This window comes from Podarcis liolepis, assembly GCF_965112155.1.
Source record: "Podarcis liolepis genome assembly, chromosome: 13".
Taxonomy (NCBI): Eukaryota; Metazoa; Chordata; class Lepidosauria; order Squamata; family Lacertidae; genus Podarcis; species Podarcis liolepis.
Window position 1 is genome coordinate 47889164 of NC_139573.1, and position 1143984 is coordinate 49033147.

Here is a 1143984-nt window from a genome sequence, read left to right on the forward strand (position 1 = left end):
TGCTCACATATAGACAGCTAAATGTATTGGGCTGGTCCTGATGGAGCGATATCTGCATCTGATAACACGACATGGAATGGGTCTCAGTCTCTTCACCTCTCATTTTAGACTCAAGCATGAGCAAATTCATTTTTTAAATTCATTTTCAGAGTGGGACATACACGGATCTGATGGGAGAAAGATGATCTGAAGAGCTGCCCTAAATATTTTATTCCCCCCCCTCTCCAAATATATATTTTGAAAAGGGCCCTTTTAGTTTTGAAGTTGTTTGCAAGGCATGGTGGCCAAATGGTTAGGCCTAAATATGTTATCAAGAAACTTATGCATATACAGTTCCAAAGGAATAAAAATGCTGACAGGTTTATCCCAAAAGTATAAACATGTTCCTTCGCATAGGAGGAAAAACCTCTTGCACAAAGCCAATTTAGACAAAGGGGAAATCCAACTGGCTGTTTATTGCGTATTCATTCTGATTTGTACACAAAGATCCAGTGGTTATTACAAGCCCGTGGTTATTTTGCCACACTTTCTTTCCAGTGCAATTTGCTATTCCTTCTCTTCTTATCAGACTTTTTTTCAGTACAGAAAGTGAAAGACAATCGCACAGGACTTCAAGTGATGTCATATAACCTCTGCGCAAATTGTAAGTGAACAAATCAAGATTTCACCATTGCAGAGGGCTGGACTAGATGACATGGAGTCCCTTTCAACTCTATAATTCTATGAGGAATGCTCAATAAAAACAACCCATGTGGAAGTGCCATAAGCTGTATTAGGGAGGAATCTGCTTACATTTTAAACGTTAAAAAAACAACAACACAATTTAAACTTAAACTTCGGTTCTGTGCACCAGAAATGTACTGGAAGAAGAAGAGTGGTACATTCCAGCTTTCTGTAGTCCTCAGTTTGAATTGTAGGAGGCTCAGAGTATATAAATAAAACTTTAGGCCTTAGAACCCAACTACATTTCTACATTCCCAGAAACGGAGGGAGCTTTTAAAGGCAGCTTGTGATAATAACGGTCTCGGATAATAACGCAAAGCCAGAAATCCTGCTATTTATGCCCTCAAACCCCAGACATACCTAAAGTAGCTCTTTGCAATCCGTATGGTTTGCAGTTTTTGACACAGCACCCCTTTACTTGGCCTTATTTGTACTTCAACAATGGATGACGTTTTTCTTCTCGCTGTGGGGAAAAAACCAACCACCACCAACAGCATCCCCTGGCATCAAAACCACCTCAGTGTAACCAATTCCACACATGGGAGAGAATTGTGACATCAAGGGAGCGGAGATTCAGTCCTATATCTCTTGGGGTGCTAACCGTGCAGCAAAACTACACTATGCGGCGGGCGGCACAAGCATCGCGTTCACGACCGCAGCGCTAGATGAGGGGAAGAGAGGCGGAAACGTCGGGGAGCAGTTCATCCGAGGAGCTCTGGGTTTCGGATTCCTCCCTCAGATCGTCGACTGCTCCTGCAGGAAAGCATCGCCGCTGGGCCCAGAGCGCTCCGGTTCCGAGGCGAGGGCTGCCTCGCGCAACACAGCCATGTGCTCCTCTGCTGCAGACAGCGATTGGTCAATCCAGTCCATGCGGCTGGGAGAGTGGCAGGCGTTGCGGGTGATCAAGACCAGGTGGCTGACGGAAAGGAGCAGCGCAGTTGTCCTTCAAAAGGATGGAGACTGGTCAGAATAAGGAGGTAGCTGGACCCATCCAGCCAAATGCCCCCATTCCCCTGCCCCCGGCACAGAAAAGGAATTACTATTTGTTGTTTGTTCACGGGATTAAAAATAATTCAATACAGCGTGTTATGCGTTAAAAGAAAATTAAAAGAAAAGAAATTTAAAAGAAAATTATATGAAAATGATGTATCGCTGGTATTTAACTCTGAGTAGATTAGCAAAAATGTACAGTGGTACCTCGGGTTACAGACGCTTCAGCTTACAGACGCTTCAGGTTACAGACTCCGCTAACCCAGAAATAGTACCTCGGGTTAAGAACTTTGCTTCAGGATGAGAACAGAAATCGTGCGGTGGCAGCGCAGCGGCAGCGGGATGCCCCATTAGCTAAAGTGGTGCTTCAGGTTAAGAACAGTTTCAGGTTAAGAACGGATCTCCAGAACGAATTAAGTTCTTAACCCAAGGTACCATTGTACAGGACAAGTTCAAATGTTTGTTGGAAATGTAAGGCAAAGGAAGGCACCTTTTATCATATGTGGTCGAACTGTAAAGTAATAAAGGAATTCTAGGAAGTGATATACAATGAATTGAAAAAAATGTTTAAAATAACTTTTGTTAAAAAACCAGAAGCCTTTTTGTTAGGAATCGTAGATGCAGAGATACCGAAGGAACTGAAAAGATTGTTTATGTATGCTACAACACCTGCAAGGATGCTTCTTGCCCAGAGTTAGAAAGATGGTAAGATACCTACCAGGGTAGACTGGCAGATGAAATTATTGGACTACGCAGAGATGGCAAGATTAACCAGGAAAATCAGAAACCAGGAGGATCAAAACTTCAGTAAAGAATGGGACAAAGTTACATTATATTTGAATGACCACTGTAAACACTTGAACTCTTTGGCAGGTTTTAAATAACTCTTGCAATGTTGCACAGATTTGGGACGCAATGGAGGACTGTCAATTAGATGGTCTTATAATATGCAATTTAAAAAGTTACTTAAAGAACCCACAGAGGGGAGGAGGGAAGTCTTGAGATTGGGAAGAATCTTGTGTAATTTCTATTATTTGTGATTATGAGTGTGAATGAAGTTGTAAAATCAATTTTTTTAAAAAAATATTTTAAAAAAATACAGTATAAATTCCAAAGCGATATACGACATAAAACCAAACCAATCAATTCATAAAACGCTATAACACTATCATAATGATAAACACTATAACGGAAAACACTTATAATGATAAAACAAAACAAAAATACAATAAAGCCCATGGGATGAACTTTTGGTATGAATGTGGCTCAAGAAGGCAATTAGAGAATAAAAAGGTAAAGGGACCCCTGACCGTTAGGTCCAGTCTTGGACGACTCTGGGGTTGCGGCGCTCATCTCACTTTACTGGCTGAGGGAGCGGGCATTTGTCTACAGACAGTTTTTCAGGGTCATGTGGGCAGCATGACTAAGCCGCTTCTGGCGAACCAGAGCAGCGCATGGAAACGCCGTTTACCTTCCCGCCGGAGCGGTACCTATTTATCTACTAGCACTTTGATGTGCTTTCGAACTGCTAGGTTGGCAGGAGCAGGGACTGAGAGACGGGAGCTCACCCTGTTGCGGGGATTCGAACCGCTGACCTTCAGGTTGGCAAGCCCTAGGCTCTGTGGTTTAGACCTTTTAGAGAATAGGCTTTACCAAAGGTGTCATGGACTCTGAAGAAGCACAAACCCAGGACACAAGGGAGAAATGAGCTAAGAGGAAGGCACATTTGGCAAATCCTCACCATGATCAACTCCCACCCAAAAACCTATGTCTAGGGCTCCAATATGTCCCGGACATTTTCTGAACATCTCTGGGTTTCGTCCTTCAAAAATGGCACCTAGGCAGAATTTCTGAAAAGCACTCAAAATGTCTGGCATCATTGCAGCCCGTATGGGAAGTGTTGGGGTTTTATTTTTGCACTTTCCCTTTAAAAATAGCTAAAAAACACAAAAAAGCAAAAAAAAACCCTGAAACACCTCAATAACTTCTGTGTCCAGATTTTCACTTACGATAACCCGACCTATGTCCCCACTGTGGAAGGATGTGTGGATCCAGAATTGGCCTCTACAGTCACTTTCGGATTCACTGTTAAGACCATTTTCATGGAAGGCAATCTTACTTGGCCACGATCAATTGCCAAAGAGGATGTATGACCATGTTGCACAATTCCTGTTATCCTCCACTGACAGCTCACCTATCCGACATTGCCTACTCACCTGGCATCCAGGAGTTTGGGATCCAGTGGTGGGTACATGGATCGGACCACATCATCGACCCTGGGAGAAAAAAGAAACCCAATAGCCTATCGGGAAGAGATGGCTCTTTCAAGGCCCTTTGTAACACAAGTGGTGTGTATTGGATTAATAAGAGCTACAGGCACATTAAGAAAGAAAGGAGTGTGAGAATAAACAATATGCCCTAGCCCAATACAACTCAGGTTGATGGGGAAGGAGTGGGCTGGAATAAAGGAGAATCTGCAGACTGATGTTACTGCTACTATTATTAATTTTTGTGGTAATGTTCAGGGATGCAGGAGAGGATATATTCTTTGATTACAGCCTTTCCAACTTGTGTTAACAAGTTCACAATTTAGCAGAGTAACATTCCCCTTTTTAAACTCACAGCGGATGCGTTTGCTCAGGCTCGCTAAAGCCTCTATAATAACTGTTCTGGTATTTCCCCCTTATTCCCTCATAAAAGATAAGACACGACACAGTCTTCTATAAAACTATAAAAAGAGTTTGCTCACATTCTGTTCACAATCGGATCCCAGAAGGCAGACTTAGCTTAGAAAAGTAACATACACCTGGAAACTATCTCATAAAGAGACAGTCCCTTTGTCATCTCTTGGCTGGAGGCCAAGAGAGCATCTTTGGCTAAGCAGATGTTGCTTCTTCGATGCATGTAGTCACAGAGAGAGAGAGAGAGAGAGAGAGAGAGAGAGAGAGAGAGAGAGATGGCTGCCCTGCCCTGTGCTTTTGTCGTTACCTGCACAGGTGAGGCCACACCCACCTCTAGTCACATGCAGAGAAAGTCTGTCCCAGCCCAGAAGGAAACAGGAAGTTTACTTGCTGGCTGGACAAACATTCCTCCCCATGTGTAAACATGTTCACTCTAGGAATGTTGTACTTGACTGCTCTTGTGTTTCACATCCCACAATTTTATTATTCATATGCCACCCCTCTGAGTGGGTTGTCCCAGCCGTTCTTGGGGGCTTCAAGCAAAATATAAAAACACCATCAAACATCGAACATTAAAGTACTTCTGCAGTACGTGTTCACTGAAATGGCCATAGTTTGTTCACACACTTTTCATGCTAACAACAACACAACAATTTATTTATTTATACCCCGCCCACCTGGCTGGGTTTCCCCAGCCACTCTGGGCGGCTCCCAACAATGTCAAACTGTGGGTCTCTTATGTTTCTCCCCCCATGCTTTTTGCACTGCAGGAAATTGGATTTTTATTTATTTATTTTTTTGCAACCCTGGATGGAAAGTCATTAGTTAGACCAGAGGTGGAGAACCTGTCATTGCACTCCTATTCCCATCTGTCCCAGCCAGCATGGCCAATGGTCAGGGAGGAGCAGAGTTTAGTCCAGGGGTGATTGAGAGTCCTGAATGGGGCAATTGTGCCCCTGAAGGACCAGGTGTGCAGCCTGGGAGTCATTTTGGACTGACAACTGTCCATGGAGGTGCAGGTCAATTCTGTCTCCAGGGCAGCTGTTTACCAGCTCCATCTGGTACGCAGGCTGAGACCCTACCTGCCCACAGACTGTCTTGCCAGAGTGGTGCATGCTCTAGTTATCTCCTGCTTGGACTACTGCAATGTGCTCTACGTGGGGCTATCTTTGAAGGTGACCCAGAAACTACAATTAATCCAGAATGCGGCACCTATAATGGTGACTGGGAGTGGCCACCGGGACCATATAACACCGGTCCTTAAAGACCTACATTGGCTCCCAGTACATTTCTGAGCATAATTCAAAGTGTTGGTACTGACCTTTAAAACCCTAAACGGCCTCGGCCCAGTAGACCTGAAGGAGCGTCTCCACCCCCATCGTTCAGCCCAGACACTGAGGTCCAGCTCCAAGGGCCTTCTAGTGGTTCCCTCCCTGCGAGAAGTGAGGTTGCAGGCAACCAGGCAGAGGGCCTTCTTTGTAGTGGCACCCACCCTGTGGAACGCCATCCCATTAGATGTCAAGGAAATAAACAACTATCTGATTTTTAGAAGACATCTGAAGGCAGCCCTGTTTAGGGGCATTTTTTATGTTTGACATTTTATCATGTTTTTAATATTCTGTTGGGAGCCACTCAGAGTGGCTGGGGAAACCCAGCCAGATAGGGGTACAAATGCTGAAAATCACATCTGCACAGATGCCGAAAATCGCATCTGCGCAGACGCGATCCAGCCCATGGAGCAATCTCCGTGGGAGTGAACCAGCCCAGGCGAGGTAAACCTTGCTGACCCCTGCTCTGCACCCTTGTTGTTGTCATGTGACAACACCTGGAGGGATGCAAAGCTTCCCTCGGCCTGCTCTAATGCTCCCTGCCAGTTTGGCATCGCCCCCTGGCAACTCTCACCTGGGGCTGATCCGCTTGGCAACCACAATGATGTCACTGAGGCTTGCCGGAGGCTTCATTTGGGCCCCCGAACCCATCGTCATGGCAACAAGCTTCTCGGTGAGGGTGTGGCAGATCTGTCCAAAGAGGGATGGTGTGAGTCAGGGCCGCCGAGCATAGCATCCTCACATTCCAGTCCCCACCCCACCCCACCCCCCAAAAAGGGATTTACCTTCAGGATAGCAATGCAATGAGAGACCAGGCCCCTGAAAGGAGGAAGAAAGAGGGGGGAAACACAGCAGTGAGTTAGAGAAGCAATGAGGCATTTTAGCAGATACCACTGAAAGAGTCATCCAAGCTTCTGTAGTCAACACAGAAAACGGAAAAATCACAGGACTGATTGCACACATGATTATTGGTTAGGGAGCTGCATTGCAAAATTGGGAAGACTGCAAATTTTGAAAAATCTCATTGGTTCCCTGCTTCTAATGGCAAGGGGTGTTTCTCAAAGTTCACCATTCATCTTCCTCTCATCAAAGTCAGCTATTCCACCCCCCACATGAAAAATTATAGAGCATTTTCCATGGGAAAAGTCTGGCTAGCCAGCTGCTCTGAGTTTCGCACCCTGGTGCTAAACACTCAGATAGACTATAATCTCTGGTGTTGTATTAATTAATTACAGCGGCAAACGAATGCCAGTGTACTGGAAGAAGCAAAGATCGCCAGTGTCGAAGCAATGATTCTTCAACATCAGCTTCGCTGGACTGGTCATGTTGTGCGGATGCCTGATGATCGTCTCCCAAAGCAACTACTCTATTCCAAACTTAAAAATGGAAAGCGTAATGCTGGTGGTCTACAAAAGAGGTCTAAAGACTCTCTCAAGGCAAATCTTTAAAAATGTAGTGTAAACACTGACCACTGGGAAACACTGGCCTGCGAGCACTCCAGTTGGAGAACAGCCTTTATCAAAGGTGTCACGAACTTTGAAGACGCTCAAACTCAGGATGAAAGGGAGAAGCATGCTAAGAGGAAGGCATGTTTGGCAAACCCTCACCGTGATCAACTCCCGCCCGGAAACCTATCTCCCCACTGTGGAAGGACGTGTGGATCCAGAATTGGCCTCCACAGTCACTTACAGACTCACTGTTAAGACCGTGTTCATGCAAGACAATCTTGTTTGGCTACAAGTGATCACCAAAGAAGAAGATGTCTGAAGTGGTTCCTAATACCTGTCACAATTCTGGGTGAATAAAAAAAATATCCCCTGTTCCCCATTTTATGCTGCCTGGGGAGACTTCGCTGCAAAACTTACGAAGCATCTTCAATCCAATCTGCGTTCTCCAGGATAGCCTCAATATGTGGGTTTGTTAGAACCACGTCATCCAATTCTAGTTCTGAAGGTTCAGACTGGGTTTCCATGGTGCCACTGAAGTCAACGATGGGCCTGTCAGGAAAGTTCAAATGTGATCTGGGATTGAGATCAGAATTTTTTTCCTCTTTCTTTCTTTAAATAATACTTACTAAATTTTCTGTTTTACAATTTCAAATACTCATTTCACATCCTTAAGATATCAATGACTTCCCTTCTTCTCTTTCCATGGTTCATTTTACATATCTTAAATCTTAAATATTTCAGAAAAACAATACCAATCGGTTTTCCATTATTGCATCCGTCAAAACTTATTTACACTGCTGAATTTTATCTTAATGCTGCCCGCGTTTTCAGGTGTACACAATTATTTTCCATATATTCAATATTTTTTCCCCATCCCGACACTCAGTTTTGAGAGCACAGAGTTCTTCTGCATCACCCGGTGAATTAAAGACGGACGAGGAGGGGAACGTTATGTCGCATCCTCACAGTTTCTTTTTCAAAAATTTGCACGCTCACCTGGTATCATAATGGTTCGAGAAGTCCTTGGGCCGGCAATAACGTTGCCTGCACACCACAACCAGAGCCACGAAAGAAGCTAGGAAGATGGTCGCTAGCACCCCAATGGCCACAATCACAACCGTCTCCATTGCTGGCCCCTTGTACCCTCAGGGAAGAGGACACTTAGGACATAGGACACTTTAGGACACTTCAAAAGCGCTTCCACCTAGAATGAAAGGGAGCAAAAATAAGGGGATGAGCTGGACTGTCTCAAGCGGTATCTACCCATCTTCCACCGAGTCCTTGTGATGTGAGATATTTTTTACAAAACAAGAATCTGTGCTCAGGTTCTCTTGATATGTTAAAGGTAAAGGTAAAGGTAAAGGTAAAGGGACCCCTGACCATTAGGTCCAGTCGTGACCGACGCTGGGGTTGCGGCGCTCATCTCACTTTACTGGCCGAGGGAGCCAGCGTACAGCTTCCGGGTCATGTGGCCAGCATGACTAAGCCGCTTCTGGCAAACCAGAGCAGCGCACGGAAACGCCGTTTACCTTCCCGCCAGAGCGGTACCTATTTATCTACTTGCACTTTGACGTGCTTTCAAACTGCTAGATTGGCAGGAGCAGGGACCAAGCAACAGGAGCTCACCCCGTCGTGGGGATTTGAACCGCTGACCTTCTGATCGGCAAGTCCTAGGCTCTGCGGTTTAACGCACAGCGCCACCTGCGTCCCTCTTGATATGTTAAGGCATGACTAATCCATATTCAGTGTTCCTGCGTTTGTGCACCTGCTTAATGCTTGTTAAGTGCCTTGCAAGACCAGGTGAAAATTCCACCGTGTTCAGCATCCTTTTCATGAATCCCTGCAGAACAGGCACTTGGTGGTTCACCAGAAATTGGCCAATTGATGGATTGCAGAAATTGGCGGATTGAAGTCTACTTTCCTCCACTGCACTGTTGCCTAACACCAATTGTTGTTCACTCCAGGTGTTTGGGGTGTGTGTGTGTGTACGCATGGGCAACAGACATGTTTTTGCTCCACTTTAAATAGAATGGTGTACATGTTATCACATGCAATGGAACGCCAAAGAAAATACCATTTAATCCCTCCAGAAAAGAAGATATTGGAGCACCACGAATCATTTTCACATGCCTGTGTACATAAAATAGTAGATCTAGCTGAAAGGCAGCACATAGAGATCTGCAATGATCCCCAGGGACCCCCGATTCTTATTTTTGTAACAATGGTTAAGGGTGCCGACCTCACAAATCTCTCATTCCCAGCACCCTGAACAAACTACAGTTCCCAGGATTCTTTGGGGAAAGCCATGTTTAAAAAAAGGTAAAGGTAAAGGACCCCTGGACAATTAAGTCCAGTCAAACGCGATTACAGTGGTACCTCGGGTTAAGAACTTAATTCGTTCTGGAGGCCCGTTCTTAACCTGAAACTGTTCTTAACCTGAAGCACCACTTTAGCTAATGGGGCTTCCTGCTGCCGCCATGCCGCCAGAGCACGATTTCTGTTCTCATCCTGAAGCAAAGTTCTTAACCCGAGGTACTATTTCTGGATTAGCGGAGTCTGTAACCTGAAGCGTAGGTAACCTGAAGCGTATGTAAGCGTACCACTGTATGGGGTTGCGGCGCTCATCTTGCTTTCAGGCCGAGGGAGATGGCGTTTGTCCACAGACAGCTTTCCGGGTCATGTGGCCAGAGCACATGGAAACACCGTTTACCTTCCCGCCGCAGCGGTACCTATTTATCTACTTGCGCTGGCGTGCTTTCGAAATGCTAGGCTGGCAGGAGCTGGGGCAGAGCAACGGGAGCTCACGCCGTTACAGGGATTCAAAGCGCCGACCTTCTGATCGGCAAGCCCAAGAGGCTCAGTGGTTTAGACCACAGCGCCACCCGTGTCCCGATGGGGAAAGCCATGACAGTTAAAGCAACATGAGAACGCTTTCGATGTATGCTGAGGATGGGACCTAAACTGCTGTCCTAGTTGGCTTCTGTACATGGAACAAGCTGGAGCGACCCATGATCTTGTCCTTCATCTCAGGCAGCAAAATGTCTTGGGCCGGCTGTGTGTCTGCTCATTTTTTTAAAAATTACCCCCTTTACAGTGGTACCTCAGGTTAAGTACTTAATTCGATCTGGAGGTCTGTTCTTAACCTGAAACTGTTCTTAACCTGAAGCACCACTTTAGCTAATGGGGCCTCCTGCTGCCGCCTTGCCTTTCTGTTCTCATCCTGAAGCAAAGTTCTTAACCTGAAGCACTATTTCTGGGTTAGTGGAGTCTGTAACGTGAAGCGTACGTAACCTGAAGCGTATGTAACCCGAGGTACCACTGCATTTTTATTTCAATGGCAATTAGGCAGGCACGTTGATGGATTCGGTAACTGTCGGCTGGATTACACAAATCTGCCGAAATTCACCCAACTATTAAAAGGTGCAAGGCCCATCCCCCCACTTTTTCACCTGGCCACCTGTGGGCCGATGCCTTGTGCGAACCCAAATGACAACCCCAAACAATGACGCTAAAGGGCTGATTTGGAAGGGGCGGTTGTGGCCAACGGCCCCTCCCTTGGCTAATATACAAAATGATGCACCTTCTGGAGCATGCAACTTGAGCCAACCCACCTGGGAAATTCAACGTGTCAACAGCAGGATGGGGCGGAGGGAAGAAGGGTCTCACCTGGCCTCCGCAGGATCACAGCTGCCGCCGGCGGGAGGAACTTCCGTGCGAGGAAAGCAATGGAGCAAACAGCAGCGGCGCTGCTGACCTTTGCCCCCCCCCCCCCGTCTTCCCGGCCCAAAGCAAACAGTGCAAGGAACGGAGAGAGTTTCCTTGGAAGCGTTGCTGGCCTCACTAGGCCTGCCCAGTCCTCATCTTGATGGGTGTGTTTTGAGTGCTCACACAAGCTGTGGGAAAATCTAGCCCCATTGTCGGGGAAAGTGAGGTGGCTGCCTCCAACATCAAGTGCCAGGAGGTGGGAGAAGCTGCAATCCCAGAAACCTCCAAGTGCCCCAATTTTCCAGGGACAGTTACGGATTGACAGAAGCTTTCAGATTTGATCCTGGAATGTCCCGCTTTTCCTTGGGACGTCCCTATTTTCATAGGAGAAATGTTGGAGGCTATGCAATTCCCATCCAGTGGTACCTTGGGTTACAGACGCTTCAGGTTACAGACGCTTCAGGTTACAGACTCCGCTAGCCCAGAAACATTACCTCAGGTTAAGAACTTTGCTTCAGGATGAGAACAGAAATCGTGCTCCGGCGGCGCGGCAGCAGCAGGAGGCCCCATTAGCTAAAGTGGTGCTTCAGGTTAAGAACAGTTTCAGGTTAAGAATGGACCTCCGGAACCAATTAAGTACTTAACCCGAGGTAGCACTGTATATTTAAAGCACACACACCCCGCGCACAAAGAATCCTGGAAACTGCCGTTTACCCCTTGCAGAGCTACAATTCCCAGCACCCTCAACGTACTACAGTTCCCAGGATTCTTGGAGGGAAACCACGTGGTTTAAATGAATGGTATGCGCTCGGTCTGTGCCAAAGAAAGATTCAACCGCCGCCAGTCTGATCGGCTTCTGTACACAGAAGCAAGGAGAGACCCAGTCTTTTATTTACCAGCAGTAACAAAACTTCTTGGCTGGCTTTGGGGCTTTGAGGATTATGGGCACAGTTTGCAGGTACAGTAAGGCCCGCAACTTACGATCTGGGGATCACACTTAAAGCCAAAACCGCCTATAGTTATTGGGTTCAATGGTGGGTGGAATTGCCAAAGTCTTTTTCCTGGATGCCCAACCCCTTTTTATTTATTTATTGGCCAAGTTCATAAAGCTGAATGTGCACAAGTGACGCGTGTGTTAAGTTATGGGCCTACTTTACAGAGCAAGAGGCCAGGATGTAACCTAATGTGTAGGGTATTTTGTTTGACCTTCTGTCTCTAGTCTAGAGCTTAACAGATTCCTAAAACACGCACTAAGAAAAGTCAGATATTTCAGCCTATAGATAAATGGCACAAATCAGAATAAAATACACTTAAACTTCCATCTTTTGCTTCATTTATTCTGATTATAACAGGAAGGTGATTCGTTTGACCACTGGAAATTCTAAGCACCTCCACGACATCTGTCTCTGTGGCTATAATGAAGAGCTAGAAATTTACTTTATTTCCCAACATGTAAAAACGGGAGGATTTAAGCCTCTGCAGCTTGCGACGGATAAAACTTTTTCTTTTTTTTCTCTTCCCTCTTTCTCTTTGCTTTCAAAATGGCCCTTTTGCTTATCTTTGTTTGTGGGTGCAGTTCCACCCACAAGAAATCCAGGGTAGTTCAGATAATAATAATCATGCTAATAATTTTATTATTTATGCCCCAGCCACTCTGGGCGGCTTCCAACACACATAAAAAACACTCAACATTTAATAACTTCCCTATACAGGGCTGCCTTCAGATGTTGTCGAAAGGTTGTCTAGCTACTTATCTCCCTGAATTCACAATAATTTTATTATGGTGAACTCTTTTTAACTACCACCTTTCCCAAAGAGTTTAAGGGGGGTGGGGAGAGATGAAAGGAAGGAAGGAACCGAAGTAGCAGAGAGATCCACAGCTGCTGTTGCTGCTGTTACCTTTTCCTCCTCCTCACTCAGGAATTTTGCCTTAGCAAGAAAAAAAAAAGAGTTATTCGCAGCAAACAGGGCCCCTTCAGAACTGCCTGTGGAATGTCTGCTTTTCTTTCTTGCTGCTGTTCTTTTAAAGAGGATTAATCACTAAACTCTGGCTGTTTCTCTCCCCCCCCCCCCGTAAAAACAGCCACCACTTTTGAAGCAAGACCTCAACAACCACAAAACGCAACAGGGAAAAATAATATTTGCACCCTATAGAACATGGGAGAACTGCCCCCACTCACCCAGTGAACCAAGCACGCCTTAAACCAGCAAGAGAGCGTGCAGAAACATTTCTTCTCTTTTCATTTACCTGCGGGAAGACTGGGGTAAAGTGTCCCCCTTGCCAAACGTCCACCAAGCGAAGATGGGCCTCTGGTCCCGGCCGCGCCAACCCTCTCTTCGACTCCTGGGGAACTAGGTCCTACTGCTTGCATTCCTTAGCAGGATAATACTGAACAGATGCCAAATGGACAGAGGAGAGATTAGAAAGTGGGCTGGCCAAGCCAAGGGGATGGAGGTGGGATTTGGTGGTGGGGGCAAGCTCCGCAGGGATGCTGAGCTCACCCTTCCCTGTGGGAGAAAGTGCCCGAATGTAGTTGTCATGGACAAAACCACATCACTTTCTTTCTCTTTTTGAAACACAATAGGGATACATTCAAATTTGCAATTCGGCATAACAGGGGCAGTACAGTGGTCCCTCGGGTTACAGACGCTTCAGGTTACAGACTCCGCTAACACAGAAATAGTACCTCGGGTTAAGAACCTTGCTTCAGGATGAGAACAGAAATCGCACGGCAGCAGCGGGAGACCCCATTAGCTAAAGTGGTACCTCAGGTTAAGAACAGTTTCAGGTTAAGAACGGAACTCCATAACAAATTAAGTTCTTAACCCGAGGTACCACTGTACTTTAATGTATTTTATTTATGATTTTCAATTTTATACATTTCAATAATTTTATATTCATTTTAACATATCACAACTTGACTTGATGCCAGAGTGGTGCATGCTCTGGTTATCTCCCTCTTGGACTGCTGCAACACGCTCTACGTGGGGCTACCTTTGAAGGTGACCCGGAAACTGCAACTAATCCAGAATGCGGCAGCTAGACTGGTGACTGGGAGCAGCTGCCAAGACCATATAACACCGGTCCTGAAAGACCTACATTGGCTCCCAGTACGTTTCCGAGCACAATTCAAAGTGTTGTGATGACCTTGAAAGCCCTAAATGGCCTTGGTCCTGTATACCTGAAGGAGCGTCTCCACCCCCATCGCTCAGCCCGGACACTGAGGTCCATCTCCGAGGGCCTTCTGGTGATTCCCTCATTGGAAGAAGTGAGGTTGCAGGGAACCAGGCAGAGGGCCTTCTCGGTAGTGATGGCCGCCCTGTGGAATGCCCTCCCATCAGATGTTAAGGAAATAAACAACTACTGTATCTGATTTTCAGAAGACATCTGAAGGCAGCCCTGTTTAGGGAAATGATTAATGGTTGATGTTTTATCATGTTTTTAATATTGTCATGGACAAAACCACATCACTTTCTCCCTTTTTTTGAAACACAATAGGGATACATTTAAATTTGCAATTCGGTATAACAGGGACAGTACAGTGGTACCTCGGGTTACAGACGCTTCAGGTTACAGACACTTCAGGTTACAGACTCCGCTAATCCAGAAATAGTACTTCGGGTTAAGAACTTTGCTTCAGGATGAGAACAGAAATCGTGCTCTGGTGGCACAGCGGCAGCAGGAGGCCCCATTAGCTAAAGTGGTGCTTCAGGTTAAGAACGGACCTCCATAACAAATTAAATTCTTAATCCGAGGTAACACTGTACATTCTTCTTCTTTCTTTGGCGATCACTCGTAGCCGAGTAAGATTGTCTTCCATAAACACGGTTTTAACAACGAGTCCATAAGTGACTGTGGAGGCCAATTCTGGATCCACACGTCCTTCCACAGTGGGGACATTGGTTTCCGGGCGGGAGTTGATCACGGTATGGATTTGCCAAGCGTGCCTTCCTCTTAGCACGTTTCTCCCTTGCATCCTGAATTCGAGTGTTTTCAAAGCCCATGACACCTTTGGTAAAGGCTGTTCTCCAATTGGAGCGTTCGCAGGCCAGTGTTTCCCAGTTGTCAGTGTTTACACTACATTTTATTAGATTTGCCTTGAGACAGCAGCAATTAAAATACAGTGGTGCCCCTCAAGTCGAAAAGAATCCATTCTGTGATTCTCTTCGTCTAGCGGTTTCTTCGTCTTGCGAAGCAAGCCCATTGACGGATTAGCGGATTAGCGCTATTAGCGGCTTTTAGCGGCTTATCTGCTGATCGGATCAGCTGATAAGCGGCTTAGCGGCTTAGAAAAAGGGGGGGAGGGGAAAAAACCCGCAGGAACTCGCAAGGCATTGTCGTCTTGCGAAGCAAGCCCATAGGAAATTCGTTTTGCGAAGCACCTCCAAAACGGAAAACTCTTTCGTCTAGCGAGTTTTCCGTCTTTCGAGGCATTCGTCTTGCGGGGCACCACTGTATATAAATTAGATCTTAACTCACTATAATATATTGTAACCTGAAGTTGTCATTTAAAACCTTAATCATGATATCACAGCTTGTTCCCATATTTTATGGCGATCACACAGAATTTGGCCACCTTTAACGTGATCTCTGGATCTTTGTCTTCTACCAGATATTTTATACATTGGAGTTCGGGCGCATTTGAATATTTTTGCATAGCAGGGGTGATAAATGCCAAGCGTACGTCCCCGTAGAAACAACATCGTAAGAAGGCATGAGAGACAGTTTCTACCTCCATCAAGCCGCAGGGACAGACTCTTTTTGTGTATGGTTTACCCTCGAATCTGCCCTGCAATAAGGCAGATGGCAGCACGTTGAAACTAGCGAGGGTGAACAACCGTCTGTACTTGGGTATTTGTAATTTTGACAGATATGTTGCTGGGGTAAAACCTCTCCCATTGTCTTTTATCGCTGGGTGTTTATTCATCTCGCTCACATGGCAATGTAGTTCCACATCCCAATTTCTGACTTCCCTGATTCTGGATGAGCTAGAACTGGTCTGTGACCGAAATAATAAATTCATTCATTCACATCACTTTGGCCTGCAAGCAGAGCCATCTTTTCCATAGGGCTTATGCTCTCCCACAGCAGCATGGGGGAGAGTTGCCCCCCTCCATGGCTGGCAGTGCACAGCTTCGCCCTCCCCCCAACTATCCATGGTAATTTGGGGGCAGTGGGCAGAGTCAAGAGAACTGAATCCTTAACTGGACTGTAGCCTCAGCCACAAGGAAGATCCTTGAAATATACTCGGAGTCAAGTGTGGATTTCATGCTCTTTATTCAGCTCAGAGTAGTGAGGAATGGAAGTTCCCCCGAAATGTCTCCATTGTATACATTATTTACACAATGGGCCCCACGTGACTGGCTAATTCTGGGATTCTCCTGTAGGCCAATCAGGTTGCAGATTCGCTTCCACCTGGAGTTGGATTGGGTGGCTCCTGTGGACCAATCAGACTGCTGCATTCTGAATCCTATTGTTCTAGGACCAATCAGATTGCTGCCTTTTGGATCCTATTCAACTCAGTACATAACAATCCTATAATGCAAAAAGCAAATCCAAAGGCAAATGCGTCTATACAGAATGCTTCATTTCTCAAAATGATGTCGTAACTTCCATCCTAAACACTCGACATAACACCTGTGCTTTCCTTCCTAGAAAAAAAGGTGCCGGTACTGGGAGGGGAGGGGACAACTACATCACATGATCCCAAATATACACACACACTTTGTTCATTGAAAGGTTATTGTTTATTTTAAAATCAATTGTCACAAATTGTCTTCCAGCAAGAAACAAAAACAAAAAATCCTTCAGGTCCAACCACCGTTGTCTAAGATGGTTCCTAAAATGACCATCAATTTAAAAATCAAAACCTGTTGAATGTAGAAGGCAAGTGGTGGGGATTGAATCATTTTGTGCTTCCTCAAAACCCATGCCACAACGGAGATGTGCTAATTGTCCAATTCCTGAACAAAAGGCTTCGAGTATCTCATTTTTGTTGTGCCTGCAAACAATGCTTTGACTTTCCTGTCAAATCTTTTTCTGGAACAGGAAATGCTTTGGGATCAAGAAGTATATTTAACTTGTTTGGCCAATGTTTATCAGAGGCATGTTACATTCTAATTTGTTATGATTCCCTCTCCCAAGGATTTATAACCACACAACTCCTCTGGTAGCCCAGAGCTCTGTGGACACAAAACAGTAAATAACATGACATGGCTATAAAAAGGAGGAGAGGAATTCATCCCTCCCCTCCAATGATAAATTATTATTATTATTATTGGAAATACGTAGCTGCTTCTGCATGGGAGGTGCATAGGGAAAGGGCACTTTCTTAATAGCATTACTCATTTATCACTTTCTGTGGACTGTAAAAGGTTGCTGGGCTGAAGGTTTTGTGTCTTGAAGGTCAGACACCAAGCAGACAGTGCAGGGAAAGCGGACAAGCTTAGACCATGTGAGATTGGGATGGAAGACACAGAGAAGACCCTGTCCTTGGCCAGGGGAAAAAGCAGGATGAACATTCCTCCTTCATTGTTCATTAAAATCATAAATACAATTCCCCCCACCCCCACCCCCCGAGGTAGGTTAGTAAAGTCACTTTTCTACATCCGCTTATGGCTTTGTGCAAGGGACTTAGAAGCACCCATTGCACATTCAATGCCTCCAGCCAAAGCCACATGGTCCTGGAACCTGCGCAGGCAGAGATCTAGCCTATGCTGGAGAGACCACATGGTAAATTCCAGTATACCAGCCTTCCCCAAGCTGGTGCCCTCCAGATGTTTTGGACTATAATTCCCTCCAGTCCTAGCTGCTGATGGGAGTTTCAGTTCAAAACCTCTCCTGGTATGCCCCACGGAGGACCTTAAGGTCCATATATAGCAACACCCTAGTGGTCCTGAGCCCTAAGGAAGTTAGATTAGCCTCAACCAGAGCCAGGGCCTTCTCAACACTGGCTCCGGCCTGGTGGAATGCTCTGTCTCATGAGACCAGGGCCCTGCGAGATCTGATTTCTTTCTGCAGGGCCTGTAAGACAGAGTTGTTCCACCTGGCCTTTGGCTTAGAATCAGTTTGATTCCCTCCCCCACCTTCTTTTTCCTTTCTCCTCCTGCGAAGAGGTTGCATCCTAATGTTTTAATGTTGTATTTTCATCTTTTTTTAAATTGTATTTTAATCAACTTGTTTTTATTATTGGTTGTTAGCCGCCCTGAGCCCGGTCCTTGCTGGGGAGGGCGGGGTATAAATAAAAATTTATTATTATTATTGAAACATCTGGAGCGCACCATATTGGCAAAATCCGATGTAACCAAAGTCATGGTTAGGTGCCATTTTGGAACAGTGTTCCTCTAAGCCAGACATGGGGAAACCTGTGGCCATGCCCATCAGCCCCAGGCAAATGGTTGGGGAAGATGGCAGTTGTAGGGCGGTCCTACTAGCCCTACTCAACGTAGACCCTCTTAAGTTAATGGACATGAGCTTTCATTGCTTTCAATGAGTGTGCTCTGTCTTTTGTTGAATGCAATACAAGCAGCAACTGGAGGGCCACAGATTCTCCATCCCCTGCCCCCTATGAATTCCCAAATGCTGGATTTAGCAAAAAAACAAGATACTCCCCCTGCCCCCCAGCCACTCCCAATCCTTCAGTAGATTGTAGACTGGTTCTGGCTGTGCCAGCCACTGATGTATCACAGTTTTAACAGCATCTCTTCTTCCCATGCGAAGTACTTCCTGGTAGAATGGCAGGCCATGAAATCCAGTATTTTCCCAAGACAAGGCAACCTTAAACACTCATGGCTCAGAGAACCTGGGCCCTTGGCGGGGCTTCTATCTGCACTCAGACGTTTGAGTTATTCATGTACCAGCAGCAGTGGCCAAACCAGGAGGGCAGGATGGAAAAGGCAGCAAGCCTTCCAGCACATGGCGCTTTTCACTGGAAATGGGGAAGAATTAGACCACACTGTTACCAGTGTGAGACTCGGCCACTTATTTGTGCTGTTGAGCAGTGTGACAGATGAGTGGCGCAACATTGGAGCAGGAAGTTCACAAATCTAAGCCACGGAACTTTTCCCAAATGGCAGAAACTAGCCTTCTCAATCACCGTTGGTGCTAAAAGCACAAGCTCTTCACTGTCAATATTGGCACTAGACATGCAAACTTAATCCTCTTGACCGAACCAGAAAGTTTGCCAATGAAAACTCTCATACAGATATTGCTTCTCGTGCAACGTCGGAAGTTGTGTGTGCCCTGCATGTGCCTTGTTCTATGACACAAACAAACACAAGCACACACACCTGCAATCATGTGGACATATGGAAATAAGCTTCAATCAGTGGTAGATGCTCCCAGGGATCAATTTTTTTGCAGAGGTAGAACATGTATAGGAAGCACACTGCAGGTGGACAAAGTTGCATACCACAAACAGGGCAATCTCAATAAACTGGTCTTGGCTGTCAAGTGCAATCAACTCTTCCATCTTGGGGAGGAAAACTGAACACAAACTTGCAAATCTCAGGAGGAGCGTTACCCTCACGCTTGGCTAAAATCACACACATGCACCGGAATGAGCAGAAGATGCACTGCTGTTAACCCTACAATGCTGAACCCGCCACTATTCCCATAAACGCTTGTGACCTGCATCACAAGATGGCATCTTGCAATTTTCCGTGTTGCGCATGGGCAGAGACAGGTGGTGTGTGCCACATGGTCTAGCGTTTGGGTGATTGATGCCCTTGGAATGGATTTCTGGCTCTATTCAAACCCACTATCCGGCCGTGCTTTTTTAAACAAAAGTTTGCTCAAAAGAGCTGAAGATTCACAGGACAATTGTAGCAAGACAATCCCTGTAATTCCTTAACAAGAAGCCAGGATGCTTGAAAACACTATGGTGTGCACTTGGCCACAGAAGTCTCCCTCCCATTCTCCCCCCAAATTTTGTCCACACTACATCCTTCAGCGAAAGATATTCCGGGTGGGAGTTGAAAATCACTAACCCAAACAATGAGCTCCTTTCACGTCCAGCGGGGTTTCACATCCCTGACCCGCAACGTTCAAGAGAGGCAACCATGGACATTCTGAATCCTACATTGACAGTTTTATTGCTAGTCGTTTCTCTCCCTCCCTCCCATATCTTCACTGTCTCTAGTCTTGGTACTGCCCAGCAACACCGTCGTCCCCACAGCGATGGGACCTGCCCCTTTGCGTCGCAGCTGCTCCTTCATTCAACCAGGCTCCTTGCTCTGCTGGGAAGGTCTAGCTCTCGGGGAAGATGTAGCTGTATTGGCTAAGGATTTGCTCCACAATCTGGTTCTGGAAAACCATGTACATAGTCATGTTCCCTTCTTCGGCCTCTGGCTTCAGCAACGTTGGCCCAAAGACAATCGCGACGCTCTGCATGGACATGCGGTTCTCCTCCCGGAACTCTATAACCCTGCGGGGAAGAGAGGAAGGATTCCGTGAAAGGGGAAGAGAGACCCTGCAGCTACAGATGTATCTCATCTGGGCATCCTCGCTTGGTGGTGGCATCTTACTGTAGTTCACCTTCATCTGTGCTGTAAAACAGTATCATGGCTCTTTAAAAAGTCATGGATTCACCCAAAGAATCCTGGGAACTGTATTTTGTTACGGGTTCTGAGAGTCACTAGAAGACCCCTGGTCCCTCCAGGGGTGATTTAGCAAATAATCACTCTTTCTTGGGAATTTTGGGATTTGTAGCTCTATGAGGAGAATTGGAGGTTCTCCTCTCAGCACCCCGAACAAACAACAGTTCCCAGGATTATTTGGGGGTTTAAAGTGGTATAGGTAAAGGTAAAGGAACACCTGACCATTAGGTCCAGTTGTGGCTGACTCTGGGGTTGCGGCACTCATCTCGCTTTATTGGCTGAGGGAGCCGGCGTACAGCTTCTGGGTCATCTGGCCAGCATGACTAAGCCGCTTCTGGCGAACCAGAGCAGCGCACAGAAACGCCGTTTACCTTCCCGCCGGAGCGGTACCTATTTATCTACTTGCACTTTGACGTGCTTTTGAACTGCTAGGTTAGCAGGAGCAGGGACCGAGCAACGGGAGCTTACCCCATCGCGGGGATTCGAACCGCCGACCTTCTGATCGGCAAGTCCTAGGCTCTGTGGTTTAACCCACAGCGCCACCCGCGTCCCTGGTATAAGGTATAAGGGAGCTTTAAATGTCTAGTGCAGATGTGGTCCAAGTGTCTTCTAACACGGGTTAAAAGACACTTGCTACCTTGTGCAAATCCCTCTTCCACCCACCATATGATATCGTCAAATACTAATGCTTTCCAACAGTGAAAAAACCGAAAGAATCACCCACAGAACTTTGACCAGCAATTCAAAGCAGTGCAGCTAGAAGAAAATTCCTCTATAAACCACCCAGGGGAAACGTTTTAAAGGTGGAGTAAAAAATATAATAAATAAGTTTGGGTTGTCTGGGGGTGTGGACAGGGTAAGAGCCTTGTTTACAGACAGAAGCCTATGGACAGGAGAGTCAGCATGCTGGCGACAGGTGTGGAGAGGAGATGCGAAAGGCTGGGAGACAGCAAGACAAAGGTTGAATGGGAGGATTGTGGAATGGGAGGATAACCCCACAGGGACTCGAGGGGCTGGGCTTCAGAATTCGCACTCAACACCCTTATGCCAGCCCGGAGCACCAGGAGATGCGGCTGCTCACCTGCAGAGATGCTGGAAAAGTACCCTCATGGTATTCTGGTTAGCAGGAGGTAGAGAATTCACCAGCTCCCGTAAGCGGTAGCTGCGCTTCGAGGGCTCTGTAATTTCTGCAATGCCAAACAGAGGAAGAGATCTCACTCAGTGCATCCTTGCCCCCTAATAGAGATACAAATAAACGCAGAAGCCTGCACTGCTGCTATAGTCCTCCCTCCAACTTCCCTGCTACCCAATACTTGGGGCCGCTGCAAAGGGGCATCGTAAAGGTACCAGATTTTTTGCTCTATAAGACTCACTTTTTCCCTCCTAAAAAGTAAGGGGAAATGTGTGTGCATCTTATGGGGCGAATGCAGGCTGCGCAGCTATCCCAGAAGCCAGACCAGCAAGAGGGATTGCTGCTTTCACTGCGCAGCGATCCCTCTTGCTGTTCTGGCTTCTGAGATTCAGAATATTTTTTTTCTTGTTTTCCTCCTCCAAAAACTAGGTGCGTCTTGTGGTCTGGTGCATCTTATAGAGCGAAAAATACGGTAACTGCAACCTTTTGGAGACATTGGAAGTGTGCGTCTCAGGGCTCAATCTTGATATTGCATCTTGCTGCTGGAAGTGGGCAAAAACCAGCAGTGCGTCTACTAGTTCCTCTCCTTTCACTGCAGTGTCTAGTATGGGAAATGCCTGACATAACATACCATCGTGTCAAGCATTTCTTCGCCGCGCTGCAGCAGTCAAAATATGGAGCAGGGCAAGTCTGTGCGTACGATACCATGTCAGACATCTCCCTCACTAGATGTTAGGAAGAGAGGTGAGGAACGACGACAAGGCACACATGGCTGCTGTTCTTCAGCAGCCGGAATTTATCACAACACCTACCTGTGTGTCAGATGGTGTGTCAGTCCCGCTTGGACTACTGCAATGCGCTCTGCGTGGGGCTACCTTTGAAGGTGACCCAGAAAGTACAACTAATCCAGAATGCAGCAGCTAGACTGGTGACTGGGACCACATAACACCGTCTTGAAAGACCTACATTGGCTCCCAGTACGTTTCCAAGCACAATTCAAAGTCTTGGTGCTGACCTTTAAAGGCCTCAGCCCAGTATACCTGAAGGAGCGTCTCCATCCCCATCGCTCAGCACCGACACTGAGGTCCAGCTCCGAGTGTCTTCTGACAGTTCCCTCATTGCAAGAAGTGAGGTTACAGGGAACCAGGCAGAGGGCCTCCTCGGTAGTGGCGCCCATCCTGTAGAATGCCTTCCCATGAGATGTCAAGGAAATAAACAACTACTGTGTCTGACTTTTAGAGGACATCTGAAGGCAGCCCTGTTTAGGGAAGTTTTTAATGTTTGATGTTTTATTGAGTTTTTAATATTCTGTTGGGAGTCTCCCAGAGTGGTTTGGGAGGCCCATCCAGATAGGGGTGTAAATAATTTATTATTATTATTATTATTATTATTATTATTATTATTATTATTATTTCAGGAGGATGCTATGTTTTGGCGGCAGAGGAGGCTAGCTGACGGTGATTGGATCCCAAACAGGGTTTTCTGCGGTCCAAGCTACATGATGCATTACTATGCTCTTAATGCAGGTTTTTTTATTTAAACAAATCACAAATTTCTGGAGTTTGTGTGTGTGGAATCTAGAGACTCTATCATGAAGGGTAGGCCTTAACCCTTTATTGCCTGTTGTGATCCCAAATCCAGGCCAGCCCTCCCAATTAAAAATTGCAATGAAAAAAGTACTCTCATAAAAACTTGTTTCCCTTATGCAAATTGCAGTCACGGCCTCCCCAAACTGGACTGGGACCATAGCGGGGGGGGGGGGGGGAGAAGGATTAAGGTGCCTACTCTGCACACTAGAGTCCTGATCTGGATCTGGCCCTCCTGCACTGACAAATTTGTGCAAAAGCAAACCTGTGCTTAAGGCACAGATTCGTAGCCAAGGTATCGTCCTGTTTAGCTCTGAATGAGACTCCCACTGCGTCTCGAAGGCCTCAAGAGAAGCAGGCCTCTAAGAAGAAGAAGCAGGGCGTAATCTGAGTTCTTTTCCTGCTCTTGTCTTTTCAAAAGCACTGACTAAGCAGAAGACCGCTCTCACAGATGCACCTTTAAGTAATACTGCAGGGACCAAAAGATGCCCTGATGCTTGAACTCAGCTACCCCCTCCCCCAAAGCAACGTCTCTTACTGATGGCTGCAATGAATCTGTCAAAATGGCTGAAGGGGAAGAGCGGCTCCGGCAACTCCCGGAAGAAAAGCTTGAGGGCCCCCGTGATGACGTGGACATCGTCCCAACGGCCGTCGTCGAGATCCAAGCGCTCATCTGCAAAAGCGACGGCAGGGAAACGGGTTAAGCAAGTATCCTAGGGCTGCTGAATAAGGAGCCAATATTACTCTTGTCCAGAATGTTTGGGCCTGACCGCAGCACAGCAAGGGCCACTCCTGCACCAATCTAAAATACGAGGATGAATGAGGATCCCCTTTGGTCACAACACAGAGCGGCTGTGGAAGGAGTCCAGCTTCAGTCCCACCACTTGGGCAACTCTGATTGGCTGTGAACATGGGAGAGCAGCAGGTCTAGAAACAACTCTATGATTTTATCATAGAATTGCAGAGCTTTTGACAACTAAGATGTATATATTTTAGGACCCACCTTATTTCGGGTATTGTAAATTGTTTTAAGCTGTTTTAAACTCTGGGGCCTTAAGATAAAAGGAGGACAACAACAACAACAATTACTCATTCATTTTTTTCTGTCACAGTACGAGTGTGTGGGGGGATCTTATGAATTTTGTGCTTTTATGCTGTGAACCGCCCTCAGATCTTTGCATGTAGAGTGGTATACAAATGTAATAAATAAGGTAAAAGGTAAAGGTAAAGGACTATGGGGTTGCGGTGCTCATCTCGCTTTCGGGCCGAGGGAGCTGGCGTTTGTCCACAGACAGCTTTCTGGGTTATGTGGCTAGCATGACTAAACTGCTTCTGGTGCAACGGGACACCGTGATGGAAACCAGAGTGCACAGAAACGCCGTTTGCCTTCCCACCACAGTGGTACCTATTTATCTACTTGCACTGGTGTGCTTTCAAACTGCTAGGTTGGCAGGAGCTGGAAGAGAGCAATGGGAGCTTAACTCATTGCAGGGATTCGAACCACCGACCTTCTAATTGGCAAGCCCAAGTGGCTCAGTGGTTTAGAATAACAATACTAATAATCCACATAAATATTCAACCAATACCCTTTCTGGAGCGTTCTCTCTCTCTCTCTACGCACACACAATGCTAGAGATTGAACTTAGCACCTTCTGCACACAAGGGGAACATTGTACTGCTAAGCTTTGTCCCCTGCCAAGCTGAATCTAAGGAGTCCCTTACCATGGTCCACCTTGTAGCGCAGTTTCTGTATCGTCGCCAGATTCCCACTTATCCGGTAGAGTCCATCGATATCCAAACCTGCGGGAGGAGAAATTATGGCTCTTATACTAAATGCCCACGAGAGCAAAAGTATTGCCACGAACAATAAGTCTGAGCCTGAGAAGGTATCATGCAAATTACGGGTATTTGCATGCATCTCTGTTCCTTTGCACAATATTTTTTGCTTCAGTGGGAAGTGTCAAGGAGTTAAGCACCTCTGGAAATCCTGCTGCTCAGCTCCTTTCCAAGATGTCACCGGGCCCACATGTTTCGACACCTATCTTGCCTGCCACAAGGATTAGGTTAGTGGTGGCTTGTGTCCTTTTTGGACTGGTGGGGAGAATAGAAGGGAGCACAAACAGTAGGTGGAGCTGCAGGCAATGATATGCAGAGTGAACTCTGTTCAAGTCCTGTCAGCCATCTAAATCTCTGCTAAGTTCCTCAAAGGCAGGGGTCCCCAAACTAAGGCCCGTGGGATGGATAAGGCCCGAGGGACTCATTTATATGGCTCACGGCGACTCCCGCTGCCTGCTGCCCACTCTTACCAGCGCTGCGCTGCGCGGCTGCCCACTTCCGCGTTGGAGGAGCACCAGAAATAGCTTGTGTGCATGTGTAAGTATTATTTGCACATGCACAAGCGTTAGTTGTGGTGCACATCCGGTTGGAGGCCCGTGCACATGCGCACAAGCTATTTCCAGTGCTCCTCCGACCCGGAAGTACGCCGGAAATAGCGTGTGCGCACACGTATGGACACACGCTCCTCTGCCCTCCAGCCTGCCGCGCGATCGGCGCTGGAGACACGGTAAGTTTGCTGACCCCTGCCCAAGAGCAACACCGAGACTAAGGTGGAGGAAGCCAATAAGTAATGTTACCATCAGTCCAGGGGGGTAAGCAAGAAGGGCAGGCAGGTGGGGGGTGGCTGAGGGCAGATTGGTGGCGCTGTGCCCCATGGGCCTCAACAGAGCAGCCTTCACTGGATTAGTAGGAAGAAGAAGAAGAAGAAGAAGAAGAAGAAGAAGAAGAAGAAGAGGAAGAGGAAGAGGAAGAAGAAGGAACTCTCAAGACTTCCCACGACTCAGCAAAACCAGTTAATATGAATGGCACAAAACAGAAGAAGTTTTGCAAGTTTTGCTGCAGTTGTACAATGCGTGCAAGCCACAAAACTGGGGATAGTGGGCACATAATTTCAATTTATTTGGGGGCATAGAACTGTGTACCTCTCTTCTCCACAGTGCAGATGCACTGCCTCACAAACTGAGGCACAGTACTCTTCTCACGGTCGCACAAAACTTGCAGAGGGCATCCAAACACCTGATCTGGATTAAAGAAGCAAACAACCCCACGAGAAATCAGGTTAGAAACACGATCCAAAATATCCTTTCTATTTATATCTCATTGCCATCCTTGAAACTTGTGGAAAAAACAAGACAGCTATAAACAAATGAAAGCCTTCTTAACTTACACGCAGGCTAGGGACACGCTATACATTAATGGCGCGTGGTTTTCCCCAAAGAATGCTGGAAACTGTAGCTCTGTGAAGGGCAAACTACAGTTCCCAGGACTCTCTGAGGGAAGCAGTGTGTTTCAAATGTGTTCTAAACGTATGCCGTGTACACTACCTCAACTGAACAGCTGCAGTACAAAGGCTGAAACGTCTGTAAATTGGCCTTGGCTGATCAGCGAAGTTGCAAAGCCAATTATTTTTTTTAATGGACTCTTAGATCTTCCAGGAATATACCTTTGATGTAGCCTCGTTCCCGCAGGGACTGAAGGGTTGGCCGCCTCTGCAGAAACCTCAGGAGTTTGTTGCGAACTTTGCTGGAATCGCTGTCCGAGTTGAGAGAGGTGGATGAATGCCAGGAGGCTGCAGGGGGGAGAATTTGGCATTTTAGTACAGGAGGAGATTTATTTTCTGCTGAAGGCTGAGCCTGCCCACATGCTTCAGAGAAGAGGGACAATAGGAAATGCAAGCTTCTCTTCCAATACAGTTTCAAGGGCCTGTTCACACATGCAGAGCCGTAGCTAGGTGGATCTTGCGCCCCCTGGCAGAACCATCGAGATTGCGCCCCCTAAAGGTAAAGGGACCCCTGACCATTAGGTCCAGTCATGACCGACTCTGGGGTTGTGGCGCTCATCTCGCTTTATTGGCCGAGGGAGATGACGTACAGCTTCCCGGTCATGTGGCCAGCATGACTAAGCCGCTTCTGGCAAACCAGAGCAGCGCACAGAAACGCCGTTTACCATCCCGACAGAGCGGTACCTATTTATCTACTTGCACTTTGATGTGCTTTCAAACTGCTACGTGGGCAGGAGCAGGGACCGAGTGACGGGAGCTCACCCCGTCGCGGGGATTCGAACCGCCGACCTTCTGATCGGCTCTGTGGTTTAACCCACAGCGCCACCCGCATCCCTAGTCACCAACAAATCAGCTCTTCTTTTTGCCTCTCCTCCAACTCCCCCTCCAACCATTCAATTCACCCTCTATTTAAAACCTTTACTTGTGAGGCAATAATCAATATTTTTATTTATGGACATATTTTTAAGCTGGTTTTGCATGTGCCCCTCGCCTATGCCCCTGGAGGGGGCCCACGTCACCACCCCCTAGCAGCGGCCCTGCACACATGACCCTCAAAGTGCTGTTTGCCTTGTCCAGAATCTTTGAGGCCGGTGTGTGATTTCTGTTATCTAGAATGACTATCCAGACTGTGCTCAGGTGAGGAGCAAGCAAAGGGAAAGGGTGGCGACAGAGACCCCAGGCTGAAAGGTCACTCCCAACAGGAACAAGACAAACCTCCAAGTACAGTGGTACCTCGGATTAAGAACTTAATTTGTTCTGGAGGTCCGTTCTAAACCTTAAACTGTTCTTAACCTGAGGTGCCACTTTAGCTAATGGGGCCTCCCGCTGCCGCCGCACGATTTCTGTTCTCATCCTGAAGCAAAGTTCTTAACCCGAGGTACTATTTCTGGGTTAGTGGAGTCTGTAACCTGAAGCATCTGTAACCCGAGGTACCACTGTAACAGACGTGCAAAAACAAGCTCCTGCACCACTGGGGGTGTATATGGATGGATTTTTACTTGTCGGAAAGATAAAAAGGAGGGGAGGGGGAAATAATGTATAATGCCTTGAGCTGCTTTTTTGGGGGGGGATGTGATAGCAATGTAAATTAATAATAATAATAATAATAATAATAATAATAATAATAATAATAATACTGCAATAGACAAATATAAACTGTTTGAACTATTTGTGAAGGAAAATTTCGTTCAAAAAATCCATTTCTCTGTTTGAAACAAAAAATTTGCACTGAGTATTAACACTGACCTGGGCTTTTCTTCTCACCCTCTTTGTCTCGGTTGCTTCCTAGCTGATCCTTCGATCTCAAATCCGATGAATTCTCCTCGTTGTCTTCTGGAGGGAAATCTGTAGGCTGAAAGAAATACAAGGGTCACCTTTGTCTGTACCTCTGAAGAGAACACGACATTTTACGGTGTGTTTGCAGCTGCTTGAATTCCCCATTTCATTTGCATTGTCCACACCGCTCTCAACGCTTGTCCCCTGCAAAATATGGGGGTTGCCTGATATGGGGATCATCCAGTAAACCGGGGGGAAATTGGGCTCCAAAGCACTCCAATCAGGGTCACAGACATTTGTTTCAGCGTTTTGGGGCAGGTGGATCCATAGCCACTTTCTGCAACTCTCCGTTCCACAGCTACTACAGTGGTACCTTGGGTTAAGTACTTAATTTGTTCCGGAGGTCCGTTCTTAACCTGAAACTGTTCTTAACCTGAGGTACCACTTTAGCTAATGAGACCTCCTGCTGCCGCTGCACCGCAGGAGCATGATTTCTGTTTTTATCCTGAAGCAAAGTTCTTAACCTGAAGCAATATTTCTGGGTTAGCGGAGTCTGTAACCTGAAGCATATGTAACCTGAAGCGTATGTAACCCGAGGCCCACTGTACTTCCTGAATGCCTTCATTTCTTCTCCAGCCATGCTCCTGACTATTTCATCCACATTCCTAAACTATTCAGTTCCTCCTTTGATCCCTCACATTTGCACAAAACCAGAAAACCGTAGAGGCAGCCAGTTCCACCCAACCTTGGGGGTCCCCCATCAACACATGTTGCAAGGCCCGCCACCGCTACTGCAAGGCCCGACAAGGCCTGTCGCCACAAGATTTGGCCCCTCAATATATACTGTATATATTTTTGCGGGGCTCAGTCTTGTCCAAACAGACTTTTTTGGGGGGTGGGGGGACTAAAGACACTGCCGTCCTATAGAGTCTATGCAAGCAAACCATGTTAAATACAGTGGTACCTTGGGTTAAGAACTTAATTCATTCCAGAGGTCTGTTCTTAACCTGAAACTGTTCTTAACCCGAGGTACCCCTTTAGCTAATGGGGCCTCACGCCATCACCACGTGATTTCTGTTCTCATCCTGAAGCAAAGTTCTTAACCTGAGGTACTATTTCTGGGTTAAAAGGTAAAGGTAAAGATACCCCTGCCCGTATGGGCCAATCGTGTCCGACTCTGGGGTTGCGTGCTCATCTCGCTCTAAAGGACGTGAGCCGGCGCCGTCTGAAGACACTTCCAGGTCACGTGGCCAGTGTGACAAAGCTGCAGCTGGCGAGCCAGCACCAGCGCAGCACACGGAAACGCCGTTCACCTTCCCGCTATAAAGCGGTCCCTATTTATCTACTTGCACTTAAGAGCACTTTCGAACTGCTAGGTGGGCAGGAGCTGGGACCGAACGACAGGAGCTCACCCCGCTGCGGGGATTCGAACCGCCGACCATATGATCGGCAAGTCCTAGGCGCTGAGGTTTTACCCACAGCGCCACCCGCATCCCCTATTTCTGGGTTAGCGGAGTCTGTAACCTGAAGCGGACCTTCGGAACGAATTAAGTACTTAACCCGAGGTACCACTGTACTTAATTCGTTCCGGAGGTCCGTTCTTAACCTGAAACTGTTCTAAACCTGAAGCACCACTTTAGCTAATGGGGCCTCCTGCTGCCGCTGCTCCTGCCACACGATTTCTGTTCTCATCCTGAAGCAAAGTTCTTAACCTGAAGCACTATTTCTGGGTTAGCGGAGTCTGTAACCTGAAGCGTATGTAATCTGAAGCGTATGTAACCCGTGGTACCACTGTATAATAGAACACCTACTGGCATGAATGGAAAAGACCAAAGTTGCTCCTCATATACAAATTTAAATAGGTGCAAGTGTGGACCACTCTGATCTAATTCAAATGGGGGTGGAAGGTGGACAAACAGCTTGACAATGCTCAAATGTGGACAACTCCTAAGTGTAACTGGGTGTGTACAGGTCTTCTCAAGGATGCCATTTTCCTCCCATTCCTCTGGCTAGCAGAATAAAATATCTCCCATGAATTGGCTGCCAATTGATGGAAGCTTCCTGACTGAATTCTTGTGAAAACGACACAATAAAGAAATGGTAAAGGTCTTCAAATAACTCAGGATATGCAAACTAGGGGTGCTCAGGGATTTCATTACGTCCACATTCCTAAGTGAACCAATCTAATTGCCCTTACTGGATAAACACGTAGTTAGCAACATCGTTATTATATTGACACACGTTTTATGTTTAAAATGTGTACCCAACATGCAAATTTTTGTAGGTTGCTTTTAAAAAATAAAATTGCAGGATGATGCAGAAACAGGAAGGAAATGACTTATGAATAAACAAACCAGAAGTGGACTGAGCTGTCCTTCCCCAACGCACAAACTAGTTAAAAAAAATTACACAGTATTTTTAATAACACATAGAAGCCGATCAAGACAGAAAATCAAATGGCAAAAGAGAAAACAGAATACGTAATAAACTAATTATTTAATGCCCCTTAATTAGCAACATGGAGTGGAAATTTTCTACAATGGAAATTTTTCAGTGTGCGTCCTCTCTCTTTAAATGTAGTTTTATTGAAGACTATTCAATGAAATTTTCCAGTGTTGCATTTGTTTCCGTTTTCCAAATATGTGTTTCACAAAATTAATTAGCAATACAACACATGGATACAATACTAATGAAAGTGGGCAATTTCAAAGTTGCAAATCAAGCCTTAAAAAAATAAAATGCAAGAGAATTGTGTGCCACTGAGGTGTCAAAAATAAGAATAATTTCCAAGTAAAACTTTGAAGTTGCTTGAATGGAACACTCAAACACCACATTAATGCCGCAACCTTTAACACACTTGAACTTAAGTGAGAATCTGAGTGAGCATGCTTAGGTTTGCAATGTGATTATTTGAACTTCATTAGGAAAGAAGATTCAAAATACTGGGCCATTGGAATAACTTCTGAGATTTTCATACAGCATGAAATTCTAACATGGCCATTAAAAAACTAAACTAAACAGAAAAGTCAAATAAACATACTAAATCAGATCCAAATGGCATTGGGGGGTCAGGAATCCATGTAATTTCCTGATTTAATTGTTTCCAGGGGAAAAACTGCAACACAGCCTTTTATATTACACACAATCAGATACCTGAGGCAGTGCACCTCTGTGTCACATTCAGACCAACCTTGTTTACACTTGATGCACAGAACTGGGGGCGAGGGGGGGCGGTTTACAACATTTGTTTTCCCCCTTGATGAACATAAGGCCTACTTCTCCCCCCAGGCTCTATGCTTCCCTCTTCCTGGAAGTCCTTGCTAACCCCTTAAGTTATGTCTGCCATAAAAACACCTGACAGGAACCCAACTGAGGTTTCTTACATTCGGGGTTGGCCCAAGACATTTTGTCACCTGAGGCAGACCGCAAAATGGCACCCCACTCCTTGACAGGAGAGAAGGGGTGAAGGAAGGAAAAAGAGGGGTGGGAAGAAAGATTGACATCGGGATCTGCTGTCCCTGTGGATTCTTCTGCCTGAGGCAGTTGCCTCACCTTGCCACATGGGTGGGCTGGCCCTACCTGTGATAAAAACATGGGACAAGCCCCACTCTCACCAGTTTACTGATGCTGTCAGCAATTGCCTTCTGCCATGTGCTGATGATGCACTCTGAATCATGCCGGATCAGGTACTCGGATCCCTCCCGTGTCTTCAGCTGGAACAGAGGAACCATGCGATAGTGATATCCAGACAGAAGATGCTCACCACAACCCCAAGAACTCAGCAAAATGCGCCCCAGATTCAGTACAATTCTCACGGGTTTCTCATTGACGACGTTCCTGTACAGTATTTCAAAATTTCTGAAAGGTGAACTGTGCCAGATCTCAGAACCAAACCGCAAAGCCTGCCCTCTAGCCCAGCAACTCTGCCATATAATGCACAAATCGGAGAAGGGTGGGGTTAAGGGACTACTGAAACCCTTTTGACATCACAGGGGGGGACCACCACTTGAAACCAGGTTGCCATGTACAAATATGGGCTCCCGACACTAATCTTTGCCTTTTGTAACCGACGCAGCGCAAGACACATTGCACGGCAACCATAACTTTCATTTTAAAGAAGTGGCCCGTATTTAGGAAATGACAAGATTCACTTTTGATAAGTCTAGTCTTCATAGAGGAAGATGCTTGGAAGATGGAACTGTTGTGGTTTTGTGGTCAAAACTCATTTGTACCATCAGCATTAAGACTGCCTTAAAAGTCTGTCTGTTTTTAAAAATGTGTGTTCCCTTTTTTCCAGTGAAGCTAAGTTTGTTGAATTGATATTTGCAGGAATAGCCACATTCAGGCAGGTGTAACAGACAGATTGCCTGGTGGGCAGCACAGGTCTGTGTTGCTTCCTCCTCCATGCATTTTGCCATCATCTGTTGCTATGGAAACAGAAGCAGAGACGGGGACCACCATCCTTTACCTCCAAGACGTTCTTTTTGCTCGACTTGTCTTTTGCAGCCCAAGAAAGTGTTGCTCCACTAAGATCCACAGTGTGCTCAGGGCTGCTCAACACGGAGGGATGTTTCTGAGGGTGAAGGTAGGAAACAGAAGCAGCAGGGAAGTCCACATTTTATGACTGCTTGCAACTACAGAGAAAACAAAAATCCCACCCACTTACCCATCAAATTATACCCTGCAGAGAAATTATGGAGCTTTCCAGACACCCTTTTTATTGTGCATTTATGATGGTTTGTGCTCATGATGCTATTGGGGCAGTCACACAGCTGAATTTCCAACCAGTGCATATTGTGTAACTTCCTTCTGAAACCCTGCAACTTTTTATATACCACAAAGATTCGGCAGGAGGAGATGCCCTGCTTTTGTTGTGCTATAGTCCCTCTGGACAACAATAACATGCAAGCTTTGACTTGGCTAAGTACCACAGAACAAACTAGATCATCCTGGAGGGGTTCTAAAAGATCACTGGCTCTCAGTACGTTTCCAAGCACAATGCAAAGTGTTTGTGTTGACCTTTAAAACTCTAAACGTCTTCGGCCCTGTATACCTGAAGGAGTGTCTCTACCCCCATTGTTAAGCTGGACTCTGGGCTTCAGCTCCAAGAACCTTCCGGCGGTTCCTTCACTGCGAGATGTGAAGCTACAGGGAACTAGGCAGAGGGTCTTCTCGGTAGTGGCACCCACACCCACGCTAGGCGTTCACACTGGGTCACAGATCAACAGCGGAGCACCTGCTTTTGTCTTGTGTGTAGTTATCTAAATCTTTTCATGTTGTAAGTTGCCTTTTAGTATTATTTTAATGTATTTTATTTATGATTTTCAATTTTATACATTTCAATAATTTTATATTCATTTTAACATATCATAACTTGCCAGAGTGGTGCATGCTCTGGTTATCTCCCGCTTGGACTACTGCAATGCGCTCTACGAGGGGCTACCTTTGAAGGTGACCCGGAAACTGCAATTAATCCAGAATGCGGCAGCTAGACTGGTGACTGGGAGTGGCCGCCGAGACATTATAACACCGGTCCTGAAAGACCTACATTGGCTCCCAGTACGTTTCCGAGCACAATTCAAAGTGTTGGTGCTGACCTTTAAAGCCCTCAATGGCCTCGGCCCACTAGACCTGAAGGAGCGTCTCCACCCTCATCGTTCAGCCCGGACACTGAGGTCCAGCTCTGAAGGCCTTCTGGTGGTTCCCTCCCTGCAAGAAGTGAGGTTGCAGGGAACCAGGCAGAGGGCCTTCTCGGTAGTGGCACCCACACCCTGTGGAACGCCCTCCCATCAGATGTCAAGGAAATAAACAAATATCTAACTTTTAGAAGACATCGGAAGATGTATAGGGGAGTTTTTAATGCTGGATGTTTTATTATGGTTTGGTATAAGCTGGAAGCTGCCCAGAGTGGCTCGGGCAACCCAGTCAGATGGGAGGGGTACAAATAATAAGACAACAGGCAGCTGGGAGAAGGCTGAGGTTTGGTGGAGCAGCCTCCACTGTCTGCCTTTCAACTGGAGCAGCAAGCCAGGGCTGAGGACTCACCACACTGCTAGACGTGGAGTGTTTTGAGTCCTTGAAAAAAGTCAAGACACCACCTTCTAGGACTGTCCATGAAGAACTCCAATTCTTCCTAAGAGGGGAGAAAGGGAAGGAAGAGAAGGAAACCTCATTCACAGAGCAGTGCTAACTGAGCAGCATGAAACGGAGGAGAGGAACTCTGTCTGCCTCAAGGGAAAAGGTTCTCCTACCCTCCGTTCTCCTGATTCCCTTCCACCCGCCCCTCGCTCCGCATTTCTGTCACCAACTTTGGCATTAGGGAGAGTTCACACATGCAATTATTACAACATCCAGGTCTCATGCCATGCACCTCTCCGCAAGTTCAGGGCCTCTGATGAAGAGTCAGCAAGGCAGAAGGTGGGACTTCTCAACTGAGGGAACCGGGCCATGGCATTTGGTCGAAGGAAGAGATGGAGACAGAACCAGGAAGCCAAGCTGAGGTCAGTTCCAAGGAAGAAGTCCAAGCAGGCAGAAAGGAGGAGACAGAAGGGCTGGGGAGGAGGAAGAGAGACAGAGGACCAGCAAAGTCCAAGGAGAGATGTAGGAAGAAGACAAGATGGTGAACCAGAGCTGCTGAACACACAGGAAATGCTTTGCTGCACAAAGTCCTTTCCACCCTAGGGCCTTTTGGAACTGCCCTTCTGCAATCAGCTGGAAATAATAATAATTTATTACGGCCGTAGGCCCATACAGGTAAAAACAAGACATAAATAACAGCCTGTGCACGTGGGGAAAAACAGCCGCTAACACACTACTATAACAATAAAATACTATAAGATGGAATGGCATACTACGCCTTAATTAGCTTGTGGTGCTCCTTGGCAACGCTTTTGGGTAAGGACAGCGACCAGGAACCTAGCCACTTTCAGGGTCGTATGGGTATCCTTATCCTGCAAGATTTGGGCAAGGTGGAATTTTGGTGGGGTACCCTCTAGTTTCTGTATGATTGATCCCAACAAATTTGCCCGTGGCACCTTGAATAAGGGGCAAGTGAACATAATGTGCTGAAGCGACTCCAGCGTCTCCTTATCACATTCGCACATGGCGGAGGCTTGGCCCTTTGAGAATCTATGTCTCAGGACATAGCTTCGGCAGCACATATACTAAAATTGGAACGATACAGCTGGAAACGGAATTAAAGCACTGCTGTTTTGTGCAGCGCTGTTTATCCCACAACAATCCTGCAATGAAATCCCAGCTCTGTTTACACAAAAGAAGCCACTCCCTGGAGTGAAAGAAACTAGGCTGCCTCTGATTCAAGATGGGGCCTACAAGCTTCCGTTGCTTAAAAAAACATTTGCATTAAAAACTTTTTTTCAAAACCAAACACACCTTCTCGATTAAGGACACATCTTTAACGCCCGCTTTAAGAAAGGAGGTTTTCAAACAGCTTGGATCCAGGATACCTGGGGGTTTGATTGACCCCATACCAACTTGCCCCAAACCCCAAGATCAGAAGGATATGCACACAAACAAATCATTCTTACCTCTGGCGTTTCCCTTTATCAGCAGTCTTTGTCCGAAAGAGCATCCCAGCCTTTTCAAGCGTTTTTAACTGAGCGGAGGGGAGGAAAAGGCTGTAGTTTAAATCTGTCCTAGCTGTTGGGGAGATCCCGTAACATTATTCACCCCCTTTCCCATTCCTAATCCCATTCCTAATGCTGAGGAAAATCTGTGTACACACCATACCTTTGAAACACACCCCGCAAGAATATAAAACAGCCGCCTGGGGAATGCCCTTAGGCCACATCTAATATTTAAAGGACTATATATTAAATTTAAATGTACCAGTATGTTTGCAGATGTGGTCTTATATGCGATGCCCAGTCTCCCAGTTACCAATCAAGAGAAAACAGAAGAAAAATGGAAGAAGTGGGAATTGTGGCCACAAGAGTTATCAGCTGACTCTTTATGGAGCGGAAGGAAATTGGGTCCTCAGCTCACCACCCTAGAGCATCTTATTCATTTCTCTCCCCTACCCTAATCTTTTCACAGATGAACCTTGTAGTTCAAAATGCAGGAAGGATCAGGAAACCGGTATATATCCCTTCCTCAATGGGATATGAATTCCCACTTCAGATCTTCCTCCACCAGTCCAAGACAATTGAGGGTGTTCCTTACCTGTCCCTCCTTTGGCCCAGAGAATGGTACCCAGTTTCCAAAAGGGCTGCTGTCCAGGCTGGACCCACTGCTGGTACTGTGGTGATGGTGGCCGGATGCAGCGACCTGGAAGATATCCTTTTATTAGCAGGAGCAACACAGAACAGGAGCATGTTACAAGCTGCTGATCAGCCCACAGCGCCCTTGAAGCCCTGCCGAAATATTCCTGTGTTTGTGTTGATATTAAAGGTAAAGGTAAAGGGACCCCTGATCGTTAGGTCCAGTCGTGGCCGACTCTGGGGATGCGGTGCTCATCTCGCTTTATTGGCCGAGGGAGCCGGCGTACAGCTTCCGGGTCATGTGGCCAGCATGAATAAGCATCTTCTGGCGAACCAGAGCAGCGCACGGAAACGCTGTTTACCTTCCCACCACAGCGGTACCTATTTATCTACTTGCACTTTGACGTGCTTTCGAGCTGCTAGGTTGGCAGGAGCAGGGACCGAGCAACGGGAGCTCACCCCATTGTGGGGATTCGAACCGGCGACCTTCTGATCGGCAAGCCCTAGGCTCTGTGGTTTAACCCACAGCACCATCCGTGTCCCTGTGTTGATATTACCACAGAAGAAAAGCCTTGCCATCAGCTAGTCCATACCATTTAATAAGGGCTACCAGAAACATAAAACAGAAAAAAAACTGAATTTTGACTTGTGCTTTTTTATTAAAAAAAAAATTCTTCAAAGCTTAATCCCCAAATCAGAAGAAGAATCTTCACCTTGAATTTCTGCCCCCAAAGCAGCTTTTAAAAAAGGTGCAGGATCTGCTACAACAGCAGCAAGAATACTCATTGCAAAGTATCGGAAGACACTAGATCTACCCACTCTGGAAGAATGGCAGATGAAGGTGATGGACTACATGGAATTGGCAGAAATGACTGGCAGAATTCGTGACCAGGGAGAAGAGGCGGTGGAGGAAGACTGGAAGAAATTTAAAGACTACTTGCAGAAGCACTGTAAAATTAAGGAATGTTAAAATGATGTTTGATGGAAAATAAGTGGTTTTGGTAAAAAGATTTCTAAGAAAATGTAAATAGGGATTGACATCTGGAAAATTGATATTTATAATAGGTTAATATCTTGAGTGAGGATTAATGTTAGAGGGTAAGGATTTGCTGAATTTAATATCTGAACTGGAATACAAAATGGGAGGTGTGAGGAGGTCAAGAAACTAGTGAATGAAATATAAGATATGAAAATACTAATCTATTTTCTGTTTTGCTTTTTTTTGCTTTTTTCCTTTCCTTCTTTTGTTAACTGCTTTCTATTGTGTATTTTTTATGTGTTTTGTTTTTGTATTTTTTCATTTTTGTAGTTTTTCTTACTTTTAAATTTTGAAACTTTTTATTATTTGTGAAACTTTAATAAATATTATATTTAAAAAAGGCCAGGATCTTGCCAGCTTTAAAAAAGGCGGCATTTGTTATTTTCACAGGGTTGCTGGTTTCATTGACCAATTACGATAATGTTTTGTATAACATTATCACTTGCTATAACATTCAGTGATGATCATCTGACATTTCCTTAATGGGCATCAAAGGCCTCAAGCGGGTTTTTTCAATGACCCATGACAACTAGTGGCTATAACAACAGGCCAGCCAAGAGGACACACTTTCTAGTTAAAATGGGGATCAAACTCCAGCCTTCTTCAGTTTGTAGCAGAGGGGGCAGAAGCACAGAAGTAGTCTTTGGGGGAATAAGATTACGCTTATTTCCATTTGGGAATGCCTATCTCCTCTTCTGTGCTTAGTGACTCTGCACACGCTCTTTCCCCTCAAAGAATTCTGGGTACTGTAGTTCCCCCTCCTGGAGTGACAACTCCCAGCCACCCTGAACGAACGACAGCATGGCAAACCGTGGCAAAATTAGCATGGTTACCCCAGTGCACAGACCCACAGGCATTCTGAGCCCTCCTTACCGGGTTGGAGGCATACTGGTCACCATCGAACACCAGTCCTTCCTGGTTGCCATAGGACGGCCAGCCTTGGTATGCAGAGGGAACGCAGAGTCCGTCCAGCGGCTGGTAGGAGCCAACCGGAGAATAATCTTCTTCAGGATAGGGCTCAAGTTCATCGGGAGAAAGGTTGGGGTAGTCAGTTTCTGGAGTTGGCGGCTGAAGGAGGTTTCAGACAAGAGGTCAGCACACAGCATATTATCAAACAATAATTGAGGGGTTCTTAAATCTCCTTAGAGAATCTTCCCCCAGAAGATAAAGGTAATGGGACTCCTGACCATTAGGTCCAGTCGTGGCCAACCACAGAGCCTAGGACTTGCCGATCAGAAGGTCGGCGGTTCGAATCCCCGCAACGGGGTGAGCTCCCGTTGCTTGGTCCCTGCTCCTGCCAACCTAGCAGTTTGAAAGCACGTCAAAGTGCAAGTAGATAAATAGGTACCGCTCCGGCGGGAAGGTAAACGGTGTTTCCGTGCGCTGCTCTGGTTTGTCAGAAGCGGCTTAGTCATGCTGGCCGCATGACCCGGAAGATGTACGCCGGCTCCCTCGGCCAATAAAGCTAGATGAGCGCCGCAACCCCAGAATCGGCCACGACTGGAACTAATGGTGAAGGGTCCCTTTACCTTTAGATAGAGGAATGGGCTGACTTTTCCCACATTGTGATTTTTGCCGGCGCCTGCTCTTGTGAATTGCTGCCCCCTGCATGAGGCAGGGGAGAGATTAACTGCCTGAGTTAACAGGGGCTGCAGGAATCAAGCGAAGCATTGGCTGGCTTCACGGTTTCCCCCACATTGCGATTTTCGCGTAACACACAACACACAATTAGCAATATGCTGCCAGCTCAAAAATTATGAAACCAGTATTGTGATGTGGACTTGAAACCGGTTTTAGATGAGATGTCAAAGCGATAAACAACTACAGTGGTGCCCCGCAAGACGAATGCCTCGCAAGACGAAAAACTCGCTAGACGAAAGGGTTTTTTGTTTTTTGAGCTGCTTCGCAAGACGATTTCCCCTATGGGCTTGCTTCGCAAGACGGAAACGCCTTGCAAGTTTGTTTCCTTTTTCTTAACACCGTTAATACAATTGCAACTTGACTTCGAGGAGCAACTCATAGAACGCGGTGTGGTAGCCTTTTTTGAGGTTTTTGGCGATTTTTGAAGCTTTTCCAAAACTTTCCCGACACTGTGCTTCGCAAGACGAAAAATTCGTTAGACGAAAAAACTCACGGAACGAATTAATTTTGTCTTGCGAGGCACCACTGTACCTGACATTCAGAAGACATCTTAAGGCAGCCCTGTTCAGGGAAGTTTTTAACGTGTGATATTTTAGTGTATTTTTGGTTTCTATGGAAGCCGCCCAGAGTGGCTGGGTAAGCCCAGCCAGATGGGCGGGGTATAATAATAATAATAATAATAATAATAATAATAATAATAATAATTATTATTATTATTATTATTATTATTATTATTATATTGAAATATTGCCCAGCCTTGCCACCACCTGCCCTATACAAAGCAGATCCTATGTACTCACAGATCAAAGTACACGATCTGGACCAAAATACAAGACAAACCAGGACCTACTTCTTGGAATAGGAAGGACCCAACTGGCAGCTTAAAGGCAAGGTGGATAAAAATCAATGATTTTTAAAAAATAAATTTAAAATAACAGATTTTTAAATTTAAATCAGATTTTTTTTATTTAAATTGGATTTTTAAATTAAAATGCCTTTGGAGGAAAAATCTTTCTAAAGATAGTTTTCTATTTAAGTTACACTATAGTCCAAAGGCTATTCATCAGGAAAAAAAGATTTGTTTTAAGTTTTTCACGTGTGCTAAAACTCAGTCTAAGTTTTTTTTTTTAAAATTGTTTAACCACATCAGTTAACAAACATGGATACATCTGCTGTAATGTTGTTTTAATTCAATAAATTGTTTAAATTGTTATTAAGGAAATGATTATTTTTCTCCTTCCAATAAAGTATAGTAGAAAAGTTGTCCAAATATAAACAGTTAACTTATTAAACCTCTCAATAATTTCATAATTATCTATGTATTTCTAATAGTATAACCAAATGAGTAATTTTGATATAATTTTAAAAACTACTCTGAAAATTTACTATTCCAAAAACGAAACCTTCATCTGGTTGTAAATATTAAGATTATACCAGCAAGAATGAGTCTTTCTGTAGAAAAATGATTTAAATCAAGTCTTACTGACTAGTGATTTAAATCTTGATTTAAATCGATTTGATTTAAATCAAATCCACCCTGCTTACAGGCTCAATCCACACACAGCCTCAACATCAAGGATAAATTCGGACCCTGGTGACCCTCTTCGCCACATGGCCCTAGAGGAAAAATTCTTACTTACTCCTAACATGGAAATCAGGCCATATGTGTTCAACACTCATCAACCAGTCTTTCCACAGGCAGTTTCCCGGGCCATAACTTTCTATCCACCAATGTCTCATCCAGGGCCGGATTTAGGTTTAATGAGGCCCTAAGCTACTGAAGGTAATGGGGCCCTTTATATGTCCAGCTGTCCTTTGTCAACAACAAATTGTTGCCGTTTTTTCTGTTGAATTTAAGCTATAGGGTAATTTATGGACCTAATAGGTATCTAAAGCCATTTGCACATAACAAAATATGTATTTTATCAGAGTAATTGTTGAACTGAAATATACTTAAGAAGTATATTTTTTGGGGGGGAGGGGCTCCAAAAGAGTGGGACCCTAAGCTATAGCTTGTTTAGCTTATACCAGGGGTCAGCAAACTTTTTCAGCAGGGGGCTGGTCCACTGTCCCTCAGACCTTGTGGGGGGGCCGGACTGTATTTTGGAGGGGGGGAAAGAACGAATTCCTATGCCCCACAAATAACCCAGAGATGCATTTTCAATAAAAGGACACATTCTACTCATGTAAAAACACGCTGATTCCCAGACCGTCCACGGGCCGGACTGAGAAGGCGATTGGGCCGGATCCGGCCCCCAGGGCTTAGTTTGCCTACCCATGGCTTATACTGTACATAAATCTGGCACTGGTCTCATCCCTGGACGTAGATTATCCTCAGTCCTCACTACATGAACTAGACTTCAGTGGGCTATCTACTGCATCAGAACATAGCTGTCAACTTACAGATTTGAAAATAAGGGACCAGCAGCCTCGAAAATAAGGGATCAGCAGCCAAAATAAGGGATCAACAATTACTTTGATAAAATACATATTTTGTTGCGTGCAAATGGCTTTAGATACCTATTAGGTCCATAAATTACCATATAGCATATATTCAACACAAAAAAGGCAACAATTTGTTGTTGACAAAGAACAGCTGGACATAGAAAGGGCCCCATTACCTTCAGTAGCTTATTTAAGGGACATCATCAATAAGGGACAGCAGCGGGACATGGCGCTGGGATAAGGGACTGTCCCGCCAAATAAGGGACGCTTGACAGCTATGCATCAGAATTTGCCCCCCACCCCAAGACCCAGTAGACCCCTCCCCGACATTTACCCTCTGATCCACAGGGATGTAGGGCACAAACGCAGGCTGCATCTCCGGATAATTGAGGGTTTCGTCCATTCGGGGTGCGTCCCACGACGTCTCGCCCGTCGATGTGTTGTAGAAGAACACCTGCCCGCTGGCCTCGTCTACATATTGGTCCCACTCAGCAGGTGTGGCAGGGCTGAGGGCCAGCAAGGGAGAGCAAGAAGGAGGGGGACTCCCGCCACCGGCAGGACCGTCAAAGGGAGGCTCCCAGGTCGTTTGGCCGGTGGCCGAGTTGTAATAGAACAAACGGCCACTTTCTGCGTCCGTGTGGGTCTCCCAGCTGGCCGGGGGGCTTCCGAGGTGAGGCTGGGGTATGGATTCAGTTTTGCTTGCAGCGGAGGGACTCCGTTCCAACCGGAGCTCCTGGAGATTCACATACACAGGATCTTCAGCCACCTCCTTGCTTGGCTGAGGCTGTAAAGAAGAAATAAAAGAAGTCGTCAGCCAACTGCATCATCACACAATTACGTGACACACAGAGGCAGGACTCCCAAAGCCTCCAATCCACAGAAACATGCTGGATTTCTAACGTTTGGTCAGCTGGATGTGGTCAGCTGGTCATGCTTCATCTTTTGTAACGCCCAAACTTCCCTTGTCATTAGCTCCTATAAGTTGTATTTCCTATATTCTTCTATTACCCTTGCTGGTACCTTTCCTGGGAAAATCAGAGGCTCACTATGTGGAAGACTAGACAATCGCTAGAACATTAGCAGTGGTGAAGTTTTTATCGGTGGTTGCAAGAACCAATGATCCCTATCTTTAAGGTAAAGGTAAAGGGACCCCTGACCATTAGGCCCAGTCGTGACCGACTCTGGGGCTGCAGCGCTCATCTTGCTTTATTGTCCGAGAGAGCCGGCGTTTGTCCGCAGACATGTGGCCAGCATGACTAAGCTGCTTCTGGCAAACCAGAGCAGTGCACGGAAATGCTGTTTACCTTCCCGCCGGAGCGGTACCTATTTATCTACTTGCGCTTTCACATGCTGGCAGGAGCAGGGACTGAGCAATGGGAGCTCACCCTGTCGCGGGGATTTGAACCACTGACCTTCTGATCTGCAAGCCCTAGGCTCTGTGGTTTAGCCCACAGCGCCACCCACGTCCCATCCCTATCTTTAAGTCTGAACAAAATGCTTGTTTAACCTGGAGGTAGGCTGTCTGAGTTGTGCATTGCTTTGTAACGATTTGTTGGGTCTCTGGACCGTAATAAAGATTGATTGATTGATTGATTGATTGATTGATTGATATTCCTCGCATTTTCTCCTATTAGGTAATGCTAACTCAGGGTGCTTCCAGACGACCTGAGCAGTCACTCAGATCTGCTTGCAGGGAGGCCAGACAACGGTGCATCAAAGCAAGTTCCACCCCACATTTTCAGGAGCTTTCCCCCATCACTTTCCTTACAGCAAAAGGCTCGACCTTTTGGGAAAGCGACCTTCTAATCAAATGCACAACCTGAATTTGCCAGGATGTGACTGAATCCCACCCCAGTAGAATGACAGTCTGACAGAAGTGCCCTCAGTTTTTAATGTCCCGAGAGCGATTCACAATGAGGTTTGGTTTCCATTGGTTCTCCAGCTGGTCTGCTTGGCTGCCTGGCCCTTGGGCAGTTGTGTCCAGCAATGAATGGCCCAGTTCCAAAAGTGGGTTTTGTTATGTACTGAAGTTCTCACCCTGGGCCAGCAGGGGGATACTGTAGATAGTTATGCAAATGAAGGACTGAAAGTGACGTTCAGTGATTGGATGGATACTGTAGATAGTTATGCAAATGAAGGATCGAAAGTGACGTTCAGTGATTGGATAGTTTTAGAAAGTTGTGACAGTAACGTGGTACTGGAGCTCTATATAAGCAGGCTGACTGAGCCCTTCAGTTCAGTTCTGTCCTGGCCTGCGAATAAATAAGAGCTGTTTGAAGAATCGCTGTGTCGTCTGATATGTTCACCCACAACTTAACAGGTTTGGTAGTCCTTTCTCCCTATCAAACCCGATTCTGTCTATTGGAGGATGTACCTGAGAAATCCAAAGGGGGTTCACGGGGAGGGCAGCCCCTTCGTTTCCTGAAACTTACCTGAATGCAGCACCTACAAGAAAATCAAGCAACACAGGCCGACTATTTTGAAATGGAGCAAGAGACTTCTGAAACAAAGGACTCTTGGAAACGGTACATGTACCAAAAAACCCCCCTGTGCAAGCATATAACTGTATGCCAGACAGTGCACTATTACACCGAGAAAATTTCTTTACAAGTTGAAAGGAAGGATCCATTAAAAAGAAAGAAAGATAAATATAGATCTAGGCAATGCAGCAAATGGCTTTTGCCCAGGGAATTTGCTTTTTTTGTGCCAGTTCTGAAGTATTTCCTCTTCTTTAAAGTAAAGGTAAAGGTACCCCTGCCCGTATGGGCCAGTCTTGCCAGACTCTGGGGTTGTGTGGCCATCTCACTCAAGAGGCCGGGGGCCAGCGCTGTCCAGAGACACTTCCGGGTCACGTGGCCAGCGTGACATCACTGCTCTGGCAAGCCAGAGCCGCACATGGAAACACTGTTTACCTTCCCGCTAGAAAGCAGTCCCTATTTATCTACTTGCACCCGGGGGTGCTTTCGAACTGCTAGGTTGGCAGGCGCTGGGACCGAGCAACGGGAGCGCACCCCGCCGCGGGGATTCGAACCGCCGACCTTTCAATCGGCAAGCCCTAGGTGCTGAGGCTTTTACCCACAGCGCCACCCGCGTCCCCTTCCTCTTCTTTAGGCTGCCTCAATTCTGATTTCTTTTAAAATAGGTTTAGTTTCATTTTTAATTTGTGGTTTTCGCAATGCTTACTCTGCATCTTGGTTACATTCCATTTTTTACACTTCATGGTTTAAAACTTTTATTTGTGAACTACACAGAGAAAGCTTTTATTAATGGCAACATATAAATGTTGTAAATAAATATAACCAACCATTTAAATTATATTGTTTCGTGTTTCCTAGTGGACAGAAGTTGCCAGAATCAGTTTACTCTGTGGTGAGACAGCAAAGGAAGTTTGCAGAATTTTCTATAGTACTCCAAGCAGACCTACATCCCAAGTAACAAACAGTTATCCTGCGCCCCTGAAATATCAAGGTGGTTTCCCCCCCTTGCCATCCAGCTCCCAAAACAGCTCCTTTTATCTTTGTCGAGTTCAGTACTTTTACCCACTTTCCACATCTCTCGGCTCATAGCTAGAGTTACTACCTTTCTTGCACTGGCCTCAGCCTGAAAATAAGTGATACTCTTGGCACAATCTTAGCTCCATGTCAGGAGAGCTTCATCTGCTAAATTTCTCTCGGGTTACAGATGCTTCAGGTTACAGACGCTTCAGGTTACAGACTCCGCTAACCCAGAAATATTACCTTGGGTTAAGAACTTTGCTTTAGTATGAGAACAGAAATCGTGTGGCGGCAGCGGGAGGACCCATTAGCTAAAGTAGTACCTCAGGTTAAGAACAGTTTCAGGTTAAGAATGGACCTCCAGAACGAATTAAGTTCTTAACCCGAGGTACCACTGTATTTAAGGGAGGGAAGATGATAGGTCAAACATTGTGGGCAGGGCTGGCTCTAGGTTTGCTGGATTTGTATAACCCACTTCATCAGAAAATCGCAGGGCAGTTCACAGCATAAAAGTAAAAGGTAAAGGTAAAGGTACCCCTGCCCGTACGGGCCAGTCGTGTCCGACTAAGGTTGTGCGCCCATCTCGCTTAAGAGGCCGGGGGCCAGCGCTGTCCGCAGACACTTCCGGGTCACGTGGCCAGCATGACATCACTGCTCTGGCGAGCCAGCGCAGCACACGGAAACGCCGTTTATCTTCCCGCTAGTAAGCGGTCCCTATTTATCTACTTGCACTCTGATGTGCTTTCGAACTGCTAGGTTGGCAGGCGCTGGGACCGAGCAATGGGAGCGCACCCTGCCGCGGGGATTCGAACCGCCGACCATGCAATTGGCAAGTCCTAGGCGCTGAGGTTTTACCCACAGCGCCACTCGTGTCCCACACTTCACCAGAAAATCGCAGGGCAGTTCACAGCATAAAAGTACAAAACAAAAATGTAAAATACACAATAAAACAAAAGCAAAACAACCCAATAACCCACAGACACATTTAAAAGGCCACAAACTGTTTATCAGCCAAACAGATGGTTGAAATGTTTTTGCCTGGGGCCTAAAGATATGCAATGAAGGCGCCAGGCAAGCCTCCCTGGGGACAGCATTCCACAAACAGGGAGCCACTGCAGAAAAGGCCCTGTTCTCAGGTTGCCGGACTGCTCACAGGGGGAGGCACACAAAGGAGAGGCTTAGATGATGATCACAGGGTTGTGATGGCAGCTTTCTAATCAACCCTGGGTAGCTGGGCTTAGCCATCATTTGCATTTTCCCTTAATGCCCCAGAGCAACACTGCGACAGGGGTAACGAGGGAGATTAATAGGGTGCCTAGATCCAGCCAGGAAAGGATAAAGGAATTGGAACGCAGGCCCAGGGCAGATGTCATTGCAGGGGGTTGATGACCCCCAGGGTCCCTTCCCAGTCTACAATTCTATGATTCATCAGTGACGAGCCCTGCCAGAACCCTGGGAGCTGCCCAAGGGCACCTCTGACTCGGGAGTCCCATTTGATTGAAGGCCTCACCCCAGAGTCTGTTCGCTGGTGTCAAGCCCAAGTCCCTGAACATGTGCAACAGAGGCAAAGAGTGCCTCTGAGCAAGTGCTGAGTGCACTAAGTGAATCAGAGCCTAGCTGTGGGACCGGCTTTTCTGTGCCAGGACTCAGCCTTGATCATTATACAAGATGCATTGCCAAGTTTCGATCAGTCATCACTGCAAAACTATACAGCCAGCTGCTTCTCAGCTGGGAGAAAGTTGTTTGTCAGCATGATCAAGCAGTGACACCTCCTCCCTGCCCGCTCTGAATAGTGAGTTCATTCTGCAGCTTCCTATTGGCACCTCTGCTCACGCATTCTCACTCAGCTTCCTCTGTGCACGAGTTGCTACTAGACCTCGGTTAAAGGTAAAGGTAAAGGGACCCCTGACCATTAGGTCCAGTCGTGGCTGACTCTAGGGTTGCAGCGCTCATCTCGTTTTATTGGCCGAGGGAGCCGGCGTACAGCTTCCGGGTCATGTAGCCAGCATGACTAAGCCGCTTCTGGCGAACCAGAGAAGCGCACGGAAACGCCGTTTACCTTCCCGCCGGAGCGGTCCCTATTTATCTACTTGCACTTTGACGTGCTTTCGAACTGCTAGGTTGGCAGGAGCAGGGACCAAGCAACAGGAGCTCACCTCATCGCAGGGATTCGAACCGCCGACCTTCTGATCGGCAAGTCCTAGGCTCAGTGGTTTAACCCACAGTGCCACCTGTGTTACCCATGTGCAAATAGGGAGTGCTGATCCCCACACTCACGGGTGGAAGCAGTTGACCCAAGCTCTTTAGGAACTACACACCGACATCTTCAGAATCGTGGAATTTGAAGGGACACCACGGCGCCCTACAACGCAGGAATCTTTCGCCCAACATGGGGCTTGAACCCGCAACTCTGAGATTTAATACTCTACCGACTGAGCTACCCAGGCAGAAACAGACCATTCCCTCTCAACAGCATGGCTTCCCAAATAAGCAGCTTGCCTTCAAGGTCGGGCAGAGAAACTGAAGCTAGACTTGACATCTTCTGAATTTAAGGAGTGCGTCTGGCTGTTAACCAGAAGGTTGGTGGTTCGAGCCCACTCGGAGGTGGCTGTGCGCAGGATTCCTGCACTTCAGGGGGTTGGACTAAATGACCCCCAGCCTCCCCTCATGCTCTACAATTCTATGATTCTAGGAAGAAAAGCTAGGAATTTAGCCAGAATTAAGTCATTTGCACCTTTGCTGGCTGCCTGTGACAGCCACAGCCACTGTTGGGAATCAGACATAGAATAAAGACACCTGCATTTATGGTACTGCCCTAATCTATTTGTGAATCTATTTTTTCTCGTTCATAGGAAAAGCTGTGGCATTTGCCTTGGAGCTTCTCGCCACTCAGAAGTGGGAAACACTTGACAGGAAATGTGTAGGGTTGTTTTTGCTATCCAGGCCTATAGTTAGCAACTGCGGAATAGAGTGGCTGTGTACACATTATTGCTCACTCCAGTTCTGGTGTTTGAAGCAGAGTACACATGACGCGGGTGGCGCTGTGGGTTAAACTACAGAGCCTAGGACTTGCCAATAAGAAAGTCGGCGGTTCAAATCCCCACAAGGGGGTGAGCTCCCGTTGCTCGGTCCCTGCTCCTGCCATCCTAGCAGTTCGAAAGCATGCCAAAGTGCAAGTAGATCAATAGGTACCGCTCTGGCGGGAAGGTAAACAGCTTCCATGCGCTGTTCTGGTTCGCCAGAAGCGGCTCAGTCATGCTGGCCACATGACCCAGAAGCTGTACCCCGGCTCCCTGGGCCAATAAAGCGAGATAAGTGCCACAACCCCAGAGTCGGCCACGACTGGACCTAATGGTCAGGGGTCCCTTTACCTTTACACATGATATTAACTACAATCTACAGGTATCTTGCCGCTTCTAGAGAAATATTCCTGTTGGATGTGCTTTCCTGAAAAACGGCAACCACCCAGTTTGAAAACGCAAGCAGCAGTTAAGCTGAGGTGTGTCCATTTCAGGCAGCTGTCGCACAAGTGCAGACGACAGCTTCAGTGGTGAACTGGAGTTTGGCGCAGGGAAACTAAGCAGGTAAAGAAAGGTAATAATAATAATAATAATAATAATAATAATAATAATAATAATAATAAATTCTATTTATACCCCGCCCTCCCCAGCTGAAGCTGGGCTCAGGGCAGCTAACAACAATCAAAATAATCCAACATTCTAAAAACCTTTCATTATAAAAAATAATTAAAATCAAATTGATGGCAACCATTAAGCAAAATTCTGTGCAGATTGCCAAAGGAGGGAGTCAGGCTGCGCCCTGACCAAAGGCCTGGCGGAACAGCTCTGTCTTACAGGCCCTGCGGAAAGATGTCAGGTCCCGCAGGGCCCTAGTCTCTTGTGACAGAGCGTTCCACCAGATTGGAGCCGCGGCCGAGAAAGCCCTGGCTCTGCTTGAGGCCAGCCTAACCTCTCTGTGGCCTGGGATCTTCAGGATGTTTTTATTTGCAGACCGTAAGTTCTTCTGTGGGACATACCAGGAGAGGCGGTCTCGTAGGTACGAGGGTCCTAGGCCGTATAGGGCTTTAAAGGTTAAAACCAGCACCTTAAACCTGATCCTGTACTCCACCGGGAGCCAGTGCAGTTGGTATAGTACCGGATGAATGTGATCTCGCAGCGAAGACCCCATAAGGAGTCTCGCCGCGGCATTCTGCACCCGCTGGAGTTTCTGGGTCAGTCTCAAGGGCAGCCCCACGTAGAGCGAGTTACAATAATCCAGTCTGGAGGTGACCGCCGCGTGGATCACAGTGGCTAGGCCAGGGCGAGAGAGGTAAAGGACCCCTGGACAGTTAAGTCCAGTCAAAGGCGACTATGGAGTTGCAGCGCTCATCAAGCTTTCAGGCCGACGGAGCCGGCGTTTGTCCACAGGCAGCTTTCCGGGTCATGTGTCCAGCATGACTAAACTGCTTCTGGTGCAACAGAACACCATGATGGAAACCAGAGCGCACAGAAACACCATTTGCCTTCCCGCCGCAGTGGTACCTATTTATCTACTTGCACTGGCATGCTTTCGAACTGCTTGGTTGGCAGGAGCTGGCACAGGGCAACAGGAGCTCAACCCGTCCTTCAAATTTCACACTTGTCCAAATTTTGCACTTCTCCAGCCTAGTAATGGGCACAAAACTTTCATGTACCAGGTAAAGGGTCTGTAAAAATGCATATATTCATGAAAAGGATATGTGACAGTGTTAAATGTCATCTCCAGGCTTGACTACTGTAATTCGCTCTACGCGGGGCTGCCCTTGAAGCTGTCCCAGAAACTCCAGCGGGTACAGAATGCTGCAGCGAGGCTCCTCACGGGGTCTCTGCCATGGGAGCATATTCATCCAGTGCTTTTCAAGCTGCACTGGCTCCCGGTGGAGTACAGGGTCAGATTTAAGGTGCTGCTTTTGACCTTTAAAGCCCTTCACGGCCTAGGACCATCGTACCTACGGGACCGCCTCGCCTGGTATGCCCCACGGAGAGCCTCAAGGTCCATAAATAACAACACCCTAGTGGTCCCAGGCCCTAAGGAAGTTAGATTGGCTTCAACCAGAGCCAGGGCCTTTTCAGCACTGGCCCCAACTTGGTGGAACGCTCTGTCTCATGAGACCAGGGCCCTGCAGGATCTGATTTCTTTCCGCAGGGCCTGTAAGACAGAGTTGTTCCGCCTGGCCTTTGGATTGGAGCCAATTTGATTCCCTCCCCCCCTTTTTTCTTTTTTCTTTTCCTTCTCCTGCAATGAGGCTTCATTTTCATATGTTAATGTTCCATTATTTTAATGTTGTATTTTATTTTTGTTTTTAAGTTTTAATCACTCATCTTGTTTTTATTATTGCTTGTAAGCCGCTCTGAGCCCGGCCTTGGCTGGGGAGGGCGGGGTATAAATAAAAAATTATTATTATTATTATTATTATTAAATGCTGCAGAAAAATAAATAAAAAGCAGACACTGCCCCACAAATTTAGAAGTAAAAGTAAGACACGTCCAGGAGGACATGTGATAAGGTAAATCTTTACTGGGAAAACATATACTGTACAATGACCTAAAGAAGATCTTTAGATATACGTTTTTGAAAAAGCCAGAGGATATTGTTAAGAATGATCATAAATTGTTCTTATATGCAACAACAGCGGCAAGGTTATTATTAGCCCAGGTTTGGACACAACAACAATTGCCAACAGTAGAAGAATGGCGACAGAAGTATTGGAATATGCAGAAATAGCTAAATTAACGGGGGAAATTTGACAACAGGGCGATGAAACATTTCAGAAAGAATGGGAAAAATTTATGTCGTGCATAGGAAAAATAAGGTGAGATAGTGAAACCAGTAGAACTCAAATAAACCTCATAATGTGAAATACAAAGAAAATTATCGGATAAATAAAAATAAGAAGAAGTAAAATGTATAATGTGGGTAATGTAAATAATAGTAGTTGTAAATGAATATAGACAGAAAACAAGAATTGTATATATAGAAGGACTTGTTTATAGACGTATCATGGACAAATATGGAAGAAGAACAACAATACAGTATACAAAATGGATGAAGACAATGCGAAAAATTTAGAGGTGGTATAAAAAAGCCAGAAGAAGGAAGGAGGGAAGTCAGCTCTGAGGAGCAAGTATAAATGTAAAATGTAATACAGTATCTGTATGTAGGGGACGCGGGTGGCGCTGTGGGTTAAAACACAGAGCCTAGGACTTGCCGATCAGAAGGTCGGCAGTTTGAATCCCCGCGATGGGGTGAGCTCCCGTTGCTCGGTCCCTGCTCCTGCCCACCTAGCAGTTCGAAAGCATGTCAAAGTGCAAGTAGATAAATAGGCACCGCTCCAGCGGGAAGGTAAACGGTGTTTCCATGCGTTGCTCTGGTTCGCCATGCTTAGTCATGCTGGCGACATGACCTGGAAGCTGTACGCCGGCTCCCTCGACCAATAAAGAGGGATGAGCGCCACAACCCCAGAGTCGGTCACCACTGGACCTAATGGTCAGGGGTCCCTTTACCTTTATCTGTATGTAGAGTATGTAACTGAAAAACCAATAAAGATTATTCTATTAAAAAAAGACACATCCAGGAGGAAGAGAAAGACATGTGAATGGATGGGGGGGGGCGTGTATGTGAAATCAGGGGTGATAAGGGAAATGGCAGCTTCCAAACAGAAAGTCAAATCCAGGACACTAGAGAAGTATGGGTTAAGGGTATACCGTATTTTTCGCTCTATAAGACGCACCAGACCACAAGACGCACCTAGTTTTTGGAGGAGGAAAACAAGAAAAAAAATATTCTGAATCCCAGAAGCCAATACAGCAAGAGGGATCGCTGCGCAGTGAAAGCCGCAGTCCCTCTTGATGTTCTGGCTTCTGGGATAGCTGTGCAGCCTGCATTCGCTCCACAAGATGCACACACATTTCCCCTTACTTTTTAGGAGGGAAAAAAGGGAGTCTTATAGAGCAAAAAATACGGTAACTACAATGGTGTGACTCTGTAGAAGGAAGCTTCCTATGTTCCCGAAACAGGCAACATGAAAGGCAGAGCTGAGAGGTCATCCAAGCATGGGCAAAGTTCAACAGTTCAGAGGGGCAGTCTCCTTGAGCCGAGTTGGGCACGCTCAGAGCCAGTGGGTGTTGGCTCACAAAGATGTTAAGAGCTTACAACAGAAACAGGCACGCAAACAAGAGTCTTTGAGCTGACTCTGAATGGCGGAAGTGGCTGCTTTATTCTTGGGCAGGCGGCGGCTGAGGGCTGAGGACATAAATAGATCCCAGGTTGCAAAACTCAACCCAGCCAAGAGGAACTACCGAGGCAGAGAGGATGCTGGGGGGAGAATATCAGTCCAAGTGGAGGAGCAGGGTGGACTGTATGGCTTTTGAGGTCTCCCACAACTCACCCTACACAACACAAAGGCAGCACACAGACTCAGCTGTCTTTGGGTCAAATCTCTTTCAGTCGTGAACTAGGCAGCTATCCTTAATAATAATAATAATAATTTTTTATTTATACCCCGCCCTCCCTGGCCACAGCCAGGCTCAGGGCGGCTAACACCAATAAAACCACAATAAAACATAATGGGGGGGACGACAACAAACAAACAAACCAGTTTATTAAAATATGGGTTAAAATACAATTTAAAATGCAGCCTCATTTTAATAGCCCATAAATCAAAACCATAAGGGGAGGGAAACATAAGGGTCAGACTGAATCCAAACCAAAGGCCAGGCAGAACGGGTCTGTCTTGCAGGCCCTGCAGAAATATGTCAAGTCCCACAGGGCCCTAGTCTCTTGAGACAGAGCATTCCACCAAGTTGGGGCCAGTACTGAAAAGGCCATGGCCCTAGCTGAAACCAATCTAACCACCTTGCGGCTTGGGACCTCCAAAGTGTTGTTATTTGTGGACCTTAAGATCCTCCGTAGGGCATGCCAGGAGAGGCGGTCCCGTAGGTATGAGGGTCCTAGGCCGCATAGGGCTTTAAACGTCAAAACCAGCACCTTAAACCTGACCCTGTACTCCACCGGGAGCCAGTGCAGCTGGAAAAGCACTGGATGAACGTGATCCCGCGGCAAGCACCCCGTAAGGAGCCTCGCCGTAACATTCTGCACCTGCTAGAGTTTCTGGGTCAGCTTCAAGGGCAGCCCCACGTAGAACGAGTTACAATAATCAAGCCTGGAGGTGACCATCGCATGGATCACTGTGGTCAGATCAAGACTGGTCTCAAGGCGCTTCCAGACAACCTGTTTATTGAGCACTCACCCCAATCTGTTTGCAGGGAGATTAGACAACCTGGGCTATTGAAGAAACATTCACTCCGATTTGTTTACGGAGCAGCCGGTGCAAGTATTAACCCACACTTCTCATGACATTTCCTCACCACCTTTCCTATTGCAAAAATAATCCAATATTTGGGGGGAATTGAGTTTGTTGCACAAGGCCTTGAATTGCACAACCTGAATTTGCTGGCATGCAATGGAAAATAGTAACAGAATAAGAAATAACCCTCCACTCTCAACAAATCTGGACCTGAAATATGGGCACGGGGTACAATGTTCCTTCTTTGCAAAACTTCAGAGCCAGATTTGGAGGAGAAACAGTGACCTGATGATAGCGAGGGAATCATTGCTCTGCATATTCTACCACCGAATGCAATTCTGCAGCTGTGCCCTGGAAAGCCCTGGCTGAGTTTATGGAAGGAAGTGGAGGCGCCAGATTTCACCCCCAACAGCAGACATGGGTGGAGGCAGAGAAAACCTATTTTGTGCTCTCTTCAAATCACTCAGCTTAAAACACCATCAGGGCCACTTTTAACTGGGGCCACCATCAGGGCCACTGTGGCAACTGGATCTTTGCAGGCCTGAACATGGAGAGCAAAACAGGATTGCTGCAATGAGGCCACTGTCTCCCTTAGGCCAGCACCCTGTCTCCAAGAAAGGTCAGCCAGTCCCAGAGGCAGAACATGAAAGCAGGACTCTATGCTCAGAATCTAACATTCAAAAGTAAACTGCCTCTGGATATAGAAACCCCACTTTGTGGTCATGGCCAGTCTACGTTACTGGTCTGTATTAAGGATCACAAAGAAACTGTACGAAGCTCTTGGAACAGAGGGAAAGCGTCACTTCAAATATTTTTAGTGGCCGGCTAACAGTCATGGTGCTGGAGGAGACTCTTGAGAGTCCCATGGACTGCAAGAAGATCAAACCTCTCCATTCTGAAGGAAATCAGCCCTGAGTGCTCACTGGAAGGACAGATCCTGAAGCTGAGGCTCCAACACTTTGGCTACCTCATGAGAAGAGAAGACTCCCTGGAAAAGACCCTGATGTTGGGAAAGATGGAGGGCACAAGAAGAAGGGGACGACAGAGGACAAGATGGTTGGACAGTGTTCTCGAAGCTACCAGCATGAGTTTGACCAAACTACGGGAGGCAGTGGAAGACAGGAGTGCCTGGTGTGCTCCGGTCCATGGGGTCACGAAGAGTCAGACACAACTAAACGACTAAACACCAACAAATCAGTCATGCAAACTGCTCGAAGACTTCAGTACAATCCAAACAGTTGCAATCTCATGCATGCTTATTCCAGGGCAAGTCCCAGGAAATTGTGGCTGTGACTCCAGCAAGACGGACCTGCTCTTTAGGCCACAGATGGGTCATTGCAGCCCTCCAAACTGCTCTTTGGAGTATAGAACCAGCAAATATTTAAAAAAGCTCCCCCCCTCCTCGTATTATGGCACTCAATTCCAAGAGATAGCACACAAGCCCCATCTCTGGTCTCTTTTAAACAGATTGTAAAAGGCTGATTTATTTACTGTGTCCTTTGGGGCTTGGATTAGAAGATCTGGTAGTCTTCAGTCTCGTTGCAGGGTACAGTATTATTAGGGCACCACAGAAATATTCAGATAATGGTCTTTGTGGGAGGAGATAAAAAAAAAATCCCAGAAAAATCTATTCGGAGAGAAAATTAGCTCAGCTCTACATTTATCACAATAGCCCCCCACTTTCTTGTCCCTGACTAAATTTAGAGCTTTGGCGTTTTTACTTCCCCTTCCTGTCTCAGTCTTGCCAATGTGGGGAGGAGGAGAAGGAGGGAGAGCAAACCCCAAACAGCTCTAAATTGCCTGAGCAAAGTTCAGGTCCTGAAAAGGCTTTTCCTTGTCCAAAGATGCAAAGCTCCACAAGTCTGCAAGCTCAGTAGGGCTTATGACTAGATCTGGGACTGCAGCCTACAGTTTTCCAGACAGGGCACCAACTTTCAGTTCGCGGTGCTTTTGCGGGGAGAGAGGGGGAAGCAGATTGTGAAACGCTTTTTCGTGCAACACTTAAAAAGCAGAGTTCTAGGCCTGGGCCAAGAGTGGATGCACCAGGATTTCCCACCTCTAAACATTTCCAGAAGCCAACTTTCCCATCAACGTACAGCGTTGTTGTTGTTGTTGTTGTTGTTGTTGTTATTATTATTAGTTTTTAATGTTTGATGTCTTACTGTGTTTCAATTTGTTGTTAGCCACCTAGAGTGGCTGGGGTAATCCAGTCAGATGGGCGGCATATAAACAATAAAAATATTATTGTTATTATTATAGCATGCCACTGTTTAGAAAAGCAGCGGTAAATGCAGCCCCTCTAAGCCCCCTGGACTCTTCCCACTATAACAGCTGCATGGAGCATTGAATGTAGTCAGAGAATGAGCTCATTGCTCTCTGGCAAGGCACATCTGCTGATATCTGTTATGTTATGTTATGTTATGTTATGTTATGTTGTGATGTGATGTGATGTGATGTGATGTGATGTTATGTTATGTTATGTTATGTTATGTTATGTTATGTTATGTTATGTTATGTTATGATGTTTTATGTTATGTTGGGAGCTGTAGTCTTTGAGACTCTATAGTACAGGTAGCGGCGGATGTTTCAATGTTTTAGTTGACTAGTTACTACATTCATTAGATTTTATTTATTATTTATCTCATTTCTTTACCGCTGTATATTCTTAAGAAAAAAACCCCAAAGCGGTTTATAACACGTTAAAACGTCAAGTAAAAACAACCCAGGATAAAACATTACTGATGGAAGGCAAATATAAAACATACGTTCAAAGCAACACAGTTAAACGCTGACTAGAATTATTCCTACATATTTTTTGTTATATATGCATATATAATATGTCTGGCTTGTCTACCTTGTGCACCTTCTTGTGCAAAAATGTTCACTTTTGAAAGGCAAGATATAAAATCTAGAATAAATAAATAGATTTACCAGTCACAGAGGTGTTGCGATGGGGAACTCTGCGTAGGCCCATCTTCTGACAATCATGGGATAGAGCCCCAGAGCTTTGGGGTGAGGGCATGGGGTGGATTTTACATGGTGGAAATTATTATGAATTTCCTGCTATCATCCACCACATCTTCTAAACATGGTGTGATGTATTTTAATCAGCAATTGGAATACCCTTCCCCCTTGTTGACTACTTTCTAAAAGGCGTGTATGAACTTCCCTAGGAATCTCATATTCCTAGCCCCAGATATGCAAGTGACCCACTGCAACTATTCAACAGAGAGAGAGAACACTCTGCACATGCCCAGAGGCCCGAACACAGGCACCCCCAAACTCGGCCCTCCAGATGTTTTGGGACTACAACTCCCATCATCCCTAGCTAACAGGATCAGTGGTCAGGGTTGATGGGAGTTAGTTAGCAACTATCTACCTTTCCCAAATCACCATACCTTGGGAAGGTCAGGCGGACGACGTGATTTGCGCCGGGAAAACGCTCTGGGGACCCAGTCGCCCATTGCCAACGCCAGCCAAGAAAGTATGTCACAGAACCCAGACGCAGCGCCTTAATGGGGAGAAAATGGCTGAGGGAGGGCGGGCGGGAAAGGGACAATTCACTTTCTCAACCACCGGCCAATCACGAGGGAAGGAGCAACACAACGCAGTGCACAAAACAAGAACCCTCGCCGATTGCCTTTTGCAGGTTTCCTGTTGAGGTTTGTGGGATAGATCAGTTGCTGTGACAACAGGGGCGTTAAGTCCTACCTAATGCGCTCTACTGACAGTTTCATAGTCACTCATCAAGACTTCCTCCTCTATGCTCCTAGGGCCATGCGCAGATCACGGAGGGAAATGCCAAGGATTCAGACCCTCTGCAAATCCTACGTTTTTTGATCTGGCAGCCCTACATTCCAACAGTTACTCAGTGTGAAATGCACTCTGCGCATGCACAGAGGATGCTCTTTTCCCACTTCAAAAACAAGAGAGGGCAATGGTATTCCAAGGAGGCGCAGGTTTAGCAAAGCGAACAAATGGACAACATAGTTTGTAAGCTGCAGGTCTGTATTAATGTATTAGTAGCGTCAGGCCCATATGCAGAAGGGCTCAGCAGCCTCGAAGGACTTCTCTAGTTGGCCTGCTTCTTCATCACTCCTCCAAATTTCCTCGCTCAAAGCTTCTGCAGAGGTTAGGCTGTGTACACACTATACCATGGGTAGGCAAACTATGGCCCGTACTTAACCTGAAACTGTTCTTAACCTGAAGCACCACTTTAGCTAATGGGGCCTCCTGCTGCCGCCGCGCCGCCGGAGCACGATTTCTGTTCTCATCCTGAAGCAAAGTTCTTAACCTGAAGCACTATTTCTGGGTTAGCGGAGTCTGTAACCTGAAGTGTATGTAACCTGAAGCGTATGTAACCTGAGGTACCACTGTACTCATTCATTCCTCCCACAAATTTATCAGTTCCTTTTCCTATCACTTTTCTAACCACAAGAAGTCCGTTTTTATTTTTTAAGTGGATTTATTGCATCTTTTGGGGCCACGTTCCTCCTTGGCCAACCCTCTGAGCCACATGTCAGCAGTGAAAGCTCACAGTCCCATGAGCTCCAGCTGATCCATATATATAAGCTGAGAGGGGAGGGCTTTAGCGCGCCTCCCCCTATTCATCAAATGATCAAACCTCTCCACCGACCCCACATCATTTTCCTGCTTCTTGCTTCCCAAATAAGTGAGGTCTTGGGGGTGGGGTAAATCACACCCTGGGCTGAGTTGTCAGCCATACTTGTTTTTAAGAGATGCATATTAAGGAGACATATTTGACAAGCACCATTTTTATTATCGTAGCAGCAGTGGGATCGAAAAAGACACACCTGAGCTCAGTATTAGTGTGGTGCTAATAACACCAAGGTTGCAGGTTCAACCCCTGGATGGGACACCTGCATATTCCTGCATCGCAAAGGGTTAGACCAGGGCCGGATTTAGGCTTGATGAGGCCCTAAGCTACTGAAGGTAATGGGGCCCTTTATATGTCCAGCTGCCCTTTGTCAACAACAAATTGTTGCTGTTTTTTGTGTTGAATGTATGCTACAGTATATGGTGATTTATGGCCCTAATAGGAATCTAAAGCCATTTACACATGCAGAATGTAAAAAGGTAAAGGGACCCCTGACCATTAGGTCCAGTCGTGGCCGACTATGGGGTTGTGGCGCTCATCTCGCTTTATTGGCCAAGGGAGCCGGCATACAGCTTCCGGGTCATGTGGCCAGCATGACTAAGCCACTTCTGGCGAACTATAGCAGCGCACGGAAACGCCATTTACCTTCCCACTGGAGCAGTACCTATTTATCTACTTGCATTTTGACGTGCTTTTGAACTGCTAGGTTGGCAGGAGCAGGGACCAAGCAACGGGAGCTCACCCCGTCACGGGGATTCGAACCGCCGACCTTCTGATCGGCAAGTCCTAGGCTCTGTGGTTTAACCCATAGCGCCACCTGTGTCCCATATGCAGAATGTAGGCACCCTATATATAGAAACCAGTGATATTTTAGGGAGCAGGCTAGCAGGGAGGCCCATTACTTACATCATAGGAGCCTACACAACACAAAACACTGTTGCTGTATGTAGGTAGTAATTTATTTGCTTTTTATCTTATATTTTGGAAATGTACGTCCAGTTTTTTTCCCCTTTTAATTTTTTTGGGGGCCCCCAAGAGAGTTGGGCCCTCAGCTATAGTTCGTTTAGCTTATATGTTAATCCGGCACTGGGTTGGACGAGATGATCTTCAGGGTCGCTTCCAACTCTACAGATCTATGATTCTATGAAATCTTAGTCCCGCGACCATAATAATGGTGGGGCTAGCGACCCCAGAACCAGACTCTGTTTTTGTATGCCAATGACCTTTCATAATGACATCTGCCCAAGCCCATGACAAAAACGGCAGCTAAAATATATTCCAACACAGGAGACAGGAAGGAGACATCATCTTTGAGACAAAAGGCGCTATAGCAACTCAGGGTACTTTATTAAAAGAGAGGGAGAAACTTTACTGGGTAGTTTGAACACACCCTCCTCACAGTTACTCTGACCTTGACGTGTTTGCAGGCGGCCCGTGAAGTATTAGATCACTGGGTGTGTTTTGCAAAGCAGTTATGCGCAAGAAATTAAATCAGAGGCCAACAAGAACTCTGCGGCACCCGCTGCAATAAACCTGAATTTTAACATTCCCAAGAAGCAGCGTGCTGAGGGCTGGACAGGAGGTGCTGGTTAGCGAAACCAAGTGGTAAACTCAAGAATCCACATAAAAAAACAACTCCTCACGTGCTGGTACTTCAAGACAATCAAACTGTCCATCTCTCCCACCCTCGCCTAAATACCTCTATGCTTAAAGCATCTATAGGCGCTGCGATCCATCAACAACCCTCTTCAATCTTAACAGGATGCCTTCGTGGGAGACATCGCAAAGTGGGTTCTTGCCCAAGAAAACTCAAAGTAAAACAGGTGATTCACAGTGCAACCATTTGCATGTTTACTTAGAAGAACGGATCGTGGTACTGAGGGGAGACTAACAGGCCTAGCAAGTTGAGTGTGCATGAGATTGTCACTGTCACATCTCTCTACTTAAGCCTGATTTCTGTATTATCAGTGTGTGGTGTTTCTGTTTGTTTATTCAAATTTTCCCATGTAACCACAAAAAACACAGCTTCCCATCCGGCTGACAGATTGAGTTACAGTGGTACCTCGGGTTAAGTACTTAATTCATTCCGGAGGTCCGTTCTTAACCTGAAACTGTTCTTAACCTGAAGCACCATTTTAGCTAATGGGGCCTCCTGCTGCCGCCGCACCGCCGGAGCACGATTTCTGTTCTCCTCCTGAAGCAAAGTTCTTAACCTGAAGCACTATTTCTGGGTTAGCGGAGTCTGTAACCTGAAGTGTATGTAACCTGAAGCGTATGTAACCCGAGGTACCACTGTACAGAAATATAGTATGAGATGATACCGAGGACTAAACAAATCAAACCTGTAATGTTCGTTTATAAGGTAGCTGCAAACTGCACCAATAAGATTCCTCACCTTTGCTCTACCCTCAAATTAAGAGCGTTTAGATGGATCGCAAACAGCACAAGAGAAGCTCAAGAGGCTACTTGGGACAAAAACGAGTGTCTTATTTGATGCCACCAGACTTAACACACTACAGCTGCTCTCCTGGAAACCTTCATCCGGAAGTTCCCAATGAGATCTGCCAGGAAACACCACTCACTGCCTTACAAAACTGTTAAATGCCTCTGAATACCACTTGTAAAAATGCAAAATCTCCACTACAAACCGAAGAGAAAAGGACCTGTTTTACATGAAATACTGCGTTGTGAACCTGCCCAAGCCCCCATCTTCATTAAGAGAGGAGTCTTATGGCTACACCTTTGATGAGAGACACCTGCTCAAAAACTCTGATGAGCAATCTGAAATGGGCACAGGGAGATTTATACAAATTTCTACTTACCCCTTGAGCAAAGAAATCGCTACCTTAGGCCTTCAGCCACACTGGTCACTTTGCCTAGCTGGATTTTTCAGCAAACAGCCCCACCCCGCCCTGCTAGGACAGGTAAGGCAAACGGGTCATTTGCATAAGAGAAAAGGGGAGAGGCCTCCCTGGTTTTAACCCTCTCGTTGCCTCAATCGGCCCCTGGACTCCTCCTCTGCCACTGAATCACCTGTAGAGAACCCGTGGCTGGAAGGCAGAACTACCACGAGGCAGGATGTGGCTTCCAAGCAGGGACAGGTTGTGGTTTTGTTGCTGCTGTAATAACCCTCCCCTGGAGGCCAGCATCCACCAGGGCGACGCTGTTTTTAATTCAGCCTTTTGAGAGGAGTAGCAACTCTGAGAAAATGCAAGGTGCACTATTTCACTACTGAGTGCACATCAGTCAGCTGCACCTCTGGGACTGGGGGGAAGGGAATATTCCCCAATCAAAGGTTGTCACTTGCATTTTTAAAATATTGCAATTTTTATAAAATTTAAAAAAGACTAAAAGATTGACAGTGTCGTCTTTCCCCCCAGCATTGCACATATTCAATCCAGTGGCGTAGCGTGGGGGGTGCAGGGGGGCCGGCCGCAACATCTGGGGGGGCGCTCACACTCGCAGCTCTCTGCCCCTACCTGGCTCACTCACTCTCTCTCACTGCAGTGCTGGCTGTGCGAATCCAATCCGAGCCGCTGGGTCGCCGCCCACTGTGGAGGGGGTGGGTGCCAGGCGTGCGGTGCGGAGAGAGAGCGAGGGACTATCTGGGGGAGGGACAGTGCAGCGGCCGCCCAGCGCAGTGCTGAGCACGGGAGAGAACCACACCAGACCAGACCAGGCAGCAGCAAGAAGAAGCTGGCAGCGGCGGCAGGTTAGGGGTTAGGGGGCGCAAATTACTTGCCTTGCCCCGGGTGCTGACAACCCACGCTACGCCACTGATTCAGTCATAAGTCAATCATTTCTGCATCAATCTGCTTTGGAATTAGTTTAGAATGAAAAGCAGAATAGAAATGGATTTTAATGGAGATTTTTGTTAAGAATCCTGAAAACATGCATTCTAAAATTACATTTATCCCCAAATACATATGGTTTATTTATACAACCTGAGCCTAAGGCTGCACATAGCAGTCATACCCCAAGAGGTTATGCCTCCCCCATAAGTGCAGTATTGCATTCAAACACACCCCAGCCATTTCTCTGCCTCTCCCTCCAGCCCCACTGCTCGATAACTCAGTTGCATAACTCTTAAAACTCTGAACTAAGCTCCTGTCCATATTGTTTCCCTTCCCTTCTCTAAGCTCTTGGCTTTCATCTCTCCAGTTAAAGGGCTCCCACTTCTCTAAGGTGAGTTTCTTTTGATCGCTAAAGGCCAATTACCCAGGCTAGTCCTGACTTTAATTGGCCCCAACACTTGGCTTCATTAAAGGATTAGCAAGGTCCGGCACAGCTCAAACACGGACTTGGGTCTATCCTAAATACAAATGAGCCTGGCTATTTCCTGCCTTTAATACTCCGAGCCTAAATTAAATCCTACCACCAGCATAATCTGGAATCTAGGGTGTCTTGCACCCCCAGATTCATAACAATACGATTAATTTCAAACATGTGCACGCACACAAACACACACAGCCCAATATGCCAACTTCAGATTTAATAAATTCAGGTCCCCTGGGCAAAACTGCTGGGACAGGTCAGCAAGGTTGCCAACTTCTGTTCCTGGCTTTTGCTCCTCGCCTTGAAAAGCAGCTTGATCTACTGTCATCAAGAAGCTGTGAAATGCTTCACTTCCTGTGCATCAAGCAGTTGTTAAAGGCACAGGATTTCCTCCCCCACCTACCAGACTTGTACAGTGGTACCTCGGGTTAAGTACTTAATTCATTCTGGAGGTCCGTTCTTAACCTGAAACTGTTCTTAACCTGAAGCACCACTTTAGCTAATGGGGCCTCCTGCTGCCGCTGCGCCGCCGGAGCACGATTTCTGTTCTCATCCTGAAGCAAAGTTCTTAACCTGAGGTAATATTTCTGGGTTAGCGAAGTCTGTAACCTGAAGCGTCTGTAACCTGAAGCATATGTAACCTGAGGTACCACTGTAGCCTTATCATAGCTGTCACAGATTTGAAAATAAGGGACCAGCAGCCTTGAAAATAAGGGATCAGCAGCCAAAATAAGGGATTTTGCTTAGCTTATGCACGTTGGGGCTGCCGTCGTCCTGTCGCGAGGAGTTCCATCGGACCTTCCCGGCCCGAGAGAGAGGGAGGGAGGAAGAGAGACTCTCACCCGCGAGCCCAGCATGAGGTGGTTGCGGCGCTGCGGCAGCCGCTGAAGCGCCGCCCTTCTGCGTCCCTCCCCATCCCCTCCTCTTCCTCCTCCCTCAGGCTGCCTCCTCAGCCGCCTCCGGCTTCCCCTGGCAGCGCGGCGGAAGTCTCGCAAGAGAGGGGCTGCCTGCCCAACCGCCGCCACCCGTCTCCTCATGACGCGCCCCTGAGGGGGAAAAGGGAGAGACGGAGACGCCGCAGCTCGTGCGCACGCTCTCTCTCACCCCGAGCCGCTGCTTCTTTCCCGAGCCGGGCGAGCATGAAACCCGGGAAATTTAAGGGACATCATCAATCCGGGACAGCAGCGGGACACGGCGCTGGGATAAGGGAGTTTCCTGCCAAATAAGGGACAGTTGACAGCTATGCCTCTCGGAGGGACAAGCACCCGTGTGGAGTGTCGTTTGGCATCTACAAAAGGGCTGTCAGTTTGTTCAGTTCTGGACACCACCCCAAGGTGTGGTCTCTGGCATGCACCATTCCCCACTTCACCCTGTTATTTATAGCAAGGCAAAGCAGGGCAGATTACATAAACCAAGATGCCAGGGAAGAGTTACATAAACCAAGGGGCCACTGCAGACCGATGGCTAAAATAGTAAAGGCAGTGTGATAACGTAACTCAACCCTGGAAGCTTGCACCCAAATATCTGGAGGGGTTTCTGGCAGGTCTCCTGTGCCTCTGAAAAGCTGGGTGATAGGCACACATTTAAATTGAACATTTCCCTATGCAGGGGAAGCTTCTCCTGTTGGATTTCTGCCTGGCACACAGCTGCGAAAGGCACAGGAGCCTCACTAGAGAAAACGGTGATACCTCAAGGTGAGGGGGTTTGTTGGGTGATTTTATAAAAAGAGAAGCATGGAGCCTTAAAACTGCTGGGAAATAACACCCCTTGCCCTGGAAATTATTACATTTCTAGGGATGGATGAAACTTCTCAATTTCAGTTTCTCATTTTTCCACTCTTCAGTTCTCCACATTTTCATGTCAGTTTGTGGTATGTGTGTAATATTTTCAAGTCCTCACGAACATTTGCCAGCATTTTAGTGCAAATGTATCCCAATATTCATATTTTCGAAGCAATTTCCCCTAACATAATGCATTTTTATGCCTTTTTTACAAATATGCGCACTTCCCCCCAGTATTCACATTTTTGTACACTTCATTTGGTTGGAGAACTGAGTCAAAAAAGTGGATAAATGCTAACTTTGAAGGATAGCTGTGTTTTGGTCCACGTATTGTGAACGAAGCAGATTCACTTTAATGTCTGAACCAAAAATTTTCCCTCTTCTAGGCAGGGAGCTTAAACGGCACAGGTCAGATCTGCCTATTCAGTGGGATATGATACGCATATGGCCACGTTTCTCTCCCTGCCCCAGTATAAATACTCCAAGACGAACTCTTAACGAGCTCGGGTTGCAATTAATCAAATTATGCACTGCCAAGTGGCTTCATGGCCTCTCCGGCTGCAGAGTTAGGAACCAGCTGGGTGAGCTGTCATTCCGACTGCGCATGAGTCATTAGTTAAATTAGAGCTACCTTGTTCTGTCTCTGCAGGCAAACATTTGCTGAAGGACTGAGTCATCCGCAAGTCACCCAGGACCCTCCAAAAATTAAGACCTCCATTCAGCCAGGATCACTCTTCAAAGGAAGCACAGGCATCACATGCTCACAGGTGCTGCCTTTCCTGAGATCTGGTCTGTACCTGTCCCAGAATCAGGTGGGAAAATGGGCTCTACCACTCGACAGAGTAGGTGGGGGAAATTACATATTTAAATACTTTTTTAAAAACCCTTTTAATTCTCTTTTTTTTGGGGGGGGGGAAACTCCAAAAGAAAACTAGCACAGCAGATAAATATTAGAAGTTTTCTACTTAATTTGCTATTTTTCTTCTTCTGTTTGCTGGAATTATTGGGGGGGGCATGCAAAAATGGTATCTCCCACCTGTGGTCTTCTTAAGATGTTCCTTCGGCCCGTTTCCTTCGGCCCCATCAATTGATCAAGCTTTAGTGAGGTGCTGCCACCTGCTGGTTCCTCTGAGTTTGCAGGAGGAAAGGGTCCATTTCAAGCATTTTTAACATGTTTAGTTTCCTATTTTGCTACAGTTGTTACAACCTCACTTACTGGAGAACCTATTTGCGCGGGTGGCGCTGTGGGTTAACCCACAGAGCCTAGGACTTGCCGATCAGAAGGTCGGTGGTTCAAATCCCCGCGACGGGGTGAGCTCCCGTTGCTCGGTCCCTGCTCCTACCAACCTAGCAGTTTGAAAGCACGTCAAAGTGCAAGTAGATAAATAGGTACCGCTCCGGCGGGAAGGTAAACAGTGTTTCCGTGCGCTGCTCTGGTTCGCCAGAAGCGGCTTAGTCATGCTGGCCACATGACCCGGAAGCTGTATGCCGGCTCCCTCGGCCAATAAAGTGAGATGAGTGCCGCAACCCCAGAGTCGGCCACGACTGGACCTAATGGTCAGAGGTCCCTTTACCTTTACATAGGATTGTAGAACTACAGAGATGGAAGGGCTCCAAGGGTCATCTAGTCCAACCCCAGGAATCACAGTTAAAGAGTCCCTGACAAGGCGGCCATCCAGCCTCCGTTTAAAAACCTCCAATGAAGAAGAGTCCTATAGACAGCAATTCAAAAAGGCTCAGCATAGAAATTTAATGATGGGGAGATGCACCTCCCCTGCTTTGCTTTCCAGATGTTGATGGGGCTCCTCGTGGGATCAATGCATATTTGTCTTAAATGCACCAAAGCAGCAACAAAGTCTAGAAGGGGAAGAGTAATTTGATCGGTTTGATCAGAGCTGAAAGACTGAGGATACTCGGTAGGGATAAATTTGGTTCAGTTCACACTTAAAGGCAAACTAATTCATTTATCTATCTGTTGAATTTATATAAAATGGTACCTCGGGTTAAGTACTTAATTTGTTCCGGAGGTCCGTTCTTAACCTGAAACTGTTCTTAACCTGAAGCACCACTTTAGCTAATGGGGCCTCCTGCTACTGCTGCACCGCATGCATGCACAACCACCAAAACCCGGAAGTTACCCGTTCTGGTACTTCTGGGTTTCGGCAGGTCCGTAACCCGAAAAAAACGCAACCTGAAGTGTCTGTAACCCAAGGTATGACTGTATTATCATTTCTCGCACACATGAACTTCAGCCGGCTTGCTCACTTCTCCCTTATGCAAGGGGGAAGCTGAAGCAGGCCTGACTTCCCGACCCCCTGTTTGCTTGTATCGCCATGGAAAAATGGGAATCGAAAACACTTCACCCCACAGCCATGAGAACAAACAGCCTTGTTAGTTCACCAGGTGCTGGATATACATGATTGTATCTACCCAAGATTTGCTGGAAGAAGGGGAACTCTTTGGCAGCTCTGCCTGGTAGGTTTCCGCAGGCTTTGAAAGAAGCGCGCTCACTTCTTATCACTGGAATGACGTCCCAACATGCCAGAGGCTTTTTCTGGCAACACACTCTGCCTTTTCCATGCAGAGAGATTCAGCAAAGAGACCTTTTCCACACCGCAGAGACAGGGAAAGCTGCATTTGTTCCAGTTGTGCTTTTAGGTTGCACAGGAACCTATCTCTGGGAAGAAGTTGGTAGCTGTGCACGGGCAGATAAATCACATGGCGTTGCTTTTCTGCAGCAAAATCCTTTTGGCCTAGTGGGCCAGATCTTCATCTCCCCACCCTGCACCTCTGCTGGCCTACTTTCAAGGGTGGGTGGGGCCTGCCAACTGTCAATCACCTGACATAATAATAGCATCTGATGACTGACAGGTAGGGTGTCCTGCCCACCTGTCAAAGATGGCCTGTAATGGGGGGGGGGGAGAGATAGTGACCAAGCAGAATTCAGCTCCCTGAACATCAGCTGATGAGTTTGGCCCTGCTTTCTGCAGGGATTAGGTGGGTGATCAGATGATCCAGCTGCAACTCTACCTGCTCCACACCTGACATATGATGCAAGTGGTGTAGCGTGGGGGGTGCAGGGGGGGCCGGCCGCACCGGGCGCAACATCTGGGGGTTAGGGTTAGGGGGCGCAAATCCACGGGTTAGGGGGTGCAAATTACTTGCCTTGCCCCGGGTGCTGACAACCCACGCTACGCCACTGCATATGATGCAAGTGGATGTGGTTTGTTGAAAACAGTCTCACAGGCCAAATGCAGCCCGCAGAATGCCCCCACCCCTGCTGTGCCCCACCTCCATCAATTCCTGCACACAGAAAAGTCAAATATCCAGAGAGAAGGAAGAACCCTTCTCTCTAACATGCTACTTCCCAGTGTTCAAGCAGTTTGTTTCATTCCACACACAAGAGCTCCAATCTGCATATTGTCTGAAAGGGCTAGGCTACAATATTTTTCTACATCTGGAACATTACGTCACTGGAGGATCCTGGATAACGTGCATAGGAGAAAGAATGCCGATGGCAAGGTTAACTAGAGTCAGGGTTCAGCCCCAGAGCCTCTTTTGCTACTATACGGTAAAGGTAAAGGGACCCCTGACCATTAGGTCCAGTCGTGGCCGACTCTTGGGTTGCGGCGCTCATCTCGCCTTACTGGCCGAGGGAGCAGGCGTACAGCTTCCGGGTCATGTGGCCAGCATGACTAAGCCGCTTCTGGCGAACCAGAGCAGCGCACGGAAACGCCGTTTACCTTCCCACCGGAGAGGTACCTATTTATCTACTTGCACTTTGACGTACTTTCAAACTGCTGGGTTGGCAGGAGCAGGGACCGGGCAACGGGAGCTCACCCCGTTGCGGGGATTCGAACCACCAACCTTCTGATCGTCAAGCCCTAGGCTCTGGGACCCAAGTCAGCTCCTTCCCACCTGAAGGCAGAATGACAGAATGCGTGGCTTATGAGCAATGGAATGCTAGCGCCGCCTAAGGTATGAAGAACAACAACTGACAAAAGATAGACATAATACAGTACAAGGACAGGAAGAAATATCATGGACAGTAATGGCCACACACAAGAAGAACAAAGAGAGAGTTTGAAGGCTTCGCCTGTAGGCCTGTAAATTATTTGATGTGTTAATGCAAATGGAAGTCATTAAAACTGCAGCTGCGGTATAAGGGTTTGTTATTCTGACTGGTGTGTAATTGGAATTTATAAGTTTTTGGAATGCAGAGTTAAAGTAAATGATCAAATTATCAATTCTAGCATGCGAGGGGGGCAACAAAATAATATAACTTGGCACCTGAACAACTGGCATTATTAATTGTATTATAATTTGGTATTGACAACAAGGCTTTTATTGGGTTATTGTAATTGAAAACTGCCGCATTATTCACGCCATAACATGCACCAGACCATAAGACGCACCTAGTTTTTAGAGCGGGAAAGCAAGAAAAAAAAAATCTGTGCAGAGCATGTAAGCGGCTCTCGCTTTTCTTGCTTTAAACCCTTCCGTCCCTCCTCCCGCTTTTTCCTCGGGGAAAAGCCAGCAAGAGCCACACACACGCTCCACACGGCTCTTTAAAGGGAGCGCTGAGCAGAGCCTCCTGCCTGCATTCGCTCCACAAGACGCACACACATTCCCCCTTACTTTTTAGGAGGGGAAAAGTGCGTCTTATGGAGCAAAAAAAACGGTAATGAAAATGTGTGGCTTACCTAGAAAAGGCTGCCTCTCAACTGGGAGAGTCAGAGATACAGGGAGTGCGTGGAGTTAGCCCAACAACAAATGAGGACCTCCACATGATTAAAGCGGTGGATATTTTTTAAGCAAATCCCATACCTGTCTGGCACAGGGCTCTGGCGTACCCTGCTCCAACCTTTCCTCCGCTGCTTTGTGGAAGGTTTCGGAGTTGCTCTTTGGGAGCGGGCGAGCCGGACTCCACGAGGCAGCTTTGTACAAGTTCCCAACGCCCGCCTGGCCGGGGGGCGTCGCGAATTTTGCCAAGTCGTCCAGGGACACCGTAGACCTTATGTGTTCAGAGGAATGACTGTAGCCCACGGGACCTGTTGCGTGGCGAGGCTTCAGGGAACTGTGAGATGCACTGAGGGCAGAAATAGTGGCTCTGTTTGCTCCGGAAATGGGGGACGGAGCGTTCCCACCAACGTCAAAGGGGACCGTCGTCCCGACCCCTGAGGAGATCGAGCACCGCGGGGAAGAAAAGCCAGCTTTCTCCACATCTACCTCACACGCTGGAACGGCATTGACAAACCGATATTCATACTCCGCCAGCGGTTCCTGGCTGACCCGGATAGAGGCCTCTAAGTTGACATTTTCCAACATGGTTGTGGAGGGTAGCTCCCCAGAGGATGGCATGGTGTGGGTCACAGAGCCCAGTTCCTTGACGTATTTTGCTGGGATGTAGAAAGGCCGGGCTTCTTTGTTCTTCCTCACGTGCCACCAGTGGTCATTGGTTCGCCTCAGAAGCATGTATCTCTCGTTGGGCTGTATTGAAATGAGCTGCCCGTCCTTAGCGGTGTACTCAAAGGGGTATTCCACCAAGACGTATCTGTCCTCCTTGCCACCCAGGGAATCCATTATTGTGCCCTAAAGTGGCTTCCTTGGAGCACCGTCTTCTTTCTGAAAAGGAAGAAGGAAAAGTTGGTGGCATGGGTTGAGATAGGTAGGCCTGGAAAGACTAATGTTTGATGCAACTTGTCTGAGAAAATGAATGAGCAAACGCCTAGATTTTATTTCATCGGAACTGAGTGAAGATGGCGTCTACCACCAGAGAAGGACTTCGGCATAAACACCAGCGTGTGAGGACATTCTGCAAACGACAGACTTACCAGCTGCAAAAAAAAGGAGAGTCAGACAAATTTCACACAGAAGCACATTATTGTTTATTTCAACTTGCCTGTGGAAACAACTCAGAGGCTACGAAAGAAGGAAGGATAACAACAGGAAGATTTAAAGAAGGAACTATTGGAAACTCAAGGCAGGAGAAACATAAGATGATTAGAGCCCCACTGAACTTGAAGCATGGGAAGCCCCAACAAAAATTTATAATTTGGCAGAATATTTGGATTATGATATGTATTTGTATAATTTGGAATACTTAATGTGATTTGATTGGATTGTTAAAATGGAAAATTTAATTATTATTTTTTAAGAGATAGGTATGCCTGTGTGGACTTAGCCATTGGGGGGGGGGGGAGGCAAAAGAAAGAGTTCTGTAACAAGCAGAATCCTACAACTCACGTAAGAGGCAAATGTAGAATAAATCCACTTAGTTTTTGTCAGGACAGGCCCTACCATTAGGCAGAGTGAAGTGGCCGCCCCAGGCACTAGGTTCTGGTTGCTGTAAAGGCCACCAAATTGTTAGTTTTCAAAGATATGAGTACAGTGGTACCTCGGGTTAAGTACTTAATTCGTTCCGGAGGTCCGTTCTTAACCTGAAACTCTTCTTAACCTGAGGTACCACTTTAGCTAATGGGGCCTTCCTGCTGCTGCTGCCGCGCCGCCGGAGCACGATTTCTGTTCTCATCCTGAAGCAAAGTTCTTAACCTGAAGCATTATTTCTGGGTTAGCGGAGTCTGTAACCTGAAGCGTATGTAACCTGAGGTACCACTGTATTGTATTTTTACTGCCTGGGCTGGGGAGAGGTGCTTGTGGGTTTTTCTGCCTCAGGTGGCAAAACGTGAGGGGAGGGCAAAAGGTACAGGGCCAGCCTTTGTTTTGCCCAATCATTTTGCTTATGCTAGCCAGAGAGAGGGGTCTATGCAGAGCACCTTTTCTAAATTCATTCCTAACCAGTTTTAAAAAGAAATAGTGGAGATGGGTACAACACAGAAGCTGACACCCAAAAACTAACACAACAGAACATTTCCCAACTCCGTTCTTGTTAAGTTGTGGGTGAACATATCAGACGACACAGCGATTCTTCAGACAGCTCTTGTTTATTCACAGGCCAGAACAGAACTGAACTGAAGGGTTCAGTCAGCCTGCTTATATAGAGCTCAACTACAAAGCAACAGTAACAACTTTCTGTAACTATCCAATCACTGAACGTACTTTCAATCCCTTATTTGCATATGTGGACCTGAGTGAAAACTATCTACAGTATCCCCCTGCTGGCTCAGGAAGAGAACTTCAGTACATAAGAGTTCTAGCTGTACCCAAATGTTGTTTTGAACTGCCATGTCTCAACCCTCAGTGTCACCCCCGATCACTCTCTCAAACCAGTTTCCCCTATCAATTTCAATCCACCCCTGCTTTATTCAAACCTCGGCTGTTTAAAACTGCCGCTTTTTCTCCTTTCAGTGTCTCTCTCTTCTTGCCATACTCAAATTTCCCCCCTATTCCATTCCCCCAGTTGCTTCATGTGAGATAAAGAATGTGGAGTCCTCAGATATTCCAGTCTGCTTTACTCAGACCTCTACCATTGTTTAAAACTGCCGTTTCTCTGTTTCTTCCATCCCTGCTTTACACATACTTCTGCCGTTGTTGCAAACCACCTCTTTGTGACACTAAGAATCCTCTAGTGGGATGACGACAGCATTACATTTTTATTTATATAGGAAGAAATGTAAACAAAAACACATTCTGATAGAACTGCTTGCTAGAAAATGCACACTGAGGCAACATTGCATATAAAAATACATCTACCAAGTTAAATGCATGCAAAAATGTGCATACATTTTCATCCAGACTTAACCCCCTCCTCCCCACCCCACCCTCATCGCTGGCTAGCTACTGTGGAGGACCAAGCTTAGGATTGGGAAATATAGAGAAACTAGAATTGACATGTCATCTCGCAAAGTATTGGAAGACACAAGATCTACCCACCCTGGAAGAATGGCAGATGAAGGTGATGGAGTACATGGAATTGGCAGAAATGACTGGCAGAATCCAAGATCAGGGAGAAGAGGCGGTGGAAGAAGAATGGAAAAAATTTAAAGACTACTTGCAGAAATACTGTAAAATTAATGAATGTTAAAGGGATGTTGGATTGAAAACAAGCGGGATTGGTAAAAAGATTAACAAGAATATGTAAATATGGATTGATAATGGTGGAAAATATATATTTATAATAGGTTAAGATGCAGAGCAAGGACAAATGATAGAGGGTAAGGACTTGCTGAATTAAATATCTGAACTGGAATACAAAAAGGGAGGTGTGAGGAGGTCAGGAAACTAGTAAATGAGGTATAAGATATGAAAATATTGATTTTTCCCCCTTCTTGTTAACTGCTTTCTATTTTGCATTTTTCATGTATTTTGTTTTTGTATTTTTGTAGTTCTTTTTTCTTTTATTAGGGTTATTCTTTGTTCTTATTTTTTATGTTTAAACTTTGAAACTTTTTATTGTTTGTAAAATTTCAATAAATATTACTTTAAAAAAAAATAGAATTGGCATGTCATCTATCCCCTACCTGAGAGCAGCTTTAGGAAAACCTCTTTCCTACTGGAGCCTCCAAAATGAGCAGCTGGATCATGAATCTGGCTGGTTTTGATAGAAGAAACCCTGCTCCCTTGCTTTTCCTCCCATACTGACTTCTCTGCGTCTGGGGTGGTGGACTTCCTCCAGACAGCAGAAGGGCTTCCTCTTCGGCAGTTTCTCTGCTTTTGAGTCCTGATGGGGGGGGGGGGGAATCACCAGACTAGATTACAGACTTGCAAATGGCGTTCCCGGATGAAGGCTTCAGGCCGAGGGCTTCCCAACACTACTCTGAAAAAGTAAAAAATAAAATAAAATCATTTCAACAGCGTGCATTGAGAAATGCAATCAGATAGCCCCCAATATTAAAACTTCTCCAGTGGTCTTCCAGGATAACAGTATGGCATTGGTTAATAAGTATTGATGCTTTTTGTGCTGGAGGAGACTCTTGAGAGTCCCATGGACTGCAAGAAGATCAAACCTCTCCATTCTGAAGGAAATCAGCCCTGAGTGCTCACTGGATGGACAGATCCTGAAGCTGAGGCTCCAATACTTTGGCCACCTCATGAGAAGAGAAGACTCCCCGGAAAAGACCCTGATGTTGGGAAAGATGGAGGGTACAAGGAGAAGGGGACGACAGAGGACGAGATGGTTGGATAGTGTTCTCGAAGCTACCAGCATGAGTTTGACCAAACTGCGGGAGGCAGTGGAAGACAGGCGTGCCTGACGTGCTCTGGTCCATGGGGTCACGAAGAGTTGGACACAACTAAACGACTAAACAACAACAACAATAAGTAGCCTGGGCAAGTAGCAAGGGCTACTTTTGAAAACAGGTCTGAAGGCTTCTCCGTCTCCTTCTGAAAGCTAGCCATTTCTGCTCCCTCCATCTTCCCTCTAGGTTAGCAACAGAGAGGGCCGGATTGCCCCAAAGGCCCTCCGCTGATATAGATGAAGCTGGCAAAGTCAAACGCTTGCGAACACTAAGCTAGGAGTAAGTCACCCCACTGAGTGCTGTGACCTATTCCTGAGTGAGCATGCACCAGATTGTTGTGCAAACCACCCATTTGGGGAATTTAATAAAGCAGTCAATATGCCAGCCTAGTTTCTGTTGTGCAGTGTGCTATTCCTATCCCCTGGTCCACAGTGCAAGCTGCAGCCAACAGTATTCTTTGCCCAGGCTTATGGCTATTAAATAATCTATGGCCTGTGAAAATGTGGGGAGAGGACAGTTATTATGATAAATTTTTTTTTACTATTAGGTTGTCTGTCAGTATGCTTTCGACGATGTTTGTATTATGTTTCTATCACTGATGTTTTGCAATGTGTTTCCGATGTTGCATACCGCCCTGGCATCTTTTGATAAAAGGTGATATATAAATTGTATTATTTATATTTATATTTATATTTATATTTATATTTATATTAATATTAATATTAATATTAATATTAATATTAATATTAATATTAATATTAATATTAATATTAATATTAATATTAATATTAATATTAATATTAATATTAATATTAATGATAATAAAGGTAAAGGGACCCCTGACCATTAGGTCCAGTCGTGGCCGACTCTGGGGTTGCAGCGCTCATCTCGCTTTAAAGGCCGAGGGAGCCGGTGTACAGCTTCCAGGTCATGTGGCCAGCATGACTAAGCCACTTCTGGCGAACCAGAGCAGCGCACGGAAACGCCATTTACCTTCCCGCTGGAGTGGTACCTATTTATCTACTTGCACCTTGAAGTGCTTTTGAACTGCTAGTTTGGCAGGAGCAGGGACCGAGCAACGGGAGCTCACCCCATTGTGGGGATTCGAACCGCCGACCTTCTGATCGGCAAGTCCTAGGCTCTGTGGTTTAACCCACAGCGCCACCCACGTCCCATTAATGATCATACGCCTGTGCTACCCTTACAAAGGATTCCTTAATGATGGTTAAGCAAGATGTCTTCAAAACAAGAAGATGGTGTGGAAACCGGAAGGGTTTTAGTTTGCATATTAATAGCACGTTGCTTTCTAGAGCTAACATTGCAGTGCGCTAACCAGTGCGCACTGCTCTGATGCTAGCCCAAATGCCACACCGCACTGTCATAACAAAGGCAGCACAGTGCGTGGGTGTGCCTGTCTCGGAGCTCTTCCGTTTGTCAGTCTGTGCACAACCAGCTCTCTCTGTTTTCCTCCTCTGTTCTCTTTTCCTTTTAGCTGGGAGGAGTCTTGCAAATGGGGCCAGACATTACAGCTGCGGCTGGTGCAGCTGTTAACTGCATGAATTGTAGTCTGTGACAAAACAATCTGCACAGAGCCTGGTGGCACGGAAGGGACCAGATCTTACTTGGGCCTTGCACTCCCCGTTATGTAATGGTTACCTTTTCCCAGTACAGTGGTACCTCAGGTTACATACGCTTCAGGTTACATACTCCGCTAAACCAGAAATAGTACCTCAGGTTAAGAACTTTGCTTCAGGATGAGAACAGAAACCGTGCTCTGGTGACGCGGCGGCAGCAGGAAGCCCCATTAGCTAAAATGGTGCTTCAGGTTAAGAACAGTTTCAGGTTAAGAACGGACCTCCGGAACGAATTAAGTACTTAACCTGAGGTACCACTGTATGAAGTTGTGTTATGATACAGGGGAAGAGCTGCCAAAATGCTCTCTCACACATAGCGAAGGCACGTGTGAGATGGGCCACATGAGTGTGGGGCGCAGCCCCGCCGAAAACATGCACACTGACAGCATCACTTGCTGGCCATACATTTGCCGGCCGTAGGAGGGGACCAGAAGGCTCTGCAGTGTTCGAACGTCCCAGGTTCCCCATCCAGTGTGGTGTAGTGGTTAAGAGCGGTATCTCGTAATCTGGGGAACCGGGTTCGCGTCTCCGCTCCTCCACATGCAGCTGCTGGGTGACCTTGGGCCAGTCACACTTCTCTGAAGTCTCTCAGCCCCACTCACCTCACAGAGTGTTTGTTGTGGGGGAGGAAGGGAAAGGAGAATGTTAGCCGCTTTGAGACTCCTTCAGGTAGTGATAAAGCAGGATATCAAATCCAAACTCCTCCTCCTCCTCCTCCTCCTCCTCCTCCTCCTCTTCTTCTTCTTCTTCTTCTTCTTCATCATCCTTCACACAGCAGAGCTGTTCATGTATACAGTGGTACCTCTGGTTGCGAACGGGATCCGTTCCACAGGCCCGTTCGCAACATGAAAAGAGTGCAATCCGCAGCGGAGCGTCTGCGCACACTCAGATTGCGATTCGCCACTTCTGCGCATGCGCATGACGTCATTTTGCGCTTCTGCGCATGCGCAAGCAGCGATACCCGGAAGTAACCGTTTCTGGTACTTCTGGGTCACCGCAGGACGTAACCTGAAAGACCGTAACATGAAGCAAACGTAACATGAGGTATGACTGTATACAGTGGTACCTCGGGTTAAGTACTTAATTCGTTCCGGAGGTCCGTTCTTAACCTGAAACTGTTCTTAACCTGAAGCACCACTTTAGCTAATGGGGCCTCCTGCTGCTGCCGCGCCGCCGGAGCACAATTTCTGTTCTCATCCTAAAGCAAAGTTCTTAACCTGAAGCACTATTTCTGGGTTAGCGGAGTCTGTAACCTGAAGCATATGTAACCTGAAGCGTATGTAACCTGAGGTACCACTGTATTTTTATACATGTAGCATACCCTTCAACTGTCTCGTTTCATGTGGGACATCCCAGAAGCAAATCCTGGTTTCTGTTTGGATCCTGGAATTTTTTTGGTACAACTCTCCTTTTTCAGACTGATGCTCTGGCGTGAATCGGCTGGGTTGCACCAGAGCACTAGAACAAAAACCGCTCATTTTTCAGACGTGACACACTGGACGTGACACCGTCATGCGTGACACCTGGGCATCGCACGGCATCTGGCGGGGGGACTCAGCCCCCTAAAATACATGGGGGGCACTTAAGTCCCCTCAGCCCCCAGGAATTGGCGCCCATGTTGGATGCTATGAAGTAGACCCCTTCATGTGCCTGCCAAACTGGTCCACGGCCTGCAAGCGCGCTGGCAACTGGAGCTACTCCTGGCTCAATCTCTCATGTGTGTTCGATGCAATTGACCATGTATCCTCCTAGTATGTCCGCAGGAGATGGGTTTCAGTGGAAATGTTCCACTCTTACCTCCAGAAACTGTTTAAGAAGGTAGCACAGGGTGTACGTTTCCGAGCACAATTCCAAGTGTTGCTGCTGAGCTTTAAAGCCCTAATCAGCCTCGGCCCAGTATACCTGAAGGAGCGTCTCCACCCCCATCGTTCAGCCCAGACACGGAGGTCCAGCTCTGAGGGCCTTCTGGCGGTTCCCTCACTGCGAGAAGTGAAGTTACAGGGAACCAGGCAGAGGGACTTCTCAGTGGTGGCACCATCCCTGTGGAACGCCCTCCTACCAGATGTCAATGAAATTAAACAACTATCTGACTTTTAGAAGACTTCTGAAGGCAGCCCTGTTCAGGGAAGTTTTTCATGTTTGAAGTTTTATTGTGTTTTTAATGTTCTGTTGAAAGCTGCCCAGAGTGGCTGGGAAAACCCAGCCAGATGGGTGGGGTAGAAATAATAAATTATTATTATTAGTCAGACCCATGCCTCTTGAACCACAGGGGGCTGCAGGGCATTACATTGTCTCCAATGCTATTTAATTATATTTTCTGGGAATATGCTGATGATGCACCAACTCGATTTCTCTGTAATGTCTGAATCAATAATGGCCAAGGAGGTCTGGGCGGGGTTCCGGTTGAACTAGTGAGCTGGATGAATGCTAATAAATTGAATCTGAATCCTGGCAAAATGGAGGCTCGGTAGGCGAGTTGTTCCCAGATCTGGGAAGCTGGTAAACTTCCTGCCCTGAATAGGATCATGTTCTCCCTGAAGGAGCAGGTTTGTAATCTGCAGGTGCTCCCAGACGCTTTGAAAGTAGTTTAACTTTTGCCCATCATTGCACAGAAGAGAGTTAGAGATGGAGGAAGTGGCCTTCTCTGACAAGCTATCTCACTTTCAGCAAGCAGAGAAGTGAAATTGACTAAACTGCAGATGAGGAATAGGTGGCTTTCAAAAACTGATTTATTTTTTTAAAGGAACAGATTAAAAAAAAAAGTGGGTGCATTGCTGCCGGGAACATAAATTAGCAATATCAAAAGCAACATGATGACCAGAAACAATTACAAAGTGAAAAACTTTATGGACTAATTCAAAACATCAAAACTAACAAACTGAAGTCTCTGAAAGTCTCTGAAAGTCCTTAAATGAATCACGGTTGCAGAGAGCAAGCTTTGTATAATCAGCAAATGACTGATTCTGATGTCGAACATAATCGCATGAGCACTGTTCCAGAGTATTTTTCATTCTCATGTACAGTGGTACCTCGGGTTAAGTACTTAATTCATTCCGGAGGTCCGTTCTTAACCTGAAACTCTTCTTAACCTGAGGTACCACTTTAGCTAATGGGGCCTTCCTGCTGCTGCCGCGCCGCCGGAGCACGATTTCTGTTCTCATCCTGAAGCAAAGTTCTTAACCTGAAGCACTATTTCTGGGTTAGCGGAGTCTGTAACCTGAAGCGTATGTAACCTGAAGCGTATGTAACCTGAGGTACCACTGTATATTATATCTATTCGACAAAAGATTGGTTAATGAAAAAAATTACATATCTTTCTACTCATGAGTGTTGAACTAATTGGCTGGTGAGGAATTCAATGAAACAGTAGCTGTTATCCGGAAACACCGTTCAGCAGAGTTCAGAGTTCGACATCAGAATCGGACATTTGCTGATTATACAAAGCTTCACAGCTTGCTCTCCGCCTGGTAAAGTCTGGCATTGTAATTGTTTCTGGCCATCGTTTTGCTTTTGATATTGTTGGGAACATAAATTAATCTTTCTTTTCAATTTGGCTATAGCATATGTTCTCTTGAATGCTACACACTTAAAGGTAAAGGTAAAGGTTCAGTCGTGACCGACTCTGGGGTTGTGGCGCTCATCTCGCTTTATTGGCCGAGGGAGCCGGCGTACAGCTTCTGGGTCATGTGGTCAGCATGACTAAGCCGCTTCTGGTGAACCAGAGAGGCACATGGAAACGCCGTTTACCTTCCCGCCAGAGCGGTACCTATTTATCTACTTGCACTTTTACGTGTTTTCAAACTGCTAGGTTGGCAGGAGCTGGGACCGAGCAACAGGAGCTCACCCCGTTGCGGGGATTCGAACCGCCGACCTTCTGATCTGCAAGTCCTAGGCTCTGTGGTTTAACCCACAGCGCCACCCGCGTCCCTTACCTACACTTACCTACACACTTACTTACACTTACCTACATTTTAAAATTATCTCGCCCAAGTTTCAGAAGAAACTCAAAGTAAAATTGCATCGAGAATAAATGAAGCCACCACATAAAAGTAACCTTTCCCTCACTTCCCAATGGAAATTGCAAAGCTGCCGCCGGAATTTGAAGCTTAAAATACCAAAATACCCATACTCATTCCCCAAACACCAATGCTCATTCCTGTTCAAACATTGATTTCTGAAATGCATAGAGCAGGGATGAGTTTCATTGCTTATCCCTAGATACGGTACCGTCACTGTTGCCATAGACCCTGGCCTTTGGCACTCGGGCCATTCCAGTCCATGGCAATCTTGGCTGTGAGTTGTGGAATATCTGTTCCCTGCCATGGAGGCCTTTGCCCATCTGGCCTGAGAGGGCAGGGCCCTGACTGACTCCAACTACAAAAGCCAACGCAGCTGAACAAACTCTTGGACTGGGCCGTTGTTGTGGGATTTATTTATTTTTTGCTGTTCTTGATATTAATCTTTTGTATCTTCCATACATCACTACTGGGAAAACCATAGCTTTAATTATACGGACCTTTGTTGGCAAGGTAAAAAGCAGAGACATCACCTTGCCAACAAAGGTCCGTCTAGTTAAAGCTATGGTTTTCCCAGCAGTGATGTATGGAACTGAGAGCTGGACCATCAAGAAGGCTGATCGCCGAAGAATTGATGCTTTTGAATTATGGTGCTGGAGGAGACTCTTGAGAGTCCCATGGACTGCAAGAAGATCAAACCTCTCCATTCTGAAGGAAATCAGCCCCGAGTGCTCACTGGAAGGACAGATCCTGAAGCTGAGGCTCCAATACTTTGGCCACCTCATGAGAAGGGAAGACTCCCTGGAAAAGACCCTGATGTTGGGAAAGATGGAGGGCACAAGGAGAAGGGGACGACAGAGGACGAGATGGCTGGACAGTGTTCTCGAAGCTACCAGCATGAGTTTGACCAAACTGCGGGAGGCAGTGGAAGACAGGAGTGCCTGGTGTGCTCTGGTCCAGGGGGTCACGAAGAGTCAGACACAACTAAACGACTAAACAACAACAACGTCTTTATTTTAGTTCTTGCTGTGCTTTATGTGGAAAATGTTTAATTTGGCTGTGTACTTTTTTGTTGGTTTATTCATTGCTTATGACAGGCATCCCCAAACTCGGCCCTCCAGCTGTTTTGGGACTACAACTCCCATCATCCCTAGCTAACAGGACCAGTGGTCAGGGATGATGGGAACTGTAGTCCCAAAACAGCTGGAGGGCCGAGTTTGGGGGATGCCTGGCTTATGACCTGTTACGTTTGTAATTACATAATATTTTCATGTGGTTGAGCATGTTTTTAATTATGGAAAGACAGCATACAAATAAAATTATGTATGTATATACGTTTGCCGCACATATGTTTGTATACGGCATTTTCCAAGCACAAAAATATTACAGTTTGAGTGCTAGAAAATGCTTCCTCCCTAAAAAGGAAACTAGAGGAAGCACATTGTTTGTTTGTCCCACATGTTTGTCCATGTGTTTTGAACATAGAATCATAGAGTTGTAATAATAATAATAATAATAATAATAATAATAATAATAATAATACATTTTATTATACCCCGCCCTCCCCGGCCAGAACCAGGCTCTGGGCGGCTAACACCAATAAAATCACAGTAAAAGCATAATAGGGGGGAAAGGGGGGGGCAATTTAAAATACAGCCTCATTTTAAAGTAGCTGATAAATCAAGACCACAAGGGGAGGGAAACATAAGGGTCAGACCGAGTCCAAACCAAAGGCCAGGTGGAACAGCTCTGTCTTGCTGGCCCTGTGGAAAGATGTCAAGTCCCGCAGGGCCCTGGTCTCTTGAGACAGAGCGTTCCACCAAGTCGGGGCCAGTACTGAAAAGGCCCTGGCCCTAGCTGAGACCAATCTAACCACCTTGCGACCTGGAAGAGTTGGAAGGGACACCAGCAGTCATCTAGGCCAACCCCCTGCAATGTAGGAAACTTTTGCCCAATGTGGGGCTCGAACCCACAATGCTGAGATTGAGAGTTTCAAGCTCTACCAGCTGAGCTATCCCTGCTGTCACCTTTCAGCTCAGTAAGGAAGAGAAAGGTCTCGTCATATGTTCAGAGGCAGTCGCCTATATGATTTCTTTACAGGTTTCCCGGACTGAGTTTTTGGCTTAGAAAACACATTCTGAGGCTTAGTGCTGCTGGAAACTCAGGTAAGGGATGAAGTCTATTCAAAAGCTGAAAAAAACTCAGAGCATGGCCACTTTGTCTAACTACCCCTGTACAAAAAGGCAGGTCTGTACAAAAAAAACAACACATCAGCGGAACAGTTCATGCAAGCCAAACCACAATGTGCCACAAGCGCACCGTAGCTACAGGCGTCTGAAAAGCAATTGTATGCACATCTCGAGCAAGTGAGCCAAGCCACATGGACAGATGACCGTCCAATCTTTGCTAAAAAAAACCTCCAAGGAAGGAGAGTATCTATGTCTATATGTCACCTATAAGTTGGTCTATATGTCACCTTTCCACACTGAGCTGCGCCCAGAGCAGTTTACAACAAACATCCACTAGTCATCAAATACAAAACATCAGGAGGCTGTTGGTTGTGCTCACCCTATTATGGTGAAATACATACAATTCATTGCCACTAAATGTTGTTGTGGCCACTAGCATAGATGTATTTTTAAGAACAAATAGACAAACTGAACAAGGAGAGAGAGAGAAATCAGTATTTAGTAGTGGCTGGGGAAGAAACTTCCATGTTTCAGAGGAATGAGACTCTTGTTTACAGATTCAGGGAATAAAGCCCAGACAAAGAGCTTTGTTTTCCTGCCATGCTTGCGTCTGCAGGGCTGCTGTTGCAGTGCTTAGAGATGGCTGGATGGATGAGCTTTAGCATGTGCTCAATCCTATGCGCCCATTACGTTTTTGGTATGCATTTCCCCATTGAAAATATCACCGAAACCATATCGCAAAAATCAGGAATGTGTGCGATAGCTGTGCTCCGATCTGCATAGAAGTCTGTGCACTTCAAAATGCAGACCAAAAATTGTTCCTAGCAGGTACTGAGTTAGACGGACCTTGATCTGATTAAAAAAAGCTTCCTTAATTTCCCTCAGTGCTTCTGAAGAGCAGGTAGCAGGACATTGTTTAGCGTTCTGGAGAATTCAAAAAAGCTTGCATGCTCTTTTGAGATGTTTCTTTATAAAAGTATTTCCCCCAATAGGGATGTTGGGATTTTTCTGATGGGCCGATATGGCAATGATTATTTTCTGTTTCCCGTCATGTTTGCACTGTGCGTCAGGGCAGCATCGCTCCACTTGCACAGACGAGGAAAACTGAAGTTTCTCCCAGGGCCATTAAACAATCCCAGCATGGCTATCTGGGATCTGGACCACAGTTTGACCTCTGCCCCCAATGGACAGCTGCCAGCCTGCCTGCCTCTCAAAGATCAATGGGCCAGAATTTGTGGACCAAAAGAGATGCAGGATTGTGCCCAGCTTCTCCATCCTCTCTCTAGCTCGCCGATTGAATGGGTTGGAAAATATTTGGAGGGGACTTTTATGTCAGGAAGAAGAAGAAGAAGAAGAAGAGTTTGGATTTGATATCCCGCCTTTCACTCCCCTTCAGGAGTCTCAAAGCGGCTAACATTCTCCTTTCCCTTCCTCCCCCACAACAAACACTCTGTGAGGTGAGTGGGGCTGAGAGACTTCAAAGAAGTGTGACTAGCCCAAGGTCACCCAGCAGCTGCATGTGGAGGAGCGGAGACACGAACCCGGTTCCCCAGATTACGTGACTACCGCTCTTAACCACTACACCACACTGGCTGTTCCCTTCTGCGCAAGGAGTGCTGGCGAGAATCCATCTCTCTAACAAGCAACTCTTGCCCAGACAAACACACAAGCCCTGCCGAAGCTGATCATTCAAGAAATTCAGCTCACACTCTGAATTTTCAACAGCTGGAACAACATTGGGGAAACAGAGGTCATTTTGACCTGTTTTCCATGGTGTCCCATCGCGGATTCAGCCAGCCTCCCGGGACTTGACCCCTTCACCCCACCCCGTTCCCCTGTTTTACCTGCTGGCTCACATTTTCTTAGTTTCCTTTCCTGTCCCGGCCTCTTCTTCGCCTGCCTTTCGATCTTACGCCTCGAAGGATGTCCCAGATCTTCCTCGTCGATTGTATCAGGAGCAGCATGGACCTGCCCAGGCCTGTGTGCCTGGTCTGAACCTGCCTCTTGTCCTCCCCTACCTAAACTATGTCGAGAACGGAGGAAAGGAGGGGGAGCAGAGACTGTCACAAAACAGATCTTTCCGTCGGCTTCCTCAGGAGAAGGAGACTTGCGAGTGAAGGAAAGAAACAGCAGCTGGTCAAGACTTTGGTCCAGCGGCTCTCCCCAAACATCTTCACCATCGCCAGCAGCCCAAGTCTGGCATTCAGACGTCACCTAAAGGATCGAAATCAGCTTCTCCTTGCGGGCAGCAGCCAAGACGTCCGACGGCGAGAGGAGCGTTCCGCAAGTGCCGCTTCGACGCAACACGAAAAACCAAAACGAAGAGGCACCTCTGGGGAAAACAGCCGGCCACACCCCTTCCAGTTTCTTTCATCCAGGTCAATTCCAGCTGAGGACAGGTGCTCGCTTCTCCATCCGTCAAAAAGAGCTCCTTGCAGTCACGCAAGACCTAGTTCCGTGACCTCGTCTCCTCCGACTCCTCCCCAGCGATGCCCGTTTTTGGCCAAGCCCTGCCGAACTTGTGCAGAGTCTTGCGAGAGTGAGGCAGGCAGAACGACAGGGCTGTTCCCACCAGCCTGCGCTGGATGGAGGAAGGAAGCTTCCTCAGTCAGAGGAAGTCTCCCCAAGGCCGGGGAGGTTGGGGGGAGGGCGCTGCTCAGTGGGGAATGACTCACACACCACCGCCAAGTGCATCTCTCTCCCGGTGCGTGTCCAAGATTTCCACCAGCCTCCTGTGCCACCCTGATTGAGTCACGGGCTTGTCGGAGGGCATGGATAGCATTCCGGCTGGGTTGGGCTCCTCCAGTCCCAAAAGGATGTCCGTGTGCACGTTTATTTATCTCGTAAGCAGCGGAGGAAGGCAACGGGGAGCCACACGTGTCTGTCGCCAGAAAGAGCAACCTACCTGTGCCTTTCAGAACCGAGGGCATGATGTGCTGGGCTGACCTTTGCCATGCCAAGGGCAGAATAAAGCCACTCCCTTGGGGAGGCAGACCGCAAAAAAGGGAGCTGCTTTCTGTTTTCTGAGCTGCAGAAGGTCTGCCACAAGCTCAGTAGGTGGTTTTCGGCAAGCTGCTCTTATCGTCTCAGCACCCACTCACCCAGGAGCCTAGACACGCAGAGAGGGGTATTTATAACCGCACCGGTTCCCAACGTTTGGTTTCCTCCAGACTCAAAAGTGAGTCAAAGAAGCAAAAGGCGGGAGCCATTTTTGCAGGGGAGGAGGAAGCCATTTATAAATTTGTCATGCAGGGAAGCGTGAGGGGCAGGGGTGCCATCTAAGGAACCTGAGGGGCCAAGTGCGCCCCCCATTTTTTTCAATAAGCCCCATTTTTCTGCGCCCTGTGGCAGAAAAACCTTTCCGTGGCTGTGACAGGGCCTACCAGCAGGTAGCAGAAGGTTGCCTCATCCTGCGTGGTGTCGGGAGATGTGTGTGACATCACTTGCCGCGTGTATGACATCACATGTGCGCGCCGGACCCCTTTAATCTTGGGGGAGACCAGGCACCTGTGGTCAAGGCCTTAGGTGACAAAGGGTCAGGTGGGGGAATGTTTTCGATACAAGGGCCATGTTTCCCTCTGGTCAACCCTAGGCCAGAGGTGGGCGGGGCCACAGGCAAAAGTTAAAGGGGGCGGAGCAATGAACATTAAAAAAAAATCTTTGCACATTAGGCCAGATTCTAAACATGCACATGCCTCTCTGGCCTCCATGAGGAATGCAAGAGGCTCCATTCGAGATCAAGGACACATTGCAGCCAGACAAAAACATTGGGCTGCAAGCAGGGGCAGTGAGGGGTGTGGCCGGGAGAAAAGGGGTGTGGCCTGGAGAGAGGGTGTGGCTTGGGGAGAGTTCAAAGAGCCTTTAGTGCCACACCCCTGAGTTGATTGGACAGGAAAAGGTTGGGCCCCCTTTCCCAAACTTCCAAAATACCTCCCCTGCCCCTGAGAAATTCCACAGGTCTTTTTACTAAAGCGGATATACTCAGTGCTATTTTCATAGAAAAAGAGATGCTGGAACTCACCGTGAACGCCTCCTTTGTTTTCTTATAATGGCAATGGCGCCCACCTGAGAGGTGCTCAGTTCCAGCGAGTTCCAGCTGGGGAAAAAGCCCTGGATATACTAATATTGTCCTACATTAAAGGTAAAGGTAAAGGGACCCCTGACCCTTAGGTTCAGGCGTGGCTGACTCTGGGGTTGCGGCGCTCATCTCGCTTTATTGGCCGAGGGAGCCGGCGTACAGCTTCTGGGTCATGTGGCCAGCATGACTAAGCCGCTTCTGGCGAACCAGAGCAGCGCACGGAAACACCATTTACCTTCCCGCCGGAGCGGTACCCATTGATCTACTTGCACTTTGACGTGCTTTCGAACTGCTAGGTTGGCAGGAGCAGGAACAGGGGCTCATTCCGTCGCAGGGATTCGAACCACCAACCTTCTGATCAGCAAGTCCTAGGCTCAGTGGTTTAACCCACGGCGCCACCCGCATATGAGACTGTTATGAAAAATTTGGCCCATTTAAAGATGCCCTTTAGAGATGCATCGTTATTATCTGAGTGACAGGAGGCTGCTGTTTTAATTTAATTTTAATATTTTGGCTCAGGTGCAGAAATGTTTCCAGGCAGACAGGCAGATATTACATTAGGCAAGGGTGCCACACAGTTAAGTGAAGGCCTCTGGGGATGTGCCACAAATCCTTGGGGAGATTTCACATACATCATAACCCAAGTCTCCTGCAGTATTTGGAAAATGGTCACAATATTGTTGTTTCAGCAGGTCTAAAGCTGGGCTTTTGTTGTTGTTTAATTTGTTTGGGCGCTAAGGGATTGACTGAATTGTCTTTATCACGGCCTCGTTTTCTCTCGTTCCAATGAATATTTCATGCAGCCTTGCCCTGCTTCTCTCTAGTTTGGTGTTCTTTCCACCCCGCCCTTCCTTGTTAAAAATAAAACAAAATTGCAGCAGCACGAAAGGATACAAATAGTCAGCAGGAGCAACCCAAAGCAGCAATTAAAACACCTCCACCACATAAGAAGAATCATTATGCCTGTTATTACACCTCCACTGTAGAAACAATATGCATCTGAATACGAGGTGCTGGGAACCGCAGGTGGGAAAAGTGCTGCTGCGCATCTCTCTCTGTTGGGGAGAAAATAAGCAGGCCTGTGCGGGGGCCACGACTGAGAAGGCCCTCCTGCCAGTTGCCACCTGCCTCACTTTGGTGGTTCTTGGCAGGCTTCCAAAGAAATAACACCTGGGTGGCAACCATATGTTAAAGGTAAAGGTAAAGGGACCCCTGACAATTAGGTCCAGTCGTGCCCGATTCTGGCGTTACGGCGTTCATCTTGCTTTACTGGCCGAGGGAGCCAGCGTACAGCTTCCGGTCATTCTGGAGACCCAGAGCAGCGCACGGAAACGCCGTTTACCTTCCTGCCGGAGTGGTACCTATTTATCTACTTGTGCTTTGATGTGCTTTCGAACTGCTAGGTTGGCAGGAGCAGGGACCGAGCAATGGGAGCTCACCCCGTTGCGGGGATTTGAACCGCCGACCTTCTGATCAGCAAGTCCTAGGCTCTGTGGTTTAACCCACAGCGCTACCCGTGTCCCTAGTCATATGTTAGGAGCAGGCAATTCTTCAGCTACCCAGGTCCCAAGCTATGTGGTGGAACTGGGAGCCAGTGCAATTGTTTTGGCACTGGGGAGCTGCCCAGCACCAGTCGGCATCCAAACAGATTCATTTTGAACAAAGGGCTCTGGAGAAATAAATAAATAATAATAAATTTATTTATACCCCACCCATTTGGCTGGGTTTCCCCAGCCACCCTGGGCGGCTCCCAGCAGAATATTAAAAACACAATAAAACATGAAACATTTAAAACTTCCCTAAACAGGGCTGCCTTCAGATGTCTTCTCAATGTCAGATACAGTGGTACCGTGGTTTAAGAACAGCTTAGTTTACGAACAACTCGGATTAAGAACGCTGCAAACCTGGAAGTAGGTGTTTTGGTTTGTGAACTTTGCCTTGGAATAAGAACATGTTTCGCTTCCTGTTCTGTATGTTCCATTTGTAAATTGAGTCCCTCACTGCTATGGGAAAGCACGCCTTGGTTTAAAAACGCTTTGGTTTAAGAACGGACTTCCGGAACGGATTAAGTTCGTAAACCAAGGTACCCCTGTAGTTGTTTATTTCCTTGACATCTGATGGGAGGGCGTTCCACAGGGCGGGCACCACCACCGAGAAGGCCTTCTGCCTGGCTCCCTTTAATCTCACTTCTCGCAGCGAGGGAACCGCCAGAAGGCCCTCAGAGCTGGACCTCAGTGTCTGGGCTGAACAATGGGGGTGGAGACGCTCCTTCAGGTCTACTGGGCCGAGGTCATTTAAGACTTTCAAGGTCAGCACCAACACTTTGAATTGTGCTCAGAAATGTACTGGGAGCCAATGTAGGTCTTTCAGGACCGGTGTTATGTGGTCTCAGCGGCTGCTCCCAGTCACCTGTCTAGCTGCCGCATTCTGGATTAGTTGTAGTTGTAGCAATGGCTGAAGCCATACAACCTGGCCTTGCAGTAGCTCGGTGGCTGACTGGAGGCCTGGGCTCGTGGGCGGCCGCAGCTGGCTCTGGGCCTAGTACATCAGGTTACGCCACACCTCCCTCTTGGTGGCCCTGATTCCCAGATTGCAAACCTCCTCCTTTTGGTGGAGTGCAACCACATCCGGAACAAGTTGAAACAGCTTCCCAAAGCACATAAACACCCACCAGTCTTAATCCGAGCTGAGCTTCAGTTTATTGACTTGATGTGGCACATGACGGGTGCCAGGCACCCAACCTAGCATGCACACTGCCTCACCTGAAATCGGATGTAAGGGAGTAGTAGAGCTGGGCATCATTAACCCATTGATGACCTCTCCTGCAACTCATCTCTTGATGTCCTCAGGTAGATCAATTCTGGGGAAACTTTCCCCCCTTTTAGCGTTGTTTTCCTTTAGGGGTAAACATTTTTTCTCTCACTTCCTTTTTTCTCTCCCTGATCCCCTCTTCTCCTTCACCTGCAGGTTGCCTGGGATGGGGCAGGGAAAACAGATCACTCTTGCCCAGAGCTTTCCAAACTGTGCATCTTGACACGTTAGCGTATGGTTACCAGATGTCCCCATTTCCCGGGGACAGTCCCCGGATTTACATATCTGTACCTGGACAAAATGGGACGCGGGTGGCACTGTGGGTTAAACCACAGGTCCATTTACCTTTACCTGGACAAAATCCGTCCCTGGAATGTTCCCGGATTTCTTTTAATGTCCCCGGATTTATATTTTAAGGGATTTATATTTTATATTAGTAGGGAATGAATGTTGTGTGATTGGTTTAACGGCACAAGACACATTATATGGGGACTTCCGGCGAGGCAAAATGGCGGGTGCCACGGCAGCGAGCAGCTCCTGAAGCCAGCCAGAGCCAACTGCGCTACCAGGCTGGCTCCGGGCTGCTGAGACTGCCACTGCCGAGGGAGAACCGGGGACGCCCGGCGCGTCAACCACTGACACTCCCCCCCACGACCCAAATCAAGCTGGGAGCAAGAGAGCACCTGGCCAACTGTGCTCTGGGGCTAGGAAAACCCCGGAGCCAACACAGGAAGAAGGAGGAGAGGAGGAGAAGGAGGAGAGAGAGGAAGAAAAAAAAGGGGAGCTCTTACCTTGCCGCGCCACTGCCGCTCAGGAGGAGAGGTAGGAGAGCACTGGGAAGGCTAGCGCTCCAAGAGAGCAGGCCAGGGCCTAGAGGAAGGCCGCGCAACAGAGGAGACTACAGAAAAGATATTACTTTTTTTTAACTTAAAAAAAATAACTTTTCTCTCTCTTTTTTTAAGAAAGAGTCCCCGGGTTCTTTGAAAAAAATCTGGTAACCTTACATTAGAGTGTCGGCTGCAGTGTGTAGGTGTGTCGCACAAAACGCTCCCCGCACTCCTCCCGGGGCTGGAAAAAGGTTAGTTTAACCTCCGGTTCGCTAGTAAAACTGAACTAGGTAAAGGGTAAAGGGACCCCTGACCATTAGGTCCAGTCGTGGCCGACTCTGGGGTTGCAGCGCTCATTTTGCTTTATTGGCCGAGGGAGCCGGTGTACAGCTTCCGGGTCATGTGGCCAGCATGACTAAGCCGCTTCTGGAGAACCAGAGCAGCGCACGGAAACGCCGTTTACCTTCCCGCCGGAGAGGTACCTATTTATCTACTTGCACTTTGACGTGCTTTCAAACTGCTAGGTTGGCAGGAGCTGGGACCGAGCAACGGGAGCTCACCCTGTCACGGGGATTCGAACCACCGACCTTCTGATCGGTAAGTCCTAGCCTCTGTGGTTTAACCCACAGTGCCACCAGCGTCCAAAACTGAACTACTGTGTCGCAAAATGGTGCATGTCTAAAAAGTGTGTCACCAACATGGAAAGTTTGGAAAGCTCTGCTCTTGTCAGAGGTCTGAGCTGATCGCTTGCTTGTAGATCACTTTTGAAATCATGCTGCAGCTTAGCCCTGCCCCACTTGAAACAGAGGTTGGAAACCATGGGGGCAAGGAAACCCAGGTAGGTATGGCCCCACAGAAGCACAGGACTCCCCAAACTCCAGTTCAGAGAGCTAATTCACAATGCCATGACTCAATAGCAGATAAAACCACTCAAGCTTTCAAGAGAATTATAGCAGGATTGTATTCCCCTCATCCTCCCAACCAGGATGGCCAAAGCAGTTCCTGTGCCAAAACCAGGCCAAATTGGATACAGGAAAGGAATAGTAGCTATCAGACAATAATTGCTACCATCTTCTGGGCTCCAAGGCTTTTTGAGGACACGTCCGGGAATCACTCCCCAAAATTGGCATCTGGGCGGATTTTTGCCAAATCGGCAAAGTGTCTGGGAAAACCCGGACATATGACAAGTGGAGCAATTTTTAACAGTGCCTTAAAAATCCCCCCAAAGCCTCAAAATGTAAATGATGTTCCCAAAAGAAGCTCAACAACTTTGACCAAGAACAAAACAAAACCTCTGTCCGGATTTTCACATTTGGGAACCTTAATTATGGGAGCGGGTGGGGTGTGATCTTGTGGCTTCCTCCTAACGCTGAGATTTGACATGCCATTTTTCAATGTGACATCTAAAAACCACCCTCCCAAGCTGCTCACATTTCCTCATGTACATACACAGAGGCATCACTTCCTCTCCATACTCGCTTTAACTAAAACCACACTATTTCCCTAGCTGACCCATGCTATATTAATATCTTTGCTTCCATCTCACATACTTACATCATTCCTGCCATTTGTACTGCATCTTTCCTCCACAGAGCTCAAGGCGGTATGCCTCATTTTATCCTCTCAAAAACTCAGTAAGGCTGTGATAGTGATTCACCCAGTAACCAATGAGTTTTAAAAGTATATATTAAAAATTATATTATATTATATATATATATATATATATATATATATATATATATATATATATATATATACATACACACACACACACACACACACACACACACACAGTGGTGCCTCGCAAGACAAAAAGAATCCGTTCTGTGATTCTCTTCGTCTAGCGGTTTTTTTGTCTTGCGAAGCAAGCCCATTTACGGATTAGCGGATTAGCGCTATTAGAGGCTTTTAGAGGCTTTTAGCGGCTTATCTGCTGATCGGATCAGCTGATAAGCGGCTTAGCGGCTTAGAAAAAGGGGGGGGGAAGGGAAAAAAAACCAGCAGGAACTCGCAAGACATTGTCGTCTTGCAAAGCAAGCCCATAGGAAATTCGTTTTGCGAAGCACCTCCAAAACGGAAAACTCTTTCGTCTAGCGAGTTTTCCATCTTGCGAGGCATTCGTCTTGCGGGGCACCACTCTCTCTCTCTCTCTCTCTCTCTCTCTCTCTCTATATATATATATATATAATACATTTTTCAATAATATCACCTGTTCATGCACCTTTCCTTTTTCTGTCAGAGTTACTGTCTTGTGTGAAGCATCTTCCTGAATAGAAAACCCATGTTGGTTGCTTGGTTTGTGTCAACAATGGAAAAGGACTTTTGGTTTCTTGTTGTTGGCATGTGTCTGCTTCCAGAGACAAAGGAGTGTGTCTCTTGGGTGTGTGTGAAGCTAAACTGCTGGAGAATCACAGCGCCTGCTGTGGCTGCAGAGACCCATAACTCATACCCGCTGCCTCTTGTGTTGTTTTTGCTGCGTTAGCAGCACTGAAGTGATTTCCCCGGGGCTCGAGCCTGCCTGGGCAGTGTGCCTGGAGGTCCTGGGCTGCTCAGACGACAAGACCTCCCTTCCCAGCCTCGCTGACGTGGTCCAGATGAAAGCAGAGCCACACGTTTGGCACCAGCTTGGCTGCAGGTGTTGCCGGAAGGAGGCGTACAAGACGCCATCCAACCATCTGAGTGTTAGTTTCTGTTTGCCACTGAGCAGCTGCTTTTGGAGTCACAAGACTCTGTTTACATTCCAGGGATTCCAGGCTATTGGAAGTCTCACGGGAGAAGGGGGACGGGATGTGACGTTAGTGGTGTCCTCTTTACAATGTAGCCCAAACCTCTCGTCGCTTCCCTGTGCTGGGACCTCTGCTGAAGAATGTGGCTTGGAGCCTCATCAAAGGCTCAGGTCATTAAACATGTCGGGAGGCGATTCTGAAGGTTCGGCTAGGAGGAAGATGAGGCTTTATCAGCTTGGCCGAGCGCAGATTCTGACACTTAGGGCCTCCACTCTAGATCTGTGTAGGGTCTACTACTCCCTTAGCCTTTTCTTCTCCCGAAGATGTCCCACAAGACTTCCAAAGCCTTTCTCACAAATGACTATAGCTGCAAGGCAGTAGAGATTTAGGATCAGAGTTTTCCTTCTCCTAGAGGGGTTACCTTACCTGGTCGACAAGCCCCATCTGTCACTCATTTCCCTCGACATCATGTGCAGTCACTGTCTTCTTGACCTCTGGACCCACGATTGGTCTCGTTTCCTCAATCCGCTGGAGCCTGTCTTCGCAGGCAGGGGATAGACAAGTCCCTAACCCATCAATGGTTTAAGACTGCCCTCACCTGAGTTAGCCACCCACTCAAAGCTGTTTCCCTGATGTGGTCACTGTCGCATGCTCATAGCTTCTAGGTGCCACTGGTGAGAGCTCTCAAGTGCAGGGTAGGAACCAAAGGTGAACAAACAATGTCTCCCCTAACACCCAAACTTTGAAGGCAAAGAAAGTTGCAAATAAACGAGAGGTCCCTGAGTTAGTTCCTTATTAAATTACTTTTTATTATCTGCATAGAAGATTAAAATGGAAAATAAAAATTCATCTCTGGCACCCATTGGCCTAGCATTAAAAAAGAAGGAGCAGAGAAGTGGTTTATTATTTGTAAGAAGGTCACTTTGCTTAGAGGGTGCTGGAATGTGTTTTCCCAGAGGATTCAGCAGCTGTTTGGCACGTGGCAATTCAGGGGTAGCCTGTAAAGTGCGGAAGGCACAAGAACTCTGCTACAAAGTGCATTAATTTAAAAACAAAACAGAAACTCCCCCACCCTTTCTTATCGCTGTTAGAATCAAAATGTCCGCTAACGTTTCGTCTCCCTAGGAGTCCAAGTCCGACAAGTCTTACGCGTATCAAATGCTTGCTGGGCCCGAAGCAGCCAGGTATTTTGTCTGCAGAGGCCGGAGAGTGACGGAAGGGAAAGGATTGTGGCTCCAAGTGGCGGCAGCAGATCGGCACAAGGAAGCCACTGCCTCCTTCCCACCTTTCTCTGTCGGAAATGTGATCCACAGCTGATGTCTCCAGAGCCCAGGTGTTCCCTGGTGGGTTAGACCTTCAGGGGAAAGGAGTTGTGTGACTAGCCAGGGCCTTCCTTCGCTCCAAAGCCTGCCTCTGTCCTTTCCCAGCTGTCCTCTGGCCTGCCCCCTTAAGGGCTGTGGTCTGCCCCTCTTCAGGGAGAGGTCATTTGCAAAGGGACGCCTGCAGCTTCTGATGGTATTCCTCCCGGCGGACGCAGCGAGGACAGAAACTGGCATTTGCCTGGCAGCTGCTGTGGAAGACAGTCTTGCACACCTTGCACCTGTTGGGAAAAGAGGAGGTTAATCGCTGAAGCAATTCATGCAACCTGGAAGGGAGGGGAAAGAAGTACAGACAGCCCATTAAAGCGGGGGCGGGGTAGAGAACTCCCTCTGTCAAGAGCCGCATTCCCTCAAGTGGAATCTGTTGGGGGCCACATCCCACAGATGTGGGCAGGGCTGAAGTCAGTGGTGGGACCAGTCATTCTCCCACCCTCACCTTCTGACACCCAATTTTTCTTCTCTTCTCTCTTTCTTCCTCCACATCTAGCAAGCTGCCAAGGGAGGCACAGGTCAACAGAGCTCTGAACCAATCGCTTGCAGGTTTTTGTTTTTTTACAAAATTATGCTTAGTTAAACATGTTAAATTAACTTAATTGGAAAGCTTGCAATTACCAGATAGGCTTAGGATTTAAATATGCAATGTGATGAATTAATATGTTTAAAGTTGAATGGTTAAGAAAGATGTCAAGTGATTAAGTTAAACTTTTAAGAGTTTAGGTTTTGGAAAACCGTTAAAATGATATACGCTGAAATTCAACCAGGGGGATACGAGGAAGTCACTTAATAATGTTATGAAGATCGGTTTATTTACCGTGGATACGTATGTATGTTTGTCTGTCTGTCTGTTTTTTTTAAAAAAATATGGAAAATTAATTTGAAAATTTGAAAAAAACAAAACAAAAACAAAATTATGCTTAGGACTGCCGGCTACCACCCTCTCCATCCCCTGTCTCACCACCCCTTTTCAAGTCACCATGCTGGGCTTGTTTAAAAACCTCTCTGTGAATTGTGCGATCTGTTCAGTTCAGAACAAACTTCCACGCTTGCATTTGGCTTTTGGAAGAACCATCCCCCCCTGTTTGCAGCCAGCACGCAGCACAGCCCTCGGACTTATTTTTCTCTTTTCCTCTGCTCAAAAGCAGACTGGTAACTTTGTGCCCCTGCGGCTGAACGGCTACGCAAGAGGAAGTGACCCCAGGCTGCCACCTGTGCAGGACAGCGATTCAGGAAGCGCCTGCTCCTCCTCGGAGCTATTGTCAGGAGAGCTCCAGGCATATCCTGCCTCCCCGGGGAAATAGCCTGATTCGGGCGACAGGAAACTGCATCAGCTCAGCAAGCAGGCACTCTTCCTGCCTCAGCACAAAGCCAGCGAGCAGAGGGCGGTAATCTTCAGTGAACCAGGCCTGCCGACGGCTCTCTTGTCTGCGCTGCTCCGATCCCGCAGCTTTGTGAGATTGAGCTGGGGTGAGGGTAAAAGGAAGTAGGGTATTCAAATGCTACTTTAAAGGAGGAACCGGGGCCTGAATTCCTGTTCAGCGCTCTGACCGTGCCCGCAGAAGAGAGATGAGGAAGACGTTCTCTTCCAGAAGTTGTTGGTTCACTGGTGGTGAAGGCTGAAGAGAACTGCAGGCCCAACATCATCCTAATGGCCTGTTGTTGTTTAGTCGTGTCCGACTCTTCGTGACCCCCTGGATCAGAGCACGCCAGGCACTCCTGTCTTCCACTGCCTCCCGCAGTTTGGTCAAACTCATGCTGGTAGCTTCCAGAACACTGTCCAACCATCTCGTCCTCTGTCGTCCCCTTCTCCTTGTGCCCTCAATCTTTCCCAACATCAGGGTCTTTTCCAGGGAGTCTTCTCTTCTCATGAGGTGGCCAAAGTATTGGAGCCTCAGCTTCAGGATCTGTCCTTCCAGTGAGCACTCAGGGCTGATTTCCTTCAGAATGGAGAGGTTTGATCTTCTTGCAGTCCATGGGACTCTCAAGAGTCTCCTCCAGCACCATAATTCAAAAGCATCAATTCTTCGGCGATCAGCCTTCTTGATGGTCCAGCGCTCACTTCCATACATCACTACTGGGAAAACCATAGCTTTAACTATACGGACCTTTGTTGGCAAGGTGATGTCTCTGCTTTTTAAGATGCTGTCTAGGTTTTTCATTGCTTTTCTCCCAAGAAGCAGACGTCTTATCCTGATGGCTAGAGGTTGCTAAAAAATGGTGGGCCTCCTCGCCACTGAAGCATTATCCCCCCCCCCCACTGATTTTCAAAATCGCTGCCCTCTTACAGTGGACGCTCGGGTTGCGAATGTGATCTGTGCGGGATGTACGTTTGCAACCCGCAGCGGTGCATCTGCACATGCGCGGGTTGCAATTCGGTGCTACTGCGCATGTGCGACCGCCAAAAGCCAGAAGTAACCTGTTCCAGTACTTCCGGGTTTCGGCGGTCCGTAACCCAAAAAACGCAACCTGAAGCGTCTGTAACCCGAGGTGTGACTGTAATAGGATTAGAAGGGATGTCATGGAAGAGCAGTGTGCCTGAAGACAATACACCTAAAGCATCCCCAATAAATGCCTTGCCAAGCCTTATTCCTCAGCTGCACCTTGAGCTCCAGGCAATTGCAGGATGATTTAATTTTATTTATTTACTGAATTTATATACCGCCCTATACCCAGGGGTCTCAGAATAAAATCAAGATATAAAACCACAAAATACATAATAAAAATAGAAACAACAACCCAATAGCCCCCCCAAACACATGTTAATCATGTGTTTATATCTTTTTGGTGTGTTTTTAATTTTGCATTAGGTATGCTTTTATAATTGTAAGTCACTTTGAGGCATTTTTGTTGTAAGAAATTAATAAATGTAAATTAACAACAACAACAACAACAACAACAATAAAAGATAAAGGTAAAGGGACCCCTGACCATTAGGTCCAGTCGTGGCCGACTCTGGGGTTGCGGCGCTCATCTCGCTTTATTGGCCGAGGGAGCTGGCGTACAGCTTCCGGGTCATGTGGCCAGCATGACTAAGCCACTTCTGGCAAACCAGAGCAGTGCACGGAAACGCCGTTTACCTTCCCGCCAGAGCGGTACCTATTTATCTACTTGCACTTTATGCTTTCGAACTGCTAGGTTGGCAGGAGCAGGGACCGAGCAACGGGAGCTCACCCCGTTGCGGGTATTTGAACCGCTGACCTTCTGATCAGCAAGTCCTAGGCTCTGTGGTTTAACCCACAGCGCCACCCGCGTCCTAATAATAAATAATAATAATAATAATAATAATACAAATTTATAAAGAAATGCTTATTTGTCACCTCTCCCCCTCCATTGCAAACTAGGCAGTGTGGTGCAACAGTTAGAGTGTTGGACTATGGCCTGGGAGACCAGGGTTCGAATCCCCATTCAGCCATGAAGGTCCCTGGGTGACCTTGGGCCAGCCACCGTCTCTCAGCCTGACCAACCTCACAGGGTTGTTGTGAGGGTGAAGTGGGAAGGAGGAGAACCATCTACACCAGTGTTCCCCAACCTTGGGCATCCAGCTGTTTTTGGACTACAATTCCCATCATCCTTGACCACTGGTCTTGCTAGCGAGGGATGATGAGAGTTGTAGTCCAAAAACAGCTGGAGGCCCAAGGTTGGGGAACACTGATCTACACCACCTCGAGCTCCTTGGAAGATAAAGGTGGCATAGACACGTGACAAATACATGAATAAAAATGAACACAAATGAGAAAAACGAATCGCTTCTTTGAAAACTTGACTCCAAAGCCAAGTTGGGGAAGAGAGGAAGAACGCTCACCTGGTCGTCGTGTCAAATTCAAAGGGGAAGATGATGTCGTTCCTGTTGCAGATCTCGCAGATGAATCCCCTCTGGGTGCACAGGTCGCAATTGTAGACGTGATGGGAGGCAAACTGAATTAGAGACTGGAGGAATGTCTCAAACACGCCGTCCGCTATCTAGGAACAGAGGAGGGCTATTAATAATAATTTTTAAAAATTATTTATATCCCGCCCTCCACAGCCAAAGCCGGGCTCAGAGCAGCTAACAGCAATAAAAGTAATACAGCATTCTAAAATTAATATTCTAAAATACTGTATTTTTTGCTCTATAAGACTTACTTTTTCCCTCCTAAAAAGTAAGGGGAAATGTGTGTGCGTCTTATGGAGCGAATGCAGGCTGCGCAGCTATCCCAGAAGCCAGAACAGCAAGAGGGATTGCTGCTTTCAATGCGCAGCGATCCCTCTTGCTGTTCTGGCTTCTGAGATTCAGAATATTTTTTTTCTTGTTTTCCTCCTCCAAAAACATGGTGCGTCTTGTGGTCTGGTGCGTCTTATAGAGCGAAAAATACGGTGATTCGAAATCAAATGGCAACCACTGGGCCAGAGTTCTACGAGGATCACCAAAGGAGAGGGGCAGACTGTGCCTTGGCCAAAGGCCTGGTGGAACAGCTCTGTCTTGCAGGCCCTGCGGAAAGATGTCAAGTCCCACAGGGCCCTAGTCTCTTGTGACAGAGCGTTCCACCAGATCGGGGCCACAGCCGAAAAAGCCCTGGCTCTGGTTGAGGCCAGCCTAACCTCTCTGTGGCCTGGGACCTCCAAAATGTTTTTATTTGAAGACCGTAAGGTCCTCCGTGGGACATATCAGGAGAGGCGGTCCCATAGGTATTAGCAGGTGGGGAATGGTGGTCGTAAAAGGGAAACATTTATTTATGAGGCAGCTGTGAATACAGTGAGGCCAGGTGACCGACTCACACCTGAAGTTCTGACACAGATAACAAAGCATCTGCAACATGCAGGACAAAAGGGAAATTTGGCACTTATTGGGGAGAGCACCAATGAGGTTCCATGCGAGCCCTTAAGACCCCAAAGCTGTTTTCGAAGCTCTCTCAAGGCAAAGGAATAAAAGCTTGCTTCTGAGCATGCTCAGACCAGTTTCTCTGTTTTGGTTCAGCATGCTGCATTCTAACGTGTGTAGGTTAAGCCTTGGGCTGGGTCGTGGGGGAATCGTGGATAAAGTGGGGTACGTTTTCCCGAAGCAAACCCTCGTTTCAGAAGCTTCCTCTTTCCAGATCTCCTACCTGCCTCAGGTCAGCCACGCTGTATTTATGGGGACATTCCAGGAGGTAGTGCCGGTGATCGAGCCTTCAGAAAGGATACAAAAGAGGAGGAACAGTTTATTAAGAGCTTTTCTCATCTGCTGCCAAGAGCTGTATAGAAGCCATATAATCCCTATGCTCCTAATTGGCTTGCAAGGACAGGGCGATAGGGAAGGCCACACTCTTTCTTGCATATCTACGGTCAACCTTCTTCGGCTGTTTCCCCCAATCTCATTTCTCTGCATCTCCTGCTACTACATTTGCCACAGATATAAAAAATGCTGTGAAAATGCTTTTTTAAAAAATGTCTGGAATTTGCCATTAGCTCATCAGTGCCATCTAGTGTCAGATTTGTATAATGCACTTAAAACGTTGTAAAAAAGAAAAGGAAAGGTAAAGGACCCCTGGACGGTTAAGTCCAGTCAAAGGAGACTCTGGGGTTGCGGTGCTCATCTTACTTTTGAGGCCGAGAAAGCCTGCATTTGTTCACAATAGCTTTCCGGGTCATGTGGCCAGCATGACTAAACCGCTTCTGGTGCAATAGAACACCATGACGGAAGCCAGAGCGCATGGAAATGCTGTTTACCTTCCTGCCACAGCGGTACCTATTTATCTACTTGCACTGGTGTGCTTTCGAACTGCTAGGTTGGCTAGAGCTAGGACCCTGTCACAGGGATTAGAACCGCCAACCTTCTGATCAGCAAACCCAAGAGGCTCAGTGGTTTAGACCACAGCGCCACCTGTGTCCCCTAGCTGAGTCCACAGTTTCTAGGCTTCATGGGTTGAAGGACAGATTTTGTATAAGGTACAGCAATCCCCAAATTATATGCCAAGATGCACTAGGTAAAGGGACATCTGACCATTAGGTCCAGTCGTGACCGACTCTGGGGTTGCTGCGCTCATCTCGCTTTATTGGCCAAGGGAGCAGGCGTACAGCTTCCGGGTCATGTGGCCAGCATGACTAAGCCGCTTCTGGCAAACCAGAGCAGCGCACGGAAATGCCGTTTACCTTCCCGCCGGAGCAGTACCTATTTATCTACTTGCACTTTGACGTGCTTTTGAACTGCTAGGTTGGCAGGAGCAGGGACTGAGCAACGGGAGCTTACCCTGTCGCGGGGATTCGAACCGCCAACCTTCTGATCGTAAAGTCCTAGGCTCTGTGGTTTAACCCGCAGCGCCACCCGCGTCCCTGTGGGTGCACTAATGTGCTGTGAAAAGGGCTGAGACATTCCTTGGAAAACTAAACCACTATGTAGGATGAATCCCACCATTCTGTGCCTGTTGGAGTAGGGCACCTCCACTGACCCTCCTACATGGAACCTCTTCTCTCCTTGCCAGTGCAGAGGCAGTGAAATCTCTTTTAGGGATTGCCTTGATGCAGCCTGTGCCTTAGCAGACAGACTTGGGGGAATCCCCATAGCATCACCATTGCCCAGAAAGGAGAGGTCCACGACTGGGGAAGGTGAGGCATCAGAAGGCACTGGCAAGGAAGAGGTCTGCCCTTGGTTTTGGAGCCAGTCAATAATATATATTTGTTCAGCGGAAAGCTGAAGCATGCCTCTAATGCTAATCTGGACGCAAAAACTGTGCAGGTATCAAACGTTTGGGGAAGAACAGTATTGACTGTACAGAATATAGCCTTTTTTTCTCAGTGAGGATTTTCTTTTTAAAAAATAACAAAATAGAAATGATACACAGCTCTGCTTATTTCCTCAACAGCAGTATGTTTAGGTTGTTCAACAGACATTTAAGCACATTCCAATTACCATATTTTTCACTCCAGACCACAAGACGCACCTAGTTTTTGGAAGAGGAAAACAAGAAAAAAATTTTCTGAATCTCAGAAGCCAGGACAACAAGAGGGATCGCTGCGCAGTGAAAGCAGCAATCCCTCTTGCTGTTCTGGCTTCTGGGATAGCTGCGCAGCCTGCATTCGCTCCATAAGACGCACACACATTTCCCCTTACTTTTTAGGAGGGAAAAAATGAGTCTTATAGAGCAAAAAATACGGTAGTTTGTTTTCAAAAGCATTGTTTAATTTGATGACGGAACAGTGCCCTGGATAAGTAACTTGCAAGCAGCAAATATTTGCAAGCAGCCTCAAGTCCACTCCTAAGAATCTTGTTCAACTGAGGACCAGCTCAGCAAAAGAGCCTCTGCCCAAAATCTCATTCTTTCTTTGAAATCGTCACCTGGAGGGTTTATGGAGGGAGGGTTCCTTTTTTGAAATGTACGTAAAAAATGAAGCCAAGATATTCAAGGATCTGCATGACATTTTCCATGCATGTTAGCTGCCTGCCCTTATCCAGTTAGGAACATGGACAAGAGAGAATGGGTCAAAGGCCAAAATCTGTTTATGTATGGTACGGCCAATGCAAGAACCCTCCTGGCTCAAAGATGGAAAACACAAGACATACCAACCATCCAGGAGTGGCAGGTGAAGCTGACAGAATATGCAGAACTTGCCAAATTGTCAGGGAGGATCCGGGACCAGGAAGATCAAAGATACCAAAATAATTGGAGTAAATTTATTGAATATTTAAAGGAGAATTGTAAAGAGGTCAAGACACTAGCAGGATTGACATAATACCTTCAATGTATAATAGTACTATTGTGAGAATGATGTGCGTGATAGAAAGGGGTTAAATATACCAGTTGCAGGGAGGGAGGGGAGTCGCGACTCGGCAGAGTCAAAGGGAATGTATGGCATTAATATGGTTTGTTGGAAAAGAATGTGTAAGGAAAACAATAAAATTTTACTTGGGGAAAGAAAAGAGGGTATGGGTCAAAGGCTTGGGGCCTGGAAGAAAGGGGGGGAGAAGGTGGACCCCCTGTATAGTGAAGCCTCACCTCTTGCTGATCTCTTTCAGGGCTCCACTGCGGCAAAGGACCAGGTAGTCACCAAGGAGTTTCAGCTGCTCCCGGCTCTTGTAGATGTGGCTCATGTGGTCCACATGGTCATAGAGAGTCTCGTTCACTAGCTTCAAGTTGATCAAGGGCTGGCTATGAATTTGGGACAGGAACTTCAGAGCCTGGCGGCAGACCTAAGAGATGAAAACACCTGTAAGTGTTCTACGTTGGCATCTAGAGAAGCCAGCCAGAGGGGCTGGTTACAATTTCAGGCTAGCACCCTGGATATTTCCCCATTATCAGTTCCGTTTATCTTCCTCTCAGCCTTGACAAACCCAGATTTTTTGCAAGTAAAGGTAAAGGTAAAGGGACCCCTGACCATTAGGTCCAGTCGTGGCCAACGCTCGGGTTGCTTTATTGGCCGAGGGAGCTGGGATACAGCTTCCGGGTCATGTGGCCAGCATGACTAAGCCACTTCTGGCGAACCAGAGCAGCACACGGAAACACCGTTTACCTTTCCGCCCGAGTGGTATCTATTTATCTACTTGCACTTTGACGTGCTTTTGAACTGGTAGGTTGGCAGGAGCAGGGACCGAGCAACAGGAGCTCACCCCGTTGCGGGGATTCAAACCGCCGACCTTCTGATTGGCAAGTCCTAGGCTCTGTGGCTTAACCCACAGTGCCACCCGCCTCCCTCAGAATCAGGACAAATAAGAAACTGTTATAAGAATTTTAAGGTCTCAAATACAGAATATTCATAAATGCACACATATCTAAATGTATGGACCATGTGTCTGAAATAGTACGGAAGAGCAATCCTGAAGCCATTTTGACTCTCCCAATGATTTCAAATATTCTTCTGCAGTAAGGGAGGCAAATGGGGAAAGCTTTCCCATTGTCTTTTTGCTTGCAAATCCTGTCTTAAGGGAGTCTTTGTGTATGAATAGGGTGAGCCTGTGACCTGGGATTCAGGAACTAAAGTATTAACTATCACAAAAGAATAGCCAGGCTGCCCAGGTAATGCAATCAGCGACCATTATCAGGGTTCCTGGCAGACAAGATTTCTGCTGTAGACCACCTCCTTCTGTGATGTATGTGTGATATTTTAGGGGGGTGGTTGTGGGCTACAGGGTGGGCAATTTCAAAAGTCTATATAAGGGCTTGCACACCATTTTTCAGGGTTCTCCTCCCTCTTGCATGTGGTGAGTGGGGACCCTGTTGCAACAGCTCCTTGAATAAAAATCAGGCTTAGTAGCTACTTTGCTTCTCAATATACTCTGGTTGGCCTCTGTTATTTTCTTCTACTGATAGGGAACCCACTTAAGGACTCTATATGGGCTCCGGAATACCCCATAAAGGAAAGGAAGCAGTTTTTATTATAACAAAATGAACAATGCACGAGCCACATCAGGAGTCAATCAGAGCACTGTACGCCCCCCCACCCGCCTCACCGGGGCTGTTGCCACCCCAGGCCTGTGCCCCCTATCCTCAAGTCGCCCAGACTTACCGGACGCCTGGTGAGATCCCAGTTGTGAATCAGCCGTGAAGGAATCACGGACTCTTCATCCCAGTGGCAGCTGTCACAATAGTAGAGGCCTGTGAATGCGCAAAGCTTCGGCTTCACGAAGGAAAAGCCAATCTGCCTGGAGCAGCCTGGAAAGAAAAGCAGAAATGGTAATGGCTGCCGGCCACAACAGCGACATTATATCTCCCCTGACAGAGTGTCAGGCACTGGACTGAAAGGGGCGAGTTGGAGGGGGAATGGTGGAGGTCGCCCCCCACCCCTTCTCCTGAAGCTTCCAGAGGAGAGGAAGGCAGTACAGCGGACGCTTGGGTTGCAAATGTGATCCGTGCAGGGTGCACGTTCGCAACCCACAGTGGCGCATCTGCGCACGCGCGGGTTGCGATTCAGTGCCTCTGTGCATGCGCAAAGTGCAGTTTAGCACCTCTGCGCATGCGCAACTGCCGAAACCCGGAAGTATTCCGTTCCGGTACTTCCGGGTTTCGGCGGTCCGTAACCCACAAAAAACGCAACCTGAAGTGTCTGTAACCCGAGGTATGACTGTATTGAATTACAACAGTGGTTTGAGGAAGGTCACAGCTCCGAGACAGGCCAACAGAAGAGTTGGGAGGTGTTGGGAGAAGGGAGGGGGGAGACAGAGCCAGGGGAGAGAGAGCCAGAGCAGCCAGCTGATGTGTTATCACTGGATATTATTTCTGAGCCCCCTTCTCCCAGAACTCGACGTTCATTGAGGGTGCAAGAGCAAAGCACTCAGAGACAATTAGCCCTTGGCGGCCACCGTAAGGGAAAGTGCTGTTGGTAGGAAGGGAGTCGGGAGGAGCTCAGTTGGAGCAACACCGTTAAGGGAGGCAGATTGCATTCCTTGTCTCTTGGTGTGATGACTGAATAAACTCATTAGTAAGAACTCTGCTCCTAGCGGCCACCGGGGAGGGAGAGAATTCCCTGGAGCCTGAAACAGAGGCAGGATGTCTCAGGATACCAGCTGCTCGGAATCGCTAGAATCAGAGAGTGCCGTTGCACTCGGGTTCTGCTGGGCACCTGGTTGGCCACTGTGGCAACAGATTGCTGGATAAAATGAGCCTTCGGCCTGATCTAGCAGGGCTCTTCTTATGCTAAGGGTTCCTAAGGATGCTACCCCTTCATGGATCACTGCCTTGCCGTGGCGAAGGGGCTTGAATAACTCAGAGAAGCTATGAGCTCTGCCGTGCAGGGCCACCCAAGATGGACAGGTCATAGTGGAGAGTTTTGACCAAACGTGATCCACCTGGAGCAGGAACTGGCAAGCCACTCCAGTATCCCTGCCAAGAAAACTCCATGGACAAAGCCTGGTGTGCTCTGGTCCATGGGGTCACGAAGAGTCGGACACGACTAAACGACTAAACAACAACAAGGATGCTACAAACTGGCCCTTGGGAATTTTGAGTCTTCTGTACAGTGGTACCTCGGGTTACATACGCTTCAGGTTACATACGCTTCAGGTTACAGACTCCGCTAACCCAGAAATAGTACCTCGGGTTAAGAACTTTGCTTCAGGATAAGAACAGAAATCGCGCGGCGGCAGCATGAGGCCCCATTAGCTAAAGTGGTGCTTCAGGTTAAGAACAGTTTCAGGTTAAGAACGGACCTCCGGAACGAATTAAGTACCGTATTTTTCGCTCTATAAGATGCACCAGACCACAAGACGCACCTAGTTTTTGGAGGAGGAAAACAAGAAAAAAAATATTCTGAATCTCAGAAGCCAGAACAGCAAGAGGGATCACTGTGCAGTAAAAGCAGCAATCCCTCTTGCTGTTCTGGCTTCTGGGATAGCTGCGCAGCCTGCATTCACTCCATAAGACGCACACACATTTCCCCTTACTTTTTAGGAGGGAAAAAGTGAGTCTTATAGAGCAAAAAATACGGTACCTAACCCGAGGTACCACTGTATCTGTTTCCCCACCCCGAACTCTGTGTTGCAGTCACCTTGCCGCTCCCCAACCTACCCGCACAGATGAAGCTCTGGCAGTCCAGGCCTTTCTCTGTGGGGATGGCAACCAGGTACTTGAGCAGGAAGCCATTCCCCTTGGTGGTGCTTTTCAAAACGGCCTGCGAGTTCCCGTCCAGGCTGCCCCCCAGGCTCAAGGCCTCCTCTGCCGTCTCCAGGTACGACATCAGCATCCGGCGGACCAAATCCCTCCAGTCGGCTGCCTCCTCCGCATTCTCGGCTCTCAGCTTCAGCACCGCTTTCGACGTGATGACCTTGAAGAAGGCCGGGCCCCCCAGGCTCACGTCGGGCAGGATGTCCTGTATGGTCTCGATCCCGTAGCTGTTGCTCAGCGTTTTCTCCCCGTTCCGTGCCCTGAAGCACTTCAGGGCTTCTAAGGACAAGGAGAACACAAAAGGGGACCACGTCTTTTCAGTTTCCAGGTACAAAACAGACTCCTTGACCGCATCCAGCTCGGGGTCCAAACCGCACGTCCAGTCCAGCCCGTTGCTGCCTGTCCCGTTGTATTGCAACAGGGCCGAAAGCTCGCCGGGCGGACCACTGGCAGAGTTCGCATCCGGGTCCTCCGCTGCTTCTGTGCCCTCCAGGGTCTCCCAGCCTTCGTCCGGCTGTGGCCTACATTTCTGAAGTGCCTCATGCAGCCGGTCCAGCCAATCCTCCGCCTCATCCTGAGAGGCGGCTCGGAGGCAGAGCCGTTTGCCCGAGAAGGACAGGTCAAAGCGGCCGTCGCTGTGAGCTGCCCCCAGGCAATCGCACCGCAGCAGGGAACAGGTCTCCACGCACACCCGCTCCTCGCTGTCCACAAAGAGGCGCAGCTCCAGCGGTGAAAGCTCGCAGAAGAACTCCTTCCAGATGCCCATGCCTCCTCGCCGCTCCAGGGTCCCCAGCTTCAGCAGACCACGGAAAGGGTTTGAAAGGCCTGGAGGTGGAGGATAAAAAAGAAGAAGGGTACAGTGGTGCCCCGCAAGACGAATACCTCGCAAGACGGGAAACCCGCTAGACGAAAGGGTTTTCCGTTTTGGAGGTGCTTCGCAAAACGAATCTCCTATGGGCTTGCTTCGCAAGACGACAATGCCTTGCGAGTTCCTGCTGGTTTTTTCCCCTCCCCCCCTTTTTCTAAGCCGCTAAGCCGCTTATCAGCTGATCCGATCAGCAGATAAGCCGCTAAAAGCCGCTAAAAGCGCTAATCCGTCAATGGGCTTGCTTCGCAAGACGGAAAAACCGCTAGACGAAGAGAATCACAGAACGGATTCTTTTCGTCTTGCGAGGCACCACTATATTACAGACCCAGCCAAAGTGATTCAGAAGTCATAAATAACGCTGCTGCTGACCACCGTTTTGTCTTGTCTTTCGTCATAAGAATTCTAAGGTGACATAAACGCAATCAGCGCTCATAAGCGCACAAGGTAAACACACATACGTTAAGTACATAAACCACATGTCTGAAATAGTACAGGGGAGCAATCCCGTGGCCATCTTGACTCTCTTAATGACTCCAAATATTTTCCTCTGCAATAGAAGGAAGTACCTAGACAGCATCTTAAAAAGCAGAGACATCCCCTTGCCAACAAAGGTCCGTATAGTGAAAGCAATGGTTTTCCCAGTAGTGATGTATGGAAGTGAGAGCTGGACCATAAAGAAGGCTGATCGCCGAAGAATCGACGCTTTTGAATTATGGTGCTGGAGGAGACTCTTGAGAGTCCCATGGACTGCAAGAAGATCAAACCTCTCCATTCTGAAGGAAATCAGCCCTGAGTGCTCACTGGAAGGACAGATCCTGAAGCTGAGGCTCCAATACTTTGGCCACCTCACGAGAAGACTCCCTGGAAAAGACCCTGATGTTGGGAAAGATGGAGGGCACAAGGAGAAGGGGACGACAGAGGACGAGATGGTTGGACAGTGTTCTCGAAGCATGAGTGTGAACAAACTGCGGGAGGCAGTGGAAGACAGGAGTGCCTGGTGTGCTCTGGGTCCAGGGGGTCACGAAGAGTCGGACACGACTAAACGACTAAACAACAACAAATCAGTCCTGCACTGCAGGGGGTTGGAATAGATGACCCTTGGGGTCCCTTCCAGCTTGACGATTCTATGATCTTGGAAATGGTTCTTTTCAGTTGCAAAATCCTTCAAACCCTGTAAACAGACTTATCACATGAATAAGGGAAGTCTGGGACAATGGATTTAAGAACTAAGGTATTTACCATTTTGAAAGAATGGCCCAGACTGGCCAGGATAAGGCAATCAGTGACCATTATCTGATATCTTGACAGACAAGCCACACTCTCAAATTTCTGTTGTAATGTAGACTGCCTCTTAGTGGTATGATGCTTGTAGCTGGTCTTTGGCTAAGGGGGTCTGGCAAATTCTAAAGTGTTTAAAAGTTGTTACGCACTTTTATTCTAGGCCTTCCCCTCCTTACAAGGGCGGGAACTCTGCTGCAACTGGAAAAAATATAAAGATTTGCCTTGCTTCGACTGGTTCCTGCCTCCACACGTTCTTCTCTGATTTAGGGGGACACTAAGTCCCTTGATGGGGAGTTGGGCTGCTAAAGCCAACCCCATATTTATCTTCTATCACTTTCTCCTCCCCGCCCCATCATTCACCCCATGGGAGAAAGACCGTTACCCATTTGCCTCCGGTGAACGACGCTAAAGCCCTTCGATTCCACCTCGGGGGACAGTTTGGGCTTCCTGGCCTTGGCTGACGTCAAGTGAAGCTTGTCTTGATCCAGAGCGCCACTTGGTATCGATGGCTGGCTATTGGCAGGGCGCTCTGGCGAGGGACTGAGTGAACGGGAAAGGCCTTTCGCCGTCTCCTCAGGAGGAGGAGAGGGAAGGTAAATGTCATCCTCGGTGATCCAGTTTGTTTCCTGTCAGGGAACAAAAAGAGCTGAATTCAGCTGGACTATTCAACAGGGAAATTAACAAGTAGCAAATAACGTTTTTACCGCGCTAAGGGCTTTATAGAAGTGGCGCAGTTCCTGCCCAAGCCCTGCAGTAGGGCTGGAAGGCCTGTGCCCCTTGGCGTAATTTCAAGTAGCAGAGTGTGGGGAGTCCAAGGGAAAACCAGGATGAAAAACCAAAAGAAATGGAGAGATTGAAGGAGGGGAAATAAGTCTCCTATGAGCAATTAGTTCAGTCCCCCGACGAGACTGGTTCAGCTTCCTCCCAGCATCCTGCTTGGACATGGAGGAAAGGGGAGGGAAGGGGTTTCCAAAAGAGAAAGAAAAGTGGGGTGTTTTCTCCCACTTTTGGCTTTGACCCCAACCATCACCTGCACGAGCCTCCCTCAATGGATTTAGAACAGGGTCAGTATTTGGAGTAGGTAGGTTTATCAGTGGCTAAGACTAAATGGAGCCCCCTTGATACACCCCGATGACCATATGGTGGGAGACATTGTATAGAGGTGGTTGTTATCCTGAGGGTGGCCTGTTTTAAATTAAGGTGGTCGAAACCGTCAATTTTAAACCATCAAGAAAAGACACCAATGATAAAACTTGATGTAAATAAAGCTCACATACTTTTTGAGCAAGCATGCATTCTAAATGATTGCTCTAGTGATACGTATATATTAGTTTGTAACTACCGTATTTTTCGCTCTATAACACGCACCCGACCATAACACGCATGTAGTTTTTAGAGGAGGAAAATCCGTAGGCATGCCACCCGTAGGCATTCCCTCCATAACACGCACAGACATTTCCCCCTACTTTTTAGGAGGAAAAAAGTGAGTGTTATGGTGCAAAAAATTCGGTAAATAGACACTTAAAGGTAAAGGGACCCCTGACCCCTAGGTCCAGCCGCGGACGACTCTGGGGTTGCGCGCTCATCTCGCTCTATAGGCCGAGGGAGCCGGCGTTTGTCCACAGACAGCTTCCGGGTCATGTGGCCAGCATGACTAAGCTGCTTCTGGCAAACCAGAGCAGCGCACAGAAACGCCGTTTACCTTCCCGCTGGAGCGATACCTATTTATCTACTTGCACATGATATGCTTTCGAACTGCTAGGTGGGCAGGAGCTGGGACCGAAAAGAATAGGACACTTAGGTAACCTCAAATCAAAATGTCTGGTCATGCTGCTCACACAGCTTTTGGTATTGCCGAACCAAATATGTCTCCTTATGAAGGATATGAAGCAAAATAATTTACTTGAAGGTTTAGGCTTCTGTCCTATCCACCCTTATTCAGAAACAAGCACCACTGAACAAAGTGGAGTAAGATTTGGCTGTGGCATTAGTGTGTCCGAAAGCAAAATTACTGAGCGCAAAATTGTTTAATTGGTTTAAAGGTTACTAGTTTCTTCCAAACCGAACACAGTGCAGCGCTCAGGGAGTTGGGCTTAAGGGTCTATGTGGGCTGAGTTGTTGATCCCAGTGAAATACAGGATGGCATGATCGAAGCAAAGATTCTTCAACATCAACTTGGTTGGACTGGTCATGTTGTGCAGATGTCCGATTATCATCTTCCAAAGCAACTACTCTATTCCTAACTTAAAAGTGGAAAGCGTAATGCTGGTGGTCAACAAAAGACTCTCTCATGGCAAACCTAAAAAAATGTAGTATAAACACTGACAACTGGGAAACACTGGCCCACGAGCGCTCCAATTGGAGAACAGCCCTTTACCAAAGGCTTTGAAGACACTCAAACTCAGGACGAAAGGGAGGAACGAGCTGAGAGGAAGGCACACTTGGCAAACCCTCAATGTGATCAACTCCCACCCAGAAACCTATGTCCTCACTGCGGAATGACATGTATATCCAGAATTGGCCTCCACAGTCGCTTACAGACTCACTGTTAAGACCATGTTCAGGAACAACCTTGATTATCATTATGGTTAATAATTTGTGTATCGCTAGAAAAATGACAAGCACCATTATCCCCTAGAGATCTGCAATACATTCAGGAATTTGAAATATTTGTTCAGCCCCGTGCGGGATTTCTGCCTTGTTTGCCCTGGCAGTAGCTTTGCTGGTTATGGGAACGCCTATCCGAAGTCTTAAGTGCAGCCAACTTTCAACCGCTGAACCTTAAGGTTTTAAAGGGCTCTCCTCTGTAGAACGCAGAGCAGGTATTTGGGCAGGTTGACTCAAGCAGCATGACATCACTTCCTGCTGCGTGTGTAACATATAGATTGGCTGACCGCCAGGTATGAGAGAGAGGCTTCCTTTGAAGGCACCCGGTACAAAAGAGGAAATGGAATTGGGGAGAGGAAGTTCCCAATTAACTGCAAGGAAAAGCATTTCCTGACCTGCAGAGTAACTGCTTCATCAACACCACTCACTCACTCACTGAGAGGAGCAGGAGAGACTCTGCTAATTCGTGTAGCTATAATTGATATTAGTCACAAGAGACTGGTTGACGTCAAACGAACAGTCACATTTGAGCAGGTTAAGCCTACCCACACCCCCTCAGGTTCCCAGAGGATCGTGAATGAACAGTGAGATCGTTCAATAAGTAGTGAAAATAAAAACTCAAGATTGACTAGTCAGTCTAATTTGGGCAGGGGGGCCTTTTTTAAAAGCACAGTATGATCTCCTAACTCAGGACACAGGTGGCGCTATGGGTTAAACCACAGAGCCTAGGACTTGCCGATCAGAAGGTCAGCGGTTCGAATCCCCGCGACGGGGTGAGCTCCCGTTGCTCCGTCCCTGCTCCTGCCAACCTAGCAGTTCGAAAGCACCTCAAAGTGCAAGTAGATAAATAGGTACCACTCCGGCGGGAAGGTAAACGGCGTCTCTGTGCACTGCTCTGGTTCACCAGAAGCAGCTTAGTCATGCTGGCCACATGACCCGGAAGCTGTACGCCGGCTCCCTCGGCCAATAAAGTGAGATGAGCGCCGCAACCCCAGAGTCGGTCACGACTGGACCTAATGGTCAGGGGTCCCTTTACCCTTTACCTATGATCTCCTAAAATTCCAAGCTTGGCCAAGAAGTCAAAAACCCTCTTGTGTACCAAACACATTCACACAACTTCAGAGACATGCTGTCACTGGGCTTTTGAGCAAAACATTTGGGCTTTCGCCCTTGCCACCAGAACTATACCGAAATCCCATTCTGAATTTTCACAAGAGCGAAATAGTAAAGATTTTAACAGGACCTCATAGGATTTGGGGAGGCAAGGTATGACTTACAGGTGAGATTGGTGAGAGAAGTCGTCCTGTCCTTGGGTGGCTTTCCTCACGGACAACAACTTGACTGATCCTATATTTAGCCCCTCCTCTCTTGAGGCTACGATGAGTTTGGGATGGATCCGCTACTCCTTTAGCGGCGTCTGCTGTGTCCAGCGCAGGCGATTGCTGGACCCTGGAACCGGGAGCTGCTTCCTTGGTTTGAGGTGGGTCACCTGGACTTGGAAGCTGTGAGTCTGCTGCGTCAGGAGGTTTGATGCTGGCAGGGTGTTTAGCTGTTACAGGACAAGGAAGGCATGCGGTGCAGAGATCAGTGGCAGGACAGGGGCACTGCAGTGAGGAAGAAGCCGACAAGGTGTCAACTTGCTTGGCTTCTGTCGATTCCGGCTTTCCCTGTGCTCTGCTGAATTCTGCTAGCACCCTTGAAAGAAAAACAAAAGTTTAAAACAAAACTCAAAAGAGTGTGGGGGGGCATGTTATCTGTTTGATCGCATCTCCCACTATACCGTGTGCTATGCCAGGGTTTCCCAAACTTGGGTCTCTCTCCAGCTGCTTTTGGACTACAATTCCCATCATCCCTGACCATTGGTCCTGTTAGCTAGGGATGATGGGAGTTGTAGTCCAAAAACAACTAGAGATCCAAAGTTTAGGAAACTCTGTGCTCTGCCAACAGAGGCAAGGCATTCAGTAACCCCCTTTGGACATCAAATAAGTCTCCAGGCTCCTTATCTGCTAAGACACTAATTCTAGCCTGAAATAAGGAATTTTAGCCCATGTATACAAATGTGTTAGTTCTAAGATTAATGCAAAGGAATTTGCTTTTTTGTGGTTTAGCACTCCCTTTTGAGAATGGAGTGGATCGTTATACAGAAAGTAAGACGGAGGGGAGTATGTTGTGACTCAGACACGAGTTCAAATTCTTCCTTAGCCACAAATTTTGTTGGGCAAGCCAGCCAGCCACCGCTTCCTCATCTCATACAAAAGGTTGTTGTGGACCTGGAAGCTGGCTTAAAAGGTAGTTTCAGGCACAATACCTATTGCAGTATTTGCTTAACACCAATAAATGTCAAAATGGAAAGCTAGCGTGGCTCTTCCTTCAATACTGGGAATTATCTGCTGAGCTCAAAAAGCTCAAGAGGGTAGAGGAGGTCGTGTTGGGAAAGCTACAGCTAAAAAATATGAGCACCCATACATTGCATATGTGTCAGTTATGGGTGATTTCCTCTGGGATCCACAGCTTCCTTCGGGATCTTAGCTTCACACCACATATATATGAGTCATTTAATAGAGTGTCTTTAATGTCTTTCTTTGGCTCACCAAGGTGAATGGTGATTGTGTGGTACCATAATGTTCTGTCTCTCTGGGGTTTTTTTTTTTTATTAGCAGTGCAATCCTAGGCGTGCTTATTTATTTGAAAAAACACAGTGGGGTTTATTCCCAGGTGTGTTTTTAGGATTGCAGCTTAGATCAGGGTACTGGGCTTAAAAGATAATGACTTTAACTTCTGTGATCTGCTCGGCAACACCTTTTCTGTAATAAACCTTACTATGCTACTCAGAAGCAACTATCCTCAATTAGCGCTTTTGCTGTTTTCAATCTGAGAGTATTATTTGAGGCTGAGAAAGCGCCTCTCTATCGGCTGTGGAAGTGCGTGATCAAGTTCTCAGATCAGTCACATTTGTGATGTGGACTGGGCTACACATAATACTGCAAACCGCCCTGCGATCCTTGGATGAAGGGCAGCCTATAAATTTAATAAAGCAAAAAGAAAGAAACTCTGACCACTCAACCTGGAAGAAATATCATGTAACAGATTCAAAACCAGACATCGCATGTCAGCTGTGGGCAAGCCCCTTAGCCATTGGCTGCGCTGCTGTGATGTCATGGACCATTCCAAGCAGAGAGTTGAACACTGGAAGTGGAAAATATGTTTATTGGGGGAGTTGGGGACACCTCATATATACTCAAAGGGGACACCTCACATATACTCAAGAAATGCCTGACAAAGAGGTCTAACGATATCAGAGCAACTTTCTGTTAAATAGGGGAAGAAGGCTGGTTTCCATACATTAATTCAGCCTGCCAAATATAAGGCTTCCATGCATGATTTTAATAACAGGTTGCTATCCACCTGGAACTTCCCAGGTACACCAAGATCAAACATTAGGAAAAAATAAAATAAACTCATTGCCAAAGTAAGATATGATAAGGTCTAGGAGAAATCTGGTTTTCAATACCGTTATACAGTGGTATCTCGGGTTACATACGCTTCAGGTTACAGACTCCGCTAACCCAGAAATAGTACTTTGGGTTAAGAACTTTGCTTCAGGATGAGAACAGAAATTGTGCTCCGGTGGCGCGGCAACAGGAGGCCCCATTAGCTAAAGTGGTGCTTCAGGTTAAGAACAGTTTCAGGTTAAGAACAGACCTCCAGAACAAATTAAGTTCTTAACCTGAGGTACCACTGTATAAAGGTAAAAAAAAAGGTAAAGGACCCCTGGACGGTTAAGTCCAGTCAAGGGAGACTCTGGGGTTGTAGCGCTCATCTCGCTTTCAGGCCAAGGGAGCCGGCGTTTGTCCACAGGCAGCTTTCCGGGTCATGTGACCAGCATGGCTAAACCGCTTCTGGCGCAACAGAACACTGTAACGGAAATCAGAGCTCACGGAAACGCTGTTGACCTTCTTGCCACAGCGGTACCTATTTATCTACTTGCACCGGTGTGCTTTCGAACTGCTAGGTTGGCAGAAGCTAGGACACAGCAACGGGAACTCACTCCGTCGCAGGGATTCAAACCGCCGCCCTTCTGATCAGCAAGCCCAAGAGGCTCAGTGGTTTAGACCACAGCGCCACCCACATCCCCATCGTGATATATCACCAGCTGAATACTGTGATATGCTGATATATCACGATGTCTGGAATGTATCTCGGTGGCTTCTCCCTGCCCACCTTAGAAACAGCTGAGATACACGCCCAGTTCTAATGAGCAAGCCCCCATACCATTCTGACTCATGCAAGCTGGAGGGGCATGGGGGCTTCCTTAAATTGCTCAGCTGTAGGGTGGGAAGCCTCCTGCCCGCCCCCTAACTAAGCAAGCCCCAATACATCTCTGGCTTGCGTGAGGGGGGGGGCAGGCAGGTAGGCAGACAGAGCCCAAGAATGTGCTTGCCCAAACCTTCTCAGGCTCCATCCGCCTGCCTGTCTGAGCCTTTGCTGCCTGCAGGCAATTTGAGCTGGGAATACATCGCGGCTCCCTGCCCACCGTGATGCAATGGCTAGCTCAGACTGTCTGAAACTGGTATCAGGATCTGAACACCAATTTACGAGCTCTGTCAGGGAACTGCCATCAGAGCAGGGGCTGGAAACAGAGGGGCAGTTGTGTTACAGGGAGCCTCCGAAAATCTTGTGAAGCAGTTCCTCTTCCGGTGAGGAGCAAAGCCCCACCTCCAGTGGGCAAGAGGTGAAAGGACCAGAGGATGCTGGTCAGGCCGGCCAGGAGGGAAGTCAAAAGCGCAAAGAGGGAAGGAAAAGGCTGGGCGTAGCGAGACTTTTATGTTGGGGGAGGAAACAAGCACTCCTGGATTCTGCTAGCGATTGAGGCAGACATGAACTTTGGGGTTCTGCACTGTAAATAGTTTTGCACCTAAATAAAACCTGTAAAGACAGGTCAGAGTCCGGCCTGATTACTCGTGAGCGACCACCTTTGCCATCTGACAAGCTCTAGTATTCCCCTAGTATTTTTGTGTGCCACAACAGCAGCTAGGATTTTACTTGCCAGAAAATGGAAAACACAAGAATTACCAACGGTAGAAGAATGGCAGATGAAGATGATGGAATTTATGGAGCTGGCTGATCTCTCCGGGAGAATCCGCGACCAGAAAGAAGAGGAATACCAAGAAGATTGGAAGAAATTTAAAGACTATTTGAACAAATATTCTAATATTAAAGATATGTAATCACTTGAAAGAACCAATCAGGCCTAGGATTAAATTAGATTTAAATATATAAATAAGAAAATGTATTATAAGAAAGGTAAAGAAATTGGAATACGACTGTAATATTGTTTTATGAAATAATGATATTGGAAACTGCTACATTCAAATTAAGAGGAAATTCAGATGGAGGAGATTAGAGGAAGTCAACCAAAATGTTTATGAAAATGCATTTTAATGAATTAATTAAGTTTCCTTTTTTTCCTGTTTAGGTATCTTGTTTGTTACTTTTGCCCCCTTCTTTTTCACTTTTCTATTATGTTGTTGTATATTTTCTTTTTTGTTATGTCTGTTGATGAAATTTAATAAATATTATTGTTAAAATAAAATAAAATAAAATAAGGTCTTCCCCTTTCCTCTGCATACTCACTCTTGGAGGGACTGGTCCAAGTCTTTTGCTGTTGCCATGCCAATTTCAGCATCATCCGAGATGGGCTCCTCACCCCTGTCCGCGTTCTGCGTGGCAGCAGATGTCCCCGGGGTAAGGCCGTCGGAGCCGAGGCTGGAAGACAGCTGGGAGGAACCTGTTGTGCTGATGCTCAGGTTGGATGCGGTGAGTTTCTCTGCCCGTTGGCTTTTAGCGGCGGGCAAGAGGGCTGGGGAAGCCTCAGTGTCATCCGAGCCAGAAGACAGCGAGAGGGAGCCCAGCGATTCTTTCCTCCGGGGCTCCAAACTCACAAGCAGCTCTGAGGCTGGGCAAAGTCCCGAGAGGGATAAAGGGGTGACCGTCCATTCGTTCAAAACTGCCGACTTGTAGGAGAGGTCAAAGGCCAGGGAGGACAAGCCCTGCAGGTAAGTGAGAAGGAACTCAACCTCCTCGGTGTCCAGTAGCAGGGCTGGCGAATGGTAATACTCAGAGAGGTGGGCTTTCTCGTGGAGCAAGAGCTTCAGGTAGCATTCCATCAAGCCGTCATTCAGCGCCAGCCTTAGCCAAGCACGGCAGCGGCCCACGTCTGTGTTGATGAAGTCCAGGTGCTCCAGCTCAGAAATGATGTTTCTGGAGAAAAGTAAAGAGAGGAGCAGGGAAGGGGGAGAGAGCACAAGGCCCATTAATGCTGCAACTCTAATAATAATAATAATAATAATAATAATAATAATAATAATAATTTATTTATATCCTGCCCTTCCCAGTTCAAAAACCGGGCTCAGGGCAGCTAACAACAAATTTAAAACACTTTAAAACAATTATAAAAGCAGCATAAAATACAGTATAAAATATGAATAACAATAAAATAAAAAAATCAATTAGATAATCCCCAGGGCTTAATTGTTCCTACTTGATCCCACATAACACCAGTCCTGATAGATCTGCATTGGCTCCCAGTACGTTTCCGAGCACAATTCAAAGTGTTGGTGCTGACCTTTAAAGCCTTAAACGGCCTCGGTCCTGTATACCTGAAGGAGCGTCTCCACCCCCATCGTTCAGCCCAGATACTGAGATCCAGTGTCGAGGGCCTTCTGGCGGTTCCCTCATTGCGAGAAATGAGGTTACAGGGAACCAGACAGAGGGCCTTCTCGGTAGTGGCACCCACCCTGTGGAACACCCTCCCTTCAGATGTGAAGGAAATAAGCAGCTATCCTATCTTTAAAAGACATCTGAAGGCAAGTTTTTAATATTTAATGCTGTACTGTTTTTAACATTTGATTGGGAGCCCCCCAGAGTGGCTGGGAAAACTCAGACAGATGGGCGGGGTATCAATAATAAATTATTATTATTATTATTATTATTATTATTATTATTAGGCTAGCAAGGAGGCCAGGGGAGAATTAGCTGTGGGGTCTCAGAGAAGGTGATCTTCATAAAAGGGGAGGGGAAGGGGGGGGGAGCTCTGAAGGACCTTGGAAAGTGGGGAAGGGTTTGTTAAAAAACAAGACTTTTTTATCCCCCATTCCTCCTCTGACCTGTCTTCATTGTCCCTCCCCAACCCAAAGCCTTCCTCTTCTGAGGCTCCTTCCTTTGAGGTTGTCTGACAGGGATCCCCAGCCACTCCTCATTGTCCAGCCAGCCCCTGACTTTTTTTGCCTATAAAGGTATAGGTAAAGGCACCCCTGACCATTAGGTCCAGTCGTGACCGACTCTGGGGTTGCGGCGCTCATCTCGCTTTATTGGCCGAGGGAGCCGGCATACAGCTTCCAGGTCATGTGGCCAGCATGACTAAGCCGCTTCTGGCGAACCAGAGCAGTGCACGGAAACACCGTTTACCTTCCCTTATCTACTTGCACTTGGACTTGCTTTCGAATTGCTAGGTTGGCAGGAGTTTTTGCCTATATCCGCCTAAATTCCTAGCAGGACTTTAGCAAGAAGAGATGAGAAGTCCCTCCATCAGCCACATCCCCTTGAACTTTGGTTAGCCACCGTAAGCAGAAATCTCACATTTGCATCTCGCAAATGCCCCCACTCCACACCCAGCAATGTTCAAGCATGTAATATCAGCAAATTTTGCTGATGGCTGCAATCTCCACCCTCACAGCGGCTGTCTTCCCCACCTCACCTGTGTGTGATAGTTTTCAGCAGGGCCCAAAAGGCTGGTTGGGGAAGGGGCAGGCGCCCGGCAAATTTCTTCCCTTTCGCTCCCGATTCTGCCTTGATATGCTTGGCCTTCAAGCCGTGCACAAACACTGCTTCGAGGGCGCAGCAGAGGGTGTTGGCATCTCCATCGTCACTGGTCACGAGGGCGTCGGAAGTCACGTAATGTTTCTGCAGCGCTTTGATGGAGTTCACCAGGTGTGTCTTGATCAACTAGGGTAACATCAAACAGAGGCTGTATTAGGTTAGGGCCAAGATGGAAGAAAGCCCTCCTCCCCAAGGATACAGTGGTACCTCGGGTTACATACACTTCAGGTTACAGACACTTCAGGTTACAGACTCTACTAACCCAGAAATAGTGCTTCAGGTTAAGAACTTTGCTTCAGGATGAGAACAGAAATCGTGCTCCGGAGGCGCGGCGGCAGCGGGTGGCCCCATTAGCTACAGTGGTGCTTCAGGTTAAGAACAGTTTCAGGTTGAGTACGGACTTCCGGAACGAATTAAGTACTTAATCTGAGGTACCACTGTATTGCCAAAATGTTGAGGACAGCAGGAAGGCCTCAACTGGAGCGCACTGTGTTAAGATCTGAAAGGTGGAGAAGAGGATTGTGAAACTAAGGCCTATAAACACAAGGTGCTATTTATGTACAATGGCACCTCGGGTTAAGTACTTAATTTGTCCAGAGGTCCATTCTTAACCACTTTAGCTAATGGGACTTCCCACTACTGCTGCTGCGCCCCACTGCGTGATTTCTGTTCTCATCCTGAAGCAAAGTTCTTAACCTGAGGTACTATTTCTGGGTTAGTGGAGACTGTAACCTGAAGCGTATGTAACCTGAGGTACCACTGTAGTATTTCAGACCTAGTCATATGATCAGATTCACGTTACCTAAACTATGTCTGTTTGAGCAAGAAACAGATTATAGGTGGAGCAATAAATGTGAGACTATCAGCACCCCTGAAGCAACGGCACCGATTATAGCTCAGTAGGTTACAGCATGGTGCTGGTGATGCCAAGGCTGCAGGTTCGATCCCCGGGGGGGGGGGGGACAGCTGCATATTCCTGCCTTGCAGGGGGTTGGACTAGATGATTCTCAGGGTCCCTTCAAACTCTACAATTCTATGATTAAGGAGATATCACAACTTGATACTGAAATAACCTGTTAACATTTTCCTTCTGGTGTCGTCCTCTTGATCATGCCCAACAGCAATACTTACAAGATCTACATTTTCCAACTATGCCATCTGCCTTCCCCAATGGCCAAAGAGGATGGTCAGAGGAGGAGGTTATTTGTATATTATTTACTATACTGCCCATGGGCTGAGAACCCTACACGTAGTTTTCTATCCAAGTTGTTGTAGACCTTTTCTGTGCTTTCAGGTTTTTATAAAGATTTGCTTCCTGTTATTGAATCATGATAAAAAATATGGTGCCAACAGAAAAAGAATATTTTTACACAACTTGACATAAATTTCTCCAGGCTGCTGCTGCTGCTGTTGTTGTTGCCTGTTTTATTTAAGCTTGCTGGTAAACACCAACTGCTTCTTCCATTTGTATATCTCAATGACTGCACTTTGGAGTTTTGGGTTGAAAATTAATTCTCCTCTGTTTGCGATCTCGTACTGGATTGGCCTACAATAATCTTGAATTGGCCTTGAGGATTTTAAAAAGAAGAAATGGGCATCTGTTTAGAAGAAAAGTAATTGAAGGAACTGAGTAGGCTTAGGTTGGAGAAGAAATTAGGGGATGGGATGTGCGAGGGAGAGAGAAATTATAGAAATGTTGGCAATGGTCAAAAACGCCAGTGTCCTAGGGTAGCTCAGTTGGTGGAGAATGAGACTCTTGATCTCAGGATTGTGGGTTTGAAGAGGGTTGGAATAGATGACTCTTGGGGTCCCAGCACTACAATTCTATGATTCTATGAAACCGGGGAGGGGAGGGAATGTTCCATGTCCAGAATGAATCTCATAGCAGGTTTCCAACCAGCGCTGTGTATGACTCAAGAAGGGCTGAGCTTGGTTGCCACCATCAATGGCTGTCGGAAGCAGTGCCTTCTCTCCATGGAACAGATGGAAAAGGATCATGAGATGCCTGTTCATGCATCCAGCCGCCACTTCCAAGTGATGCTCAGCCCCTTCCTCTGGAAAGGCCTGGAAATGTTTCACAGCCACTCGACATCCCTATGGCCAGTGAAGCCTCACCTCCATAGGGCAGCTCGGCTGTAATTATTCACCTTCCTCCTGGGCCATGTTCAGAAAGTGGTGGTGGGGGATGAGTGCTCAGACCCCTGGGCCCTCACTTGTGGGGTGCCTCAGGGTTCCGTCCTCTCCCTCATGCTTTTTAACATCTACATGAAGCCGCTGGGAGAGATCATCAGGGGGTTTGTACTGGGTGTCCATCAATATGAAGATGATACCCAGCTCTACCTCTTTTTCAAATCAGAACCAGTAAAGGTGGTGAAGGTCCTGTGTGAGTGTCTAGAGGCGGTTGGAGGATGGATGGCGGCTAATGGATTGAGGTTGAATCCTGACAAGACAGAAGTACTGTTTTGGGGAGACAGGGGGCGGGCAGGTGTGGAGGACTCCCTGGTCCTGAATGGGGTTCTGCCTGGATGCTGAGGTCCAGCGCCGAGGGCCTTCTGGTGGTTCCCTCATTGCAAGAAGCAAAGCTACAGGGAACCAAGCAGGGGGCCTTCTCGGTAGTGGCACCCGCCCTGTGCAACACCCTCCCATCAGATGTCAAAGAGATAAACAACTACCTGACATTCAGAAGACATCTTAAGGCAGCCCTGTTCAGGGAAGTTTTTAATGTATGACATATTAGTGTATTTTTTGTATTTGTGGAAGCCGCCCAGAGTGGCTGGGGAAACCCAGCCAGATGGGCGGGGTACAAATAATAAATTATTATTATTATTATTATTATTATTATTATTATTATTATTATTATTATTATTATTATTACCACCTGGGTGACTTCTCGGGGCTGGCATCCATTCTCAGCTTTGTGGTTGGAATGCATATCTACTGCGGCTTCTGCCCAGTTCTGGAATCACATGGTAACCTGAGGAAAAACAAACAGGAAGAAAGTCAAACACCACGTGAACAAGTCCACTAGCCTGACCTCTGTGCTTATTAGTGTGATGGCCTGGGATTCGGACTCAGAGGCTGAACCTGAGGAATCCCAGCCTGCACAGGATTCCCCGCCTCCAGAACCAGCTGAGCCGGGGCTGGGGCTTGAGCCTGAAGGGTCCTCACCTGCGCTGGATCCTCAGGTGCAGGCACCAGCTGAGTCTGCTCTGGCTCCTGAGGTGATGGAGGACCCATTGCCTGCAGGTGCTCCACTCTCAGCCCCGTCAGAGGAAGCTGAGGTTGCCTCTGGGTCCGGTAACCCTCCAGCCTCTCCTGAGCTGCAGAGGCTCAGGGCAGAGAGGCGGAGGGAAACTAAGTTCCCGCAGGAGGAGTGCTCGCCTCCAGGCCAGGAGAGGCGAGTCACCAGAGGATCGGGGCTGCCCTATGCCTCGGGGCAGATAAAAGCTGGCCAGTCCCAGGTTGCAGGAGCAACATTGTTGGTAGCCTGTTCCTGCCTGCACCCTGTCCTGCTATTCTGCCAGAGTTCCTGACCTCACCCGACTCCCTGCCTTGGACCCCGCTTCAGCTTTGACGGACAGCCTCCATACCGCACCCTCGACCTCGGACTGGACTCGGACCTCGCCGCACAGTTAACCCTCGGGACCAGCATACAGTGGTGCCTCGCAAGACGAAAAGAATCCGTTCTGTGATTCTCTTCGTCTAGCGGTTTTTTCGTCTTGCGAAGCAAGCCCATTGACGGATTAGCGGATTAGCGCTATTAGCAGCTTTTAGCGGCTTATCTGCTGATCGGATCAGCTGATAAGCGGCTTAGCGGCTTAGAAAAAGGGGGGGAGGGAAAAAAACCAGCAGGAACTCGCAAGACATTGTCGTCTTGTGAAGCAAGCCCATAGGAAATTTGTTTTGCGAAGCACCTCCAAAACAGAAAACTCTTTCGTCTAGCGAGTTTTCCGTCTTGCAAGGCATTCGTCTTGCGGGGCACCACTGTAATTAGTCTGGAATACCCACCACATAACAGTCACATGAGCAGAGTTGGAGACCAGAGGCCAACTCGTACAGCCTTCCTCCAACCTGGTGCTCTCCAGATGCTACAACTCCCATCAGTATCTGGGGGACCAAGCAGCTAGGGAGCTGGCCATGAGTGCGAAACACCCCCCTCTAAAGTTGTGAGACAAGTTCCCAGAGCCCAGTTCCCCCCTCGAATTATGCCCCTCTTGCTTCTTCTACAGGCTCAGGGAGCTCAGCTCATGGCGGGCTCCTAGAATCATAGAACTGTAGAGCTGGAGGGGACCCTGAGGGTCATCTAGTCCAACCCCGGGCGACACAGGAATCTCAGCTAAAGCATCCATGACAGATGGCCGTCCAGCCTTTGATTAAAAACCTCCAATGGAGGAGAGTCCACCACCTTCTTTGGGCCGTATGTCTGATCTAGAATCACAGACCCGGAAGCAACCAAAAGGCCATTCAGTTGAAGCCCCTGCGGGGAAGCAGCACCGCCCACCCAGAACCTCCCCCTCCCCACTCAAAAGATCAGGCTACACAACCCAGAAGAGCCCGTAACACCAGATACGGAGAGCAGGTGAGCTGCAGAAAGGTGCTAACTGAGCAAAACCGCTAGGTGGCTCAAGCAAGCGAGCCAAGCTGCATGCAACTCATTCCATCAGAACAGCAGGCAGTCGGACCGCAGGGACCAAATTCCTTCTCAGAGCCACACAATCATTCGGCAGGGTCCTAAGATGAGAGGCCCTATCTGCTTCACAAGAGACAAAGATGGAAGGAAGAGACAACCCCGACCAGAGAAGAATGACAAACCAAGTTGATGGACTCTGCCAACATGGCAAAATTAACTAGGAAGCTCAGAAATCAAGACGACAAGAACTTTAAAAAAGAATGGGAAAAGTTTATCATTTACTTACAAGGCCACTGTAAGCAGGTTAAAACATTAGCAGGATTTTAACCGCACTTGTATAGTAATGGAAAGTATGGATAATTCAGAAGGATAAAAATTTGGATCAGCATTGATATGCAGTTGTAAATATTATCATTAGGACCCATGGAAGAGATGGGGAGAAGTCAGGAGATTCAGAGTAATCTCAATATTTGGATTTTGAATTGTTTTTGTTGTATTTTTATACTTTTAAAAATCAAATCCATTTTTTTTTTTTAAAAAGACTTTACAAGAGAAACTTGAGCAGAATAGTCCACCCACAGAGGAACATGGCAAAGTGCTCAATATTATATTAGTAGTCTCCCTTCCGCTTCCTAGTAAGCCCCTTTACCAGCAACGCCAGCCAGGATGGAAGCAACTGGGCTTCACGGCTATTAATCTATCCCCAAACTGACACAGCAGATGCACAAACACCAACCTGCTCCTCAAGGAGTTAGCGGACAGCCTGGGCAGGATCAACCCAGTCCAAGAAGAGAGAGGACAGTCACGGACAAAAGCTGCCTAGGGAGACGGGGCGGGTGGCGAGAATGTAAGCCCCTTGCCTCCGCGCTAGGCTTGTCACAAGACCTGCTGAACTCTGAACGCTGCAATTTTAAAACCTAAGCACAGCAACCACAAAAGCCACAGCTCTCTTAACCTCTGATCTACATATTTATCTGACAGTCCAGGGAGACAAAAACAAGCCCCCAACTCCCCCCGTCATTTGCACTGACTTGTATTTCCTCCCGTGGAAAACTGAGAGAGGTGGAGGCATCCCAGATGAACACCTCTGCCTCATCCATACCCTGGATTGCTATGTTGGAGTCACATTCCCCCATGTCTAAATAACAGGAGGTTGGAGGATGGATGGCGGCTAACAGATTGAGGTTCAATCCTGACAAGACAGAAGTACTGTTTTTGGGGGACAGGGGGCGGGTGGGTGTGAAGGACTCCCTGGTCCTGAATGGGATAACTGTGCCCCTGAAGGACCAGGTGCGCAGCCTGGGAGTCATTCTGGACTCGCAGCTGTCCATGGAGGCGCAGGTCAATTCTGTGTCCAGGGCAGCTGTTTACCAGCTCCATCTGGTATGCAGGCTGAGACCCTACCTGCCCGCAGACTGTCTCACCAGAGTGGTGCATGCTCTAGTTATCTCTCGCTTGGACTACTGCAATGCACTCTATGTGGGGCTACCTTTGAAGGTGACCTGGAAACTACAACTAATCCAGAATGCGGCAGCTAGACTGGTGATTGGGAGCGGCCGCCGAGACCACATAACACCAGTCTTGAAAGACCTACATTGGCTCCCAGTACGTTTCCAAGCACAATTCAAAGTCTTGGTGCTGACCTTTAAAGCCCTAAACGGCCTTGGCCCAGTATACCCGAAGGAGTGTCTCCACCCCCATTGTTCTGCCTAGACACTGAGGTCCAGCTCCGAGGGCCTTCTGGCGGTTCCCTCGCTGCAAAAAGCCAAGTTACAGGAAACCAGGCCTTCTCGGTAGTGGCGCCTGCCCTGTGGAACACCCTCTCACCAGATTTCAAAGTGGAAAACAACTACCAGACTTTTAGAAGACATCTGAAGGCAGCCCTGTTTAGGGAAGCTTTTGATGTTTGACGGACTATTGTATTTTAATATTTTGTTGGAAGCCGCCCAGAGTGGCTGGGGAAACCCAGCCAGATGGGCAGGGTATATATAATATGTTATTATGATTATATAACATTGCAAGTTTCTTAGCTGGCTGAGAGACCTGGATTTTTCAGAGTTAGGGCCATAGCCCAATAGCAGGACACATATTTGCATGGTAGGGAGCCCAGAATTTGTAGTAGTAGGGCTGTTAAAGTCCCTGCATGACACCTTGTAAATCCACTGTTAGTCAGACCAGGTGGTACTGGGGGAGGCAGGCCATTGTGGAAAGAAAGCAACTACTTACAACCATTTTCACACAGATTCTGGGACATGCATGCTGTGGCAGCCCCATAGCCTATTTTAAACACTGGACCTTGACTCCAGTGCAGGAAATCATGGCACAAGTGTGTCTCTGAGCATGCACAAAACATCTTCTCCCAGCTGATATATGCCACCTCCACTCATCTGGAGCAGGCTGGACAACTTTGAAATCTTGGCCTGTGCACAAGGTTATGCCCTGTTCTGAAATGCTTTTGCTTTGAAGGCAACCTGAAGTGCAACAGCAAAAGCATTTCAGACTGCAGTACAATCTTGTGCACAGGCCAAGATTTCAAAGTTGCACTGCTCCACATGTCTCTCGGACACTTTCCTTTGCTGCTTTACAGTGGCTTAGTTGTACAGTTATTTAACTATACAGTCCTTTCTAGCCAGGAAAACCCAGGGCCACACAGACAGCGCAAGTCCAATAAAAAGCAACTAAAAACATCCAAGTATAAACACACAAAAACCCTGTTCTCTATTCCATGGTTCAGCCTTGGAACACACCAAGTGATGAGAAGTGTGTGCTTTCTCCTCACTAAATAACTATCAGGCTCCATGCAGTTTTAGAAACACAGATATATAAGCTTGGTGTCAAATGGCTCCTTAAACCAGGGTTACAGTTGCCAAAACAGAATGTCTAGTCGCCATTTTGGGGCCAGACAGCACAAAAGTCATATTTTTCAATACAGTGGTACCTCAGGTTAAGTACTTAATTCGTTCCGGAGGGCCGTTCTTAACTTGAAACTGTTCTTAACCTGAAGCACCACTTTAGCTAATGGGGCCTCCTGCTGCCGCCATGCCGCCGGAGCCCGATTTCTGTTCTCATCCTGAAGCAAAGTTCTTAACCCGAGGTACTACTTCTGGGTTAGTGGAGTCTGTAACCTGAAGCATCTGTAACCTGAAGCGTATGTAACCCGAGGTACAGTGGTGCCTCGCAAGACGAATGCCTCGCAAGATGAAAGAGTTTTCCGTTTTTTGAGTCGTACCGCAAGATGAATTTCCCTATGGGCTTGCTTCGCAAGACGAAACGTCTTGCGAGTTCTTGCGAGTTTGTTTCCTTTTTCTTAAAGCCGCTAAGCCGTTAATAGCCGCTAAGCCGTTAGTAGCCACTAAGCCGCTAATAGCCGTGCTTCACAAGACGAAAAAACCGCAAGACGAAGAGACTCGCGGAACGGATTAATTTCGTCTTGCGAGGCACCACTGTACCAGTGTACAGTGGATGCTCAGGTTGCGAACGTGTTCCGTGCGGGATGCACATTTGCAACCCGCAGCGGCGCACCTGCGCACACGCAGGTTGCGACTCGGCGTTTCTGCGCATGTGCAAAGCGCGATTTAGCGCTTCTGCACATGCGCGGCCCCCGAAACCCGGAAATAACTCGTTCCGGTGCTTCCAGGTTTCGGCAGGTCCGTAACCTGAAAAAACGCAACCTGAAGCGTCTGTAACCCGAGATATGACTGTACATACAAGGGGCTTGTTGATAGGATCCCACCACAGCCACCGCTTGCCGTCGGCACACAGAGCCTTCGCTGCTGCTCCTGACAAACAAGGGGTTGATGATCGTTGCCTCGCTACTTCCCATAACAGAAAAGCTGGGTGACTGCTGACTAGAAACATTTCTCCTCCTGAAAAACACTGGGCTGAACGCCAGAGTGTGTGACGGCTCAGAGGCACCGTTCCCAAAAGTCTCTTCACAAACAAACACTGGAAGAAAAGACAGGGTTTGTGTGGCGAAGGGGGAGGCAGTGTGGAATCTTGCCGAAGGAAGGCATTTCGCAGCTGTGAAACATAAAGCTCACACAGATTTAAGTTCTCTCAGCTGCTCTTAGTAAATATGCATCGAAACGCAACACACTGAGAGCACAGGGGCTGGTTCAAATCTTTCTCGTGTACATTAGAGCAGCTGGAATAAAATCAAGGGCACACAATGGTTTGAAACCCCTGGTCTCAAGAACAGAATCCTCAATGCACAAATCCACTTCATTCAAGCAGCTTAAAAAACGAACAAACTCTAAAACAACTGGTAGATATATATATATACAGCATACTCCAAAAAAAGAAAAAAAGAAAAGCACATACAGTATAAAGTGTGCTATGTAGGCACAATTATGACACAGAGACATAGTTGTGCAAGGATATATTTTGGCATTCCACCCACTCACCGTGATATTATCCATGAGGGAGCCACATCTATGTTAAAGCAGACTGCTAAATCCAGAAGCCACTGGTATTCTCCAGAAATCTGAAACTGCACATCCCAGAGTCGGTCAGATCGCTCCTTTCTTTTAAGACAAAAGGCGGCTGTGAGCAGTTGACAGACTCCAAGTCATCGTCATGAGACGCGAGGTTATAAGCAACAATAGACAAGTCACATAGTGACTAAGTCGGAACCTGGAAACTTAAAAGCTATTCATCTCTGGGACGTGAACACTTTGTTCCGTGCAACATGAATGATGAGACTTTTCCTCCCCACCTGACTGGTCCTGTGTACCCACATTTGGGGTCTTTATCTGGGATGCTAGCAAATGAAACATCTGTAAGTTTGGAATGTCTATGGTGATTATTTCTGAAAAAGCTGAGAAAGCTTTACAAAGTCACCTACCCATCCTATGCAAAGAGAAAGAGGCAGGCAAGCAGGGAGTCCTACCCACAAGCTCTCTGGAAATCTGAAGACCTTGTTCAAAATAAATAAAAAGAACTATTTTTTAAAGGTCTAAAGACCCCCTCTGTAGAAATATCATGTCTCAACAGGTGGGAACGCCTTGCAGACAGCAGCGGTGCGTGGAGACCATCAGCCAAGTCATGCTTCCATAGCAGTGGCCAGAGGAGGAATGACCACTGGGAGGAGGAGCGCAGAAAGAAGAAACGCCATCGTGCATCTGCAGCAGCAAAACTGGATGCCTTCATCTGCCCCAGCTGCAACGAAACATGTCTCTCCTTTATCGGTGTCTACAGCTACAGCAGGCGCTATAACCTTCCAGTGGTTTGACTTCGCCCTCCCCTAAGGCACACTATCTCATTGTCTCCCGAGACAGACGGATGCCAGCCAACATGTGGATTCCAGAGGGCTTATAACAGGATTCAAAGGAAGCAAGTTTTGAGTGTCCGAGATCCCAAATTCAATCCCCAGTATTTGTAACAAAACTCTGAATGAGATAATGGAATGCTGCTGCAAATCTAATGATGATGATGGTGATGATGATATAGCGTAAGTAGGTGGCAGAGGGCACGACGAATTGGACACCCAACTTAAAAGGCTAAGCCTTTGGCCCAGAAAATTAAAAGACATTTCAGGAAAACTTCCTGATGACAAAGAACAGTTCAGAACTCGAACAGGTTAAACGGAGGAATCTCTTCTCTCAAGTTTTTTAAACACAGTGGTACCTTGGTTCTCAAACTTCGACTCCTGAAACAGTTCGAAAACCAAGGCTGCGGGAGCTTCTTGAACTCAAGCAGAAGCCGCATCGGACATTCGGCTTCTGAAAAACGTTCGCAAACCGGAACACTCACATCTGGGTTTGCGGCGTTTGGGAGCCGTTCGGAACCTAGGTACCACTGTAAAAGGTTCAGCAAATACACGTCAGAGATACTTCTCAGATTCTCAGTAAGGCTAACTAAATCAACAAATCACTATTCCTCATATTAAGTGCCTCCCTCACTGGCCAAAGCCCAGGCACCACGGCCTTTAGGAAGGATTTCCGCCACACCTGCTTCCTTCAGTCCTCCGCAGGACCCTCACCCCATCAAAAATTGACCGCTGACACTGAAAAGGTATTGTGCAGACGTACCTGCTACCTCTGAGGTTGCTCTTTGTTGCCACGGCCCATGGCGGGAGCAGCAATCCACAGCATGTGAGGAAGGACCTTCCACCTGTTTCTTACTAGCCAGCGTGACAAATGCTTTGGTGGCTTGTGAGTGAGGAACATCTCATTCCCCATCACCTGCCCGGGGAGGCCATTATGAAATGAGTGAGATTCCATCTGCATGAGCCGTTAGCCCTAAAGGGAATATTTCAAAATTCAACGTGCAGCCAGCACGGGATACATAGAGGGCTCATCAACGTTGGCAACGCGGTTTCTGCAGTGTAAACGTGCCTGCTTTTGCAAGCCTGAAGGAACTGCACTAATTTTGGAGGAAACTCTCTACTTTCTTCACTGCTGCGGTAAACAATGGTCAATGCATTTTGGGAAGCGGGGAGCTGCGCCCTTCCTCCTCCAAGCCAGCTTTGCACTGCTGGAATGACATACCCTCCACAAGCATTCAGGCCCTTTGCTTGCACCAATGCTCAGCCTGTTGGCATTCCTCATGACAGAAAGCATAGAGGGGTGAGCTGTTCCTCAGTCACCTCCAAGCTTTCATGAGTCCAAGCTGGGTAGGCTGCCTTAACTATGGGGCATGGCAGCGGAGATGGAAGGGAGAATCATTTTCAGCATTTTCCCATGATCCTCGACTGCCATGCCCCCTTTGGCACGAGAAATGATCCAAAATGATATCTAACAAAATGAAGGGGAAAAAAGTTTAGAATTTTGTTGTTGTTTAGTCGTTTCCGACTCTTTGTGACCCTATGGACCAGAGCACGCCAGGCACCCCTGTCCTCCACCGCCTCCCGCAGCTTGGTCAAACTCATGCTGGTAGCTTCGAGAACACTGCCCAACCATCTCTTCTGTTGTCCCCTTCTCCTTGTGCCCTCCATCTTTCCCAACATCAGGGTCTTTTCCAGGGAGTCTTCCCTTCTCATGAGGTGGCCAAAGTGAGAGATTTTACTTTCTTGGGCTCCATGATCACTGCAGATGGTGACAGCAGTCACAAAATTAAAAGACGCCTGCTTCTTGGGAGAAAAGCAATGACAAACCTAGACAGCATCTTAAAAAGCAGAGACATCCCCTTGCCAACAAAGGTCCATATAGTGAAAGCTATGTTTTTCCCAGTAGTGATGTATGGAAGTGAAAGCTGGACCATAAAGAAGGCTGATCGCCGTAGAATTGATGCTTTTGAATTATGGTGCTGGAGGAGACTCTTGAGAGTCCCATGGACTGCAAGAAGATCAAACCAATCCATTCTGTAGGAAATCAGCCCTGAGTGCTCACTGGAAGGACAGATCCTGAAGCTGAGGCTCCAATACTTTGGCCACCTCATGAGAAGAGAAGACTCCCTGGAAAAGACCCTGATGTTGGGAAAGATGGAGGGCACAAGGAGAAGGGGACGTCAAGCATGAGTTTGGCCAAACGGCGGGAGGAAGTGGAAGACAGGAGTGCCTGGCGTGCTCTGGTCCATGGGGTCACGAAGAGTCGGACATGACTAAACGACTAAAGAACAACAACAACATGACCCTCGTGGTCCCTTCCAACTCTACAGTTCTAGGAGTCTATGTGACGTAAACATCATGTCACCTTAGTTCAAATGGCTTTCTCTAGAGAAAAGTAGAAGGCATCAAGCCACGTAGCCAAGGGACCAGGTAGATGCAGAGGCTGCATTCACAAGCTCCCAAGTTCTCCACACTGTTCCTAGCGCCCTTATGAACATGAATGAAATCAGAACTACAACCATCAGCAACGGGGGTAAATCAGCAGGAGCCCTTTCCCCCGTAAATAGTGAAATAAAGGCAAATGCTACACACATCAGGTAGAGGGAACCTGCGGTCCTCCAGGCACGCTCAGTTTCCAACACCCCTCAGCCCCAATCCACATGACCTGTGGTTAGAGATGATGGGAACTTGAGGGACGCAGGTTTCTCATCCCTAGCACAAACACTTGATGGCTATTGAGAGAAGCAGCAAAGTAATCTGCAGCTTCCTAGTCTGTCCTTGCAAGGGAAAAGACAACGCTTGGATAAAGAATTGCACAATTAAGCTTAAAAACTGATGCCAACGTCAGCTTGGGGAGGTCAGTAATTTTCATTAGGATTGTGGAATCGGGGAGAAGGTCAATTGCCCTTTCCGTGGTTCCAGTCTTGATTGGGCTGCCTGTAGCTGTTTTTATTATTATTATTATTATTAAGAAACATCAATATAAGTTTGACATTTCATGTAACGTCCAGTTTGGCCTTGAAGAGAACAGAGAAACATCCCTTTTCAGGGGGGCGGGAACCCACTTGCAATTAGGTAATTAAACAGTTCTGTTCATCTGACCTATCAAAAGTAAATGATCCCTCCTCCTTCACTCTTTACAGGTTACAATGGTTTAGGTCAGTGATGGCCAAATTGGCCCTCCAGCTGTTTTGGGACTACAATTCCCATCATCCCTGACCACTGGTCCTGTTAGCTAGGGATGGTGGGAGTTGTAGTCCCAAAACAGCTGGAGGGCCAAGTTTGGCCATCACTGGTTTAGGTGATAAATGCCCATATTATCCAAATGCCCAAATTATCAGGTAAACCCTCCAACAAGAGCAACAAGCAGTATTTTTGCACAGCGAGGAAATCAAGTATCTTGGCCATGACAACTTTTGTGCTCTTGGTGGCAGATTTCCCAACCTCTGAGATTGTAAAAGCTCGTACTGTCACATTTTGCAAGTTCCTAGCTCAGATTGTGGTTTCCTTGCATAACTGAGTGGGAAGGTTCACATGAGTGAAAGAAAGGCATTCAGCCCTGGCACGAATTATGATCAAAGTTCATCATTATCTGTGCTTAAATGCCCATGGACAAGCAAACAAAAAACCAGACACAAAATATACTCAGATTCCAAAAATGAAAACGGCACACAAGACAGTGGTAAGCAGAGGCACAAAGTTAGCAATAAATTTATCTGTAAAAGGTTCTTGAGCAGAGACTTCTACGCAATCATTCACCTATGTGGGGAAAACACAGCCCTGTCATTTACCTGGATTTACCTGGACATTGTTGGAAGTCCAGTTCCCATCCAGCATGACAACTGGTCTAGGATGGTGGAAGGTGGTCTAACAACACCTGAAGCACCCTACGTTTGGTAGCTCTACCCCACAGGATCCTTCTGGGGAGGGGCGGGATCATCGGGTACCGGATGTGGAAAGCAGTTATTTCCCCTTCTTTATTTCCAGCAGCGTTACTTTTCTGCCTTGATGGCAGTGATATGCTTAAAAAAGTGCATGTGATCTTTGCACCAAATGTTTTGCAACTATGGGCTTCAAGCAGAGTATGTTAAAGAGTTTTAAAAAGGTAAAGGGACCCCTGACCATTAGGTCCAGTTGCGGACGACTCTGTGGTTGCGGCGCTCATCTCACTTTATTGGCCGAGGGAGCCGGCGTACAGCTTCCGGGTCATGTGGCCAGCATGACTAAGCCATTTCTGGCGAACCAGAGCAGCGCACGGAAACGCCATTTACCTTCCCGCTGGAGTGGTACCTATTTATCTACTTGCACCTTGAAGTGCTTTCAAACTGCTAGGTTGGCAGGAGCAGGGACCGAGCAACGGGAGCTCACCCCGTCATGGGGATTTGAACTGCCGACCTTCTGATCGGCAAGTCCTAGGCTCTGTGGTTTAACCCACAGCGCCACCCGCTTTAGGTGCTCATAAAATCTTGCATGATGGTTTTATTGCGCTGGCATGTGAAATAAAGAGCACACACTTTATATAAACTTTATAAACACACTTTATAAACTCAAATGCACACATTCACAGTGCACAGCTATAATGTTTGCAGAGCAATCCTATGGGGAAATGCATACGACTGCTGTCCTAGTCAATAAACTGAGCAAACCATTTACAGTGTGTTGCACAACTAATATGATGCTTCCAATGATTCAGAAGGAATACTTTGAATACTATTTTAAATACAAGTACTTATGCAAATTGTCAAAGAAGAGCAAGCAGGCTGTCTGCAGGTGTCTGGTGATGTGAAAAGGAATGGCTGTAATCCTTCACAAATGAGTAAATCCCATTTAGATCACTGTCCTTGGTTAAACTAAATATAGGTGGGCTTGCAGCTCACAGGCAATAACTTAATTAAAAACTTCTTTATAGCTGCTATTCTATTTTGTGTTTTTAGTTTACTGGAGTCTGCTGTTTTATATTCTCCTGTATTTATCAGTGTCTGCTGACCGTATTGGGGCTGATTATGTTATCCATAAATTGTTATTAATCAGTTTTTGTGAGCTGGCTTGTGAGGAAAGCTGTCCTAAAAGGCAGAGTATAGCTTTACTATGAATCCTTTAAAGAAACAAATAGGTTTGTGTGCAGAAACACAAAGACATTCTTACCCCTCAATTCGGCAGAAATGAGAAAATGCCTCTGCTGGATGAAGTGTGTTGTAACATGTTACAGCAAATGTGCTTTTTCCTGTATAACTATTTTTCGTATGCTAATTTATGCAGATATAATCTTAAATATAGACCTTAAATATATACAGCTACATGACTGACCCGATTTCTTATTCAGATTGACAGCCCTAACATAACACACCTGCACAAACGCATAGACAGCTGGGTGTTGGTGATGCAAGCACAAATTACATTGTAAGCACACTTAAAGAGTACAGTGCTATGTGCCACTGTCTGTGGACAAGCATCGCACCCTCCTGTGGGATGTGCTTCAGTGGTGGCCCAACCAAAGTTTCACATGCTCGGGGGCAGGCATTACCTTACAGCAAGTGTCCCCCATGAGCAAGGTTTTACCAGTGTTGAAGCAATAATTCTTCAACATCAACTTCATTGGACTGGTCATATTGTGCAGATGCCTGATTACAGTGGTGCCTCGCAAGACGAAATTAATTCATTCCGCAAGTTTTTTCTTCTTGCGAGTTTTTCGTCTTGCGCAGCACGGTTTCCCATAGGAATGCATTGAAAATCAATCAATGCGTTCCTATGGAGACCGTCCGGGGACAGAGGGGAAGCGCCGTGCGCCTTCCCCTCTGTCCCCGGACCTGTTTTAAAGCAAGGGAAGGGGCAGCGGGGAGAATCGCTTCTCCCCGTTGCCGCCCCTTGGTTCAAAAGGGGTCCGGGGAGAGAGGGGAAGGCGCACGCGCCTTCCCCTCTGTTCCCGGAGATTGTGGGGCTTGCAACGGTGAGAAGCGATCTTCTCCCCGCCGCCCCTTGCTTCAAAAGAGGTCCGGGGACAGCGGGGAAGACGCGCTGTGCTTCCCCACTATCCCCGGAGCTTGCGGGGCAAGCTTCATTTTGCGAAGCAAGCCCATAGGGAAATGCGTCTTGCGAAGCGGCTAAGAAAACGAAAAACTCCTTCGTCTAGCGAGTTTTTCGTCTTCCGAGGCATTCGTCTTGCGGGGTACCACTGTATTGTCTTCCAAAGCAACTATTCTATTCCGAACTTAAAAATGGAAAGCATAATGCTTGTGGTCAACAAAAGAGGTTTAAAGAGTCTCTCAAGGCAAATCTTTAAAAAAGTAGTAGTCATACCTCTTGTTATGTTTGCTTCATGTTACATACTTTCAGGATATGTACTGCGCAACCCGGAAGTACTGGAAAGGGTTACTTCTGGGTTTTGCCGCTCGCGCATGCGCAAACGCGCTAAATGACGTCGCACACATGCGCAGAAGTGGCTAATCGCGACCCGTGTGTGCGCAGATGCGGGGTGCATTCCTTTCATGTTGCGAACGGGCCTCCAGAATGGATCCCGTTTGCGACCAGAGGTACCACTGTATAAACACCAACAATTGGGAAACACTGGTGGGCGAACGCTTCAATTAGAGAATAGCATTTACCAAAGGTGACATGGGCTTTGAAGACACTTGAACTCAGAACGAAAGGGAGAAACGCGCTAAGAGGAAGGCAGGTTTGTCAAACTGTGATCGACTCCCGCCTGGAAACCTATGTCCCCACTGTGGAAGGACGTGGTTCCAGAATTGGCCTCCACAGGCGCTTACGGAATCACTGTTACAACCGTGTTCATGGAAGGCAATCTTCCTCAGCTAAGAGGGATCTCCAAAGAAGACTCTTTCTGTTATAGCAACTACTGAGAAAGCAAAGGGGTGAACTCTGGGGCACCACTGTGGTGGAAGCTGGTGCCCTCCCATACGCGACTACTCAGAATTAGGTGCCATTGAATTCAAGGCTAGATTACTGCAAGGTATTATACATGGGGTTGCCTCTGAAGACGGCTCAGAAACTTCAGCCGGTGCGGAATTCACCGGGGCAAGACGGTTTGAGCACATTACACAGATTCTGCCCCGACTGTACTGGCTGCCAGTTAGTTTCAATGCAAAGTACTGGTTTTGAACTATAAAGTCTTAAGCGGCTCAGGACTGCAATACCCCAAGGACCGTCCCTCTCCATATGAACCTACCCTGAACCTGAGATCATCTTCTGAGACCCTCCTTCGTGTGCCTCCTCCCGAAGAGGTCTGGAGGGTGGCAACATGAGAATAGGCCTTTTGTACAGTGGCTCCCCACTTGCAGGATACTCCCCCCCTAGGGAGGCTCGCCCGGCACTTTTGCTACATATCTTTAGGTGCCAGGCAAAAATGTTCTCCCAGGCCTTGGGATGATTAAACAACGCATGGCCTTTTAAATGTGTTACTGCTTTTCTGTTATGCATTTCTGTGTTTTTATACTGCAAACCGTGCTGCGTTCTTCAGATGAAAGGTAGAATATAAATTTAATAAATAACAACAACAACAAAACAACAACAACAATGTGCGCATAGGACTGCGGTCTAAAGCTGCTCCTTGCTGCTGGTGACCTTAGCCATAAATAAATTATCTGTACTTTTGCATTCTTATCCGCGCTCGAGTTAAGGCAGTGCAGGCAGATTGCCTCCCAAGGCTGCCGAGCCGAGTACCGTATTTTTCGCTCCATAACACCTAGTTTTTGGAGGAGGAAAACAAGAAAAAAAAATATTCTGAATCTCAGAAGCCAGAACAACAAGAGGGATCGCTGCACAGAGAAAGCAGTGATCCCTCTTGCTGTTCTGGCTTCTGGGATAACTGCGCAGCCTGCATTCGCTCCATCAGACACACACACATTTCCCCTTACTTTTTAGGAGGCAAAAAGTGAGTCTTATAGAGCAAAAAATACGGTAGGTGCAAAATAACAACAACAACAACTATATTTGTACAAGTACCTCCTATGAAGATCCATAAAAAGCAACTGTAGCAAAAGGAATTGTTTTGAAAATAAGAACTATTTTGGAAAGAAAGTAAGAACAGTTTCCTCCTGGCTTGGGGCGCCCTGTTAGTGAAGTCTGCTCCTGTGCTTAGCACCTCTGCCCTGGGTTCTGCTCTTGGTCACGAGAGAGGGTGACAGTGTGGTGGCTGTTGGTCACACTAAAGCATGGGTAGGCAAACTAAGGCCTGGGGGCCAGATCTGGCCCAATCGCCTTCTAAATCTGGCCCAGACGGTCCAGGAATCAGCATGTTTCTACATGAGTAGAAAGTGTCCTTTTATTTAAACTGCAACTCTGGGATATTTGTGGGGCCTGCCTGGCGTTTTTACATTAGCAGAATGTGTGCTTTTATTTAAAATGCACTTCTGGGTTATTTGTGGGGCATAGGAATTCGTTCATTTATTTTTTTTCAAAATATTGTCTGGCGCACCACATGGTCTGAGGGACAGTGGACCGGCCCACGACTGAAAAGGGTTACTGACCCCTGCACTAAAGGGTCACAGGAAAAGCAACTGTAGCAAAAGGAATTGTTTTGAAAATAAGAACAATTTCAGAAAGAAAATAAGGACGGTTTTGTCCTGGCTCGGGGCGCCCTGTTAGTGAAGCCCACCCCTGTGCTTTGCACCGCTGCGTTGGGTTCTGCTGTTGGTCACGAGAGTGGGTGACCAGTGGCTGCTGTTGGTCACACTAAAGGGTGACGGGGAAAAAGAGAGACCTCAAGAGATCCATCTCTTCACCTGACACCGAGCTTTTCTTCCTCTTCGTCCCCCCCATCCACGCACCTTAACCCTTCATTTTCTAACACCCCCCCCACTTTCTCCCCCCTGAATATGCTCCCCCGACTCCTCCTCCCTCAGCACGGCCTCCTTTCACCCCCACCAGAGGCGGCGCTTGAAGAGAATGGCGGGCAAGGCGGCGGGGGGGGGGGGGGAGAGAGAGAAAAAAAGAGAGAAATTCTCACCCGGTCAGTGGCGCGGCGCGGATGGCGGAGCTGCACTGAGGGAACCCGGAAGTCAGCTCCCAACAAGCTAAGAGGGAGGGAGCGCTCCACTCCTGACGTCACGCCGCCGCCCGAGGAGCCGCAGAGATAAGTAGGCGGGGAAAGGGTAGAGCGGCCCACGAGGTCACAAATTGCCATCTGCAAAGGCTTCTCTGTCCCCGCCCCGTCCAGCCTCTCTCTCGCCGGGGGCGGCTGCGATTAAAACATCAGCGTATTCCCCATTCAGGCTACGCGGGGGAAATATTTTATTTATTTCTTCATTTATAATCCCAAAAAGAATAGGGGAGAAAATGCGATTAAGCAGCAGCGTGTTCCCCATTCAGGCTACGCGGGGGGAATATTTTTTTTATTTATTTATTCATTTATAATCCCAAAAATAATAGGGGAGAAAATGCGATTAAGCAGCAGCGTGTTCCTCATTCAGGCTACGCGGGGGAAATATTTTATTCATTCATTCATTCATTCATTCATTTATAACCCAAAAAATAATAGGGGAGGGTGGGGAAGCGATTAAGCAGCAGCGTACTGTATTCCCCAATTAGGCTACATGAAGTAAATCTTTTATTTATTTATAACCTAGGAAATAATAGTGGGGAAATGTGGTTAAGCAGCAGCACATTCCCCATTCAGGCTATGCGGGGGAAATCATTCATTCATATCCCCAGTATGCTTCTAAAAGTCAGATACAGTGGTACCTCGGGTTAAGAACTTAATTCGTTCCGGAGGTCCGGTCTTAACCTGAAACTGTTCTTAACCTGAAGCACCTCTTTAGCTAATGGGGCCTCCCACTGCAGCCACACGACCAGAGCATGATTTCTGTTCTCATCCTGAAGCAAAGTTCTTAACCTGAGGTACTATTTCTGGGTTAGTGGAGTCTGTAACCTGAAGTGTATGTAACCCAAGGTACTACTGTAGTTGCTGTTTTTCTTGACATCTTTTGGGAGGGTGTTCCACAGGGCGGGTGCCACTACCCAGAAGGCCCTCTGCCTGGTTCTCTGTCAGACCAATGCCTTTTGGGGTGTCCTGTCTGGCCTCATTCAGAGCAGGGACCCCCTTTCCCTTTACGACATCCTTTGATTCCCACTTCAGCTGTCAGGATTTGATTTGTTCAGTGGCGTAGCGTGGGTTGTCAGCACCCGGGGCAAGGCAAGTAATTTGCGCCCCCTAACCTGTGGATTTGCGCCCCCTAACCCTAACCCCCAGATGTTGCGCCCGGTGCGGCCAGCCCCCCCTGCACCCCCCACGCTAGGCCACTGGATTTGTTCCTGATTTCTCTTAACATTGGAAACTCTAAATAAACAAATCAGAGAGGAAAAAAATATTAAAGGGATAAAGCTGGGGAGTAGTAGTTATAAACTGAGGGCGTTTGTGGACGATCTTATTATAACAACTGAGGATCCGAAAGAGAGTCTTACTAAAGTGCTGGAAATCATTTAAGAATATGGAAATGTTTCTGGCTTTAAATTGAATATCAATAAAACCAAATTATTAGCAAAAAATCTATCACCAATAGAAAAGGAGGAAATTGAGAAAGTAACAGAATTAAAAATATATACAAAACGATTTGCTCCTGATGCAGATCTTTTGTTCCTCCTTTTGTTCCCGATGCGAGACCTTCACGCATCCCTTCCTCCATGGTTGGGATGTGTGTACACCGCTTTGTGGTTTGTCTCAGGTGCCAAAATGTCCTGTGCTGGTCCTGTATCCCTGGTACCTCACGGTAGAGCCGGGATGAATACCTGGTGAGCGGCTACCAGTTGGCAGGTAGACAGTGCTGACTCTTGAGAAAGATGGACTTTGGATAAAAGCCTTTTTCTGCCTTCTTAAGCCACTTTCTCAGCTCAGCTTACTATATGAGGATAATGGACTGCCCTTATGTTGGAAAAGCATGTTGTGTTTAATGTTTAAAACCTCAGAAATTGACATACACCAGCTGGGGGGAAAGGAACCAGTCTCCCTTTTATTTTATAATTTAGTTTTTTTATATTTTTTATAATTTTTAATAATTTATTTCTATTTTATTTCTATTTCATTTCATTTCAGGCTGCTGCCAGATCAATCGCAGCTATTGCACAAGCCTGAATTTCGCCGTCGGTTTCTATGGCTAATAAGATCTTTCTATTTGCCCAGAGGGAAACCAAAATACGCTATTAAAGGATTTCAAAATGCGAGCTCAGAACTCACCGCTCTGTGCGAGGCACGCCACTCTTCTTTTATCTCTACATTCTATAGCGAGGAATGGGCGGGGCAAAGGATCTGATAGGACAGGGGCGGAAAACAGAGGCGGGTCTTTCCTTTGCGCCCCCTGTCGGCCACCAGGACTACTTCCCCCCCCTTCCGTGCTTGGATCCCGCCTACTCAAAGCTGCCTGCGCTCGATGATTGGCAGACACACCCGTTCTGGGATTTCACTGGCTGAAAGCGGGCAACACACTGAAGAAGCTCCTCCCCTTGAGAAAGCTTAGATGTAGTAAAGAAGAGAAGAGCATATCTGAGCGTGGGAAAAATGCAGGCATTCTTAAAACAGACAAGAAAGAGATGTTTCCCTGCTCCCTGCAGCATGTCTCTGCCTGGGAACTTGTAGCTTTCAGCTAGGAAAATGTGAGATCCTAAAATAATACTCCCGGGGATGCGGGTGGCGCTGTGGGTTAAACCACAGAGTCTAGGGCTTGCCGATCAGAAGGTCGGTGGTTCGAATCCCCACGACTGGGTGAGCTCCTGTTGCTCGGTCCCTGCTCCTGTCAACATAGCAGTTCAAAAGCACACCAGTGCAAGTAGATAAATAGGTACCGCTCGGGTGGGAAGGTAAATGGCGTTTCCGTGCGCTGCTCTGGTTCACCAGAAGCGGCTTAGTCATGCTGGCCACATGACCCAGAAGCTGTACACCGGCTTCCTCGGCCAATAAAGCGAGATGAGCGCCGCAACCCCAGAGTCAGCCACAACTGGACCTAATGGTCAGGGGTCCCTTTACCTTTACCTAGGGCTTTGCTTGGGGAATGGTTTTCTGCAACGGAGGTCACATGGAACTGGGGGGGGGAGCCCCTCTGACCATGCGCAGAGTATAGGACTCAAATTTGAGCCATGACTCGGGCGCTCCATAACTAGTTCTCGCTTCCTGCATATACCCCTTTCCTCCCCTCTTCAGATAATATTTTCTTGGTTCAAATTTCACTTGAAGGATGAATTCGATGTGGCCTTAGGCAAAGCTGAAATCTCTTAGCATCATATCTTGATATCTGCAATATGAGGACAGTAACCATGGCGAGCATTACAGAGTTGTTGTAGAGATCCCCAAGAGAGCTGGCCTACTGTCAGCAAGGGAAGAGTTGCCTCCATCATAATCGCTCCCTTGCTTCAGAGGTCTTTAGTGGGAGTTGCTGGCTAGCAGGTGGCAGCTGAAATCACAAAACATTGAGGCCAGGAGCAGTTGTCTGAATAATCAAGGCGTCACATGCACCCAATGTTATTTCTGTGCTGCCTGGTATTAGTTTTATTCCTGGAGTCTTTTGTAAGTAGGTTTGGGAGCTTCGCGAGAGGCTGTGAAGTGGGATACAGTTATTTTACAGACGTAAATGTGAACTGCTTTGAAATCCCCCTGGCTTGTATGAGTGCTAAACATGAGATAACAAAAGATGTTAGATAATGAAAAAGGTACCTTTCAGAGGAATGCATTTAATAGTATTCCTTATAAACAACAATAGTACTTTATAAAGTGCTCTAGATAATATACAGCAATATTCACAAAAGGACAATCATTCATCCTCCTCTTCATCCCCTTCGCCTTCTTCAGCTGAACTCCTGCAAATGAAAAGGGAAGACGAGGTTAAAATTGAACCAGTTGAACTGGATTCTACTCCGACGCAAGTTGCAAACTTTCTCCCCAGTGTCATTACTGCGGCAGACTAAGAACTGGGACCCAGCCTTTCTCTTCTGTACTGCCGTTTCTGCTTTTCGATTCCCCCTTTGAAAGACTAATGTCTACAATTTCTGGCATCGGGGAGGCTGTGCCTCTGAATACCAGTACTGGGAATCAGAATTGGAGAGGGTGCCACTGAACTCAGGTCCCGCTAGCGAGTTTCGCATCAGCATCTGGCTGGTGTGAACAAGATGGTGACCTTTGTCCCGAGCTCTCCTGGGCACATTGTCAACACAAGAATTACCATATTTTTTGCCCTATAAGACGCACCAGACTACAAGACGCACCTAGTTTTTGGAGGAGGAAAACAAGAAAAAAAAATATTCTGAATCTCAGAAGCCAGAACAGCAAGAGGGATTGCTGCGCAGTGATAGCAGCAATCCCTCTTGCTGTTCTGGCTTCTGGGATAGCTGCGCAGCCTGCATTCGCTCCACAAGATGCACACACATTTCCCCTTACTTTTTAGGAGGGAAACGGTGAGTCTTATCGAGCAAAAAAAACGGTATTCTGAGGCTCTGTACACCCACCCACACACACCTTCAAAGCTCATTCAGAGCACAGTCTTCCAAAAAATTATGGGAGCCATAGTTTGCTAAGGGTTGCTGGAAATTGTAACTCTGTGATGGGTAAACTACAGCCTTGTTATGGACTGACCAGGCATTCAATAAGAGCACCACCAAACCAGAGGGCTCCATGCGTCAGTAAAATCTGGAGGAGAGGAAAGGCTGAGCCAAGGACAAAAGATTTAGACCTTCTACCCAGATGGTGGTTAAGCACAGCACCTCAGCTATACCTTGACCTGCTCACCACCACTGAAATTGGGACTGCTTCTTCGCCACTCCCTATTGCCTGCCCACCAGACAGAGCCTAGCACCATCACCCAATGTCACTGTACAGCTGGGAGATTAGGACCACAGATAAGAAACAAGGACCCTGTAGTGGGTGAACCCTTCACTGTTAGGTGGAAGGCAGTAATTTCGCTAAAACTCTCCTTATCTCCTTTTGGAAGGGGCGGGCTGTACATTTAACAGCTGGGGGCATGCAGAAATTCAGTATAGTTATTAAAGATGTACGAGGCCTTGCCATAAAAATAATAATACAGTGGTGCCTCACAAGACGAAAAGAATCCGTTCCGCGAGTCTCTTCGTCTTGCGGTTTTTTCGTCTTGCGAAGCAAGCCCATTAGCGGCTTAGCGCTATTAGCGGGCTTAGCGGATTAGCGGATCAGCTGATAAGCGGCTTAGTGGATCAGCTGTTAAGCGGCTTAGCGGATCAGCTGTTAAGCGGCTTAGCGGATCAGCTGTTAAGTGGCTTAGTGGCTTGGGAAAAGGGGGGGGAGGAAAAAACCCCGCAGGAACTCGCAAGACATTGTCATCTTGCGAAGCAAGCCCATAGGAAATTCGTTTTGCGAAGCACCTCCAAAACGGAAAACCCTTTCGTCTAGCGGGTTTTCCGTCTTGTGAAGCATTCGTCTTGCGGGGCACCACTGTAATAAGGTAGCAGCTGTATTTGGCAGGGGCTAAGAGACCCACGCAATCTGGTACAAAAAGAGAAAAAGGTCTGCGATCTGCAGTGGAACCAATGCTTTTCCATCTTGTTGGAGCTACCCAGAGGACAGAGTCATGTCTCAATCTTGTGTATGCTCACTTACAGCAAGTCCCATTGGAACATACCTTTGAAACAATAAGAATGGGATCAGGATGCACATTTCCATATAGGCACATATAGTTTATTGTTGTACATTGTTTCTAAATTTATTGTTATACATTGTTTTAATTGTCTGTTTTAACCTTATTTGCACATCAGTTTCTAATGCTGTGAGTGTCATCTATTTCAGAGGCTTCTACTCTGCAGCCTCTTATAGTTGTTTTAACTGCGAGTCTTTTAGTTCTTATGCTCTTACAGTTGTTTTAACTGCGTGTTTTTATTTGTTTTTAGTTCTTATCTGTTTTAATTATCAGTTTTTATCCATCCATTATCCGTGTTTAATCTGGTATTTTATTCAGATGTTTTATCCTATGCTTGTTTCTTTGTCCTTATTTCCTCTAACAATTATTGGTTAAAAAAATTAAAATCCTAACTGCTATTTTATTTACATGTTTTTTTGTTTTGTTTTGTTTTATCCTGGTCTGTGACTGTAATAAAGTTCATTCTTTCATATAGACACACCTGTTCTGCAACAGGCAGGCCACAGATCACATCTAGCCTACCTACGAAATGTTCCAAACTGGTCCCGCTTCTTTGCTCGGTTCCCTGCAATCTTTTCCTGTGATTTGCCAGCACGAACCAATTCTGGCCTGCTAGTTTAGTTTATGATGCTTCAGGTGTATACACAAGGCATCTTGCAGTACCTAAACACAGCCTCCTAAGGTGGCATTATTGATGCTGTTGCAAGACCTTTTTTGGCAAACTTTGGCAGAGATAATAGATTAGTGTTTGTAGAGCAGGAATATTTTAGCTTAAACTTAGGAACAGGTTCTGGCGGGGTGGGGGGTGGGAATGCAAATTATACAACCACCTGGGGGTTGATGTTCTGTGCATATATGTATCTGTTGCTTTTAGTGAAGGTTAAGCGGAAGTAGGCTTTGGCTGGCTGGCAACCATGTTTACAACAAGGACCTCTTGGAGGAAGCAGAAATCCTAAGCAAGTCCTATCACTTCCTCATTCTTGTCCCTGGATTTGGTCCCAGGGGGCACTAGCTGCTGATATATACAGGGGAAGGAGTCTAAATCTCCCCCATTTGTAGTTAAAAGAGCTAGTAAGTGTGCAGAAAGAAAAGAACAAGCAAATATAACAAGCAAATACAGTGGTGCCCCGCAAGACGAATGCCTCGCAAGACGGAAAACTCGCTAGACGAAAGAGTTTTCAGTTTTGGAGGTGCTTCGCAAAATGAATCTCCTATGGGCTTGCTTCGCAAGATGACAATGTCTTGCGAGTTCCTGCTGGTTTTTTTTCCCCTCCCCCCCTTTTTCTAAGCCGCTAAGCCGCTTATCAGCTGATCCGATCAGCAGATAAGCTGCTAAAAGCAGCTAAAAGCCGCTAATAGCGCTAAGCCGCTTATCAGCTGATCCGATCAGCAGATAAGCCGCTAAAAGCCTCTAAAAGCCGCTAATAGCGCTAATCCGCTAATCCGTCAATGGGCTTGCTTCGCAATACGAAAAAAACCGCTAGACGAAGAGAATCACAGAACGGATTCTTTTCGTCTTGCGAGGCACCACTGTACAAACACTACCCAATGCCCCCGAGATGGACTTCCTAAAAGAGATCTCTGGCCACCTGAGGAGATCTAAACCTAGATCTGATAGAGGAAAACCAATTCATATGCTAAAAATAAATAAATAGTACTGATTCCACCCCAGCCCCCTTAGCCGGTACTTTTTGGGGGGTAAAAAAGAAAAGAGAGGAAAAAAGAGGTGCAGGTACTTATATCTTGATAAACAGGCTGGTTGGTTGGAATACCATCAAATATACGAAATGTTTAAACAAGATAAAAAGATTGGATTTGATAATCAGCCCTCTAAACTCGAAACAGAATTAATAAATAATAAAATCAGGGTAATTTCAAGAATATACCGACTCCTCCTGGAATGGGAAGTTAAGGTGGAGGAGGTTAAGGCAACAATGATTAGATGGGCACAGGACATTGGACGTCCAGTAATGATGGCCGAATGGGAAGAGCTTTGGAGAACTAATATGATAAATAGGCTGTGGGTGTCTCAGCACAAAATGACTGCTGGCAGTGCAGTATTCCACACTGTTAGCGAGTACCATCACAGGAATCACTGTCTTCAGCCACATACAGCTTTGTTACAAATACCCATGGGTATTATTGAGAAGTACTGATTAACTGAGGTTCTGCCTCCCTCCAGCAGAAGTCTCCCCCTCCCCAACCAAAGCCTGCCCCCTGCATGCTCCTAGGGGGTATTTCCCCCCCAAAAAAGCTCAACAGATTTATGGGGCAACAACTTTGGGCTGCTCTCCCCAACAAAAATCATGGCTACGGCCATGCAAATACCCTGTATTCCTAAACAAGTCTTAAGAGGAAGAGATACCCAGGGAAAACTCCTTTCCCTACCACACGGCTTTTATAATTTCGGAACTAGAGATGGAGAATAGTTATTTTCAGAGAGATGAAGGCAGGTAGTTTGAAACTGGTGCTGCTGCTCAGAATGTGTGCACATTTTTGCCTCTAGCCAAACAGGTTTTGCAGGTTTTTGTATTGCCTAATGCACGCACATACACAGACACTTGCAAAACCAGCTCGATCAGAGAGTGGGAAACACAAGAAATCTGGGGTGGGAAGCCTCTTTCTGAACACTTCCAACTCTTCCCCCCCTGCTTGTCTCTAGGTTTTAAGTTTCCAGTGGTTCTCCTGACTTGTCTTTAAACAAATATATACTGGAGATCCAGTTTAAAAACAAAACCTAAAACAAAAATGGAAAGAAGCCTCCAGTTTGCTTAGAGAGAGTTGGCACAGCAGCCAGTGTCTGATTTGCAAAGAAGCCACAGAATGCAATTCTGCCAGAAACATGTCATGTGCGTGGAAATGCGACGGGAAAGAAATTGTTCCTTTGCACAGCGCTACAACACCAGAAAGACAAAACCTTCATGCCAAACAGAATAAAAGACGGAAAGCCAATGGGAATGGCTGTTGATCAAAGGAAGGGGACCGGGCGGGAAGAAATCACCTTCTCCAGATATTATGAAGCAAATGCATGTTTCGATTTCTGAGCCTCTACTTTAAATGAAAAAAATATATCCATCAAATGCCACCCAGGACTGCTTCTGCTCCCCAACTTACTCCCCAACCCCTCCACCATTTTCTTTCCTCCACAGCTCAGTTCCTTTCTCCTTTTCCAGTAATGCATGTTGTTTCATTTTGTTCCTAACAATAACTACATTAATAAGGTAGGAAAACCTTTCCACAATTATCTGCGCTTTGAAGATCGTGAATCTGCAATAGGATGCATTATGTAGCCGAGCTCAAAAAATCAAACCATCTGAAGGAGGGGTGGGAAAACTTATATCTGATTGAAAGCAACCTTTGGGGCACATATGGCAGCGCTGGGTCAGGTCAGAGAAAGAGTAGGAAAAGCAATAAGTGCAAGGTTTGCAAAGCAGGTGAGTTTCTGCCTGCACTCACACAATCCTCTCTGTCCTCCATCCAGAGAACCAAGAATCCCAAGGGCCAGATATCTGGCCCCTGGGCTTGAGGTTTGCCCACCTCTGGTTTGAATGGAAGAAGGAACTGACTCTGGCACTACTTACGGTTTCTTTGACCCACTATCGTCTTCTCCTCCTGAAGACCTGATGAGCAAGAGAGAAAAGCAGGAGTTACGTCACAGCAGATGATCAATACATCCCTCCCTCCCTCCCTCCCTCCCTCCCTCCCTCCCTCCCTTCCTTCCTTCCTTTCTTCCCTCCCTCCTTCCTGTTATGTACTGAAGTTCTCACCCTGGGCCAGCAGGGGGATACTGTAGATAGTTATGCAAATGAAGGATCGAAAGTGACGCTCAGTGATTGGATAGTTTTAGCAGGGGAATACTGTAGATAGTTATGCAAATGAAGGATCGAAAGTGACGTTCAGTGATTGGATAGTTTTAGAAAGCTGCTACAGTAACGTTGTACTGGAGCTCTATATAAGCAGGTGGACTGAGCCCTTCAGTTCAGTTCTGTTCTGGCCTCTGAATAAAGAAGAGCTGTTGGAAGAATCGCTGTGTCGTCTGATATGTTCACCCACAACTTAACAACTCCCTCTCCTAAATTGCAGCTGTGTGTGCTTTTACTCCATGTCATGTTCATGGCCACATTTGGGGCAGTGGAAAAGGGCAACTTTTGGATTCCAAGCATAGTAGGCAGATGAAAAGGGGACAAGGTTATGCAACAGAGCAAAATTTCAGACAGCAACGTGACCCTTGCTGAAATCCCCTCTTCTGCATAGCTAGAAGCCTTGTCCTCTTTTTGCTTCTGGACACTCCTAATTCCCAAGGCGTGGTAGCAGAGTTGCTGTTCCCTTGCAGCTTGAAGCAAACTGAGTGCTGCAAAACAAACCACATCTCTGAGCACTTTCAGATCAACCCTCTCCGTGTTAGAAATGGAGATATGAAAGCGAGGAGCTAAATGGCACCTTAAAACCTAGGTTGTGGGCGCAACAACGGAATGCCTAGGTGTGCTTTTTTATAGCAAGAACACAAAGCTGAAAATGAATGAACTGCAGCTGAAATATTATGTTCGTTTTTCACATGGTCTAGCCTTTCCCTTGACCACCCCCGTAATATTCTTAAGAGGGTCTCTTCTCCAGTCTTCAGAGAGTAGCTGGAAGTGTGGAGGCAGAAAAAGGTCCCTCTTTCCTTCCCCTCTGCAGTTTTAATCTGAATTCTTAGGCGGAGTACTGCGCCCAGAGCTCAGAAACTGCTCACACTAATGAAATTCCCTGTCGCAAAATGCACCTAGAACAATGGGAATTTTGAACACTGGACCCTCTTCCCTTCCCTAATCTGATTATCTAATCTAAACTGGTTTTAAAAACTGAAGGTGTTAAGTTATAACAGAAGGCTGTTCAGGAGCTCTAGATTTTCGCCACTAAGATATCCCGTCCTAAAAATTTAGGGACTCAAAGCAATCCCCCCTTTGCCTCTTTACAGATTAAGTTCTTTTCTTCCTATGTTTTTTGGAGAACAGATCCCTTCTCTTATTCTTCCCCCCCCCCTTTTTTAGGAAGAAGAAAGTGTGCTACAGTGCTGCGCAAAGCATCCTGTATTAAGTTTGTGGGGGATGTGCATATCTGATGTCTTTTTAGAACATATAATCTGGCGAGCCTTTCCTCTAGCAGACTGCTTTACAGACCAGCTGTAAAATTAGATTTTTTAAAAAGCCCAAACAGTTGCTAGTTACTTACTCTGGCTTCGGAGCTGGAGGTGGGGGTTCTGGCGCCCTGATTAAGAGTTAAAAAGGAGATGTTAAAGAGGGTCTGCTGCATCTAGGCCATCTTCCTTCCTCAATATTGCTTACTTGTTTTTGGTGCTGCAGGATGCTTTGATTAATTCAATAACCTAAGCAACCATTGCCTCTTTTGCCTGAGACATCCTATGCATCTTCAGATACAGTCGTACCTTGGAAGTCGAACAGAATTCATTCCGGAAGTCCGTTCAACTTCCAAAACGTTTGGAAACCAAAGCGCTGCTTCTGATTGGCTGCAGGAAGCTCCTGCAGCCAATCGGAAGCCACGGAAGCCCCGTCAGATGTTCGGCTTCCAAAAATAGTTTGCAAACCGGAACAGTCACTTCCGGGTTTGCAGCGTTCGGGAGCCAAACTGTTCAACTTGCAAGGCGTTCAGGACCCAAGGTACAATTGTACAGTCAAACCTTGGTTGTCAAACGTAATCCGTTCCAGAAGACTGTTTGACTTCCGAAACGTTCGACAGCTGAGGTATGGCGGTTGCAAGAGCTTATTGTACTCAAGCAGAAGCCGCGTCAGATGTTCTGCTTCCGAAAAACATTTGAAAACCAGAGCATTCAGCGTTCGGGAGCCAAAACATACAACAATGGAGGTGTTCGGGAACCGAGGTTTGACTGTCCTTCAAGGAAACTTTCCCCACAAGGCTGATTCCATATACAACACAGCAGCCTGTGTCACATGCAAATTAATAAGGATTGAGATGCGTGCCCCCCCCCCCCCAAAATAAGCTTTGGATCAACTCAAATGGCAAACTCCAACGCAGCAGAGACTGCTCTGAATAAGACAAGCTAGCATAATCTATGGCCTTATCTTTTTGTTTTTGTGTAAGCCAATACAGGTCACTGGATGGGCAAGCACCCAGATCCTCGTTCAGTTATTAAAAACACTTTGGCATAAATCCCCTGTCTGTTTTTGGTTTCTACCTGTATTGAAAAAGGGATTGGCACAGGGACAGCAGGCCTGAGAATGACTTGGGGAAAATTAAGCACCGGACCAGACATGTGAGGCCATTTGGTAGGAGACAGACAGCCTCCAGATGGTGTGGATATGTCGTTTGGGATAATGCCTCATCCCATCTGCTTATTCACTGATACAGTCTTCTTTAGCAGTTGTTGGTGTGGGGGCAGCAGATCTGAGACTTGCACAGGAATGAAGCAGTGGTCTGGACCTGATCTACATGTTTTCACATATGGAAGCATCTCCTGACTGTTGAGATGTATCATTTGGGATACTTCAAAGCTTATTTTAGGGAGTGCTTTGGGCTGGAGAGAGTGCTTTCAAAGAGACTCGTGGAGGTCTGTGATATGGGGTCGCCCCATGCTTGTTTTGGAGCGCAGAAGGATGCAAACTTTAGTGTTGGTGTTATGTACTGAGTTGAATAGGATCCAAAAGGCAGCAGTCTGATTGGTCCTAGAACAATAGGATTCAGAATGCAGCAGTCTGATTGGTCCTAGAACAATAGGATTCAGAATGCAGCAGTCTGATTGGTCCTAGAACAATAGGGTCCAGAATGCAGCAGTCTGATTGGTCCTAGAACAATAGGATTCAGAATGTAGCAGTCTGATTGGTCCTAGAACAATAGGGTCCAGAATGCAGCAGTCTGATTGGTCTGCAGGAGCCACCCAATCCAGCTCCAGGTGGAAGTGACTCCGCAACCAGATTGGCCTACAGGTGAATCCCGGAATTAGCCAATCACGTGGGGCCCATTGTGTAAATAATGTATATAAAGCAGACATTCTGGGGGAACTTCCATTCCTCCTCACCACTATGAGCTGAATAAAGAGCATGAAATCCACTCTCGACTCCGAGTATTGTATATTTCAGTTGGAATAAGGAACTGGGGCGGCGGGGGGGGAGGGGAAAGAACCAACTTTAGCTTGGTTCCATTATACACCCACACCACATAGATCTAGTCTGCTGCATCAATTGATTGGCATAAGATTCGGGGCCGACGAAAGAAAGTGCTTCTTCGTCACACGGCATGGAATTAACTCATGGAATTCACTGCTGCGACATGCTATGTTAGCCGCTGGCTCAAGCGGATTTCAAAGGGCAGATTCGTGGCGGTATCAATCAGTGGCCACCAGGCATTGTAACCTAATGGAACCCCCCATGTGCCGAGGAGGCATATTTCGTTATGATTATTAATGCAGTAACACCTTCCATGTGCGTGGTGCATTGCTGGGAATGAGAGGGGCAGGCCTCTGCCCCAGGGAACTTACAATCTATAACGGACACAAAGGAGACAACAGAGGAAGCAGAGGGAATTGAGAAAGGGGGGAAAGAAGAACACGGAAACACTTCAGTGTGGAACGTGGGGTTCTTCGAAAAGCAGCATCTCTTCAGGATTTCAGGCAAGAGTCTAAAATCAGGGCAAAAATGTTGATTCGCACCAACCTCTCTCTCCATTAATCTAGGGACACCCACACAATGACTTTCCCATACCAGTGTTGTCCCAAATCTTTCCCCCTTTATACCTGGAAAGTCCGAAACAGCCAGGATAAACAACAACAACTCACATTCAAAGGGGAAAAGATTTGGGACAACCTGGGGAGGGGTTGTCCACTTTTTGCTCTGGTGTGGACAGGTCCTTAAATACACTGGGACCCAGAATACCCTACATTCAGATGTTGTGCAGGGGGCAGTAGACCAGGAGTGCAACAGATCTGCTTAAATATGATTCAGATGCCAAGCAACTCAGACGTCTTGCTGGTGGAGCTGCCCACTTTCCAGGTTGTATCCTAATGCCTAGCTGCAAGAGGAAAAAGTTAGAGCCAAGGCTGATAATTTTGCGGTTGCATAATAATACTCACAGTTTCTTTGAACTGGCCTTTTTAACAGGGGGCTCTTCAACTCTGTCAAAGCAAAAAGAACAGAGGTTAAGGGAAGTCGACTGCACCCAAGGATTGCTCTCCCTTCACTCTCCTCCTGGTCATCACATAAAAAGCCGGCTCCAAATATAGCAATTTATTTGATTTATTTATGTCATGAGTTGTCCTAGATAGGTGTGTTGTAAAATTGGGCACAGGGGAAAGTACCGTATTTTTCGCTCTACAGGACGCTCCCGACCATAAGACGCACCTTGTTTTAGAGGGGGAGAACAAGGGAAAAAAAATCTCCCCCTCTCTGCACAGCGCCCCTTCAGCGAAGCGGCAGGGGAAACGGAGCCCCTTCCATTTCTCCTCCTGCTTGGCTGAAGGGGTACTGCGCAGCTCTCCCTCTCCCACATAGCCTTTGCCTTCAGTGAAGGCAACCCGAAGCCTCCGGAGCACAGCGGGAGTTCCTGCTGCGATCCGGAGGCTTCAGGCGGCTCTCCCTGAAGCCAGGAGAGTCTTGCTCTCCTGGCTTCAGCGAAAGGAACCCAAAGCTTCCGGAGCACGGCGGGAGTTCCCGCTGCGCTCCGGAGGCTTCAGGCTTCAGCAAAAGCAACGCAAAGCCTCTGGAGCACGGTGGGAGCGCTCCCACTGCGCTTTGGAGGTTTTGCATTGCTATCGCTGAAGCCAAGGAGCCTGCATTTGCTCCATAAGACGCACACACATTCCCCCTTAATTTTTGGAGGGGAAAATGTGCATCTTATAGAGCGGAAAAATACGGTATTATGCTAACCCAAACCCAGTTACCTAGGAGCAATTTCCTTTGAATACAATGCAGCTTACTTCCGAGTAGCCTTCATGAATAGGGTTGCATTTTTTTAAAAAAAAACAAAACGCTGTAGGTGTATCATGCAACAAGTTCTTGACACAATTGTAGTGTGTCAGGCTGGATGTATTCTGCTTTAGTTTGTTTTGCAATGCTTCCCATGAACTACCACGTTATGTTTGTCCGGAGGGGCTGAAGCACCACAAAAAAAGCAGGACAAAAGCAAACCAGAACTTCTGTGGTGTAAAAAGCTAGGGGATTTCACCAGGAAGTTACAGGATAGGCATTGCCTGGAAATGAAGCAGTGTTAATACCCAAAAAAATTTGAAAGCACAAACGGTATTGAATGCGAGTTAGTGTATGACCCCCAATAGCATCGTGAGCACTAATAATAATAATAATAACAATAGTAATAAAATTTATTTATACCCTGCCCTCCCCAGCCAAGACCAGGCTCAGGGCGGCTAACAACCGATATAAAAACAAATTGATTGAAATACAACTTAAAAACAAGATTAAAATACAACATGAAAACATTAAAATGCAGCCTCATTTCAATGGAAAGTCAAATCAAAAACTTTTGGGTGGATGAAAACATCAGGTCTTCACCAAGGCTAACTATCCAGACTGGTCCTACACGGGCCAGAAAAAAGCCAGGGAAGTCCCCAAAAGGAGTTCCAACACAGGAGGAGAAAGGAAAAAAGAAAGAGGGGGAGGGAATCAAATTGATTCCAAGCCAAAGGCCAGGCAGAACAACTCTGTCTTACAGGTTCTGCAGAAAGAAATCAGATTCCACAGGGCCCTGGTCTCATGAGACAGAGAGTCCCACCAGACTGGAGCCAGTGTTGAAAAGGCCCTGGCTCTGGTTGAGGCATGAATGTGCAGTATATAAGATGTCTGAAGGGGTCCTCAGTTTCACTTTAAGTGGGGCTTCAGATCTTGCCTTGCCAAAGCCCCAAACAAACCCCTCTTCACTGTTCTAACTTGCCCTTCAGACTAAGTTGACATGGAATGATAGCAAAAGCTGATTGGGTGGAACTAGCTAGTACTAGCCTAACTTCCCTTTCCTTGCTAAACAACAGGAGACGCTTGGAGACTGATTTGGTTTAGCAGGGCTGAGGACTGGAGTGTGAGATTATTCCCTTTTCCAGATACGTATTCCATTAGGTAGCGGAATTATTTCGGAATACAAAACTTAGAGAGAGAATTTCCGCATCATCTCTTGCTTTGCAAATCAGCAAAAGCACAAACTTAACTCTGTAGCAGCAGGTTGCATCCCGGGTGAACCCCAATTTTTAAACCTAACAGTCCAGAGTCGTACTGCAAGGGGGTAGGTACTTACACTTTTACTGAACTGGGCTTTTCCACAGGGGGTGGTTCCCTGGAAAACGGAGAAGATCAGAGGTTAGGTTGCATGGAAGTCAAGCCTGAAGGGTTTTGAAGCTTAGCAGTTAGAAGTCGGCTACATTGGCGCAGCGGAGTCCCATTTTCACCAACGGGATTTCCCGGTATGAAGTTTTTGAGGCATTTCTAACGGAATCGCTTCTTTGATGCGTCTAGATCTAGTCTGAGTTAAGACTCTGGGTCAGGCATGTCCAAAGTCCGGTCAATTTAATCTGGCCCCCATGGCAGTACAGTCATACCTCATGTTACGTCCGCTTCATGTTATGTTCTTTCAGGTTACTTCCCGCGGTGACCCAGAAGTACCAGAAAGGGTTACTTCCGGGTTTTGCCGCGCATGCATGCGCAGAAGCGCAAAATGACGCCATGCGCATGCGCAGAAGCAGCGAATTGCAATCCGTGTGTGTGTGTTTTTCATGTTGTGAACAGGCCTCCGGAACGGATCCCGTTCGCAACCAGAGGTACCACTGTATATGTCCTTGGGTTAAATCCTTAAGAAAAAACAAACCTCAACAACTTCAATCCTTAAGAAAGCTCAACAAGTTTGGTCGGCCCTCACGCATGTTCACTTCAGCAAATCTGATCCTCTTTGAAAAAAGTTTGGGCACCCCTGCTCTGGGTGAATGGTTAAAATGCTGATGGATCTGCAAAGTAAAAAGGTAAAGGTACCCCTGCCCGTACGGGCCAGTCGTGTCTGACTCTCGGGTTGTACGCTCATCTCACTTAAGAGGCCGGGAGCCAGCACCGTCCGAAGACACTTCCGGGTCACGTGGCCAGCGTGACGAAGCTGCACTAGTGAGCCAGCACCAGTGCCGCACACGGAAACGCCGTTTACCGTCCCGCTATAAAGCAGTACCTATTTATCTACTTGCACTTAGGGGTGCTTTTGAACTGCTAGGTGGGCAGGAGCTGGGACCGAACGACGGGAGCTCACCCCGCCGCGGGGATTCGAACCGCCAACCTTCTGATCGGCAAGTCCTAGGCACTGAGGTTTTACCCACAGCGCCATCCGCGTCCCTATATCTGCAAAGTGGCACTACGCAAATTTGGCCTGCGATGGTTCACTTCCCACAGCCGGGATTTGGTTTAAAGCAGAAAATGAAGTTGTGCAAATGAGGCTGTTTGGCATGTATGTATTTCTTTACTGCACCTAATCTATCTGTCTGTCTGTCTGTCTGTCTGTCTGTCTGTCTGTCTGTCTGTCTGTTTTCTTTCTATACTGCCCTATACCCGAAGGTCTCAGGGCGGTCCATATATAGTATCAAATACATAAAATCCAAACAAAGGTGTATAGTGAAGGTGTCAGGCGAACTTCCCTGGGGAGAGCATTCCACAGACAGAGAGCCACTGAAGAGAAGGCCCCGTTCTTGCGTTGCCACCCTCCGCACCTCTCGAGGAGGAGGCACACGAAGGAGGGCCTCAGATGGTGGTTGCAGGGTTCAGGTAGGTTCATATGGGAAGAGGCGGTCCTTGAGGTATTGCGGTCCTGAGCCGCTTAAGGCTTTATAGGTCAAAACCAGCATTTTGAATTGGGCCCGGGAACTAATCGGTAGCCAGTGCAGCTGGACCAGGATCGGTGCAATATGCTCAAACATCTTGCTCCGGTGAGCAACCTGGCTGCTGATTTCTGCACCAGCTGAAGTTTCTGAACCTTGTCACTTCTGCAAACCTGGGGCAAGTGGGGAGAACAAGGATCTATGCCAATGTGGTCCAACTTTTCATACCAAGTGGCCTGCAAGAGTACTTTGCCACAGAACCCGTGGGCCGCACACTGCCTTCTGACTCTGGGGACAGGGAGCAAGGCCAAAATTTGACACACAGCCCAGCTCTCGCCTTCCCAAAGCCAGCTGTGCAAGGCAAGGCGTAGGGTTTTGGGAAGGAAGCGCAAGCCTCAGGCAGGGTCCTAGAACCCTCCCACCTCCTTCCCAAAGCTGAGAAAGCGCCAGCTAAGTTTTGGGACAGAGGACGGAGGACTCTAGGACCCTGTCAGAGCCTTCACCCCTCCTTCCCAAAGCCCAGGGCTTGTTGGGGGCGCCAAATGTTGCCAAGGGCCACAATTAAAGCCTCGAGGGCCACATGTGTTGGACCTCCCTGATCTATGCATTGCATAGTGCTGAAGTCTCCACCGTCTTGATTCCGTATGCCCCAAGTGATCAGGCAGGGCTCTGTGCCTTAATCAGCTGTGCAACAGGCAAAAATGCAAAGAATGAAGCTTTTCCCATCAAACATGCATCTGCTGAACTTCTGCTGGTTACAGAGCTGTCAGGAAAGGAAGAAGACGAAAAAGGTGTGTTATGTACTGAGTTGAATAGGATCCAAAATGCAGCAGTCTGATTGGTCCGCAGAAGCCACCCAATCCAATTCCGGGTGGAAGTGAACCTGCAACCTGATTGGCCTACAGGAGAATCCCAGAATTGGCCAATCACGTGGGGCCCATTGTGTATATAAAGCAGACATTTCGGGGGAACTTCCATTCCTCACTACTCTGAGCTGAATAAAGAGCATGAAATCCACACTCGACTCTGAGTATATTTCAAGGTGACTCAGTCCATCCACACATTCCGCAGGTTTCATCTGCAGCCCTAAGAGCAAAATATGTGTCTGTGTGTGTGTGTTTTTAAAGGAAGCTGCAAGTCATACAAGTCTGGTCGCAGCAGCTCGTTCGTTCCTACCTTGATTTGGCCCAGTTGAATATATCTTCCTCATCCGAGGTCTCTTCATCGTGGAGTTTACCAATCATGCTCCTCCTCCGAGCATCATCCAGAGGCTGATACATGTCTTTGAGCCAAAGGGGCTTGTCGACAGAACCCTGAGAAGGAAGAAGGGATGTGAGAATGGGTCACAAAGAATGGAAACAAGAAGAACTACCAACGTTAGAGCAATGGAGGATGAAATTAATGGACTACGCAGAATTAGACAAGCCAAGAGGAAGGATCCGAAACCGGCGGGAGCAGAGGTTCACCGAAGACTGGACTAAATTTATGGAGTATTTGAAAAATATTTGTGATGATCAAATTACGTTTGTAGGTTTACAAGAAGTTCTGTGAGGAGTAACTTAAGAAATATTGTAAAAATGGAAAGGGGAGATGATTTCTTAAGAAAGGTAAAGGCAATATTAAGTTAAGAATTGCAGGAGAAGTGAACAGGACGGAGGATTATCAGAGGTGTTGAAGGAAGTCCAAATAAGAATATGTATGTAAGAATTTGTGTGGTATTTCTTTAAAAATTTTGTACATTAAAATTAATTAAAAAAGAAGAAGAGAGAATGGGTCACAAAGCGAGGGAGCCCTTTGAGAGTTAGGACTGTCGGAATCAAGATCGGAGGCAACATGCCTGTTGACCCCTCCAATGTTGTTGGGCTAATACAACTCCTATCATCCATGACCGTTACCCAGGATGCCTGTGGCTGATGGGAGTCCAACTACATTTGCAGCACAGGTAAGAATGGGGGAGATGTTCACGTGGTCCACATTTCAACGTGAAATTTCCTAATTCACGCTCCCCAAACCAATGTGCCAACTGAAATGCAGCAATCCTACACAATTAGATTTCTTCATATTTCGCAGACGGGTTCTCCCATGAATATGCATATATTAAAGGGATAGTGCAAACATGATTTTATTAGCCAGATGTGGGCTTGAGGTGCTTCTGTTCAGAAAACTGCATTGAAATAATGCATACAGATATATATATATATATATATAAAATTGCAAACAGATGCAATTGTAATGCATATATATATATATATATATATATATATGTTTTCGTAGATTTTCACGGGTACAGGAATGCAGGTTTTGGTGTCTTCGGGTGTCTTCCCGTGTAAGAGTTGGGGTGTCTAGGCGACGTTTCGACGAGGTCTCACTCGTCATCTTCAGGCTGGTGCTTTCGGCTTCTTGTTACTGGAACAGAGCAGGATCTCAGTGTTTGAGTTCCTATAAATACTGTTGAGGGGGTGTGGTGTATAGCCTCCAACGTTCTGGGCAGAGAGGAAGTTCCCAGGTTAGTGTGCCTTTTCTTCTTTTGTTCCTTAATTACTTGAGGGATATCTTGAGTGATTTCTTGAGTGATATTCTGAGTACCACTTAGGTGGGTCATTAGGTGTGGATTAGTTGCTAAAGCTTTCGTGTCTTGACCTCTTGAGCTTGTGAAGAGTTTTTCTGAGAAGATGGCACCAGCCTGAAGATGACGAGTGAGACCTCGTCGAAACGTCGCCTAGACACCCCAACTCTTACACGGGAAGACACCCGAAGACACCAAAACCTGCATATATATATATATATATATATATATATATATATATATATATATATAAATTATTTTAAATTTAAAAAAATAATTTTTTTAAAAAATTTAAATTTAAATTTACTTTTTTTAAAATTGCAAACAGATGCAGAAATTGGGCAAACTCAAGTTAAGACTGGGAAAATGAGAAACGGGAAGAAACGGAAACTGGCAGAATCTTGAGAGGCAGTAATTATCTCTGATTGTCAGATTTGGGGACAAACAACAGCAGATCACTGCCTCCATCATTCCCAAAGGACTCCTGGCTACTCACTGACACCAGATCAGGGTTTCCCTGAACTTGTGCCACCCATTGTTTGTGGACTACAACTCCCATCATCCCTGATCACTGGTCCTGCTAGCAAGGGATGATGGGAGTTGTAGTCCACAAACTGCTGGCGCCCCTGGACTAGATGCTTAGTAAGGGAAATAAACTGGGGCTTGCTCAAGGTCACACAATGCATCCCTAGTTCAGATGGAAACGGGGACCCAAATCTCTCAGGCCCAATGAGACGACTTACCTGTCTATCTGCACCTTTCTTCCTTCTGCCCAGAAAGGTCCTTTAATGTAAAGAGAGAGAGAGAGAGAGAGAGAGAGAGAGAGAGAGAGAGAGAGAGAGAGAAATGTGTGTGCTTGGTATTAGTTCTAGGAAGATGTAAAATACCTTTTGATGGTGTGTGCAGATACCTTAAAGGTAAAGGGACCCCTGACCATTAGGTCCAGTCGTGGCCGACTCTGGGGTTGCAGCGCTCATCTCGCTTTATTGGCCGAGGGAGCAGGCGTACAGCTTCCGGGTCACGTGGCCAGCATGACTACGCCGCTTCTGGCGAACCAGAGCAGCGCACGGAAACGCCGTTTACCTTCCCGCTGGAGTGGTACCTATTTATCTACTTGCACTTTGATGTGCTTTCAAACTGCTAGGTTGGCAGGAGCTGGGACCGAGCAACGGGAGCTCACCCCATCGCGGGGATTCAAACCACCGACCTTCTGATCGGCAAGCCCTAGGCTTTGTGGTTTAACCCACAGCGCCACCCGCGTCCCACCTTAGGAATGAGCAATAGGCAAAATCTTGAATCTCAGTGCAATGCTTTACGAATTCCCGCCTCTTAAATTTGAGGTCCGGGTTTCTAAATGTAAAGACTGGCATTTGTACACTTCTTCCGCAAATGTTTCAGGTACTTTTTCACATTAATGTGAGATAGATTCAGTTTGGTAGCATAAAGCTGTCCTGGTTACTGGAAGCACCTGAAAAAGAGACATGAATCTTTCTGTCTCCTTCTCTCAAAAGCCTTTTTCAATTATTAGGGCTGTTTTCTGTATGCACAAGGAACATGCAAATGGCAGTAGGTCCTGCCGCCACAGGCTGAACTTTGAGGCGGATGTCCAAAATGCGCCTCCATGCATACTGAAGTAGGTGCATAGACAATAATGCTTCTACTTGCCTTCCTGAACATATGGTTGCAAAATTACTCTGGAGTGACTAAAGTCCACCTAAAAGGTAAAGGTAAGGGTACCCCTGACCGTTAGGTCCAGTCGTGGCTGACTCTGGGGATGCGGCGCTCATCCCGCTCTATAGGCCGAAGGAGCCAGTGTACAGCTTCCGGGTCATGTGGCCAGCATGACTAAGCCGCTTCTGGCCAACCAGAGCAGCGCATGGAAATGCCGTTTACCTTCCTGCCAGAGTGGTACCTATTTATCTACTTGCACTTTGCCGTGCTTTCGAACTGCTAGGTTGGCAGGAGCAGGGACTGAGCAACGGGAGCTCCGCCTACAGATCAACAAATCCAAAATTTGGCACACATATGACCAAAGATACACTGATTACTAGGCCAGTTTAAAAGGAAGACATTGGCACACCTCTCCGTAGAAACATGGGGTTTTAGGTGTGTCTTAAGACAAAAGGCTGCTAAGGCAGGGCGTGTTGAATTTTCCAACTTTGAAATTCCCCAAATGAGGGGGTGTTGAAAATTCGTAACACGACTTGGGAATTCAAAATATATTTTGGCTAAATTAATATAATTTAGTTTTGTTTGGTAAGTAAAATGTCTGCAAAAAATACATAGAAATCATTTTTAAAAACCAAGTACTTGCAGTTTTAGTATTTATTAATTATCTAGCATTACCTAACCCTTTTAGAAAGTAAAATTAAAATTCTTTGGTTTTCCAAAAGCAGTTTGCGTGCTTCCTCATCAAACATACTTAACAAGCTAAATGTTGTCCAGATCACACAAATAATAGCAGATTTGGATTCCTCGCACCCAAAAACTTATTTTTAAGAAGAAATTTGCACAAATTAAGCTTCACCCCCTAAAATGATACGTCCTACTGCTAAGGGCTAAACTTGACTTGCTCTTAAATATGTTGCAGGCAGCTACAGTATAGGACAGGCATCCCCACCCTGCGGCTCTCCAGATGTTTTGGCCTACAACTCCCATGATCCCTAGCTAACAGGACCAGTGCTCAGGGATGATGGGAATTGTAGTCCAAAACATCTGGAGGGCCAAAGGTTGGGGGTGCCTGATATAGGACTTGATTTTCCTTAACTAATTGTTGGGGGACAATTAATTGTTGTTCTCACAGAGGAAGGGATAGAATCCTCAGCACCCAAAGCATGAGCTTGAGATTTGGATGCAGATTTGAGATTTGGTCCTGCATGCAGAAATCTAAACTGCAGAGAACTAAGGATTCATGGGGAAGAATTACCTTTTTTCAGAGCTGCCGTCCTTTGATTTAGCTGCCGAACGCTGAGAGCAGATCTGTTTAACAAGAAGAGGAAGAAGCGATTGTGACTGACTCAAGATTCTAAGATTACTCACAGATGGGTAGCAGGAATGACTGGGGTGGCCAAGCAAGAGACTAGTTTGTTGTCATGCCTATAATTATAATTATTATTACTATTATTACTTATTCCATTTATATGCCGCCCTTTATCCAAAAGATCCCTGGGCAGTGTACAATATTAAGAACATAATTTATGCAGCATAATAATAAAAACATAATACAGAGCACAATAATAAAATAATCATAGTAACAGTCTCTCCCCCTACCCCCATTTAACAGGCCACAGATTATTTAATGATGAAGGCCGGTCTAAAGAAGAATGGCTTTGCCTGGCGTTTAAGACATGTAATGATGGCGCCAGGCGAGACTCTCTGGGGAGAGCATTCCTCAGACGAGGAGCCAACACAGCAAAGGCTCGTTCTTACACTGTCTCCCTCCAAACCTCTCAGGGAGGGGGACATTGAGATGGGCCTTGGATAACAAGCGCAGGGTCCTTTCTATTTAAAAGGATGGAGCTCAAAGCGGCTTGGATACCTCAACCCTACTCCCTGTTGTGAAGACATTTGCTGCAGTCATTCATTCTGTTCCTGGTCTTAGCCTTGACATTATAGAAGCAGAAGACCCGTTTCAGAAGAGATGTGTGTTTGTTTGTTTGTTTGTTTGTGTGTGTGTGTGTGTGTGTGTGTGTTTGTGTGTGTGTTTGTTTGTGTGTGTGGTATGGGTAGAGGAGGAAATTGATTCAGTGCACATTTAAATACAGTGCAAATTCACACTTTCTGAAACGGTTCATGAGACAAAACAAAGCTATGCGTCAAAATTCACAGTTATCTAAATTTTGCAAAGCAATTTTCCAACTCAACTGTGTTTAGGGGGAAAATGCATATATTGGGGGGATGTGGGCATAAAAATAAACATAATAGTGAAAACAACAAACAAAAATGCATTGTATTAATGGCAAGAATGTGCGCATCAGCCAAAACTGGGTATAAAAATATGTTTAATAAGATTTCTTTTTTAAAAAAAAATGTCACTAATTGCTGTAAAAAGTGGGAAAGTGCATTTAAGACAAGAAAAAATGAGAAAATAAGAGAACTAAAATTGACAGATTCTTCATCCTTATGTGTAACTCTGGCTTAAATTAAGGTGAAGAACAAGGTGTTATAACCAGCAGGGTGTTGGTCCTTCCACAACAGCAGAATATAGTGTGTTTTGGGGATATATGCTACCCATTCAAAGCAATGGAATATATGGCAAGTTAAGAGATCAAAATAAGGATTTTTAAAACAACAACAGACTTTTAGCTTACCTCAATCAGGCAAATTACTGCAATGATAATCATTATCACAGCCGTCACTGAAATAGCCAGCAATAGCTTGTTGCCGTACCCATATTCTGGAATCCCCTGCCGCGCTATCTGCAAGATTGGACAGAAGAAAGTAAAATAAGGCAGTTGGCTTTTTCTGTTTCTCTCCTTTCATCAGCCACAAACACTGTTTGAGGGTGGCTTGCACTCATACAAACACATAAAGCTGCCTTATACAGTGGTACCTCGGGTTAAGTACTTAATTTGTTCCGGAGGTCCGTTCTTAACCTGAAACTGTTCTTCACCTGAAGCACCACTTTAGCTAATGGGGCCTCCCACTGCTGCCGTGCGCTTTCTGTTCTCATCCTGAGGTAAAGTTCTTAACCTGAGGTACTATTTCTGGGTTAGCGGAGTCTGTAACCTGAAGCGTCTGTAACCCGAGGGACCACTGTACTAGAATCAGATTTTGATCCATGAATCCCAGCCTATTGAATCTGGCAACCAATGTTTTTCCTTATTGCCCGGGATATATTTAACTACCGATGCCAGGGACGGAGGCCTGGATTCAATTAAACACGCACGCCAGCAGAAGCTGGCGCAAGGTTTTTTGCTAGTGCGATGCGGCTTCCAACTTCTTCCCTCTGCACACTCCCTGCATCTCCCCCAAATCTTCTCTGGAGGGTCCGGAGAACAGTGCAGGAGAGCAGGGGAGTGAATCCACCTGACAAGCACAAATACTGTCACCAATGGAAGAATCAGAGCAGCGCAATGCAGAATTCCCCCCTATATCTGGGTTCTTCTATATGCTAACTGTTATGTACTGAAGTTCTCATCCTGGGCCAGCAGGGGGATACTGTAGATAGTTATGCAAATAAGGAGTTGAAAGTGACGTTCAGTGATTGGATAGTTTTAGAAAATTGTTACAGTTACGTTGTACTGGAGCTCTATATAAGCAGGCTGACTGAACCCTTCAGTTCAGTTCTGTTCTGGCCTGTGAATAAACAAGAGCTGTTTGAAGAATCGCTGTGTCATCTGATATGTTCACCCACAACTTAACACTAACCATGTGGTTCACCACAAAGCTATGGGCCTTCTCAGAGGCAGCCAAAGTTCTATGAAGACTTACAAGACCTTATAGAAGTGACACCAAAGAAGGATGTTCTTCTCATTATAGGGGATTGGAATGCTAAAGTAGGGAATCAAGAGATAAAAGGAACAACTGGCAAGTTTGGCCTTGGAGATCAAAACGAAGCAGGGCAAAGGCTAATAGAGTTCTGTCAAGAGAACAAGCTGGTCATCACAAACACGCTTTTCCAACAACACAAGAGACGACTCTACACATGGACATCACCAGATGGGCAACATCGAAATCAGATTGATTATATTCTCTGCAGCCAAAGATGGAGAAGCTCTATACAGTCAGCAAAAACAAGACCTGGAGCTGACTGTGGCTCAGATCATCAGCTTCTTATAGCAAAATTCAAGCTTAAACTGAAGAAAGTAGGAAAAACCACTGGGCCGGTAAGATACAATCTAAACCAAATCCCTTATGAATACACAGTGGAAGTGAGGAACAGGTTTAAGGATTTAGATTTGCTGGACAGAGTGCCTGAAGAACTATGGGTGGAGGCTCGCAACATTATACAGGAGGCAGCAACTAAAACCATCCCAGTGAAAAGGAATGCAAGAAAACAAAGTGGCTGTCCAACGAGGCGTTACAAATAGCGGGGGAGAGAAGGCAAGCAAAATGTGAGGGAGATAGTGAAAGATACAGGAAATTGAATGCAGATTTCCAAAGAATAGCAAGGAGAGACAAGAAGGCCTTCTTAAACGAGCAATGCAAAGAAATAGAGGAAAACAATAGAATGGGAAGAACCAGAGATCTGTTCAAGAAAATCGGAAATATGAAAGGAACATTTCGTACAAAGATTACCATAATAAAGGACAAAAGTGGTAAGGACCTAACAGAAGCAGAAGACATCAAGAGGTGGCAAGAATACACAGAGGAATTATACCAGAAAGATATGGATGTCTCGTACACCCCAGGTAGTGTGGCTGCTGACCTTGAGCCAGACATCCTGGAGAGTGAAGTCAAATGGGCCTTAGAAAGCACTGCAAATAACAAGGCCAGTGGAAGTGATGGTATTCCAGCTGAACTGTTTAAAATTTTAAAAGATGATGCTGTTAAGGTGCTACACTCAATATGCCAGCAAGTTTGGAAAACTCAGCAGTGGCCAGAGGATTGGAGAAGATCAGTCTACATCCCAATCCCAAAGAAAGGCAGTGCCAAAGAATGCTCCAACTACCGCACAATTTCACTCATTTCACATGCTAGCAAGGTTATGCTTAAAATTCTACAAGGAAGGCTTAAGCAGTATGTGGACCAAGAACTCCCAGAAGTGCAAGCTGGATTTAGAAGAGGCAGAGGAACCAGAGACCAAATTGCAAACATGTGCTGGATTATGGAGAAATCTAGAGAGTTCCAGAAAGACATCTACTTCTGCTTCATTGACTATGCAAAAGCCTTCGACTGTGTCGACCACAGCAAACTATGGCAAGTTCTTAAAGAAATGGGGAGTGCCTGATCACCTCATCTGCCTCCTGAGAAATCTCTATGTGGGACAAGAAGCTACAGTTAGAACTGGATATGGAACAACTGATTGGTTCAAAATTGGGAAAGGAGTACGACAAGGCTGTATATTGTCTCCCTGCTTATTTAACTTATATGCAGAATTCATCATGCAAAAGGCTGGGCTGGATGAATCTGAAGCCGGAATTAAGATTGCCGGAAGAAATATCAACAACCTCAGATATGCAGATGACACAACCTTGATGGCAAAAAGTGAGGAGGACTTAAAGAACCTTTTATTGAGGGTGAAAGAGGAGAGCGCAAAATATGGTCTGAAGCTCAACATAAAAAAAAAACAAGATCATGGCCACTGGTCCCATCACCTCCTGGCAAATAGAAGGGGAAGAAATGGAGGCAGTAAGAGATTTTACTTTCTTGGGCTCCATGATCACTGCAGATGGTGACAGCAGTCCCGAAATTAAAAGACGCCTGCTTCTTGGGAGAAAAGCAATGACAAACCTAGACAGCATCTTAAAAAGTAGAGACATCACCTTGCCAACAAAGGTCCGTATAGAAAAAGCTATGGTTTTCCCAGTAGTGATGTATGGAAGTGAGAGCTGGACCATAAAGAAGGCTGATCGCCGAAGAATTGATGCTTTTGAATTATGGTGCTGGAGGAGACTCTTGAGAGTCCCATGGACTGCAAGAAGATCAAACCTCTCCATTCTGAAGGAAATCAGCCCTGAGTGCTCACTGGAAGGACAGATCCTGAAGCTGAGGCTCCAAGACTTTGGCCACCTCATGAGAAGAGAAGACTCCCTGGAAAAGACCCTGATGTTGGGAAAGATGGAGGGCACAAGGAGAAGGGGACGACAGAGGATGAGATGGTTGGATGGTGTTCTTGAAGCTACCAGCATGAGTTTGCTCAAACTGCGGGAGGCAGTGGAGGACAGAAGTGCCTGGCGTGCTCTGGTCCATGGGGTCACGAAGAGTCGGACACGACTAAACGACTAAACAACAACAACCACCACTGTATATATATGACTCACTAGCGTGAGTTAGGAAGGATAATATTTAATCAATATGTCCTCTCCTACTATCCACAACATTCCCACAGTCTTCTGCAACTTTGGACTGTAATCTTCAGATCACAACTTCCATCAGTCCCAACCAGCATAGCCAATGATCAGGGATGATGGAATTTCTAACTCAACGCCATCTGGAAAGCACCAGGTTGGCGGAAGCTGCCTTACCTCGTCGGAAGGTTTCCCCATTTTCCTTGGGCTCAACGTGGTCTTGTTGGCTGTATTCTTGGCAGACCAAAGGTACGACTTCCACAGGGAGGTGGTCTCCTTGATGTTTTCTCTCTCGCTGAAGAGCTTCATGAGGAGGCCTGTCCTGGAGATGAGCTTAGCACAAGCCAGCTGGATGGCGGGTTCTGTGCAGTCCATCTTCAAGATGCGGATCACGTGGGAGATGAGGTTCCTCACCGGCGCGTTGGGGATGAGGGGCTCCAAACGCTTGTTGAGCTCCGCTTCAAAGAGGTCGCCCTGAAGCAAATAGTCGTCTGGAGCTGGCAAGAGCTGAAGGCGCGGGGAATACGTGGTCCTTTGCTCGTGGTGCTCCCAGTGCGTCTCTTGCGACAAGGTGATGTCAGGGGAGATCTCATTCAAGGTTTCCGAGTCGTCGGGCGGGGGCTTGGATTTATCTTGTTTCATCAGCTGGCTGAGCAGCTCCTCCTTCTTCAATATCTCAGACTCCAGGCGCTCCCGCAAAATTTCCTCTGACTTGTCTGTGCTCTCTTCACGTGGAGATGCGGCGGCCGGCTGGGCCTCAGCGGCCGGCTGGGCCTCGGCGGCCGGCTGGGTCTCGGCGGCCGGCTGAGCCTCGGCGGCCGGCTGAACCTCGGCGGCCGGCTGAGCCTCGGCGGGTGAAACCGGGTTAGGTACTACTTGCACCTCCTCCTTCACAGCAGGGCTTTGCTCTCCCTGCTCTGCGCTGCTGGTTTTGTTGGGGTGCTTCAAGATAATCACTACCTTGCCTGTCATGTCTTCGGGATTCTCGTCCACCATGATGGAGGCGGTCAAGGGAGGGGACTGGGTCGGGTACTGTCCGGCGGAGCGTTTCCAAGAGGAACCAAGAGCTGCTCGGCGGAGTCGAGCCATACTTAGAGGCTCTAGACCCCCGGCTAGCTTCCTCCAGTTCCGAGGCCTAGCAGGGGAATCTGTGCTGCTTTGCTGCCCCGCATGCTGCTTGGCAGACTCTGCAAATTCTCGCCTCTCTCTGCCAGCCCTGAGAAACGACTCCACCCATCTTGGGGTGTTGCCACGCCAAGTTTCTCTTCTCACCCTTCTTAGGTGTCTTCCCTTCGCTTGGGCAGCCCTTGTAGCCTGCTGTGTTTTCGGAGGCTCCTGAGCCGGCTGTGGCCCGCCTTGACTCTCCCTTTCGTCTTCTGCGATTTTTTCTTTGAGCGCCACCTGCAGCAAGTTGGCCAGCAGGTACAGCTTCTTCAGCTCGCTCTGATCAGCCCACTTCACATCCAGGAGGTCCTCGCTCTTCAGCTTTTTGAAGCCCTTGACGGATTCGAAAAGGCTGGTGGGGAGTTGGTGGAAATGGAGGTCCAAGTGAGACTTGCCCTCGGTGGCCGAGAGGGTCAGAGTCAGGTTGGCGCGGAAAGACCTCTCGGGCAGAATGTTCAGGGTGCTGCCGCTGTCGTTCAGCTTCCTGGTTTCCAACACCTTGATGACATCTTCTTGCATCTTGCTCATCGCCTCCTCTTTCTCTGCTCGGAGAAAGAAGAACAAGGAAAGAACAACAGAGTTGTTCTGTGAGCTTCGGGAAGGGAACTTGGAAATGGGACAAATACAGCGAAATCGCACGGCTTCCCTTCAAGGAATCCTGAGAACTTCGAATTGTTCAGGGTTCCTGGGAATCATAGTTCTGTAAAAGGGTGAGCTACAGTTCCCAGGATTCTTGCGGGGGGGGGGAGCCATATGTTATAAATGTATGGTGTGAATGTGACCATTCTGTCCAGTTTGGGCTGAATATGGCCCCTGTTGCAACCCTATACTCTTCTACCTGGGAGTAAGCCCCACTGAATTCAATGGGGCAAGTGTGTGTGTGTGTGTGTGTTTTCTCTCTCAGCCCTGTTGTTTTGGGGCAATGCTACTGCGAATCTAGGGACGTGGGTGGTGCTGTGGGTTAAACCACAGAGCCTAGGACTTGCCGATCAGAAGTTCGGCGGTTCGAATCCCCGCGACGGGGTGAGCTCCTGTTGCTTGGTCCCTGCTCCTGCCAACCTAGCAGTTCAAAAGCACGAAGTGCAAGTAGATCAATAGGTACCACTCCAGCGGGAAGGAAGGTAAACTCCGTGCCCTGCTCTGTTTCTCCAGAAGCGGCTTAGTCATGCTGGCCACATGACCCGGAAGCTGTACGCCAGCTCCCTCGGCCAATAAAGCGAGATGAGCGCCGCAACCCCAGAGTCGATCACGACTGGACCTAATGGTCAGGGGTCCCTTTACCCTTTATTGCGAATCTAGCACCACTTGCATGCCTGTGTTTTATCTGACCACCCTTTGTGTTAGTTTCTTACAGGTTCCGTATTACTCTGAACCTGTAAGCTTTTAAATAAACCGTTTATTTCAGTTTAGTTTCCCTTTAGAAGGTCAACCACGGCCAATTAGAAATGTGGAGGAAGAGCCTAAATGCAGGATTCTGGGGGTAAAAAGATTGCACTTTGTGGATTTGTTTCGATTTTGGTGCCATTTTGAACACTGGCGTTTCTGGCCTCATTTGTTAATGTGTTCCATTTCCCAACATTTCCCCCCCTTAGGCTGGGTTGCGCACGATACCATTAAAGCACATTCTTCCCCTCAAAGAATTCTGGGTAGTGTGGTTTGCCCCTCACAGAGTTACAGTTCCCAGAAACCCTTAACAAACCACAAGGCCCAGAATTCTTTGAGGGAACGATTGTGCTTCACATTTGCTTTAAAGATACAGTGGTACCTCGGTTTTCAAACGTCTCGGAAGTCAAACGTTTCGGCTTCCAAACGCCAAAAACCTGCTGCGGTTTCTGAATGCTTTTTGGAAGCTGAATGTGCCACATGACTTCCATATTGAGTTTTCCAGATGTAAATGCTTCCGGAAATGCATGCTTTGGTTTTTGAACATTTTGGAAGTTGAACAGTCTTCTGGAATGGATTACATTCGAAAATGGAGGTATAGTTTCTACCCAGCCTTTGTGTGAAACTAGACAGACAGAAACAAACGTTTTAATTTTAAAAAACAAACCTACCACACAAAGTGACGTTAGCGGTACATGTGTTGGCGCAATCCAACTTGACCGACTCACACAAAAGCTCAATGTCGTCCTGAATATGGCAGAGGCAACAGGCCATCTTTCTGGGCAAGATGCTGCAGATGGAAAAAACGACAAACATCTTTAGCCTCTTCTCGTTGCAATTTACCAGCAATCTGAGCGCAAACAGCCCGGATACTTGAGTGAGAACAGGAGGAGCAGAAAGGAAAAAGGTAGGTAAGATAAGATTAGCTGCCATTTTCAGTTCTTACTTCTCACTCTTGGACCCCAGCAAAAGAAAAGGGTCACACACGATACTTACAGAGTTTTCAGTTGCAGGCAAGTTCTGAGAAGCGCCTCCAATATCTCTGGAGTCACATCAGTGGCACCAAGGTCCCTGGAAAAAGGACGCGAGAGTCTTTGCTGTGTGAAACGCCAAGGCATACCAAGAGATATAAAAGATGGAGCACCTTGCATAGTGGGTTTAATGAAACTCACTGGGTGACCTCACTCTGGTCAATTACCGTATTTTTCGCTCTATAACACGCACCCGACCATAACACGCACATAGTTTTTAGAGGAGGAAAACAAGAAAAAAAAATATTCTAAACAAAACAGTGGATGTATGATTTTTGTGGTTCAGACATGTGATCTGACGGTGACTTTGGGGTAGCCCAGTGCAAAAATCCTGAGGATCCATGTGGATCCATGCTTTGTAACCACGTTTTAAGTGGGGAGGGAAGGAAAAGCACCTAAGGGACAAGGGACACGCGTGGGGTGGGTGGAGAAGGATGCTGTTAATAATGCAGAAGAGGGGTATAAGAGGAGAAGGCTCCTCTCCTCTCCCGCTTTGCTCCTTTAAAGGCTCTACTTCTCTCCCTCCTCCCCCGCTCGCTGAAAAACTTTGCTGCTATTTAGCCAGCTGAGTGGGGAGGAGAGAGGGACAGAGAGCCTGCTTGCTTTAAAGGAGCCAACCAGACAGGAGCCGCTTACACTCGTGTAAGCGGCTCCTCTCCTCTCCCACTTTGCTCCTTTAAAGCAAGCAGGCTCTCTGTCCCTCTCTCCTCCCCACTCAGCGGCTCTTCTCCCGCTTTGCTGTTTCAAAGCGAGCCACGGAGGAGGGAAGGAAGGGGAAGCATGGATCCTCTGCTCACGACTGCAGCAGATCCCCCCGCCATCCGTAGGCATTCGCTCCATAACACGCACAGACATTTCCCCTTACTTTCTAGGAGGAAAAAACTGTGTGTTATGGTGCAAAAAATACGGTATGCCTTAGACCAGACTGGCCTAGCCTACAGGGTTGTTGAGAGGATGAAATGGCATTAACCCCGTGCCTGCTGCCCCAGAGTTCCTCAGAGAAAGGATGGGACGCAATTGTGAGAAGTAACAATGCAAAGCGTCACTAGGCCATCGTTTCCACCGGGACAGCTTCTACGGGGAAAAAGGTGTGCTGCTTCTGAATTATACACAGCTCCACATCATGCAGAATGGGAAGAGAGAGAGCCTAAGGCTCAGTCCTTGCCACCTGTCGGACAACACTAAAGACAAGAGTGCCTCCAAGCACATGCAGAGTTCATTTCTTTTGCCACTGACTAAGAACAGTCTGCCCCTATGCATCTGGGTGTGGAGAGGAAAGCTTTCTGGTAAAGTTGGTGGCTTTGAAGCAAGCTTGAGCCCTCAACTCAGCCTGGCCTAGGAGCATAGCTGTCAACTTTTCCCTTTTCTTGCGAGGAATCCTATTCAGAATAAGGGAATTTCCCTTAAAAAAACGGGAAACGTTGACAATTATGCCTAGGAGTCATGCTTTTGACTGGAAATCTGCATTCCTGGCATCAACTAGGGATGCAAAAATCTATCAGTTTGTGTCTTTCTCTCTGTTTCTCATTTTTTTAAATCTTCAGTTTGCCACATTTCTGCATATTTTGCATTAAAAAACAACAACGGTCCATACTCACCAGAACTTGTTACTGTTTTAGTGTGTGTTTCTTCTTATAGACACATTTTTGAAAGCATTTTTTCCTAACGCAATGCATTCTTTTATGTTGTTTTCACTAATATAATCATTTTTATGCAAACTTTCCTTTAACATGCAGACTTTTTTTTTTAGTTGGAGAACTGCATAGCTGTGTTTTGGTGCATTAATTCCCTATATTACATTGGGCTGCTCCAGGTTCCTCAGTGATTCACAAAAGCAACCTAAACATATGATCAAAGGCAATTGGCTGCTGCTGCTGCTGCTGCTGCTTCTTCTTCTTCTTCTTCTTCTTCTTCTTCTTCTTCTTCTTCTTCTTCTTCTTCTTCTTCTTCTTCTTCATCATCTCCCCGCCCATCTGACTGGGTTGCCCCAGCCATTCTGGACTTCCAACAGAATATGCAAAAACCCAACAGAACATCACACATGAAAAGCTTCCCAATACAGGGCTGCCTGCAGACGTCTACGGAAGGTCATATAATTATTTATCTCTTTGACATTTGACAGGAGAGCGCTCCATAGGGCGGGTGGTGTTATGTACTGAAGTTCTCACCCTGGGCCAGCAGGGGGATACTGTAGATAGTTATGCAAATAAGGGATCGAAAGTGACGTTCAGTGATTGGATAGTTTTAGAAAGTTGTTACAGTAACGTGGTACTGGAGCTCTATATAAGCAGGCTGACTGAGCCCTTCAGTTCAGTTCTGTTCTGGCCTCTGAATAAAGAAGAGCTGTTTGAAGAATCGCTGTGTCGCCTGATATGTTCACCCACAACGTAACAGGTATCACTACCAAGAAGGCCCTTATCATTCACTTATGTGTTCCAGGAACAAAAAAAACTAGTTTCCAGTCAAAATTAAACGCTGCAATCTGTGTGTGCTCAGAGACAAACACTCTCCTTTTTATATATTACTTCACACATTTTGTGGCCGAGACCTGGCAGGAAAACTGGGCTGCAGGGGAATGCCTTTAACTATGAGAGTTACTCGGAGGCACTATCAAGCGGTTAATTTAGATGTATTTTTAAATTTCATTTCTCTTTATTTGTTACATTGCCATCCAGCCTTTCCTCAAAGTTATTCAAGGAAGCGTACGTACCTCCCTCTCCAATCTCTGACCAATTTAGTATTCCCAACTGTCTTGTGAGGCAGAGGATTTGAGAAAATATAGCAACCAACCAACCAATAGTGATTAAGTGTGCTTCATGGCTGAGTCCAGACTTGAACTTTGGGCTACCTTGCCCTAGTCCAGTCTAACCACTATACCACATTGGCTCTTCAGATGTTATAAAGGTAACGGGACCCCTGACCATTAGGTCCAGTCATGGCCAACTCTGGGGTTGTGGTGCTCATCTCGCTTTATTGGCCGAGGGAGCCGGCGTACAGCTTCCGGGTCATGTGGCCAGCATGACTAAGCCGCTTCTGGCCAACCAGAGCAGCGCATGGAAACACCGTTTAACTTCCCACCAGAGTGGTACCTATTTATCTACTTGTACTTGGAAGTGATTTCGAACTGCTAGGTTGGCAGAAGCAGGGACCGAGCAATGGGAGCTCACCCTGTCGCGGGGATTCGAACCGCCGACCTTCTGATTGGCAAGTCCTAGGCTCTGTGGTTTAACCCACAGCACCACCCGCTGTGACAAAAATAACAAGAGGAAGATGAATGAAGCTCCTCGCGACCCAAGCAAACCCAAATAGTAGCATCTGTAGTAGAAAAATCCCAAGCGAAGACGCAAGCAAATGTATTTCAGGTACTTACAGGAACTTCAGCGAGGGCAGTTTGTAAAAACGGGCATCTTCAATGACCGTTAGCGGATTATGGTTGAGAACCCTGCAGAAAAACCGGGGAAAGGGAACTGGTTGTTGTAACCAGCTTAAAAAGCAAACAAAACCAGCCGCTTAAAAATACCTGGTCAGACCAAGGCAGTTTGCTGCCTCAAACAGATGAACTGCACAGAGCAATAATCAGTCATTAGAGATACTGTGAAATTCTAAAGTTTTAAAGAGAGATTATGGTGCTCGACTCTGTGTGGAAATATGGAAGCCACTCATCATCATCCATTATTGTTGTTATTGTTGTTTTATTATTTATACCCCACCCATCTGCCTGGGTTTCCCCAGTCACTCTGCTTGGCTTACAAGCACATATAAAAACACAGCAAAAAGTCAAACATTAAAAACTTCAGACCTTCCAAGTGTCCCTATTTTCCAGCAACAGCTCTAGATTTACAGAAGCCATTTCTGATTTGATCCCGGAATGGCATGGTTTTGTTTAGGATGTCTCTATCTCCAGTGACTGGAGGCGGTTGGAGGTTGGATGGCGGCTAACAGATTGAGGTTGAATCCTGACAAGACAGAAGTACTGTTTTTGGGGGACAGGAGGCGGGCAGGTGTGGAGGATTCCCTGGTCCTGAATGGGGTAACTGTGCCCCTGAAGGACCAGGTGCGCAGCCTGGGAGTCATTTTGGACTCACAGCTGTCCATGGAGGCACAGGTCAAATCTGTATCCAGGGCAGCTGTTTACCAGCTCCATCTGGTACGCAGGCTGAGACCCTATCTGCCTGCGGACTGCCTCGCCAGAGTGGTGCATGCTCTGGTTATCTCCCGCTTGGATTACTGCAATGCGCTCTACGTGGGGCTACCTTTGAAGGTGACCCGGAAACTACAACTAATCCAGAACGCGGCAGCTAGACTGGTGACTGGGAGCGGCCGCCGAGACCACATAACACCAGTCTTGAAAGACCTACATTGGCTCCCAGTACGTTTCTGAGCACAATTCAAAGACTTGGTGCTGACCTTTAAAGCCCTAAACGGCCTTGGTCCAGTATATCTGAAGGAGCGTCTCCACCCCCATTGTTCTACCCGGACACTGAGGTCCAGCACTGAGGGCCTTCTGGCGGTTCCCTCATTGCGAGAAGCCAAGTTACAGGGAACCAGGCAGAGGGCCTTCTCGGTAGTGGCGCCTTCCCTGTGGAAACCCTCTCACCAGATGTCAAAGAGAACAACAACTACCAGGCTTTTAGAAGACATCTGAAGGCAGCCCTGTTTAGGGAAGCTTTTAATGTTTGATGTATTATAGTATTTTAATATTCTTTTGGAAGCCACCCAGAGTGGCTGGGGAAGCCCAGCCAGATGGGCGGGGTATAAATAATAAATTATTATTATTATTATTATTATTATTATTATTATTATTATTATTATTAATTATGTGACCCTCAAGCTAAGGAGATAAGCAACTATACAACCTTTAGAAGACAATGTTTTATTCTGTTTTTATATATCCTGGAAGCTACCCAGCCTAGGCGTCATCTGGGAGTCCAACAATACCTGGAGGTTCACTACGCCTGAATTAACATACCCTCCAACATTTCTCTGATGAAAACAGGGGTGTCCTATTCCATAATAATAGGCTTCTGTAAATCTGGGACTGTCAATGGAAAATAGGGACACTTGGAGGGCCAGCCCTGCACCAACCCTGGTATCGGTGATTTATACTTTTAGGATAAATCAAAGTTCTTGCTTCTGATAGAAACACTTTTTTTGCTGACCCTGAATATATGTCCTGAAGGGCTCTGGTTACCCCGTGACAAGAAAACAGTTCTCTGCACATGCTCAGAGGCCCTTTCTTCCTCACAACTGCATGCTACATCTTGCAGGGCCGAGGGCTGCACTTCAGAACTACAGTGGTGCCCCGCAAGACGAATGCCTCGCAAGACGGAAAACTCGCTAGACGAAAGAGTTTTCCGTTTTGAAGGTGCTTCGCAAAACGAATCTCCTATGGGCTTGCTTTGCAAGACGACAATGTCTTGCGAGTTCCTGCGGGGTTTTTTTCCTCCCCCCCCCCTTTTCTAAGCCGCTAAGCCGCTTATCAGCTGATCCAATCAGCAGATAAGCCGCTAAAAGCCGCTAATAGCGCTAATCCGCTAATCCGTCAATGGGCTTGCTTCGCAAGACGAAAAAACCGCTAAAGAGAATCACAGAACGGATTCTTTGCGTCTTGCGAGGCACCACTGTATTGTTGCGGGCCGAAGAAAAGTCAAAGGCAAGCAAAGTACTTTCAGCATTACCCTAAAGGCATTAATTGCTGACACACCGTTTTGGGTTGTGTGCGAGGGTGGATCTACACACACAGGGAAAACATGCTTTAAATAAGCCAGAAATTAAATTGTTATAACAAAAGGGGGGGGGGGAACGGTATAGAAAATTGCATAGAATTTATTTTATCTTCTGGCGCCATCTGGTGTTGCATGTTGATAACTCATTCAAAACAGTGTCTCCTCACTAATGTAGCTCAGGCTCTAGAGCAGGGGTCAGCAACCTTTTTCAGCCGTGGGCCGGTCCACTGTCCCTCAGACCATGTGGGGGGCCAGACTATATTTTGGAGGGGGGGGAATGAACAAATTCCTATGCCCCATAAATAACCCAGAGATGCATTTTAAATAAAAGCACACATTCTACTCATGTAAAAACATGCTGATTCCTGGACCGTCTGCGGGCCGGATTGAGAAGGCGATAGGGCCGCATCCAGCCCACGGGCCTTAGGTTGCCTACCCCTGCCCCAGAGGCTGGCTACTCTCAAGCCCTTGCAGGTTTTGATTTCACTTACATCTTGAGCAAAAACTGCATTCCGTGCCAGGCCTCAAACGCCCCTTGCGTGATCCGCCCAATAACGTTGCCGCTGAGATTTCTGCGAAGGGAAACAAAAGCAATCGTGGTGTATAGGACTTTGCATTTGTACAAATGCAAGCTCTTCCCACCCCACCCCACCCCCGCCCATCACTGTCCACTAAGGTAAAGGTAAAGGGACCCCTGACCATTAGGTCCAGTCATGGCCGACTCTGGGGTTGCAGAGCTCATCTCACTTTATTGGCCGAGGGAGCCGGCGTACAGCTTCCGGGTCATGTGGCCAGCATGACTAAGCCGCTTCTGGCGAACCAGAGCAGCGCATGGAAACACCGTTTACCTTCCCGCCGGAGCGGTACCTATTTATCTACTTGCACTTGGACTTGCTTTCGAACTGCTAGGTTGGCAGGAGCAGGGACCGAGCAACGGGAGCTCACCCCGTTGTGGGGATTCGAACCGCAGACCTTCTGATCGGCAAGTCCTAGGCTCTGTGGTTTAACCCACAGCGCCACCCGCGTCCCACTATCCCTGTCCAGTAGTGGATATCAATTCTCACTCTGAGTTCTGATGGAACATAAGGGTAGTTCCTTATTCCCTCCCCTGTTCCATTGGCCTCCCCTGACCCCCCCCTTTCCTGACCCCTTCAATTTCCATTGCCAGTTTCTCTTCTGGATGAATTCTGGGACAGATCTCTAAGGGATATTTTTACTTAAGTCTGCCTGGAAGCTGTTCAGAGTCCTGTTAGCGTTTTCCAAGTTACCAGGACCGGACAGAGAATCCGTTCTAGGACTGAAGCCTGACTTAGCCCCGCTGCTTCAGAATTCCAGTCTGATTCACATAAATCACATTGTTCGGGGTACCTCTGAGCATGTGCAGAGGTCGCTTTCCTCCCTCAGCAACGAATCAACCCATCAGGGATCATGGGGCAAGGCTTCCAGAGATAATGTACTCTCCCCACACCCAGCAGACTTGACCCCCAGCACCCGGTTGCTTTTAGAAATAGTTGGGGGTGGGAAATTATTTCCAGGGCAGGGGCTTGGCAGATTCAGGACATGGGGGGCTGAAAGCCATTCCATTTCTGCTGCTCACCCGCTCCCAGAAAAGACCGTTTTACGCCCCCAACAACTTACATAAATTGCAGAAACGGGACAGGTTCAAAGGCGTTTTTCTCAATGAAGTGGATTTTATTGCACGACAAGTCCCTGTTTAAGACAGCACACAGAGCTTATCAAACTAGAGACTATAAGAAAGACATATCCATCCCATGGTTTCTGCTTTTGACGTTTGTTTGTTTTTTGACCGGATGCTTTTGGCCTAGTTTAGTCAGCTTTAATAAAGATCAATAATCCTTTAGCACTACCCAGAGTGGAATCTGCACAGAATGTGGCATATAGCAAAACCATAGCTGTCAACTTACAGATTTGAAAATAAGGGACCAGCAGCCTCGAAAATAAGGGATCAGCAGCCAAAATAAGAGATTTTCCGGGCACAGGTATGTTCAACTTCTGAGCCCCTCTGAGCCAAAGGCAGAAAGCCTAGCCAGCAGCCAAATGAAGCCTCATCAATAAGGGACAGCAGCAGCAGCAGCAGAAGAAGAAGAGTTTGGATTTGATATCCCGCCTTTCACTCCCCTTCAGGAGTCTCAAAGCGGCTAACATTCTCCTTTCCCTTCCTCCCCCACAACAAACACTCTCTGAGGTGAGTGGGGCTGAGAGACTTCACAGAAATGTGACTGGCCCAAGGTCACCCAGCAGCTGCATGTGGAGGAGCGGAGACACGAACCCAGTTTCCCAGATTACGTGACTACTGCTCTTAACCACTACACCACACTGGCTCTCTAGTGTGCTGGGATAAGGGACTGTCCTGCCAAATAAGGGACACTTGACAGCTATGAGCAAAACGTACTTATACAGTTGTTCCTCCATGGATCCATCTTTGTAGCTTGACTCATGTTTATGACATCACTGTAATAGTATTAGCCAGGACAGCTAAATGGAACCTTCATGCACAGAGGCAGTATACCTTGAAATATCAGATGTTAAGGACAAACCTTGGGAGAAGACTGTCACCTTTGGGCTCTGCTTGTTAGCTTTCTGGAGGTATGTGTCTGGCCACTTATGTGTCAAGATGCTTGCCTAGACAGATCTCTTACAAGTTGGGAGATAGATGTGGCAAAGCAATGTAGGCTATTTACTTTTCCACATGCCAACCTGATTTTGTCATTCGGATCCTCTTCTTTTTAATCATTCTCCACAAATCTGAAAACTGGATGTGTATCTGATCTCTGATAGGACATTTCAGATTTTGAAATTTCTAGCACCGCAAATTAAATTTCGCAAGAATTCAAAATTCAACAGATTCATCTGCTTTGGTTGGCTCAAAGCATGGCTAAAAAATGGAATGTACTAAATTCCATTGCAAGCCTGCTGTTTGGCTGCCATTTGTGAGCAAGCCTAGGTGAATCTCAGACTCATACCCTCCCCTCTGCTCCTTCAGCAAAGCCTTTAAGAATTTGGAATCTTTTGTTTCTGTTTTTGCTTAACTGCAGCTTGCCATTTTGCCTAGACCTAGATAAAGGTAAAGGGACCCCTGAACATTAGGTCCAGTCGTGACCGACTCTGGGGCTGCGGCGCTCATCTCGCTTTATTGGCCGAGGGAGCCGGCGTACAGCTTCTGGGTCATGTGGCCAGCATGACTAAGCCACTTCTGGTGAACCAGAGCAGTGCATGGAAACGCCATTTACCTTCCCACCAGAGTGGTACCTATTTATCTACTTGCACTTTGACGTGCTTTCAAACTGCTAGGTTGGCAGGAGCAGGGACCGAGCAACGGGAGCTCACCCCGTCGCAGGGATTTGAACCGCCGACCTTCTGATTGGCAAGTCCCAGGCTCTGTGGTTTAACCCACAGCGCCACCCACGTCCCTCTAGACCTATATAAATTGTGGTTAATGTTAGTTATGGCTTGTTTGAAATACATCAGTGGGTCTGTGTGTATGGGTGTTAACCAGAAAGTTGGTGTTTTGGGCCCACCCACGGCTGGCTTTGGGCAGGATTTCTGCACTTGTAGCAGTTAGACTAGAAATTAGGGTTGCCATACGTCAGGAATTTCCTGGACATAGCCTGAATATGTCATTTGGAAACAATGTGCAGGAGGAAAATCTGGACGTATGACAACCCATGTCAGAAGCCTAGATTTTGGCAAATTTGCTTAAAAATAGCTGAAAAACTTACTTGAGATTTTGCAACAACTTTGGGCAAAAAAAGAAAAGAAAAAAACAGCTCAACAAATTTGGTGTCTGGATTTTCACTTTTTGAAATATGGCAACCCAACACTAGATGATTCTTGAAGTCAGTTCCAAATCTATGGTTTTCCTGTCCAGAGACACGTGGGAAAGATCTCTTTGTCATTTGTATAGTCAGTTTTTGAAATTCTTATTTGGATGTTGAAATTTGACACCAGCAGAAAGTGTTCCTCAACTTTTGAAAGTTTTTGTGTGTTTGATTAGCTTTTTGGAAATTCACACGTTGGCGTAAAAAATACACAAATTCAAAAACTTCTACCATGCGGTATGACTTAGCTTCGGAATAAGAGGTATGGAATAAATCTTGTCTGGAATTCCTACTTTGATGAAAACAGCAAGGTTAACAATCGCAGCCCTACCAAGTCAAAATGCTACCTGCCACCACTGATGAAGCTTTGAATGTCATGGAGATGGAACATTATATTACTTCCATAAGAAAGGTGGCAATAAAGCCAATAAATTACTGCAACCAGACGCAGAAACTTACAGGTGAGTAAGGGACAGCAAGCCATCCAGAGAGGTATTCTGAAGTCTGCTCAGGCTGTTGCTCTTGAGGACCCTGGAGAGGTGGAGACAAGGTCACAGCCGTGTTGTCTGCCTTAACAGAACGGGCATAACTAAAGCACAGTCCTTCTGCACTTGCAGAACTCAGGCCCGGCTGCAGCCATGAGCAACTTGCCATGCATAGCAACTGGCTCCAGGTGGAGACTCGCATCCACCTCCTGCACGTCAAAAAAATGGCCCGAATCACTTTCATAATGGAGATGCAAATCTGCTTTCCTGGAAGCTGCTTACAGAGGTGGATCTCCATCGTTGGACTGGAGCTCGATTTCCCCAGTCCTAATATGCACATTTGCAAAATTCGGGGAAGCGTGAATTCAGGAGGCTGGGATGTGCTTTAGTTCACTTACTTATTGTTTCAGAAAGTACATATTAGGTAGTTTTGCCTTTAAATGACAACCGAACTGAATTTGTTCCCCGTTCCTAGCCCCTTAGTCACACCGCCTGGATTAAGATGCTCTGTGTTGCCCCTGCTTTTAAAAGTTGTATCAATCTATTTGTCATGTTTGGGGATTTATGAGTACAGTATGCTGGCAAAGGAAGCAATGTTCTTAGCTGGGAGCTTTCTACTACCTCGGATTTAGACCATAGCTGTCAACTTTTCCCTTTTCTTGCGAGGAATCCTATTCAGAATAAGGGAATTTCCCTTAATAAAAAGGAAAATGTTGACAGCTATGGTTTAGACAAATGTATATTTATTAACTCACAAAACTTCCACGAACATGCAGGGACCCTGTCCCAACACCTTAAGCTATCAAATTGATTTGCAGCGTAACTGAACTTCATCTAGCTGGATCAAGCTCTTTTGCCTTGATCTAGCCCAGCTCACGCCACATTCACACCACACATTTAAATGGCCATGACCCCACAATCATGGCTTCCCCCAAAGTATTCTGGGAGCTATAGTTTGTTAAGGGTGCTGAGGGTTGTTAGGAGATCCCTATTCCCCTCACAGAACTGTTTTTCCCAGGGTAGTACAATGGTACCTCAGGTTACATATGCTTCAGGTTACATACGCTTCAGGTTACAGACTCCACTAACCCAGAAATAGTACCTCATTAGCTAAAGTGGTGCTTCAGCTTAAGAACAGTTTCAGGTTAAGAACGGACCTCTGGAACGAATTAAGTACAGTGGTACCTCAGATTACATACGCTTCAGGTTACAGACTCCACTAACCCAGAAATAGTGCTTCAGGTTAAGAACTTTGCTTCAGGATGAGAACAGAAATCATGCTGCAGCAGCGCGGCAGCAGCAGGAGGCCCCATTAGCTAAAGTGGTGCTTCAGGTTAAGAACAGTTTCAGGTTAAGAACGGACCTCCGTAACGAATGAAGTACTTAACCCGAAGTACCACTGTACTTAACCCGAAGTACCACTGTATCTCAATCCCTCTCCACAGGGAGAACAGCTTGGTGAGGGGAATAGGAATCTCCTAACAATTCTCATCACCAGGGCCGGCCCACCCATGAGGCAAGGTGAGGCGATTGCCCCAGGCAGCAGGATCCACGGGGGCAGCAGACCCCAAAGTAGATCTTTATTCCCCCACTCCCGTTCCTGATGTAGATTTTCACTCACCCCTTCTTCCCTGGCTGGAAGCAGGGTACCATTTTATGGTTCGCCTCAGGTGCCAAAATGTCTTGGACTGGCCCTGATCAGCACCCCTAGCAAATGACAGCTCCTAGAATTGTTTGGGGGAAGCCATGACTGTTTAAAGTGGAATCATGGTACCTTCTTTAAATGTATAGTTTGAATGTGGCCTTAGTCGTCGGTCAACTTCCAATAGCTTAAAACCAAAAACCACCATGACTGAAACTGGCCAAAACCAAGGCCAGGGTAGGTACTCACTGACGACACTAAATAATACTCACAAGTACTCAGCCCAAGGATAGGCCCTCCACACCTGTTTCCCAATGGAAGAAATCGCATTATCAGTGAAGTCTCTGGGGAAAATAATAAACATGGGGGAACAAAAATTAAATGGATACTCCTGGTGTGGGAAAATGAACTCTGCATCTCTTGTGTAGCATGTTTGTCTGGCATCCTGAATGTCAAATTTCCAGACGTACAGTGTTCCAAGCCTCCACAGAACACTGTTTCCTGAACCTGGAAGTCCCACATTTATGGGGGCAATGGCCAAGAGGAGATGAACTCCACCCATGCCCAGAAGAATTTCTCCTCTATGTTGATGGCTTCTAGGAAAGAAGGTCTTAGGAAGAGCTGGTGCAAATAGATCCATACTCTTCTGTTAAAATGTGCATAGCAGAGGTTCATTTTTCAAACCCAGGGCCACATTCCCCCGAGTGGGACCTTCTGGGGGCCAGAGCTGGATCCGAGGCAAATTGAGTAGAGGAATGAATTCTCACTATAGGCTACATTCCAGCCAACACAAGTCAGAGATTTCTACACAACCCTCCAATTTCGTCCAGGCATTATGGCAGTTCATGTACACACTCCAGCCAGGCGGAAGTACTCAAGGGGGAGAAGGGGTGCAGAGCAGGCCCGGGGAGATGTGCGGCCCAGGAGGAGCCCCAGTTTGCCCGCTGGACCTTAAGGTTCCCCAGCCCTGCCGAATATTTTCCCTAGGGTGACCTCTCTCCTCCATGAATGGCAGGGGAAGGCAAACTTCAGAGCTAGGTACAAAGGACATTCAGCTAGACTCAAAAGCACATGGTGCCTTTCAGCAACTGATTTAGTTGGGGGTGTTTTTAGAGTACCCAGACCTGAAGCTCACAGTCCTTCCACACCCAAATCTATGCCTAGCTACCTACGGTTGCCATAAGTCCAGAATTTCCCGGACATGGCCCATATACAGCCCTCATAAACAGTGTCCAGGTAAAACAGGGGTCTGCAACCTCTAAGACAAAAAGAGCCACTTGGACCCATTTCTGAAGGGAGAAAAAACTGGGAGCCGCAAAACCACTGCGACATTTAAAACAAATATATCTCCGGAGCCGCAATCTGACAGCGGGCGGGAAGGTGGCGTCGGGACGGTGTGTGACTGACGCATGCACCGCCCCCATGCGACATCACAGCCAGTACAGCGCCCGCCACAGTGGGGAGTGTGGGGCGCACAATGCGCCTCCTCCCCTCGCTAGTATCCGCCCCGGAGCCGCAGCAAAGGTGTAAAAGAGCCACATGCGGCTCCGGAGCCACGGGTTGCAGACCCCTGAGGTAGAAATTGCCAAAGTGTCTAGGAAAATCCAGAAGTATGGCAGCCCATATCGTGGTGAACTTCATAAATAGCTCAACAACTCAACTTTGCCAGAGAAAAACGCTCAACAACTTTTGTGTCCATATTTCCCCTTTTTTGAAATAGCAGGCTAACTATGGGTGGGTGTCATTTTGCGGTTGCAATTATTAAAACAACTGAGAATAATCCCTGCCAATCTACTGCAAATAACCGAGAGAGAGGCGTGACACATTTCCCCCTGCACATCTGTACCGTCAGCAGCTGCAGGAGAGGCAGAGAACTACACTGTCACATTTCCCCTCCAGTTCAAAAGCAGAGGAGCCCTTCTAGGAAAAAACAATACAGTAACCATTCTAAGCAAGTATTGGGTGTGCTTCTTCATGCCAATTCACAGTGGTGCTGAACTCCCCAAATTATAGAGAGGACAGGCTGTAGTTTTCTACCACCTTAAGCAGGGTGGAGATACTTCGATGTTCCTGGAGCATGCGCTCATTTTGTGTAGAAAGCCAGCCCTACCAAAACCAACATGAGAAACCCAGTCTTGAACACTGCTTGTCATGGCAGGCAGAGTCCAAACAGGGATGCCCTAGGCCTAGAAACCTGCTTAGGCAGCATGTGTGATTGAATGAGCCCTGCAGGAGGAAGGTGTGATGTGATAAACTCCATCTTTGCTGATGTACCTTCTTTTCCTTGAGCCCCCTAGGGAAGGACTCAGAGGAGGAAGGATCAGAGCCAGGGGAGTGGGGGTGGGACACTGGAAGACAAGTCAGAGGATGAAAGGGGGCAAGGAAATGGTTGGATGCTGAACAAGCAACAGGCTTGAGTGAGAGAGAGGAACCAGAGGCAGAAGGCACTGCAGATGCAGGACAGGCAGCTGAGGGGACAGAGGCTGCAGCAGCTACACGGTCCCTCTGTATTCAGCTCCCTTCCTCCCTTGTCTCCGAGGGCACGGAGGGCCATGTAGCAGAACAAAGAGCACAGGGAGTCCCTCTCCAGTAAGAGTTAAAGACTGCAGGGAAAACAGCCGAGGAGGCGATGTAAGGGGATGTGGGAGGCACAGATTATCAGCTCTGGCAACTGCTTTAACGGGGCCAGCCATGCCCATAGGTTTCTCGTTTGTATTCCGTTTCCTTGAATAAAGAATCAACTTTACTGCTCGTCTCTGAGCTGCCCTGCAGTGAACCAACCCAGACAGCCTGCCCCCTTTGGTCGTTTGCCTTTGTTTACTTGGATGGAGATTCCCGAAGGTCACACCTATACTACAGGTCTCGGCAGATACACAACCAGCTCTCTACCTAGTCGTCCCTCAAGTTGCCTGGGAGTCAGAAGTCCCCTGCCCCCATCTCGCTCACCCCTAATTCTTAAATAATAATAAAAAAATTCTATTTATACCCCGCCCTTCCCAGTTTCAAAACCGGGCTCAGGGCAGCTAACAGCAAATATAAAACATTGATTAAAATGCGACTTAAAAACAGCATAAAATACAACATAAATGCAGCATCAATGTCAATAAAATTCAAAAATTCAGGGGTCATTTTTTGGGGGGGAGGGGGGACCCCAATCAGTAATCAAATGATCACCAGGGCTAAGTGGCCAAATTGGTCCTACTAGGGCCAGCAAGGAGACCAGGGAAGAGTTTAAATGTGGGGTCCCAGAAAGGTTTCTTCATAGAAAAGGAAAGGGAAAACGGAATTGAGGATCAGGCTAATTCAAATTGAAGGCCAGGCGGAATAGCTCTGTCTTACAGGCCCTGCGGAAGGAGATCAAGTCCTGCAGGGCCCTGGTCTCGTGGGACAGAGTATTCCACCAGGTCGGAGCCATCACTGAAAAAGCCCTGGCCCTGGTGGAGGACAGTCTGTCTTCTTTAGGGCCCGGGACCTTTAAATAAAAAAGCGTTTTGGCCTCCAAGAGTTCTGGGAGCGGGGTGATCGTCTCTCGGGTTCTCGAATACCTACAAGAAGAAAAAAACGTGAGCATGGCCAAAGGGCTTGGGGAGAGGCACGCGGTGGAGTCCCGGAGGGCTGCTGATCCGGCTACAGTTGAGGATCTCCAAGGTGCAACGGCATGGGGTTGGGCAAGGCTCTATGGCTAAGTCCACCCTCGTCAAGGACACCAGCAGTATCGCGAGGAAGAAGAAGAGATGGGCATTAGAGGAGGCAACGCGGCCCATACTACAGAGCGGATTCCAGGCCCCGCTCCCCTCTTGCTCATCTGACCCCAGCAAAGGATGATTTGGGAAATGGCGGCCAACACTGGTGGTGGCTCCATGCGGTTACCAAGCAACCACAGCCGCATGCCTCTCCATTACGGAGGCTGCACTGGCGAGGCTCTTGGAAGAGGCCACCGCATCACCACCCCATGCCTGTGTATTCCCTGATCTTTGACCCCTTCACAGTAAGCCTCTGTGTGCGAGTTCCAAGCATTCCGCTCGGTTGTGACATCGTTTCTGCGTTACTCCCGGCATCCTAGAATTCTCATAGCCATGGCAACAATGGAGGTCCAAATTCATAGCCAATGCCTTCATGTTCTTGAGATGTTTGGTGCTTGATGTGATATCCCTAAATGTCGAATATGACACACAGTGATCTGGATGACAGGGTGATTTGATATTGGGTGGTGATGTCTTAAAACTGAGGAATCTGGCTAGATGGCCTTGCTGGTTAACCAATCCCGGCTCTTGACTATAGGCCAATCTCTTTATCCATGTATAACGCTGAAATATTTCACTGGAACTTAGTGAACAGTAGAACCAGGGGAAACACAAAGAATTTACATTAAAAACAAAACAAAAAACTGTTTACACAATGTCATTTACAACTGGGCTAGTATGGGGAAAAGGCTCGTTTTCTTGGGTGGGGGGTAAAGTATACATTCAAAGCAACATAATCAACACAAGACTAAAATATTATCGTAAATATTTCAAAATAAAACATTTCTAAGGAGGTCCACTACAGAATGCACATTTAACGCAGCAAAGTGAACCAGAATTTGTTTTATCTTAAACATTACTAAAGGAAGTCAAATATAAAATTCATATTTAACAGTATAATTAGCAAGAGAATTAATATATATAATAATCAGAGAACGTATCTTCTGATATCGCTGCCAATCCTGCCAATAGTGGTTCATTGTAGGCGGTGGCAGGATTGGCCCAAATGAGCTGGCCCTGCGCTAAGAGACAGCCAAGATGGATGGATGGATATAGGAGCAAGTTAAACTCCATTACACTGAGTCCAACCATTGGCCCATGTAGCACTGTAGTTCTTACTCTGACTGGCAACAGTTATCAGGCAATTCCTAATCCCAGGCTCGTATTTGCTATACAGTGGTACCTCGGGTTAAGTACCGTATTTTTTGCACCATAACACTCACTTTTTTCCTCCTAGAAAGTAAGGGGAAATGTCTGTGCGTGTTATGGAGGGAATGCCTACGGGTGGCATGCCTACGGATTTTCCTCCTCTAAAAACTATGTGCGTGTTATGGTCGGGTGCGTGTTATAGAGCGAAAAATACGGTATTTAATTCGTTCCAGAGGTCTGTACTTAACCTGAAACTGTTCTTAACCTGAAGCACCACTTTAGCTAATGGGGCCTCCTGCTGCCGCTGCACCGCCTGAGCACGATTTCTGTTCTCACCCTGAAGCAAAGTTCTTAACCTGAAGCACTATTTCTGGGTTAGCGGAGTCTGTAGCCTGAAGCATACGTAACCTAAAGCGAATGTAACCCAAGGTACCACTCTACTGAGGACAAATACTCACCTTTGAATGAAAGAAACATAACAGATCATTTTTTTCAGGAACCAATTTATTAGAAAAAAAAGAGACTAAATTGGTAAGGAGGGAATCACCCCACTTCGCTAAAAATAAATAGGCAATTATAGGCAATCGTTTGATAGGCAGGTGTCAATTTATGGAAATCATCATCTGCAACCACGGCAAACAACAAAATGGGACTTCCAATAATGTCACGAGCTGCAGATGCGGCAGTTGCCCTTTCAAAGCAGAGAGAAGGACTCAACAGGTGTAAAATATCCTCCTTTAAAGGCATTACTCTGTGGGCACCAGGTGCTATTTTCAATGCATGCTAAAATCAAGAGATCTCCTCTTCCTCTACAGGACTTAACTGTGAGAGTGATAATTCAGTCACCTGGGAAGAGAAGGAAGCGTTTGTTATTCTGCACACTCTGGATCACTTACGTTTCACAGTAGACCAGTGGTACCAAATAGCATGGGAAACAGCCTTACTAGAAAAATCACCGTATTTTTCACTCTATAAGACGCACCAGACCACAAGACGCACCATGTTTTTGGAGGAGGAAAACAAGAAAAAAAATATTCTGAATCTCAGAAGCCAGAACAGCAAGAGGGATCGCTGCGCAGTGAAAGCAGCAATCCCTCTTGCTGTTCTGGCTTCTGGGATAGCTGCGCAGCCTGCATTCGCTCCATAGGACGCACACACATTTCCCCTTACTTTTTAGGAGGGAAAAAGTGAGTCTTTTAGAGCAAAAAATACGGTAACCAATAAACTGAAACTGACACAGCCCAAAAAGACGACGACAAAAATCCACCAACAGCATACAAATCAATATGGCTAACCTGATCCAAAACACCCACTCACCCCACTCACACATGAAAACAAAGATCACCACAGCCAACCACCAATGAACAGCCACACCCCAGGCCAACCCCAACCTCTCTCACCACCAAAGGAACACAAGTGAACAGCAGAGAACTTGCACAAGCAACGCTGACACCAAACCCCACATATATTAAGTAAAATGGAAACATCGCCACCCGACCCCACTCATCTTCCTTCCCCTCCACCTCTTTCCCCCTATTCTTCCTAATGTCTCAACAAATGAAACCGATTTGTAAAAAATAAAATAAAATAAATTATATGAGAGAAAAAATACGAGAGAGAGACATTGCAAATAGCTTTGTAAATCAAGAAAATCTTTAATAAAAATGCATTAAAACTTCGCAGACTGGGGCTGTGTACACAGCATACATTGAAAGCACATTATTTCCCCTCAAGAACTGTACGCCCCTCATACAGCTACATTTGCTAGGACCCTTAATGAATTACTCTTCCCTTTTTTAAAAAAAAAAATTGGGAGGAACTCCTGTATTTTAAATGTACAGTGGTGCCCCGCAAGACGAATGCCTCGCAAGACGGAAAACTCGCTAGACGAAAGAGTTTTCCGTTTTGGAGGTGCTTCGCAAAACAAATCTCCTATGGGCTTGCTTCGCAAGACGACAATGTCTTGCGAGTTCCTGCTGGTTTTTTTCCTCCCCCCCCTTTTCTAAGCCGCTAAGCCGCTTATCAGCTGATCCGATCAGCAGATAAGCCGCTAAAAGCAGCTAAAAGCCGCTAATAGCGCTAAGCCACTTATCAGCTGATCCAATCAGCAGATAAGCCGCTAAAAGCCTCTAAAAGCCACTAATAGCGCTAATCCGCTAATCCTTCAATGGGCTTGCTTCGCAAGACGGAAAAAACTGCTAGACGAAGAGAATCACAGAACGGATTCTTTTCGTCTTGCGAGGCACCACTGTATGCTGGGTAAGCAGGCTGAAGCTGCTGAAACGGTATTTTCAATATCTGTGCCTGCTGCTGTACACCCATGATCCTTCCCTCCCCACAGTGGGTGATTTTTTTTGGGGGGGGGCAAGCTTGAATGTGGGCCTGAGCAATCAGGAATTGGTTTTTGAAATACGCCAGTCACCTTTCCCTTGCTTTCATTCTGCTTTCACCCTGCCCCACATGCAACTAAAAAGGAGCTCGGTCTGACAGGGTCTGACAGGGCTGCAGAATCCCTAAAAAAATAAAATAAACAGAAATTGCTTTGATGGATTAGACAAGAAGAGCTCTCCCCAGTTGAAAACCACTGTGAATCTGAGCATGATAGGGGATAAAAAGGTAAAGGGACCCCTGACCATTAGGTCCAGTTGCGGACGACTCTGGGGTTGCGGCGCTCATCTTGCTTTATTGGCTGAGGGTGCCGGCGTACAGCTTCCAGGTCATGTGGCCGGCATGACTAGGCCGCTTCTGGCGAACCAGAGCAGCACACGGAAACGCCGCTTACCTTCCCGCCGGAGCAATACCTATTTATCTACTTGCACTTTGAAGTGCTTTGGAACTGCTAGGTTGGCAGGAGCAGAGGCCGAGCAATGGGAGCTCACCCCGTCACGGGGATTCGAACCGCCGACCTTCTGATCGGCAAGTCCTAGGCTCTGTGGTTTACTCTTCTGCAAAGCCAGCCATCCGGGTTCCTAAGCGAACCTGACAAGCAGTTCATCCTCAGTGGATTTTCTCAACTTTCTAACAACAGAGAAGCCATATTTTCCCTCATCACTCTCTCCTATGAAGCTAAGGTGCCCAAAAACTGAGTTTAACAGATCAAAGCAATCTGACGCTGTACATTAGATAGTGTTCCAGCTTACCTGGATGAGACCTTTGAGTTCCTCTTCTGTTAAAAGGTCAACGTGGTCTTCCTGGGGACAGCTGTACTCCACAGCTACCTTCCCATTCTCTGAAAACAGTCAAGCAAATGTGAACAAGATAAAACAAGGAAAAAGCTTTCTGTATTATTTCCTGATGTACTTGACATTTATTTAGGGGTTTTTTTTATACAGGACCAGATTCAACTAGACCAGGCTTCCTCAACCTCAGCCCTCCAGATGTTTTTGGCCTACAACTCCCATGATCCCTAGCTAGCAGGACCAGTGGACAGGGATGATGGGAATTGTAGTCTCAAAACATCTGGAGGGCTGAGGTTGAGGAAGCCTGAACTGGACAGACCCACTAGCAGAAGCCTGTGAGAGGACTTCTGTTAGCCCAACAGAGCTTCCCCTCCTCGTCTTCCTGAAATTGGCTCTGGGTGGTGGTGGAACCCCCAGAACCACACACTGGAGAGAGGAGCTCATTCCATCAGGCAGACAGAAATACTTGTCTCCTTAGTGCTATGCTGAATTCCTCCTGTAGGATTAACATAGGATTTCAGAATTACCGTATTTTTCGCTCCATAGGACGCACCGGACCATAGGAGGGGGAGAACAGGGAAAAATTTTTTTTTCTTGTTCTCCCCCTCTAAAACAAGGTGCGTTCAAGGTACATTCACCCGAGCTTGTGGGGCTGGCGGTGGGGGGAAGCGCTGCTTTCCCCCCCCCACCAGCCTCAAAGATCCCTGAAGCCTTTGGAGCGCAGCGCCCGCTGCCCTTGTGAGGCTGTGCGCGCAGCCATCCCCAAGCTAGAACAGTGAGACGGAGCGCTCTGCAGTGCTCCGTCTCCCTATTCTAGCTTTGGGCTTAGCAGCGCAGCCTGCATTCGCTCTACAGGACGCACACACATTTCCCCTTAATTTTTGGAGGGGAAAAAGTGCATCCTATAGAACGAAAAATACGGTAAAAGTATGATTTGATATTTCATAGAGACATCGTATTGTAGAGCAGGAAGGAGCTCTGGGGGTCATTTAACCCAACCCACTGCAATGCAGGAATCTCAGGTAGATCAAACATAATAATAATAATAATAATAATAATAATAATAATAATAATAATAATTTATTTATATCCTGCCCTCCCCAGCCGAAGCTGGGTTCAGAGCGGCTAACAACAATAAAAGTAACAGAACGTTCTAAAATCAATTTGTTCTAAAATCAATTCAAAATCAAATTAATGGCAACCATTGGGCTAGAGCTCTGTGAGGATTACCAAAGGAGGGGGTCAGGCTGTGCCCTGGCCAAAGGCCTGGTGGAACAGCTCTGTCTTGCAGGCCCTGCGGAAAGATGTCAAGTCCCGCAGGGCCCTAGTCTCTTGAGACAGAGCGTTCCACCAAATTGGGTGGACCATTGCCCCCCCCCCCACCTCTGCTTATAAACCTCCAAGGAAGGAGCCCACAATCTCCCAAGGGAGTCCATTTCTAGGGAGACAAATGGGTGCGCAAGGAAAGAGCAAACAGAATGTACATATGAAAAAATAAACAAAAATAAAGAGCCTTGCCTAGAACTATAATGAGAATCTTCTGAAATGCATCTGAGAGGGCTCGATGCACGGCAAGCTTCTGGATGTTGTTCGCGGCCAGGAGAAACTCTGAAAGACAGAAGCCAGCAGAAGACCAGATTGTTTCATGATACATCTGTCTGCCAGCCAGCTGCTGTCAGCCTCTGAACTAATCAATGCTTTAAGCCGTAGCAGTTTGAATGTCCTTATAATGTTGGACCTGAAACACTAATACACTTTAATATTCTTCCAGATGTCTGTGATACCAAAGAAAATAATTAAATCCGTAATATTACAAAGGAGTATCTTTAATCATAACAAAACGCACAATGAAACTCCAGGTGGTCATTCTAGTTATAATATAAATACAGTGGTACCTCGCAAGACGAATGCCTCGCAAGACGAAAGACTCGCAAGACGAAAGGGTTTTTCGTTTTTTGGGTTGCTTCGCAAGACAAATTTCCCTATGGGCTTGCTTCGCAAGACGAAAACGTCTTGCAAGTTTGTTTCCTTTTTCTTAAAACCGTTAATACCCAGGGCATCAACGCATTCCTATGGGAAACCGTGCTTCGCAAGATGAAAAATTCACAAGACGAAAAAACTCGCAGAACGAATTAATTTCGTCTTGCGAGGCACCACTGTATAAGGATATTTTTTATACGTTCCTACTAAAAAGAAAGGAGGGGAGGGAGAAAACTGTGACTACACATTTCCAGATTTGACTAGATATTTGTCATAATAAGGAATGTCCACAATTTCTTCCATCATTTGACTTCCCAAAATATTAATACATTGTAAACTCTTAGGTCTCTGTTGGTTCTAAACATCTTAGTATAAGCAATGAATTTCTGGCATTGTGCCCAAAAGTTATCTTGTCTCTGTCTTCTTTCTCTCGAGATCTTAAAAAAGAAGTCATTTTTGCCACAATTGCAAAATCCTGTACCTTTGCAGTGATTTTTTGGTTTGCCCTGTGATTTCTTGCGTACTTTACAAACCAAAAATCTGAACAACCCAAGCAGTCCAGTGAAATCTTGTCTCCACTGCTGTCTTTTGTGCTGCAGAGTGCAGCAAAGAGACTACGGGTCAATCGCCATCTTCAGCCAAACCTATTGTCCAGGATCCTGGTTCTTTAGGCTCAAGCAATAACCCTCTTCCTGATCAATATTCTTAAAGGTAAAGGGACCCCTGACCATTAGGTCCAGTCGTGACCGACTCTGGGGTTGTGGCGCTCATTTCGCTTTATAGGCCGAGGGAGCCGGCGTACAGCTTCCGGGTCATGTGGCCAGCATGACTGAGCCGCTTCTGGCAAACCAGAGCAGTGCACGGAAACGCCGTTTACCTTCCAGCTGGAGCAGTACCTATTTATCTACTTGCACGAGTGTGCTTTCAAACTGCTAGGTTGGCAGGAGCAGGGACCGAGCAACGGGAGCTCACCCCGTCGCGGGGATTCGAACCGCCGACCTGCCGATTGGCAAATCCTAGGTTCTGTGGTTTAACCCACAGTGCCACCTGCCTCCTGATCAGCGTTCCTACTGACCACATAATTAATAACAATAACACTTTTATACTTCTTGTTTCATTCTGTCTTCCCACCCTGCCCCATATTACCTTGGCTGGGATCTACATTAAGCTCAGCCAGACCAATCCCTCTGGTGCGGATCCCATATCGGGGGAAGGTTAATTCTTGGATACACAGATATTTGGCATTCCTGCTCCTGGGCGATGTCCTCACTTCTTCCACGTCGTTCTCCTCGTCTTCAAAACCAGATATGTTCTGGAGCTGCTCCCAACAGAAACTGTGTTAGCAAAGGTCCAGCTGCTTTTAGCTACCCCAGAAGTTGCTCCCCTGTCCCTTCATAATTCCAGGGAATCTTTCTGCATGCCAGGACTCAAAAAATGCAGTTTGCCAGGTTGCCACCAGCAACCAGTAATATTTTTATGGCAACCACAAAATAAGTTATTTCTCTTCCAAGTCCTCTGGCACAATCAGAGTTCCAGTTTATCGTCTTCTTCTTACATAATGCTTTCACAGTGGTACCTCTGGCTGCGAACAGGATCCATTCCAGAGGCCTGTTCGCAACATGAAAAGAGCGCAACCTGCAGTGGTGCGTCTGCGCACATGCGAGTTGCGATTCGGCGCTTCTGCGCATGACATCTTTTTACGCTTCTGCGCATGTGCGAGCGGCGAAACCCAAAAGTAACCCTTTCTGGTAATTCCGGGTTGCCGCAGGACGTAACCTGAAAGAACGTAACCTGAAGCAAAAGTAACACGAGGTATGACTGTACTTATTTTTCACAGTATCTCCCTCTCTTCTTGACCAAGGTTTGGGGTGGCGGTCAAAAGCAGTGAAGGTAATTGGTAGGGTGGCTCCCATCATCCTCTAGGGACCAGAGGAAGGGGAGAGTTGTTCTCACAAGTTAACACTGAGTTTTGGAGACTTTCACAAGTCGAGAGAGATTTTCACTGCACCTGAACATCTCTCCCAGCTCACTGCAAAATGAGAGGTTGACCTCTCAGCACTCCACCCTGAACATGCTAGAAGACCCAGGAGATGGGAGCAATTAGCAACTGGAGACAACATCAAAAATGGCTGGCTACTAAGAGCAGCCGAGATTTGTGGACCACTAAAAGCGATGCCTGAAGTGGAAGAATTTGAGGTGGTGAGACGAGACTGTTTATGTCTCCCTGAAGAGAAGAGAGGGAGGACTGGTCTGCTTGAAAATTGGGATGGAAGCATCATTCTCAACTTTAAAATGCCAGGCTTTTGCTTTTTAATTAGGATCATATGGTATGATGATACCCTAGCCTGTTGTGATCCTCATCTTTTTTTGGTGGGGCTGGGTAAGATTTGTCCCTTTTTATATTACAGTGGTACCTCAGGTTAAGTACTTGATTCATTCCGGAGGTCTGCACTTAACCTGAAACTGTTCTTAACCTGAAGCACCACTTTAGCTAATGGGGCTTCCTGCTGCTGCCACGCCGCCGGAACACGATTTCAGTTCTCATCCTGAAGCAAAATTCTTAACCTGAGGTAATATTTCTGGGTTAGCGGAGTCTGTAACCTGAAGCATATGTAACCCGAGGTACCACTGTATTGCAAGATGAACATTTTTAGTAAATAAAATTTGTTGTTTTAACCTTTTGTACTTGTATGCTTTTTTTTACAATTGTAAGCCATTTTGAGTGATGAATACATGCAGCAACAACAACAACAACAACAACAACAACAACAACAACAATAATAATAGTGCCAACCCACCCCATCCCACTTCGAGCACGTCCTATAAAGCTTACAATGGACAGCCATTTTAAAAAAATAAGATAATATTTGTTCGCCGCCTCTCATGATGTCAGGGACTGGGCAGAAGAAGAATGGTGGAGACCACCTCCCCAGCCTGACCTTCCCAGAGAAGAAGACAGTTTGGAATTACAGTGGTACCTCGGGTTACATACGCTTCAGGTTACATACGCTTCAGGTTACAGACTCCGCTAATCCAGAAATAGTGCTTCAGGTTAAGAACTTTGCTTCAGGATGAGAACAGAAATCGTGCTCTGGCGGCGCGGCAGCAGCAGGAGGCCCCATTAGCTAAAGTGGTCTTTCAGGTTAAGAACAGTTTCAGGTTAAGTACGGACCTCCAGAATGAATTAAGTACTTAACCCGAGGTACCACTGTACAACAGGTGATTGAGGGAGGTCACAGCTCAGAGGCAGATGAGGGGGAAAGCTGGGAAATAATGGGAGAGGAGGGGGAGGAAGTAGCAGCAGCACCAGAGGGGTGACAGCTGACGGACACAGTGTCTTTAGAAAGCATCCCAGACACACACACCCTCTCCCAGAACCCGGCGAGCATTGAAAGTAGGAGAGCAAAGAGCTCAAAGGCAGAGGGCACATAGCAGCACCCGTAGCTATGACACATGAGAGAGGGAGACAGTGGAGACTCACTTGGGGCAATGCCATTATTCCAAAAGGCTGCATTTCCAAGCCTCTCTCTATGAATATTGAATAAAAAGCAGTTGGTAAGAACTCTTCTTTGTCTTATCCGTTTCTGGCAGCCTGCCGTGGGGCTTGCATCGTCTGCCGCCTGACACATAGGTAGCAAACCCCAATGTAACTGTTGGGGTTTTCTCCCAACCCTTAGAGCAGTGGTGGCCAAATTTGGCCCTCCAGCTGTTTGGGGACTACAATCCCCATCATCCCTGACCACTGGTCCTGTTAGCTAGGGATGATGGAAGTTGTAGTCCCAAAACAGCTGGAGGGCCATGTTTAGCCACCACTGCCTTAGAGCAGGCTTCCTCAAACTCGGCCCTCCAGATGTTTTGGGCCTACAACTCCCATGATTCCTAGCTAGGAGGACCAGTGGTCAGGGATGATGGGAACTGTAGTCTCAAAACATCTGGAGGGCCGAGTTTGAGGAAGCCTGCCTTAGAGGGAAGCTGTGACACTTAGCAGACTTAGTATCTCATAAGAAAGTGGGAGTGAAAACAAGAAACCTAAGTGCAAATAGCAGGCCATCCTTACCGTGATGATACGACTGGACCAGCTGTTGAAACCAAGGAAGTGATTGGCTAATTCCCGGCATCTGTAGCTGCTCAGACCCAAGCCTTGCTGTGAAAAGGGCCGCTGTCTGGTACAGAGGCAAACCTGGGCATGGAAGGGGTGGGGGAAGAAAAAGACGTCCCAGGTGATAACAACCCACAGTCACCATCATCTTTTCTTCCACAGGTGAAGACAAGAAGCGATGGCATTTCAACTATTTGCATCAAGAGCCATTGGACTACTGCAATGCGCACTACGTGGGGCTACCTTTGAAGGTGACCCGGAAACTACAACTAAGCCAGAAAGCGGCAGCTAGACTGGTGAATGGGAGCGGCCGCCGAGACCACATAACACTGGTCTTGAAAGACCTACATTGGCTCCCAGTACATTTCCGAGCACAATTCAAAGTGTTGGTGCTGACCTTTAAAGCCCTAAATTGCCTTGGCCATGGGGGAGCGTCTCCACCCCCATCGTTCTGAACGGACACTGAGGTCCAGCACCGAGGCCTTCTGGCGGTTCCCTTACTGCAAGAAGCCAAGTTACAGGGAACCAGGCAGAGGGCCTTCTCGGTAGTGGCACCCGCCCTGTGGAACACCCTCCCACCAGATGTCAAAGAGAACAACAACTACCAGACTTTTAGAAGACATCTGAAGGCAGTCCTGTTTAGGGAAGCTTTTAATGTTTGATGTATTACAGTATTTTAAATTTTTTTTGGAAGCCGCCCAGAGTGGCTGGGGAAGCCCAGCCAGATGGGTGGGGTATAAATAAAATAATAATAATAATTGTTGTTGTTGTTATTATTTCAGAACATTCTCCCATTCGCTTTGGTTTTTTTTAACACAAAGCAAAGCCTTACAATGGTTTTACAATCTTCTAAGAAACCAGAGGCTTTTCTCCTGGGCATTGTCGGCCAATTGGTGCCAAGGAAAGACAGAACTTTTTTTTATGTATGTGACAACAGCTGCAAGAATACTCATCGCAAAGTATTGGAAGACACAAGATCTACCCACCCTGGAAGAATGGCAGACGAAGGTGATAGACTATATGGGACTGGCCGAAATGACTGGCAGAATTCGGGACCAGGGGAAAGAGACAGCGAAAGAAGATTGGAGGAAATTTAAAATCTATCTTAAGAAATATTGCAAAATTAATGACTGCTAAAATGTTGTGGTTATAGAAAATAGGGGATTACAGAAGCAAAAGATTATGTAAAAGAAAAGAATGAGGAAAAAGTAGATAAAATTAAGGGGGAGGATTTGCTGAAACAATTTGAAAATTGGGATGCAGAAAGGGGAGGTATGGGGAAGTCGGTGAAGTAAGTTTTAAGAAAAAAAGGATTTGAAATTATGCATGTTTGTTTTTGTGTGTGTATTTTTTGTGTTGTGTATTTTGTGTGTCTTTTATAATTTGTGAAAATCCAATAAATATTTATAGATAAAAAAAAAATACAATGGTTTTACAATCTTGCCTTTTCTTTGCATTAAGAAGCTGTTGCCACCCCACCCATCAGTATGAAGAGTCGCAGGAGGAGGAAAGAACTGCTTCCTGGCCTTGGGATCTGTAGCAGCATGACACGGATTGGGGAAGGTCTAAGGCAGTGGTTTTCAACCTTGAGTCCCCAGATGTTTTTGGCCTACAACTCCCATGATCCCTAGCGCACAGGACCAGTGGTCAGGGATGATGGGAGTTGTAGGCCAAAAACACCTGGGGACCCAAGGTTGAGAAAGGCTGGTCTAAGGGGTTACCCTAGGAGGGCAGTAATGAGGGAAGTGTGGGAGGAGGGGATTGGCAAGAGAACCAAGCAGTGGGTGGCACTGTGGTCTAAACCACTGAGCCTCTTGGGCTTGCCGATCAGAAGGTTGGCAGTTCAAAACCCTGCAATGGGGTGAGCTCCCATTGCTCTGTCCCAGCTCCTGCCAACCTAGCACACCAGTGCAAGTAGATAAATAGGTACCGCTGTGGCGGGAAGGTAAATGGCGTTTCCGTGCACTCTGATTTCCATCAAGGTGTTCTGTTGTGCCAGAAGTGGTTTAGCCATGCTGTCTGTGGACAAACGCTGGCTCCCTTGGCCTGAAAGCAACCCCATAGTCGCCTTTGACTGGACTTAACCATCCAGGGGTCCTTTACTTTACATTTTTTAGAAAATGCGTATATTAGGAGAGTTCGCACTAAAATACCAATGCTAATTTTCACAAAGACTGAATTTGCAAACTGATGAGAAAATGTGGAGAACTGTACTTAACAATGGGGGGATGAGAAACTGCAAGAACCCAAAATGGACAGTACAGTGGTACCTCAGGTTAAGTACTTAATTCGTTCCAGCGGTCCGTACTTAACCTGAAGCACCACTTTAACTAATGGGGCCTCCTGCTGCTGCCGCGCTGCACGATTTCTCTTCTCATCCTGAAGCAAAGTTCTTAACCCGAGGTACTATTTCTGGGTTAGTGGAGTCTGTAACCTGAAGTGTATGTAACCCGAGGTATCACTGTATCTACTATAATGTGTATAATGTGTGAGATGGGGGGTGCTGAACCGTGCTGAGCGCTATTGATTTACAGTCAAACTATACATGATGTGAAGCCTCTGTGATTAAAACGTGCAACATGTTTTTATTTTACACCCCCACCAAAAAAGCAGCTGTGTGAGTCCCCACTTGAATTGGGATGGGGGCACAGGGCCAGAGTGTTATGTGCCAGTTGGAGAAGCTTTGTGGCTGCTTTTGGTAAAATAAAAAGATGTCAGAAATTCCAGTCATGGCACCTTCTACATCCTGTTTCTAACCCCAGGGGAAAACTACCTCATTGCATTAGAATTTACTCATAAGCGCACACAGACTATTCTGCAGAGAATACAGCTGTAACATAGACACAGTCTTAAGATTCTGCGATGGTAATATACCTTCAAAGGGGATTTCTGAAACAGGGGCCGCTGGTTACAAGCAGATTGTGCCTTGCTGGCATCTCTCACAGAGTAGAACTTCACAAGGGCATAATAGCCAGGCCCAGCGACTGGAGCATTTTGGTGAACCTTCACGGAATAGAGCGGCCCAAATGCGGAGAAGGTTAAATACAGAGCATGCTGGAAGGGAAGGGAAAAAAATTCCATTGGAAAAAGCAAAGCTAGAAAATCTACTAGCATAGCATAGCATAGCATAGCATAGCATAGCATAGCATAGCATAGCATAGCATAGCATGAGGTCTCTGCAGCATAAGATTCTGGGTGCTACGGCAGAGTAAAAGGTAGATCCATGGGGCACAACCTACCAGAACATCTCCTGAGCAAACTCCATTGAAAATAATAGGGGCTGTGCCCATATAACATGCTACAATCCTTTGTCTCGGTGCAGTCCTCAGGTGATAGCATTCAACCTCGTGATATTTTGTCCAATTCAAGATGCTGCTTTTGACCTTTATAGTCATAGCTGTCAACTTTCCCCCCTTTTTAAGGGAAATTCTCTTATTCCAAATATGAATCCTCGCAAGAAAAGGGAAAAGTTGACAGCTATGTTTATAGTCTTTCACAGCTTGGGATGGGGCACCCTAAAGACCACTTTCACCCCTATCAACTTGCCCAGGCACTAAGATTTTCCACAGCAGCTCCTCTCAGAGCACCAACAGCTGAGACTTTATTGTGAAGATGCTTCTTTAAGGCACCCCCCTTTTTATCAAGTATCAGGCTAATCCATTTTTTAATCCTTGGGGCATTTTTAATGCTATGTACTGAGAAACAGCATTAAGAGGGCAGTTGTTTTCACTTTATTGTTTTAATTGCTTATTTCAGTTGTGTGTTGTGCTAATGGTTCATAACCTTTAACTGGCTTATTGCGCATTTTATCATTGTTTTGATTCCTAAACTGCATCGTATATCGTCCTAGGATAAATATCTATAAAATGCTGGAATAAGCAAAGGTGTTTCTGATCCGTTTTACAAAACCAGGAACCGGTCGTTACTCCAAAGCGCGAAGACCGATTCAAAAGCTGCTTCCAATCAGGGACAAGGAATCAGCTGGCCTCCTGATCTTATTGGACTACAACTTCCGCCAGCCGCAGCCAGCACAGCCGGTAGTCAGGGATGATGGGAGTTGTAGTCCAACAACAGTGCGCCAACGGCGAAAGGTCCCCCGGGCTCCCCAGCCCCGCTCGAAGAGTTCCGGCCCAGGCGGAGGTTAGCCAGTCCCGCATCTGCTGCCCATCCCGACGTTCATCCGTACACGGATCCAGCGGAGGCGGGACAGGAGCGATAGCTCCTCGCGCGAGCCTTTTCAAATTCAGTTCCGCTTCCAAACGATTCCAATAAATTTGTGTGCCAGGTCCCCCGCAGCATAAACGCTATTTTTTCATTTCATTTTTTTTAAAGCAGAGCCAAAGCGAGTGCAGTTCTTAGCCCCGGGCAAGCGGACACAGTGCGTCCCGACACGCGTTCGCGAGCAACCCCGAACGTCTGAAGAGGTCTGCAAAGAAACCCTCTCTCGCCCCTGAAAGCATGCATGCGTGTCGGGCGCCGAAGGTTCCCCACCCGAATACCTGAATAACCCACCCAAACACAGGGCAAAGCCAAGGAAATAGAAAACTATTGCTGCCTTGCAGGGGGTTGGACTAGATGACCCTCGGGGGTCCCCTCTACAATTCTGCGATCTTGCCTCTGACGCGTCTGTCTCCAATCCCAAAATGAGCAGGGTCCGTCCGTTTCCATCCGGGACGCGGAACTCCACTATTTCTGCCATGGATCAGCTCCAGAGCATGAAGCGGATTTGCAGCCAAAAAAACAAAAGCCCCACTCCCTCCTGGGGGCGGCCCTCTAGTCCACGTGTTTGCAGACGGAGGGCTCCGGTGACTTCCCGGGACTCCCTCTGCCCTCGCCTCCTGCGTCGAAGTTCAACACCAAACCTCATCTCTGGAGCACAAAAAAGCCTCCAGTAAATTAAGGCTGGGATTGCAGCCACGAAATTAAAATCGGAAGAAATGTCAATCCGAAGGAAACCCAGCTGATGTTTGGTCCGATTTAGCGCTAAAGATCAGGTTTTCCCCAGGGGAAAGTTGGAGGGCAAATGGAAGTTTGGATGAGCCTAGAATCATACCCAATCAGGGCTAGATTGGCATCCATCTGTCTCGGGAGACAACAGAGGAGTAGTCCTTTGGCCAAACTGTTGGAGGTTTACAGGAGAGACCAGTGCAGGAAAGACATGTTTTGTTGCATCTGGTCAGGGATAAGGGGGGAAGGAAAGGGCTTCCAAATCAGAAGGTGGCAGGAACTTTATCCAGAAATGAAGCACAGGGGTTTCCTTTTTTATAATTTTTTAAATGAAGTAAGCTCCATAGGCACAAACACTGTATGGGTGATTTGCAATTTATGTGCATTAAACTTGTGCACATTCAGCTTTATTTGCTTGGCAAAAAAATAAAAATGGGTTGGACGTCCTGGAAATAAACCTTTGGCAGTCTCACTTTCCACTGAACTCAGCGTGCTTTGACTATACATAATTTTGGTTTTAGGCACTTTCTCTAGAACGTCAACCCAGCATAGGCTGAGAGTCACCCTTGCTTCAGACCTTCATGCAGCTTTCATGAAAGGAATTTTAAATGATGATATTCCAAAAGACAAAACTATTTTTTTCTTATACGCAACGCCTGCATCAAGAATCCTGGTGGGTAAGTATTGGAAAGGGAATCAGTTACCCACTAGGGGAGAGTGGTTATGTAAGCTTTCAGAATACTTAGAAATAGCCAAATTGACAGACATAATAAGACAAAAACCAAAAAGTGAAGTAAAAAAAGAATGAGAGTGCCTAAATGAATACCTTAAAAGTCAAGGTTCGAGGACAGAAATCCGTCTGAGTCTGGAATAACCTTGTGAAGTGAAAGGATAAGAAAGAGGGATTTATATCTAGATGTTAGGATAGAGATGATAAGGAAAACAGGAAGACACAATGAGAGATAAAGGAGGTGCTGTGGGATTGGTGAAAGTCAATGTTTTTTTTTTTTACTGTTTATATTATTAACTTGTAAGGTATGGATTTGTTTTTTGTTTGTTTTGTTTTTTGAATGATGGTTTTTGTGTGTTGTGTATTGTTATTTTTCGATATTTTTCGTGGTGTTGTGTGGAAAATCCTAATAAAATTTATTTTAAAAATTTAAAAAAGAAAGGTGAAAGGGGGCTTCTAAGGACACACCCTTAGAACACGCACAATCGAGAACCCACTTAACACAAGGTTCCTGACTGTAGGGGAGGTTCAATGGAGCATGCATAGAAGAGTCTCCCCCCATTTTCAGGCCTTCACAGTTGGAAATAAACCTGATGGGGGCAAGGGTAAAGAGGCCCCCTCGCTCGCAAAGGCCTATCTGAGTTGATCCAGTACAAATAACAACGTCTGAACGGAGCTAGAGGCAAAACTGCATTTATTGTTACAAGTACAAAGAAGCGCCGAGGGTCTTTGCAAGCCTCAGAGCTACAGAATGCACGACATTTTGCTCTTGACTTGACTCAGGGTTTCCTCACACGCACACACGAGGTCACAGCAGAGGTATCGGCAGCGCACTAACTTCAGGCTTTGGGAAATGGGACCGAAGGGAGAGGTAGATCTCTTCTGCCCTCAGATGGTGCAGTTAAGTTCCCCGAAGCGCCGGCACTTCATCACTTTCAGGTAGGTCTCCACCTTGTGCAGGTCCTTCTTGAAGCAGGACAGAAGGCCGTAGTTTTTCAGCAGAGCGTCTTCGCTCCGGAGGTTGACGTCAAATTTGTCGTAGGTGGGTCTGAGCAGCTGGGCGCCCCGTGAGCTCCCGTCCTCCAGCTCCTGTGGGAAAATACGCTCTTGCAAATGGGAAAGGTACTACGACGGACCTTGAAAGCCCTAAATGGCCTCGGCCCAGAATACCTGAAGGAGTGTCTCCACTCCCATCGTTCAGCCCGGACACTGAGGTCCAGCTCCAAGGACCTTCTGCCGCTTCCCACGCTGCGAGAAGTGAAGCTACAGGGAACCAGGCAGAGGGCCTTCTTGGTAGTGGCACCCGCCCTGTGGAACGCCCTCTTATCAGATATCAAGGAAATAAACAACTATTTGTCTTTTGGAAGACATCTGAAGGCAGCTCTGTTTAGGGAAGTTTTTAATGTTTGATAATAATAATAATAATAATAATAATAATAATAATAATAATAAATTTTATTTATATCCCGCCCTCCCCAGCCGAAGGGGAGCCTGTCAGGGCGGCTAACAACACTAAAATAGTGCAACATTATAAAAACATTATAAAAATTAATTAAAATCAAAACTGATGGCAACCATAAACTAAAGTTTTGTAAAGATTGCCAAAGGAGGGAGTCAGGCTGCGCCCTGACCAAAGGCCTGGTGGAACAGCTCTGATGTTTAATTGTGCTTTTAATATTCTGTTGGGAGCCGCCCAGAGTGGCTGGGGAAACCCAGCCAGATGTGCGGGGTATAAATAAATTATTATTATTAGGAAACATGGCCCCAAATCCCAAACTTGGGAGATTTTGAAAATTTCCCACCATTTGCTTCATGACTAATTACAACAACCGCTGCCCTGTGTTGTAGGTGGGCAGAGGCTTGCATGCAGCCCCTGGAATGGGAGAAGACAGGTGGAAGGTGTCTATTGGCAAGCATTTGAAGCCTATCTCTCTAGGTGAGGCTTCCTCAACCTTGGCCCTCCAGATGTTTTTGGCCTACAACTCCCATCATCCCTAGCTAGCAGGACCAGTGGTAAGGGATGCTGGGAATTGTAGTCTCAAGACATCTGGAGGGCTGAGGTTGAGGAAGCCTGCTATAGGTACTTCTCAGCCTGGCTGCAAAATTGAGTAAGAGGCCTTGCAAAGGCAGTTCTGCAATGGATGGGTTGAGATGCAGCAACAGCAATGCCGGACTCAGCAGCAGTTACTGTTTTCGGCTTTCCCCCAAATGTGGCTTAATTGCAAGTTAAATGCCTTGTTAGTAAAGTTAAAGGGACCCCTGACTGTTAGGTCTAGTTGTGGCCAACTCTGGGGTTGCGGCGCTCATCTCGCTTTAAAGGTCAGCATGACTAAGCCGCTTCTGGCAAACCAGAGCAGCACATGGAAATGCCATTTACCTTCCCGCCGGAGCGGTACCTATTTATCTACTTGCACTTTGAGGTGCTTTCGAACTGCTACGTTGGCAGGAGCAGGGACCGAGCAATGGGAGCTCACCCCGTCGCGGGGATTCGAACCGCCAACCTTCTGATCGGCAAGTCCTAGGCTCTGAGGTTTAACCCACATCGCCACCCGCGTCCCAAATGCCTTGTTGGGTGAGGCCAAAAGAGAAGCTCACATGAGCACAACTTGCATTCTTCAGCAACTAAATTTAGATCTAATTACAGCAAAAAAGGTCATCAAGCAAAGATTGGAGGAGGTTGATTTGCAACAAAATCTTACTACAGGTGGAGGTACATGTTCCCCGATAAACCAGGGCATTACATTTATGCCCCAGATACCTCAATATTTGTCTACCTTATCGGTTGCGTCGCATAGATTCGCTTTTGTTAGAGCCAGATTTAATGTGTTCCCCTCAAATGTGCTGAACAATAGATTTTCTAATGGTAAAACCTCTGTTTTATGCGCATGTGACAACAAATCAATAGAATCCCTTCATCATATCTTGTTTAATTGTCCTTTATATATTGTTCCCCGATCAAGGATTCTGAGTTCAATCATTTTGGAAACTCTTGCAAAACCACCTGAATCACATCTCGCCTATCTACTCCAGGACATTGATTCTCATAGAACATTACAGGTTGCCAGATTCCTGAATTCAGTTCTTTCATATAAAAGACTTCATGGAATGCTGCATGACTATTAAACACCAGTAAACTCTACCCACCATCTTTATAATCAAGGCCACAATATGGTACATCTAGAGATTGTATGTAATGTGAAGGAGAGTATGCGTTGAAATATTTTAGTTGATATTTTAGAATGTAAAATGCTATTTTATTTATTGATTGGTTTTTACCTTGTGGGCTTATAGCCGAATAAAGTATTATCTATCTATCTATCTATCTATCTATCTATCTATCTATCTATCTATCAGCAACTGGAGTTCAGAGGCATCTTGTCTCCAGTATTGGGAGTTAGCACACAGTCGTCGTGGTTAGTAGGGTGATTAGAACTGTAGCTTGGCTCAAAGCAGCTGCTTGCCCCTTTGCCCCTTGGGAACAGATGGCTTACCCTCATAAGAGTCTGGATGCCTTCTTCCAAGTCTTGGAGTTTTTCATACACTCTGTCCGAAGTCCCAAAGACCAGACTATTAGTGAAGACCCTGCTTAGGAACCGTACAGGGCCTAGCCAGGACTGAATGAGAGTCAGCGAAAACCTGAGCAGCTCCATGTCCTTGAAGGGAAAATAAACAAAGAGGCCAGTGTTAAAAAGAACCATAATGAGCCACTCATTTCCCTCCCATCATAGCCTTCAAGACTGAAGACACTCTCTTAAGTACGTCATCTCTGTGCCATACCAGCTTTGCACAAGCAAAGCAAAACGTTGTTGTGGTGGCCCCACAACCTTGGGATTCGTTCCCTGGAGGACTCGCCAAAACCTGAACCTGTACATCAGGGGTGGGGAATCTATGGCCTTCTTGACGACAGCTCCCATCCTTGACCACTGATCACATTGGTGGATGAAACTGATGCGGTTTGGAGCCCCTGTGTTTCCATTAGAGCAACAAATGTTGACTCGGATCAAGGAAATGGTTTGAGAGGGAATGCTGTGCCCTGGGTTCAACGTGTGCCTCTTTGTACTTACAGCCCTCTCCATCCAACCCAATAACAAGGTAGATAACGGTGTAGTAATTATTATAGTTTTCCTGTCCTTGAGCATCAAACGTCAACCTAAATAAGGGCACCACCTCCAGAAGATGTACAGCAGGGGTGGGGAAACCTGTGGTGTCAAACTCCCAGATGTCAAACACCCTCAAAATCTTAGTTCCAATCGGATTTCTTTCCTTGCACTGATACTAACAGGTTAAGTGACCACTGACCATTAGGTCCAGTCGTGACCGACTCTGGGGTTGCGGCGCTCATCTCGCTTTATTGGCCGAGGGAGTCGGCGTACATCTTCTGGGTCATGTGGCCAGCATGACTAAGCCGCTTCTGACGAACCAGAGCAGCGCACGGAAACGCCGTTTACCTTCCTACCGGAGCGGTACCTATTTATCTACTTGCACTTTGACGTGCTTTTGAACTGCTAGGTTGGCAGGAGCAGGGACTGAGCAACGGGAACTCACCCCATTGCAGGGATTCGAACTGCCGACCTTCTGATAGGCAAGTCCTAGGCTCTGTGGTTTAACCCACAGTGCCACCCACATCCCTAGATAATGGTATACTAATTATTATACTTTTTCCGTCCTTGAGCACCAAATGTCAACCTAAATAAGGGCACCACCTCCAGAAGATGGAGGGGTGGGGAAACCTGTGGTGTCAAACTCCCAGATGTCAAACACCCTCAAAATCTTAGTTCCAATCGGATTTCTTTCCTTGCACTGCTACTAATACTCTCTCAAGAAGAAGAAGAAGAAGAAGATCTCCCAAATGCCATGTCTAGCTTAACCCCATGACCCAAAGGTACCTCTTAAGGACTTGGGCAGAGGACTTTCCCAGCCCTATTCCAGGAAACCCTTACATTTAATTGAAGTATACCTGGAGCCATTTGCGCGAGTGGGATTCAATTACATACCGGCTAATTTAGTAGTTGGTCTGCACAACAAAACTGCTTCTGAATCTGATTTTTTTCTGCAGGAAGGAAAGTGAAGGGGAAAACACTGGAAAGGGTGGAATAAGGCTTGCCTTGAGGCAACATCATCTAACCTACCCTCAAACAAATCAGAATGGATGCTCCTTAAACAGTAGGCATCTAGGTTCTCTGCAAACAAATAAGATTGCTCCGGAACGAGGTTGTCAGGAAGCGCCCTTGATAACTTGCTAAAGAGTAGTGAATGCCAGATGATGCTTATAAAGCTGGCGGAGGGCATTCTCTCAATGGGCACGAATGGCTGGGAACATTCCTTCCTCAGTGATGGAATAGTTACGTTGTTTGGGACAAGTTATGTTCAGATGGCAGCTGGAGAGAAAATGGGATTGTAAAGTATTGTTGCAGAAGTTGGGAGCTGCCCCACTGTTCGCCAAGTGGGACAATGAGAAGCTAAACACACAAAACACGGAAATTCCAGATTTTGCACCTTGATGCAGCCATTCCATAAAATAATCAATAAACACACAAGACGGATCAGATGAAGACAGAGAACTTAGATCTGGTCAAACGTACCAGTCTTTTTCCAAATGGCGAATCTTATCGGAGGAAATAATTCCTGAACGTCGAGATACCACTTTAGTGGTTAACTTGTCTGATAAAACTTTAAAAACCAGAGGAATCTCGAGTATTAAATCTAGGTCTAGGTTTTGTTCCTACTCCCAAGTATTCTGCATTTCAAACCAGGATGGATTTATTTAAATTAATTTTAGACTCTGTGAAAGGATTCGGTGGAACTGTAACAACCCTTCATGTGGATTATTGGACTCTATGAACAGACAGGTGGAATAGACACTTATACATGTATGGACCTTAGGCATGAACAGACTATAGAATGAACTGACCCACTGGGTCTTCTGCTATTTTCATTGAAATCTACAATTTGATACAATGAATAGTATACCTTATTTATTCAAAAGTGCAGCCGGTTACGTCTTGTGTGTTTATTGAGTATGTTTCACGTAACCATAGATTTGTTGTTGTTTTGCTAATTCCATAAAATAAGGCAACAAGGGAGGCAACCTACTGTTCTTTGCTGCGCATCGTCCTTCCCTGTGGGCGCAGGGATGGTTTCGGAATAACAGTACGAAGACGGAGAGTTTTTGTTGGAGTACCGCTGGGCTTCTGAGATGTAGGAACGTTCCTGTAAAAAAACAAACAAAAAACAAAAGCCACAAAATGCTATGAGGGTTGTTTCCTCCATCCACTGTTTAGCCAGGAGCAAAGGTGAAGTAGAGGCTGGATAAGGGACTGCCAAGCCAAGTTATAATTATGCCTGAGTGGCACCCAGCCGCCCTTGTTCAGAAGGAATGATGATATAGAAACCAAATGGATGCATTTCTGAATAGTACACTATGGTGGAATCTACACACATATAAAAAAACGCTGTGAAAATGCTTTTTTAAAAAAACGTTTTGAAAAAGACACAGAATTTGGCATAGCTCACTGTCGCCATCTACTGTCACATTTGTATATTGCACTATCCAACACGTTCAAAACATTTTATTTGCAGCTGTATAGCTGAGTCCTATTACTCACAAACTCCTTGAAGGTGTCAGCTGCAAGCAGGTGAAGATGCTGTGCCCTTATAACTGCGTTGGCAAACAGGCTGGAGAGGGGCATTGTGGGAAAGGCCGTTGTTCCCTTCGGCCATTGCAGGGCCAAGATAGTCAGTGCAATGACAAACAGAGAAGAAGGTCTGGAAGCTGCAAAAGAAGATGGAGGCTGAGATTCTCAGATCAAAGGAGAGTCCTTTGCAATGCGTGCAACATAATTGAAAGAAGCAACGTGACACCTAAGTAGCTCCTTTAAATCCATGCTTTGTGCAAATCTTGCAATTTGATATATTCTGCTAAAGCCAAGCTCCAGTCTAGGTAGATCTCTGTTCATCTCTGAAAAGCCTTATAATCAACCTGTAAAAACAGCGATGGGGAATCTGTGGCTCTCAAGATGCGATATGACTCCAACTCTCACCAGCCCCAGCCCATGTTGCCAGCAATCAAGGATGATGGGTACTGGAGTTCAATGACGTCTGGAGAGTCACATCGCCTTTTCAAGTGAGCAAAGTTAAAGGTTACAAAATTCGAGCTGCTATAGAGCTCAGATTTCACTTCTTCTACAATGACCTTAGGGATGCGGGCGGCAGTGGCGTAGCGTGGGTTGTCAGCACCCGGGGCAAGGCAAATAATTTGCGCCCCTAACCCGTGGATTTGCGCCCCCTAACCCGTGGATTTGCACCCCCTAACCCTAACCCCCAGATGTTGCGCCCGGTGCGGCCGGCCCCCCCTGCACCCCCACACTACGCCACTGGCGGGCGGCGCTGTGGGTTAAACCACAGAGCCTAGGACTTGCCAATCAGAAGGTTGGCGGTTCGAATCCCCGCAACGGGGTGAGCTCCTGTTGCTCGGTCCCTGCTCCTGCCAACCTAGCAGTTGAAAGCACGTCAAAGTGCAAATAGATAAATAGGTACTGCTACAGCGGGAAGGTAAACAGTGTTTCCGTGTGCTGCTCTGGTTCGTCAGAAGCGGCTTAGTCATGCTGGCCACGTGACCCGGAAGCTGTACGCCGGCTCCCTCAGCCAATAAAGCAAGATGAGCGCCGCAACCCCAGAGTCGGTCACAACTGGACCTAATAGTCAGGGGTCCCTTTACTTTTACAGTGACCTTACAAGGTCATAGCTTCTTTTTGAGCGAATTAAACTAAACTTTGCTAAACCCGGACTGCTTTCTGTTACCTGGTTATACCACTGAGAGTTGCCTCTGAACCGCACAACCGTCTTTTTTGGAGAAATATACATTTAGTAAAGTGTGAGCCCTCCCAGCGTTCTTCCAGAGGAAGCCATGGCATTTAAAGCAGTTATTGACTGTTCAACATATGCCCAGGTGAGATAGTTATCCTCCTTTGGGATGGGGCCGGTTTGGCAAAATAATTCTTGCCAGTTCTTGCTGCTGGCATAGGCAGGCGGGTTGGAGGTTGTATTCCAACTCACCTTTTCTATTATTTCTTCAAATAGATTAGAAAGGCAAATCTAGGCAGCCACCTTCTGGCACCCTCACCCCGGTATTTGGGCTCTAAACTAGAAGCAAGATTTGCTGGGGAAGACAAATACCTTATACCTGGTCAGACCTATGGTCTTAACAGCCCACCTGCACTGAATTGTTAGTCACCTTTCTGAGACCTTCTGCAAGAGATCTTTTAGCTAGAAATGTTGGGGACTCAAGTAAGCAGCTGCAATGTACACGGTGCAAGTAGTCTGCCTCTCTGCTGGGGAGCTGGCATTTGAAACAAGCAGCCTGCACCTTGTCTGACGTTTGGTGTGGAGCAAAACCAATGGGGAAAACGAGAGCAAAATGGAAGCAGTCATTGGTGCTTCCCCATTCGTGGATGTTTCCCAAGCACGCCCCAATCTTCCCTTCAGAATCATTGCCTGACTCTTGAGGTGCCCTTACTGTCACTTTTCAAGATGAGGTGAGTTCTTTTTTGCAGTGGTGTACCATGGACTGCAAGAAGATCAAACCTCTCCATTCTTAAGGAAATCAGCTCAATGAGTGCTAACTGGAAGGACAGATCCTGAAGCTGAGGCTCCAATACTTTGGCCACCTCATGAGAAGAGAAGACTCCCTGGAAAAGACCCTGATGCTGGGAAAGATGGAGGGCACAAGGAGAAGGGGACGACAGAGGACGAGATGGTTGGACAGTGTTCTCGAAGATACCAGCATGAGTTTGACCAAACTGCAGGAGGCAGTGGAAGACAGGAGTGCCTGGCGTGCTCTGGTCCATGGGGTCACGAAGAGTCGGACACGACTAAATGACTAAACAACAACAACAACAAAGTGGTAAACTGTGAAGTGCAGGAGCTCATAGCCATGCCTTTGAAGAGAAATTCAACATGTAGGCAGTTGTGTTGAATACACACACAAACACACAACATAGCATAACAGCCAATTCATTAGGAACAGCATGATTGCAATCCTGTGTGTAGTTTCTCGCGATGTAAGGGCGCCATGATTTCAATCCTGTCCTGTATTCCTCTTTGTCAGCACTGTTTCCATTGTGCTACAGTTTGATTTCTGCTAAAACCTAAATCATCATCATCATTAAAATTTGTAAAAATTGCCCTTCATCTGAAGATCACAGGTTGGTCACCACATAAAAATACAACACAGTGAGAACACAAAATACATAATAAAACAAAAACAAAACAATGACTCCTTCAATATGAACACAATTAATTATATCGTTAATTACATAATTAATTTCAGTGCATTTCAATGGAAGAAAAACACCAGCAACAGTGCATAAAATAACACAGTTATGTGATGTTCTTACCGTAAAAAAAATAATTTTTTTAAGTACTGCTCGTATTTCGTGACTTCTGTTACTGATCTCAGGAAAATGCATGAATTGTGGCAATCCCTGTCCTTGTTTTTATTTCTGACAGAAGTCTCCAAATTCACTACTTGGGAGTAAGCGTAGCTCAACTGGTGGAGCAGGAGGTTCTTAATCTCAGGGTTAAGATGGTTTGCAGGCTTAGCAGCAGTTTGAATGGCAGCAGTTTTCTTCCCCTCCACCCCAAGCTTGTCAAATTGGGCACAGGAGCCACTGGGCTGATAGCTGGAGTGGGGAAGATTTAGACTTCCAAAGCAGTCACCCACGTACAGTCCATGTTTTATCACTTAGCTTGTTAAGCATGTTGAATTCTTACTATGACCTGAACTTACCTGACAGTTGTACCTATTTGCATGACAGACTCCCCTGCCCTGCCCTACAAGATTGCTGGGTCTCATTTTGCTCCTTGTATAACAAAACCCAAAGTTACGAATTTGCTTAATATTAGCACAGAGAACGACATCCATCAAAGCAGCAGCTAATTCCCAGATATCATCTTAACTTGGATTGCCACCTTTCTGATGCACAGAGATTTCCATAACTTTAGCAGCTGCCCAACCAGCCAAAATGTAACAGGTGAACATTATCCCCATGAGGAAATCGGCACCCATTGGATTTCTGCAGAGCTTGCTGTTATAAAGGACGCAGAATCTCTTTCGTTCAGAAATATGGCAACCTCCCTCTTCTTAACATGCAAAAGCATACCTGAATCCATGTCCCGCTGGCAAATCACTGAGATGTTTGAAGGCAGTTTTCCTCTCATCAGTACTACTTAATGCCCCACCTGAGCCATACTTATATGCCAAGCATATAATGTTTATTGATCGGATGCGTAAATCCATGCTTGCGTTTGCTAACCAGCACATGCAGATGCATATATGTAGAGGCTATCCATGTCAGTTGGCAACAACAAGGGTGTTGACCTGCATCATCAACACCTGGGCAGATGAGATAGGACAACCTGATCTCAGCTGTGTCCACATAGGCTGTTGGTACACCGCCAAAATAGGCTTGCGATCAGGTGGTGGGTGTTACAATGCCCAGCGAAAATTCCACCATCTTCCTTGCTAGAGACCTCTGGCCAAGGTGAATGTTGGATTTGACTGTTTGTACCTGGTTGTTGGGGACGCGGGTGGCGCTGGGGGTTAAACCACAGAGCCTAGGACTTGCCAATCAGAAGGTTGGCGGTTCGAATCCCCGTGATGGGGTGAGCTCCTGTTGCTCGGTCCCTGCTCCTGCCAACCTAGCAGTTCGAAAGCACGTCAAAGTGCAAGTAGATAAATAGGTACCGCTCTGGCGGGAAGGTAAATGGTGTTTCCATGCACTGCTCTGGTTTGCCATAAGAGGCTTAGTCATGCTGGCCACATGACCCGGAAGCTGTATGCCGGCTCCCTTGGCCAGTAAAGTGGGATGAGCACCGCAACCCCAGAGTCAGTCACGACTGGACCTAATGGTCAGGGGTCCCTTTACCTTTTACCTTTTTTCCTGGTTGTTGACAATTGGAACTAGATTCTGTTGTTGGCATACATGATTGTTGTACCAAATTTCTCTTGCTAGGTGGGGACTACAGGGGCATTATTATTATTATTATTATTATTATTATTATTACCCCACCCATCTGGCTGGGTTTCCCAAGCCACTCAGGGTGGCTACCAAAAGAATATAAAAACATGATAGAACATCAATCCTTAAAAACTTCACTAAACAGGGCTGCCATCAGATGTCTTCTGAAAGTCGGATAGTTGTTTATATCCTTGACATCTGATGGGAGGGCATTCCACAGGGCAGGCGCCACCACCAAGAAGGCCCTCCGCCTGGCTCCTTGTAACCTCACTTCTCGCAGGGAGGGAACCACCAGAAGGCCCTTGGCACTGGATCTCAGTGTCTGGGCTGAACGATAGGGTTGGAGATGCTCCTTCAGGTATACTGGACCGAGGCTGTTTAGGGCTTCAAAGGTCAGCACCAACACTTTGAATTGTGCTCTGAAATGTACTGGGAGCCAATGTACCAGTAGGTCTTTCAGGACCGGTGTTATATGGTCTCAGCAGCCACTCTCAGTCACCAGTCTAGTTGCTGCATTCTGGATTAGTTGCAGTTTCTGGGTCACCTTCAAAGGTAGCTCCACATAGAGGGCATTGCAGTAGTCCAAGCGGGAGATAACTAGAGCATGCACCACACTGGCGAGACAGTCTGCATGGAGATTTTCAAAGATGGAGCTTCTTTTTAAACATGGTGGTCAGTTGTTGGTGTTGTTGGCATCCATCTGTCTCAAGAAACAATGGAGTACACCTGTGGTGATAAAGTCATCTGTAATACTGTTCCTACCCAAATAGACTGCTGGGTCTCAGCAGTGACAGCTCCCAGGGGAACACATCTAGGAACTGGAAGGAATGGGACTGAAAGACGGAGATTGTTGATGCTCCTGTGGACACCAATGAGGTGAGTTCTTTTTTGCAGTGGTGTAGTGGTAAACTGGGACGCGGGTGGCGCTGTGGGTTAAACCACAGAGCCTAGGACTTGCCGATCAGAAGGTCGGTGGTTCGTATCCCCGTGACCGGGTGAGCTCCTGCTGTTTGGTCCCTGCTCCTGCCAACCTAGCAGTTCGAAAGCACGTTAAAGTTCAAGTAGATAAATAGGTACCGCTCCGGCGGGAAGGTAAACGGCGTTTCTGTGTGCTGCTCTGGTTTGCCAGAAGCGGCTTAGTCATGCTGGCCACATGACCCGGAAGCTGTACGCCTGCTCCCTCGGCCAATAAAGCGAGACGAGCGCCACAACCCCATAGTCGGCCACGACTGGACCTAATGGTCAGGGGTCCCTTTACCTTTTTCGTGATAAACTGTGAAGTGCAGGAGCTCATGGCCATGCCTTTGAAGAGAAATTCAACATGCAGGCAGTTGTGTTGAATACACACACAACCACACAACATAGCATAACAGCCAATTCATTAGGAACAGCATGATTGCAATCCTGTGTGTAGTTTCTCGGGATGTAAGGGGGCAATGATTTCAATCGTGTCCTGTATTCCTCTTTGTCAGCACTGTTTCCATTGTGCTACAGTTCGGCTTCTGCTAAAACCTAAATCATCATCACCATTATTAAAATTTGTATACTGCCCTTCATCTGAAGATCACAGGTTGGTTCACTACTAAAAATACAACACAATGGCAACACAAAATACATAATAAAACAAAAACAAAACAATGACACCTTCAATATGAACACAATTATGTAATCGTTAATTACATAATTAATGTCAGTGCATTTCAATGTAAGGGAAACATCAGCAACAGTGCAGAAACTAACACGGTTATGTGACGTTCTTGGACTTTAAAAAAAAAAGTGAATGCTGCTCATATTTCTGTTTGAGTGACTTCTGTTACTGATCTCAGGAAAATGCGTGAATTGTGACAAATCCACTCCACAAAGGGAAAGACTGTTTATGTACACTGCAACAGTTGCATGGATGTTGCTTGCCCAGAGATGGAAGGAAGATAATGTACCTACCAGAGAAGAAAGATGATGGACTATGCTGAAATGGTGAAAATGACCAGGAAGATCAGAAACCAAGAAGATCATGAATTTAATAAAGAATGAGGGGAAATTATAAGTTACTTAAAAGAACATTGTAAACAATTAAAAATATTGGCAGGATTTTGAAAACACTTGCAATGTAACAAGAACTATGGGTGTTAAGGGAATATGGAGAACAGTATATGATGCAGTTGGAAAAGAATAACTATGGAACCCATGGAAGGGGGGTGGAGGGAAGTCGAGGGATTCAGAGAATCCTAGGTGTAGATGATTATGATTTGTATCTGATTCTAATTCTCCACCCCCATCATTCTGCCCGGACGCTGAGGTCCAGTGCCGAGGGCCTTCTGGCGGTTCCCTCACTGCGAGAAGCCAAGTTACAGGGAACCAGGCAGAGGGCCTTCTCGGTAGTGGCACCCGCCCTGTGGAACACCCTCCCACCAGATGTCAAAGAGAAAAACAACTACCAGACTTTTAGAAGACATCTGAAGGCAGCCCTGTTTAGGGAAGCTTTTAATGTTTAATAGGTTATTGTATTTTAATATTCCGCTGGAAGGTCCCAGAGTGGCTGGGGAAGTCCAGCCAGATGGGCGGGGTATAAATAATAGATTATTATTATTAAATGTAAAACTGAATAAAAAATATTTTTAAAATTAAAAAAGCCATCACGATAAGTTATAGAAACACCACCGCTTTTGGAAACAAAACAAACAATTCCCAGCCCTGCTCAACCCACTAGAACATTCAGAATATCAAAATTCCAGGAATTCTGCAATGTTTTACTCTCTGTGTCGTGATGGTGACAATGTTCACCCCAGGCGTGTGGTCTACAATCTCATCCGTTGCTGACATCTCAGTAGCAAACCCATGGGGGCTTATGCAATCCTGGGCAGGGATCTTCTAGTTCATGACATTTCGAGGAAAGTCACCCCCGTTAATAAACATGGATTTTGCAGGGTGAGTTGTGGGCCTTTTCTCAGAAGCCCCTCTGAGCTTTGCCTCATTTGAGCCTCATTTGAGCATCATGCAAAGGTCATCTCCTAGGAAAGCCATTGGGGAGGGGGAGGGAGAGAAAATCACCCCCCTGCCAAGGACAGGTGTCCAGTAACCGCAGAGGCAGCAACATCTGGGGGTGTTTTTCCCCACTTTCGATGCTGGGTTGCTTTCAGGTTCATCCGTGTTTGCTGGATAACGCCCACGGCCAGCCTACCTTGTGAAATTCTGATCACTTACACCTCAAGAAGGCGCATCAGAGCTGGAGGGAAGCGCCGCACGAGGAAGTCAAAGCAGCCGGTGATGTGTGTCAGAGCACATTTCCCCTCAAGAAGTTGGGTGTGTGTGCTATAAATAGGTTTGTAAAATTATTGGTGGTCTGAAGAGAGTAGGCACAGAAATACGAGCTTCTTAAAATACTAGGAAACAGTTGTTGTAAACCGCCGGGATATATTTTTAATGATACAGTGGTATGTAAGTATTCTTATAAATAAAATCCGACCATTGGTCACGTTGACTTGGGCTGACAGAAGCTGGAGTCCAGCAAAGCCACAGGTTTGCCATCCCTCTGGTACGAACGACAACAAAACAGCAGCAACAGCCAAACACACCCATATCAAAATCTGGACAGTCATCTGATAATACCGTATTTTTCGCTCTATAACACGCACCCGACCATAACACGCACGTAGTTTTTAGAGGAGGAAAATCCGTAGGCATGCCACCCGTAGGCATTCCCTCCATAACACGCACAGACATTTCCCCTTACTTTCTAGGAGGAAAAAAGTGAGTGTTATGGTGCAAAAAATACGGTATATTTCCTCAAAGGGCAGCCAGCTCTAGAGCCTGCAAAGGAATTAGGAATTTCCTTCTTTCCGTCTTGTTTTTGTTTTGTTTTTGTCATACCCAAGTACAGTATTTATTTTGTAAAATGAACGGTGCTGGGCTTGGAACAGGGTCCTTGAAGCTGCCATTTTTATTGTGGAAACATTGCAATCACGGGAGTGTGAGGTATGTTGGGTGGTGTGACTTAAGCACTGAGGGAAAGATACTGAGCTCACATCCAAAGATGGTCTCCCTTTTTATGCCAGCACCATATTTTTCGCTCTACAAGACGCACTTTTCTCCTCCTAAAAAGTAAGGGGAAATGTGTGTGCGTCTTATGGAGCGAATGCAGGCTGCGCAGCTATCCCAGAAGCCAGAAGAGCAAGAGGGATCAGTGCGCAGAGATCCCTCTTGCTCTTCTGGCTTCGCCACGCAAAGCCTCTGGAGCACAGCTCCTCCCTCTTCGCTCAAGAGGCTTTGTGTTGCTTTCTTGTTTCTTGTTTTCCTCCGCTAAAAACTAGGTGTGTCTGATGGTCTGGTGCGTCTTATAGAGTGAGAAATACGGTACCTGACAAAGACCTCTAACACGCACATGCTCAGAGAAATGCAGTTGTGTTTGAGGATGTTTTTGTGTAGACTTTTACATGCTGCCCGGATCCTTTTCACGGAAGGGCTGGGTATAAATCTGTAAATAAAATAACTGAGCCCAGAGACTGAAAACTGGTTCGCCAGAGCTTGATTCTGATGGTGAGCCCTGTCTCCAGTTTCAGCTCTCCGTCTCTTGCTGGAGAGCCCCCTGTCAGCAGATATAACCCCACAATCCTTAGCTGACCCCTTGTCCACTGTGGGTTGTGTTGGGGGGGGCTCTGATCTTTGCCACCCTCATCACCTTGCAGGGGACATCCATCTGTTTATCGAAACATGGCCCTTGCCTTTGTATCTTATTACATGCAAGAGAGGGAGGAGAGGGTGGGTGGGATTTAATTTCCAGGGAGCAGGTAATGACCGGGCACATAAATATTAAGAAAACAGTTACGTTGGCTGGAATTAAAATGCAAACGTGCACAATTTTCACTCCCTCCCTAGAACCAACAAACCAGACCGAAAGGAGGAAAAATATCTGTGTGGAGGAGGGAAATGGATAGAAGGCATGACAAGGGCTGAAACAGGAGAAGTTCTGGGTCTGTTTTTCTGACAGGGTTTCTGCTTCTTTGCTGTTTTCCATTTTGAATTAATACACTTTTTCACTGAAGGGCTAAGAAATCGCCACCCATTGAAAGGAACATGCAGTCAAGGTCATAGCTGTCAAGTGTCCCTTATTTGGCGGGACAGTCCCTTATCCCAGCGCCATGTCCCGCTTCTGTCCCTTATTGATGATGTCCCTTAAATAAGCTACTGAAGGTAATGGGGCCCTTTGTATGTCCAGCTGTGCTTTGTCAACAACAAATTGTTGCTGTTTTTTTGTGTTGAATATATGCTATATGGTAATTTATGGACCTAATAGGTATCTAAAGCCATTTGCACGCAACAAAATATGTATTTTCTCAATGTAATTGTTGATCCCTTATTTTGGCTGCTGGTCCCTTATTTTCAAATCTGTAAGTTGACAGCTATGGTCAAGGTCCTTGGAGTCAGTACAACCTCAGAGACCAACAAGGGTCTCAAAGCTAAGATGGCGATGGAGGGGTGAGGCGTGGCCGGCAGAACTGAAACTTGCTTGTGTAAAGTCCCCTTTCCATTGCCTTGCCCGAATGAATGTGTGACATTTCTGCCTCCCACCCCACCCCCGCCTCAGATACCCATTTCCCCGCTGCACATGGGGGAGTTATTTAGTCACGCAAGATGACAGGAAAGAAAGAGATCTGCTTCGGTGAACCACACGAAAACAAGAGGAAACACTGTGAAGCACCGCCAACTCCTAGCAAAAGATCATCAGGGGCTTTGGTACCGTTCAAGTGTGTTCTCTCCAGGGTGTTGTGTAATTATAAATTGCCACTGTTTCCTTCTGGCTTGGGCCTCCTCTGCTTTGAACATCAGCATGTGTACCCTTCGACATCCCACTGATCAAAATTGTGATGCTCTTTTTCGTTTTGGTCCTGAGCCCTTTTTTTGGAGCCAGCTGATCCGTGCGAGAGTGCAAGACCGAAAAAACAAGTGTCTTTTGGTCTGGCACTCTGGCGCGAGCCAGTTGATTTGTGGCAGAGAGCGAGACCAAAAAACGAGATGTCTTTCAGACTGACGGTCTGGTGTGAGTCGGCTGTCTCATGCCAGAGACCAAAAAAGGGACCCAAAAATGGGACATTCCAGGATCCAGTCAGAAGCTGTTGATGCAGCCTAATAAAAAATAAAAAAAAAATTAAAAAATTATACCCCGTCCTCCCTGGCCAGAGCCGGGCCTAGGGCAGCTAACACCAATAAAAGTTCAGTAAAAACATAATATGCCACCCCCCCCAAAAAAAACCCCAGTTTAAAATATAGGTTAAAACACAGTTTAAAATGCAGCCTCATTTTAAAAGTAGCCCATAGATCAAAACCATAATGGAGGGAAAACACAAGGGTCAGACTGAGTCCAAGCCAAAGGCCAGGCAGAACAGCTCTGTCTTGCAGGCCCTGTGGAAAGATATCGAGTCCTGCAGGGCCCTAGTCTCTTGTGACAGAGCGTTCCACCAAGTCGGGGCCAGTACTGAAAAGACCCTGGCCCTAGTTGAGACCAGTCTAACCACCTTGCGACTTGGGACCTCCAAAATGTTGTCATTTGTGGACCTTAAGGTCCTCCCCGGGGCATACCAGGAGAACAGCATTAACTTCTTTCGCTACTACATCACACTGTTGACTCATGTTAAGCTTGTGGTCCAGGCAGGCTACAGCTATTCTCTCCAGTGAATCTACTCAGAAGCAAGTACCCCACACTTGCGAGTCATCAGAGAGTGGGCTAGGATCTTCATCCACAGTAACACTTCTGCTGCTCTTTGGGGCTGTGGCCATAAGCTCTCGAAGAGACATTCCAGGTGGCCAAACAAGATTCCATCTAAGAAGCTAGCAATATGTCCCAGACTCCATGTGTTCCTTTCTCCACTGTTATACTTCTCTTATGTGAGCCTCAAGACACAGTTTCCGACAATGGTGACAGCTTCCACACAGTTTTCTCATGTCCCCCTCCCCGCTTTTCTGAAAGAAAGCTGAAAGAAACACAATCTCCTCCATTTCTGGCTTTCAGGCCGTGAGTGGTTATTGCAGAGCCAAAATGGTACCAGCTGTGCACAATGGGGTATAAAAACTTTCAGAAAGAATCCTAAGGTTGGGAACTCAAAAAGAACCCAGCGTGGACTGAGCATGCTCAGTGGGCGTGGAATGCACGGCAAGTCTGAGCGGAGGAAGAACTGGAAAATCAGCAGAACTCTACATGGAAACTTTTGGTTACAGGTCCCACCGGCACACACATTCAAAAATTAAAAAATAAAATAAATCAGCTTTAGAACGATTTTTTAATTTTGAAAAGCTTAAAGATCACTTTTGAAAAATTTATTGGAGAGCAACTTTTGAAAAATAAAGGCACAAGGGAGGTTCTCTTGCACGAACATCGTTGAGATTAGTCTGAGCTGTGAAACTGAAGCTTTGCTGACAGGAATCCTCAATTCAGTTGAATTCAGTCTCCTTTATTGGCATAGAAAGAGTGTGTCGTATACACGGACTAAAACACAACACTGGCAGCAAGTCATAATAGGAGATACTTTAGGATAAAGCTGTCCAGAGGTACAAAAGGTGGCTTTTGGGACCTAGGGTGATGTAGTTTCATGGCGTCACACAAAAATCTTCCCACATTCTCCACAATGTCATTCCTACAGTTATTCAGCAGAAAGGGCACCCTGGAAGAGTCGGTGAAATAGATCCCCTACACACACAGACACACACACACACACACACATATATACAGTGGTACCTCTGGTTGTGAATGAGATCCATTCCGGAGGCCCATTCGCAACATGAAAAGAACGCAACCCGCAGCGGCGCATCTGCGCACGCGCTGGTTGCGATTCGCCACTTCTGCGCATGCGCGTGACGTCATTTTGCGCTTCCGCACATGCACGAGCGGTGAAACCCCGGAAGTAACCCTTTCCAGTACTTCCAGGTCGCCGTGGGACGTAACATGAAGCGGACGTAACATGAGGTATGACTGTATATACACACACACACATACATATACATATACATATACCGTACATATACATACACACACACACAAAATGGGGAATAAAATAAAACATGTGTGATAGATTCGACCTGTTTTGTGCCACAAAGGCAGTACCTTTCAGAATATGGGATTTTCGAAAATCTACCTTGCAGAACTGCAAATGGCGATACATTAAATCTTACGAGGGGGTCATAAAGGTGATATAAATTTGGAGTGTCCTGGCCAGATGACAGGACATTTCAATAGATTGTGTGCTATGCCTTAATGTCTTCTTGGTTAGTTTTAAAGTACTAAAGTTTGGTTCGAGATCGGTGAACCTATCAATTTCAGCTTCTAATTTTTCCAAACTTATATTTGGGACTCCACATTTTCACACGTCAGCAATTCATGAAAATTCATTCATGTCAGGGGTTTAGGAGCAGAAGCACGGGCAAGGGAGGAAACAGAGAGCGAAGGGGAGGAGGCAGAAGAAAAGATGAGTGACGACGACGACCCGAGATCTCCTAGTCTTTCCAGTGAATCAGAGGATTCACAGAAAGGAGCACCAGTGGCGAGGGCAAGGGGGGAGTCTAGGGGGGCACCCCAGGAAGACAGAGCCAGAGAGGACTCAGGGGGGAGCAGCTGGAAATCGGGACCAGCGTCACCGCCAGGAAGCAAGGAAGAGGAAGGGAGCCAGGGGGGAAGCGCTGGCAGCTCACCACAGGAGGGAGGACATGAGTCAGGAGTGGCCACACCTCCACAGGAGGGAGGACATGAGTCGGGGATGGCCACACCTCCATCGGGGAGCGAAGAAACGGTTGAGAGGAAAGTGGAAGGTTGGGCGCGCGCGCCAAGTTCAAATGCAGAGGAAGGCGGCGCAGTAAGCAGCCCCGAAAGAGAGCCAGGTCCTAAAGCCCGGCGCAAGGAGGCAGGAGGGTCTGGGTCAGCGTCAGAAGAATCCCGGAAGGAAGAAGCCCCGGGGGGTAGAGGGACCCAGAGGAGGACAGTCAGGAGGAAAAGGTGGAGCAAGGCTAGGATATTAAGTTGGTGCACACAGGGCGGAGACTCAGACGGAGCTTCGCCGACCTAGCTACTAGGCGTAGAGTTGCGCGCAGCAGCGTGAGAATGGAAACTGTAATTCAATAAAGACTTTTACTTAATGACCGCTGGCTAGCGTGATCCTCTGTGAGCTAGGATCTTCAAGCAGCTCTGACAGTAAGCTCCGTCTCCACTTGTGGGCATCTACAGCCTCGAGGAGGGGAGAGACACAGGTGCCTACTAGCAAGCTCACGAACGGCAGACGACATGACGGCTGAGCAGCAGATAGAGGAACTCAGAAACGCGGTGGCACAACTGAACGCCGAGGCTCTAGCATCCAGGAAGAGGGAGGAGGAAGCAGCCGCAGCCTGCAGGGATCTCCAGGTCAGGTTAGACGTGCTGACAAAGCAGACACCCCGGCAGGAGGGCATTGGGTTGGCGAGACGGACAGGCGGGCTGGTCTCTCACTTCGATGGGAACCTGCAACAGTATCCCAACTTTAGAGCCGACGTACTGTGCGCACTGCAAGTGCTGCATAAAGACTTTAGAGATGAACAAGAGAGAGTGGGGTTCATCATGTCCCATCTGCATGGGGATGCGAGAGCATGGCTACGCAATTTATGGAGAGATAAGGATCCGGCGCTACAGAATGCAGATGCCTTTATTAAAGCAATGGATGGGTGTTTTTTATCAAGTATTGACGTGGATCTTGCACGGAAGGAGGTGCATGGGCTGAGACAAGGGAGGGCCAGCGTCAGGCAGTACCATGCCCGCTTTTTCGCCTTGGTCAGTGCCCTGGAATGGGACAGAGATTCGGCTCCTGTAAGAGACCTCTTTTGGGAGGGGCTGCATAACTCGATTAAAGATGAGATCGCCAGGGGGGAGAGACCCCGAACCACCCAGGAGGTCGTTCAGAGGGCACTGGCAGTGGGGGTGAGGCTGGAAGGACGTCCGTGGAACAGGGACGAAGGGCGTGGAGGGCGCGAACCAGCCGGGGGCCCCTCCTTCTTTCCCAGGGAAGCAGCGCGGGCGCAATCCACGCCTCCGCCAGGAGGAGGAGCCGAACCTATGGAGGTGGGAGGTGCAAGGGCTCAGTCAGCAACCAGAGCCCTAGCACCAGCAGCAGTGAAAGCGAAGCCTCCTAGAGGGAACAGGAAGTGTTACGTCTGTGAGGAGCCAGGGCATATGGCGAAAGAGTGTCCCCAGAGGCCCCACAAGCTCACTGCAGCCTCAGCAATGGTGACTGCAGCAACACAGCAAGGAGGACCACAGCAGGGAAACGAGGCTGTCTGGCTGGAGGAAGAGGCACTGGGGCCCAGCCAGACGTGTTAGTGACGCAGTCCCCAGCGATTTTACAGCCCGTGAACCCCCTCCCGCCCAAACCAGTAGTGAGGCTCACAGCGTCTCTCCAACTGCCCAATGGAATCACCATGGACGTGCCAATCACCATTGACTCAGGCAGCAATGCGGACTTTATAGGGCAGGACTTTGTCGACAGGCACGCTGTGCAGTTGCTGCCGGCCACACTGCCCCTGCAGGTTGTCACGGTGGATGGCAGGGAGCTGCTCGGGGGGCAAGTGGTGAAGCAGACGCCACCAATGGTGATGCGACTTGGGAATCACAGAGAAATCATCAGCTTCAACGTCACTCGACTATCTGACACGCCCATTGTATTGGGCATGAGTTGGCTGGACAAGCACAGCCCAGCGATGGCTTGGTACCAGAGGCAGCTGACCTTCGGCTCTTCCTTTTGTGCTGAACACTGCATCGTGCCCAGGCAGGAAGGAGAGGAAGAGGAGTCACAGCTGCTGCTAGGCACGCTGCAAGCGATTCCACACAAGTACGCTGAATTTTTGGAAGTTTTCTGCGAGAAGGAGGCAGACAGGCTACCCCCTCACAGACCATATGACTGCAAAATTGACCTGCTGCCGGGGGCGGCGCTGCCTAAAGGGAAACTGTATTCCATGTCAGAGGACGAACTGCAGGAACTCAAAGAGTTCATTGACCATAATTTGCAACGCGGCTTCATCCGGGAGTCCAGGGCAGTGGGGGGCAGTCCCGTATTCTTTGTTAAGAAGCGGGACACGCCCCAGAAAAGACTGGTAGTGGATTACAGGATTTTGAACAGTCTGACTAGGCCATCGGACTTCCCCATGCCCCGTATTGACGACCTCCTCGCAAAGGTACGGAAGGGCAGAGTGTTCACCAAGTTGGACCTGCGGGGGGCGTACAACCTCATTCGCATGCGGGAAGGAGATGAGTGGAAGACAGCCATGTTCACGCCACTGGGGACCTACGAATATAGAGTTATGCCTTTTGGATTGCAAAATGGCTCCCACGTTTTTCAAGCGTTTATGCATCACGTGTTGGCGGGACTTCTCTACAAGACGTGCGTCTGTTTCTTAGATGACATCCTGATCTTTTCGGAGTCGCAGCAGGAGCATGACGGACACGTCAAGGAAGTGCTGAGCAGGCTAAAGCAACATAGGCTCTACGCCAAGCTGGAGAAGTGCCAATTTGACGTGCCGGAGGTGGATTTTCTGGGCTACAAGCTGTCTGACAAGGGGCTCGCCATGGACAGCGCCAAGGTTCGAGCGGTGTTGGATTGGAAGAGTCCGCGCAACCGGAAGGAGGTCCAACGGTTTGTCGGCTTTGCGAACTTCTATCGCAAGTTTATCAAGGGCTTCGCGATGCAGACAGCGGCCATCACTGACACGCTTAGCTCCAAGAAGAAGAAGTTCGTTTGGACAGCGCAGGCGGAGCAGTCCTTTCAGGCACTCAAGCGTCTCTTCGCGTCGGAAGAGCAGCTGCTTCATGTCAACCCCAGCAAGCCGATGAGGGTGGAGACAGACGCCTCGGACAGAGCCGTGGGGGCGGTCCTGTTGCAGAAAGACCCGCAGGGGGTGTGGCGACCGGGAGCGTTTTACTCCAGGAAGCTCAGCAAGTCCGAACAGAACTACACCATCTGGGACAGGGAGTTGCTGGCCATTCACGCAGCGTTCAAGGCGTGGAGGCACTTTCTGATCGGCGCCAAGCACACGGTGCAGGTTTGCACGGACCACAAGAATCTAGAGCACTGGCGCACGGCACAGTTCCTGAACCAGAGGCAGATACGTTGGGCTGAGTTCTTTGCAAACTTCGACTTCCGAATAGAGTATGTCCCGGGGGACACCAACATCATGGCAGACGCTCTCTCCCGTAAGCCACAGTATCTGGAGGACGCAACGCCAGTGGCCGCCATGCACATCTTCGCACCAGCAGTGTGGGCGTGCGCCGCGGCGACCGTGGACCTAGAGGCGGTGCGACGTGCGTTGCAGGAGGACTCCTTCGCACAAGCAAAGATGGCAGAGGTGCAAAGGGGCAAGGCAGCGGCCGACGGTTTCCGGCTACGAGATGGATTGCTCATCCGAAAAGGGGCCATCTACGTGCTGGGAGACGAACTTCGAGCCAAGGTGCTGCAGCAGCTGCACGACGCGCCCACGGCCGGGCACTTTGGCAAGGAGAAGACGGTGGAATTAGTAGCCAGGGATTTCTGGTGGCCTGGAATGAGAGGGGAGGTCGCAGACTACGTGGCGAGGTGTGACACCTGCCAGAGGGCCAAACCAGTGCACAAACCGCCGGCCGGACTGTTGGAACCGCTGCAAACTCCGGTCGAACCTTGGGAAAGGGTGGCTCTGGACTTTGTCACGGATCTGCCCAGCTCAAGGGGCAAGACGGCAGTGCTGGTGGTGGTGGACCTGTTTTCCAAGATGGCGCATTTCATTCCGTGTGCGAAGGTGGCCACGGCGGAGCAAACCGCCAAACTGTTCATAGACCACGTGTTCAAGGTTCATGGTCTGCCACGGTCTATTCTGTCCGACCGGGGGCGGCAGTTCATCTCGAATTTCTGGCAGAAGCTGATGGGCTTCCTGAACGTCAAGATCAACCTGGCGTCGGCGAGACACCCGCAGACCAACGGGCAAGCGGAGCGGGTCAATGCCATCATGCAGCAGTACCTGAGATGTTATGCAAATCAACAGCCTGCGACGTGGGTGGATTACCTACCGCTTGCCGAGTTCGCCTACAACAACACGAAGCACGTGTCCACGGGGGTCACGCCGTTCTTCGCCAACAACGGGAGGCACCCCAGAACCTTCCCGGGACTGGAAAGAATGGGGGAGGGGGAGCCGCAGACAGCAGATGCGTTCGCGTCGGAGCTGCAGGAGGTCCACGATCAGCTGAGGCGCCACCTGGAGCTGGCCAAGCACGCATACAAGGTACAAGCAGACAAGCACAGAAGGGTTGGAGAAGAGCTCCACGTGGGAGACTGGGTTTGGTTAGCAGCCCACGCAGTGCCGGCCAGGTCGTTGGCCAAGAAGAAACTAGGGCATAAGCAACTGGGGCCCTACCAAGTCGAAGAGCAGGTCAACCCGGTAGCTTTCAGACTGGCACTTCCGGAGGGTTCCAGAATGCATCCGGTATTCCACAGATCGGTGCTCACTCCCTACAAGGCACCGCACAGGTTCCAGGAACCCGGAACAGCGCCGAGTCCGGTCAGAGACAGAACAGGGCACGCGGAAGTGGCACAGAAGGAGCGCATCAACAAAGTCACTGAGATTTTGGACTCCAGATGGGGGGAAGAGGGGGTAGAATACTTTCTCGCCAAGGAGGGCACCCCGGCCAGTGCGAACAGCTGGGTGCCGGGCTACGCCTTGGACGAACCTCTCCTCAAAGACGAGTTTCATGCCCTCTTTCCCCATAGACCTATGCCAGCAGAATATTTTGACGACTGGCTTTTCACGCCCACACTTTCGGCCAGCACTTTCCGGGGGTTCGACTCGGACGAGGACCCGACACAAGACGTCCGTTCCCCGGAGGGGTCACCCTCGGGATCTGCATCAGAACCCTCGTATTGGTGGGACGATAGGCCAGAGGAGCAGTGGCGCAGACGGTGGCTGGAAGGCCCAGGACGAGCAACACCGACAGGAGGAAGTGAGGGAGAGACGGACATGGACGTTTTCGGGGACGACCCTGGTTTCGAGCACGGCGGCACAGAGATGGAAGCGGAGGTGACTGTCGTCGACGAGAGCGGGGAGGAAGACCCGGGAGACTTCAGATGGAGGCCTGCCACGGGAAGCGACCGATACCCGACGTTCGTCCCTTTGCAACAGCAGCCCCCAGCTCCAGCACCGGAAGGAGGGGAGGGGGGAATGGGGGGCTTCGAGGGGGGGATGGATGTCAGGGGTTTAGGAGCAGAAGCACGGGCAAGGGAGGAAACAGAGAGCGAAGGGGAGGAGGCAGAAGAAAAGATGAGTGACGACGACGACCCGAGATCTCCTAGTCTTTCCAGTGAATCAGAGGATTCACAGAAAGGAGCACCAGTGGCGAGGGCAAGGGGGGAGTCTAGGGGGGCACCCCAGGAAGACAGAGCCAGAGAGGACTCAGGGGGGAGCAGCTGGAAATCGGGACCAGCGTCACCGCCAGGAAGCAAGGAAGAGGAAGGGAGCCAGGGGGGAAGCGCTGGCAGCTCACCACAGGAGGGAGGACATGAGTCAGGAGTGGCCACACCTCCACAGGAGGGAGGACATGAGTCGGGGATGGCCACACCTCCATCGGGGAGCGAAGAAACGGTTGAGAGGAAAGTGGAAGGTTGGGCGCGCGCGCCAAGTTCAAATGCAGAGGAAGGCGGCGCAGTAAGCAGCCCCGAAAGAGAGCCAGGTCCTAAAGCCCGGCGCAAGGAGGCAGGAGGGTCTGGGTCAGCGTCAGAAGAATCCCGGAAGGAAGAAGCCCCGGGGGGTAGAGGGACCCAGAGGAGGACAGTCAGGAGGAAAAGGTGGAGCAAGGCTAGGATATTAAGTTGGTGCACACAGGGCGGAGACTCAGACGGAGCTTCGCCGACCTAGCTACTAGGCGTAGAGTTGCGCGCAGCAGCGTGAGAATGGAAACTGTAATTCAATAAAGACTTTTACTTAATGACCGCTGGCTAGCGTGATCCTCTGTGAGCTAGGATCTTCAAGCAGCTCTGACAATTCACATTTTAGATTTGATTTAATATTCATTATCTCTATTCCGCTTTTCCATTATTCCATTAATAAATTAGGAAAATTGCTCCCAGTATACATGTTTATTTGCAATTTAGACTATTATGCACATTTTGATAAAGCAGTTCCCCTTAATACAATGCATTGTGATATATCATTTTCACCAATATGTGCATTTTTTCTGCACGCTGTGCTTTAGCATATGCATCTTTCTGCATATCACTTGGCTGAAGAACTGCACTGCAAAATTCAGAGCGGCCTGCCTTTCGAGGGATGGCTGTGTTTCAGTTTGCATATTGTTTCAAAACATGAAGATTACATTAAAAAGGTAAAGGGACCCCTGACCATTAGGACCAGTCGTGGCTGACTCTGGGGTTGCAGCGCTCATCTCGCTTTATTGGCCGAGGCAGCAGACGTACAGCTTCCAGGTCATGTAGCCAGCATGACTAAGCCGCTTCTGGCGAACCAGAGCAGCACACAGAAACACCGTTTACCTTCCCGCTGGAGTGGTACCTATTTATCTACTTGCACTGGTGTGCTTTCGAACTGCTAGGTTGGCAGAAGCAGGGACCGAACAACGGGAGTTCACCCCGTCACGGGGATTCGAACCGCTGACCTTCTGATTGGCAAGTCCTAGGCTCTGTGGTTTAACCCACAGCGCCACCCGTGTCCCTTGCAGATTACATTGGTTCACCTTTAAATGAGAACTGAACTGAATGGCTCCCCCATCCCTACGTTTGGCATTGGCTTACCAAATCTGACACTTCTAATATCTGGCTTTCCTTTAAAAACCACCCTAAATCTAGCAGCTTCAAGAATTGGGGATGTGTGCATGTGTGGGAGGAAACCCATTCAAATTAGAATGCACATTTATGGCAAGCAAACTGATGTTAGAAAAAAACCACATATGTGAGAATCAAACCCATGCTCAGATTTTATTATTGACAATTTTGTGTTTTCCTCTTGTATGGGGAAGGTAGGAGGGGAGCTTCCCTAAATAGGGTCTGCCACTACCCCAGCTTTGGGTGCCTCTTAACAACAAACCCAACGCCCAAGGAATCAGGAGTGAAGGAGTATCACATTTGATCTAGCAGTTTGGCTGATGATAGCTAAGCAAGCGAGAGCTGCATCAAGAGCACTGTAGCCAAGCAAAACTTGTTCCCGAGTCAGGTGTGGCACACCTTGCCAAAGATGCTGCAAAAGTTTTCACTCCTCGCCTGGACTTTCTCCCAGATTCCACTTGTCTGTTACTCTGTCCTGGTAAGTACAAATGTCTTCATATGTATCAGCTAGTTCAACCGCCAACCCCTGTGAAGAAGCAAAAGGGAAAAAGTTTGTATACAAAGGCAGGGATCCACTCTTGCCCTAGACAAATACATATCCATCAATCACTGACTTTTAAATCGCCAATAACGACTTGCACACCTGAAAACAGTTCAGCTTGGCCAAAATGCACCCAGGTGGCAACATAGGTGTCAACTTTTCCCTTTTCTTGCGAGGAATCTTATTCAGAATAAGGGAATTTCCCTTAAAAAAAGGGAAATGTTGACAGCTATGGGTGGCAACCATCAATGGGCAGCAGCAGGAAGAAGGGGCAAAAACCAGCCTTCTATCGTCCCACCCCACAATCACAGAAATGTACAATTCGTAATAACTATGAACCAAACGTGATTTTCATATTTGTGACAATATTTTTGTGTTGGTTTGCTGTAATTGCTTTGGTTTGGGTCGCCCCACCCCACCCCCCAATTCCTCAAACGTACCAATGAAAAGGCTGGATCCAAATGACATTACAGAACCACACAAATTTACAGGTACGGCTTTGGATTGCAATATATTTCCCTATGTCCATTCTCCGTGAACTTTTTCTCTCTCTCGCCGGACAACAGGCACACAATTGTTTTAAAGCACTCAGCAGTCACCTGAACACAGATCATGCCATATTCAAACACCATTGTCTTCCCCTATTCACTTAGGCCTCCTCCTTTTTCTCTTTCACTTGTGTGAAGATGCTGACCCACATATACTGTCTGTCCCCACCCCCAAAGCACCAGTAAGTGATCACTTCTGGAAGATAAACACTTCTTCTCTTCTCCAAACCCAGTGCTCTGCTAACAGCTTCTAGCCAGGCTCTGTTTGCCTCTACCTTGGCTGACGTCTGAATGAATTCCTGTACTTTTTCTTCTTTCTCCTGTCCAAGATGGACTACCCCACTTTCCAGCTTTACCATTTTGAAAATACCTCACTCTGTTGCTCACCTCATAAGTGTGGTCCTCAGCCGACGCATCCTTGCCATCACCCTGAAGGAGAAACAGCGCCACATTATTCCAAGCTGTTTGGTCCTTGTTTGCAAAAGAACTGCTAGTGAAGCATCCCTCACCTTGGCAATTGTTGGGTGGGAATCAGCAGAGTAACTGAGCAGGATTGTCTCAAACAAGGGCTTTGAGGAAATTGCCAAGGATGATGCTGCAGGGGCAGTGCCAGGGCTGGCGGGCAGCGAGATGGTGTTGCCCAAAGGCCTACAAAAACGTGGAGCCAGACTTGCACCAGTTCAGCTAAAGATGGTCTAAAAAATACCTACGCACACTACCAAGCAACACAGTTTCATGGGACTTCATGGGTGATTCAGATTAATCCGTACATCTTGAGAAGGCCCTAAACCCATTGAGAAGGAGTCCTTGGTGAGCCCAATCAGACTCTATAAGGGCAGTGGCAACTAAAAATGATCTAAACTCTATGTACACATCTACATGCGCCCCATTATATCTTAAACTTAGAGAGGCCTATGAACATACATCTTATTTTAACGAATTGACTTTTGTGCAACGTCGGAAAGCTTTTACAGAGTTACAATTAAATACAATAAACTCTGCTTATAGAGATGGGAGACACAGAGGCATACCAACAAACGAACGTGTTTGCATTAGGGGATGTCATGAAGTAGAGGACCTTATGCATTATATCTTGCGCTGCCCCTTATATAATGAAGCAAGAGAAATATTTTTAGCACCTATAATGACAAGGTCCCCTGGCCAGAACCCCTCTGACATGATTTTATATCTCCTCGCAGACACAGATAAGTATGTGACCTGGCATCTATCACTCTTTGCAACTGCTGCTAGGAAAATTAGAGCAAATTATATAGCCAAGGTAGCCACCAACTGTAAAGGAGATGAATTTATTTGACCCTATCTACATCAAGCTGTATTCTATCTTTATCACCAAACTCTGAATATAATTGCACATTGTATTAATTAACATTACTTTTTAATATATTAGTGGCCATGTGACAATTTTAGCTTATAAATTTTATTGTTTAATGTCTTAACTTGTATATTAAGGTACTTTTATAGCTCTGTTTAGAGTAGGTAATGTCCTGATAATATAAATGTTTTAAGTTTTTTTGTATCAATCCAGTATATTTCCTTTTAATTGTTGAATGTTTCTGTGTACATTGCGGCAGCCTTTGGCTATGTGCAATAAAACTGACTGACTGACTGACTGGCTGGCTGGCTGGCTGGCTGGCTGGCTGGCTGGCTGACTCACTCACTCACTCACTCACTCACTCACTCACTCACTCACTCCAAGAGGCTCCTTGGCTGGTCCAGCAAAACCTGGAGGCATCAGGACCAGAAGAAGAAGAAGAGGAGGAGGAGGAGGAGGAGGAGGAGGAGGAGGAGGAGGAGGAGGAGGAGTTTGGATTTGATATCCCACCTTTCACTCCCGGCTAACATTCTCCTTTCCCTTCCTTCCCCACAACAAACACTCTGTGAGGTGAGTGGGACTGAGAGACTTCAGAGAAGTGTGACTGGCCCAAGGTCACCCAGCAGCTGCATGTGGAGGAGCGGAGACGCGAACCCGGTTCCCCAGATTACGAGACTACCGCCCTTAACCACTACACCACACTAGCTCTCAAGAGAAGTGGAGCTGTGCAGAGATGGATGCAGAGGGCAGCTCTTTAAAAGTTGGAGAGTTGCTGAGTGCCTGGTGTCAGTCCCAACATGGAGGAGGACAAGAATGATAGAGGAGAAGCACAGAGGAAGGCAGGAGGGCGAGGAGGAGAGAAACACAAAGGGAGAAGACAGAGGAAGTGTAGGGGGGAAGGGATGAACGACAAAGGAAAATGGCATGGCCCCAGCGAGGACAAAGTGTAGGGTAAAGGAAAGAGGAATAGGAAAAAGGGGCTGGGGCTTTCAAGCTGCTGTGGCGAGCTACTAAGAGAATAAGAAGGAGAGGAAAGATTGACAGAAGAAAGGACTGTCTATGTAACAGAATACAGTGGTACCTTGGGTTAAGTACTTAATTCATTCCGGAGGTCCGTACTCAACCTGAAACTGTTCTTAACCTGAAGCACCACTTTAGCTAATGGGGCCTCCTGCTGCTGCCGCGCCACTGGAGCACGATTTCTGTTCTCATCCTGAAGCAAAGTTCTTAACCTGAGGTACTATTTCTGGGTTAGCAGAGTCTGTAACCTGAAGCGTATGTAACCTGAGGTACCACTGTAGACCGGGTTCCTATGATGAGACTGAGCAACTAAATTCTTTGAATAAGGAACCCACCAGAGGGGTCACTGTGGGTGAGAGACCCCCTGGGGTTCTGAGAACTCCTGGAACCTGACACCCATTAAAGCTCTCTCTTAAATATCTGTCCCAGCATCTGATCTCTTGTCTATTACACGTCTGCAATGCCATGCTAGAAACAAGAAGTGGCTAGCCAGTAGGGTCAGTCATGGAGGTTCTGTGCACAGCCCAGTCTCTCTACATGGGAGGTGAGACTTGGGAAAGTACAGAGCAGGTCCTCTTTCACAGTAGCTCTGATTTTGTGGAACCAGCTCCCCAGTGGCTGTGGTCTGTTGGCTCTGCTTTGCATGCAGTCGGGAAACAGCGCTATAATATAATAATAATTTATTGTTTATACCCCACCCATCTGGCTGGGTTGTCCCAGGCACTCTGGGCGGCTTCCAACCGAATATTAAAAACACAATATGCTGCGATTTCCCAGTTTGATCAAGCTGATGCTACTTGCAGTCTGAACCTTAAAAGACTTGCCACATGTCAGTTTTTATGGCCTTGTTGCAAATGGGTTGTTTGTATTTACTGCTGTATACGCACAATGTCCCCAAAAACCCACAAAAAAACAGGCTATTAAAAGGAATGAAATACAGTGGTACCCCGCAAGACGAACGCCTCGCAAGACGGAAAACCCGCTAGACGAAAGGGTTTTCCGTTTTGGAGGCGCTTCGCAAAAGGAATTTCCCTATGGGCTTGCTTCGCAAGACGAAAGCCCATAGGGAAATCTCCGGGACAGCGGGGAAGCGCAGCGCGTCTTCCCCACTGTCCTCGGACCTCCTCCCGCCGCCCGGCATCGGAACGAAGCTCTGATGCCGGGCAGGGGGGGGGGACGCCTCCTCCCGCCGCCCGGCATCGGAACGAAGCTCCGATGCCGGGCGGCGGGGCAGGAACACCTTCTCCCGCCACCCGGCATCGGAACGAAGCTCCGATGCCGGGCGGGGGGGGAACGCCTCCTCCCGCCGCCCGGCATCGGAACGAAGCTCCAATGCCAGGCGGGGGGGGACGCCTCCTCCCGCCGCCCGGCATCGGAATGAAGCTCCGATGCCGGGCGGGGGGGGGGAACGCCTCCTCCCGCCGCCCGGCATCGGAACGAAGCTCCAATGCCGGGCGGGGCAGGAACACCTTCTCCCGCCGCCCGGCATCGGAACGAAGCTCCGATGCCGGGCGGGGGGGAACGCCTCCTCCCGCCGCCCGGCATCGGAACGAAGCTCCGATGCCGGGCGGGGGGGGGGGAACGCCTCCTCCCGCCGCCCGGCATCGGAACGAAGCTCCGATGCCGGGCGGGGGGGGGGGAACGCCTCCTCCCGCCGCCCGGCATCGGAACGAAGCTCCGATGCCAGGCGGGGGGGGGGACGCCTCCTCCCGCTGCCCAGCTTTGGATGGCTTTCCTGAAGACTTGGGGTGGGAGGAGGGTTTTCCTTCCCACCGCCAACATTCAGAATGTTGTTCTGAATGTTGGCGGTGGGGAGGAAAAACCCTCCTCGCACGCAAGCCCCGGGAACAGAGGAAAAGCGCTGCGCGCCTTCCCCTCTGTTCCCGTACCTGTCCTGAAGGCTTGCGGTGGGGAGAAAAGCCCTTCTCTGCACCGCCAGCCTGGCAAGCGGTTTCCCTAGGAACGCATTAATTGATTTTCAATGCATTCCTATGGGAAACCGTGCTTCGCAAGACGAAAAACTCGCAAGAAGAAAAAACTTGCGGAACCATTTAATTTCCTCTTGCGAGGCACCACTGTAATGTTAGGACTACGTCATTGCGCTGTAGCAGCACTTGAGCACCAGCAAGGTCAGAATTTGACACTGTCCAGGCGGGCCCGACTCACTTACCTTCCCCATAGTTAGAAACACAGGAACACTCACAAACAGGACAATAAGAAGGGTCTGGATCACGATGATGGCATCTTTTAGGGTGTTTCGATTCTGCACTTGCTGAAATGTGCTGATACCTTAGAATGAAGACAAGATAAGCTCATTACTTAGCTCAGCCTATGGTCTGCCATCTTTGGCTGCAATGTGACTATGGTTTCCTTTCCATCTTTGAACGGGAACAGCTCCCTGCTATAACATACAACAGACTGCAAAGCCCACAATGCAGTGCGACTGTGGGCATGGTTTGCATTTGCATAAGCTGTGACGTTAACATATGAGAGTGCTGGAGGTGAAATAGTTAAACAGGTTACCCAATCAGAACCCAGGGGGGTGGAGTCAGAGGGACTATAAAACCAGCTCTGGGAGGGGCGAAGGGAGGAGTTCGTTAGGAGTTGGGTGGTTGGTTGGAGTGGGAGGGAATTGGGATGGAGTCTGTGGATAGGTTGAGTTAGTGTAGCGAAATAAGCTGAGTCAGGAACAGTTAGGAGCTAGGAAGACAAGTAAATATCTGAGAGGTGGTTTAGTGAGTGAGAGCAGGTAGCGGAAGTTATAGGTCTGGATAGGCACCCTATGATTGTAATGGACCGATACCCTTTATGAAACCAAACGCTTGTTAAACTGCAATAAATAAACAGAAGTTTATGTTCCAATTTAATCCTGACTGGACTCAGTATTGTCCCAGGTAGGGCCTGGGTGGTGGCAGCGAGAAATAAAGTGGTGGCACAGGGATCAATAGACGGTGAAACGTCCGGGGACCTTGTGTGATCGCCACAGAAGCATCCAGGGTTCTGGGGAAATCCAGTGTTGTGCTACGGTGATGGTTCTTGCTGGACGGAACAACCCCACCCATCTCCTCCACTGGTGTGTGTGTGTGTCTCACCCAGAGCCAATTTCTCTCCCAGAGCCACCCCTCCACCTCCCCAGAGCCAATTTCGGAGGGCAAAGCAAGATGAGGGAAGGAAGCTCCATTGCACAAGTGGACATCCTTGTTCTGGGCTTCCACTAACAAGACTCATTAACTGACGCCTGCTCTTTGATTGAACAGAGCAAGCATGGGCCTCTAAATGGGGTCAGAAACAATCCAAGATGCCAGGAAATACCTTTTCCCTGTGAATATGTGGCTGTTCCCTACATGTGCCCAATGAAAAGAGGGACACCCCGTTCCATAATGATAATTTTACTATTTATACCCCACACATCTTATTGGGTTGCCCCAGCCACTCTGGGCAGCTTCCAACATATAAAAAATGATAATAAAACATTCAGCATTTTTTAAAAAAACTTCCCTATACAGAACTGCCTTCAGATGGCTCAGGGGTTGGATAACTCCATACCCTCCAACATTTCTCCAAGGAAAATAGGAGCATCCTAAGGAAAAGTGGGACATTCCAGGATCAAATCACAAACTGGGATGGCTTCTGTAATGACCACTCCCCATGTTAAACGGGGGGCGCCCTTTGCGTGGACGCGCACAGCCCCTGGACCTGGTGCGGCTCCATCAGCACAGGCTTGGCTTCGCCTTCCCCCAGGTGGGATACCTGGAGGTCTCTGCCTACCTCAGTCAGTTGTCCAATCCCGCCTGGGGGAAGCGTTGCCAAGGAGACCAGGCCAGGTAGGGGAGGGACTACCTGCCCACATAATAGAGGGAGGATCTTACCTGGGAATTCTCACTTGGCTCCAGAGCTTCTCCCACCTTACCCACCCTCAGTTAAGTCTTATTTTGCAGATTAACCTTTTCTCCACAGGTATCTCTGCTTGAACATATGTTCTCCAGAACCAGCCCACCCCCCACTGGATAACCCTGATGTTCCCCAGATCCCCAGTGGGGGACTGGGGAGGGAGAACGCCCAATGCCTGAGCCAAGGTCTACCCACATCTGAAATATAATAAAGTTGTGGCCAATTTAATCCCATAGCACGTTGTCTTGAGTCGTTATTCCACATGGGGGGGGGGCTGCCCAGGGTTTGGGGGACTCCGCCTGTCCACGCAAATCAGGGGTGTCCCTGGAAAATAGGGACACTTGCAGGGTCTGTGCCCAGGAAAGGCAGACTTTAAGACAGAGCCCTGCTTCATGGTTATTCACAGCCACAGGTTACAGGACCTTGGAAGCAGGAAAAGGGAATATTGAAGCAAATTAAAGCTATTCACCCATGACTCGCAGTTCAGTGCCGCAGCACTGCTGCCGACTAATTCGCGTCTTGTTGTTCTCACAGAAGTAGATGCCGTTGTCGGTGAGCTGGATTTTGCTGATGTGCATCAGGACCAGCGATTCGTTCCTCAACACCTGGACTCTGGAAGTGTTCACCATCTCCTGATGCTTGCCCTTCTCCGTCTCTTTGTACCAATTTGCCGCAGAGCTGGAAACGCACCTGAAGGACACTTGGCTGCCCCACCGGGCAGCGATGAAGCGTATCCGCGTCGCCTTCTCCGAAACTACAGCATGTGCAGAAAAGGTGAGAAACCACAAAATGGCGGCGAAAGGGAGGGCGGAGGCAAAGAGATCTCTCTCTTCTTAACAAAACAAGACAAAGCAAAGCTCTCCGGTGATTTAACGTCTAACTGGAACCACATTTTACACAGGTTTCAAGTGTGAGCACAATTTTGAAATTTGAGTCCTGAATTAAACCTCTCTCCACCATCCAGCCCTAGGAGGAAGACTATGATTATCACTTTGAGAACAGCAAAAGCAGCTGGGAGGAGGGAAGAGTTCAGGGATATTTATAAAAAATCAGTTTTGTAGGTTGTGTGCCCTTGTTTCTCAATTTGATCCTTGCTTTGCATGTTTTGTGGTATTTTGTGCATTGTGACTTGCTGTTATTTGATTGATTATAGTTTAGAATTCTTTATTTTAACTGGTAAACCAGGTGCTGGTTTTAACCTTCAAAGCCCTATACGGCCTAGGACCCTCGTACCTACGGGACGGCCTCTCTTGGTATGTCCCACAAAGGAACTTACGGTCTTCAGACAAAAACATCCTGGAGGTCCCAGGCCACAGAGAGGTTAGGCTGGCCTCAACCAGAGCCAGGGCCTTTTCAGTACTGGCCCCGATCTGGTGGAACGCTCTGTCACAAGAGACTAGGGCCCTGCAGGACTTGACATCTTTCCGCAGGGCCTGCAAGACAGAGCTGTTCCACCAGGCCTTTGGCCAAGGCACAGCCTGACCCCCACCTTTGGTAATCCTCACAGAACTCTAGCCCAATGGTTGCCATTAATCTGATTTGAATTAATTTTATAATGAAATTATTTTAGAATGTTTTATTATTTTAATGTTGTTACCCGCTCTGAGCCTGGCTTTGGCCGGGGAGGGCGGGATATAAATAAAATTTATTATTATTAAAAGTTACCTGATTTCAGCAGGAACTTATGGGGCGTGCCCCAATTGTAAATGAAGCAGTACAGTACATCATGTATTTATGAGTTGTTTAAAATTAAATGAATTAATTCATATATCTATATCTATATCTATATCTATATCTATATCTATATCTATATCTATATCTATATCTATATCTATATCTATATCTATATCTATATCATCTATATCTATATCTATATCTATATCTATATCTATATCTATATCTATTTATCTAACCAGGCACTGGTTTATTTTAGGTTTGTCCGCAAATGCAAAACAGATTGGCAGGAAGTACTGCACTCTTTGTTGACAGAGCTCACTGCACACACGGCTACTCCTCCTGTTCTTGCTTCTGTGAAAGTCTATCCCCAGTTAGCACAACTGTGTCAGGTGATCGGGGGCTGAGGGGGCGTTTTGGGAGCCCCGCCCAGAAGCAAAATGCAGAAGGTCCCACCTTGGTCCCAGACCTGCCTGGTCCAAACACGAGCGGACTGGGGAGGTAAGCCTCCCCACCAGCTGAAGGAGCCAACAGTGCACCCGATGACCGCTTCATAAACTTGGTCCCAGTTTTCTAGGGCTAAATCTCCAAGCTGAAAAGTGCCCAGAGGGCTCAAAACAACTGGAAGAGTTCACCACTCTCTAGCTCAACATCTCTCCCCTTTCAGTTTCTACACTCAACTCTTCTCCTGCATGCTTCCTGTAACCTGGTTGGATTTCCTTGTTTTTTTCCTCCATTTACAGTGTGAGGCTTCCTATGTGGACAGACCTTGGCTGGATCTAGACCAGGGGTCTGCAACCTTTAAGACAAAAAGAGCCACTTGGACCCGTTTCCCAAGGGAAAAAAAACTGGGAGCCGCAAAACCACTGCAACATTTAAAACAAATATATCTCCGGAGCCGCGATCTGACAGCGGGTGGGAAGGTGACGTCGGGACGGTGCGTGACTAACGCATGCACCGCCCCCATGCGACGTCACAGCCAGTACAGCGCCAGTACAGTGCCCGCCACAGTGGGGAGTGTCGGGGCGCACAATGCGCCTCCTCCCCTCGCTAGTATCCGCCCCGGAGCCGCGGCAAAGGTGTAAAAGAGCCACATGCGGCTCCGGAGTTGCAGACCCCTGATCTAGACCATGGGTCGGCAACCTAAGGCCCGGGGGCCAGATGCGGCCCAATCGCCTTCTCAATCTGGCCCACGGACGGTCCGGGAATCAGCATGTAGTAGAATGTGTGCTTTTATCTAAAATGCATCTCTGAGTTATTTGTGGAGCATAGGAATACATTCATTATTTTTTTCAAAATATAGCCCAGCCCCCCACAAGGTCTGAGGGACAGTGGACTGGCACCCTTCTGAAAAAGTTTGCTGACCCCTGATCTAGACACATTAAAGAAGTGTTTCAGTTAAAAGCCTTGTAAATTTAAACAGGGAAAACAGGTAGAGAAAAACGAGACTCCACAGTGCCATCTAGTGGCACAATGTTATTTCGCATATAGGTAAAAGGTAAAAGTAAAGGACCCCTGGACGGTTAAGGCGACTATGGGGTTGCAGCACTCATCTTGCTTTCAGGCCAAGGGAGCCAGCATTTGTCCACAGACAGCTTTCCAGGTATAGTGGCCAGCATGACTAAACTGCTCCTGGCACAATGGAACACTGTGACGGAAGCCAGAGCACACGGAAATGCCATTTACCTTCCCGCCACAGTGGTACCTATTTATCTACTTGCACTAGCGTGCTTTCGAACTGCTAGGTTGACAGAAGCTGGGACAGAGCAATGGGAGCTTACTCGGTCACGGGGATTCGAACCGCCAACCTTCTGATCAGGAAGCCCAAGAGGTTCAGCATATACAATGCAACTAAATCGCCTTTTCTTTACCAGTCTAGCTGAGTCCCCTGTCCACAGCAGTCTTTCCAAACCCAGAACCTCTGAATGTGGTGAGGGATGATAGCAGTTGTAGTCCAGTTTACTGCGGGGGGCAGGAACCATCCAATACGCCAAAGGGCCTCCCCACCAGCCGATTTACAGTGAGAGAACTTGAGTTTTTAGGCAGGTCTGAGGCCCAGTGTCTCTCTCTTTTTAGAAATTGCCCAGGGAGGGAAACATGTAATCCTCCAGATGTTGGTAGGCTGGAACTCTGCTTCTTCCAGAGGTGCCAGCTTCTCCGGACGTTAGAGGGGTCTTGATGTGGAGTTCTGATATTGGGCATGGGGCTCTCTGAATATTGAGGGGGCCCATGGACTATGCAGAATTAGATAAACTAACAGGAAGGATTCGAAACCGGCGGGACCAGAAATTCACGGGAGACTGGAGTAAATTTACGGACTATTTGAAAAGTATTTGTGAAGAACAGGGTTGCAAGAAGTTTTGTGAGGAGTATTACTGGAAGTATTGCAAAATTGGAGAAGGGGAAGGATGATTTGTTAAGAGATGTAAAGGCAATATAAAGTTAAGAAATGCATAGGAAGTAGTTAAAACGGGGGATCATCAGAGGTGCTGATGGAAGTCTAAAAAGATTGTATAAATGATAAGTTTTGTGGTACATTTTATAATTTATATGTTAAAATCAATAAAATTTTAAATAAAAAAAAAGAATATTGAGGGGACCCAGCACCCTAAAAAAGATAGGGCCCCCCAAAGTATCTCACCCAAGGAGTCGATGCCCTTGCCTTCATCCCTGACCATTAGCTATGTTGACTGGGAGATGGAGTCCAGCAACATCTGGCTTGAGACAGGCCCATTGTCCCCTCAACCTGCCGTCCCGCTGTGAATAAACTGACTGGCCCATTTCACTGAAGGGAACAGAAGACGAGAGAGAAGAAGCCATACCTGTGACCACAAAGCAGGTTCCCAGCATCACCCAGAACACTCCGCAGACCCGGAGGAAATAAGGCGCCATTGCCAGTTGAAGATGCCAACTCGAGCCCAGCGAAAACACAACCAGCTCTCAGTTCTGCCTTTGAAAAACTGAAAGTGCCGAGGCCTCTCCCTTGCCGATTTTCTGTTTCCTGCCCATGTAAATGCAGCTGTGGTGGAGGCAGACCCTTTGGGCAGGGCGCACTCTGTCATGTGACCAGGGGCTGCCACGGGTGGCCAGTTTGACTGACAGGACTCCCATGGAGAAGCAGCCATTGGTAGGTTAAGCATATAGCTGGGACAGAGACTTTTCCCCAGGCTGGCGTGCTACTGTGCTTGTAGCAGATGCATTTGCACAGAAGTGTAGTGGTATTTGAGAGTGTTAGACAAGGTTGGCAAAACTGACATACAAGCTACGGGACAAGGATAACTGTGACTTTAAAGATGAATGGGAACCCTTTACAAAGTACAGTGGTACCTCGGGTTAAGTACTTAATTCATTCCAGAGGTCTGTACTTGAAGCGTAAGGATAGAATGGGAGAGACAACTCAGTGGCCACTATTATGAGCTCCTTGGAGATGTAAACGTAAAGGTAAAGGGACCCCTGACCATTAGGTCCAGTCGTGGCCGACTCTGGAGTTGTGGAGCTCATCTTACTTTATTGGCCAAGGGAGCTGGCATAAGCTTCCAGGTCATGTGGCCAGCATGACTAAGCCACTTCTGGCGAACCAGAGCAGTGCACGGAAACGCCGTTTACCTTCCCGCCGGAGCGGTACCTATTTATCTATTTGCACTTTGACGTGCTTTCGAACTGCTAGGTTGGCAGGAGCAGGGACCGAGCAACGGGAGCTCACCCTGTCGTGGGGATTCGAACCGCCAACCTTCTGATCGGCAAGTCCTAGGCTCTGTGGTTTAACCCACAGCGCCACCCGCGTCCCTTTTATTGATAATAATCAGCTAAATAGTTTGAGGATCTATACAACTGTGTAACATGCAGAAAACAGCATTTTTAAAGAAATCAAAGTCTGAAACTGAGGGAAGTCAGGGGTGGGGTGGGGTTCTGTGGGGGGAGGGAGGAAAAATGGAGGGGAAATAAGGATGATATGTTTCTGGATAATATGTTTTGTTTTAATTTTGAATAAAAAAGTTATTAAAAAAGAAAAGAGTGTTGTACAAGGAACAGGGAGACCCACACAGCCCCAAAGCTCACTGAGTAACCTTGGTCTTTCAGCTAGGGCTGAAGGATCAGTCAGTTTTGGTTCTCTCCATTTCTCATTTCCTCCATTTTGAATCTAGTGCTCCACATTTCTGCAGCAATCTGCCATTTTTGCTTTAAAATCCTCACGAAAATTCTCCACCCTTTTAGCGCAAATTTCACCTAACAAATTCTTTTTTTGCATACAGTGTACATGCTTTTTCAAACAATCCATCCGACCAGAATGCGTTCTTGTATATTATTTTCAGCGATACACACACAGTTATGCACACTTTCCCCATATGTATTCATTTTTGGACAGCTTATTCGCTCAGAGAACCTGACGTTGCAAAATCTGGGTGAATTTTGAGCTGTGATTCGGTTCTCATATTTTTTTGGAACGTGCAAATTTGAGATTCAGCTTTAAATGCAAACTGAATCAAATTTACACACACACACCCCATGTCTTTGCCCGGCCTGGTGTTGCTGTGAAGATAACAGGAAAGGGTGTGTGTGCGTTTGCATGCATGTGATGTTCCTCACCATGCGCTAATGTCATAGACTGGCTGGAGGCAGGGGGAGAAGGAGGAGGAGGAGGCCTGGCCCCTCATGGTGGCACAGTGGGACCCAAGGGGAAGGGAGAGATTCCTGCTGCCACTGCTGCAGTCCTCAGCTCCCCTCAACGCATCTGACAACAGTGATGGTGTCAGGCTTTGGGGAATTGGTTTCCTCCCCCCATGGCAGTAGATAAGAAGATCAAACAAAAGGAAGGCCTTAACAGTTAGAATCTTTAATAATCACAGCGAGAGAACAAAGAACACATCTCCTGGAAATGGCGGTGCTCCCAATTAAGGTGTGCTCGTCCCGTGGGTTACCCGAGAGGCGAGGTCCAAGTCCGGTCCGTGGTCAAAGGTGCAACGTGGAGGCAGTCCGTAGTAGCTGAAGCTGGGTGCAGGGCAGGGAGGCAGGTGAAGTCAGGAACAGGCTTGCAATCAGGGAGCCAGGGGAAGGGCAGGAAAGCAGGACAGGGCTCAGGCAGGAACTAGCAACCAACAATGTTGCTCCCGCAACCTGGGACTGGGGCTGACCGGCTTTTATCTGCCCCGAGGCATACGGCGGCCCCAATCCTCTGGTGACTCACCTCTCCTGGCCTGGAGGCGAGCACTCCTCCTGTGGGAACTTAGTTCCCTCCACCTCTCTGCCCTAAGCCTCTGCAGCTCAGGAGAGGCTGGAGGGTTACCGGACCCAGAGGCAACCTCAGCTTCCTCCAACGGGGCTGAGAGTGGAGCACCTGCAGGCAATGGGTCCTCCATCACCTCAGGAGCCAGAGCAGGCTCAGCTGGTGCCTGCACCTGAGGATCCAGCACAGGTGAGGACCCTTCAGGCTCATGCCCCAGCCCCGGCTCAGCTGGTTCTGGAGGCGGGGAATCCTGTGCAAGCTGGGATCTCTCAGGTTCAGCATCTGAGTCCGAATCCCAGGCCATCACACCAGGGACACTCGCCCCTCCATCCCTATTAATCTACGTCACTCCTACGTTTTGTAATCTGAGCTTGTACCCACTGTGCTTTCTGTTCTGCCACTTTCTGAGCTCTCTGTGACTTTGGAGAAAGGGTGTGAATGCTTTCCAGAGATTGTGAACTCTCTCTATCTTCTAGTGTTTCTTCTGCTAGCTATTCCCCATCCAGTATTTCCCAGCTTCTGCCTTCTGAACAATGCCCCTCTGCAAACCACTGTTCCAAATCTATGCTGTCCTCCTGCTCCTGGGGAGATTCAGGGTTAGGATCAGGGGGCGAGGGTGGCGCCCACCATTCTTCCTCAATGCAGCCGTCCTCAGCAAGGTCCCTGACAGATGGCGGCAGCAGGAGCGGTCTAAGGGCCCCGGGTCTTGCAGACACACAGGGGCCCTTCGGTGGTCCTAGTCGCTGACCATAGAGACTACGTTGCTGGCGCAAAAGTACTGCCTTGTGAAATGACACAGGTCCCTCCTCCGACGCCCAAGGTGGGCTGATGGAAGCCTCATGGTTTTACCATATATCATCTAAGACTCCCTCATATAACCAAGACGTTTTTACACATGCCTCTTGCTAACAGCCGTTGGGGCAGCTCAGACAGACCCATCCGTTTCCCATACAGTCGTACCTTGGTTTTGAACAGAATGCATTCTGGGAGGCCGTCCGACTCCCGGAACCATTCGAAAACCAAGGCGTGGCTTCCAATTGGCTGCAGGAGCGTCCTGTAGCCAATCAGAAGCCGAGGAAGCCACGCTGGACGTTCGGCTTCCAAAAAGCGTTCAAAAACCGGAACACTCACTTCCGGGTTTCGATCGTTCGGGAGCCGATTTGTTCAGGAGCCAAGGTGTTTGACATCCAAGGTACGACTGTATTCCATTGGCAGTAAGCATTTATAGGGGCCGTGGGGATGGTGACACGAATGTAGAATAGAATGTCCCTATTTTCACCCGAGGAATGTTGGAGGGTCTGGGTAGGCTTCCTCTGAGTATGTAGGCTCAGTTTAGCTGTCATGGCTTCTGACCACCGACAGATCCAATCTCCATGAATTCTTCTAATCCTGATCTAAAGCCCTTTATCTTCTCTGTGGGAATCGTGGACTTTCCATGGCAGTATGTTCCAAAACAGAAAGGTTCTGGTTTTTCTCTTTTCATTGTCTGCTCATCAGTTGCTCATCTTCCTCAGCAGGCCTTTCAATAACAACAACAACAACAACAACAACAACAACAACAATAATAATAATAATTCATTATTTATACCCTGCCCATCTGGCTGGGTTTCACCAGCCACTCTGAGTGGCTTCCAACAAAATATTAAAATACAGTGGTCTGTTAATTAAAATACAGTGGTCTGTTATAGCCGGATGCAAGAGTCACAGAAGGGCCAAACTGTGGACCTTTGTTGGTTTTGGACAGAGGTATATGGTGCCAGTGGGGTGTAGTGGTTAAGAGCGGTAGTCTCGTAATCTGGGGAACCGGGTTCGCGTCTCCGCTCCTCCACCTGCAGCTGCTGGGTGACCTTGGGCCAGTCACACTTCTTTGAAGTCTCTCAGCCTCACTCACCTCACAGAGTGTTTGTTGTGGGGGAGGAAGGGAAAGGAGAGTGTTAGCCGCTTTGAGACTCCTTAAAGGGAGTGAAAGGCGGGATATCAAATCCAAACTCTTCTTCTTCTTCTTCTTCTTCTGGAAGCCTGCTGAGGCTCATCTTCATGGCTTGTTTGTGAGGTCGGTTCGGCGGAAGCAATTTTGTCCTTGTGTGGCAGCTCCTTCCTAACAAAGCACGAATACGGACAGCCTGCTGCAGTGCCGGTCTGACACACAGAGAGGAACGGGTGACGATGTGACCCCTTTCCCCTCTGTACACCATTTCGCCACTCATTCCTATTCAACAGAGAGTCGAGTTTCACACTGCCATCTTTGGGGCAGCAAGCGTTGCATCCGATCAAATACGGATCTCTCCCCTCCGTCGTTTCATTGCCTGGAACTGATGTCCTACTGGGACAAGCCCCGTGCCTTTGGAATTAATGTTCTAGAAGGACATGCTGTTCCCACAAGTGGGGAAAACAGATAATCGTGGATGAATTTGCAAAAAAGACCTGTTAGGAAAACCATAAGGACATAGTTGTGTGTACATTTGAAGTGACCTCAGCTTGCTTGTTTAAAAAGTATCGTAGCACACAAAGCTGGCGCCCAGAAGGGGATAGATCTGGACCAGGGGTCAGCAACCGAAGGCCCAAGCGAGGGCCATTAAGAAACAATTCAAGACCACGGAGAGCCTAACTGGCAATGCCAAAGAACTCCTTCTCCCTTGCCCTGAGGTGTGAACAGAGACGGGGGTTTTGAAAGGTGGCCAGGGTAACTGAATGTGAGGTGACAGGAAAAGAGAGTTTTCAGCAGGCTGTTCTGGGAAGGAGGAGGAGGAAAAATGACTAGGATCCATCTTGGGCAGGCTGGCTGAAGGTCGGTTGGAAGTGGTCCCTTGACCACGCTGTAAGATCTGGACTCCCTCCATGCACACTGAAATTTAGGTTTACAGGTGAATAAACCATATTTCTTAAACCTACAACAGTCTCTGACGTGTCTCGATTTTCCAAAGGAACACAGACCGTGGGTGAGTGCCTGGAACCCCCCTGGGATTCTTGCAGAGTGTGGGTCATCGCACCCAGCTTTTCTAACAGTATGAACAGATATTCCCTTTCTCAAATCTAAATAATGGCAAGCGGCTCTTCGCCTATTGAGAAGAAAAGGACTTGGGTGGCATGTTTTGCGGGCAGGCTTAAGCTACATCACCTCTCTCTTTCTCTTTTTAAACACCAAGAAAGGCAGGCAGGTGCGGGTGGGAGCGTTGGGAAGAAAACCAGCATATAGTTCTGAATGTAACAATAGCTCATTTACAGTTTATTTTAAGAAATGTACAAAGAAAACATTGCACAATGTTATGGAGTTAAAGCTTTTTCTTTCTTTATCACAGAGTGTCACATAATGTACAAGCAACAGAGTCTATTTGAAATGGAGCAGAGTCCTCTTTTCCACACCTGTTAACATGTAAACACAGTTGAAAACTCTCGTCTCAGGTAACACAATTCCTGGACGGCCCCCTGCTCCGCGGAGTAGCTGAAAAAAATTAGATTTTCCAGTAGGCAATTGGGAAACTCCAGTTTTGCCACTTGGAAGGAGAAACATCCCCAACAAGACTCCGCTGACTAAAATGCAGGCGTCCAGTCCCGAAAGAACTGTAGTCTCTGCTTGGCGAAGGGGAAGGGACAGGAAGATTACCTTTAATTGGGAGAAAAATTCGCCTTGCTCAAGCAATAATCCAGGGACCCGTTAGCAACAATTTTCTCTCATTCTCCAAAAGGCATGTACAAAACCGAACCAGTGATTTTGGGCGTCAATTTAGACGCTGCTGAAACAGACGCGGAGCTAATTTGGGGTGCAAAAAATAAATTCCAAAGTGCATTTTCCTACCTGAAATTGGCTTGCAAAGCTTCAGGTGGCTAGGCTTCTAATCTAAAATTTTAAAACGCATTCCAGATATTACCGGATTTGATGGATTACTATGTTTTAGATATGCTGTAAGACGGCCAGAGTTGGCTGGGGAAACCAAGCCAGAAGGGCAATGTATAAATAATAAAGTTATTATTATTATCATTATTAAGACTTGAGGTGCAGTTCATCAGAGCTTAAACCCAGAACCTAGTGGCAGTTCCGGGGTTCAGTCCAGGGATGTGTCGAGTAAGAATTATTGAGGAATGGCATCCTGATAAAGTGAAAGCCTTCTGTGTGCAAAACTTTTTCTGAGGGGAGACCTACACTGGGTGGACACAAACCAGCTGTGTGGGATGGTAACAGGAAGGCCACGACACATGCATTAAAGGGACAATAAACACATGGAGGATGGCTGACCCTATTAGGGTGCCATGTGTGGTTCTAGTTTGTGTGCTAGACCTGTGGTGTGTACATACGCGCATACAAACAGGAGTTGGTGCTTTTGGGTTCTGCTGTTGGTGGGTGTCTATGTGCTTGGATTCCCTTCTGCTCCGCTCCTCAGAAGACATATGAAATTGCCTCCAAATCCAGTGCCGATACCCCTTCCTTCTTACCACCACCCCTAAAAATCACAGAATCATGGAGGGAAGCTCAGCTAAAGCAAGCAGAGGGCCTTCTCGGTGGTGGCACCCGTCCTGTGGAACGCCCTTCCACCAGATGTCAAAGAGAAGAACAACTACCAGACTTTTAGAAGACATCTGAAGGCAGCCCTGTTTAGGGAAGCTTTTAATGATTGACGCATTAAGGTATTTTAATAGTTTGTTGGAAGCTGCCCAGAGTGGCTGGGGAAGCCCAGCCAGATGGGCGGGGTATAAATAAATTATTATTGTTATATTATTATTATTATTCGAGACAGATGGCCTTCCAACCTCTGCTTAAAAACCTCCAAGAAGGAGACTTACATATTTCAGGCCCTATGCAATCTGATCCAATTAAACAATTCCTCGGCACCATCTATACTGTAAGACCAAAGTATGATTTATTTTTTTAAAAAAATGTTATTTTAAAAACTGCTCTGGGGAAAGGTGAGGTGGTGGTTTTGTGATGCTGTGCAGAGTTGCCATCTGGTGGAAGGAAGCAGAACTGGTTTATCCTGGACTCTACTCGGCAGAGAAGGTTGCACTGTACGTGTGGACCAAAACAGACTGCTCTAGTTATGCATGTCTATACATACCCACTATCTAGCGAACTGTTTGAAGTCCACAGGATGACACCCACCTACCCACTCACTCCTCATGGGTCAAAGGATGGTGGCTAATTTTCTATTAACCTCAATGTTTCCACTGTCAGAACATCCTGCCATTTGCTGGTTCTGTTTGAAATTGCTCAGTGAGGCTTCTCTAGGAGATATTTTATTTGCACACTTTTTTTTAGTGGTTAGGAAATTGTGCAGATTATCTATCTATCTATCTATCTATCTATCTATCTATCTATCTATCTATAAAAAAGGTAAAGGACCCCGGACAGTTAAGTCCAATCAAAGAGGACTATGGGGTTGTGGCGCTCATCTCGCTTTCAGGCCGAGGGAGCTGGCATTTGTCCGCAGACAGCTTTCTGGGTCATGTGGCCAGCATGACTAAACTGCTTCTGGCACAACAAAACACCGTGACGGAAACCAGAGTGCACGGAAATGCCGTTTACCTTCCTGCTGCAGCGATACCTATTTATCTACTTGCACGGATGTGCTTTTGAACTGCTAGGTTGACAGAAGCTGGGACAGAGCAATGGGAGCTCACCCTGTCGTGGGGATTCGAACCGCTGACCTTCTGATCGGCAAGCCCAAGAGGCTCAGTGGTTTATACCACAGCACCACCCATGTCCTTCCTGTCTGTCTATCTGTCTGTCTGTCTGTCTGTCTGTCTGTCTGTCATCTATCTCTGCAAGTGGAAAAAATAAAACAAAAGCTTTATAACCTGACTGGATTCTTACATCAACAAAACTACAGAAAAGGTGGCAGCCTTTTCAAAGTTCAATCAACTGCCGCAGGAGGTCAATGATCCACACTGCCCAATATACTGTTTCTAGCAGATGGCAATAATGGTTGCCTCAGAGGTAGAGTGTGGCAGACAGAACAAATAAACCAATTTCTAATTGTCAGATTCACTGGGGCGATGTAGGGCTGAGAGAGGGTAGTGAATACCAGTACTGTTTCCGTTCTTAAATATTCATGTGTCTCCCATTATTTAAACTGGTTGGGCTGGGGGCACAAGCCACTGGGAACACCTTATTGCATGGGTGCAGTTGATATCAACAGATGTTTACCAGGAATATATTGCCTTTGTATTTCTGGGGGGCTGGTTCAGGAAACTATTGAGTTATCCAGATAGCAGGTCCCTGCAGTTCAGTCTCTGAGATTCCCTTTCCTCAGCCCTGTGCATGGGAACAAACCACACAGACTCCAAGCTTCTAGGCCATACCCTGCCTGCTGTGTGGACTGGGGTGGGGGGCAATGTGGGGAAATGGTGCCATCAGGACAGGACTTTGGGGCAGAAGAATGAATCTAAAATTACTCAAATGCACCACTGATGGAGTGGTGGGAGAGGCGAAGCAAAATGGCCTACGTTTCTGGACAGAATATATAGGTACTATGTAAAAGCGCAGCACATCTTCCTAGGTGATTGGTAGCGAATGAGAACAATTTTTAAGCTGACATGAAACCCTGAGAACAGATCAGCACATTACTTTTGCTATTGATTTATTTTTACTTTTAAAAAATAAACGATATAGAGAGTTCAAATGGTTAAGACTCTTAATTGCACTTTAAACCATTTCTAACACAAAAAATATCTTGTGAGTCCTTCCAAATACTTGAAAGGAAAAAGCTGAAGCACGTTTTTTTTAAGACATTGTGGATTTTGTTCACCAAACTGTCCCCTCATTTCAATTATTATTCAGCTCCATTCACCTCACCTTTGCATGCTGGAAACACTCCTAAGCCAATTGCCTATCAGTCTGTTACCAGGAGATAACATTAAGAAATACTTCCTTTTTATAAGAAGTCAGCCACAGAGCCCTATCCAGACGTTAATATCTGAGAACCAGTACAGACGGCAGTTCTTCACTGCTTTTGGAAAAGGAGGCGAAAATGGCTGAAGACAGAAGCTTTCACAAAGTTTGTCCAGCAAATAGCAGTTGTTAAATCCAGGGCTCTGTGCATTCTGCTTTCCATGATCGCATGCGCACAGAATTTGACATTGGGTACTGAATTCGGCATCTTTAAAACCTCTGCTTTCGTTGAAAAAGCAAGCAGGTATCTAGGCCTTGAGGCTGCAAACATAAACCTTGAAAGTTTTTTGTGTGTGCATGTCTGTTGCATGCCAGTGATACATAGGCAAGGCTTTCATTCACCCCTGACAAGCAGAATAAATTATGCAGAATATGCAGCCACAGGAAAATCTGCGTAATTGATTCAGGCCACAAAACCCAGCTTTTCATACATTTTTCTTTTTAAGTGAAGCACATACACAACTCTGGTTGAGTTCCTTAAAACTGGTCTTCTGGTTCCATGCCTAAGCTTGAACACGGCAGGACTCAAATTATGAAGACTTGCATCTTTGGCCATTTCCTTCTCTTCTGTCTCTTCTTCCAAGACTTCTGAAAAACACTAGTAGGGAAGTACTGAAAGCAGAACTGGCCCTGGAACACGTGACATCGGACGCCGCCTACCATTAAACTAAAACACCTGTTCTTTTCACCTGCAATAGAGATTCACATTAACCTCATAAGGAAAAAATAAGGTATCTTTGCTCATTGGGGCGAATCTGGACAACAACAACAACAAAACCCCAACTTGAAACCAGGAGGGGTTCTGTTTCCAAAGTTACGATGTTGAGCTGAGTACAAGGAACCTGGTAAGAGAAGGTGGTTAGCTCACTACAGCACATGATTTTGGAAGGGCCCCTGTGAGAGAAGTCTTTTGGATCTGGGTGCCAATTGACAGTTGGCCAAAAGTGCTTTGCATTATACAAACGACTCTTTCACACCACGTTTGGTGCCCCCCTTCTCTTTGCTTTTGCTGGGGTCGTCTTCCTTTGTTCCGCCGGAATCTTCCTTCTTCTCTTTCGTTTTCCTGGTGTCGCCTTCCTCCTTTTTGCCAGGATCCTCCTCTTCCTTCGTTTTGCCAGGATCGCCTTCCTCTTTTCCCCCACGATCCACCTCTCTCTTGGTTTTGCTAGGGTCATCCGTAGTCTCTGCGCTGGCGACTGGTTTAAGTTCAATAGGTGGGGAGGTTTCTGGAGACACTTGGATGTCTACCTCTGAGCCCGAAGACCCATATATTTCATTCATTTTCTTCGCAATCAATCCTTCTTTCTCGGGGGCTCCTTCCAGCAGGGTCTCCTCATCCTGGCTGTGCCTGTACATGTAAGAGGCCTGTTTCATCGATCGCCTTAATAAATACCTCCGAAACGCCCGTTGGATTTTGGTGGCACACACCTCCTCCTGCTTCCTTTTCAGTGTGGTGGTGATGGGTTCGTAGGAGACCTTCGAGGGGTTGGCAGCCATAAACTTCTCCTCCATGGACTGCTTTAGAGCATCCATTTCCCCCGAGTCTCCCAGCACTTCTTTGGTAAGTGCAAAGAGGATGTCCAAGCAATGTATCTTATCCCCAGGAACCATGGGCAAGTCCAAAGTGATCAGCTTGATCTTGTTGGGCTTAGCGATCCGCAGCGGAGGTTGCAAGGTGTCCGCAAAGTCCGAGAGTATGGCGTAATCAATGAACTGCGTGGCGTCGGGGTCAAACTTCTCCCAAGTCTCATAGAACATCTCAAAGTCGTCTTCACACAGAGGTTCGCTGCTCTCCTCCGTGGCAACGTTGAAGTTCTCCAGGATGATGGCGATGTACATGTTGACCACTATCAAGAAGGAGATGATGATGTAGCTGCAGAAGAAGAAGATGCCAATGGCAGGGTTGCCGCAATCGCCCTTCACATGGCTGCCAGGGTTCTGCAGTTCTGGGTCACAGTCTGGGGGACCGCTGTTCAAGATGGGGTTCAGCAAGCCGTCCCAACCAGCCGACGTGGTGATCTGGAAAAGGCAGATGATGCTGTTGCCAAAAGTCTCGAAGTTGAAGATGTCGTCCACCCCAGATTCCTTCTTCACGTAAGCAAAGTTGGACATCCCAAAAATGGAATAGATAAACATGACCAGGAAGAGGAGGAGGCCAATGTTGAAGAGAGCAGGCAGCGACATCATCAAAGCAAAGAGGAGCGTCCGGATGCCTTTGGCTCCCCGAATCAGCCGCAGGACGCGCCCAATTCTGGCCAGGCGGATGACCCTGAAGAGGGTGGGCGATACGAAGTATTTCTCAATGATGTCCGAGAGGACAAGTCCTGAAAGACAGTTAAGAAGACGTTATTTTTTTCAGAACCTCTTGTCCATCATCAAAGAGATACAGTTTTTTTAAAATTACTAATAGCAAATGGATTTGCAGACGCAGAGGGCCTTCTTGGTAGTGGCACCCGCCCTGTGGAATGCCTTTCCATCAGATGTCAAGGAAATAAACAACTATCTGACTTTTAGAAGGCATCTGAAGGCAGCCCTGTTTAGGGAAGTTTTTAATGTTTGATGCTTTATCGTGTTTTATCGTAATATTCTGTTGGGAGCCACCTAGAGTGGCTGGGGAAACTCAGCCAGATGGTGGGGTATAAACAGTCCCTTTTTTCCTAAAAAATTTTTTAGGGGTACTCTCATTTTGACTCAAGAAAACCACCATTTTATAGTTCAAATCGGGGAAAATAAATACAGTAAATGGACAAAAGTACAACGATTCAGAAAATGTTTAGGGGTATGTGTACCCCTGCGTCCCCCCCAGAAAAAAAGCACTGGGTATAAATAATAATTATTCACACTGTAGAAAAGGTTCCAGTCTTTTGTTCTAACAGCAAGCTGAACTGAGATGTCAAAGGTGCAAAGATGCACAAAAGAATTAAAAAGAAACGGCATTTTAAAACACCACAATCTACCTGACAGGGACCTATGAGCTTATAAAATGATGATGGCGTAAAGCAGGGGTGGAGAACCTCAGGCTCCTGCTACAACCTTGGACCACCTGGATGGGTTATGAGCCCATCTCCCTGAAACCACACCCACCTGTCCACCAGGTGATGTCAGGGACTGGGCAGAGGAGGAATGGTGGTGACTACCTCCCCAGCCTGACCCTTCCAGAGAAGAGGAAGACAGTTCGGAATTACAAGAGGGGTTTGAGGGAGGTCACAGCTCAGAGGCAGATGAGGGGGAAAGCTGGGAAATAATGGGAGGAGGAGGAAGACCAGGGGAGAGACAGCTGACGGACTCAGCATCTTTAGAAAGCATTCCAGACCCCTCCTCTTCCAGAGAGCCTTGGAAGTAGGAGAGCAAAGAGCTCAAAGGCAGAGGGCGCTTCTCAGCACCCGAGCAATGACTCATGAGAAAGTGGGAGAGATGGCGGGGGTGGATATTCCCTTGGGACAACACTAGGGACAACACCAGGAAAAAGGCCAGTGTCGTATCAACACTTGTCTAGCACTATGCTGCAGAAAAGAGGTTACAAGAGGCTTATCGGCAATACACATAATCGACTGAATGGCAAGAGAACATGATTCTGCTACAATGAATGGTAAAGGTAAAGGGAAAGGTACCCCGGCCCGTACGGGCCAGTCATGTCCGACTCTAGGGTTGCATGCTCATCTCACTTAAGAGGCCGGGGGCCAGCGCTGTTCGAAGACACTTCCAGGTCACGTGGCCAGCGTGACGAAGCTGCTCTGGCAAGCCGGCACCAGCGCAGCACACGGAAACGCTGTTTACCTTCCCGCTATAAAGCGGTACCTATTTATCTACTTGCACTTAGGGGTGCTTTCGAACTGCTAGGTGGGCAGGAGCTGGGACCGAAAGATGGGAGCTCGCCCCACTGTGGGGATTTGAACCGCCAATCGTGCGATCGGCAAGCCCTAGGCACTGAGGTTTTACCCACAGCGCCACCCGCTGGTATGGAATGGTATGAAGATACAAATTTTGATTTCCCTTGCAGTTCATCTCTTGAGAATAATGAATGATGAAAGTGGGTGCAGAATGCTGTGGCGGGACTCCTTACGGGGTCCTCGCTGCGGGATCACAATTCACCCAGTGCTATACCAGCTGCACTGGAGTACAGGATCAGGTTTAAGGTACTGGTTTTAACCTTTAAAGCCCTATACAGCCTAGGCCCCTCGTACCTATGGGACCACCTCTCCTGGTATGTCCCACCTTACAGTCTTCAAACAAAAACATCCTGGAGGTCCTGGGCCACAGGGAGGTTAGGCTGGCCTCAACCAGAGCCAGGACTTTTTTGGTTGTGGCCCCGATCTGGTGGAATGCTCTGTTACAAGAGACTAGGGCCCTGCGGGACTTGACATCTTTCCGCAGGGCCTGCAAGACACAGCTGTTCCACCAGACCTTTGGCCAAGGCAAAGCCTGACCCCCTCCTTTGGTAATCCTCACTGAACTCTAGCCCAATGGTTGCCATAAATTTGATTCAAATTGATTTTATAATGAATTGGTTTTAGAATGCTGTATTATTTTACTGTTAGCTGCTCTGAGCCCGGCTTCGGCTGGAGAGGGTGTGATATAAATAATAATAATAATAATAATAATAATAATAATAATAATAATAATTATTATTATTATTATTATTATTATTATTATCCCGAGAGACTGCATTCCCAAGCCTCTCTCTGTGAATGTTGAATAAAAAGCAGGTGGTAAGGACTTTTCCTTGTCTTATCCGTTCCTGGCAACTTGCTGTGCACAGGGGCAGGGAAGCTGACAGCAGCTGTTGGAAGATTGGATCATCAGCAGAGGCTGAGTGGGAAAGGGGGATTAATCCTGCCTGATTCGGCTGTGTGTGCCAGTTTCCTAGTCAATCCCCGGAGAAGCAGGGGTCACCATCCTGTCTGCAGCCCTGCCAGTCAGCTGATTGTTGCCGCTTGCAAAGTACGACATAACCTCATGACCACTGCTCCTTGTGCATTTTTCTAACCTGTGGGTTGTGCTGAAGAAGATTCCAGAGAAACAGTCAGATTATCCGGGGTCACTGTCCTACGTTGTTATTCACTTACTACTTCGGCACCATGAACTCCTAAAAAGTTTTACCACTTAGCCCGCAGGATAGCATCTATTACTTTGTTTCAACCATAGACTTATTATACTTTTACGGACTTTCAAAGATTGACAGACATGTGTTCATTTGCTTTCAAATATGTTAGAGAATTTACAAGTGAGTGTACACATTTTGTTTTTGTTGTACTAAATCATGTATATTATGCAATAAGAACTACAGTGCTATCTAGTATACTGGTCTTCGTGTTGCTTCTGTTGTTTGTTGTGTTAAGTTTGCAACACAGGGGTTTGTTGTTCTGTACATGCTTGCAAAGTACCGTATTTTTCGTCCCATAGGACGCTCCGTCCCATAGGACGCACCTAGTTTTTTGGGGGGGAAATAAAGGGGGGGGAAATCCCTTTATTTCCCCCCCCCCAAAGCAGGTCGGGGAAACCGAACCAGGTCGAGGAACAGCGGGATGGCGGCGCTGCGCCTCCTTGCTGTCCCCCGAGCTTGTGGGGCTGGCCCATGTCTGCCCGGCGTGAGGGGCGCTCTGCTTCAGGGCACCCCACCCGCCGGGCAGCAGGCTGCTATCCGCAGCATGGGGAGAACTCCTGCAGGGCTGCCCACGCTGTGGATGTCTGCCCGGCGCGCGGGGCGCTCTGCTTCGGGGCCTCCCGCAGGGCTCCCCACGCTGCGGATGTGTTCCCGGAGTGCCGGGCGCTCTGCTTTCAGGGCGCCCGGCACTCCGGGAAGCAGGCTGCTATCCACAGCCTAGACAGCCCTGTGGGAACTCCCACAGGGCTGCCTAGGCTGCTGATGTCTTCCTGAAGCCTGGAGAGCGAGAGGGGTGGGTGCGCACTGACCCCTCTCACTCTCCAAGCTTCAGCGAAAGCCTGAATTCGCCCCATAGGACACACCCAGATTTCCCCTTCATTTTTGGGTGGGAAAAATTGTGTCCTATAGGGCGAAAAATACGGTACACATAGGGCTTTGCAGCATTTGCTCATCAGATGATGGGTGGTTGTCTACAAACCCCTTTTTGGCCCAGCTGGGTCTTCACTTGCCCTGCACATATCCCTGATGTCAGGTGTAAGGCAGGTGGGCCTCAATTAACTGAAATGGCCTTGCCAGGCAAAAGAAGAAGCCTGGCAGGCTTCATGGGCTGAAGGTTCCCCACCACCATAGGTGCCAATTCCTAGGGGCTGAGGCAATTTTGGTACCCTGGTTTTTGTTCGCCAGGCCCCCTCAATGTTCAGAGGACGTCGCACAATGTTGCATGTGCAACATCAAGGTATCAGGATGTTGGGATGTCGGGCGACGTCACACCGGGCCTCTGAAGATGGGCTGGAGAAGTTGGCACTTCTGCCCACTGCTGAGCTACACAATAAGATTTCTCTAAAGAGAGAAAAATGTGCTTCTAGCCTGAACGTGGTAAAGCTGCTCTTATGTTATCTCCACTACTCTGCTGAACGCCTCTGCCCTACTATTCCCCATTATGCCTACTGTCAGATTTAAGATTCAGGTAGGTAGCCGTGTTGGTCTGAAACAGTCGATAGATATAGATACAGTGGTACCTCAGGTTAAGTACTTAATTTGTTCTGGAGGTCTGTACTTAACCTGAAACTGTTCACAACCTGAAGCACCACTTTAGCTAATGGGGCCTCCTGCTGCCGCTGCACCACCAGAGCACAATTTCTGTTCTCATCCTGAAGCAAAGTTCTTAACCTGAGGTAATATTTCTGGGTTAGCAGAGTCTGTAACCTGAAGCATCTGTAACCTGAAGCGTCTGTAACCCAAGGTAAAGGTAAAGGAACCCCTGACCATTCGGTCCAGTCGTGGCCGACTCTGGGGTTGCGGCGCTCATCTCGCTTTACTGGCCGAGGGAGCCGGCGTACAGCTTCCAGGTCATGTGGCTGGCATGACTAAGCCACTTCTGGCGAACCAGAGCAGCGCACGGAAACGCCGTTTACCTTCTCGCCGGAGCAGTACCTATTTATCTACTTGCACTTTGACATGCTTTCGAACTGCTAGGTTGGCAGGAGCAGGGACTGAGCAACGGGAGCTCACCCCGTCGCAGGGATTCGAACTGCCAACCTTCTGATCAGCAAGTCCTAGGCTCCGTGGTTTAACCCACAGTGCCACCCACGTCCCATGTAACCCGAGGTACCACTGTATATATTTGTCCAGTAGCATCAAGAACAAACTTAGTTGGTCTCTAAGGTGCTACTGAACAATTTTTTTGTCAGATTTAAGAGTTATTAAGAAAGAGAGCAGGCCCAAATGCTGCCCATTTGGCACCTTCACATTTTCCTCACCTATGATGGAGATAATGACCACGACGAAATCAAAGATGTTCCAGCCGACTGTGAAGAAGTAGTACCGCAGGGCAATCATCTTGAGGAAGCACTCGGCCGTGAAGATGACAATGAAGATCAGATTGATTTGGAAGAGGATGTTTATCTTGGTTTGGCTTTGGTCGTCTGTTTCCACCATCATCGTCACCATGTTAAGACAAATGAGGATCATGATGACTATATCAAAGGCTTGTTGGGTCACAAAGTCAAAGATCATCGCTTGGTATTTGTTCTTTAGTAAGGTGGAAGGCAGGCAGGCACGGGTGTGAGAGAGAGAGCCACACAGGAAAGGGACAAAGACATACGGGCACAGACAGACGAGGGAAGAGAAGAGAAGAGAAATGGAGGAGAAAACCCCACACAAGAATGTTCAAGCGGGCAAAGAAATGGGAAAATAATCGCCCGGCATCCAACCCCATGGAACATGATCTAAGAATGTACCGTATTTTTCACCCTATAGAACACACTTTTCCCCCTCCAAAAATGAAGGGGAAATGTGTGTGCGTCCTATGGGGCGAATGCAGGCTTTCGCTGAAGCCTGGAGAGCAAGAGGGGTCGGTGCTCACCGACCCCTCTCGCTCTCCAGGCTTCAGGAAGCTATCCACGAGCCTTGGGAGCCCGCGGGAGTTCCTTCCGGGCTCCCACGGCTTGCGCAGAGCTGCCTCTATCCCGAAGCCCAGGCGCGCTGAACAGTCGCGCCCGGGCTTCGGGTAGCTCTGCGCAAGCCGCGGAGCCCTCCCACGGCTTGCGGAGAGCAGCCTGTTCTGGGGGCTAGGGTCGGGGGAAGCTTGGGCTTCCTCCGCCCCAGCCCCACGCCTGGGGGGGAAATAAAAAAAATTCTTTATTTCCCCCCAAAAAAACTAGGTGTGCCCTACGGAGCGAAAAATACGGTATGTGTGCTCCAAAAAGTTTTTGTGTGGAATAACAGGACAGTGTGCTGGACTTGGTCTGGGAACACTCCTGGCTGAACAGGAACCTCACTGAGATGATTTGAGGCAAGGAACCAACTCTCAGTTCAGTCAAGCCAGCAAGGTTGCTATAAAACAGGGTTTCCCAAACTCGGAACTCCTGCTATTTTTGGACTACAACTCCCATCATCTCTAGTTAGCAGGACAAGTGGTCAGGGATGGTTGGAGTTGTAACCCAACAACAGCGGAGGACCCAAGTTTGGGAGACCCTGCGATGAGGCTGTATTTTACAGTTTTAATGTTGTATTTTAATCTTGTTTTTAAGTTGTATTTCAATCAATTTGTTTTTATATCGGGTATTAGCCGCCCTGAGCCCGGTCTTGGCTGGGGAGGGCAGGGTATAAATATATATTATTAATATTGTTAATATTATTATAAAAGTAACATAGAGAACAACTCATGAATTACTCACTACCTTTGAGCTCTTTGGAAGAACTGCAGGATAGAAAAGGAAGGAAGGAAGGAAGGAAGGAAGGAAGGAAGGAAGGAAGGAAGGAAGGAGGCAGTTGTTTTTGCTTTTTAATTTCTGAGCCTTCTGTTATGTAAATGCACATAAGGTTTGTTTATACTGCCCTAACCATGAGGAAAGGTTAAAAGCTCTGAGGCAAACTGAAAGTTTGTCCTCTGATCCTTTCAGACAGACACTTGCCTCCTTTGGCTTTCCTTGGCCGTTCTCAGGACCACTTTTAACAGACGCCTGTGGTCATTAAGAACCAGGATACAAATTCCCTGACTGGTCCAAAAGCAGAATGGTGATCCTGGGCATAAGACTCTTATGAATTGTAAGTAGAAACACCATGTGTAGTTTTATTTGTTTATTTGTTTAGATATAATTTTTAAATAAATCTATTATTTCTTTCTTTTTTTGCAGCCTAGATAACGTCATGGGCAGAAAATACACAGGGAAAAAGGAAATCATAGGCTGGCTCAAAAAAGTACTGGTGTTTCAGTTAAAAATAAAAAGCTTTAAAATAAAATAAAGGAAGGAAGCAGTGGGGAGTCGAGGGACTTTGATCTCAGCAGAAATTGGGAAGCAAAGGAGAGAGAAGGGAAAATGGGGAGGCTGTGGTATGGTAGCAGGGGTGGAGAACAGGTGGAGATTGCCTGGGAAGCAAGCCCAGGTCTCCCCTTCCCCACTCCCTCCCTTGTTCCAAATAGATTTACAAAGATACGCAACAACATCAGGGGTGCACACTATCTGCAGACAGGTTTGCGCATCCTCTGTTGTTACGAAGCCCAGAGCCCTGCATTCCCTTTCCTGCAGGAATCTTGGCTCAGCGCATGAAAGTAAGATCTCTTGTTCACACATCATGTAAAGAAAACTGACGTTTTCTGATCAAATGAATGTTGGGCATCATGCAACTCTGGTTCTGTGGGTGCCGGAATACGAGATCTCTCAAATTTATATTCAGACTTTATGGTCCTGCCCATGTAGTGCTAAAATTGTTGCTGTGCAACTTTAGATTGAGCAACTTAATGTCTTGCCAAAGTGGTGTAGCCTCTAGTTATCTCTCGCTTAGACTACTGCAATGCACTCTACGTGGGGCTACCTTTGAAGGTGACCCAGAAACTACAACTAATCCAGAATGTGGCAGCTAGACTGGTGACTGGGAGCGGCCGCCGAGACCACATAACACCGGTCTTGAAAGACCTACATTGGCTCCCAGTACGTTTCCAAGCAAAATTCAAAGTGTTGGTGCTGACCTTTCAAGCCCTAAACGGCCTTGGTCCAGTATACCTGAAGGAGTGTCTCCCCCCCCCCCATTGTTCTGCCCAGACACTGAGGTCTAGTGCTGAGGGCCTTCTGGCGGTTCCCTCCCTGCGAGAAGCCAAGTTACAGGGAACCAGGTATATATATATATACCATAAAGTCTCGGTAGTGGCATCTGCCCTGTGAAATGCCCTCCCACCACATGTCAAAGAGAAAAACAACTACCAGACTTTTAGAAAACATCTGAAGGCAGTCCTGTTTATGGAAGCTTTTAATGTTTAATAAACTATTGTATTTTAATATTTAGTTGGAAGCCACCCAGAGTGGCTGAGGAAACCCAGCCAGATGGGTGGGGTATAAATAAATTATTATTATTATTATTATTATTATTATTATTATTATTATTATTATTATTATTATTAAAAGCCACTCAATCGTAACAGGGGAATACTGTGGCTGTACTTGCTGCAAATTACGTTTGCATTAGTTGCCTTGGTATAATTTCTCATGCACCATTTCCACTGGCTTTTAAGTGATATGGGTCTTCTGCACATTCTGCTAGTTTTATTGCTTTACTGCTGTGGCTTGGAAATTGTTTCATACCGATTTATGTTCTAATACGTTGCTGGGTTCTGTGCTTTGAAAAATTGTATAACCGTAAAACCCAACATCATACAACATGCCAGAGTCAAGCCTTTGTTATGGTGCACTGTATTATGTTGTGGTTTAGGGTGCAGTTACTGTCGGCTACCTTGGACCAGAAAGGTGGCTTCTCATTATTTAAGCAAATAAATACCTGGGGCCTTGGGATGGGTTTTTGCGGCTTTTTTGAGCCTAGTTTCTTCATGGCGTTGTAGTATTTCTTTTGTTCCTCTGTCATGAAGATATCCTTTCCTCCAAAGTAAAAAAAGGGAATCACAACTTATTAGACATGGGAGGCGTCTGTTGCAGTGCCCAAGACCCACGGAAGGTTTCCACAGTCTTTGACTGGCAGCCCCACATCACACCCAGTTTCCAGGGCTCAGAGTGAACCACAGAACCTGCCTTTTAATTTCTGAGGCTGAGTGATGGTAACTGGGCTGGATTTATAGAGTCTGGTCAATTTCGCTTGACCGCCTCCATCTTTTCCAAACACCCAAACTCCCCTCCCCGCCTTCCACTCGTAACAAGTCTCCTTCCTTGTTCCATAGCTGTCAAGCATCCCTTATTTGGCGGGACAGTCCCTTATGCCAGCGCCCTGCCCCGCTGCTGTCCCTTATTGATGATGTCCCTTAAATTTCCCGGGTTTCAAAGGAAGCAGTTCCTCTCCCTCCCTCCCTGCTGGCCAGGGAGGAGGGAGGCTCCAACTGTGTTGCTTGGCTGCGTTGCTCACCCAATAAGAAGTCTAAGAACAACTGGGGGTGGAGCTTGCATGCCTTGTGCCAATCAAATCGGCCATGTTGCCTGGGGACTCGCCTTTGCTCAGCGCTTCCCAGCGGAGAGGTGACGTGGTTTTCCTTGCTGCATCCCCTTTGCCGGGTTGCTGCGCTGTGGGAACCACCGCTTGAGGCTTCGTTTGGCTGCTGGTTGACTAAAATCCCTTATTTTGGCTGCTGATCCCTTATTTTCGAGGCTGCTGGTCCCTTATTTTCAAATCTGTAAGTTGACAGCTATGCCTTGTTCATGCGCACTAGTTTATTTTCCTCTGTCGATCAGTCTGTCGCTCGACAGCAGAAGCCTCAAACGCTTCCCCTCACTTCCATCCTGCCAAAGGATGCTAATTCACTCTTCAGTGTCTTGTGAGAGCTTTGGATTTCTAGAAACGTCCCTGTTGTTGCCAGGCTACTCTATTGTGGTCTTAAGTCTTGGGCTATTTAATTAAACTAAGGAAAGACGTATCTAACCGGCTGCTCTAAGCCCTGCTCCATAGCTGTCTTTGACTGGCCCAGTCCCAAAAATGGCCTTGGCCATCTTCTCCCTTCTCCCTGCCAAACCACTTCAGTCTATTAAAAGAAGGGCCCAGGAAAGTGAAAAGTTGTTCTTTCAGAGGGCAGGCGGTTTCCCTCCCTGATGCAACACACAAGTGCCTGCGGCTAACCAGAGGTCCAGGGAATATGTAGCTGTCTCTGTTTAGAAATGGCTTGATTCAATGAAAGCACAGTGGGGGGTTGGACTAGATGCCCCATAAGGTCCCTCTGCAATTCTATGATTCCACCATTTTTGAAAGCCTGTTGCTTAAGGGTATTGGGCTCTCACATTACTGAATGTCTTGAAGCAGCTGATGGAAGCACATTGCTCCCTACAGAGGTCACACCCACAGCATACATTTAAAGAACATTTAAACATATATCTAGAGTACATGACTCCACCGCCCCCCCATAAAAAGAATCACAGGGACTATAGTTTACTCCTTGCAGAGTCACAATTCCCAGCAACCTTAAACTACAGTTCCCATGATTCTTTGGGGGAAATCATGTGTTTTCAATGGGCAGTGTGTGTGTGTGTGTGTGTGTGTGTGTGTGTGTGTGTGAGAGAGAGAGAGAGAGAGAGAGAGAGAGAGAGAGAGAGAGACAAAAATAATCATGGGAATTGTAGTTTATGAAGGGTGCTGGGAATTATAGCTCTAAGAGGGCTATAATTCTAGATTCTAGATTCCTTTTCATTGAGTAGGGAGGATGGAACAGGTAGCCTACTAAATCACCCCCCAACCCTGATTCCATGTACATTTGCGGGGGAACCGCAGCTGGCTATGTTGTCTACAAAGCCTATTTTCCTCATGAGTCTCCTCTTCCCCCACTTTCTATGCTCTTTGCCACTTTGGGAAGTTTTACTTCTGGCATAGAAACTGGTGAGGCATGAGGCTTGGTTCAGGTTAAGCCCTCTGATCTGCACATACTCCGTGAATCTCTGCTATTCTGCAGAGAGTCCCGGCGCTGAGAGAATAGGATCCAGGCCTGACTGTGGAGCTCAGATTTGGTACCCGAGCTCAATATCAAGGTGGGCTTCCACCTCAAAAACCAGCTGTGTGAACTGGTCCCAGCTGATGTCCCTGAACTCTGCGCCAGATACTGACTCCTGTAGCTGGAGCCGTGCACGTCAGTTTGCATTTCTTAGGGCAGAAAGTATTGATCTGATGTGTAGAGATCTTCCCTATTCTATTTAATTCAAGAGGGTTCTGGAAGCTTCTCTGTGTGAAAGAAACTTCATAATGTTTGTGTAATGAGTATGGGTTGCTCGTGCGTAAGTTGCCGCCTCTCCTGGCTATGTTGCCTGGTTAAACTTTTCTGTCTGGACAGCCCTACACTTCATGGCTGCCTGAGTCGCTAGCAGAATCCGTCAGTGGGCGTTTCTTAAACCTTTTCCAACATAAAAGTTGTTTGACACCAAGTCTCCTCCTACTCTCCCTGCGCGGAAGTCTTCTGCGCAGGGTGGGCGTGGGTAGCGGAGGACCCGTGCTCTCCCCGCTGGTGTCCGGTGAAGAATCCTGGAGCCCTCTCACCGATTCCCCCATCTGCCCCCCTTTATCCCTGGTGTTGCGCTGATTTGCTTCCCCATCTGCGGAGCTGCCTCTCTCCCTGCAGGGCCCTTCTCCAGCATCATTTGAGAGCCTTCCCTCCGCCTCTAGCTCCGATGTCAGTTCCCTGACAGTTTGGGTTATTCCCTCAGAGAAGCTGAGTACAGCTGGCTTAAACTGGTTCTGGTATCTTTCTGTCAAGGTCATGCTGACTACAAAAATAGGCCAGAATGAGCCTAGGTTTCACTTTCTCTTTCTATCTCTTTTCCTTCTGGTGTGGTATTCTGTATGTAGTGTTAAGGTTTAGACTTATTATAAGTCATTGTTTAAGTCAGGTCTGCTGCAACTAGATTTCCTATGGACAGTGCCAATCCTGAATGTATTGGATTTGTGACCATTTTGCTCATTTGCCTTCAGTAGCAGTAAAGCTCTGCTGGATGAAATATTATTCACCTCTGGTCAATTTTTTGGGGAATCCTGCAACGTGTTTACGTTTTTACTCTGCTTACTATTCATTGGAATCTACTCTGGATCAATACTGAGCAGAATTTCAATGACAGTGCGAGCATCGCTTCCAAATAGCACGCGGGAGTCATTCTACTCAAAGATAAATGCCTGAATTGTGCCTCAAAGTCCAATTTTATTGCTGCGGGAGGTGCCCACTAACAGTGACGCCCGCAGCTGAAACCCAAAGCCAAGAGACACTTATCTTTTTCTTCTGCTGGTTGAAGTTGTCGATGATGACGCCGATGAAAAGGTTGAGAGTGAAGAAAGCTCCAAAAATGATGAAGATGACAAAATAGATGTACATGTAGAGGTTGACTTCGTATTCGGGCTGCTCCTCAACCTGGGAGGTCAGAGAAGAGGTTGAGAAGAGACCCTCTCTTGCGGTCGGGGCCCCCGCCTCCCCCATTGTGCAGGCCAGACCCAGTTGCCCCTACAACAGGCCTGTGGTACTGAGCAAACGCCTCCTCCTCAGCCCAGAATTACCTCACGGGAGTCGACGGCTGCGTACATGATGTCCATCCAGCCCTTGAATGTGGCCTACGAAGAACGCAGAAGGATAAACTCATTGTGGTGCCCGGCAGAGGTGGGGTCTTGCTGCTAGGTTCTTAAAGCACTTGGGGGGGCAGAACAGAGATCCACAAGATCAGGGCTGTCTTAAGCATGTGTGGTGCCAGGGTGCAAAAAATCTGCCTGGTGCCCCCCCAGTTACCCAGAGTTGTTGACCTTTCTCGGGGGGGGGGGGGGGAGCACACTCTGGGCAGGCCGTCAAGGCGCGCGGGGCAGGGCAGGGCACAGAGAAGCGCTCTGGGCAGGCCTCTCCACGGCCCTACGCCAATCCCAAGTGCGCAGGAGGGCAGAGCCAGCCCCCCACCTCAGCGCCCCACTGGCTCGCTTGCCTCCAAACTCGTGGCGGAGAGCTGCCCGCAGCAGAAGAGCCTGCTGTGGAGCTCCGATGGGCAGGCTCTTCCCCAGATTCCAACTCTCGGGCCCCAGACTCTCGGCCTGGCGCCCCTGAGAGCACCCCTAACGCCTATGGTCAAGACGGACCTGCACAAGAGAAATGTGCACATGTCAATTTATACTCTTGGAGGGGGGACCCCAAACCCAGAAATTAATAAATAGAAGGATTTTGATTATTTGGGATGTGAAGGGAGAAATACAAGCTGCAGAGGAATTCCTGGACCAGCCTATGCCCTGGCCAAGCTAGGGCTGTTAAGAAACAATATAAGACCCATTGAGGGCCACTGGCAGTGCAAGTGAACTGCCCTCCCTCCTTGCCCTGAGGTGTGAACAGAGATTGGGGGGGGATTTGGAAGGTTGCCAGGGTAACTGGGTCTTTAGCAAGTTACGGTGGGAAGATGAAAGTAAGAAAAGACTGGGATCCATCTTGGGCAGGCTGGCTGGGAGAGAGACCTTGGATTCCATGGCTGCACTGCCGTAGGGGATAAGCCCCTCTTGAAATGACCATGCTGTAAGATCTGGACTCCCTCCATGCAGGCTGAAGGTATAAATAGGTGAATAAACCATGTTTCTTAAAGCTACGACAGTCTCCACTGAGTCTCAATTCTCCAAAGGACCACAAACGCTGGGTGAGTGCCTGGAACCCCCTAGGCTCTTGCCACCACTCAGCAGGAAGAGGGGGAGGCACCCAACTTTTGTAGCAGTTCATATGGATGCTTTGGGGCTAAATAAGATGGCGGGTGGGTGGGATCTCACCAGCACCTCCCTTTTTCAGTTCCTTTCCCTGCCACCAGTGCTCCTATACCTGTGGAAGCTCACCATGCAGTTCAGAACATTGGTTGTTAGCTCCGTCGGTAGAACATGGGGCTCTTGATCTCCAGTTTGGGCAAAAGATTCCTCCTACATTGCAAAGGTTGAACTAGATGAGCCTTCTGAATCTATGATTATGTAGGGTTCTATATCAAATGGGGAAGACTTCCTGCTTCTGAAGTTCACCCTCCAACTGGTGGTGGGGAAAGAGAGTTTGAGAGGGGGGTGCACCAAATGGGGACTGGGCTGTGCGCCCCGAATCTCTGTTGTGCAGTTGCCATTGAGTAACTAGAAACTAGAGCGAATGTGCCTCCCTAATGAGTAGGCATCACAGTGTTAGAATTTTAAGGTCTCAAAGATAGAATAAATATTCATAAACGCACACATATCTAAATATATGACTCATGTGTCTGAGCTAGTACAGGAGAGCAATCCTGAAGCCATTTTGACTCTCCCAACATCCTCAAATATTCCTCTGCAGTAAGGGAGGCAAATGGGGAAAGCCTTCCCATTGTCTTTTTGCTTGCAAATCCTGTCTTAAGGGTGTCTTTGTGGTTAAATAGGGTGAGCCTGTGACCTGGACTCAGGAACTAAAATATTAAAAATCACAAAAGAATGGTCAGACTGCCCAGGTAATGCAATCAGTGACCATTATCAGGTATCCTCGCAGACAGTATTTCTGCTGTAGACCACCTCCTTCTGTCATGTATGTTATGTTTTTGGGGGTGGTCTTGGGCTACAGGGTGGCCAATTTCAGAAGTCTATATAAGGGCCTTTCCACCATTTTTCAGGGTTCTCCTCCCTCCTACGTGTGGTGAGTGGGAACCCTGTCGCAACAGCGCCTTGAATAAAAATCAGGCTTACTAGCTGCTTTGCTTTTCAATATACTGTACTTTGGCAGGCCTCAGTTATTTTCTCCTACTGATAGGGAACCCACTTAAGGGCTCCGGAATACCCCATAAGGGAAAGGGAGCAGTTTTCTCTTATAACTGCAGCAAACCACCAGGGAGAAGTTTGGATACAGCACGAAGGAAGGTTGCCACATTGACAAAGACTTGGCAGTGGGGTTTTTCCTTGCAAGGCATGATGGGAGAAAAGTCCTCCGAAGAAGCATATTCAAAGGAGGCCCCTAGCAGGCAGAGAAGGAGGGGCGAAGGAGGTACACTCACCACCTGCAAAAGGGAGAGGTATCCCATCCCCACATTGTCAAAATTGACCTTGACGTTGACCCAGCGGACGTCCGTGGCATTGTAAACGTCAAGGAGAGTCATGCAGTCGCTCTTGTTGTTCACCACGGAGAGCTCGAAGTAGTCGCCCGTGGTGGTATTGATGCAGCGATAATACTTCCCTGCGAAGAGGTTGACCCCCATAATGCTGAAGATGAGCCAGAAAATCAGGCAGACCAAGAGGACGTTCATGATGGAAGGGATGGCTCCCAGAAGGGCATTCACGACCACCTGGCTCCCAGAGAAAGAGGCAGTTTAACCAAAGTGAGGCCGAAACTGATTTTTTTGTTTTTCACAAATGCAAAACACAGCCATCTTCTTTTAAAAAAACAAACAAACTTTAAATTAAATTCCACATTCAGAGTTTTTCAAATTACCATATTTTTCGCTCTATAACACGCACCCGACCATAATACGCACATAGTTTTTAGAGGAGGAAAATCCGTAGGCATGCCACCCGTAGGCATTCCCTCCATAACACGCACAGACATTTCCCCTTACTTTTTAGGAGGAAAAAAGTGAGTGTTATGGTGCAAAAAATACGGTATATTGCTTGTAGGCTAGAAAAGGCAAGAAGGTAGTATATCAGCTTATTGGAAATTCAACAACATTCAATCCATATTGGCCCAAATATAAGCCACACTCTCCCCCCCCCAATTCCGACTGTGAAAAGTTAAAGCGCGGCTTAAATTTGCCACCTTACAAAAATTGGCTTTTACGATATCGCTGTAGGGTTTTCTTCCACATTTGCCATTTATGGGTGTGAGTGCCTGCGGAATTTTAAGGGAGTGGCTTATATTCAGGTATTGTCTTTTTTTCCCTCTCTCTCCCCCCCCCCCCAATTTTAAAGGTGCGGCTTATTTGCGGGTGCCGCTTATATTCGGGCCAATATGGTAAGTGGGAATGATCCTCAGAGCTACCAAAAGTTTATAGGGTTGTCCGAAGCAGGGATTGCCAGGGATGAGCTCCAGAACCTATTTTCAGTGCCATAATAGAGTGGAGAATATTCTGCGCATGTGGATACAATAGCACACTCTTCACACGTGAGATGAAACGCCATCCAGTGTACTGGAAACATACAAGACTCTAGGCTCGCCCAACTTGGCTTTTGCCTCACACTTTCTGACTGGGAAGACCTGGTTTCTCATCCCCGTTCATCCATAGTCCCTGGGTAACCTTAGGCAGTCACTATCTCTCATGCTGGATTATCACTTTGGCGTTGTTGCAAGGATAGAATGGGAGAGACAACTCAGTGGCCACTATTATGAGCTCCTTGGAGATGTAAACGTAAAGGTGAATGGACCCCTGACCATCAGGTCCAGTCGTGGCCGACTGGTGTTGCGGCGCTCATCTCGCTTCACTGGCCGAGGGAGCCGGCATACAGCTTCCAATCATGTGGCCAGCATGACTAAACCACTTCTGGCGAACCAGAGCAGTGCATGGAAACGCCATTTACCCTCCCGCCAGAGCGGTACCTATTTATCTACTTGCACTTTGATGTGCTTTCAAACTGCTAGGTTGGCAGGAGCAGGGACCGAGCAATGGGAGCTCACCCCGTCGCGGGGATTCAAACCGCCGACCTTCTGATTGGCAAGTCCTAGGCTCTGTGGTTTAACCCACAGCGCCAGCCGCGTCCCCCTTGGAGATGCAAACATCTTTAAATAAATTAGGCACCAGAAACCGCTGCTCAAAGGACACGTTTCTGAGGCCAGCCTGAGCCCCACAACCTCCTTCCAAGAGACACGAAGTCCTCACTCTGAAATCCTCACCGCTCAGGGGAGGAAAGTGGGGAGCGAAACCTCGAGGTGTCACGCAAAACTTACCCTCATGCCTTCAAATCTGGACAAAGCCCGAAGGGGTCTCAGAGCACGGAGCGTCCTCAGGGATTTGATTGCCCCCAGCTCTGAATATCCCATCCAGTTTGCTGTCAGGCTGATGAGGGAGACCTGGTGGAGAAACCAGAACGCTAACAGACAAAGCTGGCAAGCACGATAAGAGATAGACCACCGAAAGGATCCCTGGTCAGGATGCAAGTTTCTTATCAAGCATCATTAAAATATCCACAAGAAGGAACATGGTTACCCATTTAGCGACCCATGTTCTGGGACCAGTCTTTGAGACGGATACGTATAACATCTGCTGTCAGAATCAAATTTTGTCAGCCAGCTTCTACGGTTAATACTTGTGATGGGTTTGCAACTGTGTGTTTGTCAGCAAAAGACAACAGCAGGGTTGGGAGGGGGAGGCTGCCAGGACTACAGGCCGTGTGATGTCACCACAGGAAAAAACGTCCTTTTTACCCAATGCTCGGGTTGCGGTTTTAGCAAGGGTTTTGGGGGAGAAGAAGGGTGGGGGGCCTGAGGCCTTGCAGGCTGAGGGACGGACAAGCTGTGTAGAGGAGACACAGGGATGCTGTCTTGGCTTCTTTCGAATTCAGTGCTGTGCTTCTGTGGGCAGCAAGTCCCTTGTGAGATGTGATGCTCAGAACCCTTTCTCCATCCAGACTCGGGAGTCAATATGGGTAAATAAGCCATATTTCATAAAGACACTACAGCAGGCATAGGCAAACTCGGCCCTTCAGATGTTTTCGGACTACAACTCCTATCATCCCCAGCTAACAGGACCAGTGGTCAGGGATGATGGGAACTGTAGTCTCGAGACATCTGGAGGGCCGAGTTTGCCTGTGCCTGCACTACAGCCTCCACTGTGGCTCATTTCCCCCCCACAAACCCCGGTTAAGACCCCTGGAATTTTCGCCTCTTGGCAGAGATTGGGGTAGCCAGCAACGATACTAAAAACGGACTCCTGTCTCAAACAACTCCCTCCCCCTCAAGCCACAACTTACATCAACAATGAGGAAATCCAGCCAGCACCAGGCATTGGTGAAGTAGACCTTGAACCCATAGGCTACCCACTTGAGAAGCATCTCAATAACGAAAACATACGAGAAGACCTTGTCAGCATATTCCAAGATGATGCGGATGGTCCGACGACGCTCTATGTAGATGTCTTCGAAAGCCTGAAAGAGGAAGAGGCTCAGAGTCATCTGGGGAAACCTTCTCTGCAACCCACCCACGTGGGTAAGTAAGTAAATAATTTTTTATTTATACACCACCCTCCCCGGCCAAGACTGGGCTCAGGACAGCTAACATCAAACATCAAATACCGTATTTTTCGCTCTATAAGATGCACCAGACCACAAGACGCACCGAGTTTTTGGAGGAGGAAAACAAGGAAAAAAATATTCTGAATCTCAGAAGCCAGAACAGCAAGAGGGATCGCTGCGCAGTGAAAGCAGCAATCCCTCTTGCTGTTCTGGCTTCTGGGATAGCTGCGCAGCCTGCATTTGTTCCATAAGACACACACACATTTCCCCTTACTTTTTAGGAGGGAAAAAGTGAGTCTTATAGAGCAAAAAATACGGTACATTAAGATACAGCTAAAAATAAGAATCAGGATAGAATTATATGATTGCCCACGAATTACAACCATAGGGGTCGGGAACCTCAAGTAATCATCAGGGCCAGCTAGCCGTGTTGGGTGTACTTCAGGACAGAATACCAACCATGAAACCAGTGTGATTCATTGCTCTCTCTCTCTCTCTCTCTCTGATTATGCCATGCCTCCCAGTGTGGACAGAACACAGTGGGATGTTTATAACAAACAAAACAAAGTACAACCCTCTCCCAGGTGTGAAAAGTCAAGTGCAATTCCATTTGCCATTTTATAGTGGAAAAGCAATGCTTGGGTAGCACGAGGAGACACCCACCTGGAAGCCATGAGGTCAGAGATCACACCCACTAGCAACTTATTTGAGAAGAACCCTAGAATCATAGAGTTGGAAGGCACCCAGAGAGTCATCTAGTCCAGGAATCTCAGCTAAAGCATCCATGACAGATGGCCGTCCAACCTCCAAGGAAGGAGAGTCCACAACCTCCGGAGGGAGACCGTTCCACTACGGAACAGCTCTTACTGTCAGAAAGCTTTTCCGCATGTTTCGTCGGTGTCACAGTCCGGTTCACGGGTGATCAAAGTCCCGGCAGGGGATGTCAGGACCAGGGGCAAGATGGTGGGGTGGGAGCAGGAATGGGGGTCCAGGAGTCAGGAAACCAAGAGTCCGAGGGTCAGAGAGCCAGGAGTCAAGAAGCCGAGGGTCAGGAAGCAAGGAGTCACGAAGTCAAGGGTCCGAGGATCAAGAAGAAGGGAGTCAAGAAGCCGAGGTTCAAGAATCAGGAAGCAAGAAGCCCAAGGCAGGAAGCGTGTTGCTGTGGCATCGAGCCGAAGGGAAATGCTGACCTTATATCCCTTCCCAGCTCTTGCCACTAGGTGCTGTGAGTTACCAATCGGCCTTGCCTCTTCAGAACAAACTGAGGAAGGCCCCAGTCCTGCCAAGTCCTATTGGTCACAGGGCCTGGCTCCTGCACGCACACCTGACAGTCAGAAACTCCTTTCTTGTAACTTGAAGCTGTTGCTTCGAGTCCTACCCTCCAGAGGAGGAGAAAGCAAGCTTGTTCCTTCTTCCGTGTTACAGGCCTTGACAACCCTGTTGGAACTAAAGTGAGGTCTCTTTTCTTCACTCGTCCAGGAAGATATGTGGGACGGGATTCCTGAACAACCATGTCTAATACTTTGCCCTCTCTTTTCAGAACAATTTCAAACCACTGCCCTTCCTCCCCAAGGGGTAGGTGGCCCTTACTTACCAGGGCTCCGCTGCTAAGGAGGATCATGAGGATGATGAACGTCTCAAACCAGTTGTGCTCCACAATCTTGAAACACGTCTTCCGGAGGTTCCACCACTTCTCCCCCTTCTCTGTCTTGACGTCAACGTACAGGCAAGGGCATCTCCGGACACAGGCTGCAGGTAGAGACATGCCAATAGTAAGCCCACAGCTAGGAACAGAAGAAAGCTGCAGTTTCCATTCTGACCTTTACCTTTCACAGACAGCGCTGTTTCCATTTTGCTGCGGTTCGGTTTCTGCCAAACGCTATCCTGTTTATCTCTCTGTCTGCTGCTTAACGTATGCTATGTAACTATTTATATAACATTCAGTCGTCTCAATGAAAAGGAAATGCAAACAAAAACCACCCCAACTAATTAATGATGTCTGGTTTGCAGACTAAAAAAACCCCTGCACATGCGCGAGGACATTCTTTTTTCTGTTACTTTGTCATGTACTCTAAGGCTGTTTTAACAATGAAAGCAGGTTCTGGGCCTGGGCCCTGTCAGTTAATAATAATAATAATAATAATAATAATAATAATAATAATAATAATAATAATAATTTATTATTTATACCCCGCCCATCTGGCTGGGCATCCCCAGCCACTCTTGGCGGCTTCCAACAAAATATTAAAAGATAGTAATGCATCAAACATTAAAACCTTCCCTAAACAGAAGAAGAAGAAGAAGAGGAGGAGGAGTTTGGATTTGATATCCCGCTTTATCACTACCCAAAGGAGTCTCAAAGCGGCTAACAATCTCCTTTCCCTTCCATCCCCACAACAAACACTCTGTGAGGTGAGTGGGGCTGAGAGACTTCAGAGAAGGTCACCCAGCAGCTGCATGTGGAGGAGCAGGGAAGCGAACCTGGTTCACCAGATTATGAGTCCACTGCTCTTAACCACTCTTAACCTCTTAACCACTACACCACACTGGCTCTCTCAAGGCAAAGCAATATGTGCTCTCTTCTTCACATGTACCGGAGCAGAGCATGGCTATATTCAAGTCCTTCCCAGAAGACCCGTGTTGCTGTCTGGCTACCCTACCTTCAGTGAAGCATTCCTCTGGCTCATCATTCTCGGCATCCTCTTCAGCCACAGCTACCTCCTCCTCAGGGTCTGGGGGCTTATAATCAACAGTGCTGCATATGGACGACTCAGTCCCATCTGACAGAGGCTTCTGAGAAGAGCAAAGGAAGAGAGTGACAGTCTAGAAGGACCTTAGATTTTATGCAGGGTGTATGAGTGCCACCAAGCGATGTTCAATCATGGGCCTACATCTATTACAATGAACAAATGACCAGATATCAGGGCATTAAGTACATCCTCCCCAGCTGCAAGCAGCAGCCCACAACTGCATACCCTCCAACATTGCTCCGATTAAAAGGGACGACCAGTGCTATTTTTCTAGAAAAAGAGGTGCCAGAATTCACCATGAACGCCTCCCTTGTGTTATAAGAATTCTAAGGTCCCAAATATAGAATAAATGTTCATAAATGTACAAAGTAAACACATAAAGCCAAGTTACAGGGAACCAGGCAGAGGGCCTTCTCGGTAGTGGCGCCCTCCCTGTGGAACGCCCTCCCACCAGATGTCAAAGAGAACAACAACTACCAGACTTTTAGAAGACATCTGAAGGCGGCCCTGTTTAGGAAGGCTTTTAATGTTTGATGTATCACAGTATTTTAATAGTTTTTTTGGAAGCCAACCAGAGTGGATGGGGAATTATTGTTGTTGTTGTTGTTGTTGTTGTTGTTGTTGTTGTTGTTATAAAGGTAAAGGGACCCCTGACCATTAGGTCCAGTCGTGACCGACTCTGGGGTTGCGGTGCTCATATCGCTTTATTGGCCATGGAGCCGGCGTACAGCTTCCGGGTCATGTGGCCAGCATGACTAAACCGCTTCTGGCGAACCAGAGCAGCGCAGGGAAACGCCGTTTACCTTCCTGCCGGAGCGGTACCTATTTATCTACTTGCACTTTGACGTGCTTTCGAACTGCTAGGTGAGCAGGAGCAGGGACCGAGCAACAGGAGCTCACCCCGTTGGGGGATTTGAACCGCCAAACTTCTGATCGGCAAGCCCTAGGCTCTGTGGTTTAACCCACAGCGCCACCTGCGTCCCTAAGTAAACACATACATAAGTATATAAACCATGTGTCTGAAATAGTACAGGAGAACAATCCTGAAGCCATTTTGACCCTTCCAAATTGACCTCAAATATTTATCTGCAAGGAGGAAGGTAAGGGGTGAATGAATGAATTTATTATTATGGTCACAGACCAGTTCCGGCTCACTTACAATATCAGGAAAATCATAAAACATGATAGGGATACATTGAATTGCAATTGGGAATTGCAAAGCGGCGGAACCCAGAACAATGGCGTGCAAGCCCTTATACAGACATTTTAAATTGCCCACCCTGGAGCCCAAGACCACCACCCGCATACATCATAAATACACCAGAGAAGGGGCGGTCTACAGCAGAAATCTGAGTGTGTTGGTTTTTTTCCTCCTGTCTGCCAGGATTCCTGATAATGGATCATTGATTGCATTACCTGGGCCATTTGGCCACTCTTTTGTGATGATAACTACTTAATTCCAGAATCCAGGTCACAGGCTCACCCTATTCATGCACAGACACACCCTTAAGACAGGATTTGTGAACAAAGAGACAATGGGAAGGCTTTTCCATTTCCTTCCTCCTTGCAGAGAAATATTTGAGGTGACTGAAAGAGTCAAAATGGCTTTAGGACTGTTTTCCTGTACTGTTTCCAGACATGTGGTTTATCTATTTTTGTATGTGTTTGCCTTGTACAGTTATGGACATTTATTTTATATAAGACCTTAAAATTCCTATAACAACCTGTATCTTCTGAAATGAGACCCCCCTGCAAGGAGTATGCGTTCACAAGCACACACCACCTCTTTCAAGCAATGAAGGAGGAGGGGATTTCCCAACCTCTCCCAAATAATTTTTCCTACGAAGCTTCAAAGCCTTTGCTATCCCCTTTTCAGCCGGCTCTCTCGCAGTTGGACGTATGACAAATAACCTGAGATATAATTAGTACGGTCGAGTTAGGTTCTCTGAAACATCTATAGCTCGGCTTACGTGGAAGAGCCTTTAGGTCAAAGTTTATGCCAGTTCAGAAATGGTGAAACTGACAGGAGCTGGAGGCAGGAAGGTTCCCTCTACCCCTAGTGAGAAACTATTTGTTGAATCTAACCCAGGCTTCCTCAACCTCAGCCCTCCAGATGTTTTTGGCCTACAACTCCCATGATCCCTAGCTAGCAGGACCAGTGGCCAGGGATGATGGGAATTGTAGTCTCAAAACATCTGGAGGTTGAGGAACCCTGATCTAACCCATGGGTAGGCAAACTAAGGCCCAGGGGCTGGATCTGGCCCAATCGCCTTCTAAATCCAGCCAGCGGACGGTCCGAGAATCAGTGTGTTTTTACATGAGTAGAATGTGTCCTTTTATTTAAAATGCATCTCTGGGTTATTTGTTGGGCCTGCCTGGTGTTTTTACATGAGTAGAATGTGTCCTTTTATTTAAAATGCATCTCTGGGTTATTTGTGGGGCATAGGAATTTGTTCATTCCCCCCCCCCCAAAAAAAAATATAGTCCGGCTCCCCACATGGTCTGAGGGACAGTGGACCAGCCCATGGCTGAAAAAGGTTGCTGACCCCTGCCTTTATACAACTGCAAGGGAGGACTGACAGGTTGGAAGCACTGTGCTCTGAGCATGTGCTGAGCGATGATTGTTGTTGTTTTTTTGTCCTCAACTCTGAATAACTCAACGTAGTCCCCTTCTGCTGAGACACACTGCATAGAAATTAATAGACCTAAGTTAGTCATGTCCATTGATTACAATGGGACTACTGTTATGGAATTGGGATTTAAAGTCCACAGCATGTTACACGTTGAAAGAAAATTACGGTACATGAAAATGTTGTGCCGACGGTATTTAACACCTAGTAAATTAGCAAAAATGTACAGGATGGGATCAAATGTATACTGGAAATGTAAGGAAAAAGAAGGCACTTTTTATCATATGTGGTAGAAATGTAAGGTAGTAAAAGAATTCTGGGAAATGATATATAATGAGTTGAAAAAAATGTTTAAAACAACCTTTTCTAAAAAAAACAAAGCCTGAAGCCTTTCTTTTAGTTGGTTGCTGCTGCGGCAATTGGGCTGGTGATTGGCAGTTTCTGCCGGCGAGGGGACAGATGGGAAGCGGATTTTGTGACGCGTTAGGGCGAGTGATTCCCCCCCCCCAAAAAAAGTTAGTTCAACAATCCCCAGTAATCCCCCTCCCCCCAAAAAAGCTTGACAACTCTGGGCAATCCTCCCAAAAAAAGCTCAACAACAACTTTTTGCATCTTATACATGGTGGCGTCTTATAGACGGGATATTTCGGTATTTGAAAGATTGGTATTACAAATTGCGTTATAAATTGGTATTGTTATAATGAGGCTATTATTGGATTGTAACTGAAAACTAATAAAAATTATTATCGGGGGGATGTGCACACACACACTCTCTCTCACACACCTGATCTGAGCAGATCTAATAGCAATCTGTAGCAAGGATGAACACAATAAGAAGTGCCTTATGGGATCAGACCAAAGATCCATCTAGCTTGCCACTGTGTTTCTGATAGCAGTCAACTAGTTGCCCCTGGGAGTTTCAGAAAATGGGCTGCAAAAGGAGATTGCCATGACGCAGATTATCTTATCTTTCTACCTATTGGTGGTGGTGGCGGCGGCCGGGGTGGGTGGTGGAATGAGACAAGGAGCTATGCAAATCACTGAAGCTCCACCTCCCTGACCACTGGAAGGATCTTTTCACTCCATCCCCACCTTCTGAATCTTTATCAGGCAACTCAGAGGCAGAAGCAAGACCCTGCAGGCTAGAGATGGGTGGGATTTGCCCCTGTGGGATGTAATCCACTGAGAGCAGCCAAGTACAGCATTCCTTGTTTTCCTAGAGTGGACATGCAAGGGAATGTTTGGTCCAGCCAGTCTAAACTTCCTGTTCCTCCTGGCCTGGAGCATCCTTCCTTGCATGTGACTGGTGGGTGGGCGTGACCTTTCCAGACCTGGTAAAAGGACAAGGCATGCTGCCACTCTCCCTCTTTCCCATCTTCTTTTCGTCCTGCAAACTTCCTGGAATGAACTGCTGGCTGCCAGCCAAGCAGTCCCCCAGGTCATCTCTCTTATGGGATAAACCTGTTAGTATAAGTTTGTAACTTTAACCCTAAAGCCTGCCTTCAGGGATCACACTGTGCTCTGATCATGAGTGAACTTTCTTTTTATTGCTTATGTGGTGTCTTTACTCTTTTAGGAGGTATTCAAGCGGTCAAACCAGGAAAATATTAGAACACATTTTAATCTGGACAAGCCGGATCGAATTGCGTATTGTCTTAAGAAACTTGCACAAGTTTGCAAGTAGTTTTCTGCTGCAGAAAGCGGAATGCACTCTGCTAAGTAAAGGAACTTGTTAGCGCAGGTTAGGAAGGATAATAATAATAATAATAATAATAATAATAATAATAATAATAATAATTTATTTCTACCCCGGCCATCTGGCCTGGCTTCCCCAGCCACTCTGGGCGGCTTCCAACAAAATATTAAAATACAGTAATGCATCAAACATTAAAAGCTTCCCCAAACAGAGCTGCCTTCAGATGTTGTTTAAAAGTCTGATAGTTGTTGTTCTCTTTGACATCTGGTGGGAGGGCGTTCCACAGGGTGGGTGCCACTATCGAGAAGGCCCTCTGCCTGGTTCCCTGTTAACTTGGCTTCTCACAGTGAGGGAACTGCCAGAAGGCCCTCAGAGCTGGACCTCAGTGTCCGGGTAAAACGATGGGGGTGGAGACGCTCCTTCAGAGATACTGGACCGAGGCCATTTAGGGCTTTAAAGGTCAGCACCAACACTTTGTATATATCCTCTCCTGCCACCCTGAACATTCCCACAGCTCCACACTGTCGTGCTCAGCCCCAGAAACCACAAAGTGGTTAGAAGTGTCTCTGTGCATGTGCAAAGCGCCATCTTCCAACCATGGAGCAAGGATAACCAGCCACCAAGTGGCTGCGGTTAGAGGGCAGAGCATCCAGGGAAGAATGTGTGGGCCCCACTAACTGCCCAAGCACTACAGAAAGAGGCGGGGGGGGGGTGTTAGGGCAGTGGCTGAGGCCGAGAGCGAACCACAAACTGAAGGCACCTTTTAACATATGTGGTGGACGTGTAAGGTAGTAAAAGAATTTTGGGAAATGATATATAATGAATTGGGGGGAAAGGTTTAAAATAACTTTTTCTTTAAAAAGCCCCGAAGTCTTTCTTTTAGGAATTCTAGGTGCTGAAGTCCATAGATTACCGTATTTTTCGTGTATAAGACTAGGTTTCCCCCCTAAAAAATAATGTCAAAAATTAGGGGGCGTCTTATACACAATTACATCTCCCCCCCCCATTTTCTTAAATCTGAGTCCCCCCAAATAGGGTGTGTCTTATACATGGGGGCGTCTTATAGACGGGAAAATACAGCATTTATATCTGCAACCACAGCTGCACAGATGTTCTCGGCTCAGAGATGGAAGGAAGATAAAGTCCCGACCAGAGAAGAATGGCAGATCAAGTTGAAGGACTATGCCGAAATGGCTAAAATGACAGGCAGAATCAGAAACCAGGAAGACCAGAATGTTAATAAGGAATGGGGGAAATTTATAATTTATCTTTAAAAAAATCATTGTAAACAGTTAAAACCGTTAGTAGGATTGGAATAGCACTTGTAGTTTAATGGTGAATTTTGGCTATACAGTGGTACCTTGGGTTACATACGCTTCAGGTTACAGATTCTGCTAACCCAGAAATATTACCTCGGGTTAAGAACTTTGCTTCAGGATGAGAACAGAAATCGTGCTCTGGCGGCGCGGCAGCAGCAGGAGGCCCCATTAGCTAAAGTGGTGATTCAGGTTAAGAACAGTTTCAGGTTAAGAACGGACCTCTGGAACGAATTAAGTACTTAACCTGAGGTACCACTGTAATGGAGATGTAAAAGTGAGAGGAAAGTGGGGAACATACGGAGAAATGGTCATCAACGAAGGAGGGAAGTGGAAAATGAAACCATATGACCAAGTTAAAGCATTAACATATGACTGGTTACACTACTTCCAAATAAACGAAATGTTTAAAAAAGAGTTGAAGGAAAGGGGGTATGTAGAAAAAGAATCAATCTTTCAAAAAGAGATAATAAATAGCGAATTTAAAAATCTATCAAAAATGTATAAAATAATGTTAGAGTGGTACACGAAGGATGAGGAGGTGAAGTCAGTGATGGTGCAATGGGCAAAGGACTTGGGATACAATATTCAATTGGAGGATTGGGAAAGGTTGTGGAAAGAGAATATAAAATTTACAGCTTGCATGACATTGAAGGAAAACATGATGAAAATGCTTTACAGATGGTACCTGTCACCTGTAAGATTGGCAAAGATGTACAAAGTAGATAACAAATGCTGGAAATGTAAACTTAAAGAAGGTACATTCTTCCACCAATGGTGGGAGTGTAAGAAAGTTAAAAGCTTCTGGGAAGAGATCTATAACGAGATGAAAAAGATATTGAGGTATACCTTTGTGAAAAGACCAGAGGCTTTTTTATTAGGTATTGTAGGGAAGGACATCAGAAGAAAAGACTGTAAATTTTTCCAGTATGCTGTAACAGCTGCCAGAATAGTATTGGCTCAGAGGTGGAAGCAGGAGGAAATTCCAAGGGTAGAAGAATGGAGAGCAAAATTAATAGAATATGCAGAATTGGACAAATTAACAGGGAAGATTAGATATACAAAAGACCAAAAATTTATAAAGGACTGGGAGAAATTTGTGTGTTATCTGGAAAATAACTATGGTGTAAATACAACGCTGGTGGGGTTTAAAGAGGCTTTGTAAAGAACTAATGAATATTGTTTAATAGAAATATAGAGGGAAAGGAGGTGTAAATGGCAATATGGAAGAATGGAATGTGTACTAAAAGAATAACTATGAAAGAATGTCAGCGACGTTGAAGGAAGTCGAAAATGGATATGATTTGTTGTAAAATGGATAAAATGTATAATGAGTTGGATTTAATAAAAGCAAAAAAAAAAAGAGAGAGAGAGATGTAAAAGATTTGGGTTATTATAAAAGATGCAGGAGGAAACGGCTAAAAATAGGACCCACAAATGGGAGGAGGGGGATGTCCAGGAGATTCTTTGGCATCTCGATTTTACGACGTATGTTGGATATGTGAGCGTAAAATGCCGATTTGAAAAAGCAAATAAATAATATATTTTTTTTAAAAAAAGAGAGAGAATGAACCGCAAACTATAAGCATCTGTTTGCAAAACCGGCTGCTGGCTGGGGGCTTAATTTGCTCTGGCCCTGGGGAGAGGAGGGGCTGGACGAGAGACCCTGACAGCGCCTCCGCCCCCAGAGTCCCAAGTCACTGCTAAGGAACATGATACGTCAACAAATAGAGGAGGACTTGGCAGGGAGGCGAGGGTGAAGATGCATGCAAGGAGACTAATTTTTCAAGCGTGATTATAAATGACTGGGGGAGGGGAAGGCAGAGGAGCCTAAGGGTTAAGGAAACTTGCTGACTCCCCTACAATTGGATCTGGCGTTAATACCCCAGTGGGAGTCATCTGTGGACATGTGACGACGAGCCTTGGGAGATGGGTCCCACCCACCCCCCATGGAAAAGCTGCTAGGCTTTGAAGCCTGAGCCATCGCACCTTGCCTCTAAAAGTAACTAGGAGAGCCCCAGGAATTACTGTATTTTTCTCTCCATAAGACACACTTTTTTCTTCCTAAAAAGTAAGGGGAAATCTCTGTGCATCTTATGAGGGCATGCGTGGTCCCTGGAGCCGAATTGCCCAGGGGCAAAAAGCAGATCATGTGGGGGGTTTTTGAAAGATGGAAGTGGGTGTTGAAACAAAGCCGCTGATCGTTTTCCAATCGGGGAGAGAGATAAGGGACGCTAGAGATAAAGGAGGCTACCTGGGAGGGGGGAGGTAAAGACAGCAAAGGGGGGGAAACAGGAAGACTAAAGCAATAAGAAGAGAAATTAGAAGAAAAGGAGGAGCAAAAAACTGCTCCGGCTAAGGCAAACAAGAGGGAAGGGAGTGTTGAAAGGAAACAGCTGATTGGTGGGATCGGAAGAGAGAAAAGGGATGCTAGCAGAGGCTGCCTGGGAGGGGGGAGGTAAAAGCCCACGGATCCTCAGGATTTTTGCATTGGGTCACCCCAAATTCACCATCAGATCACATGTCTGTGGCCACAGCATGAACCACAAAAATCATACCTCCACTGTTTCGTTCAGAATATTTTTTTTCTTGTTTTCCTCCTCTAAAAATTAGGTGCATCTTATGGTCAGGTGCGTATTATGGCGCGAAAAATATGGTATATATGAAAGTTGGTCACAGTCTGATGTCACACAGTTACCAGCGTAGGACCTGCCAGCTTTTGAATATATGTCTAGGCTCTTCCCCACCCCCCACCCTCCGTTGCCCTGAAGGCCTCAGCAGAAGGACTACTTGGAATTTTTGGGGGGACTGCAAATGGTGAGGCATGTTAACAAGCGTCCATCCAGGGACTATAGATCCACTTGGTGCTTTAAAGGCTGAACTGGTGACCGGTTAGGGCGCCTCCACACTTTCCCTTGACCCATATTTTGATGGCATTGCGTAGCTGATTATTTCCTCCGGGTCCAAGCACTTTCCTCGCCCTTCTGCAACTGCGCCTTGCGAAAATCCCACTGAAGTTCGGCTAAGCTGAATCTCTCTTTGGGGTTTCTGCAGACTGTCTTGCCAGAGTGGTGCATGCTCTGGTTATCTCCTGCTTGGACTACTTCAATGTGCTCTACGTGGGGCTACCTTTGAAGGTGACTAGGAAACTGCAATTAATCCAGAATGCGGCAGCAAGACTGGTGACTGGGAGTGGCTGCTGAGACCATATAACAATACAGTATCAGACATTAAAAACTTTCCTAAACAGGGCCACCTTCAAGTAAAATAATTGTTTATTGCCTTGACATCTGCTGGGAGGGCGTTCCACAGGGCAGGCGTCACTACCGAGAAGTCCCTCTGCCTGGTTGCCTGCAACCTCACTTCTTGCAGGGAGGGAACCACCAGAAGGCCCTCGGAGCTGGACCTCAGTGTCCGGGCTGAACGATGGGGGTGGAGACACTCCTTCAGGTATACTGGGCCGAGGCCCCTTAGGGCTTTAAAGGTCAGGAGCAACACTTTGAATTGTGCTCTGAAACGTAGTGGGAGCCAATGAAGATCTTTCAGGACCTAATGGTCAGGGGTCCCTTTACCTTTATGGACAGGGTTGCCAGCTGGGGGGAAAGGCAAGGGCTCCTGGACCTTTAAAAGTAGTGTTGAAGTAGGCATTCCAGCAGGTGTTGCTTGTATGAGCTATATCAGTATACCTGAAAGAGCATCTCCACCCCCATCGTTCAGCCCAGACACTGAGGTCCAGCGCCAAGGGCCTTCTGGTGGTTCCCTCACGGCGAGAAGTGAGGTTACAGGGAACCAGGTAGAGTGGTGCCCCACAAGACGAATGCCTCGCAAGATGGAAAACTCGCTAGACGAAAGGGTTTTGCGGTTTTTGAGCTGCTTCGCAAGACGAATTTCCCTATGGTCTTGCTTCGCAAGACGAAAACGTCTTGCAAGTTTGTTTCCTTTTTCTTAACACCGTTAATACAGTTGCGACTTGACTTCGAGGAGTGTGGTAGCCTTTTTTGAGGTTTTTGAAGACTTTGGTGATTTTTGAAGCTTTTCCAAAACTTTCCCGACACCGTGCTTCGCAAGACGAAAAATTCGCAAGACGAAAAAACTCGCGGAACAAATTAATTTCATCTTGCGAGGCACCACTGTATCGCCTTCTCAGTAGCGGCGCCTGCCCTGTGGAATGCCCACCCAGCAGATGTCAAGGAAATAAACAACTATCTGACTTTTAGAAGACATCTGAAGGCAGCCCTGCCCTGTTTAGGGAAGTTTTAAAGGTCTGATGTTTTACAGTGTTTTTAATATTCTGTTGGGAGTTGCCCAGAGTGGCTGGGGAAACCCAGCCAGATGGGCGGAGTATAAATAATAAGTTATTATTACTTATTAACTACTAAAATTCCCTCTTCTTCGCTAGTATTAAAGGGGCAGGCTCTCTCTCCTCTTTCCACTTATCCACCCTAAGAATGGGTAGACTCTTATAGGTAGGAGAGGCTTTACTGCGTTACACAGTGGAGCCCATTCAAAATGCCCACATATAATGTGGGCACCTCTCCAAAGTATCCAAAAAGGCTATATAGAGGAAACACACAGAGCAAACCACCCTTGACTACATACACTGACGGCGCAAGCCCATGCGTGTTTACTCAGAAGCAAGTCCTACTGAGGAAAACTCTCAAGTAAGGGAGCACAGGATTGCGGCTTAAACATTACTGCAGCAGATATCCTTTACTCTCGAGTTTCCTTTGAGGCTCAGGCACACCTTCTGTTTTCAGAATGGCCTGCAAGAGAAATAAGCTTTCTCTTGCCAATTGAAATGGTACAGTGGTGCCTCGCAAGACGAAAATAATCCGTTCCGCGAGTCTCTTCATCTAGCGGTTTTTTCGTCTTGCGAAGCAACCCTATTAGCGGATTAGCGGTTTAGCGGCTATTAAAGGCTTAGCGTCTTAGCGGCTAAAAGGCTATTAGCGGTTTAGCGGCTTAGAAAAAGGGGGGAAGCAGAAAAAAATCGGAACACTCGCAAGACGTTTTCATCTTGTGAAGCAAGCCCATAGGGAAATTCGTCTTGCGAAGCAGCTCCAAAACGGAAAACCCTTTCGTCTAGCGGGTTTTCCGTCTTGCGAGGCATTCGTCTTGCGGGGCACCACTGTACATTTGAGTTTCCTCTCCAGGTGGGCTTTGGGAAACCCAGCCATATGGGTGGGGTATAAAATAATAATAATAATAATAATAATAATAATAATAATAATAATAATAATTAGTGCTTTTTTCTGGGGGTATGCAAGGTATGCATACCCCTAAACATTTTGTGAATCTTGGTACTTTTGTCCATTTACTGTATTTATTTCCCCCGATTTGAACTATAAAATGGTGATTCTCTTGAGTCAAAATGAGACTACCCCTAAACACTGATTACTATCATTATAAGATGGTGGAAGAGCTCTTGGATCCCATCAGGGCATCAAGCCTCCCTCCCTAAGCCAGGCAGAAGCTCCCTGCGTTTTGGAATAGAGGCAGCAGACTTTAGTACTTTAATTTACTGGGAGCATTCAGGGGACCAGTCTAGTCCCCCTAGTCCGCTGACCGCACGCCACTGAGTACCTTTGGGTCTGCTTCCGTCCTCTCTGGGATCTAGGACTCACCTTGGTGTCTTCGGCAGTCTCTTCTCCTGTGTCGGTTTCGTCATACAGGTCAGACTCCTCCGAGGCTATCGGGACATGAATGGTCAGGTGAGGATTGTTGATGAAGTTCATATGGTCCAGTTCATCGATGCGTGGCTCTTTCCTGGCTACCCCGTCCATGGCTACCCCGTCCATGGCTATCCCATCCATGTAGTCGGGTTTGAAGTCCTGGCCTGTGTCCAAATGGTTGAGGACAAAGTTCTCCTTCTTGCTGTCTTCCTGGTCTTCGGCAGGGGGCTCCGCCTTCTTCTCCTTCAGCTGCCGGTGAAGCAGGAGGAGGGCATGTTTTTTCACAAAGTCGATCCCCCGGGTGATCCTGCCAATGGCGATCTGCAAGTTGTTCATCTCGCCATCGTCGTCAGATGCTGCCAGGCTGTCGGCGCTGAAGGAGCTGAGCAGCAAAGCTAAGAACAGGTTGAGCACCTGGAAGGAGAGAGGGGGGAAAGCAGATGCCAGCTCAATGTTCAGGAGGACTTAACTTGCTTCATTACACAAGTATGGTACTTGTGTGGAATATTTACAGATCTCTCCTTAGTGCTCATCCACACATACCTTTCCTCTGTGCTTTAAAGCTCCTTGTCCAAGCACACAAACACCCCCCCCCCTTTTTTTTTGCTCTGGAGATTTTCCTGTAAAAAACCACTCTTTAAAGCAGAATTGGAGCAAACAGCAAACCTGAATAGCCATTTCCTCTGATTTATCTTTAAGAATGGGATGCGGGTGGCGCTGTGGGTTAAACCACTGAGCCTAGGACTTGCCGATCAGAAGGTCGGTGGTTCAAATCCCTGCGACGGAGTGAGCTCCCATTGCTCGGTCCCTGCTCCTGCCAACCTAGCAGTTCGAAAGCACATCAAAGTGCAAGTAGATAAATAGGTATTGCTCTGGTGGGAAGGTAAATGGCATTTCTGTGCGCTGCTCTGGTTTGCCAGAAGCGGCTTAGTCATGCTGGCCACATGACCTGGAAGCTGTACACCGGCTCCCTTGGCCAATAAAGCGATATGAGCGCCACAACCCTAGAGTCGGTTACGACTAGACCTAATGGTCAGGGGCCCCTTTACCTTTTATCTTTAAGAACAGACCTTCCAAGTACAGTGGAACCTTGGTTTTCAAACATAATTCATTCCAGAGGACAGTTCGACTTCCGAAACGAAAGTGGAAGCCTCAATACAATCGGGAAACTCAAAACGGAAGCCACGTAGCACATTCAGCTTCTGAAAATCATTCAAAAAGCAGAGCAGCTACCGTATTTTTTGCTCTATAAGACTCACCTTTTCCCTCCTAAAAATTACGGGGAAATGTTTGCACGTCTTATGGAGCGAATGCAGGCTGCGCAGCTATCCCAGAAGCCAGAACAGCAAGAGGGATTGCTGCTTTCACTGCGCAGAGATCCCTCTTGCTGTTCTGGCTTTTGAGATTCAGAATATTTTTTTTCTTGTTTTCCTCCTCCAAAAACTAGGTGCGTTTTGTGGTCTGGTGCGTCTTATAGAGCGGAAAATACGGTGCTTCTGGGTTTTCGGCATCCGGGAGCCGAAACATACGACAACGGAGGAGTTTGACAACTGAAGTTCCACTGCATCCCTATTTTCCAGGGACAGTGCAGATTTACAGAAGCCGTCCGAGTTTCTGATTTGATCCTGGAATGTCCCGCTTTTACCTAGGACGTCCCTATTTTCATCAGAGGAATGTTGGAGGGTATAGAGTTATGCGACCCCCGAGCCATGGAGATACGGTAAGTAACCTTTGGAAGACATTTGAAGGCAGCCCTGTATGGGAAAGGTTTTTTTAAAAAAAATATTTAATGTTTTATTATGTTTTTATATAGGTTGGAAGCTGCCCAGAGAGACTGGGGCAACCCAATCAGGTGGGCGGGGTATAAATAATAAAATTACAGTTATGGAATAGGACCATAGGCGCCGACTCCATGGGGCTTGAGGGGGCCCGAGCCCCCTCAAAAATTCGTTTGGGGGGCTCTGCCCCCCCAATAATCTCCGGCGCCCCTCCAGCAGAGCGCCATCGCCGCCCCTCCCCCAGCCCAAAATGCACAGGGTCGGGCTGCATGCCTCCTGCCCTCCCTCCCGAGCAAAAGCTCCACCCAATTTCCTTTGGAGCTGATTAATAGGCGCAGCACGCTCTCCCCTATTCCCTCACGAGGAGGCGGCGCCACTTTATTTGCATATTCATGAGCTTATTTATTATTCATGAGCTTGCCCGGGGCCCCCCAATATTTTTTACAAGTCCGCGTCCCTGAATAGGACATCCCTATTTCCTTCGGAGAAATACTGGAGGGTATGGGTACTGGTGGGATGTACTGATGTACAGTAACATCAGCAAGAAAGCGGAATGTGTTTGCTGAGGAAAGCCAGCCTCCTCCTGCCCACTCACAGCTGTCGGTGTTTGTGCCTCTTCCCTGCCAGGAGCACATTTGAGACGGGACTTTGCTGATATTCAAGGTCGTCGGTGTGGCTATTTGCACATGGCTCATGCCTCATGACTTAACTAGGACCTTTATATACACCCCTCCAGTTTCCTTGCTGCTCTCGGGTGCTTCTCTGAAGCGCCAGTTACAGCCAAGAGCGCCGCTGGCTTGCTCTTCGTAACCCTAAAGGTTCCTCAAGTCATTTGCTTTTTCCACTCGGTCACTTCCGCCATTTCTCTCATAATAAACCTCCAACGGAAATGCCAGAAGTGATGCCTTGGGGGGGGGGTAGCCAGCTCAGGGCACTCTAGAAATACAGTGGTACCTCAGGTTAAGAACTTAATTCGTTCCGGAGGTCTGTTCTTAACCTGAAACTGTTCTTAACCTGAAGCACCACTTTAGCTAATGGGGCCTCCTGCTGCCGCCACGCCGCCAGAGCACAATTTCTGTTCTCATCCTGAAGCAAAGTTCTTAACCTGAGGTACTATTTCTGGGTTAGCAGAGCCTGTAACCTGAAGCATATGTAACCTGAAGCGTATGTAACCTGAGGTACCACTGTATACCGAGCGCAGAGGCCAGACCACAAAATTCTTAAAATGAGGGTTTTTGGAAATGGGGGAGATGGGATGAAAATGTCTTTGTTTGTTTGTATTGTGTATTGTTTGTGTTTATATAAATGTTGAAAAACCAATAAAAATTTTATATATAAAAAAAGAAAAGTATCTTCTGGGAGTGACTATACAGTGGTACCTCGGGTTACATACACTTCAGGTTACATACACTTCAGGTTACAGACTCCACTAACCCAGAAATAGTACCTCAGGTTAAGAACTTTGCTTCAGGATAAGAACAGAAATTGGGCTCCGGCGGCACAGGAGCAGCGGGAGGCCCCATTAGCTAAAGTGGTGCTTCAGGTTAAGAACAATTTCAGGTTAAGAACGGACCTCTGGAACAAATTAAGTACTTAACCCGAGGTACCACTATAGTAGGAAATATTACCCCTGCAGGGAGTTTTTCACTGACCAACACAATACTTTATTTGTAGGTGAGTAGCCCATACATTTCAAAGGTGTTGTTTTTATTTATAGCTGTGGTCCCCACAGTGGTGCAATTTGATTTTTAAGGGGAGCAATTCAAGAATGAGTTATTAACAGGGAATGGTCTTTTAGGCTTCCTCCAAGTGAATGGGAGTTCACTTTTTGAATAATAAGAATTATATGTCACCGGGGGGGCGGGGGATCAGGATTTTAGAGATGCTTAGGTGGGGCATACATGGCCAAAAAAAGGTTGGGAACCACTGGCATAAAGGGAAGAATTTAATGTTTTATTATGTTTTTATATATGCTAGAAGCCGCCCAGAGTGGCTACGGCAACCCAGTCAGGTGGGCGCAGTATTATTATTATTATTATTATTATTATTATTATTATTATTAGGCTGGTGTAGCAAAAAGTGTGGAATGTCAGGAATGCATGCTAATTGCAATTTAAACTGTTCCTCAACTACCAAGCAGCCAAGTATCCACAGACACAATTAATTTCCTTCACGTTATGTAATACATTTTTATCCCTCTTTGTTTGCTTGTCAGTATACAATAAAAATATTATAAAGTCGGAAATGGGGGAGAGCGGCAGCTGAAAGCAGGCTGAAAGTCGTATGGGCTAACCTAGAAACCCAGGGCTATTTTTTTTTTTTTTTGGTGATGCTGTGGAGAGCCACTCTGCACATGCTCAGAGGCACCTTATTATTACACAAGGAGCGTGCTCATCAGTTTAACAGGACTGTGCCAGGTCAGCATAGTTTAGCCTGTCCTTTGACAGCGTTACCAGTGGTGCCGCTGCTGAGGAAGGCGCATTGGAAGAGAGTGAGAAGACATTTATTATGTTCCCACACATGGCCATTTCCCTTGCCTGTTGGTCTTTCTGGTATGTATGTAAACTGCTTAAAGGTTCCATTAGTGGCATAGGAGAGCTGGGGGGGGGGAATCACATCTGGCAACCAATGTGCCCCTTTGGTTTCAGATAGTATATAGACGCGGGTGGTGCTGTGGTCTAAACCACTGAGCCTCTTGGGCTTGCCGATCAGAAGGTCGGCAGCTCGAATCCCTGCGAGGTACCGCTCCAGCGGGAAAGTAAACAGCGTTTCCGTGTGCTGCTCTGGTTTCACCAGAAGCGGCTTAGTCATGCTGGCCACATGACCTGGAAAAAGTGTCTGTGGACAAAAGTCGGCTCCATTGGCCAGTAAAGCGAGATGAGCGCCACAACCCCAGAGTTGTTGGCAACTGGACTTAACTGCCAGGGGTCCTTTACCTTTACCTTTTTTTACTACATGGGTAAAATGTAAAGGTAAAGGGACCCCTGACCATTAGGTCCAGTTGTGGCCAACTCTGGGGTTGTGGTGCTCATCTCTTATTATTGGCCGAGGGAGCCAGTGTACAGCTTCCGGGTCATGTGGCCAGCATGACTAAGCCGCTTCTGGCGAACCAGAGCAGCGCACGGAAACACTGTTTACCTTCCCGCTGGAGTGGTACCTATTTATCTACTTGCACTTTGATGTGCTTTCGAACTGCTAGGTTGGCAGGAGCAGGGACAGAGCAACGGGAGCTCACCTCGTCACGGGGATTCGAACCGCTGACCTTCTGATCGGCAAGTCCTAGGCTATGTGGTTTAACCCACAGCGCCACCCGCGTCACTAGACAAGTCTAAAAAGCCTGGGACACAAATTTAGTGGCTCATTTACCAGAAGTAGTGTATTTAGCGTTAACTCTGGAAGTGTATACAAGATTCTGATCAAACTAAGCCTCCCATTGTATATTTTGCTCTAGAAGACTTTGTTTGGTCAAAATAAAGTACAGTCGTACCTTGGAAGTCAAAGGTAATCCGTTCTGGAAGTCTATTCGACTTCCAAAACGTTCGGAGACTAAAGCGGGCTGCTGATTGGCTGCAGGAAGCGCCTACAGGCAATCGAAAGCTGCGGAAGCCCCGTCAAACAGTTGGCTTCCAAAAATAGTTCGCAAACCGGAACAGCTGCTTCCGGGATGGCGGCGTTCAGGAGACAAAACGTTCGGGAACGAAGCTGTTTGACTTCCAAGGTAGACTGTATACACTTCCAGTGTTAATGATAAACACATTACTCCTGGCAAAGGAGCCGCTGACTCACGACCCATTTAGTATTGCGCTGGTTTAATTTCCAGAGGTGCTCCCTTTTATTATATCCTATAGCTGTATCCTTCATCCCAGGTCATCCCGTTCAATGACCGTGAAAGGCTCCCCTGCACATATCACTTTCTCAGCAAATTCCTTCAAGATTAAGGGACCCTAAGCAAGCTGTCAGTCCACGGAGGCCCAGCCGCCAGGAATTCCTGAAACCTTCAAAGCTCCTCAATTCAGAGAGCGAGTGGCCTGCGGGTGACAAAAGCTTCCACACTTCGGGTGGGTTTGGGATTCCTCCCCAGCCTTAGCCTTGGAATGAAATAAAATGAGGGCAACTGAAGAGCAGAGGAAGGAAATGGCCTGTGAAGCGAAAGGACGGAAAGCAGTGCAGCAGCTTGAATATTAGTCTAGATGTCTATGTCCCAGCTCATATTCTTCCTTGATCAGGAAGCCCCATGTCAAGGAGAGGGAGGATGAAATATACTCAGAGTTGAGAGTGGATTTCATGCTCTTTATTCAGCTCATAGTGGTGAGGAGGAATGAAAGTTTCCCCAAAGTATCTGCTTTATATACTTCCAGTTACAGATAGGTAGCCGTGTTGGTCTGCCATAGTCAAAATAAAAGAAGGAATTTTTTATTCCTTAACTGGAATATAACTGGAAGGAGTTTTTTATTTTGCTTTATATACATTATTTACACAATGGGCTGCACGTGATTGGCTAATTCCGGAATTCTCCTGTTGGCCAATCAGGTTGTGTATTCACTTCCATCTGGAGCTGGATTGGGTGGCTTCTGCAGACCAATCATACTGCTGCATTGTTCTAGGACCAATCAGACTGCTGCATTCTGAATCCTATTGTTCTAGGACCAATCAGACTGCTGCATTTTGGATCCTATTGTTCTAGGACCAATCAGACTGCTGCATTTTGGATCCTATTGTTCTAGGACCAATCAGACTGCTGCATTTTGGATCCTATTCAACTCAGCACATAACAGAGGGTTTGATGAAAAGGGCTTAATTTGTGGCTGGGTCTCATCCCCACACTCTCTCACTAACACGAGGCAGCAGCAGACTTTGGGCTTTCAAATTTAAGCAGTGCCTTGGATGACACTAAAATTTGGCGTCCCGTCCCATCCCGTCCTGTCCCGTCCCCACCCACCTTTCGCCTTCCGATCTATGTCATTACTGCGGTACCCTCTAGGCACAGCACCCAGTGTGGGCAAACCAGTCGCGTTCTCCGAAATCTGCCTCTGCACCAGGACTAAGTCCTAAACACGGATTAAGAACTGTAGGCATTTCGCTGAAGGAGAACTATATGAAAATGATGTATCGGTGGTATTTCACACCTATAAAATTAGCAAATATGTATAGAACGGCTTCAAATGTATGTTGGAAATGTAAGGAGAAAGAAGGCACATTCTGCCACATGTGGTGGACGTGCAAGATAACAAAAGCATTCCGGGAAATGCTATACAGTGGTACCTCAGGTTACATACGCTTCAGGTTACAGACTCCGCTAACCCAGAAATAGTGCTTCAGGTTAAGAACTTTGCTTCAGGATGAGAACAGAAATCGTGCTCTGGCGGCACGGCGGCAGCAGGATGCCCCATTAGCTAAAGTGGTGCTTCAGGTTAAGAACAGTTTCAGGTTAAGTACGGACCTCCGGAACGAATTAAGTACTTAACCTGAGGTACCACTGTACAATGAGTTGAAAGAAATGTTTAAAATAATGTTTGTGGAAAAACCAGAGGCTATTTTATTAGGAATTTTAGGTGCAGAGATACCAAAGGAGCAGAAATGATCATTTATGTATGCAACGACAGCAGCATGGATACCACTGGCCCAGAGATGGAAAGAAGATAAAGTCCTGACCAGAGATGAATGGTTGATGAAGATGATGGACGATGCCGAAATGGCGAAAATGACAGGGAAAATCAGAAACCAGGAAGAGAAAAACTTTAAGAAGGAATGGGGAAAATTCACAATGTATTTAAGAGAACACTGTAAACAACTAAAAACTTTGGCAGGATTTGAGTAACGCTTGTAAAGTACTACAAATTAAGGTAAAAATGGATTATTTAAGAAAAACAGGGTTATAAAGACTAGGGCTGAGAAACAGTTTCTATCCAAATGCGATTTTGGTTTTAAACATAGTGTAAGGAGTCTCTGGGATGTGGGTGGCGCTGTGGGTTAAACCACAGAGCCTAGGACTTGCCGATCAGAAGATCGGCGGTTCAAATCCCCGCGATGGGGTGAGCTCCCATTGCTCGGTCCCAGCTCCTGCCAACCTAGCAGTTTGAAAGCATCTCAAAGTGCAAGTAGATAAATAGGTACCGCTCCGGCGGGGTGGTAAACGGCTCCCTCGGCCAGTAAAGCGAGATGAGCGCCGCAACCCCAGAGTCGGCCATGACTGGACCTAATGGTCAGGGGTCCCGTTACCTTTACCTTTAAGGAGTCTCTATGGGAGTATATTGTATTTAAAAATAAGGGATCAGAGTTTTTAGGGGGCTAGCCAGGTTGGGATGGCTGGGATAGCAGGCTTGTTGGTTTTTGAATGTCTGATGTAGATTTTTTCAATTTTGTTGTTCTGTATGGGACAAGGACAATAAAGATTATTGTATCGTTATTATTTCCTAGTTACTACTCACCACCAGGTTCCCAATGACCATGACCATCATGAAGACAATGAGGCACAAGGTCTGCCCTGCCACTTCCATGCAGTCCCACATGGTCTCGATCCACTCCCCGCAGAGGATGCGGAAGACGATCAGGAAGGAGTGGAAAAAGTCGTGCATGTGCCAGCGCGGCAGCGTGCAGTCGCTGCTGATCTTGCAGACGCACTCCGTGTAGCTCTTCCCGAACAGCTGCATCCCCACCACGGCGAAGATGAAAACGATGATGGCCAGCACGAGGGTGAGGTTGCCCAGGGCACCCACCGAGTTGCCAATGATCTTGATCAGCATGTTGAGCGTTGGCCAGGATTTGGCGAGCTTGAAGACTCTCATCTGCGGAAGCAAGAGGAATCCTGCTTAGCCCCTGGAAATCTCAGCTGCTAGACACAAGATGCAGGCACCAGTGCAGGAATTCAGGACCTGTGGACCCACACATGTTGGGAATCCAACTCCCATCAGCCCCATCAATGACCATAGACCAGTGGTTCTCAACCTGTGGGTCCCCAGATGTTGTTGGACTACAACGCCCATCATCCCTGAGCTCTGGCCTTGCTGGCTAGGGATGATGGGAGTTGTAGTTCAACAACCTCTGGGGACCCACAGGTTGAGAAAGGCTGCCATAGACGATGGGAGCTGCCGTCCAACAACATCTAGAGGGCCACAGTTTCCCAATCCTTGCCTTAATGCTTAGGACATACAGTGGTACCTCGGGTTACATATGCTTCAGGTTACAGACGCTTCAGGTTAAAGACTCTGCTAACCCAGAAATAGTACCTCGGGTTAAGTACTTTGCTTCAGGATGAGAACAGAAACTGCGTGGCAGCAGCGCAGCGGCAGTGGGAGGCCCCATTAGCTAAAGTGGTGCTTCAGGTTAAGAACAGTTTCAGGTTAAGAACGGACCTCCGGAACGAATTAAGTACTTAACCCGAGGTAACTTAACGGAGATCTAGAGCTGATCATCTGCAAGTTGTTGTACTGAAAGCCTGTTCCCACCCTCCAGACTTGGAGTGCTTCAGCCACAGCCTTATAGATACTTGAACCTCACCTAGCAGACGTAACATTTCTACTCCTCTTTATAGCTAAGGTAGGCTTTATAGCCTGTAGGCTCTGGCTTTCGCACCTAGGCTTTCCGTTGTTGCGCTCATAACCTAGGTTTAAGGGACCATTTAGATCCTAGCTTTCATATCTCAGTTTCTAACGCTGGGGTTGTGGGATGTCAAGATCTAGTTCTATAGCCTCCAAGTGTCCCTATTTTCCAGGGACTCTCCTGGATTTACAGATGCCATCCCAGTTTCTGATTTGATCCAGGAATGTCCTGCTTTTCCTTAGGACATCCCTATTTTCATTAGAGAAATGTTGGAGGGTGTGGCAGGATGTCTCTATCAGAGAAATGTTGGAGGGTATAGAGTTATCCAACCTCAATCCATCTGAAGGCAGCCCTCTAGGGGGATTTTTAAAAATGTTTAATGTTATATTATGTTTTTATATCTGTTGGAAGCTGCCCAGAAAGGCTGGGGCAACCCAGTCAGATGGGAGGGTTTAAATAGTAATATTACTGTGCATATATAATATTACTATTTAAACCCTCCCATCTGACTGGGTGGAATATGCACAAGAAGAACAAACAGAGAAGATTGGAAAATGTTTATTGAATATATGGGGGTAAATTGTGTTCACTTGAAAAAGTTGGCAGCATTAAGATAAATTCAACAGCGTAAATAAGTTTTGATGGATGTCATAACGGAATACTGAATGGTTTATGTAAAATACGCAGGGATTTATGATATGCAAAATGAACCGTGGAAAGAGAAGAAGTCTCTGATATTTTAAGGATGTTTAAATGAGCATTCAAAATAGTAAAACAGAAAATTTAATAAAAATCATAAAATAACGAAAAAATAGTAATATTATTGTAATGTTGTTGTTGTTGCTGTTGTTGTTGTTATTGTTATTGAATAGGTCGTCCCTATTTTCATTGGAGGATATGCACACACACAAACCCATGCTGTAAAACCCAAAGGATTAGAAACTGGCTATTCTCTGGACAAAATACAGTTGATATTCTTGCAAGGCCAAATTTGCACAGCAAATAGTAGACTAGTTAGCCCTGATGGCTGCAATGGCACATGCTTCCTTGTCAACATCACCAGTGTCTTGGTAGAGTCGCTCTAGGTTTCCTCAACCTTGGCCCTCCAGATGTTTTTGGCCTACAACTCCCATGATCCCTACCTAGCAGGACCAGCGGTCAGGGATGATGGGAACTGTAGTCTCAAAACATCTGGAGGGCTGAGGTTGAGGAAGCCTGCTCTACCTTAAAGGTGGATAAGGCAACCAGGAACAAATCAACAGGCACTCAGCACAGACATTTCAGCCTGTGAGGCTGTCTCTGGCACTGGTCAGTTTTCTGCGCAAGCGCTGGCGAGCTGGCTTGTGGCACCTTCCAAAATAGCACAGGGACGCCTCGCCCCCGCTCTGCCCGGGGCGGGAGGAAAATATTGGCCCTGCTTCAGAAAGAAGCCGCAGGGACACAGGATGACATAACAAAGTCACCTACCAGACGGAAGGAGCGTAGCACAGACAGGCCCTGGACGTTGGCGAGGCCGAGCTCAACCAAGCTGAGAGTGACGATGATGCTGTCAAAGATGTTCCACCCAACCTGGAAGTAATCGTAGGGGTCCAGAGCAATCAGCTTCAGCACCATCTCTGCAGTGAATATCCCTGTGAAGACCTGCGGGGAAGTGCCGTGAGAAAGAGGACACGGTGAGAGGCGGGCCAAGTCAGCTGTTCCACGGATAAGGGGCAGAGGAGAAAAGAAAGCCAAACAGTCTTCATGTATGCGACAACGACCGCGAGAGTTCTAATAGCGCAAGGATGGAAGACTGAAGAAACCCCAACTAAAGAATCATGGCAAGTAAAATTGATGGACTATGCAGAACTGGCAAAACTGACATACAAGCTACGGGACCAGGATAACTGTGACTTTAAAGATGAATGGGAACCCTTTACAAAGTATTTGAAGACGCAACAAAGCGAACCGGACTCCTTGGCTGGCTTTGAATAAACATTCACAAACTTTTTCTTGATAATAATCAGCTAAATAGTATACAACTTTGTAACATGCAGGAAACAGCATTCTGAGGGAAATCAAAGACTGGAACTGAGGGAAGCCAGGAGGTGGGGGTGGGTGGGTTTTGTGGGGGTGGGTGGGTGGGGGGAGGGAGGAAAAATGGGGGGGGGAATAAGGATGATATGTTTCTGGATAATATGTTTTGTTTTAATTTTGAATATTTTTTTTTAAAAGGTTTAAACTAGGCCACAACTTTGGGGCTTGTGGAAGATGAGATGGGTTGGTATGGCAGTAAGTCTGATCATGAACCAAGCAGCCCACGTGCTGGGCAGTGCCTTTGGGATCTTGGATCCTGCTGGCAACCTGGGTGAGTGATGTCAGGGCCACCCAACCCTGAGCTCAGGTCACAAGTACAGTCGTACCTTGGTTTTCAAACGCCTTGGGAGTCGAACGTTTCGGTTCCCAATCAAAAACCAGAATTGATTGTTCTGGTTTTTGAGCATTCTTTGGAACCCGAACATCTGACATGGCTTCTGCAGCTTCCGATTGGCTGCAGGAGCTTCCTGCAGCCAACCGGAAGCCGCGCCTTGGTTTCCGAACGTTTTGGAAGTCGAACGGACTTCCGGAACGGATTCCTTCCGACTTCTGAGGTAGCACTGTATAAGCTAGCACTCTAACAAGGGTGAGGTGAGGGAAGCAAGCACCCTTTGTGTGTCAACAAGCAATTCACATTATATTTCTCCCAGTATTTGGTTACAGCATTTATCATATTCAACCGTGTTGGAGTAGTGTTTGTTCTTTGAAAAAAGACGAAGAAATACTCTCCCTTGCATGAAGAATGACGGAGGGAACACGAGGCTATATGTTTGCTGCTCTTCTAGCTACAAATATGTTCCTTTCCACAATTTATGTCCAATGAATGTAGGGCTATTGCACCAATGATAGATGACCCTGAGAAGCTCAGACATTTGCTCCACGTTTCCCACAGATTGAAACAGAAGCAGAGAATTGATTCAGCCTCTTTGCACTTTCCCTCACTTCCTTTAGCATGCCTTCTGCTATTTCTGCCGACAATTTCCAGGGAACTGCTACCGACAATATTTAAATATTTGTTGTTGTTGCCTATCCTAAACCTTTTAGCAAAGATGTTCTCAAATTACATTCTTGCCTCTTTTATTTGTCAGCTAACATATTCCTTTTGCCAGAGTTTGTGTTCCTCTTTATTCTTTTTTTAAATAGATATTTATTAAAGATTTTCCATTTTATTACATTAAAAAGCCAAAAAGAAAAAAAAGAAAAAGAAAAATTAAAAACATATACAGTTTGTAGTCCTTATTTTCAATAACATATTTCCCTGACTTCCCCACACCTCCCCTTCTTATATTCCAATTCAGATTGTTAGTTCGACAAGTTCTTATCCCCAATTTTTTAACCTTTATATATTTAATTCATTATAAAACCCGATTTTACCTTATAAACATCAAAATTTATGTGTTCCTCTTTGTGACTGGGAGCGGCCGCAGAGACCACATAACACCGGTCTTGAAAGACCTACATTGGCTCCCAGTACGTTTCCGAGCACAATTCAAAGTGTTGGTGCTGACCTTTAAAGCCCTAAACGGCCTTGGTCCAGTATATCTGAAGGAGCGTCTCCACCCCCATCGTTCTACCCGGACACTGAGGTCCAGCACCAAGGGCCTTCTGGCGGTTCCCTCACTGCGAGAGGCCAAGTTACAGGGAACCAGGCAGAGGGCCTTCTCAGTAGTGGCGCCTTCCCTGTGGAACACCCTCCCACCAGATGTCAAAGAGAACAACGACTACCAGGCTTTTAGAAGACATCTGAAGGCAGCCCTGTTTCGGGAAGCTTTTAATGTTTGATGTATTATAGTATTTTAATATTCTTTTGGAAGCCGCCCAGAGTGGCTGGGGAAGCCCAGCCAGATGGGCGGGGTATAAATAATAAATTATTATTATTATTATTATTATTCGCCTTGCTTGGACAAGAGTGAATTTCTTTGTGCTTTATTGATGTGGGTATTAGTTGCACAAACACCAAGGAGATGAGGTGGTAATTGGGCAAGGACCTAAACCGACTAGCTTTCGCTTTCATCCCAACAGGGCAGGCTCCCTGCTAACTCCACATGGTGTCAGAGTGTCTCTTTGTTAATTCCACAATAGCTTCCTTGATTCTGCTAATTCATCACTATTTTTTCCGAGAAGCTTTCATCCTAATCCCATTAGTTCTCATACCCTACAGAGGCTTACCCGAAATATATATACAACTGCACCTGTGCATATTCATCCTCTGAAGGCTCATCCATATTTTTGTTTGCCCCAACGCTTTCCTTTGGGGAAACCTGCGGTTTAGCGCTGAATTGCAGCAGACAGCATGTGGGTTTTCCGCAGATGGCCATTTGTTCCAATTTAGCACCAAAGAGCGGGTTTTCCAGGGGAACGTGGCAGGGGAAGGGCAAAAGCTCACGGGAGGAGCGGAAAATAGCTTGGACCCATGCTGTCTAGGTGTGAATGAGCCCTCAACCTCCTTACCTAAGTCTTTCTTCCTTTCCCCTTCTGTCCATTGTTGTCTTTTTTAACACTCATATTAGGGACCTGCCTTTCGCTTGCGCTACCCGATGACCTGTCATGTGCATCAATGGCACTGCGTTAATAATATCAAGATTATTGTGTCTGGATTCTACCTTCCAGTGTTGGCAGAGCATTAATAACTTGGCAGCCTATCTGGGACCTGGCAAATGCCCCAGAAACCAGCACGCTTGCCTGGGGTTGGGTTTCGTCAAGGAAATACAAGGGGATTAATAGGACAAAACATGCCCACTGTGTTTCCTACGAGCTGTTAGAAACACCGCCAATCCCACCCTTATCCATCTTCCCTCTCTCCACCCCCCTCTCTTTTTTCTCTCCTTTTTTATTTTTATTTTTATTTTCTTCTCCCCCTAATGCCTCAACAAATGAAACGGATTTGTAAAAATGTTACATGGGGAAAAATATATATGAGGCACTACACTTCTGTAAAACAATAAAATCCTTAATAAAATATTTAAAAAAAAAAAAAGAAGAAGCTGGCTGCAGGCCCAGGTCTAGAAACACAGTGGGGGATTGTATGCCAAGAGTTATCAGAGGGCTTTAGTGCAAAACAGGAAGCCCCTAAATATTAACTAGTCTGAAGTTACCACCTGGCAGTTAAGAACTCAGTGGGAACTCAGTGGGACTTACTTCTGAGTAGAACTGTGCTGTTAATGCAGGGATGGGAACCTGCTGCCCTCCAGATTCTATTAAACCCAGCCAACATTGCCAATGGTCAGGGATGATGGGAACTGTAGTCCAACAAATATTTGGAGGTCCATAGGCTCCCTACCCCCGTGTTAACATATTGAATGTTTCAATATTTATTTTACTCTTTATACTGGGGATGAAACAGACAGATGACGGTTCTCAGCAAGGAAGTTTCAGTTCAAAGTTGAGCCAGGAGGGAGTGGGCTCCAAAATTCAGCAACTGATTTCAATGAATTGGGAGAGGACATTTGACGGCCACCGTAACAGAAACACTGTCAACTTGTTGCATTACTTATTGGGCTTTGGTGAGGGGGCAGAACAGGCCTCCCCCTGTAAAATGCCCCCTTCATTTTATTACCCAGAAATGGTACAGAGTGGCACCTATCGCTCAGCCCGATTAAAACTTTGTGGACTGAAAAAAGTTGGATTTGTTGAGCTTTAGGGGGAATAATTGCTGGGCAAAAACGATATGATGTAAGTTGTCAAATTATGAGTAGGGCAGCAAGGACCCTCATTTGGACTCTGTCTCTCTCTCAAGCCACAGCGCATCAGGGTCATCTACTGAAGCTAGCTGGCATCAAGTTACAGAATGAAGAACAGAGGGCTTGTGATTGGGAAATGTTCCATAATGAATTGAAAAAAATGTTTAAAAGTATAAAGGTAAAGGTAAAGGGACCCCTGACAGATAGTCGCGGACGACTCTGGGGTTGTGGTGCTCATCTCGCTTTATTGGCCGAGGGAGCCGGCGTACAGCTTCCGGGTCATGTGGCCAGCATGACTAAGCCGCTTCTGGCGAACCAGAGCAGCGCACGGAAACGCCGTTTACCTTCCCGCCGGAACGGTACCTATATATTGACGTTTGTCCACAGACAGCTTTCCGGGTCATGTGGCCAGCAGGACTAAACCACTTCTGGCGCAATGGGACACCGTGACGGAAACCAGAGTGCACGGAAATGCCGTTTACCTTCCTGCCGGAGCGGTACCTATTTATCTACTTGCACTGGCGTGCTTTTGAACTGCTAGATTGGCAGGAGCAGGGACTGAGCAACGGGAGCTCACCCCATCGCGGGGATTCGAACCGCCGACCTTCTGATCAGCAAGCCCTAGGCTCTGTGGTTTAGACCACAGAGCCACCCGCTCCCCCCCCCCGAAAAACCCCAGAGTCCTTTCTGATGGGGATAATTCAGACTGAAATTCCAAGGTGTCAAAAAAGGCTATTTATGCATGCCACTACTGCGGCCCATGTTTTGTTAACCCAAAAATGGAAAACGAGCGAGGTCTCAACAAAAGAAGAATGGCAACTTAATCTGACAGAATATGCACAACTTACAGACTTAACATATAGAACCAGAGAACAAGAAGAACGTACGTTTAAAGAAGAGTGGAAAATGTTTACGGAATATATGGGAAATAATTGTGTACAGTTGAAAACACTGGCAGCATTAAGATAAATTCGACAGTGTAAACAAGTTTTGATGGATGCGATAATGGAATACTGAATGCTATAGTTTTTGTAAAATACGCAGGGATTTATGATATGTAAAATGAACCATGGAAAGAGGAGCAGGAGGGAAGTCACTGATGTCTTAAGGATGTAAATTGAGTATTTTAAATTGTAAAACAGAAAACTTAATAAATCTATCTATCTACCTATCTACCTATCTATCTATCTATCTATCTATCTATCTATCTATCTATCACACAGAGGGCTTGTGGTTCTCCTACCAGGTTCCCCACATTCAAAACATCGTTGAATGCGTCTGTCATGGGGTAGTGTTCCATGGCCATGAAGACGGTGTTGAGGACAATGCAGATGGTGATCCCCAGATCAACAAAAGGGTCCATGACAATGAGCTTGATTATGTTCTTCATCTTCACCCAGAGTGGGCAGCAATTCCACACGAGGACCGCGTGGGCAAACTTGTACCACCACGGCGGACATTTCTGGTGCGCCTCTTCCAGTTCTGAAAGCAAAAAATCAACAAGGAATTTAAGAAAATGGGAGGAGATGTATCCGTGTATAAGACACCCCCAAACTTTTGACTTTATTTTTTAGGGGAAAAACCAGTCTTATATATGGAATAATACGGTAATTTGTATTTATTTAACGGCTTATGCAATCCCTGTTCTTGCTTAGTTCACAACAATTCACAGTATTAAAAATGATATAATGATAAAAATGATCATTATAATATGCAATGATCTTTGTCGTTGTTTTTCCTAATAATAATAATAATAATAATAATAATAATAATAATAATAATAATACTAATAATAATAATAATTTATTTATACCCCGCCCATCTGGCTGGGCTTCCCCAGCCACTCTGGGTGGCTTCCAAAAGAATATTAAAATACTATAATACATCAAACATTAAAAGCTTCCCGAAACAAGGCTGCCTTCAGATGTCTTCTAAAAGCCTGATAGTTGTTGTTCTCTTTGACATCTGGTGGGAGGGTGTTCCACAGGGAGGGCGCCACTACCGAGCAGGCCCTCTGCCTGGTTCCCTGTAACTTGGCTTCTCGCAATGAGGGAACTGCCAGAAGGCCCTTGGAGATGGACCTCAGGTAGAACGATGGGGGTGGAGACGCTCCTTCAGAAATGCCAGAAACAATCCAGCTCTACCCAAAGTCATAGCGGAATTTACCTTCCAGTGTGTTGGAGACTATGCTGAGAGCACTTTCTGCACGTTTATTCATGCCTGTCCCTTCTTGGTTTCCTACTTGGAGGTGGTTGTGGTCAGACTTCTCATGCTCCTCCGCTGTATCTGACTGCAACAGGGAAACAAGGATGATTTAGCACAGGGTATCTCACACCTTCTGCCTCCAGGTCCCACTTGCGACAGCTGAAAATGACGGAGGCCCACAAGCCACTCAAAAAATTGGTGGAACGCAGTGTCAGAGCTTGGCAAAATCAATGGGCGATTACTGGGATCGCTTTCTACGGATATCTAACCTATTTTTGGAAATTGCTAAATTCCTTGTCACATGTTTGCCTTGTGGCAAGGAGTTCCATAGCAGTTTTTCTCAAGCTAGGTACACACATTTACTTTGGACGTATCATGGCGCAACACCCACATTTTTGGGCAGATTGTGCTCATCCAGAGGCATTTTTCTTTCATATTTTCCCTTCCCACCTCCAAATGCCTCTCAAAGTTTTTCCACCCATCTCTTGTAATTTCTTCTCCCATTCTCCTTTCACAAGATCTCAGGGAGGTTCACGAGATAAAAGTACAAGGTAAAAGCACAAAAGCTGTATTTTTCGCTCTATAAGACACACTTTCCCCCCTCCAAAAATTAAGGGGAAATGTGTGTGTGTCTTATGGAGCGAATGCAGGCTCCTTGGCTTCAGCAATAGCAATGCGAAGCCTCCGAAGCGCAGAGGGAGAGCTCCCCCCGTGCTCCGGAGGCATCGCTTTGCTTTCGCTAAAGCCGCCTGAAGCCCCCAAAGCGCAGCAGGAACTCCCACTGCTCTCCGGGGGCTTCAGGCAGCTATCCGCAAGCCTTCGGAGCGCGGCAGGAGTTCCCGCCGTGCTCCGAAGGCTTGCAGATAGCTGCCTGAAGCCTGGAGAGCGAGAGGGGTCAGTGCACACCAATCCATCATGCTCTCCAAGTTTCACTTCGCTGGAGAGGCACTGCACAGTTTTCCCTCTCTGCACAGCGCCCCTTCAGCGAAGCGGGAGGAGAAATGGAAGGGGCTCGGTTTCTCCTACTGCTTCGCCGAAGGGGCGCTGCCTAGAGAGGGGGAGAATTTTTTCCCCCTCCTATGGTCCGGTGCGTCCTATGGTGCGGTGCGTCCTATAGAGCGAAAAATACGGTGAATAGTTCAAACAAAAACAATGAAACAATAACCCCCCCCAAAAAAAACACATTTAAAAGCCTGTAGAATATCAGTAAGCCAAAGACCAAGTTGAAGAGGAACGTTTTCATCTGGTACCCAAAATACCGTATTTTTCGCTCCATAAGACTCACCTGACCAAAAGGTGCACCTAGTTTTTAGAGGAGGAAAACAAGGGAAAAAATATTCTGAATCAAATGTTGTACTAAATATTTAATAAACTGCCGGTATATCAGAATAATATTTCAACCATGTAAAGTGAACAGCAGTCAACAGTGGCATTAATTGTCATTAACAAACGGAGAGAGACTTTATCCTCTAGTAAGGGGGGCAGGCAATGAAAATATATGAGCTTCCCACATTGAGTCCCTTAGATCTAAGGATTGTATGGTTTGGCCCTACACAATTAATTTTATAAAGCCAACAGAAGTGGGGCTTCCTTCCATTTTGTTCATTGCAGAGAGCTCTGGGGGCTTTCATATGAGGGAGGAATGAGGGAGGAATCTGATTCAATTCCCATTTAAAGTCAAACCTACCTAATTCACACCTTTGTACACAACACAAGGACCAAATCACAGCCACCCTTCAAATTTCACACTTGTGCAAAGGAAGGCACTACTGTCCCGGCAAGACCAGTGGCGGAGGGAGGGTCTTGCGTGGCAGCACGTCGCCTGTGGGGACGTGGGACGTCGCCCATGCGAGCGTTGTCCCAAGGGGGTGGCGCGCACACGCCCACCCATCCCAATGCGGCGGTCGAGGGCGGGGGCGGAGGGATTACACGGCTCCCGCTGTCTTTGCTTTACACCCGTGTAAGCGGCTCCTGTCCCACTTTGCTGCTTTAAAGCGACCTGCGGAGAAGGGAAGGACGGGAGCCATGGCTCCCATCCGTCCCTCCTCTGCGCAGCATTCGCTTCATAACACGCACAGACATTTCCCCTTACTCTTTAGGAGGAAAACGGTGAGTCTTATGCAGCGAAAAATACGTATATAATGAAGGTGCCAGGTGAACTGTTGGTGGGAGAGCACCCCACAAACGGGGATCCATTGCACAAAAGGCCTGTTCTTGTGTTGCCCACCCTCCAGGCCTTTCCAGGGAGCATTAGGAAGGATGGGGAATGCCCTCGTCTCTTTGCCCTTGTACAAGGACCCTTCTATTCCGGCTCCGGCCTGGTGGAACGCTCTGCCTCATGAGACCAGGGCCCTGCAGGATCTGATTTCTTTCCGCAGGGAAAGAAATCAGAAAGACAGAGTTGTTCCGCCTGGCCTTTTGGCTTGGAGCCAATTTGATTCCCTCCCCCTCTTTCTTTTTCCTTTCTCCTCCTGTGATGAGGCTGCATTTTAATATTTTAATGTTTCAATATTTTAATGCTATATTTTAATCTCATTTTTAAGTTGCATTCATTTAACTTGTTTTTATTATTGCTTGTTAGCCGCCCTGAGCCCGGCCTTGGCTGGGGAGGGCGGGGTATAAATAAAAATTATTATTATTATTATTATCGTTATTATTATTATTATTCCTCCTGTGCAGGCGACACACCTCGTCTATTGTGGCTGAGCGGTCCAGCACCAGGCGTGGGATGACGCGGCCATTGCAGTCTTTTGGCCCATCTTGATCACTTGGCGCCTCTTGATCAGAGTCCCCCGTCTTCTTTTTCTCCACAATAACGCTCTCTGCGGAGCTGCTGTTTGCTGCTTGCTCTTGAAGCTGTGGAGAAACCAGAGATCTGCGTGAAGCGCATTGCCATATATATATATAATGATTTATTGGAGGTACCCAGCACGGACTGGGCTCAGTTATGTTGAACTAAGAGTGGGTGCACTCTTCCCACCTAGGATCAAATCTATGCTTCCAGGTTCCATACGAAAGCTGCAGAGATAGCGCAGGATAGTGCGCACCCCGGAAATGATCTCCATCAGCTTCTGCCTTCTGGAAGAAGGTACAGGGTTATAAAGACTAGGACTAGCCGCCTGAGAAACAGTTTCTATCCAGATGTGATTTTGGTTTTAAATGCAATGTAAGGTAGTTTCTATGGGAGTATATTGTATTTAATTATGGGGTATCAGAGTTTTTAGGGGGCTAACCAGGCTGGGATAGCTGGCTTGTTGGTTTTTGAATGTCTGATGTAGATTTTTTCAATTTTGTTGTTCTGTATGGGACAATGACAATAAAGATTATTGTATCGAGAGATCAAGGTTCAACTCATTCAGCCAAGACACACAGGGTTGGTTTCCCTCCCTCCTACCTCATAGAGTTACCTGTGAGAACAAAACTGAGGGGTAGGGAGAACCAGTTCTATCTCAGAGAAAAAGTGGAACAGAAATGTAAATAATAAATAAAGATCTATACATATATATTTAGATGGTTATGATTCTCCAACTGAGAGCCACATTCCATAACTGGGTGCTATTTCATGCCGTGGCCAATTGTAACTGATGCATAATCTTCTTTATTATTAAAGTGTTGTAGGTCGGGAATATTATTTCTGTACCTTACGAGCAGGGGACAATAACAGTGACCTACATTAAAGCGCTCATTGTAATAATAATAATAATAATTTATTATTTCTACCCCGCCCATCTGGCTGGGTTTCCCCAACCACTCCGGGCGGCTCGCAACAGAATATTAAAAATACGATAAAGCATCAAACATTAAAAACTTCACTAGACAGGACTGCCTTCAGATGTCTTCTAAAAGTCAGATAGTTGTTTATCTCCTTGACATCTGACGGGAGGGCATTCCACAGGGCGGGCGCCACTACTGAGAAGGCCCTCTGCCTGGTTCCCTGTAACCTCACTTCTCGCAGGGAGGGAACCGCCAGAAGGCCCTCGGAGCTGGACCTCAGTGTCCGGGCAGAACGATGAGGGTGGAGACGCTCCTTCAGGTATACGGGACTGAGGCCGTTTAGGGCTTTAAAGCTCAGCACCAACACTTGTGCTCGGAAACGTTTCTTCTTCTTCTTCTTCTTCTTCTTCTTCTTCTTCTTCTTCTTCTTCTTCTTCGATTAATGATATCACACCCATCTGCCTAGGTTGCCGCAGCCACTCTGCATGGCTTCCAACACTTATAAAAACATTAAACATAAAAAACCCCTTCCCTATACAGGGCTGCCTTCAGATGGCTTGTGGGTTGGATAACTCCATACCCTCCAGTATTTCTCCAATGGAAATACAGTGGTGCCCCGCAAGACGAATGCCTCGCAAGACAAAAAACTCGCTAGACGAAAGGTTTTTTCATTCGCGATTTGCCTCGCAAGACAAATTCCCCTATGGGCTTGCTTCGCAAGACGAAAACGTCTTGCGACTTTGTTAAACCGTTTAAACCGTGCTTCGCAAGAAGAAAAATTCGCTAGACGGCAAAAATTGCGGAACGAATTAATTTCGTCTTGCGGGGCACCACTGTAGGGACGTCCTGAGGAAAAGAGGAACATTCCAGGATCAAATCAGAAACCGGGATGGCTTCTCTAAATAAGGGACTGTCCCTGGAAAACAGGAGCACTTGGAAGGTCTGCGTAATCATAGTTGAATGGCATCTGTTAATGCCGTAAGTAGAATTTACTTGCTTGTGCAGAAAAGATTTAAAGTATAAATATTCTGGCAGACTATTTCCCCTCCTCCCCTATTTTTATTCTGCTTTACGAAGGGGGAACTGAAGGCCTCATCCCTGGTCACTGAATGTTAGAACAAGGAAAACCCACATCGATTTGTCAGGAAAGATCTGGAAAAGGATGGGGGGTGTTTAGCACCTTGTTTGAGGAGTCTTTCTGTGTGATTCACATAGAGATGAGGGATAAATTCAAATCAGTTTGCGTCCAAAGCCAAAACCTATCTACATAATTGGCACATTCCAAAACAATACATGAACGGAAATCCAGGCAGCTATCAATACTAGCCATTGTTTCAATTTTGGATTGCAGTTTTTCAGCAAAAAATGCCCATATTGGGTGAAACTGCAGAGAAATGGATGCACGTTCAAAGAAAATACAGGTGCGTTCTCATGAGGACTTTTTTTATTTAAAAAAATCACAAATTGATGTAGAATTGTGATGAAACAGAAAATAAGAAACCGAGAGAAACCAAAATTGACCATTTGCTTATCCCCAGATCCACATTGTTTGCCTGACATTGTTTAATTCCCTCGTTTTATTTCACAAATTATACCTTTCCATCAAAAAAGGGGCCGGACCCCGTAGGTATTGAAATCAGCCCAGAGTCCTGTTAAGACTTGAACTATATATGGCATTCGTCTCAAGCCAAGTCCCCCTCCCGAGAAGATATTCGCTGTCTGGAAATAGAAAATCCACTTCCGAATGTTTAGATTAGAAGCACAAGGCCACAATACACGACACCATTCTACACACACACACATACGGACAACTGCCTGTTTGCACAACCCGAAAATTAGATTTGTATGGGTGGCTCGGGGTCAAGTGGGCGGAAGCAGCTGGCAGGGAAGGAGCCTGTTACAAACTCTGAGATGCCTGAAATGCCTTCTCTTGTAGATGCTTAAAAAAAAACAAAAAAAGAGACGAGGACATTCAAGGCCAGAAGAGCAGCTAGCGCAGGACACAGGGATAAAAAAAAAACAGCAAACATTTAAAGGCAAAGCTACAAACTTTGCTCTTCCCAATACAATAAGCAAACTGAAACATCCTTCGAAACTTTTACTCCCCTAAGTGCTCACCCAACTGACTTTTCCGCTGCACTTTCTGGGCAAAGGCCTGTCCCTGATTTTAAGGTTCCGTGATCAAGTGGGGGGGGGGGGGTTGCCTTGAGCTTTCTCCGTGAAAACCTGCTCTTTAAAGCTGAATCGGAGCAAATGTCAGTTTGGGGGTTTGATGTTTGCTCTGATTTACCGTATTTTTCGCTCCATTGGGCGCCCCGGACCATAGGGCGCACCTAGTTTTTAGGGGAGGAAATAAAGAAAAAAAATCTTATTTCCCCCCCCCCAGCCCCTAAGAGCAGCATACAGGCTGCGTGCAAACTCTCCCTGCCGGAGGGGTTGTGCGCAGCTATGGCACAAGCCACGGCAGCCAGCGGTATGGATCGCGCTGGCTGTTTTGGCTTCCTCTTTAGCCCCACGCAACCTCTCCCTGCCGAAGGGGTTGTGCGCGGCTATGGCACAAGCCAAGGCAGCCAGCGGTATGGATCGCGCTAGCTGTTTTGGCTTCCTCTTTAGCCCCACGCAACCTCTCCCTGCCGGGAGAGGCTGCGCAGGGCTAAAGAAGCCATAGCCACGTGCAGCCTCTCCCTGCCGGAGGGGTTGCGCGTGGCTATCCCTGAAGACTGGAGAGAGGGGTCGGTGCACACCGACGCCTCTCGCTCTTCAAGCTTCAGCAAAAGCAAGGCGAAGCCTTTGGAGCACGGAGGGAGTGCTCCCTCTGCCCTTCGGAGGCTTAGCGTTGCTATCGCTGAAGCCAAGGAGCCTGCATTCGCTCCATAGGACGCACACACATTCCCCCTCAATTTTTGGAGGGGAAAAAGTGCGTCCTATAGAGCAAAAAATACGGTAGCTTTAAAGAGCAGGTTATCGCGGGAGAAGCTCTGAAGGGGAAAGGGGGGTACTTGGCCACAGAGCTTTAAATTGTAGACTGTGCCTGGAAAAAATGGAGGGAAACAAGTGTAGATAAGCCCTGAATCAGAACAAACAGCAATTTTATGCGGATTGCCATTGCTCCGATTCAGCAGAAAGAGCAGGTTTTCACAGGGAAATTGCCTGGGGAAAACACAAACAAAATCACCTCACAGAAATGAATATACTACTTTAATCTGCATAACATATATTCATGACGATAATATGCAAAATGTGCCTATTAGGCAATATTGCAAGCGAAAATGTTATATTAGGAGAATTCACATTAAAATGTGAATGAATTTTCATGAGGGCTTTTTTTAAAAAAAAAAAATCACAAACTGATATGGAAATGTAGAGAACTGAATTTTGGAGAAATGGAAAGTGGAAAAATAAGAAACAGAAACCAAAATATTTGTCCACCGAAGCTGCCAGGTATTGGTCATCATATGAGATATAATAGAGGAATGAGCGTTTGTTGATATATGTGGCATCATGTAATATGTAAAAGGAAGGGATATAAAAAACAAAGTGGAAGGAAAGGTGGGAAATCAAATCATAAGAGAAAGGTACAGTGGTACCCCGCAAGACGAATGCCTCGCAAGACGGAAAACCCGCAAGACGAAAGGGTTTTCTGTTTTGGAGGCGCCTCGCAAGACGAATTTCCCTATGGGCTTGCTTCGCAAGACGAAAGCCCATAGGGAAATCTCCGGGGACCTGTTTTAAATGCTGGTGGTGGGGAGCAAAGCCTTTCCCCCCCCTCCGGCCTTCAGAAGAGGTCCAGGAAGGCCGGCGGGGGCCGAAAGGCTTTGCTCCCCACCGCCAGCATTTTAAAAGGAGTCCGGCATAGCAGGGAAGCGCTTCCCGCTATCACGGACGGCTTTTGAAGGCAGGCGGGGGGAGCAAAGACTTTCGCCCCCCTGCCTGCCTTCCCGGGAGAGGCGCTGCCTTTCTCCGCTGTCGCCGACGGCTTTTGAAGGCCGGCGGGGGGGAAAGACTTTCGCCCCCCGCCGGCCTTCAGAAGAGGTCCTGGACCTCTTCTGAAGGCCGGCGGGGGGCGAAAGTCTTTCTCCCCCCTGCCTGCCTTCCCAGGGGCTTTTAAATTGCCCCGGACAGCGGAGAAGTCCTCCGCTGTCCCGGGGCGATTTTAAAATGCCGCCCGCCAGCATTTTAAGATCGCCCTGGACAGCGGAGAAGTCCTCCGCTGTCCCGGGGTTTTTTAAAATGCTGGGGGTGGGAAGAAAAGCCCTTGTCCCCCCCCCCCCAGCCTTCAGAAGAGGTCCAGGGACAGACTGTCCCCGGACCTGGTCTGAAGTCGGTTTCCCTAGGAACGCATTAATTGATTTTCAATGCATTCCTATGGGAAACCGTGCATCGCAAGACGAAAAACTCGCAAGACGAAGAGACTTGCGGAACGAATTAATTTCGTCTTGCGAGGCACCACTGTATAACAAATTTCATAAATTTCACTAATTGGTGAAAGTTATGAAAATCTAATAAAAAATTTAATGCAAAAAAAAAGCACGCACCATCTTTTTGATGAGCTGCCAAAGAGAATCCATGCTGGCCCTGAGTAGAAACAGGAACACTATAATTTCACCATGGGCTGATGTGGCTGGCATTCATCAGGGGCTGAAGGAGGAGCTCACATATGAGAAGTGCATAGCAGGCAGGTCAGGCTGAAGGCAAATCACAGTCGTACCTTGGTTCTCAAACGCCTTGATACTCAGACATTTTAGCTCCCCAACTCTGCAAACCCAGAAGTGAGTGTTCCAGTTTGCAAACATTTTTCAGAAGCCGAACGACGCAGTTTCTGATTAAGTGCAGGAAGCTCCTGCAGCCAATGGGAAGCCATGCCTTGGTTTCTGAACCGTTTCGGGAGTCAAACGGACTCCCAGAACAGATTAAGTTTGAGAACCAAGGTACCACTGTATACTTTGTTCTGAGTGTTGAGGGTGTTCTGAGAGACCACTGCCTGTGCTGCATGGGCTCATTCCATTTTAACCTTTAAAAAAGGTTTTACAGTGGTACCTCAGGTTACAGACACTTCAGGTTACAGACTCCACTAACCCAGAAATATTACCTCGGGTTAAGAACTTTGCTTCAGGATGAGAACAGAAATTGTGCTCCGGTGGCGCGGCAGCAGCAGGAGGCCCATTAGCTAAAGTGGTGCTTCAGGTTAAGCACAGTTTCAGTTTAAGAACGGACCTTCAGAACGAATTAAGTACTTAACCCGAGGTACCACTGTAAAGGGATGGGGTGGCGCTGTGGGTCAAACCACAGAGCCTAGGGCTTGCCGATCAGAAGGTCGGTGGTTCGAATCCCCGTGACAGGGTGAGCTCCCGTTGCTCGGTCCCTGCTCCTGCCAACCTAGCAGTTTGAAAGCACGTCAAAGTGCAAGTAGATAAGTAGGTACTGCTCTGGCGGGAAGGTAAACGGGGTTTCCGTGAGCTGCTCTGGTTCGCCAGAAGCTGCTTAGTCATGCTGGCCACATGACCCGGAAGTTGTACACCGGCTACCTCGGCCAGCAAAGCGAGACGAGCGCCGCAACCCCAGAGTCGGCCACGACTGTACCTAATGGTCAGGGGTCCCTTTACCTTTACCTTTACCGCTGTATAAGATTTTGTTTCAAAGCCCTATAGAACGTATTAGCCTAAGATGAGTGCAAAAGCCTTGCTGCACAGGGGTGCCGACGTGCCCCCCACATCGAGGGGGTGCGGTCACATGACAGGTCACATGACACTGCCTGGGAAGCACAGAGGGCGATCTTCGCGCTTGCTCGCCCCAGCCGCCCTCCAACTCCTAGGCTCCTGGACAGAGGCTGGGAATAAGAAAGGCAAAGATCAGCCTCGCTCGTCCCAGCCACTGCCCGGCTCCTGGGCTTCCAGGCTGGTGGGTGGAGGCTGGGGCATGTGGAAGACACACGGCAGCAGAGGATGGTGACCCTCTCAATATGGGGGGGAGGCTGGAGCCCCTTGCGCTCTTTATACCTGGCACCCCTGCTGCTGCACTACACTTGTGCATCTTAAGATATGCCTCTGCCACTGGAGATCTGCAACGCTGCAAAGGCACCAGCAGAAGTCCATCCCAGTGAATCAGCTGCGCTGTGCAACTCCACAGGCAGGGGAACCGAAACAGGGCAGAGACAAGGGCGCAACTGGGAGGAGTCGCTATATGCCATATAGTATACCCCCATCAGACCCCAATCGCACACGTTGTTTAGTCGTTTAGTCGTGTCCAACTCTTCGTGACCCCATGGACCAGAGCACGCCAGGCACTCCTGTCTTTCACTGCCTCCCGCAGTTTGGTCAAACTCATGCTGGTAGCTTCAAGAACACTGTCCAACCATCTCGTCCTCTGTCGTCCCCTTCTCCTTGTGTCCTCCATCTTTCCCCACATCAGGGTCTTTTCCAGGGAGTCTTCTCTTCTCATGAGGTGGCCAAAGTACTGGAGCCTCAGCTTCAGGATCTGTCCTTCCAGTGAGCACTCAGGGCTGATTTCCTTCAGAATGGAGAGGTTTGATCTTCTTGCAGTCCATGGGACTCTCAAGAGTCTCCTCCAGCACCATAATTCAAAAGCATCAATTCTTTGGCGATCACCCTTCTTTATGGTCCAGATCTCACTTCCATACATTACTGGGAAAACCATAGCTTTAACTATACAGGCCTTTTTAACTGTATGGACCTTCCAATCGCACCTCCCCCCCCAAAGTTGGCATGAAGTTATGCCCAATTTAGAGGGATTCAATGGAGTGCAGAAAAGTCACTGCTTCCCCATCTTCTGCTGCTGTGCCCACTCTGCCACCATGAAGCATACAATACAAATGTACTGCGATCAAACCACACCACCGGCAGCGTAAAAAAATCCCTGGCATTGTGTGCTTTTTCAGGGTGCAGTTTTCTCCCCTCGGCTTTCCCACTCCAAGTGTTTCATTTGCCCGGGACTGACGGGAAGAAGTAGACTTTCTATATCTGTTTGGTTTTAAGCAACTCCAGGAAGCGAGAGGCAAGTCTTGCTGACAGCAAGATATATTTATGCTGTCAGTAAACAAGGAGGCTAGGGGGCTGCGTCACAGCTCAGGAATGGACTGGCAAACTGCTGGCTCATAGCATCCTGCTGCAGGCTCCCCGGCAGCGGCAGCTGAACGCCTGTTACTCCACCCTGCGCTGACGGCTTGGAAGGATGTACAACTAAAATGGTTAAAGGACAAGCAAGCGAACCAAACCCTCTGCAAATAGAATCGTCCCCTGAAGCTTCATTCTCTTTTAACCAAGCAGGTCAACCAAACAAAGAAACCGACAAAAGAAACAAAATCCATTCAAACATGATACTCTCCACTGTCATTGAGAATCGCCCGTGCCTTCTTAATACTAGCTGGCAAAAGCCAGCTGGAAAAAGAAGATATTCTAGCATGTTCAACATTATGTTCGGGGTTTCTTTTTTTGGGGGGAGCAAATAAAGCAACTCCCAATTCAATTCCTAGCAGCATGCAGGCAGAGGGATTTTAGCCAACTTGCACAAGTTCCCTGAAATTATCCCCCAAAGGACCTTTTTAACTTGGCCTTTGACACCTGAGATGTACCGTATTTTTCGCTCTATAAGATGCACCAGACCATAAGACGCACCTAGTTTTTGGAGGAGGAAAACAAGGGGGGGGGGGGAATTCTGAATCTCAGAAGCCAGAACTGCAAGAGGGATTGCTGTGCAGTGAAAGCAGCAATCCCTCTTGCTGTTCTGGCTTCTGGGATAGCTGCGCAGCCTGCATTCGCTCCATAAGACGCACACACTTTCCCCCTTACTTTTTAGGAGAGGAAAAGTGAGTCTTATAGAGCAAAAAATATTTCCAGGAACTGCCCGCCGCCCCCCCCCCCCGGTCAGGCAATGTTGTTGTACAGGCCAGTGCAACCTCGCTTGGCCATTTGGCCTCCTCTGCCCCCTCAAAATAGGGGGGGTGCTGAGCCCCCTGATAAGGAATATGGAGGGGACTGACGACAAACAGAATAAAACACAGACCAAGTTGAAGTGCAGATGAGCCCATTCTCTTGTACAAAAAGAAATGAACCCTATCACGGGTTGCCCTGTGTTGTAAAAAGTTAGGGTGCACTCTACGACAGAAACAACAACCAGAACAATCCTGAGGCCATTTTGACTCTCCTAAAATGACCTCAAATAGTCTTCTGCAGCAGGAGGAAGGGAGGAAATGGGAATCCTAGAAGGAAGAAAACCACGTGAGGCTTGGACAAAGGGGTCAGCCTCTTTTCTTTGGACTTAGCCCCACCCCCCATCCGCCGTCCATTGTCCTCCCTGGCCGAGGGCGGGTCAAAGGCCAGCCCAAGCAGGTGGGAGGCACCCCCCCCCCCGCTTGGTGCCACAAACCCCGCCCACCTGTGGGGAAGGGAGGGTGGAAATTCCCATTGTCTTTTCACTTGCAAATCTACTTAATAAAAGCACCTGGATAATTTGTAGGTGTTCCTTGGCTAAGGGGTGGGCAATTTCAATAGTCTTTAAAGGGTCTTGCACACTTTTGTTCTGGGTCTCTCTTACCTCCTTGCAAGGAAGGGGAGGGAATTCTTATACCAACAGAAAAATAAAGTTCTGCCTTGCTTTCTCTGGATCCTGCTTCCATCCATCCATCTCTGACCAGTGATGGACTTAGTCCAGAGGTCCGCAAACTTTTTCAGCGGGGGCCGGTCCACTGTCCCTCAGACCTTGGGGGAGGGGCGGAACTATATTTTTTTTTGGGGGGGGGGAATGAACGAATTCCTATGCCCCACAAATAACCCAGACATGCATTTTAAATAAAAGCATATAATCTACTCAAGTAAAAACACCAGGCAGGCCCCACAAATAACCCAGAGATGCATTTTAAATAAAAGGACACATTCTACTCATGTAAAAACATGCTGATTCCAGGACTGTCTGCAGGCTGGATTTAGGTGATTGGGCCGGATCCGGCCCCCGGGCCTGAGGTTGCCTACCCATGACTTAGTCCCTTGGGGAGTTGGGCAGCAAAAGCCAAACCCCAATCTTATTTCTACATCGCCTGAATCACCTGAGAAAGGGAAAATGCAGAGCAGTATTGGCGCACTCAGAGCTTTCGGAACTGAGCGAGGCAGAGTAAAGGAATACCATCAAAAAATCACCAACCAGCCTTTGTTGCTCCTCCTGGTGCTTTTTCAGCTGCTCCACCATCTGCTGGAACTCTGCCTCTTTCTCCTGCTCCTCCAGCAGAGTTGCATCGTTCTGCTCGGCATAAGCCATCGCTACCACAGCCAGGATCAGGTTGATGAGGTAGAAGGATCCCAAGAATATGATCAGGACGAAAAAGATCATGTACGTTTTCCCAGCCGCTCGCAAGGTCTATGGGGAAGAAGAAGAGCGTCCTGTCACCATTTCTACTGAAGGACCCCTCATCTCTACCTTCAGATACAGGCTTTTGCTTTCTGTGCATGCTCAAGGGCACCTCTGCGTGTTGCTACATCACATGTTTCCTTAGCATTTGAAAATATCATTCTGGGACTGGAGACTAAACTGGACGAGGCTGTCACTGGATCTCTTGCCTGCTTACATTTCTGTAAAAAGCAGCCCAAGATTCAGGTCAGGACCATGGTGTTGGTGGTGTGATTTAACCAGTAACAACAACAACAACAACAACAACAACAACAACAACAACAACAACAACAACTGTATTTTAATATTTTGTTGGAGGCTGCCCAGAGTGGCTGGGGAAGCCCAGCCAGATGGGCAGGGTATAAATAATAAATTATTATTATTATTATTATTTTTTATACCCTGCCCATCTGGCTGGGTTTCCCCAGCCACTCTGGGCGGCTCCCAACAGAATACTAAAAAGACAATCAAACATCAAACATTAAAAACTTCCCTAAACAGGGCTGCCTTCAGATGTCTTCTAAAAGTCAGATAGTTGTTTATTTCCTTGACATCTGATGGGAGGGCATTCCACAGGGCAGGTGCCACAACCAAGAAGGCCCTCTGCCTGGTTCCCTGTAACCTCACTTCTTGCAATGAGGGATCTGCCAGAAGGCCCTCGGAGCTAGACCTCAATGTCTGGGCTGAACGATGGGGGTGGAGACGCTCCTTTTACTGATTTCCTCTTTAGAGGTAATATATTACTCCACTTGTCTTGAAATGTGGCAAGCGAGTCCTGCTGCGATTGGAGACGTTGCCGTTCATTCTGATAATTCAGCCCCGGACGTTTAACTCAAAGTCTTGCCCTGACACCACCACTGGGTTTAACCATTTCCCCACATGCCGTTTGCCAGGTGGAAAATTGTTTGCCCATGGTACATTCTTCCAAACTCTCTCTACCTCCAGGAACTTTTCCCACAATCAATCTGTCATCCAAGGAAACCCTGTGGAGGATTAAAGCGAAGGGGAATGTTTTATTAGAGTGCACACACAGTTTGTGTAAAATGCAGGTCAAGCCTATTGGGTTTCACCCTTCAGTTAAGGATGTGCCCCCAGAATGCACTCAACACTCTCCAGCAAACCCAAATTGCAAAGACAAGACTGCCATGGTGGGCAAGGTGTTTATTTCAGGAATGTTTATCAGCTGTTAGTGATCTTCTTACTGCCCTTGTTCACATACCAAAGTAAACCACAGCCATTATCTCTGGCTGAGCATCACATCCAGACCAGGGATCTAGCGAACTGTAACCAGTAAACCAAGAACAAACCTTGGCTACAGATCGTGGTTCGTTGGGACCATAACAAGCCATGATCCCTGGTTTGGATATGATGCTAAATGAGGAAACATGGTTTGTTTCCTCCCAGTTCATGCTAGCAGCAAAGCAGACACAATTTGCCCGTGCCTGGTAAGCCATGGCTTAGCATTACATCCATTCCTTACATGTGAACCCCAAGGAACCCCAATGAGCTTCCATGGAACAACAAAGCTCTCCGGAATATAGAATCATAGAACTTTAAAGTTGGAAGAGACCCTGAGGGTCCAATCTGAAGTAGATCATACATGCGGCCCCAAAGTCCCCATTTTCTTAGAACATACCGTATTTTTTGCCCTATAGGACGCACTTTTCCCCCTCCAAAAATGAAGGGGAAATGTGTGTGCGTCCTATGGGGCGAATGCAGGCTTTCGCTGAAGCCTGGAGAGCCAGAGGGGTCGGTGCGCACCGACCCCTCTCGTTCTCCAGGCTTCAGGAGAGCCCCAGCGCCAGCCCCACAAGGTCGGGGGACAGAGGGAGGCGGAACGCTGCCATCCCGCTGTCTCCCGAAGTGGTTTGGAGGCTGATGGCGGGGAGACCCCACCGCCAGCCCCGCAAGCTCCGGGGACAGTGGGGAGGCGCAGCGCGTCTCCCCGCTGTCCCCGGACCTGATCTGAAGGCGGGCGGCGGGGAGAAGAGCGCTTCTCCCCGCTGTCGGCCCCACAAGCGCCTGGGGGAGAAATAATTTCCCCCCCCAAAAAAAAAACTTGATGCGTCCTATGGGCCGGTGCGTCCTATGGGGCGAAAAATACGGTAAGTTTGGCCTACCAGTTGAAAGAGGTTCTCCCAGAAGTCTTGAGTCATGAGACGGAACAGGGAGAGAAAGGCCCAGCTGAAGGTATCATAGCTTGTGTAGCCGTAGTTTGGGTTCCGGCCAGCTTTCATGCAGAGATACCCTTCTGGGCATTGCCTACAAGAGGGAAGGAAGGATGTCAGCAATGACATCATGCAAGGAGAGGTCATAAGAGCAGCATCAAGTTCCTACTAAATCCATGCAGAACCCAGGCATGAAACAACCACATTCCACATTCTCCCCCCCCCCCCCGCCTGAATATAGAATTGCCAGCTTTAAGAATTGTATAGCTGCCCGTCATCCAACACTTTCCCCCAGCAGAGAATTACAGTAACCAGTTACCAGGTAATATGGAGTTCTGCTCTTGTCAGTTCTATTGACTCTTGGAATTAGAAAAGGGCTAGACATAGAACAGGAGACCTAAAAGGTAAAGGTAAAGGACCCCATGGCGGTTAAGTCCAGTCAGAGGCGACTATGTGGTTTTGGCGCTCATCTCACTTTCAGGCCGAGGGAGTGGGCGTTTGTCCACAGACAGCTTTCTGGGTCGTAAGCCAGCATGACTAAACCGCTTCTGGCGCAACAGGACACTGTGATGGAAGCCAGAGCGCATGGAAACGATGTTTACATTCCCACCACAGTGGTACCTATTTATCTACTTGCACTGGCGTGCTTTTGAACTGCTAGGTTGGCAGGAGCTGGGACAGAGCGACGGGAGCTCACCCCGTCGCGGGGATTTGAACCGCCGACCTTCTGATCAGCAAGCCCAAGAGGCTCAGTGGTTTAGGGGGAGGCGGGACCTTTAGTCTCAGCAACTGGTTTCATGCCATAAGACCTACAGGGAACGAGCGGCTGCGTTCATTAGGCCTGACACTCCGTCAGATCGTGTTTTTGGCTCATCCAGAGTTAACTGCAACTTTGAACTGTGTTGATTTATCGACCGGCTTGCTCCATGACAGCTAGCCGATGTGGTACCCTCTAGATGTTGCAGGATTCTAAATCAGTCCCAAACAGCGTGTCCAATTGTCTCAAGGAGATCAAAAACATCTTGAGGGCGCCATGTTTGAGGGACTCCACCCCCCCACCTCACCATTCTTTAAATCAGCACAGTTTTCACATTGATTTAAAATGGTCGAGTCACTAGAAGACAGATCTCCTCCCCACTCCCACTCTAAAGAGCAGGGGTCAGCAAGCTTTTTCAGCCGTGGGCCAGTCCACTGTCTCTCAGACCTTGTGGTGGGCTGAACTATATTTTTTTTGGGGGGGAGGGGAATGAACGAATTCCTATGCCCCACAAATAACCCAGAGATGCATTTTAAATAAAAGCACACATTCTACTCATGTAAAAACATGCTGATTCCTGGGCCGTCCACGGGCTGGATTGAGAAGGCAATTGGGCCGCATCCAGCCCCTGGGCCTTAGGTTGTCTACCCCTGTCAAAAAGGGATCCGCGGTCGGGACAGATCTCACTCACCCTGCGTCAGAGCTGTTCCCACAGAGCAGGGCATCAAGCGCACCCTCGAGGAAATAAAAATTTTCTTCACGAGAAAGAAAAAGGCAGGTGTGAGAATAAAGTTCGGACTGTAACACAATTGCAGGTTTAAAGCAACGAGTAGAAGAGTCAAACTAGATATGACACAGGAAAGCCACAATCAGGATCTCAACCAGAGAAGCTTAAAGTTAAAAGCCATCTCTAACTTTAGGGCAATGAATGTCACAAGTCAGCAGTGTGTTAGGTAAAACATCTCCTTTTGTATGTCATGCACCGAAGTTTCAGTGGAAGACCCTGTGAGTCCTGAATGAAGCTCTTTATTATGGTCACAGACCAGAAAAAATAATGGGCATATGCAGCGATAGAGAACATGTAAATATACACAGGTTGAAATTAAAATCTATAAGCTAGAGCACGGTAAATAATACAGATATAAAACAATTAAAATATGTAGGTTAAGACCTACAGAAAGGGCCCCCCCATCAGCTATGATAACACTAAGACTTGTGAGTTTTAACCAGTGAGTCTTAGTGCTATTAATTTTTTTTTGGGGGGGGGGGAATCTCTCAGTCCAATCCTGGAACGACTTCCCTTGAACTAGCAGAAAAAATAGAATCTGCAGTTTTCTAGCTGAGTCTTAACTGAGGGTTGCTGCCATTATATGCATGTAATGTATTTTAAAAGATACTGTTAACGTGGTTTTTTTTTAAAGTGTTATCAAGTGATGAGACACGCATTCATGTGTGACCCACTCCTGAGAACTAGGCTTTGCACACAGACGGTTCCGAGTTCAAGTTCCGGCACCTGCGGTTAACAGGCTCTCAGGTAACAGGTAAAGGAAAGATTTATTCCTGCCTGAGAGAAGATCAGACAACACAGAGTTACATGGATAAATGGCCGGACTTGGTATAAGGGCTCACCCAGAATTTCTTTCTGTACTACATATCTAAGCCACAGGCCCTGGCTTCAAAGCTTTATGTCCAAGTGGGCTTTTTTAAAATCCTGGTGGTTTCCTCAAGAACATTTTACCTTTGAATCGGAGCAAACAGCAATTGAGTTTTCGGTGGATTGCTGTTTCCTTCGATTAAGCAGTAAAATGTGGGGTTTCCTGGGGAAATCACTAGGACTGCAAAACAACAACAAACTGAGACATAGCTTTAAAGTACTGACCTTTGCCTGGAAAGTGTGAAAGCATGTCTGGATGAGCCCCAATATAACTTATTTTATTTTTATTATTATTATTATTATTATTATTATTATTATTATTATTATTATTATTATTATTATTATATTTATTATTTTTGCATACCACCCTATGCCCATAGATCTCGGGGCAGTTCACAACATAAAATCACAATATAAAAAACACAAGATATGTAATAGATTCTAGCATGCAGGGGGGGGAGACACCTAAATTATATAATTTAGGATCCAAATAATTGGTATTAGTAATTGTATTATAATTTGGCATAGTTATAATGAGGCTATTTTTGGACTGTAATTGAAAACTAAAAAAATTATTATCAGCAAAATATGTAATAAAAATTAAAAGACAAACCTCGAATCCCCCCTTCGTGCGCAAGGAACTATTAAGGAAAGGCCTTTGTGATACAAGCTTGTAAGAGGCAACGAAAGGCTTTGACTATGGAGTCTTACGATCAATATATTTAAGTACAATATGATACAAATACCTTTACTGGCATTACATGTTAAGACATTTCAAATCACTGGGGTAAGTTTAAAAGGGACAGGAGTGAGGCTGTTGAGGGTCACAAGGCACTCGACTGTTCGGCTTCACCTTGTCTATTCCCTAGAGCAGGAGTCAGCAAGGTTTACCTCACCTGGGCTGCTTCACTCCCGCGGAGATTGCTCTGCGGGCCACATCGCGTCTGTGTAGACGTGATTTTTGGCGTCTGCATCTGCACAGACGTGATTTTTGGCGCCTGTGCATGTGCAGACATGATTTCTGGCTCCGCGGAAGCGAGTCCCCGCTCCGCGCTGTGCCGGTTTAGCGCAGCGCACAGGGACTCACTGAGCAGGCAGCTTGGTTCGGGGGCGGCTCGGGAGCCGTTTAAACGACCCCCGTGGGGGTCATTAGGAACCTCAAGTGGCTTTCTCTCGGAGCCATGGGTTGCAGGTCCAACACCTTGCTTAGCATCTGTTTGCGGAGTCTGCTGTACAAGGTAAAGGTAAAGGTAAAGACCATTAAGTCCAGTCGTGGCTGACTCTGGGGTTGCAGCACTCATCTCGCTTTATTGGCCAAGGGAGCCGGCGTACAGCTTCTGGTCATGTGGCCAGCAGGACTAAGCCGCTTCTGGTGAACCAGAGCAGTCACGGAAACGCCATTTACCTTCCCGGCGGAGCGGTACCTATTTATCTACTTGAACTTTGATGTGCTTTTGAACTGCTAGGTTGGCAGGAGCAGGGACCGAGCAACGGGAGCTCACCCCGTCGTGGGGATTCGAACCACCAACCTTCTGATCGGCAAGTCCTAGGCTCTGTGGTTTAACCCACAGAGCCACCCGCGTCCCTCTGCTGTGCAAAGGGCAGTCCAAAAGAATAATGACCAGCAAATCTGGTAGTCCCTGACTGCAGGCACACAGGCAGGCTTGATAAGGAATTTGCGAGTATCTACCTGTGGTCACTGCAGAGGGGAAAGCATTTAGTCTTGCGAGCATAAAACCGCTAGCACTTAATTGCACATTTAACTCATATACAAATGTATTTATGTATATGAGCTAAATAAGCAATTACTGTATTTTTCGCTCTATAAGATGCACTTTTTTCCTCCTAAAAACTAAGGGGAAAGGTCTGTGCGTCTTATGGAGCGAATGTGTGGTGATCGCTGGCTCCCTTTTCGGTCCCGCACCCTTGACCAGGCCTCCATTGTTGAAGGTTCTGCAGACGGAGGCTGCGACATGTGACTGGCTGGTTAGGTTATCCGTGTGGAAACTGTAGAAACAGCTCCTTTTCCTTTCCTAAAGAAGCTGCAGAACTGTGAGTTGAACCACATAAAAACAGGATTTTTTGCAAAAGTAAGCTCCACAATTTTGAGCTGATCCTCAAAAAAAATGGGCTTTTCTCCTTTGCAAAAGAAGCCGCACAACTGTGAGCTGATCCCCAAAAAACCGGGGCTTTCCCACTTTCCTCCTCTAAACACTAGGTGCGTCTTATGGTCAGGTGCATCTTATGGAGTGAAAAATACTGTAAGTGCTAGCGGTTCGGGTTTGAGATGCCCATCTGGCACGGCTCCGGGCCAAGTCAAAAGCGATAGCATCAGCAGCTCTTGAAAAAGCAGCCCTTACCTTCGTTGTGGATGTACTCATCCCAGTCAAAGGTCTCGTTGCTATACAGGGTGCCGTTGTCGTACAGGGTGCTGTTGTCATACAGGGTGCCGTTGTCGTACAGAGTGGTGTTGCCCATGAAACCGTCATCCAGTGTGTCGTTGGTGAACGGCGGCCAGCGCACACACTTTTGCCGCAGGTTCCCCATGAAAAGCTGCAGGCCGATGAGGGCGAAGACGGCCAAGCAGAATACTGTGAGGATCATGACATCTGAGAGCTTCTTGACAGACTGGATCAACGCACCCACAATAGTTTTCAGCCCTAGTTGCATGGGGGGAGAGAAACAGCATTACTTACAGGCAACAAACTGAGCTTAAAAGGTAAAGGGACCCCTAACCATTAGGTCCAGTCGTGACCAACTCGCTTTATTGGCCGAGGGAGCCGGCGTACAGCTTCCGGGTCACGTGGCCAGCATGACTGAGCCGCTTCTGGAGAACCAGAGCAGCACACGGAAACACCGTTTACCTTCCCGCCGGAGTGGTACCTATTTATCTACTAGCACTTTGACGTGCTTTTGAACTGCTAGGTTGGCAGGAACAGGGACCGAGCAACGGGAGCTCACCCCATCGCAGGGATTCAAACCGCCGACCTTCTGATCAGCAAGTCCTATGCTCTGTGGTTTAACCCACAGCACCACCCGCATCCCTAGTAAACTAAGCTTAGTGGCTTTATAAAAAAACAACCCAACATCCTACTCTCTCTCTCTCTCAATTTGATTTTGCATATTTAAATTTACAGACATATCACAGCACACCCAAAGTTACAAGATTCTCCCGAATCTCTGGACTTCCCACCTTCCCCTCCGTGGGTTCTGTTATTAAACCTTTTCTACTGCATTTTAAAAAAGATAATCCTGATTATTTATTAATCCATTGTATCCATAGTTCTCATGACATTACAAGCGCTATTGCAGTCCTGCTAATGTTTTCAGCTGCTTACAGTGTTCTTTAAGGTAAATTGTAAATTTCCCCCCATTCCTTATTAAAGTTGTGGTCTCCCTGATTCCTGAGCTTTCCGGTCAGTTTTGCCATTTGGGCATAGTCCAATAGCTTCATTCTTCTCTGGTAGGGACCAACATTTATTTTATTTTATCTGTTTTATTTATATAATGCCCTATACCCAGAGGTCCCAGGGTGGTTATCAATGCTGTTGGTTGGTAACGATTTTGGTTTCTAACAATTTTTATTATTTTATTTTATTTTATTAAGGCACAGTTTGCATTGAACATAAATTCTAACAACTGACATGCTCTGATGTCAGGGACTGGCAGGGACTGGCAGGGACGAGGGATGTGGGGCTGGAGTCTGACTTGGAAGAGGGGTCAGTGATTTGTGGGGAACTGTGCCGGCCTAGAGTCAAGTGTTGGAGGCAGGGAACCTCCAGAGCTAGAAGGTGGAGTACAAGCTGGATCAGGAGAAGAAGAGGAAGAAGCAGGTCAGGCAACGGAAGGGCCAGGTCCTTCCCTGCTTTCTCCTCCACCACTGACTCCCAGAACCAGGAGAGGACTGAAAAGGGATGAGCAGAGGAAGTTGACATTCAGAAGCAGTCTCCGGCTGTGTGTGTGCAGCCCATTGGGGGAAGGTACAAAAACCAGTGGAGAGGGAGTGGTCCCCTGTTGCTGCAACTGCTCCATAGAATGCAGACATTCAAATAACTGCCTGGATGTGAGATGCATGTAGGTATTCAGAGCTGTATAAAGTTAAAGGACCCCTGGACGGTTAAGTCCAGTCAGAGGCGCCTAAGGGGTTGCAGCACTCATCTTGCTTTCAGGCCGAGAGAACTGGCGTTTGTCCGCAGACAGCTTTCCGGGTCACGTGGCCAGCAGGACTAAACCACCTCTGGCACAATGGAACATTGTGACGGAAGCCAGAGCGCATGGAAATGCCATTTACCTTCCCGTCACAGCGGTACCTATTTACCTACTTGCACTGGCACGCTTTTGAACTGGCAGGAGCTGGGACAGAGCAACAGGAGCTCACCCCGTTGCGGGGATTTGAACCGCTGACCTTCTGATTGGCAAGCCCAAGAGGCTCAGTGGTTTAGACCACAGCGCCACCCGTGTCCCAAAGTATATAAAGTATAGAAGCAACTGTAAGTGTTACCTTTGACAATAGTTAGCTGCCATGTGCATTCCTTTGGCTGGGAAGCAGCCTTAAAAACCTGTACTTTAAGTTTTGAGCTGGTTTCCCTGAAATATAATTTAAAGCCAATTGGTTTGCAGAGATGGGGAAAGTAGCCGCTTTTATCTGTATTTTTGCATTGTAAAGAGCAACCAATGCACTGTAGGAGGGTTTCGCCTTATAGTGTACAATGGCATCTTCAAAAACTAGGATCTTAACATTTCCACCTTTGCTGCAGTTACCTCTTTCCCTGAAGAAGATCAAGGGTGTCCTTTGGTAATGTTTTCTACAGGGCATGTTAAAAAAAATTGGGGGTAACAGGCAACTCTTGGGCATAAAGCAAACCAAGAGCTTCCAGACCCATACAAGTTGGGGGCCCGAATGAAGTGCGTCCAGCGAATGCTCCCCACTGGAAGCCAGTTCATCTCTGATGCATATGAAAAATGAAATCTGCCTGAAGTTGCGATAGGAATTTTATGGTCTTAGATATATGTTAAATGTTCATAAGTGTACCAACCAAGCACATACATAGATCAGAACAGGAAGACCAACCTGGAACCATTTTGATTCCTAAACTGAGATCAAAGTGGAAAAGTCTCCCCATTGTCTCTTTCCTCACAAATACTATCTTAAGGACACATTTAAGATATGAATAGGGTGTGAGCCTGTGACATGGCCCAGGAACTAAGTATTTATCATTACAAAGGACTGGCCAGGCTCCCCAGGCAATCCAATCAAGTAACCTGCCAGACAGGAAATAAACAAGGACAGGAGAAAAACAACATTCAAATTTCTGTTTTAGACAGCCTTTTCTGTGATGTATGTATGATGTTTCTAGGGGTGGTCTTGATCTACAGGGTGACAATTTCAAAAGTCTTTATAAGGCCTTGCACGGCATTTTTCTGGGCCCCTCCTTTCTCTTGTGGGTGAGGGGAGCACCCTGTTGCAATAGATCAATAAAGATCAAGCTTACTAGCTGCTTAGCTTCTCAATATTCTCTGGTTGGCCTGTTATTCTCTCCTACCAATAGGGAACCTATGTAAGGACTCTGTATGGGCTCTTGGATAAGGGAAAAGGGGCAATTTTTGTTTAGAACAAAGGTCTTCACCTCCACCAATGCTACCCTCCCCATTACCCACCTGGAATGACTGTGATGGTTTTAAGTGCCCGGAGAACCCGGAATGTCCGTAGAGCAGAGATGTTGCCCAAGTCTACGAACTCTGTGACGTAGCTAGAAAAGAGAGGGCAAGCGAGCTGTTCATTGAAAGGCAACATAGTAAAAGTAGAAACAAGGGTTATCGACAGGCAAAGAGAGGGAAACAACGCCTCCGGGGATGGAACTATGTAGGAGACACAGCTCTGAAGTCGGTTGTGATGGCAGCAAATGTCCGAGTTAAAACCAGGATCTGCAAACAGCATTTGACCCATCAAGGGCACCGGAGCTCAGCTGAGGGAGACCGTGCCTGAGGAGATAAGACTGTGGGATCAGAGTCAGCATGCGAGTGAGGGCAAGCTGGGCACCTTTGCTGTTAAAAATTGCCCCTTTGCCCCTTTCATTGGGACAGAGCCTGGGCTTAATTAGACAAAACTGCTGCTACACTGTCCAGTTTGGACTTGTGTCAGGATGCTGAAAAGATAGGAAAAGGCAAAGCAGAACGTTTGATCAGTCATTTACTTTGACAGAAAGTGTATGGATGCTTTAAAATCCTGCACAATTCTTCCTCAGGAGAGGAGGAATGCTAAATATCGCTTTGCAATCTTGCTTCTCACATGGCGGAACATTCAGGGTTAAGTTTCCTTTGGTGTGGAAAACACTGGTATCTCTGTAAGAATCTTTTTATTTACAACTGTACAGGTTGACCAAGCATAATAAGGAAATGGCAGGAACACACACAAGCTGTTCACAACAACAGCAATAGAGTCTCCTTATATTTCAGAGGCTCACAAGTTGTTAGGGGGTGTTGAGTCCACCAGAATCGTGTGTCTCAAGTCTCCTTGGCAATATTTAGTAAAGGAAACATTTGCTATTATGCCATTACACTTTCTGTGTCTCCAGCACTGCAACTAGGAGCCAATAAACTAGAGCAGGGTGTTATAAGAATTCTTAGGTCTAAAATATAAAATAAATGTTGATTACTGAACAAGGTAAACACACATACATAAGTATATAAACCACATGCCTGAAATAGTACAGGAGAGCAATCCTGAAGCCATCTTGACTTCTAATGACTCTAAATATTTCCTCTGCAGATGGAAATATCTTGGACAAACATTTCCCAGTAGTTCTTTTCACTTACAAATGCTACAAACCCTGTTTTAAAGGTATATTTTGTGTATGAATAGGGAACGGCTGTGACCTGGATTCAAGAACTAAGGTATTTACCATATCAAAAGGTAAAGGTAAAGGACCCCTGGACGGCTAAGTCCAGTCAAAGGTGACTATGAGGTTGTGGCACTCATCTCGCTTTCGGGCCGAGGGAGCCGGCGTTTGTCTACAGACAGCTTTCCAGGTCATTCCGGCATGGCTAAACTGCTTCTGGCACAACAAGACACCGTGACGGAAACCAGAGCGCACAGAAACGCTGATTACTTTTCTGCCAAAGTAGTACCTATTTATCTCCTTGCACTGGTGTGCTTTCAAACTGCTAGGTTGGCAGGAGCTGGGACAGAGCAACGGGAGCTCACCCCGTCGCGGGGATTTGAACTGCCGACCTTCTGATCGGCAAGCCCAAGAGGCTCAGTGGTTTAGACCACAGCGCCACACATGTCCCTGCGAAACGACATACAACTCTACACACACCATCTCCCCCCAACCTGGTAAAAGCTTCTAGTCCTGTGCAGAAAGCCGCTAGCAGCTTTTCCTCCCGCGACAATTGTGTTGCACCACCATCCTTGTGACACAGCACAAGAAGGACTGTGTATGTACTGTGACTATCAGCTGATCTCCTCAGCTTGTTTATTCCCTAAAGCATTGAGTTAAACAATACTGTGTTTCATTTTTTTCTAAGTTTTAGAACAGGGCTAAACTTTTTAACCCCACTCTAAGTCCCACAAACATGAGAGACTTAGGGCTCGTCCCCACTTCCGCATGTCTCGCACCTAGAAAGCACGAGTCCACTTACCATTGCCCTAGTGCTTTGCTCTGGAAAACTCCTTCCCTAGCGCTAAACTCCCACCTCATGGCGGGAATCGGCAAGCCCAAGAGGCTCAGTGGCTTAGACCACAGCACCACCCGCATCCCATCAAAAGGATGGCCACACCGGCCAGGTAATGCAATCAGTGACCATTATAAAGTATCTTATCAGAAAGGAGACAAACCACACTCTCAAATTTCTGTTGTAGACCGCCTCTTTCTGTGTGGCACTTGTATGATGCTTTTCAGGTGGTCTTTGGCTAAGGGGTTGGGCAGTTTCAAAAGTCATTAAAGTAGGGTTGCCATGCTTCAAAAAGCAAAAGTGCGGACACAAAAGTTGTTGACACTTCCAACTATAGTATTCTGGGTATGCCCAGGAGACGGTAGGTAAAGGTAAAGGGACCCCTGACCATTAGGTCCTGTCGTGACCAACTCTGGGATTGCGGCGCTCATTTCGCTTTATTGGCCGAGGGAGCCGGCGTACAGCTTCTGGGTCATGTGGCCAGCATGACTAAGCCGCTTCTGGTGAACCAGAGCAGCGCACGGAAACGCCGTTTACCTTCCCGCCGGAGCGGTACCTACTTATCTACTTGCACTTTGATGTGCTTTCGAACTGCTAGGTTGGCAGGAGCAGGGACCGAGCAACGGGAGCTCACCCTGTCGCAGGGATTCGAACTGTCGACCTTCTGATTGGCAAGTCCTAGGCTCTGTGGTTTAACCCACAGCGCCATCCGTGTCCCCCAGGAGACAGTAGCTAACTGGAAATATGGTCTCAGTGCTTGCCATCGCCATACAGTACATGCATGAGGATTTCCACCCCACACCCACATGCTGACGCCCTCTGGTTTCCCCCAGCTGGTTTACCACATTGCTCCTGCTAAATGCAACATACGCCATAACGATGACACTGAAATCCAGCCAGTTCCATGGATCTCTCAGGAATGTAAAGTTGTCAATGCAGAATCCCCGGGCCAATATCTTGATCATAGACTCAAAGGTGTAGATGCCAGTAAAAGTGTATCTGTGAACAGGGGAGGGTTATGGAGGGCAAGGGAAGCAGAATTAATAGCAAAAAATATATATGCAAGGTTTATTGCTGATATTTAACATATATATTAAATACCCTGCATCCTGTTTTCCTAAAAAGCCTCTCGATCCAATAGCATAAAAATAGGGCATGATGTAAACAATTTGCAGCAGAAGAATATAGGGATACTGTATGTTCCGGTGTACAAGATGACTTTTTATCCCTGGGGAAATCACCCCAAAAGTTGGGGTTGCGTCATATGCGCCGGGTAGACATGTTGAGAAGGAAGAGAGGGAGCCGGTGAGCAGAGGCACCCCTTCAGCCGTTGCTCTTCCTCCCTCCCCACAGAAGGCGGCGCGGAAAGTCCTTCCGAGCGTGGCGCTCGCCCACCCGCCAAACGCCTTGCCTCGGGCTGCTGCTGCTGCAACGGCAGAGGCAGCAGAGGGCTGCACGCTCTGCCCCTGGCGGCACTCAAACGCTGTAACTCTAAAACTGAACAGCAAAAGTTGGGGTCGTCTTATACACCCAATCGCCTAATACGCCGGAATCTACGGTACCTTTTGCAAGCAAATATTAAGTTAGAAGGTAGAATTTGCCGGAATCATACTTCCCAAATTCATATTCACTCTAGAGCCAGAGATCTTTCTTAGAACCTGGGACCCTTTTAAAACTCGATGTACTCAAGAAAATGAACCTAAGGACCTTTGACACTCAGGCTATAGGATCAATTGCTAAAGAGAAGGATTCAGGTTAATGAACCTATGCAAGGAGAGCTGAAAATAAAAGGTGGAAGAGATGGATGTATCCATCCCCCCCCCAAAAAAATGAAAGCACACTCACTGGCTATATTCACAGATACCACGAAGCCAAAATACCGTAATTTGCATGACTTTGAGCAGTGAAACAACCCCACAACCTGCCTTTTAATCTTCTCATGTCAGCCGGGTTACAATAATACTGCTTCTCAGGGAGTTTGTGTCACCCCCCTGTTATTTTTGAAGCATTATAGTTACTGCAAGTTTTCTGATCACACAAGGTTCCTCATCTGGCCACCCCAGCTTCGCTTTTGGATTAAGAATGCCTGTAAGTTTCTCCTTTGGTTCCATTTCCCCCTCCCACAGCCCAGCCTATAGTGACCAGGCAGGAAACTGGGAAGAGAAAAGGGGGGAAAGAGAAAGAAAGAAAAATAGCACTTACTCCACATCCTTGGCCCACACCGGCGGGTCACTCATGGTCATGAAGACACAGTTGGCTAAGATGGTAATCATGATAAACATGCTGAATAATTTGAAATGAGGTCAAGGAAATGCATCAGGCCTCTATTGAAATTCCCAAGACAAACCCGTTTGGTAAAGACAAGGGAACAACAGCCCTGTTGGGTTGTCTCCACCCCCAGCGTTTAGCCCGGACACGGAGGTCCAGCTCCGAGGGCCTTCTGGCAGCTCCCTCACTGCGAGAAGTGAGGTTATAGGGAACCAGGCAAAGGGCCTTCTCGGTGGTGGCACCCGCCCTGTGGAACGCCCTCCCACCAGATGTCAAGGAAATAAACAACTATCTGACTTTTAGAAGACATCTGAAGGCAGCCCAGTTTAGGATTAGGGTTAGGGTTAGGGATCGCTACGCAGTGAAAGCAGCAATCCCTTTTGCTGTTCTGGCTTCTGGCATAGCTGTGCAGCCTGCATTCGCTCCATAAGATGCACACACATTTCCCCTTACTTTTTAGGAGGGAAAAAGTGAGTGTTATAGAACAAAAAATACGGTATTTTATAGTACAGTACATTGTTTATTGCTTTCATTTTATGGATCAATGGTCTCATAAGACAGCAAAATCCATGTTAAATTGCTGTTTTAAGGGTTGTTCTTAAAAGTCTGGAATGGATTAATTGGTTTTGCATTACTTTCTATGGGAAAGCGCGCCTTGGTTTTGGAATGCTTTGGTTTTGGAACGGACTTCCGGAACGGATTAAGTTTGAGAAACAAGGTACCACTGTAGACATTGTTCAGCTGGTGACAGCGAAGTGCTTGTTTCCACCAAAAATTCTGCAAATGGAAAGGAGAGGGCTTTTCCCCACAGCTGGAACTATGCTCTAGTACCTCTCAGGTGGGCACTATTGCCCTTTGAAGAGAACAAGGGAGGTGTTCATAGTGAGTTGTGGCACCTTTTTCTCTAGAAAAATAGCACTGGGAAATCGTATGAGGAAAAGGGTGTTCCTCTTCCTCACGTACTACAAGAAAGCAAGGACACTAAATGACACTTTCGTGAAATACTCTGCAGGTCTCTGTCGCTGCAGCCGCCCCCGTCTGGTCCTACAAGAATGACTACGGCATCGGCAAAACCCCACAGCTTCCTCCCAAGTGAAACCATGCCATGCGCGTTCTCAGCGAGTGCAAAGGATATGAATGTATAAGCACTTGGATGGCACCTCTCCGGACAATATTGAAAGGATCCAACATGTAGAGAGCAGGGGTGGCACTGAACCGAAAAATGCACTTTCCTTTGTTGAGGAGGATGTATGTCTGAGGAAGGGAGAAACAGACATTGCTATTAACCTCAAGTCATGGCAAGTTCTCTTTCAAAACAACGACTTAGCCTGCAAACTTACGTTATGTTGGAACCAGAATGAAGACTCGCGGCTTCCCGAGCATAATGTGGTGTTTGGAAGCGTCTATGAGATTATTGCCAGCCAGACACATAACAAAATATGTTATGTGCCGTACTGTATTTCTGCAGCGAAATGTTATACAGTCATACCTCAGGTTACAGACACTTCAGGTTGTGTTTTTTCGGGTTACGAACCACTGAAACCCGGAAGTACCAGAACGGGTTACTTCCGGGTTTCAGCAGTAGCACATGCGCAGAAGCACTAAATCGCGCTTTGCGCATAAGCGCCGAATTGCAACCCGCGCATGCGCAGGTGCGCCGCGAACGTGCATCCCGCATGGATCACATTTGCAACCCGAGCATCCACTGCAAAAGCATATTTATTTTAATAGTGATGTGAATTGTTTATGTGGTGTTTGCTTTATGAAACCTGGAGCGTACTTGCACATAGCATGCTTATAATCTTGCAGGTACAATAATGCATACAAGATGCAAGAATTGTTCATAATTTTAGTAGAAGTGGGGAGAGAACTTGACGTTTGTCAAGATTAAGGGTGAGACAGGAATTGGGGAGAAATCTGTGTGGGATAAGCACAACATAGATGCGTCTGACTCAGTCCCAGGTTCCTTAAGTTGAGCATCACTACCTGAGTAAACAGTGAATACTGGCCTGTTCTCAGACTGCCTTGCCTCTTTCTCAGCCCAATTGCCTGCTTATCTCCAGGCTTCCCAACCTTATAAATTATTATTATTATTATTATTATTATTATTATTATTATTATTATTATTATATCTATACCACCCTTCATCCAAGAATTACATTCTGAATTCTAGCCATGTGTCACTTTCTGGTTTCATAGAATATTTCCTAAGGTGCCATCTTTGTTGTCCTCAACACTAACTGTTGCATAAGAGGATGGGTGAGCTAATATGGACATTTCAAGGGCAGTAATTAACTAATGAATAAATAAATAAATCATGGCTTTATGATGTGCTCCTGTATACGAGCATTCAGCCTGAGCCATTTCCAAGTCACCTTCACACCACAAGCAACCCAGGACAGCCTCAAAGGACTAGCGCACATTCATCCATCTATCTATCTATCTATCTATCTATCTATCTATCTATCTATCTATCTATCTATCTAATCATCTATCTATCTATTTGTATTTCCTAAAATATAATACACTGCTTGATTGGGGGGAAAACAACAACCACCTCAAAGCAGTGCTTGAGTTATTCGCTTTCCAATTCCTACCCAACACTTCCGGCTTACTTTCTGATCTTTGTAGAATGGGTCCAAGTCTTCCAGGGGCACCCCTATCAGCTCTGGGGGAGGGTCCCCATAGATCATTGGGAGACTTCTCCCTTGCTCCAGGTCACTTCGGGGTTTGGCCTCCTTTTCTTCCTCGTGAATCTCCTCATGCTTCGGCTTCAACTTCTCGGCTTCTCGCTCCGCGATCCGTTTCTCTATCTCCTGGAGGGACTCGCGGGTGAATGGGCGCAGGCACTCTGGACCAGGGATGTATGGTGGCGGGGCGGCCATCTTTGCATTCTGCTCCTGGGCCTATTCTGCCTGCTGCCACAAGGCAATGGTGGGGAGGCTGCAGAGACAAGAAGGAGGGGGAAATTTTCATTTTGCACCAGACTGTACTCCACTACAAACTCATTCATAGGGACGCGGGTGGCGCTGTGGTCTAAACCACTGAGCCTCTTGGGCTTGCTGATTGGAAGGTCAGCAGCATAGCTGTCAACTTTTCCCTTTTCTTGCGATTCCTATCCCTATTCAGAATAAGGGAATTTCCCTTTAAAAAGGGAAACGTTGACAGCTATGGTCAGCAGTTCGAATTCCCACGACAGGGTGAGCTCCCGTTGCTCTGTCCCAGCTCCTGCCAACCTAGTAGTTCAAAAGCGCGCCAGTGCAAGTAGATAAATAGGTACCACTGCGGCGGGAAGGTTAAAGGAGCTTCTGTGTGCTCTGTTTTCCGTCACTCTGTCCCATTGCACCAGAAGCGGTTTAGTCCTGCTGGCCACATGACCCAGAAAAACTGTCTGCGGACAAACGTCGGCTCCCTCGGCCTGATAGCGAGATGAGCGCTGCAACCCCATAGTCACCTTCCACTGGACTTAACCATCCAGGGGTCCTTTACTTTTACCTTACAAGCTCATTCATGCAATGACTGGATGCATTCAGACAACCACAGACCCTCCAAGTGTCCCTATTTTCCAGGGACAGCCCTGGATTTACAGAAGCCATCTTGGTTTCTGTTTTAATCCTGGAATGTCCCACTTTTCCTTAGGACGTCCCTATTTTCATCGGATAAATGTTGAAGGGTACGGAGTTATGCGTCCCCCAAGCCAAGGAGATAAGTACCGTATTTTTCACTCTATAAAATGCACCAGACCATAAGACGCACCTAGTTTTTGGAGGAGGAAAACAAGAAAAAAAATATTCTGAATCCCAGAAGCCAGAACAGCAAGAGGGATCGCTGCGCAGTGAAAGCAGCAATCCCTCTTGCTGTTCTGGCTTCTGGGATAGCTGAGCAGCCTGCATTCGCTCCATAAGACACACATTTCCCCTTACTTGTTAGGAGGGAAAAAGTGATTCTTATAGAGCAAAAAATACGGTAACTCTACAAACTTTAGAAAGTACCTGAAGGCAGCCCTGTATAGGGCAGTTTTGTTAATGTTTTATTGTGTTTTTATATGTGTTGGAATTTGGCCAGAGTGGCTGGGGAAACCCAGTCAGATGGGCGGCGTGTAAATAATAAAATGATGATGGTGATGGTGATGGTGATGATGATGATGATACAGGACTCCCCTATTTTCATTGGGGAAATGTTGATGGGGCAGGTATGCTGCTATGGCAGCGGCAGCTCCCAGTGGGATCCTGCCTCCAATATACAGCCAGGCAGCCTTTGGGCCATAGCTGTCAACTGTCCCTTATTTGGCGGGAAAGTCCCTTATCCCAGCGCCGTGTCCCACTGCTGTCCCTTATTGATGATGTCCCTTAAATTTCCCGGGTTTCAAAGGAAGCAGCTCCTCTCCCTCCCTCCCTACCGGCCAGGGAGGAGGGAGGCTCCAGCTGTGTTGCTTGGCTGCGTTGCTCACCCAATAAGGAGTCTAAGAACGACCGGGGGGTGGAGCTTGCATGCCTTGTGCCGATCAAATCAGCCGCGTTGCCTGGGGACTCGCCTTTGCTCAGTGCTTCCCAGCAGAGAGGTGATGGTGGTTTCCCTTGCTGCATCCCCTTTGCTGGGTTGCTGCGCTGTGGGAACCACCGCTTGAGCACCGTTTGGTTGCTGGCTGGGCTTTCTGCCTTTGGCTGGGAGGGGCTCAGAAGTTGAACATAGCTGTGCTCTGAAAATCCCTTATTTTGGCTGCTGGCCCCTTATTTTTGAGGCTGCTGGTCCCTTATTTTCAAATCTGTAAGTTGACAGCTATGCTTTGGGCAGCCTCCTGTGCTTGGCAGTTTCTCCAGCTGCTGTGGACCATCAGAGAAAGCGTCAGGTTTCAGCAACAAGATGACTCAGGTCATTCCTCCCAAGGAAGAAGAGGAAGAGGCAGGAGGAAGACGCATGTAAAATGGAAACAGGGCTGCGGCTCACCGTCATCAGGGCTGCTCCGGGGCAGCTGGAAAATGGCATTTTAAGCTCCCACAATGCTCCAGGGCACTGGGGCGATTAAAATGGAAGCACTCAGGTCCAGCTGCCCCATGAGGAGTGCCTTGGGCACTCAGCCTGCTGGGGCACTGAAGCCTGGCAGTTGTCCTGCGATGCCAGGTGCAGATTCCAGGCTGGCCTCTTTGCCGCTTGTCAGCCACACTGGACCCCTATGTAGGCCTCTGCCCCCATTCTAGCTGTCAGCCCTTCCGCGTTTATTTATTTCCAAAAAAAATTATTCATTTTATAAGACAAATAAAAAACACAAACAGAAAAGACGAACAATACGAACAAATTCTTGTCCTATCCTTATTTTTCTAAACATTGTTAAGTGGGACAGTGACGTAGTGTGGGTTGCCAGCACCCGGGGCAAGGCAAGTAATTTGCGCCCCCTAACCCGTGGATTTGCGCCCCCTAACCCTAACCCCCAGATGTTGCGCCCAGTGTGGCCGGCCCCCCCTGCACCCCCCACGCTACGCCACTGAAGTGGGATTCCCCAAGTCCCACCTATCTGATTTTCATTTTACTTCACCTTTAGCAGTTTACATATATCATAATTTCTAACCATCTCTTTTTTTAAATCGCACTTAAAATATCTTCACATTTTATCTCTTACAAATTATACTATTGTAAAATACCCTATCTTCTACTTCTAACCCTACAGCCTATATATACTTCCAAAGCTATTCTAAGGTTTAAATATTAACATATTTTTTTCAAATATTCCTTATGCCCTTCCTCATTTGCAAGCCATTTCACACACTACAGATGATGAGCTATGTTTTCTGAGCCGTGGGTTATTAGCAGATCGTTATGTTGTTGTTTTTCTAATTATTGCTGGTTTTTAAAACCAAAACCACCATCTTGGCTTCATTGCAGAGAAAATAAATGCAGCAATACGTCAGAGGAGATCTGTAGTTTAATGCCGGGGAGGGGAAGGCGGTAATTTTTGGCATGAGAATTAGGGTGTTGCCCGAGTATCCTTCGTATCATCTGTGAAGTATTTTGGAGAGTACAGAAACGTACTGAGCTGGGACACTGCCCTGACCACAGCAAGCATCCAGCTCTGGGCCTCGAATGCCCCATAATAGACTCACACCCATCCCAGGATCAAGAACCGGCAACCACACATGCTGAGAAAATAAAATCAAGGGATTTTAAAGTTACCGGAATATTCAGAGATGGTGGAGCTGACAGCAAATATATGAGATCAATGAGACGGAAATGTTGCTGGAGATTATTTTTGGACTATTTAAGAAAAATATATATAGTCAAATGAAAATGCAAGCAGGATTTGAATTATAGGCAAGGGGAGGAGAATAAATAATTAATAGTAATATAAGATATATTAGAAAATGAATGGTAGTTATGGCAGTAAAGAAAGGATTACAACAGGAACATCGCGGCCGTAAGAATGGGAAGTCAAAATGCAATAAATTACAGTGGTACCTCGGGTTAAGTACTTAATTCGTTCCGGAGATCCATTCTTAACCTGAAACTGTTCTTAACCTGAAGCACCACTTTAGCTAATGGGGCCTCCTGCTGCTGCTGCCGCGCCGCCGGAGCACGATTTCTGTTCTCATCCTGAAGCAAAGTTCTTAACCTGAAGCAATATTTCTGGGTTAGCGGAGTGTGTAAACTGAAGCGTATGTAACCTGAAGCGTATGTAACCCGAGGTACCACTGTATATTGAAGGTGAATTGAACAATTTTAAATTTTGTGGGGGGAAACTAATACAAAATTATTAGAAATTATTAGAAAAAAATAAAATAAAATAATGGGAGTATTTTATTGCGGCGATAGGATTTTGATCATATCCACGTTCAGACATTTGAGAAAATAGAATGAATATTTGATCTGGGCCAGCTGGAAAGACTCTGCAAATTCATTATTATGATTGTAACTATTTACTACTGCTGCTGCTGCTATTACTACTTTCCTGTGGCATGTGGCTGGCGTCACTCGGGGCCAAACCAGATGTTACTTTAATGACACGATTGCCCATTTAAAATCCGGGGTCACTGGGACTGCAATACATGGCGTGGAGAGGTTTAACTCTTCCCTCTCCGGCCACAATCCCAACAACATACCTTCAAGCAGCAATTATCACTAGGGGGGAAAGCTCCCAGGTCTCCACCGCCACCGCCCCCCCATATCATTGCCATACAGGGGATGATTTTATATATTGATATTAAATGTATTTCTATGCCATGCCATAACCAAAGCTCTGGGCAGCATACATGAAAATGCTTAATATACAGATAAATGCAGTTGATAGTTGATGAAGATGATGAAGGTGATGGTTAGTTGATGTCTCTGGGTGGGACAAGCTAAGACCTATCCATGAAGGAGGACTTTATATTCGTCTCTTTTCCTGTTGTTTTTTAGATTCATTTCTTACTCTACTGTAATGCATTATGAAAAGTCTTAATAAAATCTTAAAAGAAAGATTAAATACAGTGCAAACTGCTATAACAACTATACAAAACTATTACAGATCCGAGCGCTTGTTCTTTTTTCGCCCCGGTTCTTTCCCTGAAAAAAACAAAAAACCCCGCTCTTTACTGCTGAATTGGAACAAACACCAATCCATGGAAAACTCGAAGTGCCATTTGCTCTGATTCAATGGTAAAGATCCGAGTTTTCCGGGGGAAAGAGGTGGGGCTCTCAGAACACAGACCAGGAAAACACATACCTGTTTCTAGAAAGCATGGGGCAAAAAATGAGTGAGGATAAGCCCTTAAGGGAGCTTTCAAACTGTTGCAATTTTCAGACGGGATTCAATCCTATACCAGCAAATTCTGGTTAAATAATTAAAGCTGCTTCAGAGCTCTTGAGCAACAAGCCCACTTCCTCAAAGGCTAGCATTTTTATTTATTTTTTGCAACAAGGAAAGTGAAGGGGAAACACAATGGGAAGTAGGAGATAACACTGGTTTTAGATTATACTATGCAAAATATGGTCAGAAGCTCAACATCAAAAAAACGAAAATCATGTCCACTGGTCCCATCACCTCCTGGCAAACAGAAGGGGAAGAAATGGAGGCAGTGAGAGATTTTACTTTCTTGGGCTCCATGATCACTGCAGATGGTGACAGCAGCCACAAAATTAAAAGACGCCTGCTTCTTGGGAGAAAAGCAATGACAAACCTAGACAGCATCTTAAAAAGCAGAGACATCACCTTGCCGACAAAGGTCCGTATAGTAAAAGCTATGGTTTTCCCAGTAGTGATGTATGGAAGTGAGAGCTGGACCATAAAGAAGGCTGATCGCCGAAGAATGGATGCTTTTGAATTATGGTGCTGGAGGAGACTCTTGAGAGTCCCATGGACTGCAAGAAGATCAAACCTATCCATTCTGAAGGAAATCAGCCCTGATTGCTCACTGGAAGGACAGATCCTGAAGCAGAGACTCCAATACTTTGGCCACCTCATGAGAAGAGAGACACCCTGGAAAAGACCCTGATGTTGGGAAAGATGGAGGGCACAAGGAGAAGGGGACGACAGAGGGCTAGATGGTTGGACAGTGTTCTCGAAGCTACCAGCATGAGTTTGACCAAATTGTGGGAGGCAGTGGAAGACTGGAGTGCCTGGCGTGCTCTGGTCCAGGGGGTCACAAAGAGTCGGACACGACTAAACAACAAATGCTGGTTGGTTCTTATGGCTGTACATGGTTTTATGGCAATTTTTGTAACCGATGAGCATTTTATCTTTATGGAACCAGCTTTGTGAGGACAGTTGTTCTGCGGGTGGGGGGGGCAGGGGAAAGCCCTCCTAATTACTATTAATAAAATAATACTCAGCCTGTCTGGCTTTTCCTGGCTGGATGTGAAATGGAGAAAGAGAAAGGTGGGAGGGGGAACGATGCCGACAGTGCAGACTGCACCATGGGAGGGCTGTCAATGAGGAAGACTGGAGGGTGGGGGCACAGAAATCAAGATGTGAAGGATTTCTGACGGGGCAGGTGGCATTTGAGTTTAGGAAGCAAGAAAGTACAGGGCAGTTCAGGACATTAACAAAACACACTCTCTAGGGATTAAGGCTGCAATCCTAACTCTCCTTACCCAAGGGCAAGCCCCACTAAATTCAATAGGGCTTCCTTTTGAGTAGACCTAGTTAGCATTCTGCTGGAAGTCTCACTGGACTGATTTCTAAGTAAAGACACTTTCAGATCACACTGGGAGGCTTCACGTCAATAATGTGACCTGACTTTTGCCTTTTTTGTGAGGACAGGCGATGCAAGACTGGAATGGGGGAGATAGCACTAAATCGCGAATTATGCAGGGCCACTGTTATAATTCCATCCCAGTTGACTGTGAAAGAGGAATGTATTGGGAGCACTAAAGAGTCCTAGTGTGGCCTGGAAGCAAATTGGAGAATCTGGACAATGCTACTGCCATCCTGTTGCATTTCAGTGTTTCCTGTGTTCCCCATGGCCTTTTTTTGAAACTTGATATGCGGCAGGTTTTCCCCAGCTGAAATACAATTATAGCATGTCTGGTGTATATAGTTGAAGCTTTTCTAGGCTACTGTCCTTCTAATTAAAAGCTTCCTTCTTGTTGCTTCTTCCATTTGGTGTTCAATGGAGTATGGCAGTAGTAATGAATTTCCCCTTAGTCCTCCCTATGGGCGATAGGAACTGACTAATTAGGACATAATTCATCAGCAATGATGCACGACACAGAAAGAAAGCAAAAGGGCAGAACCTGTGAGATGGAAGCTACTAATTAATATTGATGGGGACCTTTAAGTAATACTTACTTCTGGATAAACTTCCTAAACTTAGCTTTGACGACAACACTGTTGAACAACTAAGTGCTATATAAAGTGCTATGTGAAATCACCATTTTAATTCCACTTCCAGCTAATTGTGGGAAGGGAAAGCCTCAGCAGTGCTAAAGGGCTCTAAGCAAACTTAGATCAAAGAGTGCTGGGACATGCCTAGCTAGTCACACTACTGACAACATGCCATTTTTCTCATGATTGTGTTACTACAACTGGGCCACACAGCTAGGAAAAAGCGGCAAGATTGCTAGGGCAGCAGGTGTCGCTTTAGCTGGGCTTGAACTTCAGGCACCACACATTTTAAACATTGGGTTAAAACATGGGTAGGAAAACTAAGGAGAGGGGGCCAGATCCATCCCAATCACCTTATAAATCTGACCCATGGACTGTTCGGGAATCAGAATATTTTTACATGAGTAGAATGTGTGCTTTTATTTAAAATGCATCTCTGGGTTATTTGTGGGGCATAGGAATTCGTTCCCCCCCCCCAAAAAAAAATATAGTCCGGCCCCCCACAAGGTCTGAGGGACAGTGGACCGGCCCCCCTGCTGAAAAGGTTTGCTGACCCCTGGGTTAAAAGGTAGCTTGAAAATACAGACCTCTCTCACACCTAAAATTGTCCCTGTAACCCAACGCCACTTGGCCGAGTCCATTTCCTTCTGCGGTTTTGATGGCATACTTTGTTCCTTCAAACTTCCTGATTTGAAACTTGCACAAAGAACCTCCCTCCACTTTCCGGGATTATCTGACGCCCTGAAGGAAGCTGACTTAGCGGCTAGCTGGAGAGAATTTTATCCTGGGAGGTGAAACAAGAGCCCGTATTAAAAGGCCCATCCGGAACAGAGGTTTAAAAAGCAACAGCACAGAGCCTAATCCTGCCAGTCTTGAGGCGTCCAAAATTGCAGAGTATATTGTACACAAATATATACATGGCAGAAGGAAGTTAAAGCAACAGTCCTCCTAAGAATGCCTGAGAAGGAACGCCCAGCTAGTGAAATCCACGAGATTTATTTCCAAGTAAGTGTGCTTAAGACTGGAGTAGCGCACTTGATGAAAACAGATCTCTTACAGCTCTATCTTTCATCGCTCCATTTCCCATTACTGCCCAGCAAATATCAGCGCAACAATGACCACACCTCAACTCTTCATCTGGAAGAATCATGCAAAATATTACAAACTTTCTGGAACTTTCTGGTGATTTGTAGACGGGCGCATTTGATTTTGGAGTAGAAATACATGTCCACCCACCCACCCCATTTCATACACTTTGTTGTGATTGCAGTCAGTTTACACAACCGCTAGTGAAATGCTTGCCATTTTGATGGGTGTGTTATGGAGGGATGTGCGGATGCCTGATTATCGTCTTCCAAAGCTCCTCTACTCCAAACTTAAAAATGGTAAGCATATAGAATGTTGAGGTTTTGAGAAAGAAAGGGTTACAGTGACATAAGATTAGACTGAAGGAAAGATTAAGAGGACAGAGGTTTGACAGAAATATTTAGAAGTTGCTAAAAAAAATTTGGACATCGGGATGCAGAAAGGGGAGGTATGGGGGAGTCTGAGAAACAAGGTTTACGAAAAAAAGCCTATGAAACTATACGTGTTTGTATGTCTTTTTATATGTTTGTATTGTTTTAAAAATTTTGTAAAACCAATAAAAAATTTTATTAAAAAAAAATGGTAAGCATAATGCTGGTGACCAACAAAAGAGGTTCAAAGACTCTCTCAAGGCAAATCTTAAAAAAAACAAATGTAGTATAAACACTGACACCTGGGAAACACTGGACAGCGAGCGCTCCAGTTGGAGAACAGCCTTTACCAAAGGTGTCATGGGCTTTGAAGATGCTTGAACCCAGGACGAAAGGGAGAAACGTGCTAAGAGGAAGGCACGCTTGGCAAACCCTCACCATGATCAACTCCCGCCCAGAAACCTATGCCCCCACTGTGGAAGGAGGTGTGGATCCAGAATTGGCCTCCACAGTCACTTACGGACTCGTTGTTAAAACCGTGTTTTTGGAAGGCAATCTTACTTGGCTACGAGTGATCGCCAAAGAAGAAGACCTGTCGGTTGTGATCATCCTTCTAGGGCAGGGGGGGGGGCTGCATCCCCTGGTGGTGAACCCTCTGGGAACCACGTGGCCATGGTCTATGGTGGGTGGGGCCGAAACCAAAGTGTGGGGGGGGTCATCCCCTCTCTCTCTCTCTCTCTCTCTCTCTCTCTCTCTCTCTCTCTGGTAATATATATGTGTGACTTTAGTAATGACTTTAATTTCACTGGAAATACAACAAATCTCACAATTGTGAGGAAAACAATGGCCAGATATAATGATGATGATGATAATAATAATAATAATAATTTATTACCCACCCCCATCTGGCTGACCTTCCCCATTCCCCACTCTGGGCGGCTTCCAACAAGAGATTAAAAATACATTAAAACATCAGTTACAGATAGGTAGCCGTGTTGGTCTGTCATAGTCAAAATAAAAAAATTCCTTCCAGTAGCACCTTAAAGACCAACTAAGTTAGTTCTTGGTATGAGCTTTCGTGTGCATGCACACTTCTTCAGATAGGTATCTGAAGATTGATATCTGAAGAAGTGTGCATGCACACGAAAGCTCATACCAAGAACTAACTTAGTTGGTCTTTAAGGTGCTACTGGAAGGAATTTTTTTATTAAAACATCAGTCATTAAAAACTTCCCTAAACAGGGCTGCCTTCAGATGTCTTCTAAACGTCATTTATCTGACATCTGATGGGAGGGCATTCCACAGGGCGGGTGCCACTACCAAGAAGGCCCTCTGCCTGGTTCCCTGTAACTTTGCTTCTTGCAGTGAGGGAACTGCCAAAAGGCCTTTGGAGCTGGACCTCAGTGTCCAGGCTGAGTGATGGGGGTGGAGACGCTCCTTCAGGTATACAGGTATAGATGACCTAAGACAGGCTTCCTCAACCTCAGCCGTCCAGATGTTTTGAGACTACAATTCCCAGCATCCCTGACCACTGGTCCAGCTAGGTAGGGATCATGGGAGTTGTAGGCCAAAAACATCTGGGGGACCGAGGTTGAGGAAGCCTGACCTAAGATACTGCTTATGTGGAGGGCGAGAGCTGGGGTGAAGTGGTGGAGAAGTCAGCAAAGTCTGGACATACAGTGGTACCTCAGGTTACAGACGCTTCAGGTTACAAACGCTTCAGGTTACAGACTCCGCTAACCCAGAAATAGTACCTTGGGTTAAGAACTTTGCTTCAGGATGAGAACAGAAATCATGCTCCGGCGGCGCGGCAGCAGTGGGAGGCCCCATTAGCTAAAGTGGTGCTTCAGGTTAAGAACAGTTTCAGGTTAAGAATGGACCTCCGGAACAAATTAAGTACTTAACCTGAGGTACCACTGTACTGGCAGAGCTAATCTGCCATGCTCGCCAGTGTGCCTGCACCGCACTGACCATCCCGCTGCCGCCCACTCCCAGCTCTGGGTAAGCAGCAATGACCCCACCGCCAGGAAGCCAGCACTGCAGTCGCACCCCGTGGGGCAGGCCACGTCTAGACCCATTCACAGGGGTGGCCCATCCTGTTTCGCTGCCTGAGCCACAACGGAAAGGCGCTGCCGCCACTCCATCAAAGCCTTGTTTACCGGGGTTATGTAGATACCGAGATATTGCGACAGTTACGCAAGATCAGGCCCCAAGCTGCTGCAGCTGCCGCCAGATGACCCCTCCCCCCCCCCGTGGTGGCCAGGGTGGGACACTCCATCCGACTCCACCACCCGAGGCAGCTACTTCACTCCGCCTAATGGGCAGGCCGGCCCTATGTACTGGCTCAATCTGCTGCCCTTGTGCTGGTGCACAACTTCAAGGCCGCCGATCTCTCTCTTTTATCCGAAATCCAGGCTTGGGCCAAACAGCCCTTGAAACAGAGCACACCTTCTAAAAGAGAAATTCTCCTCTGGAATTCAGGACAGCTGGCCTTCCTACCAGGAACTAAAAAGCGTAAAAGGAGAGCTAAAATATATATATGCCGCGGCTCGTACTGCATCAGACCACTCATCCCATCTCGCTCATTCCTGCCGCCTCCAACTCCTCTGCCATTTTTAAATTTTATGTCCCCCATTTTTAATGCCGCTCTGCCATCTGCTGTTTTAGATTTTGTTGCTGTCAGTTTTGTCCTGTGCGTTTTATTGCTTTTGTTGCATTGTTAATTGGATTTGTACTTTCCTTGTAAACACACTCTGGGGAAGAGGCTTTGAGTGGCAGGGTCTGAGCTACTGCGCAATAAATAAGCTAACTCTTACGTCTTTTCAAATTTGTGAACGGCCAAGATTGAAGCAAGGGGTGTTCTTCACGCAGGCAGGTCATCCCTCTCAACGCTTTGCCATTTCTGAATCAACGGTCAGGGAAACAAACGGAGCATTACTAGAAATAGGGATGGGCGACTCTGTCAATTTTGGGTCTTCTCAGCTTCTCATTTCCTCCCCAGTTCTCCACATTTCCACATCAGCTTGCAATTTTTTAAAAAGTCCTCGTGGAAATTCTCACCAGCACTTTAGTGAGAATTTCTCCTAAAATGCACAATATTTTTTGCATTTAATTTTGTGTAAAACCTACATTTTTGCAAAGCAGTTCTGTCTAATATAATGCATTTTTGCATACTAAAAGTTTTTTATGGGCACTTTAATAAATGCATCTTTGTATGCGTTACTTGGCTGGAGAACAACAAAATTTGAATAAATGCTGATTTCAAAAGCTGGCTGTGCTTCTCTCAATATTTATTTCATTCATTTAAAAAAAACTGTATATTTGTCATTTTTTAAAAAACAAACAAACCCAAAAACCTTGTGAATTCACGGCATCTAAAAATATTAAAATGTTTAAGAAGTATACAAAAGATATATAAAAACAACAATCAAAATGAAACAGGATTCGACATACTGTACTGGCAGTTCCCCCAACCCCCCCAAAAAAACTAAGTACATCTTCAGAAAACATGGAATTCATCAATATAAGGTGCAGAAATGGCCACAGACTGCTTTTTAAAGACATTAACTGTACATTATGTCACCGACATGATTAAAAATCATGTCACTGTTTTTATTTTATTTTAATAATGTTAGGTAAGGGAGGGAAATTGTTATGTGGGGAGGTCAGGGGAAGGCCTAAGCCTCCCTGTGGTATTGCCTCACTGTGTGCTCCGTTAGTAGTAAGAAAAAGCTCTCATGGGCACTGATTGGAGACTTTTTGCTGGGACTTCCCCCCTAATGCTACTACTGAAGGGACAGGATACCCAAATCCTGTCTGTGAAATCACGCCAGGCCTCAAAACTGTCCAGAATTCCTTTTGTCTTCTAAAAATCCAAAACAGCTTTTCTCTGCTCTCCTCTGCTCTATTCACAAGATGCTGTGGCAAAAGGCAAAATGTTACTTTTAAAGGCTAATGAATAGACTCTGTCATTGCCAAGATTACTCAGGCCTGAGAAACGAATCTTATCTCATTCAGTTGCAACACCTTTGGACATGTTGAACCGTTCTCATTCCCCTTTCCCGGGAAGGGTGCCAAGAGTCCACAATACAGTGGTGCCTCGCAAGACGAAAAGAATCCGTTCTGTGATTCTCTTCGTCTAGCGGTTTTTTCGTCTTGCGAAGCAAGCCCATTGACGGATTAGCGGATTAGCGCTATTAGCGGCTTTTAGCGGTTTATCGGCTTATCGGATCAGCTGATAAGCGGCTTAGTGGCTTAGAAAAAGGGAGGGAAGGGGGGAAAACCCGCAGGAACTCGCAAGACATTTTCGTCTTGCAAAGCAAGCCCATAGGAGATTCGTTTTGCGAAGCACCTCCAAAACGGAAAACTCTTTCTTCTAGCGAGTTTTCCATCTTGCGAGGCATTCGTCTTGCGGGGCACCACTGTAGTCCCAAGACAGCTTTCTGTACATGCTCAGGAACCTCAACATGGGGCAGGACTCCTGAGGGAGGAGAAAGGGGGAGGGAACTAGAAAGGGGTATATATGTTTGTGCACATCACTGTGAACTCGTGCATGCTTTTTGTGACTTATCACACTTGCTCCTTCTACCAGTTCATGGATGGTAGAAATAAAAGCCTTTTAACAGGGAGAAATGTAAAGTATTGCACTTGGGCAAAAAAAATGAGAGGCACAAATACAAGATGGGGGACACCTGGCTTGAGAGCAGTACATGTGAAAAGGATCTAGGAGTCTTGGTTGACCACAAACTTGACATGAGCCAACAGTGTGACGCGGCAGCTAAAAAGCCAATGCAATTCTGGGCTGCATCAATAGGAGTATAGCATCTAGATCAAGGGAAGTAATAGTGCCACTGTATTCTGCTCTGGTCAGACCACACCTGGAGTACTGTGTCCAGTTCTGGGCACCACAATTCAAGAAGGACACTGACAAACTGGAACGTGTCCAGAGGAGGGCAACCAAAATGGTCAAAGGCCTGGAAACGATGCCTTATGAGGAACGGCTAAGGGAGCTGGGCATGTTTAGCCTGGAGAAGAGGAGGTTAAGGGGTGATATGATAGCCATGTTCAAATATATAAAAGGATGTCACATAGAGGAGGGAGAAAGGTTGTTTTCTGCTGCTCCAGAGAAGCGGACACGGAGCAATGGATCCAAACTACAAGAAAGAAGATTCCACCTAAACATTAGGAAGAACTTCCTGACAGTAAGAGCTGTTCGATAGTGGAATTTGCTGCCAAGGAGTGTGGTGGAGTCTCCTACTTTGGAGGTCTTTAAGCAGAGGCTTGACAACCATATGTCAGGAGTGCTCTGATGGTGTTTCCTGCTTGGCAGGGGGTTGGACTCGATGGCCCTTGTGGTCTCTTCCAACTCTATGATTCTATGATTCTATGATTCTATGATTCTCCGAACTATTCCTTGAGTGTCTGTTGACTCCCACTTCCCTTTCCCAGGCGCAATATTTTTCCCACCCGAGGGCAAAGCCTCATAAGACTACATTACTACTACTACTACTACTACTACTACTAATAATAATAATAATAATAATTTGTTATTTATACCCCACCCATCTGGCTGGGTTTCCGCAGCCACTCTTGGTGGCTTCCAACTGAATATTAAAATACAATACAGCATCAGACATTAAAAGCTTCCCTAAACAGGGCCGCCTTCAGTTGTCTTTTAAAAGTAAAATAGTTGTTTATTTCCTTGACATCTGCTGGGAGGGCGTTCCTGTTGGGATTCATTCTGCAAAGAAACAGTAAAGATGTTTGTACCTTTAAGAACTGTTTCTGTGAGCTTTGGGCAGATTGGGTACAGCTGGTCATGACTATGAAAGGAGGGAAAGTTGCAGTTTGAACTTTGCCTGCAGGGGAAAACACCCACAAGCTTTGTTGTTTGTTGTTTTGTAATAAAACCTTTATTTGAATTGGTTTTACATTGGTCTCGTGGTGTCATAGTTTCTGTCATCTGCCACCAGAGGGGAAAAACCCCTCTAACGGTTCCACAGGGAGGGTGCCACTACCAAGAAGGCCCTCTGCCTGCTTCCCTGTCACCTCACTTCTCGCAGCGAAGGAACCTCCAGAAGGCCCTTGGCGCTGGACCTCAGTGTCTGGGCTGGATGATGGGGATGGAGACGCTCCTTCAGGTATACAGCTAAATGCTGCAAGGGTTCGCCCTGTTTTGCAGAGAAACATATCTTGCTAATGTTAGAAACATTGGACTCAATGGACCTTTGGCCTTATCCAAGTTCATTATCATGAAACTCCAGGACAATCTCCTCCCAAGAATGCCCACCCGGTAAAAAGCTGCCCCCGAAAGCAAACGAGACACAGTGATGGAGATGCAGAAATTAATCTGTGTTGTTCTCACATTTTTGCAAATAGAAGCCATGTGGGGGGCGGGGGGGGGGAGAGAGAGAGAGAGAAAGGGACCACAATGCATCATGTCAGCCTTGTACCCAGATAAGGTTTGTGTAGAACTGGGGCTTTAAATGTGGCTTGAAGGAGGAGAGGGGGAGAGGCGTCAATAATACTCCGGTAATAGACTTAGCCCGAGAGAGGTAACGTCAGTGCTTTTCTTTGAAAGCAGATATCTGCATCAGAGGGCACACAAGCCCTCTGAAAATCTTGTTTACCAATGCAATTTTGACAGTAGGAGGCTGCAGTACTAGACTTACCCTTCTGAACTCAGTGGGAATTACTTCTGAGTAGACATGGATAGGATTGCACCATTCATATATTACATGAATTCATATTGGACCCTTCCTTGTTTTCGAGATTGCGTGGTCAGTGGAAGCCTTCCCCGGCCCTCAATTATCTATTCCAAAATTAACTGGTGAATTAGGTGCCTTTCACACACAAAGATGGGTAAATCATTTCTTGCACCTGTAACATTGACTAAAATATTGTTCCCAGCCACCCCAATCTCCAGCCGGTGTAAGATTCAGGGGCTTCCAGGTGCTTACGCAATGTTCGATTTCCTCTGAATGAGGGACAGCATAGTAGACCTTGATGTCTTAGGATATGGGGTTTATTTACACATATCTACAACCTGAGCCTACGACAGAGGGGCTAACAGCATTTACACTCCAGAAGATCTTTGATTCTCCCACTGTCACTGCCTTGGATTCCAGCAGAAATCAAGCATGGCTCTCCCTCTCTGACTTTTCCCTTCAGCCTGTCTCTGGCCTAGCTCACACAAAACTCTAGTTATTTCCCGCTTGGATTACTGCAATGCGCACTACGTGGGGCTAACTTTGAAGGTGACCCGGAAACTACAACTAGTCCAGAATGTGGCAGCTAGACTGGTGACTGGGAGTGGCCGCCGAGACCACATAACACCGGTTCTGAAAGACCTACACTGGCTCCCAGTACATTTCCAAGCACAATTCAAAGTATTGGTGCTTACTTTTAAAGCCCAAAATGGCCTCGGCCCACTAGACCTGAAGGAGCGTCTCAACCCCCATCATTCTGAGGTCCAGCTGCAAGGGCCTTCTGGCAGTTCTCTCCCTGCGAGAAGTGAGGTTGCAGGGAACCAGACAGAGGGACTTGTCGGTAGTGGCGCCCGCCCTGTGGAACTCCCTCCCATCAGATTTCAAGGAAATAAACCACTACAATGATAACTTGGGTTACAGACGTTTCAGGATGCATGTTTTCGGGTTGCACACTGTGCCGAACCCGGAAGTACTGGAACGGGTTACTTCGGGGTTTTGGCACTCGCACATGCGCAGGAAACCAAATCACGACCCACATGTGCACAGACGCACCACTGCGGGTTGCGAACATGCCTCCCGAACGGATCACGTTCGCAACCCAAGGTTCCACTGTATCTGACTTTTAGAAGACATCTGAAGGCAGCCCTGTTTAAGAAAGTTTTTGATGTTTGATGTTTTATTGTATTTTTAATATTTTGTTGGAAGCTGCCCAGAGTGGCTGGGGAAACCCAACCAGATGGGCAGGATAAAAATTTCTAAAATAATAATAATAATAATAATAATAATAATAATAATAATAATAATAATAATAATTAGTTTCTAATTACCCACCAGGTGAGGAAGGGGCTCCACCCATTTGCCCTTGTGGCACAGAACCATTTCCTTATAATAAGGACCTATACTTGGGGGCCATGGCTAACTCAACAATGGGATCCTCTGTTAGATTGTAACACTTGCTGAATCCAGGAATTAGAATGGACTCAGGCATCATACAGCCTAACCTCCCACCACCACCACCAACCCCCCCCCCCACCTCACAACACTATACATTTCATTCGGAAAAAGGTTTCTCTTGCTTTCTGTCATGCAGTTGCGATAACTATAGGCCACAGAGCTGGTGAGGGGAGAAGTTCTGGACAGATTAATGGTGAAATTACTGTTGTCAAGGGCCCCACGTTATAGCCCGAAAACTGCAATACCTTCTGAACTGTAAAAGCAAGCTCTCTGGACATATGTATAAATTAAACTGGTTTAATGGTCATTAGCTGCCCTTTAGGAAGCCACAGGAACTCCACTGGAAATTGCTACACGAAAGCCACAGTTCTGTGAGAAGCCTAGAGATCTCTAGCAGATTCACTGCAATGGTCTCTGCATGCCTTGAAGTCTGTCCAGAAACGACAGCTAATAGAAAACACTGTCGCTAGAGTTCTGTAAACCAGTTAGAGGTCTTTTGTTCGAGGAAGTGGTATGTGCATTAATTAAAGAAATAGAGTCTTAGCGCAGGCAAACTCTGGCCTTCCAGATGTTGGGGACTACAACTCCCATCATCCCTAGCTAACAGGACCAGTGGTCAGGGATGATAGGAATTGTAGTCCCAAACATCTGGAGGGCCGGAGTTTGCCCGTGACTGGTCTTAGCAGATGCTCCCGTCAGAAGCGCCTCTCCCCATATTAGCCATCCTGGACTCTGACATCGACTGGGAAGAGTTGGCTTGCTGCAACATCACCAGCAAATATCACTTGTTGGGTTGGTGATACCAGATTCTGGGATTCACTCCCCCCACAGGTGTGGACAAGGGACACAGTTAGCGCTGTGGATTAAACCACAGAGCCTAGGACTTGCCGATCAGAAGGTTGGCGGTTCGAATCCCCGTGACGGGGTGGGCTCCCGTTGCTCAGTCCCTGCCCACCTAGCAGTTCGAAAGCACGTCAAAGTGCAAGTAGATAAATAGGTACCGCTCTGGCAGGAAGGTAAACGGCGTTTCCGTGCACTGCTCTGGTTCGCCAGAAGCGGCTTAGTCATGCTGGCCACATGACCCAGAAGCTGTCTGCGGACAAACGCCGGCTCCCTCGGCCTATAGAGCAAGATGAGTGCCGCAACTCCAGAGTCATCTGCGACTGGACCTAATGGTCAGGGGTCCCTTTACCTTTACAGGTGTGGACAGAAATGTTGGCCTTGCATCATCTAGTCAAAACCCACCTTTCTCCCAGGCTTTTGGAGGAATTGTTTCGTTTACTCTGGGGTTTTAGGCTATTATTCACGGTTGTCTTGCTAATTTTTTTATAAATTTGATGTTAACCACCTTCCATTTTCGCTCTACTGAATTGTTTCACTATATTGTCCTATTATTGTTTGAAACTGCTTTCAAACCTCTGATGAGGTTTTTAAGCAGAGGCTGGATGGTCATCTGTCATGGATTTATTTAGTGGAGATTCCTGCATCGTAGGGGGTTGGGCTAGATGACCCTCAGGGTCCCTTCAAACTCTTTGATTCTGCGAAAAAGCAGTTTATAAATTCTATAAATTAAATAATAACAGCAGCAGCAATAACAACAACAACAACAACAACAACATCCTTAGCACTTCATCACACTAAAGTTCCCATGGATCTTTGAAAAAAGCCATGCCAACTGAAGTGGCATACATATGCCCTTACATAAGCTCACACAGTGAATAGGCCCATATATTGTACCTCCAGCTGCTTTCGCTAAATATACATCATAAGGAGCAGCACATGATCTGACCTGTGGCTTGCTGGACTTAGAACCAATTTCCCGTGCCATTGCTCAGCCCTAAAATGTGCTAAGAAAAATACAAGTGCCTCTGACCATGCACAGAGTGCCCTTCCTACAGACAACCTCAATGAGCCTCTAGCGACCTGAGGTAAGAATGACAAGAAGGTGGAAAGATACGACTTCGGCCCTGGCACCCCTTATTTCCAAAAGTAAGGATTGCACCTGTTGTAGGAAACACATTGCACACACCTACAAGCTAACTTTCTTTTATTTTTGTGAGACTCGCAAATCTGAAAGGAAGCTCCCATGGGCCAACAACCACAGCCTTGTCCCCTGAAAGGCCCGAGTCGTCTCCAATGTATCTCTGCTGCAGCCACTTATCCCCAAACACAGAGAAATGATTCACCCAAGCAGGGGGAAATGAATGAAAAGGAGATGGCTCTAGATAACTGAAACAATTGCTGTAGTAACTGCTCTTTGTGACAATCCCTAAATAAAGGGTGGCATTAGCTATGTGCGGCCACCCTCTCCCTTGGACACTAGTGTGAATAATTTAAAAAACGCCCTTTTCATCACAAACTCAAGATCTGGCATTACAGGACCGTTCAAACGTGTTTTCTCCTTCCTTTCTCTCTACCTCCCCTGCACTGATCCCAACGGGAGACCTTGAATCAGTTTCTCAGCTTCAAATGCAGTGTCCTTGCTTGGTGCACCACTGAGTCTAAGCCCTTGGGCGACACATCGAAACCGTATCCCTCCTCCATCGATGAGCCAAAGGGGAGGGTTGGTGGCGGAAAATCGGCCCACCAATTCTACTTTAAGCTCTTCAGGCGTTTTGAGCAAACAGGCAAACAGCGAGACGTCAGGTGTGCCAAGCAATTCGGGAAATGTTGGTGCAAAAAGGCGAACGAACCGATATTCCTTCATGAGCCAGAAAACTCATTTCCGTCTTCCGAGAATGTATTATTTTCAAAAGAGGACTTTCACACTCCCATGAGCATGTGTAAAGTGAACGACACAGAGAAGAGTGCCTCTGAGCATAGGCAAAGCGCCTTTCCCTACCCATTCCTCAAGAAATGGCACATTATCAAGGATCGGGGCAGCAGGGGGGAGAGAGAGAGACTTCCAGGTCCAAACATGCGCAAGGCGACTGCTAAGAGCCCTGTGTGCGGCCTGGGTTTATATTTAGAGTGGTAGTTGAAGACGGCAAGAGCTGGGGGCATTTCTGGTGCGAAAGCCAAGATTCTAGTCATCCCCTGGAGCTGGGAGAAGATGGTGTCAGCCAGCCCATCTCGCCTTACAGCCCTGCCGCTCTCACAAGTCATTAGCAGCTTCTTCGCAGGCTGGTGCCGCTTAAATCTTGGCCGCACCATTCCTCCTGTCAGCTTTGGCCCCTGTGTACACCACCCACCCACCCACCCACAACTCCCCTCAGCAGTGTCTCCCACCCTGACCCACCCATGTTTTTTTACTTTCTAACATGGCTGAAGGAAGCTGGTGGTTATCTGGTTTTAAGGGGAAAGGGGGGAAAGGAAGCCACAGCCAAACGGTGTTTTAGCCAAAGGTGTCACAACAGCAGCAGCAGCAGCAACAGCGCATAACTCTCCATGGGTCAGTCAAAAAGCCAGGCAGGAATAATCAGCCACGCAAAAGAGAAGGTGGAGGTCAAGCCGCTTCTTGCGAGAAAGAGAAACGAGGCGCAAAAGCTCTGCCAGGCACCAGCGTTGGGGGTGGGTTTGGGGTTTCCGCCGCCTACTTACTGTTCAATGGAGTGAGCAATATCCCAAAGAAAAGGCCTTTTCCCCCCGCTCCCCTCAGACTTGCCCCGAGAGTGGGAGCTCTCGGGCCGAGCTGCTTGCCTGTTGGCAGAACAGCTGCTGTTCCCTTCAAATGGTCATGCTGAAACCTGAGGACCGGAGGGTTCTTCAGGTAGCATCGTCCTCTCTCGGCTTTGGCACTCGCCCTTCTGGGCAGCTGGTCAAGTATCAGATGGTTCCTGCAACCCTGCAGCTCCATCTCCTAGTGCTGGACGATGGTACAGCCACCCGGGGATTCGCACAAAGGGAACGCCGAGATTGCATTTTCCGCACTCGAGGAGCGGCAGACTTGACCCTTCCCCAGAATAATATGTACCCTGCAATTTAATAATAATAACAATTTATTATTTATACCCCGCCCATCTGGCTGAGTTTCCCCAGCCACTCTGGGCAGCTCCCAATCAAGTGTTAAAAACAGTACAGCGTTAAATATTAAAAACTTCCCTGAACAGGGCTGCCTTCAGATGTCTTTTAAAGATAGGATAGCTGCTTATTTCCTTCACATCTGAAGGGAGGGTGTTCCACAGGGCGGGCGCCACTACCGAGAAGGCCCTCTGCCTGGTTCCCTGTAACCTTACGTCTCGCAGTGAGGGAACTGCCAGAAGGCCCTTGGAGCTGGACCTCAGTGTCCGGGCTGAACGACGGGGGTGGAGACGCTCCTTCAGGTATACTGGACCGAGGCCGTTTCTCCCTCTCTCTCTCTTATCACATGTCAAGATTGTCTTATGGGCTCAGGGGCTACGCTATTCCCCAGAGGTGTGTCCATTCTGGTCTTCTGCAAGCAGCGTGAAGAGGGATTTCAACCATAGCTCCACGGGACATACAGTGGTGCCCCGCAAGACGAAATTAATTCGTTCCGCAATTTTTGCCGTCTAGCGAATTTTTCGTCTTGCGAAGCACGGTTTAAACGGTTTAACAAAGTCGCAAGACGTTTTCGTCTTGCGAAGCAAGCCCATAGGGGAATTCGTCTTGCGAGGCAAATCGCGAACAAAAAAACCTTTCGCTAGCGAGTTTTTTGTCTTGCGAGGCATTCGTCTTGAGGGGCACCACTGTACATATAATTTTACATCCCTCATAACAATTCCAGAAATCCCATCTCAGGCCCTCCAGTGTCCCTGGTTTCCAGGGACAGCCCCGGATTTACAGAAGCTGTCCCAGTTTTCAATAAATTTGATCCCGAAAGGTCCCACTTTTCCTTAAAGGTAAGGAAGCCGTGGTCGACTCTGGGGTTGTGTCACTCATCTCGCTTTATTGGCTGAGGGAGCCGGTGTACAGCTTCCGGGTCATGTGGCCAGCATGACTAAGCCGCTTCTGGCGAACCGAAGCAGCACACGGAAACGCCATTTACCTTCCCGCCAGAGCGGTACCTATTTATCTACTTCCACTGACGTGCTTTCAAACTGCTAGGTTGGCAGGAGCAGGGACCGAGCAACGGGAGCTCACCCCGTCGCAGGGATTCAAACCGCCGGCCTTCTGATCAGCAAGTCCTAGGCTCTGTGGTTTAACCCACAGCGCCACCCGCGATCCACTTTTCCTTAGGGCGTCCCTATTTTCATCGGAGAAATGTTGGAGGGTATGGATTTATGCAACCCCCTGAGCCAAGGAGATAAGTAACTATGCAACCTTTAGAATACATTTGAAGACAGCCCTGTATTGGGAAGTTTCTTAATCTGGAATGTTTTTTTATCCCACAAACCCCATCCCTGTGGGCAAGATTCTAATATATGTTCACTCAGAGGCTAAATAAATCCCATTGAGCAAAGCTCCCTTTTCCCCTGGCTATCGGCACTTTAATTGCTTATCTCCTTGTTCATGGCCTTCCTGAAGAGGCCTATTAATTAGTTTCCCATTTCCTGACAGTGGAATATTTAACAACTTGTTTCCTCTTTGAAGTCCTACCTAGCACTCATTAAATTGGATAGATAGAAAGATGGATGGTTGGGCCAGTAGCCAAGAAGGACAAGCACAAGCCACTGTCAAAAAAAAAGAAAAAAAAAAGGAAGGGGTGGGCAAGGAGAAAACAATTAAGTAAAGGGCCACCAGCTAGGAGAAGCATCAATAGATATTTGCCAGGTCACGCTGCTGCAAATGCAGATTTAACTAGCTCCCTCCTGCCATATTAACCCACAGGAAGGAAGGTCCTATCTACAGGAAGGAAGGTCCTATCTAGGCCCGAAATCTCCAGCTGAAAAACCTTGGGCAGATACACAGCATGCATTTGAAACAGGTATCTTCAATATTTTCAGATCCAGGAACCCCCTTTCTTAAACATTTTCTATATACCTGCATGCTGGTACTGCTCCGGTCGCGACCCACCCTGGACCAGGCCGCGATCCAATAGTGGCTGCATCTGATGCACATTTAAAGAGCATGCCGCACCCCCCCAAGAATCCTGGGAACTGTAGTTCCCTCACACAGAACTACAATCCCCAGCATCCTTAGCAAACTACAGCTCCCAGGATTTTTCTTGGGGTGGGGGTGGGATGGCAGAGGGGGCGGTCATGTGCTTTAAGTGTGAGCTGGTCGAGCTTTAAATATACGGCCCGTTTTATTTATTGTAATCTTTGTGTTTCACGTGACTGTTCAAACTGCTTCCTTGTCTTGGAGCTGTTTGTCCAACTAGTCTGTCCGATTTCACGTTTGTCTGATTTCATGTGTGTCCCCCCCCCCAGGCCAGTACCCACAAACAGTGAGGAAAGGGGCTAGCTTTATGATGCAGCCTGAAATAAAAAAATTCAGGTCATATATGTGTGTGTGTGTGTGTGTGTGTGTGTGAAGACAGGAGTGCCTGGCGTGCTCTGGTCCATGGGGTCACGAAGAGTCGGACACGACTAAATGACTAAACAACAACAAACAACACACACACACACACACACACACACACACATTTTTCATAACTGCATATATAAGCCACATGTCCGAAACCCCACAGAAAAAGTCCTGAAACCATTTTGTTCCCTCCCAAATTGACCTCAAATATTTCTCTGCAAGGTCAAAGGCAAATGGAAAAGCCTCCCCATTGTCTTTTTGTTCACAAATCCTCTCTTAAGGGTATGTCTGTGTATGAATAGGGTGAGCCTGTGACCTGGCTCAGGAACTAAGTATTTATCGTTAGGAAAGACTGGCCAGGCTCCCCAGGTAATCCAATCACGTGACCATTAACAGATAACCTGCCAGACAGGAGATAAACAACGCACTCAGATTTCTGTTGTAGACCGCCCTTTCTGTGATGTATGTATGATGTTTCTGGGGGTGGTCTTGGACTGCAGGGCGGGCAATTTAAAATGTCTATATAAGGGCGGGCACACCTTTGTTCTGGGTCCTCCTCCTTTCCTGTGTGTGAGGGGAGCACCCTGTTGCAATAGTTCAATAAAGATCAGGTTTACTAGCTGCTTTGCTTCTCAATAGTCTCTGGTTGGCCTCTGTAATTTTCTCCAACCGATGGAGAACCCTCAAAGGACTCTATAAGGGCTCTTGTGTCCCCCATAAGGGAATAAGGGCAGATTTTTGTTTATTATAAGCCTTATGACACCCACCCACCTGTGTGTTCTTTCAACCTGTAGAAATCATCTGAATTCCCCCAGAATGTGGACTTCACTGGCTTTTCGGATCCCAAGGCTAGTTCCTTAACAGAACATAGTTTGCCAGGGCAGAGCAGTAAAAATACTGCTTGGCTGGCCACTCTACAGTTAACAAGTACCTAGGATCATGTTCCCTTGTGAGTTGCTTCACTTACTCCGTTTATCACTTACTCTCAATAAATAGAAATTAGAATGAAGCAAGTGGCTCAGAGAGAAAGGGGTCTGCTGTCCCAATCAAATTCAAAGTGTGTGTGTCCCCTCCATTGCTGTATTTCATTTTTTTAAAGCAACAACAGCCAGCTGACATGGGGAATCCTTTCATAAGTCTCCAACTCCCCTTGCCTTGTTTGGTCTTGTGTCTCAAAGCTAAAATATAGATTCTACACAACAAAAAATAACTGTCCCCCATTCAACTTTGGTCTGGTGCTCAGGGGGGGAAATGACACTTACAATTAAATGTGGATTCTTCCCATGTCTCAGCAATCAATGCATGTTCTCTGGATCCCCTGCTAACTTTAGGTAATTGTCTTTTTTTTTTTAAAAAAAAAATCTTGTTCTTCAAGAGTACCTCAACCCAAGTGTATTTGTGCCTGCCTACAACGTCCCAAGTCCATGTTATATATCTTGTGATTTTGGCCGACAAATATCATGCTGAAATAAGGCTCTTTGAATAAGTGACAGGCATGCCTAAATCTCACACAGGGTCGCCATATTTCAAAAAGTAAAAACCAGATCACCCCAAAAGTTGTTGAGCTTATTTTAGACAAACCCCAAACTGCGATTTTTCGATTGGCTTTCCTAAGATCCCGGAAAAAGTGCCACATTTCGGAAATTCCCCTCCCCATGTCAATTCCGCCTTGGAAATCCCAATAATACCCAGACATATGGCAGCCCTATCAAGTCAAAAGCCTGAATGTTGTTGGGATTGTGCCCTTTTTCTAAAAAAAACAAAACACAGCAGACAAGCAGCAGATCTGCTTTTCCCATGTTCAGAGGCACTCTTTATTCCTTCGCCAGCCAAGAACCAAATTTAAGCCCTGATCTAGTGGCCAACTTACCTTGACCTCTCAGGTGCACTCAAATCCCCAGTGATCACATTCACCAAAATACTTGAAGATATAAGGGGGGTGCGACTCCTGGAAAGTCCTAACTAGACGAGATGAGCTGAAGTCAGTCTGTTTCCACAGGCTGTTTCTCAGAGGCAACGCTTCTGTTTGTACTGAGGTTGTATCCAATATCAGTGCCCAGTCGAGGCACATGGGGTCACAGTGCCATCCACAGGCACTCCAGAGGTTTACCCAATGCTTTATTGTTTGTGGTCTCCTCTACCGCTTTCTCCCGGGTTTGCCATTTCACTTACTTTCTGCACTGCAGAATAAACTTTGAAGTTCATGCTAAGACAGGCATGTCCAAAGTCTGTTTCGGGGTCCTAATCTAGTTAATTTTTTTCCTGAGGTAAAATCCCCCCAAAAGCTCAACAACTTCAATCCTAAAAAAAAAAAAAAGCCCAACAACTTTGGGGTAAAATTGTAAAGAAAGCTCAACAACTTCAAAACTTCAATCCTAAAACATGCCCAACAACTTTGGGGTAAAATCGTAGAAAAGAGCTCAACAACTTCAATCCTGAAAAAAGGTCAATGACGTTGGTCGGCCCTCATGCATGTTCACTTCATCAAATCTGGCCCTCTTTGGAAAAAAGTTTGGGCACCCCTGCTCCAAGAGGAAGGCTGAGAATCTCATTTTGGACTCTTCATCAAACTGCAAATCCTAGGCTTATTGGATATGGTGGGCAGTCTAACTGGTGCACAGTACTGTATACAGATGTCAAATGCTTTTATGCTTGACAGTCGTTCCTGAAATATGTTTTAATTAAGCTGCAGAGGAATTCCTATGCAAAAACCTAAGCTTAGGGCCATTAAGGAACAATACAGGGCCATTAGCCCTGAGTGCTCACTGGAAGGACAGATCTTGAAACTGAGGCTCCAATACTTTGGCCACCTCATGAGAAGAGAAGACTCCCTGGAAAAGACCCTGATGTTGGGAAAGATGGAGGGCACAAGGAGAAGGGGACGACAGAGGACGAGGTGGTGGGCCAGTGTTCTCGAAGCTACCAGCATGAGTTTGACCAAACTGCGGGAGGCAGTGGAAGACAGGAGTGCCTGGCGTGCTCTGGTCCAGGGGGTCACGAAGAGTCGGACACGACTAAACAACAACACAGGGCCATTAAGGGTCATTGGCAAGACAAGAGACCTGTCCTTCCCTCTTGCCCTGAGGTGTGAACAGAGATTGGGGGTTTTAAATGCTTCTTTCTCCTTCACCTTTGCTGTTGACACTTGCCACTGCATCTGAGTGACAAGACCCAGGTTGTGGACCTTCAAAAAGTTGGCATGCGGGCTTCAAGTTGTTCCTTAAAATATAACTGATTACAGTGGTACCTCAGGTTACATATGCTTCAGGTTACAGACTCCTCTAACCCAGAAATAGTGCTTCAGGTTAAGAACTTTGCTTCAGGATAAGAACAGAAATCGTGCTCCAGCGGCAGCAGGAGGCCCCATTAGCTAAAGTGGTGTTTAAGGTTAAGAACAGTTTCAGGTTAAGAACGGACCTCCGGAACGAATTAAGTACAGTGGTACCTAAGGTTACCTCAGGTTAAGTACTTAATTCGTTCCGGAGGTCTGTTCTTAACCTGAAACTGTTCTTAACCTGAAGCACGACTTTAGCTAATGGGGCCTCCCGCTGCCGCTGCGCCGCCGCCACACGATCTCTGTTCTCATCCTGAAGCAAAGTTCTTAACCCGAGGTACTATTTCTGGGTTAGCGGAGTCTGTAACCTGAAGCGTATGTAACCTGAAGTGTATGTAACCCGAGGTACCACTGTATGTCATTTTATTTCAGGAACAACTTGAAGGAATTCCAGTTCAGAAAGGCTGGCATCTCTCAGGGAGACGTTTCAAATGCCTGAGTATTTTATCTATCGGCTAGAGCAGACTTCCTCAACCTCGAGCCCTCCAGGTGTTTTTGAGACTACAATTCCCATCATCCCTGACCACTGGTCCTGCCAGCTAGGGATCGAGGGAGTTGTAGGCCAAAAACATCTGGAGGGCCGAGGTTGAGGAAGCCTGGGCTAGAGGGTGAAATAATTCGAGGAAAAGTCCCCTTAGTGTAGCTGTCAAATCCAGCCACAGATCAATGAACTAGAATAACAGTTTCGGAACTGAGAGCTTGGGCTCTGCAGCGGCTCTTGCTTTTAGTGCCAATGTCCATCTCTGGGATAAGTGGGGCAAATTAAGAAGATAATCTCTGAGCAGAAGCAGAGTGCAAGGTTTACACTGACCCCAGAACCTGGTTTTTGTTTATAAATTCCAGGGCTCAGCTCTAACTCATGAGATGCCATTTAAAAAGACCAGTCACAGAGCAGTGCTCTGTAGCTTTAATCACCCTTCCCACATTTGTGAATTAAACAGAAAGGGTACTCAGTCAAAAGATGTGATGTCCAGCTTGAGCCCCAGCAACTCCTGCGTTAGAAATTAACTACTGGAAGGGGCAGGGGCCAGCCCTATGCACACTTACCTGGAGATAGCCAGAGATAACCTACACAATTAATAAGGGTGTTCAATTAGCTAATATATCCCACTGCAAGTTGAGACAAACACAGTACAGTTTGCAGGACCAGAGCTCCTGGATCAATGCTCTTTGAAAAGAGCTCTTCTCTTGGACAAGCCAATTAGGCTAAGCTAAACAGGTGGCGCTGTGGGTTAAACCACAGAGCCTAGGACTTGCCAATCAGAAGGTCAGCGGTTCAAATCCCCGCGACGGGGTGAGCTCCTGTTGTCCGGTCCCTGCTCCTGCCAACCTAGCAGTTCGAAAGCACGTCAAGTAGATAAATAGGTACCGCTCCGGCGGGAAGGTAAATGGCGTTTCTGTGTGCTGCTCTGGTTCGCCAGAAGCGGCTTAGTCATGACCCGGAAGCTGTACGCCGGCTCCCTCAGCCAATAAAACGAGATGAGCGCCACAACCCCAGAGTCGGCCACGACTGGACCTAATGGTCAGGGGTCCCTTTACCTTTACTTTAAACAGGACTCTCATAACTAGTTCAAACCCATGACGCTCCCACCGCAAGTGAACTTTAGACAAACAAGTTAAACTTTACAGCACATCCGGCGCGAGTCAAAGAGACGCTAAGACTTGAACAAAAAGAAAGACTTTACTTTTCAGTCTTAAGATATGGCAGTTGGATGCATTTTAGTGTTTTTCCTCGTAGTATACATTAGGATTAACAGAATTCTGCAGGAATTCAAATCTTAAAATATTGGCCCTGCTTTTATTATTGGCCAGATTTTCTAAAGGTCAGGAGCAAGAGTAGATTGCACTCTTTCAAACTTAGCAAACATTGGCAGGTATGTGCGCAGCGTAGCGGGGTACACAAAAGGAGAAGGCCTTGCATCCAGCTGTTAGCATCTGCCTGAGCGGAAGACCCAGAACTGTCCCATCGATGGGTTTGGAAGCCAACCCACTTGCCCAGCCTTCAACATTCAGCGTGTGCAGTGAACGTGTAATGTGTATCTACATGAATGCCCTGAAGCGGCATTTTAGTTAATTTTTGGGCACATCACGATATACAGACAAGGCTGCCCACCCTGAGGGAGGCAGAGCAGATCATAGATATATATACATATACACACAACTCATGTGCAAAGGAAATCACAGTCCGAGGTGCCCACGAGCCGGAGAGTGTGCTGGGAGATGGCAGGGGTCCAAGGTGAGCGCAGCACAGAGCGAGCTCCCTCCATGGTTGTGCTCTTCGTTTGCGATGCCACCTTTGCTCCTCGTCTTCCTCACTGCGCTGTCTTTGAAGTTTTAGGAGCCTTGATCCTTGCTACTGTGCGAAGGTTAAAAGAGGGTTCAAGTTGCCCATTGCACCAAATGCTACAGCTTGCTGACACTCACTCACTCACACACACACACACACACACACACACTGAAGCACACATTCATAATCTCTCTCTCTCTCATGCACACACACACACACACACACACACACACACACACAGCCACTCACCCACCAATAGCGCAACCCTCAAACCCTGAGCCCAGATAATTTCATAACAGAACAGATAGAGATGCCCAAACAATGCTCAGGTCCCCAAAATCACACAGTCTGACAAAACATTATTTGTGACCCGCAAACTTGCCTTCTCCTAAGATCGACCACCTTTGGTCCCGTAAGAAGAACACCTTACCTGTTTTTGGATTTCAGTGTGCCAACAGTCAGTCCTCTCAGTGGGGACTGACGAGTGAGACGAGTGAGAAGGGAAGGAGTTTCCAACAAAGGTTAGGGGCAAGAAGGGATTTGACAGGATAGAATTGGTCCTGTTATTGTTTCATTGCCCGGCATTCCTATTTCATAAAGCTGTGGTGCTCAAATAGGAAAGGAAGGAGGATAAGGAAGGAGTACAAGGAGACAGGGGTAAGCGTGGAGTGCATCAATTATGTCTGACAGGAACGCCTTGCCATTGTAAGCTTCCAGGCAGCAAGATGGCACAGGGGGCCTTCGTTCCGCAAGAATATTGGCTCCATATAGCCACACCCAAGCCCCCAGCTCCAAAGACAGCTGACTATTCAGTTCCCTTATAGTACCATTCAGAAATCCTGCTTCTTCGGATGAGGAAAATGGCTGACTGGGTCAACCGTTGTACAAGCCAGGAGGAGAGGTGTCCCATTTGGTAGAAGGCCCAGTTGGGCTTCCCCGTATTTACTCTTACACAGACGCTTGTTGGTTTTAGCAATGTAGCCTTGAAAGCATTCAAGAGTCGGGATCTGGATCCTGCTGAATCTCATCCCTCTTATTCTCTTCCTCACCCCTTGTAGCCTTGAAAGCATTCAAGAGTTGGGATCTAGATCCTGCTGAATCTCATCCCTCTTATTCTCTTCCTCACCCCTACCTCTTCCTCACCCCTACTGAAATCTGAAAAGGCCCTACTGAGAGACACCAGCATGAGGGTGGTCTTGCATATGGCTAGGAGGTCAGATAGTTCCTGCCCAAGACTGGCCAAATTAGATGAAATGTTGAGAGATCCACATTTGGAGTTCCCCCAGTTTTTTTTTTCATGGATCCCCAAATCAGATCAGGGAAGTATTGTTGGAAGTTATTTAAAACTGCAGGCGGAGCAGCCCGTCCTCACGCAAGAGCCCACCTGCCATGGTACAACCCAGACACCATCTCAGGGAAGGCCAGGGCTTATTCTGAACCCATTGCAGGTGTTAGCAGCCTTTTCTGCCTGCTGTTGGAGGGAGGGATCTTTGCGGAGAACTGTAGAGGATTATTAGCCTCAACAAGTTACTATTCTCTTAATAGGGCTGTAATTTTCAACTGGGAGGGTTTAACATATCATTCCCTGTTTATAGAGAGGCATTTGAGTGCGAACACTCTACAGCTGCAGTAACTTCCTTTCTACTAGGGTTGGGGACCCTATGTCCCCTCAGCTATTGCTAGACTTCAGCTCCCATGGGTGCCAGCGAGCATGGCCAATGATTATGAACTGTAGTCCAACAACATCTGAAGTAAATTTAGGCTCCAAACTGAATGAGCGGTTCCCTTTTTATGGCAATGTGGTGAGCCAGCCCTGTTGAGTTTTGGAACCCCACCTGCTCCTTCTGCTGAGTGGAACAGAATTAAAAGTAGAGGCTTATTTCTCTCCAACATCACATGCGGGCGAGGCCCCACCCCGCCATCTTGGGGACAACCTGGCACCTCTGGTGGTGAGCTTGTGGACATTAAAAAGATCAAAAGGGGATCTAGCCTCCTAGTCCACCCAGGAGCAGTTTTGTGTTGCTGTGGGAAGCACCTCTCCAGGAACCAAAAAAAAAGGGGGGGCAGAGAATATTAGGACTACCGTGGCATTCATACATGTGAAAATGTGTGGAAGAAAACACACCCCAACTGTCCTCACACACCCCGAATGCTCGATTTCCACTCCACGGGAAAGGGAGCAGTGCGTCTTCCAGGCACAGAACTAGCTGAGGAGAGGAGCATTGCTGTGCCCCCGTGTTGCGTGGCTTTTTGGTGGATCCAACATGGTACATTCCTTGGTGGGATTAGCAAAGTGAGGCACGCTTGTAGACCTGTGAAGTAGCATCCCTTTTCTGGCCCTTTCCCCCAGGAAAGGTCGCGAGAAGTCGTGACATGGTGCCCTCGGCAAGGGTCATCCGTGGGGAGCTGCTCCCACAGTGCGAGGCAGTGCAGTGCACGTTGCCCCTCCAAAGGAGGGCGCTTCTCCTGCCCATGTCCGTCCAGGAGGCAATGGAAGACTTGGTGGCTTGGGATGTTGGTTATCTGCTGGCCAGGAAGAGGAAAGGAGGGCGTTTTTACCTTCCTCCCCACCCTATGGTGAGTATACAGACCCAGAGCAGCAGCACAAAGATCAGGGTTATGAGCTGGGGCTAAGCCCCTCCCGACCTGAAACACAGAAGCAAGGGGGGGGGGTAATTTTAGTGGCAAGTAAAGGAATGCAATCTAAAGTAATGGCGGTGATTCCTCAGCAAGGTTAAAAGAGCCAGATGTGTTCCCTCTCATTCATTGGTACATGACTGAAGCATCTGGAGCGGAGGTTCCCAAACTTATTTGCTCTACCACCCCTTTTACAGAAAAAAATTACTCAGCACCCCGTGGAAATCTACCTTCTTTAATCAATGGGGTGAGGACAGTGTCGCAGCTTGCCTTCCATTGGCCAAATAGGCAGACAAGCTGCGATCCATTTCCCCAGCATCATTCCTCTAGCTGTAACCTCATGAGTGAGAAGGGAAGGAGTTTCCAGCAAAGGCTAGGGGCAAGAAGGGATTTGACAGGATAGAATTGGTCCTGTTATTGTTGTTTCACTGCTCTCCACTTTCCCACAGCCTGGGTGAAGCTGAAAAGGGTTGACCCAAGCCCAGGAAAACCCCTCACCTCCAGCATGACTGCTGGATAATAATAATTTATTATTATTTATTTATCTGGCTGAGTTTCCTCAGCACCTAACCTGGCAGTAAGCATCATTATGCAACAGATGCAACATGTACAAACGGTTTTTCAAAAATGTCCTCTTTCTTTATGCTTCCACCTCCCCCCTATTTTTATTCAACGTTCCCCAATTGCACCCGAGGCTGCATTGATTTGGAGAGATGCCTTTTTGTGGTGTGCTTGCTGAACACTGAAGTCTAGGTCCCACTGTTTCATACTTTGGGATGGGAAGGAGAGATGGGAAGGACAAGACTGTTGGCGCTGGTCTTCTTAAGCATAACACCACAACTTGTTACAGTGCAGATCTGCAGACACTGACACAGAGAATACTCTTGTGTAAGTTGGGTGCCTGCGTAAATGTCATTAATACGTAGCGGAAAGCCAGCGGAGCCATTTTTCAGCTGAATGTACATTCTAACCCGTGTACAATTCACATTTGCAGTGAGTTGGTGTTGACCTTTAAAGCCCTAAATGGCCTTGGCCGAGTATACCTGAAGGAGCATCTCCATCCCCATCATTCTGCCCAGACGTTGAGGTCCTGTGCCGAGGGCCTTCTGGCGGTTCCCTCATTGTGAGAAGCAAAGCTACAGGGAACAGGGCAGGGGCCTGCTCGGTAGTGGCGCCCACCCTGTGGAACGCCCTCCCATCAGATGTCAAAGAGATAAACAACTGCCTGACATTTAGAAGACATCTTAAGGCAGCCCTGTTCAGGGAAGTTTTTAATGTGTGACATCTTAGTGTATTTTTGGTCTTTGTGGGGTACAAATTATAAATAATAATAATTATTATTAATACAGAAACGGAACTCCCAAAGTCGGTTTGAATGTCTGGCAATGCTCTGAAATGCCTTTGTGATAAATAGGATTCACCCAGCCTGTACAAAGGGGGCCTATTTTTGACATTGGGTCACCAACGAAGGCTTCACCTAACCACCATTTTCATGATTCACTGCTTCCCAACCCACAATGCTGACGCCAAGATTGTGGGGACTTCAAGCAATGCACTCTCATTGGGCCCTTTAACTGGGATGTGCAAATTCTGGCAATTCTCACACATTTTAGATCAGTGTTTCCCAAACTTGGGTCTCCAGCTGTTTTTTGGACTACAATTCCCATCATCCCTGACCACTGGTCTTGCTAGCTAGGGATGATGGGAGTTGTAGTCCCAAAACAGCTGGAGAAAGTGAAAATAGTGGAAGCGTCAGGGCAGTGGGCCCCTCTGCTGGTTTGGTGATACCAGCAAATATTAGATTTTGCCATGATAGGGGGCAGGGGTTGGCAAAGGGATTGTCTTGGGTTTTTTTTTTATTAATGCTGTTGCCATGAGCACCATTTGCCATTTTACAAATTCAAGTTGTTTTTTCCAATGCAGGTGTTATGGAAATAGGAAGAAATCAAGTTATCTTGTACCATGTACAAGATTTCTGCCACAACAGAAATTATTTGCTTCTCCCATTATGGGCCCAAGGCAGAGAATGACATCCATTTCAGAATTCTAAAACTGTTAGTAATTTACAACTGCGGTTAACACATTTCTAACAGAACAAGTCCATTGAACTTTGAGGGACTCAGGGATGAAAATCTGGTTCACTCTGCATTTTAATGCAAATATCCCTAATTCACAGGTCCAGAAACTATGCAAACAGAAGCAGAGCTACCAAATTTGAACGTTTTGTGAGGCAGTTCTCCAACTAAAAAGATTTGTATAAAAATGTGTCTATTAGGGGGCACGTATGCATCAAATCCATATATTTTAAAAACTGCAAGCAATTTTTCCTAATTTAGCATTACATTAGACAAAATAACTTTCAAAAAAATGTTTCTATTAGGAGAACTGCATGCAAAGGTTCTGACAATTTTTGAGGGAAGCTTTTTTTATATATTAAAAAAATCACTAACTGAAACAAAAATGGGTTGGACTGATTTTTTAAGACTGGGAAAATGATAAACAAAAATTGAAACTGATTCATCTATACCTCAATTTTGAATTAACATAGGATTTTATTGTTAAGCATCTACTCTTAAGCCGTTTCAGTCTAATAGGTGCAATTACCGTATTTTTCACTCTATAAGACGCACCAGACCACAAGACGCACCTAGTTTTTGGAGGAGGAAAACAAGAAAAAAAATATTCTGAATCCCAGAAGCCAGAACAGCAAGAGGGATCGCTGCGCAGTGAAAGCAGCAATCCCTCTTGCTGTTCTGGCTTCTGGGATAGCTGCGCAGCCTGCATTCGCTCCATAAGACGCACACACATTTCCCCTTACTTTTTAGGAGGGAAAAAGTGAGTCTTATAGAGCAAAAAATACGGTATCTATTTTCTAACTCTATAGAAGGGGTTATTGCTGCTAGTATGCTTTAAACAGAATAAAAATTCTCAAGGGAATATTTAATGTCTAAAATTTGCAAAAGAACAACAACCCACCACCCTAATTATTATTTTAATTTTTTGTTTTGTAATATTCTGTGGTGTATGTTGTTGGATTTAGAAACACAGGATGCAAAACAGTGAATTCAAGATCACCACCTCCACTCCTTTGACTCACAGAAATTACGTGGGTGACACTTTGCCTAACATTTATCTTCATGGCAGACAGAGAGTCACCTGCTAATTTTCTGTGCAGGGGACTCCTGTCAACTTTAAATTTAGTTTTAAGTCCATAATCATATTCTGCTTTTAAAGTACCCCTATAAAACTGAATTTGGTATACCATTTTTTAAAAACGTAGTTAACCTTTCTTTCACATATTTTATTGATTCTGTGTCTGTCAGCCACAGCTATGCAACTTGCACAAAGCTCATTCCTTTGGGAATTAGAAAGCATTCTCCGATTGTACCCTGAATTTTGACATTTTCAAAATGTTAAATTTAGGAGAGAGATATTGTGCAGCAATTATAGCACAAAAGCATGGAGACACACTGTGGGAGTGGTTGGGGAAATAATATATTGAAAACTCATTGCTACTGTAACCAAAGTGACAAATACAATCTGATTTGCAATCCCTACACACAACGTGTGGATTATTATATTTTAAAAGCCCTAGATGTCCCAAGTCCTGCATATCTCACAGAACAGTCTCCTTCCACATACTCCCCTTTGCCTGCTCTGATCAGGAGAAATCGTGGATAAGGCGCTCACTTTTCTTTCCTGGCAGCTGTGGTGCAGTAATCGTAAGACTCTGGGCTTAATGTTCATATGGATGTGTATGTGTGTGTGTGTGTGTGTGCGCGCGCGCGCTCTTTAGATCAGGGGTCCTCAAACTTTTCCAGCAGGGAGCCGGTTCATTGTCCCTCAGACCTTGTGGGGGGGCTGGACTATATTTTTTGGGGGGAAATGAACGAGGGATGATGAGCGGTGCGCAAAGGGACTCCGGAGAGGGGCTGCTTTAACTGGTGGCTGCTCAAGAGGGGTACTCAGCCAACTGCGGCCCCTGTGTCTTGTGAGCGGCAGGGGCTGGTGGCGGCGGGATGATGAGTGGCGTGTGAAAGGGCTCCGGAGAGGGGCTGCTTAAAATGGCTGCCGCTTGAGCCCTGCTGCTGCTGCTGGCACCAACAAAGCCCACCCCCCTTCCTCCTCTAGGCAGGGCAGGGAGAAGCCAGGAGGGAGGGAGGGAGGGAGGAGGCGCCGTGTGAGGGAGAGGGAGGGAAAGAACGTGCACGCTGGTTATCCATGCGCTGGTGATCCACGCAGCGATTCCCAGACTGTCCGCTAGTCGGATTTAGAAGGCAATTGGGCCCGATCCGGCCCGCGGACCTTAGTTTGCCAACCCATGTTTTAGATGGTAGTGTGCTTCACTTCACTGTATTTTGGGGGCCTTTTGCAGCATTAGCCCTTGGACCTCTACCCTAAAGTCCTGTTCCAAATGCACCACTGCCTGGCAGGGCTCCTGTGCATGACAGGGACATTCGTTCAGCAGGTGCAGTTTCACCTCTCTGTGCTGAAGGCGGCGCCTATTGAATTTCTGCCTGTCAATTAAGCCCTGCAAATAATAAAGGCAGCACCCTACACAGGGCAGATGGCAGCATCGATTCAATATCCATATAATAATAAAACTTATTTACAATGTGATATGACTACAAATTATCACACAGGTTCCGATGTGCACGCTCAAAGTTTCCTGAAAGTCCTCCCTAATAATCCAGCATGTGCCTTTGGGCATGTGCTATATTCATGTATATTCATTTGGCTCCATGATGCAAAAAAGGTGGGACAGAAATGTAAGAAAATAAATTTATATAGGCTGTGGAAGAGGGAACAAGCTTGTTTTCTCCTGCTCTTGAGGGTTCAAGTCACAAGAAAGAAGATTCGGACTAGACTTCAGGAAGAACTTTGATGGCAAGAGCTGTTTCACAGTGGTACAGTCTCCCTCGGGAGGTTATGGACTCTCCTTCCTTGGAGGTTTTTTTACTAGTGGTAGTTTGGCCACCTGTCATGGATGCTTTAGCTGAGATTTTTGCATTGCAGGGGGCTGGACTAGATAACTGCTGGGGACATAGACTCATATAATTCTTCCAACTCTACGATTCCATGAAATGAATGAACTTTGCATGTGGCCATTGGTGCATTCCTTTTTTTACTACTTGACATGTTCCATGACTGGGTGCTAGCAGTTGAAACAAGAGCCGCATTGCCACAACGTATAACATGGTGGGTTTTTTACCTCTCTCTTTGCTATGCTGAAAAGGGACGCGGGTGGCGCTGTGGGTTAAACCACAGAGCCCAGGACTTGCCGATCAGAAGGTCAGCGGTTCAAATCCCCATGACAGGGTGAGCTCCCGTTGCTCAGTCCCTGCTCCTGCGAACCTAGCAGTTCGAAAGCACGTCAAAGTGCAAGTAGATAAATAGGTACCACTCTGGCGGGAAGGTAAACGGCGTTTCCGTGCGCTGCTCTGGTTTGCCAGAAGTGGCTTAGTCATGCCGGCCACATGACCCGGACGCTGTACGCCGGCTCCCTCGGCCAATAAAGCGAGATGAGCGCCACAACCCCAGAGTCGGCCACAACTGGACCTAATGGTCAGGGGGTCCCTTTACCTTACTATGCTGAATGAAAAAGCACTTAATCACATCATTACCTTGTTCAACCTAATATGTGTGTGAATCTGTTCCAGCTCAGTCTCCACCCACAGAGGACAGTCTCCACCCCTAGCTCCCAAACTCCTGGCTCTTTTAAACTTCCAAAGAACAATGAAGCCATGAAATGAGAGGAATGCCAAGGGAGATTGCCAGGTCACATTCACAAAAATAATACACAATGGATGGACAGCAGCAGATAAGCATGGATGTGTCTCTTATAGCACACAGCAGGGGCAGATCTCTTCTCCCCATTAGGGTGGTACCAGGTTCCAAGTGATATTCATGGTTTTTCAGAAAGGGAAATCACTGAGTTGCCAGATGTGAGAGCTTGTTCCTATGTGAATGTTAATGGGCGAGGTAATCATACTGATTTAAAAGAAGACCTTATTTTGCTATCACTGGCTTTTGTGATATGTTCAAAGGTCCAAATTTGCCACCTACCATGGTAGGGAATACTAATGAGCACTTAGCCATTAGTCCTTGTAATACCTGAATACTGCAACTTAGGGTCCAGTTCTGCATACTGCTCCATACCCCTTTGAGTGCATATGGAATATTAGTATGTCAGGGTTAACTGTTCAAGCCAAGCCTTTCCTCTAACTTTTTGTTTTTTTTTAAATGCGGGGAAATTTCCTTTTTTTTTTTTTGTATAGAGGGCATTGAATCACATTAGTCCCGTCTTGCAATTCAATATGATCAAGTTGCGTTACTTTCTGTGTGCAAGAACTAGGCCTTTGTTGTTGCTTATGTCTAGGTCTATGGTAAGTTATAGCATACTACAGTGGTACCTCGGGTTAAGTAATTAATTCGTTCCGGAGGTCAGTTCTTAACCTGAAACTGTTCTTAACCTGAAGCACCACTTTAGCTAATGGGGCCTCCTGCTGCCACCGGAGCACGATTTCTGTTCTTATTCTGAAGCAAAGTTCTTAACCTGAAGCACTATTTCTGGGTTAGCGGAGTCTGTAACCTGAAGCGTATGTAACCTGAAGTGTATGTAACCTGAGGTACCACTGTACAACTTTACAAATGAATCTGCTGAAAGACCTCCTGGCTGGACCAGGTGGTGTATTTTGTTGCAATGAAGTTTTTCTAACTGTGTGGGTCCTGACGAGACCCATATTTATATAAGGTTTACATTCTATACATGGCAGGCAGAGAAGTCCGAGCCGTACACAGAATATTTAGGCTAACTCACAGCCAATGTCCATACAGTTGCACACAAGTAAACCCAGCACCCGTGAGTTAAGATGTTCCTTTTTCAAAAAATGGCAGCAAAGAATTGCTTGAGTGGGTCCTCTCTACTCTGGCTGTACACAACACAGGCTGTATTCACACTATAACTTTAAAACACACTAAAAGCACATTTCCCCCCATTTAAGAATTCTAGGTACTATAATTTACCCCTCACAGAGTTACAATTTCTAGCAACCCTTAACAGACTAGTGCCCAGATTTCTTTCAGGGGAAGAATATGCTTGAAAGGTATAGCATGTGCAAATTTGGTTGTATGGTTTTATCATTCCCCCAACCTCATCCCTATAAAAGCAGCCACTTGAGAACAGGAGTTTTGAGGGTTGCCTTAATGGAGCTTCTTAACTGGCCATTTTCCTATTCAAAATGGCCCTCCCCTGGCTGTTTCTGCCACACAGGATAACCATATACCGTATTTTTTGCTCTATAAGACTCACTTCCCCCCCTAAAAAGTTAGGGGAAATGTGTGTTACGTCTTATGGAGCGAATGCAGGCTGTGCAGCTATCCCAGAAGCCAGAACAGCAAGAGGGATTGCTGCTTTCACTGCGCAGCGATCCCTCTTGCTGTTCTGGCTTCTGAGATTCAGATTTATTTTTTTCTTATTTTCCTCCTCCAAAAACTAGGTGCGTCTTGTGGTCTGGTGCGTCTTATAGAGCGAAAAATACGGTATATTTCCCTTACAAGTGGAAACATCCCAGAGGCACAGGAAGCAATGTTGAGCAGGAAAGCACCTGAGCAGTTTCCTTTGAAGCCTCCAGGGCTACTCTGGGTCAGAAACTACCACTGAAATACTACTAATGGAGCATTGCATGTTATGGGGGCCTCAGGTCAAACCGAATGCTTCATGTATTGAGGGAGGGGACACACAAAAGGCCCTGGTCCCCATATCCCACAGGTAATTATATACTTGGGGCAGGTGTGTATGCACAAACACAGATATCTATATGGGTAGTAAAACGTGTGTGTGAAGTTCATTGCTACAGCATTGGGCCTCGGGGCCCCTGGGTTTAAATATCTGCTACTCACAGACTGCTTTAGTCAAGTTGCACTCTCTTGGCCTCAGTTTCTCCAGGAATAATGGTTTATCTTGTAGGTTTATTGGGCGGGTTTAATATCTCAGGGCTGCAAATACTCAGTATAATATGCGAGGGCCTGTATGTGTGCTAAAATATGGCGCATATCCTTTCATTTAACAGAATGGGGGGAGCACAGAAAATACAGTGGTTGGTTTACATGTAATGGTGAGGTGGAGAGGTCAACACAGGGTTTCCTGAAAGTAGAGCCCTTTTTCCCATGTCAGAACAAACACAGTTCATGATAAATACCTGCTTTCACCATGAGGGCCTGCTCAAAATGAGAACTCCTCACAGTGAAACCAAGGGGGGTAAAATCCTCTCAGGGGGACTTTACCACATCAGATAAGGAAAGGTAACATGTCAAAACGTGGGCCTTAGAGACCAAGGGCCAAGGTTAACATCAAGCACCTCAACATTATCATCCAATATTTGAGAGCAGGGTCTGTTGATGTGTTAGATGGCTGAATCCTTACAATCAAGGGAGAAGAAGCCCAGATGCGTTTTGCTTATTGCCCAAAGGCCCTCCTCCCGCAAGCCAACTAAGGAATGGAGAGCAAAGCGTTGCTGATGCCGGCACTGATGGATGCGTGGAGAGAAGCGATGGCGCAGATGAGATCTTCTTGGTCGAGAGGGGCCTCCGCAAGAGAGCTGGTTCAGCCACCCACATGATCATTGCAAGCGGGGAGTGCGGGATGAAGGCGATGCGGAGGATGGGATGGAGGGGATGAGCGATGAAGGGGGTGGCGGCAAGGGGTGGTGCTTAGATGCCCTGCTGAGCCGGATCATACCTTCCTCTGCGAATGTTCCTTTGCAAGCCGAGGAGAGAGAAGGAAAGAGAGAGAGGGGGACGGGGGTTAGCAGGTCACTTCAGCTGGGTACACCGTGGCCTAACTGCCTCAAGTCTTCGTGCCGCATGCCATGGTCGGTAATGCAAAACCCAGCCACGCATGCAACATCTTCCTTACCATCCAGGACAGCTTTTGTGCAGAGATCTACCACCACTATTCTTCTTAGCTGACATAGCTCCTGCCGGAACTTTAAAAGGGCCTTGGGAAGGCCAAGAAAGGAGGAACAGATTTGCCGGGATCTCCCCTGCAGCACACAAGTTAGTCGCACAAGGGCCTCAAGTACAAAGTCAATGTTTGTGCTGAATTTCTAATATTGGGTATGAGCTTCTTAAAGCATGTTTCTAGCCCTCAGAAGCAAGTTAAAGGAGCACCTTAAAAACAGGTAGCAATTGGAGAACAGAAGAAATGTGATCAAAGCTGCCACTATATTAAGGAGAGGGGATTTCCCACACAGCAAAGGTTTTATGGTTTCCTTCAGCCTCGTGCTATTGGGCCCTCTGCTGAGGCACACCCTTTTCTTTTTCTTACCACCTTCACCCCATAGTTCTAGTAAGGAAAGAATCCGAATATGACCACCAACCCTTTCCTCAAAGCACATTTTGATCATCTCATGGCATATTCTCCTTTAAAAAAAGAAAAGCTCCGAAAAACAACAATTCAAAATGCTTGAGAAGTATATAACCGAGGAATGTGTTAGAGAGAGACTTGAAGGTGCTCGTAATTCCAGAGAAGAAATTGCAGACCTGGGGAGAAGGTGGTCAGCTATTTTAGCTAGAAACCAGAGGGCCAAGAGGGCGTTCCACCCCTCCCCATTCTCTCCCTCATCCCAGCGTCCAGAACAGCAGTTTGGCTGGGTCTGTTGTGCCTTGCTTTCCAATGCAGTAGTGTAGACAGGCAGGCGCATACAACATACAAATATCAGCAATTATTTTTGTGGGTGGGGGAGATTTGGGGTGGGGGTTTGAGTGGGTTACAGTTCACTTTGTAGGAGCCAACTCTGAGGTCCCTGCAGCTCGTGCCTTCGGAAGTTGCTTAGTAGAAGATGGCACCTGCCACAAGTTTCCGGACTCTATTGTCCTCCATCCCACCTCCATGCCAACACCCCCTCCCTCCAGCCACCATCTCCTTAAAGCCAGTATTTTGAGTCATGCGACTGTTATTTCAGACACTCCTCTTTCACTCATGCAAGTGTCAGTCCATGCAGAACATCAAACAGGGAGCCTGGTGTGGATCAGAGAGGAAGAGTGTGACTCCCCAATACATTCTTTGTTTACCCCAACACCACCAGCAGCCCCCCCCCCCGGTCAGCCCACCTCCTGAATGCTGCCATTAACCCCCAGTCCCCAATGCTGAATAACTGCTTCCCCCCAAACAGCCCCACCCTCCCAAAGCAGACAGTGATCTGTAGCTAAGCCCATGTCTAGATGACCTAACGCCAAGTGACCCTTCTACCCAAAGCAAAACCACAGGGTGCTGGACCCACAAATTTCCCCCGCAGTAATATGCTGCAGGTCAACTGGGTGAAAAAGCCCGGTTTGTTAGGTGAGAGGGCAATGGACAGAGGTTAAAGAGGATGCGAAGACCCCAATTCAGAGCAATGCTGGTGGCAGTTAAAGGTGTGCAGGTACATACACTCCTAAGACAGATTTTTAAGAACTCGGGTGCAGTGGTGTAGCGTGGGGGGTGCAGGGGGGCCTGGCCGCACCGGGCGCAACATCTGGGGGTTAGGGTTAGGGGGCGCAAATCCACAGGTTAGGGGGCGCAAATCCATGGGTTAGGGGGCGCAAATTACTTGCCTTGCCCCGGGTGCTGACAACCCACGCTACGCCACTGCTCAGGTGGGAGATGACAGCACTTACAGCCCTCCCAAACTCCTACAAGCCCATGTTCATGCGGGGGCAGGACACAGATCCTGCTCCAGCTGCTGCAAGTACAGGCAAACTGCCTGAAATGGTTCAGGATGGAAAGCTAATGGCATATCAAAAGCTGCAATTGTACCAGTGTACCCCAGCCCGGTAACCGATTCCATTTGAAAGCTCCCTAAGACCAATTCATATTCTGCCTTTACAGGTGGCAAAGTAACACCGGAAAGCAATTTTAACACATCATACATGGTGAACGTTTTGTTCTGGTGTGCCCCCATGCATCAGGAGCTGGGCTTCACCACATCAGTCCGCCCCCATCCCCACCACTCCCAGTGTGGCTCTCTACACAAGAGGGTGCCTTCCGTTCTCCATAACATGCGCCGTGCAAAATGCATTGAGGGTTAAAGAGTAAGTCTGACAAGTGGGCTCAGGAGCAGACCTGAAATGCTCTCTAAAGTTGCGGCCACAACTGGGCTGGAGGTGGAGTCAAAAAGGCCTCCATCAATTGATATTCTCCGAGGCTTGGTGCCTTTCTCTGCTTTCCCTTAGCCTGCAGCCCAGGCTTGTCACATTTCCCTGCTGCAGCCAACCCCTATCTGTCTGAGGGTGGATACAGACTACCAGTCGGCACCCCATTTTGCATGGCAATAATCCCATGTGCAAACCTTCCTTTGCCACCCTTCCCCTTGCACCGAAGGCTACTTCCTGGGATGGTTGAGGAGTCTTCTGAAGGGCAGGGGAGGAATCTTAACCAGGCTCTCAGATCAATCCCCGGCTCCTCCTTTTCTGACTGAAGGTTCTGCAGAGAAGGAACTGGCCACAGGGTGTCGATCCATCAGGTAAGACCGATCCCTGTCTCCAGTCCAGGCAAATGTCCGGACCACCCCCAGGAATGCGCCGTCCCTTCCCTACACTACCAAGTGAAGGAGTTAGCAAGTGGCCTTTCCACAACAACGCCACCGGAAAACCGTGGTCGTATGAATCCACCCTGAGAAAAACGGCAAAAGCTGAACTTGGTAGGGGGGTGGGACATGCCTCAGCTCAACGCCCCCCCCCTTCCCCAGAGCTGAGTGCAGGCACCAAAGGAGCTCACTACAAAGGGCACCTGGAGCAGAACATGCGAGAGAGCTCCCCCCCAGGCAAAACAGTGCAGGGGAGCACTATTTGAACGGCACAGCATGCGCAAGTCCACGCTGCTTACTTAAATCCCCATCCGGTGCCTCCCAGGACGATAGCCGCCACCAGGATTGCTCCAGCGATGGAGCCAATGATGATGTTGGTTCCGCTGGGACCTGCAGAGGAAGAGGGGACAAATATATATATATACGTATTGTGAGGTTACAACCATAGGTGAATGGCAGAACATTTGCCTTGCATATAGAAGGTCCTCATTTAAATCACCAGCATCTCCAAGTAGAGCTGGGAGAGTCCTCAGTCTGAAATCCAGGAGATATGCTGCCAATCTGTGTAGACAATACTGAGCTAGATGGACTAATGTTCAGATTCAGTATAAGGCAGCTTCCTCCCCATGTTCCTATGAAAAGGGGAGGTCCAACAATATGGGTACTTGACTGACAGAGCCCGGATTAGGTAGGGCCTGAATTAGAAAGAGGGGGCAGCCAGTCTGACCTGATAAGAGAGAAATGCAGGCTTAAAGAAAACGGTGGGTGTAAGAACGCTTGGCTTTAATCTGAGCATTGAGATTGACAAGCAAAATAAGAGGTGGCTTTCAAAGAACTGAAGCTGCATGATTCTGGGACAGTCTTCCAAAAACAGCTGTGGGAGAAAAGAACCGGAGTGATGACCTCCTTCTACGGGTCAACAATAGAAAGTGTCCTTTCATACTGCATCACGGTGTGGTATGCTAGTTTGACATCATCTGATAGGAAGTGCCTACAGAGGGTGGCGAATACAGCACAAGGTATTATGGGCTGTCCCGTGAATCCACTGGATGAAATAGCAGAAGAACGTTGCCTCAGGAGAGTGAGGAAAATTCTCAGGGATGATTCACACCCTGGCCGGCACTTTCTTGATCTCTTGCCCTCAGGCAGAAGATATAGAAGCATGACTAGTCACACCAACAGGGTAAAGAACAGCTTCTATCCGTGGGCTGTTAGGCTGCTGAATGAAAAGATAACAACAGGGCAACTGACTTTCGGGTTTGGTGGGTGTGCATCAGTAAACGAGGGGAATTGAGACTAAGAGAGCTGAGTGGGGGGTGCTCGTGTAATCTCGCTGTTTACAAGTTGTACAAGTGACAATAAAGTATTTCAATTTCAATATGTACTCAGGTTTCTCCCAAAGGTTTGATGTTTTTGTATTCCTCCCTAGAATGTGATAAATAAAACAAGGCATGTGGAAGCCAACAGCAGATTCGAGAAAGTGCTTTGGGATCTTCAGAGAGAACACAGAGGAGGGTCTCTGCTATGACCTCATGTTGGTCTAAGGACCACCACATTTGCAATTTTGATTTGCAAGTGCATGAGGTAAGTTTCTGGTCACCTTTAAGAGAATCTCGACCTGCAAACTTACCCTTGTACTTTTCTGTCTCCCCTGTGGGCTTTGGATCTGGGATGGGGTCATAGACACTGCAGTCCTTTCCTGTCCAGTCAGGATAGCAGATGCATTGGCCCTCATTGCTGCAGACCTATAACCAACAAAGAAGCTGCATGCTTTGGTCCTTGAAGATGTTCTTCTGATGTTTGGTTAGTATCCTAAAAATGCCCGCTTGGGCTGCTTTCGGAAGAAGCAAGTTGCTTTCCCCTATGGTAGCGTGGACACAGTTACAAGATGAAAGGGGGAAAACAAATTTAAATCCCCCAACCACATTAAAAAAGAAGCCAAAGCATTGTTTTCTAGCCTTTTCCCCCATGGCGGGGAGAGACCATTTCTGAATGAGATTATTCTCAAATAAATTAAATGCATCCATCACTTTCGATTTTGCCATCATGTAATACACCATATTACACTCATAGAACGTAATTATTAAACGTATGGACTGGGTCATGATGACATCCATTTTGATCCATACTTTCCAACTTCAGAAAAGGCTAAAGGAGGCTCCCTCTCAACCCTCCAGTTTCAAAATCATTGTCCTCAAGACTTGGCCCCTGGAGGAAACTGGAGCAGATGGCTCAATAGTTGCCTCTGTGCAGACCGTACTGCTAAGCATATGCTAAGAGCAAGGCACTTGTTCGCAAGTTGTACCCCGTGGTCAAAGCAGATCTGGCCACCCCAGCTGCCTGGACAGGTGCTGAAGTTAAAGGCGGATACAGGAAGGCATTTGTGGTCAAGACACAGCATGCTGGGTCCACAGGGCGTCCCGTCTTCCACGTAGCTCACATCCGTGCCATCTACAAGCTGAACATGGCCGCCCCTAGGAGAGGAAAAGAATAGTTCCACTGTGTGGGTGGAATACTTCATTGCTCCCACACATGAAAGAGACAAGGCTCTATAATTACAATGCTGATGGAGATAATGGGGGAGGGAGAGGAGCCTACCAGCAACTTCTTTTCACAATTCCTGTTGCTGCATCTCATGATGTACTGTGAGAGACACCTGCAATCCACATGGAAGTTGTGGTGGTGTGCCTGCAGGACTCTGCCAGCCAGACTTTGCTAATTTGCTGAGAAAAGAACACCCGGGGAGGAAGTGTTTAACCCTCCCCCCACAGCAGATGGATCTAGATTGTGAGGCTCCACTAACCTGCAGTCAACGTAACGCTTCTGGTGATAGAAAGTCATGGTAGTGATCTCACCAAGAAGTTCGCCCATACGCGGAGAGCCTGTCACGTTGGCGCAGAGGAGGTATCCACACAACACGTCTCTGAGTGCAGGGGGAGGAGAAAGAACCAGATAAGCTACATAAAGAAGGGATTTTGCACCAGCTTGGCGGCTGCGGTAGTGTGGTGGTCTGGTGCTGTGCATTGTAGGAAGGGGACACAGTGCATTCTGGGAAAGGGCGAAATCTGAGATTACTCACTGCTTGATGCAGGGCACCCAGCGGTTCCCCTCGCGCCCGCAATTCCCTCGCTCAGTGCCTTCAACATTCAGTTTCTCGTAGCAAAACCTTTCAGCTGAAGCTTGAGTCCCAGGGAGGAAAAGAAGAGGGGAGGTATGACACACCAGAGAACATAACACACATAGACTCCATACTTCCCTGACCCAGCATTACATTACTCTACAGAGCTACTCTTCTGAACAGCTGCTCATCAGGACCCTGGGGGGTTTTGCTTCAAAAAACTTTTGCAAGGAAGGGTGTAATTCTGCCATAGGTCTGAAGGTGGCGCTGGTGCCTTCAGATGACCGGCAGTTTGCAGTACAGTACTCAGTTATTCCTGTGACACTGGGAAGATCTCCATGGACCCAGCCCTTGGAACGCAACTTTTTACCAGACTCAAAGCTGGTGAGGCCTTGGGGTTTATATTACTTGTCCAAAAATGTTGCTAGTATCCTAAGATCCCAATCTAACAACAGCAGGACAAATGCAAAGCAGGTTGGGTATCTGGGGTTTTAGTTTTACACTCGGAGAGGCAAACCTTCATAACGGAATAGTCCACAGTTTAACCAGATTATGACAGTATATTTTGCTGCCACTGTTGTGGCGACTGAGGTCAAGATGCTGCTTTCTTCGCTCTGCCCTTCTCCACTTTCATAATTTGGAAAACCAGGGTTTGGATTGTGATAGGAATTTTATGGTTTTAGATATATGGCAACGTTCATAACCACACGTACATAGATCAGCACAGGAAAGCCAACCTGGAACCATTTTGATTCCTAAACCAGTGTTTCCCAACCGGTGTTCCGCGGCACACGAGTGTGCCGTGAGACGTTGCCTCGTGTGCCGCGAGATGCCTGGAGGGAGGCGGGCGAGTCGGGCGGCGAGAGGCGGGGCGGCGGCGGCGAGGAGAGGCCGCGCCTCCTGCTGCTGCCTGGCGCTCCTCCTCGCAGCCGGCAGCGCTGCCTGGGCGCCTCCGCGCGACTCTGCCTCGCTGGGTTTGGTCTCCCAGCAGAGACGGGTCACACGCGCCCCTCCCTCCCTCCCTCAGCCTGCGCGGAGGGAGAGCCAGAGAGAGGCATCGCTCCTGCGCGGCGGGAGAGGGAGCAGCCGGAGCGATGCCCCAAACGAACGCATGGGACCGGAGGGGAAATCCTCTCCGAGGCGGAGTGAGCGCAGCTGAGAGAAGCCTTTCGAGGAGCTGCCGAGGGAAAAAACTTTCACTTTTGTGCGTCCCTCCCGGCGTGACGCTGCGCGCTGACGTCACGGGGTGGGGCTTTAATGGTGGTGTGCCGCGAGATTTTTTTTCAGTAAACAGGTGCGCCGTTGCCCAAAAACGTTTGGGAAACACTGTCCTAAACTGAGCAAATGTTTCTCTGCATGGTAAAAATGGAAAAGCCTCCCCATTGTCTCTTCCTTCACAAATCCTGTCTTAATCTGTGTTTGAATAAGGTGTGAGCCTGTGACCTGGCCCAGGAAATAAGTATTTTACCACTACAAAAGACTGGCCAGGCTCCCCAGGAAATCCAATCAAGTAACCTGCTAGACAGGAGATAAACAACAACAGGAGAAAAACAATATTTAAATTTCTGTGATGTAGGGGGATGTATCTGAGGGGTGGTCTTAGGTTACACCTCTTCTGTGATGTATGCATAATGTTTCTGGGGGTGGTCGTGATCTGGAGGATGGGAATTTCAAAAGTCTTTATAAGCCCTTGCACAGCATTTCTGGGGGTCCTCTTCCTCTCCTGCGTGTGAGGGGAGTACCCTGTTGCAACAGATCAATAAAGATCAAGCTTACTAGCTGCTTTGCTTCTCAATATTCTCTGGTTGGCCTCTGTTATTTTCTCCTACCAATAGGGAACCTATGTAAGGACTCTATATGGGCTCTTGGATACCCCATAAGGGAAAAGGGCATATTTTTATTTACAACAGAATTGTATGGAATCCCAGGGAATTATTCACCTTATTTGTGGATGACACGTTCCTCTTTCTAGTTGCAGGTAGGTAGCTGTGTTGGTCTGCCGTAGTCAAAACAAAATAAAAAAACTCCTTCCAGTAGCACCTTAGAGACCAACTAAGTTTGTTATTGGTATGAGCTTTCGTGTGGTATCTGAATAAGTGTGCATGCACACGAAAGCTCATACCAATAACAAACTTAGTTGGTCTCTAAGGTGCTACTGGAAGGAGTTTTTTTTATTTTGTTTCGACGTTCCTCTTTGTTACAAACCCAGAATGATCTATCCCTACCTTGAAAGTTCTCATCAATGATTTTGGACACCTCTTAGGATATAGCACTTACTGGTCTAAATCAGCAGCTTGAGTCATTCAGGGGCATTTGTTCCTCAGTCACCTCTGCATGTTGTGAACTGTGATCTGGATTGCAAGTGTTAACCTAAGTGAGGCTACTAGTGGATAGGTCTGTGATCGGACAAGGAGCTGGACTACGGTATACCAAGCTTGCAAGTCCATTGGAGGCCTTCCAAGGACATCTTGGTACAAAGCTTTTTTTGCAAGTCAGTGCCAGTTTCAGAGAGCATCCAACTTAAGCAACCCAGAATGTTAACTACAAATTAAGCCCCTCTTACATCGTGCCAAACAAGAACAGCATGTCTGGTCTTTAGCTGTGGTGTAGCCCTGACTATTTCATTAGACTAATGTTGTGAAATGCTGCAAAGCCCTTGCCCTCTGCTCTTGACTTGGCACTGGAAAAATCAGGATACAAGATGGAATCAGAGCCAGCCAGAGAAAGAGACTGGCTGGGTATCACTGAGAAACTAGCCTATAGATGGACGAGTTTGAAGACTCACTCTCTCTGTCTCGCAATTAAATTTTGCATGTTAGCATCTCTTGGGGAGGCAATGACAGGAAAGGCTGAGGATACTGCTATCTGTTCATCAGTGATTTGCTGGTACTGAACCCTCATCAGCCCTTCAGCCCTTGGCATGGCCGCAGGATCATCTTATGTTGTCCCTCATTGACTCAAGCCATTAACCACCTCCAGCTAAGGTTGCTAGGTCTATAACCTCCTGGCCAGAACTCAAACAATATGCCTCTCACCCTAGCTGTACCCCACTGCCAGCAAAAGAGAGCAGTGGGGCAAGAGAGTGGGTATCAAAATGAGAGGTGATACAGCTGCATACATCCTCCTTGCCCTGCTCCTTTTAAAGCCACAGGAAGAGCCTTCAGGAAGAGCACCTGGTGGGGTTATGCAGGTAGGGTGGCTGTTCTGTCTTCCCAAAGCTGCGTATTGCTGTCACTTACAGAGATGGGGAGCTTGGTGTGATGCAGGCACACCGGCAGGAAGGGATGGGTCCTACTGCTGCACCCACACCACACCAAAGCTCCCAATACCCTGTGCTTCCCCATCTTGGTAAGCAGCAGCAACGCACATCATTGGGAAAACAGGAGCAAAGCAGTTCTACCTGCGCATCCTCCCCGGCCATTGTTGTTGTTTAGTCGTTTAGTCGTGTCCAACTCTTCGTGACCCTCTGGACCAGAGCACGCCAGGCACTCCTGTCTTCCACTGCCTCCCACAGTTTGGTCAGACTCATGTTTGTAGCTTCGAGAACACTGCCATTAGTGCCTCCCTTTTGCCAGCATACATCACCCACTGATGTTATGGGGACGTAGTGGCAACATGAAACCAGGCTTCGCTACAGCATCCCCCACCCATCTGAGTGACCAAGAGCACTACTTACCACGATCCCACAATGCACTGCACTGGCGGTCCCTGGTTTTACAACGGCCTCCATAGCACCGGCCCTGCGCAGGAGAAAGTCAGAGTTGTTAGAGATTCACAAGATCCTCACTTGATCATATGCCTCCGTGGACAAATAGAAGGCTCTAATGTATGGGGCCTGGGAGTGCAAATTCAGCTCCTCAAGTCTCTGCAGTACAGTGGTGCCTCGCAAGACGAAAAGAATCCGTTCTGTGATTCTCTTCGTCTAGCGGTTTTTTCGTCTTGCGAAGCAAGCCCATTGACGGATTAGCAGATTAGCGCTATTAGCGGCTTATCGGCTGATCGGATCAGCTGATAAGCGGCTTAGCGGCTTAGAAAAAGGGGGGGAAGGAAAAAAAACCCGCAGGAACTCGCAAGACATTGTCGTCTTGCGAAGCAAGCCCATAGGAAATTCGTCTAGCGAAGCACCTCCAAAACGGAAAACTCTTTCGTCTAGCGAGTTTTCCATCTTGCAAGGCATTCGTCTTGCGGGGCACCACTGTACTAAGGTTGCATAGAGTAGCTATTCTACAGAGCAGAGGTCTGGATAATTTGGGGTCACTACAAATAAACTAGAATTTCCCCAAGCAATTTCCCTTTCTCCATATTTGGAGCCAATGAAACTTCCTTTAGCATAAATTAATGGCTAGGGAGACAAGAAGCTGCATTCCCAGGAAATCTTAACACACTGGGAGCCTGACCAGCATGAAAAGCTTTTGCTTTCAGAGCAGAAGGGAGTAGACACAAATAAAGGTCTGTCCTGCTGATCAGTTTCGTCTGATAATATAACAATCAGATGCAAGCTGCATCATGCTCAGGGGACTTGACTCATCACACTCTTGATTTCCTCCCTACTCTCAAGCCGTACAATATATGGCCACTCTACAAAGATACGGTTTCCCTCTCCATTCCATGGGACATTATTATTTCTAACAGAAGCTAGCAGTGAGCTCCTTCTGTGGGCTGTGTCAGTCTTTACACTGAGATGACTTTTGTACTTTTCTGAATTGCCTATAAGTGAATGTTTCACCAAAGCTGGCTTTCCCCTATCACAGTGGTGCATTGCTAGGAGAAATTGTGCCTAGCAGAATTTACACCCGCTATGCAACCCTTAAAAGGCACAGGCACACTTCTCTGGCAGTGGGTGCAACAGCTTTAACCATACATTCATTCCCTTGCTTTCCTTCCCTGGTGCTGGAACTGACCAGGGTTTGTCCAGCCTGCGCATGGTAAAGGCACATGGATGCAACTGACTATGGGTGCAGCTATGCCCCTCACTGGCAGTAATGCCAGGGATATCACACCCAAGTGCGAAGCTGAGATACCAACCTTACCTGTTCATTGTCACAAAAATAGCCATCTTGCTTGTGCAAATTGGGTGGGCACTATGGAGCAAAGAAAAAAATACAGAGAGAGGGGAAAGACAAACATAAATATTCAATATAGAACAAGACAAGATTCTTCACAGCTCAAGAGTCACTAAATTAACCAGTTCTCCACATAGCTAGGATTGGAGGACAGGGCATCCAGATTAGCTTGAGAGCTTCCTGCCAGAATTTGGCTCATGTGCATCTCATTTTGGAAATTAAAGCCCGAGAGAATCAGATCTTGGAGGTGCAGGAGGTATCTCCTGGTGTTCAAAAGGGAGGTGGTTTGACTGGAACCCTGAAGTGCGTCTTCCTGATCCTCCTGATCAGATCTTTGCCTGGTAACTTGCCCATCTCACCTGGCTGGAGTCACCTGTGCAGGTTTCAGGGATGTCACACTCATTCACGGGATCTCGGCAGGTTACACCCCGCGGCTCATACTGCAGGGTGCGAGATGGGAAAGAAGCAAAAGCGTTATTTAATACTGGCTGGTAAGGAAAGGGAACAGGCAGAAACATCTTCCCACATTTCTTGCTCAGTGTGCTGGCTGTTAAGTTGCGGGCGAACATATCAGACGACACAGCGATTCTTCAAACAGCTCTTGTTTATTCAGAAGCCAGAACAGAACTGAACTTAAGGGCTCAGTCAGCCTGCTTATATAGAGCTCCAGTACCTTGTTACTTTAACAACTTTCTAAAACTATCCAATCACTGAACGTCACTTTCGATCCTTCATTTGCATAACTATCTACAGTATCCCCCTGCTGGCCCAGGGTGAGAACTTCAGTACATAACACTGGCCTTGGAGGTGAGGGGAAGCTAGGCTCCGCAGTCTACTCAAACACTCCTTTCCCAACCATTCTCAGTGCAGAAAGAGAAATATTGTCTGCACTCTCCCTGGAGCAGAATGGCTTGCTGCATTAGTGATCTCACTTAATAATGAAAGCAGCATTGGCAACTTCCTGCAGTTGCTTGTACATCTGTTTACCGAATGTTCATCCAGGTTTGTTTGCATAAAACAACACCGGCTATTTATTGAAAATTCATTCTGCTTTGATTGCAGGGAGGTGAGGTGACATTGTTATCCCACACATTCCAGTGCATTTTCCTGACACTTTCCTTATTGCAAAAAAGTCTTTGGGGGAAGTGGGTTTGTCATGCAAGACTACCAAATCAACTATCATTGTGCAACCTGAATCCAGTGGCGGAGCGTGTCCATACACCACCACAGGTCACAAAGAGAGCTGGCTGCAGCCCACCTTGCATTCTCACTCACGCACCCGCAGCCTCCCCCACCCCACCTCCCCGGTCAGGCTTGACCCAGGGGGTGGAGGACCCATGGCTGTGCACATTGTGTGCCCGCAACCTCTCTCTGCCCCTCTGGCCAGGCTTGACCTGGGAGATGGAGGAGGCGTGGCTGGGTGCCTTACGCACCCGAAGCCTCTCTCCACTGCTGTGTAGCTGCATGTGCCCCAACCCAGGAGAGGGGCGGCAGCTCTCTGCCACCGACTCTCCACTTCACCCCCAGGTCAAAGGTACAATACAATAATCTTTATTGTCATTGTCCCATACAGAACAACGAAATTAAAAAAATCTACATCAGACATTCAAAAACCAACAAGCCTGCTATCCCAACTATCCCAGCCTGGTTAGCCCCTAAAAACTCTGATACAGTGGTACCCCGCAAGACAAATGCCTCGCAAGACGGAAAACCCGCAAGACAAAAGGGTTTTCTGTTTTGGAGGCGCTTCGCAAGACGAATTTCCCTATGGGCTTGCTTCGCAAGACGAAAGCCCATAGGGAAATCTCCGGGGACCTGTTTTAAATTGCTGGCGGTCGGGAGCAAAGACTTTCGCCCACAGCCGGCCTTCAGAAGAGGTCCTGGACCTCTTCTGAAGGCCGGCGGGGGGCAAAAGTCTTTGCTCCCCCCCCCGCCTGCCTTCCCGGGACAGCTGAGACTTCTCCGCTGCCCCGGGCGATCTTAAAATGCTGGCGGGCGGGAGCGAAGCGTTCGCTCCCGACCCCCAGCATTTTAAATCTCCCTGGGACAGCAGAGAAGCGTTCGCTCCCGACCCCCAGCATTTTAAAATCTCCCCGGGACAGCAGAGACTTCGCTCCCGCCTGCCAGCATTTTAAAATCGCCCCGGGACAGCAGGGGCTTTTAAAATGCTGGCGGTCGGCAGCAAAGCCCTCCTGTCCCCGGAGCTTGCGGGGCGGGAGGTGGGAAGAAGGGCTTTTCTTCCCACCGCCAGCCTTCAGAACAGCCTTCTGAAGGCTGGCAGTGGGAAGAAAAGCCCTTGTCCCCCCCCCAGCCTTCAGAAGAGGTCGGGGGACAGACTGTCCCCGGACCTGGTCTGAAGGCGGTTTCCCTAGGAACGCATTAATTGATTTTCAATGCATTCCTATGGGAAACCGTGCTTTGCAAGACGAAAAACTCGCAAGAAGAAAAAACTTGCGGAACGAATTAATTTCGTCTTGCGAGGCACCACTGTACCCCATAATTGAATACAATATACTCCCATAGAGACTACCTTACACTGCGTTTAAAACCAAAATCGCATTTGGATAGAAACTTTTTCTCAGGCGGCTAGTCCTAGTCTTTATAACCCTGTACCTTCTTCCAGAAGGCAGAAGCTGCAAGAGATCATTTCCGGGGCATGCACTATCTCGGCAGCTTTCTTATGGCACCTGGAAGCGTAGATTTGATCCAAGGTGGGAAGAGTGCACCCAATTATTCTCTCCGTAGTCTTTACAACTTTGGACAGCATTGGTTTTCCCCTGAGCCGGAAGTGGAGCTGCACAAAAGGAAGCTGCTTCCACAGCTCCAGAGTCAGGCTCCGATGGCTGTTGTAGGGGCACCTAGTCAAGCATCCTTCAGAAAATGCGCCCAGGGCAACCAGCCCCCCACGCTATGCCACTGTCTGAATCTGCCAGGAAGTGACTGAATCCTGGCCAAAAATAGCGACAGTCTGGAAGCACCCAAAGAGTCAAGTGGTTGCAGAAAGACTCACCTCATGCCTAGGACCCACAGTAATACTTAGAGCTGGACTTTTTCAACACAACACAACATGTTGGGGTTCAGTCCCTGTGAATAGTCTAGAAGCTTCTATAAGACAGCTGAAGCTAAGCAGTTGTGGAGTAGACTAATGACCTGGAAGAGGAGTGTGTCACATACACATGCGTACACATGCATGATGTGTGTATGTATGATATGCATGTGATGTATGATGCCTTATCTGCCTGGATTTATTTTGTAGAAAACCACAGACAATTGTGCAATAAAAATCCATGCCTCACATGGGCAGTGCCCACTGTGCTTTGGCCTAGTTTGCAGCACGCCCACAGGCACAGCTGATTTTTCATCTGCTGCAGAGTTCCTTAAAAAGGTGCCTCGCTTGAAACTAGTGCCAAGGAGACTCTGAGTGGAGCTTATAGCTGTGGGAACACCTCCCCCCGCCCGCCTCACCACTGCTGCCAATCTCACCCACTTACCTTGCACCCTCGGCAGCACAAGCCATCACTGCACATAGCATCGTGCGTCAATGTGCATTTCTTGCAGCAGTTCCCCCCACCTTTGGAGCACTCCTTCAAGGGGGCAAAGCAGAGAGAGAAAGAGAATAGCCAGGTGTTAACTTCGCTGGGAATTTTGGATCAGAGCTGGAACAAACCCTGTCTAACAATGGGTGCCTTGAATTCTGAACTGGGCCATTTGTGTTGAGACTGGAGACTGCCAGGTTCCTCCAAGGAGAATTTTGCCATGTGTCCCAGTCTCCACCTCAGTGCTTTAGTGATGCAGTATCTTCCAGGTACAATTTCTTGGCCTTAAAGGCACAGTAACCTCAGGGTCTGGGGCCCACAAGATAAACACTGACATTATGTGTGTTCACCTTTGCCTCGTCTGTTTTCCTAACCTCTACCACTACTTTCAGGGACACAGGTGCGCCAACCTAGCAGTTTGAAAGCACGTCAAAGTGCAAGTAGATAAATAGGTACCGCTCCGGCAGGAAGGTAAATGGCGTTTCCGTGCGCTGCTCTGGTTCGCCAGAAGTGGCTTAGTCATGCTGGCCACATGACCCAGAAGCTGTATGCCGGCTCCCTCAGCCAACAAAGCGAGATGAGCGCCGCAACCCCAGAGTCGTCCGCAACTGGACCTAATGGTCAGGGGTCCCTTTACCTTTACCTTACCACTACTTTCTGTCCCCACTCACTATCTACTGTCCCCCCTCTATGGCAGATAACCTTCCACAAGTCTGTGCTCTCCAGATATTTTGGAGCCCCAGTCAGCTGCCCATGCCAAGGATTGTGTCTTGCACCAAGTTCCTGAAATACCCCAGCCTCCTGAAATAATATGAGGAGCTCATAAGCATGCAGAAGGCAGGACTGAATAAGAGGCCCAAGTCCAGCAATGCCATTCCCCCGTAACCCCACCTCCACCCACATGGCAGTTTCAGCCCCACTTGACACTTACCGCCAGAGACCCACAGTCACATTCTTCTCCTGCCTCTACAAATCCATTACCACATTCAGGGGGATCAAGGAGCTGTAACAAGGGGGGGGCAGAGAAGAGATTAAATCTTTAGCGGCCTCCAAGCCATCTTCTCATTTTGCATGTATACCTTGATATTCTACGCCCCACTTCCTTTTTGCACTAGGCCAAAACTGACCCCCCCCCCCCATTTCATGGCCCCATTTTGAGGGAATAGAGGAGGCTTGCTTTTAGAGTAGAGATGGAAGTGGCATTTTTTTGTTAAGTTATCCTTCCATAAACTAAATTTCTCCACTGCTGCACCAAGTGGCAGCCTAGCTGACCACTGATTTCTTGCATTGACACTGTGCTGCTTGCAATGATGGAGCAATCTAGTTTACAAATAAAAAATTTAACACGGCCCAGGAAAGCCCTTCCAAAAGTATCATCAGCAGATGGCCAGGATTCAATCTTCAAATATTTCATGAACATAAGAAGTTATGTCCACAGTGATGCTGCCGGGTTGAACATTATAAAAGAATTAATAGGTTTCTTTCTATTGATTTTTGAAGGGAGCAAGGAGAAGAAATAAAAAAGGACCAATTTATGCCCTTCTGACCAGCAGATAAATGTGTGTGTGAGAGAGAGAAAGCAACTAGCCCCTAGCACATGGCTGTCTCTCCTTTCCACTTGTGCCACTTTAGTCCCCCTCCCCCAAATAATGTTACTGAAGAGATGCCCTAGCCCAGGGATGTCCAACAGGTCGATCGCGATCTACTGGTTGATCCCTGCGAGGTTTTGGTCGATCGCGGTCGATTGCTGGCCTCCTTCAAACCCCACCCCCTCTCCCCACCCTCCATTGTTGGAGAATGGAAGACGGAGTTTACAAACTGAGGCTGTTTTCCCCCCAGCATTCCTTCGGTGAGTTGCTGTTTCTCTTTGACCCCTAATGTAAAAACATTGTGCCCCCCCAAAGCTAAACAACTTATGCCTCCTGAACCCCCTAAAAATGGGGCTTTTCCCCTCCATAAAAAAGCTGAACAACTTTGACCTGAACCCCTAAAAAATGGGAGTAGATCACTGCCAGTTTTAAATTCTGTGAGTAGATCATAGTCTCTTGGAAGTTGGCCACCCCCATCGTAGCCCAATGTGTTTCAAGTTGGTTGTAGCAGTTTTGCACAAGACACAGTCAAAAGAGTGTGAGGCCCACAAGAGTACTTGCCAGTATAAGCATAAATGAGTAAGACAGTGGAAGTGTGCACCCCATAAGCAGCTCTGGGCCCCCACTTCACTAGAAATCTGTGGTCTTTGAGGTGCACTAGCACCATATCTGACTCAAATGCTTCACTTCTATGCAAGTCCATCTCATCTCTGCTGCCTCCACACCAAACTTTGCCAACATACGTATAATTCAATACAGAACTTGAGCTATGTATCCCCAAATAATTTTGGGGTCACCCCAAATCATACACTCGCAACACCAATAGAATGTACCCTATGCCACATCCTAACATTGTGGCTGGACAATGCTATATGAAGCCGCTGGGATAGATCATCAGGGGGTTTGGGCTGGGTGTTCATCAGTATGCAGATGACACCTAGCTCTACCTCTCCTTTAAATCAGAGCCAGTGAAGGTCCTGTGTGAGTGCCTGGAGGCGGTTGGAGGATGGATGGCGGCTAACAGATTGAGGTTGAATCCTGACAAGACAGAAGTACTGTTTTGGGGGGACAGGGGGCGGGCGGGTGTGGGGGATTCCCTGTTCCTGAATGGGGTAACTGTGTCTCTGAAGGACCAGGTGCACAGCCTGGGAGACATTTTGGACTCACAGTTGTCCATGGAGGCACAGGTTAATTCTGTGTCCAGGGCAGCTGTCTACCAACTCCATCTGGTACGCAGGCTAAGACCCTACCTGCCCGTGGACTGTCTCACCAGAGTGGTGCATGCTCTGGTTATCTCCTGCTTGGACTACTACAATGCACTCTACGTGGGGCTACCTTTGAAGGTGACCCGGAAACTGCAATTAATCCAGAATGCGGCAGCTAGACTGGTGACTGGGAGTGGCCGCCGGGACCACATAACACCGGTTCTGAGAGATCTGCATTGGCTCCCAGTACGTTTCCGAGCACAATTCAAAGTGTTGGTGCTGACCTTTAAAGCCCTAAACAGCCTCGGTCCTGTATACCTGAAGGAGTGTCTCCACCCCCATCGTTCAGCCCGGACACCCAGAATGGCTGGGGAAACTCAGCCAGATGGGCGAGGTATAAATAATAAATTATTATTATTATTATTATTATTATTATTGGAGGAAGCCAAGTGTCTGGACCTATTTCACTCTGATCTCAAGTCAGTTGTATGGACACTGCCTTGGTCGCTCTGATTGATAACCAGGTCCATTCCCCTTGACTTCTCTATGGCTTTTGATGGCCACTGCACCTTCTGGACCAAACCAATGCCATGGAAGTGTGAGCCCAGGGATACTGCTTTCTACTGATTCCAGAACCTGAGGAATTCCACAGTGCTGCCTCCTGTCCCCAGTGCTTTTTAACATATTCACAAACCCGCTGAGAAATATCATCAGGAGTTTTGGAACGAGGTGTCATCAATATGCTCTATCTTTCCATGCCATCTGAATGGGAAGAGGCCATTCAGGTGCTGGACCGGTGCCTGGAGGCATTAATGGGCTGGACTGAGGCCAAAGAAAATGAAGCTGAATCCAGACAAGATGGGAGGTTTTATGTGTTCCAAGTTATCGAGTCCGGGAAGTGGCAAGGCAGCCGGTTCTGAATGGAGTTGCACTCTCTCGGAAGATTCTTTGGCTGTAGGCTATAGGTGAGCAGATGAGTGTTTTGGATTTACCTTCAGTGGCTTGTTAAAGAGACAGCTTCCCCCACCATCAGCCAGGAATTTATTGTACTCATCAATGCTGCAGCGTGAGAACTTCCGTGGCAGGTAGAATCTGTGGGTTAGAGAAGAGAGCCATGGGCACACATTAATGAGGATACTGTTCCTGACTGCAAAGTGAAGCATGCCTCCGACAGTTTCGCCCTTTGGTGAGCCTCATCTCTTCCTCACACTCACCCAGTGTCCTCCATAATACAGCCCAGCCATGAGTCAGGACAGCGACAGTCGCCTGCAGAGAAATGGGGTGATAAGAAAAGAAGGAGATACCTTGTTAAGGAACTGGGAGGGGCATATTCTGTGACTTTTCTCTGCCTATAATTTGTGTCTCCAAAGTCCCTAGCTATTCATTCAAATAGAACCTTCTAATCCAGGGGCCAGCAAGGTTTATCTCGCTTGGGCTGGATCGGTCCTGCGGAGATCGGCATCTGTGTCTGTGCAGATGCAATTTTCAGCGTCGGCATCTGTGCAGATGCGATTTTTGGCATCTGCGTGTGCACAGATGTGATTTTCGGCACCGCGGAAGCGAGTCCCCATGCTGCGCTGCGCCGGTTTAGCACAGCGCAGGAGCGGGCAGCCCAGTTTGGGGGCAGCCCGTGGGCTGGTAAAACGGCCTCCATGGGCTGCTTCCAGCCCAAGGGCCTTAGGTTGGTTACCCCTCTTCTAATCAAAGAATCCTAGGACTGTTATCCCCAGATGTCACTTATCCCATCCTCTGTTTTAGGACAATACATCCCATTAACAGCAATTCTGTCTGTATAACCTGCACTAAGAATCTCCAACAAGGCTTGATGACCAATCCTTTACTCCAGTAGCTAACCATTGGCCAAATTTATATTTAGCGGAGCTATTTCACACAGTGCAAACTGATTTGTTTGCATAACACCTCAGACAAGTGGCAGAATGGTGCAATTTCATTTGATCTAGCAAGCTCAGCTCTTGAGCAGCTCACCAGAGCGGCTACGGAGATCAGACTTGCCTTAAGAGTATGTCTTCAGTTCAGAAATCAGAGCGTGTACATATTTGCAACCTCACTCTTCTCAGAGATGTGTCAGAGGCTGTCATCGCTCCCTACTGTCATGATCTCAACCCTGATCAGCTGCATCAGGACGGCCAGTGATGCAAGCTGTTGAGGTGCTGAACCCACACCTGGGCCCTGATAATAAGCTGAAGCCTGTCAGTCATGAGGCCCACAAGTCACAGTCGTCAAAACTGGGACCCCCAGAAACAGCAATCCCTGAGTCAGATTCCTTGGGGCCTTGAATTCCTTGGTACCAAGCACAGGATGCTTTCAGCACCAGGGGAGAACAGACTCAGATTCCATGGAGTGCTATGCTTCAGACCAGAGGGCTACCCTTAAAGCTCTCCACTCTTCAAGAAGGGGATGGGGCATTAGATGGTTAGTTGGAATAAAAAGCCTGTGGAGCTCCAGACCTGGTTAGCGTAAGTGCACTGACCCCTCTCGCTCTCCAGGCTTCAGGGATAGTCGGTGTGCACTGACCCCTCTCGCTCTCCAGGCTTCAGGGATAGCCGCCTAAAGCCTTCGGAGCGCAGCGCGAGTTCCCGCTGCGCTCCGGAGGCTTCGGGTTCCTTTTGCTGAAGCCGGAAGAGCAAGACTCTCCTGGCTTCAGCAGAGAGGGAGAGCTGCGCAGCGCCCCTTCAGCGAAGTGGGAGGAGAAATGGAGGGGGCTCCGTTTCCCCTGCCGCTTCGCTGAAGGGGCGCTGAGCAGCGGGGGGGGGGGGCTTTTTTCTTGTTCTCCCCCTCTAAAACAAGGTGCGTCCTACGGTCAGGTGCGTCCTATAGAGCGAAAAATACGGTAACTTCTGTCTAAATATGCTTAGAGGTCTACTGCGCACTGTGGACTCCTGCTTACGGTCAGGTCAGGCTATCTCTTCATTCAGTATGACACCGAGCTACTTACCTGCAGAGGTACGGTGCTTGTTCCACATCATTCCAATGTTTTGCCCCAGGGTCTGTGCTAACGTTACAGCCATTGCTCCCACGTTGCCATACTTTGGGAAGGAAGAAGATGACATCATGTTAGGAAGCCAAGGCTCATCTTGTGGAGCGCTGCTTTGAGTAGGTTTATCTCTGCCCCTATTGTAGCCAGTTTAAAGCTCAAGTGGCCCAGGTCACTAGCCTCCCTTGGGCATTCAACTCTGGGAAGATCAGCACCAGAGCCAGCCCAATAACAGCGGTTCTCAACCTGTGGGTCCCCAGATGTTGTTGGACTACAACTCCTATCATCCCTCACCACTGGTCATGTTGGCTAGGAATGATGGGAGTTGTAGTCCAACAGCATCTGGGAACCCACAGGTTGAGAAACACTGAGCTAGAGCTGAGCAGCCCACTTCCACCAAGCCAAGGTGCTTATTCTGGTACTCAAGGCAGCGAATCCCACAAACACCTCTCCTCCTTCCCTGGCAGGAAAAATAAATTAAATCAAATAAGTTAGCAATTTCCTGCCATTTCATTACACCCAGAATTGGCTGTCTCACTCTACCCAATGGTAGGACAGGGCATAGTCAGCACCTGCTTGTGATCTTTCCTATGCTAATTATTTATGTAGTCTCATAACAGTCTATAGTGCTTTACTGACTAATGTAAGCAAACAAGACACACCCCTTTCTCAAGGATCCCCCAATCTAAATGTAGATGAGAGGTCAAAAAAAGAAATGAGAGATAAATGTGAACAAGTGCAAGCACAAAAATCTAGTCTTTATCTGAGTGGGGGAATGGGGATGGGCAACCTGTGACCTTCTGGGTGCTGCTGGACTCCTAACTCCCACCAGCCCTGACCACAGGCCATGCTGACTGGGACTAGGTGCCCCAACAGCACCTAGAGAGCCCTGGCTTCCTCATCTCTGTGGCTAAGGCTTCCCAGAAACAGAAGCTTTGAAAGCGAGAGAGAGAGGTAACATCATAGAGATGCTCAAGGAGTTCCAGAGGTAGCAGGAGAGAATTGGAGGGGAGTTTTAGGAGATATCTTGGGCAGCTGAGAGCGGCAGAATTGGAGGAGCATGCAGCTTTAGTTCCCCACTTTCAACATCCCATAAATTCCAGGTCCAGTATCTGCCCCGCTCACCTCGTTGACACCTCCACCTCGAGTGACTGAGCAAATCCCTCCGACGTATGCCGTACCACTGCGGCTGCTTCTGAAAGTGTGTCCGCTGGAGGAAGAAGAGAAGAGGAGGGTTCACTGTACAGGAGAGGGAAAGGGTAGCTTTGACCAGTACTTCTGTGCTTCCCTCTTATTCACTTACTGCAGCAGGGCTGGCTGCCCTGTGGCACTCCATATCTTGTTGGACTACAGCTCCCATAGTCTCTGACCATTGGCCATGCTAGCAGAGGCTGGGGGGAGCTAGAATCCAAGGAGATCTGGAGAGGCCACAGGTTCCTCACTAGAACAGTTGCCTGCAGAAGAACTGTGAGGGGAGAGACTCCATCAGGCAAGGCCTCCTTCCACCTGCCTTGCCCCACCCTCCAGCCCTAGGAGTCCTCATAAGAGAGCTGTTCCTGGAGGAAGAACTGTGAGGGGAGAGACTCCATCAGGCAAGGCCTCCTTCCACCTGCCTTGCTCTAACCTCTGCTTCTCAATGTGCATTGTATTGTTTTATGTACTGTGGCTTGCCGTTGTTTTATTGATTATAGTTTAGATATTATTGTAACTGTTGAGTGGATTTCTGTTTAACTTTTATATGTTGATATTATTATTTTTGTTGAATGTTACTTTTTTGATGGAGGTTGCCTATTTTAAAGTTATGTTTTATTATCACATTTTTGTATTGCATTAGATTGTTATAAAATGTACATTTTTTGTTTCTTCAGCTTGTAAACCGCCTTGAGTATTGTAAGATAGAAAGGCGGTATACAAATTAAAAATGATGATGATGATATGGATTCAGGGCTGTAGTGGAAAAGAGGCAATCACATATGTCGACTCGTGGTCTCTGGATATAGGAAGAGCTGGGGAGAACCATACTGGTCAAGGTATGAACACCTCCACCATCACCCTTGCTCTTCCCCTTGAATCAAAAGTTCCCACCCCAGAGCACATTTAGCACCCAGAATCCAAAGTCTGCACCCATAAGCCCATGCTTTTTATCAAGATGACACATTAAAAAGGAGATACCATTTGCACTGGCATACTTTAGATTGCAAAGACTGAAATGAAGGTTTGTCCCTGTTTTGTTTCGTTATGGTCTGTCAATATATTCTAATTTTAACTGATTTAAGAGCTGCTCTTTTGCCTATTACGCTAGGGGGAAAAGCTCCACTCTAGTTTGATTTCATAAGCAACCTCTTGCAAAATGTATCCTAATTAAATTACAAAGCTTGTGAGCTCTAGCATCTCACTTCTTGCTAGGTATCATTTTGCTTCACCTGCCAAGAACTCAAATAATGATATCTGGGAAATCTCTAGAAAGAAATATAACTCGCAGCGTGACTTGCAGGTGGAAGTAGCTACAACACTGGAAAGTGCCAGCGAAGTCCATTTGCCAGGCTATCAGAAGCTTTACCACTTAAAGCTGCCACAGACCAGCCTGACCTGAACTTGTGCCTGTATAAAAGTGTAATGGTCAGAAATCAGCAAGTGAACTTTTTCATTACATGAAGATCGGCATCGTTACTTGTGAATAGCCTTATTCATGTATTGAAAGAACACATGTGGGTATAAATTGTGGAGGAGACATGCAAAGCAGTACCACCCGCAACAATTCCACCCCAACCTTCTTTGATGAGTGCATTTGGGTGAATATCGGAGTTGGAGAGAATTCTAAGCACATTCATCCTAATACCTAAAGATTCCCTCTTTGGACTTTTCTGTTATGGGAGGATGGGACAGGGATGTTCAAGGTTTCGTGCCCACGTGGGTTCTTTGAACACATGAATAACGTTCAGCCTACCATCAGCCTAGCATCAAAAGCAGAGCTACAGTAGCTAGGACAAGTGAAAAGCTGGCAACCCTCTTTCAAGGTAGTCAGGTTCCCATTCAAAACTCACGAGAAGAGATGTACAGCATCACTGTTCTCAGAAAGAGCATCTTGGCGGTACTTCATGAATTCGCTCAGTGTCTCCAGGGAATCTTCATCTACCTGGATCTTGTCCCCTGATGCCCATGTCTCCATGGCAACCAACACAATCCTTGTGTTCAACTGCTCCTTATAGATCTGGGCACCAGAAATAGAAAATCAGAGGTCCTGCTTCAAGGGAAATGGGGCTCAGCCATCATATACCTGTGGCATACTCCCCAGGCATAAAGAAGCCTTTGTGGGCTATACAAACAAACAACCCCAATGCCAAATCAAAGCTAAAGCAAAACACATTCCCTCCTTGATACTTCATATCCTCATTTTCTTTTGGGTCATCATGGCATGGGGAGTAGCTCCTATGCTTGGCAGGACCCTATAGAATCCTTTCCCATGGGGCAGAGTATCTCCTGCCTTGACAATTCTCATCTTTTGGGGAGTGGGAAGTGAACATTATGGGTCCTTTTTGGACAGAGTTGCAATGTACCCTTGTACTCACCACATCAGCAAGGTTCACCACAGACTTCGCAAAGTTGCTGGTAAGGAGTACGGAGCGACGCAGCTGCTCAAACTGAAACAGAACATAAGAAAAAGGGTTTAAGGGACATCACCCCATGCTAGAAGTCCCTGAACCTGGAGCAGCCATGGGTGGTCAGGTGTGGATGTGTGGCTTCTCCTTCTATTCAACGCTTGCTTTCTGGTGGTGGGAATATCAGTTTCCTTCAATGTATAAAAGAAGCCACAAGCAATGGTCTAGATTACTTCCACACTAAGGCCTTTGAGTGCTGCTGAATCATTGCTCTTCTGCAATCAACCACTGCATTATTTGGCAATGATTGCCCTAGTGGCCAAATCCTGGTGTTTAATCAGAAATGAGTCCTGATCACCAGATGTGCTCTGAAGCACAAGGCGGCACCTTATAGCGACACAGACTTTTGGATCTTCTAGTTCAGTTCATTGACTTGCAGTGGCTATTTAGGGTTTCAGGCAGGAGTCTCCCCTAGATCCATCTAGAGATACCAGGGATTGAACCTGACCATTTTCATGCAAATATTATAGCTGAGCAGGTCCCAGTTCCAATACTTTAGCCAATACATTGCAGCCTCTGCTCTTCCTGTTCAGCACAGTCACAGTGTTACCAATGCCTTTAATCTTAATGCCCTTAATCAGTCAGTTCCTGATCTGGCTGGGGTAGGATGCTTTAAAGAACTGTTTTCCTCCTCCACCACTAACGCTTCATTTAAATGAGAGGCAATCAGTAGTTTACCACTCCCCAAGAAGGAACAGGAAATGACTGATCAAGAGGCTATTCATCTGTGATGTTACTGCTGCACTGGATGCAATAGCAGGCACAGAAGCTGTCACAAGGAAGCTGCTAATTAAAGGCACAATAGCACTGGAAAATTTGTCAATTCATACTAGACAGGTTGGCAGTGTAATTGCATTTAATATACAAATCAGGCCTGAAAAAAGTGGGAGGACAATACTGAAAACACTGGAATGCAATGGACTGGCGATGACGTAATATGGATTCCCTGGAAAAAGAGAGTGAACCAAAAGCAGAAATGGCTGGTGCAGAGGGGCGGTGCCCTCCTGACAGTGATGGCAGCTGTCCAGGCTGACAAAAAGCTCACTTGCTAGTATGTCCGTCTGGAACACCAGTGGCAAACCCAGCTTCGCACCGCAGGTGAAAAACCAGCTGCAACCTTTTGTTGAATTAAGGTCTTGTGTGAAGCTCTGATTTGCTCTAGCTGTTGACTCATTTTCATTAGCTTGCAAAGTCACTGGGTTATATGGTGCTCAACACTGATCCTGCAGGAATGAATTGTAAGTGCCTTTGTAGAGGAGAAAGAACTCAACAAAGGACAAACTGACCATGCCTTTTAAAAAAGAGATGGGTAATCAGGTTACAGAGTGGGACTGGAAAGGAGATCTGCTTAAGCACTGTTTCTCCACTTGCTCAAAGAAGCAGCGCTGGCAGGTGTACCTATGGTGAGGTGGCTTATTTTTCTTTCTGTGTTCTAGGGCTGCCTTGCCTATGACCCATTCTAAGAGGTCTCCAATCACAACACAGTACACTCATCCCAACTTCTTTTCCCAGGCCTGGACCCACCTCTTGGTAGCACTCACCAGCTGGTGGTCATTAACTACGATGAGTTCGATGAATTTGGTCTCGCTGTGGACAGTCCGGTGACTTCGGTGAACCTGGGTAATAATAATAATAACAAAATTTATTTATACCCTGCCCTCCCCAGCCAAGACTGGGCTCAGGGCGGCTAACATCAGGTATAAAAACAATTGATTAAAATACAACTTAAAAACAGGATTAAAATACAACTTAAAATGCAGCCTCATTTCAGTGGAAGCCCAGATCAAAAACTGTTTGGGGGGGACAAAACGTCAAATCTTCACCAAGGCCAACTATCCAGACTGGTCCTATGTGGGCCAGAAAAAAAGCCAGGGAAGTCCCCAAATAGGGGTTCCAACACAGAAAGAAAAGGAAAGATGGGGAGGGGATCAGGCTGATTCCAAGCCAAAGGCCAGGCAGAACAACTCTGTCTTACAGGCCATGCGGTGGGGTGGAGAGAAGAATGCAAGGTCAAATAGGTCCTACTTGGGCCTCTTAGAACTACCTCGCTCTCCCCACCAACAGACATAGATTTTATATGCAACCCAACCCTTCCTCCCATGCCCACTCACCCCTTCTCTCAAAAATTATGGTCTGCGGACACTCATAATAGGAGATCTGAATGCATTGTGCAAATGAAACGCTCTCCAGAGTATATTTTGGAATGCCATCATAATATTTTGCTAGATCAGTCAAAGTACGTCCCAGCTGCATCTTAGCTTTTGCACAATACTTTCCACAGCTCGCTTTTCAATGGCAGCTATGCCAAAGTGACACTCACTCTTTTTAGGCAGTGGTTAATGGCCATCCTAAAGGAACACAGTTTCCAAGGTAGGAGAAACAGCATTTTCCCAGATCCATAATAACGCTACGGAAAGTATGATAGTGTTGCAAGACAAGGCTATCTTTGGTAGAGGTGGTGGTAGAGAGGACTGTGTGTGACTGAGGACAAACCAGATTCAATTTTTTTCATAAATTGTGTGGAAAGAACACAGGAAGCTGTCTCCCTGAGTCAAATTACTGGTTGGTCTAATCTGACACTGCCTACCCTGAGTGGCAGCAAATTTCCAGAATTTCAGGCAGGGCTTTTCCCCAGCCCTCCTTGGAAATGCCAGGAACTGAACCCAGGACCTTCTGCGTGCAAAACATGAGACCTCCCATTGGCCCACAGCTCTAAGGCGCATGGATTCCCTTGATCCCAAACTTCCTGCGCTTCTGCGGAGTTGGCTGGCTGAGAAGTAAACCTACCTGCCGCCGGCGTCGCAATTTAGGGAGCCCAGATGGAATGTAGTAGTTCAGTTCAGCAAATAAACACCCTGGGTAGGGGGCAAGAGCGGGTACACATCAGATTTTGAGGGGGAGGAAAGGGGCATGACTGGAGAGAGAGAAAGGAAACAGCTGCTTAATTCCTAAGAAGCAGGCTGCCAGGCCTCAAGCCTGCCTGGAAGTCGTCATCCCCCGCCCCCCAAAAAATCAAAAGCATAATATTAGACCCAGGACCCTAGAACTCATTCATGAGTTATTTGTGTGTAGGGAAGGGGTGAGGAAACTTTTCCAGCCCAAATATCACATTACCTTGTGGGGTGCCATTGAGGCTCCCAGCCTGTGGGTGGGTTGGTGGGTGTGTACCCAAATGCACATGGGGAAGGTGCCAACCTGGGTCTTTGACCCGGGTGAAATAAAGCCTCGTTTTGCCCCCGGGTAATCTTCCAAGAGCCACATACTAATGGTCAATGGTATCCACACCTCCTCCTGCGCAAGCAAGTGACATTATCACAGTTCATTGATACATTCCAGCCAGGCCAAAGTGCAATGAGTTTGAGGCCTGTGGGGGTAGCTCAAAGGCAGGGGCGAAACTAGGCGTTATTTCACCTAGGCCAAAGACCCAGTTTGGTACCCCACACACACATTTGCATACACACACACACACACACACACACACACACACTGGGAGCCTCAATGGTGCCCCTCTGTAGGCTTCACCCGAGGCAAAAATCCTGGCTAGCCCCCAACCCCACCTGTAGCTACAGCTCTGTCAAAGGCGAAATGCAAAGCCTCGGAAGTTCTTCACCCCTAGCATCAGACGTAAGTGTGTGGACTATGGACTGGGGCTGTGCTCTTAACCCAGTCTTCAGAATTACATCTATCAACCAGCAAGTGCTGCTATTTATAAAGAAAGCCTGAAGTGCTCAATGGTTGTGCTTCCATGCAGTGAGGATAGTCGGATGTGCAGCAGTCCCAACAGCGCAGAGCCCCTACAACGCAGGCAGGAGTGCACATGTTAGGCCAGGGGTAGGCAACCTAAGGCCTGGGGGCCAGATGCGGCCCAATCACCTTCTCAATCTGGCCCACAGACGGTCCAGGAATCAGCGTGTTTTTACATGAGTAGAATGTGTGCTTTTATTTAAAATGCATCTCTGGGTTATTTGTGGGGCATAGGAATTCGTTTATTATTATTTTTTCAAAATATAGTCCGGCCCCCCACAAGGTCTGAGGGACGGTGGATTGGCCCACGGAAGAAAAAGGTTGCTGACCCCTGTGTTAGGCTCTGTTTACAGATGACTCCATGCAACAAGTGGTTCTTGAAACGTGACAACACAGTATCAGGGGTTAGGCTAAATGTATGTTCCCCACTCCATACTTTTCACACACCTTACACACAAGTAGCAAGTGAATCAACCCTTTGACACCACTTTAACTGGCATGGCTTCCCCGGAAGAATTCTGGGGCATGCCTTTGAAGGAAGAAACCATCTGATCAGTTGCCACCCAGAAGCCATGCTATCATGCAATCCAGCCTGACATGGGCTCCCGTGGTATACTGGGAGGAAATACAAAAGAAGCATGGTAGTTGAGCTAAGAAGAAGGAAAGGCGACTGGTTAAGAGTCGGCAAAAACCTTTGTTTTAGAAATCTGATTTTGGAATATTTGCAATGTGGCTGAGTTTTCCAGAGAGGGGTCTGCCAGGAGGGCCTAAGCTTGAATCACTCTTTATTGACGACTCTGACCATTCGATTTGCAAGAACAAGGAGAGGCAGATGGGCAGGCAAAATAATATAGACAGGGCATCCTAAGAGTACAAATACCGTTGGACATACAGTATGGGATTATTGCAAGTACAGAACCATTCTTCTGATACCTGCCTTTAAAGAATCCCGGCATAAACTGCTCAAGGAAAGAGCAGTCTGAGGAAGAAGCCTCTGGAAGCTGACACCTCAGGCATCTGTTGAAGTGGACTCTTGCCTCCCCAAGCTTATGCCATAATGAATTGGTTGTTTTTTAAGGCGCAAGAAGACTCCCTGGTGTGTCTGTTGCAAGCGACTAAACACAGCTTTCCCTCTGGAAATGGTTTTAAGTGGAGCTGTCTCTTTACCAACTGTTCAAGAGCACGCTGCAAGTTTGGAGCCTGAAGCAGTTTTTAGGTTCCAGATTGCGCTCTCAAGTACGCTCCAGATTGGCTGACCTACTACTCGGAGGGTAAGAGCATCTATAGGCTATTGAACCACCATCTGGATTGCTGCAGCTGCTCACTGCCAGGCCATGTTTTTCCCCCCAAGAATTGAAATTATGGGAGGTGAGGGCTGGCGAGACAGACTTTCTGCCCTTGGCAGACTGACTGGCACTGTAGTGGGGGCAGGAGGAGGGGGTATAGAGCTTCACAATTCTAACCATTTCAATACATGTAACCTAAGCTTCCAATAAACCTAGCTTCATTTTTTATTCTAATTTTTACAACTCCATTAATGAACTTTTCACATGCAGTGCATTAAGTTTCAGTAGCTTTTGGGGCATCCAGTACATCCAGTCCTTCAACTGACAGACTTATAAATTAACTCACAGGATCAGGCCTATTTCAGAACACTGCATTCTATTCAGTGACAAAAAAGAGAACTGAAGTTGTTGCGCTTGGAAGAAGCCAGAGATGGCACCAAGACTCTGTTTTTGGCTTTTCACCTATAAAATGACAACACTGCATCCTGGTGATCTCTGGAGGGGATAGGGAATTCCCTGGAATACCCTTACAGAAGCGACGCAGGTGGTGCTGTGGTCTAAACCACTGAGCCTCTTGGGCTTGCCGACCAGAAGGTCGGTGGCTCGAATCCCTGCGATGGGGTGAGCTCCCGTTGGTCTGACCCAGCTCCTGCCAACCTAGCAGTTCAAAAGCACGCCCCCCCAAAAGTGCAAGTAGATAAATAGGTACCACTGTGGCGGGAAGGTAAACGGCATTTCCGTGCGCTGCTCTAATTTCTGTGTTCTGTTGTGCCAGAAGTGGCTTAGTCCTGCTGGCCACATGACCCAGAAAAACTGTCTGCCGACAAACGCCTGCTTCCTCGGCCTGTAAAGCGAGTCATCTGCGACTGGACTTAACTGTCAGGGGTCCTTTACCCTTACAGAGCCATCCAAATGATGGGAATTCTGCCTTTCTGTGGGCAAAATCTGACGGTGCAAAACCAGCTGCATCCGAACTCTGCCAGCGGAAAGCACCTGAGCCCAGTGGAGGCTACAACACAAGCCTATGGTGCCTATACTGTTGCTGCCAAGAACCACTCCTAACACTCTGCCCACCAGGCAATCCGCCGACACATGTGCACAGCAAGCGCAGCCAAGCATGACTCTGTAAACAAAAGCACATGCTCCCACCAGCATCCCAAGCACATGGCAACTGCAATTGCCAGCCACGCGATCCTGTACGCACACCACAGCCATGCCAACAAACCCCAGCGATGCATGTACACAGGGCAATGCCTCGTCCATTGCTTTCAATCTGCAGATCCCAGGACAAAAGTGGTGGCTGACTGTGGCTGATAATTGGCCCAGAGGGATGTGACTCCCCATTTTCCAGTAAGCAGAGATGATCCCATCATATGGCTTGGACCCCTCCCACACAGCATGGTTACCATGTAAGGCTGCCAGGCCCAGGTGGGCAGGGGTGGGTGCCAAGGCCAGTGTCTTTGATGGTGCTGGACATCTCCTGCAGCATCATTTGCAGTCAGGCATGATAGGTTTGGCACCTGATAGGTTTGGCAGGTGTCTATGGTACCAGAGTACCAGTGGGGGCGTATGTATCTTCAACCTCTCAGGCCCAGCAGTTTCAGAGTATGGTGAGGTGCTGATAAGTATTTACTAGTAATGCATGGACTCCCCAGCCCCCTGAAGAGACCTATAGTTCCCAAAGGCAATAGTAGTTTAAATCTGCAGTCTGGACATGCCCCCAAATCATTACAGGGTGGGTTATAGATCCTAGGAAAAAGGATAGTAATAGAAAGGACCGTTGTTTATTCCAGCAGTAAACGTACTTCTCTTCTGTACTATCTGCACTGCTTACTCACTGTGGAGCAAATGACTCCTGTTCACCTTTTTTGTCTGCACTTATTAAGATGAAGTACTTTAGGGCTGAAGAGACTGCGGGAGTGAATTCCTGCTTGTTAGGAAATAGGTGCAAAATGTCCATCCAAAATGTGGCTTAAAAGCAAGGAAACTATTCTACCAGTGTGTTAAAATCACACATACCCGGTCCAGTTACAAAATCAGGAGGCTTGTATGTCAAAAAGATATTACAATTGAAACCAATATTTCTACATGTGCTGCTGCTATTACACAGCTTTACTTATTAATGGGAAATAATAATCACGGGTGTTCTTAAAATGGACCCTGACAAATTTCTTCTCCCTCTACCCCGCATATGGTTAGAGTCTGAAATAGCATCTCTGCTCAGAAGTAAGAGGATACTCTGCACATGCTCAGAGGTGCCTTTCTTCTTGCAGCAATAGAAAACAGATCCAGCCAATTAGCAACATCAGTTTTATAATTTATTAAGACCATTATAACTACCTGAATAATATTTTTTTTATTTTTGGGGGGAAATGAACAAAGTAGGACCCCAATCTAAAATAAGCACTGGGAACAATGGAATAAAAGAAATAGATGTGCATTAAAACATTCAAAGTTTGAATCCAGAAATTAGGATTTCCACAGATTTGAAATCTGATAAATATTTTCTTCTTATAATAATAATAATCTAAACATAGGAATACCTAAAGGAAAAAGCATGCCAGATTTCAAAATATGAAACATTGAGTGCATGTCCCATATTGTAAACATTTTATACACTCATACCTTGGTTCTCAAACAGAATATGTTCCGGGATTTTGTTGAACTCCCGGAGCCATTCGAAAACCAAGGCGTGGCTTCTGGTTGGCTGTAGAAGCGTCCTGCAGCCAATCAGAAGATGCGGAAGCTGCGCTGGATGTTTGGCTTCCGAAAATTGTTCAAAAACTGGAATACTCACTTCCAGGTTTTGATCGTTTGGGAGCCGATTTGTGTTTGAGATCCAAGGTACAACTGTAATGTTAATGTACTTCCTCTTGGGAATACGTGGGAGACTGGAAGATTATTCACATGCAAAGCTTGGAAATTTGCTCCAACTCCTAAAGAACAAAAGTACACAAAGTCCTTTCGGAGGATAGTCAAGTTTACCTGGTTCCGTGCAACCCTGAGCAGTGCGAGGTACAGGTGTCTTGTAGATCAGATGAGGGAGTGGACCCTGCAGTAGGCAACAACAAAAGATAACATTTGCTAATACCCAGGCATCTATCCTTTTAACAGGGGGTTACAGAAATGGTGTCAAGAATTCTCACTCTTTGACTAGCCAAGAGAGCTAGTCTCAAGTTGTACAGCAATACCCCAATTCCTGGACTGATTGTGTACGTGAATATTGTTGGACCAACAAACTTCTGCATGAAAACTGTATGAGGTATTTCTGGGCTCAAGCTTTCCTTAGGTTGCACCTTCTGTCAAGAAAGCCCGTTTCCATTGACCCAAAATCTTACAGTGGTGAAAATTTCAACCCTTTAGTTAATTTTTTGCTTCCTTATTTCTTTGAACTGGGCTCATTGCCAGGGCCTGGAACTGATTTTACCAGGGTGTACAGCTTTGTAGTTTGAGAATTGGTGAGAAGGAGAAAGGCCTTCTGAGCCTGAGCGGTTCCTCCTGACCTGACCAAATAACTACAGAAGCCCTGTGCAGATGACCCAAATCTTGCTGAGTCAATCTTCACAGGGATTTTGTAGTTATTCAGTAGCGAAGAACAACCTGTTTATGCTCAGTTGCCCTTTATTATTGATTCACACTCCCAAATGCCCTGGGGCTGAAAATCAATTTCCAGACCCTGGCAGAGAGTCCTAGTTCAAGTTTGTATTATATTACCATTACTGTGCTTTTTTTAATCCAAGATTTTGCTAACAAACCGCTCGTATTCTATCGGCTTCTCTGCCCCTACCTCTGCTCCACCCAACTTCTCTGCCCACCCAAACAATCCCTCAAAAAGGGCACACTGAGGTAGAAGGGCATATTGTGCCACTGATGTACCACATGCTGTAGGGGTGAGTGTGTGGAGGCTGAGGACTCCAAGAAGGGGATGAAAAGACGCAATTGGAATCTCCATCCATTTGTTGCCATGGCAACAAGAGTGAAAGGAGGCACCCTGGGAAACTCCTTTAGATTCCTAGTGCAAAGAAATGTTTGGGACTAGGCCCAATGCAGGGGGGGGGGGTCATGTCTAGAAGATGCCTGAGCACCCACCCCTAAAGATATACCATCAAGATGTAATGCTATAGAAGTACTTGATTTCTTGGGGGACAGGTTTCAGGTGGGTGCAGAATTTTTTTAATTTATAGTGGATTTTTTTTTTAATCATGCATGCCTCTGCCAAATGCTGGGGACTTTTCAATTATCTGTTCAGCAAAGAAATCTACCTTATGAATTTGCCTCGGAGGCAGAGAGAAATCCATGCTTTGAAATATACAGCCTAATTCACATGCATGTCAATGATAAACTGAACAATATACATGCACATGAAGAAAAACAGAGGAATCAAAGCAAGTGCTTTGAAACATTGACCGTAGGAAGAATTTACCCCTCGTGGTTTTTAAACTGGCGTCCTTCTGCCTGCTTTGCCACGCCAACCAAGCAAAAAATAAAACACATCTATTATGTTTGTATTTCACCCTTCCTTCAATGCTGTTTGAGGCGGAAACATACGTAGAGTTGTCCCACTGTAGCCTCACAACAACCCCAAGAGGTAGGATAGGTTGAAAGAGAATGACTGTCCAAAGTTCAGCCGGCAAGATCAACAAACGATTGGAAATTTGAATCCAGATCTTCTTCCTAGAACAAGTTCCTAGAGCCTAAAGAGGGTTTTTGTTGCTGTTGTTGAGGTTGTTGTTGGGGGGGTGGGTGGGCAGTCAGGATAAATAAAATGCAAGCTAATCCATGCACTGTTTCACTCGGCCTTCCTTTCACCTCTGGGCATGAAACCCAAGTGAGGCATCTCTGTGGCAGTGATGGAATTACAGCCTGGTCCAAGACTTACCTCTTGGTGCTCAGGTGAATTGTGAGGCTCCAAAAGGTACGTGGCCTTTCCGTCGGAGAAAACGCCGCTGAAGGAGGGGCGCAAAGAAACACAGAGAGGTTAGTCAGTCAGTCGTGGCCATTACACAGAAGAGTAATCGCTGCTAGCACCTAGTGAAGCCCATCACACCAGTTTGGAGGCAGGCGGATTTTATGTCCGGAAGCACATACATTACACACCCTTGGGGACTGCCGGGAAAATAATATTCTTGGGTCCTAAGGCGAGCTCTAACTTGACAGTAAAAAGGTAAAAGGTAAAGGACCCCTGGACAGTTAAGTCCAGTCAACTATGGGGTTGCGGCGCTCATCTTGCTTTCAGGCAGAGGGAGCCGACGTTTGCCCACAGACAGTTTTCCAGGTCATTTGGCCAGCATGACTAAACTGCTTCAGGCGCAACGGCACACCGTGATGGAAACCAGAGCGCACGGAAACACCGTTTACCTTTCTGCCACAGTGGTACCTATTTATCTACTTGCACTAGAGTGCTTTTGAACTGCTAGGTTGGACAGAGCAATGGGAGCTCACCCCGTTGCGGGGATTCAAACCACCAACCTTCTGATCAGCAAGCCCAAGAGGCTCAGTGGTTTAGACCACAGTGCCAGAGGTGCTTTGGCTTATTGGCAGGGCCAATTCAAGACATGTAGCTGTGTGAGGTGGAACAGCAAACTTGCCCTCTTTCAGATCGAGGCTGGCCAAGTTATTTTGGCACGTGTAGCAGAGAACCCCACTAGCATCACTCTCCAAGAGTAAAAATTACAATCTTAAATGGAACATTTTGCATCCCTTTCCCTTCATGGCATCTGAACACAGCTCCTGGAGGAGGCTGCTTCATTCTACCCAATGACAGGACCGGCCGTGTTTGACAGAAATGGATTCCCCCTTCACTGGTTCGCTTCCTTCCTTCAGCGCTTGCTACTTACTGGAGGCCATGGCAGGTGGACAGAGCCGCAAAAGAGTTTGCTTCCCCACGGAGACCGCCTTGATAGTAACAGTGCTCTCCGGCTCCCTGAAACAGACCATAAAAGGAAAGGACCTCTTTCTCAAGCTTATGTAAATCAGATTAATTTGCCTCTTAACATAGAGTCCCTTAAGCGCCAGAATCAGTAACTGGGTGCTTCTGAGTCAAACCCAGTCCTCAAGGGGTACCATATGGCCCATGCTTGTCAATCCAGAGGCAAGAGGAATATATTTGCTGTGGCAGCAGAATGGTTTGGCTTGGCAGTTCCTCTTGTGCACATGGATGAAGTCCGCCATACCCCATACCCCCTTTCAAAGAGGCCCTCCCTTATCAATAGAGAATATAGACAACAATTCTAGTTTCCAAAAGGGCAGGTGGTGTGGCTCAAACCTGCTTAGGAGATGCATTCTTGTTCCCTGACCCAAAATGCACAGGTGTGCCTTGCAGTAACTTGGTAGCGTGTCAAAGGCACTCTGCACACACTCAGAAGCATTGCAGTTTTTTATTCACACATTCCAGGGCTTCTCAGTGGCATCCAAGGCAGGTTTCAGGGCTGAGCTCTGTGAGCTTTTCGAACTGCGGTGAGGTTTTGTCTCTAACCTAATTCTTAAAAACAGTGAGCCCAGAGGAACAAAATTCCACCAAACTCTTCGCAAGTATTTAAAACAGGATATGTGATGGAACAATACCAGTAAAACCGGCTGATTATGTAGGTGCCTGAGAAGGAAAACAGAGAAGAGTGGTTTTTGTGAAATAGTCCTTACTAGTTCTTTTTCTTCTTCTTGGAATGATATATATCAGAACACATATCCAGGTTTGATGCTTGCTTTGTCTTTTTAGACTGCAGTTCCATACGTGCTTTAACCCATGAGCATAGTGAGACTTATTTCTGAGTCAGTATGCTTAGGAATTTTGCAGTTAAGCTGTTGTGCCAGGTTTAAATGGGCTTCCCCTCATACCAATTTCCTAACACCTCCCCTGACACTTTGGAATGATGCAGCTTTTGCTATAAAGAACTGCAAGCTTATTTTTACTTTTTATGGCACCATCAAATACATGAAACTTTCCCTCACCAGTTATCTAGTCATCCCATCAGACTTGGCTGAAAGATCATCTCCATCAGGCTTCCATTGGCCCCATTTGCCTTCCAGCTGGTCATTATTTATGAGAACTACTGAATTTTAAGAATTGGTGCCCGGGTTTGCTTTCTTCCTCTTCCCTCCTTATATTTTCCTTTTGTGTCATGTCGTTTTGATGGCACAAAGAGGGGAGTGACTGTCTTGTTCTTTACTGCTCTGTAAGCTGCCCTAAGAGCCTTTTTGGCTAAGAGCAGGGTAAACACATAGCTGTCAACTTACAGATTTGAAAATAAGGGACCAGCAGCCTCGGAAATAAGGGATCAGCAGCCAAAATAAGGGATTTTCAGAGTACAGGTATGTTCGACTTCTGAGCCCGTCCGAGCCAAAAGCAGAAAGCCCAGCCAGCAGCCAAACGAAGCCTCAAGCGGTGGTTCCCACAGCACAGCAACCCAGCAAAGGGGATGCAGCAAGGAAAACCACCATCACCTCTCCGCTGGGAAGCGCTGAGCAAAGGCAAGTCCCCAGGCAACGTGGCCGATTAGATCGGCACAAGGCATGCAAGCTCCACCCCCCAGTCATTCTTAGACTTCTTATTGGGTGAGCAACGCAGCCAAGCAACACAGTTGGAGCCTCCCTCCTCCCTGGCCGGCCGGGAGGGAAGGAGAGGAGCTGCTTCCTTTGAAACCCGGGAAATTTAAGGGACATCATCAATAAGGGACAGCAGCAGGACACGGCGCTGGGATAAGGGACTTTCCCGCCAAATAAGGGACGGTTGACAGCTATGTAAACATGTTTGAAAGAAAGAAATAAAAGTTCAAGGAGTAGCATAGGCAAGAAGGTCCCTGTCCTGAGGAGCAAGCAATAACTACCGTATTTTTCGCCCTATAGGACACACTTTTTTCCCCTCCAAAAATGAAGGGGAAATGTGTGTGCGTCCTATGGGGCGAATGCAGGCTTTCGCTGAAGCCTGGAGAGCGAGAGGGGTCGGTGCGCACTGACCCCTCTCGCTCTCCAGGCTTCGTGGACCTCTCCGCAAGCAGCGGGAGCGCTCCCGCTGCTTGCGGAGAGTTGCCTGCATGCCGAAGCCTGCGCGCGCTGGGATCAGCGTGTCCAGGCTTCGCGGACCTCTCCGCAAGCAGCGGGAGGCAGCGCTGGGCTCCCACGGCTTGCAGAGAGCTGCCTGTTTGTGGGCTGGGGTCGGGGGAAGCTCGGGCCTCCCCCGCCCCAGCCCCGCGCCTGGGGGGGAAATAATTTTTTTCCCTTTATTTTCCCCCCAAAAAACTAGGTGCGCCTTATGGGACGGTGCGTCCTATAGGGCGAAAAATACGGTAGATGTGATGAGGCAGCAGTCCCTGTCCCATTCACATACAAAGAGTGAGTGGGGGAATCCTATGTTTTACAAACAAGGAACATGTAGATCTAAGGCGCAACCCGCTTCCCCATTTTGACTTGCCTGTTCTAAGCAGTTTTTTCCTGTAGTTTGCTCCAATAGCAGAAGAAATGAGCCAAGCAGTGAGAAAATTGCTTAAAGCAATGAAATGCAACAAGGCAAGGTGCTCAGTGATGCTAATGCCCCAGTGACTCATAATGTGGCCCTCTTTGTGCTGGCGGTAAGAAGGATTAAGAAGAAGAATCTGGATAAAATTGCAAGGGAGACTCAGAGGTCTAAAAAGAAAAATACTGTATGACGTGTGGAGACCCCCAATTTACGTGTGTGCCTGCATTTTATGATTCTGATGGTTTAGGCAGAGGTTCTGTTTCTATATGTGGATATATAGATTTATTATAGCTATTTCTCTCTTTGATAGTGTTTGTATGGTTTTGTCATGGCCTTTGGCTAGTACAATAAATGGTTTTTTCCCCAATTTTTTTTATTGATTTTCACATTTAGCACATAAAAAAGAAAAAGATAAAAGATAAACATTACAAAAACACACAACAACAACAAAAATTCTATGATTCCATGAAATGACAAGGAAGCAGCAAATGGGGGGGAGGCAAGAGTAACTGGGGGTGGCTATGTACAAATGCAGTTTGCACATAGATAGGGGACTAATAGATAAGAGAGCTATCAGAGGCTCAGAGGCTGGACTTGAAGGGGTGCAAGAGAAATAATACTAATATAATAATAAATTTTTATTTATACCCCGCCCTCCCCAGCCAGAGCCGGGCTTAGGGTGGCTAACACCAGTAAAGTTACAATAAAAACATAATTGGGGGGGGGGGACCAATTTAAAATACAGGTTAAAAATACAATTTAAAATGCAGCCTCATTTTAATAGTAGCCCATAGATCAAAACCAGAAGGGGAGGGAAACATAAGGGTCAGACAGAGTCCAAACCAAAGGCCAGACAGAACAGCTCTGTCTTGCAGGCCCTGCAGAAAGATGTCAAGTCCCGCAGGGCCCTAGTCTCTTGTGACAGAGCGTTCCACCAAGTCGGGGCCAGTACTGAAAAGGCCCCGGCCCTAGTAGAGACAGGCGGTACCACATAAGTAGTCTGGGAACAGAGCTTCAGGCATAAAGGGAGGCAAGAAATACTTGGCTGAGTCCACCATCCCATTTATACTCAGGGCGCTCCCACTGTTGGTTTGGGAAGTGATGTACACACATCCAGAGCTATCCCGTGGTTTCTTATGAAATACAGTAATGAGTTTTGATGTATCTTCCCCCGCAAACCAGCTTCCATCCAAATTGAGAAAAAGAACCACCCAGCTGCGTTGCAAGATGGTGGTGTGTACACTGCCTAAGTTTAAGAGAGCAAATGTTCTTCAGGATGCAGAGGCAGTGGCCAGGGACATGTTGGGCCAAAAGATAGGATCCAGGAAGGACAATGAGCACTTTAAAGGGCATGACAAGGAGCTAGTATTGAATATTGATGATGATGATGGTGGTGGTGGTGGTGGTGATATTTATGCCCCGTCCATCTGGCAGGGCTGTCCCAGCAAGATAGTAAAGGTAAAGGTACCCCTGACCATTAGGTCCAGTCGCGGCTGACTCTAGGGTTGCGGCGCTCATCTTGCGTTTACCTTCCCGCCAGAACGGTACCTATTTATCTACTTGCACTTGGAGGAAAGTGTGGAGGAAAGTTAAGTGTGGATATGCCCAAAGAGAGACAGTTGCGGACGTCCGTGTGAGAAGTGACCAGAGGAGCATGCAAACCAGGGCTAGAATGGATGGGAATGAGGGCAAGGGTAGGCTGACGCCATGCTCTGCAAGGAGAATCGGTGTGACTTGGTGATAAAAGGAACGTGAGGTTCAAAGGAGAAAGAGAAGTCAAAAATAAAGGCAAGGTAGTGAGCAATGTTATCAAATAGATACAGGCAGCGATTAAGAACAATGGAATGTGGGACACTGCCAGCAGTCACGGCCAGCCCACCCATGAGGCAAGGTGAGGTGACTGCTTCGGGGGGCAGGATCCACGGGGCAAAAGAGCTAACCGACAAGGACTGCATTGCTGCCTGCTCCTGCTGCTGCAGTGGCAGCAACAGCTACAGCGCACTCCTTGGTGGCTCTCTGCAAACAGGAGCCACTGCTGGTCTTCTCCCATCTCTAGGGAAGAAATGGTGTGATTCAGAGCAGGTCCCTTTCCCCACCGCTACAGACTTTGATTCCCACTTCAGCCAACAGATAAGGTTGATACGATTCCCCACCTTGTTCCCAATGTACCGTATTTTTTGCTCTATACGACTCACTTTTTCTCTCCTAAAAAGTAAGGGGAAATGTGTGTGCGTCTTATGGAGCGAATGCAGGCTGCACAGCTATCCCAGAAGCCAGAACAGCAAGAGGGATTGCTGCTTTCGCTGCGCAGCGATCCCTCTTGCTGTTCTGGCTTCTGAGATCCAGAATATTTTTTTTCTTGTTTTCCTCCTCCAAAAACTAGGTGCGTCTTGTGGTCTGGTGCGTCTTATAGAGCGAAAAATACGGTATATCTTCCCTCCCTCCTCATTCCTGACGCAGATCTTTATTCTGCCCCCCCCCCTCCGCCCCCGTTCCTGATGTAGATCTTCACTCACCCCTTCTTCCCTGGCAGGCAGGGAGGGTACCATTTGTGGTTTGTCTCAGGTGCCAAAATGCCTTGGTCCAGCCCTGCTGCCAGTTGCCGGACAATGGGCACCTTCACACGTTATGCATACACAATAGGGGATCCATGGTCATGAACTAGCTCAGAGACACACCACCACGGACTGCGTTGGGGAAGAGGCCTGTCGTCTCGCTCCCTCGATTGCTCTCCTCCCTTCCCTGATTCTTGCCATGTACCAGTTCACGTGTGCCCCTGCACAGGCTGGTGCTCAAGGCTGCTGCTGCAGTCTGATAGGCAAGCAAGTGAGCCCCCTCCCACTCCCCCCCCCCAGGTCTATTTATAGAAGGCAGGGTGGTTCAGGTTAGCTCAGCAGGGGGTGGGGAAAGTCGGAGCTCAATGCAAAGAGGGAGAGGGGAGTAAAAGTGGGAGGGGGGCTCAAAGGATCTGGCTGCCCACTGCTTGTGAGTGTGCATGACCAACCACTTAGCAAACACTTAGCATTATTGATGCTCCACTTGTGAAGCTCTCGTTTGCACCAATTCCTGGCTTGTGCGAGCAGGGCTATTTCTGGAGCTCCCATTCATTCAGCGTCTGCAATCCACCTCACTGCGTTAGCAGCTGCAAACACCGAGATGCCTTCCTCCCCTTCACAATCTCCCTCCCGGCAGCTCTTTCATGTCTGAGGGAGGAAGCGGGTGGCGGAAGAGACGGAGAGAGGGACCCACCCTAGGACAACTGCAAACTGTGCAGAGTTGTGATTCCTGTGCAAGAGACTGGCCAGGTTAATTTAAAATAAAAAACACGGGGGCTCGGACTTTCCCAGAAGCCCCGTCCTCTAATGCAGAAGCCTAGCTGCCTGGTCTTAGATCTTGGGGTGCTTTGTGATCAGTGACGATGAAAAAGCACTTGATTTACGCTCAGGGAAGGAGGAGCAAATATTCATTCATTTATTAAACTTATTAGTTGCTTGTCACTCAAACAAGCGACATACGTTGAAAAATTGTATCTACATAAACACAACAAAGCCTCTTTAGCTTGTGTCCCCTTACCGTGGTGTGGCTGCCGTTTCCATCTTCCCCGAAATGGCGTTCCACGTAATGTGAAGACAGCAGGTGGCTGATGAGAGAAGGGGAAAGGAGAGGTGCATGAAGAGCATTACAGATATAGCTCAGTTGGTTAGAGCATGGTGCTGATAAGGCCATGGTTGCAGGTTCGATTCCCGTATGGGACGGCTGCATATTCCTGCCTTGCAGGGGGTTGGACTACTAGATGATCCTCAAGAGTCCCTTCCAGTTCTATATTTCTATGATATGTGGGATCACACTCCCACCCTCCTGTTTCCCCCACTACTTTCTTACCAAATCACATGGAATGAATAAACCTACCTAGACTTTCTGGTAGAGATGGCACACCAAATCCTAGCTCATTTTCCTTGGGCGTTTTTCACTGTGACCATTGTACCCATTCACCTTTTTTGCTCAGGGTGGCTGCTAGCATGTCATCTCTACCTGCCAAGTTTTCTGTGTGCATGCCCATCATAAGGAAGCTCAATGGCCTGGACAGGGCTCTGGGATGAGCCCCACTGCTCCCCAAACCAACACGAACGAGTTTCCATTATCCCTTCCTTGGGTGTCAAGAGCACTGACACCCCATTCATTCCAATGCATCAGCAGCTGGCGCCTCTTGGCTTCTGCCAGCCTAGCCCTTTGAATATGCAGACTTTCCCTGGAAGGCCTAGGCCAGGAGATTCCTCGGGAGAAAAAGGATTTGAATTAATGCAGCTACTGGTAATTGATATTTCATCTATGGCATGTCTGGTTTGGGCAGTAACAAATCCTTCTATTATTACAAAATAATTATTATTTCTAGTTTATTTATTTTATTGAAGAGATTTCTTACCTGCCCTTCACCATAAAGGCCCAGGGCAGGTTACAACCATATACTTACATAATATTAAAACCCAATAAAACAGTTTAAAACAAGCCAAAGGATATACATCAATCACAGAGGTGGTTTCACAAAAACCACACAGATCTTAACTATCAAAGTATACATCTTTATACCTAGTCCCACCTTCCACTCAAATGATATTCTGGGCTGCTTACACCAGATTGCAAGAATACAAATCAAAACAGACACTGACGTGCACAACCCCAGCAGCCCTCAATGTCCTGGCCAATTGCAGAGGCCAGAATATGCTTCCCGCCAGTTCTACAGCGTCAAGGCAAATCCCAGCGCTAAGAAAAAGGTTCTGGGACCAGGCTCTGTCATTCTCAGGGCACCTAGGCTCCTGGATGAAAGCACGCATTGGCAAGGGGCGAAACTCAATTACCTGACACATGCCGTTAATCACACCATCTCTGGTTACAGCCCAAGACTCATCGGCCACCTCGTCTTACGGGTAACCTGGTGCCTTGAGCTTAATTTACTTGCAGGATGGCAGGGGAGAGGCAGAAATCCAGATGCCCTATTAAATATTCAAGGGCACTCACCTAATCGCAGCATTCAGACACTGCTGCCTCACCGAAGAGGGTGAAAGAAACTTCCCACAAATATATATACTCATACATATGTGGTGACTGCAGTACTGTGGAAGAAAAGCTAAAGTTCTTCATAGCACTGTGCAGATCATACCGCAGTGCACCCAGTCCCAGCACTGTTACACAGTGAGGATTTGTTTTGTTCTTGCTCTTATCTTGTATTATTTGCTTTTATTTTGTATTTTTTAGCTGTGGACTGCCCTGAGATCTCCGGATGAAGGGCGGCATACAAATTTAATAAACAAACAAAACTACGCTCTATCAATTAAGACAAACTCATAATACACACAGAGACACACGTCTAGTGTCACAAAATACATGGGCGAGCTCTCAGGTGCACTATCTCACCTTAATTTGCTCAGTCACATTCGCATTTTGCATTCATAAATACATGCACCAACATGGTTTATATTCCACCACCCATATCTACACCTATAATTGCATACACAACTTCCAGGAATAACTGCAAAAATACAGTCAGGAACAAGCCGGGCCAGAAGATACAACTTCCTGGCAGTTTAGATTTTGCTTCAGAAATCAGGTACTGTTCTCACCCCTCTCCTTACATAGTGTCATGGGTTAGTGGGAGAGCAGGGATCCCCCAGATCCCTGGGTGCCAGACTTTCCCCTCTAGATTCTTGGGTGCTGGGGTTTAATCAGAGCTTGTTTTTTTGCCAGACAGAGGGGCAAAGGGAGAGGACCAATGAGGGACACTCTTGGTGTTTGGATTTGATATCCCACTTTATCACTACCCGAAGGAGTCTCAAAGCGGCTAACATTCTCCTTTCCCTTCCTCCCCCACAACAAACACTTTGTGAGGTGAGTGGGGCTGAGAAACTTCAGAGAAGTGTGACTGGCCCAAGGTCACCCAGCAGCTGCATGTGGAGGAGCGGAGACGCGAACCCGGTTCCCCAGATTACAAGTCTACCACTCTTAACCACTACACCACACTGGTTCTGCACCCACTCCATGGAAGGCTTCAGGTGTAAATGTGTGTAAAATAAACCATATTTCTTAAAGATACTAGTCTCCGCTTCATCTCTTTCCAAAGGAACACAAACCCTGGTTAAGTGCCAAGGTCCCAGGGATTTCTTGCTATCACTCGGCAGAGACTGGGGTGGCCTGTAACAATACCTTCTTTGCGCTTCAGCTAACATCAGGATTCTCCAACATGGAAAGGGCGTTGCACAGAACGTTTCTGTCTCTCCGCTTCCATTTTCTCAATGCCGTAACCAGCTGAGGGATGCAACCCACACCCAGTTTACTCCAAAACAGCCCCATAAAGAAGCATGGGATAGTGCTGGTGTAAACTTGCAGTAGCTCTCCCTCTCATGAAGCAAGCCTCCCATGACAAACTCCTTCATGCATACACAAGCAGTAGGACGACTGCACCCATGCACACATCTTGCCACACATACCTTGGCACAGCGTGAGGAATACACAATCAGCACACAGGTACACATTCACTGCGGCTCCTATCCTGTCACACTCGGCGGCAGTCATGCGCTAAGAAGACAAGCGCACGCACATCCGTTCCCTTACGGCCTTGCACACCACCTCACACGTTGACAAGTGGCAGCCCCGCTCATGAGACTTCCAGTGCAAAGACAAGCTTGGCATTCTGTACAATCAGAGCTAGTACATTGTTTATCCCAGGCCCAGTTTTAAAAAAAACCAAGAGCTTGAATTGAAACAATGGTTTTCTGTCCCACTACAGGTGTTAATTAACATAGCTAAGCTTGGATGGTTGCGCTGTCACCAGTTACTGTTGTTGAGAAGAGGCAATGTACCGTATTTTTCGCCCCATAAGACGCACCGGCCCATAAGACGCACCTAGATTTTAGGGGGGGAAATAAAGGAAAAAAAAATTATTTCCCCCCCAGGTGCGCTGCGCTAATCCAGAAGCTTGGGGCAAGCTGAGGTCAGCGCGCCCCAAGCTTCTGCATGCCGGCAAGCAGTCCGCTGCCGCCCCAAGCCTCCCGCACCCGGCAGGAGGTCCCGCCGGGTGCGCAAGGCTTGGGGCGGCAGCGGACTGCTTGCGCGCACCTAGAAGCTTGGGGCGTGCTGAGCTCAGCGCGCCCCAAGCTTCTGCATGCCGGCAAGCAGTCCGCTGCCGCCCCAAGCCTCCCGCACCCGGCAGGAGGTCCCGCCGGGTGCGCGAGGCTTGGGGCGGCAGCGGACTGCTTGCGCGCACCTAGAAGCTTGGGGCGTGCTGAGCTCAGCACGCCCCAAGCTTCTGCATGCCGGCAAGCAGTCCGCTGCCGCCCCAAGCCTCCCGCACCCGGCAGGAGGTCCCGCCGGGTGTGCGAGGCTTGGGGCGGCAGCGGACTGCTTGCGCGCACCTAGAAGCTTGGGGCGTGCTGAGCTCAGCACGACCCAAGCTTCTGCATGCCGGCAAGCAGTCCGCTGCCGCCCCAAGCCTCCCGCACCCGGCAGGAGGTCCCGCTGGGTGCGCAAGGCTTGGGGCGGCAGCGGACTGCTTGTGCGCACCTAGAAGCTTGGGGCGTGCTGAGCTCAGCACGCCCCAAGCTTCTGCATGCCGGCAAGCAGTCCGCTGCCGCCCCAAGCCTCCCGCACCCGGCAGGAGGTCCCGCCGGGTGCGCGAGGCTTGGGGCGGCAGCGGACTGCTTGCGCGCACCGAGAAGCTTGGGGCCAGCTGAGCTCAGCCCGCCCCAAGCTTCTAGGTGCGCGCAAGCAGTCCGCTGCCGCCCCAAGCCTCGCGCACCCAGCGGGACCTCCTGCCGGGTGCGGGAGGCTTGGGGCGGCAGCGGACTGCTTGCGCGCACCGAGAAGCTTGGGGCGGGCTGAGCTCAGCTGGCCCCAAGCTTCTAGGTGCGCGCAAGCAGTCCGCTGCCGCCCCAAGCCTCGCGCACCCGGTGGGACCTCCTGCCGGGTGCGCGAGGCTTGCAGACACTCGCCCGAAGCAGGGGGAGCCCTCCAGAGGGCTCCCCGTGCTTCGGGCGACAGGCTGCCGCCCCAAGCCTCGCGCACCCGGTGGGACCTCCTGCCGGGCGCGCGAGGCTTGCAGGCATTCGCCCCATAAGACGCACCCCGATTTCCCCTTCATTTTTGGAGGGGAAAAAGTGCGTCTTATGGGGCGAAAAATACGGTATACACTTATCTTGTATACATTGAAGCTTTCTGCTGAACTGTCACACACACACATTTCATAGCTATTTGACTCCACTATTAACGCTTCTCTCTCTAGTCCAGGGTTTCCCAAACTTGGGTGTCCTGTTGTTTTTGTACTACAATTGCCATAATCCCTGACTGCTGGTCTTGCTAGCTAGGAATGATGGGAGTTGTAGTCCAAAAACAGCTGGAGACCCAAGTTTGGGAAACCCTAGTCTTGTCCCCATCCATCCATCCATCCATCCATCCATCCATCCATCCATCCATATACATGTCAGCTGTTCCATACATCTGATGAATTGGGTTAGGTCATTTTATGCCACAAGAAATTTGTTAGTCTTTAAGGGGCCATAAAACCATAAAATGAGATGTCCAGATAGACAGAAATCACATCCTCAGTCCCAAGTCATCTGGAAGACTGGAAAGCGTTTATTGAATATATGGGAAATAATTGTGCACAGCTGAAAATGCTGGCAGCATCAAGATAAATTCAACAGTGTAAACTAGTTTTGATGGATGCAATAATAGAAACTGAATGGTATAGTTTTTGTAAAATATGCAGGGATTTATGATATGTAAAATGAACCATGGAAAGAGAAGAAGGGAAATCATTGCTATCTTAAGGATGTAAAATGAGTATTTTAAATTGTAAAATGGAAAATTTAATAAAAATTAAATGTAAAAGAAAGAAAGAAAACGTCATCCACAGGTACCAATTAAAGTCTTGGGTCTATTCCCACGATAACTTCAGATGCAACAACTGCACTTCTGTAGCTTCCACTCCCTATGTTTGACTGGTATGTAAAAGGATTAATTTCTAAGCAGAGGTGTAAAGTGACTCTCAGGTGCATGGGGTTCAGCTGTAGTTACACAGTGGGAAGAAGCAGGCATTTTTCACATGCTGAGAGATACTTGTCCAAAGCCTCAGATACCACCATAGTCCAAGAATTACTTTGCATACTCAGATCTAAGTCAACTTAATCCAGCATTCTGTTTTCACATATGATGGTGGACACCTCTGGAAGCACACAAAGCAGAGCATGGTGAACAGAACTAATTTTTCTGCAGACTGCCCTTGCCTCTGCTGCTAGACCATCTGTGGACATGGAAGCACAGTACAATTTTGCTGTGTGGCTAATTGATGGACTTGTCCATTATGAATCTTTCTGATCCTTTTAAAAAGCCATCTCTGATCTAAAGGCCACCATATCTTAAGAGGTCAGAGGTTTTATTGCCATCCATCAAATGGTATATAAATTTTGTTACATGAATAAAATAAGTATACCTTCTAGCAGTGAATTCTTCATGGGTTCTCAAAATCTAGTCCACAGATCACAAGTGTGGTGTGTGGCAAGGATGCAGAACAGTTAATTATATCTGTAGGGTCCTGAACTTCATTTTTTTAAATGAAAAAAATGTTTCGATCAGGGCTTTTAAAGAAACCTGTAGAAGACCTTTCCCTCTCCCTTACCTTACCTTATTCTGAAGCTATACATTCCAGGAATTGACTTTAGTTTTAAGCCCTCTCACCATCTGCCTGGAACAAATATATTGATGGCCACAGAACTGACTAGCCATTATTATTATTATTATTATTATTATTATTATTATTATTATTATTTCAAACCCATCTGACTGGATTTGCCCCAGCCACTCTGGGTGGCTTCCAGCATATACAAAAACATAATAAAACAGTACATTAAACTTCACTATACAGGACCACATTCAAATGTCTTCGAAAAGTTGTATAGTTACTTATAATGATTTTATTGCATTAGCCATGCGGCCATAGCATAATATACATAGAAATAACAACATAAAATGGGGGTGGGGAGATAAAAGTGTATGCCGTTCTGGGCGAATACTTTGAGAAAATGGGGATAACAAAGGTAACGGGAGATTTAAAACATTGAGTGACAGAGAATACAAAAAACAGGTTCGGTTGTGCGGCGTATCAACTACATCTGTGGTATTGAGGAAGGAGTTGGTGCCGCTTTCCTCTTCATCACACTAAGCAGGAAATTAGCTGTCATCTCGGTAATCCAACGGTCAGAATCCTGCAGAAGAAGGGACACTATCCAAGGCTGGATTGGGAGATGAAGCTTGTTCACGAGAGGAGTTAGGAACCGAGATCTTTCATCTGTCCAGTTGGGACAGAAGAGCATTACATGTTCCATAGTCTCCAGAACCGTGTCATTGCAGGAGCATGTTCTATTTGCGCTGGGAACTCTGGAGTAACGACCCGACAGAACTGCTGTAGGAAAACAGTTGAGACGGGCACAGGTAAAGGCCCTTCGTTTAGCCTCCGAAGGAATTGTAAAGCAGTATAGAGGGATCCCTTCAGGGGGTGGAATAGCTAGGGCTAAGCCTGAACACGGCCCTCTTGCATGGGAAGCTGTGTTAGAGAAGTCAAGTTGCTGCAGCTTCTTTTTGATTAGAGGTAGGGCTGCCGGGCTTATACACTCTAAATTAAAAACAGTTTTGCGGTTCAAATTGAGAAGAGAGCGGAATTTGAGATTAATTGTAGTTTTCCAAGGAGAATTATGAATATCTCTTAGGATCAGATTGGAGAAACCACCTCTAATTCGAGCATCCGATGGTAGTAGGTGGGAGCTGTAGGAAATGGCTCGACTCCATGCTCGTTTTACAATTGAGGGCTGGGAGAACTCAAGACGTAAGGCTGCACCTGAGACACATCTTGGGACGCCGGAAAGAGATCTCAGAAACATGTGAAGTGGGCGATCCAAGTTACCTGATATTGCTGTAGTCCATACTTCACAGCCATATAATAGTTTAGGGACAACTTTGGCATTAAACATTTGAATTGCTGCTGGAAGGTGTTTGCCGCCCTTCTGGTGATAAAATCGGACAATGGCATTAGAGGTTGTAGTTGCAGCAAGAGAGGCAGATTGTAGATGGGTGGTCCAGGAGAGATTATAAGTAAATATTAAGCCTAGATATTTAAAGGCTTTGACCTTTTCTAAGTAGCCACCTGTGATCTTAAGCGGCTCCAGCTTGAGTTTGCGGGATCGAGTGAAGTGGAGAACTTTCGATTTTTTATAATTAATACTAAGAGCTTCCGCCTTACAATAGGCGATAAATGCATTAACTGCATTTGCTAGGTCCGCAGCTGTTCTGGATAAGATGACGGCATCATCCGCATAGAAAAGGGAAGCAACGGGGTGGCCTGCTAAGTGAGGAGGGTACTTAGTTGCTAGCTTCAAAGGGGAAAGGGCGTCATGAAGATAAAGATTAAACAGTAAAGGGGCCAAGAGACAACCTTGTCGGACGCCCCTGGCCGTTGGGAATGGGGTGGTAAGGTAGCCGTTGGGACCAATTCGAACGCGAGCTGTGGTGTTTGAATAAAGGGAAATAATTAGGGAAAGGAGGTGTGGATCAATTCCCAAATGGGCAAGTTTGGACCATAATCTCTGTCTAGGAATGGAATCAAAGGCGGCCTCCAGGTCCATGAAAGCGGCAAACAGGTGGCCTTGCCTTGGTGCAGTGTATTTACTGGCAAGGTGATAAAGAGTTAGACAGTGGTCCATGGTTGATGCTGACTTCCGGAAGCCAATCTGTTCTGGCGGTAGAATGTTTCTCTCATGGACCCATGAAAGAAGTTCTTCCAGTAAGACAGCGGCAAATATTTTCCCCGGAATAGATAGTAAGCTGATGGGGCGATAGTTCCTAGGGATGTTTGGCTGGCCGCCTTTGAAAATCGGGACTATTGTAGCTTCTCTCCAGGAGTCGGGGATGTCTAAGGCGGAGGAGATAGCGGTGAATACAGAAGTCAGCTGTTCACTCCACCAGAGAGGATCAGTCAGGAAAAGGTCCAACGGGACCATGTCTGGGCCGGGGGCCTTATTCCTACGCATGGACATTATGATGTTGAAGATGCGGGTTGAGGTAAAATTTACTGAGGAGGTGGAGCTAGGAGAACGGGAACAGAGGTCCGACGGGGATTGAAGGTGATCTGTAAGATTATTTGGAGAAGTGAAACTGGCCGAATAATAAGCGATCCATTCGTCAGCGGAAATCAGGATAGCTGAATTGGGTGGTGCCGAAGGCCTAACTAAGCGCCAAAAGGAGCGGGAGTCATGCCTCTCTACAGCTGAACGAAGAGTGGACCAAACCTCAAGGATGTGTTGCTGTTTCTTGCAATGAATCATGTTTCTGTATGTCCTTTTAGTAACTAGAAGCTCTGCACGGGTTTGGGGGTCGTTGGAAAATTTGATGATTCTGACCATTTTCCTAATTCGCCTTCTTAGGACTTTACATTCCTTGTCAAACCAAGGCGATTCAGAGAAGAGGCGTTGGTGGGTAGGCGAGGTGGTGGTTATGTAAGTTGTTGAAAAAGCATCAATTAATTTCCGGTATTGGTCAGCGGGCGGAATTGAGTCAGAAAGAACTGTAGGCATATCAAGTGATTTTTGTATGTCCAGGGCAAGAGAGGAGCTGAGGCTTGTCCATTTCTTTGTTTTATATACAGGGTAGCTTTGTACGGTGGAACTATAGTTCGAGGGGACTGAGAATGGCTCTATTAGGCTTAACATTAAAGTCAATGGAAGGTGGTCACCACCAAAATATTCAGCCACTTCCATTTTTGTAGAAATTGAGAATAGCTCCGGCGTCAATAGAATGTAGTCGACAACACTGGTCCCCCGGGAAGAGATGCACGTTAACTGCTGCGAGGACAAGGGAGTAACGTTGCCATTTGCGATGCAAAGATCGTTTTCGATGGCCAATTGGGCCATCAGCCTCCCCGACGCATTTGTTATGGGATCAAGAGAGCATCTATTTCCCCAGGGGTGCTGCAGGGGATTGTCCAGAAGTGCTGCGGAAGATAATATAGCATCGTCGTTGGGACCTATTCTTGCATTAAAGTCACCTAAGAGGATTTGAGGAAGTCCTGGGTTAGTTGTTTGAAGGTCATGAAGCCAAGACGAAAGTTCAGACCACCTTTCATTACGGTCGGAATCATTAATTGCTGGAGGCAGATATACTGTAGTTATCAACCATGGGCTTTTGGTCTTTGGAAGTTGGATCTTTATAGTGAGAAAGTAAGGGGAAGATTTAAGTTCCTCGCAGATAGTGAGGGATAGGCTGGTTGAGATAAGTATAGTTGAGATAGGCTGGTTGAGATAAGTATAGTTACTTATTTACTTGACATATGATGGAAGGGTGTTCCATAGGTTGAGCGCCACAACTGAGAAGGCCCCTCTGCCTGATTCCCTGTCACCTCACTTCTTGCAATGAGGGAACTGCCAGAAGGCCCTCAGAGCTGGACCTCAGTGTCTGGGCTGACCGACAGGGATGGAGACCCTCCTTCAGGTATACAGGGCCGAAGCCATTTAGGGCTTTAAAGGTCAGCACCAACACTTTGAATTGTGCTCAGAAACGTACTGGAAGCCAATGCAGGTCTCTCAGGACCAGTGTTATATGGTCCTGGAGGCTGCTCCCAGTCACCAGCCACACACACCCTCATACATACAAGGGAACACCCACAACTGAATCTGAAGGAAAGACGAAGAGAATACTTACTGGTTCAACTCAAGGTCCAAGGTGAAGGCTGAGCCAAAGGCATGGACAAGGAAGCTCACCTGGGCCAGGTGTATAACCTGATGGAAACAAAGAGAGACCATGTGAGGTCACATTCTCAGGTTCTTCCCTGGCATTTATTTTAAGTGTATCAGTTACACCAGCCTTTCCCCAGCAGCTGTCCTCCAGAAGCTGCCGGACTACAGCTCCCATCATCCTCAACCACTGGCTGTGCTGGCTGGAGCTGATGGGAGTTGGAGTCCAGCAACATCCAGAGGGCAGGTTTAGATATTCTAAACCTGCCCTTTACCACTTCCAATAGTAGAAGAAGTGATTAAAACAAACAAAAAACCTCAGTTCAGAAACAACAGAGAAATGCACAGTATTCTTCCGCCCTCAGTCCCAGGAAGAGACCATCAGGGCTTAGGATGAGATAATTCACCCTCCCCTCCTTTGTAAAACCCCTCACCTTAAAGTAATGGGCACCCATAGCCAATGCTGGAATTCTGGGCCCACTTCAGTGCACTTCTAATATTCTATTATCACACTTTCTCCCAAGAAAATTAACATGCTTGTGATCATTCCATGGCATCAGAGCAACTCAGCCAATAGCTGAGGATGGGATGCTGGGGGAATTTTCAAGACAAGCAGGAGGTAGGCATACAGTATTTCCACTGTACCTAATACACTGTACTGAACATCTTTACAAGACAGGTATGGGCTTCAAAAACTGTTTTCACCTGGATTTGGACTTGGCATTTATGGGGGAAGAGTTATAGCTCAGTGGTGGAAACACATGCTTTTCATGCAAAACGTCCCCTGAAGTCTTGCTGAGGGTCCAAAACTAGTCAACCTCTCCCTTTTTGTGTCTTAGCATGTCTGTTAAGACCCCAATTTTGGTCACTCAAGATATTTTTTCCATATCCTTTCTCCATGTTTTCTCTAAGGCCACAGCTTTTAGTCATGTCCCATCCTGAACCCAATTTCTCCAGATAGGGCTAAGACTTCTGCCTAAAACCTACTGCCAGTTAATGATGGTGATGCTGAGCTAGATGGACCAGTGGGCTGACTCAGTAGAAGGCAGCTTCTTATGTTCCAATGAAATAATAATACCGTATTTTTCGCTCTATAGGACGCACCCGACCATAGGACGCACCTTGCTTTAGAGGGGGAGAACAAGCGAAAAAAATCTCCCCCTCTCTGCTCAGTGCCCCTTCAATGAAGTGGCAGGAGAAAGGGAGCCCCTTCCATTTCTCCTCCCGCTTGGCTGAAGGGGCGCTGTGCAGCTCTCCCTCTCTGCTGAAGCCGGGAGAGTCTTGCTCTCCTGGCTTCAACAAAAGGAACCTGAAGCCTCCAGACGGTAGCGGGAACTCGCGCTGCGCTCCAAAGGCTTCAGGCGGCTATCCCTGAAGCCTGGAGAGCGAGAAGGGTGTGCACTGACCCCTCTCGCTCTCCAGGCTTCAGCGAAAGCAACGCGTAGCCTCCGGAGCGCGGAGGGAGTGCTCCCTCTGTGCTTCGGAGGCTTCGCGTTGCTATAACTGAAGGCAAGGAGCCTGCATTCGCTCCATAGGACGCACACACATTTCCCATTAATTTTTGGAGGGGGAAAAGTGCATCCTATAGAGCGAAAAATACAATGATACAATGGCCTGGATAGCTCATTTGGTTAGAGTGTGATATTGAGAACACCAGGTCGCAGGTTTGATCCCCATATGGGACAGATGCATATTCCTGCATTGCAGGGGGTTGGACTAGATTGGCGTTTCCCAAACTTGGGAACTGTACTCCAAAAACAGCTGGAGATCAAAGTTTGGGAAACACTGGACCAGATGATCCTTATGGTCTCTTTCAACTTCATGATTCTATGAATGCACACCCCTAGGCATGTGCAAAGTGCAATTCCCTCATCTTTTGATTAAGCATACTCCCTCCATACATCTCTGATAATGGATTTCTATATTGGCTTGGCTTAAGCTGCTGCAATGTTCTTTCTCTCTCTCTCTCTTTCAAAGGAAATTAACTATGCACATAGCGGTTTTCCTATTCTAGATGGCTATCTGGAAAAACTCCCACTTATCAAACCAAAAGAAGAAGAGTAGAAGAGTTTGGATTTAATATCCCGCTTTATCACTACCCGAAGGAGTCTCAAAGCGGCTAACATTCTCCTTTCCCTTCCTCCCCCACAACAAACACTCTGTGAGGTGAGTGGGGCTGCGAGACATCAAGAATTGTGACTAGCCCAAGGTCACCCAGCAGCTGCATGTGGAGGAGCAGGGAAGCGAACCCGGTTCACCAGATTATGAGTCTACCGCTCTTAACCACTATACCACACTGGCTCTTGTCCATCTGCCCAAGTATCTGGTATTCAGAAATATATCACCTTTGAACATGCAGGTTCCATTTGTCTATTACGGATAATAAACTGCTGGCAGACCTGTCCTCTATAAATTTGTCTGATCTCTCTTAAAGCTTTCTAAGTGGGTAGTTCCTTTCACATCTTGTGGCACTGAATTCCGTCAGTCAATGCTATATTTTGCAAAGTCCTCCTTTCCCTCAGTCCAGAATGTACTACCAACAGAATTTACTGCGTGTTTTCCTGGACCAAATCGCATCAAGTGAAAAAAGCGATGGACTTGTAAGATCCATTGAGATGGGGAAATAACTTCATATACAGGGCAGAGCTATGTGCTGTTGGGAGGAAGGGTGAGTACTGAACAGTTGAGTCCAAAAAAAGTTCTCAGAAGGACTGGATGTAGCAGGTTAAAAGCTTCTGGGGTTGAGCCCTGGCTCAAAGGAACCCCTGCTCAAATGCTGCTGCAGCAAATTGGGATAATGCAATTTTTGGCTGTGCGATGGAGGAAAGGAAGGGAGAGGGAGGAGGAGGGAGTGACTAAGGTTGGATGTGAAGGTGACTCAAACATTAGGGCCAGTTCTGGTTTCTCTGTTGTGCGCTCTCTCCTTTCTTTAAGGTGGGAGGAGGGGGGGAGAGAAAAGGAAGGAAAACGCAGGGTGAAATTACAAGAGCATTTCAAGGACTGAAAAATAAGATTTCCAGGGAGAGACATCAAGGGATCAACATATTTAGCTGCAATCAAAAAGATGACTGAAGGGTATGACACTTTCACTGAACACTCCAATAGAAGGAATGTGTTTTAACTCTTGCTGTGGACTGATTTGTGCATCCACTTTAGCATCTTGTAATAAATGTGCTTCAAACCTTAATTCTATATAGATTCAAGGGGGGGGGGGGCTAAAATGGGGTAGAAGAGAGGTGAAGGAACCCTAGCAAGGCCAAATAGTTTTGACTCATCTTTGCCCCATGCCAGGATAATCAGCTGTGTGCAAACAAATTGGATTGCCATATTTTAAAGAGCAAAAAAGAGGACACATTTGCCGACTTCTGCTTCTAACTATGGATTGCTACGACTCTCATTTTACATACCCACGAAGAGGACACGTCCTGGGGAAAGATGACATATGGCAACCCAGAAGGACTTGTATATCTGGTGTGCTGAGTAAGGCAGCATACAGAGTTCCCTACAAGCAAGTAGTGGCTAGTGGACCGGCCAAGAAAAAGCAGTAAGAATTGGGCTATCTGATTGAAATGCCATGAACTCCCTTGTCAGCCAGGAGCTGTTGTCATTTAAGATAACAACCCTGAATGCAAATATCTTTAAGCAGCTATCCTCTCGCGTACTTGGACTTTCAAAAGGCTTTTCCCCAAGTGCAATGCTTTCCCTGTGTAAATTAAGCAGGCATGGAATAAGAGGGCAACTCTGCTTACAGAATGGCAAACTGGTTTAAAAAAAGGAAGAAAGCAGCGAGTAAGAATAAATAGACAATGAACACAATTGGAGAGATGTAAGTGATTGGGGATCACTTGTACCAGGACTTTGTTCATAAAGGAAACTGCCTTGGGGTTTTTTATTATTACAATCAAGCAGCATATAAGTGTTGTGAAATAAAGAAAGAAAGAAAATGAAGCAAGATTGTTATGGCAGGTCCACCTGTGACTTAGGTATTTTCACTAGACTGCACAGTCCCTATATGCATTCAAAGTATATACACCAGCCTGGAGACTTTAGTCATGTATACTTTCAATGCACAGAAGGGATCCAGAGGTCCATTCTACACAATGGCAGAAATGAGTTCTCAGTATGGCGCCACTGACTTTTTGTAACTTCCTCCAGTTACATATCAGACAGACACTGATATGTGTCTGTCATATCACATGGATCACGGTATGTGATCAAATCCCACCTGAAAATAGTGACAGTCTGGAAGTGCTCCGTGTCTACTATATTCACTTAAAACAACAAAAAAGTGGGGTCTAACTATTGCTTCAAATGAGCCATGAGCTGAATGCTTCCTGACCTGACCTTGCTGCCTGCTGTCAGTTCAGGAAGTATTATCCTCGGCCAAATCCAGTTTTGGCACAGGCGCTGAGCAAAAGGTGCCCAAATTGACAGAGAGCAGCAAAAGCAGGCAGGGGAAGAGAAGGGAGAAAACATAGCTCTCTTCACCTGTGAGTCTCTTTTGGGGTAAAACATTAGTTTCCCCGCATACATTTTCTACATGTATATGGCAGACACATAAATACCAAATGCAATTGGACATTCATTATTCTGCTTTCTGTTTTACAGATTCCATCTGTGTTTTATTCATTTTTAACAGTTTGGTGAGTTTTATTTATGTTCTATCAATCAACACTTTTATTGTGTACACCTCTTATAAAGCTCTCTTCCCCAAGTAAAAATCTGACTGCCCTGTTACTGTTAGTTTGGCCCTTGGGAGCTGCAGATTTGAAGCTAGGGGATATTCATTTATTACATTTATATAGCCACCCTATAACAAGAGTTTGCTGAGTAGCTCACAAAGCGAAAGCATCACCAACAACATTAAAAAGCCTGCACAAAACAATGAACTATAACAAATTAATTAAATGCAATTAATTGGAAAACTGACTTTTTTATTAAAAAAACCCCGTTTGACTACCAGGTAAATCTTGGAAAGTAATTGTACATGACGGGAATTAAAAATACTGCCTGATCAGAATTCAGATGGACATTGCAGACTTAAATTGATTTAGAAGCCTTGCTCAATAATTTCAGTTGCATAGCTGCTGGTTTCTAGACACTTAAGTTCTTCCACATTACAGCCCTTTAGCAAAGCTGAGGCTTTTCCTCAATTAACAGAAAGACTCAACAAAACATAATTAAAATGTGGATTCCACAAAGCACCTGATATAGCACTATATTGCCCAGCAATGCCTTTTCCCCATAGCCAGAATCCCTTTCCTGCTCACCAAAGGTCCCCTGCAACATTACTTAGCGATTTCCTCTTTGCAAATTCAGTCTGTTTTCTATCTTCTTGTTCCGTGCAGTGTTGCTGATTAATTACCGTTTCTTTTTTCTCAGGAGAGGGTCTTTAATTACTGGTCTCCTGTTCATTTCTCTCATAGCAAAAATGAAAAGAAACCAGTAATTATGCTTCCCCACAAAACAGGGAACAGAAGCTGACGAATGAAGTCACAGTTCATCACTAATTCCCCCCGGCCATGCTGAACAGGAATATGTGAGGCAGAAGCTTTTAATTAAAGACACAATGTCTCTTGAAAAACCACAGTAGTGCTTTCTCACTCCTGAACAGGCTGCTGGTTCACTGCAAACAACTTCAACAAAAATCAGATATGAAAAAGATGAGAAGCAACATTGGCAGGGGTGCCAACTTGAATAAACTATGCTGGGGGCAGGTAACCCTTGCCTCGCACAACCAATCACAAGATGTAGCATATGCACACCATTTGAATGACAATGCCCATCAACTTTTGGGAAGCTCGGCCACCTCAAATATTTTATTGGGGGGAAAGGGACCTCAGCCCCTAGGAATTGGCTCCTATGAACACTGGGATGCAGTTGTTTTGCAACAACGTCAAATGCATTCTTTGTAAACAGTGAGTGAACGAAGCATGGCAATTCCAGACTAATTAGCTAGTATGGAAGCAATCTCAGTACATGCCCAGAAGCATTTCCACTTCATTATGATTTCTGTTGGGACGTGGGTGGCGCTGTGGGTTAAACCACAGAGCCTAGGGCTTGCCGATCAGAAGGTCGGCTGTTTGAATCCCTGTGACGGAGTGAGCTCCCGTTGTTCGGTCCCTGCTCCTGCCAACCTAGCAGTTTGAAAGCACGTCAAAGTGCAAGTAGATAAATAGGTACCACTCTGGAGGGAAGGTAAATGGCGTTTCCATGTGCTGCTCTGGTTCGCCAGAAGCAGCTTAGTCATGCTGGCCACATGACCCAGAAGCTGTACGCCGGCTCCCTCGGCCAATAAAGCGAGATGAGCGCTGCAACCCCAGAGTCGGTCACGACTGGACCTAATGGTCAGGGGTCCCTTTACCTTGTCATTTCTGTTATGTACTGAAGTTCTCACCCTGTGCCAGCAGGGGGATACTGTAGATAGTTTTCACTCAGGTCCACATATGCAAATAAGGGATTGAAAGTGACGTTCAGTGATTGGATAGTTACAGAAAGTGATTACTGTTGCGTTCTAGTGGAGCTCTATATAAGCAGGCTGGCTGAACCCTTCAGCCCAGTTCTGTTCTGGCCTGTGAATAAACAAGAGCTGTTTGACGAATGCTGTGTTGTCTGATATGTTCACCCACAACTTAACAATTTCACATTCTGTGGGATGGAGGCCTGTGCAGCCCCCACACCCCTCCAAAAAAAATTCCATAGGGCAGCTGTCACAAGGAAAAGGATTGTCAAAGTGTTTGGGACACAAAAATGGTACCATGCACAGTGAGGAATCTGAACAGAATCCTGCCATGCCCAGCCTGATCAATCTTCCCACTCGCTTATCTAGGCAATGCAAAGATTTTGTTCTGGAGTTAGCTACCACCTGGAGGCGGGTGGGGAGGGACTGAAAATCACAAAGGACAACCTGCGGTTTTAACCGCCCACCCGCTGCAGTCAGTTGTGCATCGCATTTGCTCAGCACCTTGGGCTGCCCCCACCCACCCTGCCCCAGCCAGCAATCCACCACCAGAAGCAATTCTACCTTTGCTTCCATCGTGGCTGAGTGATTATCTTATTCATTATGGATGAGATCTTCTACATGCCTCCCATTTAATCTAGTTTAACACTTGCATACACCTACAGCAGAGAGTTTAATGGAACCTGTTAAAGAGGGTTGAAGGTGGGGGTGGGAGAAGAGTAGATTGGAAACATTTACAGGTGAAACTTTCTGAGTGGAAAGCGTGTGGGAGACATTAGCATACCTCCCAACATTACTCCAATGAAAGTAGGGACATCCTATTATTATTATTATTATTATTATTATTATTATTATTCGTCCATCTGAATGGGTTGCCCCAGCCACTCTGGGCAGCTTCCAACATATATAAAGACATAATTAAACATTAAGAAACTTTCCAATATAGGGCTGCCTTCAGATATCTTCTAAGGGTTGTATAGTTACTTATCTCCTTGGCTCATAACGCCATACCCTCCAACATTTCTCCAATGAAATTAAGCATGTCCTAAGGAAAAGTGGCACATTCCGGGATCAAATCAGAAACCAGGATGGCTTTTGTAAATCCAGGGCTGTCCCTGGAAAAGGGAGACACTTGGAGGGTCTGTTTTAGGGAGAGAATCTTCACAATCAAGGGTGTTGTTGGGCAGGAGAGGAAGGTAGAACCCAAAATCTTTTGCAGCAGACCCCAGATTTCTTGCCTCTTCCCCTTTTTTAAAACTTGATCTTTTAAAGAAGCCATTGTTTTATCATAAGACTTGAGTTATCCACCATCTTAATTTGCCCAGAGGCACACTCTGTAATTGGATGGAACAGGGAAGGAGACATATATGCAAATTTCATCCAAATCTGTATCATGAGCTGTTGCCTCACTCAAGTCTTTTACAGTGCCTATACTAACAATACCCCCATTCTCAATAGTGCCTTGCTAATGTTTCCTCAAAGGCAGAGGCAGTCTCTTGCGCCTGGATTCCCAAGGTCACATTCACACCATACATATAAAGCACATTTAAGGCACGTGGATTTCCCCACAGAACCCTGGGAATTGTAGTTTATCACACATTTCACTTCCCAGCACTCTTAACAAACTGCAGTTTCCAGGATTCTTTGAGTAAAGCCGTGTGCTTTAAATATATGGCATGGGTGTAGCCCATCAAGTTTTGTACCCCAAGATACCAACTAGATGGCATTAGATGCCATTTTTATTTCTGTATTAATATCACCCTTTTTGAACAATGCCCAGGCTGGGACAGATATTGCTCCTTCTTCAGGAAGATCCCCAAACTCTGCTTTAGGGGCCCTGAAGTTTAAACTTCTTTTAAGGAAAAAACGGAGGTAGAAATGTTGGGAGATCTAATCCTGGATCTTTCACATCTCAATCTAGTTTGGCCTTAAGCCATAAACTGTGTGCCATGAAGAAATGTACTCCCAATGAGATATTAATAAAATATTTGTGTGACTCCCAAACACCTACTTACAAGACTTCTGCATCTCTGTCTCATTTATTGACCAGGCCTAAAAAGGTAAAGGGACCCCTGACCATTAGGTCCAGTCGTGACCAACTCTGGGGTTGTGGCACTCATCTCGCTTTAAAGGCCGAGGGAGCCGGTGTACAGCTTCCGGGTCATGTGGCCAGCATGACTAAGCTGCTTCTGGCGAACCAGAACAGCGCATGGAAACGCCGTTTATCTTCCCGCTGGAGCGGTACCTATTTATCTACTTGCACTTTGACGTGCTTTCAAACTACTAGGTTGGCAGGAGCAGGGACCGAGCAACGGGAGCTCGCCCCGTCACGGGGATTCGAACCGCTGACCTTCTGACTGGCAAGTCCTAGGCTCTGTGGTTTAACCCACAGTGCCACCCGTGTCCCTTGACCAGGCCTAGCCTTCTTCAATTAGCCTGCTTTGGGTTGGGTGATTCTGCCATAGCTCTTCAGAATCCAGAAGAAATGAATGACCTGATAATTTTGATCTGATGCAGAGATACGGAAAAATCACCTGCCTTTGAAGGATACTGCCTGTTGGGTCTCTGTATGGGTCACTGATCTGAGTTTGCCTCCTTTCAAGCATCCCCAGAACAGTGACACACAAAGAAACAAAGAAGTTGGGAATCCTCTAAGGGCTATGCCTTTTGCATAGTGCTTGACCTTTCGGAGTGAAAGAGTAAAGGGTAAATCCAATTTTAATTTCCAAAAATGGACCTCAGCTATCAGAGGGATGGAAATCAAGGCGCTAACTTGCATTTGTTGGCGTAGGAGGAAATGACTCTCCTACCAAAAGCCTAGATCTCTGGACAACAACTAGATTTTGCAAAAAGGCCACTTTGCACAGGGAAGGGAGCCAAGGCTCTGAATTCTGCCAGAAAGTTCCACAGATGTTCTGCCCTCTGAATCTCCAGCCTCTGCCCCATTGGGGGAGGGGGTTGTTGAGATCCAAGGCTGCCAGCTGTCATTTCCTAGCAGAGCTACTGGTGGGGCGGGGGGAATCCCTCTTGTTAAAAGGAGCCAGGAGCCGTTCAGTTCTGTTTGGCTGTCTATAAGTCTCCACTGCTCTCTCCTCTTAATTCCCTTGCATCTTTGCACTGTTCGCGGAAGGCTGAGCCAAACACATTTCAGAAAGAGAGAGAAACCCAAACAAACTCCAGGATTCATTCTGTAGTCGAGTGGCTTGGCAACTCCATATGTTGAGAGAAAAAGAGATTTTTTAAAAACTGTTTCCAGTGAAAAAGATGTGAAAAAAAGATCAGGAGACCCAAACGTAGAAGGGAAAGAATGGTTTGCAAATGTTTTTAAGTGGGGCAGGGCCGGAGGATAACCAGTATGAGAAATGTGGTTTTTGAGACACAAAACATGTACTATCCTCCCCCTTAGGTTCTAGTTGGAATACTGATATATCTAACAACCTATACTAAAAATAAACCCATTAACATGTCTCTATTCTTTGCAAGAAAGACAAGCTATTTCTCAAGTGTGTTTCGTGGGAGGATTTGGTGCAAAGCAAAGTACTGCTTGCATAACAGCTCCCCTAAAAACCATGGTGGGGTGTGTGTGCGCCAAGTCCTGTGGTTTCAAACCAACAGTTTCTTCCTTCCTTAAGAATGCAAGAATTGCTTTGATAAATCAAGTGGTGTCAGTAAGATTTCAGTGATGAAGCTCTCAGTAGGGAATGATGCCAGCCCCCATCATGCTGCCCCCCCAGCATGCCCCCCTACCCCAGCTAGCTAACTAGCTAGCTTCTGAACATAGAAGTTTTTGCTTTGCTTTGGCACAATGTCATCTAACCTCCCCATAAAGGAAACAAGAAAGAATGCTCATTAAATGGCCAACATCACCTAATCTCCCTGCAAACAAATCAGGTTGAATGTTCAATAAATAGGTCATCCGGAAGCAGCCTAAATTAGTTGTCATCAGTAGGTCTTGTGGCAGTGAATTGTGTGTAGCTCAGGATTATAGCAACATGTTAGATCAGATCCAGCCATCATTTTCCAGTGGTGGACAACTAGATGCAAGAAGGAAACCTCATAAGCAGGGCATGGAGGCAGCAACTTTCCCCTGCTGTTTGCCTGCCTGCAAACAGCATTAAGAACTTGGAACTTCTGTACTTTGAGATGTACATTGCAATCCTAACCATGTCTGCTCTAAAAACTCCTGCTGAATTCAGTTGGGCTTCCTTCCAGGTAAGAGGGGTTAAGATTACAGCTTTATTTATTTGCAAACTTCTTCCATCACCTTCCACCAGTAATTTCAAAGTGATTTGCAACAAGGTTTGCAAGGTTATATTTGCTATCACAGCTGCTACCCAGTCCTCCATGCAAAAGTTAGGAAAGAAAGAAAGAAAGAAAGAAAGAAAGAAAGAAAGAAAGAAAGAAAGAGCAGCAGACACAAAAAAGATAATGAGTGCTAGAAGAAAAGCAAACAGTGAAGAGTTTCATATCCAGGGGTCAATGAAATTAGCACTGAAATATGGAGTTGTTAAGCTAGAGTACATGGGAAGGTTATCTAGGCGAAGGGCAAGGAACCTCTGGCACTCCAGATGTTGTTGGACTTCAACTCCCATCAGCCTCAGCTAGCAACCCCAGTAGGAAGGAACAATAGGAGTTGTAGTCCTATGTGGAGGGCCACTGGTTCACCACACCATATCTAATACATTTAAACTTTCCAATGGCTTACAATGGGATCCATACCAAATCAGGTTTCCTGTTATTGAGGAACAGCAGTGCTACACTGAGAATTGACTTTGGCCTTTCCCTGGGCCTCCCCAACCCCAACCCCTCTGCATCCTTGATCTTCAGCTGGGGGACTGCAACCAACACATAGGTCACGATTTTGCCTAAACTCCACACACACCCAAAATCCAAAACCAGCAGAGCCACAAGCATCTTCCAACAAGAGAGGAAAAAGAAAAGATGTGCACAGAAAGTTATAAGGCCAACAGGGAAGGTGTGTGTTTTTGTGCGGGCACAGTGGCAGACCTTGGCATCTCAAATTTCAGTGGCGCCCTGTGCAATGCCAAGATCTTCCTTTGGAAGTCGTTGCTGGTGGTACCAAACTGATCGTGCTCCCCTAGATCTGCCTTTGATGTGTGTGAAGAGGCAGATCTAGACAGTGAGACAGTGGAATAAGTAACACACAAGACATGAAAAATCCAAAGTGGCCCGATTTGGGAGGTTAGAGTTAAAATTGAGATGTGAGCTTGGGGGTCCTGAAAGCTACTGCATACTTGTTCCCCAAAGTCCCATCAATTTTCTCTGACTCCTCATGCTTCCCTTTTTTCTGTGACATAGAAACCAGGGCAGAGATTTCTAATTCTGCTCTAAGTCAGGACATTTACAGTTGCAGCATTTCATGTTGCCATGTTTTAAGACTTGAATGGTATATCCGAATATTGTTCTACAATGGTACCTCGGGTTACATACGCTTCAGGTTACATACACTTCAGGTTACATATGCTTCAGGTTACAGACTCCGCTAACCCAGAAATAGTGCTTCAGGTTAAGAACTTTGCTTCAGGGTGAGAACAGAAATCGTGCTCCGGCGGCGCGGCAGCAGCAGGAGGCCCCATTAGCTAAAGTGGTGTTTCAGGTTAAGTACGGACCTCCAGAACGAATTAAGTACTTAACCCTAGATACCACTGTACTCTGTTTACAATTTCTGATTGCAGTTTTATTTTATTATGCTCTTAAAATGAACTTGCACAACCTTGGAACCCAGCTATCACACAACCCTTAGAACCAAGCTATCTGGCAACTCAGATATAGCCAATATAATATTAGTCAATAGTTCAAAAAAGAGCACGAAGCTCTGCTTTTATCTAACAATTTCAGTCTTTCACAGCTTTTTCCTATTTATTCTGTGTAGAGGAGTTGAGAACTTGTGAAGCATTCGGCTTTGATGTAGCACTCAGTTTCCAAAGCTTACCTACAATTGCCAAAAAATATTGTTTTAGGAATCCTTGGCAACAGTAAAACTAGCCAAAACAAAATTCAAGGGACCAGATGGAAAGATCAAGATCAACCATAAATGCTAGTTTTCCCTGTTCAAAGGAGGGAAGCTCCTGGGGCTGCAATATTTATTGCCTTCCTTGAATACCAATTCTGTCGTTTCCATGTGATCACCACATATGTGAACCCTCATTTCCTTGGGACCCTCAGTAGCTAACGCGCTGCTAACCATCTGCCCCAATTTTGCCCCTCCATGTAGACCAGGTGGGCAGCTTGACCTCCCTCTACATCGCACCAGAGAGTTGGAAATCCTGGAGAGCTGCTGCCAGCTGAGAAGAATTAGATATGTATCCTATGCAGGTGGGGGCAAGGGCAGAAAGGATGTCACAGTTGTTTGTCTGGGTGCATGTTCTGGTTTCTAGGAAAGGAGCAGCACACTCCATTCTCACCTTCCTTACAGCCAGGTAGGCAAGTGCTTCTCAGGGCAATGGGGAATGCCAACCAAAATAGCACATGTGGCCATTCACAAACTTCCTGGACAAATGCTCCAACTGCCCAAGAGGCCAGGCGGCTCTGTTCCGTCACCGACACTGCATAACAGTATCTTATTAAAAAGTTGGAAGCAGCCCTTGCCACCCAACCATTGTGTATGCATACCATCTGGCTTCACAGAACAGCTTGGAGCCTGCTCTCCCCACCCACACCCACACCTGCTATAATGTTAAGAAGAGCCTTAGGACAATGTCTTCCTTTAAAAAAGAGAGAGAGAAAGAGAAATGGAGAGGCAGGGTTCACTTACAGGGCTTTCTCCTTTTCCGCCACCTCCTGCTCTTCCGCTGCTGCCAGGCTCTTTTCTGACCCTGGTGTCCAGCTGATGGTTTTGGACCTCTCCCCCAGAACTCTGTCCCACTAGCCTGGTGGGGTGGGTGATTTCCGAAACACCCCATCTTTTGCGCCAGCCGGCATTCGGGACCCTCCTCCGCAAATCGCCAGGTTGCGTATCCGCTTTTACAAAACCTACTCCAAGGAAAGGGGAAAAAAGAAACGCAAACCAGTCATCATGGTGCGATCAAGGAAAGGAGGGAGGATTTGGTGAGCTGGGGCTTCATTTCTGAGAGGGGCAGCTAAAGCGGGCAGAGGGGCTGAAGCCAGCCTGCAGGTCACCCTTTCTGATCTGAAAGCATTTACCGGTACTTATAAACTCAAGAGATGCAGAGGGGAATGGTGGTTGGTTGAGGTCACTTGGTGGGGAAGGAAAGCTATTCTAAATCAGGCGTAGATGCATTCTTTTCCAGACTTCGGGTTTGTCCCGGGACAGGTTGTGGGGCCAAATTTTCATCAGATCAAGCCATGGAAGATACAAAATAAATTCAACATGTTGCAGAGAGGCCTACATACCAAAGGAACAAGGGCTTAGATGGAGCTCCTCCAACCATCTCAGCATTTAATTCATCTACATTGCCTTGGATAGGCTGGCATAGTATTGTTCTGGGTATACTCCCTGTAAGGGCATCTCTGGACCAGTGGTTTTATTAGGGACTCAAGCATTTTTAGAATCCGCATGCCTTGAATGGCATGCCCTGTCCCCAAATCCTGGATCTGTGCAGGACTGTTCTGGTTGTTCTGTGCTGATAGAAGTGTACTCTTCACATGCTTAGGGAGCCCTGGCATAAATAGACACCTAGGGCTGAGCCTGGGCTTGTTCTCAAGCAGTTTGGGGGGTCAGAGTCCCACCCTTTTTGGCCAACAACACTTGGCAATACATTTATGATCAGAGTCTGATCCAAACCCACGCATCCCCTCTAAAATGTGAGCCCAAGCTGTGTATATCAGGGCCCCCCCTTTCCCTCAACTCTCTCTTCCATCCCTGCCATTCCCAGGCAGAACCGGCAAGATATTTTCGCCGTCCACCCCAGCTGTTGCTCAACCATCTCCACCTTAGGGCTGGAAGGAACTGCAGAAAAATGTGTCTATGCAGCAGAAAAGACTGCAGTCACAGCACCGGCGAGGTGGGTGTAGAAATGGGACTGTGGGGAAGGGGTGCCCAGCAAACTCGGGGAATGTTTACAAGCAACAAATTGCAACCCACCTGCCCCCCACCCTCCAAGTGCTCCATTCAAAAAGGCGGTGCGGAGCAACCCTGTATTATTTGGGAGAGGGGAGCAGCGGTGGTGCAACATGGTGCTGCTCCCAGTTAGCTCAGAGAGATGCGTGCATTGTAACTCCCACTCCTTTGTTAGCTGGTACCCGGGTTCCCCGCCCCATATGATGCCCTCTGCCCCAATGCAATTCAGGAAGGGACTGGGGAAAGTTCGGGGGGGGGCAAAGCTAAGAGAGGCTCCCCTCACCTGAATGACAAAGCAGCAGAGAGAGGAAGGCTGTCAACAACACCCAGTTCTGTAGCGGGCAGCTCATAATGCCTTCATAATCGGAATCAGGGCTGGCACCGATTGGTACAGCATGCGAGGAAGACAGCTCTCAGTGCCCTTTCTTCTTTTTCTTTTGCTTTGCATTGAAAGTCTGGGATGCTCCCTGGTCCTGCCTCTCTTCCTTCCTTCTTTTTCTCCTCGGAATTGTTGCTGAGGGGAGGAAGGTGGTCAGAAGAGGAGCGGAGGGGAAAGAGAGAGAAAGGAGAGACGAGAATGTTTTGCAGAGGCAAAATCAAAACCAGTGAAGAGCCAGGAACGGGCAGGAAGGATACGGAAATTTCTCCATCCTGGCTCTGCAGTGATGGATACAAGAGTCTAACATGATGTGAGGGAGAGAGATGGGGAGAGTTGGGGAGGGGGGAGGCAAAGGAGAGAAAGGACACGTGAGCTGCAAAGATCCCTCCCTCCTGCCTTTTTAGCATGGAAGAGCTGTCTCTTGTTGCTCCCCCCCCCCACTCTCTTTCTGTATGGACAGGCAGCAGGAACCAGCAAAAAGCAGGGGGTGGGGGAAGCAGAGTGTGCACACACTAACCTCCTCTGCACATGCACACAGGCAAATCAGACCCGTTTACTCTGGTGGAAATCAAGGCGGAATAAACACACTCCAAAATCATGGAATTATTTCTTCTTTCAGGAAGATTAGGCCAGGAGCTCAGGGTGATTCAGATCTCAGGATGGATTTGAGAGATTCAGCACTGGAACATGGAAGAGAGGAAGTATGCCTCTGAGTATATGCAGAGTGCCTACCATCATTACCGGGTAACCTGTAGTTTTCACCAGAATTCATCCCCTTCGTTCAACGTATCTGGGATTAAGGAGCAAGGATGACCTATTTAGAAGAAATGGGGAGTGTTTGGTAGCTGATGCCAGGTCAGTCAAATCAGGTGTGGTCTTGCATGGTCCTCATGTACTTACAAACTGCAGGGCCAAGCCAAATTGCGTGAGCAAGCCTAGTGTGCGTATGTTCTTCTGAAGCATATACCTCTGTTCACCTGCTTGACGAGCTAAGTCTCCTGCCAGGTAGCTTTTCAACAGCACCTCTTTGTTATATGCCACGGTTAGGGTTGTGTGGGCTGATTAGATATGCGTTGGCAGACAGAAGATCCAGTCTTGAAACATGGGAATGGAATCAGGGGACAAATTAAATGGCTTTAGGTTCTACCTTCTGATCGAATTCTACGTTCACCTGAATAGGTTCAGGAAGTCCGGCAGTGAACTGAAATCATTATCATCATCAATTTATTAATTGCCTTCTAAGCAACCACCACAAGGCTATGTACACTAAAAAATATTTTTAAACAGTTAGCAACACAAAAACAGCAATTACATTTAAAATTAAAATGATGCAAATCAGACACTTGTGGTTAAGACCCATTTATCCAGCTTGGAACGTCTGTTGGAACAAAAATGTATTCAGGTGGTTCCAGAAAGTGCAGATAGTGGGGGTCTCCCAGGGAATCCTGTTTCACAGGACAGGGGCAGCCACACTGAAAGCCCTGCTCTGAGTTATTGCAGAGCAGGCTTCTGAGATCTTTGGAACTTGCAGGAGAAACTCTCCTACAGCAGTCCACTGAGTGTATAAGGGATAAGACACAAAACAAATGTTGCTAAATTGAATGCACAATACGAAGTCCCTTCTCCAACCTACCCTATGGTAGTGCTTAAATTTCTTAAGTGGTGAGATTTACGGTTTATTAGGCGTACCCTCTCCTGTGCAATCCAAACAGGGTAGGGGCAGTCTGTTGGTACTCTGGTAAAGAGGGAAAGGTAATTTGCACGTGCTCAGAGACACAAATGTATAACTGTAGGATGGAACATTTGGTGTAATCTGTATTCTGGGCACTATGGGGGCTAACATGTTCCATTAATTAAGGGATGTTGTTGTTGTTTAGTTGTGTCCAACTCTTCATGAACCCATGGACCAGAGCAAACCGGGCACTCCTGTCTTCTGCTGCCTCCCGCAGTTTCGTCAAACTCATGCTGGTAGCTTCGAGAACACTGCCCAACCACCTCGTCCTCTGTCGTCCCCTTCTCCTTGTGCCCTCAATCTTTCCCAACATCAGAGTCTTTTCCAGGGAGTCTTCTCTTCTCATAAGGTGGCCAAAGTATTGGAACCTCAGCTTCATGATCTGTCCTTCCAGTGAGCACTCAGGGCTGATTTCCTTCAGAATGGAGAGGTTTGATCTTCTTGCAGTCCATGGGACTCTCAAGAGTCTCCTCCAGCACCATAATTCAAAAGCATCCATTCTTCGGCGATCAGCCTTCTTTATGGTCCAGCTCTCACTTCCATACATCACTACTGGGGAAAGGGATAGTCCATTAAGGCAGTGTTTCCCAACCTTTTTTGGGCAAAGGCACACTTGTTTCATGAAAAAAATCTCGAGGCACACCACCATTACAGCCCCGTGACGTCAGCGCGCAGCGTCACGCCGGGAGGGACATGAATTGCTAGCAAATTACATAATCACCTCCTTGAGGGCTGGCTCATCTTCTCCGAAGGCAGAACCCCATTAATTAACAGCACAGACTCACACCATAGCCAAGACGAGGGGGGAAAACCTCAGTCATGCACAGTCATGCACATGTGGGGGCTAAATGAGGACGAAGACCGGGCAGAGAGCAGGGTTCAAATCACCCCACCTGGCCAGGACAATCCCTGGGTGCTCCCTTGGGCCACTCGCCTGACCCACCTCGCAGGGCTGTTGTTGCGAGGATAACACGGGGAGAACCACGCGCGTCCCCGGGAGCTCCTTGGAGGAGAAAGCGGGCGATGAATGCAATACACGAAATATATGAGAGGCGACCAGGTTTTGCAGGTGAGGGGCCCCCGCCAGCCTCTGCTTCCAACACCCGGCGCAACGACGCCGAAGTTTCCCCCCGGGCTCAGCTCGGGGAGCAGCGCTGCTCCCCCCCGGCTCCCCTTCGCCCTCCCGGCTCTCTCTGCCGCCCACTGGGGACCCCCCTCATCTGCCAAGTCCGGAGCGCTGGTGGAAGTTGCATGCATGCATGCAGGGCGCCGCGTTGCCATTGCATTGCACTGCACTCCATGCAACGCCTGCACGCATGCATTGCCTTGCACGCCCGCCAAGGGGTCTCCCCGCGGTCCGATGCGTCCCCTCCGGCGCGGATGCAGCATTGCAAAAATAAAACCCCCCCAACGCAGCCCTACCTGGGGGGCAGCCTCCGCCTCCGCCGCTCCGCCTCCGCGGGGATCCCCGGGCTCCATCCTGCCGCCCGATCTAAGGGGGCGCAGGCAGGCTGCGCGGGGTCTGCGCGGAAGAGCCCCTGCCCGCCCGGCCGCCGCCGCGCTCATTCCATGGCCGGGAGAAGAGCGCTTCAAACAAAACGCCCGGCCCGCCAGGCCACGCTGGGAAACGTAGTTCGCGCACCCCGCGCGGGCGCGGAGCCCAAGGGCGAGGGGACTACGGATCCCGGCAGCCCCCACGCCGGGGACAGAGGGGGAGAGGCCGGGTGCAGGGATAGAGGGACGGGTGGGCGAGCGAGTGAGTGGCAGCCGCCAAGCCTTGGCCGAGAGCCAGGAAGGGCCTCCCCGGAGGAGGAGGAGGAGGAGGGAGGCGCAGAGCGGGAGGGAGGGAGGGAACCCCAGGGGTCATCTAGTGACGGTGCCCCAATCGAAAATTTGACTTTAAAAAAAAAAAATCTTTCGGATTTTTTAATTTTCCCCGCGGCACACCAGGCAACATCTCGTGGCACACTAGTGTGCTGCGGAACAGTGGTTGGGAAACATTGCATTAAGGGATAGTCCATCCTTAATGATGTAATGGAGTGGGAATACAGGCTGCAGCTCTGAATCTTTTTTCCAAAGAATAAATGTCAGCAGGTACAGCACCTGAGCTCAGGGTGGTAAACATGAGTGCAAAGAACCTCACTTTATAGTGCGCCATCAGGTAGTCTAGGCTCAGATAGTGGCTGGCCCAGTGAAACTCATGGCTTATCATATCTTTCCAGCCAGAGTCCAAACCTGCTAACTCCTCGGTCACCTTTTGCCAGTTTACTAGTCTCTGACTATTAGCTGCATTGCAGGGAGTTGGACTAGATGACCCTTGGGATCCCTTCCAACTCTACTATTCTACAAGTCACCACACGTGCCTGGTTTGTTTCAGTACGTTAGAAGTTGCGGCAGGCCCATTTCTAAAAAGTGCAGGGCATTTAAAATGCAAAGGTTCTGTCTAAGAATGGCTTTTATAAGACTTCCATTTTTTGCTGCAAGTGTGCAGCAATGTGACATGTGAGAAACCACAACATGACTGTGTGTTTATTAACAGCTTGTTGATAACTTTTCGTATAGCATGCAGTACCTCCAAACTTAACTCCCCCAACACCCACCCAAGTCTCCCCACTGGCCCAAACATAACCCATCTCCACTTCCCCAAAGAAACAAAAATTAGAATGGAGAATTTTAAATATTCTTATTAATCTTTGGTTGGCATCCATCTGCCTCGGGAGACAATAGAGGAGTGCACCTTTGGGGGTGAACTCAAATTGTATCTCAGAAATACTGGTTTGTGTGCCATCTCTCTCCTTAGTGCTAATCTGCATACAGTTCTATGAATCCATCCCAAATCTGTTTGAAGCCCCCATCTCTCAGAGAACCTTTTCATGAGCAGCCAGCAGCAGCGGATCATACATCCAAGCCTTCCATCTTTGGTGTCATCCTAGATTTCCAGTGCCTCAAGATTATTCTTTTAGGCTGTCAGCACGGCTTTGCTAAACCACCCCCTCACATGGTCCCCATTTATCTGATATGTAGGCCAACTATCAGTAATCTCTAAAGTGCTATCCAAAACTAAAATTCATTCTAGTCTCAACTTCTTTCCAAAAAGAGGCAACAACAGGGCGCCGTGAAAACAAAGTAAATGACTTCACTCCGATTTTATACCACCAGCTCTTATCATCTGTTTGGATCCCCAAGGCTTAGATCATGTGAGTGTCTAATAAGCCCTGTGGATTAACTTTAAGGGAAGATCTAACGTGGAAAACTTGATATTACATACAGCAGGCCTGCAAAACACCGTCTGAAATTTATTGTTGAGCTCTGCATTTCCCCAAAACCTGATTTCCTTTCTAAATTAGGGATTAGCTCGTTGTGCATCACAGAATACAAGCGTTCGCTGGATCTCCGGTGGATCCACTGCATTAAGCACATTTGGGTCAAATGTTACCTCAGCTTTATGCTCATGTTGTACGTTCTGCCGTGACACTCCTGCTGAAAGGATACATTTCTCCTGTAATGATTTAAACTTGTATTTTTTTGGTCAAAATCTGTGAGCAGGGTGAAATATTAATTTCCAGCCATGAGGCTTTTACTCTGTTCAACCTACATACATAGCATAACAGTTATCTCTAATTACAGGAGGTAAGATATGGAGGGGGGAAAGCAGAGCGTTCAATTCTGAGGCGAGCACAATTTGAGGGAGACCTCTACAAAAGCTGGGCCGCGTTACGGCGTTTTTGACATTCGGGTATCAGTATGCCCGCCACAAAAGTTGCCAGGTGTTACATGGGGTTGGGCAGTTGATCGGTTTTGAGCCGCAAGATGGTTTTGTGACAGAAATGTTAGTGGAAAAATGATTGACAATAGGGGAGTGAAGAGAGTGACTGGAGGAGTGTGGCAGTTGGGAAATGAGTTTGCGATTCTGAGGGAGAGAGAGGTGGGGGGAGGGGCAAAGAGAAATGAGACAAAGGAAACCTTAAAGTATATATTTAAAAGTTAGGATAGCTATTGTGACCTTTAAGATGTTGTTATGTGAGGTCAGGAAATGAGAACTTTTAAGAACTCTGTATATAAAGATGACTGGCTTAGAATGTTTCTTTTCTTCATCATGCATCTGTTTAACGGTCTGAGAGGATCCCAAAGCAAATACAGACCCACCCACATATCTGATGTAGATGCGCTCAAGTAATAATATAAAGGGAGAGGCGAACTAATCTCTTTTGAGTCAATTGGTGGAGATGGCAGATATTTTGAGGGAAACCTTGACTCATTGGAGCAAAAGACAGGCTTTCTGCAAGGGATCCTGGGAAGTCACCATTTTGTGGGGTCTCGAAGCGGGAGATCTTAATTTCTATATATTAATATTGCAAGAGTAGAATCACAATTTAACAGCAATGTGGGATTCAAGGGTGCGAGATATTCATAAAGAGAAGCAGAAAGTTGGGAGAGTCATGGAATTGTAATCTTTTGCCCAATGTGGGGCTCAAACCCACGACACTGAGACTGAAGAGTCTTATGCTCTACCAATGGATCTATGCTCTCCATGAATTCGAAAGCTGGATATAGAGGAATAAGTGAATTTTGGTAACCAGGACCTTAAAGGAAAATGACACGGAACAAGTGCAGTCAAGTGTTTGCCGTTGTTTATTTCGGTTCAAAGGGGGCGCAGAGCAGAAAAAAGCCACATAAAGAAGCATACAAATCAAAGAGCACTTGTAAGGATGAATCCTGACTCCGTAGGATACTGGAGGAGAAAGGAAGACTTGGCGGTAGTCCGCCTGGAAGAGGAGTGAGGGAGAAAGAAGCTCAGAGATGGAAAGAGGCAGAGCAAAGAGAGGGCATAGGAAACAGAGATGGAGGAGGATGCAGAGCAGAGGAAGCAGGCCTCTGGAAGTGAAGCCTAGCTTATCCAGTTTTCCACACGAGCCCCAACTGCAGTTGAGTCCCCTCCATCTCCATACAGCTGTTCCTGTAACCCTAGTCCTCCCTGCAGCCTGAGATTGGCTGTTTTCTGTAGGGGCGCAGAACAAAGATGGGATTCATAGTTGCTGCCTCACACAGGCTGACGCAGGTCCCTAGCAGCGCAGCATCCGTCAAGCTCTTGAAGGGGCGATGGGAGGCCCTTGCCGGCTCACACAGAAGCAGTCTATCTCATTCTGACATGGAAGGAGGGCTCTTCGCCTCAGGAGAAAGACTAGTCAGTGGGCAGAAAGGGGCAGAGAGGCCATGGCTAGGGCCTAGGCCCAGTTGCCGAGGTAACACACCAAGCTAGTTCAGATATAGCCGTGAGAGGCAAGCAGTGCTGGTCCACAGAGCCCAGTAGTGTGGGGGCTATGTGCTTGTCCATGGGGAAGCTAGACATGCTTCTTGATTCGATACTAGGGCTGGGAAAGTCCCAAGAAATGCATGCGTCCTTCCCTTGACAGGGAGAAAGAGCAGCCACCTCGCCCTGGCCCAGCTGCCGCGCTGCGTCTTGGAGGCAGCCGGTGTCTATAGCAAGAGGCTCAGAAGACAGACTGTCCCAAGTTAAGTGTGAGGGGCCAAGGTTGCTGAATGGTACCGCAGAGAAGCCGAGGGGTCTGGAAGCCATCTGATTCGGAGGGCATCCTGTCGTGCCAGCCTGCTGGTTCCCAGGGAGCAACTCCTCATCTGGCAACCTGTCGTCTGAGGGATGCTTGGATAAGGCTCGCTTCTTTCTCGCCTGCCCGTGCAGGCTGCCGGAGAGCTTGCGTTTCCGAGACAGCACAGCAGGCTGAACTAAGAGCCCCCTCTCTTGGGGGACGGCACCGTGGTCGGCCTCAGCGGAGGCTGCAGCCTCTGAGCGAGTGCTGGCAAGCAGCCTGCCCGCTTTGTGATGCTCGGATGCTGACCCCAGGGAGCCAAATGGCACTGGGGTGAGGAGCATCTCTAGGGGCAACTCTGCAAGATGGAGAAAGTCTTGGTCCTCGAGCAAGTGAGCTGAAGCCTCTGGGTTGACAGCCTGTCCTCCAGCAAACATGCAATAGTCCTCCAATCGAAATTCAGAATAGTCACCACTACAGGCACTGGGAGGCACCCTAAGAGGAAGAGAATGTAAAGATAGCAAATGATATAAATATAGCACATTTGGGCCCCAGGTGACAATATTTCTTGTACCTTTTAAAAAATAAATCATTATTCTAGTGTTCCCAAATCAATGATCTGCTTCTGTTCAGTTCTTCTACTGGAAGTTTTAATTTTATCATATTACGCAAAGAACAATGTCATTGGACTGCTTTATCTAGACAAAACGAAATAAAATGGCCCCACCCTGGGTTTTGTTCTTCAGTCAGAAGCATGACCATAAGACAGACATTCTTCTATATTTTTCAGCCACCTAGACAAACTTTTGTCATGAGCAATGAAGGGAATAATAGAATTAAAGAACTGGAAGGGACCCCAAGTGTCATTTAGTCCAACCCCCTGCAATACAGAAATCTCAATTAAAGCATCCATGACAAATGGCCATCCAACCTCTGCTTAAGAGCCCTCCACTTTCCAAGGGAGTCTGTTCCATTGTTGAACAGCTCTTACTGTCAGAAAGCTCTTCCTGATGTTTAGTCAGAATCTCCTTTCTTGTAAAACAAATCCATTTGTTGAGGTCCTATCATCCAGAGCAGGAAAAAGCAAGCTTGCTCCATCCTCCATGTGACAGCCCTTGAGATATTTGAAGATGGCTATCATATCTCCTTTCTGTCTCCTCTTTACCAGGCTTAACATACTCAGTTTCCTAAACCGTCCTGCAAAAGGCTCCAGGTGTGGTCTAACCAAGACAGAATAGAGCAAGACTATTACAGTGGTACCTCGGGATACATACGCTTCAGGTTACATACGCTTCAGGTTAAAGACTCCACTAACCCAGAAATAGTGCTTCAGGTTAAGAACTTTGCTTCAGGATGAGAACAGATTTTGTGCTCCGGCGGTGCGGCAGCAGCAGGAGGCCCCATTAGCTAAAGTGGTGCTTCAGGTTAAGAACAGTTTCAGGTTAAGAACTAACCTCCGGAACGAATTAAGTACTTAACCCGAGGTACCACTGTACTCCCCTTGATTAGTATTTTTGGTTGCTGCTTCACACTGTTGATTCATGTTAAGCTTGTGGTCTAGTAAGACCTGTAAACCCCTTTTACATGTACTACTGGCAATCCAGGATTATGCTGCATGAAGAAGTGCTTCCTTCTGTCCATCCTGAACTTCCTGCCAAGTCAGTTTCTACAACTGTAGCCATGCAGCAGATCAGAATCCCTGAATATAGCCACAATACTCATCAGATTTCTGCAGTGATTCCTCAGTCCTTCAAAAAGAGCTGGATACTTATAACTCTTCACCCCCTCCAAAACCCATGAGTTAAACTTTCACCTCAGTGGTGGAGAGGAAGAAGAAACCACGAAGTCATTGGTCAGTTGAGAGAGGATGCTGTCCACGAGAGTGTAGTGGGACGGATCCAGCGCAAATTCTTTATGCCGTTGACTTTGAAGGTGCTGCAAAAGGCAAAATGGCTGCATCAGAGGCAATGGGAGAGGTCTGAAGATGGGAAGGAAATGAAAGATTCTGTACCAGCAAACCTCTTTATTTAAGCATCCAGACAAAATAAATGAGGAATTGCCTTGTTTAGGAGCTGGGAAGACTGGTATGACCTCAGGAGCTTACCCACAAAAGAAAAGCTGCTTTGGTGGGGAGATGGAGAAGGAGACTAGAACTGACAGAGGATAGGAAGTAATACTAAATCAGTGCCCAGCTGAATATGTTTGTGCCAATATTTAAGAAACTGGACCAATTTGGGGGGTTTGCATTCTGCGCAACAGAAAACCACTGGTCTCCAAGGAAGTTACCAGACTTTTAATTCTCAGGAGGGATAAACAGAGACATGAGGACTTGTCCCTCCTCTCCTCCCAGTCTATTCAGCACTGAATGCATTTATTCTTCAGTGACATCTGCACTACCAGGCCTGGGAGACATTAGTACTCAGAGCTGTGCATATGCTGGGATTCTGTAAGAGCACAGAATGCAACACTATCACAGAACGTATCTTCCTGAAAAGCTCAGCTTCTTTAAAAACACAAGCAGATTTATCCCTTATGCTGCAAAGATGAGCCTGTTAGTACATGGCTAATGGTGCTGATGTCTCCAAAGCCAGACAGTTGGCTGAATGAGAGCTGGGTCTGAAATTCCAATGGGAACTTTTTGCAGATCTTCAAAGTGGTCACGTGTGTGTGTGTGTGTGTGTGTGTGTGTGTGTGTGTGTAAAGGCAATACATATTCAGGGGATGGGGGGAAATTGTGAAATTTTTGGAGTGGCAAAGAGCTTTACCTGAAAAACGGCAGCAGCAACAAAGGCTTTCTATTTCCTTTATAAAAATGGAATTCTATTTCGGCTTCAGGTTACAGACTCCGCTAACCCAGAAATAGTACCTTGGGTTGAGATCTTTGCTTCAGGATGAGAACAGAAATTGCGCGGTGGCGGAATTGTGGCAGCAGGAGGCCCCATTAGCTAAAGTGGTACCTCAGGTTAAGAACGGTTTCAGGTTAAGAACGGACCTCTAGAACGAATTAAGTTCTCAACCCAAGGTACCACTGTACAATTCACCTGGAACAACACTATGATGTGATGCAAGGCCACTCAGAGGAGTCATTGAAGGGCAGATGTGGCCACCAGCTGTTTCGAGGACTTTTGGGGTAAAGTCATTCTTCTGGTAAAGCTCTTCGCCACTGAAAATTTAATATTCTCCTCATGCCTCCTCCAAAAATTGCATAAATCCCCCAAATGCTGCCATGGCCGGCAAATAGGTTTACAAAAAGAGCAGGGAACATTTTCAGCACAGCACTAGGCTGAACATGATATAAATTGGTATAGGAAAAGGCTTTAGTATTCTGACTAGCTTAGACCTTGTACTACAATGGAGCAGAGGTTACGTCCTCCAAGGCCGAAGCTGCAAAGCCTGGTGTAGCTTTAGTACATGCAGTTCAGAATGTAGGTAGCTGTCCCAGGACTGGGCAGACACTGGTATAAATAGGGCTTGTTCTCCTTCAGAGGAAGCCTAGGTCTGGGGCAAGGGACTTTCTTACCGTCTGCAACTCTGCGAAGACTTCTTCACAACATTCACAGTAGCCTTTCTGTGGTTTGGGCACGATACAGCAGGCTGAAGGAGGGAAGAGTTCATTGGGTGACTGTTTGCTTTCAGGTGCTCTGCAGAAAGGGCAAAACAAACATATTCAGGACACTCCATTCCCCTGCTGCACAAGCCCAGTATCCTACTTTGTTCCTTCCGCCTTCAGATTTGTCGACACAATTTAAAACTTTTATAGTCTCCTCAGCACTTGGGGGTCCCATCCAGGACTACCTTTGGTTTCTGAACTTCAGGCCTGCCCAACAATATTTTTGTGGCTTCCCTTTCTACACCTGTGGCAAAAATAGCTGGTGCTATGGGTAGGATTCCAGTTTATTTACCTGGTTTCCCCACCACATTGGCAGATTTGATTTGTCCTGTACAGTGGTACTTCGGGTTAAGTACTTAATTCGTTCTGGAAGCCCGTTCTTAACCTGAAACTGTTCTTAACCTGAAGCACCACTTTAGCTAATGGGGCCTCCTGCTGCTGCCGCGCCACTGGAGCCCGATTTCTGTTCTTATCCTGAAGCAAAGTTCTTAACCTGAAGCACTATTTCTGGGTTAGCGGAGTGTGTAACCTGAAGTGTGAGTAACCTGAAGCGTATGTAACCCGAGGTACCACTGTATATTTATTAGCAGAGCTTCCTAAGTTTTCCTCCCACGCCATTAGCTACCTTACTCACCCGTCCCCCACAAACACTTACTTTGAGCTGGAAGAGGTTCGTGGGGGTTGAAATGGGCTATGTCTTCTCAGCGGCCGGAAATACAGTTGGGGGAAATTCTTGAATTGTTGAAAGAATGGCCTGAGTTGCCTAGACAGAGCGAAAAACCTCTCAGTAAGTACTTGGGAAATGAACAAGAATGGCCCTTGGGAAGGCAGCATGTACAGAGATCCACCTACAGGACCTTCAAGGAGGGATAGCTGGGAATCATGCCAAGATGGGAGACATCATTGCCCACTTTATTCCCCTGGACCTCTGAATGGGTTTACCAGAGAAATCCGTACCCTGCATTATGTGGGAAAGATTGAAGAGTTTCTACATCAGAGGCCAGGGCAGGGGAACTGGATCAGCTAGTGAGTCAGATCCAGAACTCCCCCATGGACTGCTTCGACAGAGCCAGGTGACATCAACCTTCCAGTCTTTGAGAAATTAATAGGCAGGGGAGAGTCCCGTACTCCATGACTCTTACCTGCTCTCATCTTCAATTTTCAGGAATGGAGCTTTCAGCCTTACCACTAAGAAAGAAACATGAGAAGAAGAAAAGCAACTGTTGGCAGCTCTCGTTATTAAAATATCAGAGGAAAGATAGATACAGCCACCACCATCCCAGACTTTGGATTAGTGGAAAGGTCACAGGAAGCTAGGTAGTCCGGACACCTCTCTTTAAAAAGCTAAGCATCAAGTCATTACAGATTTGTGGGAGTCGGGAGGTGGGGGAGGAGGATTGCAGTTAAGCAGCCAGCTCTGGGAGGAAACAGCTGAGCAAGCTGTTGCAGGTGACTGTTACTTAAACACTGTGCAACAAGGCGATTATTATATTAAAACAACAGCCTGCCTCATGGGCAGGCACCGTGCCAGCACCATGCCAACGCTGCATTGTTAGCAAGTGGGAGACAGTCCAGAACTGGCAGTCACAATAGTACATCTCCAGGGAACAGGAGATGTGGCTGGACCTTGTCGCCGGCACAAAGGAAGCCCATCAGCAATTTTAAATACCAAGGGAACACTGGAGATTTCCCTGGAAGGGGGGGGGGGGGAGAGGCGACAGAGAGAGCAAATAATGTACAGTGAGCTGTATATTTTTGGGACTCATTTTATGCTTGTGATTGGAAACTGTTTTAAATTGTTTTTAGTATTGTGTTTTAATTGTTGTAACCCATCCTGAGACCTTAAGAATGAAGGGTGGATAGATAATAATAACAACAATATCACCATGGCATACAAAGCATATGCTAAAATGTACACAAGAAAAATAAATAAGTTAGCACAGTGGTTTTCAACCAGTGTTCCATGGCACCCTGGGGTGCCTTGAATGATGGTCAGGGGTGCTGCGGGCAACACTGGCCTCTGTCCCTCTTTCTTTCCCTCCCATCTCCCGTGCCCTCTTGCATCTCTGCCTCCCAAAGGCTAGCACAGTTGTTTGTTACAGCAGACCTGGCTACAAGCTCCGCAGGCAAATGGTGCCTCTGGGGCTGGTCAGGGGGTGCCGGTTGCCAGAAGCTGAAGTGGCCTCATAGTAAGCAAGCAGGCAGGTGAGGCAGCCCAGCCAGCCAGTCCTTACTGTTGGGAATGGACAGACAAGTCCCAGGTCCCTGTGGGGCAGTGTGAGAAGGCACCTCTCTCTGGGGCAGGGCGGGCAGCTCAGAGACCAGGGGCAGCAGCAGCGACTGCCCAGAGGACTCCCAAGGAGAGGGGAGAGGAGGCTGAGGAAACGCCCCACAAGGAAGGGTGTTCGATAAAGAGTGAGAGGCTGCCAAGCTCTACAGGGAAGAGGTGACATAACTGGGCTCCTGAGACCCACAGGGGTGCCAATTAAATAATTGGTTGGTCAAGGGAGCCGCGGACTCAAAAAGGTTGAAAACTTCAGAGTTAGCACAACCCAGTGTAAGGTCCTAGCTCTTTATTATTGCTAGGCTTGGAAACATGCAACACTTGTTTGGAAAAGCAAGATGAAGTGATGGGACTTTAACTGATCTGGACAATGCTGTTTCCTACTCACAGCTCTGCAACTTTTCTTCCTGTTTCTTGTCTGCAGCCAAATTTTCTCCCTCCAATTCAGAGTTCTGTTTTTTTAAGTGTTCAGAATTGGAACTGACTCAAGTCTCTTTATTTTGCATGAAGTGATTTATATACGTTTTCTTGTAGCAAACCTCTCTGGCTTTCTCTCCCTGTCTCATTTAAGCACAGAGTGTACATCACCAAACCGCAATATGAATTTTGGAGTTTATGCGAGGCGATGGGAGGCAGCAGGTGACAACACAGGGCGCCCCCTGGCCTCCAGCAACACTGAAACCTCCATGCTTACCTTCCGAAGGCTGGAACCCAGAAGCAACCAACTTCACCTAACCCAGGGGAAATACACAGTAAGAGATGTCAGGACAATCAATGTGCAGCAAGCATTAAAAAGGCTGACAGAGGCAGGCAAAAAAAACCCCTAAATGCACACGGCAGCAGGTCTTCAAGGTTTCTGGCAGCTGGTCCCAGCAGCACTGACCGCCAGTGCATGTAGCAGATGGTGTCCCACCCATTCTCCCAGTGCCAATGGTCAGGGAACATGCTTGTTCACATGGCAGTTTATGTAACACCAGAGCATATGAAAGTGGGTTCTGCTGGTGTGCTCTAGAACTAGAAACCACAACCCCTGGAAGAAGAAGAAGAAGAGTTTGGATTTGATATCCCGCCTTTCACTCCCTTTAAGGAGTCTCAAAGCGGCTAACATTCTCCTTTCCCTTCCTCCCCCACAACAAACACTCTGTGAGGTGAGTGGGGCTGAGAGACTTCAGAGAAGCGTGACTGGCCCAAGGTCACCCAGCAGCTGCATGTGGAGGAGCGGAGACGCGAACCCGGTTCACCAGATTACGAGACTACCGCTCTTAACCACTACACCACACTGGCTCTCACACTGGAAGAGGCGGACCTCTGTGGTCTCCCCAAACCCAGGTTGAAATTCTCAGTCTTCTACCCCACAGTTACACTGTGCTTTTGAGAACCTGTTTGCATAATATGAAATGATCTCCTAAGAATTGGCAAATGCCTGGAAAACAGCCTCAAAAGTCTTCTAGCTAAATCTCTCCTGCTCTGGGGTGCAACAAAAACCGAGTCCGTTTGTGGGAAGCCAATAGGGCCACAATCATTTCAGTCGTGTGGGCACCTAACCTTCCAGACAAATGGTGTCAATCAGCCACAGAAAGAAAGGCCATGATTTATCCTGCCCTTCCTGTTGTAGGGCAGGATTTACCACATCTTAAGCATGGCATTTCCTGGGCCTGTTACGATCCTGAGGGACGTGGGTGGCACTGTGGGTTAAACCACAAAGCCTAGGACTTGCCAATCAGAAGGTCAGCGGTTCAAATCCCCACGACGGGGTGAGCTCCCGTTGCTCGGTCCCTGCTCCTGCCAACCTGGCAGTTCGAAAGCACGTCAAAAGTGCAAGTAGATAAATAGGTACTGCTCTGGCAGGAAGGTAAACGGCATTTCCGTGCGCTGCTCTGGTTCGCCAGAAGTGGCTTAGTCATGCTGGCCACATGACCTGGAAGCTGTACGCCGGCTCCCTCAGCCAATAAAGCAAGATGAGCGCCGCAACCCCAGAGTCGGTCACGACTGGACCTAATGGTCAGGGGTCCCTTTACCTTTTAAGCATGGTATTTCCCAGGCCTGTTACGATCCTGAAATCATAAAAGCTGCACAAAAATGTACCTCTTAACGTTACCAACCTTTGCCGTGGAAGGGTGCTTCTTAGACAACAATCGTATGTAGGATAGCATTTCTGAGGAGGAAGGGCCATTAAGGAGAACAACATTGTATTCTACCCCCTAGAAAAAGATAAGAGTAGAGGAACAGGAGCACAACCTAACTCAGGCAGTATATACATTGCTGGCTTAAAACTCAGGAAGGCGTTTCTCAATTCAGATCATATCTGGGTTGGGAAAGAACGCATCAACACATTGTGTTTCAAAAGAAACAACAGGGAGCTATTGATTATAGCTAAAATCATTTGTACACTGCTTCTCAAGCCAGTGGTGGGCTAGTACTGCATGTGGAATAAATGGGAGTGTGGACACAACCTCACAGTTTCAACACTTGGATGGGGGAGAAGAGAGAAGGAGGGGGAAAGAGGCCACACCCAGTTATCAAACCAACTTTGAGCACTTGTTAGGTCACCAACTTTTAAGCAGCTGCTGCAGCTGTGCCCTGAACAGCAGCCTGATCAGCAGACAGTAGCAAGTGATCACACTTATCTTCACACCGTGGAAAAAGCTAACTTAAAATTTACCTACTGATTTCTGCAGATCAAGCACAGGAACAGGGTTGATCAGCCGGCAATTTAAGTAAGCTGTGTCAGAAACTAATTGACAGAGGGATTAGAATGAGGCATAAAGGAGAGATGGGGCCCCACAATTAAGGTAATGTTTGTCTAATGTTTGCATGAGCCAACAAGCGCTCAGGTTGAGGAACAAAAGCCTTCTTTTCTCCCACCCCAGCTTTTTCATATGCTCGCTGCTGAAGCAGTACTGATGCCACAAAGAACTCTGCAACATCTCAACAGGTTTATCCTGCAGGACACCTGCTAAATATGCTTAACAATTCTGAAACTGAATGAGCAAGACAGAACATGTGCATTAAAAAAAATAATATGCACACATTGTACAGAAGCAAAGCTTTTTGTATAGCGAATCACATAAATTACCTGGTAGCACTTGCTTATGTCATTCCAGCCTCCCTGGTAAGGAAGAGGCTGGAACTACATCAGTCTTTTGGTCCAATTAAGGCTATGGTTGCCAATTGACAGAAAAGAGGCCCACCCTGGTGCATATAGCAGCAGACTGACTCACAAAAATACAACTCAGCAAATGAGGCATTTCAGTGGAGAAGAATGTCTGTTGATCAATCTGCTGAGCCACGGGAGTCAGAGCTAGTAAGACTGTCAGCAATCCTAATCAAGACCCATGCAGAAGAGAGTGAGGGAAAATCTCCCCGGCAACCACCCCATACCAATGAAAAGCTCTTCTATCCATTGCTCTGGCCTGCCACCTTCCGGCAAGGAAAAAGCATTGCGCTATTTCATGCAGAAAAGAGGTTTGCCTCTATAATGCAGTGTTATCGATTGAAATCAAGGTGATTTAAATCACTCTGGGAAAAAGACCAATTTAAATCATTGATTTACATCAGGTTTCCCATTTTGAAATCCATCATTTTCTGAGCAAGCATGGACTCTTAACTAGTTGCTCTAATAACTGGAGCATATTGGTCTGCATCTAAATAGAGCCTATATGTAGCACAGGAAAATGCCTTATATTGGCCCACCTAGCCAAGTAGTTTACTCTGGCTGGCAGTAGCTTTACGAGGTCCAACACAGAGAACTTGCCCATCACCAGATCCCTGATCCTTTAAACCAGAGATTGAACCTGGAATCTTCTGTGTGCTAAGCACACTTTCCGCCAGAGCTAAAATCCCTACCCTAAACCTCAAAGTAAGTTGAAAGCAGAATTCAAATCCTTTGGCGTTGCAACCCATATTTTAGGATAAAATAGGTTTAGATAGGTAAAGGACCCCTGACCATTAGGTCCAGTCGTGGCCGACTCTGGGGTTGCGGCGCTCATCTTGCTTTACTAGCCGAGGGAGCCGGTGTTCAGCTTCCGGGTCATGCAGCCAGCATGACTAAGCCACTTCTGGCGAACCAGAGCAGTGCACGGAAACGCCATTTACCTTCCCGCCGGAGCAGTACCTATTTATCTACTTGCACTTTGATGTGCTTTCGAACTGCTAGGTTGGCAGGAACAGAGACCGAGCAACGGGAGCTCACCCCATCGCGGGGATACGAACCACCAACCTTCTGATCAGCAAGGCCAAGGCTCTGTGGTTTAACCCACAGCGCCGTCCGTGTCCCTTTTAAGGTTTAGATCTATCGAGATAAAATATAAATACAAGTTTTCATGAAGATTAAAAAAGGTTTGCTGATTCATGCAAAAAACAGAATTGAAAGGATTTATGCCTGAATGTATGCAAAATGGACACAGACTAAAATAGACACATCTATCCCTAGCTCTGTCTCTCATCATTTTATACCCCCCATGCACTCCAGAATCTGCCCCATGTTCTCTTATTTACCTATTATACAGGATGATGTCTAGTACTGAGCTGTGAGATCCAGGTTTGTATCCCTGCTGAATTACAAAGCTCACTTGGTACCTTCAAACAAGCACCTTCTTTAGCCCAACTTGCCTCCCAGACTGTTACAAAGGTACAAAAGGCAGCATCAGACAACCCACCCTAACCCTCTATAGCAGGACAGGAAATTTTATATTAAGATTTAACAGGACCTTGGGGTGGGAGAAACTTTCAAGTTGCTTGGAAGAAAGAAGCACACAAATTGTGTATTCCAACCATACAGGATCCTTTTAGGGAATCCCGGGAACTGTTATTTTTTTATTTTTTATTTTTGTGGGGGCGGTAGCAAGATTTCTGCTAGGTTGGGCACATACACAGGGGGAAAACCATACCCTTTAATTCAAGATGCAAAAAGAAACCCACAAAACGTCAGCTCACAGAAGTTGCCTCTCTTAGGTAGGGAGCCCTGGTGGGAATCAAGGAGCCACGCTGGTAAAATATTTGGGAGAGTTCTTGCTTCACTGTCAGACTAGGTGCTTCTTTTGCAAGACATGATTTATCTTTGCAAAGCCATCTGAATGGACACCCCACTCCAGATTAGAAAAAGGATACCATCTATGTGTATAATCTGTACCCCCCAGGATCGCGAAGTGGCAAGGATGCTGTTGCCACAGGTGCTATCCTGAAAGAAAGAAAGAAAAACAGAGAATGTATATAGCAATTACTAATCAGAGCGCCTATAACAAATCAGGTGGGGCAGAGAGAATACTTTTCACGAAACAGGTGTAAGACCAAGGTAACTCACAGACTCTGCTGTCTCAGGAAGGCCAACCCCCAGCTTTCTCATGGAGCAACAGACTACCACTAATAGTGACTGGTGTTTGTCTGGCATACAAGCGCATACCACCTATATTATCTTTGACAATAACCCTGAGAGCTTTCTGTCTCCCCTGCAGCACATGAAACTTACCTGCTTGGTGGACATATTTCTGTAGTATGTCTGCTCTCTGGATTGCATGGGGGAGACCTAGATTATTAATGTATCTATTTGTTTTGTCTGTCACCCGACACAAGGCAACTTACCATCACATTTGAAAACGTACGAAATCGTTAAAAACAGCCACAATTAAAACCTAAACACTCTAATAAATACATGATAGAGAGGAAACATCTGCTTCCAAGGGGGGGGGGTATTATTAGCAACCCAACCCAACACTAGCCTTGACTCACCTGGGTGAAATTTCATTGAAAGCCAGGATGAAAATTAAAGCCTGAACCTGGCACCCAAAAGATGTCAGTGTTGGTGCCAAGTGAGTCTCATTTTGAGAGCATTTCACAGGTGAGGGGGGGGGGAAACTCTCTCTGTATTGTCATCTTTCAAGCCTCTCTCAGAAGAGGCACAAGGAAAATGGCCTCAGATGACCCTCATAAGGTCCTGGTATAATCTTGCCAGGAGAAGCAGTCAGTCAGGTATTGTGGTTCTGGGCTGTATAAATCTTTATAGGTTAAAAGTAGCACCTTGAATTGGTCCCCAAAACCTATAGATAGGAAGTGCAGTTGTGCCAATACTAGTGTTAGTCCCCTGGGTAATCTGGTGGCTGCATTGACACCAGCTAGCCCTATGCCCATCGCAGTAATCCAATCAAGAGGATACTGGGAAATAGATCACCACAGCCAGGCCATCCCTGCCCAGGTATGGGTACAGCTGGACCACCAACCAAAGCTGGGGGAAGACACTCTGTGCCATTGAGGCCACCTATGTCTATTACATTAACCGGTCTCAGTCAGGGTTAAAGCTCAGTTTTGAGACAGAGGGAGTACAACTCTGTTGCTTTTGCTTGATCTCTCAGGGGCTTTTGATACCATTGGCCATGGTGTCCTGAAAGACTGCCTGCCCCTGTGTGCAGTCCTATAAGACCACTTAGATCTGGGGAAATTCCACTCATGGGACTGCACCCTAAAAAAACATTATTGTATTTTTGTTCTAATGGATATTGTTTTTATATTGCACATAGATTAGAGATTTTTTTACATCTGAATCAGGAGATGCAGTGACTGTTCTGAACCGGTGCCTGGATGTAATGGAGAGCTGGATGAGGGCCAGGAAACTAAGACTGAATTCTGGTAAGGAGGCGAATGTGCAAGGAAGTGATTCCCAGGCACAACAGATTACCAGTTCTGGACAGGATTGCACTCCCTCTGGAGGAACAGGTACGTGCTTTGGGGGTGCTTCCAGAACCATTTTTGTCGCTGGAAGGCTAGGCAGTCTTTCTGGTGAGGAGCACCTATTACCAACTTAGGTTGGTCTGCCAGTTACACCCTTACCTGGACAAGGATAGCTTGGCCACTGTGATTCATGCATTGGTAACCTCACAACTGGACTATAGTGAGGCATGCATTGAGAATGGACTAGATCAGTGTTTCCCAACCGGTGTTCCGCGGCACACGAGTGTGCCGTGAGACGTTGCCTCGTGTGCCGCGAGATGCCTGGAGGGAGGCGGGCGAGTCGGGCGGCGAGAGGCGGGGCGGCGGCGGCGAGGAGAGGCCGCGCCTCCTGCTGCTGCCTGGCGCTCCTCCTCGCAGCCGGCAGCGCTGCCTGGGCGCCTCCGCGCGACTCTGCCTCGCTGGGTTTGGTCTCCCAGCAGAGACGGGTCACACGCGCCCCTCCCTCCCTCCCTCAGCCTGCGCGGAGGGAGAGCCAGAGAGAGGCATCGCTCCTGCGCTCCGAGGCGGATTGAGCGCAGCTGAGAGGAGCTGCCGAGGGAAAAAACTTTCACTTTTGTGCGTCCCTCCCGGCGTGACGCTGCGCGCTGACGTCACGGGGCGGGGCTTTAATGGTGGTGTGCCGCGAGATTTTTTTTCAGTAAACAGGTGTGCCGTTGCCCAAAAACGTTTGGGAAACACTGGACTAGATGGTACAGAATGTTGCAGCAAGGGTGCTAACTAGAGTACCTGGACTCACAGATACTTTACCTGTAAGGAGGGAGCTACAGCAGTGGCTGATTAGCTACCAAGCCATGTTCAAGGTCACACAAAAGCCCCAATGATCTTGGGACCAGGTTACCTGAAAGACCACCTGCCCCTGTACAGACCTGTTAAGATCGTTTGGATCATCTGGGGAAATTTTACTTGAGGCCCTGCACCCATCACCTAAAACTGGGCATTAGCTGCTGCTGCCCCCATCCTTTGGAATATCCTTCCCTCTCTACATCATCCATAAGTTGCTTCAAAAGACCTATTTTTGCCCAGGTTCTCTATGACTCATAAAAAAAATAATTCTGTTTTTTTATGATACTGTTTTATGTAAGAGATTTTAAATATTAAGCAGTTTTTAAAATGCTTATAAATAAATGAATAAAGCAACAGAAGAGGACCCTAGAGAATCCTCAGTGCCACAAACCTGATCCTTCCGGGGTGGTGCAGCCTCATTTAGAACAGGCTGAAGTCCACTCATCTGGTCAGAGGAACCACCCACTAACTAACAGCGTCTTTGTCTTGTCTGGGCTGAGCTTCGGCTCACCGAATTATTGTTCAGTTTAAATGTAAGCAGGGGCTTGAGCTAGGTTACCTATTGGTTGCATTTCAACTCTGCTGTTTCATCCACAACTGTGACCCATCACCCCACCCCAAGGATGAACAAAGTGATTGGTAGGGTTGCTCACCTGACCCCTGATGGCTTTATGCAAGAGCTTTTTCCCACGACTGATCAGGTTCTGCATAAAGAGTTGGGGAGGGTGTGGGTAAGAATGGGGAGGGGAAAGAATTGGGACAAAGGAAAGAGCAGGTTTAAACAAATGGAGAAATCAGATTTCACAGGTCTTGGCAATGGGCTTTATCTGTTTCTATTCATCGCTTCTTCATAAGCATTAGGCATTAGCATTAGGCTTATTGTGCGCTCTTAGTCCAGTTTAACAGTGGGACGCGGGTGGTGCTATGGGTTAAACCACGGAGCCTAGGACTTGCCGATCAGAAGGTCGACGGTTCGAATCCCCGCGACGGGGTGAGCTCCTGTTGCTCAGTCCCAGCTCCTGCCAACCTAGCAGTTCAAAAGCACGCCAGTGCAAGTAGATAAATAGGTACCGCTCCGGCGGGAAGGTAAACAGCGTTTCCGTGCGCTGCTCTGGTTCGCCAGAAGCGGCTTAGTCATGCTGACCACATGACCCGGAAGCTGTACGCCGGCTCCCTCGGCCAATAAAGCGAGATGAGCGCCACAACCCCAGAGTTGGTCACGACTGGACCTAATGGTCAGGGGTCCCTTTACCTTTTTAGTTCAGTTTAACGGGTTTTGGGGCATCACAGCTGGACTTCTTAAAATCAGAAGTGGGAAGGGACGGTTGGACAGATACATACATACATACATACATACATACGAGGAGCAGGAGCAGCTATGGCCAGGAATGAAAAAACAAAAACAAAACTTATGTCAAGGTCAGCAAATGGAACGCCCATCCGGATCTCCTCTTCTTAGAAAAGACGTAAGTGACAGTAAGCACTCGAAAACCTGGTTTGGTTGAAGTGAGATTTTTTTTAATGGTAAAATGGGTCGTGGCTGTCTGATGCTTGAAACCCTGTCCCACCAGAAGGGTGTTTTGCATCCAAGGCAACGGAAGACCACATTTTTTAAAATAAAAAAATTGCTTTTTTAAAAAGCAGCTGCAGCCATTCTTCATAGCTAGCCCAAACACTGGAAGAAAATGTTTATCTGTCTGATAAAACCTCTGCAGCTTATTAGGACTAAAGAGGCTCGTGCACATTTTTCTTCTTTTTAGCCTAAACAATAAAGTTGGGGGAGGGCAGGAACCTCTGCACTGCTAAGTAAAACTGCTTTTGGGCAGTGGAGAGAGATAGAAAAGGCTGAGCTAGACATGACAATTCTGTAAATTGGAACTAGCATGCACTTTGCTGTTTTTGCTATATAGCCTAAATAACATCAGGTCTGCAAAAAAATAAAAAATCTCCCCATTGGCGACAGTGATGGGTGATAAACATGGGCTTCCATCCTGATGTAAATAAAAGTAGGGGGGATTTTTGCTGGTACCATGGCAGAAGGGAAAGGGCTTAACTCTACTTCTGGGTCACTGCAGGCCTATCTGTGGTTGTTTACAAAAAGATGCCCGCTTGTTTCATTCACGCTATTAACATCACATCTAATTTGGTCCAAAGATGGACCAGTGTCCTGCCTCAAACAGAACCAGAGCCAGAGAACCCCTTCCCTTCCTTCATTCTTGGTCTCCAGCATTAAAAAAGAAAAGAAAAGGGTACTGGGAAACATGGAACAAGTGAAGCCCCCCCCCCCCCCATGAACTAATCCATCTTTTAAAAATGTCAATTGAAAACATGCTTCAAAGCCCAGAGGTTTTCTTTAAGAATTCAGAGCAAACAAAAAAAAAAGGTTGCATGGCAAGGTTGATATTTAAGTAGCCTAGTAATTCTCATACTGAGCGCAGGGGCTGCTAGCATGCCACAAAAATGAAGCTAATTTTTAGGGCAGTATTCAATGCACTTGTCCAATCAGCACAAGGACTTTTGTCCAGGCAATGGGATTTCCCCTCCCTCTCTTCCTGTGCACCACTGTGGTGTACAGTCATACCTTGGAAGTCGAACGGAATCCGTTCCGGAAGTCCGTTCGACTTCCAAAATAATTTGAAAACCAAATTGTGGCTTCGGATTGGCTGCAGGAAGTTCAGGTTCCAAACAAACATTTGCAAACCAGTACAATGGCTTCCGGCTTTGCCGCGTTCGGGAGCCAAAATGTCCGAGTTCCAGGGCGTTCAGGATCCAAGGTATGACTAATTGCTAGAGTGTGGAACTTCAACATTGAAGATCAGGGTTCTTATCCCCGCTCAGCCACGAAGACCATGGACCAGTCACACTCAGCCTAACCTACCGTCTTTTTCGCTCTATAAGACGCACTTTTCCCCTCCTAAAAAGTAAGGGGAAATGTGTGTGCATCTTATGGAGCGAATGCAGGCTGCGCAGCTATCGCTGATGCCAGGAGAGCAAGAGGGATCGGTGCGCACCGATCCCTCTTGCTCTTCTGGCTTCAGGGATAGCCACGCAAAGCCTCTTGAGTGCAGCAGGAGCGCTCCTGCCTCTTTGCTCAAGAGGCTTTGCGTTGCTTTCTTGTTTTCCTCCTCTAAAAACTAGGTGCATCTTATGGTCGGGTGTGTCTTATGGCGCGAAAAATACGGTACTTCACAGCGTTGTTAAGATAATATGGGGTAAGGGGAAGAGGTGTGTATACCAACCCTGAGTTCCTTAAAGAAAAGGTGAGATATAGATACAATAACAAACTTGTTCTGGGTTTTCTCCCAGCTCTCCAGATTTGAGGAGAGCACTGGTAGTGGTGGGGAGTTCAATTGCGAAAAAATACATAAAACTCCTGGTCTTAGTCCCCACCCCGCCGTATCTCTTACAGTGTCTATTGGCTTGTGCAAGGGACCCCTTTGGAGCTCTGCAGAAGGCCGGGATCCAGCTTGAGCATCCTTCAACGCAGAACTACTTTGCTTTTCCATCCACCTCTCCCGCCTGGCCTCTTGGCTACTGGAGACAACGCAAGTCACTTCTTTGCTCAGAAAACTTTCAACAACCTGGAGCCAGAAACAATCAGGAAGTCAGTTTCATAGCTGATCATTAATCTTGACTGATTAATGGTGGACATTTCTTGCTTGGAATGAATCACGACAGCTGCACACATACACCATACATTCAAAGCACTTTCCCCAGAAGAATCCTGGAAACGGTGGATTGTTAAGGGTGATGAAATTTGTAGCTCCATGAGGAGTAACTACAATTCCCAGGATTCTTTGGGGGAAGCCTACGGTGCGTGTGTGGTGCCAATCCTGCTAACAAACAAGCCTGTCTATTAACACACATCATGCAATATTCACACAATGCCAAGTGGATTTCTTCAGCAAGCTATAATCAGTGCAACCAACCAATCCTTCCAGTTCATTATTATTATTATTTTAATCTGACTGGTAATTTGGAACAGATGACAATTTTGCGGAAATGTCTTTCGTGTTCTGCTTCCAAAACTGCAGCGCCTTAAAGAAAAGACGACAGAATGCAAGGAAAAACTCAGTATGTCCCAGTTTCCCCTGCGGTTAAGTTGCAAGAGGGTGGCCAATAGAAAAGAACTTTGAAAAGACCATCCACATCTCTTGACTGAGCCAATAGTAAGCTAGCACGTTTAAACTGATGACTGAAATACACTGAATACCGCCCCACCTACCCATTTCTGATCTAACTGTGCTACAGTGCTGAACTGGCACAGAGAAAAATGTTGGGACTCCTGCCTGTGTGGAAGCCACACCTGCTTCCCTGGAGACATTGGACTTCCTGGTGCAATGGGCAAACTCTGTCCACTCACGGATGAGGGACACTCATTCTGCATATGCTCAGAGGCATTCTAGATGGAGTCCTCCCTGTCAAATTGGTTCTAGTTCCAATTATGCCTAACTGAACTGTAACATTGGCTTTCCTAACGGGGACCAGTAAGAGAAACAACCCCACTGTACTCACCCCACCCAGTTGCTTCACACTCTCTGCCAGAAACTCCAGATTCTTGCCCCTGGGGAGGTCCAGGTAGAAAGATTTCCCAACCAAAGGACGGCTTCTGGCTGAACGGGCAGCCTCCTCTCGTTTCCTTGTCGCTTTCAACTGGCTCTTCTGGGCGCGGCCATCTAGACTGGCTGGAAAGTAATGAGGGATGTTGTCCAATCACATTGCTTTCTTCGCTGTTTTCCTCTGCCAGCTATTTCTGTTTGCCACACCAAGGGCTAGTGCGGTGTAGTGGTTGCAGCAGGGATAGTCAACACAGTGCCCTCCAGTTCTTGCACACTACGATACCCATCACCCCTCACCATTAGCAATGCTGGCTGGGGCTGATGGGAGTTGTCGTCAACAACATCTGGAAGGCACCACAGTGGTTACCCCAGGAGACCTGGGTTCAAATCCCCACTGAGCCATGAAGCTCACTTGGTGACCTTGAGCTAGTTACTGTCTCTCAGTCTAACCTACCTCACAGGATTTCTGTGAGGATAAAATGGGAAGAGAACAGTGTATACTACCTTGAACCCTTTGGAAAAAAGGTAGGGTATAAATGCAATAATTAATAAATAAATGGAATGTTGTAAATTGATGTGACCTTGCCCCTATGTTAAACATTTGTGAGATCGATGGTGTTCTATATATTGCATCTTTGCTGTTTATAACTAAAGGTTTGTTGTAATCATTCAGAGTGACTTGGTTTCATTATTGGGTTGAAGCCAGAGAAAGTTACAGGGCAACCCTACATATGTCTGCTCAGAAGTGTGTATACTACATGGACGCTCGGGTTGCGAACGTGATCCGTGTGGGAGGCACGTTTGCAACCCGCAGCGCCACATCTGCGCACACGCAGGTTGTAATTTGGCGCTTCTGCGCATGCGCTGAAACCCGGAAGTACCGTAAATTTCGCTCCAAAACACGCACTTTTTTGCTCCGAGAAAGTAAGGGAAAATGCCTGTGCGTGTTAAGGAGCGAATGCACGGATCAGAGCCATGGCTGCCGTCAGTCAGGCAAAGCGGGAGCCACTTACACGCTCTACGAGGCTCTCACTTTGCTTTCTTTAAAGCGACCTGGAGCCAGGAAGGAGGGAGGGAAGGAGAGCCATAGCAGCAAAGCCGGCTGCCGCTTACACGGGAGGAGGGACAGACGCTAGCAAAGGTCTGCGCGCTCTCTAAACAGAGCAATGAGGCTGCAGAGAGGCGGCAGGAAAGATAAAATTTAAGCAACCAGCAGCAAAATAAAACCAACCTCGAGCGCAGTGAAAACTAGGAAGTAAAAAAAAAGGCTGGGGAGGGCATGAGGGAGAGGGGAAAACTTCGCAAATCCCCCGCGTCTCAGCTGATCGGCTGGGCTGGAGCAGCTTGTTTTCAGGCAGGATAGATTTGAGCATTGTCTGGGTCCTAGTGTCCCTACCGCTTTTTTTTGTGCTCCATTCTATTGCTGCTGGTGGCTGCTTATCATTCAGGCTGCAAGGAGGAGCACTTTTACACAGCTGCAATCCAAGTCCTCCTCACTTGCTCAAATCTATTCCGCCTCAAAACAAGGAGCGGAAGGAAAAGGCTGCAAACTCTTAAATGGAAAAAAAACCCAGGCACAGGGGAAATACCTTAAGTATACCTTTAAAGCAACAGTGCTCTTTCCCTCCCTCCTCCCCGCGGAAAAGCTCCTTGTCCCTTGAGTTCTTTTCCTTCCCTCCCCACTTAAAACGTGCATACAAAGCACGGATCCACATGGATCCTCAGGATTTTTGCATTGGGCTACCCCAAACTCACTGTCAGATCACATGTCTGTGGCCACAGCATGAACCATAAAAATCATACATCCACTGTTTCATTTAGAATATTTTTTCCTTGTTTTCCTCCTCTAAAAACTACATGCGTGTTATGGTCAGATGCGTGTTATAGAGCGAAAAATACGGTAACCCATTCTGGTACTTACGGGTTCGGCATGGTGCGCAACCTGAAAACATGCAACCTGGAGCGTCTGTAACCTGAGGTATTTGTACAATGTACAAATTGCAGCCTTAAATTATCCTTTAAGCTACAGTGGTATGCACACTTTGGGTATAAGCCCAACTGAACACTAAGATTTACTTCTGAGTAAACATGCACAGGATTGCAGTGTTAGTCCCTTTGAAACCAATGGGACTTCAGTTGTGCCCACCGATTTCACTGGGACTAAAGCACCCTTCCTCTACATCAAAACCATAACTTGCCAATATTCTGTTAGTAGATATTATTTCACCATCTATTGAATTTTACATTACCTGATTTAAAACACTACTCATGAGGACTTATTTACATTGGACTGAATTGTTGCTGATTTATGTTGTACATTATTTCATCACTTCTATGGGTTGTAAATTGCCTTGAGTACAGCAGGGCGGAAAAGCAGGTAATGAATTAAAAATGAAATGTGAAAGGAACTCCTTATCCTTTCTTTCTCTTTTAAAGCCTTAAAATGGTTTGGGTCCAAGTTATTGGAAGGCCCAAGAGCACTTTGAGCGCAACGTCTGATATCAACACAAAACCAAGTCCTCAGTGTTATCAGCCCAATCGTGTGGATTACTGTCCCAACAGAGATTCAGCAGGTGTATTCTGTATTAATCTTTACTCTCTTTTTTGGGAAAACGTTTATGCTGCCAGGTTTTTGTAGTCAATTTAAAAAATCATTTTTGTTACAGTCAGTTGGTGATCTGTGGTTTTGGTTTCTATTGTATATATATTTGTTATATGCCATACTTAATTTTTTAAATAAATTGTTGTATGTAAGTACAGTATTTTTATTTGGAAAGATCTGAGAACCCAACTATTCTTGCCGAGTTTCTTGCCTTGGCAATTTTTGGAAATAAAAGAAATTGTTGCGTTTTCCTGCTGCTGTTGATTTTGATTATATTGGGCTTTAATTTCATCTGTCCGTTTTATTATGTATTGGCTTGTCAATCTTTTTTATTTGTGATTGCATTAGGCTGCTTTTATGGATGCCACTTTGAGAGAGCTTTTGCTTTTAAAGGCAGCATAGAAGCATTTTAAATAAAAATAAATCCACAGTTATCTATGCTGGCTAGGGGACTCTGCCTCATCTAGAGATGGTGTGTTGTGTTCCGCTTTTATTCAGAGCAGACTCACCAAAGTTAAGGGACCCAAGTTTGCCATAGCCATTCATTTCAGTGGGTCTACTCTGAGTAAAAGTTAGAAAGAGAGCTGAATATAACCCCATGGGTGCATTCACTCACCAAGATTTTGCCAGTGCCGAAGCGTCCAGTCAGCCATTTTAGCAGAGAAAGCTGGGATGGGCTAAGCCAGCAGAATCCTCAGCATAAAAAATAATCACTTCAGAAGGCTAAAATGAAAGGAAAACAAAGTTATCAGCCTTGAAGTTGCCGCTTTCTGAGGACATTTGCTGAAGCTCCAAGAATATTTAAAACAAAGAGTTCCCAAGAGCACAGATAAAAGTTCTGCTATACTGCAGACCAGAAAACCTTCTCATATTAAGGCAGTCAAGTGCACTAACCCTGTAACAGGCCCTTAAAGAGGGAATAACTGCACCCCAAGCATGCCTCAGCCAACTCACAGCTTTCTTCTCCTCCAAATTCACATGACAAAAACTGCTTTTTTTCCACAATGACCCGCATGTTTCAGACCCCCCCCCCGCGCACCCGCCCTTGCAGGCACGTTGTCCATTCAAGAAAAGAAATGAGGAGCACGCAGAGTAACTGGGGAATCATAACTCTTGCATTCACTGGGGAACACCATGCAAAATCACAGCGGGACCCATTAACATAGCGAAGGCTATTTAGCAATAATGTGTGAACAAACACGTTCACGAGACCAAAAACATGCAATTGAGTAAAAGGCTTTAAGCAGATCCCATCAGTGGGATGGGATCCTCAGCCAGCATTCCTTAAAAACCGAACCTTTTACTTACATGCAAAACTTTCATCCGCCCATGAATTTAAGACCTTGTTTTCCCGAAACTGCCAATGAACCAAGTTTAAATTTCCTGCCAATAGCTATGGTTAAAGAGTTTGTGAGCTACGGCGGCCGGGAAGGGCAAAACTGAGGGGAGAGGGAGGGGCTTGAGAGGGGGAGGCTTACATAGGAAACTCCTCCAGATGCAATTTGGATCGCGTTATGCATTGGGAAACGGAACAAGAGCGCGGTTTCAAGTGAAAGGCGACGGAGAGGTTCACTCAACACCACCTCTCTGCCTCTGATTTCCTTGTTATTCATGGTTACTTCATAAAACAGGCTACATATCCTATGCTGCAGCTATGCTCTCCCACCCACTAACTGGGAGCTCAATGGATTTATTGGTTATGGGGCTGAAAGTCAACTGCTTTGGGCTCTGTTAAAAAACCATGGGCTAACATGGCACAAGGGTGGGGTGCTGATGTATCCTGATTTACATGAACCAGTCCTCTTTTGAAAGGGCTGTCCACTTGAAGCCATGGGTGTAGCCAAGGGAGGGCAGGAGGGGCAGCTGCCCCCATATATATATATCAGCAACAGGAGGCCCCATTAGCTAAAGTGGTACCTCAGGTTAAGAACAGTTTCAGGTTAAGAACGGACCTCCAGAACGAATTAAGTTCTTAACCCGAGGTACCACTGTGTGTGTGTGTGTATATATATATATATATATATATATGCAGGTTTTGGTGTCTTCGGGTGTCTTCCCGTGTAAGAGTTGGGGTGTCTAGGCGACGTTTCGACGAGGTCTCACTCGTCATCTTCAGGCTGGTGCTTTCGGCTTCTAGTTACTGGAACAGAGCAGGATCTCAGTGTTTGAGTTCCTATAAATACTGTTGAGGGGGTGTGGTGTATAGCCTCAAACGTTCTGGGCAGAGAGGAAGTTCCCAGGTTAGTGTGCCTTTTCTTCTTTTGTTCCTTAATTACTTGAGGGATATCTTGAGTGATTTCTTGAGTGATATTCTGAGTACCACTTAGGTGGGTCATTAGGTGTGGATTAGTTGCTAAAGCTTTCGTGTCTTGACCTCTTGAGCTTGTGAAGAGTTTTTCTGAGAAGATGGCTGTACTGCACTTAGTTGTGCTCTGGCTTGGCTTCGTGTATAGGGGCGAGCTGTGGTTTTGTGCCCTGTGCCAGCCAGATCTGTGTAGGGATTGCAGGGGGGTGCAGCATCCGGAGGTGCCACTATGGTTTGGCTACTGGATGGTGTCTGTAATTTATCTGTGGAGAGGGTCTGGGTTTGGGTCTGGTGTGGTTGATTGGTGATGGCGTTCTGTGTGCCTCTGGTTCTGGTGTCGGTTTTTGTGGGGAGGGCTAATTTCCAGATGTCTGGCAGGCGGGACGTGTCGTCACGCTTGTTCATGTTGTGAGGGTGTTTCTCTATCTCGATGGCTTCCATGATTATTCTCTTGTGGTGATGTTCCATGTTAAAGAGCAATTTGGAATCTGCAAAATTAATTTCGTGTCCTGTTTCTTTCATGTGTTGGAAAAGAGAGGAAGTTTTTTCTTCTTTTTTGACGGCATTCTTGTGTTCTGCGATACGTGCATTTATTCGTCTGTTTGTTTGTCCAATGTACGTGGCTGGGCAGACTTTGCAGGGTATTTCATAGACCCCTTGGTTTTCCAACTGGATTTTATCTTTGGGGTTTCTGAGGATATTGGCTATTTTTTGGTTGGTGCAAAAGGCTGTTTTGATATTGTGTTTATGGAGGATTTTGCTAATTTTATCTGTAGTGCCCTTGATATAAGGAAGGAGGGCCATGCCATTGTTTTCTTCTGTGTCTTGGTTTTTGGGGGGTGTTTCTTTTTGGATTAGCTTCGTAACCCTGTTTTGCTGGTATCCATTGGCGATTAACACATTTGAGAGATTCTGTAACTCAGTTGTCAAGTGGTCTTTGTCAGCCAGGCGTTTGGTTCTGGAGATGAGAGTCTTGGCTACGGAGTTTATTTGTGCAGGGTGGTGGTGTGATTGTGCATGTAAGTAGCGGTTGGTATGGGTTTTTTTCCGGTAGATAGTGTGTCCTAGGGAGCCATCAGGTTTTTTGTAGATTAGGACGTCAAGGAAGGGAAGTTGGTTGTTGGCTTCTATTTCCATAGTGAATTGTATTTTGGGGTGTAGGCTGTTGAGATGTGTGAGGAAGCTATCTAGTTTTTCTTTCCCGTGTGGCCAAATTACAAAGGTGTCGTCAACATATCTGAGCCAAAGTTTGGGTTTGTGTTCTGACTTGTCTAAAGCATTGGTTTCAAAGTGTTCCATGTACAAATTTGCGATGACCGGTGAGAGGGGTGATCCCATAGGTGCTCCTTCTATCTGTTTGTATCTTTGTCCATTGTGGATGAAGTACGTGTTGTGGATGAAGTACAATGGACAAAGATACAAACAGATAGAAGGAGCACCTATGGGATCACCCCTCTCACCAGAACTGGGTGATCTGCAACACAATTAGTCAGTTAAGTATTTTTATTTATTTACTTGATTTAGGGGGGCAGCAGCCCCCCCTCCCGCCTACGCCCATGTTCTGGATGCCCCGATTTAAGGAGGACATTGACCAACTGGAGCATGTTAACAGGTGAGTGACTGGGACGGTGCGAGGTGCGTTATGTCTGGAAAGGTAAGTCTTTCCAGGGCAATGTTTATCTTGGAAAAATGAGGAATTCCAGGGCTGTCAGGACAAAGGGCTGGAGCAGACTTTCTCTGTGGCTCCAAATGGCAAAACCCTCTGCAAAGAATTGTGGAGTTGGGATCCCGAGGATTACCTACTCCAACCCCTTGCATGTGCAGGAATCTCAGCTAGATCATCCATCACATCTAAAAAACTTCAAAACCTCCAAGGGGAGAGAGCGCACCGTCGAGCAAGGATCGCTCTGAAAGCAGCAGGATCTGTCCAAAGCATTTCACCGAGGCGGTTTGCAAGGCGGGTTTCTCGCTAAATCCCAACCAAAGGGGCGCTTCCTTGGGGGGCAAGTATCCCATGGAGCGAAAAGAGGGTCTGCACTTGAGTATTGCGCTGACACGCAGAATGGCAGCGACTTGGGCAACTCTCGGGTTTTCCGAGCACGTCTGAATGAACTCCGTGACATATCCTCGCGAATTCCCAGCAACGCGCTTCTTTTTCTCACCGCCCTCGGCAAGAAGCGACACGGGCTGGTTTCTTTTGCCATTGTTTTTGTCCCGCGCGCCCTGACAGAGAAACCGGCGTCGCCTCAGCCCTCTCTGCAAACCTCCTGAGGAGGCGGTTAAGGGAGAGCTGGCCCGTACTGCCCATGCGCAGCTTCCGCCGCCTTCGCGCAGGCGCGCTTCCTCCTCCTCCTCCTCCCCAGGGTTGGTGGCGAGCCAAGATGGCGGCGCCCTGCGCGTTCGAGCCGTGGCTGGAGGGGCGCCTGGCTGCACTGGGTCTCGACGGGGACGTGTACGGCGGGTACATACGGGGCGTGCTGCGCGAGGCCGAGTGCGACGCCGAGCGGCTGGAAGGGCTGGCGGGGGCGCTGGCGGCGGGGGAGCAGGTGAGCGCGACACCCACCGCATTGCAGCGCGAGGGGAGAAACCGAGGGGGAAAGGGGGCCGAGGCGACCCGGGCAGTCGCGGGTGCCGCCTCTCTGTTCTGGAGCTTATTTCGCCCCTGGAAGCCAGGTTCTCCCGTGAGTGACTTCTGAGGGAGGGAGCTGATCTGGGTAGCGAGGAGTGGGTTCGATTCCTCCCCACAGGCCCGGCCCTGCCATGGGGGCAGCTGCCTCGGGCGGCCAGTTGTGAGGGGTGGTCGAAAGTGCCTAGAAAAGTGCAGCAGTCTAGCCCCGCGAGCTAGCTTTCTGCCTTCATGTGGCTGGCATGCCAGGGAAGCAACTGTTTTGGGTGACATGCACCTCCCACCCCACCAGGGGGCTGGACCCCATCTGTGTCGGTGGCACGTCTTGCCCCAGGCGCCGAAAGGTCTCTGTATATAAAATAATAATAATAATAATAATAATACAGTTATACCTCGAGTTACAGACACTTCAGGTTGCGCATTTTCGGGTTGCGCACCACGCCGAACCGGGAAGTACCGGAACAGGTTCCTTCTGGGTTTCGGCGCTCGCGCATGTGCAGACCCACAAAATCACTCATGTGCAGAAGCACCGAATCGCAACCTGGTTGCGAACGCTGCGGGTTGCGAAGATGCCTCCCGCAAGGATCACATTCGCAACCCTAGAGTCTGCTATAATAATAATAAATAATAAAAAATAATAAATTCATTATAATAATAAATTTATTTATACCCCGCTCATCTGACTGGGCCTCTCCAGCCACTCTGGGCGACTCCCAGCAAAATATTAAAAGCACGATAAAACATCAAGCATTAAAAGCATAAGTCAACTTGAACCAGACAGAACTAGTTGAGCTGTGGGGTTTTCTTGCGGGGTGGGGGATCTCAGTCAATATTATAATAATTTATAGCCTGCCCATCTGGCTGGGTTTCCCCAGCCACTCTGGGCGGCTCCCAACAGAATATTAAAAACACGATAAAACATCAAACATTAAAAAACTTCCCTAAACAGGGCTGCCTTCAGATGTCTTCTAAAAGTCAGATAGTTGTTTATCTCATTGACATCTGATGGGAGGGTGTTCCACAGGGTGGGTGCCACTACTGCCCGGTTCCCTGTAGCTTCACTTCTCACAGTGACGGAACCACCAGAAGGCCCTTGGAGCTGGACCTCAGTATCTGGGCTGAACGATGGAGGTGGAGAGGATGCTTCAGGTATACAGGACTGAGGCCGTTTAGGGCTTTAAAGGTCAGCACCATCACTTAATTGTGCTCGGAAACATACAGGACAGGTGTAAAATGGTATGGGTAGCCACTCACAGTTAGCAGTCTAGCTGCCACATTCTGGACTAATTGTAGTTTCCGGGTCACCTTCAAAGGTAAAGGTAAAGGGATCCCTGACTGTTGCGTCCAGTCACGGACGACTCTGTGTAGCGGCGCTCATCTCGCTTTATTGGCCAAGGGAGCCAGCGTACAGCTTCCGGGTCATGTTGCCAGCATGACTAAGCCACTTCTGGCGAACCAGAGCAGCGCACGGAAACACCATTTACCTTCCCACCGGAGAGGTACCTATTTATCTACTTCACTTTGAAGTTGCTAGGTTGGCAGGAGCAGGGACCGAGCAACGTGAGCTCACTCCATTGCGGGGATTCGAACCGCCGACCTTCTGATCGGCAAGGTCTAGGCTCTGTGGTTTAGACCACAGCGCCACCCACGTCCCTTCTTCAAAGGTAGCCGCATGCAATGAGTCTTGTGTGGTGTATTGGCTAAAAAGGCTCATATAATCATTGTACAGTTTGAAGGGGTCCTGAGGGTCATCTAGTCCAACCCCCCTGCAATGCAGAAATTTCAACACATTGGTCCTGGTCCTGATCTAGCTTCTTGTCATGAACTTGGTTGGTATGTTGGTATCCTTTTTAAGCCTCCCGCAACCAGCTCCCCCTCCACCCGTATCTGCAATGTGGGGACAATGCCGATCTACCTTGCACGGTTGTCGTAAGGGTTCCAAAGAGATAAATAGCCCTCCCCAGGTGTTCTATTTATTCATGGGACTGTGGTGGTGAGTCCTGTCCTCTCTCTTGTTGTGTTTCCTCGGCCCGCTGTGGGTTGAAGGGTGAGCTTCTGAAACATGGAGGACCTGTACTCATTGAGGCTCCTTGCGTAATTGGGAGGTTCCCCACTTCATTCATCTCATAGGACCAGGATGGTGGACTGTGAATGCCAGCCATTTTCTTTTATCAGATAATTCTCTCCATGAGTTGTAACTCCCATCATGCTTCAGAGAGAGAGAGAGAGCAAAGATCTCGTATTTTGTATTACCACAACAGTCATCAGTCTGTGGACCTGAAGAGTGTTTCGCTCTGTGAATTACCGTATTTTTTGCACCATAACACTCACTTTTTTCCTCCTAAAAAGTAAGGGGAAATGTCTGTGCGTGTTATGGAGGGAATGCTTACGGGTGGCATGCCTGCGGATTTTCCTCCTCTAAAAACTACATGCGTGTTATGGTCAGGTGCGTGTTATAGAGAGAAAAATACGGTAGTTTCTTTACCTGCACTCGGGCATAGCATAGCATACCATACAAATATAAACATGTTACAGACTTGTGATGTACAAAGTAAAAATAAAGAGCAAAGTAGCTTTAAAGCAGGCTTCTTCAACCTCAGCACTCCAGATGTTTTGAGACTACAATTCCCATCATCCCCGACCACTGGTCCTGCTAGCTAGGGATAATGGGAGTTGTATGCCAAAAACATCTGGAGGGCCGAGGTTGAGGAAGCCTGCTTTAAAGTGTATAAATCTCTCTTATTTATTTATTCAATTTGTATACCACCCTATACCTGCAGATCTCAGGGCGGTTCACAACATAAAATTACAATATTAAAAAACACAAAATACATAATAAAAACAAAAACAACTAAGCTAAACTTTTTGCTACACCTTGGTTAAATTCTGGGAGGGCTATGAGGGCTTAAAAAAAATTGGCCAGGGGGCTGGTCCAGGTTTGGCATTCCAAGCCTCCCAAGTTGTCCCTTACTGTGTCTTTGTGATGGACAAGCCTTTTTCTTCCACTGACAGGCATCTTTTCTTTTAATCAGGATGAAGATGTACTACAAGAAGTTTGCAGAGAAATAGTTGAAAGGTGGTCAAAGGCCCAAAATGACGGAAGTAATGAAAAGAAAGAAGGTATTTCACATTCCTTTTGGCATCACTGGAGTTGTTGCTGGGTGCTTTCTGCATGGCTTTCAACTTATTGGATCAAAACTTTAAAGTTTTCTCTCCCATTTCTGCCCTTACCCTATTTGTTGTTGTTTCCTATTTCCCTCCCCCTTGATCTGCCAGGCATCTGTTCCCTGGAACAATAACGGAAGCTTTTTAGAAAAATTGTTTTCACTCTGCAGGTGAGGATCTCTTGCACACACTGTCTTGTCAGGAGATCTTGTTCCGCACAGTGTAGGAATTGGGCGTTTAGTGTTGCGGCATCTGCCCTTTGGAATTCCCTCCCCTTGAATATTAGACGAGCACCGTCTCTGTTGGCTTTTCAGCACCTACTGAAGCCCTTCCTCTATACAACAATCCTTTTAAATTGAGATCTTTCTCAGTCTGCACCTTTATTGGAATTGTTTATACAGTGGTACCTCAGGTTACATACACTTCAGGTTACATACGCTTCAGGTTACAGACTCTGCTAATCCAGAAATAGTGCTTCGTGTTAAGAACTTTGCTCCGGCAGGGCGGCAGCAGCAGGAGGCCCCATTAGCTAAAGTGGTGCTTCAGGTTAAGAACAGTTTCAGGTTAAGAATGGACCTCCAGAACGAATTAAGTACTTAACACGAGGTACCACTGTAATAATTTTTAAAAACACTTTTTTGTTTGTCTGCCTGGGTTCCTTTGCAAGGAAGGACAGGATAAATAAATAAGTAAAATAAAATAAATATGAAGAGCAATTACAGATTAAAGGAAAAATTACCCCCTAGTCTATATTGCATGCATTTCCTATAGATTTTTTTTAAAAAAAAATTAATTTTGGGGGGGGGCAGCACCCATATACCACTCCATAACACAGTTATCTGGGCAGCTTGCAGTAAAAACAGTGTATATATAAAATAAAATATTAAAACATAATTCAAAACTATAGCAGTACAACTAAACCAAGAGTACTTGAGACCTACATGATTATAAACAATAGACTTAAGAAGGATTTTTCAGCCTTCTGTGAATAAATGGCAGAAAGGTTTATTAGTTATTGAGAAGTTAATAGGTTTATCTGTTTGATAAAAGTTTGATATTTTTCCATAGGTCTGGCTATAACAGAACATTGGTTTTTGCCTTCGAAAATACAAAAGATTTATGATACAGAAAGCAGATGTTGGTACTGCAAAGCAGCAACAGGAGACTTGAGCCACTTGTGGTGGGAAAACATTTAACGTTACTGGAGAATTATTACACAGATAATAGGAGCAATGCTAGTAATGCAATATGCAGTCCTGTGATATGTTTCCTTAATCATGTAAAATACTGTACAGTGGTACCCCGCAAGACGAACGCCTCGCGAGACGAAAAACTCGCAAAACGAAAGGTTTTTTCGTTTTCGAGTTGCCTCGCAAGACGAATTTCCCTATGGGCTTGCTTCGCAAAACGAAGCTTGCCCCGGGGACAGCGGGTCTTCTCTTTTGAAGCAAGGGGCGGCGGGGAGATCGCTTCTCCCCACCGCCCCTTGCTTCAAAAGAGGTCCGGGGGCAGCGGGAAGCGCTCCCGCTGCCCCCGGACCTCTTTTGAAGCAAGCGGCTGCGGAGAGAAGGGATCTCCCCGCAGCCGCTTGCTTCAAAAGAGGTCCGGGACCTCTTTTGAAGCAAGCGGCTGCGGGGAGAAGCGCAGCCGCTTGCTTCAAAAGAGGTCCGGGGGCAGCGGGAGCGCTTCCCGCTGCCCCCGGACCTCTTTTGAAGCAAGGGGCGGTGGGGAGAAGCGATCTCCCCGTGCTCCGAAGCCGGGCGGGGGGGTGGGAACACCTGCCCCAGCCACCCCGCTTCGGAACGCTGCTCCGAAGCGGGGGGGGGGAGCACCTGCCCCAGCCGCCGGGCTTCGTAGCGCTGCTGCGAAGCCGGGCGGGGGGTGGGAACACCTGCCCCAGCCACCCCGCTTCGGAACGCTGCTCCGAAGCGGGGGGGGGGAGCACCTGCCCCAGCCGCCGGGCTTCGTAGCGCTGCTGCGAAGCCGGGCGGGGGGTGGGAACACCTGCCCCAGCCACCCCGCTTCGGAACGCTGCTTCGAAGCGGGGTGGGGGGGCGGGAGCACCTGCCCCAGCCGCCGGGCTTCGTAGCGCTGCTGCGAAGCCGGGCGGGGGGTGGGAACACCTGCCCCAGCCACCCCGCTTCGGAACGCTGCTTCGAAGCGGGGTGGGGGGGGGCGGGAGCACCTGCCCCAGCCGCCGGGCTTCGTAGCGCTGCTGCGAAGCCGGGCGGGGGGTGGGAACACCTGCCCCAGCCACCCCGCTTCGGAACGCTGCTTCGAAGCGGGGTGGGGGGGGGCGGGAGCACCTGCCCCAGCCGCCGGGCTTCGTAGCGCTGCTGCGAAGCCGGGGGGGGGCGGGAACACCTTCTGAAGGCGGGCGGGGGGCGAAAGTCTTTGTCCCCCCTGCCTGCCTTCCCAGGGGATTTTAAATCGCCCCGGACAGCGGAGAAGTCCTCCGCTGTCCGGGGCGATTTTAAAATGCCGCCCGCCAGCATTTTAAGATCGCCCGGACAGCGGAGAAGTCCTCCGCTGTCCCAGGGTTTTTTAAAATGCTGGGGGTGAGAAGAAAAGCCCTTGTCCCCGCCCCCCCAGCCTTCAGAAGAGGTCTGGGGACAGACTGTCCCTGGACCTGGTCTGAAGGCGGTTTCCCTAGGAACGCATTAATTGATTTTCAATGCATTCCTATGGGAAACCGTGCATCGCAAGACGAAAAAAACCGCAAGATGAAGAGATTTGCGGAACGAATTAATTTCGTCTTGCGAGGCACCACTGTAATGTGCTGCCTGATCAATAGGCTCCTCTTTTAATCTACAAGCTAAGGAAATACAAAGATGGTCTTGATTTCACGTGTGTAAAATGACAAATTTAAACACTAATATATTATGAACGCTTGTATGTACAACACTTGCGTATAAATACATATGGATGTAATGATGTTTACATATTTTTAAAAATCAAATTATTTAAGAGTAGTAGGAATATGCCTAGTGTTCTTAAAATGACATGGGTCTGACCTTCATCTTTCATGATTTCTGTGTTCAGCTCAAAGCAGCATTTTATGCTGCCCTCCATGTGTCACCAGAGCTTGAATATCTTCTGGAAGTGATGCAAGATTTGAAAAATGCATTTCGGGCAAGCAATTTGGGATGAGTTGGGCGAGAAGTTATTTTAGGGGCCTGCTTAAAATACCAAACTGTTTTGATGTTGAATCCAAATGTTATTCGCCTTGTGCTCAAAATAGCACATGAAAACTGTCCACAAGCTGTTCCTCTCCAGTATCTTGGCTGTGCTGTAACTACAGAACATAAGCCCCCAAGGCTTCAAATAGGACTCAGCTCGCCTATGTGCGTTTCCAAGCACAATTCAAAGTGTTGGTGCTGGCCTTTAAAGCCCTAAACCGCCTCGGCCCGGTATACCTGAAGGAGCGTCTCCACTCCCATCGTTCTGCCCAGACACTGAGATCCAGCTCCGAGGGCTGCGAAAAGTGAGGTTACAGGGAACCAGGCAAAGGGCCTTAATGGTAGTGGCACCTGCCCTGTGGAACATCCTCCCATCAGATGTCAAGGAAATAAAAATAAACAACTATCTGACTTTTAAAAGACATCTGAAGCAAGCCCTGTTTAGGGAAGTTTATTTTATCATGTTTTTAATATTCTGTTGGGAGCCGCCCAGAGTGGCTGGGGAAACCCAGCCAGATGGGCAGGGTATAAACGTTGTTGTTGTTGTTGAAGGGTGATCATGGACTTCTCTTTCTTTACCCTTCCTTTGTCCCCTTTCCTTCCCAGATGAGATCCAAGCTATAGCTAACATAATTGAAAAACAGGCACAAATCGTGGTGAAGCCCAAAGAGGTCGCCAAGGAAGAGACACTACAGAAGGCTGCCCTCCTGGCACAGTATGCTGAGGTGACAGATGATGAGGAATATCCTTTGTGCTGCAAATTCCCAAATCATGTTGAATCTACTCTCTGGCTGGCTGATCCATTAACTCTGGGGCTGGAGTCCATGGGTTCCTTTCCCCCTCTATTATTATTATTATTATTATTATTATTATTATTATTATTAGTTAGTTAGTTACCGTATTTTTCGCTCTATAAGACGCACCAGACCACAAGACGCACCTAGTTTTTGGAGGAGGAAAACAAGAAAAAAATATATTCTGAATCTCAGAAGCCAGAACAGCAAGAGGGATCACTGCACAGTGAAAGCAGCAATCCCTCTTGCTGTTCTGGCTTCTGGGATAGCCGCGCAGCCCGCATTCGCTCCATAAGACGCACACACATTTCCCCTTTTTAGGAGGGAAAAAGTGAGTCTTATAGAGCAAAAAATATGGTAGTTAGTAAGTAAGTATACAGTGGTACCTCGGGTTACATACGCTTCAGGTTACATACGCTTCAGGTTACAGACTCCGCTAACCCAGAAGTAGTACCTCAGGCTAAGAACTTTGCTTCAGGATGAGAACAGAAATCGAGCTCTGGCGGTATGGCAGCAGCAGGAGGCCCCATTAGCTAAAGTGGTGCTTCAGGTTAAGAACAGTTTCAGGTTAAGAACGGACCTCTGGAATGAATTAAGTATGTAACCAGAGGTACCACTGTACTTCCCTATGCCCGCAGGTCTCAGGGAGGTCACAACATAAAATCACAATGTAAAAACACAGAATATATGCACAACCCAATAAACCTCCTCCTCCCCAACACATTTTAAAAGACCATTGGATGTCGGTCAGCCAAAGGTTTGTATGAAGAGAAATGTTTTTGCCTGGTGTTGTTCCTGTGGAGAGAAACCCTTGAGGTGTTTATAGCCTGCCCTGCCCCATGAACTTAGTTTACAGTATACAGGAAATTACAGTATACAGTGGAACCTTGGTTCTCAAAGGGCTTAGTTGACAAACAAATTGGCTCCGAAATGCCGAAAATCTGGAAGTAAGTGTTCTGGTTTTCGAGCTTTTGTTGGGAGCTGAACACCTGATGCGGCTGTCGGCTATTGTTTCCGGGTTGCCTGTGCCAATCGGAAGCCGCACCTTGGTTTTTGAACATTTTGGGAGTCAAATGGACTTCCGAAATGGATTAAGTTCGAGAACCAAGGTTCCACTGTACATGCATATTTATAGTAAAGTTCTCTTCCTTGGACTGTAAGAAGATTCACTGTGGGTCAGTGTGTGTATTATGGGTTAATGAAGGTTAATAAGAGATCTGAAACTGTGCCTTAAATCAAAACAGATTTCAACAACGGCAGTCCATCAGATGGAAAATAGGTTTTTATTTCATTGCAGTACGCACCATTACATTGGCAGCCTGTGATTGTCACATATCCAACTAGTGCGGACTGGTCAGGCAAACTAACAGAAAAAATTGCTTTGAGATGAGTGCAAGTACAGATGGCTTTCAAAATGAACTAGACACAATGATGAACGGCAGGTTTATTGTTGCCTATGAGCTGCAATGGCTAGGAATCTGATTGTCAGCTTCAGATAAGAAGCAGAGGTTGGATATCTCCTACTTGCCATACTCCTCAAATGTCTTCAGAATATTCTGGCAATGGGGAATCAGATTTCAGTGTCTTGTATGGCTTCACAGTCCTTTTTGGGGGGTTGTGGTCATGCTGTGTCGTCACCAGAGCATCCCTCCCACCACAGCATTCCTTATCACCCAAATCCTAATTAGCGACCAAATGCCCTTAACTCGGCACACTGAAGCAGATGGCGAAGATGATCCTGGGGCAGCAGCAGTGACCGTCAGTTCCGAAAAATGTATCCTTACAAATAGGGTATTCTGAGGCCACAATATTATTAGTAATGTGAGATGGGGAATGTTGACTTATTTGAGAACAAAAGTGGGGTAGTAATTGGCAGGGAATACTGGGTCTGAGGGGGTAGCAATTGTATACAGCATGGAATCTCTGGAAGGAAATCTTGAGAAGGCAAGGATGAAACAATCTTACTGGGTGGTGATTGGGTTGCAAGGTGTAGATGGTGAGTTATGGAGTCGTTTTATATCTGCTGTTATAGGAAAAAATCTGCCAGCAGTCGGATGCTGGTCTAGCTTGGTTTCATGTGTTTCTTGTAAGCTAAATTGGCCGGGTTACTGTAGCTCATACGACAAATATTACAGGTAATTTATATAGCACTTCCTAATTTCCAAGTTGCTATACAGTCATACCTCTTGTTACGTTTGCTTCATGTAACATTTTTTCAGGTTGCGTCCTGCGGCAACCCGGAAGTACCGGAAAGGGTTACTTCTGGGTTTCGCCACTCACACATGCGCAAATGCGCAAAATGACATAATGCGCAGAAGCAGTGAATCACAACCTGCGCGCTGTGGGTTGCATTCCTTTCATGTTGTGAATGGGCCTCCAGAACGGATCCCTTTTGCAACCAGAGGTGCCACTGTATAGTTTTCATTGTATTACCTCTCAATACAAGTGAGGTTGGTTGAGATAAAGTCAATGGAAATCAAGGGTATAGATGAGGAAAATGTGGGAATTGAATGCAGGGATCCCAGACTCTAAATCATGGGTTAGCAAACTAAGGCCTGGGGGCCGGATTCAGCCCAATTGCCTTCTGGATCCGGCCCGCGGACGGTCCGGGAATCGCCACGTGGATCGGCATGGGGATTCTGATCGTTTGGGCTGTGCGATTCCCGCCCCCCCTACACCACGGCAGCGCCTCCTCGCTCCCTCCTCCTGGCTTCTCCCCGCCCTGCCTAGAGGAGGAAGGGGGCTGGGTTTGTTGAGCCACGGTTGGCTGAGCACCATTTTAAGCAGCCCCTCTCTGGAGCAAGCCCTTTTGCGCCGCTTATTGTCCTGCCGCCGCCATTCGCAAGGCACAGGTGCTGCGGTTGGCTGAGCGCTATTTAAAGCAGAGCAGCCCCTCTGGAGCCAGCCGTTTCATGGTGCTCATCGTCCCTCTGTGCCGCCAGTCCCTGCCGCTCGCATGGCACAGGTAAGCATCCACCGGGGCTCATCTGGTGCTGTGGAGAAGGGAGGGGAGAGTCATGGGGGGGATTTACCCCCCCCAAAAAAATATAGTCCAGCCCCCCACAAGGTCTTAGTGACAGTGGGCTGGCCCCCTGCAGAAAAGGTTTGCTGACCCCTGCTCTAAATCTTTCCATGAACCAGCTTTGGTCAGTTGTTTTGATGTGCCAGTCGCAGGAAGAATGATGCTCATAATTCACTCTGTGTGTCGAGTTCCTTGTTCTCCTCAACTCCCTCCTTGTCAGCTCTGTTCAGAAACACAAACCTGGAAGCCGTTATGAATGCCCGGAAGCTGGAAAGAGAGCACCTGCGGGACGAGTCGCATCGGAAGAAGGAGCAAGACAAACTCCAGCGGGAGAAGGACAAGTTGGCTAAGCAAGAACGTAAGGAGAAAGAGAAGAAGAGAACACAGAAAGGCGAGAGGAAGCGGTAGCATGGAACTACAGCTGGACTCTTCTCTTTCCTTCCCTCCCCTTCCCTCTGTTATATGGCACAGCATGCATACAGATGCAGAGTGCTCATAGGAAAGAATCCTTTCAAACACTTTGGTGTGTGTTGGCTTTCAAAGCTGCAAATCTGTCCTAGGCAAGGACTGTGGGGAGGGGTGAAGGGAGTCCTCTGAAGCACTGAAAGAAAACTACACACACATTTTTGTTGTCCAATCTGTTGGGCTCAGTGGTCGTGGCCAACATCTGTAACCAAAGAACTGTGTGGTGGCTGCCTTCCCCCTCCCCTCGTCACTTTCTATTTTTATTAACTACATATGGGGAAACTGTATGGTTGAGGGAAGTATTTGGAAACCGCTTTATATATTCACTCTAGCCAAAGGTTGCTTTTGGTTGGTGGAACTGTGAATGAAACCCAGTTTCCTACGTATGTATGCCAGGGAGAGGCAACACCCTTTATGAAGTTGAATTAAGAGCCTAGTACAGTACCCATAATCTTCTGCAGCCAAGTGTCACCTAATTTTTGTTTCTTTTTCTTCTCATTTGGGGCTGGGCTAGTAAATCTCTGTAAACTTCAACAAGGTTGTATTATTGCCATCTAAGTAAAGTTCTGTGAATTTTATTAGCGCTTGACATGTTTGAATCCTTAGCTCTTTGTAATATACTGCAGTAAAGCTGAGCTGGAATAGAGGGACATAGGGACCAAAGCTGTTTGTAACAGATTGCTCACAGCCCAGAGTCTGTAAGAAAGGATAGTTTGCCAGGGTTAAAATTCCCAGTGAAAGGGAGAGCTGTGTGGATCCATCACGGTGTTTCATTGTGCCAAAAGCAGTTTAGTCATGCTAGCCACAAGACCCGGAAAACTGTCTATGGACAAACGCCGGCTCGCTTGGCCTGAAAGCAAGATGAGCGCTGCACCCCATAGTCACCTTTGACTTGGCTTAACCGCCCAGGGATCCTTTACCTTTACCTTACTCTTGGAAGATAGTGAAGCTAAGGGCCAGAGTGTCCAGATTAGGGCTGGGCAATATTTGGTTTTCAACATTGCGATATATCACAATGTCTGAAATAAGGATGGAGCTACATAGAGGCATTGGCTGGCTTCACTGTTTCTCCCACATGGTGATTTCTGCATAGTGCGCAGGCACACCATGATTCACAATATATTGCCAGGTCAAAAACAATGAAACCATTAACATGATACAGACTCAAAATGGTTTTGGACAGTATATCAAGATATTGCTCAGTCCTAGTCCAGATGGACAATGGCAGAACAAGCAGGAGAAGTGAGTCTGGGTGAAGGGTATATGACTAAGTTTAAACTGGAGGATCTTAGTTGCTGCTTCCCTTTCCATCTTAAAGAGGAAAAATCTGCCTCATTCAGACTTTTTATCAGGCTAGTCTTTTTTTCTTTGAGAGCTCTGTGGAAGAATTCTGAAGCTGCTGGAAAAAAGGGACCTGGGATTTTCAGTGAAGGAAAAGGGGGAACTTCTGCCATCAGACTTGAGAAAACAGGTTCCTGAGCTAAACCCTGGCACAATGTAGCCCTGGGTGGGAACGAAAAAGAGAGGGCCTGGCTGGGACCAGGGAAATGGAGCAACTCGCCTAGTAGTAAAAGAACCTCCTAATCTTGGTTTGCCAAGGTCACATTCTGTCTTATAATTAATTAATTAAATTTATATACTGCCCAAAGATCACAGGGCGGTTCACAACATGAAAATACAAAATGAGAAAATTCATAATAAAACCAAGAACAAAAATTAACCACTACCCTCCCCCCATTTAAAAGAACATATTGTTTTATTAGCCAAAGTCCTGGGAGAAAAGGAATGTGTTCACCTGGCACCTAATGTAATGTAATGTAATGTAATGTAATGTAATGTAATGAAGGCACCAGGCGAGCCTTCCTAGGGAGAGCATTCTACAAATGGAACCACCACAGAAAAGGCCCACTCTCTTGTTGCCGCCCTCTAGACCTCCCATGAAGGAGGCACACAAAGAAGGGCCTCACGTGATGACCATAGTGTCTGGGTCAGTTCATACAAGGAGAAGGCTGTCCTTGAGGTATGAGGCACCAAGGACATTATGTCTTGTTCATGAGGCACCTATTGAGCCCTCTGAAAACAGGACCATCATAGACCTCCCTCCATCTTTGGTATGTGTTTGCGCTATCAAGGATGATTTCATTTATAGAAAGCTGTTTATTGCCAAGGGAACGAAACTGCTTTCGGTAGATAAAGTTCGAACAAGGAGTTGGAAGGAAAAATGGAAGACTCATCTCAGGTGGATTCTAGGGTGTTCCACATTATTGTATCAATAACTAAAGGTGGGCCATATATACAGTAGTAAAAGGTAAAGGGACCCCTGACCATTAGATCCAGTCATGACCGACTCTGGGGTTGCGGCGCTCATCTCACTTTATTGGCCGAGGGAGCTGGCATACAGCTTCTGGGTCATGTGGCCAGCACGACTAAGCCGCTTCTGGTGAACCAGAGCAGCGCACGGAAATGCCGTTTACCTTCCCGCCGGAGCGGTACCTATTTGTCTACTTGCACTTTGACTTGCTTTCGAACTGCTAGGTTGGCAGGAGCAGGGACTGAGAAACAGAAGTTCACCCCGTCGCGGGGATTCAAACCCCGACCTTCTGATTGGCAAGTCCTAGTCTCTGTGGTTTAACCCACAGCGCCACCCGCATCCCATATACAGTAGAGAAGGCACTTAATATCTGACAACTAATAGATGGCATTCACGTTTCTTTGTAGGTGTAGCCCATAAAAGCCTGCCCAGGCATCTCATGGGTGATATTTACAGAGGGCATTCTGCCTTACGGATTTGAAGTTCTTTCTAATGTGACTTTCAGACTTCTGGAAGCTTATAAATTTTACTTCAAAAAATGAAGTGGAAAGTATTGCCTTGTGTTCTAGTATGCAGCTGTCTATAATTTATTTTAGGTGCAGATCGACAGTTGTAGCCACCAGTCTTCCAGAATGCCTGCTTAACCTCAGCACCTACATCTTCACAAGAAATGGCTTGCATGGTTTCTAAAAGTTGCTCAGATCGGACTTTTGTCAAGTTGTTTAAAAGTTCTATAATTGTGGTGACTCGCGGTCAGTCTTGGAAATAATGATAAAACAGAGAGGGACATGATCTGCTATGGAGGCCTCAGGCTTGACATAAAACTCGATAGCAAGAGCCTGAATTACTTCCAAAGACAGGAACACAAACGTAGAAATTGTAGCATTCTTTTCAACAAAAAGCCAGTTTATTAGGCGAGAGTAAAGATAGTACAATATTTATTTTCATAACATGTAACGTATCAATGTCAAAACTCAACCCATCTTTGTGGCTACTATGGTATGGTGGTATGAGTCTGCTGCCTTATGAAGTTTATGTGGGCAGCATGGAAAGTCGTATCAATGATCAAAATGGTCCCCTACAGTTTCTCCTGCAATCTCAATCAGTCCCTTACATCATCTAAAGGCAATTTGTAGTTTGATTACACTTTTTAGCATACCGGGATTTCTAAAAGTTGGAAGAACACAGATGTTTAAAATATCTGTGTACCTAACCAAGGGTAGAGAAGTAAATTTTATCCAGACATTATGTATTTATCTTCATGCTAGATTGTTAAAACCCAAGATCTCCTGAGCCACATAATAACATGCTAATTGAATAAATTACTCACATACAATAAAAAGATCAGATATTAAGAAAAAAAAACCAAGCATTCAACAGTGCTAAAGTATGCAGAAGCAAACTAAGAAAACAAAATATACACCAAACAATCTCAAACCGAACTGGCTAAAGAGTTAACGTCAAAGAAAGTGCACTTCAAAACTTCTTGATACCCTCTTTAAAAATAGTAAACCAAGGGTGTTAAAATATTCATTATTTCAGCTGCAGTGCAACTGCTAAAGGCTCAATTATATAAATGTAATTTTGATCACATTTAAATACTTTTAACAGATAATATTGATATTATTTAAAATAGGTACAAATGATTTTTGCAAGTTTTTTTTTAATGTTCCCTAACATGCATGGTTAGATAATGGCTTTATATAATATCACTAATTTAAGAAAATCTGGTCAATTTCTTTTAGATTCTTAAGATTTCAAATTCATAAATAAGTATTTTTAAATATTTTCATTTAACATTCATACTGGGTATGTTTAGCTTTGTTTCCTTCCTGTTTCCAGGTACTCATTGTCTAAAGAGAACAATTCTTTTTCTATCACAATCAAAACTTATCTGTTACTAGACTGCACACAGTAACATGTGACAGTAATTCAAATTCATTATTTGAAAACAGAATTACTAACGAAATCTAAAAGAACTGTATCACACAGGCAGAATGATCATTGCATATGCCTGCACTGTAGAATGGATTTAAGTTCTACTTTGGCAGTTTAAAACTTTCTGATTTATTTAACATAACGTTAGATCTGCCCAGTCAATATATTGATTCTGATAACATCAAAGGCTTCTTGGCTTGCGTTAACAGCTACTCAGCAGGTAGCTGCTGGGTTTAGGATAAGCAAACTTCAGTTCACATATCTCTTTACTTTTAATTTGGAAGGAAAGCTTTAAAAGTTCATTTACAATATTTAGTACAGTGCTATAATACATCCATATCTATTATCTCTGTTTTTTCCTCAATGTTTTTTTGTTTCTCCCCTCTGGATCGCAGGGTTGCCACTATTCATCTGTTCATAGGTCTTATCTTCAGGTAGGACTAGCTCATGTAAGGCTTTTTCCACCTCCGCTGTTCCAGTTGTCGGGGTTGTTTTTGGCAAGGTCATCTGAAGAGCACACCACAGCGTAGTGCGAGCTTTGCGTGTTGCTGTGCACATCTCTTTAATGGCCAGCGCAAGAGCAAAAACATCTGAGATGGGGGGGAAAACAATATTTGATGTTGCTACTCTTTTGAAGTGTTCAAAATTGTGTACTTTAGCACAGAAAACTGCATTAATGTTTTGCTGCTTTCACTGGCTGTTGTACAAGAATAATTCCTGTCAGTTTGAACACTGGTAGAAATGCAAGGTATGCAAATTATGAATGCCAAATACACATTCTCCCCCTAAAGAACACAATCCACAAGGAACTTCTTCAAAGACTCGGTGAAGCAAAAAGGAACAGCTAAACAGGTAAACTCACATTTGTGTTTTTGCATACCTCCCATTATTTCAATAATCCATTTGCAAGAGATATTCAAGGAGATAAAGATTTCTGAGCTAATCAGTCAAGCATAATATGAATGAAGCAGCTTTCCCTACAAGTCATGTAAACAATAACTGATAGTTGTCTTATAAAGGATAAACAACTCTTAGGGATGATGAAAGGCTGGAAAATCCTGCTATTGGCAGGGCCTAGAGACTAAATTCTCCATGAAGTCCCTTGTAAGTAGTGAGTGCAGAAGACGTCTGTGAGTACAAGTTCTTGCTCCTTAAAGGAGTTTGGGTCTCCTAATTCTCCTTAAGAAAGAGTGGTGGGGTGTTTTTTTTTCTGCATTCCACTAACATTATTCAGAGTGTTCCCATTACCACTGTTTCAGATGGTGGGTAAAAACAGGTAGGCAACCTAAGGCCCATGGGCCAGATGTGGCCCAATTGCCTTCTCAATCCGGCCTGCAGACGGTCTGGGAATCAGCATGTTTTTACATGAGTAGAATGTGTGCTTTTATTTAAAATGCATCTCTGGGTTATTTGTGGGGCATAGGAATTCGTTCATTTACCCCCACAAAATATAGTCCGGTCCTCCACATGGTCTGAGGGACGGTGGACCGGCCCATGGCTGAAAAAGGTTGCTGACCCCTGGGTAAAAAAGAACAGCACAAAAGAAGAACCAACGTGCATGATGGAATACCACTCCTTAATTCCAGAAGACATTCTGGATTCATTGCATCAAGTAATCTGGCATCTCAACTCTGAACCTTGTACCAATGTTTAGCATTGTAATGAAAACCCAAAAGTGCCAGGGGAGACTTGCAGTATATGGCAGTAAGCTGATTTAGCAGTCAATACACCATAGTCAAAAGAACTTGCTTGCACAGCAATTCTTGGATTGTAGTGCTCAAATCATTTACAGTGGTACCTCGGGTTACATACGCTTCAGGTTACAGACTCCGCTAACTCAGAAATAATGCTTCAGGTTAAGAACTTTGCTTCAGGATGAGAACAGAAATTGTGCTCCGGCGGCATGGCAGCAGCAGGAGGCCCCATTAGCTAAAGTGGTGCTTCAGGTTAAGAATAGTTTCAGGTTAAGTACGGACCTCCGGAATGAATTAAGTACTTAACCCAAGGTACCACTGTACTCCAAAGCAGCCTTGATGAAATCCTACTGAATCTAATGCTACTTTGGAAATTGTTATTTAGTACACAATGTGCTTACTCTTTGCTAGGTGTGTAACTTTCAAACAAATATTAAACATGCCTCTCTTATTTGGGACAAAAGCCCTAAAACGGCCCCAGGCAGAGAAACTGGGAGAACAAATATTAAAAGAAAAGTGCACCTCTATCATCTTGACATCTGGGAGCTCCTTGTCTTTGCCGATGTGAAGCATTGACAATTTCATCCTTTCTACGGGACTGCACAATGTGAATTGCTTCCAGGTGCTTGTCAAGAGCAGTAGAGATGTTAGCATGAAGAGGAGAACTTCGCAGGCGTTCCATTTTTCCCAGCAGAGTCACAACCTGCAAATATTAAAGAACAGCAATTTGAATTCTTTCATAGTTCTCTTCCTTTCTATAAAGCAGTTCTTATGAGGTCTGTTGATGTCTGTCTATAAATCCACAGCTACAAACATCTCATTTAAATCAGAACCATGTAACTAGCTTTTGGTCTTGTGTTTCTCAAAGAGCAGATCCCCAAGTCATATAGCAATATGGGGTTTTTAATCTAAGCGTTTCAAGGTCATCTGATGCAAATGAGAAGCTAAAGTTTTGAACCCTGTTGATTTCAAAATAATCTTAACATAAACCTATATAGGGTTCCTAAGTAATGCTTTCCTGGCACTGAAAAGGCTGATTCCTAATTCACTTTAACAACATACTGTAGTCTTAGACAATTCTAATGGGTATTTAGAACCAAAGCCATAATGTAATACTGAAGTTTAATTCAGCTGTACACCAGTGGTTTAGTTAAAGGTTAGTTCTAGGAAATTATAATGCATTGCTTTACTGATTTTTTTTAATTGTCAGTTTATCAAGGCACAATGCATAAATATAAAACCATGTTTCTTAAGCTACAAACTTTATCACCAGTGGTGGTAGATGGTCACTGGGACTTGTAGGATGGGAATCATAGAAATGTAGAGTTGGAAGGTGTTACCAAAGGTCATCTAGTCCAACCCCCTGCAATGCAGCAGGAATTGCAACTAAGCACCCCTGACAGATGGCCATACAACCTCTGCTTTAAAAGGGGCGCAACACCAAATGGAGGTGGCACCAACTAATTCTGTTCCCATCCTCCTCTGCTGAGTTCCACAAAGGGAAAACTGAAGCTAAGGGGGAAGCAGATAGCCACAGCCACCCTCTGGAACTGGTTGTAAATGAGAAGGCAGGTAGGCTTGGAGTAACCAAGACTGATGGGTGTGCTCTAATGTATCAGCCTTCACTGCTAATTACCCTCTTGAATCCAGCAAGGCAAAACCAAGTTCTTCCCCAAAGTACAGCAAGCACTAAAATTCAAATAGCATAAATTCAAGGCACACTTCTGAATTGTTACATCCTTGCCCTTTGTTGAACTTTTGAGTTGCCTGTATGTATATATCAATCAAAACTATATTCACCAAGGAAGGAAAAAATCCCAGCTCCCAATGAATTCTGTTAAATTATTGGGGGTTTTTTTACACAGGAGAACCACATTTTCATGCCAGCAAAGCCATGCAGTTCTACGGCAAAGAAATATATCTGGTTTAACTCAACGAAGGAACATGGATTTGATTGGGGGCAAGGAAAGGAGACTAGGCTATAGGAGGTTTACCAGGTTGGCTGTGGGAACCTACAGAAAACAGATTAAGAACTACACTGACAGCTTCAGAAAGGACAGTGCCAGGAGGTTTGGCCAGGAAAGCAAAGGAAAAGTTTTGGTAACCCGTTTTGGATCAGGACCTCAAAAGAAATGCATGGTGAAAAAATGACCAGATTTCCCTATGAAATTACTTTTCAGAAGATAAGCGCTGCGTTGCTAATCAAGTAATCCAAAGTAGGTCAGAAGCCTATGAACCAAACTACATAATCATTTCCCCAACTTTTTGAACTTTTCTCCCTTTTTTCCAGCTCCCACTCCCTACAACCAAACACCTTTTCTACAGTTGAATGTGCAGGTATTCTTGTGTGCAGCCTGCCGTAAGATGTGAGTTCATGTGCACTGGGTACTAATCCAATCCTTGCTTTACAAGACTGAAACAGGACATCTCTGATGCCCTCTGATCTACTACATCACTTCTCCCAACTTGCCTGGAACTTCAGCCCCATTAAGGTGGTCATATTTCACTTAAGAGAGGTAATTTGAGATGGAGACAGGTTTAAGTGCCTCCTCCTTGCCATTTCTCAAGCAGCTTTTGGAGCAAAGCAAAGAAGAAGCCATTGAACTTCCATTTGCACACATGTAGTTTGGCCCTGTGTTTTCATTTCATTTTGTGTGATTTGTTCCAATTTTCAGGAATGGATAAAATGGTCCGACTTTGGAGTGCGTTGCCTTTCTAACCTTTCTGCTTCCCAAAGGGCTCGAGGATCAGGGAAGGCACTGCTGGGGTTTCCTACGCTGTGAAGACCAGTCTAGTAGGGGTCTGAAGCCAAGAAGCAGACAAAATGTCTCCTTTTTTTAATCTGTTGCCTCTGCCAAGGTTTTGTAAATTGTAGACAGATAGAACTGGAATTAGGACTGGCTCTGCCTCACACAGAATGGAGTACACAAAGCTATCTTGCATTGTCCTCCCAACTGGAACAATTGGGAGGAACAACCCGTATGCGGATACCCTCCAACAACCATATATGTTTTGTGTTTGGAACATCTAGCATCACAATTCCAATGTTCAGGAGAGACAGAATTAGAGGCATACGTATGCCAGTTTGGGGAGCAGAAGAGGCTGATAAGGTCTTGGGCATGAAGGGTCCAAACTAGCCAAAATTTGGTATTTTGACATCAAATAACTCACTCTGGCTTGTTCTCGTAACTGATCCACAATTAAGCGATCAACTCTGGATGGATTTGATGTCAGTCTTGGAATTGGAGTGTTGTTAGTACTAGACACTTTCTTCCCAGGGTAATTCTTGGCAAGAGCTGATTCAGTCTGGAAAAGATACAATTAATCTGTCATCTTAAAGACGGTAAATTTTGGGGAGTATATTATAGGAAACTTGATTTATTCTTCTTTTGGGATACAAATGATGAGGGTATCTACTTGAAACACAGCCATTAGTGGCATCTCAGTTGTGAAGCCAAACCCAAACTCCTGAAAATAAAAAATATTGTAGTAACCTATAGCACATATTTGCAAAACTAAGCATCCTATTTCTATTTGACAAAGGGTGTTGAGCTGGACTAGAATAATTCAAGATCTCAAGAAGCAAAACACACCTGTAGCTGAGGTAGCAAACTTAAAACAAAACATAAATATTGTTACCCAAAGTATTGCAAAATAACTAACTAAATGTTGCCATGCTCCCTGCAGAGAATAAGAATTATGCAGCATTCTGTAGAAAGGGTACAATTTAGATCTACATTGGTCAGTGTGAAGGTTTTCCTACTAATTTTAACAGACCATAAATTACATTCAGAGCCCTCAAAAAGTAAAACGGGCATTTTAATTTTCATTATTTTAACTTCCAAACACCAATTATATTGGAACAGTGTTAGAACTAAAAACGTATCACAACAATTTAGAATATTCATTACGTATATACCATATTGGCCTGAGTATAAGCCTCTTTTTTTACAAATTCCGACTGTGAAAAGTTAACGTGTGGCTTAAATTTGCGACCTTACAAAAATTGGCTTTAACGATATCACTGCTGAAACAGATATACGGTAAAACAGAACGGGTGTGATGTGAGTGCCTGCAGAATTTTAAGGGAGCAGTTTATATTCTGGTGAGGCTTATATCCGGGCCAATACAGTACAGTGGTGCCCCGCAAGACGAATGCCTCGCAAGACGGAAAACTCGCTAGATGAAAGAGTTTTCCGTTTTGGAGGTGCTTCGCAAAACGAATCTCCTATGGGCTTGCTTCGCAAGACGAAAATGTCTTGCGAGTTCCTGCGGGTTTTTTTTCCTCCCCCCCCCCTTTTCTAAGCCGCTAAGCCGCTTATCAGCTGATCCGATAAGCCGATAAGCCGCTAAAAGCCGCTAATAGCACTAATCCGCTAATCCGTCAATGGGCTTGCTTCGCAAGACGAAAAAACCGCTAGACGAAGAGAATCACAGAACGGATTCTTTTCGTCTTGCAAGGCACCACTGTAGGTCTTTTAACTGGCAATCAAAGCTGCATCATACAGCTAAGTAAAGGATTTAGCTCCAGCAAGCACAAGTGACATTCTAAAATGCTACTATGTTGCAAAAAAATGCAGGAATATGTGCTCAAAGGAGGCTGCTAAAATAGAATTGTGGAATGTTAGGAAAACTGTCAGAAGTATTTTTTTTTTTTATTGGGCTTTAGAGGCTAGAAACTAAATTGCCTCTTGCCTGCAAATTCCATTCAAGTGGTCCACAAAAAGGTTTTGCAGCAATCAAAGCTATCAGTTCCTGGACCTGCACTACATTTATGTTTTCTGACAAGCTTGAGGCTGTTTTAACCGGGATCAGATTACCGAACAGTTAAACAAGACCCTGACCTCTCTAAAGTAAAGGTAAAGGTACCCCTGCCCATACGGGCCAGTCGTGTCTGACTCCAGGGTTGTGCGCCCATCTCACTTAAGAGGCCGGGGTCCAGCGCTGTCCGGAGACACTTCCGGGTCACGTGGCCAGCGTGACAAAGCTGCTCTGGCAAGCCAGCACCAGCACAGCACACGGAAACACCGTTTACCTTCTCGCTATATAGAAGTACCTATTTATCTACTTGCACTTAGGGGTGCTTTCGAACTGCTAGGTGGACAGAAGCTGGGAACGAAAGACGGGAGCTCACCTTGCCGTGGGGATTCAAACCGCCGACCATGCGATCGGCAAGTCCTAGGAACTGAGGTTTTACCCACAGCGCCACCAGCGTCTCTTCTCTAAAGTAGTACTGGTTTAAACAACTGTGCCAGCAATTTCCAATTGATCAGGACTGAAGACTGAGCAGCCCAAACCTGTTCCATGCCCCTGGTCCTAGGCATTGATAAGAAAGCTGTTCCTATAAGCTTAGCCTAATCCTTCTGTTTCTTAGATACATTAGTGAACAGAATATTTGAAACTACTCAATATACTTATTAAGTAATTTCAAAGATTCTGTTCACTGCTGTATCTACTCCCCGTTTTGTACTCCCTTCTGATATGCATGTTTCTTCTTACCTTTTTCCGTTCTTTCTCCAAAGCTCTCCATTGTTCATAACATTCTTCCAACCTAATATGAAGTTCACTGGCTGACCCACTCCTAGTTTTCATTGGTCTTTGAAATCCAAATGTTGGCATGAAGCCTGTGAAAGAATTGTCTCCGTACATCATATCATTAAAATAAGGGTACAAGTGGCTTAAATCATCATAGGAGAACAAATCATAAGAATCCATCAGGGGAATGACAGAATGCCCAAAAGGATGGGTAGATTTCAAAGGAAATCTGTTTGAATTAAGCTGTGGAACACTTGGACTGTGCCTCAAGTCACCCATCATGAAATTGTTTGAAAAGCAAGAAGCCTGAGTGCGGTTCACACGGTTACTGACAATATTGTCTCCACTTCCTTGCCTGTGACTACTGAAGTGACCTTGAGACTCCAGTAAATCTTGGTAAGTATTCTGTGACAGTCCATCTAGATGTTTTTGTCCGTCGTCAGCATCATAATGTCCATTCTGTGATTTAACTTGAAAATTGTGCTTGTTCACATTTTCAATGATCCCATATTGCTGCGTATAGTTATCACAAAAACCATTTGGTTTGATTTTTTTGTCAATCATGGACTCAAAAAGACTTTCTTCTGTTACCTTACCCAGTCCTTCTGTATGACCGGCAGACTGAACTCTGTCTCCAGCGTTGCTATCATTGAAATCAAAACCGGAAAATACTGTGGGGTTTTCTTGGCAATATTTCTGGAGCAACAAATTATTGCTTAAAGTTGCATTGCTTGATGGCAACTGAGAAAAATCATAAGAATGATTGGAACCTTTTGAACCAGCAGTTAAATGATTATTCAACTTTATCAAGGTGCTTTGATTCCGAATAGGGATGGAGGAACTGTTTTTAGTCTGTATGTTGATCCATGTTGGCCTTAGATTTGTGCCTGATGAAGAAGTTACTGGGTTTGTTGATAAGATATTCAGTGATTTGAAATATTCTGAATTTTCTGTAGCATTTGCAAAATCACCACTCCCCGAAACAGCTGTGTGAGATTTGAGGGCAAAATCTGATTTTAAACCAAAGTCAGGGGTAAATGAATTTTCATTCACAAACTGCTTTTCTGACATGAGTCCGGTAGTCTTTTGAAATGTAAAATTCTGCTGTTCTGAAGAGACATCTTCCATTTTCTTCTGGACAGCTGGTTTATTTTGAAAAAGTTTGCTATAATTATCAGTATCTAAAGCTGGTAACTCGGGTGTTCCACTTGGTAATTTTTTACTCTCTTGAACACTATAATTTGCATTTTTATTATGCTTTGTTTTATTTGGATGAGAATAATCCAGGTATCTACAATAATCTGCACTTTCACCATATCTACTAAATTGTGAAAGAAGCATCTCAGCTCTCTTTTGGTGCACCTGTGCATCATGTCCTTTAGGACCTACCTTATCCCTTCCATAAGCATAAGTATCTGCTCCTGATTCTTTTATTGCTTCTAAAAGACTGGTTTGTGGGGCAAAACATGTTTTCACATATGAATAGTCTTGAAACTGTGGTGTCTTTGCATTCTCATTGTTCTGAATATTATAACAGCTGACATGATCATTCCTGGAAGGGTACAGCCATTGCTCATCAATGTCGATGTTAGTGAGCCCATGGTAAAGGTCATCCACTTTCTGTTGCAATGCTACAGGACCAGCATGCATATACTGTTTGTCAGACACGGGCAAAGTTTCTCCACCATAAAAAGTCTGTTGAGGGATGGCTCCATCTATTGGCCTCTTTGTTTCCGACAGCAGGTCAGGGTGGTCTGTAAATCGGGTTGTGCTCACAGGCCATACTGATTTTAAGTTGGAGGCGCACGCCCTACAAGAATGAAACATAAACAGTTGCACAATTCCTTACATAGATTTTAACCTATTATACTAATCTTTGTTTTTACTTTTGGTATGTCCCATGGCCAGTGTGTTGTCAGAGCTATTGGTATAATTACAAATGAAGACTGTGAAAGCCAGAGACATGTATCAAGCTGGATCACACTAAACTTTTTTTTTGGGGGGGGGGGTTTCAAAACCGATACTTGAGGTCTGCATGTAGTTGGCATACCACCTATTTAATGCACATCTTTATATATGAATGGTGTGTAATAAGCTGTTTAAAGTACTTGCCAAAACCACAAATACACTAATAAAAAATGTAAGATTCAGGTTAATATGCATTACTGCCTTCTTGATAATGGCAGCAGAAATTACAAGCTTCCACTGATGGCAGATGCAGGATATTCTCAGTGGAACAAGAGCAGTTGGAAAAAGTGAGTAGATGTGTAGGAAATTACTATCCTATGTTGAATATATTACCAACCCGTCAGCAAAATATGGCTGAGATTTATCTTGTTCTTCCAAGATGTTAGACACAAGTCCATATAAGTCTGTTTCACTGCCATAGTCATTTCTTTCTGTTTGAATCCTAAGTGGGGTGAGAAAAGTAGGTTAAGTATTTCCTAAGAATGTCTGCCTATATTCATATTTACATTTCTATTATTTCTAGCTATAACATTTGCCACCAAAAAAATCAACAATATCCTGGAACTGCAGCTTTTAGAACTGCCTGTGTTCCACAAAGATCTCACACATTAACAGATTGTTTGAGAGCTAGCATGGAATGTAAAGGCTGAATGTAGACCACTGAGACATTTCACCATCTACAAAAGGGGGAAGAAAATCAAAATCCCTTTAACCTCTTGACTGTGCTGCTTCCCAAGCTGTCAAAGACCCACGTCACAACCATCATGTTGACTTGAAGCCCAACAAGTTCTTTTTTTGTTCAGATTATTTATAGTACATTGTACACCCAGACATATTATGAGAGCCTGCGGTTCAGAATTCCCGCAGACTATTATGAATGACAGCATGTTAAACCTGTCGATGAGTGGAATATACAAATGATTCAATAATTTAACTTGTCCGCCTCACATGCAGACTGCGCATATTTGACTGCATGCAGACTTGAACCACATACAATGTGTTCATCCCTGCTGCAGGCAAACCCCAAGGACAGGTGTGGGAAACTTTTTCTGGTTGGCAGGTCAGATCCTTATCTCCCTACCCCTGCTGGGCCAAATCTGACAAGTGAGCAGGTCCACCAACCTGTCACTCACCCATCATCGTGATATCAGGTGACAATGAGCTTTGACTTCAAAGCACAGTACAGGACTGTTTGAAAGTCTGTAAATAGCTCCATGCTGCTACATGAACCTCTCAAAAGAGGAGGTTCAAACAGCAGAGTGGGGCTGCTTGCAAAGGAGCTTTCAAACAGTCCCACACTGCTCCTTGAACCTCTGGTTGTCAGAAGTCAAAGAAGCAGTATAGGGATGGAGAAATGGTTTCCATTGAAACTGCTGATAAACTGGAGGTCCCACCCACCTGTGTTTTTCAGCGGTTTAGAACTGCTTAACCCTCTTGGAGCAAGGCTGCCTCTGCCACCCATCAGCTAATGGGCAGTAAAAGCATGTCTTGCTGTAGCAAAGGAACAATTGGCAACTCATTTTAAGCTCCCAATTGTTCCTTTGAAGCCCTGCCCTTACCTGCCTCACACCTGATGTCATGTATGGAGCAGGTAGGCATGGCTTGCCAAAAAGAGCATGGTGAGCTAAAAGTAAAAGCCTGGTGAACCAGCTTCCCCACTCCAAGTTGAGGCAGCCCAGCTAAACAATCTCTTGTAAGATTTTAGACAGCAGGAAGAAAAATGATGTTACTATGTTGTAAGTAAATCAACTGATAAACAGTGGTGTGGTTTAACACAAGATTTTGAACTCAGGTAATTTGTATCAATTTTCTTATGCCCTAGACTGATCTTACTGGCCATGTTTATTTTACTTTAATAAACAAAGCTAGAAATGTGAAATTACCAACTTTGCCTAATATTATATTTGCACAATGCTGTATTTGCATTTGACTCCCATTCATTGTTGCTAATAAATATATGAAATAGAAAATTTCCATGGAAGAATGAAACACTGGGAAAGTTTCCAAATAAAGGATCCATAGATTCAATGGGCTATACCAGGAGCTCAAGATCATCTAAATCACACCTCTATCCTTTGACATACGCCGTACACTAACCCAGGTCTAGTGGTGCTGGCAAATTTCTCCCAAGCCAGGCTCAGAAGAATATTTCAGGGCACTGGAAAACCCACCTCAAAAGGAAAGGTATGTTTTATAGCAAGTGTGGAGAAACTTCAGCTCTCTAACTCCAATCATTCATTGCCATTGGCCATGCTTGCTAGAAGTTGTAGTTCAGCAATATCTAGAGGGCCAAAGGTTCCTAACACCTATTTTACATACTCCAAACTTCCTCTCCCACTCAAATAAAAATCTGCCACTCCTCTCCACACCCTAAAGCCATCCCTGCTACGCACTCTGAACATTACCCTTCCTTCCCACATTCTTTCTTCCCCCATCAGTGGAAAAACAACAGAAGCACAAATAAATTTTCTCTTCCCTCGCTCGCTTGCTCCCCTCTTCTTTTGCCCTCACTGATGTGGTGCAGTAGATTATACCAAGTGTGATGGGGTGCAGTGAACTATGGAAGATGCAGTTCTTACAGTTCATGCAACTGCAGGAGCTCTTGAAATAACTACAGCCACAAATCCATTTTCTATTAGACTGAGGGGGGTGAGAAAAGGAAAGAAGTATTTCTTTTCAACTCCCTCTGCGGCTCCTGCCAATGACTTGGGCAGGGGGAGTGTGGTTGGGGTATAGAAGAGGGTATAATAACACCTTTCTGAGTTCTAAGTTTGGCTCAGGATTTCCACACCCACCCAGACCCAATCAGGAAAGCTTCAGAGGGGTTGCTCATTCTCATATGCTATAAATAGGTGGTAAGAACAGAATGAAGTGGCTGATGCCTGACGGACACCTTTACAATATATGGAACAAATCAAAGCAATATAAATGAAAGAAAGTGAGCATAGCTGCATTCTACATCAAAAAGCAAAGAAACTTCTGAGTTGCTAGCCTGACCTGAAAAGAACTCAATTCTGACACCAACTATAGAGTCAAGATGGATTCTGAACATGAAAAATAAAAACCCACCATTCACAAATTATCTCCAAAAAACACATCACGTTTTTTGGACATGTATTGTCAATTTGTACCCTTCAGTCCTGTAGGAACTAGCAGTTAATGCAATGAAAATAAGCAAACTATTTACCATACAATTTTCTCTTCCTAGTCATATAACAGTTAAATTATGTACCTGTTCTTTACACTAATCTGAGAACTAGGGGGTTGTTTAATATCATCTGCATAGGTAGACCATGGGACATAGAAAAGAGATGAATCAGCGTGGTTTGAACATTCAGAAGCTGTAGAAATTGAAGTACTGTAAGTCTGCCGTAAGTCTACATTCTCTTCACTCTGTATTTTAAATTCAAGAAGAGAAAATTAATATTAAAAATATTAATTTTAATGCATTAATTTCATAATTAATTTCCTAAATTGAGAATAAATTGGTTGGAAAGGACCAAAGGCCATCAAGTTCAGCTAATTGATTCCAGACAGTACTAGTCGTCCCCACGACTACTGCAAAGGAGCCACATCACGACACACTAAAGAGCGATTACTCAGCCACTTTGACGGGTAGGGGGGCGGGGACTTTTACTGATCTGAAATAGGCTACAGCAAAGGTATATAATAGCAACCACAAATATAGCTACATTTTGCTTTAAAACCCTTGAGAGTATTTCCCCCCACAGTTCCAGAGATAATGTTCCCTAATTTAACATACTTCTGTTTTTTAGTTTCTAAGAAAACCAGTAAACAACACTAAATAAAATTTGTTTCCAAATTAATCTCTGAGGTAGGAGTAAGTTATTACTTCTCCCAGTTAAAGGGAATTTGTTGTTGAAACTTAACACAATTCAGCAGGATTTTGCATAGTGGAAGATAATTTATACTTGTTGGGCTAAATTTTATTATACAACACTTTGTACTATGGGGAATTCTATTTGGATTTCATTTATTACTAAATAATCCAGTGTGCAATCAGTTTTACTTGTGTAAATGAATAAAGTATGTCAAAGCGATGTGTTCATCATATGACCCCAATGAAGTAATCCTAATCCAATTTTGTATACTGGATGCACGAAAGTGTGATGTCCAGGGAAAACATCCAGCAATAGAGTAATATGTGTAATGCTGCATGCCTAAGCCTATGTGGTATACAACACTTTCTGTCTCCATGGGAAATATAAGCTTATAAGTGCACTGTGATACCTGAAAATGAAAACTGAGTTATGCCTTATGCATTGAATTTTAATTGGTGAAATGATTGCTTGTTCAGTTTCCATGGCTGTTCATTCACATATATTATCATTTATACAGTACTTTTAATGAACAAAATATTTTACAATTCTCTTTAATGTTTGGAAAAATGATGAAATATTTTCTAGTTCTATATTCTAGCATCAAGTCTAACAACCAATACCAACTGCTAAAGAGCTAAAGAGACAAGACTTGTATAAGACCTAAAGCAGGTTTTACTTCAGGCTTTTAAATCTTTTTTTTTCTATCAGAACTAAGTTTACATTACTTTTCCATTAAAAATCCCTCATTTCCCTCACACAAGCTTTCTTTATTTGTTAAACAAGTGAGAATCAGATATACTTGCCAAACTACTATACTTGGAGTAGATTACTCCAAGATCTTTCAGAAGATAGTAATCTACCTTCTGCCCACCTGAGCTAGACAATTCATGGCTAAGTGAGAATACAAAAATGTTTGAAGCAGCTATGGTTGCACAAATTCATTATGGACAATCTGATAAGTAGTAACTTTTAATATGCAAGTGTTAAACTGAATTTGCTAAACCTTTCTTTTTAATCCCATTAAAAGTTAGGATGCCTGTAAATTATCTATCAGAACTGGATGCTTAGCTGAGAAGCAAATGGAAGATAGTTAGCTATTCAGAAATTTTATTTTTAAAGGCTGTATTATTTTATTTGCAGATGCAGTCAGAAGGGAGTTAAGATATTGTGTACTACTCTCTCACTGAAAAATGAGGCTATTTATTAATTAAATTTATTCCCCATCTATTCTTCCTGAAGAGTACTGAAGGCAGCTAACAACATAAAATCCATTGAGACAATTTTCAATAATTAAGGATTAGTTATAGAAACCACAGTGCCTATATATACCTATCCCCTTCCAATGATCTTAAGAAATAAAAAATTATTCAAATTCTTCCTGAACATAGCCTTGCAAAAAGTATGCCTGGTCTTCCTCAGAAGGGTTTCAGAGATGAGGTACTGCCAGAGAAAGCCCTTCATGGTATGGAGAAGTATGAACCTTCCTCTCTATATCACAATTTGTATTTGTCTAGCACTCCATACAATAGGTAGCTTACTAGGGCAGTTGATGTAGCTCTACAAGAAAGTAAGAGGTACTCTACTAGCTCAAATTAGCTCAAACTAAATGACCATCTAGTTAACAGAGCAAGAAAGAAACAGCCCTGCCACACTGTTGTCCCAGAAACAGGTATTCAGTCAAACACTACCTCTGAACCTGGATCATCAATCTACAGGGCTGCATCAGCACATCAGCTCATCAAACTAGAGGACATGGCACCACACTAATACAGCAATTGGGGGTGTGAAGATAATTTAAAAGAAAGTAAGTCCACTATTCACTGAAAACATTGGATACTTCTACTAGACACCCAAGCAGTGTTTGGGGGAAAAAGGAACTCTTTACCTTTCAGAACAGCTTGAAAGCCCATACACACCACTCTGGAACTCCTTGGAGAACTTGCACATTAATAGAGTTAACTGCCATTCAAACATGGGCATATGCTTTTTCACCCAAGTTTTCAAATATGTTTAACTTAAAGTTCAACTATAATGAGTTATCATGTACTTAGAAGTGAGTGTTGAAATGTAACACATTAGAAGGGTAAGTATTTCATGTAGTCCCATTCCTTCCAAGTTCTTCTGGATATGACAGGAGACTGACTATAGACCGCTGCCCTCCTGGATATCATCGTACGACACAGATGATAAGGAAATGAGCATTATGAGTACAACAGGGGTTCCCAAACTGTGGTCTGCAAGCTGCATTCAGGTGGTCTGCAGCGTGTCTGAATTTGTGGCTGAAGGTGGAAGATGACATAGCCACTCCATACTGATTTTTAATTGTATTTTTTCTTCTTCTTTTATTTCTTATATTGTATTTTACTGGACTACAATTTGAATCTGACAGACTTTAAATTATAATACAATGAATCAAATACAATATATAAGAACTAAAAGGAGCAATAAAGGTAAAAATTAAAAATTCTACAGAATCAAGTCCAATGTACTGCAATTTCTACAACAGGCATAAAAATAATTGTAGCCTGCCAAGAATCTGAGGAATTTTCAAGTTGCCCTGGAGGATGGGAGTTTGGATACCACAGAACTAGAGTAACATATAAAGAGTGTGTCCCCCCCCGCCCCAACATGATACTTACTTTAATTTATAGTACCCTGTTATTACTCAAGTACAGAAATCACATGAGAAGCAGCTCTAATGCATTTCAAATACAGTGTTTATTATCAGGCCAGTAAAATCAAATCGAACCATGCTAATAGTGTAATGCTACATAATGCTTTATTATGAAAACTCTCTAATGTATTTCTAAAATAAAATTATCTCAAGTTGATAAAAAACTGACTCAACCTGCAATTTGTAGCAATCATAGAAGGAGCTGCAACCTGTCATGATAACGTTATTGAACACATCCGTCAGTCTTCCACTGGACTCTGCACTATTCAAATAGCGGCTGGTGCCTCTGAATGCTACTTTGGGCTGAGACAAAAAAAGTGGAAAGACAAATTAACCTACATCTAAATTGTTTGTTTTACAGATACCAACATCCCCCCCTTCGGATTGCCTACACACTGCATTATTATGCTGAGTTTGAGAGAACCAGTCTATTACATACACACCCCTCCCCATTTCTCCAAAGTATCAACGAGGCCTGATCTGCAATCATATATATATATATATATATATATATATATATATATATATATATATGAGAGAAAGCCAAGGGGAGAAACTACACAGGTGCCTTTGACTCTCTCAAATTCTGCTTTTCGGGAACTAAGCCGACTGAGAGCCAAACAGGTGTCGCTGTTCTGAAGGCAATCATTTCTCTGCCGAAGAACAACTGAGAAATGGCAGGCAGATGAGGGGGGAAAGTGTGATGTGAAAATAAAATAAAAAAAACACACGGCTTGGCCAACAGTTGGTTCCACACAACCGGGTGTCCCGGTTCTGGTATCCCAGGGCCACGCCGAACTTGTCGAGTCGTCCGCTTCCCCAAATTCCTCTGCACTCCCGCCTTGCTTCCTCAGCCCGCGACACCCGTTTCTCCTCGTCTCTCCCCTTCCGACGACCCCTTTCCACCACCCCCTCCACCTTCCTATTCAAACCTAACTCGGAAGAGCTGCTTTCCCACTCTCTGGGGAGGGGGAGCCCACCAGACGCAGCCCCCACCCGTTTCAAGACCCCTTACTCTTTCGACAGCGCCCCCCCCGCGCCTCAACTCCTCGCCCCCTCAGCGGCTCCCTTGGGCCCTTCTCCCCCCTCAGCGACCCGCACCCCTCAACCTACCCGCCCTAGGGAGAGCAACCCCCGCCGCTTGCTCTCCCTCCGCTCGGCCACCCCCTCACCTCCATCCCCTTCCCTACACAGGTTTAAGGGCGCCTCTCACTCCACACACACCCGCCCCCTCTTCAAGGGAAACCAGGGGCCAAAGAGGGGCGTCGCGCTGCCCCCGCCATGACCGCGCAGGGGGGCGTGGTAGCTCCCTTCACCCTGCAGCCCAGACTGGCTCTGACGGCGCTGCGAGAACAGCCAAGGCAGCCGTTACCAAGCCTGACAGGGAGGGGGGAGGGGAGGGGACGGCCGGGTGGCAGAGAAGGGGCCCGCCGAGGTTCTCCCTCCACCGCGCGATTGGCCAGCACCCGAAGCCGGGCGGCCAATAAGGCGCGGACTTTCCTCCCTCCGCTCCCTTTTCTCTTCCCCCGTAGGCCCGCCTCCTCCTCCATCAGGTCTCAAGACATTTAACCACGAGGGTATGGAGCTCAGGGCCACCAATAGAGGGCGAGCCCGAGGCAAAAGTGTGATTCCAGCACGCCTCCCCTCCCCCTGCTCGCGTTAACTGGCGGTTGCCGACGTCCGTCTCCGTAGAGGTGGGCCAATCCCATGTTCATATAGGGCACACCACCACCTCCTCCTCCTCCTCCTCCTCCAAACCCCCAGAGCGGCGCCGGCTTCTTTGCGCATTGGGCAGCCCGCGCGTCCAATCGCAACCTCTCCATTGTTTTTTGCCCCCTTCCGCCTACCCCATTCAGCGGACCGAGGGACACCTGGCGCGCGATTGGACGCGTCGCCGCCTGCCCAATGAGAAGCCGGGAAAGTGGTTTGTTCACCCGGTGATAAGCAAAAAGGCGGTTGGAGTAGAAGCTTCAAGCCTTTTCCCGCTCGAAAAAAATGAAGGGGGCTAGGAGTGTGAGGGGGAAGCAGCTTGAGGAAATATGTGGTGGGATTGAGAGAGAGAAGCGGGTAGATTTAAAAACTGATTTTTAAATATAATAATCATAATCATAATCATAATAATCATAATTTATTTATACCCCTCCCATCTGGCTGAATTTCCCCAGCCACTCTAAGGAACTGAACAAAAAAACCCTGAGGTAAACCCACAGCTGGTGAACGCGTAGCATGGGAAAGGGGAGCTGTGAGAAGGACTGAGGCAGGAGCAGGCCTGTGGTGCAGTGTTTGCGCCTGCGGTCAAACGAGACTTTGCTTGGGCTACTAAGATTCAGCCCTATAGTCTCCTCCCCACCCCAAAAAAATTAAAAATAAATTTGAAAAGGAAAGATGTTGCATATGCGCTGTATGGGGAGAGTCCCACTGTACCTTGACCATTTTAGGGATCTCCACAGGGCCAGAGACGAGTCACATAAAAACCTAAGAGAAGCTTGCTGGAACAGGCTAGTGGCCCAACTAGTCCAGATTGAGTTCTCACAACCAAATGGCCATGGGAAACCCACAGGTGGGACCTGAGCGCATGAGCAGCACTCTCCCCTACCATGGTTTCCAGTATTCGGAAGGATACTGCCTCAGACCTTGGACGTAGAATACAGTTGTTATGGCCAGTAACCACTAATAGCTTTATCCTCCTAATCCTCCGTCACTGTCCTCATGTGGGAGTGAGTTCCGTAGTTTATGCACTGTGTGAAGAAGTGCTAGTACTTTATTATATCTGTCCTGACATTGTTTTGCTAGGGTCTAATGTTATGAAAGAAGGCAAAAAAACCAACACCTTCCACGCATAATTTTATAAACTTCATTCGTGTCACCTCTTACTTGCTTTTTCTCTGAACTGAAAAAATCCCAAATGCCGCAACCTTTTCTCATAGGGAAGTTTCTCCATCATTTTGGTTGCCCATTTCTATACCTTTTCCAACTCTCCAATATCCTGTTTGAGGTGAGGTGTTGAGAATCATACACAGTATTTCAAATGCAGTTGTGATACAGATTTATATAACAGTTTTACTTTCAATTCTTTTCCTAATAACCCCTAGCACAGAATTTGCCTTTTCCACAGCTGCCATATACTGGGTCAAGCTAGCTACTGTAACCCAAGGTCTTGTTCCTGGTTTGTCACTGCCAGGCCCCATGATACCATCATCCATTGCAGATAATAAAACATTCTGTCTGTGTGTGAGCACTTAGAAAAGGATGCTGTGGTTACTAAGACCCAGCATGGGTTTCTCGAAAACAAGTCATGCAAGACAAATCTCATTTCTTTTTTTGATAGAGTTACAGGCTTAGTGGATTAGGGGAACGCTGTAGACATAGTGTATCTTGATTTCAGTAAGTCCCCCATGGTATTCTTGCAGACAAGCTGGTAAAATGAGGGCTGGATGAGGTAACTGTTAGGTGGATTTGTAGCTGGTTGACTTGTCTAATGGAAATGTTGCTTGTGTTGGTGGAGTATATATTAACCCCTTCAGGACCCAAGTGGGATTCGGCACAGATATGTTCAGTACCGACTCTTTCTAAGTCACCAGTATCTCCTCTATCCTGTAGCATGGATGGGGCCCTATGTGCTGGTCTGAAGTATATACAATTGTCTCTGAATTTCTGTCTAGCATGACACCCACTGGGGCACATATGCCTGCAGATGTTTTCCTTGGTGCCTCTGGTGTCCTCCCCCCCCACACCCCCACAGCCCTGAAATTAGACATTATATTGTAGTCCTTTTAGGAACCCAGATCTCAAGCCACTTAGGGCTTTATAGGCAAGTACCGATCAGAAGGTCGGCGGTTCGAATCCCCGCGACAGGGTGAGCTCCCGTCGCTTGGTCCCTGCTCCTGCCAACCTAGCAGTTCAAAAGCACATCAAAGTGCAAGTAGATCAATAGGTACCGCTCCGGCGGGAAGGTAAACGGCATTTCTGTGTGCTGCTCTGGTTCGCCAGAAGCGGCTTAGTCCTGCTGCCCACATGACCCGGAAGCTGCATGCCGGCTCCCTCGGCCAATAAAGCAAGATGAGCGCCGCAACCCCAGAGTCAGTCATGACTGGACCTAATGGTCAGGGGTCCCTTTACATTTACCTTTACCAGCACAGAGCAGAATTGTGTCCATAAACAGAGCAGCAACCAGTGTAGCTGTTTAAGAACTGGCAAGGTAAGTTCAGTGTAACTAGTCCCAGTTAGTAGCCTAACTGGTGCATTCTGTACAATCTGGAGTTTCTGGGGGAAAAACCCTGAATGGCAATCCTACATAAAGTGCACCGTAATAAAGTTCCCTAGAGTTTACCAACACATCTTTTGCATTTACTTGTGCAAGGGGACTCATGAGTGATCCTGTCACCACTTAGACATACAACTGTGATAGGATCACCACTTAGAGAGTGTAGTAAACTTGCATAGCATCCTGACCTTTTTAACCTCTGTTGGTCATTTGTCTTTTCTGGCCTCTCTCTCCATCCATTCTCTCATACCTTCTGTCTTCTCCTAGTACTAACAGCATGCCAGTACCATGACACACAATGCAGAAGTTACTGTACTGTAATAAATTTGGGTGCTGCTTTGTATAGTTTACCTATGTTAAACTGATTTTAACTATTTTTATGCATATTTTTCCATTTATCTCTTGAAACATGGGGGAACAGTTAAAAATCTTTGAAGTATATACTGTACAGGCTGGGAATCAGAACAGACAGCAGATGGTGCTAGAAGCAAAGGCAAATTTCAGTGCTTGAGTCTAGATTTGTGTCCAATCCTTTTTTAAACCATCAGTATAGGAATTTTCTGTGAGCATCAGTTGGGAGTTGGCTAGGTTTTCCCAGTTTTTCTGTTTTTGCCACAGTATAGAGCATTGAAGTTCTCAAACCCAAATTTAAGGCCTAATCAATGCAGAATTAGATGTACTTACACACACATTCATACTCAACTTGGCTGCCCCCAAATCCTCTTACTCTTCCCCACTTCCTCACAAACAATATTTTGTAAATGGATGTGAAAATAACACTGCCTGCCCTATAAAATATGTACAAATTGATCCAGAAATGGTGTTGCTAGTTTGAGACAACCTGGCTCAGTTAGTCCACAACCAAGTTTTACCAGTTAAATCCAAAAGTATTGTAGACTTCCCAACTGCAAAAGAACGGGCTTCCCACCCTGCTTCAGAGTTTTAGGCAGATTATGCAAACTGATAGTCCTTAGTCATGTTCCAAAGACAGAGTGGCAGAATGTGCTGTCCAGGTTTTTTTCCTTCTGTTTATTACCAGTATTTCTAGATTTTAAGAACAACAGAGCTCAGGGTGGTTGCCAAAAATCCAAAGTATAAAAATAAAACAAAATGAAATAAAACACTAACTAAAATCACTTACAAAAACAACAATACGAAAACACCCAACTTCCAAAAGTTTGGAGAGGCTAAGGAAGAACACCAGTGGGTTTTTCAGGGAAGCATTTTATCACACTATCACAGTTCCGGGAGACACTGCAGAAGAGACGATGTTCCTGATAGATGATAATATTTAAGTGGACCCAGATACAAGCTGTAACCATTACAAAGTTTTCAGAACAGGTGTTATAGGTTATTACCTAGCTTAACCATACCTGTCAGCAGATGGGTGCTGATGTTTTATACTATCTGCATTTCCCAGACCGACTTCAAAAGCAACCCTCCATAAATCTCATTGCAGCAGTCTAGTCTGAAAGACTCTTAAGGCGTAAATGGCAATAGCATGATCATTGTCTACCACTAATGGGAGCTTTTCCCTTTTCTTTACACAACACTTGGAGCTCCTCTCTGGAAATTTCTCTTCCCCCTTACATGCAGGTACAAAAGTATCTGAGATACATTATTCTGGCACAAGAGAGTTGCACATTTTCAAGAAATGCTTATCTGTAGAACTGAAATACTTGTGCTGTACCCTATACCTACAGACTTTGGTTCAATCAGTAACAGACAGACAATTCACCTGTTCTCTTATTCTCTAGGCCTCAGAATTGGAACCAAGTTTGCAGTCCCAGAGGGACATTGGCATTAGGAAGAACTGAGAAAACAACTGTAAAGAAAAGCAAGGAAAGCTGGAATGGAAAGAGGTATGCTTAGCCTTAGGAAAAGAAGATTAACAAAGAAGTAGTTTGCACACTCCCCCCCCCCCACATAAGTTTCATTGTGTTAAGCAGGACCTACTGCTGAGCAAATGTATCTAGAATCAGAGTATGAGTCATGGGTGGGCAAAAGAAAGGTTTTTTAAAAACAAAAACAACAACAACTTTGATTAGAACAGGCACTCATTTCATCTGCCAATACTGGGGCAAGAACAAAGACAAGGGATTTAAGCATTGGGGTCAGGATCCTAGATTTACTTACGTATATCTAAATCCTACCAGGGCAAGTTGGGAATAATTACAATTGCATGGCTCTAAGCATATGATTTCAATCAACTCAATAAGTTGCCATGGGGTAAAAAAGAAAAGAAAAAAAGGATATAATCTGCAATTATTTCACTAGCAAAAATGGTCATCGTTATAGCAGGTTCTGTGTGGGGAGGAGGGAGGGTTTGTATGCTGTGAACCCCCATAGAAGGTTTCAGCGTTCTCCTACTCAGCCCCTATCAGGAGAGGTTGGGCCATCTAATTTCCTGTGGGGTGTACTTTGAAATTAAGTGGGACCTACCATAAAATGTTGCTGTGTATCCTCACCTTACAGCAGAAGTGTTTTTCTCAGGTTTCTGCCTGCTAGCCAACCATGCCCTCTCTCAGGATACTATAAGAAACAAGGAGTCCAAGCAGGCCTTTTCACTCCTCACTCCCATTTTTCCATTTTCTTTTTCTTTTGAGTGACATTAAACATTCTGTGGCTACTGAGCATGCTCAGTACTTAGTGGGCTTTGGGGGGGGGGGCTTAGGACACACATATTATTCTAGAATCAAATCAATGGAAATGAAGTACTTGTTTTTTCTATGTAGTCCACACACAATCTAGATCTACTGCGTGTTTTTTGCTGCTGAAAAGCACTTCTTGGGAAACTAGTTTCATTCAGAAAATAAAAGCTCATTGCAGATTAAGTCTGCATTACCCTGTAGTGCATCTATTTGAAAATAGATGTAAGCAGTCCTGGCAGAGGGGTGTGTGTATCCACATTTGTGTAATGGCATTGTGGGTGTGCATATACCAAAACAGCAATCACCACCTCCTTCTTTGTTCTTCTGGGATATTTGTAGGGAGGAAAAGGTGTGGATAGCTTCATCAAGGGAAGGAGTTTCAAATGTGTATCAAGTAACCACACCCACTCCTGGATGGCAGGATCTAGAATCATTTTAGATTGATAAAGCAGCATGTTGAGGATGAACATGAATGATTCCAGATGGAGAAAAATTTACACTTGTGCTACAAGTGGGTTACTGTGCACACAGCCTTTGTTACCTTTGGGGATGACAAGTAACCAAAAAGAGACTATTCTTTAAAAGCCAATCTGAGGTAAGTATGTTAGCCTGCATGCTTCACTAACTTATCATTCTAGGCTCCTTTTCTGAATGTTTAGCTTTCATCAGAGCTTGTGGATATACAAGGAAGATAGTACAGTCTGTCTTCTACCTGATTCCTCAGTAAGAAGTCAACCTGCTCCTGGCTTCTCATGTTTTGGCAAAAGCACTGGAATAACTGAGTACATATTGTATAATGCACTTTATAATTATTTCATACAATTAAATGGATTTACACATATGAATAATACCTGTATTTAATACCTTTATGGGTTGCTCTGCATTAATTTCACCTGCCCACATGCATTCTTAACGACCCAGCTGCATGTATTCTTAGCCGTTTGCCCTCTCCCCCCATGGACATGGTAACAGGTTGTTATTGATTGATTGATTGATTGATTGACTGATTGATTATACTGCCCATCATCCGAAGATCACAGGGAGGTTCACAACATAAAGTTCCAAAATGAGAACACAAAATATATAACAAAAACAAACCAATGACCCTTCTCCCACAAAGACATTAAAAAAACAACCATGGATTGTTTAATCAGCCAAAGACCTGGTTATAGAGAAACGTTTTTGCCTGGTGCCTAAAGATATGTAATGAAGGCACCAGGCGAGCCTCCCTGGGGACAGCCTCCCCTGGGGAGCCACTGAAGAAAAGACCTGTTCTTGTGTTACCACACTCCAGACCTCTTTTGGAGGGGGCACACAAAGAAGGACCTTGGGTCCCATGGTCTGGGTTAGTTCATTTGGGGAGAGACTGTCCTTGAGGTATTGTGATCCTGGGGAGAAATAAGGCGCAGTGGAGTCAGCAGTGTCTTTAAAAATATCGTTTGTTAACATATATGTACAATATGAGTGTACATGAAGGAAATGTAGTTTATAGCATTCTTAGGAATAGCTTGTCCTTTCCTGCCACCTGTCACTGCATTCAGAGCCATCCTACACACCACCTCTTTCTTCCTGCTTATCGCCTCTGTAGCAGCCCATAGAATTCTGCCCCATTCCTTCCCAACAAACCATTATATTTCAAAAAGGACAGATCTTCCTGTGACATCATGCCCCTGCCTCACCTTGGCAACCTGCCAATTCTCTCATCTCTGTCCACTGCTTGGGATGAGGGTGGGAAGGACAGCTTTTTTCATTGCCAGTGGTCCTCACTGGCTCAGTTCCCCATTGTTTTTCAGTGGCTCTGTACTTGGCCAGGCTGGTTTGCATAAGCTAGCCCACGAATTCCTTGTCTGACACAGATCTGCAGCTCGTATTTTCCCTTCATATCTCAAACATTATCTAAATACCACCGTTTATTAGTTTTTTACTTTTATTTTATATTATGTTATGTTGCTCTTTGCATCTCTTTCCAGCGTACAATCTGACGTTTTAGTGAGATTGGTTGGGTCTCAAATACTTACATCACTCTGGTGCAGCCCCCAGACTTTCAAGCCATATTTCCCCAGCTCTAAACAAGCAGTTTTGATCTGATCACAAGTATGGCTTCCCTTCTCACTCATCACTTTGATGCCAAAGAAAATATATTTGCTTTTTTGGCATGCGTGTCTCAGACAGTCTGTGGTTCATCTTGCAAGATTTGAAAGTAGCGGAAGGGAGGTTGCACATACCCACAATCCAAATCCCCTTCACATACACAGTTTTCAGCCAGCTGATATGATGTTTAGCATTTCAAACAATCATTTAACTCTGACACAAGCATTATATGCTCTTGGAATGTGGTGTATGTATCCTTGTGTCAGTGTGTGTTGTCCACAAAACAGGGAACAGCTTAAGATGCTTCAGCAAATTCTGCCTTTTTCTTTTGGAATATCAGACCTCACCATGTCTTAAAAAAACTGCTCTTGAAAAGTAACACATAGAACACACTGGTGCAGTTTAAGAAACGCAAGACCAAAGCCCTCATGGGCACTTGGGACCACACACACATTTTTTCTAGATTGTGCTCAGCTTTTAAGGTAACACCCCAATCCCTAGGCCTGGGTGCCCCATATTTAGCAATTCCTCCATGAATGGGGTAGAGATGCTGTGTGAATACAGTAACTGCAGTACTCAAAAATGTATGGTGAGAGATAGTACACTGAGATTCTGGGGTTGTAGAAAATGAAAGAGAACAACCAGAAAAAGTAATAACCTAATAAAATGATACAAAAAATAATAATTGTATTATTCACACAAATCTCTAATGCTTGTCAGCTATCCCATTACTTTTGCAGTCATTTAACATAACACTGTATGATGGGAGCCGGTTTGCTTCCTACTGCCCATTAGGGTACAATACTCTCTGCACACTTTTCCTTATTCTCTTCCAATATATTAGCTAGTTGTTTTCCCATTATTATTTTTCTTTCAAATGAAAGCTGAAAATACAAGAATCTCATGTGAGCCATATCCTTGCAGGTGCTCCCTGTGCTTAAGGACTGGAGCACCTGTTAAGTCCATATGCACCAGGGTGCGGTGTACTGAAAGCAGCTCCACTGCTCTGCATTCTGTGAATGAAAACCCACGAGGACCCACTCTGTGCAGAAAAATGGGGATCTTGCAGGGCTTGGCCAAGTGGGATCTACAGATCACATTACACATGAGAAGTCTGATTGGCAGGAAATTTCAGAGGGAATGCACAATAAATGAGCCAAAGCTACAGTTGGGTTTCCATTTCTTTTTGTTCAGTCTTGGCTTCCAGTGGCCTGAGCTTAAAATGCCCGAGTGCAAAAGCTTTAATGTGCTTGCCCACTCCAGCTCATTGTTAGGTAATTTTTCAGTGTTGACTATACGTTTAGCCAGTAAGCTCTGGAGCAAGGCTCCATGTGTCTATGTGTCTGTCTCTCACTGGATTAGCCTCACAAGAGGCAGAAAAACAAGGCCCCAGAAAGGGGAACAAAGGATCCTCCACTCAGCCCAGAGGCCAACGCTCTGTCTCCAATTACCTAGGCTGAGAAGGGAGGAGGTGTGTCTGTGAGGGGAATACCATTTGATATGTGGTGTGTGTGCAGTGGACTTCACTGGAGTTTATAAGATTCCCTCCCTCCCTCCCTCCCTCCCCCTACACCATGGACAAAAGGGAGGATTCAGTACAGATTCCACATTGCTTTTCAAGGGGATTTGTTATCGTCTATTCCTATTTCAGAGTCTTTTCCTAACGTAAAATTTTAAAGTTCTGCTGGATTTTGTGGTCACTGCAGCAACATGAGCTGCCTTAGTAAGTTATCCACAGTGACACCCTCCCCCACTTCCATAAGTGGGTTCGGACCAGCTGCATCTACAGAGGAGAGCATGAGACTACTGTACAATATAGCTTCCTCCATTGCCCCCCTGCACACTGCCTATGAGAACTTGCATCTTGTTAAAGAGGTTCAAACTTACCTTTGATTGGTTGGTACAGACACATGGTCCCTTTCTCCAGACCATTGTCTTGCTCTTCCTTCATTATCTGAACTTTTACCTATGCCAGAGGTGCCCAGACTTTTCTCGAAGGGGGCCAGATTTTCTCAAAGGGGGCCAGAGCCGACCAAAGGGCCGACCAAGCCTGTAAACCTTTTTTTAGGATTGAAGTTGTTGAGCTTTTTATGATTTTACCCAAAAGTTGTTTTTTTAGGATTGGAGTTGTTGTGGAGGTTTTTTTTAGGGTTGAAGTTGTGGAGGTTTTTTAAGGAGTTTACCCCAGGAAATAAACTGTCACAGGGGCCGGATTGAACTGACCAGCGGGCCAGATTAAGCCCCCCAAACAGACTTTCAACTTGCCTGCCCTATGCACTTAAGAGTGTATCCTCTTGAGGCACCATCTTCCTTTAAACTAGAGAGCTCACATGCCTTACTTTACAGAGGCCAGACCTCAACTGTCCAATCCAGGTCCACTTTAAGGATAAAGAACCATGAGAAGGGAGAGGAGGGACCTTCAGGTTGACCATAAATACTGAGCCCTTGCACAGCAGCCTGAGCAGTCCCACAGACCACCTGGTCAGATTCTTTCTCTCCATGGTTAGATATATTGCATTCCTATTTAAATTATAGTAATTATGCATTTGCATCTACACATATAAATCAGCACACATTTTATACAAACCTATTTCCTCTTTTTCCTTTTTTGGTGATGTGTTTTCTTTTTTGGCAGGGAGGGGGATGTGTAAATGGCCACTCAATTTTGAGCAGCTTTTTGGGCTATCGCTTAGATTCTGCCTTGGACTCTACTCTTAACAGAATACTGGACACTCTGATTCCGACTCCTGCTATTGTGGCCATTTTAGTATTTTGAACCAAAAAACCACATACCTTCATCTGACCTGTTTCACTGGGAAACATTTCCTTACTGGACCCTATCAGGCTTGGTTCGTGTATGTCAAGGCTCAAGCATTGCAAATAATGTCTGGCCTGGCCCCAAGCTAGCTAACGTCAGTTCTTGTAAAACTGCACCCACACTAATGCAATTCCAGTACATTTTCTTTCATAACATCTTTTATTGTGGGCCCCATGCATCGCTGTACTTGGTACAGCACAAGCTCTGCATGCAGTCTCCTGTCCAAACTACATTTGTTTTTTCTTTTCCTGTAATGGTTGAGTAGGCTGTTCTTTACATTGGGTTGGGGGCATGCTTAGTCTTTGCTTGGTTGTTGTTTAGAAATTGTGCCAGGTTTGTGCATAGCAATGCCTGGGTTACAGGTTCCCAACGTTGTTGTTGTTGTTTAGTCCTTTAGTCCTTTAGTCGTGTCCGACTCTTCGTGACCCCATGGACCAGAGCACGCCAGGCACTCATGTCTTCCACTGCCTCCCGCAGTTTGGTCAAACTCATGCTGGTAGCTTCGAGAACACTATCCAACCATCTCGTCCTCTGTCGTCCCCTTCTCCTTGTGCCCTCCATCTTTCCCAGCCTCAGGGTCTTTTCCAGGGAGTCTTCTTTTCTCATGAGGTGGCCAAAGTATTGGAGCCTCAGCTTCACGATCTGTCCTTCCAGTGAGCACTCAGGGCTGATTTCCCAACCTTATGTTTGCTTAATTTGGGAATGCGGATGAAGGCCTCTGAATACTAGTTGCTGGAACTCGCAAGTGAGGAGAGTGGGGTTAACAGACATGTCCTTGCAGGCTTCTTATAGGCATCTGGGTGGCCACTGACAACAGTCAGGATTAGGTGGGCCTGTGGCCTGATCTAGTGGGGCTCTTTGTATTTCTGGGGAGACGTATCAGGTGGGAACATTAACTGGGGGCTCATCCACACATATCTTTTGCCCTGTGCTTTCTAGGCAGAGGCCTGCGCTTTCCCAGTTCACATTCCCCACCCCCACCCCGTTTTCCCTAGGAAAATCTGCTCTTCGTGCTGAATCAGAACAAACGACAATTCAGGTTTTCTGTGGAATTTTCTTTTCAGCAGTAAAAAGCGGGTTTTCTTGGGGAAAGCACTGGGGCAAAAAGAAAAACGCTCGGACACGAAGCTTCAGAATGCAGACCTGTGCCAAAAAACACTACACAAAAAGGAAGTCTGGATGAGCCTTTAGCCCTCCACTTGCCCATCTCTTATACCTATCGCCATCCTCATCCCATGGCCTTCTTTCTTCCTAGTCTAGGTTATTTCTGGCTTCAGAGTTTAGGTGATGGGGGAAAAGAGCAAAGCTGGTGGGTTGTGAGGGAAGAGTTTAGCTTTCCCCCTCCACCCACCACTTTTGCATTCACCTTATTCAGCACACACATAACTATGTTGGTTGATGCCATGTATAATACTACCTTTCTGCTAAGTGGCAGCCTTAAAATCAGGTGAAAGCTGAGTGCAGGGTGGGGCCCAAAGGTGGACAAACTACCCCAGAAGATTTTAAAAAACAAAAGCATTAGTGGCAGGATCCAGTGACAGACATTACAGGTGGTTCTAGGATTTCAAATAGCTTCTTTTGTCTTCCCAGATAGATACAGCTGGCTATAATAGTGCCCTCTTAGAACATGGTATTCTTCTCCATGCTCCTTCAAGTGTTGCAGGAGGACTCATCGGAGCATAGCTTCGGTATGCAGTGTACACATTACAGACTTTGAATGCAGCTAGGTCAGAGGCAGTAATGCTTCTGAATACTAGTTGTTGGAAACCCCAGGAAGGCTGAATGGGGTTCAGCTCTGGTCCTGGTCCTGAATGGGGTTCAGCTCTTGTGCTCTGGTCCTGTTTGTGGTTTTCCCATAGCCATCTGGGAGGCCACTGTGAGAACAGGGTGCTGGACTAGGCAGGCCACTGGCCTGTTCCAGCAGGGTTGCCATATCTTATTTTGCTCACTTCTCTTTTTCTGCATTATATTAGAGGAAATTGCTTGGGGGGAACCATGAGGCAAAATAGCATACAAAAGGAGAAATTTGCGCTAAAACGCCGATGAATTTTCATGATGACGTCTTTTTTAAAAAATTCACAAATCAAGGCAGAAATGTGGAGAACTGAATTTAAGGCTGGAAATAGAAGAAACTGAGAAAATCTGCAACTATCAGTTCTTCCATCTCTAATTGGACTGATACATTAATTTGCACTTATTTGCAAAACCAGCCTGACACAAAACCTGAGTTTCTCTTTCTCCCTTTGCCACAAAGGTTATCTCTGATGTTACTAAGAAGGTGCAATCAGAGGTCCAACTTTTTCCTAAGAACCGTGCTTAGCACCAGCATTTCGCAAACAACCAAAGAGGTCCTGATAACAAATCGTTCCCCCTTTGCCGACCGGATTGAGTGTTTGAGAGCTGTGGCCCTTGCAAAGGCTTTGATGGCAAATGAACCCCTCTACTCCTCAGGATGAAGCTATAATATGCCTGCACGCATCTTGTTGACTTTGGTGGAACAATGCGTAAAGATTGCCGCCTTCGCCACCTTTTTTCGTGGCAAGCGTGTAGCAAGTTACAACAAAGGGTGTTCTGTGACAGGCAGGAGGAGGTGGGTAGGTGGAAGTGAAGGAGGAGGGTGGGAGGCAGCCAATAATCCTTGCTCCTCCCCCGCCACCCCCATTCAGCTGGCCCATGGCCCCCTTTGATTCGTTTTGCCTGTACCAAGAGAAGGGACTTGCACTTGATATATGAAGTGTTTTCAAACGGAATGCTTGGAAATCTCCACAAAGACTTCTGTGTCCAGGCCACGTTATGCCTCCGCCTCCCCCACTTCCCCACTCCTGACCTACACCCCTCTCAGCTTCACATTGGCTTGCTTCTTTTTCTTTTTCTTCTTCTTCTTCTTCTTCTGGCTTGATCTCAGAAGTCTGCCAAAGTGTCGGAAGGATGGGTAGATGGAGTGATCAGAAAGGTGTTCGGCTGCAGACGGACACCATCCACATGCGTGGCTGGAGGTGGAAGCACAGGGCCACTGATTATAAGGCTGCAACTTAGAAAAACCGATGACACACAGGATGGCAGTTTTCTCTAGGCAACTTGTGGCGAGTAGACTGTTAGCTTGCCCCTCTGCACCAGAGGGGAGGGAAGCTGTTTCAGCCTGCAATGTCTCATGGGCAATCTTGAGCACATGCCAGTAGAGGGTAGGGTGAGAAGCAGAAGGGGTGGGAAACAGATGCGATCCTTTACTTTATTTAGTAGTCAAAATAAAAAATTCCTTCCAGTAGCACCTTAAAGACCAACTAAGTTAGTTCTTGGTATGAGCTTTCGTGTGCATGCACACTTCTTCAGATACCTGAAGAATCTGAAGAAGTGTGCATGCACACGAAAGCTCATACCAAGAACTAACTTAGTTGGTCTTTAAGGTGCTACTGGAAGGAATTTTTTATTTTGACTATGGCAGACCAACACGGCTACCTATCTACTACTTTATTTAGTAGGCCTCACAACCGAGTCGGCGGTTCCTATGCACACCCGCATACATGCATTGCTTCATCTGGGCAGGTCGGAGGCGTTATCATAGTTTAAGGGCAAATTCTAGCCCATCAAAAATACTTAAAAGAGGCTGGGGAGAGGAAGTGTGGTCTGGGGAAATTCCCAAGGGCCAGACAGGGAGGCCTTGAGGACCACTTTTGGCCCCTGAGCCTGAGGCTCCTCACTCCTGCCCTACACTCATCATGGTTTTGTAAAGCAGCAGTAGTCATAACAAATGGTCCCTAAGCATGCGCAGAGCTCTGGCTTAAGTTGAGCTGTAGCTTAACTTTGGAGCCTGTTTTCAGTGCCAAATTTGGGCCAGGAATGTAATGTGTAATACCCAAGAAGAAAGTGGTTCTAGCTACTACGTATGGAGTGCATTTCCCTTACCATCTAGGATTAGAAAGCAGTGCCTCCCCGATTTTGGAATGCTTTCCCCAGGGAGGCTCGGCTGGCACCTTCATTTATACACCTTTAGGCACTGGGCAAAAACATTCCTCTTCAACCAGGCCTTTGGCTGATTAACACCTGGTACACTATTAAACGTGTTCCGGGGGGGGGGGTATTATTGATTTGTTTGTTCCTCTTATTTCTGTTGTGTATTTTGTGTTTGTTATATTGTGGGGGGGGGAGGGGTTATACCACCCTGAGATCTACGAATGTATACAAATTTACAAATTTAATAAATAAACACATAAAATAAAGCCAAGCAGGTCTGAATCTGCTCAGCTGCCGAATGGGAGACCTGCAGGAAACACTGAGACCTAAGCTCATTGGAGGAAAGAGATAATACAAATGTCAGAAATAAATTTGTGAGTAGCTAGGCCACACTCCTGCCCTGTCTTATCTTACAGAGTCATTCAATCACAGGTCACAGTATTTCTCTGGGGGATCGTCAAGGCTCCCCACCAGAGACAACCACACTCCTCTTGTTCTCATGGTCACTTACCCTGGAATGAAAGAGGGGATCCTAAGGGTCATCACTGACACACTTCCAAGCTATTTCATCCTCGCTCCTAGAGCATGTAAATATATTCCCAGAGTTCAAAAGTGGCTATCCCAGGACTTCTAATCATGTAAACAGGCCTTTGGTTTGTTCCATTGGGTAACTATGGCTATTTCGTCTGTGCATTTCTCAGGCTTCCCTTCTTTGCTTTTGCTTAAGTCTTCCTCCTCAGTAACAGTGCTTCAAGTGATAAGAGCATATGCAGGAATGCACCCTCTTTGTAGTCTTGGAGCAAGCAGCTTGTAAAACGCCACATTCTCCCTACCCTTGGCAGGCATCAGGCATCCCATGGGAGGGCAAGCTGTTCCATCCCGTCTGACTCACAGTGCTGCTGAGACAGGGATGGGCGGGACAACCAGGAATAACTAGGAGCAAGGATCGGACAAAAGTTCACATATGGGTTTTCCTCGGCTGCCGACCTCACAGTGCCTCAAGTTTGCAGGGCTGCATCTGGTTAAAGGGTTGGGCTTTCAAGGACTGGGGTTCCTGGCTTGCGGGAGAGAACTTGGGGATCAGCCATGGAGACCCACCACAGTGAACAGATGTGTCTAGTGCCTATTGCTTCACTTCTAGCGTCATCAGTACCTGGGCCGAAGCCTGTCCTGGGAGTTGCACTTCCTGGCCTGGAAGCCTTTCCCCTTCACATCCCAGATGCGTGTACGAGAGCAAGTTGTGTTTGCTCAGTGGTCAAGATGTTAATGTTAAACATTCCCAGAGGGTCTCTCCTTCCTAATTGCCTGGTGTATTTCAGAATGGAGCACTGGTCTTGAAAACGACTTCCAGGCCCAAGCCCTGGCTGAACACCAGCCCTTCCCAAAGCTTCTCCCCTGCCAAGCGAGCCTTTCTAACCTACATGATCACTCCCAGAATCCAGGGGTGTTGCTATGGGATGGACCAGGGTGCCTGCACCCCAGGTTTTTGCAGTGGGCCCTGGATCTCCTGCCCGACCCATGTTTTTAGCAAGAGGCACCTCTAAAATGTTTTCCACTTGCTTTATTAATTAAAATTTGTGCTCCTTTTTAGGGCAAGGTTTGATTTTCTGCAGGAAAACTTATTTTATTTTTTATTTTTAATTTTCAGTTATATCTATTACAACAATTATTCAATCATAATTTCAACATTTCAAACTCCGACTCCCTTCCCCCTCTTTCTGTGGTTCTTTTTTCATCTTCCTGCATACACCAAATTATCTCAACATATTCTTTTATATCTATTCCCGTATATATCCGATATATATTGAAACTGCAGGTTTTTACATTAATCCTGCCAATATCTTAATCAGTTTACAGTTTGTTTGTAAATACTCAATAAACCATTTCCATTATTTTCTTAATTTTTTTAAATCTTGATTTCTAATTCTCCTGGTAAGTTTTGTCATTTCTGCATAGTACATTAACTTCTGTATCCACTCTTCTCCTGTCAGAACCTCTTCCATTTTTGGGGAAATAACATTCTAGCACCTGTGGCTGAATACATAACTGCAGGAAAACTACTTGCTTTCTATAGCTTCCTTCCATTAACCACATTACAATTCTCTTAAATTTTTCCTGATCTGTGAAAGTTAGTTAGTTGAGAATGCTTTCTTGAGGTTGATTGTGGTGGGAATTCAGCAGTGGTGGCACTTTTCATGCAGCTCAATAGGTGAAACTTATATGCGCTTGGAAATGCAAGTTACTTTGACACTAGCCCTTTTTTCTGCAATTGCCATCCGTTTCCCCATTTTTATGGAGAATCTGGAAAGCAAAATTGTTAAGATTGTTACAACCCAGTGTTTACTATGTTTCCTTCGCTGTTTTTAAAATGATTCCCTCTACCCAATGAGAGCAACTGCAGCTCCATTGGGAGCTAGGTAAAGGTAAAGGGACTCCTGACCATTAGGTCCAGTCGTGACCGACTCTGGGGTTGTGGCGCTCATCTTGCTTTATTGGCCGAGGGAGCCGGCGTACAGCTTCTGAGTCATGTGGCCAGCATGACTAAGCTGCTTCTGGCGAACCAGAGCAGCGCACGGAAACACCGTTTACCTTCCCGCCGGAGCAGTACCTATTTATCTACTTGCACTTTGACGTGCTTTTGAACTGCTAGGTTGGCAGGAGCAGGGACCGAGCAACGGGAGCTCACCCCGTCGTGGGGATTTGAGCCGCCGCCCTTCTGATCGACAAGTCCTAGGCTCTGTGGTTTAACCCACAGCGCCACCCACGTCCCTTTGTGAGCTAGCAACACACTATTTTGACTTCCAGGGCTCCTGTGCCTTTAATTAAATGTTTCCCCTTTTCTGATAGTAACTAGCTTATTGCTGCCTATTGATGGCGAAGGGAAGTAGTGATGAATTCTTCCTTGAATAGCCTCTTTAAATTGTCCAAGTACAGTGGAACCTCCGTTTTTGAACGTAATCCGTTCCGGAAGTCCATTCGACTTCCAAAACGTTCGGAAACCAAGGATCAAAGGGCTGTCAGCAAGTTCAATGGGGAAAATTTATAAACATGCCTCGGAACCCGTTCAGCTTCTGAGGCGCATTCAAAAATGGAAGCATTCACTTCCGGGTTTTCGGCATTCGGCTTCCAAAATGTTCGGCCGCTGAGACTTTCGAAAACCGAGTTCCGTTCCTGCAGTGGCAAGGAGGCATTAATTACTGATTTCTTCTCATTTTTTGTTTGTTAATGTCTTCCAGTGGAATAGTGCTGCTTAACGTTAACAAATGAAAATAAAATAATGCAAGGAAACCAGCAATTAAGGCTTCTACCCTACCTACAGGAAAATAAACAGGCTCTTTTTCTAAAGCCCTGACACGGGTTTACGGCCTTGGTGAGAATGAAGCCATTGGGGGGCAGATTGTGGCAAGTGATAGGCCTTACTCTGGCTGAAAGGCAGTCCAGTCTTTATTATTTGCATGTAGCAAGAATGAACCTTGGCACCAAAGCCCAATTCTGAAGCAGGCCATGTATGCATGCCTACTGGAAAATAAACCCTGTTGAGTTCAACATTTCTGAACTGAAATTCCTCAGGATACGTTTTTCTTTGTTTCACCCGCCTTCCTAGAAAAAGGCAAGTTTGCATAGTTTTCTCACATTTTTTTCCTTTCTCTTCCCCACCCTACCTTGTGATACCTTGGAATGACACCAAGTCTGGGACAGTGTGGAGGATGGAATATGGTGGCAAGGCTTCCAGCACAGTTACTGCTCCTACTACCACTTGCAGTGACAGCACACATATCTGTGTGCATGCACACACACAACAAAAAAGTTGGGGGAGGGAGGAAGCTGTGCTACTGCTGCTAATGGTGAATCCCACCCCCAAGTATTGTTGGAGACATTCTACTCCAGGGGTAGGCAACCTAAGGCCTGGGGGCCAGATGCGGCCCAATCGCCTTCTCAATCCGGCCCATGGACGGTCCAGGAACCAGTGTGTTTTTACATGAGTAGAATGTGTCCTTTTATTTAAAATGCATCTCTGAGTTATTTGTGGGGTCTACCTGGTGTTTTTTCATGAGTAGAATGTGTGCTTTTATTCAAAATGCATCTCTGGGTTATTTGTGGGCCATAGGAATTCGTTCATTCCCCCCCCCCCCAATAGTCTCGCCCACCACATGGTCTGGCCCACATCTGAAAAAGGTTGCTGACCCCTGTTCTACTCCCTGTGGAGAAATTTGGTGAAACAATCCCTCCAATTTTCTATCCACAAATAGGATAGGACCAAGGTTTCATGAAAGGTCTTTTAGATTATAAGCATGTGGGAGCTATGGGCCAGAAAAAAAATTTATGGGCTACTGATTCTTGTTGGTTTATTTGCAAATTTGCCTTTGCTCCCACCCAGTTCTATAGCTACAAGGGGGCTAGCTGGGTTTCTTGCCCCCAGGCCATTGAAGCTGCCAGCCTGTGTATGTATGTGTATGCAAATGTGCATGGGGGGGGGGTGCCAAGCTGGGTCTTTGACCCGGGTGAAATAAAACCTAGTTTTGCCCCTGCCTAAATATGCTTGCTAAACTTCTGGCAGTCTAGCCTAGTGCTGAGCAGAACTAGCGTGGGTGGAAAGTTCCCAAAGTGTGGGTTCATAGAGAATTTAAAGCAGTGGTCCTTTCTTTGGGTCAGGCTTTGAGAATATTATGAAAGCTGGCGACCTCCCTGCCCAGAAAAATGCACAAAAACGCATACACAATTTTGCATCTGATTTTATTTTATTGCGTTGGGGAAGTTATTTCCTTTTGTGTCCGGCTCACGTACTCCCTGAAGCCTGTGCATTACTATGGGAAAAGGAAGGTGGGAATGAGAAAGAGGAAGTTATGAAGAGGTGCCTGGGGAAGATAGAAAGTCTTTCAGTTCATTCTGTGCACCAAGGGAGTGAGGGCAGGGCCCTGGAGACAGGCAGATGAAAGAGAAATCTTCTGGTGTGCCTTTGAAAGGGCTTCGTCTGACAGCCCAGTTCCTGAGAAATCCTTGAGCCAGGAAGGCAAAGGGGAGAGGGGATGGCCTTGTTATCAAGAAAGAAAACAGAGCTGGCTTGATTAATGTATGGCAAGCACGGCTGGGCCAGCAACTGGCATATTTGGTTGAAAAAGCTTTCTGTCAAAAAGGCTTGGAATACTGGGAGGGAGGAGGCAGGCAAGGTGAAGCACAGACAAATGAGTTGAATCTCCTTCCTCCTGGGCCGTGTTCAGAAAGTGGTGGGGGGGGATAAGTGTTCGGATCCCTAGGCTCGCACTTGTGGGGTGCCTCAGGGTTCTGTCCTCTCCCCCATGCTTTTTAACATCTACATGCAGCCTCTGAGAGAGATCATCAGGGGGTTTGGGCTGGTTGTTCATCAGTATGCGGATGATACCCAGCTCTACCCCTCTTTCAAATCAGAACCAGTGAAGGCAGTGAAGGTCCAATGTGAGTGTCTGGAGGCGATTGGAGAATGGATGGCGGCTAACAGATTGAGGTTGAATCCTGACAAGACAGAAGTACTGTTTTGGGGGGACAGGAGGCGGGCGGGTGCGGAGGACTCCATGGTCCTGAATGGGGTAACTGTGCCCCTGAAGGACCAGATGCTCAGCCTGGGGGTCATTTTGGACTCGCAGCTGTCCATGGAGGCGCAGGTCAGTTCTGTGTCCAGAGCAGCTGTTTACCAGCTCCATGTGGTATGCAGGCCGAGACCCTACCTGCCTGCAGACTGTCTCTCCAGAGTGGTGCATGCTCTAGTTATCTCTCGCTTGGACTACTGCAATGTGCTCCATGTGGGGCTACCTTTGAAGGTGACACAGAAACTACAACTAATTCAGAATGTGGCTGCTAGACTGGTGACTGGGAACGGCTGCCGAGACCACATAACACCGGTCTTGAAAGACCAACATTGGCTCCCAGTACGTTTCCAGGCACAATTCAAAGTGTTGATGCTGACCTTTAAAGCCCTAAACAGCCTCAGTCCAGTATACCTGAAGAAGTGTCTCCACCCCCATCGTTCAGCCCGTATACTGAGGTCCAGTGCCAAGGGCCTTCTGGCAGTTCCCTCGCTGTGAGAAGCCAAGTTACAGGGAACCAGGCAGAGGATCTTCTCGGTAGTGGCACCCACCCTGTGGAATGCCCTCCCACCAGATGTCAAAGAGAACAACAACTACCAGACTTTTAGAAGACATCTGAAGGCAGCCCTGTTTAGGGAAGCTTTTAATGTTTGACGCACTATTGTACAGTGGTGCCTCGCAAGACGAAATTAATTCGTTCCGCAAGTTTTTTCTTCTTGCGGGTTTTTCGTCTTGCGAAGCACGGTTTCCCATAGGAATGCATTGAAAATCAATTAATGCGTTCCTAGGGAAACCGCTTGCCAGGCTGGGAGTGCGGAGAAGGGCTTTTCTCCGCACCGCAAGCCTTCAGGACAGGTACGGGAACAGAGGGGAAGGGGCGCAGCGCTTTCCCTCTGTTCCCGGGGCTTACGTGGGAGGAGGGTTTTTCCTCCCCACCGCCAACATTCAGAACAGCATTCTGAATGTTGGCGGTGGGAAGGAAAACCCTCCTCCCACCCCAAGTCTTCAGGAAAGCCATCCGATGCCGGGCGGCGGGAGAAGGCTTTCCCCCTCCCCCTCCCGGCATCGGAGCTTCGTCCCGATGCCGCGCGGCGGGGGGAGACGTTCCCCCTCCGCCGCCGGGCATCGGGGCTTCGTCCCGATGCCGCGCGGCGGGAGGAGACGTTCCCCCTCCGCCGCCCGGCACCGGGGCTTCGTCCCGATGCCGCGCGGCGGCGGGAGGCTTTCCCCCTCCGCCGCCCGGCACCGGGGCTTCGTCCCGATGCCGCGCGGCGGCGGGAGGCTTTCCCCCTCCGCCGCCCGGCACCGGGGCTTCGTCCCGATGCCGCGCGGCGGCGGGAGGCTTTCCCCCTCCGCCGCCCGGCACCGGGGAGACGTTCCCCCTCCGCCGCCCGGCATCGGGAGGCTTTCCCCCTCCGCCGCCCGGCACCGGGGCTTCGTCCCGATGCCGCGCGGCGGCGGGAGGCTTTCCCCCTCCGCCGCCCGGCATCGGAGCTTCGTTCCGAAGCCGGCGGCGGGAGGAGGTCCGAGGACAGTGGGGAAGACGCGCTGCGCTTCCCCGCTGTCCCTGAGATTTCCCTATGGGCTGTCGTCTTGCGAAGCAAGCCCATAGGGAAATTCGTTTTGCGAAGCGCCTCCAAAACGGAAAACCCTTTCGTCTAGCGGGTTTTCCGTCTTGCGAGGCGTTCGTCTTGCGGGGTACCACTGTATTTTAATATTTTGTCGGAAGCCGTCCAGAGTGGCTGGGGAAACCCAGCCAGATGGGTGGGGTATAAATAATAAATTATTATTATTATTAACTAGGACATGAAGGCTAGATCTATCGGTGCCATGTTTGCTTAATGCATGCAGGGACGCACCTAGGGGTTGATCAGGTTGGCCCACCAAGCGTGCAAGCCCAAGTGGGGAGCAAAAAATGGCACCTCTCCACTCTGGCCTGGAATGGCTAGAAGCCCACCCACCTGTCTGCACGCTGCCTGGGCCACTCCTCCACTGCTCTGGGTAGCTGGGCAAGGTGCACAGGTTCTTCTGGGTGCCTCGGCAGAGGAATCTGGTCACTGGTGTTGACCATTGCGCAAGGGAGAGGTGGCGCCAATACAGCTCCTTGCCAAGGGCACAAGGGAGCCTAGGTACGTTTCTGAATGCAGGTGGGGAATCTGTGGCCCTCCAGGTGTTTTTAGACTGCCATCAGCCCCAGCCGACATGGAGGGCTTTGTCATGAATCCAGTCAGATGCTTTGCTTCCACAAATCTGCCTGATCAGCCTTCCCCAACCTGGTGCCCCCCAGCACTACAGCCTGCACCATCCCTGTCCATTGGCTCCGCTGGCTGGCGATGATCAGAGCCAGATTCCAGCATCTGGAGTGCTGGGGAAGGCTGTTGCAAAAAGACTGTTTCAGAATTATGCAGCTTTAATTATTCAATAAGCTTCTCCTGATTTTCAATCAGAATTTATGAATGACCTACCCTGTGTTCAGGGTCACATGCTGTTGTCATTTTAAAAAAATTCTAAGTTGTTTATCTTAGTTTATGGCGCTGCGGATTGCACAGAAGCAAATGGAGACAAAAAAGATGATCTAAATGACAATAAGGCAAGATATGAGGGGTGAGCAGGGGTGATGGAGAAAAGAAAAGAAAAGAAAAAAAACTCAATTTATTATTGATGGCACCAAGAACTGCATCCAATGATTTGTTAAACTGAACATCATTAGGGTAAGGCACAGAGCCAAGGTCCTAATCATTTGCATTCATTAACCACCCCCTGGCATTTTCGTTGGCTTTGAGGATGCCTTGGACAAATGCCAGACAAATTGTTATAATCATTTCCCCTAAATTGCTCCTGGAGTTTCAGTGGGCTGCCCAATCCCGCTCATGGCAGACTTTTATGTATAGTAGTGGCCTAATCGGTTGTTAAACAGCTGTAGTGAGCCATCCCAGAGGTGGTTGCAATTTAGAAGCACCCCAAATCATATTAAGCGTTTTGAAGATCTGCATAGTTAAAGATGTAGCTAATTCTCACCCTAACCCATATCCCACCCCCACCCCCCAAAGAACCTGAAATATGCCATTGGAAAGTTTCTAAGCATGTTCAACAGAAGCCTCTTAAAAACCAGCTCAAGATGGCCCTGAACCCCTGGCCTACCTGGCAGCAAGTTAGTGTGTCAAGTCCAAGTCCAGGGGTCAAGCCATACAAGCCCAGTCCAGGAAACACATCCAGCGTCTAGCCAAGTCTGAAGTCCAGCAGTCAGAATACAGTCCCGCATGAAACCCAAATCACAGTCCCATAGAGGTCCATCAATATGGGCAGTAGAGCATCCATAGCACCTCGGTTCTGCTTCCCTTTTGTACTTGGCATGCTGGTTGCAGCATCTGGGCTTGATGAGGCATGTGACCCTCACCTATCCCAAGCCTTCTCCAGCTGAGGAATCACACCTGGAGCCAGCGAGCCCCACCTAGCCAGCTAGGAAGCTTGGGCTCTGCACCCTTGTATGCCTCAGCCTCCTAGAGTGTCTTTCCCATTGCTCCTTACACCTCAGAGCCCACTGCATTTGTGGAGACAGGCTCCTCTTGTGATGGGTTCTGCTGCTCTGGTTCCTGTACCTTGACCTCCATCCCCTTGCCATCCTCTGTCATCCTGTGAGTACTTCCTTCTCTACCCCCCGTTTGCCCCGGTGTGTCCCATTCCCTGCTACACCCCTCATGTCGGGATTCTCTTTCTCCTCCCCGTCATCCTGCCAGTTCAATGCAAAGATGTCAGCACGAGACACAGGTACACCCCTACCCTTGCTTTAAGACCTTGAGTGTTCTGACAAATGCCTGAACGCAGTTTGTGTGTAGAGCACTTCTCCTGATTTCCCCCCAAGCTTTTTAGATGCAGTCTTAGTCCTGTGGTATGTTTCATTTATGATTTTGTGGCTTTTACTTGTTTTATTTTACGTTGTTTTGTATATACATTTTAATTGTTTTATTCTCTTTGTAAACTATCCTGGGAATATAACCGAAGAGTGGTATAAAAATAAACAAACATGGAAAGTGCACTGTATAAATGTTTCAAAAAGAAACAACAGATGCACGGAGAAGCATATTTATATGTACAAATATGTAAATGCTACATATTATTACCAACATGCTGATGGTTTGAGTTTCCATTTTGAAAGAAATTACAGTGGTGCCCCGCAAGACGAATGCCTCGCAAGACAGAAAACTCGCTAGACGAAAGAGTTTTCCGTTTTGGAGGTGCTTCGCAAAACGAATCTCCTATGGGCTTGCTTCGCAAGACGAAAATGTCTTGCGAGTTCCTGCGGGGTTTTTTTCCTCCCCCCCTTTTTCTAAGCCGCTAAGCCGCTTATCAGCTGATCTGATGAGCCGCTAATAGCGCTAATCCGCTAATCCGTCAATGGGCTTGCTTCGCAAGACGAAAAAACCACTAGACGAAGAGAATCACAGAACGGATTCTTTTCGTCTTGCGAGGCACCACTGTAGAACAAATTTATGTGCCAGTGTTGCACCTTAGATTGTATACGTGCATAGCTGTCAACTTTCCCTTTTCTTGCAAGGAATCCTATTCAGAATAAGGGAATTTCCCTTAAAAAAGGGAAACGCTGACAGCTATGTATATGTATAGTTTGGTCTCTTTTGCGTTCATCATTACCTTCATAGGTAATGGTGCAGGCAGCAGATCAGTGCATGATGGAGGGGTATAGATTTTTTGGGGGGAAACATTTTTATTTTATTTTTTCACATCACAATAAAACAACATAACTCACAACACATCAACCATGTTGCTTAAAAACATAAAATCAAATTCTTAAAGTTCAGTCCAAAAAATATTTCCACATAGTAACATGAGCTCTCAGGGCATTATAAACACAATCATATTGATACATATAATCCAAAACTGTTATCACACATTATAGAAAATGTGGTTTAGAATTCCCTTTGGTCTCACGAATCTTACACATCAGCTTTTCAGCCAGGGCTATTGTCCATGTTCTGGGGTATCATGCTTCAATTTTCAAGTCCAAGGCAGTACGCCATCGCATGGCTATTTCCATATGTGTTGCTACAAGGAGGAACGTTTAAAGTTCTTCGTGAGCAATAGATGGAGCAGGCATGTCATTTATTCCAAATAAAGCAAGTTGAGGGGAAGGTTGTAGATCCGTTTTGTATGTTAAACTCAATTATTTAAATAACAAAACCCAAAATGGGTAAACAAATTTGCAAAGCCACCACATACATGTGTAAAATCCAGTCTCCCCACATCCCCTTCAACAGGTTGATGTTGCTCCTGGTATCATGTGGGGTGAATTCACAAGGGGGAAGAGGCCACCTATGTAAGAGTTTCAAAGGATTCTCTTAATTGGGCTGAAACAGTTTTAAAAGCCCCGCCCCCCCAGCAGGTTCCATTTTTCATTAGAGATTCTTACTTGAAAGTCTGTTGGAGGGGTATTTAGCTCTATGACCATCAGCTCCCTTTTGGATGTTCTCTACATCAGTGACACCTGCCATTCCACTCACTGAAACAACTCTGTTTTACCTGGGAGAAGTCAGCTTTGTGGACCACACAGAACCGTCTCCCTTAAAACAGAGCTCTCATCAGGATTCCTGAAGTTAACTTTCTTCACACATCAAACAACAGCTTGAGAGCTAGACACAGTTATCAGGACTGTGGTGTGGGATAAAAGGTTTAACCCCCGCTCTCCCACGTACTGTGTTCCAACATCTGCTGTTTCACTTAATGTAGTTTGGCCTAAGATGGGTGATTTGGCTGTCTATCTGTCTCTGAAGGTTGAGCACCTTTGGAACGGATGCCAAGTGCTTTGTAATATTTGTGTGTTCAAGGTGAGTCTTCCCCGGGGCCATCCTCAGCCTTTCATTCTTCGGCCATCATGGGAGATAACTGGAGAGGAAGTGCTTTTCCCCAGCCCCTCTCTAATTATTGCCAAGACCCTAAGCAACAGAGGCACCTTTTCTGCCCTCTGTCACTTTACATCCTGACATTGATGGACTGAGGGCAAAGAAGCAACTGCAGCTCCTGGCTACTACTATGAAGCTAGTGCAGTTGATCAGATGGAAGAGCTGGACTTATCCTTGGTACCTGAGTTCAGATTTCATCTCTTGGTGGCCTTGAGCAAGTCAGACTCATACGGTGACTCTGCTTCACATAGCTGAAAATAGGAGTTAGAGTGGTCTACCTCAAATGAGTATTGTGCAAGTGACCATAAGGATATATACTATGAATGACTGTTTCACAGCAAGAGCTAAGGATCTTTTGTCTGTACTATTTCTTTTGAATCTCACTCGAGCCTTCATTGATACATCTCACCATTCACTTCTCTCGGCTTTTCAGAGTACCATTTTGTCATGTATTTCTTAATGGTTATGTTTTTGGTTTTTTAAAGTGTATTTGAATGGTCCTACTTTCCCCCTTTTTCTTCTTTCTGTAGAAGTTCCCCAGGGATCACTCCTCTTCTTTTTCCCTCTTCATAATCTCCCTCTTGGTTCCATTATCCATTCATTTGGTCTTCAATACCACCTTTATGCCAAGGACCTACAACTCCACATTCTTTACCCGATCTTTACCCTTCATCACTTGGCCCCAGTCTCTGCTATCTCTCCTTGGATGAGTGCCCATTGTCTCAAACTTACCTCTGCCAAGTCTGAGCTACTGTTTCCCCTCCTTTTCCCCAGCTGTTTCCAACATCATTTTCTCTTGTTCTTGCTAACATTGCAGAGTGTTCTGCTCGGCCTCAGAAGTACTTTTTTAAATTCTTTGTGTCGAGGTTCTTTCAAAGGTACTGTTGATGTTTTCAGATAATTCATATATCTACGATTTGTTCTTTCATTTCTATTGATGCCATTTTTTATTTTTGTTATTTATGACATACTGTCAAAGAGAGTTGGGGGTGCTAATTTGGCTAGGACAGCTGGAGGTATTTAACCCTTTCTGCCCATACCATTGTCCTACTATAAATTATCTCCCTCAAGCTGCTGTAGAGATTGCAAGACTGCTGTGGAGCAGTCCTGTGAATTGTATTTCAAGATTTAGTAGGTTCCTATCAAGGCCTAGGAAAAGAAATTGCTGGTGACAGTTGTGCAACAGACAAAATAACATCTTCTGTATGCCATGACGCTTCACATCTCTGAAAATGTGTTGTCTGAACAGAGCCTTATGCCATAACAAGACAAGACTTGGGAGATGTGTGACCAATATTTTCCACAATACTTAAAAAAACCTTTTAGTAGTCATATCCAGTGAAGGATTTGGATTGTGAACATGACACTGTAGAGAGAGGGCTTACCACTTTCCACCGTTACCATATTTCTGGTTTAAAAACTGCCCCTGAAAATGCTGTGCAGATACTATCAACTTTGGCATCAGACAAAGACATGTCTCTCCTCCTGGGCATTTGTATGTTAAGAATCATAGAACTGTAGAGTTGGAAGGGACCCCAAGGGTCATCTAGTCCAACCCCTGCAATGCAGGAATCCTGCCCTCAGCCATCACTGGGTGGACTCGAACCACCAACCTGGTTAACAGCCAGACATGCTGACCCATTGCACCAAGAATCTCTGCAGCAGTTGATTGTCTCTTCCTGAGTTACTCTTTGGTGTTCAAGGCTACATTGGGGCAGGGGGAGGGGGGTGAGAAGCAGATGAAGGGAGGTACTTCTTAAGGTCTGATCACCCTGCTGGTTTTATATTTGATTTTTTAAAAATCATTTTGTATTGTGTATTGGAATTTTATTTGTGCAAGTTACTTTGTAGAAAGCCACCAATAAATTAAATACATATGTACATTCAAAGTATTTGTCCTGCAGGAGAAATCATAAACGCATCATATAGATACCTATTTGTTTTCCCATTTGCGGCAAAGAGCAGTTTTAGGTGGTGGAGTTTCAGCTGTAACTGGCAGTAGAGTTGCAAGAGGGGAGGTTAACACCTCTCTTTCTGTCCTGCATTGCCACTCTGATTTCCCTACACACACCAGGCTACCATTAATCTTTACAATAAGAAAGCAAGAAGTAAATAATTCTTCCAAATATGTCTCCAGGATGCCATAAAAGTGAGGGACAGTTGTTGAGTGTGTGGCAGGCTCTTTGTGATCCACAACTGCATTGCTTCTGCTTGCTCACCCAAGCAGCCTTAGCTGCTATTTAAAAAACGAAGCAGAAGTACTTTCTGTAGCCTTAGGAGATCTAAGCCATTTTGACCAGGCTAGCAAGGAGGACATCCTGAAGGTCTCTTCCTCCCAAGTTATATTTATCCACCAATCTGTGCTGCTGCCAGCCAGTTTGATTCAGAAGTGAAGTGCTCAAAACTAGAGTCCCGTTCAGGTGTTCAAAGAATGCGTAAGGGCATAAAATGTGTAGAAGATTGGGGGTGCATGTGCAAGGGGACCAATGTCTGTGATATCTTAATCCTCACTGCTCCATACCAGATCTTCCCATGTTGAGTGGAAAGGTCTGGATGGCATTTGTATGCACAACCGTCTGAACATGCTTCCAAGCCCCTGCCCTGGTCTGAGAACCCTGTGTTACCCTGCGATCTTGGAGAGGTTTTTTAAATACACTTAGCCCAACAGTGGCTGGGAATGCTGTGGTCCTAGCTGGTGTGCGTGTCCTCATGTTCACTACATACTTTGTGCAATTATGCTCTTGCATATTCTTTGAACCTCTGAAAAGGGCTTAGGGGCCGTGCAATCTGTGCTCCTCCAAGTCGCCCTTCCTGAACAGCAATCCACAAACGCATTCACCATGGATGTCATGGAAACTGCCCCTCGCAACTCATGTCTCTCCTCCTCTCTTGACAGGACTGTGGGAACTCAGAAGGATGTGGCTCAGGCAGGCATTTAAAGTTTACTGCTGTTTGGATCATTAATGCAAATTCTGAAGATGTGGACAAGCAGGAAGCTGGACAAGCCACTCTGAAGAAGCATTTAGGGTAGGTACCACTAATCTTATCTTTGCTGATTGGAGCTAGTAGAGATTCCAGACTGAAAACAAGTGGGCAGAGTTTGTTTATAACTTTTATTTTAAGTGTGTGCAGGTTGTATTTAGACATGGCAATTATTGTGTTCGTTTTCTTGGTTATAATGCTAGTGCTTCTGTCCCAGTTTCTAAAGTTCCTTTTATTCTCCATTGCCTGTTGCATGTGGATTTTTTATTGATCTACCCCCATTTCACACTGAATTTCCTTCACACCAGTGGGTGTGTTGTGACACAACAGCAGATGTCATCAGACATGTTGCCACCCCTCCTTTATGCGCACGTGCACTTCTGTTCCCCCAAGATCCATCCATATGAAGAGCTGGAATACTTTCCCAAATTTTGTCCCACCATTTTTTGGTTTTACAGGGATGCAAATGGATTTTATCTGGAAGCAGTTAACATGGAAGTGAGCTCTAAACTTAGATTCTGCTAGATTTCTGGAATTCTGAATGCAGCCTCTATTTCTCATGGTTCAGGTTAGCAGTTTGCAATGTTAGAATGAAAATGTTTTCTTAGTCTAACTTTGCTGGAAACATCCAGAGAAAAGGGAGAGCAAGGAAAAAATTGTACAGGAAATGATGTTATATCTTTTGGAATTATTATTAGTATTTATTATAGCTTCTGCCCTTTTCTTTGATGGGAACTCTAGCTCAGGCTAGCCTCTTAAAGCTTTGGAGAGCAGGGCAGCATTCTGAAATGGTAACCGCTATTTGTAAGATTGTTCAGTCAATTATTGGTACTGCTGTTTGCATTACAGATGACTGAAGACCAAACTGTCTTTATCAAGCCTGACCCAATGAATGCTTACTCCAGAGTGATTGGGTCTCAGGGCTCATCTGTAGCTCAGTTGGTTAGAGCGTTGTGCTGATAATGCCAAGGTTGTAGGTTCAATCACCTTAAGGGACAGCTGCATATTCCATTGCAGGAAGCAGGACTAGATGATCATCAGGGTCCCTTCCAACTCTGTGATTCTATTCTATTCTATTCTATTCTATTCTATTCTATTCTATTCTATTCTATTCTACTATTGTCCCACCACTTTCCCCTGGGAAAGTGTGATCTTTACCACTCAGCTGGAGCAAACATCAATTCATGGATTTACATTTGCTCTCATAATTCAGCGCTAAATAGCAGGCTTTCCTGGGGAAGCCAGCAGAGCAAACAGAAAACTGCTCGGACTCATGTTTTGTAGGCATGGGACAAGCTGAAAATCACTTGGGCATCTGCTGAAGTGTGGGTGAGCCTTAATTGAGTTCAGTTGAGTTTATTCTCATGTAAGTGTGCATGGATTACAGTCTTAGAAGAATACAGTGAGGAATCAATGTTTGTAATCATGAAAGTTAGGAAATGTTATAATTGGAATGGAGAGGGCTCTGTGTCTCAAGAAAAATTGTGTGTGCGAGAAAACTTGAAACTATTTGCTTCATATATAAATAAAACACTTTTTTACCCAGAAACCAGAGATTCTTTATAATACATGTGGTCCTGTTATGCATTTCCTGTTCCCAGTTTGCCCATTTTTGAGCAAATACCACTGCTGAAAGTGATACAAGCCACCACTTCGAGTTTCCATTGTTGGCTCCCGTATTAATTCTCTCACCTGTGTTGCACAGTTGAAGTTTTCACTCTTCACCTGCTGTTGTCAATTGCCTTCCCTTCCCCCCTGCAAAGCATTGAGGGACTTTTTGTGCAAAACGAGCTTTCTCTGTGGAGTTTATTCAATCATGTTTACTGCGAAGGAGGAATTTATACAACCAAGTGTAGCAGGGTGGGCGTGCCTCTTTGCACTTTATGGCGCAGTGTCTCTATCCACAGGGCACTTATTAAAATGGGAAAGCCAGAATTTGAACAAGGTGTATTGGGTTGGTGTTTAATGGTGAAACGGCCTGCCTAGTCTAGGTCATTACACTGATAGAATAATTGCATGTTAGGTTTATAGAGGGCCTTTATTAACCAAAGGATAGTGAAGTATAGTTGATAGGCTTCTGAGATGAAACCACAGCTTGAGTGAAGCACATTAGCCAGTTAACAGCTGCACCACAATGGTTCAAAGTTGCCCTAAGGGTCGTATAATCAGTGTAACCATCTGCGATGGCAGGTTTCCGTAAACATAATCCTTATCTTCAGTTATCTAGACTTTGGTATCCTACTTGAAAAATAAAGAGAGGGTACATGCAGTTTCTCTCAACTTTCCATCTTGCATACACACCAGTTTATGGAGTTAGCTGGTCTGGTAGCTTCCTCTGATATAGGCTGCTCTACAATCCTCCTTCCTAGCTGTGGCCATCTCCACCTGGAAACTCAGACCTCCAACAAGAGGTTGTCAACCTTTTTGAGTCCTTGACCAACTACATTCTTTCTGCCCCTGTGGGGCTCAGGGGCTGGTTATGTCACCCCTTGCCTGCAGAGCTGGCAGCCTCTCATCCTTTTTTGATCACTCTTGTAGAGCGTTTCCTCGGCCTCCTCTCCTCTCCCCTCTCTTTGGGAGTCCTCTGGGCAGTTGCTGCTGCCGCCCCTGGTCTCTGAGCTGCCCCCCCCCCCGCCCCAAAGAGAGGTGCCTCTTCACACTGCCCCACAGGGGCCTGGGACTTGTCCATACATTCTCAACAGCAAGGGCTGGCAGATTGGCTGGCTGGGCTCCCTCGCTTACTTACTTACTTGGAGGCCACCTCAGCTCCTGGCAACCAGCACCCCCTGGCCAGCCCCAGAGGCACCATTCGCCTGGGGAACTTGTAGCCAGGGCTACTGCAATAGCTGAGCAAGCCTTTGGGAGGCAGAGACGTGAGAGGGCCATCAGAAAAGGGAGGGAAGGAAGGACAGAGGCCAGTGTTACTTTGGCACCCTGACCATAATTCAAGGCACCTTAGCGTGTCACAGAACGCTGGATGAAAACCACTGCCTCAAACCATAGTGATCCATGAAGAAGTTCACCAAGACTCACAGGACAAATCCTTGGTTATTCCAAAGAGGGCAGCCCCCAAAAGCAACCAAGCAGATGTGCCAGCTAGACTTCTCAAGGTTCAGACCTTAAAGGTGTAATTAAGAGAACATGTGTAACTTTGAGGCCCAAATTAGTGAGAAATATATATAGATGGTTTCATTTGATTCACAAACCTTTATAGTTGAAGAAGATCCATGGTGCCACCCTTTCATGTGTGTTGCTTAGCTGAAATGTTATCCTCAAATGGCTGCCTTGGGGTGGGATTTCAGACAAATGGGGCAACCAATTTCTGTTTTAGAGTCAGTTAAAGAAGAGGTACACATCCTATTGGTTTCAATAGGTGTCCCATCCTATTGGCACAAAACACAGAGACATTCTACTACACTACTGCAGAACTGCCTGACAGGCAAATGCAGTCTATCTCCATAACACGATTTTTATATATTATTCTCTCTGGCTTTATATTTGTGTGCTGGTCTTTTTATAAAAGAGGTGGCTTCATGTGATGCAGATAGCTCCTATTGTGAAATTTTGGTGTGATGCCGCTTTTAGTGGATACAGAAGACCACACAAATCACCAGTGCTCTGTTGGGGACTGGTGCTTAATCAGGAAGCATCTTTGAGTCTTTCGTAGAATAATCCCTTTTATCAAGTCAGTACAGTGGATTGAACTCACTTTGGCATAATAATAATAATAATAATAATAATAATAATAATAATAATAATAATAATTAATAATTAATTTATTATTTGTACCCTGCACATCTGGCTGGGTTTCCCCAGCCACTCTGGGCAGCTTCCACAGAGACCAAAAATACACTAAAATATTGTATTATATATTGTAAATGTATTAGTGTATCTACAAGACCAAATTTCCAACAGCTTCACTCACAAGGATTATAGGAACATGCAAGCCCACGCACCACAACAAGGTGATCATCCAGCAAGTGAGAGGTACTCTATAGCTTTCATCTGGAAAATAGCATGGAGGGAAAGAGTTAAATCCCTTCCCCCCCAGTGCCACAGTTCTGATATGAATCTCAGACTCACATGTGCACATGCACACACACAGACAGGGCTGCTGTCCATTTTTTAAATGAGTGCAGAAGATCAGTATCATGGAACTCCTGAGTCCCATGTAGCCTGGCTCTGAGATTCTCTGCATGCTGAATTCTGTGTGCCACACCGACACTCTATGACTGTGGAACACCAACAGCCCTATTCCTGACACAGCATGCCTTTAAAGGACCTCTACGCCCAACGAGGGCTGAAGGATTACAGAGAGAGAGGGATTGTGTTTGTACAGCAGCTGAGCTCCACGTGGGAAGTCAGAGGGATGTAAAAGCAGCAGTGTGCAAGACTTAGACCCTGCTGAGGCATCTGCGAAGGGCATGCCCCGGCAGCAGGCAAGGCAGGGAGGGTCCCTGCAACCTGCTGCTTGGACTTTGACTGTAGGCATGTCTGGGGCACATCTCGGCTGACTCTGTCGTGTGTGGATGGCCTGAGCTGTGAGCACAGGACTCTGTGTTGGCTTCGGAGCTGAAACACATCCTGTGAACGTGTCAGAAGGTGCGGATGTTTCTCATTCTTACATTTTCAGGGGAAAGCACAGTGGTGGTTGTCTGAAACGAGGTTTTCAGCCTTTTCATCTTACTCTAAGTCTGGACGGCTGGTTCTAGGAAAACCAGCTTTGGGCTTATGGCTTAAATTGAGTTTAACCCCAGGTAGGTAAAGGTAAAGGGACCCCTGACCATTAGGTACAGTCGTGGCTGACTCTGGGGTTGTGGCGCTCATCTCGCTTTACTGGCCGAGGGAGCCGGCATACAGCTTCCGGGTCATGTGGCCAGCATGACTAAGCCGCTTCTGGCGAACCAGAGCAGCGCACAGAAACGCCGTTTATCTTCCTGCCGGAGTGGTACCTATTTATCTACTTGCACTTTGACGTGCTTTCGAACTGCTAGATTGGCAGGAGCAGGGACCGAGCAACAGGAGCTCACCCCATCGCGGGGATTTGAAACCGCCAACCTTCTGATCGGCAAGTCCTAGGCTCTGTGGTTTAACCCACAGCACTACCCGCGTCCTTTTTAACCCCAGGTACCTTGATGCTTTTTAAAAATGCACACCTTGATATGTAAAAAAATAATGGCTCTGAGCATGTGCAAAGTGCTTTCCCTCCCTAACACATTACCACAAGTAGTCCATCCAGGGCACATATTGAATTAAGAGGACAAAGCCCTGACGCCCCTCGCTCCAGAAATGATGCATTGGCTAGCTGGAAGTATTAGCAAGCGCAGTGTGTTCCCCAGAGATATCCTTGAAGTCACTGTGCACCTATTTGCACACGTGCGTGAGTGAGCGAGCGCACACACGCCTGCCTTTAGGAGGCTCCTTTTGAGCTGTAAGGCTGGGATTAATAAAAGGAAAGGATCCCTCCTCCTTAATAGACTGCAGCTGCATAAACATTCCCAGAATTCATAGCCGGCCCTGTCTCCGGGAGCCTCCTCCCTCCCAAACCAAGGCAAATTCCACCCTCCCCCTCCCCCAAATTCGGTGACAGCTGCTCCGGAACTTCCCTCCACCAAGTCTGTAAGCCTGGAGAGGTTCGCTTTCCATTAGGGCATTGTTTTGCTTAAGGTGAGAACCCATGGGAGGAAGAAGTGCATGCTGGGAAAGTGGACCTGGGCCTCACGCTTGCCAAACCACTGTCTGCGAGCTGATTGGACCTCTGGCTGCTCCCTAAAGTCTTTGGGGAGGGTTTGGAAAAGGGAGCAAAGTCTCTTTCTGACTCCTAAAAATGTTACAAACAGGAGGCGGGAAAGTTTTTACTGCCAGGTCTTATATGACCAAATGGGACACGGAGCAACGTCACCCGTGCTGCTTCGTTTCTGACCTCTTCCAGCAGGTGGCACTGTAGGGATGAGGGCAGGAGTAGCGTCTGCTACTGCTTCTTCTAATGGTACGCTTGGCACTGCAGTCAGGAGCTCTGTGATTCCAAGACTGGGTGGAGGGAGACAGATACCATAAATTGGTCAATAAGCAACCGCAATAAAGTGGGGGAAAGAATAGAATGATAGCACTGATAGTTAAAGTTAAGGTGCATCAGGGTAATGTGTGATATTAAGGAGGACCCCGAGCTGCGAATACTCATTTCTTTTTCTGCTTTTTTAACATGTGCAACAGCTCTGCAAAAAAATAAGAACACTCAATTGCAGTTATCCTCAGCACAGCCCTGAATAGCCAGGTCACCATTTAGTGAAAGGGAAACTGAGGCAAACAGGTAACCTAGCCAGTGATTCCACAGCATAAATGGGGCAAAGCCCTGGTTTGCGTCTCTCTGGCCGTAGTTTGACACTGATGCCAATGGGAGCGTCTTCGCTTCACAATGTAAATAGCAGCGTCAGTAAGGTGATTTTTTTTACTGGGACTGGGGCAGGAAAATGACAGAATCCTTCTCTACCACCATGCGCTGCAATCACAAACCTGACTGCCTCCACAGCAGCTGCTACTTACTGGTTGGGTTTTTTTAAGCAGTGCACGTGTTTTAACTGGGCCTGGTTTATCTCCCTAAGACAGGCAGTGGTCCTGCAACATCTCAGTCCCACTAGCTCAGCCTTCCCATGAAACAACATAAATAAGCTGCTTCAGGCAGCAAATTCCATTTTGCAGTCTCCAGGCTCCATCTCAGGGTGTGCTTTGCAAAAAGAAAAGAAAGATCTCCAACAATTTTCACTTTATGTTGCAAGTGTGAAAAAAATGCCTCTGTGGCTGGCAATGCAACAGCCCCATTCAGGCCACCTGACTCACAAGGGAGTTCCCGCTAACCTCTGCTTTTGAGGTCTGTGTCATGGTGGTGTTGGGATAGGGCCCAATTTGAACCTGTTTTCAGTACCAAAGCTCAGCCCTGTGAGAAATGTAAAATGAGTGCCTCTGAGCATGGGCAGAGTGGTTTCTTTCCCATTCCCCACTCATCCTGATGGAGAGAGAGTTTGACCTGCAGCTTTCTTCAGTCACGGTGTTCAGTCTTGCTATCTGTGATGTTGAAATAAAGAAAAGTGTTTATATAGTACAGAGTCTCTCTCCCCCTCCTCACTGCAAAGCTAAGGACTCCTCCCTTTCCTCATATACAACTGGAATTTGGGTGTGTAATGCTTAGCCCTGCTGGAGCCCTGGCTTCTCAAATTTTTGGAATTAAGCACTGCTTTTGCCCCATAGCCCTTCCCTCATTTAACCCCTCTGGAAGATTCCCAGTCTTTTCTTGTCACTGGAGTTGCCATACTTCATAGGAGCGGAGGAACTAAGCTGCCTTCTACCATGTCCGTCTATTGGTCCAACTATCTCTGTTTTGTCTGTCTCCATGGTGGGCAACCTCCAGCCTGCAAGCCTAATCAAATTGGTAGTCCTACTTTGGCCCACGAGGGTTGAAATATACTCAGAGTCGCAAAGTGATTTCATGCTCTTTATTCAGCTCATAGTGGTGAGGAGGAATGAATGAATGTCCCCTCAAAGTATCTGCTTTATATACATTATTTACACAATGGGCTGCATATGATTGGTTAATTCTGGAATTCTACTGTAAGCCAATCAGGTTGTGGATTCACTTATATCTGGAGCATGATTGGGTGGTTCCTGCCAACCAATCATACTGCTGCATTGTTCTTGGACCAATCAGACTGCTGCATTCTGAATCCTATTGTTCTAGGACCAATCAGACTGCTGCAATTTGGATCCTATTGTTCTAGGACCAATCAGACTGCTGCAGTTTGGATCCTATTCAACTCAGTACATAACAAGGGTCCTTCCACCAAGTCACATCCACCTACCCTACACATAGCATACATGGCACCAAGTGTGAAGCAGGTAAGATTGTTGATGCGAAGAAACAATAAGGAGCACTTCCAGTTGTTTCTTGGCAAGCAAGGCTTATATCCAGTGACTTTTAAATACAGGTGGCAACCATTTTGCACGGGGGTTCCGTTCAAGCTTTCTCCACCCTGTTACACTCCACCCTGCCCCCGTTATGCCCCATCCCACCCACATTCTGCCCTTTTCTGGGTCCAAAAGGACCTGTGCGTTGGGGGTCGTGTGTCAATTGAACGCACGCAAAATGGTCACCGCCTGTATGACACCAAAGCCAAGCCCAGGTCTTCTAATCCAAGCTCCTGAGTGGAGCTGATCCCTGCTGAAAATGTGACTTTCAACCAATCTGCAGTTACTTCAGGCCCTGCTAGGATCAGCTGCTTCCAGACTTTCTGACTGGGAACTCCCATGTGGAACCAGACCCAATAGGGTTTGCATCTGCTGCCAGCTGCTTGGTCCTACCTGTATTGGCCAGGATCTTCCTTTGTAGGACACTTTAAACTCAAGCTGTGCTGCAAAATGGGGAAAAAATGGTCACCTGACACCATGGTATGATTGACAGGTGGGCATCCCTGTCGAAATGGCCGACCGAGGGTAGGGGACTTCAAGGTCCAGTCCTCCAGAGTGAAAATATTCCCTACCCCTGATCTATCCTGGCAAGGCTCTCAGCGCCATCTCTAGGCAGAGCGAGACAGCTGCTTTAGGTGGCAGATAGCAGGGGTCGAGAGTGGTTACGAAATGATGGAGGACAGGGCTGTGTATAGCATGCGCAATTTGCCCTGTACCCCCTAAACTAGCCTGCTGGCCTCAAATGCAGTGGATGATGCTGTCCTGTTGCTAGTTTCCATGTAAGATTCATTTGCCAGTCTGACTGGCTTCTGTATATGGAAATTAGAGTATATGCCATCTTGTCCTTTACCTCAAGCAGCAAAGTGCCTTAGGCCAGCCCTAGCAGCTCTCCAGGTTTCCAGACTGGACTGTTTCCCAGCCTACCTGGAGGAATTGAACCTGGGAGGTTTTTGCATGCAAAGCTTGTGCTCTTCCACTGAGCCACAGCCCCTCCTCTCCATCCTTCGATAGATGGTAGAAAGGAGAGGCTGGCCTATAAACTACCTCAGCCATGAGGTTTGGCTTCATTTACCTTGCTGCTCCCCTTCTCCCACCCATCCCCCACCTTCCCTTTCAGAGCTACTCACAGCCAGCAAATCTCCATGTCTCTTCTGGAATTCGTCCAGGGACTTGAGCAGCTTTCAAATAGATTCTTACTGAGTGCCGAGAAATGTGTGGAAGCTAGCTGGGGTGGAGGAGGAGAGGGAAGCAAAGAGGTAAGGAGGGTGAAGAGGCAAGGGGTAGATGCTCACATTACCTGCTGAACCCCCAAGCAGGAAACATTTTGGGTGGGATGAAGGTGGCCGCCTGACACAGATCGTCTTGCATGGTGGAGACCACAGGATGTAACAAGCAAAACACACTCAGTAGTTTAGTTGGACTCTCCTCAATTCTCCAAGTGGTCAAGTTTCAGGGGTGAAGCACTTAACCTGAGTCCAGTTTTCTTTGGAATAAGGTTTTTTAATATTTGCATTTGGCTGAGTATATATATGGAAGTTCTCTGCCTTTCTCCAGAGTCTTTGTTTCTGTATGCAGACAGCTTGATGACCTCATCCCCAGCCGAGGAAAGGGGAGGTGGAGAAAGAAAGTCATGTCCCTTTCTCCGGAATGGTTCTCCCCTCCCAAAACAGTCATTTCCTGGGCATTGGGCATCCATTGATAACTTTGATAACATTCAGCTAACCTGAATGTTATCAAAGTTTTGGTGATGGAGTCCAAATTTTTGCTGCTCTTCTTTGCACATACTCTACATCCCCATAATGCCAGTTCTGTTTCAACAGCAGTGGTGCCTATTTCCATGGAGCTCCGAAGCTGTGTGTGTGTGTGTGTGTGTGTGTGTGTGTGTGTGTGTGTGTGCTGCTCTTACTTTCCTCTTTCTCCCTGCTGCCACTACTGTTGTCCCAGCTCCTGCCAACCTAGCAGTTCAAAAGCATGCCAGCGCTAGTAGATAAATAGGTACTGCTGTGACGGGAAGGCAAACGGCGTTTCCGTGCGCTCTGGCTTCCGTCACGGTGTTGCGTTGCACCAATAGCGTTTTAGTTCTGCTGGCCACATGACCTGGAAAGCTGTCTGCAGACGAACACCGGCTCCCTCAGCCTAAAAGCGAGATGAGCGCCGCAACCCCATAGTCACCTTTGACTGGACTTAACCACCCAGGGATCCTTTACCTTTTTTACTTTTGATGTTGCTGCTGGGTGAGCATAGAAACCTAAGTACAGAGATATAACAGCACCATCTAAAATGTGCAGGGTTGCCTATCCTATCTTTGAATAATGATTCTAAATCTGCATATACATCATACAATTAAAGCACATTTAAAGCATGTGACTTCTTCCAAAGAATCCTGGGAACTTTACCCCTCACAAAGATATAGCACTCGTAAGAAACCACAGTTCCCAGGATTCTTTAGGAGAAGTCATGTGCTTCAAATGTATGGTGTGTACACAACCTAAGACAAATGTTTAGGTAACCAGTTTTGGTTTTCTTGGCTCGGTTGCTAACAAATGCAGAATTTGGCTTGTCGGCACAGAGAATTTGGGCTTTCTGTAGAGTCGCTTTAGCTTTCATTAGTGAGCTTACGTTTATACACCACCAGCTTCAGGCCAGACTGGCTTGCAATTTAACACAAAAAATGCAGTAAGAATAACAAAGAAGTTTGAGGTTCAGCAGGATTCTTGTCACATCCACGCAACTTTTTGTGCTCTGTGTCTCACATGTGTCCCTGGGAGCTTTAGGTGTTTCCATGGTGTGCTCTGCTCTGTGCCGTGTGGTTTTGCAGTTGGCTATGGTGTGCAAGCTATGTGTGCCTGCTTGCAGTTCATCTTGCAGTCCAGACTTCGCTCATACTGTAAATGTTTCTCAGAGAGCTACACCACAGCCTCCTCCCTTCTTCCCTCCGGGCTTCTCCTAGCCTCAGGAAAATGTTGTGGAATGTAGACACATATTCCAATGCTGGGCACTCATCAATCACTCCTTTCTATACATAGAACCACGTTTCTCTCTCTCTCTCTCCCTTGCCTAATTGCTGCTTATGTTCCCCCCCTCGGCAGCCCCCCCCCCTTTTGCTGCCTTGCTCTCTCATTCTCTTTTCTTGATCTGCTTCTTTTGTTTTTCTGGTTCCCTTTGCTTGATAGCTTTGTTTTTTACCCCCTTGCTAAACTTTCCCCCACTCTCATTTCGTTTAGTTTGTTGTTGCATTTATTTCCTTTTCCTGCTCTCATTATTCTTTTATTTTTACGCATGCATCCCTCCCCTTCTCTCCAACCCCCCCCTCACAACGCACACACTTCCATCCATTTCAAGCCTCAGCTGTTGGCTCAGTGTGTGTCTCAGCATCTGGAGTTGTTTGAAGAGAGGAAATCGCCCCCCTCTCACAAGGGCTTTGTTCTATAGGCCTTTTCCCTCCTTCCCTCTCCCTTGCTGTTGTTCTTGTCATAGCTGGCTTGGCACTAAGGGGGTACAGTGGAAAGTGGGGGAAAGTAATTAAGGGAGAGGGAGGGTAGCTGGAGGAAAGAAAGGGATGCTGAGGTAGGAGCGAAGCCTAGAAAGAGAGAAAAGGAAATTTGTGAAATGTTATATTGGAAAAGAAACCAACAGGCCACCTTGTCCAGCCACCCGGACCAGCTCTACCATTAGACAGATTGAGGTGGCTACTTCAGGCAGAAGATGATGGCTGGTGGTAAGACAGCTGTGGCAGTCACCACCATCCTGCCCTGTTCCCTTCTGTGTGCCATACGGGTGCCTTGCATCCCCTAAGCGGGTAGCACTGTGGTCTAAACCACTGAGCCTCTTTAGGCTTGCCAGTCAGAAGGTTGGCAGTTTGAATCCCTGCAACAGAGTGAGCTCCTGTTGCTCATTCCCATCTCCTGCCAACCTAGCCGTTCAAAACCATGCCAGTGCAAGTAGATAAATAGGTACTGCTGCGACGGGAAAGAAAATGGCGTTTCCGTGTACTCTGGTTTCCGTCATGGTGTTCCGTTGTGCCAGAAGTGGTTTAGTCATGCTGGCCACATGACCCGGAAAGCTGTCTGCAGACAAATGCTGGCTCCCTTGGTCTGAACGCGAGATGAGCGCCTCAATCCAATAGTCGCCTTTGATTGGACTTAACCGTCCAGGGGTCCTTTACCTTTTACCTTAATGCTCTCAGGTGTAGTGGAGGATGCTTTCCCATCAATATCATTGAAGTTATATTCAGCTGCCAGGCCAGCTGGTTTCTGCATGTGGAATTGATAGTGGGTAGGGGAACCACCTTGTCTTTTCCTTCAGGCATCTAAATATACTGCACTAGTCCTGCCAACCACCTGACCTCAAGCACAAAGACCCTATCCCAGGTGTGGGGAACCTTTGGCTCTCCTGATGTTGCTGAACTACAACTGCCATAATCTCTGCCCATTGGCCATGCTTGCTAGGGCTGATGGAAGTTGTAGTTCAGCCACATCTGGAGGGCCAAAATTTCCCCTCGCCTGCCCTATGCCAAGGGGGATGGTTTGGGCCCTCACTCCCAAGAAGCCTGTCAGGGGCAGAACAGATTATTCTTGCCAGAGGTCTGAACTGATTGCTCATAGAGGGCTGTATGAAAATAGGCCCAGGGCTGGGGGGGGGGAGAGATACAGATATAAAGCTGTCGTGATAATTTATTCCTTAAGAGTCAAGATGATCCATAGAGAAGGAAATGGCTGCAGCACAATTTACACAGGTCATTACCAACCTATGCAGGCGGGAACAACTGTGCTTTGGTTCTCTACACCCAAGGAGGTTGTTTGTGTATCTGTTCAGTTGTGTCACCCCCATGCTATGTACCCTATCATCTGATTTATGGGCTACATGCCATAAAGTATATCATCATAACACCTTATAGCACCTTTGAAGTGCATTCTTTCTTTCAAATAATTCTGGGTACTGTCACTTGTTAAGGATTGCTGAGAACTGTAACTCTGTGAGGGGTAAACTACAGGGCCCAGAACTCGCGTTGAATGTGCTTTAAAGGTCTGGTGTGTATGCAGTCCACACGGTTTTCCCTGTCATATCCCTTTGCTGGCGTGCTGTCCTTTAGTTCAAAATGAATGCATTAGAACTGCCTTAGAGGTACTGTGATATCGCTTCAGAGGGTAGGATCTGGTCCAATGGGTTCAAAATTCAAGAAAAGGGGCTATAGATTAAAATGTTAGGGAGAACCTTCTGACAGCATGAGCCACTGTCTATGGGGATATTGAATGCCCTAGCTGCGGGTTTCCTGCATCATTGCAGGACTGGGATTAGATCATCCTTGAGGCAGCCTTCCTAAAGTGCATCACCAACTTAAAATGCAGCCAGGTTTATCTTTTTCTTCATTTGGATTGAAGCTGGGGGGTTTTTTGCGGGGTGCCTCAAAATGCAGTTTTTCCTAAGCAATGACAGAGTAGGTATGAATTGTGTCTAACATGATGGGTATACCACTTCCGAGACCGGTGGTGGGAGTGCCCTAGATGCAGAGTAAATGGAAATGAGTATACAGCCCAGCAACTGAAACAAAGGGCTTATCTACACTTACCTTTCCTCTGCTTTTTCCAGATATAGTCCACTCCTTAAAGCTCCATGTCTGCGTACCCTTTTCTTTTTCTCCAGAGCTTTTTTTGTGAAAACCTGCTCTTTAAAGCCCACCCAGAGCAAGCAGCAATCCATGGAAAATCTGAATCGATGTTTGCTCTGACTGAGCACTAAAGAGCAGGTTTTTGCAGTGAAAGCTCCAGGGCAAAAACAGAAAAACAAAATGCTCGAACACTGAACTTTAAATTGTGGGCCTGAGCCTGGAAAGAGCAGAGCAAAAGGTAAGTGTGGATAAGCCCAAACACTCCCAGCCCCAGATGTAAGCCCATCTCATTAGACTCTAGGCCATATTGCAGGTGGACATTGATATCCCACTTAAATGCAGTCTGGGGCTGGAAAGCTCTGGTATTTGAAACATGGTCTGGTAGGGAATCTTCCCTTCAGATGAGTCCTGGTCTTTGCCATTCTTTGTGTGTGCTTTAGTCAGATAACTAAACCTCCCATCATCTGAGGCTGAGCAGACAAGTTATTTCAGGCTTTGTGGGGGACCGCAGACTGCAGATTGTACCTCTCTGCTGTCCAGCCTGTTTCATTCTTTATTACCCTCCCTAGTCCTGGGGTTGATAATTTGTTGACACAGCCGCCCCCTGTCCTGATTATTCCTAGGTGATGGGAGGGCAGCAAACAGGCTTGTTTCAAGTTCCCCCATCCCTGGAAATAGGATCTCTGGCTGTGGGGCAGAACTGGCCTCTTGCCCTTTTGTTATCGGTCATGACCTTTTCCTTGGAGACGCCAGATTTCTCTATGTATCTCTGCTGACAATCAGAGTGTCTTCACACTCTGTAGAGCAGCAGGATGTCTTTTTGTTACTCCCTTCCTAGTCTCAAGGGTGCAGGGGGGAGTCCCACTTAAATCCTATCTGATTCAAAATGCACTGTATGAAAATAGATTGAAATTGTTCAACACCTGCTCATCCTGATGTTAAAAGCCAGCCCAAATAATAGCTGTATTGAAGCTTCCAGGGGAAGGAGGCTCCACAGCCGTGGGGCAGACATCAAGAATGGCTATGTGGGGGCCTTTGCTGCTCAGAATCGTTACCTGGAAGATAAAGTCAAGGGTGTCCGAGAGAGGTGGTTACTAAAGTATTGCTTTGTTTATAGACGCCTTTCCATTTACCAGTTGCAACCTTTGTGTGTGCACATTCTCTCCACAACATTTGGGTGCTTCCATGTGCTCTTTTTTGGTAAATTTCAAACGCACACTGGCTAATTCTGGTTACAAAGTTATAGTTGGGTGGGAGGTCTTGTGCAACAAACTTATTTCCCCGAAAGCTTGGACTTTGGGCAATAAGGAAGGTGTTTTGGAAAAGTGCACTGGGAAATGTGAGATAACACTTGCTTTGGATACAACAGCATCTAACTTCCCTGCAAACAAGGAAGAACGAATGCTCATTAAGCTGGCAACATCATCTAATCTCAATGCAAATTAATCAGGATAAATGTTCAGTAAACAGGTTGTCTTGAAATCATAGAATAGAATCATAGAATCATAGAGTTGGAATAGACCACAAGGGCCATCGAGTCCAAACCCCTGCCAAGCAGGAAACACCATCAGAGCACTCCTGACATATGGTTGTCAAGCCTCTACTTAAAGACCTCCAAAGGAGGAGACTCCACCACACTCCTTGGCAGCAAATTCCACTGTCCAACAGCTCTTACTGGCAGGAAGTTCTTCCTAATGTTTAGGTGGAATCTTATTTCTTGTAGTTTGGATCCATTGCTCCGTGTCCGCTTCTCTGGAGCAGCAGAAAACAACCTTTCTCCCTCCTCTATATGACATCCTTTTATATATTTGAACATGGCTTTCATATCACCCCTTAACCTCCTCTTCTCCAGGCTAAACATGCCCAGCTCCCTTAGCCGTTCCTCATAAGGCATCGTTTCCAGGCCTTTGACCATTTTGGTTGCCCTCCTCTGGACACGTTCCAGTTTGTCAGTGTCCTTCTTGAACTGTGGTGCCCAGAACTGGACACAGTACTCCAGGTGAGGTCTGACCAGAGCAGAATACAGTGGCACTATTACTTCCCTTGATCTAGATGCTATACTCCTATTGATGCAGCCCAGAATTGCATTGGCTTTTTTAGCTGCCGCGTCACACTGTTGGCTCATGTCAAGTTTGTGGTCAACCAAGACTCCTAGATCCTTTTCACATGTACTGCTCTCAAGCCAGGTGTCCCCCATCTTGTATTTGTGCCTCTCATTTTTTTTGCCCAAGTGCAATACTTTACATTTCTCCCTGTTAAAGTTCAGCTTGTTTGTTTTTGCCCAGTTCTCTAATCTGTCAAGGTCGTTTTGAAGTGTGATCCTGTCCTCTGGGGTGTTAGCCACCCCACCCCCCAGTTTGGTGTCATCTGCAAATTTGATCAGGATGCCCTTGAGTCCATCATCCAAGTTATTGATAAAGATGTTGAATAAGACCGGGCCCAAGACAGAACCCTGTTGCACCCCACTAGTCACTCTTCTCCAGGATGAAGAGGAACCATTGATGAGCACCCTTTGGGTACTCCCTGTTGATTCAGGGTGATGGTGCTTTTCCCGTTGATTCAGGGTGATGGTGCTTTTCCTGTTTTACATATGGTGAGGCTTGAACCCAGATCCCTAGTTCAACTTTCTAATAGTTTACAAGGTTGGTTCTTAGCTATGCTTGTGGGCTCATTCACTTGCATTTATTTTACTCACAGGTATGCAGGATTACAGATAAATGCATCTGCCCACATCCAGACCTGTCAAGCTATCTAGTTGAAATTGGAGGTAGCAGGTTTGAACCAATTTGTTCCCGTCGCTCCTGCCTTGTCTCCTCTGTCCCAATTACCTGTTTGTTTATGGTCAGAACCATCTTCATTAAGATGTTCTAAATAATGCTATTGGCAATTAACAGCTCATAAAAAGCTAAGCATGTTGCAAGGTCATTTGCTCTGCAAGCTTTGAAGGACCCCTCTGTAGTTAACTTTTCTAAATCTGAATTGCTCCAGAGCTCTCATATCTATAACCCTGCAATTTCTGCTTCCAAGACCAGAGACCAGAGTGACAGCTCAATTTCCCCAACGTTTCTTTAATTTGCTCCTAGTTAGCCCATTTGTAGCCACTGGAAAAGAAATGTGTGTCAGAATTATAAGGATTTAAATCTATTTGTCAGCCTTGAATCATACCATTATGAACTACTTTGCTGTTTAAAGCATGGCAATGGAAAATATTGGGTGATCTCCTGCTCTTGCTATGCCAGGCAGTCACCATGCCATGACATCACTCTTCCCCATTGCGCACGCGCGCGCACACATACTCACACTCAACACCCAAGGAGGCAGCCAAAATGAAACTGGCAAAGCAGTTAGAGGGCTGTTTGGACAACTCAGATAAAGATCCCCAGAGAAAGATATTAGCCTGCAAGAACAATGCCTCCATGCAGATGAACTCAACATCATGGCCCACAACACATTTGCACTGTTGCATTTGTATAACATTAACAGTATTTCTATAGTGTTTTTGGGTGTTCAAAACAATCCACACACATACGTTATTTTGTTGTCAATCCTTCCAACAACCATTTAAGATTGGTCATGATGATTATTGTTGGCATCCCTCTGTCTTTAGAGACAATGGATTGCACCTCTGGGGGTGAAGTCAAGCTGCTGGAGAATCACAGTGCTTGCTGTGGCGGCAGAGACTCATAACTAGCGAATGCTGCCTCCCGTGTTGTTTTTGCTACATTAGCAGTACTGAAGTGACCTCCACTGGGGTGCAAGCCTGGGCAGTGTGTATGGAGGTCCTGGGCTTTCCTGGCGACCAGATCCGTCTCTGGGCTTCCCTGATGGGGTCCAAAGGAAACCAGAGCAATACATTTGGCACCAGCTTGGCTGCAGGAGTTGCCGAAAGGAGGTGTACAAGGCGCCATTCAACCATCTTAAGGATTCTACTTGTGTACGGTTTACTTCTGAAGCCTTTTCTTCTCCTGAAGACGTCTCACAAGGAAGTGAGTTAACATGATGACTATCCCTATATTATAAATAGGGCCTGAAGCTGAGCCTCAGGTTTTCACTTGGACAGGAAGGTTTCATGCAGGGCATAGAAAGCTCAGGTGCAGGAGCCAAATGTGGCTTCCCTTTCTGCACTCTTCACAGGCATTTTCTATCCCCAAGCCATGCCCCTTTCCCTCATGGCACACCACTCACTGGCTCCTTCATTAGCTCTCTCACGGAACATCCTCAAGAGTCTTTGCTGGGTTGCAGTGCATCCTTGAAGCATAATGATGCCTGTTGCTTGCCTGGAGGAAGAAGTGTGGTGTGTGTGTGTTTGTATAGAAACATCTGGCTTTTTCTGTGGCAGGAATGTAGCCTACTATACAAAGGAAAGAGCCATATCCATTGCTGCACCCACTTTTCCCTCTAGTCCCACCCATGTTCCCCTCTGGCTCCACAGACCACTGACAGGCAGTCTTGGGTGTCCTTGGGCAGAAGGGGATTCCACACCCCTGGTTCAATGGAAGGCAGGGGGAAAATATGGCAGGTGAAGGTGTCGCTTTCTCTGTGCTCTTCTGTCCTATCCCCAGTTTCAACATAGGCTTCACAATCTCCCTCTTTCAGAAATTGCATTGAACAGCAGTGCTATTATTGGTGTGATGCATCCAGGGCAGTCCTCAGGCCTGATTTATGGTGTGCCTGGAGCACTGCGGCTAGCAGGGGAACTCTGAAGAGCCAGGATGAATGTGAGTGGAGGAGGTAGAGTTATAAGAGCCAAGACCTGTCTCTCTCCTACTTTGGATTGTAGCGGTATACTGGAGATGCTAGCAACCTCTCTCCTTCCTAAATGCTTTCCAGGCACTTTACTTCAAGAGAAACAGATAATCCGCAGCCCACTTCTTCCCATGGCCAGAGGGACTGGAAGGGTTCTAAAGGGTAGATTTTCAAACCTTGGTAATATTTGCATTGTCCAGTGCTTTCTGCTCTACTGCACTTTTGGGGCTGCAGCATTCAGCCGAATACCTTGATTGCTTATACATATACACACACACACATACTCCCTTGAAAATTACAGACACCCCCCGCACGCCCTCCGCCAAGGTTGCAATTAGCATACATTAGCAGAAACATCCAGTCAGCTGAACTCCAAACCAGCTGGATTTCCCCTCATCTTGCCCCTCTTCTTTTCCAGCACCTGGCTTGTGCCAGAATGGCCAAACATGGAACGAATGGGACCTTTCCGGCTGCTTGGCAGGCCTTGGGAACATGTTGAGTTGGGCAATGGAGGTGGCGGGGGGGGGGATGGGTGACATGGTGCAAAGGGGTGGGTGGCAGTTAGGCTGGGCCCTTTAATTGACTTCTCCCAGAACTAAGCCAAACTGAGCCAGCTGAAACAACAGAGCAGGGGTAATTAGTTCACATCAAAGCAAAGCCACCTTGCCTCCGTCTGGCAAAGAAGAGGCAGGCAGGCAGGCATTTGTGCCTGGCTGCTTGCCCTCTTTTTTGACATGCCCCTCTGAGGAAAAAATTAAAGCCACACATCAAAGCCCTACACCCATGGTGTGCCTCCCTGCCACTGCTGGATCAAGGCCTTTCTAGGTAAGCATGTAGGACTTCACCTCAACTCAGGGCTTGGTGTGTGGCTAGGGGCTGCCAACAGTACGGCCTAACAGGTCACCCTGGTAGATGACTGGATAAGCACCAATAAACTGTGCTTGGAATCTGGGAGGTGGAGGCTCTTTGGGTCGGTGGTTCCCATTTCTGGAAGATGGGAAAGTTACCTGTCACATTCCTTCTGAAGGAGCAGATGCATAGCTTGGGACTACTCTTGGATGCATCTCTGCCATAGAGGCCCAAGTGTCCTCTGTGGTTTGGTTTGGTTTGGTTTGGTCAGCTACAGCCATTCCTGGACAGGCAAAGCCTGACCACTGCAGTCCATGCATTTGTAACCTCAAGGCTGGATTACTGCAATGTGCTCTGTGGGGGGCTGCCCTTGAGCCTGATTCAGAAGCTCCATCTGGTACAAAATGTGGGGGCCAGATTGTTGATAGGGGCACAAATCTGCACATATGACATCATTGTTAAAATAGCCACACTGGCTGCCCAACTACTACCAATCAAGATTCTAGTATTTCTAAAGCCCTTAGGTCCAGGGCACCATAGGGATCACCTAACCCTTATATTTCGACTCAGTCACTGAGATAATCTTCACAATCGTTGTTGGTTGTCTACCGAGTTAGCAAGGCTCATCTGACAGCAACAAGAAACTGAGCCTTTAGTGTCATCGGTCCAGTCCTGTGGAATGCTCTGCCAATAGAGATTCAGTCGGTGCCTTCAGTTTCAATCTTTAAATGTCTGCTGAAAACTCTTCTGTTCCACCAAGCTTATTGTCAGGGAACTGACATCAGAGCAGAGGGGGGAGGCGAGGCTTCCAGATTCTGCAGGAGAGGGAACGAGTAAGGGGAGAGAGAGAACGTCATCTGGGGAAGGAAGTCCAGGTGACACCAGGAAGAAGGGAGAGGGAGAGAGCATCTCGGAGGTGAGGCTCCGAGACTCTTCCAGTGAAGTCAGTGCGGAGGATGGAGGACCACCACTCCCATCGTCCCATAAAGGTAAAGGGACCCCTGACCATTAGGTCCAGTCGTGGCCGACTCTGGGGTTACGGCACTCATCTCGCTTTATTGGCCGAGGGAGCTGGCATACAGCTTCCGGGTCATGTGGCCAGCATGACTAAGTCACTTCTGGCGAACCAGAGCAGCGCATGGAAACGCCGTTTACCTTCCCGCCACAGCGGTACCTATTTATCTACTTGCATTTTGAAGTGCTTTCGAATTGCTAGGTTGGCAGGAGCAGGGACCGAGCAACGGGAGCTCACTCTGTTGCGGGGATTCGAACTGCCAACCTTCTGATAGATTACTGTAATTCACTCTACACTGGGGCATGAAGACAGTATAGAAACTTCTGCTGAATAGGGATGGTTAATTTGCGGCCTTCCAGGTGTTGCTGAGCTACAACTCCCAACAGCCTGAGCCAGTATGACCAACTGTCAGGAGTGCTGGAAGCTGTAGTTGAACAACATTTTGGGGGGGCACAGATTAGCCCCCCTGTCTAGAATGTGGCAGTTAGACTTGTGCCTGGAACTAACAGGATATATCATATTATTCCAGTTCCGCGCTGATTCTGCGCTGATTCAGTCAGAGGGTTGGGCCAGATGATCCTCAGGGTGCCTTCCATTCTATGATTCTATCTTCTGAGGTAGTTCCTTGTGGCTTTGACTTCAGGAAAATCCCCCAAAGGTTTAAGAGAGCCCTCAGTTTCCTAAGGGGTCATCCATGGCAGGGGGATGTGGGGAAGTTTGATGCTGCCAGACCAAACTCACTATCTGCAATCATCCCACTTGTATTTCTATGCTAAAGGAAAGTCATTAAGATATTGGTCATTGTAATGTTTTAAGGATAAATTGTAACTTGGGGTCTTTATTCATACATGTGTATGTCTCCTGGTTAGCTTTTGAGACTAATTTGAATGATTCAGCATCTCAGGCCTAGCAGAGTTTACCAGAAATGGTGCCTTACAAGTGCTGTAGCTATGGGCTAGGCAGGTTGTTTTCCCCAGGTGAAGCCCCCAGAGGGGCACCATTGAGGCTCCCAGCCTCTGTGTGTGTCTTTGTGTACGTAAATGCGCATGGGAGGGGGCGTGCCAAACTGGGTCTTTGACCCAAGTGAAATAAAGCCTAGTTTTGCCCCTGGATTTCCTAAAGCATATTTTTATCCAGGAGGATCCCCCACTTACACGGGGGTTCCTGCACAAGTTGGTTCCATCTCTTTCTGTCCCTGTTCTGCCCCCACCCCATTTTGGTGCCGAAAATGGCACACATGTAAGCGGTCACACATGTGCTGATCATGCACAACTGGGGAGGTGCCTGTGTACTTGCAAAGAAGCTACCTGGCAAAATGTTTCACTTTGTTCAGCTAAACTCAGCATTTGCGAAGTCGGTTTGTTATAACATTGCTTAGCAAATTTCAGTGAAACTGAATCTAACAAAACCCAAGTGATTTAGAAAGATTGAATGGCAAAGCAGAGGAGAGAGAGGTCCCTCTTCTATCTCCCCCTCGAAGCAAAGGCAGTTCTCCTGTCTGTTTTTTTCTAGCCTGTGGGAACACAATTATGGTTGATCTCCTTTTTTCTGGATTCACGATCCCAGCTTTTTAAAAATACAAAATTTCTGTCTTTTGTGATTTGCAGACCATACAAAATGTCACAAGGGACTGGGGACACAGGGAACAAAGACCAAGCATTTCAGTATTGAACTGCCACGATTTCTAACACTGCTGAAAGATTACTCATAGCCTCCATCTTATGTGATATTTCTGAAATGGTTCTTGGTGTAGGACTGTTCATCTTTGCTGATGAGTCTTTGGCATTTAATTGTGTTGTCCTGAGCAGTATGGCTAGGAGTGAGATTAATGAAATGGACTGCAGAAAAAACGACCTTTAGAGCAATCCAGAACACTTTGCAAGACCTCTGCAGAACAATGTTTACAAGTGCTACTATCAGAGCTGCTTGTAAAAGCTCAGTTGCTCTGCATATAAATCCCAGGAATATGATATAATTCGCAAGTGGTCCATTGCTGGCTTAAAATACAATCCTGTACAAGAGATGAGGTTGAGGTGATCAAGCTAAGCTTTATAAGAGGATAACAGTAACAGTAAGGATGCGAGTGGCGCTGTAGGGACATGAGTGGTGCTGTCTAAACCACAGAGCCTAGGGCTTGCCGATCAGAAGGTTGGCGGTTCGAATCCTCGTGATGGCGTGAGCTCCCATTGCTTGGTCCCAGCTCCTGCCCACCGAGCAGTTCAAAAGCATGTCAGAGTGCAAGTAAATAAATAGGTACCACTCCGGTGGGAAGGTAAACAGCGTTTCCATGCGCTGCTCTGGTTCGCCAGAAGCAGCATAGTCATGCTGGCCACATGACCCGGAAGCTGTCCGTGGACAAACGCTAGCTCCCTCGGCCTATAGAGCGAAATGAGCGCGCAACCCCAGAGTAGTCCGCGACTGGACCTAACGGTCAGGGGTACCTTTACCTTTAACAGTAATCTAGGTAAGATTACAATGTACAAGTTGACAAAAACCTGCAGCTTAGATGTAAAACATTGCAATGGAAAGTACTGGGTGATCTTCGGCTCTTGCTATGCCAGGCAGCCACCATGCCATGCCATCACTCTTAATCCAATGCACACAATACCCTCCACACAACACCCAAGGAGGAAGCCAAAATGAAACTACTGCGCCATCTCCTGCAGAAGTCTCCATGTCATAGTAGTTGAAGGGCTATTTGAAGAACTTGGAGGCGTCCTTGGAGCCCTGTAGTAAGAACAATGCCTCTATGCAGACAAACTCCACAGCACTGCCCACAAAACGTGTATTGCCGCCTTTGTGTGTTTTGGGGCCAGCATTTTGCAGGAGAGTGGGGGTGGAGGCTGCGAGAAAGCCACTACTTGCATAAGAAGAACAGTAGCTACAAAAGCAAGCTCAGGGGGTAGCTCAGTGGGAAAGTCAAAGGGTAGATGAAACAGGAGATGCACTCCTGGAGAGACCTGAATGTGACCTTTGCAAAGCCAAGAGTCCCTTTTGAGGGGTTAAGCTGGTAACAATAACTTCAGAAGGCAAAAAGGAGCATATTTGTGGCCCATGAACTTGAGTTAAAGGGAGTGGACTGTCCTGCCCCCAGGATGCCTTTCAGCTTCCTTCATCCCATCAGGTTGTGCTGTCCCATCCTCATTCAGGAAAATTGCCAGTATCTGCTGGTTATTTTCCCGACACAATATTGCCTGTGATCCACTCAAGTCAACAGCAACCCCTGTTTTGTATGGTACATATTTATCTGTGTCCTCTCCTTAAGGGGGTTACTGCTACCATGAGTGGAGTAATGGAGGGTGGATAAAACAGTACATGCCATTTCCCTGTAGGGAATGGGAGACACTCTGTGGGCCTGGGTGTTTTGCGATCTGGGGACTCCCACCCGTTTTTTGGGAAGATTTGGAGGTGTTGGGGAAAGGGATGGGAGCTTTGAAGTGTGGTCTCCCCTCCCTTTCTTTCCAACAGCCTTGCAGCTCCAGTTGTAGCTGCAGGGTTGTGATGCCTGTTGGGCATCCAAAGTCCTGAGGTAGAGTACCTGAAAGGTTGCTGAGAAGACAAGTGTTGGCAATGATTTCATTGTGAACCTTGGGACTTTTGTGCAGTGTGCCCTCTCAGCGGTGAACTCCCTGCCAAGTTACCACCTGTTGTGTTCTGAAGTTCATAAGCAAGAGAATAGATCAAAATGGTAATGTTGTTCCTTGGCTATGTCTCATATCATGTTGTTCATGTGCTGTGATTGGCTGAAGGGTTAGAATCCAGGCCTCCATTGTGGCTGTGAGGGTAGAGTCCAGTCGTCTGAGGTTCCCTGTGGCAGATGTAAACATTATCATTGCCTATTCATTAAGATCAAGTAGTGGAGCCCTTCACTGTGTCTCATCCATGGTCAGCACAAGTTTGGTTGGGACGAGGGCTAGGGCTTTCTCAGTGTTGGCACCAGAGTTGGCCTCCTTTCTGGTTGCCTTCCATCAGTTGTGAATATATTTTCATTTTAGCAGGCTTTTCATTTGTCACATTAAAATACTTTTACTGAAGGACATGTTTCATCTGCCAACCCCAGGCCAGCTCTGTTATAATTGTTGCTGTATTTTATTATTGTGATTTGAACTATTGTGAGATGTCTTGAGCAATACATATGGATTAGAAAGCCATGGTCATTAATCTTATAATCAATAAATCATTACATACCAGGTAGGACCAGTCTGTGAGTCCAGAATTCTGACTAGGCTTCCTTCCTTCCTTCCTTCCTTCCTTCCTTCCTTCCTTCCTTCCTTCCTTCCTTCCTTCCTTCCCTCCCTCCCTCCCTCCCTCCCTCCCTCCCTCCCTCCCAATATTCCCTCTCAATCTTCCCAGTTTTCCTCCTTGTTTTGGCAGATATTAATTCATTTCTAAAAATTATATACCACTTAATATAAGAATAAATATCTTAAGTAGTTTAGGGTTTAAAACATGAACCACAAAAAATTAAATCCGGCTCAGAACCTAAAAGGCAGTTAGTGCAGATCTTCCAACATCTGTGTAGTTATGTGCAAAACTGAGGGCCCCAGTAAGCAGCTACATGCTGCACTGTCTGCCTCTTCCAAACGAGGCGTGACAGTAGCCCCACGAACAACACATTATAGTAATCTAGAACCATTATTTTACTAGTGCAGGGCTATTGCTGGACCCATGTTAATTCCAGCCACTCCCAGCAAAGGCTTTTAGGAATCATTCAATTCCAACCTGTAAATGTAACTTGAGGATAGGACAGGAATTGCCCATGTTAATTTGTCAACACACCTTTCCCAAACGCACGCAGGCATTAAAATGCCCTATGTAGCTTTCTTGTCTTAACTTTTTGAAGGGATGGGGCTTTGGGGATCAAAGGAGCTTGTAAGTGCTGAAGAAAACTACACCGGAAGTCAGTTTCTATAGAAGAAGCATGGATGCTTATATCTTCCTTTAAGCTTGGGTTGGTGGGGACCTGGGTGGTGGTGGTAGAAGGTAGACCAAGATCTACTAATAATTATAGGGATGTGATGGTGGTGAGCTCCCGTCACTCTGTCCCAGCTTCTGGCAGCCTAGCAGTTCAAAAGCACACCAGTACAGATAGGTACCGTGGCGGTGAGAAGCTAAGCGGCGTTTCTTGTGCTCTGGCTTCTGTCATGGTGTCCCGTTGCGCCAGAAGCGGTTTAGTCCTGCTGGCCACATGACCCGGAAAGCTGTCTGTGGTCAAATGCTGGCTCCCTCAGCCTGAAGCGAGATGAGCTCCACACCCCAGTCACTTTTGACTGGACTTAACTGTCCAGGGGTCCTTTACCTTGCCTTACTAGTAATTATACTGCTTAAATGAAGAGAGTAGGGCAGGGAGGGATAGATTGGAAAAAAGTAATCAGGGAAGTTTGGATGTGCACAGAAAATAGCAGATTTTTGTGTGAAAGAACTATGAGCTCGGTTTCAATTAGGTACTCAGAATAAACCCTCGGACAGAGAATTATTCAATTCTATGTCTTTTGCACCCAACTTGGTGCATCTTGGCATTCTAGTAAAAAAACCCAAGTAGATTCTGCAAGCCTGAGATCTTCCTATCCCTCCTTTGCAATCCTAGATTTGGAGACTGGTTATGGTTACTCAGTGTTGTGAGTGAGAAGGTGCTCTTCTTTGGGTGACAAGGAAGTAACATTCAGCCTTCAATCGAAACACATCTGTTCCTCTCCAGGGCCAAGCTCTGAACAGGTTTGAAACTGAAACCAGCTGCTTGCATGATGCTGTTTCTGTCCTGTCCTCTGCCCTGCCCCCTGCTGTGATGCCACCAGGAAACCACCCCCTACCCAACTCCCTCAAGCAGTTTCGCACATGTAAAAATACGTTTCTTTGTTGTCATTGCATAATTAAGGCAATGAATGCTCACACAAGCCTACACACATGAATAGTCATGTGATTTTTTTAAAAAAATTAAAGTATGGACATGCCAACTGAAGCATAGGGGAAAGGGCCAAATCTGACACTGAGCCAATTCACTGCTATGCATATTGGTGATTTCCATTGAAACCCAGGTACAGCGACATTCTCTTGAGTTACCTTTTTATGTTATGTCTGTCTTCATCCCATATTACTTATTTGTTAAATGTATATTGCACCCTTCCTTCCAAAGCTGGCCAGGATGGCAAACATCAAGCAATAAATGAGAATGTATTAAAGAACATTTTCAAGAACGATTTCAATGTACTTGCAGACGGGGAAATATATTGGTTTAAAAGGCATGTTGTTCAAAGAGGAAAGTTTTTAAGTAGGCACCTAATAGACCACAACCTTAAAGGACCTCCTGATAAGCTGGTATCTGCAGGAGGCCCTCACTGGCAGCGATCGATTGGCTGTATAAAGGGTTTGGGCGTTTGAGGGATTAAGATACATTCCATGGTATGGTAGAACCCCAGCACTGAAGACTGATCAAAGGGCTTCACCCCTGGATCAAGACTCTATAGGAGAAATTTAGTGCGGCTTGCTGTTAGCTGCAGTGAGTCACATTCTGGACGGTACTAGGATTTTTGGGAAATGGGATTTGTCTCTCCCCCCTCCCTCTGTTAGTTCCCTGCCAGAGTTTTTTTGGCAAAACTGCACAGTACCCTATAAAGAGCCTCATAAGGGTCTGCATGCAGAGGAGGCTTTGCAGGATAAAGGCATTGCAGAGGATATGGAGGCACATTTAAGGCACGACAACTGCTCCAATAACCAGAAAGCCCATCTTGATGGGAGTTGGAACAGAAGCCTGGCTGGGAATCCAGTTGCTCGCCAACCCCTCCTTCGTGTTCTTTCGTTAAACAGCTCTGGTTGACTCTTTGCAACTGTGAGTCATTTAAAGAAGGGCTTTTTTGTCTGCACGACTGGACAGCCTTCCCGTCTGCTGCAAAGGAATTTCATATTCCACCACCCCCCCCCTCTTCCAAATAGCTCCAGGTCTGTAGCAGTTTATTGCACAAACAGCCCCACACTCTTGTCTTACATTTGGGGGGGGGGGTGGAGGAAGAGAGAAGAGAGGAATCCACCCAGTGCAGATCAAACCTCTCCCCTTTTCTCCCTTCCCCCTGGCAGCTGGGATTCTTAATGTGTTAAGCAGGCTGCTCCTCTGCTGAGGGACAAATCTCCATTTCAAAGCCCGTGTGTCAACTTTAAGTGGGAACACACAAATGTCCTGTGCAACTCCTTTTGGGGGCATGGGAGGGAGTGATCATTCCACAGAGAGAGAGAGACAGAGAGAGAATGTGAAATGGGTTTTTAAAGCAAGGTGGGGAATCTGGCAAAGGCTATGCCCTTTCTGAGTGTAGGGTAGCAAACTTTTATTTCCAACAGATTCAGCACCCCCAAATTGGAATTGCAAGCAAAAAATGGTTAGGGTGAGCAAGGAGAGGTTGGGAGAGGGTTTCTGCTGAGCTCCAAGTTATGTATGCACTTAGCAAGAGGCCAGGGGAAGAGGGGAAGAGGTGGGTGGAAAGGGGGAGAGAAAAGAAAAGTTTTCAGGCCTTTTGTTAAAACACACACACATACACACAGAGGCACCCGCCTGATATAAACTGTCTTGACATTAGATGGTCTTGTTTTTCTAGGCTTACAAAACCAGAAGGATTAAATTAAGAACAAAATGGGGAGAGGGGGAGAGAGTTAAACTCCTGGCCTCGGCATTCCTTGGCAGTGGAAGGCCGCTCTCCACTCCCTGCCTCGGGTCCACGTTGCACGTCGTTCTGTCCACAGAGCTCAGAAAGCGGGGCGCAAAAAGTTTGGGTGTAGTCCCTTCTTGTGTGGGGCGAGCAGCTGAGGTACCTTTGCCAAAAAAGAGGAAACTAATGAGATCCATCTGTCGGTGCTTTTGCAAGATTCATAAGACAGGTCTGAGAGTTGGAGCGGGGGGGGGGGGGGAGAATGCTGGAATATGAGCCATGCAGAAAAACTTTCGGCAAATGTGATTCTTACCAAACAAAACAAAAACAAAACAGAAAAGAGGCCCTGGCAGCAGAACTAAGGGCTCAATCCCATGGGGTAGCAGTTGGTGATGACGCTGTGGCCGACTCGAGAGCTGTGCTCTTGTGTCACTGAAGTCACCTGGAAAGGAAGGAGGAATTCCAAAACTGGGTCACATAAATAAAGTGGTGGCAAGGGGGTGTGTGGCAGAGAGAGAAAGTTCACACACTTCTTCTGTTCAAGAAAAGAGAAAGTTTAAAAGGCCATTTGTCGCCGAAAGCTCCAAGTCCATTTTCCCCCTCTTGTAAATTTCAGAGTCAGTAGAAAGAACTCCATTTCTCTTTCTCTCTCTCCTTTTTTTTTAACTTCCCAAATCACCAGTTGTCGTTGAAAAAAAAAATCCAGTGGGAGTAGCAAAAGAGCCACTCTTAAGTGGCGACAAGGGGGTGGTAGCGGGGCTGGCATGCTCCCTGGCAGGCCGCATTCAAACACCAAGAGGAAAATCCCATTCAACTTCTTTTTTTAAATTAGACCAGATGGAATTTGCTCCTCCTCTATCTAGCTGGATTGCTTTGATACTGGACACATGTTTGCAGCCTTCCAAACGTCCATCTGGTTTGCTTTAGTGGCCCTCTGACTTTTGGCTTTAAACCACACTCGCTTCTCTGATGGAAGAGGATGCGTGTGTCTGGGGGTGGGTGGGTGCGTTCTGGAGGCTCTCTTTTCCACCCTCGTTCTGTTAAGGAGGCTTAAAATGTGGAATGCAAAGTTGTGCACTCTTTCTCTCTCTCTCTTTCCCACCCCATTCCTTGCTGCAATGCTTTACAACTCTCTCTCTCTCTCTCTCTGCCCCCCATCTTTTTTGGTATACACACCAGTCCCAGTAAGGACCAGTAAGTTGCTTCCTCCAGGAACATTTTGGTGCAAAAGAAAATGCAAAACTATTTATTTCTATCCGTTACCTTTTAAAAAGCAACTAAGTGACACAAGGAAACAGCAACAACTCTTTCAGAGTCACAATTCTACCACAAAAAGCTGGAAAAGGATTTGGGTGGGGATGATGTGCTCCCTCCTGCCACTGAGAAATTAAACTGAATTGAAGGTGGGAAGTTTTATTTCATGCCCCCCCTTTTTTGAATATATGTGCTAGTGACAGTGGGATTCTCCTCCCCACTTCCAAGTTTTACCCTTTAGCGTACTGCTTCTGCTTTAAAGAGATATATTACCAAAGGTGTTATCATCTCACAAGCATGGGTGGAATTTTCTAGCTGATTTCTGGTTAGGATCAGAGTGACTTGTATAAAGCCTTTTTAGGAGCTTACTTTAAATACAAAAACGACCCTTTGTGTATATGTGTGTAGCTAGGACTGAATTTTGATTGTTGCCAAATCAACAGAATTCCATTTAGAAATTTAAAAGAGGGATAATGATTGGCGGGAGGCAAAGACATTTAAGTAATTCATTAGAAGACGTTAACTGTTTTTAAAATACAGGAATTAATTTTCTGCTTGAGAGAACTGAAATTTAGGCTGCAGTTTACTTCAGTGCAAGAACCACTGAACTTAGTGGGACTTATTTCTGAGCAAAAAGCTCAAAAGATTGGGCTGCTGTTATATGTATGTTTTCACTGTTATGACAAAGGGCACCGGAACCCCTAATAGATTTACTTGGAGCGGGAAAGAGAACAATGAGGTGGCAATTAAATCTTTCAAGAGGTTACATAACATTCAGCAAAATGCATGTGTAGGCAATTGTCACATATGATTATCTGCACATGGTCATCCTTTTTTTCTAGAAAGTGCTGTTTGATTACGAATTCTAACACGTGCATCAACGCACATAGATTTCAGTGGAAGCCTTGGGCTGTGGTCTCACAAACTTTTTTGGAAATCCATTCTATCAAAAAAACAGCAGAACTTACTTCCAAACAAATTAGTTAGTGCCGTGAATGCTACAACATTTCCACCAGACACACCATTCTTTTACTGAACAAAAAACACAAACCTGATACTTCCTCATAAAGTCACTTAAGAACCTGTCCAAATATTTTTGACTTTTTTTGAGAGCTGGCAAGGGAGGTGGGGAAGGAGTAATAGCATACCCCCACAAAAAAAGACAAAAAATTGAGTCAAAATATAAATTTCTCTCTCTGCCAAATTTCTGGTAACGTAAGGTACCTTTTCTCAAAAGTTAAATAAATGCCTTGTCTATATATATATATATATAGAGAGAGAGAGAGAGAGAGAGGGATTCTCCTTGAAAACTTTATAAAATGTCATCAAGCACTTTCCAGTGTCCCTTTCTAAAAAGGTTCTTTCTTTAAGAAAAAAACAGATCCATCCCTTTGGCAAGCAGGCATTGTGTGCTGGTCTGTGAAGTATGCATTGCAGCATTTAACTGCTTTATAGAATTTGACTGAGGGACATCTCGCCAACAGATTGCTTTTGAAGCTGCTGCTGTTTCTGAAAAAAACTCAAAACTGAATTTGCAAAGAACAAGTCTGTTTAATACAGGAAATGTAGTTTTTAAAAAGACACCTTTTGTACAAAACATCTAAAGGGAGGGGGGAATAGAAATGTACAAATGCAACAGAAAAAAGAACTCTGCGGCTTAAGGCAGGAGGGAGAGGGGAACCCTTTTCTTGCAGCAGATTTCTTTCTTTAGCAGAAATCACCATAAGGAGATCCGCACAGCCAGGGCCCAATTTTCAGCAAAGGACTCACATCCCACCCCCACCGGCACTGTGTTTTCATAGATGCAGAAAGTTACTTGCAAACCTTCAGAAGCGGAGAGGAAAAAATGAGAGAGATGGGAGAAGTCTTCCTGGAACCGTACCAAAAAACTGTAGTCTCCAAAGGGGAGTTGGTGGGCGATGTGTTTTTGCAGGGGGTGGGGGAGCAATTCCAAGCCTGGCTCTTCAGAAAAGTTTAAGCGAGAATGTCCTATTAAGGGGCCAACCCAAACAGCAGGCAGTCCTCGTGGCTCCATGGAGAGGGAGGGGTGATGATGGTATGGCAAAGGCAAAGGGGGAAAATATATATAGTACCCAAAGAAGGGGGGGGGGGAGAAGAATATGGGTGACCATTTCCTTTCTTTGACCCTCTCCCTATGTTTCTGGGTCCTTGCTGGCATTCTCTCTCGCTCTTTTTTTTAAATAGAAATATATAATTAAATTTACAAATGCTATTTACAATTTTAATTACAAAAGACACCCTTTAATAGTTAATAAAAACCTAAAGCAAAAAAAAAAAAGTTTTAATTAAAAGGAGACAGTTTTAAATACTTCGGTCTCTCTCCCTTGTTCTTTTCCTCCCGTGCCTCCGTGTTTTCTCTCGAGATTGTCAAAAGGAAGGTCTCGGCTCTGTGCAACAGGACTTCCCAAATTCCAGAGAGGCTCCCCCTCCCTGCAAAAAAAACAAACACCCATACCCCCCCATAGAGCACATCCGGGGTGGGGCCCCCCTGTTCTCCCCCCACAATTGTTTCAAAGTTTGGGGCCGGCAAACCAAGTCTGTCTCTCCTTCCCCCACCTCTCGATATCCCCCTTTTCAAACGGTCGTCTCCCCGTGCTTGCTGTTAGTTAGCCTAGTATAGAATTTCCTCCAGGAGTGCAGGGTTTTCCCCGACCAGATCCAGAACCCCGAGGTGATGCCCACGATGAGCGTCATGAGATACTTGATCATGTAGACGGTGAAGTCGGGGTTCATCCGCGGGGTGTACTGGAGCGGGCAGGGGATGGCCAAGCTCTTGCAGTTCTGGCTGATCCAGCTGCGCTCCCAGTGCTCGCGGAAGGCCTGCTCGTAGAAGTAGCAGGCGATGACGATGGTGGCCGGGACGGTGTAGAGCACGCTGAAGACGCCGATGCGCACCATCAGGCGCTCCAGCTTCTCCGTCTTGGTGCCTCCGTGCTTCATGATGGTCCGGATGCGGAAGAGGGAGACGAAGCCCGCCAGCAGGAAGGAGGTGCCGATGAAGAGGTAGACGAAGAGCGGCGCCAGCACGAAGCCGCGCAGGGGGTCGATGTTGTTGAGGCCCACGAAGCACACGCCGCTGAGCAGGTCCCCGTCAATCTGCCCCATGGCCAGGATGGTGATGGTCTTGACGGCCGGCACAGCCCAGGCGGCCAAGTGGAAGTACTGAGAGTTGGCCTCAATGGCCTCGTGGCCCCACTTCATGCCGGCTGCCAGGAACCAGGTGAGGGAGAGGATTACCCACCAGATGGAGCTGGCCATGCTGAAGAAGTAGAGCATCATGAAGAGGATGGTGCAGCCTTCCTTCTTGGTGCCCTGCACCACCGTGCGGTAGCCGTCGTCCTGGAAGCGCTCGTTGCACACCACCCGCTCCTCCAGCACGAAGCCGGCAATGTACGCCACGGACACCATGGTGTAGCAGCCCGAGAGGAAGATGATGGGCCTCTCCGGGTAGCGGAAGCGCTGCATGTCCACCAGGTAGGTGGTGACGGTGAAGAAGGTGGAGGCGCAGCACAGCACCGACCAGATGAGGATCCAGATGCGGGCAAAGCGGATCTCCTCCTGGTTGAAGAACATGTGCCCGTCGGGCTTGGCCGGCTCGCAGGGCGCAGCACAGTCCTTCTCGCCCAGGAACTTGTAGTTGAGGTAGCTGGGCACCTTGAGCACGCGGGGGCAGTGGAAGGGGTGCTCCAGGGTGGCGTAGCGGGGGTGGCCCACCGTGCCTTGACCGGCGATGGGGGTGGCGCTGGTGAGCAGCGCGGGCGAGCCGCCTTCCTCCGAGTGGTTTTGCCCCACGCAGATCTGCTCCGCGCCGTGGCGGGGGAAGTTCTCGCAGCGCAGCCGCTCGGGCCACTGGAAGCCGAACTTGTTCATGAGCGCCTCGCAGCCCTGGCGCGCCCGCTCGCAGATAGAGCGGCACGGCGGGATGGCCTGCTCCAGGACGGTGCACACGGGCGCGTACATGGAGCACAGGAAGAACTTGAGCTCCGGCGAGCACTGCACTTTCACCAGCGGGTAGAACTGGTGCACCTCCAAACCAGCGTCCTCTTGGCTCGTGTGCCCCAGCAAGTTGGGCATGATCGTCTGGTTGTAGGCAATGTCGGTGCACAGAGGGATGGAGATCGGCTGGCAGAAGCCGTGGTCGGGGATCGAAATGCCCTTCTCCCCATGGAACTGGGCCCGGCAGGAGCCCAGCAGCAGCAGCAACAACAGCGGCGGCGGCGGCGCCGCCAGGCAGCGAGCCAAGGACGCGTCGGCAAGGCGCATGGTGGCTCTCTCCCCCCCTCGGTTCTCACCGACACCCGATCGCCTCGTCTCCTCCCCAGGACGAGCTGGGATCTGTCACTCCCTCGGGGGACACGGGTCCTGGCAAAAGTTTCCGAGTTGGTTTTCTGCGGGGGGTGTGTGTGAAGAGGGGGGATCCGCCTGGGAGATCCACTCACCCAGCGGGAAACTTCCTTGCTGTGCGTCTCTCCGAGCGCCTTTCGCGTCCCTTTGTGTCTTCGCTCCCCAATTAGTCCGTTTCAAAGGAGGGCCCCCGGGCTGAGCTGCGCTTCGCCCAGCCTTCTCCTCTTTCTCCTCCCAACTTAATCAATTCCAGTCCGGCCCCCTCTCTTCCTTTTCCCCCTTCCCAGCGCCATCAAAGAGACCTTGGCTGCCTAAGCCCCTTCCCAAAATTTCCTCTCGCCCAATCAGATTCAAAATCAGGGACCAGCCCTCCTCCCCCCTCCCTCCCTTCCCAGGATTGGTCAATCGCGGAAGGGGAAAAAAATTAACGAGATCACGAATCAGATGCCAAAAACCTCTCTCTCCTCTCTCCGCCTCCCCCCGCGCCTGCTCAGTCACGAGCCTGTGGCTGCTTTTAAGGAGAAATAATTTACCTTCGATTATGATTATTCACCTCCCGCCACAATTATAATTATTAGCAGGCAGATTATCTTGGTTGTGCGGGCAGCACAACTACTCGCCCCCCCCCTTTCCGATTCTTAATAGGCAAAGTGCAGAGCGCCGCCTCTCCCTTCTCTGCAAACGATTTCCAGTCAAAACACACAGAAAACTGCCGGAGTGAGTTGCATGTTTATCCCCACATCCTGTTGCCTCTTCTTTCTCGCCAGTCTCCCTGCCTCCAGTTCCACAAACTTCCACACAAGAGATGGGGAAAAGTTCATGAAAGTCCCTGCTTCCTGGGTACTGTATTTCATTATTAACTTTTTTTAAAAAATGGTTGAGACCACCTCAAGCCAGGCCATTTCACCCAGAAGTTGTGTCTGCTGTTTGGGAAGTTGGAGGCAATTAATGCTCTTTGCTGGTGCTCAGAGGCAGCCTTGTCTGTATTACAGTGGTACCTCAGGTTACAGACGCTTCAGGTTACAGACTCCGCTAACCCAGAAATAGTACCTCGGGTTAAGAACAGTTTCAGGTTAAGAACGGACCTCCAGAACGAATTAAGTTCTTAACCCGAGGTACCACTGTATTTGCTTATACATTGTTGCTCTATATATCACTAAGTTGGGAACAAGGTGTGGGAGTGAGCCCTTCAGTTTAGACCTGATGCATGACCTTGTTGGAAAGGAATATTCTCCCAACACAATGTCTGATTGTACTCAGTCTTGGGAGGGAGGTGAGGTTGCCTTCCCTTCTTGGGCTCAGAGCAAAATCTAGAGCAGTAATGGGGACCCCCGGGTCCTCCAGATGTTGCTTGAGGACAGCTCCCATCAACCCTGATCATTTGTCACACTGGCCGATGGAAGCTGGCGCATCAGCATGTGGAATGCCACCTGTGATTCTAGATGGTGGAAGGTGCCATGTTGCAGCCTCCCCCCCCCAAATTATATTGAAAAGATCTAGTGGCTGTATTTGGCTCCTGTTTATCCTAGTTCAGGGGACCAAAAGACTTCCTCCCTTTCTCCCCAAAAACCTGGGACTTTTGGAAGTTATGTTTTTCCTCTATAGACCCATTCACTTGCTCAGATCATCTGATGGCATTTACTCTGCAGTCCCCATTCTGATGGGCAATTGCTCTCCACTCCTGATACATGAAAGACTGATCTGGTCTGTAGTTTGGTGGGTGAGCCTGCATTTAAGGCAGAGAGCTGAATTTTCTGGCATTGGAAGGGCTCTGAATCTACAGGAGCTTCCAGACAATCTGTTTATTGACCATTCATAGAATCGTAGAATTGCAGAGTTGGAAGGGACCTCAAGGGTCATCTAGTCCAACCCCCTACAACACAGGAACCATTCATCCTTATTTGTTTGCAGGGAGATTGGATAATATTAGCTATTTAACGGCGATTCATTATGGATCTGTTTGCAGGGGAGGTTAGAGGATGTCATGTCTAACCAAGCATTAGCCCACAATTCCAGTACATTTTACCATCACTTCCCTTACTGCAGAAAATCCCAGATCTTTTTGGGAAGAGTCTGTTGCACAGGACCTCTCATTCAGTTTAAATGTGCGGTCTGAATTTTCCTGTATGCAATTGAATCCCACCCCAAAATAGTGACACACTGGAAGCACCCCATGAATTCCAAATATTACATTTGCAGAATAGCTGGACAGCAGCCCAATTCATAGCTAAGCTAAAGGACTTAGATGCAAACCAATTTAGCTTTGATGGAAATAAGTTAGATTATAGTCAAGTACTTTGGCTTAATATGGACCCACAAGGGAAAATGTAGGGCCCCTCCAGATGACCTATTTGCTTGTACAAAGCTTACATGGAAGTTAGATTATATCTGGCCCTCAACAAATGCTTCCAGGGTATTCCAGCATCTTCCGCATAGCCATTAGTTCATCCCACACTTTTCAAGGCATTTCCCCTTCACCTGTCAAACTGCAAAAAGTCCTGATGTTTTTTACAAGTGGATTTGCTGCACTAGGGCCAGAATGCTTTGAATTCATTTTAAATGCGCAAGCCTACAGTTCTGGTGTGCCACTGAATCCCTCCCACAAAATACTGAGAGCCCCTCCAGACTGGTGTTGTTTTTTTGAGAGTGCATTCTGCAACATATTAATGACACAATAATAGTGCATTCATGCTGGATATATAATGGACGGTTCACACGTTTCCCTTTATGAGCTGTTCTGTGGTGCTTCCGCAATGTTACAGCCTTATTGCCATCTGGAGGGGCATCCTTGTGCGATGCGGCACCAAACAACAACACCCCACCCCGGAAGATCTGTTGTGTGAAGTTACAGGATTTCAACAGGAAGCTATGGTACATGCACTAATTGCAAATGAAGCAGTATTCCACCCCAAAAGCACCTCTGCATCCGGGAGTTGTAGGCCTGTGAGACGGCGTTCCAGGCATCCATGCAGCGGTCCATGCACATCAGAACACATTTCTGCTCGGAGTTGTTGAGTTGTTGAGGTTTTCTAATACACTTCAGGAAACATTTTCCCATCATCCTCTGCAGCAGCTCCTGCGCATTGGCCACAGTAATCCGCACCTTGACCTACTCCATCAGCACCCCGGGGTTCATCAGCCACTAGACGAGAAGTCCCCGTTGTCCGACTCCATGCCCATCACAGGCCTGCCAGCAGGGGCATTGCTAATGAGAAGTTTCAGAGGACCCAAGATGTATGGGGATGAGCAAGCGAGTTACATCTCTGGTCTCCAAAGCACATAGAGAACTGACATACCGCAATCTACGGATACAGCTATATAACAAATGATGGCTTAAGATGACACCATCTGAACCAATTAAGTATAAGTTATCCCATCCTTGCCACACTGTGACAGGAAATGGTATGCCTGCTGGTGGCTTCATCATCATTATCATCATCATCATCTAGATTTCTTAACTGCCTTTCGCCATGAAGTGCCAGGGAGGCTTACAACAGTCTGAGAAACAGTATTAAAAACATTTATCAGTTTTGTCTATGCTGACTCCTCAGAAGGAGAGGAAGTACAACGCCTAATTAATTCATGGAATTTGCTTCTTCAGGATGCTGGGAATAGCTTTTTAAACACAGATTAGACATCTTGACAGAGGGACCGCGAAAGCCAAGTGGAACCCACGATGGAGAGGAGGATCAACAGCTGTTAAGTCATGATCACTCAGAACAGAATTTCTATGGTCCAAGGCAGTATACCTTCGATTATCAGATCAGATAGGAACATAAGAGTCTGTCTTACACCTTCATCCATCTAACTTAGTCTTATCTACACTGATTGGCATCAGCTCTCCAGAATTCCAGAAGGGAGTATTCCCCAGCTCTTTTTGTCGCATGTGGGGTTGAACCTGTGCCCTGCCATCAAGCGGCAGTCATTCCTTAATAGAAGTAACAGGGAAAGAGCTAGTGTGATGTTGGACTGGGACCCAGAAGATCAGAGTCTAAGTCCCCACCCAGCCATGAAGCTCACTGGGTGACCCTGGCCTGGAGCAGTCACAGTCTCTCAGCCTAGCCTACCTGAGCCTTCTTTTTGTGAACATAAAATGAGGAAAGAGAAGAACTATGTAAACCACCTTGAGCACCTTAGATGAAAGGGGGAGATAGATGTGTAATAAATAAATGAAAGATAGCATATATTGGCTGAGATGGCGCTTTGGTCTTTTCCAGCAAAGGAATCCTTCTGTTCTCTCTCTCTCTCTCTCTCTCTCTCTCTCACACACACACACACACACACCCGTAAATCACAGGGTACCGGTATATGTTTGCAGTACTGGTGGGCCAAAAACAGGCAGCGAGGAAAGCAAAGGAAAAGACTTAAGGCTGTGTTTGCATTCCCATTTACTCTGCACCCAGTGTGTTTCCACTGCTGGTTTGGGGAAGCAATGTACGTACGACAGTAGCCGCCATCCATAGTTTCTTTTACTGCACTTTGATGTGTCCCCCCACCCCCCAAACCAGCTTCGATTGGAATTGAGAAGAATAATGACCTAGCTGCCTTCTAAGCTGGTAATGTGTACACAGCGTAAGATGCAACAGTGAGAGCAGCAGCAAAGGGAGACACACCCACACCCCATTCCAAATATGCTGAGAGCACTCACAAGCAATGCACAGCCAGACCGATGGTTACTCAGCGGAGTCCTCTGCTCCCTCTTGGGGGAATGCAAAAGTCTACAGAAGGATTCTGTGCAGCTCCCAAATGTATTTTAAAGAGATCGGCTGGTCCAGTAATAATTACACAGAGATTTCCCCCACCCAAAGATATAAAGATCCTCTTGAAATTGTCTCTCCTCCCTCCCCCACCTAAGCTGAAAGCCTCCATCTTTCTGTGAGCTGGGAGACCTCTTAAAGCGACCCCTTTAATAGCTAGGTTGCTCCTTGTTTATAATTGCCCCTTTTCACGAACAAAGAAATGCATTATGGTCCCCTTTTCTTTAATGGCACCTCAAAGCAAGAACATTCTTTAACATGTTGTTGTGAGAGTTTGTTTGGGAGAGGGAGAAATTGAGGATTGGCAGAGGAGGTCTTAATTATGCAACATGTAGGGGCCATTCACAAGCAGATCTTAAAGCAAAGTTCATTACATTTTAATTGATTATAATTGTATGTTGGGATCCTCCCATACTTATGGGATGTGCTGGGTGGGTGCAAATTTTATTTCTATGTCAGTTCTGGTAGGAAAGGAATACTGGACTGGGAGAAAACACCATTTATTAAAACAACTGTTTGATACTTATTTTAAATCCTGCATCAAATTTACATGTTCTTGTATACGTTGGGATGAAGTGACACTGAAAAGGTGTGGAAGTCTTATTTTATTCTACTGAAATGCTTTAACTTTGTTTATTTTCACATTACAGAAAGATGGAATCATCAAGCAAGGCTGGCTAGTCATTAACTACATAATCTCCTTAAATAGTTCCTTAAGATAAACTTAAGACACTGGTTTGGAACCAGAGTCAAGCTGCAGTCCACTTACCTGGGAATTCAAAAGGACTTATTTCTGAGCATCTGTGGTTAGGATTTCACTGCAAATAACTTGAATTTAGGGTGTCGTACACCACCACCCCTTCATGGAACAGCAGGGCCATTGCTGCATCCATAGGCCTGGAGGTGGGCAAGACAATGAGAAGGGGCTAAGTCCATAGAGCTGTACTGCTGATAGGCAGATACTCAGTCAATAGAAATACAATTGGTAGAGAGGGCTCTGTGTGATGTCATTTCCCCTGCCTCTTCTAGAGAGAAAGGAGCATATAGTACTTCCTGTTCGTCTCTCTCTCTCCCTTTGACTAGCGTTGGATTCAAACATGCCTCCACTTGATCCAACTTGCCCACACCCTCCCAAGTGTCCCTATTTTCCAGGGACGTCCCTGATTTAGAGAAGCCGTCCTGGTTTCTTATTTGATCCCAGAATGCCCCACTTTTCCTTAGGATGTCCCAAGTTTCATTGGAGAAATGTTGGATGGTATGGAGTTTTCCGACCCCTGAGCTATCTGAAGGCAATCCTGTATAGGGAAGTTTTTTCAAAATGTTAAATGTTTTGTTATGTTTTTATTTATGTTGGAAGCTGCCCAGAGTGGCTGGGGCAATCCAGTAAGATATGTGGGGTACAAATAGTAAAATTATCATTATGGAATGGGACGTCCCTATTTTCATCAGAGAAATGTTGGAGGGTATGCATGCCTGAAGCTGGTTATACTGTAAATAGAGGTATTTTGCCTGCATAGTTTTTACTGCTGCCATTACTGCGAACCAGTGTACGATTATAAGTAAATTATATTTTTTTAACTTACTTCCCAAGTTGTTCCCTGATTCTTTATTAGGCTGGGTAAGAAGGGGGAAGCCAAGAGTACTTTGTTAACTGGACTTGCTCAAAACAGAGTTTTGCAGCCTGATTATTAGGCTTTTAATTTTGCTGACAAAAGGATGGGATTTTAAAAACTGTTCAGCTCTCACACATGGGTACCGGGAGTGATAAATTGCAATTAAGGTATCCTCTCCTACCCATTAAAACCCATCCCACAGTCATTGCAGTGAAGCTGGTCCCTAAGGATACCATAGCTCATCCTACTGAAAGCCACCAAGAGGTCAAGGAGAATTAAAGAGGGTCACATCCTCTGTGCCCTACATTCCGACATAGGACAATCGATGGCCTAGTCATCTACTACCTGACTCAATCTGTACATCGCACATAAGAAGAGTCCTGCTGGATCAGGCCAAGGGCCCATCTGGTCCAGCACCCTGTTCTCACAGGGGCCAACGGGAAGCAGGCAAGCAGAACATGGGTGCAACAGTTCAATTCACTCACCAGCAATTTCCGGTGACTGGCATTATAAAATACAGTGGTACCTCAGGTTAAGTACCGTATTTTTTGCTCTATAAGACTCACTTTTTCCCTCCTAAAAAGTAAGGGGAAATGTGTGTGCGTCTTATGGAGCGAATGCAGGCTGCGCAGCTATCCCAGAAGCCAGAACAGCAAGAGGGATTGCTGCTTTCACTGCGCAGCGATCCCTCTTGCTGTTCTGGCGTCTGAATATTTTTTTTCTTGTTTTCCTTCTCCAAAAACTAGGTGCGTCTTGTGGTCTGGTGCGTCTTATAGAGCAAAAAATACAGTGCTTAATTCATTCCGGAGGTCCGTTCTTAACTTGAAACTGTTCTTAACCTGAAGCACCACTTTAGCTAATGGGGCCTCCTGCTGCTGCTGCGCCGCCGGAGCACGATTGCTGTTCTCATCCTGAAGCAAAGTTCTTAACCTGAAGCACTATTTCTGGGTTAGTGGAGTGTGCATCCTGAAGCGTATGTAACCTGAGGTACCACGGTACTGCCTCTGACAGTAGAGGGAGAACACAGCCATCCTGGCTAGCACCCACAGATAGCCTTAACCTCCACGAATTTGTCTAATCCTCTTTTAAAGCCACCCAAGATGGTGGCCATCACTGCCTTGTGGGGAGGCTACCTTTCTCGTGTGTGTGTGTGTGTGTGTGTGTTTGACTGCCACCACCCAAAAAATACTGTTTTTCCCTCCCCTTCTTGCTGCAAGGAATCTTTTCTCCCCACCCCCACCTTGCGCTTTTGGGGAATGTGGTATGTGTAACAGGACCAAGCCATCTGCCTTCCTGACACGAGGTGGCCTTTCTTTCTGAACAACTGACCCTAACCCTTTCTTCCCTTATCTCTCTCCCCTTCTCCGCTGCCAACTTAACCTCCTCTCTTCCCTCCTCCTCCCCCTCCTGCCATCTCCGCTTACCCTCAGCATCTTATCTCCTGGCCGTTGTAATTCTTCCTCTGTCATATTTCAAAACCCCTCTTAGCTCTCTCATGCCTGACCCAGGGCCTTTTATCTGGGGCCATTTTTCTCCCCGCAACTTGACCCTTTTTTAAAAGCATAAAAAGGAATCCCTTCCCCTTTCTGCTATCTTCCTTCCCTCCCTCAGACATACTTTCCACGTTTTCTCAGATAGGCAGCTCAGAGCTGGGCTTTCGTCCCTGGAGCAATTGACCCGGGGCCAGAATTCTCCTGGCTCCTTCAGATCCGATTGCCTGCTTTGTTTCAAGCTATTTGGAACCTCCCCCCCCCAATGAAGGCAGGCCAGGGGCTTTCTGATGCCACATTTGAAGGCATATGATTTGTCTTCATCTATTGGACTGTTGGAAAATGTTTTGCTACTCTTGTATGAAACCATCACTGGTAAGCATAGCTTGCATGATTCTTTGGATCTTCCGAAATACTACATTTTAAGCTCAGTAAGGCATGTTCATGACTTAGTATTTTCCTGGGTTGACATGCCAGTAGTATTTTGCACATGTCCATTATTGCCCGCTTTAGGAACATAGGAAGCTGCCTTATGCTGAGCCACGTTTGCTCCATCTAGCAACCTAGCTCAATATTAGCAGTAGCCCTGCAGGGTTTCATACAGATGCTCTACTCCTGAGCTATGACCCTTCCCCAAACTTTCCTGACAGCATGGGGCTTCCCTTTTGCTTTTAGCTTGTATCTACAACCAAAGCTGTCCCCAGTTCAACAAGGTGCAAAGTCCTACCTTCCAGCATTTATGCCAGATTACATCTGGCGACTAGTTCACATTATGTGAAAGAGCTTCCGTCACAGAATATCTGCAGGTTTTGTTTCTCCTGACTCTTTAAAAGTACAAGATTCTTTGAGTGATGGCTAGATGGGGACCTTCTGCAGAGCCATGTCTCTGACCCCCAAGTTGTGCTTTCTCATCTCTCAGCATTCACACAGAGATGCCGGTATCCAAGAACACACGCTCCATGTTGCCTGGGGCCTGGAATACATTGTAGTAAGATACACTGCTCTTGGCACTGGATAGGACGGTGTCACTATAGAACATTCCTCCAGGACTGCATCTTGTGTGCTGGAACTGCGGGACGTTGTACATGCCTTTATTTGATCATCCCTTTTGTAGCTTGCTCTTTTCTTCCAAAGAGTGGTTTTACTGAGTGAATAAAAAAAATGTTTTAAAAATAGATTTTTAAAAAATGTTTTAAAATAGTAAACTCATAAATAATTCAAACAATTCAAGTTGTGTTAATACTTAAGTATTAATCCAGAATTGAATGTGCAGTCCATACAGTGTGCATTGCAGTTTTTTTTATATATATAATATTTTATTAGGTTTTATCAATAAAAAAGTTTAGAAAAAACAAAGAACAAATGCAAAAGAGATACAAAATACAAAAGCACAAAAATACAAAATACAAAAAATACAAACATTAAACACAGAAAAAAGAAAAAAACACATATAAAAGAAAAACAAAATTTCTCTCTTTCTTATCTCCCCACTTTAGATTAACTTAATTTTCCTGACTTCCTCACGTCTCCCATTTTTGTATCCCTTTTAAATTTGGTTCAGCAAATTCATAATCTATTAGTTTATCTATTATTAATCCCCTCATACTTTTTACCTTGTTGCTAGAGCCCCTTCAAGTGCATTGCAGTTTTTGTTAGGCCTCCACTTTGGGGGCCTAATCCTGCCTGCTGGTTGGTTTAATCTGGCGCTTTGGTTGGCCCTTCACTTCATCAAATCTGACCCTCTTGAGTGGGGATTCGAACCCTAGTCCAACACTCTGACCAACACACCACACTGCCATGATGTGCTCTGAGTGACTTTGGCCCAGTCACTCTTTCTGAGCTACTTCACCCCTGTCCATCTCACAGATCTACAATCCTCAGTGAAGAGGGGTAAATTGTCAAAGCATTATGGGAACTGTACCTCTGTGACAGGGAAAGTGGTACCACAGTGTTTTAAATGTATGGTGTGAATGTGACTTAAGCTTCTAGCATTGGTAGAACCTGAGATAGGAGGCAAAATGTATGGGCAAGCTATTCTCTTCCATGTTTTCTTAGAAACTGTGCCCTCCCTTTGTTCTCTGTGTGTCTGCCTCTCTTTGTGTGCCCACCTCAGTGGGTTTTTCCGGGTTGTTGGTTGGGGTCACTTGCTTGTTTGGGCAAGCTGTTTTTCAGCCTCCCTGGGCAAGTTGTTTTTCAGCTTATCCACACTTACCTTTTGCGCCATTCTTCCCAGGTACAGGTCTGCACTTAAAAGCTCTGTGTCTGAAAGTAGGAGGGGAGTTGCCCCAGAACTTTCCCCATGAAAAGCTACTCTTTAGCACCCAACCGGAGCAACAGCTCAGGTTTTCTGCTGATTGATAGTTGCTCTACTTGGATGCTAAATAGTGGGGGGGGGGGGGTTGTGGAGAAAGGGGGAGCAGGCAGACATGGAGCTTTAAAGCATGGACCATGCCTGGAAAGAGCAGAGGAATGGTAAGGGGATAAGCCCTCTATCCCATCTATGAAAGGGATACATGTTTTCTGGGTGCTTAATTCCTTTTCCATATCCCTCTATATTATTTTTGCACTAGGTTGTCGTCAGGCTTCTTTGCACTGGCTTCACCACGTTTGCATAGAGGCCAGTGTGGCTACTTCATTGGCTCTCAACCTGCGTGCCTGGCTCCTCCTACCCCGTATGCCTATTCAACTTCCGCATGCCTATGCATGCATCGCCTTATTCTCAACTGTTAGGCAGGTGTGCGAGAATAATGCACGTGAGTTCACAACAATGGTACCTCGGGTTAAGAACTTAATTCGTTCCAGAGGTCCGTTCTTAACCTGAAACGGTTCTTAACCTGAGGCGTGCTTTTGCTAATGGGGCCTCCTGCTGCCATTGTGCCGCTGGTGCACAATTTCTGTTCTTATCCTGGGGCAAAGTTCTTAAGCCAGTGTGGTGTAGTGGTTAAGAGCGGTAGTCACGTAATCTGGGTAACCGGGTTCGCGTCTCCGCTCCTCCACATGCAGCTGCTGGGTGACCTTGGGCCAGTCACACTTCTTTGAAGTCTCTCAGCCCCACTCACCTCACAGAGTGTTTGTTGTGGGGGAGGAAGGGAAAGGAGATTGTTAGCCGCTTTGAGACTCCTGAAGGGGAGTGAAAGGCGGGATATCAAATCCAAATCCAAACCTGAAGCAACCACTTCCTGGTTAGCGGAGTTTGTAACCCAAAGCGTCTGTAACCCGAGGTACCGCTGTACCTACTTTTAGACACACACCCTAGGGTGGACCTATTGGAGATGCTGGCTCTGTGTCTCGGCTTGCTTTCTTGAGTGACCTGCTCAGAGGGTGAGAGTTCTGTGCCATGGATTTCGTGGTTGCCCTTGAGACTGGAGACTCTTAAGCCCCAGAGTTCCCCATCTGTAAAATGGGTGAATGTCTGATGTCTTCTGAACACTGTATATGTTCCATGTGCATGTATGTGTGAGATACATATACCTGGCTTGTCTGCTGTATATGTGCTTTCATTTCTCTTGCGACAAGAGTTGTAGCATGGATTGTGTTGGTTTGCGCTATAGTAGTCTGATATCACCAAGCAGTACCATACAAATGCCTGAGGTCCCTGCTATAACTGCACACCTTAGAAAGATGAACAGAGTGTTTGCTATCCTTTCCACCCTTGAGTCTATGATTGGGGTTTACCTAGTGACCTGCTGGGCTGTGTCCTCAGGCCCTGCCAACGTGCCAGAACATTGTATTTTCAAGGGTTGGTAACCCTGACCTAGAACTGTATATATTCCACCATTTCAAAACCACCCAGTGCAAGTGCAGAAATCAGTGCTGGCAACAGAATTCTACTTCTTAAGAATTTCTGCGTTCATTTTAAAAGCAAAACGAAACATCTCTGCAGCTTCTAAGGCTGCAGAGGTATACAGTGCGTGTGTGTGAATCTCACTGGCAAGACCCCAAAAGAATGATTTCCAGGGAGCAGCCCTTCAAGGGGCAGCCAGAGCTCTTTGCCTTCCCTGTGTTGAGCAGAAGCAAATTAAATACATTGTGCGAAATAAGCAAATATACTCAATGTGCATTATGAATTTTCACACACTGTTCCGCTGCAAAGAATTTGGGCTGCCTTCCTGCCAAATTTTGATTTTGAGGGGAGGGGGGAGCAGAAACAGGCTGCTTGGGGGAACTGGGTGATTTGTAAAACTTGCCTGTAGATGGATTTAATTCTACCACCATGCTTATTTCGAGACAGGGCCGGTCTTGTCTGCACCCCGAGACTCGGTCATAAATAACATCAAATTGTCCTGTAGTTTTGACGTGTCCTGAATAAAAACTCCAGCGGAAAGTCCTCAGGAAAGAATGGGCCTGTTTCTCTCTCCTAGTCCAAAATTTGCACCCAACACCAGGGCCTTTTCTATCCTGCTTCTCCCCCCTCCCTCTAAGTTTTCTCTCCATTGTTCTTTCTTCTTCTTTTTCTTTTGGGATTTTCTCCCTGACCCAACCCCCCTGCTTGCTTTTTTCTTTCTTTCCCTCCTTCCCCCTTCTCTACCCTGGCCTGTTTTTTTCTTTTCTAACTTCTTTCCCTCTCTCTCTCCTTTTCCTGTAACTTAAGCTTTTGTTGAGAGTAGGAGAAGGCCAGCCTGCCTTGAAAAGAGGCCCCCTCTCTGCCTTTCAGGGCGTAATTGAAACCATCGCGCTGTTCGTAGCTGTGGGGTGGGGTGGGGGGTGGAGAGAGGGGCTCCCGGAATCAAAGACCTGGGGCTGGGGCGGAGGGGAATAACTTGACCCTTCAAGACAAAATTTGATTTATGACCCTCTTGCCCACCAGCTAGTCAATCGGCTTTTCCTAACCTAACACTTGGCAGCAGAATGAGAGCGAGAGATCTCCCCCCCCAGCCCCAAAATCAGAGGACCAGAAGCAGAAGGCATTAACTGGATCTTATGCATGTACATCTAAACGGTACTTGCTAGCAGACGCCACCAGCAAGAACTGTGAGGGAAACGCTTTGTGCCAATTCCCTGCTGCAATGCAAGAGGCCTGGTTTTTTTGGTTTTGTTTTAAGTTCCTTCGCCTAAAACAGCTGAAAGACAGGCAGAAATTCAGCAGGACAAGCAGTTTACATCCCTGGGTCGCCTCCAGCACCAAGTCAGTAAATCCTTAAACAGTTGAACTTTTACCTCTCATGCAAGTTGTTGAAAACTCAGAAAGTCTGCTGCCAGAGCAATGGGCATCAACCATAGATGCTACCTTTCCTTTAGCAGGGAATCAAGTTGCCTGTTGCCTAAAACTGTCTCATTGTTCCAGCCCCTCAACCCACCCCAGAATACTCAGTGAGGACTAACCAGGGCTCAGCACAAGTATGTGACCTCTGGAACGTGTGCGGTGATAATGGAAGGAGGAGTGCCTCTAAGCAGTATGGAATTTGAGCCACGGGACTCAACCTCAGACCTGTTTTCAGTATCAGGCTTGGATTGTACTTCCCTGAAAAAGCTAGTCAGATGGCGAGCCTCTGAACATGCACTAAACGACTTTTCCTGATCTGGAAATTATACGGCACGCACCTTTGTATCTGTGTTGTTGGGCTGGAACTCTTGGCTAAAAGAAAAAGGCCATCATCCTAGCAGATTTCTCATTCGATATCATTCCCTGCTCCTCATTCATGTTGCATGTCCATAGTGCAGAACCAGGAAGTCGTCTTAGGCTGGATTTGCCAGATGCATTGATTCAGCTCCTGTTTCTCAGTGTTTTAAAGACATGCAGGCACATCTCTTACTATATTCTAAGGCACAGCAGTAAGTTTTATGCTTCCAGTGGAGGAACCTCATTGCAAAGTGTGTCTTAACTCGTTGATTTCAAGAAACCTGGGCTTTTGCTGGGAGCAGCCGAGCTCTTGCAGAATGTGCTTTAAATGAATTGCAGTTGAACCAAGCTCTTGCAAAAGACTGAGCAGGATGCCCTCTCCAATACATCTGATGACATATCTTTTATTGGTTATAGTTTCCTTAAAGCAGTTTTATAGACATTGCTGTCTGCAAATCACGTGGCTTTGAGTTTTCCAGGTCAGTCATATGCTATGTTGGGAAAACATATTTGTGCTATTCATAAATGTTGAGCATGGGTACGCCTCCAGCTCACTCATGATGTAAGCTATTTCCTATTCACTTCAGTTCTTTGAAACCCTCTATACGCTAGGCAAATAGTCATATTCGCTGCAAATTAGTTTCATCATTTTATGCTGGGTGTCGGAAAAGAAGATGATTCACACCTTGCTTCTATTTCATGGGCTCGCATCCGGAGTCACACCTCCTCTTTCCAGTCCTCTCTATAGCATCTTAGTCAGTGTCTGCATGGGGTTACATTATTTGTGCATCATTTTGTAGAGGTGTGCCAGAAATGTAATCCGCCTCATGGTGTTGCAAGCACACGATGCTGCTGTTTGAAGTTTGTCAAAAGCCGTCGCAGGCACACATTTTTACCATAAATAGCAATAGCTGTTGTTTTGAGGGGGCTAAGGAAGTAGTGGGGTGTCAGGTAGTGGGGTAAAAAGCAGGAAGTAGAGGGAACGAGGGGCAAAGGAGCCATAAAGCTGAAGAGGAAGGGAAGGAGCTAGGGAAAGCTGAAGGAGCTAGGGAAGAAGCTACAGAAAAGAGAAGTCGGAACGAGGAGGAAACCTTACATAGGACCTATATGCAATTGACAGGAAAGAAACAGATGATAGCTTTGGGTACTTGGGGGACAGAGGAAGTTAAAGCAGCAGCAGCAGCTAAGAGCTGAATCCATCTTTTCCCAAGACACATCCATTGTAAGTCACAGAATGTTCACAAACAGTCTAACTGCCGAGGGGCAAGAGTCCACCATGGAATGATGGGAAGACGGTCTCTGCAGAGAATTATTTGCCTTAGAAAGAACAGATCATGCCAGATTTTAGCAGTCAGTAGGGTGCTCTGCAAGGATGCAGGGAAGAAAGGAGACTGGAGCGCTTGGGGAACAGAAAGAGTCAGAGATGCCAAGGAGCAGGAGTATAAAACTTAAACAGGGACTAGATTGCTAAATGAATGCATTTTTGACACTGTTGTTTTGGCTGCGTTGTACTTGCACCAGTGGGAGTGGGAGGCTGACCCGGTGCTTCCTGCAGAGGTTGGCTGACATCATTTGAGAACCCTTGATGCAGCGTCACTCTTGGAGGGGAGGAGCATGGGGCAAAACTGGCTCCAGCTTTGGCTCCCGAGACCGTGACTCATTCAGGGAGATTAAATGCCATGCGCTCGGTTAATGAAATGTTTGCGTCCCGGCCTCCCCGCACCCCACCCCAGTTGCTGTCTCCACTCAGCGAGAACAGCTGAGGGCCCTCATATGACCCAGCATGGGGGGCTGCACAACGGAAAGCCAAGGAGATAGTAGCCGGGCTACAGATCCCGCAGCTGTGCTTGTCAGGCTAGATCTGGCTGGAATCCTCACCCATCCAAGGAGCAGGAGGGGTGGCACTGGCAGTGATGCAGCAGCCGCTTCTGTAGAAGAGGGACAGCCACTTTGCAAGAAGAGGAAGGGGAGAAGAGTCTGCCCCTCCATCTGAAGCAAATTCAAGGAGTCCGCCATCTTGGCCAATTTGCTGCTGCTACTACTTAAAAGAGGGAACAAAACATCTACACCCTCCAACATTTCTCCAATGAAAATAGGTGGCACTGTAGTCTAAACCACTGATCCTCTTGGGCATGCCAATCAGAAGGTCAGCGGTTCAAATCCCCGCGACTGGGTGAGCTCCCGTTGCTCTGTCCCAGCTTCTGCCAACTTAGCAATCTGAAAGCATGCCAGTGCAAGTAGATAAATAGGTACCGCTGCGGTGGGGAGGTAAACGGCGTTTCTGTGCGCTCTTGTTTCCGTCACAGTGTCCCGTTGCACCAGAAGTTTGACTGGACTTAAAGTCCTGGAGCACTTTACTTTTACCTTTACATTATTATTATTATTATTATTATTATTATTATTATTATTATTATTATTTTATTATATAGGGTAAGGTAAAGGTAAAGGACAATTAAGTCCAGTCAAAGGCGACTATGGGGTTGTGGTGCTCATCTTGCTTTCAGGCCGAGGGAGCTGGTGTTTGTCCGCAGACAGCTTTCCAGGTCATGTGGCCAGCATGGCTAAACTGCTTCTGGCACAACAGGACACCGTGACAAGTGCCAGAGTGCACGGAAATGCTGTTTACCTTCCTGCTGCAGCGGTACCTATTTATCTACTTGCGTTGGTATGCTTTCAAACTGCTAGGTTGGCAGTAGCTGGGGCAGAGCAATGGGAGCACATCCTGTTGCGTGAAGGCAAGCCAGGCAAGCCTCCATGGGGAGAGCATTCCACAAAAGGGAACCACCACAGAAAAGGCCAATTCTTGCGGAGGAAGCAGGCGAAGAAGGGCTTCAGATGATGGTTGCAGAGTCTGGGTAGGTTCATATGGGGAGAGACGGTACCTGATGTACTGCAGTCCTGAGCTGTTTAAGACTTCATAGGTCAAAACCAGAACGTTGAATTGGACCTGGAAACTAATTGGCAGCGAGTGCAGTCAGGCTAAGATTGCCATTATATGCTCAAAACCTATTGGTTGTTGAATTCTGCACCAGCTGAAGTTTCCGAACCGTCTTCAGAGGCAGCCTCACATATAACACTTTGCAGTGATCTAACCTAGAGGTTACCAGATCATATACAACAGAAGTTAAGGGTACAGCTGGGCCACCAGCTGAATCTGATGGAAGGCACTCTGCACCACCAAGGCCACCTTAGCCTCAAGCGACAGCAATTGATTCAGAAGTACCTCCCAAACTGTGTACCCGCTCCTCCAGAGGCAACCTCCCCATCCATCTGATCTTGGAAACCACCCTCTAAGGGGGCCTCAGTCTTACGCAGATTGTGCTTCACTTTACTGATTCTCATCCAATCCATTACCAAGGCAAGATGGTGGAGAGTGCTCTTGTCTGGGCAGAGGCAGATTTAGGGGAGAGCACGTGGTTTGGGGCACACATGGTGCGGAGCTTTGGGGTGCTGCAAGGGACACTGCACCTATGATGTAGAATGGAGCGTGAGAAGCAGGGGGCACTGAATTTTGGTACCACTGAAATTTGAGACCCAAGGTCTGCCACTGTTTCAGGTTTCCTACAGGTACCTTGTTGGCCACATTGAGAACTAGACTCTGGACCGAATCTAGCAGGTTTGCGTCACGTTCTTACGGCCGTCTGCAAGGAAGTGTGGTCCTTTTGAGCGGCCACATCACATGATAGCTACTGCAAACGAAGGGTTGCATTTGTTGGGGAATTTGTATTGGCTGTACCTAGCAACCTGGATGTGGGTCAGCAATGAGAGGTCCAGATAAATATCCTTTCCCGCATGACTCTGTAGTGTGCCTGTGTGCTTTGCTGCACAATTCATTTTCGCTCCGATCTCTACGGCCAAGTCACAGGGAACCCAAGTCGAGGAGCCTGCCGTCGGTTTTGGCAAAGGGTACCAAACAGAAACTATTCCCTGCTTCCCATGGGAAAGCGATATTGCAAGGGGGGAGGCAAAAAGAGACTGCAGGTGGGCTTGGAGACGGCTGAGCTGGTCTTGGACCCTCTCCTGGGTGCTTCCATTCACCTCCACCCGTCTCAAGCTCGCATGTGATGAGAAAAATGCCGAAGGGGACAAGCTATTTATAGGGTGAGGGATCTTCCGGGACGCTGTGACAAATTTTATCCCATGTAAGAGATTTGCAGCACGGAAACTAATTAGCTGTATATTCCCCACCCTGGGGCAGCAACACCAACCTGCCGCCTTACGTTCTTTTCTACTCCCCTCTCTGCCTCTTGCATTACGGGGTATTGCATAACTCTTGTATCTAGCTTGAAAGAGGCAGCAGGAGGATTCCAGTCTACTCCTGAAAGTATGAGAGCTGGCTGCTCTGCTTCTAGGTAAATAGGTAAAGGACCCCTGACAGTTAAGTGCAGTCGCGAACGACTCTGGGGTTGCGGCGCTCATCTCGCTTTACTGGCCTTTGTCTGCAGACAGTTTTTCCAGGTCATGTGGCCAGCATGACTAAGCCGCTTCTGGCGAAATCAGAGCAGCACACGGAAACGCCGTTTACCTTCCCGCCGGAGTGGTACCTATTTATCTACTTGCACTTTGATGTGCTTTCGAACTGCTAGGTTGGCAGGAGCTGGGACCAAACGACCTTTCGATCAGCAAGCCCTAGGCTCAGTGGTTTAGGTACTCGGCAGCAAAAGTGGGTTCAGAAGCACTCATGTATATCATGAATAGCTCAGTTGGTTAGAGCATGGAGCTGATAATGCCAAGGTTGCAATTTCAATCTCTGTATGGGACAGCTGCATATCCCTGCATTGCAGGGGGTTGGACTAGATAGATGATCCTCAGGGTTGATTCCAGCTCTACAATTCCATGATTCTATGATGTTTTCCTTTTCTCGTTTTTTAAAAAGAGCTTCTCTAAACAGAGGGAAGTCGTCAGATAGCCATGGAGAAATGCAAAGGATTGCAGAAGTACAGTGGTACCTTGGGTTACATACGCTTCAGGTTACATACGCTTCAGGTTACAGACTCTGCTAACCCAGAAATAGTGCTTCAAGTTAAGAACTTTGCTTCAGGATGAGAACAGAAATTGTGCTCCGGCGGCATGGCAGCAGCAGGAGGCCCCATTAGCTAAAGTGGTGCTTCGGGTTAAGAACAGTTTCAGGTTAACTACAGACCTCCGGAATGAATTAAGTACTTAGCCCGAGGTACCACTGTACAGCAAATTTTTTAAGTGGGTGGGTGGGGAGAATCTAAGGGAAGAGGAAGCTCCAAGACAGTTGAAGGAAGACTGAGCACGCTTAGCAGCCACAGAATGACAACTAAGAATTGAGGGACAGGGAAGGAATGGAGAAATTGGAAGGGGGGCAATGGAATGGGGTGCCCTGGAAGATGGTATGGCTAGCTGGCTGGCATCCGGAACAGGAACACTAGTCCACACTGCAACATTTTGTTGCAGGCTCCACTTGAAGATATATAATTCACAAGTATACTTCTACCAGTACTTACCACTGTGGTTCCCACTTTCACCCAGCTTTGTGCCTGCACTTGAGAATTTGCTGCTTTAACTTCTTTCCCCCGCATGTTGCATGTTTTAGATTGCGAATCGTCCAGCGGGAACTGTCATTTTCAATTATCTGTTCAGTGCACAGTATTGCCTTGAAGTTCTATTGGAGGGATAATAACACGACAAGAATGGGAAATTCCTGGGCCTGACCCTGCTTCCTAAAACACATCTAGGGGCCTGACCCTGAGCAGTTCTTGCTGCAATCAAGCCCTGCAGCTTGAGTCTTCTGCCAAATGAGTTAGTTTCCAGACTGAATCTAGAGGATATGTTCATAGGAACACAGAGCAATCCCATGCACACTGACCTGGCACAAAGTCCCATTGGACGCGGGAGTGGGCAGGGAAACAACACTCTGCACATGCTTTAACACACTCTGTTTTTTATTATTGTTTTGCATATGTAAAGGTAAAGGGACCCCTGACCATTAGGTCCAGTCGTGGCCGACTCTGGGTTTGTGGCGCTCATCTTGCTTTACTGGCCGAGGGATCCGGCTTACAGCTTCCAGGTCATGTGGCCAGCATGACAAGCCGCTTCTGGCAAACCAGAGCAGCGCACGGAAACGCCGTTTACCTTCCCACCAGAGCGGTACCTATTTATTTACTTGCACTTTGATGTGCTTTTGAACTGCTAGATTAGCAGGAGCAGGGACCGAGCAACGGGAGCTCACCCCGTCGCGGGGATTCGAACCGCCGACCTTCTGATCGGCAAGCCCTAGGCTCTGTGGTTTAACCCACAGCACCACCATATATATATAATATACCATATTATACCTTGGCACTGAAAGCAGAAGAGGCGCCAGGTTAAACTAAGCTTTATGGCAGAGCGGGAAGTTGCATCTCAAGGAATCTGTGTCTTATCTGAGAAAGAAAGCCAGGCCAGCTGCAGTGGCCTCCCTTCCCTGCCCCCACCAAGGTTCACACCCTTGCTTATCAAGACATGGGAGGTGTTGCCTTGCTGGAGCTCCCCATCCATCAAGCCAGAGTCGCCAGCCCCTTCCAAGTGTACCATGTCAATTCCTCCCACCACCACCCCTCGCCCCTCTGTTGACACAACCTATTCCCCAAGCTAAATACTGGGCGTAAAGGTTTCTTTGCTCAGTTCATCAAACTTCAAAGCACACCCCAGTCATATTTCAGCCTTTGCACGATACTTCCATAAATCCCTCCCCCTCCTGCCCGGGTTTTACATAGCAATAGATGAGAAGATATAGCTGGGAATGGGGACGCAGAGGAGGCTGCTCTCCTTCATTCTGCGTATCCCTTTAGAGTGGGGAAAGCTAGCTGTGCACTGCAAAAATGTAGATAGGCAACAGAGACCGTTTTTGTGTGTATAAAATTTAAAGCAGAGTTTAGCCAAGGCCAGGCCCTTTCTAAGTCCCATTGATTGCAACAGGAGAACCAGATAAAGATATTACAAGTGTCGTGTTGAACAGGTTGTAACTTTTTACCGGATCATACACATAGCTGTCAACTTTCAGATTTGAAAATAAGGGATCAGCAGCCTCGAAAATAAGGGATCAGCAGCCTCCCCTGTCCTGGGGACAGTCTACGGGATATCTAACAATCTGGGATAGCAGCAGGAAACGGCGCTGGAATAAGGGAATTTCCCGCAAAAAAAGGGAAGGTTGACAGCTATGATCATACGCTGGACAAAAACTATTTTTGGAGGTTGGAGGGAATTGGTATTGGGGAAGAAGGTAAGCCTGTTGGAGCCCTCTTTTTTTAAAAAAAAAAAGTGCGGGGATTTTTGACCCAGTGTGTAATTTGGCGCTGTGCAGAGAAGGGGAATATTGACATGCATAATTCTTTGCAACTGCAGCATCCCTGCAGAGCCACACTAAATCATAGCCAATGCACTTTTATAGCACATAAGCATTCCCCCCCCCCCCGGCAAGAATCCTGGGATATATAGTTTGGTCAGGTGCTAGAAATCACAGCTCTGTTAGGGGGAAACTACAGTTCCCATGATTCTTTGGGGGGAATCACACATGCTTTAAATGTTCATTTAAACGTATCTTGTAGATCTGCCTGTGATTCTCGCTGTAGAAAATCTTAAAAGACTTTCCTCACCCAGTGAAGTGGTAGGGAGGGGCTATTTAGTTCACGCGGAAATTTGGGCTGGGTTCATATGGGAGGATGTGTATCAAAGCATAATTATTTCTACCTTCCCTTCTCTTTCCCTCCCCTCTCCGCCAGTTGCACCGCAACAGCTAGGCGCAAGACTGCTCCCAACTGTCCTGCCCTAGGTGGGTGGTGTTGATGCCGGATGGTTTGGGGTGGGGGTTAGGGTTAGTGGTTGCATACCAGGCTGGAAGAATAGAGAATAGGGGAGCCCCCCCTCCCCGTTTCCCCCCTGCACAGACCCCTTCAGCTTTGCCTTTGTCTCACACTTAAGAGCCTTTTAATTAAAACCAGCCACAAAAGGCCTGGCTAGCTGAGTCCTGCCGGCAAGAGGAGGGAGGGAAGAGTATCATTGCTATGGAAATGAATAGGAGAGGCTGTGTTGCCATTACATACTTGGCATCGCCAGCCTGGCAATGATGGGCAGGGGGAGCAACGCATATAGGAAAGGCCGCCACCCCCTTCTCACGCACCAGGAACGAGGTAGCGGCTTTCCCATTGCAGGGCAGCTGGCTGGTGGCTTGAGAGTCGGGGCTGGTGCAGTAGCAAGTGATCACAATGGTGTGGTCACGCATACAGAAAGCTGAACTAAGGGTTGCTTCGCCAGCATTTATCACTGACTTGAGGGTAACTGGCGTTACCATCGCCCAGGAGTGGTTTGGGAGCCAGAGTGCAACGGTGCCATCACTCGGCAGCATATCACAGGTAGGGCTTGACTGTGCCTGACTCCCTTCACACGACAGGTGCTGGCAGCGGACGGACTCCCTTCGCCGCTGGTGCCCAGTGGAACAAGCTGTGCACCAAGGGAGCACAATGAGGTTTCACCCTGGCACCTTGGGGGGCTGCAGCCAATGCAGCTCGTTCCTCTCTCTACTTTTCAACACCGTGATGTACCACTTTGTCGCAATGATTGGCTGGTCGCGATGACATTGCCTGGCCCTAGTGAGGGATAAACTATGCTTCTCCCATGATTCTTTGGAGGAAGCCATATGCTTTAAATGTGCCTGCAGTCGCCGGGTGAGCTTTGCCTCTGCCCTTTCCTTCCATCCTATACAGCAGGGATGCTGAACCTGTTTTCAGATGTTGTCAAACTCCTAGCACCCATAATACTGACCAGCATGGCCAACGGGCTTGGGAGTTCAGCAAGACCTGGAGGACCACATGTTCTCAATTTCTGTCTTAGGCTTCTGCCTCTCATGAGGCACTGGGGGCCTGTGAACCAAACCATGGTGTCCCTATCGCCAGAGCCACACAGCACCCGTTGTCACCCATCCTGCCAGAGCCTCACATACCTGTCTCCGCTGCTCATGTGGCAGCTACGGCTGGTCCAGTTGGGAAACTGGTCACCAGCTTCAGATCCACAGAAGGCAGGGACAGGCAAGTGAGCGGCCAGGACCCAAGGTCCAGTCTAGTGGTTCCGAGGAAGAAAGAAGTCCCCAGTCCGGTTCTTTCTTCAGGAATAAGCTCACTAGACAAGCCGCTATTTACTTAGACAGCAGTGGTTTTTAACCAGTGTGCTGTGGCACACTGGGGTGCCTTGAACGATGGTCAGGGTGCCGCAGAAATAATGTCGTTGGTCAAGGGAGCCATGGACTCAAAAAGGTTGGAAACCTATATTATACAGTATTGTCAGAGCCAACTCAATACATTTTGGCACCTGAGGCGAACCAAAAAAATGGCACACACCCCCTCTGCCAGGAAGAACGGGTGAGTGAAGATCTATATCAGGAACAAGGTGGGGGAGAATAAAGATCTACCTGCTGCCCCTGTGGATCCTGCAACTTGAGGCAGTCATCTCACCTTGTCTCATGAGTGGGCCGGCACTGAGTACTGTTTTGTGCTCCACACCTCCCCAACAGGTGAAAAATTCCAAGGGGCACTGCTAGCCAGGTTTGGCTTCCTCTGGAAGAGAGAGCATCAGTCAGTTATGAGTTTGTAATATTTGGTATATTTACAAGTAGACCATAAGCGGAGGCAAGCAGCATACAACACGCTCCGATTGTGCAGCAGTTTCGCTACCTCTTATCCAGACTTTGGGAAAAGGCCCCCTGAACATGCAGATGTTTCCAGTAGGGATGGATAGATCAGACCCCGGGACTCAGCTAGATTGGTAAAGAACGTGTGTTTTATATGTGTTGTATATGCGATATAATGGGACGGGGGTGGCGCTGTGGGTTAAACCACAGAGCCAGGACTTGTCAATCAGAAGGTCGGTGGTTCGAATCCCCATGACGGGGTGAGCTTCCGTTGCTCAGTCCCTGCTCCTGCCCATCTAGCGGTTCGAAAGCACAAAGTGCAAGTAGATAAATAGGTACCACTCCGGTGGGAAGGTAAATGGTGTTTCCGTGCGCTGCTCTGGTTCGCCAGAAGAGGCTTAGTCATGCTGCCCACATGACCCGGAAGCTGTATGCTGGCTCCCTCGGCCAATAAAGCGAGATGAGCGCCGCAACCCCAGTTGGCTAATGGTCAGGGGTCCCTTTACCTTATATGCGATATAACACGGTGACACCAGATGGCGTTGTGGAGTCCCGTCTTTCCTTACCAGATTTCTCTGTATGAGTTTGCAACACTGCCTTTAACTGAATCGCTTCTTTGCCGTGTCTAGATCCAGCCTAAATCTGTCCACTTTCATTTTTTTGCTGGCACTCAATCACAGGTCTGTTTTGCATGTGTGTGTTTTTTAAAGAATAGACAAAAAGTTTGCATTTAAATTTTACACGTTGTTGTACGCCTTTCCCCCAAATACATCCTTTTCCAAGCTTCTTTCCCGTAAAAATTTGCATTTCAACCGCAGAATAGGCACACTTCCCCCCCCCCGACACGCCGTTGCAGAATCTGGATTAGTGCAACGCCCAGTCACAAGCTGCATTCCGATCCGCAAGCAAGGTTTGGGACTGTTGAACTGGATCTTGAGCTGCGAAAAACAGACGGAACAAATTCCTCCTCCGCCCCCGCTTTCCAGTATTCAGCAAACTCTCTGCTGGCTCTGGGCTCTCTGTTTCTGTTCCAAGCCGTTTCTTTTTGTTCCTTCTCTCTCTCTCTCTCTCAACACACACATACGCTCACACGCAAATTACACCCCCCCTTCCCTTCTTAGCTGGGGGAAGGGGGTGAGTCACCTTTCAAGCCGATAGCTCTCCTATTCAGAATGCTCAAGAAAGAGATCTCCAAACTACTTCCTAAACATCTACCAGTCGTCCTGGTAGTCATTAACAAGCAAGGCCCTTCACAGAGGAATGCTGTGGCCAGCAGCCATGACAATATTTGCACCCCGCCCTATCCCAGGGGCGCAGGCTCACAATTTCATCCATATCCATCTGTCTCCCCAAAGGGCTCACAACCTCAGTATTAAGTTTGGACGCCTTGAGCAGCGAGCAAAGGGGAGGAAACTAAAAAATAATACACCCTTTTCCACTCGCATGTTCCTGTTGCTATGACTCCCCTCGCCCCACAATACGAGGGTCTCGCAAACACAAACTTTGCTCTACTTCTCGTTCGGCTCCCTTTCACGAGTAAACGGGGGCATTTATTTGTTTACCTCACAAAAATGGACACAACCTTTCCAATAGTATGTAAAAACCTCTGTGTGGATTCCAGGACATATGAAAACGATCAATTTGGAAAAAAAAACATGGTTGAAAGCAATAAAGAAAACAGTAGAAAGAGATCATCAGTATGGCTTGCCTGAGCAAAAATGTTTTAAGCAGGCATTGAAAAGAGTACAGCAATTGTCAATAGGGAGGGAGTTTCAAAGTGCAGATGCCGCCACATTAAAAATATTGATTTATTACGACTGCGGGATGAGAATTATGCGGCACTTTGTTAACAGTGCCAGTTCCACGGATCAACACAGTTGAGTGGGCATACTGTATATATGGGGCAAGGCGCATAAAGAAGCAAAATGAAATCAATGGTAGCACAATTTTTCTAGAGCTCTATGCTTTGGCAAAACCCGCAACTGGTTCTTTCTTATTGCATTGCATTCCTATCCCACCTTTTTCTCCAGTGAGCTCAAGGTGGTATATGTGGTTCTCCCCCTTCTCGCCACAATACGCCTGTGAGGTAGCCTCAGTTGACAGGCAATGACTGGCTCAAGGTCACCCAGGGAGCTACATGATCAAGTGTGGGGATCTGAACCGTGGTTTGCCAGGTCTTAGTCCGACACTCTAAGCCAGGGGTCAGCAAACTTTTTCAACAGGGAGCCGGTCCACTGTCCTTTAGACCTTGTGGGGGGCCGGACAATATTTTGAAAAAAATATATGAATGAATTCCTATGCCCCACAAATAACCCAGAGATGCATTTTAAATAAAAGGACACATTCTACTCATGTAAAAACACGCTGATTTCTGGACCGTCCGCGCAGTGGCGTAGCGTGGGTTGTCAGCACCCGGGGCAAGGCAAGTAATTTGCGCCCCCTAACCCGTGGATTTGCGCCCCCTAACCCTAACCCCCAGATGTTGCGGCCGGCCCCCCCCTGCACCCCTCACGCTACGCCACTGCGTCCACGATCCAGATTTAGAAGGCAATTGGGCCAGATCCGGCCCCCGGGCCTTAGTTTGCCTACCTATGTTCTAAGCACCCCACCCCACTGGCCTGCTGCAAGGAAAGGGCGTTCCAGTCCAATTTACAGAGCAGCAGTGATCTTGCTTGCTGCTGCTTTTCTGACTTGTGGAGGGTATTCTGCTCCGATGTCTGCTCTTCCTGCGGGGGGAAGAGATTCTGTGTACCAGCTAGCGAAGCAGGAGCAAGTGGAGATGGCAATAGTTGCAGTTCCTCAACCTCAGCCCACCCACCCAAATCTGTAGCATGGGCAGAGGAAGTTTTAGGGGAGCGCGACCGATCCGGTCACTCTGGGTGTGGAGTCTCAGGAGCGCCGCAACTTTTATTTCAAATGGGGGCTGAGAGGCGAGAGGGGCGCTGATTTCTTTGCGGCACGCAGGGTGCCACTGAAATTGGAGACTCCAATGTCGGCCACTGTTATGGGGAAGCGTGGGGTAACAATACAGTAGTGGTCTAACTTTATACGGCTCGTGGGAAGTGCTGTGGACATTTGACTAGGTTACATAAAGTATTATTGTTAAAACAGGGGCATATCTAGGCATCAGTCCGCTTGGCTCCCTCCAAGGGTGCAGACTGGGTTGCATGTGCAAAAACTGTGCCTCTCCACTGTGGCTAGAAGCCCGTCTCTTTGTCTGCACACTCCCTGGTCCGCTCCTCTGGTTGGCCAGATGAGACGCACAGCCTCGGCGGAGGAATTTGGTTGTAGGCATGGGCCGTTGCAAAGGATTAAAGGTAAAGGACCCCTGACCATTAGGTCCAGTCGTGGCCGAGGGGGTTGCGGTTCTCATCTCGCTTTATTGGCCGAGGGAGCCGGTGTACAGCTTCCGGGACATGTGGCCAGCATGACTAAGCCGCTTCTGGTGAACCAGAGCAGCGCATGGAAATGCCGTTTGCCTTCCCGCCGGAGCGGTACCTATTTATCTACTTGCACTTGTGTGCTTTCGAACTGCTAGGTTGGCAGGACCAGGGACCGAGCAACGGGAGCTCACCCCGTCACAAGGATTCGAACCGCCGACCTTCTGATTGACAAGTTCTGGCTCTGTGGTTTAACCCACGGCGCCACCCGCGTCCCTTGCAAAGGATTGGGGGGCACCAATACATCTCCTTGCCCAGGGTACAAGGGATGGGTGTGTGTGCAGGAACAGCTCCACAGAAGCCAACTCCTAGGGGCTGAGGCGGCTTTCCCCCATAAAATATTTAAGGGGGCCACCCCCAAAGTTGATAAGCATTGTTAGTCAAATGTTGTGCCTGCACCATATCATGTGATTATGTAGGGTGGGGCTTACCTTCCTCCCCCCCATATTTTATTTAAGTTGGCACTCCTGCTCTTTGCTTAGAGTGCAAGAGAGTCTAGGTACGCCTCTGCTGTCGAAACCCAAGAGCCCATCAGCTTGACACAAGATACGGGATCTGTGGGAAGAATTGCTTTGGGCCAGAAAGGGAGACACGATGGCCACTGAAAGCAATGGGCCCTGGATCTCATCCGCCTCCCTCCTCAGCACGCCTAGTAAAACATGCAGAGCGCAATGCCGTCACGCTGCGACAGGGTGGTGCAGGGAAACGGAAGAGCACACGGCTTCACATTACATGCTTTGCTTTGCTAGGCATCGGCAGGCATGCGCGCCAGAGAGGGAGGAGATGAGGCCTTTCCTTCGGGCAGCCTCATGAAATGCCTGGTCCCACTTGGGAGGCTACACTGAGCTCGAATCCTGCTTGAAATGTGCAGAATATTTAAGCCCCCTAGCAAACTACCGAGGGGGGGGGGGGAACAGTGTTCCATGATGGGGTTGCCACACGCCCCCAAATTGCAAACCAACAGGATGGCTACCCCCTGTAGCAGCCAGGAATATAGGGGTGGGGAGAGGCAGCCTTACTGCTTTAAAGCAGAAACAACTTGGTAGCATGGCAAATCCATCCAAGAGGCTTCATTTTTTAGGCAGTTCTTGTCTGGTTCAGGTAATACAACCTTTGATCTGGATGGCGCGTAGCAGAGGGTCCAGAACCCGGGTGACTTGTCACAAGATGATAACGATGCACGCACTTGTATTTCTTTTGTGGCACAATGCAGAAGTCTCCTAAATCAAAACAAGTTGTAGCAATCTGAGTAAGATGAAATAAACCAGCTGTTTTCTGTTTTAAAAATGGAGGGCTTAAAAACCTACAGAGCTGCCCAGTCGTGCCCTTTCCTGTCCTCAAGCCGCTGCGGCTCCGGTGGGCCGGAGCATGCGCGCCTGTGTGTGCGCTCAAGCTATTTTCGGCGTTCTTCTTGGTCGGAGGAGCGCCTGTGCGTATGCGCGCACACTATTTCCAGTGCTCTTCTGACCCGGATGTCGGTTCCTGCGGCGAGAAAAAAAATGGTGCCATGAAAAAAAGCACTGACTCCCCACACCAGGGGTCTGCAACCCGCGGCTCCGGAGCTGCATGTGGCTCTTTTACACCTTTGCCGCGGCTCCAGGGCGGATACTAGCGAGGGGAGGAGACGCATTGTGCGCCCCGACACTCCCCACTGTGGCGGGTGCTGTACTGGCTGTGACGTCGCATGGGGGCGGTGTGTGCATTAGTCACGCACCGTCCCGATGTCACCTTCCCGCCCGCCTGCCCGCTACACTGTAAGGGGCATGTACGCTGGTCACTACATTGAAAGGGGGCGTGTACGCTGGTCACCGTTTTGAAGGGGAGTGAAGAACACACACACACAAAAAGGTAACTTGTTAATTTAACGTTTATTTCTATGAGAAGGAGTAATTCTGAGGGGTCAAACAAAGAAATAATAAAAAGTGACAAAAAAGTTATTTTTATAATGACGAGTTTTGCGGCTCCCAGTTTTTTTTTCTTCGGAAACGGGTCCAAGTGGCTCTTTTTGTCTTAAAGGTTGCAGACCCCTGCCCTACACCGATCCACAGAGTGGCCGTGGGCCAGTTCCAGGAAGCTCATGGGCCAGAAGCGGCCCAAGGGCCTTCGGTTGCTGACCTCTGCAATATACCCTTCTTTACCAACTAGCAGGGTCGGTGCCATCATTAGGCCAACTAGGCACAGACCTCAGAGAAGCGCAGTACTGACCTTTGAAGGGCAGTTTTATGCAGATTTGTTTTTTGGTGTCTTATAAATTTCTGGTTATCATTTACTTTCATTTTATATTTTGAATAACATTACCAGTTCTGAAGAAACTCATACACTCTAATTGTTAGCAATGTTGTGTGGGTGTGTGGAAATAGTTAGCCTTGCCTACGGGAGGGCACAAGGAGAAGGGGACGACAGAGGACGAGATGGTTGGAGAGTGTTCTCGAAGCTACCAGCATGAGTTTGACCAAACTGGGGGAGGCAGTGGAAGACAGGAGTGCCTGGCGTGCTCTGGTCCATGGGGTCACAAAGAGTCGGACATGGCTAAACGACTAAACAACAACAAAGGCACAAAATAGCCTGGCGCTGCCAACAAATGTTGCCACTTTTCTTCCTGTCAAGGCTCCTGTGCCTTTCTCAGCGGCAGGACGCCAACCCCTGACACTCTCTCCCTCATCGCCTCACTGCCCCTGCTAGCAGCTAGCCCTTAAAACCAAAGAGACCTGGCTGGAAAGGGCTGCTGATTATTGCCCTAGCAAGCCTGCGAAGTCGTGCTTTGGAGGCAAGAGCAAGGGTGCCGACCTGAATAAAATATTGGGGGGGGGGGGAGACCCCAAGATGCAATGCACGCACACCATAGGAGCCAACTCCTGGGGCCAAGGTCCCTTTGCCCGCCCAGTAAAATACAGTCATATCATACCTCGGGTTACAGCCGCTTCAGGTTGCATTTTTTCGGGTTGCGGACCACCAAAACCCAGAAGTACCGGAAAGGGTTACTTCCGGGTTTAAGTGGTCGCGCATGCGCAGAAGCGCCGAATCGCAACCCACACATGCGCAGGTTGCGAACGTGCATCCCGCATGGATCACGTTTGCCACCCGAGCGTCCACTGTATTTGAGGGGTCTGGACCCTCCCCCCAAAAAGTTGAGAGGCATTCAAGAGCCATTCAAGTAGCGTGGGTGCACCCCGTCATGTGATTACGTGGGGCAGGGCTTGCCTGCCCCCCGATATTTTATTCAAGTTGGCACCCCTGACGCACACCATTTGAATGGCCCATCGACTTTGGGGGGGGGTTTCAAATATTTTATTGGGGGTGCCAGGGGGACCCTGGCCCGTAGGATTTGGCTCCTATGGCCCCCCCTCTCTGGGTGCCGGAAAGGCTGGCGGGTCTGGATCCATCCTAGGGGGCCGATGGAGAGAGAGAGAGAGAGAGAAGGGAGGCTTCTGGCGGTGGGAACAAGCGTCGGCATTGTTCCCCGGCGCAGCCCTCCAACCTGGCCCATCGGCGCCCGCCGCCCCGCCGAGGGAAGGAGCTGCCTTTAAGCGCACCTTGACCTTGCTGGCGGGGGACGGATCCCTCCACTTGTCCAACACGTCTCCTGCCAGGGAGAGCCATTGAAAGCGCCGAGAGCCAGAGCGCGCCGAGGAAAGGGCCTGAATAGGCAGCTTAAGGCCTCCCGCTGCGGCGAGCGAGGGATTAGGAGGGGCCCTTCGGGGAGAGGCAGGAGGAGAGAGGGAAGGAAGGAGGGGAGAGCCCCGCCAAGGCAGCCGAGCAGGAGGAAGGGGCTTTGCGCCGCCGGCCCTGCGCTTCACAGCCTGCAGCCACCCGGCGCAGCGGCCCCTGGCGCACGGCTAGCAAGCGCGCCCCGCGGCGCGCCACATCCGAAGGCAAGCTCTTCGCGAGGGGACGTGGAAGTCGTCCCCGGCCCTCGCTCCCTGCCTGCCTGCCCGGATTGGAGCCCTCGGGGCGGGACGCCCCCCTTCTCTCGCCCCTCCTTTGTTCGCAGGGAAAAACTCGAGGCCCAGGCCGTTGGTGGCGGGCTCTCGATTTTGGGGAGGAAAAGAAGGAAGAGAGAGCATGCTTCTCCATGTTGTGGCCAGGGACGGGATCCTTGCTCGGGGGAATCCGGGGGATCCCTCTTTAACTGCAAAGATTGGTGTGTTTTCTCGGAGCTGAGAGTAAACGATAAATAAAAAAAACCCTGGGAAACGCGCTGGCTTGCGCGAAGCCTTTTTATGTCGCTTTTCTAAAGCTCCAGGCAGCTTGTAAAATAAACGGGCAATTAGGAGAAAAAGAGACAAACAAACCAGACAAGAATTGCCTGGCAGGATTGAGGGGGAAAGGGCAGGAGCCCAGGGGTAGAGCATCTGTTTCGCAGGCAGGGGACCCCAGGTTCATAGAACCGTAGAGTTGGAAGGGATCCCAAGGATCGTTCAACCCCCTGCGATGCAAGAATCTTTTGTTTTCTTCCCGCAATGTGGGGCTTGAACCCACAACCCTGAGAATCGGTGTCTCATGCTCTATTGACTGAGCTGTCCCGTCAGGAGCCTCCAAATCAGGCTGGGGTGGAAACCCCTGTCTGAAATCCTGGCGAACAGCTGCATACCGGGATAGACAATACTGAACTAGGTGGATCGGTCGTATACATAAATCAACTTCCTGTGTACCTATGTTCCCTTCTTAATTACCTGGCACCTAATCCATTATGGCAAAACCTAGCAGAACTCCTTCCCTCTCAAAGTGTCTTGTGGCAGTGGGAAGACAAGTGATTATGGTGTCGGCTTCAGTGGACCACAGATCCCGTCATCAGATGCATGAAATGTAACCCTAAATTGGCAAGCATATACAATATTTGTTTTTGTTCAAGATATTTAGGTCTGATTAATTATTCTAAGTGGTGTGCATAAAAACAATCTACAGAAGAGGGGGACAATAATACAAACACTACCTAAAAATGCCTGCTATAACAAAAATATTCTTACCCGTGCCTGAAGTTCAGCAAGGAGGGTGACGATCTAAGCTTACTGGGGAGGGAATGCCAAAGGATTGGGCCCCATACACTGAATGCAGAGTTAGTAGTACTTCTGTGCAGTGCGTATCACCAGCAGAGACATTCCCCAAGATCTCATGCCAGGATAGACCATAATATACACAGTTGTGGGGTGTTAGGGTAGGGGGATGAGGTCAAAGGGAAATTAAATGTAAAAAAGAAGAGACTCTGTCAATTACCTAAAGGCGGAATAATAATTACAGCGACCAATTAACAAGGCAGTGTTGGTGATAACACAAACATCCCCCAAATGGTCAGCTAATTAACACATGCGGTGTGATAAAAGTCTGCAATCTTGAGCCAAGCCACCACAGGTGACAGTGCTGAATTGCCTGATAAATTGTTCTTCAGCCAAAGAAAGGGGTTCCTTGCAGTTTACATATAGTGTATATTCATGCTAGATCCCAGTGCCACCCAGTTCCAGAAAGCTCACTCTCATAATAATATTGCAGCAATCACCATCGTTTTTAGAGCAATTTAAAGCATTCAAAGCATTTAACTTATATGATCTTGAGATTGCTATGACAGCAGCCCTGTCAAATAGGCCAGTTATTGCAGAAAGGGCGGTTACTGAAGTTTAGGAGCACACAGATGAGGTAAGAAACCCATGTTTGGATCTCTTCTTGAAATTTTGACCTCAAAACAGGAAAGTGTTTGAATTTAATAGGAGCATCTTGGCGGGGCGGCGCATTAAACTAGGGCTGCCAAATGTCTGGAATTTCCTGGATATAGCCGGAATATGGCAGTCGGAAACAGTGTCTGGGGGGAAATTGCTGAAATGTCCAGGGAAATCCATACGTATGGCAACTCATGTCGTAAGTCTATATTTTGGCAAATTTTCTTTAAATATAGCTCAAAAACAACGTATGGCCCAAAACGTATGGCCCAAAGAAGCTCAACAACTCTTGTGTCGTCCCTTTGGGCAAACAGCAGCTTCGAAAAGCAATCTAGGTCACGCCCATACCATGCCAAAACACACATTTAAAGCACATAGCTTCCCCCAAAGGATCCTGGGAATTTATCCCTCACTGCGCTACAGTTCCCAGCACCCTTAACATGCTACAGTTCCCATGATTCTTTGGGAGTGCGCCACATGCTTTACATGTATGATGGGGATGATTGCTGCCAGTACTGCTTGCTTTGATAAAATAAAAACCCCAACCCCCATATAGCCTGCTTTAAAGTAGATTAAAATGTAGGCAGATCAAGCCCTGAGAAAATAGTTAGGGTGCTTGGTGTCTCTGGACGGGTGCCAACATCCCAGAAGGGCCTACCTGCTCAGGGCAGCAGCTGCCACCATCTACCTGTGCTCTGGGTGGGTGAGGAATTTGACCCCTTGCTTCTTGGGTAGATGGGACCCCCCACACACACACACTGCCTCCAAAGAAGCAGAGCACAGCTGGCTGCTTTGCACTGCTTGCTCACTGCAAGGAGCAGCCACTACTGTCACTCCTAGGCTGGACTTTTAGAAGACATCTTCAGGCAGCCTTGTATATGGGCAGCTTATAATGTTTGATGTTTTACTGTGGTTTTATAAATTGTTGGAAGCCACCCAGAGGGGCTGGGGCAATCCAGTCATCAGATGGATGGCATATAAATATTATATTATTATTATTATTATTATTATTATTATTATTATTATTATTATTATCATCATCATCATCATCACCACCATTATCATTATCATTATCATTATCACTAGTCTGCAAAGCAACCAAAACTGTGGTGGAGTGGACAGAATGTAGGCGGCCCAGGAAGGAGCAGACATCTGTTGTATCTTCTGTCCTCTGCACCTTCGTTGACAACTTTACACCTTAAAAATTAAAACAATTGCCGTTGTTGTCAACAGCTGCCCCACCGTTGGGGCCAAGGGCAGGAGTGGTAAAAAAAAAATGACAGCAAAACACAAGGCAAGCACACTAGAGGCTGAATGTGCTGGTGGCTGGTGCCCTTTGGGTGGAAGGCAAGGAGCTCAACAGTAGGTGGCGCCAGAGCCAATGGCAGGCAGAGCCAACTCAATTCTACTTTTCACGGAATCATAGAATTGTAGAGCTGGAAGGTGCCCGCCCCGGGTCATCTAGTCCAACCCCCTGCAATGCAGGAATCTCAACTAAAGCATCCATGATGTTTTGACTCCATCCTCTTCTCTGCTGAGTTCCACAAGGCAGCACTGAGACTTAAGGAGGAGGAAGCCAACATCCAAGGAAGGAAGGAAGGAAGGAAGGAAGGAAGGAAGGAAGGAGGCAGGTAGCTGGGGATTGGCTGAGAGCAGAATGAGGTTGGTGGGGCATAATCTTTTCTGGTGCAAAGTAAGTGCCCTTGACTGCAGTCCCAGTCCAAGAACAGCAAATCCAGGAACAGCTATTAGTTAGGATTTTACTTTCTTGGGTTCCATGATCATTGCAGATGGTGACAGGAGCCACGAAATTAAAAGACGTCTGCTTCTTGGGAGAAAAGCGATGACAAACCTAGACAGCATCTTAAAAAGCAGAGACATCCCCTTGCCAACAAAGGTCTGTATAGTTAATGCTGTGGTTTTCCCAGTAGTGATGTGTGGAAGTGAGAGCTGGACTATAAAGAAGGCTGATCGCCGAAGAATTGATGCTTTTGAATTATGGTGCTGGAGGAGACTCTTGAGAGTCCCATGGACTGCAAGAAGATCAAACCCATCCATTCTGAAGGAAATCAGCCCTGAGTGCTCACTGGAAGGACACATCCTGAAGCTGAAGCTCCAATACTTTGGCCACCTCATGAGAAGAGAAGACTCCCTGGAAAAGACCCTGATGTTGGGAAAGATGGAGGGCACAAGGAGAAGGGGACGACAGAGGACGAGATGGTTGGACAGTGTTCTTGAAGCTACCAACATGAGTTTGACCAAACTGCAGGAGGCAGTGAAAGACAGGAGTGCCTGGTGTGCTCTGGTCCATGGGGTCATGAAGAGTCGGACACAAGTAAACGACTAAACAACAACAACAAACTAAAAAACGGATCCTCTGAAATCTGCAAAAAGACAAGTCCAGGAACAGCTATTAGTCAGGGTTAACTAAAAAATGGATCTTCTCAAGTTTAGAGGCAATCATTAAAAGGTAAAGGGACCGCTGACCGTTAGGTCCAGTCACGGACGACTCTGGGGTTGCAGTGCTCATCTCGCTTTACTGGCCGAGGGAGCCGGCGTACACCTTCTGGGTCATGTGTCCAGCATGACTAAGCCGCATCTGACAAACCAGAGCAGCACATGGAAACGGTACCTATTTATCTACTTGCACTTTGACGTGTTTTCAAACTGCTAGGTGGGCAGGAGCAGGGCCAAGCAACGGGAGCTCACCCAGTTGTGGGGATTCGAACTGCCAGCCTTCTGATCAGCAAGCCGTAGGCTCTGTGGTTTAGACCACAGCGCCACCCGTGTCCCAGAGGCAATCATTACCAGGAGCTAATTAGCACATTAAGGAGAGATGGGGGGAGGGGAGGCTGCTGTACTCTGCTGAGATTCTCTAACAGTGACTTTGAAAATAAAGTATCACAGAAGGTGGGGTAATTGTGTCACTGACAATGGTGTCTTGAGAACGGGGGGGGGGGGTATCTCCAACCCTTGTCACCTCCCCATCCCTTTGCAACCATCTTCCACATGACAATTTCATTAGCAGTGACAGTAACAGCAGAGGAAGGATCTCGCTTTCCCAGCAGTATTAAGACATCTGAAACGAATCCGCCACAGCAAATGAGTAATACCGTGTAAGGAAAAGGGGGGAGGAGGGGGAGCTCTGCTTCAAGTCTGCAAGTGGATTTATGGGATCCATTGATGGTTATGTAAACATATTTTGGAGATGCTTTGAGATAGGATATCCTGGCTTAGGACAAGGAGCTTAGAGTTGCCAACTAATAATAATAATAATAATAATAATAATAATAATAATAATAATAATAATCAGCTCTGTGCCATTAACACAGTCATACATCAATAAGCTTTCCCTATTGCCACATTTTTGTAATTTTAATTCTTGTGCAGCTCTAAAAGGCATAGAATACTGGTCCATTACTTACAGATGGACTACAATGCTTTAAAAACCCACAACTGTAACACTCTTAATAAATAGCAAAAATTAGATTCAATAACCAAAAAAAAGGAAAGAAATAATTCCCAAATCCAGGAGATTGCACAGCACAAAAAAGGTTAAAATTAGATGACCTAACTCTCTGCTCATTTCTGCAGGGAAGTTTCTCACTGAATTGTGCCCGATGAGTCACATCTGCCTGTCTCCTTCTTTGCTGTTTTTACTGATCCTTAGAATCTGTGCACTGAACCAGCCAGCAAACTTTGCCTCTGCAAACTCTCCAAAGAGAGGGAGATTTGTTCAGGCCGCTCTCTTGAGCACACCAGTGTGCCCTCATACAGTTTGAAATTGGCAGTGGGCTATCAAGAGTCGGTTTATGCATTTTTTCCAAGATGGGTGAACACAGCCCTCTGGTGGTTAATGCCAAAGGGTGAAAAGGCAGGAGAAGGAAGCTTGAAGCAGATTGCAATGCAAACTAGAACTCAGGCATGCTTAGGGCTGTTGTTTAGTCGTTTAGTTGTGTCCGACTCTTCGTGACCCCATGGACCAGAGCACGCCAGGCACTCCTGTCTTCCACTGCCTCCCGCAGTTTGGTCAAACTCATGCTGGTAGCTTTGAGAACACTATCCATCCATCTCGTCCTCTGTCGTCCCCTTCTCCTTGTGCCCTCCATCTTTCCCAACATCAGGGTCTTTTCCAGGGAGTCTTCTCTTCTCATGAGGTGGCCAAAGTATTGGAGCCTCAGCTTCAGGATGTGTCCTTCCAGTGAGCACTCAGGGCTGATTTCCTTCAGAATGGATGGGTTTGATCTTCTTGCAGTCCATGGGACTCTCAAAGAGTCTCCTCCAGCACCAGAATTCAAAAGCATCAGTTCTTTGGCGATCAGCCTTCTTTATGGTCCAGCTCTCACTTCCATACATCACTGTGCTTCGGGTTACATCACCCCAACACAAAAGTGGGTGGAAAGCAAATGGATTCTTTTTTTCTTTTCTTTTCTTTTTGCTGGTTACTGGGTTTATTTTTCTGCCCATAAACTCTGCAAAGACCGGAGGCCTTCCTGTTAGGAATAATATCAACAGAATTTAATAAAAATGTCAGACCTCTCTTCATGTATGCAACAACATCAGACAGGATTCTGCTATCAAAGAACCGGAAAAGTGAAAAGATCCCTATGAAAACCAAATGGCAGGTAAAAATGATAGAATACATACAACAGGCAAAGATGACAGGGAGAGTTAGAGGATATCTGATGCAGAAGGTTAATAAAGAATGGATAGCATTTAAAAAGTATTTGAAAAATTATTGTGATAACAAAAATCTCCTGGCAGACCTTGAACGATTCTTGCAATATAAAGGTGATAAGCAATAGAATATCCTGGATAAGACTTGGGAAAGCAAAAAGCAACAATAAGGCAATGTGTGTATAATAACAAAATAAGAAATAGTACAATGAGAATAATCGGTAGTTTGTTTTATTTACTTTAATCTTTTATCCTTTTCTTTTTTCTCTTCTGTAAAGAAAGTGTATGTAGTAAGATTTGTGTTGTGTGATGAATATATTGTATTGTTGTTGTGTAAGTTAATGTTGATTGTTTAATAAAGATTTATTCCCCCCCCAAAAAAAAACTTTGCAAAGACCTCATGCTGAGCTGCACACACTCAAACGATCAGAAATTAGGCCTGAGTTACCATGTAGTTGGTCAACCAGCCAACTAACCGTATTATTATTAATAATAAGTTTATTATTTATATGCCACCCATCTGACCAGCCACTCTGGGCGGCTCCCAACAAAATATTAGAGATACAGTAGAACATCAACCATTAAAAACTTCCCTGAACAGGACTGTAGTGCTCAAAGCAGAGATTCTACTCCTCTAGGGCTGTTTCCCTCCTTTGCCATCAGATACTAAAGAAAAAGAAGGGGGGAAATGTCTGTTATGCTTTTGAGTGCTTTAAAAGAGTTAAGGGTAACAGGGTTAAAAGGGGGGGAAAGTTCAGGTCACTTCTATATTTCAGCCTTCAGCAACAAGCACCCAGTCCTGTTCTACTCGTCATAATAACTGAAGAATAAAGAAACTCTTACTTCTTACTGCAGGCATACAAACATGCTTCTTCATTTCTGTCTGGTAGAGAACACAACCGAATCTGCAAAGCAGAGCAAAGGAAGGTTCAAGAGGTGGTGTCTAACTCTTGTCCATAATTCATAGAAATTCATAGAATCATAGAGTTGAGGATCATCCAGTTGAACTGTTATGTACTGAAGTTCTCACCCTGGGCCAGCAGGGGGATACTGTAGATAGTTTTCACTCAGGTCCACATATGCAAAAAAGGGATTGAAAGTGACGTTCAGTGATTGGATAGTTACAGAAAGTTGCTACTGTTGCGTTGTAGTGGAGCTCTATATAAGCAGGCTGGCTGGTTCAGTTGTGTTCTGGCCTGTGAATAAACAAGAGCTGTTTGAAGAATCGCTGTGTCGTCTGATATGTTCACCCACAACTTAACACAAACCCCCTACATTGCAGGAACATGCAGCTGTCCCAAATGGGGATTGAGCCTGCAACCTTGGCGTTATCAGCCCCACTATTCTAAACCAGTCATAGGCAAACTCGGCCCTCCAGATGTTTTGAGACTATAATTCCCATCATCCCTGACCACTGGTCCTGTTAGCGAGGGATGATGGGAGTTGTAGTCTCAAAACATCTGGAGGGCCGAGTTTGCCTATGCCTGATCTAAACCAACCGAGCTATTCCATGCAAAGTTCAAGTTTTAGGATCGCTTAAGTGGGTGTCTGTGATTATGAAAAATCCATCCTCAATCAGGGCAAGTGAGCAGACTTTGTGGGGCTCTCCCAGGTGTGGCTTTTGTCTTATTCACCGAATTTTTCAGAGGCTCCTATTTCTAAATTGCTCCTGTTCTTAAAACCAGCTGTTATTCTTTAGATAGAGGCTCTCGTCATCTGTCATGTCACAAATTAAAAAATACAAATTCCCAAAAGAAATCCTAGTGGATACAGGGGTAAAGGTAAAGGGACCCCCGACCATTAGGTCCAGTCATGACCGACTCTGGGGTTGTAGCGCTCATCTCGCTTTATTGGCCGAGGGAGCTGGCATACAGCTTCCAGGTCATGTGGCCAGCATGACTAAGCTGCTTCTGGCAAACCAGAGCAGCGCACGGAAACGCCGTCTACCTTCCCGCCGGAGCGGTACCTATTTATCTACTTGCACTTTGACATGCTTTGGAACTGCTAGGTTGGCAGGAGCAGGGACTGAGCAACGGGAGCTCACCGCGTTGCGGGGATTCGAACCCCCGACCTTCTGATCAGCAAGTCCTAGGCTCTGTGGTTTAACCCACAACGCCACCCGCGTCCAGTGGGAGGTGGTAGTGTACCCATTTGATGGAATCAAGTATTTGGAAATGGTTGGCTTGAAATAGGGTGTCTATTAGACCTCTATAAGGATAGACCCATTTACATCTCCTAGATGTTGGAGAGGTTGTTCAGAAATGGTCCTGTTATTGCCTTTGGTGGGGAGGTGATCAAGTGCAACCATTTTGGTCTCTGGTATTTAGGGAGATAAAATCTTACACTATCGCACTGTTCCTACATCCCAGTTGGCGCTCCTATATATTTTTGACGGCAGTAACCTACATTTGCACAACAAAGAACTAATCATACATTTATCAGAAGTAGTTATAGCAGGCTTCCTCAACCTCGGTCCTCCAGATGTTTTGGGACTACAGTTCCCAGCATCCCTGACCACTGGTCCTGCTAGCTAGGGATCATGAGAGTTGTAGGCCAAAAACATCTGGAGGGCCGAGGTTGAGGAAGCCTGGGTTATAGGGTGGCGTGACCCCAGCTGCCACACTGCTGCAGGGGGCGCCAAAGCAATGCTATAGATTAAGCCCTCCAGATTTTGTCTTCGTGTGGCTGATTATGGAGAGTCCTCTGCTGTGCGTAAGGAAAATATGTTCCGTACAAGGCCAGCAGGTGGAAGAGTCACCCACACAAATTTACTCTTAAAGCAGGCATGTTTCTCCAATGTGTTGAGTTTCACCACATAATATACAAGAACCCACATTCATGAAAGTTTTGAACTGGATCCAGACTAAGGCTGTGTACATATTCCCATTTACTCTGGCTCCAGTGCGTTCCCACCGCTGCTGTTTGAAGTCTTATACACATGACGTCAGTTACAATCCATATGTATCCTGTATTTCCTCAATAAATACTGATGTGTTTTCTCTCAAACCCACCCAGTTTGAAAACGTAAGACAGCTTCATTAACAAAGGATTTTTTTTGGGGGGGGGTTCAGGTGTAGGGAAACCAGGCAGGAGATGATGCACATCAGGTGATGACACCCCTGGCCCCTATCTGGTGTGGACAGTGTGTAAGGTAAGGTGTAAGGTCAGATAAAGGATCCCTGGATGGTTAAATCCAGTCAAAGGCAACTATGGGGTTGCAGTGCTCATCTCGCTTTCAGGCCGAGGGAGCCGGCGTTTGTCCATAGACAGCTTTCCGGGTCATGTGGCCAACATAGCTAAACCATTTCTGACACAACAGGACACCGTGACGAGTGTCAGAGTGCACAGAAACACTGTTTACCTTCCCGCCAGAGCGGTACCTATTTATCTACTCGCACTGGTGTGCTTTTGAACTGCTAGGCTGGCAGGAGCTGGGACAGAGCAACGGGAGCTCACCACCGTTGAGCGGATTTGAACTGCCAACCTTCTGATCGGCAAGCCCAAGAGGCTCAGTGTAAATGTAGCTCAGTGGTAGAGCGACGGTGGTGGAGGCCCCAGTTTTGATCCCTGGCATCTCTTAGTTTGAGGCGCAACTAACAACCTCTCTGCATTTTAAGCCAGTAATGTGTACATAGCCTCAGTTAGTCTCAATTAGGACTCACTGAAATCACTGTGAAAAGCTAGTGGTGAATAATGTGTCCCACTGTACTAGTTAAGATAGTCTGGATCCAACTCATTATCTTTTAAAATATGAAAAGAGGACAGAGAGGTACTGTGGCTGCAATATGTAAGAATATAATTATGCTTACATATGCTTGATTTGGCAAAAAAATGGGTGCTTTTTCATTAACTGTTGAGGATAATCTAACCTCTGTTTAGGAAGGCATCCACCCAAAGTCTCAGTACTAGACCTCAAAGAATGGAGAGGTATATGTCAGAGAAGGTGTTCCCTCAGATAATCTGGGGCAGGCACGGGAGAACCTATGACTTGTGGTGGGTGGACATGACAATAGACAGATTTCATCATGCCCTCTGGGTCTCCTTTCAACACTCAACTGTTCAGCAAGAAACAGCTGAGAGGGGAACGACTCTAATGTGCAATTTCAACTTCTTCCGTATGCTGTTGGACTACAAATCCCACCACCCCTGAGCGTCGGCCATTCTGGCTAGGAATGATAGAAGTGGCAGGCCAATAATATATGGAGTGCCACGGTTCTGCATCTCTGCTCTACACAAAGACATCATAATAATAATAATAATAATAATAATAATAATAATAATAATAATAATAATAATAATTTATTTGTACCCTGCCCATCTGGCTGGGTTTCCCCAGCCACTCTAGGCGGCTTCCAACAGAATATTAAAATACAATAGTCTATTAAACATTAAAAGCTTCCCTAAACAGGGCTGCCTTCAGATGTCTTCTAAAAGTCTGATACTGTAGTTGTTTTTCTCTTTGACATCTGATGGGAGGGCATTCCACAGGGTGGGTGCCACTACTGAGAAGGCCCTGTGCCTGGTTCCCTGTAACTTGGCTTCTCGCAGCGAGGGAACCGCCAGAGGACCCTCGGCACTGGACTTCAGTGTCCGGGCAGAACGATGGAGGTGGAGACGCTCATTCAGGTATACTAGACTGAGGCCATTTAGAGCTTTAAAGGTCAGCACCAACACTCTGAATTGTGCTCGGAAACTGCCCCTGCAGACTTGTGTCACTTGCAAATCTACAAAAAGCAGTCCATGCATTTCACAACTGCATTCATGCTATCTTCAGGAGGCAATTCCATTTTGAAGCGAGGTTTTAAATAGATGTAAGGCAGGGCTTGGGGACGTGGGTGGCGCTGTGGGTTAAACCACAGAGCCTAGGACTTGCTGATCAGAAGGTCAGCGGTTCGAATCCCTGTGACCGGGTGAGCTCCCGTTGCTCGGTCCCTGCTCCTGCCAACCTAGCAGTTCGAAAGCACGTCAAAGTGCAAGTAGATAAATAGGTACCGCTCCGGCGGGAAGGTAAACGGTGTTTCTGTGCGCTGCTCTGGTTTGTCAGTAGCGGCTTAGTCATGCTGGCCACATGACCCGGAAGCTGTACGCCGGCTCCCTCGGCCAATAAAGCGAGATGAGCGCCGCAACCCCAGAGTTGGTCACGACTGGACCTAATGGTCAGGGGTCCCTTTACCCTTTACCTTTAAGGCAGGGCTTGTTCAGTTGTGCATTTACCTTATTTGCTTTCTTCTGCTGGGATCACTCAGTTTGTTTCATTTTTTTGCACAGTCAAGATAGATAATAGGTTCTGAGCTGCTGTTGCTTCATACTTTGTACACAAAAAAGTCTAGAAAGAAAACGGAAGGAGATATTTGAGTGGCGTTACTAATAATTGAGCATATGACCTTGTTTCTAAGGCTGTATGCCTCTGTGCATGTGTGGTTGTGTGCAAGTGTATACGGTAAGTTACAGTTGTGATTGGGACTGGGGCAGGCCCTGTCCACTTTAGGGTCTGGCCTTGGCAGGGGTTGGACTAAATGATTTTTGGGTCCCTTCCAACTCTACAATTCTATGACTACTGGAATGTAAAGGTAAAGGGACCCCTGACCATTAGGTCCAGCCGTGACCGACTCTGGGGTTGCGGCGCTCATCTCGCTTTTATTGGTTGAGGGAGCCGGCGTACAGCTTCCGGGTCATGTGGCCAGCATGATTAAGCCGCTTCTGGCGAACCAGAGCAGCACACGGAAACGCCGTCTACCTTCCCACCGGAGTGGTACCTATTTATCTACTTGCACTTTGATGTGCTTTCGAACTGCTAGATTGGCAGGAGCAGGGACCAAGCAATGGGAGCTCACTCCGTTGCGGGGATTCGAACCGCTGACCTTCTGATCGGCAAGTCCTAGGCTCTGTGGTTTAACCCACAGCACCACCCGCGTCTACCTAGAATACAGACCCCCACAGCTCTCCACTAGGGTAATGCAGTTTTTGGCCCGAAAAAGACTTCTCACCCCTGGTTTAGGACTTTAAAAGTTCAAAATCAACACCTTAAATTGAGCTGGAAGTTTAGAACAGGCATTATACATTTGTGACAGCTTAGGCTTGTCAGCAGCTGAGCAACCATATTCTGAACCAGCTGAAGTTTCCAGAACATCTTCAAGGGCAGCTGCACATAAAGCTCATTAAAGTAATCTAATCCAGAAGTCACCAAAGCATGAATGACAGTAGCTGATCCCTGTCTTCCTGCAGCAGGAGCAGTTGCCATGCAAACTGAAGTTGAGAAAACCCATCCCAGACCACAGCCGCTACCTGGGCATCCAGGAGCAACGTGAGCCCTCCTGGCCCCTGCAGTGCGGTGGTCCTGATCCCCAAGGGAGGGGGGCATGACTCTGTCAAGAACGGATATTTCTCCCACCAATCACTAGTCAGCTGTGCCTCCTGACATTACCTCTGCCGTATTTGGACTAAACTAGTGTAGAATGTGGCTTAAGACATGGGTGGTATATAAATGGAGGCCGCAAGGTTTTAGTGGAACATAGATAAGAGTTTACTAAATTGATAGAATTAAGGAGTTTCTAGGAAAAGGGTCCTAAAAGGTTTACCTTGGATTCCCGTAGTCGTGCCTGCACTGTGGAACGCCCTCCTGTCAGATGTCAAGGACATAAATACAGTGGTACCTCAGGTTAAGTACTTAATTTGTTCCGGAGGTCCGTTCTTAACCTGAAACTGTTCTTAACCTGAAGCACCACTTTAGCTAATGGGGCCTCCTGCTGCTGCTGCGCTGCTGGAGCACGATTTCTGTTCTCATTCTGAAGCAAAGTTCTGGAGCACTATTTCTGGGTTAGCAGAGACTGTAACCTGAAGCGTATGTAACCTGAAGTGTATGTAACCTGAGGTACCACTGTAATTCTACAATCTTCTGTAGACATATGAAGGCAGCCCTGTATGCTTTTGAATTGTGGCTGTTCTGCTGCTGCTGCTGCTGTTGTTGTTGTGTTTCTATATATTATGTTGGAAGCCACCCAGAGTGGCTGGGGCAACCCATCAGATCGGTGGTGTGTGGGTGTGGGTGTACACACACACACACACACACACACACACACAGACACAGTGCTTTTTCTGGGGGGATGCAGGGAATGCATACCCCTAAACATTTTGTGAATCTTTGTACTTTTGTCCATTTACTGTATTTATTTATTTTTCCCAATTTAAACTAAAAAATGGTGATTTTCTTGAGTCAAAATGAGGCATCTCATCAAGATCTGTATTATGAGGCATCTGATCAAGATCTGCATTTTAAAATGAGCTTAAATATATATATATATATTTGTAAATGTTTTGTATCTCTCATGCCAGGCAGAAACCAGCTGGGTGCTTTGGCAGATGTTTATCTTCCTAAACAGGGCCCCACTGATCTATAAGCAGTGCCTCAGGGTTGTAAAAGGAAATTACAGGCTGGGAGCAAAAGGTCACACTGACCATACAAATTACAGAATACAATCAAGCTGCAAAGACACAATTAAGAGTTGGTAAATAGTAAGTTTTATTGTTTAACAGAAGACTCAAGCCATATTTTCATAAGGTTAAAAAGGGCAAGAGCTAATAGAAACAGCAGCTGGCTAGGAAAGGGAGTTGTAAACTGAAGAGGCTTCTCTTTGAAAAGGCCTTTCCTTCTAAAAATCTATCTATGTTATGTATGAAATATATTGGCTTAAATGTAATTATGCAAAGGATTTAGAAAGTAAGAAATGTTAGATACTTATGTTAGATTCTTATTTCATTGATGGTGTGTGAGAAGGTGAACCCAAGATCTCTGTTTAAGATAAAATTAGAACAATTAGCCATCTGTTTTGCAGTGAATAGGGCAATAGGGCAAAGATGATCTGATAATTAAGGTGCCTGGTCAAGGCAAATGTAAGATATATGGCTACTTGTCTGCCATTTATGGATAGAAGGAAATATAGCTCTTTGTCTCCCATAAAAGGTAATAGGAAATGGGTGTATCTTTTATGATTGGTTCTAGCAAACAGCCAATAGGAATTTCAACCAGGCTGATTGGACAGAGGCAGCCAAAGGAGGAGCAAGGGGGCTGGGCTGAGGGAATATAAGTGCTGGTCATCAGGGCTGGAGTGGGCAGAGCTTTGGTATCCATATACCAGTGTCTCTCATTTATTTGTCTGACAAATAAATTATTAATTTCTCTATTGCTGCGTTGAATATTTCATTCCAGCTAAGCGTTAACCACAAGCAGGGTGCTACAAAAATTAGAGTACCCCTAAACATTTTTTTGAAAAAAGCAACACACACACAGAGAGAGAGAGGAGTTTTTTTAAATTGATAGAATAAATAGTTTTTAAGAAAAGGGTTTTATGTTACAGATCAGGGGTCAGCAAACATTTTCAGCAGGGGGCCAGTCCACTGTCCCTCAGACCTTGTTGGGGGCTGGACAGTAGTTTGAAAAAAAATATGAATGAATTCCTATGCACCACAAATAACCCAGAGATGCATTTTAAATAAAAGCACACATTCTACTCATGTCAAAACAAGCTGATTCCCAGACCGTCCACGGGCCAGACTGGGCTGGATCCGGCCTCCAGGCCTTAGTTTGCCTACCCATGTTATAGACAGAAAAACCACCTGAAGCCACCAACAGAGGGAGGGGGGACAAATCAAAGGAAGAATTATACCCTGCTCTCTCTCGCTCCACATTCCCTAAGGCAGGCATGTCCAACAGGTAGATCACGATCTACTGGTAGATTGCAGGGTGTTCCTGGTAGATCCTGGTTGATCTCTGGTCCCTCAGCTATCTACTTACAAAAAAGCAAAAAAAAAAAAAAAAAAAAAAAAGCAAAATGCCAACAACTTTGGCTCCACAACTTTGGGTAGATCACTGCCAGTTTTTTTTTATACTGTGAGTAGATCTCAGTCTATTGGGAGTTGGACGTTTCTGCCCTAAGGCTACAGACTTCCACGCATCCTCTGTTCTCTGACACCCTTCTCCTGCACTTCCTTTGTCCCCCCTTGATCTAACTCTCAAAAGGCAGGTCACTGGCAGATATAGCCTCTGGGTACTGGCTTGCAAAACTCAAGTTCAAGGAAGGTTTTAATCCTCAACTCCACCTGGTCTTCAATGTATCCACATCTTCCAGTTTGTTCCCTCATAGGTGAAGTATGGCAAATTAACCCCAGCAGAGATGCAAGATACCGTATTATATTTTTCATAGCACAATACAGTTTATAAAAGCAAAGCCCATACAGTCTAGATAAGCAAAGCTCTTTTCCTTCACAAAGTCAATACTGAACAATGAGGAACCATGGCAGATACTTCCATAGTGTTGCTCATGTTGTTGTTGTTATTTATTACTTATCTTCTACACACATCATGTCTAAGCTGTGTGAACCTTCAGAATATATGTAAAAAAAAAGCAGCCGGAGGAGTAAGAGAGGACAGAGGGTGAAGAAAGAGCTGTGAGTCATGGGGGGCTCTTTTCCCATCCTTTGGACCCCCAGGGAAACTCAACAAACCAGCTGTACTTGGAAATTGGTGTGCAGAGTGCAGCTGAATGGGACACAGCTATGAGCAGCCTAAAGGAAGTAGCATCCATCTTGGCCCTGCTCATAAAAAGCAAGTCTAAAGATTAGGGTGATGTCCACTGAGTCCAAAAACTATTCTCGTTGTCGGTTGTCGTTTCAGTTCTTTGTATACTGCTTAGAGACATTTCTAATGTATTAAGCGGTATAGAAATTAAATAACTCACTCTAATCTAATAAAACTATACAGTGGTACCTCTGGCTGCAAATGGGATCCGTTCCAGAGGTCCGTTCGCAACATGAGCAGAACGCAATTTGCGTCTGCGCATCTCGGTTTGCAGCTTCTGCGCATTACGTCATTTTGCGCGTCTGCGTATGTGGCAAAACCCGGAAGTAACCCTTTCCGGTACTTCTGGGTCGCCGCGGGGCGCAACATGAAAACGCTCAACCTGAAGCAAACGTAACATGAGGTATGGTCTCATGCGTACAGCTGCGCCCCGTCATTCTCACACTTGGAGAACTGAGGGACATGTAATAATATTTTAAGACAGGATAGAAAATGTTTCATTCTACCCACAAGCCCTGCTATGTTCGGCGGGGTGCAGCCTGCAGTCCTAGCCCTGCTTAGCTGGAAATAAGCCCCACTGAATCAAATAGGACAGTGGTGGCAAACCTATGGCACACTCAGAGCCCTCTCTGTGGGCATGCACACCGTTGCCCCAGCAGGGCCATAGCTTGCCATTCAAAGCCTGCGGCACCAGGGCCTGGCAAATGAACGAGGGGCTGAGCAGGCATTGACTTTTGATGCGCCAGGGCCTCCAGCCGGTCTGTTTTTCCTACTCGGAAGTAAGCCACCCTGAGTTCAGCAGGGCTTAACTCCCAGGTCAGTAAGTATATAAAGGTGGCAACCTAAGAAGGGGCTGCTGGGTTTACATGTTTGCTGGGCTTTCCCGCGGAAGCCAACAGAGAAATTCATTCCGTGGAGGCTGCGATCAAATGGCAGCCGAAAAAACGGCTAATAATAATAATAATAATAATAATAATAATACAGTCATACCTCAGGTTGAAGTAGCTTCGGGATGAGTATTTTCAGGTTGCGCGCTGCAGCTGCAACGGAGCGTGTTACTTCCGGGTTTCACCGCTTGTGCATGCGCAGACGGTCAAAATGACATCACACACATGCGTGGAAGCGGCGACTCGCGGATGCTGGTTGCGTTCGCTTTGGGATGCGAACGGGGCTACGGAACGGATCCTGTTTGCATCCAGAGGTACCACTGTAATAATAATATATTATTTATGCCCCACCCATCTGGCTGGATTTATATTTATATTTATATTTATTTGTATGTGCACACACAACCAGTGATTATTATCTCATATTAAAAATTGGGAGAGGGTGGCTCTTAGTACAGCCCTCCAGTGTACACTAGTGGCCAAAATTGTGGAACCTTTTGGTATTTCCGAGGTTTGATGGCTCATAACACCACTTTGTTTTGGAGTAATACCAGTGCTTTTTTCCCTGTGGGGACGCAGGGGGACGCATACCCCTAAACATTTTGTGAATTTAACGGGAGAAGAAATTCACTGTCTTTATTTCCCCCGATTTGAACTGTATTTATTTTCCCCCGGTGGTGATTTTCTTGAGTCAAAATGAGAGTACCCCTAAACATTTTTTAAGAAAAAAAAGCACTGAGTTATAACCATAAAATTATATATCAAGGGAAAGATAATTTAATGAAGAATGTAATGCAGTAACTTTTACGAAGGATTATTTATTACAACAGCAGTCATAAAGAAGAAACATGAAGCGCACAGAAAAAATGAGATATACGGGTTAAATTGCCGTGTTAGCACTTTGCGATAAATAAGTGGGTTTTGAGTTGCAGTTTGGGTGCTCGGTCTCTAAAAGGTTCACCATCACTGCTATAGGACTTACCAGGGCCAGCCCAAGACATTTTGGCGCCTGAGGAGAACCCCAAAATGGTGCCTCTCTCACCAGGAATTTGGGCGAGGGATAAAGATTGACATTGGGATGTGCTGGTTCTGTGGATCCTGCTACCTGAGGCAGTTGCCTCACCTGGCCTCATGGGTGGGCTGGACCCAGGACGAACTTCTGAGGAGACGGTGATAAAATTCCCCAGTCAAACGCACTGTCGTCTGAGACCTATGGCTCCTTCTTTGAAAGAGCAGTGCAGAGAGAGAAGGGGAGCCGTCCAAATGCTTGTAATGGCTACATGGGTGATGGTGGGGCGTGTACACAATCCTTGGGAGCAGCCAGGTGACATGTTAAGAGGGTTACCTCAGGCGTTCGTTACCTAAACACACTGAGGCGTTCCGAAGGAACTCGACTGAAGTCAGAAAATGTTTATGAAGCATGGCGGTGTGACAGGGACAATGGAGAACAGAGATGCCCTTTTATATTAAAAAAACCTATCTTCTCAATGGAAAAAGAAGAAGCCAGGACACTGTTTAATCGCAGGGGTCAGCAAACTTATTCAGCAGGGGGCCGGTCCACTGTCCCTCAGACCTTGTGGGGGGCCGGACTATATTTTGGGGGAAAAATATGAATGAATTCCTATGCCCCACAAATAACCCAGAGATGCACTTTAAATAAAAGCACACATTCTACTTATGTAAAAACACTAGGCAGGCCCCACAAATAACCCAGAGGTGCATTTTAAATAAAAGCACAGATTCTACTCATGTAAAACCACACTGATTCCTGGACCGTCCGCAGACCGGATTTAGAAGGTGATTGGGCCGGATCCAGCCGCCGGGCCTTAGTTTGCCTACCCATGGTTTAATGTGTTGCGAGCAACTAGCGGGAAAACTGGGAATTAGGAGCTGGGCGAAAAGCCACACATACAGTCCTGGCTGTCGTGATTCTCAGGCCCAATTAGATTTCTGAAGCCTGTGGTGTTGGGTTTGATTCATAGAGGGGTATATTAGAGAACTTTTTTTCAACAACAACAATAACAGAACGTCCAGGGGCATTCTGAAGTCTTACAAAAGAAAAAGAAATCAGATCAATGAGCTGCTCATTAAAATTATTATTATATATTGATCTATATATATTATATTTTCCCTGGCAGGGACTCAAGGTGGCTTTCAGATAAAATAAGAACATCTTAGAAATATAAGGGGAGGGGTAATAATTTAAAACGTATATAAACCACCTCCATCGTTCCGCCCGGACACTGAGGTCCAGCACCGAGGGCCTTCTGGCGGTTCCCTCACTGCGAGAAGCCAAGTTACAGGGAACCAGGCAGAGGGCCTTCTCGGTAGTGGCACCCGCCCTGTGGAACACCCTCCCACCAGATGTCAAAAAGAAAAACAACTACCAGACTTTTAGAGGACATCTGAAGGCAGCCCTCTTTAGGGAAGTTTTTAATGCTTAATAGGTTATTGTATTTTGGTGTTCTGTTGGAAGCCGCTCAGAGTGGCCAGGGTATAAATAATAAATTATTATTATTATTTTTAACCATAATGGAATTAAGACAGACAGAAAGTTTCAATAAAGACCACACGGTGCTGGCTCTTTCATTAAAACAGTGAGTTTCCAAAAGCCTGGTGGAACAAGGTCTTCACCCACTGGCAGAAGAACAACAAGGAGGGAACCAGTCTAAGTTCTCTAGGGAAGGAGTTCCCAAGTTGTCTGGGAGCAGCCACCACCAAGAAGGCCCTCTCCTGCGTCCCCACCAAGTGTCCCTGTGAGGGTGGCAGGAGTGAGAGAAGGCCCCCCCCCCTCAGGTTCTCAAAACAGGTCAGGTTTGTTTGAAGGGAACAGAGTCTTTCAGATAGCTTGGACCTGAGCCGTACTTGATTATGAATTAAACGAATGATTAAACCCAGGATTTAAGGATAGCTGCTACGACTGGGTGATTGCATCCATCCATCCCCACTCCCCTGACAAAAGGCAGCATAACTGGACATGAGTTTCCTTTCCAGCTCAAGATAAAAAGCAATTTTATGGAATTTTAAATATTAAAAACAAACACACCCTGCAATGGACGCGTGAGGTCCCAGCTAAAAAAAGAATGGCAATTTAAGCTGATGGAATATGCGCAGCTTGCAGACTTAACATATAGAATAAGAGAAGAACATATGTTTACAGAAGATTGGAAAATGTTTATTGAATACATGGGGGGAAATTGTGTACACTTGAAAACGTTGGCAGCATTAAGATAAACCCAACAGTGTAAATACGTTTTGTTGGATGTAATAATGGAATACTGAATGGTTTCGTTTATGTAAAATATGCAGGGATTTATGATATGCAAAATGAGCCATGGAAAGAGAAGGGAAGTCATTGATATTTTAAGGATGCTTAAATGAGTATTCTAAATTGTAAATTTTAAAAAAGATATAAACACCCTGCCAGCCCCAGGAAACTGCTCTATTTTTCTGCTGACGTTATAGTGCTGCAGACTGCGGGGGATACCCCAGCCCTGCAAGTCAGACCACCGCTTCTGTTGTAGGTCAGCCATGTGGGGCTGAAGCTCTTTCGGCCGGAAATCACAAAACACCCCCGAGGTTGCAGCAAAGGCCAATCTATTTAAATCCTCCTTCTCGCAGTCCAAACGCGGCATCCAGCCGCGTGCAAAAAAACCAACTGGCGCATTGTTGACTTGTTGCCTGCTGCGCTTAAAAAAATTTAAATTACATTAAATTCAATTCCCTTACTCGGAACGAGACCCGAGTTAGAACGAGAAGAAGCTCCTTTGCAGCCACTTCCACCTCCGCTCAAATCCCGGCTTGCCTCCATAGGAGGCCAAAGAGAATCCGGAAGTCGAGAGCCACCGCTAAGCCTTTTACTCTCTGAGGCGTCTCTTGCTCTTTCTCTCTCTGCGCGCGCGCGCGCACACAAAGCGAAACGAGACCCGCCGTCGGGCGGGCGCGCGCACGTCGAGCGGCGTACGGCCCCCGTTTCCTTCGTCGCAGTCTCCTGACTAAGGTAGAGGCGAACCGAGGCAAAATGGCGGACAGGTTCTCCCGCTTCAACGAGGACAGGGACTTCCAGGTAACCGATGTCCGGCGGCGGCGAGGGAGAGGGGAAGCCGGCTCTTGGCCTCTTTGAATCCCTCTTCTTCCTTGACTCCTCGGGAAGTGGCGAAGCCCCCCCCCCAATTTCCCCCTTATTACCCCCTCCCCCAGCTTAGGTTTGCTGAGGCCTCGCCCTAATAGGGGGTCCTACACCTGCCCCCCCAAAAAAAACTTGTTTGGATGTTGAGATATGTGTGCGAATCCTGCCCCTTTGGCTCTTCCCGAGTGTATTCCCCTGCCCCCCGCCCGCCATTCTCCCAGCCAGGTGCGGTGGGGCTGGCTGGTGTTTCCCCCCTCTCCCCAGGCTGGTTTTCCTCCAATCTGGGGCTCCTTCAAGGATTTGGGTGGGATGGCGAGGGATGCGCTCCCTTGTGTTGCTCCTCCACCAGCAGCAGCAGCAAGGAAGGCGAGGCGACTCCCTGTTTTGCCGTTCCTATCCGTTGCCATAGGAGATCTGGGGAAGAAAACAGGTCTTGGGGGGGGGGGCTTCGAGGGAGGATCAGCCACGTCTTACTCCGCCGCCTTCCCCTGACTTTTAATATCGGAGGTTAATTTGAAAGTACTTATTTTGTTCCCCGCCCCCCAGCCCTAGGATTACCGAGTTTACGATGCTCCCGTCCTTCCCCTCCTTGTCACTCTCCGAGGACAAAAAAAAAGGGAGCCTAGAATAATGAGCGTCTTCAGGCAGTTACTGCTCTTTATTGTGTAACTCCCTCCTGTAGATAGGGATATTGTGTGTGGTGCCCTAGCTCAACTATGGGAGTTTTGTTACCTTTCTGCTCACACATAAGTTTCATGTAAATATGAACATCTGTTTTTTGTCTTTGGTGGGTGCTTTGGGTGTCTTATCTAAGGGTCTCCTTTTTTATTTTGAGGAGGTGAGATTGGTAGTACAGTAAATGAAACGCTAAGATTGTGCGACACATGATAGAAAAATAAGGTCCTGGCCATATTGACTGGTCAAGTGGGGGAGGTCGCATCTCTTTACATTAAGAGGACAACTCTCCTTTTTTTTTTTTTAACCTGACTCTTGCTTTCTTGACACAGAGGAACAATGAGGATGGGGAAGCAAGCCCCAGCTGTCAGAGCTCTGTTCAATACCACCCCTGCCCTGCAGATATCTGGATGAAGGATTGCGTGCACCTCTTTTTATTTTGGCTGTTGTTTATTTTTTTCTGGCTAGACGATAATTGAACAGGCATTTTTGAGGTATAATTTCCAGTTGTATCCACTGAAATTGGAGAGAGTGAAGTTCTGTGAGAACTTCAGGATTCTCCTTGTGATTTTTGTCGCTCTCCTGCCAGCCCCAAAGGGGAAAGTGTGGGGACAGAGGGGTAGCTTAGATTGTCAGTTACTGGACTTACTGAGGATACTGTGTTTGGTATGCTTTAGTAGTAGTGGCTGATCTTTAGATGGGTGTTCCGGATGGTTATGGTCACTGAGTCTCATGGTGATGGCCTAATTTGATAGGAAAATCATAATTATGCATGTTGCATAATATTAGACAGGTGTCTCGACAGAGGCCTTCCTTGCAAATTACTTCTTGATAGGCTGCAAAAGCTTAAAGTAAACACAATCTGTTCCTTTGGAAATAAACATTCATATGCAAACTTACGTTGTCCATTTGCACCGTTCAGATTTATGCCTCTTAAAACTAGTTGGCATTTGCTAAGTTTGGGCATCTTTGCTATAGCATACTAGCACTGTGGAATAAATATTGGGGTGGTGGCTTTCTGTTATCTGGATGAAAACAAACCCTTTTGCAGCCTCAAAAGTACTGCATTACAGCTGCATATCCTGGTTAACAGAAAATTTGGGTCAGCGGATAGATTCTGACTGATGCACAATATTGTTGGTTTGTGTGTGTGTGTTTTTGTTTTGCTTTGTTAGATTTCAGCTCCTTTTTTAGTGCAACAGTATATGAAAATAGCAGTCATTCCAGCAACCCGATTAAGAGGGATTTAGGGATATTCAAGGTAACTGGGACAGTGCATGGAAAATACAGTTTAGCATAGATAATTGTGAAATAAGATGTCTGATGGGGGCTGGCATGCAAGGTCTGCCTATGCAGAAGTCATTTTTGAAGTCCTTTCTGCAGCAGTAGGAGCGTCTGAACTTGTTTTAGATCTGAAGAAGCCATGTTTATCCTCAAGTTGAATGGTTATTTCTTTAACCCCCCCATCCCCACCCCTCTTATCTGTCCTCCATAGGGGAGATGCTGCACAGGATTGTAGGATGCTGGTAAGCTTTTTAAAGAAGTAGTTTCAATTAAACAGTGAACTTTTGAAAACACCATCAAGGTATAGGGTTAGTTCTTACTAGAGGCAAACAGAGGAACTTATAAAGCACTTAATTTGGAAAGTAACAGAAGGATTGTGACTTGACAGGGTCCACATAATTAACTGCTGATTAGAAATTTGACTCTGGTCTTGTAGATACAGTAGTATGAGGGATTGCTCTCTTTGAAATATAGTATGGAAGTAGTATACTTAAGGGGCTGTATACTGGACTGGAGTATACTGCATCCTCATATTAATCTTTTAGGTAGCTATTTTGCCACTTCTGTGGTATGATGTAATGGTCAAATTGTCTTGGAAGTCCCCTCAAAAAAAATATTCCCTCTTGAATTGCTCTACTTGATGAGGCTGCAATGGCCTCGTAATTCTAGTTGGAGCTTATTTACCCCAGGTTACTTCCAGTCATAGGGACGTGGGTGACGCTGTGGTCTAAACCACAGAGCCTAGGGCTTGCCGATCGGAAGGTCGGCGGTTCGAATCCCCGCAATGGGGTGAGCTCCCTGCTCCTGCCAACCTAGCAGTTCGAAAGCATGTCAAAGTGCAAGTAGATAAATAGGTACTGCTGTGGTGGGAAGGTAAACGGCATTTCCATGTGCTGCTCTGGTTCGCCAGAAGCGGCTTAGTCATGCTGGTCACATGACCTGGAAGCTGTACGCCGGCTCCCTCAGGCAATAAAGCGAGATGACCACCGCAACCCCAGAGTCGTCCGCGACTGGACCTAACGGTCAGGGGTCCCTTTACCTTTACCTTTTTACTTTCCAGTCATGCCTGCTTTTTAACTGGTTCCCTTAGATGGGTTCTCTGTGTTTTCTCAAAAGAGAACCACAGCATTGTGTTTTTGTTTTGAGAAAGCAAAAGAAAGACCATTTATATTTATCAAGCTGTATAAACGTAGCAAAAGATGTGTCGCTTATTCTAATAGAAGATCCCATTGTACTTAATGTGGCAAGGATTTGAGTGGGTGTGTTAAAGCATTTAATTATCTTTAGTTAGCCAGTTCTCACGAAATCTTTAAGCAGAAGCTCTGTGTGTGCAAATTCATGCTTAATGGAGAGATGGTACAGGGACACAAGTTGTGGTGATAATAACGGAAGAGGCATCAGAGGATAACTGAGCTAAGACTCTCTTGTCAAACAAACAAACAAACAAACGATAATGTTATATAAGTTTTTAAATTCATGATGATCCTCAGTTGTTAATGTTAGGAATGTAATATTTTTGTTGTTTAGTTGTCACCTTGCCGACAAAGGAATGTAATATACTTAAGGCATATACATGGCTCCCTTATAACTAAATTTGCAGGGTGGATTACAGCAAGAATAAAAACCAGAAAACCAAAACTGTAAGGTAGACCAATAACAGTTAAAAGCAGCCCCCCAAAAGTTGCAAAGATAAAACTGATTAAAAGGCTTATAAAAATAAAAAGGTATCTTCTTGGCACTAAAATAACATATTTAGTTTATTTAATTAATTTATAATACCACTATATCATTAAAAATATAGAGAAAGATATAGATAAGCAATGATAAGTGCCAGACAAGCCTCCCTGATGAAGGCATTCTGTAGCTGAGGTGCCACCACTGAGAAGGTCCTTTCCCCAGTATCCCTCATCTCTTGGCAGGGCACCCTAAAAAGGTCTTCAAAAGATGATTTTATGGCCTAGGTTGGTACATAGGAACAGCCTGCTGGATCATGCCAACTAAGTGCCAGTGGGAAACTGGTAAGCAGCACAAGAACACTCCCTTCCTGTGACTTCCAGCCACAGGTATTCAGAAGCATTACTGCCTCTGGCTATGGAGGCAGAGCAGAGCTGACGTGGCTAGTCTCCACACATTAATCTTTCAGGTACTCTGGTCTCAAGTCGTAAAAGGCTTTAAAGGTCAACAACAGCACTGTGTATTCGGCCTCAAATGGACAGGGAGCCACTGAAGCTGGCTCATCACCAAAATGATACTGTATAGTCTAAGGTGCACAAAGCATTCACCGAATCATCTTTATATATGAACTGCCAGTGACCTATTGTAATATGGTTTTATCTGTTAAGCAACTTTCAGTAATACTACTACTATTCCCTGCCTCCCTCCCTGTTTCCTGTTAATTTCTTCTAGTGGTTACTAGAACGATTGTTCACTATAAGTAAACAGGTAGGAGGAGAATTTACCCTCAGTGACAAATTGGTTGTTTGGAATTTGGGATGTGGTATACAGTATGTGATCAAATTTAATAAATATTGTCAGTTTTTCAACGCCTCTTTCTTTATCCTGAGTACTGTATAGTGTATTTGAAATCGAAGATTTAGGATCTTGTTTCAGTCATATGTGTCGGGTCTTCTAAGCATTGCATTTATTATGATGAATTATGTTTCTGATAAGGTTTTGCAATATATGTTTGTAAGGTACGCTAATGCATAGAGAAAAATTTTAATTTTAAAGTTATTTGTATGCCTTTATAGGAAGCTTAAACTTTTCTATAGCCTTCCTGTGTCTCTTCATAGTTCTGTTCTTGACCTTCATTTTTCCACCCTAAGATACACAAAAGGTCTCCTACTACCTGTCCTTTCTACTTTACTTTTTCCTGTGTCTGGATAATCACCAGAAACTTACTTGGTTCTGTGTTTTTCTCCTGCAAATTCTTCATGCATTGTATATGTAACAAAATTTATTAATATTCCTGCCTTGTTACCCCCATCTTTATCATTTTGCTTTTCCTTATATTGTGTCCGTCAACGTTAAAATTGAGGAGGTAAGCTCCTTGTTTGAGGGGTCTACTGCTTTTTCTTATTTTATTGTTTAAAGCACCTACTATACCGATGGCGCTATATAATAACAGTAAAGCAAAATATTAATCATAGTGAGATTCCAGGAATATTGCTAGAATATTGCAACAGCTTGTATTAGGACCTTGTAGAAGAAAGTCTGCCTTCCTCCCATTATATTCCTACCTTAAATTCACCCTGCAACAACATAGATAGCGTGGAAATAATGTGTTTAATTTGTCTGTTTTTGTCATGCATGCCAGATGTTTCTGCAGAGTCTGCGAGGCATTACCATCAATTCTGAATAGCTTTCTGGGTTACAGCGTTGTAATCTGTTGCAAAGTCTGTTGCCTAGTCTGAAAATGTTTACCACCTAAAAACTAACTTCTTCTAGTCTTTCTCTTCTTAAAAACATGTTTGTGACCTTTACAAAAGAAGGCAACAAAACTTACTAGCCCACCTGCCCTCATGTACCAAGTTGATGATTAGTGCCTAAAAGGGAATGGGGTATTTCATTTGTATCATGAGCAAATAACGGGTGAAAAATCCCTTTAGGCAAGCAAGTTTGGAAATTTGTTGTTGTTTAGTCGTGTCCGACTCTTGGTGACCCCATGGACCAGAGCACGCCACGCACTCCTGTCTTCCACTGCCTCCCGCAGTTTGGTCAAACTCATGCTGGTAGCTTTGAGAACACTGTCCAACCATCTCGCCCTCTGCCGTCCCCTTCTCCTTGTGCCCTCCATCTTCCCCAACACCAGGGTCTTTTCCAGGGAGTCTTCTCTTCTCATGAAGTGGCCATAAATATTGGAGCCTCAGTTTCAGGATCTGTCCTTCCAGTGAGCACTCAGGGCTGATTTCCTTCAGAATGGATCGGTTTGACCTTCTTGCAGTCCATGGGACTCTCAAGAGTCTCCAAGTTTGGAAATATGCTGGCCCAACCCACGGATCATGTAACCTTGATTTCAGAAACTATATAATCACAACATAAACTGGGTCAGTGAGTCAAAAGCAGGCTAGCAAACATCCTGCAGGTGACCAGGCAAATGTGAGTTGCCTTCAACAGGGAAGCTTTACCCACAAAGGAAGTTGGTCCTTGCCTTGCATTCTCTTTTCTTCTGTAAGAGAACCAAACTCTAGAGGAGATGAATGTGACCCCATTGACTATCTGTTAAAGAACCGGTTTGGGCACTCCTGTGTGAATGCTTAAGAGTGGTTCTGGATAACACCAGATGATTAAAAGAGTTAAATTCATCTCTGTGTTAAAAAAGCTGTATCCATCCTACCTCTTTCAAGGATTCTCAAACTTGCCTCCACACAAGTAAAACTCCACTCAGTGCAGATCCTGGGACCTTGCAAACAGGGACAAGGATTGCTGGAGGAGACTGAAGAGAGTGAGCTTGTGTCTCTTGGGTTTTTTTAAAAAAATAATATTTATTACTTTTCCAACTATTTAAACACACACACACAAAAAGACAATACAATACAAAGACACTACATAACACTAACACATTAAACTAACAAAACAAAACAAAAACCGTTTAAAACACATCAAACAATTTCAATATCTTATCTTTCATTCACTTATTTCAACGACCTCCTCACACCTCCCTTTTTGTATTCCACTTCTGTTAATTGTTTCAGCAATTCCTTTCCATCTTCCTCTGTTTTCTATCCTATAATTATCTTGACACATTCTAACCTTATTTTTTCCTTTAATACTCTATTAATCTATTTATACTTAGTTCCTTATAACATTTCTACTAAAGCCATATAACTTCATTCCAACATTTTTCTAACATTCATTAATTTTACAGTATTTCTGTAAATAGTCTTTAAACTTTTTCCAGTCTTCTTCCACCGACTCTTCTCCCTGGTCTCGGATTCTGCCAGTCATTTCCGCCAGTTCCATATAGTCCATCAACTTCATCTGCCATTCTTCCCGGGTGGGTAAATCTTGTGTCTTCCAATACTTCGTAATAAGTATTCTTGCTGCTGTTGTTGCATACATAAAAAAAGTTCTATCCTTCTTTGGCACCATTTGGCCGACCATGCCCAGGAGAAAGGCCTCTGGTTTCTTCAGGAAGGTATATTTAAATATGAGCTTGTGTCTTTTGGAGCCTAAGGGTGTGTGTGGCTGATTGCTATGTGGGAACACAGGATCTGAGGGGGGGAGGAGTTACAGCTCAGAGGAAGCCAGGCTGAGGGAGGAGTTAGCAACCAGCAGCAGTCAAGCTTAGCTCAGTGCAGATTCTGGGATCTTGCAACCAGAGCTCACATACAGGGGCGTTTGCAAGGACGTTTAAGGGGAAGGCCCAGAGTTCTGTCTCTTGGTGTGCAAAGGACCAGAGACATGGAGGGCAAGGGAGCTGCTGCAGTGACCTGTAACATCTGTGGCATGTTTGTCATTCTGCCAGAGAACAAGCAACAGTGCACTTGTAGCAAGTGCAAGCTGGTTGTCATGCTGGAAGAGAAGGTGCAGCAACTTGAGGCCCGCTCTGCACTTAGGCAGGAAGAACCAGGTGCACAAATATAGGATGGGGACACCTGGCTTACTAGCAGTACATGTGGAAAGGATCTAGGGGTCTTGATGGACCACAAGCTTAACATGAGTCAACAGTGTGATGCAGCAGCAAAAAAAAGCTAATGCTATTCTAGGCTTCATCAAGAGAAATATAGTGTCCAGATCAAGGGAAGTAATAGTACCACTGTATTCTATCTTGCTCAGACCACACCTGGAATACTGTATCCAGTTCTGGGCACCACAATTTAAGAAGGATGTTGACAAGCTGGCAGGTGTGCAGAGGAGGGCAACCAAGATGATCAAGGGTCTGGAAACTAAGCCTTACTAGGAGCGCTTGAAGGAGTTGGGAATGTTTAGCCTGGAAAAGAGGAGACTGAGAGCAGATATGATAGCCATCTTCAAATATCTTAAGGGCTGTCACATGGAGGGGGAGCATGCTTGTTTTTTCCTGCTCTGGAGGGTAGGACGTGAACCAATGCCTTCAAGTTGCAAGAAAGGAGATTCCGACTAATCATTTGGAAAAACTTTCTGACAGTAAGACCTGTTCAGCAGTGGAACAGACTCCGACGAGAAGTGGTGGACCCTCCTTCCTTGGAAGTTTTTAAACAGTGGTTGGATGGCCATCTGTCATGGATGCTTTAGCTGAGGTTCCTGCATTCCAGGGGGTTGGACTAGATGACCCTTGGGGTCCCTTCCAACTCTAAGATTCTAAGTCCTTTTTTCACCTTCAGCTCAGGGCCATTTTTCATTGTAGTTCATAAGTACACACTTGCTATCCTTTGTATACTCAGGGCCTGTTTACCGATCCAGGGCCTGCTGTCTTCAGAACAATTCTTGCCTAAGCAACCAGAAATTCCAGGGTGCTTCAAACACACACCCTTGCTAGCTTTCTTTCAGGACCCGTAGCTTCTCTAAGAAGCACTGAGCTCCACCTACAAAAGGTACTAGCTCCACAGCTGTTCACTTTAGTAAGCAGAGTAAGATTTTTTCAGTTAATCTCCTTGCTCTGAACTTGCAGAAGCCTTGGGATGATCTCTGAATTGTTTAAAGAAAGATGAAGCCAAAAACAGTTCCGGGGTTATTGATTCAACATAAGCTCTCATACGGACAAGCCTTCAGTTACAGATAGGTAGCCGTGTTGGTCTGCCATAGTCAAAATAAAAAAATTCCTTCCAGTAGCACCTTAAAGACCAACTAAGTTAGTTCTTGGTATGAGCTTTCGTGTGCATGCACACTTCTTCAGATACACACTGAAGAAGTGTGCATGCACACGAAAGCTCATACCAAGAACTAACTTAGTTGGTCTTTAAGGTGCTACTGGAAGGAATTTTTTTATTTGGACAAGCCTTCAGCATCTCATCTCTACTAATAACTGGATCGAACCTTCAGCAGCAAGCTGACTTCCCCTGCCATCCAGATTCTGTCTGTATGTGGCTCAGTTGGACTTACTGAGCTTTTCCTGCCTAGACTATGATACTTCCTCTCAGCCTTTTATGTCTCTTGCTGGGTTCCAGATCCCCCTATGCTTTGGGGGAGGGCAGCAGTTGTCCTATACCTTTGACTATAAACATCAAAACAGTTTGCACTTTTACATTCAGGCTGTGCATTGGGAGCGGCATCCCAAAGCTCAGCTCTTGGGTTGCACAGTTTTCTCTGTGCTTGCAGGTTTCATGCACAAATGACTTGCAAGGGATTCCTCTTACTGCAGTGTCAGGCCTCATTCTGCCTTATTCCATTGATCAAACTGTGGAGACAGAATGTGTAATAACAGCAGAAAGGAAAGCTGCCTCCTGCTGCAGCCTTAAACCGAAACCTGATTGCTCATTATTTGTTTCCTCCCAGATAACGTAACGGAATGAAGATTGTATTCCTGAGGCTACCGTTATTTTTTTATGCAGCGCTGTTAGACAATGGGAGGGACACACACACACACACACACACATATATATATAAGCCACGGTAAATCTTGACAGATTTAGGATTGTAGGAGAATCTTGCTGCTTTCTTGGATAAGATTTTTCCTCTATAACCCCATCTTTAAGGGTACCCAAGCCTCATTTTGAGTAGGTCAAGCTGCAAAACTCTTTGAAGCTCACATAATGCTGCTGTAGTGCAGATTTGAAATGTAGGGCAGTCATTCCCCACTCCACCTTTATTGTATGCAAAGACAAAGAAACTGACTGAAGGGGACAGGTGCGGAGCAAGCAGATTGCCTCTCCATCAGTGATACCTCCTGCTGTAGCTCCCATGTTTCTTCTGCTATGTTATGACTGTCCCATTTGTTCCAGCTCTTTTCTTGCTGTCCACCCCCTCTTCCATGCATTTGTGAAGCCATGTTTTAAGGGCTGTATAGAACTTAAAAACAACCAGTTCCCACTGAAGGGCTTTCAGCTCTGTCTAATAGGCAAGGCAATAACGTTTGCAGGGAAGAGAGGCAGAGACAGGCTTTGATTATTGAGCAGTGAGGATGGGCTAGGAGAGTGAAGTGAGGTGAGGGTGGCTTAAGAAAGGCTTTGCAAAGGAAGAGGAACTGTGTCAGCATTGTGTATAGGCACTGTGTAGGATAGTAGAAAGACACAGAGGTGGGCGTGGGAGAAGGAAACAAAGGGAGCCAACACAAGCTGAATTTGCACAGGCTGAAGGGAGTGCATAACGCCAGGAAAGCTTCATGAAGAATTGAAGCTGCTGTAGAGCAAAATCAGAAACCCAAGTGAGGAGCACAGAGGCTAAAGATGAACCTCAAGAATAAAATAGGGAGGTACAGTGCAGCTAGAAGGCAAGATGCCCATGGAAGAAGAGACTAAACAGGAGGTGATGGTCTGTTGACTAGGGATTCAGAGTGCAAAAAGCAGGCTGTGAAGATTCTGAAAAGGAGGGAAGTTTTTGGCTTTGGCTTCTTAGATGTGGCTTCTTAAGATGTAGGCAGAAGCCACAGTGGTTGAGAATGGAGGAAAGGCTGCTGACAGTGGCAGGAGAGGGAGGGGTTCAGACGAAAATCTGAGTTTAGTCGCCACTGTGTAGCAGGCTGCTTCTAACAAGATTTCTAGATGCTTTTCGCAGGGGTTTTGGGCAAAAAAGGAATGGTGAAACAATAGAATTTATTCCTAGAGAACTTAATGGCTGAAGAGGATATAAGGGTTTTCTAATTTAACACATAACACCTTTCAAAATTTCTAGGGTGGTTTACAACAATTCATAAAATGCAATAGAGTAGTGGTAATTAATTTTAAAAAGTTTGCAACAGTAAAAGAGGCAGTACTTATCACCGCCTTCCCCCCCCCCACTCGTGAACAATCCAACTCGCGACCGCGGCAAACCTGGAAGTAAATACCGGGTTTGCCGCAATTCGCGCATGCGCAGAAGCGGCTTCTGCCGTCTACACATGCACAGAAGTGGCTGCCGCTGTCTGCACATGTGCAGAACAGTGCCGCCGCCGAATGTGCACGCGCAGAACGGCGCTTCTCCCAGCGACCCGGATCAATTCACAAACGGACTTCTGGAACAGATTCCGTACATGAGTAGAGGTTCCAATGTACTAAGAACAGTCACAACAGAAATAAAAGCACAAATCAAAGGTTAAAAGCCTAGGAAGATAAAATGGTACTAGTACCTGAAAGACACTTAAAAAATACATTTCTAAAGGAGCTAATATGTTTGCTTGAGTTTCAGACTAGACCTCAGGAGACTTGGGTTCTCATCCCTCCAGACCAAAAAAGGTGCTGGATAACCTTGGGCCAGTCACTGCCTATAAGCCTAAGATATGTCATAGGATTGTTCTGAGCATTAAATGGGAGGGAGAACCATGTACACCAGTGGATATATGAACAGTGAGTCTCCCTAGAGTGAAAATTTCACAAAGGGATAAGCACATCTCTGTATTGTTGCCTACCTTATTTTGGATTGCAAGTGCACCCAGAGAAGAGCCTCTGAGGAAGATCTTGCTGTGCAGACAGGTTGATGTGGCAAATTACACCATGTAATTCTCTAAAGTAGGTGCCTCCATGGACTAATAAACTACCTACCAATAGTTGGTTGGCATCCATCTGTCTCGGGAGACAGTGGAAGAGTGCACCTTCAAGGGTAAAGTCAAACTGTTGGAGAGGTACAGCAACTGCTGTTTCTGTTGAGACTGATATGGGAGAGAATGTTTTGTTGCAGCTGGAGCAGATGAAGGTGTCCGGTTGTGCCGATGAAGGTGTACCATGTACCATGGCGTTTCTTCTTTCTGTGCTCCTCATAGTAGTCATTCCTCCTCTGCCCACTGCTGTGGATACACAACCTTACTGTCTCCAGGCACTGTGGTCATCTGCAAAGGATTCCCACATGGAATGCCAGCCTTCATGTCATGTTTGCAGATACCTTTCTAATTCAGAGTTGGTCTGCCAACAGGACTGGTGCCTGAAGCCAGCTCCCAACAGAGCATGTCCTTGAGGATCCTGCCATCTTCCATTCTGTGGACATGACTAAGCCAGCATAGATGTCGCTGAGACAGGAACGCATTCATGCTGGGAATGTGGGCTTGGGAGAGCACACACATGTTTGAAACTCTGTCCTGCCATGGGATGTCAAAAACATTCCTGATGCAGCGCATGTGGAAGGCGTTGAGGTGTCGCGCCTGACAATTGTTAGTTGCCAGTGGGTCACTTCCATAAAGCAGCGTGCTCAACACGCAAGCCTGGTAGACCTTCATTTTGGTGTTGGTCACTGGTATCATATTTTCCCATACCCTTTTGGAGAGGTGAGCTGTTGCCATAGCTGCCTTTTACATATGCTTGTCCAGCTCAGCATTATTGGAGAGGTTGCTGGTTATGGTGGAGCCCAGGTAGACAAAAACGCCTACCACCTCAAGCATGTGGTCACCATTGCTGATGTGTGGAGTGATGGCAACGTTCTGACCCAGGCTGGGTTTACCTCACCTGGGCTGGTTCACTCCAGTGGAGATCCCTCCGTGGGCCGGATTGTGCGTGCGCATGAGCATGTGCGCCCGTGATTTACAGCACCTGTGTCTGAGCAAACATGTTTTTCGGTGTCTGCGCATGCGCAGTCACGATTTCTGGCATTGCGGAAGCGAGTTCCTGCGCAGGCAGCTCCGTTTGGGGCGGCTCATGGGCCGGTTAAAAGACCCCTGTGGGCCGCTTGTGGCCCATGGGCCTTAGGTTGCCTACCCCTGCTGTAGAGCTTCCTCAGTGTGCTGTCAAGGCTGCGTCATCTGCAAACATCATCTCTCGGATAACGGCCCACTACACTTTTGTCTTGGCGTAGAGACATGCCAGGTTGAACAGAATCTTGTTGCTCCTTTAGCGGATGTACACACTGTCTTCAGTTGAGCACCAGGGAGAAGAATATATCAAAGAGAGTTTCACTTCGTTGTTTATAGGGAAGGCATCTGAAATTATTAGCCATTTCATTTTGGCACCCATACCCTAGGTCCCAGGAGCCACATGGCTCCTAGCATTCCTGTCCCAGTTTCTAACACTGGTGTTGTGGTACTTTCCTTGTCATTTGCCAAGGACACAGGAGAATCATGCTCACTGCCTTGGGCTCCGTTGAGGAACAGTAGGATAATTGTGTAAGATTTTTTTTAATTTAAAAAAACCATCCCTGCGACTAAACAGAGCCTTTCCACTTCTCAGGACCATATGTTACTGCCTTTGATTGTGCAGCCTGCATGCCTCATATTTGCTTAGGGGGGAGTGTTTGTAAAATGAAGCACACCAAAGAGAAATCTATCTGCTCATGCAATGTCACAAAGCAAGATCACTTGCTTGAAGACATAAGTGTCCAGAACACTCTGGAAGCAATGGCTAGTAGCTGCAGAGCAGAACAGTGTCCTTTTATGACACGAAAAGTTAATGTCCAAGAGGTGTTAGACAAGTCTAAATTGTAATGTATTTGTACTAAATTTGTACCATAAGAAATATGATACATGATCTACTGCCATTTATAAAATTGAGACTTAAAAAGCCATGTTTTCTTGCCTTTTGTACATTCTCTCACATCTCTCACTTTTGCTGTAAAAGTGAGATTTTAAGAATTTGGTTTAACCGATGCCTGAATGCAGCATGCACAAATGTATTAGAAAATATTTTTAACACAGAGTATAAAGCTAAATATATTTATATTACATACAGATATCACTTAAACCAATTTATTTTATTGTCAGTAGGCACATAATAGAACTGACATTTTAAAATAAAAAAGATATAATTTTAATGTGATGATTCTCATCTGACTTTCGTTTCATTCTACTTAATCACTGGCTCTTGTCTACTCTGTGAAGTGTCCAAATATTGTTTGGCTGTTCTGTCAGGAAAATAATAGGTAAGTGTAAATGACAGGAGAGTTGCACCAGGCTCCAATACTGGGGCAAGCATGCAAGAGTCAGAGTATCAGATGTCAGTGGCCAAACAAAGGTATTTTTGCATATTGATCACAGGCAATCTTCCACCCACAGTCTGAAGTAGTATAGTTGATTAACAGTTATACCATGTGTGGGATTTACTGGCCTGGTCAGGGAAAACCTGGATGTATGGGAATGCGATAGAAAAAGCAGCGAAAACAGCTAAAAAAAGCTTAAAATCACTTTTTGAAATATGGTGTAGCCATGATTGTTGGTGTTTTTGGCGGGTAGGTTTTTTTGTGGTTTTTTTTTGGTGGAAACCTCTGATTTCTACTTATTTGGGGGGGGGCAACTGCCCCCCTGACCCCCCCCCCAGCTACACCCATGGGGGGCACAAGAAGGAAACAAGGTTGGGAGGGAGCTACGATCAGGAAAAGGTTGGGAAATTCTGGTCTAGACTAGGTTTTAGAAGTATAATTTGTCAAGAGACAGGTTGCTGAGACCCAGTGGATCATGTATCATGGTCCCTTTCCTGTGATATGAAATGAGACTTGCCTAAAAATGCCCTTGATAAGCATAACTCCTGTTGAAAGGCTCTAAGCAAGATGGTTCAGCAGCTTTCTTGCTCTTTCAGGAACAGCTTTGAGGCTTTAGTGGATGATAAACTGAACATGTTAACAGTGTGTTGCTGTTGTTCCAAAAGCTGCCCAAGAAAGCAGTGCAATATTTTGGTGGAGGCTTTCAAGAGATGTTTGCACAGATATATATCAGATACACTTGGCTTCCTTCAGCTATCCTTACATACAGGATGCTCTTTGATGTGGAAAAGGGATGTTGTAGACAAGATGATCCAGAGTGAAAGTTCGGTTTATTGGTTTGCTAAGTATGCAGTGTTTACTTTTCTACAAAAATGGTAGTTGCGTGGCGAGTTCCTGCCCCCCACCAGGATAAATAAAGACACGAGACACCATGGTTTAAGGTTAAATGGGCGAATTAGGCCACAACTTTATTGAATTCAGGAATGAGAGGCATTGGCATAGGCATTGGTCCTAACGACTATCCGGCTCCAGCCCATTTGCTGGAGACACGGGGAAGGGTTAACACTAATCGGGGGAGTCTCCCGCCGAGGCACATCGACTAGGAGCTCCCCCCCCCCCGGGTCACTGCTCGGGGGCGTGCCTTTGGCCCACACCTCCCATAGGCTTCGGACAGGGCCACGCCCCCCGGAGTCCTTTAACGGACCACCCTTCGCTCACTGGGGGGAGGTGATGGCGTTCCTCCCCCCTACATCCTCTTAACCCCTTCTTACCAATGCCTACCGCCAATGCCGAAGAGTTGTGACGAGTTGCTACGAGGTAAGCGAAAAACCAAATGGCTGTAAATTGCCAATTGGGAAAAATTCCTACCATACCCCATGCGTCGACAGACCGAAGTCCATAGCAAAGTCAGAGACCTACCTAAAGGGAGGGAGGGTGGGAAAACGTGGGGGCTAGCTGGCGAACAGAGGGTGAGCCCCCTCTGCGCCGGCCGGGATTCCCCTGCTCTCGCGGGGGCTGAAACTGGGCTTCTGAGATAAAAGCAAAAAAATGATTGTTAAGTCTCTCCATTGTTGAGAGCAGTTTATTAACCTCGTTTGTGCTGTGAACGCAAGTCTCTGTTACAGTTCTACTAAATTAATGCTTGGAATATTTTAGCTTTTTTTTTTCCTTTTTCTTTGCCTTGTCAAACAGGATGGCTTGATTTACAACCAGTGAAAAGGTTGCTTTAAATAAGTTTTAAATCAAATTTAAACTTCCTGGGCAGAGGAAGTAGTGCCTGCATCTTCTACCAGTCTGCTATTTGCCTACCTGCAAATCCCTGAGCATTTGCTCACGTGGTTTGATTTCCTGGTGATGTCAGATTACTTGAGGGTGGGCAGTTCCACGCTGCCCTGGCTTTATATGGGCCATCTGGTTCAGTATTGTCTACTCTTAGGAACATTGGTTCTCCAGGATTTCAAACAGGAAACTTTTCCAGCGCTACCTGGAGATCCCAGTATTGAACCTGCAGCCTTTTCCATGCAAAGCATATGTTTATTTGTTTGTTTTATTGTACAGTGGAACCTCAGTTTTTGAACATCTCGGCTGCTGAACGTTTTGGAAGCCGAATGCCCAAAACCCAGAAGTGAACGCTTTCATTTTCAAACGTGCCTCAGAAGTCAAACAGCTTCCAAGGTGCGTTTCTCAATTTTCTCCATTCACTTTGCCGACAGCCCTTCGATTTTCAGTTTTTGAACATTTTGGAAGTCAGACGGACTTTCGGAACAGATTGCGTTCAAAAGCCAAGGTTTCACTGTACTTGTTTCTTGCCCTCTCTCACAATTGGAGTACAGAGGAGTGAACAATAGAGTATTATATATATGGCACAATTAAATAATAATAATGTAACAGCAGTAGCAGTGTGAGCAAGATGATTACAGTCATACCTCATGTTACCTCCACTTCATGTTACATTCTTTCAGTTTACGTCCCATGGCAACCCTGAAGTACCGGAAAGGGTTACCTCCGGGTTTTGCCGCTCGCGCATGCGCAGATGTGCAAAACGACATCGTGCGCATGTGCAGAAGCAGCAAATCACAACCTGCGTGCGCACAGACACACCGCTGTGGATTGTGCTCTTTTCATGTTGTGAACAGGCCTCTGGAACGGATCCCATTCGCAACCAGAGGTACAACTGTCATTACTTTCCAAAAGCCCGAGTGATGAAAGGTTTTCACAGAAAGCCAACCCGGAGTTTGTGGGCACTAGAGAAGGCTCCTGTGGGTCCCTCTGTATCTGCTGGTGTCATGCTGATGACCCTGTACCCTAGAACAACTCAATCAGTACCTCTCTGCTAGATCTTGGTAGCAAAGATGGATTGAGAGGGCATGTGGTTGGCCTAACGCAGCAGTCGGCAAGGCTTACTGGGCATGGGCTGGATTACTCCCACGGAGATCCTCCATGGGCTGGACCGGCGCAGCGCGATGCCAGAAATCGCATCTGCGCATGTCTGCAGCACCGGAAATTGCTTCTGCCCATGCCCAGACGCTGAAAATCGTGCCTGCGCAGAAGCGATTTCTGGTGTCTGGGCATGCGCAGATGCGATTTCCGGCGTCTGGGCATGCGCAGAAGCGATTTCTGGAGCTGTGGAAGAGAGTCCCCGCACCACCCTGTGCTGGTTTAGTGCAGTGCGCGGGGACTCACCGAGCGGGTGGCTCAGTTCGGGGCGGGTTGTGGGCCGGTTAAACGGCCTCTGTGGGTTGCTTCTGGCCCATGGGCCGCAGGTTGGGGACCCTTGGCCTAACCCCTGCAGACATGCATGCTGCACCATCAGGCCATGCTAGCTGAAACATCCTAGGAATTCTGAACAAACAGTTCCTTAACACCTCCACTAGAAGCTGTGGCTTTGTGTTTGGACTGGATGTCAAAGTCTTTGCCCTCAAGGTGGTTTACAGAACTTGGCACTGCCAAGTTTCCAGGCGACCTCTCTGTGGTCACTGCTCTAAAACTTCTGCTGGGTGGTTCAGTGAGGATGCAGCGAAGCTGGAGAATTAAGTCCCCACCCCCACCCCATTGCCAAGCTCCTCCCAGAAGATTAGCCTGCGTAACACTATTAATAAGCATGTCCTGTAAAAGCACTGTACCTTGTCTTAAGCCACCAACAGGCATGTGGTCTTTGCAAGTATGCTAAGTTCATGTTGCTCCCACTGCAGACAAGGCTCTCTTCTCCTGTAGCAATTTGTGCTTTGTACACCACTGTTTGAGTGGTGTATGCCATGGCACACGTGGAGGGGAGATAGGCATTCCCAAATACCCAGGAACACAAGGCATGTGTGTACTTGGCTGCCACAGTTGGCCATGAGTCTCCGGCAGCTTTCCACTGCTTGTTGGAGACACGTATCTCCTTTTTATACTATGTTCCTCACAGCAATCGCTGTGAAATTTCAAATGTGAGTTAGCTCTGGGGGTGCATTGTCTAGTCATAGCTCATTTGAACTTGCTGTTTGCTTCAAGCGTAAAGCTTTCTGCTTCTAAGGGGTACAAGACGGTTTCTGTAGGAAACAACTTCTGTGATGTCTCACTTAATAGATTGATGTGATAGATAGGAAAGAGAGAGGGTGCCTTAAAGAATTTAGACACCCCCCCCCAAAGGAGAGGGAATGGTCACTGTATATGATATACAATGTAGAAAACTTGATGTATCTAATTAAAGCAGTATTACATTTCTCCTCTATCATTTACAAGTACTCCCATATTAGAATATAATGAAGTTTTCTGAATAGAATCAAAACACTGTTGAGTTCATGAATCCTCCAGGGTTTCATTTTTTTCCAGCTTCTTGAGGATTTTCATGTAGAACTGGAGCTTTGGGGGGAATTAATAGCTTGATTCTCATAGTTTGATAGCAACTATTTGATTTTGCCTTAGAGATCTTTCCATGCAAGAGTCTGTATTGTAGATGTACAGTGCTAACATGCATAATGTAGAGACGCGTTCAGTTCTGTGGAAACTGTAATGTAATGAATGAAGGAACAATTTCTTCAAATAAGGGATGTTCCTTTGTGCAGTGGACATCTCTCCTGCTTTTGCCTTACTCCAGGAAAAAAAAAATCAAGACCTAGGTGGAACAACTGAGCATGCTTCCCTGTTCCAGCAGACAAAAGAAAATCTCCTGGCTTTTACAACAGCTTAATTATAATGCTGAATTCTGCCCTTGAGAGAATCTCTTCCTTTGAAAACATTCTGGATCATTTTCTAATTTAAACAGTCAATGCATTTGAAAGGTAAATTATTAGCTTCTCCTAAATAAATATACATGAAAATGGGCACTTTTAAGTTTGCATTTGGCTCCCAACCTATTCCCTGAGTTGTTTTTGTTGAATTGAAGTGAGCATCTTCAAATGTTGAAGTACCCTAGAAATGTAATTACAGTCTGAAAATAGGGAGGCTGCCAGTGGCATTTAGAATGGCTGACTAACATCCATTTCACAGACCAGTTCTCTGGTGGGGTGGGGGGTTGGTTGGGCATGTGCTGTCAGCACTCAGAGCAGCTCAAGCCCAGGCAAGTGCTTGCTTTAGCATGGTGGAGCTTCCAACTAGATTTCTTTGAATAATTGACCCTCACACCATATCAGAAACCCATGCAGAGGTTTCAGGGGTTGTTTGAGTAGCTGCTGTTCAAGAAGAACATATGTGGAGCCTCTTTGGACCCACAGAATTAAGTTTCATGGATCTTTGGGACCAGGCAGGACCTTCTATAGTGCTGTGCTGGTTTTAAAGTAGCTGGCACTCTAAGGCAGGCATAGGCAAACTTGGCCCTCCAGATGTTTTGGGACTACAACTCCCATCATCCCTAGCTAACAGGGCCAGTGTTCAGGGATGATGGGAGCTGTAGTCCCAAAACATCTGGAGGGCCGAGTTTGCCTATGCCTGCTCTAAGGTTAAGGAACTTGGAGGATAAGGAAGAAAGACCTCTTCTGCACGTCTTCCTCCTCACATTATTAGAGGTACATGATTAGAGATGGGTGTTCTTAAGTCATGTGCCCTTCACATTGCGACTTTAGAAGATAAATGGAAAATGAGTTGAGCTTTGTTGCGTAGAGAGACTTTATTTAGAGGACCTTTTCCACGTCCCAGCAGCATCTTAGCTTGGTTGGCTCTGATTATTCTTCATAAGCTACATGAGAAGCAAGATGCCCACTAAGGGAGCTCTCCAAATGCTAATGCAGAAACAGAGCAAATCCATTGGCCTTCATTGTAGTGCTTTCTTCAATCAGTTTTCTGATCCCTAAGATTAGAACATGGGTAGGTAAACTGAGGCCCCGGGGGCCAAATCCGGCCCAGTCGCCTTCTAAATCCGACCCACGGATGGTCTGGGAATCAGCGTGTTTTTACATGAGTAGAATGTGTCCTTTTATTTAAAATGCATCTCTGGATTATTTGTGGGGCATAGGAATTCGTTCACCCCCCCCCAAAAAAAATATAGTCCGGCCTCCCACAAGGTCTTAGGGACAGTGGACTGGCTCGCTGTTGAAAAAGTTTGCTGACCCCTGGATTAGAAGATCAATGCAATGCAGTTTAAGACTTTCTGGTCCCTATTAGCCTGCATACTCTAGTCCAGGGACCAACATATGAGCAGAGCAAGATGGTACTCACATCTGGTTTCTCACATTTAACTACAGAAACAGAAATGGAGGAAAGAGATGCCTGCAATTTTATTGCATGGCATGCTGCGAGAAGCAGGATTGGCATAATCCCAGGTGTCTATGTTGTTTAGACTTTTGAAAGTTTGAGTCTGGTGTCTGTAAGAATTTGAAAGTCCCTTTCTGGGGCTTTTCCTTCAAGATATGCATTACATTTTTTATGTTCTGCATGTCTTCCTGTTAATAAAATCACAGCTCTAGGCTTGGAAGGGAGGTGGAAACCTTGAACAGAAGCAGAGGGGTGATGCTACTGCTGTTTGCTGCTTCTCCCCAGCCTCTGCTAATGCTTCGTGTCAGAAAGGAGCTGAAAGTACCTAACTGGCATGAGGCCTGCTTCTAGGAAGGAGAAGGGTGCTAGTAAAGGCATTTGTGCCAGTTCTCTAGGTAGCTGTCCATTTCCATTTTCCAGGTCTCTTGTCCCTTTGTTTTTCTGTGCATACACAGACTTCGTGTACTAATGAGCAGGCTTGTTGTGGTCAAGTATTGTACATTTTAAGTGCCTGTCCTTTCTGGTATAAAGCAGTCAAAAGCAGGAATGATTCCATTTGTAAATTTCAGCGTTTTTGTGTGCTTGATAGGTTGGCAGCAGAGTAGATTTAATAGCCAGATGTTTATGGCTAGAGGGTTGGTCTGGTCTTGTTACTTTTGGAGCTGAACCTGCGTTCAGCATGTGTGCTGCATTGCTTAAATTTGCAGAATGCATTTACACAACAAAGCAAAAAGCATGTTGTGCTTCATTTATTTTGGAAATAACTTCGAGGGGCCTGTCACGTAGGCTGATTCTTGCCTTTGTTGTCTGGGATTTTGGCAGTTAAACGTGATAAACAGGCCAACTGAGCCATTTAGCTTGACCCTTTGTGGACAAAGATAATCTCACAGTGTGCTTGGTTACCAGTGAAAGCCTTTTTGGAGCTGTGGTGCAACGTTCTGTTTTTTGTGTGCTGTTATTTTGCCCTAAATTTCCCTCAAATCCTAGTTCTAAGATCCAGAATTGCATGGGAGCAGCATTTATCCACAGTTACCAGACTGTAATATGAATGCTCTTGAATAATCAAACTTTTCTGCAAACACCTCCATACCCTTCTGCATCATGAGGGTTTTGCTTACTTTTCTGGGTACAGTGGTGCCCCGCAAGACGAATGCCTCGCAAGACGGAAAACTCGCTAGACGAAAGAGTTTTCCATTTTGGAGGTGCTTCGCTAGACGAATTTCCTATGGGCTTGCTTCGCAAGACAACAATGTCTTGCGAGTTCCTGCGGGGTTTTTTTCCTCCCCCCCCCCTTTTCTAAGCCGCTAAGCCGCTTATCAGCTGATCCGATCAGCCGATAAGCCGCTAAAAGCCGCTAACCTGTCAATGGGCTTGCTTCGCAAGACGAAAAAACCGCTAGACGAAGAGAATCACAGAACGGATTCTTTTCGTCTTGCGAGGCACCACTGTACAGTCATTAAGATACATGTAATAGGCTGCTGGTTCTCTTGTGTAAGTTTTGGGGAACTAGTGGAGACAGAAGATGGCCTTACGTGTTACCTGAATAGAAACTCAGATGCTTGATTCCACCCTCAAATTTAGATTAATGTTAAAGATTATATATTACAGATTTGCCAACCGTGATAACGTGCGTGGGGCAAAACCTCATAGAAGCTACTGTGCTATATTTTTTCTACTCTACTCTGCCTACCCACCTGCTGCAATGTCAAATAAACAAGTCTGGTAAAATAAAGGTTCAAGGGGTATTTAGACCTCTTTTCACTTGGCTTGGGTTTCAGATACTCTTCTCTCCCATGCATGCTCAAAAGAAGGGAGGGAGATGGGATGGGCAAAAGTGCCTGTAGCATTATTCTGTGTTTCCATAGAACAACACTGATAGCACCTTTGTGAGGAAGAAAACAGGCCAGTGTTAAAGAGAGTTGCATGGTGGTGGTTGCCTAAGGAGCAACCTTTGACCTCTAATCTTAAAGAACCACCAGCAGTTTAAGGATGAAAGGATCACAGGGACTCAGTTATTGATAGGAAACTGCTGAACATGGTGTCCCCCTGCCACACAGAAAATACCAGCAGGCTTGCTCAATACAGTGGACGCTTGGGTTGCAAACGTGATCTGTGTGGGATGCACGTTCGCAGCCTGCAGCGTTCGCAACCGGCGTCTGTGCACACGTGGGTTACAATTCGGTGCTTCTGCACATGCGCAATTACCGAAACCCGGAAGTAACCCGTTCCGGTACTTCTGGGTTTTGGCGGTCAGTAACCCGAAAAAAACACAACCTGAAGCGGCTGTAACCTGAGGTATGACTGTATTCTTTTCCACCCTAACCTCCTCCAGTTTTTGAGATTGCCATGGTCATGGTGCACACATTTCCCCAAAGCTTTTTCTGTGGATCTAAAATACTAGGAACCTTGTTCCTTTTTTAAAAAAAGAAAAGGTGCAAGGTTCTGTTCTTAACTTGGAACTGTAAGTTCACAGATGGTGAAATAACTGCTTTTTAAAAAAAGTGCATGCAAGCTTTTGGGTGTTTTTTTAAACCTCTCTCCATCTTGGAGCTTGAACAAAAAAGAAGCTTGCCCATTAAAAGCTCTCAGTTTGCCTATTTTCTGGGAGAAAAATTGCCTAAAAGCATAATATAGCCTTACTATTCTGAACATATGGTACATCTTCAGCTGATATTGAGCTGTCTGTTTTGCTCTTGAGCAGCTAATATTGAAATGTCAGGTGATCTCAGGACATTTAATATCCAATAAAAGCTGCAGTTGAAATGGCTTGAAATGTTGCAGGCTCTTCATTACGTCAGTATCAAGGCAAATTAGTTTAGAAGCCATGGCTGTGCTTTTTCTGAGGATCTAGAATAATTCTGAAAATGTCTGGGTGCTCTACCATCAAGTCATCACCCCCAATCCCCACTGAAAATGATGCCCATGAACCCTTCCTTGTCCATCTCCATTGATTCCATATAGGATATATATACCCTATATGGAATATATGTAAAAGGTAAAGGGACCCCTGACCATTAGGTCCAGTCGTGGCCGACTCTGGGGTTGCGGTGCTCATCTCTTATTATTGGCCGAGGGAGCCGGTGTACAGCTTCCAGGTCATGTGGCCAGCATGACTAAGCCGCTTCTGGTGAACCAGAGCAGCGCACGGAAACGCCGTTTACCTTCCCGCCAGAGCGGTACCTATTTATCTACTTGCATTTTGACGTGCTTTCGAACTGCTAGGTTGGCAGGAGCAGGAACTCAACAACGGGAGCTCACCCCGTCGTGGGATTCGAATCGCTGACCTTCTAATTGGCAAGCCCTAGACACTGGTTTAGACCACAGCGCCACCCGCATCCCACAGAATAGCATATTTTTTGCTCTATAAGACTCACTTTTTCCCTCCTAAAAAGTAAGGGGAAATGTCTGTGTGTCTTATGGAGCGAGTGCAGGCTGCGCAGCTATCCACGAAGCCAGAACAGCAAGAGGGATCGCTGCTTTTGCTGCGCAGCGATCTCTCTTGTTGTTCTGGCTTCTGAGATTCAGAATATTTTTTTTTCTTGTTTTCCTCCAAAAACTAGGTGCATCTTAGGGTCTGGTGCATCTTATAGAGCGAAAAATACGGTATATATAACATAGAGCAAATACAGAAATATAGCATGATCAGCTAAGGAAGGAGGTTCTCTATGTCTGGGCCTTGATTGATTATAAACTTTTAGCACCAAACCATGCAGAACTGTTTGTGCTTTATGGTGAAAACAACGTTTTGTTCTTCTCTTGCAGGGTAATCACTTTGATCAGTATGAAGAAGGCCACTTGGAGATTGAACAGGCGTCCTTAGACAAGCCTATAGAATCGGTAAGAAATCAGTTTTCATTCTCAAGCCCCGAGCAAGTGCAGCTCCACTAGCCAAGTTCAGATCTTACATTTAGATTAAGGAACTCAGGGATGTGTTCTAGTATATTTGCATGTCTTATGTTAACGTTAAAAATGAGGCAAGTCACTAATCAATCTAATCTGAAATGAGAAGAAAAAGCTATCTCACCTCAAATTGAAATAATTTATAGCAGCTGATTGTGCTAAACAATATTGTGCTAAAACACCTCTTTTACGGCCCGAGTGGATATTGAGGAGTAAAATATATTTTGCTCTTCCTTAGTTCACATTTTCTTTGGCACAAGGAAGAAGACTGTAGAGCAAAGAGGGCAGCATTAAGAAGAATTTAGTAAAAATAGGTTGCATAGGATTCTTTTTAAAACTGCCTATGGCATTAATAAAAATATTGGTGCAAATCTCCTCCTACCTGAATTTCCTGGCGAGAGACTACAGACAGGAAAGAGAAGAGCCACTTGGCTTGCTTTTCCTTTTAAACATGTCAGGTTTTTGAACTCTCTTAATCATACCACATTTGTGTGTTCTCCCCCCGCACCATGGAATAGCTGTAGTTCAGCTGCCTAAATGCCCCTTTGAGCTTCATTATTTAATATTTGTGTTGGGCTGTAATGTCATTGGAGTTGCAGTTTAAAAAAAGATGTGATGGATACATATAAAGTATTGTGGATAAGGCTGTGGAAATGAAAACAAAACAACTCCCCAGCATTTTCAGGGCTGGATTAAAAGAATTATGTCTGACCCCTTTACAACTTTCTGTCCTGCTCCATCCTCTGAATTTTATGCCATGTCCTTCCTTGGTGTTTACTCTTTGAGGAGCCTGAGATGCCTTTTGCCTTCTGATCTCTTCTTTTGAGCAGTCTCTAAGGCAGTGCAGAGCACGACAAGGCTCCACCTCTCTCTCCCACCTCAATTCATAATCACCCTTGCAGTTTTACCCTGTGGGATGAGCTGTAGTGTAAGCAAGCATGGTAGTTGAGACGGTTGCGCACCTGCTGGCCACCCCTAAAGTAGCAGTTCAGAAGGTGAGCAAGCCCTCTCTGTAACTTGAGTAATGTTAAACCAATCCCACATCAAGAAGCTGTGCATGAATTGAGTAGGTTTCCTGTGCCAAACACAAACAAGGGAAACATATTGGTTGAACATTTCCTACGACCCCACATGTAAGATCATTGGGTCCTGGAATCTTCCTTAAGAGCCTTGGAACCTATGAATCCTCAGGATGTTACTCTTCTTTTGTGTTCTCCAAAGTTGCAAAGGCAGTTTGTCTAAAAACTGTTCTTTGCAGGTGTGGAATAAGGGCATATTGACCTTTGTATGGTAATAATGTCAGAGTGACAAGGCAAATTGATCCCCATCAGCATTCTAGTTCTTGCAGTCGGCCCTTGTCAGAACACAGCACTTGCTCCTTGCCCTTTCCCACATGTTTTTATTTTGCTCTCTTTCTACACGGTGTTGCTCTTTGCTGATCAGCTCACGCGGCTTTCACCCTGATCAGTAGGAACCTCACCTGTGAAGTTAATCCAGCCCTGTTAATGCTTTGTATACAGCAGTGTTTCCCAAACGTTTTTGGGCAACGGCACACCTGTTAGCCGGAAAAAAATCTCGCGGCACACCACCATTAAAGCCCCGCCCCGTGACGTCAGCGCGCAGCGTCACGCCGGGAGGGACGCACAAAAGCGAAAGTTTTTTCCCTCCCCCTTGCCGGGGTGGGAGGAGGCAGCAGAGCGAGGGCAGCTGAGGCGGCGGCGGCGATAGCGGGCGGAGGAGGGGGCGGCGGCGGGAGTTGCTGCTGCTGCCCGGACATGCCGGCCTCCTCCTCCTCCGCTGTCTCGCGCTCCTCCCTTTTGCGCGCGCTGCCCCGCCGCTCGGCACCAGCACCGCGGAGCCGCCCCCGGCTCGACGCGGATCCTCGCCGCCGCCGCCGCCGCCTCTCACCGCCCGACTCTCCCGCCTTCCTCCCACGGCACACCAGCCGGTGTCTCACGGCACACTAGTGTGCCGCGGAACACCGGTTGGGAAACACTGGTATACAGAGACTACTAGCTGTAGGCTCTCTGGAGTCCAATTTAGGAGCACTAAAAACCTTATAAAAAAATAGTGTTAGGAACGAAGCAATATACATATATTTGCTTTCCTGTGTAGTAGATTGGTGTTTGTGTGTGAGTATTTGTGTGCGTGTTGAGATGTTCACAGAAATTTACACAACTTGGGGTGTTCGACGTTTTTTCTTCCACAGCAGTTGGCCCAAATTAGCTAAGCAGCCATGACCTGGTTTGTATTTGCACGGTCTGCATTTTTAATTTCTTTTCTAGGGTTTCCTCTCCTCCTTTCTCCTCTCCCCCCTCCCCCATTTCTTATTTCTGTTCTTCTGGTCCAGTGAACACTGCATTCAGTATCTACTGTCTTATTGTGCTGGCATGATGCTAGAATTAGGCATGGCGGTCACTGATGACACATGAAATAATGCTGCAGAGGGGGGTGGGAAGGATAGTGGTGATGCAGCTGCATTTGATTCTCTTGAATTATTCAGCGTTGTTTGTGTGTACATGCACACCCCAATTGAAATGCGAAGCCAGCTTCCCTCTTTGCAAATGTCATGGAACAGTATTGCGTGCCATGCTGGCGATGTTCGTAATAAGACAAATGACGCTGTGTTCCATATAGTCATTCATGCTCACAAGGTTCCCTTCTCTGCCTATGCCAGAAAGGGACTGTGAGCCCATGAAACCCCATCCCCTTTCATAGCTAAGAAACTGGGGCTTTCCTGTTATCACCAGAGACCTGTCTCATTGATTGCATTGCAATGTGTACAGCAGCTGTGGAAAAATCTCCAGTGCCTCAATGTTTGCTTCTGGACCACAGATCTACAGAATGAACCAGTGTCTTATTTTTCTAAGCAACATGCCCCAAAGTTGTTGTTTTTTTTAAAAAAATGTTCTGAGTTGAACACCCTTCCGCCCATGTTAGTGGAGAGTTTAAAATCATGTGGTCCTTTCAAGGTGCAAAATGCTTTCACCTTGATGTTTTTTGTGCAACAATCTGTAATTCTTCCCCCTCCCCCCCACCTCGGTTAGAGCCATGTTAGTTTAGTTGAACTCAGGTAGCTCTTAGAAATCAACAGGGCATGCTAGTTGTGGGTTGGCTTAAAGGCCTGTTGATTTCAGAGGGAACTAAGTGCCGCTCACTCAGCCTGGGTTCAGTTTGTTATCTTTAATTAAACTTAAATCAGATTTACAGGAGAAAACCTCAATAAATAGTTTAAGCAAGTTACCTGATGAAGAGCAGTTTAGTTCCAGGTCATGGAAGTCACAGCCCACCTCCACTTGTTATTATCATGCTGGCGTTTTAATTCCTATCCAAACTTATTATTTTCTTTGCCCAGTTTAAATACCCAGATTTCCATTTTAGGTGTTGCATCACCTATCTCTTGGAGCAAAGCTTTTTGTCCAGTGTCATAACATGATGTGGACTCAGTTTGGCTGGGAATGGGGGGCTGGGGCCACCATGGAATCTTAAAGAATTCCCATGTCCACCAGGTGGAACCCCCACAAGTGCGGGAGGTGTCTTAAGGCAAACTTGTATTTCAAATAGGACTGAATGTTTGACTGGAGAGAAAAGATTTAGTCCATCATCTGGCTGTATATTGTCAAATAAGTCAAGTACCTCAAATGCATTAACTTTATTAGAACAGCAAGAAAGATTTTAGTTTTCCCGAACTCTCCATCTCCATAAGCTGATGTGCCATTGCAGCAGTCTAATGTGTCTTTCAGCTCTTTCAGCAGTAACTGTTTTTGTATATGCGAATCTTATCCCTCACAAGAGTGTGGCAGAGCAGACAGCCAAGTCACATGGAGGTGATACTTCTTGGTATTTCCAGCAAAATGGAGTTGTGGGCAGTCCTAGGTAGCGACCTTTGTCACTTATGACTGCTTGTGTTCTTGTTCTGGCTTGGAGGTGCCAACAGCAGTTATAGCAGGTGGCCAGTTGGAGAAGACTTTCTGCGCTGTTAGGTTTGCCCTAATAGGGGGACAGCTAGCCCTTTCTGGCAAATGTTTCCATAAAGAAAGAAAATAGTAAGCTGTCACCTACGCAGTGGCATTCTTAGTTTCATTAAATAGTTGGCAATATGTGAGCATGAGTGGCAACCCTAATTGCAAAAGGAGGCAATAAGATATGCAGTTAATTTTTTAAAATGTATTGTCCACTCACAGACTTATTCAAATAACTAAAATAGCTTTAAAATTTCCAGAGAGCCTAGATCAATAGTTCCCAAACAATTGTGGGCCACTGCCCCCTTGGTTTCATAAACTCACCCCCAATGCCCCCTACCCCATAAAAAGCCTTATTCAGAATAGTGGTTTGCGTGACCCGCTAAGGAAGATAATAACTCAGTAAAATTCAAAACAGTAACAATTACATATTTATTCAAACGCCCCCCAAAGCTGTTTTATTTAATTAATTCATCAACTTGATCTAGTGATACCAGCTTTTCATTTATACCTCCAGCACCTTCAGCTGCCCTCTTGCCTCTTAGCGACCCCCTGGATAATCTCTCTGCTCTCTAGAGAGTGATACAAGAGAGATTCCCATTTTGGGAACCACTGGCTTAGATTGTTGAACATTCAGGCTTTATTCAGGTTGTTGCTTTTTTTAAAAAAAAAATACTGGTTAGATCAACGAAGCACAAAGTTTTAGTCTCTCAAAGTACATGATTAGGGAAGATGTTTGTCCAATGGACTCTCAACAGCTACGGACCGTATTTTGGGAAGTTTATTTTCCAGCATGACTAGAACAGCTGTGAGTGTATATCAGGAAAAGTGAAACACTTTGAAAGGCTTAGTGCCGGAATGTGCTCTGATAGCAGTCATTGTTGCTAACATTTAAAAACACAGTGCTTAAAGCATTTCTGCTCACCCTTGGGAAGCAATATAACACAGAACATTTCCTTTTACCATTCAATGTTGAAAACTGATTTTTTTTCTTTCCAGCAGCAAATAAAACCCAATTTTCAGCTGGAAACGTAAAGTGGATTTACCATAAGGGCTTAACGGTAGTAAGTAAAGCCTTCTAAAACATAAGTGGATTTAAAGAGCTGTTGAGATCTCTTGGTTCTGGAAGCTATATAAAGCCCAAGGGATACTCCTGGAAAACTCTGGGGAATGGCTTTGCTTGGGAACACAGCTGAATTCACATGTGACTCTGCAGCATTATCTATTGAGGAGATTCTTACCTGTATTGCTACAACATGGAACTTGATAGTGACTGGAATAAACTTGGTTTGGGAGTCTACAGATCTTTGCATTGGTAAAGAACATGATGCTGTTTACATAATTCTTCAGCAACTGGTGGCCAGAATAGAAAATGTCAACATTCTCCCTGACTGGGGATGCTTTTCTCCCCAGCTGCTCTATCTCAGGCTAGTGTTTCAGCCCCACTCACTTCAACACTGCTATAGCCTCCATCATGTAGCCAGCAGGCCAAAAAATGAACTAGTTCAGGTCTTTTCTTTAACAGTTATTGCCATGTGTAATGAATCCCTCTTTGGGGGCATTCTCATTAGAGTTTTGGGGGTTCATGGGACCTTGGTAAAGGTAAAGGTAAAGGTACCCCTGCCCGTACGGGCCAGTCTTGCCAGACTCTAGGGTTGTGCGCTCATCTCACTCTATAGGCCGGGAGCCAGCGCTGTCCGCAGACACTTCCGGGTCACGTGGCCAGCATGACAAGCTGCATCTAGCGAGCCAGCGCAGCATACGGAACGCTGTTTACCTTCCCGCTAGTAAGCGGTCCCTATTTATCTACTTGCACCCAAGGGTGCTTTCAAACTGCTAGGTTGGCAGGCGCTGGGACCGAGCGACGGGAGCGCACCCCGCCGCAGGGATTCGAACCGCCGACCTTTCAATCGGCAAGTCCTAGGCGCTGAGGCTTTAACCCACAGCGCCACCCGCGTCCCCATGGGACCTTGACTCATCTCTAAAAATCTTTGGGCATGTCATTTCCATCTTCTGTTGGTACGGTATCAGGTGTCGTAACCTCAGAAGTTTGATGGCGACGATTAATTAGACAAAAACAGAAAAATTAATTGCACACTTAAATTGCTTTGAAGGACCAGGTATTGAAACATTAGAACATGTCCATCATGAATTAGAGATAGTTGACGTGGGTGGAAGAGTGTTGGAGCCAGTTATTGTCAGGTTGGAAGATGGGAGCAAGATGGTGATCTGCTGCAACAGAGTCAAGGAAGTGTGACATGGAAATTTCTTAAGAATGAGACAGTACTACATACTATTCTGGCTTATCTGGTCTGGCTACTTTTCTTGAGGTTTCCTCCTGTAGTTGGAGCTGGAGTACAACCCCACACAACGTCTCTCATGACATCTATGGTTTTCCTGGGAGTAGTTTGCAGACATCCATAGGGTTCCTTTTGAAGATAGCCACTCAAGAGAGGAGGCTGAATTTGCCTGCGCCACAATGGTGTCCTCAGATCTAGAAAGAACTACTACAGCAGTCCCTATCATCTCCCACTTTCTTGCAGAAAGCAGGGGACTGCCTCCAACCTTCCTTCCATCCCTGTCCTTAAAGTTAAAAATCTCCTGTTAGTCCAGTAGCTGTAGCCTGTCCTGGCTTACCTGCTGTCCTGCTGGTGTGCCATAGGAGTTGCAGCCCAAAGGTCATGTAGAAAACAACACAGTGGAGAAAACTTGTTAGAATTGTCAAGACATGTCCAAATACTTTTCTTGGCTACAGTTCCAATTTTCTGTGCACTTAGTGTTTATTCGATCACAGCAATACATACATGGGGGAGGAAGGCAGTAAGAGGCCCAGAATAATTAGACAAACCATACCTTTTCTGTCCCATTGATGTGTCACAAAAGGAAAACAGCTTCTCACCATTTTGGATGGGAAGCAAGGTTGCCTTAAGGCCTGCTTTCTTTCTAGTTCTATCCCCTTCCTCTCTACCCTCACCAACAAAGATGCCACTGTGCATATTATTAATCTGTGTCTTAGGGCCATTGAGAGCTGCAGGCGAGTTGATGCTGGCCAAAGTTAACTTATTCCAAGCAGTAGAATTTTATTCCAAGCACACTCTGATGAGACTTGGTTTTTGTCACATTGCATATCTATACCGATCTGTGGACTCCCCTGGTTCCAAAGTATGTAACTTGACACGGCTGCCAATTTGACATTTAGCAGCAGCCTGTACGTTGCTGAGCACTATAAATACTGTGCTTTCTAGAGAAGCTGAATGGTGTAGCACTACTCTTGGACTATTCTCTCTTGCCTTCATTGTGTCATATGCAGTAAGCTCTAGGTTTTTGTTTTGGGGGATCTTTTTCTTTTCTTTCCCGTTATCTCCTGTTTTGCATGGGATCACCCTTTGTAGCACCTAGTCTTCCTGCTTATGGGTTCTTTGATACACAGTCAGCATCCCTTATGGAGCCACTCAAGAGATAGCGATACCTGTCAGTCTTCGTCGGGTGGGACGGGGGCCTTTTGGGGACAAATTTGACATGGACTCTATTCACCTTCTCTTCTTTCTTTCCTTAAATGTCAAACTACTCATGGACACACCACTCATCACAGCCTCATTAAGCAGCTATACATACAGCCTTTTCCAAGGAAAGGGTTATGCCTCTGTTGTTACCATTCCTGAATGATCATTATATCCAATGAGGAGGAGTATGACACCCGAATGCTTGTGGATCATCTCAAAATCACTGGCTGGTCCAGTTTGATATTTCATTGCTGCTCATTGGTTAGCCCCTGATTTACTCCTTGAACAAACCAGGGTGATCATTCTGCTATAATGCGCTTCTGGAAGGCCACCCAACCTTTCCTGTTGGTTGACCTCACACATGGCAGAAGCCTCTCCATAAATCTTAAGAAGAAGTTGCCTTCAAACCACTCCCATTGGCAGTGGCATTGAAGGAGAAAAAATGGGGAAGGTGACGGCTGAGAAAGCAGCTAGCCACACTTTTGCTGCTTTGGTGCCTCATATGTTGAGCATTTGACATTATTTGGAAGAGAAGAGGACTACATGTTGAGCATGGGGGTGATGACAGGCTCGAAGCTTTACCTTTCCATATATTGAAAGGTGCTCACCCTCTTGAGTGGCTTGGTAAGTGTGGTGCTAATGTGTATAACCCTCCTCAGGTTTTTTTTCCTCCTTCCCCATGTCCCCCTCTAACGTTTGTTTCTCCTCCTGCCCTTCACTGTGTCAGTCACAGCGCTCTTAAAACTCCCAGCTGGTCTTGTATTTATTTTATGCTTTCATTCTTCTTTAATAAGTACATTACTTGCAAGCAGTGAATTGAAAACAAAGCAAACGAATTAAAAACAAAAACAAATTACCATTAGTTGGTTGGACAGTTTCTTACTTTGTGTTACATTTAACTGTTCTTTTGACAGCCCAGTTTTTAAAGCCAGGTTCGTATGGAAATGCTTTCACTCCACCTGCACCGCTTTTGGAAATAGCATAACAGCTTCATTTGTCTGTTTCTTTTTAGTGCATTCATAACACAACACATGGAGCACAATGTCTCATCTGGGCGGTAGCTGTTTCCTTTTGCAGGAGTGGGAGTACGAGCACAGCTGTTTTTCTGTCAGAACTTCTTGCCAGCCTGATGTTGACATTTTTTATTGAATAACCTTCCCCATCTTTGCTGCATTTTTCCATATTAAAAGCCACAGAAAAGTTTTTTTTAAAAAAATTATTATCACAGCTACATATTCCACCCCACCCCGAACAATCTGTTGACAGAAATAGAGCCAGGCAGAGTGGTATGGGCATATAGAAGGAATCACAAGTTTTCAGGAACACACAAAAAAATCTAAAACGTACTCCAAACGAGCTAACCCCCAGCCATGTAAGGCCCAATTAGGATTGAGCATGCTCGGTTGACCAAAAAATGAGTTCCAGTTGAAAAACAATTGGAAAACCAGGGAAAGAGGGGTTTTAATTTGTTTTCTCTGGCTCCTAATAGTGTATCCAGGAAAGGTGTGGCTGGCTGGAACCCTGAACAGGAGCGCTCCTGTTAGGGACTGAGGATATGCTGCAGGTCCCACTGTTATTGAACAAAACCAAGTGCCCATTAACTATCACCACACTGACAGCGGAGTTCTGTACACGTCTATGCAAAAGTAAGCCCCATGCAGTTTAGTGGGACTCTTTACTCAGGTGTGCATAGGATTGCCACTTAAAATACACATGAACATACCCCCTACACTCACGTATGAAGCTGCCTTGTGCTGGATCATATCATTGGTCCAGCTAATTAAGTATCATCCACTCTTAACTGTATGGGACGCGGGTGGCGCTGTGGGTTAAACCACAGAGCCTAGGACTTGCTGATCAGAAGGTCGGTGGTTCGAATCCCCATGATGGGGTGAGCTCCCGTTGCTCAGTCCCTGCTCCTGCCAACCTAGCAGTTCGAAAGCACGTCAAAGTGCAAGTAGATAAATAGGTACCGCTCCGGCGGGAAGGTAAACGGCGTTTCCGTGCGCTGCTCTGGTTCTCCAGGAGCGGCTTAGTCATGCTGGCCACATGACCCGGAAGCTGTATGCTGGCTCCCTCGGCCAATAAAGCGAGATGAGCGCCGCAACCCCAGAGTCGGTCACGACTGGACCTAATGGTCAGGGGTCCCTTTACCTTCACCTTACTCTTAACTGGCATGTACTCGCCAAAGATTCAGGCCGAGAACTCTTTCTCAGCCCTGCTGTCTGAGACCCCTGGTATCTTGTATATGCAAATCATGTGTTCGATCATTGAGCTATGGCCACCCATGGACATTGTGGTGGGGCAGCACCATTCAGCTGACTTCCTGAGTTGCTGCAGCTTACTGGGAAGGAGAGAAGCAGGGAGGTTGGGTCATGCAAATACACCAGGCCAGAATGGTTCCACTCCAACTTTTTCTACTGTGCTGCTTCACCCATCCCTCTAAGCAACAACTCAGCTGTCAGGAGGTCAGTTGAGTGCCACTGCCCCATCATTCTGCCTGCTATTGGTTATGGCCCAAATTCCAGGGGTTTTCATGGCTTATGCGTAAATTTAAATGGCTTGAGGATTGTAAAAGATAAGACAATAAAATTTTGGTGGGGTTTTGTTAATACTTATTTCCCTTTTTGTTTTTGCCTCTGCCAGAATTTGGCAGTAGCTTCGTTATATGAAACGAAGGAGGGCTTCTCATCTTTTCAGAAAATGTTTGAGCCATTGTGCTCAAATCTGTTTTAAGAATTTCAGCGAAACAGTAAAGTCCCACAAGACACTTTTGGTGACTACAAAGGGGCCATTTTCTAAAGTGCTCTGAAAATCACTTCATCGATGTGCCCTATTTTTCCTGTAAGAATTTTGTAAGTCCTGAAGCGCTGAATTTGAACAATTGGCTCAGCTCCATAATGAATGAAGCAGGTTACCTGGAAAGTTTCTTCTGGAAAAAGAGACAATTTTCAGTGCCTAAGTTTGAGCTGAAACTTTGAAGGTGGAGCTAAATGTTACCTCAACATGTGGATATTCCCAAATCTGTGTCAGGAGATGATAGTAAGGGTGAAGAGGGATGCTTGGTCTGTGCCCTATCTTCCTTCATATAGCCACTTTTCTCTTAGCTGGGTTTGCTTCTAGTTTTGGAGCCTAGCTGGGGAAAACTCGGTAATTAAAATAAAATACATTTGTGGGAGGGACTAGCAAAGGAGTCTTGCCTTGGAAGGGTTAAATACCCACAAATTGTTCCCTTCAAGCCCCTCTCCCTCATATTGGCATTACATAGGCTTGGGAATCTTGTGTTTCCCTAGGAACATCTAACTCCACCTTAATTATGTTTATCCTAGATCAGGGGTGGCTTCATGGATCAGATCCTCATCAGGATCATTCTCAGTGACCATATTTGACAGATGGGCAACGCTGTCCACCTGTCAGTCCTGTGATGTCATTATGATGACATGTGATGGACAGGGAGACAGCATTGCCCACCTGTAAAAAAAATCCCTTGTGCAGTTCTGCAAGCCTCCTCCCACCCATTTAAACACTCGATTAGGAGTTTTAAAGAGGAGCGTGCAATGAAAGTGTTCTCCCCTCAAGTCTCCCCACTCTCCCTCCTGTAAGCGCCTGAAAGGGGAGTGTGAGGAGACTTGACAGAGGCTTCAAGACGTCCCTGTGCTCTCATTTTGAACTCTGAAGGCTGAAATGTGAGCCTTCCTCAAGCTAAGGTTACCAGACATCCCCATTTCCCGGGGACAGTCCCCGGATTAACAAATCAGTCCCCATACAAAATCCATTAAAGTTGAAAAGTGTCCCCAGATTAATGGGGGGGGGGGAACTGGTAACCTTACCTTAAGCCTGCCTTTAATTGTGATGACTTCGTTAAAGGCTTTGTAAAAGTGCTGTTTGAAACAGCTTGTGCTGCTGCTTTGCTGTGGGCGAGACGTTACCACCTACCCTTCCTGCTTGCTTAAAGGAGAATTGTGAACTGTTTCAAACAGCACTTCTGCAAAGAGCTATAATTCCTGCTCATCAGCTGAGTGGGGATTCAGTCCTGCTGCCTGCTGATAGCAGCAGGTGGGCGTGGCTTGAGGGAAATGGCTTCGCAGGCCATATTGGACACCCTGGTCAGCCAGGATTGGCCCAATGGCGAGAGAGTTCCCACCCTTGCCCTAGATTTTGCGTGGTGAGTTCCCGCCCCCCACCAAGATAAATAAACACACGAGACACCATAATTAAGGTTAATTGGGCGAATTAGGCCACAACTTTATTGAATTCAGGAATGAGAGGCATTGGCTTAGGCATTGGTCCTATTGACTATCCGGCTCCAGCCCATTTGCTGGAGACACGGGGAAGGGTTAACACTAATCGGGGGAGTCTCCCGCCGAGGCACGTCGACTAGGAGCTCCCCCGGGTCACCGCTCGGGGGCGTGCCTTTGGCCCACACCTCCATAGGCTTCGGACAGGGCCACGCCCCCTGGAGTCCTTTAACGGACCACCCTTCGTTCACTGGGGGGAGGTGATGGCGTTCCTCCCCACACACACACATCCTCTTAACCCCTTCTTACCAATGCCTACCGCCAATGCCGAAGAGTTGTGACGAGCTGCTATGAGGTAGGCGAAAAACCAAAAGGCTGTAAATTGCCAATTGGGAAAAATTCCTACCATGCCCCTTGCGGCGACAGACCGAAGTCCATAGCAAAGTCAGACCTACCTAAAGCCCAACTAAAGGGAGGGAGGGTGGGAAAACGTGGGGGCTAGCCGGAGAAGAGAGGGCGAGCCCCCTCCGCCCCGGCCCTAAATAGGGCAAGCCACGCCCCCCAGCCAGCCGATTCCCCTGTTCTCGTGGGGGCTGAGACCAGCCCCCCCCCCGCTCACGTGGGAAGGGCGTGATGCCCGCAACCCCACCTCCTGGGGCAGGCCCAGAAGTGGCTATGTGGCATTTGTGGGATTTTAATTCTTCCACTGTTTCCTAGTTGCCAAGGAATAGCTCTGGACAAATGATGAATGCAGCTTCCTCTCAACTTTGCTTCTAAAGTAATCCCCCAAGTATCCAAGCAAACTCCTTAGATACGCTTGAGCCCCAGGGTTTTCCTTGTTATAAATGCAGCACTTAACCGTAGGAGAAAACCTTTTTATTTTCTTTAACCGTTGTGCAAATAGCTGACACTGAATTGCTGCAGTACTTTCCCCTCCGCCTACATTAATTTTTGACCATTTTGATTTTCTTTGCAAAAGATGAGACATTATGCTTGTTGTGTTTTCTCCCTACATGCACTAATGGTTCCTTGCTGTTTTAACCTGTTGCTAGGCCTGTTCCATTCTAACATCTTAGTACTTCTGTTAGCTTACATGTGAAATGCATCACCCAGTTTGTGCTTGAGCTCATTTTATTTTATATTTTAAATTCCTTTTAATCGGTTAATATTTTCAATTTGTTTTGTATTTTTTTTACTAACCTCACTGTATTTTTTCAGTTTAACAATTGGCTGCATGCTAATATATATATCTATATACACATATATGTATATTATATATCTCTTGTTATATAATATATATATTATAATTGATTTATTTTTATTTTTAAAGAAAACCCAATCAAGTCTAGCCTGGATTTTGCTCTGATTGTGTTTTGGTTTCTAGTGGTGGGGGCAAGTCTGACACTTAACAACTTAACTTGGTCTCTTTAAAGTCTGACACACAAACAAGTTAAAAAAAAAAGCAGACTAAGCACATCCATTAGTTTTTCTTTGCACAAATCAAGTGGTGCTCTCTAGGTGATGGATATGATTGTATAAAGTAGCTTGATTTTATGCTTTTTAAATGTCATTTTTTATTTTCTCCCCCATTGCTTCCCCTCCCCTTGTTATGCACAAAAGTTGCCCAGCACACCATCAGAAAGTGTGATGACCCTCCCTGAAACCCTGTTCCTGTGGAAAAATCTTGCCAGCAGGTGTTTTTTGTTTTTTTGTTTTTTTGTTAATTATTTTTTATTATGTAAATATCTTTTCCCTTTTACTGGGCATATATTGCTCGTAAGTAGTTTTTATTTTATTTCTTTTGCATGCATATATGTAGAAAAATGTCTTGTTCATAATGTGTTTCTGTGGAAGAGAAGAATATATTATTGGAATATTTTTGGTTTGTTTCTCTGTTCTGTCTGTCAGGATAATATTGGACACCGCTTGCTACAGAAGCATGGCTGGAAGCTGGGCCAGGGCTTGGGAAAAACTCTCCAGGGTAAGTAAGAAATCTGATTTGTTTAAAATGCTCATTTTACTTCTACTTACATTTCTAGATTCCTCCCCTTCCCTCAGCCCTCTGATTGTACCCATTGAGTTTTATGTTTCTCATATTGCACTCAGTTTCTCTTAATACTCACAGGTCTAGTATTGGGTTTGTTCTGTGAAATGTAGTTTTTATTTAACGCAGACTGAAAGCAAGGAAGACAGTACAGTTGGAGTCAACTTAGAGAAATTTGTCCGCTGTCCTCTTGATAGCTGACCATAGTACCACCATGATTTTGGTTTGCAGATGAAGGCACAACCAAAAAACAAAGAAAGAAGAAGATATGAACTGTCTCAACTAGCCAGAAAATGGTTCTTTTGCTGAGATGGTATGTGTGTGTGTGTCCCAGAACAATGTGATTTGAAACTTGAGACAAAGAGGATGTAAAAGACGTTCGCTTTAATTTAGTCAGGTTGCTTGTTGAGAGGTTAAATGTCTTGATTTGACTAGTGTTTGACAGTTTCTAATTCCTTCCTTTTCCTGTTGTAACCTTTTAATTTGGACTTTAAAAAAATTCATATGAGAGAATAACTGATATGAGAGTTTTACCGCATTTGAGCCCTGGGGTGCTGTGTTGGGTAACCAACTTTTCAATTCCAAATTGGAGACCCAGTGAGTCATTTGCAGAGTGTGATGTAGGCAGCCAGAGGAATAAAGAGACAAGTTTTGTTTTCTTCCTGGAAGCAGAATTCAGGCAGCTGTTGGAACCTAAGAATTACTGCATTGTCATACTAGTTACCGTATTTTTTGCACCATAACACTCACTTTTTTCCTCCTAAAAAGTAAGGGGAAATGTCTGTGCGTGTTATGGAGGGAATGCCTACGGGTGGCATGCCTACAGATTTTCCTCCTCTAAAAACGACATGCGTGTTATGGCCGAGTGCGTGTTATAGAGCGAAAAATACGGTATTTGGTTTAGCTCACTGTTAGGGGTTCTCTTTGGGAAAGTTGCATGATGGGAGTATTGCCATCAAACTCCTGATGCTCACTGCCTGGCTAGCGTGTGTGTATGTGTGTTTGTTTGTTTGTTCATTTTACGAGGAATCACTATGTGGAATGCACCACAGAGGGTAATGCAGGAATGCACTTGTATTCATTTAATTGATCCTTCTATGCAAGCTGATACTCCAGGTCGAGTACATGAACAGTCCAAACAAAGTATTCAGTGCTGTCCTTTATACTGTTTTCTGCAAGCCAAACCATGAGAACTTTCAATATTCATTTGATGACACACACCACGAAAGGGCCCCTATTCAGATAAAAACAGGGGGGGCACGCAGTTCTTCTTGTAGTCTAGTTTACAAGTAAAGTTTAAATTGTGTAAGATGTTAAATGGGGTGTGAAGGACATAATATGATTTGAGAGGGATGTACGTGCTAATTTTCTTGAGTTCTGGGGAGACTGGCTCCAGTTTCAAAATATGTTTGACTTTCATCTGCAGAGCTACAGTTTGATTTAACCTTGTGTTCCTCAATATGGTTCCCAGGGCACCATCAGACCCCCACTCCCTGCTGCCCGGCAAGCTCTTGTGTCTCTCCCAGTCTTTTTCATAACAGTTGGTTGGCAGGGATGTTGGCTGTGGTTTCTTTTTGTCTTTTGTTTTAGTTGGGTGGTTTTTTTTGGTATAGATATTCTGCTTGGTTTCTTTGCTGGGGGTGCGGGGATGGGAGCAGATTCTAAGCCATGGGTAGGTAAACTAAGGCCCAGGGTCCGGATGTGGCCCAATTGCCTTCTCAATCTGGCCCTCGGACGGTCCAGGTATCAGCGTGTTTTTACATGAGTAGAATGTGTCCTTTTATTTAAAATGCATCTCTGGGTTATTTGTGGGGCATAGGAATTCGTTCATCCCCTCCCCCTCAAAAAAATTATAGTCCGGCCCCCCACAAGGTCTAAGGGACAGTGGACTGACCCCCTATAGAAAAAGTTTGACCCCCTATAGAAAAAGTTTGCTGACCCCTGTTCTAAGCATGACCAGTTTTTCTTTTGTGAAATGGGTATTTGTATGGTGACATGATGTCCTCATGTGCCCCCAGGCCCAGAAAGACTGGGGACCCCTGATTTAAGCTATTTTCCCATCAAACATTTTCAGCATGGCCTCTTTCTGGACTGCTGCATGCTAAGGTGCAGAATCTTCACATACACGCTAACTGTACTGCAACCAGCTGTGATGTGTGTGGACTGAATGGGAGGTTGCCTGCTCTTGATGGGGTTACACTCCCTCTGAAGGAGCGGGGACATCGCTCGGGGGTATGCCTGGATCCTTTGTTGTTGCTTGAGGCTCAAGTGGCCTTAGTGGTGCAGAGCACCTTCCCGCAGCATTGGCCGGTGGCCCAGCTGTGCCCACCTGGACAGAGATAGTGGTTGTCTATGCTTCAGTAACCTCTAATTAGATTACCGCAACACATACGTAGGGCTGCCTCTGAAGATGGATCAGAAACATTAGCTGGTGCAGGATTCAGCAGCCAGGTTGCTCACCAGAGTAAGATGGTTTGAGCGTTATTACGTTGATTCTGGACCAACTGCACAGGCTGCCAAATAGTTTCTGGGTCCATTTCAAAGTGCTGGTTTTGACCTATAAAGCCCTGAACAGCTCAGGACTGCAAAATACCTCAAGGGTCGCCTCTCTCCATTTGAACCTACCTAGACCCTGCAACCATCATCTGAGGCCTTTTCTGTGGGGCTCCCCATTTGTGGAATCTTGCCTGGCGCCTTCATTCCATATTTTTATGTGCCAGGTGAAATAGATCTTCGGCTGATTAACTAACATTATGTGCCTTTTTAAATGTGTCTTTAGGAGGAGCATTATTGGTTTGTTGGTTGTTTCATTACATATTTTTTATTCTTATTTTTCTGTTGTGATCTTTGGGTGGAGGGTGGTATACAAATTTAATAAATAATAACAATAATCAGTGTATCTGAAGAAGTGTGCATGCACACGAAAGCTCATACCAAGAACTAACTTAGTTGGTCTTTAAGGTGCTACTGGAAGGAATTTTTTTTATTTTAACAATAATCCTGTGTTGGTATTGCAAGAGAACCAAAATAGGGTATTCCAGATTTCATTCTGAAACCTCCAGGGAAGAAGGGAAGAGGCAGAAGACTGTTGTGGTCAAAAGCTGTCACGTGTTCAGTCCCTCTGCATGTTTATAAATGCTAAGCTAGGAGAGATGTCCCTCTGGTATTTTTTTTGTATAGGATCTCCTTCTGTGCATGCACACGCACAAACACACACACATATAAACATGTGTCATGGCAGGCACCCCACAGTGTGAGAACTGCTGGTTTGCACCATTCTCTCTACATCATCAAGGGACGCGGGTGGCGCTGTGGGTTAAACCACAGAGTCTAGGGCTTGCCGATTAGAAGGTCGGCAATTTGAATCCCTGCAACAGGGTGAGCTCCCGTTGCTCGGTCCCTGCTCCTGCCAACCTAGCAGTTCGAAAGCACGAAGTGAAAGTAGATAAATAGGTACCGCTCCGGCAGGAAGGTAAACGGCGTTTCCGTGCACTGCTCTGGTTCGCCAGAAGCGGCTTAGTCATGCTGGCCACATGACCCGGAAGCTTTACACCGGCTCCCTCAGCCAATAAAGCGAGATGAGCGCTGCAACCCCAGAGTCAGCCACGACTGGACCTAATGGTCAGGGGTCCCTTTACCTTTACCTCTACATCATAAAACAAATGAATATTTTTTTTCAGATTTCAGTTTTGTGCCTTTCCCCCTGCTATTGAAAGCTCCAGTTCAAAGCTATTCTATTAACTTCCACTATTTATACATCATTGGAGGTGTGAACTGCAGCTCCCTTTGTTGTGAAAAGAATATTCTGAGCTCCTGCGCTGGAGCTGTGCCTAGAAGGCATATTTAAAATTCTGGCATAATGAGGATCAATTGAACTTAGTCCTCTTATCACCACACCCAGCCTCTTGTGGAATGTTGAAAGAGTGAAGAGCACTCCCATAAATTCCAGTTGTTGTAGGGCCAAGGAATAGTGTCCTGGCCATTCAAGAGGTGAGGGGAAGGGGGTTGCTGCCCGCAGACATTTTTTCCCCCTCCACCGGTGCATTCTGGGAACTTTCTGCCATTTCCTGCAAGGCTTTGAACAATCTCCTTGTGTGTTTTTTGAATGGCCACTTGTATGAGAAGAATACTCTTGCTGCCTGCTTGTTCATTCAGTCGGCCTGTTCAGCCCAGTCTATCTCAAAGGCCTGTGTGTAGAGAGGCTGTATAATGGTCAGTAAACAGCACACTGCAGCATCTTTGGACTGCAGGGTAGCTGCAGCACCACAACCCCTAGCAAATGGGAGCTAGTTGAGTGGAATGATTGTTAATATTGGTTTGAAATACTGGTTTGATTAATCTATAGACACGCTCTTGAAATAATTACATTCTGTGTCAGCTTCCTACGGTACAATGTATACAGCAGAGCCATTTTATCAAGATGCCTAGAGAGAGACAGCTCTGACTGAAGAATCAAATAGCTTTTCTAAATTCCGTTTGTAAAAGAAAACATTGCCACACTGGTGTCTTATGTAAATACAGAGGGTGAGGGGAATCAAACTGGTTTAATCGTAATTATTGCGGCCCCCACTGTCCTCACCTAGAGTGGTTGGCAGAGAAGTGCTGTCATAGATGCAGCTGGACTGTCTCTTGTCAACTTCCTCCCTTCATCTCACCCGTATAGCTAGGCCTTCCTGGGTGCAGGTATTTGAGAGTGTGGGATTGTGCTGAATAGGTGTGTCCAGGGAACACTCTGCACATTCCAGAGCACACTTGCAGGATCGGCATGGGCGGTGCATTGCCAATTGCACCAAAGCCCCACATTAGAAATGTTGGTGTAGTTCTTGAAATCCAGTGCATGGTTTGGGTTTTGAAATGAACAAGAGAGGCAGGCTGCAGTTCAGGGTAGCTTGAATCCCCGCCCCCCCCCCAAAAAACCTGTGCATGTTTGCTGGCTTTACACAATCTCCTAGTTAAAGGCAGAGAGCTGAGATGGATGACTATTCAGAGGTTGCCATGGGTATGGCGGTCTTGCAACTCTCATTGGGATTTAGCAGCAGCTACCAATTCTCTGCTAACACAGTATAAACTCTACTTAGATGCACTCCACTGACTTTGATTCTCCTATCTACACGTCTGGTTGTCAGAATATCAAGGCATTTGATACTGATGCCAGAGGAATTTAAATATATTCAGTCCTGTGCGGAGAGCTAGGAGGTAAAAATATAACATTGGCAGCAAAGGACATCTATGATATCTCCATTTCTCCCTCTCCCAAATTAAAATTTAATTCTCGCACACCTCTGTTCTTGTTAAGATTCTGTATATTTTCTGAGTGCCGAGGCTGAAACAAAATCACCTATCAATCAGGAGCAGAGGGAGAGATACCCAAGCACTTCAATTTGGGGTGAATCTGCACTTCCTATTCAAATACCAGTCTTCTCCTTCCACCTTCATTTTAGCAATTAAATACTCCTCCTGTTCCCTGTGTGTTGGTTGTCACTTGAGTGAAGATTAAATTAATGTTCCTCTCTGCTCCATGTTGAGCAGACAATGAATTACTATCCCATATCCCTCTGCATTGAATGGGAAATGTCCCCAGTTGAAAAGTGCATTTTGACTAGCCGTATCTGTTCTAGAGGACCAAACTCTAAACTCCAAGGCTTTTCATGCTTGCTTCTTTACCAGTTGCTTCTGGAAAGCTCAAAATGATTGCTGGATTCAGCTTCTACTAGTCAAGTATACAAACTCGTACAATAAACTGGAGGTAAATTGCCAGTGATACTCAGTAATTATTGATCTGAAGGCACCCACTAGTTAGAGACAGGAAGCCTTTCTACCATTAATGGTGGTGAAATGCTTTATGTTTTGCAGACGTGCTTGGGAATGCTTGGGTTTCTGGTATCATCTGTACACCCCTCATATCTAAAGCAGGTGTAGTACACATCATGGTGTTACCCTACATTCCTTTTTAGTAGCCTGGAGAACTAAGCTGCTGTTGTCTACTGAGTGTACCAACAGAAAGAATGCTTCATATTCCTGTGTGTTTTTCTTAAGGGTGGTACTCCAGATGCATTTTCCTTCCTTTAAATGGAAAGTCCCCTTTTCTCTTTTCATGTTTGGTTATATGTAATGCAATCTTAATTTTGGCTCACTTGCTTCGGGAAATAGCCATAGTAGCCATTTCTGGATTAGCGTGGTGCACTCTATGTGGGGATGGCCTGGAGTCTGATCTGGGACCTTCAGCTAGTGCAGAATGTTGTGGCTAGACTGGTGCTGGGAACAGGCTACTGCCAACACATGACACTGGTGTTAAAAGACTTGCACTGGCTTCCCATCTGCAGCCAGGCCAGGTTCAAGGTTTTTCTGCTAGTGTACAGAGCCCTGAATAACTTAGGCCCAGAATGCCTTTCCCTGTATATGCCAAATTGATCACTGAGATCATCTGATGGAGCTTGGTGGTCATCCATGGACCAGAAGTGCAACTCATATCAATGAGGTTATGACTTCAGTGTTGTGGGCCCAACTCTGGAACTCCCACCAGAACTCAAGCACTGTCCCTGCTGAATTTCAGGTGACTGGTTAAAATCACTTTACAGTATTTCAGGAAGCCTTTGCATCATGAACGCTTCTCTGAAGTTGTACAATTTTCTGGTGTTCTTTGTTTAAATTTATGGGGTTTAATTTCTTCTAAATTTTGCATATTTTTATCGTTGTAAGCTGCTTTGAGACCTAGATGCTGAAATGCAGGATATAAATTTTAACAGCAGCAATGTTTATAGGATGGACTTTTAAACATGGGTCATTTTAAAAAGCTCAATGAGTTAGGTCAAGAGGGATTTCATCAGTGTTTTCACGCCTGGTCTGGTGAGGAAAAGGACCACTGTTGAACTGCCTCTTGAGAAAATGTTTGTTCTTCATCCTATCCCAGTTAATGGCTGCATCTGATAATAACAAAGTTTGTTTTATTGTTATGTGAACAAGCCATAGGCATAGCCACATGGAGGAGAGAACAAGCTTTTGCTGCAGTTAACCATGGTTTAGTGTTTTATCTGAACCTGGGCAAACTGTGACTAGTCTTAACTATGGATTACTGAAACAAACCAATTTAATAAACCATGGCTTAAAATTGGCTTGTTTCAGTAAATGCTTTTTCTGGGCTTAGATAATAAACTGTGATCATTATATTCAACTGCAGCCACTGATTTTGGTCAGTGTTAAGCTAAAATACTCAGTTCTGCTCCTGTAAGAGTGTAATGGCAAGTACAATACTGTGCTTAAAAAGTTATTGAGTTGCATTAGAGTGGGTGAAACAATGCTAAGCAAACATTGTTTCCAGACCACTTTCCCCAGATCACTCCACCGTTTCCAATGATGGTGGGCAGCTTGGGTAGGCATTGTAAGAGGATGGGTACATTTTCCCTCCAAGCATATTTCAGAGTGGCTTCTTTGTCCTCTTGTGTTACAGTGTTCTATACAAGAACAGTGATTCAACCTTTTCTGAAAAGCAGAATGGAGCCCCTTCAGCTGCTTAGCAACACTTTGTCCTTGTTAGTGAAGATGTAGCAAAATGGTTATCTAGAGAGCATAGTATCTTGATTTTGTACAAGTTTAATAGGCAGCTGATTCCCACCCCCAAAGCGGAAAGTGTTGATTATTTGAACTCTATAAGGGCATGGCTCAACCAGAAGTGTTGCTTGTGGTTGAGAATGTGCTATGGGTGGCTGAAGTTGCATTCCTACAGAGCAGGCCTTTGCAAAAGGCTGTACAATGGTACCTCGGGTTACAGACGCTTCAGGTTACAGACTCCGCTAATCCAGAAATAGTACCTCGGGTTAAGAACTTTGCTTCAGGATGAGAACTGAAATTGCACGGCAGCAGTGGGAGGCCCTTTTAGCTAAAGTGGTACCTCAGGTTAAGAACAGTTTCAGGTTAAGAACGGACCTCCGGAACGAACTAAGTTCTTAACCTGAGGTACCACTGTACACAGACCCTGCTTAGGGTCGTCCTCTGCCAAGGACCACAATTGAAGTGACGTGGCCCTTCAACACTAGACCCATTAGAGGGGTCAGGCTTCTTGGCTCCATAAAGTATGGTTAAGTCAGGTCATGTTCCATTGCTTGGCTACCTCTGGGCTACTGACCTAGGTTTGCTTGGGGATCACATGACCCCTTCAGAGTCTTCCCACAAGGAAGGCATTTGGTTTCTTTAGAAGGGGCAGAAAAATTAATCCTTATTTTCAGCTGGTTGGTTGGGAGGTACAAGTGAGGTCTCTTCTGAAATCATTGTCTCTGAGCTGCTACCCAGTCTCTGCTTCTTCCCATCCTACTATTGTGGCTTTCGTTATTTCCCTAAAATGTCCCTTGTCTATGCTTGACTTGTTCCTACAGCATGAATGTCCACTTAGATAACCTGGTTGGTCTGCCTTTTGGTAGTGCTACAGACAGGCCAGACAAGATCGGCCCAAACCTGCTCTCTGCTACCTTCCAACCATCAGTGATATAGTTTATTACCAATTAACTCATGTATGAGAGGTATCCAACCTGTTCTGGAGACGGTTGCACTTCTGCTAAAGGACCTGGTCCATAGCTTGGGGGCTCTCCTGGGTCCATTATATCACAGAAGCTACAAATGGCCTTGGTGCTATGTGTCTTTTACGAGCTTTAAGACATATCTGGGTGACTAGCCTATCTTGATGTAGATAGCCTGGCTTTTGTGGTCTGTGGTCTAGTAAACGTCTGCCTGGAATTTGTGCAATGTGTTGTGTGTGGAGCTGCTTTTGAACACAGTTTAGAAACTTCAGTTACAGCATGATGTAGTGATGAGGTTATTAACAGGGACAGGGCATTCTGACCATATTATGCCAATCCTTGCCTGCTTGTGATGGCTTCCAATTTGTTTCCAGGCCAGTCTGAGTGCTGGTTTTAACCTCTAAACCAGGGTGGTCCAATGTGTGGCCCTCAATATCTTTTTTGGGCAGTCTTTAGGAACATTTGACATTCTCCCTGAGCCCTCACACTACCTTCAATAATAATAATAATAATAATAATAATAATAATAATAATAATAATAATTTATTATTTGTACCCCGCCCATCTGGCTGGGTTTCCCCAGCCACTCTGGGCAGCTTCCACAAAAACCAAAAATACACTAAGATGTCACACATTAAAAACTTCCCTGAACAGGGCTGACTTAAGATGTCTTCTGAATGTCAGATAGTTGTTTATCTCTTTGACATCTGATGGGAGGGCGTTCCACAGGGCGGGCGCCACTACCGAGAAGGCCCTCTGCCTGGTTCCCTGCAGCTTTGCTTCTCGCAATGAGGGGACCGCCAGAAGGCCCTTGGTGCTGGACCTCAGCGTCCGGGCAGAACGATGGGGGTGGAGACGCTCCTTCAGGTATACTGGGCCGAGGAAAGTGTAGTGTTGGGCTTTGGGAAGGAGGCATGAGGGCTCTGACAGGGACCCAGAGTCCTCCTACCTCCTTCCCAAAGCCTACTTGGTGCTTTCCCAGCTTCTGGAAGGAGGTGGGAGGGTCTAGGATTCTTTCAGATCTTCATGCCTCCTTCCCAAAGTCCAACACCTTGTTTAGCCGGCTTTGGGAAGCCTGTGTGGGGGCTGGAGGGTCTTCAGATTTTGGCTTCACTCCTCGCCCCCAGTTGACAAGGCAGTGTGTGGCCCGTGAGTTCTGTATTAAAGTACTCTTGCGGCCCACTTGATGTGAGAATTTGGGCCTCCCTGTTATAAACTAAAGCTTACACAGCTTAGGGCCCTGTTACCTGATGTAACACTTCTTTGCACTAGGTACTACCTAGGTCTTAAGAGCATGTACAGAAGCCCTCCTCCTTCTGAGGTGCAAAGGGTGGCAGTGAGAGGGTTTTCAGTGGTGACCCACTGCTTTGTAGAATGCGTTCCCCAACTCATCTGGCTCCTGCATTAATGCCATTCTGACACCTGGTGAAGATCTTTATTTTCTCCCAGGCTAATAACAATAACAATAATAATCAATCTGTTTCAATATATGTTATTATCTTGTTCCCTATAAATGGACAGTCGGCTTTCATTTGTGTTTACTGATTATTAGTTGTATTATAATCACCTACCGTATAATCAATATTACATTTACTTGTGTTAACTTTTTATTGTACGTCACTTAGAGGTTACGGTGTTAGGCAACTGACAAGTTGAAAATTATTATATCATATATTTATTATATTATATTATATTATATTATAACATTACATTACATTACATTACATTACATTACATTACATTACATTACATTACATTACATTACATATCAATAATATAGATGGAACTTTCCTTCCTGTCAAGATGAATGTGGCACAGCCAAGAACAATTTATATGCTGCCATATTTTAAATACAGAAAGAAATCTAGATGTTTTTGGCCAGGTATTGTTTAAGATGTATACACCTCAAGGTGAAAATCCTTTGTGAAAAAGGAGAAGTATTCCATTCCTGAAGAGCAGAGAGCTACTTGTGAGGAGCCTGCTATAAGTCAGCCTGATATTTTGTTGTACCTCTTGGCTTATAAAACCAGTTGTGCAGAAAGGAGCGTGACTGGCATATGCTTTCATATCTGGGACCAGATGTTGGAAGACAGCAAGGAGGAGGTAAATTATTCATAGTGAAACCAATGCATGCAATAATAGTTGTACTGGTACAGGAAAGGAAGATGGCAGGAATAGACAATGAAAGCAAAAGATCACATGAATATATTCAACAGGAGAACAAAGCAGAAAGAAACAAACTAAAAATGAAGCTAGCTGCATAAATGAGGATTCCAGTATGACCAAGTACTTGTAGCATTTTATTGCCAGCAAGAGAAGGCAGAGATTGCCACACTGGAAGTCAAATTACAGCTTTCATCATAATTGTTCAGGGTTGAGGAACCTTGGTCACCCCAATCCCTGTTTTTATCTGGCCTTTTGCGACTTCCCCATTGTCCTTATGAATATTGATTCTCTGCTGCTTCTGGAAAAGCCGTGTCTGCATTGGTATGCGCCATTGTTAAGATGGGGGCAATGTTTTTGAAAAATTACACTTTTGCCCCTACACTTTTGTGTCTGTGTGCATGGGAAAAGAGGCGACAGGCCATATTCAGGCTGAGCTATATAACCTGGAAAGTACAGTGGTACCTTGGGTTACAAACACCTCGGGTTACAGACTCCGCTAACCCAGAAGTAGTACCTCGGGTTAAGAACTTTACCTCAGGATGAGAACAGAAATCGTGTGCCGGTGGCGCGGCGACAACGGGAGGCCCCATTAGCTAAAGTGGTACCTCAGGTTAAGAACGGTTTCAGGTTAAGAATGGACCTCCGGAACAAATTAAGTTCATAACCAGAGGTACCATTGTATATGTGAAGCATCCAAGGACAATGTCTCGCTTTTTTTCGTGAGATCCAGCACCAAGGGCCTTCTGGCAGTTCCCTCATTGCGAGAAGTAAGGTTACAGGGAACCAGACAGAGGGACTTGTCGGTAGTGGCGCCCGCCCTGTGAAACACCCTCCCATCAGATGTCAAGGAAATAAGCAGCTATCTTATTTTTAAAAGACATCTGAAGACAGCCCTGTTTAGGGAAGTTTTTAATATTTAATGCTATATTGTTTTTAAAACTTGATTGCGAGCCGCCCAGAGTGGCTGGGGAAACTCAGCCAGATGGGTGGGGTATATTATTATTATTATTATTATTATTATTATTATTATTATTATCTAGTTACAACCCCTGGAGATCGAACCTCTCCCTTGAAAAGACTTTGCTACACTGCAAGGAAAGTCACCCTTTTCAGAAGTTTGAAAGTACCCCAAGAGGACACTGTTAACGCCCTTTTGTTGAAGATAGGTCTACAAGCAGTGGGTTCAGCTAAGGCAAGATGGAGCTGGTGTAGCATGATAGCTAAAGGGTATGAGCTGAGGATTCCCTGAATCACCTTGACCATAAGCTCACCCGACTGCCATCTGTAATCTTCCATAACTCTGACTCAGCAGTGTGGGTGTGACTTAGCCCTAATTCACTTTGGCTCCTTTGTTGCATAATTTTAGGCACCAAATAAAAATATCTTCTCCCAGACCTTTGGCTAATTAAACAATTTACGACCTTTTGAAGTGCTAGGGTGTATTTTGTGTGTGTTAGTATGTTATGTATTTTTGTGTTTCCATATTGTAAACCACCCTGTGATCCTTGGATGAAGAGCGGTATAGAAATTTAATTAATAATATTAGTTATTATAATTATTTCTACAGCTCTCTATTCAAAGCATGGGTGCCACCCTGATACTGCTGGACTAGATCTCCTATTATCACTGACCATTGGCTATGCTATCTGGGGCTGATAGAAGTTAGGGTACAACAACATCTGGAGGAAACCAGGATAGCTATCCCTGCAACTAAAAGCATTGTAGAAATGCGGAATGTGACTTTTGGGTAGATTTAGTGAAACTTTGTAACTAGGGTTCTAGCAGTTGGAGCAAGTTTCCTTGGTTCCGTAAAAAGTTGGCAGACGCTAACGGGGCATGCTTTAGAATCAGTTCAGCAGGATGCACATATTCACAGACTCTGGATAACCGGTTCCCAAATATTCCCATAAGAGGCTCTTTTGCTCATATGGCTTGTTTGTTTTTTAAATAAAGTATTTTAAATCTGCGATATGCTCATACGTCACTGAAGCAGTTCTGAAACGGTCTGTCTGCACACATCTTTCTGTGCATGCTCATGGCTGAACATCCAGCTTAGTTGCTGTTGAAGGACCATCTAGCACAGGGGTCAGCAACCCGCGGCTCCGGAGCCGCGTGTGGCTCTTTTACACCTTTGCCGCGGCTCCGGGGCGGATACTAGCGAGGGGAGGAGGCGCATTGTGCGCCCCGACACTCCCCACTGTGGCAGGCGCTGTACTGGCTGTGACGTTGCATGGGGGCGGTGCGTGCGTTAGTCACGCACCGTCCCGACGCCACCTTCCCGCCCGCTGTCAGATATATTTGTTTTAAATGTCGCAATGGTTTTGCGGTTCCCAGTTTTTTTTCCCTTCGGAAACGGGTCCAAGTGGCTCTTTTTGTCTTAAAGGTTGCAGACCCCTGGTCTAGCAAGACATGTGGAGGTGGAGAAAGAAAGCAGGCTGTCTGAAGCCTCTGGGTCAGTCCCAGCAGGTTCCGTTCTCTGAGTTCTCACATTTCCTTGGGATTTAAAGAAACAGAAGTCACGAAGAGTCGGAGACGACTAAACGACTAAACAACAACATAGTTTGGGTTTGCACATAATGCTAAAAAAGGTAAAGGGACCCCGACTGTTAAGTCCAGTCACGGATGACTCTGGGTTTGCGGCGCTCATCTCACTTTACTGGCCGAGGGAGCCGACATTTGTCCGCAGACAGTTTTTCTGGGTCATGTGACCAGTATGACTAAGCCGCTTTTGGCACAACGGAACACCGAAACCAGAGCAGCGCATGGAAACGCCGTTTACCTTCCCGCCGGAGTGGTACCTATTTATCTATTTGCACTGGTGTGCTTTCGTACTGCTAGGTGGGCAGGAGCTGGGACCGAACAACGGGAGCTCACCCGTCGCGGGGATTCAAATTGCCAACCTTCTGATCAGCAAGCCCTAGGCTCAGTGGTTTAGACCACAGCGCCACCTGCGTCCCTGCACATAATGCTAAACTGTGATTAATCAATTGTATTAGCACATGCTTCCCTCCCTTTCTCATAACCATGACAGAGCCAGAGCAAGAGAGGGAGGGCAGAGCATGTGAGCTTGGAGCATGCATTGGCTCATCCATGTAACACTAAACCTGGGCCATTAAGCCTCTGAGATCTCCCTCCCATTAAATCATGAGGTCACAAATGTTACCCTTCTCCAGTGCTTTTTTTCTGGGGGTATGCAGGGGTACGCATACCCCTAAACATTTTGTGAATCTTTGTACTTTTGTCCATTTACTGTATTTATTTCCCCCGATTTGAACTATAAAATCGTGATTTTCTTGCGTCAAAATGAGAGTACCCCCCTAAACATTTTTTTAGGGGGGGGGAGCACTGCCCTTCTCCCTGAAAAGTACCTAACAGCTGAAGCAGGAAACCAAACAAACTACTCCTTTCTGCTCCTTTTACAGCTCTGTGTAAGTCTCAGAGCTCTTGAACAGAAAGTGGAGAAGCCAAGAGGATAGAAAGGAAAGGAAAGAAGTCTGGGAGACTGTGCGGAGGAAAACAGAGAAACTAAGGGAAGAAAGTGTGCTGCTGCAAGAGTCAGGAGAGAGAAGGTGTGCACGTGCACACACATGTTGGATCCAGTACAATACACACACCATATATTTTTTTTAATTGCAAATCCCACCCCACCCCCACTGGCTACCTCATTTCAGAGCTCCTTCCAACACTCAATGCTGCTAGCAAAAATGCTTTTTTATTATTTGTAAGCCAAGATGCATATCTGGTTATATGCATGTATTTTCTATATTAGCACCCACCCCCCTCCAACAACCTGCAGCAGGAAGGGGCTTTTGTCAGGCTCAGACATCCATTCCCAGCTCTTTATTGCCTAAGAATTAATAGTACAGTGGTACCTCGGGTTACATACACTTCAGGTTACATACACTTCAGGTTACAGACTCTGCTAACCCAGAAATAGTGCTTCAGGTTAAGAACTTTGCTTCAGGATGAGAACGGAAATTATGCTCCGGTGGCACGGCGGCAGCAGGAGACCCCATTAGCTAAAGTGGTGCTTCAGGTTAAGAACAGTTTCAGGTTAAGTACGGACCTCCGGAACGAATTAAGTACTTAACCTGAGGTACCACTTTATCCTGCAGTATCAGTGCCTTAGATTCCTACACTTGGTGCTCAGGCCAGTGCTGGGCAAATCATAGTGTCCCTGGACCTTAGGTGTTTGCATGATGTCACTGGTCTTGCCTGGAACAAAGAGAGAGAGGGGGATTTCTGCAACTCAGGGCTTTGCTACGCAGCATACAGTGCATTGGTCCTTACTGCACAGCAACTGAAAACACAGGCCTTTAGTTGATCTTATTGACATCCAACACCCTTTTAGAATGTGGCTTTTTTGGGGGGGGTATTGCTTTTGGTTTGATTTTATAGGTTGTGGTCTGGTTGTGAACCGCCCTGAGACCTCCAGGTATAGGACAGTGTATAAGTTGAATGAATAAGTAAATAATAGCCCTGCTCTTTTTTTCTAATGCAGAGTTTTAATGTTCAAAAAGCACTTCTGTTTCTTTAAATCCCAAGGAAATGTGAGAACTCAGAGAACAGACACCTGCTGGGACTGACCCAGAGCCTTCACACAGCCTGCTTTCTTTTTCCACCTCCACATGTCTTGCTAGATTATCTTTCAGATATTTGCAAAGCTTAAGGCAGGTGCTGTATGAGGAATGCAACTTGGAGTTCCTCCTTTAAAAAAAAAAAAGGTTAAGCATGTGTTTCTGTCACGGGTCTGCAGATGGCATGGGGTGCATGTGGAGTATTTAAGCTGTAGAATATCAAGCCGTAAAGATACCATGTACATTGTTTAAAAAGCTATCTTGGTTTTCATTTTAAAAGGGGTTGGTATTTGGACAGGAGCAACTTCTTCTGCAGGCTAGTAGTTTCCCTTCTTGCCGTAAGAATCAGTAAGCTCCTTCCCTTCTCCCAAGCTCTGCTATGTCAGAACTTCCAAACAACTTGACTAAAGAGAGGCAAACATGACAGAATCTTCTATAGTCTTTGATTTTCCTCCACCCCAGAAGAAAAACAAGGAAGAGAGGGAGGGAGAGGAATGCAATATAGATGGTAGTAGCCTATTTAGTTAGTAGAAAATAAAATTTAATGTATTTTTATTTCAGCTGCTTTGGGGACCTTTTTTAAGGCCCCCAAAGTGACACATACTTATTCAAATGAATTTTATTTATAGAGCTTGGATGATGTGGAAATCTGTTGGCAAGATACTTGAAGGGATTTTGAGACTTAAGCAATGGCAAATGGGGAAGGGGCTTAGACGATAAAGGGGGAGTTGACAAGGGAAGATTGGTGCTAGTGCTGTTGAAAGGATTTTGGCAGGCAGTACGTGGAAATATTGCTTGAATGATGAGGGCTGGGATATTTCTAAACACGCTCTCTGCTATTGGTGATGCAAAAATATGTGTGTTGCCTCTGGACATATTTATTAAGTGAGCGTTTTGACCTTCTGGCTCATCTGAAATTTAACATCTCTAGCCTAAAGGCAACTTATTGTCTGGCCAGCACCTTGAGGGGAAAGGAAGACAGCCTGGGTATTTCATTATATGCAGCTCTGAGCTCCTTGGAAAAACGTCTCCCCAAAGAAGGCATGAACACACCATCTGCTTTCCTCTCCCCTTCCATTTTGCTAAGTGAGATCTCTCCAAGCATTGCTCACATCTTAGAAGTTAAGCGTTTTTAAGAACAACTTATTCTTACAAATAAGACTGAAACGGTCTCTTTCACACATAAATGGAAGAAGTTGTTAACAGCTTTTAACTATTAATTGCTTTGCCTGAATCAATCAATTAACGTGCTCTATTGGAGAGCTTGCCGTTAGTGATGGGATCAGTCTGCAGCATCCCTCCTAATGAAGCAATACGAATCTCCTTCCAAGTGGTACCTGTTAGAGTCAGGTGCTCCCTTTCATAGAAGTTGGATTGGATTCTGAGGATCACCCAGTCCAACCCGAATATGCAGCTGTACCATACAGGTATCGAAACTGCAGCCTTAGTGTTATCAGCACCACACTCCAACCAACTGAGCTACCCTTAGGAAGTGAAGCATCATTCTGTTTCTTAACACTGCAGCCCTGGAAATACTTTGCCTCACTATACCAAGAAGTATAGATTCTGCTTTTTCAGAAAGGTGATTCTGGAACCAGGGGGAAACAAACCATTCAACTGTGGGCTAATTAGGCAAAGGCAGATAAAAGTTATTGGATGATACAGATCACGTCGAGACATCTCATTCTGGTTTCTGGGCCCAGAGACTGAGACTGCATTGGTGGACAGCCTGTGCTGGACTAGGGAGCACACCTATGTTCTCTTGGACCTTTCAGGCCATCAGCCATGGTATTTTTCAGGATTACCTGGCCAGTCAGGTCCTGGGGAGGGCAGTGATTTGTGCTGTTTCTGGTCCTTCTTGGGTCGTCATGTTCCCCATCTTCCATCCTGATTGTCATTGGAATGAAACAACAGGGAGGGGGATTGTCCAGAGAATTAGAGCGTGGGGTTGTTTGTATGTGGATGACATGTAACTCAAATACTGGGATCTTCTATGAAGGCAGTTGAAATCCTAAACTGGTGCCTGGGAGCAGAGTGTAGTCCAACAACCTGAAAACCCAAACAAGACAAAATTATCTTGGTCATCGAGAAAGATCATGTGTTTTTGACCTGTTTTTGGAGGGGAAGCACTCCCTTCGAAGGGCTTAGGTTTGCAGTTTGAAAGTGCTTCTGAGCCCGGCTTTTCTCCTTGGCTCCATTTGGCAATAGTCAGAAGTGCTTCTGCATAGCTTAAGACAGTGTACCACCATTGGCCTTTTCCTGGAGAAGGCAGATACAGCCACTGTCACACATTTGCTCATGTTCAGCTTAGACAACTGCAGTTTGTCTCAGAACTGGCAGGTGATGCAGAATGGTGCTCCTAAGCTGCTGATGAGGCCTCCCATTCAGAGCATGATATTTTAGCACTCTTTGATCTATACTGGTTCCTGGTTTATTTCTGAGCCCCATTTTTAAAGTGCTGGTTATCACCTTCATAGCCATAAATGGTTTGGGTCCAGGGTGCATTGAAGGACATACTCCCTTATTATCGGGCTTTTTGTTGCAGATGCTTGATGTCTCTTCTGTAATTTATTTCTGTTTATTTTTTGCAGCTTATTTCATTCAGTTTCTTGTCTTAAAATAACTTAAAATAATAATGATGTAAGCAGCTCTTGGGGGACTTTTTTTTTTTTGCCCCCAAAACAGCACATAAATTTTAATGTAATTGAATAAATTGTGCTTCAGTTTGGCAGTGTAATTAATACATTTAGTGACAGGTGTGTAGAGTTGACGGCCTTTGCCCTTATATTTGAATTCTGGAAAGGAAAGGATGACTTTACATTGGGGTCTGGAGCAGGGGCCATGGTGGATGTATTTCCAGGAAGTTGTCAAACATTCTTACAAGGAAACTGCTACAGCTAGCTGTGTTCTTGTTTTGTGACACATGTTCCGAATCTATCCAGATTCTCAAGTTGCCATAGCGGCTAACTAGAGAATTGGATCAGTTTAATTTCTTCTCTCATGCATTGTTTTCCCAGTATAAATCAGCCACCTCTGGCCTGCTGGTCCTGCTGGGAAATGCATACAATCGATTGTGATATTGGTGTGGGGAAATTTAACTCTCCCCCCCCCACTCTGTCCGTCGTTCATCATTCTTATGAAGTGTCCCACACTCCCCTGGCGGAACAACTTAACATAGAACACAAGTTGGGAAATTAGATCTTTACCTCTCATTTAACTTGCCCCTTAAGTGGCAAATGTCGTCCAGGTGGAAATGTGATTGAATGCTTCATAACCCCCCCCCCCAAAAATGCCCTCACCATAGAAAACTAATATGGGGGGCACGAAGCCAGGCCCCTCTTCTTCCAGCACCAGTCTAGATACTAAATGGCGCCATCCCATAGATTAAGAGGCTTCATGTTTCATACCTTCACCCTAAAGCTTATGGGGGATCTAGATTAGCCTTTCTCAACCTTTGATGCCCAGATGATTGTGGACTACAGCTCCTATCATCCCTAGCCAGCAGGACCAGTGCTCAGGGATGATGGGAGTTGTAGTCGAACAACATCAGGGGACATGTTCTCGTTGTCAGTTTACAAAAAAAAAACTTTGTAAACCAGAGTTGCAGCTTGTTCCCAGTTTCAAGAAGGGTGGGGCGGGCGGGCGGGCAGGAAGTCTTAGGCGCCACGTTCATTCCTTCCCCCTACAAATCCCCCCTGCCCCATAGGCCTGTTTTCTGTCCCTGACAGTTTCCTGCCTAACAAATGGTGTTTCTTTTTTACAGCATAATGATCCGGGACTTGTTGTGGTGATGGTAAACTTAGTGGTAATTTTTAATTTTCAGACTGAATTTACTTCTTTTTTTGTCATCAGAGCACCAAATATTTTAGGCTTACTTTTCTCTGTTGTAGCCTTCATCTTTTCTGCTTGGTCTTTTCATTTCCCTTTTTTTCCTTTCCATTTCTTCATGCACTCTTTCGTGTCTGATCCTTGTTCATTGAGGGGTTAATGCTCAGAAGGGATGTTTGTGTTAGAGCTGCCAAAAATTTGTGGAGAATCACTTCAAATATCAAATTTCTAATATTGTCCAAACTTGATTTCCCGCCTCCCTTGTCCCAACATGTGGTGGGTGTTGTTAGCAGTTGCTATGACAATTTTCTAGCTAATTGAAAAACTAAAAACTTTGACTGCCTTAGAAAGCAAAAGTACTGATACATTCTTCATATTATGAAGGAGCCCGTCACAATCACAAACTTGGATACAACTATCACAACTCTTGAAGAAAACAAAACAAACATTTTTGGGGGTAGGGAAATGTGTATAGTTTTTAATAAACTATCATGAATTTGGTCCTTTTGCTCAAAATTGCAGTCACTGCTTCTTATACCATTGGGCATAAAATCCCCTCCCCACCCCCCACCCCTTTTTACTGAAAATGTGCATATACCTATATCAAAGCTACATTGGTGGAAAATGCTATTGGAGAGACCAGTTTTTCTAGATTTGAATCTTTCAGCCCCACATTCCAAATTATAAGTATGTTGAAAATGGTTCTTCTGTGTAAGACACTTGTTTGGTTTGGAACCATGCTGATATTCATTCCCAAGTTAAATTGATGTCTGGGAGAGTCTGGAATTGGTTTGTCTTTGTTTTGATGGCACTTCAAGTGCAAAGAACTCTTCAATAAAAAACCCCTCACAATGATCTTGTGAGGAAGGCCACAATTCATACTGCAGAGATAAGGAGCAGAGGCAAGGCCACCCGAGTCCTTTGACAGAGGTGAGATGTGAACCCAGGTCTCTTAAGTGCAGCCCTCTGTCAGCTGGACTACACTAGCTCTAAAAAGTCAAAAGGTGTTGATAGCCAACTTTTTGAGACATGGGTTCTCTAAAGCAATACCTCTTGTGCCATGTGGATTGGTTTTGACAATCTGGTCTCCTTATTTTGGCACAACTCGAGCTTGGACATCTTTTGGCCCAAGGGTATAATAATATGTGTATTTGTGTGTATAACAAAGAGAGTATATTATTGACACCGATCCCCCCAAGACAGATAATAAGGGAAGTAAACGTTCTGTTTTTTCACTCAAGGTATGCACCGGATAAGGTAAGTAACTCCTTTTTTCCAGTGGCCTTACATCACAACTCACAGCGCATGTTGTGATGTAAAAATAAACACCCCCCCCAAAGGCTGTGATAGTCAAAGTGCTCGTCTGCCCCATTTTGCTTTGTTTGGCTGGTTATGAGTGAATTAAAAATACGTACGGAATCTTCAGCATAGTTTGATTAGTTTCAAAGTCAGTTTTCTTCGCAACTAGTCCTTTTCACAGCTTGCAAGTAAAGGATAGGACACCCAGAATGGCAGAATCCAGGAGGCCCATTTTTTGGTTGAAAGTCTTAAAGCTTATCATTGCAGAGGGAAGAATTCTATCTTCCTATGACATCACTTCAGTATTTTGTTTGTAAAGCTAGACTTGCTGGGCATTAATGCATTTTTATTAACTAGAACATTTCTGATCTTCAGCCAAGATCATTCAAGAATACCTAGTATTCTGTTTCATCACCTGAATCTCTCTTTTGTGTTCTTCCTCCATGCCCTGAATTTTATCTTCCAGTGTGAGGGTGTTTGATCTCACTGTAAAGTTGCTAGAATATCTGGGCTGAGAGCTGCCGGCAGCAAGGGCTAAAAGCAGAACAGGTCTGGCACCCGAAATGTGCGGGCTTGTGATTGTAAGCTGTGAGAATGGCTTGTGTTTGGTTCTCTGTAGCTTTCTGGTCTCTGCACTCCAAGGCAAGATCTCTAACCAACCCAAACCCAATGTGTACAAAGCGACTCACCAGAGGCTGATCATTCTCCCCACCCCACCCAACACACCCCTAACCGGTTTTCTTGTCTTGCAGGAAGGACAGATCCCATCCCAATTGTCGTCAAATATGATGTCATGGGCATGGGACGGATGGAAATGGAGGTAAGTGATCTACCATTCAGTGTACAGTATGTGTTGTTGTTGTTGTTTGGTGGTTTAGTCATGTCCGACTCTTCATGACCCCATGGACCAGAGCACGCCAGGCACGCCTGTCTTCCACTGCCTCCCGCAGCTTGGTCAAACTCATGCTGGTAGCTTCAAGAACACTGTCCAACCATCTCGCCCTCTGTCGTCCCCTGCTCCTTGTGCCCTCCATCTTTCCCAACATCGGGGTCTTTTCCAGGGAGTCTTCTCATGAGGTGGCCAAAGTATTAGAGCTTCAGCTTCAGGATCTGTCCTTCCAGTGAGCACTCAGGGCTGATTTCCTTCAGAATGGATAGGTTTGATCTTCTTGCAGTCCATGGGACTCTCAAGAGTCTCCTCCAGCAACATAATTCAAAAGCATCAATTATTCGGCAATCAGCCTTCTTATAGTCCAACTCTCACTTCCATACATCACTACTGGGAAAACCATAGCTTTAACTAAACTGACCTTTGTCGGCAAGGAGGGCTATAGAGATGCTTTATACAATAATAAAAATGCAGTGCCTCTGTACATATGGAGCTCCTTGGGGGAGGGGGTGCTTTTTGAAGATTTTGAATATCTTGAATGACTTGACATTGAGAACACAGACTCCTCCTCCTCCACTTTTCTTTTCCTGGAAAGAAAGTTGTATATTAGCCTTCAATCAGCTGATTAAAATGGTAATTGAACATTTAACAAACATATTAAATGGGTGTGTTACTATTCTTGTGCACAAAAGTTTGCTTATCCCCTAAAAAGTACAAAACTGCCCCACACTTGTGCCGTGGGAAAGGTTACTCAGTTAATGCTGTTGATGATGTGAGCAAAACGCGCCAGATTTAAGAAAGTAACCTAATGAACTGATGAACTATAATCAATGTCGGAAGAATGCAGCATATTTTGATTGCTGAGCACACTGGAGAAGTAGTGGTGACTTCTCTGCTTTGTAGCTGATGCCAAACATCCTACCAGAAGTTCCCAAACTGTGGTCCGCAAGCTTCACTCTGGTAGTCCATGACATGTAAGAGCTGTTCGACAGTGGAATTTGCTGCCAAGGAGTGTGGTGGAGTCTCCTTCTTTGGAGGTCTTTAAGCAAAGGCTTGACAACCATATGTCAGGAGTGCTCTGATGGTGTTTCCTGCTTTGCAGGGGGCTGGACTCGATGGCCCTTGTGGTCTCTTCCAACTCTATGATTCTATGTGTGTAAAACTATAATTAAAAATCATACAGTCTCTAGCGCAGTGCCTTACAATTGCTACAGTTGTCTTCTCAAAACATGAGCCGGGGCCTTCCGTTGGAATTGCCGGCAGATTCATGGAAATTCAGAAGTACGTGGCGTCAGTTTCTGCTAGATGTGGTAATCCTGTTCATTTAGAAGGCTTTAAAAGGAACCAGACAGATGGATGGTGGTTTCATGCTGCTATTGTCAGTAGCTATCAGTTATAATAATTAAATTTGGGATTTCCAAAAGTTCAGAGTCAGTATAGTCAGGAAGGGACTCTAGCTTTGTGTGCTGAGGTTTCCAGGATCTCTTCTTGGCACCTCCAGTTAAAAGGCTCTCCAGGACTAGGAAAAATTTCTGCTTGAGACCTCGGAGAGTCTCTGTCAGCCAGAGTAGACAGAATAGGCTCTGAATAAAACAATGCAGTCATTTCTTAGACTGGGTTGGCATAAATTTTGAATGTTGCTTCTTTTTTAGGGATTAAGCTTGGCAGTATTGTGGGGGGAACTGCCCTCTTCTTTTTCTTTTTGATCCTATTGAAACCTTAATGTCAGGCTCCTAGTTTTGTGCACCTTCATGCTTGGAGATTTTTTTTCTTAAATGGTGTATAAATCTTGCTTAATCAAATAAATAAAACTAATTTCCTTGAAACAAAAATCTATTACTTAGCATCTGGTGGCCCTACTGGGGGTTCGCCAGCATGGAAATAATTAGCTAATTGTTTTGTATTTTGTTCTCACTGTGGGGACGAGCAGACTCACATTGGAGAGGAATCAGTTGCATGTTTGCTACATGTGACGTTTTCTCTGGTTGGGTAATGCTCAGTGTGCATGCATGGCTGACTGATCTCTCTCTGCTTTTGTTGATTAGCTTGATTATGCCGAAGACGCCACAGAACGGAGGCGGGTCTTGGAAGTGGAGAAGGAAGACACCGAAGAACTGAGACAGAAGTACAAGGTACCTGTCAGGGAACTGACATCGGAGCTAGAGGCGGAGGGAAGGCTCTCAAATGATGCTGGAGAAGGGCCCAGCAGGGAGAGAGGCAGCTCCGCAGATGGGGAAGTAAATCAGCGCAACACCAGGGATATAGAGGGGCTGATGGGAGAATCGGCGAGAGGGCTCCAGGACTCTTCACCGGACACCAGCGGGGAGAGCACGGGTCCTCCGCTACCCACGGCCACCCTGCGCAGAAGACTTCCGCGCAGAGAGAGTAGGAGGAGACTGGGTGTCAAACAACTTTTATGTTGGAAAAGATTTAAGAAACGCCCACTGACGGATTCTGCTAGCGACTGAGGCAGCCACAAAGTGAAGGGCTGCCCAGACTCAAAGGTTTAGCAAGGCAACAAAGCCTGGAGAGGCGGCAACTTATGCACGAGCAACCCATGCACATTACAGTACCCAAATGAATTCCCTCTGCTGTGGATGAAACGTCTTTGTGCAGATTCATTTGGTCACACATGCACAAGACATGAACTTTATAAACCAGTCAAGGGACAAGATCCATTAGTGGACCATTGACTGGTTGCTGGAATTCTTGCAAAGGCACTGTACTAGCAGAATGCGTTTCAGGTCCACCCAGTTTCAACTATTAAACTTAATAGCCAATTCCTTCTGGGAAGCCTTCTAGTGGCCCTAGATCACATGGCTGATGGCAGAGGCCAGAGCCTGTGCTTGCCTTCAGTTCTTCAGTCGCAGGTAACTGACACATTTTCCTGTACTTGGGAAGGGAACAAACTCCCTGCAGCTGCTCCTTCTCTGGCCGATCAATGGGGCCAGGTTGGTCTCCCCCTTGCCATGATGATCTTTCCTGGTAGCAGGAGGTGTAGCCTCAGGGACCCTTTGTGCCTGGCCAGTGGTAGAGGCCTCTCGGATTCTGCATTCCTATGGCAACTAGCGGCTTAAAAAACCAGTACAGTGGTACCTCCGGTTGCGGACGGGATCCGTTCCGGAGGTCCGGTCGGATCCAGAGGTTTCCGCAACCTGAGGACCGCTTCTGGGCATGCACACGCAGCAAAAGCCTGTAAAATACTTCTGGGTTTGCTGCTTTCGCATCCCAAAGTTTACGCATCCAGAGGGTTACGTAACCAGAAGTACTGCTGTATAGCCTAAGCAGTGAATTGAAAAGTAGCGGCTAAATAGACTGTTGCCAGTAGGCCTTTTTAATGCTTTCTAGACCTTTCCTGACCATTTTGTTGCTGCTGCGCTAGTTAAACAAAGTGTAATAGACTCTGTCTGCTGTTACAGGATTATGTGGACAAAGAAAAGGCGATTGCCAAGGCCCTTGAGGACCTTCGAGCAAATTTTTACTGTGAGCTCTGTGATAAGCAGTATCAGAAGCATCAAGAGTTTGACAACCACATCAATTCCTATGACCATGCTCACAAACAGGTAAATGGGCAGCCTATTGTCTTATGTGATTTGATCATCTTCCTGTGGGGAGAGGCAGTAGTTTTATCCATACAGTGACTTTATTTTCTGTTGTCTGCTTTGCCGTCATCTTCCCCACAGTCTGCCTTGATGCCCCATGGTTTAGTGAATGATTGCAGCTGAACGTAATCCTAGCATCAAGTGTTAATTTTTTGTCCTGGCTTGGAAGGAAATTAAGACAGCACCTGTTTTGGACTTTGGTAGTAGGTTATAGCTTAAAGTGTGTGGGGGGGCAGGATTTAGAGTTATGGAAATTGATATAGTTATAGATTTTGTGTAAATATGTCAGGCTCAAAGGCTTTCACATCTAATGTGAAATTGATATAGTTATAGATTTTGTGTAAATATGTCAGGCTCGAAGGCTTTCACATCTAATGTAGGAAGTAAACAGTTGGAAGCTTTTGATAATGTAGAATGGACAACATTACACAATAGAAAGAAAGCTCATTAGATCATTAGTGCCATTTTGATATTTTTGGCAAACTGTAACGGGCAGAATGATCCTCATTTACTGGCCAGGTCTTTTAAATCACGTTTGCCTGATTTTTGCAGTAGATATAAAATGTAAAAAGCAGGTCAAGGGGCTCAAGTTACCTTTGAAGCTCCTCTGACCTGTGTAAACCTAAATGTGAGACTGTGGAAGACTGTGATCTCACTTTGTGGAGTGATCTGAATTCTGGGCATGCTCAGAAGCATCCATGTTCTAAGGCTAGGATTATCAACATGAGGCCAATGAGATCACCGACACCCTTGAGAGCTTGACCTGGTGCCCATGAGGCCTCTGAGAGTCTTTCCTATTTCCCCTTTCAACTCCTTGTGTGTTTCAAAGTTCAGTTTGGCATTTGAGCAGCAGAGAGCAGAGCAACAGAGATGTTAGAAGGGAAAGGAGGAAGAAAACAGAGGTGCAAGGAAAGATAAGATGTGGTGCCAAGGGGGGTGGATGGGGGGGAGCATAAATTTGTGCGAGAGAAGGCATGTGCAGGGATTCACACATGCCTGTGTCAGATTCAGAAAAATGGGTCTTCTTAGAATTGCGTGTTTCCTCTTCCCCCAACAATCATCAAATTGCAGGTCATACCTGCCTCCATTGACTAAACTGTGAAAATCATACATTCAGTTCTTTTTACTGTGCAGTTTGCTACGGTGCAGTTTGCTACTGGAAGCTTTAATTTAGTGGGGTTTAAGGGGACGCTGTGTAAAATCAGACATACTCAAGTGGATCTGTTTTTAATTCTGTTAGATCTCATATTTACCCGGACACCTTGGAATAATAGAGAGACCCACATGCATGTACCTTTGCTCTTTCTGTTTGTCTAGCAGAGGGAAAGGGATGGAGAGGTGGCAGGGTGGTGCTCACAACACTCTCTCACGTGGACCCAAAAAGATTGGCAACCCCTACATATGTCAATGCAATCAGGTCCCAAAACTGAGGCTTTGGGAGTGGGGTGATACTTCAATCAATCTGACCTCGTTGCTTTTATTGTTTTGTTGTTTTCTGTGGTTTTGAAGTGTTATAGCTTTAATTCAATATTGATTTTGCATAGGCTTTAACTTCTGTTAGCTGCTTTGAATTTCAATAAAGGAGGGGGATAATATTCATAAAATGGGTGCTTCAGGTTTGAAAATTTAGATTTAAAAAAAAACCATATAGTTCTTGGGAATAGATGAGCATTGGAGGAAACAGCTAAGAAACCTTGTAAAGTGAGAGTAGGACACAGTCCTGCTTAATCACCCCATATTGGTCCTGTGGCAGCATCACCCTCCTCTTGTGGAGTGAGAGAGAAGCCCCTCATGTCATCTGGGGCAAAATTATACAGATGTCACAATGAAAAGAAAACAGGAAATGAGATTGTAAACCTACTTTGCCAACAAATATGCTAACTGCTGAAAGCACACTTTGAGTTGTATCAGAATTCTTGAAGCTTAGGAGTACAGAGCATAACCATTAAAAAAATGAGATCATGGTGGTTATGTATGCTAATATAAGCCTAATCTTTAGAGCACCAGAAAGTGTTCCAACTAGGGGCTGTTCATTGGGGAGATTGTGTCTGGAAATCAGGAAACTCAGTGTCTACCTTTTGCTTTTTTTCACAGTTCAAGAAGGAAAGCATTTGTGCTTCAAGGCATTTTTGCTTCACACCTTTCTTAAAATAGAGCAGGGATGAGAAACCTCAAGCCCACAGGCTTAATGAGGACTGCCAGACTGTACCTGTCATTCACCTGATGTCATATAAAACGTCAGGTGTGGAGCAGGGAAATACCTGGCTCAGCCAAAAGGGGCTAATCAGTGGTGCCTTTCAAAGCCCCTTTCAAATCATTGGCTCAAGACCATGCTTTGAAATGTGTTTCTGAAGGCCCTTGTGAATTGAAGTCACCTAATATAATAGTGATGTCGGTTGATAGGCAAGTGGGTGACTCAACCCACTAGTCAGACATGGACTGTGAGGAAGGTGGAAGCTACTGATTTGGCCCTCCTGCCTGCCTGCTCCAGTCCCCACCCCTGAAATAGAGAGAAGCAGCTTCACTTGTCCTTTAGTTAGCTGAGCTGAAGATCGGTTCGAAAGCATGCTGGGTCAAAAGGTAAATTCAGGTCAGTGAGAGGATTTGTTATTTCACTCCATCTCTAAGTTGCTCATGGCTTACATTTTTCATCTCTTCCTCCAGCCGTGTGCATCATCCTCCTCTCCCCCCGCCATGATCTGTGCCAAGATTTAATTTGAACTGCAGCATTTCACCAGCGTTCAGTTGGAGATCTGCTGCAGCAGAACCCTTTTTTTCATGACCCTGCAAGCAGTCCACTTCAGCGGTGGATGTCAGCCAACAACCTCTTAGCTTCACCTTCGCCTATGGAAGGAATGCATGGTCACTTATATACACACACTTAACTCTGGGATTCATTGTTGATGAATCTGTCAAGGAAGCCAAGTCGAGCACCTGAGCAAATCCCCTCTTGGAACATGAAGACATGACTTGGGTTATTAGTGAGTTAAGCTGACCTTGTGTTTGAAATAAATCAAGCACAGGCAATTTAGATGTTGGCCCTATGTGGCTTGCTAGCTTGCCTTCACAACAACACTTAAAAAAAGAAAAAAAGGAAAGGAATCTACATTAATATACCTTGATTGGGGAAGCTTATAACATGTTGGAAAGCTTCCCTCTTGATGTATTTCTTCCTTCTACTTCCCTTAGCTGCTTTTCCTTCCCTAGCCCCCTGTGGCTCTTGAGAGTCTTTCTTTAGAATAATTTTTATTAGATAAGGGCTTACGAAAAATTGTCAATTTACTTGCAGTCCTTTTGCTCTAACTGCATTCCTGCCAGCTCAGTTGAATTCTCACCCTCAGCTTTCTTCTCCATTCCCACCCCACTATTCTTCCCATGTCTCTTGAACCCACACCACCCGACTTCATTGCTCCTTCACTGATAGTGTTCCTTCCCCTAAATGTGGCATCGTTATCCATGTCACTGTCAACCCCCCCCCCCCCCGAAAAGTCATGACCAGGTAGAGAAGACAGGGTTGTTACTCTTCAGGAAGGAATTAAACTTCAGGAATGGCATCTTCAGCTATTTGAGCTGTTCAGCACTAGTACAAGCTGCCCAAGGAGACCTTGGAATTTTCTTTATTTGAAGTTTAAAGAAAGGAATGACTGTGGTAAAAGGTGGTTAAAGACAGGACCCTCTAGTGATGAGGATTGTGTATTGGAACCACCTGGTCCCAGTTTGCTGTTCTCATGGTGACAGGCTGGGAACCAGATTGTGGTGCATTTTTTCCTGTGGCCTCTCAAAATAATGGGGCATAAAAAGAACTACACTTTGCACCTACTTATTGGCCACTGAATTGCTGTTATTTAAAATTAACTCAAGCTGTGGGATCCTTCCTTTTGGAGGAGCATAGGACAGTTTTAGGAGAGTCCTGGGTGCTGGGACTGTAAGAATGATCTGAAGTTGAGCAGAAAGTTGAGTAGCGACTGGGGTTCCTCTTTCTGTGTTCCAACCCTATAATGGGAAAACACTGCATGTTACCACCGGGAAAAGAAACTGCTTCATTTTACTCATTCAGGTCAGTGTCCAGAGCTTGCTCGAGGGAGTGGGGTGTGTATCTGAAGAAGTGTGCATGCACACGAAAGCTCATACCAAGAACTAACTTAGTTGGTCTTTAAGGTGCTACTGGAAGGAATTTTTTATTTTGCTTCATTTTACTTGCTCGAGGGAGTGGGGTGTGTGGGAAGGAAATAGGAGCAATCCTGCTCAAAGAATCTTTCATTCACCCATTTTTAAACCATATTGATAAGAGGACTCTACAGTACCAAAAAGGGATGCTGGCTTGGTACCAGTTCTGGACTGTCAACACCTTCATTCATTCCTATAAGTTTTGGGTAGCCTCCCATGCCAGAATCCCCCTCCTTCTCCACAACACCATGTAGTTTGCTTGCTTTCATATCTCAGTCCACCCACTTTGCTGCTAGTTCCTTCAGTTCACCATCAGACCTCACTGCTATCACTACTGAATGTTGCCCTTTGATATTTTCTTGGTGCCAAGGGTTTTTACAAATTGCATGACAATTATTGCTGCTCCGTTGGTGCCGTAAAGGTTTCTAATTTCTCCCTCAGTACATTTGGGTGACTGATTCATATTAGGGAAACTAAATCAGTCACGAACCAAGGGCTCAGTGTCACTCCAAATCAGTGTTCAAATGGGAACAGTGAGGAGGAGAAGGTATAGAGGCCCTTAATTTAATGCAAAGGTCCTACCTGCTACTCCCTACAATTTTAACCAAATTGTTGCTCCACTGTAGTCTTCTTAAAACATGCTACAAAAGCCAGGCCTGTTCTGCTCTATGATTCAAGCACCGATCTCAACCTTTTAGATGATCTCTGCCTAAGCATCAACAGACACACATTTCAGCAGCGGAGAACAAAACAAATAACTTTTCATCAGTTTAGTCCTCAGCACCTTTCTCGGCAGGATCACTCTACATTGAGACTGAGCCTTGTGTATTGTGTCAGACCAGCAATAGGTGAATTGCAGACCTCGTAGCTGGCCCTGAAACCTTATGCTGCTTTAAACCTGCTGAAACAGGTTTGTTTATTAATCAAATGAAGTTTATTATAAAAAAATAAAGCACATATATTTGCTCGGTCATCAAAGTTTTGTGTGTTAGCATGGGGGCCAGGTTTCATAATACATAATACAGTAGCTACCTTTAGCTTTTTAAGGGACACGGGTGGCACTGTGGGTTAAACCACAGAGCCTAGGACTTGCTGATCAGAAGGTCAGTGGTTCGAATCCCCACAATGGGGTGAGCTCCTGTTGCTCGGTCCCTGCTCCTGCCAACCTAGCAGTTTGAAAGCACCTCAAAGTGCAAATAGGTACCACTCCGGCGGGAAGGTAAACAGCGTTTCCGTGCGCTGCTCTGGTTCGCCAGAAGTGGCTTAGTCATGCTGGCCACATGACCCGGAAGCTGTACGCCGGCTCCCTCGGCCAGTAAAGCGAGATGAGCACTGCAACCCCAGAGTCGGTCATGACTGGACCTAATGGTCAGGGGTCCCTTTACCTTTAATTGTAGGAGAATTTCTTGTCAAGTGTCTGCAGGCTCTGATTCTCACTTCCATTTGAAACAAGGCTCAGTAATAGAGCAAAGATGGGAATGTAGCTTCCCCACATTTTCCTCTCTAGTCCTCAAATAACACCCTAAACTTGAAAGCAGAGCAGTCTGAGAAGATTAGAAACTGCATTCCACTTGTTTCCGATGCTCCATTAGATTTTGTGGGCCAGATCGTCCTTGCTAGCATGCTATAATGTGCAGAAATATTTTTGCAAGTGGAAGTTGTCCCCCGCATCATATGGCTGCGCATACAGGCTTGCTTTTGAGCAGAACTCTTGACACCTCCAACACATTTTGTGTTCGTGGTTTTGCTCCTCTGTTGCTTTGATAGCTCTTCCCTAGACATAAAAGGCTACCTACCCGGTGTCACCTTTGGTGTTGTTCGGGGTCACTTCTTACAGCAATTGATTCAGAAATTGCTTAAGTGCCCACGCAATGCATTGCCCACAAAGAGCAGCACTGCCAGAGGAAGGAAATGGAAGCCAGCCGACCTCTGAAAGAGCCCCTTCATCCGCAGGCTTTCCGATTCTGTGCTCACATCACAACAAGTGTGTGCATTCATGTGACTTAGGCATGCTCCGCCAGGCACTCCCACATACAGAGCCAAACCATGGAACTCCCTCGAGTAAGAAGGATGAAGAAATGCGTCTCAGCATGCATCATGTCAGCCTTCAAATATGCTGAGGCCACTGCACGAGGCAGGGAATGTCAACAACATTGCTGGATCAAACAATTGGGAAGATTCTGTGAAGAAATGCCAAGGCTGCTTTGGTCACTGTTGAGAAGCTAAAGATTATCTGTAGTCCCTTTGTGCCAGTATTGAGGGCGAGCAGGGTGGGGCGGGGCGTGATCTTTAGCCAAATGTGCCAAGGGGGATGAGGTGGTGCCCCCCCCCTTTGGCTTACCCAACATGTGATGTACAGTGCTTAGTGGGAGCCAGGCTGTATATGCTGCTAGATAATGTGTAGAACGAAGTTTATAATGCTCACTTAGCAATGAAACTCCCTAGTTTGCATGCCTTATATTAGTGGGCTGTTGTGAAGAGCAGATGAGGGAACTTGCATACCTTGGAGGAAGTTTGGGTATAAATGAGACAACTATTTAAGGACTCTGCTTCCTAATGTGTAGGAGCGCCCTATATTTCACTTGAGATGCACAACTGACTTGTGGAAATATATTTTTAAAAATTAAAAAAAAATGTCTGGTAGCACCTTAGAGACCAACTAAGTTTGTTTTTGGTAAAAGCTTCTGAGTGCATGCATACTTCTTCAGATGACTTCAGATAACTCACTTGTGGTTAATAATGAGCTAGCTACCGCCAGGGTTTCACAATTTCAGCTTGGGTCCAGCAGTCATCCTACTGTTTTCTGCCAGCCAACTCTGGCAGAACTCAACATTTTCAAAGCAGATACCAGTTTGATCAGAATGAGAGCATGTGTTATTAATTTGGGTGTTATCTTCTGCACTAAACATATGAAATCAGGTTTCTGCAAATTGTGGCTAAACTTCCTGGATAATCATTGTCCCGAGGTTAGCTCCAAAGCCCAATCTTACCATAATTTTAGTGGGTCTTCCTTCTGAAGAAATAGGTTTACACCTTAAATGGATTGTGAGTTGTATTGAGATGCATAATAAATCCAGGTTTATTTGAAATTTAGTAGCACTTAGCTCAGTAGGGTTTATTCTCCAGTAAGTGTGCGTAGACTAGTAGTCCAAGTACCCAAGTAAATGACTTTCCTTTTGTGTGCAAACTAAGCCATTTTACAGTTTTTACCAAGCAGAAGTTAAAAATACTTTTTCATTTGTTTGGTTTCCTATAAAGCACATGGTCTCTTAGTTTAATTCAACCTCCAGAAAATACATTATGGTTTTAAGAGCACACAGCAGCTGACATGGTTGTGAAGTTTCTCTAAAAAGCTCTCACAACGACCAGTTGGATATGTATGGCTTTGAGGAGCTCAGTTTGGCATCTGCATGGGCTGAGGCAAGCAGGAGCCATAAATGGCATGTGAGTAGCTCTTTCTCTATTTCAGCAGATGGGGGGGGGGGGGGGAGAGATGTGTCTGCCCAGTTCACAAAAATCTGGGATGGGGATGAAAAGCAAAGTCCCGTCTTGGCTGCAGAGAGCATTCACTGCTAAGCCTCTGGCTTGCTCTGCAGGGGAAGAAAAGGCAGCACAGTATGCTTTGCATGTCACTTGTGTCTTTGTCTAATGGGTCCAGCAGGCCCCTTTGCTTACCAGCAAATCTCTGTCTGCCTATTTAGTGCCTGAATCTATGCTTCTTTACTCAACAGCATGTCCTCCTGAGTTCAGTGGAGCTTCCTCTTCAGCAAGCTTGCATGCTGCCGCAGCCTAGACATCCAAATTAGCAGCTATGGTTACATCTGCAAAGCTTTGTCCTGAGCAGCCTTGGAGCACCATATTTTTAAGCTGTGTGTGTGTGTGTGTGAGAGAGAGAGAGAGAGAGAGAGAGAGAGGGACAGAGAGAGAGCATTCACTGCTCTTGGGAGTTTGCAAAAGCAGTCCTTTCTCTTAGTTTCAGGCAGCAAATTGTTTATACAGTAATTACCACACTTAATTTCCGCCCCCCAGGTAGCTTATACAGTCATACCTCGGTTTACAGACGCTTCAGGTTGCGTTTTTTTGGGTTGCGGACTGCCGAAACCCGGAAGTACCGGAACGGGTTACTTCTGGGTTTCAGTGGTCGCGCATGCGCATAAACGCTAAATTGCGCTTTGTGTATGTGCAGATGCACCGGATCGCAACCCGCGCAGGTGCGCTGCTGCGGGTTGCGGACGTTGTGGGTTGCGGGCGTGCATCCCGCACGGATCACATTCGCAACCCGAGCGTCCACTGTAAAAGAAAACCATGAATATAGCAATAAATAACAAAACTAGAGAGTGAAACACAAAAGCATTAAAAAGAAGATAGTAGAAAACATTACAAATCACTTATAAAGTGGGTGCTGGAAACTCCATTTTTAAATTCCACCAAATGCTAAGAAAGAGAAAGCTTAGTGGTGGATTGGTGGGGCAGGGAGAGACTCGCTACACATCAGCAACACCCAACTCCCTGAAGGTTGGGAGAATCATGCCTCACACATATTTCTACTTTCTCTGCCCCTTCTTTCTAGAAGGTCGGCTTCTGTGGGAATTGAGTGAGCTTTTTAAAAATTGAGAGCCGAGTAAGATTTTTGTAATGTGTTATTCCCAGCTTCTGAGATTCCCTGGAGCAGGGGATGGTGATAGCTCCACTTTCTGATCTGATCCTCGAACAAACAATTTAACAAGCTAAACAGGCCATTAGGCCTGCTTGAAAGGAATCCTCTTGCCCCAGGTCTGCTTGTTTTGCTTATCTGGCAAGTCTCAGAAAAGCCCTTAGGTGCAGACTGAATTGGCAGGCAAATCTCCCTGCAGTCCTCTACTCCCTCTACTGGGACTCAGCTATTCCTGTGCATTTGCTGCTAAAGCATTTTAGAGGCCTCCTGAACAGTACATTTTGTGAAGGGGAGGGAAGATGCACATCCCTACCTTTGCATGCTTCACCGGAAGCTGGATGGTGGAGGGAACTTGCCAGAGCAAAGGGGAACACAAGCTCTCGCTGTCGATGTGCCAGTGCAATTTATATTCAGCTGAAGCAAAAAGACCTGGATGCCTTACTCAACCTGCCTCCAAGTGTACTTACATTGCATGCCTATTGTTGGTTTTGCTTTCTGCAATTTGTTTTAAAGGTAAAGGTAAAGGGACCTCTGACCATTAGGTCCAGTCGTGACCGACTCTGAGGTTGCAGCGCTCATCTCGCTTTATTGGCCGAGGGAGCAGGCGTACAGCTTCCGGGTCACGTGGCCAGCATGACTAAGTTGCTTCTGGAGAACCAGAACAGCGCACGGAAACGCCATTTACCTTTCCGCTGGAGCGGTACCTATTTATCTACTTGCACTTTGACGTGCTTTCGAACTGCTAGGTTGGCAGGAGCTGGGACCGAGCAACGGGAGCTCACCCCGTTGCGGGGATTCGAACTGCCGACCTTCTGATCAGCAAGCCCTAGGCTCTGTGGTTTAACCCACAGCGCCACCCGCGTCCCGCAATTTGTTTTACGTTTGCAAATAAAACAAAGAGCTGGAAGTTAGAGCATGATAGTATTCAGAGCTGATGGTGGGGGGGGGGGGAGTGAGGCCAGGATGAAAAAAGCTCCTTTGGGGTCTAGAACTTGAAGGAGCAGGAAGCTTCTGTATTTTAAATAGGGAAACATCACAGGCTAACTCATCCTCTCTTATTAACTATTCATACTGTTTCATATATATATATATATGGTTGTTTTAAACTGCTTCCTTTTAATTATGGCACAAGCTAAATGTGTCGGTTTCAGATGCCTCATTATTCATCCTGCACCTTACCTGCCTTATTGCACTACTCAGGGACTTGTCTGGGACAGTTCCTCACTTCCGAAAGTTAAAGGGCTGCTTAGGGAAGGCAGCAAGGGAAATAAAACTGGTGGTGAAGACCAAAGAAACATGTCAGATTAGTGGATGTGCATGCCTCCTTTCCCTCTAACCGGGCAGGCTAGAGCCCACATGGCTGTTCCATTTGTGGATTGTTGTAAACGGCAACAGCTTTTAACCGCCATGGGTGACTTCCCTCACATTTAATGGCTGGCGGCAATTCTTTACCTGTGTTAATGAACGCAAGCAAAATGCATAATTCCAGATTAAGGTGGAGTGCATATGTAAAATTTTAAGCATATAGATGTTTCTGCTGCAGGGTGCCCTGGCAGCAGAAGCAATATTGTCTGAGCCAGAATTCAGGGGATCAGGTGGCAGAACCTCCATGGCTGAGTACCTGCCCTTTTCACTGACCAGCAGGACATAATAAATGCAGGTTTCTAAAATCGGCTTTCTTGGTGCAGTATCTTCGGTGCAAATTGCAAGGCGTTCCCTGAGAATGTGCATGCCTCTGCTAACTCTATTGCCCTCTTGCATGTATTAAAAGTGCACTATGCCAAGGGATGTAAAATTGTCTCTCACGGTACTTACGGTGCAAATTCGAAACACAAAGCAAGTCTCTGCAAAAACAAAACAAAAACCCCGCCTTTCCTGTCATCCAGCCTAATAAATGCAGCGCTATAATCATATCGCAGCTCATGCCAAACCGCTACAGATGAGTCCAACTTGTCACACTCTTTGTTCTCCACACTTGTCAAAGTGCTAAGCAAGAGGCATCCTTACGGCCCATCATTAAAGTGGGCTATAATTTTCTTTAATAGCAGAGCTCTATCATGCACACGGGGCTTGCTGCAAAAGCCTTCCTGCTGCTGGGGGAATCTGTGAATTTTGGTGCTGTCTTCCCACGCTGCTTGTGAAGACTTGGTTTTTCCAGCTGTGTGTATTCTTAAGATGGGCATGAACAGGATTTGACCCATCTGTGGGTCTTGTGGCTGCAACAGGGGAAGGTAAACCTAGAGGTCTTTTGCATACTCAGGTTTTTGCATATGCTATTTATATACCACCCTTATGTTGGACATTTTCAACTGAACATTACAAGAGTGGTTCATGCAAGGGGTTGAAGGAGACCAGGATTCATTCCAAAATGAAACTGGTTCCACGGATGCTTCCAAAGGACCTTGGAAATGGTTCTTTATGGAGGGATCCGGTTTATGAAATTTCAGACTTTCATAGATGTACTTGAAAGCCATTTGGTTCTCTCAAGGCTTCTCCTCCAGCTTCACCTTTCCTGTAAATCAGGGATGGGGACCCTGTGGCCTGTCAGATGTTGTTGGACTACCAATCTCCATCAGTCCCAGCCCGCATGGCCAGCAACTATAGGAATTGTGCTCTAACATAAATACCACTAATAGCAACATCTGGAGGGCCCCAGATTCCATGTCCCAGCTATAAATGCTCCTTTCACATTCCAGGGATGCTTACTTGTTTTGTGTTTTCTCTCCTCCGCTCAAGGCAGCCTCGTAGAACCAGTGTTTGACTATGTAGTGACCCACCCCAGCTTGTATGTCCTGGCAAAGTTATTAGTATTATCCTACTTGATGAGAGTCCTGTTCCTCTGTGCCTTCTTAGCTGTGAACCAGTTCCATATCCCATAGAATAAGCTTGCAGATATTCTGAGCATTGATGTTAGTAATGGTTGCCCTTTTTTTCTTTCTCTCTCTCTTCTGCTCTCATGTATTTTTTTTTTACCCCCCCCCCCCCACTCATGATATGATATTGTCAACTGATATAATGAAAGCATATTATGGAGGCCAGATCATAAGAGTGAGTTTTTTTTCCTACTAGTGTCTGTAGCTCTGTCTTTCTGTGTGCATGTCTGAGAACGTAGCTATGCATTCCGCTCCTCTTCTTCCACTCTCAGTTCGGTGAAACCATAACCCCATTCAATGATGTCTTACTAGTTTTTGAGAACCCATCACTTCCCCTCCCTACATCATCTCATCTCATTCAAAGTGGTGTCCATTTTCAGCGGAGTAATGCTAGACTCAAGTCTGCTCTGGGCTAGGGGCAAAAACTCGAGAGTTCTGTGCCAAAGCCGCAGCTTCCATATTGTGGCTGGGGACAAGTCCATATAAGCCGATTCTTTCTAAGGGCGTATTCTTCACCTGATGCATTTAGTTGCTGGGGCAAAACTTTGTGTTAATTTCTTCCTGCTTTCTGCTGTGGATGGATGCGTGTGGGAGGGGGCGGGTAGCTGTGGCTGCAAAGAGCACAATTTGAGATATGCTAAGCCTAAAAACAATTGCAGTATTTAAACAATTGCTGTGTCACCAGACACAATCAGATGGGTTTCAGTGCTTGCTGCACCCTGCTCCCAGTCTTTGTTCAGTCACTGGGATTTCACAGCCAGGTTGGTTAACAAATTTAGCTCTTAAGCCTTTCCTGCCAGTTTTCCTCTGAAAAGGAACCTGCAATTCTAAGCATCCTGGATTGTATAGGGAGATAGAACTGTTCCTCCCTACCGCTCTTGTATACCTAAATATAGTATCTTCTTCCTCTCTTAATCCTCTCTCAGAAGTGCTTCAATGCTTCTTGCTTACACTCTAAAATGGCTACTCTTTGGAGACTTTTAGTGAGCCCACCCTGTGACTATATGGTCTGCTATTAAGTCAGGCCACTGAACTGTCTAGCTCAGTATTGTCTACTTAGAGTGTTCAGGGTCTTGGGCAGAGATCTTTCCAAGCCCTCTTATCTGGAGATGCCAGGGACTGCATCTGGGACCTTCTACATGGAAAGGATGTACTCTATATCAGTGAGTTCAGGGAGCACTTCTAAATTGTCTAGTGCACAGGTGGGAAACCTATGGCTCTCCAGATGCTGCTGGGTTACAGCTCCCATCATCCCCGATGGCCATGCTGGCTGGGGCTGCTGTGAGTTGAATTCCAACAAGATTAGGAGAGCTGCTGGCTACTACCCACCCCTGGTCAAATGATGCGGAATGGGTTAAGGATGGCCAGCTGGGAAACTCTTTAGCAAAACTTGAAAAGGTTCACCGTTCCATCTTATTCCCTTCTATTTTCCTTTTCTCTTGCTTTGCTACAGAGGTTGAAGGATCTCAAGCAAAGGGAGTTTGCTCGCAATGTTTCCTCGAGATCCCGGAAAGATGAGAGGAAGCAGGAGAAAGCCCTCCGTCGTCTCCACGAGTTGGCTGAGCAGAGGAAGCAACCTGAATGGTAAGTGAATGGGCTCCTTGTGCCAGCAAGTTAGTTAAGTTAAACATACAGTTGACTTCCCCTTTTATTCAGGCTGTTTTAAATGGACTGGATAGCAAGAAGTTGTTCTTCAGATTTTTGTAAAACATAATTTATTCTCCCCCCCCCAAAAAAAAAAATGAGGAATGCTTAGCTCATCAGTGGCCAGTCTGCAAATTCAATTCCTCATTCCCCGTCTTCACCAGGAACAGATTTTGGAAGGGCAGTGTATGTGTCTTGTGAGTGGAGGGAGACAGATTTAATTGAACTAACTGCTCTAATGAACAGGACCTGAGTTGGGAAAAGCTTCAGGCCTGAAATGGATGAGGCAGCCCTTACTTGTGTACATCAGAACCTTGCAATGCTTTGTCTTGATTCTTCTATATAACCAGGAAGGCTTGAATCTTAAGGCACCTTTAAAAAAAAATAATAATTCACAAATAATTGAATTCTGTCAAGGGTGTGCTGGTTGGAGCACATGAATTATTCCACATACAATACAGTGGAAGTGTAGATTAAAACTTTGTTCCTGGACATAGCGTTAGCTTTCAAAGCAATTCCAGGAAATTAGTGAGAGGTTGAATAGGCATGGGTAAGAGATGAAGGTGAAGATGTTAATGTTAAGCAGTATCTAACTATTGTTTCTCCCTCCCCTTTACCCCTGTCCCATTTCAATCCCCCAGTGCTCCAGGAAGCGGGCCGATGTTTAGAACCACTACTGTGGCAGTAGATGAGGAAGGAGGAGAGGATGACGTCGATTCAGTAGCTCCCAGCAGTTGCTGCTCTTTTTCACCAGCTCCTGGGCCAGTTGCCAGTATGACCACAGACAAGGGTCTTGTTTGTGCCACTGGGCAAACTAGTAGCAACATCGGGCTTGGGCAGGTGCCTGTCCAGGTACCGCAAGCCATCAGCTCAGGGGTTAACCCTCTGAAGATAGGCGTGTCTTTCTCATTTGCCAAAAAAGCCCCAGTGAAACTAGAGTCAATTGCCTCCGTCTTCAAAGACCACGTTGATGAGTCCAGTTCTCCCGATGACGAAGTCAAAGCGGATGAGAAAGCCCAGCCCGATCCTGGAGCCTTGGGGAAATTTGGGGAGGTCGAGGGGACAAACAGCCCTGACAGCAAAGGCGACGAAGAGGAGCAAGCGCAGGAGAAGGAAGGTCTAAACACCACCCTGTCGAAGCTGAAAAAGATGAAGCGAGACGACGGCCCGATGGCACTAGAGCCAGAGTATTACCACTACATCCCGCCTGCTCACTGCAAGGTGAAGCCGAACTTCCAGTTCCTGCTGTTTATGAAGGCCACAGAGCAAGTCGAAGCAGAAGCCATGAGCAAGAAAATGGCTCGCGAAAGGAAGCAGAGCAACTCCCCAAAACCCAAAGCGGCAAAGAATGGTGAGAAGGTGACGGCAGTAGAGTGTGCCACCCACCAGAAGGAACCGAGTCCTTCCAGCAAAGGCAGCAAAACTGAAGTTAAAGACCCTCCAGAAGAGGCAGGCGGACAGGAAGGCAAGCCACTTAAGGGAAGCGGTTCTGCGGAGTCCGAGGTCACCAAAGAGCTTCCTCAGCTTGCGTCAACCAGTAAAGAAGGCACAGACGGGCCTAAGCATTTGACAGGACCTTTCTTCCCAGTGCTCAGTAAAGACGAGAGCACCACCCTCCAGTGGCCTTCAGAACTGCTGATCTTCACCAAAGCAGAGCCCTCTGTGTCGTACAGCTGCAATCCCTTGTATTTTGACTTTAAGCTGTCTCGCAACAAAGACATTAAAGCTAAAGGGGCGGAGAAACAGAAAGCTGCAAGCAGCCTTCCCAAGGAGAAAGCACCATCTGCTGAAGAGGGCAGCATGAGCAAGAGCAAAGAGGTGGGCACTCCTGCAGGCACCTCCACAGCAGTGCCAGAGAGCAAGTCCCTGTCTGTCTGCAGCAAGCAGGAGTCCAATCCTGTGTCAGCTGGCAAGGGTGAGGGGCCAGAAGACAGCAGCAAAGGCAGCCTTGTTGGCCGCAAGGACAAAGTGGGGAAATCCCACAAGCACAAGAAGAAGAAGAAGCACAAGAAGTCCACGAAACACAAACGCAGGCGCAAAGGCGAGGCAGAAGACAAAAGCAGGGATGCGGACCTGGCAGAAGAGAAATCCAAGAAGCGGAAGAAACACAAACACAAAAAGAGCAAGCCGTCCTTTGCCACGGAGCTGGAGCGGACGCAGGGGGCCGACGAAACTGGCCACCTCAAGAAAAGAAAATGGTGTGCTCAAGACTCTCAGCGGAAGTCTCTTTCCACCGAAGAAAGCGGCAACAAGAAAGAGGACGGCGGCACCTCTTCCCAAGATCATGGTGGCAAAAAACCCAAAGGGGACCCGCAGCAGGCGTCATCCACCTCCAAGAGGCGGGCCTCCACCTCCGCCCACTCCAGCCACAGAGGCCGGCAGAGCAGCGGTGGCTATGAGAGCGACGAGGACTCCTGCCACAAGCACTTCCGGCAGAAGTCTGCTTCGCAATACAGCGACGATTACGACTCTGGCAGCAACTGTTCCCGAAGCCGCTCCCGGTCAGGGCGTCGGCATTCCTCCCGAAGGTCATCCCAGAGGTCCTACTCAACGAGTTCGTATGCCTCCTCAGACAACAGCCGGTACAGCCGGCGGCGCAGCTACTCGGAAGACAGCTACAGTGACTACAGCGACCGCTCCCGGAGCCGCACCAAGCGCTCCCACGACTCGGAGGACGATTCTGACTACGCCAGTTCCAAGCGCAGGTCGAAACGGCACAAATACTCCTCTTCGGAAGACGACTACAGCCTGAGCAGGAGCAGATCCCGGAGCCGCAGCCGAACCCACACCAGGGGGAGGTCGAGGACGAGAAGCCGGGGCAGGACGCGCAGCAGCAGCTGTAGCCACAGCCGGGGCAAGCGGCGGAGCCGCAGCCGGACCGGGCACAGCTGGAAACGGAGCAGGAGCTACAGCCGGGAGCGCAGCCGGAGTGCCAGGAGCCTGTCCCAGCGGTCTCTCTCCAGGAAGGGGTCCCGTGGCCACGAAAGCCCTGGGGAGAGGAGATCCGCACGGCGAGACTTTATCCGCTCAAAGATCTACCGCTCCCAGTCCCCCCACTACTTCAGAGGCAGACCAGGGGAAGGGCCCGCGAGGAAGGAGGAAGCGAGAGGCGATGAAGCAACAGGGACCACCGCCAGCCTCTCCCAAAACAGTGGCAACTCCAGCCTGGGGAGCAACTGCAGCTCCGAGGAGAAGAACTCCGCCACGGCTAAGCTCCTCCTGGAAAAAGTTCAGTCCAGGAAGGTGGAGAAGAAGCCCAGTGGCAGTGAGGACTCCCCCTCAGGGCCTCACAAGGTTGGGATCAAGCTGAAAGATCCTCCGCAAGGCTACTTTGGCCCTAAGCTCCCTCCCTCCCTAGGCAACAAGCCAGTCCTTCCCTTGATCGGGAAGCTGCCCACAGTCCGAAAGCCAAACGCCAAGCAGTGTGAGGAGTCTGGGTTAGGATTGGGGACTGGGGAGGAGCTGGAGCTGTCCGAGCTCGACGAAACCCCCCACGAAGGTGGGGAGGCAGCTGCAGCAAGCCAACCCACAGTGGACGAAACCCTGGTGATAGAGACCCAGGAGAGCCTTCTGGGAGATCAGAAGCCAGAAGAAGCGGGCGTGGAGATGGCTCCCTTGCCCCTGGAGCCGCCAGCCCTCCCGGAACACTTTGGACCCGGCGACTTGCCCGTGCCGCACCCGTTCCCTGCCCCCGCGGAAAGCGAAGCCGCCGAGCCTCTGGACAGCAGCGCCCAGCCCGTCTCCCTCGAAGGCAGGATGGTGCCGCTGGCCCCCGAAGTGGAGCCCTTCCCCAGCTACGTCCCACACAGCGCGGAGCCGAGCATCAGCGGGGAGCCGGAAGGCAGCGAAGACTCTTCCCTGGCGCCACTGGAAAGCCAGCCCATCACCTTCACCCCGGAGGAGATGGAGAAGTACAGCAAGCTCCAGCAGGCTGCCCAGCAGCACATCCAGCAGCAGCTCCTGGCCAAGCAGGTCAAGGCATTCCCAGCCTCGGCCGCCCTGGCTCCAGCCACGGCTCCTGCCTTGCAGCCCATCCACATCCAGCAGCCAGCCGCAGCCGCAGCCACCTCCATCACCACCGTGCAGCACGCCATTCTGCAGCACCACGCTGCCGCCGCGGCCGCAGCCATTGGCATCCACCCCCACCCTCACCCCCAACCTCTTGCTCAAGTGCACCATATCCCTCAGCCCCACTTGACCCCCATCTCCTTGTCCCACCTGACCCACTCCATCATCCCTGGGCACCCCGCCACCTTCCTGGCCAGCCACCCCATCCATATCATCCCCGCTTCTGCCATCCACCCGGGTCCTTTCACTTTCCACCCCGTCCACCACGCCGCCCTCTACCCGACCCTCCTGGCGCCCCGGCCAGCGACAGCGGCTGCCACGGCGTTGCACCTCCACCCTCTCCTGCACCCCATTTTCTCAGGACAGGATTTGCAGCACCCTCCCAGCCACGGCACATGAAAGAACGAGAGAGGCAGCCTCTATCGGGGAGGGGAGGGTTAGGGGAAAGAGCGGACAGGGGCATGTCTGTCTGTCTCTTGCGTGTGCATCAGTCTCTCGTTCTCGGGAAGGCGGTGGCTGTCTCTGGACCTGAGAACAGCCCAAGAAGGGGGAGGATTGGGCAGAGGCAGGGAGGCTCGAGGGAACAGGCCTGTGAAAGATGGGAGAGCTGTGCTGCTGGTGGTTTGCTTGTCAGGATATTCAAGGGCTCGTGCTCCCAGGGAGGTGGCTTCTTCAGGGATGTGCAGTCCTTTAGCAAATGCAGCCCTTTTTAATTTCCAGTTCACGTATTATAAATCATTTACTACCCACTCTGAAGACCTAAAGTGGATATACACATCTATCTTATTTGGGCATCGATATCAAGTATAAAGCGTGAAAGTTAGTGATTTGAATCCACCTTAAAGCTTAAGCCGAGCAACAGAACCAAGAAATACTCAGCACTTGATCCATCTCCGCTGTTGCCCTCTCCCCTCTCTCCAGCTCCTATTTGGGGAGCCATGTTCAGCAGCCCCCACTGAGCACCACAAACTGGGAAGTTGCTTTTCAATGACCAGTTTTCACCCCCAGACCAGCTTGGCAGTGCTCTCCTTTCTACACACCCTTTACGGCGCTGCTGAGAGAGCAGAGAGCAATTCCTTGATCAGTCCTTGAAGCAATATGTTGTACTGGAGTCCTGTGAACATCCTGAACATGACTCTGTAACTTGTACTCTTTTCCTCTGTAATATTGATGGTTCCTTATTAACTTATGATTTTTTTTTTCAGAAGAAGAAAAAAAAAAGAATTTAAGAAATTGCACTGAACTCTGTACATGTCAATGCTGCTTTTTGTAGCTCCTCTGACAAATGTTCCATATTGATAGTATACCGCAATAACATTTTTTACAGCCCGTTCTTTGAGTGGTACTCGTTCAGGTGGCTTTAGTTATCTATACATTTTAACGTAGTTGGAAAGGAAATTCTTGTCAAAGGTTCAATGCTTCTAGTTATGGCTAGGGCACAAAATGATTTCAAGCATGTATATTTTAATTGAGCTCATTTTTTTTAAAATGTACCATAAAAAAAAGACTTTCATTTTATAGGAGAAAATGTCACAGGGTTTGGAAATAAACAAAGGAGCAGTGATCTGGACTCCTTTGTCCCATAGCTATCAAAGTCCATCCTGTGTAATGACATCTCTGGTAATTTCTGTGAAAAGGCAGGTTTGTGAGGCAGCTGAGGTGTCGTTCGCTGTGTGCTTCAGTCGGTAGCCAGGCCCCTTAAGTTTGAGAGGAACAGTCCATTCGTTTGGCAAAGCAAACAGTCGCTTTCTGGTCGCAGGAATAGACGGGACCCACCAAAAAAAAAACACACCTGAGAGCCCAGCTATTTTCCCTGGGATTCAACCACTTGTTTTGAGTCATTGCAGCAACAACATAGCTTCTAGGTGTGGATGGGTGTGTGTGCGTGTGTTAAGGCTCCTTGTTTTCAAATATGTGCCTTTTTTATGTTTTGGAGAGGTTTTGAGTGGTGTGTTTTCGTTCCGAATCCCTCCCCCCCCCCGGGTTTTCTTTTATGGGATGCCCTTTCCTCACAGCTGCCCCTTGAAAAGTCATCACCCAGTTGCCGCTCCCCAGGTTGCAGCCCCAAAGTGAACTAGGAAGCGGGGGCTCCCGGAATCTCAAGGTTCTTTTGCTGAGTGCAAAAGGAGGCCGAGATCCTGCAAAGCAGCGGCTGTTTTGGGACATGTGTCCAGACCCAAAGGGCGCGCTACTTGCTTGTATATCCTGAGGTGCGGCCTCCATTTTCAGAAATAACCACTGCTGGCTGCTGCCCTGAAATGGCAAGACTATGGACTGCTTTTAAGCTTCCTTACCCTTGGCTACAACGAGACAAGCACTGGAAACTGCTGCTGTGACAAAGGGACTTGGTTCTTGGTAGTGGCTGTAGATAATTCAAGAAGTAACAGTATTAATTTCTCAGTGCTTCATTCCCTTGAGGTTCAGACGGGAGGCGCAGCGCCCCAGCAGGGAGGAAGAGACTGGACTTCCACAAGAGTGCTTACCACAAAAGAGAACGCACTATTACTTCAGTATCGGCAGGCTATATTTAACTTTTGTCACATAAAAAGTATATATATAAATATATATACATGCTGTAAAAATGAGGAAAATAAACTTTCTAATAAACTAGTAATTTGGGGGAAAGCGTGTGTGTACTTGTTTCCCAAAGGGTCAGAGTCAATTTGTTAGTCCTCATGTTGTGACTCTTCCCACTGCCGTCACCCCTATTTATGGCCCCGCATTTATTCGCTGTTTGCAGAGAGCACCTACTGATCTTCCCATCCCCTTTATTCTCTTTGGTCCTCCTAGCTTCATGCCATGTACAGTGGTACCTTGGTTTAAGAACAGCTTAGTTTATGAACTACTTGGATTAAGAACACTGCAAACCTGGAAGTTTGGTTTGTGAACTTTGCCTTGGAAACAGAACATGTTCTGCTTCCTGTTGAGTGTGTTCCATTTGTAAATTGAGTCCCCCACTGCTATGGGAAAGCACACCTTGGTTTAAGAACGCTTTGGTTTAAGAACGGACTTCCGGAACAGATTAAATTCATAAACTAAGGTAGCACTGTATCATGTTTCTTTTGCTGGGGGGGGGGGGAAACATCCCTATCTGTCTTCAGCCATTTTAAGATTCCCTTGTTGCTATGATCCATCTTCCCTCAATTTGCCACTCCCAAGATTGGACCATGTTCTAGCGAGCAATTAGCTCATTGAATTGATGCAGCCCAAATCCACATTTCTGAGATTCTGGAACCCTCGTCTCCTGATCCTCACTGAATGCTTGCAGGACATATTCAGTAACATTGGGGTGGCCCTGTGCGTGTTAGCTGAGGTAGTCTCGGAAGCAGGAAAAGAGTTAAGTCGCAGAGAACATAATCCTGATTTGCACATTGGTATTCAAGATGAACCGTATCCCAGCGATGGGGTAAGATCTTCCTGTCCGCATGGTCCCTGTTGCTTACCAGCTCAAATGTTTTATTAAATACACTTACACACTTGCCCTTCAATATAAGAATTAAAAATACATATATCAAAAATATTTAATAAAATACAAAATAATGCAGTATGCCTCAATTTATATTTCAGGATTTATTCTTCTTAAACTTAGGAAAATGAGGCCTTTTGCTTGCCATCAGAAGGACATTGTGTAGCAGGCATCAGGCAAGCATCCCTGGGGAGTGTTCCACAGATGGGAGTGCCACCACGAAGAAGGCCCTCTTCCTTGAGTGCCGCCTGCTGCTTCACCAGAGTAGCAGTTTGAGAAGAGCCTGTGAAGTTGAGCTCAGGGCAGGGAAGCAGAGACAAGAATCGGGCAGTTTTCCAAGCACTTTCCAAACTTGTTCAAATCCCAAGCATGAAGGACATCAGCTGCACTTTGAATTCAGCCTGGAAACTGGTAAGGAGCCGTGGCAGCTGCTTAAGGACAAGTGAGAGATTCCACCAGCAACAAGTCCAAATTCACAAACTAGCAAGTTACCCCGAACTAACTACATGCTCTGCCCAGGTTTGAGGAGTGGATAACTGCAGCAAAGCTGTCTTCCTAGAAGGGTTTGAAATTGCCTGCCAGCTAGTAGAAGGCAGTCCATTCCATGGAAGCCACCTGAGCCTTCTATGGCAAAGCAGAATCATTGAGTGCTCCTGCCTGGGCTGCAAATCTGATTACTCCATCTGTAGCAGGTGGACACCACTGGGAATAAAAGAACCACACGTAGCACTTCTATGTTGTCTGGATCAAGCTTTAATTCACTGGCCTTATGGATAATGGTTCAGCACTTCCATTGCCTCAGCTGAATTTGATGTACAGTGGTGCCTCGCAAGATGGAATTAATTCGTTCCGCGAGTTTTGTCGTCTTGCGATTTTTTTCGTCTTGCAAAGCACGGTGTCGGGAAAGTTTTGGAAAAGCTTCAAAAATCACCAAAGTCTTTAAAAACCTCAAAAAAGGCTACCACACCGCGTTCTATGAGTTGCTCCTCGAAGTCAAGTCGCAACTGTATTAACGGTGTTAAGAAAAAGGAAACAAACTTGCAAGACGTTTCCGTCTTGCGAAGCAAGCCCATAGGGAAAATCGTCTTGCGAAGCAGCTCAAAAAACAAAAAACCCTTTCGTCTAGCGAGTTTTTTGTCTTGCGAGGCACCACTGTATAGGAGAAACAGGAGCTGTGTGCCGCCATAGATGGTAGCACAGTGCAGGAAGCCAGGAAGTGTGTGCATTGGAGAACATTGCAAACGGAGCCTAGTTTCGCTGACGAATTAAGAAATTGGTTCAAAGGGTGAACTCACCCCTGTGGCCATGTCACCCATTCTCACTTTTCCCTCTAAACAACCACCATGTGGTTTCTTTTGCTTATGTTTCCTGATAAGGCCTGTGCTGGTTTCCCCTGCGGTCAGGGAGACTGTGCTTGGCTGATAAAACATTCCTACATGCGAGTGGGATAGAAAATGAGATCTCCTGAATGCTCCAGTGCAGGGGTAGGCAACCTAAGGCGCATGGGCTGGATGCGGCCCAATCACCTTCTCAAGCCAGCTCACAGACGGTCCGGGAATCAGCATGTTTTTACATGAGTAGAATGTGTCCTTTTATTTAAAATGCATCTCTGGGTTTGTGGGGCCTGCCTGGTGTTTTTACATGAGTAGAATGTGTGCTTTTATTTAAAATGCATCTCTGGGGCATAGGAATTCGTTCCCCCCCCCCACCCCAAATATAGTCCAGCCCACCATATGGTCTGAGGGATGAAAAAGGTTGCTGACCCCTGCTCCAGTGCATCCAGTGGGAAAAAGGCTTTGCATCTGGGTCTTTGTAGCCTACCTGCCCTGTAAACTTACCGTATTTTTTGCTCTATAAGACTCACTTTTCCCCTCCTAAAAAGCAAGGGGGAATGTGTGTGCGTCTTACAGAGCGAATGCAGGCTGCGCAGCTATCCCCGAAGCCAGAACAGTAAGAGGGATTGTTGCTTTCGCTGCACAGCGATCCCTCTTGTTCTGGCTTCTGAGATTCAGAATATTTTTTTTCTTGTTTTCCTCCTCCAAAAACTAGGTGCGTCTTATGGTCTGGTGCATCTTATAGAGCGAAAAATACGGTAAATCATTTCAGGATGTTTAATGGTAGTTGGAGGGTTTGCTGTACATTCTGAACTGGTATCTTGCAAGTTTCTGGATTGCACCCACTCTTTGAAAACACTTTCCTGGAACCCAACACTCAAAGCTCCACATACGTTTCTAATCATATGTTGCAACGCATTGAGCCCTGGTGCTTGAAGACGGCTCTGACTCATAACTGCACTTTAAGAACCCTGCAGGATCCAGTAAAAATGTTTGCCCTTACCACTGTGTGACTGTAGCTAATCTCAAAGCATTCCAGACTAGGAACAGGAGCTTTCAGAGCACTTCCTGAGGGTCTGTCTCGTCTCACGTGTTTCTGATCTCTATGCTCCAAGGACAGATGGGGTTGGGAGTCGTGTATGGAAGACCACAGCTCATGCTTGTGCACACTAGCCTGGAAATGGCAGTGGTGGTTCCCCAGAGCCGTCTTGTCAATGGTTGATCCTGCCAAACATCACTGTTCCAAATAGTCATTGCTCCACACACCCAGGGTGTTCCTGTTGGGAAATTCCTGAGAGGCTTCTGATAAATGTTATCATCTTCAGCTGAAGAGGCTTCAGCAGGGGAGGAAAAGCTTGAGGAAATGTGTCATGTCCGTGGTCACTATTATGAGCACAGAAGAGACAGCGTTAATGGGAAAACACTCAGCATTTGGAGTGGGAAGAGGAGGGAGATGCTGGTGATGGCAGAAGGAGGTCATTCCATGGGTCTGCTTGCCCCCCTCTTGCGCTGTCTGGTGGGGTTCTTGCTCCTCTGTTCCTCAGTATGGACCCTGAACTTGGATGCAAGTTCACCAACAGTGTACTCTGGGCCCAACGGAAGCTATTTTGGGTTTGCCTTGGATTTCTACCAGGACAGTAAAGGCAGGTAGGACAGCACTGGGCATGGCGGGAGGGAATGGTGCACTAACAGGACCTCAGAAGGTGGACAACGGGGACTTGGAAGATGACAACAGATGTATTGGGAAAGGCCAACAGCCTATTTGGCTGGCAAGATGCACGACAGCAGTGCATGAGGCTATTATCCATTGAACCTTGACTGGGTGCAGGCACTATGCAGATGTTCATACTTAAATAGTATATTAGACAAGGTCTACAGAGCTCTACAGGGACATGGGTGGCGCTGTGGGTTAAACCACAGAGCCTAGGGCTTGCCAATCAGAAGGTCGGCCGTTCAAATCCCCGCAACGGGGTGAGCTCCCGTTGCTCGGTCCCTGCTCCTGCCAACCTAGCAGTTCGAAAGCACATCAAAGTGCAAGTAGATAAATAGGTACCGCTCCGCCGGGAAGGTAAACGGTGTTTCCGTGTGCTTCTCTGGTTCGCCAGAAGCGGCTTAGTCATGCTGGCCACATGACCCGGAAGCTGTACGTCGGCCACAACTGGACCTAATGGTCAGGGGTCCCTTTACAGAGCTCTACAGCAGGAGTCTAAACAAAGGCCTGGGGCAGGGGTTGTACTAGTTCAAGAGTGCCAAGGCTGTGTCACTGCTGGACGGGGGGAGAGGGCGCAATAAATTCACTATTCCCGGATGCAGCACAATACTCATCCTAATATTAACATCTGGCAGCCAGAGATATCCCGTCTTCAAACAGATGCATCATGAGCAGCATGGAAAGGGTGAAAAGGGAAGGGCTGGTCATTCTTAAAGTTCAGTAATTGGGCGGGGGATTTAGCAGTTTGCCCAAGATGAGGCAATAGGAACAGCATTTGTTCAATCATAATTTGCAAGCTGGCATGACCATTGATCAGGGATGATGGGAGTTGTAGTCCCAGAACAACCGAAGAGCCATAAGTTCTTCATCTCTGCCACAGAATGTTAATAACGGCTGCTGGTATGTGTGGCTTTTTAAATACAGCAGATCTGGTGCATGTTGATGGCAACAAGTTATTTCCTTGCAAAATAAAAGCCTTTCCTAAGTGAGATGTAAGTTCAGTTTCAGGAGGTTGCACCAGGTTATTTTTCGATCAGAAATCCACACATCCAGTTACTTTAAAAAATTGGCGGGTTGGAGCTAGATTTGTGGTTCCGTAAGTGTACGTGCCCAAGCAAAGGACTAGTGCAAGACCCTTGTGGTCCAGCTGGGCTGAGCAGCCCGGGCTACTGCAGAGGCTTGTAAAACATTCCTAGCAGGGAGATTCTTCCAACTGGTGGTTTGCCACATGAGGCCGCTGTGCACAAACATTTGTGATTCTGTCCCTAGTAGGGAAGGTGAAGAGGGCCAGAGATAGGAAACTGGAAGCAGGGATGAAGTGTACCTGTAGTTAGCTCTGCCTGTCACTGGCTCCACCTGCTGCTGCCTCCCTGCCTTGTATCCTACCAGTCCCAGACTGACCTTTTTTTTCCACCCTAGCATGAATGTAGTGGTTGGGGCCCCACAGGCCAACAGCTCGCAGACTGGTGTGACGGAGGCGGGTGCTGTCTATCTGTGTCCCTGGGCGCCTGGTGGCAGTGCCTGCACCCCCATTCCGTTTGATACCAAAGGTGAGTGATCCCCCATGATTTTGGGGTCATTAGAGGGTCTATACAAGCAGGAAAGGGCAGTCTCACTCAAAATGTCAGCAGGTGAAGATTTGCCCATAATTGTGTATCCATAGTAGAAAAGGTTACCTTGTTTAATTTGTGCCATCCACAATGGTGCGAGGCATCATTCACTTTGTTTCTTTACCTGTATTTCTTGTTGCAAGCTGCTCCTGTCAAAAAAAGAACTAATCTGTTCAGCAGGGACTGGGAAGATGCAGGAAATGCCTCACATTCCTTCCTTCTGATTACTTAGCAGCAGTGTTAAATGCCGAAGCATCCTTTTTTTAAAAAAAATAATTATTGGATAATAACAAAAAAATTATTTTGTTATTTATTTAAATTTATTGGATTATAACAAAAACCACAAAGCAGAATAACACAGAGAAACAGAAAAAAATACACCAATGAACAAAAAAAAAGGAACAATAAACAGATAAAAAATAACAACAAACTTAATTCTTTACAAATCCAACCTTTGAAATATCTTGGTTGACTTCCTCTAGTCCCTCCCTTCGGAGTTTCCTTGTAGTTGAAAGTAACAGCTTTCCAATATCATTATTGAACTAAAACAGTTTCCAATTATAGTCCATCTTGTTCTCATTTCTTAATATTCTAAATCCCATTTATTTAATTATAACTTAGTTTAATCCTAGGCCTATTTGTTTCTTTCAAGTAATTTCTAATTTTGTATATTACAATATTTATTCAAATAGTCCTTAAATTTCCTGCCTAAGCATCCTTAACAAGAGCAGTGCCTCTGTATGTGCCTAATAAGCCTTAGAATGTTGCCTCCATGCTTTGGCTATCCAACTTTCTTAATAGATTTCTGAATGATTTACTTTTTTACGTGAAAGCTAAGAGTCCAGGCCCCCTTTTATGTATGGGGGTGGCCGAGCAGGAATGAAGATAAATATGGAGTAGGAGTCATTACCCCAAATGAACTTAATTCACCTGGCAACCATTTTCAGAGATGTCTTGCATTTCAGTGATGTTCAACTGAACATTCCAAGCACTGGTCTCACTGCCAGCATCAGTAGCACTTGTAGGGCATGCGCATGTGTGAGCCAGTCCCAATATGAGGAGGAAACTCTTCATGGAATCACTGTATGTGTGGGTGTGGCTAACATCTGCAACTGCAACCTCAGTTTAAACTGAGGCAGGTAGGAGTTGTGATCACAGATAAAGGCAATGTTGTCATGTACAGGGATGGTTCACGCAGCTTTCGTGAGATCAGCGAGCAACCCCAATGACAGTGCATCATGCATGCCTGTCTTACACATGTGTGGCTACTGCCACCACTCTGAACTTGCCCTGCAAGATCCATCCCCTACAAACCTTCACGGCCTAGGACCCTCGTACCTACGCGACCACCTCTCCCAGTATGCCCCAAGGAGAACCTCAAGCGCCATTAATAGCAACACCCTAGTGGTCCTGAGCCCTAAGGAAGTTAGATTGGCTTCAACCAGAGCCAGGGCCTTTTCAACACTGGCTCCGGCCTGGTGGAACGCTCTGCCTCATGAGACCAGGGCACTGTGGGATCTGATTTCTTTCCGCAGGGCCTGTAAGACAGAGTTGTTCCGCCTGGCCTTTGGCTTGGAGCCAATTTGATTCCCTTCCCCACTTTCTTTTTTCTTTTTCCTGTCTCCTCCTGTGATGAGGCTGCATTTTAATATTTTAATGTTTCAGTATTTTAATGTATTTTAATCTTGTTTTTAAGTTGTATTAATTCAACTTGTTTTTATTATTGCTAGTTAGCCGCCCTGAGTCCAGCTTTGGCTGGGGAGGGCAGGGTATAAATAAAAATTATTATTATTAATTATTATTATTAATTATCCCAAAAGGAGATGGAAAATGATGCTTGTGGTGGGGAGCCATGTGAGATTTGGGGGTGAGAAAATCGGGGGCCAAGGATGAGATCCCGGCTGTGTCATGAACTTGAGGTGGGCCTGGGAGAAATCGGAGCTACTTGGAGGTGGGCATCTGATGAGATGTGAGGAAAGAGCTCATGGCATCTTGCCTGCATGTACAAGCCTGCAGTCAGACTGACTACTCATGGATGGCATGTGGCTGAGGGGGGGTGATATGGTGGGTCAGTAGCTTCTGCCTTCAAATCTGACTCCTCTCTTCCTTCTCCTATGCCGCTGCTGGCCAGGTGATGAGGTTGAGCAGCTGCACAGTGTGGTTGTGAAAACCTTCAAGACTAAACAATGGTTCGGAGCCTCTGTGAGCACCTGGAAAGACTCCATCGTGGTGGGTACAATAAACAGACCGTCTCAGAGAAGCTTCAGTGTGGTGTAGTGGTTAAGAGCGGTAGTCACGTAATCTGGGTAACCGGGTTCGTGTCTCTGCTCCTCCACATGCAGCTGCTGGGTGACCTTGGGCCAGTCACACTTCTGTGAAGTCTCTCAGCCCCACTCACCTCACAGAGTGTTTGTTGTGGGGGAGGAAGGGAAAGGAGAATGTTAGCCGCTTTGAGACTCCTGAAGGGGAGTGAAAGGCGGGATATCAAATCCAAACTCTTCTCTTCTCTTCTTCAGAAGCAGAAAGGGGTGGAATTAAATCGAGCCTCGCTGCAAACAAACCAGAAGGGACGCTCAATAAACTTTAGATGTTGTACAGAATCCCCACAAACTTTGTGCAGGCAAATCGGGACGAATACTCAATAAACGGGTCGCCTGGAATCAGCTTATAATTGTTGGAAGAGCAACAGCAGGACTCTTCCTATTAATAAACTAAGGGTTAAAACTGGCTAATTAGATTAAGAGTTAGTCAACTAGCCAAAGGGTGGGAGGAGGGGTTGCTTAGCAACCAGGCAGAGTGGCATGATCTTCACTGAGGGAGCACATGCTCTGATTGGCTGGTTAGTTCTGAGGCAATTTGGGCTGACCTAAGAAAGCCAAACCGTCTCTGTTCCTTTCTCCTCAAATTATGCACCATTCTTTAATTCAGTTTTGCTTAGTATAGTGTTAACAGGACTTTTTCTCCCTGGACGCATTATTTAAGCGACTCGGCTAACGATAATTTCAACAGACGCAATACATCTCACTATAATGAGGAAGACCTGTGACCAGAAAAACCTGTCTGCTTTGTTCAGTCTGCTGCCCAGATGTTAAGTGTTGATGGGCAGCTTAAAGGCCCCTGCTCTCCCTCCTTAATATTTTTCAGCCTTAAACAGCAGCCCTTCAGAGGACACCTTCAAAAGTCAGAGAGTCCTTTGATAGCCTTTTAAATTTAAATATAAGTAGGGTGAACAGCCACCCATCCTCTGCAATTACGAGGTTGTCCCTCCTGGAGGGGTGTGATTGTCATTGATACAACATCCTGCTCACCCCAGTTTTTCACCCTACCAGGCTTGCGCCCCTCTCCAGCACTGGAATGCCATTTCTGGCCAAGAGGAGGCCACAAAGACCCCCACGGGCAGCTGTTTCTTAGCCACAAGTGGCCTGCAGCGTTTTGTTGAATTCTCGCCATGCCGCAATATCCAAATGGAATCAGTTTACAAGTTGACAAGATATGGTGAGTGCAATATGCAGGTGGCAGGGAATGTGCAATAGCCGAAGCTCCAGGCCTTAAGGAGAGGGGGTGCATAATTTTTGCCCAGAAACTTTGCCTTTGAATGAATGGCACCCTTGTTTTGCTTTTCAGACCGCTCTAGTCTGCTCAGATTCCATGTCTGGCCTCGTGTAAATGGCTGTCGAGTGGTTTGCCCCATGCTCCTACACGCTCAATTGCAAACAAACAGCATGTGTGGCTTCACTCAAGCAACAATGGTCACAACAATCCCTCCCCATTCTAGAAGAAAGTTGTTTGGGTCCTTCTGAAAAACCAGAGCCTTGCAATGTCAAGTGGAGGCTATTCCGTTAGGGATACCTACCTACAACCAGCACAATTTGTCCTCAGGGGCAGTAGGAATATAAGCCGTTAAAAACTGTTTTACAAATCGTGTGCAAATTTTAATAATAAAGTGTATAAGCCCAACTTAACATGTCAATTTTTATCAAATGGGGGGGGGGGGTGTTTTGGAAAAGGCTAGCCAGATTATTTATACTAAATTAATAATATGAAATTTGATATGAAACGTTGATAAGTAATTGGTGATGTGAATGTATATTTAACTTGGGTTTTCTGATTACAATTCATGTTTTGGTAAGTTAAATATACATGTGCATAACTAATACCAGTGATAAGAAAATAAATGTGGTAAGAAGACCATGTTTAGGCAGCCCAGTCCGAAGTTGAAGGAGGAACGGTGTTTGGGTATGGTGTCCTGGTATGTGCACAAAGGGGAGTTGTGGGGCTCCAAAGGCCGCTGGACTACAATTCCCATCATCCTTGACCTCTTGAAATGCTTGCAGGGGCTGATGGGAGTTGAAGTCCAGAGGGCCGCAGGCTCCCCATCCTGATGTGAGGGGTCTTCCCCACACTGTCGCCCAATTGATTTACATGGCTTTTCTGTTTCTTTGCCTTCAATCAGCAAACGACCACCGCTACTGTGAGGTTGGATTCAGCTCTGCCATCTCTGAGGTGAGTTTTGGGAGGGAGAGGGGCATGGCCCCAAGAAGCATGGCTCCCCACACCTGAGACACAATTTCCAGAGTGATTTAACAACCAATCCCTCTTCACAAAGAACTGGAGCTCTGTGAAGGGAATAGGGGTCTCCCCAAAACTCCCAGCACCCTTAACAAATACCAAGTCCCAGAATTATTCGGGGGAAGCCATGACTCTTTAAAGTGGTTGTTGTTGTTTAGTCGTTTAGTCATGTCCGACTCTTCGTGACCCCATGGACCAGAGCACGCCAGGCACGCCTGTCTTCCACTGCCTCCCGCAGTTTGGTCAAACTCATACTGGTAGCTTTGAGAACACTGCCCAACCATCTCGCCCTCTGTTGTCCCCTTCTCCTTGTGCCCTCCATCTTTCCCAACATCAGGGTCTTTTCCAGGGAGTCTTCTCTTCTCATGAGGTGGCCAAAGTATTGGAGCCTCAGCTTCAGGATCTGTCCTTCCAGTGAGCACTCAGGGCTGATTTCCTTCAGAATGGATAGGTTTGATCTTCTTTCAGTCCATGGGACTCTTGAGAGTCTCCTCCAGCACCATAATTCAAAAGCATCCATTCTTCGGTGATCAGCCTTCTTTATGGTCCAGCTCTCACTTTAAAGTGGTACCATAGTGCTTTAAATGTATGGTGTGAACAGGCCCTTAGTTATCACTGGAACTGCCAACATAGCTTAGTGGGGGGAAACCAGCTGTAAAGAGGCTGTGCCTATTGTTTTAGGTTAGCGGGTAATTGCTGATGTCTTCTGAGTTGCAAATAGGTGGTTTGTTCAACACATATCTAGGCTGTGCCTTTTTGTGTAAAGCAGTCAGCTGCCAAAATGCTGGCCGCAAGCTTCGGTGTCACACAGAAGTCGTCCTTGGGTGTGCAGAGCAAAGCAAAAAACTTTTTTCTGCATGGCGTATAGAGGCAGATGTTTGCTTCCCTGGTTTTGTAGAAGTGTGTGTGGAGCTGGCGTGCCACCCTCTGGTCTCTTCTAGTCTTGTGTGGCTGTCATTTTGTGACTCTGACCTCCTCTCTTCTCCCCACAGTCTGGGAGACTTTTACTTGGGGCTCCTGGTGGATATTACTTTGGAGGTAAGTGCTTTCATTCCCTTCCCTTCCCTGCAGCAGACAAAGGACTCTCCAGATGTTGTTGGACTACACCTCCCATCTTCCCTGACCCTTGGCCATGTTGGCTGGAGGTTGATGGGAGTTCGAATCCAGAAGCATCTGTAGTGCCACAGGCTCCCTGCCACTGCTGTAGGCCGAGAGCTCCGGGAATATTGGGAGGCCAGTTAAGGCCATTAGTAGCTACAATCCCTGGTGGATATGTTCTTTCTCTTTTTAAATAAATTTTCTTAGAGTTTGTGGAAAGGAATAGAAAGATTATCATCTGTTATACTTTTATCAAAACGTTTAAATAAAAAGAAAGCAAAAAGAAAGCAAAGAAAGGGGATAGAGCAATAGAGAAGGGATAAAGGGGAGAAGAGAAGAGAGAGGAAGGAAGGAAGGAAGGAAGGAAGGAAGGAAGGAAGGAAGGAAGGAAGGAAGGAAGGAAGGAAGGAAGGAAGGGAAAATACAAAACTTCCAATTCTTCATCTGTTCGCTACATATGAATGTTATTCAACTCAGTCACTCCAACATAGGTAAAGGTAAAGGGACCCCTGACCATTAGGTACAGTCGTGGCCGACTCTGGGGTTGCGGCGCTCATCTCGCTTTATTGGCCGAGGGAGCCGGCGTACAGCTTCCGGGTCATGTGGCCAGCATGACTAAGCCGCTTCTGGCAAACTAGAGCAGTGCACGGAAACGCCATTTACCTTCCCACTGGAGCGGTACCTATTTATCTACTTGCACTTTGACGTGCTTTCAAACTGCTAGGTTGGCAGGAACAGGGACCGAGCAACAGGAGCTCACCCTATCACAGGGATTCGAATCGCCAGCCTTCTGATCGGCAAGTCCTAGGCTCTGTGGTTTAACCCACTGCGCCACCCACTTTCTATAAACCAACATTATCTTCAATCCTCAAACCCAAATGTCATTAGTTCATTTTCTTTTTCATGCGAAACGTCTATGAGAGGTTTCCTATCTTCAGTAAATGCTAGCAATGACTTCTCTCTGATTAGGCAGGTCGGTTTCGCCATCTCGGCTAAGTCCACTAATTTTAACAACCATTCCTCCCTAGTTGGTAACGAAGAGTCCTTCCATCCTTGTGCATATAAAAGTCTCGCCGCCATAATCACATATTTAACAAAGCTCCTGAGTCCTTTCCTAATTGTATAGATATGTCCTTCCTCCACTGTCAGAGGCAGCAAGCTTCTGAATACCAGTTTCTGGAAACGGCAGGAGGGGAGAGTGTTGTTGCACCAGGTCCCACTTACGGGTTTCCCTTGGGGACCCCTGGTTGACCTCTGAAAAAACAGGATGCCAGACTAGATGTGCCACTTGCCCTACCCAGCAGGCACTTCTTATTGGAGAGTGTGAGAAATCCATATTTAGCCTTTGCTTGCTAGTCTGCATTCCCTACTATTCAGCAGGGTGCGGCAGACCCTGTTCAGTTGACCGCTGTCCTTTTTAGCACCTGGTTTGTGGGAACAAATGAGGGGATGCGGGTGGCGCTGTGGGTTAAACCACAGAGCCTAGGACTTGCCGATCAGAAGGTCGGGTGGTTCAAATCCCCCCGACGGGATGAGCTCCCGTTGCTCAGTCCCTGCTCCTGCCAACCCAGCCGGCTCCCTCAGCCAATAAAGCGAGATGAGCGCTACAACCCCAGAGTCGGTCATGACTGGACCTAATGGTCAGGGGTCCCTTTACCTCTACCCTGTGGGAACAAGAGCACAAATTGTCCGTTCTGCTGCCTCTGCTGCCTCATGTAGGTGGTCCCAGCTTTGCCGAGGGACTAATGCCTCTGCCTTGCTCCTCTTCCAGGGCTGATCTATTCATCCAATTTGTCTACAGTCCTAGCAAATGCTCCTCCCAAACATACCCTTTTGTGGTCACTGAATGAGCTGAAACTCACAGCTTTCACCGCCATATACTACGATGAATATCGAGGTAAGGAGACATGCATTTTCATCTGCAAACGCTGGAGGAGCTGAGGGAGAGGCAGAGCTTATGAGAGGAGTTAAAAGGAGTTTGGGAATAGACTAAGGAAAGAATGCAAGGAAGCCTTTTACCCCCCAAAGCCACATCCTCTTGGGGAGAAATCTTTTGTGGGCTGCACACCAAAAGTGGGTGAGACCCAGAGGGACCTCTCCCTCTTCCCCTGCCCCATACATCTCCTGCCCATCTCTTTCTTTGGATTTTATCTCAAAGTTGACAAATACTGTTCTAAGGCCTCAGCAAGGGGGAGAATGCCTGTACCTTCCCCCTTTTGATGCTACTGTTATCGAGGTTATGAATACTGCACACATGGAAGCCGTTGGATGGAAAAAAAATATGACTCTCATTTGAAATAAAAATTAACCAGTCCAAAAACAGGGTTCAAAAGCTTTACATACAGAACTTAACTCCAAAACAAGTTGAAACAAATAAAGCTACTTCCAAGTAGATGCATAGTTTTTTATACTTGTCCTAATGTAAGGCATAATATCTTAGATTGCATATAGCTTGCACCCTGAGCTAAAAATTAAAGCTCTGTCTCTTCCCCAAACAGCCTCCAGTGGCCCGAGGCTCTTTACTGGAGGTCAGAGGTTAACACGTCCATTCTTTTCAGTAGCTTAGAACAAATTACTCACTCTACCCAAGATGGATGCCTGCAGATTAGCATATATAGGATCTCTTTCATGTGACTGATCCCGGGGAGATACAGTCCCATGATTGATCCCCACTAATGATTAACCTGTTTGGCTGTTCTTCAGCTTCAATTTAATTTTCCAGTTTTGTTTCGCAGTATCTAATACAGGCACATTCTATATTTATTTTGCATTTCAATGTACATTAAACAATCATACTTAACAACTGTTCCTTTTTCCAGGACTGCAGCTCATAAATGCTACCCAAGCATACTGGCTGCCAGCAGCACCCCTTCTTCCCCACTGACTGACCCTGTTCCAAGTGGTTTGGGGGAAAGGTCATCCAGATGGGACAGAAAACACATTTTGGGAAGGGATGGGAATATAACTCAATCAAGTTAAAAACAAAACAAAGCCTGGTGTGAAGATGCTGCACTGGTTGTGCTTCATCTCCTCTCGCCATTGCCCTCCCCATTCTGGCTTGGCCCTTTGGTCCAGAACTAGCCCTTGGGGAAGGAATTGTCTACAGATGAGCCTCTAAGGCAGGGCTTCCAGATGAACTTTCTATCCAAGGGGGGAAAGAAATCTAAACTATGTCAGTCATGCAAACTAAGCAGACTGTGCTGGTCCAGGGGCGGGAGGTTACCGTGGGGTGAGGTCCAGGGCCTGAGTCGAGAGTCAGAGAGTCCTCCACGGGCGAAGCAGGGTCCACAGCGAGGAGCCGGGCAAGGACAGGAACTCTGGGGGAACCAGACTGGGTGCTGGCCGAAACAGCTCTTCAACAACGTTGCTCCCGCAACCTGGGACCGGGCTGACTGGCCTTTATCTTCTCTGAGGCCAGGGGCGGCCCCGGCCCCCAGGAGACCCGCCTCTCCTGGCCTTAAGGCGAGCACTCCTCCTGGGAGAAACCAGTTCCCTCTGCCTCTCTGCCCTGAGCCTCTGCAGTTCAGGAGAGGCCGAAGGGTTACTGGGCCCCGGGGAAGGCTCACCTGTAGGCACTGAGTCCTCAACCACCTCCGGAGCCAGAGTAGATTCACCTGGTGCCTGCTCCTGAGGATCCAGCACAGGTGCAGGCGCTTCAGATCCAAGGCCCTGACCCAGCTCAGCCGGCCCTGGAGGCAGGGACTCCTGTGCAGGCTGGGATTCCTCCGGTTCACCCTCTGAATCGGATTCCCAGGCCATCACACAGACTGCATATATTAACACATACTATATTAATACATACTTTTCATACTTGGTTCTACTTCTGCTGCTCATGGGTAGGAGCACAGCGAGCCCTTCTTAGCTTTGGAGATTTTGCCAGATGACTAAATCTTCTCATCCTTCCATCCACGCAGGGTATTCAGTGGCTTTTGGGGAGTTTAATGAGGACCCTGAGTCGCCAGGTAAGGGAATGAGTCTTTGCCGGGGGTGGTTTTTCGGGGTGGAGTACGGTGGGGTCTGGAGCTGAGCAAAAGTCATCTCCTGAAATTCCCCATCATTTGAAAGAATGGCAAAATTGGGGAGGGAAAGGAAGCCATTATGTCAAATATTCTCAGGGGGAGTAGTTCCTTGGAGGTGGGGGGTCACCATTAGCAGTGGCAAGGCTACTTCCTTTCCCCCTCCTAATTCTCTCCAGCCACCCTAGCTTCTGAAAGTGGCAATTGTATGTTGGCATCCTCAACATCATGGGTTGGCAAACTAAGGTCTGCGGGCCAGATCAGGCCCAATTGCCTTCTAAATCCGGCCCCTGGACTGTCCGGGAATTGCCAACACGTGGATCGCCAGCACATGCGTTCTTCCCCTCTCTCTCCCTCCCTCCTCACACAGCGGCAGCGGCACCTCCTCCCTCCCTCCTCCTGGCTTCTCCCTGCCCTGCCTAGAGGAGGAAGGGGGCAGGGCTTTGTTGGTGCCAGCCCCTCTCCAGAGCCCTTTCACGTGCCACTCATCGTACCTCCGCCGCCACCAGCCCCTGCCGCTCGCAAGACACAGGAGCCGCAGTTGGCTGAGCGCCCCTCTCAAGCGTCTGCCATTTAAAGCAGTCCCTCTTTGGAGCCCTTTTGCACGCCACTCGTTGTCCCTCGTTCATCCCCCCCAAAAAAATATAGTCCGGCCCCTCACAAGGTCTGAGGCACAGTGGACCAGGCCCCTGCTGAAAAAGTTTGAGGACCCCTGCTCAACATCCTAGCATTGTTTAGGGTATTGTGGGGAAAACCTGAGAGCTGCCATTTACATAATAGGGGAAATAATTGGAGGGCAGTCAGCAGAACTGCCCCCCTTTAACTCTTTTCAGAAATTTTGGCTCAGCTCTAGGGTCAACAGGGGTACAGTAGGTACCCCTGGCTTTGCGGCTTGGTTAAGCTTAACTTTGCTCAACATAAACGACTGGCTCTTATTGCTAGGCATTTGAATTGCAGCTGCATACTGCAGACAGTATACATTTAAAACACATTTAAAGCACAGTTTCCTGCCCTCCCTCCTGTTAAGTTGTGGGTGAACATATCAGACGACACAGCGATTCTTCAAACAGCTCTTGTTTATTCACAGGCCAGAACAGAACTGAACTGAAGTGTTCAGTCAGCCTGCTTATATACAGCTCCAGTACAACGTAACTGTAACAATTTTCTAAAACTACCCAGTCACTGAACGTCACTTTCGATCCCTTATTTGCATAACTATCTACAGTATCCCTCTGCTGGCCCAGGGTGAGAACTTCAGTAGACAACACTTCCCAAACATCCTGGGAACTGTAGTTTGCTAAGGGCACTGGGAATTGTAGGTATGTGAGGGTTAAACCCAGAACTATTTGTCTGGGGGAGTGCCTTATGGGGTGTCCTCAAGCCTTAGTCATGGGCTGACTTTGTGACTTTAGTCCAATCAGTGTCTCCCAGCCCCAGCTTTCCCATCTGTAAAATGGGAATTATACAATTAACGTATTTTGCCAGGCTGCTGTACGGAGCAACAGAAGAACGAGCTGCTGCTGTTCCTTGCCTACAGTGTGGGGCAGGGGCCTTTTATCTTTTATAATAATAATAATAATAATAATTTATTATTTATACCCCGCCCATCTGGCTGAGTTTCCCTAGCCGCTCTGGGCGGCTCCCAATCAAGTGTTAAAAACAGTACAGCGTTAAATATTAAAAACTTCCCTGAACAGGGCTGCCTTAAGATGTCTTCTGAATGTCAGGTAGTTGTTTATCTCTTTGACATCTGATGGGAGGGCGTTCCACAGGGCGGGCGCCACTACCGAGAAGGCCCTCTGCCTGTTTTCCCTGTAGCCTCACTTCTCGCAATGAGGGAACTGCCAGAAGGCCCTCAGCACTGGATCTCGGTGTCCGGGCTGGACGATGGGGGTGGAGATGCTTCTTCAGGTACAGTGGTGCCCTGCAAGACGAATGCCTCGCAAGACGAAAAACTCGCTAGACGAAAGGGTTTTGCGGTTTTTGACCTGCTTCGCAAGACGAATTTCCCTATGGGCTTGCTTCGCAAGACGAAAACGTCTTGCGAGTTTGTTCGCTTTTTTCTTAAAGCCGCTTGAAGAGGCGCAGTTGCGACGGACCGTGCTTCGCAAGACGAAAAACATCACAAGACGAAAAGACTCGCGGAACAAATTAATTTCGTCTTGCGAGGCACCACTGTATACAGGACCTTTTAATGTTATCAGTAAGATTTTGTGATGTTGCTAGGGCCATCCCTTCTTGGCCACAGTGTTCCAGACTAAGATAGCTCTTCCCGAGTCTCCAGGCTCAGTCTTCAGGACACTTTAGCACAAACCTCATGACTGGAGTGTTGTGAACTTAGCCTACTGGGTGATTCACAACCTCTGAGATGGCTCTTCTCTTTGCAGAGTATGTTGTGGGCGTTCCTAACAAGAGCCTGACAAAAGGAGCGGTGAGTCCTGTGCAGGAGATCTACATTTTTTCTTCTGCGCATCTGGAAAGAAGTGCACAGGCTGTGCTGAATTCCAGACACAAGAGGTTCCAGGGGCGTCAGGCCTGTATGCTTCGTGTTGTGCCCTCCATCTAATCCGAAAAAAAAGAGCCCTGCATGCTCAGAGACACCCTTGTCTTTACTGTTGTTTCAGTATACAGTGGTACCTCTGGTTGCGATCAGGATCCGTTCCGGAGGCCCGTTCGCAACCTGAAAAGAACGCAAGCCCCGTCTGTGTGTCTGCGCATGCACGGGTTGTGATTCGCCGCTTCTGCACATGCGCGTGACGTCATTTTGCATGTCTGCGCATGCGCGAGCGGCGAAACCCGGAACTAACCCTTTCCGGTACTTCCGGGTCGCCGCGGGACGCAACCTGAAAGCGTGCAACCTGAAGCAAACGTAACATGAGGTATGACTGTATGTTCTAGGGCTGAGAGCAGTGGCACCTAGCTTCAGAGGACAGGGTGTGTGCTAATAATGTGCCAAAAATAAGCCCTGTGCCACGCTGCCGTTATTATTTCGCATATTGCTTTGCATTGAAAGCAGGTTCTGGGGGTCATAGGGAAGAGTTATGACACAACCATGTAGGCTTTGCTTGCCACTGCCCCAATGCCACCCTGATTTGGGGCTCCATCTGTGCTATTCTTACCCTGCCCTGTGAAGCACACTGTGATCACTCTCAGCAATGGAGGGCGGTGGTTGCTTTCTTACCTCCACCTTCTTGAGAAATATGGTGGGATTCACTAACCCTTGAAATCTCCCTGACTCTCTTATCCCTGTCCCCCATCCTAGGTGCAAATTTTCACCTTCAAGCGTTCCTTCCTTCTTCTGCGGTCCCTCCCCAGTGAGCAGGTAACAGAGCCTTGAGCAACATGGTTCCCTTCCCTCCTGCCTCTTCCCTGGCATGCTTTTCTCAGCCAGACATAATGCCAAAGGGGTATTATAAAACCTGACGCAGGGCCTTCTCAGTGGCTGCACCCAAACTTGGGAGCTCCCTACTGAGAGAGGCTCAGCTGGCCCTTGACGACCTTCTGCTGGCCAGCAACCCATCCTTTTTATTTATAAAGGCTTCTTGAGATTATTTTCCCACACTGTACTTAATCTGTCATTTTTAAATTGAATTGTGTGTTGAAATGGATGCCTCTTGCTTTTATTTGCTTTTTATCTGCACTTATTTGATTCTAATACACTCTCATTTCAGTATTGCTTATTAAGATATATGGATTGGCTATTTTGTGTTGTTGCCTTTACTATTACTGGCTGCCAGGATTATTATTATTATTATTATTATTATTATTATTATTATTATTATTGTTGTTGTTGTAATATAAAAGTGGGAGATGCACATTGTTTTTCACCCTCTTACCTCTTGCAGGTGGCATCCTATTTTGGGCACACAGTTGCAGTTGCAGATATCAATGGTGATGGGTAAGGCCACAGGAGTTAGCACTGCAGTTGGGAGTTGATTTGGATTTGGAACAGCTCTGTGGATGGTCAAATTAAGGACTCAGCAACATTAGTAAAGAAAAAGCTTTTTATATTTGTTATAATACTGTGACACCAGATGGCGCTGTGGAGTCCTGTTTTTCACTAATGTGATTTCTCACTATGAGGTTTTCAACACATTTTCCTGAATTTCCTTTCTCATGCGTCTAGGTGCAGCCAGAGTTTTAATCTATCTTCCCCCTGCTATAAATATGGCTTCAGGTTGAAGACCTCATCCCCTTGCACTCAGATCCGAACTGTAACACTAGGCTTAAATTACAACCCAGTGCACTGGGAGGGATATTAATTATTGTTCCAGATATTAATAGCGCATAGTTTGAAGGTATTGGAATCATAAGAACAGATTCCTTTTGGAAGAAATAATCGTCCAGGCCCATAAAAATATTATTAAAACTTTTGCTTGCATAACTCTTTAAAAACATGACATAAGCATCCAAGATACACCCCAAATACAGTGGTACCTCAGGTTACAGATGCTTCAGGTTACAGACTCCGCTAACCCAGAAATAGTACCTCGGGTTAATAACTTTGCTTCAGGATAAGAACAGAAATTGCATGGCGGTGGCGTGGAGGCAACAGGAGGCCCCATTAGCTAAAGTGTTACCTCAGGTTAAGAACAGTTTCAGGTTAAGAACGGACCTCCAGAACGAGTTAAGTTCTTAACCCGACGTACCACTGTATCCATACGATGTCTTGTGCTCTCTGGAACAGGGTCAGCATCTTAGAAATAAAAGATGCCGGTAACTCCCAAAATCAAAATGGTGTCTCTCTCCCCAATTCCAGACTGCCTTAGTCCGCCTAAGGCTATGCAACTCTTTTTGGAGAATCATGATCACATACTTTTGTTCTCTGCCTGTTCTGAGAAAGACTAAATAGGCAACTCCCTTCAAAATGGAGATTTGCAACTCAATACCTTCATCGGATGATCAAAGGTTCACTCCCAGCCAGTGGCGTAGCGTGGGTTGTCAGCACCCAGGGCAAGGCAAGTAATTTGCGCCCCCTAACCCGTGGATTTGCGCCCCCTAACCCTAACCCCCAGATGTTGCGCCCGGTGCGGCCGGCCCCCCCTGCACCCCCCACGCTATGCCACTGCTCCCAGCACAGAGAAACAATCAACAGGTGATCATTAACTAGTTACAGCTCAGAGTCCTTTAGAAACTTACTGTGGAAAATGTTAGCCCAAAGTCAGCCGTAGAATTTAGCCATTTCCCATTTTAAAACTTCATTAAGACACATACATTTTTCATTTCCGTGCCAATTAAACCAATTTATACTTAACTGGAATGTGGTTGCTTTAGAACAGACATCATCTGGCGGCTCATGGGACCAGTCCTGGGCCCCGTAGAAGTACCATGTGCTAAAGCAAAGGCGAGAGTGGGGGGCTGGAGTGGCTATCCCAAACCGCCCCTCACTCCAGTTTAAATGGTCATACAGTAAAACTGCTGCTGATCACAATTTTAGAGTAACTCAGAAGCATGCATCCTCCCCAGTGAGCCCTCTGATTAAGAGTGCTGTTTTAATCTAGAAGCTTGCATACCCCCACTCCCCCCAAAAAAGTTAATTGAAGGACAATCCTTTCCCCGTGAGATCTAGGTCCCCATTTTTGGAGTCTGCTGCCATCTCTTGTCAATTGGCTGCTCCTGCAGCCTTGGCAGAAACACGCTTAGGTTTTACCCTGATATAAGTAAAAAAACCTGATCCTTTTCCCTTATGGGGTACCCAAGAGCCCATATAAAGTTCTTCTGCAGTTGTGATGTTCTATTATGCTATTGCTATATATAGTTTGCAAGCCGATTTGGGATTCATTTGAATGAAAAGCATCATAGAAATTCTATCAATTGGTTCCTACTGCCTGGGTCACTGAGCCCTGTGAGTGTATTTGGGTGAACTCCAAAATCATTAGAACTGCAGACTTGCGAGGGACCCCCCAAAGGTCATCCAGCCCAACCCCCTGTGATGCAGGAATCTCAACTAGTTCATCCATGGCAGATGGTCTCCAACTTCTGCTTAGAAACCTGGCAGGTCTGCAAATCTATTATGAAGCAGCCTGTCTGAGTTGGTTAAAAGAATGGATTACATCGGATAATGCAGACACCCTGGACCTAGAAGCAGCAGCACCTCTCGCTGGAGTCTGACTTGAGCAGAGCTCTAAGGGAACTTTTTCTGTTCTCCCCCCTCAACTAGAAAAGATGACATCCTGGTGGGGGCCCCTCTCTTCATGGAACGCCACTCCGACCGCAAACTCTATGAAGTGGGAAGAGTTTACTTATACCTGCAGCAGAAGACCCCCACTGCTTACATCACCCCCTGGCAGAGACTGACGGGCACAGATGTCTACGGTCGCTTTGGCATGGCCATTGCTTCCCTGGGCGACATAGACCAGGATGGATGCACTGGTAAGGATGGGATGGAAGGCCAACCCCCCTTTTTCTCCCTCTCTTAACCCCCAATTTCCTATTCTCCATTCCCTCACCCCACAATCGAGTGCTCAAGGTTGGCAGTCAGAGTTTCACTTACAATCACAACCCATTCCTCACCATAGCATGGGCAGAGAGTGTTTCGTTTTAACCCGAGGGCCACAATCCCTTCCAGGGGCCACGTGCCAACAGAGGACAAGGGCCAGAGGTGAAAGTGGGCAGAGCAATGGATGTGGATTTTGCCTTTGTACAGCAGACTTGTATTCTGTTAATGATAAGTTTGTGTTGAAGACGTTTGCCCTCAGCAGGCCCCAGTAGCTGAGGGAGGAGATGGGAGGAGGATAGCAAAATAGGAGAGAGGGAGAGACAGAGAGAGATAATGTGAAGAATGCAAATGAATGTGATTTATAAAAAAAAACTCCTTAAGAGTTGCTGAAATGTATTACTCATAGATACAGTATTACGCATTTTGTGTTTTGATATTGTGATTTTATGTGGCACCGTATTTTTTGCTCTATAAGACGCACTTTTCCCCTCCTAAAAAGTAAGGGGAAATGTATGTGCGTCTTATGGAGCGAATGCAGGCGGGAGGCTCTGCTCAGCGCTCCCTTTAAAGAGCCGCGTGGAGTGTGTGTGCGGCTCTTGGGGGCTTTTTCCCAAGGAGGGAGAAGGGCAGCCCATCAGTCCCTTCTCCCTCCTCGGGGGAAAAGCCCCCAAGAGCCGCACACACGCTCTGCACGCTCTTTAAAGGGAGCGTGGCTCTTGGGGGAGCCTTCATCCCGTTGCCCTGAAGAGGCTTCGCGTGGCTATCCCAGAAACCAGATCCCTCTTGCTGTTCTGGCTTCTGGGATTCAGAATATTTTTTTTCTTGTTTTCCTCCTCCAAAAACTAGGTGCGTCTTGTGGTCTGGTGCGTCTTATAGAGCGAAACATATGGTAATTGCCCAGAGACCAGTTGGGTATAAGGTGGTGTACAAATTTAACAAATAATAATAATAAAATACTAAGGGCATAGATACAAAACCTTGTTCCTACTCACACTTACACATTCCTCATGGAGGCAAGCAAGAAACGTTTTCAGAAGCATTCCAGCCAAGCAAAAATGCTCAAGGAGGGTTAGACAAAGAGACCCAGTGAGCTGTGTTAGAATTCACATCCTCCCCAGAGCCAAATGTGGGAGTACCCAGAAAACCCTCAGGTCCTCCTTCTGGTATTTGAATCCTGCCTTTTCTGGGAGTGTGGGAGACCTTTGCCTTCCCCACCACACAGACGCCTTTTCTGCCTGACCTGTTTCTGCGTCATGGGCTTTTCCTCTGCTTCCCTCCGTTTCCCCGCCATCTTTTCTGACCAAATGGGTGACTTCACCTTATCGATTTGGTTCCGTCGCGTTTACATTCCAACCCATTCTTTCCTTCCACAGACATAGCCATCGGAGCCCCTTTCGCCGGCCAAGATGGAGGTGGCCGTGTTTACATCTACCGAGGGCACCATGAGGGCTTGAGTTCATCGCCAAGCCAGATCCTTGAGAGTCCCTTCTCTGGGCCGGCTGGGTTTGGCTTCGCCATACGCGGGGCTGTGGACATTGATGCAAATGGCTACCCTGGTAACGTACAACGGAAGTAGGCAGCCCCTGGGTTTTAGCACTGCCTGCACAGGCGACGGCCATTTTAGGCATGTCCAACGGACGCGCGATCGCTGGCGCACAGATCCTTTCGGTCCCAGAAGCAGGAGGAATGAGGGTGGGGCACGGCACTTATGTTTGTGGGGGCTGGGAACGGGACCCCTATGCAAATGGGTTGCCGCCTGTATTAAATAAGGGTTTCCATACTTGAACTTTGCCCTGCTCTTTCCCTGCGAAAACCCTCTCTTTAGTATTTAGATCAGAGCAAACATCAATCTGGGTTTCCCGCAGATTTCCATTTGCTCCAATTGAGCTTCAAAGAGCAGCTTTTCACAATAAAAGGTCTAGAGCAAGAAAAAAAGGGGGGGGCTTGGGCACTGAGCTTTAAAACCAAGGACCGTACCTGGAAAGTGTGGATAAGCCCTAACTTGTGAAAGAATTTTGACTCTTCAAAAGGCTATGCCAGATGTCCTGTACCTAGAAGAAAAAAATGAGGCATATAATTACCGTATTTTTGGCCCTATAGGGCGCACCGGCCCATAGGGCGCACCTAGTTTTTTTTGGGGGGGGGATAAAGAAAAAAAATTATTCCCCCCCCCAGGTGCGGGGCTGGGGCTGGGGAAACCTGAGCTTCCCCGGACCCCAGCCCCCAGAACAGGCTGCTATCCGCAAGCCTCCAGAGCCCGGCAGGAACTCCCGCGGGGCTCTCCAGGCTTGCGGATATCTGCCCGAAGCCTGGAGCGCGCTGCTCAGCGCGCCCCAGGCTTCAGGGTGCAGGCTGCTATCTGCAAGCCTAGGGACCCCGGCGGGAACTCCCGCGGGCTCCTAAGGCTTGTGGATAGCTTCCTGAAGCCTGGAGAGCGAGAGGGGTCGGTGCGCACCGACCCCTCTCGCTCTCCAGGCTTCAGCGAAAGCCTGCATTCGCCCCATAGGACGCACACACATTTCCCCTTCATTTTTGGAGGGGGAAAAGTGTGTCCTATAGGGCGAAAAATACGGTATTTGCGTTTATTAATTGCCTTGCCGTTCATGGAATCCGCTGTCATGATACAAAGCTTCTCTTTTATATTTGCTTCTTTCGTTGGGTGATCCTATCTGGATAGCATAACATATATTAGCTGAAAATCGTTTTATTTTTTGAATTAAAAACGTCTAGATTTTGCAAGGGTTGTTTTAATTAGCAGGTGGTGCAAAATTTGCTTGGGTTTTGTAGAACTTAATTCCTAACCGCATCAGTGGAGTGAGCAGAACTGGGAACCCGAGGCAGCTTGGTGAGATGCTGCAACACTGAATCGTAGAATCATGGAATTGTAGAGTTGGAAGGGACCCTGGGGATCATCTAGTCCAACCCCTGCAATGCTGGAATATGCACCTGACCCTTAGAAGGATCAAACCTGCAGCCTTGGCATTATTAGCACCATGCTCTAACCAACTGAGCTATTGGTGGACTGCTAACTTTTTTTGGTTGTCTTGTTCCCCTTCACAGATGTGCTGGTGGGAGCTTTCAGAGCCAGCAAAGTGACTGTGTACAGGTGGGTCGATGGAGCCCCAAGACCAGTGGAACGAGATTTCCCTGGAGACCTTGTTGCCTATAAATGCTCCCCCACCCCTCCCAGTTTAGGCCCCTGCTTTTTGGAGCAACACCCCTGTGCTTCCATTTCAAGCTCTTCAGCCAACCAGCACTGAAAGGGTTAGGAGGGAACCACGATCGTTCCCCTAGTTTGGTAGAGGTGGGGGAAGATGGTTGTCAGAAGAAAGATCTTTAGGCCTGCATCACCCTGAGGATTCACTCCATGCCCTCCTTCGTGTGCCCTCCTCCTCGAGAGGTTCAGAGGGTGGCAACACGAGAACGGGGCCTTCTCTGCAGTGGCTCCCCATCTGTGGAATGCTCTCCCCAGGGAAGTTTGCCTGGCGCCTTCATGATACAGTTGTACCTTGGATCTTAAACTCCTTGGCTCCCAAACAATTCAGCTCCTGAACTATTGAAACCTGGAAGTGAGTGTTCCGGTTTTCAATTTTCTGAAGCTGAATGTCCAGCGCAGCTTCTGTGGCTTCTGATTGGCTGCAGGACACTCCTGCAGCCAATCGTAAGCCATGCCTTGGTTTCCGGGAGTTGAACAGACTCCTGGAACGCATTCTGTTCAAAGACCAAGGTACGACTGTACACCTTTAGGCACAGGCAAAAAAGTTCCTTGTTAACCAGGCCTTTGGTTAATCCGATTTACATCCTATGCCCTTTTAAAATGTGTTTTTGTCTGTGTGGGGGTTATTGGGTTGCTGTTTTTATTTTTATTAGGTATTTTGTGCTTTTATATCTTGATTTTATTCCGTGAATGGCCTTAAAAGACCCCCAGGTGTAGGGAAGTATATAAATTATAATAATAATAATAATAATAATAATGCCTTGACATTTGCAGAAGTGGCCATATTTTATCTACCCTGTGGGCAGAAAGAAGGGGAGTCGGTGACAGTCACTAGCTCATTTTCAGTTGCATATATCAGATGCTGTTGAACTGCAACTCTAATGCTGACAGAGGCTGTTGGGAAATGGAGCCCAACATCTGGAGGGCTAGAGCAGTGACATTTCTCGTAGAGGAACATTTAGGGCCAGGGGTGCCAGCGATTGGTGGGCGGCGGCTCCTCATCACGACATCGCGTGTGTGAGCATCGCGCCTCCCTTCCTAAGTCGGGCAGAAGCTTCCCAGGCTTTGGGAAGGAGGTGACGGGGGAACATTTAGGGGACTAGCCTAGTCCCCCTAGTCTAATAATAATAATAATAATAATAATAATAATAATAATGTATTTATACATCTCCCATCTGGCTGGGAGGCTCCCAACAGAATATTATTAATAATAATAAAGCGGTAAAATATCAAACATTAAAAACTTCCCTAAACAGGGCTGCCTTCAGATGTCTTCTAAAAGTCAGATACAGTGGTGCCTCGGGTTACATACGCTTCAGGTTACAGACTCTGCTAACCCAGAAATAGTGCTTCAGGTTAAGAACTTTGCTTCAGGATGAGAACACAAATCATGTTCCGGCGGCGCTGCGGCAGCAGGAGGCCCCATTAGCTAAAGTGGTGCTTCAGGTTAATAACAGTTTCAGGTTAAGAACAGACCTCCGGAATGAATTAAGTACTTACCCGAGGTACCACTGTAGTTGTTTATTTCCTTGACATCTGATGGGAGGGCGTTCCACAGGGCAGGCGCCACCACTGAGAAGGCCCTCTGTCTGGTTCCCTGTAGCTTCACTTCTCACAGTGAGGGAACCGCCAGAAGGCCCTCAGAGCTGGACCTCAGTGTCCAGGCTGAACAATTGAGGTGGAGACGCTCCTTCAGGTATACTGGGCTGAGGCCTTTTAGGGCTTTAAAGGTCAGCACCAACACTAACTGCACACCACAGAGCTACAGGTTCCTCAGCCCTGTTGTTGCGTACTGAATCCACCTCCTCAGCTGACCAAAGGTTTCCTTCTCCCTTAAATGAGCCACCTCATTCTCGCTTGCTGCCCTATATACATGGCACCATCTCTCAGGAACACCTGTTTGACCAAGCTGGGCATCTAGCAGGCCGCAAGGTGACCGGCTCTTGTGTACAAGGATGCAAGTCAAGTTAGGGTAAGGCAGGCTGGGCTTTGACGTGATAAGGTGTCCTAAGCTCCTTGGAAGCTGTAGATTTTGCAGCACTGAGGTCTCGTGCATTCCTCACCAACACTTTGCCAGTGCTGTTTGACTAAGCAAACGCTCCTGTCACTCTTGGAACTTCCTGCCTGCTTACCCTTGTTCACTAGGTTTTTGTTTTTGGTCCCTCTCAGAGCTCAACCGGTCTTGTTTCTCAAAGCCCAGATGGTCCTGCCAGGTGCGCTGAACCCAGAGGAGAAATTGTGTACGGTAGCAGGAGTACAAGTCAACTGGTGAGCCGGGTGGGAAGGGCATTGAATCTAGATCCTTTTGTAGCCTAGGAGATTCAGGGTCTGTGCTCAAAATCAACGAGACATTTTAAAAACAATCAAGGTATGCCGTTGGTTTTCCTGTTTGCAGGATGTAGTTTGTTTTTGGAAATTGGTTTCGGGGATCTTCTTGGAACCTTAACAAAATGATAATTGAAATTACCCCTCATTTAAAAATCATCTTCTTTGGCGATCACTCGTAGCCGAGTAAGATTGTCTTCCTTAACATGGTTTTAACAACGAGTCCGTAAGTGACTGTGGAGGCCAGTTCTGGATCCACACGTCCTTCCACAGTGGGGACATTGGTTTCCGGGCGGGAGTTGATCAGGGTGTGGATTTGCCAAGCGTGCCTTCCTCTTAGCACGTTTCTCCCTTGCGTCCTGAGTTCGAGCGTCTTCAAAGCCCACGACACCTTTGGTAAAGGCTGTTCTCCAACTGGGTGACTAGTAATAACCATCTTCTCTAAAAAGAAAAAGTTCAGAACATAACTGGGCATGGGTGGGGAGAGGAAATATAGTGTAAGAGGAACCTGTTTAAACCAGCAGAGGGGGAAATCACAAATTACTTATTTCTGGGTCCATCGAAAAAAGTGTAGAGTGTGGCCAGCACACGTTTGCAAACAAACAAGGATCATTCAGGGAGGCAGAGTTGGTCGCCGGCTCCCAGTCAATTGTACACTCATCAGCCACATCATGTGTGAAACAGTCCTCCTTGCCTTCCTTCTCTTCCATGCAGCTTCACAATCCAGATATGTGCCGAAGTTTCAGCAAAGAGGATTCCTCAGAAAGTTGGTGAGTGTTGCCTTGACTGTGGGAAGAGGTGGAGGTCTTGTAGTCAAGCTGCCGCAGTACTGGGGAGGATGAGATTGGCAGAATGGACGAAACTTATAGATAATAGTCATCTTTCTGTCGGAGGCTGGCTTGCCTCTGTTTATGAATGATAGGTTTTACAGAGGTGGAGGCAGTGGTCAGGCAGGATTTCCAGGTTTTTCATTCCTCTTCAAGACATTTCCGGAGAAAATAAAAATCTGCTGCATTCACACAATCGGCAGTAAAGGTGTCTACTATCGCACTAAGAGGGAAGTCACTCATGCTGGTCTGTAAAAATTATTGTTGGGACATAGTCCAGGAATTTGGCTGATGAAGGAGTACAGTTCCTCAATTGCTGCAGCTGCGTGCTTCTGTGGCTACGGTATGTATGCAGCCACCAGTAGCAGTGTGCTAGGAAGTGGATGGAACCCTACAGTGTTTTGCTCCAGACCTCTTGATGTCCAGCGAGTCGGAAAGGTGTTATTTTGCTATCTCTGCTAAGGGTGCAAAATTAGCAGGGGTTGTGTTTGTTTATTTTATTTTCCATTTTTAGATTTATAAACTGCTTAATTTTTTAAAAAAAGGGATCTGAAAGGTGTACACGAGACAGTAAGAAATTATCAGCAATACACGGACGAAATCAGCAAAAATTTAAGAGCAAATGCTAAATTAGATAGGATGGTTTAAATATAAAAACGGTGTTTTAGCAGACCCCTAAAACAATATAGCGGGACGCGGGTGGCGCTGTGAGTTAAACCACAGAGCCTAGGACTTGCCGATCAGAAGGTTGCGGTTCGAATCCCCGCGATGGGGTGAGCTCCCGTTGCTCGGTCCCTGCTCCTGCCAACCTAGCAGTTCGAAAGCACACAAGTGCAAGTAGATAAATAGGTACCGCTCCAGTGGGAAGGTAAACGGCGTTTCTGTGCACTGCTCTGGTTCGACAGAAGCGGCTTAGTCATGCTGGCCACATGACCCGGAAGCTGTACGCCGGCTCCCTCGGCCAATAAAGCGAGATTAGCGCCGCAACCCCAGAGTCGGCCACGACTGGACCTAATGGTCAGGGCTCCCTTTACCTAAAACAATATAACAAGCGTGTCTGCCTAACGTTGCCATTTCTCGCTCTTGATCACCACCCGCTGTGTTTGCTTTCTGCTAATTCCCTCCCCACCACCATTCTGCTAGACCTGAAGGCCGAACTGCAGCTGGACCGCATGAAGCAGAAATACGGGCGACGGGTTTTGCTGCAGCAGACCAGCCAATCGAGCCAAACGTTCCTGCTGAAACTGTCAAGAGAGAAACCCAAAACCTGCCAGGATGTTGATGCCTACCTGCGGGTATGAGACATGGGCAAATCATGGCACTTCATATATTTTGGGAGGTGTACAGGGGGTAGTACAGGAGTAGTACATTTATACTGGACAGCTCTCACCTCGTTCTGCTTTGTTCTGAGAGCCAGTGTAGTGGTTAAGAGCGGTGGACTCGTAATCTGGTGAACTGGGTTCGCTTCCCCGCTCCTCCACATGCAGCTGCTGGGCGACCTTAGGCTAGTAACACTTCTCTGAAGTCTCTCAGCCCCACTCACTTCACAGACTGTTTGTTGTGGGGGGGGGGAGGGAAAGGAGATTGTTGGCCGCTTTGAGACTCCTTTGGGTAGTGATAAAGCGGGATATCAAATCCAAACTCCTCTTCTTCTTGTTCGTTGTTCTGTGACGCTTCCCCCATGTTACGGCCTTCTTGCCATCTGGAGGGGCGCTCTTTGCCCTATAGCGCAACAAGGCAGGACAAAAGAAGAACTGGAACATTTGCGGTATAAAAAGTGACCGGTTTTCAGCAGGAAGTTGTGGGACGTGTGCTAATTGGAAGGGAAGCATGCACTGATTGGGAACTTTGGCAGGCGCAAATAGTATTGAAAGGGAGGTCACGTATAAATGCCCCCATGCCACCATGCGTGCAAATCATCATGAATGCACAACAGGTCTCCCAGAAATGCAGAGGAAGCATAATGAAAGATGCTTCTGAGGACATACAGAGTGCATTGCTCCCCCTCCTCTGTATTGCGAGATCAGCCACAACCTATACCGGCATCCCTGGGACCTGATGGCAAGGTGATCTCAGACCTACCACTTTTTGCAAATCTGGCTTGTGAAACTAAACGGGAACACTCATTGGCTTTTCCTGTTTAGGGAAGCTTTTAATGTTTGATGTATTACAGTATTTTAATTTATATATTTTTTGGAAGCCACCCAGAGTGGCTGGGGAAGCCCAGCCAGATGGGCGGGGTATAAATAATAAATTATTATTATTATTATTATTATTATTATTATTATTATTATTATTTCCTTGTTTTGGGGGCAGGAGATCCTTCCTGAGCATTCTTGCCACCTTTGCTTCCGGCAAGGCTCCTCAAGAAACCCCAGCATCTCTCCCCATCATTGGAGCTCCATCCTTGCACCTGTTACAGTGATGCCTGGGGAAAAGGGGAGGAACTTGGGAGATGGAATGTGTGTGAGTGAGGTCATTGTTCCTGGTGCTGATGCTGGATAAGCATCCTTTGTCAAACTGGCAGCTTTCTAATAGGCTGTTCACCAGTAGGATGCATTAGGTGAGATGAATAATAATAATAATAATAATAATAATAATGATGATGATGATAATAATTTCTTATTTATACCCTGCCCATCTGGCTGAGTTTCCCCAGCCACTCTGGGCGGCTCCCAATCGTGTGTTAAAAACAGTACAGCATTAAATATTAAAAACTTCCCTAAACAGGGCTGCCTTCAGATGGGCAATACCCTTGGCATGGTGGCGTGTAAGAATATGACGTAGTTCTGCAGTTTGAAATTGAGACAGCCAGTTGGAGGGGAGAGAGCAGTGGCTTCAGCTGGGCTAGCAGCCGTCTGGGTGAGTTGCTGGGGTCCAAGCAATTGCTTTGCTGGGATCTGACGTAGGGTAAGTGGCTGTGGTGCCTATCGAAGGAGGCTGCACGCTATACATTCAAAGCACATCCACCCTACCTCAAAGAATTCTGGGAACTGTGGTTTGTTAAGGGTTGCTGGGGTTGTAACTCCCTGAGAGGCAAACTACGGTGCCAAGAATTTTTTGCGGTGGGAAATAAGTTTCAAAGAGTGCTTTAAAGGTATAATGTGAATGTATTTGCCTCCATGGTGTAAATAAATATTGCAAAGACCAGGGCCAGCTCAGGGTGCTTTGCTGCAAATGTGTGCTACCCTGCTGAAGTCAAAGCAAACCCACAGATTACAACCAAACTCTGAAAATCTGGATTTTCTGGGTAAGCATGAAAGGGCCTTAAGGCTGACCAAGTAATTTTTGCTGCAAATTGCAGAAGTGCCTCTTCCTGGCAGGAAAAATGCAACCCTAAGAACTCAAACAACTAGCCATTTGCTGCCCTTTCAAAGCAGCAAGACCAGCCACCTTGAGTCAGTTGTCTCTTATCTAAAGGTAGACTTCACGGTGTGTCCTCAGCTAAAAGGAAACCAGACCCATGTGAAACTGCCGTTCGAAAGACATCTTGGCACCACACACACAAAGCGTGAGAGAGACGGCTGTTTTATGTTGGTTTTTTGTTGCTTCAGATGTTGCCGGAACCAGCCCCACAACTTCTAGGTGAACGTTGGAGAGAAATTTTTAAAACATCCAATTTTTAAAATAAAAAATCCCAAGTGTGTTTTCTTCCAACACACCCACGAAGGAGGGCATCATGCATGCTATCGTTGAGTGTATGCCTGCATATTCAAAGCATCTCACAGACCCTAGGTAGGGATGGCATTCCAGGTCATAGCGATCAACTTACAGATTTGAAAATAAGGGACCAGCAGCCTCGAAAATAAGGGATCAGCAGCCAAAATAAGGGATTTTGCTTAGCTTATACATAAATCCAGCACTGATGGAGCCATGCTGCTTTTGCAGTTATGAAAGAGTTATGAAAGCGATGCATCGGGGGAAATCACTACATTAAGATGCTGCACTGGTTGCAGGGGATGCTAAGCAGCACGTCGGGGCTGCTGTCGTCCTGGTGCGAGGAGTTCCATTGGCCCTTCCCCGCCCGAGAGAGGGGGAGGGAGAGAGACTCTCGCCCATGCCACCTGCAAGCCCGGCATGAGATGGTTGCGGCAGCGCCGCTGAAGCGCCGCCCTTCTGCGTCCCTCCCCATCTCCTCCTCTTCCTCCTCCCTCAGGCCGCCTCCTCAGCCGCCACTGCTGCTGCCGCCTCCGGCTTCCCCTGGCAGCGCGGCGGAAGTCTCGCAAGAGAGGGGCTGCCTGCCCGCCCGCTGCCACCCGTCTCCTCACGACACGCCCCTGAGAGGGAAAAAGGAGAGACGGAGACGCGGCAGCTCGTGCGCATGCTCTCTCTCTCGGCGGAGGACCCTGAGCCACTGCTTCCCTCCCAAGCTGGGCAAGCATGAAACCCGGGAAATTTAAGGGACATCATCAATAAGGGACAGCAGTGGGACACGGCGCTGGGATAAGGGAGTTTCCCGCCAAATAAGGGACAGTTGACAGCTATGTTCCAGGTGTGGCCACTGGCGTTTCCACCTTTTAATTCTGGCAGGTGCCTTGCCGTTTCGATAGTCGTGCGGCATGACACGCAGTAGTTCCAGCGAGCTCCGTTTCTGCATCTGGGCAAACTGCAGAGATGTTATCCCTGTTAATGATAATAAATAATAATAATAATAAATTTTATTTATATCCCGCCCTCCCCAGCCGAAGCCGGGCTCAGGGCGGCTAACAACAATAAAACAGTACAAAAGTACAGCACAAACAACACTCTAAAATCATTCATTATAAAATTAATTCAAATCAAGCCACTGGCAACCATTGGGCCAGAGCTCCGCAAAGATTGCCGAGAGAGGGAGTCAGGCTGTGCCCTGGCCAAAGGCCTGGTGGAACAGCTCTGTCTTGCAGGCCCTGTGGAAAGGTGTCAAGTCCCGCAGGGCCCTGGTCTCTTGTGACAGAGCGTTCCACCAGATCGGAGCCACAGCTGAAAAAGCCCTGGCTCTAGTTGAGGCCAGCCTAACTTCTCTGTGGCCTGGGACCTTCGAGATGTTTTTATTTGAGGACCGTAAGTTTCTCTGTGGGGCATACCAGGAGAGGAGTCTTACCTTTATCTAATGCCGAGCTGTTGCGCTTTGAACAATTGAAGTGAAAAGATGAGCTAGCCTTAGGGGGAATCTCTGAGCCACTTCTCTGCCTCCCACAGGAGGAGGGCGATTTCAAGGACAAACTGAGTCCCATTGTCGTGAGTTTCAACTTCAGTTTGGCATCGGCATCTGCAGACGGGGAGATGAAGCCTGTGCTGTCTGGCCAAACAATGGTCCAGGATCAGGTGAGATGCCTCACCAGCCTCAAAGCTTTGGCATTGTATGACTTTGATTCCACTGTTTTAAAGCCGCTGACTGCTTCTGTGTTTCTTTTGTGTTCTGGTATTTTGATTTCCTTCCTTTGCTTTTTTTTGTAATTTTAAGCCACCCCGGGAGCCTATTGAAGCTGAAATAAGCTAGCAAACAGAATTGCAGAATCGCAGCGATGGAAGGCACCCTGAGGATCATCTAGTCCAACCCTCTGCAATACGCAGCTGCCCCAAATACATAAACAAAATTGTCACTTAGTCAAGTGCTAAAATGCTTAAATTTGAATCGCATCCTCTGAGCCAGAAAACAAGCTTCCTGATCCCAGGAATATGAGCCTGGTTGTGTGTATGAAATTGTAAGGAATTGCCCTTTGCGCATACTCAGGGAGTACTCTCCCTCACAATGCTGAAGACTTGAGTCCGAGCTTTGAAAGCATGATAGCCAGAACCAGGGGAGGTGGGGGTGTGGATATAAGCACTGACATTTATATTTTCTGGATTCCATCCCCCCTAAGCACTCTCAACGGTTAATGCTGTTAGACAATTATAGAGAGATCGAATTGTTTACAGTGGTACCTCGGGTTAAGTACTTAATTTGTTCCGGAGGTCTGTACTTAACCTGAAACTGTTCTTAACCTGAAGCACCACTTTAGCTAATGGGGCCTCCTGCTGCCACTGCGCCACTGCTGCACGATTTCTGTTCTCATCCTGAAGCAAAGTTCTTAACCTGAAGCACCATTTCTGGGTTAGCGGAGTCTGTAACCTGAAGTGTATGTAACCTGAAGCGTATGTAACCCGAGGTACCACTGTATCTGAATGACAGATAACCATGTTGATTTCCCATCTGCACTACAGGGCAATGGGATCCTTCTGCAATCTTTTATGTTGAGCTTGAACACATCACTCCCAACCCACATCAGGGCTCTTCCACACTTCCTTCCTGCCCCATGTTTTCTAGGCGCTTTAAGGCTCTGTATCTGAGCCCTGTTTTCCCCAGTAAAACCCACTCTTTAATGCTGAATTGGAACAAACCATGTTTCAGATTTTCCATGGACTGCTCTTTGTTCTGATTTAGCGGTAAAGAGCAGGAAAAGTGCTGAGGCTCCAGGTTGGGATTGTTCATCACTCAGTCAAAGCTCTGCCTGTTTGTTACATCCCACAGACCCGTATCATTGTGGATTGTGGAGAAGACAACATCTGCATCCCAGACCTCCGACTCTCCGCTCACACGTAAGCACCAACAGCTGTCTCTTCTTGAGTCTCAAGAGTGCTAGTCCTGGTGATCTAACCTGGGGCTGTCGTCCAAAATGAGAAAGTTCAGGGTTCAGATCTCCCTTGAATCTGGAATCCCAGTCCTTTTAATTATAGAAGTGTGGTATGTGAGAGGCTGTAGTGACCCAGGGCAGCGGGAAGGCAAAATGCTCTGGACATTATTTTATTTATTTTATTTATTACATTTATATACTACCTTTATCTTCCAAGGATCTCAAGATGGTGCACATGGTTTTATTTTAAAGGCCCATTTAAAAGACAGAACTGACGGGACCAAATGTATGTCCCTTGGAAGAGAGATCTACAGTTATGGGGCCACCACTGAGAAGGCCCTGTCTCTTGTGCCCACCACTCTAGTTGACCTTAATGGGAAATGGAAGAATAGGAGTTCTGATACTGATCTGAAGGGCTGGGCAGATTTATATGGTGTGATACAAACTACTGCTACATTCACTGTGTTTCATTTTGGGCTCCTTCAAACCTCCTGCTTATTTAGCATTCATCATACTCCTCTTACACAAAGCATGTGCAATGGTTAGACTGTGTCCAGCGAGCAGTCAATTTCGTTTGTCTGCAGGACGGTTATATGACAATGATTTGCTTCACCCTGATTTGCTTGCGTGGCGGTTTGCACATCTTCCTACTCATCGTTCGCTCATCATCCCACACTTCTCAGACCATTTCCCCATCACTTTCCTAACTGCAGAAAGCCTCTCTCTCTGTGTCTGTTTCTGGTGGATTTGCTGCACCAGGCCAAGAGAGTGTTTAATCTGCTTTAACTTTGCAAACCTAAAGATCCCTCCTGCAAGATAGTGACAGCCTGGAGGCACCCGGGGTGAACTGTCACTATTGCTCAGCTGAGACAATAAAATATAACCTGAATCTTGCAGCTCCCTCTTTTTCATACAGTGATTTCCTAATGCACAGCAAAAGGCATTTCTTATAACTTTAGCTCTGTCTCTCTCCCTGCATCCCACCCCTGCTATGCGGTTGTGTCTCAGAAACGAAGGCTCCCTGCTAATTGGGGCAGAGAATGTGCTTCTCCTCCAGACCACGGCGATGAATTCTGGTGAAGGAGCCTATGAGGCAGAGCTGGTGGTGGAGCTGCCACACGGAACTTACTTCCAGACAGCTAACAGCAACGGGCAGGTAAGACCTTTCACTCGTAGCTGGTCCACGCTGCTGAGTTATAGTTGTTGGGAAACTGTGTACGTGCAGTTACTCACACAGAGTCAATTAAGGTTTGGCAGACAGCCAGAAGGCAAGCTGAAGGAGTAAGTCTGCCTGGTGATAACAGAGACATGGAGACAACTCCCTGATTGGTTAAGCTCTCTCAAGGGAGTGATAATTAATGGCCTACTAACTGGAATGTGTTAGTTCAGAGTTCAAAGGTTCAGAGTTCTGTATGTCAGTGTAGGAGTTGTGAGTCGTGTCAGAGAGAGCTAGCTAAAGATATGTGTTCTGTTCCTGTAAATAGTCCACTGTACAGTGGTGCCTCGCAAGGCGAAAAGAATCCGTTCTGTGATTCTCTTCGTCTAGCGGTTTTTTCGTCTTGCGAAGCAAGCCCATTGATGGATTAGCGGATTAGCGCTATTAGCGGCTATTAGCGGCTATTAGCGGCTTTTAGCGGCTTATCAGCTTATCGGATCAGCTGATAAGCGGCTTAGCGGCTTAGAAAAGGGGGGGGGAGGGAAAAAAAACCCGCAGGAACTTGCAATACATTTTCGTCTTGCGAAGCAAGCCCATAGGAGATTCGTTTTGCGAAGCACCTCCAAAACGGAAAACCCTTTCGTCTAGTGAGTTTTCCGTCTTGCGAGGCACCAATGTATATAATAAACACCCAACTACAAGTTCCTGGTTCCTGCTCCGTCTGTCCTGTCTGCAGCCAAGTCGCCAGTTGCTTATGTGGATTCTGCGTGTACTCTGCTAGGTCTGGCTAAGGTCCTGCAACTAGTCAGAAAGTTGCGAAACACCAATATGTTTTGCCACAATAGTCCTTTTGAGCCAAGCCACAAAATACAGCGTACATATTTTCATCTTCTCAGTCACCCCCTTCACAGAAGCGTCCTTAAGATATTATTAAGGTATTTCATATTTCCTCTATTCCTGCAAATTCTGGGGATTCTAGGCTGCCTGGCAGCTTCCTGCTTGCCAAAGCTTATCTCTTTTAACTTTCAAAGAAGGAGGAAAGAGGTCCGAAAGGACAAAGTGGTCCTCTGCAGAATGGTACAGCCCTTTCAGAACTCAAAATTCTGACTGAGCTGGTTAGAAAAGGCTCCAATACCCTTGTTTTGTAGCTCGGCTGTGGTCATGAATATACCAATTGGTGGCCCAGGCCTAATTCTTCTATTTGCAACAATAGGGACACTCTCCAGGTCATTGCCAGCCTTTCATATTGCTCATTCACCTGGCTGACAGTGAAGTCACCTGTGCTCTCTCTCCCTCTCTCTTTCTCTGCAGAAGTTGATTTGCAACACCCGTAAGGAGAACGAGACCCGCTTGGTGGCCTGTGAAATTGGCAACCCCATGAAATCCAACACCACGGTATGTGGCTGATTTCTTAACCAGAGCAGTGCCAAACTCAGGCGTACAGTTTTCTTGGATGCAACAGACATCCAACCTCTCCCCCTGTCTGTCACCTTTCTTCCAGATCCAGGTAGATGTGGAGCTAAGTGTCAGCCAGCTGGAAGAGGCCAGTGATAACATAACTTTGATGCTGCAGCTAAGAAGGTAACAGTCAACGCTGCCCCACTCTCCTGGACCCCTGAAGCCAAGTCCTCATACCAGGAAACTCACAGCCCCATCTGTGGCACAGCCAGCAACCTTCCAGTACTGTATATTGTTTTGGGGTTCTTTTGAAAACCAAACCAATTGAGAAATTTTCTAAATAAATAAGCAGGCACCTTCCCTGTTTAGTTATTCTCCCCCCCCCCCCAAAAAAAAGATATACCGTATTTTTTGCACCATAACACTCATTTTTTCCTCCTAAAAAGTAAGGAGAAGTGTCTGTGTGTGTGATGGAGGGAATGCCTACGGGTGGCATGCCTACGGATTTTCCTCCTCTAAAAACTACGTGCATGTTGTGGTCGGGTGTGTGTTATAGAGCGAAAAATACGGTAATAATAATAATAATAATAATAATAATAATAATTTATTTATACCCCACCCATCTGGCAGGGTATATAAGGGGAGCTGTCTTGTATATATGAAGTTGCCAACTTTTTTCCCAAGTCAGGGCTCCTCCCGTCAGATGTCAAGGAAATAAACAACTATCTGACTTTTAGAAGACATCTGAAGGAAGTTTTAAATGTTTGATGTTATATCGTGTTTTTACTATTCTGCTGGGAGCTGCCAGTCAGATGGGAGGCATACAAATAAAATTGTTGTTTACGGCATGTAATGTAAAATTGAAGTTTACGCCATGTAATGCCTTAAGAGAGAATATTATGAAAATGATATACAGGTGGTACATGACACCAGTCAAGCTTGCAAAAATCTATCATTTGCCCGATAATAAATATTGGAAATGTAAAGAAACTGAAGGTACATTATTTCACCTTTGGTGGACGTGCCCAAGGATTAAGGCTTTCTGGGAGATGATTTATAATGAAATGAAAAAGGTATTTAAATATACCTTTCTGAAGAAACCAGAGGCCTTTCTCCTGGGCATGGTTGGCCAATTGGTGTTAAAGAAGGATAGAACTTTCTTTATGTATGCTACAACAGCAGCAAGGATACTTATTGCAAAATATTGGAAGACACAAGATTTACCCACTCTGGAAGAATGGCAGATGAAGGTGATGGACTACATGGAACTGGCGGAAATGACTGGCAGAATCCGAGACCAGGGAGAAGAGTCGGTGGAAGAAGATTGGAAGAAATTTAAAGATTATCTACAGAAATACTGCAAAATTAATGAATGTTAGAATGATGTTGGATTGAAGTTAAGTGGTTTTTAGCAGCAATATTATAAAGGAATATGTAAAAATGGATTGTTAACAGGTGATAACCTAAAGTTATAATATATTAAGATAAAAGTTTAAGATAAAATCAAAGAGGGAAAGGATTTGCTGAATTAACTAATTGAACTGGAATACAAAAAAGGGAGGTGTGAGGAGGTCAGGGAAACAAGCAAATGAAAGATAAGATATAGAAAGACTGATTTGTTTTTAACTTTTTACTTTGTATTTTTATTTTTGTTTTTTTATTTTTGGTTTTTTTTTACTTTTTTCTCTTATTTTTGTAATATGCTGAAACTTTAATAAATATCTTAAAAAAACCAAAACAAATAAAATTGTTGTTGTTGTTGTTAGCCACCCATCTGACGTGGTTTCCCCAGCCACTCTGGGCAGCTCCCAACAAAATATCAAAAACGCAATAAAACATCAAACATTAAAAAATTCTCTATACAGGGCTGCCTTCAGATGTCTTCTAAAAGTCAGATAGTTGTTTATTTCCTTGACATCTGATGGGAGGGCGTTCCACAGGGCGGGCGCCACTACCAAGAAGGCCCTCTGCCTGGATCCCTGCAACCTCACTTCTCGCAGTGAGGGAGCTGCCTGAAGGCCCTCGGAGTTGGACCTCAGTGTCTGGGCTGAGCGATGGGGGTGGAGACGCTCCTTCAGGTATACAAGGTCAAGGCCGTTTAGGGTTTTAAGGGTCAGCACCAACACTTTAAACTGCTGCAAGGCAGAAAACTACAGGCAGCTTTCCCATATCGCTGCATCTCTGTTCCTCTTCCATATGGAGACTTTTCATGTCCAAAGCCTGGACTCCAGGCTTTGAGAAAACACTCTTGTGGCACTCACTCAGTAACTCCCACCTTCTCCTGCAGCAAGAACAGCAACAACCCCAATAGCGCCGTGGAACAATTGCAGGTGCCGGTCAAGGTTGCTGCAAGAATGGAACTGCTGGGGTGAGTAAATCACATGGATGAGGGGAGATTTGCAGATAGATGGATTTCTCTCTGTATTAGTATTAACGCATATGTGTATATGTTTATATATTGTTGCACGCTTGTATATACAGTGGTGCCTCGCAAGACGAAAAGAATCCGTTCTGTGATTCTCTTCGTCTAGCGGGTTTTTTTGTCTTGCGAAGCAAGCCCATTGAAGGATTAGCGGATTAGTGCTATTAGCGGCTTTTAGGGGCTTTTAGCGGCTTATCTGCTGATCGGATCAGCTAATAAGTGGCTTAGCGGTTTAGGAAAGGGGGGGGGAGGAAAAAAAACCAGCAGGAACTCGCAAGACATTGTCGTCTTGCGAAGCAAGCCCATAGGAGATTCGTTTTGCGAAGCACCTCCAAAACGGAAAACTCTTTCGTCTAGCGAGTTTTCCGTCTTGCGAGGCATTCGTCTTGCGGGGCACCACTGTATGTGTAAATAGACCACATATCATAAGACACCCAGTCTCTGAGTGGTGTGAGATTCCAGGGGTTCCAGGCGCTTACACAGGGACTGTGTTTCCTTTTTGAAAATGAAGCACAGTAGCGCCTGTGGTGTCTTTATGATAGATGGTTTATTTACACATATATTCAACCTGAGCCTACGGTGGAGGGGTTCACAGCATTTCACCCATTGCTGCAATCCTGGATCCAAAAAGAAATCAGACACGGCCATCTGTCCCTCTGCTGAGCTTGCCGTGTTTTACAGACTACAACTATTTTATCTTTCAGCTCATATCCTAAGCAACTGAAATTCTAAAAACAACTCCTTCCAGCTCTAAAACTCTACTTATTGTCTTTCTAACTACAGTGGTGCCTCGCAAGACGAAAAGAATCAGTTCCGCGAGTCTCTTCGTCTTGCGGTTTTTTCGTCTTGCGAAGCAACCCTATTAGCGGCTTAGCGGATTAGCGCTATTAGCAGCTTAGCGGGCTTAGCGGATCAGCTGATAAGCGGTTTAGCAGCTTAGCGGATCAGCTGATAAGCGGCTTAGCGGATCAGCAGTTAAGCGGCTTAGCGGCTTAGGATCAGCTGATAAGCGGCTTAGCGGCTTGGGAAAAGGGGGTGGGAGGAAAAAACCCCGCAGGAACTCGCAAGACATTTTCGTCTTGCGAAGCAAGCCCATAGGAAATTCGTTTTGCGAAGCACCTCCAAAACGGAAAACCCTTTCGTCTAGCTGGTTTTCCGTCTTGCGAGGCATTCGTCTTGCGGGGCACCACTGTACCGGTAATTCTGAGTTGAGGGTGCATTTGTCCTCTGGCAAAGAGACACTCCAATACCAGGCTGGCTCCTGGCTTGCATTTTAACATGCTAAATCCAGTGTCTGGCACCCAGGAATTAGAAGGGGGGTCCGTGCACTCCACAAACTCATAACAGTGTGTGTGTGTGTGTGTGTGTATGTGTACACACAGAGAGAGAGATGCATATATATGTAAACCAGTGGAGACTGACCTATGAGGATAAATGGGGCACTGCCCCACCAACCTCATTTGTCCCCCAGCCAGCCCCCACTTGCCTGCCTTCATATTTACAACCAGACCAGCGATATCAACTTTCTCTTCCTTAGTCTCAGGGCTCCTCCGCACTTCTGCTCGTCTCACCGCTTTCCATTGGGAAAACCCACTCTTTGCTGCTGAATCGGAGCAAACATCCGTCAGGTGTTCTGCGGATTGACATTTGCTCCAATTCAGTGTCAAAGAGTGGGTTTTCCTGGGGAAAGTGGCAGGGCAAACAGAAAACCACTCAGATCTGTGCATAGAAAACATAGGGCAAGCATCAAAACCTCTTGGATTTGTGCTTTCTATGCGCAGGACAAATGTGGACGAGCCCTCAGTGTTGCCCTTGTAGAACTCAACAGGAAGAAAGCCAGGGACAAAACTTGAACGAATTGGCTCTGCCTGTAGTTGGCTCTGGCGCCACCTGCTGTTGGGCTCCTTGTCTTCCACCCAGTGTCCACCAGCTACTACAGAAATACAAAGCCATCCTGATGTGATAACAGTGGGGGGAAAGCTTTCCCACCTGATTCTGCTGGTCCTACAAGGTTGATCCGGCTGCTTTGTCCTTGTGGGCAGGAGCTGTCGGTGGAGTGGAGCTGCTGGGAATATCAGTGGGGAAGGGCATTTTGCTTCAGGAGGAAGCGTATATGTGTCCCATGACAGGGGGGGGGTCACTTTCATCCTTGCTCTCTCCATGCTCTCCTCCCCAGGAGGTCTGCCCCAGATGTCGTTGTGGTCCCACTCGCCTTTGGTGACTATAAGAACACAAGCAAGGACGTAAATGACTACGGACCAAGAGTTGAACATGTTTACCAGGTACAAAGAAACACAGGTTGGAACTGGATGCACAGGGGTGTAGAGACAACACTCCAACCCACCGCGCCCACTCCAATATTCCTCAGATGAAAATAGGGACATATTCTTCATCAGTGTGTCCCTCGACCTTGCCTACCTCCCCTTAGCGACTGGGGCAGAGATGCAGATACAGTGGCTGAACAAAGCAAGCCAGAGTCAAGCGACTGTCATGGCTGCTCTTTGGCACTCACTGTTGGCGTGCAGAGGGCCAGGAGACTAGCTGGCTAGCCCCTGCTGGGCCGTTCCCTTCCAGCCGTCCCGCTGTGAAGACTGTTAAGTTGTGGGTGAACATATCAGACGACACAGCGATTCTTCAAACAGCTCTTGTTTATTCACAGGCCAGGACAGAACTGAACTGAAGGGTTCAGTCAGCCTGCTTATATAGAGCTCCAGTACAATGTAACTGTAACAATTTTCTAAAACTATCCAATCACTGAATGTCACTTTCGATCCCTTATTTGCATAACTATCTACAGTATCCCCCTGCTGGCCCAGGGTGAGAACTTCAGTACGTAACAGGGTGAATCCGAGGGAAGCCCACTGTTGGCTCCATTGACTCCGCCCCCTGGCACAGCCCAAGTCCCAGCCTGCAACCCTATTCGCCAAAGCAGCATGCAGGCTAGGATCCTGTTCCTGATAAGTGGCAGTGGCCTATACCCCCTCCACCTATCAGGAAGGGCATTGCAGTTTCAATTCCCTCGTAAGGGCTCCAATTAAGTTTCCTCTGTCCCGCAACGCCGCCCCACCCAAAGGGGTGAGCGGATTTGCCTAATGCAAACTGTTACATCAGTTTTCAAATACAATGCATGCATACATAACATTTCATGCACAATAAACTTAACTTAGATAAGACCATCACCTCTGCTTTGATGTAAATCAGTGACCCGGGCTTCACAGCCAGGGCACACTATCAGCAGATCGAACTCTGCACACAGAATAGGCGTGAGGCTTGTGGAAGCATACTACAACTACAGATTTATTAAGCATAAATCAGGACAAAGAAACATGTCTCTCTCTCTCTCTCTCATGTTGTCTCAGAGAAAACAGCAAAAAGCAAAAGCTATACACAACGGAAGTTCCCAGCAAGCTGTGCTGGAATGTAAACAGACATGTGACACGTAACAATCCCATGTCTGTTCCTAAGGTGGAATGGAAATGTCAACACTCACAATTCCCTGGCGCGGCCTTGCGGACAGGCCACACCCCCTATGCCCCACTTTCTTTAGGGGAGACTGACGGACTGGGGAGTGGGGAAACAGTGAAAAACTTTCTATGGGGCACTCAAGTGAATTGGATATTGTTTTCATGAAAACAGGAAGTGACGCCATATTGAATGGGGAGGAAGGGAGCAGGGCGGGAGGCATAGATCTAAGAAATGTGTTAGAGGGATGCACGGATCTGAACTTCCGGTAACACGTTGAAATGCTGTACTGAAGGGGAAAGACCCCTTTGGAATTTGGAACGCTGTGTGAAAAATTGAGAGGCCGTGATGGCTTCAGGGTTTTTGTGGTGATCCCGCTATTTGGGGGGGGGGGGAGTTGGAAGGCATGCCACTGTGGATATGTCTGTCGTGGAATTCTTCTCAATATTGATCCAGAGCAGATTCCAGCGTATAGTTAGCAGAATAAAAACTTAAACACGTTGCAGAATCCCCCCCCCCCAATAAACCAGAGGTGATTAATATTTCATCCAGCAGAATTTTACTGCTGCTGAAGGCAAATGAGCATAATGGTCGCAAATCCAGTACATTCAGGATTGGCACTGTCCATAAGAAATTCAGTTGCAGCAAACTTAACTTAAACTTACAATAACTTATAAGTCTAAACCTCAACACTAAGCATACTATATACAGAACACCACACCGGAAGGAAGAGAGAGAGAAAGAGAAAGTGAAACTCAGGCTCCTTCTGGCCTATTTTTGTAGTCAGCGTGACTTTGACAGAAAGAGATAACAGAACCAGTTTAAGCCAGCTGCAGTCAGCTTCTCTGAAGGAATAACCCAAACATCACGAACCTTCTGTTTGCTTCTTTCACACAGAGAAGCTTCTAGAACCCTCTTGAATTAATTAGAATAGGAAAGATCTCTACACATCCGATCAATACTTTCTGTACTAAAAATGCAAACCGACAACGCCTTCCCCATTGCTGACCTCTCTTCCTTCCTTGTCCTTCTCTAAGTTGCAGAATGCTGGCCCTAGCACTATATCTGGGGCTGAGCTTCTTGTGGATTTCCCCAGCCACTTCCGGGAAGGCTTCCTGCTTTACATCGCAAGGGTGAGCACGGAAGGCAACATCGCCTGTTCACCCACGAATGACACCAACCCTCTGAAGGTAGGAGCAGCCTCTGGGAAGGGGAGAGCAAAGGATGGAGGGCCTGAGAACACCTTTATCAAATCTTCTCCTTTTTTTTAGCTGCAACCTTTCCTTCTAGGAGAGTTGCTCCATCCCCTTTATCTTATCAGTTGCCTTTTTTCCTGGTCTGCTTCTGCCTTAATAATATAATAATAATTTGCAGTGGTACTTCGGGTTAAGTACTTAATTCATTCCAGAGGTCCGTTCTTAACCTGAAACTGTTCTTAACCTGAAGCACCACTTTAGCTAATGGGGCCTCCTGCCGCCGCCGCACCTCCGGAGCATGATTTCTGTTCTCATCCTGAAGCAAAGTTCTTGACCCGAGGTAATATTTCTGGGTTAGCGGAGTCTGTAACCTGAAGCGTATGTAACCCGAGGTACCACTGTATTATTTGTACCCGCCCATCTGGCTGGGTTTCCCCAGCCACTCTGGGCAGCTTCCAACAAAGATTAAAAATACATTAAAATGTCACACATTAAAAACTTCCCTTCAATATGGCTGCCTGCTTTTCACCTGAATGCTATTTTTCCCTCGTAGCTGAAAGTCCAGGCGCCCACAACTGCTCCCAGCTACAATATGACTGCCCAACCACGGCGCTTGCGTGAGAGGCGGGATGTGAACTCAGCAGCGCTGCAGGAACCCATTGTGGTGGTGAGACTTGTTGGGAAATGGGATGGACTTCATAGTGTCATTTAAAGTGGTTGTCACTGGATCTGGGTTCATATATCCCTGCTGCTCATCACTCGGGCTAATCCTCAGTTGTCCGATCTGTAAACTTGGGATGAGCGACTTATTGTGCAAAATTGTTTTGAAAATGAATGAGGCAAGCATTCTGCTTGTGTAGAAGCCCTCATATGGTAGCAGTTCAGCATAGTGTGATTGAAACAGCTAGCTGAAAACCACCTCTGCACTCAAGAGATCTAGGAACTTGATTGTTTTAAAATTTCAATACTTAAATGTCATAGTTACTAAATGTACACTTTCAACTTGAGCTGAACAATTCTATGGTCCCACTATGCCATTGGGGCACTTATTACCATACATTTAAAACTCACGAGTCCCCCCAAGAATCTTGGGAACTGTAGTTTACCCCTTAAACTAGCACCTTAAACTACAGTTCCCAGAAGTCTTCTGGGAAAATCATGCGCTTTAACTGTATGGTGTGTACGCAGCCTAAGTGTGCATAATGTGATGCCAGAATAGTTTAGTCACATGCTGCACACCCTGTGGCATCCAACATATGGTCTCCCTGCCAGAGGTGTCTATATTGCTAATAGTTTATGTTAGTTGGTACAGAATTATCCTATGATCTGTCATGGCCGAGTGGGCAGTTTTCTCCCCCTCCCTTCCTCTCCACTGAGTTTAATGGGTGGTTTCTGGCATGTACCACCTCTGCTGGAGGTCTGCCAGCAATATCCATGGCCCTGAATTTCCCCTGGCAGAGGCATATCATTTGACATGGAATGGGCCAAAAATATGATTCAGTTCGCATTTTAAAGGTGAACCTACCTAATTTTCCCTTTCCAAGACAACGCATGAACGGAAGCACAACCATCCTTTGGAATTCCCCCTTCCCCAGATTTTTCAGTGCAGTTCTCCAGCCGAGTAGTTTACCAAAATGCAAACATCAGAGGTAAAGTGTGCATAGAAATGCGTATATAAATGACATACGAGCATCCAGTATATTGGGGGAACTTGATTTGCAAACAATAATAATGATGATGATGATGATGTATACTAGGTGAACGTGCCTGCAAAAAATGTGTATATTAGCAGAAATTTGCTTTGAAAGCTAATGAATTTTCATTAAGACTGAAACCAGTTCAAAAACTGATGTGAAAACGTAGAAGACTGAGCAATGAAGAAATGGGAAACAGAATTCCATAACTTCACACACATACAAACACCCACACATACACATAGTTTGTATCTGGAGGTTAGGATTGCACCCTGTGTATATCCACAGGTTATATACATCCTGCAGGCTGAATAACTCCATCAGTTTAAATTAACTCAACTCTCTTGATCCAACCTGCCTGCAGAACTGTAGTAGCCAAGACTGTGCCGTCATCTGCTGCCAAGTGGGGACTCTGGAGAAAGGGCAAGGAGCCATGGTGACCATCCATGCAGTGCTGTGGCTGCAGACTTTCCTGGAGGTAAGGAAGGAGCTTCTGTGCAAGGGATGGGGAGGCGGAGAGTTCCCTTCCTAGAAAACAAGTCTGCCTTGATTTTGGAATACCCCCTCTCTGGAGAGGCTTGCCTGGCTCCAACATTGCAAGCACTTCAGTGCCTTTGGGAAATTTTAATTGTTCTCATTTTACACTTTGCTTTGAAATATTCTATTTGTTTTGGGGGGGCATGTTTTTAATATATATGTATATATATGTGTGTGTATGTGTATATCTATATATCTATATATCTATATATCTATATATCTATATATCTATATATCTATATATCTATATATCTATATCTATATCTATCAGTGCACAACTTCCTGTAATCCAGACAAGATGAAGGATAGCATACATTTTTACAAGATCACAAGATGCAGTTATGATTAAGAAGTGGCAAACAGTTTGTGATTTATTTATTTGCTTATATGGCACCATCCATATGAATGGTGCTTGCTTGCTTGATTTATTTAATTTCTATACAGCTTTATATTTTTAATAAAAACCTCAAAGCGGTTTACAGCATATTAAATCAATAAAACATTAGCCAGGCGATGTTCCTCCGGCCTCATGAGGAGCTTCTTCAGTGGGGCTGGTGAGTGTGGGGCCTGCCCCCTAGGCCAGGTGGAAAGGGCCTTGCAGGGAGCTGCCCTCACACGTCACAGCCGGGCGATGTTCCTCCAGCCTCAAGAACCCCTTGCCCCGAGGAACTTCTAATCTAACATTCTTCACAGAGGAAACAAGAGATGAAGGGGAAGGGGAGCCAAGGATACACAGGGAACGATGATGTGATTGTTTCAGTGATTCAGTGGATGCTTGGGTTGCGAACGTGATCCGTGCGGGATCACATTCGCAACCCGCAGTGTTCGCAACCTGCAGCGGCGCGTCTGCGCACGTGAGGGTTGCGATTCGGCATTTCAGCGCATGCGCAAAGCGTGATTTAGCGCTTCAGCACATGCACGACCACCAAAACCCGGAAGTAGCCCGTTCCGGTACTTCCAGGTTTCGGCGGTCCGTAACCCGAAAAAACGCAACTTGAAGCGTCTGTAACCCGAGGTATGACTGTAAAGTACTTAGGCTGAGTTACAGCAGAGCATGGTAACTGGAGAGAGAGGAGCCAAAGATTTCGTGACCAAAGGTGGATCTGGAGGAGGGATTTGAAGAAAGTAAGAGAGGTAGTCTGTGGCAACATTCACTCTGTACGTTTAAAGCGCTATGATAACGCTTTAAACAGTCACGGCTTCCCCCAAAGAATTATGGGAGCTGTAGTTGTCAGTTTGCATTTCTTAGTACAGAAAGTATTGATCTGATGTGTGGAGATCTTTCCTGTTCTGCTTAGTTCAGGAGGGTTCTGGAAGGTTTCTTTCTATGTGAAAGAAACAGGCAGAAGGTTTCTGATGTTTGGGTTATTCCTTCAGAGAAGCTGAGTACAGCTGGTTTAAATTGGTTCTGTTATCTTTCTGTCCAGGTCCTGCTGACTATAATAGTCAGGCCAGAAGGAGCCGGGGTTTCACTTACTTTCTCTTTCTAGCTCTTTGTTCTGGTGTGTTGTTCTGTTCTGTATGCTATAGTGTTGAGGTTTAGTCTTATTATAAGTTCTTGTTAGTTTAAGATAAGTTTGCAACTGGATCTTTTATGGACAGTGCCAATCCTGAATGTACTGGATTTGTGTCCAATATGCTCATTTTCCTTCAGTAGCAGTAAAGCTCTGCTGGATGAAATATTAATTGCCTCTGGTCTATTTTTTGGAACTCTGCAACGTGTTTAAGTTTTTCCTTCACATGCAGCGCGTCAGTAGTTTGTGCCCCCCCCCCCCGGTGCTATAATTTCCAGAGTTCTCTATGGAGAGGGATTGACTGTTAAATCACTCTGGGAACTCTACCTTTGTGAGTGGAATAGGGATCTCCTTACAACTCTCAGCACCCTTAACAAACTAGGATTATATAAGGGAAACCATGGTTATTTAAAGTGGTATCATAGCAGTTTATATGTAGCGTGTGAATGTGGCCTGGGTGTCATGGTTGAGCAAGGAAAGAAGTCTAGAATAAACCCCTTCATCTAGCAAGCATAGTCTGAGTCCAGGTTCTTATTTCTAAGAGTTGCAGACCTCTAAACACCACCACCACCACCACCCAACCCGGAAGCCAGCGCCATTTGGGGGCGCTATGTTTTGGCCTCGCACAGGGCACCGTATTTCAACAGGTCACCAAAGCTCGCCCCTGATGGCAGGTCCATAATAAGGGCTCAGGTAATCCATGATGGTCTCTTCTACCACAGCACCCCATGAAGGAGCAACTCCTCATCCAGTCTCAGGCCCGATTCAACACTTCAGGGATGCCCTACCGCATTCAGCCGGGTGTTCTGCCAAGCGGATCCTCTCTGGTACGTCAGTGAATCGGTGCAGCCGAAACTCAGCTTTGCATAAGAACGTCAGGCCTGCTGGATCAGGGCCAATGGTCCCTCTAGACCGGCATCCTGTTCTCAAGCAGGACCACAAGAGCACTTTCCCCTTTTGTGGTTTTCTGTGGCTCAAGAATAGCTTACGGTAAAGGTACCCCTGACCATTAGGTCCAGTCATGGCCGACTCTGGGGTTGTGGCGCTCATCTCGCTTTATTGGCTGAGGGAGCCGGCACACAGCTTCCGGGTCATGTGGCCAGCATGACTAAGCCGCTTCTGGCGAACCAGAGCAGCGCACGGAAACGCCGTTTACCTTCCTGCCGGAGCGGTACCTATTTATCTACTTGCACTGGTGTGTGTTCGAACTGCTAGGTTGGCAGGAGCAGGGACCGAGCAACGGGAGCTCACCCCGTCGTGGGGATTCGAACCGCCGGCATTCTGATCGGCAAGTCCTAGGCTCTGTGGTTTAACCCACAGTGCCACCCGCGTCCCTTCACTGAATCTTACCTGCATCCAAAATGGGCTCAAAATGCTAGTTAAATTCACAAAGTACCCAGTTCCAAACTTTAAGGCCAAAGCCTGAATGGCAGTTAAATAACTGGTGTTTGCCAACCCTACAAGAATCACCTGAATCTGCCCAAGGTAGAGGAGCTCATCCATTTTGTTATCTGCGTTGGGGATAAAAGACTTACTTGGGCATGAAAACCCCTCCATTATTTCAATTGCATCAGGGAGACGAGGGTTCAGCTCACATTGGCTTTCTCTTTCCTATCCCTCCCCCCTGCCCCACCCAGACTAAGACACTGGTGGAGTGGGTGGACCCGGCTGCCGAGAGGGATATTCCTGTGTGGTGGATCATAGCAGCTATAGTGGTCGGACTTTTCCTCCTTGCAATCTTCATTATTGTTCTTTGGAAGGTAAGCAAAACCTCGGAGCGGGCAATTCTGGGCCTAGACGCAAAGTGGACCAACCACATGGGGTGCCAATATTCCAGTGGTTTTGGCTTTAGCTGGGGCTTAACAAAAATAGGAGCACCACCGGCCCCTGCAGAAAATGAGCCTTCATGGGAGGTCGGATGTCGCAGTAACTAATATGCCTCATTGGGGAGGCAGTGGTATATAGAATCATAGAATTATAAACTGGAAGCGACTTCCAAGTGTCTCGTCCAACCCCCTGGAATGCAGGAATCTCAACTAAAACTTCCATGACAGATAATAATAATAATAATAATAATAATAATAATAATAATAATAATAATTTTTATTTATACCCTGCCCTCCCCAGCCAAGACCGGGCTCAGGGCAGCTAGGAGGGGAGAAAAAGCCTTGCTCTTCTGGCTGGTGTAAAAACCTCCAGGCCTTAAAAGAAGGGGTTTTTGGGATAACATATGAGAAAGGAGAAAATGCCTCAAAGAGTTTTTGGGATCATATATAGAGCAATATTCTTAGGGCCCTTCAACACCAGGTATAAAAACAATTGATTAAAATACAACTTAAAAACAGGATTAAAGTACAACATTAAAATGCAGCCTCATTTTTAGTAGAAACTCAAATCAAAAACTTTTGGGGGATGAAAACGTCAAATCTTCACCAAGGCCAACTATCCAGACTGGTCCTACGTGGGCCGGAAAAAAGCCAGGGAAGTCCCCAAATAGGAGTTGTTGTTGTTGTTGTTGTTGTTGTTGTTGTTGTTGTTGTTGTTGTTGTTTTGATCAGATCAGCCAACCCCAGCATACTTCTGAGTGCCTTATGTGTTTATTTTGAGAACAGCAGCCCAATCAAGGCTTTCACCAGTTCAAAGAAGCCTATTTCTTTTTTCTTTTTTTTAATAGACGGGCTTTTTCAAGAGGAAGCGACCACCCACAGAGGAAGAGGAACAATTGTCCCAATGACCCTGGGGCAAAAACATCTGGGAAGGAGCAGTAGTGGGTGATCCTCACACAAACACACGCCCGCCAATGTGATCTCATTTCTGCCTGGATCCATCCCTCCCTGTTCCCAAGGCGACGTCAGCTAGACCTTTTTTCTGAGACCCCCCCCTTTGCTCCGCAATTTAACACCCTTCCTCAGCTATACTTCTGCACGCATCCCATTCTCTTGCTAAATACCGTATTTTTTGGTCTATAAGACTCACTTTTTCCCTCCTAAAAAGTAAGGGGAAATGTGTGTGCGTGTCTTATGGAGCGAATGCGGGCTGCGCAGCTATCCCAGAAGCCAGAACAGCAAGAGGGACTGCTGCTTTCACTGTGCAGCGATCCCTCTTGCTGTTCTGGCTTCTGAGATTCAGAATTTTTTTTCTCTTGTTTTCCTCCTCCAAAAACTAGGTGCATCTTGTGGTCTGGTGCATCTTATAGAGCGAAAAATACGGTAGATGCCCGCAGTAGGCAGTATCCACATTCATGGTTAGCGCCACAGAAGAGTGATTCCTTCACCCTTAAAAACAAGGTCCTGACTGGAAGACATGGGCCATCCGTGAAATTAAAAACAAAGCAAAAGCTCACTAATTCTTAAGTGGAAAAAATAGGGCTTGGAGAAACAAGTAGGGAGGGAAAAAACCCCAGCACTCTTTTAAAAAGTGCAGAATTAACTCCATTAATATACATTTGTTTAGTCATTTTTAGTTGTGTCCGACTCTTCGTGACCCCATGGACCAGAGCACGCCAGGCACTCCTGTCTTCCACTGCCTCCCGCAGTTTGGTCAAACTCATGCTGGTAGCTTTGAGAATATACATAATATAAATTTTGTTGTTGTTTAGTCGTGTCCGACCCTTCGTGACCCCATGGACCAGAGCACACCAGGCACTCCAGTCTTCCACTGCCTCCCGCAGTTTGGTCAAACTCATGCTGGTAGCTTTGAGAACACTGTCCAACCATCTCGTCCTCTCATGAGGTGGCCAAAGTATTGGAGCCTCAGCTTCACGATCTGTCCTTCCAGTGAGCACTCAGGGCTGATTTCCTTCAGAATGGAGAGGTTTGATCTTCTTGTACATAAAACATGCCAAATACTCGATGCATCATGAAAGCAATCAGAAGGATGCCATTGCCGCCTATACTCTGTTCAAAATTTGGTACTGTAAATTATATTTGCGCTTGTCCATTCCATTCATCATGTGCTACATTTCCTTGTCATTCTACAAGAGGCTGGTCCATTCAGGCGCTCCAGAGTTATTCTTTAGGAGTGAATCTTAACAGGCATGTGAACTCTCCTAGAGATGATCTGTAGACTCCATATGATCAAGGAGCAGTGCCCATTTCTGATCAACTCCCCAGTTGTGACCATTTCCTCCAAGATGCAAAGATGATCTTGGAATTGTCCCTCTTGCACTAGCAACGTTGCCTTTCATCTCCTCTTTGTGGCCTCAAACAAGTCCAAATTTTCAGCAGGAGAGGAGAACCATTTTGGGCTGATTCCCAAAGTTGGGGAGCTGGAGGGGCAGAAAAGGCTGCTGGTGATTTTATTCCTCCATGCAGCGCCACTCCCTGGGATCTGCTGAGCTCATACGGAGGCTAATGAAGGCATGGGACATAATACATTGAGTGTAAAATTCATCTTGCTGTTTAATAAACGAAATATACCATTTAATTCTTGGGGTTTTACTTTTACCATGTTTTTCTACCAGCTTTGTATTTCAATTACTGTAACTTGGGGGCTATAATTGTCTCACCAGTAGTTGGAAACCCATTAGTATTGTGCAGGATCCATTTTAAAGGATTCATTTATTTATTTCAAACACTTGTATACCACCCTTCATCCAATAGATTCCAGAGCGGTGAACAAAGTGTGTGTGTGTGTGTGTGTGTACAACTTTATGGTGTTTACTGGCACCTTTTGTTGTTGTTTAGTCGTTTAGTCGTGTCTGACTCTTCGTGACCCCGTGGACCAGAGCACGCCAGGCACTCCTGTCTTCCACTGCCTCCTACAGTTTGGTCAGACTCATGTTTGTAGCTTCAAGAACACCGTCCAACCATCTCGCCCTCTGTTGTCCCCTTCTCCTTGTGCCCTCCATCTTTCCCAACATCAGGGTCTTTTCCAGGGAGTCTTCTCTTCTCATCAGGTGGCCAAAATATTGGAGCCTCGGCTTCACGATCTGTCCTTCCAGTGAGCACTCAGGGCTAATTTCCTTAAGAATGGATGTGTTTGATCTTCTTGCAGTCCATGGGACTCTCAAGAGTCTCCTCTAGCACCATAATTCAAAAGCATAAATTCTTCGGCGATCAGCCTTCTTTATGGTCCAGCTCTCACTTCCATACATCACTACTGGGAAAACCATGGCTTTAACTATACGGACCTTTGTTGGCACCTTACCCCCCTATATATAAAAAAGCACTGCATTTATACATACACAATTAAAGAACCAAAAAAATTAACAATGTTATGAAGCAGCAGCTAAAACCAGATGCATGAGCAATGAAGGCAATCACATCACCTGCCTGTTGTTCTTTATTGTTAGAAGAGAGAGAAGAAACCCACCATAGTTTCAGTGCATAAGCCAAATTGTCTGCTAGCTTTGGATGTACAGTAAATTGAACAACAAATCAGTCTGGGCCCTTCAAGATTTCTGAGTCTCCTGCTTGTTACTTCCTGACAACCCCTGTATATTTTGGGAGTGGGGGAAGCTGCTAATCTGGGATTAAGCCTTTCTTTATTTGTTGTGCCAATTAGTTGATTAAAGCTCGAAGCCTTTGTTTGAATGGGCAAGATGCAAATGAACATTGACCTGTTGTTGTCCTTGTTGTTAATTCTGGGAGACATGGCATCTTCAGGTGTGGGGAGGCATATAGAACATTTCTTGCCATTTAATGCATGTAGCAGGCAGACCAGGTGTGCTGGGATTTGTTAATATTTGAGTAAGACATATGAAAGCAAGACGATATGACTTCAGCTCATAAAACAAATTAAAACACAGAAACAGCTTTGAGCCATCAAAGAATTGTAATTTTGAGGGTTTTTCCCCTGGTCATGCATGTTCAATACGTTGGCTCCACATGCCCCAATATCTGAAAAGGGGGTGGGGGGCTGTGGACTCTCCTTCCTTGGAGGTTTTTCAGCAGAGGTTGGATGGAAATCTGCCTTAGATGCTTCAGCTGAGATTCCTGCATTGCAGGGGGTTGGTCTAGATGACCTTTGGGGTCCCTTCCAATTCTACGATTCTATAATAATGTACACATTGGCATCTTAAAGGTAAAGGGACCCCTGACCATTAGGTCCAGTCGTGGCCGACTCTGGGGTTGTGGTGCTCATCTCGCTTTACTGGCCGAGGGAGCCGGCGTACAGCTTCCGGGTCATGTGGCCAGCATGACTAAGCCGCTTCTGGCAAACCAGAGTAGCGCACGGAAACGCCATTTACCTTCCCGCTGGAGCGGTACCTATTTATCTACTTGCACTTCGTGGAACTGCTAGGTTGGCAGGAGCAGGGACCAAGCAATGGGAGCTCACCCCGTCGCGGGGATTTGAATTGCCAACCTTCTGTTCAGCAAGTCCTAGGCGCTGTGGTTTAACCGCCAGCACCACCCGTGTCCCTTATTGGCATCTTATTGTTGTTTAGTTGTTTAGTCGTGTCTGACTCTTCGTGACCCCATGGACCAGAGCACGCCAGGCACTCCTGTCTTCCACTGCCTCCCGCAGTTTGGTCAAACTCATACTGGTAGCTTTGAGAACACTGCCCAACCATCTCGCCCTCTGTTGTCCCCTTCTCCTTGTGCCCTCCATCTTTCCCAACATCAGGGTCTTTTCCAGGGAGTCTTCTCTTCTCATGAGGTGGCCAAAGTATTGGAGCCTCAGCTTCACGATCTGTCCTTCCAGTGAGCACTCGGGGCTGATTTCCTTCAGAATGGAGAGGTTTGATCTTCTTGCAGTCCATGGGACTCTCAAGAGTCTCCTCCAGCACCATAATTCAAAAGCATCAATCTTAGAAAGCTGCTAAGTCCCGCTACCCATCAATCCTCCGCATTTGAAGACGCCTTGAACACCCAGAAAATAGCCTTGGAGAAGAAACAGAAGAGGGGAAGCCAATCCACAGATAGGCGCTTCTTGAGCCCTGCGGAGAGGGCGAGGCTTACTTGGAACAATCTTCACGTTCTGCACATGCTCAGAGGCACAGTGCACCCCCTCCCTTCCCCTGAACTTTTTTATCCCCCCCCCCCCTGCCCAGGACTATTCCCTGGCATTGGACACAGTTTCTAGGTGAGGTAAGCTAAAGGCGGAGCACCCGAGAAGAAGGAGGCGGAGGAAGAAGAAGAGGAGACCGAGGGGGCGGCGGCGGTGCCGGCTTGTTCCAGCAGGTGGAGCAGTCGCAGCTTCTCCCCGCCGGGCAGGAGGGGGCTGCCGGGGACGAGGAGACACAATCGCCGCCGCCGCCGCCGCCGCGTAACCGGATCCCGCACAGCCCAGTGCGCCCGACTTGCCGCCCAGGCTCCTCCGGGCGCGCCATGGCCGGGTAGCGGGGAGCCGGTGGGGGCGGCCACAATGCTGCGGGCGCCGGCCCTGGCGATGCGCTTCGCCCTCCTGCTGCCGCTGCTGGTCGGCCCCGGCTGGCCGGCTCGCGGCAAGGCGCAGCCCGGGGAGCCACCCAGCCCGCAGGGTGAGTGGGCGCGCGGGGGGCGCCGGAGAGGAAGGAAAAGGCTGCGGGGGTCTTGCATGCAGAAGGCGGGTAGTGGCGGGGCGGGGGGTGGGGGTGAATCGAGGGAGCCCCCCCTCCTGCGGTGGGAACCGGGGATCTGGCTGGGTGGGTGGGGCAGTTTGGGGTGGGGTGGGGGGGGGCTAGTGCTCCGTGCCATTTATGCGGGTGCGAGAGCTGTTGGCACGCGGTGGCGCATTTCCAGAAAAAGTGGGGTGGGTGGGTGGGAAAGGGAGGCACATCTTTAGCTGGATTTCAACCCCCCCCTCCAATTTTTGTGTATTGTGTGTGTGTGTGTATGTGGCTGCTTCTCCCGCCTCCGCCTTTCTGGATCGGGTGATGGTCGGCGGTGGGTTTGGGTGGGTTTCCCCTCGGCTCTGGTCTGCTGGTTCCCCAAAAGGAGATGGGCGAGACCTTGCAGGACGGCGGCGAAAGCGATGCGCCGTGGGGCAGCGGGAATTGGGGAGGGGGGTGCGCGGTGGGTGGGTCCGCGCCGATTCCTTCCACTCGATCATGCACAGAACCCCCCCTAAATATTGCGCCCCTCTCTCGATATTGGGCTCCGGGATGGGACCCCCCAAGGCTCCATCCCTCCTTTTCATAGACAGAGAAGAGGTGGGGGAAGGAGGGTTTGGGGGGCGCGGGGTGGGGGCGTAGGGTTTTTGTCTATTCTTACGCCCGTTCCCAGCGCCCTTGAGCTCCCTCCACCTTCCATCTGCCAGCCCCCTGCTCGCACCATCTCTTTCTCCTCCCATCCCTTTGGCTGGCCATCTCCTTACATGGCAATCTGTTTATTTCAGGGTCTTTTCTTCTACTGCTGCCCACCCTGAACCTTTTGTCTGCCTCTCTGCGGTCCCCATCCTTGAGCCACCGTCTCTCCCCCCCCCCTGTGTTTCTCCCCCTCTGCTTCTGTCTGTATACCATCTGACTAGAATATTGCCTCTCTCGGTCCACACCCATTTCTCCCTCTGCACATCCTTTTTGACCTCTGTCGGATGTACCTGTTGTCTGCCTGCCTTGCATTCTGCTTGTTGATCTTGTGCATTTCATAAAGACACACACCTCTCTGCTCCTACACACATTCACAGTCGCTTGTGAGCTGCCCTGTGGTGTGTGTGTGTGACCTGCCTGCCTTGCGCGGCATTGTGTCTGAAACAGCCAGAAATCTCCCCATTTGTGGTGTTTGATCTGTGGTGGCTCTTTCACACATGACGTGTGTGGACAGGGCCTATCAGAGGTATATAATTCTTCCTTTAACACATTCCGTCTACCTGTTCCTTATGCAGTGCCCTTTTCTGTTTATCGGTTTCACTCTGCCCCCACCCCTTAGATGTATTTTCCCAAGTGCCACCATGCAACTTAATTCCCCATCCCCACCCCCGGCTTGGCGCCATACCTTCCCTTAGGGTATCCTTGCTGGGAACATGGCTTTTGCCTTGGAGACCTTGATTCTGAGCTGTTGCTGCGACGGAGCGCTGTATCATTGGGCGGGGGGCACCTCCCTCCTGGACCCTGGAGAAGGGCTGGGTGGGGGTGAGGGGGAAGCAAGGGTGCACAGGGACCTCTCCCCATCTGTGGCTTGAGGGGTAGCCAAGTGGATCCCACACTCCACGCTCTTCTTGTTTAGTGTCTTGGGTCCATATGGCAGCGTGGAGACAGAGGGCCTGTTTGTTTGTTCTGGATGATGGAGCTGGAGAATTGGGTGGTGCGAGCATATTAGCAATTTAATATTCATGTTGTGCTTTAATTGTTGTGACCAGCGCCGGGACCTTAGGGTGAAGGATGCGTAACAAATTGTAATGCGTAGTAATAATGATAGTCCTTCTTTCCCAGGCTGTGTGTGTGTGTTGGGTGCTGGTAGAGAGAAATGGCAACCCCTCCCTGAGCACTGTGCTGAGATATGTGCCACTTCAGCTTTATTCCGTTATAGACCTAATAGACTCTGACGTTTCCAGAAAACTGCTTGTCTTCCCTGGAACCATCATTGCATATTGGGAAGGGGGGGGGAGGACTCCACCCTTTCACCTGCTGCTTGCCCCGTGCACCAATTAATATGTCAGCAGCATCTCTGGCAAGTTTGACCAATGAGCTCTGCCTCCTCAAACCTGAACTCGAATCACATCATGCCTCTTTGCGTGTGTGGAGCACAGGGAAGAAGGTATCTGGGCAAGGTGTTGTGGCCCAGCCCTGTTTAAAAGGGAAATGCTCACCTGTGCATACATACGTAATGCCCTTGATTTGGTGACTTTGCCAGTCCTTTGCTTTCACCTCTTTTGTTTTGCCCCACCCCCCACACACACAAAAAGGACCAACGGGCAGAGTTCTGTGCTCCCTTTGCATTTGGCAAGTTCCTGCTAACATTTTTAGATTAGTTTTTAATATGTGTGATGCTTTCCCAAAAGCAGTTGTGCTCAAAGCAAGTGGCAATTCACAAATGGCAATGATTCAGCAATAACAATCCCTTTTTGTATTTATGAGTGTTTATTAAATTACAGCTTTTCACATAATTATTGCCAGACCCAGTTTTAAATATTTTTTTCTTGCATTTGACTAATTCCCTTTATATCTATCTATAGCTACCATCTATCTATCATCATATTTTAATCATTCTGGCTTTTGCATAAATTTCTCATTAAAAATTTAGGCTGTTTTACTTTCTGACATAGCTTCTTACTTTTAGGCTAAACTGTGTTGCTGCTTTTTAAAATGAATATGTCCGTTTGGCACATGCCAGCCTAACTTCCATGCCTTTGAGCCTACAGTTCTACCTACCTGCTAACAAAATTACTCCTGGCAGCCAGTTTCTTTTCTCTGATATCTTCCAGACAAGTTTTTTAGACCCAGCACCTCTTTTATCATAAACAAACTGATTCTGCTTCATTTTTATTTTTTTTTATTTACTGTGTGGTATTCAACTAAGTCCAACTTAGAGTAGACTCATTGATATTGATGAACCTAAGTTAGTCATGTCTGTTTACTTCAGGGGTCAACCCCTGAATTTTTGTTGGAAGCCACCCAGAGCGGCTGAGGTAACCCAGTCAAATGGGCGGGGTATAAGAAACAAATTATTATTATTATTATTATTATTATTATTATTATTATTATTATTATCATCATCATCATCATCATCAGTTTTCCCCCACTAAGGAGCCCAGAGCCAGGGGATCCTGACTGATCTCCCTATTCAGGCAGGGTCTGGACTCAGACACGCTTAACTTCATCAGGCCACTTCAAACCAAACTCTGGTTTCACCATCACTTTTTAAAATCATCTTTCCTTTGGTTTCCAATAAACGGAAAACAGATTTTTCTCTCCTATGCCAAAATTTTGAACTCTGGAACAGAAAGAGCCTCAAAACACCCTGAATTCTACCGGTATTTCAAGAGACCTTTGTGCCTCTTGGTTTCCACTAGCAGACTCTGTATTCTTATTATTGAAGAGTGTTTTATACTACTTGCTATTGTCAGACAGTTTGGTAATGAAAGAGATATGGGTGAAGATCAGTGTCACCCAAGAAGGCAGAGTTGTCCAGTCACTATACTCTTGAGTACCTTTTCCTGGAAAGGGTATACAGTGGTACCTCGGGTTAAGAACTTAATTCATTCTGGAGGTCCGTTCTTAACCTGAAACTGTTCTTAACCTGAGGTGCCACTTTAGCTAATGGGGCCTCGTGCCACCGACGCATGATTTCTGTTCTCATCCTGAAGCAAAGTTCTTAACCCGAGGTACTATTTCTGGGTTAGGGAATCTGTAACCTGAAGCATCTGTAACCTGAAGCATCTGTAACCCAAGGTACCACTATATTGGTGACTGGTATTGGATTGGTGAGTTGGCACAATCCTCCAGGTGCAGCATGGGTATTTTTTCAGGAGTGCCCACACAACTGTCTCCATATTTGCAGTGGAGAATGCTTCCTCCCATATATAAGCCTCAGAGTGGAGGAACCAGATTTTACTGGGCTACAACTCTCATAATTCTTCACCGTTGGCCATGATGGTGCAAGCCTTGTCAAATAACATCTGAAAGATACCACATTGGTTCCCCTTGCTCTCGAACCTAGCTGGTCAACCTGCCACTGCTTTTGTTGTTGTTTAGTCGTGTCCGACTCTTCGTGACCCCATGGACCAGAGCACACCAGGCACTCCTGTCTTCCACTGCCTCCTGCAGTTTGGTCAAACTCATGCTGGTAGCTTCGAGAACACTATCCAACCATCTCATCCTCTGTCGTCCCCTTCTCCTTGTGCCCTCCATCTTTCCCAACATCAGGGTCTTTTCCAGGGAGTCTTCTCTTCTCATGAGGTGGCCAAAGTATTGGAGCCTCAGCTTCACAATCTGTCCTTCCCGTGAGCACTCAGGGCTGATTTCCTTCAGAATGGATAGGCTTGATCTTCTTGCAGTCCATGGGACTCTCAAGAGTCTCCTCCAGCACCATAATTCAAAAGCATCACTGCCACTGCTAGATACCCTAAACCACGATGGGCAAAGGCTGAAAACAGACAGGGTAGGCTGAAGTTTGTCAACATCCCCAAGACTGAAATTCACCCAGTGATTCCTCATCAGACAGTGTTCTGGGTGCATTGAGAGACTGCGAAAGCTGCAAAGTACAGTGGTACCTCAGGTTAAGTACTTAATTTGTTCTTAACCTGAAACTGTTCTTAACCTGAAGCACCACTTTAGCTAATGGGGCCTCCTGCTGCCGCGCCGCCGGAGCACGATTTCTGTTCTCATCCTGAAGCAAAGTTCTTAACCCGAGGTACTATTTCCGGGTTAGCGGAGTCTGTAACCTGAAGTGTCTGTAACCCGAGGTACCACTGTAGTTGTAGAGGCAAGCAATGCTATCCTCAAAAGCAAATTGAAAACCACAAACCTATGAAGATTCCTTGACATCATCCTGCTAGCTCTGATGTGAGCCGTTCCTTTCAAGGCTTGTGCTGCAGATCCCAAGTTGCAGACTTGCCAGGAGCTCGGTTTTGTTTTGCAGTTTTATACGCCTCAGTGACGACATAAACATTTGGAGCATTTCGGATGGAATGGAGCACAAGAAGAGGAAATTGCTGCAGAGGTTGAAGAAGTGGGGACATGAATTAAGCTTAAGTAGAATTAAGTAGGTAGGATCCTGAAGCTGAGGCTCCAATACTTTGGCCACCTCATGAGAAGAGAATTCTCCCTGGAAAAGACCCTGATGTTGGGAAAGATGGAGGGCACAAGGAGAAGGGGACGGCAGAGGACGAGATGGTTGGACAGTGTTCTCGAAGCTACCAGCATGAGTTTGACTAAACTGCGGGAGGCAGTGGAAGACAGGAGTGCCTGGTGTGCTCTGGTCCATGGGGTCACGAAGAGTCGGACACGACTAAACGACTAAACAACAACAACAAAGAATAGGTAGAGACCAAATGAAATTATGTGAACATCCTCCTTCCCCCCCCCCCCAAAAAAAAATTACCCACGTCTGGAGAAGCCTGCCATGGATGCTGATCCAATTTTGAGGGAAGCAGTCATGGCTAGGGGAAGAAAACCTAGCAGAGGGTCCCTGATCCTTCAGCCAGATAAAGCCAACCAGGAACTGGATAGGAAACTTTGGTCTGTGCTGTATCCGGATTCTTGACCGGCAAGCGAATTTGGCAGGATTTCCTCTGGCGGATGAGGCAGCTGGGATGGGGAAACAGGGTATGTGATGGTCATAGGATGCTTGCTGCCTTGATTGCCTGGAGTGTGGCTGTGCTCATTTCTGAAAATCTCAATTTTTTGTGCGGAATAACCGCCCGGTCTTCTCCATCTCCAAAGAGGATATCTCACATCTGAAAAAGGTGGGAGAATTGTGCCTGGATCCTCTCAGGGGGCCACACAACCAAAAGCAGATTAAAAGGACACATTTTGAAGGCCCCACAGCTGTGTTGAACTGCTCTCCTTGCCTGGTTGTGGCAGACCTGTTGAGTGGGGTTTCCCCGTGGGTTGATTTGTGGGTCACAAATTGTGCAGGCCTGCTCCAGACCTCTCTTTTGCTTCTGCTGTGTTGAATTGGGAGCGGCTTTGTGGACGTAGCTTTTGTGTGGTCCGGCCAAGAAGACCCCCGGCCAAGCACAGATCAGGCCTGATGGACAGTGCCAAGTTTTGAACCTGCAGGACAGCAGCTGCTGCTGCAATGCTAGTGTGTGTTAATGCAACGCTTGGCTGTTTCTCCTCTCCCAGCCTGTCTTGCCTCTCTTGCACCCCACTCTCTTCCTTGAATGTGTGTGGGAAGGTCAGGGTCCCCCAACCCTTCGCTGGATTTGGCTTCCCTACAGCCTGTCCTGGAAAAGGACATCAGGCCAGCGTTGGCCAACAATATTTTGCTTATAGTTGTGGAAAAATGGGACATCTGGAAAGCATCTGGATCCAACAGCATTCCTCAGCTGCAAAAATGCAACTGCTGCATAGTTTGGGGTTGGGGTGGGGGTGCTCCTGGATTCAATAATACTCTTTTTTACCTCAGGGACTATTGCAGCCTGCGATGTATTACGTATTTGTCCTAGACGCAAATGATTTGGGGAAACTGCAAGCTCATTTGATGGCGATTACTTCCTCCCTAGGAACTTTGACGATAGCTGTCTTGAGAGAGTGATGAGTGCTGTCTCGGCCTCTCACACCAAACTCTCTATTATTACTAAGAATCCCAGGCTGGGGGCTGGGAATGCACTGCGACATTTTGTTGTTGGTCCCTGCTTGTTAGCGTCATTCCCGCTACAGTGGTACCTCGGGTTAAGAACTTAATTCGTTCTGGAGATCTGTTCTTAACCTGAAACTGTTCTTAACCTGAAGACCACTTTAGCTAATGGGGCCTCCTGCTGCCGCTGCGCCGCTGAAGCACAATTTCTGTTCTCATCCTGAAGCAAAGTTCTTAACCCGAGGTAATATTTCTGGGGTAGCCGAGTCTGTAACCTGAAGCGTATGTAACCCGAGGTACCACTCTATTAGCAAAAGCCAAGGGGTTGGAAGCCACCCAAAAGTATGGGAAGGGGTTTATATCCTCTGCGGTCTCTCTCGGTACACAGAAGTATTCAGCGTTGTAAATTAAAAGAAAAAGAACTATTTTAATTAAAAAATGCAGTAACAACAAAATCCTGACAAGGCCACAGAATGCTGGTTGCAGCTGAGGAAGGGGCGGATGGGGGTTGAGATCTAAATAAATCAGGTCAGGCAAAGGCAGATTGTGTGAGTTCATCAGATAAAGTAGGCAGTGGTGGAAAAATAGAATATTGCCCACCCCACCCCCCAAAAAAATGCTAGAGTAAAGAAGGAATTGACCTGCTCAAGTCCCCAACAGCTTGTCGTAAGTATGGAGCAGGGTGGGGTGGGGGGATGAGGTTAGTGAGTTACCTTCTGTGAGGTTTAAAAAAACCCTTCCCTGCTATGCTATACAGGGATGTTTCAAGACAAAGGAAAGGCAAAGTACAGTGGTACCTCGGGTTAAGTACTTAATTTGTTCCGGAGGTCCGTTCTTAACCTGAAACTGTTCTTAACCTGAAGCACCACTTTAGCTAATGGGGCCTACTCCTGCTGCTGTGCCGCCGGAGCATGATTTCTGTTCTCATCCTGAAGCACTATTTCTGGGTTAGCGGAGTCTGTATCCTGAAGCGTATGTAACCCGAGGTACCACTGTACAGTTTTCTCTCCTTTTTAATGCTCCAGGAGTCCTGTCTGCTATAGCAGTGTAAGAAGCTCAGGTGTGTTTTGGCTGGTACCTGCCACTACATGGCTCAGGAGGGGAAGATTGGGGTAGTTGTGTGTGTGTGTTTGGGGGCAAGGTGCCCTTTTATCCCCTCCCCAAAGTCTCCACTTCCTTGATCGGAGCTCTCAGGTGGTTGGGGGCACGCTGCACCATTTTGTTGCAGCAGGTCCCATTTCTTCCCTCTTACTCCCTGGCCTGTTCTGTAGGAACATTTCTCCAACTGCTATATAACAACAAAGTCGTGTACAGCACAGCAAAGGGATATTTAGGAACAAACTGGGGGACGCGACAAAACATTGCCACATATCCCCCGTCTCAGTGAACTGGTACAGCCAGACTGGAAAAGGAGCTTTGTTCTGCTTTGAGGGAATGTCCGCCCTTTCAAAAGCCCTCAAGGAAGCCCTGGAACAGCAAAACAAGGTTTCGTTTCCAGGTTGGCTGGGCCCCAGAGCAGAAGATTCATTGTTGGGGGCTAAAGATACACAGCAAGATTTTTGTTGCATGTCCCCACTTGTCGTTCTTAATCATTCTGATCTATAGAGCAGTGTTTCCCAACCGGTGTTCCGCGGCACACTAGTGTGCCGCGAGACGTTGCCTGGTGTGCCGTGGGAGGGAGGCAGGCGAGTCGGGCGGCGAGAGGCGGGGCGGCGGCGAGGAGAGGCCGCCCAGCGCGGGGCTCTCGCCGTCTGCCTGCCTGGCTGCCTGCGTGGCGCTGACGTCACGGGGCTGTAACGTGCCCCACATAGGCACACGCGGGGCGGCGAGCGAGCTCCCTCCCACATCCCATCGCCGCTCGCTTCGGCCAGCCTACTGGGCTGTCGCAGGCGGAAGGCCTGCGCATGCGCGAGGTTTTCGCGCCTTCGGGATTCCCTTCACGCCTTCCTCCTCCCGGGTCCTTGAGAGCGCGGGAAGCGGCAGCGCGAGACCGGCATTGAGCCTGGTAGGTATTGCGCTTGCCGAGGCAGTCATTTGGGAAATGAAAACTTGCAAAGCAAGCAACCAGTTCAATCTGAAGTACGTGTATGCTTAATATCCTGTATCTGAAACCTGTTCTGCCCCCTCCCCCACACTTGGTGCCATTTTCATCTACACATGCAGCAGAGTAAGTTGACCCAGAATAGTACCAATTCATATGGCAGATGGGAGAATGACAGTGCTGAATGCTTTCCCATGTAGAACAGTCCCTGCAAATAAAAACCTAGCATATTTGGAAGAGGGATGCTAGCCTAACCATTACCTTCTATGCTGTTTTTTTTTATTTTTTTTTTACATAAGTAAAAAGTGACCTTTCCCCATCTGGCATGGTGGTGTGCCTCGAGATTTTTTTCATGAAACAAGTGTGCCTTTGCCCAAAAAAGGTTGGGAAACACTGCTATAGAGCACTTTGAGTTTGCAAAGTTGCTTGAAGTCTTCCCCCCCACCTGTTTATTTTCACCCCGTCCTCCTTGAAGTGGGTCAGTTTCCATGCTTCTTTGGGAGCTGCTAAGCTAGGGTATGATCATAGTATATGAAAATGCCCAAACTGTCATCATAAACAGAGAACAGTGATGTAAGTGCCTGAGGTAATGTTGGGAGTATAGAGCCAGCAGCCTTTTCATTCCTGATAGTCCTCCACTATCTGGAGTGACTCCCATCTAAACTTTTTTTTTTCTTCACAGCGTTTGAAACCGTGGTTGGTAGCTAAACACTCTCACCAAGAACCCCTCCTTTCTTAATCCCACACATGTATGCAGATAGTGGGGAATTGTGTCTTGTGTATTTAGTGGGAATGGACAGTAGCACTCTGCACATCCTTAGAGGCAACTTTGCAACACACATGGTGTAGGGGCTCTGGCGTTCAAAATAGGCCCGAGAGCTCCATCTTGGCTCAGATTATGTCCTCATTGTATGGCCTTGGGAAAGTCCAGAGAACATTTTCTCTTTCCGGTCTTGTTTGGCCACAGGAATAAACAAAAGATCCACTCTCTTGGCAAAGCGTTGGCTTCCGTAACAAAAGGATTGTTGGATTCAGACCGGAGTAGAACTCTTGACATGCAAGTTGCATACATACTATACCAGGGGTCAGCAGACGTTTTCAGCAGGGGGCCGGTGCACTGTCCCTCAGACCTTGTGGGGGGCCGGACTATATTTTGAAAGAAATAAAAATGGACAAATTCCTATGCCCCACAAGTAACCCAGAGATGTGTTTTAAATAAAAGCACACATTCTACTCATGTAAAAACACCAGGCAAGCCCCACAAATAACCCAGAGATGCATTTTAAATAAAAGGACACATTCTGCTCATGTGAAAACACACTGATTCCTGGACTGTCCGCGGGCCGGATTTAGGAGACAATTGGGCCTGATCTGGCCCCCCAGGCCTTAGTTTGCCTACCCATGTGCTATACCTTTAAAGCACACTCAAAATACACCCCCCCCCCAAAAAAAAGAATTCTGTGAGCTGTAGTTTATTGATGATTGCTAGGAATTGTAGGTCTCTGAGGGGTAAACCATTGTTAGCCAGACTCCAGGCGTGTTTTGCAACTGGCACAGTTCCAATTGCGACCGCACAGAGATCTCTGGATCTGGCGACCAGGGAAAACAAAATGTCACTTAGGGAAGAATCTGAAATACTTTTCTCAAAGCTTGAATTTGTTTTGTTTTGGATTGTGTGGTGTTTTAATGTGCCGTCAACTGCTTTGAGCTTTCTTCTTTAAAATATAAAATGGTATAGAAATGAGATGATGATGATGATGATGATGATGATAATCCACTGCAAAAAGGCATCTAGGCATTTCCATTGTGGTGACCATCATATCTAGGTTTAAGGTGCCATTTGGCAATTAGATTATATATCCGAGCTGCAAACACAGGCATAAACTACAGTGCCCAGAATTCTTTGAGGGAAAGAATGTGCATTGAATGTGCTTTAATAGTATTGCATGCAGCCTAAAACTATAGCAATGTCTTCCAGAGGTGACTTTCTCTTCATCATTATCAGTCTATTGAAGCATCATAAGGTATAATAACACACTGAACTAGCAACGGATATGGGCTTAGGGTCTGAGGAAAGCTATTGTGGGCCTGGAACGCAGTGCAGACCATGTGGGGACGGAGGGTTAGGAGAAGCAGGTGCAGGATTGTGCGAATCGGAGAGAAAATCGATGTCCTGCCGGGAGGGAAAACACAGGAGAGGTTGGCAGCTTGGCAATAATGGACAGGGAATGTGTCAGGAGGTGACCTGAATCTGGGCGGCTGCGTGACGCAGCGCTGCCCGTTTGAGACAGGAGACAATTTATAGACTTTAAAGAGAGTTGAAAGTGGGGTCACTGCTCTTTCTGGGCTTGGCTCTGCCTTCTTTGGCTTCGAATAAACAATATTTTTCGGAGTTTAAAATTACACAGAGACCTTCAAGACTTGATTGGCCAGAAATGACAAGGAAAGAGAAGAAATGCTTCTACTTTCCGGGGAGCAAAACCTCCCTCAAACCACTTCGGACTCTTTTTGAAACGGTGGAGGACCATGGTTCAGACGCAGAGTACATGGTTTGCATGCAGAAAGGTCTGGGTTCAATCCCTGAGCATCTCCAGGTCAAAATGGGATTGTCCCCTGTCTGAAATCCTGGAGGGCTGCTGCAATGCTGAAAGCAGTACTGTGGTGGATGGACTATTGACAGCATTAAGGCATATATAAAACCAGATTCCTGTGTTCCATGGGCTTGTCCGCACTGGAGTTTAATGCGGATTTGAAGCTGATTGGTCTTCACACATCCTCATCCAAATGGTAGCCGCTTCTCTCCCTCCCACTAAATTTAGATTGTCCCAATCCACTGATAATCCAATAAAGGAAGAAAATCCAATATAAAATCACACGTTACCTGACTGCAGACACACTGAAGCGCATTCTCTGTGTGGTTTTTGTTTTTAACGTGTGGTAACATTTCGCTGCGTGCTGTACAATTGCAATCTCTCCTGACTTCCATTTTGTTTCCATCAGTCCCTTTTAGCCTGCCTTTTCCCACCCGTTGTTTCTGAAGGACCATTCGTGTTATTTTTAAAATCACTACTATTGTTTTATTTATTTCATAAAATTTATACACCTCTTAATGGTTAAAAAAAACCCCCAAAAATGTCAAAGTGATTTGCAAAAAGATACAGCCATAAAATTGGGTGTGGGGGATTACAAAACACAAGACGTTAAAATACTAAACAGACTAAAATTCACACCATCTTTTCTAAGCATCTTTTCTAAGCATCTGTACCGAAAATAATACACTGAAGGCACCTGCTTGATATCAATAGGGCGGAAGCTGTAAATTGTAGGTGCTGCCACACTGAAACAATTGGGTTCCTACAAATGCGGAATGCGTATTATGTGACACCCTTTAGTAGTATCAATTCTGCCAATCAAAGCGGTCAAGTTGGGCACATGTGGGGTAAGGTGATCTCGGAAATACACTGGTCAAAAGCTGCCAAGGGCTTTAAATGTCAACCGTAACACCTTGAACCTGGCCCAGTAGCAAATCGGCAACCAGTACAGCTCTCTGAGCACAGGTATTATACGCTGACAAGGCCTCACTCCTGTCAGCAGTCGTGTTACACACTAACCGCAGCTTCTGGGTCAAGTGTGAGGGAAGCCCCACATAGAGCACATTGCAATAATTCAGTCTTGAATTAACCAATGTATGAACTACTTTGGCAAGGCTTTCCTGGTCCAGGAATGGCCACAGTTGTTGAACCAGTTGTGGTTGTTACTTTAGTGTGTGTGTTTTTTAAAAAAGAAACTTGTATAGAACAACAGTATTGAAATTAAAAATAAAATTGGCTCTTGCGGGGAAAAAGAACAGAAGTGGCATTCTTTCATGCAAGCGACTCCAAATCCTTGACTGGCTTGGAGCTTACACCTTTTTAAAAACAACAACAACTGCTCTGGTATATTGAAAAACTTGTGTTTAAAAAAATACAATAACATTTTTTAAAAGCATGTGCACACAGGTAAACAAAGGCCCATAATAGACCTCAGGTTTCTGGAATTCAAGGAGGGTAGTGAAGGACTAACTGAAGGGAGGCGGCGACCGCACAAATATATCCCATGAAGCACTTTCTCGGTGTGGTTGGGAAATTTCAAGGTAGATATTGGAGGCATTAAACTGAAAGTGCTCATGTGTGGATGAAGGTGCACAACACACACACAGAAGATGCAGCAACCCGTTAGCAACATAATGTGGATATAACCTAGTTTCTCATCTTCAGTATGCAGGAGTCTGCATGCACGGACCAGGGCTTGTCCCCTGTGGTTAATTTCTAGTGAGAGAGATCCAGGAACTCAAACCTGCCTGGAAGCCATACCTGAAAGCTCCGCCATAAACAAACAAGCCCTCTTATGAGAGTGAAGAAGTAGAAGTCTGGATAGGCCTTTTTAGTGGTCAGAGAATTCTGTGCATGCTCAGAGACATTATTATTTTGTATGATACATGCCCAGCCCTGTCATTAATTTTGCGCATGTCCAGAGGAAAAAAACATTTCTCTCTGCCTTAGTTGTAGCAGTGGTTTGTGAGTTACGCATATCCCAGTGCCCAACCACCCCAGCATTGAAAATAGATTCTATCTAGGACTATAGGAAGGGTTTTTGTTTAATTTAAGAGGACAGCGGGGAGAGGTTTTGACTCCCAAATGTTCTTTTTTATTCATGTATCTATATGCATTCACTTAATTAGAAAGCCTTGAGGTGTCAGTATTGTGCATTGTAAAGAGAGAACCTTTTCGCTCGTCTGTGTGCAATAAAAGCACAGCGAGGGAGCATGGTGGAATTGTGTCCTTTTGCCACCATCAACGCCACCCTGGTTTGGAGCACAACAAGATGGTTAAAAGTGTGTGAAAGGGCAAGCCGAGCATTTGTTGGGAGGGGGCACTGTTCTGGCCCCAGCACCAGCGCCATGGTAACCCATGGGCCTGCTGAAGGATGCGGGCCTAGGCCTTGCTCTGTGCAACGGTCCCCATGGCAACAAACTCCAGCGATGGGAAGGAGGTTATTCACATCACTTTGCTTTCTAGGCCTGAGTGGAGCTTGGAGGGAGGGGGTACTTTGTAGGACAAATGAGGCCGTTGCCACGGTGACAGGACCGCAATCCAAAAAGGGGGAGGTTGGTTTGACTACTAAGGGCACGGGCCTTTGGACGGAAGGAAATAATCAGGATTTTTTTAGTTGGGGGGGTGTGGAGTGGGGACCCCGTGTCTGTACTATGGGTAGAAAAACCCCACAGCATTTGACCCCGTGTCTGTACTATGGGTAGAAAAACCCCACAGCATTTTCTCAGAGATGCATGGCAGGCAACTTGCTACAGGCTGCTGTATGAACCATGGCTGGTCAGTTTTAAACAGAGTTCATGTTTGGAGTTCTCCAGGGGCTCCATTTCCAGAAACATGGGCTAGGCAGAGGGCCTTCATGGTAGCAGCACCCGTCTGTTGTCAAGGAAATAAACAACTACAGTGGTACCTCGGGTTACAAACACTTTGGGTTACAGACTCCGCTAACCCAGAAATAGTGCCTCAGGTTAAGAACTTTGCTTCAGGATGAGAACAGAAATCGCGCAGCGGCAGCGGGAGGCCCCATTAGCTGAAGTGGTACCCCAGGTTAAGAACAGTTTCAGGTTAAGAACGGACCTCCAGAACGAATTAAGTTCTTAATCCGAGGTACCACTGTATCTGACATCTGAAGGCAGCCCCGCAGAAGGAAGTTTTTAATGTTTGATGTCTTACTGTGATTTACCGTATTTTTTGCTCTATAAGACTCACTTTTTCCCTTCTAAAAAGTAAGGGGAAATGTGTGTGCGTCTTATGGAGCGAATGCAGACTGCGCAGCTATCCCAGGAACCAGAAGAGGAAGAGGGATTGCTGCTTTCACTGTGCAGCGATCCCTCTTGCTGTTCTGGCTTCTGAGATTCAGAATATTTTTTTCCTTGTTTTCCTCCTCCAAAAACTAGGTGCGTCTTGTGGTCTGGTGCGTCTTATAAAGCGAAAAATATGGTAATTTGTTGGAAGCCACCCAGAGTGGCTGGGGCAACCGCAGTCCAATGGGCAGCATATAAGTTGTTATTATTATTACTATTACATTTATTATTATTCCTATCTATTGCACCCTCCCTTCCCACTGGCAGAGAGGGAGCTAAAGAGCCATATTCGCTCCCAGTGCAGACAGCAGCAGAATGGGCTTTGGCTTTTACAGCCTTTCCTTTAGGCACCTCAACCTAGTCCTTCCATTCCTTTGTGTCTTCTACATAGCAGTGAGCAGCTGAGGTGCCTAAAAGGGGAACATTTTACAGAACTTCTGTTGCTGGGGGATTTGGGCCTCCAGAGCCCTTTATCTCCTATTGAAAGTTGGGTTGCTCACTGGTCACAAAAGGAAACCAAACAACATTCCTCCTCCCAGCCAGCCTGTTTTCAGGTCAGATGCCAGAACAGCAAGGGGAAAGGAGAAATGCTGTGTGTTTTGTTTGTAGGTGAAGGGGCTGTGGGGTTGTGTGTTTTTCTTACCATTTGTCTTAGGTGATTAGTCTGATTTTACATTGCCCAAAACTACTGGGAGTGCAGCTGCTTGAGTCTGTCCCCTGATCTGCTCTGTGTTCTAGTCCTCCGGACCAGAGGTCTGTACATCTGTGCCCTGTCCAATAAGTTGGTTTCCCCCCAAGGGTAGCTCAAAATGTTTTAACTCAAATTAAGTCAAAAATAGCTTTGTTTTGGTGGGGTCTTTTCACACAATGGCCTTTGATTTTTCCAAGTCACACGGTAACAGGAAGTGCAAAGGAGTCGCGCTCCGTATTTCAAATGTTATTCTAGCTGTGCAAATCGAGGGGTGCTAGCTGCTTCCTCTTCCCCTGCAAGCAGCTACTCTCTGAACGCACTTTGTGAGCAATGACTGACCCCAGCTCCACCTTGATTTTGCGTGGAATCCTACCCCCAGCCCTTCTTCCAGGCAGCCCGTTGATGGAGACAGGAAGCAGCCCTGTGCCTCCCTCCAGCTGGAGCTTCCTGGTCACCAGGGAGCTTACATCCAAAGCCAAGTGGAGTTGAATCAGCCCCTCTGTCCGGAGGTCTTCTTCTGTTTGCACGCAGGGTGAGGAGAATATGTCAGGCAGGCAGCCAGCAGAGGAGATCTTTGCCATGTGTGACCAATCCTCAAGTTTGCACATTGTTGGAATGGACTGGGGTGATGGGAGCCAGCTCTGCTTGAGCTGCAGGGAATTGCACAGCGGGAAATGCAGTGAGACAAACCTTTTGCTAGGGTTTAGTATTCTTGAACGGCTCAGCGAGATATCCCATTTTTGCTTCCCCTTCTTGCTAGCACTGCTCCACTTTCACCGTCTGTATCTAGAGTACGTTTCCCATCACTGTGGAGTGATCTTTCATTTATTTGGAATAAACAGATGGCTATAAGAATAAAGGTTAACCTTTGCCTGTTATTCCCCCCCCCCTTTTTTTTTTGGTCTTTTGAGTTGCATCATCCTGCTACGGGAACATAACTTGCATAAGGAATTATTCATATTTCAACTAGATTTCAAACTAGAATTCCTGCATTGCAGGGGGCTGAACTAGATTGCCCTCAGGGTCCCTTCCAACTTTATGATTCTATGATTTACCAGCCTGCTTTGAATTGTGGTCACACAGAGGACTTGGGGGAGAACTGAGTTCTTATTTGTTCCTGAGCAGTGTGAGAGAGTCAGAGGTGGCAACTTGAATAAAATAACATATTGGGGTGCGCAGGTAAGCCCCACCACACATAATCTTATCACAAGATGTGGTGCACACACCCCATTTGAATGGCAATGCCCATCAACTTCAGTGGGACAGCCTCATAATATATTCTATTGGGGGGGGGGGGGATGACGCAGATGAAGGGATCTTGGCCTTGAGGAGTTGGTTCTATAGGATACCCTGCTGGTTTTTCCCTTCTTCAAACCCAGGAAAAAATAAAGACCACAACCCTCTCCTAAGCCTTCCTCAATTTGCAGATAACTCAGGGGAGAAGATTCTGTGCTGGGCGCATGGAGGAGGGAAGTTACCAGAGAAGGAGAGACAGTTGCCATTGGCAACTAGATGTGTGGAATCCTGATGCCCACAACATTGCTTTTCACTTGTGTGACTCATATATACAAACCATTACCTGAGTGGTTGTGATGTTCCTGTGCATTCACAGGCTAGCAAAGAGCGCATGCCAGACACAGAGTGTTGAAACTGGGGCAGCTGCAGTGAGGGAAGCGAGGAGTTGGATTGCCGGAGAGGAAATCCTCACACGCAAAGGAACAGCGGGAGGGGTTCTGTGTTGTGAGCAGAAATGAGCGAAAGATGATACGCTGGGTAGCCAAATAGGAAGAGGGCCGAGGAGACAATCCATCTTAAGGACAATGGACCAAATAGGGTGGCTACAGGAAGGTCATGGAGGCCTCAGAGGTGGAAAGAAAACCAAATGCCCCTTGTTGTTTTAACTAACCACACCTTTTGTTCAAATGAAATGGCAACACGAATACCAACTAAGGAGGGGAAAGGCCACTTATAAACCATACAAGTTACTTTTGAGTTGGTGAAAACATTGGGGGCAAGCTTACTGTCCTCACACACCCTTTCTGTATTCTCTCTTTTTCCTCCAGAGGTGGTCATCAAGGTCCAGGTGTATGAGAACGGCGACCTGTCCCCACTGCCTCAGGCAGCCGTGGAAGTGTATGGCAACCAGACATCTCTGGCTTCAGGCGCCACCGACCATGAGGGTGTCAGCATGCTCCCCATCAGCTACCGCCTGGGCACATGGGTCATCGTCACAGCCTCCAAGCGTGGTTTTGTTACAAACTCTGTTCCTTGGCGCGTCAACAAGCTGCCACGTGAGTTGCGGTGCCCAATGGCTAGGAGAGAGTCTGGGTGGCTAGAAGACCACAGATTTTTTGGGGGGGGGGCCTGTCAGTGCATGATGGGCACTTCATGGGTGGGGGCAGGGGGGTCACAAAGGATGCAAACTTTTATCAGCTTTCACCAACGTAACTTCTGTAGGAATAAAGGAATATGTGTTGCTTTGGTAGGTAAAAGGAGGTCACTCCTTCTGGGTGGAATGGTGGTGCTTCTCAGTATTTTACAGAAGAGTCATTTCACTTGGATGATGGCACGAACCCAGCATCTCAGTGTCACATGGCTAGATTGCACTCAGTATGCACGACTCTCATATCATAGTGTGTGTTCAGTATGCAAGAACATTTACAAGAGCACTGCTGGATCTAACCAAAGGTTAATCTCAGTGCTGGAAATTGGCCAGGCGTGTTGTGTGACTGGGGCGGGTCCAGTTCTGACCACGTGGAGATCTCTGGATGCTAGGTTGGTGACTGACATCTCCATCAGGCTGGCCCTTCCAGCTTTCTTATGCAGGCCAGCAGAAGAGCTTATTTATTGCATGTGTAAAGCTAAAGGGACCCCTGACCATTAGGTCCAGTCGTGGCCGACTCGGGTTGCGGCGCTCATCTCGCTTTATTGGCCGAGGGAGCCGGCGTACAGTTTCCGGGTCATGTGGCCAGCATGACTAAGCCGCTTCTGGCAAACCAGAGCAGCGCACGGAAACGCCGTTTACCTTCCCACCAGAGCGGTACCTATTTATCTACTTGCACTTGGACTTGCTTTCGAACTGCTAGGTGGGCAGGAGCAGGGACTGAGCAACGGGAGCTCACCCCCTCGCGGGGATTCGAACCGCCGACCTTCTGATCGGCAAGTCCTAGGCTCTGTGGTTTAACTCACAGTACCACCCGCGTCCCTAGATTGCATGTATAGATCACTTTTTTCTCCATGTACTTGGTTCACCCCCCCATCAGTTAATTCCTACAACGACCCTGTGTGGTAGGTTAAGAGGCTGTGACTAACTCCAAGGTCACCCATTAAGCTTCATGACTGAGTGGGGATTTGAACCCTGATCTCCCAGACCAACAGTTTAATCACTACACAACATTTCCTTCCTAGTGTACTTCTGCTATGGGGCAGCTTATTTCGGGGGGGGGGAGAGATAATTTATAGTGAAATAATTCAGCCATTTGGGGTGTGCAGAATAAGATGGGGAGCTCTCACCCCCTTGCAAATGAAGCAAAGCACACGCATTATGTGTGAACCCTTAGTGTGCACTGGCAAAGATAATAAGGTCACCTCATTGACCCACCCTGGGGGTTGGAAGCGAAAGTCACAGCTGGCGTATAACACTATCAATAAATTCTGCCTGTAGGCAGGAAATAGGAGGCAACCAACACACACATGCATAAAAATATAGATATCTTGTGTTTACATACCTTTTTGGACACAGGAGAAGGCCAGAACAGGAATTTGAATTAAACTGCATGTACACTGTTTCGGAAGCAGGTTGGATTAGCTTCCAGTTCACATATCTCAGTCCCTCCAAGCCTCCTTATTTTCCAGGGACAGTCCCGGATTTACAGAAGTCGTCCTGGTTTCTGATTTGATCCCGGAATGTCCTGCTTTTCCTTAGGACACCCCTATTTTCCTCAGAGAAATGTTGGAGGGTATGGAGTTATGTGATCCCCAAGCCAAGGAGATAAGTAACACTACAACCTTTAGTGTTTAGATGTCTAAAGGCATCCCTGTATAGGGAATTACTTTTTTAAAATGTTTAATGTTTTATTATGTTTTTATATGGGATGTGGGTGGTGCTGTGGTCTAAACCACTGAGCCTCTTGGGCTTGCCGATCAGAAGGTTGGCAGTTTGATTCGCTGCGACGGGGCAAGCTCCTGTTGTTCGGTCCCTGCTCCTGCCAACCTAGCAGTTCGAAAGCACGTCAAAGTGCAAGTAGATAAATAGGTATCGCTCCGGTGGGAAGCTAAACAGTGTTTCTTTGCGCTCCTCTGGTTCACCAGAAGCGGCTTAGTAATGCTGGCCACATGACCCGGAAAAACTGTCTGCGGATAAACGTCCCCTCCCTCGGCCAGTAAAGTGAGATGAGCGTTGCAACCCCAGAGTCGTTCGCGACTGGACTTAACTGTCAGGGGTCCTTCACCTTTATGTTTTTATATATGTTGGAAGCCGCCCAGAGTGGCAGAGGAAACCCAGGTTTAGAAAGAGCCTAATAGTACCTATCATAAGTCAAGATGTTATATCTTAATCACTGGTGTTAGACTGTCACCTACATGCTCACAGTTGTTGTCCTTTCTTTAGGCAGGTCCTGTCTTTAGGCAGAGCAAGCTGGAGGGTGGCAGCAGCTGGTCCTCTGGCCACTCCCATCCTCCTGAGCCAGTGTGGTGTAGTGGTTAAGAGCGGTAGACTCGTAATCTGGTGAACCGGGTTCGCTTCCCCACTCCTCCACATGCAGCTGCTGGGTGACCTTGGGCTAGTTACACTTCTCTGAAGTCTCTCAGCCTCACTCACCACACAGAGTGTTTGTTGTGGGGGAGGAAGGGAAAGGAGAATGTTAGCCGCTTTGAGACTCCGTAGGGTAGTGATAAAGTGGAATATCAAATCCAAACTCTTCTCTTCGCCTGAGATTCCACTCGGGTGGCAGTGATGCGTCCTTGTGGCCGGTCTGAGCTGCCTCACCAAGTTGCTTTCTCCTGATGCGTCACTTATAGTATGGTTGGGAATGGCTGTGACTGAGCGGGCAGGCAGAGGGGGAGCCAGCCAAGGCCATGCGCCCCAGCAGACACTGCACTCGCACACATTGTGGTGATGCTGCACTGCGGCATTTCTTTGCACAGGTAACAAGCAATGCCAGGTGGAGCGGTGAGTAAGGTCAGAGCTTTGGGTCTCACGTGGGACGTGCCCTGCGTCTCCTAAGCTAGCCTGCTGCCCTTAGGTGTTGTGGTGGAGGATCCTGTCCTGTCCCCCGCATTGGAGTAAGACTCTAGCGTCAGTGCAGCTGGCTTCTGCATTTGGAATAGCAGCAATCCTTTAATACAGGCAGCAAAATGCCTTTGGCTGGCCCTGCTATGAGCATGATATGGCAATCTCCCTGCAGCCAGTGTGTCATTGTTGCACAAGGGTTTTGTGGCGCATATTTCAAGTTTAGTCCCCCCCCCCAATTTTTTTAATTGGTTTTTCCAAAAAAAATTCAAACAAACAAACATAAATCTCCACTATATTTAAATCAAACTTAATAACATTGTAAATGACTTCCTCGTATCTCCCTAGTTGAATTTCAGTGTATATCATTTTAATGGTTTTCCAACACCAATATTCTTTATAAAATTAACTTATTCACTTAACATCTTTCTTTCTTTTCAATTCAGCATTACAACATGTTTATTCATCATATTCCAAGTTTTTAACCAGAGGGTCAACCTCCTAGAGATTTCTTTTCTTTCTTTTATTTAATGTTTTGGGGCACTTGGCAGAGGCTTATTCTCCAAGCAGAAAGCGAGGAGGAAGATTCAGGTGTTCACTTACATGAGGGAACACCAGAGCCTTCCCTCCTCCTTTTTTCTTTTTTTCATTTGATGTTCTTTCCCGACCATCGTCTTTCATTCTCCCCAGGGTTCTAGTTCCTGTTGCTCATCAACATACCATGCCAGAGATGCCGACCGTGATTCAGGGAATATTTCAGGGACGCAATTCAGATTGCTCAAGCCACATGCCAAAGGGGATTGCAGCTCCCAGCCCTCTCAGAACCCACTAGCCAGTCAGCCCTGTGAAAATTCCTTCTTGCCATCAAATTTGGAAACTTTAAGTAAACATCCACTCATGAGTTTATAGGCCAAACCTCTTATTGGCCTCTAACATCTTTAAAACCAGATATTTATGTACTGTATTTTTCGCTCTACCGGACACACTTTTCCCCCTCCAAAAATGAAGGGGAAATGTGTGTGCGTCCTATGGAGCGAATGCAGGCTTTCGCTGAAGCCTGGAGAGCGAGGGGGTCGGTGTGCACCAACCCCTCTCATTCTCCAGGCTTCAGGAAGCTATCTGCAAGCCTTCGGAGCGCGGCAGGAGTTCCTGCTGGGCTCCGAAGGCTTGCGGATAGCAGCCTGCAGCCCGAAGCCCAGGGAGCACAGTGGCAACTCCCGATGCACACCCCGGGCTTCGGGCAGCTATCCACAAGCCTAAGCGCGGCGGGAGTTCCCGCGGGGCTCCGAAGGCTTGCGGATAGCAGCCTGCAGCCCAAAGCCCGGGGAGCGCAGTGCCAACTCCTGCTGCGCTCTCCGGGCTTCAGGAAGCTATCAGCAAACCTTCGGAGCGCTCCCCCAGCCCGCAAGCTCCGGGAGCGGCAGCAAGGCTGCGCGCAACCTTGCCGCCGCTCCCGGACCTGTTCTGGGGTCGGGGGAAGCTCGGGCTTCCCCCGCCCCAGCCCCGCAGCTAAAAACAAAGCCAAGACAGCGAGCAGGATCTATCCCGCTCGCTGTCTTGGTTTCTGCCAAAGCCGCACACAGCCTCTCCCGGCTGGAGAGGTTGTGTGTGGCTAAAGAGGAAGCCAAGACAGCCAGTGGGATGGATCCTGCTGGCTGTCTTGGCTTCTTTGCTCTTTGGGGATGGGGGAGGAAATAATTTTTTTCCTCTTTATTTCCCCCCCTAAAAACTAGGTGCACCCTATAGTCCGGTGCGCCCTATAGAGCGAAAAATACGGTATGTACCCTTCAAGAGAAAAGGCTAAGGAGTAAACCCTACACAAATCCGAAGTGGATTCCCTAAGATGCTTGGAGAGTATCTTGTATGCCTCCTTCCAGCAACTCAAGCAACACGGGAGGCAGCAGTTTTGAGTTACTGGTCTCTGCAGCCACAGCAAGAGCTGTGGTTCTCCAGCCGTTTGACTTTGCTTCTGGAGACACACTCCTGAGACAAACAGATGTCTGAAGGAGTGTCTCCACCCCCATCGTTCTGCCCAGACACTGAGGTCCAGCGCCGAGGGTCTTCTGGTGGTTCCCTCACCGCAAGAAGCCAAGTTACAGGGAATTAGGCAGAGGGCCTTCTCGGTAGTGGCGCCCGCCCTGTGGAACACCCTCCCACCAGATGTCAAGGAAATAAACAACTATCTGACTTTTAGAAGACATCTGAAGGCAGCCCTGTTTAGGGAAGTTTTTAACTTTTGATGTTTTATCGTGTTTTTAATATTCTGTTGGGAGCCGCCCAGAGTGGCTGGGGAAACCCAGCCAGATGGGTGGGGGTATAAATAATAAATTATTATTATATTATTATTATAACAACCCTTCAGGGTTCTGTGGGGGGTGGGAATACACATTTATTTTACATGTAGGAAATATGAGGTTCGTGGTATTATAATTAGTAAGCCATAAGTGATATTTTTCCCCTGGTTTATTGCTTCATCGACATTTTTTTAAAAAAAAATAATTTAGTTCAAAATAGTTTTCTACAGCTCAGAATGAACAGTGTAAAATTATGATGCCAGAAAAATCTATTTTTTAATTGTTGCTATACGTTTTGCTTCTGAACTGCTTCCCCACACACACCTTAAAATTTCAAAACTGTTTGCACCAGAGCAGCTTTCTTGGATCCAGTTTTCATGCAAGCTACTCCCTCCTCTCACCATCTTATATAGGCTAACAACAAACTTGCTCTCAGAATTGCAGAGCCTTCCATGCACCGCCCCACAGGAAGGCATTAACAGGGCTCGTAGGAAACCCTCGTGGGATTGGCAGAAGAACGGGAAACTCCAAATCAGGCTGTTGACAACTGTGCATCCTCAGTGACCACAGAGCAATGACTGATGGTTGAAGTGGGAGGGGGGAAAAAACCCAGGCGGGTGGAGTATGGAGTGGGATAGTTTATCCTGGAAAAAGACACAGCAAGCTGAATCGGAGCACTCTTCGCTGCAGGATTTATTTATTTTTTATAAATATTTTATTAAGTTTTAACAATAGAAGAAAATTCAAGGAAAATACAAAAACAAGGAAAATACAAAGTCACAAAATACAGTACAAAAATACAAACATTAAACACAACAAAAGAAAAAAGAAAAAAAGATAAAAACACATATAATGACAAAAGAACAAAAATTCCCTCTTTCTTAATTTCTCATCTTCAATTAACTTATTTTCCCGACTTCCTCACCTCTCCCGTTCTTGTATCCCTTAAAAAAATTAATTCAGCAAATTCATATCCTATTAGTTTATCTGTTATTGATCCAATCTTAAATTTTACTTTGTTGCTAGAACCCCTCTTCGCTGCAGGATTTTGTGGAAGATCCCACATCTTCAAACTCCTGTGTCTCAGATTGTGCGTGAGTCGTAAATTGGGATACGTTGGGGTTCCAAGAAGCCATTTAGGGACCACTTAGGTCTGTCTCCCCTGGAGAGTGATGAAATCGGAGTTATTTCAGAGTTATTTCTACTTCTCATGTTTTAGGGTTGAACTCTCAGATTGAAACAGATTGTAAGGCTGAGCCTAGGCTCAAATTATGCTCTAGCTGCCATCCTTTGTGAGAAAGGGAGAGGGCGGGCTGTGACAAGCCTTGCCAGATGTGCCTGACAGGGCCATCTGTCTAGCACCCTCCATGTTTTCCTCGTTTTTGGCCATTTGTCTTGGCTCTGGAGGCCTTGGCTGCTCCAGGATGCAGTTGTGGGAACACTTGTTAGAGCTGGTTGACAGATTTATTGAAGATGAACACGTTGAAATTCTGCCTTCTAGGAATCTAAAAAAACAAGGAAACTCGATTTCCATGAAGTCTACCATCCAACTTGTCATAGAATTGTAGAGTTGGAAGGGACCACGAGGGTCATCTAGTCCAACCCCCTGCAGTGCAGGAAACTTTCGCCCAACATGGGTCTTGAACCCACAACCCTGAGAGTAAGTCTTGTGCTCTAGTAAAGGTAAAGGGACCCCTGACCATTAGGTCCAGTCGTGGCCGACTCTGGGGTTGCAGCGCTCATCTCGCTTTATTGGCCGAGGGAGCCAGCGTACAGCTTCCGGGTCATGTGGCCAGCATGACTAAGCCGCTTCTGGCGAACCAGAGCAGTGCACGGAAACACCATTTACCTTCCCGCTGGAGCGGTACCTATTTATCTACTTGCACTTTGACGTGCTTTCGAACTGCTAGGTTGGCAGGAGCAGGGACCGAGCAACGGGAGCTCACCCCGTTGTGGGGATTCGAACTGCCAACCTTCTGATCGCAAAGTCCTAGGCTCTGTGGTTTAACCCACAGCGCCACCCGCATCCCCTTGTGCTCTACCGAGCTGGTAAATGTATCTCTCCCTCCCTGATCACTGCTACTTGACCCACAATAAAAACCATGAAAACTGTGAAAAATATAATAATATTTACTTTAGTTCAGATCCTATTCCTGCAACTGTGTTGTTGTTTTTTAAATACAAAAATCAAGCTTTCTAAAATTGCCATGCTATAAGGCTGAATGAACCACGTAGACTTAAAAAGTTTTTATTCTGCTTTGTTATGTGGACTTGCAAATTTACTATTCGCTTGCAAAGAGATTCAGTTCAATCTAACAGCTTCAGTGGTTGTTAGCAATAATTTCCAGAGGATAAGAGGACTTTCTCCTGCCCAAAGGGCTTAACAATCTTGTAATTCAACACAGGGGAAACCACAGAGGAATGGCTGGGCAATCCAGACAGAATGAATGGGAAGAGCATGTGTTTATATATCAATTACATGTGGTTATGATTAGTTACAGCACAGTATCGCATCTAGAAAAGGTGGGTTTTGAGAAAGGATTTGAAGGAAGAAAAGCTGGCATTGCAGAGATGCTCTCGGAGGCTCTTCCAGGCATAAGGGGCAGCAAGGAAGAAAGGGAGAGAATCAGGAGCTGGATGAGCAAAGATCACAGGTAGGGTGGGATGCATTGAAATGTAAGAACAAAGAGATAAGAGGTGGGGGCAAAGCCACGGGGGGTGGGGGCTTTGAATAAAGAGCCTGCACTGGGGCCAGAAACAGCAAGGCAGCCAAGTGTAGGGGTATAAGGTGGGATGTGGGACGCAGGTGGTGCTGTGGTCCAAACCACTGAGCCTCTTGGGCTTGCCGATCAGAAGGTCGGCGGTTCAAATCCCTGTGATGGATGCCTGTGCAAAAATCTTTTTGTCCACCTGCAAGAAACTTGCAACTGTGGCGCAGGCCCTCCTTCCTCAATCTATTCCACCCAAGTTATAACGACAAATGAAAGCTGTTGGGATGCTGCACTTGCAAACAGCCACTGGGAAGAGGCAGATTGCTTGGATAACATGGTGCCCAGGGATGGGGCAGTGGTGGCGCTGTGGTCTAAACCACTGAGCCTCTTGGGCTTGCTGATCGGAAGGTCAGCAGTTCGAATCCCCGTGATGGGGTGAGCTCTTGTTGCTCTTTCCCAGCTCCTGCCAGCCTAGCAGTTCAAAAGCACGCCAGTGCAAGTAGATAAATAGGTACCGCTGTGGTGGGAAGGTAAATGGTGTTTCCGTGCGCTCTGGTTTCCGTCACAGCGTCCCGTTGCAGTTTAGTCTTGCTTGGCCGCATGACCCGGAAAGCTATCTGTGGACAAACGCTGGCTCCCTCAGCCTGAAAGCGAGATGATCACCGCAACCCCATAGTCGCATTTGACTGGACTTAACTGTCCAGGGGTCCTTTACCATGTGGTCAGAGCAGCAAGAGGGGTGAATTGTTTTGGCCCCAGAACACTCGGTAAAGGTGAAGGGGACCAAGGTAAGATAATACAAGGAAATTGGAGTAGCCAGGTGAGAGATGACTAGGGGGTGAACCGGGATGGAGAGAGACAGATACATTTTCCCCAATGTTGTAAAGGAGGAAGAGGCAGAGCATGGCAATAGACTGATTAAGGAGAGAGAGAGAGAAAGAGAAAGAGAAAGAGAAAGAGAAAGAGGAGGATTTGTATCTATCCAATAAGGTGAACAGTGATGCTGTCAGTGGCTAAGGAGAGTGTACAAGGAACACTTTAGAGGAAAGATGAGAAGTCTTGTCTTGAGCATATGAAATTACGACCAAGTATTCGAGTGGAAGGGATGCGGTGGCGCTGTGGGTTAACTTGCCGATCAGAAGGTTGGCCGTTTCGAATCCCTGGGATGGGGTGAGCTCCTGTTGCTCGGTCCCAGCTCCTGCCAACCTTGCAGTTCGAAAGCACATCAAAGTGCAAGTAGATAAATAGGTACCGCTCCGGCGGGAAGGTAAATGGCGTTTCCGTGCGCTGCTCTGGTTTGCCAGAAGCGGCTTAGTCATGCTGGCCACATGACCTGGCAGCTGTACGCCGGCTCCCTCGGCCAATAAAGCGAGATGAGTGCCGCAACTCCAGAGTCGGTCACGACTGGACCTAATGGCCAGGGGTCCCCTTTACCCTTTACCTATTCAAGTGGAAAGATTGGCTAGGATATTGTAAGCAGCTGGAGTTGGAGGTGAGGGAGACCGTTCTGGTCTAGAAAGAAAGTGCTGGGTTTCCTCAGTGTACAAGTCAGAGGCAGGGAACCTGTGGTCCCCCAGCTCTTGTTGCACTCTGACTCCCATCAGCCCCAACCAGCATGGCCTGTGGACAGACATGATGGGAGTTGTAGTCCAGCTACGGTTTCCCCACTCCCAGTCTTGATGGTACCAAAAGCCGTGGGATTTAATGAGGTCATCCAGAGACAGTGTGTGGGGGGAAAAAGAATAGCAGAGGTCGAAGAATAAGAGCCCCGAAAGACCCCAGTGGGGAAGGGGAAAGTGGAGGAAAAGCTTCCCCTTGTGGAAACATAAAAGGAGCATCTAGGTAGGAGGAGAACCATGATTAAGAGATGAGGGGTACCTTATACATGCCTTCCCCCCCCCTCCTCCTCCTGCTCCTGTTCCTTCTCTTCCTCTCCACCTTCCGTTTCTCAGTTCTCTTTTGTGGGGCAGCATTATATCTGCACTGAGGTTATTCACAGCATGTTTAGATTTAATCAGGGTTTGCAAATCCATCTTTAAATTATGGTCTGGAGATGAGCAGATTTTGCAGCTGCGCTGACTCATGATGGAATTGCTATCTTGGGATAGGATAATCAGAAATCATTGTGTATACTATCAGTATTCCCACTCCACCATTAGTATTTCCATTAAACTCCCCACCCCACTTTATGATGGACCAGTACTAATAATAAATTAGCGGGGGGGGGGGGGAGGAAGAGCAAGCAAACTCCTCTAATGAGTGGTTCGTAAGAGAGAACAAGCAAAATGGATCAGTTCAGACATCACACCAAGCCTTGATTAATGAAGCTAAATAATGGTTTGATGTGATGTCTGAATAGTTTGTGTTTGGCTAGCAAATCACAATTGGAGACCACTTTCTAGAATGGGTTTGGAAACAATGGTTTGTGTTAATTGTAAATCACCATGAAAGGCCGCATGCCGGATTTAACTAAGGGCTCATCAAAACTTTCCCTTGCCCCACTGCTTTCCCCCAGGGAAACCCAATCTTAACTTTTGAATTGGAGCAAATATCAATTGGGTTTTCTCTGGATTGATGTTTTCTCTGATTTGGCACTAAATACAGTAGAACCTCTACTTACAGACGTAATCAGTTCCGGAGGTCTGTCCGTAAGTCGATCCAGGTCGCTGGTAGAAGCGCCATTGTGTGCAGGCGCATTTGGCGGCAGCGCGCTTCTGCGCACGTGCAGATGGTGGCAGCCACTTCTGCGCATGTGCAAATGGTGGCAAACCCAGTATTTACTTCCGGGTTTGCCACGGTCGCAACTTGGAGGCGGTCGTAAGTAGAGGTTCTACTGTAGTGGGTTTTCCTGGGGAAAGCAAGGGCAAAACCATTCAGACTCTTGTCTGCAAGCACGGAACAAGCAGAAAATAACCCATGCTTTCAAGCGGAAGTGTAGACGAGCCCTCGGGTTTGGTGTGATGTTTAAATTAATAAACAATACCTATGACTAGTGCTTTGGAAGCTATTCTGCCTTGAGAGTGGAGTATTGACAGATAACCGAAGAAGAAAAACAGTTCTAAACTGTGGTTTGCCAGTTGTACACCTGGAAGCTCAAGTGTTTGAGTTCGAAACTAGGATTAGTGCAAGCCATAGACTGGTGTGATGTTTGGGCTGAGTCTTTGCAAACGATCACATCAGAGAGGAGCACACCCAATTTTTCCTTTCCGTTTCTTTTTCTGTACCTCCTGCCACCCTGCAACAGAACTCTTTCTAGGGGCTTTTACCCCCAAGACATACTACCGTATTTTTCACTCTATAGAACACACTTTTTCCCCTCCAAAAATTAAGGGAAAATGTGTGTACGTCTTATGGAGCGAATGCAGGCTCCTTGGCTTCAGTGATAGCAACGCGAAGCCTCTGAAGCGCAGGGGGAGCGCTCCCTCTGCGCTCTGGAGGCTTTGCGTTGCTTTCGCTGAAGCCTGGAAAATGAGAGGGGGTCAGTGCGCACTGACCCCTCTCGCTCTCCAGGCTTCAGGGATAGACTCTCCTGACTTCAGCAAAAGGAACCTGAAGCTTCCGGAGTGCAGCGGGAGGTCCCGCGGTGCTCTGGAGGCTTCGGGTTGCTTTCGATGAAGCCAGGAAAGCAAGACTCTCCCGGCTTCAGCAGAGAGAGAGAGCTGCGCAGCGCCCCTTCAGCGAAGCGGGAGGAGAAATGGAAGGGGCTCCATTTCTCCTGCCGCTTCGCTGAAGGGGCACTGAGCAGAGAGGGGGAGAATTTATTTTTCTTGTTCTCCGCCTCTAAAACAAGGCGCGTCCTATGGTCAGGTTCGTCCTATAGAGCGAAAAATACGGTACTTCGTGAAGTTATCAGGAAACTTGCTGCTAGGCACAGAAAGACTTTGAGTAAGTCTGATTCTTTTTCTCTCTCTTCCTTCCCACAATTTCCCTTTGCAGTCTATGCCTCCGTCAGCCTCTATCTGCTCCCCGAGCGCCCTGCAACACTCATCCTCTATGATGACCTGGTACAGATCCTCCTCGGCTCTCCAGGTAAGTCCTCCATTCCGTTTGTCAGAAAGTGAAGGGCATGTGGCCGGCACCCGGGGAGCCAGCTTGGCTGTCTGGGGATTGGGGATCCCACACAATTGCTAGTGCCATCTTCTGGGCTGCAGGGGATGCTGGCCCTGTTTAAGATTGCAGAGCACATTGCTGCCCTCTGTTCACACTACTAGGAAGTAAGTGGTGGTCAGGGGAGACGAAGGGAAACATTGGCTTGCTCTGTGCAAGCTCTGCACCTCCTCCAAGGCCTCTGGCAGTCTGTGCCTGCAGGGGGAGGCAGTCATCAGCACCATGCCAGTTCGCAGAGGGCATTTGGGAGAGACGTCTGCAGCTCAAGGGACTTTTTGAGCTGGGCTGGATGACGGGAGGAGGGAAGTAGGAAGGTCAGTGCTCTGGGCCTTTGCTAGAACTGTATAAGCCAGGGATGTCCAACAGGTCAATCATGATCTACTGGTCGATCCCTGGGAGGTTTTGGTAGATAGCGGTAGATCGCTGGCTCCTCCATCCAGCCCCATCCTCCAGATCGCTAGTGCGGAAGTTGGAGTTTTTGCAGCAAGGCTGACTGTCTCATTTGCCATCTCTTGGTGGGGACTTTTTATAACTTACTTGACCTAATCCCCAAGCTTAAGAACTGAACCCCCCCCCCAAAAAAATGGGACGTACTTGTACTTCCCTAATAAAAGCTCAACAGCTTTGACCTGAACCCTTTAAAAAAATGGGATGTTCCTCCCCGAAAAAAACTCAACAACAAAGACCTGAAACCCCGCCCCCCCAAATGTGAGGTTCTTCCCTTAAAAAAGCCCAACAACTTCGACCTGAACCCCCCCAAAAAGGGGTAGATCACTGTCAGATTTTAATTGTGTGAGTAGACCGCAGTCTCTTGGAAGTTGGATGTCCCTGGTATAAGCGAGTGAGCTGAGGAGGTGACCCTGGGTTAGGTGTGAGCTGGTCAGGAGTCTGGGATTGAGATGGGTTGCTGTGCTGTGAAGTGGTGGGTGAGAGAATTAGGGTGGGGGGTGCTCTAGGTCCCTGGAGGGAGATGGCCAGTGACCTCTGCTCTGATCTAATGGGCTCGATAAGAGAGGTGCCTCCATAAACTTGCCAAATGAGGCAAGTCACTCTCATATTGCTCACCTTTCATAATTTCTTGCCTTCCTGTTATCCATGGGGAGGAGCTGAGCATGGTTTCCTCAGCATACTGAATCCTCTTATCAAGGGCTAAATTCCAAGGGCTAAATACGTTTTAAAAAGGTGAATTACAGTCAATATAAACTCACAAAAACTGGCATACATATAGAGCAGCGCAACTTCCACGTGTTGTCATGAATTTGAGCAGCCCTATGCTATACAGTGGTACCTCGGGTTACATATGCTTCAGGTTACAGACGCTTCAGGTTACAGACTCCGCTAACCTAGAAATAGTACCTCGGGTTAAGAACTTTACCTCAGGATGAGAACAGAAATTGCACAGCGGCAGCAGCGGGAGGCCCCATTAGCTAAAGTGGTGCTTCAGGTTAAGAACAGTTTCAGGTTAAGAACGGACCTCCGGAACGAATTAAGTACGTAACCAGAGGTACCACTGTACAGAGCATAGCTGAGTACAGTGGTACCTCAGTTTTCTAATGTAATCCGTTTGGGAAGACCGTTTGAGTTCTGAAACGTTCAAAAACCAAGACGTGCTTTTCCAGCCGATAGGACTCAACAGCCGACAGGCTCTTGCACTCAGCAGTAACCACCTCGGAAATTTGACTTCCGAGGCACGTTCGAAAACGGAAGCATTTACTTCTGACTTTACGGCGTTCAAAAACCGAAACATTCGTCAACAGAGATGTTTGAAAACGGAGGTACCACTGTATATTGCTGGCAGCGGCTCTTGTTTCCTGAATGGTGAGCAGAAAGCACTATGTGCGTGCTCAGGGATGCTTCCTTGCATTTGACAGGTCGCATGTCCACAATAATCTCAGGTTACAAACTGTGGGCGGGATCGGGCCAAGCTGCATCCCACAGTTTTCTGTGTGAGTGCTGCCTCGGTAGGCCGGCAGCTGAAATGCTTGATTCTTACAGGGGCCAAGAGCCAGCCGTGGGCTCAGTTCCAGCGCAAATCCGCCCGCCTGCCCCGCAGCTCCACCTACAGCCAGCTCTCGGCCTCCCTGACCGCCGCCAGCAGTGGGCCGGATATGAGGGGCTTCCCATCTTTCATCGGGGCTGAAAGCAACGGCAGCGGTAAGGGGACTGGGCCCAGATCCTGGGTGAAAAATGGTGAGGATGCGATACGGAATGTTGAAGGCTGTGGAACCAGCCCTTTGATTGCTCAGAGGGATAGTTGTCTGCCCTAAAGCAGTGGATTTTGGGGGCAGCAAACAGATTGCAGCTGCCAGATTTCTGGCTGGGGTTCTGTTTAGATCTCATAGTGTCCCTTTTTTTAAAAAAGCAGCAGCTGCATCAGTGGCCAGTTCATTTCCAGACCCAGTTCAAGGTCTGGAAATGAACATGAGTGTGTAAAGCCCTAAAAATTATCTAGGCCCTCAATACCTCAAAGACCACCTCCTTCACTGCAGACCCTTTTGGGTGCTGAGATGTGACAAAAGGGGCCCTTGTGGTAATTCCTCTGACCTCAGAGGCCTGGGAGAGGGCCTTATCTGTGGCGGCCCCTAAGCTGTAGAACTCAGAAGTTCATCCTGCACTTTTATTATACAGCTTCCGGCAAGGCACACACCTCTTTACCCTGGATTTTGTTACACGAGGTGTGTGTTTTTCTGACCCACCTTACATTTCTGATCGTTAAGTTGTTTCAAACTGTTTTTAATACTGTTGTGTTTTGCAACCTGCCCTTAGGGTGAAGGGTGAGTAATTAACAAGAAGAGGTTTGTTAGTACAGTCATACCTTGGAAGTCGAACGGAATCCATTCCAGAAGTCAGTTCGACTTCCAAAACGTTCGGAAACCAAAGCGCGGCTTCCAATTGGCTGCAGGAACCTCCTGCAGCCAATCGGAAGCCCCGTTGGACGTCCGGCTTAAAAGAATAGTTCGCAAACCGGAACAGACGCTTCTGGGTTTGTGGTGTTCGGGAGCCAAAATGTTTGAGAACTAAGCTGTTCAAAAACCAAGGTACGACTGTATAGCTTTATCAACTGGACAGCTCAGTTGGTTAGAGCATACTGCTGTTGACACCAAAGTCGCAGGTTCGATCCCTGTATGGGACTGCTGAATATTCTTGCATTGCATAGGGTTGGACTAGATGATCCGTGGGGTCTCTTCCAACTCTGCAATTCTACGATCATTGGGTGGGGTGCATGGGGGGGGGGGACTTTAGTTTTTTCTGCCTTGGGAACCAAAGTATCTTGGGATGTCTCTGGAGGCGGAAGCAACTCTTTTCCTAACCCTTTTGCCCCCTCGCAGCCAACAGCACATGGCTGGAGCTGGTGCCCATCGTCGCTGTCAGCGTCCACCTCTTCACTGGCAACGGGACAGAAATCCAGCTCTCTGGCTCCGTCCACCTCTCTATCCCGCTGCCGCCTGACACTGCCGCTGCAGCAGCCACCAGCGTGCCGGCCTGGCGCTTTGACCTCAAGAGCGGTGAGAGCGGGCAAGATCCTCCTGGTCTGCAGACACATCCGAACTGCTCAGTTCTTGCCACATTCCACAGGCACACAAGGCAGAGAGCAATGTTGCTTCTGTAGGAGAAAGCACCCTGCAGATGTATACAAGGGTCTTGTGGCGGGGGGTGCGCCAGCCTCTTTCCAGACCCCAAACAACTCCCCTGTCACCCATGGCTGTGCGGTGCCATAAAACCACCTAAGTGCTTATAAAAGTCCATTAGCAGGACTCCAGGGGTAGGGAAGTAATTATGCCACATCTGTAAATGGAAGACTGGTTGGGAGGGGGGCTATGCTCTTATAAGGGGGTTATTATTGCTGGTGCTGAAAGCATTTTGAGTTGACGTCTGGATTTCTGCTCCCACTTTTTGATTCCAGTTTGGGACCACCCGTCATTTGTGGCTGAAAGGAAGGGGATTATATGGACATTGTTTGTTTCTACAGTGCCCTGCTTGCTCCAATTTGCCTGGGTCTTCTTGGCTCATCTAAGGAATGAGCTCTGTTGAAACCTCTGTAGCAGCGCATAGTGGGTTCATGAGGAGCCACTGGCCTGTCTGAAATTGGGGGGAAAGTTCCTGAGGTGCCCAATTGGGGCTGGGGGAGCCATGGAATCAAGAACTATGCCTGGGACCACATTGGTTCTCTAGGTTGCCTCTTCCTCCTTCGCATTTCTTCTGCACAACAGAATATGTGGCCTCTCTCTCTCTCTCTCTCTCTCTCTCTCTCTCTCTCTCTCTCTCTCTCTCACACACACACACACACACACACACCCACCCACACACCCACCCACACACACCCCTGCTGGCCTAGCTGTATAGCTCTGTCCTAGCTTATGCCAACCTAGCAGTTTGAAAGCACACCAGTGCAAGTAGATAATTAGGTACCGCTGTGGCAGGAATGTAAATGGCATTTCCATGCGCTCTGGTTTCCATCACAGTGTTCCATTGTGCCAGAAGCGGTTTAGTCCTGCTGGCTACATGCCCCAGAAAGCTTTCTGTGGACAAACTCCGGCTCCCTCAGACTGAAAGCGAGATGAGCGCTGCAACCCCTGCCTTTGACTGGACTTAACTCCCCAGGGGTCCTTTACCTTTTATAGGTTTTGCAGGTTAGGGATGGGGCTGGTGAGTGGCCAGCCCTTCATCTGGGAAAGGGCTTGGTCCAGATGGCCTTTCAGGTTACAGTGGTGCCTCGCAAGACGAAATTAATCGCGAGTATCTTCGTCTAGCGGTTTTTTCGTCTTGCGAAGCAACCCTATTAGCAGATTAGCGCTATTAGCGGTTTAGCGGCTATTAAAGGCTTAGCGGCTATTAAAGGATTAGCGTATTAGCGGCTAAAAGGCTATTAGCGGCTTAGCGGCTTAGAAAAGGGGGGGGAGCAGAAAAAAACCGGAACACTTCAAAGCAAGCCCATAGGAAAAATTGTCTTGTGAAGCAGCTCAAAAAACAAAAAACCCTTTCGTCTAGCAGGTTTTCCGTCTTGCGAGGCATTCGTCTTGTGGGGCACCACTGTACTTTTGATTCAGCAGTTCTTCTTTCTCTCAGGTCTGTGGATTCGGAATGGGACGGGCCTCATCCGCAAGGAAGGGAACCAGCTTTACTGGACGTTTGTCTCCCCACAGCTGGGCTATTGGGCAGCTGCCATGCTGTCTCCAACAACGGGTAAAATATCACCACCAAATTCTTAATTACTTTGCTGAAGAACCAGCCAGGAAGGTGCTAGCAGATCTCTTGTGTTAGCGGGAGTGTACATTCTCTGCACACCTGTGGGAATTTGCTTGGAATGTGGTATCTTGTGAATTAAGAATTCCTGAAAAATGAGTGCCTCTCAGTTTGTGTGGAGTGGTTGCCAAACAAGCTCTGAATAAATGCAGCCAGAGCTGGGGTGGGTGACATGCTCAGAAAAGCATGATAAAAACTGAAAAAATGCAATAGAAATAAGTCTGGGATTAAGGGAAAGGGCATCTAGGGAGAACCAAAATGAATATGGGGAATAAATCCCTCCCTGCATAAATCTGCTCATATTTATATTTGTAGATATCCAGTGCTATTTTTCTAGAAAAGAGGTGCTGGAACTCACCATCATGAACACCTCCCTTGTTCTCTTGCAATTTCAATGGCACCCACCTGGGAGGTCCCAGCGAGTTCCCGCTGGGAAAAAAGCCCCGTATATAAATCTGTTTGAAATTATATTCCGCTAATCTGAGCATTTTTAATCAGACCCTTCTTTTGATGTTTTAATAAAAATAAAGCCACGCGCAAAATGTTTAGTAATTAGAAAAATTGCCTTAAAATTATAGGCATGACTTTAAATCAAGCTTTTAAAGAGCCCCTGTGCCTGGTTTGGAAATTTATATAGTTGGGATTAAAAACACACACACAAATTAGCTACATCTTTATGCCCTGCTGGATCAGATCCAGGGTAACCCCATTTAGTACGTCATCCCATTTCCAACATAGATGTTTTAGGGAAACTTTCAAGTCAGCCCCTAAAGAGGTCTCTTCATTGCAGGGCTGGCCAGTGCAGTTGGAGGCATAAAGGACATTGCCACCTACCACACAATTTTCTTGCTCACCATCCTGGGTGCCCTGGCATTGCTGGTCCTCATCCTGCTCTGCCTGCTTATCTACTACTGCAGGTGAGTGCTGCTTGCCCAACTTCCCACTTCCAGCCTTGCCTTCTCAAACCACATTCATTTTTCTAAAGCTCACCCTCCCTATCGCTGCAAGGTCTTATTTACTGTATTTTTGCTTTCATTTCATCTGGGTATTGTGGGGGTCGGGAACTGGCAGCCCGCAGGCTGGATCTGAGCCAATGGGCCATTTGAACTGGGCGCCAGTTGAGGGACCTTTCTTTCTCGAATGGAACTGCAAAAAGACTTCAGCTACTGGGGCTCTGTAGGGGAGGCAGATGGAAGCGGGGAGGCAGATGGAAAGTTTCAGGCATCAGAGGAGATCACGGACAAACCCCTTTTCTCCCCAGCGACCCCTTTAGATACAGCTCACAGCTGCGGTTTCTGAAGGTTTCTCTTTCCCTTTCCCTTTTTCACCAGGAAGGGTGAGGGAATTCAGCTAAGTTGGGAGTCAGTGCCTCAAGTTGCCAAGGGTGTCACGAAGCAGGTTTTGTTGTAGGTGATAAACATACACACACACACACACACACACACACACACACACACAAACAAACATACACATACACACAGTGGTACCTCTGGATGCGAATGGGATCTGTCCCAGAGGCCCGTTCACATCATGAGCAGAATGCAACCCGCATCTGTGCATGCGCGGGTTGCGATTCGCTGCGCATGCGCGTGATGCCATTCTGAGCGTCTGTGCATGCACGAGCGGCAAAACCTGTTCCGTTACTTCCGGGTCGCCGCGGGACGCAACCTGAAAAGATTTAACCCGAAGTGACTTTAACCCAAGGTATGACTGTACACACACACACACACACACGTGTCCTTGGAATGCTTCAGAGATCTTGGATCCGGGAGACCTGAGTTCAAGTCTACCGCTAACATAATCTGGCTCTGTTCCCCATCAGTAAAATTGGAATTATAGAACTTTGCGCCCCAACATTATTATTCGTGGGAAGGAACCACACTGCAAATTGGAGCCCTCTTGCAAATGATCTGTTCTAGTAGGGCCCAGGCACGAGGAAAGGCAGCTGAGCTGAGGATTGCAGGAATAGTCCTGAGGAATTTGACAGCTGTTGCAAGCACTTTGTTGCAAAATGTCAGGCAGCCTCTGGCCAATTAGTCATGGGTCCATTCCTTTCCCCTCCCACTCTCCCAAGGCTCTGCTCCTTTGCTCTTTGCCACCCAACCCTATGCCGTAGTGAACACTTCTGTGTAGTAAAAGAGGACAGCAGAACCCCAGAGAACAGGCATCCGGACACACATTGAACTGGGAATGGGGAGGAGGGAAATTTCAGCCAGAGGTACCAGCAAGCACCTTTCGCTTTAGAAATTAAGTGCTTTGCATGACTACTGGTGGGTCTCAAACCCAGCTTGCTTGTGTCCCGGGGAAGAGGGTTCATTTCCTTCGGCCCTGAATGCCTTGACTTCTAAACTTCTTTAAGAGTCCATTCACTCTTTTACTTTTATAGAATTATATAGGCAGAAAGAGCTGAGAAATTCTCCTCTCACACCCCCACAGCACACAACCCTACATCCAAAAGGCAGGAGCATCCAATTATTAGTATCTAAATTTGTATACTGCCCTTCATCTGAAGATCACAATGTGGTTCATTTCGAGGTTACAGGGAACCAGGCAGAGGGCCTTCTCGGAAGCTGCGCCTGCCCTGCGGAACACCCTCCCATCAGATGTCAAACAGATAAACAGCTATGCGATTTTTAAAAGACATCTGAAGGCAGCCCTGCTCAGGGAAGTTTTTAGAGTTTGATGTTGCCCTGTGCAAGGCACATGTCCCTCCCCTGAGCTAGAGCACTTCTGCTATGGCTACCTGTGAATTTATCTGCACCTACATTTTCTTCTTCTTCTTCCAGTGCCAGTGTGGTGTAGTGGTTAAGAGCGGTAGACTTGTAATCTGGGGAACCAGGTTCACATCTCCGCTCCTCCACATGCAGCTGCTAGGTGAACCTGGGGCTAGTCACACTTCTCTGAAGTCTCTCGGCCCCACTCACCTCACAGAGTGTTTGTTGTGGGGGAGGAAGGGAAAGGAGAATGTTAGCCGCTTTGAGACTCCTTCGGGTAGTGATAAAGCAGGATATCAAATCCAAACTCTTCTTCTACTTCTTCTTCTTCCCCCTTTCCAGGAGGCTGTGCCTGAAGCCACGTCAACAACACAGAAAGCTCCAACTCTCTGGGGCTCTGGATGCCTCCAAGAAAGACCAGGCCACCTCCATGTCCCAGATCAACCTCATCTGCACGAGCCACCTGGAGACGGCCTCTTCCAACGGGGACACGGATGTGCACACACCCATCCTCAAGTCGGCCTTCTCCTCCTCCCGGGAGTTTGAGAGCTCCCGGGAAGAGTTCTTCAAGCAAGTGTCCAACCAGAAAGCCCGCCACGCCAGCAAGGCCTCCATGGCGGACACTCTGAGCCAGCGGGGGGCCCTTAAGGACAGCTACGCTCAAGTGGCGGAGGGCTACTCCCTCAAGGCGGCCCGCTCCATGGATGTGCCCGGTGCCCTGGAGCCCCCTCTCCACGAGGACTACAAGCGCGGCTATTCCCACCAGCGCCCAGAGGACAAGAGCAAGCAGGCGCGCCACGACAGCAAGGGCTACTCGCAGGAGCCCCCGTCGCCGCCGCCTCTCCCGCCTCCCTTCGACCATTACGGGGGCCACAAAGGGGAGCCCAAGCCGCCCGAGTTCATGATGTCGCAGTCCGTGGACCACCTGGCTCGCCCCACCTCCCTGAGCCAGCCCGGTCAGCTCATCTTCTGCGGATCCATCGACCACATGAAGGATTCCATGTACCGGAACGTGATGCCGACGCTGGTCATCCCGGCCCACTACATGCGCCTGGCTCCCTCAGACCAGCCTGCGGGGGGCTCCGAGAGCCAGCCGGACCTGGACCCGGGCGGCATGGGGATCCCTCACCAGTTTGTGGCCGGGGAGCAGCAGCAGAGGCAGCAGCAGCCCTTCCTGCAGCAACAGCTGCAGCACCCGCAATTCCAGCTGCAGCAGCACCCGGGGGAAGAGGCCGAGGGGAAGGGCTGGGGCCCCCACACGCAGTCCGTGAGCGGCTCCGTCACCATCCCAGTGCTGCTGAACGAGTCCACCATGGCCCAGCTGAACGGGGAGCTACAAGCCCTGACGGAGAAGAAGCTGCTGGAGCTGGGTGTGAAGCAACACCCTCGCGCCTGGTTTGTGTCCCTGGACGGGCGGTCCTCCCAAGTCCGCCACTCGTACATCGACCTCCAGGGCAATGAGAGGAGCCGCAGCAACGATGCCAGCCTGGACTCCGGGGTGGACGTCAACGAGGCCAAGCCCCCCAAGAGGCTGAAGGAGGAGCGTCTGGCGCCGCCTGCTATGGGGCCCGCTTACTCCAAGCTGGTCTTCGCCGACGCTGACACGGAGCCGAGCAGCAGCGAGAGCCGGACCGCCATCTGCTCCCCCGAGGACAACTCCCTGACGCCCCTCCTGGACGAGAACGCCGACCACCGGGCGGCCACCATCCCCCGGCGCGGGCGCAGCCGCGGAAACAGCTCTCGCAGCAGCAACAGCAACAGCGAGCTGCGCCGCGACTCCATGACCAGCCCGGAGGATGACAGCAACGAGCCCTCGGAAGGGACGGACGACCAGGGGGACAAGAAGAGCCCCTGGCAGAAACGCGAAGAGCGCCCGCTCATGGTCTTCAACGTGAAGTAGCGGGCAGAAGTGTGCGTGCGAGGAGGCGGGCGGGGGGATGGGTCGCTCTCGTTGCACAGTTGGGGGAGGGGAGCGGAGATCGCCCGGACCACAGAGGTCAGGCTTCCCGCACGCAATCTTGGCGCCACTTCCTGCCCTCTCCATCTCGTCAAATGCTTGGTGGAACAGGAACCGCCCGGACTTTTGACAGGACAGACTGATGGAGCGAGAGGCGGCTTGTGGCCAAGCTGTACTCTGTGTTCTTTTTCCCAGCATGCCCCGCGACCACCTGAGAAGTTTGCCTTGCCCAAGGCAGGTTAAGAAGTGCTGCATCAACAGGCTAAGCGAGTTGGGCCTCTTACCCTTTTCCACAGACATCAGCCACTGTGAGCCAGGCAGCAACGTGGGGCACAGGAACTGCTGTGTGTGTGTGTGCCCACTTCTGGGACAAAGCAAGTTTTGCTGCTCTGAGAGACCTTCTGCCAAATCCCAGGAGGTGGACGTGGCCTTGTTCTGTGTGGCTCCGGTTCCAAGAGCCCCTTATCCCCACCCAGCCTTGGCACGACCAGAACTAGCGTTGGCTCCTTGCCCTGACATTATTGGGAGTGGAGGTGAACTGGAAGGCATTACTGGGGCTCTTCACCCCCCCCCATTTTCCTTGGGGGCAGGGTGGGCAATTCGTACCGTTCCTTTAAAAAAACCAAATTGTCCTGTGGATTTTCCAAGCCGTAGCATGGTTTGGTTGGGGGTCGGTCAAGCGCCCAAAAGCTCTAGGCTGATGCCCATCATTGCCTGTCGTGCCTCAGTGCCCCCAACAACCTGGGCGACAGTACCACGGACAATGCGGTGGGTTTGGGGAGTGGGGGCACCCGTGTGGCAACTGTACATATGTGTGTGCATGCGTGTATGTCAGGGGGCGGGTGGGAGCCTGAGCCACGGCGTGCGTGTGGGTAAGCATGTCAGTGACGGCCAACCTCGCTGCCAAACAAACTCCCTTGAGGAGTCACTTTTGTGCCCCCCATCTCCCCACCCCACCCCTTTGTGCCTGCAACTCCTTGGTCTCCTCCAAGTGCCTTCTGGCCCCAAACATCTCCCCACCACCACCGCATCCCCTCCCCACCCAGGCAGCTGTGAATGAAACCTTGGGTGTCCACAGAAGGGTACTGCAGACGGACCATCTGCTCAAATCTTCCTTTCACTCTAATCCCTCTTCTCTCCTGCCAGGGAGCGCTTGGGGATGGGGAGGGGCGGGGGGGGGGAGAGCGCAGAAGGAAAAAGTCACCCTCGGCCTCTCTCGCAAGCCCAGCTGCCAACTGACTTAAGCCGTCAGCGGAGACAGCCTGGGCAGCTGCCCCATCCAGCAACATGGCAGCATCAGTGACCAATCTCCCAGATGAAAGGGCAGGACCAAATTGGGGGTGTTTCTGTGTACCGATGGAGGGGTGTGTGTGTATGTGTGTGTCTTACATCGTCGATGGAGGGGAGTGTTTGTATCATGCTTTATATATTTGGAGGGGGGGATACGTAGCGTGTGCCTCCTCAGCAGCCCCCAGCAGCGCGTCGGTGGAGGCCTCGTGGACCACTGAGGAGATAGGGGATGGTTTTATTTGGGGAAGAGATAGAGGAACCACTAGCCTGAGGCTTTGTCAGCGAAACGGGGGGGGGGAGGATATGGGACAAATGGGGAGGGGTGGGGTGGTTGGCTGCAAACCTAAAAGTGTCTTGTGGGGGGGGCTTCTTTTTAAACCAATGAGTCGGGCCTGACCCCTTCTGAAACAGTAGAGGGCCGCCGGAGAAGTCAACAGGTCAGAAACCATTTGGGAGGAGAGAGGGGAAAGGTTGTTTCTGACGCACCTCAGCACCCACTGAAGAGAGTTAATAAAGCTTCACAATTCCAGCTGCAGACCCTGTCCTTCTGGAGCCCCTTCCCCACAACACCGGGGCTTGCTCGCCATGTTTTAGAAGCTGCTGAAACCCCTGGGGAGGAGTTTTTTGGGGGACAGGCGATGAGCCACTCCATGGTCGAGATAGCGAGGCCCTTTACATACACTCAGAAACACTTTGTTCTCCGTTCACCTGTTCCAGGGCTGAGCCTTAGCAATGAAAACAGGTTCTGGGGCTGAGCCCTAGCTCAATGAAACCCTTCTCCTACCTGAGTCAGGCTTTTCAGACTGTTGCCCTGGGGGCGGGGGCAACTTTTCTTTTTCTCTAAATTCCCTTTCCTCGGCGATTTCTACTTTTATCTTCTTCCACAGCATACGTTTGTAGGATTTCTCTCCCACCCGCTTTTGCCAGTCCACCGCATTAGAGATAACTGTCACCTGTGGAACTCCCTGTTCCTTGATGTGGCTGTCGGCAAAGACTCTCCAGAGAGGGGACCAGGAGCCACTGGGAGCTGTTTTGCATGAGATGAAGATTTCTGCATGGGAGTCTGCACTGAAAACTGCAGAAATCCCATGTGTCATGCATATGTCTCTTTCCCAACTTGTACACATTAATACCTTCCGTGGGGGGGGGGGGGAATAATCTTCTGTGAATCAGCTCCACACCCCAGCTACTACTGTCTTTAACAATATCTATGAGTATTGGAGGAGCAGAAGAAAGCCAGAAGTGCTTTTTGCAGGCTGTAGGTGCTTAATGCACAGAGAGAATCCACTGAGCCATAACGGATTTCCCTGCCCTCCCCACTTTGTGGAATCCCCCCCTTTTTTTTAAACTCTTAGCCTCATGGCCAGTCAAAGAGCATACATTGCTGCAAGTGCACTGCATATTTCAAGTGTCAACTATCACAGTTTTCAAGGGCGTTGTGTCTGTTCCATCTCCTAGATCACGCCTTGTTCAGCCTGATCAGTACCAGCAAACCTGTCTCCAAGGTGGCTGGTCCTAAGCTACCGTTGCCATGACGTTGAGGTATCTCTCAGATCAATGCACATCTTGTAGGAATGTAGCCCTATACAAAGATGGTGGCACTGTAGTCAAACCCACAGGAAGTTATATATAGTTAAATGCAGTGGCAGAGCCACACCCCACAAACTATCAGGACCCCGCCAGAACCAGATACCTCTTACTCCTTCCTGGTCCAGTGCTGTTTTCTACTACCTTTTTATAGCTGGAAATAAAAATACCTTGCACATAAAGGAAGCTGGGTAAGTGAGGGTGGTCTCTGACACTGATACATCTTTAACTGGGGGGAATGCCTTTGCTTTCTCTGGTGACTCTGAACTCTCTTGTTGAAAAAACTTTTTGGAGTTTTTTTTTTTTTAAAAGTATTATTATTATATAAATATATTAAAAAGTTGGGCAAACTTGGCAAAACTGGAGACTCGGTGGCAGCTGCTGGTGAAACCTCATACTTGTTCTTTAGAATGGTATTAATATATAAACCCTCTGAATTTACCAAGGTTTCATTGCATGGTGGCTGTTTCCTTTCCTAGGCAGCAAATCCTTCCCCCACTAAGCTCGGCTGAGTCTAGAGGCGAGCAGGTTTAGACTTAATTCAAAAGCAGCCGCATACAAACGGGTGGGCTTGCGAGACTCTGCTCTTACATTTTATATTGAGCTCCTTCCCTGTTGGCTGAGAGAACTTCACCTGTTGAATTTGCTGGGAGCTGTGCAGCATTTTGGGGAGCGAGCACCCCGCTGAGGGAAAAGAACACGGCATCCTCGTGTGGGATATAAGTGGAAAGAAAGTGGGCACTGTTCAGTGTGAAATAGTATAAATGTTTTGGCCTGCACAAGAGCGTTTTTTGTACTGCAGAATGCAGTCTTTGCGAGCTACCATTTTATGAGAAGACAGGTGATAGCAAAAGTGGGTTGCGTCAGGCTCTCTCTTGGACTCCCTACCAAGCCATTTTTGCCTGAGTGGCTGTGAAGAAAGAGCGTGCGCAAGCATTTCGACCGCCTTTCTGTGCGTTGGGGAGGGAGGACAGAGGACCGTTCGCAATATAGCATGAGGGAAATGGAAAATTGGTTTGCCCAAGAGAGAAAAGATCAGAGGAACTGTAAGCAAGCTGGAAGCAAAGAAGCCAGATAAGGAAAAGAGTTTGTCCAGGGCTTGAGGCGGGACTAGGCCACAGGCCTTTGCTAAAGTAGTTGTATCATTCGGCAAGGGCAGCTGAGGTTTCCCTCTTGCAAAACAGCAAGCAGCCACATCTCTGGTTGCAGGGCTTGAACTCAAATGCTTGCAAATGCGACCACTGGAATGTTCTACCACCTCACCATGCATGAATTCATGAAGTGACAATAGATGCAGAGGGAAATTCAGCCCCCACCCCAGCAAACTGGTGCTGAGTGCTGACAGAAATGGGAGTCAACCACTGATAAACGAGGCAGATATCACTGGGCTTGGGAAAGGAATTTGGAGGTTTGCCTAAGAATCCGGAAGACAAACCTAAGCAGTAACATCAAGACCCAGCCCAAATGAGGGCTGAGCAATGTCAGCAGATATGAAATAATGAGAGGCAGTTTTTGGGGGGTGGCCGGTGGGTGGAATAGCCTACTGGCGAAGGAAAATGGCTGGCCATTGGAAGTTGAGACTGCATTGCGGCTTTCTGTCCCTTCTGATAAACTTTGGTAGCCCCGATTGCCTGTAAGATTGGCAAGAATTGAGCCATGCTCGTTGAGCTGGTGGTTGCTGCTTAAAGGAACGTCCTGGATATACCAAATAGTTTTTTTAAAAAAATTAAAGGGTCAACAAAGGAAGCTGCTTTCTACTGAGTATCTAACTGCATTTCCAACGATGACTGACAACTGGCTCTTCCAAGGTTTCGGGCAAAGGTAAGGACAAGAAAGTCCTTCATGTAGTTTATGAACTCCGCTCCCACAAGAGGCACTAATGGCCATCAATTCGGATGGCTTCAAAAGAGGATTAGACGGGTACGTGGAGGGCAAGATAATGGTTATATTCTGCCCCCCACTGTTGGAGGTGGTACAGTGGTGCCCCGCAAGACGAATGCTTCGCAAGACGGAAAACTCGCTAGACGAAAGAGTTTTCCGTTTTGGAGGTGCTTCGCAAAACGAATCTCCTATGGGCTTGCTTCGCAAGACAACAATGTCTTGCGAGTTCCTGCTGGTTTTTTCCCTTCCCCCTTTTTCTAAGCCGCTAAGCCGCTTATCAGCTGATCCGATCAGCAGATAAGCCGCTAATAGCGCTAAGCCGCTTATCAGCTGATCCGATCAGCAGATAAGCCGCTAATAGCGCTAATCCGCTAATCCTTCAATGGGCTTGCTTCGCAAGACGGGGAAAAACCGCTAGATGAAGAGAATCACAGAACGGATTCTTTTCGTCTTGCGAGGCACCACTCTTCACCTCAAAATGCCCATTGCTGGTATTCACAAGTGGGGAAGGGTGCTGTAGCACTGAGGTCCTATTTGCTGGGGCCCCAGAAGCATCTTGGCCACCATGAGAACACAATGATGGACCACTGGCTTAACCCAGTAGGCTCTTAAGTTCTTGCCTGCCCTCTTGGAGTTTCCAATGGCGGCTTTCCAGGACCTACCAGTTGTTGAAGACAGCAGACATGGGGGTATCACATGAAATTAAGTACCTCCCCTCCCTACGCAATATAGTGGGGTGTTTTGACAGTGCAAGAAGAGACGGTTTCTCAAGCTGACTTCCTCCCAAAAGCTTTCCTCCCATATTGCAACACCACAAGCCCCCGAGCACGAGCTCTTTATATAACACATGTAAGTTTACAGAGGATAGAAAAGAAAGCTTAAGGCAGACAACGAGAAGAACCTTTCCCCACAAGCCCTAAATGGCACGTCTTGTGAGGAGCTGGGGTCCAGGATGCAGTGCAACATTGAAATTCAAGCTAAATATTAAATGGACCCATAAGATGTCGAATGGCAGCTCCCATCATCACAGGTCCTGTTGTGTTTCTCAGTAAGGGAAGATGGGGATTTTGAGTCGTTTGCAGGTAAGGAGGCCGGCAGTTCTTCCGCTAGTCCACTTTTGGAACTTTTGCTGCAATCTCGATCGTGCCCCATATGCCCTGGCTCCTGCTCAAGCAGCCCCAGTTGCACCCCTGATCTGCCAGACACACACACACGCCATTCCAGGTTCTGCCTGCTGCATCTGATTGCTGGGAGATTATATTAATGCTGAGATTTTACTTGGGTCAGTTTCTGGTTTCTGCAGATTTCCCCCAACCGCTGCCTTCCAGGGTGGAATTGAGAGATGTCCATAACAGTATATAGATATAAGTAGTAGTAGTAGTATTCTGCCCATCTGAGTGGCTTACTCCAGCCACTCTGGGCGACTTCCAATAAATTAAGACATCAAACATTTAAAACTTCCATATACAGGGCTGCCTTCAGGAGTCTTGTGTAGTCAGATAGTTGTTTGTTTCCTTGACATCTGATGGGATTGCATTCCACAGGGCAGGCATGACTACCAAAAAGGCCCTCTGCCTGGTTCCCTGAAGCTTCACTTCTTGCAGTGAGGGAACCGCCAGAAGGCCCTCGGACCTGGACCTCAGTGTCCGGGCTGAACGATGAGGGTGGAAACGCTCCTTCAGGTATACTGGGCTGAGGCCGTTTAGGGCTTTAAAGGTCAGCACCAACCCTTGGAATTGTGCTCGGAAATGAGCCAATGTAGGTCTTTCAGGACTGGTGTTATATGGTCCCGGGGGCCGCTTCCAGTCACCCATCTGGCAGCCACATTCAGGATTAGCTGTAGTTTCTGAGTCACCTTCAAAGGTAGCCCCACGTAGAGCGCATTGCAGTAGTCCAAGCGGATTAAGGGTTTCAATGAGTTGGGTTTAAAAAATGCCCACAAAATAAGACTGAAGTTAGAGAAAGCACCTCCTCCCCTCTCTACTGCTACATTTTGTTGTAGTGTGGACATCCTGGTAATTGACTGCAGCTGGAATTCTCTGTTGATTTCTCTGGGTAGCTCTCACTGCCATCCCTGTGGAGATTTAAAAAAGGCTTATAAATGAAAACATGGGAATTATCTACCCAGACATTGAGATGTGCTATGGTGCTCCAGAGACCTGGTACCCCCAGCCAGAAGGCTAAGCACATTGGGGAGCTGGGCCGATGGAAGGATAGCTCATTTATTGCTCATTCCCTAATTATACAATCATAAAGCACAGCATGCAAAGAGTCATTAAAAGGGGGGAATCACCCACAAAATGCACTCTCAAAATGGGCATGAAAGCTACTCTGAGCTGTTCAGAAATGACATTGACTCAGAACCCCTTTACAGCATTTCCCCCTTTTAAAATTATTTGCAAGGTAAACTGCAATCTCTTCGTCCTCTAACTGCACCCACTTAAAGTTGCATAAAACACCAAGCTTCACAAAGGCACAGAACTGCTTGCAATAATAGCCAGATCTGTAGGGGTAAAGAGCCTAAACTAAGCAAAAAGGAAATTCAGATAGAACTCTCTCATCCATGCCTACTTTCTAATTTTAACATTATCCCATGGACTTCACTGTTTAGTCATTTTAGGGCTAAACCCTCATGTGGAAGAGAAGGGTGCTAATTCCTAACATAATTAAAAAATGCAGTACAGTCTGGGACTGGGGCAGTTTACTGATGCTCTTTCTGCCCTTCTCAAAATAAAAATAAGCTATATCCAACTCAGCTAAGCTGTGACTCCTGCAGGAGTAGGGGATCCACGAGATGGATTGCTCCACCATAGTACATTGCAATAAAATAAAATACAAATCCCCTCCGCGCAGAACTTTAGCAGGGGTCAGGGAGAAGGCGACTGCTAGCCCAGAATACCGTCGATAACTCTTGTTAAGGGTGCAGGTTGATGTGAAAAACCTCTGCATGCTAACGGGAACACGCTGCTGATGTAGCCCGACTATAGGAATCTGAGTGAAGCAGCGTCTTCACGCGCCCTCTAGAGGTCCTGCAGTTGCGCGCCCACCTATTGACTTTAAATGGCGAATTCAGAAGTTCTTTGTTAGAAGCAAGGAAAATAACAGGAAAAGGGAGCAAAAAATTAGTTTGCCCCCAAAACCTGCCAGGAATATATTTAAAGATCTGCGGAGCAGATGAACCCCAGGGATGGGAATAGCCTTCCAATGTTCGCTTGAAAATTGAATTAGGGAATTGCCTAATAATTGTCCAAAGGGTGTTTCATTAATCTGGATTCTTGTGCGAGGATCCAGAGCTCTTCCCTACAAGTAATACTTTTGAAACGGCGTCTTATTCAGTCAGTAGTGTGTAAAACTTGCCAATGCAGCTTGCTATAACGCCTGTGCATGATAGAACATGAATTACACCACTGTTAACAATGTACTGCAAACAGTATGCACGATTAAAGAGTCTCTTAGGAAGACCTAGTGAGGCCCAATCTTTTTATGATCCTAAAGACTAATTCACACGTGTTTCACGGCAGTAACGCGGCCGTTGTGCATATGCCATACAGACATCAACCAGATGGGAAAGCAGGGCAGCAATCGGCACGCTCTCAGAGGCACTCTTTCTTCGTTACCACTTCCGGGGCTGAGCCCCGGCGTGGAAAACCAGAAGTTCCGGCGAGCCTGAGCCGGTGTTCAGCCTGCAAAAATGAAATTAAAAAATATATTTTTTTAAAAAGCCACACCTTCCCTTCCCTGCCTCGTCACGTGCGCAACAAAGCGCATTCGAACTGCCGGGGTCATGTGCGCGTTTTGCAAATGGACTTAAGCAACAGATCATATGACTGCCTCCCAACCTGCGGGGCGGGGGGGAGGGCAAGGCCCGCGATAGCAAAGCAGCCAACCAAAAAGGGGGAAAGGAAGGAAAAGCGGCCAAACAGATTGCAGGGACAGCGGCTCGGCCAATTCCGTGGAGAGCCGGAGGCGTGGCCTTGCACCCGGGGTTTTGCTTTTGAGGCTGGAAGGAACCGGCTAGCGAAGGTCCTGCCGCGCCAGTCTTATTGCGGGGCGAAGCTGGTGCAAAGGGTGAGTTGATTTGGAAAGCCCCCGGTGCCTTGGGGGATCGTGCTGCAACAGCAGAAGGGTCCCCACCCCAGGGTTATTGTCAGCTGCGCATGCAAGAGGTTGGGGAGTGAGTATACAGGAAGGGAGAGCTGGCTGTTTCAGCATTGCTTCCTGAGAGCAGTCAGGCTGACCCCTGTTGAAGACGGAATACTAGGCTCAGTGCAAACTCCTTTGCGTTTTTAACATCGTTGTCCCCTCTCTCTTTTTCCCTTTCCTTTCACCTCCCCCCAGATTAATAGGAAACTGACCATTTCTCTCTGTCGTGCGCCGCCTTCCTCGCCTTGCAATATATATTGCAGAGAAGCTCACCAGGTGCCCTCATTACATATATTTAGGCTCCAGGAAGAAACATTCCTCTTCTCCCAGGCCTCTGGCTAATTAGAGAGTCTATGGGCTTTTAAACTGGGTGGAATTAGGCTTGGTTTGTTACTACGTTACCAAATGTATTTTTGTGTTTTTCTATTGTAAACCGCCCTGTGATCCTCGGGTGACGAGCAGTATAGAAAATGTAATAAACAATAATAAAAAACACAGTCAGGATTTGACCCTGGGATCTTCGCTTCAGTGCCAAGTGCTGTTCGATAATTAAGTCCTGCACTGTCAGCTCTGACAACGGCTTTAAAAGCCAGGGGTCAGCCGCAAAGGATGGTTTTTTTTCTGCTAAATAAGTAACAGCAGCAATCATTCTGAGCTGTGTCAGGTGGGGCTGGTTGCTAGGCCTGGTTCTTACACTCATAGTGGTTCAAAACAGCTGCACTGTGCTCTGTAGAGCTGGGCTAGAGTGGCCTTTTCTGTGCAGCTGTTGAAAACCCCCCACACATTATTCCTGCGTTATAGAGGGTTGGACTAGATGACCCTCGGGGATCCCGTCCAACTCTACAATTCTGTGATTCTATATACCTCAAAACCTACGCCCTGAAGGTCGCTGTCCTGTCTCTGTTCATGGCTTCTTGTGGTTATTGTACAAGAGACTATGTTGCACTTCCTTTTCGCAACTCGGTTTTTACTTCCTCACAAACTGAACCCAAAAATCAGTGTGTGTGCTCTCTTCTGGTTGAAGTCAACGTGTGTTGCCTGCTTACAGAGTTTGGATCATTGTGAGTTCTGCGTTTCGCCTCTTGTTCTGTAGGTGTGCCTGTGCTGAGATCTCAAGCAGACAGGGCAAGGCCAGAGCATTGCAGTCTGGCATCGGTCTTCAGTTTTGCATGCAGAAGGTTCCAGGTTGAATCCCCAGCTCTGGCAGGGAGATGCCTGTTGTGAACTCCTGGAAAGCTGCTGTCGCTTGGTGTAGGCAGCATTTGGCTAAATGAGGAGCTTCCTGTGTGCTTCTAAGGGGAAACCTGTTTGTTTTCTCACATGGAGTCTGTTTTTGCAGAGAGAGAATAATGGTTGCTGGATGGATAGTGGTCTCACACTCATCGCAGGCAAACTCACAATGCCCTGGGATTTTTGTGGAAAAGGTGACTGTGCCATTGCAGCGGAATATGCACAAACAGTTACTACACCCCCTAACTTTTCTGTAGTACTGGCTTGGCTGTGGCTGCTTGGGTTCCTCCAGGGCAGCTTTCCCCAACCCGGTGCCCTTCAGATGTTGAGAAGCTAAGCTGTATTTCAAAATATCTGGAGGTCTGCCAGAGAGAGAGGGGGGCTGTTCATGTATGGTACTGGGTGAAGCATGGTGTTTGCTACCTGGTGCTAATCCTGACACTTTTAAACCAGTGTTAGAGACTTTGAACCAGTGTTAGAAACTCCTTAAACCGACTCTGGGGTTGCGGCACTCATCTCGCTTTATTGGCCAAGGGAGCCGGAGTGCAGCTTCCGGGTCATGTGGCCAGCATGACTAAGCTGCTTCTGGCGAACCAGAGCAGCGCACAGAAACACCGTTTACCTTCCCGCCGGAGCGGTACCTATTTATCTACTTGCACTTTGATGTGCTTTTGGACTGCTAGGTTGGCAGGAGCAGGGACCGAGCAACGGGAGCTCACCCCATCGTGGGGATTCGAACCGCCGACCTTCTGATTGGCAAGTCCTAGGCTCTGTAGTTTAACCCACAGTGCCACCCGTGTCCCCCATTTTGCAGTAGGGTGACTCTAAAGTCTTATTTTTTTCAAACGATGGACTGAACTGTGATTGATTCTCAATTAAACACCAGGCTAGTTCAGATAGCAACCATGAGCTAGGTTAAGAGCTTTGAAAACTTAGAAAAGTCCACATATATTGCGACCTTTTTTTCTCAAAGGCGACAGCTCCTGCTCAGGCAGGTTCCAGAAATTCATTCCCCTTGTGCAGGTAAAATATAACTGATAGAATTCTACAGGATGTGTTGTGGAAACAGTCCAGATCCAATGATCTCCAGACAGGCACCTCCAGATGATGGAGACGGTAGACGTCTTCCTGGAGCCTGGTCGCAAGTGGTCGAAAGCCAGGAGCAAAATGCTCTTGGCTAATGCTTAACACTGCTTAAACCTTCTTTGGCTTGGAGTCAGCAGACTTTAAAGACCATTTCCTTCTGCATGGATATGCCCAGTTGTTGAGATCTTCCCCAGAGGCCCACCTTATCTGTACTAGGTCTCCCTGCTGGCGGAGGCAAGGTAGGGGAGGGTCTGCAATTGCTCTTTTTTCAGTCCTTTTGCTCACCTTCTCAGGGATAAAACTTGGACTTTGTCATCTCTTTGGCTCCAGGTGGAGACCTTTTTGTTTGCCCAGGATTTTTTTGGATGTTGTTCACTTAAGTCCCGGCTGGCTCTAGAGTTAACTTTTTTCTTTTTTTCTTTTTACTGTTCTGTTGTTTTATAAATCTTGGGGGAGATGAGTAGTTGTCATACTTAGTCCTGTTAGCCAGGAATGCTTTGGGGTTGAAGAACGAGGCAAAAATGAATGAGCTGCAGCCAATCCGAACTTCTTGGCTCAGTGTACCTGCATGATACATGTTTCTTATGTGTAACGTTCCAATACTTAGGAGTGATTGTAACAAGGCATGATCTGGTTTTCCCACGGCACTTTGGCTCATTTATTTAATTTCTTAGTCACTTTATCTTGCCCAGGGCAACTCAAAGTGACTTAAAACCAAATAGATGTTGGGGTGGGATTCCAAATAGATTCATTAAAACCAAGGTAAAGGGACCCCTGACCATTAGGTCCAGTTGTGGCTGACTCTGGGGTTGCGGCGCTCATCTCGCTTTATTGGCCGAGGGAGCCAGCGTACAGCTTCCGGGTCATGTGGCCAGCATGACTAAGCCGCTTCTGGCAAATCAGAGCAGCGCACGGAAACACCGTTTACCTTCCAGCTGGAGCGGTACCTATTTATCTACTTGCACTTTGACGTACTTTCGAACTGCTAGGTTGGCAGGAGCAGGGACCGAGCAACGGGAGCTCACCCTGTTGCGGGGATTTGAACCGCCAACCTTCTGATCGGCAAGTCCTAGGCTCTGTGGTTTAACCCACAGCGCCACCTACATCCCTTATTAAAACCAAGGGGGGAAATAAATACATTGAAAGCATCCCACCCACTTCTAAAAGGCCACAGGTGGTTAAAGGCCCAGTTATGGAGGAAAGTTTTTGCCTGGCACCTAAAAATATCTAATGATGGCGCCAGGCGAGCTTTCACAAATGTGGAGACAATCTCCGGACCTTGTGTGGACGAGGCACACAAATAAGGGCCTCAGGTGATGATCTCAAGGTCTGTGTTGGTTCATATGGGGAGAGGCCAACCTTGGAACTATTATGGTCCTGGCACTATCTTAAAGGAGCTACATAGCTGGGGGTGCCTGAACTTTTCCTGGCTTGGCAAGATAACGGCAGTAAAAATGTCTGTCTGAGTTTCTCTTTCATTTTCCAAGTCTTTCCTGTAAGAGCCCCAGAAACGCAATGTGCTAAGTGGCAAAAAATCATTTTGCTATGAAAGAGAAATGATGTCGCTTAGCTACTGACATTCTGTACAGTGTTAAGACCTAATGGGGGCTTGGTATGCCTAATTTAAGGGTATACTACCATGCCTTTTAATTGAAACAATTATTACTTATGAATATGTCCCCTGGCTTCAACTGTGAATAGGGACTGCAGTGCCTTCACTTTGAGCACGACTGCTTTGACACCCTTCATGGGGTATAATTAAAAAAAGAAGAGAGAATCAATTTTTAGAACAACCTTGGTGATCTGAAGGTGTTGGCATAATAAATTGGCCCACAAGAGAATCTCCCACTTTGCCATTTCTTGATCACCCGCTTTTTAGACACGGAGACAAGTTTACTCAACAAGAGTTGTGAGTATCTAGAGAACAAGGGATTTGGTGGAAAAAGCAACACATAAAACAAACAGATATTTGATCCAACCGTGTACATTGCTTCGACATGTCTTGCGAGATCACATTGCCTGCACATAGCTTCTGCAGTTTGTGTAGATCTGTACTCCAGCTGGATCATCTTTCTGTTGTGATTTCTGAGACGTAAAGAAGTTTGGCTCCACAAGGGATTGGCTTTTTGCTTGTTGGGGGGGGGGCAGACAGGAGAAAGAGGGATATCAGGTTCGGGAAGGAGGGCTGTTTCTTTACTGTTTCCTGGTAATATTTAGGAGCACCAGCTCTCTGTGCTTTGTAAGAGAAGCCTAGGACTATATAGCAGGAGGAAGTGTGTCTGTTCACAGTGGTGCAGGTCAACAAGCCATGTGTATGCCTGAATTTCCTCCCATTTTTCAACTGCACACCAGCACTGCCACAGGTTTCCACAGGGTCTGATTCTTTTTCAGGGTCTGATTCTGTGAGTGTGTGGTGGCCAAAAAAAAACAGTACAAGTCAGATCGACGGGACATCTTTTTGAGAAAGATCTGACCTGCCCGCTCCTGCTCATATTTATTTGCACATAAAAGGTAAGGGGGGACGTGGGTGGCGCTGTGGGTAAAACCTCAGCGCCTAAGACTTGCCGATCGCATGGTCGGCGGTTCGAATCCCCGCAGTGGGGTGCGCTCCCGTTGCTCGGTCCCAGCGCCTGCCAACCTAGCAGTTCGAAAGCACCCCCGGGTGCAAGTAGATAAATAGGGACCGCTTACTAGCGGGAAGGTAAACGGTGTTTCCGTGTGCGGCTCTGGCTCGCCAGAGCAGCTTCGTCACACTGGCCACGTGACCTGGAAGTGTCTGCGGACAGCGCTGGCTCCCGGCTTCTAGAGTGAGATGAGCGCGCAACCGTAGAGTCTGTCAAGACTGGCCCGTACGGGCAGGGGTACCTTTACCTTTAAAAGGTAAGGGACCCCTGGACGGTTAGGTCCAGTCAAAGGCGACTCTGGGGTTGCAACACTCATCTTGCTTTCAGGCCAAGGGAGCCGGCGTTTGTCCACAGACAGCTTTCCGGGTCATGTGGCCAGCATGACTAAACCGTTTCTGGCGCAACTGAACATCGTGACGGAAACCGGAGCTCATGGAAACACTGTTTGCCTTCCCACCACAGCAGTACCTATGTGTCTACTTGCACTGGTGTGCTTTCGAACTGCTAGGTTGGCATAAGCTAGGACAGAGCAACGGAAGCTCACAACCGTTGAGTGGATTCGAACCACTGACCTTCCGATCGGCAAGCCCAAGAGGCTCAGTGGTTTAGACCACTGCGCCATCACTGCCCCATCCCTGGGCCTCATGTTATCCAAGCAATCTGCCTCTTTCCAGTGGCTGTTTGGAAGTGCGGCATCCCAACCGCTTTAATTTGTCGTTATAACGTGGGTGGAATAGATTGGGGAAGGAGGGCCTGCGCCACGGTTGCAAGGTTCTTGCAGGTGGACAAAAAGATTTTTGCACAGGCATTCACAGAGGACGGTTTTCACATGATGTGGATATTTGATTTTGATTACCCTGTTTCAGGGTGCCACATGATGAACATGCACTTAAAACCATTCATCAACACCTGCAGATGAATTGGGGAACTAATCATTGCAAAGAAGGAACTAGGTTCAGCCTCGTCAAGGTCAGCTGGTTCTGAATGAACGTGTTGTTCTCTTTCTCTCATCCTTTCTGTTCCTCTATAGCTGGGACAGAGGGGAAAACCCTACACCTCCAGCCGTTGTGGAACTTGGCTGATGGGAGTTACGACTCCTATACTTACACCGTGACTCCTTTATGGAGCAACTGCTGAAGAAACCAGGCTTCTCTTGCAAACCCCATCAGGTTTCTGAAGCCAAGAGATTGGGGTGTCCCACCATGATGATGAATATGAAGCTTAGCTGGTCTTGACTGGCTACTCCAGATTAAAGTGCATATTTCTCCCAAGCCGCTGTTGCTCAAATCTACAGTCTTGCATTGTGCACACTTTAGATACTAGCTGTCCTCAGGTTTAGCAAAGTACAGTACCCTTTGGCTAATTGACTCCTCCTGCTAGCAAGCTGATCTGAGAAATCTTTAGATCTGTAAATCGCAGACTTAACACCTAATTCTACAATTCCTAAACTACTGATTCTGGAGAAAGGAATGGTCTTCCTGCTTTATTGCGGTTAACTGCTTTTTGTGGGTAAATGAAGCTGGCATCAGGTGAATCAGAGGATAGAGGGGGGGACTGTGATTTTGTATTCCTGGCGGCTAAGTTCATTTTATAGGCTGGAAAGGGTAGAAGTTGACTTTGGAACTGGAGTGCAGAGCAGGCTTAAGTTCAGGTGAAACCCATGTCAATTCAGATGCTGTGCTTTCTAACTTGGAAATTAGCGCCTTGCTCTCTCTCTCTAGCTCATGCATTTTATGGAATCTGCTTGTTCTTCCTCCTTTCCTTCCTCCCTGAAAGTTTCGTTTCATGAAAGTTTCGTTTCATGAAAGTTTCGTTTCAACTCTCTCTCTCTCTCTCTCTCTCTCTCTCTCTCTCTCTGTGTGTGTGTGTGTGTGTGTGTCAGTCAGTCAGTCACAGAAGCTGCAGACCAAAAGTTTCCATTTCGGTTGCAGGGACACATAAATTTCAGTTCCTGATTGCGGCTGCCAATTTGGCTCTATTTTGGACTTTATTTTGGCAATAAAGTGATGAGGACATGCTGCAGAACAGGGCAGCAGCAGACCCACCTGCGCACCCACCCCCAAGCCCCCTAACCTGGCCAGCTTTACAAGAGGCACTTGCTTCAGGCAGGCAGAGCCTTTTTAAAACTCAGTATGGGTAGCTATTGCATATTGTGTCATAGAATTCTAAAGTTTGGAAGGGACCCCAAGGTTCATCTAGTCTAACTCCCTGCAGTCATGCTACCTCTCAGCCAAGGATCCCCTCAGGGTTGGACTGCAAATGCAGAATTAAAAAAAATGGCTCCCTCGGCCAGTAAAGCGAGATGAGCGCCGCCACCCCAGAGTCGGTCACGACTGGACCTAATGGTCAGGGGTCCCTTTACCTATAAAATACAGTGGTACCCCGCAAGACGAATGCCTCGCTAAACGAAAAACCCGCAAGACGAAAGGGTTTTCCGATTTTTAGAGGCTTCGCAGGACGAATTTCCCTATGGGCTTGCTTCGCAAGACGAAAGCCCATAGGGAAATCTCCTGGGACAGCGGGGAAGCGCAGCGCACCTTCTCCTCTGTTCCCAGACCTGTCCTGAAGGCTTGTGGTGGGAGGTCCGGGAACAGAGGAGAAGGCGCGCAGCGCTTCGCCTCTGTTCCCGGGACTTGCGTGGGAGGAGGGTTTTTCCTCCCCACCGCCAACATTCAGAACAGCATTCTGAATGTTGGCGGTGGGGAGGAAAGCCCTCCTCCCACCGCAAGCCTTCAGGACAGGTCCGGGAACAGAGGGGAAGGCGCACAGCGCTTCTCCTCTGTTCCCGGACCTGTTTTGAAGACTTGCGGTGGGAGGAAGGTTTTCCTCCCCACCGCCAACATTCAGAAGGCTTTTCTGAAGGCTGGCGGTGGGAAGAAAAGCCCTTCTCCCCCGCCAGCCTTCAGAAGAGTTCCCGGAGGGCTGCCTAGGCTGCGGATAGCAGGATCCTGCCCCGCGCAAGGGGCGCTCTTAAGCAGAGCGCCCCTCGCGTGGGGCAGACATTCGCAGCTTGGGGAGCCCTGCAGGAGTTCCCCGCAGGTCTCTCCAAGCTGCGGATAGCAGCCTGCTGCCCCGCACAAGGGGCGCTGTTAAGCAGAGCGCCCTTCGCGTGGGGCAGACATTCGCAGCTTGGGGAGCCCTGCAGGACTTCCCCGCAGGGCTCTCCAAGCTGCAGATAGCAGCCTGCTGCCCCTATCCGCAGCTTGCGGATAGCAGCCTGCTACCCCTATCCGCAGCTTGCAGAGCCCTGCGGGGAAGTCCTGCAGGGCTCCCCAAGCTGTGAATGTCTGACCCGCGCGAGGGGCGCTCTGCTAAAGAGCGCCCCTCGTGCGGGGCAGCAGGCTGCTATCCGCAGCTTGCAGAGCCCTGCGGGGAAGTCCTGCAGGGCTCCCCAAGCTGCGAATGTCTGCCCCACGCGAGGGGCGCTCTGCTAAAGAGCGCCCCTCGTGCGGGGCAGCAGGCTGCTATCCGCAGCTTGCAGAGCCCTGCGGGGAAGTCCTGCAGGGCTCCCCAAGCTGCGAATGTCTGCCCCACGCGAGGGGCGCTCTGCTTAAGAGCGCCCCTCGTGCGGGGCAGCAGGCTGCTATCCGCAGCTTGCAGAGCCCTGCGGGGAAGTCCTGCAGGGCTCCCCAAGCTGCGAATGTCTGCCCCGCGCGAGGGGCGCTCTGCTTAAGAGCGCCCCTCGTGCGGGGCAGCAGGCTGCTATCCGCAGCTTGGAGAGCCCTGCGGGGAAGTCCTGCAGGGCTCCCCAAGCTGCAGGTGTCTGCCCCGCGCGAGGGGCGCTCTGCTTAAGAGCGCCCCTCGTGCGGGGCAGCAGGCTGCTATCCGCAGCTTGGAGAGCCCTGCGGGGAAGTCCTGCAGGGCTCCCCAAGCTGTGAATGTCTGCCCCGCGCGAGGGGCGCTCTGCTAAAGAGCGCCCCTCGTGCGGGGCAGCAGGCTGCTATCCGCAGCTTGCAGAGCCCTGCGGGGAAGTCCTGCAGGGCACCCCAAGCTGCAGATGTCTGCCTCGCACCGGGCAGCAGGCTGCGGATAATCCGCAGCCTAGGCAGCCCTCCGGGAACTCTTCTGAAGGCTGGCGGCGGGAGAAGGGCTTTTCTTCCCACCGCCAGCCTTCAGAAGGCTGTTCTGAAGGCTGGCGGTGGGGAGAAAAGTCCTTCTCCCCCCGCCAGCCTTCAGAAGAGGTCTGGGGACAGACTGTCCCTGGACCTGGTCTGAAGGCGGTCTCCATAGGAACGCATTAATTGATTTTCAATGCATTCCTATGGGAAACCATGCTTCGCAAGACGAAAAACTCGCAAGAAGAAAAAACTTGCGGAACGAATTAATTTCGTCTTGCGAGGCACCACTGTACAAAGTTTTTTATTTTGTTTTTAAATTAAAACAGCAACATAGCAATGCTTTTTCTGAAGAGGGACTGGGGACGGGATTCATATTTTCTGATGCTAGGCCTGGTGGTAGTTGTGGCAACTGGTCTAGCCCAATGTATTTTGCTGCCTGAGGTGAAGGGTAAGCAGACATCCCCATGCCCTGCGCCATTCCAGTGTGGCGTAGTGGTCAGACTGTTGGACTTGGGCCCGGGAGACCCGGGTTCAGATCCACACTCGGCCATGAAGCTCATCGGGTGACCTTGGGCCAGTCACTCTTTCTCAGCCAACCTACCTCTCAGGGTTGTTGTGGTGGTAAAGTGGGGAGACCATGTAGGCCACCTTGAGCTCCTTAGTGCGATAAGGTAAAGGGACCCCTGACCATTAGGTCCAGTCGTGGCTCACTCGGGGGTTGCGGCGCTCATCTGGCTTTATTGGCTGAGGGAGCCGGCGTACAGCTTGCGGGTCATGTGGCCAGCATGACTAAGCCACTTCTGGCGAACCAGAGCAGCGCATGGAAACGCCGTTTACCTTCCCGCCGGAGCGGTACCTATTTATCTACTTGCACTTTGACGTGCTTTCGAGCTGCTAGGTTGGCAGGAGCAGGGACCAAGCAATGGGAGCTCACCCCATCACGGGGATTCGAACCGCCGACCTTCTGATCGGCAAGTCCTAGGCTCTGTGGTTTAACCCACAGCGCCACCCGCGTCCCTTCCTTGGTGGGATATAAATGTAATAAATTTAATCTGTGTGCAGTAGGTAGCTGGACTGGTAGTTACCTCAACACTGGAATGGAGCAAAATCCTGCTTCTCACCTGAGGGCACTCAGCTAGCTCAGGAGGTACAGCGCTGGCCATGGGGTACACACAGCTCTGTACTCCCAACCAGGGTGGATTTGATTTAAATTAAATTGATTTAAATCACAATTTAAAGCACTAGTCAGTAAGACTTGGTTTAAACCATCTTTTTACAGAAAGACTCATTCTTGCTGTTATAATCTTAATATTTACAACCAGATAAAGGTTTCATTTTTGGAATAATAAATTTTCAGAGTAGTTTTTGCAGTTATATCAAAAGTTACTGATTTGGTTACACTATTAGAAATACATAGATAATTATGAAATTATTGTGAGGTTTAATAAGTTAAGTGTTTATATTTGGACAACTTTTCTGCTGTACTTTATTGGAAGGAGAAAAATAATAATTTCCTTAATAACAATTTATTGAACTAAAACAATAACATTATAGCATATGTGTCCATGTTTGTTAATTTTTTAAAAATTAGACTGACTTTTAGCACATGAAAAACTTAAAACAAATCCCTATTTCCTGATGAATAGCCTTTGGACTATAATGTAACTTAAATAGAAAACTATCTTTAGAAAGGTTTTTCCTCCAAAAGCATTTTATTTTTAAAAAATCATTGATTTTTTTATCCACCCTGCTCCCAACACCTCATCGCTGCCCCCTGCCCCTCGGTATCTGCTGTCTGAGGTCATCACCTCATTCTGCCTAATGGTAGGGTTGGCCTTGCTTGCTTTGAAGACTTCTTGGGCAGCGGTAGGAGCTCAGTGACAACCATCCAGGCCTTTCCTTCTAGCCTGCAGCCGGCAACTCTATGGCCCAATGCAACGTTGACTAGAACTTCCCTTTACCGGCTCTGTTCACACCCAGAGCTTGCTCACATGATGTACAAAATGCCTGAGTCACACGAGGGTCAGTTAAGTCAGCTGATGACCCAGCTGAGTCATGTGATACTCCAGTAGGTCAGAGTTCTGGGTCATGATTTTGATGCACATGTTCTCATTTATGCTTGGGTTTGCTTCTTGGCATTTTTTAATTATTATTATTGTTAATTAAATTTGTCAGTGACCTTATCTTGCCCAGGCAACCCAGATATCATGGACTTCCCCCAGGGGAAGAAGGCTCAGAGTGGTGGAATGACCATGAGTGGTAAGAAGGAGAAGACTGGGAGGAGGAGGTGTTGGAAGCTGAAGAGACAACAGGGTTTAGGAAGCGGGGGGAGTCTGTGGCAGAGAGAAGTCCAGACTTGGAGCAGAAGCTGAAGCAATGGAGGGCAAGAGGCAGAGATAAGTCAGGCTGGTGAGAAAGCTGGGCTGTTGTTGTTTTCGTCCCCCTTCCTGCTGGGACCACCTCCCCTCCTCCCTGGTCTCCCAGGACCAGAAGAGTGTCCCATTAAACTTTAATTAGTTTAATGCTAATCAAATGTCCAGTGCGCTTCCGATGCCACAATGTCCCATTACAGCAGAGCTTTTCGCACAGCGGCTCAAGAAGGGCTGGAGAGTCAGCATCTTTTCAATAAAGGAATCTTGGAGCAAGCGGTTTGGAACTCAAATAAAAGGTTTATTTACACAAAAACAAAAAACCCTGGTGAAGAATCACACATTTCAGCAAACACACCCCAAAAGAAAAAAAAGGGGGAAGGGGCAAACACACGAGTGAGTTGACTATTTATACAAACTTACATTCCAGGAAGCTTAACGACCTCCAGCTGCTCAGTGATTAGAGCGTCTTGACTAGAGCTTCTTAACCCTTTAATACCAACATGGTATGAAGAGGGAGAAGCAAGGACATGCAAGATGAAGGAGCCTTCGATTGCTTGGATCCAGGGGAGGAGACTTAGGCAACAGTGGGAAGGCAGAGGGACCTTCAGACTCCCCACAACTGCCTCACAGGGGCAAGATCTACCAGGACGAGTCACTCTGCCCACTAGGCCTGGCCTCCTGAGTCCACCTTGTTTCCTTGAATAAAGAGTTAACGTCACTGACGCCGTGTGATTTATTGCCGACCTGCTTTCTCACCAAAACAACCTACAACCAAACAGACAGTAATCCCCCATAGATACATTAAAACCAAGAGGAAAGAGGAATACATTAGAAACATCCCGCCCACTTCTAAAAAGCCACAGATAGTTAAAGGCCAAAGGCCTGGTTATATTTCGCAGTGGGTTGTTGTTTAGTCGTTTAGTCGTGTCCGACTCTTCGTGACCCCCTGGACCAGAGCACGCCAGGCATTCCTCTCTTCCGCTGTCTCCCGCAGGTTGGTCAAACTCATGCTGGTAGCTTCAAGAACACTATCCAACCATCTTGTCCTCTGTCGTCCCCTTCTCCTTGTGCCCTCCATCTTTCCCAGCATCAGGGTCTTTTCCAGGGAGTCTTCTCTTCTCATGAGGTGGCCAAAGTATTGGAGCCTCAGCTTCAGGATCTGTCCTTCTAGTGATTTCCCTGAGAATGGATAGGTTTGATCTTCTTGCCGTCCATGGGCCTCTCAAGAGTCTCCTCCAGCACCATAATTCAAAAGCATCAATTCTTTGGCGATCAGCCTTCTTTATGGTCCAGCTCTCACTTCCATACATCACTACTGGGAAAACCATAGCTTTAACTATACGGACATTTGTTGGCAAGGTGATGTTTCTGCTTTTTAAGATGCTGTCTAGGTTTGTCATGGCTTTTCTTCCAAGAAGCAGGCATCTTTTAATTTCATGACTGCTGGAAGACATTGACTTGCCTGTAATTAATCAACACCTGTCCTTTTCTCCATCTTTCTCTTTTCAGGTTCTTGGCGAAGATGCGGTGGGTACAGCTGTTTGTATGCCTGGTGCTCGGAGGGTCAGCTTCTTCTCTGCAGTGCCCCGATGGCCATAGCTGCAAGGGATCCTCCGTTTGTTGCAAGCTCTCTGGAGAAGATGGATATTCCTGCTGTGACCAGCCTCAGGTGAGAACCAGATTTGCACCTTCCACAAGTAGGTGAAAAGCCAAGTCTTTGTCCCTCTCCCAACTTCGTAAAGGCAGAGCTGTTCCCCTGCTTCCATTAAATGCACCCTTATTAAACAGTGGTTTACTTAAAGTACTTCTGGACATCAAAAAGATTCCAGAATGGTGCACAAATGTTTGTATAATGCATAAATACAAATTAAAACACAGGAAGGAAGCATAAAATAGCCGCAACAGGAAAAACAAATACTCCCAAAGCTTATATTTTTAATAGAAATAAAATCCTCACCCCACTTATGAGCAGGAATGAGCTTGCTAAGCTCTACCCTCCCGTTTCACTATTTCCCTCTCCCTCTCCATGAGTTGAAGACAGGGTTCGAAATTAGCAGGGCGCCAGGCTCATTTTGCACCTAAAGATTCTTCATTTGCAAACACCTCAAAAAGTCTGGGTGCCCTTTTTTTGCGCCTGGCTGGCACTCAAGGATTACTGAAATGTATCTGTTTTGAAGCCTTGAAGTAAATGTTAAGGATAGACAATATGTCGAGGAGTTTAACAGTAAAGAGTAGAGTGTTTTGAAAACTGAACTATGGTACCAATATTGTAAACACCAGATTAAACATGTATTAACAATTTCTGATAAAAAAGTGCTATTAACAATGTCTCCCTTATGTGAATTATTAGTTCAAGCTTATCAGAATAATAAATAATAATCCTGGTCTGAGACCATAATAAAGTTCATTCATGCCAATAAAAAGTGTTGCCGACAGCCCCCCCTCCCCCAAGTAGACATTCTGTTTTGGCGCCTATAACCCAGGTCCCAGGAGCCGTTTGGCTCCTAGCTTTTCTGTATCACTTTCTAACACTGGCTGGAGCTCAAAGTCCACAAGTAAAACGGCTCCCTGCCACTTACTTGGCAGTGGAACTGAGCTTGCTGTTCCGGCTCACCCTACCTGTCTGTGGCACATGCGCACCAATAGCACACCTGAATAGGATCAGAATAGAACAGAACAGTGCTCCACCAGTCCATTCAACCCTGAACCTCTATGTACACCTGTGCATATATATATGCATAGTTAACTCCCTCCCCCTGGCCCCCATGAGGTTGTAATGACCACCACCAGCCTGGGTGGCTTTACAAGAAGCTTAGACAAATTCATGGAAGGCAGGGCTGTTGGCAGTGTTAGAAACTCAGATATAATCTAGGCACCAAATGGCTCCTTAAACCAAGGCCACAGATGCCAAAACGGAATGTCCAGTTGCCATTTTGGGGCTCTAAAGTCTCATTTTTTCAAACAATGGACTGACTGACTGATTCTCAGTTAAACATCTGGCTAGTTCAGATGATAACCTTGAGCTTAGGTTAAGAACTTTGAGAACTTAAAGAAGAAAAGTCACTTGATCCCAGGGGACAGTTCTCATGTATATTGGCCTCTTCCAACTAGACGTTCCGAATTGGTGACCGCAACCTTCGTTTAAGGAGCCATTTGGCGCCAAACTTATATATCTGAGTTTCTAACATGGAGTAGAACCCTAGAATCATGGGATCGTAGAGTTGGAAGGGACCTCAGTAGTTATCTGGTCCAACCCCCTGCAATGCTGGAATCTTTTGCCCCCCGTGGGGCTCAAACCCACAACCCTGAGATTAAGAGTCTCGTGTCCTACTGACTGAGCTACGTGACACCTCCCCGCCCCCCCAGCTCTGTATCGGCTGTTTCTTCCAGGGAGGTCTTGGGTCTGTGTGGGTATCTGCACGGGGCCAGTTCTGCTCCCCACTTTCCCACTTCCTCTTTCTGTTTTCAGTTCACAGCTGCCTCCCTGCGCATGTTCCCTCCGCAAGACAACTCTCTCCACCAGGTGGTGGAGCCCTCTGGTGTTACGTGCTTAGACGGCCGTGTGTGCCCGGCGGAATACTCCTGCCTGCGTACTCCGGACGATGACTTGGCCTGCTGCCCCTGGAAAGAGGTGAGACACAGAAGAAAACAGGGGAGGGTGTTCCTGCAAGGTGCAGGTCTTCCTCCAGGACTGTTTCGGGATAGCTGAAAGGGACAGTTTCAGCCTCCGTGTCCCACACCTCGTGGTCTCAGCCTGCCTTCTTCCCTTTTGTGCTCCGTGCTGAAATAAATCTCAGAACAGATGTTCTAACACTTAATAGATCTCTGTTTCCATATGTACTCTGCTCCTAACTGGGTGGTTAAAAAGGAGAAGAAACATGATTTTCCTATTGAGTATCTCAAAAAGGTATCTGCCAGAGTTTGTGGGTAGGGTGCTTTTTAGTTGTGAAGGCAGCAGAAACCTCTCCGAAATCTCTTCCTGTCCCCAGCCACGACTGCAAGATTTTTCAGTCAACCTCTCCTTGGAGTAGGTGAGCCACCAACCTTCTGAATCAACCTTGTGATCTTCGCTTAACCTGAGCACTGTGGAGCACTGTGGAGCACAGAAAGAGGGGATGGCAGCTGACTGTAGCCCTGGAAAGGGATGGAAGGGAAGCATCCCACTGAGTGACTGCAGCCAGCTACATGGCTGCCATGCCTCCCTGTCTAGTTCCTGGGCAGACTTGAGTCCGCAACACCTCTCCCTAGAAAATACCCGTCCTGCTGTGGTCCAGGCAAAGGCAGGTTCCTTCTGAGCCTGCAATCACCACCCCCATCTCTTGTGCTGAATGTCTTTTCCCCTGACGTTCGCCTCCTCTCTTACAGGGCATCTCCTGTGCTGGCGGTCACTATTGCTGCCCCCTTGGCTCCCGCTGCAGTCCTGACGGGAAATCCTGCTCTAAGAGTGAAGGTACCTTGGGGCAGGGTGATGGAAAGGAGAGAGGGGTGGTCACAGCCGGAACAATGAACTGCAAAACCTGGCAAGAAGAATTATCTAACTATCCCAGTGGCGTCCTCTGAATGCTTTTTGAAAATCGGCTAGAACTTACTTTTAACATGGATTTTCTGTTGCTTTTGGCTTCTAGCTCCCACCTTTCCTGCCAGAGTCGGTGCTGTTCAGTGTCCAGATGGGGAATCGGAATGCCCAAATGAGTCTACTTGTTGTATGATGCCCGATGGAGTCTGGGGGTGTTGCCCGATGCCCGAGGTATGGCGGCCCGGCAGATGGAATTGTAGAGTTGGGACCCCCAAAGGTCATCTGTTCCAACCCCCTGCAATGCAGGAATCTCAGCTCAACACACACCACGATTGCCTCGTTACATAATTCATGTTCAGAATACCACAACACACACGTAACTGGCTATAAAGTAACATAACATTATATATAATAAAACTGTAGTCGTCATGTCAAAAAATTGCAAAGCACAGTTCCTGGTGGCAATAACATAATCATGTTACCGTTAAGCTTCTATATGTTTTTATTGTCGTAAAGTCCAAGGATAGTCCAAACATTGTCATGTCCAACGATTACAATGTACAGTTCCTGTTGGCAATGCCATTTCACCCTGATATCTTCCTTCTGCATCACTAGCCTATAAAAATCAGTGCCAAAGAAGCTTAATTCTTCAGTCTATAAATGATACAAGCATCTTTCATTTGCATAATTTGTCCTTTTGTGGGTGTTTATATATATATAAATATATACAATATTTTATATACACACACACACACACACACACACACACACACACTCTTCTTCACTTGCTAGCACTTTGTGTCATTTTTGTTTTCTTGTAATCGCAAATCACACTGAAGGCCTAGCACCCCACTCAGCCACCTTTCTTGCTTCTGAGATTTTAACACGTTTCTTGTGCGCTTTCAACCATATATGTACAGCCCAAGGGACTAGGAACTTGGTTTTAAAGTGAAGAGAGATCTGGATTCCCCACCCAGTGTTCTGTTCTGTGCTTTCCCTGCAGATGCTTCCGCAACTCACAAAACACTTAGTATAAGCAAAAGCTGCAGAGAACAGTGCCCCCCACCCCCCAAAAATCAAGGTATTAATTGATTTGATGTCTAGCCTTTGGGTGACTAACAATCTGAAAACCCGTCGTAAATTATTAAATCTTTAGCTTGCCTTTTTCCTGACCGCTAAAAGCCAATCTGATGGAAAAGCAGAGGCTTTCTGAAAGGCACCTGCAGTTGTCTTGAGACCTTGCGGGTGCCACAGCACCATGACGGAGCACTTACTGCTGTCTGTCAGAGTAGACAATAGTGGTCGAGATCAGAGGCGGGTGGACTTCAGGCTCCCATGTTCTACTTTGCTATTGTTTAGAACCCAAAGATCTGCCAGCCAGAACCAGACGCAAAAGGCCAGCACTTAACAATTAAAGAATTCTGAGCCCAGGAATGTGAGTGGCAGAACCAAACTGCGTCCCAGTCCTTCCACACATACAAAATTCAGTGGTGGCTGGTGCATGTTTGGGACTGGTAGGGCAGGAGACAAGGAGCCCAACAGCAGGTGGCGCCAGAGCCAACGCCAAGCGAAGCCAACTCAATCTCCTTCTGTCACCATCTTGCTCTCTGGCGAGTTCTGCAAGGCAGCATTGGGACTGAGGAGGAGAAAGCAGATAAACCAGAGTTGCCCTCTGGAAGAGTGAGGTTGGGGGGCAGTGCCCCTTCTACCGTAATGGGGTTCCCCTCCACAGAATACAATCCTCGTCACCTGCCCCAACTTCCTGCACTTCAGCAGTTGTACTGGGAGTGTAGTTTGGTTGATGCTGTTATTAAACAACAGAATAGGAAATCTTCCAGGTCTGCCTTGGTTTTAAGTTCATGTATTGAACAGGAGGTTGTGGAGCAACTTCTGGGTCACACCTTGTACCGTTGATACCAAGAGTGTCTGTGCAGCTTGAATCCCTGAAGATTCCCATAGGGGAGAGTGGGTCTTACGGGGTAGCAAGACCCATTGGCTAGCTGGGGGGTGGGGAGGAGTCTCTGCAATGCAGCAAGAGAGCAGGTGCACTATAGAACGGCTCCAGGTCGTGCAAAAAGAAAAGAAAAACTCAAAAAGAACCAGGGGGCAAATTCATGAGAGAATGCAAAAAGCAGAAATGGGTTCTCCAAAGTCCACATCTGTGAGAGTTTCATTATAGCTGAATGCATTATTATAGCTGGATGTGTTTCAGAATCGAAGCTCCTCCTTAAGTAATTATGCTGGGATGCAACTTGACACCTCTTAAAAAAACTAACTAAATATTTAAAAATGTAAAAAAAAAAAAACTCAAGAGAAAGTCATTAACGAACTCAACATCTCAAAGGCACAAGTGCTCTTGAACTTTCTGAAGCTATTGGCAAAAGAGTCTGTGTAATATAGCTGCTAAGAAGCTTGAGGTGGTACTTCTTGAAGGAAAAATACTGTGTGTGCTGATGTACTTGTGAGCAGATAACTTAGAAATAGGACCAGGTAATTGAGGTGCGTGTGTGAAGCAAGCAGCAAATCAAATCAGGCAGGGATGGGAAACCCGTGGCTGCTATCCGTGGTCATTGGACTACACTTCCCATCATCCATGCTAGACTAGAAACTTGTTTGGGTATAAAAGGCAATAATAAAAGCACAGTCTTTGGGATGCATGATCAGGGTGGCTTACAATATTGAAAGAACCATGAACCCCTAAGCTGACAGCAACATGAAAATTCAAATAAAACCAGTTGAAATAATGGATTTTGGGCTTGCTGTCACATTCCTCGCCTCTTTCTCTCCCAAGGCATTGTGCTGTGAAGACAAGATCCACTGCTGCCCACACAACACAACTTGCGACCTGCCACACGCACGGTGCTTTGCAGCCTCCGGGGAACACCCTCTTCAGAAGAAGTTCCCAGCGAGCAGGCGAGCGGTTCTGTTGGGTACGGAACGTGGAGTGAAGGATGGGGTGGACCTGGAGTTGCTGCCCATTCAGTACAGCAGTTCTTCATTCCCCTTCTGACAAGGCAGTGCATCCGACCCTCTTAAATTCCTGTCTCTGAACCTCCTCTGCAGATTCACCTCGGAACAGTCTCTGCCCAGGTAATCAGTCCAGCTGCCCGGATACAGACACCTGCTGCATTCTCCCAACGGGCCAATATGGCTGCTGCCACCTACCCAATGTAAGTATCAAATTCAGAAAGACAACTGGATGGGATTGTGTGGGTTCAGTGGAAGGGGCCAGTGTTGCTAGGCCTGCGGCTCTCGCTAAATTCAAATTGTGGCAGCTCTGTTTTCTGACCAACATACAGTGGAACCTTGGTTCTTGAACTCAGTCCGTTCTGGAAGTCCGTTTGACTCTTGAAACTGTTCGAAAACCAAGGTGTTGCGGAGTCAATTTGTTCATCAACTAGGCTGTTCAAGAACCAAAGTTCCACCGTAATTTGGATTTTGGCCGTGGGGGTGAAGCAAGAAATCACCTCCCTCTTTCACTTGCGCACTTCCCTGAGGCTTGTACTCCACTATAGCGCTGGGCGATGCCTGGTTTTCGACATCGCGATTTATCACAAGCTGAACATTGCGATATACCAATATATCACAATGTCTGAAATATGGATGGAGCGTTGTAGAGGCATTGGCTGGCTTCACGGTTTCCCCCACATTTTGACTTTTGCACAGAGCATACACACACACACACACATAGTGATTCGCGATACATTTCCAGGTCAAAAATTATGAAACCAGTATCATGATATGGACTTCAAACTGATTTTGGGCGATATATTGCCCAGTCTTACTCCACTCCCAGCAACACAGATCCACCAGGGCAGCTTCTTCTGAGGACCTTGACACTTGATTCATTTTGGGGGAGCTTTGGGGTGTCTGTTGATCCTCTTTTCCGTGAAGCCTTACTGCAAATTAGCACTTGTCCGCTGGGCTTGCTGCCCATAGCAACAAGATATGGAAAAGTTGCAGCCCTAAAACCAGAAGCATGGGTTGCCATGTTTGGCATGAACTGATGCCCTCCAGCCCACCCTACATCCCAAGCTAGGCAGATGCAGGCAGTGCCGTTCTGGATCTGATGCCCACAACCTTTCCTCGCCTCCTGCCAGGCTGTCTGCTGCAGCGACCACCTTCACTGCTGCCCACAGGGCACCAAGTGCGACCTGGAGCACTCGCGATGCACTATGACCCCGCAGAGGTCATGGCCCATCTTGCACCTCGCTGCGGACCTCCGCCAAACAGGTGAGGCAGGACTCGGTGTGTGTGTGGGGGGGGTATTCTGCAAAGCAGCAAGGGAGGCGAAAATCTGTGCCTGCATGTGTTATGTCGAATGGGGATAGCTAGCATCGTGGTGTCAGAAGTGGTTGGGAGGTGTAGGTCAGCTGCTTCAGGAAGGTACCAGGTTGGCTGCCCAGGATGTAGACTTTGGGAGAGGGGCTGCTGCTTATTGGAGGAGCATCTGTCTTGCAAGCAGAAGGTCCCAGGTTCAATTTCTGGCATCTCCTGCAAGAAGGGCCTTTACACACACCAGAAGCTCGACCCTGCCCTCGCCGGTCCTGGAAGGAGCTTTGAAAAAAGTCCCATACACTGAGACTTTGTGCCTCTTCATTGGGTGAGATAGGAAGCCCAGAGCACTTGTTCTCTAGATGTCCCTTTTATGAAGAGGCACGTAGTTAAGATCATTGATCCCCTACTGGTGAGGCTCGCTGACCTCTCGGAAAAGCAAAAATTCGACCTATTCCTGTTAGGCAAAGATCAGAAGACGACCCGGATGGTCACCAGATTCTGCGTACAGATCCTTAGGCACAGACATCTCCCAACTCGAACTAATTCATTAAGAAAATCCCCAAACTCGGTTCTATGGGTGACTCTGGGTCAGCTCGCTGCGGTGGTTTATTGTTGTACATTGTTTTTAAATTTATTGTTGTGCATTGTTTGTTTATTTGTTTGTTTGTTTTGTTTGAAAATTGTTTGTTTGCCTTCTGTGACTGTACCCCCAAGTGTGTTTTATAAGCTGGTCTCCGACCGTAATAAATTATCTACCTATCTATCTACCTATCTGTCTACAGTGGTGCCTCGCAAGACGAAAAGAATCCGTTCTGTGATTCTCTTCGTCTAGCGGGTTTTCTCGTCTTGCGAAGCAAGCCAATTGAAGGATTAGTGGATTAGCGCTATTAGCGGCTTATCTGCTGATCGGATCAGCTGATGAGCAACTTAGCGCTATTAGCGGCTTTTAGCGGCTTATCTGCTGATCGGATCAGCTGATGAGCAACTTAGCGCTATTAGCGGCTTTTAGCGGCTTATCTGCTGATCGGATCAGCTGATAAGCGGCCTAGCGCTATTAGCGGCTTTTAGCGGCTTATCTGCTGATCGGATCAGCTGATTAGCGGCTTAGAAAAGGGGGGGAGGAAAAAAAACCCGCAGGAACTCGCAAGACATTGTCGTCTTGCGAAGCAAGCCCATAGATTTGTTTTGCGAAGCACCTCCAAAACGGAAAACTCGTCTAGCGAGTTTTCCGTCTTGTGAGGCATTCGTCTTGCGGGGCACCACTGTATCTATCAATCTGGCATCCCCAGGTTAGGGCTGGGAGAGATCTGTGTCTGAAACAGTGGCGAGACACTCCCAGTCAGTGTAGACAGTCCTCAGCTAGATGGGCCAATGCTCTAGCGCGGTATAATGCAGCTTCCTCTGCTCCTAAGGGAGCGAGACCAAAACTTGATACTCCTCACCCCTCATGCTGCCTTCCCCATACCAGCTAAGCAACACACCAGCCTTCCAGGAAGGAGGTGCAAAGCTCTGGCAGGGTCCTAGAGCCCTCTCACCTCCTCCCTAAAGCTAGGAAAGCACTACTAGGCTTTGGAAAGGAGTTAGGACGCTACTAGGACTCTGCCAGAACACCACACCTCCTTCCCAAAGCCCAGCACCTCACTTACCCAGCCTTGGCAAGACAGTAAGACAGTGGGAAGGGGTTCAGGGAGGAGTCAGATGTTGCCAAGGGCCGCCCAAAACAGCCTTGAGGTAGGGCGTTCTTGGTTCCCATTCCGATGTGCCTGCCTCCCCTTCCTGTAGTCGGTGTTGTCCAGTGCGACGATGAGCACACCTGCCCAGATGGGAACACCTGCTGCCTGCGAAGCCCAGGCGAATGGGGGTGCTGCCCATTGGAGGAGGTAAGAGGAGCGATGGATGAGGGGACAGGGGTGCAGGGGGTCCCAGGCTGAGTCTCTGGCACCTACGGGGTCCCTTCTGAAATCCCACCGGTCAGTCCTGAACTTGGTGGACCAAGGCAACTTCCTTTCTTCCTTCTGTGGGGCAAGGGTTTTGACTCATTCAAGTCAGGAAGTGACCATAGTGGGGGGACAGGACGAATCCTATAGTTTAAGGTTACCAGTTTTCCCCCCAATGAATCCGGGGACGCTTTTCAACTTCCTGATAAATAGATGGATTTTGTCAGGGGACTGATATGTAAATCCAGGGGCTGTCCCCAAGAAACAGGGACGTCTGGTAACCTTACTATAGTTTTGCCTGTGGAAGGGTACCAGGCCTTGTCCCCGATACCTGCTGTTAAAACCGTGGTTTCCAAAGGGGGCATTACTGTCCCCTGGTGTTAGGGGGCACTAAGAGTCAAGGGCGTGGCAGGGAGCGCTGGAGGTGTAAATGACTATCAGACTTGGATGAACCTGATACCCAGTGACACCAGCTTCTCCATTTTTGTTGAACTAATTGAATGAAGTAGTTTTCATTGGATTTTGAACAAATGTGTAGCAGGTGGTTACTGCTTTCAATTTTACTGTGTTGCTTACTATGTTCCTTAGTGAGTAACCGCTATTCTGAATGTTTTTATATGGCAGGGGTAACTGGGAATAATCATCATTATCATTATTTATTATTAATTTATACCCCACCCATCTGGCTGGGTTTCCCCAGCCACTCTGGGCAGCTTACAGCACATAAAAAATTGTGCAACATTAGACATTTTTAAAATTTCCCTATACAGGGCTGCCTTCAGATGTCTTCTAAAAGTCTGGTAGTTGTTTATCTCCTTGACATCTGATGGGAGGGTGTTCCACAGGACAGGCGCCACTACCAAGAAGGCCCTCTGCCTGGATCCCTGTAACCTCACTTCTTGCAGTGAGGGAACCACCAGAAGGCCCTCGGAGCTAGATCTTAGTGTGTGGACTGAAAAATGGGGGTGCAGACGCTCCTTCAGGTATACTAGGCCGAAGCCGTTTAGGGCTTTAAAGGTCAGCACCAACACTTTGAATTGTGCTCAGAAACATTCTGGGAGCCACTGAAGATCCTTTAGGACTAGTTACAGTGGTACATCAGGTTAAGAACTTAATTCGTTCTGGAGGTCTGTTCTTAACCTGAAGCAGCGCTTTAGCCAATGGGGCCTTCCGCTCCCACTGCGCCGCTGGAGCACGATTTCTGTCCTCATCCTGAAGCAAAGTTCTTAACCCGAGGTACTATTTCTGGGTTAGCGGAGTCTGTAACCTGAAGCGTATGTAACCCGAGGTACCACTGTATATGGTCCCAGCGACTGCTCCCAGTCACCAGCCTTGCAGCTGCATTCTGGATTAGTTGTAGTTTCTGAGTCTCCGTGGGACCCAGAGGATGGTGGCCTGAAATGTTCAGGAACCTCTATGTCGAAAAGGATCTCTGCTAGCTGGGCTGGTGGGGAGGGTCTTTCTTCCATGGCTAGGTGGCAGCCTCCTTGTGCCCTCTGTGTCAACTGCTCCATGAATGAACCATGTCCTTTTCCAGGCTGTCTGCTGCTCAGACCACGTCCACTGCTGCCCAAAGGGCTACACATGCAATGTGGCCGCTGGGACCTGCGACGAAGGCGGCAGAAGCATCCCGTGGCTGGCAAAAGCAGAGCCACACTCCCTGCCTGCGAGCTCTGCGGGCACGGCAGTGCCGTGCGATGCCCACACGGAATGCCCAGAAGGGCACACCTGCTGCCGTCTGTCATCGGGCGCTTGGGGCTGCTGCCCCTTGCCAGAGGTAAGAGGAGGGTGGGGCAGGTCCCATCTCTTCCTCCCTGCCCCGAAAATTGGCGATTCTGCCTGGGCCGGCCAAATCAACACTCACTGCCAAATGCCACAGTGGCCCGTGCGCTCCAAGTGTCTTGGCTGTGGAACGGAAAGGGGGGGGGAAGTGGGTTCAAGCTTGGCTGCGCTGGGAGTGTCTCACGGCCGGAGTTTTGCTGTCTGTAAAATGGGAACAAGCAGAGCCCATTTGTGGGGTGAACAGTAGATTGCATAATGCCGTTACCCAGCAAGGAGGTGCATCTTGACAACTAGAAACCAGTGGCTTTTGCTCGGTGAAATTCAGTCTCCCCCTCGCTAATCGCTTGCACACGAAAGCTAATACCAATAACAAACTTAGATGGTCTCTAAGGTGCTACTGGAAGGAATTTTTTATTTTTGTTTGACTATGGCAGGCCAACACGGCTACCTACCTGTAACCTGCCCTATGGTTTGTGTTGCAGTCAGTGATATTTCTAGGCCCCCTTCTTTTCTTGGGCTCCTTTCCCTCTCTGCTTTCCCAAGCCTTCTCAGTGTCGAAGCCCAAAGCGCCTGGAGAAAGAGGGATATGTGAGGAAGTAAAATATGGGCTGGCAAGTTTTCAGCCTGGCTCTCCCCCCTGCGTTTCCCATTTAAATTGGTTCTCCCACTTTTTACAGGATGGCAGCAGCTCCCTAACCTGATGCAATCCCATCTAATTTGGTTCTGGCTTTGCATTTGGCAGCTGGGGGTGCCCAGTGATTTGCCAGATTAGTAATAATTTCATTACTTTATCCCGATGGATCGGGAAGGGACTCTTCTGCCCTTACATGCCATCTAGGACTTCCCCTGCACAACTGCTCTGTCCCTGGGGCTTCCATCACATTTGGAAGAAAAATGTGAGGTGTCATTAGCAATGAAGGAAAAACTCATCTGGTCAGCCCCCCCCCCCCAAGCATATAATGCCGTTCCCCCACCCTATGCATTCTTTTTGAAAACCTACAAAATCAGCCTGTAATTTGAAGCTGAACAGGAGTAGGCTATTCCGTTGATTCCTGTAGCATCGTTGACTTGGGTCTCCAATCAAAATCCCATTGAAGACTTGGTGAGACCAGAGACCCTGCCACCGTTTACAGTCAGGGATTGTAAATCCTGTCCCCGATTCCTTCCAGGCTCACGAGTTCCTTCCCGCCCCACCCACCCCCTCTGCTTCCCCCTCCCCCCAGGCCATCTGCTGCAAGGACGGCTCCCACTGCTGCCCCACCAACTACCAGTGCAACTTGTCGGAAGGCACTTGCACGAAGAACGGAGGCAGCATCCCTTGGCTGGAGAAGAAGCCGGCTGTCGTTGGCTTCGCCTCTTTGAGCAGGAACGTGAAATGCAACGACGAGTTCAGCTGCGAGGATGGGCAGACGTGCTGCACGGTCGGAGCACTGAGCTGGGCGTGCTGCCCTTTCCCACAGGTACGTCGAGCGGGCGAGTTTATCCCCAAAATGTGTGTGTGTGTGTGTCACAGTGGCAGCGGTTTCCTTACAGGTAAAGAGTGGTTGATTTGGGGAGCTGCCTATAGGCCCCTGATGAGGGGTGAGTCTTCACCCTTCCTTCCTTTCCTCCGCAGGCCGTCTGCTGCTCTGACCAAAAGAATTGCTGCCCTGGGGGCTACACCTGTGACGTGGAACACGGCTCCTGCGTCCAAAGCAGACGGCCTTCCCGGCAGGTTTCGATGGCTCTCATTCAGCTGAGGGAGGTGAATGACATCAGGTGTGACGACAAGGCGAGCTGCCCAGACGGGCACACCTGCTGCCGAATGCCCTCGGGCGAGTGGGGGTGCTGCCCTTTCCCAGAGGTAAGCTGGGGTGGCGGAAGAGTCCCCAACAAGTTGCTATCAAGTGTGAAACTAAAGTGACGGTGCTGTTCTGTGCAGTTCAAGAAAAACCTCTTGAACTCTCTTTTTAAACAAAGGGGAATCCTTCCCCTGCTGTAATATGCCTTTGTGGCAGGAAATGGTTCTCAAAAGAGGAACCTCTTTGGTGGCCCCATTGGCCAATACCTGTGTTTTCTTAAGATGCTTCCAGCTGGGAAAACGGTTCCTGGGATTCAGCCCTTGTAGTCATCGTCTCCTAAAGAGCTGGTGCAGCATAAGGGACTGAGCTCTGACCCCAGGGAGTCCCAGATTCAAATCCTGCTCCTCTTTCTCGGCCTCTTGTGAATTCACAATGATGCCCGAGGCCAGTGGTTCTCAGAATTTTTTTGCCGTTGTGGTTTCTGATCTTTGATGTTAAATCTTGCCAGCTCCTATTCTTGTATCTCTCTCCTGCCTCCCCTGCAGGCTGTCTGTTGCCCAGACCATGTCCACTGCTGCCCCAAAGACTACACTTGCGATCCAGGTCAGAAAACCTGCCAGTCGCCGCAGCACTCTCTACCTTGGGCTCCCAAGCATCCTGCCGGTGTGACTCAGAACCGTGGCATCCGGTGCAACGACACAACCAGCTGCGAGGAAGGGCAGACCTGCTGCAGGGATGTCTCGGGCGGGTGGAGCTGCTGCCAGCTACCCAACGTGAGTGCAGCCGGGGCTTTGCACAAACTTAACGTGGGTGGCGCTGTGGGTTAAACCACAGAGCCTAGGACTTGCCGATCAGAAGGTCAGCCGTTTGAATCCCCACGACGGGGTGAGCTCCCGTTGCTCGGTCCCAGCTCCTGCCAACCTAGCAGTTTGAAAGCACCTCAAAGAGCAAGTAGATAAATAGGTACCGCTCCGGCGGGAAGGTAAACGGCGTTTCCGTGCGCTGCTCTGGTTCGCCAGAAGCGGCCTAGTCATGCTGGCCACATGACCCGGAAGCTGTATGCTGGCTCCCTTGGCCAATAAAGCGAGATGAGCGCCGCAACCCCAGAGTCAGTCACGACTGGGCCTAATGGTCAGGGGTCCCTTTACCTTTACCTTCTGCCCAGGTGCCAGCACAGAACGCTGAAGCGAAAGCATGCCAGGGCACTGGGCGACTTACATGCGGGAGGCAGCCTTGCACTGTGTGATGCTGGAATCGACTCTGATCTGTTAGGAAATAGGCCAAGAGGCTTGGACAGAGGCAGTGAGCAGGGCAAAGCACAGAAGAAGATAGAACAGGTGTGGGAGGCAGAGGGTGCAGGGTGCTGGTCAGAGAAGCAGCAGCTTGGTTTCTTCAGGGTGTTGGGTGCTATTCCGGCACCCTTTGTGAACTCTGAGGCATGCGTTAGCTAACCTAAATGCTGTTCTGGGAAAAGCTAGTCCTGGCAGTAAATAAATAAATGTGTGTTTCACTAGCCAAGGGAGATGGCCCCAGCCTCCTCGACTCCTCGCCCCCCCCAGTAACCTGAGAACCCGCCCAAGCCAGTGAGAGCCAGTGTGGTGTAGTGGTTAAGAGTAGTAGACTTGTAATCTGGGGAACCGGGTTCCCTTCCCCGCTCCTCCGCATCCAGCTGCTGGGGGACCTTGGGCCAGTCACACTTCTCTGAAGTCTCTCAGCCTCACTCACCTCACAAAGTGTTTGTTGTGGGGGAAGAAGGGAAAGGAGAATGTTAGCCACTTTGAGACTCCTTCGGATAGTGATAAAGCGGGATATCAGATCCAAACTCCTCTTCTTCTTCTTCAACGCTGTCTCCACAGCTTTTAAGGTCTAAAAACTTGAGTTTGTGTAAAACGAAAGCGGAGATTTCTCAGGGTGCAAGTAATTCTTAAAAAGAGGCACAAACTTCAGCTTGTCAGCCATTCCCTTTTCCCCACCCCTTTGCTTTTGTTTATTGCGCTGCATTTGGCCATGTCTTCTCCACTGGGGAGACATTGGTTAATAACAGAAACTTGTATCCTTTTTAGCTGTTAAAAGCAAACCCCCTTTCACATGTGGGCAACGCTTTGGCTAGGCCATCGAGTGTTGCGGCATCAGGACAGACCCTGAGGACCAAAGCTTTTCTCTCTCTGCTTCTGCAGGCTGTTTGCTGCGAGGATCACAAACACTGCTGCCCTTCGGGCTACACCTGCAACGTGGCAGCTCGGACATGCGAGAAGCAGTTCTGGCCCAGGCTCCTGCCTGCTGGCGGTCTGCTGAGTTCCTCGCGTGCCCCCACGTCCGGCCGGGATGTGTCGTGCGGTGATCAGCACTACTGTCATGACCACCAGACCTGCTGCAAGTCCAGCTCTGGCGGATGGGCCTGTTGCCCTTACGACAAGGTCAGTGGCAGTGCTGGGGGCGGGGTTGGTTGCAGGTTCGAACTGGTTAGCGGGGAGGACTTGTGTGTTTGGCCAACTGGATAAGATTTTGAGCAGAGGTCACGGGAGGATGGCTATCTTAGTTTGAAAGATCCTGAGAAGCAGGATCAATGGCTTAAAGGGAGTGAAACACAGAGGTAGAAAGCAGGAGGGGATTGTGGCCATTGCTGAACTATAACTCTCAAGTGTCCTTGACTGATGGCCAGGCAGGTTGGGAATCCCTTGTGTATATATCCCTGGCATCATCAGCCATGTGAGTTTTCTGGGCGATTTCGAACAAAAGAAAAATTCCTGTGCAAATTTATTTTTATTTTACTTGTGTTTACTAAACAAAGCTACAAAAAACCCAAACCGACCACCTTTGAAACAGCCAATATCACATTTCCAATTGGCATCCAATCACTGTTACCAGTGAAGTTATCTACCAGTAGATAAATCGCTGGAAAAATTTGCACTCTGCAGCACCGGTAATGATGTTCATGCATCATGCGATTTGAGTCTTGCCTTGCTTGTTGTTGTTGTGTGGCATTCCGCCCTTCTATCCCCAGGAAGATACTCCTGTTCCGAGGGGAAGGGGGTATTATTTTAGTAATCTCAACAAAATATAAATTAAAATAAATGAGAAAGAAGAAAAAAGAAATAATAAAAAGGGAAGAAAATAGTCACGCCTTGGAAGTCGAACGGGATCCATTCCAGAAGTATGTTTGACTTCCAAAATGTTCAGAAATCAAAGCGCGGCTTCTGATTGGCTGCTGGAAGCTCCTGCAGCCAATCAGAAGCCCCGTTGGACGTTCAGCTTCCAAAAATAGTTTGCAAACCAGTACAGTCATTTCCAGGTTTGCAACATTCGGGAGACAAAACGTTCGAGAATTAAGCTGTTTGAAAACCAAGATACGACTGTACATTAAAAACCCTTTTAAAAAGTACAGTGGTACCCCGCAAGACGAACGCCTCGGAAGACGAAAAACTTGCTAGACGAAGGAGTTTTTCGTTTTCTTAGCCACTTCGCAAGACGCATTTCCCTATGGGCTTGCTTCGCAAAACGAAGCTTGCCCCGCAAGCTCCGGGGATAGCGGGGAAGTGCAGCGCGTCTTCCCCGCTGTCCCCGGACCTCTTTTGAAGCAAGGGGCGGCGGGGAGAAGATCGCTTCTCCCTGTTGCCAGCCCCGCAATCTCCGGGGACAGAGTCTCCCCGGACCCCTTTTGAACCAAGGGGCAGCAACGGGGAGAAGCGATTCTCCCCGCTGCCCCTTCCCTTGCTTTAAAACAGGTCCGGGGACAGAGGGGAAGGTGCGCGGCGCTTCCCCTCTGTCCCCGGACGGTCTCCATAGGAACGCATTGATTGATTTTCAATGCATTCCTATGGGAAACTGTGCTTCGCAAGACGAAAAACTCACAAGAAGAAAAAACTTGCAGAACGAATTAATTTTGTCTTGCGAGGCACCACTGTAGTTGAAAACAGCAATAAAATATACCGTATTTTTCACTCCATAAGACACACTTTTTCCGCCTAAAAAGTAAGGGGAAATGTCTGTGCGTCTTATGGAGCAAATGCACTGGGCGGCAGAGGGATCCCTTGGCTACCACTGCAGTCGTGAGCTGAGGGATCCATGGCTCCTGTCTGTTGCTCACTGTGAAGCCAGCAGAGCAAGAGCCGCTGAGCAGCTATCGTTCTTGCTCTGCTGGCTTCTCAGTGAAGCAGGATGAGAGACGGACGGGAGCAAGCAAAGCGAGAGCCGCTTACATGGCTTCTGTCCCACTTTGCGCAGCTCTCACTTTGCTTGCCCATCCCTCCTCCTGCCTCGCTGTAAAATATTGGTATTGTTAAGTTAAATGCTGGTCCATAGGAATTTGTTTTTGGTGTCGCAATTTAAAGCTTCACTCCTATGTACACTGATGGCCAAAACAGTTGTGATGTTAAATGCCTGAATGCATTTACTTTAGTTAGCCAGGCTTGAGACTTAGCACCTGAAAGATCTGAAAAAACTGATGTTGATCCCTCAGAATTTGAAATATAGTCTCTCAGCTGTGGTACAGGGAGCTGTGTTAGCAGCAATGGCAATTCTAGATAGTAATAGATTTTCTATAATAGACTAAAGAGATGGGAGTGTTGTGTTTATTAGTAAAGGAAAGTCCTCCATTGCTTTAAATCAAGAAAAGCGAGAGCCGCTTACATGCTCTGCGCAGAATGTATTTTTTTCTTGTTTCCCCCCTCTACAAACTAGGTGTGTCTTAGGGTCAGGTGCATCTTATGGAGCGAAAAATGCGGCAATTAAGACTACAAAACTATAGTATATATGTTAATCCCTATGGTTTTGACAAATACAATCCAAATATCATTAATTTCTCAATGCGTAATCTTCATCTATCTGTACATGGACTACAAGAGTTATTACTTGTCTCTACTGCTGTCTTGTCACGGGGGTCCCAGTGGAGGCTGGCCCATGAGGGTAAATGGGGCTGCCCCACCAACCTCCTCCTTTCTTACTTACAGCTAATCCAGGGGGTGGCACTGTACCTGCTTCCCAGTCTCGGTTTTGCCCTTCTAGGACTTGGCCAAGGGAGCAGGATGGGGACTAGACTGAGAATCCATGGACTATTCCTCTTTCCACCAATCTTGATGGGTTTTTCAAAATCATCAGCCTCCTCGAGGGCTCAAGCAAGGCCTCTTGAGACAGAGCAGAAACATGAATAAACATCCTAGTACTGTCTTTTCAGTGTCTTGCAATCTTTTAAACAGGAAGTAGTCTAGCTTTTCTCAGTCTTGAGTACTCCTTTCCGGCAGGAAGTATCACCCCATCATTTTTGCCTCTCTCTTTGTCTCCCCCTGCAGGGCTCCTGCTGCTCTGACAAACGCCACTGCTGTCCGTCCGGCTTCCGTTGTTCCAGGAGGGGCACTGAATGCATTAAACAGAAGCCACTCCGCTGGGACACGGGTGCCTTCACCCACCGCTCTACCCAAGCACACGCGTTGCTCTGAAGTGCCTTTTCGTGTCTGGGCTCTCCCAATACTTGGGCGCTGGAGCGAGCTCTGCTTTTTTTCAGGGAGGGACATTTGTAAGCGTGTGCAGGAGAGATGGCGACTTCTGCCAGTTTGCTGTTCTGATCATGAAGGGGATTCCTGCTGCCTTACGCTTGCCCCCTACGTGGATGGAATACTCTCTTCTTTTGAGGCATTGCCAGAGAGAATAAATCCTCTCTCTCCCCCATCCTCCAATGCCCACCAGGGACCCCTGGCTTCGCTGCCATGCCCCAGTCGTAGCTGCAGCCTGAAAGGCTTGCCATCTTTGGCTTCTTGTCCTGGGCCAAGATTTATGCAAGCTTGGGGGTCTTGCTCTGTCCCTGCAGTCCTCTTTACCAAAATTGTTTTTGATTACTTTTGTGCTGTTTCTTAAAAAAAGAATAAATCTTGACACTGGATTGGCAGTTGTTTGCTGCTATGCTTACCAACGATGGGAGTCAACTGTCTCATTTGGGGTTTCTTTGCAGCCGTTGTGTGTCTGTTGCCTTTTCGCCCCTTCTCTCCTTCTGTATCCTGTATAGAAATGAAATAATAATAAACACAGCCAGGATTTGACCCTGAGATCTAGCTTCTCGATAACGGGATTCCTGCGTCATCGGCCGAAACAATGGCTTTAAAAGCCGGGAATATGCCCCAGAGCATGTCTCTTCTGTTAAATAATGGCAGCGACTATTCTGAGCTACTGGTCAAGATAGGACTGGTTGCTAGGCCAGGTTCTCAGAAGTGGTTAAAAACCACTGCACTGCGTTCTGTATAGTTAGGGTGAGTGGCCTTTTCTGGCTGACTGTTGGAAGAGTTTTGTGATGCACAAAGTCCCACACATTACTCCTTCACTGCAGGGGGCTGGACTACATGACCCTCCGGGTCCCTTTTAACTCTACGGCATCCCTTCCTCTTTGCAGCGATTGCATATTTTACTCTAGGAGGCTTAGTTTGGTCAGAATCGAGTCCACCCTGCCAGAGTTAACACTAAAGACATTACTTCTGGTAAGTTGAGCCACGGTGGCCACCAGAGGGCCATAACTTTTTGTCTCTGGCATTTTAGAGTTGTCTACCCATGTACTATGGGACGTGGGTGGCGCTGTGGGTTAAACCACAGAGCCTAGGGCTTGCCGATCAGAAGGTCGGCGGTTCGAATCCCTGCGACGGGGTGAGCTCCCGTTGCTCAGTCCCTGCTCCTGCCAACCTAGCAGTTTGAAAGCACGTCAAAGTGCAAGTAGATAAATAGGTACTGCTCCGGCGGGAAGGTAAACAGCGTTTCCGTGCGCTGCTCTGGTTCGCCAGAAGCGGCTTAGTCATGCTGGCCACATGACCCGGAAGCTGTACGCCGGCTCCCTCGGCCAATAAAGCGAGATGAGCACCGCAACCCCAGAGTCGGCCACAACTGGACCTAAAGGTCGGCGCACTGAGCAAGAGGAGTGCTGTGGAAGATGTGTGTTCACCAATGCCATTTCCCACCATCTGCCTATAAGAAACCTCCCTTCTTTAGTGATTACTGAAAAACCCTAAAACCAATCCTTGCAATGTTCCAGTTTGAGCTTACAAATGTTGATTTTCAGCTGACAGAAACTCTGACAAACTTTGATATTGTAAAAATCCCCCAACATTTGCAGAATGACCGAAGAAAAACTTGGGAAACGGTCTTGCAAATAAAGGCAACATATAACAGAAAAACAATATTTCTCAAAAGATGGTCCATGGTTCTACATTTCTGGAATGACAAAGAGCAGACACCTCACAATATATATTTTCTCTACTTTCCTTCTCTTTTCCTCATCCTTTTGTATCCATATTTTGTCCTTGTTTTATTACTGTGCGTTAATGTTAAAATTCAATTAATTTTAAAGTTGGGGAAGTTTCCGTAGCTACGACGCCAGGGATTGAACCTGGAGCCTTCCATATTGCAAAGTGGGCTGTCTTAATCCTGTGCTCTAGCCACCTCTAAACCGGTGAGGTGCGAGTTACCTACTCTATTTAGGAGGTTGGGAATGGTGCTGAAGGAATCTTGATTCGTGAAAAATGGAGCTACGAAAGTGAAGAGGGATGCTTCGGCAAGCACAATTCAAGAAGCATGCCAAAGCAGGTGGGTTGTCAAGGTAACAGTGACTTGCCCACCTTTATGACATCTTTTGCGGCTGCTTTAAAAGTCACCAACCAGAGGTGTCCAGGGTGGGAATGCGGAGGGAGTAAATCTTGATTATGAGAGAACGAGTTTGTACATGCAGGAGTGGAGGTCTTGCGTTTTGGTTTGCTCTGTTACTTATATTTTTTTTACCTATATTTTTTTTCTATTTAATATTTATCTTGTAGCTTTATACCTTCGTATTTCATGTTTTATTAGATAGCTAGGGGTAGGACTGGGAGTTGAGGCAGCTTAAGTCGGATATTTAGGTAGGTGAAAGAAGAGTTCTACTTTTATTTTTTTTAAGAGCGGCTCTTGCGAGAAGACAAGCTTCGTAATCTTGAAAAAGGTAAGGAGGATTTATTCTGCTTCTACTTGTATCCTGGGGTTAAGAGACCAGGATCCCCCCACCCCACCCCACCCCTGCCATGACCTTAGCATCCTTGGAGGCTGCCAGGCCAGTCGCTCTGCTGAGTCCAGCACCTACTGACCAAGAGACCTGTAGGACACTCTCTCTATAGCAGGCGCCCCCAAACTCGGCCCTCCAGCTGTTTTGGGACTACAATTCCCACCATCCCTGACCATTGGGTCCTGTTAGCTAGGGATGATGGGAGTTGTAGTCCCAAAACAGCTGGAGGGCTGAGTTTGGGGGTGCCTGCTCTATAGCCTTTATTTTGGTATCTCTACACAAGACACATGGAGTGAGGGATGAGCCACACCCTCCGAACTACACAGGTCAAGTCGCTGCCCCAACTCTCTGCCCAAAGCAAAAATGAGCTGGAAGCGTGCAATAATCCCACAAGAACCCCATTAATTGGATTAACGACGCCAGGATGTCTGTGTTAGCAGTTCCTGATTGTTCCGACTGGCCATTATAAACTGGACATGATAATCACAACGCTGTACTTTTCTGACCTTGCTTTCACGATTCTGCCCAACCAGGTATTCATCCACCCATCCATATCTACAAATAGATCTATCTATCTATCTATCTATCTATCTATCTATCTATCTATCTAAACTTATGATAACATTCCATGCAACCGAAGAAGTAAATTTATGGATGCCATAATTAAATTGACTAGTTTTTAAGGCACTACCAGCCTTTTGAGGTGTCTTTCCACTCCACCCACCCAATCAAAAAAGGCCCACTAAGAAAATTAACACCCCTTCGAAGTACCACTAAGTTTTTTGTTTCATTTTTTTTATAAATTGTATAACTTACCATTCTTGTGCAAGGTAATTAACTCCCACCGAGGATAAGCCCATCTACAATTTTCAGATCCTTTAATTCTGAAAGAAGCATGAGTCAAAAGAGAAAGGAAAAGTTAAAAAGAATGTAGAATGCCAATAAGCTTGGCCCATCAGCTACGCTGGATGACCCGATGGGAACTGGGAGGACAATGGTATCTGAATGGGCACAGTTCTCCCACCCCTGTGCACAGCTTGCCTCCCAGACATTATGACCTGTTAGGTGAGATGGGGAGGGGTCCATGTAGAAGATGGCCGTGAAGGCCAGACCTGGGCCTCTTGAGGATGGATGTGAAGACCCCAAAAAGCATTAGCCTGCACCCAGTACTGACTGCCTCTCTCCACCAGCTTAGGCAGGAGCAGTGCACTAGCAGAATTCTTAACACCTCATTTTTAAGTGCATCCAAACATGTTGAATCATCCTAGCATTGTAGAGTTGGAAGGGAGCTCAGGGGTCATCTGGTCTGACCCCCTGCAATGCAGGTAAAGGGACCCATTAGGTCCAGTCTTGGACAACTCTGGGGTTGCAGCCCTCACCTTGCTTTATTGGCCGAGGGAGCCGGCGTACAGTTTCTGGGTCATGTGGCCAGCATGACTAAGCCGCTTCTGGCAAACCAGAGCAGCGCACGGAAATGCCATTTACCTTCCCACCTGAGTGGTACCTATTTATCTACTTGTACTTTGTGCTTTCGAACTGCTGAGTTGGCAGGAGTAGGGACCGAGCAAAGGGAGCTCACCCCGTCGCGGGGATTTGAACCGCCGACCTTCTGATCAGCAAGCCCTAGGCTCTCTGGTTTAGACCACAGCGCCACCCGCATCCTCTGCAATACAGGAATCTCAGCTAAGGCATCTAGGGACAGGTGGGCATCCAACCTCTGCTTAAAAACCTCCAAGGAAGGAGAGTCCACAAACTCCAGAGGGAAATCGATCCTTTGTCGAAAAGGAAGTGTTTTCCCTGATGTTTAGTGGGAATCTCCTTTCCTGTAACGTGAAGCCACTGGTTCAAGTCCTCCCCCTCCAGAGCTGGACAAAACAAGCTTGTTCCCGGTGCGTTTCTCCCCTATCTTCTCACTAAAGGTCCTTTATTCTGCTCCTATTGCTGCAGAAAACGTAAGCCTGCAAGGAGAAATCCTCAAATTCTCCAGTAGCTGCTTGCTTTTGTGTGCCCTCCTGTGGTGAGCCGAAGGTACTACCATGGGAAAAAATCAGACACAAAACTGACAAGTAAAATAAATTCTGCAGTCACGTCTGTATTCCATCACAAGGCATCTAAAGAGGCAGTAATCAGGTGTCCCCGACGGGACTTCTCACCTCTTCGTAGGGCCTTTCTAAAACCCTTTCTAAAAAAAGAGTGAGGTAAACTTACCTGGAGATTTAGAGCAGTAAATTAAAATAGAATGACAGAAAGAAAACAATGGGTTGGTACCAAAGCAAGTTGATTTGTTATGTGGCCTTAGTGCACCGATAGGTTCAACACTATTTTTAATTTCAAGCTGTAGTGAGTTGCCGTCTGGATGCAAATGGGAAACCTGCTTAAAACTGGTTCAGTCGGGAATTGTGGGTAGGAAGGTGGAAATATCTAAATTAATGGTTCTTATTAGCCTGAATAACACAGAGTTAGAAACAAGAGAGGAATGTAAATGGGTAAAATTGATGGTAATTGCAGCCAGACAGGTTATAGCGAGTAATTGGAAAAATGCAGACGAGCTAGGGGTGAACCAATGGAAGGAAAAAATGAAAAATATTATAATCTTAGAATATCTTAACTGTGAAGATACATAACATGAAAGGGTTTAAGGTCAGTGAGGAGGAGGAGGCTTGGTTTGAGAATAAATTGAATTATTTGGGCAGGTTTGAACAATTTGGGGCAATTAAAATGTTAAAAGTTAAATAAACCTTGTGGAGGGAGAAGTGTTAAAGTATATAGAATTGTACATATGGTTGCTCTGAATATGTTATTATTGATTATGTAAACCCAATGTATCAGCCGCCTGGGGGTTTTCACTGTTTTTTTTTTTTTACCAACAACCAAAACACAACCAAACTGGTTCAGCGCCCCCCAAATCTATTAAAAATTATAGTGTGCGTTGTCCCTTTTCCCAATAGAGCATCTCAGACTAAGGACCAGAAACAGGGAGCCAGCCTGAGCAGTGGCCCATCAGAAAAAAGGTAACCGAAGATAAAATCACGCTGCGGTTAGAAGAGGGTTCTTCACTCCTCCTGGTAACCCTCCCCACCTATATAATATATACATTCTTATATTCCCTGCAGGTCAGGGTGCACACATACATCTTTCTAGATACAGTGGTGCCCCGCAAGACGAAAGCCTCACAAGACGGAAAACTCACTAGACGAAAGAGTTTTCCGTTTTGAAGGTGCTTCGCAAAACGAATCTCTTATGGGCTTGCTTCACAAGATGACAATGTTTTGCGAGTTCCTGCTGGTTTTTTTCCTTTCCCCCCTTTTTCTAAGCCGCTAAGCCGCTTATCAGCTGATCCGACCAGCAGATAAGCCGCTAAAAGCCTCTGAAAGCCGCTAATAGCGCTAATCCTTCAATGGGCTTGCTTTGCAAGACGAAAAAAACCACTAGACGAAGAGAATCACAGAACGGATTATTTTCGTCTTGCGAGGCACCACTGTATGCAGTTGGCTAGCAGCTCCCTGGCAGCCACAGAATTCTTGGTTGCCTAGGAGGCCCAGGCAAGTCCTCAAATGCAAGGTTTTCCAGCTTACCTCTTGGTCGTGGCCATCTGTGTGTGTTTTCAGCCTGGGCTTCCCGTTTTGTCTCTCCTGAAAAGCAAGCGCAGGTCACTTCGTTACATTCCTCCATCGCTATATTTTGAGGGGGCTGGGAGAGAAATCTGAACACTGGAAAAACAGCAGCAAAACTGACCAGCTGCAGTGTTTTGAAATACCGTATTTTTCGCTCTATAGGACACACCCGACCATAGGACGCACCTTGTTTTAGAGGAGGAGAACAAGGGGGAAAAATTCTCCCCCTCTCTGCGAAGCGCCCCTTCAGCGAAGCGGCAGGAGAAACGGAGCCCCCTCCATTTCTCCTCCCACTTCGCTGAAGGGGCGCTGCGCAGGTCTCCCTCTCTGCTGAAGCCGGGAGAGTCTTGCTCTCCTGGCTTCAGCAAAAGCAACCCGTAGCCTCCGGAGCGCAGCGGGAACTCGCGCTGTGCTCTGAAGGCTTCAGGCGGCTATCCCTGAAGCCTGGAGAGCAAGAGCTCTCCAGGCTTCAGCGAAAGCAACGCAAAGCCTCTGGAGCGTGGAGGGAGCAGTCCCTCTGCGCTTCGGAGGCTTTGCGTTGCTATCGCTGAAGCCAAGGAGCCTGCATTCGCTCCATAGGACGCACACACATTTCCCCTTAATTTTTGGAGGGGGAAAAGTGTGTCCTATAGAACGAAAAATGCGGTACGCTGGGTGAATGACAGCTGCCCCACCACACCTGGCTGGTCCTTGCTGTGCTGGAAAGTTTCAGGATTCCACCCCTTCCTGCCATCCCGCTCTGCTCCTCAACGTAAAAAAGCACAGATGTCTTAAAGGCAGCAAGAACCCTTTGGAATCTCTCCTGCTACATTTAAGGGCCTTCTCAGTGATGGCTCCGACTGGGTGGAATGCTCTGTCCCATGAGACTAGGGCCCTTCAGGATTTAAGCTCCTTCCGTTGGGCCAGAGCTATTCCACCTGGCCTTTAATTTGAATTCAGCCTGATCTTTTATTTCCCTTCTCTTCCTTCCCCCCTCCCCTTTTATGAAGATCACCTGCTCTGAGACCCCACAGCTCATTCTTCCCTGGCCTCCTTACTGGCCCAAGTAGGACCAATTCAGCCAGCTAGCCCTGGTGATTATCTAATTGGTTTTTGATTTTTATTGTTATTCATGTTTTTATACTGTATTTTATGCTGCTTTTATAATTAAGTTTTAAATTTGTTGTTAGCCGCCCTGAGCCCGGTTTTTGAACCGGGAAGGGCGGGTATAAAAATTTATTATTATTAAAATGTTTCATCCCATCTTTACCCCACACTGTCAATGTGTCCTTCTGACCTTCCAAAGGGTCCATCGTTCTTCCTTATTAACACAATGATCTTCAACTCTTTTCTCTATCCCCTTCAGCCCTTCATCTTAGGCCCAGGGATTGACCTTACTTTGCAAAACGGTTCTGAAGATAAGGGGTGATGAGGGACACAGAGACCGGCCTTCCTGAAGCTGCTGTTAAGAGAAAGAAAATTTCCCACATACAATACGATGCTTGCAGCTTAGAAGACGAGACACGGATAGTCAGACAACTGAAGATGGCAGGGGGAAGATCTGGATTACCCGATTACATGCTGCAGAGATCTGTACAAACCTGTTATCGTGCTATGTTTTAATTTCAGAATCTGCCACTTGCTATTTATAAAAGAGCCCTGGAAACAACTGGAAGCGATGAACCTTTAAAACCACAAAAACTATAAGAAAGCAGTGAACCAATCTAATTCCCTTGTCCCATCCTTTTGTCAGCAACAGACCTACTTCACACAAACTTTAATTCCTTCTGAACGGCCACAAGAATACAGTACCTCGGGTTACATAACCTTCAAGTTACAAACTCCGCTAACCCAGAAATAGTACCTCAGGTTAAGAACTTTGCTTCAGGATGAGAACAGAAATTGTGCTCTGACTGTGCGGCGGCAGCAGGAGGCCCCATTAGCTTAAGTGGTGCTTCAGGTTAAGAACAATTTCAGGTTAAGAACAATTTCAGGTTAAGAACGGAACGAATTAAGTATGTAACCAGAGGTACCACTGTACATTGATTTTCAGTATTCTTTAGACACATTAACAAACACACAATACATTTATTAGTGGATGGCATCTTACTGATTCTTTCCAACCTGGCAGAAGCATTCCTGAGTTGAAGACTATAGTAGCAGAGTTTGAAAACATTGCAAACCTAGGACCTGATGACATTAAGTCTGAGATAAGGTGCCTCAATATCCCCCATGATCTGGCAAAGGCACCTTCAGAATATGTTTTACATTGAAAATAAATAGCTTTGAATATTCAGGTTTACAAGTTCCCTGAAGGAATTCTGGGTGTTGAGTCATGTTCCTGGAATTTAAATATTTGTTGGCTAGATGTAAGGACCATTGTAAGGATGGCAGTTCTCCCTAATTTCTCTTGCCTGTTCCCAGTATTACCAATAAGGAACCACCAACTTATTCTCCTAAAATGGAAGAAAATGTTGGAAGTCTTCTGCAGCGAGGATAAGGGATTGGGAAGTGGCAAAGGTTCCTTACGCAGGAAGTGGAAGGATTTAACTTCCTAAGCCTCAGAAAGTGAGTGTTCCCAGTCAGCTGACGGAACAAAAAGGTCTCACTTACTTTTGGACTCGCTTGGCAACGCCAACAGATTGAGAAGGGGATGGGAACAAACCCAGGGTTTTGGTCTCAAGTGTCTGAATGGAAGACAATGTGATCTTCCATGTCTTCATTGCAATTTGCAAAATGCCTTTGAAATTAATACACAGAGGGCAATCCTAGCCCTGTTAATTAAAAACCCGGTGCTGAGGTTTCTGTACCAAACAGTCTTGTGTTCCTGAAAAACCTTTTAAGGTTATGCTGAACAGTTTGGTATTGGTTTGTTTTTTTAAAGCCAAGCTACCAAAATCCCTTTCTGTTCTGCATTTGTTCCTTACTACTATGTGCTTCTGATGCTGGGAGCTGTTGGAAACCCAAACTGCTCTCCAACCCTGCTGGTTTGCATTACTTACCGTCTCCCGACGCCTGCAAGTTTTGGCTTCCGACCAGCAAATATCCCCCCTTCCGTCTCGAATGCCTTTCTGTTAGCATCACATTGACCTTCCATTTTTCCGTCATAAATGCACAACGCATCTGTATATTTCCAGGGTTTAAATGTGAGCACGGGGCTCCCTAAGCTTTGGAACATGGTTTGCGGAATGCCCACTCAGCCCTGGAAGGAACGAAAGTGATTGATAAAATGAGTGTTTTTAGAGCACATGCAGAAAGCCTCAGGATAAAGAGTGCAAGTCAGTAATGGCTGGAATAGGAAGTTGCAAATCGGGGAGTTCCGGGTTCGAATCTCACCTCTGCCAGGAACTCACTAGCGTGGCCTTAGGCAAAGCTACTTTCTTGCATGCTTCATCCTGCCCCTTCCATCTGCAAAATAGGGGAGAATAACTTACCTCTCAAGGCTGTTGCAAGCATTAAAACATCCAGACACTGCACATGAAACACACGGAACACTTGAAATGTTTACAGGTGTTATGTGGTATAAAAATTATATTTAACACAAGTCTTTAAACTTGCTTGTGACAAGGAAGGGGGCTTCTATTTTTAAAAATCAAAATTTGACTCCCTTTTTTCCACTGTAGGGCATCAGTGACTGTTAATAGTATATATAGCCAATGGTTTGTTTTTTAAAAATAAAATAAAATGCTGAGGACTAGTAACTTTTCTGGATTTATTTGCAAGTTGACAGGAAGCCCTAGCACCCACTTCTGCACTGGCCATGCCTGAGGATGTGACTCTCTCATTGTCCTCAGAGCAGCCTCTCCAGCTCCACAACCACAAGAGTGGCTTCTGAAAAATTCCTCATGAAACGGAAGCATGCAAATTTATCAGATTCCTATGCATCTTGTACCTCTTGCCAATAGCAAGCGGCTTACTATGTCGCAGGAGTTATTGCATCTGTGTTCAATACCCGGAACTGAATGCACTGCAAAAACTCACAGCCTGCCAACAAAAGAAAAGCAAGTATTAGGCGTATTTTATTCCCAGGCCTTTTCTGGAAGCCACATACTACCCTGTCCCATAATATTAAACTTGAGGAAAAGCTATAGTTATTCAGCAGCAAGGGGAAATGTATTCTGCACATGCTTAGGGACACAATCGAACACTGTTGCTTGACATTTTCCTAAGCCGACAATGACAAGGAGCTCCAGGGCAAAACCCCGGCTTCAATAGAAAAATTCATCTAGTCCTCTTCCTCCCCAACGAAGAGGTTTTGAGAACTTGCCATGTGACGGCTCGTCGGCATAAAAGAAACATCCACTTCACTGGAAGCCACACATGCTCCATTTCAAAGTAAGATGAACTCTCCTTCTTGCAGCTAAAATGAATATGAAACAGCTATGGAAACAAGGGTTTGGAGCTCAAGTCACTTTGCATTTGGGGGGAGAAGTTTAACTGCTGGCAGCAAAAGTTTGCCTCTTTTCCTGTGCAAAGTGCAAAGGAATGCAAATGATTGTCACAGAGAGAAGCAAGCGGAAGCAAGCCCAACCCAAGCAACTACCGTCATAAAAAGGTAAAGGGAGCCCTGACCATTAGGTCCAGTCGTGGCCGACTCTGGGGTTGCGGCACTCATCTCGCTTTATTGGCTGCTTCTGACTAAGCCGCTTCTGGCGAACCAGAGCAGCGCACGGAAACACCGTTTACCTTCCCGCCGGAGTGGTACCTATTTATCTACTTGCACTTTGACGTGCTTTCAAACTGCTAGGTTGGCAGGAGCAGGGACCGAGCAACGGGAGCTCACCCCGTCGCGGGGATTTGAACCACCGACCTTCTGATCGGCAAGCCCTAGGCTCTGTGGTTTAACCCACAGCGCCACCCGTGTCCCATACCTTGGGTCAAATATGCTTCAGGTTGAGAGTTTTCAGGTTACTTCCAGGTTTCGCAGCTCGCGCATGTGCAGACGCTCAAAATGACATCGAGCGCATGCGTGGAAACGGCGAATCGCGACCCGCACACATGCGGGTTGCGTTCGCTTTAGGATGCAAACGGAGCTCCAGAACGGATCCTGTTTGCATCCAGAGGTACCACTGTACGTGGACACATGCAACAGTGGTTTTCCAACTTCCTGCCTTTAGGAATTCCCTTCTTGCCAAGTAATTTCTCTGCATCCTCAGTAGAGGCAAAGGAGGCACTGCCCCACCAACCTCCCTGCCCTCAGCCAGGTTGCCCCTGCCTTCTTACAACTGGTCAGGGGGTGGGACCCGCTTGCCGTTCTCTCTGGCTCCCCCTACTGTTGGCCTCCCAGGTATCCACCCTACCATTGGACACCAGCAACCACAGTGTGTCGCAGAAGATGCTGCGGCTTGTCCTACAATGAACCAAGCAGGGCATAGGCCAGGCCTTCTGGCCTTTACATGGCTTCAGGGGGACTGCGGGCACACTCTAGTATGCAAACACCCACATCCCAATGCATACTGGGAATAATGGGCAAGTTGTCTTTCCAACTCTTTACTTTACCGGTCCTTCTGGGTTGTTCAGAGAAGGTTTTGAAAGCTGCCGTTTTCAGCTTGTCAAGGGATGTGCCCCATTCCGCCCATCGCTTTGCCTGTGCAAATGGGCTGTGCACACACAACGACTGTTGCACACACCCCTATCTTGCGCTGGGTGCCGATACATCTGGGCAAAAAGGTAGAATTCAAGACCCGTTTCTGTAGTCTGAAGGCAAGCACTGGACATACCAGCATCCACGTCAGGAAAAGGCAATTCTTGGCACCTCAAATGGGTCTGCCTGTGCAGTTGCCACCCATTTTCCAAAGCAAATGGAAACAGGCACCCATGTACACTCTTCCTGGTGCCACTGTTGTCAGGCTTCCCATCCGCGGTGCTGGTCGGGTATCATTCTGCATCTACGCCTAGAGAAGGGTCACAAAAGGGAGATGAAATAAAAAAATTCCTTCCAGTAGCACCTTAAAGACCAACTAAGTTAGTTCTTGGTATGAGCTTTCGTGTGCATGCACACTTCTTCAGATACACAGTGTGCATGCACACAAAAGCTCATACCAAGAACTAACTTAGTTGGTCTTTAAGGTGCTACTGGAAGGAATTTTTTTATTTTGACTATGGCAGACCAACACGGCTACCTATCTGTAAAAGGGAGATGGACAGTTCACAGGCTCCTTCCTCCTGCTCCTCTTTCACCTGCCCCTCCCAATTGCAGCTTTTAAGGCATCCGATAACCTTACATCTCAAGAGCCATTTCCGATGGAAGAGTCAAGGAATAGTCAGATAAGCCAACTTGCTTCAGCTCAGATGGGTGAATGATCAAACCTCATTCTAAGGTTAATGAAGATATCCACAGATAAGGTTTTTCAAACTTCCCATCGCAGACAGAAACCATCCTCAGGGGAACTTAAGAAATCCAGCATGTTTTTTCAGCCCTCTTCAAGGTTATAACAACAACAACAACAAACAGATAGGTGCTGCCTTTTAAAAACCAGAACCATGTATTTATCTAAAGTTGGTCCAGAAAGGTTGGTAAAGATTATGACTATCTTCTTAAAACTTTCGGGACAGTCTCTTTTGCATTCGAGTCAGCTACTTTACTAAGATCTTCAGAGAAGTCACTGATCCACATACAGTCATACCTCATGTTACGGACGCTTCAGGTTACGTGTTTTCGGGTTATGGGCCGCAGGAAACCCGGAAGTACTGGAATGAGTTACTTCTGGGTTTCACTGCTCGCACATGCGCAGAAGCGCTAAATCACGCATGCACAGAAGCGCCAAATCGTGCTAGTGCCTGCGCAGACGCGGCGCTTCAGGATGCGAACGCTGTGGGTTGCGGACGTGCCTCCTCAGGGATTATGGCCGCAACCTGAGGTTCCACTGTACTCAATTGTTCTCCTCTGTTATGCATATACAGTGGTACCTCAGGTTAAGTACTTAATTCGTTCTGGAGGTCCGTACTTAACCTGAAACTGTTCTTAACCTGAAGCACCACTTTAGCTAATGGGGCCTCCTGCTGCCGCCGGAGCATGATCTCTGTTCTCGTCCTGAAGCAAAGTTCTTAACCTGAAGCACTATTTCTGGGTTAGCGGAGTCTGTAACCTGAAGCGTATGTAACCCGAGGTACCACTGTATGGCTGAGATGCTCTCTCTTCACAAAGAGGAAGCACCCAAGTCCTATCCTTTAGAAGCCTTTAAAAGGCAGTGCAGGGTATTTCCAAGGAAACTGTGAAGGAATGGATCCGAACTTCCAGAATGTAGTTTATAGGGGTTGGAGACCATGCTTAAGAGTAGTCATGATGACTAACTCAAGTCTTGTGATTTCAAAAGATCTACCCCAAGCATGACTAACTCTGGAGCCAGTCCTATCCCCCCACCAAAATTTTAGATTTGTGTACTGTGAGTTGCCTTGAGGTTTTTTTTTTTGGGGGGGGGGGGGTTGAGCGAGAGAGATGGAAAGCCGGATATTTCGGAATACAGTGGTGCCCCACAAGACGAATGCCTCGCAAGACGGAAAACTCGCTAGACGAAAGAGTTTTCCGTTTTGGAGGTGCTTCGCAAAACGAATTTCCTATGGGCTTGCTTCGCAAGACGACAATGTCTTGCGAGTTCCTGCTGGTTCCCCCCCCCCTTTTCTAAGCCGCTAAGCCGCTTATCAGCTGATCCGATCAGCAGATAAGCCGCTAAAAGCCGCTAATAGCGCTAATCCGTCAATGGGCTTGCTTCGCAAGACGAAAAAACCGCTAGACCAAGAGAATCACAGAACGGATTCTTTTCGTCTTGCGAGGCACCACTGTACATCCAAGTAGGTTTTTCAGCCTGGCCACCCCTGACTTCCATACCTTGTGAAGAAAACAGAGTAGTTCCGCGAAGAATAGCCCCATACCACCAGAAGACAGGGAGCAGAACAGAACAGCACGGCCCTGGATTCGTAATTCATTATTAGTTGAAAGTAGTGTACACAGCACATGAACCTCTCATCTCTGTTCTCCCTTGCCCTTGCCAAAAAGGCATCACCGAAGGCACTAAACATTGCCTTCTCTGTTGTCTAATTATAAACCTAAGACAAATGCCAAAATCCGACTGGTCTCTTGAGCAAAACAAACTCTGAACACATCTCTCCCCTCCGCCCCTAGAATTCATACTGCTCTGAGCAATGAGAAAAATGGGAAGCCATTTAATCAGAACAGCCCTGTCATTTAGCAACAATGAAGAACCCTTCAAACAAGGCTGTATTGCAAAGGATCCTTTTTCGGAGATTTGGAGGCGAAATCATTTTGCTATACTTGCCTCCCAAATATCCACGTGCATGAATTCCGCACCTCAAATGACTATGGTTCTCTGGTTTAAGCAGCTATTTCAGTTCTCACAGCGCTTCCAAAAGCTCAGAAAAATCTGTTTGTCCAGTGATGAATCCCTCCCTCTCTCTTAGTTAAGCCTGGAGTTGGTTAGTGAGTGGGTGTTGATAATGCCAAGGTTGGAGGTTTGATTCCCGTATGGGACAGCTACGTTATTCCTGCGTCGCAAGGGTTTGAAAGAGAAGATCCTCAGAGTCCCAACTCCACAATTCTGTGGAGAATTACTGTATTTTTTGCACCATAACACTCACTTTTTTCCTCCTAGAAAGGGGAAATGTCTGTGCGTGTTATGGAGCGGATGCCTGCGGGTGCTGGTGGGGATCTGCTGCAGTCGTGAGCAGAAGATCCACGGTTCCCCTTCCTTCCCTCCTCCGTGGTTACAAAGCATGGATCCACATGGATCCTCAGGATTTTTGCATTGGGCTACTCCAAACTCACTGTCAGATCACATGTCTGTGGCCACAACATAAACCACAAAAATCATATATCCACTATTTCGTTTAGAATATTTTTTTTCTCGTTTTCCTCCTCTAAAAACTATGTGCGTGTTATGGTCCGGTGCGTGTTATAGAGCGAAAAATACGGTATATTAGAAAGCTTCATAGCCTACCCCCTTTAATTCTCTGAAAAGCTGTCACTTCTCTACCATTTCAGTTCCTCCCATGTTTGAAAAACTAGTGTAGAAAAAAATAAGCACACATCGGAAGTTAAAGAAATGATAAGCTAAATATCCAGATTGTGACACTCCAGGCAAGCACTAAATACACGGCTGGTGTAACGATTTCCTGCTGCTGCCAAGCCACAATCCTTCCCTCTCTCTTAGTTAAGCAGTCGCTGAAGAATTGTGCTAGGCATCAAATTGACACTTAAAAAAAATTCCAATATTCCCACCCCTGTTCATGAGCTTCTCTAACTTTTTTTTTTGGGGGGGGGGAGCACCTCATGGTCAAAATTCAGGAAAATCTAAGGTGAATTTTTTTTTTTTTAGATCTGCAGGCCTAAGGGGGGGGGGGAAACAAACAACAAAAACACCCAGAATTACCAACTTTGTTTCCTTTTAATATAAAAAGTATAACTGAGATATCCAATGTACAAATACCAAAAATTGTGCATAATAAAATGTACCATAATGCTGTACACACAGTGTAAACCGTTCCAACGAGAATGATTGGGTTTTTAAAAAATAAAAAATAAACCCGGGTCTTCTCCTGACCTGGAAGAAACAAGAAATAAATGTTCTGGAAACAGTGGAATGTGAGCACAAACGCTTCTTCTCTCCCCCCGCCCCCACCCCTTTGGAGAGTGTCCTTTGGCAGCCCCAAACACCCCTGAACTTAAACAAAGCCAAACATTTTATTTATGGGAATTCCTTAGGCAGCGAGTCTGCTGGTCAGCATAAGCAGCACAGCATTAATTCCCAGGCGGGGCAGCATCAAATCCAGACCGAGGTTTTCCCATCCCCTGACTTGCTGCTGCCGCTGCTTTTATTTGAGCTGCCCTTTGGCTTCTTCTCCTTGGAGCAGGTTGGGTTGTTCTGGTTGTTGTAGGCTTGGATGGCGAGGTCTAAGCGTTCCTGGGCGACTTTGATTTCCCGCTGGAGGGTCTCCAACTCGGTGGGGATGTTCTCCTCGTTGCTGCCGTATTGCTGCTCTTGGGCGATGTTCGCCTTGTTCTGCTTGTAGGCCATTTTGGCGTTGGACAGTTCCGTGTACTGGATCTGGTCGGGCTTCACCGCGATGTTGTAGCCCGGAGGCGCGGACGGCGTGTTCCAAGTGAACGGGTAGTTGTAAGTCCCCGAGTCCTCCAGCTCTTTCTGCTTATTGTTCAGCGTGTCCCGGATGGTGCCGAACCCCAAGTGGAGCATTTCCCACACGTTCAGAAGTAAACAAAGGCAGCTGACGCCGTACATGATGAGCAGGAAGATGGTTTTTTCCGTAGGCCGCGAAATGAAGCAGTCTATCGTGTGCGGGCACGGCTTCCGGCTGCAAAGGAATCTCGGGCTCACTTCGAACCCGTAGAGGAAATACTGGCCGACAAGGAAGCCGATTTCAAAAACAGTCCTGCTCAGGAGTTGCAGTATATAAATCTTCATGAGGCCGTCCTCTCGGATGCGCCTCCTGCCGTCGTGCTTCACTTTGGTCGGAGGCGGGTTTTCCTTGTTCTCGCTCTCCAGCTCAATCTCTGGGTACATCATCGGGTCCTCCTCGTGGTCGTCCTCAGCCTCTTCCAAGCCCCGGTGCTGTTTCCAGCGCATGGGGAAAGGCTTGCTTCGGAACTTCCTCTCCGTCTCGCCGTGCTCCACCATCCGGGCGATTTTGTGAATGGCGTAGGCCAGGTACATCACCGAGGGAGTGGAGACGAGGATGATCTGGAAAACCCAAAAGCGCACGTGGGAGAGCGGGGCGAAAGCGTCGTAGCAAACGTTCTCACAGCCCGGCTGTTCCGTGTTGCACACGAACTTGCTCTGCTCATCGTAGTAGATGGACTCGCCTCCCACGGCGGTGAGGACGATGCGGAAGACGATCAGCAGCGTCAACCAGATCTTCCCAACGAACGTGGAGTGGTTGTGGATTTCTTCGAGGAGACGTGTCAGGAAACTCCAACTCATGGTGGTCAAAGGCTTTTAGCTAAGAACAAAAAAAGGGGGGATTGGGGGAGAAGAGAACGTGGCTATTAATATCTCGATATAAACAAAGCAAAAGCCCCCTTAATCCCCAAGCCACTTTGCAAGAGTGCAAGGAATCTGAAGCAGAAATACCGCAAGACTGGTTAACGTGCAAACAGTGCAAGGAAATGAGATTTGTCCTGTTGTGCCGTAAAATATACTACAAAAACGCACCTAAGTATAAATTTCCAGCTCTGCGAAACTTTCGTCTACCAACATTTTGCATATACATGTTTCTACCATTGCATGTTGTCCTCTACTTATATACTTGAATAATTTAACCATTCTCTACATTTCCAAAGACCAGCATAAAAAACCCCACATTACACCCCAACTAAGGAAAAGGCCAGTTCACACAACGGAAAGGAAAATTATTGCCAAGTGGTATTTTGAAATTAGCTGCTGCTGCTGCTATACTTTATCTATTTCACTTTGTGTTTTTAAACTATGTACAAATGTGGATTTGAGTGTGCATATTTACTCACAAGCAGGGCATTTATATAAATCACAGACTGATTTAAATTATTATTTAAATCACCAAGGAGGAGGCTAAAGCCTCCAACATTCCAATTAACATATTTCCTAAGTAAGCATGTATAACTAATTGGTCATTGTAACCATTAAAACATATCTGCTTATTACAGCATTTATACTTCCTGGGCTCCAGGCTCATGCAGCTGAGGGCCAGATCTCAAGGGGTTCCATGAGGCTTTGGGTCCAGTGGATCCAAACGGCTTAACAAACCGTACTCCTTGGCTTAGGGTTCTAAGTGAACAATGCAGTCTATATCTGAACTGGCCCTAAAGCAAATGCTGCCTGGGTGTCAAGTCGTAATTTATAACCCCCAAAGGCATGTTATTTAACATTTGATAACTTAGTTTAAAGCAGGAGTGGGGAACTGCAGGTCCAGGGGGCCAAATGTGCTTCTATCTGGCCCTGAAAACTCTCTCCAGGCCATGCACACCCAGTCCTGTTCTGAACCCTTCTTAAGTAGTTCTGCCTGGTTGGAAAGCATCCTTGAGCAGTGATGCTACTTGCTTAAAAGGAAAATGCAGAGAATAGGGTTGGGGTTGGTTGGGTGTGTGTGTGTGTGTGTGTGTGTGTGTGTGTAGAAAATTAATTTTGCATGGCTAGAATATAGCCTACTGCAGGAGTTCCCAAAGTGCAGGGAGCACCAATGTTCCACCGGCTTCATTCAGCCTCTTCCTTGGTGATTTAAATAATAATTTAAATCAGTCTGTGATTTATATAAATGCCCTGCTTGTGAGTAAATACACTCACTCAAATCCAGAGAAGCGGACACGGAGCAATGGATCCAAACTACAAGAAAGAAGATTCCACCTAAACATTAGGAAGAACTTCCTGACATTAAGAGCTGTTGGACAGTGGAATTTGCTGCCAAGGAGTGTGGTGGAGTCTCCTTCTTTGGAGGTCTTTAAGCAGAGGCTTGACAACCATATGTCAGGAGTGCTCGGATGATGTTTCCTGCTTGGCAGGGGGTTGGACTCGATGGCCCTTGTGGTCTCTTCCAACTCTATGATTCTATGATTCTAGGTGGTCTGCACAGGTAACTCTGCATAGTCATGTGCTTGGGAAGGTGTGTACAGCAACTGCCCCATTGTTCCAACAATCAACAAAGTCATTAAAAAAAGATCCTATTTAAAATTTTAAAGTCTGGTTTTAAAATGCAACTTTTAAAATCATTGGGTTGTGTGTTTTTTCAACCCACCCTGGAATATAATGTCCTACTGTTGTATACCATCCTCTGGTTTTCAAGAATCTGCCCAGCTGGGCAGTGTTCAACATGGTTTGAAGGTGGTTAGAGTAAAGGGACCCCTGACCGTTAGGTCCAGTCGTGGACGACTCTGGGGTTGCAGCGCTCATCTCGCTTTATTGGCTGAGGGAGCTGGCATACAGCTTCCAGGTCATGTGGCCAGCATGACTAAGCCGCTTCTGGCAAACCAGAGCAGTGCACGGAAATGCCGTTTACCTTCCCACCAGAGTGGTACCTATTTATCTACTTGCACTTTGTGTTGGTATTAAAGGGTTAAGAAGCTCTAATCAAGACGCTCTAGTCACTGAGCAGCTGGAGGTCGTTAGGCTTCCAGGAATGTGAGTTTGTATAAATAGTCAGCTCACTCCTGTGTTTGCCCCCTTTTTCTTCCCCCTTCCCCTTTCTTTTGGGGCGTGTTTGCTGAAATGTGTGATTCTTCACCAGGGTTTTTTGTTTTGTGTAAATAAACCTTTTATTTGAGTTCCAAACCGCTTGCTCCAAGATTCCTTTATTGAAAAGATGCTGACTCTCCAGCCCTTCTTGAGCCGCTGTGCGAAATGCTCTGCTGTAATGGGACATTGTGGTATCGGAAGCGCACTGGACATCTGATTAGCATTAAACTAATTAAAGTTTAATGGGACAGGTTATGGATGTTTGTACGTCAAGAAGGAGATAAGGAGTGCAGTTCAGAGTGATTTATGCAAGGACTGGAGCGAAGACAGAAGCGGTTGCCGACAACGAAAGCCTTCAAAGCAGCTTGAGTCCTGCAACGTGCCTAGGAAAAGTTTTAAAGAGGCACTGCGCAGTTTGTACTCGCTGGAAGACGTCTTATTCCTCGAGGAGCCACCTCAGCAGCTGGGAGACGGTCTACAGGTCTGTGAGTATCGTTCCTAAGCCCCAGGGAGGATGGCAGAGTCCCAGGAAAGTTTTACTGTCCCATTTACGCGACTCAATGGGAAAAATTGGCAAGATTGGAAGGCTAGAGTAAGGGTTTGGTTGCAAGCAAAAGAGTTGTGGAGTTGTACTGAAGCACCGCCTTTACAGGCAGCTGCAGACGCGTCTGCAGAAGACAAAGCAGCAGCAGCAGCTTCTCAGAAACGCGACAGGAAAGCCCAAGGTCTACTAGTTTTGGCAGTGGGACCAGAGCAAATGCCTTATGTTTCTGAGTTAAAGAACACGCATGAGGTCTGGACGGTTCTGCAGCGGCTAAATTCCAGAAACACTGCGGGGGCCAAGATCCATGCTACAAGATGTTTGTTTGATTTACGTCTCCAACCGGGAGCGTGTGTGAAAGAACATATTGCCAAAATGGTGTCTGCCTTTAATCAACTAAGACAGTTGGGCATTCCTTTCTCTATGGAGCAGCAGTCATACATATTGTTGTCTTCTCTTGATAAAAGCTATGAGACTCTAGCTTTAACTTTGGAAGCTATGCCTTCATCTGAATTAACCCTTGAATACATTTCTTCTCGACTTGCTGATGAACAGGATAAAAGGCAAAGAGAAAGAGGTTTTTCTTCAAAGGGGAGTTATGCTGTGCCTAAGAGTGGGGATGCTGAGTTTGAGAACACAGTAAATGCTTTTGCAGCTAGACACTGTTTTCGCTGTGGTTCCTCTTCCCATTTAATCAGGAATTGTACACGTGAACCTGGTCAAGACAGCACCAAGGCCGTTACCCCTAGTTACCAGACAAGGAGTTCCAGGGGACGTCGAAGAAGAGGAGGAGGTTGTGGCTACTCCCACAGCACACAGCACATGGCTTCAGCAATGGCGTTGATGCAAGGGCGTGGCCAAGGCAGCAATCTACGCTGGTTGATCGACAGTGGTGCATCTCACCACCTGGTGGCGCCATCTAGTGTCCGTTTGCAGAATTGCAGACATTTGCAAACCCTTAAAGTTGTGACAATGGCAGATTCAACTAAACGTTCCTTAGAGACCGTAGGCACAGTGTTTTTGAAGTGTTTGCAAACAGAAATTGATGCCTACGTGCTAAAGGGAATGAAGGGGTGTATTTTGTCTGTGTCAGAACTTGATAGAAATGGGTTTAAAACTGTGTTTGAAAATGGGGTTTGCACTATTTCAAAGAATAACGTATCTCTTTTGCAGGTGGAATGCAGAGATGGGTTATATTATTTTGAGACAAGTCCAGATGAAGTTGAACAGGTTCATGCTGGTTGTGTGAACTCGCCTACCCATAATTCTTGTGTTCATTTATGGCACCGCCGTTTGGGACATATTAATTTTCAGTATGTTAAAAGACAACCTGAATTATCAGAAGGGTGCAAATTGAACAAATGTGCTAAGTATTTGGATTGTACTGCATGCAAAAGGGCGAAGGTTCATAGATGCAGCTATCCCAGTTCAAATAGGAAATCTGACAAAGTATTCCAACTTGTGCATATGGACCTATGTGGCCCAATGCCTGTTGCTAGCATGGGAGGTTCGAGGTATGCACTGTGTCTCTCAGATGACAAAACAAAGGTTACATGGTTTTTTCCTCTCAAAACAAAAGCAGATACTGCAGAAACAGTTAAAAATTGGGTTCATGCAGTAGAACTTGAATTCGGTACTAGAGTACTTGCTTTTCAGACAGACAGAGGGTCAGAATTTACCGGGTCTGTGTTGCAGAATTTCTTTAAGAAAAAGGGAATTAAGCATCGTCTGTCTACACCTTATTCCCCCCAAGAAGGAGGCGTGGCCGAACGTAAAAACAGGGTTCTGCAAGAGTTGGCAAACTCTATGTTGTTTGATGCTAAACTTCCTCAAAGTTACTGGGCGGAAGCCTGGCAGACGGCTACTCATGTTCTGAACCGAGTATATAATTCGGTAATTGATACTACGCCATATTTTGCTTTATATGGGAAGAAGCCCAAAGTTAATTACTTTCGGGTGTTTGGATCTCAAGCCTATGTACTTATCCCAAAAGCGTTAAGGAAAAAGGGAAGTCCAAGGGCTAGGAAACTCATCTTTTGTGGGTACGAACCACACGCCAAATCTTGGAGGTTCGTGAACCCAGATGGGGATACTACAAGAGTGGTCCTCAGTAGGAGCGCTGAATTTTGTGAGCAATCCGGATGGATTCACTTACATGCTAACCCTGACATTTTGAGAGATGATTTAGGCATTTATGCTGAGAAAGAAAGTCCAGAGGGTGATGAGCCAGAAGGGGACGGTGCACATGGTTCAGATGCAGATTCTGACCAGGCACAAGGTTCTTCTCCTAAGGTAGAAAAGCCAGAATCTAAGAGTGTTCCAACATCGCCAGTCAGTAGGCCTAGCAGACAGCAAAAGCGAAGCAGGTCGCCTGCAACACCAAGCCCAAGGGAGGTATCTAAACGGAGGTCTTTATCCCTAGAGGCACGTCCAGACATAAAGTCTGAGACAGATTCTGACAGCCAACGGTCAGAGGGGGCACAAGAGGAGCAATTGCGCAGGTCAAAACGTGCCACAAAGGGCAAGCCGCCAGAGCGGTTTAAGGTGACAAGTGTATACGTAAATATGGCACAGTGTGAGCCAGATAGCTATATGGAAGTACAACAGCTTCCAAGCTCAGAAGCCGCAAAGTGGCAGGAAGCAATGGAAAAAGAGATGGCTTCAATGAAGTCTCTCGGTGTGTTTACAAGTACAGAGCTTCCAAAAGGCCAACAAGCTGTAGGTTGTCGATGGGTATATCGTTTAAAGCCCACAGCTACTGAGGAGTTGCAATATAAAGCCCGACTAGTTGCAAAAGGGTTTTCGCAGCGCAAAGGAGTTCATTATTCTCAAATTTATGCCCCTACTTCAAGATCGGAGTCATTAAGAATGCTTTTAGCCTCTTCAGCTAAGAAGGGAAATAAGCTGTTTCATTTTGATGTCAATGTGGCTTATTTAAATGCAGACTTACAGGAGGAAGTCTATATGACGCCACCACCAGGTTTTGAAGGAGACAAGCCAAACCAGGTCTGGCGCCTACACAAATCCATTTATGGGTTGAAACAGTCCGCCCGTAATTGGAATTCCTGCTTAAATGATGCTCTAGAGAGCATGGGGTTCAGAAAGAGCGCAGCAGATGCGTGTCTTTATCTAAAAGGCTCGGGATGTGAACAAGAAGCAGTTTTGATATTTGTTGACGATTTATTATACAGTGGAAAGGACGATAAACCTGCACAACAATTTGCCACAAAGCTTGGAGAAAGGTTTCAGATAAAATCACTAGGCAATGTATCTGTTTATCTAGGAGTTAAAATTCAGCAAGATGAAGATGGGAACTATTGGCTCAGCCAAGAAGCTAAGATCCAGCAGTTGCTGGAAAGGTTTAAAATGGACAACTGTGCTGGTGTTAAAACCCCAATGGAGTTAAGTTACACAAAGGATGCTCAAACTGAGCAACAGGCAGAGTTCAGTAATCCCGGGGTTTATCAGTCAGCGATAGGCAGTCTACTCCACATTGCACAGTGGACTCGGCCCGATATAACATATGCTGTCAACATGCTGTGTAGACAAGCTGAAAAACCATCAATGCATGCTTGGCAAGGAGTAAAAAGAGTTTTAAGGTATCTCCAAACTACCAAAACGTTTCGCTTAAAACTATCAGCAGAGGGCAGCACACAACTTGAATGTTGGGCTGACAGCAGTTGGGCTGATGCTGGACCAGATAGAAAATCAGTGTCAGGAATGGCGATAAAATTTGGAAATGCACTAATTGGTTGGAGATCAAGAAAACAATCACTTATAGCTTTAAGTTCAACTGAATCTGAGTTCAATGCATTATCAGATGTATGTAGAGAACTGGAATTTTATAAGCAACTGGTACAAGAATTGTTTGGAGAATGTTCCCTACCTATCAGAGTGTGGGAAGACAATCAACCTTGTATTAAACTAGCTAAATCAGGTCAATTCAAGGCACACACAAAACATTTGGATATCCGTTATCAAAATGTATGCCAAAGTGTAAAACAAGGTTTAATTGAACTAAAGTATTGTCCAAGCCAAGAAAATCTCGCAGACGGTTTTACAAAAGCTTTGAGTCCGCAATCTCATAAATGTTTCTGTTCAGGTTTAAATTTGAATTAAGGTTGGTACAGCTCAGTGTTACGAGCGAGAGGGGGTGTTGGTATTAAAGGGTTAAGAAGCTCTAATCAAGACGCTCTAGTCACTGAGCAGCTGGAGGTCGTTAGGCTTCCAGGAATGTGAGTTTGTATAAATAGTCAGCTCACTCCTGTGTTTGCCCCCTTTTTCTTCCCCCTTCCCCTTTCTTTTGGGGCGTGTTTGCTGAAATGTGTGATTCTTCACCAGGGTTTTTTGTTTTGTGTAAATAAACCTTTTATTTGAGTTCCAAACCGCTTGCTCCAAGATTCCTTTATTGAAAAGATGCTGACTCTCCAGCCCTTCTTGAGCCGCTGTGCGAAATGCTCTGCTGTAATGGGACATTGTGGTATCGGAAGCGCACTGGACATCTGATTAGCATTAAACTAATTAAAGTTTAATGGGACACTTTGACGTGCTTTCGAACTGCTAGGTGGGCAGGAGCAGGGACGGAGCAACGGGAGCTCACCCTGTTGCAGGGATTCGAACCGCCGACCTTCCAATCGGCAAGCCCTAGGCTCTGTGGTTCTGTGCCCCTAAAGAATCGGGTTCACAGTTTGGACCCTGCACTGTTGCATGAGGCAAAGGCGTCATTGGTAGCTCAGAGTGCCATTAGGGCTGGGCGATATATTGTCCAAAACCGGTTTGAAGTCCATATCATGATATCAGTTTCATGGTTTTTAGCTGGCACTATACTGCAAATCATGGTGTCTGGGGGTGTGCTAAGCAAAAATCACCAATGTGGGGGGAACCGTGAAGCCAGCCAATGTCTCCATCCTTATTTTAGACATTGTGATATATTGGTGCATAGCAATGTTTGGCTGGTGATATAATCGCGATGTTGAAAACCAGATTATCGCCCAGCCCTAAGTGCCGTTTATCAGCACAGAAGCGCAGCCAACAAATAAAGGAAGTGTATTTGTGCTCTTCATGGAAATTCCACCTTGCCAAGTGGGTCAAAAGTCAGTCTGGTGTAAGTACGCAAACTCATAATCTAGGGAGACTTGGTTTCAAACACCCATTCAGCCATGAAGTCTATTGGGTAACTTCAGATTGAACACAACGCTCCCTCACAAACTTGTTAGGTATAAAACAGGCCTGAGAAAACTGTATGTATTCCACCTTGAACTCTGTGAAGTTAAGGATGAGCTAAAAATAATAAACAAGAGCTGTGAAGTTGTCCAATCCTCTTTTTTTAAAGAAAAGGGGGAAAAGGCTTAACATGTATGTACCGTGCAGGGAAAACATTACAGCCAAGAGGCAATCCAAACATGGACATGGGCAAGTTAACCTTCTCCAATCCTAGGCCCTTATCTCCCATAGAGTATGACTCTTTTTTTAAAAAAAGACAGAGACAGAAATATCTTTCAGGAGACAGGCCAACACGCCTTATTAGGAAAAAGATTATATTTATGGGAGAAACCCTTCCCACTTCCAAGGCTATTTCAGCAGAGGAAGAAGCTGCCTAGGGAGACTGCGGAAGTCTCCTTCCTCTGGCATTTACCCCAACCCTCAAGGCCTCATGCTCTCTTTACCATTTTAAGGTGTCCACATACACGGAGATTAAAACAGTCCTAATGGGAGGCTGTAAAACCTACAACCGGGGTTGAGTTTCCGTTCCGTATTTTATCCCAAATGAGCTATGTTCACATGCGCTGCTAAAAAAATAATCTTGTGTGTGCATGCATATCTCATGTGAAAGGTGCCAGGCAGAGCAGTCGTAATGGGGGCAGAGAGAGCCAGCGAATTGCCCACCATCCTAAAGGTAAAGGGAGCCCTGACCATTAGGTCCAGTCGTGACCGACTCTGGGGTTGTAGCGCTCATCTCGCTTTATTGGCCGAGGGAGCTGGCGTACAGCTTCCGGGTCATGTGGCCAGCATGACTAAGCCTCTTCTGGCGAACCAGAGCAGCGCACGGAAACGCCATTTACCTTCCCACTGGAGTGGTACCTATTTATCTACTTGCACTTTGACGTGCTTTCAAACTGCTAGGTTGGCAGGAGCAGGGGCCGAGCAACGGGAGCTCACCCCGTCGCGGGGATTTGAACCACCGACCTTCTGATCGGCAAGCCCTAGGCTCTGTGGTTTAACCCACAGCACCACCTGCGTCCCTTGCCCACCATCCTAGCCACCCCCAAAACCAGCAAGGAAAGGAAGGGGGGCTAGAACTGCAATCCTAGCCATTTAGATCAGCCTGTGGGAGAGGGTCTCCTCCGAATCCCATCATCCAATGGTTGTACTTTTATGTTTGTTTGTTTTTGTCTCTCGGAGAAACGAACGAGCCGTTTATTCAGCATGTATCCTGATTTACACAACCCTTGCACAACAGTTAAAACTACGTCTGGTTTCCATACTGTTACAGGCCACCCCAATTTCTGCCGAGTGGTAGCAGAAGATTCCAGGGGTCTTGGCACTCAATCAGAGTTTCTGTTTCCTTGGGGGAAATTGAGATGCAGCAGAGACCAGTGGCTTTAAGAAATATGGTTCGTTTGCAGAGTTTTATGGAGACAGAGAACACCGTGTTCACATCCCAAGAGGGACTTGTACTTCACAGCTGCCCAGCAATGGATATGGAGGCATCCTAAGCACCATCCTACTCTCTCTTTGCAACAGCCTGCTGCTCTTTAGTCCCCACATGGAATTCTGCCCACTTCCTGTTCCTTCTTCCCAGAAACCCCTGCTCCCCACACCTCTGTTGTACAAGGACACCCTCTCTTCCTGTGGTGACATCACACACCCCTGTTACCCTGGCAACCCCCCTAAGGGCCTTCTGCCAGGTTGATTCCATCCTTTGAGGGGCTAACGGAAACCAATGTTTCTTCAACGACCCACCATCACCAGGTTGGCATCATGGGGATGATAGCTGGTGTTATTCCCACCCCTCGCTAAATTCACGAATGCAAGAGTTTGCTCAAATTCTGAACGTTCACTGAATGTGGAGATTATGGGGAGTCTGCCCACCCCACCCCCAATTCATAACAGTAAGGCAAAGGGTAAAGGGACCCCTGGCCATTAGGTCCAGTCGTGGTCGACTCTGGGGTTGCGGCGCTCATCTCGCTTTATTGGCTGAGGGAGCCGGCGTACAGCTTCCGGGTCATGTGGCCAGCATGACTAAGCCCCTTCTGGCGAACTACAGCAGTGCATGAAAACGCCGTTTACCTTCCCACCAGAGTGGTACCTATTTATCTACTTGCACTTTGACATGCTTTCAAACTGCTAGGTGGGCAGGAGCAGGGACCGAGTGACAGGAGCTCATCCCTGTCGCAGGGATTCGAACCGCCGACCTTCTGACCAGCAAGTCCTAGGCTCTGTGGTTTAACCCACAGCGCCACCTGCGCCCCTAATTCATAACAGTACATACCATTTATTCTGATTTGTTTACAGGGCAGTTACACGACAGTGCGAATTGCTTGCAGGGAAAGAGCAGAACAGTTCTGCAATACCCATGGATCACCGTAGGTGTAAGATCACCTTAAGGCTGCTTTCTCATGGTTTTGACAAGTGCAGTGATATTTCAGGCAACTGAGTCTACGCTTCAGAATGATCACCTCCATTTTAGCAGTATGTTAATCCCCTCCCAGCCGCATTCAATTTTAAAAGTTGTGGTCAAACACGTAGGGCCCATATTAAAAGCACATATATTCATGCAGCAGTGCTTAAAGTTTTTAGAAATGTGGTTCAGTGCAAATGTCGAAATCGATTAGAAAAATGAAACACACTGCAAAAAAGGGGCACACTCGTGAAGCTTTGTCACGCCCAATAGTCTGAATGGAACACAAAAAGATGTACAGCCAAAAGTGTGTGGACAGTCAGCGGTAATTTCAATTCCCTCTGTGCCACCTCCAAGGGAAGGCTGGAAGGATGTGACAATGGTGAAAAGGGGGGCCCCAGCCTGTGGAACAGTCTCCCCAGGGAAGTTTGCCAGGCACCAACGCTATAATCTTGCAACACCAAGTAAAGATTTTCCTGGGTTCTGGGACATTGCCATATTGGTTTTGGCAGCCATGTTTTTTATGCTAGCAGCTGGGTGCTCATCCTACGGCTGGGTGGGGAAAGATTTTTCCTTTTTTCATTTTACATGTTTGTATTGTGAATAAACATTTATAAACAGATGTACCGATATGTACAGTGGTACCTCAGGTTACATACGCATCAGGTTACAGACTCCGCTAACCCAGAAATAGTACCTCGGGTTAAGAACTTTGCTTCAGAATGAGAACAGAAATCGTGCTCCGGCGGTGCAGCAGCAGCAGGAGGCCCCATTAGCTAAAGTGGTGCTTCAGGTTAAGAACAGTTTCAGGTTAAGAACGGGACGAATTAAGTACTTAACCCGAGGTACCACTGTATTTCATTCTGCCCATAAACAGCTTCAATACTTCTTTGTAAGAAGCAACTCAGAAATTGAACAACAGCGGCAACAGAGAGTGGAAAAAGCGGTGATTGCACAGTGCTAGAAGCTGCCAGCCTGGATAGCGAGTTCATTGTGGATTCGTATCAGGGATTTCCCGATTTGTAACTCAGCCAGGTATTGTACACTAAAGGGAAGCTACAGGCGGAACTTCACTCCCTGTAGTTGTCATAATTTTGCATTACCGCTGAGAATGGCAAAGGCTTTTCTGAGGACAAAGGGGAAGTCAGATCAAAAAGTATTATTCTTCCATTTTTATCTGTTTTCTGGCTCAGCTGCGTGGTTTTGCTTTGTTTTTTTAAAAAGCAACATTCTGCAGCCTTGCTGTTCAGAGGTCACCTGTCCCCAGAGAAAAATGAAAGCTGCCTATTTATACAATTATCGGAAACAAGGGTGAAGCTTCTCCCGAACAGCATCATTTCAAATGGTATAAGGGGTGGGGAGGGGGAATCAGGTCTGAAGAAGTCCCTGCATCCAAAAAGCTAGCATGTCAGAGACAAGAGCCCAGCCTGGTTTCCTCTCCTGACCAACTATTTTTCTAGTCCTGGCTCCATGTTCAGCCACGGACGTGCAGAACACACACACACACACACACACACACACACACACACGCTCAATGTCTAGGTCTGGGTACGGCGGCCCAAAGGCACGGACTGTGTGCAAGAAATGCACTGCTGTTGCCAGGATCGTGTTTAACATTCCACCACAAACCACAGCAGTGAAACAGGAAGCTCCATTACAGTAGTAGTAGCAGCGGCAACTTAAAAAAAAATCAAGCAAACCGTATGCCTATGTAAGAGGCAAGAAAAGAGCAGGGGAATATCTCAAACAGATAATAATAATAATAATAATAATAATAATAATAATAATAATAAAAAATTATTTATACCCCACCCATCTGGCTGGGTTTCCCTAGCCACTCTGGGCAGCTTCCAACAGAATATTAAAATACAATAGTCTATTAAACACTAAAAGCTTCCCTAAACAGGGTTGCCTTCAGATGTCTTCTAAAAGTCTGGTACAGTGGTACCTCGGGTTAAGTACTTAATTCGTTACAGAGGTCCGTACTTAACCTGAAACTGTTCTTAACCTGAAGCACCACTTTAGCTAATGGGGCCTCCCGCTGCTGCCACGCCACCGGAGCACAATTTCTGTTCTCATCCTGAAGCAAAGTACTTAACCTGAAGCAATATTTCTGGGTTAACGGAATCTGTAACCTGAAGCGTATGTAACCTGAAGCGTATGTAACCCGAGGTACCACTGTAGTTGTTTTTCTCTTTGACATCTGGTGGGAGGGCGTTCCACAGGGTAGGTGCCACTACCGAGAAGGCCCTCTGCCTGGTTCCCTGTAACCTGGCTTCTTGCAGCGAGGGAATCACCAGAAGGCCCTCAGCACTGGACTGCAAGTAATAGCAAGCAAATTGTCACAAAATTTACCTAAGTATGAGACTCATTCCTGGGACAGACAGCCATTTCCCTCCCAATATTGGAAGGCGTCCAATCCATACCAGGTTAAGTTTCGAGGCCCCCAATCTCCCGACTGCTCCCGAGACCAGCCATGCAAGTGGGGGGGGGGGGCGTTCCAGAGCAGTGGCCCCCAACACCCAACTTGCAGAGACACCCCAGGAGGACAACACAGTCAGTGGTAGCAAAAGCTGCCGAGAGATCCAGTGTGGGGCTGCCTAGTGTGATACCCCCTCCAATCTTGGTCGGTACGTTGTAGAGTTCAATCCACTCCAACCCATTTCTCCCACCCAGGTTTCAACTCTTCCATTCAGGCCAGCTCCCGGCTCAAGCATAACTAAATCATGGCTGAGGGTGGCCCTACTAGGTACTGACTTGGCTTTCAATAATAGCATCACCAGGGTAGACAAGAAACCAGTTAACCTGCAGGGCAAGATCAGTAGAGGGGATGACCACTGATGCTCCCATAAAGAGCTATAGTCAGTCTGATAAGAGCCAGCCTTTGAATCAAAGGAGGAGGAGGAGGAAGAGGAGGAGTTTGGATTTGATACCCTGCTTTATCACTACCCTAAAGAGTCTCAAGGGACGCGGGTGGCGCTGTGGGTTAAACCACAGAGCCTAGGACTTGCCGATCAGAAGGTTGGCGGTTCGAATCCCCGCAATGGGGTGAGCTCCCGTTGCTCGGTCCCTGCTCCTGCCAACCTAGCAGTTCGAAAGCATGTCAAAGTGCAAGTAAATAAATAGGTACCGCTCCAGTGGGAAGGTAAACCGCGTTTCCGTGCGCTGCTCTGGTTCGCCAGAAGCGGCTTAGTCATGCTGGCCACATGACCCGGAAGCTGTACGCCGGCTCCCTCGGCCAATAAAACGAGATGAGCGCCGCAACCCCAGAGTCGGCCACGACTGGACCTAATTGTCAGGGGTCCCTTTACCTTTAAGGAGTCTCAAAGTGGCTAACATTCTCCTTTCCCTTCCTCACTCACAACAAACACTCTGTGAGGTGAGTGGGGCTGAGAGACTTCAGAGAAGTGTGACTAGCCTAAGGTCACCCAGCAGCTGCATGTGGAGGAGCGGGGAAGCGAACCTGGTTCACCAGATTACGAGTCTACAGCTCTTAACCACTACACCACACTGGCTCTCACATAATTGGAAAGGCCCACAACAGCCATCTATCTTGTCCAACCCCTGCAATGCAATTGCCCAACCCTTTTTGCTTGAACCCACAACCCTGTTCTAGGGACTGAGCTATTGTCCTGCCAGCGTTTTGTCTGCAGCATGTGATACCAGCAGCAAGGCAAGGCAAGGGGGATGCAACAGGAAAGGTCCACGTGGAGGCTAACCCCCTCCCCAGCTCAACCCCTGTTCTCACCTGCTGAAAAACATTCCAGCAAGATTCTTTTCGAGCCTTTAGGTACAGGCAGGTTATAAACCGAAAACGAACACATTCCTTGTTAGGGAAGGGGTAGAAAGACAGTGGAGAAGCGGGTATGTGCATTTTGCAGAGCTAATAAACGAGCAATTACTAAGGATGGATGCACTCAAGGGAGAAATTCCAGCAGCGGCCACATCTGATTATGTCTCCTAAATTCAATTAGAGTCATTCATCTTTCAGGCTGCGTACGGATGCCAACTACACCGCCATCCATTTCCATGTCCTACAAAACTGGTCTGGTTTCGGGGGCAGAGATATGGGGCCAAATTTTGGTAGATTTACTTAGCAACCTAGGTTTTCCAGAACTCGTTACGATTCCTTTTCCCTGACAACCAGTAACACAGAACAATTCATTCAGCTCTCACTGGAAGGACTGATCCTGAAGCCGAGGCTCCAATACTTTGGCAACCTCATGAGAACAGAAGACTTCCTGGAAAAGACCCTGATGTTGGGAAAGATGGAGGGCACAAGGAGAAGGGGACAACAGAGGACAAGATGGTTGGACAGTGTTCTCAAAGCCACAAACATGAGTTTGACCAAACTGCGGGAGGCAGTGGAAGACAGGAGTGCCTGGCGTGCTCTGGTCCATGGGGTCACGAAGAGTCGGACACGACTAAATGACAACAAAAATAATAATCTGACCAGAGAAACACACACACACACGAACCCCTAACTAGTTTTTTGAGGGTGTAGAACATGGCCAACTAGGGTAAAACTAGACATTACATGGGAGACTCTTGATCGCATCTCCCAATTTATTTGCTTAAAGGTAGCTTGCATGAGATGCAGAGCTAATTGCCTCCCCTATCCCTCATCCCATAAGTATGTCTCTCACACACTTATTTGGAAATGGCTTCAGAATTCAATGGGGCGTCTAAGGGAAATTGTTGAGGTGTAGGCCTGGGCGATATATCAATAGATCACTCAGGACCGGTCTGAGGAGCAGACCACAGAGTCGGCTTCACTATATCACTGGTGAAACCGCCACTGCTCCCAAGTCCCTCTGCTGGCGACTTCCTCCAGCGAGCGTTGCGAGAAGAGGGACTCAGGAGTGGTTTCACCAGCAATATATCGCTGGGTGAAACCGCCATCCCATTCTGCCCTCATGCTATGCAGAAGGAGAAAGAAACTGCATCTGCGAGGCGCCGATACAGCTTGTTCCTCCCTCTGCATCTTGGCTGAGGAGCGTGCAGTTGCTGCTCCCCTCTGAGCAGGTAAAGGATCCCCCAGCCCGACACTGGCTCCCCCGAAAGTGGGGGGAGCAACAGGGACTGCTCTGCCAGGGATGGGGTCTGGGGATGCTGGACCGTGATGCTGAAAAGCTGATATTACCCAACTCTACTTAGGTGTAGATTGAAAAACAGGTACAGTGGTACCTCAGGTTAAGAACTTAATTTGTTCTGGAGATCCGTTCTGAACCTGAAACTGTTCTTTAAGCAGCCTGGGTTTGCCAGTATGTGACTGAGTCCCACCCCAAAATAGCGACAGTCTGGAGGTGCTTTGGGAAAGCCCAGGTAAAAGCCAGTTCACACCACAAAACTTGTGCCTCCAGGTCTGTGTGCCTGAATCCTAATTCAAAAATTCTATGCAAGTTTTAAAAACAAAATCTCTCATCTCTGTGCATTGCAGGGGGTTTGGCTAGATGACCCTTTAAGGTCCCTTCGCAACTCTATAAATTCTATGATTCTATGGTTCTTATATAACTGCTGAGTGAGAATTCTGATACACCCCCCCCCCCTTTGCAAATGTTTTCCAAATAACTGGGGTTATTCAAAGCATGCCTTGCCCATCTCATGTGACATGTTGAAAACAGAAGACGAGTTCAAAAAAAGCCACTAATGTCAATGTTGATTTGAAAACGTCTTCTCAAGAGACGTTTTGTTTGACAAGAAGCTTTTGCTCTGCTTGCCTAGTCTGGGCATTTTAACAAGGCATGGCTGATCATCCCCCCCCCCACACATCCTTTTCCGAAGAATCTAAAAACCACTTGTGAAATTATTAGACCTTAGATCTTTGTTCTATGCATAAAACCAAGATGTCAAAATATCTGGGGGAAGAAATCGGGGGGTGGCGGGGCGGGGACGCAGCTATAGATCCACGGGATGTTTTTCTGCAGTCAAAAAAATTTAATATGTCAACTTAGCTGCCTTTGCTCTTTCATCAAATCCAGGCACACAGATTGTTGGAAGACACAGAAAATTGCATGTCCTGTACTGAAAATTCAAAAGCTTTCCATGCTCTCTTGCATGCTCCTACTAGCAAGGAAAGGGGAAAGGTACCAAGGAAGCAGCCCAAATCATAATAATAATAATAATAATAATAATAATAATAATAATAATAATTTATTATTTATACCCCGCCCATCTGGCTGGGTTTCCCCAGCCACTCTGGGCGGCTTCCAAAAGAATATTAAAATACTGTGATACATCAAATATTAAAAGCTTCCCTAAACAGGGCTGCCTTCAGATGTCTTCTAAAAGTCTGGTAGTTGTTGTTCTCTTTGACATCTGGTGGGAGGGTGCCACTACCGAGAAGGCCCTCTGCCTGGTTCCCTGTAACTTGGCTTCTCGCAGTGAGGGAACCGCCAGAAGGCCCTCGGTGCTGGACCTCAGTGTCCGGGTAGAACGATGGAGGTGGAGACGCTCCTTCAGGTATACTGGACCGAGGCCGTTTAGCACATCCCATCAGATATCAAGGAAATAAACAACTATCTGACTTTTAAAAGACATCTGAAGGCAGCCCTGTTTAGGGAAGTTTTTAACGTTTGGTGTTTTATTGTGTTTTTAACATTTTGCTGGGAGCCACCTCGAGTGGCTGGGGCAACCCAGTCAAATGGGAAGCACATAGATAATAAAATTGTTATTATTATTAGTAGTAGTAGTTTGGGAACACTTTTTAGTTACGTTGCAGGAGCCACATTGCTATCAACGGCAACTGTGACTTAAACAAGCCTGGTGTGTTAGGCTTTGCACACAGATAAAATACGTTCTCTGACCTAAAACCTAACCTCTGGACAGTGGTAACTGAGAATAAATCACCTGTAAATATAAAGGTAAAGGACCCCTGGACAGTTAAGTCCAGTCAAAGGAGACTATGGGGTTGCGGCGCTCATCTCGCTTTCAGGACGTGGGAACTGGCCATTGTCCACAGACAGCTTTCCGGGTCATGTGGCCAGCATGACTAAACCACTTCTGGTGCAACAGAACACCGTGACAGAAGCCAGAGCGAACGGAAACCTTCCCGCCACAGCAGTACCCTTTTATCTACTTGCACTGGTGTGCTTTCAAACTGCTGGGTTGGCAGGAGCTGGGACAGTGCCATCCCAGCTTTGCAACTTAAGAATCACAGAACTGTAGATTTGGAAGGGATCCTGAGGGTCATCTAGTCCAAACCCTCTGCAAGGCAGGAATCTCAACTGGATCACCCATGACAGATGGCTATCCAACCTCTGCTTAAAAACCTCCAGAGGAGGACAGCTCATGACCTCCCAGGGGAGTCCGTTCAAACAGCTTTTACTGTCAGAAAGTTCTTCCTGTTTAGTCAGAATCTCCCTTCTTGTAACTTGGTTCCATTGGATTGGGTCCTACCCTCCGTAGCAGGAGAAAAATACCCAGTCGGGCATGTGTCTCTACCAGGGCCCTACTCGTGTGTAGGCTGAACTCATGACAACAAGCTTGCTCCATCCTTCCTGGGACAGCCCTTTAGATTTTTGAAGATGGCTATCATATCTCCTCTGTCTCCTCTTTACCAGGCTAAACATGCCCAAATTCCCTCAACCATTCCTTATAAGGTTTGGTTTCCAGACCCCTGATCATCTTGGTTGCCCTCCCCTGCAGTAGGATGCTGACTCAGCCATGCTGCTTTCCCAAAAACGTAAAACGTTGCAATGTATCACCGCACTCTTCCTTTATCTTATCAAATTAAATTTGCAAAAGCAGTTGCAAAAACTGCTCCAGGAATGGTTGCAAAGGTGTTGGTGGGTTTTAGGTAACAGCTTCACAGCCAGTTTTTCTCCAGTTTAAGCTAAACCGCACTGAAAACGTGCCCAAATCCTTTCAGCATAGTTTATCCTGGGGCAAAATAAGGTATGTTTATATGGAGATCAGCAGGGGAACTTCCAAAGTGCTCTCAAATTGGTACATCTGTCTGCACTCTTTAAAAGAAGAGGAAGACAGAAACACAGTTTAAGAACAAAACGACAAACAAACAAACAAACAAACAGCAGGATTGGGTTGGCTCAGGACTTTTGGGGGGCTAAACCCACTTTCTTTTGCTCATGTGAAACTGCTTTTGGAAACAGTTTCGCTCGAAGCCCACTCCTTGGGGAAAAAATCAATAACCTCGCACAAAAGAGCACGTTTCACCTATGATTAAATGTGAAGTGTGAATGGGCATGACAGTAGCAGAGGCAAGGCACGCAAACACCCCCCCCCCTGCAGGCTTTTTTGGGAGGTCATGCACCAAGGGCTTGGAGTACGCATCCAGACAGCTCTGATGTCAGGAGTGGCTGCTTCTGAAAACCATGAGCCATGACAAGGACCACCGTGACAGACTGGCACACAAACCCACAAAATTTATTCATCTCCTTACTAGTGTGCCTTTGACACACACCTATGTTACATCATTCGCAACACACCCATGTCCCAAAAGGAAAACGAGAACCAGCCAGTAGGCACTGCCTTAGCGTCTGATTCCCTCCCCCATTGTGCTAATTAAGTACCAACCGTGCATGCACACACTTTGTTTTTCAAATATTTTCCATGCCCTGAAGTGCAGAAAAGCATAGACTCAGGCCAAGCAACTGTAAATTCTCAGCATACTATTTTTAATGTGGGCTGCTTGCACAGTTTTCCTTTTTTTTTTTGCCCCCTTTGCAAATCTGAGGAATCACCGGGGGGGGGGGGGGGGAATCCGTTCAGGAGTGTGCCAGAAATAGTTACGAGCACAGCCAGAAAATAAAGAAAGCATCAAGGAAGTTCTGGGCATGGCAAGGGGAACAGCACCAAGTCAAGAGTTGATTCACCCATCCCAAAACCAAAGCACTTTTTGCAAGCCCAAATGGAGTGTTTTGAAGGCTAATGTCTCCCCTTATTGGATCATCCTTGGGTCAGACAAACCCAAATTTACAGGTGGGGAAGCATTGAGACTGGTGTCGTTTAAGCAGGCTTCCTCAAACTCTGCCCTCCAGATGTTTTGAGACTACAATCCCCATCACCCCTGACCACTGGTCCTGCTAGCTAGGGATCATGGGAGTTGTAGGCCAAAAACATCTGGAAGGCTGAGGTTGAGGAAGCCTGCGTTTAAGGGTAACATCATGCGGACTACTCAAATTTAACAGAAATGCAACAGCTGCAAAAGTACAGCAAACTCCAGTGTGGATAAGTCCCAAGAGTGTATATTGATCAGCTGTTTGATTTGGTGGGGTGGCAATACTGAAAAACATACAAAGGCCTTTAGGCCCCCTGTAGCGTTAACCGCACAACTACGCCCCCAACTAAAAACACACAGGGCAGAAAAGAAACAGCAAACTTTTGACAAAAAGACATTGCACAAGATCTCAACCTCTGCTTTCTTTTAAAAGCCTCGTGTTTCTACAGTGGTATCTTGGGTTACAGACGCTTCAGGTTACAGGCTCCGCTAACCCAGAAATAGTACCTCGGGTTAAGAACTTTGCTTCAGGATGAGAACAGAAATTGCGTGGTGGCGGCGCGGGAAACCCCATTAACTAAAGCGGTACCTCAGGTTAAGAACAGTTTCAGGTTAAGAACGGACCTCCGGAACGAATTAAGTTCTTAACCTGAGGTACCACTGTACTGCAAAACCCCCCAGAGAGGTAATTCCCTGCATTGACAGCATGCAGATCTTGGAAGAATGGGTCATCTGAACCGGGCTGTTTATATTCAGACATTCTTTAGCAACTGGTGGAAATAGGTGCCTTTCCGCTGCTATCTAGGAGACCGAGTAAGACCTATTGCACTCCACTGGGGATCAAAGAGGTGCAGACAGATCTCCAACTAAGCATGACAAACTGACCACTAAAACTGCCCAAGGAAAGATGAAATCTGGATTAAATACCTTATCAAAAATTACAGGCTGGCATTTGGAATGGCAGTGGGTGGGCTTGGCAAAACCTTGAAGGATGGACACCACCGATTCCCTAATAAACTCCCAACTGTAACCAATCTCAGACGGTAAAAAATTTGACTTAGGGAGAAGGAAATGGAATAGTGGCGGCAGTTTCCATACTTCCCTGACATACTCTTCTGTCTTCCCATGGTTTCAAGTTGTGCTGGGATCTATCTGACAGGCAAACTTGTGAAGCTACTGCCGTTTCATATAACTTCACTCTACTTTTTTGGCGAGCACTATCTTAGCATCCCATTTATATTTTCTATCAATCTTTGAATTACTCCTAAAATAATTTTGGCTTCTGGACATTAAGATATTCTGCTTTGTAATACTGAAACGAAACAACATTGATAGCACTAATTAAGTAATACTGTAAAAAACAAAAATTAAAGAAAACCCTGCTGTCTTTCTGGTTACCAACCTATCAGCAACATTTTCAATTAAAAAACAACTTTCAATCCAAAAAGACACCTAGACTATTTAAAACACACACAAACACACACACACAAGTTGTGCATGTTACCGGAGGAAAAATGGGGGAAATAAATAATGGAAATAAATAATGGAATTGGAATAGTCTACACGAGAGGATCCAGGTGTGTCTTAAATCAGCAGCCCAGATGTGCATTGTAAAAAAAGAACAACTCACAGGCCCCTGATCAATTCAGTATCTCTGGTGTAAAAAGGCAGCAACACTTCACATCAAGTACCCATGCCATGAAACGTCTGGAACAAGCATGAACACAACAGCTGCAGTGCCCAGGTGAGTTTCTGCAGAAGCTTCACTATCTTACCGTGGAACAAACGGATTTTTACAACACAGTACAGTGGTGCCCCGCAAGACGAATGCCTCGCAAGACGGAAAACCCGCTAGACGAAAGGGTTTTCCGTTTTTGAGCTGCTTCGCAAGACGAATTTCCCTATGCGCTTGCTTCGCAAGACGAAAACGTCTTGCGAGTATTCCGATTTTTTTTCACTCCCCCCCCCCTTTTCTAAGCCGCTAATAGCCTTTTAGCCGCTAATCCACTAAGCCTTTAATAGCCACTAAACCGCTAATAGCGCTAATCCGCTAATAGGGTTGCTTCGCAAGACGAAAAAACCGCTAGACGAAGAGATTGGCAGAACGGATTATTTTCGTCTTGCGAGGCACCACTGTATTTAACTCCCGTTTTATGATTTAAGCTTCCTTGAGCACTCTTTCAGGGCTAGTAAAAGAAGTATAATTTGCTTTGAATAAATATACGTCCAGGAAACGTAATCCATTTCCACCATGGCACATTACTGCGGTTTCGGCAGATACAGTAATCTGCCACACAGCCATGGGGTGGGTGGGTGGGTGTGTCAATCAACGCAGTGGTGAATTTCTATAAAGAAAGGTGTTGGGGGAATCAGGCATGCCTCAAAAGCAGCACACTCTATCTTGGGCACTCTGCCTTCCAAACCCAGGCAGAGGGGAGCAAGCGGGGAACATTCGGACACAAGGGGAAAGACTAAGGCATGGGTAGGCAAACTAAGGCCCGGGGGCCAGATCTGGCCCAATTGCCTTCTAAATCCGGCCCGCGGACAATCCAGGAATCAGCATGTTTTTACATGAGCAGAATGTGTCCTTTTATTTAAAATGCATCTCTGGGTTATTTGTGGGGCATAGGAATTCGTTCATTTCCTCCCCCCCCCCAAAATAGTCCGGGCCCCCAAAAGGTCTGAGGGACAGTGGAACGGCCCCCTGCTGAAAAAGTCTGCTGACCCCTGGACTAAGGAATCAAACCACATCACTAGTAGCAGGAATCTGGTTCCATGCAACCGTAGCTTATCCACTGAAAAGCATCTTATGTGGGGCAGGAGTAAAGTGAAGTTTCTATCGCAAACTGAACAAATGTCTTGGCATGAGAGGCAAGCCACTTTGGGAAGGGGGGTATAACCAGGCTTAAGATGTTTGCTGGGCAACGCTTTTCAGCCTTTGGAATAGCAGATGCACTTCTCTTCATTGCTAAATGTCAGGCCTGAGCCAGAGATACTGATAGTTTGCTGAAATTGTAGAACCATCAGGTTGTAGAGATGGGAAGTACTGTGAGGGTCATCTAGCCCAACCCACTGCAGGAATCTTTTGCCCAATGTGGGGCCCGAACTCACAACCCTGAGATGAAGAGTCTTATGCTTTACTAAGATAAGACTGTGGCCACTTAGTGCCTCCTCCGGTCTACCACACTGCTGTCAGGTTAGTGTTGCATATGAACCCAATACGTTTATCTCCCACAGGCAAACCGCAAGTGGTTAACCATGGAACAAATCTTAGCTATACAGCTTGTGGTTTTGTTTAGAGTGAGATAAATCGCAAACCCAGCTTCTGGTGTGATGGTAAGCCAGTCTATAGCTTAGATCACATAGTGGGGTAGGAGACCTGAAAATAATGCAAACATATTTCACACCTGGCAACCAATGTGCCCCTTTGGTTTCAGATAGTACATGGGTTGTGGGACGCGGGTGGCGCTGTAGTCTAAACCACTGAGCCTCTTGGGCTTGCCAGTCAGAAGGCTGGCAGTTTGAATCCCTGTGACGGAATGAGCTCCTGTTGCTCTGTCCCAGCTCCTGCCAACCTAGAAGTTCGAAAGCATGACAGTGCAAGTAGATAAATAGGTACCGCTCCAGCAGGAAGGAAAACAGTGTTTCTGTGCGCTCTGGTTTCCGTCACGGTGCTCTGTTGCACCAGAAGAAGTTTAGTCCTGGAAAACTGCCTGTGGACAAACACCGACTCCCTTGGCTTCAAGTGAAATGAGCGCCACAACCCCATAGTCACCTTTGACTGGACTTAACCATCTAGGGTCCTTTACCTTTTTTTACCTAGTACATGGGTAGATGCGTCTAAAAAGTCTGGGACACAAATGTTCATGGCCTTCTAACAGGTATGGTGGCTCATCCACTAGAAGTAATGTATTAAGCATTAACTCTGGAAGCGTATACTCAATTCTGACTGAACTAAGCCTCTTAGAGTAAAAACCTCCCACACCTGCCCACCCCCTGCCCCCCAGAAACAATACTTCCATATTGTCAGGATTCAACCTCAATCAGTTAGCCACAGTCCATCCCCCACAAGCATCTTCAGACACCTGAACAGGACATTCAGCGCCCTCACTTGTTCCGATTTGGTAGAGCTGGGTATCATCCGCATAACGATGAACATCCAGTCTAAACCCCTGATGATCTCTTCCAGCGGCTTCATGTAGATGTCAAAAAGCACGGGGGAGAAGATGGAACCCTGAGGCACCCCACAAGTGAGCGCCCGTTGGTCTGAAAACTTACCCCCCAGCCAGTGTTAGAAACTGAGATATGAAAGCTAGGAGCTAAATGGCACCTTAAACCTAGGTTATGAGCGCAGCAACGGAATGTCTAGGTGTGCTTTAATAACAAGAATACAAAGCTGAAAATAAATGAACTGCAGCTAAAATATGATGTTCATTTTTCACATGGGTCTAGTCCTTCCCCTGCCCACCCTCCTAATATTCTTAAGAGGGTCTCTTCTCCAGTCTTCAGAGAGTAGCTGGAAGCTGAAAAAGGTCCTCCTTTCCTTCCACTCTGCAGTTTTAATCTGAAATATTAGGCACAGTACTGCGCCCAGAGCTCAGAAACGGCTCACGCGAATGAAATTCCCTGTCGCAAAATGTGCCTAGAACAATGGGAGTTTTGAACACTGCCCCCCAACACCACTTTCTGGACACAACCCAGGAGGAAGGAGCGGAACCACTGCGTAACAGTGCCCCCAGCTCCCAGCCCCACTAGAAAAGTCCAGAAGGATACCATGGTCAAAAGCCACTGCGAGATGCAGCAGGACCAGAAACAGCTTTCACCTCTTTTCCTTAGTCTGCAAGAAATCAATGACCAGCATGATCAAGATGGATTCAGTCCCATGATGGGGCCTGAGTCCCGATTGGAAGGGATCCAAAGGGTTCGCATCCTCCAGGCATGCCTGGAGTTGTTCAGCAACCACCCGCTCAATCACCTTGCCCAGGAATGGAAGATTTGAGGCTGGGCGATAATTGGCCATAGTGGCCAGGACCAAAAATATTTTTTTTAAGAAGCGGTTTAATAACCGCCTCTTTACAGGGTTCAGGGAAAACTCCCTTGAAGAGGGAGGCATTCACCACCCCGCAGAGCCCATTGCCCAGCCCTTCCCAGCTTGCTTTTATGAGGCAGGATGGGCAAGGATCAAGGAGAGAGGTGGTCAGTTTCAGTCGCCCAAGCAGCCTGTCCACATCCTCATAGGTAACAGGTTGAAACTGATCCCATTCAACCTGACTCAGACAAGAGCTCTGGCACCTCAACCATGCTACTATTCCTTCTTCCAAATCTGAGCGATTTTATCTGCAAAAAACCTTTGCAAAATAATTACAGGAGATCCCCACCAACCCTGATGTCGAAGGTGTTAAGTCTATGAACCACCTGAAAGTATATCCTGGAACTGTTTTCCACAGGTGCAGCAGAGGTGGCAAAGAGGATCGCTATCACCACATGGTAGGTTTTACGTTGAGCTCTAACCCGTGTTTGGTCCTTTTTGGAATGAGTTTTTAATGCTATGAGCATTAATCTGGACTAGACAAATTATGTGCACACCCACACAATCCACAAATGCACAATCCACAAAATCACAAAATGGTTTCTACATGCACAAGAGGGAGGGAGAATATTGTATCCTGAATCCAAGAACACACACAAACTCCAAAGCCATAACCCATCACATCCCCAGTGGAGGCCTGGAAAAAGCATGCTCAACAAGCCTTGTGCATCCGCAGGTGTGGCCCAGTGCCCGTGTGACAGTGTACCGCATTTATATGCCCTATTTGAATCAGGGAAAGTAGCAGCAAACCGACCAGATGTTTTTGCGTATACACAAGAGATACTCCTAGCATGTAACAGTAAGCTTTGAGACAGCTTGTGTGGTTTAGCAGAGAGAGATACTGAACAAGTAGTAGTCTGAAAAACCACGGTGCCTATGGGGATCTCAGAAACTCATCGGCTAGCCAAATACTTCCAAGAAGCTCTCAAGTATACAGGCAATATTCATACCCTATTGTCTGCCCCAGGACCAAAGGTAAGTTGACTCATAGAGACTCCATTTGCTTATCATGACAAACTGCTTGGGGGGGGGGGCGGAGCCATTCTCCATGCATTTGTCTAATCCCCTTTTAAATCCACCTAAGTCTATGGCAAAAGGGTGGCGCTGTCGTCTAAACCACTGATCGGGCTTACCGATCAGAAGGTCGGCAGTTCGAATCCCCGCAACACGGTGAGCTCCCATTGCTCAGTCCCTGCTCCCGCCAACCTAGCAGTTTGAAAGCACATCAAAGTGCAAGTAAATAGGTACCGCTCTAACGGGAAAGTAAATGGCATTTCCGTGCGCTGCTCTTTTTCGCCAGAAGCGGCTTAGTCATGCTGGCCACATGACCTGGAAGCTGTATGCCAGCTCCCTCGGCCAGTAAAGCAAGATGAGCGCCACAACCCCAGAGTCGGTCACGACTGGACCTAACAGTCAGGGGTCCCTTTACCTTTAAGTCTATGGCCACCACTACACCTTGTGGCAGGGAATTCCATAAATTATGTCTTGTGGGAAGATGCAGGGTCCTTTTCAATTTACTGCCAATCTCACTGGGTTTCTACGTTCCATACTAGGATCAGAATAATGTTTTCTCTTTATATATTTTCATATTATGCGCAGTTTTCATTCATGTTATGTGTGATCTCGATCATATCCTTATTTTGCCATCTCCCCTCCAACTAAATAAAAAACCCCAGATTTGAACTTTTTTTGCCTCTTATGTCCCCAAATATACCATTTATAATCTATGAATGATCTATGAAGAGATACACACCATCCATGATGTATGAAAGTGAGAGCTGGACCATAAAGAAGGCTGATCGCCGAAGAATTGATGCTTTTGAATTATGGTGCTGGAGGAGACTCTTGAGAGTCCCATGGGCTGCAAGAAGATCAAACCTATCCATTCTGAAGGAAATCAGCCCTGAGTGCTCACTGGAAGGACAGATCATGAAGCTGAGGCTCCAATACTTTGGCCACCTCATGAGAAGAGAAGACTCCCTAGATAAGACCCTGATGTTGGGAAAGATGGAGGGCACAAGGAGAAGGGGATGACAGAGGACGAGATGGTTGGACAGTGTTCTCAAAGCTACGAACATGAGTTTGACCAAACTGCGGGAGGCAGTGGAAGACAGGAGTGCCTGGCATGCTCTGGTCCATGGGGTCACGAAGAGTCAGACACGACTAAACGACAACAACAACATAGGTTTAAAGATACGTGGATCTTCCCCCAACTTCCAAATTATTTTTATCTCAAAGGATGTATTTGTTTTTAGAAGTTTTAAACGCACCTCTCTACCTGCAGCACAAGAGTCAGTTCGAGGGGAGCAGGTGGCAGTGCCACAATGATGGTATGTCCACCATTTTGGTGTGGTTATGAGCAGCAAACCAATGTTCACAAGCCAAAGTGGGGAGGTGAGTTAAACTGGCACAAGAACACTCATTGTGAGAGTATTTTGAAGCATCTGTTTGAGTTTAAGCAAATAAAACATTTTGCAGCCCAGTGACTCCATAGGGAAATGCCTCTTGCATCAACTCATCCGATTCAAATTTTCCATTGCATTTCAACTTACATACATGCACAACCCCTACACCCCCCCCCTCTTCCTATTTATTTATAGCTTGGGAAGGAAGCCCCAATTAATCTCACAGACTCACAGGGTCCACATACACTTAATTAACTGCACAGTAAAGTTAACAGTCTAGCAGGCAGGGATGTGAGCATTTCCGATTTCACAAATCGGTACTGGGCGCAGAATTCAGGACCCCAAGACTAACTGGCTCCCTATTCCTTTTCTCTGCCTTGGTTTAAGGAACTCAGCTGCCAGTGCAAAACTCTCTGAAGGCAGATTTCAAACCAATGTGAGCAATGCCAGGTAATATCCCAAAAGCCAGTCCTGGGGGTAAGTGGGGGGCCGGCTGGGTCTTCAGCACAGCTCTAACGCCCCACTAAGTAGATCTGGCAAATTTGCTAACTACATATCCTTTATACAAGTCACAGAATTAAGCTTTTTGTGGAGCAGGATTTGGGAGATCTTGGTGCCATTTCCTACCCTATGAAGTATACACTGAGGATTACAACAAGGACGTATCCCTCTGGAAATTGTTATAAAGAGGTGAACAGTCAACCCCAGCGTTGACTGTTCTCGCAAATAATCTTATTCCGTAGGAAAACACTGAAATGTACATGGGAAAAACCACTTATCTTTGCTGATGGAAATGCTGGATTTCAATAGTGCAACACCACACATTTCCTCCCACCCCATGCACTACTGGGGAGACATGTGGGAATGCTTTTAGGTCAGAAGTAGCCCCTCTTTCCAAAAAGGTGCATTTAATAATAATAATAATAATAATAATAATAATAATAATTTTATTATTTATACCCCGCCCATCTGGCTGGATTTCCCCAGCCACTCTGGGCGGCTTCCAAAAGAATATTAAAATACTGTGATACATCAAACATTAAAAGCTTCCCTAAACAGGGCTGCCTTCAGATTTAAGCCCTTTGTGACGGGCAAATGGGCCTCAAGCAATTATTACTGCCAAGAGTGTTTAGGAATCCTCTCTTAGGAATCCGGTCCTATTATTTAATCAGTTCTTCAAATGCATTACTTTGAAATTCAGCATCTGGATTTCAAATTTAGCCAATTAAAGGCAGCCCTGTTTTTGGTTTATTTTAATGTTCGATGTTTTATTGTGCACTTATATTTGTTGGAAGCTGCCCAAAGGTGGCTGGGACAACCCAGTCGGATGGGTGGGGTATCAAGAATAAAATTATTACAGTGGTACCTCAGGTTACATACGCTTCAGGTTACATACGCTTCAGGTTACAGACTCCGCTAACCCAGAAATAGTGCTTCAGGTGAAGAACTTTGCTTCAGGTTGGGAACAGAAATCAGGCTCCGGCGGCGCAGCGGCAGCAGGAGGCCTCATTAGCTAAAGTGGTGCTTCAGGTTAAGAACTGTTTCAGGTTAAGTATGGACCTCTGGAACGAATTAAGTACTTAACCTGAGGTACCACTGTATTATAATTTCTACAGAAAACAACATTTCCAGTCACTTGAGGAAAGCACTGCTTAGCAGGACTTTAGTCACCCCTTGGTTCAAAAAACTTCACATAACGTTGCAAACCAGCATTCCTTACAGCGGAATCATCCTGACGGGAGTTCGAAATGTCGTTCTTTTTGACGAGGAAGACTGTGGGAAGAAGAGGAAGGTCAAAGAGGGAGGAAGGGGGCAGCCTGAGATAATGAGCCATTCATAAGAAAAGGGTAACGGACAGCGTAGCTTCATGCAAAGATGATGCAACGGCCGTCCTACTCAAGTGGTCAGCACTAAATCCAGCCACTCATCCTCTGACAAGAGACCATTGAGCCCCTGTGACACATACAAGCACTATGAAAAGAAGCAAGAGTTCCTGGTATAGCTTAGCTATAGATTACCAATACAGCCTGGTGTGATTCTAGCGAACTTTGATCCACCGGTTTTGACTGATGTTCTGGTTTCATCTTTATGGGATTAGCTGCTGCGTCTGTTTCTCCTTTTATGTAATGATGTTTTACTGCTTTATTCTACCCCGATTTCCATTCTTATAGCTTTAAAATACCTGACGGTATTTTATTTGTTAACTGCTGCGAACTTTTTTGAAAAGTGGGGTAGGAGTGTTTTCATAGAATCATAGAGTTGGAAGAGACCAGAAGGGCCATCGAGTCCAACCCCCTGCCAAGCAGGAAACACCATCAGAGCACTCCTGACATATGGTTGTCAAGCCTCTGCTTAAAGACCTCCAAAGCAGGAGACTCCACCACACTCCTGGGCAGCATATTCCACTGTCGAACAGCTCTTACTGTCAGGAAGTTCTTCCTAATGTTTAGGTGGAATCTTCTTTCTTGTAGTTTGGATCCATTGCTCCGTGTCCGCTTCTCTGGAGCAGCAGAAAACAACCTTTCTCCCTCCTCTATGTGACATCCTTTTATATATTTGAACATGGCTATCATATCACCCCTTAACCTCCTCTTCTCCAGGCTAAACATGCCCAGCTCCCTTAGCCGTTCCTCATAAGGCATCGTTTCCAGGCCTTTGACCATTTTGGTTGCCCTCCTCTGGACACGTTCCAGTTTGTCAGTGTCCTTCGTGAATTGTGGTGCCCAGAACTGGACACAGTACTCCAGGTGAGGTTTTAAATGAATGAATGAAATTGGACGCTTGGCACCGCTCGCTCTGCAATATAGCTGTAAAAACTATGCTTGATTTGAGATTTCAACAAGGACTAGAACCAACAGACGTTGGCGTTCCCTTACGACGTATACAGCGGAACCATGATTTTCAAGACAGTCCTCACCTCAAGTCTGGCAAATCTGGAACTATGCTTGATGATAGTTTCTACTTGGGCTTTTGTTATTTTAACTCATGTGCAACTACTTAATTCTATGTCTGTCAGCCTGGATAGCTCAGATGTTTGGAGTGCAATGCTGATGATGAGGAGGTTGCAGGTTCAATCCCCGTACAGGATAACTGCATATTCCCTCAGGGTCCCTTCCAACTCTATTGTTCTACATGCCTATTTTATGCTTTGTTTTTCATCTTTTAATTTTTGTACGTTGTTGTAATTGGTTATCTCTGTTTTATATACATTTTTAAATGAAATAAGAATCATAAACGTTACCCCGTCAAAAATATGAATGAATAAAATAGGTGAAAGGCTTAAAATTCTCTACCACCCCAAAGGGCAAGACTAGATCTAATGGACTTCAATGGACATTAGAATAAACATTTTAATGTTTAAGAGCGGTTCAAGAAAAGAATTCAGCTGGGGGAGCGCGCTTGCTTGCTGGAGACCTTCAAACAGAGGTTGGAAAGACGTCTGTTGAAGGAACCTTTGTTCAGAGCAGGGGATTGGACTACGAGACAGTCCAACATGCTCTGTCCGACTCTATGCTTCTAAAAACATTAATATCTGTGAAAGTTCCGACTTTGGAATGGTGCATTCAAGTGGTTGCCTACCAGTAGCATCCACAAAACACCGTCTCAAGTCACGCCATCCCACCTACCCCAAATCCTGATTGCAAAGGCTGTTCATCATATGGAGAGGGAGGAAGGATCTCCCACAACCTAGATCCCACAGTTCCCCTAACCTAGATCCCAAGTTTGGACCACACACACACACTGATGTCCTGAACCCACGTAGTCCAAGGAGAACAACAGGTGGCAGTTTCATTCCTTATTGGGCAAAGCACTCAAGCTACTGCGTCTCCCAAGGTGCACACATCAAATCTACTACATAGCTAGCTGAACATCTACTCTTTAGGTCTGTGCGCTGAACTCGTGCCTTAGATATAACGAAGTGCCTATGGTACATTAAGTTTTGTTCAGCAATCTTAACTAAGCCCCACCGAAAAGGAACTGTGGTGGTACTACCAAACCACACACCAAGTTCACTCAGAACAACAAAGTTTGCACAAAACATTATTTAATAATACGCAAAATTAACCTCCAAGAGGGGACAAAAATGAATGCAGCATGGACCTCATGGACTGGGGTGGGAGGGACTGAAAACGTTTTAGAGGCTAAGATTTGGTTCCAGGCTCACTCATGCTTAGAGATGACCCATCAAGTAACCAGATGATCTTGACAAATGGAGAGCTGGGACGGTAACGGCAAAAAAGAAATTCAACAAAGGCCAAATGTGAAATATTCCGCATTTTAAAATCTTAGAAAAGTAGCAGCAAAAGGACGAGTGTGGTAGGACTGGAAAAGAGCCACTGATTTACTGAATCATGAACCTTTGTGGACAGGAAATACTTGGTTCAGATGTGCGGAGCAGCCTGAGGAAGTGGTGAATACTCCTGAGCAACAGTGGAAGTTCAGCTGTGTGCCAAAGCTAGCAGGAATCCAAAATACAAGAATACTTAGCATGGTTACAACATACAATGCATGCATCAAAAAAAAAAAACCCCAAAACAAAAACAAAACAAAACAAAAACCAAGATATAGTCTACACAATACATCACTCAAAGGGTTAGGCTGTATAGCAAACATTAAACAATTCCATGGCACCATAAAATCAAATGGAGTATGTAACCAGTCATTTGCTATTTCAAATCCTTAGAAGTGTGGGCAAATTTGCAAGCAAAATGCAGTTCTGCAGCTTTTACTCAGTTGACCTTCTATATTTGTTTGGATCTTCCCCAAACTATCAGGCTACCAAATACACGTGTACATGACAATTTAATGGGTATTTATAGTTTTATCTTTTTAAAAAAATTGAAACCCTCTTGCCTATGCTAAGCTGAAAAACCCCAACAACCGTTTTCAAAAGGTGAAGATTTATCATAAATCAGGAAGGAATAATGCAATGCTGTTAATCTCCATCCCTTCTACTCTCCATATGCCTCCCAAAACACTTTAATTCAATTAAAGATTTTGTATCAGTGGGTTCAGACCGACAAAGTTCACGGCTGCAACGTTCCCTCTGTCGAAACCCCCTGGGGGAAAAACCTACAAATCAATATCCTGTTCACACCTAGAACTTGCATATTTTTTTTTCCTTTTCAAAAAAACGAAACTCCCATATCTGTTCTTGAAAACCAAGCTCACTCGAAAGATCCAAAATTTCCCCCCCATTAATGGATGCTTCTTTTGTTGAAAGGACGAGTCTGTGTCTGCATGCATCTGGCGCAAATACTTACCGTCTCCAGCCGTTTCCAGGAGGGGGGGAAACCAGCTCAAGCCAAGGAGGCATCGAGAGATATGGGACGTAAAAGGACAATGAAGCAAGACAAACATTGGAACGCTTCTAAATGTGGCAGGATCGTCATTAGGACAACAGGCATTCCCAGGGAAGCCGAACGCTTTCCGTGCTCATGAGGAAACAAGTTTTGACAGCGGAAGAAAGACGTTCCAGGCTCGCTATTGTTTGAGGCAACCCGGCACAGCCCTTTTCTCCTCCCCCTATTACAGGGCATGAACATTATATGCATCTCGACCACTCAGCGGGGGTGACGCGCAGCTGTCTTTCACGGAGGCAGATTATGAGTAACAACAACCTGAAACGTGTCTGTACCAACCCCTTTGCAGTCATAGCCTCGCAATCTTCCCCCAGCCTACCGGGTGAGATGATTGTGTTACGGAAAGAGTTTGGGGTAGCAAAATATCTCCATCTTCCCCCCGCAATTAAAGGAAACACCCCTCATTTGCTCAGTCCAGACAGCTATCACAGCCAAGAACCACAACAGAAAACATCAAGACAGAAATTCCAGGGAGACAAAGGCTGCAGTCCTAAGCGTATTTACTAGGAAGTTAAGTCTCACTGTAACTCAGTGAGATTCACTTCCTACGATACGCGTTGAGCATCATTCTAAACATAAGGAGCCATATAACGCCTGATATATTTGGGGTACACAACATCTGCTTATAGAAAATAAATCCTGGCTGTTTCTCTGTTTTGTGGTACTAGTTATTATTTATTATTATTATTATTACTATTATTAATTGAATTTATGTACCACCCTATACCTGGGGTCTCAAGGCGGTTTACAGAACGCTGCATTAATAAAAATAAAAATAAGCTATTTAGTACTGAATAACCCCCTTGACCACTTAATGGCTCTGCACATGAAAGGGAAAAAGGGAAATGTTATAGGTTACTGATCCTAAGGTTTACATCAGGGGTCAGGAACCTTTTTCAGCCATGGGCCAGTCCACCGTCCCTCAGACCTTGTGGGGGGCCGGACTATATTTTTTGGGGGGGAAATTGAACGAATTCCTATGCCCCACAAATAACCCAGAGATGCATTTTAAATAAAAGGACACATTCTACTCATGTAAAAACATGCTGATTCCCGGACCGTCCATAGGCCGGATTGAGAAGGCGATTGGGCCGGATCCGGCCCCCAGGCCTTAGGTTGCCTACCCCTGGTTTACATGAATACACAGTAACGGCGGCACTATAGAGGACCTTGGTTGGCAAGCCAGATTGTGCAGGCACAGAGCCTTCAAATTCAACAGTTGCACAGACAGTATACGAACTTTACCTGAAAGCCAACTCAAGAGTGGTACACGGATGCCTGGCTGCCTTTGCAATACGTAACTACTGTGAGTGTGGATCTTATGACTCCCAAATTTATTAAAGAGAAGAGGATAACTGACTGGAAATACCCCTTATGACTAGTGCGTGACTTAGTCATAAAAAGACTAAGGACTCATCCACACTTTCCATTAAGTGTAGACCTAGCTGTTCAGTTTTCGTTTCGGTCCTGGACTGGTCACTCCCACTTGAGTTTCTGCCTCGGGTTTTACTTGGGGAAAGACCCCTGCAAACGCACCTTTTCCCTTTCATTAATTCAGTCCGCTGTTCAGAATGTCTCCACCTCCAGCTCTGCCCACCCATGGCAGCAGAGTTGAGCAAGCACAATTCCCCTCTCAATTAAGGGTGTCTTTGTGCTAAACTTTCAGACCTGCCCACAAGCAAAGCACAAGCAAGCACAGTGAGGGACTGAGTCCATGCATTTTGGGTTCCTTTTTTGCACTAAAACTGGAATTAATGGGGGCAGGGAGTTTATACATCTTCAAACTGTTCAGCTTGCGGGATTAGTTGCCACAAGGTAAGGGTAACATGGTTGCCAGCTTAGAAAGCTTCGAGGGGGAGCTCAGAAGGTATGATTGCTAGCTGCTATTAACCGTGATCTCGAAATGGTCGAACTGTAGACATAGAAGGGACACCAAGGGTCATCTAGTCCAACCACCTGCAAGGCAGGAATCTTAACTAGATCATCCATGACAGATGGTCACCCAACCTTTGCTTAAGAACCTCCAATGAAAGCTCACAACCTAGGGTTGCCATTTTTCAAAAAGTGAAAATCCAGACACAAAAGCTGCTGAGTCTTTTTGTTTGTTTTGGAGGGGGGCTTTTTTGGAGGAGCTTTTTAAAGTTTTGCCCAAAGTACTGCAAGATCTCAAACAAAAATGAGGTTTTTGAGCTACTTTTAAGGAAATTCACAAAAATCTACACTTCCAACATGGGTTGCCATACATCCAGATTTTCCCAGACATTTCAGTGAATTCCGCCCGGAAAAGGTTTCCAACAGCTGAACCCCCGCAATATCTGGAAAATTCTGGACGTATGGCAACCCTATTACAACCTCCAAAGGAGTCTGTTCCACTGTCAAACAGCTCTTACTATCAGAAAGTTCTTCCTGATGTTTAGCTGTAATCTCTTTTTTTTTTTGTAACTTGAAGCCATTGGATCAGGCCCTAGCCTCCAGAACAGTAGAAAACACTCTTGCTTCATCCTCCATGCGACAGCCCTTTAGATATTTGAAGACAGCTATCCTATCACCTCTCAGTCTCCTCTTTAGGAGGCTAAACACACCCAATTCCTTCAACCATTCCTCATAAGGCTTGGTTTCAAGACCCTCAATCATCTCAGTCAGCCTCCTCTGCACATGTTCCAGCTTGTTAATATCCTTCTTAAATGGTGGTGCCCAGTTGGGTAGGGGTCAACTGTGGAAGAGAGGCCTGTTGCCTTCCTACTCTGCTTGTGGCCTTCCTTCCCAGAGGCATCGAGGTGGGCCCTGAGTCTCTCTCAGCAAGCCTGTCCATCCAACTCTTCCTATTATGTCCCCATACACCAGTGGTTCTCGAAGGGTGTGGCGTGCCAAATTGGCATGGCAGGAGAGTATGGCAAATGTGGTGGGAAGATTCAAGGACAATCAAAGAAACATTTAAACATTTCAGTTCCCTATAGTACAGCACATATGCAGAGTATGGCTTGGTATCTTTTCAAAATATATTTTCCAACCAATATGGAAGATCAGAAAAAAACAAAGGCTTCTTTGTGTTGATGAGGAGATTAGCGTTGGTTTGTCACAAATTAAACCTAGTATAAATGAGATTACCTGGCAAAAAGAAGCTCACACCTCTAATTAGTTTGTACTTAAGGTTCGGATGTAAGAGGCTTGTTTATAATCATACTTTGGGAATGATTCATATTCTCATGTATTATTATTATTATTCATTCAATTTATAGACTGCCCTTTATCAGAAGATCCCAGGGCGATGTGCAACATTAAAAACACACTGCAGAACATCAGTGATAAAAACATAATGACAGACAGCCTAATACAGTAGTAAAATAATCTTCATAACAACAGTCCACTTCTCCACACTGTCACAGGCCAGAGATTATTTCATAGCCATAGGCCAGGGTGAAGAGGAATGTTCCTGCCTGGTGCCTAAAGACTTCTTGTGATGGTGCCAGGCAAGATGCTCTGGGGAGAACATTCCACAATTGGAATGTCGCTGCCTTGTTTTACGCTTTCGGTATGTCCCATGGTCCTATTATAAAATTGTTATGCTCTATGCCAGGCATGGCCAAACTTGGCCCTCCAGCTGTTTGGGGACTACAACTCCCATCATCCCTAGCTAACAGGACCAGTGGTCAGGGATTATGGGAATTGTAGTCGCGGGTGGCGCTGTGGGTTAAACCAGAGCCTAGGACTTGCCGATCAGAAGGTCGGCGGTTCGAATCCCCACGACAGGGTGAGCTCCCGCTGCTCAGTCCCTGCTCCTGCCAACCTAGCAGTTTGAAAGCACGTCAAAGTGCAAATAGATAAATAGATACCGTTCCGGCGGGAAGGAAAACGCCGTTTCCGTGCGCTGCTGTGGTTCTCCAGAAGCGGCTTAGTCATGCTGGCCACATGACCCAGAAGCTGTATGCCGGCTCCCTCGGCCAATAAAGCGAGATGAGCGGCGCAACCCCAGAGTCGGCCACGACTGGACCTAACGGTCAGGGGTCCATTTACCTTTACCTTAGTCCCAAAACAGCTGGAGGGCCAAGTTTGCCTATGCCTGCTATCTATCTATCTATCTATCTATCTAAGCCCTGCTAGGAGTTGCTCCTTTTTGCCTTTCAATGCATTTCTTACCAATGATAATAATAATCAGTTTGGTGTGAGCCTTATTTCTGAAAGTGTGGCCCAGAGGAGAAAGTTTGAGAACCACTGCCATCCACTAGGCACAGCTTGGGGGCCCAGCTAATCACATCACCTGCGTCCTCGCTCACCTGTGGGCCCTCTTCACGCTCCCTCCCTCCTACCAACTGATGCCCTCGTTTAATAAAATAATAATAATAATAATAATAATAATAATAATAATAATAATAATAATAATAATTTCTTTTTCGCCATATCCTGTTTTGCGTCTAATTTTCTCGCAGCAGCCGACGGTACGGGTAGTTGGAGGAGCACGTTGTGAGCGCGCAGGCTAAAAGGTGGGCGACTTGCAGCCGCCACCCCAGCCCCTCTTTCTCCTTGCCCTCCGGCCACTCCGGGACCTTTGCCCTCGACCAACCCCACTGCCCCCGCCTCCCCCCTCAAGGAAAGAAGCCTGGAAAGAAGCCAAGCGCCGACGAGGCCTGCCCAAGCGGCCATTCCCAAGGTGTCCCCCCCCCCTCAGCGCTTCTCCCGTGCGCCCCCTTACCAAAGAAAAATGCCCCCCAATAACTCACCACGAAGACCACCCGAGACACTCGAAAGCTCACCTCCGTGAGGAGAGGATTCAGCCCCCTCACGTCCACATTTCAAGCCCCGCTGCCGCCCCGGGACTCCCCACAAATGGAAACCCCCCCGCCGCCCCCAAGAAACCTCTCCTCTCGCTCCTTACCTATTTGCGCGCGCGCTGCCCCCATAACTCGCCGCCCCGCTGGACTCACCCGCCTTCCTCAGGCCATTTCCCCTCGTGAGGGGGATGGCGGGTCCGCTCCGGGTCCTGAGGGGGCGAACCCCAGCCCCGCTCTTGGCAGCCTCTCGTGGCTGTTCAGGAGACGGCGAGCCGGATACGACCGTCGGGATTTCCCCCTCCCCTTCTCCCTCTCTCTCCACCTCCCAGGAGAAGGAGCAAAGGGAGGGGGTAGCAAAAGCATCCCGTCCCCCCTCCCTCCTTCCGCCCCCCTTGCAACAGCGTCATTTATGGAGCCTCTTGCAAAAGAATGAAACGTTAAAACATTTGCAAAACCCGAATAAGTGGTTGCCTTCGCTCTTCTTCTTCTCCTTTTCCCTCCCTCGCCCGCGCACAGAGCGGCGCGACTCGCGTGCAGCGTGGCTTTTGCAAAACGCCGTGCAATTGCCTGGCACGCGCGGGGCGGATTGCAACCGACCTGCTACTATCGACGCTTCTTTTGGTTTTGCAAACTTGAAAACTCAATCGATCTACACTCATTTGCAGCAGCCGTGTTCTGGAAGGGTTTGGCCAGCTCGCAAAGACGCACAGGTGCAAGCATTGTCCCATTATGATCACGGCCGACTCCTTTCCTCGTGCCATTACAGAAGAGGGGAAAAGGACGCCTTTTAAAATTGCAAACGATTATTGATATCATTGCTAGATTTTGGATGGCAAAAAAGACGCGTGGCGAAAGTTGCAAAAGCTCCACCTCCTGTGCTGAGCTCCCGCCCCATATTATTGGAACTGCAAAACGCGTTTATTTGAATGGCTTCCGACCAGACAACGTAAATAAAGACGCGTTGCAATCAGTATGTCCTGCCCCACTGATGCCCACAGCCAAAGACAAGCACTATAATGCATCGCTCGCTCATACTGGATCTGCTGCATACTTATGGAGGAGGAAAGTGTTGCTGAACAACATCTGCAGCAGCAAAATGCATCTAGAATGCCGACGCAAAACAAACATGAAATTTGCACCTACTGCTTGTGCTTGCCTGGTGCTTTCTGAGCAAGCACAGCTGTCCGATACACAGAAATTTAAACATTCAGTCCTGTATAGAGTTACAAGCACGGAATTCAAAGCACACTTTTATTGTTGCTGGTTTACAGCCACTGCGCACTCTACAAACCCAAAATGCAAGCACCGGGTCATCTGGAGCTTCAGCCTCAAAAGTAGAAATAACTACTCAGTAAATGTCTAATCCGCATTATGTGAAGGCAGAATGCCAATTGCCTGGAATTTGCACACCAAGGTGTACAACTCTGGTTTGCATCCTAAAAAGCAACTGTGCAATGTGTGGAATTTTGCATACCCTGAATGCCGATTGTACAGAACTGACAGCCTTTATGCCAGGCACAGGCAAACTTGCCCCTCCCCCATGTTTTGGGACTACAGTTCCCATCATCCCTGACCACTGGTCCTGTTGGGGATGATGGGAGTTGTGGTCCCAAAACATCTGGAGGGCTGAGTTTGCCTATGCCTGCTCAAAGCTGTCAACTTACAGATTTGAAAATAAGGGACCAGCAGCCTCGAAAATAAGGGATCAGCAGCCAAAATAAGGGCTCAACAATTACTTTGATAAAATACATATTTTGTTGCATGCAAATGGCTTTAGATACCTATTAGGTCCATAAATTACCATATAGCATATATTCAACACAAAAAAGCAACAATTTGTTGTTGACAAAGGACAGCTGGACATAGAAAGGGCCCCATTACCTTCAGTAGCTTATTTAAGGGACATCATCAATAAGGGACAGCAGCGGGACATGGCGCTGAGATAAGGGACTGTCCCGCCAAATAAGGGACGCTTGACAGCTATGTGCCTGCTTTATGCTCAATGCATATTACATAGCTAAAATGCCAGCATTTCTCTGCTAAAAGACCATTATATTTTGCATAACCATACCTATGCCCCAGCGCATGCAGTTTGCATGCTCAGATACTCCACCAGTAGATTTCAGCATAGGGGAATTTTGCACACTCGCGTCCTCCGATTTGGATTTGCAACTGACAATCCCGGGTGGCTGGCATTTAAAACGGCAGAATTCTATTCTGTAGCATTTAGAAAAACCGTAGCTTATCAGAAACCCGTGTCCTGTTTAAACCCCTTGTTCCTTTTGCCCCCTCCTTTCGGATGCTTCATCACACCCAGCATCCCATCTTAATTTTGTCCTCTTTCCCCATGCATCTTTGAACTGTGCTTATTTTGTAACACGGGTCAGTGTTGGGGTTCGCACTGGCTTGGAAGTCACACGCTCTGCCGCCAAACCCCTTTCTCCATGTACTGGGGCATGTGAGCGCCAAGAGGAAAACATCCTTTGAATTCAGGAAGACTCTCTTTATAGCAGCCTTTGCCAGCCTGGTGCCCTCCAGATGTTTTGAACTATAATTCCCATCGTCCCCAGGCCTCCATAGGGCAAGCCTTTCTCTGCTACCTATCCCTTTTGCCAGGCGACTGACATCAACTCACAGTTTTCAAAACTGTCTCCCGGACTAAGGTAGGACTCAAATTCAGCCCTGAAGACAAATCCTTCAACAAATAATTATTCTCCCCCGCCCCATATCCATATCCCTATAGCCACGTGAAGTGCCTTCCTGCTATTCACCAGTTTGCCACACTGGACATTTTTAGCTCTTTTAATCTTTTCTCATAACATCAGTCCCCGCGGCTCCGAGATCAGTCGCGCCATTGTGCACTCTTCCCTCCAGTTTGTCAATGTCGTTTTGTTAATGAAGCACTCAAAGCCCAAACCAATCACATGTTACTCTGTTCAAGCTCTGAAAAACACTCTTCTCAGCAAATCCTAGCTCAGCGCCCTATCCCAGCCTTTGCACACTTAAAAACATCTGCAAACTGCTGGGCTGCGGGTTAGCTATCCTTGTCTTATCAGTTAAAGGTCAAAAGCAAACAGCAAAGATGGTCAGAATCTTTAAAAAGTCCTACAAGGTGAAGAACTAGGATTCGCCAGCTTGTACAAGCAACCTAACCAGTGGCAGTTTTTTCTTCTGGGGCCTCCAAAGTAAGATCACAACAGTCTGAGAGATCCATTCTCTTCTGAATCCTTTAAGACTGCAACTGCATAGATTTTGGGTTGAAAGTTGCGACCCTTGGATCACAAAGCACAGCTTGGTTTACTCCATTTCCTACTTCTGCAAGTCACGGGCTGCTGCTGATCTTGCGAAAAGCTTGAACAAAGTTATGTTCCTGAAAAACAAAACCCGCATTTATGCTCCAAAGTATTTATAAGGTTATGAAACTCAACTGCAGCAATTTCATTCATTATTTCAGTGGTCATATGCAGCACTATTAAAAAAACAACAACCTTGACCAATTGTCCCCAAAGCAGCAAAACATATTTACATCACCAATTTCCATTAAATTTAGCCTTGGGGAAGAAAAGCAAAAAACAACAACCCTGTTTTGAAACATATTCATTTTGCAAATAAATGTGTAGAATGCAACAGCTATACTATACCTTTGTTTTGTAATAAGGAAGCCTGTTCCAGATGCTTACCTTTTACAAGTTAATATTGGTGGGCACTTGTGGCATCTATTAACTTTATGAAAAAGTACATTTATTTTATAAAAAATATATTAAATAATACAACGGGTACGCATGGGAGGTTTATAGTGGAGGTATGGATGCTGAGGATGCGGGTGGTGCTGTGGGTTAAACCACAGAGCCTAGGACTTTCGATTCAGAAGGTCGGTGGTTCGAATCCCCGCGATGGGGTGAGCTCCCGTTGCTCAGTCCCTGCTCCTGCCAACCTAGCAGTTTGAAAGCACATCAAAGTGCAAGTAGATAAATAGGTACCGCTCCAGCGGGAAGGTAAACGGCGTTTCCGTGCGCTGCTCTGGTTTGCCAGAAGCAGCTTAGTCATGCTGGCCACATGACCCGGAAGCTGTACGCCGGCTCCCTCGGCCAATAAAGCGAGATGAGCGGCGCAACCCCAGAGTCGGCCACGACTGGACCTAATGGTCAGGGGTCCCTTTACCTTTATGGATGCTGACAGATTTGCATGCTGAAAAGTAAATGGGGAACAGTATATATATAAAACATAGCATTATGAATGAATCACTAGGTTAGTCTCCACGAGAAGAACCAGGGGCCAGAAACAGTTTTCTGTCTGTGGTGGGAGGAGGGTGTGGCCTTTGGAGGTGTGTGGACATTCTGGGGTCCAATCCCTGATACATTAAAATCTTGGACTTCTCTGTTGGTTTCTATGAGCAGCTCTCACTTCCATCCCTGACAACAATTAAAAATAGCTTATAAGGCCACATCTTCACTATACATTTTTGAGGCAGTATCATACCAATTTAAACAGTCAATGCTCACCTCACCCCCCCAAAAAAAATCCTGGAAATGTAGTTTAAGAGTGCTGAGGAGAACCCCTGTTTCCCTCACAGACCTACAATTTCCAGAGTTACCTGAGACTACAACAGAGTTACCTAAACTGCTATTGGAACAGTAGCCCTGTGAGGGGAATAGGGGTCTCCGAACAACCTTCTGCACCCTCACCAAATGATAGTTCCCAGGATTCCATGACTGTTAGGTAAAGGTAAAGGGACCCCTGACCATTAGGTCCAGTTGTGGCCGACTCTGGGGTTGCGGCGCTCATCTCGCTTTATTGGCCGAGGGAGCCGGCGTACAGCTTCCGGGTCATGTGGCCAGCATGACTAAGCCGCTTCTGGCAAACCAGAGCAGTGCACAGAAACGCCGTTTACCTTCCCGCCAGAGCGGTACCTATTTATCTACTTGCACTTTGACGTGCTTTTGAACTGCTAGGTTGGCAGGAGCAGGGACCGAGCAACAGGAGCTCACCTCATCGTGGGGATTCGAACCGCCAACCTTCTGATCGGCAAGTCCTAGTTAAACCCACAGTGCCACCCGCATCCCTTCCATGACTGTTAGAATGGTATAATTAGTGCTTTAAACAGATAGTTCGGATGTGGCCTTGGTGTGAATTGGCAAATGACCTATCCAGATGAGGAGCTGATCCTTTCAAATCGCCCCCGCCTTTATTTAACCTGACTGTCTCCTTTTAAGCACAGTTTTTATATGCCACAAAACATCCTCTGAACAGGAGAGCTAAAACCTGCTCGGAAAGGTCGTTCTCCAAGGCGAGCGACAGAGAGGCAGTGGAAGCCCCGTTTAATGAAATAAGCCCATCATCATCGCTCGTAATAATGATGACACAAACTGAAACAGCATTTTTTTTTTTTTTTACTCTCTCCCTCTCTCACACACACATAGCAGCCTGTTCCCAAGAAGCCTATATTTAGCGCAGTTCCCCAGCTTGCGCCAAGTGCTCGGGGCAGCTATCAGATCTGCGAGTTTGCTCTGCTCCAGCAAGCCAGGCTGCCACAGCAGGGGTCACATGCCAGCTAGCGGCCTGGCCCCGAGCGCCAGTTGCTAACCAAAATAATTTTTAGGATTCTTTTTTTTTTTTTTAAGGTTGGGTGGTGGGGAGACGGCAAAGAACAGCCTCAGAGGTTTGTATTTTGGACGGCGGGGGAGAGTTCAAGCTACGCACAGGCGGAGGTGCCACCAGCAGCGGCCTGCCGAGGCCCTGATGGTGCCATTACGTAATGCTGTTTTGCCCAATTCGGTATCACTGCATGGTCTGGAGAGGAATTATACTGGGATCCAGTTATCATGGGTCAAAGCGGTGGTTGTTGATCTTATTTCCATTGCTTGCATTTCAGGTCCAGCGGCGTAGAGTCAGTTTTCAGCGCCCAGGGTGGGCGGGGAGGATGCAAATGCGCTGGTGCGCCAGCCTATTCCTTGCCGCCAGAATGACCCCACCGCTACCGGAGCAAAACAGGGGGAGCCTGGCTGGCCGACAGAGATATGTACCAGGCCGGACTGCACTGGGATTGCCTGCATGGGGTCATCTGGTTCACGACACCACAAAAATTGTGTGCCCAGCACCATGGCCCCCCTGGCACCCCCACCCCCACTTCGCCCCTGCTTCTGTCTCGGCGACATCCACGCTGACTTGGTCGCCGTGTCCACAGAAGTTGGCAGACCTCCAAGGATGTGTGTGGCGTTCGTACGGAGCCCCCGGTCGTCTCACGGACTATTGACCCATACACCACTAATCCGCTGCCACCAACCAGGTCCTCCCCATTAAAATCACTTCAGCCTCAGTCAGGTTCTCAATTAATAAAGAAGAGTGCATTTTATTTCAGACACGGCATTCCAAACGTTGTTGCTCTTTACTTTCTTAGTCCTATTTTCCTCTCTCTATCTCTTCTACCAGAGGCAGTGAGAGATTTTACTTTCTTGGGCTCCATGATCACTGCAGATGGTGACAGCAGCCACGAAATTAAAAGACGCCTGCTTCTTGGGAGAAAAGCATTGACAAACCTAGACAGCATCTTAAAAAGCAGAGACATCCCCTTGCCAACAAAGGTCCATATAGTTAAAGCTACTGTATGTTTTTCTCAGTAGTGATGTATGGAAGTGAGAGCTGGACCATAGAGAAGGCTCATTGCTGAAGAATAGATGCTTTTGAATTATGGTGCTGGAGGAGACTCTTGAGAGTCCCATGGACTGCAAGAAGATCAAACCTATCCATTATGAAGGAAATCAGCCCTGAGTGCTCACTGGAAGAGCAGATCCTGAAGCTGAGGCTCCAATACTTTGGCCACCTCATGAGAGGTGTCCGACTCTTCATGACCCCATGGACCAGAGCACGCCAGGCACTCCTGTTTTCCACTGCCTCCCATAGTTTGGTCAAACTCATGCTGGTAGCTTCGAGAACACAATCCAACCATCTCGTCCTCTGTCGTCCCCTTCTCCTTGTGCCCTCCATCTTTCCCAACATCAGGGTCTTATCTAGGGAGTCTTCTCTTCTCATGAGGTGGCCAAAGTATTGGAGCCTCAGCTTCACAATCTGTCCTTCCAGTGAGCACTCAAGGCTGATTTCCTTCAGAATGGAGAGGTTTGATCTTCTTGCAGTCCATGGGACTCTCAAGAGTCTCCTCCAGCACCAGAATTCAAAAGCATCCATTCTTCGGCGATCAGCCTTCTTTATGGTCCAGCTCTCACTTCCATACATCACTACTAGGAAAACCATAGCTTTAACTGTATGGACCTTTGTTGGCAAGGTGATGTCTCTGCTTTTAAAGAAGCTGTTGTTGTTGCTGTTGTTGTTGCTCCCGCTGCTGCTACTTCACTGTCCAGCTGGCCTGGCTCCCTCCCTCGGACCCACCGCAAAACTCTTCCCTCTTCCCCCCATTCCCGCCTTCTCCAACTCCCAGGAGATGAGGAAGAGGAGGAAGAGGCAGCCCCTGTCTGCAATTCTCTCTTCCCCCTGCTTCTGCCAATGTTCAGCCATTTCTGGCTGTCGTACATCAACGAAGATGGGAATTCGGGCATGGCAAAGTGAGAAGCCGTGATGGCTTGGGTTTTTGCGACAACCTCAGCATTTCTGGGGCAGCGGGAGACGACGTGGCCTATGTTATCGCTACTAGAGTGCATAACAGCCTGGTTTCCATGCTTGACCAAGGCGTGTCCATTCAGGACAACCCACAGGCGTGTGTGTGGACCGCACGAGCCATTGCAACGTTGGCTGAATCTCGTGGCAAACCTACCCGCCATTGGTTCGCAGGCAGCAAGGTTAAGGCTGGCAGTTCTTGAAAGTTATGAGCAAGTCGGCTGCAAGAACAGCAATTCTGTCTTAGAAGGGGGATTAAAATGAATGCTGGCAGCCACGGGGGTGCAAAGCCACGTAGCAGTCGTTCCCTGTTAAATTTAGCGTCCAAGTCCCCTTGTTAAGAGGCCTTATGGGGCAGTTTCTCACGGGCAGGCAGCCATGGCATTGTGTCACCTTGGGTGGGTAATTAGCGGGAACAAATGGATCCTTCACGTTGCAGAAGCCCTCGTCCCTTGTTAGAGGCACAACCCCAGTTCCCCTCCCTTTGACTCCAGCAGTGGTGACAGATGTCCCGGGGTCCTTGCTTCTTGCCTTCTCATTCCCTCCCCGACAGTGCTTGCACCCTAAGCCAATGTGGCAAATAAGTGTAAGAACTCCTGACATCCGCAGCCTTCAGATCCTTCGTTCCTCGCTCGCTCAGCACAAAACTGCGGGGAATTAGACACCTCTTTGAGAACAAAGGGGACCCTAATCACCCGAGTGTCCTGGAAACAGTGGAGGAATAAAGGGCTGGGCTCAGCAGCACAGCAAAAAAGTCAAACGAGGTCCTACAATCCCGGAGACAAGAAAATGTTTGTTGATTTCTTTCTTCAGTGCTTATCCCGCGCTTCCTCCTGAAGGACCCAAATAAATTAACTCCTCCTTCCTCCTGAAGGACTGCAATAAATTAACTGATTTGTGTGTATGGACCCAAAACTGATTTGTGTGTATGGACCCCAAAGGTCCTTCAGGTCTGCAATAAAATTAACTGATTTGTGTGTATGGGACACAATAATCTAGACAACCTGATTATTCAGCATTCATCCCGATACATCTGCAGGGAGACTGGACAACATTGACTATTTATTGAGTATGCATTCTGATTTGTTTGTGGGGAGGGTTGATGACGTGTCAAAGCAAGTGTTACCCCCGCTTTCCTATTATTATTATTATTATTATTATTATTATTATTATTATTATTATTATTATTATTATTTCCCAGAAGGCCCCCTCAACACAACTCGTAACAGTATACATCTGTAAAACACATTCTGACTAAGAGATCCATGAGTTAGCATAAACCTTTTGCAACTGATCTGTGGTTCTCTGGAGAATTTGTAAATGAAATAAAGCCTTTTAAACATGACCGTCAAAATCCATAACATGGATGTCTCATGATAGGTACGACCAGGGCTTATTTTTTCAGCTAGAACTCAACAAAATTCAGTTCTGACACATCTCAGGTGGGGACCGTTGCCATTCTAAGAGAACAAGGGAGGCGTTCGTTGTGAGTTCCAGCACCTCTTTTTCTATAAAAATAGCACTGGGTGCAACAGGTAGAATTCAAAAGGTGAGCTTTTCTTACAGCTGCCTCACCAGTTAACATTTTGAGTTCAATGTCCATCAAATTCATTGATACAGCACACATGTTAAAGGTAAAATGACCCTGCTTCAATTCCGGTATCTCCAGTTAAAAGTTTCAGATAGCACATGAATTTGACCTTTGAAGAGTTAGTAAGTAAACCATGTTTAACTTACCAAATGTGTTGGTCTCTTTCTATGTAGCCCAGGTCCCACATACCTACAGGACGGCCTCTCCTGTTATGCCCTGCGGAGGACCTTCAGGTCCACAAATGACAACACTTTGGAGGTCCCAAGTCGCAAGGTGGTTAGATTGGTCGCTAGGGCCAGGGCCTTTTCAGTACTGGCCCCGAATTGGTGGAACAGAGGTCTCAAGAGACTAGGGCCCTGTGGGACTTGACATCTTTCCACAGGGCCTGCAAGACAGAGCTGTTCTGCCTGGCCTTTGGTTTGGACTCAGTCTGACCCTTATGTTTCCCACCCCATATGGTTTTGATCTATGGGCTACTTTTAAAATGAGGCTGCAACTTAAATTGCATTTTAATCTGTATTTTAAATTGGTTTCCCTCCTCCCATTATGTTTTTATTGTAATTTTACTGGTGTTAGCCGCCCTGAGCCCAGCTATGGCCGGGGAGGGCGGGGTATAAATAATTTTTATTTTTATTACTATGCTAAGGGAAGTGGGAAACTTTGAGAGCAACTTAGAAGGGGATATTGTTAGTTGTAGGTTCAGGTTTTAAGATAAAATGTGTGTCTGTTATCCAAAAGAAAAAAAAAAAGAAAAAAAGGAGGAAAGGCCAAACCATCTAATCACTGGTAAACCCATGGGATTACTCAGTGATGTAAATTGGCAGCAGCTGAAAGAGATGATAAAAGGGGCACCTGTTTACTCTGGGAATAGTTAACCTATGCAATTCACAGCCACAGGTTGTAAGGGCGATATTTTCCCAGTGACAGACATCAACAGCAAGGTATGGGGATGACGCAATAGTGGGCCTGCAAAAACTTTCCCAGCTGACCTTTCAGGTGTAGCTAGGGTCATGTGCAGGATGATGAGGGTGGGACCACCCGCTTTTTCGCACTGTCTCCCATTGTGGGGAACTTGATGATGGGAAACAGAGCCAGGAAGCATACTGTGAAAGGGAAGCAGGATGCTCGGCAAGGGGTCAGGGAGCTTCCAACAAACTCTAGCCTGGCAACAGGAGCCAGCGCAGAACGAATCAATCCTTGCCCTCTCTACAGTGTTTAATTTACAAAACGAGGTGGTGGGGCTCAAAGCCTGCCAGGAAACCCCACCGTAGGGGCTCCCTGTGGGCCATTTGTTTCAGTTGAATGCTTTTAATAGGCACAGTTGCTTACATTAAAAAATATTGAATGTAAAACAAAAGATTTGTGTTTCCTCTTCTGATGCTTTCCCTCCGTTGATTTTTCTGTTCTTGGACTCTGTGCTCCATCACCCGCTGTTAAATTTCCCCTCCTTCCCTTCTATCCCTGTATATTTTGTGACATAAACATTCGGTGGGTTTTAGTAAAAGGTAAAGGGACCCCTGACCATTAGGTCCAGTCATGACCGACTCTGGGGTTGCGGCGCTCATCTCGCTTTATTGGCCGAGGGAGCCGGCGTACAGCTTCCAGGTCATGTGGCCAGCAGGACTAAGCCGCTTCTGGCGAACCAGAGCAGTGCACGGAAACGCTGTTTACCTTCCCACCGGAGTATTTATCTACTTGCACTTTGACGTGCTTTCGAACTGCTAGGTTGGCAGGAGCAGGGACTGAGCAACGGGAGCTCACTCCGTTGCGGGGATTCGAACCGCCGACCTTCTGATCAGCAAGTCCTAGGCTCTGTGGTTTAACCCACAGCGCCACCCGCGTCCCTCGGTGGGTTTTACTCACAAGTAAATTACACAGGTCCAGGAGTGCTTGAGGGCAGAAAGGTCCAATGGTATTCTGCCATCATAATGGCTGAACATGTCTAATCTCTGTAAAATGAAGACGAAATTCACAACTGTCTGAAATTTGGCAGGAAATGTGAATGGTATTAAATAGCCAAATGTTTGTTTGTTTGTTAAATAATAAATAAATACAATAAATGTGATGCAATGGCTGAAAGCAATTTAAATATTCTGTTAGCACCCATAACAGAACTTCTGTTTTGCTGCTTCAGAGCCTCTCAGAACATGAAATAAATTGCAGTCTTTATCTTCCTGGTTTTTTTTGGGGGGGGGGAGAATCCATTTTATAGTAATAAAAATATTAGGTTTGTAAAATCCCTATCTCACTCAACTGTTTAGGTAAGATCAAGTTGTATGTTGCACATGCTCAGTGCTAAATCAAATGGTCCAATGTACAGTGGTACAGTGGTACCTCGGGTTACATACGCTTCAGGTTACAGACTCTGCTAACCCAGAAATAGTGCTTTAGGTTAAGAACTTTGCTTCAGGATGAGAATAGAAATCGGGCTCTGGTGGCGCGGCAGCAGCAGGAGGCCCCATTAGCTAAAGTGGTGCTTCAGGTTAAGAACAGTTTCAGGTTAAGCACGGACCTCCGGAACGAATTAAGTACTTAACCTGAGGTACCACTATACCTTGGTTTATGAACTCAATCCGTTCCAGAAGTCCGTTCTTAAAATGAAACCATTCTTAAACCAAGGCGAGCTTTCCCTAATGAGGCCTCCCGCTACCGGTGCCCTTCCACCGTTCAGATTCCATTCATAGACCGAGGAAAAGTTCGCAAGCCAGAACACTACTTCCGGTTTTGCGGAGTTCGTAAACTGAATCATTTGTAAACAGGACTGTTCTTAAACCAAGTCTCTTTCCCAAAAGAAAGATGACAACCACCAGACCATGGAAACTTGTAGCTGCTAAAGCTGATAGCTTGGGGAAAGGTAGGCAGTGATGGGTGGGTGTGTACAGAGGTGAGTTTGTGTCTCGGACTCTCAAAGTGATCTTGACAGCTAAGAGTTGAACCTGGTTCAGGTTTAGCAAAAATTCATTGGTACAGCACACACATTAAAGGTAAAATGACCCTGCTTCAATTCGGTACCTCCAGTTAAACGTTTCAGGTAGCACATGAATTTGACCTTTGAAGAGTTAGTAAGTAAACCCTTTTTAACTTACCAAATGTGTTGGTCTCTTTCTATGCTAAGGGAAGTGGGTAACTTTGAGAGAAACTTAGAAGGGGGTATTTTAAAGGTCTAACATCCTATAATTCCACATTTTACTGCATGTTTTGTGATTTGACTTCTCTGCTGGGGTCTCTTACCAAAAAATACTTGCTCCAAACCTGGATCTAGGCATCCAGGGAATTCTTTTTTATTTTTTTTTAACCACATCTATTTTCTTTAACCAAATCAACGCTAACAAAAAAAGCAAACTAGAGTAAAATACACCATCAGGTGCACAGAATGCAGAAGGATGGCACCTTTGAATATGATATTTGGTGATTTGTATCTCTTCTTTTTAAGTACATTACAAAGGGAATCCTGGTGTCTATTTTATCTTGATGACAATATTCATGTAGTGCTTTTCAGATAGACCTCAACAGATTGGTTGACATAAAATTATTACTGTAAGCATGGATAAAATGACATTTTTATAGTAAAATCAAAACCATTTTTGAAAAAGCCATATCTGCTTCTTCCAGGCTAAATGGTTCTTCCGGAGCCTCTGTGTTGGCTCCAATGTCACATTACCATGTAATTTTAAAATGAGATACCATATATATCAGATTATAGAGTTCGTCATGTGTCTGAATTTATGAATTCCTTCTTTTAATAAGCAACCGTCATTGAACAGCTCAAATTATTTTGTACTCTTTTTTTAATCAACTATTTTAATGACCAGTTAATGTTACCGCATCGTGCAGTTTTACAAAGCTCAACAGACCCATTGTTGAGTCCTTACATTTGCAGGATAATTCATAAACATTATTATTTTGGTCTCCGGATTGCAGTCTGACTTGAAATGCACGGAGGCGCTGCCAGATCATGTGAGGAAAGTAAGTACAGTTCTTAGGGGGACTCATGAGAAGAGCATCATGTCGATTTCAGCAAGTGCATTATCTGTCAGTTCAAAAACTGATTTCGGAAAAAAACATGGCTATAAGCTCAAGTGGAGGAGAACAAATCTTGGAAGCTGCAGAGATTTGTAACAATACTCAGTTTCTGTACCACTTTAAGTAATATACATTGAAGGGGGGGAGTCTAGAAAAGGCTAGGATATGCTTGGCGGAAGGTGCATAGCTGTCAACTTACAGATTTGGAAATAAGGGACCAGCAGCCTCGAAAAGAAGGGATCAGCAGCCAAAATAAGGGATTTTCCGGGCACAGGTATGTTCAACTTCTGAGCCCCTCCGAGCCAAAGGCAGAAAGCCCAGCCAGCAGCCAAATGAAGCCTCATCAATAAGGGACAGCAGCAGGACATGGCGCTGGGATAAGGGACTGTCCCGCCAAATAAGGGACGCTTGACAGCTATGAAGGTGGGGAATGTCAGTTTCCAAAGAGCTGGCTTCCGGAACCAGGCCTGTTGCCAGTTACCAATTCTGTCTGCAAATGTAACACCAAGGCTGGCAACATCAACACTGTTGTGTGTGAATCTCTAGCAGATGACCACAGTGCCTGGAAACAGGTCATGTATCTATAGCAGTGACCAGAGGAGGAATGACCACTGGGAGGAGTGTAGAGAAACGCCATGGTGCATCTGCAGCAGCACAACTGGATGCCTTTATCTGCCCCAGCTGCAACAAAACATGTCTTTCCCCTATCGGTCTCTACAGCCACAGCTGGAACTGCAACCTTCCAATGGTTTGACTGGGATCCTAACCGGGGGTGGGAGAAAGAGAGCAAATTGGAAGAATTACAGGGGAGAAGTGATGGGTCAGCAAAGGGGTCAAGCAACGCTTCCCTCACCATGTATGCTGGAAATCTCTGGCTCCTGCTAGTGCTTTTCAGCCAATAATTGGGCAGTCAGGATCTTCTTACACACAACATCATGTAACATACAGTGGTACCTTGGTTCTCAAACGCCTTGGTACTCAGACAACTTGGAACTCAAACACTGCAAACCCGGAAGAAAGTGTTCCAGTTTGCGAACTTTTTTCGAAAGCCGAATGTGCTCCGTTTTGAGTGTTACGCTTCCAATTTGAGTGCCACACTTCCGTTTTGAGTGTTACACTGGGGTCTGTCTGTTTTTGCCATTTATTTTGGGTTTTTGTGGCTCTTTTTGTTTTGTTTTTGTGACTGTGTGGAACCCAGTTCAGCTACTGATTGATTGATTGATTGTGTGACTTCAGTACATTGTTTATTGCTTTCATTTTATGGATCAATGGTCTCGTTAGATACAGTCGTACCTCCATTTACATAACCCTCTGGTTACGTAAGCTTTGGGATGCACGCGGGGCATACCCTGAAGTATTTTACCGGGTTTCGCCGCACGTGCATGCGCAGAAGTGGTCCTCAGGTTGCGGAAACCTTGGGATCCGACCAGAGCTACGGAACGGATCCCGTCCGCAACCGGAGGTACCACTGTAGTAAAATTCATGTTAAATTGCTGTTTTAGGGGTTGTTTTTAAAAGTCTGGAACGGATTAATCCATTGTGCATTACTTTCCATGAGAAAGCGCACCTTGGTTTTGGAACGCTTTGGTTTTGGAACCGACTTCCAGAACATTAAGATTAAGTCTGAGAACCAAGGCACCGCTGTATTGCTTGGGCCATCAATTTCTAGAGCTTCTTGGGGAAGGGCTGTGGGTAGCTCAGTGGCAGAGCCCCGGCCTTGCATGCAGAAGGACCCAGCTTCAATCCCTCGCATCTCTAGGTAGGGCTGGAAGCCAGTGTGGTGTAGTGGTTAAGAGCGGTAGTCTCGTAATCTGGGGAACCGGGTTCGCGTCTCCGCTCCTCCACATGCAGCTGCTGGGTGACCTTGGGCCAGTCACACTTCTCTGAAGTCTCTCAGCCTCACTCACCTCACAGAGTTTTTGTTGTGGGGGAGGAAGGGAAAAGGAGAATGTTAGCCGCTTTGAGACTCCTTCAGGTAGTGATAAAGCGGGATATCAAATCCAAACTCTTCTTTTTCTTTTTCTTCTACTTCTTCTTCTGAAGCCCTGGAGAGATGCTGCCAGTCCGTGTAGACAATCCTGAGCTAGATAGAGACCAGTGGATCTGACCGGGCAGCTTCCTGTGTGTTTCAGCAGAAAAAAAGAGAGCTCTCCCTGGTGGTCTGATTTGCTTTCTGAATGATTCCCTGAATTTTTTTTTTAATTTTTTGCATACGGCATCTTTGAAGTCTCTCTTCCATATTTTGGCATCCTGGCTCCATCCGTCAGACTTGGAATTTGAAAGCGGGTCAGCATTTTCCACTGCATTGGTCAAGCATGGGGGACTGGATGTGAACAGCTGGATCCCCGAGCCTGCCTTTGCTATAAACATCCTGTGTGAGAAATGTGTCCCAGCGCTGATCTGGTGGGAACCCAGAGACCATAAAGGAGAGGGAGGCGGGCAGAGGAAAAGAGAAGCAGAGGGAGATAAGCGAGCTGTCACATTTTTTTCCACAGAAATGCTCCCTTTCATCCACATTCTCTTTTGGCAAACACCTGCGATCTGCGATGCACAGAATGCTACAAGCTATACCGGCAATTCGAAAACAAGCTGGGGCATGAATGAGCCAGTGCCTGATTGAGGAATCTGCTTCCGGTCACGCCATGCCATTATTTAAAATGCTTTTATGCCACATTTCTATAAGGTAGCATTCCAGGTGGATAAACAGAGATCAAAACAACAAATCGGGGAAAGAACCACCAGGAGTAATGGAAATGCGTCAGAGCAGCCGATAAACAAAACTCAGGGCAGTTTCAAAAGAAACCAGACAGAGCAATAAACTTCAGAAATCATATCAACAATTAAGATAAAGGTAAAGGACCCCTGGGCAGTTAAGTCCAGTCAAAGGCGACTATGGGGTTGCGGCGCTCTTCTCGCTTTCAGGCCGAGGGAGCCAGAGTTTGTTCACAGACAGCTTTCCGGCTCATGTGGCCAGCATGACTAAACCGCTACTGGCGCAACAGAGCACTGCGACGGAAACCAAAGCACACGGAAACTCCGTTTACCTTCCCACCGAAGAGATACCTATTTATCTACTTGTACTGGTGTGCTTTCAAACTGCTAGGTTGGCAGGAGCTGGGACAGAGCAACAGGAGTTCACTCCACTGCGGGGATTCGAACTGCCGACCTTCTGACTGGCAAGCTAAAGAGCATGGCTAGGCAAACTAAGGCCTGGGCGCCGGATCTGGCCCAAACGCCTTCCAAATCCGGCCCAAGGATTGTCCGGGAATCAGCGAGTTTCTATTTTAGTAGAACGTGTCCTTTTATTTAAAATGCATCTCTGGGTTATTTATGGGACATAGGAATTCGTTCTTTCTTTCTTTTCAAAATAAAGTCAGGCCCCCAACAAGGAGATAGAAGATGAGCCTTTCCCTTCTCTATAAAGGGAACGTCCATAACAGATTTGGGGTTACGTGTGGGGAGGAGGGGGGTGGGAAACGTGCCATTGCACAAGGAGAAATACTGGAATGTTCACCTTAACACTATGTTAAATGTAGATCAATATTTTTTAGCTCATATTTACCATTGACTAATAAATTGCATTATGATTTTGAGAAATTGGGATGTTTATTGCAGCCTCAATTTAAGCAGAACTGAACTAACGCGCCTTCATAAAACAATACTTGGATACTGCAACCGGTATAGGCTCTTCCACTAGGGCAGGGGTCTGCAACCTTTAAGACAAAAAGAGCCACTTGGACCCGTTTCCGAAGAAAAAAAACCTGGGAGCCGCAAAACTCGTCATTGTAAAAATAACTTTTTTGTCACTTTTTTATTATTATTTCTTTGTTTGACCCCTCAGAATTACTCCTCCTCATAGAAATAAACGTTAAATTAGCAAGTTACCTTTTTGTGTGTGTGTGTTCTTCACCCCCTTCAAAACAGTGACCAGCGTACATGCCCCCTTTCAATGCAGTGACCAGCGTACATACCCCTTACAATGTAGCGGGCGGGTGGGCGGGAAGGTGACGTCGGGACGGTGCGTGACTAACGCACGCACCGCCCCCATGCAACGTCACAGCCAGTACAGCGCCTGCCACAGTGGGGAGTGTCGGGGCACACAATGCGCCTCCTCCCCTCGCTAGTATCCGCCCCGGAGCCGCGGCAAAGGTGTAAAAGAGCCACATGCGGCTCCGGAGCCGCGGGTTGCTGACCCCTGCACTAGGGGTACAGTGCTCATAATGAAAATTATCAAGCTATTTTTTAAAAAGGATTTCCTCCCCCAAATCTCAAAGCCACACATTCTTTCCTGCCCCATGCATATTTTACACTCCAATTAATTTAATTTCATGGCCTATTATTATTATTATTATTATTATTATTATTATTATTAATTGTTTGTACTCTGCACCTGACTCAGTTGGCCAGGCCACCCTGGGCAGCTTCCAGCACATATAAAAACATAATAAAATATTAAATATTTAAAAACTTTCCTATATAGGGGCTGCCTTCAGACGTCTTCTAAAGGTTGTATAGTTCACTTTGCTCCAACCAGCTCTCTGCATCACTCAGACAAAACTAACCTTAGCAATGGCAAATAGGCCCTTCCTATGTGTTATTTAGGGACACGGGTGGCACTGTGGGTAAAACCACAGAGCCTAGGACTTGCCGATCAGAAGGTCAGAGGTTCGAATCCTCGTGACGGGGTGAGCTCCCGTTGCTCGGTCCCTGCTCCTGCCCCCCTAGCAGTTCGAAAGCACATCAAAGTGCAAGTAGATAAATAGGTACCGCTCCGGCGGGAAGGTAAGCGGTGTTTCCGTGCGCTGCTCTGGTTCGCCAGAAGCGGCTTAGTCATGCTGGCTACATGACCTGGAAGCTGTACGCCGGCTCCCTCGGCCAATAAAATGAGATGAGCGCTGCAACCCCAGATTCAGCCACGACTGGACCTAATGGTCAGGGGTCCCTTTACCTTTACCTATGTGTTATTTGGGCAGAAAAACCATGTGACTGACATTAGGATATTTGGATTATTGAATATTAGGAAGTCTCTCAGATTTTCAGCCCCTGCTGGGAAGGCTCCCTGTTTCTTTTGAGGGCTATCCAGCAGCCAACATCTCAGATTAGGGAGCATAGCTTGAAAGCCTTGAAGAGTAGCCCAGCACCTTGAGCATGCTCAGAACTGTTTCCTTGAAGGCAAGATCTCCTCATAACTTAACAGCATGTTCTGGTAACCAGAGAAGCAGCAGGGATTGTTTTCTACTTTGAGGAATTCTTTGTTTTCTGTAATATTTGTTTTGTGTTCTTGCCAGAGAGACAGCAAGCCAGCAAGCAAGCAACAGCGGACAACACAGTGTGAGTCTTTTTCTATAATAAATATATATGTTATCTTTACTTAATCTTTCCACATTTATTTTTATGAATTGGATTGGGAAGATGAATGGAGGATGGCTTGTGTGCATGTTGCAACAAACTCTGCATTAACTATTTCCCTGCATTCTCTCATTAAAAGCTGCAGCAGTTTCTGGGTGGGTCAGATCATGTTCATCTCAGCCATGTGCAATTACGGAGTGTTTTCCAAAGTAATATTTCCAGAAAAGGTATGTGGATCTGCTTTCAGCAAGTCCCTCCTCTAAGCTTACGTACAGAATATATTGAATACAGGGTGGGAGATAAGGTTGCTGCTATTTCTTGCTTGCCTTCTTGTGAGTTTGTCAGTGAACTTCTAAAATGAAACATTTGGGGCTCTATGCCTATCTGGATATCACACTGACTGACTCCATATCCTTCCCCAAACCTGGAACTCTCCCTGATCTTGGATGTAAGAGGCTGGTTTATCATATCAGAGTGATGAGCATATTATAATTTCATATTTCCTGCATTGCAAATAGCTTTAGCTGTGCTCTGGATCAAGTGAAACAATATGTTTTCTCTCTCTATTGGCTGGAATGCTTTACACTTTTAATTTAGAGAAGAAATGGTGTTTCATAGAATCATAGAGTTGGAAGGGACTCTGAGGATCATCCAGCCCAATCTTTCCCCACCTGTGGGTCCCCAGATGTTGAACTGCAACTCCCATCATCCCTAGCTAACAAGGCCAGAGCTCAGGGATGATGGGAGTTGTAGTCCAACAACATCTGGGGACCCACAGGTTGAGAACCGCTGACCTAGCTCAACCCCTTGCAGTGCAGGAATATGCAGCTGTCCCTTATGGGATCGAACCTTGGTGTTATCAGCACTACACACTAACCAACTGAGCTTTGCTGTGGAGGACAATGGGCAGAGCAAGGGTTAAGAAGCAAGCAAGCAGATAGCAAACTGTCAGACATCTCCCCATCTCCTTACTTAAACATCAAGGAAACAGCTAGTGTGGGGACTTTGTTGTAACCTTAAAGTGAGAGGATGGGAAGAGACCCAAGCAGCCCTTGTCAAAACAACCGTATTTCCAAAAGACTTCAGGGAGATCTCTCTGTAGCAGCCGACAAGGCAGCAACCCATCAAACAGGCCGGTGACTTTAAGGAAGCAGGTGAGTCTCCAGGGGAGCTAGGTTGGCTATGTGCCCAACTTCATAGTCCTGGCCTTTGAAGAGCTGCCCAGTCTGTATCCACTTTAAAGGCTTTTTTTCTATTTTATTTTAAAACCTAGGACAAGCTGGGGTTCTGAATTTGCCCATCAGCTGTTCACACCTGCACATCAGACCAGCCAGCAGTCTTCTGCATCGAGGTGAGTGGGATTCTATTTATATTTAAATCATGGTAATTATTTCTAATGGAAGTGAGAGGTGGACCATAAAGAAGGCTGATTGCTGAAGAATGGATGCTTTTGAATTCTGGTGCTGGAGGAGACTCTTGAGAGTCCCATGGACTGCAAGAAGATCAAACCTCTCCATTCTGAAGGAAATCAGCCCTGAGTGCTCACTGGAAGGACAGATCCTGAAGCTGAGGCTCCAATACTTTGGCCACCTCATGAGAAGAGAAGACTCCCTGGAAAAGACCCTGATGTTGGGAAAGATGGAGGGCACAAGGAGAAGGAGACAACAGAGAACAAGATGGTGGGACTGTGTTCTGGACATCGGACATGACTAAACGACTAAATAACAACAACAATTATTTCTAAATTGGCATCTATCTATCATCTATCTATCTATCTATCTATCTATCTATCTATCTATCTATCTATCTATCTGATTAGCACATGCAAAATGGTGCCCTCTTCTTTAGATGGCATGCTTCCTCAGTTTTGGCAACACCGCTCTCTCTTTATGGTAATGCACGATGGGTCACCTAACTGGAACCCTTGACATGAGGACACAATTGGATAAGATCTGGAAACAACAGTGTGTGTGCTGTCCTATATTGGAGCTTACCTATCTTTTGGGTAGTTCTTTTGTTGCTGTTTAGTCGTTTAGTCGTGTCCGACTCTTCGTGACCCCATGGACCAGAGCACACCAGGCACTCCTGTCTTCCACTGCCTCCCGCAGTTTGGTCAAACTCATGCTGGTAGCTTTGAGAACACAGTCCCACCATCTTGTTCTCTGTTGTCTCCTTCTCCTTGTGCCCTCCATCTTTCCCAATATCAGGGTCTTTTCCAGGGAGTCTTCTCTTCTCATGAGGTGGGCCAAGTATTGGAGCCTCAGCTTGAGGATCTGTTGATAGCTTTTCAATATTCCAATTTAAGAGATGTTCTTGGCTGCCAGTGGAAGCTCCCACTCTTTTCCCAGTCTTAGTCTGTTTCAATTTTCCAACTCATCCATGCCAGATTATTTTCGAGTCCTAGCAGATATTAAGCAGACTTCATGTGGCTTGTTCCAAGAGATGCTTATACAAACGTTGAGTTCTTTATAGCAATCAGGGGGGGTTGCAGGGGTGCCAACTTGAAAATATTGCAGGGGGGGTTTCAAGTAAGCCCCCACCCCACATAATCGATCACACGATGCAGTGCACATACACCATTTGAATGGCAATGCCCATCAGTTTTTGGATCCCCCAGCTCCCTCAAATATTTTATTGGGGAGCTGAAGATCCCTCAGCCCCTAGAAGTTGGCTCCTATGGGGGTGTATACTTCATTTGGACCAAACATCAGTTTCCTGCCTGTTATGGAAGTACCTTAATGGGTTGGGTTTGGGTATTTTGTTGCCGTTATTGATATCAATTTTTGTATCTTCATTTTTTAATCTTATTTTGACGTATGTGGAAATTGTTAAGTTTGGTTGGGAAGTTTTTTATCCGCTCTATTCATTGTTTAGGACTACTTTTGTTATGTTATGTACACCTTAACTATGCTTTTAACTGTGGAAAGGTGGCCTACGAATGAAATGACGATGATGCAAGGATCTTTACAGCGAAATTTGATGAAGATTAGGTAGTAATTTTTCTCTTTGGTTCTGTATCTTTGAAATTGATTTCCACAGCGCTCAATGTCAACTGACAAGGACAGCTGGATTCCAGAGCATGAAACCACGGTTAGTGCCAAACTCTTTCAAAAGGCACGGAACAGCCCTTTGGTGCCAGTTGGTAAGTTTGGGGAGCCTGAAGTGCCTCTCTGTAGGAATCTGTGCATGATCTTCTCTTAGTTCACTTGCAGAGGGGGAAGAACCAAGGATGCTCCCACTGGTGAAGAAAGGTAGGGAACCAAATGTGGTCTGAAGACTCACGTCTACGACTCAAATCTATGTAAGGCATCAAAGAGGGGTGGGAGTGGGAAACTTTAAAAGGGTAATATACAAATTATTCTTTTCAGGGTAAAACTACCACCCATGATGGCTATATTCTGCCAGTTGCTGGGGATCACAAGCAGAGACTGTTGCTGTTGCAATCGGGTCTTGCTTCTGGCCTTCTCAGAGACATCAGGTTGGCCACTGTGAAACAGGAAGTTGGACTAGATGGGATTCCACACCTTCCAACATTTCTTTGATGAAAATAGGTACGTCCTATTCAATAAATAGGGACGCGGGTGGTGCTGTGAGTTAAACCACAGAGCCTAGGACTTGCCAATCAGAAGGTCGGCGATTCAAATCCCTGCGGCGGGGTGAGCTCCCGTTGCTCGGTCCCTGCTCCTGCCAACCTAGCAGTTTGAAAGCACGTCAAAGTGCAAGTAGATAAAAAGGTACCGCTCCGGTGGGTAGGTAAACGGCATTTCCATGTGCTGCTCTGGTTTGCCAGAAGCGGCTTAGTCATGCTGGCCACATGACCCGGAAGCTGTACGCCGGCTCCCTCGGCCAATAAAGCGAGATGAGCGCCGCAACCCCAGAGTCGGCCACGACTGGACCTAATGGTCAGGGGTCCCTTTACCTTTACCTATTCAATAAATAATAATAGTAATAATACCCCACCCATCTAACCAGATTGCCCCAGCCATTCTAGGTGGTTTCCAATATATATGAAATATATACAAAAACAATAAAACATTAAACATTAAAAAACCTCTCTATACAGGGCTGCCTTCAGATGTCTTCTAAAGGCTGTATAGCTAATAATAATAAATTATTATTATTATTATTAATACCCTGCCCATCTGGCTGGGTTTCCCCAGTCACGCTGTGCGGCTCCCAACAAAATATTTAAAAAACCACAAAACATCAAACATTAAAAACTTCCCTAAACAGAGCTGCCTTCAGATGTCTCCTAAAAGTCAGACAGTCTGCCTGGTTCCCTATAACCTCACTTCTCACAGGGAGGGAACTGTCGAAAGACCCTCAGAGCTGGACCGATGGGGGTGGAGACGCTCCTTCAGGTATACTGGGTTAAGGCTGTTTACTTATCTCCTTGGCTTGGGGGTGGGGGTCACATAACTCCATAACCCATTACTCTGATGAAAACAGGGACGTCCTAAGGAAAAGCAGGACATTCCGGGATCAAATCAGAAACTGGGATTGCTTCTGTAAATCCAAGAAAATAGGGACACTTGAAGGGTCTGGAATTCTGGCCTGATCCAACCGGGGTCTTTTAATGGGACTACAGGTGTGCCGTGTAGGAAATGTGGCCTTTTGAACATATGAGATTGCTTTTTACAAACTGTTGGACCATTCAGCCTGGTGGTGGGAGATCTGTGGCCCTCCCTGTGCTTGCACAACTTCCATAAGTCCTGATCATTGGCTATGGTGGCTGAGGCAAGCTGGCATCTGGGGAGCCAGATGTTCCTCAGCCCGGATCTAACCCAACATTGCCTACTGACAGTGCTGTAACTATGGGGGAGACAGCTAGGTTTTTTTGCCCAGGTGAAGCCTCAGGAGGGGTGCCATTGTGGTTCCCAGCCTGAGTGCGTGGGGGGGGGGGTGCCAAACTGGGTCTTTGACCCGGGTGAAATAAAGCCTAGTTTTGCTCCTGCCTACTGATCTTCCAAGACTGGAAGCCTTTAGCTGCCTGAGCTGAATCCCAAGACCTTCTGCCTACAAAGTGTCTGAAGGAGCGTCTCCACCCCCATTGTTCTGCCCGGACACTGAGGTCCAGCGCCGAGGGCCTTCTGGAGGTTCCCTTGCTGCAAGAAGCCAAATTACAGGGAACCAGGCAGAGGGCCTTCTCAGTAGTGGCACCTGCCCTGTGGAACACCCTCCCAACAGATGTCAAAGAAAAAAACAACTACCAGACTTTTAGAAGACATCTGAAGGCAGCCCTGTTTAGGGAAGCTTTTAATGTTTAATAGACTATTGTATTTTAATATTTTGTTGGAAGCTGCCCAGAGTGGCTAGGGAAACCCAGCCAGATGGGTGGGGTATAAATAATAATTTAGTATTATAATATTATTATTATTACAAAGTACATCCTTTGCCACTGCATTCTTTCAGTTGCTTTCAAAGCATATTTGCTGTTGCCCTTTGCTGTCTCTGGCAAACAGCCTTGACTCCAACCCCCCAAAAAACTTTTTTCTCTGAAACTGAATGCCACAAAAAAGAAAAAAAGGGGGGGAGAGCTGGACACACAGTTCTATCTTCACCAAAAATCATGGATAAACAGCCTGCAAATATTTTCATTGTTTACAGCGCTCCCAGCAAAGGGAGAAGCAATCCATGCAAAGGTATGAATAGTCAGACATCTAAAACTACATTGGGCATTAGATTCAAGCTCCTTTCTGGTTGGCATTATATGCAACCATTCAACTCACGGGCAATAAAGAAATTATTCGGGTGAGTCTCCTAAGTGGGGAACATGCCTAGTATTGCAATAGGCTGCTTAAGAGGAGGGTCAGATGCTTTCTTCCTTGGAGTTTGGACAAGTATCAGTCCTGTCTACTGGCAGTAAAGGTAAAGGGTAAAGGGACCCCTGACCATTAGGTCCAGTCATGGCCGACTCTGGGGTTGCGGCGCTCATCTCGCTTTCTTGGCCGAGGGAGCCGGCGTACAGCTTCTGGGTCATGTGGCCAGCATGACTAAGCCGGTTCTGGTGAACCAGAGCAGCGCACGGAAACGCCGTTTACCTTCCCGCCGGAGCGGTACCTACTTATCTACTTGCACTTTGACGTGCTTTCGAACTGCTAGGCTGGCAGGAGCAGGGACCGAGCAACAGGAGCTCACCCCGTCGCAGGGATTCGAACCACTGACCTTCTGATTGGCAAGTCCTAGGCTCTGTGGTTTAACTCACAGCACCACCCGCGTCCCTATTTATTGAATAGGACGCACCTATTTTCATCAAAGAAATGTTGGAAGGTGTGGAATCCCATCTAGTCCAACTTCCTGTTTCACAGTGGCCAACCTGATGTCTCTGAGAAGACCAGAAGCAAGACCCGATTGCAACAGCAACAGTCTCTGCTTGTGATCCCCAGCAACTGGCAGAATATAGTTTAGATTTGATATCCCGCTTTATCACTACCCTCAGGAGTCTCAAAGCGGGTAAAGGGACCCCTGACCATTAGGTCCAGTCGTGGCTGACTCTGGGGTTGCGGCGCTCATCTCGCTTTATTGGCCGAGGGAGCCGGCGTTTGTCCGCAGACAGCTTCTGGGTCATGTGGCCAGCATGACTAAGCCGCTTCTGGCAAACCAGAGCAGCGCACGGAAACGCCGTTTACCTTCCCGCCAGAGTGGTACCTATTTATCTACTTGCACTTTGACGTGCTTTCGAACTGCTAGGTTGGCAGGAGCAGGGACTGAGCAACGGGAGCTCAACCCGTCGCGGGGATCTGAACCACCGACCTTCTGATTGGCAAGCCCTAGGCTCTATGGTTTAACCCACAGCGCCACCCACGTCCCTCTACTGGCAGTATATGCTGGCATTTGTCTGTCTTGAGAGACAATGGAGTGTGCCTCTAAGGAAGAAGCCAAACTGCTGCATTAGCAGCACTAAAGTGACCTCCCTAGGGCCCAAGCCTGGGTAGGGTGTATGGAAGAGGAAGAAGAAGTTTGGATTTGATATCCCGCTTTATCACTACCCGAAGGAGTCTCAAAGCGGCTAACATTCTCCTTTCCCTTCCTCCCCCACAACAATCACTCTGTGAGGTGAGTGGGGCTGAGAGACTTCAGAGAAGTGTGACTGGCCCAAGGTCACCCAGCAGCTGCATGTGGAGGAGCAGGGAAGCGAACCCGGTTCCCCAGATTACGAGACTACCGCTCTTAACCACTACACCATACTGGCTCTCAATGGAGGTCCTGGACTGCCCAGACAACAAGACCTCACTGATGTGGTCCAAAGGAAAGCATAGCAATACGTTTGGCACCAGCTTGGCTGCAAGAGTTGCTAGAAAGAGGCATGCAAGGCGCCATCGGGACTCTGCTCTGGATTTGTGTAGTGTTTACTCCTTAGCCTTTTCTTTTCCCAGAGATACCACGTAAGGAAAAGGAGGTTGGGGATCAGAGTTAGTATAGGCAGTACAACGGCTGGCGCTGTGGTCTAAACTACTGAGCCTCTTGGGCTTGCTGATCGGAAGGTCAGGGGTTCAAATCCCTGTGACGGGGTGAGCTCCCATTGTTCTGTCCCAGCTCCTGCCAACCTGGCAGTTCGAAAGCACACCAGTGCAAGGAGATAAATAGGTACCACTGTGGTGGGAAGGTAAACGGCGTTTCCGTGCGCTCTGGCACTCGTCACGGTCCTTGTGTGCCAGTAGTGGTTTAGTCATGCTGGCCACATGAGCCGGAAAACTGTCTGTGGACAAACGCCGGCTCCCTTGGCCTGAAAGTGATGGACTTAACCATCCAGAGGTCCTTTACTTTTACCTTATCTACTCCTTAGCCTTTTCTTCTCCCAAAGATACGCCATAAGGAAAAGGAGGTTGAGGATCAGTGTTAGTATAGGCAGTATAAAGGTAAAGGGACCCCTGACCATTAGGTCCAGTCATGGCCGACTCTGGGGTTGTGGCACTCATCTTGCTTTATTGGCCGAGGGAGCCGGTGTACAGCTTCCAGGTCATGTGGCCAGCATGACTAAGCCACTTCTGGCGAACCAAAGCAGCACACGGAAACGCCGTTTACCTACCCGCCAAAGCAGTACCTATTTATCTACTTGCACTTTGACGTGCTTTCGAACTGCTAGGTTGGAAGGTATAGGTCTTTAGGTATAGGCAGTATAGAAAGTGCCTTACCCGAAGGAGGTGGGACAGGCTACTGGACTTGCACAGGGACTTCTTCAGAGCTATGGTTCTATGGCTTCTTTGACCTTGCAGGCATGATGGGGTTTGTGGTTGTGGCAGCCTATGGAATTTACCGGCTGAAGGCAAGGGGGAATATGAAGATGTCTGTCCACCTGATTCACACTCGGGTAGCTGCCCAGGCCTGTGTGGTTGGAGCCATAACACTTGGTAAGGCGGGGACGAAGAGAAGGGAGGCGTTAAGCACTGGGTGCGGGAGCAGGAGAGGACCTGAGTTTGCAACTGCAATGACTGCCAGAGGGCAAGGTCTTGAATGGGTACCAGGTCTTCTGGAATGATTATCCCGGGGGGGGGGGGGCTGAGCCTTTAAACCTTTGGTTCACATAAACATCATCTGTCAGTGTGCAAATGGCCCAACGTGACTCCCTGCCACAGACAGAGCATCCAAGTCAGTTTGCTGAACATGGAAACTAAACTTCATCTTCCACACTGGTCTTTGCCTCTGTGGGGAATGTGCCCCTCCAAGGACGTTCAGTGTACTGTCCCCTCAGCGGTCAAGATTAATTAAGCTCCACTCACCTAGGTTTGGAAGCGGCACTTCCTGTACCATGAAAGCCCAACGAGCCTGAATTGAAAATGTCTAGTAAATCAGATTGGTAGTTGGGTTCCTATTGAGGATATCTGGTGAGCCAACAGGACAGTGATGAGGAACTGAGGAATGGAGTGTCATTCTGTGATATTATGGCAGTAGGAAAAAAGCGATATTGGAACTTTTGAATAAATGTGTTTTGATTTTTTTTTAAAAAAAGTATTATAAAACAGCAGAGCGTAAGGAGATACTGCAGCAGGCCGCCCACGAAACAGAAAATAACTTGTAGAAAAGATTTGCTGTTTTCCTTGAAAGCCAGAGGAGCAGAAGCCAGGTTCGATTCTGACCAAGAACATTTTGTTAAGACAGTTCTGCAATCGGGCCCAAGACTGCACGGATAAAGAATGCTGAGACTTCCAGCATTTAGAAAACATTTCTCTAGCCATTAGAGCTGGAAAGCTCAGTTTGAAAAGGAGTCAGAAATGGCAGGAGGGAATAAGGGAGCCATTCAATCACCCTGCAGGGCTTGCGAGGGTAGAAAGGGGTGGCCATTTGTTGCTTTGCATAATTCCTTGCCCCTCCTGACTAGCAAAAGCAGCACTAAGCCAACTTCCATGTTGGAGACAAAAAGCTGTTTTCTCTACAGGCCGTATTCCGATTGTCTCCTTTGCGCCAACTCCTTTGCTCTCTCTCCTAGGCGCTGTCTACAGCATGTACAAAGACCACTTCCCCAAACAAAAATAGATGAGACATGGATGGCATTGGTTTGTCCCTTCTCCCTGAATGGATCTGAATACCCCGGCGGCGACTCCAGCAGGGCTGCGAGATCATGTGGTTTGCTCTAGCAAGAGAAAGAAGTCCCCTGCAGCCTCAACTGCTTACTGATACGGCTTATATATGTTCCCCTAAAATCCCGATGTACATGTATATATTTAAAGTTTTGAGAAGTGAAAGGGAATCCTTGTGGAAACAGAGGACTGCAAAAGACCCTCCAGGGATTATCGAGTAGCTAACGCCTCCCTTTGCCCAAGGAGAGGATAATAGTTCCCTAGCCTGCTTCTCCTGAAGCCATGTCCCCCTTCTCGCATTCGAAGTGTGACAATTGCCTTCTTTCATCGCACTGAAGTCCCTACCCTGCAGTTTCTAAACAGGAAAAACAAACCCTCTCCAAATGGCACAAAATCCAATTCGTAATAAAGCATGCGACTCCAGCACGGGTGTGCATAAAAAGGAAATTCACACTGACAAGATTCGCTTGACTCTGGCTGCAAAAATAATCCCTATTTTAATGCAAACTGTGCTGCTCTTGTGAAGTGTCTGCTGTATAATCCCCCCCCCTTTTTTTAGATTACCTCTGCACCTAAGCACATTTTATAGCAGCTCTGTCCTGTATATGTATTAAGGGCAATATTAACATCTAATGTCACTATTTTAAATGCAATTTAAAAATTACCTTGCTTGAAAAGGCATTAAAATGCACATATTTGGTAAGATGGCTTACAATGGCATTATTCATTCGAATAAACGTTTCTTTGAACATTGATATATTTCTGCATGTGTACATTTGTAGACAAGACAAATATTTTCAGACGACCTTCTGGAAATGTGATATTCCAAGAGTAGGGAAAATTAACAGAAGATGACAGGGCTGGCTAAGTGCTTTTATAAAGCAGAGACATGGAGGAATATAAATCCACACCCAACTAGTGAAATGCCACAGAAACAGAAGTAGACTTTTTTTGCTGTGCGGTAGAAATGCAAAGAATTGCATGGGGCAGAGAGAGGGAGTATTGAAGTATTTGAAGAGGGAGGAATATCTGCTTCCCGCCCACTTTTGTATTGATTTTTATACATCCGCTTCCTGCTATACTTGCCTTTCCTTCTAAACTTTTAAGTGCCAAATGGTGCAATATTTTACCCGAAGGAGCGTCTCCACCCCCACCCTTCAGCCCAGGCACTGAGGTCCAGCTCCGAGGGTCTTCTGGCGGTTCCCTCACTGTGAGACGCAAGGTTACAGGGAACCAGGCAGAGGGGCCTTCTCGTGAGTGGCACCCGCCCTGCGGAACGCCCTCCCATCAGATGTCAAGAAAATAACTGCCTGATTTTCAGAAGGCAGTTCTTAATGTGTGATGTTTTGCTGTGGTTTTATAATTTGCTAGAAGCAACCTAGTCAGATTGGTGAGATATAAATAAATAAATAAATATTTCCAGTTACAGATGGGTAGCCGTGTTGGTCTGCCATAGTCAAAATAAAAAAATCCTTCCAGTAGCACCTTAAAGATCAACTAAGTTAGTTCTTGGTATGAGCTTTCGTGTGCATGCACACTTCTTCAGATACACTGCAGTGTATCTGAAGAAGTGTGCATGCACACGAAAGCTCATACCAAGAACTAACTTAGTTGGTCTTTAAGGTGCTACTGGAAGGATTTTTTTATTTTAAATAAATATTATTATTTCTCATAGGGAAGCTGCTGTTCCAACCCCCTTATTGTGGTTGTCCTTTTATGAGCCTTTATCACTTTTACACTATCCAATTAGAGGTATAGTAACCAGAACTTTCAAGTGTGGTTTGTATCATAGCATTATGATATTTTGCAGTTTTATTTCCAATCCCTTTCCTCACTATCTGTAACACGGAATTCAGATCTCTCACAGCAGCTCCACACTTGGGTCATTTCCATCCAGCGACCCATTACACAAAGGAAGATTTTTCTCCTGGATAGTCCATGATCAGCCCAGATCCCGTATGTGAAGTTAGGGTTACTTCCTGAATGTGCATGACTTTACATTTGCTTACATTGAATTGCATTTGCCATTTCACTTCCCATTCACTCAGTTTGAAGAGATACTTTTGGAGCTCACGGCAACCATCATTTTTTGTTCCTGCCACCCTGAACAATTTGTTGGTGTCATCTCAAGGCTCACCCCTAACTTCTGAGTTAAAAGCAGCGCCTGGGGAGCTGCTGTAATTCAGAGCAGACAGTATACGCAAGTCTCGCCATCTGAACGCAACACGTTCTCAGGAAATCATTTGTCAGGTGAGCGCTTGCATAATGAGCCAACAATTTCCATGGGTTCCTATGGGAAATTTTTCCAATGTGTTCCCAGCCACGGAATTTTGACCCCCCAAATGATGAAAAATCTCATCTGAAACCTTGCAAAAGGCAAACAAGGAAGGAAAAATCCTCTCTTATTTTTCTGATCCTTCCTGCTCACCATGGTGTCTGGTGACAAACAAGCAAAACACAATAAAATAAGACTTGTTTAAGGCTGCTTATTTGTTTACATTACTATGTGCAGGTCCAGTACCACTGAATCTGTGGTTTGTATAATGAGGCTTGGATACTAATTCCTCATTGTTTGGATAAGTGAATTTTTGTATAATTTTTGTTTGGAGACTGCAGGCATGTCCAAAGCCCATTTTGGGGGCCTAATCTGGCCTGCCGGTCAATTCAATCCGGCCCCTGGGGCAGTTTATTTGTGGGGTAAAGATAAAGGGACCCCCGACCATTAGGTCCAGTCGTGGCCGACTCTGGGGCTGCGGCGCTCATCTCGTTTATTGGCCGAGGGAGTGAGTATAGCTTGTTTGTTCTGTTTCTGTCTCCCTGTGAAATTCCATTCTGTTGGTACTTCTAGTTCTCTCACATCTACAGACAAGCAATGAAGGAGTTAGCAATCATGTTATTCCTCTAAATTTATTCCCAATTCTATTTTGTGGCCTTGGGGCACAGTAAAGGTAAAGGTAAAGGTACCCCTGACCATTAGGTCCAGTCGTGGCCGACTCTGGGGTTGTGACGTTCATCTCGCTTTACTGGCCGAGGGAGCCAGCCTACAGCTTCCGGGTCATGTGGCCAGCATGACTGAGCCACTTCTGGCAAACCAGAGCAGCACATGGAAATGCCGTTTACCTTCCCGCCAGAGCGGTACCTATTTATCTACTTGAACTTTGACGTGCTTTCAAACTGCTAGGTTGGCAGGAGCAGGGACCGAGCAAAGGGAGCTCACCCCGTTGCGGGGATTCGAACCGCGACCTTCTGATCAGCCAGTCCTAGGCTCTGTGGTTTAACTCACAGCGCCTCCCACGTCCCATTTCTTGGGGTAAAATCATACAAAAAGCTCAACAACTTCAAAAAAGGATAACAACTTTGGTCGGCCCTCAGGGTCCTTCACTTCATCAAATCTGTCCCTCTTTGAAAAAAGTTTGGACACCACTGGGATAGTGAGACCTGCATGTACCGGGCTAGGAAGGCTGACTCAGCAGAAGGCCTCTGCAAAATCCTTCTAATTTGGAAGAGATTGCTAACAAAACTCAAGAACTGGGTCAAAACACTTTGAAGTGGACATGTAGGATTTCCAAGGAAGCTTGGCAGGGGCAGGAAGAGGAGAGAGAGCAGGCAACACATGCGCAGTAGATCTGACTCATTCACTGGCACCAACAGGCACAGAGCAGAACCAAGAACTAGACCAGAATGCTTTTATCGTCACCTATTACAATTAAGTAAAAAATATTTATTCTCTGTACACTCCTGGCCCCCCTCCATGCCAAACACCCAATCAAATGGACAAAATCAAACTTCAGAATGCTGGCAGCTTCACCGAAAGGAGGGGGCCTCTGCCGAAGCTTGTACAGGGATGGCAGCACATGTTCACTTGCAGAGAATTTTAAATGGCCAAGTGTTTGGGGTGGGTTCTTGCCCCTTTTCGCCATCCAAACAGGAACTGGTTGGCAAGGAATCACCTCTCCATCAGGGGGCAGAGCATGAAGTCACAATTCAGTCTGACTGGGAAAGGCTACAATCCCCAAAAATATTTGATCAGCTCTGCCAGTGCTGCTTGGAAGGAGGCTGGATGAGCACAGCGTGGAGAAATGTTTTGGAAACAAAAATAAAAAAGCTGCTTTTATTAGGGAAAAGAGGATCACTGTGGGAAGCTAAGAGGACTCAAGGATCAAATCTCCCAAGAGACCGAGTTCTCCTCACAGAGGCAGGCTTTGGGGGATATACAAGACATACTTGGCAAATCTGAAGCCTGGCCAAGAGAAGGCAAAAGGATCAGTGGAGTTTGTTCACAACATGGCAGGGAGCCTGCCTTGACAACGCAAAACTTCTGTGGCAAACAGCTGCTTTGGCAGCAGGACTGCAGCACTGAAAGACACACAGCAATGTCTTACACACAGGAAGTTAACATGGCAAGGAGGAGGATACTGGAGTCTTGCCTGGGAAAATGCTGTTGCCCAGTGGGGGCAGCCTGATCACATGGGGTAGTTCAGCACCACATCCTGTTTGGCCAGCTCCAGCAACATAGGATCGTCGAAGAACTTGCTGATGCTCACGTCCTCACTTAGCCCCTGAGGGAGAATAGGATGTCAAAGCATTAGACTGGAAGCAAGAGGAGGTGTGTGTTTTTATGCTTCATTGCAGGGCAAGAGCTGCAGAGGCCAGCGGAGGCAAACCCTAACCCTAAGACTTACCTTCCTGCGCCTGGTTTTGATCATAAACTCTCTGGCCAGATGTGGGGCTGGCTGGGGCTCCAGAGGTCGGATCACAATGCTCTTGTCCAAGGGGTCACCAGGCACAATCTGAAATGTAAGGGGCACACAGTGTGTGTTAAGGAATTTTAAGTACCTTGGATTCCTAGGCGCACAGAGAATCCACAAATATCCATGATTCACATGGCAGGTTAAGTGGACATCTTGGGAGGCTTCCAGAGCATCACCAAAGTCATTTTAATAGACTTACAGACCTGGAAGGGACCATAAAGGGGACACCCCCACACTCTGAACAGCATTCTCCACATCATATATTACACCACAGCCTCGCAACCTCTTACTGTTTTACATCTAAAAAAGGGCCTTTCTAAAAACGGGATCAACCAGCTATTTATATGGATCACAGGAATGGAGAAAGACAGAAGGAAGCAGGAAAGGCCTGCCCAGAGGGGTTATGATGACACAAGGTTTGAAATATTTGCAGCCCAGGCTGCAGGAAGCATCACGCTCTTCCACTGCTGCCAACATCTTCACAAGGCCAAACGAGGCAGGAGAAAAGCAGTGGGGCAGGTTGCAAAGGACCTTTCCCTAGCCAGAGAGATAAGGAGGTAAGGACTTCAGTGCTGCACACTGCTTTTTTACCCCCTCCCTTAAGTGGAATAAATTGCTGCAAAAAAAGCAGAATGTATGCAAAATAAGCAAATGTGCCAATATATATAAAGCAGGATATAGAATTCAATTTTTCTTTTTACATCCTTAATTTTTTTAACAAAGTAATAATCATAAATAAGAATCATAAATTCCATTGTAACTATCCACCCTCCCAAAATTTCAACACCTCTTGCGATGGTTTGACCCCTTTCCGTTTTAACAGTGCAATTTCTACACACACCTTCCGTATCTCCTCAAAATAATTTCTCCTGCTATTCCCTGTCCTACCTTAATGGCACATGTTAATTTATCATTAATAGCTATATCCCACACCTCTTTATACCTTTCTTCCATTTTATATTCTGCCTGGGCCTTCCACTTCCAGAATTCACCTTTTCTTGACAAAGAATATGGGGTGCAAGGAGAACACAGTTCAAATTAGGCGGACTTCCTGCTGCTCGCACAGGGGAGAACCTGCCTATGAATTAAAGAACTTGGCAGCCTGGGAAATCAAATGCAAAGCTTGAGACTTGGAGCGCTGGCCTCTTCCTTTGCTATCTACCAGCAAGCCCCTGTGCCACTTACTTGCCAGTGGTGGAAGACAGACAGTGAGAATGCCTGTCCCTGGGTGTGTGTCCTGAGGTCTGTCTCAAACCCAAAGGAGTCAATAGCTGGGATGAAGGCTTTGATGGTGTACAGAGGGGAACCTGGGATTGGTGCATCTTGGGTCACGTGACCTCTGCAAAAGAAAAAAAAGACATTAGTTTCCCCTTTGATTGCTTGCCCAAATGCCCCAATCCCAACTCAGGAGACTTGCCCCCCCGGGGGGGGGGAGGGGCAAAGGAAGATGGCAAGTTTCAGCAGAGAAGTGGGCAAAGAGGAAAGACTCACAAGCAGAGCTATGCAGTTACAACACATGTAGTAAAACACAGAACTGAAATTGGACGTTTGGGATTTCTGGGGGAGAAAGAATAGGAATGTAAGCCTGTGAGGCAGACCAGCCCAACACACTGTCTCCAGCATCAAGATGCCCAGTGAAGGTCACAAGCAAGGCATGGTGGAGACAAGCATCCCATTCGACCCCAGTATCTGGTACTCAGGTCAGAATGAGCTATTATGGAGGAAACAAAAAAACGGCAGCCCCATCTCCTCTTCCTCCATGCAGACAAGAAAAGGACACCCAACCGCTTTCCTACTGTTACAGTGGTACCTCGGGTTACAGACGCTTCAGGTTACAGACTCCGCTAACCCAGAAATAGTACCTCGGGTTAAGAACTTTGCTTCAAGATGAGAACAGAAATCGCACGGCGGCGGCGGCAGCAGCGGGAGGACCCATTAGCTAAAGTGGTACCTCAGGTTAAGAACAGTTTCAGGTCAAGAACGGACCTCCAGAACGAATTAAGTTCTTAACCCGAGGTACCACTGTATTTCAGACTATACATTTCAACAGCTGAATTTCCACCAAATGTCGGCAGGCAACGGATCTCCGAGAACAAGCTAAAGGGGAGCATTTTGAACCTAAAGCAACACGGAAACTAAGGAGTTAACCAACATGGCTGCCACTCACCTGCGCCTGGCCAGGACCGTGTATACTGCAGAGACGCAATCTGCAGGGGCCTGGACTTCCACAAAGTAATATGGCTCCATCAACCGTGGGGTGGCCTGAAGAGGACACAAGGGAGGAGTCTTTAGCATCAGCAGGTGACAGCAGCGTCTGGGTGCAGGAACTCCTTCTTGTCTCCATTGCTGCTATTAGCAGACAGCACTGATAAACATGCCCTGATCAGATTTGGGGGCTGGGGACTGGCCTCCAAGTGCCATTTGCACAGTGAAGACTTCCAAGAGCTGCACATTACGAGGACAGGAGACAAGTTATCTTTCAGAGAGGCGGCAAGGGAACTGCAAAGGCAGTTCCCTTTGCAGTTACTGCGCCCATTTCCCTGCGGCTGCTAGTCAGCTGTGCCAAAAGAACAACCTTAAAGGAGAAAATCTGCTAGGATTTAACCTCCTTCCGTCGGGCCTGTAAGACAGAGCTATTCCGCCTGGCCTTTAATTTGAATTCAGCCTGGTCTTTTACTTCCCTTCCCTCCCCCTCCCCTTTTATGAAGATGACCCGCTTTGAGACCCCAAGCTAATTCTCCCCGGGTCTCCTCGCTGGCCGATAGGACCAATTCAGCCAGCTAGCCATGGGGACTATCTAATGCTTATTTCCCCTAAACTGATTTTTGAATTTTATTGTTATTCGTGTTTTTATACTGTACTTTATGCTGATTTTACAATTAAGTGTTTTTAATTTGTTGTTAGCTGCCCTGAGCCCAGTTTTTGAACCAGGAAGGGCGGGGTATAAATAAATTTATTATTATTATTATTATTATTAATTATTGGAGCTGCTTGGGCAGTGGGGACACGCAAGGCGTTGCAGGTCGGTTCTTACCATGAGGAAGGCAGAATACACCACCCGCCTGGCTGTTGGGATGATCTGCCCACCTCCCCGGTGCAACGGTTCCTGGGCGATCACAGCATCCAGGATCTTGAATTTCACATTGCGGATCACTGGAGTGAAAGGAAATAGAGGACACCGTGAGAGACATGGGATTGGAAAGGTTTTGGCTGGCAAGCCTATGCTCAGGCTGCAGGGACTCCAATCCCTCCCACAGTGGGCAGCCAAGAAGCAGATAAATAAGAAGAGTTCTTAACGAGTAATTTATTCAATATTCACACAGAGAGACAAAGGAATGCAGTCCTTCTGAGAATAATGGCGTTGCTCTGAGTAAAGTCCCACTCCTCCGTCTCTCCTATTATACGTCATCCCTGCGTCAGCTGATCTGAACTTTCTGCCTCTGAGCTTTCTGTTCTACTACTCTCAATGCCTGCCTTGTCCTGGGAGAGGGTGGGTCAGGAACGCTTTTCAAAGAAACTGAGTCTGTCAGCTGTCTCTCCCCTGGTTCTTCTTCTTCCTGCTGTTCTTCTCCCAATATTTCCCAGCTTCTCCCTTCTGCAGCCTCTGAACTCTGACCTTCTGCAAACCACTGCTGTAAATCTATATTGCTCTCCTGTTCTTGGGAAGGTTCAGGAGAAGGGGGGGGGGCGGTCCCCCACCATTCCTCCTCAGTCCAGCCCCTGACATCTACCAAGGAATTGCAGGAGACTTTAACCATATCCTTTCCCTTGTTATTTTAGGTGAGTCTCAGCTTAATAATAATAATTAATTTTATTATTTTTACCCTGCCCATTTGACTGGGTTGCCTCAGCCACCCTGGGTGGCTTCCAACAAATATAAAAGCATAATAAAACATCAAGCATTAGAAACTTCCCTGAACACTGCTGCCTTCAGATGTCTTCTAAAGGTTGTATAGTTACTCATCTCCTAGACATCTGAAGGGAGGGCATTCCACAGGGCGGGCGCCACTACCGAGAAGTCCCTCTGCCTGGTTCCTTGTAGCTTTACTTCTTGCAGTGAGGGAACTTCCAGAAGGCCCTTTGTGCTGAACCTCACATTCTAAAATTTACACAAGTGAACTTTCTGCTGCTTAGAGTCTTTTTTTCTGAGGTACAACAGAGTTCAAAAGCCCCCTAATTATTCAAAGGCTTTTTGAATCGCGTTGACCACTGATAAAACCAAACACGAGCTAAACCTCTGTTTGCTTCTGTCTCCAATTTCTTTGTGCATTCCAGAACCATAGTCCAAATAAGAACAAATTAGGAAAAGGCTCTGGATTAATCTCTGGGAAAAGTTCACATTTCCCTAGAGGAATCTGGGAACGAGTCACGAGGCTGCTGCTGAGAAAATCCTGGAGTCACTGTCATTTGAGACCCACTAAGATGCAACAGTTTCACTTTTGGTAGCAAACGCAGCTTGGGTGGGATGGATCTGAAAATCCCTAGGACAAGTTAATTTTTCTAGATCTTTTACTTACACTCATCACAAAGGGGCCCTTCCCTGGTCCCCCACTGGAAGCCCTGCACGATGCTGTCCTTCACGGAACCCAAGAGGGTTTTGTCAACCTGTAAAAGAAGAAAAACACACATAGCAGCTGAAGTAGCAAGTAGCAGCAAGGAGAAGCTAATCTCTGTGTGCGAACTGGAATATGTGGCACTGAAGCTCCCTCTGCAGAAAATTTACAGGCAGGGGAGAGAGTGGTGAAACACAGCCACGGGGTCAGTTCAAGGTCTCTTAGGAAGTTGGAGCTAAAAGGCTTTACAGACAGAGTGTCCTTCCTTTTTCACATCTGCTTGCTCTATCAGTGCAGCAGACCAGGTGACCTGCATGCATCTCCATACAAGCAGGAGAAAGGCTGGCTTCAGGGGCGAAATGGGAGTCATCTCTTAGTCCCGCCTCGAGCCAAGACTTTCTTCAAATGAGTCTGTCTGGGTGGAGTGCAGAGCACGCCAGTGTTCTGGACCAGTGGCTTGCAACATGTAGGGAGAAATTCTGAAGACAAATACAGCTTTTCCTAAGCCGTGTGATTCCCCCACCCCAATTCTCCATGAGCATCATCTGCACAATTTATTTCAGGGTTCACAGGATCTGATAATTCTTGGATGTGAAATCTCTTGATACCTGGGCTGCAAAACTGAAGTAGTCCTAGGTAAGAGTCATTTGATCACTGCAGGCTAAAAACCAACCCAAATCTCTCTGGCAGGGTCCTTACCTCTGAGGGCAGGGTGTCATCCACCAGGATGTTTGGTCCAGTAGCATCAGGCCCAAAGGCCCAGATGGAACGGGCGGCCAGCAAATCCCAGTCATATTTGGTCTGGAAAAACTCACCCAACTTTTTCCTAAAGGGAAGAGATATGCAAACATTGAAGGAACTCAAGTACTAACTGGTTTAACCTTCTCACCAACCCCTCTCCAAATGTGCAATGAATCAATATCTGATAGACACTTGTCTACTTTCCCCGTACACATTTATTAGGTAAGAACATGGGTAGGCAAACGAAGGCCCAGGGGCCGGATCCGGCACAATCGCCTTCTAAATCCGGCCCACGGACGTTGTTTTTACATGAGTAGAATGTGTCCTTTTACTTAAAATGCATCTCTGGGTTATTTGTGGTGTTTTTACACGAGTAGAATGTGTGCTTTTATTTATAATGCATTTCTAGGTTATTTGTGGGGCATAGGAATTTGTTCTCCCCCCAAAAAAAATAGTCCGCCCCCCCACAAAATCTGAGGGACAGTGGACTGGCCCCCTGCGAAAGAAGTTTGCTGACCCCTGGGTAAGAATGTACTGCTTCCATTGGAAACTTGACTGTAACCATTCTAAAGTATGAAACTGTTTTATATGGCTATAATGTTTATTAAATTAATTGGCTAATCAACTAGAAACATTTAAGTCAATAAGTGGGGCCTTGATTAATCAAGACGTAGATTTGTTTATTTTTAAACTTATTTTTAATAGAAGTATTTTGTCTCTTCTGACTCCAAAGGCCTGGCTTTCTTATAATTTTGTGCATTAGCAGGTTTCAGATATGGATGCCCTATGCAAGCAAGAGTGATGAAGTCCCTCTCTTAAGGAGCTGAGGTGAACTTCCTAGTGTCTGAAGGCAAAGAAAATGTGTGTGTGTGTGTGTGTGTGTGTGTGTGTACTTGTCTATCACAGTTAACTCTTCAGCAAACTCCATACCTGTTCCATGTTATCTGCACCACTTCATTCTCAATGTCTTCAGCCAGACCCTTTTCCAAAGGCTCGGCTATCATTGTGATCTTGTTCCTGGAACAGAAAGGCATATGTCAATTCAGCTGGAGAGGAAGAGGTAAAAGCAATGCTGGTCCACTGGGAAACTGCTCTCCAATTTAAGCCAATTAAAAGTAGGAAGGCGACTGCTCTGGTAGTCTGAAATGGCTGTTTTCTTGTTCTGCTGTTAGGGGATAAGGGTGAAGAGTTGTTGCCCCTCTTCAACTCAAGATCCTTTAAAGAACTGAAGAGGGCCAATATATCTTCTCTTAATCATCTGCTCTCTAGGGCAAGAATAGGGAATCTATAGCCCTCCAGGTGTTGAACTCCGAACTCCATCAGCCCCAGCTAGCAAAGCCAACTGTCAGGGATGATGGGAGTCATAGTCTAATGTTATCTGGAGGGTCACAGGCTCCCTACTCCCATTCCAGGGTTTATTTTCCAATGGGGTTCTACCCAACAGGTCCCACCTTGTTCTACTGCATCTCTTGCCTCTGCAGTTTAGTCTGAAAGGAGCAAATTCGTTCAAAATAGCAACTGCAAGCAATAAAGGCCTGCGGACATAAACAAAATGCTTGCTTTCCTTCTAGGCAAAATTATACATCTTCTTCTGCTTCTGGAAAAATTGTCTATGGCAGCATAAAGAAAATATCCCAACCCGTAGGGATAATACGAACAGCTTGCTGAATTGAAAACAATTGCCACTGGAGGGAATGTCAAGTGGCTATCATGTCATGCTCCCTCCCAGGTTACGTGAAACTTTTTAAACACAGCATATCCAACTCTGCCTGCCCAAGGGCTAAGCCAGTTCATTCAGCGCAAGATGGTGCCTTAGCTTTTTTTTTTTTGTAATAGCACCACACCCGTGGCTCGCATTTTAAGACTCTCATCAAAGATCTTACTTTTTATTGGGCGTCTCGGCAAAACACTTCAGGGAAGAGGTTTCCACAACCGTCTCGCAGAATGTGACAACAGGGTCAGCTACCTTTGAAAAGTGAATAGAAGAATGGGGTAGAGGTGATTAAAAAAACTGAGTGATGGACCCAACCTCCCTTGTTCAATTCAGATGGGCAAACCAAGATGAAGACAGAAAACGCCACCCACCCCCCAAATCAACATATCAGAGTTAGAAAGAGAATCTTTTTTGTACCTTGATATCAATCTCCGAATACATTTTTCGCAGATCGTGCATTACACAGTCAAGATACAGCTCGCCTGTTCCCAAGATCACGTGTTCCCCAGATTCTTCCACCTGGAGGCACATGAACAAGATAAGCTTAACAAAACCGACAACCATTCAGAACTTCATATGGGCTGCATTAGCAGCTGGAACGTACAGCAGAATATGAAGGCTCGACTGAACCTTTTGGGGTAGATCAGAGTGCTGGATGCTGGGAACAAACAAGGAATATCACAGCCATCTTTTCCGAGTGTAGAAAAAGCCAGGCCCTAAGGAGAACAGCCCCGAATCCCTAGCCCCCACCCCCAATGGCAACCAGCAACTGATAATGTGCATTTAAGACAGAATCAGTGCACAAGGAAACACACGCCAAGTAATACACTCAAACTTAATGCCCACAACCCATGAGTATTGCTGTTTCCCACATTGTCGCTGTAACTACCGTATTTTTCGCTCTATATAAGACGCACCAGATCACAAGACGCACCTAGTTTTTGGAGGAGGAAAACAAGAAAAAAAAATATTCTGAATCTCAGAAGCCAGAACAGCAAGAGGGATCGCTGCGCAGTGAAAGCAGCAATCCCTCTTGCTGTTCTGGCTTCTGGGATAGCTGCGCAGCCTGCATTTGCTCCATAAGACGCACACACATTTCCCCTTACTTTTTAGGAGAGAAAAAGTGAGTCTTATAGAGCAAAAAATACGGTACATTTTGAGGCACCTATACAAAGCACATCCCGCTTTTCGACTTTGCCATACAGCAGAAGTGTAAAAAGCACATCTCAGCAAAGACCTACCAATAAAAAAGAAATGAAATGAAAAAGAGCCTTGAGCTCCTGCCACGAATCTGGCCTCCCAGGTACCCTTGTCAGTGGCACACGCCTCAAAGCTGTGCTTTTTAAAACCTTGCCCCAGGAGGTTTTCTGACTGCCTAGAATTCTGCCCTAAAGGGGACTTGATAGTGTGGAGAAGGAAAGTTGCAGTCTGCTCCCTGTTCCTACTGCCTCTCCATCCCACCCATCCAAAGCAATCGCACACACCTTGGTGGTGAGAGACGGGTAGCTCTTATTAACCTTACGCAGACCGTCCAACATCTTGGGGAGCTCAGAGGGGTTGACAGGCTCAACAGCTATTTTAATGACAGATGTGGTGTTGAATTTCAAAGGGCGGAAGATCTGAGCCTGAAATAGAACAAGAAGATAATTATCATAACCATAATCAGTAACTGTGTTCTGCCTTTCTTCCAAAGAGCTCCAAGTGGCAGACTTGGGGTTATAACAATGATCCTCTATGGCAAAAATAAGAGAATTTTGGTTTCATATGCTGGTTAGCAAACAGAGATTAAATCACAATTTCCCAGTTCAGATGAACCATGGTTTAAACAAACCACAACAGAAGCTGGAATGAGGGAGGAGGAGTGTGTGGGCCCAACACTTGTTCTCTGCTTAATAAACCATGATTTAGTAACCTGAAATTATGTTTTAACCAGCTCTGTGCCAGCACAAGAACAAACTAGAAAAACAAATTACGTATAGATTCTTAAGGTCCTGGTCTACTCAACACTTAAAGCACACCTGAAGCTGGCCAATACATACACACACAGCTGAAGAGGAGCCTTTTATATAATTTGGCTAAAACAGACTGGATGGAAGAACAGGCAAGGAGACAGTGTCAATGCACAGAATGCCACATTGGTCTGCTGCAGAGGGCAGGCACCATGCTGTTCTCGTATCTATTTCCATTGCCCACAAGACAAGGGAGATGTTGATGACGGCTGCTTTACCTCTTCATTGCCCCTGGGCTCAGTGATGGTGGCTGTCTTCACAATAGGCTGGTCCACTCCCTCGATGAGCACCCAGTTGCCAGCAGGGACTCTGTTCACCTCTATGTGATACCTGAAATAAGACACATTGAATTGAAATTGAAATACTTTATTGTCACTTGCACAACTTGTATACAGTGAGATTACACAAGCACCCCCCACTCAGCTCTCTTAGTCTTAATTTCCCCTCGTTTACTGACGCACACCCACCAAACCTGAAAGTCAGTTGCCCTGTTGTTATATTTTCATTCAGCAGCCTAACAGCGCATGGATAGAAGTTGTTCTTTACCCTGTTGGTGTGACTAATCATGCTTCTATATCTTCTGCCCGAGGGCAGGAGATCAAGAAAGCGCCGGCCAGGGTGTGAGTCATCCCTGAGAATTTTCCTCACTCTCCTGAGGCAACGTTCTTCTGCGATGTGATCCAGCAGATTCATGGGACAGCCCATAATACACATGACTTCTTTACAGATAGGTAGCCGTGTTGGTCTGACATAGTCAAAATAAAAAAATTCCTTCCAGTAGCACCTTAAAGACCAACTAAGTTAGTTCTTGGTATGAGCTTTCGTGTGCATGCACACTTCTTCAGATACCAAGAACTAACTTAGTTGGTCTTTTCTTAGTTGGTGCCAAAGTAGTAAGTGAAGAACAACGTAGGACAGTGATCCCGGATAATCTGACTGTTTTGCTGGAATCTTCTTCAGCACAACCCACAGGTTAGAAAAATGCACAAGAAGCAGTGGTCATAAGGATATGTAATAACATTGTTATTCACTTACTACTTCGGCACCATAAACGCCTAAAAGGTTTTGCCGCTTAGCCCACAGGATAGCATCTATTACTTTGCTTCAACTATAGACTTATTATACTTCTACAGACTTTCAAAGATTGTCAGACGTATGTTCATTTGATTTGAAATATATTAGAGAATTTACAAGCGTACACATTTTGTTTTTGTTGTACTAAATTACGTATCTTATGCAATAAGAATTGCAGTGGTATCTAGCATACTGGTCATTGTGTTGCTTGTGTTGTTTGTTGGGTTTCACACTGCGCCTGCCGCCCCAACCTGCATGGAGAATGCAAAGCAGGGATCCCGCGTAAAGCCTTCCCCAGAACCGCCTACCTTGCTACAGAGATCCAGAGGCGCCCCACCGTGCAAATCTGCGAGTCCTCCTCATCTTCCAGGGTGTAGTTTTCTCCAAGGACCTTGACAGGCTGCCCCGCGTGGATGGTCCCACTCAGCACCCTGCCGAAAGCATGGAACTGGACCCCGTCGTCCGTACTGTACATCTTTGTGGTGTGGCACATAAGCGGGCCCTTCCAGACAAAAGGTTTTGACAAAGATCAGCCTTCGTGCACCACGGGTACAGACAAAGGTGTATGAAAACAGTGGCCACGGTCCAGAGGAAAAAAACAGCTGCTTTTGGGATTTGAGTCCTGGAAATTTGATCGACCAAATCCAGACACTGCTGCCCAAGATGAGGCTGCCAATACTGGGCTGAGGGAAAACCTGGGCCAAACCCATTAAGTTCATTATTCTATGGACTCATATACAGTGGTACCTCAGGTTACATACGCTTCAGGTTACAGACTCCGCTAAGCCAGAAATAGTACCTCAGGTTAAGAACTTTGCTTCAGGATGAGAACAGAAACCGTGCTCCGGCGGCGTGGCAGCAGCAGGAGGCCCCATTAGCTAAAGTGGTGCTTCAGGTTAAGAACAGTTTCAGGTTAAGAACGGACCTCCGGAACGAATTAAGTACTTAACCTGAGGTACCACTGTAATAACAAACCTATGGCATTGTGAGTTGGGTGTAGAAGGCACTGGGGTCTCCAAAGAAACGTAGGAGCTGTTACAGATGTCTCAAATGGGTGTACATCAAACACATAAGACAGACAGATGTAATGGCAGCAGTTAATGCTTGTTATTCATAAGTCAGACCTGTTCCCCTATAAAGTGGGCAAGGGATAGGTCTTGTTTTACCCTAAAGGACACATGTTGAGGAGAGCGAGATCCCACAATTTTACTGCCCGTCTGCTTTTCCTTTCAGCCTAGCTCCAATTCCAAACTCAGGTCCAGGGAAGCAACTTCACCAAGTTCCGCTCTCATCTTTTGTGCGGCCTTTTGAGGTCAGTGCCTACTGCAGCTCACATACGAACAAGGCAAAGACATGAACGATCAAGGGTGGCTGCTGCCATCACATCAAGCTTGACCTAAGACACTTAGCTCCCTGACAGAATTTACAAAATCTATTCTTGGCGCAGCCATGACAGTTAAATAGGGTTTAAGCTCAGAGTGCACTCCCTTCAGGCGTCTGCTGTTTCTCTGACCCACTAGCTTGGGTGGCTGACAAATAAAACTTCAATGTTTGGCCACCCCTCCCATGTGGGTGCTCTTAGTCAATTTCAGCACAGATCATTCTTAGAAACAGTTTACATACATGTTATAAATGCAGCGTGGGAACACGTTGAAAAATCCCCATGTGACAGTGGCCACTGAGTGGAGATTCGTTCGCATACACACAGGTTGTGCAAAGAGTGGTACATAAAGTATAAAATTATACAGTCGTACCTTGGAAGTCGAACGGAATCCGTTCCGGAAGTCTGTTCGACTTTCAAAACATTTGGGAACCAAGGCGCGGCTTCCGATTGGCTGCAGGAAGCTCCTGCAGCCAATCAGAAGACGTGGAAGCAGCAACGGACGTTTGGGTTCTAAAGAACGTCTGCAAACTGGAACAATCACTTCCGGGATTGCGGCGTTCAGGAACCAAAACATTCGACTTCCGAGGTACGACTGTAATATGGATTAGGTGACAGACCCTAAGCAACAGCATAACTTAAAAAAATAATAATCTACAAAGTGATGGACAAACCATCAAATCAAAACAGACTTACAGTACACTGCTTCCAAGTACAGTCATAGTAAAGGACCCCTGACCATTAGGTCCAGTCGTGACCGACTCTGGGGTTGCGACGCTCATCTCACTTTATTGGCCGAGGGAGCCGGCGTACAGCTTCCAGGTCGGGTGGCCAGCATGACTTAGCAGCTTCTGGCGAACCAGAGCAGCACATGGAAACGCCGTTTACCTTCCTGCTGGAGTGGTACCTATTTATCTACTTGCACTTTGACGTGCTTTCGAACGGCTAGGTTGGCAGGAGCTGGGACTGAACAACGGGAGCTCACCCCGTCGCGGGGATTCAAACCGCCGACCTTCTGATCAGCAAGTCCTAGGCTCTGTGGTTTAACCCACAGCGCCACCCGCGTCCCATAAGTACAGTCATACCTCGGGTTAGATATGCTTCGAGTTGAGCACGTTCGAGTTGCGCTCCTCGGCAACCCGGAAGTAACGGAGCGCGTTACTTCCGGGTTTCGCTGCTTGCGCATGCGCAGACGTGCCGTCGCTAGTTATGTTTACCTCTAGATGCGAACGGGGCTCCGGAATGGATCCCATTTGTATCTAGAGGTACCACTGTACAGTGGTGCCCCGCAAGACAAATGCCTCGCAAAACGAAAAACACGCAAGACGAAAGGGTTTTTGGGTTTTTGGGTCGCTTCGCAAGACGATTTTCCCTATGGGCTTGCTTCGCAAGACGAAACTTCTTGCGAGTTTTTTTCCTTTTTCTCAAAGTGACCGCAAAGGCGAGCTCCGGTCGCGCGGCCGAGGGAAGCCCCGCTGTGGGTCGTCCAAAGTCAGCCCGAGCACGCCACTCACCTAAAAGGCATGGAGAGACGGAGGGAGCGCGCGAGGATCCCGGTGCAGAGGAGGCTCCTGCAGCAAAATAAAGGCAGTCGGCAGCTGGAGGGCTCCAGCACCTGGAGCTGCGGCGGGGCCGTCAATGGCGTTGCTGGAGACTCCTCCCTCTGGGCCTCGCTCTCTCTGCCTTCGCCGCCCCTTGCCCTGCCTGCGATCAGCCGGGCTCATCGCTCCGCTCTGCAGAGCGCTGCGCAAAGGCGCGGTGGGACAGGTGTCCGGGGACGCTTTGGCTGAGTGCGCCCCGGGATCGGAAGTGCGGGGTGCTTGCTGCAGATCTTATCTTCCGGGGTCGCTGGGATGGCGGCGGTCGGGGCTTGTGTTAATGTAAGCGCGTCAGGAGGGACTGCTTAAGAGGCCGGACGAGGCTTATGCAATGGCCAGATGCTTCCTAGGGGTTGAGGCTTGCAGTTGCAGGAACGAGTTTATACCTGTAGCTGCTAAGCCGCTAATAGCCGTGCTTCGCAAGACGAAAAAACCGCAAGACGAAGAGACTCGCGGAACGGATTAATTTCGTCTTGCGAGGCACCACTGTAGAGCCAAGTTCTGATTTAATACCAAACTTCCTTTTCTTACTGCCACGAGAAGATCCTGTTGGATCAGGCCAATGGCCTATTCAGTTCTGCATCCTGTTCCCACCGCAGCCAGTCTGTGTGAAGTCCTCTAGCAGGACTTGCCAAATGAAGCTCTTCATCCACAACAGGACTGGGGGACCTTTGGCTCTCCAGATGTCGCTGAACCACAACCCCCATCAGCCCTAGGAAACAATGGCCGGGGATGATGGGACTTGTAGTAGTTCAGCAACACCTGAAGGGATGGAGCTTGCCCTCTCCTGCTCAGAATCATGCAGCCAGGCTTACTACCATTAACAAAGAAAGAGAGTTAGACGGAAGTCTTACATCAGGGTCACATTCGCTCATGGCCTCTCCCAGGTCCGAGTCCACTCCGCCTGTGTAGTTGTGCTCGATCTTGGTCTTTGCGCCCGCTTTTGGGGAGGGGATGTGATGCACGCACATGTCCACAAAGCCTGGGAGAACAAAACTGGGTGAGGCAGCAGTTCAAAAACTGAAGAAGAAGAAGAAGAAGAAGAAGAAGAAGAAGAAGAAGAAGAGGAGTTTGGATTTGATATCCCACCTTTCACTTCCTTTAAGGAGTCTCAAAGCGGCTAACATTCTCCTTTCCCTTCCTCCCCCACAACAAACACTCTGTGAGGTGAGTGGGGCTGAGAGACTTCAGAGAAGTGTGACTAGTCCAAGGTAGCTGCATGTGGAGGAGCGGAGACGCGAACCCGGTTCACCAGATTACGAGACTACCGCTCTTAACCACTACACCACACTGGCATGATTTTCAGGAAGAGGAAGCCTATGTTAGTTTTCAACTTTCACCTGGCTTCAACTTTGTACCTGCAAGGAACACTTTCCACATTGATTCGTCTTAAGCCTTAAACGCTGGAATTTGTTCTAGCGTGTGCTTTCTGTTCACGCAGCATGCTGACCATGCGCTCTGAAAAACACAGGTCTGCAGCTGTGACGGATAAGGCCAGACAAAACTGATATTGTCAGGGAACTGCCATCAGTGCCGGAGGGAGAGAGAAAAAGCCAGAGGGATTCCAGAGAGCATCCAGGGATCAGGAGAAGCAGCCCATCTTCTGGGGAAGAGAATCCGCGTAGCACCAGTGGAGAAGGGGGGCAGATGGGGGAAGCGGCGAGGCGGTGCCATGACTCCTTGCCTGGGACCAGCGGGGAGAGTAGGGGTCCTCCGTTGCCCACGCCCTCCTTGCGCAGAAGGCTTGAGCGCAGAGAGAGTAGGAGGAGACTAGGTGTCAAAGAGCTTCTTTGCTGGAAGAAGTTTAAGAAACGCCCACTGACGGATTCTGCCAGCGATTGAGTCAGCCACTCTTGACACATGGATTCCTCCTGCTGTCTCCCCAAGATCAAACAACACAAGGGAGAGGATTTATAAATTAATCATTCTCACCCAAAATACAAAAACGTAGCATCATCCACTGTAGCTGAGGTACAGCAAGTATAAAGGCAGACTAAATAGAAATACCATTTCTCATAACTTATAATTAGCCGGTGGAACTCATTGCTACTGGCATGAAACTCTCTATAACATCCTTCTCCAGTCCTTGTGGTTCCATTAAGACTCACAAGCAGGAGGGTGCAGCAAATGAGAAATAAACACAAAGGCTGCACTCCCAAGATCCTTTTATCTTACCCTCCTCCAAGACGCTCATAAGCGGGTGCAGAATGCCGTGGCGAGACTCCTTACAGAGTCCTCGCCGTGGGATCACATTCACTCGGTGCTGTACCAGCTGCACTGGCTCCCAGTGGAGTACAGGATCAGGTTTAAGGTGCTGGTTTTAACCTTTAAAGCCCTATACGGCCTAGGACCCTCGTACCTACGGGACCGCCTCTCCTGGTATGTCCCACGGAGGACCTTACGGTCTTCAAATAAAAACATCTTGGGAGATCCTGGGCCCAGGGAGGTTAGGCTGGCCTCAACCAGAGCCAGGGCTTTTTTGGCCATGGCCCCGATCTGGTGGAACGCTCTGTCACAAGAGAACTAGGGCCTTGTGGAACTTTACATCTTTCCGCAGGGCCTGCAAGACAGAGCTGTTCCACCAGGCCTTTGGCCAAGGCACAGCCTGACCCCCTCCTTTTGTAATCCTCATAGAACTCTAGCCCAATGGTTGCTATTAATTTGACTCTGAATTGATTTTAGAATGAATTGATTTTAGAATGAATTGATTTTAGAATGAATTGATTTTAGAATGAATTGATTTTAGAATGAATTTCAATTAAATGATTGTGATTTTATTTAAACTGTGTTATTTTTACTGTTGTTAGCCGCTCTGAGCCCGGCTTCGGCTGGGGAGGGTGGGATATAAATTAAAAAAATATATTATTATTATTATTATTATTATTATTATTATCATCATCATCAAATTGCAATGCAGCACTGACATTCAACGCCAAAAAAGGGGTTTCCTCAAAATCCCTCAGCCAGAGGTAGCTTGCTTCAGCACACACATTTGGCAGTCCTCTTTGGCTAGGAGATTAACCACACTGCGAGAAAAGAGAAGGACGATGAAGCCTACCTGTAAACTCCCCAAAAAACTTCTTGCAGACGAGCCTCAAGAGGGGGCGGATGTTGAGTTTCAACTCTTCTTTGGTCAGGTGGATCCCCAGTTCATCCAGAGTCCGGGGCAGGGTGGTGTCAACGTCCCCAACAACCTGGGGAGAAGCGAGGAAGTGAGCCGGCGGAAGATCGAAGCAGAGAAGGTTCCAGACCAGGAGCGGCTTAACTTTTTTTTAAAAAGCTTTTTTTAGCATATGTTTAAATCTCTGCCTTAAAAAATAAAACTGGTGTAAATATGTACATTTTTTGGCAAAGGGTGTTTAAGGAGATAACAGAAATCACTAGGTTAAAGCTAACCGAAAGACCAGGGGTAGCATGGTTATCCATTTACGATGGGGTAGAAGATTCGCAGGCTGTGAAGGACTTGCTCACAAATTTATTGACAGCTGCACAAAATATTATAGCTAGGAAGTGGAAGTGGCAAGCAGAATACAAAATGGAAGAATGGTATAAAGAGGTGTGGGATATAGCTATTAATGATAAATTAACATTTGCCATTAATATTTTATTTTTATATTCAGTTGGAAGCCACCCAGAGTGGCTGGGGAAACCCAGCCAGATGGGCGGGGAATAAATAATAAATTATTATTATTATTATTATTATTATTATTATTAAGGCAAGATGGGGAATATGCTGGAGAAATGATTTTGAGGAGATATGGGGGGTGTGTGTTTGTACTGTTAAAATGGAAAGGGGCCAAACCATCGCAAGAGGTGTTGAAATTTTGGGAGGCTGGATAGTTACAATTTTTATTCTTATTTATTTATTATTACTACTTTGTCAAAATAAAATAAAATAAATAATAATAATAATAATTTCTCTTATTCTAATCGCTATATTTTCTTGGATAAATACTCTGTGTATGCGTGTATTCACAGTCAGGGGTTATCCATCCATCCATCCATCCATCCATCCATCCATGGGAATCCAAAACGTACCTGAGCTAGTATCTTGTAGAGAGGCTCAAGAATGAATTCCACAAAGCTCCGCTGTGAACTACTGGTTGGGGCTTTTTTGGTGAATTTTCTCCTAAAAAAACACACAAGGTCAACACCTAAGTGCTTCTAAAGACTAGTTTAAAAAGCCTTTCCCAGTGGCCATTATCTGCACGCTTGAGAAAATTTCTAATCACGGACCAGGAGAGGTAAACTGGAAAAAAGCATGTGTGTGCACGTTTTCATTCTCCCAACCATGAGGCGTAGAAACCTTGGGACGAATATGAATTATTACTACTAGAAGTGCCATTTTTTTTGCTCTACATTCCTCTACCTGAATCTAGATGTTGGGTAGTGTGAAACTGCATCTATATTTTTTCTCTTGGGATGACTACGTAGATGAGTTACGCTCAGGGTTAGGAGACTGCCATATTTGGGATATGGAAGCCTTTTTTTCAGTAGCACGCAACTTGGCTTGCTTCCTGGAACAATCCAGAGTTATTTTCTCAGTCCACCTTTTTTCTACACATGACATTACTTGGTTTAAATATTATTCTGCACACCTGGGAGGTGTTGACTCACCTCGGAACAGTGGGCTGATGTTAATGGAACTCTACAATATCCTTACACCAAAGAGAAAACATCTGACTTACTTTCTGTCTTTTATCTCAGCATTTGGTATGCGTAAGATAGTTGCTATTTTTGGGTTGCTAATTTACATGGTTTAGGTAAAGCTGCAATGGAAAAGGACAATGAATTAAGAATAAAAAGCAAGAGCTCCTTACGTCTTGGGGTTGAAGTAGATGTCTCCCCAAAGGCGCTTTGCAAACTCCTGGTAATTGATGTCTCCTAAAATGAACAGAAGGCGGGGGTCCAGTTTATACAGCTTTTGTGGCCTATTTTTCACATGATTTAAAGCATATAGTGAATTTTGAGAGTCAGTTTTATCTTCAACCAGTTTCCTTTAAAGCTGCATAATTCCTTCCATTGTGTACCCAGCTTGGACCTGCCCTGGATATGCTCATATGCAAAAAGAAGCAATTAATTAGAATGCAAACTAGAACAATGAGGGCAGTGAATCACTGCAGCTACAACTATATGTACGCTAACCAGTTCCTTAAAAAATAAATAAATCTCACTTGAATCTGACTAAGGAAATTATAGGAACACAACATGAAACTATATAAATGGGTGGGATAATGCAAACATAAATAGCTCTGCTCTCAATTATTATTTCATTTATGGCTACCTATTCAAATACTGCCTTCAAGCTGGTGTACAAAAATTCATAAAATACATTATCAGAACATAATGGCCATCCAATTCAAGCACGCCAAGTTCCCATCGAATTGTATAGCATAAGTTAATTGGGGTAAAATCAGCAACTTGAGGGGGAGGAGCAAAATATGTCCCTACAAAACTCTATGGCCATAAAGGACAGATGACACCATTACCCCCATTCCAAATGTGTCCTGACCTTACAGTTTCCCATATAAGCAAATGTCTGCCACTCTCGCCTTTAGGAAAAATAAAGCACTGCCCTTGGAAGACCTTCATGGCAGGCGCAAAGCTCGTCTAACCTCTCCTCGCCATCTTAGTCCTAACAGCATCCACTGAGAAGGACTTGATGAAGGTATGATCTATGTGGCACAACATCAATGCCCCCCCAGGAGTCCTCACAACACTTGATCCATCTCTGCCCACCGGCTCAAAAGAGATGGGGAGCGTGCTCCAAATCAAGGGACTAACATTTATACATAGGCTTTTCATCAAGAGATGGACAGATTCTTAACTAAACTGCATTGCTATCTTATAAGCTGCACGTAAAGCAAATCACAGCAGGCAATACAGACTCAGTTACGACTAATGAGGAGTGAATGGCAAGCATTTAGTTACATGGGAGAAAGTGGTGCACCCAGGGACATCACTGAAGTGGCAAACAAACCAGATCTCTGCCTCTGATGCCTCCGGCCATTTGCAGAGCCCCAGCACTCCCCTAGAACGTGATGGAAAGCTTGAGAACTGGCAAAGATAAGTTGGATACAGAAAAAGCACAGATGATTTTCAATGCAGAAAAGGCTACAAACATAGCAGACACATCCTCACAGCAAGGTTGTGTGAACCTTTCAGAAGGAGCCAAGAGCCAAGGTGTCCCCTGACATGCAGACGAACATTTTGGCTAATGCTTACCGTACATGTCAGCATAGATCTTGGCAAAAGAACCCAGCGTGAAACAGATGCTGTACTGGGAGCTGGCAAAACAGACGTTGCCCAGGAGTGGTGAAAGAATCAGATTCTCATCTGTGGAATACATGCTGCGAACAAAGAAGTGGTTTTAAAATAAGACAGAAGCAGGCAGCGCTGCTATCAAGACACACACAAAGGGAAAGGCAGCAGTTTCAGCTGCTACAATAACAAAGCATTTCAGAAAACTGACACACCAGGGATACTCCAGCATTGACATTTACATTTAATCGATTAAATGTAAATACATGTTTGATAGTTATAAAAAAAAAACCAATTCTTTAAATGATTGAATGAATTAGGTCTGCCAGGTAAGCAGAGAGAACAAAAACTTTGGCACAATTATAATTGCCTTATGAGGAACGGCTAAGGGAGCTGGGCATGTTTAGCCTGGAGAAGAGGAGGTTAAGGGGTGATATGAGAGCCATGTTCAAATATATAAAAGGATGCCACATAGAGGAGGGAGAAAGGTTGTTTTCTGCTGCTCCAGAGAAGCGGACACGGAGCAATGGATCCAAACTACAAGAAAGAAGATTCCACCTAAACATTAGGAAGAACTTCCTGACAGTAAGAGCTGTTTGACAGTGGAATTTGCTGCCAAGGAGTGTGGTGGAGTCTCCTTCTTTGGAGGTCTTTAGGCAGAGGCTTGACAACCATATGTCAGGAGTGCTCTGATGGTGTTTCCTGCTTGGCAGGGGGTTGGACTCGATGGCCCTTGTGGTCTCTTCCAACTCTATGATTCTATGATTCTATAATTCCCCTTTAAGGAGTGATGGGGAAGAAATGAAAGTTTAAATTTCATGGAGGTTAGGTGCCTATACTTCAGTAGACTTTTACCTATATCCAACACTGGGACTTCTAACGTTAGCAAATATAAATCGAGGTAAAGATTGTGGATTCCCTAAAAAATGGATTAGGTGTAAGACTCCCCAAATTTGGTTGGTTGGTCTCTCTCTTTCTTATAGAGTGATCTGGGTGTGGCTTTGCATCCATGGCTATATCCAGTGGTGAGTGTCAATGGAACTAACTTAACTCTCAAAAGCATGTTATAAATGCTGGCATTTCTATACCTGATTAAGCCGTTGACTTCATCCACTATGTGCCGCAGCTTGTAGTAAGCGTCAGTAGGAGGCAATTTCAGTTCCAGTATCAGCCGGTCAATCTTGTTAATGCACACGGTCACTGCCAGCCTCTCCTGCACTGCATGCTTGATCAACCGTTCGGTGTTGAGCATGACCTACGGGGACACACAATAGAAGATGATGCCAGGCGGGGCGTGAGAAATCGGCCGCTGACCCTTCCCTGCTGGGAAAGCAGCCGGCAGGAGCGTGTATGCTCAGCAATCAGCATGAGGTCCGCTTTTAGAAAATGTGTTTAATGCAACATTGTCTTCCTTTAAGCCTGCCCCATCCAATGACCTTTGACAAAAACAAAGCTCTTAATCACATGGGGAAATGAACACGCAGGAGAGGGAGGAAGATTAAATTTTATGGTGCAGCAGCACATAAATGCAGAGAGAAGCAGAAGATACCCCTTTAAAATGGAGGAAACTGGTGCTAGTGCAAAGAGAAGGGGGCAGTCTTTGGATGGGGCAACCTGAGATGGGGCAGTCCCTCTTGGTTAACAGAGAGAGCTATCAGTCTTCAGTGATACTAAAGGGGAGGGGCATCCCTTCCTCACTCAGAACAACCCTGATCAGGCAGCAGTACATACAGTGGTGCCTCGCAAGACGAAAAGAATCCGTTTTGTGATTCTCTTCGTCTAGCGGTTTTTTCGTCTTGCGGAGCAAGCCCATTGACGGATTAGCGCTATTAGCGGCTTTTAGTGGCTTATCTGCTTATCGGATCAGCTGATAAGCGGCTTAGCAAAAGGGGGGGGGGGGAAGGGGAAAAAACCAGCAGGAACTCGCAAGACATTGTCGTCTTGCGAAGCAAGCCCATAGGAAATTTGTTTTGCGAAGCACCTCCAAAACGGAAAACTCTTTCGTCTAGCGAGTTTTCCGTCTTGCGAGGCATTCGTCTTGCGGGGCACCACTGTACAAGTTGCCCAACTAAGGATGTATTCATTGTGCTATTAACTGGTCCTACAAAACTTCATCACGCACCACTAGAGGTTACCAGGACATGGATAACTGTGCCCATGTGCTGGTGAAAGGTGCTCTGCACCACTGAGACTCAGTTGGTGATCTGTAGGAAACGATGGAACCAAACATTGCACGAGATAGGCAACGGCCACCAAAAAACAGTCCTCACATCTTTCTCCCTGTAGCATCTAGAAAGAAAAATGGAAGTTGTGTGATGTCACCACACTTTTGAATTTTGCCCATCTTTACTCCATGGCTGCTACTTACGCATTCAGGGAAACCTGAAGCAAAATAACATCGTGTCATGTGGTTTGCTTATTAGGTTTTTTTTTAAAGGGTGGGGGAGACACAGGGCTGTTTTTCTTCAACACCAGAAATGGGGTAGGAGTGGGAGGACACTGAGAACGTGTGGCTCGTTATGAGTTTTGAGGGGAGACTCTTTGAAAGAATCAGTAGGAAAATTAAAAGCAAATACGTAATTTCAAGGATATGAAACCCTGAAAAACAGGACAAACTAAACACACTTTAACTTTAACAACAACAACTAATGATTCTATTACTTTAAAAAGAACACCAACCAGAGCCAGACAACAAAGAAACCTCATCAATGTAGGAGTGCAAATATCCAGAATGTGGGGTCAGGTGGGATTACTATGAGGAATTATAAAATATGCATCAAGCCATTGTATCCATGATGAATACATTGTGTTGACTGGGTTTGATACATTGACAATAATTTCTGATCAAATCCCACAAGCCTCTGCATCTCTGGCCATTTCCTCTACTGCCCATCTCTCTCTTCACATGTCATGTACATAGCCCAGTTGCTTAGACAGGCAGGCTCCTGGGTCATCAAAGACAGTGGGCAAGTTTCTTTTATGTAGCTTTCTATATGTTAATCTTAGGGCCAGGAAACAGATCTCACATGAAGGTGACAATGATCGTTGTCCTCCTGTCCCCCTTCTTATCATATGTATTGCTTGTTTATCACCTCCGGGATTGCCAAATGCTCTTCTTTGTAGTTCTGTTCTTTGTTTACCCTGTGCTTAATTAGTTATGGTGGTTTAGCTTTCTCCCCACGTGGGTTTGTTGAAATGCTCAGAAGAAATCTGATTGGTTCTTACGAACACTCTGTAAAAAGTTCTTTTGTGAATAAAACTACCTGGGCCAGGGGCTGCAGAAAAAAGAGGCACAGAGAGACGATTATACGCACCCTTCCCAGAGTCTTGCTGGTTCAAGCCTCTGTGTGTATTCTTATTAATCAGAGTTCAATCCTTCCTTTACTTTGAAAACGCCTCAATCAACAAGCAGCTGCTGCCAGATAGCTTCTCTTCATGTCTAGCTCTGCCTGCAGCCTCACTGTGATATTCTATGCCTTAAGGCCCCCTCTGAAAGATGCCTGGACTTGAAATAAGGAAATCCCAAAAATTTCCTTGGCTGAAGTGTTGCACTACTGCACACATCACTTTCTAAACTAAAACCTGATTCAGCCTTCCTGGCATTTGCTCCCTGTCTTCTGTGGACAATTCCTCCCTCTCATATCTGAAGCATGCTGAATTCTCATAATTTATGTCCGGCAGCATTCCAGTTTAAAAACCTGTCCGCTTCTTCCAGATTCTTGGTGCAGAATCCCAGGGGCCCTGCTTCTTAGTAAAAGGTGCTACCTTCTCGTAAGCAATCCTCTTAATTGCAACCTTTCTGTGCAATACATCTCCTTGTGTGAATGGAAAGAATAGCCGAACCCACAAAAAGCGTGCCCACATATACTCACTCCCTCAGCAGCATCAATAAAGAGTACGACGCCGTCAGAAATGCGGAGACCTGCTGTGACCTCGTCGGAGAAGTTTACATGACCTTTAGGGAGTGAAAATATATATATTTATAATCATCCAGAAGTGGAAAGTTGCAGTATGTGCTTCACAGAGGAGGTGAACTGGAATATCCCTTGCACAGCCCTATGACAAGGGAAGAGACAGGCTCAAGGCAGAGTTCAAGGGGAAGGAGTAGCATGATAGAAAAGTAGAGGATGGAGAGAGCCTGCAGCACCTGAAGTCCACAGGAGAGTTCTGGCATCATAACAATGACTTGGACGACCCAATACTCGCCCCTTTTCAGGGGATCACAAATCTAGCCAGGTACTGGGGAGCAGGAGGAGGCAACTCCCTTGATGTACAGATCCTGCATTCAAAATGAGCTGACATACTTCCAGCAGAATCCTAACCATGCCCGTCTACTGTACTCAGAAGTCAGTTCTATTAAATTTAGTAAGTGGGGGTAAGTGCTGCTATAATGGAAACCTCAACTGGAATGAGAGAAAGCTAGGATTACAAGGAATGGTGCAAAAAACCCAAAACCCCACAGCTGCCCAAGCCAGTCAAATTTGGGAGGGTGGTTTTAAGGGTTGGCCACAATTCAGCTCACAATGAAGTATGCTTAAATTCTCCATTTCCAGTGCAACCGTGAGGCTATTCACATAAGGACCTGGCTTCCAAATGGCAATTTATTCCTCACTAAGCACTTCAGGCTGTGCAAAAGACAAAAAAGATGTGTGTGGTCGAAAAGCATCAGCTGAGATTATTGCACCTACTTCATAATATAAATTTCTCTATATCATTGTTGAAAAGAGTCTTTTTAAAAACACCTTATCCTGTGTTTCCTGCCAGTTTTTATGTTATGGGGTGAGTCTCCCAGACACCCAAACTCACCTGGTGTGTCCATGATGTTGAAGAGAAATGATTTGCCCTTTGTGTCTGGGAGAACAATGGTCACTGGCGTGCTCTTGATCCCAACTCCTCTCTGAAAAGAAACCGAGGTCAAGATGGGAGAGGGGTGAAAGTTGAGAGTTTGGGCTGAAAATGTGGACCATGACATTAGAGGGCACAGCATAGAGGGCAAATGACAGTGGCATGACCAAGAACAGTATGTATTCCTCAGACTACAATACTGACACGTAACTACGGGAAATGGTTACCTGGTATGGAATTTGACATTATGAGAAACTCAAGCAGAGAGACAAAGGATTGCACCTGGCATTAGTCTTAGTTGGAATACACCCATTGAAATTAAGGGCAAGGCTAGCTTTGGTGTAATAATTTCAATAATAAGATGTACACTGAGCAGAACATAGCTGGATACAAGCTTAAGATTTTTCCTGTGAGTACTGGAGACACTAGCAATACGACAAGAGATCCAGCACACATGGTGCATGCATTTCAGACCTCTCTGCAACACCTTGTGCCGTATCTCCCCCCACATTGCACTTTCATAATGGCTGAGAAGTCTGTGCAGCAGATATACTTACCTCTTGCTCAGTGAAGAGTATATCTGTATAGCAAAGCTGAAAGGAACAATAAAAAAATTTACTCAACAGCCAGATCATTTAAGGTGGAGTATGTTCTTCCACGTCATCTTTTTCTTTTTTTTCCTCCTCTCTCTCTCTACACACACACACACACACACACACACACACACACAGTGCTTTTTCCTAAAAAAAATGTTTAGGGCTACTCTCATTTTCCTACTCCTATTGAAATACTGCCCCTCAATGAGGCCAAACTTGGATTCACAAAACGTTTAGGGGTATACGTACCCCTGCATCCCCCCAGAAAAAGCGCTCTGTGTGTGTGTTTGTGTGTGTACACACACACAAACACTAAAGTAATATGTTTAGGATTCTAAACAAAACAACAAAGACTTACAATAAATAAACAATCAGTAAAGCATTCAATAATGGATGAAGAAAGAAAAATGAAGACTTCAAATCACTTCAACTTAATTTAATCAAAGCATATGGCTGATAATTTTCCTGGTGTTTTGAGTTCTAGAAATGTATAAACAAACTCCATCTTTTGATAAGTTTATAAGACACATCATCTTCAATCTGCTTCAAAACTACTGTTTTTACATATACGTACAGTGGCACCTTGGGTTACAAACACTTCGGGTTACAGACTCCACTAACTTGGTAGTACCTCGGGTTAAGAACTTTGCCCCAGGATGAGAACAGAAATCGTGTGCTGGTGGCGCAGCAGCAGCGGGAGGCCCCATTAGATGAAGTGGTACCTCAGGTTAAGAATGGTTTCAGGTTAAGAATGGACCTCCGGAATGAATTAAGTTTGTAACCAGAGGTACCACTGTATACAAATTGATGCACACTTAATTGATTTATTAATCAAACAAACAAACCCCATGATGAATCGACTAATATCTCTTTAACTGACAGTTAGCCCATGTGCATCTAAATCTTTAGACAACAGTATCATAAACCTACCTCTTAAAGGATTAAAAACAAAGTATAAGGGTAACTTACATCCTGGTCATAACGCTTTCTGATCTCAGGATGAGTCTGTTCAACCAGGCAATCCACAAAGCAAGTCTGGAAGGAGCCAGAGAAACAAAAAGAAATGAATTGGCAAGGCATGAATTAGCTAGCTAAATGTGACCAGTCCAGGAAGCATAAGGATGAGAGGCATCTCTGCCTCTCTCCCACTCCCAATCTGAACTCCCACTCCCAATTTTAGAACTACAACCAATGCACTTTTGCAATTTCCTCACAATTATATCAACAACCGTTATTCCATATCCAGTAAAAACATTAATAAATTCTAGCACCAACTCCATCCCGTTTTATAAAAATGTGAACAAAAGAAGATAGGATAGAGACCTGGCAACTGAGAAGCCAGCAACACTTGCAGACTCTCCCTAATAGTTTATCTAAATTGACGGCCCCGGCTTCAAAAAATCAGTAAGCAAGCTAAAATGATGACACCCTTCCGGCATAACTGCAGCTCAAGTGTGAGAAGTATGTGTGTTAGGAGTTGCTCTTGTAGACTGAACTAACTCTGTGAGGCCCAAAGTCTTGGAAGGGCATCAAGGAACTCTAAAACATTTAACCTTGAGAACCATACACTGAATCCAGTTTATTCAAAAACAAGAACCACACATGTACTGAGTGAGTACATCAGAATTCTGCCACATCTACGGAATGGACCACAGCTACTCCTGAGCTGCCTGAAATATATTAATTGATGCTAACCTTGCCATGATGCAGGTGCCCACAAAGTGTAACATTCCGAATCAGCTCTGAGTTGTCCATCAAGTCTGCTAGGAAACTAGAGAAGACCAAAGGATCAGGGAAGCTTTCAGTTATACACGCTGCCAAGTAACGTAAAATAATTCTCTTTTATCTGAGTTACAACCCCCTCCCTGCCACAGAAACCAAAATCACCAGTATCTTCTGATATACTGAAAAAGCTTTTCATAGTCTACAGTGGTGCCCCGCAAGCCGAATGCCTCGCAAGACGGAAAACTCGCTAGACGAAAGAGTTTTCCGTTTTGGAGGTGCTTCGCAAAACGAATTTCCTATGGGCTTGCTTCGCAAGACGACAATGTCTTGCAAGTTCCTGCTGGTTTTTTTCCCTCCCCCCCCCTTTTCTAAGCCGCTTATCAGCTGATCCGATCAGCAGATAAGCCGCTAAAAGCCGCTAATCCTTCAATGGGCTTGCTTCGCAAGACAAAAAAACCGCTAGACGAAGAGAATCACAGAACGGATTCTTTTCGTCTTGCGAGGCACCACTGTACTTTGATTTTTAGTTGATAGTCACTATCTTTTTAAAGTACTCTTAGTTGCCTTCACCTCTCAAGCTTAATCCACAGCTCTGCCTTTCCAAACCCTTCTTCCACATCACTGGAAAGGGGAGGGGGAACCAACAGGACCACATGGTGTTTATCCTGAATTTTAGAAGCATTAAGATAAAGGGGCAGGGAACCTAGATGCTGTTGGACTTCAACTCTCATGAGCCCCTGCCACCAATGGTCATAGACGATGGGAGTTGTAGTTCAATGACATCTGGAGGGCCTCAGGTTCCCAACCCTTGAACTGGTAATTGGAAGGAGTTTATATGTGATGGAGGGGTAATTCTGTAAGTGGGTGTGCGGAGAAATAAGTAAACACATCTGGTTAAGACTTTGTATTATTTGGACTGTAAGGAGAGTTAACTGTTGCTTCGTCCCTGTTCCTGCCAACCTAGCAGTTCGAAAGCACACCAAAAGTGCAAGTAGATAAATAGGTACCGCTCCGGCGGGAAGGTAAACGGCGTTTCCGTGCGCTGCTCTGGTTTGCCAGATGCGGCTTAGTCATGCTGGCCACATGACCCAGAAGCTGTACGCCGGCTCCCTCGGCCAGTAAAGCGAGATGAGCGCCACAACCCCAGAGTCGGCCACGACTGGACCTAATGGTCAGGGGTCCCTTTACCTTTAATATGCCCCAAGGCCACAAAATAGAATTGGGAATAAATTTAGAGGAATAACATGATTACTAAGTCCTCCTCTGCTCGTCTGTAGATGTGAGAGAGCTAGAAGTACCAACAGAAGGGAGTTGCACAGGGAAAGAGAGAAAAAGAGAACAAACAAGCTATACTCACTCCATCTCATACACTGTGACTGGCAATGTTTGCTCCATGAGGGAGAATTTCTTGGTCTTCACGGGTTTAATAATAGGCTCTGAAAACAAACACAAGAAATAATATCCCTTTAAAGAGAAAAGCAGAAAAGCCCTACCTCAACACTCAGCCAAGTAGAAAAAAGGAGCAAAACACAAACTTTTTGCGTGTCCTTGATCCCAGGTTCAGTTCCTGGTATCTGTGACTGAAGTCTCTGTTAAGGCTTGGAAAGATCTTGGAAAGTTACCTCCAGTCATTGGGTGCAAACAGTACAGATAGAGCAATCCAATGGAAATAAAATTGTTTCTTGGCTTTCCCATTTCAGATTGCAGATAGGTGCTCAACTGAATGACTGCTGATCCAGTATGCTATGTAGAAGACTCTTGCCTTCTCCCTGACAAGGTAGTTCTATAATTTCTCACCTGTCAAAGGCTGTGTGTCTTCCTCTTGCACAATGGTCTCCACCTCTGGACCGTAAACCTCCTCAGCCGTTGGATAGTATTTCTTATCCTCGTGCAGCACCACATCCATCCCAGGGTGGTCATCATCGTGGTCTCCAATGTCGTCATCGTCGTCGTCCTCATCAAGCTGAAAACAGAATGAAGGGCCTTCAGCTGGTCTCTAGCAATTTCCATCCAGTGCAGTCCCAATTATGGAACTTGGGGTTGGCTCCCATGTGCATGTTCATCACTTGATGATGGCAACATCAAGCTTGCAAAAGTTTATACACTCAGGTCCTGCGTCATGAACACAATGCGTTCTCTGGAAATTGTTAGGTGAATGTTCACAAAAAGAATTAATGATTTCCATTGATTTCTATGGGGGAATTTCTAATGCGTTCCCGACCACAAAATCTGTGGTGCATATAGGCAGGTTTGGGTACTAATCCCTTGTGTTGGGGTAAGTGAATTTTTGCACAGTGAGCATTTGTAAAATGGGACCTGCATGTGCAATTTATTTGTTGGACTTCAAAGTGTCATGGGACACCCAGTTGCCTTTGCAGCGACCATGTAACATGGCTAGTTTCCTTGAATGAGCGTGACACCTTTTTTCATGATCCTAAAAAGTTAAATTAACTACTTAACCAAATGAATAACCCAAATATTCAATCATCCAACAGCCTTAACTAAAACCATCAGGTGGCCCTTTAGTATAGTTAACATTTAGAGGAAGCATAATCCCCATACCTCATCTAGATCCTTTGAATCCCGACCCATCTCGTCGTCATCGTCGTCAGAATCAAGCTCTGGGCCAATATAATTCCCAAATTCATCATACAGATCTGTATCCATGTTGCCGGACCCTGGAAAGAAGAAAAGCCATTAAAACAAGTATAGCAAGGTCAGTTTTTATCCTGAAAAGTGGTGTTTTTTTTATTGCTGGATTTTGCTAGCTATTCAGTAGGGATATAAGGAGTGTAGGGGTGTGTTTTCCTGCTTATTGTGTTTTTGACAGCTTGTTTGCTTATTTTTATTGTGAACCTCGCCTGTAGAAACCTCCACAGCTGTCCATCACAGTAGCGCCTGCCCCTTGTTTCCAGTTCATTTGTACCTTCTAGTTTACTCAAGTGCCCCTTCTAGCCGATCAGGCTTCATAACAGACCCCTGACCTCAGTGGGGCTTCGGCTTCCCCCACCCCGCTTAAGGAAAGGCGTTTAAGACCACAGCCGAAGTTGTCGCCTTTTCTTCTTCTAAAAATCAAGTTTCTAGTCCTTAGAGGCCTGGGGAACAAAACACGGTGCGGCTGAGAAGCGCCTATATCACACGCATGCCGAATATTACGCGCACCTTATCTGCCTTCCCTTCCTCCTCGGCGGCGCCTTTCTCAGCACAGAACGGAGCCCTCGCTGAGAGAAGAAGCGCGCGTTGCTCGCGACGTTCTTCTTTTTCCGTCGCGCGCCGCTGCGACGCTGCCGTGGAAAGGCCCTCCGCCGCTTCCTCCGAAAGAGGCTGCCTATCCTATTGCCTGGCCGATTCGTCGCTTTCCCCCTTCATTTAAATAAAATAAAATACCGGTGTTCGGGGAGGCACGTAAAGGCATTCTTCTGATTCTTATATAGACGTGGGAGGGCAGAGAGTGAAGATTATAATCAGGCGACTAGCGAAGACAACTCCTTTCTCCGGAGGGTCCTTCGCGTCCCGGCGTGGTCTGGTTGTTATGGAAACCAAACCTAGGCCTCGTTGCTATGGAAACCTGATGCCTAGCCGGTGCGGGGTGGGGAACGGGGAAAGCGGAGGTGGATTTGGAGACGACTTCCGCAGAGCCCTAAACCGGTGTAATAAATAACCTCAATTCCTCATTATCTGGGAGTGGTACCCAGGGTCGTTTTTCCACGTAGACCCGTGGAACTCATAGGTGCAGGATGTGGACCAGTCCTTGGAATGACGCATCAGAATTGAGGGATGAGATACCACCCCACCCAGAGCTAAAAGAGATGCGGAAAATTCCCTGCACCTCAGGGCGCAGGGGCTTCCCCTGAGAATCCGATGCTTTGCCATATTGATACGCTTCTGCAGTGCTCTTTGCTGTAAAAATCAGATATTGCAAAGCTACTGTAACTGTTTAGTTCTCGCTCTCCGAAGGAAGCAAAAACTCTTTGGTGCATCTCCACTCCTGGAACCTTTGGCCGCTTGGGAAGTGGGAAGTGCACAGCGATATTCACCATAGCTGTCAACTTTTCCCTATTCTTGCAAGGAATCCTATTCAGAATAAGGAAATTTCCCTTTAAATAAGGGAAACGTTGACAGCTATGATATTTGCAGACTAGCATTTAGTAGCATAGCTTAATTTCTCTGCACTTGGGTGTGCCCCCCCCCCATGCTTTGATTCCTACGAGATGTGTTTCTAGAGTTCTTCGGGAAAAGAGTTGTTTGTTTTTTAAATGTCCTGTTGTTTGTAGATAACCTGAGATGGAGGGTGCGATCGACTTCCGTGCTTTGGAGAAAGAGTTGGAAGAAGCTATTGCTGCTGATGAAAAGTACCAGAGAGAGAATGAAGCCAAGTTCCGAGCAGTGCACCAGAAAGTGGCGACTTATGAAGAATTCAGGTTTCTCAAATTCCATTGGTCCCTTTAGTTAATGTGATGCAAGAGGCAGTACAGCTATCCAGTGCTTTTTTTTACTTTAAAAAAATGTTTAAGGGTGCTCTCATTTTTACTCAAGAAAATCATCATTTTATAGTTCAAATTGGGGGAAATAAATACAGTAAATGGACAAAAGTACAAAGATTCACAAAATGTTTAGGGGTATACGCATACCCCTAAACATTTTGTGAATACGTCCCCCCAGAAAAAAAGCACTGCAGCTATCTGTTTATCCATGAGGTCAACTGCTTGTGAATTTAACCCAATGAACATAATAATAATAATAATAATAATAATAATAATAATTTATATCCCGCCCTCCCCAGCCGAAGCCGGGCTCAGGGCGGCTAACAACAACATGCAGTCATGTGGCAGGCTGCTGCAGATTATACATACTGCAAAGGTCATGTGCATTCATTACTTATATGTGCCAGTGTGGTGTAGTGGTTAAGAGCGGTAGTCTCGTTATCTGGGGAACCGGGTTCGCGTCTCCGCTCCTCCACATGCAGCTGCTGGGTGACCTTGGGCCAGTCACACTTCTTGAAGTCTCTCAGCCCCACTCACCTCACAGAGTGTTTGTTGTGGGGGAGGAAGGGAAAGGAGAATGTTAGCCGCTTTGAGACTCTTGAAGGGGAGTGAAAGGCGGGATATCAAATCCAAACTCTTCTTCTTCTTCTTCTTATCAAAGAAATGCAACCAGTTCTCCCAACCTCACTATTGACTTCTGGATGTCTGAGATAAAGAAGGCTAATTGCATTTTTAAAAGATCTCTGAAAACACCACCAAAGATAAAATGGGGCAGTGATGGGGCCTTATTCTATTACCTGCTTTCTGTTAGAATTCCTGCTCCATGATTGCAGTCATGGGATTGTTGTCTATCACATGACGGTATATGTTTTGACTCCACAGAGTGGGAAGTGACGAAGACAGGATGTTTGTGTTACTGTGTTTCGTGAAGTGGGAATATTGTCCTTTGTTCTTTTTCTCTTTGCTGTCTGATGCTAGAGAGAGACGGAGCCATGTTGCAGTGTGTGTTTATATGTAAATAAAGTAGATTAGCCAAAATGCTGAGTTGCTGAGGTCTGTTACGCATGGTGCGCAAACTCTGTAGATCCCTAAGTGTGCCGGTGTTGGTTGGCATCGGTCGCTGGATGTTCGGGCTGAAGAAAGCTTATGAACGATCAACCAGGAGGGAGGGAACATGCTAGTCAGGCATGTGTCTCTGCCAGGGTCCTACTCAAGTGTAGGCTGAACTACTAACACTTTCCATGTTGCAGTGTGCACCACAGTAAGCTACAGGCACCAAATATCGTTATATCAGTAGCAGCCAGTGGCCACTCAAAGTTTCAAATGTCCAGGGCCATACTGTGCTTAGGTAGGGTAAATGCAATAATAAATAATATTCCTGTACTTTTAACAATTACGTATGTAGAGGAAATTTCAGCAGATACATGTCTTCTCATCCTTTCAACATTATACTAGCTGAGCTACAGCTGCTGAATTTCCCTCCAAATTGCAAAAAATGCCCCTTTCTCTCCTGCTTGCAGGGATATTGTTTCAGCATCACATTTAAAGCCTCTGGAGAAAAAGGACAAGCTGGGGAAGAAAAGAAATGTGTTGTGGAACTCCCATGCAGTTAAAGCAAACTTCAAACAAGAGAGTGAGGTACAGCTGTCTCAGGTAAGATTGCTTCTTTCCAGGAGTTTGGAGATCCTTGGTTACTTTTGAGCAATACTTCTTATTTTATTATCTATGTTTATTTATTTGTGGCATAACAAAGCATAACAGCAAATGCCTGATAAAATAAAAGTAGAAAGGGATATTGAGAACTAAACATATAGGAACAATTTTCCTTACCAAAATAAATTAATATCACCATTAAGGCCAAACAGTTAAGGTCTTTCTCCAGTGGGAGAAAGTGAGGATCCACTTGTGTTGGGATCTGTGACATTGTTCTTCTCCTCCAGGAGTTGGAACAGCTGCCCAAGACATCTGCAGAATTCTACAGAGATTGGCGCAGATGCATGAAAAACAGCCAAGAACGCTACCAGCTCCTGCTCCAACTTGGAGCCCCAAATCTGGGCCAAATCTTCCAAACAGATCTTGCTTTTGGTTTCCTAGGTGAATTCCTAGCATTGTTCAGTGAAAATATCTGCCTCAAAGACCGGGACTCTGTCTTGGAGATTTTGGAGAGTTTTTCAGAAACCAAACACTTTGGATTGAATGTGGAACTCATGAGTGAGCTAGAGAAGAAAAGCTGTCGACAGCTGTTTGAGAAATTGCAAAGGATGGGAACTGACCCTAGCAATCCTCCTGACTTTTCACATGCCACAGAGGAGGAAGGTATGCCTGTTACCCAAGTCCATTGCCAAGTAGATGGACCAACTAAAATAAAATTGATGGAACTGATGCGCCTTTACAAAGTCACCTAAAGGAACCTAGAGCTTGTGTCACAAGCCACAGCACATAGGGAAATAATGGAGAAGATACAGGGGAAAGGAACGTCCAATAGGAACATCTTCTATCAATCCCCATTAAGGTGAGTGGGAGATTATCAAGAGCACACATGAATTCTTGTACATCTCCAGTTAATCTCAGTACAACTTGTATAGAATATATATTTGTTGAATGGTGGATGGACCTGTTTACTGATGGACCTGCACCTGTTTGCTGTGTTTTTAGGTGAGCTCTGCCTTCTCCAACAAGGCAGATAGTGCATTGTCAATAAATAATATTTGTTAATGGATCAATTTTTGCTGTGGTTTATCTCCTAATTCTCATGGCACTTGTGCTATTGACTTCTGCTCTAGTTAGGACTCAGCAGGGCTTAGCCCCAGAACGAGTTGGCCATGCCAAGGCTCTCATTCATGGGTAACAATAACCTAAAGATACTGCTGTCCATCCAGGCTTAATATAAAATTGGTTGTAATAAGTATTGTGGGTGTTTGTATATAATCAGGGAGGAGTAATGGCCTGGTCCTCCAGTGCTTGGTTTGCCTGTCCCAAGTTTAATCTTTGGTATCTTCTGTTAAAGTCATATCATGTTGCTGGGCTGAGAAATACCCTGCCTGACATGTTGGAGGGCTGTTGGCAATCTGAACAGACAATACTAAAAGCCAGTATAAGTCAGCTTCATACACACACACACACACACACACACACTGAGTGGGATAACAGCTAGTTGTTCCTGCTGACCACTCTGGAGCTGAGACTGCATTCTAGAACTTGTGTGAGCAAAAATGGAAACGGTTCTGGAGTCTTCATTCCTCCACACACTGTTTAGTATCCTACCTAGTTTGCCTACTTAAAAGAGCAATGAAGCAGAATTGAGCTACAGAACTTGTAATCAACCAATGCGGAAGCTGTTGACCAAAGTGTACCACCATCAAATGGCTTCAGCGGGGTTGGCTGGAATTGCGATAGTCCTTGGCACTGCTGATGTTCTCCATGCCTTTGCCATTATAGAGAAGGAGGACGTGTTCAAGAAGACCCCTTGCCCAGCTTTTCTGATGTTTGAAAACGCTGCTTACTTGGCCGACATGAGCTTTGAGTTGCCTTGCAATTGCAAGCCCGAGGAGGTCACTTCTGTGGTTTGGTACTTTCAGAAGAACATGGGCAGACACCGGACTAAGGTCTTGACAGACTTTGATGGCACTTTGGTTGTGGACTCGAGCCACATCAAGAGAGGCGTTGACATGCTCCGGCGCTTCAGCATCAGAATGTTCAGCCTCATTGTCTTCCGTGTTCAGGTGGAAGATTCAGGGCACTACATTTGTGGCACCAAGAAAGGGGATTTCTTCTACGGCTACGATGTAGATGTGCAGACTTCCAGAAACATAGCTGTTGCCTTTGCAGATGAGGATCAGCACCCACAAAAGGACTTCAACAGAACACACTTTGCAGTCTTTACCGTCTTCTGGGAATGGACCAAGTGCAATCGCTGCAATGTCAGAGGTGAGCAACGGAGAGTTGGGCTTTGCTATGTGCAGAGCCCCCATCTGCTCAGGCGATACCGTACTACCATACCAGAGGTGGCTTCCTGCGGCTCCAAGTCTGTCCCAAAGCAGTTTCGGGGGGTTCCGAACAGGAAGCCCGAGGTCGTTATCCGAAGTTGCATGGCACCTTGCAGGAAAAAGATGTCCTCCATGGGAGAGGCATCCATCTCAGATGTCATCTCCAAGCTTGGGGAAAAACCCTGGGTTCCCGACATTCCTATCCAATTCCACAAGCAATCCCTTGGCACTGGGCTGATCATAGCCTGCCCTGGTGCCAGGCCAGAGCATGCTGTGGCTTGGGACAAAGACTCAACCCGGATGTACCTCACCAGGTTCCTTACCGGGGTCAACAAGAGCATGAGGGTCTTCATTGACCACGGAAACCATCTGCACATACGCTTTGCCCAGATGGATGACAGAGGCGTCTACTACTGCTGGCGAGAGGGACAACTGGTGGCTGGCTTTCGGCTCTCTGTTGTGTACGAGAGCCGCCACAAGAGAAGCATTGATGATCATGAGACACAATACGCCATCAAGGCCATCTTCACAAGCTATGTCTTCATCACCCTCCTCTTTGTCAGCATCCACATTGTCCGCTGCTGTGTTTACGCCTTCAGGTGCACATCTGTGGAATAGCACCTGTCCGGAAAACTGTTCAGGGGCTCATTTATTCACTTTTAAAATTTGTTGTTGTTAACCCATTTACCTATTGATCTAGTAAATATTTAATTTATCAGCTGTCTTGGGTCTTAACCAACTGAGCTTAACCAACGTATTTCAAAAGCTTTGAATAAGGGCCTTTTTGGAGGATTTTTTTCTCCTGTGTGGGGTAGCGTTCAAATTTATTAAAACAAGCGACATCTTCGCATTCCTAGAAGGAATGGCAATCTTTAATGTTTTTCATCAGCAATGGGGGATACAGAATGTTATCTGTTGCAATCTGTTGCCAGTTTGCAAACAAGCTCAAAACCTAGCTGGATTGTGGAAGTTCTAAATTTAGAAATGCTGAAATCAACAGAGCATTATCTCTCAATTTCAGTGGTTTGCCAGCGATTTTTACATATAGTTAGAAGAACTTTGAAAACCACAGTGACAAATCATTCATGCTTTGCCTGCGTCTGATCCAGGTTCCAATCTCCAGACCTTGGGATCTCCCCTTTTTAGAATAATTTCAGGTAGAAAGGCAGCAAACTAGTTTCCAGGATTCTTGTGTTGGGTGCTTTAAATGCAAAGTGTGTTTAAAGGTTTCATCTTCTTTGCTTCTAATCAGCTCTGCAGATTTATTGACATGGGTTCCTCCAGTGGCTGGTGTTGGAAATGGGTGGAAGGCATTTGATGTCTGCTGTGGTTGCACTCCTAGCAGGCTCAAAGGCTGCTTAACTCAGAATAGGTGATTTGAGGGCAGGGGACAGTGTATTGAGCCAGAGTTGCTACAAAGGCCCTGATAAAGGAAAAGGAAATGGGAAGAAGAGGAGGAGGAGAATGGTGAGTCCTCCTCAGTGCTATTGGCAGACACTTTGGGACACAACAGAGTCAGCCTGAATTTGTCAGCCTTCTTTTGGAAGTTGTGTATAATGTTTCCTATTTATGTGCACTTTTAGTATTGTTTCCACACTGCTCTTTCCAAAAGTCATGGGAACGTACTACAGAAAGGGCTTTTTCCGCTGTGATGTCCTAACCTGGAACATTCTCTGCAAGGAGGCTTCCCTGGCACACCAAACCTACATTAATGTAATTCCTGTCCCAGGCAAATATATTTGTATTTCCTCAGATCTTTTATTTTCTATTCACTTCCATTATGATTTTTTTTAAACTCAGCACATATGATTTTCTGCTGCACGTACGTGTGTATGTGTGTGGTTATTTATATGTGTTTTTATGTAATGTAACTGTTTTTGTATATATGCACACATAGTTATTTGCTTTGTAAGGCATCCTGGAAATTCATTGAAGGGCAGGATATAAATACCCCCTATAAATGATGAAAAAAAATGGGAAAGAAACTATTTTATGAAACACTTCCAAAAGGGAGATTAAAATAAGTGGGAGTGCATTTTTCATTAAAAAAAACCTCACTTCTTCATGTCATAATACTTTTAGTGATTGCAGAGGGTTTAAATACAGCATTAGAAATTGACCTGACATTTGGAAATACGCAAGTAATATTGAGAGACTAACGTACATATATTTGGCAGTACACAAAGAACAGCAGAAAAGTTGTAGTTTAGGTGCCAGCGATGGTTACAATAGGTGACAAACATCTGAGTTTAACATTTTTTTGTATCTAACAATAACAGTCTTTGTGGTAGTGGTTTTAGTAGGGCTAGTTATCTGCTTTTATGGGCACACAGGTAAAGGTCAGGTTGTATCAAAAAGGTATTTTGGATAAACTGTTGAGCACATAATTTCCCTATGTTCTGTGTTCGAGTGCCAGTACAAGCCTATGCCTGTCCACTTCTAAGCAAGTCCCACTGAGTTCAATACGACTTACTCAGAATGGAGTGCGCCAGCATTCAGGGCAGCTTTTTAAATGCTTGAAGACGATTACAACCATATTTTATATTCTTTTTACTAGGCTAAACCTGTAGCAAGTTTTATCAAGCTTTGATCTTTACACTTGGTCTCCTAGATCAGTAATTATAGAGGCGACTTGCTCACCTGATCATTTGCAATATGTCACTATCTTTCCCGGATGCCCTAATTTCTCTTTCTTTCTTTCTTTCCTTCCTTCCTTCCTTCCTTCCTTCCTTCCTTCCTTCCTTCCTTCCTTTCCCTCCCCCCCTCTCTTTTCTGCCACACCTCCGTCCTTCAGTATCATTCACATCAGTCGGCATCCCTCTATATGTTATTGAGACACTATTTTCTGCAGATTGCTTAAATGGCTAGTAGCCCTCACAATAATACACCGGCCTCACCCATTTACTTGGGTCAAGGGGTGTGGGGGTGTAGAGACCAGCTGCTTGCTCACAAGGAGCTCAACTAGCAGGGGTGAGTGAACCTGACATTTTTTGTGTCTCTTCATTTCTCATTTTTCCAGTCCTCAGTTTAGTTGCCCACAGTTCCACATCTGTTTGTGATGATGATGATGATAATAATAATAATAATAATAATAATAATAATAATAATGTGATTATAATCATCATCATCAGTGTCTTAGTGCATAGTCTTCCTAATGTACACATTTTTGCAAAGCATTTCCCCCTAATATGCATTTTTGCACAATCTTTTCACTTACCTATGCCCTTTTACGCACTTTTTACCCCGGTATGTGCATATCTGTACACATTATTCGGCTGGGGAATGGGAAAGGATGGCTATGTTTCCGTTTGCAAAGTGTTCTGAAAAGTGTGATTTTGGCAAGTTCCCCTTTATATCATATCTGAATCCCATTTCCCCTCTATTACTTGGCTAGTAATTGGCCTGGATGCGTTGCCGGTGGGTAACCTAAGGTTGATAAGAGGCTGCGAAATTCCAGACTCTTCCTGATGGCTTATAAACCTCAGAGGGAGTTATGGAAAGAAGGCAGAGGGGAAACCCCCCAAAAGGCAGAGGCTACCTCTTGAAGGAAGAAGATAAAGGAAGTTTGTATTTGTTGACTAGGTTCTTAAGGCTTTCCTAGTCTGACAGGAGGACAGAAAAGGAGGCAGTTGCCTTAAGTTCTGAGGGGTCTGGGACTGTGAGAAGCTCAACGCATGTACTTGGCTATATGTAAAACACAGGTTGCATCGATTTAGAAGGTGCCCAAAGGCTACTGTAGGGGTTTAGCATTGATCTAGTACTGGGGAGACCCAAATTCAAATCCCGCTTGGCCAGGAAGCACACCCTGGGCCACCAACCTTGCCGCAGATTAGACCATGAGAAGAGATTGCGGTGGAGGCCCACGGGTGGGGTGAAAACTGTAGTCACTAGCCAACTTGGACCAGTATTCCTTTCCAACTCCAAATCTAGCAGGGGGGGAAACTTCATACATGAAGAAAACTCATTCAATGCAGGAGCAAACTAGCTGACAGGGACAGCTTTAAGGTTTTAAATAGCTGTCATATGGGAAGAACGGCAAAGATCCCTCTCCTGATGTGGTCCTGATAACTCCCCACTCTATCCCACAGTGTTTATTAGCACTGGGAGGGACGCTCCCAATTTTCCCCTCAACAAGACATCTTTAACAGCTTTGCGTCGCAGCTAAACATTCAGAAGGGACTGTTTTCACTATTTGGGGATAATTTGCAAGATGAATTGCTATCTTGTCACATGCCTTTCTGTTATGTACTGAGTTGAATAGGATCCAAAATGCAGCAGTCTGATTGGTCCCAGAACAATGGGCTCCAGAATACAGCAGTCTGATTGGTCCACAGGAGCCACCCAATCCAGCTCCAGGTGGAAGTGAATCTGCGACCTGATTGGCCTACAGGAGAATCCCGGAATTAGCCAATCACGTGCAGCCCATTGTGTAAATAATGTATATAAAGCAGACATTCTGGGGGAACTTCCATTCCTCCTCACCACTATGAGCTGAATAAAGAGCATGAAATCCACTCTCGACTCTGAGTATATTTCAGTTTCTTAAGGACACGTGTTATGCTTCTGGGGAGACAAGCTAACTTCCTACCATTGTTCCCCTCGAAATACCTCCCTTCTAGGCCTCTCTCACACACACCTCTCTCAGCATCAACAGTAAACACGGATCCTATTCATTAGTAGGTTTATTGAGAAGCAGCAGGTTTGGTGTTAAGCCCAAGGCGGATAACATCTAGGAGAGCAACAGCCCAGTCTAAACACGGTGCCTCATTCGGACACAGTGAGGGAAGCATACAAGATGCGAGAAAGCGGGTGGGCCCCCAACCCCACCTGAAGCACCAGGCAATTGAGGCCCAAGAGGCAGCAGTCGGGTATACTTTCCCAGCAATAGTTAAATTTGCAAATGTTTCCCACCCCTCGTAGCAGCGGCATATTCGGCGTGCGGAGCTGTTTTGGGGCCATAGCCCTGAAGCGTCAGGAAGGGAGGCAAGCTTCTCCTAGCGTCCTACAGCTACAGGCGTCTCCTCCCTCCCTTCGCTAGCGTGGCTTCTACTTTGCGGCCGCTGGCTTCACACCACTTCCTTGTGCTCCTGGGTTGACTCCTTGATCACCTGCAGGCAGAGCGGGGAGAAGAACGGGAGGGAAGTTATTCGCCCTGCTTGGGTCGCAACCTAGCTTTCAGCGGCCACAAAACAGCTCCTATTCATTTTGAGACTGTTATGTACTGAGTTGAATAGGATCCAAACTGCAGCAGTCTGATTGGTCCTAGAACAATAGGATCCAAATTACAGCAGTCTGATTGGTCCTAGAACAATAGGATTCAGAATGCAGCAGTCTGATTGGTCCAAGAACAATGCAGCAGTATGATTGGTTGGCAGGAACCATCCAATCATGCTCCAGATATAAGTGAATCCACAACCTGATTGGCTTACAGTGGAATTCCAGAATTAACCAATCATGTGCAGCCCATTGTGTAAATAATGTATATAAAGCAGATACCTTGAGGGGACATTCATTCATTCCTCCTCACCACTATGAGCTGAATAAAGAGCATGAAATCACTTTGCGACTCTGAGTATATTTCAGAGACTTTGTGTGCTCCCTTCTAAATGCTTCAGGTTCCCATTGCTTACTCCCACCTGCCCCCTAAAAATCAAAATCAAAGCAGGGTCTATGGCAGCACAGAACTAGTAACTTGATGGTTGATGCACAAGAATATTGCCAAAACTGGTGACATTTAATTGAAAATTTAAGCACAGCCCCTCCAAGTGTCCCTATTTTCCAGGGACGGCCCTGGATTGATAGCTGTCCCGGTTTCTGATTTGATCCTGGAATGTCCCACTTTTCCTTAGGACACCTCTATTTGCATTGGTGAAATGTTGGAAGTTATGGAGTTATGCGACTCACCGAGCCAAGGAGCTAAGTAAGTCTACAAAGTTTAGAAAACATCTGAAGGCAACCCTGTATGGGGAAGTGTTTTTTAAAAATGTTTAATGTTTTATTATACGTTTATATATGTTGGAAGCTGCCCCGAGTGGCTGAGACAACCCAGTCAGATGGGTGGAGTATTATTATTATTATAATATTATTATTATTATTAATAGTAATATTAATAATATTAAATAGGACATCCCTATTTTCATCGGATAAATATTGGAGGGTTTGTAAAGCAGGCTTTCTTTTTTATGTTTTAGCTATATCTATTTAACTCTAAAAGGTCATGGTTTGTTTTCCTGGATGGAAGTAAACCAGCAGGGCAGGTCTGGAAAATGTACCAGAGGAGGAGAGGAGATTTAAGCCCCCATCCTGGTGGGAGAAGAAAGAAAGAAACAATGAGGGCCTAGCTCAAATTTCAGGCACGTACAGTGGTGCATCGCAAGACAAAAAGAATCCGTTCTGTGATTCTCTTCGTCTAGCGGTTTTTTCGTCTTGCGAAGCAAGCCCATTGACAGATTAGCGGATTAGCGCTATTAGCGCTATTAGCAGCTTTTAGCGGTTTATCTGCTGATCGGATCAGCTGATAAGCGGCTTAGCAGCTTAGAAAAAGGGGGGGGGGGAGAAACCCGCAGGAACTCTCAAGGCATTGTCGTCTTGCGAAGCAAGCCCATAGGAAATTAGTTTTGCGAAGCACCTCCAAAACAGAAAACTCTTTCGTCTAGCGAGTTTTCCGTCTTGTGAGGCATTCGTCTTGCGGGGCACCACTGTACATGCCTTTGCAGCAATTCAGCTATATGTACCGGTATATTTACCGTATTTTTTGCACCATAACACTCACTTTTTTCCTCCTAGAAAGTAAGGGGAAATGTCTGTGCGTGTTATGGAGGGAATGCCTATGAGTGGCATGCCTACAGATTTTCCTCCTCTAAGAACTACGTGCGTGTTATAGAGCGAAAAATACGGTAACTGCATAGTAAGGAGCAAAAGGGCTGGTATAGCTATCAGCCACAAGAGACAAAGCAACGAAACAGGAAGTCTCCACTTTGAATCTGCCACGAACCTGTTCACTAAGCAGTGTTAGTCAAGCCACTTGCTCTCAGCCTCGCATCCACATTATGGGGATAATAGTACAGTGGTACCTTGGTTTAAGAACAGCCTTGTTTATGAACAACTTGGATTAAGAATGCTGCAAACCCAGAAGTAGGCTTTTTGGTTTGTGAACTTTCCCTTGGAAGCAAAACATGTTGAGTGTGTTCCATTTGTAAATTGAGTCCCCCGCTGCTATGGGAAAGCACGCCTTGGTTTAAGAACGCTTTGGTTTAAGAACAGACTTCCGGAATGGATTAAGTTTGTAAACCAAGGTACCACTGTACTGGTTTACCTTTATAAGGCCACTGTGAAAATTATAACATGATGCTATATTTTAATTATTAAATTTGCACACTACCCCATATCCATAGATCTTAGGGCAGTTCACAACGCAACAATACGTGAAGCGCTTTAGAACTAGGTAAATATTCAGGATTATCCCAAATAACTATTTACACCCTATCACACACATGTCTTCTGTGCACAGTGGGAAGATATGGACTACTGCAATGCGCTGTACGTGGGGCTACCTTCAAAGGTGACCCAGAAACTACAACTAATCCAGAATGCGGCCGCTAGACTGGTGACTGGGAGTGGCCGCCAAGACATTATAACACCGGTCCTGAAAGACCTACATTGGGTCACAGTACCTTTCCGAGCACAATTCAAAGTGTTGGTGCTGACCTTTAAAGCCCTAAACGGCCTCAGCCCAGTATACCTAAAGGAGCATCTCCACCCCCATCGTTCAGCCCAGACACTGAGATCCAGCTCCAAGGGCCTTCTGGCGGTTCCCTCATTGCGAGAAGTGAGGTTACAGGGAACCAGGCAGAGGGCCTTCTCGGTAGTGGCGCCTGCCCTGTGGAACGCCTCCCATCAGATGTCATGGAAATAAGCAACTATTTGACTTTTAGAACACATCTGAAGGCAGCCCTTTTTAGGGAAGTTTTAATGTTTGATGTTTTATTGCTTTATTATTATTAATATTCTGTTGGGAGCCACCGAGAGTGGCTGGGGAAACCTAGCCAGATGGGCGGGGTATAAGTAATAATAATAATAATAATAATAATTATGGCCCGATACTTTCCAGGTATGTTATTCTGCTCTGTTCAATACACCAGACTAAGTATTTCCTCAAGTCAGCTTGCAAGACCTTTGATCTGAGCTATGTAGTATCTCAGGCTGAACAGCGCTCACTGAGAGAATAAAGTCTTGTCGGGAGCACAGCTTCATCCTTGCAGTATAACTTTTGCCTGATGACCAACACTGACTAATTTTTTTTGTAGGCACTAGCAGGCAAGGCAGAAAAGCAGGCCTTTATTCTGCCATCTGACACACACTGTCTCTATAGCATCAGAACTTTAACTACTTATTCCCTAGTGCCTGCTCACTCTTTTCTTTTCTTATTACCGTAAATACTTTATTTGCTATTTTTACTGACACTAGAACAGGAACTGAAATACAGTCCATCAAGATGCATAGATCTATGCTGCTGGGCAAACCATTCCCCAAACCCCAGACTTGGAAAAGCTTGCTGTGACCATGTTAGAGAATTCATTCTCCCATCCATTTTGACTCATGTTCCAGCCATCCATCTCGACACCAATTCTGGAAGGAAGAAAAGTTATTTTCTATTGCCCACAAGCCTGATTGTAAGTTATAAATCTCCCTCATGTTTCCATTGTAAACCGGAGGCACTGGCAAAGAAACCCAAGGGGATGAATGCCAACAAGAAATATCAAGTGTTACACATAGGAAGGAGGAACCCCGGTTTGTGCACAAGGACAACTGGTTAGCATGCCTGAGGGAAATGCATAGTCTTCAATGGATAACAAACAGATGCCAGTCATGTGGTGCTTCGGCTCAAAAGCCCAAGACCATTGCCGGTTGGTTGTCTCCAAACAGAAACATCGGACCCAAGCCGTAAGAAGTTACAGATAATAACACTACTTTCCTCAGTGCCGCGGAACACTCATTTGGGGCCCTGAGTAGCACAGTGAAAGAAAGAAAATGCTGATAAATTGAAATAGGATGCAGAGAGAATCATTGAAAGATGATAGGCAGAGGTTCTAGAAGACAAATCCTACCAGGAAAGGCCGAAGGAGGCTGGTATATATAGTCCCAAGAAGCCAAGAGATATTGGAAGATTAAAAGGGCTACAGTCACTCACCAGTGACAAGATTAAAACTACAGAGAGGAAGGAGGTTTGAATATTAGGAAGAATTTCCTAACTATGAGCAGTTTAGCGACAGAGCATGATGACGAAGGAGACTGAGGAATCTATTTCCTGGAGGATTAAAAATAAAATGAGTAGGGCAGGCATGTCCATAGATTCTACAGGTGTTTGGAAAGAAAAGGTTGGATGGCTAGATCTTTCAATCATGTGATCAGAAAACCAAGGCCTGGGTAGCTTTTGCCTACCTCTCCATCTCTTGTCTCCACTGTTTTGACCACAATACTCCTCTTCAGGTGGGCCTCAGAAACGGACTTTGTGTCCAGGCTGGTCTCTGGTGAGGAGGGAAAGAACAGCCCGGTCATTGTCATAGTGTGGTAGTTACTGACTTGTGACCTGGAGAAGGCACACACTGTTCATCTGTAATAGACTTTGAGCTGGCCCGCGAGACCACAAGGAAAGAAACAGAAGGAAATGCTGAGGATGTGGGAGAATGTGTGTGAGAGAGAACGGTATAGAACGGTGAACTAAAACTCAGCTCCTTCTTCACTCTGATGCAGCTGCAGTGAAGGGCAACCAGAGTCAAGGAAAGGGGGGCGGGGCGGGGAGAACTTGCTAGGTAGTAGGGAGCCATCACTAGATCTAAGTGATCCTAAATTGTAGCACCTTGACCTTGACCGACAAACATCTCAGTAACATGCAGTAACATACAAATTCCTCTTTAAGGAGTTTTCCTTTTAAAGGTTTTTCAAGCAGCCTCCCATATGGAAACAAGAACAACCAAAGTGATCACAAAGAGGAATCAAAGTGGAACAGAGGTGTGCAATGAAATGGAATCTAGTAGCAGCTGCGCAGAAGAGAACTCCTGTGGCGTCTAACAACGCACCCCTAGTTGTGTTTACTGGAGTTAAGTACTATTATAAACAGGGACACGGGTGGCGCTGTGGTCTAAACCACTGAGCCTCTTAGGCTTGCCGATCAGAAGGTCGGCGGTTTGAATCCCCGCAATGGAGTGAGCTCCCATTGCTCAGTCCCAGCTTCTGCCAGCCTAGCAGTTCGAAAGTACGCCAGTGCAAGTAGATAAATAGGTACCACCGCGGCAGGAAGGTAAAGGTGTTTCCACGCTCTCTGGTTTCTGTCACGGTGTCCCGTTGTGCCAGAAACAGTTTAGTCCTGCTGGCCACATGACCTGGGAAGCTGTCTGTGGACAAACACCGGCTCCCTCGGCCTGAAAGCGAGTTGAGTGCCACAACCCCATAGTCACCTTTGACTGGACTTAACCATCCAGGGGTCCTTTAGCTTTACTATTGTTCCCAATGGTACTTGCTCCCCAAGACAAGTAAAGAGGCACAGAACATCAGTCAAAGAGTGAGCTGGGAAGTTCCTAGTTCGAAGCTAGTATTAGCCATGGCCTTGAAACAAGCCTTGCTGATGAGAGATGGATATCAGGAGGACAGGGGTGTAGGAAACGCCTTCATTGGATCCCAATTAATTTCCAAAGACTTCCGTTTTAGGAAGGTTTTTTGGCATATAGGAAGCTGTTTTAATCCAGGGGTCCCCAACGCAGCAGCTACATTTGCCTGTATCTCCTACAGCGCACACAAGAGGCGTCAGTAAATACCCCATCGAAAAACTGCAGTGCGTAGGGAAACTGTTTGCTTTTCCTGCTCAGCTCCTCTTTGCAGCCTCTCCTAGATTGCACATGCCCCACCTTACAGATACCTGCATTTCATTGGGTACTAGGATTAGAAACCCACGCTCCCTCCCTCCCTGTATTGAAAAAGGAGAGGCAAAGAGCCTTCTCTCTGCAGTGCAGTTGGATAATTTTAGACTCTGAACTTGCATGTTCTTATAGGGGTGGGGAGCTTTTAGATGGCAATATGTATTGCTATACTCAAAATGTGGTAATCCTACTGAGTTTGGGGTCCCTCCTGCTCATTCCATTGAGTGGGATCCCAGCTCTTCTGCCCCCTGAGTCATCCCTCCAATGGCACCACTGGTTTTCAAAGATAAATAGTAAAATAGATAGGAGCCAGAGGTTTGGAATACAACCTCTCTCCCCTGCCCTGCTGCCACTATCATACTTGCCACTGCCACCACCAGCCCCACCTGCTCTGCTGCCACACAGCCTGCCACACTTAGTGGTTCACACTATAATTGAAATACTTTATTGTCACTTGTACAACTTGTAAACAGTGAGATTACATGAGAACCCCCTACTCAGCTCTCTTAGTCTCAATTCCCCTCGTTTACTGACGCACACCCACCAAACCCGAAAGTCAGTTGCCCTGTTGTTATCTTTTCATTCAGCAGCCTAACAGCCCACGGATAGAAGCTGTTCTTTACCCTGTTGGTGCGACTAGTCATCCTTCTATATCTTCTGCCTGAGGGCAGGAGACCAAGAAAGTGCCAGCCAGGGTGTGAATCATCCCTGAGAATTTTCCTCACTCTCCTGAGGCAACGTTCTTCCACTATTTCATCCAGTGGATTCACGGGACAGCCCACGTACAGTCACTGCCTCCTTTGTGTGTGGTGACATGGCAACAGCCATCCTCATGACAGAATGGGTTCCTTACCTCGGATCTGAAGGTTGGAGAAGGTCTGCACTGGAATGGTGATCCTGCAAAGGAAGAAAAGGAAAAGAGAGTGGGTTTTCGAATCAGTCTCAGGGCCAGCCCACCCATGAGGCAGGCTAAGGTCGCAGCCTCAGGCAGTGGAACTGCAAGAGGAGGCAGCAGTAGCTGCTGAGATCTCGCAAGACTTTGCCAAAATCGGAAGAGATCTCATGTGCTCCATTTGATCCTGCAAGAGCTCCATGAGATCTCAAGAGATCTCACAAGAACCCGCTGTCACTGTTGCTGCTCTGCGGGCGCTGCTGCACAACTCAGATGAGGGTGGCTTTGGTGACAAGTGCAGGGCACCACTTTCCTGTTTTGCCAGGTGGCGAATCAGGGTGAGCTGCCCCTGATCGGTCCTACTTCTCTCAATCTCTCAATCCTTCCCCAACCTAGCCAGTGTGGTGTAGTGGTTAAGAGCGGTAGTCTTGTAATCTGGGGAACCGGGTTCGCGTCTCCGCTCCTCCACATGCAGCTGCTGGGTGACCTTGGGCCAGTCACACTTCTGTGAAGTCTCTCAGCCCCACTCACCTCACAGAGTGTTTGTTGTGGGGGAGGAAGGGAAAGGAGATTGTTAGCCGCTTTGAGACTCCTTAAAGGGAGTGAAAGGCGAGATATCAAATCCAAACTCTTCTTCTTCTTCTTTAATTAATTAATTCCAGGTTTTGTACTGGGTAAGCAGCAGAGCCAAAGGAGCTCAGGTGAGAAGCACACATCTCACAAAATGGCTGATCCGGCAGAAGTAACATGGCAAACAACACCCTTCCCCAGCTTGTTTTGGACAACCACTCCCATCAGCCACAGCCAACCTGGCCAATGGTCATGGATTGATGGGAGCAGTACAGTGGTACCTCTGGTTAAGTACTTAATTCGTTCCAGAGGTCTGTACTTAACCTGAAACTGTTCTTAACCTGAAGCACCACTTTAGCTAATGGGGCCTCCCGCTGCTGCTGCTGCGCCGCCGAAGCACAATTCCTGTTCTCATCCTGAAGCAAAGTTCTTAACCTGAAGCACTATTTCTGGGTTAGCGGAGTCTGTAACCTGAAGCGTATGTAACTTGAAGCGTATGTAACCCGAGGTACCACTGTAGTCCAAAATGCCTTGAGGTGGAAAAGAACAACAGTTTTTTTCTGACTTAAGGACAACACCAAACAGAGGTTTGACAGGAATCGCTTGGTCATATTCAAATGCTATTTGGTACGAGTCATCCCCGGGTCTACTGGAGGGTTTTAGCATAGTGGATCCTGGATATAGAACCTACACAGTGACACATTAGATCAAGGAATGCTCGGTGCCCTGGAAGATCAGGTTCAAAGCAACAGTACGTGGTAATATTTCCCATATTAAACCAGAGAGCCTGACTAGGTAAAAAGGTAAAGGGACCCCTGGACAGTTAAGTCCAGTCAAAGGTGACTATGGGGTTGTGGCGCTCATCTCGCTTTCAGGCTGAGGAAGGCAGTGTTTGTCCACAGACAGCTATCCGGGTATGTGGCCCGCATGACTAAACCGCTTCTAGTGCAACAGAACACTGTGACGGAAACCAGAGCGCACGGAAACACCATTTACCTTCCCACCACAGCAGTACCTATTTATCTACTTGCACTGGTGTGCTTTCGAACTGCTAGGTTGGCAGAAGCTGGGACAGAGCAACAGGAGCTCACCCTGTCGTCTGACTAGCAACAAGCTGACTTGGAGGCTCATTTTTTAAATTACCCTTATGAGACCCATCCAAGTTTAGAGGGAGGCCTGGTCTCTCCTTGAAGCAGAATGAACTGGAAAACTCCTAAGACAATAAGAGGCGACTATACAGTGGTACCTTGGGATGCGAATGGGATCCATTCTGGAGCCCCATTCGCATCCTGAATGGAACATAAGACGCGACGGCACGTCTGCGGGTCGTGTTTTGCCGCTTCCATGCATGCGCGTGACATCATTTTGAGTGTCTGCGCATGCGCGAGCGGCGAAATCCGGAAGTAACACACTCTGTTACTTCCGGGTTGCTGCAGAGCGCAAACCAAAAGCGCTCAACCTGAAGCACATTCAACTCGAGGCATGACTGTACCACTTTAGACTACGGTTGGGACTTGCCATTTGTAAGTGTTCACAGCCCAGCCCACTTTCACACTGTGCTGATTCCCTACTTGTGCTAACCTTTAAAATGGGACCCCCTACCTGTAGTGTGAAGTGGTACGGCCCATTTCACCGCCAAGACTCAGCCCCCTCATTTGGCTGCATATACAGTGGTGCCCCGCAAGACGAATGCCTCGCAAGACGGAAAACTCGCTAGATGAAAGAGTTTTCCATTTTGGAGGTGCTTCGCAAAACGAATCTCCTATGGGCTTGCTTCGCAAGACGAAAAGGTCTTGCGAGTTCCTGCGGGTTTTTTCCCCTACCCCCTTTTTCTAAGCCGCTAAGCCGCTTATCAGCTGATCCGATAAGCTGATAAGCCGCTAAAAGCCGCTAATAGCGCTAATCCTCTAATCCGTCAATGGGCTTGCTTCGCGAGACGAAAAAACCGCTAGACGAAGAGAATCACAGAACGGATTCTTTTCGTCTTGCGAGGCACCACTGTATGTAGAACAAGCCTAACACGCAGGGCTTTTAAGGAGCTTTGTATGGCTCTGACAGGCTCCCCAGCAATTCCATGTAAACTATGTCACAACACTATGGCTATGGGAGTTTCTGGGCCCTACCTGCTTTCCTCCCCCTCCAAGAGTTTGCGGTAGGTGGCAATCTCAATATCTAAAGCCAGCTTGACATTGAGGAGGTCCTGATATTCCTGGAGGTGACGAGCCATTTCCTCCTTGAGGCTGCGGGTGTCTTCCTCCAGCCGAATCACTGTGTCCTGGTAGGCGGCAGTGTCGAGGGCATAGCGGTCTTCCATCTCCCTCAGCTGCCTCTCCAGAGATTCGTTCTGTAATGAGGACAAGGGAAGCGTCACCGGCGAATGCAACAAAACAAGGGGTCTGTTACTAACCTGCAAAGGGGAAGGGACATCCTGAGCCCACAGCTGACGTGGGGAGGTTATAAGCCATGTCAGCAACATCCATGTTGGACCCAGCTTGGAGGCTGAAAATGACATACATTCTGAGAATATATACCTTCCGCTCATTTCCCTTATGAACTACATTCAGATCCTGCCTTTCTGCCAAAGCCCTCAAGGCAGTTTGCAGTTGACCAATAATGGTTCACAAGCCAAAGAGGCATAAGCAATGAGGAACAGCGCTCTATATGGGGCTACCTTTGAAGGTGACCCAGAAACTACAACTAATCCAGAATGCGGCAGCTAGACTGGTGACTGGGAGCGGCCGCCGGGACCATATAACACCGGTCCTGAAAGACCTACATTGGCTCTCAGTATGTTTCCGAGCACAATTCAAAGTGATGGTGCTGACCTTTAAAGCCCTAAACAGCCTCGGCCCAGTATACCTGAAGGAGCGTCTCCACCCCCATCATCCAGCCCTGAGGTCCAGCTCCGAGGGCCTTCTGGCGGTTCCCTCATTGTGAGAAGTGAGGTTGCAGGGAACCAGGCAGAGGGCCTTCTTGGTAGTGGCACCTGCCCTGCTGAACGCCCTCCCATCAGAAGTCATGGAAATAAACAACTATCTGACTTTTTGAAGACATCTAAAGGCAACCCTGTTTAGGGAAGTTTTTAATGTTTGATGTTTTATCGCTATTATTATTATTATTATTCTGTTGGGAGCCACCCAGAGTGACTGGGGAAACCCAGCCAGATGGGAGGGGTATAAATAAATAATTATAAGTATTATTATTATTATTATTATTATTATTAGGAAGGAAGAGGAGACAAGGCACACTCAGGAACAAGCCAACCCTTTCATATTATTGCATAATGGCATTACATAAGGACTAGGTGGACTAATCGCTTTCTACTTAGGAGACAATGCTGGAAGAGGAATACCCAATAGCAGCTTACCCCAGTTAGGGATTGGGGAGACATTTGATTCAATTTGCACTTAGAGGCAAACTTAACCAAATTGTGATTTTTCAAAAAAAATAATGCATATCAAAATGGGGGGAAAACTAACTATCTGAATTTTGCAACACCATTCTCCAGCCAAGTAACACAGGCAAAAATAATGTAAGAGTAAAGTGTGTGTACAGATGCATATGTGACTGAAAATAATATACCAAATTGCATTATATTAGGGAGAAGAAAAAGGTAAAGGGTAAAGGGACCCCTGACCATTAGGTCCAGTCATGGACGACTCTGGGGTTGCGGCGCTCATCTCGCTTTATTGGCCGAGGGAGCTGGCATACAACTTCCGGGTCATGTGGCCGGCATGACTAAGCCACTTCTGGCGAACCAGAGCAGCGCACGGAAACGCCGTTTACCTTCCTGCTGGAGCAGTACCTATCTATCTACTTGCACTTTGTGCTTTCGAACTGCTAGGTTGGCAGGAGCCGGGACCGAGCAACGGGAGCTCACCCCGTTGCGGGGATTCGAACCACCAACCTTCTGATCGGCAAGTCCTAGGCTCTGTGGTTTAACCCACAGCGCCAACAGCGTCCCAGTTAGGGAGAATAGCTGTGCAAAAAAGGGAGGTATTGGGGGGAACATCCTATTAGCATCTAAAAAGGTGTACCTTATGAGAAATTTGCAGCAAAATGCTGGTGAATTTTCATGGAGTGGTTTCTGTGGGCAGGGTCAGTCATGTGGGGCAGGGGAGGGGGGAGGGAAAGGTTATCCATTCCAACTGGTTGCATCAGACAGTGAGGTGAGAGAGCCAGGCCTCTTCCACCGGCTCAGCTGGGACCAGCTGCCATTTGTCTCCTCGCCTCCTAGAACCAACTCCATTGTTGGCCAATTCCATTTGACTGTGGCGGAGGGAGAGGTGAGGCCCTCTCCATTGGGCTTAGCCGGGAGCCAGAGATGGAGGAACCTGTCGATTCCGGTTTCTCTCCATTTCTCATTTCCCCAATCTTAAACTCCCTTCTCCAAATTTCCGCATCAGCTCCACCTACCGATCCCCTCAGGGACTCCAGGTCACAGGTGAGGGACTGCAGCTGCCGGCGGTACTCGTTGGCTTCTTGCTTGGCGAGACGCAGGGCCTCAATGTTTCGTGCCGCTGCATCGGTCAGGTCTGCAAACTACCAGGCGGAAGTCAGGTTAACGTTCTGCTTCGTGGCTCAAGGAACACATTCACTCGCATTGGGCGCTCACACCAGCACACAACCCTCTCTCTCCACAGCTGATCAGCTATCGGGGTGGGCGGGCTGTTATTGCCCCCCTCTCTGCTCATCCATGACCAGGGAAGAGGGCAGTTTGTGTCCACATAAGTGTGCTATTCCCACCCCCGTACCGTATCCAGGGCCTTTTTTCCAGCAGGAATTGCTGGAACTCAGGGGTGGAGGAAGGGGTGTGTGGTGGGTGGGGGCCACCCCAGGTGTCACCACTGAGAGGGGTGACAAAATGCCAGGCGGCACTCACTGCAGGGCTGCAGCGCGTCCGAGCCATGCATCTCTCCTGGGAGCAACACAATGGCTTGGGTGTTTGCAGGCTCTGCGCTGCCCCAAATGGTCCACCCGCCACCTCCCCCTCAGCTGTAAGGTGGCTGAGTGGGAGGAGGCAAGCAAACTTCTTGGAGGCCCCATGGAGCGTCCTGCCCTGGCTTGCCCCACCCAACGGGCGGCTGGCCCCGCCCCCATGGATGGATGGCCCCACCTCCACAAGCGGCTGGCTCCGCCCCTGGGCGCAGGGCATGCGCTGCCCCAGGCGCCCAATCGGATTGCTCTGCTGCTGAATTCAGTTCCGGCACCTCTCAGGTGGGCACCATTGCCATCCTAAGAGAACAAGGGAGGTGTTCATGCTCAGTTCTGACACCTCTTTTTTTTAGAAAAATAGTACTGACTACAGCTAAATTACTGCTTCTGACCAATAGCCCAACTTTACAAATGTGTTTATTGATACTGTTATCTACTTTAATGTCCCCCCCCCCCCCGTTTTGCTGCTGTGCCAAGATCAGTAAGGTCTTGAGGAGAAGGCTTTTTTGTTTTTTTGAGAGGGACTGGATTAGGCCCCCAAGCTGGCGGTTATCAACCCCTGGTTGAAAAGGTTGTGTCGCCAGAGCTTATACCTGATCACCACTGTGACCTTCAAACCCTTCCCTTCCCTTCCTGACAGGGCAATTGTGCTTGAATTTTCGGGCGATGAGGAAGTCTATGGTTTCTCCTCCAAATGGAAGCACCCAAAGTGAACTCAAAACGGGAAGTATCTCAGAGAAAAGGCACCTGTTATCACAGGTGTTTGGAGCAACCATTGCTGATACGGGCGAGAAATGTCATTAAATTTTAAAAATGCACATGATTTGTATTGAATAGTGAAGAAAAAGACCAGAGTGACACATGCATCCTGTGCTTCCAGCTCTGAAAGCTGTCACTAGCCATGCATGCAATCAGAAGTCTCATCTACAACAACCCTCCCATCTCTTACTGTCACCTTCCAAAGCATCTCAATGGTGCAAGGCCCTGTTCGTCTAGAATGGGCAATCTGAGTGGCAGCCCCATTCAGTTGGAATGCTAGTCAAAGCTGTGCTGGACTGGGGATCCTCCGTCTCGCTGGACTGGGGATCCTCCACCCTGGTCCCATACCTTAGACTTGTACCATTCCTCAGTCTCATGCATGTTGTTTGAGGCCATGGACTCATACTGGATGCGGATCTCGCGCAAGGCAGATGTCAAGTCCGGCTTGGCCATGTCCATCTCGATGTGGACCTGTTGTTGCTGCAGCTGCTCCTGCAGCTCCCGAAGCTCCTGAGAAGGGGACAGAAGAGTCATGAATCCAGAAACCTCATACACAGGGCAGGGTTTCCCAAAAACTGAACCAATTAAGACTTTGGGGAACAAATCAGGGCAAATTCACAAATGTAGGACTTATCCACACTTACCTCTCCTCTGCGCTTTCCAGGCACGGTCTAAGCTCCATGTCCAAGTGCCCTTTTCCTTGACCCAGAGATTTGCCTGCGAAAAACTGCTCTTTAAAGCTGAATCAGAGCAAATGGTAATCTGCAGAAACCCTGAATAGGCATTTGCTTCGATTCAGCTTTAAAGAGTGGGTTTTTGTGGAGAAAGCTCTGGATGTGATTTGTTTCTTCTCTTCCTTTCCTCACTCTCTTCTTCAGGATGCAAGTCATGGAGACAGAATGTGCATTATGATAGCTCCCAGCTTCAGACATGCGCCTGAAGCTACTTTTCTGTATTTCTAACCAATAATATGTTGTCTGTGTTATCTATTATTTCTACATAAGACAACGACTGAGACCTAGAAACTGTAAGTAAAGCAATTTTAAACTTACTTATCAGTGTGTGGTCTATTCATTGCCGAGGGGGGTAGAAGGAAGTCAGCTGCTAAACTCTTTGGATACCACTGGGCACCATTTTGAAACAAAATGGCAGACTCAGTCTTTCAAGACTGCAGTGATCACTTTGGACAAGCTAAATAACTTTGGCACAATGGTTCCTGAGATCAGGGAACAGGATTTTGTCTATGTTAGAATACTGTTGGATGCCATTTTGAATAATCAAGATGGTGGAGTGAGCCTTTGAAGGCTGCACTGATGGTCAGCGAGGGTTCTGCTGGCTTCTTAGAATCCTAAGCAGTGCCGGACACTCCCTGCTCATTGTTTAGATGCAGTGGACATATTTTTGCTTCCTTTGTGTGTGTAGGGAAGATGTGTCGTATGTTAGGATATTTCCGTTCCACCTTAAAAGGGTGCAGGCTTTGTGAGTCAGAGTCTGCGCATGTCCTGTTCACAGGATGTTTATGTTTGCTATTGCTTTCGTTTCTCTCTCTGCTGGAGACACTGTCGCAGGCAGTCATGTCTTTCTTTGTTCTGATCAACGCTGAATAAAGCTTGTAAATAATGCTCTCCTGAGTGCAACTTTTGGCTGTGCATTATCTGCTGATAGAGTGTGCATGAGCTCTAGAATGTGGCAAGATATTTTCTAGAAACTCACGTCGCTAATCGATGATACTGCGTGCCTACGGGAGATCGGTGGATCGTCCGGCAAACGGCTTGGGGCCATGATGGACTTTATCTCCCTGGCAGTATCCCAACACCGTATTAGGAAACCTGGACACCTTTAGGAATACATGGGAAATATAACATATCCAGGATCAAAGGTCTAGGTTTGTCTGCTTGCTTGGTGTTAAAATTTGCAAGCTGCATTTCAACCTGAATGGCCCATATAGTCCTGTTAACATACAATGAAATTGAGAAACACTATTAAAAACGAGCCTCACAAAAATGCAGTTAAGAACCCAGAGCCTCTGAGCCAGATGAAGAGTCGGTTGGCTTTCTCAGCAATGGGACCGAATAACCAGTTTTCAGTATGTCTCTCTCCCTCTCGCAGGTTGGTTTTTTTTTTTGGCAGGCATTAAAGGGAAAACAGAGCACAAGTCACGCTGTGGATCTGGGCCTTCAATCCGGCCTGTTACCCCAACTGCCTTTCAAGATGGAGGAGCTTCAGCTTGGGCCTGTATTCCATACCTCCTCGTGGATCTTCTTTAGGAAGTTGATCTCCTCTTGAAGTGATTCAATTTTACGTTCCAGGTCTATCCGGGCCAACGCAGCATCATCAACGTCCTAAGAATTGAGAGGGGAGAATGAGGGACATTTTATCTGTTTTGGCCCTTAATGTCATGTACAGGGAGGAAAATGGGACCTCTTGCATGCTCTCTCGCCCCTGCAATGGGCTTGACGTGGGGCTACCTTTGAAGGTGACCCAGAAACTGCAACTAATCCAGAATGCGGTAGCTAGACTGGTGACTGGGAGCGGCCGCTGGGACCACATAACACAGGTTCTGAGAGATCTGCATTGGCTCCCAGTACGTTTCCGAGCACAATTCAAAGTGCTGGTGCTGACCTTTAAAGCCCTAAACGGCCCAGTAGATCTGAAGGAGCGTCTCCACCCCCATCGTTCAGCCCAGACACTGAGGTCCAGCACCAAGGGCCTTCTGGTGGTTCCCTCATTGCGAGAAGTGAGGTTACAGGGAACCAGACAGAGGGCCTTCTCGGTAGTGGCGCCCACCCTGTGGAATACCCTCCCTTCAGATGTGAAGGAAATAAGCAGCTATCCTATCCTTAAAAGACATCTGAAGGGAAGTTTTTAGTATTTAATGCTGTATTGTTTTTAATACTTGATTGGGAGCCGCCCAGAGTGGCTGGCGAAACTCAGCCAGATGGGCGGGGTATAAATAAATTATTATTATTATTATTATTATTATTATTATTATTATTATTATTAATAATAATAATAAGTGGGTTGCCCTGGCATGTGCTACAGATGGCCCAACTACAGCCCTTCCACTAGACACATACATTCATGCACATGATGTAGCAAGGAGGAAACTACTTCAGATCAGTTACAAGCTACAAGGCCATCTTGCATTCTCTGCCCATAGTTCCAGGATGGGATTCGTCATTTTTTCCGCCTCACCTGTCGGTAGGAAGACAAATTGTTCTCAGCTTCAAGGCGCTGATTAATCTCGTCCTGTAACCTTCAATGAGAGAGAGAGAGAGAGAGAGAGAGAGAGAGAGAGAGAGATGGGAAAATCAGGAATCTGTGCTGAATTATCAGTTCCCTTCTGCAAGGGGCTGAAACCAAGGGAAAGAAATATGTCAAGGTCAAAGCCTCCACAAGGCCCTCAGACCTTTTCTAATTCTGCGCCGTTTATTTGCAAGTTTTTGAACCCTTCAGGCTTTGCATGCAATTAATACAACAAAATAACATTAACAAAAGAAGGGATAATATTAGCATAAGAACAGAGTCCTGCAGGATTAGATTAAAGGGCCAACTCTCTGGTCTCCTGGGGGCCAACCGCCCTTGGGGAGCCAACCAGCAGGAGTGCAACAACACTCTCCTGTCAGGCTTGAGGAATTCTCTCCCTCCTCCGATGGTTTAAAGAAGCAGGGAGGAAACAAGATTTATTTATTCAGTGATCACGGTAGAAGACAAAGAATCCAGTCATTCTTCCATGATGGAGTTGTTCACTCTGAGCCCCTCCAACTTCTCTCTCTAGCAACAGCATCTGGCCCTACGGTGGCCCCCGGTGGTCAAATGTCTCTGCGTCCGTTGCTCTTGCACTCTTAACGAACGCCGCGTTGTAGGGGACGGTGGATCATCTATGCTGTCTAATGACATGCAGGCGCCGTGGTGCAAAGATCCCTCTGGCTCCCCCCCCCCCCCGTTTCCCAGCGTTGCCGACCTTTTTTAGGGAGGACGGCGCTGCCGGTGACGCGCCCAGCGTTGCGGGGCTGGAGGAGGCGGGCAGCGACTAGAGGGCAGCTCCTCCGGTGGGAAGAGGCAGAGGTTGGATGCGGCAGCTCCCAGCTCAGCCAGCCGCTTCATGCCATGGTGGCTATAGCAGGTGAAGGCTTCAGGTGTGGTGCTGCTTCGGCGTGGCATGGCGGAGGCGGGCGAGGGCGGTGAGCTGATGCCAACCTCCACCTCTTCCCTGGCGCCCTCCAGAATTTGGCACCCCGGCGCCCCATGCCACTAGCCTCTATAGGTAAGACGCCTCTGATGACGTGTCAACTGGCTGCTCTGCCCCCCTCCTTCTCCTAACACCTCATAACTCTGCTGTTCACCTGTCTCTGAGCTGTTATCTCCCTCATAGTTCTGCTGTAATTCAATACTGCCTCTCTCTTCTCTGGCAGCTACAGGAGAAGGGGGTGAGAGATCTCCACCATTCCTCCTCCTCTTCATTCCAGTCCCTGATATCTCCCCATTTCAGATTCCCAGAAACTGGTATTCAGAGGCACATACTGTCTCTGACAGTGGCGGCAAAGCGTAGCCATCGCTAGTAGCCGCTGAAAGCCTAATCCTCCATGAATTTGTCTGTACCCCCATTTAAAACCTTCCAAGTTGGTGACCACCACTGCGTGGAAAGGCATTTCCTTCAGTCCCTCCTGAATCTTCTAACATCCAGTTAATCGGATGACCCTAGAATCTAGTGTCATGAGAAACGGAGAACTTTGCTCTATCCACTTTCTCCAAACTATGTAAAATCTACAATCTCCTTTTTAAGGCGTGGCAACCTGGACTGTACACACAACCACATGATCAATTTGCACAACAGTATTATGATATTGACAGTTTTATTTGCTGATCTTGTTAGGAATAAACTGTACCAGCTGGAGCTCATAGTAGCTGGAGTCCAACAAAATCTAGAAGTCTCCATGTCGGCTACCCTGGGCCTGCGCTGTTATTGGAACACTAGGGCTGGTTGCCAGCTCTGCACCTGAGTGCTTTAGTGCTATTAAACAGAGAAGGTCAGCGGTTCAAATCCCCGCAATGGGTAGAGCTCCCGTTGCTCGGTCCCTGCTCCTGCCCACCTAGCAGTTCAAAAGCACGTCAAAAGTGCAAGTAGATAAATAGGTACCATTCTGGTGGGAAGGTAAACGGCGTTTCTGTGCGCTGCTCTGGTTCGCCAGAAGCGGCTTAGTCATGCTGGCCACATGACCCGGAAGCTGTACGCTGGCTCCCTCGGCCAATAAAGCGAGATGAGCACCGCAACCCCAGAGTCGGCCATGACTGGACCTAATGGTCAGGGGTCCCTTTACCTTTTACCCCACCCAGCCCAGTCAAAACTTGAAAAGAGACCCTGGACCTTCCTTACTTTTGCCGGAGATTGTTGAGGTCCTCCAGCAGGTTGTCTCTCTCGATCTCCAGACGGGCCTTGGAGTTGGTGAGCTGGTCCACCTGGTGGCGGAGCTCCCTCACCTCCTCCTGGTAGATGTCGGCCAACTTGGTGGGCTCCTTGTCTCGGATTTGGTTGAGCTCGGCCACCAGGACTTTGTTCTGCTGCTCCAGGAACCGGACCTTCTCTATGTAGCTGGCAAAGCGGTCGTTCAGCTCCATCATCTCCACCTTCTCGTTGGTGCGGGTCTCCTTGAATTCGGTGTTGAGGGCATCGGCCAGGGAAAAATCCACCTTGTCCGGGGAGAACTTGGGGCCAGCACGGAAGCTGAGGCTGGAGGTCTTCATCTTGGTGACGGAGAGCCGAGTGCCGGCGCCTGAAGACAGGTACCTGCGCCCTGGGGAGAACCTCAAGGCGTGGTGGATGGAGGAAGTCTGCGTGCCGAAACGCCTTCCGTAGGATGAGAGGCGTTGCCCTTCCATGGTCAGGCTTCTCCTCCAGGCTCTGCAAACTCAGACAGATTTTGTTCTGTGTGCTGCAAGGGGTTTTATACAAGAGGGTTAGCCATCGCCAGAGCATATGCGTGTGAAAGGCTGGAGGAGGGAGGGGGAATGGGGTTCACGCCAGACCTTAACATCTCACATCTTCCATGCCAAGTGCCCTGTGCCCTGGCAAAGCAACAAAAGAAAGCCATTGGGCAGAAGCTTTGAGCGTTCTTGATGGGAGAAGAGAGCAAATGCTCTTGGACAAGCTACAAGGTCAGAGTCCTTGCTCGCCTATGATGGCCACGATCTCCCTACAACACAAGTGACATGACAACACACGGCAGGCAGCCGTGAGATTGCTAAAGATGGAAAATGAAACGGCGGGGGGAACATCTCATTTGCCCCAGAATCACAGGCAAGAGCATGACAAAAACACAGCGGCGAAACCAGATTGCCAAAGTGGTTCATGAAAATGCAAAACCGACTTTTGTCCAGAGAGCTCGTTCACACAACAAATGTCACTCCTTTGCATGCTGTTCTGTATGACCAAAACAACCAGGCGTTTTACACAAAATGCTTAGATCTAGAGAGGCTCCCAGGCCTCAAGTCTGTGAGTGATGTAAATTCTGAACACCAATGCCTGGCAGACGGTAGATCCAGGATTTCAGGAGATTTGTGGTAGCTCATAAAGCATTCATGATTCCCAGTTGTTTGACAATATCAGCTTGTCGATATTGCAAATGTTGAAATATTGTATGTGCAGGAATTGGCTGACGGTTAAGGATAAATAAGTTTAACCCCCCCAAAAAACTATTGTACTATAAGGTTAACTGTAAGGAATGTAATGTGAGCTAGAAACAACTTGGAAAATAAAGCAGAAACAAGAGGAAACTTTGCACACACCAAGAACGGAGTGCGGGAAAGCAAATTTTGGAAAAGTTGAATTCAATTTGTCTTAATTTGTGGCTGATTTGGTAACATTTGGAAAATCAACAACATGATTCACCAAATTAGGCTGCTGAAACAAAGCAAGAGGTAGGGAAAATCAGGCATGGATTTTTATATGGAATAGAATGTGAGCTTAATAATAATAATAATAATAATAATAATAATTTATTATTTATTATTTATTATTTATTATTTATTATTTATTATTTATTATTTATTATTTATTATTTATTATTTATACCCCGCCCATCTGGCTGAGTTTCCCCAGCCACTCTGGGCGGCTCCCAATCAAGTATTAAAAACAATACAGTGTTAAATGTTAAAAACTTCCCTGAACAGGGCTGCCTTCAGATGTCTTTTAAAGATAGGATAGCTGCTTATTTCCTTCACATCTGAAGGGAGGGTGTTCCACAGGGTGGTGCCACTACCGAGAAGGCCCTCTGCCTGGTTCCCTGTAACCTTACGTCTCGCAATGAGGAAACCGCCAGAAGGCCCTCAGCGCTGGATCTCAGTGTCCGGACTGAACGATGGGGGTGGAGACGCTCCTTCAGGTATACAGGACCGAGGCCGTTTAGGGCCGGATGGAGTTGGCAGGAAAGGGAGCGGTCCACCCAGCACTCACCAGAGCAGCAGCAGCAATGTCCCAGAGGCCCTGATGGAGGTCCTCAAGCTGTGGTTGTGAGTGCAGGCCCCGCCCCCTAGGCTGGATGGAGTTGGCAGGAGAGGGAGCTGTCTTCTCAGCACTCACGCGAGCAGCAGCAGCAAAACAAATACCTGTACTAATATGTAGTCAGAGGTGCCTTCTTCCTTAATTCTAAGTATATCCACACTCCCCTTTTTGTAAGCCACTATTTCGCACTTGGCTGTTCCTGGTGGACATTGAGGTTCTAGGAAAAAGCAAAACAGGGCCGCTTCCAGACAACCTGTTTATTCAACATTCATTCTTATTTGTTCACAGGGAGATTAGGCAATGTCCTGTACACCAAGTGCACGTCAAGAGAAGTTCTGTATTTGGAGTCAACTCTGCCTGAGAGCCATATCTCTTGATATAGACCTCTCATCTCCCGATCCCGGATATAATAATGTGAGCAGTGGTTACTCAGTAGTCAAGAAAAGGCACTCTGATGTGGTGGACTTGTAAGAAAGCGAGGGGATTAGGGGAAATGATATATGATGAGATAAAAAATGATAATACCCTCCCCAAAACTTGAAGCTTTTCTCTTAGTGGCTATAGGGACAGAAGTTCCAAAAAAAGATGATTCAGCTATTTATGTATGTAACGACAGCAGCCAGAATTCTCTATGCACAAAAATGGAAGGAAGAAGTTGTTGTTTAGTCGTTTAATTGTGCCCGACTCTTCGTGACCCCATGGACCAGAGCACGCCAGGCACTCCTGTCTTCCACTGCCTCCCGCAGTTTGGTCAAACTCATGCTGGTAGCTTCGAGAACACTGCCCAACCATCTCGTCCTCTGTTGTCCCCTTCTCCTTGTGCCCTCCATCTTTCCCAACACCAGGGTCTTTTCCAGGGAGTCTTCTCTTCTCATGAGGTGGCCAAAGTCTTGGAGCCTCAGCTTCAGGATCTGTCCTTCCAGTGAGCACTCAGGGCTGATTTCCTTCAGAATGGAGAGGTTTGATCTTCTTGCAGTCCATGGGACTCTCAAGAGTCTCCTCCAGCACCATAATTCAAAAGCATCCATTCTTCGGCGATCAGCCTTCTTTATGGTCCAGCTTTCACTTCCATACATCACTACTTGGAAAACCATAGCTTTTACTATACAGACCTTTGTTGGCAAGGAAGAAGTAGCTACCAGCAAAGAAGAATGGATAAATAAAGCGATGGATTATGCAGAATTGGCAGCTAAAATAAGAGAACCCAATGATGATTGTCTGGTTGAAGAATAATGGAAGCCTTTTTCGGACTATTTAAAGAAATACTATAGTATGATGAATTCGCCAGCAGGATTTGAACTATGAACAGCAGGAGATTACCGTATAGTTATTATGGTATAAGAGAGAGAGGATAGGGTGCAGCAAGGGGCAGAAATAAAAAACACCATAGAGAACGGTGTAGGAAGTTGACAAAGCAAAATAAAAAAATATTATGTATTGGAGTGTACATGTGAATATTTTTTGAAAATTTAAGAAAAATATAACTGGAAAAAAGAAAAGGCACAACTGGAAAAAAGAAAAAGCACTCTACATATGCTCAAGGGAAAGGTGAAAAAAAGATAAGGATGCCCCTGTGCTTGTGCAGAATGCCTTTCCCACTGCGTAACTTTCTGCAGCTAGCTCTCAAAGTGCCTGGACGGAAAGGGCTTCCATGGCAGAAAGTATTATCTTCCACTTGGTGTTTCAGCATCTTTTGAGACATGAAGCATAGCACACAGCTGCCTTTTCCTCGGTAATCTGTTGCCTGTTCTTACCAAAAGTGCCCAAATGACAGATCTTTGATTCATCTCAGAGGCAGGTTGAGTCAGGCAGCTGAGACGCTAATTAAGAAAGATTTCAATTAAATGTCTCTTCAAAGCCCCTGACTGGCTTTCCACTCCAGTGATTCTTTAAAGACAGCAAATTCCAAAAACTCTTTCCCGCAAACTTCTGGGTTTCTTTTCAGCTTGACGCGTCAGCAGGAAATGCATTTAGGGCTGTTTAGAGGAGACAAGGCTGGAGGAGAGGTTGGGGGGGGGGAGGAGAGGCAGAGATGATGGGTTTAAAGAGTTTTATAAACAGAGGGGAGCAGAGCAGCTAACACTTGCCTGAAAGCTGCACCACCTCACTCAGCTGCCCTCCATGCTAAGCCCAAAGGTGTAAAGGCCTGGTTGCCAAAGAGCACTCTGCACATGTTCAGAGGCACTGCCTGCCTCACAGAAATCAGGTGAAGCTTGGGACAAAGGACATCCTAACTAGTTATTTAAAGAACCAAGGTTCCCCCTGTCAGGTTCCCAGAAAAGAGAATTTTGAACTTTAGAGGTTTGCGTGTAGATGGAGATTAGGGTGGTTAAAGCAGACTCCTGGATTCCTCGCTCAGAGACGGCTGCAGAGTGGAGTGGTTAAAGCATCTCCCCCCCCCCCCGCCCCCCCAATTATCTGCACCTAAGATGTAGGACAGTCTGATGTTGTGTCTCAGAGCTGTGTATCAGTCTTTGCTTCTAAGCTGACAGAACTCTTTAAGGCTCTGATGGGCAAAGTAGAGCAACAAAACACGACTCTCTTTTGTCAAGAATTCCCCCTCCTAATTCCCGGAAACCTCCAGCCCCTGTGACCAAAAACATTTACCGTATTTTTTGCTCCACAAGACACACTTTTTTCCTCCTAAAAAGTAAGGGGAAATGTCTGTGCATCTTATGGAGCAAATGCGTGGTCCCCGGAGCTGAATTGCCCAGGGGCGAAAAGCAGATCATACTCTTTTTTTTTTAGAAAGAGGGAAGTGGGTGTTGAAACAAAGCCGCTAAGCAGCTGATCGGCAAGAGATCAGAGGGAGATAAGGGAGACTAGAGATAAAGGAGGCTGCCTGGGAGGGGGGAGGTAAAGACAGCAAAGTTGCAAGCAGAGAACACAGGAATACTAAAACAAGCAATGAGGAGAGAAATTAGAAGAAAAGGAGGAGCAAAAAACTGCTCCAGCTAAGGAAAAGACACTAAGGCAAACAAGTGGGAAGGGGGTGTTGAAAGGTAGCAGCTGATCGGCAAGCGATTGGGAGGGAGATAAGGGACGCTAGAGATAAAGGAGGCTGCCTGGGAGGGGGGAGGTAAAAGCCCATGGATCTTTGGGATTTTTGCATTGGGTCACCCCAAATTCACCATCAGATCACATAGCATGTCCATGGCTACAGCCTGCACCAAAAAAATCATGCACCCACTGTTTGCGCAATGGCGCAAAGCACGGATCCACATGGATCCTCAGGATTTTTGCATTGGGCTACCCCAAACTCACCGTCAAATCACATATCATGTCTGTGGCCACGGCATGAACCACAAAAATCATACATCCACCGTTTCGTTCAGAATATTTTTTTTATTCTTGTTTTCCTCCTCTAAAAACTAGGTGCGTCTTATGGAGCGAAAAATACGGCAATTGTGCAAGGGCATGGGTGCAGCCAAGCGGGTGGGGTGGGCAGTTCCCCCCTCCCCCCATCAAGTAAAACAATAGAAATGTTTAACTAACCGACCAATCACATCAGTTCTGCCCCTCCTAACATAAGTCCCGCCACCCCTAACAAAACCCCTGGCTACACCCTTGTGCAAGGCTGGGAATCTTTGTACAGGGGGAGGCAATGTGGCTTTTTCTCCTTGGGCTCCTTAGGATGCTTATCGTTGAGGGAGGATATTAACAAACAGAATAGTAAATTGTTTTTATATGCAACAACGGCAGCAAGAATATTACTGGCACAGAAATGGAAACAAGAAGAATTACCGACGAAAGAAGAATGGCAGACGAAATTAACAGACTATGCAGAATTAGATAAGATGACAGGAAGGATTGAAAACCTGCAGGACCAGAGATTCTCAGAGGACTGGAGTAAATATTTGAATTATCTGAAAAGCAATTGTAACAAACAGATCACGCTGCAAGAAGTTTTGTAAGGAGGATTATGTGAAATAGAGATTACAAACTCAAACAGAGATTACAAACACACGTTTCTCACAGAAAAGCTTAAGATACACGTTGATCTAACCACTCTGAGAAATGTAGAAAGTAACAGGATATATTTATACGAATTCTTCAAACTTACACGACCCCTTAAAAATTAGCTGATGAAGGTGAATACATCGAAACAGGCCCCTGTCCTAGTTTCCGATCCATAATTGACTTCTGACTTCTGCTCAATGATTGAAACTAAGACCTTCACTTCGACTCTGGCTACAGTATGGACTAACATGAATTTATCTCTACTCATAAACTCTTATCTCTAATTCTGTAATGAATTATTGTGTTATGAATATCCTTATGAGTTTGAGTTTGTAATCTCTGTTTGAATTTGTAATCTCTATTTGAGTTTGTAATCCTTGTCAGAATACATACTTTTGAGTGGATTAATTTTTCTTACAATTGACTATTGATTTGCGAGTAGATACGACTCCCACTACTGAAACTTATATCGGCCTGAGTTCTTGGTGTGCTTTTTTCTTGGTATATGTAATAACAAGAACTCCAATTTATTTAAGGATAGCCTCGCTGCCATGGCATCTCAACTGAGGACAGGCCTTGGGCACACCCCAGACGCCACTGCAGTCGCACGGGGCAGGGGGAGAATTCGTAGTTGCCGGGCCAGCCGCCTCCCAACCTTTTTTTTTTGTAAAAGCCTCGCCTGCCACACCTCTGGCCCACAGCCAGGTTCCCAGCCCCCTAACCCCTCGCTCAGCCTCCCCTCCCCTGGCGAAAGCAGCCTCTGTCGACCAAGCCCTGTGCGTCCCTCTGGAGCCGGGAGCCGTCATCCCCACAAAAGGGCCTTATTAATGGGCCCGAGGCCACGCCGCCAGCCCCTGGCCGAGAACACAAGGGGCTCTGTGCTCTGGCCGCTGTCTCAAGGTGTCCCATTTTCATGCTCGCCGTGGCAAGATTGATACCCCCCGCCGCCTCTGCCGCGAGGAGTGCGGTCCGCTGCAGGAACACGCAGTCCCTGAAAGCCCCGGCCTGGGAAGGGGTTGGGTACACAAAAGAAAAGCAAAGTGAACAAGAAAAAAAAGCCATCGTTTAAAAGCAGCCTTGGAAGGTTCTTCCGAGAAGCGGAGCAGGCCCAAGGCTTTTGGACCCCCCCCCCAGGGGGTACGTGACCCAGCAAGGGATTCCAGGGGGTACACCTGGGATCGTGGCCCGGCCTCGTGGGTGACTAAGGGTTGCAATTCCAAGTGGAAGGTGCTCTCTTGTATCCCTCAGCTGCTCTGATAAAACTGGGATATCTGGCTTTTTTACATGGTGCTAAAAAATGTGTGTTTTTTTGCGGGGGCACCGTGCTCTCATACAAGCGCCGAAGAAAGCACATCTCTCACGTGGTGGGTTTTAAAAAAAATTACTCCTCAAGAAAATTCCAGAATGGCCAAGTCATCATCATCATCATCATCATCATTATTATTATTATTATTATTATTTATTATTATTTATTATTATTATTATTATTATTATTATTATTATTATTATTATTATTATTTTATTTGTATCCCCCCCAAGGCCAGGCTCAGAGAAAGGAGGCATCACGTTGCCTGAGAGATCCCTGCCCCTCCTGCTTGCACACAAGTAGGAGTTGGGATGGGGCTGCTCCGAAAGGCAGTGTGAAATCGCTTCCCACCTGAGGGATCCCCGCCCCCTCCTGCTTGCACGCAAGTAGGTATGGGATTGGGGCTGCTCTGATGGGAAGGGAGGCATTGCCCCGCCCGAGCCTCGCCACTGTTGCCGCTCTCGGCCGTCCTTCTCCGCCTTCCATGACTGACCCACCATGCACTGCTTCCCCACTACCACCAAAGAACCAACAACTCAAGGGCTGCCCAGGCTCATGGAGAAAGGAGATACAGAGGTACCTCTGGATGCAAACAGGATCCATTCCAGAGCCCCGTTCGCATCCTGAGCAGAACGCAACCTGTGACTGCATGTGTGCGGGTCGTGATTCTCAGAGTTCCAGTTATAAATTCACTTTGCCGCGTCCCCGCATTATTGTTTCTAAAGTCCCTGGGAAAATTCAACTGCATCTTTATGTGAATTTCTCCCGTTTTTTGTACGCCATTTCCCTTAATACGCATGTTTTTGCCAGGGCATGTTTCCCCAATAGAACACATTTCCCTTTGTTATTTTCACCAACATGCATTTTATATGCACACTTCCCCTTAGCATAGATGCATTTCTGTACACATTACATCAGTGGTGGCCAAACTTGGCCTGCCAGCTGTTTGGGGACTACAATTCCCATCATCCCTGACCACTGGTCCTGTTAGCTAGGGATGATGGGAGTTGTAGTCCCATGTACCGCAAAATTCCGAGAAGTGTGCGTTGCAAAGGATGGATGAGTTTCAGTTTGCGCATCGTTTTGGAAAGTGAGCATGAGTTTGAGTTCGCTTTTAAATGCAAGCTGAATCCATGGTCTCCCTCACCCCTAGGTGCCCCCCATCCAATTTTAAACCATTCAGATCAGAGCATTTAGCCCTAACTGCCCTTTTGGACGCTGCAAATACTGTTCCACGCCTGCTGGTGTTCACACCCACACACTCACAGGCTTGCTGCCATATAGACACTTGTGCCTTTGCCCACCCTTGTACACCATCCGTAACGTGACATGGCTGCCCCACGCACATGTCAACCCATCCCCAGCGCCACGGTGACGGGTGTGCTGTCCCCTCGGAGTTTTACAACCCTACAACTCTTGGGATGAGCGGGATCCCCCTTGTCCCTGGGTCGCTGCAGCCCAAGTCCCCTCTCCTGGCGCACAGAGGCCAAAGTAGTTGCTTGCCAGCTCCCGAGTCTTTTAATCCGTGTCGCCCATTGGAACAGAATGAAAAGGTTGTTGTTTGGCTGCTGGACAGGAGTTCGGGGCGGTGAAAGGGATGGCAGGAGGGGAATGAGGCGCCTGTGCATAGCAATGAAGCCTTCTTTATCCCGCCTGTCTGGGGAGCTGGCACGCCACAGGGAGAGCACATACAACGCAGTCTGCTTCTGGGAAACAATGGGACTTAAGCCGCAGAGAGAAAGAGGCCGACTTTAGGGGGCAAGAGAAACTCCCCTGCACTTGCTCTCCACTTCATCAGGTACAATGGTACAAGACTGGTCCATCAGGTGAGGCTCAGCAATGGAGGGATAACTCAGATGCTCAAGGATGCTTCTTTGAGGCAGCTGGAAGTGGTTTTTTGGTATCTGAAGAAGTGTGCATGCACACGAAAGCTCATACCAAGAACTAACTTAGTTGGTCTTTAAGGTGCTACTGGAAGGAATTTTTTTATTTTGGTTTTTTGGTGTGTGTGTGTGTTTTGCATCATGTTTGAGGGTGTGTGTGTCAGAAATCTTTACACCCATAGAATGCAAATGTGGCATCAAGAGCAGCAGGATTCTGTGACATGAATCAGTGGTGCAAATTTGTATAGATTTGTTTAGCCTGCATAATTAGGTCTCCCTCTACAAGTCATGAGGAGGGGCAGGGATCTCCTCCTTGGGTGCCAGCCATTTGCTCTATGCCATGGTTGGGCATAGGGCTGGAGGAGAGACTCTTGAGAGTCCCATGGACTGCAAGAAGATCAAACCTATCTATCCATTCTGAAGGAAATCAGCCCTGAGTGCTCACTGGAAGGACAGATTGTGAAGCTGAGGCTCCAATACTTTGACCACCTCATGAGAAGAGAAGAGAAGAGAAGAGAAGAGAAGAGAAGAGAAGAGAAGAGAAGAGAAGAGAAGAGAAGAGAAGACTCCCTGGAAAAAAACCCTGATGTTGGGAAAGATGGAGGGCACAAGGAGAAGGGGATGACAGAGGACAAGATGGTTGGACAGTCTTCTTGAAGCTACCAACATGAGTTTGACCAAACTGTGGGAGGCAGTGGAAGACAGGAGTGTCTGGCATGCTCTGGTCCATGGGGTCACATAGAGTCGGACACAATCAAACAACAACACCATGGTTGGGCATAGTGTGCTGTGAAGTGCAAGCCCAGCCATTATATCTGGTTCAGCATCTGAATTAGGGTCAAAAGCAGAGTGGGAACCTTAACCCTCTCCTCCTTGACCATGACAAGTCCTGCTCAGACCACCCTCTAGCTTCTGAGATGTCACCAGGCACTTTCTACACATTTTTTCAAGCTAAGCTTTGCAGCCACAGGGGTGAGAAAGGTCGAGTTGTAGAATTGCAGAGTTGACTCCAAGGGTCATCATTGTTCAACCCCCTGCAATACAGCTATCCCATGCGGGGATTGAACCTTCAACCTTGGCATTATTATCAGCACTGAGTTATCCAGCTGTCCATGGTGAGATTTCTCTCTGTGTTGTAAAAATACTGAAATGTGCACAAACCAGATGTTTAAGACACACACACACAGCATTGTGAATATCCACACTAGGGGCCACAATAACAATGCACTTTCTTTCTCTTCACCAGTACCCAGTAAGGTGTGGCTGTTGAGATTTCTATTCCACTTTAAGGAACAGATGTGTGGAATTGTTACGTGTCACATGTCTGTTTACATTCCAGCACAGTATGCTGGGAACTTCCGTTGTGTATAGCTTTTGCTTTTCCCGTTCTCTCTGAGACGACATGAGAGAGAGACATGTTTCTTTGTCCTGATTTATGATTAATAAATCTGTAGTTGTAGTATGCTTCCACAAGCCTCACGCCTATTCTGTGTGTGCAGTTCTCTCTGCTGATAGTGTGCCCTGGCTGTGAAGCCCAGGTCTCTGATTTACGTCAGAGCACGGGACGATGGAAGGAGACGGCACAGCTGGGGCTTGCCAGCTGGCCTACTGGCCCTGTGCATGTCGACAGTGGCTGTGATCATGGACAGTTGGTAGGAAATACTCAAAATCTGCTATTCTCATATTTCATGCTTCTGCAGTGATATCACACTAGTTTGTGTTATGCATGTCAGGAAGAACTTTCTGACAGTAAGAGCTGTTTGACAGTGGAATGGACTCTCTTGGGAGGTTGTGGGGTCTCTTTCCTTGGAGGTTTTTAAGCAGAGGTAGGATGGCCATCTGCCATGGATGCTTTAGCTGAGATTGCAGGGGGTTGGACTAGATGACCCTTGGGATCTCCCCCAACCCTATGGTTCTGTTATTCTATCCCTTCTTCATTGCCCTTTGACATCAGTTCCTGTTCTTATGATTCCTTTCTATTCTTGGTTCTTTAATGTTTATATTGTGAAATAGTGATCTTTCACTTTTAAAAGATGAAGAAGAAAAATGGGAAGAAATAACTAAGTAAAACTCATCTCTTGTCGGAAAGAAACTGATATGAATGGGCTATTCAAGGTGCAATTAGGAGGTATTGATCAGTAACACCTCAGCCAAACTCGACAGGAATCAATAAAACAGTCTGATTTTATAAGCAGGAAGCTCTGAAGGCAAAGGAAAACAGGAGAAGAACACAGAAACCCTGGACTATAATGATCTGCATAAAAACTGAGTGAATAATGGGTTTTTCTCTTACAGTTCTAGAGAAAGGGGTTAGTAATTCCCTCTAATAATACCAAGCTTCACAGTAGTTTGGAAATGAAACAGGACCACCCCAAAAATAAGGTGCTTCTGTAGACTTGGGGTAGTGTCTGGTGTGCAGAAATATATCAGTTTGCAAAAAGTCATTAAAAACCAAGTTGGATACAGAAGTTATTGTGAGTTTACAGAACCCACAGTTCATTGGGGTGTCAGGAGGGAGAAGAGGACAGAGGAAATTGACCTTCTTCAGCTCTAAAATAGTATTCTGGGATTGGGGATTGGGGCAACGGGGTGTTAATTGTGTTAAACAAAAAACAATAAACCCCTACATTTTCTACTCTCCAGAAACGCTCCCCCGGTCTATTACATAGCAATGAAAGTATTTGTTCCACATTTGTAAGAACTCGATCGTTTTGTGTGACAGCACCTAAACTTGGGAGGTCCCTTCCTATTGAGAATCCACAGTTCTCTTTTCGATGCCTGCTAAAAACGTTCACGTTTAGGCAACCCTACCCAGATACTTAGAAAGTTGAGGATTATATTGTTTCAGTATTTCAACTTTTGTATGTTTTAAAGTTTTATTGTAATTTTGTCTGGATTTCCTTGTTTTTTCTTTTTGTAAGCCACTTTGAGTTGCGGTTTTTTTTTAATCAAAGCAGCGTATAGATTTTATGAAATAAATAATCAAATCCTCAACCATTGGACAGGTTGGCTGAGCCTGATGAGAGTGTAGTCCAAGAATATTTAAGGGCTCCACATTGGCTACCCCTACTAGATTATATACAAAGAGTGAACTCCGTTTTGTGAGTGCAGATCCTCTGAATATGGTAGGCAAAACATTACCATCCATGGTCAAGGGCTGGCTGGACACAGAGTGGGTGGGCTTAGAGCCCAGGGAGTGGTGATTGGACAACAATGCATTGTCAGAGGGAGAAGACTGGGAAGAGCAGGTGTAGCAGCTGAAGAGGTAATAGGGCTTAGTGAGCTGGGAAAGTCTGTGGCAGAGATAAGTCCAGACTCGGGGCAGAAGCTGAAGCAGTGGAGGCCAAGAGGCAGAGATACGTCAGGCTGGTCAAGAGTCATGCGTGTGTCCTCCCCTCTTGCTGTGACAAACTCCCCTCCCTCCCTGGCTCCCAGACCCAGAAGAGGCATGCAAAGGGTGGAGGAGAGGTTGGCTTCATGCAGGCGCAGTCTCCGATTGCTTGGAAAAAGCGCTGGAGAGGAGGGGACTCAGACGACTGTGAGGAGATGGGGACTTTCAATCGCGGCAACTGATTTCATGGAGTCAGACCCACAGGGAATGAGCTGCTGTGCTCATTGGGCACGGCACTCTACCAAGACTGTGGAGATCGTGATCTTGCTAAGAAAGAGTTAACTCCAAAATTGAACTGTGTGATTACTGACCAGCATGCGCCTGTGACATCTGTGAATGAAAAGGAAGTATCAGCAGTTCTGGAGAAACCCAAAGTTTTGCAAAAGTATAGAAAAATTCAAAGACAGAAAACCTAAAATGGGGTGGTGTTGGTGGGGAGGGAAATCCAAGACAGGCTCGTAAGGGACTAAATATGCTCAGTGGCTACTTAGTGAAAAGGGAATGGCCGGCTGGCTGGAACTCTAAATAAGAGCATCCAACTCTGCGGAAAAATTGTTGCAGGTTCCACTTGCCATATGGACGCAGGTGGCGTTGTGGGTTAAACCACAGAGCCTAGGGCTTGCCGATCAGAAGGTCGGCGGTTCGAATCCCCACGACAGGGTGAGCTCCTGTTGCTCGGTCCCTGCTCCTGCCAACCTAGCAGTTCGAAAGCACGTCACGTACAAGTAGATAAATAGGTACCACTATGGTGGGAAGGTAAACGGCGATTCCGTGCGCTGCTCTGGTTCGCCAGAAGCGGCTTAGTCATGCTGGCCACATGACCCGGAAGCTGTACGCTGGCTCCCTCGGCCAATAAAGCGCGACAACCCCAGAGTTGTCTGTGACTGGACCTAATGGTCAGGGGTCCCTTTTCCTTTTGCCCTATCTATCTATCTATCTATCTATCTATCTAATCTTCTAACTATGCAGTTTTCCTTACATTGCCAGGATAGACTGAGTTGCAGGGGCATAGCATGGGGGGGGGGGCAACTGGCTCCAAGCACACAATTTTAAGGAGGCATGAACCAGACATGAACTTCTGTGGGGATCCCCATCCTGCCCAGGCACATCCTGGTGGGCCCGGCCCCCCATCCTTCCCTGCCTGCTGTCAGGGGTCTCTGGGCCCCCCGAGTCTGGCCTGGCCTGGCCTCACTACTGCGTCGCCAGCCCCCTTGCTGAATGGCTGTCCAGCCAGCACTACTCACCCCCCCTTGGTGTGCTCCCTGGACAGTGAGTGGGCACAGGAAAAGGGAGGTGGGCAAAGGGCAACCCCATCATGGCAAAGTTCGGCATTCCTTTCTGCAGGCATCAAGAGGATTCACCCAAGGGCCGCATTGGCTGGCTGGGCTCCCCCCTGCTTGGCTTTTGGGGGGGGTCACTCTGGTGGCAGCAGCAGTGAGGGCTGGTGCTGTGGGCTCTGTTCACCCTCCACACCCCCTGCCCCAGTGCATGCATGTGCGCCCCAGGCACCAGCAAACCATGCTATGCCACTGCTGAGTTGCAAGGACTCCATCAGGCTGGCTTGACCTCCCTATGATCTAATGGTTACCCAGGGAGATCGTATGGTCGGGACAGGGTGGAGGGGGTGATTTATGTTCTGCCTGCACTACGGGACTCATTAAAACTTTGACCACCTCGTTCACCCGCCGCAGGAGGTCTTCTGGAAAAGGCAGTGTCTTTATGACCCCTTCCATTTCTACAGCACAAAGACTATTCATGGATCCTGGAACATTACATAGCCTGGCTTAAGGTGAGGGAGCTACAGAGAAGGCGTCATTGTGCAGGGATGATTTGTATGCAGGGGCGCTGGCTGAATAAAAGAGGGGGGTGAGTGAGGAGAACACGAGAGACTTAAGTCCCAGAGAGCACTAGGAACATAGTGAAACTGGTCATCACAAGGATTGGGCGGGGCATCGGAATTGTGGTTGGGTTGTTTTTGTTCCTAAAATGATAGAAGGACCGGCTCTACCATTAGGAAGTGTGAGGCACTGGCCTGCCTCGGGTGGTAGATGCTGGGTGTGTTTGGGCATCAGTGAGAAACAACAGCAATGTTCTGGAGGACAGTATCTGATGCAGCAGAAGGTGTTGATGCAGGATTCACTGGCAGTCTAACTGGTTTCTGTACCTGAAATATGGGAGTCCTTTCCCTCAGGCAGCAAAATGTCTTGGGCAGGCACCGAGGGAAACAGCTGAAGTTGGGATGGGTGATGCCATCAAGTGGGGGGAAACAAGGACTTGCACTAGGAAGTGGGTGGATTCAGGATGTGACGCATTATAGCAGTTGAAGTTGTTGGACCCCAACTCCCATCTGCCCAGCCGGCATAGCCAATGGTCAGAGATGATAGGACTTGCAGTTGGGATGGCTACAGGCTACCCACCCCAGACTTAAGGATTCACAAAATTGTATACCTAGATGAGAACCCAGGGGTTTTCCAAGGGGAAGCAGCAGGGTAATGGCAAAACAGCTTGGACCCATGTCTAGAAAGCATGGGGCAAACAGACAAGTAGAACAGACCCTCCAAGTGTCCCTATTTTCCAGGGACAACCCTGGATTTACAGAAGCCGTCCCGGTTTATGATTTGATCCTGGAATGTCCCGCTTTTCCTTAGGATGACCCTATTTTCATCGGAGAAATGCTGGAGGGTATGGAGTTATGCAACCCCTGAACCTAGGAGACCAGTAACCTTTAGAAGACACCTGAAGGCAGCCCTGTATAGAGAAGTTGTTTAATGTTTTATTCTGTTCTTATATATGTTACAAGCTGCCCAGAGTATCTGAAACAACCCAGTCAGATGGGTGGGGTATAAAAAATAATAAAATTATTATTATTATTATTATTATTATTATTATTATTATTATTAGGAATAGGACATCCCTATTTTCATCAGAGAAATGTTGACGGGCATAGCAGGAATGTAGACAAGCCCTCTGTCAACAGCAGCTGAGCTGAATCTTGTGTGTTGATTCAAAGTGACCAGTCACATCTCTCTGTCTGCCTCTCTGCCTGTCCATCTTTCTACACGAACAGCGCTGTGTTTTTCAACATTTTAATCCTGGCAGTCTCACAGTTGCCATGGCCACTCCGGGACCAATTAGCTTAACCTGAAAAGCAGCCACGGAGAACAGGCTTTTCTTTGCAACTACCTGGGGCTAGATTTGAACTGTTGACCTGAGAGGCCTCTTAACCCAGCGTTGGGCAAAAAGACTAGCGCCAAGCTGGACCCGGAGGCTGGGCCTTCCTCAGGACGGAGTTCAGATGGATTTCGAACCCGGGGCAGGGAGGGGGGGCTCGCCTTGGGGCCAGCCGGCCGCTTCTTCCACTGAGTCTTGTGGAGCCTGTGTCCTACGCTAGCCCCATGAGTGTATAGTGGCAGCCCAGCCAGGGAGCCTGGGGGGTCGCCATGACATCAGAATCAGCTGAAGGGAATCCGAAGGACTAATGAGAATGTAGGGAGAGCACAAGGCTTTCTTTATTCCCAGCCAAAATGACGCAGGGAATGGCCTCTTTTCTGTACCCTCTTGGGCGGCAGAGCTGGTGGGGGGCTCAGGGAAGGTCCCAGATATGAAGAGGAGGGGCTTTGGATGTTGGTTGCGCTACCAAGAGAATAGAGAGCCCCCCCTGGATTTGTGAAAGAAGAACCGGCTCCAACTCATTTATAGAAACCAACCGAGGATCGTTTTCCTGCCTTTAATACCTTCCATTCAATCAATCAAATTTAATTGCCCTTAATATGTTCAATCCATTAAACAGATTTTTACCGTTGCCAGCACTTCGGTACAAGTGCTTGAACTAATGGAAGAGGATTTAGCAAAGAACCGCCCCTCGTCATTCGATGAAAAGGCTCTTTTAACATTGCCAGTCCCTGTGGCAGAAATACACTGTCTCCAAAATAGCTTAAAATACCTGCTCAGACACAGTTGCCCTTTATTTTCTGCCAGACCGATTCAAATTCACTCCTTGCTGGTTAATCAACTAAAGCATTGGTTGATTAATCTGCTGCTTTATATCAGGCAGTTTCATTCTGTTGGTTAGCTTTTCTAATATGGCTGTTTCCTGCCGGTACGGCTCGCCTGCATTGCATACACAGCCCAATAAGACAACAACAAGAACCCAACAAGAACTTAACTCCTGTAAAATTAGCAAAGATTTATCACAATAGTGATAATCTATGTTGGAAATGTAAAGAAAAAGAAGGCACCTTTTATCATATGTGGTGGACCTGCCCCAAGGTGAAAGACTTCTGGGAGAAGATTTATAATGAATTGAAAAAAATGTTGAAATATACATTTATCAAGAAACCAGAGGCCTTCTTTCTTGGAATAATAGGTCTGGAATTGCCCAAGAAAGATGTTAGATTGTTTTTGTATGTAACAACAGCTGTTAGGATTTTGTTAGTTAAGAAATGGAAAACACAAGAAGTCCCAACAGTGGAGGAATGGCAGATGAAGATGATGGACTTTGGGGAGCTAGCCAACCTTACCGGAAGAGTCCGCGACCAGAAGGAGGAGTACCAGGAGGAATGGATGAAATTTAGCTAAATATGCTAAGATAACTTAAATAGAAATACTTCCAAGACAACAACAAGAACCCACCGACAGCATACGAGTCAATATGGTTAACTTGACCCGACAATCCCTTCCCCACGTCACACACGCAAACAAATCTCACCACAGCCAACTGAAGAAAACCAAGCAAGCCCTGGGGCCCCCAACCTCTCTCACTTGCCAATGAAAATGAATACAGTGGTACCTCGGGTAACAGACGCTTCAGGTTACAGACTCTGCTAACCCAGAAATAGCACCTCGGGTTAAGAACTTTACCTCAGGATGAGAACAGAAATCGGGCAGCAGCAGCAGCAGGCTCCATCAGCTAAAGTGGTATCTCAGGTTAAGAACAGTTTCAGGTTAAGAACGGACCTCCGGAACAAATTCAGTTCTTAACCCGAGGTACCACTGTAAATGAATAGAAAAAACCTACCTGAGTGATGCTGACACAAAGCCCCCACCGGTACACTGTTAGGCATGGGTAGGCAAACTAAGGCCTGGGGACGGTCCAGGAATCAGCGTGTTTTTACATGAATATAATGTGTCCTTTTATTTAAAATGCATCTCTGGGTTATTTGTGGGCATAGAAATTCATTCATTTCCCCCCTCAAAATATAGTCCCCCACAAGGTCTGAGGGACAGTGGACCGGCCCCCTGCTGAAAAAGTTCCCTGACCCTGCTGTTAGGGCTGCCGTATTTCAAAAAGTGAAAATCCAGGCACCAAAGTTATTGAGTTTCTTTGGCAAAATCTAAAAAAAAACCAACAACACCTCCTATTTTTTAGGAAGTTCAGTAAAAAAGCAACACTTCCAATATGGGCTTGCAACACACCCGGGTTTTCCCCGACATTTTAACCAATTTTTGAAAAGGTCCGGGAAGTTTCGGATGTATGGCAGCCCTAAGTTAAAGAATAAAAGTTTACCACATACCCCTCTCCCCACCCTGCAACCTTATACTGTATACAGCGTTAATGTCTCACATCTATCAAATCATAACCACAATATTATAATCTAATTACTTCTGCCGCTTATAGCTCAAATCATGCTTGCGAGTTCATCATACTATAAGATTTCTTTAAATAGTCCGAAAAAGGCATCCATTCTTCCGCAAAGCAATAACAGTTAGATTCACTTAATTTTGCTGTTAATTTTGCCAGTTCTGCATAGTCCATTATCTTACTTGTCTGTTCTTTGGTTGGAACTTCTTTCCATTTAAGCACATATAGAATCCTAGCTACTGTTGTTACATACATAAACAACTTTAATATTTTTTGGGGGGTGGGCAGGCAATTTCTGCCCTTATAATCCCTAACAGAAACGCTTTGGACTTTTTAAAAAATATACTCATTCTCACTCCCTTGCTTTTCTAGTAATTGGTCCAAAAAGCAAAATATCAGCTGGGTTATTTGCCCGCTACACTATTGACTGCCCTGGATGGAAAGGGCATGGAATTATGAGCAGGATCTTCAGACGAGCGCTAGGTGGCAGCCAACAGTCGTCAGTATTGAACATTTCACCTGCACTGCTCTGGATCAAAGTGCCTTTTGGGAAAGGCTTGACTGCAGATCAGAACTCCGGGTGGCTGTGACTTGACCCTTATTCCAAGAAGAGAGTCTACCAAGGGCTGCCAACTAACCTCTGACCCATTGGGGAGGATAGATACAAAAAAAAGAAAGGGAAAAAAGCTTGAGAAATGATGTCAGGAAAGGGAGATGGGTTCTCTATGCTGTTAAAGCATCGTGCTAATTAGCAGTTACAGTTCTCTGTATTTTAATTCAAATATGCATATGCTGCCTTTCTGTCTAAAAAGAGGCACTCGGAGCTAAGAAATAATAGCAAACAAATGAAACAGCACACTCCAGATTGCTCTGCTGCAATCCTTCCAATGAATCGAGTAGGCTGCTGTCAGAATTATCCCCATGTTGCAAATGGCAGGGGTGGGATTGAGATGAAGAGACGACGACTTGCTTCAGATAGGCTATTTTGTGCATTCCCAGGCTAGGTGGGAAGATTTGAACCTGGGATTGCTAGGCTTGTGGCTTACATGCTTAGCTGCTATGCCCAGAAACTATGAATGGAGGTAAAACGAGTTTGGTTCACATTTTCACATGAGCCCATTGATTCACACTTCCCGAACCTGTACGTAAACCAAAACACAAATTTCTTTTGGAATTTGCAGCTCTCTGAATTTTGCACAGCAGTTATCCAACCCAAAAGCACATATATTGGGGGGGGGGAGGAAAATAGCATACAAAACTGTATTTTATGTGGGAAAACAGCATGCAAAAATGTCCACGTTAGGCAAGATTTCATACAATGATGTGTATACTGGAATAAATTCGCACACAAATGCACATACATTTTTCTGCAGATTTTATTTAATTGCAAACTGATGCAGAAATGGTGCAAACTGCGTTTAAGATTAGAACAATGAGAAATGGAGAGAAGCCATCACACGCAAGCATGAAATCAATTCTAGCTTAGGAAGGATTGTGACACAATGCATTAGTTCAGGGGTCAGCAAACTTTTTCGGCTGTGCGCTGGTCCACCACCCCTCAGCAGCGGCGTAGCGTGGGTTATCAGCACCCGGGGCAAGGCAAGTAATTTGCGCCCCCTAACCCGGGGCAAGGCAAGTAATTTGCGCCCCCTAACACCTAACCATGGTCATTAATACACCAAGGCGCGCGTCTTTGGGCGTCGCGGCGCAGCCTTCTCGGTCTCCCTCCCCGGCCCGGCTAGTCCCGACGCGGCTTCTTTCTGGCGCGGGGAGGGGGCTTCTTTCTGGCGCGGGGAGAGGGCGGCTCTGGGGCGGGTGGGAGGGCCCCGTCGGGGCGGGTGGGCGGTCTTGGCGCGCAGGCACTAGAGCGCCGCCGATGGCGCGTTTGGTGGGCTGCGCGCGTCCAGACAGCGACCCGAGCCTGGGCAGCGTGGCGCTTGGTGCCGGAGCCTCCGCCCGCAGCGCCCCGTCGGGAGACCCAGCCGGAAGGAGCCTCGAGCCGGCTGTCGGACGCGGTTGAAGCAGCCAGGGCGGCATGGCAGGCGGCAGCGGCTCCTCGGCGACTCCACGCGGCCAGCCCAGCGTGCTGGCCGAGCCCCGCAGGCGAATGCTGGCCGTCGGTGAGGAGGGGCTGCCTGGCGCGCCCTCCGTGGCCCTGACGCGCGGGGACCGCGGCGAGCGCTGAGAGCCGCTGTCAGCTACAGCCTGCGCCCGAGGCTCTTCGGCGACTCCGGAGGCAGCGAGCGCCCCCCCCCAGAAGTTGCGCCCGGTGCGGCTGGCACCCCTGGCACCCCCCATGCTACGCCACTGCCCCTCAGACCATGTGTTGGGCCAGATTATATTTTTTTGGGGGGAATGAATGAATTCCAATGCCCCACAAATAACCCAGAGATGCATTTTAAATAAAAGCACACATTCTACTCATGTAAAAACACACTGATTCCTGGACTGTCCGCGGGCCGGACTGAGAAGGTGATTGGGCCGGATCCGGCCCCCGGGACGTAGGTTGCCTACCCCCGCATTAGTTACTCTATAACATGATGTACGCATGTCTCCCTGTCTCACACCCACAAGCTTTCGCAGTTATTCTGCAGGAATGCAGATTAAAATTCAGGAGCAAGGGCTTGGTCTATTTGGCTTAGCCCAGCAGTTTTCAAACTGCGTCCCAGAATTACCGGGCACTCCTCCGTGACAAGATCAGTAATGGCAGCCGAGCTTCCGTGAAAGGCTGCTTTGCCCACCACTCCCGATCTTCCCCTGCAACATGCAAGTCACACAGAGCAATGCTTAGGCCCGGCAGGTCTGGTCTCTGCATTACTGAGAATCTGCCCTGGAACCAGCGATAGCTGAACATGTCAAACTGGGTTTCTCTCATTTCTCAGGTCTTGACTTCAGTCCTCCACATTTCCATATCAGTTTGCATGGGGGGGGGGCGCGAAAAGTCCTCATGAAAATTCATCAGCATTTCAGCGGGAGCTTCTCTCAATATACAGTGGTACTTCGGGTTAAGTACTTAATTTGTTCCGGAGGTCCGTACTTAACCTGAAACTGTTCTTAACCTGAAGCACCACTTTAGCTAATGGGGCCTCCTGCTGCTGCCGCACTGCCGAAGCCCGATTTCTGTTCTCATTCTGAAGCAAAGTTCTTAACCTGAAGCACTATTTCTAGGTTAGCGGAGTCTGCAACCTAAAGCGTATGTAACCCGAGGTACCACTATACACACTTGTGTCTAAACGTTTTCACCATATGCATCCTTGTGCAAAGCAATCCCCCCCAATATAATGTGTTTTTGTACGTTATTTTCACCAGTGGATTTATTTACATGCACACGTTGCCTTGTCATTCACGCTACTCGTCTGGAGAAATGGAGAAGTGCGGGTTTTGAAGATTGGCTCTTGAAATATACTCGGGAGCCGAGTGTGGATTTCATGCTCTTTATTCAGCTCATAGTAGTGAGGAATGGAAGTTTCCCCAAACTGTCTGCTTTATATACATTGTTTACACAATAGGCCCCACGTGATTGGCTAATTCCAGGATTCTCCTGTAGGCCAATCAGGTTGCGGATTCACTTCCACCTGGAGTTGGATTGGGTGGCTCCTGCGGAACAATCAGATCCTGGATCCTATTGTTCTAGGACCAATCAGACTGCTGCATTCTGAATCCTATTGTTTTAGGACCAATCATACTGCTGCAATTTGGATCCTATTCAACTCAGTACATAACAGCTCTGTTCTGTTTTGCATCTTGTATCAGAACTGTTAAGTTGTGGGTGAACATATCAGACGACACAGCGTTTCTTCAAACAGCTCTTGTTTATTCAGAGGCCAGAACAGAACTGAACTGAAGGGCTCAGTCAGCCTGCTTATATAGAGCTCCAGTACAACGTTACTGGAGCAACTTTCTAAAACTATCCAATCACTGAACGTCACTTTCAATCCTTCATTTGCATAAAAACTATCCAATCACTGAACGTCACTTTTGATCCTCCATTTGCATAACTATCTACAGTATCCCCCTGCTGGCCCAGGGTGAGAACTTCAGTACATAACAAGAACGGGAACAGAATTGAATGTCTCCTCCACCCCTTCCCCGGGATTTGTTTATTCATTTATTACATTTAGATCTCGCCTTTCTTTCACCATGAAACTGAAAGCAGCATACCTGTGGCCCCATCCAGGTTATGGCCAGACCTCTGTAACCTTGGCAAGGTGGTCGCTTCATCTCCCTTCTGACTATGTCCTGGGATCATCCTGGGTTTCTGTGGTTGACAGATTGCTTTGGTAAGGATTTATACTTTAAAAAACACAGAATGAGGGCCCTGTCAAGTGTAATGTTTACTGTCTTCCAGAGCAACTACTCTATTCCAAACTTAAAAATGGAAAGTGTCATGCTGGTGGTCAACAAAAGACTCTCTCAAGACAAATCTTTAAAAATCTAGTATAAACACTGAGAACTGGGAAACACTGGCCTGCAAGTGCTCTAATTGGAGATCAGCCTTTACCAAAGGTGTCATGGACTTTGAAGACACTCAAACTCAGGACGAAAGGGAGAAACATGCTAAGAGGAAGGCACGCTTGGCAAACCCTCACCATGATCAACTGCTGCCTGGAAACCTATGTCCCCACTGTGGAAGGACGTGTGGATCCAGAATTGGCCTCCACAGTCACTTATGGACTCATTGTTAAAATTGTGTTTATGGAAGACAATCTTACTCGGCTACGAGTGGAAGAAGAAGAAGATGTTTGCTGAATTGTTTCCCCATGTTTAATGCGCTCTGCAGGCTCCCCATCCCAGCCTTATAGGAAGTGCAACTTTCTGTGTTATCAACTATTGCACCTAAGACTTATGAAGGTGCCATGCTACCAAGGCAGAGACCAACGGTCAATCCAACCAGAAATTTCTGCTCTGAGTGCTGGTGGCTTTCCATGGTCTGCTACCTGGGCATGAAAGTGATGTTGAACAAGGATGAACACCCATGCAATGCGGTCCTCTGCCTCTCTCAGTAGCGTCAGAAAGCTCACGAGAGAGAGAGAACATGAGGGGGAGAGAGAGAGCACCCTCTCTCCAATTATCAGCCCCCCCCCTGGCCATCAGATGCAACCTTACCTGCCTCTTGAAGCGCTTTGATTGCTCATTGCCTCATTTGGAAAGAAGAAAAGACTCACATCAATCTGTTTACTGATTTCGGCTGTCGCCAGGGTACTTAATTGCCTCCGTTGATCAAATGGGCATTGCAAAGGAATTAGTTCCACTCCAAAGCCATGCCTGGTGGGGGCTGACGTGCTTCACGATTCACTTCACTCAGTCACCAGCCAGCCTCTCCTGACCATAACCAAAGTCTCCACCGCAAGGATATTTTGCAAACCTGCCAACTAAGCCTGCACTAAATGAAAGGCTCCTGCTTTCGCTTTTTGCTCTGGTCAGTCCCCACGTACGCTGCGATTCCTTCTAACAACGCTATCAGCTGTTAAAATAAATTCTGCAGCGCCAGAGCTCGCTGGACCAAAGCAAACCATTTTGTAATGTTTAAGTGCAAATTACACATTGCACAGCCGCTCCACTGCAACCGCGGCTCTTTGCAACACCTCTACTCCTTTGCAAATCGTGATAAACTATGCTAAACCTGAGCTGCCAGGCAGAGAGATGCTGGATGAAAAAGAACTAACTTTACTAACAGGTAATACCAGGAAAAACCTGAAAATCACTGTTCAGCCCTAAGATCACGGCAACTAAAGAATAAACTCTAAAGCGGCAAGACTTAAACCATGGTCCAGAGACACCGATAAGTCCCTGGCAGGGCTGAAGAGCCAAATGCAGTGGTACCTCAGGTTAAGTACTTAATTCGTTCTGGAGGTCTGTTCTTAACCTGAAACTGTTCTTAACCTGAAGCATCACTTTAGCTAATGGGGCCTCCTGCTGCTGCCGTGCCGCCAGAGCATGATTTCTGTTCTCATCCTGAAGCAAAGTTCTTAACCCGAGGTAATATTTCTGGGTTAGCGGAGTCTGTAACCTGAAGCGTCTGTAACCTGAAGTGTATGTAACCCGAGGTACCACTGTGCTTCCTTAAAGTTTCTCTCTCATGCAATTTCCCCACTCCCCATCAGAAAGTGGGAACTTGTGCTTTGTTTAAACTGAAAAGCTGCTGTCTGAATGGCTGAAGCAGAAACGTCAAAGAAAGCCTTCATGCACAATCTTCCTCCAAGTGAATACACACTGCAGCCACAGAGGACAAATTACGTAGCTGATTTAATAACATGGAAGAAACACCCGGTGCTGGGATTGCCCACAAAGAAGCAGCAAACCACAACAGTCCTTAGTATAACCACTGTTAAGAACCACCGAAATACTAAAATTGGAATGATACAGAGAAGATTAGCATGGCCCCTGCGCAAAGATGACACGCAAATTCGTGAAGAGGTCCATATTTTTCAGAAAGCTAAGGAACCAAGAAGACAAAAACTTTAAGAAAGAACGGGAAACATTCACAATTTATTTAGGAGACCACTGTAAGCAGATAAAAACATTAGTATGATTTTAATAACACTTGTGATGTAACAAATACTATGGATAATATAGAATGTTATAAAATATAAAGGTAAAGGTAAAGGTCCAGTCGTGACCGACTCTGGGGTTGCGGCGCTCATCTCGCTCTATAGGCTGAGGGAGCCAGTGTTTGTCCGCAGACAGCTTCCGGGTCATGTAGCCAGTATGACTAAGCCGCTTCTGGCGAACCAGAGCAGTGCACGGAAACACCGTTTACCTTCCCACCAGAGCGGTACCTATTTATCTACTTGCACTTTGACGTGCTTTCGATCTGCTAGGTTGGCAGGAGCAGGGACCGAGCAACGGGAGCTCATCCCGTCGCGGGGATTTGAACCACCGACCTTCAGATCGGCAAGTCCTAGGCTCTGTGGTTTAACCCACAGCGCCACCGGACTATGAAATAATATGTAGTCAAAGATGCTGATATTTGGACCCACAGAGGGGATGGTGGGAAGTCAGGGAGATTCTGATAAATCTCAATAGAAGGTTGTGTAGTTGGTATTGTTTTTTGTTTTGTTTTGTTTTTAAAGTCAGGCAGCGCCCGCGGGTCTTAAATCGCTGGAAGCGATTAGGGGATCTAAGCAAAGTTTTGGTCAATGTAACCTCTGGGCTGAGCTGGCTCGATGTAGTTGGTATTGTTGTAATTTTTTGTTTTGTAAAACCAAATAAAAATTATTTTAAAAAACCACTGAAATAAATAAAATAGCACTTCCTAACAATTTCAGGCACAACTGGTTGGCACAATCCACTCGTTCCCCCAGCAGCAACCACCAGGGGTGAAGCGCTCCTAGGCTTGAAGAGAAGCTCTGTGTAACTCAGACGCTCACTACCTTAATTTGGAACATTAGTAAGCAAATGTAGCTGTCATCCTTGGATGCCAGAGGAAGCCCTTTGCCCAAACAACTGTTGGGAGCATGTGGCGCATAGTTAAACCGTGGGACTCACTTCCACAGGAGGCAGGGAGGATCACCAACTTGGATGGGTCTAAAAGAGGATTGGACAGATTCGTAGAGGATAAAGCTGCCCATGGTTACTCACTGTGATAGCTGTGCTCTGCCTCCATGGTCTTCTGAATCCCAGGGGCTGGAAACTGGAGGAGCGGAGCGTGCTCTTGTGTAGGAGTCCTGCTCGAGCATTTCTCTCAGGCATCTGGCTGGCCGCTGTGAGAACACGAGGCTGGACTAAATGGGCCATTGGCTCTTCCTCTGCTCAGATGTCTTGGCACATTCAGATGCAAGGTAAAAGGGTAAAGGACCCCCGGATGGTTAAGTCCAGTCAAAGGCGACTATGGGGTTGTAATGCTCATCTCGCTTTCAGGCCGAGGGAGCCGGCGTTTGTCCACAGACAGCTTTCCGGGTCATGTGGCCAGCATGGCTAAACCGCTTCTGGTGCAACCAGTGACGGAAACCAGAGCGCACGAAAATGCTGTTTACCTTCCCACCGCAGTGGTACTTATTTATCTACTTGCACTGGTGTGCTTTCGAACTGCTAGGTTGGCAGGAGCTGGGACAGAGCAACAGGAGCTCACCCCCTTGCAGGGATTCAAACTGCCGACCTTCTGATTGGCAAGCCCAAGAGGCTCAGTGGTTTAGACCACAGTGCCACCCGCGTCCCTATGTTCAGATGTACCTGCCATCCATTCCAGGGGACCAGCAGAGGCATAGCCTACAAGCCATGCAACCAAGCTACCAATTTACAATCTATCATCCTTCCACCCTGCCTTCCCTCCTAGCAGCTCAGAGCTGTGTATGGGTCAGTGTGCATGTATCAAACCCATGGGTGTAGCCAGGAGAGCAGCTCCCCCCCCCCAAAAAAAAAAAATAAATAAAAATATTTAACTAAAAGTAGAAATTGTAGAAAGATTTTGACAGATTTTTCTGAGCACTTGGGAGTCAAAAGAAAGCAATTTAAAACAACTGTTGTCAACATATTTCATTCCTGAATGGGGTAACTGTGCCCCTGAAGGACCAGGTGTGCAGCCTAGGAGTCATTTTGGACTCTCAGCTGTCCATGGAGGCACAGGTCAATTCTGTGTCCAGGGCGGCTGCCTACCAGCTCCACCTGGTACGCAGGCTGAGACCCTACCTGCCTGCAGTGTCTCGCCAGAATGGTGCATGCTCTGGTTATCTCCCGCTTGGACTACTGCAATGCACTCTACGTGGGGCTACCTTTGAAGGTCACTTGGAAACTACAACTAATCCAGAATGCGGCAGCTAGACTGGTGACTGGGAGTGGCCGCCGGGACCATATAACACCGGTCCTGAGAGATCTGCATTGGCTCCCAGTACGTTTCCGAGCACAATTCAAAGTGTTGGTGCTGACCTTTAAAGCCCTAAACGGCCTCGGCCCAGTAGACCTGAAGGAGCGTCTCCACCCCCATCGTTCAGCCCAGACACTGACATCCAGCTCTGAGGGTCTTCTGGCGGTTCCCTCACTGCGAGAAGTGAGATTACAGGGAACCAAGCAGAGGGCCTTCTCAGTAGTGGCGCCTGCCCTGTGGAACGCCCTCCCATCATATGTCAAGGAAATAAACAACTACCTGACTTTTTGAAGACATCTGAAGGCAGTCCTGTTTAGGGAAGCTTTAAATGTTTGGTGCTGTATTGTTTTTAGCACTCGATTGGGAGCTGCCCAGAGTGGCTGGAGAAACTGCGCCAGATGGGCGGGGTATAAATAATAAATTATTATTATTATTCCAAATCTGCTAGACACAGCCAGACAGAGGATGGTGTCCTGCCCCCCTCTAACATAAATCCTGGCTATGCCCATGGTCAAACCCCCATTTTATCCTCATAACAACCTTGTGAGGTGATAATATTAGGCAGAGAGATAACTAAGGGTCCGAGGTCTCCTGGGGAGGTTCATGGCTGAGCAATGGTTTAAAAACAGGTCTCCCCAGTTTATACCATCTCAACCCTTTTATCGGTGGTGGGGGGAATCAATCAATTTCACTGAGAGAACGAAGCACCGAACTCAACCAGACCTGAAAGTCCTGGCTCGCACCTGCGTTTCACTAATAAATCAGACTTCTCCAGAGCAGAAACAGGTCTCCCTCCCTTCCCCTCTCTCTGCTCGACCACACAGAGCTGTGTGGTGTTTAATTGCATCCCTGCAACGCTTCCAGACTGCGAACAGGTAGGTGGAGGCCTGAACCGAGACAGGCGTCCCTCTCTTCTGCTTCACCGGGCTTGTTATCTCTGAGGTGACGGCTTTGCACTTGAGCGAGGCGAGGCCTGGCATGTGAAGAAGAAGAGCGGGAGCATATTAAGAACGAGGGCTGGGAAGGGGAAGAAGGTCTTTGGGGTGACCGGCAAGAATCTCAGCTAAATCTCCCCTGAATATTCTTTGCTCCACAGCACCTACGCAAGACGAGATCAAAGGTGGAAAATTATTGGGGGGGAGGGGGGATAGAAATATGCCCGTCGCTTTAGCGAGCGGATACGAAATTGGACTTTCTGGTTCCCATCGCTTCCTAATGAGAGGCACCTACTCAAAGGGAGTTTGGGAGTTTTAATTATAATCTTTCTGCCTCTAAGAATGCCAAGCCGGGCCCCATCTGCGGCCAGTTTTCTTGACAAGACAAGCTCTATTCTAAACTAGGTCAGGAAGCGTGGCAGGAGTGTGTGTGTTGGGAAGGGGGGTGGGTAACATCTCCCCAGAGGGAGAATGTTCAGATACAGATCTTTTAACCGCTCCTGGGGCTAGCCAAAGATGGACGATGGGCTGTCAGATGAGTTCGCGTCAGGAACCCGGTGCAATTTGAACTGCTTGCTGCGCTCGGGACAATGTGCAGATTGGATCGCGGGGCTCTCTCAGGCCCGACGTCCCCTTGCGTCGGACGGCTTGGCTTTCTAAAAATGCTTCTCGTCCAGCAAAAGCTTTTGAAGGCTGGTTTGAGGGATCACTGTCCCACAAGTAAATCACAAATTTGGGCGATTTGAGTGTACGAAGAGAGCTGCTGGGTCAAGGCAGCGGCCCACCAAGCCAAGCACCCTGGCCTCACAGTAGCCAACCAGATACAGTGGTACCTCGGGTTAAGTACTTCATTTGTTCTGGAGGTCCGTACTTAACATGAAACTGTTCTTAACCTGAAGCACCACTTTAGCTAATGGGGCCTCCTGCTGCTGCCGCGCCGCCAGAACATGATTTCTGTTCTCATCCTGAAGCAAAGTTCTTAACCTGAAGCACTATTTCTGGGTCTGTAACCTGAAGCGTATGTAACCCGAGGTACAACTGTAGATGCTTGTGGGAAGCCTCTTGAGCAGGACCTTAGCATAACCACCCTCTCCCCACCTGCAGTTCCCAGCTGCTGATATTCAGACACATACTGCCTCCGAAAATGGAGGTAAGCCACTCATAGCCTTATCACAGAACTGCAGACTTGGAAGGGACCTCAAGAGTCATCTAGTCCAACCCCTCGCAATGAAGGAATCTCAACTAGATCATCTGTGGCAGGTGGCCACCCAACCTCTGCTTAAAAATCTCCAAGGAAGGAGAGTCCCCCATCTTCCGAGGGAGCCTGTTGTCCCACAGTCGACCAGCTCTTACTATCAGAAAGTTCTTCCTGATGTTTAGTAGGAATCTCCTTCCTTGTAACTTGAAAGCCGTTGGTTTGGGGGCCCGCCTCCGGAGAAAACAAGTTTGCTCCATCCTCCATGTGACAGCTCTTTAGATGTTTGAAGATGGCTATCATCTCCTCTCAGTCTCTTCTTTTCCAGGCTAAACATGCCAAATCCCTCAATCCCCCATAAGACTTCATTTCCAGACCCTTAATCATCTTGGCTGTCCTCCTCTGCACACGTTCCATCTTGTCAATTGCCTTCTTCAATGGGGATGCCTAGAACCAGACACAATATCCCAGGTGTGGTCTGACCAAAGCAGAATAGAGTGGCATTTGTCATCCAATAATACTACAGTGGTACCTCGGGACGTGGGTGGTGCTGTGGGTTAAACCACAGAGCCTAGGACTTGCCGATCAGAAGGTCGGCGGTTCGAATCCCCGCAACGGGGTGAGCTCCCGTTGCTCGGTCCCTGCTCCTGCCAACCTAGCAGTTCGAAAGCACATCAAAGTGCAAGTAGATAAATAGGTACTGCTCCAGTGGGAAGGTAAACGGCATTTCCGTGTGCTACTCTGGTTCGCCAGAAGCGGCTTAGTCATGCTGGCCACATGACCCGGAAGCTGTACGCCGGCTCCTTCGGCCAATAAAGCGAGATGAGTGCCGCCACCCCAGAGTTGGCCACGACTGGACCTAATGGTCAGGGGTCCCTTTACCTTTACCTCCGGTTGCAAATGGGATCCGTTTGAGGTCCGGCCACATCCCGAGGAATTCACAACTGGAGGAGTGCTTCTGCGCATACAGCGAAACCCGGAAAAATACTTCTGGGTTTGCCGTGTTCGCATCCCGAATTTTACATATCCAGAGGGATACTTAAGCGGAGGTATGACTGTATTTCACAGTGCCCCAATCATCCCTTTGTTTCTCCACCCACTCCTCTCTTACCATTCACCAGGAAAGAGCCAGCAAGACACTGAGTTCACCAGGACCCAGCTCAAAAGGTCAGAGCTCACAGTCCTTCTCCTTTCCACTTCGGTATTTGGCAAAGCCCTAAAGTCACATCTCACTGAGCTTCCGAGCAAGGCTGTCACAGTCCCTCGAGCTGTCCTGTTTCCCAGTGTGCTACAGTAACCCATCAAGAAATTAGGCTGCAGCCCTGAAGGAATATGCACCGAGGAAGCAGGCTTCGCAACTGTGGCTCTAGTTTGCTGTGACCACACACTTGATATTATAATCATCTATTTATATGATGCTTGATTGTCAGGATGGCTTTGGTTTACGAGTACAGTCATACCTTGGTTGTCGAATGGAATCCGTTCCAGAAGTCTGTTTGACTTCCAAAAACGTTTGACAACCAACACACGGCTTCCGATTTGCTGCAGGAGCGTCCTGCACTCAATCGGAAGCTGCGGAGGATGTTCGGATTCCAAAGAACGTTTGCAAACCAGAACACTCACTTTGGGTTTGCAGTGTTCGGGAGTCAAAACGTTCGAGTTGCAAGACGTTCGGGATCCAAGGTACGACAGTATAAAATCTGGTGACAAAAATATAAGAGTGCATAATACACATCAAAGCATTTTCATCAAAGCATTATTTTCAGCTAATGTGTTTATTTTACCCACAATTGAAATGCAACAATAAAAGGAGCCCATAAAAACAGTACAACGAATAAAAGGGTAAAAACGGCAATTACAAGTAATTAGAGCAGGAGGTTCAAGTCAGGGAAAGGATTGTCTTCACAGGAGCGTCTTCACAAGCCGGCGATATGCCAATACTGATGGGGCCTATTCTTATTTCAGCAAGGAGAATGCTCTCCAACACTGGAGCAGCCAGTGAGAAATGTCCACTTCTGTGTTACTATATTTGTTGAGGTTAACTTTGTTTGCCCTTGTGGCAAGGCATCTTTATACAGGAGACAGGGTCGGAAAGCACAAGAAAAAAATCACCTGCTATTCAAAAGAAAGTACATGTGATGAGGAGAAATTACCATTTGACTTGGTAGTTATTTTATTTGGTAATGCAAAATCATGGGTTTTCTATGTCGATACAGAGATGACAATTAGTCACAAAAGAAAAGGGGGGGGGGAGAACCACCTTCCTTAAGGGATTGGATGATGAGGATATGGGATGTGGTTTGTGCTTTAAAATTTACAAATATTGCTAGTGCGTGGGGGAACAGGAAAACAAACATTTCATTGACCAAACTTTATGATGTTTTGGAAGAATAAAGTGTAGGGTAATGGGCAAATGTATAATTCATTCATTCAGAATTTTGTGAATTTAAGGAATTGCAAACAAGTGAGAACTGACGAACCAGAATAGGACATAAGTAATATTTGATATGATGTTAAAAAATAAATTTATATTTCATTGTTCTACATCTCTCTCTCTCTATATATGTATCATATATTTTATTAAAGCTTTTTATGGTAAGTTTTTTTTAAAAAAACCCTAATCTATTAAAAAAAACAAAAGCAGGAATATCTATCTTTTCCTGCTTTTGTTTTTGTTTTTAATATATATATATATTATGTTAAATATACAGGATAATATCCCGAATAATATACTGTCAGCAGATGCTGAGGGACCAAAGAGTGGGCAATGAGGATTTTCAGGAAGGCATCTTTATAGAATACGACACAACTGAAGATGGGGTACAATCCTTCAGGAGCCACGGAATCTTCCTAGCGCCATTTCCACGCAGGGTTGCCAGAGGGTTGTCCTGTAGGGAGAGCCCAGATTAGGAGGGGAGTTGCTGGGTAAATCCACAAGCGACTGGTGCCCAATGGGACTGGGAGGCGGAAGGCAGGGAGACCAACCATAGGTGGAGCCACAGCCAATGACAGTCAGAGCCACCTCTTGACTGGTTGTATGTAAATAAGAAGGCAGGCAGGTGGGAGCAAACTAAGGTGGGGAAGGCAGGGCCTCATTCGTCCTATTAGACTGACAGTAGCTAGCTAGCAGGAACCCACCCCGAGCGAGTTGGAGGTAACTCTTCGTTAGCAAAAATAGACCTGCACAGGCATTTCAGGCCTAATGAGCCCAGCAGCTCATCTTTGGCAGGTCTTGCCCCCATGAAGCACCTCTCTACAGCTGCCTAAGTCCCCTTCTCTCCAAGGTTTTCCCCTAAGCAATCGGAGACTACGCCTGCATGGAGCTAACTTTCCCTCCGCTCTCTTCATGCCTTTTCTGGTTTTGGGAGACAAAGGGAGATGGAAGCTTGTCACAGCAGGGGGTGGGGAGACACCTGTGACTCTTCAGCAGCCTACCGTATTTTTCGCTCCATAAGACGCACTGTTTTCCTCTTAAAATCTAAGGGGAAATGTCTGTGCGTCTTATGGAGCGAATGTGTGGTCCCTGGGGCGGGGGGGGGGGATCCGGGCTTCCCCCGCCAGCCCCACAAGCTCGGGGAGCAGCAGGAAGGCTGCGCGCAGCCTTTCCGCTGCTCCCCAACCTGTTCTTTGGGTCGAGCAGCTCTGGGGTAGCCCGGGAAGCCTCTGCAGGGGAGCCTTCATCCCGCTGCCCTGGGGAGGCTTCGCGCGACTATCCCTGGCTTTTGCGGGAGGTGGGGGAAGGGACAGAGCGAGGCTCTCTCACTTCCCCCATCTCCCGCAAAAGCCCCCAAGAGCCACATTTTTTTTCCTTTAAACCCCCCCCCCCCAAAAAAAGTAGGTGCGCCTTATGGTCAGGTGCGCTTTATGGAGCGAAAAATACGGTACCTCATTACCGCTTCTTGGCCTTCTTCCTCTCCAGCCTCTGCTTCTGGACGGCTCTCTGTCAGACTCCTCCTGCTCACTAAACCCTCTTACCTCTTCAGCTTCCAGCATTTCCCCACCTCCCAATCTTCTCCTGCCTGCTCTTCCCCTCAAGCATTCCCCAGCCTTGTTCTCTTCACAACCAGAGCTCTGTGGGCCTAACTGTTTGGGAGAATAAGGGCAGACACACTACTTGCACTACTATTAGCCGGACCCAGTTTACCTGGCGCGCTCGTGACCCGCGAAGACTTGAGTGACGTGCCCTGGAGCCTGGCAATGCGGCTGCGTGGCGCACCCAGCGAGTAGGAGGCGGGGCTAAAAAGAGGGAGAGAGATTGGGTTGCAAGGCTTCTCCAGCAGCCTTGCAGAAAGGCCAGCAACATTCAGCTCCTCTCCAATCCCCCCCCCCGTTCCTGCTCCTCATTAAAAGCCCTCTAATAATAATAAATAATAATAATAAAAAAATTTATTTATACCCCGCCTTCCCTTGCCAGAGCCGGGCTCAGGGCGGCTAACACCAGTAAAATTACAATAAAAACATAACCGGGGGGGGGGGGGGGTGTGACAATTTAAAATACAGGTTAAAATGCAATTTTAAATGTTTAAAATGCAGCCTCATTTAAAAGTAGTATATGGGTAAAAACCGTAAGGGGAGGGAAAACAAAAGGGTCAGACTGGGTCCAAACCAAAGGCCAGGCAGAACAGGCTCTGTCTTGCAGGCCCTGAGGAAAGATGTCAAGTCCCACAGGGCCCTAGTCTCTTGAGACAGAGCGTTCCACCAAGTCGGGGCCAGTACTGAAAAGACCCTGGCCCTAGTTGAGACCAATCTAACCACCTTGCGACTTGGGACCTCCAAAGTGTTGTCATTTGTGGACCTTAAGGTCCTCCGCGGGGCATACCAGGAGAGGCGTTCCCGTAGGTACGAGGGTCCTAGGCCGCATAGGGCTTTAAAGGTCAAAACCAGCACCTTAAACCTGACTCTGTACTCCACTGGGAGCCAGTGCAGCTAGTAAAGCACTGGATGAATGTGATCCCACGGCAAGGACCCCATAAGGAGCCTCGCCGCGGCATTCTGCACCTGCTGGAGTTTCTGGATCAGCTTCAAGGGCAGCCCCACATAGAGTGAGTTACAATATTCAAGCCTGGAGGTGACTGTCGCATGGATCACTGTGGCCAGATCAGGGCGAGAAAAGTAAGGGACCAACTGCATAGAATTAGCGTCTGAGCTTTTTCCTCCTCCCTCCCAGCCCCCTTTTCCTTTTGTATCGTGCCTCTTTGGGCTGGGAGCCTGAGGGCAGGGATCATCTTCTCACCGATATACGTAAGTAGGTTTGGCAGCCTTGAAGGCCGGGATCCCTAACCTGGCACTGCCATGGTAAAATCAATATTGTTTTGATGACCTCAATCAGGGCCAGGAGGACATAGCTGTGTTCCCAGGACAAGCCTATTGAAAAGGAGAGTGAGCTTACTTTGTGGTGTGCCTCCTCTTCTGCGTTGAGGCTTTGGAGGCCAAGGAGGACGATCGCGGAATGGAGGAGCCCTTCATGGTGAACACTGGCATGGACGCCCTGGAACTGAAAGGATTGCAGGAGTTAAATGCAAGAAGCACAGCCTCCAGGAGGGTTTGGCTGCCCACCCCCTCCTCACCCCAAGGAAACTGGCCACCTCTAATTCGCCAAGAGATACGGGACAAAGGCAGGGATTGGCTGCCAAAAAAAGGTCCACGCCTCTTAAAGTGGCCTTGCACTTAAATATTTGCCTGGTGGCTGCAGGCGACAAAGAACTGAATGGAGGCGAATGAGCAGACTGGCAGAGGAACCGGGGAGGGGAGCGCTCTGGCCCTCCTCTGCACCTAATGTACAAACCCGGCTAGCAAAAATGCTTGCAGGCTAGTAACTATTTGCAAGGCTGTCTTGAAGGCCAGGAACTTTCAGGCAATGCAGACAGGTCTCAACTGTTTTAACTTTTTGGGAAATAGGAAACATCCTGTGCTGTTTGCAACAGCTGGGCTCATGCCTTCCTCCCCAATCCCAATTTAAAATGATTGTAGAAGCAACTCTCTGTGAGGAAGAGTAGCAGGACCATCTCCTCTGGATGTGATGGTACCAATTAGGCCACGGAGAGCCTTAACCGCCACAGCAAGGGTGACAAGTAGATTCCTGCTAGGGCCCAGAAGGCCCCGCTCTGCAAGGACAGCAACTTTTGGCTGTATAAATGTCACTTCCAGGACATTTGGGTTATCAAAAGGCCACGCAGGCCTGTTTTTTTCCTTTCTGAACTACAAGCAGCCCATTTCCACCCAACCTGGTCGTTAGAAGAGCCTGGTAACATCAGGAATTTGTTGTCTGAGTGTAATCCTTTTCCTCCACCCTCCCCATTGCTTTTTCCTTTCTTGCCACGGCTTTTTGACTTAGATTGTAAGAGTGGAGGCAGGAGCTGTGTTTTGTGGGATTCTTCCCTGCTGCTTGGCAGAGACTGCCCCCTACGCTTTCAACTGGGAACTGCAAGTATTGGCATAGTTTGTGTCTGAGGCTCCCTGGGTCAAACCTCTTGCAAAGGGAAGGAAATGCCAGAGGGCCTTACAGCTCAGAGGCACCCACCTGGGTATGAAAGGTGCCCCCTGGTGGTTAGAGAGGTGCTGGACGCTCTCCCAGGCAGGGCATTCAGGAGCGCTGGGTTTCACGTCAGGAGGGCAGGGAACCTCGCAGAGGTCGAAGGTGGTGTTCAGGCCCCTCGGTGGAGCTGGTGTGGAGCAATTCTGGGCGGCTGAGGTGCCCAGAGGCCTACGGGTCTTCGTAACTGTCAAAGGGCAGCACGGCAGCGGGCGGAGACTGTACGGACTAGAAGACCCGGCTTTATCCACGACAGGAGTGCTGGTGCAGTCAGCCTGAGGGAAAGCAGCCCATTCCTTCAGGGAGCCCACTTGCTGTGGGGAGAGGGGATTCTTCCGCCGACGCTTGGCCCGCCCCTTGGGGGTGGAAGGGGAACTCCTTTCGGACAGCGGTGGGCTCTCTGTTGACTTCCTTCGCTTCTTTGTTGGGAGGTGGGGGGTCTTGAAAGTTGCGCCTGGCATTGGGCCCCTCTCTGGTGAAGCGGGCAAGACCCCAGGACGGCCCGTTGGATCGACACACTCGGCTGCAGGAAGGGAAGGCGGGAGGGCAGCTGCGACAGAGAGGCAGAGAGCAATGAAAACTGGCAGCCTAAGAGAGACGAACACCCAAGGGCATGGACCGAGGAGAGTGGACAAATCAGCCAATGGGGGAACCCTTCAATCAGCCAACCCCCCAGTCAGCCAATGGGGGAACCCTTCACTCAGCCAACCCCCCAGTCAGCCAATGGGAGAACCCTTCACTCAGCCAACCACCCAGTCAGCCAATGGGGGAACCCTTCACTCAGCCAACCCCCCAGTCAGCCAATGGGGGAACCCTGCACTCAGCTAACCCCCCAGTCAGCCAATGGGAGAACCCTTCACTCAGCCAACCCCCCAGTCAGCTAATGGGAGAACCCTTCACTCAGCCAACCCCCCAGTCAGCCAATGGGGGAACCCTTCACTCAGCCAACCCCTCAGTCAGCCAATGGGGGAACCCTGCACTCAGCCAATGGGAGAACCCTTCACTCAGCTCACCCCTCAGTCAGCCAATGGGGGAACCCTTCACTCAGCCAACCCCCCAGTCAGCCAATGGGGGAACCCTGCACTCAGCCAATGGGAGAACCCTTCACTCAGCTAACCCCATAGTCAGCCAATGGGGGAACCCTTCATTCAGCCAACCCCCTAGTCAGCCAATGGGGAAACCCTTCACTCAGTTAACCACTCAGTCAGCCAATGGGGGAACTCTGCACTCGGCCAATCCCATTCACTGCTATTTCTGATCCGACTGCACTGGCTACCAATTAGTTTCTGGGTCCAATTGAAAGTGCTGGTTTTGACCCATAAAACCTTAAAACGGTTCAGGACCGCAACACCTCAAGGACCCCCTCTTTCCATATGAACCTGCCCAGACCCTGAGATCATCTTCTGAGGCCCTTCTTTGCAGGCCTCCTCCTCAAGAGGTCCAGAGGGTGGGAACACGAAAATGGGGCCTTCTCTGCAGCGGCTCCCCGTCTGTGGAATGCTCTCCCCAGGGAAGTTTGCCTGGCGCCTTCACTATACACCTTTATGCACCAGGCAAAAACATTCCTTTTTAACCAGGTCTTTGGTCGATTTGATCCTATGCCCTTTCAAAATGTGGTTGTGGCGGTTATTGGGTTGTTGTTTTTATTTTGATGATATATTTTGTGGTTTTATATTCTGCTTTTGCTCTGTGAATCGCCCTGAGACCTCCGGGTATAGGGCTGCATATGAATCCAACAAATAAATAAAATTAAAATAAATTTCAACTCTGCCCCCACCCCCCAAGAATCACCATTATCCACGAGCTGCTGCACTTCTGGCTCCAGGCTGCCTCGAGTAGCCGCATCAAGTCCCCCAACTTGCTCCTTTACAGCGGAAACGTCTGGGGCCTCACAGGCCTCTCCCGACACCAAGCTGCCCAGGCTTTCAAAGTCGACCCTCGTATCCGGGGTGAGGAGGTTGGCAGCTTTCAGAAGGGCATACTGCCTTTGTGCCACGTGCAAGATTGACGTAACCAGCCTGAGACAGTAAGAAAGATCGAAAATCACCATGCAATCACAATGGGAGAGACGGGAGCAAAGGCTGTGTGTGCAACGTACGATTAAATCACATGGCTTTCCCCAAATAATCCTGGGGAACTGTAGTTTGCCTTTCGCAGAGTGAAAGGTCCCGGATCCCAGGATTCAAGTGGGGGAAGTCGCGTACTTTGAATGTATGTTGTGTACGCTGCAAAAGAGCAGAAAGGAATCGGCATGGCTCCTTCCCCATCCTGAAGATAAGCAGTAAAGTGGTACCTTGGGTTAAGAACTTAATTCGTTCTGGAGGTCCGATCCTAACCTGAAACCGTTCTTAACCTGAGGTACCACTTTAGCTAGTGGGGTCTCCCGCCGCAGCGTGATTTCTGTTCTCATCCTGAGGTAAAGTTCTTAACCCAAGATACTACTTCCGAGTTAGCGGAGTCTGTAACCCGAAGTGTTTGTAACCCGAGGTGTTTGTAACCTGAGGTACCACTGTATTTTGGAAAGAATGAAATGACTGTGACATCAATTTGACTGTCAACCTGATATGTGCTTAAACCTGCATGAGATGGCAGGATAAGAAGGCCTCGCTCTCCCTGTATCGGGTGGAAAGACATCGACTCACCTCATCAGCTGCTTTTTGTCCATTCCTTGCAACTGAGCATTCAGCTTCTCCTGTTTCTCAGCTGGATCTAAGGACTCTGTGCCACAGCAGCTGGGGTCCCCCCCCAGTTCTTGAATCTATCAAACACAGCAAAAAGGTGTGTGTCGGGGGGGGGGGTTATGCTGGTGTAAAATTTGTATAATATATAGGTAAAGGTAAAGGGACCCCTGACCATTAGGTCCAGTCATGGCAGACTCTGGGTTTGCAGCGCTCATCTTGCTTTATTGGCTGAGGGAGCCGGTGTACAGCTTCCAGGTCATGTGGCCAGCATGACTAAGCTGCTTCTGGCGAACCAGAGCAGCTCACGGAAACGCCATTTACCTTCCCGCCAGAGTGGTACCTATTTATCTACTTGCACTTTGACGTGCTTTCGAACTGCAAGGTTGGCAGGAGCAGGGACCGAGCAACGGGAGCTCACCCCGTCGCGGGGATTCGAACCACCGACCTTCTGATCGGCAAGTCCTAGGCTCTGTGCTGTAACCCACAGCGCCACCCGCGTCCCAGTATAATATATACCGGATGCTAAATTCTACCCATCGTGTGCAACATGCCCAACTGACAAATGGACGATCTGAATAACCACTTGTAGTTTAAAGGTGAATTTTGGACATAATGGAGATGTAAAAGATTTGGATTATCATAAAAGATGCGGGAGGAAATGATTAGCAATAGGACCCACAAAGGGGAGGAGGGAATTCCAGGAGATTCTTGGGAATCTTGGCTTTTAGGTTGTATGTTGGATATGTGATTGTAAAAATTTAATCTGAAAAACCAAATAAATAAATTTATTTATTCTTAAAAAACAACACACAATTGGACGAGCTGCTGCGATATCATGCAACGCTCCCAATTCCTCTGGGTGCGGATAAAATAACACCCTCAGGGTGCTGATCAAAGCACCCACAAATCCACTTGCTGCCCCGTGGGGCAATTGTCAGGGAAGAATTAGAGGTTTTCAGTTTATCAGAGGGAGAAAGCATTCCCCAAGGGGGGGAGGAGAGCAGTGAATCTAATAGAAGGGAGCAAGAGGAACAACAGGGAGGGACCGGTTGTTCACAGGAAAGGCCAGGGTTCAGTTCTAGCTCAGATTCGGAGGAGGGGAGATACAGGCCAGCTCTAGCCAGGAGGTTAGAAAAAAGAGCGGGAAAGCGAAGGGAAAGGCGCCTTCGCCATTTTGAGAGTGGCTGGTCATGGAGAAGCAGAGCTCAGAAGGTATCTGAAAGAAGTGACTCTGAGGAAGAATAGTTAAGAACTGTTTATAAGAATGTTTTGTTAATACGCAATAAAAAGTTTTATAAAAGAACAAGAAGCGTTTGTGTGGTGATCTGAAGAGGACAACGACCAGTCCTGACAGCAATCCCTGTGGGGTGCTCCGGGATTAGCCGAGAAACGGTCTCAGCAGTCAGTTATAAAAACAACCACGTGTGAATCTTTTAAGAGAGGCACTGCAGATACTGAGCGGATCTCTGGGTGGAAAAGCCTCAGGAAAAAGGATCCACATGCTGAGATCTCCTGACCTTGATGCCCATCCTGACCTCGATGCCCATTACCTGCTCTGCTGTGCTGCTTTTTCCTGAAGAAGAGGCGCCATCATTCGGTTTCAACAGCTCTGCCTCGCCATCGCCCTTATCCGGGGCTTCGCAGTCGGAACAAGCCTCCTTTGACCTGTACCAAGTGCAGGAGTGGGGTGTCACCAACCATTCTCTACCAAGCGCTGGTAGGAAACCCAAAGGACATCTGGACTAACCTTCCTGTGCCCTGCTTCTGGGGGCACAGCCTTGCTCTGTTTGAGAAAGTCTGCAGTGGAGGTGAAATTCAAACCAAGGACGTCCTGTTTCATAGCTTGGGCTCCTAGACATGACGCCAGCTCTCAGCCGGTTTTATTCTCATCCACGGCCCACTCCCGCCCTGGGTAGGCAATTAAACGATCCGTACCTCTCTCCTTCCCCCAGTGCAGTGCCAGATTTACATATAAGCTAAACAAGCTATAGCTTAGGTCCCCACTCACTTGGGGGCCTCCCAAAAAATTTAAAGGGAAAAAAAAACGTGGATGTACATTTCCAAAATATAAGATAAAAAACAAATAAATAAAATAAAACCTACATACGGCAACAGTGTTTTGTGTTGTGTCGGCTCCTATGATGTAAGTAATGGGCCCCGCCTGCTAGCCTGCTCCCTAAAATATCACTGGTTTGCTGTTACTATTTCATGTTGTAGCATGTTTCTAGAGACTAGATTATGAGTCTTTGTAAATTGTGTTTCTAAAGGAATTTTTGTTATTGCCAAATGCCAATGTGTTTGCATTGTTAAGTTTGTTATGAATAAAAAATCATTTTAAGTTAGGGCTTAATAATTATTTCACAATTAATATACTTCTTCGTAATTGTATTTCACTATTAATATACTTCTTCTTAATTGTATTTCAGTTCAACAATTACTTTCATAAAATACATATTTTGTTATGTGCAAATGGCTTTAGATACCTATTAGGTCCATAAATTACCATACAGCCTATATTCAACACAAAAAACTGTGACAATTTGTTGTTGGCAAAGGACAGCTGGACATAGAAAGGGCCCCATTACCTTCAGTAGCTATGGGCCTTATCAAACCTAAATCTGGCCCTGCCCCAGCGATACAAGTAGTTAACACTAGATGTTCACATAGCGTGCATTGAAAGCTCTGTTATGCCACTTTAAACACTTGCTGCTTCCCTCAAAGAATTCTGGGAGCTGTAGTTTGTTAAGAATGAAGAAAGAGTTGTTCGGAGACCATCCCTTCCCTCTCAGAGGGGTTTAACAATCAACTCCACTTCCTAGGGAAATCTGGGAACTGTAGTTCCGTGAGGGGAGGTGGGGTGTGTGTGTGTGTGTCTTCTAACAACTCTCAGCACCCTAAACAAACTATAGCTCTCAGCATGGTGTGGATGCGGGTATTTTATTTTAATTTGGGCATGACTATAAGCTGTTTATTATTGCTGTTATTATTGTTATTGTTGGTTTCTATTGATTTACTGGTCTGTTTGCTGCTTGCATAGGATATTTTGTTTTCTTTAAATGTTTGATGTTTTGTTGTGTTTTTATATATGTTGTAAGCTGCCCAGCCAGATGGGCAGGATATATATATATATATTTAAAAAATACTATTATTAAATTATTATTGTTGACGAAGCCCTCTGACGGTGGATCCCACAACACTTGAGAATCTATTTTCTAAATAGAGGCAAATTTCTAGGCCTCGTGGTTGCTGTGGTAAAAAAAAAGAAAAAGGGAACTTTAAGCACTGCATGTCTCTGAATATCTTAGAAAAAATAGGAGCCTAGGTTTTTCGGGAAGGAAAAGAAGAGGCTGGGAGGAGGACTTCGGGCTGAAACAGATCCTTCAAATCCTGGGGTCCATGATTGGCTAGATTTCAGCTTTAAATGCCTCACTTTGCACAGACCTACCTGAGAAGCTCATCCTGGCCAGGTTTGGAAGGAGTCAGAACAGCCGGTACAAGGTGGGGTCTAACCTCTGGGACATTTTCCTCATAAGCTCGGAGCCGCCCTCTTAATTCGGCCACCTGAAAGGCGTAAATTTTATTTATTTATTTCGCACACAGGGCGAAGTTCCCAAGATCGCAGTGTACTGTCTTTATTACAAACCAACCATGGTTTCGATTTTCCATTTAACATTTGCATTCACGTGTAAATCATAATCATATACAAATAGGATTCTCTGAATCCCTAGACCTCCCTCCACGGGTTCCATAGTTACTCTTTTCCAGCTGCATTGTATAATGTTCTCCATATTATCGGTTATCACCATAGTTCCTGTCACATTGCAAGTGTTTTTTTAAAAAAATCCTGCCAATGTTTTCAATTGTTTACTGTGTTGTCCTGAACGACATTTTCTATGGAGGATTAGTTCTAAGGACCTTCACGAGTGGAACTTGGCCTGTAGGGAACATTTGTATCTGGGGTCTTCAACACAGCACCCTGGACACCCTCAGACACCTGCTCTTCCTCAAAAGAATAAATAAAGTTTTACGGCTTTTGAGTGGGTGTTTTCTGCCTGTCTTTCACTTGTTTGGGGCTGCGCTCAGGTGCTTTTTCCTGTTGCTTACTGAGACTCACCAGTTTTTTCTTCTGTAAAGGGTGTGTTTTCCGGTGGCCACACCAGTTTTCTACATTTCTAACTAGGCCTCTGGCAGTGCCAGATTAAACCCTGCCAAGGCCCCACGGCAGTCGAAATCTCTCTTGCCCGCCACATGTGCATACTCTAGTGGGATAACACTGAACTAAGAAAGCTTGGTTGCCATTTTCTTTCAAGATCAAATCAATATTAATTTTGATCCGTTGTTGCAAGACCCCTAAAAGGCATGAGGGACCTGCTCTGCCAATTTGGTAATCCGGCACAGGCTGCTGGGTCCCCAAAAAGGACAATGTTATGGCAATGCTAACAGGGAGTGGGAGAGAGAAAGAAACTGCAAAGCATCGATGTGCAGCTAGACAGCAAGAATCGACAGCTGGACTGCCACACAGCATAGTTTTGAGCTCCTTGGCACTGCGGTGAAACTTTTAACCAGACAGAGGGATTGCATACCTTGTCTAGCAATTAAAAAAATGCCACACTGGCCAGGGCTGCTGGCTAATTCTGGAGGTTACGCACCGTATTTTTCGCTTTATAGGAAGCACCCGACCCTAGGACGCACCTTGTTTTAGAGGGGGAGAACAAGGAAAGAAAATTCTCCCCCTCTCTGCTCAGCGCCCCTTCAGCGAAGCAGTAGAAACAGAGCCCCCTCCATTTCTCCTCCCGCTTCACTGAAGGGGCGCTGCGCAGCTTTCCCTCTCTGCTGAAGCCAGGAGAGTCTTGCTCTCCCGGCTTCAGCAAAAGGAACCTGAAGCCTCCTGAGCGCAGCGGGAACTCGCACTGTGCTCCGAAGGCTTCAGGTATAGCTGCCTGAAGCCTTCGGAGCGCACCGACCCCTCTCGCTCTCCAGGCTTCAGGGATAGCTGCCTGAAGCCTTTGGAGCGCAGCGCGAGTTCCCGCTGCACTTCGGAGGCTTTGGGTTCCTTTTGCTGAAGCCGGGAGAGCAAGACTCTCCTGGCTTCAGCAGAGAGGGAGAGCTGCGCAGCGTCCCTTCAGCCAAGCGGGAGGAGAAATGGAAGGGGCTATCACTGAAGCCAAGGAGCCTGCATTCGCTCCATAGGACGCACACACATTTCCCCTTAATTTTTGGAGGGGAAAAAGTGTGTCCTATAGAACGAAAAATGCGGTAAGTCAACATGACTAGTAGCTATGGACTACCATATCCCCTGTGAAGAAGGCTTCATTATACGACGACCCCCCCGCTCTTCCCCAGGTTCCCACCCAAAGGGAAAAAAGGGTCTGCTTACCTCTGCTTTCAGCTGCTCACAAACCGCTGCGTATTGGCTGATATGGCAATCCACACTGACCACGTTGCTTTTCATCTGCAGGCCAAGACAAAGCACAGAAAGCAAGTGATTTTGAGATGGGGAACAGAGGAAGGCCGTTGCATTTTTGCATAAGTTGCAATTCCAGCCTGATTTAATAGATTGCCTTTCTCGGATACCTACTAGGAGTTTGATCTCTTTAGCTCGGTTGGCATACTTTAGGGTGTTGTAGGTGTCCTCGTAGGAAAGCGCAGAGGGACTAACGGCGGCTATCATTATGGTCCGGCAGTTCCCACCGATAGAATCCTTTAGGAGGCGGGTAAGCTTGCTGTCCCGGTATGGAATGTGAGGCTTTTTCCCCTGTGGGCCAAAAGGGAAGCAGAGACGAAAACTGGGTTTATAAAAATCACGTTCCCACAGGAAAATGCCCACCATTCCCCTTTAATTCTTCTGTGGCGACTGCGGCTACAGTCCCATGTGCACGCCTACCTGGAGGTAAGCCCAAGTGACCAGAGTGGGTCTTACATCCGAATAAACATACCTGGTGCCGATAATGCCAAGGTTGCAGGTTCAATCCCCATAAGGGACAGCTGCATTATTATTATTTATTAAAATTTAGAACCTGCCTGTCAGGGAACTGACATCGGAGCGAGAGGTGAAGGGGAGGCTCCCAGATGATGCTGGCGAAGGACCCAGCAGCAGGGGGAGAAACAGCTCAGTAGAGGGGGAAGCCAATCAGCGCAACACCAGGGATAAAGGGGGGCAGACGGGGGAATTGGAGAGAGGGCTCCAGGACTCTTCACTGGACATCAGTAAGGAGAGCCCAGGTCCTCCGCTGCCCACGCCCTCCCTGCGCAGAAGACTCCCGCGCAGTGAGAGGAGGAGGAGACTGGGTGTCAAACAACTTTTATGCTGGAAGAGGTTCAAGAAACGCCCACTGACGGATTCTGCCAGCGACTGAGGCAGCCACCATGAGAAGGGGCTGTGCAGTCAGAAAGGTTTAACAAGGCAAATTAGCCGAGAAAGGCACCAGTTTACGCACGAGTAACTCATACCCATTACACTGCCCTATTCTTGCATTGCAGGGGGTTTCACTAGATGATCTACAGGGTCCCTTCCAACTCTACAATTCTGTGATTCTATGCAGAATATATTGTGCTGTTAGTCTTACAACTTCACCCCCTTGTGGTGAAGCTGAGATATAATAGAGAGTGGAAAGGACTCCACTTTTCAGCAGCTGGTTTCTGCAAAAAGTTTATGTGCAGGAAACACTTTAGGAGAACAAGTAAGGGGTGGAAGATTTAGAAGGGAAGTTACAGCACGGCATTATTTCTTTATAAAAACAGACAATATACGCTCTTCGCCCGTCCCGAATCATGCTGCATGTTTTAAAGCCTCTACCAGTCTGGATAACGCGGTCAGATTTATTATGTTGAAAGCCTTCGAAGCTTTTTTTTTGTACACACACTTTATTATATAAAAATATGTATGCGGGAATGACTGTCACTGAGTGAACTCAGGTGCCCTTTAACAATGGCCGAGGATGGCCCTGAACAGTAAACCCAGAGGCAGACCACAGAAATTTAAACCCAGGGGCAGGAAGAAGCAGCAAAGGCATTACCTTGGCATCCGCCAGGCTGTTAATGACGTTGATGAGAGCCAGCAAGGAGCGGTTGATGTTGGCCCCCTCGCGGCGGCGCTCCCCTTTGGCCTTGGTGGCAGAGGCCCGCTCTGAGCCCGCCAAGTCGATCAGACTCATCTTGGCCACCCGAAGGTCCCGGGTGATGCCCACAACGCGATCCCGTTGCTTCACATGGATCTGAAAAAGTTAAAAAGTGCTGCATCCCTTGGTGTGGCTGGAAGAGCACTGAACTTCCTGAAAAGCAGAACTGGAGACAGCCAGTTGAATCTGCGCTGGTGCTGACCTTTAAAGCCCTAAACAGCCTCGGCCCTGTATACCTGAAGGAGCATCTCCACCTCCATTGTTTGGCCTGGACATTGAGAAGTGAAGTTACAGGGAATCAGGCAGAGGGACTTCTCGGTAGTGGAACGCCCTCCTATCAGATATCAAGGAGATGGAGAACTACACAACACCTGAAGACAGTCCTGTTATTGGGAAGTTTTTAATGCAGTTCAAAAGCACGCCAGCGCAAGTAGATTAATAGGTACCGCTGTGGCGGGACAGTAAACGGCGTTTCTGGGCACTCTGGTTTCCGTCACGGTGTCCCGTTGCGCCAGAAGCGTTTTAGTCATGCTGGCCACATGACCCGAAAAGCTGTCTGCGGACAAATGCTGGCTCCCTTGGCCTGAAAGCGAGATGAGCGCCGCAACCCCAGAGTCGCTTTCGACTGGTCCTTTACCTTTTTACCTACCCCACAAGAATACAGATCGGATCAAGGATCCATCTGGTCTAACCTCCATTTTCCACAGTGGCAAGACAAAATATCTCCAGGAAGCCACACATAGGGCAACAGATTAAAGGTAGAAACTGTCTCTCATGTCTTGTTAAGCTGTCGTTTCTACAGGGATATAGGCTCGGCATTTATCACCCCTGCTATACAAAAATCTCCAAATGGGTCCGAACTTCAATGTCTAAAATCCCTGGTAGAGGACAAGGATCCAGAGATCAGGCTAAGGGAGGCCAAACTCTGTGCAGGTGCCATAAAACTTAGGGAACAAGCTGTGCTGCCATAATGACTAAGGCCTTAAATGACAATTTTAGGTTATATTTTAGTGATTAAGATTTAACTTATATATTTTTAACTGCTGATATATCTGTATTGTCCCTATTATAAAGGACCATTAGGTCTAGTCATGACCGACTCGGGGTTGCGGCGTTCATCTCGCTTTATTGGCCAAGGGAGCCGGCGTTTGTCCGCAGACACTTAAACGCTGTTTACCTTCCCGCCAAAGCGGTACCTATTTATCTACTTGCACTTTGACGTGCTTTCGAACTGCTAGGTTGGCAGGAGCAGGGACTGAGCAACGGGAGCTCACACTGTCACGGGGATTCAAATCGCCAACCTTCTGATCGGCAAGCCCTAGGCTCAGTGGTTTAACCCACAGCGCCACCCACATCCCTGTTATACCCAATTGCAAATTCAAATGTATCCCTATCATGTTTTATGACTTCCCTGATATTGTAGGTGAGTTGGAACTGGTTTGTGAACAAAATAATGAAATTTGATTGGGTTTTTGTTTGTTTTTTGTTTAAGGCTTCTGCAATGCTGGTGGGTTTTTCCGATGGGCGTACAGTGGTGCCTCGCAAGACGAAAAGAATCCGTTCTGTGATTCTCTTCGTCTAGCGGTTTTTTCGTCTTGCGAAGCAAGCCCATTGACGGATTAGCGCTATTAACGGCTTTTAGCGGTTTATCTGCTGATCGGATCAGCTGATAAGCGGCTTAGCGGCTTAGAAAAAGGGGGGAAGAAAAAAAACCAGCAGGAACTCGCAAGACATTGTCATCTTGCGAAGCAAGCCCATAGGAAATTTGTTTTGCGAAGCACCTCCAAAACGGAAAACTCTTTCGTCTAGCGAGTTTTCCGTCTTGCGAGGCATTCGTCTTGCGGGGCACCACTGTATTCTGCTACTTAGCACTGACACAATAAGAGTGCATCACTTGTGGATTTTAATGCGTCATTAGTTGCTGCTTTATTAGTAGTTCCGTGATGCTTCATGGTGTTACCACACTACTGCCATATGGAGCGGCAGTCTTCCACTAGAGCACAAAGCGAGTGGGACCAAAACAAAAACACCACAACACTTGTGGTATGAAAAGCTGCAGGAGTTCAGCAGGAAGTTGCAGGACGATCACCGATTTGAAAGTAAGCTGTGTAACCGCCCCAAAACCTTTTGTGGGATCGTGTACGACTGGCTAAACGCCATCACAAGAGCAAATCACCATGAGCGTACAAAAAGCTTTCACTACATTGAGGGACAGAAATAATATTTCCTGTATGAAGAGGGAAAGGATTGTCTTCCTAATTACAGTGCCCTGCCAAAGTTGCGTATGGTCCCTAACAATCTCTGCCACACTTACCTGGAAGACTGCATGGGAGCGCGAAGAGGTGGCGTTAATGTCTGTGGGGTGCTGTGTACGGTTCAGATTTCCTCGCCTCAGCATCTCCAGGAGTTGGCCTGCCGATTTTGGCTAAAAGTCACAGGCCAGCAGAGAGAAAGAGAGACTGTTTAGTTAGAAAACATGTGGAAAGAGTAATTTAATATTTAACTGTAAATTTATGTAAGGTTATTTTTTTCTTTGTATGTGTGGATTTAAGACACTGTATGATGTCTATGAATTTCAATAAAGGATTAAAAAAAGAAGTCACAGGTCAGCAGAGAGACTGTTGAGAAAAGCACGTGCCACAGCCACAAATAGTAACTTCTCCTTCATGTTCCCACCAGAGCTGAAGAAATCCCGTAAGCAAGCGATGGGCTCTTTAATTACATATATGTACAGTGGTACCTCGGGTTACATGTGCTTCAGGTGACATACGGTTCAGGTTACAGACTCCGCTAACCCAGAAATATTACCTTGGGTTAAGAACTTTGCTTCAGGATGAGAACAGAAATTGTGCAGTGGCGGCGGCAACAGCAGGAGGCCCCATTAGCTAAAGTGGTGCTTCAGGTTAAGAACAGTTTCAGGTCAGCATGACTAAACCGCTTCTGGCGAAACCAGAGCAGCGCATGGAAACGCCGTTTACCTTCCCGCCGGAGTGGTACCTATTTATCTACTTGCACTTTGACGTGCTTTCAAACTGCTAGGCTGGCAGGAGCAGGGACCGAGCAACGGGAGCTCACCCCGTCGCGGGGATTCGAACCGCAGACCTTCCGATCGGCAAGCCCTAGGCTCTGTGGTTTAGACCACAGCACCAACCGCATTCCTATATACATATATACCCCCCCATATTGTCCTCCCTGCAAGGCAATCGTCATACCCACCTGGTGATAAGATAGTCCTTGTACCACGACCCCTTTCTCTGGGTCCTCCTGAATGGCCAGCGGGCCCTTCGGTTCCAACAGGTCGTGGATCTGCTCGTTGTACACCTGGAAGAAAGAATCGGGCTTTAATACAGTGCATTTAAGTCTCCTGGGGGTCAGCACTCCAGAAGTGGTTTTCCAGCTGGGGCAGAGCCGCTAGTTTTCCAGCAGGTGTGTCGCTGTCGCTCACTGGGAGGTGAAGTTAGCGAGGTGCAAATACCCTAGCAGAGCCAATCTGGTGTTCCTGCTGGAGTGTTTGCTCCAACCCCTATCATGCCTGGAAAATCAGCTCAAAACTGTAGCTAGGAGCACAACTCCCTCCTGATCTCAGCAGCAAGAGAGTCACCACCTGTTCTTTCAGGCTGCAGGAAGCTGGTCATGTTTCTTAAATTCAGATAAACCAGTCAATCAGTTTTCGGGGGCATCTAGTGATCTAGATGTGGGCAGGGAGGGAACTAAAAGGTTCATTCGTTCTCTGCCGATTAAAAAGTAAAGGTAAAGGGACCCCTGACCATTAGGTCCAGTCGTGGCTGACTCTGGGGTTGCGGTGCTCATCTCGCTTTATTGGCCGAGGGAGCCGGCGTACAGCTTCCGGGTCATGTGGCCAGCATGACTAAGCCGCTTCTGGCGAACCAGAGCAGCGCACGGAAATGCCGTTTACCTTCCTGCCGGAGTGGTACCTATTTATCTACTTGCACTTTGACGTGCTTTTGAACTGCTAGGTTGGCAGGAGCAGGGACTGAGCAATGGGAGCTCACCCCGTTGCGGGGATTCGAACCGCCAACCTTCTGATCGGCAAGTCCTAGGCTCTGTGGTTTAACCCACAGCGCCACCCACCAGTAGCTTCATCCAATTCTGATGATGCTTGACATGCAATTCCAGGAAAGGGCCTCCCCAGCCCCGGTGCCTGCATTGTGGCCAAAACTTAGTGGCCAAAACTGTGGAAACCTTTTGGAAAAAGTGTATTTCTGAGGTTTGAGGGCTCATAAGACCACTTATTTTTGGAGTGATACCATAGAATTATATATCAATGGAGAGGTATTTTAATGAAGAGTGTAATGCAACCAAGTTTGTTCCATCACCTGTATTCTTTCAAAAGTTACAGCCAAAGAACCAGAAAAAGGAACCACAACTTGCTTAGGTTGATACACAGGACCTTTCCTTCATCTGAGCGTAGCCAATGGGCCCGAGAGTTTAGAGAGCCAATCAGGTGTTATGAGCCATCAAACCTCAGAAATACACTTTCCCCAAAAGGTTTCCACAATTTTGGGCACGAGTGTGACAACCCTGTTAGCCTGGCAGCAAAATATATTTTTGATTTTTAACGTATCTGGCTGTTTTAATGGTAGTTTCATCTATGCCTCTAGTTTGGGTAAGTTGCCCCGAATACTTTGTAGTAAACAAGGCAACACGTATGGGGAAACAAACAATCAACTGGAAAGTTTTCCAGATTTTTTAATTATTATTTTTTTGAGAGAGGAAAGCCAAAGCAGATCGCAAGCAAACAAGAGCACCTGTCCGTGGAACGGCCTTGCCAAAATCACAGCAGCTAATGGTGGACGTATTTCTCACCGTTACAGGCATGGCACGCTACCCTGTAAAAAACGGGGCTCCCTTTGAACCGGGGAACGCACTAGATGGAAGTTCTGCCAACCAACTAGATATTACAGGTCTGAGCTGCACTTTGTATGCCACGGGCAGGAGCCCAAGGACTGCAACAAGCTGGGCCGCAGTGATTAATTGATTAATTAGTTAGATCAATTGCTTCGAAGCTTTTAATCAACTAAAAAGGTGCCTCCAATTAATCAGGCAGCTGGTTGGTTTTTTTAAAAAATGTAATTTTTAAACACAATTCACTTATGGAAACTGTAGGTGGCAAGCCCCCTCTTCCAATGGCCTTTTTCCTCTTCTGAGATGATGTCTCCTGCAACATGTGTGCATGATCCAATATCAAAGAGCTTTCTTTGACGGTGTCTCTGTGCTTTCCTTCTGTGCCACATCTGGGATGGTGGGGAACCTGTGGCCTTCCAGATGTTGGTGGACTCCACCTCCCAGCATCCTTCACCATCAGCCAGGCTGGCAAGGGCTGATGGGAGTTGGATTCCAATAACATCTGGAGGGCCACAGAGTCCCTGCTGCATTCCATATTGTTCCAGAGATTCCTCTAAATCAGAAGCCTTGCCTCCTGCAAATGGAAAGTGCTGTTTTACTGGCACATGGTTATTTGTCACAGCCCCCAAAAAGGTGTCCCTCTCGTGTCAGAGACGTAGCGTCTTACCCATATGCAAAATTAATCAATCGATTAATCGATTTTTTCATCATTTAAAATGCCTTTAATCAGGTTGCAGCCCCGGGAGGGAAAAAACGCACAAGACATTTTTGATTGTAGCTAAGCTGGTATGAAACTTGCCTTCAGTGCCATGATAATGCATAGAATCATAGAACTGGAAGAATGGAAGGGACCCCATGGGTCATCTAGTCCAACCCCGTGCAACGGACATTTTCTTGTGTTGGACCCCATCTGCACTATACTGTACATTTAATCCAGAATCATACCACTTTAAAAAGTCACTGCCTTCCCCCCTAACAGGGGTCAGCAACCCGTGGCTCCGGAGCCGCATGTGGCTCTTTTACACCTTTGCCACGGCTCCGGGGCGGATACTAGCGAGGGGAGGAGGTGCACTGTGCGCCCCGACACTCCCCACTGTGGTGGGCGCTGTACTGGCTGTGACGTCGCATGGGGGCGGTGCGTGCACCGTCCCAATGTCACCTTCCCACCCACCCACCCGCCCGCTAAGGGGCAAGTACGCTGGTCACTGCATTGAAAGGGGACATGTACGCTGGTCACTGTTTTGAAGGGGAGTGAAGAACATACACACAAAAAAAGGTAACTTGTTAATTTAACATTTATTTCTATGAGGAGGAGTAATTCTGAGGGGTCAAACAAAGAAATAATTTTTAAAAAGTGACAAAAAAGCTATTTTTATAATGATGAGTTTTGCGGCTCACAGGTTTTTTTTCTTCGGAAACGGGTCAAAGTGGCTCTTTTTGTCTTACAGTTTGCAGACCCCTGCCCCCTAAGAATCCTGGGAACTGGAGTTTGTTGACGGTGCTGAGAGTTGTTAGAAGACCCCTATTCCCCTCCCAGAGCTACAATTCCTGGAGTGGTTTAGCAATCAATTGCTCTTCTAATAAATAAACAAAAATAAAATAAACTCAACACTTTTAACAGGCTATAAGATTATTTAATGGCCAAAGGCGTGGTTAAAAAGGAATGTTTTTGCCTGGTGCTTAAAGGCACGTAATGACGCCACCAGGAGAGCCTCTCTGGGGAAAGCGTTCCACAGAAGGGGAGCCACCACAGAAAAGGCCCTGTTCTCACATATATGCTACTTCAGGCAGCCCTTCTGAAGAGAACAAGACCAAGGGCAAACCCAGAATTTCCACTTGCCTATCTGTATGCGTGGAGGTCAAACTGCAAAACTGGGTTCCTGCTAGTGGCGGTCTGACCTCTGCTATGACCACTGCATCTCTCTGCAGCCTAGAGTAGAAAGAAGCTGTAAGAAATGGGCGAGGGCGGTACCTCCTGGTAGGAGACGAGGACCTCGCAGTGCTTATCCTCCTTCCTGGCCTCTATTTGCTTGTATAGCTCTTCCATGGTGAAGTACATGATGCCCGGTTCCTTCTCCGATCCCAGCATGGTGTGGGTCTTCCCTGCACCCGTCGCACCGTAGGCAAACACTGGAAGAGAAGAAGGGCACAGCCACTGAGTCAGCCCCTAAGGATCATGGATATGTATTGAACCACCTGGATCACTAACAGATGCTGGATCGCCGTTCAAATCCTGGGGCCAATGTACAGTGGTACCTTGGTTCTCAAACTTAATCTGTTCTGGAAGTCCGTTCCAAAACCAAAGCGTTCCAAAGCCAAGGCGCGCTTTCCCATAGAAAGTAATGCAAAACGGATTAATCCGTGCCAGACTTTTAAAAACAGCCCCTGAAACAGCAATTTAACATGAATTTTACTATCTAACAAGACCATTGATCCATAAAATGAAAGAAATAAACAATGTACAGTGGTGCCCCGCAAGACAAATGCCTCGCAAGACGGAAAACTCGCTAGACGAAAGAGTTTTCCGTTTTGGAGGTGCTTCGCAAAACGAATCTCCTATGGGCTTGCTTCGCAAGACGACAATGTCTTGCGAGTTCCTGCGGGTTTTTTTCCTTTGCCCCCCTTTTTCTAAGCCGCTAAGCCGCTTATCAGCTGATCTGATCAGCAGATAAGCCGCTAAAAGCCGCTAATAGCGCTAATCCGCTAATCCGTCAATGGGCTTGCTTCGCAAGACGAAAAAACCGCTAGACGAAGAGAATCACAGAACGGATCCTGTTCGTCTTGCGAGGCACCACTGTACTGCAGTCACGCAATCAATCAGTAGCTGAACTGGGTTCCACACAGTCACAAAAACAAAACAAAAAAGAGCCACAAAAACGCAAAACAAACAGACCTCAGCGAACACTCAAAACGGAAGCGTGGCACTCAAAACGGAGCATGTTCAGCTTCTGGAAAAAGTTCACAAAGCTTTGCAGTGTTTGGATTCCAAGTTGTTTTGAGTACCAAGGCGTCTGAGAACCAAGGTAGCACTGTACCTGAAGGAGGACCTCTCCTGCTCCAGTCATCTTTGAGGGTCACACAGTCCAGGTTAGTATTCCCAGTAAATAAAAATCAGTTTCCATGCTAGACACCACTGTCATCTGGACATGACCCACAGGTAGAGATGGGGCAATGCCCCCGCCATCTGTTTTTTTTTTAATAAAATATTTATTGCAATTTATAAACAACAAAGATAACATCAAACAATTAACAGACAGAACAGATCAAAGTAAAATTATAAGAAAAAGTAAGAGTAAGAAAAGAAAAGAAAATACAAATACAAATAGAATAAAGTTATTCTTAAATCATGTTTTCATAATCTTTGGACTTCCTCGCATCACCCTTCTCTGCGTTCTCAATCATATAGTTATATGCAGCAATTTGTTACCTTGCTTCCATTCTTATTTTATAAATCTCAAACATTCAATTCCGACTTTAGAGTGTTTGTGTCGTAGATTAAACTGCTAAGTTTGAACATAATATTTCTTCAAATTTCGCTATTTACTTATACATCACCTATTCTCATATATCTTACATTAAATTTACTGCTGCCGTGTTACTCTCGTTTGTGCATTCTCTTAACATTCATACAATTTGTAATATTTCTGTAAATAGTCTTTAAATTTCTTCCAGTCCTCTTCCACCGTCTCTTCTCCCAGGTCTCGAATTCTGCCAATCATTTCAGCCAGTTCCATGTAGTCTATCAGTTGCGTCTGCCATACTTCCAGGGTGGGCAAATCCTGTATCTTCCAGTGCTTTGCGATGAGTATTCTTGCTGCTGTTGTTGCGTACATAAAGAAAGTTCTATCCTTCTTTAACACCCCTTGGCCGACAATGCCCAGAAGGAAGGCCTCTGGTTTCTTAAGGAAGGTATACTTAAATACCTTTTTTAATTCATTATAGATCATTTCCCAGAAAGCCTTAACCCTTGGGCACGTCCACCAAAGGTGAAAGAATGTTCCTTCAGCTTCCTTACATTTCCAACATTTGTTATCAGGCAAGTGATATATTTTTGCCAGCTTGACTGGGGTCATGTACCACAATGCCCCCGCCATCTGGTCCACGGAGAGTCATGGCCAATGTTCAAAATTTGCCAGGTACATTTTGCACCTGGCTATCAGCCTCTTGCAACCAAGTGAAGATGCCCAGGTGCTAGGATGTCTGCCAGCTCCCTCCAGGCATCTGAAGGTGCCTGCCTGGGAATTCTTGGGTCTCGACTGTTTTCACACAATGTAACAACACACCCTGTAGAATTCTACCCATTATAGCTGCACAATCGGAAGCAAAAAGCCATACTGAAAAATTTAACTTTTGAGCCGTCTGGCCTAGAAACGGCAACTAGGTATTCCATTTCACCGATTAAATCCTGGTTCAAGGAGCCATTTGGGGTCTAGCTTATATATCTGAGTTTCTAACACTGGCCAAGGATGGCTTCCAATTCCATCCCATAAGTGCCAAACAGCGTCTCTTTCTAGTCTAGTGGTTCCCAACTTTTTTTGGCCATGCTCCACCTAAGCAACTCTAAAATCCTGATGCCTCCCCCACGCCCCCCGGGCATATAATTCTTATTATTCAAAAAGTGAACTCCTATTCACGTGTGGGAAGCCTAAAAGGCCATTAACTTGGTCTAAACAAGCTTCCAAAGAATTGTGATTGAAGTCTATTTAATACTTTAGATACACATACCATTTGTATTTAGAGTTCTATAGCAGTAATTATTATATTTGCCTCGCTTATAAAGCACGGGACCCACGAGAATGCGTCATACATTCCCTCGTTGATAAATTGCGAATTTCCCCCCAAAATGGCAACTGCTCTAAATGAACAGCTACAGAGCGTTGCATTCAGGGGGAAATTCCAAAACTGTTGACTGAGCGCTCCCGGATCGCTACTTCCTCGAACGCGTCCAGTGTATTTTCTGTTTATTTATTTATTTATTTATTTATTTATTAATAACTTTTATTTCCAATATTCACTCTTTTAAAATCACAATAGGAAAGAAAAAAAAGACATCGCAAAATAAACAGATGTAGACAATAAAATATCAAGACGTAAATACATTTCTCCAAAAGTATTAATTATCATAACATCATTCTGACTTCCCTCCACCACGATTTAAGCTATATCCCATTGATACCCTTCTTGCAGTTCCTTCTTTCTACCTTTATCTTTACTTCGCAGATTCTATAATTCACCTACTGTTATTTTAATATTACCTAAGTTTTTCTCCATGTATGATATAAATTTATTCCAATCATTAATAAAGATTTTATTACTCTGATGCCTGATCTTCTGTGTCATTTTTGCTAGCTCAGTGTATTTTCTGTTTAGATAACCTCTCCATTATCACCAGCTGACTGCCGTGTACGTTCAGATTTTAATTTTAAATATGTGTGTCACAGTATATACCGTACTTTTCCGTGTATAACACGCCCCCATGTATAAGACTCAAATTTAAGAAAATAGGGGGAGATGGCACAGAGTCGCTGAGCTTTTCTTGGGGGGTTTACCCAGGGTTGTTGAGCGTCCTTTAGGGGGACTGCCAAAAATTGCTCACCTGCACGCGCCGCAAAATCCGCCTCTCGTCTGTCCCCTCGCCGGCAGAAGCTGCCCATCGCCCGCCCAATTACCGCAGCATCAGCCAATCAACACCAGCCACTGCCGCAGCAACCAATAACACGCCCAATAGCCGCTGACAGCCGTGGCAGCAATCAATCAAACGTCCACCCTATGCACTATCCATGTATAGAATGACCCCAACTTTTTAGTATAATTTTTAAAGAAAGAAATCTAGTCTTATACAGTGGTACCTCGGGTTACATACGCTTCAGGTTACAGAGGCCGCTAACTCAGAAATATTACCTCGGGTTAAGAACTTTGCTTCAGGATAAGAACAGAAATTGTGCTCCGGCGGCGTGGCGGCAGCGGGAGGCCCCATTAGCTAAAGTGGTGCTTCAGGTTAAGAACAGTTTCAGGTTAAGAACGGACCTCCAGAACGAATTATCGTATTTTTTGCACCATAACACTCACTTTTTTCCTCCTAAAAGGTAAGGGGAAATGTCTGTGCGTGTTATGGAGGGTATGCCTACGGGTGGCATGCCTACGGATTTTCCTCCTCTAAAAACTATGTGCGTGTTATGGTCGAGTGCGTGTTATAGAGTGAAAAATACGGTAAGTACTTAACCCGAGGTACCACTGTACAGTCATACCTCGGGTTGAAGTAGCTTCGGGATAAGTATTTTCGGGTTGCGTGCTCCGGCGACCTGGAAGTAATGGAGCGCGTTACTTCTGGGTTTCGCCGCTCAAACATGCGCAGATGGTCAAAATGCCATCAAGCGCAGAAGTGGCGAATTGCGACCCACGCAGACGCGCATTCGCGTCTGGATGCGAACGGGGCTCTGGAACGGATCCTGTTCGCATCCAAAGGTACCACTGTACATGGAAAAGTATGGTATTTATATACTGTATGTGAGTCCCCTAGAACCATAAGAAATGCAAAAAATTGCTGTTAATAACTCATTCTCGAACTGCCTCCCTTAAAAATCAAATTGCCCCCCTGTGGGGCGTGTGCCCCACATTGGTAATCATGGCTCTAGCCTTTATCTATGGTTATCTACGGCACGGCCTTGGGAAGACTGCCTGTCTCGACGGCAGAGCCAAGAGAAGCCTCACCCCTTCAGCCTCCTTACCTGAACAGTTGTAGCCATTCAGAACACCGTCCAGGATCTCTTTGGTCGTATTCTCAAACACCTCTGCTTGGGTAGCGCTCTCGCCGAACACCCGGTCAAAAGCGAACGTCAGGTTCTTGCCTTTCCGTTTCGACGGAGGGTCCTGAGCTTGGGCGAAGACCCCCGGCGGGCTGGCTTCCTCGGGATCAAACACCAACATAGAGTCTCCGACCACCCGCACCACGCTTTGGCGGTTCCCCTCCTGCTCACGGAGGGTCTGCGGCCGCACCCGCACCACTACCGCCACGCTGCCCTCTCCAGCGGGCGAGACGTGCGCCATGGCTTCAGGGCTCTGTGTCAAAGAGAGGACATTTTTGTTAGGGGTTGTAGGACAAGACCTGCCGAGAAAAACAAAGAATTTATTTACGTATGCTACAACAGCGGCAAGAGTCTTGCTAGCACAAGGATGGAAGAATGAGGAAATCCCAACGAAAGAACAGTGGCAAGAAAAACTGACAAGTTACGCAGAGTTGGCTAAATTGACATATAAATTGGGGACAAGGATAACTGTGGCTTCAAGGAAGAATGGGAGCTTCTAAAAAGACAACAAAATTAACTGGACTCCTTGGCAGGTTTTGAATAAACATACATAAATTTATTGGTTGATAACATGTTAGATAGATAATGTAAGGATATGTTAAATTTTATAACATGCAGAGAATAACATGTGCGGAGAAATCAGAGAGAGGAGCTGAGGGAAGTCTTTGGAGGGGGAGGGGAGGGACGGATGAAAGGGAGGGGGAACGGGGGGAAATAATGTACGCTATTATATGGTTTGATAATTTGTTATGTTGAAATTCCTAATAAAAATATTTTAAAGAGAGAGAACAGGAGCATGTCAACATGCGCAGCGCCAGAGTCTTCACATCCCTGTTGATTCTGAGCGGGCGCTGAATTGCTCTTGAAGAAACTCTCCAAACCTGGCCACATCCACATTCCTCGTTTAAAACAATATCGTACCACTTAAAAAAGATAGGACTTCCCCCGGGAACTGTAGCGTGTTGAGAGTTATTAAAGGTAAAGGTACCCCTGACCGTTAGGTCCAGTCGCAGACGACTCTGGGGTTGCGTGATCATCTTGCTGATGGAGCCGGTGTTTGTCCGCAGACAGCTTCTGGGTCATGTGGCCACCATGACCAAGCTGCTTCTGGTGATCCAGAGCAGCACACGGAAACGCTGTTTACCTTCCTGCTGGAGCCTTGAATGATGGTCAGGGGTGCCATGGGCAACGCTGGCCTCTATCCCTCTTTCCTTCCCTCCCTCCTCTGATGCCCTCTCGCATCTTTGCCTCCCAAAGGCTTGTCCAGCTGTTGGCTGCAGCAGCCCTGTCTTCAAGCTCCCCAGGCAAATGATGCCTCTGGGACTGGCCAGGGGGTGCTGATGCCAGGAGCTGAGACGGCCTCGGGGCAAGCAGGCAAGTGGGTGAGGAAGTCCAGCCAGCCAGTCTGCCAGCCCTTGCTGTTGGGAAATGGACAGATAAGTGGGAGGCAGGCAGGTACTGCGCCGGCCTTACTTGGGTTGCTGTGTGCAATGCCTGCCTGGGAGCTGAGGGCCCGGTGCTGAAGGAGAGCCTTTCTGCCATGCAGGCCTGGCAGTGCCTGCTGCTGCCACCCAAAGTAAGGTGCTGGCCTCACCTTTGACTGGCCTCCATTGGGCCACTAGGGCCATGGGCATCCTTTTCCCAGGCTCCTGTGGGGCGGCTTGAGAAGGTGGTGGTGGGAGCAGCTCGGAGGACTCCCAAGGAGAGGGAAGGAGGCTGAGGGAACATTCCACAAGGGAGGGTGTTCAAAAAAAGGGTGAGAGGCTCCCATCTCTGTAGGCAAAGGGTGACATAACTGGGCTCCTGAGCCCCACAGGGGTGCCGCAGAAAGAACGTGGTTGGTCAAGGGAGCTGTGGACTCAAAAAGGTGGAAAACCTCTGCCCCAGTTGGTTTAACAATCCATCCTTCTTCCCAGGGAACTACAGTCATACCTTAGGTTGAATGCGCCTCGGTTTTAGCGCGTTCGAGTTGTGATCCGCGGCAACCCGGAAGTAACGGAGTGCGTTACTTCCGGGTTTCACCGCTTGCGCATGCGCACACTCAAAATGACGTCACACGCATGCGCAGAAGAAGTGAAAAGCGACATGCACAGACCTGCCATCACTAGTTGCGTTTGCTTCTAGATGCGAACGGTACTCCGGAACAGGTACCACTGTATAGGAATTATAGCTCTGGGAGAGGAACAATGCTGGTGGTCAACAAAAGAGGTTTAAAGACTGCCTCAAGGCAAATTTTAAAAAATGTAGTATAAACACCAACAATTGGGAAACACTGGCCTGCGAGCGCTCCAATTGGAGAACAGCCTTTACCAAAGGTTTCATGGGCTTTGAAGACACTCGAACTTAGGATGCAAGGGAGAAATGTGCTAAGAGGAAGGCACACTTGGCCACACCGTGGTCAATTCCTGCCTGGACACCTATGTCCCCACTGTGGAAGGACATGTGGATCCAGAATTGGCCTCCACAGTCACTTACGGACTCATTGTTAAAATCGTGTTTATGGAAGACAATCTTACTCGGCTACGAGTGATCGCCAAAGAAGAAGGAGGAGTCACTTAACAAAGGGGAAAGCCATGATTAGCATACACGAGTCAGCTAAGTTTGCATAAGGAGATGATGGTGAGATAAACAAACTGCAATTTCATATGTCATCTATTCATTCACAGAGAAAAACCATTCTGCTCCAGTAAGCAGGGAAGTATCAAATAACCAGCCACATGCCAGCCAACCACCTAACTCTCCTCGGAGTCCTTCACAATGTCTCAACAACCTTCCTGAAGTTCAGAGCCCAGCAACTGAACACAGGATGATAAATTTGTCTTGCTTTAATGCTACTAAGGCAACAAATTTACAGCCCTGTTCAGCCACAAGGGATTAACGGCCAAAGGCACTCATTGATTGATTGTACCGGCTAATCAATGCATTCATTTGTTGCAAGATTATAAATGTGGGTTTTAATAACAGCTGTCCTCTCTGAAAAGAGCAATCACTTCTGACGGCTTTGTAGTAAGGCAGTGCCTTCACTTCTACTTCGGGATTCAGGCCATGTTCACAAAATCGTTTCTAAAGGGCTCAATTTATGTCTTCAGGGACAGATCGGAGCAGATCAGAAACATCCTGAGGAAAATGGGAAATGTCTAGCGGGGGCCACATGTGGTTGAAAGGAAGTGCTGTGCAAAGTCACCATTTAGCAATTCTGAGAACTGCAAATCCAACATTTTGGAATTCCTTTCAAGGGGAAAGCCGAAAACAAAAACTGAAGTCTAATGGATTAATACTTTGAATCATTGCTTTCAAAATCTATTCATCAAATCTGTTAAATATATATATTCTAAAGGGACGCGGGTAGTGCTGTGGGTTAAACCACAGAGCCTAGGACTTGCCAATCAGGTCGGCAGTTCAAATCCCCACAACGGGGTGAGCTCCCGTTGCTCGGTCCTTGCTCCTGCCAACCTAGCAGTTCAAAAGCACGTCAAAGTGCAAGTAGATAAATAGGTACTGCTCCGGCGGGAAGGTAAATGGTGTTTCCGTGCGCTGCTCTGGTTAGCCAGAAGCGGCTTAGTCATGCTGGCCACATGACCTGGAAGCTGTACGCCGGCTCCCTCAGCCAATAAAGTGAGATGAGTGCCGCAACCCCAGAGTCGGTCACGACTGGACCTAATGGTCAGGGGTCACCTTTACCGTTACCTATATATATCCTGGTTTTCTACCACTATCTGTTGTTATATTTTGGCATGGCCTATCATATTTAACAGATGGAATATGAGCAGCACGTTTTTGGAATCACAGAATTTGAAGGGACCCTAAGGGACATCTAGTCCAACCCCCTGCAAGGCAGGAATATGCAGCTGTCCATTCCAAGGATTGAACCTCCAACCATGGCATTATCAGCACCACACTTTAACCAACTGAACTATCCATGTCTTAAACTGCATTTGATTCTTGTTCTTATTATTTATATTTTAAGCTGTTGTGGCCTAAGCCAACATCACTGTGTGATGGGGGCCGAATAGACATGGCTGCAATCCTAAATCCACTTACTGGGAGTAAGCCCCATTTAATTCAATAGGGTTTACTTCTGATAAGATATTCTTAGGGTTGCAATGTCAGTAAGTAAATAAATAAAAAGTTTTTGTATGGCAGTCATGTTTTTAGCAGTGGTGCAGAGGACTGCAACAGGATTAGCAAAAATCAAGTATCTGCTAGAGTAAAGCTATCATTGGATAAAATACATTTGCCCCTTGCATTTAAAAATACCAGGGGACTGGGAATATCTGGAATGATCCTGTATCACCAAGTGGCTTAGCACCGTTGGTCAAGTCAATATAGATTAGTTCAGTCCTTCATTCTCTAAAATTAATAAACTGGTATCAGGATATTTTCATATGTTGGCAAATGGAAGGGAAGCAAAAACATACAGATATTGTGTTTTACACTAAGGGACAAACAGCAGCTTGAGTGTGGAGAATTATGTGGACTGGGAAAACAGCGTAAGAGGGGAAAGTTAACCCTCTCACTCGCTGAACCTGGGTCCTAATCTGAACCCCCTAACTCAGGGCAGCTAATAACATTTATAAAAACAGACAAACCAAAAAGCCCCAGGAGATCCTGTTCACAGTTCTCCCACGACAGTTTGGCTTGAAATGTATATTATATTTGATGTGTGGTGAACATTCTAAACGCAGACTGTGATCTGTGGTGCTCTGTTCAGAAAAGCCAAGGAGATGTTGCAGAATAGCCACAAAATATATATTCTTGGCCCTATACTGGATTTGTTTCTTCTGAAGAAACATGAGGCTATTTTGAGGATGGTCAGATCAAACAGGCTAACAAGGCTAATTTCCCCCTGGGGGGGGGGGTAACCAGCAGCTTGGCCTTAGGGCACGATTTTCTTTTTCATGTCACTAGTTTTTACAACAATCCCCATGCAAGAGGGGTCGGGGGAATACTCATTTTTAAATTCATATAACCCAGGAGCAAAAATGAGTGCTTGTTCAGCACAGAACAACCCCCTACCCCCCCAAAAAAAAGATTATTACACGATCCACTGGCATTCCTGGCAATATTCAAGTGGTCTCAGGCTCAGGGAGCTTGAGAACCTGTTTTATAATATTGTTTTGCGGTTGTGAAAGACGGTTTGTTGGCTCCCTCGCCCCTTGGGGAGGTCTTCATGCAAAACCCACCCCAGTGCCTCCCATTAGTTGCCAACGTTTTAACCAGCCCCTGCTCCTATGCCTTTAAACGGCAGCTTGAATACCAAGAGCCTGTCGGGGAGTTTTCTGTCTTTTTTTCTTCGCAACATGGAGATCCATCAAGGGCAGGATGATCCTCAGACATTGATAGATCTCCACGCTGTATAAAACTTCCCGATCTGTTTTCTGCGCATTGCAGCCGCCGAAGGAACTAAAAGCAGGAAAGGCTGTTCAGTCGACGATGCAAGATAATCCTCGTACCGTGTGGTCACCAGACAGAATCCTATATTATATACAGTATATTTTCCTCGCCCCCCCCCCCCGGCAATAAAAATCAAGCACTCCTAAACACATTCTTTCTATGTCCCCTTACCGAGATGCTGCACGCAGTTCTGCCTCCTTCGACTCGCCAGTTCAAATCTCCCGGCCACGCCCCTTTGCCCGCTTCCCATTGGTGGACTGGCCTACCACGCGCGCCTCTGGACTTCTTCTAATTGGTCAGTCTGTTCCTTTGGCGAGGAGAAAAATACTGTAGAGGCGGCAGGCCTTTCGCTATGCATGCTGGGAGTAGTAGTTTCGGTTAGGCTTGGGGGGGGATGCGAGGGAACTTCTGAAACTGGCTTTTTGCTGCAACCTGTAGAGAAACAGTAGTGTGATAGGAATTTTGAGGTCTTAGATATATGGTAATGTTCATAAGTGTACCAGCCAAGCACATACATAGATCAGCACAGGAAGACCGACCTGGAACCATTTTTGAGTCCCAAATTGTCCCAAACTGACCAAATGCTCTCTCTGCAAGGTCAAAGGAAAATGGAAAAGCCTCCCCATTGTCTTTTCCTTCACAAATCTTGTCTTAAGGGTATGTCTGTGTTTGAATAGGGTTAGTTACAGATAGGTAGCCGTGTTGGTCTGCCATAGTCAAAATAAAAAAATTCCTTCCAGTAGCACCTTAAAGACCAGCTAAGTTGGTATCTGAAGAAGTGTGCATGCACATGAAAGCTCATACCAAGAACTAACTTAGTTGGTCTTTAAGGTGCTACTGGAAGGATTTTTTTTTTATTTTGAATAGGGTGTGAGCCTGTGACCTGGCCCAGGAACCCAGTATTTATCATTACAAAGGACTGGCCAGGCTTCCCAGGCAATCCAATCAAGTAACCTGCCAGACAGGAGATAAACAACAACAGGAGAAAAACAACATTAAAATTTCTGTTTTAGACTGCCTTTTCTGTGATGTAGGTATGATGTTTCTGGGGGTGGTCTTGATCTACAGGGTGGCAATTTCAAAAGTCCATACAGTGGTACCTCGGGTTACATACGCTTCAGGTTACATACGCTTCAGGTTACACACTCCACTAACCTAGAAATAGTGCTTCAGGTTAAGAACTTTGCTTCAGGATAAGAACAAAAATCGGGCTCCGGCAGCGCGGCAGCAGCAGGAGGTCCCATTAGCTAAAGTGGTGCTTCAGGTTAAGAATAGTTTCAGGTTAAAAACAGATCTCCGGAACGAATTAAGTACTTAATCCGAGGTACCACTGTATAAGGCCTTGGGAGCCATTGTTCTGGGCTTCTCCCCCCTCCTTCGTGTGGTGAGTGAGGACCCTGTTGCAACAGATCAATAAAGATTAGCCTTACTAGCTGCTTTGCTTCTCAATATTCTTTGGTTGGCCTCTGTTATTTTCTCCTACCGATAGGGAACCTATGTAAGGACTCTATATGGGCTCTTGGATACCCCATAAGGGAAAATGGCATTTTTTGTTTATAACAGTAGCACAGTACATCACTGGGGGAAGAATAGCCCTGGGTAATGTGTCTTGATACAGAAACATGTGGGTATATAGCAATATCATTAAAAAATACTGTTCCAAAGGTCGGGTGGCAAGAGCCTGTGCGGTTCCAGGAAAATCACCTGGGGACTGTGCTCTTTTGGAGACTGAGACACGGTGGAGACTCGTAGCTTTAAGAAATGTGGTTTATTCACCTATTTACGCCTTCAGTCTGCATGGAGGGAGTCCAGGTCCTAGAACACGGTCATTTCTTTTCCCCCCCTTCCAATAAATTTTTATTGTTTTCTTTACACATACAATTGTAATACACATAAATCACATTATTACCTTAGCTCTGCCGAGCTTATGACTTCCCTCCACCCCTTCAGCGAGCATCCTATGTTTTCTTATATCGTGTATTCTATTTATTTAACTTATATCTGCCATACGTTGTAAGAGTTATAAGAGGAATATACTCAAACTTTATTGATACTCCTGTTCATCCTGGTCTCGAATTCTTCCCGTCAATCTGGCTAGTTCTGCGTAGCTCATCATCTTCACCTGCCATTCCGCAATGGTAGGTATTTCTTGTGTTTTCCAATTCTGGGCAAGCATATTTCTTGCTGCAGCTGTGGCATACAGTGGTACCCCGCAAGACGAACGCCTCGCAAGACGGAAAACCCGCTAGACGAAAGGGTTTTCCGTTTTGGAGGTGCTTCGCAAAACGAATTTCCCTATGGGCTTGCTTCGCAAGACGACAGCCCATAGGGAAATCTCCGGGACAGCGGGGAAGCGCAGCGCGTCTTCCCCACTGTCCTCGGACCTCCTCCCGCCACCCGGCTTTGGAACGAATCTCCGATGCCGGGCGGGGGGGGGGGGACGCCTCCTCCCGCCGCCCGGCATCGGAACGAAGCTCCGATGCCGGGCGGCGGGGCAGGAACACCTTCTCCCGCCGCCCGGCATCGGAACGAAGCTCCGATGCCGGGCGGGGGGGGGAACGCCTCCTCCCGCCGCCCGGCATCGGAACGAAGCTCTTGCGCTGGGAGGAGGGTTTTCCTTCCCACCGCCAACATTCAGAATGCTGTTCTGAATGTTGGCGGTGGGGAGGAAAAGCCCTCCTCCCACCGCAAGCCCCGGGAACAGAGGAGAAGCGCTGCGCCCCTTCCCCTCTGTTCCTGTACCTGTCCTGAAGGCTTGCGGTGGGGAGAAAAGCCCTTCTCCGCACCGTCAGCCTGGCAAGCGTTTTCCATAGGAACGCATTAATTGATTTTCAATGCATTCCTATGGGAAACCGTGCTTCGCAAGACGAAAAACTCGCAAGAAGAAAAAACTTGCGGAACGAATTAATTTAGTCTTGCGAGGCACCACTGTATTTCTTGTGTTTTCCAATTCTGGGCAAGCATATTTCTTGCTGCAGCTGTGGAATACATAAAAAATCTTTGGTCCATCTTTTTAATTTCTTTCCCCATCAACCCCAACAGAAAGCCTTCAGGTTTTTTGGGGGAAGTATATTTAAAATTTAAAATCCAGTCTTAGGGCATCTCTCCTCATTCTGAAGTTCCTCGAAACAGCCTCCTTTTTTCACCTGGATTCTAATGCTCAGTTCTGTGGGGGCTTTGAAGTACTAATGGTTAATTCGCAGGAAAACCAAAATGCTTGTTTACAAAGCTATTGAACTACCAACCTTACTGTACGCTTGTGAAACATGGTCCACTTATAAACTCTTACTTCCAATTCCTCAAAAGATTCCTTCAACGGTGTCTCTGGAAAAAAAAATACGCATCACTTGGGAAGACAGGCGAACTAATGCAGTGTACTGGAAGAAGCAAAGATCTTTAGTTCTCTTAGAATGGCAATGGCACCTGTTAAGTTGTAGGTGAACATATCAGACGACACAGCGATTCTTCAAACGGCTCTTGTTTATTCACAGGTCAGAACAGAACAGAACAGAACTGAAGGGTTCAGCCAGCCTGCTTATATAGAGCTCCAGTACAACACAACTGTAACAACTTTCTGTAACTATCCAATCATTGAACGTCACTTTCAATCCCTTATTTGCATATGTGGACCTGAGTGAAAACTATCTACAGTATCCCCCTGCTGGCCCAGGGGGAGAACTTCAGTACATAACACCACCCATCTAACAGGCGCTGGAACTGAGTTCTGGCTGGGGAAAAAAGGCCCTGTGGAGGCCCGATAAAGTGATCAGGTGAACCTATGCTCCAACATCACGAAAGGAATGGGTATTTTGGCTGTTCACAATATAATGAATGTCTGTCATGTTCCTCCTTAGTCATCATGGTGTATACATGTGTGATACAGGGCCGTGCCTCTCCTCCTGAAAGGTTATTTGGGAAGTCTCAGAGAGAGTTTTATCCTGGTCACACGGCTCCCTGTCCATATGGTCCTTTGCACTCCCTTGTGCAGGGCTGTCTAGTAAACAATGTCAGGAAAGCGGAGTTTGACTCCTGCCTCGAGCGACCCAAGGTGGTGTTCGTGTGATCTGTCTCAAATCCATCATTTTTCATTAATCTAGGTGGTGCTTCTCCACATGGTCTTCACAGGCAACATGGCGTCATGACAGCTTACGTCTATTTTGTGTGCACTTGTGCTCCTGATGATATGAGGAAAGTTCTGCACAATCCCTCTTCCAACACTGCTCATGCCTGGACAAGTTTCAGGGCAGAAATACTGCTCCATTTCCAGTCACTGACTGCACATCCTGTAACTTCCTTCTGAAATCCTGCAACTTTTTATGCCACAAATATTCTGGGGGTGGGTAAGTTGCTGTTCCGCTTTTGTTGTGCTACAGGTCAGGCGTGCCCTTCCAGACAGCAATAATGTGCTAACATTGGGGAAGCGTAGCAGAACAGCTAATGTAGCACCCTGCTTGTGGTTAACGCTTAGCTGGAATGAAATATTCAACGCAGCAATAGAGAAATTAAAATAATTATTTATTTGTCAGACAAATAAATGAGAGGCACAGTGGTATATGGTTACCAAGCTCTGGCCTGGCCTCCTGCCATTATGGCCAGCCCTTATATTCCCTTAATCCAGCCCCCTTTGCTCCTCCTGTGGCTGCCTCTGTCCAATCAGCCTGGTTGGATTTCCTATTGGCTGATTGCTATAACCAATCCTAAAAGATACACCCATATCCTCCTGTCCTTATATGGAACACAAAGAGCTATATATTGTTACATCTATAAATGACAAATAAGTAGTAATATATCTTACATGTGTCTCAACAAGGAATCTTAATTACCAGCTCACCTCTTGCCCTCCTTGCCCTATTGCCTTCTAAAACAAATGGTTAATCTTAAATTTTTATCTTAAACATATGTCAAGGATCTTGAGTTTCACATCAACATTGAAAGATCTCCTTCATTTGAAGGTTTCTAAACAAATGTCTGACAACTTATATATCAGGACAGCTTAGATGGCGTCTTCCTGTCTGGCAGGGGGCTGGTGGCTGACTTAATTACAACTCTTACAACTATATGAAATAAGAATCCAGCATTTGTTAAATCCTTTGCATAATTACATTTAAGCCAGCATATTTCATACATTATCATAGATAGCTTTTTAGAAGGATAAACTTCCTAAAAGTAACAAGGAAGGAACAGTTTACAGCCTCAAAATAAAATAGGAAAAAAGCCTCTTCCCCTGTTTACACTCCCCCCCCCTTCTCCAGCCAGTTGCTTTTCCCATTAGATCTTCCCAACATTTATTGCCCTTAAACTCTCTCAGTTTAAGAAAGAAACAGCTTTAAAAAGACTTCCCAAAATTTCTTTCTGGCAGCTAGATGCTTCTCCATTTGGTCTTTAACCTTAGAAAGAAGATCTAGCTCATTTTACTGGTATTATTTTACTATTTACTCATTCCTAATTATATTTATCTCTGCCTTTGTTATCTTCTGTAACATGTAGGGTCAGTGTCCGTTCTCAGCCTGTAATTTCAGCTTTTACGACTTTGAGAATTGTTTTCTGCTATCAATCAAGGGGCCCCCTTGTCTAGGAGGAAAACATTGCCAGTGTTTTCTTAAGCAGCTGGTCTGCCTGGCATGAAACTTTTGAAAATCTAAGCCCTCTTTAATATACAAGCCCTGATCAAACATTAATAAAATGCAGGCTTATGCCTGATGCCTCATTCCCCCCTTTCAAGCTCAAGGACCTTCGTCCCAAGTGTCCTTGATAGCTTGACCTTCATCATATTCCTGAGGTAAAGCTCTGTATAGGGCCATGATATGAGGTAGAGTTTCATTTGAAACCATCTTGCTAATTGTACTTCTAAAACATGAAATGATACATGGCATCATACATAAAACCATTACCACTACTGTCAAGAAAAACAAGCAAGACAATAATATCCCTTTGAGTCCTGTGACATTAGGTAACCAATTGGTGAGCCATCCCATATCCCATCCTTCCCATGTTTGTACTGGGACATGTGCTATATTCTCCATCTTTGTGGCCAACACACGGATTGCCTCACCATTATCTGAAATGTTAAAGCAACAGGCATTCCCTGTCAAGTTCAAGACTCCACATAGGCCTCCCTGCTTGGCAAGTACATAATCCATTCCCATTTTCAGCTGCAAAATGGCGGCTCTACTTTCATCCAACTGTTGTGCAATAAGTCTCAAACTCTGGGCCGTTGCATTGGTTACAAGTTCCACTACTGCTTGCAATCGAATTATTCTGTTTAGATTATAAATAGGATCCCGTGCCCCTTGTATGAGCTCACCAGGATTCCAGGAGGCAGGATCATAATAGGCTATAATGCGCTCTGGTGGCCAATCATCAGTACCGCTCCAACTTTGGGTACTTCCTCCTGCTATATGAGAAATATCAGCTTTTCTTCGTGTACGCTTGGCCAAATTAGTGGGCATAATCCACATTGGTGGTAATACCCATCCCAGGAAACAAGTCCCACTCCATTTGGAGGGGAGTTTCTTGTATGCCCATTCTCCACATATCCACCACAACCATCGGGTCTGAGGTTTTTGGTACGTGGAGTACAGAAGGCGAAATAGCAAAAGAGGTAGAGAGTTCACAGTGCAGTATGTTAGATTGCCTTTTTCTGTCACAGTTATGTTCCATACCACTTTCCATGCATGAATAAAAGGAGGTGCACAGGGCAAGGTATTCCGAGTTCGATAGGTAGTATCGTGTGCCCAGGTATTCTTAATATTATCCCAAGTATAGTGACAATGAGAAGAGCCTATCATGGTAGAATCAGCTGCATCTGATGATTTATGTACACAGAATTCCCCTTGTACAGGTATAACTCGTAATGGTTTAGTTGAGTTCCATCCGGGGAAATTCTGTATTTCTGTTTGGTGTGGTATTTCGCTTACCATACCAATGGCATCTAATGGTATCGGTAATAAGGGCATACCTCCCTCTGAATCATCTGGCCCAAGAGAGCAAACAAGGCAATTGGTCCTATTTGCAACATTGGCTACCATTTCAGCTAAACCTACCCACATATTGTGGTCATGGCGGAATCCATATTTAGTCAATTTGGTCAGATTCAAGGACCCTTCCCCTTCCCAAGGGATCAGGATTAATAATAAAATCATGTTGATGTCTAGCATATGCATTCCTTCCACAAAAGATTACCTTATTGTGATAGCAAATAAATATTAGTCCCAATATAATTCCCCCAGTGACAGGAATGGGGAACCACCAAGACCAAAACATATATCCCAAGGATCCCTAATGAGTAATATCTCAGTTAATTGTTCCACAAGGGGGGGCAGTTAATTAATTGTATAAGAGAATCTTTCCTTTCACAATCGCTGGTTCAGATGCTCCTCAAGCTTCAGGCGTGCGCAGGTCAGCCAGCTTCCAGGTTGTGGCTGCAGCAGGCCGGTCGTCTAATGTTGCCCGTGACCTAGCCCGTTCCCGGTAGGGCTAGATACAGGGGTTTTTGGAGAGAGTCAGTTTAAGAGGATTAGAGGGGTCACCTTTGCACGTCCAACTGCCTTCGGACTTCTTCAAACGGGAGTGATGAATCCAGGGGGTCACCTCAGCTACCTTCACCGCTGTTGGAGTAGAGAGCAAGACGGTGTAAGGTCCACGCCACTTAGGTGCAAGTGGATCACGTTTCCACTCTTTCACCCATACGCTATCGCCAGCCTGGAACTGATGAATCGGCTCGGCAATGCTGCACGGCGTGCGCTCGAGGGCCCACCTGTTAAGAGAAACAAAAACACGGGAGAGAGATTGCACTTGTCCCTGTGTCACATGGTCTCCTATTTGTTTAAGATCAGCTGAAATATCCTGAACAAAGGAGGGCGGTCTCCCATACAGGAGCTCAAAAGGTGACAACTTAAGTCTTTTTGTGGGTGCACACCGAACACGAAACAGTGTTATGGGTAACACATCTACCCATCCCAATCCCGTTTCCTGGGTTAATTTTGCCAATTGGGTTTTCAGAGTCCGATTCATTCTTTCAGTTTTCCCTGAACTCTGAGGCCTATAGGCTGCATGCAGTCTCCATTTCACTTGTAGGACTCGACATACTTCTTGTACTACTTGATCAATGAACGCTGGCCCATTATCACTTCCAATGCATCTAGGTAATCCAAACCTCGGGATCAATTCAGTGAGGAGTCTCTTAGTTACTTCTCGTGCCTTTTCAGTTCGGGTGGGAAAAGCTTCAACCCATCCGGTAAGAGTATCTACAAACACAAGGAGATACTTGAATCCCTTAGAAGGGACCAGCTCTGTGAAGTCCACAATTAGGCTTTCCATGGGGACATATCCCACATGTTGGATTCCAGGAGGTTGTACCGGTCCCTGCCTGGGATTGTTTTTAGCACAAAGAACACATTTCTGTGAAATGCAAGTTGCTAATTGTGATAGATTAATAATATACAACTTCCGACTGAGACTCTCTCTGGTTGCAGTACCGCCAAGGTGAGTAGATTCATGATAATTTCTTACAATTGTGCCTGCTAGATGATGAGGTACATAAATCCTATTATCCGGCAGGATCATCCAACCGTCCTTCACAACTGCTCCTTCCTGTTCAGCCCACTTCCTCTCTTCTGGGGTATAGTGAGGTTTAACTTCTTCTGGAACTACCTCTGGTATGAGGGCTGCTATAAATCCTCCCACAGGCTTTTGGGCTGCCTCTCGGGCTGCTTTGTCAGCAGCATGATTTCCTCTGGTTATTGGATCCCTTCCTCGTCCATGACCTTTACAGTGCATTACAGCAATCTGTTCTGGAGCCCATACTGCTTCTAACAGGATTTCTACTTCAGGTCCATATTTCAAGGCCTTCCCGTGGGCTCCTATTAGACCTCTTTCTTTCCATAGAGCACCATGTGCATGCAGGGTTAAGAAGGCATATTTAGAATCAGTATAGATGTTTGCCTTACATCCGGCTGCCAATTGCAGAGCTCTAGTTAAACCTATAAGTTCAGCTTTTTGTGCTGAGGTGCCAGCAGGCAAAGCTTCAGCTTCCACAACTTCCTCATTGGTGACCACAGCATATCCTGCTCGTCTGGCACCTTCATGCAGGTAACTGCTACCATCAGTATAATATACAACATCTGGATTTTTCAATGGTTCATCTTTCAGATCGGGTCTACTGGAATAAACTTCATCCATTATTTGGAGACAATCATGTGATTCTTCATCATCTACCTCTGGTAGGGGCAGCAAAGTCGCTGGATTGAGCATATTCACTACTCGTAGATGAATCCTGGGATTTTCACACAATAGGCCTTGGTACCTAGCCATCCTTGGGTTCGTTAGCCAATAACTACCCTTATATTCCATGAGTGTCAGAACAGCATGAGGTACATTCACATACATCGTCTGGCCGAAGGTAAATTTATCAGCTTCTTTGACAAGGCTTGCAGTGGCCGCTACTGCCCTTAGGCATGGAGGCCATCCTTTTGCTACTGAGTCCAATTGTTTTGACAAATAAGCTACTGGACGGTTCCAACTTCCTAATCTCTGGGTCAGGACTGCCGCTGCAATCCCATTCTGTTCATGTACATACAGCTGAAAGGGTTTTTCCGAATTAGGCAGTCCAAGGGCTGGGGCCTCCATAAGTCGTTGTTTGATAACTAAAAAGGCTTGTTGCTGCTCAGGTCCCCATACGAATGGGTCCTTTTCTGCACCTCGAGTGCTCTCATGTAAGGGCTTGGCCAGACTGCTGAAATCAGGTATCCATAGTCTACAAAACCCTGCTGTTCCCAGGAATCCTCTGAGTTGTTTCCTTGTGGTAGGTTCCTTGATAAGGCAAATAGCTTCTTTCCTCTCTGGCCTCAATGCTCGTTGTTGGTGTGAGATGTCAAAGCCCAAATATTTGACCTTTTCTAAACATAACTGTGCCTTTTTCTGGGAAACTCGGTAGCCAGCTTCCCAGAGCAAGTGGAGCAGTTCCTCTGTACCTTCTTTACAGGTATCAAAATCCTTTGCTGCTAGTATAAGGTCATCTACATATTGCAGAACCACCTTTTCTCCAGGTATTGAGGGGTAACTTGTTAGATCCTTCGCCAAGGCAGTGCCAAATAAAGTTGGGGAATTTTTGAATCCCTGGGGCAATCTCGTCCAAGTTAGCTGGCCTTTTGTTCCTGTCAAAGGGTCTTCCCACTGGAAGGCAAATATAGGTTGGCTCTGTGGTGCCAGCCGGCAACAGAAGAATGCATCTTTCAAGTCCAATACAGTAAAAAATGTTGCTTCTGGTGGGATCAAACTCAGCAAGGTATATGGGTTTGGTACATTTGGGTGCAAGGTCTCGATAGCCTGGTTTACGAGCCTCAAGTCCTGCACTGGCCTGTATTCATCTGTCCCAGGTTTTCGAACAGGCAAAAGGGGTGTGTTCCATTCTGATTGGCAGGGCTTAAGCAGACCATATTTTAATAGGCGGTCCAAATGTTTCTGGATGCCCTCTGCTGCTCGCCGGGGTAAAGGATATTGCTTTACAGATACAGGGGTAGCCATAGGTTTTAAGGTTACTACAATTGGAGCTATATTCTTGGCCATTCCTGGTGGGCTATTTTCGGCCCATACTCCTGGTGGCACCTGTAGAGTTCGGAGGAGCTTGTTTAACTCTGTATCCAATGTGGGTTGGACTTGCAGGGCTGACATTAGGCGCCATGATTGTTCCTTAGGTACTGAGAGGGAAATTATTCCTGCTGCCTTTGATGGCAGTTTCATTTCTGGACCTCGAGGAGTGAAGGTGATTTGGGCCTGCAATTTGGACAGCATATCTCTACCTAAGAGAGGTATTGGACACTCAGGTATATACAAAAACTGATGGGTTAAACGATGTCCCCCAATCTGGCATTCCAAAGGTTGGAGGAAAGACCTCTTAGCTGACTGACCAGTGGCACTTTTAATGACTACACTTTTGGATGCCTTTTTCTGCAATAGTTCTGGGAGTACTGAGTATTCAGCCCCAGTATCAATCATAAAGTCTATTAAATGGCTTCCTAATTGAATCGTGACCGTGGGCTCCTGGAAGCCTAACTTTATGGAGTCCGGTCGTTCCTAGTCTTGGGTAAAATCCTCCTCTGCCAGTCCAATGAAATTGTCTCTATTCCGTCCTTGTCCAGGTCTCTGATATCTTCCATCTCGGATCATTCCCCGTCCCCGTCCCTGGTTTCTTGGGCCGGAGCCTAGGCCTGGGCCTGGGCCTGGGCGTACTTCTTCCAACCTCAGGGGTTCAGGACATTCCCGCTTCCAATGACCCTCCTTCTTGCAATTCGCACATTGATTCCTTCCCAGTGGTGGATTCCTTCCCCGCCCTCTTCCTCCATTTAAGGGGCGGTAGTCTTGCTTCACTGCTGTGGCTAGCATTACCATCTTTTCCTTCTGCCACTTCTTCTTCTCTTGTTTCTCAGCCTCATCCCTATTCCGATAAACTCGGCGTGCAATGGCCATAATTTGGCTCATCAGCATCCCTTCCCATCCTTCTGATTTCTGAATTTTCTTACGAATGTCAGAAGCGCACTGGGCCACAAATGTAGCAGTAATCATTCTGCTGTTTTCAGGGGCTTCAGGGTCAAAAGGAGTCCATATACGATAGGCTTCTTGCAGCCTCTCTAAAAAGTCTCCTGGACTCTCATTTGATTTCTGTTCTACTTCTGAGACTTTAGACATATTAGTGGGCTTCTGGCATGCCCTGCGGATACCTTGCACAAGCGTCTGGCGATAGGTGGTAAGTCTGGCCAGGTGAATTACATTGTTTGGATCCCAATTAGGATCTTCCAAGGGAAAGTTGTCTTGGAGATGACGGTCAATATTAAAAATATTTCCCACTCTGGCCTGCTCACGCAAATATATCTGTGCCTTTTCAATTATGTCTCTCCTTTCCTCAGTGGTGAACAGAGTATTCAGGAGCTGGCGGCAATCTGTCCAAGTAGGACTATGAGTATTTATTATTGAAGTCACCAAGTCCATCATAGCCTGAGGTTTTTCTGCAAAAGATGGGGTGTGTGTTTTCCAATTCATCAGATCCGTAGTTGTGAATGGAATGTACTGGAGGGTCGAAGTTCGAGGTGGCCGTGGTCCGAGTTGCCCGTTAACCAGCACAGGCTCCTCAAGTGCATCAAATACTCTTCTGAGAGGGGCTACTACGTGATCTTTCTCTTCGCTTTGCTCTAGGGGCCTCAAATCATAGGGGATGGTATTTGTCCCAAGGCGTTCTTTTAGCAGCTTTATACGCCTGGCTGTATTGCTTGCTGACCGATTAAGGTCTCCCTGTAACTTCTGTAATAATTCTCTAGGACTTGGATGTACAGGAGTTTGGGGTAGGCAATCAGTTGTTCCACTAAAAGAGACTGTAGATGGAGTTCTACTGGGACTCACAGATGGAATAACCACTTCTGCTTGGGCTTCATTATAGGACTCCAATGCCTCCTGAAGATATTTTTCATAATCTATCAAGGAATCAAGTTCTGTGACTCCAGCCCCATTATTCATTCCACTTTCTTGCCTTGGGGTTACAACTGGTGGAGTGTTTGGATTAGTCTCCCTTCGATGTGGAGCATAGGGTGGAGGTGGAAGCACCTCTTCCTCTGGTCCCTCAAAAATGGGTTTGAGTTTATTTGGCAAGATTCCTTTCCTAGCTTCGGCTTTTACAGCCAATAATTTGCATCGTTGGACTTTGCATTCCCTTATCCATGGAGGATTTTTATTTAATGTGCTCAGCCAAGAATCTATATATGAAAATTGTTCTGGGCACCCTCCAGTTTCTTTGGCGATGTTAGACCAAAGTTTGCTTACTAAATTTATATCAAAGGTTCCTTGAGATGGCCATTCAGTATTTTGCTTCGGCCACTCTAATTCACATAACGTTCTCAGGCGCTCTGGCGTCATTTTGACTCCATACGCCCCTGAGAAGGCTTTCTTAAAATTATTTAACATACATTCAAGAGGTGTATTTTCCCCTTTTGAACCCCCAACTCCCATTGTATGGCCCTGTGAAGTATCCACTCAGTCACTCACACACACGCTTCGTGGGTTTCCTTGCCTGGTGAAGTCGCCTTACCAGGAACCGAAGTACTGCCCACTCCACACTCAGGTCAGCTACAGATTGCTCTGTACTTTCTCACACATACAATGCGCTAGATACTTCACCACACACTCTACCTCCCAACTTTCCTTTCCCTACACCAGATCACCATCTGATGTACCCAACCACCTAGCGTACTCAGTTCCCACTTACTGAGACGCAGAAGTTTGATCAAGACTTCTCTTCCTCCCAATTAATTGGAGGGCCAAAAATCCCTTTGTGCACTTACCCTTGGTTGGTTCCGTTTCCCCCCGGTCCGTCGCCGCCAGTGAGCAGGGTATCAGACAGACGAGACTTCTGCGTTCCCCCTGGAAAAATTTACCAGTGCGCGCTTGGGTAAGCAGTTTAGAGATCCTCTCTCTTGTACCCTGCCCAATAGGGCGAAGGGGCTGCGTTCCAGCAGACCACTTATCCGAGTCACAGGCGCACCATAAAATGTAGCACCCTGCTTGTGGTTAACGCTTAACTGGAATGAAATATTCAACGCAGCAATAGAGAAATTAAAATAATTATTTATTTGTCAGACAAATAAATGAGAGGCACAGTGGTATATGGTTACCAAGCTCTGGCCTGGCCTCCTGCCATTATGGCCAGCCCTTATATTCCCTTAATCCAGCCCCCTTTGCTCCTCCTGTGGCTGCCTCTGTCCAATCAGCCTGGTTGGATTTCCTATTGGCTGATTGCTATAACCAATCCTAAAAGATACACCCATATCCTCCTGTCCTTATATGGAACACAAAGAGCTATATATTGTTACATCTATAAATGACAAATAAGTAGTAATATATCTTACATGTGTCTCAACAAGGAATCTTAATTACCAGCTCACCTCTTGCCCTCCTTGCCCTATTGCCTTCTAAAGCAAATGGTTAATCTTAAATTTTTATCTTAAACATATGTCAAGGATCTTGAGTTTCACATCAACATTGAAAGATCTCCTTCATTTGAAGGTTTCTAAACAAATGTCTGACAACTTATATATCAGGACAGCTTAGATGGCGTCTTCCTGTCTGGCAGGGGGCTGGTGGCTGACTTAATTACAACTCTTACAACTATATGAAATAAGAATCCAGCATTTGTTAAATCCTTTGCATAATTACATTTAAGCCAGCATATTTCATACATTATCATAGATAGCTTTTTAGAAGGATAAACTTCCTAAAAGTAACAAGGAAGGAACAGTTTACAGCCTCAAAATAAAATAGGAAAAAAGCCTCTTCCCCTGTTTACACTCCCCCCCCTTCTCCAGCCAGTTGCTTTTCCCATTAGATCTTCCCAACATTTATTGCCCTTAAACTCTCTCAGTTTAAGAAAGAAACAGCTTTAAAAAGACTTCCCAAAATTTCTTTCTGGCAGCTAGATGCTTCTCCATTTGGTCTTTAACCTTAGAAAGAAGATCTAGCTCATTTTACTGGTATTATTTTACTATTTACTCATTCCTAATTATATTTATCTCTGCCTTTGTTATCTTCTGTAACATGTAGGGTCAGTGTCCGTTCTCAGCCTGTAATTTCAGCTTTTACGACTTTGAGAATTGTTTTCTGCTATCAATCAAGGGGCCCCCTTGTCTAGGAGGAAAACATTGCCAGTGTTTTCTTAAGCAGCTGGTCTGCCTGGCATGAAACTTTTGAAAATCTAAGCCCTCTTTAATATACAAGCCCTGATCAAACATTAATAAAATGCAGGCTTATGCCTGATGCCTCACTAACAAAGCGGAATGAGGTGGGGATGGTCCAGCATAGATCAATAATGAATGCACTATTATTGTGTCAATTACATATCCCTGCCAAAAAAAACCCCCCACCAGTTGGAAGACACAAGATTTACCCACTCTGGAAGAATGGCAGATGAAGGTGATGGACTATATGGAATTGGCAGAAATGACTGGCAAAATCCGAGACCAGGGAGAAGAAATGGTGGAGGAAGATTGGAAGAAATTTAAAGACTATCTGCAGAAATACTGTAAAATTAATGAATGTTAAAATGATGTTGGACTGAAAAGAAGTGGTTTTGGTAATAAGGTTAATAAGAATAGGTAAATATAGATAGTTATACGGATGAAAATATATAGTTATAATAGGTTAAGTTATAGAGCTAAGATAAATGAAAGAGGGTAAGGATTTGCTGAAAAGACTTGGGAAACGGGAATACAAAAGGGGAGGTGTGAGGAGGTCGATGAAACAAGGGAATGAAAGAGAGGATATTGAGATGGTATGATGTGTGTTTTTTGAATTGTTTTTGCTTTCGTTTGGTTTAATGTGTTAATGTTGTGTTGTGTATTGTTTATATATTGTACTGTATGGTTTTTTCTTTTTCTTTTTCTTCTTTTTTCTTTTCTATTTTCTTTTTTGTAAGGTTTAAAAGCAATAAATATTATTTTTAAAAAAACAACAACAAAAAAACCCCCCACCAGTCTGGAGGGGTCCAGAATGCAACCTCCATGAATTTACCTCAGATAATTTACCTCAGATAACTAGATGCTGAGAGTAAGGAAAAGGGGATGGTTGTCTTGCAGCAAAACATGCTTGGCCGCTGCTAAATATATCTGGGCAGATCCTTGATTTTTCTAGCAACCTCTGATCCGGAAGGCATGTCAAGATTATTTACTCCTGCCCTCTGCCCTATTAATCTGCTTGTTTATTTTCTGCATTTATCCAGCCAACCCTTAATGAGTCTTCTCTAGGCAGCCCACCAAGCAAAACCACAAAAATACACAAAAGATTCAATATAATACAACGACGAGTATAACAATTTATTTTTTAAAAAAATGAACCCATGTTTAAATCCTCTTCTGTTGCAGAATCACTGCTTGGCCACTGCGAGGGCTGTAGTGGTTGCAACAGAATGCAGGAAGGTTGGATGAAGAAGTGTCAAAGCTTGTTTGAAACATATACAATCTGTGCATATTACCGTATTTTTCCGTGTATAAGACGATGCTTTTTGCTATAAAAAAAATGCAAAAATTGGGTGTCATCTTATACACGGATAGTGAATTCAGAGGAGGGACATGCGATTAATGGCAGCAGCAAGCAAGAGATTGGCAGCAGCGATTGGGCGGGTGATTGGTGGCTGTGGTGAGGCAGGCGGGCGATTGGCGGCTGCAGCAAGGGGGCGGGTGGGCTGTTGGTGGCGGCGAGCGGACAGACAATTAGTGGCTGCGGTGAGGTGTGCAATTGGCAGTGGCTGTGGCAATCGATCGGCAGTGGCGGGCAGGTGGCAGAAGTGACCCCCCCCCAAGCTAAACTACTTAATTTCTTAATTTTGGGTTTAAAAAAATTGGGGTTGTCTTATACATGAGGCGTCTTATACACGGGGGGGGGGGAATGGGTATCTGCTCTATTGAGGACATATGGTTTTGACAGTACAGTGGTACCTCAGGTTACATACGCTTCAAGTTACATACGCTTCAGGTTATAGACTCCGCTAACCCAGAAATAGTGCTTCAGGTTAAGAACTTTGCTTCAAGATGAGAACAGAAATCGTGCTCCGGCGGCACAGTGGCAGCAGGAGGCCCCATTAGCTAAAGTGGTGCTTCAGGTTAAGAACAGTTTCAGGTTAAGTACAGACCTCTGGAATGAATTAAGTACTTAACCCAAGGTACCACTGTATAGGATAAGTACATTACAAAGCTACAAAGTTATACCGTGTCAGTCCACTGGTCCGTCAAGCACAGTATTGTCTATTTACACTGACTAGCAGTGACTCTCCAACGCTTCAGACATGCGTCTTTTCCTGTCCTCCTACTTGAAGATGCTGCAAATCTTTTGCATAAAAAGCATGCTCTCTGGCTCTCAGCCTTTTTGCAAACTTGTCAGCTTTTGAAAACCCAGAATTAGATTTTAACATCGCTCTACTCTTCCTGAAAGTTCTGGGGTATGTGTCACCCTCAAGGAATGCCTTGACATTAGCCATCAACCTGATCTTTTATTTCAACAAATATTTCCATCCAACCTGCAGTTGCAAAGGAGCTGAGACCTTAATAAGAGCTTCTCTTTCACCTATGAGCTCATAGATGAGCCTTAGCACGTTTGGGATTAGGAGGCAGGATTGCATGAGATCCCTCCCTCTGGGGAGGTAGAATTTTTTTAAAAAAAGATGTATAAATTAATCTGTAAATTAACTTCTATGCTAATTAACTGTGTGGTAGTAAACATTAACTTCTTGAAACATTAGAGCAGGGATGAGGAACCTGTAGCATTCCTGATGTGGCGGGACTTCAACCCCCAATGGCTTTCCTCTCCGAAAAGATATGGGAGAATGTGATGCTAACGCCCAATAACAAGATGAAGGTCTATCAGGCTTGTGTGTTGAGCACGCTGTATGGAAGTGAGCCGTGGACAACTTACAACTGTCAAGAGTGATGCCTCAACGCCTCCCACATGCATTGCATTAGGAATATTTGGGGTATAACATGGCAGGACAGAGTCTCAAACGAAGATGTCCTCTCCCAAGCCCACAATCCCAGCATGTCTGCACTTCTGTCTCAGAGACGTCTATGCTGGCTTGGTCCTGTCCACAGAATGGAAGATGGCAGGATCCTGAAGGATGTGCTCTATAGGGAGCTGGCTTCAAGCCCCAGTCCTATTGGCTGACCAACTCTATGCGACAAACACGTCTGCAAACATGTCAGGAAATTTGGCAACATCAACCCCGCAGTGTGGGAATTCCTCGCTGATGACCGCAGTGTCTGGAGTCAGAAAGTCAGGTTGTGTATTCATAGTAGTGGCCAGAGGAGGGATGACCCGCTGGGAGGAGCACAGAGAGAAGAAATGCCATGGTGCATCTGCAGTAGCAAAACTGGACACCTTCATCTGCCCCAGCTGCAACTAAACATGTCTGTCCCGTATTGGTCTCTATAGCCTCAGCAGTTGCTGCAACCTTCCAGCAGTTTGACTTCATCCTCAAAGGTGCACTCCTCCATTGTCTCCCGAAATAGTTGGGTGCCAACAACAAAAACACAACTCCCATCATTGCTGGCTGTTGACCATGATGGGTGGGGCTGATGGGCATTGGAGTCGAAGAGCATATGTGTGCTGGGCCCAGGGGTAACCCGAGCAACGCAGTCCAGGTCCGGTCCCGAATCCAAGGGTTCCACGAGGAGTCAGTCTGACAGTGCCAAGGCAGGAAACCAGGCACAGGGTCTCAGGCAGGTTCTGACAAACAGCCATGTTGCTCCCACAACCTGGGGCGGGGTCCGACAGCCTTTTATCTTTGTTGGGGTAACAGCCGGTCTTGATCCCCCAGTGACTCACCTCCCTGTCTCGCCCAAAAGCGAGCACTCCTCCTGCGAGTACTCAGGTCTCTCCTTCTCTCAGACCTTAGTCTCTGCAGTTAGGGAGATGTCGGTGGGTTACTGGACCCAGGGGTTGCCTCAGTCTCTCCTGACCCAACTGGTAGTGGAGCAGCTGTAAGTGATTGCCTAGCTGAAGGCAACAAGGTAATCCCCGCATCTGGAGCCAGGGCAGGCTCAGGCCCCTGACTCGGCCCAGCTGGTGCTTGTTGCAGGGGAACCTGTGCAGACTGGGACTCTTCAGAAACAGGCCCCAGACTAGGTTCAGATGCCGCCTGAGGCAAAGGATCCGGTGCGGACTGAGTCTCCTCTGGTTCCGAGTCCGAGCCAGAGTCCCAGGCCATGACAATATGCAGGACCACAGATGCCTTAAGGTAAAGGGTAAAGGGACCCCTGACCACTAGGTCCAGTTGTGACCGACTCTGGGGTTGTGGCACTCATCTCACTTTATTGGCCAAGGGAGCCGGCGTACAGCTTCCGGGTCATGTGGCCAGCATGACTAAGCCGCTTCTGGCGAACCAGAGCAGCGCACGGAAACGCCGTTTACCTTCCCGCCAGAGCGGTACCTATTTATCTACTTGCACTTTGATGTGCTTTTGAACTGCTAGGTTGGCAGGAGCAGGGACCGAGCAACGGGAGCTCACCCCGTCGCGGGGATTCGAACTGCTGACCTTCCGATCGGCAAGTCCTAGGCTCTGTGGTTTTACCCACAGCACCACCCGTGTAGTAAAGGAACACGGAAACATGGTTAGATTCTGTGGCAACAAGTTTCCCAGTGGTGAGAGCCAGCAGACAGGGCTGTGCCCGCCCAAATCCCAGCTAGAAACAGTAGGCACCCATTGGCACCCCAGCCCCCCGAGCGAGGCAAAAGCCAGTGAATCGTTGGGTGTCTCATGTTTCCCTGCTGCTTGGCTCCAACACGTAGACCCCCTCCAGCAGGCAAGCTCATATGCGAGGCTGGAGTTGGTCAGCTGCCCCTCTCTCGCTCTCCCACAAACAGGCCTCTGGTCATCTGCTTGCCCGGAGAGCCTGCGTGGCACGGAAAGCAGTCTGTCAGGCCTTGTTAGGCATCAACAGTCTTGTGGAACGGAAAGGAATCAGGCAGGCTGATGGATTTCCAGGGCTGCTGGTGAATGGCAGAGATGTGGGCAGGGCGGGAGAGCGAGAAAATTAAGAGAAAGCCAGAGAGAGAGAGGTTTCTCTCTCGCTCTCTCATTTTGACAATGTGCAGCCGCGAGTGACAGAAAAGGGGAGAGGCAGAGGCGGCTGGGGGGTTGCCAGGCCAAATCAAGGCCTGTCCTGTCTGCCGTTGTCACTGGGTGGCTATTCCTGGACCCCATCTCTTGCAGAACCATGCGGGGTGTCAAAACCCTTTGCTCTCTGCTTCCCCCGGATTTTACTGTAGAAGAAAATGGGGAAAGATTGGTTGGCGGGACTCGGAAGAGGTGACTGTCTTCTGTCCGCTGTTCTGCATATAGTATTGTTATGGGGTTTGGGTGTGGCAGGGCCAGTCTAGATGATATACTTGGATCCCTTCCAGGCCTGTGATCCTATATCGACTCAGGACTAGAGAGAGGGAGACATGTCTTGCTCTGCGGTGGACTTTGTAGCTTCCTTGGAAGCCTAAAGGGGAAGTGAGATCTGTCAGGAGTGCCAATGTTGTGAGTCCTGCCATCCTATGCTCAGGTCATATATATATGTGTAAGTAAAGCCATTTATCCTAAAGACCCTACAGTCTCTGCCAGGGCTGGCCCAAGACATTTTGGCACCTGAGGCCAGCCAGGAAAGAAGAAGTGAGTGAAGATTGACATCAGGAACTAGGGGAGGATAAAGATCTACATTGGGAACTTCGCTTCCTGTTTGCCAAGAGGCCGCTGTGGAGGTCTGGCCTCCAAGAAGAGTGCCATAGCTGTCACTGCCACCGCAATAAATGCATTTCTTGGAAGCTGGATCTGCTACCCTGCCACTATGGCAGTTGCCTCACCTTGCCTTATGGGTGGGCCGGCCCTGTTCTCCACTGACCTTCATTCCAAGGAAACCAAGCCCAGCTTAACACAGGAACCCCTGGAGTCTCTCACCACATGGAAATTGCAGACCCTCCAAGTGTCCCTATTTTCCAGGGACAGTCCTGGATTTACATAAGCCGTCCTGGTTTCTGATTTGATTCTGGAATGTCCTGCTTTTCCTTAGGGCGTCCCTATTTTCATTGCAGAAATGTTGGGGGGTATGAAATTGGGGCTTAGCATAACCAAAACTCCCATAGAGGCACAGTTAACAGGGAGCTGTTCTTTCCTTGCCAGCGAAATAATATTCCAGAAATATTCAAAGTTTTGAGCTACACAGAACTCTCCATCATGTAGAATGCAATAAAATGGAGACTTTAGGCCCTGGAAAGGGCAAAAACGCTTCAAATTGCAAGTATAAATAGACATGCCAAGTCCAACTGTCTCCAAGGCTTCATATCAGGACCAGCTGCCTCAGCAGTAAGAATACAGCCAACATCTGTTAAGACTAAGCTCCTGCTAAGACGTACTATACACTTCAGGAACACCGGTGATTTATATTACAGCACTTTGTTCTTTTTGACAACTTGGAGGCAAAAATATTAGAGGCACGAGGAGCGATTTGCAGGCCGTGCCTTGTGCGTATGCTTTGCAATGGAAACGGATTTTAAAGAATAAAATAAACCTACGAGGGGGATTATAACATCTGATTCATGTTGGCAGCGCAATATTTCCCTGGCTACTCTTGTGCATATGTTATGGAATTATTGTCAGATAAAATTCAATTTTAGCAAAAGTTATTAAAATATAACTAGAGGCTTATAGCCAATGATTCTGGCTGGTTGCTTTGAAAAGCAAAAGGTGAACTTTCAGCCTTCTTTACCATTTTGGCTCCTGGCCATGAGTGTTTCAATGGATACAGCAACATGAGTGGGTAAGCAACACCCATTCCACAATAAACTCCTATCTGGAAGCATCCTCTGTTCTCATATTCCTTCCCCTCTCTGATTCCTCTTTCTCCTTCCTGCCATCTCCTTTCCTTGGTTCTACTTCACTAGCCCCCTCTAGTACCAAAGCTGCTCAGCCAATAGCAGGCACGTACCTTTCTCACAGGATGTGGGTGGCGCTGTGGGTTAAACCACAGAGTCTAGGACTTGCCGATCAGAAGGTCGGCGGTTCAAATCCCCAGGATGGGGTGAACTCCCGTTGCTCGGTCAGTGCTCCTGCCCAACTAGCAGTTCGAAAGCATGTCAAAGTGCAAGTAGATAAATAGGTACCGCTCTGGCCGGAAGGTAAACGGTGTTTCCATGCACTGCTCTGGTTCGCCAGAAGCAGCTTAGTCATGCTGGCCACATGACCCGGAAGCTGTACGCCGGCTCCCTCGGCCAATAAAGCGAGATGAGCGCCACAACCCCAGAGTCGGCCACGACTGGACCCTAATGGTCAGGGGTCCCTTTACCTTTCTCACTGCCTCATCCTTCTGTGACATCAAGGCCAATTACTCCACTAGTAAATCCATACCACCAGGTAATTTTTGTCTGAACCTATTGCTTTATTTGTGTAATTCTAGGTGGGTTTCCAGTTACTTGAGGACTCACTAGCATATTTGTCTTCCTAAAAGTTTTTGATTGTCTAAAAATTACATACTATACATGTCTACTCAGAAGTAAGCCCCGTTGAGTCCAGTGGGGCATAATCTCTGATAGGTACTGTATCTCAGATGGATACTGTATAGGTAAAGGTAAAGGACCCCTGGACAGTTAAGTCTAGTCAAAGGCGACTATGTGGTTTTGGCGCTCATCTCGCTTTCAGGCCGAGGGAGCCGGCATTTGTTCACAAACAGCTTTCGGGGTCATGTGGCCAGCAGGACTAAACCGCTTCTGGCGCAATGGGACACCGTGACAGAAACCAGAGTGCACAGAAACGCCATTTACCTTCCTGCCGCAGCAGTACCTATTTATCTACTTGCACTGGCATGCTTTCAAACTGCTAGGTTGGCAGGAGCTGGGACAGAGCAATGAGAGCTCGCTCTGTTGCATGGATTCGAACCACTGACCTTCTGATTGCCAAGCCCAAGAGGCTCAGTGGTTTAGACCACAGCACCACCCACATCCCCACTGTATAGGACTGCATCCTAACTCAATTATTTTATGTCCCTACAAAGTCTACTCAACCACAGATATTTATAACTAGATTTGTACCATGGGATTCTAGGCTAAATTGCTGATGGAACATTAATGATTATTATTTAAAGTAGATGTGTCTTTATCTCCAGTTGCAGTTTTTAATTCTGAGTTTTCAATTGTCGTAACCCACCCTGGGACCTGCTAGCAAAGGGTGGGTAATATTAATAATGGAGCTCAGGAACCAGCAAATGTTTTTAATGTTTTTTTTAAACACCCTTTCTTCCCATATTGTTTCTGTGCTCTGAATTAGTCACCTTCCCCTGAAATGCAATTTGCTTTGCAGATGAAGAATTAAAGGTACCCATACGGTGTCTGTGAGTTTTCGCCTGCGGGGCAAATTAGCAACCCCATGGAGGATAACTTAGATCAGGAAAATGATGCAAAAAGAGAGGGTCAAAAGACCTTTTGACGGCATCCACACATTGGTCACTCACCCAGATGATCCTTGGAGCTATCAGTGGCGTAGCATGGGTTGTCAGCACCCGGGGCAAGGCAAGTAATTTGCACCCCCTAACCCGTGGATTTGCACCCCCTAACCCGTGGATTTGCGCCCCCTACCCCTAACCCCCAGATGTTGCGCCCGGTGCGGCCGGCCCCCCTGCACCCCCCACGCTACGCCACTGGGAGCTATCATTTACCCCCACAGAACTCCAGTTCCCAGCACCGTTTGAAAACTACAGTTCCCCACCGGCGCTGCTTTCTTCCCTCCTTGGATGTTTTTGCCTGCCTGGAATGTGCCCAGGAACTCTGATAACGCCTCTTGCTTGCCTAGGCAGAAGGTAAACTAGGGTTTGTGTGTGTAGAAACCTACTGGGCGAAGGTGACATTTGCTCCACCCGACACTGAGTGTTAGAGAGAGAGATCGTGTGTATAGATAAGGTTGCTGCTAAGAGCAGCTGCAGACACTCAATGGAGTTCAGCATTTTCGTTTAGACCTCATTTAGCTCTGTATATAGTTGTATATTATAGTTGTAGATAGAATAAAGAAGATATTCTACAGAGCTGCTCCCCGAGTCGTTTATGCTCTGCTATACTCTGCTGTGCGACGACTGTCTTCTTGTGGAAGTGAATCCGGTGTTCACAACTCTAAGCTGTGAGTCCACAGCACTTTGACCTTTTCCTGTGCAGAAGGTGGTCTCTGGAAGTGCTACCCAGCTCGCCTAGCCCAGTCGGGGCTGAAGTGGATGAGTCCAGTTGGTGGCACTGGCTCAAGGGCGATGCTGACAGCATGTGGGCCTCAGAAAGTTGCTCAGAAAAGAATATGGCCCACAGGCGAAAAATGTGCCCCAACTCTGCTAACGGAGTGCTTTTATTTTCCATACAAAGGGGGGTTTGGACTGGCTGTCTGCCCTACCAAGAATAGATCCCACCCACGCTTGGTGGATCGAAGACACTCGCTGTGGCTCTGCCAACTCTATTAGTGCTAAATTGTGCGTGTGTGAGAGAGTAAGCGAGAGAGAGGGAGAGAGATGAGAAACCCACTTGCTGTGGCACCCGCTTCCTTCGCTAATCAGCCCTTATGCCATCCGAGGCAAAAGTGAGTGGCGCAGGGAGCCGTCGGTGACAGAAGCAGGCGGATGCGGAGGAGGAAAGGAGAAAAACTCGGCGTGCTTTTCCATGAGGGCTCCATCGCAGGCAGACGGTGTCAATTTGACAGGCCTCAGCGCTTTGTAAGCGCCGCAGAGAGAGGAAAGGAGTGGACACACAAGGCAAAGTTCCAGCCAGGAGGTTTCCACACAATTGTTGGTCATGCACAAGGAGTAAGAGGGCAGAGAGACTGCTTCCCATTCTAGGGAATGCGGCTGCATATGCACCCTGCATTTAAAAGCACTCCCCCAAAGAATCCTGGGAAATGTAGTTTAAGACAGACCCCCCTCAAGTGTCCCTGTTTAAAGGTAAAGGTACCCCTGACCATTAGGTCCAGTCGTGGCTGACTCTGGGGTTGCTGCGCTCATCTTGCTTTATTGGCCAAGGGAGCCGGAGTGCAGCTTCTGGGTCATGTGGCCAGCATGACTAAGCCGCTTCTGGTGAACCAGAGCAGCGCACGGAAACACTGTTTACCTTCCCGCTGGAGCGGTACCTATTTATCTACTTGCACTTTGACGTGCTTTCAAACTGTTATATTGGCAGGAGCAGGGACCAAGCAACGGGAGCTCACCCCGTCACGGGGATTCGAACTGCCGACCTTCTGATCGGCAAGTCCTAGGCTCTGTGGTTTAACCCACAGTGCCACCCGCGTCCCTGTTTAGGGAAGCTTTTAATATTTGATGAATTATTTTATTTTAATATTTTGCTGGAAGCCACCCAGAGGGGAAACCCAACCAGATGGGTGGGGTATAAATAAATTGTTGTTGTTGTTATTGTTGTTGTTGTTGTTTTCCAGGGACAGTCCCAGATTTACAGAAGCTGTCCCTAGGATACTCTCTCTCTCTCTCTCTCTCTCTCTCTCTCTCTCTCTCTCTCTCTCTCTGTACTTTAAATGCATGGTGTCAGCACAACTTGTATTTAACCCCAGGCACAGCAAGAATTATTCCCAGAATATGTTTCCATTGGAACCTGTGAAGTAAATATATAAAAGAAGGGAATTCTGAACATAGCCTGCCCTGTGCTTTTTACACCCCCCACCCACAACAACTCTTAAATCTCACACATGCTGGAACACTGAAAGGTTTCTATGAAACTTATTGACCAAAGGTTGAAATGGAAAATTTCTGTGATATGGGAACGCCTCCCTTTCCTTGTAGTTTCCCTGAGCCTTCTGCATCTTCCTCGTTCCTCAGCCCCCTGGGCTATTCTTCTCAATGCCACAGCTCCTAGGCCACTCTTGTGGACTACAATTCCCATTTGCCCCAAGCCCAGCATCTGCACCGTTTGCTGATATTATATTGCTAACACTTCTCACTTGTTGGAATGTTTGTGAACATTCTGCAGCATCCAAGCAGATGGCTAAGTGGTAGCAATGATTTCATTCTCAGAATTGGGTGGGGAGAGGGCAATTGTTTCCTTGCCCTTTAAGCTTTCTGCACCTGGGCCAAGATATGCTTTTTTCCTTGCACATATCCTCATTTCTCTCTGAAAGAACCCCGGGATCCAGCTTCATCCAGAGGTTAAAACTGCAGAAAATCTGGCTGGATAAAAGCCAGGAATTAATTGACAGCTTCTCATCAATTTTTTTCAGCTGATGTTGCAATTTTTGCTGCAGTGCTTTTCGCCTGCCATCCCTGCTAACAAGTCCTACTTTAAAAATGCACTTATCTCTTTCTTGCTCACACACGACTTCATTCCACTGAAGACCAAAGAGAAAAATAAAGAATGGATATGCATTCCTAGGCAGCTTCCGCACCTGCGGATTTACTATGGAATAGCCATGCTTCGTTCAGTCACTTTTTACATGACATCTGCAGTACAACATGAACAAAAACAAACACACACAGAGCCCTGTCATGTATCCTCTGCTCAGCTTCCACTTTTTTTTAGAGTTTAGAAAATATGACTTTTTACAATTCAGTGGAACAGTTGGGCAAGTTCTCTTGGTACAGAGGCATGGCTATTTCAACCAATTAAATGGCTTTAGCCATTTTCTAGATTCTGCTTTCAACATTTGCTTCTCTGTGGTCTGCCTCTTCTCTCCTGGAGAATGGGACACAGGTGGCGTTGTGGTCTAAAACACTGAGCCTCTTGGGCTTGCCGATTGGAAGGTCGGCGGTTCGAATCCATATGACAGGGTGAACTCCCGTTGCTGTGTCCCAGCTCCTGCCAACCTAGCAGTTCAAAAGCACGCCAGTGCAAGTAGATAAATAGATAGCACTGTGGCGGAAAGGTAAACAGCATTTCCATGTGCTCTGGTTTCTGTCACGGTGCTCTGTTGCACTAGGAGCGGTTTAGTCATGCTGGCCACATGACCCGGAAAGCTGTCTGTGGACAAACCTCAACCTGAAAGCAAAATGAGCGCTGCAACCCCATAGTCGCCTTTGACTGGACTTAACCGTCCAGGGGTCCTTTACCTTTGTCGCAGGACCCCCCCCCCCAATCATTCAGTTTGTACAAACTTCTCTCTCTCTCTCTCTCTCTCTCTCTCTCTCTCACTCTCTCTCTCTCTCTCTCTCTCTCTCTCTCTCTCTCTCTCTCATACACTACATACACTATGCTTCTGTTATAAATTCATAGAAAATCAACCATACATCGGATCTGCACTGTTCCACTTTTATTTTACTCCATGAAGGAAGGACTACAAAATGGGGAAGGTTTGATACAGAGCAGCCATAATCCCTTCAGCATACCAGCACATACACAGGAGCCCTGCCCAGTTGCTATGCCAACCCTGATGGTCCTAGACAGAAGACCATCAAGATCACAAAGAACTTGCATATGGGAGTGGATTCAGCATGGACTGGAACAAAGGACAATGATCAGCTCTTCCCTCCGGGGGCAGGAAACTGCAAGCTCCCCTTTGTCACCTGGAAAGTACTCATGGGGAGGGGGGAAAGGAGGAACCAGCCAGGTGACAGGACACTCAGGTTACCACCACAACTCCTCCCTCAGCCCCTCCTTTTTGTGAAGTAGTTGTGATGTAGTCTTACGGGTTTAGTTTGGGGGATTAGTAACTAATAAAAGTTGGGACCTTCTTTTGTTCTGGGCTTCCATTTTGCTTTATCTTGTTGTGGGTGGGAGTCCTGTCGCGACAATATCCAATAAAGGCCAAGCCTACAGGCTGCTGTTTCGCTCCAAGTTATCCTGGTTGGTGTCGTTGTTTTTGTTCAAGGGAGCCCTTGGATTTTCTGTTAACACCTTTTACCTTTTCCCTCCTGGAATTATTTCAAACCTTCGCTTTCCAAAAAACCTTGCCTTAAATCTGTTTCACCTCACCCCCCATTGCAGCAGGGGAAGGGGGGGGGGGAAATCATGAGAGTGCGTGTGCAACAAGAGGAATGGACTTAAACTGTTTCCCCACCAACACCATTATCCCAAAGAAAACCTTCCTCCCAAAAATATTTGGGGTTGGGGCAAGAGGGACTGCCCACTTAGCTGCAGAGTGTTCTTAAGTGTAGAGATAAGATTTGCTATTCCATTCCCAGCTCAAGGCAGAGCAGCCATGATTGCGTGCTGCTAAATCACCCATGTCTGAAAGCACCCCTGAGCATATGGTGTCATGTGTGAAACATGTTCCGAATGACAGCAGAGCGCAGGATGGAGGCAATCTCCCTGCCCACCCAGTTCGTGGAGAGGTTGGCTCGCACTCCAGGCTTGATCTGAATAAAATTGTGTTCATTAGCAGTGCCGGCAATGGGCTCCAGGCAACCAAATCAGAGAGTCAAGCTTGCTTGAGTGTATTTGCAAATTCAGGGTGTGGCTCTGGCGCGAGAGACTTAGGTTCACGGCTTTGGTAGGGCTGCCGATGCAATATGTGAGATAATAATAAAATAAATGTGGTTCTCAGAAAAGGCCTAGCAACAGAGCCCAGGGGAAACGCATACCCTCCAACATTTCTCTGATGGAAATAGGGACATCCTAAGGAAAAGCGGGACATTCTGGGATCAACTCAGAAACCAGGACAGCTTCTGTAAATATGGAAAATAGGGACACTTGGAGGTTCTGCAGGTGAGGAGCTGGAGACAGGATGAGCCCCAAGTGACTGCAAACTGGCAAGTTTGTGAAGTGATCTGAATGGTCACCTCACAATTGTGGGGATGCCATTCTCTAGAAAGGCCGAGCCAAACCACCTTCTAGAACACTTGGATGGATTTTCCTGTCTGTGTTGACTTCAAATACCTGGGCACATTTAAATACTCAGATTTCCATAACATTTGCACATGCTACTTTTCATGTGTGGGACGCGGGTGGCGGGTGGCGCTTGCCAATCGCATGGTCAGCGGTTTGAATCCCCGTGGTGGGGTGGGCTCCCATCTTTCATTCCCACCTCCTGCCCACCTAGCAGTTCGAAAGCACCCTTAAGTGCAAGTAGATAAATACCTTTATAGCGGGAAGGTAAACGGCGTCTCCGTGTGCTGCGCTGGTGCTGGCTTGCCAGAGCAGCTTCGTCACGCTGGCCACGTGACCCGGAAGTGTCTCCGGACAGCGCTGGCCCCCGGCCTCTTAAGTGAGATGGGTGCACAACCCTAGAGTCGGACACAACTGGCCCATATGGGCAGGGGTACCTTTACCTTTACTTTTCATGTGTAGATGCGAATTTAAAAATAAGTGCTGTAATTTAAATAGAAATGCAGCCCAGCTCACCTCAGTGTGGGGCGACTGCTTCAGATGCTCAGAGTAGATGGGCACCTTCAAAGTCCTTGATCTCCCTTCTTTTGGTCCTTTATTTTTAAACTGGATTTTGGCTTTTAAATAAAGGGTTGCTCTCTGCGAAGTCAGCCACGTGGCTTCCTTATAAGCAGGTGGGGGGAAATAGTAATTTGCATCTAACATGAAATTTTCTGCTTTCCTTTCAGTAGTCGTCGGAGCCACCACATACTCTTATGAGAGGGTGGACATATGCAAACACAAAGGAATATTATACATTAAAGGTAAAGGGTAAAGGGACCCCTGCCTGTTAGGTCCAGTTGCGGACGACTCTGGTGTTGTGGCTCTCATCTCACTTTATTGGCCGAGGGAGCCGGCGTACAGCTTCCGGGTCATGTGGCCAGCATGACTAAACTACTTCTGGCAAACCAGGGCAGCGCACGGAAACGCTGTTTACCTTCCCGCCGGAACGGTACCTATTTATCTACTTCCACTTTGACGTGCTTTCAAACTGCTAGGTTGGCAGGAGCAGGGACCGAGCAATGGGAGCTCACCCTGTCACAGGGATTCGAACTGCCGACCTTCTGATTAGCAAACCCTAGACTCTGTGATTTGGAGCACTGTGCCACCTGCGTTATGCAAACACACAGGAATATTATACATTACGAGCTGTTAATTGATTTTTTAAAAAATCCATTTAATGGTGTGTCTTTGATGTACGGCCAGTATGTCTAACCCTTGTTAACGCCTGGAGGTTGCTGTAATCCTGATAGTTTCCCCCCTGCTCTTGCGCCTTGTGGAATGACAGGTGGAAATCCAACAGATGCAGTTCCCCCCTGTATTCATCATGGTGGCTTCCTTGGTGCTTCTGAAGCATCCACTCTTTCCCGGTGGCGCTTTTCCAGGTTCTCCATCGTCGCACCCCTGAATCTCTGTGCAAGCCGAGGCCTCGACCTCCTACCCAGAATCCTCTGCTCCTGTCCTCTCTCGCTTTGCCATCCCCGAAGAGTTCTTGAAACCTTGTGTCCAAACACAGCTGGTCCGGTCCCCACTCGGGGAGAGTGGCTGGCAGCTGTGAACAACGCCTGACAGATGGCAAAAGGCAGCCTGTCCGGTCAGTTTAAAATCGGACAGTTGCTCCTGTCAGATGAATTGCTGCCCATTCCCTCGGCCATGTCAGCCAATGTGACTTCACCTCAGAGGAAACTATTTGCAGTCTCTTCCCTTCCCAACAATGCTCTTTTTCCTTTTCCTTTTAGTATATTCGCAGAGGTGTTTCTGAGGAAGCAGTAAAATGAAAGTTCTACAGCCCAAAATATGGCTGGTTTGTTCAAATCAGGGTTGGGGAATCTGTGACCCTCCAAACGGACTCCACCTCACATCAGTCCCAGCTAGCGTTGCCAGTGGTCAGGCAGGATGGGAACTGCAGCCCTGTAAACCAGTGTTTCCCAACCGGTGTGCCGCGGCACACTACTGTGCCGTGAGACACCGGCTGGTGTGCCGTGGGAGGGAGGCGGGCGAGTCGGGCGGCGAGAGGCGGCGGCGGCGGCGGCGAGGATCCGCGTCGAGCCGGGGGCGGCTCCGCGGTGGTGGTGCCGAGCGGCGGGGCAGCTCGCGCAAAAGGGAGGAGCGCGAGACAGCGGAGGAGGAGGAGGCCGGCATGTCCGGGCAGCAGCAGCAACAGCAGCAGCAGCAACTCCCGGCGACGGCTCCTCCTCCGCCCGCTATCGCCGCCACCACCACAACCGCCGCCGCCGCCTCAGCTGCCGCCGTCCCTCAGTCCCTCGCTCTGCTGCCTCCTCCCACCCCGGCAAGGGGAAGGGAAAAAACGTTCACTTTTGTGCGTCCCCCCCCCGCGTGACGCTGCGCGCTGACGTCACGGGGCGGGGCTTTAATGGTGGTGTGCCGCGAGATTTTTTTCCGGTAAGCAGGTGTGCCGTTGCCCAAAAACGTTTGGGAAACACTGCTGTAAACTGTATGGAGGGCCACAGGCCTGTGATTTAAATCAATTCGAAATTCAGAAAATCCCAGTTGTGAGGTATTTGCCTCCTCTCACCAGCTTGAAACCTCCTGTGCTCTGCTCCTGCCCCTAGTCAAGAAGGTTTTCACAGACAGACGCTCTCAGGAACATACCGTATTTTTTTGCTCTATAAGACTCACTTTTTCCCTCCTAAAAAGTAAGGGGAAATGTGTGTGCGTCTTACGGAGCGAATGCAGGCTGCACGGCTATCCCAGAAGCCAGAACAGCAAGAGGAATTACTGCTTTCACTGTGCAGCGATCCCTCTTGCTGTTCTGGCTTCTGAGATTCAGAATTTCCCCCCCCTCCAAAAACTAGGTGCGTCTTGTGGTCTAGTGCGTCTTATAGAGTGAAAAATACGGTATATTTGCACACCTGCAGTTCTGCACGAGAAATTCAGATTCAGTTTCTGCTGTGGTACAACATCTGGACCCCATCATCAGAGACTGGGAATCTGTGGCCCTCCAGACAGGGTCAGACTTTGGTAATATGGCGCCCTGGGTAAGGGCGGAATTTGGCACCCCCTCTAAATATTTCTTATTTTCAGAATAATTCTTGTTGGTACAGTTGCTTTTTAATGGATCTTCTCAGTAGGGAATGATGATGATGCTGATAATTTTGTGCCCCCCTCAGCTTGGAGCCCTGTGTAGGGGAACAGCCTGCACGGCACTAAATTCAGCGCTGCTCCAGGTGTTGTGGGACTCCAACTCCCATCCGTCTCAGTCAGCATGGACAATGGTCAGAACTTGTGGGAGCTGGAGTCTAGCATAATCTCGGAAGCCACAGCTTCCCCACATCTGAAGTACAGTGAAGGAATGTCCTCCTTTCTTGTCAAGACGGAGGCCATCAGTTATGAGCTACACTTGGAAGGGGCCTGAAAGCAACATTGCTTCTTTCTGCCAATAATAATAATAATAATAATAATAATAATAATAATAATAATAATTTATTTATGCCCCGCCCATCTGGCTGGTAAGGGGTTCTATGCCCTTTAATCAACACACAGAGGAAATCTTGCCCATCTCCAAGCTGACTGGACAATCCTTCTTCTATGTCCTTAAAAAATCCTATAAAAGGCCATTTAAGTGAGTAGCTATCAACTATCCTGCACCGTTGAGTTCCACAGGTTATTTATATGTTTCTGGGGATGAGCAGTTGGTCTCGTCTTCAGTTTCTGCCTACCAAATTGTCAGTGGCAGACGATGAGTTCTTCTTCTTGTTCTTTAATAATGAAAACGGAATAAATTCATTTCCCCCCTCCTCACTCTGATTTATATATTACCGTCGGGAAGGTTAACATTGGTTCCTTCTCCGTAAGCAATTTTGCCTGGAATTACTTGACTCGCTTTTTGTGGAGGAGCCCAATGACACTGTCCAGGGGTATGCCTGCTCTAATCGTTGCTTCCCTCTCGCTCTTTTATTCTTTTTAATAGTAAAACGGCACTCTCCGCGATAAAAGAAAATAAAGAAATAATAATAAGAGGAGGCCAGTAATTAGAATCCACTCCCCTAGGCAGTGGAAACTGGCTAATTGCTGGATAATGAATGGGCAATTCATCAGTAATGCTGGGACAGGAAGCAATTAGACAAGGCAGAAGCAGCAAGGAGAAAGGCTCCAATTAATGTTGCAGGAGGTCTTTGCTGATCTGAACTGCAGACTAAAGTTTGCAAGAAGGATCTTGGCCACTGGGATGACCGGCATTGCTGGATCATAATCCAATTATTTCGTGCCTGTTAGACCCACTCTTTCAATATTGTATCCAACGGATTACAGAAATGCAATGCCTACACAGCCAAAGTATAGAAGCAACTACCATTCATCTGATTATTTTCTAGTACGGCAATTTTCCCTGGTAAACATTTAGTATGAAGACACCACCACGTAATGATGGCTGACGTTCTTCCCTTTTCTTTCTTTTTTGCCACGTCAGCAGGGCCAGCCCTACCATGAGGTAAAGTGAGGCAGCTGCCTCAGGTGGCAAATTCTGAGGGGTGAAAACGGCTAGAAAGGTGTGCCAGGTGGTCTGTCCTGTGATCCTAAGCTAGCTTGCTGCCCTATGTGAGAGAATGTATGCCACACCAGGGAATGCAGGCCACACCACAGAGTTTATTTTGTGCGACTGGCTATGCTCTACATGCATATTGGTTTTATACTTGTGCCACTGAATTATAGTTCCTTGAGCCGAAGGAACGCCTTTTAACCAAGCTCAGTCAGTAGTGAAATTCAGACATATGCATGTCATCACTTTTGCCTCTCTTCTGATACTTATCTGCATGTGTTTCCTCACCTCACTCATTTCCTCGTCACAGAATTGCAGGGTTGTTGTTTTCTGTGTTGCTTCCAGGCCATTGCCATTTTGCAGATGGGATTCAACAGCGAGGGCAGGTGGCACAACTGAACCGGATTTGTCTAGCTCAACAAATACACACAACACACACACACAAAATAGGACTTTTGAGGGTAAGGGAAATGATGGTAAAATACACAAGAAAGTGCGATACAACATTTGCTTGCTACGACACTGTATATTTCCCTCACGAATTTTGGGCCGACAAATCAGGATGAATAAACAACCTTTGAGTGACAAAGCAGTGAGTGTCATGTGTCCTACTCTGTGTCTCTCAGGTGCTGTGGAGCATGTTTCCCATCCCGTCACCAGAGTTGGTGTGAAAGGCAACTGTCGATCTACAGGCCCTACCGTTAGGTAGAGATACATGAGCATAGCTGTCAACCGTCCCTTATTTGGCGGGAAAGTCCCTTATCCCAGCACTGTGTCCTGCTGCTGTCCCTTACTGATGATGTCCCTTAAATTTCCCGGGGTTCAAAGGAAGCAGCTCCTCTCCCTCCCTGCCTGCCGGCCATGGAGGAGGGAGGCTCCAACTGTGTTGCTTGGCTGCAATGCTCACCCAATAAGGAGTCTAAGAACGACTGGGGGGTGGAGCTTGCATGCCTTCTGCTGATCAAATCGGCTGCGTTGCCTGGAGACTCGCCTTTGCTCAGCGCTTCCCAGCAGAGAGGTGATAGTGGTTTTCCTTGCTGCATCCCCTTTGCCAGGTTGCTGCGCTGTGGGAACCACTGCTTGAGGCTTCGTTTGGCTGCTGGCTGGGCTTTCTGCCTTTGGCTAGGAGGGGCTCAGAAGTTGAACATACCTGTGTTCGGAAAATCCCTTATTTTGGCTGCTGAGCCCTTATTTTTGAGGCTGCTGGTCCCTTATTTTCAAATCTGTAAGTAGACAGCTATGCACCTGAGGCAACAGGTGTCATGTGATGGAGAGCAATGGTGAGGTATATCGGATACCACGTAAAACAGCCTGCTGCCCTTGGGTGCAGCAGAGGAAGAGCTGAAATAATATTTAGGCCTCATCTGCACTACATATTTAAAGCAGCATCATACCCCCACACCAAATGTGGAAACTGTAGTTTGTTAAGAGTGCTGAGAGTTGTTAAAGGACCCCTTTTCCCTTCACAGAGCTACAATTATCAGAGTGGTTTAATAATCCCTCTTCCCAGGGAACTCTGCAAATTGTAATTCTGTGAGGGGTAACAGGGGCCTCTTAAAAGCTCTTGGCACCCATAACAAACTACAGTTCCCAGGATTCTTTGGGGCAGGGGGGGGGTAGAGAAAGGACTGTTCTGTTGGCACAGGCCCTGATGTTTTCTTCACTCCCCTCTTTTTCTGTCCTGTTTCTTCCCACACAAATCTGAAGGGCATATATACATTTCCTGTTTCTAAAAGTGACCAGCCACTCAGTATACACTCTCCTTACATTCAGATAAATAACTTGCTGATAGCTAGTAGCTGCAGTAACCTACAAGAATCCATCTTTGGTTTAATGAAAGCCTATACTCAAAGGCACTAAAAACACTAGATATTGAAATAAATATCCATTTAGAGCCTCTATAAATTCTCTCTCTTCCTGTTAGTTTTACAAAGATGTGTAGTGACCAGAATGAATAGATTCACATCCTATTCCAATGCATTGTTTATTTTCAACCATTGCCATTCACAGAATTTTAGCATTGAAAGAGATGGTGGATACTGAGAGCATCTTCCGGCGCAGGATCTGCCAACTGAACCACACAAAGCCTTTTAGATTTTCAGATTTAACACACTGGGCAAACCCATAGTCTCAATGAAAGACTTGACTTCAGTGTTTTTCTTTAGGGATGTTGTTTCTCCATCTTGACGAACAAGGATTATCCAAAATGGGGCCAACAGAACACCTTTCCATCAGGATTTATATGTAATATTGAAGATATTACAGGCATTTGTGGACTTGTAAACACCTTAGCACCATGTTTACTGTTTTTTTTTTTGTACTTTTGACATTCCTTTAGATACGATTATTTTGTTATTTATTCAATCATTATGGGTGATACACATCTTTAGTTATACAAAGTGTGTGCCTGCTGATATAATTTGATTTACGTTACTTGTTCATTAATGTAAATGGGTCTACTCTGAATATTACTAACTTTGGATAATCAGTGTCCACATTGTACATTTCATGTGATTCCTATTCATTTCTGTTACTCAGTTCTTTCACTTTTGTGTTATTGGCCATAATAAGCAGCCCCCAAGTGGTATGTGGTCTGGTGGGCCACATGTTGTGCAGGATTGGACCAGACCAATGCCCTTCAACCTTGGGTTTCCAAGGTTGCACTATAACTCAGACCATCCATGGGCATTTGCTAACCCAGCTGGGGATTATGGGAATTGTAGTTCAGCAGCATCTGGGGACCAAAAGTTGAAGAACCCTGGCCTGGAGTTATCATGAGGTACAAGCTTGCTCATTAGAAAGAAACCCTGTAGGAAGAAAAAGTGGCGGTGAGCACGTAAGTGGAATGGGTCAGAGATACCCCGGAGTGCTCAATTTCTGGGGTTGGCGAGGGATGAAGGGAGATTTTGGTCTCAAGTCTGTTTGGTAGAAGCATCCTCTGTCTGCCCTTCCATTTCCTGCTGTGTATGGAAAGTCTCTTTACATCCTCTGTGGCGAGGAGAAATATAGTTTGCTCATGTCCAGGGGCTGCTTCCATCTTTTCTTCTTATGTAGTGTGGTTTAGCATGAAAAACTTTCTGAGCTGAGCCCCGCTGAGTCACAGCACCAATTACACATTTGTCAGCTGTCAGTTCTACAAAAAAACCCCACCAATCTGGATGTACATTGTGAAGTCTCTCCCCACCGCGAACGCCATCTATGACCTTGTAGAGGCACACTAACAAGAAACATTTGTCACTAGGGTTGAAAAGAGCTGAAAAGGAAACAGAAACTGCTGCAGTTTATCTGTGGTCAGGAAAGGAAATCAGCCAAGCTAAAATGATCAGTATTTGTTCACATTGGGGATTTTTTTAAGTCCACAAGCAATATAGGTAAAGGTAAAGGGACCCCTGACCATTAGGTCCAGTCGTGACCGACTCTGGGGTTGCGGTGCTAATCTCGCTTTATTGGCCGAGGGAGCCAGCGTACAGCTTCCGGGTCGTGTGGTCAGCATGACTAAGACACTTCTGGCGAATCAGAGCAGCGCACGGAAACGCCGTTTACCTTCCCGCCGGAGCGGTACCTATTTATCTACTTGCACTTGACGTGCTTTTGAACTTCTAGGTTGGCAGGAGCAGGGACTGAGCAACGGGAGCTCACCCCACCACAGGGATTCGAACCGCCAACCTTCTGATTGGCAAGTCCTAGGCTCTGTAGTTTAACCCACAGCGCCACCTGTGTCCCAATATACAATCCATGAATTATTTTCTGATGTTCGCTTTACATTGAAATGAATGTAAGTTGAATAGCGGGTGTGGTGAAAAAAACATAGTATTTGGTGGAAAGCGAACTGCAGTGGCATGGAAGCAGCGCTGGCTGTGATGAATACAGTCCTGAACGGAAATCGCTGCCTAGTTAAAGCCTTATTTAAAACCTTCCATGCCCTGAACTACCTTGCAATAAATCCTACCGAGCAGGTACATTTAACGTATGGTGAATGTGTGCATTGTCAGGATTGCGTTTGTTTGTGTCCTTTGTACATGATTGCTTTTGCCATATGAAAATAAAATAAATTTTGAATTTAGCATTAGATCATCATTGCTCTCTTTTTCTAACAGACCACTACTGCACATGACCACGCAGATGCATGTCCTGCTGAGTTTACTCCCAAGTAAAGCTCCACCTGCATTGTTGTTGTTTAGTCATTTAGTTGTGTCCGACTCTTCGTGACCCCCTGGACCAGAGCACGCCAGGCACTCCTGTCTTCCACTGCCTCCTGCAGTTTGGTCAAACTCATGTCAGCAGCTTCGAGACTCCTAGAATCATAGAATCATAGAGTTGGAAGAGACCACAAGGGCCATCGAGTCCAACCCCCTGCCAAGCAGGAAACACCATCAGAGCACTCCTGACATATGGTTGTCAAGCCTCTGCTTAAAGACCTCCAAAGTAGGAGACTCCACCACACTCCTTGGCAGCAAATTCCACTGTCCAACAGCTCTTACTGTCAGGAAGTTCTTCCTAATGTTTAGGTGGAATCTTCTTTCTTGTAGTTTGCATCCATTGCTCCGTGTCCGCTTCTCTGGAGCAGCAGAAAACAACCTTTCTCCCTCCTCTATGTGACATCCTTTTATATATTTGAACATGGCTATCATAACATCCCTTAACCTCCTCTTCTCCAGGCTAAACATGCCCAGCTCCCTTAGCTGTTCCTCATAAGGCATCGTTTCCAGGCCTTTGACCATTTTGGTTGCCCTCCTCTGGACACGTTCCAGTTTGTCAGTGTCCTTCTTGAATTGTGGTGCCCAGAACTGGACACAGTACACCTGCATTGCTGTATATATTTATTGCAATATGAGAGCACTTTAAACATTCGCAGCTTCCTGCAAGAATCCTGGGAACTGTAGTTTGTTACTGGTGCCGAGAGTTGCTAGGAGATCCCAAATCCCCACGAAGAGCTACAATTCAGAGTTCCCTGGGAAGGAGGGATTGTTAAACCGCTTGGGGAATTGTGGCTCTGTGAGGGGAAAGGGGGTCTCCTAACAACTCTCAACCTCCTCAATAAACTACAGTTACCAGGGTTTGTTTGTTTGTTTTTGTGTGTGAAGCCACATCTGTTTAAAGTTATATGATGCTGCTTTAAACATGGAATGTGGATATGGAGAGTTCCTGCAAGAGCAATCCAGCATCTGCTTAGAATCAACAGGGATGTGAAGAATCCGGGTCATGTGGCTAGCATGACTAAAACCCCACAATAGCCCCCACAATATTTTATTCAAATTGGCACTCCTGATGCCCACTGTTTTGGCAGGGAGCTTGCCATGAGTTGTTGTTTAGTCGTTTAGTCGTGTCCGACTCTTTATGACCCCATGGACCAGAGCACGCCAGGCACTCCTGTCTTCCACTGCCTCCTGCAGTTTGGTCAAACTCATGCTGGTAGCTTCCAGAACACTGTCCAAACATCTCATCCTCTGTTGTCCTTTTCTCCTTGTGCCCTCCATCTTTCCCAACATCAGGGTCTTTTCCAGGGAGCCTTCTCTTCTCATGAGGTGGCCAAAGTATTGGAGCCTCAGCTTCAGGATCTGTCCTTCCAGTGAGCACTCAGGGCTGATTTCCTTCAGAATGGAGAGGTTTGATCTTCTTGCAGTCCATGGGATACTCAAAAGTCTCCTCCAGCACCATAATTCGTAATTGCCATGAGTAGGGAATGTTAATTTGGGGGGGCACTGTTATTCTGATTATTATTTTATTATTATGCTGTGCATTCTTATGCTGTATGGGGGTGTTAGAGGAGGAGGAGCGTATCTGGTAGAAAACATGCCATGCTCCTTCTGGGGTGGTTTGTCCACCTCTGGACCTCACCCTGACCTCAGCTCTCACCTGTGGCTTCTATAAGCTGACAGCATGCGACAGCGGCCACACCCCAGGAACAGCTTTGACTGGCTGGCTAAACTAGGTGAGGGAAGCCAATGAGTCTCAAACCCTCAGTGAGTTAGGGACTTCCCTGCATGTTCTGGCGGACTGAGCACTTGAGACCAATTGTGGGTCCAGCAGTCAAGAAGACAGTTTCTGCACATGTTGTAGAAGGCAGCGAGGGGCAGATGGGGCTTGCCAACCTGGGAAGGTAGCTCACCTAGGAGAAGGAAAACTCTTGATCCTAAACCTCCACTGCCTTGTGGGATATCTTTGGGAGAGGCTCAGGAGTAAATCCTACACAAATCTGGAGTCCCTAAGATGGTTGTTTGGCTCCTTGTACACCTCCTTGCAGCAACTCCTGCAGCCAAACTGGTGCCCAACATATTGATCTGCTTTCCTTTGGACCACATCAGACAGGCCAAGATGGGGGTCTTGTTGTCTGGGCGGCCCAGGAACTCCATACACACTGCCCAGGCCACTTTAGTGGGTGCAGGTGGCGCTGTGGGTTAAACCACAGAGCCTAGGGCTTGCCGATCGGAAGGTCGGCGGTTCAAATCCCCACGACGGGGTGAGCTCCTGTTGCTCGGTCCCTGCTCCTGCCAACCTAGCAGTTCCAAAGCACATCAAAGTACAAGTAGATAAATAGGTACCACTCCGGCGGGAAGGTAAACGGTGTTTCTGTGCGCTGCTCTGGTTCACCAAAAGCAGCTTAGTCATGCTGGCCACATGACCCGGAAGCTGTCTGTGGACAAACGCTGGCTCCCTCGGCCTATAGAGCGAGATGAGCGCCGCAACCCCAGAGTCGTCCGCGACTGGACCTAATGGTCAGGGGTACCTTTACCTTTACACATCAGTTTGACTTCAACCCTGGAGGCGCACTCCATTGTCTCTCGAGACAAACGGAAGCTAACAATTGATTATTATTCTGTGTATCATGTTTTTATTATTATGCTGCATAATTTATGCTCTTAATGCAGTACACCACCCTGTGATTTTTGGCTAAAGGGTGGTATATAAATCGAATAAATAATATAAGTATGATTTGCACTAGAGGGGGGAGGGCTGTGTGGCTTGGTCAGTGGTTGGCTACTTAGGAGGGGGGCATAGAAGAAGTCCTTTGGCCAGCACTGTTTTGGCCAGTAATGAGTAGGTAGACCTCCCTGTTTGGACAGTGAGTGGATGAGGCATCCAACAGAGGAGACTGTGTAGGTATGTGCCCCTCTTTTCTGGGAACAAATGGTGGAGGGCAGGAGGACTGGAGACTGTGACCCATGCTGCAATTTGATTTTGGCGCAAATAGAAAGTTTGGGGAATTAGCCCCAGGGTGAGCTTGTCGATTTGTTCTACCATCATCCACGTTGTAAGAGATCATGTAAACAATGGTTTGGCTATACTTTGTATTCATGTATACATGGCTCAACAGCTTCTGAAACAATCTGGAATACACCTAAAGGAGGACCCCACCACCAGTTCACACCAAGTTTGAAATTAGGGTGATGTCACTGTCGACTTTCCCCCAGTTTGAAATTTAAACATTGATTTTGTCCCCACCCCCAGTCTCAAATTTCTTCCATATTAAAAAAAAAAAAAGGTTCGTGTGTTTTAAACATCTAGGTGCAGACACGCACAAGACAGAAATCTGTCCCAAATATAGTACGTACTCGAATCCAAATTTGAAATGTGGGCATGCAGATCTGAAGATCGGAGTTCGAATCCTGACCTCCACTTTTTCAGCTTGAGTCTCGACAACCCCTATGCTTACGAAGAGGAAAACGGCAAGATGATAAGTTCTCCAGACCCTTCCCCCAAGCCCCATCCGAGTCCCTTCGCTTTCTTTTGCCTTCTTTCCAAAAAAATTACGGAGACACCTTTAGAAGGCTTCGTGAATCGTGATGCTCCTGGAAATGCATGGAAGGAAAATTAGGGGTGGGAACGGTGGTTGGCTGGATTCATCTGTTGTTCCTCCGCAGTGCCCCCTGGAGGGGCGTGGAAAAGGGCAACAGGATCCAACCACCGCATCCCTGCGCCTTGGCGGCGGGGAGACGGACAGCGTGCGAAGATGTCGGTGGATGTGAGTTTTGCAGCTGACTTTGCAGCTGACACACAGAGAGAAATCCAGGTGGTCGGGAACTAGTATGGCTGCTGCTGCTGCTGCTCGCAGCCCTCAGTCCGAGTAGATGATGAAGCCTGAGAAGGTGCTATATTTGTTGTTGTTCCCTCCGTGGGCTTTGCCTCCGTCCAGCTTGATGAAGACCTCGTCGCCGGCATCCAGGTGAAGGATGACACTGTTGCTGGCGTAGTCGTAGTTCTGATCCGCATCCTGCGCGATGGCGCTGGCCCGCACCTGGGGTGAGAGAGGGCAGGTTGGGGAGAGAGAGAGAGAGGGAAAGAACAGATGGGGAAGAAGGAGAAAAAAGAGAGACAGGGGGAAAAGGTCAAAGCGTTGGTGACAGTGATGGGAATGGGAGCTGCGCAGAGCCAAGCACAGAGAAGGAGGTGGAGAAGGGAAACATTGAAGGAGTGCTGCGCCTCCTATTTAATTTCATCCTGCAAAGCCCGGCACTACAATTCCTATGGCAATAGGAGGCAGAGAGCAAAAGGGAAGTCAACTTCTCCACGGCAAACTGCTAGCCTGGTGGCTGCTGAGTTGCTACTTGAAACCTCTCCTCTCTCTCCAAGCTGGCCTGGTGCTTTTCATGCCGTACACCGCCCTGAGATCTCCCCATAAAGGATAATATGCAATTAGAATTATGGTGCCTCGGAAACTACAACTAATCCAGAATGCTGGTGACTGGGAGTGGCTGCTGGGACCACATAACACTGGTCCTGAAAGACCTACATTGCTTCCCAGTGCAATTCAGTGTTGGTGCTGACCTTCAAAGCCCTAAATGGCTTCAGCTCTGTACAGATGAATGAGCATCTCCACCCTCAATGTTCAGCACCGAGGGTATTTTAGAGGTCCAGCACCGCGGGCCTTCTGGCGGGTCCCTTACTGCGAGACATGAAGCTACAGGGAGCCAGGCAGAGGGCCTTCTCAGTAGTGGCTCCCACCCTGTGGAACGCCCTTTCGTCAGATGTCAAGGAGATGAGTAACTATATAACCTTTAGAAGACACCTGAAGGCAGAGAAGAAGAAGAAGAAGAAGAAGAAGAAGAAGAAGAAGAAGAAGAAGAAGAAGAAGAAGAAGAAGAAATTATTTTTACCCCGCCCATCTGACTGGTGACTGGATTGTCCCAGCCACCCTGGGTGGCTTCCAGCATATATAAAAACATAACAAAACCTTTAAAAGCATCCCTAAAAGCATTCAGATGTTTCCAAAATGTTATATAGGGAACCTTTTTAAGGTGTAATGTTTTATTATGTTTTTATATATGTTGGAAGCCACCCAGATGGGTGGGGTAATAATAATAATAATAATAATAATAATAATAATAATAATAATAATAATAATAATAATAATAATAATAGCAACAAGCACTATTTGTTAGCATGACCAAGAAATAAAAGTGAGGCAGGTTCTGTGCAAAGAAAGGACCAGGGCAGGCCTAGCCACAGATGCTGACATTCTCAGATGCCTTCTGAGGTACCAACAGTAGTCGTGGCTGGTGCCTGCTGGACTGGTGGGACGGAAGACTGGGAGACAAACAGTAGGGGGCGCCAGAGTCAATGAGAGGCAGAGCCATCTGCCAACTGAGTAAGTAAGAAGGCAGGCTAAGGTTGGTGGGGCAGTGCCTTGTTTGCCATAACGGAGCAGCCTCTGCTGGGTGTCAGGGCGGATTGGCAGATCAGTAATAACTCATAAGGTGGCTGTGAACTCTTTGTTCAAAGACACAAAACAGCTCAGGCCTAGTGAGTGCAGCAACTCTTCCCACTAGATCCAAGGAGGCACTTGGGAGGACCGAAGGTCCCCTCGCCTTTCCACCACTCCCTAAGTCTCCTTCTCCCTAAGCAATCTAAGACTTCAACATCTTGTCTGTCTCTGCTCCACTCTCTTCATACTCCTTCTGGTTCTGGGAGAGCAGCAGGAGGGGGAGACCTCCTGGCTTCTTCAGCAGCCTGCCTCCTCTCGGCCTCCCTCCTCTCCAGCCTCCACTTCTGCCTCTGAGTCTGGACTGATTTTTGCCCATGTCATGGGAAGGCAGCAACACGAACAAGCCAATTCTTTTGGCTGCTGTGTCTGATCTGAAAGAAGTCCTACTGAATGCAATGGAGCTTCCTCCCAGGTAAGTGGGGTTCATTTATTAAAAGCATTTATATGGCTTCTCAAAACAGCTCCCCGGGTGTCTCCGAAAGCGAAGTAAAACAGTTAAAACGGTAAATTAAAACCAAAACACAATATGCAATTTAAAACAACATTAAAAGCATACTTCAGGTTAATGCTGTCCCAAGAAAACACTTTAGCGTACAGACACTGCGGATATAATATGCATGCACTTAAAACTTGGGGAAATATGGAAAGAGTCTGGAGTGTGCTTTTTAGCTTTAATGTTCCAGGAATAGGAGGGGACTGAAGAAGGTGAGATGGGGGCGGGGGAGATCCAAAGAATAGGAAGGAGCAACAGGGCCTTAGGAGGAAAAGGCAAGGAGAGCTCAAGGATTGCAGCAAACATTCTGGGCAGCTTCCAACATACTGTATTTTCCGCCCTATAGGACACACTTTTCCCCCTCCAAAAATGAAGGGGAAATGTGTGTGCATCCTATGGGGCGAATGCAGGCTTTCGCTGAAGCCTGGAGAGCGAGAGGGGTCAGTGCGCACCGACCCCTCTCACTCTCCAGGCTTCAGGAGGCTATCCACAAGCCTTGGGAGCCCGCGGGAGTTCCTGCTGGGCTCCCTAGGCTTGCGGATAGCAGCCTGCACCCCGAAGCCTGGGGCGCGCTGAGCAGCACGCCCCGGGCTTTGGGCAGATATCCACAAGCCTGGAGAGCCCAGCGGGAGTTCCCACTGGGCTCCCAAGGCTTGCGGATAGCAGCCTGTTCTGGGGGCTGGGGTCGGGGGAAGCTTGGGCTTCCCCTGCCCCAGCCCCGCGCCTGGGGGGGAAAAATAATTTTTTTTCTTTATCCCCCCCCAAAAAAGTAGGTGCGCCCTATGGGCCGGTGCGCCCTATAGGGCGAAAAATACGGTATATAAAACATTAAACATTCCAACAGATGCTGGACCCAGGGGTGGGAACTGCTGGTGGCAATTACAGCGGTACCTTGGGTTACAGACGCTTCAGGTTACATGTTTTCGGGTTGTGCACCGCACCAAACCCAGAAGTACCGGAATGGGTTACTTCTGGGTTTCAGCGCTTGCACATGCGCAGAGGCACTAAATCGCACTTTGCGCATGCGCAGAAGCGGCAAATCGTGACCCGAGCATGCGCAGACACGGCACTGCGGGTTGCAAATGTGCCTCCCGCACGGATCACGTTCGCAACCCGAGGTTCCACTGTATTTTGGTTGGCGAAGCAGACAAGATGGATGGATGCATCTAGAATGCCTCTGTCAGTGGAAAATATATTAATTGTTATGTACTGCAGTTCTCACCCTTGGCCAGCAGGGGGATACTGTAGATAGTTCAGGCCCACATATGCAAATAAGGGATCGAAAGTGACATTCAGTGATTGGATAGTTACAGAAAGTGGTTACGGTTGCGTTCTAGTGGAGCTCTATATAAGCAGGCTGGCTGAACCCTTCAGTTCAGTTCTGTTCTGGCCTGTGAATAAACAAGAGCTGTCTGAAGAATCGCTGTGTCGTCTGATATGTTCACCCACAACTTAACATTAATAAGGACTGCTGGTGACAGGAGAAAGATTGGAAGTGCCTTTGGAAGTTTTGGGGGCCTCACAATCTGGGGTGTGGGTGTGTGCTATGCCCCAATTTGTGCAACAGAGGAGTCTCCACTGTGGGGAAGGAGGGAACTGTCAGACAGTGAGGAGCAGAGGCTCATGTGGGGCTTTGGTACTGAGCACTCAGATTCCCCCAAATTATTTTTCAGGTGTGCCATTGAACGCTTAGCCGTTGCTAGTCTGTGTTAACAGTCACAGATGGAGCTGCTTTTCCGCCACCTGTGCTGGTGTGCACAACTGGCTCAGAGAGCCAGGAAAAGTGCGTTTCTCGTTCTCCCTGCACCCAAATACAGAGACGCGGCCTTTGAAAACAGGCCTTCACTTTCCACGGTTGGCACCGTAATTAAAATTGAACTTGAAAGCTGCTTAATGGCCTGGGTGGAGAAGTGTGTTAGCTTTTAATTACAACTGGATACATGAAGGGACTCCGGGAGAGGAAGCGAACCAATCCACACTTTTGGAGGTCCATGGTGGGATTTGTCTGCGGTTAAAAGCAGATGCTCTTTGTGTATAATAATTATTGTAGCAGGAGAGTTATTGGCCACAGGGTCTGCTGCCGCTGCTATTTTATTGTGGAAGATTAACACAGGGGCAAGATCACGGAGGTTAAAAATAACAACACAAATGTCCACTGTTGAGTCATGGGCTCTGTGAAATAGACGTACAAGGCTTATATTTTTTTGTATGGAAGACTGGAAATCTTTATGGCAGCGATTATGCTGCAAGACGCATAACGTGCCTGGAATTTATCGCATCTGTTGGAAACATGGATAATTCTCGGCTTAACCTTTTAGATTTTTAAAAGCGACAAGATTTTAGCCCTCCTGAGTATGGGGGGATAAACTTTAGAAAGCGAAGCCAACAACTAATGTGCTCAAATTTCCAAATCGCCCACGTCAGCCAATTTCCATTCAGCCTTCCCCCTTTTCTCCTTGGCAGGGTTTCTGTGCGTGACAGGTAAGGATTCTCCTGGTGAAAGCCTTCCTCATGAGGATGTAGTGGCAGCAAAAGTCCTACTGAAGCCAAACCACCACCCAAAAGCTGGTTGGAAGGTGTTTTCCTCCTCCTGGTGAACTGGAACGGAGTCCAGTTTTAAAGCAATCGTTTGACTTCCTGGCCAAAAGCAAAGAGACCCAATTGAGAGGAGTTTCACTGCCAAACTAGGCGGGGGAAGGAGGTGAGGACAGGTGACCCCACCTAGGCCCGAAGTCACCCCCCCCAAACCAGGCCTCAAAACTGTCCAAAATTCATTTGTCTTCTAAAAAATCCAAAACAGTTTTTCCTCTGCTCTTCTCTGCTTTTCTCACAAGATGCATAGGGAAAATGTTATTCTTTTATCAGTACAAGAAGGCTTCAAAAGGCTAATGAATAGGCTCTGTCATTGCCAAGAATACTCAAGCCTGAGAACTGACTTTTATCTCATTCAGTTGCAACATCTTGGACATGCTGAACCGCGAGACTCCTCGACCACCTTGGCTTCTCTCCCCCCCCCTTCCCAAATACAGGAGCTTTCTGTTCATGCTCAGAGGAACTCATGGGGCAGGACTCCTGAAGGAGGAGAAAGGGGAGGGAACTGGAAGGGGAATATATGCTCTGTGGAAATGACTGTGAACCCGTGCTTGTTTGTGAACTATCACACTTGCTCCTTCTACCAGTTCATGGATGGTAGAAATAAAGCTTTTTCTCCGAAACTATTCCTTGAGTGTCTGTTGACTCCCATTTTCCCTTTCCCGGGTGCAATTTTTTCCCCACCCGAGGGCAAAGCCTCATAAGGCTACAGGCGGGGGCAGCAAATGTTTGTTTTTCTGAGAATCCATAAGCCCAGCATGGTACCTAAGGAAGTCCTGGGGTGAGGTTAGAGCGGCTACTTAAAAAGAGAGAAAATAAATCACCAAAAAAGAGGGCAAGGAGAATGCAGATTTGCATATAAACTGCATATATTGAACTGTAATAAATCTCACCTTAGTGATGACTAAGGTGACCTGCTGTGACCTACAGGTGGGACTGACTGTGTGCGCCTGCTCAGTTTGTGGCACAGGTGCTAAAATATGGCCACTCCTCTGCTTCCCCAGAGTTATTTATCTATAAGGTGGACCCGCACCCAGAAACCTTTCAAGAGAGGACTCCCCACCGAGAGCCCCTGTCCGTTGTAAAGTCAAATGCATGGCCTGTTAAGCATAGTGGTTTAATTGACTGAAATGGGGAATGATTAAATGCATTACTATGTGTTTCATGTTCCTCAGTAATGTTCCTCAGTAACTCTTGTGTGATAGGTTAACTTTGGTCACATGGGAGGTCTCTGACTGCGTCCTCCATTTTGTTTGGTGTGTGGGCGACTTGACTGTAATGGTTCCATCTCCATGAACACTGAAGAAGAGACCGTGTTATACAACTCTCTAAATGCAATAGAGGAAAGGCGTGTTAATGTTCCTGTCTGAATGCACAGACTCTCCCTTGGATAGATTCAAGATGCAAAAAAACAAAACCCAAAAAACCCCAACCCCAGTATATATTAAGAAAGCTCATTGTAACGATGTGCTTATACCCGGTATATTAATTATAACGCAATTAACACAGGTCAAACAACCACCCTTTATGAAGCAAAAGTACGTGAAGAGTTTTCTACACATCTTTGTTTATAGAAACGGTCACTTGGGGTTGCTTCTACTCTGCTGGTTTAGTCTGGCGCAGTCACCCTTCAGTCACTCTTTTTAAATATAGTGGGTCCAGAAATTTCACCTCCAACCTGTCATATTCCACTGAGTGGGTTCTTCCTGCCAGTGTCCTTAGTGTCGTGCTTCTGCCTTTTTTAAACCTGATTTTATTTGTGGTGATTATTTCAAATTAAAACGCAAAGCTGGTATGGGCTGGCCAAAAAAGAAAAGAAAAAGGGTTTTGAGAGTTTCAGGGCTTCTTTGCCTTTAATTAGCAGCTTCCTCGTTTGGTGCATTGCTGATTGATAGGGTAATTCGAGACCATCTGTTCACTGAGCATTCATCCTGATCCTCCGAAGGAAGATTCCACATTGTTGGCACTGACGTTAGCATTACAACACTGGAATTAGCATTCACACTGATTTGTTTGTGGGGAGGCTAGGCAATGCCAAAGCAAGTGTTATCCCACACTTTGCAGTGTATTTTCCTTTCACTTGCCTCACCACCAAGAGCCGGATCTTTGGGAGAAGCGGTTTTGTTGCACAAGAGATCCAGATCAGTTTTAATTGCGCAATCCGAATCTAGATGTGATTGAATCCCACCTGAAAATAGCGACAGTCTGGAAACACCCAGAGTTTCTTAACTATATCTTAATCAGGCAGTTCCTATTGCTCGAGGAGGCATCATAATTGTTTCCTTTCATTATTTCTTCTTGTAATCTTTTTACAATGCAATATTGCTACTTGACATTTTTCAAAATATGGAGAAAGCTCTTTCATGGCAGGAACAAGAAGTAACTAATTTAGATGTTAATGAGTCACACTGTTGCTGCTGCTGCGGTGAACAGGAAGTAACAGAAGAAGTTGAAGGAGGAAGCTACTAACTTATTTTGCAGAGGACTGTTGGATCTGCTGAATAAATGTTATAGAAGCACAACTCGGGGGACTGGTATTGCCGAACAATATATTGTTCTGTTAGGAACCATACGGGACCACTTTCTCTAATCCCACTTCCAGCTCATTGTGGAGAAGGAATGGGTAAAAGGCCCCAGTGTAGAAGCAATCGTGAATTTCTACGGTGAGAATTGTAGTTGCTCCAGAGGAACAATTGCATGTGGTCTAAACAGGGGTCAGAGGTCTAGAACGATGGTGCCTTTGCCGGTGTGCGTGCTTCTTAATTGAAAATAAAGTGTGCAAGTTCTTCCCTACACACTGAGCAATTGGGGGCTGGGACCCAAAGAGCAGTGGCTTTAGTGCAAGGGTGAACGCTTTGCAGAAGTAGAGATAATGGTGGATTTTCCGCCTCCTTAAATTGTCTGCAATTTGCTGAGCTGGTACAAGTATGCCTCAGCACAGTGAGAGGTCCTTGCCGACCATATGCCTCTTTGCCATATGATTAGGAGGTACTGCATCAGCCACAATGTCCTTCCCACCGCCCCCTTTTACTGCTTCAGCTGAAGAGCCCGACTTTCGACATTCGTCTGGCCTGTGTTTTCCTCCTTCTTGCCACAAACCAAGCTGTCCTCTCTCTCTCTCTCTCTCTCTCCCTCCCCCCCCCCTCTGTGTAGTATCGGAGTCGCAAACCTTTAAAAGAACAAACTGAGCTTGCAAACATGGTTTTACTCAGGGGTCAGCAACCTTTTTCAGCTGTGGGCCAGTCCACTATCCCTCAGACCATGTGGGGGGCCGGACTATATTTTGAAAAAAATATGAATGAATTCCTATACCCCACAAATAACCCAGAGATGCATTTTAAATAAAAGGACACATTCTACTCATGTAAAAACACTGATTCCCGGACCGTCTGCTGCCGGATTGAGAAAGCGATTGGGCTGCAGGTTGCCTACCCCTGGTTTTACTGATGCCTGCTGCTGTGCAACTTGATCTGGGATGCAGGTGGTGCTGTGGTCTAAACCACTGAGCCTCTTGGGCTTGCTGATCAGAAGGTCGGCAGTTTGAATCTCCGCGACAGGGTGAGCTCCCATTGCTCTGTCCCAGCTCCTCCAACCTAGCAGTTCAAAAGCACACCAATGCAAGTAGATAAATAGGTACCACTGTGGTGGGAAGGTAAATGGCGTTTCCGTGTGCTCTGGCACTCGTCATGGTCCTCCATGCACCAGTAGCAGTTTAGTCATGCTGGCCACATGACCCGGAAAACTGTCTGTGAACAAACAGACGATTTCTGTTCTCATCCTGAAGAAAAGTTCTTAACCCGAGGTACTATTTCTGGGTTAGCGGAGTCTGTAACCTGAAGCATCTGTAACCTGAGGTACCACTGTAAACACTTTTAAGACTCTATGCACACTTTCCCCTAATGTATGCATTTTTGTAAACACTGGTTGGTCAGGGAACTGTATCATATGACTCAGATAAGGTGCATTTTGAAGGACGGCTGTGTTTCGGTTCACAGATTGTTTCAGAAAGTGTGGATTTGATCTATTTAGCTTTAAATGCCTACTGGATTAAGTTTTTGTTCCATCCTACCTTGTAATGCAAGGGATGTGGGTGGCGCTGTGGTCTAAACCACAGAGCCTATGGGTTGCCAATCAGAAGGTCGGCGGTTTGAATCCAACGAGAGCAGAGCTCTCGTTGCCCGGTCCCTGCTCCTGCCAACCTAGCAGTTCAAAAGCACGTCAAAATGCAAGTAGATAAATAGGTACAGCTCCAGCGGGAAGGTAAACGGTGTTTCCGTGCGCTGCTCTGGTTTGCCAGAAGCGGCTTAGTCATGCTGGTCACTTGACCCGGAAGCTGTATGCCGGCTCCCTCGGTCAATAAAGTGAGATGAGCGCCGCAACCCCAGAGTCGGCCACGACTGGACCTAACAGTCAGGGGTCCCTTTACCTTGTAATGCACAGCTCTGCCCAGAACTAAACTGTCACGCTAGAGGCAGCGTTGAGGCTACGCTCAATCCTCTCTCCTGCGTTTCCTCAGAAGGCGACTGTGACCAGAAAGTGGTTTGCTCTTCGTCTGAAGAGAGCGGTCACAGCTGGACTGGATTCTGCTGCCGCCACTGCCACTTCGTTTTACCAAACCTACACGTGCCACATCCTCTGCTGGCTGCTGCCATGTCCCCACGCCTTCTGGGTGTAACGCCAGAGCATGTTATGCGTCAAAAGCAGATCTCTCCCTTCTACATGCCTCTCTCCCGCTCTGGCCTCCTGGTGGGTGTGAGACAGCGAGAAAGAAAGTGTCTTTGCCACTCAGGAGCTGAAGCCCACGTGATCAATTTATGTCTCAAGAGCTCTCTTAATTAGAGCTTTGTGTTTCCTGTTGAGCTGGACTTATTGGATGGAAAGATACTTGGAAACCTAAGGCAAGAGGACTTCATTATCAGCACTAGCCGACAAAGCAATCTCTTTCCCACACACTCGTTTTTCACTGCTATCTCCCCCTCCCTGCCACATTGCACAGTGGGTAGGAATCTGGGCTTGAGCCCCAGTTGGACTGGAGGTGACTTCCTGGTCATGCTCCTGAGACGCAGCTCAACAAAGGAGCATGTTTCTTGCATGCAGAAGGTTCATGTTCAGCCTCCCTTCCACACCCACATCTCCATTTAAAGCAGGGATGGGCAATTTGCCACCCTCCAGGTTCTGAACTGCAACTCCCATCAGCGCCAATGGTCAGGAATTGTCAGGGACCGAGTGGACGAGGAGGAGTGATGGGAGGCACCAGCCGGGGAACCCCCAAAGGAATCCCCAGAGGAGGAAGGATCTGACCTGAAGGAGCGTCTCCACCCCCATCGTTCTGCCCGGACACTGAGGTCCAGCACTGAGGGCCTTCTGGCGGTTCCCTCTCTGCGTGAAGCCAAGTTACAGGGAACCAGGCAGAGGGCCTTCTCGGTAGTGGCACCCACCCTGTGGAATGCCCTCCCACCAAAGAGAAAAACAACTGCCAGACTTTTAGAAGACATCTGAAGGCAGCCCTGTTTAGGGAAGCTTTTAATGTTTAACAGACCCCTGTATTTTAATACTTTGTTGGAAGCCACCCAGAGAGGCTGGGGAAATATTATTATTATTGTTATCAGAGCCCAGGGATTGGTGGTGGGACACTGAGGAGAGGTCAGAGGGAGAAGACTGGAAGGTGTTGGATGCTGAAGGGGCAACAGGGTTTAGTGATCAGGAGGAGACGGTGACAGAGAGCAGTTCAAGCTCCAAGGCTGAAGCAGAGGAAGGGGGTCAAGAGACTGCTGAAGAATCCAGGGAGTCTCCTTCTCCTGCTGTGACAAGCTCCCCTCCTCGCTTGTCTCCAAGAATACACAGGATAATGATGGCAGAAGAGAGGCCAGAGGTCCACAGATGCAGTTTGAGACTGCTTGGGAAACATCCAGGAGGGGAGGAGCCTTAGGAAGTGTAGAAGGCAGGGGAACTTCAGTCCTGGCAACTGCTCCACAGGGCAAGGCCTACTAGGAAGCATTGCTGAGTTGCATGCCATTTCCTTGAATAAAGAGTAAACTTCACTATCTTTGCCTCTTGGTGCTGACCTGCATCTGACTCCAGCCCTGACAGCAATGATGAGAGCAGTAGCCTGGCAACATCCGCATGCCCTCTAACCCTGATTGTAAGAATTTCATGAGTGTGGGGAAGGCCTATCCTCTAAAAAACTGAGCAGGCTAGATGGACTCTGTATTTAACCCAGCTTCTCATATTTGTATGTAAGCTTACTGTGTGGCTTTCAGAAAGATACTCCACTTAACCTACCCAACAGGATAGTTGTGGGGATAAACCCCCCTGAAAAAAACATTCCAAGCTGATTGGATACAAATTTGAATAATAATATATGAAAAATGCTGAAATATGAGAAGCCCCATCAGTATTGGCATTCTGCCGGCTCCTGTTTAGGAAAGCAGCCCCCAGAACTGATCTTTTGATTCTAAGGTTTTAACTGTTTTAATTGTACTTTTTAACTGTTTGGTCGTATATTTTAATTAAGGATGCTTTAATGCACTGCTGGGTTTGTATTTTAATTATGGATTGGTTTTGTAGATGTAAACTCCTTGGAAACCATTTTGGAACAGAAGCGGTATATAAATTAATCTTATTAACTGGGCACCAGCCACCACTGCAGCGGATTCATCCACGCACCAGTCTCCCTGTGTGCGAAACTACACAGTCTGCTGCAAGCCAAGAATGTATGGACTATGATATGGTGGCTGCAAAGGAAAGTAGTTGGAAATCTCAGATGGGTGAGCTATGTGGCATACACTGAAGGGGAAGTCCAGGGGGGTTGGGGGTTGGAGGGGATTACAAAACAAAGAAGGAGAATCAGAGGGCCCCTCCAGATGTCCTTTTTTTTGTGCATTCTTTTTATTGTGCATCCCAAGTCGCAAGGTGGTTAGATTGGTCTCAACTAGGGCCAGGGCCTTTTTCAGTACTGGCCCTGAATTGGTGGAACGCTCCGTCACAAGAGACTAGGGCCCTGCGGGACTTGACATCTTTCCACAGGGCCTGCAAGACAGAGCTGTTCCGCCTGGCCTTTGGTTTGGACTCAGTCTGACCCTTATGTTTCCCTCCCCTTATGGTTTTGATCTATTAGCTACTTTTAAAATGAGGCTGCATTTTAAATTACATTTTAACCTGTATTTTAAATTGTCCCCCCCCCCCCATTACGTTTTTACTGTAATTTTACTGGTATTAGCCGCCCTGAGCCCAGCTCTGGCCGGGGAGGGCGGGGTATAAATAAAATTAACAACAGGACCTGCTAAGATCCTGTCATTTTTTTTAATCTCCAGTGTTCTGGTTCATTATTATTATTATTTTCCTGCTATCGTTGCACAGCACAGCACAAAAGTGCCCCTCCAGGAGTGTAGCAACATTGGAGAAACATCGCAGAACAACTAATAACAGAATTGTGTGTGGACGTTCCAGAACAAATCCGCCATTGTTTGGCGTACCTGTTGAAATAAAACAAAAATAGAACACCAGCTAAATCTCCGGCTGGGGACCTTTACTGCTTCTGTTCTTTGCAAAACAGGCTATCCAAACAGGCTGGGTTGAGAATCCTTGTTCTGAGATCCCTGAATGCTAATGTAGTGCTAGCCCAGAAGTTCTCCACGGGGCCGGAGCTGCTTTTTTCGTTCCCCCCAGTTCTTTTCCTCCCGCCTCTGCTTTCTGCAACGCGCTCGCTAGTTAAACGCCGGTGGCAGCAAAAGGCAGTTCGGCGCTGTCACCGAGGCCATTTATCTCCACTCGTTAAGAAGCTGCCTTGTCACAGCACATGAGCCCGTTATGACATAATCCTCTAACTAGTGAAGATAAATTGCTGCTCCAGAACTGGCCTCCTGGTGCTGCTGCTTCTTCCAAGGTGGGCGCATCGGGGAAATGGGTTTGAGCTCCGGTTGTGGGGTTTCTCGCGAGGCAGATTGGGGTCGGAGCTCCCGGAACAGATAGTCTGGGGGGCGATGGCAGGCACGCAGCTGGTGCAATGTTCAATTTCAAAAGAACAGAGCCAGAGCAGGAGCTAACGAGGGTGCAAGCTAAGAGGCTCCACATGTGAGAAAGCTGCACAATTCACTTTGTGCATGCTCAGGGGCTGTCTTTTATTATTAGTATTACAAGGCAGAGAGGGGCGTTTTCAGAGCAAGTTGCTGGGCTGAATCCTCCTAGCTCACACAAAGCTACGGAAAACCCCAAGTTTCAAGTCGTCTTATTGAAGTCAGCGTCAGAGAGGAAGTTGCTGGAGGAATTTGATTTTTGCAAATTCCCATACAAAAGGACCTGATCTGGCCCCTTGGACCATTGTGCAGAATAGAACTTAGTTATCCATCAAATTTGCCCACCCTTGGTGGCTGCGATGAGTTTTCTTGTCCTCAAGGGGGGCCAGGGAGGGGCAGCTGCCCCCCTAAATCAATAAAATTCCATAAAAATACATAGCAAACTGAGGTTCTGCCCCCCCAACAAAAGGCCTGCTCCCCCTAACAAAAATCCTGGCTAAGCCCATGGTCCTCATGACTATGAATTAGAGTGCTAACACTATTTTTGTGTGAGATTGACTCACATAGCAGCAAATACAAGTTGTACAATTACAGTTTATCTTTATACTGCTTCACAACTACAAGGCTAAAGGGACCCCTGACCATTAGGTCCAGTCGCTGATGACTCTGGGGTTGCGGCGCTCATCTCGCTTTATTGGCCAAGGGAGCCGGCGTACAGCTTCCGGGTCATGTGGCCAGCATGACTAAGCCGCTTCTGGCGAACCAGAGCAGTGCATGGAAACGCCATTTACCTTCCCGCCGGAGCAGTACCTAATTATCTACTTGCACTTTGTGCTTTCGAACTGCTAGGTTGGCAAGAGCAGGGACTGAGCAACGGGAGCTCACCCCGTTGCGGGGATTTGAACCGCCGGCCTTCTGATCGGCAAGCCCTAGGCTCTGTGGTTTAACCCACAGCGCCACCTGCATCCCTTCACAACTATAGGCTTGCACAAAACCCCCACTCTTCCCAAAGACTGGCCTTTTTGCTGTAAGGAAAGTGACAGGAAATCACACTGGAAAGTGTGGGATAACCCTCTGAGGCAACATAATCTAATCTCCCTGCAAACGAACCAGCTCATTAAATAGCGGGTGTCATCTAACTTCCCTGCAATCAAATCTGGAAACAGATTCTCTGGAAGTGTCCTTAGCGGGCAGAAATTTCACTAAAGGAATCATAATAGTGCTTACAAATAACCACAGTGGTACCTCAGGTTAAGTACTTAATCCGTTCCGGAGGTCCGTTCTTAACCTGAAACTGTTTTTAAGCTGAAGCACCACTTAAGCTAATGGGGCCTCCTGCTGCCGCCGCACAGTCAGAGCACGATTTCTGTTCTCATCCTGAAGCAAAGTTCTTAACCTGAGGTACTATTTCTGGGTTAGCGGAGTCTGTAACCTGAAGCGTATGTAACCCGAGGTACCACTGTAGCGAATTTCTCTCCCCTGACGCTTTATAGAGGTATAAAAAAGAAACTCAGAGTGACACATGCACTGAACGACTGACAAAATTTCTATGGTTGCAGAGTGACACCCTTCTGCACTGAAAACTGTATTTACTTTCTTTGGAGCGGTGAAAAAACACTTCCATTTTTTTTAAATCACAAGTGCCAACAGGGATTGTGATCGGATGCTGTGCAGCTAGAATCTTATTCTGTGGGTTTCCTGAGGGCTTGGAAACCCAGCCTTCTTAAGGTGACATCCCCTGTAGACAGGGGAAGAGGCAAGCGGTTTGGAACCGAGTTTTGAATTTAGAGGAGAGACAGCTAAGCATTCAGCCGTAGACAGCGAAATCTGAAGGCATCTCTGCGAGGAGCTGCATGAGCTGCAGTCTAGGAATCTGGTGTGGCGTAATGAGTCTGCGATGCCTCCTGAAAGAGCATATTTATCTCCTGCCTGCACATTTGTAAATAAATATAAATGTGATGGCCTGGGATTCGGACTCGGAGGCTGAACCTGAGGAATCCCAGCCTGCACAGGATTCCCCGCCTCCAGAACCAGCTGAGCCGGGGCTGGGGCTTGAGCCTGAAGGGTCCTCACCTGCGCTGGATCCTCAGGTGCAGGCACCAGCTGAGTCTGCTCTGGCTCCTGAGGTGATGGAGGGCCCATTGCCTGCAGGTGCTCCAGTCTCAGCCCCGTCAGGGGAAGGTGAGGTTGCCTCTGGGTCTGGGTAACCCTTCAGCCTCTCCTGAGCTGCAGAGGCTCAGGGCAGAGAGGCGGAGGGAACTAAGTTCCTGCAGGAGGAGTGCTCACCTCCAGGCCAGGAGAGGCGAGTCACCTGTGGACCGGGGCCACCCTAGGCCTCGGGGCAGATAAAAGCCAGCCAGCCACAGTCCCAGGTTGTGGGAGCAACATTGTTGGTAGCCTGTTCCTGTCCTGCTCTTCTGCCAGAGTTCCTGACCTCCCTGCCTCGGACCCCGCTTCAGCTTTGACGGACAGCCTCCATACTGCACCCTCGACCTCAGACTGGACTTGGACCTCGCCACACGGTTAACACTCAGGACCAGCGCAGTAAAAACCGCAAGAGCATCCTGAGCAGGGCTGGCCCAAGACATTTTGGCAGCTGGAGGCCAACCCCCCAAAATTGTGCCCTCCCTAGCCTGCCAGGGAAGAAGACAGGAGTGAAGCGCTGCATCAGGAACAAGTGGGGGAATAAAGATCAACACCACCAACAAAAAAGTAAAGGATCCCTGGACGGCTAAGTCCAGTCAAAGGCGACTCTGGGGTTGCAGTGCTCATCTTGCTTTCGGGCCGAGGGAGCCGGCCTTTGTCCACAGACAGCTTTCCGGGTCATGTGGCCAGCAGGACTAAACTGCTTCTGGCACAATGGGACACGGTGACGGAAACCAGAGTGCACGGAAATGCTGTTTACCTTCCCGCCACAGTGGTACCTATTTATCTACTTGCACTGGTGTGCTTTTGAACTGCTAGGTTGGCAGGAGTTGGGACAGAGCAACTGGAGCTCATTCTGTCATGGGGATTCGAACCACCGAGCTAGCGATTGGGTGATGCATTCCTTGGAGGCCAGATCTGCTGCCCCTGTGGATTCTGCCATCTGAGGCCATCACCTCCCCTTGCCTTATGGGTGTGCCAGCCCTGCCCCCAAGCCTCCAGCACTCTCTCATCCAAACCCTTGTGGCACTTCCCCTGCAACTTCTTGCTGCGCTGGGAAGCGGGAAGGGTGTGAGTAACAAAGCCCTGCTGTGACAAAGTTCCAGAGCAGGATGAGTAAGAATGCTATATGCTCTTGTGTGGGCAAGGCCCCACATCCAGCCTCAACAACATCCATGCATTGGTTTGAAAGTGTTCATAAAGAACACTTTTTTCATAAAGAAAAAAGATTAGTTTCCCCTCCCGCTTTCCCGCTGCGTGCTAAACAGCTGTATCAAATGAATCCCGGCTGTGTACACACCACGCAATTAAAGCACACACACCCGCTCCCCCCAGAATCCTGGGAACTGTAGTTTCTCGAGGGTGCTGGGAGTTGTAGTTTTGGATGCAGGAAGTGATCTGCGCTGTGCATGCAGCCCATAAATACAGACCATAAAGGGCACAGGACTGAACAAAATGTAGGAACACAGGAAGGTGTTTTAGGCTGGGCCAGAACATTGGTCTATTCAGCTCAATTCTGGCTACACTGACTGGCAGGCTCCTCAGGGGTTCAGGCAGGGGACATTCCCAGCCGTACCTGGAGACTGAATCTGAGACCTTCTGCGTGCAAAGCAGGTGGTCTAGAACTGAGCCAAGCCCCTTCCCCAAATTCCGACCCAAAATTTGCCAACCGGCTTTCCGTGCATCTAAGGAAGTAGGCTGTGGCATAGATGTCAACTTAGATTTTAAAATAAGGGACCAGCAGCCTCGAAAATAAGGGGTCAGCAGCCAAAATAAGGGATTTTCCGGGCACAGTTATGTTCAACTTCTGAGCCCTTCCGAGCCAAAGGCAGAAAGCCCAGCCAGCAGCCAAACAAAGCCTCACAAATAAGGGACAGCAGCTGGACATGGCGCTGGGATAAGGGAATGTCCCGCCAAATAAGGGACGCTTGACAGCTATGGGCTGTGGATCACGAGAGCTCATAGAATAATAGAACTGTATAAAGTTGGAAGGGACCACGAGGGTCATCGAGTCCATCCCCCTGAAACGCAAGAATTTCTTGCCCAACGTGGGGCTCAAACTCATAACCCTGAGATTAAGGGTCCCATGCTCTACCAACTGAGCTATCCCAGCTGGACGTTGGAAATAAATTTGCCTGCCTTGCCGCAAGATTCTTTGTTGTTTGAACTGGATTTTGCAATGTCAAGCATGGTGCGTATTGGCTTCTGATTAGCAGAGTGCAAGGTTAAAGCAGCACTCTCTCGATATCTTAAAGACTAACAAATGCACATGACAACATACGCTGTCATGGGAGCATATGTCGTTTGAGGGGGTTTGTTCAGACAAAAAACACCCCCCCCCCCCGGCCTGCTATTTATTAGTGAGTTCACAAATTTCTGGATGAAATCATTATCCCCCTCCCTCCTTTTACAACAGGGAAGCAGGGAATCTGCACCTTGTAGAGCAGCTTACCAGACAAGTAATAATCTGGGAACAGGGCTGCTCACCTAGAAATACTAAAGCATTATCTGTCTTACTGTCACCGTCCCTCCTTGTGTGGCCGCAGCTCCTGCCTGGTTCCTCGGGAGAGAGAGATTTCTTTCTGGTGGTGGCGAATTACTATCAAGCGAGCGCAATAGACCCCAAGTGATATTGACAGTCAGAGGGTCAGAGCCTAACTCTGGGAACAGGGAACCCTGGGAATCGCAACTTTGTGAGGGTCTCCTAAGGACTATCAGCACCCTTAACAAAAAACACGCCCCAGGGTTTGTTTGGTTTTGGTGGAAACCACAATTCTTTAAAGTGGTGCAATGCTGCAGATGGGGTCAAGTTGTCCACCTTTGTTGTTGTTGTTTAGTCGTTTAGTTGTGTCCGACTCTTCGTGACCCCCTGGACCAGAGCACACCAGGCCCTCCTGTCTTCCACTGCCTCCTGCAGTTTGGTCAAACTCATGCTGGTAGCTTCGAGAACGCTGTCCAACCATGTCGTCCCCTTCGCCTTGTGCCCTCCATCTTTCCCAACATCAGGGTCTTTTCCAGGGAGTCTTCTCTTCTCATGAGGTGGCCAAAGTACTGGAGTTTCAGCTTCAGGATCTGTCCTTCCCATGAGCACTCAGGGCTGATTTCCTTCAGAATGGATCGGTTTGATCTTCTTGCAGTCCATGGGACTCTCAAGAATCTCCTCCAGCACCATAATTCAAAAGCATCAATTCTTTGGCGATCAGCCTTCTTTATGGTCCAGCTCTCACTTCCATACATCACTACTGGGAAAAACCATAGCTTTAACTATACTGTACGGACCTTTGTCCACCTAACCAGTAAAAATTATCCCGCATGATTTATGTTGCATTTGTGGTGTTCATTCGTGTTATTGCTATTTATGGTTTGTAAGCCGCTTTGGGGTTCAGTTGCAATGGAAAGCGGCATGGAAATATAATGAATCAAATCAAGTCCATATTGCCTCCAACAGATTCCTATGTTCCTGTGTTAAACAGAATTTTAAGCTTCTGGGCAACTGCCAGAAACAGAGGCTGCTAATCATTTTTGCAAACAGAGTTTTGTAAACAGAAGCTGGGTAACTCTACATTACCCAGGGGGGCTTTTTCCGAAGGTGCCTTCTAAACATGCCATCACTGTGCTGTTATTATTCACCTGTTTGAGGGTGGCTGTCCCAGCCTCTTTCCAAAAGGCAAAACTCTGTTGCACTGGGAAACTGTGGTATCCCTTTATAAACGCTACAGGCGTAACCTGATTTCCCTTTCCCTGTGGCACCCCGGGAACTGTAGTTCTTTGTATGGCAGGGTGCTAGAATCTCTACCAGAGAATCCTCAGCGCTCTCAACAAACAGCAGTTCCCAGAAGCTTCTGGGAGGAAACTTTTGACAGTTAAAATGGCATTAAATCAATAGAATATTTGCATTTGCATTGTCTGTGTAGACATTGTTTTGTCACTGGGGACAACGATGTAAAGGGTGCTCTATTTTGGTACACAACTCCATGGTTTTTTTGGTGGATGGGTCTTGTTTGAACACCGTTAATTGGGAGTGATTCACAGAGGGCTTGGCTGGAGACTTTGAGCAGTCTATGTTCTTAAAGAAATGGGAGTGCCTGATCACCTCATCTGTCTCCTGAGAAATCTCTATGTGGGACAAGAAGCTACAGTTAGAACTGGATATGGAACAACTGATTGGTTCAAAATTGGGAAAGGAGTAAGACAAGGCTGTATATTGTCTCCCTGCTTATTTAACTCATATGCAGAATTCAGCGTGTGAAAGGCTGGGCTGGATGAATCCCTAGCTGGAATTAAGATGGCCAGAAGAAATATCAACAACCTCAGATATGCAGATGACACAACCTTGATGGCAGAAAGTGAGGAGGAATTAAAGAACCTTTTAATGAGGGTGAAAGAGGAGAGCACAAAATATGGTCTGAAGCTCAACATCAAAAAAACGAAGATCATGGCCACTGGTCCCATCACCTCCTGGCAAATAGAAGGGGAAGAAATGGAGGCAGTTTCTTGGACTCCATGATCACTGCAGATGGTGACAGCAGCCACAAAATTAAAAGACGCCTGCTTCTGGGAAGAAAAGCAATGACAAACCTAGACAGCATCTTAAAAAGCAGAGACATCACCTTGCCGACAAAGGTCCGTATAGTTAAAGCTATGGTTTTCCCAGTAGTGATGTATGGAAGTGAGAGCTGGACCATAAAGAAGGCTGATTGCCGAAGAATTGATGCTTTTGAATTATGGTGCTGGAGGAAACTCTTGAGAGTCCCATGGACTGCAGGAAGATCAAACCGATCCATTCTGAAGGAAATCAGCCCTGAGTGCCCACTGGAAGGACAGATCCTGAAGCTGAGACTCCAATACTTTGGCCACCTCATGAGAAGAGAAGACTCCCTGGAAAAGACCGTGATGTTGGGAAAGATGGAGGGCACAAGGAGCAGGGGACGACAGAGGACGAGATGGTGGGCCAGTGTTCTCGAAGCTACCAGCATGAGTTTGACCAAACTGCGGGAGGCAGTGGAAGACAGGAGTGGCTGGCATGCTCTGGTCCATGGGGTCACGAAGAGTCGGACACAACTAAACGACTAAACAACAACAAACTTTTGTTGTCTTGCAACTATGCAACCTTTAGAAGACATCTGCAGACATCCCTGTATAGCGAAGTTTTAAAATGTTTAATGTTTTATTATGTTTTTATATACAGTCGTACCTTGGATCTCAAACGCCTTGGCTCCTGAACAAATCGGCTTGTGAATAATCAAAAACCTGGAAGTGAGTGTTCCGGTTTTTGAACGATTTTCGGAAGCTGAACATCCGGCACAGCTTCTGCGGCTTCTGATTGGCTGCAGGACGCTCCTGCAGCCAATCAGAAGCTATGTCTTGGTTTTCGAACGGTTCCGGGAGTCGAACGGACTCCTGGAACGCATTCTGTTCGAGAACCAAGGTACGACTGTATGTTGGAAGCCGCCCAGAGTGGCTGGGGCACCCCAGCCAGATAGATGGGGTATAAATAAGAATAAGTATGGAATAGGGCGTCCTGTTTTCATTGGAGACATGCTGGAGGTGTAGCATTTGAACTCAGATCTCCCAGCCCTAACAGCCAACTTTCCACCCACCGCATTCAACTTGACCACCACAAACTGGCTTCCTTGTTCCTGCAAGGCAGACCCCACCCCCCACCCCTATTTGGGGTCGTTGACAATGCAATAGATCCAGAGAAGGATTACAGTCACCAAAAGGCGAGTTATTTCCCCCTGGAGACCAAAGTAGCTCTGATCACTGGTAGATAGCAATTACATGGTACATTGGTGCTCCCGAACTGCCACGGCTGATTTACGGTCATAACGATCTTGCGTCTCTCATCCACGGTGACCGGGGACAGGCAGTTTCACTGATCGGGAAAGAAGGCTGGGCGGCTTTTCCCAAAGCCATCGCAAGTCGCACTTCGGGAGTATGGCTCAGGGAAATGCTACTCCCACAAACACAGCTTCCCACGCCCACAGCGCTTGAGGATCCCTCCGGCTGGAGAAGCACCTTTTGCCCCCTAACAATCCATAATAAGAAGGTGAAGCGCTTTCCTTCCAGGCACAATCATCTTCACAATCAATACAACAGCCGTGAAAGGTAGGCCATGTTTGGAGGCGCGAGAAAAAGAGTAGCTTGGCTGAAGGCCACCCAACTGAGTCCACTGCTAAGGACCACATCCTACAGCCTACTTTTAGGTTACTGGTGTATATTACCCCAAACACCAGCCTTTCCCGGGGCAGATGCTAAACAACACTTACCATGCAAAATCCCAAGTTTAGTTTCCCCAACCCCTGGCGCCACCGCCCTCCCAAAGGGACCAAAATATACGTGACAGAAAAGAACTCCAATGCATCCAAAACACATTTATGGTGCTGATAAATGCCAAGGTTGCAGGTTCGACCCCCATATGGGACAACTGCTTATTTTAGCATGGCAGAGGGTTGCAACAGAAGATAGGGTCCCTTCCAACTTGATGATTCTACAATCATCGTATTGTTGCTATGGTATGCCCCGCGGAGGACCTTAAGGTCCACAAATGACAACACTTTGGAGGTCCCAGGTCACAAGGTGGTTAGATTGGCAGCAACTAGGGCCAGGGCCTTTTCAGTACTGGCCCCAACTTGGTGGAACGCTCTGTCTCAAGAGACTAGGGCCCTGCGAGACTTGACATCTTTCCGCAGGGGCTGCAAGACAGAGCTGTTCTGCCTGGCCTTTGGTTTGGACTCAGTCTCACCCTTATGTTTCCCTCCCCTTATGATTTTGATGAGGCTGCATTTTAAATTACATTTTACCTGTATTTTAAATTGGTCCCCCCCCCATTATGTTTTTATTGTAATTTTACTGTTGTTAGCCGCCCTGAGCCTGGCTCTGGCCGGGGAGATCGGGGTGTGAATAAAATGTATTATTATTATTCAAATCCCCACGACAGCATGAGCTCCCGTTGCTCGGTCCCTGCTCCTGCCAACATAACAGTTTGAAAGCACGTCAAAGTGCAAGTAGATAAATAGGTACTGCTCTGGCGGGGAGGTAAACGGCGTTTCCGTGTGCTGCTCTGGTTCACCAGAAGCGGCTTAGTCCTGCTGGCCACATGACCCGGAAGCTGTACGCCGGCTCCCTCGGCCAATAAAGCGAGATGAGTGCCACAACCCAGAGTCGGCCACGACTGGACCTAATGGTCAGGGGTCCCTTTACCTTTACCTTTAAGCTGGTGGTTTGAGCTCTGACTGGTGGACCACTGAGGTCAGAATGTCCCTACCTTGATGCCATTTCTCTCCAGAATCGAAGACCGACAGTACAGGTTCGTCGCTCAATATCGTGGAGTTGTGCCCAGTCCAATAAAATGTCTTTGCGGTGCAGATATACACCAAGGTCTGACCAATCACATGTTTGGGGATGGAGCACACCGCAAGCTGACCTCCAACATGAGCCAACAGTGTGACGCGGCAGCTAAAAAAGCCAATGCAATTCTGGGCTGCATCAATAGGAGTATAGCATCTAGATCAAGGGAAGTAATAGTGCCACTGTATTCTGCTCTGGTCAGACCTCACCTGGAGTACTGTGTCCAGTTCTGGGCACCACAGTTCAAGAAGGACACTGACAAACTGGAACGTGTCCAGAGGAGGGCAACCAAAATGGTCAAAGGCCTGGAAACGATGCCTTATGAGGAACGGCTAAGGGAGCTGGGCATGTTTAGTCTGGAGAAGAGGAGGTTAAGGGGTGTGTTATGTACTGAGTTGAATAGGATCCAAACTGCAGCAGTCTGATTGGTCCTAGAACAATAGGATCCAAATTGCAGCAGTCTGATTAGTCCTAGAACAAGAGGATTCAGAATGCAGCAGTCTGATTGGTCCTAAAACAATGCAGCAGTATGATTGGTTGGCAGGAACCTCCCAATCCTGCTCCAGATAGAAGTGAATCCACAACCTGATTGGTTTACAGTAGAATTCCGGAATTAGCCAATCATGTGCAGCCCATTGTGTAAATAGTGTATATAAAGCAGATACTGTGAGGGGACATTCATTCATTCCTCCTCACCACTATGAGCTGAATAAAGAGCATGAAATCACTTTGCGACTCTGAGTATATTTCAGGGTGATATGATAGCCATGTTCAAATATATAAAAGGATGTCATATAGAGGAGGGAGAAAGGTTGTTTTCTGCTGCTCCAGAGAAGCGGACACGGAGCAATGGATCCAAACTACAAGAAAGAAGATTCCACCTAAACATTAGGAAGAACTTCCTGACAGTAAGAGCTGTTTGACAGTGGAATTTGCTGCCAAGGAGTGTGGTGGAGTCTCCTATTTTGGAGGTCTTTAAGCAGAGGCTTGACAACCATATGTCAGGAGTGCTCCGATGGTGTTTCCTGCTTGGCAGGGGGTTGGACTCGATGGCCCTTGTGGTCTCTTCCAACTCTATGATTCTATGATTCTACGTGCTGTGGAGGGAAGTGAGGGGCAGGTGGGGCTCATCAACCTGTGAAAGTCGCCCGTCTAGGAGAATGAAAACTCTGATCCTAAACCTCCTAAACCTAAAGGCTCAGGAGTAAATCCTAAACAAATCCAAAGCGGAGTCCCTAAGGAGGTTGGATGGTGCCTTGCACACCTCCTTCCGGCAACTCCTGCAGCTAAGCTGGTTCCAGACATCTTGGTCTGCTTTCCTTTGGACCACCTTAGTGAGGCTGAGAGGGGGGTCTTGTCATCAGGGCAGCCCCAGACCTCCATACACACCACCCACCCTTGCACACAGTAGTTTGACCTCACCCCCAGAGGCACACTCCTTTGTCTCTCGACAGCAATGGATGCCAGCAACAAATCGAGTGCAGTTCTGATCACCTCCTCATTCATACAAGGAGGAATTTTTAACTCTCGGGTCCCTGCAAGTCAATCTGCCCCCTGCTGACTGTTTCAAGTCAAGATGGGCAAGTGCTAGCCCAGAAATGGAAGCAAGAAGAAATTCCGACGAAAGAAGGATGGCAGACGAAATTAATGGACTATGCAGAATTGGACAAAATGACAGGAAGGATTCGAAACCTGCGGGACCAGAGATTTACGGAAGATTGGAAGAAGTATATGAATTATTTGAAGAGGCAACTGTAATCAACAAATTACGCTGGTAGGACTACAAGAAGTTTTGTAAGGAGAAATATACGAAGTGCTACAAAGTAGAAAAAGAAAGAGAGATTGGTTATGAGTTTGAAATGTAATAGGGAAAATAAGAAATGCTTATTCTTTATTTTTCTTATAATAAGAAACTAAGAGATTAGATTGGAAAATTTTCAGACAGGACTGATGGAAGTCAAAAAAATTGAATAAGATGTAAAAGTACAGTGGTACCTCGGGTTAAGTATTTAATTCATTCCGGACGTCCGGACTTAACCTGAAACTGTTCTTAACCTGAAGCACCACTTTAGCTAATGGGGCCTCCTGCTGCCACCGCGCTGCCAGAGCACGATTTCTGTTCTCATCCTGAAGCAAAGTTCTTAACCTGAAGCACTATTTCTGGGTTAGTGGAGTCTGTAACCTGAAGCGTATGTAACCTGAAGCGTATGTAACCTGAGGTACCACTGTACTTAACCCGAGGTACCACTGTATGTTTAATTATTGTTGAAAATGGTATGTTAAAAACACACACACATATATGGGCAAGTTCTGAGCATAGTTGTGCTCTCTTGGGGGCACTGTGGGCCAGTCTCTGGCCAGGAGGCTACCCAGGCCGGCAACTCCCAAGCGCTGCCCGATCAAGTGTTTGGGGAGCAGGATTTGGGAGGTGACGCCCGGCTTCTCCACGCCAGCCAACTCCAAGCCCCGACCTAGGATGAACTTGCCCTGTGTTTGCTCTGCGTACCTTTAAATAGCAAGCAAGCTTTATCGGCAAACTGGTTTCAGCCTGGAGTGTGAATTGGGGATCCTGCGGTGTGTGTTGCAGAGGGAAGTGCAGGGTGGGAGGCATATTTCAAGACGCCGGGAACTATAAATAAACCCCAGACATTGAAAAAAATCCATCAGCTACCTTGTCTTTCTTCAAACAAGTTTAGGGTCAGGTTTGTAGAGCGAGGAAGGAAGCGACGGCAGCAGACTGACCCAGGGTTCATGAATTCAGGGACGGGGAGGCTGCGAAACAATACCCCCTTGCAGTTGCACCATTCAGACAAGAAGAGTGTTTCCTTGAGTGTGAAACTAGGGCTGCCACTCCTGTCTGTCCCCAAGCACTGCTCCTGTGGCTTTAACAGGGACCCCAGGCAGAAATGCAGCAGTTTTCCCTTTTCGTTGCCCCTCTCCACGGCAGGGAGAGCTGCCCCCGTTGCATTTCTCCATTCAGTTCATGAGGTAAAGGCACAGGGAGCAGAAGATGGTTGAGTTTTGTGCAGTGCAAAAAAAAAAAAAAAAAAGGGAGGGGGAGCACAACTCTTAAATCCAAGCGTCTGGAGTGTAGAAGGCTGCTCAGAATCTCCAATGAGACTGATTGCAGCGCAAGGAGGACAGCAAGCGATGCCAGAAATGGAATAGTTAACAAGGTAAAAGGTAAAGGGACCACTGACTATTAGGTCCAGTTACGGACAACTCTGGGGTTGCGGCGCTCATCTTGCTAGTGTGGTGCTCAGAGCCAGTGTGGTGTAGTGGTTAAGAGCGGTAGAATCGTAATCTGGGGAACCGGGTTCACTTCCCTGCTCCTCCACATGCAGCTGCTGGGTGACCTTGGGCTACTCACACTTCTCTGAAGTCTCTCAACCCCACTCACCTCACAGAGTGTTTGTTGTGGGGGAGGAAGGGAAAGGAGAATGTTAGCAGCTTTGAGACTCCTTCGGGTAGTGATAAAGCGGGATATCAAATCCAAACTCTTCTTCTTCTTATTGGCTGAGGGAGCCGACGTAAAGCTTCCGGGTAATGTGGCCAGCATGACTAAGCCGCTTCTGGTGAACCAGAGCAGTCACGGAAACGCCATTTACCTTCCCGCCGGAGTGGTACCTATTTATCTACTTGCACTTTGACGTGCTTTCGAACTGCTAGGTTGGCAGGAGCTGGGACCAAGCAATGGGAGCTCACCCCGTCGCAGGGATTCAAACCGCCGACCTTCTGATCAGCAAACCCTAGGCTCTGTGGTTTAACCCACAGCGCCACCCGCGTCCCTATAGTTAACAAAGGGGTTGCCAAATGAGCAGAAGAAAATTGGACCTTGCTGTCTCTGGGGTATTTCACCACAGCTTCATCTGCAGAAATCAGATGGCTCTCTATCTCTATCTTTTTCAACAACATCAACAAGAAGACCCCACATAGTGAAATGTCAAACATTAAAAACTTCCTCAAACAGGGCTGCCTTCAGATGTCTTCTACAAGTTGTATAGTTCTTTATATCCTTCACATCTGATGGGAGTGTGTTCCACAGGGTGGGTGCCACTGCCGAGAAGGCCCTCTGCCTGGTTCCCTGTAGCTTCACTTCTCGCAGTGAGGGAGCTGCCAGAAGGCCCTTGGAGCTGGACCTCAGTATCGGGGCTGAACGATGGGGGTGGAGATGCTCCTTCAGGTACATGGGGCCAAGGCTGTTTATAGCTTTAAAGGACAGCACCAAAACTTTGAATTGTGCTCGGAAACATCCTGGGAGCCAATGAAGATCCTTTAGGGCTCTTCCTGGGAGCCAATGAAGATCCTATATGGTCCCGGCGGCCACTCCCAGTCACCAGTCTAGCTGCCACATTCTGGATTAGTTGTAGTTTCCGAGTGACCTTCAAAGGTAGCCCCACGTAGAGTGCATTGCAGTAGTCCAAGCAAGAGATAACTCGAGCATGCACCACTCTGGTGAGACAGTCTGTGGGCAGGTAGGGTCTCAACCTGCGTACCGGTTGGAGCTGGCAGGCAGCTGCCCAGGATACAAAACTGACCTGTGCCTCCATGGGCAGCTGTGAATCCAAAATGACTCCCAGGCTGCGCACCTGGTCCTTCAGGGGCACAGTTACCCCATTCAAGACCAGGGTTCCCCACACGTGCCTGCCCTCTGTCCCTCAGAAACAACACTTCTACCTTGTTGGGATTCAATCTCAATCCATATATAAAACCATATATTCTAAATACACCACAGTCTCTGCTGTCCTTCATTCCAAGGAAACGAAACCCTGAGGAAAGCACAGGCAGCCCTGATGTCTCTCGCCGCTCAGAGACTGAGGTAGTGCCTAATTAACAATGGAGGAGACCAGAAACCAACAACAAAAATAAGGCAACACGAATCCTACATTTTTTTAAATAAAAAAAAATAGAATAATAGGCTCCCTATTATTAAAACATCCTCATCTTACAAAGGGAAATAACCTAAAGGGATAAAAGTCCTCAAAATATCCAAAGCATGTTCAGAGATTTCGGATTCAAGGATTTCACTTGCTCGTGCCTGCACATCAAACTGTTGTTCACGGCGGAGGAGCCCGGGGCTAGTGAGGAAGTTGGCAATCCTTGAACCCAGCCCTTTGCCCAAAACGTTGGCTTCCCCCCCAGAGAGCTAGATCCGTGCAGAGCCAGCTAGCATCTCCTCATCCCACTTGCCAGGAGACTGTGAAACCTTGGGGGAAATGAATTCGCGGGTGTTGTCGCCAGCAGCATGAAGGCGCGCATGAAAATTCTCCCTTTGATGCAACTCCTGTGGGACAGTCATCTTGCACTTTTAATAGTTGCACTGAAGGGCGTTGAGCATTTCTGAGCGAGGAGCTGAACATGGCGGGTCCCCTCCCCCTCCCCGCTTTCTCCATCCTGAATTATACGAGGCTGCTTTGAAATAACTGCTTTGGAGATATATATATTTGTAGCCAGTTAGGTACGAGCTGATTCCCTTTGCAAGGAAAACACCCTCTGAAATGTAGTGCCCTTGGGATTCTATTTTTAAAAACAGACATGCTGTCTCCTTCAGAGACCAGAACTCTGAGCATGCTCAGAAAACCCCGGCCAGCGGCTCCGATCAACGTATAAAATAATAATGAAAAAATTGTCAAGTCTCTTGTGGAGAAAGGGAACGGAAGGTGCGGCTGAGGGAGGTTTGTGTGGGATTGTGTGTGTTTGCGTGGCACTGGGAGTAGCGTGATATTATTAGAATGTAGGTTTCAGCAAAGATCATTTTTATTTAACCATAGGGCACAGCAGTGCTAACAATAACGAAATGTTGCGAAATGGCAGATCATACTTTAATTTCAGTCCTAAGCCTGGGAGCGGCATTGCAAACTTCCAGCAAAGCCGACTCTTAAAGGTGCAGGAGCCCAGAAAAACAACAACAACCCATCAGTCTCTTATACTCAATGCTAGAGACAGTCCTCCTTGCTGAATTTGCGCCAGCCGTCGTGCAGCTGTAAATGGCACAAGGACTCTTCCTTAGATAAAGAGCGTCTCCAGAGATCCCTTTTATTTTGCAGCCCTGATGATTTGTGCTCATGATAGTGTCAGGCAGACCATGCTCGCAAGACTTGTTTTTGCACCTGCAAACGTTTCGGGGCAGACCTATTGCTTCAATGCCCCGTAGCTTTCTGCGGAAATCCTGTAATTTTACTTATTGCAAATGACGGAATCGCAGAGGGTCATCTAGGCAGGAATCGTTTGTCAAACTCGGGCCTCGAACCCATGAACCTGAGATTAAGGGTCTCGTGTTGTTCTACATGTTCTGTTTTATCTGTATTTTTTGTTACGCTATAGCCAGGGCTGGCCCAGCCATGAGGCAAGGTGAAGCAAACACCTCAGGAGGCAGAATCCACCGGGGCTGTACAGTATATTCCTATGTCAATCTTTCTTTCCCCTCTTGTTCCTGATGTACACCTCCCCTTGCCCTTTCTTCCCTGGAAAGCAGGGCTGGCACTGGTGTTTTTTTTTTAAAAAATAACTTTTTTATTCAAAATTAAAACAAAACATATTATCCAGAAACATATCATCCTTATTCCCCCCCCCATTTTTCCTCCCTCCCCCCACAGAACCCCCCCACCCCCCGACTTCCCTCAGTTCCAGTCTTTGATTTCTCTAAAAATGCTGTTTTCTGCATGTTACACAGTTGTATAGATCCTCAAACTATTTAGCTGATCATTACCAATAAAAAGTTTGGTTTATTCAAAACCAGCCAAGGAGTCCAGTTCGCTTTGTTGTGTCTTCAAATACTTTGTAAAGGGTTCCTATTCATCTTTAAAGTCACAGTTATCCTGGTCCCGTAGCTTGTATGTCAGTTTTGCCAGTTCTGCATAGTCCATCAATTTTTCTGGCCATGATTCTTTAGTTGGGGTTAGGGTTAAAACAGTGCTAACTAAAGGGCTGACACTGTTTTAGGGTGCCAAAATGTGTTAGGCCGGCACTGGCTACAACGCAAGAGTGCCCCTCGGGATGACGATAACAGACCCTCCAAGTGTCCCTGTTTTCTAGCGACAGTCCTGGATTTACAGAAGCCATCCCAGTTTATGATTCGATCCCAGAATATTCCACTTTTCCTTAGGACATTTCTATTTTCATCAGAGAAGTGTTGGTGGGTATGGAGTTATGCGACGCCAGAGCCACGGAGATAAGTAACTATATAAACTTTAGAAGACGTCTGAAGGCAGCCCTATATGGGGATGTTTTTTTTTTAAAAAAAAGTTTAATGCTTTATTATCTTTTAATATTATGCTGTTTTTAAGTCACATTTTAATGAATGTTTTATATTTGCTGTTAGCCGCCCTGAGCCCAGTTTTTAAACTGGGAAGGGCGGGGTATAAATAAAAAAATATTATTTATTATTATTTATTATAATATATGTTGGGAGTTGCTCAGAGTTGCTGGGGCAACCCAGTCAAATGGGTGGGGTATAAATAATAAAATTCTTATTATTCTTATTATTCTGGAATAGGACATACCTGTTTTCCTCAGAGGGTTTTTGGAGGGTATGCAATAATGCAAAACTGGGATTGCAATACTGATGAAGCAGGATTGTGTGAGATCTAGTCTAAATCCACCACAAATGCCCTACTACTTCTTCAATGACATGATGGAGAATACTCCTGCCCCCCCCAAATAACACCCCAATAGTCTGGAGGGGCCCAAAGGTGCCAACACTATTGTTCAGTTAAGGTGGCTGACTACTAAAAGAGCTGGGGGATTTTGCCCCTTTAATAGCTGTGTCAAAGAGGGACTTTGTATGATACACCTTCGTATGAATAGCTGAAACGGCCCCTGCTGAAATTCCCTCTTCCTCATAACTATTAAGGGGGCAGGGACCCTGTTCTCTTTGGCAGCTGCCCCCCGCCTATTCTAATCTGCCCCCCTCACTCCTCTCCAGCTAACGGTCCTGTGGCTTTGTAGCAATTCCACCAAATTGGCCCTTCAGTCTCTACGTTCTCCCACCTCCAGGTAATGAATGATTCCAAGGAACCTTAATTGGCTAAATTTGATAGCGACGGACGTCAGGTTTCAGCTCTAATTGACCACAAAACCATAGGCCCAGAACGGAGACAGCGCGTTTCTGCTGCCCTGTGCCAGGCCCCCTGGGGCAAACCAGAGTCATTTGCTACCCTCCCTTGGGCACACAGAGAACTTGGCTCTGCTGCCCATGGAAAGATTTTCTGTACATCCAGCTCTGTAAGATTTATGTAAGTTTCATCAAGGCCTGGAACATTGGGGGGACGGGGACAGCAGAGCATGCACAGAGTGTTTTCCTGTCACCATTGTAGCCTCAGATCAATCCAGCATCTTTATATAGCTTCTGGTGAATGCTGAAGACACAGATCTTTACTCTGGCTTTTGACACTTGGGGTGTATTTTTGGTGGCGCTGTGGGTTAAACCACAGAGCCTAGGACTTGCCGATCAGAAGGTCGGCGGTTCGAATCCTCACAACGGGGTGAGCTCCCGTTGCTTTGTCCCTGCTCCTGTCAACCCAGCAGTTCGAAAGCACGTCAAAGTGCAAGTAGATAAATAGGTACTGCTCCGGCGGGAAGGTAAACGGCGTTTCCGTGCACTGCTGTGGTTCTGCAGAAGCGGCTTAGTCATGCTGGCCACATGACCCGGAAGCTGTACGCTGGCTCCCTCGGCCAATAAAGCGAGATGAGCGCCGCAACTCCAGAGTCGGCCACGACTGGACCTAATGGTCAGGGGTCCCTTTACCTTTACCTTTAAGTCATTCTTAGCTGTTTTTAATACTGCGTTTCAATGTTTTAACCTGGCCTGGGGCCTTTGGGTGAAGAACAGGCAAAGAAATGGCTCAGGCCCACAATACCTCAAGGTCCACCTCTCTCCATATGTACCTACCCGGACTCTGAGATCATCTCGTGAGGCCCTTCTTTGTGAGCCCCCTCCACAAGAGGTCCAGAGGGTGGCAACATGAGAACGGGGCCTTCTCTGCAGTGGCTCCCCCTTTATGGAATCATCTCCCCAGGGAAGCTCGCCTGGCACCTTCATTATGCACCTTTAGGCACCAGGTAAAAATGTTCCTCTTTAACCAGGCTGGCTGACATCTGATACCCTTTTTTAAATGTGTTGTTGGAAGGGGGTTATGGGTTTGTTTTTGTTTCGATTATATATTTCGTGTTTCTTTCTCGTACTCCCCCATTTTTTTATTGGTTTTCACACTTATCACATAAAAAAGATACAAAAGAAAAGAAAATACTAAGGAAAACCATCTTCCGCAGAAACTGCTGCTTGCCTTCTATCACTGTGCCATTGAGAGCGTGCTCACTTATGGCTTATGTGTGTGGTATGGAAGCTGTACTGCCCAGGACAGGATGGGGCTGTGCAGGGTTGTTAAGGCAGCAGAGAGCATTGTTGGCTGCCCACTCTCCACCTTAGAGCAGATTTATGCCACAAGGTGCCATAGGAAGGCACTGGACATAGTAAAAGATCCATCGCATCCTGGTCACTGTCTCTTCGAGCTCTTGCCGTCGGGACGGAGATACAGGTCGATGAAGACAAGAACGAGCCGTCTTAAGAACAGCTTCTTCTCCAGAGCGATCTCGGCCCTGAATGGGAAGCCCGGACTTTGAAAGTCATCTAATCTCCCTTGCTGTATTATACTGTATTGTTTAATTAGTGTTTTTATGGAGCAGTCAAGTAATTTCGTTGTCCCCGAAGGGGGCAATGACAATAAAGATATTATTATTATTATTATTATTATTATTGTTATTATTATTATTATTATTATCATCATCATCATTACAATACATAAAAACAAACAAAAAACACATAAAAAAGAATTATTACTTCCAAATCCTAATTTCATTACATTGATAACTGACTTCCTCGAATCCCCTCTAACTGAATTTCATTATATCACCTGTTTAGCAGTTCTCCAAATTGGTATTTCTAATAATATTAACTTCTTTCTTTCTCGTCCTTTAAAAGTTGTGAACCACCCCGAGATCTACGGATAAAGGGCGGTATACAAATATAAGAAATACATTGGATGCTCGGGTTGCGAATGTGATCCATGTGGGAAGCACGTTCGCAACCCGCAGCATTTGCAACCCAAAGCGCCGCATCTGCACATGCGCAGGTCACAATTCGGCACTTCTGCGCATGCACAAAGCATAATTTAGTGGTCTTGCGCATGTGCGAGCGCCGAAACCCGGAAGTAACCTGTTCCAGTACTTTCGGGTTTGGCGTGGTACGCAACCCGAAAACGCGCAACCTGAAGCGTCTGTAACCCAAGGTATGACTGTAATCATAATAATGATAGCAATACCAACTGCCATCTCTGGAGTTACCGACTTTTTTTTAATCAACCCCATCTCTTGTGCAGCAAGCATTGGCAAATGGTCAGTGTTAAGTTGTGGGTGAACATATCAGACGACACAGCGATTCTTCAAACAGCTCTTGTTTATTCACAGGCCAGGACAAAACTGAACTGAGGCATTCAGTCAGCCTGCTTATATAGAGCTCCAGTACAACGTAACTGTAACAATTTCCTAAAACTATCCAATCACTGAACGTCACTTTCGATCCCTTATTTGCATAACTATCTACAGTATCCCCCTGCTGGCTCAGGGTGAGAACTTCAGTACATAGTACCCAGCCTTAACTCTATGCCAAGTATGGAGAACCTTTGGCTATCCGTAGTTGACTGAGCTACAACTCCCATCAGCTCTGGCCATGCTTGCAGGGGCTGATGGGAGTTGTAGTTCTGCCACATCTGGAGTCCCAAAGGCCCCCCGCACCTGTTTTATGCCATGAAAAATGTCCCTTCTCAATTCAAGCAGATCAAAGTGGTTGCTAAAAGCTCAGGAGCTGCCAAGGGACCTTTTTTTTAAAAAAAACTCTGATCTGTGGGTAATAGCTATTCCCACACTCATCAGGTTTCCACATTAGATAGTTTGGCTTTCTGTCTAGGCAGCCGTCATTTTTCCTTGCTCTCTCGGCTTTCCAGGTTCATCAGGCTGACTCCTTCTGATCTGTGCACTCTGCAACACGGTTAAAGCTCCTTTCCGTCCTGTTCCAAGTGACACAGCCAACACAACCAAGGGGAACGATACAAAATGCACAAAAATGATTATTTCATCGGGGCGAAACATGACAGTATAATTGCTCTCGAATCAGCTTCAGCCCAGATCAGTTTTGTAGTTTCTGTGTGTTTACCGGCTTCGGTGGATGAAATAATTAGACCCAATTGCTGCAATTGAGAAGCAATCTATATGGTTGGTGCGGCAAGGTAGGAATCGCATAGGACAGCTTTCTCCTTTGGACTGCTTCATCCACAGAAAGCTACCGTGACAGGTCTAACCTAGAGCTGTCCCTGAACACCTAGGGTTGTTCTTTTTCTATATGCAGGAAAGTGCGTTTATGTATGTGTTGTATTCAGACATCTGCAGAATGAACTAGTACGGTCCCAAGAGGGCTGTATTTTCTTGGTGTTGAGATCTGACTGTCTGAAGCATCTGCTCATTTATGCAGAGAAGTTGGTCCAATAATAGCAAGAGATTTTGTTCTGTGGGTCCCAGGCAGCAAACCCCTTTATATTAAACCTACTTTTATGATGAACTGAGTTCTGAAAACATTCTTATTACCCTCCCGTAGATAGAGACTGCAATGGGCACTAAAACGGCTTTAAAAACACACACAACCTATTCACTGCTTCTTTGCCATCAAAACAACTTTTGTTTCCAACAGCTTCAGCTTAAAACCAAAGGAATTATTGTATGATGTCTTGGGGGTGGCAAGGTGGGACAACAAGAGGCAGGGTTGCCAACTGATGGGGAGGAAATGCCTGGGTGTGATTTCGCAGCATGGAGATCAGTATTATCACCTGCTGATTTCTAGGCATATCTGCTGCTACTGAAGATACACCTACAGAAACAAACTCAGAAGTTGGCAACCCTTAACAGAGGAGGCAAAGTCATTAGAGCTTAAGCCGTATCTAGGCTTTGTAAAATGTGAATGCTTGCTGAAATGTATAGATACTTTTTAGCCAAGGAAGCTAGTTAAATGGTTCAGGAAATGACCAGGAAATCCTAGGTTCAGTGTTATGATTGCCAACGGACCAAAAAGAATTAGTTTAGGGTGTTCTTATGCCTTTAACGGGATGCGGGTTGCACTGTGGGTTAAACCACAGAGCCTAGGACTTGCCAATCAGAAGGTCGGCGGTTCGAATCCCTACGACGGAGTGAGCTCCCGTTGCTCGGTCCCAGCTCCTGCCAACCTAGCAGTTCGAAAGCACGTCAAAGTGCAAGTAGATAAATAGATACCGCTCTGGCAGGAAGCTAAACGGCGTTTCCGTGCGCTGCTCTGGTTCGCCAGAAGTGGCTTAGTCATGCTGGCCACATGACTCAGAAGCTGTCTGCAGACAAACGCTGGCTCCCTCGGCCAATAAAGTGAGATGAGCGCCACAACCCCAGAGTCGGCCATGACTGGACCTAATGGTCAGGGGTCCCTTTACCTTTATGCCTTTAACAGGAGTTTGGGTGGCAGCCAAAAGCTGGTTTTTTTATGTATATATAAAGCACAACACCTTCTGATGTCCAAGCCGTGAGTTCCTGTTGGAGGCAGAGCCATAAACTAAACCAGTCATCATACTATCTTTGAGCCCCACCTCCCCAGATGAAAAACGCTTGGCTTACCTTACTAGGTTGTTGTAAGCATTCCTGTGACGTCAGTCGTTTTAAGCACAGTGAGCAACAACCGGAGGAAATGCTACGCAGACGACTATTTATTTTGCACCCACAAGAACTCGCCTTCCTACCATTCCTAGCTACGCATCTTGTTCACGAGGCTGCTGCCGAGAAGAGTTGCCAGCTTTTGAACCAGGTCCTGTGCCTATGCTTTTCGAAAGCAGCTCAATCTGTTTGTATTAGCAGGTGACTATGCTACTATGCGGGACGCAGGTGGCGCTGTGGGTAAAACCTCAGCGCCTAGGACTTGCTGATCGCATGGTCGGCGGTTCGAATCCCCGTGGCGGGATGAGCTCCCATCGTTCGGTCCCAGCTCCTGCCCACCTAGCAGTTCAAAAGCACCCTTAAGTGCAAGTAGATAAATAGGTACTGCTTTATAGCAGGAAGGTAAACGGCGCTTCCGTGTGCTGCTCTGGTGCCGGTTTGCCAGAGCAGCTTCGTCACGCTGGCCACGTGACCTGGAAGTGTCTGCGGACAGCGCTGGCTCCCGGCCTCTAGAGTGAGATGAGCGCACAACCCTAGAGTCTGTCAAGACTGGCCCGTACGGGCAGGGGTACCTTTTCCTTTTTACTATGCTACTATGCTAATTCTTGATGCCGAAGAATTGATACTTTTGAATTATGGTGCTGGAGGAGACTCTTGAGAGTCCCATGGAATGCAAGAAGATCAAACCTCTCCATTCTTAAGGAAATCAGCCCTGAGTGCTCTCTGGAAGGACAGATCCTGAAGCTGAGGCTCCAATGCTTTGGCCACCTCATGAGAAGAGAAGACTCCCTGGAAAAGACCCTGATGTTGGGAAAGATTGAGGGCACAAGGAGAAGGGGACGACAGAGGACGAGAGGGTTGGACAGTGTTCTCGAAGCTACCAGCATGAGTTTGACCAAACTGCGGGAGGCGGTAGAAGACAGGAGTGCCTGGTGTGCTCTGGTCCATGGGATCACGAAGAGTCGGACACGACTAAACGACTAAACAACAACATGCTGATCTCTGTACCAGCAAAAAGCCTCGGTTTCCGAGTTCTGCACATCAAGCAGCTCTTAAAGGGTGCAAGAGTAATCCAGACTGGGTCACTTTTTCCAGTTAGTTGGCAACCTTGTTGCCAAGATCTTAAGGAGATGAAGGAGTGTCTCCTGCCCTTGTCTCCTGGAACGGTCTCTGTTTGCATCCCAAGCACCAGGGATCTGCTTGGGAAAATATATTGTCATCTGAGCAGTTAGCCGAAAGCTGTTTAACTCTCCTGACCCAAGAAACCCCAGGCAGAGACCTGGGAGGTGGAAGGGAAGGTTTCTATAGCAAATGGTTCTTCTGCCCTATAGGCAGCGACTGACGGGTTTTCCTTTTGTCTTCTGGGGTGCACAACTGAGCCTTCCAAATGCAAATAGACGAGGGGGAAATTGAGAAGAGAGGGAGGAGAAAAATACATTTGCTGATTGGGAAGTTATTAAATATTTAAAGTCACAGAGCCCGCCGGCCTTTTAGACTTTCCATATCTACAAAATGACTCACATATATATATAGACAGAGAGAGAGATCTTTAACTACCCTTCCCATCTCTCTCAAGTGCTTGACACTGAGGGGAAAAAAATCAGGTGTGACATTCAAGGTGTGACAGAGCATCCCCATTAAAAGTTGAGAATCTGTGCTTTAAAATCACATGCTGTTTTCTTTCCTTGACTATTTCTCTCTCTCTTTTTCCTCCAAGAGAAGGGGGTGGGTTTCGGTGACACTGTGCATTGTGGAGGGGAGTAAAAAAGGTAATAAGAGCAGACTATTCTCAAAGAGCATCTTTTGCAACACAGCATCAACAGGTATTGCAGCATCTCCCAAGGTGAGGCTGATGATAAAACAGGTAGGAGAGTATGGAGAAAGACTCTGCCCCTTCTGCCCCCCCTCTGAAAGGAAAACTCCCCTTTCCTCATCTTTTTGTTCTTATTTCCCAGTTATATACCTGATTATGACCTTCACTCCTCCAGTTCTGCCACCCTCAACCATCCAAGGTCTGTTCCCTCCCTAATTGACAGCATTATTATTATTATTGTTGTTGTTGTTGTTGTTGTTGTTGTTGTTATTGTTATTCGTATTCCGCCCTATACCCGCAAGTCTTGGGGCGGTTCACAAGTTAAAATCACAATATAAAAACGTAAAATACATAATAAAAACAAAAACAAAAACAGCCGAATAATCCCCCTCTCTTTATGCTGTTTCCACCTTATGTCTGGAACGTCTAGACATACCTTTGATTACCTTAAAAGGGCATTCAACACATTCATGGGGGATAAAGCTATCAATGGCTGCTAACTATGATGACCATATACTATTATATAACGTATGGGGGACAAACAGCAGGAGCGGACTTTGCTCATATGGCACTCTGAGAAAGGACAAAATTTAGGCAAATTTAGACTTTACAGAGAGCCGCCCGCCTGTATGTTAGCTATTGTGTATTATTTCCCTTCAAAGTATGGTACGCCAGCCCTTCTGAGTATGTGAGAAGGGACTTTATGCTACAATTCCCAGAGCTTCCTGGGATAAAGGATTGACCATCAGGCCGGCCCTCCCATGAGGCAGATTGAATCGGTCGCCTTGGGCGGTGGAATCCCATGAGACATCAACCCCTAACAGGGTTGTGCAACCGTGGCTTCTGGCGAGATCTCGTGAGATCTCTCCTGAAGCCACTGCCACCTGACCCTGGTATTCTAAAGCATGGGTAGGCAAACTAAGGCCTGGGGGCCGGATCTGGCCCAATTGCCTTCTAAATCCGGCCCACGGACATTCCTGGAATCAGCGTGTTTTCACATGAGTAGAATGTGTCCTTTTATTTAAAGTGCATCTCTCGGTTATTTGTGGGGCATAGGAACTCGTTCACTTTCCCCCCCCCAAATATAGTCTGGACCCCCCACAAGGTCTTAGGGACAGTGGACTGGCCCCCTGCTGAAAAGGTTTGCTGACCCCTGGGAGTATTCGTTCTCACAGTGAGTAGTTCTCAGAGTGGCCTAACAGATGCCCGTAGGAAGTGAGACGTCGGTGACGCAAGAGAGCTTTGCTCACCTGTGATTCCCAGAATCCTCTGCTACACAGGAGCCTGCAGCCGACCCTCACTATCCCTGACCACTGAATACTTTGCTGGCTGGAGCTCATGGGAAATGTCTGACAACATCTAGGGGGCCACAGGTGCCCTCCCCCCACCAGATCTGGCACCATGGCTCCGTGGCTGACACACAGGGTTTCCTTGTAGGCTGCCTTATCTTACCTCCTGACTTTTCCCTTAAGGTAAAGGGACCCAGACCATTAGGTCCAGTCATGGCCGACTCTGGGGTCGCGGCGCTCATCTCACTTTACTGGCTGAGGGAGCCGGCGTACAGCTTCCGGTTCATGTGGCCAGCATGACTAAGCCGCTTCTGGCGAACCAGAGCAGCACACAGAAACGCCGTTTACCTTCCTGCCAGAGTGGTACCTATTTATCTGCTTGCACTTTGACATGCTTTCGAACTGCTAGGTTGGCAGGAGCAGGGACCGAGCAACGGGAGCTCACTCCATCACGGGGATTCGAACCGCCGACCTTCTGATTGGCAAATCCTAGGCTCTGTGGTTTAACCCACAGCGCCACCCCTGCTTGAAATGCTACCTTTTCTGTGTACGCAAGGGGAATGAATAGGGAAATAAGCGAGTGCCGTGCACAAAGAAGCCTTTGCGCATCTTTTGTTGCTCACGTTCCTGGAGCATGCGATTAGACTGCCTCACTGTAGATGCTGGGATATGAGGTCTAAACCTCTGTTTATGTGGACCAAACCCAGCGAGAAGGCAACGAACCCTCATAAATCCTGGAAAATTCATTTGGCCTTAAATTTGGGTACAAAAACCTGTTTTGAATTCTAGGGCTCAGAAGATGCAACACCATAGTAAGGAGAGTGCTCTGAGCATGTGAAGAGTGCATATTTTTCATTGCTTTCCCTAACACTTCTAGGACTGGAGATCATTTTCCCCACAGGCTTGAACTTCTGGCTCCTCTTACTGCTGAAGCCTTGGCTGTGTGCGCCCCATACATGTAAAGCACACGACGCCCCACAAAGAATATTGGGAACTACAGTTTCCACCACCCCAGTGCTTAACTTATTTTTGTTAGTTGTTATTTTGTTCATACTGATTATAAATGTCGTTATTGTGAATCATATAACACAGCTTTTTCTGTAATTGTGATGTTTAGCTTACATTTCAGCTGCTGTTTCGTTAAAGAGGGTTTTATGGATTGCAATTGTTTTGTTGGTGATTTGCTAGTTATTTTATATCAGCTGTGCTGTGTTGGTGATGTTCTATTACATGCTTTGCTACGTTCATGTCACTGATTGCTTGTAAGCTGCTTCGAGATTCCTCTGAGTGAAAAGCAGCACAGAAATACAAGGAACCAAATCTTAATCTCAAGGTCGTGGGTTCGAGCCCCACGTCGGGCAAAAGATTCCTGAATTGCAGGGGGCGGGATTAGATGATCCCCGGGGTCCCTTCCAACTCTACAATTCTACGAAATCCACTCAAATCACCCTTCGCAAACTACAGTTCCCGAGATTCCTCAGAGAAAGCCACATGCTTTAAATATGTGTTAAATATGGCACGTACACAGCCTTCGTATTTAAGGTACCCCAAGGTTCTTTGCTGCTTTGTGCTGCGACAAACCAACGCAGCTGCCCTTTTGGAAACAGATCGGCAATGGATAGTTAAAAGGCTCCGTGAAACAAGACAGAACGTCTCAGGGAACACCCTAGCGGAAAAACTCTTTAAAGTCCGCACGGCTGCCTTTTAACTAGATCCCACTGGGCAGGGAGCAGCCAAGATGGAGCCTTCTCTTCTCCCTGCCCTGTCACCTTGACATAAGAAGGATACACAGTGGTACCTCAGGTTAAGAACTTAATTCGTTCTGGAGGTCCGTTCTTAACCTGAAACTGTTCTTAACCTGAGGTAACACTTTAGCTAATGGGGTCTCCCGCTGATGCCATGGCGCGATTTCTCATCCTGAGGTAAAGATCTTAACCCGAGGTACTACTTCCAGGCTAGCGGTGTCTATAACCTCAAGCGTCTGTAAGTAACCTGAAGCGTCTGTAAACCGAGGTACCACTGTATTGAATAGCACTGTATGGAGAACCATGACGTCTGGGGGTTGGGCTAGATGATGATGATGATGATGATGATGATGATGATTTATTTATACCCCAGCCACTCTGGGCGGCTTCCAACAAAAAATTAAAATACCATAATATATCAAACATTACTCTAGGGGTCCCTTTACAATTCTGTTATTCTATTCAGCGGCCTGAAAGGAAGCCACCCACACCCGTCTGGTACTGCCATCGGGTTGCCAGTGGCTACAAGCCTCCCACAAGTTTTAGGGCGGCCTGGGACAGCTCCTTCAATAGATAGAGCATGAGGCCTGGTCATCTCAGGGCTGTGGGTTCAAAAGATCATTGAACTGCAGGGGGTTGAACTGGATGACCCTCAGAGTGGTTCCTTCCAACTATGCGATTCCGTGAAGTTTCATGGCCACCTGTATTCACGAAATTCATATCCAAAGTTGAGAAGGGTAGCGCTTCTAAACCTCAGCCTTGACACCTTTTGATTCAGACCTGCAGAAACTTTTCACAGCCAAGATCTGGACCTGTCTAGGCAGAGGAGCAGCCGGATGACAGCATAAGAAGGCCTAGGAGCCAAATGTCCTGTTTCAATGCAGACGCCCGAGTCCACCAGCAGGGCCAGAGGGACAATAGTCCTCTCCTGCTCTTGTTCCCCGGCAACTGGTATTTACAGGTATTTAAGTTCCAGGTTCAATTCCTGACATCTCCAGGTAACATCTGGAAAGACACTGCCAATCAGTGCAGCCCTTAATAAGCTTGGTGGACCAATGATTTGACTCTGTGTAAGTCACCCCTTAAAGGGACGTGGGTGGCGCTGTGGGTTAAACCACAGAGCCTAGGACTTGCCGATCAGAAGGTCGGAGGTTTGAATCCCCATGACAGGGTGAGCTCCTGTTGCTCGGTCCCTGCTCCTGCCAACCTAGCAGTTCGAAAGCATGTCAAAGTGCAAGCAGATAAATAGGTACCACTCCAGCGGAAAGGTCAACGGCGTTTCCGTGCGCTGCTCTGGTTTGCCAGAAGCGGCTTAGTCATGCTGGCCACATGACCTGGAAGCTGTGCGCTGGCTCCCTCGGCCAGTAAAGCGAGATGAGCGCCGCAACCCCAGAGCCGGTCACGACTGGACCTAATGGTCAGGGGTCCCTTTACTTTTAAGGCACCCTTAGCACAAAATATAGTTTGAAGCTCAACATAAAAAAAAATGAAGATCATGGCCACTGGGCCCATCACCTCCTGGCAAATAGAAGGGGAAGAAATGGAGGCAGTGAGAGATTTTACTTTCTCGGGCTCCATGATCACTGCAGATGGTGAAAGTAGCCACAAAATTAACAGAGGCCTGCTTCTTGGGAGAAAAGCAACGACAAACCTAGACAGCATCTTAAAAAGCAGAGACATCACCTTGCCAACAAAGGTCCATATAGTTAAAGCTATGCTTTCCCCAGTAGTGATGTATGGAAGTGAGAGCTGGACCATAAAGAAGGCTGATCACTGAAGAATGGATGCTTTTGAATTATGATGCTGGAGGAGACTCTTGAGAGTCCCACGGACTGCAAGAAGATCAAACCTATCCATTCTGAAGGAAATCAGCCCTGAGTGCTCACTGGAAGGACAGATCCTGAAGCTGAGACTCCAATACTTTGGCCACCTCATGAGAAGAGAAGACTCCCTGGAAAAGACCGTGATGTTGGGAAAGACGGAGGGCACAAGGAGAAGGAGATGGCAGAGGACAAGATGGTTGGATAGTGTTCTCAAAGCTACCAGCATGAGTTGGACCAAACTGCGGGAGGCAGTGGAAGACAAGAGTGCCTGGGGTGCTCTGGTCTATGGGGTCACGAAGAGTCGGACACGACTAAACGACTAAACAACAACAAAGGCAGCCATCTCTGTTCCTACGACGACAGCTCTCCCATTTGTGTGACACTGTGTGTGTGTTTGGGTTGTGATTACTCAGTAGCATGAGAACTGCACTTGACACATGTTCAGAGGCACTGTATCGTTCTCTTAGTCCAGGGCTGAGCATTGACGTTATTGAAGGTTCGAGATCCGAGACTGGGCAAGGTGTCTTTCTTTCCTAGTGCGTGCCTTAATATAAAACGTCGCTGTGTGTGTATAGTTAAGTTTGGTTCTACATTACATACTCCTCTTGTGGGAGAGGAAAGAACTCTCAAACCATTTTGGGCAATTTGGCACATTTGTCTAAGTGGAATACCAGCATCATTTTGGAAGGCCAAAGCAGCAAGTATTGTGCACTGACTGAATATTAGATCCCGTCCTTTCTGAATATTGCACCTTGTGTTTTAACTCTGATTTTATTTTTTTCTGGAAACTATCAAATTTTCAAGCTGTATATATAAGACTATTGCTAACATCTGGCCTGAAGAAACTCCTCCTGATCTGTCCCCAGTGTGGAAACTTGAAAAGACGAATAAATAGCAGCAAAGTTATTTATCCAAAAATATGGATAAATATGGATATATTTGTGTGTGCCGCACATAGCTGCCTTAAAAGCAGCTGCTACTTATCCCTAATTTATTCTTATTTATCCAAATAAATATATATGGACAAATAAGAATAAAATAGGGATAAGTAGCAGCGGCTTTTAAGGCAGCTATGCACGGCACACACAAATATATACTCAAGATCGTATTGCAGATTAGTTACCCTTCGTAGCTCACAATCAAGATGGCAAAAGGGGAATTTTCTCCAGCATTGCAATGCATACCTATGGGCGAATGTGGCGTCTCAAACTCCAACTCCAACTAGCAATTGTGAGCACACAACTAAGGTCTGTGGCCCTTTCTTCTGGATTAATTTTGGGGGTTTTAAATTTTATTTTCTGAGTACGACGGTGGGCTTTTGTGTATGTGGTGGCATCTCTGTTTTTGTGTGTGTGTGTTTTAAGCACTGCTGAGTGATTACTGAGGGGAGGAGGCATATGAACAAAAAGAGACAGAGATGGATCTGTAACTGGATTCAACATGAAAAGCAGTTTCTGCGGAGGCCGGTCTTAATTATGAAATTCAATTAGAAAGCGTCAAGAATCCTTCCCTGCTCTCCCTCTGGCAGGATTAACTAGTGCTATCACAAAAGGGATGGTTTGATTAAGAAGGAGCTGATGAGGGAGGCGGGGGTGGGGCCAGCCCAATCTGCATTTTAGTTTTCATCATCTTAAGTCAAAGTTAAGTGTATGCATATATTTTTAAAAATAAAATAAAAAAATCTGCACAGCCCAAACTCCCTTCAAAATATCCTAGGAAGTAGGGGAAGATATCCAAATATCCCCAAAGGATTCTATCTCTCTCTCTCTAAAAAAAAAGAAAATTAATCATAAGGGACACATATCAACTGATTCCTGAGCTTTATGTCCCAAGCTACATTCATCTTCCTCTTTTAAAATTAAAGAGACATACGTATCAAATATTAAGAACGAAATGCGGTGAGTTCCCAGGGTCAGTAAGGGAGGAAATGGTTGGTTTAAAGGGATTTCTTCTTTGCTCAGTGAAATTGACTGAAGCTGCAACCCAAGGGGGAGGGGGAGTGTCTCTTTGATCTCTGTGGGATTTCTGCCTGAGTAGGAATGCACAGGATCCCGCTATGATCCAGTGCACACTTGCCTGGGAGTTAAGATGCGGGGGAGCCTTACTTCTGAGTAAGCATCAGTTCTGCCTCCCAGGAAACTTCAGGAAGAGCCGGGAGTCCTATAGGAGAGTTGAAGGGTTCTTGACAATGACCTCTTTCCTTTCCTTTTCCATCCCTCTTATTTGCAGATTATTGGGGGAGTGTGCGTAAGAGGAATCTTCCTTAAAGGAAGAATTTCCAGAGGGCAGGAGTCCTTAGTCAGTCGCAGCACAGCCAAGAAAGAGTCTTGTGGCACCTGAAAGACTTAACCAATTATTCAGTGGCATAAGATTTCCCGATCTAGAGTTTGCAGACTTTTCAGATGAGTTTTTTTTTGGGGGGGGACACACGACATAAGGAAGGAAACCGAGCCACAAACTGCTGCTTAAATATTGAAGGATGAAAATTATCTATACCTGTGCATTAGAGGCTGGGGGGGGGGGGAGTGGCAAGATGCTCTGGGGTACCATTCTTCCCTGAGAAGAGGAGCTGGGAAGCGTTTGGAGAGGGTGGGGAAGGATGTGTATCACGGACCACCCCTCCTTAACTTAATCGGAGTGCAGTGGTATTTTTGAAAAGGCACCCCCTCCCCACCATGAAAGGGCAGTTATCTCAGAAGGTCTGTAAGCCTATAGGAAACATCCCCTCCACAGCTGGGGTTGCTAGTGAACAAATAACACAATCCTATGCATCTACTCAAGAGTACGTCACATGAGACTCTTAATCTCAGGTTGTGGGTTCGAGTCCTGAATTGCAGGGGGTTAAACTAGGTGACCCTCAGGGTCCCTGCCACCACACTGCTGGTCTACGATTCTATAACTTCCATATGTGTGTGTATAGATAGGTAGGTAGATATTAGACTTCTACAAAACATTGAAATGGATATGGACAACACACTATTCCAAACTCTGGGAAAAGTGGACTGCTCCTTTCCTCATCACATATGCACACCTGGATAAGTTAAGGGTGCCTTGCAGGTTTCCTAGCATACAAAGGGTTATCTTAGCAAGTAAAGGGCAAACGAAAAGAACCATTTAAAAAATAAAATAAAATAAGTGTAACTGAATTAACTTTTTGGTCTCGATCCACTCGGCTCTTTATTGAAACACTTCCATGTCCCTGATTATTTATATTATCTGATCAGCTGAATACCTGAAGAATGACGGAATCGAGTTACAAGAAAGGAGATTCAGACTTAGCGCCGGGAAGAACTTTCTGACACCCTTCAACAGTGCGCCAGACTCCCAACAAGAGGTGAAGCCTCCTTTACTTGGAGGTTTCATAGATGATATAGTTGGCATCCCTGCATTGTAGGGGGTTGGGCTGGATGACCCAACTCCACAATCCTAGCATTAAGTTTTGGGAAGGGGATCGAAAGATTCTGAGCCATCTTCCGACGCAGAACTGAGCCACGGTTGGTGCTGATATTTTGGGGGCTTTTGAGTAGACAGTCCAATTTCATTTCTACAAGCATAATCTGCGGAGGGGCGTCTTCTTGCCCTAAAACACTGCGTAATGTGGGAGCGCATGATTCTTCCCTCCACCCCCATCAGGACCCCGGAGAGAGACCCCCAGCCCTCTTCCCTACCTGTCCGTTCTTGCACAGGTCCGCCCACATGCTGGTGCCGTCGCCTCCGCGCATCAGGACGTGGTAGGTGAAGAAATAGGTGCCGGGGATGTTGCACGTGAACTTGCCCGTGGTGGCCTCGTAGTTGTTGCCCAGGTTGGTCACCACGTCGTCGAATTTAAGGATCTCGTAGCCCTCGTGCGGGTTCTTGAGGCCTGCGTAAAAAGCCACGCGGGGCACCGTGGTGTAGGTGGCCGTGCTGATGGCCCCGTTGCCCAGGCCCGGCCCGGGCAAGCCAGGGGGGCCCGGTTTCCCGGGGTCCCCTTTCTCCCCCGGGGGCCCCATGGCCCCCGGTGGGCCCGGTTCACCCGGAGGCCCCGGCGGCCCGGGTTTTCCCGGCCTCCCGGGCTTGCCTTGCGGTCCTTGCACCAGCGTGGAGGGCGCGGGGAGTCCGGCGTGGCCGCTGCTGGCGAGGGTCTCTCCCGCCTCGGTCCGGATGGCGCTGGCGCTGGTGGTCTTGGCCAGGTAGGGGTCGCAGACCATGCGGCACGTGCCCAGCATCTCGTAGTGCCCGTCGATGCCCACCGAGTTGACCAGCACCGGGATGAGGACCACCAAGATCAGGATCATCACCACCCCGATGGCCGCGGCCACCAAAGTTTTGCGCCCGAGGCTCAGCCGCTGCAGGGGCTGGACGCGCTGCCTCCCCGGGGTAGAAATGGTGACGGGTGGGCCGGGCGACCTGGCGAGGAGAAATAAAGGGTGATAATTTGGGGGAACCGAAACAAAACAACCACAGACGAGGTGGAAGGAGGGGCGAGGAAGCAGCAGCAGCAGAAGAGGCAAGAAGAAGAAACTTGAAAAGAAGCAGAGGACCCCCCTTTAGGTGGAGAGGAGAAAAGAGGAGCGCGCGAGCGCGCGTAAAAAACCGAGGCAGTCCTTGTTCCCGGTCTTCTTAAATATCACCCTTAAGACGGGATGCTCTGGGGTGGCCTTTTTATGCTCCACATGGAAAAGGGTTTTTCTTCTTTTCGGGGGAAGAGGAGAAAGAGAGAAAGAAAGAAAGAAAAACCCCGAGAGGGAAGAAAACAGCAGAATAGAAAGGAGAGGAAAAAAAGAGAGAGATGTCTTTTTTTCCCAGCTCCTCTCTCTCTCTGTGCTCAGTACATCTTAGTAAGATGCTATCATTGATTTGTCTCTCTCTCTCTCTCTTCTCTCCCCGCTTCCCTCCCCTCCTCACTCCATCCTCCTCCACCCCCTTGGAGAGGGGAGGAGAGAAAGGGAACGCGAGATGATAGGGCTGAAAGGGAGACGCAAGAGGCATTTGGGGGAAGAGTTTGCGCCCCACCCCACATCCTCCCCACCTTTAAGGCCGAGGAAGGGACGCTGGAGCGGGGAAAGTTAGGACAGGAGTCCCTGGGCAGGAGGTCGCCTCCCTTGTTATTGTTATATTTGATTCTGGTGGTTGCTATGTTCAGCACCCACTTGAAGTCGAGGGGAGCGTATCTCCAGGGGCTAGAGGGACTTTGGTGATGTTGCTTCGTCAGCAGCTGTTGCCTGGAGAGAGACGCACCAAAATAAGGAGGGAGAGCCCAAAGTATTGACGCGAGTGGGGTATCTTGCGAGCCTTTCCAGTGTTTGGGCATTTTTTTAAGACCCGAAAGGTTGGGATGGGAGTGTTGGTTGGTGGGAAGAGCCTTTCCCGATCCCAAATTTCAGAGAAGGTCACCTTCGTCAAGGAAGGAGTAGTTAGGATGGGTTCTTGCGGAAAGGCTGCGGCTGGATCAAAGCGAGGGTAACCTTCACAAGCCCACAGACGATATTCCGAAGGTTTGCTTATCAGAGCGCCTCAAAATGTTTGTGTATGAATAGGTGTGGATTCACGATACACACGCATCATTGCCCCGAGGAAAAAAGTTAAACCCTACTGCATACACACAATACCTTTAAAGCACACTTAAACCACATACTTGCCCAAGAATCCTGGAATCTGTCGTTTACCTCTCAGAGCTACAGTTCCCAGCACCCTTAACAAACTAGAGTTCCCACAGCAGAATGTACTTTGAATATATGGTGCGTACACAGCCTCATATGCACACATTTTTCAAAGGATTTTTTTTAAAATTTTACCGTGCTCAAGGCAGCCTGGACACCCCATTTCACTTTCCCTTGACACCTTCACCCTAATCACACAGGTTGTTGCAGCCCAGGAGAAGGCATTTTGCACATGCTTAGGTGCCCTTGGACGCGGGTGGTGCTGTGGGTTAAACCACAGAGCCTAGGACTTGCCGATCAGGAGATCGGCGGTTCAAATCCCCGCGACGGGGTGAGTTCCCATTGCTCGGTCCCTGCTCCTGCCAACCTAGCAGTTTGAAAGCACGTCAAAGTGCAAGTAGATAAATAGGTACCGCTCTGGCAGGAAGGTAAACGGCATTTCCGTGCGCTGCTCTGGTTTGCCAGAAGCGGCTTAGTCATGCTGGCCACATGACCCGGAAGCTGTACGCCTGCTCCCTCGGCCAGTAAAGCGAGATGAACGCCGCAACCCCAGAGTCGGTCACGACTGGACCTTTACCTTTATGTGCCCTTGATGTTATTTGAAAGTTCACAGGGCTGAGCCTTTCTGCCCAAATATATTTTGGGAAATACGGCATGACCTTCCCCACCCCCACCCCACCCCCCAAAAGGAAAGGCATGGACAAGATGTGGATAATCCACACTTTTGAGGTCTTTTCATAGGCAGAGGCTCTGGAGCAGGCACAGGCAAACTCCGGCCCTCCAGGTGTTTGGGACTACAATTCCCATCATCCGGCCCTCCAGGTGTTTGGGACTACAATTCCCATCATCCCTAGCTAACAGGACCAGGGGTCAGGGATGATGGGATTTGTAGCCCCAAACATCTGGAGGGCCAGTTTGGTTATGCCTGCAGTCTGGAGCAAGGATGGAGAAGCTGTGGTCATCCAGATGGGGTTGGACTCCAATTCCCATCAGCCTTTGCTAGAGTGGCCAAAGGATGATGGAAGTCAAAGTCCAGCAACGTCTTGAGGGCCACAGTTTCCCTAAAGTGCAGGGAGCTCAGTTCCACAGAATAAAAGGACATCTGCTGAGACTTTAACACAAGAAATAATTGTTGTTGGGTGTTTACCTCTGTCACCTTTGTTTTCCAGGTTGGAACATCCATGGTTATTCTATTGTATGAACCCACAGATAGGGAAAGGCAGATAATACTCATTTTTTTCAAGGTGCTGAGGCATCATATCTTCTTACTTTCCAAGGCATTGATTAGTTATTTGAGTAGGTTCAGGGCAACCTATGGAACTCCATGCCACTGGATGCTTGGGTAGCTGTTTGCTTAGAAGTCGTCTTCTTCTTCTTCTTCTTCTTCTTCTTCTTCTTCTTCTTCTTCTTCTTCTTCTTCTTTTTAAAGGAGCTGACAAGATTATGAAGGATAAGATAGTCCATGACTGTTCTTAGCCTCAACAGCTAAAAAGAGAACCTCTGTGTTCAGAAACGGATCTGTGATGGTCAGGGAATTTGGACAGTCAAGAGATAACATCCTGCTTCTGAGTTTTCCAGGGACGTCTGCCTTTGTTGAAGACAGTGTGCTGCTGCAGCAGCTGGAACTTTTGCCTGATCAAGCAAGACCATTCTTAAATATATCTGGGAGACAGGGAACAGCTATGAAAAGGTTACTTTTTCCCTTACAGAAGGCCTCTATATTTTAATAGTGAGATAAATATATTCTTGGATTGCAGGGGGTTGGAGTAGATGACCCATAAGGTCCCTTCCAACTCTACAATTCTATGATATACCAACTATCTTAGACCCTGTGATCAGCAGGTGAAGCCTTGTTAGTGCTGCCACCGCTGGGAGCTGCCCCAGGACAGGGGCTTTTCGGTAGTGGCTCCCTGATTGTGAAATGCCCTCCCTAGTGGGGCGTGCCTGTCTCCATCCTTATTTACTTTCATGAGGGATCTGATAACCATTCTTGTTTACCCAAGCATTTGGTGGCTGAAGAATACCGCTCCTCGCAACCTCCAGATCGTTTGACGGAAGTATGTTTTCAATTCTCATTGGTTTTAGGGTGCTTTAATCTGTTTTAGAATGTTTTTTGCTTTCAGACTGGATATCTGTTTGGCACCCTAGACTCCATGGGGAGGAAGAGCAGGATAGAAAGTCAATAAAATACAGTGGTACCTCTGGTTACGTACTTAATTCGTTCCAGAGGTCCATTCTTAACCTGAAACTGTTCTTAACCTGAAGCACCACTTTAGTTAATGGGGCCACCGCATGATTTCTGTTCTCATCTTGAAACAAAGTTCTTAACCCGAGGTATTATTTCTGGGTTAGCGGAGTCTGGAACCTGAAGCGTATGTAACCTGAAGCGCATGTAACCCGAGGTACCACTGTACACAAAAATAATTCACTAAGGTGCCTTTTCAAAAAGAACAGTGCGTGGCTAGAATTCGGTAGGTAGCCATGTCAGTCTGACGCTGTAAAAAAAAATTAAAACACTGCCCCAGTAGCACCTTAGAGACCAACTAAGTTTGTTCTGGGTATAAGCTTGTTTTGTGGTTTTGAAGGAGGCAGGCAGAGATGCAGTTTGATCACACCTACACCTAGGAAAAAAATATCTGTGCCCTGGGCTGCCCTTCCTGAGGGAGAGAGAGAGAGAGAGAGACTTCAGCATATTTCTGCCATCCCAAGAAAAACGATCCTGTTATGTCTACTACCGCAACAGCCAAGCTATCATCTCTCATCTCTTGCTTTCTTTTGTTTATTTCCTGAGACTTGGTCTGTCAGCTCACAACTACTCTTCACCCCTCCAAGGCTTCTCCCCACTCTTACTCTTGTTTCCTTTGCCGGCTGCAGGAGAGCAGCTTGAATTCCTCGAAGAGATAGCTTGGAAGGGAGAGGAAGGGAGCGAGACTGGGTCTGGCAATGCAGGGGTTAAATCTCTCTTTCTCTGTGCACACAGATAGAGAGATCCTTACAATGGTCTCTTCTTCTTCTTCTTCTTCTTCTTCTTCTTCTTCTTCTTCTTCTTCCCCCTCCTCATAAACCCTCCCCCATTTTTTATTTTTATTTTTGGTCATGATGCTCCAATTTTGGGGATAGTTATTTCCCTCCCCCCTAACTTTCAGAAAGTGTCTAGATCTGCAGAATCCGGCGCACATCTCTCAATCAATTTGTCAGGAATGTTGCTGCAATCAAAGTGGTCCCGTGAGAGCATTTTTTATTCTTTGCAGGACATTTGTTCAGAAGCAGGTCCCACCAATTTTAATGGGACCTCTTCTCAAATAAGGCTGCCATCGCAATCCACTCCTCCTCTACCTGCCTTAGCGCAAGAGGGCTATTTTGGAAGACGGATGCCTCTCCAATGGCAAGTCCAGCCCAGCCCCACTAGCTGCAGATCCTTCCCTTTGCCCCGTGGGATGGAGAAATAAAGGCCTGAAACAATTTTTCCTAACCTGGGCCACTTCCACATAGCAGTTGATTGGGGCTCCTGTTCTGCTGACGTAGGAATTTATTTTTTTGCTGCGTTCACACGGCTTCAAGATATTAGCACATACATTGGTACCTCGGGTTAAGTACTTAATTCGTTCCAGAGGTCCGTTCTTAACCTGAAACTGTTCTTAACCTGAAGCACCGCTTTAGCTAATGGGGCCTCCTGCTGCCGCCGGGCCGCCAGAGCACAATTTCTGTTCTCATCCTGAAGCAAAGTTCTTAACCCAGGGTACTATTTCTGGGTTAGCGGAGTCTGTAACCTGAAGCGCATGTAACCTGAAGTGTCTGTAACCTGAGGTACCACTGTATTTCCAAATCACTCCAGATTCACTATTTCCATGCTTGCTTATTGGATTTTCCAAGGAAACGGTGAATCCAGAATAAACGGGAAGATAAAATGAGGCGGAAATTTTGACGTAGACGGTGTCATCGTCGTGTGGATGCTTTGTAAAACATGCACCGCTGCACCCCAAGCGGCTCTGGTAGGGTTGGGCGAAATCGTCCATTTCGGTGTCTCGCCTTCCCATCTTAAATTCAGTTCCCCACATTGCAATTTTTTTTTATGTCTTTGTGAAAATGTACCTGCATTTCATTGCAAATTTTCCTAATAGTGATTTTTTTGACCAGTGCAGACTTTGTTTTTTACTAATGCAGACATATTATTGTTGTTGTTTTGTTGTTGTTGTTTAGTCATTTAGTCGTGTCCGACTCTTCGTGACCCCATGGACCAGAGCACGCCAGAGCCAGGCACTCCTGTCTTCCACTGCCTCCCGCAGTTTGGTCAAACTCATGCTGGTAGCTTCAAGAAGACTATCCAACCATCTTGTCCTCTGTCGTCCCCTTCTCCTTGTGCCCTCCATCTTTCCCAACATCAGGGTCTTTTCCAGGGAGTCTTCTCTTCTCATGAGGTGGCCAAAGTATTGGAGCCTCAGCTTCAGGATCTGTCCTTCCAGTGAGCACTCAGGGCTGATTTCCTTCAGAATGGAGAGGTTTGATCTTCTTGCAGTCCATGTTGTAGTAGTAGTAGTAGTAATAATAAATAAATAGTTTCCCAGCCTGGTGTAGTGCTTAGACTAAGACCCTGGAGACCAGAGTTGAAATCTCAACTCAGCCATGAAGCTCACTTGGGGCAGTCACCACCTCTTAGCCTGACCGACCTCAAAGGGCTGGCTGGGTGAAATCGAGAAGGGGGAGAACCACGGTCTCCTTGCAGGAGAGGTGGTATAGAAATGTTGTAATGATATTAATAATAAATGTATATATTTCTGTGGGATGTGATACATAAGTAGCAGTCAAGTACAACTGTTATGTACTGAGTTGAAGAGGATCCAAAATGCAGCAGTCTGATTGGTCCTAGAACAATATGATTCAAAATGCAGCAGTCTGATTGGTCCTAGAACAATAGGATCCAAAATGCAGCAGTCTGATTGGTCCTAGAACAATAGGATCCAAAATGCAGCAGTCTGATTGGTCCTAGAACAATAGGATCCAAAATGCAGCAGTCTGATTGGTCTTAGAACAATGCAGCAGTATGATTGGTCCGCAGGAGCCACCCAATCCAGCTCCAGGTGGAAGTGAATCCACAACCTGATTGGCCTACAGGAGAATCCCGGAATTAGCCAATCACGTGCAGCCCATTGTGTAAATAATGTATATAAATCAGATATTGTGGGGGAACTTCCATTCCTCCTCACCACTATGAGCTGAATAAAGAGCATGAAATCAATTCTCGACTCCCTGTATATTTCAACAACATTCATTGTTTTCCTAGAGTGGACATGTGGAGGAATGTTTGGTCCAGCCAGTTGAAAACTTCCTGTTTCCTCCTGGCTGGGACATACTTCCTTTGCATGTGATCAGAGGTGGGCGTGACCTTACCTGTCCAGATAACAAAAGGACAAGGCACGCAACACTCTCTCTCTCTCTTTTGACTTCTTCTGTTGCTTTTAGCTAGAGATGCTTTGTTGGGTTCCAGCCAACAGAGGACACTGGGATTATCCCCATATGGGTTAGTTCCACATGTATATACTTTGTAACTAAGTCTGCCTTCAGGGATCCATCTGTGAACTGAATGTGAGTAAACTGCTTTTATATACTTGACACAAGATGGTGGCGTGTTTATTCTTTTAAGAGGGATATAAGGGAACTTACCAGGATCCTGACAGTGAGAGGCTTACGCAGGAGCAGGGACCGAGCAACGGGAGCTCACCCCATTGCGGGGATTCAAACCGCCGACCTTCTGATCAGCAAGCCCTAGACTCAGTGGTTTAGACCACAGTGCCACCCCCAAACAAGGATAGGAAACAAAAAAAAATGTAAAGATGCAAAGTTTAATTTTGTAAAGCACCAGACGGGAGGGAGGGAAGCCATTAGGCTCAGTTGAGCCAAAGAGATAAAATAAGAGGATATGGTATTATGTAATGTGATTATATGTAAAACCAATAAAAATCATTTTGAAAAGAAAAGAAAAGAAAGACCACCAGCACTTTGAAAGGACTCGGAAACCAAACTGGAAGCTAATGCGTTTGTTTCAGAACATAGCAGCCAACTCCTAGGGGCCAAGGTCGCTTTGCGCCCCCGATAAAATATTTGAGGGGGCTGTCTCCCCCCCCCCCAAGTTGATGGGCATTGCCATTCAAATGGTTTGCATGTGCATGTCTTGTGATCGATCAGAGAGCATACAATAAATAAAACTCCTTGTATCTCAGTACCATTATTACTGGGAGTACCATTATTACTGGTGACTGGGAGCGGCCGTTGATACCATATAACACCGGTCTTGAAAGACCTACATTGGCTCCCAGTACGTTTCCGAGCACAATTCAAAGTGTTGGTGCTGACCTTTAAAGCCCTAAACGGCCTCGGTCCAGTATATCTGAAGGAGCGTCTCCACCCCCATCGTTCTACCCGGACACTGAGGTCCAGCTCCGAGGGCCTTCTGGCGGTTCCCTCACTGCGAGAAGCCAAGTTACAGGGAACCAGCCAGAGGGCCTTCTCGGTAGTGGCACCCTCCCTGTGGAATGCCCTCCCACCAGATGTCAAAGAGAACAACAACTACCAGATTTTAGAAGACATCTGAAGGCAGCCCTGTTTAGGGAAGCTTTTAATGTTTGAGGTATTACAGTATTTTAATATATTTTTTGGAAGCCGCCCAGAGTGGCTGGGGAAGCCCAGCCAGATGGGTGGGGTATAAATAATAATAAATTATTATTATTATTATTACATGCTCTTTCCATAGGTTCCCCTCTAAGGCCTCCAGGGTGGTTTTCAGCTCAGTTTAAGTCTGCAATCCTGGACCCACCTTCCTGAAAGTAACCTATCCCAAACTCAGCGGTACTTCTTTTTGGATTTAAATCCAGTTTAAGCTGCCTTCCTGCCCTCTTCCTCCACCGTTGTTTGGCCATTCTGAATCCAGGTTAAGCCCATTCCCTCACTGTTAGTTTTTTCCTTGCAACCCGGAGCTGTCATTTTTTTCCAAAGGGATCCTTATTAGCAAGGAAATATCTTTATTCCACTAGATCTTCGCCTGGCCTTCAAGAGTTTCCTTTTCCTAAGCACTGCTCCTGTCTGGCCCCAGATGGATTTTCTGTGCTTCGGTGGACTGGAAAATAACACCTTCAAACTTCTAGAGAGAAGCAAAGGTGCTTTAATTACCAGCCATCTTGCTGCTGGGCCTTGCTGCTTGACACAACTTCTCAGAGAGATGAGGATAAGATGAGATTTCCCTGCTTCGGTCTTTTCTCTCTGCCTCCCTCAATAATTAAAACGGCTTAAAAGTGCATTTGCTGCTGGACATCTCGGCTCTAAAGCACACACAACCAGAAAAAAGGATCTTGGGACTCTATAGCAAGAGCTGCCCGAAAGGTGCCCAGTGTATACTTCGTTCTGCATGTTAAGGCCAGTCAGGTGTCAGAGAAAGGCACTCTGCACATGCTCATGGGAAGAATCAAAATTTTACACCCTGTCAATGGAAAGTTGGATTCCATAAGCTGTATAATATTATGCAAACCCTGCAGATTTCCATACTTTCTTTTATTATCTGCATAATAATTGCCAGCCAAAGAGGCTTGTCTTGCAACTTCTGAGATGCCCTTTCCTTGACAAGTGAATCCCCCCCCCCCCATTCTCCCAGGCTTTTTAAATTTTTGATGAACTGTTTTATTGTGGCTTGTAATTTCTTTTAACGCAGCTTGTATAGATTCACAGAGTTAGCTGGTTTTCTTTATCACTTGTTATCTGTTGTGTTTTTAAAAGGATTTTATTGTAAGCCACCATAATAGTTTGATGAAGGGCAGGGTGTAAAACGACTGGCGCAATCCAATGCATCTCTACTACGACTTGTGTAGTCAAGTTCAGTGGGACTTTGTTGTTGTTGTTTAGTTGTTTAGTCGTGTCCGACTCTTCGTGACCCCATGGACCAGAGCATGCCAGGCACTCCTGTCTTCCACTGCCTCCCGCAGTTTGGTCAGACTCATGCTGGTAGCTTCGAGAACACTGTCCAACCATCTCGTCCTCTGTCGTCCCCTTCTCCTTGTGCCCTCCATCTTTCCCAACATCAGGGTCTTTTCCAGGGAGTCTTCTCTTCTCATGAGGTGGCCAAAGTATTGGAGCCTCAGCTTCACGATCTGTCCTTCCAGTGAGCGCTCAGGGCTGATTTCCTTAAGAATGGAGAGGTTTGATCTTCTTGCAGGCCATGGGACTCTCAAGTGTCTCCTCCAGCACCATAATTCAAAAGCATCAATTCTTCGGCGATCAGCCTTCTTTATGGTCCAGCTCTCACTTCCATACATCACTACTGGGAAAACCATAACTCCCAGGCAAATGAGCAGTGGGTTTTTTGAGCAGGAACATGGGGGAAATGAGTTCCCTTACTTTTTAAAAAAATGAATATTTAATATTTTTGTTTGAGGAAGCCGGAATGGATAGACACCCAATGCCTGAGCCAAAAACCCACCTATATCTGTAATCAATAAAGCTGTGGCCATTTCTAATTCAGATCATTGTCATCATTGTTGAGTTTATTAATCACATCTTACATTTAGCCACCGCCCGGGGGTCAGAGGTGCCAGGTTTAGAGGGCACCAATGCGACTTCCTGCAAGGCCTCGGAAGTGCTGCTGCTGCTGCAACATGATGTCTTGACGTCACAATGTCATGCTATGCCATGGACACCATTGGGCACCCATAACCTGGGGCCCAAGTCAGCACCCCTGCGAGGGGTGTGGGCGGCTGGGCCCACAACTAACTAACTACCATATTTTTCGCTCTATAACACGCACCCGACCATAACACGCACGTAGTTTTTAGAGGAGGAAAATCCGTAGGCATGCCACCCGTAGGCATTCCCTCCATAACACGCACAGACATTTCCCCTTACTTTTTAGGAGGAAAAAAGTGAGTGTTATGGTGCAAAAATACGGAACTAACTAACTAACTAACTAACTTACTTCATGGTGAGTTCCACCACCTTTCCCCCCAGAAAAACCCCCACTACAAATGAGTACAGTGGTACCTCAGGTTAAGAATTTAATTCGTTCTGAAACCTGAAACTGTTCTTAACCCGAGGTACCACTTTAGCTAATGGGGCCTGCTGCTGCCGCCACGAGATTTCTGTTCTCATCCTGGGGTAAAGTTCTTAACCCGAGGTACTATTTCTGGGTTAGCGGAGTCTGTAACCTGAAGTGTCTGTAACCTGAAGCGTCTGTAACCCAAGGTAGCACTGTATAGGGTTGTCATGTTGATAAGGAAAGAGTTAATACAGTGTGCAATTTCCACCATTTATTCTGGTTTTGTTGGTAATGGGTTGGGTGGGGGGGAGGGAGAGAGCTTATTCCCCCAAACACTGAAAATCTTATCCCACCATCTCTCTGGCTTCTGAAGTTCTTGTAGGGGCCTACTGTCTTACACATTGCACAGTGTTAAAGCCCCCTCCCCCCCCAAACTGACAATATCTTTTTAGCCTATGGCTGCACTATCCATATAAAGCACTATGGTTAAGGTAAAAAGGTAAAGGACCCCTGGACCAGTCAAAGGCAACTATGGACTTGTAGCAAGTGAGCCGGCGTTTGTCTGCAGATAACTTTCAGGGTCATGTGGCTAACATGACTAAACCGCTTCTGGAGCAACAGGACACCAGAGTGACGGAAACCAGAGTGCACGGAAACGGTGTTTACCTTCCTGCTGTGGCAGTACCTATTTATCTACTCACACTGGTGTGCTTTTGAACTGCTTGGTTGGCAGGAGCTGGGCAACAGGAGTTCACCCCTTTGCAGGGATTTGAACCGCCAACCTTCCGATCTGCCAGCCCAAGAGGCTCAGTGGTTTAGACCACAGCACTAGCACTTTAACAGTCATAGGTAAAGGTAAAGGGACCCCTGACCATTAGGTCCAGTTGTGGCTGACTCTGGGGTTGCGGCGCTCATCTCGCTTTATTGGCCAAGGGAGCCGGCATACAGCTGGTCATGTGGCCAGCAGGACTAAGCCGCTTCTGGTGAACCAGAGCAGTGCACGTAAACGCCGTTTACCTTCCCGCCAGAGCGGTACCTATTTATCTACTTGCACTTGGACGTGCTTTCGAACTGCTAGGTTGGCAGGAGCAGGGACCAAGCAACGGGAGCTCACTCTGTCGTGGGGATTCGAACCGCCGACCTTCTGATCGGCAAGGCCTAGGCTCTGTGGTTTAACCCACAGTGCTAACCGTGAAGGACGCTGAGGTCCACCTTCCTGTCCTGACCTTAGAGGAACCATTCTAGAAATATTTTTTGCAAGGAACACAGCGCTGGTGAGCTAGGCTGCTGAGAGGCCAGTCTGAACAAGACTCCCAACAAAAAAACCCACCTCTAACCTGCACTTTAGATACGTCACCAGAGGTATACATGCCCCATGCGTGGAGTAGCCTTGCTTGGGAAACTCATGTGTGGGTCACTCTGCCCTGCTGAGTGGCGTCTTGCCTTGTAAGCTGTTCTGGGGTACCGAGAACAGAACGAGTTTGAGTGAGGCATGTGATCAGCTGTCAGGATTATTATATCACCGCAGAACACTCATTGCTTCCATTTACTCGGTTCCTTTCCCTTTGGCTTCCATTTTCTCCGTTCCCTTTAATTGCTCCGGTTCACAGCACTTTCCCTCAAGCTGGGTGTGTCTGCATGTGGGCACCTGAAATTGGAACAAATCCGCACGGATCCTTTTATTCCGGATAAATAAAAGGGGCAGTTCTCCGCCACCCAGATCTCCTCTAAGAATTTGTATCCAGGTGTGTGCGCGCGTGGGATATTAAATAAAACACAAAACCCCATTCATTTTCTTTTTTGCAGAGGGCCAATTTGCGGAACAATGCGAGGGGCTTCTTTTAATAAGAGAAAATGACACAAAATTGGAAACGCAATTTGGCGCGTTTCCCGCACTTTCCCCCCTGATCCCCGACTCTTCCAAAGGGATGTGTATATAAATAATAAAGCAGAGCCAATTTAATGTTTGAAGCCACTGAGGGTCAAAGGGAGAGAGGAAGAGAAGGACAGATTAGCTTTGCAGAGTGACAGGCGGCATAATGGGTACATTCAAATTTAAAGGAACACACTTAGCAGTATCCTACCCTGAATATCATACGCTGGAGGGGGAAAATGTCCCTGTGCAACGTAGAACGGCATATACCAAAACCCTTTCAGCCAGGAGCATCAAATGGAGATTTTTAACAGCCAGATCCTAGACATGTTTACTTGGAAGTAAGTCCCCTGGTTTCTAGGAGAGCTTACTAACAGGGAAGTGTGTGTAGAATGACAGTATAAATCTCTCTAACCAACCCCCCCCCCCAATTTTCAGTATTTCAGTATTTATAAGGATGGAAGCTTTTCAAAGACAATCTCTACCTACCTACATGGGAGGCTAGGGTGCGATAAACAGTTTTATATGACCGACATGCTTAAGCCAAGTACTATTTTTCTAGAAAAAATAAGTGATGGAACTCGCCTCCCTTGTTCTCTTATAATGGCAATGTAGCAAACCTAAGAGGTGCCGGAACTGAGTTCCGACAAGTTCCGGCTGAAAAAAACCGCTCTGCTTAAGTCTGATTAATGCATGAAGGGGTTAAAGTCATAGAGTAAACTGTCCTGCCAGGTTTAGCTCATCTTGGGGAGCCATTTGGTTTCCGTCTACCTAGTAGCAACCGTCACAACTCTGTAAGGTTAGGCATTGGGTAAGCCTTTGTTTAAAGGAGGGGAGGTTGTAGCCCCCGCCTGCCCCTCCTCAATAAGCGTATCCTGTTAAAGGGATCTGGGGGTGTGGATCCTGTCCGAAGCCTGGACATGGCCTAGGGCCATGCCACAACCCCAACGGGAACCCCGCGGGGTGCCGTGATTTGATGTATGTCATAGGGCTCCCCCTACTGGTGGTTTACCCTTAGTGAGACTCCCTGCAGATGGGATATAGTCTGGTTTCACCCAATGCCTAAGCCAAACCGCTCACGTCTGTAACCAATAAAGTTGTGGCCTATTTTATCCCATTAACTTAAAATATTTGTGTCTCTGTGTTGATTATCTAAGGGAACTGCAGGGCCCTGGGCCTTGGCACGCAAGTTCTAGCTGAAAAAAAACGCTCTGCTTAAGTCTGATGAATGCATGAAGGGGTTAAAGTCATAGAGTAAACTGTCCTGTCAGGTTTAGCTCATCTTGGGAGGGGCTAGGTTATCAAGTCTCTATTCCCGCAGTCTACCTGAGAAGCTCGGCATGTTAAGAGGTCTGGGCTGGTTGCTCCAAGCCATTGAGTTTTGTACTTCTGCACGCTTTGGGAATCCCCTGGCTCAGTTATTACTAATCTTTTCTGTGTTAGTCTGTGAACACACCAGGCACTTAAAGCACATGACCTCTCCCAAATAATCCTGGGAACTGTGGCTTGCATCTGGTTGGCCACAAAACAGGATGTTGGGCTAGATTGAGCCATTGACTTGATACAGCAGATTCTTCTTATGTTCTTAAGGGTACTAGGAGCTGGAGCTGTGTGTGTGTGTTAAACTACCATTCCCAGAATTCTTTTGGGGAAGACACATGCTTTCAATGTGCTTTAAATTAGAGCATGTGCACAGCTCTGCTGGTGGAGTTTTGACTATATAAGCAGAAGAAGAGCAGCAAAGGTCACTCAGGTTAGATGAGAAGAGGCAAGATACAGTGGTGCCCCGCAAGACGAACGCCTCGGAAGACGAAAAACTTGCTAGACAAAGAAGTTTTTCGTTTTCTTAGCCGCTTCGCAAGACGCATTTCCCTATGGGCTTGCTTCACAAAACGAAGCTTGCTCCGGACCTCTTTTGAAGCAAGGGGCGGCGGGAAGAAGATCGCTTCTCCCCGTTGCCAGCCCCTCTCTCCCCGGACCCCTTTTGAACCAAGGGGCGGCAACGGGGAGAAGCGATTCTCCCCGCTGCCCCTTCCCTTGCTTTAAAACAGGTCCGGGGACAGAGGGGAAGGTGCGCGCGCCTTCCCCTCTGTCCCCGGAGATTGCGGGGCAGGCAACGGGGAGAAGCAATCTTCTCCCCGCTGCCCCTTGCTTTAAACAGGTCCGGGGACAGAGGGGAAGGCGCGCGGCTCTTCCCCTCTGTCCCCGGACGGTCTCCATAGGAATGCATTGGTTGATTTTCAATGCATTCCTATGGGAAACCGTGCTTTGCAAGACAAAAAACTCGCAAGAAGAAAAAACTTGCGGAACGAATTAATTTTGTCTTGCGATGCACCACTGTAAGTTGGAGAAAGCCCATGGTTCAGAACCAGACTCTGGATTTCCTTCTGCGTAGGAAATCAGAAATGTGTGAAGAAATGGCCTTAAGGAGAAGTGGATAAAGGCACTTTAGGTTAGGGAGGGAGGTTGATTTTGGCTCCTCTCAGTTTCTCATTTTTTCCAATCTTAAAGTCAATCCTCCACGTTTCTGCATCAGTTTGTGACAATCATTTTTAGTCCCTGAGAAAATTCATCAGAATTTAAGTGTGATTTTCTCCCAGTACACATATTTTTATTGAAGATTTTTTGTGTTACAAAGCAAACAGAAAAACAAAGAAAAATACATATAGCATCTCCTCTTTCAATTTATGGAATCTTTTTCAGTTTGTTCGCATTCATTGTGAAACATTACAGTATTGTCATAGATATTTGGGGGGGGAGGGAGGGAGAGAAATGTGAGGGGATAATGATCTTCCATTCTCTTTCATAGCGTTTGTGCAGGGTTTTTGTATAGTACACAGATTTTTAAATTAGGTTTGACATATTTCAAAAAGTGAAAGTCCAGACACACAAGTTGTTAAGATTTTTTTGGCCACAGTTGTTGAGCCTTCTTTGCAAAATCTTTTTTTAAAAAAAGTTTTTGAGCTATTTTTTAGGAAATTTGCCGAAATCTACACTTATGACACTGTTTCTGGCAGCTGAATCCTGGCTATGTCCAGGAAATTCCGGACGTATGGCAACTAGAGCTGGGCGATACAGTCGTACCTTGAAATCGAACGGAATCCATTCCGGAAGTCCGGTCGACTTCCAAAACGTTCAGAAACCAAGGCGCGGCTTCTGATTGGGTACAGGAAGCTCCTGCAGCCAATCAGAAGCCGCAGAAGCCCCATCAGACGTTCAGGTTCCTAAGCTGGTTTGCAAACCAGAACAGTCACTTCCAGGTTTGCAGCATTCGGGAGCCAAAACGTCTGAGTACCATTGCAAAATTCAAGAAGTGCAAATTCCGCAGGACAGCTCCTGGATCCGATATTTTTTTCAGAAAATATGAAATAGGTAGCACTTGTCTTGAATCTGTCTGCCCACACCACACCAGGAGCCAAAAGTAGCCCTCCACTTTCTGGCTCTGGGACACACATATTTCCCTGGTACCCCACTTATCGTCATGCCAAACCTCACACCAGCCCCTGTCTACCCGCTTCTCGAGTGATTTTGCCTGCCTGAATTCTGCGAATGCCTCTTGCTTGCTGATATGCTGAATGGAGAGAGAGATATACCGTATTTTTTGCTCCGTAAGACGCACCTGACCATAAGTTTTTAGAGGAGGAAAACAAGAAAAAAAATATTCTGAACGAAACAGTGGATGTATGATTTTTGTGGTTCATGCTGTGGCCACAGACATGTGATCTGGTGGTGAATTTGCGGTGACCCAATGCAAAAATCCTGAGCATCCATGTGGATCCGTGCCTTGTAACCATGTTTTTGCGCCATTGTGGCCCCACGCAACAGTGGGTGCGTGATTTTTTTGGTGCAGGCTGTAGCCATGGACATGCTATGTGATCTGATGGTGAATTTGGGGTGACCCAATGTAAAAATCCTGAGGATCCATGGGCTTTTACCTTCCCCCTCCCAGGCAGCCTCCACTAGTGTCCCTTATCTCTCTTCCGATCCCACCGATCAACTGTTTCCTTTCAACACTCCCTTCCCTCTTGTTTGCCTTAGAGTCTTTTCCTTAGCTGGAGCAGTTTTTTGCTCCTCCTTTTCTTCTAATTTCTCTCCTTATTGCTTTAGTCTTCCTGTTTTCCCCCTTTGCAAGTTTGCTGTCTTTACCTCTCCCCTCCCAGGCAGCCTCCTTTATCTCTAGCGTCCCTTATCTCTCTCCCCGATTGGCAAACGATCAGCGGCTTTGTTTCAACACCCACTTCCCTCTTTCAAAAAAAGAGCATGATCTGCTTTTCGCCCCTGGGCAATTCGGCTCCAGGGGCCATGCATTCGCTCCATAAGACACATTTCCCCTTACTTTTTAGGAAGAAAAAAAGTGTGTCTTATAGAGTGGAAAATGTGGTATATAAGTGGGTACAAAAACCTCTGACTTTTGCATAGCTGGTCACAAATTCAGAGACATCCAATAATCTCTCCATTTTTGCCTCTGACCCAACTACCACTTTCTCTCCCCCCCATTCCCCCCCCTACAATGGAATGCAACCTTTGAGCTGAAACAGACCCCCCACCTGACCCCTGGAATAAGGGAAATATGTGTTATTTGCACTTGTCACAGTCCTATTAGATTTTTTTTCTTTTAAAGAAAACCAAACTCTCTTGATAATCCCTTCATATTGGGAAGACTGTGTTATGTGGTCCTTCTGTAACAAACCAGCACCTAGTGGCGATACAAGCTTAATTGGCATAGCAACCGGGGAATCATAGGTAGTCTGATATTGATCGATAATTAGCCAGGTTTAATCAGGCAGCTGCTGCTGTCGGATGGGGGTGGCGAGAGCCGCCTGGAATTTGTTCCCCCTCAGCCGTTCAGCGGCTGGTCCGAAGGGAACGGTCTTTCGTTTCCCTTTAAATGAACAGTGGAAAGCTCGAGGGCAAGGGCTGAAGCACCCGTCTCCTCCAGAAAAAAAGAGACAGAAAAGGACGGAATTGAAAAGCTGTTCATTTGCCACAGTGATCGGCAACTGGCAACCTCTGGCCCAGACTTGGCCCCTGAGACTTGGTTTAAAAGATAAGGTTGCAGAGGACAAAGCTAAGGTTGCTATGACGGGATTAAGACTTGGGTTTCGTTAAACTGCAAAGCAGCTCAGGACTGCAGCCACCTGTTGATGATTGGACACAACAACTATTATTATTATTATTATTATTATTATTATTATTATTATTATTATTACCCTCACCCATCTGGCTGGGTTGCCCCAGCCACTCTGGGCAGCTTCCAACACACATAAAAACGTATAAAAAAATAATAATCAAATTTACTATTATAGAAGTGAGGTTACAGGGAAGCAGGCAAAGGGCCTTCTCAGTAATGGCGCCTGCCCTGTGGAACGCCAGATGTCAAGGAAAGAAACAACTACTGTATCTTACTTTTTTACTTTTAAAAGACATCTGAAGGCAGCCCTGTTTAGGGAAGTTTTTAACGTTTAATGCTGTATTGTGTTTCTAATATTCGGTTGGGAGCCGTCCAGAGTGGCTGGGGAAACCCAGCCTGATGGGTGCGGTATAAATAATAAATTATTATTATTATATATAATTGTGTGAGAGTGTGTGTGTGTGTGTGTGTGTACAGTGGACCCTCCGGTTATGAACTTAATGTGTTCCAGAGGTCCGTTCTTATCCTGCAACTGTTCTTAATATGAGGCGCGCCTTCACTAATGGGCATAGCTGTCAACGTTTCCCTTTTTAAAAGGGAAATTCCCTTATTCTGAATAGGATTCCTTGCAAGAAAAGGGAAAAGTTGAGAGCTATGGTAATGGGGCTTCCTGCTGCGCATGCGCCTCCGGCGTGCGACTTCCGCTCGCATCCTGGCGCAAAGTTTTTTTTTAAAAAAAATTAACAGTATTTTTGTGCAAATTTTAGACCAGCTTTGACCTAAAATACATGTTTTTGCAAATCCTAATAGTTTCATAGTGTGAAACAATGT

General features: G+C 46.9%; 25 protein-coding genes and 15 long non-coding RNA genes across 98 annotated transcripts; 13 read left to right on the forward strand and 27 right to left on the reverse strand.

Moving 5' to 3' along the window:
• Nucleotides 1–435: 435 nt before the first annotated feature.
• Nucleotides 436–13254, reverse strand: TMEM98 (transmembrane protein 98). The gene is made up of 7 exons (XM_083470493.1): nucleotides 13124–13254; nucleotides 8167–8374; nucleotides 7588–7719; nucleotides 6508–6541; nucleotides 6297–6412; nucleotides 3930–3989; nucleotides 436–1666 (listed from the first exon to the last, which is right to left on the reverse strand). Exons 2-7 carry the CDS (start codon nucleotides 8295–8297, stop codon nucleotides 1459–1461), a joined length of 681 nt encoding a protein of 226 aa, XP_083326619.1. The 5' UTR covers nucleotides 8298–8374; nucleotides 13124–13254; the 3' UTR covers nucleotides 436–1458.
• Nucleotides 13255–16600: 3346 nt separating this feature from the next.
• Nucleotides 16601–84383, reverse strand: ARHGAP27 (Rho GTPase activating protein 27). Of its 5 annotated transcripts, none has more exons than XM_083470442.1 (17): nucleotides 82992–84381; nucleotides 72580–72875; nucleotides 68987–69784; nucleotides 41982–42431; nucleotides 38435–38629; nucleotides 36485–36589; nucleotides 35851–35918; nucleotides 34349–34436; nucleotides 32772–32876; nucleotides 31918–32016; nucleotides 28274–28379; nucleotides 26690–26815; nucleotides 26169–26267; nucleotides 24913–24990; nucleotides 23729–23863; nucleotides 21554–21659; nucleotides 16601–20300 (listed from the first exon to the last, which is right to left on the reverse strand). In XM_083470442.1, exons 3-17 carry the CDS (start codon nucleotides 69740–69742, stop codon nucleotides 20123–20125), a joined length of 2694 nt encoding a protein of 897 aa, XP_083326568.1. In that variant the 5' UTR covers nucleotides 69743–69784; nucleotides 72580–72875; nucleotides 82992–84381; the 3' UTR covers nucleotides 16601–20122. The 5 variants fall into 5 exon arrangements, with proteins under 5 accessions (XP_083326568.1, XP_083326567.1, XP_083326569.1 ...); XM_083470441.1 differs by having other exon boundaries at nucleotides 82980–84381; XM_083470443.1 differs by lacking the exon at nucleotides 72580–72875 and having other exon boundaries at nucleotides 82980–84383.
• Nucleotides 84384–92361: 7978 nt separating this feature from the next.
• PLEKHM1 (pleckstrin homology and RUN domain containing M1) lies at nucleotides 92362–136096 on the reverse strand. Of its 6 annotated transcripts, none has more exons than XM_083470426.1 (13): nucleotides 135995–136096; nucleotides 126170–126289; nucleotides 120015–120110; nucleotides 117015–117262; nucleotides 114893–115519; nucleotides 110536–110953; nucleotides 107034–107277; nucleotides 104407–105327; nucleotides 102410–102555; nucleotides 100903–101096; nucleotides 98035–98098; nucleotides 96756–96913; nucleotides 92362–93177 (listed from the first exon to the last, which is right to left on the reverse strand). In XM_083470426.1, exons 3-13 carry the CDS (start codon nucleotides 120066–120068, stop codon nucleotides 93060–93062), a joined length of 3192 nt encoding a protein of 1063 aa, XP_083326552.1. In that variant the 5' UTR covers nucleotides 120069–120110; nucleotides 126170–126289; nucleotides 135995–136096; the 3' UTR covers nucleotides 92362–93059. The 6 variants fall into 6 exon arrangements, with proteins under 6 accessions (XP_083326552.1, XP_083326553.1, XP_083326551.1 ...); XM_083470427.1 differs by lacking the exon at nucleotides 135995–136096 and adding an exon at nucleotides 135913–135947; XM_083470425.1 differs by lacking the exon at nucleotides 126170–126289.
• On the forward strand, nucleotides 120122–122296 carry LOC310690961. The gene is made up of 2 exons (XR_014518301.1): nucleotides 120122–120794; nucleotides 121131–122296. It is a non-coding gene; the product is annotated as an uncharacterized lncRNA (long non-coding RNA).
• A 3588-nt stretch (nucleotides 136097–139684) lies between the features above and the next one.
• Nucleotides 139685–183778, reverse strand: LOC310690931 (leucine-rich repeat-containing protein 37A-like). Of its 2 annotated transcripts, XM_083470440.1 has the most exons (19): nucleotides 182779–183777; nucleotides 179502–179573; nucleotides 177562–177633; nucleotides 174902–174973; nucleotides 173755–173835; nucleotides 170908–170979; nucleotides 167503–167577; nucleotides 167178–167296; nucleotides 164788–165665; nucleotides 164137–164751; nucleotides 160318–160425; nucleotides 158934–158986; nucleotides 156751–156790; nucleotides 154618–154754; nucleotides 151887–151925; nucleotides 149719–149760; nucleotides 146847–146882; nucleotides 145217–145255; nucleotides 139685–139830 (listed from the first exon to the last, which is right to left on the reverse strand). In XM_083470440.1, the coding sequence occupies exons 1-19, from the start codon at nucleotides 182991–182993 to the stop codon at nucleotides 139785–139787; spliced, it is 2811 nt and encodes a 936-aa protein (XP_083326566.1). In that variant the 5' UTR covers nucleotides 182994–183777; the 3' UTR covers nucleotides 139685–139784. The 2 variants fall into 2 exon arrangements, with proteins under 2 accessions (XP_083326566.1, XP_083326565.1); XM_083470439.1 differs by having other exon boundaries at nucleotides 164137–165665; nucleotides 182779–183778.
• A 634-nt stretch (nucleotides 183779–184412) lies between these two features.
• Nucleotides 184413–199330, reverse strand: RDM1 (RAD52 motif containing 1). Of its 3 annotated transcripts, none has more exons than XM_083470488.1 (7): nucleotides 196619–197871; nucleotides 196254–196433; nucleotides 193338–193460; nucleotides 190427–190598; nucleotides 188819–188908; nucleotides 187262–187350; nucleotides 184413–184967 (listed from the first exon to the last, which is right to left on the reverse strand). In XM_083470488.1, the coding sequence occupies exons 1-7, from the start codon at nucleotides 196772–196774 to the stop codon at nucleotides 184911–184913; spliced, it is 867 nt and encodes a 288-aa protein (XP_083326614.1). In that variant the 5' UTR covers nucleotides 196775–197871; the 3' UTR covers nucleotides 184413–184910. The 3 variants fall into 3 exon arrangements, with proteins under 3 accessions (XP_083326614.1, XP_083326615.1, XP_083326616.1); XM_083470489.1 differs by lacking the exon at nucleotides 196619–197871 and adding an exon at nucleotides 197995–199330 and having other exon boundaries at nucleotides 184415–184967; XM_083470490.1 differs by having other exon boundaries at nucleotides 184415–184967; nucleotides 197163–197871.
• A 403-nt stretch (nucleotides 199331–199733) lies between these two features.
• On the reverse strand, nucleotides 199734–209368 carry GH1 (growth hormone 1). The gene is made up of 5 exons (XM_083470492.1): nucleotides 209217–209368; nucleotides 205662–205828; nucleotides 205150–205266; nucleotides 202548–202709; nucleotides 199734–200145 (listed from the first exon to the last, which is right to left on the reverse strand). Exons 1-5 carry the CDS (start codon nucleotides 209272–209274, stop codon nucleotides 199945–199947), a joined length of 705 nt encoding a protein of 234 aa, XP_083326618.1. The 5' UTR covers nucleotides 209275–209368; the 3' UTR covers nucleotides 199734–199944.
• An 8127-nt stretch (nucleotides 209369–217495) lies between these two features.
• Nucleotides 217496–218179, reverse strand: LOC310690959. The gene is made up of 2 exons (XR_014518299.1): nucleotides 218092–218179; nucleotides 217496–217800 (listed from the first exon to the last, which is right to left on the reverse strand). It is a non-coding gene; the product is annotated as an uncharacterized lncRNA (long non-coding RNA).
• A 6901-nt stretch (nucleotides 218180–225080) lies between these two features.
• On the reverse strand, nucleotides 225081–237875 carry LOC310690952 (B-cell antigen receptor complex-associated protein beta chain-like). Its single transcript, XM_083470495.1, has 5 exons — nucleotides 237701–237875; nucleotides 233674–233958; nucleotides 231484–231602; nucleotides 227348–227389; nucleotides 225081–226397 (listed from the first exon to the last, which is right to left on the reverse strand). The coding sequence occupies exons 1-5, from the start codon at nucleotides 237768–237770 to the stop codon at nucleotides 226296–226298; spliced, it is 618 nt and encodes a 205-aa protein (XP_083326621.1). The 5' UTR covers nucleotides 237771–237875; the 3' UTR covers nucleotides 225081–226295.
• Nucleotides 237876–246660: 8785 nt separating this feature from the next.
• Nucleotides 246661–353931, reverse strand: SCN4A (sodium voltage-gated channel alpha subunit 4). Of its 5 annotated transcripts, XM_083470420.1 has the most exons (27): nucleotides 349099–349264; nucleotides 340213–340298; nucleotides 328759–329086; nucleotides 327277–327397; nucleotides 326078–326165; nucleotides 324746–324874; nucleotides 321860–321951; nucleotides 318562–318861; nucleotides 315239–315302; nucleotides 313743–313884; nucleotides 311380–311592; nucleotides 301201–301368; nucleotides 298474–298597; nucleotides 297551–297789; nucleotides 292019–292192; nucleotides 289441–289797; nucleotides 281187–281648; nucleotides 269831–269963; nucleotides 268765–268919; nucleotides 266910–267083; nucleotides 265888–266010; nucleotides 264008–264295; nucleotides 261552–261605; nucleotides 261271–261408; nucleotides 257865–257969; nucleotides 254351–254621; nucleotides 246661–249309 (listed from the first exon to the last, which is right to left on the reverse strand). In XM_083470420.1, the coding sequence occupies exons 3-27, from the start codon at nucleotides 329026–329028 to the stop codon at nucleotides 247940–247942; spliced, it is 5754 nt and encodes a 1917-aa protein (XP_083326546.1). In that variant the 5' UTR covers nucleotides 329029–329086; nucleotides 340213–340298; nucleotides 349099–349264; the 3' UTR covers nucleotides 246661–247939. The 5 variants fall into 5 exon arrangements, with proteins under 5 accessions (XP_083326546.1, XP_083326547.1, XP_083326548.1 ...); XM_083470421.1 differs by lacking the exons at nucleotides 340213–340298; nucleotides 349099–349264 and adding an exon at nucleotides 353795–353931; XM_083470422.1 differs by lacking the exons at nucleotides 340213–340298; nucleotides 349099–349264 and adding an exon at nucleotides 351439–351526.
• Nucleotides 353932–356920: 2989 nt separating this feature from the next.
• ADAM11 (ADAM metallopeptidase domain 11) lies at nucleotides 356921–441024 on the reverse strand. Of its 6 annotated transcripts, XM_083470448.1 has the most exons (28): nucleotides 440214–441024; nucleotides 435563–435725; nucleotides 434950–435180; nucleotides 433401–433618; nucleotides 420134–420210; nucleotides 409970–410036; nucleotides 403782–403867; nucleotides 402824–402890; nucleotides 400930–400996; nucleotides 395702–395769; nucleotides 394456–394530; nucleotides 392825–392896; nucleotides 392300–392466; nucleotides 390381–390465; nucleotides 389217–389307; nucleotides 387475–387526; nucleotides 387253–387352; nucleotides 384398–384469; nucleotides 383422–383514; nucleotides 380290–380370; nucleotides 379898–379948; nucleotides 378544–378607; nucleotides 374829–374928; nucleotides 374553–374672; nucleotides 374055–374223; nucleotides 373380–373494; nucleotides 372049–372139; nucleotides 366856–368940 (listed from the first exon to the last, which is right to left on the reverse strand). In XM_083470448.1, exons 3-28 carry the CDS (start codon nucleotides 435014–435016, stop codon nucleotides 368895–368897), a joined length of 2361 nt encoding a protein of 786 aa, XP_083326574.1. In that variant the 5' UTR covers nucleotides 435017–435180; nucleotides 435563–435725; nucleotides 440214–441024; the 3' UTR covers nucleotides 366856–368894. The 6 variants fall into 6 exon arrangements, with proteins under 6 accessions (XP_083326577.1, XP_083326576.1, XP_083326575.1 ...); XM_083470449.1 differs by lacking the exons at nucleotides 435563–435725; nucleotides 440214–441024 and adding an exon at nucleotides 358605–360191 and having other exon boundaries at nucleotides 368923–368940; nucleotides 434950–435411; XM_083470451.1 differs by lacking the exons at nucleotides 366856–368940; nucleotides 435563–435725; nucleotides 440214–441024 and adding an exon at nucleotides 356921–357611 and having other exon boundaries at nucleotides 434950–435411.
• A 367-nt stretch (nucleotides 441025–441391) lies between these two features.
• Nucleotides 441392–467477, reverse strand: DBF4B (DBF4B-CDC7 kinase regulatory subunit). Of its 3 annotated transcripts, none has more exons than XM_083470454.1 (13): nucleotides 467082–467477; nucleotides 463504–463610; nucleotides 460242–460411; nucleotides 459134–459307; nucleotides 456380–456430; nucleotides 453330–453399; nucleotides 450323–450375; nucleotides 448915–448951; nucleotides 447079–447124; nucleotides 446592–446699; nucleotides 445847–445967; nucleotides 444140–444261; nucleotides 441392–442821 (listed from the first exon to the last, which is right to left on the reverse strand). In XM_083470454.1, the coding sequence occupies exons 2-13, from the start codon at nucleotides 463538–463540 to the stop codon at nucleotides 441996–441998; spliced, it is 1815 nt and encodes a 604-aa protein (XP_083326580.1). In that variant the 5' UTR covers nucleotides 463541–463610; nucleotides 467082–467477; the 3' UTR covers nucleotides 441392–441995. The 3 variants fall into 3 exon arrangements, with proteins under 3 accessions (XP_083326580.1, XP_083326581.1, XP_083326579.1); XM_083470455.1 differs by having other exon boundaries at nucleotides 467355–467459; XM_083470453.1 differs by lacking the exon at nucleotides 467082–467477 and adding an exon at nucleotides 464196–464308.
• LOC310690958 lies at nucleotides 447089–459269 on the forward strand. Of its 5 annotated transcripts, none has more exons than XR_014518294.1 (5): nucleotides 447089–447676; nucleotides 448792–448972; nucleotides 450899–451012; nucleotides 454733–454928; nucleotides 459136–459269. It is a non-coding gene; the product is annotated as an uncharacterized lncRNA (long non-coding RNA). The 5 variants fall into 5 exon arrangements; XR_014518295.1 differs by having other exon boundaries at nucleotides 454761–454928; XR_014518297.1 differs by having other exon boundaries at nucleotides 447089–447671.
• Nucleotides 467478–467507: 30 nt separating the features above from the next.
• On the forward strand, nucleotides 467508–479021 carry CCDC43 (coiled-coil domain containing 43). The gene is made up of 5 exons (XM_083470491.1): nucleotides 467508–467738; nucleotides 470851–470938; nucleotides 474769–474904; nucleotides 476672–476730; nucleotides 478199–479021. Exons 1-5 carry the CDS (start codon nucleotides 467574–467576, stop codon nucleotides 478384–478386), a joined length of 636 nt encoding a protein of 211 aa, XP_083326617.1. The 5' UTR covers nucleotides 467508–467573; the 3' UTR covers nucleotides 478387–479021.
• Nucleotides 478479–480255, reverse strand: LOC310690962. The gene is made up of 2 exons (XR_014518302.1): nucleotides 480084–480255; nucleotides 478479–479890 (listed from the first exon to the last, which is right to left on the reverse strand). It is a non-coding gene; the product is annotated as an uncharacterized lncRNA (long non-coding RNA).
• Nucleotides 480256–481639: 1384 nt separating this feature from the next.
• On the reverse strand, nucleotides 481640–500329 carry MEIOC (meiosis specific with coiled-coil domain; the record flags this gene model as incomplete). Of its 7 annotated transcripts, none has more annotated exons than XM_083470437.1 (8): nucleotides 481640–483282; nucleotides 484909–485089; nucleotides 487558–487692; nucleotides 489886–491731; nucleotides 492227–492331; nucleotides 495122–495282; nucleotides 498580–498708; nucleotides 500253–500329. In XM_083470437.1, the coding sequence occupies 7 exons, from the start codon at nucleotides 498619–498621 to the stop codon at nucleotides 483053–483055; spliced, it is 2700 nt and encodes an 899-aa protein (XP_083326563.1). In that variant the 3' UTR covers nucleotides 481640–483052. The 7 variants fall into 7 exon arrangements, with proteins under 7 accessions (XP_083326563.1, XP_083326557.1, XP_083326558.1 ...); XM_083470431.1 differs by lacking the exon at nucleotides 500253–500329 and adding an exon at nucleotides 499722–499955; XM_083470432.1 differs by lacking the exon at nucleotides 500253–500329 and adding an exon at nucleotides 499578–499933.
• On the forward strand, nucleotides 499968–568407 carry LOC310690957. 4 transcript variants are annotated; one of them, XR_014518291.1, is made up of 5 exons: nucleotides 499987–500099; nucleotides 501333–501400; nucleotides 504427–504531; nucleotides 528553–528683; nucleotides 567476–568407. It is a non-coding gene; the product is annotated as an uncharacterized lncRNA (long non-coding RNA). The 4 variants fall into 4 exon arrangements; XR_014518292.1 differs by lacking the exon at nucleotides 499987–500099 and adding an exon at nucleotides 500114–500329; XR_014518290.1 differs by lacking the exon at nucleotides 501333–501400 and having other exon boundaries at nucleotides 499968–500099.
• FZD2 (frizzled class receptor 2) lies at nucleotides 559235–566346 on the reverse strand. Its single transcript, XM_083470456.1, has one exon. It carries the CDS (start codon nucleotides 561985–561987, stop codon nucleotides 560299–560301), a length of 1689 nt encoding a protein of 562 aa, XP_083326582.1. The 5' UTR covers nucleotides 561988–566346; the 3' UTR covers nucleotides 559235–560298.
• Nucleotides 568408–588076: 19669 nt separating the features above from the next.
• LOC310690988 lies at nucleotides 588077–750208 on the reverse strand. The gene is made up of 2 exons (XR_014518312.1): nucleotides 750074–750208; nucleotides 588077–588195 (listed from the first exon to the last, which is right to left on the reverse strand). It is a non-coding gene; the product is annotated as an uncharacterized lncRNA (long non-coding RNA).
• Nucleotides 599100–609640, reverse strand: LOC310690985. The gene is made up of 3 exons (XR_014518309.1): nucleotides 609449–609640; nucleotides 604099–604210; nucleotides 599100–599550 (listed from the first exon to the last, which is right to left on the reverse strand). It is a non-coding gene; the product is annotated as an uncharacterized lncRNA (long non-coding RNA).
• GPATCH8 (G-patch domain containing 8) lies at nucleotides 613261–696105 on the forward strand. 7 transcript variants are annotated; one of them, XM_083470507.1, is made up of 10 exons: nucleotides 613345–613411; nucleotides 637319–637393; nucleotides 639666–639700; nucleotides 651068–651140; nucleotides 671526–671541; nucleotides 672336–672403; nucleotides 674518–674604; nucleotides 675892–676035; nucleotides 689222–689352; nucleotides 690054–696105. In XM_083470507.1, exons 6-10 carry the CDS (start codon nucleotides 672377–672379, stop codon nucleotides 693877–693879), a joined length of 4215 nt encoding a protein of 1404 aa, XP_083326633.1. In that variant the 5' UTR covers nucleotides 613345–613411; nucleotides 637319–637393; nucleotides 639666–639700; nucleotides 651068–651140; nucleotides 671526–671541; nucleotides 672336–672376; the 3' UTR covers nucleotides 693880–696105. The 7 variants fall into 7 exon arrangements, with proteins under 7 accessions (XP_083326627.1, XP_083326628.1, XP_083326633.1 ...); XM_083470506.1 differs by lacking the exon at nucleotides 639666–639700 and adding an exon at nucleotides 645836–645853 and having other exon boundaries at nucleotides 613348–613411; XM_083470502.1 differs by lacking the exons at nucleotides 639666–639700; nucleotides 671526–671541 and adding an exon at nucleotides 615645–615675 and having other exon boundaries at nucleotides 613310–613411.
• Nucleotides 655234–657158, reverse strand: LOC310690984. The gene is made up of 2 exons (XR_014518308.1): nucleotides 655859–657158; nucleotides 655234–655782 (listed from the first exon to the last, which is right to left on the reverse strand). It is a non-coding gene; the product is annotated as an uncharacterized lncRNA (long non-coding RNA).
• On the reverse strand, nucleotides 666596–670454 carry LOC310690981. Its single transcript, XR_014518305.1, has 2 exons — nucleotides 670332–670454; nucleotides 666596–668505 (listed from the first exon to the last, which is right to left on the reverse strand). It is a non-coding gene; the product is annotated as an uncharacterized lncRNA (long non-coding RNA).
• ITGA2B (integrin subunit alpha 2b) lies at nucleotides 699636–748489 on the forward strand. Its single transcript, XM_083470509.1, is given in 33 exon segments — nucleotides 699636–699698; nucleotides 699701–699927; nucleotides 701411–701541; nucleotides 703733–703830; nucleotides 704931–705096; nucleotides 706055–706104; nucleotides 707163–707208; nucleotides 709040–709165; nucleotides 711183–711230; nucleotides 713672–713715; nucleotides 714547–714606; nucleotides 715130–715182; nucleotides 717445–717656; nucleotides 719097–719279; nucleotides 720784–720829; nucleotides 723110–723208; nucleotides 723980–724035; nucleotides 725236–725387; nucleotides 729271–729396; nucleotides 730583–730650; nucleotides 731694–731841; nucleotides 733153–733236; nucleotides 733343–733422; nucleotides 735527–735607; nucleotides 737838–737943; nucleotides 740161–740313; nucleotides 740873–740986; nucleotides 742378–742491; nucleotides 744787–744891; nucleotides 745702–745824; nucleotides 746739–747015; nucleotides 747278–747618; nucleotides 747696–748489. Coding segments are annotated over 31 exon segments (3207 nt in total). The 5' UTR covers nucleotides 699636–699650; the 3' UTR covers nucleotides 746799–747015; nucleotides 747278–747618; nucleotides 747696–748489.
• Nucleotides 738292–745691, reverse strand: LOC310690989. Its single transcript, XR_014518313.1, has 2 exons — nucleotides 745600–745691; nucleotides 738292–742541 (listed from the first exon to the last, which is right to left on the reverse strand). It is a non-coding gene; the product is annotated as an uncharacterized lncRNA (long non-coding RNA).
• Nucleotides 750209–751112: 904 nt separating the features above from the next.
• Nucleotides 751113–794372, forward strand: FAM171A2 (family with sequence similarity 171 member A2). Of its 6 annotated transcripts, none has more exons than XM_083470515.1 (8): nucleotides 751113–751487; nucleotides 768855–769082; nucleotides 780963–781055; nucleotides 783129–783323; nucleotides 784463–784639; nucleotides 786201–786317; nucleotides 787168–787294; nucleotides 789434–794372. In XM_083470515.1, exons 1-8 carry the CDS (start codon nucleotides 751373–751375, stop codon nucleotides 790989–790991), a joined length of 2610 nt encoding a protein of 869 aa, XP_083326641.1. In that variant the 5' UTR covers nucleotides 751113–751372; the 3' UTR covers nucleotides 790992–794372. The 6 variants fall into 6 exon arrangements, with proteins under 6 accessions (XP_083326641.1, XP_083326643.1, XP_083326642.1 ...); XM_083470517.1 differs by having other exon boundaries at nucleotides 751115–751487; nucleotides 783129–783287; nucleotides 789434–794229; XM_083470516.1 differs by lacking the exon at nucleotides 751113–751487 and adding an exon at nucleotides 765140–765238.
• Nucleotides 794373–795591: 1219 nt separating this feature from the next.
• GRN (granulin precursor) lies at nucleotides 795592–831519 on the forward strand. Of its 3 annotated transcripts, none has more exons than XM_083470524.1 (15): nucleotides 795592–795746; nucleotides 812829–812988; nucleotides 814789–814950; nucleotides 815685–815769; nucleotides 815945–816066; nucleotides 818627–818765; nucleotides 818899–819005; nucleotides 819936–820068; nucleotides 821896–821993; nucleotides 823588–823827; nucleotides 825056–825292; nucleotides 825448–825675; nucleotides 826159–826386; nucleotides 827791–828030; nucleotides 830902–831519. In XM_083470524.1, the coding sequence occupies exons 1-15, from the start codon at nucleotides 795709–795711 to the stop codon at nucleotides 831046–831048; spliced, it is 2364 nt and encodes a 787-aa protein (XP_083326650.1). In that variant the 5' UTR covers nucleotides 795592–795708; the 3' UTR covers nucleotides 831049–831519. The 3 variants fall into 3 exon arrangements, with proteins under 3 accessions (XP_083326650.1, XP_083326649.1, XP_083326648.1); XM_083470523.1 differs by lacking the exon at nucleotides 795592–795746 and adding an exon at nucleotides 799548–799874; XM_083470522.1 differs by lacking the exon at nucleotides 795592–795746 and adding an exon at nucleotides 800841–801010.
• Nucleotides 828358–830669, reverse strand: LOC310690986. Its single transcript, XR_014518310.1, has 2 exons — nucleotides 830561–830669; nucleotides 828358–828627 (listed from the first exon to the last, which is right to left on the reverse strand). It is a non-coding gene; the product is annotated as an uncharacterized lncRNA (long non-coding RNA).
• A 1682-nt stretch (nucleotides 831520–833201) lies between the features above and the next one.
• Nucleotides 833202–839506, forward strand: LOC310690980. Its single transcript, XR_014518304.1, has 3 exons — nucleotides 833202–833561; nucleotides 836570–836632; nucleotides 838581–839506. It is a non-coding gene; the product is annotated as an uncharacterized lncRNA (long non-coding RNA).
• Nucleotides 836696–837441, forward strand: LOC310690990. The gene is made up of 2 exons (XR_014518314.1): nucleotides 836696–836770; nucleotides 837110–837441. It is a non-coding gene; the product is annotated as an uncharacterized lncRNA (long non-coding RNA).
• On the reverse strand, nucleotides 838539–841763 carry LOC310690982. The gene is made up of 3 exons (XR_014518306.1): nucleotides 841107–841763; nucleotides 840217–840416; nucleotides 838539–838676 (listed from the first exon to the last, which is right to left on the reverse strand). It is a non-coding gene; the product is annotated as an uncharacterized lncRNA (long non-coding RNA).
• Nucleotides 841764–846596: 4833 nt separating this feature from the next.
• On the reverse strand, nucleotides 846597–886176 carry GJC1 (gap junction protein gamma 1). 4 transcript variants are annotated; one of them, XM_083470533.1, is made up of 2 exons: nucleotides 885734–886176; nucleotides 846597–848185 (listed from the first exon to the last, which is right to left on the reverse strand). In XM_083470533.1, the coding sequence occupies exon 2, from the start codon at nucleotides 848164–848166 to the stop codon at nucleotides 846991–846993; it is 1176 nt and encodes a 391-aa protein (XP_083326659.1). In that variant the 5' UTR covers nucleotides 848167–848185; nucleotides 885734–886176; the 3' UTR covers nucleotides 846597–846990. The 4 variants fall into 4 exon arrangements, with proteins under 4 accessions (XP_083326659.1, XP_083326658.1, XP_083326656.1 ...); XM_083470532.1 differs by lacking the exon at nucleotides 885734–886176 and adding an exon at nucleotides 885290–885664; XM_083470530.1 differs by lacking the exon at nucleotides 885734–886176 and adding an exon at nucleotides 885241–885658.
• An 18511-nt stretch (nucleotides 886177–904687) lies between these two features.
• HIGD1B (HIG1 hypoxia inducible domain family member 1B) lies at nucleotides 904688–913980 on the forward strand. Its single transcript, XM_083470540.1, has 5 exons — nucleotides 904688–904861; nucleotides 904981–905058; nucleotides 906747–906849; nucleotides 911924–912058; nucleotides 913135–913980. The coding sequence occupies exons 3-5, from the start codon at nucleotides 906753–906755 to the stop codon at nucleotides 913179–913181; spliced, it is 279 nt and encodes a 92-aa protein (XP_083326666.1). The 5' UTR covers nucleotides 904688–904861; nucleotides 904981–905058; nucleotides 906747–906752; the 3' UTR covers nucleotides 913182–913980.
• A 2930-nt stretch (nucleotides 913981–916910) lies between these two features.
• On the reverse strand, nucleotides 916911–947776 carry EFTUD2 (elongation factor Tu GTP binding domain containing 2). 2 transcript variants are annotated; one of them, XM_083470510.1, is made up of 28 exons: nucleotides 947636–947776; nucleotides 947036–947151; nucleotides 946271–946436; nucleotides 945831–945909; nucleotides 944444–944519; nucleotides 943718–943783; nucleotides 942710–942745; nucleotides 942114–942204; nucleotides 941180–941262; nucleotides 938396–938562; nucleotides 937272–937396; nucleotides 935867–935930; nucleotides 935085–935175; nucleotides 934105–934240; nucleotides 931901–932028; nucleotides 928376–928569; nucleotides 927212–927323; nucleotides 926469–926609; nucleotides 925402–925503; nucleotides 925154–925236; nucleotides 924201–924287; nucleotides 923229–923355; nucleotides 922494–922581; nucleotides 921011–921129; nucleotides 920144–920238; nucleotides 919162–919315; nucleotides 917908–918015; nucleotides 916911–917784 (listed from the first exon to the last, which is right to left on the reverse strand). In XM_083470510.1, exons 2-28 carry the CDS (start codon nucleotides 947138–947140, stop codon nucleotides 917689–917691), a joined length of 2919 nt encoding a protein of 972 aa, XP_083326636.1. In that variant the 5' UTR covers nucleotides 947141–947151; nucleotides 947636–947776; the 3' UTR covers nucleotides 916911–917688. The 2 variants fall into 2 exon arrangements, with proteins under 2 accessions (XP_083326636.1, XP_083326637.1); XM_083470511.1 differs by having other exon boundaries at nucleotides 944444–944672; nucleotides 944984–945909.
• Nucleotides 947777–947992: 216 nt separating this feature from the next.
• Nucleotides 947993–951676, forward strand: DNAAF19 (dynein axonemal assembly factor 19). 2 transcript variants are annotated; one of them, XM_083470538.1, is made up of 4 exons: nucleotides 947993–948055; nucleotides 948748–948894; nucleotides 950478–950610; nucleotides 950898–951676. In XM_083470538.1, exons 2-4 carry the CDS (start codon nucleotides 948758–948760, stop codon nucleotides 951360–951362), a joined length of 735 nt encoding a protein of 244 aa, XP_083326664.1. In that variant the 5' UTR covers nucleotides 947993–948055; nucleotides 948748–948757; the 3' UTR covers nucleotides 951363–951676. The 2 variants fall into 2 exon arrangements, with proteins under 2 accessions (XP_083326664.1, XP_083326663.1); XM_083470537.1 differs by having other exon boundaries at nucleotides 948008–948123.
• Nucleotides 951677–951777: 101 nt separating this feature from the next.
• On the forward strand, nucleotides 951778–953661 carry FAM187A (family with sequence similarity 187 member A). The gene has a single exon (XM_083470529.1). It carries the CDS (start codon nucleotides 952284–952286, stop codon nucleotides 953559–953561), a length of 1278 nt encoding a protein of 425 aa, XP_083326655.1. The 5' UTR covers nucleotides 951778–952283; the 3' UTR covers nucleotides 953562–953661.
• A 3946-nt stretch (nucleotides 953662–957607) lies between these two features.
• On the reverse strand, nucleotides 957608–999770 carry GFAP (glial fibrillary acidic protein). Of its 3 annotated transcripts, XM_083470527.1 has the most exons (11): nucleotides 999744–999770; nucleotides 998799–998895; nucleotides 976393–976948; nucleotides 974211–974271; nucleotides 973262–973357; nucleotides 971364–971525; nucleotides 969738–969863; nucleotides 967445–967665; nucleotides 964713–964756; nucleotides 962385–962470; nucleotides 957608–958051 (listed from the first exon to the last, which is right to left on the reverse strand). In XM_083470527.1, the coding sequence occupies exons 3-11, from the start codon at nucleotides 976893–976895 to the stop codon at nucleotides 958010–958012; spliced, it is 1341 nt and encodes a 446-aa protein (XP_083326653.1). In that variant the 5' UTR covers nucleotides 976896–976948; nucleotides 998799–998895; nucleotides 999744–999770; the 3' UTR covers nucleotides 957608–958009. The 3 variants fall into 3 exon arrangements, with proteins under 3 accessions (XP_083326653.1, XP_083326652.1, XP_083326654.1); XM_083470526.1 differs by lacking the exons at nucleotides 998799–998895; nucleotides 999744–999770 and having other exon boundaries at nucleotides 976393–977474; XM_083470528.1 differs by lacking the exons at nucleotides 962385–962470; nucleotides 998799–998895; nucleotides 999744–999770 and having other exon boundaries at nucleotides 976393–976944.
• A 7559-nt stretch (nucleotides 999771–1007329) lies between these two features.
• KIF18B (kinesin family member 18B) lies at nucleotides 1007330–1136005 on the reverse strand. 3 transcript variants are annotated; one of them, XM_083470512.1, is made up of 16 exons: nucleotides 1135896–1136005; nucleotides 1033496–1033826; nucleotides 1028740–1028897; nucleotides 1025118–1025222; nucleotides 1024216–1024326; nucleotides 1021800–1021997; nucleotides 1020362–1020538; nucleotides 1020161–1020235; nucleotides 1018229–1018344; nucleotides 1016334–1016448; nucleotides 1014745–1014860; nucleotides 1013894–1014120; nucleotides 1012091–1012652; nucleotides 1010960–1011064; nucleotides 1009715–1009806; nucleotides 1007330–1008458 (listed from the first exon to the last, which is right to left on the reverse strand). In XM_083470512.1, the coding sequence occupies exons 1-16, from the start codon at nucleotides 1135992–1135994 to the stop codon at nucleotides 1008421–1008423; spliced, it is 2625 nt and encodes an 874-aa protein (XP_083326638.1). In that variant the 5' UTR covers nucleotides 1135995–1136005; the 3' UTR covers nucleotides 1007330–1008420. The 3 variants fall into 3 exon arrangements, with proteins under 3 accessions (XP_083326638.1, XP_083326640.1, XP_083326639.1); XM_083470514.1 differs by lacking the exon at nucleotides 1135896–1136005 and adding an exon at nucleotides 1039139–1039521; XM_083470513.1 differs by lacking the exon at nucleotides 1135896–1136005 and adding an exon at nucleotides 1038757–1038817.
• LOC310690987 lies at nucleotides 1063612–1077368 on the reverse strand. Its single transcript, XR_014518311.1, has 3 exons — nucleotides 1076603–1077368; nucleotides 1075381–1076095; nucleotides 1063612–1063642 (listed from the first exon to the last, which is right to left on the reverse strand). It is a non-coding gene; the product is annotated as an uncharacterized lncRNA (long non-coding RNA).
• Nucleotides 1079076–1125865, reverse strand: C1QL1 (complement C1q like 1). Its single transcript, XM_083470536.1, has 2 exons — nucleotides 1125160–1125865; nucleotides 1079076–1080036 (listed from the first exon to the last, which is right to left on the reverse strand). The coding sequence occupies exons 1-2, from the start codon at nucleotides 1125766–1125768 to the stop codon at nucleotides 1079857–1079859; spliced, it is 789 nt and encodes a 262-aa protein (XP_083326662.1). The 5' UTR covers nucleotides 1125769–1125865; the 3' UTR covers nucleotides 1079076–1079856.
• Nucleotides 1136006–1143984: the final 7979 nt, after the last annotated feature.

Coding starts and splice junctions, on each gene's coding strand:
- GRN (XM_083470522.1), top strand. CDS start 800,856: ATGGCTTCTTGTGGTTATTGTACAAGAGACTATGTTGCACTTCCTTTT. Junction 815,770..815,944: donor ATCCTGCTCTAAGAGTGAAG/GTACCTTGGGGC, acceptor TTTGGCTTCTAG/CTCCCACCTTTCCTGCCAGA. Junction 818,766..818,898: donor CAGGCGAGCGGTTCTGTTGG/GTACGGAACGTG, acceptor CCTCCTCTGCAG/ATTCACCTCGGAACAGTCTC.
- HIGD1B (XM_083470540.1), top strand. CDS start 906,753: ATGTCAACTGACAAGGACAGCTGGATTCCAGAGCATGAAACCACGGTT. Junction 906,850..911,923: donor CAGCCCTTTGGTGCCAGTTG/GTAAGTTTGGGG, acceptor TTGACCTTGCAG/GCATGATGGGGTTTGTGGTT. Junction 912,059..913,134: donor GGTTGGAGCCATAACACTTG/GTAAGGCGGGGA, acceptor TCTCTCTCCTAG/GCGCTGTCTACAGCATGTAC.
- DBF4B (XM_083470454.1), bottom strand. CDS start 463,540: ATGGCTGACTGGACGCTTCGGCACTGGCAAAATCTTG. Junction 448,952..450,322: donor AGCACCCTTCCACGGCAAAG/GTTGGTAACGTT, acceptor CCCCTGGGTTAG/GTGAAGTTGGTTGCTTCTGG. Junction 444,262..445,846: donor TCTTCGCAGAGTTGCAGACG/GTAAGAAAGTCC, acceptor TGCCTTTTGCAG/CACCTTCAAAGTCAACGGCA.
- LOC310690952 (XM_083470495.1), bottom strand. CDS start 237,770: ATGGCGCCTTATTTCCTCCGGGTCTGCGGAGTGTTCTGGGTGATGCTG. Junction 233,959..237,700: donor AACCTGCTTTGTGGTCACAG/GTATGGCTTCTT, acceptor CACATGCTGTAG/TTTCGGAGAAGGCGACGCGG. Junction 231,603..233,673: donor CACTGAACTGCGAGTCATGG/GTGAATAGCTTT, acceptor CTTCATTCTAAG/GTATCAGCACATTTCAGCAA.
- EFTUD2 (XM_083470510.1), bottom strand. CDS start 947,140: ATGGATACAGATCTGTATGATGAATTTGGGAATTATATTGGCCCAGAG. Junction 942,205..942,709: donor TACTCTTCACTGAGCAAGAG/GTAAGTATATCT, acceptor GTTTCTTTTCAG/AGAGGAGTTGGGATCAAGAG. Junction 941,263..942,113: donor CAACATCATGGACACACCAG/GTGAGTTTGGGT, acceptor CACTCCCTAAAG/GTCATGTAAACTTCTCCGAC.
- CCDC43 (XM_083470491.1), top strand. CDS start 467,574: ATGGCGGCGCCCTGCGCGTTCGAGCCGTGGCTGGAGGGGCGCCTGGCT. Junction 467,739..470,850: donor CGCTGGCGGCGGGGGAGCAG/GTGAGCGCGACA, acceptor TCTTTTAATCAG/GATGAAGATGTACTACAAGA. Junction 476,731..478,198: donor GACCGTCAGTTCCGAAAAAT/GTATCCTTACAA, acceptor CCTCCTTGTCAG/CTCTGTTCAGAAACACAAAC.
- LOC310690931 (XM_083470439.1), bottom strand. CDS start 182,993: ATGGGCCGCGTTGCCTCCTCTAATGCCCATCTCTTCTTCTTCCTCGCG. Junction 165,666..167,177: donor CGCTAACGTCACTTTGTGTG/GTAGGTTTGTTT, acceptor TTCTCCGAGCAG/AGAAAGAGGAGGCGATGAGC. Junction 151,926..154,617: donor TTCAACTGGGCCAAATCAAG/GTAGGAACGAAC, acceptor TCCGTTTTCCAG/GGAACCACCCCCTGTGGAAA.
- GJC1 (XM_083470533.1), bottom strand. CDS start 848,166: ATGAGTTGGAGTTTCCTGACACGTCTCCTCGAAGAAATCCACAACCAC.
- SCN4A (XM_083470421.1), bottom strand. CDS start 329,028: ATGGCCGCCCCGCCACCATACATCCCTGGTCCAGAGTGCCTGCGCCCA. Junction 321,952..324,745: donor TTCAGTGTCATCGTTATGGC/GTATGTTGCATT, acceptor TCTCTTTTCTAG/CTACGTCACAGAGTTCGTAG. Junction 311,593..313,742: donor GGGAGAACCTCTTTCAACTG/GTAGGCCAAACT, acceptor TCTTCCCCATAG/ACCTTGCGAGCGGCTGGGAA.
- ARHGAP27 (XM_083470443.1), bottom strand. CDS start 69,742: ATGGATTCCCTGGGTGGCAAGGAGGACAGATACGTCTTGGTGGAATAC. Junction 42,432..68,986: donor CAGAGCCCTGTGCCAGACAG/GTATGGGATTTG, acceptor TCTTCTTTACAG/CCTCAGCCAAGCAAGGAGGT. Junction 38,630..41,981: donor ACATCCCTGTGGATCAGAGG/GTAAATGTCGGG, acceptor AACCTCCTTCAG/CCGCCAACTCCAGAAACTGA.
- DNAAF19 (XM_083470538.1), top strand. CDS start 948,758: ATGGAGGGTGCGATCGACTTCCGTGCTTTGGAGAAAGAGTTGGAAGAA. Junction 948,895..950,477: donor GCGACTTATGAAGAATTCAG/GTTTCTCAAATT, acceptor TCCTGCTTGCAG/GGATATTGTTTCAGCATCAC. Junction 950,611..950,897: donor GTGAGGTACAGCTGTCTCAG/GTAAGATTGCTT, acceptor CTTCTCCTCCAG/GAGTTGGAACAGCTGCCCAA.
- TMEM98 (XM_083470493.1), bottom strand. CDS start 8,297: ATGGAGACGGTTGTGATTGTGGCCATTGGGGTGCTAGCGACCATCTTC. Junction 3,990..6,296: donor GCCAAGCGGATCAGCCCCAG/GTGAGAGTTGCC, acceptor TTTTTCTCCCAG/GGTCGATGATGTGGTCCGAT. Junction 1,667..3,929: donor CCCAAACTCCTGGATGCCAG/GTGAGTAGGCAA, acceptor ATCCTTTTGAAG/GACAACTGCGCTGCTCCTTT.
- ADAM11 (XM_083470448.1), bottom strand. CDS start 435,016: ATGAGCTGCCCGCTACAGAACTGGGTGTTGTTGACAGCCTTCCTCTCT. Junction 420,211..433,400: donor GCGGAAAAGGAGAAAGCCCT/GTAAGTGAACCC, acceptor TGTTTCCATCAG/GTTATACACCTGGCCCAGGT. Junction 380,371..383,421: donor TGTGCTGCCGAGGGTGCAAG/GTAAGTGGGTGA, acceptor CGCACCCTGCAG/TATGAGCCGCGGGGTGTAAC.
- C1QL1 (XM_083470536.1), bottom strand. CDS start 1,125,768: ATGATCCTGATCTTGGTGGTCCTCATCCCGGTGCTGGTCAACTCGGTG. Junction 1,080,037..1,125,159: donor ACCTGTGCAAGAACGGACAG/GTAGGGAAGAGG, acceptor CTCTCACCCCAG/GTGCGGGCCAGCGCCATCGC.
- GPATCH8 (XM_083470501.1), top strand. CDS start 613,367: ATGGCGGACAGGTTCTCCCGCTTCAACGAGGACAGGGACTTCCAG. Junction 672,404..674,517: donor TGGGACGGATGGAAATGGAG/GTAAGTGATCTA, acceptor TTTGTTGATTAG/CTTGATTATGCCGAAGACGC. Junction 676,036..689,221: donor ATGACCATGCTCACAAACAG/GTAAATGGGCAG, acceptor GCTTTGCTACAG/AGGTTGAAGGATCTCAAGCA.
- GH1 (XM_083470492.1), bottom strand. CDS start 209,274: ATGAGAGGAAAACTGCCTTCAAACATCTCAGTGATTTGCCAGCGGGAC. Junction 205,267..205,661: donor CTGACACCTTCAAGGAGTTT/GTGAGTAATAGG, acceptor GTTTTTTTACAG/GAACGTTCCTACATCTCAGA. Junction 202,710..205,149: donor ACGATGCGCAGCAAAGAACA/GTAGGTTGCCTC, acceptor TTTCCCTTCAAG/GACATGGAGCTGCTCAGGTT.
- FAM187A (XM_083470529.1), top strand. CDS start 952,284: ATGCGGAAGCTGTTGACCAAAGTGTACCACCATCAAATGGCTTCAGCG.
- FAM171A2 (XM_083470515.1), top strand. CDS start 751,373: ATGCTGCGGGCGCCGGCCCTGGCGATGCGCTTCGCCCTCCTGCTGCCG. Junction 781,056..783,128: donor GATCCTCCTCGGCTCTCCAG/GTAAGTCCTCCA, acceptor TGATTCTTACAG/GGGCCAAGAGCCAGCCGTGG. Junction 784,640..786,200: donor GCGCTTTGACCTCAAGAGCG/GTGAGAGCGGGC, acceptor TCTTTCTCTCAG/GTCTGTGGATTCGGAATGGG.
- GFAP (XM_083470527.1), bottom strand. CDS start 976,895: ATGGAAGGGCAACGCCTCTCATCCTACGGAAGGCGTTTCGGCACGCAG. Junction 969,864..971,363: donor AGGAATGGTACAAGTCTAAG/GTATGGGACCAG, acceptor TCCGCCTGGTAG/TTTGCAGACCTGACCGATGC. Junction 964,757..967,444: donor TTGGAGGGGGAGGAAAGCAG/GTAGGGCCCAGA, acceptor CTTCCTTTGCAG/GATCACCATTCCAGTGCAGA.
- FZD2 (XM_083470456.1), bottom strand. CDS start 561,987: ATGCGCCTTGCCGACGCGTCCTTGGCTCGCTGCCTGGCGGCGCCGCCG.
- RDM1 (XM_083470488.1), bottom strand. CDS start 196,774: ATGACTATAAAGGTCAAAAGCAGCATCTTGAATTGGACAAAATATCAC. Junction 193,461..196,253: donor TTCAGAAATCCCCTTTGAAG/GTATATTACCAT, acceptor TTCCATGCCCAG/GTTTGCCTCTGTACCAGACA. Junction 184,968..187,261: donor AACTCAAAGGTCTCATCCAG/GTAAGCTGGAAC, acceptor TTCTCTTCCCAG/GTGACTGAATTATCACTCTC.
- PLEKHM1 (XM_083470425.1), bottom strand. CDS start 120,068: ATGCATTCCAACCACAAAGCTGAGAATGGATGCCAGCCCCGAGAAGTC. Junction 115,520..117,014: donor CTGAAAACTATCACACACAG/GTGAGGTGGGGA, acceptor ACTTTTCTCCAG/AAACATCATTTCTGAGCTGG. Junction 102,556..104,406: donor CCAGAGCTTCATCTGTGCGG/GTAGGTTGGGGA, acceptor TTTTCTTTCCAG/GCTGCTCCAGGCAGATTGGC.
- KIF18B (XM_083470512.1), bottom strand. CDS start 1,135,994: ATGGAGGGAATGCCTACGGGTGGCATGCCTACGGATTTTCCTCCTCTA. Junction 1,020,539..1,021,799: donor ACAGCCTGGCGGATGCCAAG/GTAATGCCTTTG, acceptor TTTGGCCCACAG/GGGAAAAAGCCTCACATTCC. Junction 1,011,065..1,012,090: donor GGGGCACCTTTCATACCCAG/GTGGGTGCCTCT, acceptor CAATCCTTTCAG/TTCCAGGGCGTCCATGCCAG.